Source organism: Diorhabda carinulata, chromosome 11 (assembly GCF_026250575.1).
Source record: "Diorhabda carinulata isolate Delta chromosome 11, icDioCari1.1, whole genome shotgun sequence".
NCBI lineage: Eukaryota > Metazoa > Arthropoda > Insecta > Coleoptera > Chrysomelidae > Diorhabda > Diorhabda carinulata.
In genome coordinates, this window is record NC_079470.1 from 3,101,191 (window position 1) to 4,192,907 (window position 1,091,717).

The window sequence follows — 1,091,717 nt, forward strand, 5'->3', positions numbered from 1 at the left end:
TTATCAATTTCATAGTAATTGACATGTTGCTCTCAATTGTCAGACATGCTTCTGACTGATGGCTGCAGATCTGATACAACCAAAAAAATAGCCCAATTTACAAAAAATTATTAATCCAGAAGTAAATTTGATGTCACATTTATTTTAATCAGCATTTAGTTATAATTCAACTTGCAGTAGTACGAAAATGGAATGATTATTAACAAAAAACAAGAAAAATAGAAGGAGGCTACCTTCTCTTGTCCATGTATATGTGGGCGGCAAATTGATGGAATTTACACGCCAACAGAAGACCTATGCGATTATTATCATTATAGTTTCGTATATAAAGTTGTATCAAACAGAGTTTATATGGATCAGACTCAAAATAGGTTATATAAAAGAATAGTGTATCATTTCTGCTAAAATGCGTACTATAGGGTTAAGTAAACAAGTTTATGTCCTTTGAAATGATTGCTCATGAAAATTTGTGTTAAAATTAATCTTTAAAATAATATTTTATTATGTTAAAATAAGTCGAAAACGTGGCAACGCCGCCCAACATAAAGTTTTTAATATTTTTTGTATTAATAAGAAATGTGTCGTTGTTATATCGCCATTAAAACCCAACTAACACATGTTTTAATATTATTAATAAATAATACAGTCCACACATCAACAATTAGTTTATTTGAACCAGCAAAGAATTTTAAACAATTTGAAAAGAAATAAAAGTCTGAAACCTTGAAAATAATTTAATTGAAATCCACTGACAAAATCTTCGATTAGATTGACTTTGAAATTAATTTCAATTTCAAGTTTGTTTGTCTTTCATTATTTTACTCTCCTTGGCTATTTCCATCAAATTCTTCGCTGTGGTTTTCCCGGTTTGCATAACTAGTGAATAGAAAATTCCGTTTTCATTTTGTAGAAGTGTATGAGGATGATCGAATTCCGCTACTCTTCCGGCATCCATAACCAACACTTTATCGGAATCCATAATGGTGTGTAGCCTATGAGCGATTGTTAATACTGTACAGTTGTCGAATTTCTTTCTAATGGTCGTTTGAATCAAACCATCTGTGTAAGGATCAACATTCGCTGTAGCTTCGTCCAAGACTAGAACTTTATTATTTCGAATAATAGCTCTAGCCAAACATACGAGCTGTCTCTGTCCTACACTGAAATTTGAACCACCTTCCGCCATTTTACTCTCTAAACCTGCTGGTAACTCATCTACTGCACGTTTTAATTCTACTTCTTCCAAAGCGTTCCAAAGGACCTGAAACAAATTTGTACATGATTACTGACTACAGCTAATGTAAGAGAGCTAATGTAAGCATTCATAAAATTACAATACAATTTTCTTTAAGACAAAGCTGACCCAGTCAATTTTGTATTCAACGAATTTGCTACATTCCACAACAATTTCACATCGATAGTATCATAATCGTCTCCAACACTTTACAAATAAACTATAAGTACGAGGATGATACCAGAATTATTTTGTCCAATGAAGAAAACACAAAAATTTTGAAAAAAAATATATTTATTTCTCCTTTTAGCTCCAAATACTTTTCAAGCGATGTTCAATAAGTTCGATAACCTTTTTATAATAAGAATCGTCAAAATCCTTGAAATAGCAATCAACTGCTGACATCACTTCTTCATTGTTGGAAAATCCACCAAGTCTGGGAAATAATCCGAGGGAACTAAATATGGCAAATGGGGTACATGAGGTTGCAATTCAAACTTTAATTCATTAATTTTGGCTATTGCAATAACAGATGTGTGAACTGGTGCATTGTCTTGATGGAATAAGACTTTCTTCTTAGTCAAATGCGACCGGTTTTGCTCGATTTTCTCACTAAAACGTTGCAATAATACTCGTTGTTGATACTTTTTCCTTTTTCAAGATAGTTAATGAGAATTATACCACGAGCATTTCAAAAAACCGACGCCTTTACCTTGCCTGCAGATGGAACAGTTTTTGCTTTCTTTGGAGCAGGGTGACCCTTTTGGGTCTGTAGATCAGGCCAGACCAGAACCATTCTCGTACTTACTTTACTCAATTCTGAAACTTATCTACTATTTATGTGAAATTATGTTTTGAATCTTATAGAGACGTATTAGAGTCTTAACAGTTAAAACAACAGACAAAATCTTTTAATTATAAATTAAAAAATTGATAACAGTGATCGTTTTATAGTGAAATCAATTAAATAATAATCAAATCTATGTTATAAATAAGGGACATTAAGACAAAAGCAAAGTAAAGTGAAGTGAGCTCCTTTGACTGCATAATATGTATTAATTTAAAGTGGAAATACTTAAAACACAGACGGAGCTTGTTAATTTACGAAAGGAATCAAGGTGCGCAGATTTATTAGTTAAAGCGATAAACAATGGAGGAAAGTTAATAGTAATAGTAAAAGTGAATATGAATTTGAATCTAAATATGGAATACCCTAATTTCTCTTAGAATATAAGTATGAAATGAAACATACAATATTCTGATCCATCCAATCATTCAATCTATTTAATACCGCACTCACATCAACGTGTTATACTACTTAAAGTCTATTTACCATTTTTTTTTTTTTTTCGATGAATAGACTTTAGTACATCGTTATTATGTTTATTTTAATTGTTTAACATTTTGATTTAGACATGTTCGAAAGAAATCCAAACATGGACAGTCATCGTAGTAGTCATAAAATATTCAATAATTAAGACTCAAATTATATGTTATGTTTGTAGGAAGAAGAAAAAATGACAGAAGCTATAAAACTCCAGACCATCAAAGGTACTTGGTTATCTGAGAGAATGTAGAGGTTTTTATCCGAACACTCCTGAGCACATTTGTTTAATTTGTTTAGCTAGTCTACCTGAAACATGGTATGTGATGTTCCCAGAGGTATGAAGAGCCTTTATTTTGATCTAGAAATACCCAGTCCAGATTCTTGTGCTAGCTTCGAACCGTCTGTGTACCAGAGAGATACATTTCGAGTTTGTGAAAGATTTTTATTAACTCGTGATCGTTAATTACCACTTCGAATGGGGTATCTTTGTCTAATATGTCTAATATATCCTCTTCACTGTGAAGTGAAGAGGAAGCAGGTTCACTAGCGCCTCTAAGGTTATAGTTGGGCAGGTTGACATTGCTCTTGTTATACCTAGGAAGATTAGCTTTTGAATCTTGTTTAGTTTTAATTTTTGAATTTGATTTGGTATCCCATCACTGGTATGATTGACAATTTTTGGTTTTTTCTATGAATTTTTCTTCAAAACCTTAAACTGTTCAAGTTACCCGTCTTTTGAAGTTAAAACTTCAAAAACTACATTTAAAAATCTCCAAGGACGAGTATCCACCTACAGCTTTCTTTTCTTTGTTTTTAAATTTTGCTTAATTCACTCACATATCAGAATACATCCTATTCGCAATTATTTTCAGTTTCAGTGTAATAATTGTTCATATTGTTTTTCTACTTTGTTTGTAACATCATTATTCTTTTTCCATATTTCATACCAACACAAGTGATTGAGGATCTTAGAGAAAAGCTTCCCCACGTTGACAAGTGTTTTAATATGTACTAAATTTCAAGTTTCATGTTACAATTTCAACTCACCTCATCTTTATATTCGTCAAATGGATCTAAATTGTTCCGTAATGTACCAGAAAACAAAACAGGCTCTTGAGGAATTATAGAAATATTGGATCTGAGATCTTTCAAAGATATGCTTTTCGTATCCACATCATCGATCGAGATTTGACCATCAATTTCCGCTAATCGGAAAAGAGCTTGAATTAAAGATGATTTTCCAGCACCAGTTCTTCCTACTATACCCACTTTTTCCCTTGGCTGTATTTTAAAACTTAAATTTTTCAATACAGGTGGGTCGTCACGTGAATAGTGTAAAGACATATCAATAAATTCAACTTTTCCTTCCTCGGGCCAATTCTTTTGAGGTTTCTTCATCTGTTCCTCTTCTTCTTCTTCTTGTTTCAAATCCGCATATTCTTGAACTCTTTCAACTGACGTCATTTGGTTCTCTAATTCGCTCCATTGACGCATGCCCCATTGAAAAGTACCAGTTAACGTCATTGCTTGAGTTAAAGCGAGACCCATATTTCCGGCAAACTGTTCTGAAAAAGTTGTACCCTATTAATTATAAATAATTCTATTATAATTAGACACTGAGATATGGTTGGAAGTATCTGCCAAAGATACAGATATCTGCCCAGATACAGATATTTTGCAAATTGAACGGTTTTGAGATATTCATTATTAACAAGTTCTGCAACATCTTGTTTCTCGTGAACAATAGAATGTATCAACACTGAAAACATAGTTGAAAAAATCATTCAGCGTGAATGCTGAATGCACAAAGGTTCGCAAAAAGGAGGCAAATAAGTTGGAATGACATAAAAGAGAAACAAATATTTCGCAAATTTTATATGAAGATAGGTACATATCCTTGTTTTTCTTACAACAAAGACGGAGATGTTCAAGCTAATTTCGCTTGTGTTCCTGATAGATAAACTACAGTCTACTGCTCGATTTTATATTGATAGTTAATTGGTATTTCAGAACAAGTAATAAAGATACCTCCACACTAAAATCAATTGATGTCAAAATATATCTTTGACAACCATCAAGATCTGAAGCTTCTTGGTGCTTGTAAACAACGATGGAATCTATAAACACCAGATATTGAATATAGTTTCAAGGATGTATAAAAGGTCCTTACCTAGCATGAACGATATCTCGGAAACTAAATCATCTTTTTTGTGTCAACCAAAGGTGATAAACCGATTATGTTCACGATAGATAAGAAATCTGACAATATTCAATTGATATGGTCGAAAGTAATCATTGACAACTATCTAGATGTGAAGCTTCTTAGTTTTTTCAGACAACGATAAAATCTATCACCACTACACCTTGAATATGGTTCACAAATCACAAAAAATAAGAAAAGAAAGTCATATAGTTGATTGGTTTCTATGAAGAAGTAATAAATAAACCCCAAAATGAATGCAATTGATGTCATATCATTGAAAACCATCAAGATCTGAAGCTTCTTCGTTCTTGCACACAATAATCTATCACCACCACACCCTTAGTATGGTTTGATAAATGAATAAAAAGTCCTTACGTCATCACAAAATAGAAGTCATATAGTTGATTAGTCTCTAGGAAGAAGTGATAAATGAACCCCAAACTGAGTTCAATTGATGCCATATCATTGAAAACCCTCAAGATCTGAAGCTTCTTCGTTCTTGCAAAAACTATGGAATCTAAAGCCACCAGATATTGAATATAGTTTCAAGGATAAATAAAATGTCCTTACCCGGCATAAATGATCCAAGTCTTACAAAAACAAATCAAGAATGATTGGGTGACCCAAAACAGAAAAAATATCTTGCAAACTAAAAAAACCTCGTTTGTATAAACTGTTTTGTATTTCTTATAGTCAACCAAATGTAATAAATCGATGGATAAGAAATATGACAACATTCAATTGTTATAGTTGAAATTAATCATTGATAACCATCAAGACGTGAAGTTTCTTGTCTCTCGCAACAACAATGGAATTTATCAACACTGAAGATATAATTGTAAGAATCTGGTGCTCCTTAAAAAAAGTTTCTATAGGGGTTAGGAGTATTTTACTATTTCACTCACAGCTCTATAAACCTCATCGAATCAGAACAGTAATTAACTTCCAAGTGAGATAGAAGATCAGAAGATTACAGAGTAAGTATAAATATTAAGAAGACTGTCATTGATACATATTCAGCATATCCTTACCGCTTTTAATAAACAGCAATGCCACAATAACCAGGGCAATGTATATAACACAAATAAAGTCCAACCAAAATCCAAATGTTCTATTAGCTCCTAGGTACATGAAGAAAGCAGCGCTGTGTAAATTTTGATAGCGATCGAATTCAGTTTTTAATATTTCTTCGGCCTTAAAAACTCTTATAGTAGTCAATCCTTGAAGAGACGCTGATAAATGTGTATAAATCGGACTGCGAGCTGAAAAATAAAAATATTAATAATAACATTGATAAAATTGATATGGAAATTTTAAAAGAGTTTTTACTAATGTCCATCTTGGATTCCAGGACACACCGTAGCGAAGGGAAATAAAATAACTGATAAGCTCGCTAAAGCGGAGGCAGACCACCCCTTCGTGGAACCCGAACCCTTCTGTGGTATCAGCTACAGAACAATGTAAAAAGCACTGGAAAAGAAGGGACCTACAAGGGCATAGACTTTCCTGAAAACTATAAGCTGAAAATATCTGTATGTATCCATGTAAAAACAATCTACGAATACTAACAGAAGTTTCATTGGGGTACTGTCGTCCCAACAAACATCTCAAGACCCTAGACCCAGTAGGTAATGTGGCTCGAAGGTTTAGTTGCACAGAGGACGAACCTCTATCCACCCTTTGAATCGAAGTGTATAGGAGACCCCAAATCCATACATACATACTTACAATGTCCATCCATCTCAATGATTTACATGCCCCATAGTACAATACGAGTAACTTAAAATGAAGTTACTGATATAGTTTGGGTGAGTTAGGAAACTCACTCACTAGATCGACCCACTATCATATTCATAAATTTTCTAGTAAATTCCACTGGTGCTTGCGACACAGCTAGCAAGTACAGCTTAATGAACTATAATATTTGAAGTAAATGATCATGAATAATTAGAATAATTCCAATAGTTGTTACCGTTCATGCTTTTGTTAATATTGGAAAAATTCATTCACTGATAGACGTATCTTAAGAGGAGAATTTGTGCGGAATATGTATTTTATCTTTATTTTTACTGACGTATAATAATTTAAAAAGGTATAAAGTTTTTACTTATATGTGTATGTATAAGTTTCTTTAAATAACTTTTTCATTGTTCTTCTATTTTATACAAAAATGTTCTTATTTGTTTATGTTATATAGTTCGTCTTAGATGCAATTATAAATATTTATATTTTTATACTGATCTTATTATTGTTTTATTTCTTATTTTACAATTTTTTGTTTACTTGCTTATCTTCATTAACATTTTATAAAAAATCTTGGAAAGTTTTATTTTGAGTCCTCAACCTGCAACACCATTCGAAATCATCATCGTTGAATATTCTTGTATTAATCCTGAAAATTCATGGTACAGTAATTCAGTAAAATGCTCTCAGCTTTTAAAGTTCTTCCAATATCAATTGTAGATTATAAAAACCCTTGCCGACAATTTTATTTGATCGACCAGAGGTGTAGATACTTCATTCTATGAATTTATTATTTTTATAAATACTTTTCAAAATATGTATATCATATGGAAAAAACTGTTTGTTAAAAGGCAATCGAATCATTATAAATTGGACGGCATTATACGCCGCTATTTATACAGATGCACTTAATTGTAGTTCTACTTGGGACTTGGAAAAAAATCATTATTGTACCTCGTTAACTTGCTACAAAAATAGACGAGTAAAATGTACCTGACTGTAAGGGCGTTTGGTTTAAACAGGAGTATCAGACGCTAACTGAGCCCTTTTTGTACCCCATTCGTTTATAAAAACGTTGGTAGTCTTTTATCTGAGGCAAATAATCTTGTCGCCAACGAACGGTTATTGCAATCCGTTTATTCAGTTTTTGGTTTTTAAAACCACGTGCTGACAAAACTTGACACAATGTCTAAACTGGTATAATTGTATTTTGGATAATCTGCTACATTTTGCTGTATTACTTCTAATATCGCAACCCTATAAATTGTCCTACATATAAAATCTTGAATAGCTTTGTCAACTGATTTCAGTTTTTCTTTACATGCTTTTCGGTTCTGTGAATGATCCACAGCAACCCCTTTCGTGACTACTCGAGTTAACTCTAGTTAATTCGGCAATTCTTATTATGTTTGCATTATCAGATTGCTGAATATTCTCCTTTTCTGAACATTGGAATATATTTAAAATAATTACTATGTTTGTATATATAAATTTATATTATTAAATTCATACTTGTCGTTGTTCTCATTACACCGCCTAATTTATTGTCTTCATTCGCCCATGGTCTAAAGAACGCCATATTTCTATTCATTTAAAGAAATTTACGAATTAAATGAATCTCACCCAGCCACGCCACTGCTTATTGTGTACAAACGCCTTCCGACAGCTTCGGCCAATAGAAATGCATTTATGTTTACGATTCGATGTTTTCATTAGTAATGGAGATGATGAGTTTTTGAATAATTTATATAAATCTAGTATAAGCCTGATAAACAGGTAGAACTTACGAAATATACTGGCTTAAAATAAAGAAAAAAAATATTTCTTTTTGTTTGCGTAAATCTTTGTTTTAGGTATGTGAACCGGAAACCAAATTAGAATCATTTTTTCTTCCTCTTTTTCTCATAACCACCTCTTGGAAATTTTCACTCTGATAAGAGGTATTTACATGAAAGGAAAATATTTTTCCTTTTCGTATCTCACAACTTTTATATTTGAAGATAAAACTTTGAAATCCATTTATGTCTCTGTCAAAGTTGTCACCGATCTGCATCTGAAGAATCTTCGTATTATAAAAAACAGCGTTGGGTTATGGCAATGAAGCTTTGATTTTTTTAACATATTTCGACGAAATGAGATGACATACTAGCTTACGGCACTCTTCATGGTGCGTACAGCTGCGAGTAATTCATTGTAATAGTTATAGACACTTGGTGCCTCATACGGAATATTTATACTAATGATATGGTAATATTAAAGCCTGTAAACATTATCTTAAAGTATACATTGGACGAAAAATGTCAATTTCAAATTTTTGTTGGGGTATGGCACCATTGAAATAGGAGTGCGATTATATGTAACTGATTATACTTACTAATCGATTCCACTCTCTTAACATCTCGACTCGTCTCTAAGAATATTACCCTCAAAACATAGAATATAACAGCAACGGTTATTGTAGGTATCATGATCCAGTATGACAGACTGGATATTACCAAACCGATTCCAGCTACTGATAATCCAATCTAAAATCAATGAAATTACTTTTCAAATAGGTAACACTAGAATGAAATTTTTAGCACGAAAATATTTGAAGGGGACTAAAATACTGAGGGAAAGAGAGAGAGACTCAAAAAAAACACGCGCCTATAAATAAGAAAATCTTCTACAAGGTTTGTATGAAAATTTTCGACCTAACTAAGAAATAAGATATACGAGTATTTTCTTCAATCCAAATAATAATTGTATATCTCCTCAAAATTGGAGTATACATTGAGGTTGGGAAACAGAAAAAAGTAACTTGGGACGCACTTAATGGCTGTACGTAGTCTCTACCTACTTTTTCATTTGCGTTGGTGTTACGACTTCTAGTGATGAACCATTATCTCCAATGGTCGTGTTTCGCTTGTTAGGTCTGTCATCTGCCCTCTTGTGACGCCGATGTCCAGCTATCGTACCAGCGTTTTGGGGGCCTACTGATTGGGCGTCTTGTGTCTGGTTTCTGTGTTTTGGCCCATTTGGCAATCCGTTCTGGAGCCATTCGTTCTACATGGTCTCTCCATTGTCGGCGTCTTGCTCTTACCCATCTAACGACATCTTGTACTCCCAGTTCTCTTAAGGTATCTGTGTTGGGTATTCTATCGTAGAGTGTGGTACCCTTTATTGTTCGTAATATCTTCATCTCTGCTGTTCTCATTTTTCTCTTTGTTTGTGTTGTGTCTGCCCTTGTTTCTGCGGCATAGGTTAGTATGGGTCTGATACAGGTCTTGTAGATTCGCGTCATACTTTCTATGCTCATATATTTATTTCTCCATATAATGTCCCGTAAATATCCCGATATTCTAGCTGCTTTCTTGATCTGCTTATCTACCTCGTCCGTTATGTTTCTGCTGCTCGTTGTTTCTACGCCCAAGTAGTTGAAATTCATTACTTGCTCTATAAATGCGCTCATTTACTACCAACTTGCATCTTATTGGGTCTTTGGATATTACCATGCTTTGTGTTTTCTCGCATGAGATTTGCATGTTAAGTCTCTGTGCCGTCAGGTTAAATTTATGAAGGAGGCGTTGTAGATCGTCTTCATTTTCAGCTATAAGTATAGCGTCATCTGCGTAGCAAAGGATTCTCAGGCGACGGTTATTCATTTCGAATCCTGCATTAACTTCGTTTACGCTCTCAATTTTTTGGTCCATTATTACGTTGAAAAGGCATGGGCTGAGGCTATCTCCCTGTCTTATGCCGGATGAGACTTTGAGTTCTCTTGTTAGCCCACAGTCTGTTTTTATTCTTGTTTTGGTGTTGATGTTAAGTTGCCTTACTAGATTTGTATAATGCTTCTTGACGCCTTTTTGGTTTAGTCGGTGGATTACATCGTTGAGTTTTACTCTATCGAATGCTTGCTTTAGATCTACGAAACATGTGTACATGGGTTTATTGTATTCTATGGATTTCTCTATCAACTGGCGTAATATAAATATTGCGTCTATAGTGGATCTGTTTGGGCGGAAGCCTTGTTGCTCTTCTGAGATGCCTACCTTAGCAGTTATCTTATTTGCAAGTATCTTGGTAAATAACTTTAACACACTACTAAGTAGCGTTATGCCTCTGCAATTCTTCGGATCTGATTTTATATATTTATATATAATTCTTGTATATAGGTATAGTTATACTAGTTCTCCATTCTTCGGGTATTACTCCAGTTCTTTCTATTTTATTGTACAGTTTTATTAATTCTTTTTCGATTTCTGGGCCCCCGCTCTTCAGTAGTTCATTTGGGATATTGTATGTACCTGGTGATTTTCTATTCTTTAGTTTCTTTATGGTTGTTTGTACTTCTTCTAATGTGATGGTTTCTTCCTGTTCGTTTGGGGATGGCGGGTTTGCGACTTCTTCTTCGTCCCTGCTTCCGTTGTTATCATATAGGATCTCAAAATGTGCTGCCCATGTTTCCTGATTTATAACATTTATCACTACCTCCTCGTTGATTGGTTTCTTCCTTTTTCGTATCATGTTCCATATTTTTTTCTGGCCTCCGTACAAATCATGTTCCATTTCCACTGAAAAATTTTCCCACTCTTTTATAGACATCGTATTCTTCCTGTGTTCTATTGGTAATGTATTTTATGTACGCTTTCTTTTTTTCATTTGCCAGTTCCTTAATTTCCAGAGTGAACCAGGGTTTATTGTGTGTTCTATTCGTGTCTATTGTTCTTTCTCCTAGGGATTCCTTTGCGCTGTTCTTTATGTTATTCTTTAGTTTCTCCCAGGCGGCTTCTACGTTGTCGGTTTCTTTTATAGGGTTTTGGACAATTTTTTCGCGGAGTCTGTTTTGATAGAGGTATTTAATGCTTTCATCCTTAAGCGACTCTATATTAAATTTCGATACGTAGTTGGGTGTTTTTCTTTTCTTTATTATGTGGGATACGCAGTATTTACACAATACTAAACCGTGTTATATGCCGATATTTGCCGATGTTAATACCCGTACGTCAAGTATCTGGGAGGGGTGGACTTACCTGTTTGTAATTATGTAGTCAATAGTTGATTTTTGGCCTCTCGTGTTAGCGAAAGTGTACTTTTGTTGTTCCTTATGATCAAAATATGTGTTGTTGATACGTAATTCGTTGAGGGCGCATACATCTATCAATATATCTCCGTTATCATTCACTGCTTCTTCGTTGAAACTATGCATGATTCCTGGGATAACTGTGTTTCTAATTCTTGAGTTAAAGTCGTCCATAATAAACACTTTGTCTTTACTGGTTATTTTGTCTAACGTAACTTGCAAGGCATCAAAAAAGCTTCCCTTTCTTCTTTCGGTTTGCTTACATCCGGTGCATTTATACTTAGTAGGTGTGTTCTTTCGTTGGCCAGCTCTACTGCTATCTGTATGATTCTATGACTTATATACTGTACTTCCTTAATATCTTTTTCAAATTTTTTATTCACCAGTAACCCTACCCCTCCCCGTGCTCGCAAGTTCTTGTCGACTCCACTATAAAACAGTATGTAGTTTTGGTACCTTTGACTGCCATTGCCTTTCTTCTTGGTCTCTGAAAGTGCGCAGAAATCTATTTTGTTTTTCTCTATTTCTAAGACCACCTCATAGTCTTTGTTGCTCCATGATGTAATGTTCCAACTTCCGAGTCTTACTATGTTTTCTTTCCATACTCGTTTTTTCCGTTTTCGTGCCGTGTCGTCGTCAATGCTCCGTCCAGTTTCCGAGGCTAATGTGACAGTTCTGTGAGCGTTTTTTATTTTTACGAGGGGCAGGTTGCTGGCCTCACCTCTTAACCCTCCTCCTTTATCCGGCCTTGGGACCGGCAGTGACAGTCAATGGGCTACTCAATCCACCCATCAACCACCCTAGGCGGAGTTTTACAATTCACTACAGCACACCAACAAAAGTTGTTCGCTGACGAAGCATTTTGAATTAAAAGCTCGCCCGTCAAAAATCAAAGAAACCAAACAGAGAAGATGAATTATTTTCCACCAAGACAATGCGAGCTCTCACACACCACTTTAAAACGTCAAATTGATGGGTCATCCACCGTACACTCCTTGTTTGGCATCCAATGATTTTTTCTTATTTCCTCAGATCAAAAATAAATTGCGACCTCAACGTTTCTGTATACCTGAAAAAGCGGTTGATGTGTTCAACGAAAAATACTTCGACAATTGATTAAAACGCATGCAAAAGTGTATTGATCTTAACGGAGAAGATTTTGAAATATATATTTTTATTTGTATATCCCAAAACTTGAGTAACAACTCTCGTCTATGGAGTTGTCTTTCTCATAGAAGTGACATATTATATATAAATAATCAAAAATAAGGAGGAAATTACTCACTTGAACGGTATCTAACAACGTCATTGGTAAAACTTCATCGAGCGAACCGATATCCTTAGAAAATCTATTCAATATCCTTCCAGAGGGGTTTATGTTGAAGAATCTCATTGGACTGTAGACTATATTAACAAACATCTTATTATGTAATCGTGTCGATGCAGTTAAACACCATGAATAAAAGAATAGTGATCTTATAAGTACAACAACAATTGCCATTATATTAACTATAGCGTAATAAGTGGCAGTATTGGTACTTGTAAAAACGGGTGTTAACCACCAATTAAATGGATTATTTGAATTTGAAGTAGGTGGTAGTTCAGAGAAATTTGTGATATTCGATACTTCTAATGATTCAGTAGAAGACAATAAATTTTCTGTTATCCATTGCTGAATGTTTACCCTAAAAAAGTTATTGCTCAATCAATCAAAGCAAAACATTGATTGAATTCTTATGAAATTTCATATATTCATAATTAAATAACGTACTATCTGTAGCATACAACGCTTAAGAGCAGCTTAAATACGAACTTAGACATCTACTCCTCTTTATACAGCAGCATCAAGTAGATCCACCGAATATTGTACAAAGAAGATAGAAGAAGAAGAAGAACGCCAAGAGAAGAAGATTCCAAAAAGTGATAACTCACTCCAAGATACAGATGAAGGAACTTTACCAGAGAGAACTACATCCCGAATTAAGGAAAAATAAAACAGCTGGAGAACGATCAGCAGTGAAGACAAAAGAAAGAAAAAAACTAAGAATTTGAATAGGGACAGATATAAAGTGGATTCACTCATTCAAGGTTCTTTTGAGTTGTAGTAAGATGCTTGAGAATTTTTCTCAAGAATTCATAGTATGTAGAATATGAAGAGTTTTGATATGGTGATTAATATAGGTCCACCATTTCTGATCTAGTAGTCCGGAAAATCCTGAATCAATAAAACAAAAGCATCATCAACTATAAAAGAGCAGACACCAGTAGTGATCACGTATTGATCGTAGCCAAACACAAACAAGAACTTAAGACACATGATAAAATCAAGACAGAAAGAAGGTATGACATCAAGAAACTTAAAAATAGAAAAGTGGTTATCTGAAAAAAAGATACAAACTTATGAATTAAAGATGATTGGGGAGGATATCAAAAAGGAATGGTAGATACAGCGAACCTTCACCTAGAAAGGCCATAACAGTAGAGAAAAGAAGAATAGTTTGATGATCAGTGCAAGACAATAACAAACATATAGTAAAAATGATAATAGACAAATATAGAACCTAACAAACAAGTAGAGAGTACGAATAGAAGAGAAATTGCAGATGAAAAAGGGAACAATGGACGAGTAATTAATTGAGACAACATATGACGACAAGAACGAATTATTGTGGAAACGAAAAAGGCTAGGAGATAGAAAGGACAAACCAGTCAGAAAGGCGAAGTATTTAAAACAACTATTAAATGTGGATGAAAACGATTCAGAAGAAGAGTGAATAAATTATTGGAACCAAAATGTTTAAGGAGAATTATCAAAAAACAGACAAGTATACAAATCACAAATGAACTGAAAAGCAATAAGAGAGCCGGAGAATTCACGCATAAATCTCAGAGGATTTAGGAAAAGGAGACCAGATATATGGTAGAAGGCACTAATATGCCCAATTTATAAGGAAAAGAATGAGACCACAATACAAACAACATTCAAATCTATCCGACTAAATGACATTTAACTCCTAAGAAAAATGCTCAATGTCAATTATATTATTATTTAAAGAGATTTACTTACCAAAAAGTGACAAAATATTCCGTGGCAATCTCTAGAATCTGAGTAAGACAAAATGCTAATAATAAAAGAAAAACTTTGATGATGTTTCCTCCAGCTTTAGCATATTTCAAATACACCCTAGCAGAAATAGTACCAATTCCTTTATCTTCTCTTCGTAACGTTTGTAACTCCTCTTCTTCGGGTTTATCTTCTTTATTCGCAATCATTCTAGATTTCCTTCTCACTTCCTCTTCTTCTTCTTCTAAATCTGCTAACAGTTTACTATATTCTGTATTCGAATTCTTCAAATCCGCATAAGAACCAGAAACTTCAATCTGACCGTTCCTAATCAAGTAAATTGTTTCAATATTTTTAAGATACTGAAGTTGATGAGTTACCAATATAACGCATTTTTTAGCTAAATAACCACAAATACATTCATCGAAGAGCTGCTTACCAACATGAGTATCTACAGCAGAAAGCGGATCGTCTAGTAAATATATATCAGCGTCTTTATAAACAGCTCTAGCTAAATTAATCCTAGCTCTTTGACCTCCGCTCAGAGTCACTCCTCTTTCACCAGCCAACGTTCTATCCCCGTGAGGAAAAAGTGTGAAATCTCTTTGTAAAGCGCATACACGTACGACTTCTTCGTACTTTTGTTGATCGAATTCTTGCCCGAATAAAATATTTTGTCGTATACTGCCTCCAAATAACCAAGGCTCCTGAGATGCATAAGAAATTGTACCGTGTATAGCGATGGATCCGCTTTCAAGCTCCAACTCTTTCATTATAACGTGTAACAACGTTGTTTTTCCACTACCTACTGCCCCGACAACAGCCACAACTTTACCTGCGTTTACATTAAAATCAATATCTTCCAAATTATTCTCCGGGCGTGATTTTAACCATTTAGCAGAACCATTTCTGATTTGAACATTTGCTCCGGAAACTTTCGGTTGTAATTCAAAATTCGGTTTGTAATTCCCATTAGACCAGTTTTTCGCTACCGCTTTGTCCTCGCCATGAATTTCATCGAATAACAGAAATTTTTGGATCCTATTCATAGAAATATACATTTCCGATCCTTGAGACACTGCTTGGGGAAAGAAAAATGTGAGGGAACCAAGAAGCCGATAATATGAGGTGACAGCATAAGCATACGATGCAGTTAGAGTGTCCTGTGTTAAGGCGTAAGTAATTATACATATAGCGACTGCTGCTCTATTTAAAATTAGATCCATCGACATTAAGATGGCTCTTATTACTGATGTGGATCTGATGTACTTCATCTCCTTCCTAGAAAAACAACAAAATATGAAATTTCAATTCTATATTATAAGTAAAGTTTGGGGAAGAACTCGAAACTCGTATAGAATGCCTCAGCCCCGATATTTCAGGCGGTTTATTTAGGAGAAGAAGACAGTTGTAGCCTAGGTCCTAGTTTAAGCTATAGAAATATATAAAATCGAGTCCAAGTGGTAGAATTTTTGATGCATTGGTCGAGTAAATGAAACTGTGGTGTCATGTACCTAACCAAAGGATCTATTGTGTCCCCTTTTCTTTCTGCTATACTGGGTAGCTCAATTTTTACAGATGGTCTGTTGATCCCACTTCTTTTGGGAAGTCCAGAATGTGAAATGGCTGTAGCTGCCACAGATCTTCATCTTCTATTTTATACGCTCCCAGTTGTAAAGCTCTGGAGCTCCGTAGGGCTTCACACTTCGAGAGAACTTGGATAGAAATTTCGTCCTCTGTACTACATAATCTTCTAAGTCTAGCATCTTCAGGTAACAGTGCCCTGATAGAACTCGTGTCAGTATTTGTAGATTGTTCTTACTAAGATTGATACATTTACCAGATCTACTCTGGTTATAGTTCCCCAGAAGAGTCTTTGCTTGTCTTAGCCTCTGTAAGTTGTCTCAATACTTAGTTTTGCTCCTATCTAACTTCTTTTCCAATTCTTTTTCTATTGTTCTGTAACTGATACCACAGAAGGTTTCAGTTTACATGAAGGGCTTGTCTGCTCCCGCTTTAACAAGCTTATCAGCTGTTTCATTCCCTTTTACTCCGGTGTGTCCAGGAAGCCACTGTAGGGTAGCTTACCTATCTCGAGAGGATTTTCATCTGCCCATAAATATATTATCAACTTGTTGTTTATCTATAAACCAATGAGTGTAGGTCAGTCTTGCTAATTAATCCTCTACTTCCATGGCAAGCACTTTCTGGATGTTAAATGGGTAAAGAAGTTGCTCCTGGAGAATCCTATGAGCAGTTGTCGTTGATACGTTAAATTGTAGTATTAAATTGTAGTGACATTTCACGTACACTAGTTGTGGGATCAGCATTAACTAAATCTAATGTGTTTTTTCTAAAGTTTGTGTTCGTATAGTTCATTGTTGACTTTTTGATATAACACGTCCTGAAATATCACTTTAAGAAAAATAATGGAAACTAGTTTACTTAATTTATGTAGGCAAACCTGTCTCCCGTAAGCTGCGATCAACCCTACAAAAGTTCTATACAATCGGGAATAGTTCTGCCCGGAAAGGGTTCAGTATACCTTTTTGTTAAACAGGTTGTCCCTGTAAAAGTGACTGATTTTTTACCCTTTGGACATATGCCGCCTCGGGCATTCAGTAGTGTACAATCTATATCTATAAAAGAGGATGTCCTGACTGACTGGCTGATTCATTCACTCATCAACGCCCAACCAAAGCTATTAAAGATATTAAAGAGACATGAAATTTTGAGGGTACGTTTATATCGGTGTGTAGGGGTGCACTTAAAAGGGTTTTGTAAAATTTTCAAAATATAAAGGGGTAAATTTCGATTTTAAATTGGTAAAACGGGGTATGTTTTAAAATTCGATTTTTTCGTTTTTCTCGGCCGCTAATTGAGATATCGTCTTCGTTTTTGCACTAAAACATTCTCCGTACAAATACCTAAAAACCAATTTCTGCGATTTACAAAATTCTACTTGGAAAGGGTTCAAAGAACTGAACAAACATTTTTATTACGGAACCATATATTTAGCAATTCTTCATGACGAAATGAGAGCGATTCTTTTTTAGAAATGGATCCCGTGTGAATATCTAAAAACTAATTTCTCCGTTTTTGGAAATTTCTTTTTGATTTCTTTAAAAAGGGTTAAATATAAAATTGAATTTCCAGCGTTTTACGCAGCCAATTCTGCATAGATATATGATTATTTCATAATGTGAAGAAGACCGTTTCTCCTTCCTCCTCATTTCGCTGCAGAAACCAGAAACTTTCTCAGCGTGAGAATTTCTGATCGAAATTCTCATTGGTTTGCCAACACTTCCCGAGCTTTTAAGACAGCGAAATACCAATAATACACTGGAGTCTTGAAGAGACACTCATGCTTGAATTGCTCAAATAATTTTCGATAGATTTCCATGCGGATTCCACATTTCATTGACCAAAAGACGAATAACGATGCGTTACACAACAGATACTGGTACATCCTTCCCGCTCATGGCTATAAGTAGACAAAAAAGTGAGGTTACACAGTCCTGGCTGTTCTCTACGCTTTGCAACAGAACAACAGTCTAACTATCAGTGCAGCCACTTCAACGACTTTACATTTTTCCCGCGTTTATTAAAAAATTCCGATTTATATTTGAATCACCTCGTATGAACAACTTATAGTTGCAACAGAAGTCTGGGAGACAAAAATAGGAAGAAACTTGAAGCGATTTAGATGATACAGATCTAAATTTGCATAATTATCTAAATAATATTTGTTATATTTATTACATTATGTATTTTTTAGTTTTAGTATTTATTTGCTAAGGTTGTTTTTTTTGTAATCATAAATCCTTGATAATTGTGCATTTGCAATTGAATGCTCCACTTATTTGATTTGTTGTTTTTTCAAAAGTACATCTTATTTATATATCTCCATTTCAATTATTTCAACCTTTCTATTCAATAAATATACTAATTTGTGCATTTGCAGTCAATAGTATAGTAACTTCATATCACTTGTATTATTAACTTTTTCAGTTATCCATTATCACAATAAATATCATCGTGATCCAATTAATTGCTTGTGTTCCCATTAAAAAATTATCAATTACAGCCCGTACCGAAAAACAAGACTATTTTTTTGTATAAATAAGTTTTCTAGAATACTTACAATCTGACACTCTCAACTAATTTGGCGAAAGGATATTCCCAAGTGTACATTTTAATTACTTGAATGCCTGATATGATTTCGTTCATTAATCTCACTCTTTCATCTGTTCTTAAAGCTGTTTGTAATCTATATTGAGAAGTTTTCTTTCCAAGCCATGCTGAAAAGTAAACATAGTTGAACAACGAAAAAATCTAGTTTATTGAAAATTAATTTGAGAAATAGATATTATTCATCATCAATCCAGTTTTGGTACACATTATGTTGTAAATGCAACTTAACTTCTTAAAATAATCCGATTTTGGTTAGATTATAAAATAAATAATGTGGATAAAAATTTTTCATGTGATTTTTTGATAAATTTCATATGAAAGATATCAGCATAAGTCTAGTTGAAGTATATAGAGAATACAACATTGTGTGTATATTGGTCCAAGAGCTTAATCTTCTCGGAATTTCGATGTACAACTAATATATATTCAAAATGTATCATTTAAAAGGTTTTTAAATTACATATTGTGGTCTACTTCTAGTCACTAAATTAGTGCGGATTTTTTCAAAATTTGAACGTTTATTTAAGAAAAACATGTACAATAGTATTATTCAAAGTATTGCCCATCTGAAGATATGACCTTTTTCCATCTTTCTGGCAATTTAAGGATCTCAATAGAACTGCGCCGGCTTGGCAGCCAAAAATGATTGAAGCCAATTTTTGACATCTTGCTCTGATGTGAAACGTATTCCAGTGAGGGCGTTCTACATTGACCGGAACAAATGGTAGTCACAAGGGGCAAGATCTGGGCTATAAGGCGGGTGTGGTAAAACATCCCATCCACTGTTTTCCAAATAGATCTTTACCAGAATAGCAACGAGGGGCCGAGCGTTGTCATAATGGAAAATTATTGCCTCGTGTCTGGTCGCATATTCCAGGCATTTTTCGGCTACTGCTGTTTTTCAGAAACAAAGTTCGACATATTTGAGTGAAAAAAAATTATTGTTGTTAACGCTTCAAATGAATGACATATACTGAAAAGACGTACAATAACAGTAGCTTTCCAACGCACGTTCGGAATATTGGAACGATGTAATATTATACAAGTTACGCCATCCCTTATCAAACCGCACTTATTAAGTTATAGACCCAAACAAATCACAATTTCACAATTGAAAGTAATTCAAAGTGTCCGTTATTTATGACTAAAAATTCTAATCTCATTAATTTTGTCATCACCTATGAATTGTTTATATTAATATTTATGTCATTTTTATATATTCTCAACTCTAGTCACACCTTTAATTATTCATTTTTATCTTATATTGATGTTACTATAAAGGACCATGAACATCTTTATGTACTGATTTTATAATTATCTATGTTTATGATTGTATAAGATGAGATTTAGTATTTAAGGCAGCTTGTACACTTAATAGTTGATATTCGTCACGTACGCTAGTCAGATTAGTGAATCCAAAAATAACTTCATTTATTCTCAATTTGTTTATTAAATTGTTTTCTTAGCAAAGTTGTAAATTGAGTTATTTAACTCGCTGTAGATGGTGCGCCTGTATATTTATTTTAGGTGGGTCTCTTACTTACAATGTAGCATCCGTCGCAAACTCACGTCTCACACACGTGCTAAGATCATGACTGAACGTCAAGTGCGAACCGCCGTTGAGCAATACATTAAAAACACGTAAATTCTTAGTCCTTTACGAAATCAATTCGGTAATGAGTACTTGGGAACTTTTGTACTTTGTAAATAAGCCAAAGCATTGAAAGATAGCAACGAAACCATCGAGAATTAGTAGTATGATCGTCGACCGCGAACCATCATCACACCAGACAAAATTATCCAATAATTTCGGCTGAACTCGGTTTCAGTATTGGTATTGTAGAGTCTGTCATTCAAAAAAAAACATTTCTATCGCAAAATATCGGAGAGGTTAGTTTCCAAAATGTTTGAACCAAAATTCATTCGGTTGAAAGTTTACCGCCGCTTGCTGACGTAATACGGTGCTGAAGGATACGGTTTTTTATCGCTTCACCACAGACGACATTGACACACTACCACTTTCCGAAACAGATATCGTCTAAAAAGTGGAGAAAGAAACACACAACAAACGCCAGCAAAACTTATTACCATATATGTTTGAATGGTACAGCGTGTGCAATTTTTTTGCTAGTTGACAATCAGACTTCATTCTGTTATTTACACTCCAAATCTGATCAGCTATTTTGATTGGGAAAATATTGACGACCGCTTTATAGTTTAGACCTGAACGAGTTCGCCATAGGTGAAAAAAGCAGTTCAAAACTGGTTATCAACATAAGTAGCTTATAGAATGGTGTAATAAATATGAAAACTTTGTAGAAAAATAAAGACCAATGTAAGGAATTTGAGAAATATAATTTTTGGAAATGTTTCGTAAAGAACCCTCGTATAATCATCCACCATCTGTCTTTATTCATCGCTATATGTAATCCATCGATCGACGCTTAACTAGTTTATCTTATCTATTCTATATTTCCTTTTTTATATTATTTTTGCTAATTAAAAATTCGAACTAGATGCCTTTTATTTTCGCGATCCCAAGTATTGCCCTAATCTCTCATCTCTCCTGTACTTCCTTTTTATTTTAGAAAAAAACTGGTATACTTACATTGAAATGGTATAGATAGTAATAAGAAAACGGCTCCAAACAAAGCTGTCCATCCAACATTGTAATACAATAAAACCATAACTATTAACGTTTCTAACGGTGCCATGTAAAAATGATGGAGATGATGTACGGCTTGATCGAATCTACCAACGTCATTTGATAATAAATTCACCATCTGACCTATAGTAGTTTCTGCCAAAGCTGATTTACTTAGTTTCAATGATTTCCTGTAGATGAGAGAACACGATGATATTCTCATTTTCATACCAACTTGCATCATTGCCAAATTGAATCTGTGTACTAGGATAACATTCAAAAACGACGTGATAACTATCAATCCAGCGTAAAAATAAATATCATTTTTGCCTTCATCGGTTCCAGTTGTTTCATATACAAGTAAAAGTTGAGATATCAAAAACGGCTGACCCATTCTGAAAACGATTAAAATATTTGAAAGTAACATTTCACTCGAAGTCACTAAAGAATGAAAATATGAGTGGACTGACAATAATATGACATAAAAGATGAAAACTATATATGTAAATATTAGGGTATGATATACACTGCGATCCAAAGAATCTATTTTGTCCCCAATTTTTGCTGCGATACTGGGGAACCCAGTGTGTGTTTACAGCTGATCTGTTAATCCCATACCTTCAGAATGTGGGATGACTGAAAGATCTTCGTCTTCCATTCCATATTCTCCCAGATGTAGTGCGCTGGAGCTCCTTAATATTTCATATGAGAGAATGTCGTCCAGCATAATAGAAAAGTCACCCTGAAGGATAACACTCGAACCACTTCAGAGGGAATCAACGTCCAATCAACCACAGCAGCCAACCAGACCAATGACCCGTGGATACGAAATGCAGAGCACCTCAACACCATGACCCTACAGACAATCGAAAATGAACAAATATCAAGATGGCCACGAATCCTTTATCCGGAAGCTCGAAGACCATCTCTACGAAACCGAAGCACCCAGAGAGCAGTGGCAAGAAATCCTCATCCATTAGCTAAGAGGAGAAGCAGCCAAGTGGGTCCAGATCTACACACGGACCAAGACCAGCTATATATGCAACAAAATATGCACGCCGTATTATCTGCTAGGTGTAGCGTCTTCAGTTGTTTGTTGAAGCGACAGTGCTCCGATAGAACTCCTGTTAGTACTCGTAGATTAATCTCACTTGTGCCAATACTTGGTTTTTCTCCTATCTACTTTCTTTTTCAATACTGTTTCTATTGTTCTGTAGCTGATACCAAAGAAGGATTCAGGTCCCATGAAGAACTTGTCTGCTTTAAGAAGTTTATCATCTATATTGTAGAGTAACTCTATTTTTCTTTCCTAGCTCGTTTAATTCAATCTCGTTTGGATTTTATAATATTGGAGCTTACAGTTCTAATGGCTGCTTGTCTATCGGACAGAATGATGATCCCATGTTTGCGATAGTTCCTCTTGATTGAACTGGACACATTTTTCAATTACATAAATTTCTGCTTGAAAAATGCCTCGTGTGTTATGTCTGCTGCTTTATATCCCTCCGTATATCATTTAATGGCATTTTCGTTCATTTTCTGTATGGTGTTTTGATCCCACTTACTTCTACAGCTTAAAACTGAAGTCAATTTTTTCTCCAAGCTAAACTATTTCGTTGAATCATCCTGAGGCATCTCCCAGGTTTGGTCATTATGTAGGGACGGTTTTTCTTTGGTGGTTCCGTCTCTGAACAATAATTTTTTTTCTACCACGCTTTTCAGTACTTTGTGGAGAGGTGGGAGATTTAAAATCACTGTTGGGCATGATTTCATGGTTCCAGTTTTTATACCTTCGACAGATTGCTCCTCTTGTTACTTAATCCAGTTCTAAGAAGAATTAGATTAACTGAAAATACTCGATAGAGATGTGGTGCTAATACTATTGAGGACAAACCTAAAAAATAAAAGTAAAAGGAAATAAAGGACTAGAGCAAGAGCAGGAGAACATAATAAGGTGTAGAAACTCCCCTGGGCTGATCACATATAGAAAATTGAGAAACATAATTAGAAAAATGAAAGAGGAAGTCCTATTATGAATTAGAGCAAAGGGTAGACCTGAGAAACGAGAGAGATGAGAGGAAGGTGCTCGTTAGGTATAATTTTTGATTTGGTGAAGAATATTTTATGCAAGAATTTGCTATTTCGGTTTTTAGTTACGGTATAAGATTATTGATATCAGCAGGGCTTTAATTGGAAGGTTGCTTTGTGTGTGTGTGTGCATGTCAGCTTTTTCCTATTGAATTTTTATTAAAATGGTTGGCTGGAACTAAACTATATGGTTAGTAGATTTGAGATTGGGTACAACAGCCGCTGTATTATTTCCTTTTGTCAACCTCTTTTCTAAGTCATTTCCTTAGCGTATCTTTCGATGTTAACTCAACAGATAAAGATAAAAGACTTTTTTGAGGATGTAACTGTACTCAAAGGTTATGATAAGAGAATTGTAGATAGAGATAATTAACCGTCATAGGTTTAAGTAATCTGTATGTGAAACTACCCTTCACCAAAATCAAAATGAGGACCAAGAAAAAGTTGCCCTTTTGATTCTGTTTATACAAATGGATTGGAAGGGATTTTTAACAGAGTGAGTTTTAAATTGGTTTATAAATCCAGCTATAGATTAAAACAATTGTTGGTTATCCTGAGAATAATATATCAGATTTGGAAAAGATAGTTTTATATGAAATTAGTTGTAATGATTGTGATGGGAAGTATATTGGGCAGACTGAGAGATCCTTTAATATCTGGTTCAAAGAGCACATAACTCATAAAAAAAGGGGCGGACCGAAAAACATAGTAGTGCCGATTACGCTGGCAGTCATAATGATGAAATAAACAAAAATAATGTCAAATTGTTACGAAATGTATCCAATAATAAATTTTTGGATGCACTTGAAATTATTAGATCTAATATCAATATAAATAGGGACAAACGACCTATTCCTCACAGCCCACTCTATAGTTTAGTACCTAGAGAATAAATATGAAGAATCCCGCTAAAATTAATGAGGGAGAAGGTTCATTCGTGAAAAAAATTAGTATAAAATAGGTAGGTCAAGTTAATAGGTTTTAGTTTACCTTTAGTCTCTTAAGACGATAACTTGGTTGGTGTAGTGTTAGTGTGAACAGTGTGTTCAGCCTTTTTTCTGATGAATGAGTTTATTAAATTACAGGGGAAGCTACAAGAAACCCGTAGAAAGTGGTGAGAAGGAATTTGGTATATGGATTTCACCTTACGGCGATAGAGAAATGATCGGTAAGGAAAGGTAATAAGTAATCTAGTAATCCAGGTGATGTAGAGGGTGTTTTCCCGACAATATATGACCACAAAGCAAATACCAGCTCCTATGAATACTTAGGACGTGAGATCCTTATCGAGAAATAATCTAACTTGTGAAATAAAACATAGAATTGGATTGAAATGGAAACAAAAGCATATATTCCAATACGTGAACCTAGATGAGCTAAATAATGATGATAATGATGATGTTGATGATGTTTATCAGAATCTAATACCATCCAAATTAATGGACAATATACTGATTTACTTACTTGATAGCTTCTGTTATGAAAGCAAACACATTCAATATGATAATTTCAAAAATGAAAGTTCCCATCAGTACCCTAACGTAAGAAGGGTTTTTATTTTTTGCGATGTGTTCGTTCCATCTTCTTTCCAAATTGTCACCAAGAGCGCTAGACTCATGCTGTTTTCTATTTTGATACATATCATCTTCAGTGAGTTCTCGTTTATAACCTTTCACGAAATAAGGTAATAACCAGCTAAAACAAATATGGCTTTGGTATAATCATAGAAGAAATTTTATTTTACATATTTATGAAACTACTACGAGAGATGATTCCTTTGTTCCGCTTCACTCACAAATAGAAAACATCATCACGACACATTGTAGCCTATAATGTTCAGACTCAGGCTAAAAACTGATAAGTCTGAGCGTATTAGAGTTCGAGACAGCGCCTGCCAACCCAACGTTTAAGTATAAAGGTTTTTTATGAGTTCTTTCACTAATTATAAGGTAAAAAGTCACAATATATGTTGAAGAATAAAAGCTGAAATGTGTATTTCGTTTATTAATGTAATATAGTAGTATATGAGTTCTTGACCCATATAGTAAATAGAGTGCGCTCGCAAAAATCTTTGTGCCCGCATCAATGACAAGTCTTAACTTGTTGCTTCCATCCATTTTGTTATAGTCGAGCTGGAACAACCACTCAATCAAATTATTCTATGTATGTTACGTTAATAATATCTTGAAAATAATAATTCATACAGTATACTTATTACTTGAAAATTAGCAAAAGTTCCGCGATTGAAGCTTTGAATTAGAATTTGAACTCACAAAAAAAATTCAACCTTTTTTCTTTAACGAAGGTCTGGAAGGCGCAGGCTCTTATTTTATATTGAAGCGTATCTACAAAAGAAGTTCGAGTTCGGTTAGGTTAGGTTAGAGTTCGAGCCGAGTGCAACGTATGGTGATTAAATACTTGCGGTTAACAGAGTTGACTGCAACGCAAAGTCATAAACATTTTGTGAATACATTAGGGGAATTCGCAGTATTATTCGAGTAAATAATATATTATGTGGGTTTGATTGAGTCTATACAAAAATATAATAAAAATCAATGATCTCGTCTGTAATAATCTGCAAGGTGAATACCACGAATGTTGACAGATATATACAGGCCAATTCGAACAGAAAAAACATTTTAGACAAAGATAAAATTAGTAACAATAGATCCATTACTATGAATGATGTAGAGACTAAAAAATTCAACATTCAGTATTTCCGGATGGTGGAAGCGTAATTTTTGTAGATTCAATTGTAAAACAGACCATAATTAGAGGTCTAATTCTATGCCAATTCAATTCCAAAATTATGTAACGCGATAAATAATACACCGAAGTAAATTACGTAAAGTTGTTCTCTAAACGCGTTTAGTCACAGGCCAGCCATTGTAACTGCCGCAATAGCTCAGATAGGCTTGGAATTTTTTAAACATCCACCATACTATCCAGATTTATTTCCCAGTGATTACCAGCTATTTTAAAAACTTGAAGGACACTTACGTATTAACCAAAATGGAGACTATATAAAAAATTAAAGTTGACCTTGCTACCCTTGTTATCCCCCTCAACCCTAGTACTATTTTTATACTGTTGCTGTGGACATCCTCTTGGCAGTTCCTTCAGCTTTGATATTTCCTTTCATTTTGGGAAGTCCTCTTCTCTCTAACAAGAGGAAGCGCAAGTTAATATGGATTTGAGACTGATCTCGAATATCCACATCATATTAGAAAGACTGCTACCCCACATGGTCGCCGCATCTCCTTTCCAGGAAGGAAGTCAAGGAAATATTGCTGTCCAAAGTAACTCCTATATATTCACTATCCATTTAAACAAATGGATTAACGTGAATCAAAATTCGGCCAATTAAAACGTTAAATTGTAAGGTTAAACGCAGTATATTTGTCGAACGTCGTATCGAACCTGAAGAATAATAGATAATGTATCTATCCTAGTTGGAATTGCTGGAATCGTTGGTGATATCCATACTGAACACACTGTTTCCATTACCACTACACCAACACTCACAATTACACTGTCTGAGATTAAAAGTTCACCTTCCCGCTGGAATTAGTTTTCTCAGGAGAATGTTTATTGGCGAGAAAATGTAGCATAAAACAGACAAGTCAAGTTAATAGATTATAGTTTACATTGTCTCTAAAGACGATAATTTGTGTTGTTGTGAGTGTTGGCGTGGTGTTATCGTAAACAGAGTATTCAGAATGTATTTATCGTTGAAGATTCTCGGGATCACCGACAGTGAAGTTTGTTTTCCATCGCTTCTCTCTATCGAACGCCAATTTAATATTTGGTTACGGTAACTAAAATTTTATTTAAATTCCTACCCTACAGGCGCCCAACTGCTGTTATCGTTAGTGGTAGGTTTGAACTGTTACATTTTATAAATACCAGATACTACATTAAGAAAAATAGAGGCCATAAAATGCTGAGAAAAATATGTGATTACGAATGGAGAAATTCTCTACTCACCAAAAAAATAAAGTTGATATAACATTAGCTCTATCTCGCGGGGAAGTTTTCTTCAGCGGTATATTCGATTTAACTTCCTCCATTATGAAAAATCGTCTGTAAAATTGTTGAAAGATTCTTACAATAAGTAAAAAAAATAGATATAAAAACAACTGGTTTTATGTTCGATCACAGCGAATAATGACATTGTTTTTCAGTACCATATTAACACCTTAATAAAATCAAAATAAATTGTGTAAATCTCATGGTGAGCATACACAAATTCATTTTATACATAAGTATATCAAATCAAACTATAATGTTAACGATATAACTAATACAAGCAACAAAACAAAATATTTGGGAATAACTTTTTGCGCATATCAATTGAATATAGAGAAATATTCTTATAGAATAGTGTTTGAATTAGAATACTATCAAAAACCTCATCCGTGAATTTTCCAACTGATAGTTACAAAGATTGCCTAGAAATTTTCCTTTCTAATAAATAAACAAAAATTCTTTCCCATAATCATTTTTATTTTTCAACATAGTCCAGTGATGTTTTTTGAACCCTTCCAAATAATAGTTGACGTCTTTCTCATCAAAATAGGCGCTTACCTATTTGATAAAGCCTTCATATGATAAGTGAAACTTTAAAATTAGACAACAGGAAAGAGTCAGTGGACACTAGATACATTGTATACGATGGGTGGTATTTGAAATGCAATTCGTGAATTTTTCTTCACATATGCTCTTCTGAAATTACTGCCTTCAACTTATCAATCAATGATACGTTATGCTCTCCTTTTACTGTTTTATCTTTTTGAGAATAACCGATGACCACTATCCCGAAAGGTCGCCATCACTTTTTCGGTTAATTAAAACATATTTACCTTTGTCGGAGCAAATTCGCCATTTGAAATCCATTTTTCTTCGCTTTTTTTTTCGTTTCAGTAGTGTAGAGCTGGATCCAGTCTACAGTTTCTTTCTTCCTCCTTTCTTTGGATGCCCTCTTCTAACGAAGGTTGGCGATAACCCCAGCAAAGTTATTTCTGTCTCTAGCCCTTCTTATCAGGGTCTGAGAGTCTAAACCAATCCACTCGCTAATATTCTTCAGCCATGAAACCTGTCGAATGCCAGGATCACGTTTTCGGTCGATTTTTCCTTCGATCAGGAGTTGCAAAAGTTTTTAATTGTCATTTTTATATATGTGTCCAAGATACGAGGTTTCTCGAGTCTTTATCAATTCTATAAGTTCCCTGTCGGTGCCTATTCTTTGCATTATTTCTTTGTTACTGATATGAGCGGTCCAGGGAATTCTAAGCATCCTCCGAAATATCCACATTTCGAAACTCTCTAAGCGCCTTAGTGAGTTCACCTTAAAGTCTCCGTTCCGTATATTAAGGTACTGTATACATAGCATTTCACCATCCGATACCGGATTTTAAGATCGAATTTTTAGAAAGACTTTTCTTGCTTGCTCGATTCGTGATTTTATTTCTATACCTGGGTGTATATCTTTTGTTATCCAACACCCCAGATATTTAAATTTCTCGACATTTTCCATGATGCCACCATTTTCCTTGATAGACATGGGAGGATGACTGAATGTTTTGGAGACAATCATGGTTTTGATCTTCTTGATGTTAATGTTAACTCCATGATCTTCTCCTATAATTTTTATGCGATCTAAGAGTGCTTGAAGAACCTGTTCACTGTCTGTAATTAAGAACGTGTCATCAGCGTACTTTATATTATTAAGAATTTTTCCATTGATTTCAACACCTTCTCTTGCTTCATCTAACTTCTTCTGTCGCACGCATCTTTTGATGCTGTATGGTTCTGTGTCTCCGATTTCAGTTCTCACCTCTGCAGTTTTGTTAGCATAAAACGCCCGTATGATTTTGAGGTCATTCTCGTCTAGACCCTTCCTGTAAAGTCAGTCCATCACCTTATCGTGTCTTACTTTGTCGAAATCGTTTTCGTAATCAATAAAACATAAGAAGAGGTCTTTTTTTTAGTTATATAATGAATACAGTTCCATATCCGACTCAATTAGCTCAAACCGAGTCAATGAGGTCTGGAAAATGATTATTCGAATGCGTTTTTGATTCAGTAGCAAGTATCAAAAACTGTACCCAAGAATAAGTATTCTTTTCATCTAGCGTCTTCGACCTTAATTCGACGATTATCCAGTATCATTTGGTGAAGTTTTCCGATGATGTTGCTAGTTGTTGCAGTTTTTAGTAGTCCAAAACGACTCACTTAGATTGCCAAACAGCAAGCAAGACGTCCAAAATAGATGAAATTATATTGAAAATATCTCAAAGCATTCGCAAATATATTTTCCAGCTTACGCGGTATATCCACAATATTAATTACGTTACTATTTCCATCAGTGCCAGCACTGCAGCCGCAGTTACTATCATGCGCAGCAGCTACTCTAACTCAAGCCGATGAAATGTACGCCATTTTGAGGTTGATGATGCCAATGGTTTCTTTGAAAAACTTCTTTATGTCAACCTCAATTGAAAATGCCACCGCTTGTGAAGTCCGATCTGTGACTCTTCTTCTAAATGCAGAGAAAGTTAAACCAAGTGAAAATCAATTATCAATATGCGAGGCTTACCGACAAAAAGCTATAATAGGCCAGGGCATTTACGAAATTAATAGTAGAAAAAAACAACACCATCGTGTTCTAGGGGTTAAATAAAAGTTATGTACATAAAATTCAACATTTTTTGTCTATGCGTTATTTTTTTAAGCAATGAAAACACCGAAAAATCGATACAAATTTTGTTTGTCTTTGTTACTATGGGTAAAATAAGCTTTTATAAATCAAATTTCTATAATTTGTTGCTTAGATAATTTAACCAAAAGGAGAAAATTTTTAATTTTTTAAATTGTTTATAATTTGTTTAATTTTAAATATAAAGGTTTCTTATTATTTGAAAATAATATGTATGAAACCTATAAATGCGTTTAAGTAAAGCAGTAAATACGAAATATTTTCCCATAAAATTAAGTATTTCACCTAGAATGCAAAGAATTTTATATTAGTATGAATAACTGTTTATTTAGTTAATAAATAAGTCTTACAAAAAATTGCAAAAATTATAGAGGAGAAAACTCTGGGAAAATTATTAATTTTAGCAATAAACTAATGTGACAGCTAGTTTTAGCTAAACGAGTTAGCCCAGTTAAAAAAAGATCAAAATCGGCCTAATAGTTACTGAGATAATTAATATTTTTCAGCGCTCAGCAGATTTGAAGTGTGTGGGAGCATTTTTGAGCGCGCCGTCTTTGCTTCTTTTCGTTATCCCCACTTCTCCGCCGTCGCGGCTTCGCGGAGCAGCCGAGAAAAACAGTGTCACTAATACTGTTATCAAATGCACATTTTCAATTATAGATTATTGAAACTTTTAATAATAAAAATTTTCCTACAAAATGACGCAAAAAACATTTCTTAATATTGAAAAACCAAGCCGCAGTGAATTAAAAAAAAAATGTCTAGCTTCGCCCCAAATTAAACTGCCGACTTTCCGAATATGACATTGGTATTACTATATTTTTATAAAATGTTTAAAAAACAATAAATTGTTTATAATTTTTTTTACCAATTTTTTGAAGACTTTTTTGAGGTTAAAAAAAATTCAAAAAACCGAGATGGGGGATTTTTATTTCAACTCTTCTTCTTTCTTTGCAAAAACTATGGGGCCACAGGGCCCATCTTTGGAGCATTGATCAAGTACATAAAGATCTCGGTTTTCAGTGAATAAGAAACCTTTATATTCAAAATTAAACAAATTATAAGCAATTTAAAAAATTAAAAATTTTCTCCTTTCGGTTGAATAATCTAAGCAACAAATTATCGAAATTTGATTTATAAAAGCTTATTTAGAAGATTTTTCAATTCTCTATAATATTACCCATAGTAACAACGAGTTTTGCATAGGTTCAGCGCAAAATGCAAAAAACAAAAATTTGTACCGATTTTTCGGTGTTTTTATTGTTTAAAAAAATAACGCATAGACAAAAAATCTTGAATTTCATGCACATAACTTTTATTTAACCCCTTGAACACGATGGCGTTTTTTCTACTATTAATTTTGTAACCAAAAGCTTTTTTTGTAAGTGCTCTGGCCTATAAGTGATTTAATGATTAAAAGGTAGGTCAGACGTGATCAAGTGCAAAATGAAGACCGATGTGGACATCGGTTTTTGTTACTGATGAGCTTAAGGAAAACTTTCAGCAAATCTCACAATCACTAATTCATGAAGTTGTTATTGAAAAACTGAAATTTGGTAAGCTTTACTCACGTTAAGTACCCAGTATTTGACACGGTACAATGAAGACGGAGATGATTTTTTTTCTCGAATAGACACGGGAAATGGATCTTGGATATCTCATGGTACCCTATAAACTAAATGACAATCAATGGAATGAAAGTCCAAACGAAAATTAAACCCAAGCAAATCTTGACACCTCAAAAACTCATGTACACTGATTTTAGGGACATAAAAGGTATCTGCTGTCTTGCTGATTTATTTCTATATTGAGACCAATTGCGCCTTGCAATACAGAAGAATGGGTCGAGGATTACTGTCAAAATGTTTTGTTTTTTCCAAGCTAATTCCCGACCTCAAACTGCGAAAGTAACAAAAAAACTTCTACAGAAATGTGACCTGGACGTGTTTGATCATCCTACGTACAGTCCGGACCAAGCTCCTTACGATTTTTATCTTTTCTGATACCTAAGACACTTCAACGATGATGACAAGATTAAAGAACATGTTACCACTTGATTGAAAACAAAGGCGGCAACCTCCTATGAGAAAGACGTATAAAAATTTGTGCTACGACAAGTATCTACAAAATTTCCGAAGCTATATAGGAAATTAGTTTAACAGATAAAGATTGTTTTACAATAAATATTTTTCCTGTATATTTTCTTTTTTTACTCAAACAACTAAACGGCACTTGTTTTATGGAGAAGTTGTGACATCTTCAAGTTGAGATCGGAAACTATTTAGACCACCCTCTTATATAGAATATTCCACACTAAAGTAGTAAGAGATGAAAAAATATTTTCGAAGTATGAGGCCTACCTGGCAAGCGCAGTTATTATCAAGTCAAGGTTGTGGTAAAGAAGCAAACAGTAGTCGTAACACACATTTGACAATTAAAAAAAAATTTCATATTGTGAGTTAAACAATAAAAAAATTAATTAAAGCGAAAAATTTTTGGTTATTGCTTAGTAGTATTTATATAGAAAAATTTCTGAATATAGTTTTTAATAATTAATCCGTTTGGAAAACTAAAGACGGCCGTTGGCTATACCTGAAGAATGGATTAGATTACAACTTGTAGCCTACCTCTTCAAAGAAGACGTAGGGGAGAGTGGGAGCCCTGTTAAGGAAAAATGACTGACGGTCCGTTACTGCTTAGCCGATTCTTATAAACTTGATGTTTGGAAGAGATCCTATCCAGCAATACAAAATTCATTAATTCCAAGTTATTTAATTAGCAACGTGATTAGAATGAAATTTCAAGTATGACTTTTAAAAATAAACAAAAGCGAAGATCACGTTTTGATATCTTTTTTCTGTTCCGAGATATCTTTAGAAATGCGTACACGGTGAGAATTTACGTTTAATAGGCTGGTTAACCCAAATGGATATAAAAAATTTATTCTGGATAGAAAGTTTTTTCATCAGCCCTCCTGCATTAATTAATTAACTGTTCTTATAATAATCTTATTATCATCGCTAAATGGCGTTATTTGAATGTAAGGCTAATATTACTAATAATGAGAAGAAATCATCAAATAACCATATGTAACAAATCTAACAATTAACAACTACGTAATTAGTAGTACTCTAGATGTCATTCATACATGAAATCAAGTTTTACCATTAGAATACGTATTACCTGTCGTATCCTTTTAATCATATCCTGTTAGTCCGTTGGTGTAATTGAAATCTATTATTCGGCCCCAAATAAAAATCTTAACAAGTTAGGTCTGGAGATCTAGGTGATCAAATAAAAAATCTCACACGTCTTATCCACCTATCAGGATATGTTTGATCTAAAAAATTCCCGTCATATATGGAATAATGTGCCGGGTAACCATCATGTTGTAAGAACATGTCACGACGAATGGCTAACGGTTTGTCTTCTTAAACAAGTAGTGATTCTTTTCTTAACTATCTTTCTTTATGAATTGTCTCATAACACACATTTACACATCTACACATTTACAGACCAACGACCCTCATGTTGGATCTTCTGCATCCAATGGGGATTCTTTCTGATTAGAAGTGATACGAAACGTATTGATAATTATTTCATATTTTCAATTTAACTTGATTGACTGGTAAACGAATATAATATTGAAACTACTTTTATTTAAATGTGTCAAGAAAAATCTTAATCGGCTACGCAGAACCGGTCTATCAGGTTCCCACTCTCCCCCACCTGTTATTTGAAGTGATAGATTTAGGATTGTAGAATCAAAAATGCTCAGAATTCATTGAAGATTTCAATTATCGTATATGAAACTCCACTTAATTGGGTAAATTAAAAAAAATCGCTTTTTTAATTCTATATTTACAAATACGCTCTCTAGTGACAAGGAAATTGTAAACGTTTGAAATCGAATGGTAAATCCGTTGGATCGGTATACGCGGGATCAAGACATCCTCTCCTTCTTATTTTCCCTTAATGAGTGGTGCCTCAATGACGTTATTCATCACCTCTTTCAGTCTTCTTCCATTGTACAATCGAGGTTGATTAATGTTACACAGCATGATGACAACTGATCCTACTTATAACTGCTAATTGTGAGGTGGTAATCCAGGTGATTCCAGTGAATTAAAAAACTGTGCGAGATAGTTGACTCCATCATCCTAATTCATAACGGTCTCGACTGATTTGAAGGAAACCAACAATCTAGCTGAATTTGGTACAAAATTGGCGAGTTACAAACTTAAATCTCCGCGTTTGTCGATTTCAAAGCAGTTTCTTTGTATGTTCTAAATTTTTGTGACCATATTGATCATGGTTCGTCGAGATATCATAATGGAAAAGCAAAAGATGTTTTTCAGCAATAGTTTACACTCCAAGAAGCTACGTTTTTATGTTACGCAACAGTTATAGCTTCTGATATTCTCGGATGAACTTCTCGTCTATGCTGATGGTTCAAAATTAGTGAGTTACAAAATTAATTCTTGGCGTTAGATGATTTTAAAATAGTTTCCTTGTTTTTTCAAAATTTGTGTGACCATATTGATCATGTTTCGTCTAGGTATGAAGATGAATAAGCGACAGGTGTTCTTCAGCAATCAACTTTTATCGCATTTGCTTCTTTCATAGCTATGATACTGTAGGGATTCAGCATCGATGAAGGATAAATATTTTGAGGTCACTAACAAACTCCGATACTATTTGTTTTGTCAATTAGTGGATCTTTTACCCACCCACCCAGCAAATTAACTTTATTAAAACTACCAAAAAACAGTTCTACTTGTAAAAACTCCAGCATATATTCTATTCAAAACATATTGCAGAAACTAATGCAATCCAGGAATCAGGTATATATTGAAAATGGTAAATAAGAGCTTGTGTTAATTGATAAATAACCCTTCAACATCAGCCTCTTCTGGAATCACTACTCTGAGGCAAGAACATTGTATTATTGGATATATAATTTCACTCCAGCAAATTTGGCATACTCCCACTCACAAACATAATCATCAACTTACGTTTATATCACCTGAAAACCTCCAGATTTCAACTCAAAATAAATTTTTGTACCTGACTGTATGTGTAGACTTCTTTTTTGTTCTTCTATTTTCGATCCACTACACTCCACTTGATTGTGGTAAACTAATAATGAACATAAAGAAAGTTTCGCTTCTATTTTTTTACACTAATGTCGCACAAACATTATCATAAAAATAAGGACTGAACATTAATTATCTAAGTAAACAATCATATCATATCTAAGTACTAGAATTAGTTGTTATCTATGCTAAAATATCTTATTTTTATGACAAATAATGAGAGAATTTTTGTAATAATATTCAAATCTCATTTTATGTAACAGCTGAAGATAAGTATTATATTTTATTGTATAAGGTTCAAAATAACTAAATATATGCGTATTTTGAAATTTCCAAAGAAAAGCCTTTCAATGTAAGAATGGTTAGGTTAGGTTAGGTTAGGTTAGGTTAGATTAGGTTAGGTTAGGTTAGGTTAGGATAGGTTAGGTTAGGTTAGATTAGGTTAGGTTAGGTTAGGTTAGGTTCGGTTCGGTTAGGTTAGGTTAGGTTCGGTTAGGTTAGGTTAGGTTAGGTTAGGTTAGGTTAGGTTAGGTTGAGCCACTCCTGGGAGCTGTAAGACCTTGAAGTTGGTGGAGTGGCTCAGTAACTTTCTCTCTTCTTGTGCCGTCTTGACGGACTGGTGGAGAGAAGTGAAGCTAAGAAACAGCTCAAAAATCCAAAGGATTCAGTGTTGTACGCTGATGTAATGACAATTGTTGTCCTCCCGGCGTACGACACTCCCGAGGATTGAGGAGGGTGGTTTAGTGGGTGAGAGTCCCACACAAACTCACAGCATTTGCACCCGCCCGTTGTGAGGAAGGCATTAGCTTCCACCCTACCCCTGGTCAAAAAAAAAAAGGTTAGGTTAGGTTAGGTTAGGTTAGGTTAGGTTAAGTTAGGTTAGGTTCCACTCGTGGAAGCTGTAAGACCTTGAAGTTGGTGGAGTGGCTCAGTAACTTTCTCTCTTCTTGTGCCGTCTTGACGGGCTGGTGGAGAGGAGTGAAGCTAAGAAACGGCTCAAAAATCCAAGGGATTAAGTGTTGTACGCTGATGCAATGACAATTTGTTGTCCTCCCGGCGTACGACACTCCCAAGGATTGAGGAGGGTGGTTTAGTGGGTGAGACTCCCACACAAACTCACAGCATATATGCACCCGCCCGTTGTGAGGAAGGCATTAGCTTTCACCCCCCTCTGGGCAAAAAAAAAGGTTAGGTTAGGTTAGGTTAGGTTAGGTTAGGTTAGGTAAGGTTAGGTTAGGTTAGGTTAGGTTAGGTTTATATTAAAAGGACCTAGAGACAGAGTACACATCAAGTTCACCTTAAACGGAGTGGAAGTGACGTCATCTAGGAACATAAAATACCTCGTGATACAGATTGATGACCATCTTAGATTGACGGCTCACGTAAGACAGGTAAGTGAGGAGGCAGAATAAAAGTCAGGAAACTTATTTATGACATAACAATAACGATACGCAACATACTACCTTCAATTGCTACAGATTCGAGACAGACCGAAGCGACTCAAACTAGGAACTCACGTAAGCCCAGATAGCTTCCTACAAGAAATAGTCAAGACGCCTGAACGCCACTTCGAGATAGCATCATACATAGCAGCAAAGCAACCTGGTCCGTTCCAGAAGCGGCACGCGATAGGAGGTGGAGTGTTTAGTGGGTAGTATCGTAAGGTTAGGTTAATTAGGAGACTATGACTAAAATCGCATAGATGAGAAAGTATTAACTATTTGTTACTCTGTTGTCAACTCTTTTATAATTTTTCTTCTTTTATTTACGTTAATAAACATTTCATATTAGGTAAATGGATGGGGATAAATTTGAAGTAATTACTTGAAATTTTATCACCTAATCTATCCTTACCTAACATAACCTAACCTTAACCTGTAAATGAGAAAATGGTCAGCCTGGACTAGTAAAGACCTTCACAGGACCGGTAGATCGCGGGACGGAACTAGTATGCAGCGTAAAAAATATCTTCTTTAGTGTTAAATCTTATATTTCGAACAAGTGGTATATGGTACACAAAAAGTTGCTGCCCAAACATTAACTTTAAATGAATGTTGGTTATATGATATCCTTTTGACTTGTGGATTCTCATCATACCAGCCGTGTGCATTATGGGAGTTAAACATACCTTGTCGCGTGGTTCGTAGAAAGAATACTTTTAAAAAAAAATGGATTGAGAGCTGTTTAACGAAAATGTTACGCTAACTGTTGAGTCTTGATCAGTAAAATATTTTATCAACTATTTGACCGCCTTGAATCCCGCTCAACACATTTAGAGAATAACGACTCTGATGTTAGACTTCCTGGATCCAACGGGGATTAGTTTCGGATCAGTAGTGCCTATTATGACCATTACTATTAAACGTAGCCAATTTCTAATATAATAATATCAAATTCACATACCAACCTAGTTATTATTTAGATTAGAAATTTTTGCCATATTTTTAAAACTCGTCAAACGATATGAAAATCAGCTCTTAAGAAGAAAATTTACATAGACCTCGAGTGCGCGTGTGCCCTTGGAGGTTCAACTAAACCACTTTCGGAATCACTGATTTAGACAGAATGTAGTGAAGAAAAATCAATTCCACTCAATAGCATACCAAAATTTCAGTTGATAATTTGGTGTTTTATCAAAATTGGAGATAGAACGGCGGGATAGTAAATTAACCATCAGAAAAATTCTCGCCTTTTACACATTTCTCAAGAAATCTCGGGACTTAAAGAAGATATTGACATGCGGTTCTCGCTGTTTTGCACAAAGTTTATATAATTTATATTGCTGGACAAAAGCATTTTCAAACAACATCAAATACACAAGCATCGGCTAAGCAGAACCGCACTGACAAGCATTTTTTCATAACAAGATTCCCACTCTCCCCCACTTCCCATTTTAAGAGACCTTTTGAAATGGAAAATGCGCATAATTTGTTGAAAATTTTATATTTCCAATTAGGCACGCCCTCTAGTGGTGGACCCAAAATTTTAAAAATAATTTTCTCGTGTTTTTCGAGGCCACTTTTGTTATATCTTTGTTTTTCCTTGAAGCTGTAATATAATCCGTTCCTGAGATATGTTCGACGGCTATTCTTAATTGCTCATCTGGTACAATGTGTTTTTTTTATTTCAATTTTAAGACTGCAAAAATTCATAGCCTACTCTGTAGAATTCACTCCAAAATATTATGCTTACAAATTACGAACTTCAGGAAATGAACACTTGGAAAAAAGTACGAATTTCTTGAAAAAATATATTTATATAATTTTCCTATTCACAAAATTATTGTTCATATACTCAATTCTTTATCATTTTTATTTTGTTCTGCGATGGCTATTAAACTTTTGGCCGTAGCTTTACCAGTTTTCATAACAAGGGAGTGGAACACCCCGAATTTATTAAGTAACAACGTGTATGGATGATCAAATTCTACACAACTTCCAGCATCCATAACTAATACTCTATCAGAGTCCATTATGGTATGTAATCTATGAGCAATTGTTAATACTGTACAATCCGCGAATTTTTTTCTGATTGTCTTTTGGATTAAACCGTCTGTATGTGGATCTACGTTCGCTGTAGCTTCATCCAGTACTAAAATTTTATTATTTCTAATTATAGCTCTTGCTAAACATAGCAATTGTCTTTGACCAACACTGAAATTCGAACCTCCCTCGGCCATTTTGCTGTCCAAACCACAAGGTAATTCCTCGACGGCGTGTTTCAGTTCCACCTCTTCTAGGGCATTCCAAAGGATCTAAAAAAAATCAACAGTTTTAAAAGATTAACTCGAGTAAGATGATATATTTTTATATTTAATTTAGAATTAGTCATCTAGGCATGACATTTCGAAATTACCCTAAAATTACCGACACTTATCAGTATGAATCAGTATTCGTTCAAAGATTCTAACTGAAATTTGAGCCATTTTGGACGCTCATTTCTGTTTGTCAATTGTATTAGTGAGTGGCTAGGAAGATTTTTTTAAATGTGAAGAATAGAGTATCCGACAATCATTACCTCTTTCACAGCTACTGAAATCTCCAAAGTTTTGTGTACTTAGGGCTAACGACGTTTTTCGTTTATTTGATATTGCCACCAAATGATATATTGAATATTATTCGTATTATTTTAAACCTTTCCTTGTATCATATCTTAAGCATTCTTTTCTTAGACCGACCCAAAGAAAGAACTGGAGCAGGTTGTAGATTATTCAACGCAAGTAAAAGGAAATACCAAAATCAATAGAAACAGAAATATATAGAAATGTAGCCATACCCATATTGACATACAAATCAGAGACATTGACACTCAAACAGAAACAAAAAAGCAAAAATCAAGGTACAGAAATGAGATTTTTAAGAAAAATAGAGAATAAATCCAAACACGACAAAACAAAGAATAACATTATAAAATTTGAACATATAATCAATTCAAATGAAAATCGAAAAAGGGCAAGTAAGATCGTTTGTCCATATTATGAGAACGATCATGGAAAATATATGGAATAATAATGGAAAAATAGAAGATAAAGAATGAGCTGGACAGAAGCAATTAAGATAGCAGGGGAAAATCGAGGAATAAGATAGCAGTAAATAAAACAAGACAACCAGAATAGGTGAAAATGGAAACTGCCGTAGAAAAAAAAGCCTACCTTTAACTCAAATCTACCATGCGTTTCACCTGGGAAGGTAGAGAAACTTCAGGATTAAGTAAATAAATTTTGCTTATTGGTTAAATATATAGACAATAATGGAAATATGTCGAAGAATAAGTATGCGATGTCCATTGTATTAGAAAATACACAATCTATACATCATATGTTTCAAGTTTGAAGACGCAAAGTTGTTTAGTATTTGTAAACGTGGAAAAGAATAGTCATCGTTATGTGATACAATTCATTTATTTGGAAAGCCTTAGCCCAACCAATATGAAAGCTGAGATAGATTCTACTCTGGATGAAACTGTAAAATATTGGGTAGCAAATTTAAACCAGGCCGTTCGACCTGTAAAGACCAGTATCGCAGTGGTCGATCTAATGAGGTGACGACTCCAGAAATCCACAAAGCTGTATTGGATGATCGTCGACTGAAACTACGCGTGCTAGCAGACATAATAGGCATTTCAAAAAATTAATATTAACTGAAAATTTAGACATGAGAAAGCTGTGCGCAAGATGGGTTCCGTGTTAGCTCGCAATGGAACAAAAACAGCGTCGTGAAGATGATTCCATCGAGTATTTGACAATATTTTACAGAAATAGAGCCGAATTTTGGCACCGTTTATAACAATGGATGAAACGTGGGCTCATCACTTCACACCCAAAACAAAAGACCAATCAAAACAATGGACTGAAAAGGGAGAACCGACTCCAAAGAAGGCAAAGACTGTTCCAACTACAGGCAAGTTCATCGCGTCGGTTTTAAGGATGAGTGTGAGTTGCAGCGTTTGAGTAAAGAATTCGAGCATTTGGATAAGAAGAAAGTGTTGTTTCATCAAGACAATGCATCATGCACTAGCATCTGATATTGCAATGGCCAAAATTAATAAATTGAAGTTTGAATTCGCTAGATTTAACCCAATCGGACTTGAAAAAATGGCTTGGTGGTCAAAGATTTCCCAAAAACAATAAAAGGTGATTACGATGGAAAATAAATATTTTTTTTCAAAATTTTTGTGTTTTCTTTGTTGGTCCAGAAACTTCTGGGACCATCCTCGTATATTTCAAAAAATTATTAGTTGAATTATATTTTGTAGAGCATTTGAATTGTCTCTCTGTGAAAATACAGATTTTTAGTGAGTCTCGAAGCATACCTCAGATAACTGAACAATCTCCAAACATTGTTAAGTTAATGGAAATGTTGAATCTTAAATTTTGTTCAAGATATTTTTGATATATTGCGATAGTTCTTTGGAATAAAAGTGAAGTATAATTAAGATATTCTTGGTGATTCATATTTTTTTGTGTGACAACCGTTTCAACAATCCATGATTCTAGCACGGAAGTCGATAAAATTAATGGAAATTCGACAAAGACGACGAATAGTAACGATAGATTCTGTGGAGGCATAACACACCTAATTTGTTTCACCATCCGCCGTCACATCGCTAAACATTAGGAAAAACGATTTTTCCAAGCCTTCTTAAAAAAATATTAGAATTATGCATATCATTTGCAAAATATTCGGTGGACAATCTGAACCAAATAAAAATATAATAAGAAATAATGATAAAACTTACCTCGTCGTTATATTCATCAAAAGGATCTAGATTTTTTCTTAAAGTTCCTGAAAACAACACAGGCTCTTGTGGAATAATGGAAATCTTCGATCTCAATTCCTTCAAAGCTATAGTTTTGCTATCAATTCCGTCGATTTCTATTTTCCCATCGATTTCAGCTAAACGAAACAACGCTTGTATTAAAGACGTTTTTCCCGCCCCAGTTCTTCCAACTATACCAATCTTCTCTTTTGGATTTATAACGAAATTGAGATTTTTTAATACAAACGGATCTTGTGGACCGTATCTCAATGACGTGTTCACAAATTCTATTTTTCCTTTCCCTGGCCAAGATTTCGCAGGAATATTATTTGGATAGTCTTGCTCCTGTTTCAAATCTGCATATTCTTGTACTCGTTCGACAGATGTCATTTGATTTTCAAATTCACTCCATTGACGCATACCCCATTGGAACATACCCGTTAAAGCCATAGCTTGGGTAAGTGCTAAACCCATATTGCCTCCAAATTGTTCTATAAAATAATTACAAATAACTCAAAGAACACATTTCAATATTCATTTTAACCCTCATTTTAAAAATAGTTTTTGTTGAAAAATTTATTGATAGTCATCCATAGTATGAGTGTTCTATTTACTCAATATTCTAAAACAGGCATGCAATACTAAGTTTAAAGAGACTCATTCAAGATAAAAAAAATCGGGACCTGCAAATAGACATTGGTAGTTAACCATAAAATTTGTCAAGAATCACTAAAAACGGCTCTGAAGATAAGTGAACATCGAGGCAAACCAGCTCCTACGCAACACCAACCTAGAGTTAAGATTGAAGAGGACAAAGCCTTTTGAGTTGATTAATCAAGTGCTGGTATTTTAAAAAATTCTTATTTACAATGACAAGAAAGGATTTATCGGTTCAACTTCTTTGTTAATTTCTACAGACGAATTCACAGTGTACGAGGATATATTGAAAAATTCTCAGCCTACTATAGAATCAAACAAAATTTCAATGTCAAAATATTTCATTACTCAACATATTCTCCTCTTAATTGGATACATTTATTACAGCGAAACTGCAACGTTTCTAGACCTTTAAAAAAATGTTTTTTCTTGCTCTGCAAACCAGACCTCCACAGCTTTTATTACCTCCTCGTTGGAAGAAAATTTAAGACTTTTAAAATTTTTTTCGATTGAGGGAAGAGATGATAGTCCGACGGAGCCAAATCTGGTGATAAAGGGGGGTGTTCTAGTAGTTCAAACCCTAAATCACGAATTTTTTGCATGGCAACATGAGACACGTGTGCAGGGGCGTTGTCCTGCAAAACCAAAACACCTTTGGATATCTTTCCGCGTCTTTTCCTTTTAATTTTTTTCCGTAGAGTGGTTAGTAATTTCGAATAGTAATCTCCAATTATTTTTCCACAGTTATTCAGAAAATCAATCATGATTACTCCATGGCAATCCCAAAAAGCGGAAGCAAGAACTTTTCCAGCAGATTTTAAGACACGAAACTTCTTAGGTCTTGGAGAACCAGAGTGTCGCCATTCCATCGATTGTTGCTTTGTTTCTTAATCGTAGAAATGTACCGAAGCCTCATCCATAGTGGCAATTCGGTTTAAGGAGTTTACATCGTTTTCAAATCGAGCACAGATCGAACGCGATGCTTCTACCCTTGCACGCTTTTGGTCAACATTCAAACGTTTGGGGATCCATTTTGCAGCAATTTTTCTCATGTCCAAATAGACGTGAACTATATGATGAACGCATTCGTATGATATATTCAGTGTTTCAGATGTCCGTTTTAGTCCAATTCGACGGTCTGATAAAATCATGTCATGAGCTGGATCGATATTTTAGGGGACTGACACAGAAACTGGCCTTCCCGATCGGTCATCATCTTTAATGGAAAATATCAATACATTCTCGTACGAAAAGATAATACTTTCTTTTCCCTTTCGAATTTGATTTTTTCACCAAATTATAAAGGGTTATGAGGAAGTTTACATAATTTTACCATATGTAGAGTCCCTTAGAGAGGGTTTGATGTGGTTACTGAAAAGGGTAACTTACTCTTCTTTAATTTGTGAAATTGGCCATATCTTTTAATTGGCTATAGTACAGCTCATTTGATTTTTCAAATTTTTTCATCTTGCAGTTCACTACTATCAAGCATTTGAGTGGTATTAGCTAAACTTATATATTCCAGGACCAGCTTTGGAAAAATCAATTTAGAGATTCGTATTGAATATTGCACCCTGTATAATATTTATTTAAATGCAATAAATACTTTCGAAACTACATAAATAAACAATACAAACAAGCGATAAAGTTGTTACGTGTTTAATTATTTTTTAGTGAACGATTAAATCTTATCAAACGTATCACATAATAAGGTATTGATTAGTTGCCACAAAAATTATTTAGTTGTCTCACTGACAGTAAAAAGTAATGAAAATACATCTCTCAGATAACAACGTTCGCGTTAGCAGAGAATATTTTAACGTCAAAATTAACAATTCTTAATATAAATTATTGTGATTGGTTGTCATGGGTCAATTGCTGAAAAAATCGAAATATTTTATCATGTCATTAGAAGTTATTAACTCAGATTACTAGTCGCGCAATTCGAGATTAGCGTAGATGAACTATTTCTTTTGTTAAAGCCGTTTTTAAAAGCTTCAAACTTATAAGAGTAATGTAGGTACTTCTTCTGGGGCAATTGAAGTACAACTATTTGCTCATCCCTACAATAATTGATTTTAAAGGAAAAGTATTTTTAGTTTTTTGGAATAAATAATAAGGATATCGCAAATGTGATTCTATTCGTTGTGAAAAGTTCTATCGGAATCTGCAATCTTTCGATTAATAACTCTAATAAACAAAATACAAAAAACTTAAGGTGTGCGTCTATTTGAGAGCCTGAGACCTGTCCAGTGTTACTCTGAGAGAAGATTATCTAGATTGTCTCGCGAGTATCTCGAGAGTAACTTGCATGTGTGTTTTCTGAGAGTTCTCTCAGAACTATGTCCACTATGCATTTGCTAACAGACTTAGAAAACGTGAAATGTTGTCTAAAAGAAGACTTGCAGCTGCACTAGGGGTTAATATTATTTTAAAAAGGAAAATGAAAGTGGATAGATCGCTGGCAAAATTTATGTGCCGGATCTATTCTATTAGAGAACTCGAAATTGAAGATTCTTCAACAATTTAGGAGTTTTTGTGGACTTACAAGCTGATGGTAATGTATAAATGTGTATTTTTATAAATAACGATACTTATGTACAGGGTCCTTCACGACGAGCTGAATCGATATGTATATGAGAAAGTACTGCGACTAGTATTCTGAAAATTTGCTTGCATGGGTTTTCCGAAATGCTCGTTTCAACTAAAATAATTTCAGTTTTCTGAAACTTCCGGTTATACCCTAAATGGACCCAAACTTCGTTATTTTAAACGGAATGATATGGTTTTTATTAAATTTTTGGAATCTGAATAAAATTTCAAAATAACTTCATGAAAGACATCGTATGCCTAAAGTCCATCATTTTTTAATTATTTCACATTTTCGAAATTTTTGGACACATGCAGCCCTCTACTAAAAAAATTATATTTCTAAATTTAAGTTAGGTCTAATAATTTTGTGATTTGGAGAAATATTTTCAGAAAATAGTGCCGAATTTCGCTATCTAAAAACTTGACTTTTTCAAATCGCAACCCCATCTTTCGCTTCGCCATTGGATTCTACGTTTTAAATTGAGTGAATTTTCTTGGTAAATTCATATATCTCAAATCAACGGTTTTTGTAGAAATTTGAAAAAACTGAAATCTCCATGGTTTTTAATTTAATTTCGAACATTTACTTTAGTTTAATTTTTAGTTTTGTTCTTCTCCTCTTAGTGCAGTGTTTTTGAATATTTTTTAATTGACTAAAGTATTTTATCAAGTTTCTACTAAAGTGAATATTCGAAATGAAATTACAAACCATGGAGATTTCAGTTTTTTGAAGTTTCTACAAAAACCGTTGATTCGAGATATATAGATTTACCAACGAATGGTGAAGAGAAAAATGGGAGTTTAGATAGCGGCATTCGGCACCATTTTTTGAACACTCTATATAAATTTTTGTCAAGGTTTCAACAGATTTTGAAAGCTGTAAGTGCCAAAAAAAATTAGACCTGACTCCATAAATCCATAAATGTTTGAAAGTTGGGGGCAACCATTTCGAACATTTACTTTAGTTTAATTTTTAGTTTTGTTCTTCTTCTCTTAGTGTAGTGTTTTTAAATATTTTTAACTGGCTAAAGTAGTTTAATTTTTGATACTTTAACTTTTGTTGTTCGCCATGGGCAGGTGACAATTGAAAACCATGAAAATTTCAGTTTTTTCAAGTTTCTACATGAACCGTTAATTTGAGATATATAAATGTACTAACGAAGTTTTTAGATAGCGAAATTCGACACCCTATATAAATTTTTATTAAGGTTTTCACAGATTTTGAAAGCTGTAACTGTTATTCGTCCAAATGCCAAAAATATTAGACTTGACTCACTTAAACTTAGAAATATAATTTTTTTAGTGGAGGGCTGCATGTGTCCAAAAATTTCAAAAATGTGAAATAAGTAAAAAATGGTGGACTTTAGGTATACTATACCTCACATAAAGTCTTATTAAAATTTTGCGTAGATTCCAAAAATTTAATAAAAATAATAGCATTTCGTTTAAAATAACGAAGTTCGGTTCCACTTCCGGTATAACCGGAAGTTACAGAAAACAGAAATTATTTTAGCTGAAACGAGCATTTCGGAAAACCCATGTAAGCAAATTTTCAAAACACTAGTCGCAGTACTTTTGTAACAATTTTTTGACAATAAAGCATTTCTCTCTGGCTCTATTTTTCAAAAAAATATTGTAAACTGGCCTATAAATATCAAACTTCGTTGAACTTTTGATATACAGGGTGTTTCTAAATTAATGAGGTCGTATATAATTAAGATCTTTTTTCAACAAACTACTTAAGAATGTAAATTATGATTTTCAAAAGTTATTTCTTAATTAACTTGACAATCGAAAGATAAAAATATTCATTTTAAACAATTAAAATTGAGAAATTTTTCATTCATTCAATTTAATTTTGTAATAGTTATAAAAAGTCATAATCCCAAATTAATAAATTTTCATGAACATTTATCGCAAGTACATATTGCGTTAAAAATGCTCCAGGAAGTTTGAAATTCATAGGTCAATTATTTATACCTTTCATCCCAGTATTTATTCCAATTACCTATAATTTTGTTATTCACTTTGGTTTTCTTCTGTATATTGAAATTTTATTCTATTTATATCTCTATTTAGTTATTTTAATGTTTATTTGTTAGTTTTGACAAGCTTTTGTCTACAAATTGTAACAATTTTTTGGCAATGTAAGTACATAAATTAAATTTTAATGAATAAAGCTTATACCTTCCTTCATTAAACAACATTAACTTTATTAAAAGCACTTTCTTAATAGCGCTTTGTGCGCGTGCGTAGTTCAGATATGTTAGAAATAAAGTTGATCTCATTAAAATTGCCATTCCGATAATTCCCTAACATTTACAACTTCTTCTATACAAAGTTTATCCAAGACTTAGTTATTCCACAAAATAAAAAAAAACATATTTTGATCCTTTAAACCGTCGTATAAACAATTTCGCCAAAATATAAGAACTTGTTTTTCCATAGTAGCTCTTTACTGGCGTACTGAACAAGAAAATAATTGTGACATCCACATTTTCATTTTCTTTTGAAAAAAAATCTACTTCGACTGGACTATAATGATCGGAACATAGAAATCCTTCGTTTTAGTCATTTCAAAAAAGGTTTTATCATCAAATAGTTTTCAAAATATCTTACCACTTTTGATAAACAGCAATGCAGCTAGTACTAATGCGATATAAATAACGCAAACGAAATCCAACCAAAAACCAAAAGTTCTATTGGCACCTACGAATAAGAAATAAGCGGAAGTGTTGATATTTTGGAAATTGTCGAACTCTTTTTTGAGTATATCCTGTGCTTGGAAAGCTCTAATTGTGGTTAATCCTTGTAAAGAAGCCGATAAATGCGTAAATATTGGACTTCTAGCTGTAACAAAGAAATAAAATTGTAAACTACCACATGTTGTTTATTTCTGATTTCATATTTGTTTAGAAGTCGCTCAGCGCTATATTTTTTATTAAAAACAACTATCCTAGAATATTCTAGATTTTCCATTAGTTACTTTCGAATTTCAATTTTTAATAACGAATGTCAGGAGGTAGGCGAATATTCTTGATAATTAAATAACCTATGAAGAATATATAGAAATATATTTCATATTTCATAAATACGCGCGGCACTCATACCAAATTAAGAAATGAAAAATAATGTGTATTCCCCGTATAAAATTCGGTAAACATTTAACAAACCATCAGTCTACGTGGACTCATCATCTCCACTGTTTACCAATGAAAACATCGAATTGTAAACATGAATGCATTTCTATTGGCCGAGGCTGTCAGAAGGCGTTTGTACACAATTTCTTCGAAATATTCCTACCAGACAGTCTGCGATAAGCAGTGGGGTCGTTTGGTGAGATTCATTTAATTCATATATTTCTTTAAATAAATAAAAATATGGCGTTCTTTAGACTATGGGCAAATGAAGACAATGAAATTAAACAGTGTAGTGAGAATAAACACAGGTATTAATTTAATAATAAATATTTACATACACAAACACATCAAGTTATTTTAAATATATTCGAATGGTTAAAAAATGAAAATGTTCAGTAATATGATAATGTAATTGAAATTCCGTTATTCAGAAAAAAAACGGATGGATGGGGTACAAAAAGGGCTCGGTTCACGCCTGGTTCCCTGTTTAAACCAAACGCCCTTACAGCGAGATACATTTTTCTCGTTTATTCACGTTTTATAGTTTAATATTTAGTTGTAGCAAGTTAACGAGGTACAATAATGATTTTTTTTCTAAGTTCCAGGTAGGACTACAATTAAGTGCATCTGTCTAAATAATGGCGTCCAATTAATAATGATTCGATTGCCTTTTAACGAATTCTTTTCACATAAAATATAAATATTTTTAAAAGTATTTATAAAAATAATAAATTCATGAAATGAGGTATCTACGCCTATCGTAGATCAAACAAAATTGTAGGCAAGGGTTTTTATATAAGTTTTTATAATCTGCAATTGATATTGGAAGAACTACTCGTATATACTCTCAAACAACCGTATCAGATTAATTTAGTATATATTTTTTTTCTTCTTCGGAATCCACATATTATGACTAGAAGAAGCATTGATTTGTTACAATGCACCATAATATACCATACCGAAAATACTGAAATATATTATTTATTATTTATAGGAGAAACTTTCCTTTTTTTTTTCGAAAAAGTGAGCTGTGACCAGTGGCGGCGCAAGACCTAAACTTTATGTGGGCAAGGTACATTTCGCGAGGCCCTCTTCTGATGGTGCAAGAAGGACGAAATATAAAATAAAAAATCACCTGTTGAACAGTTTTTTATTTATCAAGAAAAAAACTTAATTTTTACTTATACTTCTTTGGAACATCAAACAAAAATGGAAAAAAAGATATAATTAAAGAAACAGAAATGTTCTACTTTTGATTTTACTGAATTTGTTAATGATTGTAACTAGTATCACTGCTAATACTGCATAGAATTTTTTTTACAGTTAATCGAAAGCTTATTTACGATATTGATCCCCTGTAGGCAGATACAGAAGGTAGTGCTCTAGATACTCTAAACTAAGAACATACTTTTTCAAATTTATTTCCGGATGTGAGGCGCGAGGCCCATAGCACCGCGAGGCCATGGGTACCTCTGCCTGTGACCTCTTATTCTTTTTTGTTATAACTTTAGAAATGATTGGAATATAATAACAAGATTTAGCGAGAAATCTTCATTTCATTCACTTGGCATTTGGAGCAAAACATAAAGTTTATAAAACATCATGGTACCATCAAAGGCATGTGTTATCTGATTATAGACCTTTTATAAAAATTATAAAACGTCGATCTATGTTTGAAAATATACATTTATTTTCGTGAGGACAGTTTGGAGGGTAAATTATTAATTTAGGTAGTTGTCTCAATAATATCACATATAGGAACTGTCGTTTAGCAGTTTATGAGAAATCTGATGAAAACTTTGAACACGTTTCAGACATATAAAAGCAATAAAATCTAACAGATAAGTTTTAAGAATTAATAGACCATTTAATAAAAGCTAGCTTAGAAAATGAAATTGATACGACTGGAAACATGACTTTTCAAAAAGTTATATCTTTCAATACCTAGCTCCACCACATTACTCTCTCCTAGGTAGACAGTAGCTGATTGAAAGATTTCCTGGCAGATAATTTAGTCGAGTAGAATCAATATAATGACCACTACGATTGCCCGACTAAGCGCCTCTAGAGTTCTTTATATGGAAATATCAAAAATCAAGTCTTCATAAAACACAGTCTTGATATTTCAGATTTCAGGAAAGGAATAATAACTGCATGTATAGAACTTCAAGTAGAAGTTTGTAATTTGAAGATATTATATTCTAAATTGACAACCTGTATAATTGTAGTTATTAGAATATGAAACTTACTAACAGATTCGATTCTTTTCACGTCTCTGCTGGTTTCGACGAAAATTACCCTCATGATATAAAACAATACTGCAATTAATATAGTCGGAATTAGAATCCATAATGTAAGGCTTCCAATCACCAGACATGTTGAAGCTACATATAAACCAATCTAAAAAAAATAAATTAATACTCAATTTTCTGCAGATAAAAAAATATTCATGAAAATATGGGGTGGTATAAATTTTCCATCAACAGATTGTCTAAAAATGATTGAGATATTCTCACCTCAATTTCAGTACTTTCAAACGCTTAGTTTCTGTTTGTCAATCGTATAAGTCAAGTAAAAATTAGTATCGAGCTGTCATTAACGAGGAGTTATACAGTTTATCGAGTGTCGAAACTTGAAAATGTGGGATGGGATGTTTTTACGGGATATTATATTTTTGGGGATTTTATAACTTCAAATATCGATATATAACTTGACAGAATATCGATTGAAATGTTAGAAAATATGATTATGGTTCGATCCACACTGCAACGGAATAATGAAATTATTTAATGTCAATATTTATGATTTTGAAAAATCAGAAGCTGAAGACAAGGTTTCTTTTCGATAATTTATGAATGAAGTATTTAAAAAAATGATGTTGCTGAATGAAATTATTTATTGATTGTTTGAAATTTATTATTTGTTTAATGATATTTCATTATTATTAATGTTATTTACTTGAAAGTATTTATTTATTTATTTCATAAATAATAAAATTTTGTAGGGGGAATTCCTTGTAGTTGTGGGGATTTCAGGGGTTTTTGAATGGGACTTTAGAGAGATAAATTTTTGAGAGTTTGGAACTATTTTTTGAATTCCTAAAATGATCTGGGAAACTTCAAAACATATTTAAATAATCCAATCTGGAAAATGAATAGAAAAGCTCTAGAATGTTTTGAGTTGGTCATAAATTGCTGACTATAATCTAATACAGATTTGATTAGTATTAAATAACGTGACTGCGTACCTAGAGGGCGTCCTAGACGGGTGAGGTAAAAAACGAATAATGCATTGGGTATCTAGATATCTTGTCTATGCACGTCCCAAAACACGATTTCGTCACTATTATAGTATTTGTGCAGTAGCGGTTTAAAACGAACGTGTTTTTTTCTCGTACCGAAAACCAAGTTTTACGAAAACCAGGAGTAACGTATCAATCTCAAATTTCTCGTTAAATTGAAAAAACTCCGACTAATTTAAATTGTTGCAAAAAGCCTATGGGGACAATTCTCTATCCCGTGCGCGTGTTTTTGAGTGGTGTAAGCGCTTTAGTGAGTGCCTATAGAGGAAATCAACATTCAAGGCAACGTGATGACTGAATGAGTTCCAGAGGGTCAGACTATCGACCAGACTTACTATTTGTCAGTTTTAGTAACACTGCGAGATCGAGTTCGTAAAAAACGGCCTGATTTTGCACCAGGACAACGCAACTGCCCATAACGCGCTATCTGTGAAGCAGAATTTATAATAAAACCCTTTTTCATAACCAGTCTCATTATTTAATAGCCAGACCTCGTATATACAATAGCAAAACGATTTGCAATGAAAATTTTAAGCTGGATGAAATTAAATCAGAAGATTTGTATTTTTACAATTGATCAGATATTTTAGTCAAGATATTTTGACACAATAATCCTCATGTTTTTGTTGTGGCTGTTTCTGTCTTAAACAAGCTGCTTATTCGAATATAGTGCCTTGGAGTGATATCAACCCGGAGTAGTGGGATTTTGAATCTAACAAAAAACAACATTTGTCAAATTATAGGCAACATCATAGTCGATATGGTGGATGTAAAACTTTGTAAATCTATTCCAATACCTAGACTGCTATAGAGTTTTGTGGGGTTCCGAGACACACTGCAGTGTAGTAAAATGAAATATCAGACAGACTTGCTAGACTAGGGGCTAATAACCCTTTGTTTGACCTGACGCCTTCTATGGAATCAAATACAGAGCAATAGAGAAAACAGAATATTAGTAACAATCTATAGGGGTTGAGACAGGCATAGGAATGCTATAATCAAAGAAGGTCAGTAGATGTAATAAGCCGCATAGATATAAGAAAATCGAGGAATGTGAAATAGATAGGTAGCGAAATCAATGAGTGCGAAAGAGAGCGTGACATCGCAGTGACGCAGCGTGACTACACAGTGGCACCGCCGTTTTTATTCCCGCCATTGTTAATACACGTAGCACCATCTGTTCGATAATAGCCACATGGCACTGCCATTCTTCTATTTAATTTTTAATAAAAATTTTAGTTCGAAATAGGAATCTAGCCCTCGATTTCCAGTTGCGCCTTCTCGACGTCGACGAAGGTTTTTTTTGGTAATCCCAGTTTGGCGATGCTTTCGTGCAAGGACTTAGGCATGACGCCGGTTGCTGACATAATAACTGGGACTATTGTTGGTCAGTTTCTGGTGGATGATGTTACACACTTAGTTATGCCGATGTAGATAGTCGGTATCAGCTAAAATACTACAAGCAGATGTTATATGTTGAATTGTCTCTGATATTTGTTGTCACTTTATCAGATTGTGTGTTCGGATTCTTAATAACATTTTTCTTGTAGTTATTCGTGTTAATAACTTGGTCCTGGATAGCTATCATGAAACTATCATCGATCTCTGGAAAGAGATTGCCGCTAGTAAGCCATCTGTTTGAAGCTTCTTTGTCAATCTGCGGCTGGTTGAGGTCGTGATGATGTCTACCGTGTAGTACCTTTCACGATACTATAATCGAGTCAAATTTTGGCGATGCGAGGTTGAGGAATGAGTAATCCTTCTCCGCATTTTATATAATCCGGTATAGTGTTGAGGTTCCTGATTCCCTGTGAAAATCAGAAACCCCATTTACGTGATTTCATTACCTGTCGAGAGTGCAGGTTGAGAAGGTCGATCAAGCCTCTCCCACCCTCTTTTTGAGGTAATGTTGTTTTAATAGTGGAGGATTTGAGTGGTGGTTGTTGCAGAGCAGATTCTGCTAGGTAGAGAAAGAAACCTTTATCCACATTCTATCGAGATTACCAAACCCCAAAGTAGTACATGTGGGGGCGTATTAAATAGCTAGAGCCATCCTACAGATCAGCTGTAAGCACTGAACATCTCCAATGCCACAGCAAGGAAAAGGGTCACAATAGATCGCATTATATAAGACATGCATATAAGCATTAGTTTTCCTATTGTTGAATTTGAAATAAACAAGCTGTGTCCCATGCATTACTCGGTTTTTATTGTAAAATTGTTTATATTTCGACACAGCATTATTCTATGAAGTATGAAATTAACCAATGGAATAAACATCCGATTTAACATATGTTATTGGAGAAAGAAATGAAAAAGTCAACACAACGAACTGTATTGAGTAGTAACAGTTCATAATCAATAATATCTATCTATTATATTATTACCTGGACGGTATCTAGTATACTCATTGGTAAACTTTCATCCAAAGTACCAATATCTTTCGAAAATCTATTCAAAATTCTACCAGACGGATTGATATTGAAAAATCTCATCGGACTATAGACGATATTAACGAACATCTTATTATGCATTGTAGTTGAAGCTTTTAATGCCCATCGGTAGAATGAAAGCGATCTACTCAACACTATTACAAGTAAAATAATAACCAAAATTGCATAATATACGGCCGTAAGTTCGCTGGTAAAAAGTGGAGTCAACCACCAATTCTCGTATGTATTATCTTGTTTGGTGCGTGTGTCTATAGATCGGTGTGAGATTTCTTGAGAAATATTGGCTGATACTAAGTTGGTTTTATTTGAATCTAGTTGTTGGATGTTGACCCTAAAACGATGAAAGAATAATTATTTAGTTGTTAACTATTTTAATTGATTTGCGCAATTACGCAGTCGATAGAAATTGATGGATATGCTTAAATCTGTTCTCAAAAACATATGGTTGCTCAGAAAAAAGCGTCATCACATGAAAATGTCTAATTCAAGACAATTGAACATTTAAGATTTTTTATTGTTCATTGTTATGGGTAGAAATCACACAACGAATAACGTTTAACCGCCATTTTACATTTATATGAATAATATTTTAAAAATATAAGTATCAATTCAATATTAATTGAGAATGGTTTACATACCATAACTTCTAATTTAGTTCATTTTCGTGACATTATACTTCATTAACACATTGTGGTTTATATGCTTACGATATATTCTTTGCATATTAGGAATGCTATGTACATATACTGTGTTATATAGCAGAAAAAGCTACTTACCAATAAGTAACGAAATATTCCGTAGAACTATCAAGAACTTGACTGAAAACAAAAACTGTAGCTAGAAGTACAGCACTAAAAAAATTTCCTCCAGCTTTTATATAACTTTTATAAACGCGCCCATCAATTTTACCAGTACTTTGGTCTTCTTTTTGAAGTACTTGTATCTCATCGTTTACCATTTCTTTCGTAGAAAACGTTCTAGATAATTTTCTATTTTCTTCTTCTTCCTCTTCTATATCGGTTAGTAGTTTACTATAATTGGTACTAGCACTTTTCAAGTCTTTATACGAACCCGATATTTCGATTTTACCATCTTTCATCAGGTAAATATTTTTCAATTTCTTCAAATATTGTAATTGATGTGTAACTAGGATGACGCATTTACTTTTTAGATGTCCTTGTATACAACCGTCGAATAGCTGTTTACCGACGTGGGCGTCGACGGCAGAAAGAGGATCGTCAAGTAGATAAATATCTGCGTCTTTATAAACGGCTCTAGCTAAATTAATTCGAGCTTTTTGTCCTCCACTCAACGAAACTCCTCTGTCTCCTGCTAACGTCCTGTCGCCGTGCGGCAATAGAGCAAAATCTCTTTGTAAAGCACATACTCGGACCACTTCATCGTATTTTTTTTGTTCGAATGTTTCACCGAACAGAATATTTTGCCTGATACTTCCACCGAACAACCAAGGTTCTTGGGAAGCGTACGAAATAATTCCTTGTACGTCTACAGTGCCAGCTTCTAACTCCAATTCTTTCAAAATTACGTGTAGTAAAGTTGTTTTACCACTACCAACCGGCCCTACAATGGCCACAACGTTACCAGGTCTAGCTTCCATAGTTAAATCTTCTAAGTTATTTTCCGTCATTGATTTCAGCCATTTAGCTGATGCATTCTTTATGAATACACCAATATCTTTATGAATCGGTTTTAGTTCTAAAGATGGTTTTATACCGTTTTCTGATACCAATGTATTTTTATCAAAAAATGATACATATTCGGATTTAACTTCGTCGTACATCAAAAACTTTTCGACTCTTTTGGAAGACACGTACATTTCGGCTGCCAAAGAAATGGCAGTCGGCAAAAAATTGGTAACTGTGTAAAGAAGTCTGTAGTATGATGTTACAGTATAAGCGTATGTGGCAGTAAGAGTATTTCCTGTCATAACATATACCAAAATGCTAATAGCTATAGCACATCTGTTCAGCATGAGGATACAGGACATTAAAATTGATCTTATCACTGAAGTGTATCGGATATACTTCATTTCTTTCCTAAAAAATAAAGGAATCAATTATCAGTTGCTAAACGGATACAATTAAATGAATCAAATTATGTAACAGCGTAACTAAGTGCCAAATTGCTCAACAGATAGAGTGTATTGTAAGAAGTAGATTTATGAAATGATGTGAGGTGCATAAATAAATACATTATCAAAAATCCAAATCTACATATAATAGTTTTTATCTTGCATAAAATAAACCAAAGAAATAAAAATACTAGATAGATATAGAAGAAAGTGAACTTTTATTATTTCGTTGAAAAAATCGCTTATTACCATTTCTTTGATTATTACTGCATATTTTCTTCATATACTTGAAATTGAGTTTCTGATTGCAACTTGATCTATCTGATTCTGTATTTCGGTTAATCTGAATGACAGCTCATCTAGATTTCTACGAGGGTGCTACTTAAGTTTTGAGATTTTTTCTTTATGATTTTCTTTATTATGATCAACCAATTATCGAAGCATTTTTTCTATTCCGCTGGAGGTGCCTCCAAAACTTCTAATATAAAAGCATCAACTATTTCTTCGGATGTATAAAAACGTTAACCTCGCAATTTATTTTTGATCTGCAAGAATAAGAAAAAACCATTAGGTGCTAAGCAAGGACTGTACGGCATTTCAAAAACGTTTTTGTTTGAACTAATGTGTGAGAGCTCGCATTGTCATCGCAGAGAATGATTCGTCTTCTACGACTAGTTTCCCTGATTATTTCGAACATTTCTGGCAAACAAATGCTAGTGTACCAATCAGAATTGACCTTCTACGTTGCTCCAATTTGCTTCGAAGTGCTTCTTTCATAAACAACTTTCGTTGTCATCGAAAACATCGAAACTCATAGAAAATCATCGCATGCTCACGAATGGATGTTTCAAGTATCTGTAAACAACTTGAATAGCACTCGTATAACACGTTCTGAGTACGTGCACCATTGAAAATGTTAAACTTCATAATGGGAAAGTCAGATTTGACATAATCAAATCAGTGTTGTCATTTCTCAAAACTCTAGTAGCAGCCCTCGTATCCGTATTTATTAAGTTTATTTTGAAACTTTTAAGGTTAACACTAATGGTAAAAGGATCATCAATGTTTAGTGTCCAGTAATGGACGCCAATTATCGTTTTCAGAGACCGATTGTAGTGATTGAAGTGATATTAGAAATTGTCCTCAGTATTAATATAAAATTAATTTTGTCTGTATCTTCGTAAGTACCTTATGTAACAATTATTTAGTCTATCTAAATATTTCTTGGGAGTGCTGGACATATAACTGATTATAGAATACCAAAAAAATACTTACATTCTAGCATATTCGACAAGTTTAGTGAAAGGATATTCCCATGTGTACATTTTGATTACTTGGATACCGGATATGATTTCATTCATCAGTCTTACCCTCTCATCAGTTCTATTGGCAGTTTGAAGTCTAAATTGGGAAGTTTTCTTTCCCAACCATGCTTAAAAATATAGATATTTAACTATATAACGAATTAAATTATATTATTTCGCTATTAAACATCAGTTACAATCCCTCAGAAAGTTCTAGTTAAGCTACTAGAAAAAAATAGTTTTGCTCAAATAAATAATATATTTATATTATATTTGTGATTAACATATCTAATTTTTTTCTTGTATAATTTAGTATATTATTAGTATAATGTATTTATACAAATGTAATTATGAGTAATGGGATGATTAAATTATTCCCGGCTTAAGCATATAAGAAACATAAGTCTGGACACCGGGCTGCACAGAATCGTCTCAACCTGGATTTACTAACACGTGGTCCGCGGATCCCTTAGGAGTCTCTGACCTTTTTTAAGGGGTCTGTGAGCACCTTTGAACAGAAGCTGCGGTTTCCAAGAGTTGACCCACTAATCTAGTGCCATACCAAGTTGATTGAGAGGTAGAGCACTGATTTAACTGCTTTATAACACTCCATGAAAACTAATGCACAAAGAATTATTGATAACTCACTAAAAGCTTATTTTTCGGTAAGTTATCGAGTGGCAAAGACAGGCAAAGCTCATAGCATTGTGGAAACCTTCATAAAACCATGTTTTAGCGTCTTTGTTTCTTGTATACTAGACAACGAGGCAGTAAAACTAATATCTTCAGAGCCACTCGATTATATATACGTTTAGAAATCCTGGCTTTACTTTTTGACTATAACACCAAACTAGCAGAGATTCTTGATGACGGAAACTGGTATCGTGTATTTGTCTATTTGGCAGATGTTTTCTCCTCATTGAACAGAATGGATATTTCAGTGCTGGCAAGAACTATAACAAAGGTCACTGCAAAGACAAAGTTCGAGCGTTCAAGCGTTCAATAAGAAGAAAATCACATTCACCGCATACAAAAAACCGAACATTATATCGTCGAATAAGACTTTAAAATCTACTTTCGATAGTGATGGTTTCTCACACTTTTGGATACGTTTGGAAATCAAAAAATTCTACCCTCCTATTGAAAAAGCAAAAGAAGTTGTCAAGTATTGAGTCCGACTTTTGAAAATTGTGTCTTCAGAAACAACTTCAACCTTCACATTAAGATACCGTTATTATTCTTACAGAATCATCTCTGATTAAGAAGAAAGCATTTTGTTTCGTCGACGAGCAGTGAATGTTTCCGGGCTATAACATTTGTAGGGATTTGTTTGTATTTTCTATAAATTATTGATTAAAATGTTTCTGTTTATATTGATATTTTTGTCCTGGAAATTAAAATGTTATCCAACGAATGTTGCTGCTCTCTGTAATATATTTCACTCAATTAGAAATATATATGTTTAAAAAGCCTTTGATGCCTTCGTTGTCTAATAATTTGAGCAAGTCAACAGGCACTAGATTTGGCACAACCCTTTTCTTATCTTTTGAGCTATTTATTGCTCTAGTAATCTCTTCTGTTGTAATTGATAGCCCAGACAAATCAACTTCCAGGTTATTCTTTAATTCATTCATGTTAAAATAGGTTGCGAATATATTGTTTCCAGATAGTTTTTCTCTGTTCGTTGTCCTGTACCATTTGACTTTGTTTATTCTGTATGTTTTCTATATATTCCAATTGTTCCAACATTTTTGGTATTTCGTATATCATCCTATTTTTCTTATTGATCTTATTCTTTTGTTGTATTTTCATGACTTGTACTTACCAATATTAAAAGCCGTTAACACTCTCATACAGAGTAGCAAATTTGGTAATCTATTAAAAAATATTAATAAAATATTATTAAAGTTCTACTTACATTGAAATGGTATGAATGATACTAATAATAAAGTTCCAGCCAAAGCGGGAACGCCAACGTTAGTATACAGTAAATACATGACGATGAGTATTTCAATTGGTCCGATGTAGATGTTATGGAAAAAATAAATTCCCATGTCAAATCGGGCTACGTCGTTGGATAGTAAATTTACCATTTGTCCAATTGTGGTTTCTACTAAAGCCGTTTTGCTTAATTTTAACGCTTTTCTGTAAATCAAAGAACAGCATGCGACTCTCATTTTCATACCTGAAAACAGAATGAAATTATAGAAAAATTAGAAAGTATCTTAATCAATTGGACCCAAAACTATTGGGCGCGTTCATTTTTTTGCTGGGACGCACTACTAAATTATAACACTTGTCAATAAAAGCTTTATTGCACTTGATATAAGATTGATATTGGATATATTAATTGTCATAATTTATAAATGGAACTATAAATTATTTCATAAGATGCGTGTTTTGGAATCTTGATTCTCATATTACATTACAAACATCGAAAAACATGAAATAAAATAACTAAATAGAGAAGAAAAAGTTAGAAATATATGTTATATTTCATTACAAAACCTTTTATCAGCTTTTCTTTTACAATTTTTTAGGAGACAATATATCTTTAAATACCTGCCATCATGTGATGATCCTACATTTTCCCCATCACTTTCAAATACTGATAGACGCACTCTATAATTGTAATTGAAATAATCTCCATCATTATCGAAAGCATTTACAAATCCTCACCCTAACTTGATATGTAATGATGGAAGTATGATTTTGTCTCTGCTCATTCTTATTACTATTACTACCACTGTATTAGGAGGTACACAATCTATACGGCATATGCTTCAAGTTTGAAGATGCTACGTTGCTTAGTATTTGTTTGGTAGCCATCATTAGTGAATGTTTTCAGAGAATTTGTAAATATGAAAGAAATTGGTCATCGTTATATGATACTGAACTAGATTCTACTTTGGGAGAGACTGCAGAGCAGAGTTTAAATGAGACCGTACGACCTGCGAAGTCCAGCATCGCGGTGGCCGACCAAATGAGGTGACGACTCCAGAAATCTAGAAGAAAATCCACGACTGGATGATCGTCGACTGACAACGTGGGTCTATCATTTCACACCGAAACAAAATAACAAAAGAACGAAAACAAAACAATGGACTGAAAAGGGAGAACCGACTCCAAAGAAGGCAAAGACTGTTACATCTGCAGGCAACTTCATGGCGTCGGTTTTTTCTGATGCGTGTAGGCTAATTTTCATTATCTATCAACGGCGAGAATTTTTCGGACTTATTGCAAAGTTTGAGCAAAAAAACAATCAAAAACGGCCGCATTTGACTAAGAAGAAAGTGTTGTTCTATCAAGACATCGCACCAGCTCACCGAATCGTTATTGCAATGGTCAAAATTAATAAATTAAATATTGAATTGTTACCTCGTGCATTCCATTCGCCAGATTTAGCTCTTTCGGATTATTTTCTTTTTCAGTTACATTGAAAAAAATATATTTTTTTTTCCTAAATTTTTGTCTTTTCTTTGTTGTGCCAAGTACTTCTTGGACCATCCTCGTATTATACTACCATCTCAGATAAACTGTTTCATTCAAATAAAGAAAAGTTTTTTTCAATTTGCGGTTTTATAATATAATTGACCTGACCCTAAATTCCGATAAAACTATCAGGTGTTTGAATACTGCATTTTCTCTTCGCTATCAAACTATCAAAACTATTACAACAATCGCATCTCTAGACCTAAAAATTCCTCGAAAGAAACTTGGTCTGTTAATAATAATTTCAGGAACAGAACTCTATTGACCTCGAACCATACGGACGTTAGGAATAATATTAGCTCTACAATGTCTTCTAGTCGTGATGTTCGTTCTTTCCTCGTTCCTTCTAAAAGAATCACTAACAGTCTCTTCATTAGACCTGTAGATAGATTTGAGCTAGTGCAAACCATACTCGGCATTAGAAACAAGATTTTCTGCAGCATTGATGGGTTATCAGCTAATTTATATCTAATCAATCCAGAAGTGATGATAAACGTTTTAGGTTCTCCTCTAGCTGTCTAAAAGCAGCTATAATTGTTCCTTTTTACGATAGTGGCGAAAAAAATAACACTAGTAAGTATCGTCCTATTGCATTATCATTAATCTTATCAAAAATAACTGAAAGATTAATGGAAAAGAGTTTATTGTCTTTTCCTTTTAAACATAAAATCTTGAAAGCTCGACAACTTTTGTTCCCCACTAAATAAATTCCCTAATGACGCTATATTTTATCTTCTTAATGAAATATATACCCCACTCAATAATAAATTTTATTCGTTTTTTTGTGATTTCGTTAAGGCATTCGATTCTGTTAATCATGAAATTTTTATTAACAAATTGGAGTATTATGGCATCCGAGGTGCTCCTTTAAAATGATTTATTTCTTACTTTGAATGTAAAAAACAACTGGTATGAACTAATGTTAAAGTTTCGAGTAATTTACCAGTTGGCAATAGTGCACATCAGGGTTCAGTTTTAGGTTCAATTCTTTTTTTGGTATTCATGAATCATGTCGCAGACTCAGGAATTAATAGTAAATTCACTTCATTTGCGGATGACACCAGTGTAACCTGGAATGGTCCAGATATACAAATTTTACATTCTACCATGGGCAAAAATCTCATTACTTTTGAGTCCTGGTCTGAAGCGAGCGGGTTTTGTTTAAACACTAAGAAAACTTCAGTTTTACAACCAATAAAACTCAGCCGTGACTTAATAGTTTCCAAGTTTCTTGGTATAAATATTGAGGGTGTCCTCAATGGTCTGTATATGCAAATACTTTGATGAAAAATTTATCCTCTGCTTGTTTTGCCATTAAATCTGTGTTTAAACAGCTCGAGTCTCGTACTGCTTCAACATCTTACTACTCATAGATGTTGAAATTTTGTTCAAAAATACAGTTTCAACTCTCCCCAGGTTTTTTATTTTAGAATCCGTGTGTTTGGTTCGCAATCACACTCATAATTCAACTGAGGGACTCTACTAGCAGAAAAAATTACCCATTTCTGATCTGGTAAAAAATTACAACACCATCAGTGCCGAAGAATTATTCAATCAGCTACCTTCAGAATTAAAAGTGGCAAATACTGTTTTCATTGTTGGGTAAATGATAACTTCATAAAAATTATTTTTCAAATGAATAAACAATAAAATTTGATGAAGAAAAGTTGATAAATATTGTACTGGAAGTACTTTTGAATTGTTCTCTACTTTTGATAGTGGCCATATAAACGCGACGAAAGACATTTGGCGATAATAAAGTTCTATGAAAAACGGATCCGAAAAACCTTTCAGAAAAGTGAAGACAATATCGAATTTCAATCGCCTAAGACTGTTTGGAACGTAAAGAAAGTGATTTTACATTTTTCAATAACAATATTACTAGGGAAACAAGTTGATGTTTGACTACGATATCGATACGGAGCGTCATCATTAACAGTGGCTACCACCAAACCAAACAAAGCTCGGATGAGCAAGTCGAAAGTGAAAACAAAGCTCGGTTGAGCAAGTGGAAACAATGTTCAACTGCTCAATTTACAGAAACGAGTTGGTCCATAAGGAGTTCGTTCTTCCTGGGCAGACTGGTAGCAGCCCTGGTAAATAAAAGCTGCTAAAAATTTGTAACGAACTCATCTACTAATATAGAACATTCATTTAGTTCTATTCTATGTTATCGAAGCTAAAGTTTGGAGGACTCGCCGGATATTTCTTGGAAGGTGTTCTTACTGTTATGTTTCTGTGACCAGTTTCTAAAGAGATGGTTTCTACGAAGACTTGATGAGAATATATAAAACGAGTCTCTAGCATCCGCAGAGAATCAGTGAACAATTTGCGATCATAGTGGACACATCGAGATAGTAACAAGTAAACTAAACGGTGTATATTCAAATATATAAAATTTTAAGTGTAAGTGTTAGTGAATAGTATGAATTTCGTAAGTAAGATACACCGTGTGAATAAATTCACTCGTTTTGCGAATGAAAGTATTTTAAATATATAATAAAAACATTACATTATATTTTATTATTCGTTTTTAATATCAGAGTAAAATTATCTAAGCAAATGTAATTACAAATAAGTGAAAAAAACTTACCTAATTGCATCAGCCTCAAATTAAAATTGTGTTGCATATTTGTTGAAACAAAAGAAGTAATTACGATCATAGCGGCATACATGTATACCTCGTTTTTGTCTTCATTGGCTCGATTTGCTTCGTAAACTTTAATGAGTTGTGTGATAAGAAACGGTTGAGATATCCTTAAATCGAAATATTTTATTTTAAATACATAACATTGACGAATATAAGTAGCTACCCAAATTTATAGAATTTTTTTATTGCCCTGAAGCTGAAGTCCTTAACAATTAAAAATAAAAAGTGAGGCGTATATTCAGAACTGAAACCACGCGTTTGTTTCTATGATTTCGATTTGATTTCTTCAAATCAAAGTTCAATTTCTACAAATTTCTGGACAGCATACAAGTAATTGGGATGTTTTCTTGGATAGGTATCGTTCAAAGTTTATAAGCGTCATCTGGTATTTGACAGAGAGCTAGCTAAATGAGGTTAGTCAATGATGTTCAACCATTTAATAAAAGTGAAATTTTTAGATCTGATAACAGTACCAAAAATGTTTCGGGCGCAAAAATAGTTTACTAACTAAGTAAAACACATTTTTTAAAAATTTCGATTTTATTCATCAAAGTAATCTCCATCAAGAGTTATAAAATCATTCCATAACTTCTCGATGCGGTACGTGAAGGAGGTTTTACCTTTTTCGTCAAAATAGGCTACAGACTTTCTTACGGGTGAGCATTTTTTGAGATCAGCAAATAGCAACTGGTGCCAGATCTGGACTATAAGGTAAATGAGGAAATAATTCGAAGTGTAATTTGTTCGATTTAACCATCGTTGTCATCGACACAGTGGTTTTTTCTTCGACATATGAGGCTGATATTTGCTTGATATTTGCATTTAAACGATCCAACAACGCTATGTAGTATTCGTGACGCAAAAAATCTGATTTAATACGTGCAAACATGACCAAAAACTGTTCTGAATCATGAACACGTTGTTAGTTTTGATCGACTTTGAGTAAACGCGGCACCCACTTTCAAAAAAGCTTTGTCAAATGCTCATGCATAATTGTAAACACACTGCCTTCTGAAATCTTTAAGGTCTTAGCTATCTGACGCAATTTCAATTTACGATGAGACATAACCAATTTGTGGACTTCTTTGATGTTGTCTGGAGTAACCATGTCAATTGGACGACCAGAACGTTCACCATCATCGGTGAACCATGTTTAAATTTGGTAAACCAATAACAAATGGTTCTTTTCGATAGAGCAAAGTCCGGATAAAACTTTTGAAGCCATTGCTAAGGTTGTACAGTATTTTTTTCATCGATAAGCAATAATAAATTAACACACGAAATTGTTTTCGAATGCATTGTTTTGAAAATAACAAAAGTAGCTTCACTTAAATGACTGTCACTTTTTTCTGACTAATCGAAATATCATCACTTGTTGAGTGATGTTATATGTTGGCCCTTCTAAACACGAAAATCGCCATAAATATCTCAGATTCGCTGTTGTTTTCGGGAAATCAGAACGCCTCCTTACTCATATGAGGTCTATTCCCTTCCCCCTCTGTGTATATTCTTTGTGATTTAGATGGAAGCATATTCCCCAGGATCAACTTTCAAATCGAAGCAGAAATTTCTTAAACTGCGTCAATTAGGCCTGGGAAATGATCATTAGAATGCGCTTTTGGTCTATAGTGAGCAAACACAACTCTCAAATGCGTAAATAGTTTGGGCATAATTCTTCAGTCATGAATGATCTTGTGGTTTTCGACAGTTCATACTTAAATTTAAGATAGACAAATGATAAAGAATATTTATAATTGGATAAGGGTTTTTTGTTTTTCAAAATATTCTCCATCAAGATCAATACACTTTTGCATGCGTTGGAATCAATTGTCGAAGCATTTTTCCCATTCCGATTGAGGTACCTTTAAAACATGTGATTTGAATGTATTTAAGTGTAGAAAAAGTTGTGCGTAATTTATTTTTGATCTGCAGATGAGAAGAAACTATTGGGTGCCAAACAAAGTCTGTATGGCAGATCAAATAGATGTTTGATATGTTGTGTGAGAGCTCTGATTGTTGTGGTGGAGAATCATTCGTCTTCGGCGAATGATTTTCTTGATTTTTACGAACACTTCTATCAAACAAATGCTGGTGTACCATTCAGATTTGACCATTCACGTTGCTACGATGGAACGATGGTGACATGCCCAGTTATTTCGTGAAAACAGTCGACCATATATTCATGCCTAAACAACTTTTTTTGAATTTGGCTCGTCTCGAAAGATCTATGACCTTTTTGTATCAATTGTCAAATTATGCGGTATTGAACGCGAACAAATCTTTTTGAAAGACAAATTTTCATGCAATTTCATGGTATGTTTCATGACGATCTTGCATTATCAGTTTACGTAAAGCATGTTCTGTCTGGTACAACAATCGATTTTGTACAATCCATACGAAATTCATCCTGTAGTGGACCGCGACCACGATTGAATTCAGAAAACCAGTAAAATACGGTGGCTCGAGATTGTATGTTTCATCACCAAAAGTTGAAGCGAGTTGGTTTAATCTACGTCGAAAGTCATAGAATTTAATTAAATTTGACCAAAATAATTGTACAAAGTATATGTAAACAATTCAAACAGCACTCGTATGACGTTCGCCATTTAAAATGTCAAACTTTATGATGTCAATGTCAGATTTGACATATTGACATCAGTGTTGTCATATCTCAAAACTTAAGTAGCAACCTTCTTATATTGAATAAAATATTCACGTACCTACCTTACTACCTCTGAAATAATAATAATTATATTTATAACAATGAATTCTCCTACGAAGGTTGCAGCTGATGCTTTTATGAGAGAAGGGTGCTTCTGAGTTAGTTGTTGTTTCCATTTACGTTCTAATTTATTGCCTAGTTTTCCAGATTCGTGACTGTTCCTTTGTTTATAAATATCGTCTTCAGTAAGGTCAGTTTTATATCCTTTCACAAACAACGGTAGTAGCCAACTAAAAATGAATTCTTTGAATACAAATAGAATTAAATTAATGATAATTATTCTTATTAACATTACTTTATATTCTTTCAAATAATGTCGTTGTCTATTTATTATTTTCAACTGTGGTATAAAACTATATAAATATGCTTTCTAAAGAGTAATAATATATACGAGTATTATTCACTATATTGTTAACATGAAGTCCGCGATGTAACAAAACGAATTTAGGAATCGTAAGCGCAAAAATTTTTCTATTAGTCTATTGTCTTATTAAAGACGAACCGTTTGAAGAAACACTTCAAGGGTTATCTAAATAGAAACAAAACATTCTTTCCATAATAATTTTTCAGTGTTCTTTTCAATCTTTTCTGCGATGTCTTTTTAACCCTTCTAAATAATAGTTGCTGCTTTTCTTTCTTCAAAACAAAACTAAACGTATGTGATCTTGTTTGATGAAATTGTCTCTCCTGCAAGTAGAAATTTATGATAAGGAACCAGGATGGCCTTATATCAAGATGTTGTAAGGTACGTTATCCTGATGCTAAAGCACGTTCTTCTTCTTCAAAGCGGTCGCTTTTTGCAATTTCTTCCTTAACCTTATCAAGCAATGATGCGTAATACAATTCTATGAGTATCCCAAAGAATGGTAACTCATTTTTCCGCCCTATGAAACTGTTTTTTTCTTATTAGCTAGTTTCCTTTTGCATTTCGCTGTCTTGGTTATTTTTTACATTTTGCTTAAGCTGCGTCAATTAAGCTTGGAAAATTCAAACGCGCTTTTGGTCCAAAGTGAGCAAATACGGCATCGAACTTAGCTTACGCAAGTACTATTTAGTCCTGATTAATACTTTCTTCTTAGCCAAATGCGGCCTTTTGCTTGATTTCATGAAATGAGTTCATATAATACTCGCCGCTGATAGTTTTTCATTTTTCAAGATAGCCAATGAACATTATTTCACGCGTATCCCAAAAAACCGATGCCATGAATTTGCCTACAGATAGAACAGTCTTTGCCTTCTTTGGAGTCGGTTCTCCCTTTTCAGTCCATTGTTTTGATTGGTCTTTTGTTTCGGGTGTGAAGTGATGAACCCACATTTCATCCACGGTTATAAACGGTGCCAAAAATCGGCTCTATTTCTGTAAAATATTGACAATCACTTGATGGAAACATCTTCTCGAGGATGTTTGCGCACAAACAGACAGTTTTAATACTTTTAAAGACAATATTTCAAGAGAAACTAGATTCGATATACAGAAATGCCGCCAACTTCCTAATTATGCTAAAAGGATGTCGAGTCTGTAGAAGGGTGCGATGAAATATCGACTTTTTTTATTTTTGGTTACTTATATGTAGGTACCGGTACACATCAGATCTTTGTTCGTGTAGTGTCTAAATCTATTTGTGTTTTGGATATAATCTAGTTATGGGTAGACGAAATCCGGGAATGAAGGGTTGGGGTTGAAAATGCTGTCGCATATGTGACATAACAGCTGTCAGAAACTCACACACGAGTCACTTGGTAGTTTAAGAAGACTAAATTCAAAGTTGGTGACAACTTGGTCAATACAAAGAACTGTACGGCGAGGTCGAAATCATATACCTAGTTTACTCATACGCTGCCTGCAATTTGCAAATTGCAATTACCTATTTTGAGTATATTAAAGATTATGGAAAAATGTTAAAAGAAGTGCACTCAAATTTGGTACACCAACTATTTGGCGAGAACAACGAAATCATCTCGAAGACTGTTATTTTTGTGACGTGAACGTAAACTAAAACTAAGAATCAATGGCTTTATACAAGTTGTGTTCACTATCCAGTGCAGCGCTCATCTGATCCCAATTGTCTGAAAATATACCTGATCCCTTAGAACAAGACATTGAAGGACCAAGCTCATCACAAAATGGTAATTTTTAACGAATAGTCAGAATAATTTTTTCAAAATGATCTTGTAAGAAATTTCAATCTCTCTAAATAAACTCCATAATTGTAAGCATCGAATTTGTGCCATTGATTATAGGAAAGACTATTAAACTTAATTATGATCAATGTTACACTCATGAGGTATCTAGCGAAAATAAAATAAAAAGAGTTATCGACTATGACCTCTCTTGTTCTCATGAAGAAGCTGATACCAAAATTCTATACCACATTTGTCAATTTAATACTAAATACCGTGTGCATATACATTGTACAGATTCTGATATACCTATAATAATGTTGGCAAATTTAAAGTATTTGAAAGATCAAATTGAAATAATTATTAATTTAAGCACGAGTAAGAAAAAATGCACTTAAACATAAATGCCATATTTTTACAGGGAATGATTATAATCCTGCTTTGTTTCGTCAAGGAGAAAAGAAGCCTCTCAGTATTTTAAAGAAAAATAATAAATTTATTCAACGCTTACGAATTCAAAATACATCGCTAACAACAACGAATGAGGTAGTTCAAACTATCGACGAGTATGTATGCATATTAAAAACAAAAAATGATATCAATAAAGGACGGTATGAGTTATTTGATAAAGGATATAAATCAAAAAAAGCCGTGAGCAGCAGAGCTCCATCACGAAAGTCGAATTTTTCGTCGAATGAAGAATTTAACTAATACACAAACAAATCTTTCCATAAAATGAATTTCTTGAAAATGATATCAATTCTCAATCTTATTTCTTTATATGGAAAATTTGCTATTCCTCAATAACTTTTCATTTCACAAGTTAACTCTCTCTCTCTCTCGAATGAAAATTCATAATTTCAATAGACCCGGTGGTCTCGAACCCTCTTGTTCAATTCCAATTGACAACAAAGAAACAATTGTCATAATGACAAGAAATTTCGAAAATGGGAAGTAAAAAAAATCACCCTAGCAACGATCATACTCGTATTATTGATTAAATAGGAGGCGGTCCAGTTCAACAATTACAACGATCAAAATGATTTCGGGCGTTTTGTGCTAGAAGAACTGAAGAAGAAAACTTTGAACTTGAGAAAGACAATTCTTCAACATCACCCCTACTTGCATGCGAAGTTCGAACCCTCTAGTTAAACTTGTTCTGGCCAAAAAATAAGAAAATATAACAAAAATGACCATAAAATGGAGAGGGGTGGAGATGGAAAGTTTCGACCTTAGACAGGAAATCATCTCGCAACTAATTGAACCTACATGTAAAATTTCATTTTTCAGTCGCTTTTCGTTTGACCTGCAGAGGTGAGCAAAGGTCAAAAACCACTTTTTTTGCACTGCGACCCCTCGAAATATTAATTTGTTTTCAACCAAACTCTAATAACATCAATCCGCCGCCAAAAAAGCCATGTATGCTAATTTTCAACCAAATCGGACCCATGGCAATTGCTCGAGAGACGAAAATAAGAATTGTAGCTTAAACAGATATATACATATATATATAATGGGGGGCATATATATATATATATATATATATATATATATATATATATATATATATATATATATATATATATATATATATATATATATATATACTACAGACATTCGAAAAACCATCATAATCGTGTTCAGGAGGTCTCAAAACATGGGAAAAATGATGTGCCCCCCATTTTTCTTCTAGTCATGCCTACCGTAATAGTCGAATTTTTCAAGGAAAAATTAGAAAATTAAAAATGAAAATCGTAGGATATGATCCTTCGAGTTTGCCACCAACCAAACAAGAATTGTTGCAACAAATTAAAAGAACTGCATTCATCAGCAATATATGGTGTAATGCACACATGCAATGCCCCACGGAAAAATTGCCAGAAAATTTTGGTTGGACAATAATTGACGGCAAATATCAATATTATTGGTCTGATGGTCCCCAGAGTCCATCTTTTGAAGACTTATCTTTTGACATACAAGGTATCCTATTAATACTATTGTTGTTTATTGATTCATTATTTATTATAACATAATTTACTTAATTTTTTCATGTTATTACAGAGTCGGATATCACAAATGAGGACAATGAAATGGATGAGGATAGAAGCGATGTCAGCAGTGAAGATTCATCAGATGAATCTAATGAGGATTAAGTTTTTCACTGAATAAACAAATTTGTATGCTCATCTCACTAAAAAATAAAATTATTTAAATTTTTAAAAGATGTCTTCACTGTTGTTTGTCGCACAAATAGAACTATTCTTGTCGGACTACGGACCCATACCCGTTTATTTGTAGGACATTATTTCCTTTGAGCAGAGAACACACTACTCCATTATGTCGTATTTTTGTCCTACAGTTAGTAATGACAAAAATGGTTTTGTGGTATTAATAATTTCTGAGCGTAGGACTGGGGTAGCGTACTATGCAATTTGTAAGTCAATGTCACCGTTAAATTATATGAATATTAATTAAGTTAGAAAAAAAATTCAGCTGGTTAGTAATCGTTTTGACGACCTCACTATCAATACATGTTGGAAGGAAGGGGACTCTTTGATCAAACCTAAAGTTTTTTAGGATAAAAATTTTTTCAGAAAATTGAGGTAATTATCTTTAGTTTCAAAGCATAAAAATCTGGCAAGGAATACTTTTTTTCAGAATCATGAAATCAACTCTGTTACCTACCACATTCGAGAATTATCGCACAGAGAAAAGTTGGGCGTGTCTTTGAAACGAAACTACGCACGAAAAATTAGCTTGTTAGTAATCATATGCAAATCATATCAGCCAGGTCCCCTTGGCTACAAGAATAAATGTTTTTGTTGTGAAAGAGATAAAGAAATACGGCGTTATTTTAATCTAGGATTCAAATTATCTGTACTCAGTAATCTCTGTTAAGTCCGTCGTACATTCTACACCAAGGTGTCGGTTATTTAATTCCACTGCAAATAAAGTTCTGGCATTGCTATTACATACAAATTCACATGAACGGAGAGAAATCAATATCCTTGTAAAGGGGATTTGGGATTGAATTAGAAATATTCACTTGTAAGTATTCGCCGGTAGTGATATTCAAATACTAATTTAAAAAATTTAACTTTTTTTCTGTTGCCGCAAATATCACAAGCTTGTTTATACAAATGGGCTTGAAATTATACGACGGCTTTGTATTCATTGGCAAGTCAAAACGTAGCTTAAAATGTATCCTAAAGGAAATAAATATGATTGAGGACCTATTGGCCACAGTACAAACTTAAAGGGAAAATATTGTACCATTTCGTTGTTTCCATGTTTTATATGTCTTCGAGACTAAATAATAGACGTTAATAGAAAGAAACTGACTCTTAAGAGTCATATAAACCGGGGCATCATGAAATAGAAACATTAGAAAGACGGGAGCTGCTTTTCTTTCATTTGCCAAATATTTCCTCAAATCACTACCATAAAATTGCATTTTTTATTGTCCCCAAATCAGATAATTTACGAAAAACACTAAATTTAGAATGTTATAGCCAAGGATTAGAGCAATTTTGTCTTTTTTTGTGATGCAGAATTTTCTCAGAATACTGTAAATTGTTTTGAACTTGTCGAGGACCTTCTTCTACAATTAAAAAAATGTGAGGCGCAATACGTGTATGAAACTCTAAATCTCTGGTTTCCGGAAAATTTAGAAAATTTAGGATATATAAGCGAAGAGCAGTGAAAGCGTATGCATCAGGACTTGCGCGACATGGAAAGAAGCTACCATTGTTTCTGATATCGAATATGATGTCTGACTATTATTGATTTCTGATACATCATATTCCAAAGACTACACATTAGAGACGACCATTGAAATGACGTTTCAATGGTTTCAACTTATATCATATATTTTAGAAAATAACATATCATATACATTCAGTAACAGCAAAAATTTTTTCGGCAACAGATGTAGTGTAAACTAATGTGATAGTTATTTACCCACCGATGTACCCGAGATTTCAGTAAATGATGAAACAAACTATTTAAATATACGTTACCAGAAAAATACTGAAGATATGATATTGGCCCTGTCCAAAGGATTCTTTTTCTTAAGTTTAACATTGTTAGATATTTCTTCCATTGTTTATTTGTATCTGTAACAACAATTGAAAAGGTATATCACTAGAATAGAATTTTCGATTGAAAATATATATTAGGGTAGGTCATTATTTTCAACAGAAAAACTACGACTGAGCTTGTTAAACTTATGTACTTATATTAATTTCAATGGTAATAAAGTGGTACATTTGAATCTCATATTTGAAGTATTAGACTTGTAGCTACTTATATTGTATATATGAATATATATAAATTTCTTTTATTTCTTTGACATTGTGACGTCAATTTTTATCTTTTTTTTTAAATTATTGAAAAAACTAATTTTAAGACAGATGATAAAATCAAGAGCATTTACAATCAACGTCACTTTGAATATTGAATTTTGATTCCTATGAATTTAAAATTTTTACAAGAATTAATACGATTCAAAACCACCAAAAATCTCAATTACTTATTGTAAGTAAAATTTTATAATTGTTATACATTTATACATTTTTCTGTACTTGACCATAATTTCAGTCCCAGACAATGAATACATAATTATTCGAAAGCTCGGAAAATATATTAAAATTATTAAAAAATCTATTATTGATGTCAGGTCTCTTTTATTTCAAAATTAGTTTTTTTGCTAATTTTTTAAAAGAAAAATGAAAATTGACGTTTCGAATTTTCTTTAAGTCTTTATCAAAAAATGATATTCACACTGACAATTTGCGTATTTATATTAATCGATAGATCACCTTCATCATGAATATCATAAGAATAAAATCAACCTAGAACTTTGTTCTAATAAGAAAAATTAATTTTTCCTTGGTCCCTACATCTCAAATATATAGCAGTAATCAATTACATTATTTATAGTTTTTATTAGATTTTACAAAACAGAGCTATAAATTTATCGTAAATTATTTAGGTCTTTTTTATCTTTTTCGTTCATATGAATGTGAACCATTTCTAAAAATTCTCTTTTTCGTGTATTAGATTCCGTTCTAAGAATTTTTGAATCTTTATAATTGAATTTCCGTTTTTTTGACATTTTATGGTTCGTTAATGCAGTTCTATTTGTTTTATCGTATTGATTACCTCTTAGTCTATTTTCTAAATACTGAGATGTTTGCCCTATGTAGATAGCGTCATAATTAGTACAAGGCACTTGATATATAATATTACTTCTTTTGTTATTTTTTGGTGTTTTAGATTTTAATTTAGGGAAATATTTAGATAATGTATTATTAGATTATAGATAATTTATTATTAGATTATAGATAATTTATTATTAGATTGATTTTATTCTTATTTTGATATTCATGATAAATTCTATTGATCAATATAAATACGCAAATTGTCAGAGTCAATATCATATTTTGAAAAAGACTCAAAGAAAAGTCTAAACTTCAAATTTTATCTTTCTTTCAAAAATTATTGAATGAAACTAATTTTAAAACAGAAGAGACCTAAAGTCAAGAACATTTAGAAACATAAACAAATCTAAAGGTCTCAGAAATTAGAGGAATTCCTCTTTTTTCGATTCATCTATAATGAAGACATAAATGACTCGACTAATTTTTTCCACTTCTACTAACGGATTGAAAAATGGAAATTATTAACGCCATTTTCCATATTATAAGGTTTTCTTTATTTCCTCGTATATTTAAACTGTGGGGTAAATTTATACACACTGTCTTTAAATTACTTAATTCATTACAACACTTACACTAGACTGTCTTTAAAAAACATATGAAAGACTCTGCTACCATGAAATTATGCATGAAAACAAATATCAAACGAACCGGCTTATTCGCCAAGTTTTACATTTTCATTATAACCAAACAAGACTGGCCTCCATGTCGTGGACGATTTCGTATCAATATATTAGATGGGCTGAAAAGATCGTAGGCTGACACATTTTCCTTAAACCGAATCAATAATGCCTTGTAAATATTCATTCGAATGTGCTTTGGATCCAAAGTGAGCAGTACCCAACGCGCGAATAGCACACGCATGCATAATATTTCATTCTCTCTATCCTTGATGCGATTATCATCCAGTACCATTTTGTGAAATTTTTATCAGTCCCGAAGGTTCGTCTTTAGTCAAGCCGATACAGCCACGTTTGAATTATCTACCCAAAATTTTACGTTCTTAAACGATAGTGCAGAGTCTCAGTAGACTCAGAGTCTCACACTGTTAACTTTGAGGATTGAGGATCATGAATACCATGGTGCAGAAGTCAGAAAGCAATATATTTTATATTTGTTATGTTATTTGTATGTGTAGCAGAGCTGTATACTTCTTTAATGCTCTTGAGTTCTTTATTTCGAGAAGAGGCAAACCGTCTAATAAATAGCATTTTATTCCATCGCGCTCTCCCAAGTTGGATGGTATATGGGAAGCGTGCATTAAAAGTATCAAGTACCATTTAGAACGGATTCTGTTTTCACTTCTGAAAACTTTTATACAGTCCTGAGTCAAGTGGAAGATATTCTGAATTCCCTTCCTATTTGTCCGTTGTCTCTGATATACCTGGAGGATTTGAATCCCCTTCTACTCATTTAGTCCATAGTCGACCATACATCGTTCTTCATGAAGCAGTTGCTACTCTCATTCCCCACAACCGGCAAAGCCAATACCAGAAACTGCAAGCCCTTAACCAGAGATTTTGAACTGGATGGAGCAAGGAGCTCCAAACCAGGGTGAAGTGGGAGAGAAATGCTTTATTGTTGAAAAATTGTTACAATTTGTAGACAAAAGCTTGTGAAAACTAGAAAACAAACATAAAAATGAATAAATGAAGGTACAAATATAATAAAATTTCAATAAACAGAAAGAAACCAGAATGAGTAACAAAATTATAGGTAATAGTGACTTTCAAGTAAATTTGCCAGCAAACAAGTGATTGTGCATTTCTTTGCCTTGTATAATATTGAGCCCTTAACTTCTGAACGTGGAGTAGGTAAGTGAAGGTCGTGCTCCACGTTCCTAAGTGGATAGCCGTGCAACGATCTTTCTGAAATTGAAGAAGCGTGCTTACGAATTAGGCAAACGGATTCAAAGATGAATAAGGAAGGAAGAGTCAGAATTTCAAAGAAGCCCCTGCAGTTAGCTGTTTAGTGTAAATATGTAGTTTGAGGATTCGCTCAAATTGAGTCGCACCACACGTTCCACAGAAGGGAAGGGCATATCTCAGATGCGACTCAATAAGGACATAATAGACTGTTAAGGAGGTGGATAAGTTCAGTTCTTTGGAAACTCATCTCGCAAAACAGGAAAAACTTTTTAAGCAAAGCGGCAATATGTAACTCCCATTTCAAGGAATTGTCCACAAGCCCAAATAATTTCACAGATTCAACTACATACTACAATAAAAAAGGCAGCAATGTATTTTCTTATTTAAAACGAAAGCCTTCTCTCGATGAGATTGCTTTTCAGAAACAAATATTTAATCAAATTTATTTGTAACCTACTCGGAACACCCTAAGAATAGGTTTACAAAAAGAGTAAATCACTTTTAAATTTAATTATAAGATTTTCATTTACAAAACAGTCGCGGACCACAAGAAGATGGATTTATCTACAGAGACCAACGGGACGACTTGTTGATCAATGGTATATACGATCATTAACGCTTAATTTTTGAAAATATACACAATCTTGAATATAGTGTTCATTCTCGTAAATAGAATAATTCTGTAACTTTTAAATGACTGATTTGTCGATTGTTATTGTTTCCATTCACGCGATGTAATTCAATCAAGCTTAAGTAAAATTAATTATTAGAGTATTATAATTTTCGTTGGGTTCATTGAGAATTTTTCACGCGATTAATTTGTTACATTGTCTGCAATTTGTTCAAGTGATTCGTTCATTGGATACATTTAACTAAACTCTTACATGATTTCATATTAAAATACGATCATTATTATATCTTTTGCAAATTATATCCAAAGCGGTTGAGTAATTCGCGTCAGAGAGCTCTAGGCCAGCTATAATTTTCAGAAGGCCGCGAGATAAGCTTATACGAATATAATGAAACCTTTGTGTATCACTAATGGATTGATTTTGATGAATTAAGAATAAAAGTCCCTGAACTTTAGCTAATTATCATAATGACTGTCAAATTTGGGCAATTCTATCGCTGGTAATTTTATGTTAATGTTGATTCGGTTCAAACTACCACCATTGTCAGATCTCACGAAATTTGTAGTTTATATCGATATCTTGCGATTTGATCAATATCAGAATTTGTACGAACTCACCTAGCATGAATCCAAAACGTTTAGTTCGTTGTATAACCTCGTTGAGATATCTATAATTCCAATATTAGGAAATTTCTATAGCAGTTTTCAAATTTGTCGGAATCGTTTCCATTTGAAAGTTTTAAATCAATCATAAAAATAGCACTGGTCGACAAAAAAAATTTTTTCTAGTAACACAAGAATGAATAGCATATTGTGATAAAATGGACCTATACAAATACGAAAATATGAAAAAAATAATTGTTAGACGTAAGATTTTTATGTTACATTTATAAACACATTCATTGGTAAAGTATTTATTAAACAAATAATCGTTTTTTAAATCAATTGACAATATTGACAATATTTATAGTTAACATCTAATAAACATGCTTCACATCTATTAAAACAAAACCTTTAATCACTTCAAATATTAATTTATGTCCACTCTTTCCTTCTATGAAAGATTGCACTTTCTCTTTTTAAAAACCAATAGTAATCACCCATCATGGCTGGATCCCATCATCCTTAATACCGAATTTCCATTGTTCTAATATCTTAGTGGAACCTTTCACCCTGCTCATCACTGATAGCTCCCAAATTTTCGGCAAAAACGTCAGATGGAAATGAATTTTCAAGCGTCTAGAAGTTCATCAACTAACTGTTGGTAGTTTGGATCCATATTGTTGCCCAAAAATCCCCTCACTCCACTAACAAATGCCTTCCATGCTCTAAGTTCCTGTCTGGTGGGTGAGCTTGCAAAATTGTCATAGTCCAGCGATTTTCTTGTTTGTGGCCCAATAAAAATACCTTCCCTCAATTTGGCATCACTCAACTGGGGAAAGACTTCTCTAAGGTATTTGGATCCATTACCCTCTTTATCCATAGCCTTTACAAAGTTTTTCATCAATCCAAGTTTAATGTGAAAGGGGACAGAATGACATTTGTGAGATCTACAAGGGGTATAAACTTAACATTTTGAGATCCCAGTTGAAACTCCCTTCTTGCTTATCAATTTTTCACATAGTGTTGATCTACTGCCCGACTGTCCCATAGAAAGAAAACAGCAATGTTTCGTATATATCCCTGAAGTCCCATTAAAATTCCAATCACCTTCAGGCAGATCCCCACATATCTGCCATCTATACTTGTAGTTAATTTTGTCTAAAAGCAAGCGAATATTTTCATAAGTCTCTTTCATCTTCACAGAATGAGCAACTGGTGTAGACGGTTTTAAATTTCTATTGTGTAATAACACTGCTTTTAAATTGTATTTAGACGAGCCAATAAATAGGCGCACTCACTGGGATTATGCTCAATATCAAGTTCCTTCATTAGACCATCAATATCCGTACACGCATACAACGAATTTTCCATTCTGTAGAATGCAGAAAATGTAGCATTTCTTTTACTAAAGGTCGTAATTTTTGTCTCTTTGGCTAACAAATTCCATTCCTTAAGACGGGAAGCAAAAAGTTCAGACTGTTGCCTTGATAACCCCAAATCACGTGCTAAATCATTCAACTCACTTTGAACAATCAAATGTGGGTCGCCGGAATTGGAACTTGGAGTAAAAATAGGGTCGGTGCATTGTTCTTCGGAGCTTCCTGATGATACGTTTTCTCCAGTATCTTGTAAAACAATATTTTGCGGATCTAAAGGCGCAATCGGTACTGGTAAATCTTCGTTATATATCTTGTGCTTTCCTTTCTTGGAATAACCTTTAGTCTTTGTTAGATAAAAATAGCAGTCGTTAACATGGTTAGTAGGTTCTCGCCATACCATTGGAATTGCAAAAGGCATTCATCCACTGCACTACAACTAACACAGCACACGTGGGGGGCCCACTGCTTGTCTTTGTCACCAATTAAAGTACCAAAATATTTGTAACATGCTTTTTTCATATTTTCGGAAAATTACCTAGCTTGCAAAATTTGTGAGGAGAAGTTTTGAAGCTGCGGGGCGTTTGACTCGAAATTTTCGTCATATAATCACTTTTGGCACTATTAACTACTATGAAACTCAATTTAATGTTATTTTTATATTTATTACTCTGAATAATACAGTTCAGATATTTTTTCGGCCAAAAAATGTACCGATATTAACCGCCCCTATATAAAATTACCTACCTGCTAATGTAAACAGAAATAATTAAGCTAATGAAAAGTGGTACGTGTTAGTGCTTGATAAATATTTTTTCTATTATTGGACGGGTATTTCCATTTTAAAAATAAAGGTGTCGTCTGTATTACGAAAATTTTGTCGGCCAGTGTAATGAGAAATAAAATATGCAACCATTTTTAGTTTTTTAAAGAATATCTTAACATATTAAATAGCAAAATAAATCGAGACCGGAAGTTAAAACTCACTTGGTGTCGGCGGCTTCTCCTGTTGTTGTTCTGTTTTCTGCAGGATGTGATGAGATAAACTTTACTTTAAACTGCGGCTCGAAGGACCAAAAATGTTGTGTGCATATGATTATTTCGCTAAATGGACCGTACTTAACTGTTTTTTTTTTGTATTTACTTGTTGAAACGTTGAGTTTCGACTATTTCCAAATGAAGCAAACTAAATGAATCAGATTTCGTTTATTTAGATAGTATAGAGCGTTGTTAGATGTTCACTACACGCTCTAGTGATTGATTACTACTGTTCGTATAGTAGGATAGTATACCGTCGAACGTTGGTCTCTTAACAATGGGAGGGGGCAACAAATTGCCGTTCGGTATTAATTACTGTTTGTCCAAATTATAATCTATTTTACTACGTTCGTATGATCACTATTTTTCAAATAGAACACGCCATTTGACTTTAATTATTTCCCTAGTGGACCTGATTCAGAAAATATATAACAAGTCGTGTTTGTCATCATTGTCAAAACAAAATTTATAATCATGAAAAAATAATTAGGAATTGCTAGCTGAAAATAATATATTTATTACATGATAACATGAATTGTGTAAACTCAAACAAATCTGATTCTATCGATGTTTGAGCTTGAAATTTGGCTTGCAAAGTAATTTTAGTATTTGAAAAAATAGTTGGACAATAGTTGGACGAAAAAAGAAGAAATTTTCTCTTAAAACCTTAAAAACTAATAGAAATCATGATTTACAGAGAAAAACTGTTCATTAATTCTAATATTTCGTGGCTAAAAATGATTGTTAATTAACAACCTCATTTTTTAACAAAAATAATTTTGTAGGGAACGATTTTTCCACGATAAATCATAATTTTCAACAATCCATAAAAATTTTCTTTATTTACTCATGAACAATGTATTTGTTTAAAACATTTTTTTAATTATAATAGTAGACAATTTTAAAACAAAATTTTAGCTTTTAATCATTAGGTAAATGTAATAACAATCGAGATTTTTGTGAAAAAAAATGTTTCACGTTTTTAATTAAAGAAACACTTGTTAATTAACAATTGCATAATTAATGTAAAATTTGAGATTCTCATTTTTTATCTCAATTTGTATCCCAACACTTCTTCTGCTATACATTAATGGATACAATCACTTTTGACCATTTTATCATGTCTCTGGTAGTATGAATTAATTCTCCTACGGTTCTTATCCCTGTCTAATTTTTAATATTGTGGAGCCACGACATCCTCTCTCTGCCCAATCCCCTTCTTTCCTTCTATCAAGAGTTGCAGCAAATGTCTCCCCTTGCTCCATATCACATGTCCCAGGTATGCTGCTCTCCTCCATTTTATCGTGCCCATCAGTTCATGTTCTCTTCCTATTCTACTCAGAATTTCTTAGTTGGTTTTTCTTGCCGTCCATGGAACTCTCAAAATTAATCAGTAGATCCACATATCAAATACCTTCAATCTGTACATGGTGTCCAGCCTTCCGTGTCCGTACAATAATAGTACACACAATACGTAGCAATTTATGAATTTTATTCTGAGGTTGAGATCCAAGTCAGAATTCGTAAACACGTTTTTGAACTCCATGAATCAGCTCCTGGCTTTTTCTATCCGGCATTTTATCTCTACGTCTGATAACCAGTTTTCACATAACCTATTTTCTCGATAGTTAAACCCTGTTAGCCGTTCAATCTTTTCGATATTGTATGATGGTTTTACAATCTGGAACTCATCTAATTGCCGGACGATTGATAGGAATTTTGTCTTTTTTAGGTTGATATTGATTCCCATAAGTCGAATTTGTATTCCAACTATGTCCGGGCACTGTTGATACGAGGGTTTCTTGGAAGATGTTTTCCAAAGAAAGGTTAAACAGGAGTGAGGAGATGACACATCCCTGCCTAACACCCCCTAAGAATTTTCTGGACTCTTGAAAATTCGTTGTCAACTTTAACTACAGCTGAATGGTTCCACTACAAGTTTTCCATACATCGTATATATTTCTGGTGAATGTGAAGTAATCTCATTATTTGAACGAGTATATGGTTTTGGACTCTGTCAAAAGCTTTTTCGTAATCTATATAACACATAAATCCATTTTTTCTCAGGACATAGCAATCCTCAACCAGTATTTGGGTTGCTTTTAAATCCGAATTGAGACAATACCGCATTTTTTGGAAATTCTGTAGTGAATAATTTTCATAAATTTTTTTAGAGTATGACTCATCAAGCTAATTAATCTGTGGCCTTCGTATCTTGTGGCGTTTGTTTTTTGTAAGTTGGGAAGTTTCCTGTTTTGTAAATTTGGTTAAAAAACCTTTGAAGCCTCTTGATACCTTCATTGTCTAATAATTTGAGCAGTTTAACAGGCTTTTGATCTGGCCCAACCGTTTTCTTATCTTATGAGCTATTTATTGCTCTAGTAATCTTTTTTATTGTAATTGACAGGTTTTTTTCTAATTGAGTTTTTTTCAACTACAAATAGGTTGCAAATATATTGTTCCCAGATAGTTTTTTTGTGTTCCTTGTCCTGTGCCATTTGCCCTGGTTCCTTAACATCCATATCAAATATGTTAAAATAATTTTCTGTCGCTTGTGAGGCAACGCGCGCTGCGCCAAACTACCCGTTCTTGACCCATTTTAAGGGCTCTGCAAATATTATAAATAATTGAACTACCCCCTGGAGAGTCGGAACTTTTTATTATTAAATTTAATGATATTTTTGGTTGTTTTCTCAATATTCAAAAATTTCCAATATTTTTCGAGATATTAGAAAAATATGCCAGTTTTTGCGCACTTAAATGTTTATTACTTTTGTAATTTTTATAGAGCCTTCTCGGACCTTTCCTTAAATTTTCTCGGTGACGACTCGTATAGAATGACACCATGATCGTAATTTTTGGAAACTGTTGCAAAATTTCACAAAAAATAAACCAGACTAGTTGCATTCTAATGAATTCTAGTAAAATCCACAACACTTTAACATCATAACCTAAAAATTTTTGCCAATAATAACAGAATTGTTAAGTACTTGGAATACATCTTTGCTTTTAACTTGCCAGCGTCCATTACATTGTGAATTTGTTCTACTTGTTTACGTTTACATTTAACATTTTTTGTGGTGGTATTTAAGTAGAGCCTTCTATTTCAAATTCAGTTGTTTCAACTCCAGTTGATTCAATTTCAGTTGTTTCAACTTCATTATCACTTGAACTACTACTATATCCTTTTGAAAATATTTCACATCAGCGTATATTTTATTGGAAGTAGTACCACAACTTGACATTTTCCAATTAATAGTAACATACGTTGATAGTTGAGAAGTCAGGTGAGGTTTCAAGGGGTGGCATGACCTCCCAAACTGTCTCACCTTCAGCAAACAATTTTAGAGTAGCATCAAAAGTTCAGTATACGTTGAGCGAAATACTGAAACTAAAACAAGACGACTAAGCAGTTGCCTAGTCTCCCAGGGCGTCATAGGGCTTAAAGATCATTATAGAATAAAATATGGCGGCAAAAAGAACGAAAAAGTAATACCATAAAGAATTGGAGCCGGAAAAACTCATAGGAAAAGTATTTCTCATTATCTTCTTAATAGAATAGTAGAATGTGACAAATATATCTATGTACTAATCAATTAACATTTTACTTCAAATCCTTGCCACTTTACCAGTCAGCATCGCTCAGTAAACAAATCTTTCCAATTTTACAGAGGTTAAAAAGTTAAAAAATCGGCTTCGAGCTTCCACAAGAGAATAACGTCTCATAGGAATCGCTCTTGTAAATATTCATACAGATATTGATGTTGATTTTGAAGCAGTAATAGACAGATTGTCAAAATATGATAAGAGAAGATTGGAGTTTGTTTTATAATGTCGAAAAAGCCTATCTAATAAATGATTTATGTAAATAGTATCTCATATTTATTTTATTCCTTTATATGGATTTGCTGCTTTTTAGTCAATAAAATTTACTTATAGAAAGTTCTTATTACAGTTCTAATTTCCTTTTTTTATTTTAATTCGCGATCCTCCTAAATGAGCTGAAACTACACCTGGAGTATCTAATACAGGGACATTCACAGGAACTGGATGTTTTTGAAGTGGGTTGTACACGGGTGCTCATGGCGGGAGGGGCACGTTACTGGTATCTAAGGTTTCCTTTGTTCATAGCATTTTCAGTTCAGTCATTGTGATGGAGCCGTGGACGCTAGACCAACGCTTGTACGCGTATGACGTATCCGTGTGCGAAATGCGAATACGTAACTGCTGTTCGCGAGATTTCCGCCGTAATATTCATCGCAATATTGCGATGGGTAATCAACCTTGAATATTGAAGAAAAATGCACCGGGTCCCCAACGAACTGCTAGCACTCCGGAGAACATTGATCGAGTAAGGGAAACCTTTGTCAGTAGCCCACGCCGCTATAAATTTCCATCCTTACAAGATAGCCGTCGTGCAATAGTGAAAAACGCAAGATTCCCAGCGGCGATTACAATTTTGTCGTCGAATGCTTACCATTTTTGAAGAAAATTTGATATCTTTGCTGAACATAATTTGTCGTAAGTGAGTAAGTAACAAATGCTATGATTAAGCAAGTGTTTATGTACCAATAAAACTTTTTTAAAGTAAATATTCAATTTTTTACGATTATTTTAAAAACATCCGGTTCCAATGAATGAACCAGTATGTCTAACCAAGCATCCAATGGATCACTAAATTTTTTTTCTCAATAGCAATATATACTAGGTGTAAATAAGAAAATATATTCAAATCTCAGCAATATTTATACGTTTTGTATGTGCGTAATTTATTTTGTTTTTTAGTAAAACTAATACGTTACTGTATATAATCAGAATGGACGAAGATGGTTGGTGGAAAGATCCTTATTTAATAGTCTGAGAGCCGGCCTCTGAAAAAGGCACCTGTTCGGTTAAAGGACATATATTATTGAAAAAGGTAATACTCAAATAGACGAAAATAATGATATAGGGAGTTATAGTCCCCAGTCAGTCACTTGACTAGGCAACCATTTTTTGATTTTTGAAATTTTGGTATAGTTGCTTAGCTTATTATTTAAAACATGATTTTGGTATCAAATGAAAGCTAGAACTTTCTAGTTTTAGAGAAAAAATGGTTGCCTGGCTTCTGACTATTGGAAATTTTGGCAACCCACTTTGAAGACGAGTGTACGGTATAAGAAACTCCATAAGAACGTTATACCTTGATCTATGTATTTCCCATTAAATTTTATCAACTCACTTTTCATATTTAAAATATTTAAGAAATAAATCATGTAATTAATTGTTTTCTCAATCATTTTTTTAATTACCACGTACATAATAAGAAACATAGGAAATAAATTATATGAAAACAGTTAACATTGAATTAAGCAATTTACTTATTAAAAATATAATATAAATTGTTACAATTACTTTGTATATTTATAAATTATTTTATATTTGAAACTTCAATTTTATTATAATACACACACCAGAAAAACTAACGCATCTCTCATTATTTTTCAAATATTTTAAACGTATAGCCTGTTTTTCGAATTTTATTATTATTATTACGAATTAAAACACCAATAGATACGCCTTTTGCAAAATTTATTTATTTATAACAGTTTAATCTACAGAGGACAAAAAGTTTGATTTACCAAAACATAGAAAATCGTACAAAACATATATGCAAAAAAATAAATAGTCAAAAACAACATTTTGAAAATCATCTAGTGTTCTTATTGGTGACGGATGTTGCTGAATTTGCCATCCTAGATGGTCCCAGACATGATCTATTCAATTGAGGTCCGGGCTAGGTGCAGGCCAATTTAGGGTGGGTATCTCGACTTCTATATACTGCCGAACCACTCTATCAGCGTGTGGACGAGCATTATCGTGTATTAGCACAGAGTTGTCACCGATATGAGGCATATATTGCACTACATGGGGTTCTAGGATATTGGTTGTGTACCTGTCAGCATTTAGTGTTCCATCATACACTGGTATTAATTCCGTGTGACCCTCGAAAGAAATTCCTCCCCAAACTCTGCTAGAGCCACCACCAAAGCTTTCAGTTTGACAAAAATTAACCTGATCGTGTCGTTCACCACGTCGCACACTGGAACGAAATACCGGACATTTTCGGACATTGCTTTCTAAGTGCTACGCTACTAACACAAACAAATTTCACTGTATTAAACGACAAGCCCAGGAATAAGGAAAAAACAAGGAATTTTAAAAATAATTTGTAATCAGAGTTACTTTTACTTTTTTTTTAATTTTTTTTTCAGCAATTTGTCATGTGAAGTGTGCTGCCTACAAAAAAAACAGATAGAGATAAATATGTTTTATTTTGTACAAATACACATTTTTTCACAATATGTTGTTTACCACCTCTATATTTACAAACAGCCAAACACCGCTTTCTGTATTTGTTTTGTGCCCAAGGTTGCAGGTTGTGGCAGCTAATCTCTTCGAATAATTCAAGTAGAAAACCTAAAGAAAACAATGCAACGAGTCGATTTTCGCCAAACCTTGACAGAAAAATTACAAGTGAGATTTTATCGAAACAACCCATAATTTTTTTCCTAAAAATATTTTCGAGGCGATAATTTTTTTTATGTTCAAATAGGGTCTAAAAGTGAATTGAATTGAAAGGAACATGGGTAACACCATTTTATGAAAATTTAAATTTACTTTTTTTCGGTTGGGGTATTATCCCCGTTTGTAAGGGTTTAAGAACGAGTTAATACAAAAATTAATGAAAAAAAAATTTGTTTTTGTTTTTTGTCAATGTCGCGTTTTTCCCATTAGTCGTTCCAGTGTGCGTCGCCTATATACTGGTACACGCCTATGTGATGAATACAGATGAAATCTTGATTCATCCGTGAATAAAATATTGGACCAATCTTTAATATTTCAATTTGCGTGTTCTCGAGCAAATTCCAATCTTGCTACTCGATATTCTCTGGTAAGACGTGGACCTATAGCTGGTTCTCTGGCTCGTATAACAGCTTCACTCAGCCTATTTCGAACTGTTTGTAGACTTATTCGGACATTACGAGCGGCCAACAGATCTGTTTGCAGCCTTCGAGCGGTGGTATGCCTAATTCTTAACGCTGTTAACATCAAATAACGATCATCTACTACCGAAATTACCCATTCGTGTCCTTGTCCTGGTCTTTTAGTTAGCTGCCCTGTTTCTTGGTAGCGAATAACAACTCTGGATATTGTACTTTGTTGAACTCCAATTACCCCGGCGACGTATCTTTGACTGCGGCCATCTTGTATGACCGCGATGATTCTAGCGGCTTCTTCATTCGTCACATGTCTTGTTAAACATTGTTTGCGATAATTTTTGTGGGTGTTTTATTTATGAATTGCAATAACTCATTCTAATTATAAATTATTCATTTTCATTTTCTTCCTCTAAAACATCAGATTTAATTGTAGCATCTGATTGGACCCACCAACATTGATTAATGTCAAGTGCTATACACTCTCGTTCAGTAGCATTTTGCCACATTTAATTAATATAAATCGTCCTTCATATTTTTGTTTTAAGGATTTCCAACAGGGAGGTATCGTATTCGAATCAAAACTTTTGACACTTTTACAAAAGAAATCTACAGATGAAGTATTAGCAAATAATTTTTGAAAAATAAACAATTGTGCCAAATCCCTTTTGGTTATAGAGATGTAAATTTATAGACGATTTTCATCTTATCAAAATTTTCTACATCTTGAGAATCAAGTAATGATGCAAAAACTTCTTGCATTTCTTCATTTTTTATCCGTAACTCTAAGGGTTTTTTCTAGCCTTTTCTAAAGAAGGCAGCAGTGTTATCTGACCCTGAGCGTGGAATGCTGGGAGTGCCTGACACAAATCTTCACCTTCACAATGCTTTTGACAATTCTATACAATTTCTATAAGGGTGAAGGACCGGGAAGGAAAAGAGAGCGTCCACGGAAATAATATCACACATAAATAAAGAAAATTATTTCTATTCAGTTTACAAATTATTTGGTTATAGATATAGTAAAAAGTTGATAAAAAATCGTTATTTACCAAATTGTAAAACCGTTAAAAATGATTATTCTTAATTTAATTTTATTTTAAATCATCTACATTTATTGCTCGATAAGACAGACTTTTGAAAAGTAAATTACTGTCTCCCAAATTTCTATAGAACCCCATTAAAACTTTTTTCTCAATAAAAAGTTATTCTAATGTTCTAATTTCATATTAAACTGCCTGGAGCACCATTAACGACCCCTTGTAACTTAAAAGTGACTAAAGGAAAGTTAATTGTCTATCAATTTCACATTAGAATAGTCATAGACATCAACCACATGAAGTTGTTAGTTTGGGAATTAAAAATAAACTAATATACTAGTTGTGGTTATTAAATAACAAGACTCATAATATAAAATATTTAGTTTCGATATTATGTATATTTATTTATTATTTCTTTCAATATAGACAACTTCCATTATTCGAAACAGTGCAGAAAGTCTTTTTCTGTCTGTATCTTCAGCTCTTGTTCCTTTTAATGCAGATTTCACCTTAGGAAAGACGTGAAAGTCCCACGATGCCCAATCCAAGGAATAAGGTGGGTGGTATAACACTGCGATGTTCTACTTGGCTAGAAAGCTCTTGAAGGACAGTGCTGAAGGAGATCCATGACTTGTCGTTCCCCGATTCGAGTCATTTTTTTTTTCACTCTTTCATTTCATCCGTTTTCGACATGGAAATGCGATCCGAACGTTAAACATCCATTGCCATACATTCATTACAATGAATTATAAGTTTCAGTTGCAGTTTTGCCAAGTTTCGTGTGAAATTTCACAACAAAAAACAAGCTCCTATACAAACAAAAGCCACAACTACACTGGTTTGTCTACAGAAGATTTTTAAGAGTAGGCTATACAGCTGACATTCGCCAACCTATGCCGCATGCGTACTTTTTCTGTAGCAGCGCTGGTCTCATTACTTAATAGCCACACTTCCTGTAAACCATTCATTTTTTACTTTTTTGTATGATTGTATTGAAAACCGCCTGGTTATTTTTTACTGAAGAAATGAGTGTTTTATGCGTATCCTGTTTCTTCAGCCTAATATATCATATTATCAAGTAAGTAAAGGGAAAAATCACAATTTGCATACAATATTTTCAGACTAAACCCGGTAGTTTTATTAGAAAAATATTCCTTTTAATGTTTACAGTAATCGATATTACATTTCAACTAATTATACGTATATTATTCACGCATAATAAGCATAACCCGGTCGTGAAATGTTAAGTTGATATCAGAAAATTATGTGGGCGTAATATTTAACCTTGAGAGATTATTTCCACTTGAAATCAGCAATAATTTTCACTGTACATCTGAATTTGCGAACAATTCAATTTAGGGTAATTATCTAGCGAGATTGATACTAAACATACTTTTTTAAAGATCCTATCCAAATGATGCGACAGATCTATCCATCGTAGCCAAGGAACAAAAATGAACGGGCTTATTTTGAGTCAAACAGTATCTATGTACATTAACTTCTTCTTCCTAGCGTGCCGTATCAAGTCCCCTTGACGTTGGCGATCAGCATGGTAAAACTCTATGTATCTTGAGCTAGTCTAAATAACTGCTTCTTCTCTTATCCCAGTCCATTCTCTAATATTCTTCAACCGAGAGGCTTGTTTCCTTCCAATTCCTCTACGATCTTCAACTTTTTTCCAGCATTTAATGTTATCCACCAACTCACGAACCGCATTTACTCTGTTTGCATCGTTCGTTTGCATAGTTGTCCACGGTATCTTGTGCATGCATCTATATAACCACATTTTAGAAGCCTCTAAGCGATTAATGGTAGATATTTTTAAAGTCCATGCTTCGACACCATATAAGAGAACTAAGACAATATGTAACATTTGATCATCCGTTTCCGGAGTTGAAATTTTAAATTATCATTAGAGAAAGTGATCTCATTAAAAAATGTTATACGAACTACCTCAATTCTACATTTTAATTCCTTATCGAGATCCAGTTGTTCAGTAATATAGCAACCAAGATATTTGAAACTGGACACTCTTTGAATCGTTTGTCCGTTTACCTGTAACTGTGAGTCATGGTACAACAAGCGACTACCATATATTTTGTTTTAGAACAGTTAATGTTTGGACCCATCTCTCTTCCCATTCAGTCAATGGAGTTTAAAAGGCATTGCAGTCCATTCAAGTCATCACGGAGTACAACTGTATCGTCTGCGTATCTGATTGTAGTTATAAGTTGCGTTTTGAGTGTTCCATGTAGTGAAAGTGACAATTCCGTACTGCTCATCGGGACGCTCTGGAGTAGACTTCAACTTTAACTTCCTTAAATGTGACACTAGCGACTTCAATGTTGACAGTTGTCCGTTTCATTTCGATGATTTTGCATAGCATCCAATACGAATCAATCAACAAATTCTATCGTAATCACAAACACATCTACAGAGATATACATATTCCATTTGCATCCAATCCAATAAATATTAATAATTGTCCGGGAGGTACGATAAACATTACTTTTTGCAATTAATTAATAAATTAATATTGACATTGCAAATATAATTTAGTACATTATATTGTTCAATAAATAAAATGTTTATAATTGTCTATTATTTATTTTCTTTCCTCAGTGTATAAAAAAAAGTTTTGGATCTTATGCGTCGTCTAAAAAATGTTGTGTACTCCGAGACTGAAATATTACTTTGTTGGACTCGTCTGTAGCTCAATTTTCAGACTCGTCCAACAAAGTAGATCTTTCAGTCCTTGGCATACAAATAACTATTTTCGATGATTCTTACGTCGGAACTATCAACTCATTTTTTCCTTAATATATTTATTAACTTGTCGTGTTGTACTCGATCGAATGCCTTTTCGTAATCGATAAAGACTGCAAATACATCTTTCCGTTTGTCACGGTAATATATTGAGATAGAGATGATAGAAAAGAGGTCCACAGAATAAAAGAACCACTGGTTGGCCCAGATATAACAACAGATGTAGTCAGGAAAGCCAAATGCAAAAAATGGAAAAGCTCCCGGGACTGATGGAATTCCTACAGAATTGCTAAAAACTCTTGAAAACCAATTCCCTTAGATTACTAAGCTGTTTAAAGCTATTTATCATAAAGGCGTAATTCCAACGGATTGGTTGAAATCGACTTTTATCACACTGCCTAAAAAATCAAACGCTAAAGAATTTAAAGATCGCCGCACGAATTATACATCAAAGAATATACCCTAAAATAGAGGAACACATTAGCAGTACTCAATTTGACTTTCGAAAAGGACTAGGAACTAGAGAGGATCTGTTCAGCATTCAGGTCTTGATGTAGAGGTGTAGATTATAGATTTTGAAAAGGCATTCGACAAGGTCCGTTATCATCAACTAATAAATATCCTACAGGCAATGGGAATTAATAGCAAATATATTAATTTATAGCGAATCTTTACTGGAATCAAAAAGCAAATTTACGACTCAAAGATAAATTAACTCCAGATATCAACATTAGGAGAGGAGTCAGACAGGACTGTATACTATCACCACTACTTTTTAAAATATACTCGGAACATATATTCCGAAAGGGCTTCGGTGAAGATGTTGAAGAAGGTATAAAAATAAATGGGCTGACCGTAAACAACTTCCGGTACGCCGATGACACAATCCTCGAAACTTTTGAATTGTGGACATATAGGCGTATGCTCCGCATCAACTGACAGGATAGAGTGCGTAATGACGACGTTATGGTGCAAATGAGAAAGAAAAGAGATTGTAAGATCTGTTAAGATCAGAAAATTATATTACTTCGCACATGTAATACGCAAACCTGACACGTATAGTATATTGCATCTTATCATCCAGGGAAAAATAGAGGGAAAATGAAGTCCTGGAAAAAAAACGTCATGGTTGAAAAATTTACGTCAGTAGTTCGGTCTCACAACTAGTTCACTCTTCCGAGCTGCAGTGAACAAAATTATCACACACCTTTCCATACGTTTTTTACATTGATCGAAGCAGTGCTGGAAGTCTTCTTTGGTGAGTGCCATTAGGTTCCTAACAAAATTATCATAGCCATTCAGTGCAAAAAGTGCTTCTCGTGTTCCCAACCCATTTCTGAAGTCACATTGAGTTTGGTCTTGATCTTCTTCGCACTTATTTCTGATTCTAGCGTAGATGATTCTTAAGAATATAGTGTGACTCATAAAACTTATCAGTCTATAGTCGCTACAGTGCTTTGGGTTTTTTGGCAAAGTTATGAATTCGAATTTTAACCAGTCTTCTGGAAATTCAGCGGTTGAATACACATGGAGAGTTTGACTAATATTCCTATGTTTTCTTCATTTATAAGCTTTAGCATCTCTGTTGGAATGTTGTCAGGTCCAACAGCTTTCTTGTTTTTTACCAACTTTATAGCATGTAGCTTTGTAGCCCATTGTTACAGAAATCGTGCAGGAATCGATACCAAAATCTCAATAGAAATTTTGAATATTGAATATATGTTTTTAAAGTACAATACATTAAATGGAAAACGTAGTTTTAGATATTTATCTTATTATATCAGATAGGAATCAAAAACCAATTTCAATTTATTTTGTTTTTATAGTGTTGTTAGATATACTGGAAGAAATTGTAGATGATAAAACGTAAAAGAAGATTATTGATATCGGAAAACCAAATACCAATAATTACCACAGAAAAGTTACTAAAGAAACTCAGAATAATAAAAAACAGAAGATATTAAAAACAACATAGAAATAATTGAGATGATGGTGTTTATTGAAGTTTCTTGCAACGAAATTTGTGATTTATAGTTCCAGGGTGTTGTAATGTACCGAATAGAAATATTTAAGAATAGATAAGTCCTTCGAATTCGCTACCAATATTTCGAGAAAAATTTGACAATAACCCATCGCCTCTTGAGATGAGAAGAAACTAGAGGTAATCATGAAAAAAATGGTTCCAATATTTTATTTATTTATTCTGTGATTTGTAGAAATTGAAGATTTGAATAAAAAACTTGGAAATGTGGAAGTCGAGATCTTTAATCGTTTTATCGAGTATATTAAAAACTCTGACGGGGATTCTTCTAATAATACCCAGCTCAGTAAAAAAAAGAAATAGATGAACAAAATAAAATTTAATCACTAGATAATTGAATGTGGTTTTTTAGAACCGACATAGTATGCAAATTCCCAAACAACAATATGCAAGTTTTTATTAACTTTTTGAAAACGTCAGTTAAGAACATTTATTTTTTTTTTTTTTGTCAGACCCAAGCGTGAAACAGGCATTGGAATCAAACAGGAAAAAGGGGTGATTCGTTGGGTGGAGTAAGCAGATTGAGACCACGGAATCGGATCACTTCTTACCAATGAACGAATAACCACCCTATCCCCACCCTTCTCTTGATAATGTCTACCTAGTTCTTTTGTTCACAATCTTGAACGCGGAAACCAAAAATCTTTGTACTAATAAGAAAAATATTTCAATAAATATGAAATTAGTATAAGTTATAAAGGATATATCAAGTGCCTTCTACTAATTGTGTCGTTGTCTACGTAGGGCAAACATCTCAGTATTTAGAAAATAGACTAAGAGGTCATCAATACGATAAAAAAAATAGAACTGCATTAACGAACCATGAAATATCAAAACAACATAAATTCAATTATAAAGATTCAAAAATTCTTGAAACGGAATGAATTAAGTAAAATTTATGGCTATATTTTATAAATTCTAATAAAACAACAAATAATTCAATTAACTACTGCTATATATTTGAGATGTAAGGACTAGGAAAGAATTAATTTTTCTTATTAGAATAAAATTCTAGTTTGATTTTATTCTCATTTTGATATTCATGATGAAGGTGATCCATTGATCAATATAAATACGCAAATTGTTAGTGTCGATATCATATTTTGATAAAGACTTGAAGAAAAGTCTAAACTACAATTTTATCTATCTTTCAAAAATTATTTAAAAAAACTAATTTTTAAACAAAAGAGACCTAAAATCAAGAAGATTTAGAAATATATATATATATATATATATATATATATATATATATATATATATATATATATATATATATATAATCTTATCTTATTGGGAACGTTGCAATGAAACACCAAAGTGGACTAACTTTAATATATTTTCCGAACTTCATGTATTCTTGTAAAAAATTTTCAAATTCAAATTCATAGGTTTCAATATTCAAATTGACGTTGATAGAAATATTAATATAAAATTCTTTAATTTGTTATTTCTTAGACCTTTTGATATATTTACGTTATCTTCTTGATTTTAAGTCTCTTCTGTTTAAAAATTAGTTTTTCTAATAATTTTAGAAAGGTAGATAAAATTGATGATTTTTTTAAGTATTAATTCATGTCGGGTAAAACTGTATTCAATATGTGAAAAAAAAAGAGAACTCATATAGATGTACCTACACAAATATAAACAGTTCAGAACCCGAAAAAAACATAATTATAGCTTTACAAAATAGTAGCGTTAGCGAAATTGAACTAGATAATATCTAGTAATAAATAAAATGTAATATATGTATTTATGTATTAATATATTGAGTATCATTTAATAGATTCAAGATTAAAATTAATAGTCCTATAATATTAAAATTTAAACAGTGAACAGAACTTTATAAATTTATAAACAGAAGTTTATAAATCGAACTTTATTTCATATCTTCTACGTAATTTTACGATTACAAATTATTAAAATTTTGATAAATCGATGAATTTTCAATTCATTTTCAGATTTATCTTTAGTAATCGTATCTATAAGTAATTTTTGAGAGATATTAAAGAGATAATATCATTGAATTCCATTGAAACTTAACTGATCATATTAGTAGCCTTCAACTTATAACAAAACCAAAAGATAAATATGAAAATATCGTATCAATCATAAATTCTACATTCCAATATTGAAATATTTTTTTATTGCCATTAACCCGTATTCAATGCGTATGGGATAAATTAAATGTGAAACAAACCTGAAACAGGTCGATTTTTATTCTTAAATTGACAATTTACCGTTTGAAAATATTATCTTCTTCCAGCGCCCTCTCTGAATTATAAGCGCCCCCTCGAAAATTTTAAATAGATCTATTTTTCAATGTACTTTACATTTTAATTAAATGTTCAGAATGACCATCATTCACTTATTGACAATAACCGAATCGATTTTGAAGCTCTCGTACAACATTTTTTATGACCTCGAAGGTTAATTTCTTCTATTATCCTAACTTTTGAATCAATAATATTGCCTGGTCTATTAAAATATATGTACTTTAGAAATAATACGGGATTTTCGTATCTGTTCTGCTAAACATCAGGAAAAAATTTTTGAAGATACTAAATTATTAGTCAAAAACACAAATAAATAATTGATGTCCGAAAAATAGACATTTCAATTATGATTGGTGGTGATAATAAAACGAGAACTCCAAAGGAGGTTTGTGAAATTGTTAATAATAAATACTCTGGTAAACATGTTTCCCAGTCTACAGTTTCGTGAAACTGGACATGTAAAAAATATTGAAAAACCAAATAGAAATGTTCAATTTACTGATGAAAAATAAGTTAAATATGCTTCTACAGATTGAGGAAAATCCGCATATGATAACTCGAGTAATTATGTAAGTAAATTATCTATTTTGAGAGTTTTGCATAAAGAAGAATACGACCCTTACAAAATTCAGTTGGTTCATGAGTTAAATGAAGATGATCCTGATAAAAGACAAGAATTCTGTGAATTTATGATGGATATAATGAACGCAGATTTGCAGTTCATAAACAAAATAGTTTTTTCTGATAAAGCGACGTTTCATTCAAACGGAACGGTTGACAAACAGAACTGTAGATATTTCAGAAGAGAAAACCCTCTGAAGCTCACACTCAACATTCCAAAAAAGTGAACGTTTGAGTTGGTATCATTAACAATAAAATTATTGGCCCTAATTTTTTTGAGTGCACAGTTAATGGTGAGGTTTATCTAGATTTTTCTTAGTTCCTATATTACTTTTTCCTGATGTTAATTTTCCAAATGAAATACATCGATCTATTTACTACCAACAAGACGGAGCTCTAACGCATTTTGCACGTACAGTTAGAAATTATTAAACGAGGTCTTTCCCAATAGGTGGATTGGAAGACGTGGAACGATCGAATGGCCGGCTAGATCCTCCGATTTGACTCCTCTCGATTCCTTCTTATGGAGTTATTTAAAATATAAAGTATATTTTAATAGATGATTCAAAAGTTAGGATAAAGGAAGAAATTAACGAAAAACCCCTGAGGTCATACAAAATGTTGTACAAGAATTCCAAAATCGCTTCGGTTATTGTCAAAAAGTGAATTGTGGTCATTTTAAACATTTAACTTAATTGTAAAGTACATTGAACAATGCATTCTAAATATTATGCGATATTATTACCGTTATTCAACATAAAGTTTTGTGCTAGAGACATTATAAAAAATTTACATCATAAAAATTCATTTTCTCAGTTATGATTACAACAAATTTAGTGTTTAAAATTTACGAAGGGGTGCTTATAGTTCATAGGGAGGGCTGGAGAGAGAAGTTTTTATACTCTAAATTGTCAATTTAAAAATAAATAACGTTGACTGTATTCCAAAAAGGATTTTGGCGCCCCTTGGGGCATTTTGGATCATTTATTTTATCTATTTTTTTGAAGGTAGGTAGGTAGGTGCTTGAAATAAAGCAAACAAATGAACGTTAGAAGTCATATTTATTTGTAGACTAAAATATCAAAATGAAACAAACAGAAAAGAATCATAACAAAATAAATTATAATAAAATTTTTCACATCCATTTTAAAACATTTTCTTGACTAATGGGGTACATACACGTTGTTTATAGATAGTAGAAAATAATCCAAAACTAAAAATCACATTTTCTTAGGAACAAATAACAGAAATATTCCCTAATGTCTACATATATACGAGTTCAGGCTATTAAATAACGAGACTGGTTACGAAAAAGAGTTTTATTATAAAAATTATTCTACATTCGAATGCTCCCCTTCAATATACTCCCCTTTCCTCGCCACATACCTTTCCATACGTTTTTTCCATTGATCGAAGCAGTGCTGGAAGTCTTCTTTGGTGAGTGCCTTTAGGAGCTCTGCCGTTTTTTGGTTTACCGCAATCTGGGCAGACCCGTTGAAGCAAGAGCTTTTGGTCAGGAGTCAGATTTTTGGGTACCAACTTGCACACACTTTTGTCATGTGTAAAATTTTTCTAACTGTTTGTTTATCGGCATTTATAGCCTCGGCAATCATCCGGATGCACATTCGATTATTTGCACGCACAATTTGGTTGATTTTGGACACTGTTTCCGGAGTTGAAACAGTCACAGGGCGACCTGAGCGCTGGACATCTTCAGTGGTCTCTTGGCCGTTACTAAAGCGCCTACATCACTCAAAAACACACGCACGAAATAGAGAATCGTCCGCATATGCCTCTTGTATCAATTTAAAACACTCAGTCGGATTTTTTTCAATTTATCGAGAAATTTGAGTTTGATACGTTGCTCCTGTTTTTCGTGATTTTCGACACGTTCGAGTCAAACCGCTACTACACAAATACTATAATAGTGACGGAAAGTGTTTTGGAACATGCATAGTCAAGATATCTAGATACCTAACGCACTACTCATTTTTTACCCCACCCGAATAGGGCGCCCTCTATACGCACAGTCTCGTTATTCAATAGCCATAACTAAGTAGAAGTTCTACTTTCTACCTATACTTAAATATTTTAAAACATTACAGATACTTCTGATAACAAATATATAGGTTAAATATGTAGGTACAAAAGAAAAATGAAAAAAACTATTGTAGTAACGATATTTTCCGAGACTTTGCTGTTGGAATTAATTAACTAACTAACCAGAAGCTACAGATACAGACAATGTCAGAAGAATTCTTAGTGAAATGCTTACTTTTGGAATGGTGAGTGCTGTTTGTAGTGAAGTGCTTCGGCTCTTCTACCCCATAAGCAAAGATAGCATAGATATTTACAGTGTCCGTCCTGCATCTCTACCAAAAAACCTACCACCTACATCAAACACAAGAGCGGTCGAACCGATTTGGCTAAAAATTGGTGGAGAGGAAGTTCTCATTCCGAGAATCCTAATGTTTCAATCGATTTGTCGGTTGAGCTTAAGCGACTTCAATGTCGAACTGTCTTGCATTCGCTATTACCATCTTTGAAAGTTTGTAGTCTCTAACCAGAAAATCTATGCTTTCTCGTGGTTAATTATGTGTGGCATGTTCACGGGTCAACTACCACATCTCTAGCTTATCACCAAAAGATAATACACTATGGAAAGCTACCAGAAAATTCAAGAGGCCCACTGTGTCAATCCCCCCTTTAAGAAAACCCGATGGAAACTGGGCTCGCATAAATGATGAAAAAAGCAACACTTAGTTTTCACCCCACTTCTAAGAAACCTACTCAAAATCTGCTAACCAATAATCACCTACTCTAAGAGCAATCACCCTATCAGAAGTATGCAGAGAAATTCAAGTTGTTAAACGCACACAAAGCTTCAAGATATGATGTCATCACCGGGAAAGTATTGAAACGTCTTCCAAGGAAATTCATAGCACTAACCATCCCAATATTCAATAGAATACTACAAATTAATCATTATCCAATACAATGGAAGTATGCACAGATAATCATGCTAGCGAAGTCGGGAAAAACTCACCAAGAACTCAGCTCATACAGGCCAATATCTTCTACATAGAATTAGCGAAATTATATCTAAAGAAGAACTGTTTCCAACACATCAAATTGGATTCAGAGAACAACACTCGACATTCCAACAGTGTCATAGATTAGTAAACAATATCAAACAAGCACTAAAACAAAAGGAATCATGTGGTTCAGCATTTTTAGACATCTAACAGGCTTTCAACAAAGTATGACACCAAGGACTTCTGTTCAAAATAAAACAAAAATTACCCCCTCATACATTCCTTTTACTTAAATATTACTTAAGTAATAGATATAGAACAGTCAAAGTCCAAACCTCCTTAATCAATTATCAACCCATAAAATTAGGCGTTCCCTAAGGAAGTGTCCTTGGTCCTTATCTGTACCTTATGCATACTGCTGATATTCCAACTACCGACGATACTCTAATCGCTACTTTCGCAGATGATACTGCAATAATGTCTTCAGATACAGACCCTACAAAAGCATCCGAAAAACTACAATAAGACAAAAATGTTCTACAAGAATGGCTACAACAGTAGACAAATCCACAAAAATCACGTCACCACAAAACGAGGTTTCTGTCCGCAAGTGACCATTAATAATATGCCTACTCCAGTGAAAACAGAAAGTCAAATACCTCGAACTCCATTTGGACTAAAAGTTAACTTGGAATAGACACATACAAGCGAAAAAAAACACAACTAAAACTAAAACTTCAAAATATGAACTGGCTAATCGGCAGACGATCACAGTTAACAATGGAGAATAAGATACTTATGTACAAAATCATCCTAAAACCAATATGGACATATGGTTTAGAGCTATGGGGTAAGAGTAAACCATCGAACACCAAGATACTGCAAACTTTTCAATCTAAAATACTTCGCATCATAGCTAATGCTCCATGGTTTATAAGCAACCACAAATTACACACAGACTTAGGTATTCCAACCATCAATGAAGTTATTCAGACATCACCAAAATCCACTAACATCCAAGCTTTACACTGGTGCAATTTAACAGAGAAGATTGAAAAGACGCTGGCCAGAAGACCCCATAGAGTGATCTACGGAGACCCATCAGTGGATGATGCCCGCCTCAAGTAATTTAGTAATAATTTACTTATTACTCTATATTTTTTGAGAGGATTGCAACTGAATTAAAAAAAAATGTTCACGGGTCGGAAGATTATTTGCGTTATTTGTTTTTGCGTGTAGTAATAAAACAAAAAACGTCGTCTATCACAAGGTGCTTCAATTAGGAGCGCAACAAAGTTCACCGGGTTAGCTAGTAAAAACATAAATTTGAAAATTTACTGGTTCCGAGGAAACTACCTTCAAATTTCAATTAGACGCCATCAATAAATTTCAAAGTTCATGTTAATGCCCCCAGTCGATATGAAATTGGTTATAACAAATAATATTGTCGTGATCTGTAGACTTGCCCCTCGAAAAAAAATAATGCAGTTAAAATCACTACAGAAATGGAGATTATCAGTAAGATTATCTACATGTTTGCTTAACTCACGAAAATATTAATCTTTTTATACGTTATTAATATTAATAATATAGATAAAATATTAATATGTATTGTTTAAACTTTAACGATAAGTGAGCTATCAGAACATGTGGAATTGAAATGATATGAGTTATTATTTCACTATTGATAAATATTTTATCAATAAAAACCGACACGGGATTGATAATCTATTAAAAAATCGTTAGTTGTAGCATGAAGTGCGCAAAACGAAGAATAAAATTTTATTAATATATTAATCAAAGCAAATTAACAACGTTGATATGCAATGAGTATGCTATAGACCAGAGGTGTCAAACTCAATTTTGCAGAGGGCCATATATTAAATTTTGAATTCGTAGTTGGACCAGATTGAAAATAAAAAAAAAATTAACAGAATTATTATAACATTTTATTTATTAAATTATATAAGTATACGGTTGTTAAAAATCATATCAAAGTTATAAAAGATGGTAGGTAATTATGTTGAGCTCGAGGATCCAGATACCTGACTTCTCTTGTTTTTGACCAGCTCATTGATGTCAGGTAGCATATTCGTTGTAGTTATTTTGAGAATTGATTGGAGATGTTCATTCGTAAGTCTTGTGTTTGTTCTTATTTATATTCATGACATCTGCTCACATAAATAGGTGCTACCAAACATGCAGAGAATGCGTGCCGCATGCTTTTTCAATTCCGGGTAATTATCCAAACTCTTGAAATATCGTGTATAAAATGTAATCTCATTTTCCTTCAAAATACTGTCCGATTGAAGATCTATCAACTCCATTTGCAAATGAGCTGGTGCCTGTTATTTATATTATAACGATTGTTATTTTGCAGAACTTGAGAATACTCATCAATTTTTTTTTTTTTTGGCTCGATGTGCCAAGTGATTTTAAATGAGGGAAATGGTCCAAAGTTTGATTTATTACCTGATTTTCTCACAGCCTCAACTGGTTTACCTTTTTCTAACATGAAAGCTTGAATTGTATCACATAATGCAAAAAATATTTCTAAAACTATTCCTCGACTGGGCCAAAGAACTTCGGTGAAATAAGGAACATCGGAAAACGTTTCGTCCAAATCTTGTAAAAATTGCCTGAACTGTCGGTGATTTTGTCCTCTGCTCCTTATTAAATTTACATTTATTTACAAATTATGGGTTGCATCACATTGTCCATTTTTAAATGTTTGGTTGCCAATAATTCCTGATGAATTATACAGTGACATCCCACAAAATTCCCTGATGTTTTCTGTTCTAATTTAGTTACAACGCCCGAATGTTTGCCAGCCATTGCAGGAGCGTCATCCGCAGCAGTTGTGTATATTTCAGTCGAGTTCATATTCTGCTATCAAATACTCAATTTCAGAATAAATATCATTTGTTGTTGTAGTACCTGTCAATGGAACGCACTCCAGTTCTCCAGTTATTTCAAAGTTACTGTTAATGCCTCGTATAAAAACAACAATTTGAGCTGTATCAACAGTATCAATACTCTCGTCAACAACCAGTGAACCAATGTGTCGATTCTTATTTTTTCAGTGTAAGAAATTTTGACTTCGTATAATAGTGACTATTCAAATTAAACTCCTCACAAACAGCAACTGTTCGATTACAAATCAAACACAGTGGTTTACATTTCTATTCTATGAAAATATATGCAATTTCCCATTTAGTCTGAAAAACTCTGCACTCACTATCAACTTTACTTTTTGTGACATTATGCCAAAATCGTAATAATTATGGAACTCGACACAACATTTATAAATATCGCACGCGCATGGCACAAACAAATGCACAATACCTTCATAATCACTACTTCGCAGTACAATTAAAATCCTTCTCCAACCGTATCGCTTCGATTACTCGACTCAACTGACTCATTTCGCGATGACGCACTCGTTTTATATAGTTAAGGAAGTTTCTAGTCTAGACTCGAAGTGCGTGGAAGATTCTATCGTTCTCGATAAAAATAATAGGATAATTCCGCTGGCTGCTAAGAGATGGCTTTACTATCTTTCCCTCTCGCTTTTCTACTCACGCGCTGCTCTTGAAATTACTTATAAATATCCGTAGACTTGAGAGTACGAGTATTTAAAACATCCGTAGAGGAATCGAATGAAGTCTAAAAGTTCTAAAAAAATGATTCTTCTTTCTGTGACACATTGCGATCGCGGGCCTTATTGATACGGCCCAGGAGACGGAAGTGGCCCGCATATATTTTAGTATACAGAAAATTTTACCCAAGGACTATAAAAGAAATGAGAAACCATAGAAGAAATAAATTTCTTACTAGGAACATACATCAAAAAGATTTTGACAAGATGAAACAGTTACCAAGTCCAAGACATCCTCTTTCAAATTATTTATCTACTGGTTTGAATCCACCAACAGAAAAGGGGCGCAGATTGATAATAGTACACATCGGCAGTTCAAACGGTTTTTTTGTTTTTTCTATTTGATAAATTGACCTACTACGTTTTTCCACATTTCAATATTAGAAATGTTTGATTGCGTTTTAACACCTCCTCTAAATATTTTCAATATATAATTAGGATTCATGATAATTTTCTTCAGAATGTTTCTGTGGCATATACAACGATCTAAAAATCTACATATCTCCTAAACCTTGAATTTTTGCGAGTTAAACAACCTGTACAATCTTTAGAGTGTACAGGTTGTACCTATAAAAGATACGAATTATTAACCAATGGACATGATCCGCCTCTGGTCTTCAGGTAGTAGTTTAGAATTATTTAATCCTTCAAATATGGACAATGGACATACTTAATCATCCATCCAAAATTATAAGATATAATTCAAAAAATATACTTAAATAGTTCTTATTTCGCAACTTCAAATGCCTATAACTCGTAAGAGAAAAATGTTTTTATGTCACAGCATTATTTTCACATCATCTACTCACTACCATCAAGTCCCGTAACACCCTGTATTGTATATAATTTAATAGATTTGAGATTTAAATTTAATTAAAACCAAAATTATATTCATAATATTCTTAAATATTTTAAAGTTAGTTATTGTCTATAATATATATAGTGGATAGTTGTATTTAACATATTTATGAGTATTGGACTTGACCGTAAACTGTTATTTAGTGTGTAATTAAAAACCCAGTGATCTTGAAAATGTTTATTCTCCACCCTGTATTCCCGATTGAGGTAAGTCTTTATTTCCATTTACAAGAGATTTACGAAAATTCTAAGCAGCAAATTTTCTTCGGAATTCGTATTAGTAGTCAAAATTTAAAAAGTCCATCCATCATCGTGATTTAAAGGGTTATTTTTTGTCTCTTGAATAACTCGTTTATTTTCAATTTTACACGAAAAATAGTTATCGCAAAAGTTGTTTAAAATTAAATTTCCTACCATTTTGGTTCTCATCAATTTTTTCCTAGAATCGATTTTTTTCGATTTATACCCTAAAAGATGGGGATAACCTAAGTATTCTATTATCGCGTTTATTATTGATGTTGTATTATTATTTTTTCTGTTTGTCTTTTTATTGTTGATTGTCGTTGTAAATTGGATGTGTTGAAAATGTTATTTGCTACAATTATGATTCCGATTTTTATATTTTTGGGACGCACGTTCGGGGTAAAGGAAAAAAGGGGTGTAAATAATCAGTTTAACGAACAGTTTAATTTATACAATTGAAAACATTCTCTTTTCAGTACACTTTTAAAAGCCTTTCGAAATTTCAATTACGTCTGCTTGGAACGTTTAGCCGATGGCTCGGCTAAATTTTCGTCGTTTGATTCTTCCTCGTAATTATCGATGAATTCGTCCGTCTTCATCCAGCACCTCTCGAATTGAGACAACGTTTTCGCAAGTTTCTCCGTTGCAGTTGTTGCATAAGACGGAACATTTGAGTCCTGATTTGCGACAATCACACATTTTTCCGCACGTTCTTTTGGGGTTTACTGTAGACCTGGATGTGGCCCTTTTGTATACAGGCAACGATTGGAGCAGTTAGATTGAATGTGTGTCCGTTATTCAGAGAAAGCGGAGTCGTCCTTTTCGTTCTCATCCCAGCTCAATACTGACTGTGTCGTCTCGTTCCTTGTCCCCACTTTCTTAGGCCAATGTACCTGCGTACTTAAGCCTTCAGTCAGGATTCACTCGAGGAGTCGGAAAAAATAATCAATGATAATTGACATACTTATCCATAAATCCACTTCAGCTATTATTGCAGTAATTATGAATTGAAGAGAACCTGAATTGAGAACCTAAATAGAGATTTAACGAGATTCAATAAACGAAAATTCTCCTCCACCTTTCCGCAGGTATAAATCGAAACATATCTATTCTAAGAAAAATTGATGAAAATCAAAGTTGTAGAAAATTTAATTTGAAACAAATTTGTTTATTACAATTTTTCGTAAAATTGAAAATACACGAGTTATTCGATAACCAAAAATTCACCCCCTCTTTTCGAGTATAAATCGAAAAAATCGATCTTAGAAAAAAATTGTAGGAAATTTTAATTTTAAACAACTTTTGTAATAACTATTTTTCATGTAAAATTGAAAATAAACGGGTTATTAAGGCAATAAAAAGTGACCCTTTAAATCAAGATGGCGGATGCAGCAACAAGTCTGGTACCTCTACTTTTTGACTACCAGTAATCCCCTCCCAACGAATTCCGAAGGAAATTTGCTTCTTAGAATTTTCGTGAATCTAATTGACTAATCCGATTGGGCTAACTACAAACAGTCCCTATCATATTAAAATTTCAAACCCAACAACGATAAATCAATATAAATCATATGTACACTGTATTAAAGTCAACCAAGTATCATAATAGTGCGTCTCTGCACAATTTCCTCCCACAAATAGTTATAAATTTACGACTTTTGGATCTTACCGAATTTTATTATGTTTATATTGTGAAAAATACTATATACTGTATATTAATCAGTTAATTGTGTCCCGGGTAGTTGATATCGATAGACCGGAAGATATTATAAGGCTACTACACCTACTGACAATAGATTTTTAAGCCTGCAAGCTTCACAAATCATATAACGACAAGACAACTTCAACAAGAGTTAGCTGAAACTCGAAATGTAAAAGTAGCTTTACAAACCGTGAAAACCAAAGTTTTTATCTGTTTTATGCTGTTTATCATTTTTTTGCCACGTTTTCATTTCTTTAAGTGAATATATGTGTTAGCCCAATGTTCAGCCGTACGTTGAAAAGCGGATGTTTGTGCAAACATTAGACGCATCGTGTAGTACCGGCTTTAGTTTTAATATAACATTTTCTCGAAGTTTAGACCAAAATTACATATACACATTTCTTTTATATAATTTTCTGTCTTTAATTGAAATATAGGAAACTATATGAGAACATTCAAATAAATAATGATAGTTATTCCATCTTATTGCAATGATCGGAAATATATATAATATATATATATATATATATATATATATATATATATATATATATATATATATATATATATACATCATTTTTGCATTTATTTAGATGAGAATCAATTTTTTCAAGCGGTACAACAAAAAGAACACTGTATAATACGATTTTTATAAATATTTTCAATAATCAACTTACGTGTTTGAAAAAAATTCACCCTCTGAAAGTAGGCACGTGTCGAAACTTAATTTATATTTCGAACGATTTGTAATGTACGAAATTCCTTGCTAACTCTTGTCTATTTCAGTATTCATGAACGGCAACACTCGAGGTGAAGGTTAAGATAAAAAAAAACACTATTATTTCGTACTCATCGTATAAACGTGAATATTGTTACAAGTAAATGCTTAACTTAACTGTTTAACGACTGATGTACAACTGATTAATTATGAATGTACACGTTCGATATCAAGTTTGATAAACTGGGATTTATAGTGGGAATTCACTACAAATAAAAGCCTAGTGTATGGACTTTATATTGCACAACGTTAACTTTATTTTGTAAGTAATCCATTACAGGTATTTCGTAATTTGTAATTCATATTGATGTTATTAACAAAATAAGTACATGTTGATTTAATACCTTTGAAAAATTCCGAGTAAATATTGTTATGAACACGTCATCGACGTCGGCCGTGAAGCCGATCCTTATAATGGAATTATAAAATTTGCCGATTTCGCAGCGCCTTTGATATGCTTTTTCTAAACAAGTTGTTTATATTTTATTTTTTTCAAATAATTTCTAGGAAGATAGTTCTATTTATTTTTTATGTATTCAATTAAAGATATTCATGAGTTAAATTCTGATTTGATTAGATAAAAAACTATTCCTTTATTTACTTTCGTAATTTGTAATTCATATTGATGTTATTAACAAAATAAGTACATATTGACTTAATACCTCCAAAAATTTCCAAATAATTCATAAATAGCAAACGCTGTTTAAACAAGGATTAATATGAGTATAAAGTGTTGCAATAACATTATAATAAAATAAGTAATGCAAAGACTAGGAAATAAAAAACTTAATAAGCTCTCGGTAGTAGAAAGCAAAGTAAAATTTTCCAAGAATAAAAGTTATGAACTCGTCATCGACGTCGGCTGTGAAGCCTATCCTGTCCGGTTATATGGAATTATAAAATTTGACGTATTCGCGATATCCTTCTTTACTTTCTAGAATTCTAGAAAAGTAAATGTTCAGTTTAGTTTGCAATATAATGCCAAGTTTTAGTGTTTAAATAATTTAAGTGAGTAAAAGACATTGGTTTTAAATTCACCCCACCTATAGACATAGTATAAATAAAAAAGAAATTCAGCCTAGTGTATGGACATATATTGCAGAACGTTAAACTTATTTTGTATGTTATCAATTACAGGTATTTTGTTTCGAAATTTGTAATTCATATTGATGTTATTAACAAAATAAGTACATGTTGATTTAATACCTTTCAAAAATTCCGAGTAAATCATAAATATTCAATGCTGAACAAGAATTCATTTGAGTATAAAATAATAGTATAACAGTATAATAAAATAAGTAATACAAAGACTAGGAATTAAAAAAGTTAATATATTCTCGGAAGTACTCGCAGTAGGCAAAGTAAAATTTCCAAAGACTAGCAATTATTATTGTTACGAATTTATTCACGACGTAGGCCGTGAAGCCAATCCTGTCCGGATAATGGAATCCTAAAATTTGAGGGAATTCGCGCCGTCTTTGATATGGCTTTTATTTTATTTGTTTGTTATATTTTTTAAAAATAATTTATAAGAATGTCTTTTTATTTATTTTGTTTTTATTTCTTTACTTACTGGAATTCTAGAAATGTTATTTCTGACATAAAATCGAGCATGTTTTGCGGAATTCTTAATTACTGTATGTCCAAAATTAATGAATTAAAGTTTGAATTGTTACCTCATGCACCCTATTCGCCGGATTATTTTCTGTTCCCAGACTTAAAAAATGGCTCGGTAGTCAAAGATTTTCCAACAATGAAGAGTTTCGGCAGTTGATGGCTATTTTAAGGAGCTTGACGATTTTTATTGTAAAATGGGTATCGAACTTATTGAACATCGCTGTGAGAAATGTATGGAGCTGATAGGATATTACATTAAAAAATAAATATATTTTTTTTCCAAAATTTTTGTGTTTTCTTTATTGGGCCAGGTACTTCTGAGACCATTCTCTTACGATTTAGAGAGTTATTAAAGAGAAATGCAAACAGGACGTAAAATCTATATTTTAAAATCTATATTTTAAATAGAAAATCATTCAGAAGAAAAACTTCGAAGGAAAATGCATGCGTTCTTTTTTAAGAAAATAATTTCCTATAACAAAGTTCTTGCCACGGTTCCAGATGATAAGTATTACCCTGAAATGAGACGAAGCACACTATGGAAACTTTTTTTGCTAGAAAAATGTTGATTTAATACCTGAACACTTTCAAGTCATTCATAAAAAGTATTAATATAAGTATAGAATTAAGAAATAACAGTAATAAAATAAATAATGCGAAGACTAAGAAATAAAAAAATTTGTTCTCGGAAGTAGTAGACAAAGTAAAATTACCAAAAACTAGGAAGTTAATATTATTACGAACTCATCAACGACGTCGGCCGTGAAGCCGATGCTGTCCGGTTATAATAAAATTACTTTACTTTCCAGAATTCTAGTAATGTCAATGTTCAGTGGAGTTAGTTAGTTTATAATATAGTGCCAAGTGTTAGTGTTTAAATAAATTAACTGAGTAAAAGACATTACTTATTAACAGAAAATCTTGTTTCAATATGATACAGATAATATAAAAAAAACGCCTATTTTAGACACAAAATAAATAAGTGTTTGATGAAAAACTGATTTAAATAACCTGAATGAAAATCAAGGTCATTTAGAACGACTTGACTGAACCTAACATAAGTTTTTCAATAATCTTATCTTTATATACTAGGCTCATATTTTTGTATTATATTTTCAGTCCAAATGAGATTTCGAATGTGAAATAGTGGAGATTTGACACTTGGAAATCGTTCGCGTTCAAGACGTCCACCTGCATGGCATATTGAGGTTACTAAGGAAGCCGTATAAAACCAACCTAGTACTAGCAATCGCCGATTATAGGGACTCCATTGGGCTTTCTAAAGCCATCTCCATTTAAAATTTGGTGGAAATATGAAGGTTTAGTGTACTTCGCAATCCGATTCCCGATGGTTGAGCTATCAGTGCCAAGGTATATAGGAGAAATAGCGACAAGGGCTGATCCATCTTTGACGCCAGCAGGAGGTCACATAGTCGTGTTCAATTCAAGAACTTGTAATTTAATTTTGATAACAATAGATACAAGTAAAAGGTAGGTATTTTATTAATGTACACTTGAAAAACTTAACATATAATAACTTGTAGATATACACGTACATATTGCGATCTTCTCTTGAGGACATCCAGAGAAGCACTACCATGCACGGAATGAGGCAGCCTATTTAAATTCCATAACCGTGGTGAATGATTTGTCTTAACAGCTAGAGGTATGTTGAGGGGTATGACGCAAAACTCCGCCAAAATTGAAGAGGTGGTACGACAAGGGATTCCAACAAACAAAATAGAAAAAGACAAAATACATATATTTAAATAACAAAATCAATTTTTCTTTTACGTCTTCTCCCGAAACCTACTCATGAGATACCTACTATGAGATACTTTATGAGCATTAACAACCATAACATTTAAGTTAAAACACACGCACTGGAATAATGAGAAACAGAAAGAAATTTTAGTTTTTTAACTTAGAACTATGTTGAAGTTTGATTGAGGTTAGGTCTAGCTAGACGTTACGTAGTCGAAAAGCGCGCGCAAGTGTGGCGCGGTAAAGTTCAAATTTTGATGCGTTCATTCCCAAACGTTTGCCATTATACAAAGTTATTATATTATATCGAATTAGTCAAATATTAAAGGAATGTAGTTACATAAAATCTGTATAGCGACAAAATATATCAATAAAATCATAATGTTCAATTAGTGGTCCATAATCATTTATTAAGAAAGCCTATTTCATTGATTTTGTAAAACCCTTCATTAACATCTATTACCCTTTGGTGCGGATAATGGCGATTACTGGTGATTCAAAATTTGCACAGGTTTGCTTCTAACATGTACTCAAACAAAATATAACGACGTTTTATTTATATTATCTTTATTTTTCATAATGCAATCATAATTATCCAAAATATTTCTTACATCTTCACCAAAATTGACACATTTTTCTTTATCCGATCTTGTAGCGTACTGTAGCTGAACTTGTTGGCTGTTGATCTTAGATAATTTCCAGCACTAACGGCTTCAAGAGCTTCCCCCCCATTTTACTCTAGTGTATAAGTTCGAAGAAGACTTAATGACGAAATTCTTGCCTTAGACATATTTTGAATCCAAAGAAGCCAAAAAAGCCTGAAGAATGGTTTTACCCAGATCTCAAACACTTGCTGAACGTTTGATTCATCATCTAAACTTACATCAGACAACCCAAAAAAATACCTATATATCACCGACCGTTAAAGAGTAGTTAGAAGTATGAAATAGGAAGATAACCTTTTTAAATGATTGTAATATAGCAGATGATTCACCACTGCACTGCGTTGTGAAATATTGATTGCAGCGTTGTCAAATTAGTGAATCCAATTTTCTTGAAATAAAAAATATCATAATTGAAAGTTTTAAAATTCATTATTTTCACAACTCACAATATGTATATACATATTTTGTTATAGGATTTGATGAAAAATCGATGCGGGAAAACGTGTAGACCGTTCCAGTCATGTGCCAAAACATAAATTTAACTACACCGCAACGTTGCCGGATTTTTAAATAGAATATAACAAGCTAGAGTGAATTTCGCGATACAACTTTCGATGCATTGATAATTTATTTGTAAAAATGATAGAATGTTGTGAAATCCAGTTTTACTATCAAAATTTGGTACTGGATACAAAGAAATAAAGAACGAAATAAGATTAGCTTCAGCTATGCAACGACCGATGACTGCACGTAAGATTTGAGACATTCTTTGTGCACCTGACTTTTCATATTTTCTTCTACGATTGCATCCGTGAACCTCGTATGAAAAACAACATCATCAAAAAAGTTCCTTCCTTTTGAGAAGATTTTGATTTTCACTAAGACCTTACGTTACTTGCGATGGTTTACTCAGTCCTTAGCTTTCTTGTTGCTTATTTTTGGAATCATTCTGTGATTCGTTAAGTATGTCGTCAACATTTTAATCATCTGGATTATTAGAATTGGGATCTATAAAAAAAATACATTCACCATGAAAAAGAAAACGAAATAGCGGCTATAATATTATATAAATTATATATATTAGGTAATTATATTATATATATTAGGTTATGTTTTCAAAATTAATGTTTATGCGTGAATAAAAAAAATATTTTACGCTCTGTTCAAGTTTTTTATTTTCACTTTCACGCTGAGATTATTTAAAACACCACATTCGAATATCTTGCATGTTGTATCAGAATATCAATAGTGTTACAACTTAAGAAAGTCCATTTTTTGGGTTATCGCCATTTTTAAACAGATAATATCAGGATCTACAATTAGCGAGTACGGGGAATACCCTAGGTGCAACAAAGGCCGCCAGGTAGCGTTGGTTACGTTATTGTACTAGATTGAAAGGGGACTGCTACTTGAGCAAAAGGCTACTTCAACTAATAAAAGACTAAAATTCATCTTCTTTTCTGACAACTGAAACGGTCAACAAAAGAACTAGTACGCTTTTGTGATGTATACGTTGTGTTTAAGAAAATTCAAAAACATTGACTTCATTTCTCAAAGTTCCTTGTCACTGGTCCTACGCAAAATGAAGGCGATTGCGTACATTCGGTAATAGAAAAAGCAGACAAACTGGCAAGAAAGTCTGGACCAATTTATGTACCTAGTAAATGAGCTGAGCTTCAATGATATTCTCGATTTTAAAAACCTGACCAGCTTTTTGGAGAACAACTTTAATGTAGATGATTTCAAAAGAAAATTTTCATTTTCTAAAATAAAATCGTTCGTGAAAATCCTTTCCAGTTCTATTACCGAACTTCTTTTGATGCCGAACTTCGGAGTGTAGACATTTTTGGGACTCAAGTCCGGAGAACCACAAAAAGAGAAAATCATGTACGAATGACACAGTGGAAGACGAAGACCCCCAAGGAAAACATATGAAGATCCTTGATAAATGGGATTGTAAAAAAGCTTACGGATCACTACTGGTATTTCCCAAATCAAAAAGAATGACTTATTGACTTTAGTAAACAGTGGAGTTGTCCCTGAAACATATCGACAATTTTACGAAAACCTACCAATCCATAAGCTCAATAAGAAAAAAAGGCCAACTGTATCAATCGAAGAAAACTGGTTTCATAATTATGTTTATTTTACATTTTGTTGTAGAGCGAAGTACCTGCTGCAACAATCCTCAAATTAATGTTTCAGCTAATGAAACACTGAATCCATGTTATGTTCCTAACGTTAACTATAGTTCCTTTAAGTTACAAAAATAAGTTTCTTTTCAAAATAAAATATTGATTTTAATATTAATTTAAAAAAGTTTATGGTTTTTACATTTCCTAAATTTCATACTTTTATACAATAAAAATTTAAAAATTCGGTATTTGTTTATTTATTTATTTTTTGACTATTTTTATCATATAGGTGTAATATGTATTGTTATTGAATGCATTATTCAAACAAGTTTATAATGCTTAAAAAGCAATAAAAAATATAAAACTGACATTACAATTTGAACCATACTTTCAGTCAAGAGTGTGACAACTCAAAAATTTTTTTTAATTTTTCAAAAACAATTTTTTATTAAAAAAATGTGAGAAAAGAGATATATCTCAACTTAAATATGGCTTTCAGCTAAAAAGTTTAAACTCGATTTTCTGGAAGCGACCTTTTTTGATTGAAATTCACTGCTGTAGTTTCAGTTTTTTGTAAAAATCTGTATATGTATCAACTTAATAGATATTTCTGGTTTCTGTCTTGGAGAATGCATTGATGTCGAGAACTTTCTAAGCAAATTGTGTTATTGTATAGTGAAAATTTAAGTTTACTTTCTTAATAATTGATGTACCTCAACGTTTAACAAGACATGTGACGAATGAAGAAGCCGCTAGAATAATCGCGCTCATACAAGAAGGCCGCAGTCAAATATACGTCGCTAGGGTAATTGGAGTTCAGCAAAGCACCATATCCAGAGTTGTTATTCGCTACCAAGAAATAGGGTAGCTAACCAGAAGACCCGGACAAGGACGCGAAAGGGTAACTTCGGTAGTAGATGATCGTTAGTTGAGGTTAACGGCGTTAAGAATTAGGTATACCACCGCTCGAAGGCTGCAGATCTTTTGGCTGCTCGTAATGTCCGAATAAGCCTACAAACAGTTCGAAATAGGCTGAGTGAAGCTGTTATACGAGCCAAAGAACCAGCTAGAGGTCCACGTCTTACCAGAGATTATCGAGTAGCAAGATTGGAATATGCTCGAGAACGCGCAAATTGGAATATTCAAGATTGGTCCAATATTTTATTCACGGATGAATCAAGATTTCGTCTGGATTCATCAAATAGGCGTATACCAAATTATATGCGACGTGGTAAACATCACGATTAGGTTAATTTTTGTCAAACTAAAAGCTTTGGTGGTGGCTCTATCATAGTTTGGGGAGGAATTTCTTTCGAAGGTCGCACGGAGTTAGTACCAGTCAATGATGGAAGACTAAATGCTGACAGGTACATAATCAATATCCTAGAATCCCATGTAGTGCAATATATGCCTCATATCGGTGACAACTCTGTGCTAATGCACGATAATGCTCGTCCACACGCTGCTAGAGTGGTTCGGCAGTACTTAGAAGAGGTCGAGATACCCACCCTGAATTGGCCTGCACGTAGCCTGGACCTTAACCCAATAGTGCATGTCTAGGACTATTTAGGATGGCAAATTCAGCAACATCCGGTACCAATAAGAACACTAAATGATTTTCAAAATGTTTTTTTTTAACTTCTGGGAAAACATGCCACAAAGATACGTCCAGAACCTGTTTAGAAGCCTTCCAAGACGAATGGGAGCTGTAATTAGAGCGAGGGGCGGCAACACACGTTATTAGAAATTCATTTTTTTGTATAAATATTTTGTACAATTTTTTATGTTTGGTAAATCAAACTTTTTGTCCTCTGTAGATTAAACTGTTGCAAAAGGCGTGGTGTTTTAATTCATAATAATAATAAAATTCGAAAAATAGGCAACACGTTTATAATATTTAAAAAATAATGAGTGATAATTTTTGTGGGGTGTTTAGAAACGGAAGAAGCAACGCGTATAGGCATAGAGAAGCTGATATGAATCTTAATTACTTAATCGTAATTACTTATATTCAATTTTCTTGCATATTCGGATTATTTCGGGGAAAAATTTCCTTTTTTTTATATTTCGGGTAAGGGTGGCGTCGGGTAGTTGTACTTCTTAGAATATACCCTGCCACTGTTTGTGATTCCAAAATAGTTGAACTTACGTAAGGTATAGATTCAAGATCGTACATTAAGATAATATATAACAAAACATAAATAATTAACAGAATATAGATTTAAGCTTTTTCTGCGAAAAATTCAACTCATTTTGCTTAAACCACTGGGAAGTGTTTATGCGGCGGCCCTTAAAAAATTTCTGGTTAAAAAACTCTGATTCATATAGTCAAAAATAGAATGGATTCTAATAAACTATTTACATTTATCTTGTTATTAAACTCCAAGTGTCAAACTTATCTATCGATCCGAGTAACAATGAAATTAATCACGATTTGACACCGCTGTAATCTAGTTTTCCTGAAGTAGTAGAACGCACGCCTTTCGTAATTTACTACCTCGCCACTCGCCGTCGAGCTAAAAGCGCGATAGTAAAATTGCACGTGAGTGTATAATAACGTTCCTGCTGGAAATGATATAATACAGTGAGTGGATCTCATTTTGTGAATGTGTGTGTTTTACTAAATTAACAATTAACCCATACGCATTTTGTCCGGCATTTTGTATGTATTGTTTTAAAAATATCTTTCATCCTACGGCTGGTTGTGTATACGGTATATAAAGTTGGGATAATCATTAACAGTAGCCAAGTTAGTAATACCTAGCGTTGTTTTTTTTTATATTCAGGGTCATCGAAGATTTATATAACTTTATTGGTATGATTCAGACAATTCCTGGTTAATATTGAATTATCACTTGATAAAAAACGTAGATTGATTAATAATTTGATAGGGTTTTGGGATAATTTATAAATATCAAAATTTTGATTTTATAAACGAATAATAGTTATAAATCTTAAATTTGATATTGATTTTCAATTTTTTTAACATGTGTTTGAAAATATGTGGGGCCGATATTATATCTATAAATGTATCTAAAATATACAGGGTGTCCCGAAATAAATTGAACTGAAACTAGCGGTTACATTAATCAGCCGAACGCGGAAAATCCAGGACCGAAATAATCGACAGGCGCTGGTCAAAACTTGTTTCTAAAATATCTTATTTGTGAATTACAATGATATTAATTAGATAATATCGATTAATATGACTTAATTACATATTCTTTGTGATTGCTTTAGCACTTATCTACAATTTATTCAATGAGAAAAGAGTCATGTTCATTGATTCTTCTTTCGAATCATCTTCAGACATTTCTTCATCGAACAAAAAATTAGATTGCGGAATCAATTACTACAGTGGTTGGTACAAAGTACCTATCACCTGCTTGTGATATTCAAAAACACCTTATTGAATAACAAGAATAGAAAGTATTCTCGTAGCTTATTGGTTCTTCCTCTAAAGACATTTATTTATCAAAAAATTGATCTCATAGATTAAATCTGTCTTACAATTTTATTCAAAAAGATTTTTTTTGTATATAGTCCAGTAGAATTATACTTCAAATCGAAAATAATTGCTATGAAAGGTTTTATTATTTTAATGGCTTAATTTTTATCCCAATATGACTACCCAGCTTCTCCCTCGCCGGAATTGTGTGGAAAGTGGTGAGGGAAAATGTACCCCCAAAAGAGGTATTTTTGCGGTTTTATGGTAATATCTTTTAAATGACGCACAATATCAAAAATATGGTTATTATAATAGTTTTAGAACATTGAATTCTGCATCGAATGAGACTGGTCGCACAAATTTTTGACTACTCATTCCCATACTACTGCATATCTAATTTGGATCAGTTTTCCACATTTTTGTGAAATTGTCGTTTCAAGTTCAGGTTTTCTGTAATATCATCTAAACCAACCCATTTATCTATATATATATCTATATAAGAGTTAAATAGTAATAAATTCTGTGTAGAATGGAACCAAAATTTTTCGACTAACGTCTTCGTATATAACTAATTATTGTTTCTACTCGTAAAATATATGATTCATTCATAGGGTTTCATTTTATTCATTCATTTGATTGATTTAATTGTGTCGAAAAAATTAATTTTATTTTACTCTTGGTTCGGAGAATAATCATGAATGGAATTATTGTGAAATAACTCGTCTGAATATACATTGTCGCCCAGTCAAGTTTAATAGTACAAAACGTATTTTTTTCATAATCACGTGAAATGAATCACTTATATAATTTATTATTGTAGAAAGTTTTTGTCCACCGTATAGTTTACGTAATGCACAACAATTAAAAACAATACGATCGATTCTGATATTCAAATTTTAAAGAACATTTATGGGTTAGAATATCTTTAGCTTTCAGTATTTGGGTCTTCTTCGTTATATCACCACCACCAAAATAATAATAATACTAATAATATATGTAAATAAAAGTGTATAATATTTTCACAATTTTGTATCGAAATCAACAATATCTTTATGAATCTGCTCAAAAGAGTCGACATTTTTATATCTGGAAAAATACAAAAAAACTCAATCAATATATTTGCATCCCTATATTTCCATAATAATTTTTATTTACCTAGACCTCCACATGAACTCGCACTTATCTATCTCCACAGTCATGCCGGGTCCTCCGATCTTCCTTTTATCTCGGAGCAATGGGTTCGCACAAACTTCCCTTAAATAATTCCTCCAATCGCTCTTAGCCTCACTACTCATAGCCAGCTCTCGTTCTAAAAATTTGCACGAGGAATACTCCTGCGACCAGGCATATATGAAAAGAGCGATGGTCTTTAATGATAGTCTGGTACCCTCCAACCATGTACTGATCCTTAGTCCCTTCTCTTCTCTACACGAGCGTTTACTGCATATCCACCGATCGTAGTTACCGCTGAACGTAACAGTCATAAGATGTTTCTTCCTGCACAAACGCCGCAATTTTTTCATTATACCACGGTCTTGAAAGAATTTTACTGCACCTTCTTTATCTCCTAAACGTTCTAACACACCGAAAATGTTTAGAACGGACATGTCTTTGATATAAACTAACAGCAACTGAAGAATAATTCGAAACGAAATCCAAATTGTGAAACGAAACCGAAATTCAATCAACAAATAACAACAACAATTATCATCAATCGAATGTAAGCTTACATTATCCCCCTCGCCCAAACAGTAAATAAACACAATACAGTCCCACGCGAAAATTTCTGACTAATGCCGCCTAGTACAATACCTTTCAAAATTTAAAAAAAAAAAAATTCCAAAAAAATAAAAATTTTTTTACTCTCTCCCAACCTAACCTAACCTAGCCATTTTTTATGTAAAATAGTCTTCCACTCCATCCAGACACTTTTATTATTCATAATTCGCAATTTCCGTGATGGTCGTATAACGAATAAGTACCAATTATTTTAGTGCACACTCTTTTGTAAAAATTTCGAATAATAATCGTTCGTTTTTCAAAATATTCTAAATTTGTGAAGAGGAAGTGGGACACTGTTTTCTGATTTCCCTGTCAAATTTGTCCCACAACAACTCGATCGGGTTGAGATCGGCATACTATGACGATACAGTTTACTTCAGTTTTTAATAGGTCTCCAAAACATCCCCTAATCATCACCGAACTTCTACCGTGTTCAACGCATGGATCCAACATTCGTTATTCCTTTGGTCTGTGCGCACTCTTCTTTAAGATCCAAAAAACTTCACACTTTGACTCATCACTCTATAAAACTCTGTCTCACTCTTCACGAGTCCTACTTTTAAGTTCTTTTGACCACTGCTACCTCTTAATTTTATTTTTAGGTCTTGAAAGAGATTTATTCACTGCCCCCCTTCTAAAAAGGCCAGCTTCTTTCAATCTTCTTTTCACTGTTTTCCATCGCCAAAGCTCCTGGTGGGTGCATATCTTTTCACGTCGAGGTATTTTTAATTCGACTACAATGATATGGTTACTTTTGCCTAGACGCCCTAGACTATGAAGACTTGCGATTGATGCACGAGTTTCAACCGATGTTTCCTCAGTTTTACCCATTTTTAAATTCACGTCTGAATTTTCTAAGCCAAAAAGTATAAATCACAGCACCTTCTAGTATCTAACGAGGCTAATTGGGACTAATATATAATCATAAATAAATAATTCACAGCTGAAGAATAATTTAATAATTAAATCATCCGGTTCCTTCAAGTTCTTGTGGAACTCACCGAAAAAATATAAACAAGTGATCATATAAAGTAAATAAACACCGGACACTATTATTTTTGATTTGTAAAAAACCGTTTCGACTTTCGCTTGACAATATGAAACAGACATTTATTAAACTGTATCATTTTGATATTAAATGAATTGATTATAGGTAGTGTCATTAAATAATTACTTAGTTGAATCAATAAATCCGTAAAATAGATCAATCTTTGAAAGTACCTACTCTGATGTGATATATTTGTTTAATTTTTGTTTTCTATTATTATATTATTATATAATACTAGAAAAGGGCCTAAGAAGGTAATCTATAATAAAAAGTATAGTTACAAAGAAGTATAGTTCTTCCAACATCAATTGCAGAAAACAGTTATGCGTGGAACAATCAATATTTCATAAATACGCAGTCAAAAATAATGTTTACTCCCCGTATAAAATTCGGTAAACATCTAACAAACCGTCAGACCACGTGGACTCGTCATCTCCACTGTTTACCAATGAAAACATCGAATAGTAAAAATAAATGCATTTCTATTGGCCGAAGCTGTCGGAAGGCGTTTGTACACAATTTCTTCAAAATATTCCTACCAGACTGGGTGCGATAAGCAGTGGGGTCGTTTAGTGAGATTCATTCAATTCATATATTTCTTTAAATAAATAAAAATATGGCGTTATTTATACCATGGGCGAATGAAGATAATGAAATTAAACAATGTAGTGAGAATAAAGACTGGTATGAATTTAATAATAAATATTTAGATATATAAACACCGCAAGTTATTTTAAATATTTTCGAATATTTATAAAAGGAAAATATTAAAAAAATGCTGTCATAATAAGAATTGCTGGATTAACTAGGGTAAATAAATTTTCCATTTATAGACAAGTTCCGAAAAGCATTGCTGTGGGTCATTCACAGAACCGAAAAACATTTTAAAAAATACAGGAAAAGGTAGCGAATTATCCAGAATACAATTATACCAGTTTAGAAACATCGCGCGAGTTTTGTCGGCATGTGGTTTTAAACACAAAAAACTGAATAAACGAATGGCAATAACCGAATCGTCAAGGATGTTTCGATGGCGACAAGATTATTCGCGTCATATAAAAGACTACCGAAGTTTTAATAGGGTACAAATAAGTTTCAGTTCATGACTGGTACCCTGTTTAAACCAAACGCCCTTACAGGTAGGTATATTTCACTCATCTATTGACGTTTTATATTTTAATATTCAGTTATAGCAAGTGAACGAGGTATAATAATAATTTTTTTCTAAGCTCCAAGTAGGACTACAATTAAGGACATCTGTCTAAATAACAGCATATAATACCATCCAATTTATAATGATTCGATGAGATAGATCAAACAAAATTTTCGGCAAGGGCTTCGAAATATAGTTCTAATGCATAGAATTACCAATTAAAGATATAAAAAGTTCTATTTCAATTTTGATTAAATTCTTGAAACAACCTTATCTCGAGTTCGATCAGTTTTTTAACAAGATCAAATCATTCAATAAACAAAAATTATTCGTCTTATTTTTTTGCACGTGTTCGTTGACGAAACTTACTGAGTAACCTCTAACTTTGTAGTTTTCATGTAATATTAAAGAAGAAAAATCATATTTGACCATTTGAACTGTCATATAAACAATTCCGTTAAAAGTTATGTCACAGTAGTTGCGTAGTGAACAAGCAAAAACATATTAATTTTCTTTTGAACAAAGAACAAACTAATTTGACTGGACTATATCGCTTATAACGTAATCTTCTGATTTCCTATCGATAGTAATAAAAAAAAGGATTAATAAATTTGGATTTTCTTTTTTTATCAGTACTTATAATTAAAAAAATTAACGTGTTTCAAGGTTATACGAAATACTTTGTAAACATTCGTTAATTTACACTGAGGCGAGGAATCACCCATCACGGAAATTACGAGACGTCAATTTAAAAATTTTCAACTATAATAATAATAATTAAACATACGAGGTTAAATAACGAGGCTGGCGCGAAATCTCGTTATTTAATAGACAGACCTCGTAGATGGATAAACAGATTAGAGATATCTTTAAATGAATTGTCAGTTATTAAATGGCCATAATGTTTTATCGCTTGTTTTATTAACAAACAAAGAGTTTTATCACCATAGAGAATTTTACAATTTGTTGTTAGCGAGTAACAATAAACTAATTAAATGAATAAATCAAATAAATCAATGTCAGTACTTATAAATATAATTTGGAGAATATACTAGCGATAAAACAATGGAAGAAATTGAGTATCGAGCTATTAAATACTAGTTTTTGAAAGATATACGCCAACGTAAATGACAGAGGAGTTGAAAACTGACTACGGAGACTCTGACCATCATTAACGACCGTAAAATTTTGGGTAGTTAAATTTGAATGTTGCCCTAACCGGAGATATCGAAGAAAACTCAACAAATGATACTGGACAATCGTCGTATTGAGGTTAGAGAGATAGAAGAGGCTATTAGCATATCAAAGAAATGTATTTATCATATACTGGAAAGAAATATGCGTAGGGGGAAGAGTTTGCTCGCTTTGGACTAAAAGCGCATTAGAAGGAATATTTTCCAGGCCTAATTATTTGTTTGTAATGGTTTAAGCAAAATGAGTCAATTTTCTGCATCGATTCTTAAATGGAGATGAAACGTGGATACACCATTTCACTTTTGGAACGAAAAAAAAGTCAAGATAGTTGATTGCAAAGGACGAACGTACTAAGACCATCTCATCGGCCAGAAAAGGGATCGAGGCCGTTTTTGGAGTAATTATGGAATTGTGATCATTAAATAAGAGAGTATTACGTATCAATGATTGATAAACCAATTGGAGGAATTTCAAAAAAGCGATAGCATTTGAGGAAAATGAAAGTGCTTCTCTATTAGGACAGTGCATCTCCTCATACTTTGATGATCGCCATGGCTCAATGTCAAGAATTGCACTAAGAATTGGTTTCCCAGATCTGGTGCAGGAAATATATTTTCATCAGACAAAGATGTTATCTCATAAGTAAATGTCTATTTTGGGGCAACTATATTTGATAGGGTTAAAAAGGTTAAAAGTTTCCTCCCCAAAAAAATATAGACTTAAAAATTGATAAATAAAAAATTATTATGTAAAAATATATTTCGTTTCTTTGTTAGGTTGAAAAATTTTCAGGCAATCCTCGTAGGAAGCTAACTCATTCTCTCATATCATCTTTCACCAACCAGTAATCCTTTGTATAGAACGAGCAGGACAGCCATCATATTGAAAGAAATGTCGAATATTTGAAGGTATATGGTTTCTATTCTTGACGACCGCAACAGCTGAAAGAAGTTTTTCAAAATTAAAACTGATAAAAATTACCTAAGGACTTTGATGGGGTAGGAACGGCTATCAGACTTGTCACTATTGTCTATAGAGGTAGAAATGTTAGAAAAACTGAAATCGTCTTCAGCTATAGATGATTTAATAAATCAATTTGCCGAAAAAAAGGCAAGAAAAGTGTACATTTGATTTAAATTGTCTGGCTAGCTCAATTTCTAGGAGGAAGCGATAACTTATAATCAATAAATATTTATTTTAATTCAATGCAAGCATTTTTGTTTGTTTTGTGAGAAAATTTTACCCTTCATTTGGGCCCCCCAACTAATTTTGATACAGGGCCTTTCCAAAGCACGCTACGCCACTGATACAACATATAATTTTCATGACGTGACTTATGGACTAAGTACTAGAAATAAATATAAAAATTTATAAGCGTGTAAGAAGATAGTAATGACGAATGATGTAATAATTTATAAAAGTAATATAAGATATTTTCACAGTATTATCAATTTTAGCAACAAATAAAGCTGATTAAACACTCACAAGTCACGTGAACGTCTAGACAAATTTGTAAATTTATTTTGTAATTGTATCAAAATAGTATTTTCTTATCTTCATTCAAGTATAAATATATTATCATCATGAACAATATAATTATATAACCAATTACTACATGTTATATTTATGCTCATGTGAATTACTTTTTAAATTACAATTGACTGTAATAAAGCGTGATATGTAATTAATAGATACGTACAAACATTTGTGATGAGGTTAACGATGTTAACTTTTCTCTCTTCGGCTGAACTTCCGCAAAACGCCAATGAAATTTTACAGGTGACGTCGATATTTTTGAAATACCCGCGACCTCGCAAGGTCGAAAATCGCGGTCATTTCGTGCGCAGGTAAGTAGGAAATATCCGCCATTTTGCTCGTTCATTGATTTAGTGGTTAATAAGAGGAATACTTTCAAAAATGTAACAAATGTCCCAAACACAGACCCTCCCAAAAATATGAAACCTTTTTAACATAGCAACAATTATGCCAACAGAGGCTCAAGCAAAAAATTGGGCCATTGATAATAATCGAATCAATAGATGGTGCAGCAAACAGAACCAGTTTGCTAAATGGTATGATGATAGTACCGTTTTTGTCCATTTCAGATGTTTCGGAAAAATCAAGGGCAGATCGTTCGTCCTTAAAGGTTCAGCGGCAGAAGACACAAGGTTCGAACGATTGCACACTAACATCCGTCAAAGAATAATATCACCTATTGTTTTTCACAGGTATTTTCTTTTGAGCAGACAATAAAAGAGGCCTTAATCTTGGAAACTACAGTTTCGTCAGAATCAGTGAGCGACGTCTTCAACTATGCCCAAGTTTGTATGGCCAGTTTGGACCGAGCATATGAAGATGAAGGCCAAATTGGTGGGGATGGTTCCGTCGTTGAAATAGACGAATGTAAAATCGGACTAAGAAAATACAATAAAGGGCGCATGGTAGAGGATCATTGGATATTAGGAATGATCGAGCGTAGCGACTGCTACCGGTTTGAAATATGTCCTGATAACTCTAGAAGTGCCGAAATATCGATGGAGCTGATAAAGAAGCATGTCAAAGTCGGGACTATCATTTATACTGATTGGTGGAAAGGATATTTGGCGCTAGAAAGTGAAGGCTACCAGCACTTTACAGTCAATCCTGAAGAACATTTTGATGAACTTGAAACAGGAGCCTACACCCAAAATATTGATTCCAGCTGGAGACACATGAGAAGAAGAATATCCAGGGGAGGAAATCAGAAGTAACTTAGACCTATATATTTGTAAATTTCTCTGGAGACGGCGAGTCCGGCGAAAAAATGTGGATATATTCGATGCAATCATTGTCGATATAAAATTTTTGTATCCTGGAAAGAATGATCGACCTCCAATGGAAGAGGATGAGGGAAGTGACTAAATTTTTGTGAAATAAAATTGCTTTTCATTTATTTCTATTGTTTTTATTGCTCTTTCGGGATTGGGAAATACGTCGATGCTATCTATTCGGTCAAGTTAGGTTAGGTTAGGTCCGGTGCGTTTACTATTCTTCTTTCCTTTTTCGTGGCACGAATAGGTTTTTTTTCACTGAATTTTTAGTCCTTATTCGATTGTGACCATTCCCAAACTTTTTTACCTTCCAATTCCTCTCGGCGAATTTACCCTTCCCTTCTAATTAAAACGCTTGAAATGAGTGGAATTCACTTTAGACCAGGCTCGATAATTTTTGAAGGAAAAAAAATTAGTAGTAGCATGAAACCCATTGTAAATGGAAGAACATCTATCAAAAATGGAAGAAAAAATAATTTACTACCGATATGAGGTCGGAAAGTGGAAGAGGGACAGTTTTTAAAAGTAAAAAATGGTTTTTCTCAATTTGCGGTAAAATGTCCTACGGTAAAAAGTTGAATAGCATAGTTTTGGGTTTTTTTAAAAGAAAACCTTAAATTTTCTCCTAACATTATTATCTTAGCATCATCGCGATCAATTAACAATTTTATTCTAACCTAAATTAAAAAAATGATCAAAAGTTTTTGCCTATCCCATAATCCATTCATCTACTTTGAAAATAATACACTTTAACAAATTTTTCTTTTATATAGTCAAGCGAAAGTGTCCGTTATTTGTTTACTTTTTACGAGCGCATTTTGTCGGTGAACTTAACAAGTTAAACCTGGCAAGTAAAACTCGTCCATTAATTGAAAGTCTTCGACGTACCGTGGATTACAACGTGAAAGAAAAGGCATCATTCTGGAGCTTTGGCGATAGAAAACGTTCAGAGCGACCTCGAAACACCACAACCGCTAAAGATAAACCCAGTATATTGATTAATAAAAGTGATCGATGACTAACGGGCCCAGAGATAGCAACTCAGATTAATGAATCTAGAGATCTGCTTTGGATTACTTCTACAGTGAAAAGAAAATTGAGAAAAGCTGTGGCAGTGTAGAATCGTCTTTTAAGACCTCAAAATACAATTAAAAGGTTGCAGTGGGCTAAAAAACATAAAAATTAGACGCATTAAATCGGACTAATATCATCAACGTTTGAGCAGTGCTAAGAACAGTGGCACTGCTAGGAAGAATGGTAATCAATCATTTCTTTTCTTCATTGGAGGCAGTATAGTAACTGAATGTTATATTGACGATGCTCTACAAATTTTTTTTCTACAACTGCTATGAAAAGTGACGTATTTCTCATAGCTAACTTAATTTCAAAACTTCAAACTGCTCACACTGTGAGAAATATTATTTCTAACAACACTTTGCCCACACCACATAACATTTATATGGAGAATCAACAAAAATCGACGAAAACTTTGTTGACTATTGTCAACTTTAAATAGTTGACACAACTGTCAGGTTATAGAAGTTTTTTAAACTTTCGTCGGGTGCATTTAATCAATAAAATGAGTAGAATATATTTTGGTCTGTGTTTCATAACAGAGAGTAGACCTTCCAGCTATCTTCACAATTGCTTTCTAAGAGTTAGAGACGTAAAACCTACAGAGGTAGCTGAATTCAAGGAATTTGTCGGATTACTCTATTTGACTGAGGTACCAAGGAGTGATCGGCAATCCTTGGAAGAACTGAGAGGTTAAGACGGATATTGAGTGAAACGGTTTCATTAATTATAAGAGAATAAAATTTTTTGTGACGTGCACTCGATTTGATAATATTAACAGCAGAAAAACTTAAGAATAATTGGCAGTCCACCAAATGGTCCAATCATTTGTAAATATTTAAATGACATTTTCCCTATTATTTGGATCTGGAAATGACGCAATGAGAAAGTTGTTCCACATATCGCTCAGCTGTTAAATTTCCATAAAAGAAATATAAACCAATAAATTTCCCTACCCTACCCAAATATAATTTTTTCGGGACGCTGGGTGTGTTTTGATCGAAACCAGTGGGGTTTTCCCAAGCCCAGTAGGGAGAATTGTTTAGATTTACTGTACCACTTGAACAAAACGTTTTAAAATATTACGGTATTTAGATAATTTGGATATTTATCACAATTTCTCATGAATATTTGACAAAATTTCTAAATTTCTTTCTCAAGAGTTCGTGAACAAGTGGAACTTTGTATGGGTACAGTTTTTATTTTTCACTACAAACGACTGAATAATATTTTATTGCAAGACAATTTCTGGTGCATTGTCTTTTATTAACAGCAAAATATAAAAATTTGCATCGTCGCTCATTCCTGGTCTGGTTAAATGAAACTTAAGCTTCAAGTAACCTACCGTCATTAAAACTTCTAACCTCTCTTTTTCGGTTAAGGGAACCATAAGAAATGTACTTGATCTCTCAGATGAATTGCATCCATTTAGGTTACGAATCATATTGCCTATGTCAGAAGGTTAAATTTTTAAGGTAGTTTTCATTCGTGGTTTGATAAAAATCACAAAAATACCAATTTGTAATGGAAAATATGGGTACTTACAGTAGTGACGATTTTGATAATACTCCGCTTGAGATATCGAAAAAACTTCAAAAGTAACTTTAGATTTGTTGCCGGAAATTTTAAGTAAAAAATATAGATTAACATACGAGAAATTCATGAAATGGAGAAGAAATACAAAAATAAAATCTTTTTCGGAAACTGTACTTTTGGTATACGAGGATATATTGAAAAATTATTAGCCTACTATAGAACCAAACAACATTTCAAAGTCAAAATATTTTATTACTCAACATATTCTCCTCTTAATTGAATACATTTATTACAGCGAACCTGCAACGTCTTTAGACCTTTCAAAAAAAAATATTTCTGCTGGCTCTGCAAACCAAACCTCCACAGTTCTTATTACCTCCTCGTTGGAAGAAAATTTACGACCTTTTAAATTTTTTTTCAGTTGAGGAAAGAGATGGTAGTGGGACGTAGCCAAATCTGGTGAATAAGGGGGTGTTCTAGTAATGCAAACCCTAAATCACGAATTTTTTGCATGGCAATAGTAATCTCAAGTTATTGTAACTACCCTTATCTAAAAAATCAATCATGATTACTCCCTAGCAATCCCAAAAAACTGAAGCAAGAACTTTTCCAGTAGATTTTTGGACACGAAACGTCTTAGGTCTTGGAGAACCAGAGTGTCGCCATTCCATCGATTGTTGCTTTGTTTCTGGATCGTAGAAATGTACCCAAGTCTCATCCATAGTAACAATTCGGTTTCAGGAGTCTACATCGTTTTTAAATCGAGCACAGACCGAACGCGATGCTTCTACTTTTGCACGCTTTTGGTCAACATTCAAAAATTTGGGAATCCATTTTGCAACAATTTTCCTCATGTCCAAATTGATGTGAACTATATGATGAACGCCTTCGTATGGAAAATTTACCTCTTTTGAAGCTTGCAGTCCAATTTTTCACGGTCGCATACGAAGGACATTGATCACCAAGAGTATTAAGCATATCTTCGTGAATCTGCTTACCTCTTAATCCTTTTCACAATTTTGGTTAACATCTTTTTTCTTTTAATTTATTGCTTAACTCTGGTTTACTTTTTTGACGTAAAACTTTACACTGATACTTCTAATAAGTTATTGTTCGTTGCTATGGCAACTCAATATAATATCAATACATCTTCGTAGGTTCCATTACTTTTATTATTTCAATTTGTGCAGTTGTAGAAAAGGTATAGTGTGCAACATGAGGGAAAAGTACTTTTCTAGCTCATATGTTTGTTTGCAAACTTCCACACTCGTGAGAAAAGTTGAACTTTTCGTACATTAGACTACTATTGCCTTATCTGAATGGGCGTTTAGAAGTTTAGCACGAGTTTCTCCACGAAGCTGTCGTTGATATTTTGCCGTGGTCACCCCAGTCACCAGATTCAAATTCCATCGAAATGTCATATATTATACAAATATAATGAATTATTGTTATTTCAATATATTTCGATAAACTAAAGCAGTTTTTAACAATAAAAACTTTACATATATTTTTGACCACGTTTTTATATCATCGAACCACTTACAAGACATGATTTGGTACCAAATGCATTTTCTAACCATTTATCACATTTACTCTGGTAACATACAAAGTTATTTCTTGTATTTTTTTGTAAAATAGAATACGTACTATGTTATTTCAGATAGATTGTTGGAATTACCATTATAAAAAGTAATATATTTTATATTGTTATAGTCACTAGGTGCTAATTTTATCTTTTTTGGTTTGATCAGGTGATACAAGTATGTTGGCAAGATACCACTAGTAACGTAATCATAAGATATTTATTATCGGTTTTATTTAGACTTTAATCTTTATATATATATATATATATATATATATATATATATATATATATATATATATATATATATATATATATATATATATATATATATATATATATATATATATATATCAAGAAAGGAAGATACCAGAGGTTTTTTTATCATTTAACTTGCTTTGTTAGTTTGTATGTTTTTTGGCATTTTCTAATTCAATATTCACTAACTTGGAATCAACCTATGTAAAAATTTGCTTATTTTCTCTCTTTTGATGGCAATACATAATTCAATTATAAAATTGATGAACCTTTCAATATTGGCAACTAAATTTCATATATTGATTTTTGCGCAAATGCGTAAACGCAAATTCATTCCATTTTACAAATTTTATCACGATTTTTTTAAAAAATATGCATCTAAATGTTCTTGATTTTAGATCTCTTCTGTTTTAAAATTAGTTTTTTGTAATAATTTTTGTAAGAAAGGTAGAATTTGACGTTTCGACTTTATAAATATTTTGAAGCATCCAATTTTATATTTCTTCCAAAAATTATTTGAAAAAACTATTTTTAAAAGAATAGAGATCTAGAATCAAGAACATTTAGATGCATTGATACATCAAAAAGTCTAAGAACTATGAAATGAAAGAAATGTAAAATAGATTCGATAGTGTAATGATTGGTAGATTGAATCTCATTAGATTAGCAAATAAAAAAGTTAATTGCTAATAAATAATGTTGAAAATATTCACTCTAAAGCTATATTTAGTATTATAAAATTAGAAAGAAGGATAAATAATGATTTTAAAATTCAAAATCTTAAACTATTAGTAACTTTTTTTAAACTACACTATAAAAATTTTTGCTTTAATTATTCATACAATTGGTCTCTAAGAATTATTTAAATAATGATTGCTAATGAAGACAAAGTTGGATAAGGAAAATGTAACCATTTAGAGGCACAGAAATGTTGGCTATCTAGGAATTACAGTTTAAAGTAAAAGCGTTTTAAGTTTATCCAATCTGACGAGAATGGTGGACAGTACATTTGCCGGTAGAAAGGTCAGTTTGGCGCCATTCTTTGATATTGAACAAGCATTCGACAATACTGCTTTTGAAGTGATTTCTAGGGCAATTGAGAGACGTGTCAACAAAATATCTGGCCGTTTACGACTTAATTATAGACCAACACAAGCAGGCATGTATACAAAGGTCTATGCTGACGACTTATTTTTTGCCTAATAACAGACGCCTCCACTTCGCAAGATCCGAAGATTTAACTAAAAGTCGAAGCCAAATAGTGCAAAATTGGTACATATCCAGTTATAATATTGGTAGATGTGACTCTTACTCTAGAGCTGAGAAATATATGAGAGCCACTCTGGATTTAACGCTCTGATACGAACAGTTAGATATTAAAATAAAGAAGACTACTTGTGTGCTTGGGCATGCAGAAGGACCTCTAGTTGTACAAAAAGCCTTTCACCGATGATCCTCCACTGAATATAAATCTCAATGGTCAAACCTTTTCTTACGTACGGAGTCATCGTGTAGTGATCCTGTACGGTAAAAATAAAAACTAGAGTCCGGGCAAATTTCAGCATTACATTACAAGATCCATGCGTACGGACCCAACTAGTGAGTTTGTTTTTCTACTGGATATTTCACCTTTGAACCTAACTATAAAATTCAAAGCTATGAGGACAGTATTTTGACTGAATTTCCTCAACTAATTGCAAACTGAAGCAACTGTCCCTGCGGGCGAGAGTCCCAATCAATTTGATGAGCAGTAACAAATGTCAATAGTAAAAACTCAGTGGATCGAATATTATCAGGGATACGAATAAAAATGTCTGTTTTCTTAAAGAAAAATCTATTTTTACGTTGAAATGATTTTTGTTCTCAGAAAACAAGAGAAAACAAAATATTACATCATATGTGCGTTCATATAATTCATTGTTGTGGGCAAGTTTTAGACCCAAGTCAATAAAAATATCGATAAATCATTTTTAATTATATTTTCTTGATATATATGTCCCGACACTCTTAAAGAAAGCACGAATTGTGTATAAGGTTAAAAAGAGGTCGCAAGCTACAATAGAGCGTACAATATAGAATACGCTTAATAGCAGGTCTACCTACCTATCCAAACTATTGGTCAGTAATTCGACATATAGTGAAACCGTCCTTGGTACAGTAACGATTCTGCGCAATAGATTCCGTGTTCCAACCGGGCGGCTACCGTTGTACGAACGATTCTGTTTTGCGTTCCAACCGACTTAGGTATCGTTTGTGAACCGTTTCCAGGAAGGTCTTTTCGATACTTGGTTGATAGCAAGTACTTTTACAAGAACCGTGCATACCCGAAGATTGAGCAGAAAATATCTATAAACACTTCCAATAATCGTTCCAAGAACAAACCTAATGTAGAGCTAATTGGATTAAGCAGTTGGTTTTCTGTGTTGTAGCAGGCCAACTCACACATTTCATAACAATTAAACAGTAATTTGATATTGTCGTTACTGACCTCTGACTGTCAATAACTCTGTGTATATCTATATTCTTAATTTGAGTTTTCCAATAGGGACTTGACAATTTTAAATTTAGTTTGTGAACGCACCTTTTCACTTAACATCGAACTGTCACTGTCAGTTTATTCAGTAGACATAATTTTTTAATCATGGTGAAGTACGTGATGTAAAGATTACAAGGTGTGCTCTCCCCGAGGGCTAATTTTCGATTCGTTCTGCACATCTCTCAAGAGCCTATGAGAATTCGCTTTCAAATTGACGCGTCGTTTTGGGAACGAAATCTCATTGGCTGCTTCCCAGCTGGTACGCAATAGCACACCTTGTAGTCTTTACATCATGTATTAATATCAAATGATTCAAATTGACGCATCATTTTGGGAGCGAAATCTCATTGGCTGCTTCCCAGCTGGTGTGCTATAGCACACCTTGTAGTCTTTACATCATGGTGAAGTACACGAACTAACATCGTCTGCAAATCTTAAAAATTTACTAAAGAAATTTGGAGTCTGTGGTCGCGTTAACTCCGATTTTCGGTCGTAATTCTCGACCTAGTAGACAGGCAGTAACAAGTTTAGTGAAAAAGTTTGAGTCTACATATTCGTTGTGTGATGTTGCCGTGCAAATGATATAAATCAGTCTATTCCACGGCGTTCTCAAGAGTTGGGCATCGCCAAGACCACTTTATAGCTATCATGCTCACTCAAGAATTGAAGCCGATGGACCATTCGAAGCGACGTACGTTCTCCGATTGGGCTCTGGAAAAGATGCGCCAAGATGATCAATTTCATCGCAAAATCATCTTCAGTGACTAAGCTCAATTCTGACAAAGTATGCAGTATTGGGCGGGTGAAAATCCACATGTGCTCAATGAAAAACCATTATTGATTATTTTTGGGCCGAATTGAAATATATGGACTTCGACAGCATGTATTTTCAACAGAACGGCGCCATAAGCCATACTACACACGTTACAATCGATTTATTGAAGAACAAGTTTGATGAACGTGTTATCTCAAGAAATATCGATTGGCCGCCTCGTTTGTGCGATTTAACGCCACTAGATTTTTCTTTGGGACTACGTCAAGTCATTGGTCTATGCTAATAAACCAACGACGTTGGAAGTGCTCAAAGTCAACATTGAACGCGAAATAGCAGCCGTTTCGTCGGAAATGTGTAGCCGAGTCACGGAAAATTGGGTCCAACGAATCAATCACTGCAAACGTGCCCGCGGTGGCGATATGAACGAAGTTGAGTTCCATTCATAAATGTTTTGAATGTACTTCAACCCGATAATAAAGTTTTGGAAATATCTCAAATGGTTTTCATTTTATTTTGAAAAAAAGTCCTTATTGGAAAATGCCTTATAAAATATTATGTTATGATTCTAGTGAATGTTATAGATACAAGGTTTGTTATATTGTAGTGGTACGGGTGTTTTGATTGAGTCGAAATGCACATATATTCATTTATTGTAGCCTACAGTTAGCCTTACTATTTTTTAACGACCTTCTGATTCAATAATCGTTACAATATCGATAGCTCATAAGGCAATTTAAGAAAACAACTAATCTACGTGAAACTAGCGGCTTTGGAATAAACAATTGATGTACCCGTGAAAGCTTTTCTTGATTTTTCCGGTAGTGAGAGTTGTTTTGTATTGTTTATTGTTTCATGGTGTTAAAAGGACTCCATAGATACATTTTAGATCTGTTTTAGCGAAAACTAATACAGCTGAAACTAAGTATTTTTGCTGTATTTTCTATACAATCTGTAAGTAAACTTTTCACTGAGTTGCAGGGTGATATCCAAGTGGCAGCTAAAAGAAACAAGGACAAGCTTAAAGCTTTAAGTGGAGTTTACCTCTTTTAGTTAGATGAAAAGAACTTTAGTTAGAATCTCACTTATTTTCCACAAGTTTCCAATATTCTTCAGTTAGATTATATTTACCGCTTGCTTACACTAAGCACAACACTGCGTAGTTGAAAAAAACCGACAAAGCCACTTTCTGAGAGAAAATTTCTCATTTCTTTTAGTAGAAACTCTTTAAGAAGCAACTTCGCAATAAAACTGGAAATAATAAGATCTAAAATGGATCAAATAAGCTCCCGAACCAAACAAAAACTTAAGGCTCGTTCAGACAATGACATTTTATGTCGTGGCACCTAATGCCGTGACGTGAATGCCGCAACAATGCATTGTGTGAACAGTTGAATGTCTCAATGTCATGGTGTCGTGACGCTAGTGCCGCATATCAAAAATTTTTGATATACGACTTCGTGACACCGGCGATGTCGCAGCAGTAACATCAAATGTCTCGCTAGTTTCATCGTTTGAACATCGGCGACGGGGACAGTACTGAGAGTGCGATACTACAATACGTATTTTTTGGCGCGAATCTGCTGTTTGTCATTCGATCATGTCTTCGTTTGATATACTTACATTTCTGGAGTGTTACCAGCAATACACTTGTCTATGGGATAAGTCCATTTTAGCATTTAAGGATAGAAATAAACGGGATTAAACAGAAAAAGCGCTTTTGAACATTTTTAACTTAGAAAATGTGAAAGCATTGAGGGCAAAAATTAGATCAATTCGAGGAACATATAACAATGATTTCGAAAGGTGAAAAAATCAATGATGATTGGTTGACTGTTGATTAAATTTATAAGCCCAAGTCCCAATGGTATAATTTTGCTCACGCCTTCCTTTCCAAAAACGAAGAATTTGAACTGCAAATTGCAAAAAGACTTGGGGTCCTCCAATTGCAATTCCCTATCAGTGTTCCTGATGCACCTAAAGTGTTCCTACGTCTATTACACTTTCTTACCCACACGCGCCTTTTTAATTTTTGCCTCAACTTCAAATTAATTAGTTCCTCTAATACATCATCTACGTCATTTCTAATAATAGTATGTCGCAACTCAAGTCCTGGTACATGTGAACACCTAGTGTCATAACGTCGAATGTCAAACGCTGTCACAGCATTTGATGCCACGACATGAATGTCACCGTCTGAACGAACCTTAACGACAAAAGTATTTGTTTACCCCACGGCGACTATTTTTGACAGGAAATCACCTGATTTTGAAAATTAGTTAGGTTATTCAGTAATGTCAAAATCATTTTGACGTCTTCAAAATTGAGGCATTTTCTCACGATCAACACATGTAGACGATATCGTAAATAATTAGCAAAATTTATACTATTCGGTTTTGTAAACAGATTTCTTCAGAAAAAGCATTTTTAGAAGCATGGACAAAGGTAAAACATTACTTTTGTTAACAAACCTCTGACGTTGTCAAAAGTGTTATTTTGCAGCTCATGTCACTGAGCACTATGTTTGACAGCTGCAACTATTTTCTAATCATTAAATATCAATGTTCTATTTCTAATAGTTTGTATTATTACAAATACTGATTTTTTGTTTTACAGATCCAAATTAATTCAATATGGCTTCACGATTTAAAAGAATAGCAGTAGGTGGTTTAACGGGATGCGTTGGAGCAGGTATTGCTACGTATTTCCTTCTTCGAGACGACGGTAAGACATCGGTAAGTACATTATTGTTATAAATTTTCTTCAATACACTATCATTCATCTAAATGATACTTATCTACAGATTCGACACCCAAAATATTTACTTGTTCTACTTTTCTGTTATCAGCACACTCTCTTCTTGCGGAGAGCACGATTTCCGTGACGCCGCAAATAAAACGAAAATGATGAATAAAATTTTTCCATATCTCCCTTCGTTTTCGAGATACGGATACTCTAAGTCACAATCAAACGTTAGTTCGCACTATACAACAGATGGCGCTTAGTACTTCGTCTAGAATAAAGATTTTATCGCTTTAAATTCAACACGAGTTTTGTAACTGAACAAAAAAAGGTTTTTTTTATTTAATTTTTTCCAACTCTTCAACCGCTTCTTCAGGTGTCGAAAAACGTTTATTTCGCCAATTATTTTTGATATACTGGAATAAGAAAAAATCCTTGGGCTCCAAACAAGCACAACACGGCGGATGATTCATCAATTCGCTGTTTTGTTTGATCTGATGTGTAAGAGGTCGCATTGTCGTGGTGGAGAATGATTCATCTTCTGCGATTGGTTTCCCTGATTTTTACGAACACTTCTGGCAAACAAATGCTGGTTTACCGTTCAGAATTAACCGTTCTACGTTGCTTTAAATGGAACGGTTGCGACATTTGAGCTTCATGCGAAAACAACTTTTATTGGAATTCACTTGTCTTGAAAGATCCATACAATCGATGGTTGTTTATTGAATCAAGATGAGCAGTTGGATACAACTATTAAATATGACACAATATAGGATGAATAAAGGAATAATTCAACCTTTCTTAGGAACAATTGTGTTTTGCTTAGTACCCTTTATAAAATAAAAAAATATTTAGCAATAAATTGAAAATTTCATCAACGATTATGCTGTTTCGAGTTTATCAAGCAAGAATCCTTTCAAAATTTATTTATTTCTGTTTTTTTTTCTAATTAAAATCCCACGTTCTACATATGTACCTTGAAAATGTTCTATGGAAATTATTCCAGCATCCTTAAACCTATTTCAAAAAATTAAAATGCAAATGCATAAAAATTTCAAACAATCATTCCAATTGTACCCGTTCCAAATTCATCCAAATTCTTTGCGACTTTTGCGCTGACCAAAATGCCAAATTGACTGGGGATCAAAAGGAAAAGCTCCGGTGGGGTTAGGTTATGTTAGATTTCTTCACGTTAGGTTAAGTAAAACATATAAATAAAATAATTAAACTATAAAATAATCATTTATCGAATGATTTACCCAATATTTATTCTTCATTTTCAACTTATTTGAGGTCGATTTACAAAATAGCGCCATGGAAATCGTACTCGTGCTCTTTTATTTTCTGTCAGTTCCATATTTCCCAAGAAAATTCCAGCATAATAATATTCTTAACAATGCTTAGTTGTTTGTTTGTGAGTGGATTCGCAATCAATTAATAATCGTAACAATAATAATTATATATTGTACTGAAAAATCTCTACTCTTTTTGTTCAGTGGCCAGTAGCAGTTAGCGCAAAGGAAATTAGTCTAAAACCTAAACGAATATTACCTTCAAGATCCGATCAACTAAAATCTCTTCAAACCGAAAAATTCGATATTGTTATTATTGGTGGTGGAGCTACCGGTGCTGGATGCGCTTTAGATGCAACTACACGAGGTAAATATGTTAACTAATTCGATGACGAAGAAATCCAACATCAATTTGTGTCAAATTTTTATTTATGCTGTGTAATAAGTAAGCTCAAATATAGATGCAATGAAACTGTTCTGAATTGCTAAGACCAAAAAAAACACGACAAAAATAATATGAAATAGTCTAATCTTCTTCTTATTTCATTATTTTATCCGTTGCGGACGTTGGCTTTTAACAAGGCCATCTCATAAGTTTACTGCGTTCCTAAACAGATCAACAAATGACACTCTAAAACACTGACCTAAGATATGCAACCATGAATCCGATCTTCGTCCTGGTTCCCTCTTACTATCCACTTTGATTTGGACAACGACTTCCTTCTGTTTTCCTAGTCTGCTCCGTTCAGGATATTTAGAAAATACGCCGTTATATCCATATTTAGAAACATTCCAGTCTTTTTAAATTAGCATCGGTTGTGGTCCAATCTTCTAAGCCATAGAACATAACAGAAATTATGTAGCACCAGCCTTAATTTTAGTTGTGAAAAAATATCTTTACTGGCATATAGTTTCTTCATGTTAAACGCAGCTTGAGCTTGTCTATCCTTGATAGTATTTCTGATACCTAGTCCCATTTCGCGTTTTCTGTAGTTCCCAGATATGTTTTTGTTTCCACCAGATCTATATCTTGACCGTTTATCGTTAGAAGAACTGGAAGATGTTGACTTTTCCTAATAATCATTTGTTTTGTTTTTGATATATTCAGGGAGGGATATTTTTTACTTGCTGCGTATATTTTGCAGCTCGTCATTGTTATTTCCTATAATTACTGGATCGTCAGAATATCTAATGTTGTTAATTGCTTCTCCGTTAATGTTGATACCATCTGATAGTTCTGCCAATGCCGATCAGCAACTAGACAACAAAAACGTGAAAACTAGAGATAAAGATCTTAAAATTATGAGCGATAGCTTATTTGGATTTTGGTGCAATTGCATCTATTTTATTGATGAAATAAGAAGAAAAAAAGCAGCCTAAACAGCCATCACTCCACTAAAACAACTTTTTGCTTTCGATTGTGTTGATCATAATATTTTAATTAACAAATTGTTTCATCTTTTTATAAACGACTATCTAGATATTTGTGGTAAAATATGTCTTTTTGCCGACGACACTAGTTTCTCTTGGAACAACCTAGATCTCACAGCATTTCAGAGGACCATATCTAGCGACCTAATCACCCTTAAATCATGGTGCGATTCTAATCTTCTCTGTCTCAACAATTCTAAAACTAAAGTTTTATTATATAAAAATATGCATTGCAGCCTTTTTTTATTAAATAACACTACTGTTGATGTCGTTCAATCTATAAAATTCTTAGGGCTTGTGTGGACAATTCCTTGAAATGGGAGTTACAAATTGCCTCCTCGTTTAGAATTAGTTGTAGGCTCAATATTTTACAATGCAAAAAATGCACAATCACTTGCCAATTGAAATCAAATCGATATAATATTTTCCCGCATACCGCAATAATTTGAGGGCATATTTACTGGAAAGTGTCTTCTACTATGTAAAACTTCTAATTATATTATTTCATTCCGGGCATGCTGCATACTGGTTTATTTTCTGGTTTTCTTCTGTTTTGTCTACAAATTGAAACAATTTGCTTGAATCCGGTTCCTCGACCTGGCTGTCCACATTGTCCTCACTGTCATCTTCTTCTGCGTCTGTGGAAACGGATGTGATGATGTCAGCATCGCTTAACTCCCCGCATATAGCCAGATCCTCGTCAAAACTTACAAATTCCTTGAAAGTGAGCTCTTCAATGTTTAATCTCTTTGTAATTTCGCTTCATCGTGAAGGAGTTTCTTCTGCATTAAGTGGTGCATCAACAGCCATACCATCCTCTTCAACTGTTCCTTCACGATCTTGATATTTCGGTTTAAACCCCCATTTCTTGAAACAATTCTCAATGGTTTTTTCTGTCACATTTGTCCACGCCTTCGTAGCCATCCAAATGGCTTCAAGCAAGTTAATTTTTATCGAATTTTTCTCGTCGACATCGACCATTTCTTTCCTGTAAAGGACTTTAAAGTTTTTTACTACACCTTGATCAAGAGGCAGTAGTTTGGATGTGGTGTTCGCAGGTAGGAACTCAATTTTTATATTTTTGAGTTTCGGAAGATCCCCATGTGCTGTACAATTGTCTATAAACATGAGAATTTTCTTTTCTTTTTTTTCTTCTCATCTCCTTGTCTAGGTCCCTTAACCATTTGCCAAAAATATCAGATTTCATCCAAGATCTTTGGTTTGATGTGTAGTCCATTGATAGGCTTTTAACCTCATTGAAACATCGAGGGTTTTTTGCTTTTCCAATCATCAATGGCCTAAGTTTCACAGAGCCGGTTTGGTCTGCTTGCTATTTTTTCCACCATGACATAAATCCCCTTTGAATGCTAAGGTTTTGTCCGCTAAGCACTGATAATAAAGTCCAGTTTCGTCAGCGTTAAATATATCTTCAATATTGTACCCTTTTGTCAGTTCAAAAAGTTTTTCACTCCACTGTATACATACATTGTCGTCTACACTCGCACTTTCCCCGGTAATTTTTTTGAAAACAATTTCATTCATTTTCTTAAAGTTCTGAAGCGAGCCATTACTATCACGAAAATTTGGTTAGGTTTAATTTTTTTCTCAAAAATTAAAAAATACTAATTTTAACACATAAGATAATCAAACTCAAAGAATGTTATCTTATTGGCAAAGGACAGTTTGTTAAATATGATGAAGCATTCTGAATATTGATACGTTTTAAGTTATTAACGAAAACCAGAAATTTGTTTTCCTAGAGGTGATATCGAATAGAATGAGCTATCGCTCATAATTTTAGAACCTTAATCTCTATTTTTTACATATTTGCATTTGTTGTCTAGAATATTTCATTGCTGCCAGCTTTTTTAAATAGGACTTTCTAATCTCTATTGTCACATTTTCTACTCCACAATCATTTGAAGCAACAGTTGAAATTATTTATTAGTTTTGTTGAAAACTTTTCGGAATAATTATTGAAGTATCTGATTGACAAAGGACAGTACTTTTACTGTGTATAATTTAGATATCTTTTTCTATTTCAAGGACTGAAGACTGCACTTATTGAAGCCGATGATTTTGCCAGCGGAACGTCGAGCAGAAGCACGAAACTGATCCACGGAGGAGTCAGATATCTCCAAAAGGCAATAATGCAATTAGATTACGAGCAATACAGAATGGTTCAAGAAGCACTTCACGAAAGAGCAGTTATGTTACATCAAGCTCCACATTTAGCACATCCATTACCTATTATGTTACCAGTATATAGGTAGGTGAAAAACGTAAATTATATACAGTGCGACTCGTTTAGATGGGAAAAGTTATTTACTGTTTATAACCAATTTTTTCAAATATTAAATTGATTATAAAAAAATGTGTATGACACTATATGCAAAACTTCCAAATAGTTGCCACTAAAATTCACAAAAAGAATATTTTTTTATAACATGTCCACTCCTTGAATATGGAAAATTCACCTAGGTAAAAATTGCAAAAGATTACATTATATCAATTACGAAGTGTTAAAAAAATGTAGTAATAAAATGAATTATATTGTAGTGCAATAGTTATCTAAAAAGTTCCCAACCACAACCTGAAGATGTCAGCATTAATCATTATAAGTTGGGAAATATATTTGCGCATGCGTTAGGAGATTCTCATTAAAATTTCAGCCATTTTGTACGCTTAGTTTTTGTTTGACAATCGTATAAATGAGTCGCTGTGAAGATTTTCCTGGATATAGAAAAAATGAGTATCGAGATGTCATTACGTACGGATACTCTGTACCATCATTAGCGCTCGTAAAATTTTTAGTAGCTGAAATCAAATGTGGACATATCAATTTGATTAACGACGAGCATTCGGTAGGACAAAAACGGCGACAATCAACAATAACATCGAAAAAGTTCACCAAATGGTACTGGACCACCGTCGAACTAAGGCTAGAAGGCTAAAAGCGAATATTTCTCAGGCTTTATTGACGGGGTTCAAGTGAAATGAATCTGATTTTTGAGGATTTACAACGTGGATCTACTACTACACTCCTGAACCAAAAAACATCAAAGTCAAGATAGTGGATGGCAAAAGACGAACCTGCTTCGAAAAAGGCAAATATGCAAACGACTGCGAGCACGAATTGCAATTTGAATTGATTAATTTCTCACCGTATTCTAGTGCATTGACCCCTCACCATATTTACCAGATCTGGTGCCTTGAGACTTTCCAGTTTTCTTATCTCCTCTTTGGTAGGTCAGAAATTTTCCAGACATTTTATATTATAGTAAACAAATTTATTTTCTCTGAGTTCAACATTATCATTTGCCTATTTCATGATATTCCTTAAACTGTCGTCACTGTTACTTTTCTTGAAGGATTGCGTCTTTTGTCATTAACGTAAACAATAAGTATACAATCAAAAAAACCAAATCACCTGTACATCAATCTGTACTAGTCCCAATCAATCTTGCATATCATTAACTTTTTATGTCCAACTCAAACTCTTTTTTGAGCTCGGTTACTACTGCGAAATATTGCTTCTTCTTGAATTCATCTCCATACCTGAGACCAAATTCACATTTCAATATATTTATGAACACAAATCAAGGGTTGAAAGAAATTCAGACTCTACATAAAATTTTCATCTGTCGAATATTCTCGAATGCACTGATATTGCGTTTATGAAAACATAAATAATCGTTTCCATTTGGTTCAAATTATAAAAAGTTATGATTTAGAAAACGAGTATAATATTGAGAGAATTTTCAAAACTCATGGACATACCTTATTAAGACGACTACCTCTGTATTATTGTGTGTTTAATACTATAGAAATGGTCTGGAAGACATTAAAAAGCCAAACTATGTAAATATAATCGATTATCCACTTTAACTACAGTATTTATTAAAAAAAAAACATCAAGTTATACAATAATTTGACAAAGATTTTTGAATAAATTTTCCGCGGTAAAACCTCCGGTATGCCATCCATATATGTTTAAGATTTAATAGTCTTAGTTGTTGAACTGTTTAACATTAATTGGTTAAATCTTTTTAGGTGGTGGCAAGTTCCTTACTACTGGGCTGGTATAAAAATGTACGATCTGATAGCCGGTAGACAAACCGTAAAATCTTCTTATTTCCTATCAAAAAAGAATGCTCTAGAGCTGTTTCCTATGTTAAGGGGTGACAAATTGGTCGGTGGACTGGTATACTATGATGGTGAGCCCTCTATTATTCTCTCTAACCTTTAAATTCACTTTCAATTCCATGCAGATTTCATTGCAAAGAATATTAATTGGGATTCTAGGCTAACTAATACAAAAGGTAAAGAACTGCATGCTGTTATAGATGGAAAATATCATTCAACTGGTAAACCCATATACTGGCCCAGCGAAATAAATAAAGTACCAGATTTGATTGATTTTTTCATCTCCAGAAAAGTAGTTCTTAATTTTATAAAAATTGAAGATGCTGAAGGCCCAAACTCATATCATTCTCCTATATTACTCACCATCAGCGAATACATTATAGTAAGAGAATCTAAACTAACTTTAAGTAATAATGTGACTGACTGAGAAAGTTTTAAACAAGAATTAAATTAAATGTTCCAATCAGAACTAATGAACAAGAAGCTGAACAACCAATAATAAATACACAGCAAGCAGCATGGAACAACATCAAACCAATTACAAGAAGAACGAAAGATCACAACAATCACAAAGAAATCAGAAACTATTTCAAAGAAAACGAAAATAAGAACACACTAATTAACCTTTAAGAAGAAATAGACAAACTTATATAATCAAACCACCGACTATTTACTGTGGAAATTAAAAAAAGATTAAACAGATCGATTCATAACATTCCGCCAATTGGAATAGAAGAGGGATCTCGGTTCCGTGATGATCAACAAAAGACAAATACATGCCTCATACTAAACCAAACTACTGACATGAAAAAAAATGATGAAACGGTTAGTGACGTTTATGGGAGTATTGATGAAGAGGTAAATAATGAAGGCCATGAATGAATAGAGCTGATTACATCTAAAGAGATAATGAAAATTATCAAGAATAGCATAAAAATATTAGTTACCAAGAAAGGCCATTGTAAGATTCACAAACCTCATAAATGCAGTATTCAAGCTCTAATACGTACCAATAACGTCGAAAACAGCTGGATCATACCCAAACCAGAAAATAAAGTTGAATCCTACAGACCGACATCATTATTCCTAATTATTTCAGAATTGTATGAAGAGATACTATTAATAACAATACAAAACATCTTGATCAAAACGAAATTTCTATCTCATCAATTTGGCTTCCACAACAGTCACTCCAAAATAGGTTAAGTACATCGTGTAACAAATATAATAGAGACATCTCTTGAAGAAAATAAAATATGCTCAGCTGTCTTTGTACACGTTGCAAAAGTATTCGATAAAGTGTGGCATAAGGGTTTGTTACTAAAAATCAGAAGAAAATATTTACCTGCTCATTATGTTTAGCTAATAGACTTCTACCTAAAAGACCGTACATTCAGAGTTAAATAACAAAACGAATATTCAGAGCTTCGACTGATTAAAGCAGGGGTTCCTCAAGGTTGTGTTTTGGTACCAAAACTGTACTTGTGACATCCCTGTTACAGAAAATGTTGAACTGGCCACATTTGCAGACGACACTGCAATGCTAGCTGCTAGAGATTCAATTGTAGAGGTTGTCAAAAATCGTCAAAATTAAATTCACAAAATAGATAACTAACAAATCAATGAGGGAAAATCTGCCCATATCAACTTTACTTATAAGAAGATACAACGATGAAATTATCCTATATGAGAAAACGGACAAATATCTAGGGTTATATTTGGATACGAAACCAAAATGGCAGAAGCATATCAAAAGAAAACTCAGATATAAAAAACTATATTGGTTAATAGAAAGAAGCTCACGAATTACTATTAAAAATAAAGTGCTAGTACACAAACAAATAATCAAACCGGTATGGTTTATAACTATGGAATTGTACAAGTAAAACTAATTATGTTTGCCTGCAAAGAGTCCAAAACCGAATACTTAGGAATAAAGTTAACGCTCCGTGGTATATCCGTATAAAGATCTACACCGAGAACTCCATATAAAAAAGATTGGCGAAAGTCACGAAGAACGACTCCATATCCACATAAATAACAAAATGTTGGAACTTCTCGATAATCAAAACACACTCCGCAGGCTAACTCAACAAGCCTTTTGAACTTGTGTGAAAAGTGACAGTTATAACCCAGTTTAAGTGCGCATAAACTTACATTTCTTAAGTGAACCATTGGGAATACTGAGGATAGTAAAGTACTTAGTAAATTAGGTTAAACGTAAAATGTCGGTTAATCTTAAGATTAGGTGCATTTTTTGTCATAAAAAAATTTTCAACTCCATGGAACTCATATTTTCAATTAATGTAAACTGTGATTCGTATTTCTGTGTTTAGGTCAACAAGACGATGCCAGAATGAACTTGGCAATAGCCATAACGGCAACTGTGCACGGAGCTACGATAGCCAATCACGTCAGCGCTACTAGTTTAATAAAAGAGAAACGCGATGGAAAAGAAGTAATATGCGGTGTAAATGTTAAAGACGAAATGACCGGTAAGACTTGGAGTATACCTACGAAGTGTGTCATCAACGCTACTGGACCTTTCACAGACAGCATTAGAAAAATGGATAATCCGAACGTTAAAGAAATTTGCAGTCCCAGTAGCGGGGTTCACATAACTTTACCAGGTAATTTATATGTATTATTCTAATAATATGTTTATTTCGATGGAATTAATTAATATAATGATTAGTATTTAACTAACCTGGAGTAAATCTATTGACTTACTCTTTTTTAAAATTCTGATGATCGATGCATCAGAAATACATAAAAAAAATAATCATTAAGTGGTAATTAATCAATCTACTGTATTAAGACAGTTTGCACATTTCACTAACAGATGGCGTTGTAACAATTCAGCAGCAGTTTATACAGGAAAATGCTTTTACTAAGTATGCTCTAAAATATTATTTGTCAAACAAGGTGTCCCTCATAATACCAACGCAAAGAACAAGCGTATAGGGGAAGCCCAAAATATGATTGGGACCAAATTATATCTATACCAAGCGGCATCACTGAAAAGTTATAATGATTCAAAGAAGATACCAAAAGTTTCGAAAACAATTAAATTCTTTGTAACACTTTAAATAGAAGACGACCGAACCATTCTGAGTGATTAATTCTAATTCTCTTAACTTTTTGTAACTTAAATAACATTGTCAAAAACATGTTTTTGATTATTCAATTTTACTTTGAATATGACAAAAAACCAAATTATCCATGGTATGAAAAAAAAACTGATGTAGAATTTGAAGGTTAGATCACTCTTTATTCACTCGCAATAGTTCGATAGGCTTCTACACACCATTATTCAATGCCCTTAACCGTCTTATATAGTGTACCAAACATAATGTAAAGACTACAAGGTGTGCTATTGCGCACCAGCTGGGAAGCAGCCAATGAGAATTCGCTCTCAAAAAGACGAGCCAATTTGGGTTCAAATTCTCATTGGCTCTTGAAAGATGCGCAGACCGAGTCGAAAATGAGCCCTCGAGAAGAGCACACCTTGTAGTCTTTACATCTGGGTACCAAATTCAGTATTTTTAAGCAAAGAAATTATTTTTTTTTTTTTTAAATTTTGGGTCATACTTCGATCTCTATAACTCTTCAGATATGCAATTTGGTATATATGCGGGACACCCTGTATATGATTATTAAAAAGCATGATGACATAGTGGTTCGGTAAGAGATTAATCTCAAGGTCGTTCGATCAATTCTCAGGGATAAATGCCTTTATCAATTTTTTTTATAAAGTTAAATCATATTGAAATTAGTACTGCCTTTTCCATTAATACTTCACCCTATTTTGGATGTTTATTGGCTCATGTGTTCATCTTGGTATTATATTCCAAGTTCTTGCAAAGGGAAGTTGATAGAACCTTTGTATCATTATTTATATTGCAAGGTAAATTCTCTTGAAAAGATTAAGTGCTACAACCACTCCACGAGAAAGAACTAATTTTTAGGACTCGATAAAAAACAAAACACCAGGCACCACCACCAAAAGTTTCATATTCTATCGTACAAGATGAGATAATCGCACTTAAAAGAATAAAGACAGGGCAAGCTTTGTAGTTTCATAAAAAACCGACCCATTTCTCGCTTCTGGTTGTGTTGTGTTATCCAGTTACCACAAAAAGAAAGAATCTACACTATACAAGGCAGTATACTGTCAGTGATTACCACTGCCTTCCATTGAATGGCACAATAACTTTTCATTTCATTCTATTTTATTTCTAAACCCGGGTTGACTTGATTAGCAACCAGAGCAGCATTTCACTCAGTTAAGACGATCACACCCAGTAGTACCAGTTACAAATTTCAAAAATTACTATTAGACGTCATACTATACCCAATCGGGCATATCGGTTACGCTCCCGATCTTTTTACTTACTTCACCAAAGGGTATTTTCCAAGGGCTTAGCAAAGGGAGGGGCTTCGGGGGCTCAAACTCTCCCGAAATAAGCAAAATATTACCTAATATTATACCGAAAAAATACGAACAATGAAGAGACTTAAATTATTACATTTTAATACATATAGTAGTGCCTAGCGCCATCTTTTAAGGCGAGGCAGTTGCAGCCGAACTAGTGGACGTTGCGCACAGTATTGCCATCTTTAGTCGAGTAGCCGAACTAATTTGTATTGTATGGAAACTTTGCCTTGTTTCTCGATTATTCGCCACACTCCTCGATCGGAATAAGAGGAGCTTTGTGGAAGTTCCTGGACGGCTACTGAGCTGCTATATAAGCGGCGCGTCACCATGCGAACTCAAATCCAATAAAAATGAAAAGTGGTGAACGAATAGTGAACAGAATTAAGTGTACCGTGTAAGTGAGTAATTTTAGTGTTATTCGGTGGCCGTGTTAAGGATACGTGAATCATTATTACTGGCTAAAAATAAAAGGAAAAAAAGGAAGGTTGATAAACTTAAAGGGATGGACTACTTCATACCAACCCCCCCCCCAAAACTAAATCCTGGCTACGCCCTTGGTATTTTTATTTTTCCAATGTCACTGTTGAGATGCGCAGATAGACTCTTGAACGTCAACAAAAGCCTTTATATGATCGTCCTGTATAGCTATAATAAGTTTCATTTTCAAATTGTTTATTGAAGATCTTGAGCTTATTATATGGTTCTTTTAATTGTAATGATATTCCATTTTCCATGTTTCTTATTTTTCATTCTTTTCCTTCGAGCTGCTAGGATAATATTGTTTATTCATATACAATCTGTTTCTCGACTATTTGGTTTTATGTTATCTATTATGTCTTTTTCCAGCTCTTATTATTTATTATTTCTTCAAATTATTGGACATTATATTGTTTTTAGTATCTTCTGTTCCACCATTCTCAAAATGTATTCTTCTATCATCATTACTTCCTGAGGTTACACCACGTCTTAATTATATTTCATTGATTTTGCAATAACAATTTTCGTGTCTAGAAGCCTGGTTATTTTGTGATTTCTTTGTTGTAGCTTGGACGTATTACCTGATGTGGTGTTTTAATCTTCCATAATACTTATGGCTCTTGGACTTCCAGCGATTTGGAGGACCCATCCAATTCTTTGTTTGGATACATAACACAATCAATTAATGATTTTATACTTGACTTTCTCGTAGAACTACAACTTGTACTCCATACAAGACATAATATAGATTTGTATTCTCTAATGCCATTCATGATTATCTTCAAACTTAGTTTCTAAATGTATTTCCATATACTTGACACAGAATATTGTTGCCTCTATGAGGAAGAGGATGATTATGTAAATGTGAGTTTGATTAATAGTAGTATGATTATATATATAAGTGCTTCACACAGGCTTTTTAGGCCCTTCAACTCTCCTAATTTTTGCTTTCGTTTTCCATTCCTGAATTCATCTCTCTCTTAGATCTTTTATTATCTCTGCGTACCATATTCCTTTTTTCTTGTTCCACCTTGTTCTTTGTCCATGATCACTCAATTTTGATTGGGACTGCTATTTGGTTCCAACTGTAATTTTTATTGTTTTTTCTTTTTTATTATTAAAATACAAAAATGATGAAAATAATATCTCCACTGCTAGTAACAATATAAATCTGTTTTATTATATTATAAAATTATTTTTTAGGGTACTACAGTCCAGAACAAATGGGTCTTCTGGATCCCGACACTAGCGATGGTAGAGTAATTTTCTTCCTACCATGGCAAAGACACACAATCGCCGGTACCACAGATTTGCCCTGTAAAGTGACACATAATCCGAAACCAACAGAAGACGAAATCATGTTTATTTTAGAAGAAGTAAAAAATTATCTTAACCCAGACGTAGAAGGTGATTAAAATAAAGTTTATTTGTTTCTAAAATTCTTTCTAACGCATTTACATATGTATTTAAGTCCGAAGAGGAGATGTACTGTCAGCTTGGAGCGGAATAAGACCACTTGTTTCTGATCCAAATAAACCCAACACCCAGTCATTAGCTAGAAATCATATCGTGCACGTTAGTGAATCCGGTTTGGTCACAATAGCAGGAGGGAAATGGACAACTTACAGATCCATGGCTGCAGAAACCATCGACGAAGCGATTAAAGGTAACAATTCAAAAATATTTGATATGCTTATATTATTAACTTATGAATAATTTCCAGCTTGTAATTTGACTCCCAAATATAAAGACAGTCAAACAGATATGATGGTTCTTTACGGAGCCCATGGATGGACTCCAACCATGTATATTCGATTGGTACAAGATTTTGGTTTAGAATGTGAAGTAGCGCAACATCTGTCAAAATCTTATGGAGACAGAGCTTTTGCTGTAGCTAAAATGGCATCTTTGACAGGTGAATATAATTTTCATTGAAAAAGATTAATACTTTCTGAAGAATTTTCAAAGTAAACAAAAACTTTTTCATTTGAAATTTTGCTAAAAAAACCTTTAAATATCATTAATTTAGTGTGATACAGATCTAGGAATTGATGATATATGACTGCCTATAAAACTACTAATAAGTTAGATTGGCTACCGACTTCCGAACATCAGTTTATGGCAGACAGTTGTCACTAATAGATTTATCTGTTGGAATCATTGAAAATACCTATTACAAATTTAAAAGGATTTATTACATTTTACATAAATCGTTATCCTGCAAGTAAAATGTTTTATTTGAGACAAGTTGGTTTCCATGAAACACTGTAGCAGTGTTCAGTGGCATCGGGAAGGCCCTTTTTCATTCATTCCTTACGATGCCTCAAACCAATACTCTATAAAATTTATAACGTTCTTCTTTGACAATAGAAGTGCCCAAATCATTAGTTATTCGTAAAATCTAAGGACGTCGCAATTAAAGAGGTCTCCCGAGCCTCTTTGAACACGGGGACCATTACGCCCTCACTAGCTACGACACTAAGAAAATTTCTGTTATTATAACCAATTTTTTCAAAATTTTAAGGTAAACGGTGGCCGATTATTGGAAAAAAACTTCATCCTGAATTTCCATACATTGACGCTGAAGTGAGATATGGTGTAAGAGAATACGCTATTACAGCTGTAGATATGATCGCTAGAAGAGTGAGGTTAGCTTTCTTGAACGTCCAAGCTGCTCAAGAAGCGCTACCTGATATTGTTAATATCATGGCTGAAGAATTAGGTTGGTCCGAAGGTAAGTGTTTCATTTGTAATAAAAACTTGGTCTACAAATGTCAGTGGTAAATCGTCATGTTTAAAATATTGTTTGGACCGATCACATTATTCTCTCTCTCTCTCTCTCTCTTTATGGTATTATTATCTTGGATGGGAGTTAGCCAACTTCATCTAAATTTTGATACCTACAAGTTTGAGATCTTTTGCTGTAGTCCCAATCTCAATTGTTATTTTTCCAGTCATCAGATGTGGTAAACACACACATTTAGGAGTCTTCCTTTCTTTTACTGAATTAGTGTCCCTAAATAAGCATTACAACTTTTTGTTCCTCTTTACACTTTATTGTCCTTCCGTCTCTTCAAGTGATGGCCGAAAAATACTCTTAACAATTCGCAATCGCTCTTTGTTTACCTTTGTTACCGTTCGTAAAATACAACCTACAAGCATTTCAAGTGTTTAAGAGAGTATAGAGGCACCTATTTACTCACTATAATTACTGTCCTTAAGTTGAAGGTTGTTGAAAATACCTCACATTCTTATTTTACTGTTTTCTATCAACTCAATGGCGTCATTTTCATTGTATACCTAACAGTGTCCTGTGATGTACCAAGAGTGTTTTAAAATACACGATGGTCTTAGAAAAAATGAAGATTCGATTATACTTATACACCATAAATTTTTCTAAAGATAAAGTACGAAATCCTCGTCTGTTCAGCATCTCTGGCAGACTAACTGTCAGAGTCTTTTTCATTTAACATTTACAATTGAATTGCATTTTCAGAGGAAAAGAAGAACCAAATGAAACAAGCTTCAGAATTTCTTCAAAACGAAATGGGTCAAAATGTGAACCGGGCTAGTAGAGACAAAATACCAATTAATTTAAGTAAAGAAGAAATACAACTTTACATTAAAAGATTCCAATACATCGACAAAGACCGAAAAGGATACGTATCCATAAATGACATTAGGAGAAGTCTAAAAGTAAGTAAAAAAAGGGTTAATTAATAAAAATTAATTGTTAATTTTTAATTTTTCAAAGTTGAGACATTTGTCAATAATATTTTTAATGCTCCGATGATATGTATTCAAAGGTTTGGCTCGTTATTATGATGCAATTTTATTTTAATGACCATTTTTTTTTCTATTTGGAAACAAGAACAATAACCAGTGATATTGGATGTAAAGGTAAATCTGCAGCTATTCAAGTCCAGTCATATAATTCTTGATTTGGAAAACGTTATGTTCTGAATTATTTTTTAATGTTCCACCAATCCAACAGTTTCATTAATTTCATTAATCTAACAGTTTCAGTTACTTATTTTATTCCAATGAATTTCGCCAGTACTACAGTTAATCCAGTTATTTGATACTAGAACAATTTCTCACTCATTTTTCAATTGCTGCCTTCGAAATGCTCAATAATATCTGAATCTTACGAAATATCAGTTGCTCATTAACTCTAGAAGGCCCCACCACAGTACTTTCTCTTCTTCAGAAACTCATCTATACTTCACCTTCTCTGGCCTTCTATGGCCTCTTTCATTTTATTCATCGATATATAACATTTTATATGAAATATCATTTGCTCATGGACCTATGGATTGCCACTTAGGACGCTATGTCAAGTTGATCAGCAAAAGATAATCTGACATATTATTTAGATTTTCAGCCACGACATCACTGTTTTTGACTGCTATAATTCCTGTGTAAATTTCACACCATTAAATATAATCTCAACCCAATATTTTGTCGTTTGCCGGCTCAAAGAAAGGTTATCATCGACTGATGCTTTGACATTTGAAACATCTAAGGCAGCGTAAATCTGCAAAGGGGATGCATGCGCCCGACAATAAACTGTGTGATCCTTTGAAGTCGGTCCTTTGGTTTTACTAATCACATGGAAACGGTGGGGTTAGGGCAACATAACGGCTAACATCTATACAACCATTTGTTTGTCATCGGAAAAATTGTCAAAAAAGAGGCATACAAAGAAACAAACTATCAAGTCGACAGCAGAAGACGCGGTTTCTGTGTTCAAAATGCTTCAAGCTACGTCAAAAAGGTTCAAACGCATGGAAAAGTATATCAATCTCAATGGAGAATATTTTGAGGCATAAATAAGAAAGAAAACCTTTTAGTTACTTGAGCATTTGAGAGTCAAAATATGAAAATATTGCAATTTAATTTTAATCGTTTAGTCAAAAGTTATTATCTGTTATTTACACTTGTTCGACATTTATTTAAGCATCTTTAGTTTCTCTTTGTTTACGGTCTAGATCTTGTAGCTTCTTACGTTTTATTATGATTTTAACTTCAGTATCCTCTTGCAATTTTATGAAGTAGCAAGAATTTTATTCTAAGAAATCTCCGGAAAATCTACACCACATTGCAACTGCTCTATATGACATTTTATTTCCATATTTCAACGAAGTACTATTTCGTATCCTTTGTGCCACATCCAATCAAATTTTACATCATCTTTTTTAAATTAAGTATGAGCTCCCATTCTAGTCCTCACAACATTGTCCCTTTTCAAGAGTTGCTGTAGTTTGTCAAATAATTAGTGGTTATATTGTATTGCAACATTGAGCCTTTCAATTATGAATTCCTAATGAACTCTATTCTGGCTTAAAAGAGGTTACATTCTTGCATATACAGCTTTCTAGTTCAGAGAATTTATTGCATTCTAAAAGTGTCTTTCTCCTGAATGTGCACGTATCAATTTGTGTATATATTTTCTCTATATTTTATTTGGATATTTCCAAGGAGTAATATCTATTTCGAGGCTCTAATTATTTACTTGCATAATCCTTTGTGCCGCTTGAGAAATTTCTGATCTGCAGATATTTTCTCATTGTTTCTCATGTTTTCCTGATGCGGCAGTGAGGTATAAGGAAGACAGTCAAGGGATGTAGCTTGTTTTTGATGAGAGTCGAATATGTTTTGTATCTAGTAGTTTCGACGGATTTTTCTAATGTGGATCAAGTCGAAAAGGTTCCACCAGAATGCTTACTCATTCTTCCTAAACTAACTCCACTCCAGGAAAGCTCCTGGTCAATAAAACGCATGTGTGCTCCTATTGCTTGTATATTGGTCTCTCTTTTATTTGATTTGTCCAAATATAAAATTTTATACGAAATTCTGATCATGAACCATCTTACAGTATGCGCCATTTTATAAATTCGGTTAATATAGTAGTTTTATTCTTACTTGAAGTAGCAGCAAATACGATAAAAGTAAAAACTGAAGAAGGATTCTGCCACCTTATTACAGTATTATATATATATATATATATATATATATATATATATATATATATATATATATATATATATATATATATATATATATATATATATATATGTTTTATCGACCTCAAATTATCGTCATAAAACTTTAAAATTAAATACAAAAAACTAAGATCCGAAAGACAAATTAAAATAATTTTATCATGCTTTAAATACAACACTGCTTATCGCCACTGTCATCTGTCCAAAAAAAATTTTATTTACTTGCTGACCCGGCAGACTTTGTACTGCCTCAATCGTTAAATAAAAGACCTAAACTTTTGTATAAAATAAAAACAAACAAAAGGGATCCCCTTTTTATTAAAACAAATAAATTAAACGCTCGGTTTAAATGAAGTTTTATTATTATTTTCAATTAATTATACATGATTTTGCTCACTTAAAAAGTAGAGCTCTCCTCAAATACTGGCTATTTATAAGGTTTCAATTTGATATTGACAGTCACACACATAGTTTTGATACAGTCTGTTAATCAATTCAAAACTTTCTGATAAACTATATTTTTTGTTTTGATTTGTGGTGCGTAAATAAACAAAGATGACGGTTTTCCATACGCAAAACAGGAAAACTCCAGGAGGATTCCGCAAACTTCCAACGGCGGGCCTTGCAATTTATTTATGGTCATCGCAAAGGCCAGACGTACCGGAAATTGCAAACGTTTGAAAACGAATGGTAAATCCGTTGGATTGGTATATGCGGGATCAAGACATCTCTATTGCGCAGCATGATGTAAACTGATCCTACTTTTAACAGCAAATTATAAGGTGGTAATTAAGGCAATTCCAGTGAATTTGAAAACTTCTAAAAGCGATATACGAAAAACGTGATTTTCTTTTATTTCCAACTCCCCCGCTATTTGCCTAGTAGGCGGAATTTGATAAAATTCGTTTTTAGTCAACGTTAGAATCATAAAATTTATATTTGTACCAAGTTTCAATTATATATATATATATATATATATATATATATATATATATATATATATATATATATATATATATATATATATATATGATTTCTTATTAGGAACGTGGCAATGAAACACCAAAGTGTACTAACTTTAATATATTTTCCGAGCTTTCGAATACTTATGTATTCATCGACTGGAAAATAATTAATTGAGATTTGTGGTGGCTTTATTTTGTATAAATTCTTGTAAAAATTTTAAATTCATAGGATTAAAAATTCAAAGTGACGTTGATAGATAGAGTATTATATCAGTATTAAAGTTTTGCTGTCGATATTCTTAGATATTTATTATAGTCCTTCAAGTAAGAATACACTATTATTATTATAGTCCTTATAATCTAAATATCTATTACAGTCATTAGGAATAAAACTTACCGACGACGAAGTCCATGTTTTATTATCGGAGATCAACCTAATGTTTAATGGTCAACTGGATCTAGCGGATTATTTACACGTAAGTTTTTAATTAATGTCTTCTCAATGTTTTCGTTGTTCCAGCAAACTGGAGAAAAAGAAGTTTCTGGTGAAGAGCTTCACGATATACTCAAAGAAATTGATACGAACATGAACGGACAAGTCGAACTTGACGAATATTTACAGGTTGGATTTAATATTGTACCAATTTAGTTTTGCGGTGCTTTTTTGTTTTATCTGCATGCAAGTGACACTTTTAAAACCGACACTACAACAGACACACAAAACGCATATAAAAAAATCTTAACGAATTTTTGGTTATGTTGGTGTGAGGTATTAACTGAATATTATCCAAACATTGTTAATTGATAGATAGCTCGATGCTTTTTTTATGTAAACGTGCTAGGTAATATTTATCTCAGAATGCTTTAGCAAACGATGTACGTTAGAGTATACGATCCCTATAGTCCACGAGCCAGGTGAAAATTTGATTACTTCTACTCGAACTTATAAACTTAATTTCCCGGCAGGAGACTCTTCCTCAGGAAGTGGTATTCGGCCTCAGTTCTTCAGCTTTTAACGAACGACTAAAATGAACCGAAATAGTGGAAAAGATGGAAAAATCTTATTAATTAAATTAAAAATAATAATTGAACAAACTAAAACTATCCTCATACACGATTATCCAAATTAATATTTATTGCTAAGAACAATAAACAAATGTTCAATAACAAATAAATTTAGCGATAAAATCAAAAAGTCGCATTAACTGTGTATCCAAAAAAGCAGAACGAAACAAAAGCAGCTATAAATTAAAAACAACTCAGACTTGTCTATATATTAAAGATAAGGCTGGGACTTATCTGTGGAAATCCGTGATGGTTGCAGCCCTCAACTGAATTCCCAGTTTTTGGAGTTGAGTTGAATTTGTTTGTTTGTGGTATATCGGTTCAGTCTTATGGGAGTGGTTGAAAATACATCCTGACAGCTGTAGAACTGCGGGAAAAAAATTAAATGAGGAAGAAAGCGGGAACACGGGAACACAAATGAAAATTATTGCAAAAGGAACAAGTAGAAAGAACAGATTTGAATAAAAGGAGCTAATATACCAAAAAACTGACTTTATATTTATATGAAAACTGTCATACAAAATTTGCTTGAAACAACAGAAAAACGCAATAAAAAAAACAAAGAAAAACTTTACAAACTATAATTGGTGAGACGCATCAGAGAATAGTATCTTGAATCCTCGTGACATCAGCTGCAGGTCGGTTTGAGGGGGGGGTTTTAATAATTCCCGTCCAGATAACCCAATATCTCGAAGAAAATAACCAACCAGCTTAACATAAAAAAAATTCCACTTTCAAGGATTTCCTCTCAAATAAAAATTGTCGTGAAGTTAGCGCGTACCTCGGCTGATTTTGCCACGCGTTATTTCGATATTTTTTTACGCAACTGCTTTGTATTTGATGCCTTGAAGTCATCTAAAAGACCATCACGCTGCTTTTGTAATGCACTAAGAGTTCGAGGCATCCACCTTGTACTAATTTTTCACATTTAAAGCTTATATAGGATCTTTAGAACACTTGTTTTGAAAAAGCTGCAATTTCTTTTGTTTTTAGGCGCCAGCCACAGAACAATTTCTGCCATCAATTTAATGTTTTCTGAAATAGTTTAATTGTTGAGAATGATGACCACAAGTCACTGTAAACATTGTTTTAATTTGGGTTGGTGTTAATCCTTCTTCAGTCAAACATTTTTTAACATCGCGAAATATAATTTGAGACATTTTTCAAAACAACTGTAGAGTGGTAGTTCTAGCTCTACTATAATAAAATGGATCAAAACAGCAAGTTTAAGCTTTGTGTAAAATTTGTTGAGACCTGTCCCTGTTTTGTGTATAAAAATAGAGAGCTCTTGGACCATACTATGTACAAGCTAAGATCATCGTCATTATCTTTGATAGATACATTTATTAGATTACAGATAGTGAAATAGAGCAAGCAAACTTTCCATTTTGATGCCCTGACCAAGTGCGAAAAAAAGATTTTTCACTTGAAGTGAATATACTTAATGGCTTTAAAAAATATTGATATGGAACATTTAGTTCATTTGAGCATTATTAATATACTGCTGTGATGAATAAAAAAACTAACTGCCAATACTTTGAGAAAACCTAATGCTTTTAAATAGGCTAATACTTCCAAAGTATCAACTGACAGTTTTCATATAAAAATACAGACTGCTGACCCATATATTCATCCCGAAGTTGAAAATAATCTATCATCAGTAAATTAGTGAAATCATTGGAAGTATAATATTTTGTTCAAAGCACCAGCTGATTCATAATATATCATTTGGTTGGTTTTGTCTTCGTGGCGTTGGGTTATCTGAAATTCTGACAAATTTTTAGCTCCGAAATGATTGAATATATTTTTTTCATCGTACTTGGTAAGCTAACACTGTTTAAGAGGAATTTGGTCATGTAAATCTGTTACTGGCTCCAGTACTATTATTCTAACCATGAATAGAGGAATGAATACCTTTATTATCAACAATTCGAGGTGGACACGTACCTTACTTACTTGATTTATTTAAACAATTACACTAGAAACAATAAACTAAGCACTGAACACTATACGACTCACTATTTATGATAATTATACACTAACACTTAACTATTCACTGACTTACATAGTTTACTTGATTTCACAGGCTACTTTTACTATTTCGTGTCCACTATGAGACTCAATTATTCACAATTCTATAAACAAATAAAAAGATCTTTCTAGAAATTATTTGAAAACAGTATAAACAAATCGCCGCTGTACCTAAAATATATAAAAAAAAACCAAGGTTTCCGAGAACCGCCGCTTCCGCCAAACTTTCTTCTTCTATCATAACCGATCAGGATCGGCTTCACGGTCTATATCGTGGACGAGTTCGTAACAAAATATAAGGTGTGAAATTGAAAGAATTCCCTAAAGAAAATTGCAAATTTCATTAATCCTCACAAATTTCAAATGAAAATTGAGAGTTATTTAACTACCTTTTAAAGCATAATAATTTCCTGATTTATTTTTTTTAGTTAAGATGAAACCTGGGTATACCATTACACCTAAGAAATACAAATATGGTTTAAATAAATACCTTATGAGAGTTTATTGCTACTCATTTACAATTTATTCAAGTTTTTGCAGTTTCAACAATCTTTTTCTATGGATTTCGGTCCTGCATCTGTCTGTTAGAAAAATTTTTTCTATTCTGCACTACTCAATCTTCTCATTTATTTCTGTAATTCTCCTCATACCCTGTTCTATTTGAATTCTTTCAATGTGTCCTTACAACCGTTTTTTTATTTAATTGTTATTATTTTATTTTTAATTTCTAATATATTTTCAATTTCATAGTTCTTACTACTTCCCCTATTCTCTTTTTTTATCCTTATCTACATATATAAACTGATTTGGGTTTATAACCTCATTTAGGTCAATCTATTGCAGCTAAGACCTCATCTTAATATTTTTTATATAGCAAGCACTTCCTATTACTTTCGAGTAGCTCGAGTGCTGCCTCCAGTGTGGAGATATCTTGGTAGCTGATTCCACAAACTTTCACTTCTCCAAAAGAAGTTCCGAGATTGACATTCTATGCGTTTTCAGGCGGATTAGGTGGTGTTTAACCTCAACTGCTTGTGTAGTAGATCTTGCAAATACTACTCTAGGTGGGATTATATTGGACAGCTGGGATGAGTATCTCCTTAGTAGTATCGATCGATGAGTAAGGCCATAAACTTTTCTTCTAAGCTCTAAACTGTCCAAGTTTCTGGTAAATTCTTGATCACCTATAAATCGGAGTGCTCTGTACTGTATTGCATATAGGGTACGCTTGGAAGCCGAGTTCAAAACGAGCAATACTCAAATGACGTATCTATACCTTGTAGAGGATTAGAAACTCTTGTGGGGTATACAAAGAACTCCAATTTTTTGTGAAGCTGCCTTAGCTACTTCGAACACGTGACTATATCAGGACATATTACTCTCAACCTGAAACCACAACAGATGAACTGGTGATGGTGATGTTTTATGTCCAGACAGGATTAAATTTTGAACCGCAGCGACAGCTTCCTTTGTAAAAACTTGCAGCCAGCGTCTTTGCTTCGATAAACTCAATCAGATTACTTCTACCGTAATGTGGAATGCCGCTGGTATAAAGTGATTTTGATATCGGTTAATACCTTTTCTATTTGAGCATTTAGGCCTCTGTTTGCTCCTGTTGATGTGGTTTAGTTGAAAACCAACTTACAGATACTTATGTTAGGTCAATAATTTTATTCGCAAAGTTGATTTTAAATACAAAAATTACCTTGTTCTAAAATTTTTGTTTTATGAGCCCACTTATATCTATTCCAAAAATATATTTCTCATTAAATTTGGCACCAACAAAATAAAATATTGAAAAAACTATATTTATTTGATTCAACAATTTACATAGAAATTTACGTGTCTAAAAACAATATAAAATTCTTATTTTGATTGATTTTCCTCCAATTTTTTTCGAATTTCTTCTTGTAATTTCATATGATCTTGCAACTGCTCATCTTGAATATTATCCGTACCTTCTTCGGCAACTTCTACGATTTCTTTATCCAATGCGACGTATAAATCCGCACGATTTTCTAAAATCTCCCTAACTATATCAGCAAGAATATCTCTACTACTAACCATATCTTGCATCTCCCCTGTGACTTCTTTAAGTAACCAAGGCATAAATGAATCTTCCAAATCTTGTTTGATGTTATCCAAAAGGAAGCCGTCTGATTCTAAACCTTCTAACACTGAAGGAAGGAGGTTTGCTAAATATCCTTGCATCAATACAGCTGCTGCTATCTTTTCTTCCATCTCTTTTTGATTCTTCAATCCTTCTTCCAGTTCTGCCATTCTTCGTTCTTTTTCTTTGAATAATCTCTTTTCTCTTTCTTCCAACCTCAAAGCTTCGGCAGTTTCGGCGGCCCTTATTTCCAAGAATTTTCTTTGTTGTTCTCTAAGGGCTGCTAATTCTTCCTCTTCCAAAACTTCTATTAATGATTGTTCTATTGTCTTACCCACAAGTACCTCGAGTATTGGTTGCACTTCCAAATCGAAATCGAACAAATCACCAGGATAAATTTGTGTTTCTACATCGGCGCCGGTTTTGGCGGGAACATAAAATGGAGATACTGGTCTCTCTAAGAATAAATCTGTCTGTGTGCATATATCGGCGACGGGTGGAGTTACGAATATTTCTTCCAAATAATTCTCGGTTTGTATCCGTTCGTGTTTTCTACCAGAAATCGCCGGAGGAGAACCAAGTCGTAAAGACACTTTCATATTTTGGGCACGTGTTCTTGCTTTTGCTCTTCTTTGAGCTTCCGCGGCTCTCGCTGCGGCCGATTCGCCGTCACCTTCGCATTTATTTGCTCCGAAATTAGTTCCTCTGAAAACTCTTCTTTCGAACATAACGTTAGCGTACGGCACATCACTTCCTTTATACATTTTTCTATTTGTGTATAACGCTCGAGGGGAACTGGAAAATACGTATTCATTTTTGGCGATGTTACCCGCACTTCCATTACGTATATCTACTTCGAGGTTGTCTTTCGAGGATCTTCTGGGCTGAGCTCGTTGCCTTCTTAAAATAGGTCTGTCTTCGAGAGTCATTTTCTAAGTGCGACAAAAATATATTTCAGGTACATATTATGACATTAATGTATGTAGTTGTCAAAATTATATTGCGAGTCGTAAATTGTAAACTATATGCTTCCTATGCTATCGAACTTAACTGATATGAAATATTCCAATGTAGAATTATATTTTCGCCTTTTCTTCTTCATTTATTCTTATTTCGGTTTTTAATTAATTGTTGTTACTTTTTTTAAAATTGCTGGCGATTCCATTTACGTGAAAAGTTTGTGTCAAATCTTCGTTTATTTACATTCAACTACGTCGAGTTCTTTGTGATATAACTGACGTACAAAATTTGAATGTTTGATCAATGATAGTTTTAATCAAGGGCGTAACTATGATATTTTTAATGGAGGAAATTTTATTTATTGGAATCGATCATTTCTTTTATCCTCATACGAGAATTTAAAAAAAATTGAGATTATTAATTATTTTTTCTAAAATTTGGAGATTGATATCACTAGTCTACAAATAAAATTTTTATTGTATCACGAATATATTTTTTTGGATAGAATTTTAAATAAAACATTTTTTGAGTCAAAAATAAAATAAATCGTTTTAATATTAATTGTTTCATATTCCTTCAGAAGTCACGTTTTCTTTTATGCAACACTACGCGAATCGGAACCGCATTATTCGTCAGTCCAATTGACGTATTGTCTGGAAAATCTGCTCGACAGGCTGGAGTTAATTTCGGGCCAGTAGGTGACTTTTTGGCTCAATGTTATCTTCTTCTGACTGGTTTTCTGAGCTCTTATTGAACCTCAATATCAGTGAGGCCCCGATTTCTCCATCCAGGAACCTTCTCCAAAAGCCACGTTTTCTTTTATGCAACACTGCGCAGGTCTTCCGTAGACTCGTCCTCTCCTATCACTACCGTGCAGGCACACTCTATTTTCGTCTGAGGAGAATCGGAACCCCATTGTTCGCGAGTCCAATAACGTATTGTCTGGAAAATCTTAGCCGAGCTGCTCGATGCGCTGGAGTTAATTTCGGGTCAGTAGCTAACCTTTTTGGCTCAAGGTTATCTGTTATGTGTTCTGACTGTTCAGCCACTCCTCGAGGTTTCCTGAGCTCGTGTTGAACTTCAATGTCAGTGAGGCTCGGATTTCTCAGCGATGTGCTGGCATCTCTATCGGCGGTGCACTCTTTTCTTCCGGAACCGCATGGTTACTGAACATAAAATATTTTTGACTGAGAAAACAATACTTTATATAATTTTGAAACTAATGTCGTTAGCTTTAAGTTTTAACTAAGACAAATACAATTTCGTTTACAGTTTTTTTGCCAATGACTTGCAATTGCAGGAGTGTCGCTTGAGACGATTTTTTTGCTCACGAGTGCAGTTTTGCATGCAGTTTACAGGAACAATTGTTAAATCTGTGAGAGAAACTTTTCTTGCCTAAAAAGAGAACTGTTTTACTGTTGCTAAACTGTGTGTGTAATCAATCAAAATGTATCAACATTACTCGTTGTCTAAAGTGATGAATAGTTTTAAAACCTACTTTATGAAAGTAGTGCATGATTGAAATTTTTTTGCTCTTTTCACAATTTTCTACTGTAGAAATAATCAAGAATCCTACACGAAACCTTAGTTATCAAATTGAAGAATTGGGATTTCATTGATGAAGAATTTAATTAAAACAATTGTGAACTAAGGTATCGAATTTCAGAGGTCAGTATTTGTGGTAAAAGATGAATACGCCTATAGGCGACAAATCTGTAAATCCGTCATTGAGAAACCAACAGAGATATAATAAATTTCCAAATATAATTAGAACCCAACATTTTATAAAACAAAATATACATCTCAAAAATTTGAAAACAGATAAATCTAATGAATTATGAAATCAGAGGATTATAACAACATGATGAAATTATTAAATGATAAGATAACTTTTAAAAAAACTAAACAGAACCGTACCAATTCTTATCAAAAACAAAATAATAAACTCATTCGATCTTGAAATGAACATTTTATTTTATAAGTATGCAAAGAAATTGAAAATTCATAATGTTGTACCCCCTAAAATGGTCTGCCAAAATTGCACAAACCTGACATACCTCTTCGACCAATTGTTTCGAATAATCAAACTCCTCTGACTGTAATTATTAAAAAATGTTTTTAAAAAATTTTATACCAAAATAAATATACCTAAATATAAATAAAACACATGGGATTCAAGGAGAAAATTAAAAATATGGAAATGCCTGACGAATATGAATTTACTTCATTAGATGTAGTTTCTTTATATACAAATATTGTTATTTAATAAAATATATCCATATAGCAACCAAATTTCAATAATGCAGTCTGGAGGATTGTTAAACTATTTAAAGAAGTTAACAAAAAATTAATAACATCCCTTCAATTAACTTAATTTCTTACCAATACCTTAAGTATTCAATAGTATCCGTTAATATATAATGAGTTTGTTACGTTGTTAATTATTTTTTTTTTTCTATTTTAGATGATGTCCGCCATCAAATCCGGTCACGTGACGTATTCCAGATTCGCAAGAATGGCCGAATTAGAAGAAATCAAACAAGAAACTGAATTACTCAAAAAGAAATTATCTGTTGAACGTAGCGGTGGTGGGCTGTAAGAAAAAGAAAATTGGGAATGCACGAAAAAAAAATAGTGATTCCTTTTCAAAGTGGGATTAGATATACTATTCTATTCCATATCTATTTTAGTTCATACCTATTTATTTTTATTTATTTATTAAATGATCTGTAAGTTTTATTTTATGAAAGACTTTTTGAGAATAGAAAATGTCGCTCGATAAGTAGAAAATATCTGCTCCGTGCTTTATGTCTATAATGGAAGTAGAAAACTGCCGGATATCCGGATTTAAATTTGTACCTAAGCAATAAGTACAAAACTTTATGCAACTCCAGATTGTAATAAGATTAGTCTTTCACTTTTGGCTACTGCCAATTTCAAATCTTAAAATATTGTTGGTGTCAACACTGGATGAAAATTACCAATGTGGATTTTCCTATACGTTACGGTAAGGTTTGTTGGAGTTGACCCTGACATAGGAGTTACTCCTCTGCAGGGCTGGGGTTGTGGTGGTTGCGTGGGATTGTGCTTGCTGTCTTGGTTGTAAGGAGGAAACGCGACAACAATTGGCCAAAAGACCAAAAGAGAGTACTTTTTACCTTTGAAAAAGAATATAATGTTTATAGACTACCTGGATTTTCGATATTCTCATAGGCTATGGCGTTGAAAGTACCTGAAATGGCAACAAGGACACAAAACCTGATCCATCTTCAGCATATAAAATAATCAGCTTTTTCCTTTGGCTACTGGCGATTTTAATCAATCAGTTTTTCCATACTTTTACAAGCTGTAAATGTACTTTTCGTCACAATATACTGTCATCTGCCTTCTTTACTTAGAAAATGGCGCATTTTATGTTCTTAAATATATTTTATCTACAACCACTTTATTTATTATGTCATCGTTCAATTGACTGGAATTTTTTTGATACGATCGATGAAACTATTGTTTTGCCAATCATAAAACACTCGAAATAAATTCATGTATCAAGATTTTCACGTCAATATTTATACTAATAGACAAAACAAGGTTATTTATTAATCTTTTGCTAATTGTTTTTGTGCCTAAATATTTCCATTTCCAAATTCTTATAAATATTATTTATTGTGCTATACACTCTAGGTATGTTATTTTTCCTTTGGAAATTGTTGAATAAAAAAGAATACTCATTTGTTTTATTTCTACCAAAATCACTACAGATTATTTTATACAGGATTAGCGCAAGAGTAAAGATTATTTTGAACCTACCATATTACTTTATAAAATTTATTAAATATATACATGAATCAATAGAAATCACATTAAACCTTTAGTTTCATAAGGTAGAACAAATATTGTTGAAGGGTGTCCATATAAGCTGAAATCGTGAAGTGTCTTTGGAAATTTGCCATGATGAATAAAGTATATATCATATTTTGAAGACCTCTAAACTGACATGCAAAATTAATATATTTTTTCATATTATCAACATATTTAAAATCAAGTTTTAAAATTTTCGGTTTAAACTTTCCACTAAAAGGATTTTTACCAATATGATGCTGCAATGGCGTCAGTACCGGGTGGGCAATTAAAAACTAATTATACTAGAGTTTCAAGAAAAAAAGTATAATAAAAGTGGCTCGAAAAACAACTGGAAATTATTTTCAAAATTTTAGGTTCACCACTAGAGGGCGTATAAAATTTTTTTTTCAAATTTACTATTAACAAAATTACATCAAAATACCGCAAGTCGATAACTTTTTTCTGTCCCGAGATATCTTAAGAAATGTGTAAACAAGAATTTTCCCTCAAACGTCTATTAGGGTGGTTCTCCCAAGCAGGAATTGAAAATTCATTTTGGATAAAAAATTCTTCCAATGGACTACCTGCAGTAAGTACTCGTAAGTAAACTGTTTTCATAATAATCTTATTATCGCTGCTAGATGGCGTTATATAAATGTTATTACTAACAATAAAAACAAAATGTCGTCTATACATGAAATCAGTCGCTGACGGATAATGAAAGTTTGATTTTAAAAAAGGTTTTTTTTCTTAAATTTTATCTTTCGAGTACGAAAACTATGTTACAATTGAATTTCATCCGAGAAGCAGAAATTCTGTCGAGACATTGCCGCCTCAATTGATACATCAAGGTTTAGCAAAAAACGCAATGTGCATATTCTGTTAAATAGATGACGAAACCTCTATACACTTCCTGACGAATATGAAAGACTACACCTGGGAGGGTATAAAATAGAAAACGAAGAGCCCCAACTCACGAACTTTCTGAGAGGAGTGAGATTAATAGATCAGTTAGAGAAAGAAAAAGGGATACAATATATCCTTTGGGTCGCAGTGTAACTGACATCCTAATCAGATATATACATGTATAAAAGAACTTTATTGCCATCATAAAAAATAACTATAAGGAAAAAATTACTTACAATATTGGCGGGGAGCCGGTAACACTGAAAGTCCCGTCATAGCGAAATAAAAAATTTTTATATAATAGGATTTAAAGTATAGCAATTGGTATGCGCACTCAAAAACTGCCGGAAAAATCCCGCATACCACCTTGAAGGGCATAAACTATACTAGCATCTACTTCAAAATTTACGATATTCAATTTATTTTGGAGTATACGCTTTTTGTCGAATTATCATCGTTACATAATTATCACGATCTCGTATATTACATCAATAATAATTATGTTTCTTATAAAATCACTCTTGTTGATTGATATTTTTTTACATACATAGTTTCTATGTATATAAGTATTTATTACTTTCCTCTAGTTCAGGTAAGATTGTCTTTGGGCATTTTAGAAGCTAGAAGCCATTCTGTCCTGTCAGTCTGTTTCACCTTCAAGTGTCGAATGTTTACACTAATATCAATGGAGCTGTCTCGCGAATATTAAACGAGAATTTACATATCATGAGGAGATTGATACGAGAATTTTCTTCCACTTGAAAAAATGTTCTCCCCAAAAAATTCTCATTAAATCTGTTGATACTGACCCTTTAAAAATTTGCCTCGGAAATATTCACAAATTCAAAACCAAAAAATATGGATAACAAATAAATTAGATGAAGAAATTAATTACATAAGTTGTATATATCTTGCACGAGAATTAGTTACATCACTTTGTCGAGTTCTTCCGGGACTTCCATGTCTTCACAGGTTCTGATTATGCAGCAGATTTTGTTCACAAGGGAAAAATCAAATCAACTTTTTAATATAGAATGAAGGATACCAAAATATGTTTGAACATTTAATGGATCCGCAAGGCATCAATGACGATTTACCGACGAAATGTATAATATGGACAAAAATAATATTGATAGTGCTAGATTTGAATTATTCTTGAAATTTTTTGCAAGCACCAATAACAAATAAGAATTTTACAAAGGTGGAAAACTCTGTCACAAAAAGTTTTACGCACCATATTTATAAATACAATCTGGCAAAATGCCACTGAGCCAATCTGTATTTTATTTGAACCAACTGAATGTGGATGGCAACTGAATCAAGAAGATAAGTTGGAACCATTGTGGTATAAAGCCCCGACAGCACCTTCAAAAGTTGAAGAAATTCTTAGTGGTTAATTAAATAAAGAATAAGAAAATGAAAACCGTCGTGAAAAAGATGAAATTGATTTCGATGATTGTCAATAAATATGCTAAGTTTGAGAATAAACTCCTTATTTCAACATTATTTGGTAATTTTATACTTTCGCGGTCTTCTCGTTTTTTTGGCTCTAGAAAATCGAAAAATCATCCGATTTCGATGCTTGTTTTTTAAATCTTCGTTTTTACGGCGAAAGCATCAAACGCAGTTCATATATTTTTTGTTAATCTACACATTTTTAACAATACATATTTCTCTTATAATAATAAAAAATATAATAAAAATAAAAAACAACAGTGGGGTCTTCAATATCCCCTACATTAGTAGATTATGCAATGGATTAAATCTTGGACTTTGTAATATCTGTTTTACTCTTCAAATTATTCTTCATTAAATATTTTGTTTTGTAGATGATATAATTTTATTCCTTCCATATAATGAAATTGATAATTTATTATTTTACTTCAATATATATATATATATATATATATATATATATATATATATATATATATATATATATATATTTATTGAATTTTGAAAAATCAAATATCATTCATATCACCCACGTAACACTAAAACTAATTTAATCAAACAGATGAAAAATAGAGTCCTCAAAATTTCTGTTCCAATTTTTCATAAGAAAAAAATACTTCACAAACTTTTTTATGAAAACTTATCTTTTAAAACGAACTTTGTATAATTCATCTAACATTGACATAAACATTGAATCATCATTTTCAAACGTCACTTCTAACATTTCTATTACATATAATTATACCATATATAAAATCAGTTACTCCTAAACTTACTGAAATCTTTAAACAACACAATATTAAAATAGCATACAGTCAATTATAATTTATTTCTACTAAAGTAAAATATAAAACACCAATCAATAAATTGCCCAACATAGTATATGAAATAACTTGTTTAAATTGTGACAAAAAAGACAAAATAAAACTAACGCCACCTAATTATTTGATAGACTATTGTGAAAGTATATAAAATAAAAAACATTTTCATATGAGGAATATTAGATTTAAAAGTTGTTCAAAATTGATGAATTATGATAATATTGCTGTCAAGGAGAAACCATTGACAATAGTGTAGTACACCGGTAAAACTACCGGTTTCTCAGACCTGTGTTTTTCTTGTAAGAGATGGCGAGATGGTTTCGGTCTAAGGGTTAATGCAAAAATCAAGAAAAAACGACATCATATATCGATGAAAAAACCACTGTTTTACCAAGACGATACACCGATTTACAAGTCGTTGGTTAAATTGAACGAATTACATTTCAAATTGCTTCCCTATTCACCGTATAGTCCAGATCTGGCCCCCAATGTTTATTAGCAGCTCGCTGAGTTAAAAAAATGCTCGCCGAAAGAAATTCAGCTCAAATTAAGAAGCAATTGCTGAAACTAAAGCTTATTTTGAGACAAATCATTCTACTGGTATTAAGACGTTGAAGAAGCGTTGGAATGATTGTATTGCTCTTCAAGAAGATTACATTGGGGAATAAAATCGATTTTTGGTGGTTTTCTTAGTTAGTCACACGACTTATTGAATGATGTGTTAGATTTGAACAATTTGTGGTTGCTTATATACAATTAAAAAGATACGGAGTTGAGTAAATCAAAATAATTTTTTAGGAAATGTTTATTTATTACATATAAGACACATTGCAGTACAAAAGCTAATATAGCTATTACTATGTACAAATATCGGTACGTGTGTGTGTGCTTTAAGCTAAAATGTTGGATTTTTAATAAGAAAAAAGTTCTACGCGGCACGAGTACTTCACTAAAATTATATATCGATTATACAGAGTTTGCGTAAGATTTATTTTTCATTACTTTACCCGCACACTGTATAAATATCTACATCATTTGCCCACATGATAAACTTGCTTTTAGTTGTAAATCAACGGATAAGATTCATGTACAACGTATATAAATAAATATTATATTTCAACATAGTCAGAACGTGGAAAATTGTTATATAGGATGTACAAAACTTACGACAAAACCGACCTGAAGTATAAAAACCCATCAATAACAAGATACATAAAAGCCCAAAGAGTAAGATGGTTGGGCCATATTAAAAGGATGCCGGGAAAAATATTTGCAAAAATGGCCATTGAAGAAGAGGAAGGAAGTACAAGGAGTGCAAGACCAAAGATAGAATGGTTGGATGCAGTTTTGAAAGATATTAGAGAGGTAGAACCGAATTGGAGCGCAAAAGTACAGAATCGCAACCAGTGGAGAATTGTGAAAGTTTTATATCGATTCATTTCAAAATTTTCAATTGTTTTATAGATTTGTCATTATCACAAGTCATGATTTCTATATGCAATTAACTCGTTGAAAGCTAACAACTATTAAGCCTCTAAGGTTACATGTATCAAACAATGATGGATTTGTTGGGTAGAATTGAGCTCTCTTGTTTTTTTAATCTTAGTTGAAGACATTATTACGATTCGACAATAAGGTTCTGAATAAAATTTTTGCGTTATTCAAGAACCATATTTGATTTTTTTTTTTTTGGTTACAATCATCAATTGCATTCACTTTGTTTTTTGGTTGACGTACTTAATCAAATAAATTGAAGTATTAATTCGACACAACTTTTCGTGATCGATTCTTCGAGCTATTTCTCGTTCTTGTTCTACTTCAGAATGACAATTTTCATGAGGAATTATCAATCTGACTGTTGCAAGGCTGTTAACAATGATTTCAATGACATTTTTTGTTTCCCATTAAAGCCAACATGGATTTTGTATCGTTAACTTTCATAAAAAAATGAAGTTTTTTGAAAATATTAGGAGAGGCTCCTCAGTTTAAGAATTATATCTCTCTTTTCCGGATAGTAAACAAATGGATTAAGGAAACGTGAACAAGGAAAGCAAAAACGTTACTCGGTACGAAGTGTGTAACTAGCACCCTCTAGGAAAAACAAAGATTAATTTGGATTATAAAAATGCATGATTTATAATAGTTAAGTTAATACTTGATACTTATGATGGAAAGTGCATCTACCAATAATCGTTTTGTAATCAAATTTATCTAGCACTAGTAATTATTTGTTGCACATGAAGCTTATCATTAGTTTTTTTATATTTATATATATACGAATTTTCATAAATATAATAAAATGCATAAATAATTAACTACTTATAAACTATTTGTTACAACTACTCCTATATCGTAAGCGAATATCACATATTGCGGAATTTTCTCGTAGTTAGGTCAATAAGTTCTTGGCCTCTTACAACTAGAATGCGTTCGCAGAAATCTTGATGCACGCGTCAGTAACAATTCTCAACAAGCTTTACACAAAGTTTCAACTTGCTGCTTCGATCCATTTTATTATAGTAAAATTCGAATGACCACTTGAAATATATATCCAATTGAGTTTTTCGCTATTTTGACTGAAGAATTAACCAAAACATATATCAAAAACAGATTAGAGGAAGGGGCTGACAGTGACTTGTGTTCATTATTTTCAATAATTTTTGACTAAAGAAGGATTAACATCAATATAAATCAAAAACAAAATGGAGAAGGGGGCTGACAGTGACTGTGACCATCATTATAAATAATTTTTGACTAAAGAAGGATTAACACAGACATAAATCTAAAACAGTTTGGAGGGAGGGGCTGACATTGACTTGTGTCCATCATGTTCAACAATGTTTGATTAAAGAAAGATTAACACCAACATAAATCAGAAACATATTGGAGGGAGGGGCTCACAGTGACTTGTGTCCATCATTTACAATAATTTTTAACTAAAGAAGGATTAACAACCAACATAAATCTAAAATAGATTTGAGGGAGGAACTGACAGTGACTTGTGTCCATCATGTTCAACAATGTTTGACTAAATAGGATTAACACCAACATAAATCTAAAACAGTTTGAAGAGAGGGGCTGACAGTGACTTGTGTTCATCATTTTAAACAAATAAATTTATCACGCTGGGGACGAGAATCATTAAAAAATGAACCACGTGAGATGAAGATTAATGTTTTACTGTTTACTCCTTTATTTTCTTGACTAAGGTTATTTTTTCTATAGTTTATAACAAAAGTACGATTGAAAAATGCCAATTTATTTCACTAAATTTGTTATTAAAACATCGTAGTATAACGAATTTTATACATTAAAAATAAATATTTGATTTTACGCGATTGTTTTATTATATATTAACAGTATATGAATAATTCATCTACTTTTTGGTTTTTTGTAAAACGTAATTAAAAATGCTCTATGCACGAGTACTCGTTTAAGTACTAAAGGCGCGAGTGCTCACGGGTTAATTTAATTTCAAGATAGTGATTCGAAGAAAAGCGAAAACATATTTTATTTAATTTTAAGGCTATTTTCTTCATATTTTTTGTTAATTCCATTTTTCGTTGATTCTAGTTTATATTTTTATTTCATCTATAAAATAATAGCAAAATGGAATAGTTATATACTCCAAAAAAGGTAAGAAGGTAAACCCTTTTAATGTACCCACAAGAGCACTTTTGTTTGTAGCGATGGTTTAAATATTAACAGTAACTGGATCATGAGCTTCGAGAAAAGGGGGGTAAAAAATTGAAAGACATTTGCTGTCTCACTTAGAGGCGCTAGCAATATAGGAATATTACATACAGTCAAATAAATCCATCTTTATCCTGACATCACTAACAGTAAACATATTTTGGGATAAATTATAATGTTCTAAAGTGGCTTCGGGCATTTAAATCGGTTATGTTCAACGTTGCCGCAATTATTTCTTCTCCGTTTTGTTCTCATGAAATGCAATGTTTCATTTTGACACAACGGTTTCCTATACTAAAAAAAGAAAATGGTTAACGAAGCTGAAGAGACCTCCCTGAACTCTTGGTGAACTAAATATGATTTGAGATGAGTAAATTTTATATATTCATTTCAATTATATTTCGAGATAAATTGTACAGTCCTAAAACTTAACTCTCCTCATAGCAGCTATGTTACTTGGAGATCATTAACACCAGATCTTACAAATATGAAATAACAGTTTTTGTAAAATTCGTTAATTTTGAAAAGTTTCGTCTTCAAATGAATGTTGTGTAGCCCGCAATATTTTGATTATGTGTTTTCCTATGAATTTGAGTCAAGTGAGTTTCAACATTTATTTTAGCAATTCATTATTTTCATCGGTTTCTTTGGGGCTTTTTGAGCAGTTAAGAGCTAAGCACAAAGTTGAGAAAATACAGAACAGGAAATAGACCAGTGGATCCAAAAACCATGTGCCTATCAAGGAAGTACTAAGAGGGTCTTTGAATATTGAAGAGAAAAATCTTAAGGGAGTTCTGAAACTGGTGGAGGACAACTGAGCTTAATGAATCACGATTAGGGGAAGAAGGAGTAAGAGGGGGTAGCGAGGTAAGATAGGGAATTAGTTGTTTGAGCACAATTGAAAGGAAAGTAACAAGCTTGGAAAAAAATGGTGCTTAGACATTCCAAAAATATTCTACGATAAGATACTCAAATAGCCACTTCGTTTTGAAAAAGTTTCGTGTTTTTTGTTGGGTATGACGTCAGGGTAAAGTTCGATTTGATGGAGTGCACATGTACAATTTGAAAACTAGATTTTCTTTTGGTGCTAAAAAATAAAAAATATAATTGGCTCACTGGATTATATCTTAGGTATAAAAAAATATTTGGCTAGAAACGTACAATACTGGTCAATACTAAATAAAAAAAAGGTAACAATTCTTATTGTTAAACAATAATAACAATGTTAGACTGAAAATTTCCTATAATCTAAAACATCAACATTTGTTGAAACCTTGGTAGAAAGGAAAAATATTGACAGATACCTCAATCAAATAATTCCTTTTTGATGTGGACATTCTCCAACCTGAAACGAAATAGATTATTAGATAACTAGTTATGGCACGCGACAATTGTGTAATAAAAGGTTCCTGGTTATGTTGTACACTATACTTCCCCTTCGACGTTCATAAATTATTTCGAATTAGTACAGAGAGTTGTGCACTTCATAATAGTAAATTATCCTTATTCTACTATCTGTAACATACTATCGTCGGTGTTGCAGGTTTTCTGCGGTTTCCCTGGAACCGGTTTACCAGCAAAATGTGTAATGATAACGCAGCTTCAGCTGGGACCTTTCATTTTTGAATTATTTCATTATACATATTTTCTAATTTGTATATTTTCAAGTTTTCTGTAATATTTTGTATTTTATAATCTAAATTTTTTGTATTCTTTATTTATATTTATTTTTAAATTTTTATTTTCTAATAATTATTATATTTTTGTTTCATAAGTTTTTTGTGTGTATTCTGACGTTTTCAATTTTTGGTTACTTTTAAATTCTTCATTTTCATAGATATGTATAGAAAATAAATGAATAATAGTGATTTCCCAGATAAGAATTTTTCAAAAAAAATAAATATATAAATTTTTGTTGGTGCAAAATATATAAGATAAACTTTTCCCAACTATATAAAATTTTTTGGGAGACTACATGTTCTAATATATTTGAACTTATATTTTTTAAATTTTTTTTTTGTTATATTTTTTAATCCATTTTAAGTATTCAAGTTTTTTAAATTTTTGTTCCAAATTTTGTTATCTTTGTTACACTATCATATTTTTAAATGTTTTCATATTTTGAATTATTTGTATTTTTATTGTTTATATATATTTTTTAATTCACATAAACATTTTTTAAATTCTGATTTCTTTGATATTCCAGAAAATTATAAGTTTAAGAACTTCATAACTCACATTTTGAATATATTATAAATAGATAAAACCACATGAAGATATAAGCAAGAATAATATATATATATATATATATATATATATATATATATATATATATATATATATATATATATATATATATATATATATATATATACTTAAAAAGCAAACATAAGAGGGAAAACCCAAACCCTTTTACTCTCGAGTAGTAGTTCGAGTGGTGCCTGCCGTGTGGAAATGCCTGTGGATATTGATCTTGAACTTCTGTCTAGATAGTACCAAATCCCCAGCTGCAGTGCCAGCCTTCTCTGTAAAAATAATAGCCTGTGTTTTTGCTGCATTAAACACAATCAGATTGCTTCCACCCCATTCCAGAATGTTTCCAAAATTGGTACCAATGGTGGTGATTTGTTACTGCCTACGAATTTGGGGGCACACCAGCGTTGACATCAAATTTTTCTGAGGTGTGACCTGAATGGATCGGTCTTTGAGAAAGCTACTAAGCCAGCTGATAAGTCAAGACGACAAACCATATGATCTCCATTAATTTAGACGGTTATTATGCCAAATTTTGTCTCTCTCTCTCATACGTCAAGTCCGATTGCTCTGGATTCCCCATATTTCTTTAAAGCTTCAGTCCATACGTTGGTGGCATAGACCAGGAGGTCCCCAATTGATCTATATATCTATGTATACAAAAGCTGTATTGATGGTCGCTGACTCAAGATATTTCCAGATTTGCTGGTTAAAGACTTTCTCTATGACCTAGGCAATGGCTGGACTAAAGCAATTGTAGTTACTGGAAACAGTCGTTTTTTCTTTTTTTGGTGTGGATTGAACCCTAGCAACTTTCCAATCTTTAGGGGAAAAGACCTCTTTTATATGAGAGAGCGGATTTGTTAGTTCAGCTGCGCAGTTCTTTAATATGATGGTATTCCATCTGGGTCAGTTGCTTTATTGCCATTTAAGTCTTTGAGAAGTTTTGCCACATCTCGGTGTCGAAATTCTATTTCTGACATAGATGTACCAATTTTAGAAAGGCTGGGTGGTAGTTTTCCCCGCGAATCAAGAGTTGAATTTGAAGCAATCATGTGGTCACTGCGATTGACTCATCTTCTCCAGTCAACGGTGGAATTTTTGACTCACAAAAGCATTAGCTGATTGCTTTTCTTACAGAGCTGAAAGACCTTGATCCATTTGGGTAGTTTTTTAAAGTTTGTGTTCTACTCTCTCATTATATCGTTCCTTGCAAGCATCTATGGTCTGCTTACTGGTATATCTCAATACAATAACGTGCAGTTTTAATCGAACCATGGATTGTTGTCGACAAAGTCCTTGAAGGAAAGAGGGATATAGGCTTCCACACTTGTCAATATTACTTGTAAAATCTCGTTTGCACACACTGAAATATCACTGGAATTGAAGCTAAATAGTTTTGATTTTAGTTCTCTTCCGTATGTCAATTAGTTTTTAAAATAGTCGAAAAATTTGACGTTTATCAAAATATTTTGATAAAGGCCGAAATAAGTCAAAACTCAAATTTTTTATCAGTTTCAAAAACTAACTTCCAATTAGAGGAGACCTAAAATCAAGACGAAATTAAAGAAATTTATATAAAACATCAATAACTTGTTAATCATTTAAATAATTTACTACAGATATTACCTGTTTATAATAGCTACTCATCACCGGATCCAATACAACAGGAAATCCTATTATCCGACTGCTTTTTTCTCAAATCTACAGTATCATTAACAACCGCATCAATTTTGTCTGCTCTCGATTCCAGTTTCAGCCAATGTTGAACTGCCATTTTGAAAGCTTCTTGTACATTATTCGCAGTTTTCGCTGATGTTTCTATAAATGATGTTATCGAATTTTCGTTACACCATGTTTCAAGTTCTAATTGAGATACTTCCCTTTCTTCGGCAGATACGTCAGACTAGAAAAGTAATATTTCGATATTTGCAATGATATTCTATTACATGAGATCCAATAGAATAGACTCTACCCTTATATTTATAGTTGACCCTAACAAGGTCGGAATATGTATAGACCCAAAAAGTCTTTGTGTTAGTTATTTATTTATATTATTATTAAAATCAAATAAATTTTTTTAAATACATATTTCTCTTTTATATGGCAAATGGCACAATTTCCTCACAATAAATAGCTATAACTTTACGACTTTTTGACCTTTTCGAAATTATACAGGTTTTGGTGGTAAAGGCACTTTATTAGATTGTGAAAAATAATATATAGTGTGCAGGGTATCCCAGCATGAGCCCAGTTTTCCCAATTTCTATTAGAAGCTGTTGGTAATATTTTTCTAAACATTTTAATACGGGATATTCGGTTGTTTACTACAGGGTCTGTTCGGAAAATAGTAGCTCATATTTTTTTTAATATTCATTAATTAGAATTTTTCAAAGTAGCACCTTCCTTCATCTGCACACTGCTACCAAAGCATTTTCTAGTTTTTGTACTCCTCCAGGAATTCTTGGACTAGAATGTAGTTCAGCTCCTGCTTCACGGCCTGTTAGACCGCCTCTACCTAGCTGTAATCCTTCCATTTGAACGTCAATTATATTCTCGGTAGTAGAAAAAGTCTGGTGGGGCCAAGACTGGATTTTATGAGGGATGAGACAGCGTTGCGATATTGTGCTGGGCAAGATACTTCTAAAAAACTGCATTAACTGTTTAACCGGGTGGTACCAACTCTTTGTAGATGACACCATGTTGATTAAAAATACAGTCAACATGAACTTTTGCTTGGAGTTGCAAAATTCTTGCTTTCTTGGGGCGTATGGAAGGAGTGTGCCAGTCTGAGCTCTGCCACTTGTTCTCTGGATTGTATTCGAACATCCACGTCTCATTATTGGTCGCCACATTGTCGAAGTCTTCTTTCACATGATAAAGAAGATCCCAGCAGTTCGCTTTCCAGTAGGCCTTTTGCTTCCTTGACAACACTCACAGTACCAACTTTTTCATGGCTAAGTTTTCTGTCACGATCTCAAAAAGTTGCATTTGAGAAATACAAAACTGAACAGCACTCATTCTGATTCGATCACTGTTCAATAAATTTTCCACTGGCGACACCTTTTCGTTGGTCTTGGTGATCGAAGGGTATTCAGGGCGGTCATCGTTTTTCAATTTTTCCCTACCATCTCGGAAAAGATTGTGTCACTTAAAACCATCCGATCTAGCCAATGCAGCATCACCGTAGACCTACTTAATCATGTCGTGGGTCTCGTTGCTAATGGAAAAGACTAATATACTTTGGATCTACCAAGGGTTTATATTTGATGTTGATTTTACATACACATTTTGAATAGGTCATTATTTTCTTACAGAATGATTTCTGGTCCTGCTGTCTCACAGACAAGGGTAAATTCACCTCGTAAACCAATAACTTTGAGGTTACAGCACACTTTCTATTGATGTTTCAGATACTTTATTAATTTCATCAAGGTACATATTGATTCGTAGCTCTCTTCACAATTTACTGCATATTCTACTAGTATATACAGTTTCTTGTTTCCATTGTGCAATAAAACAGCTTTTAGACTGAATTTCAAGGAATCAACAAATAAGCTTCTTTGTGTTTTATTTTAGTTTTGATTCTTCCCAAGAAAATGAAACAAATAGATATAAACACTCAATAAGAAGTACTATTTACAAGTTCAATACCGTTTGCTTGAAACAGTTCAAAAAACGTCTGGAATTCTATAAAAACCGTTTAGGCTTTTATACCATTCATACATTTTAAGCCAAAGAAATACTGCAAATACTACTCAGATTCAATTTCAAACAATAAATAACACTTTGTGAATTTTGCCAAAAATAAAGAGCCTCAAAGGGTTATCATTTAAAAGCATAGATGACTTTGGAAGTGCTAAAGACTAATCACAAAGATAGAGTTTTTAAAAATGGATTAGAAGCAAAGATGGCGAATATGGGGAGTACTTTGACTAAGTCGAATGCTAGAACATTAACTTTCACAAAAAATTATTTAAAAAAAAACTAAAATTTTCGTTATTTTTTCAACCCACTAGTATTGAGAAAAAACAAAGTTATCATGAGGTACACTACTTTCGAGATAGCCAGAACCGTACCCTGTATATTTTTTTCAAAAATTTACAAAAATAATGAAACGAAATGTCAAATGTCGTTCTCATACATATGTTGTTACCATTTTTATGTTTCCAAATCGTCTAGATTTTAGGTCTCTTCTGATTTAAAATTACGTTTTTTTTTTTAATATTTTTGGGGGCAAGTAAAAATTTGGACGCTTGGACTGTATTCAAAAATATAAAAAGAAACTAACGATTTGGAAACATAAAAATTGATACAACATATGTATAAGAACGACAATAACATTTCGTTTCATTATTTTTGTAAATTTTTGAAAAAAAATATAGGGTACGGTTCTGACTAACTCGAAAGTTGTGTAACTCATTTATTCAAATGACAATTTCAATTTTTCTCAATACCAGTGTGTTGAAAAAATAACGAAAATTTTAGTTTTTCTAAAACTAAAAATAATTTAATAATAAAAAATTATAAAAATTTATCATTATAATGTGATCAAATATTTCCTCATACATTGAAACGAAATGATATAACAATCAGAAAATGATCATTTCACTTTTTATTTGAATTAATTAATGACATGGTTATAGTAAATTACATCAGAATGCTTGTCAAGTTACTTCTGGGATACTTTTGAAAGAAAAAGTAAACAAGTTAAATTTACAATGAAACTTACCTTATTTCCTACTACTATGAATGGAAATTGAACGTTTTCCTTTATATCAGCATAATATAAAAATTCATTTTTCCACATTTGTAAATTTCTATAACTGCATTTATCATCTATAGCATAAGTCAACAAACATATATCACTACCTCTATAAAAAGGAGTTCTCAATGTTTTGAATCGTTCTTGTCCAGCAGTATCCCAAATCTAAAGCATATAAATGGATATATAAGCAAAGAGGATGGTTCCAGAAGTACCCGGCCAGACCTAGAGATGGTCTCTGTATTAGAAATTACACAATCTATACAGCATATGTTTAAAATTTGAAAATTGAAAAAGGTCATCGTTATGTGATACAATACTTTTATTTAAAAGGCCTTAGCCCAACCTATATAAAAGCTGAACTAGATTCTACTCTGGGAGAAACTGCTCCTTCTTTATCTAACAGTAAAATATTGGGTAGCAAGGCCGTACGACCTGTGAAGACCAGCAACGCAGTGGAGGACCAAATGAGAAGACGACCCCACAGATGTTAAAGAAAATTCACAAACCGGTACTGGATGATCGTCGACTGGACACGAGAAAGCTGTACGCGAGATGGGTGCCGCGTTTACTCACAATGGAACAAAAACAGCATCGTGAAGATGTTTCCATCGAATGTTTAGCAATTTTTTATAAAAATAAAACCGGATTTTCGCTCCGGAGCAAAAGAACAATCAAAATAATAGATTGAAAAGGGAGAACCGGCTCCAAAAAAGGTAAAGTCCTTTCCACCTGCAGGTCATGGCATCGGTTTTTTGGGATGCACATGGTATAATTTTCATTGACTATCTTGAAAAACTATCAAACGCGAGTATTATGCGAACTTATTACAAAGTTAGAGCGAAGAAATCGAGCAAAAACGGCCGCATTTGCTACCTCATCCACCCTATTAGCCAGATTTAGCCCCCTCGGATTATTTTCTGACTTGAAAAATGGCTCGACTGTCACAGATTTTCCAAGAGGTGATTTTAAGGGGCTTGTCGATTCTTATTATAAAAAGGATATCGAACTTATTGAATATCGCTGGGTAGAATAAATAATTTTTTTTTCCAAAATTTTTGTTTTCATTGTCGGGCCAGGTACTTCTGGGACCATCCTCGTATATAAAAATATATTAAATGTACAAGGTCCATCAGAGGAGAAAGATCAGAAAGTAAAAACTGAGCTAATCTAATCTATTTATAATAAAATGTAAAATTAGTAATCGGGAATTTAAATGCTAAGGTCGGTATTGAGGATATCTACAGAAAAACCACAGTGGGGAAAAGCAAGCATTACTCAACTAATGAAAATGGTAAAATGTCCATCTATAGCAAAATCTGAATCTCTTCGGACGACAAAATAAAAAACCAAATCGACCATGTACTAATGGAAAAGAAGCATTCAAAATTGATAACAGATGTCAGAAACTACAGATAAGCGGAAGCGGACTCAGCCCATATATTGCTAGTAATATAACTAAAAGATGAAATACCAAAGAACAGAGGAAAACCTTAGTATCTAGTAAAATATGATATAATAAAGGCATTAAAGCATGAAGATGTAGTGAAAACATTCGAAAATGCTGTGACCACAAATCTGAAAAACAAACAAACATGGAAGGGTATTGAGATGGAGTGGACATATATCCATAGAGATATTACCAATAGAGTAGGCATGCCTAAAGTGAGAGCGTCTTGCGAATGAAAAGAGAAAGAGAATCATTTATGTATTTCTATCTCTTTCTTTTGTTGCGCACTGCGCATGCGTGACTCTGATTCAACGGGCAACGGTAAAGTGCGTACGTAACCTATACATCTGTAAATAAATATTATATTTGCCCAATATAAATAATGTGATAAAGATTATTAAACATTTGTTGTAGAATATGCCTTACTACTGTGTTCTTTGCAAAAAATAACCAATACGATAAACGTCGCAGTTTTCATAAGTAAGTCCGTATAAGTAATTCAAGAAGTAGTTAGCAAAAATGTTGATTTGATTGTATGCACAATATTAAAAAAGAAGTGTTATAAAAATGAGTACTATCTAGACAAGAATGGATGGCTTTTACTGGACTAAGTTCTATAACCAAGTATACAAAACTTTGCAGTGATCATTTTGATACGAGTGTCTATGAAGACTCTAATGAAAGTAAAATTAAGGGATCTTTACGGAAAACTGCGGTCCCTTGCAGATTTGTATCAACAGATAATGTTCAAAGTGTTAGCTACCCAGTCACAAAAGATGAAACAACTGAATTTGCTAAAACAGTCATGTGTCAGTAATGTTTCTGTAAATACCGTAGTTAATTTGCTACCCCCTATCAACAATGATTTGCCTGCAAATACTAGTAAAGCATTTGGTGAAAATAAGCAAGATTTTTGTGAACCTGTCAGTTATCTTATATCAAACTCATCTGTGGCTGTGGATTTGGATACAAGTAAAATTTTTTCAACAAACTCATCTGTGGCTGTAGAGTTGGGTATGAGCAGTAATCTGTCAAAAAGCCATTGCGACAACATTTTAAGTAATAATTCTTTAGCTCAAGTGTTGCAATACCAAATCACACAGCAAACTATGTTTAGTAATACACAGTTTAATGAGTACAAATCTCAAAAGGTTAATTCTACACTCATAATTATATTGTTATCATATATAGATACATTTATTTATTTTACACTTATTTTTTTTGGAAATTGCTACTTTGCAATATCACAGATATTTCTCCCAGCAAAAGATTGTATGCACATAATGGAGCAAGTGATTTGAAAGCCATTTGCAAAAAATCTCAAGCAAATTTACCTGATACCACTATGAAAAGGTAAGCGTTAAAAAATTTCCTATTAAATAGCTTCTCATGAGTACATGTATTCATATGTTTACTTTTTGTTCCAGATACTTGTTATAAAGGCTGAGATCTTGACACTTGACACTTCGGCCAACTTAGCCTAATGATTTGTAAATTAGCTGAACCTATTTTTATTGAATATTACTTGGAAAATATTCAATTGTTTTCATTGCACTAGATTTCGTTTATCAACAGTATTCCAGGAAAGATCTTATTGTTTCAATTCATGTTCTGACACGAAATCTAATCAACGCGCATGCGCCATTAGACAGAGACAGCAATACATAAATTATTCTCTTTCTCTCTCTCTATCGGCCAGACGCTCCCACTTGTATGGGCGCCTATAGCATGCCTACTCTATCTGTAATATCTCTATGCATATATCGAGAAAACAATGAAGGATGTAACTCAAAAGCAAGAAGATTGAAGAAAACAAAAAAAAGAAGCAACACAGAGAATGTTGAAAAAAACAAAAGGGTGAATTAAAGCAGGAGTGTGCACAAGAAAGGAAGAAAGCAAAGAAAATGTACAGATAGAGGAAACGACTGGAGGGCAATAACAATTAAGATACCAAACATGACCGGACAGACATATTACAAAGTGAAAGGGGGAAAAGGAGAAAAATTTGACAGGTGAAGAGAATGTTTCAATGAACTGCTGAATGATGGGATTTTCTAAGAAAACAATAGGTTGATGCACTCTGATCCGCGCGATCGTCACCACCCATCAACTTCTTGTAGTTAACAATTCTTGAACTTCTTAAAAATCTTGTTTTTGTCATGAATCCAGCACTATCACTGGTGCTTAACAAAGTCATGACTCTTTTATCCTTAGGGGACACAATATCATTGTTCTTCCTTTTTTGTAGGCAATCAATTTATTTACACCAAATCTTGGTTTTTTTATTGGGTCAGGTATGCCCTTATAGTTAATTTTTATAGTACCTCTTATGTGGCATTTTGTTTTTAGCAATTCCTCCGCCAGCACAATGCTAGTATAGTATCTATCTGTATACATGTGAAATCCTTCAGCACCTGGTACGTTGTTTAATAGATTATTATACACATGCAGAGGAGTTCTGGTACTGATGTGCAATTCCGGTTTTATTACTTCATTTGTTGTAATACTGCCATGATATGGAAGAATGTTATAAATCTAATTTTGCCTTTGAATTCAGCAAGTTGTTATCAAACCCTCTTGAAACTTGAAGGTCAGACTGTATCAGCAATTAATAAATTAAAAGAAAATTTAACTCAGAGTTTGTGAAAACGATGTCTACAGAATTTTATAAAACAAATGTGAACATCTGGAGTAGAAAGCTTTCTTACAAAATGGAGATATTTTATTGGGCAGATTTAAAAAGGTCTCCTCATGGAAAGACATTCAAAAATCTCTAGATATATTAATTGAAAAGCAATGTATCGACTGTAATGTCTGACTAAAGTTTTTGATTAAACAATCTTCAGCATGAAAACTTTTCTGTTTTAATTGAATATATCTATGTTTGCCTGCTATGAAACCTCCAGTAGAAAGATTATTTTCTATTAGGAATAAATTGTGAACATTTGAGAAAACCCTATTACAAATTTCAGTTCTAAAGGATAATAAAGGTGAATATAAAAAAACGTTCCAAGAGTTTCATTCTTACTTGAAATCATCACCAGCTAAAGTAAATTTTGATAAACATGAATATAACATAACGTTTTAGGTACCTATATTCTTTGAACTATCTATTTCTGAATAAATAAATAACTTTATCTAAAAATATTTTCTTTAAAGTTTTTTTTATTGACTACTTATTATTTAACCTAAATAAAACGACGTCTTTTGAGTCAAAGAGTAAATGGTAACATTAAGTATAGGACCATTTGCATTTATTAATTAAAAAAATTAATACCAAAAAATATAAAAATCTTGATTACTAATAACTAATTTGTCAACAAACTTAATACTAACTACCAAATAACCTTACATAGAATTTTGAAGATATTCTTTTTTTTATACTGTTTTTTCAAAGAAATTTCCTCACTAAAGTATCTGCCACTGGTATTGTTACCTTAAATTGAATTAATAACAATAATTCTATAAATTATACTAACCTGCAAAGTGTAAGTTTCCCCGTCAATCTCTATATCTTTATTCAAAAATTCTACCCCAATTGTATGAAATGAATGTTCATCAAATTGATTGGATACGAATCTATTCATTAAACAACTTTTTCCAACATTTCCGTCGCCCAAAATTACCACTTTTAAGAGAGTATTTTTATTGTTCGACCTCATGACAAAAGTTACCCTTTAAAGTCAATATTAGTATAAGTCATCGCATGATTATTTTTATCAATGTGTGATGTAAATCCCTGAAAATACAAGAGTAGTGATTAACACATTTTTGAATATGTGCATGACTCACGTTGTATTTTACACTTGAATAAAAATATGTACAAACATCTATTTTACCTGCTAGTACATAATTAACTACTTTTATATTTATTTAAGTAATATCCTAAGGAAATCCTATCATAAATTACTAGAAATCTAAATTTAATTAGACCTAAAATACTGTAACCTCGCAACTATTGTTGAGTGACAGAACTTGCGACATAAAATAGAAATCCTTGAAATTTGAAATAGAGAAAGTGGACATATGTTAAAAAGAGAAAACTAGAGGTAGTTGGCAAATCATGACAACTTATTGTGACCTTGTCGAAGGCATGTTTAAACTAATAATAAAAGGGAGTAGCTAAAAGAAGTAGAATTGACACTGTTACTTTATTAAATCATCAATAGATGGCAGGAAGATATTTCAACAAAGATTTCTATCTAAATAAGTATTATTAACAGATTCTACTTTCTTGATATAATTAGGAAGATTCAGTTTGAAATATAAGATCATAGTTTCGTAATTTAGAGTTGACACCCAAAAAATATAAATTCACAATACTGTCATTTTGGTTGCATAACTATTAGATAAGTACATGAATCTATAATAGTTTTGAGTAAGATTCACTCTGTTTAGGTAATTGTAAACAATGTTTTTTGAGTTTAATAAAACAATAGCCACATTTTAATTACAAGTTACGTTATGTAAAGCAGTTCAACGTTTACCTTTCACTTATTTGAAGGTCCCGCTAACAACTTTTACAGTTACATTTAACTTTGACAGGTGTCACCACCTTAGTCATATTAATTTCCATTGTTTTTACAGACACATTTGATTGTGAATGTGAACGGAGGTACTTTTTTATTTTCTTTTCAATTATCAACTAAAATTGATACATTTCAAGTTGAGTGATTCAAATGTAGGTTAAATAAAACGTGGTAATAGTGAAATACTGTTAGTTAAAGGTGAAAAAATCTTTTTTTCTAAACTATATGTGTTCAGGAAGGTTGTGTTATATACCTGAGTAAAGGAGTAAAGTCAATAAACTCTAACGAGGAGTGCCATGAAATGTTATTTGAGAAAGTGAAAATAGACAATACTTAGCTGTATTACTTCATTCATAAATATTTGTTGAAAAGCCTGAAAGAAGTGAGTTGCTCATGAAAAAATATTGAAAGGAATGTCGAAAACTGTGAAAAACGGTAAGTTGTATTAAAAGTAATGTTTTCTGACTTAATTTAGTATAAAATTCAAACTTTATGCAAGCATTTTGTATCGGAATGTTAGTTTTGAATATTAATTAGAAATAAAAGGTATTTTTCTGTATTTGTGTCCAAGGTGAACATAAGTGAGTACAGTCATTCACCTAATATTTCTGTCTCGCTCTTCCACTCGCTTCGACAGTTAAAAAATTATATGACATGACTCGGCGTTGTCAAATTTTCTTTCATAATATTCCAGAAAGTTTATTACAAAATTTTAATTCCTATTTAAATTATATAATAGATAAGAAAGATAAACTTTTTAATTTGCCAGATTTAGTCTGAATATCATTTTATTTATGAGGGCTGGAATTCCGAAAACGGGAACCCTCAAAATCACCTGCAATTTCGTACATACACTCAAATATATGTGACATAAGTTTATCTCAAAGGATTTTTGGCGTCCCTTCCCTGGGAAGGGGATAAAAAAATGTTTTATAATTTATTTATAGTTTTGAACTCATGAAAAATATATACAATGCGGTCTATATCTATGGAATAAATTCAATTTTAGTGTTATTATGTATTATGTGAAAAAAACCGAAACAGGCCGATTTTTATCCTTAAATTGACAATTTACAATATTAAAATATCCCCCTTCAGCAGTCCCTCCGAATTATAAGCACCTCCTCGAAAATTTTAAATAAGAAAGGGGGTCGTGTAGCACTTTTTTGGAAAGGGATTTTAGTCCTCTGTTCAGCGATAGAAATTTTTTAAATTTGTTGCAATCAATTTTTTACATAATCTGACAAGACAGAAGTTGCTGTCGTTGTTATATCAAAAATTTTCTTTCAGTACACATTCTTGAACTCCTTGGCAAGTCTTGCTGAATGCAGGATTATATTTAACTCGATTAGTTACAGAACTATCGTTGTTCGATTTAATACAAAAAAAGTCAGTCAAGCACCTCGCCTCGCCCTTCAGGGTTATTTTCAGTCGATAAATTTATCGTTTTCGTTGTATAGAATCGCTCTTGTTGAAATACAACACTTGAATGGATCAATAATAACTTTAATTTCTTTATAATATGGCTTACTTGTTAAGATCCACATCCAATCCTTTGAAATCAACACCAAATTTTCCGCCGTCTGATTTCCATCTTATTGATACTTTCTATCAATGGAAACGGTATTTTTTGGTATGTTTAAATCTATAATTTCATTAATATTCTCGTCAGTATTACAACCAAAACATGACATTTTGAAATATTGAATATTTGAAACGTCAAAATCGAAATAAATCGATATTTATCTATGGGATACAGTATAAAATGGACCACTGCGGCGCCATTTGGTCACATCCAATCAAATTGAACGCAGTTTGAGGATGTATGCCCGATGCCTCAACGAAATCGTTCAGATCGAACAGGTCTGACTGCTGCAGTACAACACCGTCAATAGTATCGATTTTTTCTTCTCTAACCGGTTCATTCTTGTGGAAATAACAAATATTGCTTTTTGAAACGCGATTAAATCGAAAACTATGAGGAATTCGAGAAAAAGTGCCGAAGTCAAAACTCTAGAGCACAAAATTCTCCGTAAATTGGTTCCTAGGCATTTTTTCCTAGCTTCAAAATTTTCAACGTTATATGTGTTCAAGTACTCAAAAACATTTTGATTCGCGAATAACTCGAGAACTACGAGGAATTCGAAAAAAAAATGCTGGAGCAAGAAATGTACAGCACTAACTTCTATAAGGATTGGCCTTCAAACATTTTTTCTAACCTCAAAATGTTCACCGTAAAATGGGTTCATGTACCCAAAAACATTTTGAATTGCGGATAACTCGAAAACTATGAGGATTTCGACACAAACTGCCAGGGCAAAAAATGTGGAGCACAATTTTCTGTACAAAAAAGGTTTCATATCTTTCTCGAGTATACGTTTTATACAACAGCAAATTGTTTTTTTTTTTGCTCTCGTATAAAATTGAAATTTTCGCGTTTACGTCATTATAATAATTTGTGAAAGAATTGAGATGAACGATTTTATTTTTCACTTGGCAACGCTGTATTAGTGACAGGTATGGCGAGTATATAACACACAACTTGAAGGTCGCGCCTCAGGTCACGTGAAGTGCCAGGGCCGGACCAAGGACGTTCAAACACCTTTCTAGTAGCTTTTATGTTAGAAAACGTATCAGATTTTTGTATTATGCAAGTTGTTTACGGTATCCGTTAATAAATTCCACCCATGAATGCGCGATATGTAATTTTTGTGGGTTTTGTTTTATCACAAAAATTGAAAAATTATAATATTTCCTTATTTTGAAAGGGTAAATTCATTTGTGGTATATATCAACAAGGTAAAAAAGAGGGAATTTATTTATATTTATTCTAGTATATAAAGTATCGATTCATTTTAATTAAAAATATACTAAAAGGTATTTTTTATTCGTTGTTATCAAGATTTTTTTCATTAGATTTCTTAATAATTTTCCTGCTTGTCTTTACCTGTCTTGTAATCAACATTAATTTCTTTTATTTGGTTTCTTATTTATTTCAACTTTCTATTTCTACTCTAGAAAGCAAACTTTTTATCTTTACGCTTAGGCATTTTTAATTCTTTTGTCTATAAACAATTTCAATACTATGTCAAGTTAATGTCAAAATCAGCTGATTTTGAACCTTGTACCGTAAAAAACTTGTCATTCACCAAACTTATGGTGAATGAAAAATGTTGAAAATTATTTCGGTATTATTGGAATTATATATATATTAATCGGGTTAAAACGTTCTTCGCCGTCTTCCGATTCCCAGTTTCCATTTTTCTCGATCTTCCCAAAGATCTTCTTCCAATCCTCTCTCTCGAATATCCTTCTCGATACCTTCTCTTCAGCTTAATCTTGGTCTTCCTCTTTTTCTTCTTCCTTGTGGTGTCCAATTTAAAATTTGTTTGGGTATGCGGTCTTCAGGCATTCTTTGGACATGTCCGTACCATCTTAACTGATTCACCCTAATGTCTTCCGTAATCGTATGTTGCACTTTCATGATCTCCCTGATTCTGTCGTTTCTTATTTTTTCCAGTCTTGATATTCCTGCCGCGCGTCTCCAATAATCCATTTCTGTGGCTTCAAGCATTTTGACTGTTTTTTCTTTTAGAGGCCAGATTTCGCTACTATATGTTGTTATACTTTTTATTATGCTATTGTATATTCGATGTTTGTTTTCCTTGGATATTTGTTTGTCCCACAATACACTATTTAGTTGTCTTATTGCTTGTCTTCCTTGGTTATTTCTTTGTGTTATTGCTTCATCTAATCTTCCATCATTAGTGATGATCATGCCTAGGTATTTGTATTTTGTACAATGACTTATTTTTTGTTGTGTTTCTTCAAGTATTAAATTTTGTTGTTCTCCTCCAATACACTTATATTCCGTTTTACTAAAATTTACTTCTAGACCCTATTTCCTGTATTCCTCTACTAGCTTTCTTGTCATATATTCTAAGTCTTCGTAGTCCTGTGCCAAGATTATTTGGTCATCTGCAAAACACAGGGTATATAGTGTGGAATCGATTAGTGGGATGCCCATGTTCTTACATTTCCTTTTCCAGTGTGCTAGTGCGTGTTCCAGGTATATCTTGAAGAGTGTGGGCGACAGACAGCATCCTTGTTTTAACCCCTTATTGATGGAGAATCCTTTTGAGACCTTGTTTCCTATTTTTACTTGTGATTTACTGTATGGTTGAGGAATACTTTTTTTGTGGACCATCTATAACCTTTTGACAGAGGTAATATGCTTTCATGGTTGGAAAGCATTTTTACACAATTATTGTCTTTCCATATTACCCCTAAGACTTTATATTTGGTCTCAAACCTGCAGTCGTATGCGCCTAAATCTTCTTTCGACTATATTGGGCAACTATTCATTCTATTAAATCTTCATACGCCTGTTTTTTGGCGTATGAATTTTTGGAACAACGAAAACTTTGTAAGGAAGTTGTCAAAGTAAAAGCTATTTAGTTGAGGATTTTCCACTTTTGAAATTAACCTCATTACGACGTCTCCTCCTGGTCCATATGAGACTTCAGGTTCTTCCTTTCTTTTTCCTTCATAAACCTTAAAATGGTAACGATAACCAATAACCGAACAACATAAAGCTCATATTTTGAACCTGAATCTTATAGGTTTTCCTCTGATGAATTCCTCTTCGCTCCAGTACATTTTTTCCTGTAGTAAGCTGTGATAGCCAGACAACAAAAGAATACCCAAGAATTTTTTCAAATAGTTAGTGGACAAAAAAAATTGAAATTGTTTTTATTTTGAGCAGCAAATTTTGAGCTTTCACTGACGATGCCGATGTGCTTCAAAATTACGTCTTAAAAAAATAATTAAAAAATTTCATGAGGACTTTCTCCCTTCAATTCCATTTTTATATTGTTGTGTTTTTCAATCCAACCTGTGCTCGTACTTTTCTTTTATAGAGAAAACGATGGCTCTATTTTTTCCCATTTAGAAACTACCTTTTCTCTATTCTTTTTTTTCTCTATTCCTAACTGGATTTGTGTCTCAGAGATTGTTGACTTCCTTTCTTTACTTTGATGAGGAGTGGATGTATTCGAGTTCTCACCAGAATCATGTTCTGAATAGACTTTTTATTGGCCGATAACCCTAAGTACTCGGACAATCATCGATAGTATATTCTGCATGAATACTGTGAACTTCCAGCGTCCCAGGAACTTTTTCCAATAGATTTTTGTCAACATCCCCGCAATCTGTGACTTCATCTACATCTTCTGGTGGTAATTCAACAATATCAATGGTATTCACATCATCGTTATCTCAAAAGTTAGGATTATTTATCAATATCTGTTCGAGGTGTCTTACAGACAGATATTCCGAATAACAAGAACATAACAAATTTTCACCCTATCATGTTAAAATCAGAAATATGTTCGAACATAACCTCAAAAAGTAAATAACAACTAATAGTTTAGTAACTCAGGTTGATTTTAGTGTAATGTACTAACTATTGTTGTTTAAAATCATAGAATTCGAGTTTAGATTTCTATTTCTACAATTGAGGAAGAAATTAACAGTGCGAACGATACAACCATGAAGTATAGATATGAGGAGTCTTAACGTAATGTTAATCGAATGGTTTCAATATAGGGGACATATTTTTTTGCCGGTAGAGTGCGCCATTTTTCAAGAATAACTCGTTTAAATACTTACGCGGGAAGTCTTGTTACTGTTTTTAAAAATTACCAAATGTTGCCTATTCTTTTCAGTATTACGATACACATAATTGATAAAAAAAATAATTAAAAAATTATTGTCAAACATTTTATTTATTAAAATAGTATAAGATACAAACGTAACATGTTAAATATTCAAGAACTCAATTAAATATTTATATAAAAGTGATAAATAATTTTTATTATTAATATTATTTAGAAGTTTTACGAGATTTTTTACATTGAATTTTTCTTTCTGTAGCCCTTTTATTGATACATTTGACAAGAAAATGTCCTCGCATCATTAAGAAATTATTAATGATCTTTTTCGTTAATTCTTTCTTATGCTTATCGCAGCCAACAAAAAACGAGATATTTCTTTTTGAAACAGCATCTAATATGTCAAACATTGTGTCAATCTGTACTGTTTCTGTACCAACCACCATCACTACTTCTTCCAAGCTTCTAATTAAATTAAATGATTGTTCACTATACTCCTCAACTTTTTTTTATACCTTTCCTCCGGTAATAATATACCAGTGCAAGTGACTGAACATCTATAAAAATAAAAGCCACTTTTCCTACATTCTCACTTGCTTTTCGGCCACTAAGACAACAGCACAACACCTTCCCATTGTTTTCTTAAAATTAATTTTAAATAAATAAATTAATATTTCATACTTAATTAATTAATTTTAACATTGGCGAACTAGCGCCACATGTTTACATGTATAATAAAATAATAATAACAACGGTACGTCCTGAATACTTGCGCAGCCAGTGGCAGAAAAGAGAACTATGATTTGTATTTATTTTTGTGTACATGAATACTATGAAAAATCCTATACCGTTCAGACTCCTTATATCTATACTTCGTGGATACAACTAACACATGAAAAATCAACAAAATGAAACTGCAGTAGAGCAAAACTGCACAATCCCCAAATGGGAGTCATGGTACTTAATGGGTTAATATTCAGATAAGGGGAACTCGTTTCTCGGAAACGCAACGGCGTGAGGAATAAATTCTGTTTTTGCATAATAAATTATCAATTAAGTATAACCAATATAACTCAATGCTCTTCCTACTTAGTGGAAAAATGAAACGTTTTCGAAAAAATAAAACACTTTTTTTATTTACTAACTTCATCCAATGAATAGTCCGGTCAAATTAGACATTCGAAGTTTCATAAATTCTCGCCAAGCTTGAAAATCAGTAAAATTGTTTAAAATATGATTAAAAATGAAATTTCAAAGTTCCCCATCATTCCCGTGCATGGAAAAAGATTTATTCAAGGTCGAAGGTCAAAAAAAAATGGGTTTTTCGTGATTTTCAGCAAAACGGTAAGTTTTATCATAAAAATACCTTAAACATTAATTGTAGATCATAAAATTATCTACAAAAACAGGATTAATACTTTTTTGCCTACGAGTCACTGTTTCTGAGATATAATGATTTAAAAAGTTGTAATCTTCATAATATTTACTTGTTTCCTCACCACTTATGAGTAGACCAATTCCACGGGTCTGTTATGATCGTGTTTGATTTGAAACTATCGCAAAATAATAGAAATAAGCAAAGATAGAATAGATAAAAGCGATTTAAATTAAAAAAAAGTTGTGAAATATAATCGTCCGAGAAGTAACTTTCAAATTTTTCTTGTTTCTCCTCTTAATCTTCATTCTGAGTGCAAGTAAATTGTTTCCAAAGTGATGTATCGCATATCGTCTGGTTGGAATCAAACGTATCCTCCATGGTGATTCAATATTAGAGCAAGACCGGTGTTGACAAAGTGTACATGCCAGAGAGCAAGACAGCCCGAGTTTTTTGCAACTACATTTAGTACTACATGTATTGTTGACCAATTCCAACCCCAGTGTGTAGGATCCAGCTGATAACCAAGCCACACTTGAACTTGGTAATATTCCCAAAAAAAAAAATGTTGATGAGCAGCAACTGAGGTTGGAGAAAAACAAGCCGATTGAACTTGTTTTTTACTTTTAGTATTTTTAACGAAACATGCATAAAGACAATTATCTAAGCAGGTAGTTTTTTTAGGAACTCCATACATAGAAAGAAGAAAGCGAATGCTGTTGGCAATAACTTCATGTCGAGTTAAATTATTGTTTTTATAAACTTCAGCACATTGAACGAAATCTTGTTTTTCAAACATTTTGGAAACTTTTCTTTTACCACTCCTGTAAAATGCAGATGCCGTGTCACAGTTATTGCGAGTAAAAATAGTTATTTGATTTTGACACTGTGGAAGAACAAATAAACTTTTTGATGAATAGATTTCCGATTGATGTTGAGCTTTTCCTGGTTGTCTCAAGGTTATAATGGTGTTTAAATTAAGAGACTGGGTTTCATTTTACCTGATATCCTTATAGTTATAACTTATGTATATATTTTAAGTTTAAGTTAAAATAACCGAAAAAAAAAATATTTAAAAAACATATATTACAACTCTAGAGATGTATACAGGGTGTTCCACGACGAGTTAAAACTATCTGTATATGGCAAAATAGTAAAATCATGAAAATTCGACGTCGACTGTAACTTTGTTATTTTAAATGGAACACCCCGTATATTAATACATTTTTGAATTTCCCGTAAAATCTTAATATACTTTTTTCGAAAAATGCATACTTTTTGAGTTATTAATTTTTTTGTGAAAAAATTTCACCCTTGCAGACCCTTATAAATTATTTTTTTACGAGGATATCCTTAAAGATATGAAAATGTTTTCTGTTCATTTACTTTTAGCAAGGTCAGACGTATTTGAATCTATGTTGAAAACTCTTCCATTTTATACAGGGTGTGTATAAAAAGTGTTCAAAGTTTAACTTCATAAATATCAAATTTCTCTATTTTTTAAATAGAACCACTCTATTTTAATGCATTCAGGGGTAAAAAATACGGCAAATTCATATGTACTTTCCTAAAGCTTACCGTTATCTATATATTAAATGTTTTCTGTAAGTTTTGCAGATGCAGGTGTGGTCTAAATTTTGTTTATTCGTTATTAAATTGAAAACGAACCATTTTAACGATTTTCGAAAGTATCAACAATTGACTAATGGCAATTAAATAAGTGACATTTATTACAAATCCTACTAAAAATATACATAAAAAATTAGATAATAATTTAAAACCTCAAATTTCTCGGAAACGACTAAAAGTTGGAATAGGATTAGTAAATACAATTTGAATTGACTTTTTTTACAGACCTTGACAAGATAAAGAAAAATACTTTTTCATTCCTCCTATTTCTATTTAAAAAATAAAGAAATTTGATTTAAGTTAAACTTTGAGCACTTTTTATACACACCCTGTATAAAATGAAAAATTTTCAAAAATATATTCAAATTCGTCTGACCTTCCTAAAAGCAACCAAACAGAAACCATTTTCATATCTTTAAGGGTATCCTCGCAAAAAAATAATTTATAACGGTTAAATTTTCTACAAAAAAATTCATGACTCAAAAAGTATGCATTTTTCGAAAAAAGTTTTTGGAACAAAGTATACTAAAATTTTACGGAGATCTCAAAAATGTATTAATATAGAGGGTGTTCCATTTAAAATAACAAAGATACAGTCGACTTCCGAAGCCATCTTTGAAAATATTTTAGTTAAAAAGATCGTATCCGATAACCCAAACGTAGAAATTTTCATGCTTTCACTATAAGTATCTTGCCATATACATATAGTTTTAACACGTCGTGGGACACCCTGTATCGTACTCGTGTATATTATGTCGATCACAATTTTGACAACTTTTTGAATCGTTATATCTCATAAACGGTGGCTCTTAGAAAAAAAAATATTAATACGTTTTTTGTAGATAATTTTACGACCTACAATTTTCGTCAAAGCTATTTTTATGATAAAGCTTATCGTTTTACTGAAAATCCAAAACTCATTGTTTTGATCTTTGACCTTGAAAAAAATTTTTTTACATACACAAGAATGATGGAGAATTTTCAAATATTATTTTTAATTGTATTTTAAACAATTTTACTAAGCTTGACGGGAGTTTATGTAGCTTCACTCTTATTTTTTGGTCTAATTTGACGGGACTATAATTTGAAAATTGAAAATCTGAACCACAATATAAAAAAAATTATTGTTTGTGGCGTTGATACAGTTTTAAAGCTGTAACATTTTATTATCTGCAATGTCATCAAATTGTTACCTTGTAGGAATGTAGCAACACAAAGTTTTCTTCAACCTTCGCATGCAAAATAACAGTCATCAAATCCTTCCATTTCTTAACGACGAATTTTAGTTTGTTCTTTCGGGGCCTCTTAATCCGCTAACTAACACTGAGAAAAGTAGTTCAAGGATCAATACGATGATAATAAGAATAGTGGTATACATAATTGAACCGGTTTATTAGTTAAGAACGCAGAAGTAGGTTGTTTGACTTTTAATATAAATCAAAAAGGTTTTAAATACCAAAGGCCTATGTAACCAATGATTAGTACACTAATTAATCATATTTACATAGCCTGAAATACGAAATCTAATACAAAATAAAATAAATAAAAATAACCTAACCTAACCTAACCAAAATGATAATTATTTAGAATTGGTTAGGTTAGGTTAGGTTTCATTGATTTATCATATGTAAGTTGTACCATGTAATGTCTAAAATAATGGAAATAGTATGTCTCCCCCAGCTTAAATGTACTAATTGTACCCTCAGAAACAACAATAAATGCGTGACAATCTTTTTGGAGCGATTTTTGCCTGGAGCCCAAATTCTAAATAATTACCTTAATTTTATACGAGAAGTCGCCTTTTGAATTTTGACGCATAAAGTTAGAAAGTCTATTCACATGTAGAAATATGTAAATTATTGAGAAAATACCCAATAGCTTAGAATCCAATATTTAATTGTTGATATTTATGTTTTGAAACTTCTTTCATTCAACAAAATATCATTTTCATCTGGTTGTAACTCTACGTTGAAGGACGATTTTAGTTCGGATCCTTAACTACTTGACGTCGTTAAATATCTCAAAATTTAAATATTCCGTAAAATTTCTCTCAACGTACAATCCAACGGTTTCCAATGACTTCTCAACAAAATAGTTAACAAACGGTATTTCATAATCGTACACAATTGCAATGCCAATTTTCGACTAGTAAACAAAAATTAACGCACTTTTTTTTCGTTCCAACTATACATTTATACCGAAAACGATTCCGAAGCGGTGGTGATGACGTGACCTTGACTTGTATGTGTGACCTAAGGGCCTTGACCTTTCGTGTGTAGAGGTGTTTTCGGCGTTTTCTTTTCCGACGTCTCGGGACTGTTTGTCTTTTTGTTTGTGTGTCGTGTTTGTACATGCGTGTGTGATGTGATTCACTCATTTCTTTTCGATAGTACATGGTAAAAAGTTTTGGACAAAGAGATATTTTAACAAAAAAAAATAACCGTTGATTCGTAAGTATCTACCTATCATAACCTGGTTCAAATTTAAAATAACGTCCCAAATTAATGTTATATTAAAAAGTGGATACAGAATAACTTAATTCATAACTTCAACAAACTATTTATTAACATAAAATATAAATAAATAAAGTGGTTTCAATAATCTGACTAATGCTCTCGTTGGATGTCAAGACTATATAGAACACTCTATGCGTGTTTATGGTCTCTTAAATACTAATCCTATTGTATACAAAAGCTATAATTAAATATATTTATAATGGTCAGTCACATCAATACAAAAATAAGGGTAAGTAATTTGATAAGTTAATGGAACTTCAAGTGTCTAAGGGACATATGGAATCGCTTAACTACGAGGTTGACTCCCGTCAGGGGACGGTCAGTTTACAATAAATCTTAACGAATACAATAGTAAGTACAAGTTAAATAGGTAGATTTATGATTATATAATTAATATAAGACAGAAATTAAGCAATCCGAGATGATACGTTAATGGGGAGTAAATTAGAGACTTATCTTTAATGGTTCCCATCAGGAGTTGCGAGATAATTTGGGTTAAGTTTATCCACTATTAAAAAATAGTAATAATAACAAATACAAAATCTACCAGACAGGAACCCAATCGAAATGAGACGTCAATAATTGACTATTTCTTGATTAGTGGCCAGAAAAGGAATATAGTGTAAAATAAGTTGCAAGACGAGCGAAAATTGCTAGTGATGACTATCTACTGAAAATGATTATGAATAATGGAACTAATAAAATCACAAGTACAAAAAGATAGTAACAAAAAAATAGAAAATAGAAAGCTACGAACTAAAAAGAAGTGCAATATCAAATCAAACACAGCGGAGGCTCGTTGATGGTTTAGGCATGTTTTGGAGGAAGGGCGTCTGAGGACCTAGTAAAAATTAAAAGGATTTCGAAAAAAGAAGGCCATGAAAATATTAAAAGAAAACGTAAAACGATCTGGCCAGCGCCTGCTCCCAAGAATTTCTCGCAGCTGTGCAAAGAGTATTAAAAAGCTTTCCAAACGAAGGATATACTGAAAGAAAAGATATGGCCGTCACAGTCGCCCGACTTCATGCCGATTGATTTGTTGTGGGACAAATTGGACAGGGAAGTCGGAAAGCATTGTCCTTCTTCTATTTTACATCCATGGAATATCCTGAAAAACCAATGAAACCAAATAGACGACGATTGTTTATAGATTTTGTTACAGATAATGCCAAAATTGTACCCCGAAATAATAAAAACAAAGGAGGTTTACATCGATGAATAAAATATTTAAATATATAACAATTACAGACCAAGCGCGGATCCAGGGGGGTCATGACCCCTACTAAATTCTGATTAATTAACTTGATTTTTCACACCGTGGATAAAGGGAGCCAAATACCCCCAAATATTTCGAATATCAAAACAATACCTAATAAAACAAAAATAAAACGCTCAGGAAATTCAAGACTAAGAAGTAGAAGAATCTGACATAAACTAATTAATATGAATGTCAAAAACAACGTAATTAACTTATATTTTGCGGGTAAAAGGCTTAAAATGCTATGTCTTTGGGGAAGGACTCGTCCTAATACTAAAGACCCCCCGTTTGTTAAGACCCTGGATCCGCCTTTGTTACAGACTATAGTTTTATGATTACTATATATGTTCTTCAAAATATAAATAGCAAAATAGTTCCTACTGTTTTAATTTGTTGAATATCACGCAAACTTTAGGGTGGACATAAACGTTTTACCGGTAGTGTAGATGAGATAGAAAGGATCGGTAGCAAAATACCAAAAAAAAGTGGAAAAGAATAGTGAAAAAGATTGAATCTTGAAAACCTGATCAAGATAATCGGACAAAATTATCAAATTATTTTATTTATACCTTATACATATATCATGAAAGATCGGTTTTACTTTGCTTAGAACGCTTAATGAATAGACGTGTAATTATAAAAACGTTTCATAATATATTGATAAATATTCAACTGTAATATTTATCATTCTATATTAAAAAATAATTTTTTGTAAATAAAAACTCATTTCGATGTTGCAAAAGGGTCCAACGTCCATTTAGTCCTGTCAGGGGATATTATGAGGAACTTCTCCGCCATGAGTTCCTTCCGTACGTAATATCATAACAACCTGAAGCTAATCTGCAGAGGCCCGACGTCCAAAGGGCCCCTGGCAGCCGTCGGTGTTAACCTTGTCGCTTTTATTGTCATTTATTCTAGCCATTGTCGTTTTTAGCGTCTCTTTTCTCTCAAAAAAGTGGAAATTAGTCTGTGTTTGAGGTTGATCTTCACCATTTCCATAATGATAAAAGGACCGAGCTCCCAGCTGCATCCAATGGCCCGATTCACAGTTCTTATTTCATCGTCATAGGCCTTTAATCCCTTTATTGCCTGTTTTTATTTCCTCCAATATTAACGGAGATGAAGATCCCCCTGCTGGCAGTCCAATTTCACTCCGAATTCACTGGAGGCTTCACCTAGGTCGCGCGCTAATTTTTCCTGCAGAGGGAGCTATTTCTGCTCTATTCAATGGCAGTCCTGAAGTGACAGTATCTAAATAATTGAACGTCTTGAGGATAGTGCCAGTGAATTTTTTTTTATCGGGGAAAATCAGTCTGATGACCTCTACACAAAAAATAATCTACACAAAAAATAAAATGGCTTTTAATAACAACTAGTTTGGAAAATAAAATTGATGCGACTGTGAGGTTTATTTAGCAAGATCTTATCCATCTTCACAATATTACTTTCTTCCAATTAGACAGTAGTTTATTGATATATTTCTTGGCGGATGGATTAATCGGAAAGGAGTAATAGAATGGCTACCACGATCGCCCGACTTTGCGTCTCAACTTGTTTAGAAAACGCTTCCTCAAGATTCATAAAATGTGCGTTTGAGAGCAAATTTTAACACTGTTTGGAAATTGAAGAGCGTTTCCAAATTAATAGAATAAGTTACTTTGATCAAAGTCCTGGCCAGGTAAAATTGTACCCACCCAGTATCTTATTGGATTCTGCATTCCATGCATATACTATACATTCATATATGTGTGTAATATGCTTTGAAATTATTTATATATAAAACATGGGCGAGCAGTTTCATACACACCTTAAAAAAATAAATTATTGTAGAAATTCCACAACCGCTAACAGAAGTTGTCGAGAAACGACCAAGACAAAATTATAGGTTACTTATATTTATTATAAAATGAAAAATAGCGAAAGAGGTCGTGAAAACGCTTTATTACTTTATTACTTTTGGTTAACTTAACATCACTCAAAAAATCGTGTGACTAACTAAGAAAAACACATTCTTTTGCCAAAAACGATTTAATCCCTCAATGTAGTCTCCATTCAGAGCAATACAATCATTCCTACGCTTCTCTAACTTCTAGATGTCGTGCTTGTAGAAGGATTCGTCTTTTGTGTCAAAATAGGCTTCAGTTTCAGCAATTGCTTCTTCATTTGAGCTGTTGCTGAGATCAGTGAATAGTCATTCGTTCAATTTAACCATCGAATTGTGAATCGGTGCATTGTTTTGGTGAAACAGTGGTTTTTTCTTGTAGTCTTTTTTCCTTAATTTTTGTATTCAAACGATCCAACAACTCTATTTAGTATTCGCTATTGATATTATATCTCTTTTGGAAGTATTTCGATGAACAATATTGCAGCCATAACCTTCCCAGCTGACTGTTGTGACTTTGGACGATTCCGACGTGGTTAACCGGTTGCAGTCCACTCAGATGATGATCGTTTTGATTCCGGAGTGAAGTGATAGATCCATGTTTTATCCATTGTCACATATAGACGCAAAAAATCCGTTTTACCTAGTGTAAACACTGCTTTGAATCATCAACACGTTGTTTTTGATCGACTATGAGTAAACGCGGCACCCGCTTTGTCATAGTCAAATGTTGATGTATAATTGTAAACACACTGCCTTGTGATATCTCTGCGGCCTCGGCTATATCACACAATTCTAATTTACTATTAGGTATAACCGATTGTGGACTTTTTTTATGTTTTCTGAAGTAACCACCCCAATTGGACGACCAGAACGTTCACCATCATCGTCTGTACGACCATATTTAAATTTGGCACACCAATAACAAATGGTTCTTTGCGATAGAGCAAAGTCCGGATAACACTTTTCGAGCCATTCCTGGGCTCGTACAGGTCAAGAAGCAATAATAAATTAACACACGAAATTGTTTTGAAAATAAAAAGGTAGCTTCACTTGAATAACAGTCCCTTTTTTTTCTGACTAATCGAAATGTGAAATTTTACACATTCTTTTGAAAATTGGTACTTCATGAACGTCATATGGATTTGACAATGGAAGCGCCATCTGTCTGTTACTCATACGACTTATTAAGTGACATCAAAAATTTTTTATTTTGATAGAATTTGATTTATCATTTATTATAGTGTCCTTCGGAAACGATACAACTTTTGAGATGCCATTGAGCCTCAAAAATGAGCTTTAGTTTCGGCGATATCCCCTTCATCGATGCAAAATTTTTGTCCAAAGAACACTTTGTAATGTTTCCTGCTACGTTTATGTGGGCTATTGAGATCTTGGAATAATTTCCACTATCTTGAAAACATATTTCTTGTTATAGTACCAAATAATATCACTAACAAAACCATTTTGTGTTTCAACAAGTCGAGATGCTGTTTATGCCAAATCAGTATTTGTCATAAATACAAACCAATCCATTTTGACAGAGCAAAGAATACAGTAGATGCGGGAGCAATTTGAACCCCAATTCATGCAATTTTGCCTTGTCTCATTGATACAGCACTTTCTTCCTCATCAAATAGGAATGATTCCCGCGATTGACGTTCAGTTTGTTCGTTCTTCATGGAAAGTGTACAGCGACCTCAAAGTCATCGGCTTACTCTTGGATTCACGAGGTGAATTTGCCAATTACTCTCTATTGGACAGCAGAGCTAGGGACCATCATTAAATATAATTAATGAACAAATCGAGAGAGTTCGATAATCGGCGAGTGCTGGTATTAGATTGGTTTTCTACTGCTTCCCTTGTAAACTCAATATCTCGCGCAGGTGGACGACTTCAGTGCGAGCGATCATCGCTATTAGAACGATTAAACCAACGCTCCACTGGTCGCTCATTAACTGTATCTTTCCCTTCATTATCACATTGTAACTTGCTGTCACGGGTGCTTTAAACTTTGGTGGTTTAAACAACTCGCCGAGGCATATTGGTTTTACGGTCACAACTCTTCCATACTTTTTATAGAGCTTCAAGTAAGAATAGATAAAGTTTAACAATCATTCTAGAATTTTTGATAGGCCATGGCATATCTACTTTTTGATTTTTAAGGTATTAAACTACCCACTGCAGTATTTGCAAACTTTCTTACTTCAAATGGAATGTCTGATTTGCTATCTGAAGACATTTGAAGCAATTAGCTCTTACTTATTTTGAAAATTCGTTGTTCGAATCCATAGTAACAATTCATCATATTGAATACAGTGAAATATTCAAGTTATTTTCCAAAGTAACAGCCTTTTTCGTCGTCGAATTGCATTGATCCCCCACGACCTGAAGCGACTGATATGCTTTATAAGCCATTGGGGGAGGTAGGAAGGGGCTGGGCAGCAGTGGTTGGAGCCAACCGACGCGCATTCTTGTCGATTTCTGTGGTGTTTGGCGCCTTTGCCGCTTAGTATTTGTTCTGACTTATTGGGAGTTTACGTCGTTTACGTGCCTTGCCAGCGATTGCAGCTTAGGATTTGTATTGACGTGATTTGGATTCTGTATTGTGTTCAGAATGGGAAGCTACGAGAAAGAGCAAAAGAAGTTGAAAAAATGATGGGAAGATGTTTTGTCAGCTAGTGAAGACGTTTTTTCGTGAGTGATTATGAACCATCGGATACTGAATTATCTAGTTCGGAAGAGGATTCCGAAAGTCCAAGGAAGAAAATTAGACTTTCCGTTTCACGAGGAGTTTCAGTTCAAACAGTGAGTGTTCCAAGTACTTCAGCAAAACGTGTAGTTTTTACAGAAGTATCCAGTTCCGCTTATAATTCTCAATCACTCCCACCACCAGGTGAAACTGTCAATGTAGATGATATTACAGAAGAAATTATACGAAAAAATCTTAACTACACCGAAGAAAACGCAGACGAAGGAGAAATTCCGACAAATAATATTTGGTAGCCTGTTATAGGAGAAAACTTGAATAAATTTACTTACACCGTAAAAAATTCAGGAATTTGTGCTTCTTATTACGAGTTTTATGAGAAATCGCCGTATTATTTTTATAAAATGATGTGTACTAACGAACTATTTGATTTCTTTGTGGAACAAAATAATTTAGACGCCGAACAATAAAAGAGCTCGTATTCATTATTGGAAGGAAACCAGTCGTGAAAAAATGGAAAAATTTCTTGGGTGTATTATGCTAATGGGTTTGGTTCAAATGCCTTCCATAATCTCTTAAGACATGGCATTATACAAATAACCAAAATGCTCCAAAAGGTGATAGATTGTACAAAATAACTCCACTCGTGATAAAGCTTCTAGAATTCTTTCAAGTTCCAGGCGAATTTATATGTATAGATGAAACCTTAGTGCTTTTCAAAGGCGGGTTAAAATTTAAGCAATATATTTCCAACATGCGCCATAAATTTGGAATAAAACTTTTCATGTCATGTTTGGAAAATGGTCTTTCCATTTACTGCGGACAAGAAAGAAATCCAAGTCAAGAACAAACGTCATCTTAAAATTAACCGTTAACTTACTAAATCAAGGTAGAACAATTGTTGTTGATAACTACTATACATCAGTAGAGCTAGCCAAGGCATTACTCTGAACAAAACCTACTTATTGGAGAAACAGAAAGAACAACTCAAAAATTGTTACCCAGAAAAATCTAAAACGAGGAGAATGGAGAACACATTGCTGAAGAGAGTAATAACGGAATTTTTTTAGAAAAACGGAAAGACAAAAGAGACGTTCTTATGCTAAATACAAAATTTGTTCCCTAAATGGTTACCCTAAAGAAAAGATCAGGAGAAACAACAAAACCAAAAAGTGTTATTGAGTACAATAAACATAAGGCTTATATTGATTTGTCCGATCAAATGGAATCCTACAATTCATCATTGCGCCGCGGAGTTAAGTGGTACCGAAAATTAGCTATAGAGTTGGTTGTTGGATCGGCATTAGTTAATGCCTACGTCTTACATCAGCAAGTTACTCGAAACAAAATGTCCATTACCAAATTCTGAGAAGAAGTTATCAAGGCTCTTATCAAATGCGAAGAAATCCCCCAGGTGCCTGGCCACATCCTGGAAGACTGCGATATATATATAGGGATTTTTGTAAGGAATATGGTTTGTTTGATTTATCTGATTGATATGGGGGAATGATCGAGGAAGTTGAGGTAGATTTCAGGGAGAGAAGACTACGAGAAGAAAAGATCATGTAGCGGATGTTATGCTAAAATTTCAGTAGAATCTGGTCGTCAAGTCGCAAAAAATACAACACCAAAAACTTAATTTTGCTGTAATATTTGCCCAAAAAACGATTTTCATATTGCGTATTCCAAATAAATGTTCTCTTGGATATCAACAAAGCTTATATTTGAAATGTTCCCTTGATTTTGATGTTGCATTCATTCTAAATAAATGTACTTTCAAAAATTAATTACGGATCTATTATTTTTCCATTTAAAAATATGTGACATCTAATTCCTAAACCAAATATACCCCCGTATTGCCTAAAACATGTCGGATAACGTCGATCCTCCATGGCCATATTTAATTTAATTTTGTTAGCAACATGGGGGATAAGGTTGATCCCCCACGGCAGTTTACGTGTTAATGTTATTTCTTTTCTACTTTTCAGTTGGTGCGTAGGAGTCACTCGCCTTATGTACCCTGAAATACGGTCTAAGTAAGTACGTTTTTCTTTATTTACTTAACTTTCCAGCAATCCCTATTTAATTGTTTTCCTTTCGTAAGTTTGCTAATGACGTTTTTTTATTGACCATTGTTCCTAATTCATAGTAGCCGTTGAGCACATAGGCCTTCAGTTGGGCGTGACGTTACCAAAGTCCGATGTCCTTTGAAAGGTGATAAGGCGCTTTGGCTTGAACATTTTTATATCAATAGACAAACTGTGAAGCTTGGCCAAGTATTCGAACCGCGTTCGTGTGATTACCGAGCAGTCACAGATTACGTGGTCTACAGTTTTATTCTCGACCATCCACCAACGACTCTCCGGATTACCCGTGATGCCTATGGTGTGGAGATCGTGTCTGGTTGAAAGGCACTAGTCGGATTTCGCGCCTACTTAGTTGGAGCAATATTGTTTGATGTGAGTTGCACAAGGTTCATCTATGTGTGCCTTTGCTTGTCTCATGCCAAGTATCTTTATTCATCTCTACCGAGCCTGCCTTGCGCGATACCAACACTTTTAGCTACATCACTCACCAGATTTTATAGGAATTTCTCACAATTAGAACTAGGCTAGAGTATACCTTATCAGATGTTATGGCTTGTATAGTAGCTCTACTATTTGAGCAGATTGAGATTATTGTGTTCCTGAGGCGTCGATTGAGTATAACGCGTCCGCATTCCATCACAGCTCTGCTTGGAAGACGGTAACGTGCACCTCAAGCGAAAAAGATTCGCTTATTATGGGGTGTCCCCCGCAGAAGCCTACTCCAGCCAAACCATTCCTCCAGGAGCCGTCTGTGACTCTATTATTTAATATTGCGGGTTTGGAGTTACCGATTCACTGCTCAGGGATGTGTGCCTTCAAACCGTTATTGTTAACAGTTATCGCACTGTATTCTCAACATCGATTCAATTTTTTTCCCACGAGCAATAATCATCTGACGATGCGAGGTCCGGACTAAATGTTGGATGAGGAAGGAGCTTAAAACCACCGATTTTCTTCGCTTTAAACTTTTGTTGCCAAAAATGTCATAACAATGCACTAATTTCATATTTATCGATACTCCATATTATTTATTATAAATAAAGATAAAATTATTAAAGCATTAGGCCATCCTAGAATTTTCGAAAAATCGATTTTAATTTTTTTATTTTAAATCGTCCTCTAGGAACTTAGGAACTCGGTTTACGGTATCGCAGATTAAGGGTGGGTATTGCAAAATTTTATATAATTTTATACTACTCAAAACTTTAACCGCGTTTATCTCAAAACTGCATTTTTTAGTTTGACTGCACTCATAACTCAGACAATTTCCAACCGATTGACTCGAAATTTGGAATATATCTTGAAAAATACATAAAATCTTTTCTTTATATTATTAACAATTACCCGATTTGTTAGGCAACTTTTCATTTCACACTTTGGTGTTGCGCCATTTATATAAATTTATTTACTATTTCTGAAAAGAAACCTTCAAAAAGTCTCTACTGTGTCCGAAGGTTGTAAAAGAAAGTAAAGCATCACAACACATCCGAAAATATATTTTCGGTCTTATACTGATAAATTCAGACTTTTTCAGGTTGATTTTGAGAACCTTACATACAACGTATAAAAATGTGCATCCTATTTGATCTTTACATGTACTGACCTCCTTAAAGTCTATACATGGTATCCTTAACACCAAATGTTGAATTGTTGGTAGTGATCTTTTCCTTATAGCCGATCCCTGTAGAAAAAAGGCTAGCCAGGAAATAACGAATTTACAAATAAAGAATTCGTCAGAAATACATCAGCCGTATATGTACACCATTAATCATTCACCATAAAAAATGCTCAAAAAAAACTACCTCACAACGTTAGAGGTATGACACGTTCCGATGATTCAATTCTTCAGCCGTGCATACAAGGTGATCGGGTTTCTTTTTTTTTATTAGTTTCATTTCCCATTATTCACTGTAAATTATCTTAAGAGTTATGATAATTATTAGTTTGATATTGCCTTAATGTGGGTGGTCTTAATACATTCAAAGAATTATTTTAATGTAATTCAGTCGAGACCAACTCATATTACTATTTAACATAGAATTTCTTGGAAATACGAGGTGTGTTTGATATATTTTTTACAGTTTTTACTGACCTAAACATAGATCTAATCGTTCTTTGAAGAATAATACGTATCACCTTGATTTTATTTCATATTAATGAATATGGAGTACGAGGATGGTCCCAGAAGTACCTGGTCCTAAAAAAAAAACACAAAAAATTTTGAAATAAATATATTTATCATTCAATGTAATCTCCTTTTAGCTCCAGCGTTGTTCAATAAACTCGAGACCCTTTTTATGATAATAATCGTTAAGTTCCTCAAAATAGCAATTAACTGCCGACACCACCTCTTCATTGCTAGAAAATCTTTGACCACCTATCCATTTTTTCAAGTCAATATTGGCCATTGCAATAACGGTTGGGTGAGCTAGTCCATTGTTTTGATGACACAGCCAAATGCGGCCGTATTATTCATTTCTTCGCACAATAATCGCTGTTTATAGTTTTTTCTTTTTTAAGATAGTCAACGACGTGCTTTCCAAAAAACCGACGCCATGACATTGCCTGCAGATGGGACGATCTTTGCCTTCTTTGCAGCCGGTTCTCCCTTTTCAGTCCATTGTTTTTATTGTTCTTTTGTTTAAGTTGTGAAGTGGTGAACCCAAGTTTCAGCCTTGGCGCAAAAATTCCCCTTTATTTCTGTGAAACATTGCCAAACGCTCGATGGAAACATCTTCGCGATGCTGTATTTGAACCATTGTGAGCAAACGCGGCACCCATCTTGAGCACAGCTTTCTCTTGTCAAATTTTCAGTTAATATGCGATCTTATGCACTTTTTATAATACCTACTATGTCTGCTAGCTAGAGCACTTTCAGTCGACAATCATCCAGTACCGTTTTGTGAATTTGTGGACGTCACCTTATTTGGTCGACCACTGCGACGCTGATCTTCGCAGATCGTACGGCCTCTTTTTAAATCTGATACCCATTATTCTACTATTGATAAAAAAAGGAGCAGTCTCACCCAGAGTAGAATCTAGTTCAACTTTTATATTGGTCGCTCTAATGCCTTTCAAATAAAAGGATTGTATCACATAACGATGACCAATTTTTTCCATTTGGACAAATTCACTGAAAACGTTCACTATTAATGGCTACCTAACAAATACTAAACAACGTGGCGTCTTCAAAGTTGAACCACATGCTGTATAGATTATGTACTTTCTAATACTGTGGTATTTTAAAGCAATTACCGCCATCTCTAGGTCAGGCCAGGTATTTCTAGGACCCTGCTCGTACAAACCTGAATGCGAGAATACTTATTCGAAGTACGAAGCTTCAGATCGAATATTACATCCTTCTGAAGAGACCCAACTAGTTCGAAACCGTTCAACTGGTTACGCCTCTCTATGTTTCCCATTGAATAGTATTCAAAGGAGTGTGTACATAATAATCAATACAAGATTCCTAATAAGCCTTTTTATATAGTAGTTTTGCTTTTCGTTGCACAATGTTGACAAATAATCGTCGTATAGTTGCTTTAGGATATTCTAAAAATGTAAAGTGGAGTTAGGATGCTGCTTTCTGACTGCCCTGTCCAATTTCTCCCACAAAAAATCAATCGGGTTGAGGTCAGGCGATTGTGACGGCTAAAACAATACTTTCAGTATATCCTCAGTTTCCAAATATTTCAAATCTCTTTGCAGAGATTCAAGGAATGCTAGGGATTGTTATCATACTGGAAGATAAATTTTCTACTGATCTGATGCTTTTTCCAGTAATTTTTATGTCAAATTATATACAACGTGTCCAAAAAGAGTATCGGGTATTTGTTTTCGCACCAGATTCGAAAGGGAGCGGGGAGGGGTTCGTGGCGTCCGCCATTTTGTGGAGTTTTAGTCACGATGGAACATTACTCGGGGACGCACCGCGCACGGGCGTACGAGCGTATTATCGTAACGGTGATTCAATAGTGACTGCTCAATGTCTGTATCGTGCGGAATATCGTACACGCCACGCCACGCCAAGTGACGATAGCATTAGGAAATTGATCGGGATGTTTAGAATACAGGTGCCACAATTAAAATTCAAAACTCTGGCGCCCTCGTTCAGTTCGCGATGAAGAAACAATTGAAGAAGTTGAGGCGTCGGTTCTTCGAAATCCATCTTTATCCATCCGAAAGCGAAGCCAAGCGTTAAACATCAAAAAATCGTCCTTACATTTGATTTTAAAGGAAGCTTTGCATTTAAAAGCCTATAACATTCAATTGGTTCAAGAATTGAAAGATACGGACTAAGCTATTCGACTGAATTTTGCGAACAAAATGATGCAGCGATTTAACAACTTTTAAAACATACTGCTCAGTACCGAAGCAGTTTTTGACTTGAATGGTCATGTTAATAAGCAGAATTGTCGGTACTGGGCAGTCTAGAATCCGAGACGAAAGCATGAACGACCCCTGCTCATCCCAAAGGTCGTTGTTTGGTCCGCTATGTGTGCTAAAGGAATTATTAGTCATTATTTTCATGAAGATCAACGAGGCCGAGCAATCAATGTGAATAGTGACCGTTACTGCGATATGTTGCGAAGTTTTTTGCTTCCAGAGTTGCAGGAGTTTGCAGGTTTCAACTCAAGAACGTGGTTCCAGCAAGATGGGGCCACTTGTCATACCTCGAATGACTCGATTGTGAACGAATTATTCCCTAATAAAGTCATTTCGCGTAGGGGTAACATCAACTAGCCTCTCAGAAGCCCCGACCTTAGCCCTTAGCTTGACTATTTTGTATGGGGATACCTTAAAAGTAAGGTTTATCAAAATAATCCAACGAAATTAATCCAATTGAAGGAAAACATCAGGTCAGAAATGGCAGCCATATCAAGAGCTTTGTGTCGACGTGTTATCGCCAATCTTCGTTGCCGTTTAGAAGAGTGCCAGCAACGTAACGGTCATCATTTGGATAACATCATCTTTTCCAAATAATTTTCCAATTCATATGGTATCAATCAACAATAAAAGTTTTTATTGCTTATAAATATTTTTTGTTTACTTGAACTTACAAATACCCTTTCTGGACACCTTGTACCAAGGCCCAAGTAAAACATTTATTCAATAAAACTGACAATCTTGCTTTCTTTTTGACATTCAACAAGTCAAATACAAAATAAACTTCACTCTTTGAATATTTTTATCTTCTTTTTTAAAAATGACTACAATTTTTAATAGGTTTCTAGTTGCCCTTCCTCCAAAACATCCTCCAAACCATCATCGAGTCTCCGCCGTGTTTTATAGTCGGGATTACATATGAGTCTCCCATCCGTTCTTCCTTTGACCTTTGCACAAACACTCTACTCTTAGGCCCAAAAAATCTCATACTTTAACTCATCACTCCATAAAACTCTCTCCCACTCTTCATGCGTTTTCAGCTCACTGCATGGTCTTAATTTTACTTTGACGTCTTGAAAGAGGTTTCTTCACTCCCTCCTTTCCAAAAAGATCAGCTTCCCTCAATTTCTTTTTCACTGTAGAAGTACTCAAAGGCAGATCCCTAGATTCTTTGATTTGAGCTGCTCCCTCTGGGTTCGTAAGTCGCCGATCACTTTTACTGATCAATGGGGCCACCTTGAACGTTTTCTATCGCTCAAACTGCTGGTGGATGCATATTTTTTGACGTTGTAGTACACGGTACGTTGAGGTTACTTTTGCGATTAAAGTACGAGGTTCAACCGACAGTTCCTTGGTTTTATCCATTTTGAAATTCAATAAGTCTGAATTTGCGAAAACGAAAACGAATTTTACAAAAGTTGTCTTGGTCCGTAAAATATTGATCACCATGTTGCGTTTCACAGGGCTAACTGGGACTAAACTACAATCATAAACACTGAAGAAATAATTTACAATTGAAGAATAACAAACAAACCAGCCGGTTCTTGCAATTTTAACTTGTTGCACCGACAAAATTTAACATTTTTGCTTTGTTAAACACCGTTTCGAGGCTCCGTTTGCCAATATGACAAACATTTTGCGGGGCAGTGTCGGATTATCGAATTTGTCGGATTATAGAGTACTGCCGAAGACCCCCAATAGTCCGGGATTTTTTACAAAAGAGTACCTTATAATCCGACAAATTACAGATCCAATGATAAGATTCTATTTGTTATACATATATGTATATGTACTCTGAAGTACAAATCATTATGTATGTCAAATTTAGTAAATTAAACGACACAATAGAGAGCTTGCGTTTTATTATAAAATTAACGTCATTAATGCTATAAACTTACAAAAAAATATGTAATAACTTTACATAAAGAATTATGTAATTGTGTACAAACAAATGTACATATGTATTAAGATAATCAAAAATTATGAATCAATCAATTTATGAAGCAAGAAAATATTCATCAATTTTCTCGCAAACGCGAGATGGACGCTTTGTCCCTCAGTCTTCTCAAAAGTAGAAGTTCGTTGTAAGATGCACCATTCTCTTCAGCCCTTTGCAAACCGACGTTAATTGCATCTTGTGCTGTCACTTGCGGAATTGTAGTTGCAATTACTTCGTCGTCATCTTCCTGATTTATTGTTGTATAACTAGAAATCTGTTTCATAATCTCTTCGTCAGACATTTCATAAAAAATATTTTGCTCTTTAACCATTCCACGGCACCAGGTTTCCAAATCTTCCGGACTTATCTGTGTTTCAACAGCAATTTGCTCTAGTAGTACTTCTGAAGGTACACTGATGATGGATGTTTCGTTATAAGAAACAAAAGTTTTGTTAGGTATCACACGCCAAAAAAGCATTGATTCGTCTGCATTGTACACCTGTGACGGGTTAAGATTTAAATCTTTCATCCGTTGCAAAAATCTTAATTTAAATGGCTCTATGCAGGTGGCATCATTAGAAAGTTTCTCTCCTGTAATAGTCATTAAACGTATGCCATGACGCCACAAAATCATTTTTTATTATTTTTTCCTTATAAAAATATAGTCCCGAAATGGGCGCATGCCTATTCCTTTCCTGAAGAAACCACATGTATAAAGCTTCTTCCATTTCTGAATGTTTTTGCCTGGCCCATATTAATTAGTTGGCACGAATTATTCTAATCTTCTGGTGGTTTTTTTAATGTCATAAATTGTAGATCGGCCTTCGCCGTATTCATTTGCTAAACTACTAAAAGATTCGTTACGATTTAGGCGGTCTAAAATATCACATTTTTCTTCAATTGTCAGTGTTTTGTGCTTTCGCTTCTGAGCTTGTGACAACTTTACTAGGTACGAATACGTAATACACAATAAATAAACAGTAAAAAATGAACACATGCTAGACCGCACCGCTATCTTCGTATGCAGTCAAATTAAAACTAAACAATCAGAATCAAAACAATACCCTACGCGTCGAGCACAACAGCTAGTGGTAGTGCGTACAAGTTTATAACTTGTTCAATCATGCATTAGCGAAGATTGTCAAACAGATATTCAATACATAGTACATGTCGGATTACAGGCGGTGCCGGATAAGACAGGGGCCGGATTACCGGGGGTCCACTGTATTACGAATATTTTAAAGTTTGTTTTTAGTATAAATAAAACATAAAATAACTTTTCATTTATCAAAAATATTGTCGCCGAAATGTTTGGTGGGGAAAATATGGCCCACGGGCTATGATAAGTTGGACAGCGCTGATCCATATAATAACTTAGCTGCATGATTTATAATCACATGTCAAAATTTCTCTCCTGCTTCTGATGTTTCTATCAATGAAATTCCGAACTAAATTTTTTTTAATTTTATTATTCCAGTGCTGATCCACCGACACCGTCATCGCTTACGTATCATTCACCTCATCCACCTTGTTACCGTAGGATGTCCACATCACCATCAGCTGTACCATTGGATCTCGGGGTGAGCTGATCCCAAATAAAATGGCCACCGATATGCGGTCCCCTAACGTTTCCGTCACACCCATCAATGTAGAGCCTTACCCTTCTCCAGGAGAACCACCGCAAAGGGCAAGGAGCGCTCCTCATCCAGCAAGCTTGATTTCAAATGGTAATATTTTTATATAAATATCTTCAATTTTTCATTTCTAAGACCGTTTTGTATGTTTTTCTTAAAAAATTGTCTCTTTTGATAAAAAATTACTTAAAAAAAGTGAAAATTGACAGCCAAAACTGTTATTGTTCATAATCAAATTGCGCCTGTTTTTATGCAACATTGAGACAAAACATATCTATACAGGGTGTCCCACGACGAGATAAAACTATCTGTATATGGCAAAATACTTATAGTAAAACCATGAAAATTTCTTTGGATTATCGGATACGATATTTTTAACTAAAATATTTTCAAAGATGACCGACTTCCGGTTCTACCGTAACATTGTTATTTTAAATGGAACACCCTTTATATTAATAATACATTTTTGAAATCTACGTAAAATTTTAGTATACTTATATCTGAAAACTTTTTCCTATTAATGCATACTTTTTGAGTTATTATTTTTTTTGTAAAAAATTTGACAGTTGCAGACCCTCATAAATAATTTTTTTACGAGGATACCCTTAAAGATATGAAAATGGTTTCTATTCGGTTGCTTTTAGCAAGATCAGACGTATTAGAATCTATGTTGAAAAATCTTTCATTTTATACAAGGTGTGTACAAAAAGTGCTCAAAGTTTAACTTCATAAATATCAAATTTCTTTATTTTTTCAAATAGAACCACCCGGTTTTTTTCTGTTTTAATGCATTAAGGGGTAAAAAATACAGAATAAAATTTAGATCACACCTGCGTCTCTAAAAATTTAAAGAGAACATTTAATACTGAATACATTAAAATAGAAAAAACCGGGTGGTTCTATTTTAAAAAATCAAGAAATTTGATATTTATGAAGTTGAACTTTGAACAGTTTTATACACACCCTGTATAAAATGAAAGATTTTTCAACATAGATTCAAATACATCTGACCTTGCTAAAAGCAACCTAACCTAACCATTTTCATATCTTTAAGGGTATCCTCGTAAAAAAATTATTTATGAGGGTCTATAACTGTCAAATTTTTTACAGAAAAGTTAATAACTTAAAAACTATGCATTTTTCGAAAAAAGTTTTTAGACAAATGTATTAATATACAGGGTTCTCCATTTAAAATAACAAAGTAGGCCATCTTTGAAAATATTTTAGTTAGAAAGATCGTATCCGAAAACCCAAACTTAGACATTTTCATGATTTCACTATAAGTATTTGCCATATACAGATAGTTTTATCTCGTCGTGGGACACCCTGTATACAGATAGAATAAGTAAAAAAATTCCTCAGTCATCCTTTATGCAACAGGGAGTACCACAAGGCTCTCCACTCTCTACTCTCCTGGATTGAATTAACTGACATACATTTTCCTTTTGCAAATGATCTGATTTAAATCAAATGGAGCTGATGTAATGTAAGGTAGATCAGTATTCGTTCCCTGGGTGAAAAATTGATGGAAGCAAATTTTAATTATTTTTTTTTTGTAAAACAGGAATAGTAGATGTCTTAGACAGCTCCGATGCCGAAGTTGCAAGGATAGATTTCCAATCTGTCAATATGAGATCAAAAAAAACTCGAGAGGACATTCCGAGGCCGATGAGTTGGGAAGGCGAACTTTCTGATGGAGAAAGAGACGGGATGTGCATGGATGAAGAAAATTCAGCACAGGTAATGTTTTCTTCTTATTTTTATTGAATCTTTCAAATATTTCTTGGAAAATGACGGACATGGACACACACTTTTTCTTTTTTTACTCGGGGACTGACTTTATTGATTTTTCTTTTTTTTTACAAGAGCAGTTTAGCCAACATTATTCCTGACGAATTTATTGATACCAACTTAAACTTAACAGTTCCAATAGTATACAAGGTATCAATTTGAGAATATACTTTATATTTTGGCTTCTATAATAAATTTAAAAATGTGCAAAACTACTTAAACCTCACTCAAATGCTTTAACTTAAGCGTTTATTATTTTTTTTAATGGTATTTACATTTCAACAAAGAACTGAAATCATTTCACTACAGAGTGAGTAAAACTTTGTGAAAAATTAATCTGCAGCTTTTTACGGAGAGTTGGGCACAATAACCAAAAAAAGAAACCATTTGGTCAGAACAATTTGAGGCATTATTGCGAGCCACACATATTTGGACTGTTTAATTCACACCAGTCAATTGACATGTTTGACATGAAGTGTCAAAACGTGATTACCTCATAGATAAATATATTGTAATTATTATTCATGCAACGTGGGGCATTATAATTGGGAATGATTACTACTACCTCTGGCACTACAGCTGTCGAAGAGCCTTGAACTCATCCTCCAGTCATCATGGTCCAGCGCTCGGCGTCTCTACCCCTCTCACACCCAGTTATCGAAGGTCCTCTTCGACATCATCCAGCCATCATTGGCGCGTTCGTCCAGGCAGTCGCCGACCCTCGGATTTCAGCTCACCGCGCTTCTCAGGCGTACGCTCCAAGTGACCTAGCAATCTGAGACTGGCCCTCTTGACTTCTGTCACCATATTTGGACTGTTTAGCTGACCAGCAGTCAATTGACATGTCTGATATGAAGAGACAAAAAGTGATTGTCCCATAGATAAATTGAATGTAATTATTATTTATGCAACGTGGGTAGCAACGTAATTTGGTGCAGAATTATAGAGGAAGTTTTCAATCAAAAGCATTGTTTTGTTTTATACAAAACATATTAATCAAATTTTATTACGAAATTCCATATTATATTTTTATATAAGAAATTTTTTAGGTACCTGAAAATCTTTCGCTTCCTCAATCAAAACCGCCCTCGATAAGTGATTCAAAAGAAAGCCCTATTCTCAGACTGAAGCAGCCTCCTATGGGAAACTATTCGTTGCATAGTACCCCCAGTAACTCACCGCTACTTAGCCAACGACATCCTGTAACAGGTTTGTATTCATATGTTATTTGTTGTAAATTAAATTATTAAAAAAATCTCACTCGCTTCTAAAGATTTTAGTTTTTAAAACAAATTATGAGTTTCCCATAAAGCACATAGTTCATAACAGAATCATGGACCGTTAAGCACATATGCCACTTGAAATTACCAAAAGCTGATCTGGCGCTTTTGATTGAACCTTTGCACGAATTAGGATTTAGAAATTGCGGTTGCTTGGTTCAGCTTCCAGATAGAGAACAAATTATAGCCCCAGTCACTGCATCAACCTTGCAACTATTCTTTCGTGAAGTCAGTATCTGCTTGTGCAGCTTTACAGCTTTAGGAACCAACTCGATGTTCAATGAGCGTAGAACCAGGGGTTATGATCCCCTTTTCCCGATACACCCAATACCGACGAACGCGGCTATACTGAGACTACAACTGCATCCACCTTCACTCAAGAGGAACTCATGAGAGCATCAAACGCGATGAAAACTGGTAAGGCACCAGCCCAGACGAGATACCGACCGATATTCTTCAATTAATGGTCAAACTGAGATCCTCCTGGATCAGTTTATGACAACAGGCACCTTCCGGCGACGGCTGAAAGGTAGGGAGGCTAGTTCTTATTCCTAATGGCAAAGGTGACCCACCAAGCGATGAGCTTACTAAATACTACCAGTAAATTATTCGAACATATACTGAGACCGAGACTAACAGACGGGATACAAACAGGATGTGGCCTTTCAGACCTACAATTCATCTTCAGAAAGGGCTGATCAACAACCGGAGCCATCCAGAAGGTGGTCGACACCATTTGGAACTGGAAAGACACTGCCACGCGGCGCGACCAATCTTGATGCTAGCAACACAAGACATAAGGAATGCTTTCAACTCGACCAGGTGGGTGGACATCCTAGAGGCATTTAAAGACCGCTTCGGGATCCCAGACTATATGACCTAAGTGGTGGAGGATTATCTGAGAAACAGGCGAATAATTTACGAGACGACAGAAGGACAGGTGATTCGACAAATTACCGCAGGGGTCGCTTAAGGATCTATACTAGGACAGGACCTATGAGATAGACTATCTTAGACAGGAATTGCCTCTTGGCGTGCTTCTCGTTGCTTACGCCGATGAAATCATAGTTGTGATCACTTAACAATCTGCAGAACTGAGCTGATGTTTCTTACAAGGAAAGACAGTTCAAAAAGCGGCCGAGAGGACAGCATTTTTGATCCGCTTAATAGCAAATATTAAAGGACCACGGCCGGAGAAACGAAAGCTGCGAATGGCGACAACTCACTCAAATCTTCTGTATGGAGCAGAGATCTGGTCAGACGCCCTGAGAATAAAGAAACATTGCCAAGCGATGACGATCGTACAGAGACAAGGTGCACTGAAAATCGCCAGCTCCTATCGGACTGTCTCTGTACAAGTTATCCTAGTGGCTGCAGGTATAATTCCTATAGACCTCCTGGCTTTTGAGATTAAGAGGATAAACAGAAGCAGCTCAGGTATAACACGACAGGATGCGGCAACAATCGGACGCACTAGAACGACTCAGATGATGCCGAACACTCGTTCTTCGTATGTAACTACTGGAAGAGCTTGCGAGGGGAAGTAGAAGAGACTGTCGGCAGCATTAATCCTGATAATATCGTCCAGGTGACACTGTAAAAGGTAGAATGTTGGCCAATGGTTGCTACATAATATACAGAGAGAATTCTTAGGCAAAAGATTGTAGAGGGCTGCCTGGTTTAACAATATCACAGAAACGTAACGAATTGAGCATCATACACAGAAAGACTCACCAACCATAAGTAATATCACAATAGTCCCTGGTTGGACGGAGATAACAGAAGTTAGCGGCTTAGTGGGTAGGCTACGGGAGTCCCCACCTGGATCTCCTAGTTTGAAACCCTGGTTGGAGGAAGATTGAAAACAGAAGATACCATTGATGTTATGCTATCTCGCCCTTGTCAAAAGCACCTTTAGATATAGGTAGAAACTGATGCTTTAGGAGTAGTGGGTTTCCGTTCCTGTTTGCTTAAAGCCGTCGGGAGGAAGAGGATAATTTGTCATGGTTCCTGATTTTGCAAGGACCTTGGAATTTTGACAGATTTCCCGCAGGCATTGTTTACTATACCTGATTAAAGAGCTCAGGTACCACTCATCCCTCGGCACGGTTGCTTCCACATTGGATTAAGCCCATAAACATGGGCCGTCCTTTACACCCCCCTTCTCATGCCCACGTAGGTGCGACCGAGGGGGGCAGTCACTGGACTCCCTCACTAACGTTAAGATCCAAACCATACAAAAACTTTAACTGGTGGCTACAGAAATTATCAAAATAGTGTCTCAATTGCGTTAATCGTGGACAAAGTTCTTGATGACTGGATCAATTGTGAATTGTAAACAAAATGGTCGTATAAAAAAAGTTTCCGAAATGTCAAGATTGTGTGAGGTATTAAATCAAGAACATCAGTCGTCAATTGTCTTGTGCCCGTTCGATTTTGAACGCAACAAACCAATATGGAGAACTCCACAAGCGTATTCTGCGTATTCGCCCGTCTGGCAACGACGGGCGAATTGGTTCGTCAAAAACAAGTTCGCTTCTGCTTCAACACAGCTTTTTTTTCGTCTAAAGACAATGCTGTGAACTTTTCACAATCAGTAACAATATTACTGACTTTACTTCAAGTCTACTGGCCACCTTTTTTTAGTCCTCTAGGTTGAATTAGAGGTTGATTTTATTTCACCTTTAGTCTATGTTGATATGATTATTTATAAAATAGTATTTAATTTTCTAATGACATTTTGATATTTATCTGTCTTTTCATTCCTCTCCTTATCCTGAAAATACTGGAAGTGCAGCTGCAAGTGTGCCTGTTGTAGTGGTATCTGATGTAAGGATATCAAATAATATATAAAAAAAATATTGGTCCAACAACGCTAAGGAACTAAGAAATTCCATTATCAAACCTTGTCAAATGCCTGCCTCATGTTCAAAAAGAAAATACAAAACAATCAACTTCCCCATTAATATTGTTATACATTTAAATATGTTTTTTTTATTCTATGTTTACAACTCATTCTTAAATTTGGAACGAATATTTTACAAATTTCAAACGATTTTTTTTTTCAGGAGTTCCAATAATTAGTCACAAAGATCTCATGATGCACAAAGGTCTTAACGTGCCACCGACTCCCTCACCCGATTCAGCCGTCCACTCCGCTTATAGCGTTTTTAGCTCCCCGAATCAATCGCCATTGACACAACGCCACGTAACCCTAACGCCGAATCTTAGTAGAAATAACAGCGACGCCTCCCATTCGAGCTGTTGCAGTTATAGTAGCGTTTCCGTTTCTGTATCACCTACACAACAGTTTTCGCCGACACATAGTCCAGTACAGGTAAATACATTAAAATATCTAAGTACAATTAAACAGTTTACCTTCAGTCTCTGAAGACGATAACTGGCGTCAGACAGTGAAATTGTAAGTGTTGATAGTGTGTAAACCACTAACGGTTCTTGAAATTTCAACTTAGATAATAGAGGTCTTATTATCAGTGCTGTTTTCATCATCTACAACTCCAGAATTCAAATGACCTCTTGTATTTTTGTTTGTTTGAAGGTTAGATTTTCTCTCCTACTAGTTTATTGTCCATACAATTTTTTGGCATTGGTTTACATTGACAAGGTATATAAAAGAATTCTTATTACTGCTTCCTGTTGTCCTAGTACCCTGTAAGGAACTCTGTAAAGAGGTGTGGCTTATTTTTGCTTAAACCTAGAGATCTCTACATTCCAAAGAAGCTATTGGAGAGATGCAGAACAGGAAAGCACTTCCAGAGTGCTTCTTCCCTTTTGGTTTCCTCCTGCTGTGAGAATTGTTGAACTAGAAGGTAGTTAAAAACTAATAAGGTTAACTGTAAACCACGATTAATCAAAAAACGTGTAATTCGAGCCGATTAAAAGACACGTCTCGTTAGAAACGCGACGATAATAAATAACAAACCTTGTAACTATAACATTCGATCAAATAATTTCAAGGTACATCATATTTTGTATATGTATTCGAATCAGCATAAATTATGGATAGACAGCTGTTATTACGGTTAAACATACGGTCATCGACGTTGCCGGAGGTCACTTCTATGTTAGATAAAATTAGTTGTTATTCATTGTGTAAGTTAAAAATATACCAGTGATTTTGAAGAAATGGTTTCATTACGTTCCCACGGATTGGAGGTCCTATACCTTCACTCAACACACTATTTTCAAAACTCTTTTTTATAGGAATGCTCTTCTACTACTATTTGCCCTCTTAGTATCTCTTGACTCATATGTATGTTTTTGTTTTCTACAGCTCCAAAGTTCTAATAAACTTTTGTATCTGTATCGTTTTTAAGGAAGTCGAATCTTCTCTGACACTACTTCAAAAACTAGGGGTTTCTTTCTTCTTCTTCTCAGAATCTGCTCTTCTGCTAGACCATTCTTATTAGTGCTATCTGTTGATGTAAGGCTTTGTAAGGAAGTCATTGAGGAGGTGTAACTTATTTTTGTTCAGATCTAACAGTGTCAACATGCCAAAGGTGCTTATTGGAGTGATCCAGCCCAGGAAAGTACCTCCATAGTGGTTCTTGTTTGGTTTCTTCCTGCTATTAGTAAAAGGCATTTGTATTCCTATTCTAGTGAGAGTATTGGACCCTTACTTTCTTCTGATTTCTGTATATGTTTTTGTCTTCTACAACTTCACAGACTACTATTAAAATCTTGTATGTGTATTGGTTTCAAGGAAGTTAAATCTTATCTCCTACTAGTTTCTTGTTCATCGCAATTTTTACATTCTCCTTCTCCCAGAATCTGCTCTAGTGCTAGACTATTAGAATTAGTGTGTCCTGATGTTGTATTGCTTTGTAAGAAACACATTAAGGAGGTTATAACTTATTTTTGTTCAGATCTAACAGTATCAACATTCCAAAGGAGCTTATTCTTATTAGTGCTTCCTGGTGCTGTAGTTGCTTTGTGAGGAAGTTATTGAATAGGTGTAATTTGTTTTTATTCTGATCTAAGGAGCGTATTGGAGTGATCCAGTCCAGGAAAGCACCACCAGAATTGTTCTCATTTGGTTTCCTCTTACTACGAGTCAAATGCATTTATTTTCCTTTTCTAACTCCATAGTTCTAATAAAATCATATCTGTTTCAAGACGGTTAGATCTTCTACTATTTTCTTGTCCAAAGTATTTTTGGCAACACTGAGACATTATAGAATTAGGGGGTTCTTCCTCCTCTTTCCCTTGAATCTGCTCTTCTGCTAGACTATTCTTCTTAGTGCTTTCTTATGCTATAGTACCTTTTAAGGAACTCATTGAGGAGGTATAGCTTGACTTCAGTTGAAGTAAAAGTGTACTTAATGTCTCTTCAGTTAATACCAATGCCAATAATGCTAAATTGAAAGATGGCTGGACTGAAAAGGTTGATAATTATTGAAAAATGAAAACATGGCAACAAATTTCAAGTAAATTTACACAGTTAAAAAATTGAAAAAATTTATCCCAAGCTTGTATGTCATTTCAATCAACAGAAGTGTACTTTTATCAAATGTGACAATTAGTGACAAAAAATTCATTTTTTACCATAGAAAAATTGACATTATAGTGCAGAACACACTATTTACACCAACACTCTCAATTACACTGTCCTATGCGCGTTTCGATAACTAAGTTATCATCTTCAGAGACTGAAGGTGAACTTTCTTCAGTCGTCTTCAGAAACTAAAGGTTAACTTCCTTCAGTCTCTGAAGAAGATAACTTGGTATGAATAACACTAACAGTTTCAGAAATTCTAACTTAGTGGAAGTGAACCATTATTTGATGGGAATCCATACTGAAATAAATTTTACTCCAAACCATAACAATTATTTCAATCTGCACGTGTTAACTAAATCACCATATTGGAACCCTACAGTGATTAAAATGTCTGTTCCATGTATAAATTTAATACACAGTGACCATGACCTTTTTATGTTGGTAGAATGGGAATCTCAGGGGTCACTGTGAGCTCTGACAGGAATGTAGTTAATGCTGTTTAGTTTAAATGTGGAATATACGCTCAAAAACTTGTAAAATGAAAATACATGCAAAAAATATAAGAAGCAACTATGATAGAAGAAATATTCTCACTTCATGTTTACTTTCTTATATTAAAATTGTTTTCAGAATGATTCTGTTCACTAATAGCTCTTTAATATCCAACTATATTTTTCTCATACCTACACCTGTCTAATATATAATTTATATTATAGTAACTGGGCTTTAATTACAAACGGATATCAATTAAATAATTTTAATAACATATTTTCATGTTAATTACAATAATTAAGTTATTACGAAAGTTAAAAACAGTAGAATGTTAATATCCAATTGATTATCTTCTATTTAGTATAATTATAATTGTTGCGGTTTTTGGAATGATTACATTAATGGCATAACAAATTAATATCCTTGGTTTTTTATAATCCTTTCTAATGGTATTAATTCCAACAATTTGATTCGAATATTTATTTTGTACAAGTTTATTCTGATTTATTTCCATTTAGCACAACACTATTTACATAAAACATTTATCATAGTATTAACATATTACCAAATCAAACTTTCCCTTTTTAACAAAGTTGCGCTTGTTTTGTTGGCATTGTAACATGTTCCTGACCCGAATCGAATATTCTAGATCCTTACCGATTGTTCCAGATCCATATCGAAATTTCCATAAAAAGTCACACAGACAAAGAAATGACTCTTCACTTCGTATGATAGTATTTCAAGTAATCCAACAATAGATTATTAATAAAAATAAAACTGTACAGACTTGATCGATAAAATAAATTTAAACCAATAATACAAACTATATTGCTCTGTATTTTCATTATACAGTATGTTTTAAAATTAATTAAATTATTAAAACAAATGAAATCATTTATTTTTTAAAATAAGTGGTATATTAAATTGTAATTTTTATTTTAGGGTCGACATATTCCTAATATTCACAATAGTCCATTACACCAACATAATTTAATCTATAGGAGTTTGCAAGACGAAAATCTACAATATTCTACAGAACAAGATGCTTTGGAGGAATCCGAAGATAAAACCGGTATTATACATGCGTCTCTGCCAGCTCAAACAGGAATATCCCGACAACAGGTACATTTTTTGTGAAGTATTTTCCTGCAAATGGTATTCTATAAGTGTCCAGGCTCCATTTGTTGTCTGGTAGTTGTATAATTCTGTTTTGTTGATCCTCTAATTAATTTTATATTTAATTTTATAACCCTATCTCCTCGATTAAATTGTGTAGCTGACTCTTCACATATCTTACTCACCAGCAATAAAAAAATTCAAAAGCTAAAGGAAATGGAAATTAAAAATGACTAATATAACGAAAAAATAAAATATAAAGACATATGAATATCTTGGAAATATGCTGACAGAAATAATAAAGAAGGTGAATACTTCGACAAAAATTTACTAAGTAAAGAATAGAAGATTAATGGAATAAAGATGTGTGAAGGGAAGTAAATAACACAACAGCAGCATCAATCGTAACATATACAACAAAATATTAGACAATTTTGAAAAAAAATGAGAAAATCTACTAAAACTGTTTTACTGTTATAGTAAAACCATACTGTTTCACAATGAAAATGAAATGTTTACCATTGTATCCTTGACAGGTTTATTGTGGTATCCTTTAGTCAACACAAAATGTTGTACCCTGGCACATACTTTCTCATCTAATCTTCTAAACCTAAGTATGCGTAATGTTTCATAATGCAGCCTTGACAGGTTTATTGTGGTATCCTTCATTTAATGTCAAAGTGTTGTGCTCAGGCACATCCTTTAAATTAGATTCTACAGTTTTGACATTCTCCTCGACATGTAAGATGCCCATTCGAGGACTTCCTCATCTATTCTCCTACACCTAAGTCTACATAGTGCTTTTCAATGGCACCACTTTTTCTATTACTCTCTTTCATCAACTTCATTCTTTCCAGGTAACTATTAAGTTTGCTACAAAGCCATAAAAAGTCTCTGGACCTATCATGTCTTTTGCTGATTCTTATTCGACTAAAAAACCTTTCTCTTCATTTCCAAGGTAATCTGGCACTGGCACCTATGGTATCATAAATGTGCTATACTAATTTTTCTAGGGTATGTATACAGTTCCTCACCAACTTAGACTTTATCTTTTGGAGAGTGATTAGCTTTTGAGCTATCATTATACCAGAACAGGTATGCTTTGACAGGGAGGTGTTCTCTGCAGTTTCATCAGCCAGAAATGCTTAAATAAATAGGGGCAAAACTAAAGAGGACAATATTCAAACTGAAACATTAGAAAAGTAACAAAACAAGAAACAATAATAGAAAAAATTAATATGAAACAGGAATTGGTATTGAAACTCCATTAAAAACAAAGTAGAAGATCAAGAAAGAAATTGATAGGTAAAATAATGGAACTTGTGGGTTAAAAGAGGGAAATTTCAAAGGAATTCAGAAAAATGCAAAAAGATGAAAAATATTAGTTTAAATGTATATAAGATGGACCAAAACCCTCTATTGACACCTGAAAAAGTATGAGCAAAAAGAAAGAAATAATCTTGATTTCTTTCATTTAAGTACTGCTGTATGTCTTAATTTCCAATCTCAAACTGATTCTAAACTTATTTCCTATTTACAAGGAAAATTGTTCTATACACTGATAGTAATGGAACTATCTAGACTTGCTAATTGCGAAAATAAATGTAACTTATGTAATTTGAAACATAATCTTGCAAATAAAAGTACTGCTATAATTTAATATTTTCTTTTAGCTTATTAATAGTCCATGTCCTATATGCGGAGATAAAATATCAGGTTTCCATTACGGTATCTTTAGTTGCGAATCTTGTAAAGGTTTCTTCAAGAGGACGGTTCAGAATAGAAAAAACTATGTGTGTCTTAGGGGAGCGCAATGTCCAGTTACTGTAGCTACTAGAAAAAAATGTCCCGCTTGTCGATTCGAAAAATGTCTTCAATGCGGAATGAAATTAGAAGGTAAATGTTCTATTAATTTTTTTTTGTTTTCTGTGTCTGGTAACATAACAATACTTTTTATCATTTTTGATAACAAAAAGAGGTGGAAGTATTCCCTCCTTTTGTCCCTGCTTTCCTTCATGTGTTTCTTAGCAAATCTTACTCTAAGAAAATTATTTTTATCAATTTAATAGCCTGAGCAAATCAAGCAAGCCTGAGCAAAGAAAAATATTTTCAACCATTAATTAGTCCGAACAAATATACTGAGAAAAATATTGCCTACAATTAATTTGTCTAAGCAAAATATTTTCATTCCTTAATCAGTCATAGCAAATCTTACACCAAGAAAAATATTTTTAACTATTAATTAGTCTGAACAAATCTTTTTTTGGGAAAAAAATTATGAAAATTGAACCGTCGAATATTGGAAATTATTGTTGGAAGGTGTGATTACCTTACGGTTCCCAGATGTGACTAAAAAGCATCAAAATCGAACTCTGCGAGCTAGGGGACTATTTTCACGTTAGGATAGCTCAAATCTATTTTTAAACAAAATGGTGACGATTTTGAATGAGAGATCTAGTAAAATTCCGTAGAGTACAGAAACATGTTCCAGAATACAATAACTTGAATTCAAAGGTTTATTTGCACTTTTAATATAATTATAGCATACAGAAATCAAAAAAATTCAAAGCGTTAAAAGTATTGCTAAAATTTACTCCAACTTGATGCAGATAATATTTGTACAGAAAATGGTGTAATAGAAATTGACTTTTTTGACATTTGTTCATTTAAAAATAACCTAATAAACTTGACCCAAGTTTTGAAAGCAACCCCATGCTTGACACTTGGAAATTTTAACCGAAGATAAAGCTAACATATCTGAAAACATCCCAAACTCAAGATTAAAACACACAAACACACTTTTAATTATAATGGCAAGAATAAAAGAGGATTTATGTAGAAAAACTAAAATCTAAAATTAAAGCTATCGGGAAAGAAAACTACCATTGAAGAAATGGAAATAAATCTAAAAATAAAAAAAACCAAAGGAAAGTATCACAATACTCAAAAAGAAAAAATAAGAGCTAAAGTTGAAGCTATCCGAAAAGAAAACTAAATTGAAGTCATGGAAATAAAATTTAAAAAAACAAAAAAAAACAAAGGAAAGTATTTAACAATCCTGAAATGTACCCATAGATTTAACGAGTTTAGGACGTAGTGTACACAAATCCTACGAATTATAAATGGAAAAACAAAAGAGGAATCACAGAAAAACTTGGAAAGGAAAGAGAAAAAAATAAGAGCTAAAGTTAAAGCTATCAGGGAAGAAACCTACCATTGTAAAGATGGAAAAAATCTAAAAATTTTGAAAAACAAAAGTTACAGAGGCCATAGAAAGACTACCTACAGTCATCGATAAAGATGATACAGAAGGTAATTGTAAGCCTTAAGAACTGTTAACAGGTGCAGAACAAACTGAGAAAAGAGGGGATACATAGACAGAAACTTCAAAAGATGAACAAAATCTTCATTGAGTCTTATTTAAAAGACAAAAACCCAAAAAAGACAAAACAAAATTGAGCTGAGTAGTTGGAGTGACTTTTTTAATTACTTTTTATATTGTTGACTCGAAACAGTGCATCCTCACAAATCTGCAATTCTAAAATCCACACATTATTTACACTATACAAATTAAATTGAATGAAAAATTGGAAAATGTTCCTTATGATTATTCATTGAAACAATTGAATTGAGTGATAAAAACATCACTTAGTATTGTCAAACTGTCCTTAAAGTTTGATTGAGCTAGGGAATCCACTATTAAAAAATGGACTACAATTGGACTACTACTTTAACCGTTAAGGCTCTACTATTTTGAACCTCAGGGTCTATTAAAGCAATTTTTTTATCAGTTCATTTTTGTTAAACAAATATCAAATTAAAATAGGCCCCAAACAATTATCTACCACTAAATCATAAATGATTTAGTGGAAATAGATTTATAAGGTGGCAACGAAATTAACAAAATCAGATGCTTATTGAAAAGTATTTTATAATTTTTGACTAGAATTCTTGCTCTTTTGAACGTCTGAGTATTGGAGTTTCAGTTTTCTTTAGTTGTTTCATTTCTGCTGCCATCATTCTGCTCTGTTTCTTTTCTGAACACACTGTTTACGTTACCACTACATTAACACTCACAATTACACTGTCTGTCGCATGTTTTGATAAACATGTTATCATCTTCAGAGAATTTAGTGTTTTTGTTTATTATCCAGGGCTATTATTGAGTTGTATACCTTCATTTGTATGGTTTTATTTATTTTTTTCCCAAAAATTGTCTTATTTGAGAGCATACTATATTTAATTTGTTTTTCTTACTCTGTTAGTTATCTCTTTCATAGAAATATCTCCAATGTACTCACTTTACCCTTTGTCTTTCTATTATTAAATATACTCATTTTCCTTTTTCTTCTTGGGGGTGAAAGTAACAATTATTATTTAATCATTTATAACAAATTTAGTTGTATCAAATGGTATGAATAATAATAGTACAATTATTTAAATTGAGAACATTATTTGCAAATTTTGAATAAATTTTTTCTCAATTTGGTATTGATACATGGCTTATTTTCAATTCATTCCAATAGTAAAATAAATAACATTCATTTTGGTATATACTTAAAGGATTATTACCAACTTATGTCTTAATAAATATTTTTGAATGATTTAGCTATCCGTGAAGATCGAACCAGAGGGGGTAGATCAACATACCAATGCAGTTACTCCTTACCGCCATCTTTAACAAATCATTCGGATCTAAGAGCCAGCGCTACGGATTTAAGACAAATGGGAGACGGTCATCCAGGTTTAACTGTCAAATTAGAACCACCCGATCCTCAAATGTCACATACCAAACGTATGTTCCCCGGATCAAAAGGTGTTCCTCCATTATTGCAGGTATTTAACAATAAATTCCATGTCATGAGATCATTTAAGATCTTTGGTTAATAATGTGTGATCCCTGTACAATACCAATGATATCTACTATATTCAAATGTTTCGTTTTGTGGATCTAGACGGTTTAAAATGACATGAGTGGTTCTAAAAATATGTTTCAATCATGTGGCTTGAAGATGTGAAAATGTTTGTAGGCCAGGGTTGATAATTTTTGAAACCAAAAAAGTCATAGTAGGATGAAACCCATTGGAAATTAGGGAGAATATAATAAAAATGAATGGAAAATAAGACGAGAGGGGAGGGAGTGAGTTTTTAAGGATAAAAATCGTTTTATGTCTATTTCCGGTAAAACTACAAGTCCTATGGAAAGAAGTGGAAAGGCAAAGTTGTAGGTGATGAAAATATGTACAACATTTGTATTTACACTTTCTTCACATAACCTCAAAATTTCTGTGAAACATTTTTTTTCACGAAATTTGGTGGAAACTTGGGTACCTATTTAAAATCTAATTTATTTAATTTGCATTATTTATTTTTTAACCTTATTTTGACTCAATATCAAGAAAGCACCCTAATTTTCAATTGAAAATTGAAAAATTTAATTTCAGAAAAGGCAGCTAAACACCAAAAAAGTGGCAATTTTTGTATCATTTGTACAATTCGTAATTAGAATCTAAAAGTTTTTATAAATATGTGTTTTTTAGGAAATAATGGAAGTTGAACACCTTTGGCATTACAACGAATCCGAATTAACCAAACTAAGCACCGACGGCCATTTGGGTAAAGAAGGCTCCAGTGGCGCAGTACACAATCTATCCACCCATCCCCTTTTAGCCGGGACTGCTTTGGCTGGTTCAGCGGACACAAATCCAGATTTCGTTGCCAACCTTTGCAATATAGCCGATCACAGACTATACAAGATCGTCAAATGGTGCAAGAGTCTTCCACTATTTAAAAATATATCTGTGAGTTATTTGGCCATTATCATAAGTTACAAAAAAAGCGATAATAGCTGCCTTCCTTAGGAAAAACCTCTCTCATCCTAAAATTCTACCTGCAGAACAAACTCTTTCAAGTCAAAATTACACGACACATAACTGCAACATATACAGATGACACTACTATACTTCTATTTCATTAGCACCCAAATATTGCTGACACATTTGGACGCTATTTCCACAGTTTTAAAAACTTGGAGAATTAAAGTGTTGCCTACACCCAAAGGAAGTAGACCTATTCAACTATTATGTAGCAAAAAAAAGTGTAAAAAACCTTGGAATTTATCTGGACCGACAACTAACCTAAAGAACACATATACTTACCAAGAGAAAACAATTGGGTTTAAAATTGAGTGAATAGTACTGATTAGTAGGTGCAAGATTCCAACTAAGAATAACAACAAACCCACCTGGAGTTATAGGGCGTTGTATCCAACTCCAACATAGCAATTCTAGAAAAATATCATTTAAAAATACTCAGACTCTTCGAAAATGCTCCATGTTTGAATTTCTAGTTTACATGGTTCTGTAATTAGTTTGTAATTTGAAAAGAGGTAATCGATTTTATCGCCAAGCTTTTGAGTGGTGCATGTACGGTCGCGTTGTACAAATCAAGGTCTGTTGACAGAAATGGATCTAAGAGGCTAGCAAAGTCCATATCTCGAACGAGGATTCCGGTTTGTTCATTGATGAGTGACTGTTGGAAAAATCTTCAGCCTTCCTCTCCTCATCGTCAGTTTTGTAGCGGGTGTCGCTAGGAGGTCTGTATAGGAAGCAAAATAATTTTGTTCTTGAGTCGTTGTTTTAAACAGCACAACATCCAATTCTGAAGGCTCAAAATTCTCTTCCCGCTGGCAAGATATGTCGTTCCTAACGAAGACGGTGAGTTCAAAGTTATACTTGAATCGGGTCTGTAAGTAGTATCCAGAATGTACAAGATTAACCTTAAATTTTATTGAGTTTACCTTGGTTTCTGCTAGAGCCAGAATATGAGGTCTCTTCGTCTGCAGATATTAATGTACGGTGTACAGAGTTTATATTCGTGTTAAGACCTAGTATATTGCAGAAATCTACTTTGAAGATATTTTTGCCTGATAGTTTCTCTAGACCAGAATCCACTTGGAGATGCGAGTGTGCCACATTTACCACTACTATTATGTTCAGTGGTCTACCCCAGAATTTATTGAATTTTCTATTTGTTTACAGATCGACGATCAAATATGTCTTCTTATAAATTCTTGGTGTGAACTGCTTTTGTTCTCTTGTTGTTTTCGTTCGATGGCTACACCAGGAGAAATAAGAATATCGCTAGGAAAAAGTATAACGTCGGCGCAAGCGCGCGAAATGGGTATGCAAGCGTGTATAGAAAGGATGTTGAATTTTACCGAACAACTTCGGAGATTAAGAGTTGACCAGTACGAATATATCGCTATGAAGGTGATAGTTCTACTTACTTCCGGTAAGTTACTTCTGATTATATTGAACAGTACATTTAAAGTATGATAGCTGAAACTCAGTGACTATGACTACTAACTGCAATAGTGATAATTTAGTTCGCTGTTTTAAACAAATTTTTCTTTAACCGACATAAGGGTTGTCGTTTCTTGTTTCAACACATTAAGGTATAAGACATCATAGTAGTTGTAGCATTTGTTCATTTCTAAATAATCTAGCTATTATATTATAACCTCCTTGTCATTATAAACGAGCTGATTGGTGATTAATTGAAAAGTGTGTAAATTTAATGGTTTGATCTCTCCCAACCTAACTCTGTCTGCTCTCCTCCAAAGGTTCTTCTTAGTATTTTTTTCTCCCAGATTTCCATTTTCTGTTTAGTTAGGGTAGGTCTTAAAATTGTCTGATACGATCTACGAATTTTCATAGATCTGGATATCTCATTGAATGTTAATATTCTTCTAAGACTGCCGCACAGCTGTTTCTTTCGGCAATTCGTAGTTTGATTTCCTTTTCTTGGCTTTTTTTATTATCTACTAGCTTTTACCCGCGGCTTCGCTCGCATTGAAGCCATTATTTAAGTATCATAAGAGATCATTACCATAAAAATAAATCAATCAATATGATAACTATATTTTATTGCTGGGCTGAGATTATCAATTTTCAAAAATTACATCATACCATGAAGTTTCAAAAACTAAATAAATAATATTGAATTTTACAATTTCAAAAGATATAAGTGCAGATTGTTAATCTAAGACAATTTTGTAAACTATAAGTTTTTCCGTCGAGTGCAAATATGTGTAAATTCCGGACAATAGACACATGCGAACTGGCTACATACAATTGTCAATGAGAGAATCGGAGCTATTGGAATGGAAGGTCATTGGGAATAATTGGAATCATAATGAATAATCAACGCGTGATTCTTGTGTTTCGCCTCAAAGCAATGAATACAATGCCTCAGGTGGCGGAGTCAACAATGGCAATTTCACTTTACCATTAAGGCAGCATAATCCAGGGGTTTCTCCGGAAAACTTTAATGCGCCACAATACTCGCAAACTACGTCCATTTGCCCAATGCAAACGCTAGGATGCAAGCTGTAATCATTGCTGCAATCGTATTGAAACGCTGCTCGATTCAAATCAGCACTTGATAAATATCTTGTTCTGCGTCGCAAATTATCTATTTGTTGACCTCTGTTGTCCGCTCAACGATTCTGCATTGCCAACCGAGCTGTTTCACGGGCTGCTTCACTTTGCTCTCGTGATTGAGAAGCACGAAGTCGAGCCATACTATCGCGGCGCTGTTCACGTGCAATTTCTTGTTCTTCTTCAGTCCTTTCATTTGCAGTATTTCGTATTCTTCTTTCATCATGGCTTTGTCGGGAAAGATTCGATCGTCTTGGTCGCCGCATTATTAATTAAACTTCACTTCACCTAAAAACTCAAATTTTCAACCATACCGAGTTTTATAGTTCACTTCACTTTTTACGAGTGGGCAATGGCACTATCATTACATTATAATTGTTAATTATTTATTTAATAGAAATAGTTTTATTATTGATTTCTTACAAATATCAAATTGTCATCCATACGTCATTACATATCTGTCATTATACGTCAATTACATAGCTGTCATTTGCGTTTTGTTATTCCAAGTCTGATTCTTTTTTGTTATACCACGTTTTATAGTGACTGAACGACAGATTCATGTCAAGTCACACGGGAATGCTGTCGAACGGGATAAATTTCATATCAAGTCACACGGGAATGCTGTCGAATGGGATAACGGGATAAAAAGTATCCTATGTCCTTCTCCTGGATCTAAACTACCTCCCTGTCAATTTTCAGCTAAATCGGTTCAGCCGTTCTTGAGTTATAAGTGGAGTAACTAACACGACTTTCTTTTATATATATAGATTAGTACATCCAAATACATGAAATTTTATCTCGAATTGTATTAACGTTCCATCACGTTTATGTACTTTGAAAATTGTTTTTTGCCTTGCTTACACATTTATTCTTTATTTCTATAAACTTTGTTTTGTCATTATTGAATTGTGGACCTGTCTCTTCTGTTGCTGTTATTTATAGTTTTGTCGTTTTTTCAAGCTTTCTTCTGTTTCTTGTAATCAACGTCACATCATCCGCATAAGCTAAGCATTGATGGTTTTTGTCGAATATCATGCCTTTTCTGTTGATACTGCTTCTTCTTATTATGCCTTCCAAAGCTAGATTAAATAGTACCGTTGATAGGGGGTCGCCTTGTCTTAATCCTTGTTGTGTTTTGAAATATTCAATTTTACACAATTTTTTTACATTGGTTGTATCCTCTAATGTCTCTTTAACTATTTGAATTAGTTTGTTTAGAATGTCTAGTTCTCATAATATCTATTCACACTATCATAAGCTCTTTTGAAATCGACAAAAAGGATCTGTGCTGGTATCTCATATTCATAATAGCCAATAATCAGTTGTTTTATCTTGAAAATTTGATCGAATGTTCCTCTGCCTTTTATAAACCCTCCTTGGTACTCTCCTAACAATTTTTCTGTGTATATGTATTTCCAATTTTCTTTTTAAAATTGATGGGAATATTTTGTATGTGACGTCTAGCAAGGCTATTCCTCTATAATTTTCACACAATGTTTTATCTCCCTTTTTGTAAAACAAAGTAAATTGAAAATTTCTTCTTTAAGCTGTTTACCGTCATGTTTTATTTGTTTTTTTTGTTACTCCATTATCTCCGGAACTTTTATTGCTTTTCATCTCATTTATCACTTCTTCAACTTCTCGGTTGGGTAAAGCCGGAAGCTGATTTTCAAGGTTTTCTTCGTTTGCTACATATTCGAGTGCATTTTCGTTTCTGTAATTTTTGACATTAAATATTTCTTCGAAATATTCTTGTTCGTCACCTACAAGCTTTCCTTCATTGTTTTTTTATATGTGGTAGTTCTATAGTTTTTTTTTATGTGTTTTACATCTTTGTATAACTATTTAATTTCCTTTCTTTGGTATTCTTCCTCTATAGTTTTTTTTCATGGCGCTTGTTCAATTTTGTCCCAGTTTTTTCAGCTTAGTGTGTGGCTTTCTTCTCGACTGCTTAAGTATTTTCTTTCAATATTTTCTCTCATTAAATCGTTCAAGTCGTATAAAAATTTCTTAATCTTTGGTTTATTTGTTCTCTTCATTTTTTTATCCTAATTTTGGCACCTACAGAAAGTGATCCGAACTTATGTCTGCTCCACGATATGTTCTCACCTTTGTGATTAGCATAACATTTGTTATACCTTGAAGAAAAATTTGTTCACATTTTATTTTACCGCTCTTCGTAATATAAGTCAAAGGAACAGATTTGTCAGTTTATCACTGACTGAAAAAATTTGCCAACAAATAGATATGAATAAATAAAACGAAATTTCTTATATCTTTTGATATGTTTATATTTCCAAATCGTCTTGATATTAGAACTCTTCTGTTTAAAATTTAGTTTTTTAAAGACAGCAACAGGTCGAAACGTCAAATTTCAACCTGTCTTTAAAAAGACTAATTTTCAATTAGAAAAGACCTAAAATCAAGACCATTTAGAAATTGTCAACCGTACCAATTAGACTATTGTTGTGATTTGTTTTGTAGATACTTCTGAACTCCGAGAAGCCGAAAAAGTAAGGTTATCTCAGGAGAAAGCTTTAAAAGCACTCCAAGATTATACTTTATCGCATTATCCTGAAAGTCCAGCTAAATTTGGAGAATTACTTTTACGAATTCCTGAACTACAACGAACATGTCAAGTGAGTATAGGGAAAAAACATAAGTTATAACAATTGTACTAAATTTTGTATAATCTCTACTTCAATTCGAAGCAATACCACTAATTTTTTTCCAATCAACACATGATCACAATGTTACAATTTTACATATTTATTAGAGTGTCCAAATTGGACCTAAAAAAATATATCAGACCCAAACTAGCCCTTAATATTCGCTTTAATCAGTGCCTAGATCATAATACATTTAAATAACATGAAATTTTCGCACTTTTTGCAGTTAATTTTTTTTCTATGAAATAAATGTAGCTAAAAATATTTAAACAGCTATTTCTTGTAGGAAATTTAATGCTCTACAAAAAAGATCTAAATACTTTTTTCGATAAAATTTACCGTTCAAAAGTTATGTCAAGCGGCCTTTACAACACTTTAGGCTCTGAATGCCTATGGCTAAATTTTTACATTACATACTTCAAACTTAAGTATATTCAAACTCTTTATGTTCCGTTTTGTTCTTCTTCTTCTACTCTCTTTACCACAACTCTCCATCCATTTCTGTCTTCCGTTGTTTTCCTCCACGCAGTTATTGCCACACTTCTCAAATCTGATGTTACTTTTCTTGGCCTCCGTTTTCTCCTATGGATCTCCTCCTCTTCATTTGCTCTATTGGTTATTTTGTTTGTCATTCTATACATGTTACTTTTGGGCTCTGACTATTTGCGTAATATTAGGGTCGTTATATATTTGTTTCATCTCAGAATTTGTTCTTGTTCTCTATTAATCGTTGTCTATTTTCACGCCCTCAGTTTTTTCGGAGACCTTTCCTCTCCCACACAATCATTTTTTCACTACTCTTATGGACTAGTACCCAGGACTTTTGTACAATCGTATTTTGCTGCATTGACTACTCCTTTTACTCTTAGAATATTATTTAATGACACTATTTTTTTACAACCCTTTGCAATCCGATCATTATCACACATATCCGTTTTCAACAGCCCTAGTCAAAGGACTCAACATTTTCAAAATTACGTCCTGAAAAATCTGTTTCCCCCCTGATTCTTTTTTTTTTTTTCGCATATTTAGTCTTTTCTCCATTTACCCTGAGCCTGAATCTTTATTAAATTGGAATTTCTGGAACCGTTGGTAATATTCATACTGAACACACCGTTTACACCAACACTCACTATTACGTTTTGATAATCAAGTTATCGTCTTCGGAGACTGAAGGTAAACTAACCTGTGATGATGTAAACAGTGTATTAATTCTGAATCTTTACAGTTCCTTTTGGAGTCTTTTATATACTTTTTCTAATTCACCTCGGGATCTGGGTAGTAGTAGAATATTGTATACATATGTTAAAATGTGATGCTTCCAATGGTAGATTAAACCATGCTTACAAGCTACTAGCAATAACGACTAATTCTTTAACTTGACTCAGATCTGCTGAATCTTCACTGCTCAGTGTTTGACTTTTTCATTATTCATTTCCATAATATGTGTAGCATTCACACCGTTAATATCAATAATAAAATAGAGAACTAACTTGTTTAATGAGAAATCGTCGTGAAAAACCCTGTATTCTGATGTAACGATATAATGTTTTAAAAAAATATTGTCATTTATTTTTCAGGTTGGTAAGGAGATGTTAACAATAAAATCAAAAGACGGAGATGGACCGAGTTTTAACCTCCTGATGGAGCTCCTTAGGGGGGACCACTGAAAATGTGCCTTATAAGCTTTGGTGGCGGGCTCTCGTATACTACGGACAGTATTTCTTTGCTTAATCACTATTTAGCTTTAAGTGAAACCCTACGTACTTAGAAAAAAAATCGTGCTGGACACATTAAAAAAGATCGGTATCTTAGGATTTTTTCACTAATTTTCAAAAAAAATTTTATTTGATAATTGAAAACTTTACTTTTTTTCGTTAAAGAAAAAAAATATGAAAGTTCTGTTAATATGTTGAGATTTCATGAGCACGTTATGGAATGATTGTTGCTCAAAGTTACAATATTCCCTTCAGTTTGACGTTATTCGATTAAAATTTCCAATTTCTATTTATAACAATTTCATTTTGGAGTCGTTAAAATGTTATTGTTTTGTTATGAAAATTGAATTTCGTTTAAAACGTTCTATTTTATGTATGTCGAAAAAATCCTTCATAAAATTTTATAACCGAATGTATATATATATATTTCTTAAATTAAGTTTATATTTTGATATTTTTTATTATATACAATGAGGCTATTTCTCGCTATCGTTGACGTTTTTTTATATATATATATTTATATATAAGGTGAATTTAATAAGAACCTTTTAGAATTTTGAAAAACACCTTGTATAAGAATAATTTTAGTTGAAAAAATGTTGATGCTAGAGCTGTACTCGTATCTGATACGTACCTCGAAGCATATTTTTTTACAGATAAGAAATTATACAAAAAAAAATCTCAAGGAAAATAGAAATATTGAATGACTTCAAAGAATCACTCTACTGTCCTCCCCTAAGCTTTTCAGTAAATTTATGTGCATATAATAAATCATTTAAACCAAATGATTTTTATCACAAAATTCCTAATAAAAATATTGGGTTTCAGTTAATAATCCTGTTTCTAAAATACCGCAAGGAAACAGTTACCAATTTTACACAGAATAAGAGATTAATAATAACTCTTTGAGATTTTTTTTTAAATCTTTGCTCCATTCCAGTGTTTCAAAAAACATATTTTAAATAACTGTACTCTGGCTTGAAAATTTTAAGTAAAAATGATATATTTGTATAGTTTGGATCGTATTTTTGCTCTTTTTAAAAAAGTCTGATGGTTTTTAAGAAGGAACGTCATACATTGACCCATTTGGGCAAACTGTATGTCTAAATTAGACAATTTCATATAATTTTCACCAAATACAACAGTCAATATTCCTGTGTATGAATTTTTATTTTTTTTTTAATTTTCTTTTATTTAATATAAAAAAAGTTCAAAGCGCAACTGAACATATTTTCCTTCTATAACAATACACAAAAAAAATTAGTACAAATAACCAAAAAAATTGAACATAACTTTCACTTTTTGAACAAACCGTATAAAATTGGTATTGTAGACTAAGTTCAAACTCTTCTTTTTCTTCCTTCTTTAATCTAGGCAATTCGCCACTCTGCCTGCTGTACTGCTAAACTATCATACTTTCGTTTTTGGTGGAGACTTGAGCTTCTACTTCCGAATGATGATTTGTCACGTGCAGTGGAACTCTACTTCTATCGTCAATCTACTCATTAGCGTTTACTACCGTGCATGTTCTTATATTTTTACTTCTTTCTCTGTCCAAGGACTTTTTTTGGCTTTGTCAACCTTCTAAATAAATTAAGATCATATAGTTTGTAGTCAACGCTGGAGTTCCTCAAAGATGTATCTTATCACATACTCTCTTTCTCCTGTACATCAACGATCTACTCAACAAAATTGTAAACCCGATTTATAGCTTCGCTAACGATAGCACATTAGAGTCGTCGTTCAAATCGACCACCCCAATAAACTCTGTTACTACCCAAATCCGCAGGCAGCAACAGATCACCACCATCAATACCGATCTGGAAAACATTCTGGAGTGAGGTAGAAGCAATCTGTAGAAACTTGGACAGTTTAGAGCATAGAAGGTAAACTGTTCACCTACAATCTCTGAAGACGATAACTTCGTTATCGAAACGTGCGGCAGACAGTGTAATTGTGTGTGTTACTGTAGTGCCAGTGTGGTCAGTTTACTATTCTTGTTGATGTCCATTCTCTAAACTCTGCTTTTGTTGTTTGTGCAGTTTTTGGCTACTAAACAAGCGTTTGATGATCGTTTGGTGTACCCAGTAAACCATCTTAGGCTGCAGTCCCCACGTCTCGCCTACGAATTTGCAACAAGTCCATATAATCATAGTGGCTTTCAAAATAACCTTGTCTAGATGATTGTTCCAAGTAAATATTTTATTCAGGATGTCTCCTAGATCCATCAAGTCCATCAAGAGTTAGTGCGCGTATAGTTGCCTTTCTTCTTCTAATAAATGGGACTAGTATTGTTCCGTAGATATGCCAATTTATTATTTAACTCTAAGACGGGAAAAGCTATTTTATTGGACACAATGTTTACTGTCATTATACTTTCACAATTACACTAGCTTACCGTGGATTAATAGTTCATATCCGGCTCGAAGGACCATGTTTTAGGAAATCACCAACTGCTCTAAAAACTTAGTTGGTATTACCTTATACAAATTTTTTATATTAAACTGCAGCTATTGTCATTATAATGAGCTTTTGTTTTTTTCTGTGGATGGAAAAATTAAATATGTTTTTAAACTTGTTTTAACTAAATATATCAATTTTACTTAAAAAATTCTCAAGTAAAGGTTCACAGTTAACCTTCATAAATTATCAAATAAAGGTTAACTGAAAATATCATGCATATAATTTTCATTTTGTTGTATTTTCATTAAGAATTTTTTTGGATGTATTGTTAGTAGTTTAAAACTACAGTTTTGTCACGTTTTTTTTTTTAATTCAACCTACTCTAACCTGAACTATTGTTGTAAATAGTCCCCGGTTGATTTTTATTTATTTTTTAAGTCGGACAAGAGTTTAATTTTGTGCCAACGCTGTGTTTGACCGAACAGACTGAATGAAATTTTTTGTTGTTGCCATATTACTTGGCATATTATTATAATGAGTATTAACAGGATACAAATAATTTACGAATGTTGAAAAATAGTCTTAAAATGTTACCGTTACTCATGAAAACAAACACGATGTTTCTAACTCTTCCCAATCACTGATTAAACCAGAAGATTTACAATGATCAGATAGTTTATTAAAAAATTGTTTTTCCTAATTGTCTTTCAGCTTTTCAATACTCCGAAAATTTGGGCAATTCTACCTTTTAGGGTACAACTCTTCTATGAACTTGAAATATGTCATTTCTGGTATAATTCTGAACAGGTCCATGAATATTTATATAGGGCGCTCATTTTTTTTCGTTCAAAAATTCGTATTTCCAATTTCCCGACTGGCGATAGTAGAGTGCTTTTGACAAGATGCTGTTAACAATTTTGATTACGGAATTCATAACCTTAACAAAGCGCTTCTTGATGTATTATGCAGTTAAACTTCAGAATTTCGTGGTTTATTTTACTCTAAAAAATCGTTGTGACCCCTAATTTTTTTCTGACATACTTCTGGCTCCATCAGTTGCTATTGAAATTAATCCTATTGTCTTCAATGCATTTTTGCACGGCATTCGCTTCATCTCTAGTTTGTCCCGATAACGATAGCAATCCTAGAAGTTCTTCTTCTGGACCTTGGGAAGACATATAATATATCTGACATAAAGAGCAGTCTTTTATGCCGCATGACTCATCGATAACAAGTGAATAGGTAGAAGAAAGTTGAATATCTTCCACTTGCAAATATGTTACATTTGAAGACTGAAGAATTATTCTTGTATCTTGTACTGTTTTAGAGGATAATGGCAAATCTTTGATATTTTTCAAGGTTTGTTGTTTGTTTTTGAGATGCACGTATGAAATAAACCTTGGCGTGTGGCACGGGGAGGAGGTGAAAAAAAGTGAGTAAGTCTTTGAGGGATAGAATCGATGCCTACCCCTCGTTAAATGATTTAGAACCATTTTCAATTTTTTTTTATTTGATAAAATCAATATTAGTTGAGTATGGAGCTAGAGTCGCAGGCTGCCGACCTCTGCACTAGACCGATAGGAACCGTGAGCTGAAGATATAAGAGCATAGGGGCGCGCACTATGAAAAATTGAAAATTTTTTAACCAAAAAAAAACATATGACAGAGGCATGAGGGCCATATATAAATATACATGAACATGCTCAGAATGAAGTCAAGGTCATAGAAGAGTTGTACCATAAAATATAGAATTCCCAAAGTTTGTATAAATAAGATTTTAAGACGATTCAAAATTATTGTTACTCTTATTTTGGCATGGTTCATTAACAAAAATATAATATCTTTAATAAAATAAAATTTAATGATTAATCGAATTATTTGTATCCGAGAGAGAAAAAGAAAAATATCAATAATATTAGAATACAAAATGACAATTCAACAAAAATCCGTACTGAATGAAAAAAGTGAACGTCTGATTAAAAAATAATTATTGTTTTTTGATTTTTTTCAAATTGAGACTTGTATAAACGAGTACCATGACATTTTACTTCATTATAGAATTGTTACTATAATAAAGAATATTCTATGCAGACTTGACCACCTCACAATTTAAAATTTGATAAAAACTAAAATATTTCAAGTAATTGAGGTGCTGCTTATAAAAACTCGCCTTATCCAAATAATCCCATTTTGAGCAAATGAGGAAAACTTTTTTATATATTCTATTTTCTAATGAAACAATTTACAACTCTTGTGTTTTATTACTTTTAATTATGATTTTATTTCAATTTTGGATAAGGCTAGTTCTGAAATGACTTTGTGGATAAGGCGGGTTTTAGAAACGGATTTTTTTTGCATAAACTAATTAATCAAATTAGGGACCATAAATTGCAATGTTTCTATTGAAATATAAGCAGAATACTGGAGAACAAACATTATAACTAGACTCTCAAAATTCACCATTTTCTTTGAAATATAAAGAGAAAAATTAAAACTAGAGATCCTAAGCTCTCCGTTTTCATTATTAATTTCTTGGCAAATGTCTACAGTATCGTCAGAAGCACCAGCTAATTCATTAGCAACCTCAAGATTCAAAAGGTTCCGATACCATAAGAAAATCTCCATTGAACTGGTGTTCATAATTAATTGTGGACGGCCAAGGGCCCGTTGAGCACATAGGCCCGTCGTGCCCCACTTGACGTTCCCAAAGGCCGATGTCCTGTTAGAATCAGGTGATTTGGCTTGAAGCCTTTGAAGTCATTAGGCAAGTTGTGAAGCATACCCAAGTATTTAAACCGTGCTCGTATAACTGCAGGGCACTCAAAGATGACGTAGCCTGCGGTTTCGTCCTTCTCAATGCACCAATGGCCCTCCGAATCGTTCGTAATGCCCATGGTGTGGAGATGACAGTAACCAGTTAAAAGTCCGGTCACTAGTCGCGCCTGTTTAGTTGGAGCATTGAACTGGTATGACCTCTTCTCTAAAGCAATCAGAACATTCCAAAGAGACTAGAAACTTAACTTTCTGAGTAGCCCTCGTATGTACAAATTATTATAAAGGAGACTTAGTGTACAATAGAAAGTTAATTTTTTCCACCCATTAGCTTTTATCCTTTGTTTCCAATGATTTTACTTCGATATTTTTATTATAAATAATTAATTTTTATAGAAATAGTTTTTGATATCTGAGCTAGATTTTGAACTTTATCAAAATATTTTGATTAATACCAGAGTCCTCCCGTAAGACGAATAATCATTTCTGTGAAAAAAATCGAGTTATGTATTAAAATACACCTTAAATCACGAATGCTTATCAAAAATATGCATAAAAAATACAAGAAATTTGAAAAATTTATATTTTTTATTATAGTAGCAGATTTATACAAAACATTTATCGGACTAGTACATTTTGTATCAGGTTTTAATGTCGGTATTATTTTTGACAGTTCACTAGTGTCCCTTTTTTACCCCGGTTGTTTGTACCCAAGTTTCTGTATAAGATGTTCATCTACAATAACAAAAAGAAACAACTTAAGACTAAAGGGGAGGCCTTTCAAAACTGTATTAAATACAGTTTTAGCCCTAAAATACTTTTTGTACTCACTTTTTTACTGTCGATTATATACAACACATGTATTGAAGAAAATATAATATACATCTTTAACAATTTTGTTTTTCAATCCTCATTTTCTGAATTCCGGTTTTAGTATAGATCACAATTGAAAATTGTGAAAAATAGAAATAAAGCTTCAAAAAAACACTTATTCGGTAATGTCTAGAAAAATACGGGGCGTTTCGGATAAGAACAAAAGCGCATAAGGAGTCCAAAATATGACGTTTAAATGTAATTTACCTCTATAACAAGTTACATCCCTGAGAAGTTATAGGGCCTCTAAGTAGGATCCAAAATTTCGAAACAAATTGATTCATTTGCAACCCTTTAAATATCACATTTGGTATCTATCTATCATCAAGAAAGTGTTACAAGATTTTGGATACATAGCTAGAAGACGAGTTGACAATATAGACAGGCTTATAGTAATGGGAGAAGTACATGCCTATCGCCTACGAGATGGTCTTATAAAATCAAACAAGTCAACCCCTTAACGTATCGTTACATCAAGCTGAAAATCGAGAGATATGGAAGGAGGCAGTATAAAGGGGGCAATAGAAACATTCCAAAGAGGTCACGACTCTCATGCCTGAAGAGAAAGGTACAAGTAGAAATTTTTTATTTTTGTGGAGTGTCATAAATAATTTTTGTTGTTTAGTTGGTAGGCACATAAAGTAGCTAAAGCAGTCACCTAAATCACATCTATTTTGTAGTAGACGTGGCGTTGCCATGCGACTCTTGTTTCTGGGATGCGCCTCGAGAGGACAAAACACATATAGCCTAAAGTAATTTTATTTTAATCCAGACAAAAAGTCTACCGACCATTAAAAAGCGTTAAAAACAGTTTAGTCCTGAGGTTTATACTCAATATTGTGAGCACTCCATAAAGAAAAGTCTCCTAAAAAAAGCATCGAGTAGTCATTGATCAGCGTGAGATCGGAGTTAGTCTGTAATGAGATGCAGAATAACAAATGTTATGCGGCCAAAGACGGTTTCCCGCGCTTTTACTATCAACTCACTAGTTACAATTTAAAAAATAAACTTGCTATATGAATGGTGGAACCAATCTAACCGTTCCAGGGAGAGTAAGTATCACAACTATCAGTACCTCACCCCATTGCCTGGCCTGATGCACGACATTGTCACGAGTTTTCATTGAGTAGCCATCGCTTGAGAGCGGAGTCGGACGGTAATGAGATGCAGAATAACAAAGATTACGCGGCTAAAGACGATTTGCCACGCTTTTATCCATCTCATGTTCATTTTACACTTATCACTCTTGCGGACCAGTATCCACTGTTTAAATTCTATATAAATAAAGTGTTTCTCATGTACCCAGACCAAAACCCTAGACAACTAAGAAATCCCTACATATATTATTTGTTTAAATACATTAGATATAAAACGCCATTATTAACAATTCTAATTTCTTTTAATAGAATATTGATAATTTCGATATAAAAAAATTGTAAAGTATGAGAAACAGTAATGACAGGTTTTAGATGACAAAATCAAAACTTTAATATACTTTTATTTTCTATATACACAATATATATAATGAACACTATAATTGTTTGATATTCTCTTCTCACCATCTTAAATGTGGTTTGAATTGTATGATATGTCTAAAACAAAAAAAAATCATAGTAATGCGATTAAACTCTAGAAATAGGATATTCAATTTAAATTGTTTCAAATGCACACTAAAGACTATCTGGTTATTATCTTAGTTTCAATAATAAATATTGTCGGCTTAATTCGCAAACTACGTATCTCTCTTTTTCTCTATATCAACATTTTGATACCATTATATAGATAATTTCTCATCGTATCCAATAGAAAAACTCATCAAGGCTCAAAAAAAATCCGTAATAATTTGAAAGTTTAAATAGACAACTTCGTCCAGACCACCATTTTGTTTAAAGCTAACCGCAATCTGTGTTTACTTAAATTATTTTTTGGAAATTGACTTCATTCATCGTTAAGTTTGTTGTGTCTACTGTAACATTTAGGGCTGTGGAGTTATGAGGTTTGTGACTTAACCCGACGATATACCACGCTTGTAAAATGAACACAAATTTTGTGCAATGAAAAAATTTTCATAAGAAAAAAAATAGAAGCTCGTTAATAACCCGTATCACCTACCCTTGATGGATTATTTAAAATATCAGGAATGGTAACAATATCTATGACTGTTGTATGACATAAAATCACCAATGAATGCTTACCTGTCCAATTTTTCCCAAAATATCATGAGTGCTGCTCTATCCAAATGGCGTTTTGTTCTTGATAATTGAATGACAGTTACAGCCCATTTTTCAACGTTGGGTTCCATCTTCATTTCGTCATACTTCAAATGAAACGCAGAAACTATAACAATATTAATTTAAGAAATACTGCATTGATCGACAAGTCACCAAACTGACACATAGAAGTACTTACAAATCAAATTTATAAATTTTTTTATTGAAGCTCATTTCCATCCCAGTAGTGTTTGTTCGAATTTCTCAAAGTAAATTATCTTTATAAACAACGAAAAAAAAAGATTTCTGTGAGTTGATTAACTATTTCAACTGGCAAAAATACTATTGAGACAAATGCTTGGTTTGAAAAGTATTATGATGACTCTTCTCAAGAAAAGTCAATCAATGATTAGGATTACCCAAAGAGGCAATTGTACCAGAAAACATAAAAAAAGAGATAGTACGATAGTACAAGGATGGCACTTGGCCTGACCTAGAGATGGCGGTAGTTGCTTGAAAAATACCACTGTATTAGAAAGTATACAGCATATGTTTCGAGTTTGAAGACGCCACGTGGTTTAGTATTTGTTAGGCAGACATCAATAGTGAACGTTTTCAGTGAATTTGTCCAAATGGAAAAAATTGGTCATGGTTATGTGATACACTGCTTTTATTTAAAAGGCATTAGACCAACCCATATAAAAGTTGAACTAGATTCTACTGCTCCTTCTTTATCAACAGTAAAATATAGGTAACAGAGTTTAAACGAGGCCGTACGACTTGCGAAGTCCCGCAAAGACCAAATGAGGTGACGATTCTAGAAATTTTGAGAAAATTCTCACAGCGGTACCGGATGATCGTCGACTGAAAGTGAGCAGGTTATCAGACATAATAGGAAATTCAAAAAGTGCGGCACATCGCATATTAACTGAAAATTTGGACATGAGAAAGTAATGGACTGAAAAGGGAGAACTGGCTTTAAAGAAGGCAAAGACCGTTCCATCTGCAGGCAAGGTCATGGCGTCGGTTTTTACTATTGTACATCGCTGGAAAAAGTGTAAGGAGCTAAAAGAAGATTACGTTAAAAAATATATATATTTCTTTAAAATTTTTTGTGTTTTCTTTGTTGGGCCAGGTTCTTCTGGAACAATCCTCATAGGCATCACGGAAATATAATGAAGGTTTATACTGTTTTACATTATTATTTGAGCCTGAAAACGTTTCTTTAAAAATAAAAGACGCGTTATCTCACAATAGAACAAAAACAATAATAAATTGATTATTTAGAACGCTGTTTGGAGATATTGAGGAATCGATAAAGGTTCAAAGTTGCTTGTACTTGAGTTTAAGAAGAAGAAAAGAAATACAAACCCAATTTTACTCACCACCTTGAAGAAGTAAGGTCTCTGAATAAAAGATATTTTGTTATAAGGAAAATAATAATTCTATGCTACCAATTACTTCCTGCATTTTATGCCATGAATTTTATAATACCGTTTATGACTTGAAAAATTTCTAGTATTGACGAAAATTAATTTAAATAAATAAATCCAGAGTACCAGAGTAGGTGAAATTGTTAAAAGCTGGAATTACTCAATTATCTTTTTTATTAAATTGAAATACGGTGTGGACCAAATCATATTATAATAATTCTAAGTGATATTTGAAGTTATCTGGTATCTTTAAGTTGTTTAACAATGAAAGATGCACTGGCCTCCAAAATCAAATCAATTCCTAGTGGACTTTGTTTGAAAAAAAAAAGAAGAAGATTTTAAGGTTTCCCTTAGATGACATATCAAGTATTATTATTGTCACACAAAATTAGAACGGCAGCATAATTTTTATCAAAATTAATTCTTGAATAAATAATTACTTTTATCAAATATTTCCACGGGTGTATCCCATGGATATCCTTTGAACTGCCATGCAGGTCCCATAACCCAAACTGCTACCACTCTGTCCCAATCGCTCGGACTCAATTTAGCCGGATTATCTACTACCCTGTATGGTACACTTTGGCCATTTCTTTGTCTTTGGATCAAAACTTCATTGTCCCTTTTACCTCCTTCCATTTTTTTCTGTTCCGTGGTTACAAACCTGAAAAAAAAATACTTTTTAAAAATATCCCTTATATGATAATTACTCACCTTAAATCTTGAAGAATATCCTTGACATTATACATAGTAATCAAGGAATTAGTACCAGCTGGTATAATTATAATAGGTGTTCTAGATACTCTTTTTTGCAGACCTCCTGGAGGTGGTCTTGCAGCACTAACTGGAAGTGGTGCAGTTGGTTGAGCTGGCATTGGTCTATTCGCTTTCGCTGATCCTTCTGTTACAGATTTCAATGACATACCGTGATACGTACCCATAGTATTAATTTCAAAACCTTCAGTCTCTGTAATAAATAATAAATTAATTAAGAAAGGAGGGTACGAATTTAACAATAATTGATTAAAAAAATCAAAAGACAATGTACCTTCTTTTTGTCTATTAAACCTTTCTTGATCGTATCTGTTATAAACTGATGGTTGAGCGGTAGCTCGGATTGGCGTAGCTCTCGGAGTTACTTGAGGAGGTTGTTGTGGTGGTCTGTGTCTTCCCTCTTCTCTTGCCTTTATGCTTGCCAACATAGCTATTATGTTTTTTGCAAAAGTCTATAGGATGATATATGGTTAAAATTATATAAAACTATGAACAATCATATCTTTTTATTATTATAACATAGTTTGTCCTTTTGATTAAGTATAACAGGCTTTCTAGGGATAAGGTTTAAAATATTCAAAGGCTCAGGTTTTACATGTTCCACCAAAATAGAATTCTTCTAATTATGGAGGAATTGGGGTAAAGATTTGACCACAATTACTATAGTAAATCCTTTGGAGGAAACTACGAGTAAGGTAACAGTACATGGTTTCTAATATCAGAAGCTTTCAATGTGGATAGAGGATTAAGACAAGGTGACATACTCTCGACGTCGTTGTTCAACATAACATGAGAAGACATCATGAGGAAAAGTCATGTTAATACTACAGGGTCTACTTATCCATAGAAACACACTGTATGTATTGCTTATGGGCAACACCCTAGCTAGGTTAGAAGTAAGAGCAAGGAAATATGACTACATATAAATGAGCAGAAAATGAAATATATGGTAATGGAAGGGACTTCACAAATACCAATAAGCATTTTACCAATAGAAGTGGATAAATAAAGCTGTTGAAGAGGTAATCCAATTTGAATATCTGGGGGTAACAATTGCAAACAAATAAACAAAAATTCGAGAGGCAGAAAGAGAGGTAAGGTAGCGGGATCCATATGAGTGTTAAAAAACTCAAAATCAGTGAAAACTATGGATATTATCAAAATAGGCTACAAATAAACTGTGGGAGAGGAAAATATTGATAAAATTTTTTGGAAGAATTCAATCTGATGAAAGCGTCTAGAGAAGAACAAATAAAGAAATAATGGCTTCTTACGATCAACCATCAATTATCCAAGTATTTACAACATTATGAGTTAGATGGCTGAGATATGTTTTCTGAATGACTAATTCTAGAATATCGAAGAAGTCATCAAAAACAGAAGAGGGAAAAACAGAAAAAGTGATGACAAAGGAAGAAAATTATAGAAAATGTGAAAATAGATATAAGCAAGTTTGATATAGAAAGAAGGGAAGAAGAGGCACAGGACACAAGATCAAATTGAGAAATTTAGTGAAGAAGATTGAGCTAACAAATACAAGGAAAACTCTAAGCCATGGGCCGACGTGGCCTTTTTGCTTTGATTTATAGATGAAATTGTAACTTGGACAAGAAATAAATGTAAATAAAGATAAAGATATAAATATATAAATAAAGACAATATTGTCCATTGAAGAAAAAATTAATCAATGAAGATCAAAAAGTTTTGATCTGGTCGAATAAAAATTTATTATTGGGAGAAAACTTATCTTGTAAAAGTGTTACGATTGACACTAATTTTAAATTGGATTATGTAAATCCGCAGCTCCTAATATCTTTTTCCAAACAAGAATTGGAAAATATTATTGAAAACACAATTCATAGGTTTTTAAACAAGAGGTAAAGTGAAAGTTTTCGTACAGCAAAATAAAACTCAAGAAGAAAGCCACTATGACGATGGCTTTAATAGGACAGCCATATGATGTATTTTTCTTGTAGAAAAATATGCCAACAATAAACAAAATATTATAGTCAATTCTGGAAGGCGATTCAATCCAAATAGGCAGAACTTCAATCTGATACAGAAAGTATCCCCACAAATAAAGACAATATTGTTCATTGAAGAAGAAATCAATCAAGGAAGATCAAGAAGTATTAATCCGAGAAAGGACAATTTATCATGAGGGTGAAACATATATTAATGAAACACTTACTAATGGGATTAATACTACTTTTATCATATTTTCATTTGTCATTTATTCATTTTAACGAGGACTTTATGAAGATGAAAAATTTTGAAAATTCATATAACAATCATATCAATCCTCACATTGAAGTTCTTTGAAATGAACTTGATCGAGGGATGAAAAATTAACTACAAGCTCAAAACGTGTATCAGAAATTAAATAGACATTTTTATGAAATTAAAATAAATGTAATGAAAAAATGAACTTATTAAACTTTATTATGCACCATAAAAATTTTCATTATATATAGTTACCTTTCCTGTAGATTGTAGAATTGTAGTTCTAGTTCTCCACTGTCGCTCTCTGCTTATAATATCCTTAGTTATATCTACGTCTAAATCAAGAATAGCACTGATATCATATTCTTGACCTATATCATCATTGCCTTTAATAGTTGTCCTTTTCTTCGCTAAACGTTTTGCCTTGATAGCAGCGATTTTCTCCACAGACATAGCATCTGATAAAGACCTAAAACATTGAATATTGAAAATGACAGAGTGTATGGTAAAAGCTAGAATTAGAGGACTTTCAAGATAAAAATCTCGTTTTTTGATTCAACGCAATCTATCTACTGTTTTTCTAACATTTCAAATACTTGAAGAGTAAATTATTTTGATGTCAGTTTTAAATTTATCCTTCAATTGCCTTTTTTCGTTGCATTTTTATCCTTCTTTCTATCAATTTAAATTGCTTTTATTTACTTGTGTGACTTAGGAAAAACTTTGATCGAATGCTAGTTACTTAAAAATGTTTTATAGTTTAAATGGACATGCAATCTATTCTTGTGATATAGCAATATATGCAGATGATATAGCAATAATAGAACAAGAGTTAAAATAAAATAGATTAAAAATAAACGGCACAACAACAAAATACATGCATTACAACAAAAAACATAAAAGTATAAGGGAATACAAATATTTGAGATTTATAATTCCCTGAAGAATGGCAAGAAATGAAAGGCTGGCGACAGCAAAGGTATGAAGTTATGTTTGCAAGTAAGAAAAAGATAAAAGATAAGAAAGTAAGCACAAATACAAAAATACAGATAACGATTGTAACCTAAACTTCAGAAACAAAGAATATAGTTCAGAAAGAATAACAATTGGCATTAATATCAGAACAATAATGGGAGCAGAAAATTACAAAATAAGAGCACTGATTAGGAGATGAAAAAAATTCAGTTAAATTGTACAAACGCAAATAAATAATATAAATAAATACACAGTAAAATTGTCAGAAAGAAGAATAAGTAGAATCAGACCTCAAAAAATGAAAGTAAAAATCCTGGAAACGACTAATTGAAAATAAAAAAAGGAAGGGAAACAAATTGCTACAAAATACATCAGGATCTATAAATAAGAAAAAATAAGACAATGTGGATAAATCAACTGTGATAAATGGATTATTTTGTCCAATAAACAGCCAAAATTTATTTGACAATGTACAGCTTATATATTCTATAGGTGTTGTGTTTTTTAAGGTGCTTCCAATGAACCAAACGATCAATTCTGATATTTACTTTCAAAAATTAATGAAACTGGATTGAAGCAATCATAGAAAAGAAGTGTCAAATCGGAAAGGTTTAGTATTCTACCAACTTTGGCAACTAGTGGAAAATTATTGGAGCTGATGCCACATCCCCCATACAGCCCTAATCTGGCAATATCTGATTACCACTTATTTCGAAGTTTGCAGAATTCTTTGAATGATCAAACTTTCATAATTGACGATGACCTTCAATCGCACCTAGTTCAGTTTTTTGCTGATAAGGACCAGAAATATTAGCGCGGAATTATGAAGCTGAAAGAAAGATGGTAAAATGTCATTGAGCAAAATGGAAAATATATAACTGATTGAAAACTATTTTATTTTATACTACAAAACCGAAATTTCTTTGTCGCCAACCTAATAATATTATCGACATATTAAGGTACATTTGCAATTGATACTTTATTTTTGACGAACTTGATGAGTAGTGACTCACAAATAAATTATTAGTATACTTTTCAGTCTTCGTAAATTCAGTACGAGGAAAAAATTGAGAGATTTTAACATAGGAAAATATCAAAATTCAAACTATTGCTAGGAAATTGAAATGACTTTTAAGGATTTTCACTTATTCAAAATTTTATAAAAGGGCTTTCTGTGAATTACCAAATAGTTTTCAGTAGTTTCTGAGCATTATATATCCTGGAACAGATAATATATTACGCAATTGTATTAATGCTTTTTCCAATCCTCAACACTTCCTAACTTTTTTATAATAGTGTTCTTTAAGGTTCAAATAAAAGAAAATCGCACCGAACCATGTCTGGAGAATAAAGAGGCTAGGACATCGATCTAGTATTGGTTTTGGTATTCTACAAATCCGGGCGTTTTTCCGCATAATAGAAAACGGCATTGAACTTATCTATACTGAACACACTGTTTATACTTTAATTACACCAACACTAACAATTACACTGTCTGACGCGCGTTTTGATAACCAAGTCTTCAGAGGCTGAAGGTAAACTGTTTACCTACTGTCAGATAGTGTAATTGTGAGTGTTGGTGTAGTGGTAGGTAAACAATTTTAGGTACGAGTAAACGATTCCAAAAATTCTAACTTAGTTGAGCTTGTCACGTCCGTCTGCACTAGTCGAGCATTTTTCCTCTTGTTTAACTAGAAAGCTTCCAATAAGACTATGGATTGTTAGTTTTGATGTTATATCCATAAAAATATATTTCATTATCTGTCAGTGATATTCTACATAGTCTTTGACTTCATTAACAGTGACTTTTGAGCTCCATTTAGTGATAACTTCCTTTTGCCACTGTTTTTCTTTAAAATTCAATAATTTTGTATCAATTCCGATTGCACGATTTTCATATTCAAAATATTGTATAAAATTTCATAACAAGAGTTAATTGACTTGCTAACATTATCGGTGAATTTTCTAATTGTGTTAATTCATAATCGATTCTTTGATTTTTTCCATGTGTTCATCAGATGTTTTTGTGTTTCACGACTATCTTGGAGAGATTAGTTTACTTATAGAACAGTTACACTAGGACTTTGTTAACATTTCACTCACGTTATATAATTTTTTATAAAAAATACATTTACATAAAATAATAAAATAATCTTCTTAAGGTGATATTTATCTGGGCTATCAGGAGACCGACCACCAGTTTGATGTTGTTTCTTGTCATCACGAGAAATTCTTCAGACTTCTTAGCTGATATGGTTATGAATCATTTGGATTGTCTTAGGCACGGAGTTTCTCCATCTGATTCTTTAGTCGTTCAGTTTGTTATTGATGTGTCATCTTATGATGCCTCAGTAGAGTTCTGGTCCTAGGTAAGGAATCGTTGCCCCTTTTGTGTCAATGCTGCTTCCTCATTACCCAATTATTAATTTAAAAAATATGTTTGTCTATATTATTTACCATAGTTTTTTCTTTTATGTACAATTTCGTGAGTTTTGACAATTACTAGAAGACACAATACTTATTTTAAAGTAGTCAAACTCTAGATGTAGTGTAGCTACAGATTTGAATAGTGTTCATTTTAATACAAATTTTGGTAAAAAGTGAAATACCGTAAGTAAAATCATAAATATATGGTTAATATCAAATATTAACAAAAAAATAAAACTTATATATTATGCCAATTTAATATCATGTTAATTGGATAAAATTTCATATCCTCATAGTTTTTTTGCATTCCCCACTAATTAATTGTACACTATCATTATCGAATAATGTCTAGTGACATCAAAAAAACAACAAATTTTTAGAAATATATTTATTTTTGTTACTTTTCTACAAACTTGCAAAGATAATTTACAATTAACCTAATCCGATTCTATCCCAAATGAAGGCACGTTTCTCCGATAACAAAAAAATAACAAAATTCCTCAGTGAAAATCAAACATAACATTAAAACTCTTATAGGATCATCCATTTTGATTGCAGGGATATACAACAGAATGTTTTCATAACATTAGTTTCCATATGCCCCCACAGATTGTTTATTTATTACTTACTTAATATTATCAACTGTTACAGATGCTTCTTTTGGACCATCTAATTTGGCAGCCAATTTTTCACGTACTTTTTGCACATGAGTGTCTTCGAATTTTGGTTTCTTCGCCAAACTTTCTGGACCGTCATAATCAGCTGATCGTTTTACCTAAAATATATTATTATTTATACATATTGTCCTATATCAACGTCATCTTAAAATCCTACTTCTTCTTCCTTTAAAGAGGTTTGTAAAGATTTCTGTTTTATTAAATTAACTATATACAATAGAAATTAGCAAATTGGTAATTTAAGCCATTTTATAACATAAAAATCAAATAATTTTTATCTGACTCAGCACAATCCAATAGGTCACACATTCATATTTTAATCAAAGAACTGTAATGTATCTTCGAGCTAACCAATGATGGTTGATCATATTCTTCATATAAAAACTATTTTGTTACTCAACAACCAAAATTTTAATTCTTAATCTATAACCAACAACCGTCTCATCTTGAAAAATTAAATAACTCAATTCACTACTTTGGAAGAAACTATTTATTATGCAAAAAAATAATTAATTAAACTTGGTTTCAATAATGCTGTCTTAAATACTAATCTCATTGTATATAAAAGCTATAATTAGTTATAGAAATGGATATTTATGGTCGTTAGAGTCACATTAATATAAAATAAAAGTAATTTGATATGTTAATGCTCTAAGAGACACTTGGAACCACTTAACTATGACATCGGTTCCCATTAGGAGTGGTCAGTATACAACTTGGCTCAAGTAATAAGTCTTAACGAATACAATAATATCTAGAAATTGGGCAGGTAAATTTATGGTCCTTCACAATCACATTTATATATTAAAAAAATTAGGTAATCCAAGACGATACGTTAATGGAGGATAAAGTAAGGGACACTTTGATCACTTAACTATATGATTAACAGATCCTAATGGCTCCTATCAGGGAGTGATGAAATAATTCGCACAATAGGTTGTATCTTTGTCTGGGTTACATTTGTGCAATGTTGCCTAATTCTTAATGTTAAATTATTATGTAAGGACCGGTGTATTGTGAATGGTTGGTGTTTTTATAACTTTGATAATATATTCAAATTTAGATTACTGGATTCAAAATATTAGAGCTTCTTTTTTGGACAAATACATAACAACTCAATATTATTAATAATTCAAAATTAGTAAAATCACATATATTAAGTGTTTAACTATTTGCTTCCAGACCTTATAACATTAACGAAATACCATTTGCTGTTTTTAATTTGGCAACTCTTGGAACATTGTCTTTTCAAAAAAAAAAACTTCTATTCTCGCTAGTGGCCAATTGAACATTGTTATCAATAATCAGAATAATATCTTCTATTTTAATTCTGACAAACATTTTCAACTTCAACATCTGATAACTTGTTAAAGGTCTTGGGTTGTAATAGCTTCGCGGTTACAAAGTACTATTACGAAATGTAAGGAATTTCTTAAAATGGTCTGTAGCAAATCATCTTTGACTATTTTGAATTTTCTCTAAAATACCAAATTCTTCTAAACTAAAAAATGCAATAATTCTTCATAATGATTGAGTGAATGCTTCTATTGAAAATGAACTAGATGAATTAGTCTATGAATTGCACAAATGAATAACACAATCCAGGCTTTTTAGATTCTCTTCAAGAAAAGGACTGGCATCACCTACTCCTACCACTCCCAAAGCCTTTAGCTTCTCGTACTTGATGTTTTGATAATAGAACAGAATCAGCTTTTATACCAGTGATTCCCAAAGTAGTCCAGTAGTAGTAATGAGTGTTTTGAAAGTGGTTTACCAGGAAAAAACTTTTGGCAACTTCTGTATCTAAATTTTTTACAGTAAAGTGCTGACGCATGTTACATTTTTTTATTACGAATTTAAATTTTCTACATTATGAAATCCAAAACGGTTCATTGTTATCTTGCATGTACATGGTTTGGGGAGTCGTTTTAGCTTTACAGCCAATTACCTCTATACCTAAAAGATATTTTGTACTAGACTCTATATCTCATTGTTTCGCTCCCAAAATACGTAGACTTCAAAGAAGGTTATTTTTTCGGGGTTTTTGGTTACTACTTCCCAAGGTGTTAGTGCTATTCCTTTTAGTGAAATGGGCAGGAAATTCGTAGAGTAGATGCTCTGCTGTTTCCATGGTTTGTTCATAGAATTTGCAGTTCTCGTTCTCTGCCATGTCTATTGTCTTAAAGTGATATTTGACTGACCACCAGTTTGATGTCGTTTCTGGTCATCAAAAGAAGTTCTTAAGATTTTTTAGCTGTATGGTTATTAATCTTTTTGATTGTATTAGGCTTAGGGAGTTTCTTCCATGAGACTCCATGATTTTTTAGTCATCAGTTCAGTTTCTTATTGATGTTGCATGTGACTTCGGTCTTAGGTATGAAGTCGTTGGCCTTTTTTGGCAAGGCTGTCTACTTCATCATTTCCTACCCCCTGGTTGCCTGGAAGCCACAATAGGGTTACATGGTTTTTATTAACTAGTGTTTTTTTAAAGTATGCTAATACTCCCACACTAGTTTGGACGTGTACTCAATAGCTTTTAGAACTTTCAATGCTATCTGAGAGAATGTGAATGTGCTTCTTAGAGAGGTTTTTATCAAGACAATTCTGAACACATTTGTTTATTGCTAGAAACTCTACTTAAAATGAGGGATGATCCTAGTGGTATGTGGAGGCATTTTGACCCAAACATTCCCAGTCCAGCTACTCGTGCCAGCATCTGTTTATCAGAAAGATACATTTCAACAAGCTGCGAAAGATTTTTATTGGCCCATAATTACCACTTTTCACAATTACCAATGGGATATCTTTGTCCATCATGTTGTGCATTTGGTCTATTGATTGGTCATTGCTCTCTAGCTTCATCAGTTCTAAAATGCTTAGGGCACATCTGCATGATTTTTCTTTCAGTGAGTTTAATAAATAAAGCTTTTACTACTTTGTATTTACATAAGAATATAAAAACTCAATTGCATCATCTCTCTTCGATACCTTAGTCTCTTCTCCAATTGAACCATTTTCATCTATTATTGTATACAATCTGGTAACTGTATTTTTCTAATGTAAAGGTTTCTTTCAGATTTAATTTAATGATTGTCTTTTCTGCTACTCAGTATTCGTTAAATGTCAAGTTTTTAGTTTTTCTTTGAGTACCTTTATCTTTTTTTCTACAGTTTTCAATAAACCTCATCTAGCCATTAAACAATTTTATGATGACTTTTGAATGTAGCTTAAACCAGTTGCTATTCTCAACTACAGAAAACATACAGTTTTACAAATTTTCTGTTTTCTAAGTTAACAGCATATGGATCAAGAGGAATATTTCCTATTATTTTAATAGACCAATTTGGTTGTGGTTTCTTAAACTACAAAGGTCCCTCCTCCTCTCTCAATTTAATAATTTTTTTGGAACAACAATCACAAGATTCTTTTTAATACATATTATTAATAATTTGGTCACAGGGTCTTTCGCATGCGTAGTGGTATGATTTAATCAATCAAGTATTTTCATATTTCAGTAAAGGTTTATTATTAAAAAAAAACTGAAACAGAACCTGAAATATACCAGTCATGCTTAGCCTTTGGCACCTGAAGGAAATTTATTATTTATCTTATTAAACAAATTTTATTTGTTTTTTTAAATATTATGAAAGAACAAATACAATAACAAAATAGTTCCACGAAAAACATCTAATTTATTTACCTGTGTGGGTATCTCCAATGGGGCGCTTTTATCAATAGCCGGACAACTAGCAGTTTCTCCATTTAAGTAAGCCAATAATTCTTTACGATCAGGTCTTCTTACCACAGGTATATTTTCGGCAGCAGCTTGTCTTACATAAACTGGATGAGTTAATGAAATGTTCTTCAATATGAATAACAAACATTCTAATGTATAATACTTCTTTGGGGTGCCATCTTTGCCAGAACTGAAATAACAAATTTAAATATCACATTGGATTTTGTCTAATACAGAGTGAGTTTTATGTATGGAACACATCAATTATCTCTGAATACGATCTGTTTTATGGTGGTATTTACATTGTTGTCAAATCTTTTCTTTTTTTTTGGGAAAAATAATGAACTTTGTTATTCAAAATGGATCACCCTGTATATTTCTCGCTTTTCAAAATCCTTAAGAAATACTCATATATACACTTGTGCGGTGATCAAGTGTGGAAGTAGATCTGAAAGGGATGTCAGTTTTTTTCAAATTCCGGGTGTTGTCGTTCAAACAAACAGCATCTTAACCAGCTGTTCAAGGAAAGTAGAAAACGACAGCTAGATGCTACAGAGTGTTTCTATATTCAACCGACAACGCTCTACCACAGAGAGATCTCAATAAATGATTAATTTTGATATAGGGATACGAACCCTTAGTTGCTGAAGTATAGTGTGTTAAAAATTTTAAATCAAAATCAAAAATTTGTCATAAATCAAAAACACCATTTTATTTTTATATTTTTTCGAATTTGGTGACTAATATGCTTCTTAATAAAGTAATAGGTTGACGTAAACAAACTTTGGAAAAATTTAACTAGAGGCGCGCTGTCAGGGTTAGTTATTACTTTTATCCCACTATTTTTACGTCAGTGAAGCAAATTCTTTTTTTTAATTTTGTTGTAAATTGCCTGATTGTTTTTGTTGAAAAACTAATAACCTTTTATGGAGCTAAAATGGTGTTGTAGAAATTTTCCAATAAATAAAAGTTTGTAAGCACATAAGTAATTTACAAATCAATTAACTATTCATTTAATTTCGAATAATGATTAAACGTAAATAGTTCAAAATAAATAAAAATTATTCATAATCTCAATTTCAAACAAAAATGTATTACAATAATAACAAAATTGGCAATAAAAATAATAATAGCACAAATTAAATTCAAACAACACTAGTTGTTCAAACTGTTGGCCTCTTACACTTCAATACACTTATTACACCGTTTTGTCATTGAAAACCGTGTCTTTAAGAATAAATTTGGATAGGATTGAATGATTTCTGCCGCAGCTTGAATTCTAGCTATTAGATATTGCTCAGATTCAATGATTGTTTCGTACACTAAGGACTTAAAAAAATTGATAGGATTTAAGTTAGGTGATCTTGGAGGCCAATAACTGGGTCCACCCCGATCAATCCATTTTTCTCTAAAGCGTCCGTTTAAGTAATTTCTTGCCGCTGCAGCAACAAATTTTGTGCTAAATGTGGTGAATCTGTGAGGGTGACTTTTGGAAAGTTGATAAACAGAAAGACTTTCAACTTTAAAACGAGATAATAAGGATGATGAGTGAAACAGTTAAATTGAAACAATTTCACCTTACTTCAAATTTTCACAAACAACTCGAATATATAAAAGATTTGTGACAAAAACTTCACAAATGAGTAAAAGGATAATTGAGAAATGAGTGTTTATTTTCTTGAGAGGATTGTTGTCACTTTTTACTTTTCCAGAAATTGAAACATGTCTGAAAATGATGTCTTTTAAAGACTTAAAAGATTGTGACAAGCCAGCTGAAACATTCAGTGCTTCTACTCCCCTAGTATACAGCAGACCAAGGACATAATTTTGAAGGAAAGATACATTGTTTTTCAAACAAATAAAAGCTGTCGTAAATGAAAAATCAGTCCCATTACTTTTCTCTAATTGTAGAATTGATTTGGCCATGTTGGAATAATGGGAGGAGACAAACCAGATTGAAGGTAGTACAAGGTTATATAAAAAAAGCAACAATGTATAATAAAAATAATTTGAACTGAAGAAATGTAATAAGGGCCACTTCAAGTATCGATATCTCAAAAACAAAGCAAGATATCAAAAAAATTTATTTTTCATTTTTGACTTATTTTTTGATTTGCAAAATTACATAGCCAAATCCTGGCGCCACAGAAATCTTACTTGGACCCTGATAAAAAATGCTACAATTTATTTCAAGGGATTCTTTTTACCTAAAATTCAGTCAGTCACCTAGTCAGTTTCATTTGTGTCCGCACGTCTACTATATCTTGATTCGTTGCCACAACCCAAACCCATAGTACTAGGTCTATGCACAAACTACAATCTATTACGGCTCTGTTATCTAACTAACAAAAATTGGGAATTACTATAACAGCATTATCATTAACATTGACAAAGGAAAAATAAAAAATGTTGGCAAAAAATGGCTAATTGAATGAAGATAATTCAGCTACATAACATTTCTAAATGAATTGGTTGGTGATGATTTTATTAACTATTTAAGAATGGAATACAGTTGTTCCAATGCATCATTAGATTTAGATAGTCCATTGATCACTTAAGGGCAGGCAGACAGTATAATTATTTGTAAATTCAGTACTGCAATCATCTTTACTTTTTCTTTTAATAATGATTTTTACATATCTGTTGCTGTATTGCTTACAATTAACTTTTGATGATTTGTACAGTCTAATCTAAAATAAATTCTCACTCTCTTATAACAGAAGCCATTGTAAAATTTAAATTAATCAATTAAAGTAATGAAAGTAGGTACAGAAGTGTTATCACGTTAACCCCAAAAAACCAACTGAGATCTGCCCTACAGTTAAACATACTATACAATTTTGTCAGTTAGTCGGACAATCAGATGGAACAGTCACCTGACAAGGCCCAACAGTACTAAAGTCACAGGAAACATCTAGACAAGACCTAATATTTCAGCTAATCTAACCAATTTATCCTGTTGGCCTGACCAAATCATACTTATATGCCACATTTCACTTTTTGAAACAATATCAATTGCGGCTTTTAGATCCAAACAATCACTAGTCACAATATAGCAGCTTAGAGATATATAAAGATGTATGAAACTGCTACAGTTTTTTAAAAGCTAAACTATAAAATTGTTTATTCATTCAGATTTTCAAACTAGCCAATAAAAATCCACTTTATCGAACGATAAAATCAAAGGATAGAATCAATTTGTACACAAAATTTATCACTTCCATGTTTTCTCTTTATTAGTATTCTATTATTTATATATTAACATTTGTCCCAACAGAAAACCAAATTTGAAAAGTTTCATTTACAATATTGTTGAAGTTATAAAATATACTTATTACTTCGAACTGTTTTACTTACCCATACATGAGATAATTCGTTTTAACATTTTTGGGCCAAGAGAATTCTCCGAAAATAATCTGGTTATCTCTTTCAATAATTTCTTTTTTGTTAACATTGTACTGACGCAACAAACTTAATGGATCCGCCATATTTACTTATTATGCACAACAATAACTAAACACCCCAGGCTGTTTGAGTTGCAGCAATCTTACTTTAAAGCCTTCAAAAGCTTTTATCGTATCGTGTAACTTTTTACATTTATTTTACAAACACGACTGTACTTTCAAAACACGCCATTTTTGAAAACTTTCAATGACAACTGACGTAAGCGGAAGTTTATGTTCAACACTAACACCGGGTTCATTCTCAAAGACTTTTGGAAACTAAGATATAGTACATATGATTATGATTCGAATGCCCGAGAACTGAGAGAATTGTTGTTCGGAAACTGATTGAGAAAATCGGGTCGTCGCCTTTTATGATATATTATCCCACAAAACATGTTCGATCCTTTTTATCCTGATAGTGGGTAAATTCGATCAACCCAATCATTCGTTTGTTTATGTTTTATTTCAATTTTAAAAATCATTTATTTCTACCATTAGTTTTCATGAGCAAGGTAAATGATGTTTGCTGTTTTTCCACTTTTTGTCATTTCAATATAAAAATAGCTTATTGGTCTTAACCTTTAGAAAAAAAGTCGTAACTACTCAGTCACAATTATTAAACATACGTTAAACAAATTTGCAAAAACTGAGTCAGGTCTTCCATTTCACGAGCTATTCAGTACTTTGCAACAGACCAGAAATTCATCGTAATCGAGCATCAGCTGTTTAGTTAGGTGGATGTGCCTCAGAAGTCAAGTCAAGTCACGTCAAGCCTCTAGTTAAAGTTGCCCGCGAAATTAACAAAACACGTATTACCAATGAAATTTTCTTATATCTCCATTAAGAATATTATAATTTTTTTTATATATTTTTCATTGGTCAAAAGTACCAAATTTCGTATCTCTAAAAATATTAACCATACCCCGAAAAGTCATAGGACCTTTTTTATTTGTTTCCTAGACGACGCTATACGAAAGTTGTTCGTTCTGTATTAATTTGCATACCGAAAATTGCGTTTTGAGTGATCCATGTAGTGAAAGTGACAATTCCGTACTGCAAGACTTTTGGGACGTTCTGGAGTAGACAATTTTAACTTAAATGTGACTTAGTTACTTCAATGTTGACAGTTTCACTTCGATGATTTTGCATAACCTTAAATTTTTAATTTTCTGAAATTATTTATTTTATCCGAAGTTTCGTTTAAATTAATGAATAACAATGAATGATGATGAAAAAGAAAACATTGCAAATATCATTAAGTACATTATATTGTTCAATAAATAAAATGTTTATAATTCTCCATATTATTTATTTTTTTTTTCCTCGGTGTAATGAAAAAGTTTTGAATCTTATGCGTTGTCTAAAAAATGTTGTGTACGCCGCGGCTAAAATACTATTTTGTTGGACTCGTATGTTGTTCAATTTTCAGATTCGTCCAACAAAGTAGCACTTTTAGTCCTTGGCATACAAATAACTATTTCAATGAAGAATATAAAAAAATTGTCTGGTTGAAAAATAACAATTCCTTGCAATTGTTTAAACAGTTTCGGTTTATCATCAGAAGGGCAAATTGGTTGGAGGACGTTGAGGCGGATCTGATCCAGCTAGGGGTTCGAGGTTGCCCAGGATAGAAAGAATTGGCAGTCGATTGTTGAGAGCGCCCTGGTACTCAAAGGACTGTAGCGCCGACTAAAGAAAAATGAAACACTGACTATTAGTAAATAATTGGTATTGTTGACACAGTTTCATAGTGGTACAATAATTTATAAATTTATCGAAAATGTTGAATAATATGGAATGGAATAAAATCTTGAATGTTTTTTTGATACAAAAATTGAATCTAGCAGCATATTTTTCGTTTGTCAACGATAGCGCTCTCTGAAACACCATCTAGTGATCAACAACATTACATATTTGAATGTGATGGGCGCTTCGGATATCAGACCTTGAATTGGAGCATCGGCGGAGGTAAGTTTATCTATCAGTATACAGAAAACATAATCTCTATCTCATTCTGATGTACTGTTCTTCATAAATCAGATTAAGCTCACCCCCTTCTAGGAATTTATATTTAGAGGCTACGAATGGTCTATAAAAAAATGTAGACTGATTACTAATAAGTATATTCCATAAAAAGTTCCTAAAATAAAGATATTACCATGAGTTTTTTTCCTTAAATATACCATTTTACCTTCAGTTCCCCTATATATTATTGAATAAATTCATTTAAAAGTTAAATTTTCTGTAATAAAATGATCGAAAGGATATTCGGACATAGTTAAAGAGGGGTGTACGAGATTGTTGTGTTTTCTTAAAGTAATTTTCGCGGCATACCCGGTATTACACAATTCGCACTTGTATCTCTTTTCTTTAGTGTGTGTTCGGTTGTGTGAAGTCAAACTTCCGCGTCGTGTGAAATCTTTAAAGCAAATTTCGCATTTGAACGGCTTCGCAGTCTCGTGATGCGATTTTATATGTTGATTTAAGGTCGGTTTAACTTTGAAACATTTAGAACAAAATTTGCATTCGAACGGTCTTTCCCCGGTGTGGACTCTAATGTGAATTTTCAAGTTATGTTTCGCTTTGAATTCTTTATGACAAGTTTCGCATTTGAAAGGTTTTTCTCCTGTATGATTGAGCATGTGTAATTTCAGATTATCTCGTTTTTTGAAAGCCCTGAGACAAATGTCGCATTTGTAAGGTTGTATGCCTGTATGGACGAGACTGTGTCGTCGTAGTTCGTGTTTTCGGGAAAAAGCTTTCGAACAAACGTCGCAAAGGTACGGTTTTTCACCAGTATGGATTCTTCGGTGGTCTATCAAACTTGCTTTTTGCGAAAATCGTTTCAAACAAAATTCGCATTCGAATTTTTTCTCTTTCGCATGGGTCTTCAAATGGTATTTTAAATATTGATTCTTAGCGAAAGATCTTGAACAAAGATAACAATGGTATGGTTTTTCACCGGTATGCATAATGACGTGGCCCTTCAAATAAGACCTATGTCCAAAACGTTTTGGGCAGAATGCACATTTGTAAGGTTTAATACCAAGATGTTTGAACAGTATGTGATATTTCAAACTGTATTTTCCTTTAAACGTACTAGGACACAAGGCACATTTGAACAAATTTCCTTTTGGTTCTTTTAGACCATTCACATGTTCTTCAGTTGATTTCCTGCGGTGGAATTTCTTAAAATTTATTATATGTACAAAATAATGTTGTAAGAATTCGATTTTGCTCATAAAGTATTTTCCGCAGAACGAGCAGGATACAAGTCCTATCTTAAAGTGAAGGGTGAGGTGACGATTTGTAGTTTTAGATGAACCAAAATCTACAAAAAAAAAAGAAACTCATAATTGAAATTACTCATATATATATATATATATATATATATATATATATATATATATATATATATATATATATATATATATATATATATATCAATATTGAAAGCTGGGAGTTCTTCATTGAAAAATTTATTGGCATTACCCCTATTCCAAGCCATCTAAATGACATTCAAGCCCGCTTTATCATTGGTACCATCAAATCAAACAACTCCGCTGCCAAAGACACTCTCTAACGTCAATAGACAGCTCATAGCCTCAAAGCCCAAGAGGAAACTCCCTTATCCGCCCCTTCAGCTGCTAGCAACAGCATACGAAGACCTCCCTGAGAATTACCTTAATTCCCATAGTCATTAAATGAAACCTGGTGCACCAGTTCACTAGCTAAATGACCGACGATTGATAATAATGCAGACCACCCGCACCCCCAATTACCAGCTTTCTTATTAAATAATAAACAAAAGAATTGAAAAAAAACCTACAAAAAGCAAACAACATCCCTAAACCTATAAAGAACCGTTTTTTAGGCTGTAAGTTTCCTCATTTTTCTTCAAATCCAGCTTGGTCGTCCTTTTTCTGCCTGATGAAGTGCAATCCAAACCAATCCTCACAACCCCAGCCCTGCAGAGGAGCAGGGTCAGGGTCAATTCGAATTAATCCTTTTCCCACCCAAAATATATCCAACGAATCTCTCTCATTTTCTCTCAGAGTGTTCAAACGACCATTCTAAGTAAGTAGTTAAAAGACAAGACCTATCCGAAGGGTCTACACTCTCCCAGAGGCGATAGAAGGTCAAATGCACTGATAGAGCATTGCATGTAAATGCATTTAAGATAGTATGTCTGGCAGGCACTTTCTATAATAATAATAATGAACCGAAAATATCTTTATTTATCCATTCAAATAAGCTGCAAAACAGACTTTAAGGTCTTTAAATGCTAAACATTTTACTATGTATTGTGTGAGTAGACCATACAACTACAAGAATTGCTACTTATATTCTCCCTAGCAAATATAAAGAAGCATTAATTAGGGCTATCATATTAAATTTTTCAAAAATAGATTAATATCTCTGATTCTGATCAAATTTTAAACAAAGTGGTTTTTTTATAGGAGAATATCAGTTTTTTGAAAAAAAAAAAAATTTGGATGGAACTACAATACTTTACAACCAATTACTGTGTACTGAAGAAAACTTTAATGTGTCTGCACTAAGATGTTAGACTGGTCTGTTATAGCCTGGATCACGCAATCTCACTTTTTAGTGTACTTATAGCCATGAGCGAGAATGATGTACCAGTGTCTATTGCATAACGCATCATTATTTGTTTTTTGGATGGAAACGTAAAACAAATTAGGTTAGTAAACACTGGAACAGTCCCAATTTGTCGGCATGCTATTATTATTTATTAGGTTCATTGAAAGAGGAACTTAAAGGATTGCAATCCAATGTAAATGGTTACATGACAAGCAAAGAGATTTTCACAAAGAAGCTTCTGGAGAGATTAGGTTAGGAAGAGTAGGAATAGTGTGTAGAGTATGTCTGAGACTATCTAGCAAAACTGTAACAAACTTCAGCTCTGTAACTTGATAATAAAATTTTTTAAAGCAAAATTCCTGTTTAATTTGAGCCACCCTCATAATTCCTATTTTTTTGCATTATAATTATCAAAAAAGAATAGAAACATTATTTTCTCATTATATTTTTAGGAATTAATAATTAATCTCGATTCTTTGGAAAGAATAAAAATCATTTTTGATTATACTAAACCAATTAAAATTCTTTTCAACTCTTGTAAATGAATTGTAGACATTTATGCAAGATGGTTTAGATATCAATCCTTTCAAATTTTGTGCCACTTTCTCAGCCAAAGTAGAAGTCCATGTACCCATATGGTCTAAAATTGAGTGTGACCAATTTTCAAATGATAGAAATGACAGGAATAATAAATATAGTGAGTTTAAGAAACAATATTTCATGTATGAAGTAAAAACTGTATTTAGGGCTTTTTTGAATCCAAGAAAACAAATTCAATATTTAGAATTAAAAATTATTGGGGATCTTATTGAGAAATGCATGTTATTAATTCAGTTTCCAAATAATTATAAATATGAACTCACATTTTCTGCATACCAAACAAGGATATTTCTTCTTTATTTTAGAAACTTTTTTGTTCGTTTTTTTGTATTCTTTAAAACGTTTTATTCGTGTTTTTTTACTGCTGCATGGTTGATCCAAGTAATTCAAAATATTTTCTTCATATTTAAGATGTGATACATTAAATTCTTGGGTTAAAAGTTCTACTTTTGGTTTAATATCAATTTCTTCTTTGATTTGTGTAAGATCTTTCGGATGTACATACATATCTTCAGCTCTAGCTACATTGGTATAATTTCTTTGATCAATATATACATCGATGCCTTCAACTTCTGATTTAATGTTTGTTATTTTTAAAAGTAAAGGCTGAACTTCGGTTTGGCAGTTCGTTTGGCCTTCCGAAAATTCATCAACTACTTCTTGTTTAATTAAAACGTTATCTAAATTGACGGGATACATTTTTTCTTTGTCTGTTTCCATTAAAAATAGTAAATACTAAAGTATAATATAATTCAATTAAAATGTTAAAAAATATAAATAAAAACAGGTTTACTATATGTCAAAACAAATATACAATAGTTATGACAGTTAACCATAGAGATGTAATCTAATTTTATATTCTGTGTTTGGACACTGTGAAGAATATGTCACTGCAGTTTCAAAAAAATATTAGCTGAAAATAAGCATAATATATTTTTTTTTCGAAAACTGGTGCTTCAAAAACAGCACAGTATTTTCACGTAACTTAAATAATTTGTGACTAACAACGATAATTTTTGGGTTTATTATTAGGGTTAATCGCATGCGCAGCTCTTCTAGATCAAAGAGCAAAAGAATGAACGTGACAACGCCAGTCATTTTTTGTAATATCTCATTTTATATTGTTGATGTTTCTATTTATTTATTATGTTTATTATTGAATTAGATGCTTGAAGTATGGAAGCGAAAAAAGAAAATAATGACAATTCTTGTTCAGGGAAGATTGAAATAATAGAAAATAAATTTCCCATTTCATTAGAAGAATGTATTAATCGGGAATCTAAAAAGTGGACACCGGTCGAAATAATAAATAAAACAAAATATGAAGAATCTAATCCAATTTTCGGAACATCTCCTGTTAATGGCGTTGAGAATAATTTTTTTCATATACATTCTACCAATTATCCGAAAAAAGATGTAGACCCAAAAGTATGTGAAAATTCGCTTTTAACAGAAGCTGACAATTCGATTTCTCCTTGTAGTAACAACTTAGCACAAATTGTGGAAATGGAAACTACGAAAAATGGAATTAAAAACAAAAAACATTATCCTTGTCCCATATGTGGAAAAAGTAAGTGTGATTTTACTTTATATTTCCTCACATTATTCATTTTTAAAAATCGATAATCATAAGTATAAAAGTGTTCTTACTCAGTCTCTAAAACTAAATACCCAAAGTGGAAATATAAATTTTTTCTTTTAACTAGAGTTCTTATTTTTTATTTCATACATGGATTTGCAGTTTTATTAAGTGTGAGGTATAGTGTAAACAAAGGATTTTTGAATTAAAACAATGTGACACGGTAAAAAAATGTGCAAAATTGGATTTTTTTCTAAGTTCATATTATGAAAAAATTACTTTTTTCAAAATTAAATAAAAAATTTATTTATTTGAAGCCCATTTGCTTTTCCTTTAAAGGAAAAATGAGAGAGGTGATGAGTATTCAATAAATAATAAATAAATATAAAAATAAATAAATTCAATAAATTTTCTTCAATCAAAATCTAGGCTGAATGTTTGTAAGAAACTGTTATAAACCATACTCTGGCTTATTTCTTTGGTAAAAAAAAAGATTCCAGACGTGCATGTAAAAATTTTGATTTTTTTCTAATAATGTGAAATTCCTGAAATTTTCTACACAACGGTAACAGGTAGGGAGCAGTACGTACACCCACCTCAAGATAGTTTTTAATCAAAATATTCTGTATCATAGCATATTTGAAAGTAAATTTTAGTCTATACAATTAAAAACTTCTTAATCTTAACATTGGCAGTACTGTACCGGGTGGGCAACAGGGTGCAGACAGGAAAAAAATTTTTCGAATTTTAATTCCATCACTAAGGGGGGCGTGTATGAAAATATGAAATTAAAAAAACAATGTTCTTTAAAATTTACCAAATTAAGTGGCACTTTACATACAATAATGGAATTCTTCAACAAATCTGCGCATTTTTCTTTTTATAATTTGTAATTTAATTCTTCAGATAAGAGGTAGGGTAGAGTGGGACCTTGTTATGAAAAAATGCCTGTAAGTCCGGTTCTGCTTAGCCGATTTTTATAAACTTGATGTTGTTCTAAAGAGCTTTTGTCCAGCAATACAAAGTATATAAATTCTAAGCAATTTAATCAGCAACGTGAATGATAGGGGGCAGTGTTTACTATATTTTAGATATTGTGTAGGTGTGTTATAAGTAAATTAAATTAACATTAAAATAGTGGAAGCTGCATGCCCTCAGATATCTTAAGACGTGTAAATGGCGAGAAATTTTCTTTAAACGTCTATTAGAATGGTTCACTCAAATAGAAATTGAAAATTTATTCTGGATGGGAAGTTCTCACATTGGTCTACCCATCAAGTCCGTGCTGGGTACGTCCAAAGGACGTTGGACCGGAGTGACTGGGGCGCTAGCCATATAGTCAAGCACCGCGTGTTGTTTGCTCAGAAAGAGATAGAAAGTAGGCTTATTGGTTGTTCTTCATTTCCAGTTTTGAGCCCCTTATATCCACGCATAAAAGTTAATGAAAATTAAAAAATGATAACTTGAAAAACCTTGCATTTGCAGATTACTACTAGTTTTTGGCTAATACTAACATAAAAAGCTTTAGAACAAAAATTTTAGAACTCAAAACCCAAAGTCCGTTTTTTAAAGCTTTTGGTGTATGGTAAACATCGTGTCTGGTTTTTTTTTATCATAGGAAGAGTGTGGGATGTGAAATAACTATAGACAATGTCCAAGGCATTTTCTGGCAATTTTGCCTTCATTTTATCAAATCTTCTAGGGTCGAAGACAGCCAAGTCCCAATACAGCAATTGGCAAAACAGGCAAAAACCAATTAAAAACATTTATACTAAAAGTATCATCAGGTGATGATAAAACTCTTTTTTGATTTTGAAATTAGGTTTAATCAACAAATCTTTTAGATCATCGAATTTTGAGGACGCTTCAACCTTTTCATTGAATTTATTAACGAACGTCTTTGCTGCTCCTAGTGTTTCATTAAACCTATCTTGAAGGTATTTCATTCTTACTATTGCTAACTCTATTAGTCTCCAGTTGGGGTGGGCAAAATAATCGATTAATCGGCTGATCGATTAATCGATATTTATTTTTAAAAATAATCGGTAATCGATTAATCGAAAATAATCAAATAATCGAAAAATATAGATTAATGGATGTGGACCACATGCTGTGAGGATTTGGTTTTATAAAATACAATGGTTCTTGCCTATTTTCATTTTCAAAAATGCATAATGGTTTTGGTACAGTTAAATTGAATTTAAAAGTGTTTCTAAGTGGCTTTATTACAAAGTAAAACACTGAAATAGTTATTTGTATGCTTAGGCCGCCAAATACCTTTTTAACGTACCGAAAGTACAGTTTTCGCCGAGACCCCACTTGCGGCCGAGGCAAGATAATCTTGAGGTCGTTAAAAAGTTTCGCGGCTATGGCATACTACTATTTTTTGTACAATCGTTAAAATAATCAATTTAACGATTAAAAAAATTATTTCTGAATAATTATTTCAACATAATTCAATATCAGAATCTTACTTCCAAATATCTTTTGTAGGTTCATTATTTGATTTGTTTTTATTGGGAATCAAACCATAATGTCTTCTGTATGTTCCTAGTAGTATATTCGCTCTTTATTTTGTTTTTTGTAGGAATCAAACCTCAATCGTTCTTTTAAAGCTTTATTTCCGATTTTAGAATAATCGAAAATTGATTATTTTCGATTAATCGACTATTTCCGATTTATCGATTATTTTATATAATCGATAATCGATTATATTTTTGATAATTGCCCAGCCCTAGTCTCCAGGTTTAAGTAAAGTCAAGGTTTTTCGTCTGGAGATAGTCTAATAACGGTGTATTTACTTTGAATATCTGCAGAAAATACATTTCAATAACTATTATCTCAATGTCTAGGAATTTAGTAAATAGTCCTGTAGCGTTGCTCCTAACTGTAAGTTTGAGCTCATCTGATGAAGGAATTTATTGTAAGGGTGCAATTAGTTCACAGAATACATGTTTGGGAATGGTCAAGAGTGCTTGAAGTCCAATTGTCAATTTTGCCAAATATTTTTACGATGGAATCATTTATACTTCGCTTACGACCTGCGCCAATCGCGCACAGGTGGAACTTCATGCAGAAAATATAAATTTAATTTATGAAGAACGGCAATAAAGTTTTCTTGTTGTTTTCTTTATTTTAAGAGTCAAAAATAATGCATTAGATAGCATGAGTGCATACGAGGGCCATTTTTTTTTTCAACCTCCGATAGGCTATAAATAAAAGACAAGTTCATATAAAACAATAATTTCATTACCAAAAGATTGGTACACTTACAGTTACTTTTCGACATAATCGCCGAGGAGATTGAGACATTTGTCATATATGTGGACAAGCTTTTCAATACCCTCTCAAAGAAAGTTGCCGCCAATCAACAGACTTTGAAACTTCTGGAAATACTGTAGACAAAGCAGTAACGGTGAATCTGCGGTTTTCTTTTTGTCAATTCGTTGAACCAGGTCATCTGAAACGACAGATTCGCGTCCTTAGCCCCCCCTTCATCAAGCACATCATTACGGCAATCTTTAAACATTCGACACCATTCACGCACAACACCATCACTTATGAAGTTTTTCCCATATACACGACTCATTATCCGATGGATTTCTGCAGCACTATGGCCTTCCGCCTGTAGAAAATGAATCACACATTCGCAATTCACACTTGGCGGGAGCATCAATAATTGCGGACATGTTTACGTGGCTGTAGCACATCGCCGACTGACGCCTGAATGTCAACCACGGCGGAGTGTGTAGTGCGAGAGTTTCGAGGGCGTCTACAGCGCATGCCATTTTACCTTTAAGCCGATGGCGCACGGTGATTTGTCTTCCTGTCACCCGAGCTAGCATGAGCTTGCTACCTGCAGTAATTTCAACTGTTCTCATATTACTAACAATGGGAACAAATTATTAAATAAACCATGTAATCTAATAATTAACAACTCAGATAACTAATTACGTAATTAGTTTCATCTAATTCCGCTATCAAATGTGACACTTTTAAGTTACCCTTGACATTAGGAAACGTCACATTTTTCATAATCTTCATATATCACATCTTCAAACTGTAAGTGCACCGAATTTGGTGCGCCCAAGTAACGAATTAATTGATCCCGAAAAGATTTCATTTGCAATCTTTTTGTTTTGGGTTTTCTATAAAATTAGCATTTAAGAGCTTATAGTCCACTCAAATTAGACATTTTCCCCACAGCAACGAGATCAGTCAATTCCCTATTTTGCGAGAAAACTATGCGTCCCAGCGAAAAATTTAACCCAGATGAGTTGTAAATAATTAAATTTATTCCAACTTTGACATTGAACATTTTGTCGTACGTTGCATAGTTGAGTCGCTAGAGGGCGTGCAGAAGATTTCAAAACTCATTTTTTGTATTTTCTGGAAAACTATGCTTTTCAGGGGAAAATAGAACATGACAAAGTTGTAGTACACAAAATTCCCCACAACTTTTTTCTGAATAACGGATATTTTCACTGCTAGGGCCGTGGAAATTTTATAAAAATCAGTTTTTCCGATTTTCCGGGAAAATTATGCGTCCTAAGGAAAAAAGTTAAATGGCAGCCTTATATAGCATAAGATTTCGCAGAACTTTTGTCTGAAACATTTTTTCCAGTTCTACCCGAAATGTAACGATTGTATTTGAGGGCAAAAATTTTATAGTGTACATTTAGTCGACATTATAGCTGCCGCATCTGCAACTTTTACTTTATTTTTAGATTTCGCAAGGTCGAATTCAAGAAAAAAACACCTCGGTCTACATTTCCTCAATAGATCAGTAGTATGTTCGTTTTGTGGTCGAATATTTATCCAACAAAAACATTATTTGATACACAATTTTGTCCACGCCGTGAAAAAGAAGACAACAAAATGGCCGACGGTCGAATACGTGAACAAATCGATGCCAGACGATAGTATATCGATTAAAACCGAGACAATAAAACCAGCGTTCGAATTCGATTGTGATATATGCGGAGAACGTTTCGATACCGAAGATCGTCTTCAAAACCATTTAAAAACCCATCCGATCTTATTTAACTGTGATATATGCTCTAAATCTTTCAGCAGAAAATCCTCCCTCACTCAACACAAACTTATCCACTTCGGCCCACAGTTTTACTGCGAAATTTGTTCCAAACCTTTCAAAAGTAAATCGAATCGTAACCGACATCTATTGACACACTCGCAAACTCGTAATTTATTTTTCAAATGCACCGCGTGCGTACAAAAATTCAATAAATCCACAAGTTTCGTAAACCATTGGATAACGCACCAAGAAAAAGCGAAGCTGCAATGTAAATTGTGTAATAAGACGTTCAACAAAACCAGAGACATTTTCGAACATTGCAAAAATCATTTTTATATTAAAAATCGATTGCAATGCGAAATTTGCCCTACGTGGTTTATACAGAAGAAACAACATCAGAATCATTTGAAAATGCACGCGCAAGGCGTACCGCCCGGTATATGCTGCACTTACTGTTTGGAAAATTATACAAATGACGACGAGCTCTCCAAACATACCGAAATACACGAAAAACCGTTCCAGTGCGGTATTTGTTTACTATTATTCAAAGAATACAGTCAACTATGTCAACATATTGAAAAACACACCGACAAACACACAAATATAAATTGCCCTTTTTGTACCGCCACTTTCCATACCGATTACCTCGCCGATCACATAGAAAACAAACATTCGGATATGAAGGAAGGCGGTACGAAAAAATCCTTCACCTGCAGCTATTGTTCGATGTTTTTTACCACGGAATCCGATCTGAAGAACCATCTGGCGGAGGGTAGTCGAAAGACGTGTTGTAAAATTTGTTCGATCGACATTTGCAGTTTGGAAAATTTGATAAAACATATACGGGAGACGCACATCGGCGCGAAAAATCCGTTCGCTTGCGTGATATGTACTAGAGAATACGCCGATAAAGACGGTTTAGTTAATCACCTTCTTTCCGAACAAGGTAACGATCTATTGGATTATTTCAAACAATGCGAAATATGTCATTGGAATTTTTTCGACGAAGGCGATTTTACGACGCATTGGAAACAATATCATCAATCGGTTATTTCAGATTTCAACAATTATAAAGATATTACAGATTCGAATATAATTGTCAAAGAAGAAGATTTCAAAGACGAGTTCGATATTATTTACCAAGCGTTAGAAATTAAAGAAGATAAAGTAGAATATAGTGGATACTTCGATCTCTGTTGATTTTCTTATCAAATACTGAATTTCTAAAAAAAAAATATAAACTCGTGGACATAAATAACGCACCACCCTTTATTTCAATATCAAAACCAGAAGAAAAAAAGAATTTTCTATCACAAAAAGTTAAAGTATCTTAACACGTCGACTGCCACGGCAAGGTCAGAATTCCATTTAAAATGACAATTTGATTTAATTACATTATTACATTAATAACAACTCAAATTCTAGTGCATAGTTATTATAAAAAGCATAAAAATAGTTAAACAATCAAAATTCAATAGTTAAGTGAACGTGAAGCTGAAAGAATAGTCGAGTTAGTTGGACAGGAACAAAGTTATCGTGAAGTGGCAAATCTGTTTGGCCTACACCACACAACCATTGGCAGATTGATGTAAAGATTTCGAGAAACCGGTTCACATTCTAGGAGGCCTGGACAAGGAGGTCCTTTAGTTTTAACTCCTCGGGATGACCGTTTTTTGCAATTAAATTCATTAAGAAATCGATTAAAGGCAAGTGTCGAGCTCAACAGCCTTTTAGGAGAAGTCCGAAATGTAAATATCTCCGATAGATCAATAAGACGACATCTTCAGAATGCTGGTCTACACAACAGAAGAGCTCTCCAGGCACCTTTGATAACCAGACAGGATCATGTTGCTAGACTAAGATTTGCAAGGCAACATTTAGATTGGAATTTAGAAAATTGGTGCCAAATTTAAATATTTACTGATGAGATAAGAATCAGTCTAAGAGGTCCAGAATCAATTTCGAAGACTTCGAGGAGAAAGATTTGTGAAGTCTTGTATCATTCGCAGGGAGCCGTTTCAAGAATTAGTGTCTCTTTCTAGATCTGCGCTTAACGCAGCAGATAAATAACTGACTTTCTTGAAACTCACGTCGTTCCGTATTGGCCATTTATTGATGATGATTTTTGCTTAATGCATCATAATGCTAGACCACACGTTGCGGCAGATGTTCTGAATTACCTAAACGAAGTAGGAATTCATACCCTGGACTGGCCACCAAGAAGTCCAGATATGAATCCTATCGAGCATCTCTGCGACATTTTAAAACGCCGCATTCGTCGTCGAAATCCATCTCCTCAAAATTTAAATGAGCTTGAGCAAGCGGCATTAGAGGAATGTGAGAACATACCACAAGAAGTGATACAGCACCTAATTGAAAGCATACCCAGGAGAATGTTAACAACAATTACATCCAGAGGCGGAAATACACGCTACTAGCGTTTTAAAAAAAGGAACATGATTGTTTAAAATGCAAGTTTTATTTTTAATATTAATAATATTATTTAATATTGGTTTTATTGCAATGTTTTTATTTTTATTTTTTTACTCATCAAAAATCGGGGTGCTGCGTAATTTTTGACCACGAGTGTATATATAGAGCGTTTTAATGAAAGGTGACTATTACACTCCAGTATTTATGGTGATATTTATACTGAACACACTGTTTACATCAACACTACACTGACGCGCGTTTCGATAACCAAGTTATCGTCTTCAGAGACTAAAGATAAATAGTTTATCGAAACGAACGTCAGACAGTGAAATTGTGAATTGTGAAAAATATATTTATTTTTCAACGTAATCTCTTTTTAGCTCCATACATTTTCCCCAGCTATGTTCATTAAGTTCTATACCTAAAATAGCCATTAACTGCCGACATCAACTCTTCATTGTTGGAAAATATTTGACCACCGAGCCATTTTTTTCAAGTCTAGGAACAGAAAATAAAGCGAAGGGGCTAAATCTGGCGAATAGGGTGGATGAGGTGTATTGACTTGATAAAATGAGACTTTCTTCTTAGCCAAATGCGTCGGTTATTGCTTGATTTCCTCGCTCAAACGTCGCAATAAGTTCGCATAATATTCGCCGTTGACAGTTTTTCCTTTTTCAAGATAGTAAATGAAAATTATTCAACGCGCATCCCGAAAAACCGAGCCAATTCTCCCGTTTCAGATCATTGTTTTGATTGTTCTTTTGTTTCGGGTGCGAAGTGATGGATTCATGGTTATGAAACGGCTCAAGAATTCGGCTGTATTTCTATGAAACATTACCAAACACTCGATGGAAACATCTTCAGGACGCTGTTTTCGTTTCATTGCGATCAAACGCGGCACCCATCTTGCGCACAGCTTTCTCATGTCAAATTTTCAGTTAATATGCGATGTACCGCATTTCTTAAAATACCTACTATATCTGCTATCACGCGCATTTTCAGTCGACGATCATCCAGTACCGCTTTGTGGATTTTCTTCAACATTTCTGGGTCGTTACCTCATTTGGTCCACCACTGCGATGCTGGTCTTCGCAGGTCGTACGGCCTCGTTTAAACTCTGCTACCCAATATTTTACTGTTGATAAAGAAGAAAACGTCTCGCCTAGAGTAGAATCTAGTTCAGGCTTCATATTGGTTGGACTAAGACCTTTCGAATAAAAGTATTGTATCACATAACGATGACCAATTTTTACCATGTTTACAAATTCACTGAAAACGTTAACTATTGATGGTTGCCAAACAAATATGGCATCTTCAAACTTGAAGTATATGCCGTATAGATTGTGTACTTTCTACTACAGTGGTACTTTTCAAACAACTACCGCCATCTCTAGGTCAGGCCAGGTACTTCTGGGACCATTCTCATATTTAAATTGAGATGTCTTCACAGCCTAACGTAACGAGTCATTCACGATGTAGTCAAGGATATAAAAAAAATTAACAATCTTCCAATACAATAAGTAGAAAACGAATTAGATGAGTAAGGTAAAATCCTGAAATTATAACTACAGCTACGCTTTGAAAAATCAAATAGGGATATGGAAATGAGATATAACACTGACAAAAAGTACTCTAGAGGGGCCTAAAATGCATAATTTTTGTTTAATATCTAAATTTTCCGGGTGAGTGCCCCTCGTAATAGAACCTCCGCGCTAGCTAGCGCCGCCACTACCCTTATTTATAATTCCCGATATGTTTTATCTAGACGTTTGCATAAATAAAATTTTATTCACTCTACTTGCATTCTAATTCTCTGCTGAGTTAGAACCAGTGCGGATTTTAAGAGAAGTATGGAACAAAGTTAGCCACCATAGTCAAAGATTAAAATGTATAACTTTGGAAAATAAAATAAGTGTATTTCAAAGAATTTTTGACGTCTCGCAAGGAAAGGGGATGAAAACAATTTTTTTTTCTGAAATTCGTTAGCTATTTAGGTAAATATGGGTCGGGAATTCAAGCACGAGAAGGTAGCAGTAGAATTATAAGTATTTAACGATTTCCAAATAAATAATTTTTTTCACCCACTTCCTGCGAGCCGAAAAAAATCTTTTTAGGTACCATCATCTGTGATATAGGAAATATTTGAAGCCAATCGGTGGATTCCCCTTTTTGGAACTCCAGCCGTACTTTGTAATCTACCCATACTTCAAATGGTTTTTCATTAAATCTATTCACTGCTCTCAAATAAAGCGGTAACTCATCTCAACCTAATCAATTCTTCTGGACTAATTTATGGTGATTACTCCATAGATTATAATCTGATAACTGAATTGTCAGAGCTAGGCCAGCAGATCTTCAAAATGAAGGCTTTTGATTCTTGCAATGTCTAATGATGTTCGATAGCACCCATCTCGGTAAGAGTGCATTTATGAACCTTTCTATTTGAGGTATCTTCAATCATTAGCTCTTTCATTAATGATATCATGCATTGCATCAATTGAATGACCTTGCTCCTAGAGTAAAACTTATCTCGAAATACTTTCTTTGTTGCTGCTTCCAGTGGGCGCATTATGTTAAGAAGTGATGTTAATACTGTCAGCTCCATACCAGTTAACATTGATGGTGCTGTTTATCAAAATGACGTTAACAGTATGAAGAGTTATAAGAGGTAAATTATTAGCTACTTTATATGATTTTTACACATCTTTACTTGGGATTTGTGTGAGGTTGAAAACCACATTGGAATGCTCTGTGTAAAGGTCATATATTAAAAAAAATATATGCACGTTAATAATGACGTATTTGCTTTCTAATAGTATAATTAAACCGCTTCAACACTACGTTCGTTTTGTGTAATCTCGAACAGATTGGATCAGTTTCATTGACTGTTCATTATTTTTTTTTGTGCAATATAAAAAATAACAGATATTATAAATAAATATTTCTTTAAATATTATACTTAGTTTTAGTTTTTTATCCCTCAATTGATCCGATTGAAAATTTATGAGTGTTGGAAGTTGAGAATATTATATACAGTAGGTTAGTAAGACGTCGCGGTGCTGAAAAAAATCGAAATGTGGTTGTTGATATTCACAAAATAATTAAACTTTCTGTTTTGGTAAATTTATCATTTATTTTCTTTAAATTTTCTCTTTTTAGACCTTTTCATATGTTTCTTGATGATTTATCTTGATTTTAGGTCTTTTTCGATAGAAAATCAATTCAACCTGGGTCTTTGCTGCATTAAACCCAAGCTGATTTCTTCTACCCCCAATTCAGAATGTTTTCAAGATCGTTATTGATGGTGTTTAAGGATTTGGGTGTTAACCGAGTTTATTGGGGTGGCTCATTTGAACGACGACATCAGTGTGATAAGACTCGAGTAGTCGGAGCGTTCATTTTCTACCTCTAGTGATTCTTTGTTTAATTAATGACTATCTGGTCTTTTGAATGATTTGTTTTTGCAATCATCTCCACAAGATAAATCTTTTGATTGACCTTCTGTTCAGTTGTGACATTTTTCAGAACCATTTTGGGATACCATCTTTTACATGTCCATATCTTCTATAAATTTGATGTATAGTGAAAGTATTTAAATTTATGTACACTCATCATTCTTTTTGTTAAAGATGATCTTATCTGACAAGATCCCTCATTCGTCGAAACTCTTACTTTTCCTTAAAAAGTAATTTATCTCCTTCTAAGTGGTTTCCTTGGACAACTTTGCACTGGGGGAATAGGTGTTCTTTGTTTTGGTACCAATATTTGAAGTTTTCAACTATGTACTTGTATAGCTTTTAACTGGTAGGTTAATCTCTTGGACATTTCTAATCTTTCCCACAAGATCAAGTCACATGTTGTGTAGAATGTCGTTTTGTTTAATTGTGACGTTTTTCAGAACCATTTTAGAACACATATTATGCTCATCCATGTCTTTTATAAATTTGATGTGCAGTGAAAATATTGAAATATCTGTACACTAATCATCCTTTTTGTTGATGATGGTCTTATCAGACAAGACCTTTCATTCGTCAACGTGACTGGAGGTATATAAGAAATATAATATTTCATGCACCAAAACTCTTACTTTCCCTTTAACAGCAATATTATCCCCTTCAAAATGGTTTCCTTGGACAACTATGCACCGGGGGAGTAGGTGTTTTTTCTCTTGGTACCAAACTAAAAGTTTTCAACTTGTATAGCTTGCAACTGGTAGGTCAATCTATTGGACGTTCTCTAGGGTTTAAAAATAAAGTCCTATTAAGACATGTTTCAATTTTATGAAAAGAAAAGTCATAAGGATCCTTGGATATTTCTAATCCTCCATACAAGATCAAACCACATGTCGTTCTGTTTAATTGTGACGTTTTTCGGAAACATTTTGGACACAAATTTTGCTCATCCATGTCTTTTACAAATTTGATGTACAGTGAAAGTATTTAAATTACTGTACATTCATCATACTTTTTGTTAAAGATATTCTTCGCTGACAAGACCTCTCATTTTTCAACGTGGCAGGAAGTGTGTGAAGAATATAATATTTCATGCACTAAAATTGTTACTTTTCCTTAAACAGCAATATTATCCCCTTCAAAATGGTTTCCCCCAGCTATGCACCGGGGGAGTAGGTGCTTTTTCTCTTGGTACCAATACTGGAAGTTTTCAACTTTTATAGCTTTCAACTGGTAGGTCGAATCTTTTGGATTTTCTCTAGGGTTCCAAAATAAAATCCTTTTACTATAGGATTTAATTTCATGAAAAAAAAAAGTTACAAGCATCGTTGGATATTTGTAATCTTCCTCACAGAATCTTTTCCAAATCGAATTATTCAATGTATTTTGAATTTTTGTTCACTTATCTTCCCTTATGTTGAAGATTTTTTGATAACAAAAGTTTCCTCGCGTTATACGAGATGTGTGACGAAAATAATAACTTTTTATCTACCAAAACTTTTGTTTTTCCTTAAACAGCAACGTTATCGCAAAGCAATTTTCTTGGATAGCTATACACTGGCAGAGTAGTAGCACTATTTGCAGCAGTTCTGTAAGTCTTCAACTGGTTGGTGAATATTTTCAATATTCCTCAGGGTTCCAAAATAACAATTTCTTAAGACATGTTCCTATTTTGTGGAAAGGAAAGTCATAGATTCTTCTCCTTAAGATCTTAGATTCTTCTTCTGTTTAGATGTGACGTTTTTTTGGCAGCATTTTGACACAAATCAAATCGAACGGTTTGTTATACAGTAAAGTTCAAATTTCTGTTCACTCATCACATTTTTTGTTAAAACATTCTTATATTACAAGGGTCCTCACTAGTTCAACGTTTTCATCAGTCTTTGAAGTTGAGTATATTCTCGAGCAATTTTTCGATCTTCTAAAAACGGATCCACCAAGTTTAACAGAAAAATTGGTCACGTAAAATTTTTGTAACACTGATGACACTGTCAAAAATAATACCCAGTTACCCAGAAAGTCTAAGAGGTACAAAAACTGCTCTAGCATATGCTGTTGGACACAATTTCGCCCGAATTGTTGCCAGTATCATAATTTTTCTGCTTCTCCAACTCTTCTTCTCCACTCATTTCTATTCTAAGTCTTCAAAAACTTTGGTTTTCTGTTTGTACCTGGTTTTTTCGATAACTATTCTATTTACTATCATTTCCTGTATTCGAGAAGTTGTAGAATGTGAGATTGATGATAATACTAAAACAATCCACCTGAAAGGTAAGTCGAGACTAATTAAAAAATTATATTGTGGGTTGAAAGAAACTACCAACTATATAACCAATAAATATATTTAAAAATGTACTAGAATGATTACAACAATCGATATAAAATATTTTATAAATTGGCAGTAGAGAGACAATCATGATATATTTACAACTTTAACAGTACATAAACAAATTTTCAAAGAGAATATATTTATATAAATTATGCTAACAATGATTAATTCAGAACGTTTCAAAGATTTATATATATATATGTATATATATATATATATATATATATATATATATATATATATATATATATATACTCTATATTGTGATGTAAATCATTCAAAGACTAAACAAAAATATAATAATTTGTAAAATCGCTACACCACCACTTATGGGCAGTAACTACCTTTCAAAGTAATCACTTTAATATCCTGATTAGGTTATAATATTACAAAAAAGTACCGAAAGGCCTCATAAATCATTATTTGATACAAGCCTCTTTGAAATATATAATAGTAGAAACATTTTTTACTACTGGAAAGCTATTCCTGATTGGAACTAAGAGGTTTGTATTAGGATACCAAGCACAATAACTTATTTTTTATAGACGGTTCACGCAGATGATACTCTCCTTTTCTTTAGCTCACTTAAATTTCACAAGTAGGTTGGTAAAACTACATTTATGTTTTTCAAGTAATATTAAAGGTTCCCTGTAAAGAGGTCTGCATTCCAAGGTTATTCTATTAGAAATCACACATTACGGTTCATACAGATGAATTTTTCATTCAGTCTAACAAGCACAAACCATTTATTTTTTATACAGTTCGCGCAGATGACAATTTCATTTTACTTACCACCACAACATTTTGAATGAAAAATTTGGTTGTAGAATTACATGAGTGTTTTTCAAACATATCCTAGAGGTACTCTGCTAAAAGGTCTCCAAGGTTATCTTATTAGAAACCACAAACCACTTAGTTTAAAGACGGTTCACGCATATGACCATCTCCTGTTCTTTAGCCTACTCACATTACACAAGTGCTTTGGTGGTAAAAATACATGAGTGTTTTTCAAATATATTAAAAGGTCTGTGTTCCAAAGATTGTCCTATTGGAAACCACAATCCATCTATTTTATAGAAGGTTCACGCAGATGACAATCTAATTTTCTTTACTTTAACATTTTGATTAAGTAATTTGGTTATAGTGAATGTTTTTATACATATCCTGGAAGTTCCCTGTTAAGAATTCAGGATGTTTCAAATAGAAACCACACTGTTTTATAGACGGTTCATTCAGATGATTTTTTATTTTCGGTTTAGAATTAAGTTGACCATAATGAGGCAAAAGGAAATAATGTCATATTTGTAGTACTACTTTTGGATGGTAATTCATTATTATAGTGATGTGCCTGTGTTAATTGTGCCTTTTTTTTAATGTTAGATGGTGCTAACTTCATCAGAATAAATAATATTGTCATGAACCATATAAATATGAAGGATGAATGCTAAAACATATCAATTAAAAGTGGAAGTTGAAATCAAAACATCAAAACGTCGAAAAAGTTTGTTGTTTATCAGCAATTTTTTCAACAAATCTCAATGTGCGAGAGAATGATAAAAAGAAATGAATTTTAGATGTAAATTTTACTTATTTAAATAATTTTTTGTATTAATGAGAATTGAATAAACAAACAGGAGTGTCAAATCTAAACAAAATAAAAATCAAAACCAAGCAGGTTAAAGAAGAAAACAAAACTAGCAAATTAGTACAAAAAAAGCTTAAGAAAATCTTTGTAGAAGTAGAAGCAGAAAGCAGAGAATATGAGCAGATATAGAATTGAGGAAATTATAAGGGAAATCAGAAATTGGTTAGTTGGTGTAGACAATCTGGTGCTTAGGACATATTGTTAGATGTAAATAAAATATGCTAGAGCCAGGAAGAAGCTATAGGACGAAAAGTAGAAATAGCAGGCAGAGGATACTTTGTATCGAGAAGGTGAACTGATAAAAAACGTGGAGAATTGATTGAAGATTTAGTTCTTTGAGACTCAAAGTGCTGGTGAAATGAAATAATCAATGTGTTCATCGAAACAGTATATTTGAACTACTTTAAGGAGATATCATGTCATAAGGGGAATGAAAGGAAACTTAAGATCTCTCAGAGCTAGACGATGGTAATTACTTGTATGTAAAAAATCAAAAAATTGGCAAAAAGAATGCTTGATATAATCCTTGAAGAATTAGATGTAGAAAGCAGATATAGAATTGAGGAACTTCGGAAATCAGAAATTAATCAGTTGATTGAAACAGTTAAACTACTGTGGTTAGGACAGGTTGTTAAATGAATAAAGGATATGCTTAAATCAGGAACAGGCTATAGGAGGCAATGTAGACTTAACAGGATGTGTATAATATGAATTGAGAAGGCAAACTTGACTTGAAACCATGGTGATAAAAGAATCAAAGTACTGGTTAATAATACAAATAGATATATTCGAATGTATTCTTTGAAACAGTGCATTTGAACTACTTTAAGGAGGTAACATGTCATAACAGAAAAATGAAAGGAAACGCAAGATCTCTCAGATCTAGACAATGGTAATTACTAGTAGGTATCAAACACAAAAAATCAACAAATTGGTAAATAAATGCTTAAAATAATCCTTGAAGGATTAGAAGTAAAAAGCAGAGAATATGAGCAGATATAGAATTGTGGAAATTATAAGGGAAATCAGAAATTTGTTAGTTGATAAAGACAATATGGTACTTAGGACATGTTCTTAGATGGAAATAAAATATACTAGAGCCAGGGAGAAGCTATAGGACGAAAAGTAGAAATAGCAGGAAGTGGATACTTTGTATGGAGAAGGCGAACTAATAGAAAAAAGTGTAAAATTGATTGAATATATACGACTCAATGTGCTAGTGAATGATACAATTCAATATAATCCAATGTGATCATGGAAATAGTACATTCGAACTAATTTAAGGAAATACCATGTTATAACAGGGAAGTGAAAGGAAACTCAAGATCTTTCAGATCTAGACGATGGTAATTACTTGAAGGTTAGGTTATAGAATAGTACATTTAAACTACTTTCTCTCAGATCTATTTGGTAATCTAGAATAGGTAAGGAAAACACAAAATCAACAAACTGACAGAAGAATGCTGAACAAAAACATTGAAGGAATAAAAGCAGATGTAAAATTGAGGAAATGTAGATGTGTAGATGTAACAGCTAGTGGATATGATGTATCGAGAAGGTGAAATAATAGAACAATGTGCTAGAACTATTGAAATTATTTAAAACATGGTTCTTTATAATATATTCAAATGTATTCATTGAAACAGTACATCAGAACGAATAGGGTTCTGATTTAAAGAGATAGAAGGTAATAACAGGGAAATTTGGCGTCTAAACATATACCAACAAAATTCGATTACTTTGTCTATTATTTGTCCCAATTCGTATCTTATTGGTTTTGGATCTTTCAATAATTTTACCATACTTCTAGTGATTTATCTTTGGACTCCGATTTTTGTTCAAATTCATTATTCCATATACTTTAAATTTTTCTGTAAATTTTTTTTTGGTATTTCTATTTTACATAATAGATAATTTGATAAACATTTTAGGATAGTAAAATATTAATTAAATGGCCATAGAGAACCTAATAAAAAATGAAAGAAAGGAACGTTCAAATGTTAATGTGAAACTTAATAGAGCAATAGTTAGCATATACAAAATAATATAGAAATATAACAATTGAAGTAGACTGAGTTCGACATACGGTTTGATTAAATGTTAAAGATGGTTACTTCATTTTATCGACTGTATCACTACATACAATACCTTATCAAAACACAAATTAAACGGATATATACAATGAGAAAAACAAAACTTATGCACCCAAACATTTCTCCATTCTGTTTTGATTGAAACCCACAGAATGTTTCAAGTTACTAGATTCTATTAATAAAGAAGCATCGCACATCATTCTTGCATTCGATCTAACCAAAAATAACAAATGACATTCTTCGTAAACCGTCAGTTGTACTCTAGTACACACTAATCCGTGCAGAACAGTAGCTCGTTGCAAATCCAACCATCTCTGTAGCGCCAGTTCTCTCTCTTTAATTGTACTCCCCAACGAAACGTCCGATGGTCCCCATAATGAAAATTCGAGAACGCTTTTTACTTGCGTCAATGAAACAGCGCGTTCGTTGCTAAGTAACGATTGTAGTAGCGGCGTTATTTTGGGAGACGGCTGCAGAAGGTTCAGAGCTTTCAAAGCACACGTACACAGCGTGCCGTGTTTTTCTTGATTGGTTTTTGTAGCCACATCCATCGGTATGCTGAAAATTATAAAGAAGTCTAAATTTCTACTGAATTTTTTACTAAAGCATATAATCAATTAAATAATTTCCTTTAACATATAAAGAGGTATGACTTGTCCCCGGTTCGTACGGGTAGTAGAGCAAACTATGCCTACAGGATTTGTATGTGGTTGGGACGTATCAGCAAGATGCTACAAATATGTCGATTAGTCTTTTCATTTGATACAATAAGACACTATTTAATATATTTTCATGTGTTTTATTATACAATTAATATTAAAAGAACGAACTATAATATTTCTCTATAAAGTGTATCTAGATACTCTTCTAACAAACGTAAACTACAGATATTAGATATGATTTTAGATCTAATCTAATTCAACTTCATCCAAATGTCTCCCTGAAAGAACTAGCGTCCTTTAAAGATGATACTATCCAGCACTTTCCACGAAAGCTCTTTGCTCTCTTCACTGTTTCTGACACTTCCAACAACTATTCTCATTTTTGGACCATTTTATACCTTTTGATGTCACCAGGCAAGTTTTGAGGTTTGCTCAAATGTTTAAACTGCGCCTGTGTGTGTGCTGGGCACTAACAGATGACATGGTCTGCAGTTTCTTCTTCATCCATGCACCAGCGGCACTCCAAGTCGTCCGTGATGCCGATAGTATCGGGATGGCTTCTTGGATTACCGTGTTTAGTTAAAAGTCCAGTCACCAATCGAATTTCGTTTATTTAATTGTCTATTTACCTCCATAGAACCTGCTTTGCAAACAGACTGCTGAGAAACGTAATGGCCACACTTTAAGCTACACCAAGAATAAGTTCTGGGCTCAATGGTGCATTTGCCAATCCCAACCTTACAAGCGAATCCTATTTATCCGTTGCTCTTGGCCGAGTGATCGGGCACCCAAACGTGCTGCATCCTGCGATCATCCCTCACCAGTTCTTGTCGGATTTTCTATCTAAGCATATCGAGATTACTGTGTTTGTATGGTATCGATTGAGTATCGCGTGTCCACATTCCAATACAGCGAATACCTCGGCTTGGAAGACGGTAGCATTTTCCCCAAGTCATTTTATATAAAACTTTGACAAGTTATATACCTAAAGCTCCTAGATTCTTCATACGAAAGAAGATAATTACAAAAAGTTCCTTCGAAATTTTGATCATGTGAGATTTAAGAAATATCTGGATTCTATTAAACAAAATACGTAGACTGCTTCCAGGGGAAGATATTTTTTGGGGTCTTTTGACTCACTCCCACGGTTTTAGCACTACTCCTTCAAGGTAACTGAGCCTTTCGTTGAAATGAGCTCTATGAGTCATTCTCTGCCATACCTAACATCTTAGTAGTATTTGATGGAGTAGTGACCTGCCAAAAAACCGACTACTAGTTTAATGTCGTTTTTGGGCACTTCAAGAAGTTCCTCAAACGTCTTACCTGGAATGGTTATGAATGTTTTGGATTGTATTAGGCCTGGAGTGTTTCTTCAGTGAAACTCCATCTGATCCTTTAGCCAATCGTTAAGTTATTTATTAATGAGATATCACAGTAAGGTGCTGGTCCAAAACATTGAGTCATTGCGCATTTTACGACAAAGCTGTCTGCTTCCTCGTTGCCTGATATACTCTGGTGATTTGTTTAAACTACCAGTCTTCAGTGCCTTCAAAGCCGCTTGGCTGTCAAAAAGAATGTGATTTTCAGAGAGGTTTCTATAAAAACACTCCTGGACATATATGTTTATTACTAGCAATTACTGAGTGATTTCTCTAGGGTTTCAGGAAGCATCTGATTAAACCGACTCCAGTAGAAATTGTCAAATGGAGACTGTATGAGGAAGATTACCTGCCTTGACGTTACAAACCAATGTAGAAAATGCTTTCAACGGGAAGTTTGTAAGAGTGAAGGAGTGACCTTGAAACCAGTCCAGATACTAGAGTCCATAAGTATTTTAGAACTGGATGGTGAGCTCTAAATGATCTTCAATGAAAGTAACTCTGATGAAGGCAGCAATAGACCTTGATCTATATCCCATAAATCACTTTATTTATTGGTGAAAGCCCCATGTGAAAATTTTGGCAGTATTTTTTGCAAACATAGATATTTTACTAGTTTCATTATGTGTGATTTTACTATTCCTAAGGAGAATTATTTCTACGTTTTATTTTATATTTTGAATCGTTAAATATGATGTGACCTTTTCTCATCTTTCTTAATCCCAGGCTTTCATCTATGGGAAAATAAAGTTCTTTTTGTGATGCATTGAAATATATATTGAGTAATTACCTACCTACCTACCTACCATATTTTTTTAGTTTCTTAAAAAGCTTGCTTTCCATTACTTTTATTTTAAACAATATCTTCTTCTTTACTTTAATTACGCTTTTAATATGTATGTGGTTGATGAGTATTTTTGGAACATAACCTAAAAGTTCTCTATTAACAGCTCTATTTTTGCCATTGTTGTTATTCTTTTTATAACCATGGATATATGATGAAAAAGGTTATTGAACTGTGTAACTCAGTATAAATAACACTGTCTACCAAGCACAAATAAATTATTTTTTATAGACGGTTCACGCAGATGTGTTTAACACAGTATTAACATCACATGTATTTTAGTAGGAACCACATACCACCCTTTTTATAGACAGTTCACGCAAAATATTCAAGGTTAAGTTAATTTTAAGTTTGAAGCCTTGTATGGGTTTAAATAGAAAACTAGGCGGAACAACATTTGATAAAATAATAATTTTCAAAAATTATGGATGGGAGTTTTTAATTTGATATGAAAAAAAACTTACCCTTGTAGAACACAAAGTCTATGGTGACCTTCTTTATCCATATCTTTGCATAGCACGAATGTATGTAAAGATAAGGGTACTTCTTCGATTCCTTGTGCTTGTATCGTTTTCAGTGCATTAACTAATTGCAGCATTACAAAGTTTGAATCTCTCCAACTTTCTTCTTGGGATTTAGTCCTCAAGACTTCACCGTAAGTTTGTATAGTATTGATTTGAAGATATGGTAACACTTGAGCAGTTGCTAATAAAATAAAAATATGAGAGAAATTACTAGAAAGAACTTAGAAAAACGCATAAAATCAACAAAATCTCAGCAATCTCAAAACATAATCAATTTATTGAGGTAATGCTAGAATTTTCTCAGAAAAACCTAGAATTGGTCTAATTATCTCATCGAAGAATTTAAATAAATTATTCAACTCATTAAATACATTAAATAAATATAATAGATAGTTATTGGATAGATTAAGTTTTAATGTGCAAAACGAGCTACGTCTACGTCTACTACATCAATTTTGCAATAATTTTGCATTATATTGACGAAAATTTTTTAAAAATTGATTTTTTGCAAAAAAACTATAGAGACCTTTTTTGTAGATCTTTTTAAAACAAATCATTTTTATTGGAAAATTTTTTTCATATCTCTTTTTCTTTGAGATTTATAGCTTTATAAAAAGTTTAATTGTTCCTACTAAATTACTTGACCGGATTTAGGCTCCACACACACAAAAAATCGATTCTATGCATCAGAAAACGCTCTAAAACTGAGGGCCGCCTAGCTACCGTACAGATAATTTTTTTTGAATAATTATGTTCCTTATCCAGAATTTTCACATCACAAAATTAAACTTGTAACCATCTGTGAAATGGTGTTGGGCCAAAGCTGTTTTATCATTTTTGGTCTTATTACGTTCTCGACAATCAAATGCATGCTGGTATATTCTGGATTTAAAGTACTGTTTAGTCTTACCGATGTAACTCTTATTGTAGTCCGAATAATTTATTCTATAAATCACATAGGGATGCTGAAGTTTAAGTGTTTTGTCTTTGATATGAGTGAATAAGTTGCCAATTTTGTTTATTGGGTAGAATGCCAGCTCGCAATTAATTATACTCTCACAAAGGCCATCCAAAACAGAAGTCTTCAGTAAAAATCCATAGCAGTCGACAAAGGCATGAGACAAGGATAGATACATCTCCCCAACACCCTTGGAAGAAGAAATGCAAAGGAATGGGATTCAAATCGATGATGTGTACTGTGGAGATTGTTAGTTATTGTTCCATTGATGAAAAAGACTGTGGAGACTGTTGGTCATTGTTTAATTGATGAAAAAGACTGTGGAGATTGTTAGTTATTGTTCCATTGATGAAGAAGACTCTTATGGTATAAGAACATGCATTAATTTTATAGACAATTTTAATGCAATCCAATTTAAATTACCTTGTATTTGCTTATTATCGTCCTCTTTACTAGTATCCGTTTGAGTTAAATAAATGCTAGGAATAAGATCACTAAATTCAATAATCGGTGTTAAATTGAAAGTACCCAATGGCATGGTGCTAGATGTAGTAGTACCTGAAAATAATATCAAATAATTAATAAACATAATAACAATATCAGGAACATTAGGAGACATTGCTAGATCTATCCAGATCAATAGTTTCGATGGAATGTTCTTGAATAGATCAAGAACATCAATAAAATTTTGGAATAGTTACCATTTTTACAAAAAAACCCATTAACGAAATTGTTAAATGTCTGAGAAATGTGCAGCACACATAAAGAATAAAGACTCAAAACATCAAGGACCATCGTTACATTTTTTATAAGGATACAGACTATAAACTTATCAATAAATTTTGAGGAAACTGTCCAATTTTCCCAAAAAGGAGTGAAGAATTAAGAAATCACTAAAATTTTCTCAAAAAGATCCAGAATTTTGCAGAATTCGGTAAATAGTGAGGAAGGCACTGAACCTGATATAAATTTCAGATAAATTTCTCATAGTAGGATCAAGAATTTTTCAAATTTTTCTGATATATCCAGATCAATAAAATTGCGCGTTACTCACTAAATTTCCTGAAATATATTCAGAACATCAGTGAAATTTTAAGAAACTGCTCTATTTTTTTAGAAAGGTCTAGAATATCAACAAGAAATTGCTCTAATTCTTACAGAAACACTCAAAACATCAAGGATCATTGTTACATTTTCTGATAAGGGTCCAGTATTTAGAAAAAAATAATCGATAAATTTTGAGGAAATTGTTTAATTTTCTCAAAAAGGACTGAAGAATTAAGAAATAACTAAAATTTTCTCAAAAAGATCCGGAATTCTACAGAATTTGATAAATAGTAAGGGAGGCACTGAACCTGATAAAAATTTCAGAGAAATTTTTTCAGGAAGAGCCAGAACATCAATAAGCTTTGAAGTTATTATTCTAATTCCCGTAAAAATATCAGAGCCTCAATAATCTTTGGAAAAATTCGTATAATTTTCTTAATAAGGTTTAGAATATCGGCAAACTTTGAAGAAAGTGTTGAATTTTTTTTTTTGAAAGGCCCAAAACATCAATAAATCTTCAAGATTTAGAATTGTCTGTCGCAGAAAAATCCAGAAAATTGAGAAATATCGAGGAATCGCTCTAAATATATTCAGATAGATCCAGAACTTCAATAAACTTCCGAGAAATGCTAGAATATTTTCTTGAAATACTGAGAACATTAAAAAACTTTTCAGAAATTGTTAAAATTTTCTTAGAAAGATCAGAACAACGGCAAATTTTCGAGATATTGTTAGGATCCAGAGCTTTAGCAGACTTTGAAAAATCAAATTTTCTTGGAAAAGTCAAAAATCATCAAATTTTTTAAGCAATGCTCTCATTGTCTCGAAAAACACGGAAACATCGACAAATGTTCGACAGCTTGCTCTAATTATGTCAGAAAACTCCTAATTTATGAGAAAACTGAATTTCTCAGGAATTGCTATAATTTTCTCTAAAAGATCCAGAACATTAGAAAACTTTGAGAACATTTCAAATCTTCTCAAAAAGGCCCAAAACATCAACTAATTATCGAAAAAGTGTTCTAATTATCTCGGAAAACTCCAGAAAATCAACAAATGTTCGAATTTTCTCAGAAAGATTCTGACATCGAATAAATTAGAGAAATCTCTCTAAATTATTTCGATACTTGCAGAACATCATTTGAGTTTTCTTGAAAAGATTCATAACAGCGATAATTTTCTCAAAAATAACTAGAAAATTAGCAAAGAAAATAATAAAGTTAGAGAAGCCCAGAACATCAATTAACTTTCGTGAAATTCTAAAAAAATCTAGAACATCAGCAAAGAAATTGATAAAATTTCTTAAAAAGTCAGAGAACATAAAAACTTTTTTGAGAAAGTTTTAGAATTTTCACAGAAATATCCAGAACATCGGCAAAATTTAAAAAAATCTTAAAATTTCTTTAGAATTATCCTTTTTTCAGAAAGATACAGAACATCAGCAATCTTTAGAGATTAAGAGATTGTTAATTTTGAGTTGTTAATGTTAATATTAATATTTTGAGAAATTATTAGGTTATCGACGAAGAGATTTCATTTTCACATAAAGAACTAAAACATTTATAAACTTTTGAAAAATTCCTCTTACTCTCTAGAAAAAAAAACTGAGAACCTCAAGAAACTTTCAAGAAATTGTTACAATATTCCCAGAAAGATCCAGACAGATAAGTATCTCAGAAAAAACCCAGAACATCTTCAAACTTTCCAGAAATCACTTAATATAGAACAATCAACTAAAAACAGGTAAATAATTTTTTTTTAAATTTTACTTACCTGCCGTTACCGATAGAGTCACATGGTGTGTACCCCATAATGCTTGATGGAATACTCTTGTACCGACGAGGACTGGTTGCGTGGTGGATTTAATAGAAAAATCAGTCCATCTCAAATTCGATACTGTTTTCAATCCTCTGAGTGCTGGTTGAATGTGATTTATTTGTTGAATCTGTCAAAAAATATGATAATATATAGTTTCAATAATCAGCATGTGTTATCCACTTACATTTTCCAGTACTTGTGCCAAAGCTTCGTGATTAGCAACCACAACAGCCCCATAATTGTCTTCGAGATTCTTATGAACTATACTTCTACCCTTTCTCGATCTTAATTTATGCGTACGACCGTTCTGGATCCAATCATGGTCATCTTCAGTCACCTTCATAGAATTAAGAAAAATAAATATAGTCGTTTTTGGCGTCTATCGATTAAAAATAGACAGACAGACAGAGTATACGAGGGTTGTTTTTTTTCAACCTCCGCTGGACTGTTAAAAAAAGATGGATGATTATACAAAAAACATTTTATTAACAAAAGTAAGGTACAGCATAGCTTATTTCACCTTGACGATTAAGGCATTAGTTATATTTGTGAACAAGCTTAGCAATACCCTCTTCATAAAATGTGACGGAATTCTTTGAGCTATACGTCAGTTTGAAAGCGCAGCCATGCAAAAGCCACTGCTTCAGTTCAGGAAAAAGATGAAAATCACTCGGTACTAGGTCTGGGAATATATGGTGGGTGTTCAAAACGTCCTATTGACATTACTGAAGGAGTCTCAACTCTTAATGATAAGTGCTGACATCTTCAGGTTGAGGTTAGTGTTGCCTACAAGACGTGATGTCTTGTCTTACAAAAAAGTGGTGAGTCTCGTCTCGTCTCATGTCTCTCGCGAGAGTCTCGCAACTTTTTTATGTTTTTTTTTTTAAATAAAACACACAAATATAGAGGGTGTTCCGTAAATAATATCGGTTATCAAATATTAAATATTCGAAAGTATTAATCGTATTCTTTGATTTTAATACGACGTTCAGCAAGCTCGTTGCAAACCTTGATAAAACCATTCTTTGGGATAATTAACAACTTAGATAACTAACCACGTAATTAGTACCACTTCGTACTTTCTATCCTATTCTTTAAATAATAACTCTTGTTGTGGGTCCATTGGTATAAACGAGATTTTTTATTCGACACCACAAATAAAAATCTGGAGATTTGGGTGGCCAAATAAACTTCCAAGTCCTATCTACCTATCAGGAAATGTCTGATCTATAAAACCCGAACATATATGGAATACTGTGGCAGGCAACCATATGTAATCATGTAAGAATATGTCACGATGAATGGCTGAGGGTATGTCTTCTAAAACAAGTGGCAATTCGTTTTTTAAAAAATCTAAATATCTTCCTCCATTAACTGTTAAACGAAGAAAAATTTCGTTTACTCATTTCTTAATATTAGTTTAGCTTTCACGTTGCTAATTAAATTGGTTAGAATTCATATATTTTGTAGTGCTGGACACAAGTTCTTTCAAACAACATCAAGTTTATAACAATCGGCTAAGCAGAACCGGACTTGAAGGTATTTTTTCATGACAAGGTTTCCACTCTCCCCTACTACCTATTTGAAGAGGTAGACTAAAATTTGTGGAATGAAAAATACGCAGAATTTGTTGAGAAATTCGATTATCGTATATAAAGTACCCCTGAGGGCCAATTTTACAACGTAAAGCAAAACTGGAGATAAAACTAAAGTTTAAAGTATAATTTTCACTCACACTTCACCAACATATAAACAAAATATTTTCGAAATTTGTTCCTGAGTTGAATTGTTTAAGAAAGTATAAACAAAAATGAACAAAGAACAGAAAAATCGTGCTATAAGAGAATTTAATGATGAAAATAACAAAAGCGGTCATGTTTTTGATAGAATTGCAACATTGCAATTGCAAGTTAAAAAATATGGGACAATTTAAAGATTTGCTCTAGAACGAATAACTTTTAGTTTTCTCGTCGCGTTGAACATTGTCAATAATTTTTTCATCATCATTATTGTTAACTTCATCGAATATAAAATGAAAAATCTTTAATTATTCTATCAAAATCCTTTATAATATTGTGAAAATGTAAACAATTTGAAAAAGTTACGTTCGGATTTTCCGTTTTATGTTAAATTGAAGTTTACGTTTAAACCAAAGTTTAGCAGTAAACGCCATTTATAAAACGATATCTATAGCTTAAACCGACATTCGAGGTCTAAACTTGTAAAATTGGGCCTTAATTAGGTAAATTTTAGAAAATTTTGTTTTTTCAATTTCATAACGTCAAATAAGCACTCTTGTTGTGAACCTAATGTTTTGAAAGTAAATTCCACACGTTTCTCGGGGCCACTTTTGTTATAATTTGTCCCCTGAAACTGCAATGTAATCCGTTCCAGATATATAACCGACGGCAGTTTTTAGTTGTCCACCCTGTACGAAAAATTTCGACAATAAAGTTTCAATTCTACAGGAGTTTAGCATAAAATCAGTACTGATTGTTCAGAACAGAACTGAAACTTTTAAACTGGGACTAAACAATTATAAATACACAAATTCTGACTGGTGGTGTATATCCTGGGGGTTTTTGAGGTAACTGACCGTGGAAATTACGACAGAAAGAGTATACGTAGTTCTCATTATTAAGGAGTGCAGCTATAACTTTTTCGTCTGCAGTTGCTTTGGCAGAATAATTTTTTAATTTCTGCAAGCGATACTACACAATCGATTTTGCATCCGCAAAATATTCATGGTGCTCGGAGGGCCAGGCAATTCTATCATTTGAATGCGGACTAAATGCTGTTCTTTTAGTTCCTATTCCCAATCAATAGGATTCATACTGCATTGATCCCCGTAAATTCATATTTGCACCTCTTAAAACGATATTGGTATCTTGCGGTGCTCAATTCCCTCGAAAGCCCTCAGGTTATGGCTATATTTGGCTGGGGTTCCAGGAGATGTCATCACTTCTCCCGAATCGAATGCACTTCAATCAATATTTGCCATTTTGTCTGCGTTACTATTGCGAGACTTTCTAGCTAGATTTGAGACGAGACTGTCAAAAAGTCTCGTTTCGTCTCGCAGAAAAGAAAATTTTAACGTATAGCCTCGTTTCGAAAGTGAAACGAGACGAGAATATCGTAGGCAATACTAGTTGAGGTCGGAAACTTTTCAGACAACCTCGTATTTGTCACTGTGCCCTGGATAATACCAAAAACTTGTGCAATTTGTGTTAAAAGCACGTTGCGCCTCCAACGTCATAAATATTAATACATTATGCACTATTTCATTACATTGTACATACATACATCCTTAAAAAACGATGTATTAAAAATATTTCACAGAATGAACCGGTGTTTTTATGAACGTTGTTTATTCTACGACGATCTGTTTATGAATGGTAGCCGCTTCAATTGTCGGTGCGCGTGACTAACGCGTATACCAACTCAGAAACCAAATGAGATCACATACAATGCACCTCAAGTTTCGACTTAGATGATAAAGTTCCAATTATACAGGGGTTGTGTTGAATTTAGCCCGAAAAATGTATATACATGTATATATTTATGTCTTGTGTTACGGCCGGTATTATGGTGGTATCTACATTGTTGTCAGATCTTTCTAGTTATAGCTACATTTACAGTATCTCCATCAAAGTTACAAAATTGTACACCATCTTATTGTAGCCAAATATTGTCTTTTGGGATATTGTTTTTGTCTAAAAATTTCTAATAATCAAGTAATTGAAAATATTTACTTGGATTTGGAAATATCCGAGCCAAATCAGGTATAATACTATTTTCTAATAAATCTAAATACGCCTTACCATTTTAGTTACTCTCAATGAAAAAGGGACCATACATTCAGTTTTTCGGGATATTGAATTTGGGATTCACGCATTCAACGAGGATTGTTACGTGACTAGTAACTACAATTATGCCGATTTATACGTTTCCATTAATACAAAAAGTCGCCTCATCGCAAAACAACACTACATAAAACATTTGGATCGTTTTGATTGTAACATTTTTCCATCATTAGGTCTGCAAACTCTTCACAGCTATCAAAATCGTCATCTGACAACTCTTAAACGAACGTTACTTTGCATGGATAGAATTTATTACCACGTAAAATTTTCATTACGGATGTTAGCGAAATATCAAATTTCCTAGTACTCAAGTGTGTATAGTCTTCTAACAAGACACAAACATCTAAATATTTGTTTTCAGTTGATACAGTTTTTCTGCGCCCGGATTTGGATAAATCCTTTACTGAACTTCTTCTTCTTCTTCATTTTTAAGATCTCATGATCTGAGAGTTTCGCAGGTTCCTCTGTATCAATTCCTGGGAGGTGGACTGCCAGCTGTCCATCCATCTCTTAGGTGGTCGTCCGGGTTCTCTTTTCCCTATTGGTTTCCCTTCAAGTACGATGCGTGGCAGTCTACTTTCTTCCATTCTTCTCACGTGGGCGTACCAGTATCTTCCCAACTTACGATGTCTTGCATCCCACATTGTTCCCTGTGTTCCTGATTCGATCTACTCTGGTTTTTCCTAAGCGTTTTCAATTCGGGTATCCGAAGCAAGCTTTTCGTTTTGTTGGTTTCTATCCCGTATGTCATTATTGGCCTGATACAAGTCTTATAGATTCTAATCTTGCTATCCTTTCGGATGTATTCGTTCGCCTACTGAACTAGTTTCGTTAAATTTTTTTACTAATTCAATGACATTAGATCTTATTATGGGATTTCGGTTAGGATATAAATTATTAAAGATATTGCACGTTTCTTGTTAACTTCTACACCTATCACCATATTCTAATATCGTTAAAATCGTTTCTTTTTCAGATAAACGATCCATTCTGACTTTTAATAAACACCAACAATAATAATTTATTGAAACGTCAACTTTTTTATTGTAGTAGTCAATAGCCACCTAAATGTATTATGGCATTTAGGTATTGCGAACATAAGATTAATGGAAAGATCTGACAACAATGTATATACCACCATAATATGTATCACAAGACCCTTGTACACAAAAATTTATAAAACTCCTCACTTCTTTCTTCTTGTTAGGGGCGCTGTTTTGTGCCTTTATGTATTTACAATGAAGATAATAAAAGTCAGTTTATGTTTTTAGAAACCGAAACGTGCGTTTTACTGTTACAATAGGTTTATCATGAGATAAGTACTGATTGTTTGAAACAGAACTAAAATCTAAAACTTACCTCAGATTCGCTTCCGTAGAAACTATACGGGGAATAAATCTCCGATTCTGTCTCGCTACCACAATACGTTAAAGACATACTCCTAGGTATGTTACCATACTTGTAGTACTCGGAAGAAACGTCTATGCTGCTCTCGGATCGTTTACCCAATCTAATAGTTTTACTTTTCGGACTACCCTTTTCGGATTCTGGCGAACTAGATCTCGTTGAATTGATATAATCGTAAACGTTTTCCGTCTCTTTTCTTATATCGATCGGTTCGTAATTATGAGCTAATTTTCTCTCTATCTGTTTTTGTTGTAAAGCGGCTTCTCTTTCTCGCATACTAGCCGTTCTGACGGGTTTATTAGGTACTATGGAAGACCTGACTTCTCCTATATTAGCATAAACAGTTTCTTGTTTTTTATTATTTGAATTGTTTCGATTCAATTGTCTTTGTTTGTTTAAAATTTCCACGGATTTCGGTGGTGTAGGTAAATTCGGTTTGTTGTTAGTATTGTTCTCGGTGAAGTTTCTTGGAGGTGGTGGCGGTTTAGACGCCTTGGATGAAGATGAGTTGTACGTTTCGTAATCACCGGTTGGGGTGCTATATTCGTGACCTAGCGTTTGGTCTAAAATCGGTTTAGATACAACTTCAATTTTAGTTCCGTTCAGTTCGCTGGGATGTACTATTACCAATCGTGGTTTCGGTTGGAGTTTGTAATCTTCTTGCTTCATAGAAAGTTCGGGGTTCAATTTCGATATATCTTTATTCGAACCCATTCGGAGGAATTTCTTCAACGAGAATCTAGCTTTATTTTTCTCTTTTCTTTTATCTTCTACCGCTAAACAATCCGTGGAAAGCGACTTTCTCGATAGTACCTCGGCTGATACGTAAATAGGATCGTCATCTTTAGTCGAGTCTCCGCTGGATGTTCTCGAATAAGTCTCTTCTGGAGGTAACGGCGCTTTTCTCTTGTTAGATTTTAATTCGGAATCATTGGAATCTTGTCTTACCAATGATGGTTTTTCATTTGGTTTTGTATATACAGTTAGAACCGGGGAGTTGTTAATGGATTTTCTTAATATCACTCCGGTTGGTTTGGAAGGTATTTTAGGTTTTTCGTATATAGGAGGTGATATACCGTGTAAAAAGGAAGTTTGTGATTCTAATATTGGAGGCGGTGGTGTTCTAGGTAGAGGAGGTAGTTCCGTGGAAACGGGATCCTCGCTACCGTCGGGTTTACCAGCTTGTTCACGTGTTTGCGAGAAAGGTATATATTTAACTGGAAGAGGTGGTGGCTGTGTATTACTATCATTAGTTTTTTCTATGGAATTTGCCACGTTGGTGTTAATTTCGTCTTTAATGATTTTAGTAGCAGGATTATTTGCTTTGGAATGCAAAATTTCTGCTTTAATAAAATTAGTAGTGGTTATTATATCTTTCTTTGGATCTGTTGTTGTTGTTGTTATTATTTTTTCACTGCTTTTAACTTTAGCGTTATTAATATTTTCTTTATTAATTTTAAGATTCTTCGCGTTTATCAATTCGATTTTAGCTGTTGAAGTTTGATAAATTACTGGTTTTTCGACGTCTTTCTTTAACGCTGGAGTTCGACATAAATTTATCTTTTTCTCTGATACTAAAATTTTATTTGTCATATTCTCTTCTTCATTTTCTACTTCATTATTAATGGTTTCTATATTTTCTTTATTTGAATCCGCGACGTTAATGTGTACTTGTTTTTGAGCTCTTTTATTTCCCATAATTTGTATGGGGTTTTTACTATTTTCCAAAGTTTCAGATATTTCATCCAACAACGATTTCTCTTCATTCGTTGTCTTTTCTTCCTCGTTTTTGGTATATGAAGTGAGAACAACGTTAGTTTTGTTTTCGGCAATTATTTCTTTGTTATTTTTAGCTATGGGTATATGAGACAAATTCTTGGTAATCAATTTTTTGACTGCGGTTGATGAATCTTCACCGAATGGAGTTACGGATACAAGTAATGTTTGTTTCTTACCGGAAGCATCGATCAATGGTTTGCCTAGAAGTAATTGAGTATAAGATTTCTTAACTTCGGTATCTTTTAAAGATACCGTATTGAAATCGGTATTTTCTTTAGTAATTCTTTGTAATTCTTTATAAGAATCGTCATCATCTGAATCCAAGATAATGTCGTCTTCGCTACTTTCATTATCGACATTATCTTCGGTATCGGAGCACCAATCTTCGCCTCCGTATCCTATAATTTTAGTTAATTCCTTATGGAAGCAAACAGACTGTTTTGATTTAGATGTTTTGCCGTTTTTAATAATTCCTTCAACTTTATCGCTCGGTATCAGTTGAACTGGTTTTGGTTTAGGTTTTTCTTGGTGTTCATCTTTGGATTTGAAACAATTGGAGCATAATTCTTTCTTCCAAGCGTTTTGTACGAAGTTTTGACATATGGCTGAGGACATTATATAGGGATTGGTCCAATTGAGTTCATTGGGTTCTGAAACAAAAACAAAATATTGTTATAATCTTTTTTTATGTATGAAATAGTAATACAACCTTCTACTCCAAAACATAGTATAGTCTTTATATATATTTTTACAGAATAATCTAAATATTTCCTAAAATTTTCATAAATATACATGGGGTAATACAAGTTTCCGTCTTTTATTGGTCTTTTATATTCAAAAGCTGTACAGAACAATGACAATGGAAAAAATATTGGACTGGTCAAAAGCCTTATATTAAATTGGAATTTTCGAAACTATCGGTGATATTCATACTGAACACACTATTTACACTACAACTTCACCAACACAGAAGGTAAATTTGAATTTACCTTCAATCTCTGAAGACGAGACTGAAGGTAGCTGAAGACGAGACTGAAGGTAGCTGATGACGATAACTTGGTTATCGAAACGTACTACAGACAGGCTAAATGTGAGCGTTGATGTAGTGGTAGTGTAAAGTTCATTTGACGATAAAAGTTGAAATTTTGTCTCATTTTATGTCCAAGAATTTCTTCACGAAAAATTCAACCGAAAATACGATTTTAGGTTTTTCCGTTAGGAGAGGAAGTCCAAGTTGTGTATTCTTAAAAGTTTAGTTTAGATTCAACTTGCAAGTTACAGTGTGCAATATATTGAGAATTCTAGTGTGATTATGGAAAATTTGAAGGGCTCGAAAAGAGAAATTAAATAAAAAAAGTGATTAGATCTCCAACATATAATTGGGAACTAAACCCGATTGGGCACAGATAGAGGGAAAAGTTCAAGAAAAAATAATAGTTTTGAAATGAGTGATGCTGAACAGTTATTTTTGGAGGCCTTTAAATGTGAAGCTTGAAAACTGGGAAAAGGGCAATTAATCACACGATGATCGAGCCACTCATTGTGAATATTGGTTGCATCAGTTCATCTTCGAATTCCAATTTAAATTTAGATTTATAAGAAGCAGCTCTACTTAAACAGGTGAATTATGAAAATAATAAAGGAAAGATCAGTCGTCAATCTTTGATAAATATACAAAGTTTAAAATAAATCTAATCACTCAAATTAAAGCTAAAAAGTCAGATAGAAACATACAAACTTTCAGGTGAAACTAATAAAAAAGCGTATTAAAAAAATGCATTTAATATTGAAGAATATAATAATTTTCATGTGCATGTACATTAAAAATTGTTAACGAAGTTTTGTATGGAAGCCTACAGCTTTGATAAGATTTATTTGTTTAATAATAGGTGCGTTATTTTTTTTTAATTGTGCCCAAAGGGAAAAAGACCCACATTCCCTACAAACTAAACGTCTTTCGGATATAAGAAATAAAATCGTTTTGATTAGATTTTTGGCTCCACCTTCTCTTAAAATGACTAGACGAGATCAACGTTTCTACCCCAATAAAAGTGGATAAAGCTTTAAAAACCAGTAGTGAAAAAAACAATTCTGTAAATTAGATCTAAAATCATGAGAATTTGATAAACCTTTTCAAGTCTACATTGTAGACACTACACAAAGTTGTTGAAAGATTATTTACGTTTCAGACAGTGTATTTGAGGCACGTTCTGGTTCTATTCATGGAACTAAAAACCATTTAAATGATTGTTATGTGGCTAATGTTGAAAACAAACAGGGACGGATCCACGAAATCATTCAACAAAGAAGAATTATATTTAATCGAATTTACTTATTTCTAGGAAATATTTTATGGTTTTGGTATATATTTATTGTACGAGAGCCGTTTTTTTTTCAACCTCCGATAGGCTATAAATAAAAGACAAGTTCATATAAAACAATAATTTTATTTCCAAAAGATTGGTACACTTACGGTTACTTTTCGACATAATCGACACCAATCACGCACAACACCATCACTCATGAAGTTTTCCCCATACAAACGACTCATTCTCCGATGGATTTCTGCAGCACTATGGCATTCAGCCTGTAGAAAACAAATCATAGATCAATAATGGCGGACATGTTCACGTGGCTGTAGCACAACGCCGACTGACGCATGAATGTCAACAATGACGGGGTGTATATTGTGAGAGCTTCGCAGTCACCTACAGCGCATGTCCGCTTTCTTCTGCCCGCGTAACGTCTGCACAGAGCGATCAGAGGTGAAAAAAACGACCCTCGTATCTATATCGAGTTTATCAGGAGCCTTCCGGGCGGTAATTACGCGGTTGAGGGGTCTAAACATGATTCTCAGAATGTATTTATCTTTATCGTTAACATACAAACGACTAAACTCTTATCACTCGTTCTATATCTCAATAACGTTTAAATGTGTAAAAAATATTGTTCAACATAAAATATTTATTATCTTGTATTCATCATCATTATCTTGTACTCATTTTGAATTTCCTGTTCAATAATAAGTAAATACGGTTTTGGAAGTCAGCAACCAAAAGCCGCCCGTTGTTTAAAATTGGTTCCACTTCTTTAAATAGACGATTTCATTATTTTCACAATTAACAGTTATTTTATGAATTCTCAACACAAATAACAACCATAGTTTTCCATTTGTTTCTCCACGTTTTACGAAGTTAACTAAAATGTACTATACAAGACAACCAGTGAGCCATCGAAAAAATTCATCAACTGGTTAGAGAGATAGAAGAGGCTATCGAAATATCAAAAGAATACACTTGGAATATAGTGACTGAAGAGTTATGCATGCGTAAACTATCCACGTGTTTGCTCACTTTGGACCAAAAACGTATTCGAATGAAAATGTCTGGGCCGTCTAAATGCATTTTAAGTACCATGGATCGAACTTTTGCTTCGATTGGGTAGATGAAACCTGAAATCGCCAAATAAAAAAAAAACGGTCAAGACATTCGATTGCAAAGGACGAACCTGCTCAAAAAATGTAAAGATGGTTTCATCGACCGGAATTATCATCGGAACTATTTTGGAACAGTCATTGGGACTGTGTTCAAAAAGGTAAAGCAATAGCAGGAGAATATCACGCATAATTTCTTATTAAGGTGCTTTTCCACCAGGACATCGCACCCTTTTACACTCCGAATTGTTTGACCAACCATCTTAACCCAACCACTAGCAGGGGAAAGATTATGTTGAGGAGAAAGACGATGGAGTTAAAAGGAGACTTATTTCAGACGAACATTTTTAATTTTTTCAAATTCGACAAGATTTGATTGCCTGCTGCAGTATATGGGTACATTTCCTCGTCACTTTAGTCGCTTATTTATCATCACTATTATTATATTATTTTTATGATGAATTGTTGGTAGTTGGAAGACTTTATTAAGATACTATTTACAAGCTATTTCCTCCAATTTTGTGCCTTATTGTATTTAGCAACAATTCACGAGATTTATGAGTGAAGTTCGATAAATAAGTTACGAATAAAAGAAAATAGAGGGAAATACTGAGAAGCAACGGATAGAAAATTAGGTAAACTAGAACAAGAAGTAACCAATGAAGTTATTCTAAGAAATAAAATATGGAGAAGCGTTGGAAATTTGCGGGAGAAGGATGATAAAAAGAATGGAAGACAAAATCGGAGAGTGGACAGAAAAAATAAGACAAATGGTTAAGCCTTAAAAAACGAAAGAGCTGTATTAAAAAACAATAAAGAGGTATACGAAACAATGAGAAACAAAGTCAAACGAAGAATTAAAAAGCAAAGAAGAAAACATAAATAATCGGAGAAGAAGTAGCAAATAAGTATACAGACATTTAAAGAAGCTTTTGGAACAAAATCAGAGCGATTGGAGGAAGAAAAAGAAAGGAAATAACAAGAATAAGAGGTAAGAAAAATAATATAGAAATAAGCACGGAAGACATATTGAAGGAAGAGACTGAAACATGATAAGAGAAGAATTGAAAAATGAAGGAGAATCATACAACGATAAAAGGACAGAAGGAAAACAAAAATAGGAAAGGTGAGGTGACAACATAGAAGCGGAAATGATAGACTATTAAAGGCAAACGGGAAATGGATGGCTATTAGAGATATTCTATTTAATATGTAATACCAGACTTACTATTTGTCAGTTTTGGCGAGAACGAGTTCGGCCCTAATTGTGGAAGAACAACTCGTGGATTTTGCACCTGCCCATAACGCTATCTGTGGAGCAGTATTTGGCCAGTAAGTGCACTCTAGTGCTGGAACACCGAATACTTTTCCGAAGATAAAATCTGCTTAGCACCAGGACAACTCACCTGCCCATAAAGCGCTATCTGTGGAGCAGTATTAGGCCAGTAAGTGCACTCCAGTGCCCAAACACCGAATACTTTTCCGAAGATAAAATCTGCTTTGAAAGGGACCCAATTTGAGTCGATGGAAGCGGTAAAGCAAAAAACGGCAGAGCTCCTAAAGACCCTTGCCAAAGAAGACTTCCAACACTGCTTAGATCAATGGAAAAAACGTATGGAAAGGTATGTGGCGATAGGAAGGGTGTATATTGAAGGGGAGCATTCGAATGTAGAATAATTTTTATAATAAAACCCCTTTTCGTAACCAGTCACGTTATTTAATAGCCGGACCTCGTATATACTAAGGAGGTTAATGGAAAGCAAAAAATGACATGACGTGGATTTGGTAAGAAGAAAATATAAATTCATAGAAAAATAACAAAAATAATAAAGGAATATATTAAAACATAGAGACAATGCAAATAGACCGAAGAAGATCGACGGAATTTAGGGTACAGATGGGGGTGAACGAAGATAGTCTTAGTCCTCTTCTATTTATACTTGTCATGAAAAGGATGATAAAGAAAATAAAAGAAAAAAACTATAAACTGGAGAGACCTAAAACTAGTAATAGGACGGATTAATATATATGCAGACGATAAAGAAATAGTAGCAGATACATTTAGGAAAATGGAAGAAAAAGTAGACATATGAATAAAGACAATAGAAGACCTAAGAATGGAAGTATATATCAAGAACTGCAGAAGGATGGTGGTAAATAAAAAAAGAAAAGATGGGAAAGATTTGATCATAAAAGAATAGATAGAGTGACCACTTCTGAATATCTGGGCGTCATAATCACAGAAGATGGAATAATAGATATAGAGATAGGGAAGAAAATAAAAAGAGCAAATTAAATATACTATGCTCGAAATTAGGCAATTTTCGGGAAATAAAGAAATAGGTGAAGACTTAAAAATAAAAGTATACATCTCAATAACCGTTACCACGTTAATATACGGAAGTGAAACAATTAACAAAAAGCACAGAGTAGAATAGCAGTATCAGAGATGAAACAACTGAGGAAAATAGCATGGAAAACGACGTGGATAGGATGAGAAATGACGTAATTATAGAAAAGCTCAAATAGTAACTAATTGAAACACTGGTCCGGAGAAGAACCCCACAAAGCCTAATGAAAAAAGTGACAGAAGCAGATATAAGAAATAAAGAAAAGAAAACCCGAGAAAACTTGATTACAAGTAGCATACGAAGGAGGATACAAAAGGTAAAAAAAAACAGTAATTTAATGAAGTAGTAGATCGGAAAGAGTGGAAAAAATGGATAAACGGAAAATTAAAATCCCAATACTCTAATGCTCGAAACGACATAAAGAGTTCTAGAAAACAAGAAGTCGCGATTTATATTTGTTTTGTCATATATATTGTTAGTTATAGCCACGTTTTTGAATAGAAAACAACTGAAGAAACCGAAAAAAAGCTACTCAAATATTATCTTGAAAGTACTTTGTGCGAAGAAAAGATCTGTAAGTGATTCTTTACTTTTAAAAGTGGCATTATAAAAAAGGACGATGCTGCACATCCGGAACCTTCATTTACAATAACGTCGGTGAGTAATGCTGATGAAAAGCTCGCTTTCATTAAAAAATCTAATCTTCTGTTAACAGATCGATCGCATATGTTTAAAAAAAGAGTTTCATTGTCACGACAATGCGTATGTCCTTTCGTCCGCTATTGTGACAGAAAAATCAGTCGAACTACGTTACTAAACGAGAAAAATTTCGTTGCCTGACGGAACATAAAACGTTTTTAGTGATTATTGGAGAAAACTAGTTGTTTTGAATGAGTGACATGTCTGAAACTTTGTTCAGGAAACAGACCAATAAGTATCTAGAATAATCAGTCAAGTCCAGAAAAGAAAACCATTCATTTTAGTGCAAATTGCACTCTAAGCTACCAGAGAATACCAGTAGCTGCAAAGTATTTAACGTCCAGTCAATTTACTTTATCGATTATCCAGCAGCTAATGGTCAGCACATGCTGCGTTTCAATGTCAAGGAATGAACAAAAATGATTCTGTTTTGTGCTGTTAATTAGGTGGAAGCATGTAATAACATATAGGCAAATGAAAGTACCATTTTATTTTGGCGCTGCTTGCTTTTGTGCAAGTGAAAATTCTTTAAGAAACAGATATTAGAGCGATGAGACATCCAACAAAAACCAATTCAATGGAATAATGTATTAGTTTTGTGGGCGATGTAGGGCGCTACTTTTTCGTTAACAAAGTTTTTAAAAATCTGGTGATATCTCAACCGTACAGTCGCTGTGATTTTTACTTGTGGGGTTACCTAAATTGCTAGTTTTTAAATAACAACTTCATAATCTTCAAGAACCCGAAGGCGAGAATTCATAGGGAGATACACCATGAAGTAAAAAGAATTTTAGAATTCGCCTGTATGGAAATGAACATCTCAATGATGTTATTATTCAATACAATGGTATCAATGGAATTATAAAAAAATAATCTTGAAGTTTTTACACTTTTTCTAGTTTTGGCAGTATAAATACGGTACTGTAATTCTGTTTATTATTAGCTTCTTGACCTAAGTCTGTGACTCTCGGAGTAAGCCAAGAATTAGAAAAAAATGCGCATTTCAACCGGTCGCTGACACGCATCTTTTTCTTCCTTTTTCAATCTTCTCTTTTCTTTTTACGGTATACGTTCATTCATTTCTCACACGGTTATTTTTTCACGTATCGATTTCTAAATGAAATAAGATCAACTCGTGATTGATTTCACTCTTGTGGTTTCCGAGTCCCAGACGTTTTAATCAAAACAGCATGATTTTAAACCAAATATTCATGTATTGAGTACTGAGTATCTGAAACAATATTTTGTTTTAGTGATTTCAATTTGAAAGACTACTTAAAGACGTTCCCTAATAAATAATTTTTTATGGAATCTTAGAACCGAGCCGCACTTATTTTTTTTTCGAGCTTTGAAGGTTCAGAGCTGTGCGTCTATGTGACTTCAGTACTTCATTAATTTTTTTACACCTACTATTCCAAGTTTTTTTCTAATCTAATTATTAAAAATGTAGGAATATGGACGACAAAAGAACGAGCTTGAAAAAAACGAACACGCTCCTTGAGTGACAAAAACCCGTGGAATTATTTATACAATGTACGAAGAGAAATGAAAAGACGCTGGAAAAAAAGCCTTTGGAATGAAGAATATAGCGAGGATGAAGATGGTACTCTAACCAGTAATTTAGTACCTGACGAAAGGACATGGAAGACCTACGGGAAGAGATAGCTGAAGGTATTGAGGCCATGGATGTACCCCATTAAAGAAGAGGAGACGATAAATAACGAGAATGTGATAAACACCGAACCAATAGAGAAAATAAAAAATAATGAAGAAACTGTGAACATAGCACGTGAATAGAGATTTAGTAACTGACGTTTTCAGTGAATTTGTGAACATGGAAAAAATTTGTCGTTATCGTTATATGACATAATACTTTTATTTCCCCATTATTCAATGTTGAAAACTACCATAAATTCAAATTTAAACATTGATATAAGTGTACACCATTATAGTTATTTTTATGCCAAGGACTAAAAGTGGTATTTCAGCCGTGGCGTATTTTTTAGTCTAAGCATAAGATCCAAAAGTTTTTCTTATACACTGAGGAAAGAAAATAAATAATAGACAATTATAAACATTTTATTTATTGAACAATATAATGTACTTAAAGATATTCGCAATGTCAATATTAATTTATTAATTATTTGCAAAAAGTAATGTTGATTGTACCTCCAGGACAATTATTAATATTTATTAGATTGATGAAACCTCTGTACATGTGTTTGTGATTTCGATACGATTTGTTGATTGATTCGTATTTGTGGTGGAAAAAAGTTATGCCAAATCATCGAAGTCAAACTATCAATTGTCAATATTGAAGTGGCTAGAGTCGCATTTAAGGAAGTTAAAGTTGTGTACTCCAGAGCGTATTTTTTCTCTCGCCGATTTTCGTCCCTGGTATTCTGGCTATTACCTCCCGGGAAGAACTTTCTATTGCTCCCTGTATCGTAGCAACGACTTGTTTATCGAACTGTTTACTCTAGATGACACGACATTTAGTATTTATTATCGCGTGAAAATACAGAATTAGGATAAGTCAAGGGCGAACTTTTCATCCCAGCGAGAAAAAAAAACAGCAATGTGGCGTGTAATCTTATATATTATAAAAAATTTGATGATTTCCATTCCGAATCCGTTCAGGCGTTCTACCCAACCGATGAGCTTAATTTTGGCACAGATCAGCCATCAACCATCGGATTTCATCTAATTTTCACCATTCTCAAGTTATACTCAAATGCGATTTTCCCCTGTACATTACTTATGGGAGTTTTTCACATACACACGTTCTATCCTCGATATCTCAGGTTTCATTCAAGATAGAGACTTCGTTTTGGTTTAAGAACACTCGTTGAAACACCTTCTTTCTTTTGAGTTTTTGAACACTTACATCGGTTGAGTTATAGAGGAACTAGGCGCGACCATTCAATGTGAAGTTATGGATTTTTGCAGGTTTTTGGCGATTTTTCTACATTCAAAGATCTATATCTCAGGTTCTAATATAGCTACAGAGTTCGTTCTTTTCTATTATAATAATTTCTGATACTTATTTAATGGATTCGACGCGAGTGAAGCCGCGGGTAAAAGCTAGTACACTATTTTAATCTAGTCATAGATAAAATATGGTGTGATACCCGAGCGCAAACGTATCATTTGACGCACTTGTATCATAAATAACACGCTTCCACGTAAACAATTACATCCTTCTAACACTAATTGGCAATTTTACTAGCAGTTGTATAAAAAATTTTTTAGGTTAGATTCTTCATGCTTTATGCGACAAAATTTTTTTAAAAATTTTCAATAATTTGCAAAACTTGTTTAAACTATGATATTCAATAGCATTTGTATGTACTTTTCGAAAAAAAAAATGGTGACCCAAAACATACAAATGGATAAACGTCAAACGGGTCCGTTTCTCCTTGTTAGCTTTGCGCATGCGTTGCGTTTCGGCGGGTACTTTTGAAATAGTATTTGTTCATTGGTAGAATATTATTATTATAGATGGATTAATTTCATGTTTTCATGTCAATAAAATGTTCATTCAAACTGTAAAACATTTTCATGAAATTGAAATTTACTCGAAAAAAGTTTGTTTGAGCTTTGTTCCAATCTATTTTTTGCATATTATTTAGTTTGATTTTGATATTAATTAACAATAACATCCTTCGATTACAAGAAACTTCAGGAAATTGGATTTGAATTAGTTGGTGATTAGTTTTGTTTCATTACAATGTTGATACCAAAAATTGATATTTGTTCAGAAAATTTTTTCAATAAATTGGATGGACTTTTGTTCTATTCACTATTTTTTTCTAAAATTAATTCAAATTGTTCTCTTTTGATATTACTAACACATCGACAACATTCCCTTACAATAAATTGGATTTATATTCATTTGTTAGTTTCGGGATTATAATGTAAAGTATTAAATTAAGAGATTTGAGTATAATACTATTTTTTTATTTTAGATTGTATAAATTGTTATAACAAATAACTTTTCCTTAACGTAACTATTTTTCCAGACTATCATTAAAGTAGTGGAGCCATCGAATGAACATTAGCATACAAAAATATTCGAATACTGAATATTTTCACATAACTCAACATTAACCAAGAAAATAGATTTGGAAAATGTGTATTTATCAATTAGATATTGAATTTGTAATTGTATGTACATAGAATTCTGTAATACATAAAAAAGTACGTATAACATTTAACTCAGGACAATTAAATAATCCAATCTTCAATTCCTCTTCATTCTTACTTTCCATAATGAATAATTCAGATTTCAGTTCTACTTTGAGGTTATAAAAAATAATATTTTAGTTAAGTAATATGATACGAATATGTGAATATTACTTACTTCAATGATTTACCTATCAACACAAAATATATTTACACGTAAATATTAACGCAAATTGTTTGATGGTTGAGAAAGAAATTAAGTTTCTACCAGAGGCGTTTGACGACATTTTGATGAGCGCTGACCGCGCAGACGACGTTACGTTCCAGAGCATGCGCAAAGCTAACAAGGAGGAGCGGACCCGTTTGACATCTATCCACTCGTCACTCCTAACATTCAAATTTCTACACGTATACTAGTTCCGCATTCTACTAAAATTTATTTATAATTTTGTATATCAATTTTTAAAACAAGAAGTAAATGGGTCAGTTGTCTTCAATCAAAACACGCATTTCATAAAAAAAACAAATCCACATATATATCTACCACTCAATCAGTTAACGCTTCTCGTATTTCTTTTGGAACGGATGTTGTGTCGTCGAAGAATGTCCCCAGATGTGCTTTCTTTTGCCGAAGGGGAATTTTTTTTCAACTCGGAAGATTGATGATGATAATCGTAAACTACGATGATACCGGACGGGTTTTTATATAAATCCAAATTCAGTTAATGCTTAACTAGGAAATAAAGAGAAATTAAAATTAACTCGAGTGGTTCGCGGTTAATCAAGATTGGAGAAAATGGATCATCTACTGTTTATAATAAAAAAAAATAAAAGGAAATGTCATTTGAAAACAACATTTAGCAAAAATATCATCGAAAATTCCACTGCAATTGATGAATTCACACAAAGATAGACCTATAAGGTGATTAACAGCGAGTGTGAGATGCCACGAGTATCTATTTTTCCAATTTCAAATCGAGTATCAGACTAAAATTTTTCCTCAACTATTTCTATTAATGTATTGTTTACAAAAATGTCCAATTACGTGACAAATATAAGTACAAACAGTGTAAATATAATTGAGCTCTTGCACAAACGCGGTTTGTGAAAATTATTGGATAAATACTATTTACTTGTAAATAATATTCTATTACCATTAGGTATTCTGCTACTTTTATTATTTTCTGCCGAGAAACAACCCTGACATAGCTACCAAGAGCACCCAACCACCAAGGGTAGCATGGAGAAGAAACTCACAGAATGTGCAAATATATGGAAAGATAAGGAGAAAGATGTACTGAGTGATTTTGAAGAATTTGCACATGGATTTCTAGGAAATTATGAACGATGTTGAGTTATAATGAAGAAATGCAGGATTCTTGGTGATAACATGAATGAAAAATTTCCTTTTTATATTTCCAGTTAGACTATTTTCCGGAACATCTGGGTGGTGGTGGTGATGGAAAAAGATACCGAGAGAGCAGGGATTAAAAAATGATGGCTATAGGACATTAACGTGTGGCGACCACGTCATGTGCCTAAGCATTTAAAAATACATAATACATGTACACATTTCTCCGAACAACTTCCTCGATAAAACAATAATTCCTCGAATCTGGGAATAACAAGCTACTTTCTTTTAGGAATTCCAACTATTTGGGAAAAACCAACACACTTACACGAGCCCAGGCGAGACATTTTGAATCGAAGAGAAGCTTATTATGTCTCGAAACAGCAAAGCGAGCAGCTTACGAATGCCTACATCCCAGCGGAGCTATGCTGCTCCTACAGATTCGACACGCGCGACCTAGTTTAGTTTTTCGACATAACCTCACAAAATTAAGAAATTAAACTAAGACCTTAACAGTTGGCGATCTCTTAATTTAATTTGATTTACTGCTACTGCCAGTACCATTTCAGTGTCTTTAAACTAGTAATTTAATTTGTTAGTTTTTAATTTTAGCCGCATAAACCAAGCTTAAATTAATCCAAAAAAAATCGTCTATTGCAACGCGTAATTTTCAACAATTTCAACTACGTCCGATTTTGATTTCGACGAATCTTTTTACAGTAAAACTAAAAAATTTAAAAAACAATGAAGAGCAATAATCAAATTACGCCACTGGGTATATCTTTCAAAAATATCGATCGGTAAATCAAGAATGAAACTCATACCGTAACATGCAATTTTAAGCCGTAACCATATACCGTAACCGACTCTTTATAATGCAAGAGCAAATGCACATCCATCGATGGGTTCTATTCGACTGACCGATCACGTTCTTCGCTGTTTTTTTTTTATTTTTGTCGGCGAAACATAAATTATTAGTATTATGTACGTACATAAAAAAAATAGTTGCAATATTTCTAGGAGTAGTACATTAGTGATAGTTATAAGCATCGTGAGAGTAAAATCAGTCATATTGTTTAAAATACAATTGAAAATAGAATTTGAATCTTCCTAATCATTTCCGTGTTTGGAAAAAATTTTATTCAAGGTAAATGATCAAAAAATGAGTTTTTCGCGATTATCAGCAAAACGGCAAGTTTTATCATGAAAATACTCTCGACAAAAATTGTAGATCATAAAATTATCTACAAAAAATATATTAATACTTTTTTTCCTACGAGCCACCGTTTCTGAGATATAACGATTCAAAAAGTTGTAAAAGTTATAATTTTTCAGTTTCACTGTCGTATTTAATGGCTATAATGATTGCACGAGAAATACCAACGCTGCAGAACAACATCGTCGAATATCTTCGTTAATTAATAATTTGTTTGATGAACTTCTTACAAATACAACAAGTCTCGGTTCATTTCAATGTTCTAAGAAAAGTTTACTGCTGAAAATATATTGGTGAAACCATTAGATACAACTTTCACAACTTTTTGAATCATTATATCTCAGAAACAGTGGCTTGTAGGAAAAAAAGTATCGATACGTTTTTTGTAGATAATTTCATGATCTACAATTTTCGTCTAAGGTATTTTTATGATAAAGCTTATCGTTTTGCTGAAAATTGCGAATAACTCATTTTTTCCACCTTTGACCTTGAAAAAAATTTTTTACATACACGGAAATGATGGGGAACATTCAAATTCTATTCTAAGTCTGAAATTGACCGGATTATTCATATCTATAGTGAGACGAAATCAGAGTAGCACAGGATAGGGCAGTGTGCATGGATTGCTCTGTTCTTGTGTGGCCGAGGCACAGAACTGTGTCACCTGCTAGAGTTTTACAATGGATCAAGATGAAAAGTTGATTAAATTGATGCGTGTTTATTCAGTTTTATGTGATAGCAAATATATGAAGAGTTTTGTTAGAAAAAATCCATGAGAACTACTTTTTTCATTTAGTCACTGTTTCTTTCTTGTTCTCTGATAAAGTAGTAATAATAAATCTAGGTCGACATGCGAATCTGCCTCAGAACTCAAATATTTTGACAACATGCCAGTTACACACACGATACACTGCTTTCCAAAGTGCGAGGTAAACTGTGTAACTGGCAGCACCGTGTCGCACAGCTCAATATGCGGTAATAGTTTCGAATATTTCGTGCAAAAGTTAACACATCCCTCCATATATGTCATCTTGAAAAGTTGGAAGAATGCCAAATGTCAAAGTTTTTATGTTAGTACCAATAACATAACCTAACTGTGGGAATATTGTATGCAAAAATCCTTCTCTTTTAAGATAATGTACTTTTATAATATTGATTTTGATATAATTTGGAAATCAAATTTCCTATTTTGAAATATCTGTTAAACACATTTTACCTTATCAAAGAATACATTTTATATGTATAGGATTGATAATAAATTCCAAAATGTTTAGTTCTCTCCGAGAATTAACGTTGTAAGGACATACCTCCGAAACTCTAAGTGAAATAAAATAATTTCCCAATTGATAACGAATTTAGTTTTTTTTTATAAATACACCGTTACATAATCCATAATCCCAACACTAATTATTAAGGTTATAAATGTAGCTTTTGAATAAACTAGTCAATGTAAAGAGCACCATTTTTGTTTTGGTTCTGTTATAGAAACCCGGCGATTAAATGAACCCTTAAATTCCGGACACCACTGTATATTATGGATTAGTGAAGCGGTTAATCTTGGCGACGACGAGGACGTTAATCTTGCTAATTCGAGGATAGAATGAAAAATAATTCTGAAGGTGAGAGTAAAAATCCATGGATATCGATTTTCTCAAAATTCTTATGTAGTATTAAAATATATTTTACAAAACAAGGAATTTACGGCGTATGACCCATCAATTCGATGTTTAGACTGTTCGAAAACATTTTTGTTTGAACTGATGTGTGGTGGAGAATGATTAATCTTCTGCGATTGGTTTACCTCATTTTTCGAAAGCTTCTGGTAAACAAATGCTGGTGTACCATTCAGAGTTGACTGTTGTACGTTGCTCTAATGGAACGGTGGCGACATGTCCAGTTATTCTGAAACAACAGGCGATCATTCGCTTCGAGGTACATCGTGCGCGACCAACTTTCATTGAGCATTTTTTTGAGCGATTGTCAAATTATTCGGTATCCAATGCGAATAAGCCAAATAATAAAATATTGAATGTATGCTAGTGGAAGTAACGCCCTTTATATCACGGTATGTACAATGACGATCTAGCAACATCGGTTTCTGAAACTAATCGCTTAACGAAGTGTGACCAAGATTGAATTCGAAAACCAGCGGAGAAACAGTCTTTGCCTTTTTTGGATTGCAGGTGCGCCCTTCGCAATCCACTGTCTTTATTGTTTTCTCATTTTGTAAGTGAAATTGTGCATCGGGTTTTATCTCTACAGTTATGATTCGATTTAAAAAATCTGGGCTGCTCTCGATTCAGAAGTGCCAGCGGCGAGATAGTTGCCACTAGGTCGATAATATTTTATGTTTTTTATTAATAAATATTCGTTTTTCCTGATCACTTCAAAAGTCCAAAAGTTTATTGACCACCTAATAATTACATAGATCGACAAATTTTTTTTGTAGTAACACAAGAATGAATATCATATTGTGATAAAATGGACCTATACAAATACGAAGATATGATATATTGTAGCACGTTATGTTACATTTATAGAACCATATTCATTGGTAAAATATTTAATATTTAATAAAAAAATAATTTCACGTTTTTTAAATCGTATATATTGACAATATTCATAGTTTACATCCAATAAACATGCCTCACATCTATTAAAAACAAAAACTTTAAAAAAAATCACTTTAAATATCAATTAGCTCAACTTTTTCCTTTTATGAGGGGTTGAACTTTCTCTTTTTAAAAACCAACAGTAATCACCCATCATGACCGAATCCCATCGTCCTTGATACCAAATTTCCATTGTTCTAATATCTTGGTGGTCTAGAAGTTCATCAACTAACTGTTGGTAGTTTGAATCCAAACTGTTGCCCAAAAATCCCCTCACTCCACTAACAAATACCTTCCATGCTCTAAATTCCTGTTTGGTAAGTTTTTTTGCAAAATTTTCATGGGAATTGTGATCTATAAGGGGTATAAACTTGGTGTTGATCTATTGCCCGAATGTCCGATAGACGAAGAAAACAGCAAACCCTCCCTCCATTAAAATTCCAATCACCTTCAGGTCTCCGCATATCTGCCATTTATACTTGTTGTAGTTAATTTCTTTCATCTTCACAGAATAGGCAACTGGTATAGACGGTTTTAAATTTCAATTGTATAATAACACTGCTTTTAAATTGTATTTAGACGGGCCAATAAATAGGCACCACATACTAGGATTATGCTCAATATCAAGTTCCTTCATTAAACTATTAATATCCGTACATGCACACAACGAATTTCCCATACTGTGGAATGCAGAAAATGTAGCATTTCTTTTACTAAAGGTCGTAATTTTTGTCTCTTTGGCTAACAAATTCCATTCCTTAAGACTGGAAGCAAGAAGTTCAGACTGTTGCCTTGATAACCCCAAAATACGTGCTAAATCATTCAACTCACTTTGAACAATCAAATGTTGCTCGGAATTGGTACATGAAGTAAAAAAATGGTTGGTGCATTGTTCTTCGGAACTTCCTGATGATACGTTGTCTCCAGTATCTTCTAAAACAATATTTTGCGGATCTAAAGGCGCAATCGGTACTGGTAAGTCTTCGTTATGGAGAACAGGTCGTATAGCAAATGGCAAATTTGGATACTCGATCTTGTGCTTTCCTTTTTTGGAATAACCTTCAGTCTTTGTTAGACAAAAATAGCAGTCGTAAAAATGGTTAGTAGGTTCCCGCCATACCATTGAAATTGCAAAATGCATCTTCCCATTCATCCACTGCACACGCAACAACTACCACAGCACGCGTGGGGGGTCCACTGCTTGTTTTGGTCTCCAATTAAAGTACCAATAAGCTTTTTTCACATTTTCGGAAAATGGCCTGGCCTGCGATTTCGCCATAAATTCTCCACAAATATAGCAAAATTTATGAAGAGAAGTTTTGTAGTTGCAGCACGTTTGACTCGACATTTTCGTCTTTATAATCACTTTTTGCACTATGAACAAAGAGCCACTTTCTATGAAACTCAACAGAATACTAATTTTTGATATTATTTTTATGTTTATTATTCTGAATAATACAGTTCAAATTTGTTCGGCCATAAAATTTACCGATATTAACCGCCCCTTTATAAAATTACCTACCTGCTAATGTAAACAGGGATAATCAAGCTATTGAAAAGTGGTACGTGTTAGGGATTAATAAATATTTTTTCTATTATTAGACGGGTATTTCCATTTTAAAAATAAAGGTCTCATCTGAGTTACGAAAATCTTGTCGGCCAGTGTTATCTAAGTAATTTAAGGTGTCCTAAATATTTGGTTTTTATTTGAATAAAGACAAAACTTCTTAGAGAAGAGACTATATTTATATTAGTTACAAAATAACATATTGCATCTCTAGAATACCATACTAATAGTTTGAATTGTGGGTTTATGTTAATCCCACGTCTTTGTGGGTCAAAAATCGATTCTTATTGACTGGTAAATATTACTTAGAAATAATAATATGTGTTTTAGATTATTATTCTTTCGATAATAGTAGATTATTATCAAGATTTCTTTAAGGCAGTATTGGAAATTATACATTTCCTGTACAACATAGAGAAAAAAAAAACTATTGGACGGTAGAGCTGATTACTTTTTATTAAAAAGTACGTGTCTATTTATAAAAATTTAATCAGTATAACCACAATTTAAATAAAAAAAGTAGGTGGATCTAGGGAACCAGCAAAAACAATACAGTGCAATACAGTGTGGAACTTTATTATATCATAACTGTGTATACACTATGGAACGGTCAGATGGAATAAATTCGTTGATAAAAAAATAAGAACGTGTTCTGAAACCGCTTGGACGTGTCGATAACAAGCAGAAACCATTCCAGCGATTCTTTTGACTAATATAAATTTTAAAAAATACAAAAAAATTGTTTATTTTTGCTTAAATTTAAATAAAAATATTATAATTTCATATATTTTTGTATTTTATGCATATATGTATTATTTTTCCGTTACCTATTCTGGTGTGAGTTTCATATAGCATACTGAACAATACCTCTTTGCGAAAATAAGACTGTATATTCGTTTCTCCTGGTTTTAATGGTACAAATTTTCGAAACGTCAAAACGTTTTAATCCTGTTTTGCTTTTAGCTTTAGCAGAAACCACTTTAAAAACTATTTGAAGCACTTTTGAATTGAGAATCACCGTCTTCTCGTTTACAATCAATTAATGCATTTAACTTTCCAAGAAAAAAAGACACAATTCACTGCAGTATCCATTCTGTATAAATTACGTTAATGGAATAATCGTTACTTGCCATGTCGTTTGAATACGAGTGGATAAATGTCAAACGGGTCCGTTCCTCCTTGTTAGCTTTGCGCATGCTCAGGAACGTAACGTCGTCTGCGCGGTCAGCGCTCGTCAAATGTCAAACGCCCCAGGTAGAAACTTTGTAGTTGATTTCTTTCTCAACCATCAAACAATTTGCGTTAATATTTACGTGTAAATATATTTTGTGTTGATAGGTAAATCATTGAAGTAAGTAAAATGTGTAATATTTACATATACGTATCATTATTACTTAACTAAAATATCATTTTTATAACCTCAAAGTAGATTTAGGAGAGTAATAATAAAGAAGTACTGAAATCTGAATTATTTATTAAGGAAAGTAAGAATGAAGAGGAATTGAAGACTGGATTATATAATTGTCCTTAGTGCCATCGGACTAGGCATTGCAATGAAGTGCATTGATTCACTTACAAATGTATGCCCACTTTGTCAGGAATGTTTTACTAGGCATTTTAAAACTAAGCATAAAGGAAAATCTGAGACTTGTTTAGAGTAAGTTTAATCATGCAAATATTTATTTTTATCACAAATGGACAACAAGTTCTGCATATATCCAATAACTCGCTTATTTTAATTCATGCAAATGTTTGTATCTAATTTATTTTGGCTTGTAAGTAATTTACTTCAATTTTGTAACTAATTGAACTAATGATCATCATCTGAGTGGACTGCAACCGGTGAACCACGTCCGAAGCATCCGAAGGCAGAACAATCAGCTGGGAAGATTATGGCTTTAGTATATTAGGATGCGTATGGAGTATTGTCCATGAACTATCTCCAAAAGGGAGAGACAATCAATGGCGAATATAACATAGAGTTGTTGGATCGTTTGAATGCATAAATCGAGGAAAGACGACCTCATATGACGAAGAAAAAACCGCTCTTTCATTAAGACAATGCACCGATTGACAAATCGATAGCAAGGTTGATTAAATTGGACGAATTACACTTCGAATTGCTTTCTCTTCCTGTGACTATTCGCTGATCTCAAAAAAATGTTCACCGGTAAGAAACTCAGCTCAAATGAAGAAAGAATTGTTGTACAAGCACGGCATCGAAAAGTTAGAGAAGTGTTGGTATGATTGTATTGCTCTTAAAGAAGATTACATTGGTGAATAAAATCGATTTTTGGCAAAAAAATGTGTTTTTCTTTGTTAGTCACACGATTTATTGAGTAATGTATTACATATTACCCTGAAAAAGTTAATGTTTTGCCAGGAATTGTTGAAAACCATATCGTAAGTCTCTTTTTCATCGATAGCATCTTGAATGGACGTAAATATTTAAAACTGCTCTAAAATAATGCGTGCCAACTTTGACAGACTTATCCTGATCCAGAAAACCCACAAATTCCTGCGAGTATAAAATAGTTTCAGCATTGGAGTATCGACCCATTACGAATTCAATTTCCGGCAGTACCCGGATCAAATTTTTTCAAATCTGTGAATAGAGGGGTTAAGATCGATAGAATCGACAGCACGATTTCCTGATATGACACCCTTAGACTTCTTTTTGGGACAAGTCAAAAGTATTATTTATAGAACAGAATCCATCAACCTAGATGATCTAAAAGGATACATGCGATGAAATCAGTAACGTCTGAGATGTTGAGTAACATTAGAAGACATGTTTATAGTAGATTAACATGTTGCCAAGATGTTCGCGGCAAGCATTTTGAACATCTACAACATTGACATTACTCTGTTTTTGTTTTCTTTTTCATTGTTGAAAAGTAAACAGTATTACTTATTAGGTTTTTAATTTAATACAGCTGATTTCTGAAATGAAATAATTTTCTTTTTTTAAGTTTTGGTAATAAAATAATTAAACAATATCCAGGGTATTGCATTCATAATAAGAAAGTTGGTATTTGCTATTGTCACATAACACACCCAGTGCAATTTAAAAAAAAAAAAAATACAAATGAACGTGTCCTAGCGTTTTTCCTCTTCTATTTATTTATTAACGAATTTATTCCATTTGGAGGTTCCACACCGTATATCGATGTATGAATGGTTAAAAAATGTACTTTTAGCGCCTTATCATACTAGCGGATTGCGAGCGTGCGCGCAACCATCGCGCCGCGCACTGAATAGCAGTGTGGACGCCATTTTGTACTGTCGTGTACAAACGCCAGCCCGTACACTGTATCCGTTTTCGGCGTTTTCGAAGTAGTGTTTCCTCCTAGGAATCCATTTTTTTTATGAGTATATTGCGCGCGACGAAAAATTGCATTTCTGCCACGCGTCCGCGGCGTGTTCGCGACGCATTCGTTGCGCGCTCGCTCCGCCTCGTGTAGCCGCTCGCGAACCGCTAGTATGATAAGACTGTTACGAAGTGTGATGGGACAATATTGTATTGAAAACAAAATGGAGAAGTAGCAAAAAATTTGACTTAATCCTATATGAAATACTTCTATTTTGTCGTTGTCTTCTCAATATCATGATTAGCGGTAAAATATTTCGGTTTTAATATATTTTTCAATTTCGAAAAACAATCAGATATCGCATTGTACTAAATCTGGTTAGAAATATGGATTGAAAATGAAAGCTGTTAGGTGATTTTTCAAGTATATTTCTTTGGTACATTTTCATCTGTTTTTGAGGTCGAAGGACGTCCGATTAAACCGCTCATGCCACTTGTAAATAGTTTCTAGAAATGGATTTAGTTACCAAATATCTTTATCGCTACGCTCTTGGCACAAAAATCATCCTCATGATTAATAACCACCATTACAATTTCATTCAATTATATACTAATTACATTTTGAATATTTATATTTTGTTAAGTGATTGCAAATGTCAAAATTACGAAATTAACGCCTTTTAGATATTTACTAAAAATGTACGAATATACTCGTCATTATTAGTTAAGTTCTATGACACCAGTTGGAGTTAATGAAACTATTACCCGTATAATTACTAATAAAAACGACTTAAATGAGTTGCACTTGAACTGAATTAAAATATTCAGTAAGACGTAGTGAATGTATGCTGAAAGGGATATGGAATATTAAGTTTTACTTTTACAAAACAAATGTGGATAGAGAGCTGAGTAGTACTCGAGTAAATTGTAATTATAGTACTCGTTATCGATACTTAGGAGCACTCAGTATTCGTAAAGATGCGGTTTGTTAGAAAAGTGCTCAGGGCACGACGCATGCGGACTGCAAAATCAGTCGTGGCCAACTCACGACAGTTTTCAGTGAAGTGGTTTGTTAGAAAAGAACTTAAGAGTCTGCTTATCGCTGCGTGCTTACGTTCATATCCATTCAATGGAGAATTTTTTGTTACACTTCGCTCAGCCGAACATCGACAGTCTGCGCCAATAAATTATTGAGTTTGACTTGGACGTAGTCCTTCAGGTGAACGCACAGCGCGTTAAGATAGTGATTGTGTATATTCGTGCTAAATATAAATGTTAAAATTTTCTTTTCAATGAGAACAGCCATCTGAAACATATCACTCAATAACAAAGATCAAAAGGTGGTCGAAGTATTGAACGAGAGGAACTATAATAATTTTATTGATACTCGATCTCTGATCCAGGATATTTATCAGCGTCTAGGAGTTACAAGTTAAACTTCACTTTAGAGGCTCATCTAGGTTTGATTGCTGAAAAATACCCTCGGAAGTTCCTGGAATATGTGATATGTCGGTTTCGTGTATACCGCCCACAAACTTAGAGGAATTGACGGAAAGGCACCACCAGGAGTGGAGCCTGCGGCTTAATTTGACTCAACACGGGAAACCTCACCAGGCTCGGACACCGGAAGGATTGACAGATTGAGAGCTCTTTCTTGATTCGGTGGGTGGTGGAACATGGCCGTTCTTAGTTGGTAGAGCGATTTGTCTGGTTAATTCCGATAATGAACGAGACTCTAGTTTGCTCACTAGGCGTATTTCGACATCCCAAAGGCCCGTCATGTTTCATGACAATATCCAACCATATAGGTACGCCAAATCAGTTTGAGCGAGTTGGGAATTAGTTATGAAGAAGCCAGCAAGGAGTTCGTATCTTATTCTGAGTCTTATATGGGATTCGCTTAAGAGAATGGCCCGAAAGTAAGCTCTCAGGAGCAGACCTAACCTAACCTAACCAAAATGCATACGAGGCGGGCCGGTTTCACTGCGGTGAATAAATTCGGGTTTAATCTGCTTTTTTCATAAATTAAATAAAGACTTAGTAACCTACGATATTACATTTTAGATATTTTGAAAAACGTCCCAGTAAAATCCGTCGCGTACTCCTATGGCTATCTTCTTGTTGACATCTTGTTCACCTACATCTTTACCAATTTGTACATGATTAGATAACTGGGCGGCGGCGGCACATACCTACCTACAATGGGGGCGGATGGAATTTAAACATCTATTTTTTATAGACATTAAATCATTTATAACTAGATTGCTTTTTTTGTTCAAATATAACATTTAGAACATTGAGAAATGATGTTTAATTGATTGAGCTGTTACGAACGATTAAAAAATAATTTAATTATTTCTATAGAGAAACTACAAACAGATATTTATCTGGGAACAATTATGGAGTTAAATATAGATAAATGGACATGTGTTACATCGATAATTGATATAAACTATTTGTAAACAGTGTTGCCATGGACTAATTGATCGAAAATTTATGTCTCGGTACGATCAAGAACGTTATATGGTGTGGTAAGTCTCCTGTCTCTTGTTCATCAAGAAGGTTCCGGTTTATACCCCGTATGATGTTTGATCTTTCATCTATGAAAAAGGTTCCCGTTTTTAGCCGAAGTTCATGTTTATGTCATGACATGACAGGTTTTTACCAGAAAGATATCACATATAAGGGCTGGAAGTTTCACCATCTAGAAGTTCTTAGAACAATTCATAACAGATAATTGCGGTTTTGGTGATATAAGTGCAGAAGCTTCATTCTACAACATTTTAGAACCTTCTGGAAGGTTGTTTTATCTCTTGTCTAAGAAGAAGGTCGAGGTTTTTACCAGAAGGATATGCTTTATCACATGTAAGGTCTGGTTGGTGATTTTTTGCCTTTGCTGTAACTGATCGGCCAGAAGTTGTAGTAGAATCCCTTATTGAGAGTGAAGAAAATGCGATACAACCCTTGGGAGTAGTTTTAGATGCTTCTAACATAGCTGGAAACGAGGATGAGAACAAGGAGGCCGAAAAACTTGCTGAAAGTGTTCCTGAAGCCTTCCAAAACACGAGACAAGATATTATGCTGCCAGTTGCTAACTCAAGTCCTCATCGCTAAATTTTGATGTTACTTCTGAGCATTTATCATCTTTCCCAATGGCAGGATTAAGGAAAGGAACAAGAAAACGTAGAAAGAAATTGAAGAGTGGTATTTTTAATCTTTTTGAACTAAATTCTGAAAAAAGAACTTTGGTTAAGTTAAAAAGAAAGGAAAAGTAAATTTGGAGAAGTAACGAAAAAAGTATATACGGGCTTGGCAGAAGAAGTTGAGCGGCCTACCAGCTAATGTTGAAAACTTATAAAAGGACACATTTGCTGTTGTGGAATTCACAGGTGTTTGATGTGATGTGGGATAGCTAGCATTGGTTTCCCTGTTGTTTAGTTTCGGGTTCATATGCATACTCGTAGATCCATGATTCATCGTCTATCGCATTTCTTTGTTCTAATCGACACGAGTTTTTTTTTGAGCGAGTGTCAAATTATGCGGTCTTCAACGCGAAAGAATCTTTTTGACAGCCAAATGTTCATGCAATATTGAATATTTACGAGTGAAACTTATGCCCAAGTATGCCTCAATCTCACGATATGTCACAAGACGATCTTGCAATGTCAGTTTACGTACAGCATCGTAGTTTTCTGGCACAACAGCCGATTCTGGACGACCTTCATGAAATTTATCATGCAGCGAAGTGAATTCGAAAAACCAGCTAGAGATGGTGCTTCATCACTAGAAGTCGAAGCGAGTTAATCGGCACACAGCTGTTGGTTTAATCCACGTCGAAAGTCATAAAAAACGTTTGTGGCCAAGATGAATGTTTCAAGTATCTCTAAATAACGCTTGTCTGAGTACGTTCACTATTAAAAATGTCAAATTTATGATGGCAATGTCAAATTTGACAAATTCAAATCAGTGTTGCAACTTAGGTAGCAATCCTTTTCAAAAAATTATCGAAAAAATTCTAAACACTTTTATTTTCATTAATGAAATTGTTAAAAATGTATTGTTTAAAAAACTAAAACTTATATGAGGTTAATTATTCTTTTGAAAAGGGTGAAACACCTACGAGCCGTTACTGGCCATTATTACTCTACTATAAGGAAATCAATCAAAAGAGAAAGTCATCAGATGAAAATTTCTGGAAGTTATCATCACATAACAAGCTTCAAACGCTACTGGACAGTAGCGCCAACTAGTGAACAGTAAAACGTTAACTTTCATTGGGAATCATTGACGGTTATAACGAGAAGTGTCAACTAGACATCTCAAATAAACAGAAATAAAAATGGAAGAGGAACTTCCTGGCGAAGGAAGTTTTATTCCGAGAAAATGGGAAGAACCGCTACAGTTTCTGATAGACCAAATAGTAGATTTGAAATTAACATTCGAAGAAGCTTCAAGAAGTTTAAATACGTTAGGTAAAGATGAGAGTGCTGTAAGATATGCTTATTTAATGCTAACAGCAACCGATCGTAAGTTAACCGACATATCCGTAATAGTGAATTTCAGTCATTTGCAATTTGTGGATTTGAGTGGTAATTATCTAACACTGGAAGCTTTGCAAGTTCTAAGTCAACTGCCTTATTTGTTGTATATAAGAGCGGAAAGAAATCGCATAGAATCGGCTGGTTTGAACCCGATGCATTTTTTACAAGTTCTCATTTTCAATAAAAATTCCATAAGAGAAACGGGCGAAATATGTCAACCGATACTTGAAACTTTAGAACTAGCGGATAATTTCATCTACACGGTTCAATTCGATGCCGAACGTTTGGAAAACTTGAAGGAGCTCGTCCTCAGTGGAAACCATTTATTAGATACTTCGGGCACCTATCCCAAAAATTTAGAAAAACTATTTATGGGTAAAAACAAGATCATCAGAATAAACAGCGATTTAGTTCAATTGAAAAAACTCAAATATTTGCATTTAAGAGATAACAACATAAGAAAACTCACCGGGTTCAGCGAAACGTTGGAAAATCTCACGTATCTCAACTTGAGAAGCAATAATATAAATAAAGTAAGACAACTAAGGAAACTTAATTGTCTTCCTAAATTAGAAACGCTAATAGTATTAGATAACCCATTTTATAAAAGGGATATGAAAAGGAAAGAGGAAGAAGACGCCGGAGAAGACAAGACCACTGATTATACAGGTATACAGAATTAAATAAGAGCAATTGGCACATACGATTATGGTCCCAGAAGTAGCTGACCTATCAGATAAAATAGAAATGTGTTTGATACCCTTTTTATAATCAGAATCATCAAGCTCCTCAAAATAAGCAATTAACAGCCGATATCACCTTTTCATAATTGGAAAATCTTTGACCACCAAGTCATTTTTTCATGTCTGGGGACAGAAAATATTCCAAAGGGTCTAAAATTTTGCGAATAGGGTGTATAAGGTAGCAATTTAAACTATAATTCAGTAATTCTGGCCATTGCAATAATGAATGTGTGAGCTGGTGCATTGTCTTGACGAAACAACATTTTTTTCTTAGCTAAATGCGGCCGTTTTTACTTGATTTCTTCACTCAAACGTTGCAATAAGTTTACATGATACTCGCCGTTGATAGTTTTTACCTCTTTTAAGATAGTCAATGAAAATTATCTCACACGCATCCCAAAAAACCGACGCCATGACCTTGCCTGCAAATGAAAGGGTCTCTGCCTTCTGTGGAGCTGGTTCAGTCCATTTTTTATTGTTCTTTTGTTTCGGATGGTGATGGACCCACCTTTCAAACGGCGCAAAAATTTGGCTATATTTCTGGGAAACATTGCCAAACACTCGATGGAAACTTCTTCTCGACGCAGCACCCATTTTGCGCACAGCTTTCTCATGTCCAAATTTTGAGTGAATAGCGCACTTTTCGAAATGCCTACTATGTCTGCAAGCTCGCGCACTTCCAGTCGATGATCATCCAATGCCTCTTTGTGGATGTTCTTCAACATTTCTGGAGTCTCGTCACCTCATTTGATCGATCACTGCGATGCTGATCTTCTCAAGTCGTACAGCCTCCCTTAAATTCTGCTATCCAATATTTAACGATGACCAATTTTTTCCATGTTTACAAGTTAGATGAAAAAGTTACTATTGATGGCTTCCAAAAAAATACTAAACAACGTGGTGTCTTCAAACTCGAAACATACGCTGTATAATATCTGTACTTTCTAATACAGTGGTACTTTTCAAGCAACTATTGCTATCTCTAGGTCAGGCCAGGTACTTCTGGAACCATGCTCGAACATAAAACGTTAAATACGTCTCTGATCCTACGTTCCAAAATACATTATCTTTTTTATCTGCTTAATCAAAATAGTGCTAAAATCATTTTTATGCGAAATTTTGATCAAAGCAACGGGCTTTTTAATACTATAATTTGGGTAAAAGTAGTATCCATATTCAGATTATTATGGTGGCTATTGTTTTCAATGTACCAAGGTTTATTGACGGTGTTCTGAAATCTTTGAATGACTTTGTTGACTACTTTGACCAGCGCAGACCTATAGTTGAATGTCCTACGATGAAATGGGTTTGAGTATTTGTCTATAAAGCATTAACTTATGTACAGAATAGAATTTAGTCCAACCAGCCAGTACACTTTTTTATTTAATTTGTTGTTCCCTTCCTTTTCAATATCAACTTTTCAGCGAATCTTAACAACGAAGGTTATCAAAATAAAAGATTTCTACTATTCACTCCTGAAGTAATTTCGCCGTTCATTAAAGGGGACAACAACTACTTTCCTGGCTAATGCCTCGACGAATATTGAATTACAACTCCTCTCAATAACGTAATGTCAATCGACCTTTTGTTCAATATTAATATCCCCAAATGGCTCGCAATTGTAAAGAGAGGTTGTAACTACTGACTAGTTTCGACGTTGTTACGTCTCATCAGAGTGATATAACAAACTCTCGTTCGGGCTTGAGACCCAAACTGAAGAGCGTCGCTATTTGGTTCATGTAGTTAAGCATTCCCCAGCAAACGGTAACAGACGACAGGTAGGATAGTCACCGATAAAATAGATTCTGATGGTAACTGAGGTGTGTAAAATGTATCAAAATAAAAGGACTTCTACTATTCACTTCTGAAATAATTTCGAAATGTATTCTGCTGTTCTTCAATATGCGAATTACGGGGTTATTCACTTGGTATATAGGTAAACTCCCCCCAATCATCATATTTTGGGCTCTGTATCGGTTCTTATGAGAGACACCCTGTAAAGTTGTCAATATTGCTTTCTGGTTTGTACTGTATTTTTGTATTGAGTGGTAAAATGAATGTTTTTTTAATAGCATATGAGAGCTCTAATTTTTCGCCTAGACCTCAGTTCGAGACCATAAATTCTCTCGAATTTTATACATGAGATATAAACAGCATTTTTTATACTACTGTCAATGTGAGTTTACATAATTTGGAATATATTCAGAATAATCACTTTCAATACATCTTGACTTGTTTCTTTGTTCTGATAAGTTATAGTTTTTAAATGACTGTTGTCTTGAAACAAAAATTGAGTCCATAAAACGTATCGGTGGCTGGGAATGTCCGTAGCAAAAACATCATATAATTTTGAACAACAAAATTGAGATTTCTAACCAAGTATTGAATAAGTACTTGCATTTTTTGAACAGTTTCTATTTACGTATCAATAGAGATGCAGAAATTAATTTTTTGACGGTTGCCCAAAAATATATTTCCCACACGACCACAATGTATAACCAACTAAAAGTGAATATCGTTTTAGATACAACTACTGAAGTAACGGATAAAACGGAATACTATGGGGAAGGCGGTCCGCCTCCTGCTCCTCCTGTTGACGTCCTTAGAGTTAGAATTCTTGCTCTGTTGCCAAATCTCAAAAGGTTGAATAAAGATTTTGTCACTTTAGATGAACAGGAAGTCGTCGAATCGACGAGGCAATCTTTGTTAGACGAAATATTCGAAGAAGAGAGTAGCGAAGATGACACCGACGTTGCTACAACTACCAGTTATACTACAGACTTTACAACAGAAACAGACTTCGGTGAACAGGTATTAGAACAGGAGGAACAGATCGATCTTAAGACTGTTGAATTTGCGGATATGTAAAATAGGAAAATGCCAGTCAGTAATATAGTTTACTTTAATATTATCTGGTTTTTTAAGTTTAAATTGTGTTACTAATCCCAATTTCCAGTGGGGATTCCTCAATAAATACTTTTGCACCCGCAAGTTTAACACCTACACTTAAACAAACTAATTATTTTTTGTCCTGCCGTAACGTGAGAAATGCATCCATTTTATGGATTTTATCCAGTTTATACTGATCCGTGTGCACATAAAAGTAGTGCACTTGTAGCTCACTAATGTAATAATCAAATTCGAATTTTCGTGACAAAGCTCCAGTTCACACTGCTACGCTTTCCAAGGCGAATGTGGCTCCACTATAAAGACCTGATATGGCCCTGTGCGACTATTTTTCGTTTGCAAAGTTGAAGGGGCACAAGATTTAATAGCGACGATGCATCATATTTTTATGGTGGCATACAAGCTTTAGTGAGACAATTTGACAAGTATGGGGAATAGTTTATTTTTATTTATGATATTTTCTTTGATGTTAGACTATGAACTCATTAACCACACCATGTAAATAACGTAAAAAATTTACTAAGTAATGCCGTTACAGTCGTGGATAAAATGTTGTGGATATATGCAAAGATACTACTGATAAATCTGAAGATGACGATCCTAATAGAGATTTACAAATAAATATATTATACATTCAAAAACATTTAACATAAAACTATAAGTAGCTATATCAATTTAGTAATGCGAATTATTTTTCTTCAAATCCTGTCCGACAAAATAATTTAAATAACACACAAATTTGTTCAGTCCTTTATACTTTTTGGTAACGTAAATAATAAGAAGTCATGAGTTGTAACCTTTTTTTAGTATTAAACTTAGTCGATAATTATTATTGTCACACTTCTATGAGATATTTAAAAAAATTGAGTCACTCTATATACTTGTCATATTATAGGAGTGATGATGAGTCTGTTAAGTTAATTTATAGGAGTGATGATGAGTGTGTTAGGTTGGGTAAGGTTAGGTTATAGGAGTGATTATGAGTGGGATAGGTTAGATTAGTTTATAGGAGTGATGATGAGTGTGTTAGGTTAGATTAGGTTATAGGAGTGATGATGAGTGTGTTAGGTTAGGTAAGGTTAGGTTATAGGAGTGATGATGAGTGGGATAGGTTAGATTAGTTTATAGGAGTGATGATGAGTGTGTTAGGTTAGATTAGGTTATAGGAGTGATGATGAGTGTGTTAGGTTAGGTAAGGTTAGGTTATAGGAGTGATGATGAGTCTGTTAAGTTAATTTATAGGAGTGATGATGAGTGTGTTAGGTTAGGTAAGGTTAGGTTATAGGAGTGATGATGAGTCTGTTAAGTTAATTTATAGGAGTGATGATGAGTGTGTTAGGTTGGGTAAGGTTAGGTTATAGGAGTGATTATGAGTGGGATAGGTTAGATTAGTTTATAGGAGTGATGATGAGTGTGTTAGGTTAGATTAGGTTATAGGAGTGATGATGAGTGTGTTAGGTTAGGTAAGGTTAGGTTATAGGAGTGATGATGAGTGGGATAGGTTAGATTAGTTTATAGGAGTGATGATGAGTGTGTTAGGTTAGATTAGGTTATAGGAGTGATGATGAGTGTGTTAGGTTAGGTAAGGTTAGGTTATAGGAGTGATGATGAGTCTGTTAAGTTAATTTATAGGAGTGATGATGAGTGTGTTAGGTTAGGTAAGGTTAGGTTATAGGAGTGATGATGAGTGGGATAGGTTAGATTAGTTTATAGGAGTGATGATGAGTGTGTTAGGTTAGATTAGGTTATAGGAGTGATGATGAGTGTGTTAGGTTAGGTAAGGTTAGGTTATAGGAGTGATGATGAGTGTGTTAGGTTAGGTAAGGTTAGGTTATAGGAGTGATGATGAGCCTGTTAAGTTAATTTATAGGAGTGATGATGAGTGTGTTAGGTTAGGTAAGCTTAGGTTATAGGAGTGATGATGAGTCTGTTAAGTTAATTTATAGGAGTGATGATGAGTGTGTTAGGTTGGGTAAGGTTAGGTTATAGGAGTGATTATGAGTGGGATAGGTTAGATAAGTTTATAGGAGTGATGATGAGTGTGTTAGGTTAGGTAAGGTTAGGTTATAGGAGTGATGATGAGTGGGATAGGTTAGATTAGTTTATAGGAGTGATGATGAGTGTGTTAGGTTAGATTAGGTTATAGGAGTGATGATGAGTGTGTTAGGTTAGGTAAGGTTAGGTTATAGGAGTGATGATGAGTGGGATAGGTTAGATTAGTTTATAGGAGTGATTATGAGTGGGATAGGTTAGATTAGTTTATAGGAGTGATGATGAGTGTGTTAGGTTAGATTAGGTTATAGGAGTGATGATGAGTGTGTTAGGTTAGGTAAGGTTAGGTTATAGGAGTGATGATGAGTGGGATAGGTTAGATTAGTTTATAGGAGTGATGATGAGTGTGTTAGGTTAGATTAGGTTATAGGAGTGATGATGAGTGTGTTAGGTTAGGTAAGGTTAGGTTATAGGAGTGATGATGAGTCTGTTAAGTTAATTTATAGGAGTGATGATGAGTGTGTTAGGTTAGGTAAGGTTAGGTTATAGGAGTGATGATGAGTCTGTTAAGTTAATTTATAGGAGTGATGATAAGTGTGTTAGGTTGGGTAAGGTTAGGTTATAGGAGTGATTATGAGTGGGATAGGTTAGATTAGTTTATAGGAGTGATGATGAGTGTGTTAGGTTAGATTAGGTTATAGGAGTGATGATGAGTGTGTTAGGTTAGGTAAGGTTAGGTTATAGGAGTGATGATGAGTGGGATAGGTTAGATTAGTTTATAGGAGTGATGATGAGTGTGTTAGGTTAGATTAGGTTATAGGAGTGATGATGAGTGTGTTAGGTTAGGTAAGGTTAGGTTATAGGAGTGATGATGAGTCTGTTAAGTTAATTTATAGGAGTGATGATGAGTGTGTTAGGTTAGGTAAGGTTAGGTTATAGGAGTGATGATGAGTGGGATAGGTTAGATTAGTTTATAGGAGTGATGATGAGTGTGTTAGGTTAGATTAGGTTATAGGAGTGATGATGAGTGTGTTAGGTTAGGTAAGGTTAGGTTATAGGAGTGATGATGAGTGTGTTAGGTTAGGTAAGGTTAGGTTATAGGAGTGATGATGAGTCTGTTAAGTTAATTTATAGGAGTGATGATGAGTGTGTTAGGTTAGGTAAGCTTAGGTTATAGGAGTGATGATGAGTCTGTTAAGTTAATTTATAGGAGTGATGATGAGTGTGTTAGGTTGGGTAAGGTTAGGTTATAGGAGTGATTATGAGTGGGATAGGTTAGATAAGTTTATAGGAGTGATGATGAGTGTGTTAGGTTAGATTAGGTTATAGGAGTGATGATGAGTGTGTTAGGTTAGGTAAGGTTAGGTTATAGGAGTGATGATGAGTGGGATAGGTTAGATTAGTTTATAGGAGTGATGATGAGTGTGTTAGGTTAGATTAGGTTATAGGAGTGATGATGAGTGTGTTAGGTTAGGTAAGGTTAGGTTATAGGAGTGATGATGAGTGGGATAGGTTAGATTAGTTTATAGGAGTGATTATGAGTGGGATAGGTTAGATTAGTTTATAGGAGTGATGATGAGTGTGTTAGGTTAGATTAGGTTATAGGAGTGATGATGAGTGTGTTAGGTTAGGTAAGGTTAGGTTATAGGAGTGATGATGAGTGGGATAGGTTAGATTAGTTTATAGGAGTGATGATGAGTGTGTTAGGTTAGATTAGGTTATAGGAGTGATGATGAGTGTGTTAGGTTAGGTAAGGTTAGGTTATAGGAGTGATGATGAGTCTGTTAAGTTAATTTATAGGAGTGATGATGAGTGTGTTAGGTTAGGTAAGGTTAGGTTATAGGAGTGATGATGAGTCTGTTAAGTTAATTTATAGGAGTGATGATGAGTGTGTTAGGTTGGGTAAGGTTAGGTTATAGGAGTGATTATGAGTGGGATAGGTTAGATTAGTTTATAGGAGTGATGATGAGTGTGTTAGGTTAGATTAGGTTATAGGAGTGATGATGAGTGTGTTAGGTTAGGTAAGGTTAGGTTATAGGAGTGATGATGAGTGGGATAGGTTAGATTAGTTTATAGGAGTGATGATGAGTGTGTTAGGTTAGATTAGGTTATAGGAGTGATGATGAGTGTGTTAGGTTAGGTAAGGTTAGGTTATAGGAGTGATGATGAGTCTGTTAAGTTAATTTATAGGAGTGATGATGAGTGTGTTAGGTTAGGTAAGGTTAGGTTATAGGAGTGATGATGAGTGGGATAGGTTAGATTAGTTTATAGGAGTGATGATGAGTGTGTTAGGTTAGATTAGGTTATAGGAGTGATGATGAGTGTGTTAGGTTAGGTAAGGTTAGGTTATAGGAGTGATGATGAGTGTGTTAGGTTAGGTAAGGTTAGGTTATAGGAGTGATGATGAGTCTGTTAAGTTAATTTATAGGAGTGATGATGAGTGTGTTAGGTTAGGTAAGCTTAGGTTATAGGAGTGATGATGAGTCTGTTAAGTTAATTTATAGGAGTGATGATGAGTGTGTTAGGTTGGGTAAGGTTAGGTTATAGGAGTGATTATGAGTGGGATAGGTTAGATAAGTTTATAGGAGTGATGATGAGTGTGTTAGGTTAGATTAGGTTATAGGAGTGATGATGAGTGTGTTAGGTTAGGTAAGGTTAGGTTATAGGAGTGATGATGAGTGGGATAGGTTAGATTAGTTTATAGGAGTGATGATGAGTGTGTTAGGTTAGATTAGGTTATAGGAGTGATGATGAGTGTGTTAGGTTAGGTAAGGTTAGGTTATAGGAGTGATGATGAGTCTGTTAAGTTAATTTATAGTAGTGATGATGAGTGTGTTAGGTTAGGTAAGCTTAGGTTATAGGAGTGATGATGAGTGGGATAGGTTAGATTAGTTTATAGGAGTGATGATGAGTGTGTTAGGTTAGATTAGGTTATAGGAGTGATGATGAGTGTGTTAGGTTAGGTAAGCTTAGGTTATAGGAGTGATGATGAGTCTGTTAAGTTAATTTATAGGAGTGATGATGAGTGTGTTAGGTTAGGTAAGGTTAGGTTATAGGAGTGATGATGAGTGGGATAGGTTAGATTAGTTTATAGGAGTGATGATGAGTGTGTTAGGTTAGATTAGGTTATAGGAGTGATGATGAGTGTGTTAGGTTAGGTAAGGTTAGGTTATAGGAGTGATGATGAGTGGGATAGGTTAGATTAGGTTATAGGGGTGATGATGAGTGTTAAGCAAAAGGATTCGCAACTTTGAACAATCAAATTCAATTACACTTTAACTTATGTCGGTGGATTATGTACTGATTCAACACATCACTACAAAGGTAAACCTTCAACTAACTTCCCGATTAATATATTTATTTAATCAGTTAGACGTTAAATTAATTATTTTAAATATTAATTAAACACCCTATATTCATGCGGTCCAAAAACTTGAAAAGACGTTGTAAACATATTTACTTACTAGAAAAGCCTCGTTTAAATAATATATTGTAAAAAGTAAACTGGTTAGTCATCTCACTAAAACACTTTTCAAATGAATTAACACCGAATCACCATCGTGTCATTATTTGTGCGCATTCCACTTAAGCATCAAACCGTACTGAAAGCTAACTAACTACCTGTTTGCGGTTTAAATCAGTATTACAAATTTTCAGACGAGATAGTTACACAGCACGATGACTAATTTCGAATGTAAATAAATTAGAAAATTAGATAAATATTAATACAAAAAGTATTTCTACAGTCATTGGAATTAACTTGTGTTTATTCCATAAAAATGTTAATGGGTCTATAATATTGTGTATATATATAAGGGCAAGGGACGAATTTACGTTGGAATATTGTTTAAATAAATAAATCATTATTTGCTTTGTTTATAATATTACGAAGCAATTTATTATTTTGGATTACAACACAATTTATAGCATTATAAAAGTCATGTTATTGATAAAATATGAAAAATTAAAAAATAAAAGTATTGAACACTGGAAATTTGAATACAAGGGTTGTCTGAAAAGTTTCCGACCACACACCAAAGAGATATAGGGAGAGACAGACGGAGGTAGAGAAGTTCGTTGGGTTGAGGGAATCCCTTCCTTTTTTGGATTTTTTGAATTTATCCCTGATAAATGAAATACTCCTCTGCAGGGTTGGAGTCGTAGTGGTTGGAGTTGGGTGTACTGTGCATAAGGCTGAAAATGGAAAAAAATGAAAACGTGGAGTGAAAAAAAAGGGAAAGAAACGTCCAATAAAAAGAACGGTTTTTCACAGATATATTTTTTTGATATTTTTTCTATAATTTTTTGTTTAATCAGCTAAGTTGGGGTAGTTGGATGACCTCAATATTTGCGCATGCGTTGATAGATCCTCTACAAAATTCCAGCCATTTTGAACAATAAGTTTCTGTTTTCGTTGACACTGCAAAAGAGACAAAAATACATAATAAAAATATAAAGAGATCACAGTGGTGGATGGATAAGGTGAGAAAGTTAACGAAAGAAAAATAGATGACATATTTAGATACGTGAAAGAACGATTAAGAAAAATATGAAGTAGTAAAAAAAGAAGTATAAATTGCACACACAAATTGACGGAAAAGTATAGAGAAAATCTCAAATTACTTTATGGAATACTAAACCAATTAAGAAAGAAAAGGGAATATAGCATGATGAATTTAAAAGACAACGAAAGAAATATAAACACGGAAGAAGATAAACTAATAGAGAGATGGAGGATATTGAGGATGAGAAGATTGAAATAAGCAATAATGAAGTTTTCGCGAAGATAAGGCAAGAACAAGTTGTAGAAGAAATTGAAACATTAAAGCACCAAGAAGAGATAATATAAATTATGAAATATATGGATGAAAAGTGAATAAATGAATTAACAGAATTATACAACAAGATAATCCAGCAGAAAAGGATACCTTGAGATTGGAATCTGGGAATTATACTTCTTCAAGTACCATACACTTTGCAGCGCGTAGGTGTTCTCTTGTCCAAAACTTCTAATCTATTATCTGAAGGCACCCTTCGTCTGCACGACGAAAAATTGTTGCCTCACCCTGTATGCCACACCAGTCTCTTATATTCCGTTCCGGCAACAGCCACATTTCCATTGCATCTATACTGTTTAAGGATCTCACTTTCAGGGACCACGTTTCCACACCATACAAAAGGATTGGCCAAATATAACATTTCATTACCCTCAATCTAAAGCTTAAGGGGACTTCTCGGAGGATTAGGCTTGAAAAGATAATTTAGAGGTCTCGCAATGTGGTTTTAGAAGTGGATGAAGAATAAACAATCAAACAATCAAGTGCGAAATTAATAAATTAAGGAAATTCGTTTATGATTTATAGATTTGGTGAAAGTCTTTGGTCGAATTAGTATATTTAGAATACTTAAGAACAGTGATATAGATTATAAAACAATAACAATAATAAAAATGTGGTACGAGAAAACAAAAACGAATCGAAGGAATGTACCATAAAGGTAGGTGTCAAATAAGGATGTTTAATAAGTCCAAATACTTTTCACTTTTTTTATACGCCAAAATAAATGTATAAGAGGATATATATTGAAAAATTCTTAGCCTACTATAGAACTGAACAAAATTTCAATGTCAAAATATTTTATTAGTCAACATATTAATTGGGTAGATTCATTACAGAGAACTTTCAAAAAAAATTTTTCTTCTTGCTGTGCAAACCAGACCTCCACAGCTTTTATTACCTCCTCATTAGAACAAAATTTACGACCTTTTGAACTTTTTTTCAGTTGAGGAAAGAGATGATAGTCGAACGGAGCCAAATCTGGTGAATAAAGGGGGGTGTTCTAGTAATTCAAATCCTAAATCAAGAATTTTTTGCATGGCAATCGTAATCTCCAGTTATTGTTTTACCCTTATCCAAAAAATCAATCATGATTACTCCATAGCAATCTCAAAAAACAGAAGCAAGAACTTTTCCAGTAGATTTTTGGACACGAAAATTTTTAGGTTTTGGAGAACCAGAGTGTCGCCATTCCATCGATTTTTGCTTTGTTTCTGGATCGTAGAAATGTACCCAAGTCTCATCCATAGTAACAATTCGTTTTAAGAAGTCTACATCGTTTTCAAATCGAGCACAGATCGAACGCTTTTGGTCCACATTCAAACATTTGGGTATCAATTTTGCAGCAATTTTTCTCATGTCCAAATTTGACGTGAACAATATGATGAACGCGTTCGTATGAAATATTCAGTGCTCCAGATATCCGTTTTAGCCCAATCCGACGGTCTGATAAAATCATGTCATGAACTGCATCGATATTTTCGGGGACTGACACAGAAACTGGCCTTCCCGATCGGTCAGATTATATTTAAACCGCATTCGTATATGAAACCAATAACTGATGAACCGCACTACGTATGTTCTAAAATAAATGATTCAGTCTTTCACTATTTTGAAAAGAATTCTTCAACGGATTAAAAAAGTTTCTTAATAAATTCGCCAAGATGAGTGGTTCATGCACGATTTATTTAGAAAGGAGCCACGTAAATATAACGGAAGCGTGAACTTGTAAATTTAAGTTTGAGAATCCGGACGTAGTGAGACTATTTCAATAAATATCCCGTTGTATTACCTATTTGTAATAATAATAAAAAAAAATTGCGTTTCATTAACAAGTAAATCAATCCGAGTAATGTATACGTTACCTTGAAGTGAACGATTACGAATAAGACCTATTAAAATGCCTTTCTATAATTTCGTTGGAAAATATGATTCAATAATAGCCGCCGACGGTTATTATTTTAATGTGGTTTGTTAATTCACTTAATAATTGTTGTATTCAAAATAATTTATTGTTAGTTGAAATAAATATAAAATGAGTGAACTTAATATCGAAAAATATGTGAATTGTTTTTATTATTAACCTGAAGATGTCAGAACTTATCAGTTGACAAAGCTACTCAAGATTTTATATGTAGGAAAAAATATAAGAAGAACAAAGTCCAATTTATCATTCGATTGCCTTTCGAATACTTTCTCACATAAAATATAAATATTTTTAAAAGTATTAATAAAAATAATAAATTCATAAATTCAGGTATCTACGCCTATCGTAGATCAAACAAAATTATCGGCAAGGGTTTTTATATAAGTTTTCATAATCTGCAATTGATATTGGAAGAACTAAAGTCTCTTATTCATAAAAAATAGACTATATAACATGTCAACCACTATCACATGGCCCTGTATATAAGTTTTTACGTTTAATATTAGATTTGGATCAAAGTATTTAGATCGTCGTTGTCCAGTCTAGTTTAATAATTTACCTGGGTCTAAGACTACACTCCTGAAACGAAAAACCAGTCAAGAAAGTGAATTGTAAAGGACGAACCTGCTCGAAAAAGGCTAAGCCTGTTTTATCAGCCGGAAAAGTAATGGCCATCGGTTTTCGGGGTAATCAATGGATTGTGCTTATCGAAAAGCAAACCAAATGTAAATATTTGTTACGAATTTTTAGTACCCCCCCTAGTCTAACCTAACCTAACCAATAAAGTTTTAATTTTTCTTTATTCCCATAAGTTTTTTCGTAAATCTGCCGAAAAACGAAGGTTTTGAAAAAAAATTCATCGAAATCGTATGATTTTTCTATTTATTGGAGGAAAAAAACGAGGTGACCGCGAAAGTATAATATTATCCAATAAGTGATTTTAAGAATGTTTTTTTTCATATAACTTTAGTGATTACTTAATAAAAAAGGTTCAAATGATTATATGTGACAAAAAAATCAATTTTAAGCGAAATTTTTATGATTTTTCATTGTAAAAACATGATAAATCAACATTTTTTTTTCAATTTGTTCGTTTTGTTTGTATTATGAAAAAAATAAAACAACTTCATTTGATTATTTGGAAGAATGTTATCAATAATTATATGTGAATGAGTGCATTTTCATGAACATTTAAAGCCCTTAAACCAATATAAGTTCTCATTTTTTTATTCCCATAATTTTTTTGTAAAGTCGCCGTAAAAACTAAGATTTAAAAAAAAACAATTCATCGAAATCGGATGATTTTTCGATTTATTAGAGCCAAAAAACGAGGGAACTAGGAAAGTATAAAATTACCCAATATGTGATTTTAAGAATGTTTTTGTTTATATAAGTTTAATGATTACTTAATAAAAAAGGTACAAATGATTATATGTGAGAACAAGGCAATTTTAAGAGAAATTTTTATTATTTTTAATAGTAAAATCATGATGAATCAACATTTTTGTACAATTTTTTTTCAATTTCTTCGTTTTTTGTGTAGATTATGAAAAAAAAATAAAACAACTTCATTTGATTATTTGGAAAAATGTTATAAACAATTATATGTAAATGAGTGCATTTTCATGAACATTTAAAGCCCTCAAACCAATATAAGTTTTCATTTTTTTTATTCCTATAATTTTTTTTCATAAATCCACCGTAAAAACGAAGGTTTTGAAAAAAAATTCATCGAAATCGGATCATTTTTCGATTTATTAGAGCCAAAAAACGAAGGGTCCGCGAAAGTATAAAAATACCTTAATTTGATACGAGCAATCACCTCAGAATTTCGTCACATGTACATTTTTCATATTTCAAAATATCTGTACTTTTAGAAATGGCACTGCTACAATAAAAATGAAAGTGTTATCATTATTAATTATAAATAATATCGGTTAAGAACAAAGAGACAATGATTAATTACTGTAAAACTGAAACAATGCAAGTTCATTTTTTTTTAATTTAAGTTCATTAACAAAAAAAATATCACCGTGATAATTATCATTCATCTCGCTAGTTTCTAGTGTGCGAATTCTTTTATTTCTTTGATTATTGTTATTTGAATGTTGATCATCCCTTTGTTTTCATTCAAAACTTTTACTTTCTTTCGGTACATACAATTTTAATTTCTTTATATTGCAGCACATGGAAAACAATAAGTATTTCTTCTTTCTGTTGTAGAGGGTGATACTATCTCTAAAAGTTTACATCCTATTTACATCCAGAATCAAAAATAGAAAACGTAAAAGTCGTCGCACTCTCGGCGCGATAGACTATTGTGCATTTTTTACTGTTAGACTAAGTTTTTGATTAACGAAATTATTGTGGTTAAAATTTGATATTTATGTTGTACGAGGATATATTGAAAAATTCTTAACCTACTATAGAACCAAACAAAATTTCAATATCAAAATATTTTATTAGTCCACATATTAATTGGGTACATTCATTACAGAGAACCTGCAACGTATCTAGACCTTTCAAAAAAAATGTTTCTTCTTGCTCTGCAAACCAGACCTGCTCAGATTTTATTACCTCCTCGTTGGGAGAAAAGTTCTAGTAATTCAAACCCTAAATCACGAATTTTTTGCATGGCTACATGAGATTTGTGTACAGGGGCGTTGTCCTGCAAAAACAAAACACCTTTGGATAGCTTTCCGAGTCTTTTCTCTTTAATTTTTTTCCCCTAAAGTGGTCAGTAATGTCGAATAGTAATCTCCAGCTATCGTTCTACCCTTATCCAAAAAATCAATCATGATTACTCCATAGCAATCCCAAAAAACTGAAGCAAGAACTTTTCCAGCAGATTTTTGGACACTAAACTTCTTAGGTTTTGGAGAACCAGAGTGTCGCCATTTCATCGATTATTGCTTTGTTTTTGGATCGTAGAAATGTACCCAAGTCTCATCCATAGTAACAATTCGGTTTAAGAAGTCTACATCGTTTTCAAATCGAGCACAGATCGAACGCTTTTGGTCAACATTCAAACATTTGGGATCCATTTTGCAACAATTTTTCTCATGTCCAAATTTGACGTAAACTATATGATGAACGCGTTCGTATCAAATATTCAGTGCTTCAGATCAGATCCGTTTTAGACCAATTCGATGATCTGATAAAATCATGTCATGAACAGCATCGATATTTTCGGGACTGACACAGAAACTGGCCTTCCCGATCGGTCATCATCTTCAATGGATAATTCACGTCTTTTGAAGCTTGAAGTTGAATTGAATTTGAATTTTTCACGGTCACATACGAAGGACATTAATCACCAAGAGTATTAATCATATCTTCGTAAATCTGCTTAATTTTTCGATTTTCATAATTTTTGATGTCAAACTTTACACTTATACTTCTAATAATTTATTGTTCATTGCTATGGTAACGCAATATTTTGTTTCTCCATGGTCTACGCTAACTAGACATCAATATCAAGTAATATTTTGATAAAGTAAAAAAGTTAAATTTTTCCCTGTCTTTAAAAAACATTTTTTTTCCTTATAATGCCCAAATTTTTTTTCGTTTCGGCACATCTACATCTAAGTGTTATCATAATAGACAATAATTTTTATATTGGAATTTTGTTGTCCGTACGTACGTTTTTGTTCAAATGTCGTCTCTTTTTTGCAATTTCTACCTATATCCTGTCAAGCTATAATACACCTTATTGTTATTTTTGAAGATAAGTGCATGCCAGTTCATAAGTGTATAGAATTAGTTCTTTCGGATACAAAGAACGATATAGTGCAGAGAGCAATAGAGCATTTGTTGATTGTTGTATTTAAGGTTATTTGATGTGATTCAGACCTTGTAGTATTAACAAAAATGGAAAACGAAGACGAAGATGTAATGCCACCGTTTCCAGATTACACTTATTGCACTGCATTGGCTGAACTGACTCTAGACCCAGTGCAAGCAGTACAGTGAACTGGGTGAACTAGTTCTCTTGCACTACTACTAAGAACAGCGACATTAGCGCTAGTTTTGCTACAAAGAACGCTTTAGTATACACTTCCTGAACTAGTACTGCCAGTGCAGCTACCAAGAACAAAACTCATGGTGCATTTTTCTTATGATCTCACACGCTATTTGAATACGATTCTTCAAATCGTTGGTATCAACTATGGGTGTCGTCTAGACTAATGATTGAAGGTAACTTCTAGATTTATTTCTGGAAATCGATGAGGTCAATTTTGAGACTCTCCTCGATGAATCCAACGGTTGGGGGTTGGTCAATGTTTCGATTCTTTCTTGTCTCCTGTTTTCATTCTAATTAGGCTTCTCCTATTGTTGTCTTGATAGTATTTTCTACCTCCATTACTTGTATATGAATAAATTCACAACAATTCAGCTGTTTTCTTATCATTTTTCCTATTATTGCCTATCATTTTGTGATTTATCGTATTTTCTTTATTTCTACTTTTATTCCTTTCTATTCCTTTAGGTGCCTCATCTACGTCCTCCTTTCTCAGTGTCCAATTTTGACTTGCACATCTTACTATTCGTGCCGTAATTATGTAGATCTTTTTATTTCAATGCTATTTTTTCTTCGTCCCAGTATGGTTTCGTGTAATATAATTTCGTCTCTCTATTTCATTTTATTCTATTTGTGATCCTGTTTGCTTACAGTTTATGATTATCACTTTAATATAACGGGTATTCACTCATATTTAGCTCATATATGGATCATCTTCTGCATCTTCTTGCTTGTATTTGGTATAAGAACCACATCATCTGCTTTACCCTCTCACAGGCATCTCTTTATTTCTTTTAAGTCCATTCTGTCGAAGGCTGCTCTGAGATCAATAACGTATTCTCTAGAATTTAATAGCATAGCATATAATATTTGTCGTATTAAATTTTACATCTATACTATTTTTCACTCAATTTATTAAAAAAATTATAAATTATGTTGTTTAAATTTTTCCATCTATTGGTTTAAAAAAAATAAGAATAAAAAATAATTTCGACAATCATCGCTGCACGAAAATTTTATATATTAGATAATTAACAAATAAAAAATAGAGGTTGGTCGTAGAGGGTTGTATATATGTGTATAAAAATGAAAACAAAAAATTTTATCAAACGAATAAGAAAAGGTGGACTATTCTTGACATTTAGGGGGATGAAAAATAGATGTTGTTCGATTCTCAGACCTATCCGATATGCACAGAAAATTTCATGAGAATCGGTCAAGCCGTTTCGGAGAATTTTATGTATTAGAAGATTTTCATCATAATAAAGATATTTCCATAACAGTAATTCATCGATTTCTGTGAAACAGGACAATATATTCCCTAAAAAAATTCATAAATATCGTCCTTGAAATTTATTTTCTTACCTATTCCATCCCAATATCGTATAATCAATTTCGGACATCAGTATAGAATGTCACGTTCTCCTACACATTTTACAAGTGACCATACATGTAATTACAATAAAATGTCATTGTCTTTTTGATGTTTTTGTTTGTGTAACGCGTTTATATTTATATCCAAGCATATGTAATGTTAATTAGTTATAAATAACATATATTACAAACCAAACACGACCACTTATAATTTCATCACGTCTCTCTATTATTTTCATTGTACCCGTTAACATAATAAGTAGATACGTTCAACTTGCATACGGCCTTTCTATAAATCAGTAGCGTTTCTTCGCTATTAAAATCATACGGTGTGATTAATTCGATTATACGAAGAGGTATATTAGTTAAATTGGTCTTCCCCAAAAGATATTCTCAATAAATAACATTCTTGAACGATATTTGTTGCAACAAATGCTCGAAGAAACTGCAACTGTTTGTATTTGGCGATGAGCAGATAAATTCCAAATTCCACTCAAAAGTAGTGATTTTTTTTCACTCGGTACTGGTAACTTTGTATACTTTGTATTTGTATACCAAGGACTGAAAGTGATACTTAGTTGAACGAGCCTGACGAGCGAAGCGAGGCGAGCAACAGACAAAGTAGTATTTCAGCCGTGGCGTACACAACATTTTTTAGACGACGCTTAAATCCTAAATCAATTTAGGTAATAATAAACATGCTTCAAAATTAACTTAAATCAAACTTAAATAAACTCAACAAAAGAATGTATTTTTAAGGGAAATAACTGAAATCATTTTGTTTCCTTCCAAACGGTTTCTTCTTTGATACATATCAGCGCAGCTTTAGAAAAAACTCGTTCTGAAGCAACAGAAGTCGCTGGGATGCATTAACATTTCATAGCTAAGTTATACAGAACTGGCATAATTAGTTTTCTTTTCTTCCAGTAAGCATTAAGATATCATTGATGATGCTTGATTTGTAGTACGTTCCGAAAGTTTTCCATCAAAATCTTCCCATAAATCATTCACGTCCTTATTTTCTGGTTGCGGGTGGCTTGACGATGAAGACTCCGATTCTGTTCTGATATTATCTGAAGTTGTGAATATGGAGGTAGATTCAATTTCATCAATATCGGATTGCTTAGCCCTATCAGCATTAGATTCTACGCCAAAACCAATTTTCTTATATCTCGGATCCAAGTAGGTAGATTTAGCTGCAGTTTTGTTTGATTCTAAAGTACCTAACCGTTTATCAACAGCTTCTAATAAATATTTTTTTAGTTCTTGACCAATGCCTGTTATTTACGATCTTTTTTACCAGTGCTGCTTGAACATTTCTAATCAAAGGAATCACTGAAGACAATGTTGGACATTTCTCTCCGGATAAGGCTGCAGTAAGTTTTTCAAGAGGTCTTAAAAGATCTACACATTCTTGAACCACTTCCCATTCAATGTTTTGTAAATTATTTGGTGAACCAGGCATATCGGACATAGTTGCTGATAAAGCAGTTTTAATTTTGAGCATTTTATCTAGTATTAAATATGTAGAATTCCAGCGCGTCGGGACATCTTGCATTAATTTGATACATTCCATATCCATTGGATGTTGCAATTCCATAAGTTTGTGAGTCGCTTTGGTGCTTGAAAGAGGTGACTATGGATTGGTATTTATTTATAATTTTCATAAATTCAGTATTAGCTTTCTTACAGTCAAGTTCAAAGTGTGAGCTACACAGTAGTGGTTTCTCTTACTTAAATATTCAGAAATAGCTTTCTTTATATTCGGAGCAATATCAGATTCTATTGTCACAATTTTTTCTGTAATTTGCCATTCATCAAATATCGATTTCAGCACACTTGCTAAAATAATAGAAGAATGTTCCTCCGTAACGTCTCGAGTACTAATAGTTTGCGAAAAAAGTTTTGAATTAAAAATGGAATGTATAACAGTTGGGTATGGTTTGTTACTGTCAGAAGTCCATAAATCTGTTGTAGCAGTCATATATTCAACTGAATGTAGTATATCTAGAATTGTAGCACGTGCGGCATGAAGAATTTTCTCTCTTAAAGATTTCCTGCCGGTAAAACATAGTCAGGATTCATTTCATAGCAAAAATTAATAAAGCCCTCATTTTCCGTTATTTGTAGAGGTTGCAAGTCTTGACAAATCATTTTTGTAAGTGAAGAGTATTTGGATTTGGTTTCTATGAAATAGAATTAAATAACTCAATTTACCAACTTGCTTTTTAAAAACAATTTATTTAGCAAACTGAGGATTTAATAATTTAAAGTTACAATAATCTGACTACATTTTTCAGCACTTATACGAATACATTTAAATGCCACTTATGGACAGACCTTGATAGGTCGAGGTGGGTCAATTGGTCGGCCAGCTAGGTATCCGGATTTTACGCCTCTTGATTTTTTTTATTTGGGGGCATGTGAAGTCTAGGTAGGAAATGTGGAAGATCTTGTAGGCCGTATACAAGCAGCAATAAAAGAAATTTCTAACACGCCTAATGTGCGATTAGATCAGTTGCTTTAATTTATTGTGTTTCACTTATTTTGTGTTTAAGATGTGTTAACTAAATGTTACATTTTTATTCTAATTCCATTGAGAATTTCTGGAAAAACGTTTTAGGGTAGTAGAAGACAACATATTTTTCGAAAAAAAAAAACGTTTCGTAGGACACTATTAACCTATACATATAAGTTGATTCGGAAGAAACTGTTTTGTATTTTTCTAAATAATCACAGGAGCGATGATCAAATGATGCTATTACTGATGGTAGAATTCGAAAATTGAAAAAAAAAACATTTTAACCAGTGGCGGAGAAGTCAGGAGTGGAAAAAGAATCATTAAATCCAACTGCACGCTTCCAGAGAAAACTATAAATCACTTATTCATGTTTATCGACCTGACAATCATAAAAAAGTTTCAATAACAATCGATCACACAGAAATTTATCGAAAAAAAAACGTTTCATTTTTAAAATTTTAACACTTTGTATCGAAAGAATGAGTTTGCGTTTCCTATCCCGATAGGCATAATTTAACCCAAGAATGTCCGCTAGAGCGTTGGCAGTCGAATTTAAAGATATGAGTTTCAAATAGTCGAACTTTGATTGTTGTATTATTTCTTCGTCATCATCAATCCTGTTACTCACGTTTATAAAACCAATTCGTAAAGTCGGGTCCTCTTCAGCCTTCAAGTCTCCATTCATGGATCCCTATGTGCGCTTTTATTATTAATAGATAAACGTCAACTATGTCAATACATATAATATTTTATTTTGTTTATTTAAATCGTATGGAAAATAATTATCGATATGTTAGTACCGCCTTCTTTAGATACGATATGAAACACCTTGACTCCAAAATTAGTGATGTTACTAACATGTCGATATGAGTAATTTTTTATGCAATAATTCTACCATAGGCGTATCGATCTAAAGTTATAAGCTAAATTAATTACTTATAGTGAATAAAGTGTTTGAAAAGTTTACTTTATACAACACCATGTGTACTAGGATTATCTAAGACCTCGATCTTTACCTCTTAGGAACGAAGAAATATCATTTTACCTCCTCAAGAAAAGAATGAATCAAGAGTTGTTGAGAGCGAATGCAAAACCATCTTCAAAAAAGTGCAGGAAATAAAACTGAACGGTGATAATATAGAATTTAGAAACAAATAAAAAGAAAAACCATGGTAGTCAAGGCACGCACAAAATTGCGCAGAAATAACGATTCATCAAATTTACATGAGGAGTTCATTTTGTTGCTGGTCTGAATAAATCACGAACACTGCTGCTGCGAAATACTTGACATCGAAAAGCAACTTGAACGTAGGCAAAGTTACAAGTTTAGACCTAAAAACTTTGAATCATCATTTCCTTAATGCGCCCAAATTTCAAATTCTTTCGCTCACAGCTTATTTTGACGTCTTAAAAGAGGTTCCATCACTACGACCCTTCCAAAAAGGCAAGCGTCTTTCAATCTCCTTTTCACTGTATAAACACTGAAAGGCTAGATTAATTGACCAAAGTTCCTGAGGGATGTATATTTTTTCAAATTGTAGTCCAAGGTACGTAGAGGCATTTTTTAATCCGGCGGCTTTGAAGATTAATGCACGAGTTCTTTAGTTTTACCCTTTTTAAAACTTACCAATCTGAATTCGGAAACATTCGAATTTCACAAAAAGATGTCTTGGTCCAAAAAGTATAAATCGCAGCACGTTCTTGCGTATGAAACATTTCACTGGGACTAAACTACGATCATAAACACCGAAGAAATAATTCGCAGTTAAAGAATAATAAATCAGCCGGTACATGCAAGTTTTAACTTGTCACATTCATCGATAAAATAAAAATATGACCTCGCATAATGTAAACAAATAACGAAAACTCTTGATAATAATAGAGTCTAGAGTAATAAAAAGTTTCATCAAATTCAAACTAATTCTTTGCAACCATGATCTTAAGCTTGATCTGCGTAAGAAGATGGCACTTTTTATGTCTTTCCTGAGCTCTTCCAAAACGCTCACATAAAATATGCTCAAAACTTGGGAATCGTTTGAAATGTGTGTTTATAGAGTGAAGATTTTTGAGCGCGTTTACAAAACCTTGAAAATATAGTCAACACTATACTTAAATTAGAATCCTTTGATCATATGATGATGGGCAGCCCTGTGAGAGGCTCACCATTCGCTGATATTCAAATCGTCAAAGGGAAGCTAAGATGGTTCAGCCACATCATAAGAATGGGAGAAGAGTACGGAAACTATAAGAAGCGTGAACAAAAACAAGAAAGGAAAACTGAGAAGCTTGCCAGAAGAAATAAAAATGTCAGGGAAAAAACGAAGAACCCTACGACTAGAAAGATAGAAAGAATGTCATACTATATTACAAAGTTGGTTCTTAATTCATTTCTCCATTATTCTATGAGAATGGTCCCAGAAGTACCTGACCCAACAAAGAAAACTCAATTTTTTTTTGAAAAACAAAACATTTATTTTTGAACGTAATCTCCTTTCAGATGTTGCCCAGCGATGTACGATAAGTTCGATATCCTCTTTATAATAAGAATCGTCAAGCTCCTTAAAATAGCCAAGAATTGCCGACATTATCTCTCCATTGTTGGAAAATCTTTGACCATTTATTCAAGACTGGGAACGGAAAATAATCCTAGGAATAGTTGTTTGTATGCCAAGGATTGAAAGTGCTACTTTGTCGGACGAGCCTGAAAATTGCGATACGAGCGAAGCGAGGCGAGCAACAGACGAGTCCAACAAAGTAGTATTTCAGTCGCGGCGTACACAATAGTTTGTAGACGACGCATAAGATCCAAAACTTTTTCAATTACACTGAGGAAAGAAAATAAATAATAGAGAATTATAAACATTTTATTTAGAATTTTTTCTAGTGACACCACTTCTTAAAGAGCTCGTACTGTTTTTCGAACCTTGCACGAGATTTATCCGGCAACGAATTAAGAACGGCCGCATTGCTAACTTCGGTGAGATCAGATGGCGTGGATTCGAGTAACTCTTCATCGCTGATGTTTTCTTTTCCATCATCATTCATTCTTTTCATTAATTTAGACAAAACTTCCAATAAAACAAATAATTTTGGAAAATTAGGAATTGAAGGTTATGCAAAATCATCGAAGTGAAACTGTCAACTGTCAACATTGAAGTGGCTAGAGTCATATTTAAGAAAGTTAAAGTTATAGTCTACTCCAGAGCGTCCCGAAAGTGTTTTGCAGTACGGAACTGTCACTTTCACTACATGGAACACTCGAAACGCAACTTTCGGTATGTAAATGAATACAGAACGAACAACTTTCAGATGGCGTCGTCTAAAAACTAAATTTGCTGAATATGGTGCATGAGGTAGCAGTACAAACTTCAATTCGTTGATTAATTCGTTTTTACTTGATTTATTCGCTCAACTCTTGCAATGAGTTCGCATAATACTCGCCGTTGTTAGTTTTTCCTTTTTCAAGATAGTCTATGAAAATTATCCCACGGGCATTCCAAAAAACCGACTATCTCCTTGCCAGCAGATGGAACGGTCTTTATCTCCGTTTTCAGTCCATTATTTTGATTGTTTTTTTGTACAAAAGCCGAAAGGCGTCCGAGGCGGAGTCGAAGGCATTATGACGCGAAGGGACGAGATTTCAACTTTTTGCCCGCGTAGTGTATACGATTTTTCTTCATACCTCGTAGTTTCGACTCTCGAGGTATGAAAAAAATATTATTTTAAATATTTTTTTGAATTAGTATGAAATGATATACTACAATGAATGCACGCGAATGATGTAACTGTAACTATATGAGGAAACACGGCTCCTGCATGTTTCAATATTTTCATATAACAATCAAATAGTAAGGTACAGTGGAAGGATGTGGACATCCTTTTCACAATAACGTAAAAATAAAACAATTAAAATTCATAAACCGAAACGAATCCGACCGGGTTCAGTGAAAGTTAAAATCCAGTCATCGGTTTTATCTATTAATGTATATATTTGCGCAGGTAAAAGTTATTGAATATGGTATTTGATAAGCGACAGATGATTATTTTTATTTTCCACTTTTATTGAATTTACAAAAAACACCATATTAAATACGAGATCATTTATTCACACAATAATTTAAAAACTTGTTAAATGTTAAAACGATGAGGCATCAATGGAAAATATAACCAAAATAGGAAAATATTCCTTTTGAAACCTTCTATTAGTCCGGTCAAATTAGACCTACAAATAAGAGTGGAGCTACATAAATTCCCATCAAGCTGAAAATCAGTCAAATTGGTAAAAATACAATTGAAAACAAAATTTGAATGTTCCCAATCATTTCCGTGTATGGAAAAAAATGTCAAATGTCAAAAAAAAATTAGTTTTTCGAGATTATCAGCAAAACGAGAAGTTTTATAATGAAAATATGTATAATACTTGAGACGAAAATTGTAGATCATAAAATTATCTACAAAAAACGTATCAATACTTTTTTTCCTACGAGTCACCGTTTCTGAGATATAATGATTCAAAAAGTTGTAAAAGTTATAATCCTGTCAATTTAGATATTTTAAGTTACATTAATTCCCATCAAGCTAAAAATCATTAAAATTGTTTAAGATACAATTGAAAATAAAATTTGAATGTTCCTCATCATTTCCGTGTATGGAAAAAATTTTATTCAAGGTCAAATGTCAAAAAAATGAGTTTTTCGCGATTATCAGCAAAACGGTAAGTTTTATCATGAAAATACTTCAGACAAAAATTGTAGATTATGAAATTATCTACAAAAAACGTATCAATACATTTTTTCCTTCGAGCCATTGTTTCTGAGACATAATAATTCAAAAAGTCGTGAAAGTTATAATGTTTCAGATTTAGAGTCGTATTTAATTAATTAATAATAATTGCACGAGAAATATAAAAGCTGCTGGTCAATCGATAATTTATTTGATGAATTTATGACAGTTCCAACTGCGAAAAACTCATTTTTTGACAATTGACCTTGAATAAAAAATTTTTCCATACACGGAAATGATGGAGAATATTCAAATTCTATGTTCAATTGTATTTTAAACAATTTTACTGACTTTCAGGAATTAATGTAACTTTAAATGTCTAAATTGAGCAGATTATATTACGTGCACAATTTAAACAGTGTACAGACATACATATTTTTTTACAAAGTCATCGTGAAGGTTGATGTATTTATCATAACAAAAAAATAGCATTCCTACGCGAAAATATTTCCGCGTTTATCCGGTTCAAAATCATACTCAAAACACGCTAAGTCAGCATCGCAGAATGCTTTTATCGAGTAGTGTCACATGCCGCAAAATAAATACTTCGTGTTTTACCAATGATTGGAATGGTTGGCTTCCCAATTCGAATGTACAATACCGGCTAACCCCAAAATCCATTCATTAAATTTTAAATCATACCCTATAACAAAGTTTTTTTTTATATTGTCAAGCGTAACGGTGTCTTACAAACCAAAGGAAAAAATGGTGTCCGTTATTTGCTTACTTTATATAAGACTTGCAAGTATAGTTCTTCCAATATCCTAAATACTCAAGTTCCTAACCAAATGAAAATGTTTATTACTCCCCTTATAAAATTCGGTAAACATCTAACAAACCGTCAGACCACGCGGACTCGTCATCTCCACTATTTACCAATGAAAACATCGAATCGTAAACATACATGCAGTTCTATTGGTCGAAGCTGTCGGAAGGCGTATGTACACACATTCTTCGAAATATTCCTGCCAGACAGTCTGCGATAAACAGTGGCGTCGCTATATTCGAATGTTTAAAAAAGGAAAATGATAATGGTAAAGATGATAATGCAATCATAATAAGAATTGATAAATTAACCAGAGCAAATAAGAGGCGACAAAGAACATAAAAATAGTGTGCATGGAGTGGGAGAGAATTTTATTGAGTGATGGCTAAAAATTTGAGGCTTTTGGGTTGTCTAAGAGAAGAATGTCGAAGGAAAAATGGATGTTGGATCCATGCGGAATTCCGAATGTAAAACACGGTGGAGGCTCGGTGATGACTTGGGGATGTTTTTAAGGAAGGGCCACTACACACCTGGTGAAAATTGTATGGTTTTTGAAGAAAGAAAGCAATAAAAATTTTTAAATTGAATGAAATGTTGGCCAGAGCCTTATTGACAGAATATTTACCTCCAGCAAGACAACGATTCCAAGCAATTCTCGAAACTGTGCGGAGTATTTGAAAGTCGCCCGACCTCAACCCGATTGAGTTGTGGGACAAATAATACAGGGAAGTCAGAAAGTAATCTCTTATTTCCATTTCACATCTTTAGAATATCCTGAAATTCGTATAGATCCAAATAGACGACGATTTTTTGTGATTATTTGTAATATTAGTTTAGTTAAGAGGACACCCAGTTGATATATTAAATATTAAACCACGAGAGGGAGAATTTCGTTGGGTATATTTTGGGTGGGATGTGGAAATTTTTTTATAATGAGGAAGGCTCATTGGAATTGGCCCTGAGTTCCTCCTCTGCAGAGCTGGGGTTGTGGTTTTTGTTTTTGATTGCACTGCTTCAGGCTCAAAAAAAAAATAAAACGAATGTATAAGAAGAAAAAAGAGGAAGCTCCATTCTAAAAAACAAACTGTTCCTTTCAGGTTTAGGGATGTATTTCTTTTTGTTTGTTTTTTAGTTTTTTATTTCAGAATTTTATGTTTTTTTGTTCATTATTTGATAGGAAGCGATAATTTGTGAGCTACATAAATATGTATGTACTTATTTAAAATCATCCTGCAAAAATTATGTCTCCAGTAATAAACCTAATATTAGTTTTGCCATTTTGTAACTTATTCACTCAGTATATCGATATTTTCATCAAAAGAATTTTGCTAAATATGTCGATGTCAACCATTCAAATAATTTTTTTTTAATTAGCAATTCGTAAAAGGCCGACACTTGGATTATTAGTAGTAACAATTATTTCTTCTCAGTTGACAGATTTTGATTTAATTTATATGAATATTGTTGCTGACGTATTCACGTGATGGAAGATCTTCACTGTACCATTATTGTAAATTGTTGAAGACTTGAACTTATGAAAAATTTCTTCAGTTACTTTGGCCCTATGCGGTCGTGAATACATCAGGGCCGTGCTAGAATACAGCACGCATCTCTGGAGGCGATTCATAGTAAATTTGTTTCGTTATAGTTTCATGAATTCATCAAGAATTGTGCGTATTACGTTCCAAAATACCAGAGCCATTATTTTCCTGTTAGTCAAAAGTTCTTTCAATATTTTAGTATGTTGGTAGAGCGCGTTTTCATACATTACTTGGATTATTCTTTGGTCTCTGGATTGTAAAACGAAAGTCTTTGTCATTGTTTTATCATTATCCTAATAGTATACTAATTTGGTGGTCACGGGGAAGATCCCAAAAAGTCTAAAAAGTTTAGCACTTGACTACTTGGGTAAACCAATTTTGCAGTAGCGACAGGTGAACCATGGATTGGAGCCACCACTAGCAGTAGTTGCGACGATGGAACTGAACACTTGTACAACACGTATTCTGAACAATTCTATTGCCTTGTATAACATCTCTCAATAAATAGTGTGACTGAAGTACCAACTTTCAATTTATCATTGCTTCTATCATTGATGGTGAACGTTCTGGTCATCCAGAAATTGAAGTGGTTCTCCAGAAAACATAAAAAAAGTCCACAAATTGGTTATTTCTAATCGTAAATTGAAATTGCATGAGATAGTTGAAGACGTAAAGATATCAGAAGGCAATGTGTTTACAATTATGCATGAAGATTTTACCATGAGAAAATGGATGCCGCGTTTACTCATAGTCAAACAAAAACAACAAAGTATTGATGAATCAGAGCAGTGTTTGGCACATATTTACATATAATAAATCAGATTTTTTGCGTCAATATGTGACAATGGATGAAACACGGATTCATCACTTTAGTCCGGAATCAAAACGATCATAATCTGAGTGTATTGCAGCCGGTAAACCACATCCGAAGCGTCCAAAGGCTCAACAGTTAGCTGGGATGGTTAATGCTTCAGTATTTTGGGATGCACATGGAGTATTTCTCATCGACTATCTCCAAAAGCGAGAGACAATCAATAGCGAATGCTACATAAAGTTGTTGGATAGTTTGAATGCAACTGTTTCACCAAGACAATGTAACGATGCACAAGTGGAAGCAACGATGGGTAAATTGAATATATTTTGAAGTTCGAATCGCTTCCTCATCCACTGTATAGGTCTGATCTGGCCCCCAGTGACTACTGGCTATTCGCTGATCTCAAAAAAATGCTCGCCGGTAAGGAATTGAGCTCAAATGAAGAAGCAATTGTTGAATCTGAATTACATTGATGTATAAAATCGATTTTTGGCGCGACTAGGTCAGGGAGGTTCAGAATCGTCTAAATGTTTTATAATAAAACATGAATTTAATGCAAGTTGCAGGAAAATGTCGACATGGTCACTGTTGATTTAATATTTCCGAGGTCTTCTTTAATTCCGTAATTTTTCAATGTTAATTTAAATATTTGATATACATATGTAAAAGCTAATAGTCATTCCATAGAAAAAAATAAACGACTTTCTGCTTATTCAAATAACATAAAAGTTTCTCGTTATTTTAACTGAGTATGTTCGAAACACTCCTTTGAATAAAACGTATAAATTAATTCCAATGTTATAGAAAGTGTCTTATAATTACGTACCAGATGCGCTTATCTCTTCGGTGGATATCCACTAGAAAAATATCTGCAATAAAATTCGAAGATTAGTGTTAGAATAAGTTGAGAATGAAATATTTTACATATAAACAGTTTTTAAAAATTCTAGATAACATTTAGAGAACAGATCATCCCAATATAAAAGACATTGGCTAGATTCACGCGCATATTTCTAGTTCCGAATGTGTTCTGAGTATGTCCAATGTATCCTCGTGTAAGGATTTTTAGTCTGGCGCATGTATATTTATTCTTTTTGTGATATTTACCATAAAATAACCTCCAACCTACGTGGTTTTCTACGTAATTATACAGAGTGTTCCAAACTTATCTTTATAACTTCAAAAATTTATAATTTCGAACATAAACAAGATATTTATATTCTGTCTTTTGCATTATTACCGCAATTAATAAAGTTTTTTTTTTCAATAGGCTGAACAGTTATAAGTGAAGATGTGGACACCACAACAGAAAGCTCAATGCATGTCATGGTTCATAGAGACGAAATCAGATACACAGGTTCAACGGCACTTCAGGACAAAATTCCAAAGAGACCCACCATCCAGACCCTCCATCCGTGTATGGCACACAGGCTTCATGAGCACCGGATCAGTATTGCATAAAAATGGATCCGGACGACCCAGCACAAGTCCAGAAAATGTGGAGCGAATACGGCAACCCTTCCAGCATAATCCGAAAACTTCAATTCGTCAGGTTTCAAGGCAACTCCAAATGCCCACGACCACATTCCACAGGGTTCTTCATAAACAGTTGCGTCTGTATGCCTATAAGGTACAATTGCTGGAGGCACTGTTACCAACAGATCGACCAAAACGTGTGGAATTTGCCGTAGACATGTTACAACGAATTGAGCATGATGAAGATTTATTGAAAAAGGTTGGTTTCGGTGATGAGGTCACGTTTCATGTGTCTGGTACAATAAACCGCCACAACGTACGAATTTGGGGTACTGAAATCCCATATGCAGTAGTCGAGCTTCAACGAGACAGCACAAAGATAAATGTGTGGTGTGCGCAAAATCATTGGTCCTTTCTTTTTCATAGAAACCACAGTTACTGGCTGCGTGTACTTGGATATGCTTCAAAACTTTGCTCTTTCTCAGTTGGAAGAATTACATCCAATTTTTTAGTTACAACAGGATGGTGCACAACCACACTGGTTGACAGCAGTTCGGGAACCCCTCAACGAAACTTTTCCCAACCGATGGATATAACACCCCTCGACTTCTTCTTGTGGAGTTATTTAATGGACATTGTTTACTAAACACCGGTTAATGACATTTATGACTTGAAACGCCGCATTTCACAAGCTTTTGGTATAATCACATGCGACATGTTACAGCGTACCTGCCTTGATATTGATTACAGACTGGAAGTGCTTAGTGCCACCAATGGTGCGCATGTTGAAGTGTTCTAAAAAAACTTTATTACTTGCAGTAATGCATACAAAAGACAGAATATAAATATCTTGTTTATGTTCGAAGTTATGAATTTTTGAAGTTGTAAAGACTATTTTGGAACACCCTGTATTTAAAAAACGTGGTAGTTGACTTACAAATATCAAGAATAAACCTTCGGTCAGTTTATTAATTACATTTTATTCTCTTAGCTAGTTTCGAATTCAAATTATACTTTTAGATGTTCAAAAATCGTTCGTTGAGGAATGTATGTTCAAAACATATTCTGAACAAAGCATGTACACTTGAACACCGCGAACGAGGCTATTACCTACTACAGAGGGTGTCGGTTTTAATATGTGACAATTTTTTCGCTTCAATTTAAACATGTCGTAACTTGATAAGACTAGTCTGATGTGTATAATTGCTTAAATTTCTTTTAATCGTTCTCTCTGTCTCTCTCTAATATATAACGTTGCAAAATTACTAGAAGAAAAGGAGAGTAATAAGAGAAGTAAAAAATAAATGGCGGAAGGAACAGTGCGAAGATATGTTAACAAGAACAGCACGATGAGTATAAACTGAACACGAAAATAAAATAAACATCTAGAATATATAGAAAGCAGACCTTCTCTAATATACAGAATGAACAAGGACAAAAAATACGTAATAAGGATTGATATAGAGGAGAAAAATCTCTTCCTCTTCATACACCTGCAGATGGAACAATCTTCGTCTTCTTTGGAGACGGTTATTTCTTTTCATCCCATTGTTTTGTATCTGGTGAAACTTACGTCTGCCAGAAACTAAAAACTACAATAAAGCGAATATCGAGTACAAAAAATACTTAATAAGGATCTCTTCTTCATACGTCTTCAGCTTCTTTGGAGACGGTTCTTTTTTCTCAGTATATCGTTTTTTTTTTCGGGTGTAAAGTGATGAACTTACGTTTGCTAGGATCCAAGAATAAAAAAATGAATATCGAGCACAAAATAACAACGTAATAAGATTTCATATCGAAGATCTTTTCAATAATTTGCATGCGTTTTTCGTTCGTAAGTCGATTCATGATTAAATTATGGACCCAATTGAACAAGTTTGACAGTGACACAAGACACGATTCCCGAGTGATCTATCAAAAACACTGTTGCCAAAAAGATACCAGCAAAAAATTACTCGTTAAAAAGAACTGAAGCTAAACAGGATGCGGATTAGCGGGCCACTTCTAAAAAAATGCGCGCTGAGTAGGAAAGAGATCTGAAACAATTTAGAGAGAGTCTTAAGGCGGTATTGAGATTACTTTCCAGTTCCTTGCATACACAAAATATTGCTTTACCATAGCAACGAACTTATTAGAAGTGTCAGTGTAAAGTTTGACGTTTAGAAAGTGAACCACCACGAAAAATTGGATTATCGACCCATCATCAAGTACCTGTATTTAAAAGGGTTAAGAGGTGATCAATTTTACGAAGATATGCTTAATTCCCTTGGTGATCAATGTCCTTCTTATGCGACCGTGAAAAATTGGAATGCAAGCTTCAAAAGAGGTAAATTTTCCATTGAAGATAATGACCGATCGGGAAGTATCTGTATCAGTCATCGAAAATATCGATGCAATTTATGACATGATTTTATCAAACTGTCGAATTGGGCTAAAACGGATATCTGAAGCACTAAATATATTGTTGAGCTTGTACAATATTTTTTTTTTCATCAATAAGCAATGATAAATTAAAACACACGAAATTATTTGAATCCATTGTTTTGAAAATAACGAAAGTAGCCTCACTTAAATGGCTGTCACTTTAGACATAGTCTTTTGAACGTTGATACTTCATAAACGTCATATGGATTTGACAATGGCAGCGCCATCTGTGTGTCAGTCACACGATTTATTGAGTGATGTTATTAATTATAATAATATTAATAGCGGCAATTTTGACAATTATCATTATTGTGAATTGTAAAATTGCTCTCGTCAGAAAACAAAACATCAAGACCAAATTGTTATGTAATATTGACATCAATTTTTCATAAATAAACGTTTTCCTATCGACATCATCTTGACATTGATACATATATAATTGATTCTGCAGATCTGGACAGCAAATTTGAAAAGTTTCTGTGAAATAAGCGAGCAAATTCCAATTGTGTGCTTTATCTATAAATAATCATTTGTAAAATGGTTTCTTTGGAATTCTTGGAATTAAAATATAACAAAACATTTGTAAATGAGTATTTATTGAAAGAAATCTCGGTACTATTATTAAGTTTTGCATTAGAATTTAGGGTTCATCACATAAATGTAGATTAAAACACGTAAAAGTTTATATAAAATGCACTGGACAACCATAGAGTACTCAGAAAGTTAACATTTTCTTTTGATCCATGCATGTGTAGATATTATAAATGATTTCACCTTTATCAAATTCCATCGTCAAAGTTCATTGATTTCACAGTTGCCAGACTATTTTAATTTTATTTATAAGAGTAATAATTACAACGATGACCCGCTTTTTGAATAAACCGATTCGACAAGGAAGTAACATGTATACACTAAATATAACGTAAGCATTTCAAGTAAATAACATAACAGTATAATGTTTTGTACGTGTTAAACTAACAACACAAACACCTTTTGTGGTGAAATATGAAGATCACGTGCTCTTTGTAATTCACACTTCACTAAAAACTTGATAAAACTTGACAGCTGTCTTTTCTTTCGCATAATAAATAACGAGTTAATGCATTGTGTTTTAGGCCCGATAGGATACCAGATCTGGCTATTAAATAACGAAAAAAGGTTTTATTCTACATTCGGATGTTCCCCTTCAATATATTCCCTTCCCCTCACCACACACCTTTCCATACGTTTTTTCTATTGATCGAAGCAAGTCTTCATTGGTGAGGACCTTTAGGAGCTCTTCCGTTTTTTGCTTTACCGCTTCCATCAACTCAAATCGGGTCCCTTTCAAAGCGGATCTTTTTCTAACGTTTCAAGGAAATATGAGCAGATCCTTTGACGTGAGAGCTTTAGGTCGGAAGTCAGATTTTTTGGCACCAGCTTCGAATAGACTTTTGTCATGTGTAATTCCTCGTGTAAAATTATTATAACTGTTTCTTTATCCGGATGCTGATTCGACGAACTGCACGCTCAATTTGGTTGATTTTGGTTACTGTTTCCGGAGTTGAAACAGTCACTGGGCACTGGTCATCTTCAGTGTTTTCTCGGCCATCACTAAAGCGCTTACACCACTCAAAAACAAGCGCGCGAGCTAGAGAATTGTCCCCATAGGCATCAACAATTTATAGCACCTATCTAGGGCGCCCTCTAGGCGTGCAGTTTCGTTATTTAATAGCCAGACCTCATATTTTAAAATAAAATTTTATCATCTCGACCAAAGGTTTTGTCCACTGTTTCACCAAGTCTTTTTTTATAAAACAAAGTATTTAATACCTGTTTCTTTGGAATTTCATTAGAAACTCATAATAGAAAGTATAATAATTCAAAAGAAAATAATAATAGTTAGATCAACTCTACAATAGCCGCACAAAAGAAAAGGTCACAAATACACGAAAACCCAGTAAACTTCAACCTAATTTTAATGGCCAATAAAACATTCTGATTCCAGCGTGACGTCATGCGCGAGGCGTATCAATTTGAGCCGATAATTCAGCATACCGATATGTGTATCGTATTTCGCTATTAACGTTCAGATCCGTAGTTAAACTATAGATTCCGTCTATTTGTGGTAAAAAAAAGTACAACACAGAAGTCCAATCCTGGCATAAAAAAAGAAGAATTTTACTGAAAGTTGGCAAAAAACAAGAAAGCTATTGGACCTGGCAACATTTTAACAGAAATGCTGAAGCTTATAAATGAAGAAAACATAGGAATATTAGTCAAACTCTTCAATCATGTTTATTCAACAGCTGAAATTCCAGATGACTGGTTAAAATCCGAATTAATAACTTTGTCATAAAACAACGTCCAAAGTACTGTAGCGACTATAGTACTGTGTGATGACTTGAATGGACTGCAATGCCTTCTAAACGCCATTTACAGAGTGGGTAAAGAGATGGATCAAAAATTAACTGTTCTAAAACAAAATATACGAGGATACATTGAAAAATTCTTAGCCTACTATAGAACCAAACAAAATTTCAATGTCAAAATATTTTATTACTCAACACATTCTTCTCTTAATTGGATACATTTATTACAGCGACCCTGCAACGTCTTTAGATCTTTCAAAAAAAAATGTTTCTTCTTGCTCTGCAAACCAGACCTCCACAGCTTTTATTACCTCCTCGTTGGAAGGAAATTTACGATCTTTTAAACTTTTTTTCAGTTGAGAAAAGAGATGATAGTCGGACGGTGAATAAGGACCCTAATCACGACTTTTTTGCATTGCAACATAAGATTTGTGTGCAGGGGCGTTGTCCTGCAAAAAACATCTTTGGATAGCTTTCCGCGTCATTTTTCTTTAATTTATTCCCGTAGAGTGGTCAGTAATGTCGAATAGTAATCTCCAGTTATTGTTCTACCCTTTTTTAAAAAATCAATCATGATTACTCCATGGCAATCGCAAAAAACTGAAGCAAGAACTTTTCCAACTAATTTTTGGACACCAAATTTCTTAGGTCTTGGAGAACCAGAGTGTCGGCATTCCATCGATTGTTGCATTGTTTTTTAATCGTAGAAATGTACCGAAGCCTCATCCATAGTGGCAATTCGGTTTAAGAAGTTCACATCGTTTTCAAATCGAGCACAGATCAAACGCGATGTTTCTACCCCTGCACGCTTCTGGTCAACATTCAAACATTTGGGGATCCATTTTGCAGCAATTTTTCTCTGGTCCAAATTGACGTGAACTTTATGATGAACGTGTTCTTATGAAATATTCAGTGCTTCAGATATCCGTTTTAGTCCAATTCGACGGTCTGATAAAATCATGTCATGAACTGGATCGATATTTTAGGGGACTGACACAGAAACTGGCATTCCTGATCGGTCATTACCTTCAATGGAAAATTTACCTCTTTTGAAACTTGCAGTCCAATTTTTCACGGTCGCATACGAAGGACATTGATCACCAAGGGTATTAATCATATCTTCGTAAATCTGCTTACCCCTTAACACTTTTAAATACAAGTACTTGATGATGGCTCGATACTCCAAACAAACGATGCAGTCCAGTTCAGAGCAAATGCGGTTCGTGAATTGGTGGATAACATTAATTTCAGGAAAAAAGTTGAAGGTCGTAGAGGAATTGAAAGGAAACAAGCCTCTTGGTTGAAGAATATTAGAGAATGGACTAGGATAAGACAAGCAGTTATTTAGACCAGCTTAAGATACAGAGTTTTGCCATGGTGATCGCCAACGTCAAGGGGACTTGATACGGCACGCTAAGTAAAAGAAGATATGAGAAATAGCGAGTAAATAGTAAATAACAAAACTGTACGTAAGGTTATATTAAAATTATGCCAAAAAATGTCAGAAATATAATTCTATTGAATGAAAAAAACAGATTGTTATTAAAATAAACCAAAGTTATCGTCACATTTTCCTGACATCATTTTTATTTCAAATACTACCGACCTGGCCTACAACTATTAACGTCAAGTTTAGTATCTCAAACAACAGTTACATTTTTTTCTTATTCTAACGGGTGACACGATGTATGTGTATAAAATTATAATACGATACTTAGAATGGTCAGGTTTTTTTCTTTATTGTAATAACACAATTAGGAGATACAAGAACGATGGATGACCTTGTCTGGTGTGCTAAAAATGCGTATATTTACATATCAAGGAAGTGTAGAACCATTTATAAATGTTTAAATGATTGGCGTTTGAGATATGATTATAATAATTATTGTTGAGGTGGAATGAATACATAGAACATGTGAGATAACTCACAAATGGTATTAATATTTTATAAACACTTTGATTCCTGTCGAGATATTTCAGATCATAACAACCAAAAGAATAGGTTTAAGTAAAAAATATGTGAAGCCTTTTTTGTAGAGTTTTTTACGAGCCTCATTTGTTTGATCAAGACTTTTTTTTCTAAATCAATGTAATTGGAAATATTCAGTGAAAATTTTTAAATGGGGTAAAGAAATAAACGAAACTTTGTCGGTAATAATCCTTTCGAAGATTATCTTTTCTAATTATCGACAAACTTGTTTGGCAGTCATCAATAGTGAACGTTTTCAGTGAATTTGTAAACATGGAAAAAATCGTTATGTGATACAATACTTTTATTTGAAAAGATGAACTAGATCAGTCATGTCAAAGATACAGCTCGCGGGCCGCTTCCGGCCCCTGGCCGTATCGATAAGGCCCGCGATCGTAGTGTATCACAAAAAGAAGAATCATGTCGTTTAGAGCTTTTAGACTCTATTCGATTCCTCTACGGATGTTTTAAATACTCGTAGTCTCAAGTCTATGGATATTTATAAGTAATTTCAAGGGCAGTACGTCCGTAGACAAGCGGGAGAAAAATACAGTATCGCCATCTCTTAGCAGCCAGCGGAATTATCCTATTATTTTTATCGAGAACGATAGAATCTTCCACGCGCTTCGAGTCTAGACTAGAACCTTCCTTAACTATATAAAACGAGTTATTGGCGTGACGTGAGTCAGTTGAGTCGAGTAATCGAAGCGATACGATTGGAGAAGGATTTTAATTGTACTGAGAAGTAGTGATTGTGAAGGTATTATGCATTTGTTTGTGCCATGCGCGTGCGATATCCATAATTGTTGTGTCGAGTTCCATAATTGTTACAATTTTGGCATAAAGTCACAAAAACGCAAAGACGATAGTGAGTGCATGAGTGCAGAGTTTTTTAGTCTAAATAGGAAATTTTTTCATAGAATGGAAAAGTAAACCACTGTATTTGATTTGTAATCGAACAGTTGCTGTTTGTAATGAGTTTAATTTGAAGAAACACTATGATACAAATCATAAGTCAAAATTCGATTGTTATACTGAAAAAATTGTCATTTAAAAATGGACCATGTCATACAACCTATAATTAAAATTGTAAATTTTATAAGGAGCAAAGGACTAAATCAGTTCGGGTAATTTTTACAAGATTTGGACGAAAAGTTTTGGATTTGGGTGGGTTTCTATAGTTTTGTGGTATTTGTACAGTGGGCACTTCACTGTACACGTCCACGTGAATGATGTGATTTGTTACATACTATGGAGCATCTACTAGTTGACAGAGTATTTTAAATTGGGATCTCTGAATAATATTTGTATTAGATTTGGAAGCGCAATCCCACAGCTCTATTCCATATGTCCATATAGACTTGATGACAGATTTGTAGATAAGGACTTTGTTTTCAAGTGAGACTTTGGATAGTATATAAATAAATTGAAATAAAAACATAGTTCAAGATCAAAACATTCATTTTTTACATTATTAAACACTAGAACAGATGTTAAAGTATTTTTAATAACCACGCGATTTGAAAGATAACATTCAAAAGAACATTGGAGTCTTGGGAAGGAATTATGTATGTCAAGAATACCTCTCATTATAATTTCAACCATTCAAATTGAAGATAATAGGAAACATTTCGTTTAATAATTATAATTATATAATTATAAGGCATACCACTTAAGTTCTGAGCGCATTCCTTATGTGCACCTGATCGAAACTGGAGTGTTTTTATACGTTTCGTCGTCGGTCAACTGGAGGTGTATTGATTTCAGCCTTAAGCAGTAAGTTAATAGGAAGTGAAAGCGAATTTGTAAGTCGTATCAAAACTGGACTAAACTAGAGACTTCGATGAAGAAGTAGAATGATTATTGACATTATAGAAAATATAGTGCGGATGAATTTGACTGACTTCCTTTCTTGGTAGTAGATATTAAAGATTCCGAAGATATATATTAGTTATTCAATCATCAAGTACATTAATTGAGGCGATACGAGGATTGTCTCAGATGTACCTGTCCTAACAAAGAAAAAACGAAAATTTTGAAAAAAATTAATTTATTTATCAAAGCCATACTCTTTTGAGTTCCATACACTGTTCCCAGTGATGTTCAATAAGTTCGATATAATGGAAATTCGCAAGCTGGAAAATCATTGATAACCGAGCCATTTTTCATGTTTAATATTAATAGAAAATAATCCGCATGGGCTAAATTTGGTGAATAGGGTGCATGAGGTAACAATTCAATATTCAATTTATTAATTTTGGCCATTGCAATAACGGATGTGTGAGCTGGTGCATTGTCCTGATGAAACAACACTTTCTTCTTAGCCAAACGCGACTGTTTTTGCGTGATTTCTTCGATCAAACGTTACACCAATAATCGCCGTTGATAGTTTTTCGAGATAGTCAATGAAAATTATCCCATGCATAACCCAAATAACCGACGCCATGACCTTGCCTCCACATGTAACGGTCTTTGCCTTCTTTGAATCCCGATTCTCCATTTTACTCCATTGTTTTGATTGTTCTTTTGTTTTAGATGGACGCACGTTTTATCCATGTTCATGAAACGTTGCAAAAATTTGGCTTTATTTCTGTGCAACATTGCCAAACACTCGATGGAAACATCTTCACGACGCTGTTTGTTCTATTGTGAGTAAACGCGGCACCCATCTTAAGCACAGCTTTCTTATATCCAGATTTTCAATGTATTGAAGTTTTTGAAATGACTACTATGTCTGCTAACTCGCGCACATTCAGTCGACGATCATCCAATACCGATTTGTAGATTTTTTTCAACATTTCTGGAGTCTTCACCTCATTTGGTCTATGCTGGTCTTCGCAGGTCGTACGGTCTCGTCTAAACTTTGCTACAACATTTTACTATTGATAACGAAGGAGCAGTTCTACCCAGAGTAGAATTTAGTTGAACTTCTACATTAGTTGGGCTAAGGCCTTTTAAATAAAAGTATTGTATCACATAACGATGACCTTTTTCAATGTTTTAATTGCTGCCATACAAATACTAAACAACGTGGCGTCTTCAAATTTGAAACATATGCTGTATAGATTGTGTAATTTCTAATACTGAGGACATCTCTAGGTCAGACCAGGTACTTCTGGGATCATCCTCGTATTTTAACGCAACGACTGCAACTGTATGTATTTTCCAATTTTTAGTTCGATTTATTGTCAAAAATTAAGTTCTAATCATTAGTATTGTAAATATCCAGCAGATGGCAAACAGTTATAAAATTTGTTTCGATGTAAAGAAAAAATTGGTGTGATAATTTCTGAAAAAAATTTGTCGAAAAAATAAATTCAGTGCGAGACCGGGATTTGAACCCACGACCGGCGAATCCGGAGGTTGACGCATTACCTTGCTCGAGTAACGAACGCAATTAAAGTGGTGGAATAGAGAGAGAGAGAGAGAGAGAGAGAGAAATACGCTTTATTGTCAAAAAATTGATACAATTTGTAGACAAAAGGTTGTAAAAACTAAAAAACAAACATAAAAATTACTAAATAAAGATAAAACAAATGAAATAAGATTAGTAATAGATAATAATTAGTATATTAATAATAATAACAAAAATTAATCCAATATTCAGGATGCCCGGAATTGAATATTTTTTTTAGAATAGAAGGCACTTTCCAGTAAATAAGCCCTCAAATTATTGCGAAATACGGGAAAAGATGATATCGGTTTGATTTCAATTAGCAAGTGATTATGCATTTTTTTGCATTGTAAAATATTGAGCCTTTAACTAATTCTGAACGTGGAGTAGGTAGGTAAAGGCCGTCCTCCACGTTCCTACGTGGATAGCCGTGCAACGATCTTTCTGAAATTGGAGAAAAGTACTTACGAATTAGGCAAACGAATTCAAAGATTAATAGACTGTTAAGGAGGTGGATAAGTTAAATTCTTTGGAAACTGATCTCAGCGCAAAACAGGAGGAACTTAATTTTTTAGATAAGACAGCAACATGTAGATAACTCCCATTTCAAGGAATCGTCCACAAGTCCTAAGAATTTCATATATTCAACGACGTCAATGGTAGTGTTGTTTAATAAAAAAGGCTGCAATGTATTTTTATATGATAAAACTATGGTTTTAGAAACGTTGAGACAGAGAAGATTAGAATTGCACCATGATTTAAGGGTGATTAGGTCACTAGATATGGTCCTATAAAGTGACGTGAAATCAGGATTGCTCCAAGAGAAACTAGTATCGTCTTCAAATAGACTATTTCACCACTGATATCTAAATAGGCGATGCCATTTATAAACTGAAGAGACGAAAAAAGGTCTAGTACTATATATACTAACAGTAATAAGGCACAAAGGAGAGCTACAAACAAACTCACATACAAGCTATTAAAATATTTGCAACTAAATTAGTCAACAGATGAAATTACATTACAAAGTTTTCGAACAAGATGAAGTTCTTTTAGCGTATTAAAATTTTATTTATAAACATGAGTTCCTTCCAAATACACTTTTTTATTAGTTGAAGTCGATATTAGAAGTCTATTGACGTTATCTGGGTGAATATTTTAAATAAGTGAAAGTTAAACAAAACCTTTATTCGTTGAATTTATTTGACAGTTATAAAAAAACAGAAGAAACTCATTCCTAATGAAAATAACCCTTTTTTATTGCCACTTTACAGTATATAAACAATTTGATAATTTGTAAAGCCGCCCCTGGCTGGTTTTAATGCTGTAGTTGAACCGTTTTGGCATAGGCTCCACCTTGAGACATTTGATACCGGAAATTATTAATCAGAACGAGCAGTTAGTTGAGATTGTCCAATTGCACTCAAGTATTTTGTATTATTTAAAAGTTATAAAGGTGTCCATAGACGCAAAATTAAAAACGAATGCATAATTATTTCCATCTCTATATAGAACGAATGAAAACATTCATACTTACTAACGCGCGTTTCGTTAACAAAGTTGTCGTCTTCAAAGACTGCAGGTAAACTAAAAACTATTAACATTAAAATCCCCTTTGTTCCCTATTTAACTTGTTCTTACATTTAACAATCTCAATGCTTCCAAATGCATCCAACAATTTATTGTCTACGAGGATGTATTGATATCTAGTTAGCCCAGACCAGTTCCATGCATAAACAAAATATTGCGTTACCATAGCAAAGAACAATAACTTATAAATGGGAGTATCGAGCCATCATCAAGTATTTGTATTTATAAGGATTAAGAGGTAGCAGATTTACGAAGATATGATTAATACCCTTGGTGATCAATGTCCTTCGTATACGACCGTAAAAAATTGGATTGCAAGCTTCAAAAGAGGTAAATTTTTCATTGAAGATGATGACCGATCAAGAAGACCAGTTTCTGTGTTAGTCCCCGAAAATATCGACGCAGTTCATGACATGATTTTATCAGACCGTCGAATTGGGTTAAAACGAATATCTGAAGCACTGAATAATTCATACGAACGCGTTTATCATATAGTTCACGTTAATTTGGAACAGAAAAAAATTGCTGCAAAATGGATCCCCAAATGTTTGAATGTTGTCCAAAAGCGTGCAAGGGTAGAAGCATCGCGTTCGATCTGTGCTCGATTTGAAAACGATGTAAACTTCTTAAACCGAATTGCCACTATGGATGAGACTTGGGTACATTTCTACGATTAATAAACAAAGCAACAATCGATGGAATGGCGACACTCTGGTTCTCCAAGACCTGAGAAATTTGGTGTCCAAAAATCAGCTGGAAAAGTTCTTGCTTCAGTTTTTAGGGATTGCCATGGAGTAATCATGATTTATTTTTGAATAATGGTAGAACAACAACTGGAGATTAATATTCCACATTACTGACCATTCTACGGGAAAAAATTGAAGAGAAAAGACGCGGTAAGCTATCCAAAGGTGTTTTGTTTTCGCAGGACAACGCCCCTGCACACAAATCTCATGTTGCCATGCAAAAAATTCGTGATTTAGGGTTTGAATTATTAGAAATCCCCCTTATTCGCCAGATTTGGATCCTTAACTGAAAACAAGGTTAAAAAAGTCGTAAATTTTCTTCCAACGAGGAGGTAATAAAAGCTGTGGAGGTCTAGTTTTTTTTGAAAGGTCTAAAGACGTTGCAGGTTCGCTGTAATAAATGTATCCAATTAAGAGGAGAATATGTTGAGTAATAAAATCTTTTGACATTGAAATTTTGTTTGGTTCTATAGTAGACAAAGAATTTTTCAATATATCCTCGTATATTTTGCAATGTGCTCTTTAAACCGGACATTAACGGATCTCTTAGTCCGATTTATACAATCATTAGATACCATTTTTTTCCAAATCTGGTATTTTATTCTTGGAAATACCAATTACAACAATTGTTTCGAGGACTATAGATTTCGAGATGCAAGAAAGTGTAACTAGAAAGGCAAAAACTTTTACGCCAGAACAATTGAATAATTTCGTTTCAATAATCCTGTATTGCCCGTCGACTTTAATACGAAGGGGTACCTAAAAGTAACCGGAATAGCATTGCCAAGGGTGGAACTGATTTCTGCTGCTAGTGCCTTCCAGTTAAGTGCCGCGCGGGCCGTTGACCTGTCACGTTCTGTTCGTCACTAGTGACCGTTTTTACCAGTACTGTTTCACTGCTGTTTCGTTTTTTTATGATGGCAAATTTAAGTGAACAACGTACCGCTGTGAAATTCTGTTTTCTACTCGGTAAAAACGCTGCTAAAACTGTTTTAATGTTGAAAACTGCTTACAAAGATGACACTATGGGGAAAACTCATATGTATGAGTGGTTTTCTCGATTTAAATATGGCGACATGTCGAATGAAGAGAAACCTCGCCCTGGACATCCTTCGACTGCCCGAATCGATGAAAATGTTGAAAGAATTCATAAGCTTATGCGCACAGACCGTCGACAGACAATTGATCAACTGTCTGAAATCAGTGGAATATCTTGGAGGTCGGTTTAGCAAACAGGTGACTGGTTTTTCCACCATGACAACGCTCAGCCATCACTGTTAGCCAGTTTTTGGTTGAAAATAACATGGTTCCGCTGCCCCACGCACCTTACTCGCCCGACCTGGCTCCCTGCGACTTTTTCTTGTTTCCACGCATGAAAAGAGGCATGAAAGTACGGCGATTTGAAAACATTGAAGACATCAAGAAAATAACGAGACAGGAGCTTGCAGTCATTTCCAAAGATGAGTTCAAACAATGTTTCTAACATTGGAAACACCGCTGGGACAAATGTATTACTTGTAATGGAGAGTATTTTGAAGGGGATAAGGTTGTTTTGTAAATATTTGTAAATATATAGCATTTAAAAAATAATTCCGGTTATTGTTGGGTACCCCCTTGTATGTCTATTGTTCTTAGAAAGTGAGTAAATCAACAGCTTATTCATATATGGTGTTGATCTGTTTTGTCCTTCTTCCTCTACTATAATTATCCATCAATTTCTGTCTATGTTTTTTCTCTCCAATCAGTTATTCCCAAATCTCCTATCCATTTCCTTTCCGGCCTGTCTCTTCTTCTTCTAATTCCCTCTCCCTCCATTTGTGCTCTCTTGGCAATTCTGCATACCTGTTTCAACCACCTGACTCATTGGGCTTTGACTATTTACGTAATATTAGGCTCGTTATATATAATAGAAAAGACAGTTAAGTATAAAACAGAAATATAGTTTTTATTGACTTCAAAACTGCTTTCGACTCAATAAAAAGAGAGAAAATAACAGAAGAACTAGAAGAAAAGGAATTCCAAAAATAAGGAGAATTAATAAAAAAAATACTAAATAAGACATTAAAGTGAGATTCCAAGGTACAACATAAGAAAAGACACACACAAATAAAGGTGTCAAACAGGGGGACCCAATTTCACCAAAGCTATTCAACATAATATTGGAAGGCATTGTGAGAAACGCAGGATTACAGAATGAGAACATTATAACAGGCGCAATACAGATAGTAGCATACGCAGAAGATATAACGATCATAGATAATGAATAGACGGAATTAATAGAGACGATAAACAAATTGAAAGAAGAAGCAAGCAATTACGGACTGGAAATCACGCATGCGATGGAAACAACAGTAATCGACAAAAGGGAAGAAGAAGAAGAATCGAGAGAAAAATAACAGGTCCAAACACAACACAGGAGGGAGAAAGGAAAGCAAAGAAGAACGAATGAATAGAGAAAGAGCCGGAAAAGTAAAATGTAGTTAGATACATAAAAGCACAAAGACTCAACTGGGCTGGGCATATAATGAGAAGAAAACCAACAGAAATGATCGAAAGAATACTGCGATGGACCCCATTGTGGTCAAGGACAAGAGGCAGGTCGAGAAAGACTTGGAGAAACGAAATAGAAGAGGACATAAGAGCACTTAAAATAGAGAACCGAAAGGAATGGAAAATAATAAGAAAAGCAGTCCAAACAAACGATAAACTATTAGAATAAACCAAAAATAGAAAACAAGGATTGAAAGGCTTGATGATGATGATGATGATGATGATATTTTGTTTATATTTTTACAACTCCCAGTATTTTTTGGATTACTTTCCTCTCGCACACTTCTATTTTTTCAGCACTCTTCTTGGTAAGCACCCAGGACTCATAGTCATACTAGACAGTCGACCTGATCATTGTTTTGTACAATCTAATCTTTGATGCTTTAGAGATTGCTTTTTCTTGAAAAATATTATCCAAGAACCTATTATTCTACCATCCTTTGCTATCCCATTTTAAAGCTCTTTCGTCTCATCATCCATAGTCGAAATCATCACATCAAAATAGTCGAAGGACTCAACTTTTTTAAAATGATACTCGTTTTCCACCTGATTCTTCCTTTGCCGTTGCATTTCTATGTATTTAGTTTTTTTGCCATTCACCTTGAGGTCAAATCTTTTTGATTCCTTCTCCATTCTACTACAGACTTTTTAGCAATTCCCCCAGGGATCTGGCTAGTAACAAAAGATCGGTTTAAACGTAAAGTGTATAAGGCTTTGAACATAACCTCAAAATTTCGACTTTGATTGTGTATTTTTCGTGCGTGTATGAACAATCATGGTGAATTTGAAACGATAATTTTGGATAAATGATGTTTCATTGAACCTAAGAGGTATATAGTGTTTAATTAAATGAGTAACTCAACACAGTTGATGAATACTTTGATGGTAACATTTGCTGTGTCTTTTGCATTCACAGTTAAATGTGGTTGATTTTCAATTGACATGAGGTTTGTACAACGTTTTAGTCACCAGTAGCTTCAATTCTCTCCCTGAAGAAAACATTTGAGCTACTTTAATTTTTTTTATAGAATTGTCAAAGTAGCCTTCCGCGTATCGAGTATCTGTAACCTCCATGTCGTTTTATTGTAACCAAAGCCTCACCTGCATTTGCCAAGTGAGACATTGGTCCTCCGAAAGAAATGACCAGTATGAAGCTCAGAATCTGGTAATTTTAGACATTGGGCAATTAAACACGCAAGCAGGTTTTCACCTTCAAGTATGTCGACCACGATGTGGATGATTGTTTATTTTTACTCAGCATTTCAAAATAAACAGGAATAATAATTTTAGCGTCGCGTCATAATCATAATATCTGATAATCTTTTTCGTAAATGGTGCGAGACTTTTTTGGAAACCGCGTTCGTCGTGCTCTAAAAAATGAATGCGAGAAAATAGGGTCGCATAAAAACGCAAAGAACGCAAATTTTCCAAAAATCTGTTTTTTCCAAAATTTTGGCGTTTGAAATCCTGAAACACTAACTTTTGAAATCAGGTAGTTCTGATTGACCCCGAGCACCTAACGCAACTTTGTCAAAAATCGAAAAAACCGTGAAAAATCAAGTTTTTTCCAAATTTTTGGCGAATAAAACCATAAAGGACTAGTTTTTGAAATCCAGTAGTTCTGAGTTTTTGCAGACTTGTTTATAATGCTAGCCTAATAAATAATCCAAGTTCGTGACCTCTAGCGCTGAAAGCAACTTTTTCGAACATTGAAAAAACCGCTAAAAAATCGTTGTTTTTTTTAATTTTGGCGTTTAAAACCCTAAAGGACAGTTTCTGAAATCCGGTAGCTCTTATTTTTTGCAGATTTGTTTATGATGTTGCCGAACGCAATATTCTTCAAAATCTAAAAAACCGCGAAAAAATCGATTTTTTCTTCAAATTTTGCGGAATAAAACTATAGTAAATTACTATTTAGAGACTTGAGAAATTTTGAAAATATGAACAAAAATCAGTGAAAAATCCAATTCGACGAAAATCGAGCTTAAGTTCCTCTAACTTTGAGGTTATGGTATGATACTAAATACAAATACTTGTCCGCCAATTAAATTTCAATGTATGGCCAGCTATACATACATACGATAACAATGGAACCCCGACGGCCAATTTTGAAAATGGGAGTGTTGCAATGTTGTTTTCTTTTTATTCATTGAACTATAATATAAAGAACAAACAATGATTATTATAAGTCTTTGTTGTTCTGTTTATAAGTTATTAACGTCACTTTTAGTCCAGTATTTTTATAAATCACAGCATGCGTCAAATCCGGTAGTTATGATTTTTTGCAGACTTGTTTATGTTGTTGGCCTAATGAAGAATCCAAGTTAGTGACCCCGAGCACCGAACCCAACTTTGTGAAAAACCGATAAAACCGCAAAAATATCAGTTTTTTTCTAAAATTTTGGCGATTGAAAACCATAAAGGACTAGTTTTTGGAATCCGGTAGCTCTGATTTTTTGCAGACTTGTTTATGATGTTGGCCTTATGAATAATCCAAGTTAGTGACCCCGAGCACCGAACCCAACTTTGTCAAAAATCGAAAAAACCGCCAAAATATCGGGTTTTTTTTCCAAATTTTTGACGAATAAAACCCTAAAGGACTAGTTTTTGGTATTCGGTAGCTCTGATTTTTTGCAGACTTGTTTATGATGTTGGCCTTATGAATAATCCAAGTTAGTGACCCCGAGCACCGAACCCAACTTTGTCAAAAATCGAAAAAACCGCCAAAATATCGGGTTTTTTTCCAAATTTTTGACGAATAAAACCCTAAAGGACTAGTTTTTGGTATTCGGTAGCTCTGATTTTTTGCAGACTTGTTTATGATGTTGGCCTTATGAATAATCCAAGTTAGTGACCCCGAGCACCGAACCCAACTTTGTCAAAAATCGAAAAAACCGCCAAAATATCGGGTTTTTTTCCAAATTTTTGACGAATAAAACCCTAAAGGACTAGTTTTTGGTATTCGGTAGCTCTGATTTTTTGCAGACTTGTTTATGTTGTTGGCCTAATGAAGAATCCAAGGTTCGTGACCTAGAACACCTAACGCAACCTTGTCAAAAATTGATAAAATCGCGAACATATCCGGTTTTTTCCAAAATTTTGGCGATTAAAAACCATAGGACTAGTTTTTGAAAAAACTTTCTTACTGTGTTTTAAAGTAAACTAACTTTGCTACAATATGATACTGGAACTGTCTCTGTAGACCCAATAGTTACAGAGATTAAGCCTTTCAAAGTTAATAATTATTTTCGAACTTCACCAAAAAATGAGAAGACGGGACAGGAAAATAATAAAGACACGCGGTTTTCGCTATTTCAATGTTAATTTTGTTTACTTTTGAAATACCTACTTAAACTTCTATGCTAAGAGTACAATAGACTGGCAAAATAATAAATGAAGAAATCATATTTTGTAAACACGTGTCAGCATTTATTTTAATATAATAATAGGATCGTTGTAAACACTTGTAATTAATTGTAGTTAATTCGCTTATAAAATTAATTTTGTTCATTCAACTTTATAAACATATTGTAATTTTGAATTTAATAATTTTTTAAAAATATAACTTTGGTGGAAAAAATCATCTTCATGAGTAATTATTACTCTCATTGAATAAGACACTATTATATCAAAAAGCGATGAGTAATTGTATTTATCTGTCAACCTCTGCTCTGTAATTTTGTTGTACTACCATTGAAATACGTTATTATAAGATATTTTTGAAGACCTCTTGAAGACCCTTCGATGCATCAATAGAATGTAATTTTAATGATAATTGCAATATTTTCAAATAAAGATAATAATGGTAATTAATCATAGAGAAACAAATATTAATGATATTCAATTACGATAGAGGTAATCAAAATAACAGACATTTGTAATAAATCAACACAAAAATATGCAATAGGAACTTCTAATAATGTAACCTGCACATATTACCCACCCACCCTATTACCCGCTTACCTCATGAATAATGAACAAAAATAGAAGAAAATAACAAATAAAAAACATAACAAAAAACAACAATCATACAATAACAAATCTAAGAACCGTTTTTTTTTCTGTATAGAGCATTGTTTTTTTTAACCCCGTAATATCATTCGTTTTTCTCTCAGATTGAAACAATAAACACTACAACTCCAGCCCTGCAGAGGAGAAATTCCTCCTCTTCAGGACTAAATCTAATAAATCCCATCCTTAGTATAAAAAAATTGGTAATTATTTAGAATTGGGGGTCCACCCCAAACTTGGGATGTTTTTTAGTGCTCCGAAAGTACTTTAAGGGTGGGGGAGACACATTTTCCATCATAACTGTCATATCCTTGATACCTATAATATTAAATAAAACAAAAATGCATACATGTTTCACGATGAGCTTTCAACGATTGACTTAACCTAACCTAACTCAACCTGACTTAACCTAACTTAACGTATCCTAACCTAACCTAACTTAACCTAACCTAACCTAAGCTCATGTTCTATTGTTCTAGATGGCCGCGTATTCCGATATGACTGGATAATTATTGACATTCACATTGCATAAGATAATGAGTGTTATGATGGAAAATGTTTATCTACCCCACCCTTAAAGTACTTTAGGAGTACTAAAAAACATCCCTATATAGGAGTAAGTTTGGGGTGGAATCCCAATTCTAAATAATTACCAATAAATTACGCATCCCTCCCAAAAAACAAATCCAACGAACTTCTCTCGCTTCCAAAAAAAAAATCGCTATAGTATTTACAAAATAGTGATGTCAAGTGAAACATTAAGTTAGAAATGAAACAGAAAAAAGTCGGTGGAGGCCAGATCTGGCGAATACGGTGAGTGGACAACGAAATCTCTTCAAATGGGGTCGATATTTTGTAATCTCTCCCTTTACCTAATCAAGCAATGATACATAATAATAGTAATCACCTGTTATAGTCTATTTTTATGAATGAAAGAAGCATTTGTAATCCTCTGCTTTTAGTAGACAAGGTATGTTATACTGGTTACGTAGGTATAAACTTTTAATTTTTACTCAACCTCAAGTTAATAAAGAATAATTTTAATATGAAAACCTAAATAAGGCAAGTATTGAATACGCCGAAGTTACTAAACCCATATTACATTCGAAAGATTTACCACAATCAGTGTGTCCCGGTAGCGTATAGCCAGTTCAAACCATTGTACAACGCAGTCATTTAAAAAGTCGCGCTGTATCGTGGTATGAATTGGCCAAGAGAATTGGGGGTAAATAAAGGACAATTCCTACCACGATGCAGCGCTTTCCTCGGAAGCACGGTATGTAAATAAGGGGTTAATAAGTAAAGGTAAGTTGAGGAAGTTATAATGATTAATAAGACTATGGTAAGTTTATGTTATTTATTGTATTATACCACATATTACGTATATAGTCCTAAATATAAAAAAAAAAACGGTAAAACCGGAGTTTTAATAAAATACAATAAAAACTAAACTAGTGCTGTGAGCCATATGACTTTGCATTTGGTTGTTCTTAAAAAATATTAAGGGCAAGATTTCTTTTTCTTTTATTTTAGACGGGGAGCTGGCTACAAAAAACAGGGTCGATAAGGTGCGCGCCATTTCAGCTTGTAAACTGGCTGCCCCAACTTAGTACATCACCAGACGCCATTTCTTAAGGTCAGCGCAGGTCGGATTTGAAAATGGCAGCCGGTAAATGTATTTAAAAAAAAAATTAGAAGCCCGTTTTTTGCGTTGTTGGTGGCGGCTCGAGTAGGTGGGAAATAAGTAGGCGCTATAAATTCAAGCGCGCCATAAAAAATGATTATATTTCAGCGAGTTTTCATAGTATCTTAATGATTTTTTTTAATTTTGGGGTAGTTCAAACAGATATTTTGAATGGAGGCATCAAAAATAATTTTCCATTAAACAAAACTTCTTGCGCTATAACACTGCTCTTGGTTGAGACCCCAAAAACCTAATAAAAAAGTTTCGCGCACGGTATGAGGTTTTTCAAATAAGTTTTCCGGCACATTCGATCACTTCTTACGAGGATTTTCCGGCCTGGAAAACTTCTTGCGCTATTACACTGCCCTTATTTGAGGCTTAAGCCCCACGTTACAAAAGGTTTCACGCGCGCCCTTTATGAGGTTTTTTAGACAATTTTTTCGTTCGGGAAAACCGGCTAGCATTTTCACATCCGACCTGTGCTGACCTTAAGAAGTGGCGTTTGGTGATGTACTAAGTTGGGGCCGCCAGTTTAAAAATGATGAAATGACGCGCATCTCATCGACCCTGTTATTTGTAGCCAGCTCTGGGACTATTTGGTCTTCCTAATTCATTGTTTGTAGGACACTGTAAAGTACGTAATAGCTCCTTATACTCCATTGTCACTTTTTGTTTCGAATCGTGGTGCTCTACAAACACTAAGTAAAACAATAAAATGAGAATCTGATGATCGTGGTAGGAATTGTCCTTTATTTACGCCTTTATTTCTATTGGCCAATTTAAACCACGACTTTTTAAATGACCGCGTTGTACAATGGTAGATACTGTCTATACGCGTCCCGGTAATTCGAAATTGCATACACTAGATAATAATGAAAGTAATGTGAAATTCGAATCGACTTCTAATGATTCTTTCAAGCTCTAACTTAAAGATAATGCCCCACATTTAATTAACCAAACCAAATTGATGATGATCTTATAAGAGATTTATAATTATCTATATCAAAATTAGAGCTTCTTTGTTCGATTTAAAATGATGGAAAATCTCGCTTATGGCTATAAGTACACTAAAAAGAGAGGTTACGCGGTGCCGGCTGTCACTGACCAATCTAACATCCAGTGCAGCCTCTTATACAACACTAAATTCCCGCCTTTGTTCAAAAATTTCAGTTTATATTTGAACCACACTCGTATAATTGATTAACTACGGTATGATGAAATTGTGGAATGTTTATGTCATCGTTATCGTTATTACCAATATTGATTCGTCAACATTCTTTTCTTGTTAACCGATATCTTGTCAAATATGGAGGCCAAGTTCGTAAACTGAATACCAAATTAAAAATTAAACCGTTTCACTAAATGGAATTTAATATATTTTAATTGAAAACCGTGTTGAATAACGTCAATAGAAATGTGTAGAAAGATACTTTTGACACAATTTATTGAAATTACTTCTCAATTATCATCAAATAAAAATGAATTTTTTTAAATATTTAAGTACAAAATCAACTAATTTAGTAAGGCAGTTGTGGATATACCGTTCAGAATCTATACCTTACTTGACCGACATAAGTTCTGGATATACCACATGTCCAGAGCTTTATTAGCGAATTTTGCTTATTCTCCTATCCAAATCTCCTATTTCTATCCAAATCTTTCTTTGCATTGCCTCGAAGAATGGTTGAGATCGTTGTCATAATGGAAGATAAATTTTCTACCGATCAGGCGCTTGCCAGACGTACCACATTTTCCTTAAACATTTTTCTTTAAAATCCCTTCAATTTTTACCAGGTCTTCAGTTTCCTTTCTTCCAAAGCATGCCCAAACCATCACCGCCGTGTTTTACAATCGGGATTACACATGGATCTTCTCAAATAAACAAAATTTTCAATCTTTGACTTAACACTCCATAAAATTGTCTCCCAACTTCTTCAAGCAGTTTCTTCACTGTTTCCCATCAAAGAAGACCAGCTTCTATCAATCCCCTTTTCACTGTACAAGTAGATCTCGAAATTGATTGATCTGAGCTGTAATCTGGAGGCCCGTGAGTCGTTTATCTTCAGTGGTAGTGATTTTTCGAGACCGTTCTAAACGTTATCCATCACCAAAGCTCCAGGTGGATGCTTTTTTTCACATTGTAGTCCACGATACATCGAGGTATTTTTAATTCGACGGAAATAGTACGGTTACCTAGACTTACGATTAATGTACGAGTTTCAAGCAGTGTCTTGGTTTCACCCATTGTAAAATTTACAAGTTTGAATATGCGAGAATATACGAACTTCACAAAACGATATTTTGGTCCAAAAAGTAAAAAATCACAGCACGTTTTTTTCCGTCTCACATGTTTCGCTGGGACTAAACTACAGTCATAAACATCTAAGAAATAAAAGCATGCGCTCGTTTGAAGTAATGGTGGTAGATTTGACGACGTGAATTGGTCCTAAGAGTTCAAAGAAAGAAAAAAATATGTAGGCAACTCCTACACCAAAATATTCCGGAGTTGCACTAGATTAGACTAGTGGAGGCTGGTTTGGAAGATTTATCAGGTAAAACAAATTTAAAAGTAGATTTCTGCAATATACGAGGTCTTAATACGAATATAAACGCTGTACCCCACATCTGTAGTCGAAGAGATCTCATATTCTGGATCTAGCATAAACAAACGGAACCCTTTAGCATCCAAGGTTCAAGCGAAACTTGAGCCTTCAGAATTTTAAAGCCACAACTAGGAGAACAACAAAATTCTTTTGTTCCCTATACAGACTTCCTAGTGATACCCGCTACAAGCACTTACTCTCAAACCTTGCCGATAAAATCGATTACCTGCAATCAAACCGTCCAAACGCATATATTGTTATCGCCGGTGACTTATCAATGAACCAACCAGGGTCCCAGATAGAGATGGTGACTTTGCTAGCCTCTTAGAAAAGTTTCTAATATCAGAACTTGATCTATAAAACGTGACCGTAAATGCACAAATCGAAACATCCAGATCACAAACAAATTACAGCAACGTGCGAACTGGAAATCCAAACTCAGGATCCACCTAGACCACATAAAGTTTAATATCATCGATCCGCCAAATGGAAACATCTAAAGAATTTCCTTGTTATGTTTCCTTGGAATGATGTTTGCGTCAAATCCAATGACTTTCAGTGTGTGCAAACGAGATTTCAGAGTCTTAGCAGTTATGGAAGCCTATATCCCTTACTCCTTCAAGGGCTTTGTCGACAACAATCCTTTTATAGAGCAATCAACACAAAAAAATGCTGATTATCGCAAATAGCGCTCAAATCCTTGTGCCGAAAATCGTATAAACTTCCCAAATAATTGCCGTTAACGTTAACCAGCAAATCTTGAGACATTTTGAGTTTGCTAACATCATCAGCGACCATCAATACGGCTTCCATAAACATTGATCAACCGAGTACCTTCTGGTTCATATCACTAACATATGGACAGGAGCTATAGAAAAGTATGAGGTATCCACTTGACATATCGAAGGCTTCGGCATGACAAGCTTCTAAATAAATTAAGATCGTCGCTTTTTCGTCTTCACTTATCGACTGGCTTAGTAGCTCTCTCAAAAGCGAATTCATCCAGGTCGCTATCGATGGGTACACCTTGGAAACGTTTGAGGTCAACGTTGGTGTTCCCCAAGAAGTCTACTCTCTGTCTCTTATACATCAACGATGTACTCGACAATACTACGAACCCGATCTATAGCTTCTCCGACGCTAGCACACTGGTGTCGTCGTTATACAAACTAGGCTACTAGCCAAATCCGTAGGCAGCAACAGATCACCACCATCAATACCTATCTTGAAAACATTGTCTAATGGGGTGGAAGCAATCTGATTGAGACTCTGGTCTGCTGGTACTGCAGATCAGGATTTTGGATGTTGATGTTGGAAGCAATATATCCTGGCATAGTCACCTATCCGATTTAGCCAAGGCAGCTTCACAACAACTTGGAGCGCTCTTTAAAACCAAAAAACTATATACCTCGAAACAGCTTCTAATCCTCTACAAGGCCCAGATTGATCCTCCTTTAAAATATTGTTCGCACATTTGGAGCTGGACTCTTAAACATACCCTGAAGATGCTCGACTCAATACAGAAGGGAGCAGTTCGACTTTTAGGTGATCCAAAGTTGACCAGAAACTAGGACAGCTTAGAGCTTAGAAGAAAGACTCTGTTTTACCGATACTACCATGGCTGTCTAGCATAATCACGCCTAGAGCAATTTTTGCAAGACGTACTCGACAGAGGTGGCTCATGGAGAAGTGTCTGTGGAATCAGCTACCAAGGTAAGTCTAAGCACTACAATTTACAGAAGTTCAAAATCAATATCCACAGGCGTCTTGTGCACATTTTTGACATTCGCGTGACGATATGAAAGAGAAATTTAACGAAGGGATTCTCAAAACACTTTTGATCGGTGTTGCATATAGAGTGAAACGCTAAAACCGAACGAATCGATTATGAATTCTAAACTTTTTGTATCAATTAATGTCTTGATGTGTTCATATAACTTTTCAATAACAACGCAAGTGATAAATGATTGTTAATCATAATACGCCAGTGAAAGTATTTATCAATAATGGGAGTAAATTGGATGAAATATGAATTCAAATTAACTACAAGTACACTTGTTAAGCACAAATTAATTATGTTATTTTTTAATGATATATGAATTATTTAGAAAGCGTTTTTATAAAAATGGTACCATAATAAATAGAGTATGGATTTCTTTATTATTCAATTACGTTCAATAAATCTAGTTTCCCGATATTGTAAGGATCTATATCCAGGTCCGGCTTACACACATTTATCGCTCGGTTCGGAGTCAAAAGTGTCGCACAGCTTTTCAAAATCTTTGCTGCTTTACTTTGTAGTAATATAAATTTAGTATTCGAGTTTTACAGAGGCACTTGATGCAAAAAATTCGGGAGTGAGATGACTTAGAAATAATGCTGCGACATGAAAAAAATTTCTCGCATGAACTCTCGTTTCTAAGTTATAGGCTTCGAAATCAGATCTTATATTTCGTAAATTATACTCGTACATTCGAACATTAATATTTTGTAATGGATGATCAAGTATTTATGTCCATGTTGTGTGTTTGACGGAATAAATAAATCTACATTACTATCTGAAGGTCAGAGGCGGCTCATGCCCAATCGTTAACCATCCGTAAATTCTACAGGGACAACCTGTACAATCAAAAGATATCAAAAATGAATTTTCCATTCGATTTCTTAACAAAAAGGTAATATTTTTTTATCTCGATAAAATTCATGGTTTAGGAGATATGTAGATTTTTAGATGGTTGTACATGTCAAGCAAACCGTTCGCCATAAAGAAACATTCTGAAGAAAATTATCATAAATTGTTATTATTTATTGAAAATATTTACAAAAGGTATTGAAACACAAACAATCATTTCTAATTGAACTGCATATTATCGAACATCGTGTTACTTAGATAAGGAAAAAATTGAAATGTATAAAAATTTAGTTGGTTAGCCTATAACATATTAAATAAAAACAAAAAAAACTAAAATAAATATTCGAAGTGGTCATCGAAGTATGCTGGTAGTACTATTCGATACTAACATAAAATACAGGGTGATTCACTTGAATAAAAAAACCGAGAAAATATTGTATTAGTATAATTGATTCATCCTGTATCAGATTCTATGAATATTAACGATATAAATAATTTTCTAGAATTTTACTATTATTTGGCGGCAACGCGTCTTCAAATTTGAAATTCTCTTACATTGTACAGAGTATTCAACTTGTTACTATTTTTATACAAAATTGGTTATAACTTCTTAAATACCTCGTAGAACATATCACAACTCTATATTATTGTAATAGGTAAGTCAAGTTGATTCCAAATAAGCAATAAAGACTAATGATGGCTATAATCCCTCAAATTTTCAAATTGAAATTTCAAAAGACAAAGAAGGCACTGAACTTTATCACACTAATCCATCACCTCCTATGTAAAAGTCGTCCAAGACCTAATGAAAGACGTTCTCAGAATATACGCCTAGTTTAGTAGCACGAGGTCCTCTATTTAGTTTAAATTATTTATTTTGTTACTTACTATAAACCGTGAATAGTGGCAAAAAAAGTTTCATAAAGATACTTAAAAAAAATAACGTTAAATATTTTGGGCCAAAACTAGCGAGGCATACTTTAGAACGATACCAAACAGGTATAATCTATTCTAGTTATTCACATATCTCGGATGATTAATAACATCTTCGCTTATGCGCTTCAATGAAGTGTGTCGCTTGCTCCTTAAAATCATAAAGGTCAAGGACTTCAGAATGGACGTTTCAAAATCTACCTCAGACCTCGGGGCTCTTCTCTACGTTTCATATCGTTAAAACTTTCTCATTGGAACCTGTTTATAGACTCAACATTGAATACAACAATATATATATATATATATATATATATATATATATATATATATATATATATATACTGCCCAACAATCGAAATGAATATTTAGTGCTTTTCTAAATTTTGCATTCAAAAATTTTTTTTAAAAGAATTGCCGTGGATACTTTTTTAATTTTTGTATGTTGTTATATCAATAGCTTCTAAAGCAAGCTACTGGAAAGGTAATTCCTAGTCAAACTGACAGAATGCACGTCATTTCATAGCAAGAAGACGCTCTACAAAAATATATCTAGAAGAATTGCGGTGGATACGTGTATGTACACAAATTTACAGCAAATGATTTTGAATAAGATTTTTTATGTTGTAACCTCTCTAATGAATAATTGTACAGATAAGCAGTGCTCTTACTGGCTGCACTACCATTATTGTTAGTGATAATGCATTTTATTTGTAAAAATTATGCCTTTACGATGATTAGAAATACGAGGATGTATTGATATCTAGTTAGCGTAGACCAACTATCATCAAGTACCTGTAATTAAAAGAGTTAAGAGGTAAGAAGATTTACGAAGATATGCTTAATACCCTTGGTGATCAATGTCCTTCGTTTACCACCGTGAAAAATTGGACTGCAAGCTTCAAAAGAGGTAAATTTTCCATTCAAGATGATGACCGACCAGTTTGTGTCAGTCCCCGAAAATATCGACGCAGTTCATGACATGATTTTATCAGACCGTCGAATTGGGTTAAAACGGATATCAGAGGCACTGAATATTTCATACGAACGCGTTCATCATATAGTTCACGTTAATTTGGACATGAGAAAAATTGCTGCAAAATGGATCCCCAAATGTTTGAATGTTGACCAAAAGCGTGCAAGGGTAGAAGCATCGCGTTCGATCTGTGCTCGATTTGAAAACGATGTGGAATTCTTAAACCGAATTGTTACTATGGATGAGACCTGGGAACAATTCTACGATCCAGAAACAACGCAACAATCGATGGAATGGCGACACTCTGGTTCTCCAAGACTTAAGAAGTTTCGTGTTCAAAAATCTGCTGGAAAAGTTCTTGCTTCTGTTTTTTGGGATTGCTATGGAGTACTCATGATTGATTTTTTGGATAAGGGTAGAACACTAACTGGAGATTACTATTGCCATGCAAAAAATTCGTGATTTAGGGTTTGAATTACTAGAACACCCCCCTTATTATTTGGCTACGTCCCACTACCATCTCTTTCCTCAACTGAAAAAAAGTTTAAAGGGTCGTAAATCTTCTTCCAACGAGGAGGTAATAAAAGCTGTGGAGGTCTGGTTTGCAGAGCAAGAAGAAAAATTTTTTTTTGAAAGGTCTAGAGACGGTTGCAGGTTCGCTGTAATAAATGTATTCAATTAAGAAGAGAATATGTTGAGTAATAAAATATTTTGACATTGAAATATTGTTTGGTTCTACAGTAGGCTAAGAATTTTTCAATATATCCTCGTACCTGTACTGGGACCTGCAAAATGTAAATAAAAGAATAGAGAAAACTGCGTTTCAGGTACATGTAAGACCAATGGACCTTCTAAAGATTGTATCTCCTAGAAGAAAAGAATACCTAAAAGTGTACGCTTCAAAACATATTAATATTTTCCATAGTATTCTTGGCAAAGACCTGGAGACTAGTTATGTCCAAGGTACAAAAAAATCTCTCTTTCCTTAAAATTCCAAGACTGATGAAATGACAATAATGAATTTTTTTTATAAATATTCATGAATTTCTGTTAACTATTAGGAAAGGTGTAAATGGCAAAAATTCCAAGACGTCAAAATAATGTCGAAAGTAATTTTATAGAATTTTAGGGCGGATACTTTAACTGAAATAAGTGGTAATTTATACCCTTCTAGAAATGTTAGGATTAAAATTAAACAATGGGTCTTCCTCCAATACAGATGTATACGTCTGTTGGCGAATAACGGCATTAAGACAATGATATGAAGAACATGTAATGGCCTCAGCCACCTTGGAGGCGGCTCAAGTTGTGTCTGGGAGGTATAAACTATAAGGTACTTAGTAGTTTCAATTAATGAAACATGATAGCGGTAGTTGTTCCATTTTTTCGTACAGGATATGAGAGATTTATTTTTATTAATGATAATACACCGTGCAAGAATTGAAAACGAACCTATATATGGAATTACAAGAATGGAATTGCATTGAGCACGTTTGGGCTGAAATTTCCAAGCAGTTAAACCGATTCCTACAGCCTTCCCAAGGCTTTACAACAACTGGCTAATGAGATGTTTACAAATTGGGGAGTAGTACCCCACGTTTTCAAAAATTTAGCATTTTAATTTTTTTTTACGTATATGAATTGAGTTCCGAAGACCATCCATAAAATGAGGTACTTAATATCTAAATATTGAATTCTGGTTAACCATTTTCTTACCTGGAGCACATTTTAAATACATATTACCAACTTATTAATCATAACACCCTCTCACGTTGGGATAGCTACCAACTTAAAGTAATTGGATGAAATTTTATGACCTTACCTAACCTAAGGCTGTAGATAAGAAAATGGACTACTACTGAAGGCCTTTACAGGTCCGCTTGACTGCGTGAGGCAACTAGTGTACAGCGATTGGTACTAAACTAAATATGCGTTTATTACTAAAAGCAAATTAGTTATAAAATAGGGGACTTTTATGATTGCATGAGGGATCCAAATCAAGGGATTCAGTAAATATCCCCCAAAATATCAGGTACTTGGCTAAGCAATTGAAATCTACGATTCTTTTAAATCACATTTTTGAATTTTTGTAAAATCATGTCTTCCGCTTTGCATGTGACTTTTTGAAAAGCTGCCTCAGATTCTTTTATCAGTTTTACATTTTGAGTTAATGGCAGAGAACTTCAAGTACAAAAGAGAGCTGTTAAGATATTTACTCGGACTAAACAGCAGGGCTAATGGGACAGAACAGACAGGAAAAGTCACTACAGCAAAAAGTATGGCCCAAGCGGGAATCACTTACTCTAGGACAGAAGAATGTTAAAAATGATCCTGTAGTGAGGCCCGACGATATACTTTTACCACTGTTACATATAAAGCTAAAGAGACAAAGAAAAAGATACTGGTACGCCCTCGTGAGAAGAATGGAAGAAAGTAGACTGCCACGCATCATATTTGAAGGGAAACCAATAGGGAAAAAAGAACCCGGACGACCACCTAAGAGATGAATGGACAGCTGGCAGTCCACCTTCCAGAAACTGATACAGAGGAACCTGTAAAACTAACAGATCATGAGATCTTACAAATGAATAAGAAGAAGACATATAAAGCTTGGCCAAAAACATTTTATAAAAGCTTTGCCTAAAGATGGCAGTGGATTCTTATACTTGGAAGAGAAATTTCCCAAACTCAGCGATGGAAAAATTAAGGAGGGAATAAAAATTAATAAAGGAAACAAACTTTCAAGGAAAGCTGAATGGTCCGGTAAAAGTTGCCTGGAAATGTTTTATGATTGTTTTCAAAATTTTCCTAGAAAACCATAAAGTGGGAAATTACAAAGACTTAATCATACGAAGCTTTGGGATGTAACATGTCTTTAAAAATACGTGCTGGAAGTGACGAGCAAGGTGAACGATTTCATCAGGACAGTCCGGGAAAACTAAAAGATTCGTTCAAATCACATGTTTTGGTTTCGGAATGGAAAAAAAGTGCGACAAGTGGTTCAAACACATGCAAAAGTGTATTGATCTCAATTTTTTAAAAACAATCAAGCCATATTCTAGGCTATTCTCAATGTAAGACTAATTTTCCCGAATCCGGGCAAAACCTGGACCGGGTGTTCGTCCGGACCGTGTATACCCTACGTAACGGTTTCACCTGTTTAGTTTCATATTATTACTGTCTTCATTATTCACTACGTTTCTCTAATTTATTCTTGCGAAATCAAAAAGGCGTGAAAATTTAAATACTTCTAACGAAACGTTTTGAAACGATAATTTTATTACTCAATTTCGTATAGTTGCAACGGTTCTTACGCTCGAATACTTTTATGTTTCAGAATAAGCGTTTCTTTGACATCTATTTCACCCTTAGAATAATAAAATTCTTAAAATAAATACACAGACTAGTTCCGAAAATTAGCTTTCGTTGTTGTCGATTTATCTCGAGCCCTAAATCTTGATTTTTAGGTGAATGAACGGTTCTAAATATAGAACTCTTTTGAAATAATATAAATTGATACCGGATGTCATCTAGATTAGTCTGTATATTAGATACAATTTTGAAAAATTATTCGATTGATTAGATATACTTACAAGGCTTCAGCGGCAGCCTTACCTATCCATTGCGACGCTACCGGCGGCAGGTCTTTATGAGGCCCTTTGTTCTTCGTAAGTAAGTCTGGGTGTTTTGATTTAGATATTTGTCATGCTTGACAAAAACTACTTAAGTTATACAAACAAATAAAATTAGAATTTTCTTATATTTTACACTGATAGATTTACGAAAATCGTCCCTGATAGTACTTGGTTTGACCTAGAGATGGCTGTAGTTGCTTGTAAAATATAGTATTAGAAAGTACACAATCTATATACATCATATGTTTCAAATTTGATATAATACTTTTATTTGAAAAACCTTACCCTAACAAATATAAAAACCGAACTAGATTCTACTCTGGTCGATACTGTTCCTACGTTTTCAAAAGTGAAATATTGGGTGGCAGAGTTTAAACGAAACCGATAACCTGCAAGGACCAGCATCGCAGTGGTCGACCAAATGAGATGACGAGTCCAGAATGATTGAAGAAAATCCACAAATCGGTTCTGGATGATCGTCGACTGAATGTGGACATTTCAAAAAGTACGGAACATCGTATATTAGTTGAAAATTCAGACATGTAAAGCTGTGCGCAAGATGGATGCTGCGTTTGCTCGCAATGGAACAAAAACAGCATTCTGAAGATATTCCCTTCAAGTGTTTGGCAAAGAATCAAAATAATAGACTGAAAAAGAAGAACTGGCTCCAAAGAAGGAAAAAGACCGTTCCATCTGCAGGTAAGTTCATGGCGAAGGTTTTTTGGGTTGCAGAGGATGCAGGATGCACGATAAAGATCTAGAGGGTTACAACACCATTAAGAAGCATCTTTGGTAGACTTTTATAAAGGGACAGGATCTCGTGAAATTACGGCTGTGGAATAAGGATGTAAGGATGAAAAATCCGTACATCTTTAGCCAGTTTAGCAAATAAAGTTGGCATTGACACAGAATGTTATTTATTGTTTCTAGTAATTTGGTAGATGTCAAATGTCCCAAGTATAAACATTACGTTTCTTTTATAAGTTTAGGTAGTTTCAAAGAAAATCTATAATAAAACGAACGACGTAGAATATTTGTTTTTCGAACAAAATCAAGATCTGAATCGTTTACGATTAATCACTTTATAAGAATGGGAATAGCCAGACAAACAATTTAAGATGTCTTTCGGTGTGTTAAAACAAGTATTTCGATTGAAACAAAGTCAGAATAAAGCATAAAAGCAAAAATATGTCAAAAAAGAAGCTTTGGTTTAAGCGGCTCATGGAAAACTGGAAGTCAGTTTTCGAAAATTGGACATAAATTTCAAACTCGATAAGAAATGTGTAAGCAACGTTCTGAAGGAACAAAATGTAGTTCAAAAATAAAGAAAATCGGCAACCAAATATTCTGAGAAGCAAAAAATGGAACAAAAATCAAAACTTAGAAGTCTCAGTGACGAGTTTTCGCCTGCTAAAAATTTGGAAATCGTTAATGACGACGTATAAATTTTTACTTTTGATGAGGAATGAAACGACGAATAATTATTGTCAGAAAGGCAAGGAAGTAAATTTAGGAGTGCATTTCAAAATGCACAAAAAGTTCAACTCGAAAGTATTATGTTATCTTGTGTAACGTGGGCATTCTTCAGTATTTATTTGACCTGGAAATTCTGTAGTCTATAGAGAACCAGGTAGACAGGAACGACTCAATTTTACCAGAAATGGTGTTCCCTATTCTGGCGGATCTTTGATGTTTTGGGGGGGGGGACATAATGTACGGTCGCCGTACACCACTTTTTGACATTGAGCAAACAATACCAGGTACTATATTCGCTTAAAACATTATGAATACCGATAGTTCAGCTCTTACGCAATGAATATAGAGCATAGTTCAGATATCAAGATGATAGTGCCAGAGCACATAGCACGGTAATGATACAGAACATCCTAGAGGAAGAAGATATCCAAAGAATGAATTGGCCAGCACGTTCACCAGACATTAATCCCATTGAAAATGTGTGGAATTATATTGACAGAGCAATATCCAATCGAGAAAACCCTTCAAGACCTGACTGCTACCGTTCAAGAAGAGTTGGACGATATGGCTGACCATGTTATCGATAACTTGATCGCGGGATGCTGAGACGCGTTGGACAATTTATTGCACGAACTACCAGTCGGAATTTTTCTTAATTTAACGAAAAATTTGAGATTGATACGTGTTTTGAGACGTGCATAGACAAGATATCTGGATACCCAACGCACTACTCGTTTTTTACCCCATCCGTCTAAGGCGCCCTCTAGGCGCGCAGTCTCGTTATTTAATAGCCAGACCTCGTAAAATCAAAACAAACACTTTGTACGGATTTTTGTCCCCACACCCTCATATTCAATCCAATATAAAAGAAAAAAAACTATCGATAAATCTTATTTTATTTCATTTTAATAAATGTATTGACTTATATTATTTTAATTAATATTTCAATATAGTTACTCAATAATAGTAGACTACCTTCAGTTCCATATTGCAAGTAATCAATTAATTAGGAATAATATTAATTTCTTCCATAAAAATAATAGTTATCCGCCGCGCCGCACCTCTTAGTATTAGATACATACATTCTCTTTTTGCATTCTACCTGTTTTCAACATTAATGTGCATAAAAAAAGTTTTGTAAGACTTACTAGGCCAGGTAGTTTTATTTGATATTTATACATAATTGGGTACCGTTTACATCATGTTTTGTGGGTGAACAGGTGTCAGCTACTTTTTATTGAAACAATAAGACAATAAAGTAAATATAATAGGTATAATCTAGTAGCTTACAAGTAGGGGTTGCAATCCCGCGGGATTTTCGCTGGATTGACTTCGTAACAGCGGGATCCTGCGGGATCCGGCGTAGTTTATAGCTTTTTTATGAAATTCAAAATAATAGAAAAAATATTTATTAATCCCTAACACGTACCACTTTTCAATAGCTTAATTATCCCTGTTTACATTAGCAGGTAGGTAATTTTATAAAGGGGCGGTTAATATCGGTAAATTTTTATGACCCAAAAAAATATCTGAATTGTATTATTCAGAACAATAAACATAAAAATTTGTATTCTGTTGAGTTTCATAGAAAGTGGTTCTCTGTCCATAGTGCAAAAAGTGATTATAAAAACGAAAATATCGAGTCAAACGTGCTGCAATTGCAAAACTTCTCTTTACAAATTTTGTTATATTTGTGGAGAATTTATGGTGAAATCGCAAGCCTTTTTCCGAAAATGTGATGAAAAAAGCTTATTGCAAATATTTTGGAACTTTAATTGGAGACCAAAACAAGCAGTGGGCTCCCCACGTGTGCTGTATTAGTTGTTGCGTGTGCAGTGGATGAATGGGAAGTTGCATTTTGCAATTCGGCGGGGACCTACTAACCATTTTGACGACTGCTATTTTTGTCTAACAAAGACTGAAGGTTATTCTAAAAAAGGAAAGCACAAGATCGAGTATCCAAATTTGCCGTTTGCTATACGACCTGTTCTCCATAACGAAGACTTACCAGTACCGATTGCGCCTTTAGATCCGCAAAATATTGTTTTAGAAGATACTGGAGACAACGTATCATCAGGAAGCTCCGAAGAACAATGCATCAACCCTATTTTTACTCCATGTACCAATTCCGAGCAACATTTGATTGTTCAAAGTGAGTTGAATGATTTAGCACGTATGTTGGGGTTATCAAGGCAACAGTCTGAACTTCTTGCTTCCCGTCTTAAGGAATGGAATTTGTTAGCCAAAGAGACAAAAATTACGACCTTTAGTAAAAGAAATGCTACATTTTCTGCATTCCACGGTATGGGAAATTCGTTGTGTGCATGTACGCATATTAATAGTTTAATGAAGGAACTTGATATTGAGCATAATCCTAGTGTGTGGTGCCTATTTATTGGCTCGTCTAAATACAAATTAAAAGTAGTGTTATTACACAATGGAAATTTAAAACCGTCTATACCAGTTGCCCATTCTGTGAAGATGAAAGAAATTAACTACAAGTACAAATGGCAGATATGTGGGGACCTGAAGGTGATTGGAATTTTAATGGAACTTCAGGGAGGGTTTACGAAACATCGATGTTTTCTTTGTCTATAGGACAGTCGGGCAGTAGATCATGTAAAAAAAAATTGGTAAGCAAGAAGTGAGTTATACCCCTTGTAGATCCCAAAAATGTCCTTCTGTCCCACTTTCACATTAAATTTGGATTGATGAAAAACTTTGTAAAGGCTATGGATAAAGAGGGTGATGGATTCGAATACCTTAGAGGGGTCTTTCCCCAGAATTTTGCAAAAAAGCTCACAAGACAAGAACTTAGAGCATGGAAGGCATTTGTTAGTGTAGTGAGGAGATTTTTGAGCAACAATATGGATCCAAACTACCAACAGTTGGTTGATGAACTTCTAGACGACTACAAAACTCTTGGTGCTCGAACCACATTGAAAATTCATTTCCTCTATTCCCATCTGACGTTTTCCCGACAATTTAGGAGCTGTAAGTGACCACCAAAATATTAGAACATGGAAATTTGGTATCAAGGACGACGGGATTCGGCCATGATGGGTGATTACTGTTGGTTTTTAAAAAGAGAAAGTGCAGCCCCTCATAAAAGGAAAAAAGTTGAGCTAATTGATATTTAAAGTGATTTTTTTGTTTTTAATAGATGTGAACTATAAATATTGTCAATATATAAGGATTTAAAAAACACATATGCTATTCATTCTTGTGTTACTACAAAATTTTTTTTGTCGACCAGTGTAATTATTGGGTGGTCACTAAACAATATCAATATTCGGTAGAACCTTTTGTACTATACTAGTTAACTAAAAATATCAATTCTAATCTTTATCTGAAGTAATAGGTAATACAGGGTGTCTCAAAACGAAGTAACTATTTCTAGAGTGAGTGAGAAGCAAACAAAACACGGGAGAGGGGCGGCGCGGGGGTCATTTACTAGCACCTTCCTTAAATTTTTAGTTGCCATCATGCCCTACACGGGAGAACAAAGCTCGTTTTGGGTGAGCGCATATTTCGAGAACAATCGATCACGAGTTCGACGGTTCTATCGGTTACATTATTGACTGCGCAACATTGCGCAAGCTCCGAGCAATGCAACAATTTTAGCTGGGATCCAGACGTTCAATACTACTGGAAACACTATTGATGAAAATCATCACTGCCGCTCAAGGACAGCAAGAACGCCTGGAAACATTCAGTCGGTAGCAGATTCTGTAAGCTGACAGCCTCTGGTCAGCGTGAGTTTCAACTGGGATTATCAAGAGCGACAATTCTCCGCATAATGCGATATGATTTGTACCTAAAAGCCTATTAAATTCAGATTGTGCAAGCTCGACATGAATATGATTACGTTATAAGATTGACTTTTGCGAATGCAATGTTATAGAGATTTAACAATTTCAACAACATGTTATTCACTGATGAGGCACTTTTTCATTTGGATGGATATGTAAATCGTCAAAATTGTCGTTTTTGGAAAGAAAAGAATCCACTGACCTTACATAAACGCCCGTTGCATAGACCAATAGTCACCCTGTGGATCGCTACGTCGGCGAACTGCTTTATTGGGTCCTACTTTTATGAAGATAACAGAGGATATGCAGTAACTGTAACTTCTACATCCTACGTCGCATTTTTATCGGGCCTCAACTGCAACAATTTGAGCATTATAAGCGGCTGACTTGGTTCCAGCAGGATATGGCCACATCGCACGCCACTAACAACCCTTTAGCTGCATTGCGCGAGTTGTTCCCAGAAACGAAGATGTGATATTGAATGGTCACCTCGGAGCCCTGACTTGACCCCACCTGATTTTTTCTTGTGAGGTTATCTTAAGAACGTGATCTACGAGAATAATCCACGAAATTTGACAGATTTAAGAACAATATTGAAGAAAAGATGAGAAGTATTCTCCAAAAAGTTTTTGAAATGTACGCAAACGGTTTGAGGAGTGCCGTCAACGTGACGATAGTCATTTAAACAATGTCCAGTTTTCCAACTGAAGTAGTTGGGTCGTTATGAGACAACCTGTAGTTATAAACAGTCTTTTATATTCACAAAAAAGTATCATATGGATTTAGTCTACCAATTTTTCTTCTAATATGAAATAATCAAATAATCCGTCACTTCCCTTTTTGAAAAACAAAGGGCATCAAAGGTTTTACCTTCAACCTACTTCTTATAGAACTACATATGTAGCCAGTATCCGAAAAGGCTCTTTATGCATCTAAACTCGTTGGCTTGATGGTTAATAAATAGTCATGCAATCGGTTTCAAATCCTGCCATTTTTTTCTTTACTATTTTATCAATGTTTTTCTCTTTTGTAGTTTCTGTCTGTTTAGTGTAATCTTCTTGGTCTTGTTTTAGCTGCATTTCTAATTCCTCTTGTAAAGTTAAATCATTTTCCAGATATTGTTGGCTATTATCTGTATCTGCATCTACGTCTTCGTCATCTACAAGTTCCATGTTCTCATCGTCGTCTTTAATGAGGCTGAATAAAATGTCATTCATTTTTTGCCGTAACTTATTCTTTTTTTAGCATTTAGTAGGAATGGACGTTTTCACGTCTTCTTCTTTGCGTATTTCTTTCACTCTTTCAAGTAGCGCCACGGAAAGTTCTTTACTTATTATTATATCTCGCTTTTCGAACTTCTCCAAAATAAATCGAAATGTTGTGTATGCAGTTAATAGGATAGACTCTCTTCTGCATAGTATTTCAACACCCAATTCAAAGGGCTGTAGGTTATGGTCGACAACATTTTTGATTTTGTGCCATGCTTCATCCGAAAATTTTATCTCAGATGCTATGTTCCAGCTCGTAAAACGCATTCCTGAATAGCTTAAAGGCGGCAATTTGAATAAATTTCCACCGATGCTTTTCGCAGTTTTGATCCGCAACATACTACGGGATCCCGCAGGGCCTAAACTGTACCCCACTTTGCTGGATTGCAATCCCTACTTACAAGAATCAGGAGAAATTGATGGACAAATGAAACAATTTTGGAAAATATCGTAGAAAATTGTCACTTGAAGTCAAATGAGATTTTTAAGATAAAAAGAAAAGATGAATAAAGAAAGAAAGAAGTCCAAAGACTCGATAATTGGAAAAGTACAGCTAAACTGGTTGTCTATAGAATAGACGATGAAACTGTTTGAAGTTAGAGTTCCCAACAACAAGAAGAAGGAAAAATGGTGAACATGATGAAGACTGGAGTAAGCCTAAAAGTTCAAGTAAAAAGCAAAATCTGATAATTCAGGATTTATTACGATACACGAGATCAAGATGACGATATTGGAGAGACCACGTTGACCAAATGATGGAAGATCGATGGGCTTAATGAGCAGAAGATGAAAAACCTCCGACCTCACAACAGATGGTACGAAAGCTGGACTCTACTTCTTTTGAGGCTGAATAGTAGAAGAAACAAGGGTCAAGTCTTAAGAAAAAAAGAAGAAGAAGAAGAGAAGTTCAAAAATTCAACTTGACTATGAAAAGTACCCATTCGAATTTTAAAATGGGAAATATGAACTTGTGATATATAATTAGAAAAATCTCTATACTGTATCGTCAGGAACTGCTTAGAGATCATATAGCAAAAGTTGTGATAAGATGACTAAATGCATCTGATCTAATGATAAAAAGTCTCAAAAATACACGCGACTTGGATCCTATCCAGCACAGATGGGTTATAATGAAGTTTATCATTTTTAAAGTAAACGTACTCAGAACGTGTTGGCATACGAGTGCTATTTGAGTTGTTTACAGATACTTGAAGCATTCATCTTGGTCAAAAAATGGAATCAAATAGCGAACGTTTTCGTACGATGCCTTTCGAGGTGGATTAAACCAACAGCAGAGTGCCGAACAACTCGCTTCGAGTTGTAATGAAGTGGTAATGAAGCACCACCAACATGTTTCGCTGAAAGGTCGTCCAAAATCGGCTGTTGAGCCAGAAAACATGAATGCTTTGCGTAAACTGATATTGAAAGAAAGTAATGTATATCACCGTGAGATTGAGGCACATTTGACCATTAGTTCCATTCCCATACATTCAATAAAAAACTAAACAATAATCGAATGGGATGACTCAATCTTCGCACACAAAGTACTTCGAAGCAAATGGTCGCCTATTTTTTCGGATTAACTAGACATCTCGCCACCGATCCACTACAGCAACGTAGAACGGTTCCATCCTAAATGGTACATTAGAATTTTTTGCCAGAAATATTCGAAAAAATGGGGGAGATCAATCGCAAAAGATTAATCATTCTCCACTATAAATCAGTTAAAAAAAAAACGATTTTGAACAGTCAAAATATCGTATTGATGGGTCATCCGCCGTTCAGTCCTTGTTTGGAACCCAATGATTTCTTTTTATTCTCGCAGATCAACGTTTTTGTACACCTAAACAAGCGGTTGATGCCTTTGAATAGAATGTTGTGAGGTACCTCAATCGGAATGGGAAAAATGCTTCTACAATTGATTCAAACGTACGCAGAATATTTTCATCCAATGATAAATATTTGTTTTTCTTTATCTCAAAATTTAAGTAGCAACCCTCGTAATACAAGTTAGTATTTCTTCAACAGCCACAACTAAGTTGTTCATTGTTTTTCAAGAACAAAGCAATCAATATTGATTGATTAAGGCTATTCCACGTCGTAAACAGGCTTTATAAGTTACGGTTTTCCACAATGTTTTTTTAGAAAATATTTTTTTTGGTCTTTTTTTGTTCATTTTGTGTCCTTTAGTAAATAAATATTATAAATTAAAAGTGAATTTTTATCGGTGACAAGGGATTGCTTAAAGTTCAGTAAAACACTTTTATGGGACATTATATACTTTTCAAATTAACAAAAGGATAAATAAAAATTTTTTCATATGTGTACGTTTTATTGCAATTCTATTCATACATAAAACATGTGTACATTTTTTTTTAAATTTCTCTTCATAAAATGTCAAATAAACAACTAGCCTTGTTTTCTCGACCTTAAAATCACGTTTACACACTTTTAATGTCGTAATATTAAATCAGGGAATTTTATTTGTTATATTTCTATTATAAACATTTCGTTGTATTCTGACACGACTGAAATGTTATTGTTTATACCTTGACCATTCCCAATCGGTGAAAACCAAGTGACACACATCATTTTTAAGGTTAACACAACAAGACATATTTTCATATCATGAAAATAGTTCTTACTATCGAAAAATTTTCAATTTCCAATCTTAAATGTTGGTAACATTTGAATTTACATGTTTAAATTGTATTAAAAATTAGACTTTTAAATTGTTTGGCATTTAAAAATTGAAAATATTTATTGTCCATTGTACGATGTTGTAAAAATCTACGATAAACTATCTTGATAAACAAACAATAGCCTAAATACATAAATAATTTCAACATAAGTTTTCGATAATATATGCGTTTTTAAAAATTTAAAAAGTACTGGAACTTACAAAGAAAATAATATGAACAAAAACAAACTTACCCTTCTGTTAACTGCTAATTCCTACAAAGTACTCAGTAAGTTCACTAAACTATAAGTAATTATGAATAACGTATAACACTAAACACTTAAACGAAATCAAAACTTTTTGAAACACCGAAAAAAATGTTAGTAAAAGATAAAAAGCCACCGACAGATAAGTGTTTCTGTGTCCACTAACAAACACAACTTTAATAATACAAAATACGAAGAGTAGATTGGAAGAGAAATACGAGATTCCTCTTAAACTCCCACCACTTTCCACAGAACGCCGTTCACTGAATAGGATTGCATAGGTATGCACTTTATTTTAACACTAGGTCAAGAAACAAAAAGTGCAATAATAATTTCATATAGTTATAAATATTTTCTTGCAACTATAATAATATTTATTATTCGTGACTGTGTTCTATCAGTTTAAAATTATGATTTGCATGTGATTACAATATGGGCAACTATAACTATTACTTCTATTTGTGACTTAACTATATATGCAACACGTTTTACACATATCCTTGAAATAATTAACGGTTTTAAATATATCACAAACAATTAAAAAAACACATTGGACACATAATAAAAGTTAGTATCTTTTATACACGATATTTTCTACATAATAGATAGTCTAAATACTTGGTGACAAGAAACATTTATTTGTTATTGGTAATATGTTTCTAATAATATTTTTAAAAATATATGCGTTTCAGCTAGGCAAACGCATTGAAGCACGTTGAATTTTGGAAAATGATTCTAAACTGAATGTATTGGTTTATGCACAGTTTTATACGCTTCGTCATCGTTTAAACAGATATTGCTATTGTCACAATCATTTTTATTATCAATAAATCGAACCAATTTTTTTATAATAGATGAATATGTCGAGTGAAAATATTAGTCTCAAAGAGTTTTTCTTGTTAATGGAACGGGAATTTTATTCTAGGGAATACCGTGCGTTAAATGGAACGTATCATTTAAGAATTTTAAAAATGACAGTTGACAGTTTCGCACGTGGAGTTTAATAATAAGAGTTATTATAACCTTAAAATGCATAGTTAGTATGTATTCTGAAATAACTAATAATAGTTAAGTTTTTATTAAGATAAACTATTTGATAAACGTATTATATATACATAAGAAAGTTATAAAATGAAAAGTGAACCTATAAATTCCTCATCGGAATGTGATGAAAGCGACTCGTGTGGCGAAGATCGTAAGAATCAAGGAAACAAATTGAAAAAAGTCTCAAAAATGAAAAGAAAATACGAAGATATACCCACAGATAATCCTACCAAGAATAAAAAACAAAAAAACGATCTTTATAGACCTCCAACTGTAGAAGAGCTCAACAATTTGAAAGTAACAGAAAATCTTTTCAATAATAATTTATTCAGACTTCAAATTGAAGAATTGCTAACAGAACTGAAAATTAAAGTAAAAAGAAAAAATCATTTTCAAAATTGGTTACAAGAAGTATCCAATTATATCCAATTGTTACCTTCTTTAAAGATACCTCTTTCAGAATTGTCCAAATTAAATAAAGCAAATATCAGTGGGAAAAACTTGCTTCATAGTTTTATTTTGCTGGGAAAAATATGCGAAACAGATCAAGATGTAACACTAAAATTCGAAAAACCTGAGAAAGTGCAATACTTTGGTTTATACGAACATGGTGCCCTGCCTGGACCTAATATAACTTTGAATATTAATTTAGTAATGCCTAAAACCTGCTTCTTAGTAAAGGATTATTTAAATAATAGATATTTAATGAAAAAGATGTATTATCTTTTATATGTGGCCGAGTTTTTAAAACAAGCTGACTTTATAGGTGACCTCAAGTTAGAGTTCTATGAGAATAATTGCTTACAACCAACTATCAATATTAAGCCTGTGAATTGTGACAAAATCAATCTTAAAATTCATGTTACACCATCTGAAGATTCATTTAATCTGACTAGATTTTTACCTGATATGAATAATATAAAATTAGATCTATTTGATCTAAATGTGGATAGTGATATTTTAAGAAACACAAATACTGTGCTATATAATAGTTTATTAGCACATGACGCTACACTATTTGTCAATAATGAGTATATTAAAGAACTTTTGAATGACCAAACAAATATAAAAGATGGAATTAAACTTCTATCTGTCTGGTTGAATCAAAGAGAACTCAACGTTGGTTTAGGAGCTTTTACTGAAACAATTATGTTATATTTAGTAATATATTTATTAGAAAAAAAGAAGATTAATAAATATATGAGTTCTTATCAAATAATAAGAAATTTCTGGACTTTCATAACCACTAAAGACCTTTTAGCAGAAACTATTCATATTGGAGAGGTATCATCAGAAATATTAGCCAAGTTTAAACAACACTTCAGTGTAGTAATTTTGGATAAAACTGGATGTTACAACGTAGCTTCTTTTTTGAGTGAGCAAACTTATGAGAAAGTGAAATTTGAAAGTCAAGTAGCGCTTAGGTATTTGGATGGAAATAAAACTAATTCCTTCCATGAATTATTTCTAACTAAGTACCCGTTTCATCTCCAATATGATGCTGTAATTGACTTAACAAAAGGGATACCTTTGACAGAAAAGCTCCAAATTGACCCTAAAGAAAAATGTTTGTGCATAGGATATGAAAATATCTTAATTTTACGTTATTTGACAAATATTTTAAAAAAAGCTTTAAACACAAGGGTATTAAATATCGTACCAAAAATAGAAACATCTGGAAGAGATTTTAAACGTTTTCTTTTTGGTCTGAGCTTAAATCCAGAAGAAGCATTCAATTTCATCGATATGGGTCCTCCATTAAACAAATTTGCAGAAGCAGAAGCTTACAGAAACTTTTGGGGAGAACTAGCAAGCGATAGGAGATTCAAGGATGGTTCAACTAATGTGGCTGTATATTTTAGAAGTAATACCATCAGTGCCAAACGTAAAATAATAACAAAGATAGTGGATTTTGTTCTGCAAAATAAGTTGAATATGGAATATAAGGTCAGTATACAGTAAGATTTTCTGAAAACCCAACATAGGAAACAAATGTGCTGCAATTTAAACTCTATGTTAAATTTGGGTCAGTTACTTGCACTGGTGAACCACCAGTGCTCCTCGACCCTATTCCGACCTTCTTTGTACCTTGTTTTTTATTACTGTTGCAGTGGAACACAAGTTTTTTATCAACAATTTCAAATTATTGCAACAGTAAATAATAAATACTGATTTAAAGAAAAAACAATGAATGGCGAAAATCTGAGCACAACAGTATTACTAAAAGTGCTTCGATTTTCGTCATTCAAAAACGAATTCCCTTTGTTTTTTTTAATCAGTATATATTATTTACTGTTGTAATATTTTGAAATTCATTTATTTATTCACCAGAGTAACAGTACATTACATTACATAGTAGTACTAACGAGTTTCCTGTTTGTTAGTTTGTTAGGTTAGGTTAGACTGTCTTACCCATGCTTGTTCACCGTAAAAACTAACTTGAAACTAATATAAAGAGTTATTTTCAATGTAATAGGCATAAAAGCATATTAAATTTTTCAATACTTATTTTTATAAACGTCAGTATATAGTTCTTCCAATATCAATTGCAGATTATAAAAACTGGTTCGAAACCCTTGCCGATAATTTTGTTTAGATAGGCGTAGATATCTCATTTTATAAATTTATTATTATAATAAATACTTTTAAAATTATGTAAATCTTATGCGAGAAAGTATTCGCTTAAAGGCAATAGAATCATTATAAATTGGAACTTATAATGAAAATTATTATTATACCTCGTTAACTTAACGCTACAACTGAATATTAAATTATAAAATGTAAAAAGACGAGTAAAAGTACCTGTCTGTAAGGGCGTTTGGTTTAAACAGGGTACAAGAAGTGAACTGAGCCCTTTTTGTACCCCAATAGTTTTTTTTTCTGGAAAATGAAATTTCAAAGCAAAAACCATAAAAAAATATAAAATCTTTGCAAATAAAACGAAGGAAAAATAACATTTCAATCCCAAAGTATGCTTATAAATAATCATTGTAAAGAGGGTGATCCACATACTCATCTTCTTCTTTGATAACAGTTTTTCCAAAGCTTTAGGCGGTCTGCTGCTAGAACTTTCTTAAGAGTTCTACAATCTCTTTACTCATTTTTGGAGACTGATTTTTTTATTATGATTGCATTATCAGATTGCTGAATATTTTCCTTTTTTAAACATTCGAATATATTTAAAATAATTTGCTGAGAATTTATATCTAAATCTCTATTATTAAATTCATATCATTCACCTATGGTCTGAATAACGCCATATTTCTATTTATTTAAAAAAAATTAGGAATTAAATAAATCTCACCATGTCACGCCACTGCTTATCGCAGACTGTATGACAGGAATATTTCGAAGAAATTGTGTACATACGCCTTCCGACAGCTTCGGTCAATAGAAATGCACTTACGTTCACGTTTCGATGTTTTCATTGGTAAACAGTAGAGATGATGAGTCCACGGGGACTGACGGTTTGTTAGATGTTTACCGAATTTTATACGGAGAGTAAACACTTATTAATTTGGTATGATTGCCGTGCGTATTTATGAAATATTGATTGTTCCTCGCATAACTGTCTTTTGCAATTGATATTGGAAGAACTGGGATTCCTGTTCATCAGTTAACTCTAATAGTATGAGATCCTGGTGCAGGATTAGTGCGCTTATCGGTTTTTTGGCAAAACCCAAATTTTTATGTACATATTTATAATTAGGAGAATAGATATCCACCAGGCTGCCTATCAAAATTTGGCTCTTAGTATTTTTAATTAAATTATTTTCGAAACAATTTCGTTCACTTGCTTTTTAAATAAAAGCTCGTCTACATCAAGGAAATTTATATAGATTCTAAAAAATCCCCTTGATTGATTCCGAGAGATCAATTATTTTAGGTAAATAAATGTCTAAGGATGATTTGGGGAGGGAATCAATAAGCCTTTTATTTTTTTTCATTAAATAAAGTATCTAAAGCTATTACAAATATTGAGACGGAATAAGAAATTAAGTATTATCAATCGAATTTGGGTGTATTAGAAACAAATTCTTTTTATTGGCTATGGGTTTTTCGTGTTAGAGCCTGAACCATCTAGTCATTCATCTTAAATCTTATTCATGTTATATTGGATGAGTACTAACATTATTTTATCAAGATTCATGTGTATTTTTTATACAAAACTGTCACATATATGAGGATGGTCCCAGAAGTACCTGGTCTGGCCTAAAGGTGGCGGTAGTTGCTTGAAAAATACACAAATTATACAGCGTATGTTTTAAGTTTTGAAGACGCCACGTTGTTTAGTATTTTTTTTGACTATCATCAAAAGTGAACGTTTTCAGTAAATTTGTAAACATGGAAAAAATTGATTATCGTTATTTTATAACAATATTTTTATTTAAAAGGCATTATCCCAACAAATATAAAAGCTGAACTAGATTCTACTCTGGGTGAGACTGCTCCTTCGTTGTCAACAGTAAAATATCGGGTAGCAGAGTTTAAACGACCTGGAAAAACCAGCATCGCAGTGGTCGACCAAATGAGGTGACGACTACAGGTCGTCGACTCAAAGTGCGTGAACTAGTAGACATAGTAATCATTTCAAAAAGTACAGTACATTGCATATTAACTGAAAATTTCAACATGGAAAGCTGTGCGCACCCGAAACAAAAGAACAATCAAAACAATGCGCTGAAAAGGTAGATCCGGCTCCAAAGAAATCAAAGATTGTTGCATCTACAGCGTCGGTTTTTTGGGATGCGCGTGGGATAATTTTTACTGACTCTCTTGAAAAGCTATCAACGGCGAGTATTATGCGAACTTATTGAGCAAATAAATCAAGTAAAAATAGTTGCATTAGGTTAAGAAGAAAGTCAAGACAATGCACCAGCTCACACATCTGTTATTGCAATGGCTAAAATTAATGAATTCAAGTTTGAATTGCTACCTTGATAATCAAAGATTCTCCAACAATGAAGAGGTCATGTCGGCATTTAATAGGAATTTTGAGGAGCTTGATGATTCTTATTATAAAAAGGGTATCGAACTTATTGAACATCACTGGGAAAAGTGTATGGAGCTAAAAGAAGATAACCCCTTGGGGTCGATATCGGTTTCCAAGGGTTCGACATAAACGAAAACTGTTTTTGGGGGTCGACGACGTCTACAAATCGGCTCGTTATAACTAACACGAGTTCTTATTTAAAATTTTTTAGATACTGTATAACTTGTTCTCGGGGTACCGACTTGTTATGAGAATGACTAATATTTTAGTAGGAAGTATCATTTTTGTACTTTTAAAAAAACTCAACAATCGATAAGCGCGCACACGTTCGTAGAAGATGAATAACTTGACTAGTTAAAAAGCGTGAAAAATTCCTGTAAGACAATAAATATAATGTGTTTAAGCGTATAAATCTTTCAGGCATGTTTTGACTTGCACCGTTTTAGGCGCATATACGCAATTTAACCCGAACGAGATTATGATAAAGTTGAAGTCCAAAAATGCTCCGGATATTTGATTATAGAACACGCTTGCACTTATGTTAAAAGTGCATTTGGGTTTTCAATTTCTTCTGAACTTGAATGATAATACGGGAGATTTAAAGCGAAAAAAAGCGAATTGTTGCCACGAATTTTCCAAAAAAAAAATTCAGCCTCGCTGTGCTCCACTCTGAAATCGCAAAAATCTTTCAAACTTCTGCTTTTTTTTTCATTTAACATGCAAAAAAATGATATTTAAAAATAATTAAAAAGATGACTTTTGCAGTTGAAGGTATTCGCCCTTTAAAATGCTTTTTTCTTAATTTTTTTTTTGTCATTTTTAAATGTACGTTAAATGAAAATCGTGTTTACTTTAGAGTCTAAAGTATTTAGGGAGCTGATGTTTATAAGCAAGTACTAGTTTATGACAAGCAGTTACCACAATTTATTCAAGTATACAATTATGGGCTTGGGGCAAAAGGTTTTTGTTCATTAGGATGTTAAATGTATTTAAAATATTTTCAGACTGAATAAGAGACATTCCACTCATAAAATTTTTTTTCATCAAAGTTTGCTTTCGTAAAAACTAGAGCAGTTTTTCAATTTTTTAGCAAAAATCAATGATTTTTTAATTTTTATTGTAATTTTACTTTATATTATGACAGGACAAATGTTTGCTAGATATCAGATTTTTTTATGTAAGATTTATGATAAACAATAATATTTTATTGTAGATTAACGAGAAATTAATTGCAATTGATAAAAGTGAATATTTTTTGTATTTATTTAATGCTCGTAATGGCTATATCGTATTACGAGCCCCGTCCCATTTCAGTCGGCCCAATTGAAAAGAATTACTAATTATTGCTTTTTCAGCTATTAAAAACCGGCAAATTGTTTCGTTTTGAGCACTTTATATTTTCTATAAACATTTTAGATACTTTTACAGGAGTTGCAAGTCTTAACATATGTTATAATTACAAACCAAAAAAAAAACCAAATGTAATCAGGAAAGCTTAAATATTAAACATACTTTTAAAAGTTACAATTGCGTAACATCCCCTTTATTTTTAATAACAGTCGTAATTCTTTGAGGCATGGTGTCTATTAAATTCTGGCAGTATTCGGGAGTAAAATCATCCCAAATTTCTTGTAGTCTTTCTTTTAATTCCATGACATTTCTAGCTGGATTTACACGCAACTGCTTTTTCATTTCATGCCAAAGTGTTTCTATTGGTGATAAATCTGGACTACTTGAAACCCACTCTAAAAGTGGAATATTGTTGTCTGAGAACCATTTTAAGGCCTTTTTTGACTTATGACAAGGCTTTCCCAGCGGTTAAAGTTACTTCTCTTGTTAGCAACAATGATTTTACTTTCCGCTTCAAGCAATCTGGATGAAAAGCTTCATTTTTTTTGTCGAATACCTCTACTTCGATCGTCACCCACGCAAACTTCAAAACGAGACTCATCACTCCAATGTATACAGCTCCACCGTTCATTTAATTGTATTTTTCTTTTGGATTTGAGTCATTAATGGTTTTGTAAAGAAAATTTAAATTTAGAAAAATATGCATTAAACTAAGGTGTTACAAAATTCACCTTGTATGTCCGAAATCCTAATTTTTGAGCCTTTCTATGACATGTGGATCTTGAAACCCGCCTACTCACTGCATTACTCTAAAGTACACTTAGTTGACCATAGTTGTTGACGTCTATTTTGTTGAATTATTCTTTTTTATCCTTGTCTGACTATTTCGATTTTCTTACGTACCGTCGTTTAGGGACAATCGAACAATTTTCAAAAATTCTACTCTCATTATTACTTCAAAAATCTATCTGTCACTTAAAAAAAATATTTTGTGAAAATATGACTTACACAGCCTACTTTATTATTTGCGTATTTTAGACCTAATGGAACACAATTTTGGAAACAATGAACCCTTGTATATGCATAAAAAATTATTATCAACAAGACCTATCTATTTCCATCATATTATATATCATCCAAAACCTATTTTAGACGTAAAACTAAAAGTTTAAAACATTTTACCAACAGCTACTTTTTGGCATTTTGAAATAGTTTAATAATTTCGAATTTTTTTAAGTGGGCCAACTGAAATGGGACGGGGCTAATCTAATCCCTCATCATATTCTCGTTGAACTGCTCTTGATATCGCCGAAGGGCAGAACATCACATTTTGGTGATAACGCTCTTTTTGTTCTTCGGAGTAGGCACCCATACTATCTTTGAATTCATCCAGATGAGAATGTAGCATAAGAAGTTTATCAGACAGCCCATAATTTTGAAGCTTTTTTTATCGGATAAATTTCTTTTTGTAACGAAATCATTTTGACAATCAGTAATTTTATTTTATCAAATGTCAGTTTTTCGAGCAAAATTTCTGATGGAAAAATTTTGAGTTAAAAAGAAACTTAAAAGAGAAGCTCGAGTGTTTTTCGGCAGGATAAATCAACGACCGAATATATGAATGAAAAACAACAATAATTATCTATATTTATACAATTAAATTATTTGAATGAACAGTTACTAAATACACACTTGTTATAAATTGTTTGGTTTGGTGTACTGATTCCAAAATTTTCTCTGGTATTCATACATGTAGAATATTCATTTTGATTTTTCTTACTCGAAGCTCGTAAGGAACTAATAAGGTTTTCGTGATGGTCAGGTTCAATTTGGAGGTGGGGATTAATAGAAGATGATGATGAGTGTTCCGTTATCTTTATAAGTTGTTGGTCACTTAATCCTGCTTTGGCTAACCGAGAAACTCGAATTATTGGTAATTTTATTGTTTGTAATGTCGAGTCTAATTTTACTTGCAAAATATTTGGTCCAAATAGAAATCTTATTAATACCCAGTGAAACATTTTTGTACTTACCAGGTTAGAATTATTGTTTTTCCAAAATGAATTTGGAGTTGAAAAGAAATCGTTCAAATTTTATGTTTTCATTTTGTTATCCATTTGATGCCTGCCGATCTTCTTGTTGAAGTTCCGTTTTTTCTTCTTCAAAATGGTAAATTTTACAGTTTGCAGCTTCTTCCCCCTCCAAACTAATTCATAAGAAACTGTATGAAAGTATCTTTTTTGTCATCCCTCTGGGTTGTCTATATTCCACAATTTTCTCATTTTCTTATTCAATGCTACATAACTTACTTTTCTTTTATCTGGAATAACTTGTAATTCTTTCCGTTTACTATTTCTCGAATCGCGACCTGGAAAAGTCAGGGAATTTCTCTAAATATCTGGAAAAAATTAGGATTATTTAAAATTATTCAACTACTAGAGTTTTTTCGTTTCCTTCGAATGAGATTGAAAAATTGGCGCGCATGCGATTGTCATACCATCTAGCGTACTTTTTATTGTACTATTCAGTACCATCTGTTTTATCTTTCGGAAATGTGTGCGTAAAAAATACCAGCTGATCATTGAGCAACTTAACCTTACAAAAGTGAGAAGGAATATTATGCTTATAACTTTTTGGATATTCAAGTTGTTGGATTGTTAATAAAAAAAAGGTTTAATCATGCTTCGATAAATACCTTGAAACATCCTATTTGGACTGCTTTAGGTATATAGTATATACCTACTGCAAAGATGATTCAGAATTCCAAATTGATTTAACTGCATATTCTTATATCAATCTTTTAATATATCTGCTACTTTTTGTAACGGAATTATTTTCGACAGTTCGTAATTTTGTATTTAACAAAACTCCATAAATTGTCTCCATGTTGACGCTTTACTATTTTTTGTGTATTGCGTTATTCCTTTTTCTATATTTTTTGTTATTTGTTGAATGGAAACATATTTAAATGACACATTTTATATAGGGGTTAATAGTAAAGTTTAAGAACTGAAACTAAAAATTAAAGTGTTTTTCAATGCCTAGAATCAGAATTCAAGCATAAGAACATAAACCAAAACTTTTTTTTGACCGGTGTTATAATTCTCCAAGTGTCCAAAGTTGACTACAAATTGTTTTGTTGGAAAATAAACATTGACTAATAGACGAATTTTTTCTATTAAAATTAGAAATAAAAAACAATTTAGTAGTAGTAGTTTTTTTCATAATTTTATTTTCAACAATTTTTAGATGCATTATAATGAATTCGAGGATGTTTTACATTTCAAACAACTGGTACCGAATTATCCGAATGGTACAAATGAAGAAACCTGCTTAAAAATTATTTTAGCATCTGACAATTTAAGTAAAATATTAAGGGAACTACCATTGTCATTGAAAATCACTGGTATACAAGGAGTTTCTGACGTGTTCGCTTATGCTGATGTTTTCCCACCAATACCAACTAATTTTAAGGTAAAATACCCGCAATTTTATTTACTTTATGCCTTAGTGTAGATCCTAATATAATTACTTAACCTTTTTATGTCTACACAAAAATTTTAAGACCAAATAGTTATGTCCTTCACAACAGCTTCTATCCTCTACAAGGCATACTGTTTGGATGCTCCATTCAATACAGAAGAGAGCAATTCGATTTAGGGGAAAACCAGAGTAGATCAGAAACTTGGACAGCTTAGAGCATTATTTATATGACATCAGTCGCTGACGGATGGATATGACAGCAGTTTCAATTTCTGCCATAGAAATACTTCGTATTGCCTGTCGTATTCTTTCAATCATATCATTTCATGTCGTGGGTCTATTTATGTGGACGAGATCTTTAATTGGACCTCACAAAAAAAATCTGAGTAAGTTAGGTTTGGATATCTGGGTGAACAAATAAATAAATTTCTACATCCTATCCACTTATCAGTTTATGTTTGTTTTAAAAAATGCCATACATATATGGAATAATGTGCCGGGCAAGAACATATTACGACGAATGGCTAAGGGTATGTCTTCTAAAAGAAGTGGCAATTCGTTGGTAATAATCCCGCACTACACATTTACAAACCAACGATCCTGATGTTGGATATCCTGCATCCCACTGGGATTCGCTTTGGACCAGTGGTGCTGGTGGTGATTTACTCTACCGTTACTATGAAACGAGGCCTCATCTATCCACAAAATTCGTGAAAGTAATTCAAATTTCAGCCTTATATCAATTTAAGAATGTTACAGGCAGAATAAATTTTTAATGTCCGTTTCTCGAGGCCACTTTTCTAATAATTTTTTGTCCCGGAGCTGTAATTCAATCCGTGCGGTTCTTAGTTGTCTACCTATTACAATTACCCTGAACTTTAATTAAATCTTTTGTTTACAGGTAGAAGAAGATGTTACTAAAGTACAAGGCAACAACTTAATATTATATCCCGATATGAAATCTACTAATTTACCTTATTACGTTCAACCAATAGAATGCGTTTTGCAATTAGAACATAGTTCGAAATGGCCGAACGATTTACAAGCCCTGCGACACCTGAAGGCGTCGTTCCACATAGAAATATCTAGATTGTTAGGCGAACAGAACGTTTTAACTCATCCCACGCGCGATTACTTGGTAGTATTTTACGAAGGAATCGTTTTCAGATACCGATTTTGTCTACCGAAAGAAATCGGTCTAGTTAAAAAAACAGCGATCGAAAACGGTTTGACTGGTTTCAAAGAATCCCCGGAAAGTTTCCAAATGGAAGTATATTTGAATATTTTACCGAAAATCGTCGGTGCTCTTCGAGGTATTCAGTCGATGTACCCCAGTTACGGACCTGGAACTGCTCTGATAAAAAGATGGCTGCGTACTCACCTCATCGATGATGATCTATTACCCGATATGGTTATTAACCTCTTAAACGCTTCTCTTTATTTGAATAATAACATTTCTAATACTCCTCAAATATCATTTATGAGATTTTTGAAGTTCGTCTCGGAATTCGATTGGAATTTACAAATCGTAGTCGTTAATTTCAACGACGAATTAACTAACGAAGAAATATCGAAAATCGAATCGAACGTACAAAGTAACAGAAACGCTTTCCCGAATTTGTTTATTCTCACCCCATACGATCAAAATTCGAGCGTTTTTACGAAAAATTCACCGTCGAAAGAGATTTTGAACAGGTTGAAGCGATTAGCTACGGAAAGTACGAATTTTATAAACGAAATTATTTTAAATCGAAAAGAAATCGATTTTAAAGGATTGTTCCTACCGAATTTCGAAGGATACGACGTTTTGATACATTTAAAATCGTCGATAAACACGAGAAATTACCAACGGTTGAATTTCTCCACCGTCGAAAACCGAATCGTTTTGGAAAAATACAAAATATCCAAAAAAGATAAGATTCCCGTCGTCGATTTCGATCCCGTAGGAATTTATTTGGATATTTTGAGGAAAAATTACGGAAATTACGCGATTTTCTTTCACGATAGTTACGGTGGGGATGTGATATGCGTTCTCTGGTTGCCTAAAACTCGAGCAACCGCCGAATTCAAAGTATCGAAAATTAACGCCCAAAAAATCGTCGATGATAAAGTTGTATTCAATTTTGACGCCGCCATCGAGGATTTTTTTATATTGGGAAAGGGTTTAGTTGATAATATTGAGAAAAGATGATTATTAAATACAATTTTATGAACATTAAGTTTCTTCTATTTTTACAAGTTAACCTTTTTAATAACGGGAAACGATCAATCTTCAGCGGTGACGACGACGACGACGTCTTCTTTGGGACCGTTACAAATCTGCCATGACTGTATCTGTTCATTATACCAAGCTTCTTTTCAAAAAAAATACTGTTTTATTATAATTACACCGGCGCACTACTGAGTTCTATCTACTAGTGACATCTGTTGAGGAAACGCCATTGCGGGAACATCCGATCTATACGGCACCTATTGAAAATCCCACAAACTCCGAAATGCGTGCTGTAATACGTTTACTCAATACTAAAGACCTCAAAGCAACGCATTGTAACATACCATATTATTAAGTGAGGTATATGGGTGTCCGCCGGGATGGTATACTACTTTGTTTTGCCGCCATTTTGGTAAACAGTGTTGACATTTCATATTTGGCAGTCTTGAAGTAGATACGTGGCAAATTTATTATGAAAAAATATTCGGTAAACCAACGTGTTTTAATCGTAGAAACATTTGATCAAAATCAATCATCGATTACTGTGACGATGAGAAATTTTTAGGAGAAACAACGTACCAACAAAATGCACTATTTATCGTGTAGTGAATGATTTCGAAGAAAGAGGGACTGTAGCTGATAGACCAAGCATGGACCACAACGTACTGCAATATCGGCTGAAAACATTACTGCTGCTTAAGAAAGTGTTCAAAACAATCCATCAACCTCAATTCGACGCCGTGCTCATGATCTTGGTCTTCAAAGAACAACTTTGGCCACAATTTTGCACAAGGATTTGCATTTGTTTCCATTTAAGATTCAGTCGACATAAGAGCTTCTTCCAGAAGACCATTTACGCTGCCGTACATATGCCAATAGGATGCTCCAGCTCGCCCATGACAACCCCGTTTTCATTTGAATGGATATGTGAATAAACGGAATAGTCTGGGCAATGGAAAACCTTCAAATTATTCATCGGTCACCTTTGCATCTATTAAAAGTGACAGCCTGGTGTGAAATTTGATCAGGAGGAATCATCGGACCTTACTTATTGGAAACTGAACGGTAACTGTCAATGGAGAGCGATATCGTGATATGATTGAAAACTTTTTAACGCCACGACTGCATGCTTTGGGCTTGATTAACATGTGGTATCAACAAGACGGTGCCACATAGCATACAGCCAGGATTACAATGGAATTACTGCGAGACCTCTTTCCACAACAAGTTATTTCAAGAAACGGTGATGTTGATTGGCCTCCACGGTCGCCTGATTTGACTACTCCGTATTTCATTTTGTGAGGATATCTAAAAAGCAAGGTTTGTGCAAACAAACGATGGAGCAACTCAAACAAAATATTCGTGATAAAATTAATGAAATACCGCGTGAAATGTGTGAGAATGTAATGAAAAATGTGCTCAAAAGGGCTCGCATTTGTGAGGCTAACAGACGGTTTTTCATTAGTCTTTCGATTACCTTCGATAAGATTGATAAAAATGCAATAAGGCTATAGTTACTTAGTGTTATTTTTCTCACCACACTTGTGCAGGGGAACAATTATAGCTGTTTTAGACAGCTAAGGGAAAGCCCATTCTCAAACGATTCGTTGGATAGAGAATATAAAGCGTTAATCATCGCTTCTGGAAAATTCAAAAGTAACTTTACTGATAACCAATCGCTGCCTCTTTTGAATGCTGAGTATGGTTTGCTCTATCTGAAATCTATCTACAGGTCTGAGGAAGAGACTGGTACTGATTCTTTTAGAAGGAACAAAGAAAGAAAGATCATCACGACTTTGAGATAGTTTAGAACTAATATTCTTACTTACGTTCACGAAATAATTGTTAAATTCATCCGGGTCGATGTCAATACTGTTGTATTTGACTTGAAAGGGAAGCATTCATTAATGCTACTCCTTATATACTATTTTTAAAGGTTGCAGTAGGTCTTGGGGCCAAGTTCTACGTAATCTTGTCGGTGCGTGGACCGTTAGTGGATAGTTCTTCTATTAGCTCGTTGTTATAGTTTGCCATCTGTTGATTGTATGTTACGGCAATACGCTGAATCTCATTTTTGACGTAGGGAATGTTGAAATCGGTGTGGAGAGTATTACGGACATACCATATCATCCGCCAAGTTTCTCAATGTTTTGGATTGAAACTTTTGTATTATGTTGATCGCAGTAGGCTTAGCACATTCCCAGAATTGGATGCTGTACAGCCATATCGGCTTTAAGATTGATTTGTATATCAGCAATTTCTTGGTTATTGACAATTTTGATTTCCGTGCGAGGAGCCAGTGCATTTGAAGTTGACTTGTACTGATTTAGCTGAATTGATCTTAGTTCTCCATTCGATGTACCACTCATTAAGCTGGTCGATATGATTTTGTAAATCTTCAGTAGCTGTTAGTGGGCTACATCATCAGCGAATGAAGCCATTTTAGTGTTGTTGGTTACTGGTATATATGATGTATATATAAGGAAAAGCAATGACTCTAAGACATTACCTTGGGGGACACCAGATTCAACAGGAAAGAAATCAGATTTCTGGTCTGAGAATCTTACAGAAAAGGTTCTATTCGATAAGTATGATTTGAAGAGAAGGTAGTAACTACTTAAAAGACAGTTTTTTTATTTAAAGAGTAGACCTCTGTGCCACACCTGACCGAAGGCTTGGGAGATGTCTAGGAATATCGCATTGCAATACTTTTTGTCTTCAAGACCCTTGGTTTTCATTTATTAACCTATGAACTTGTAGGGATGTAGAATAGTGTTCCCGAAATCCAAATTGGTGATTAGTTAGTAACTCCATGAGATCATGATCCGTGTTTATCCTTTTTAGTAGAAGCCGTTCGAGGACTTATCTGTAGGATAAGGTGTCTTGTGGAGGTTTGCTTGGTTTTTGCACCATGATGATCTCTGCATACTTTCAAACTTTTGGAAAGTTAAAAGGACAATAGCTTTACGTGGTAATTGTTTTAGAATTTGTCGATTGATATGGTCATATCCAGGTGCTTTGTGGTTATTAAGTATATCTATTTCTTTTTTTATTTCTGTTGGAGAGAATGGTTCAATCTTTAAAACCTTAATCAGATGGGCAGCAAATGTATCCAGCCTTCTCTTTATTTGATCGAGTCCACTATTCGTTTGGTTTGCGAATAGGAGGTACGGCAGCTTGAAGTCTTTTTATTTTTTTTGTAGCCTTCCATAGAGTTTGATCATTTAGGGATAAATTGGTCAAGTAATGCTCAAATGGGTCGTTTTGTGCTGTTTTTAGTTCCCTATTAATTAAGTCTATCCTGTACATGTTGGTCAATAACATTTGTGGTTCTTTGTCATGTTCTTCTGCCTCTTCGTTTTGCGGCGATGAGTAGGCGAATGTGTAGCGGCACGTTTGTAGATGTATCATTGTACATTGTACTGCTTTTTGTACCATTTTTGTAAAGTATTGTACTGATTCATCCAGGTCCTCTGGGTATTTTAGTCGAAGTTGGAGGTTGAGGTTCTCTTCTAAGTAGTAGCGAAATTGATCCCAGTTTGTATTTTTTGAGGTCAGCTTATGAGAAAGTGCCGTTGTGTCCTTGATCAAACGTTAAAAGACTTTAGATTCAGGTTAGGTAGTGTCTGCCGAATTTTTGAATGAGAACTGTGTTGGCTGATTTCCAACATTGTGGAAAGTGAGAAAATGTCAAGCAGGCGTAAAATAGGCCGCAGAGCTTAGGGAGAGCTGTCTCGGGCAGGTGTTTCATTATCTGCCTTGAAATTCCGTCCCGCCCGGGATCTTAATTCTTCCCAGCTCCGCAAACAGACTTGACGACATCGTCGGTGAAGTGCGAGAAGTGGAATGTTCTCATTTTGTTGGATAATCCAGTGAGGGCTCCGGGTTATGTTTTGGGTACAGAAATGGGATTCATCGGCAAAGTCCATTAAGAAATGGGGGTTGTCAGCTGAGGTAAAGACAGTTTGCAGGCTGTTTTCGAAGACGGTAGTTTTGTCTTCGGATGAGAAGTATTTTTGTCCCTGCACTTCAAGGTGTGACTCTACATGTTTTCTTTGGCCAGTAAGACAAAACGCACGATCCCATCTATAATCCAAGTCGGCAGTAGCGCATCCCTACGAGGGGCAAAAAGAGAGATTCGTTGGTTAAAGTTTGGTAAGACAAGGAGGATTTTTGTAAGGGAGGTGATTTGTTTCAGTAGGTCCTGATATAGGAATAGATCCTCTGTAGGGCCACGCATTCCTACGTTCATTGGAGAAGGTCAATTAAATGAAACGGACGGAATAATAAAAGATTTAAAAACTTGTTACTTATTGAATTTTATGTATTTTCATCATGACTAAGTAAACTTGGAAAATTGTAATTTCAAATTTGTTCACAAAGTGCAATAAAATGTGGTAAAAAACCGTGAAAACGCGACAATTGTTGCGTCATTGACACCAATGAAAATGGCTGACTTTGACTTTAGAAAAGTGAATACGATGTATGTTAAAAATGACCCCCGTAGTTATCTTAGACCTACGGTTAAAAGTAATATTTTATCTAGTTATCTACTATTCTCGAACAACAAACTTACTGTCGATTATACATCCTTAATTCATATAACCTTTAAGTTGCTAACTGTCCTAATTATTTGATCACCCGGTCGTTTTTATTTGTTAAACATGCAGTATACAATAAATAAAATCTGTGCTCGTTATCTCCGTATGTTATTTACTTAATCCGAAGTGGGTTATTACTCCATTTCGCAGCGAATAGATACCAAGATTAAGTGAAAACAAAATGGTGATCGTACCTGCTGAATGTTTTTACATCGCGCTTTATTAAGAATATTTTGAATAAAAAAATCACCACAATGGCTAAGGCGCAAATCAACAGTAATCAAAGTAAAGTTATTGCCGCTAAAACGACGACAACTACGACTGTGACAGGTAAATTTTTACACATAATTTCATTAGTCATGAGTTTGAACAGGTACTGATAAAGTTGATAATGTATTTTGATGCGGCTATGATAAATACAGGTACAATTTTTTTTAGTTAATGAATGTAATGGTAAATTTTCACACAATTGTTCTTATTTATGTCATCTCGCATATCTTTTTGTTTGTTTCGCTATTTTTTATTTATATCTTGATCGAACGACGTCATTTATTACTACAGTAATGTAGTTAACTAACTGATAAATAATTAATGTGCAAGGTCGTCTTATACGCGGAGTAATAGTTTATTTTAAAATATGACCTACACAAATTTGGTATACTTTATCTATTCTAACTTGAAGGACTATTAACAGTATTATTAAAGAATGCCTACCGAAAAATAGATATACCGGGGTGAGTGAAATAGTCCGGGAGCCGGCAATCTCAAAAGACTCGTGATCGCGGAATTGCAAATTTTTTATATAAATCGACAGCTATTAATTAAAGGAACAAAATACACTCGGTAAGCGTCGATTTATTTGACCGAAAGTATGAAAAAAAAAATAATTATTTAAAAAAAAAGCAAAAATGTTTTCCCGTCAACGCGGATTTCGATAAAAAACTGTCTATTCGAAAGGAAATATTGTGAATTAATGATAATAATCGACTTACCAATTTTTTACAGCCGGAAGGGCGCGGCTTACCTATTTATAGGGTGTGATTGTGGGATAAAATTTCCCCATAATTCCGGAAAACTTGCATGTGTGCCTAAAAACTCTCACTCGATTCTCATTAATGGCAATAAACCTTCAATTACATCAATAATCATTTCAGTCCACGTGGACTGATGGTTTGTTAGATGTTTACCGAATTTTATACGGGGACTAAACATTATTTTTCCTTTCTTAATTTGGTATGATTGCCGTGCGTATTTATGAAATATTGATTGCTTCTTGCATAACTTCTGCAATTAATATTGGAAGAACTTTAAGGGGAGTTCGGGAAACTTTGGCCACTTTTTACTTAATGACCCCTAGCTTCCGTTTTGGTTTATTAACCAAATTTTCAATTATAGGTCATTAAATCCCCCCATAGTGACATATTTTCCACCTCATAAACTTTAAAAAAAAAGACCGATTCTGTATAATCAACATTTTGAATATGATAGATTTTTGGCTAAACTGTCCCGCCTGGGCGGGTAACTTTATCCTACTGGTAGGGAGACTTTGACCGGTCTTGAAAAATGATGGAAAAACAAGTATATTTGTTGAACAAAGCCAAGACTAACACAGAACATGATTAGTCTTCAAAATAAACATTTTTTTTATGAAAAACAAATATAAAAGAACTTAAAACTAATAACAAAGAGAAATCTAATTCTTTGAAGGAAACATAAAGAAAACTAAACCTTAAAACTCTGAGATCTGCTTTGACGTCAAAACATGCAGTCACGAATGTCCCTCTGTCTGCAGAAGTGACATGACCAACTTGCCGTACTTTTCTGTTAGCCAATACCTCTTGAACTGTGGTACATCCGGTCTAGTCCAAATTTGAACTTTTCTCTAGCCTCAAATTCTCGAAAAAATCCAGGACATTATTTTTATTAAAGCTTGTTGATCTCGACAGGCTTGTGGCGTCCGGTTTTCTTAAACTTAAGACCGTGTTCCTCTTTAAAAATCCGCGAAACCAATCGTTATATAACCATGATTTTGGGCAGCTTTTTAAATTAACCCTAGCGTATTCAGCTGCATAGCTTGTTTCCGACTTAACCCATAGTTCATTTTGTTACACTTTAATAAGTAAGAAACAAGCACTGTTTCTTCCTCTGATATGAATACTTGTGAGGATCTGAATTGACTTCCAAGCTTTGTAAGCTTCCCAAACTTGAATGGATCCCTAATGTAATTTCGCAAGGTATTCCTATTGATTTAATATTTTTTAGCCGTCGACCTAATTGAATGCCCATCATTTCTCTCCTGTACAGCATTTTTTAGGGGCCATTTCATCAATTCTGTGCTTTTTTCTGCTGGTGTTTTCTTTTCTTCGGTATAGGAATGGCATCTTTGAACACAAGTTTAATAAGTCTGAAAGAAACTTTAAATCAATGTGTGCATTATCAATTTGAAAGTAATTGTATGAAACTATAAAGATTGGAAAGAGTTTACCCTGGCTAAAATCTCCTGCATACCTACTGATGCCATTTTAATCACCTACCGCAAAATCTATTTGTTTTGGATCGAAAAGACTTATAGTATCTCAAATAAGGACAATTTAAGCTGTAGTTTACATTAATAAAGCTTTTACAATTGCTTCTACAACATAATGGTAGCCAAATTATTCAGAAGACTATTTTTCACTTACCGGGCAACAAAACACGTTGATGGATATCACTTCTCATCTAAACTGGCTACAGCCTTCGTTCAACGTGAGTCACGCGAGCCAAATGCTTCACGCACTCTACGCATGGTAACAATATAATAAGTAATGAAACCTGTCAAATATTTCATGTGGCTAAAGTCTCCCTGCCCCTGCCAAACTCTCCCGGACTCTCCCTACATGCCGACCGCAAAGGAGCCCTTTGATAAATACCGTTAAACGCATTGCTCCTAGTAGTTATTTCTTCGTTTCTATTTTATTGGATCACCGACTTTCGCTGAGGAAATAACGTCGTTTTTAGTTTTGTTATTTTGTGATTTTCAACTTACGAACCAAGTTTAAAATGAACAAAAAAGAAATTTAACTAATCAACACAAGCAATTACATAAGAGGCAACAATAATTTTTACCTATCGTCCTCGAAGAATTGCTGCTAGACGTACCAGAAAACTTCTTTGTGTGGATGATGACGATGATGCTGTATGGTTACATGAAGATGTTTAAATAATTTAAATGGAAATAAAACTGATCCCGGACCCGCTGTTTTCATTTAAGAATTTCTAAATGTCTTCTTATTTTAAGACTGTGTCTTGTGTTTTCAAAGAGGCAGCCTAAGTTGTGGCTCCGAGGACCAGCTCTCATACCAGCGCTTTGGTGGTCTTCCAGGCGGTCTACTTGTATTGGGTCTCTCTTCCTTTGCGATTTTCGCCAGTCGATCGTCGTCCATTCTATTGACATGATCTCTCCATGCTCTTCTTCTAGTTCTGGCCCATCTCACTATATCCGGAACGTCACACATTCTTCTAATTTCATTGCTCCTTATTCTGTCTCTTAGTGTTTTCCCTGTGATTGAGCGTAATGACTTCATCTCGGTCGTTCTAAGAATCCGCTTAGTAGTTGCAGTCTCCGCCCTCGTTTCTATGGCGTATGTCATTACTGGTCTGACACAAGTTTTATATATCCGTGTTTTGCTTTCGATACTTGAAAATTTATTCCTCCATATCACGGTTCGAAGGAATCCTGATATCCTAGATGCTGCTGTTGTTTGCGTTTTGACTTCTTGTTTCAAGTTCCTATTGCTCGTGATGTTAATCCCTAAATATTTAAAAGACATAACCTGCTCTACACTTTTATAATAAATTGCCAGTTTGCATCTTCTTGGTTCTCTCGCTATTGTCAAGGATTTTGTCTTTTGTGTCGATATGATCATATTGAATTTTCCTGCAACTGTTTCAAATCTATGTAGCAGTTTTTGCAGATTATCCTCATCTTCGGATATCACAACCGCGTCATCAGCGTAGCAAACTATCTTAAACTCATGTTTTCCCATTCTGTATCCTCTGCCTGCCGTTTTGACTTCTTTTATGATTTCGTCCATTATAATGTTGAAGAGTATTGGGCTGAGACTATCTCCTTGTCCGATCTCTGTTGATACTGGCATTTTACTGGAGAGTTCGTTGTTTACTCTTACATATGTGCTATTTCCGTTGTTCATGTCCTGAATGATGTCTATTGTCCTTTGGTTTACGCCTCGTTTTTTTAGTAGCTCAATGACGTCATGTAATCTCACTTTGTCAAATGCTTTTGTTAAGTGTATGAAGCACATAAACGCGGTTTTATTGTACTCTATGGCCTTTTCTAAATGTAAATTTGGAAAATATGTGACGTTACACTAGAACAAGGACAAGGAAGCGCAAAAAATCACGAAATTAGAGTTTATACAACTCTAACACTCTGATACTTATTATAATCCTTCAAGTAATAATTGATGGTTAAACGTTATGTGTAGACTTTTTTTATTTGCAGATAAATGCAGCCTGTGTTTAGTAATAACAACCGGCGTGACGTTAATTTTAGTGGTAATAATTGGGATTTGCGTAAAATTTTTACTGGACAACTACGTTTCAAACATAACTCTTATATGTTTGATATGTTTTGAGATAGTTCTCGGCATTATAGTTTTATCGATATTAGCCTGGCGGAGAAAAAAATCTAAAACCAATCAAACGGTGGTGGCGGTTCGAAGAAATGGCCAATATCAAAGTCTTCAGCCAACAGCACCAGTAGATTCATCTTGGGATTATACAAACAGAGAAACGATGCCGGTTTAATTATTTATTTTATGAATTTGTGGTCGTTTACATTTCAATAAATCTACTAAATGCACTTAGGTCATTAGCTATAAATAACCTATAAATATATTTCAATTACTGATTTATATAATTTTATAATAAAATTTGTCTCATTATGTAGTTTCTAGTTGTTTAATTTCTCCATCGTGAGATGGTGCGTCAACAAAAAAATTAATAGTGCAGTCATTGAAGCGTTATTGCTCCGAATTTTTTTACTGTGAACCGATTTGCATGAAATTTTGGAATTGTGCTCATCTTACCCTTTACTTCAAAAGTGAAAATGATCTGAAATCCGCTGGGGGGGGGCCACCCCTTCTTGGTGGTGTAAATTTTTTTTTTCAAAATAACCTCAGATATCGATAGAAAACCAAATTTTGAGAAAAAAAATTTTCTATAAAGTTTTTCAAAAAACCCAATACTTTTTAAGTTATTAGCAATTGAAAATTTAGGATTTTTCACGTTTTTCATCGTTTTTTTGCAAATATCTCCAAAAATACGCATTTTAACGAAAATTTTATGCTAAAAAAATTGTAGCAAGTAAAAAACTGAATAAATCAGTGCTTTATAAATTGTTCTGAGTGCAATATTAAGCGAGATATTGAAGATCGAAGCCGTTTTTTATTTTGTCTGAAATTTAATCGAAGCATTCAATGCATTCAATCTAGCGGCGAGCAGATACATTTTAAGCATTCTAATGAAATAGGGTTTTGTAGTGCTTGAAATGAGCACTGTTAAAAGTCTTTTGCACGTAAAATGAGTGAAATGTAATGCAAATAAAAGAAACATCTAATAGTTTTTTTCTTTTAAATCAGTTGGTTTCACAAGTGCCATCTCTACCAAAATGAATTTACTCCGTCTAGAAATAACTTTAATATAAAGAGTTTGATGGATTCTACCAGCTTAGCTGCTTTAGGACACAAATTTTTCAAAAAAATTATGATTTTAACAAAAAAAATTTTTCGAATTTTTAAAAAAACCACCTTCTTTTCATATGATCTCAAAAATGATGAAAGATACGTATGAAATTATTATGACAAAAAATGTAGGTCTTTTTCTGATAAAAAATTCGTTTTGTTTCTTTTTCTGTCACACAAAAATTGACGGAGACGCAGCGCAATCACAGTCTCTCTCGAGCCCTTTGACCCTTCACCGTTTTAAAATAAAAGGTTTTTCACTATATATTGTAATGAAAAAAGTTGTAGCTCTTTAAATTACCTTTAAAATGGTTATTTATAAGTTGTGATATCATCAAAATTGAAGGAGTTATGGTCCAAAAAGTGTGTTATATTTGGAGCATGGAGCATGTGAAAGGTCCCCATGTGACTATGTCAACTCCAGAAACAGTGACCAAAATCAACCAAATTGTGTCCAGGTCATCGAATGAGGCATCCGGACGATTGCCGAGGCTGTAAACACCGATAAAGAAACGGTTTGAAAAATTTTACACGAGGAATTACACATGACAAAAGTCTGTGCGAAGTTGGTACCAAAAAATCTGACTCCTGACCAAAAGCTCTTGCGTCAAGGGGTCTGCTTAGATTTCCTTGAAAGCTTAGAAAAAGATTTGCTTTGAAGGGGACCCGATTTGAGTCAATGAAAGCGGTAAAGCAAAAAACTGCACAGCTCCTAAAGACCCTCACCAAAGAAGACTTCCAGCACTGCTTCGATCAAGTGTGGCAAGGGGAGGATACTGAAGGGGAGCATTGGAATATAGTATAATTTTTCTAATAAAACCCCTTTTCGTAATCAGTCTCTTTATTTAATAATCAGATATCGTATACATCGTCAGAAATGTGAATTGGGGAGGCTTATTTTGGATTTATGCAGCAAAAAATAGAGTAATATTAAAAAAAGTTAATCGTAATTATATTTTCTAATCAGATGATTTCTCTTCATCCAGTTTCTAACAATTTGCTGCGGGCATTATATGGGTTTTTATTTTTTCCTTTTGTTGAGAGAGCTATAAATAGTATGTAGATATCAAATGTAAAAAGTGAAATTCTCTCCCATGCCGAGTTTTATAACAGGTTAAAAATTGACATTTTCACCTATTTAGATCTTTATCAAAATATCATATATCTTGATTCAAAAGAAACATAAAATAAAGACACAGTTCGTAACAAAAAAAGAAGATTATTGTGTATCCTCTACATATATGTTGATTAGTGACAAAATTGACATGAACGAATCTGATTTCAAGGTAGTGTCGTATAAGCGAAAAAAGTCACAATTAAGATCGAAAAATATTGTAAACAATAATATATTGTCTAACGAATCATATTTTAACGTGGACGTTAGTTTCAAGTAAGTAGGATAAAGTTTTTTATGTTAATACTAACATAACCTTTATTGTAGGAGAATTGTGGATGCTAAACTTGAAATTACTGCAACTGATTTATACGATTCTTTACTGGCGTCATTAAGAGAAGGAATAGAAAGTTTGAAGCATCCAAAAATATCTAATATCATTTGTCTGGGCCTTGGCAAAATTGGTGAGTGTTTAATAGCACGTTACCAATTAGCCGCAATCTTAAGTTTAAGCGATTTATACAACGTAAAAATATCAGCCTATGATCCAATTTTTACCGAAAAAGATAAGGAATTACTCTCTAAATTTGAAGTTAATGTTTTAAGTGAAAATTTAGAAGGAAAATTTCATTTGAGTGGTCATGAAACCGTATTGTTTTATTTACCACATTGCCCCAAACAGTTGACCAATAACTTACTCTGGGCTAATTGGGGCTTAAATTTAGCTAATTGCATTATCATTTCAAATAGTTTCACCAATATTATAGAATCAAATTCATCTGCACACTTAGTATTAAATGCATATTACATCTCAAAAATTCAACCTTATGTTCTTGAATTAGCGATAATTAATAGCTTTAAATATTATGAAATTTTCAATGATACGGCTATTCACGTATTCCCCAAATTAAATTACGTTTGTCCAGATTTATGGAAAGATAATCCAGAACCTGTTTACGAAATTGAAGCATAATTTACTGATTATTTTTTTTTTTTTTGTTAAAAATCATTAATTAGATATCATTTCTACAGAGGTTTTAAAACATGGCATCAAAACTTATCATTTTAAGACAAATAATATCTGAATTAAGACATGCTTTACCAAAAGATAAGATCAAAGATGACTTAACTGTTCAGTACATATTGAATCAGTACAGGAAATATCTAGTAACAGGAGAACAACTTTGCAAAGCTAGAGAAGAAATGCAATTTATAGCAAACACTTATTTGTGTTACTTGAGAAGTACAAGGTTGAGTAAAGAAATTCAACAAGAATTTCATGGAAAAGGAGAAAGAACTGTGGAAGATACTGCAAAATTAGTTGGATTCAAATTGCCCCATGATCCAAAATAGTTTAATTGTAGTAGTAATATGTAAATAGTAGTATAAGTGAAATTATATTAGAATTGTACAGGATGAAGTAAATAAATTAAATTGAATCAGTTTTTTGAATATTCTTATATACATGATTTGTGAAGTTATAATTCATAAAAAAACATTTTTTACGGATAGGGCTATGGTTTCAGTTAGATGATTGTCCTGTTCACAATAAAAGATTGGGAATGTGGTGAATCTAACAAATCACTAGTAATAGAAAAGGCTTTATTGCCTGTTAATAAGAACAATAAAAGAAACATCTTACATAGAACTAGGGCCTGTAAAGGCACATGCTTTTCGCACAATGATGTAGGTGCACACAAATATAAATGTATACTCTGGACAAATAGACAACAGAAGGAAACAAATGGTTCACTAATGCTATGGAGAGAACCTAGTAATCACAAGAATGATTATTATTTTTGTGTTACAAAGACATTGGGATATAATAACGTATTATATACTATGAAGCTCCGTCTCTTATTAAGCCTATATTACATTTGAAAGGTCTACTACATCCAATGGGTTCCAGTAATTCGAGTGCAAATATACCTACTAGGTGACCATGAAAGTGATGTTGAATTCTAATTGATTTCTAGTGATTCTAATAAGTTATCACTTCAAGAAAATTCTCTACATTTAATTAACCAACCCGAATTAAATGATCTAATAAGAGATTTACAATTATCAAGATTGAAAGCAGAGCTTCTTGGTACCTACAACAATCGATATTATGACTACCAGACACAGAAATAACGTTTTTTAGAAACACAAACAAAGTTTACTTGGAATTTTTCAAAATAGGAAGTGAGTATTGTTATTGTACTGATTGATATCCCAGGACTTTTTGAAGTTATGAATCAAAACTATGGTAAAACAGAGTGCCGCTTATACATAGACTTTTTGAAATATAGTCTAAAAGCTGTTGTATTGCACAATGGTAATAAAAAACCGTCATCAGTATGTAAATGAGATTGCAGGGTAGATACGAGCCGTTTGTAGATCCCAATAACATCACTCTACCCCCTTTACACATCAAATTGGGGCTCATGAAGGCATGGAAACAGTAATGCTTTCCGATATTTACAAAAAATCTTTCCAAATATTACAGAAGGAAGAGGGTATATCATCATAGCAGTTTAGAAGCCTTAGAAAAAATAAAAAAAATGAAAATTACAAAAGAATTATTACGAATTTATTGGAAAATTTTCATAAGATGGAAGCAAACATGTCATGTCTGAGTTTTTTCCCTGAAAACTGAGGAAGTATGAGTGACGAACAAGGGAAACATTTCCACCAAGATTTAAATGTTTTCCAAGAACTACATCAAGGAGTTTGGAATGAAAATATGCTAGAAGTATTACTGTTGTTCTGTTATAAGAGAAACTAATTCAAATCGCTACACAAAGAAAGCTTAAATTAGTCATTTTTATTTTCAGTATTAATACCAAAATAATGTATTTCATTTAAGTAAATAAATTTTTTTTTAACAAAACGTGACAATTTTTTTATTATCAAAACTTTCAGCTAGGATATGAAAACTATTGTTATTTTATCTATTCCTAGTGATTTCAAATATACTGTTACGATCGTGCCTCTGCCGGTTCTGCCTAGATGTATTAAAATTGTAGTATACGGCGAAGGCGCTCGGTGTCTTTGACTTACTTTTTAAAAATCTCGGAATCCGTATGAGTTCGTTTTTTATCAGTTCTCATAGCAAGCGGTTTATTTACATTGTTTCTTTCGGATAATTTCTAGGAAGGTCTATTTATTTATTTGTTTTGTTTCTTTATTTTTCTAGAATTTTTAAGAACTTCGTTTGAATATATAAGCGGTTTCGTTTAGCGCATTTTAGGATCGTCGATGTTGCAGGTGTTCTGCGGTTTCCCTGCAACTTGGTGAACCGTTTCTCCAGCCAAATGGCCGACGATAAGGAAAAACGCACCCGCAGCTGTACCCGCCCGCCCCTTTTTAATTTAAAATAAACACAAAATTTTTTAAAAAATCGAAAAAAAAACCCAAACCCAGATGATCCGTTTTTACTTTCGGTTCCTTCTAGCCAAAAATCCTAAATCTTCACTTTTCCTCCTCCAGAAAAGTTAGCGAACAAACCCACGCAACCACCACAACCCCGGCCCTGCAGAGGAGCAATTCCTATATCAGGGCCGACTCCAACAAACCCTCCTATTAAAATTTTCTTTATCCTAACAAATTCTATCCAACGAATTTCTCTCGTCGCGCATTTTAGGTCAGTTTATAATAAATAGTCGTAGTGAACAGAACGTAATCCAAAAATTTAAATAAATTAGTTGAGTGATAGTGATAAGTGAATTATTATAAGGTAATTAAGTGTAGTGTATAGTATTTGAATAAATTAAAAACGTAAGAGACAGTGTTTATTAATCAACCGTACGAAATAGAAATCGTACAAATAAATTAGAAAAACATTACCACACGTAGTGGCTCAGCTCATTTTGATATAACTCTGTATGTTTTTGCACAGCCACTTTTTTTTAAGCTTCTTGCAAGACGGAATTTTTTTATTTGGTATTTACGATAAAAAGACAATAAAAGTAAAAAAATATTAAATGTATTGTACCATGAAACAATAGAACACAACTGAACAAAGGGAAAAATCAAGGAAAGCTAACATTGTAGATAGGAGAAAGTCGATTGTTTACCCCTCGGCCGTTATTTTAACGTAGATAACACAAAATCTTTATTTTTTTTAACAAATAAAATGTATAGAGAAATAATATACATCGAGCAACGCTCTTGAAAAACATTAAAACAAATCATGTTCGTGCTTTAAACTGTTGTGTATGCGTCGAGTAGACGCGTTTTCAGAATGAATTACCGATACAAGTCACGCTTCAAGAAACAATTTCCGAAGCAAGTCATTCAAAAATGTGGAAGACGTATAAGAAATTCTTAAAAACGGGCTCTGTTGTCGCGCCACACCGCGTTCTGGACGACCGGTATCTGCAACAACTAACGAACATATGAAAACAGTGACCAAGGCGTTAGTTGAACTTCAAACATCCAATCGTTCTCTACGACTAAAGGCCGGGACACACCAATCATGCATCCTTCCGATCCGACTACGATCATACCGTCGGACGAGTGTCTGAGAAGGAAATGATACTAGAGTTTGAACAACGTAGTTCACACCTTTTCGATACCAGTCCTTCACGACTCCGATCATGCATCCGATTGTTAATTTTTATGTTATTTTCAGTGGGTGTGGGTTCTTTGTTGAGAAATGTTGAAGTCCAAAGTTGACAAAATGTTAAGTTTATTAAACAGAGTTTCAACAGGTACCTTTTGAATCGTTTGACAATACTTGTTCTTGCTAAACAATCGTCGGATTGTTGCTCAATACTTAACAATTCTTGAAATTACAAATTGGAGCACGTTTGCCTGTCGCCATTTCATTTCGTTTTGTTTTACTGTCACTTGAACATATAATAAAAAGTGCTTATCGCCTACCAACTTAACTAAATTAAAATTAACATGAATATGGTTGGGATAGGTCGGGTCAGCTGTCAATTTGATCAATTCTCAACATTTATTTTATATTTTGTTTAATTTTAAGCAGAATACACGCAGTTTTTTTTAGAACATAGTATATTTATTTCTCTACTTGCTAAGGTTAATAAAAAATCTTCTTTTTTACAACATCATTCTCATTATACTAAACTACTAAATAAGACCACTGATATTAAGTTCTTGCCAAGTTCCGGTACATATAACACCTCATTCATTATACATTCTTTTGTATCAATCGTTCCGATTCCTTCTGCAGTAATCTGAGTACCTTTATTTGCTACACATATGTCTGTTTCTTGATCTGCTAAGGTTTTAAATAATTCTATGTCATATATACCATGTGAGCTTTCCTTCTTAAATCAAATATGAACAGGTTCTTTTTTATTTCTTCATAGTTTTTATTTTCTGTAAAAAAAGACACTTTTTTCTGGGTTCCTTTCAGTTTTGTTTTCATCACATGTGCTTGGCTTGTCTCTAAAGAAACAACTGCTTTCTGTATGGTTAGTTTTCTTACAAATACTACATCTTGTTGTGTTTTGCCGATTTTCATTGTTATTACGATGGTAATTTTTATTCTTATATTTAAAAAATCGAACTATACGGTTTGTTTCTTACAATTGCGACATAATTTTTCTCCACTGAAACGCAACAGATTTTTCTTTGTATTCATATTTTCTTCAGATGATAATCTTGAAATGAGGTTATCCAGTGTCTTTTCAGTACGAGGAGTTGACTCCCAAACAGTCTTAAAAAATCTAAATCTTCCGGGTAATGTGCTTAATATTTTAAAATCAGCATTTCGTCTGTAACGTCTTGCCTTAATGCCTTGAATCTATATGCTAAATTTTGCAATTTATTTTCATAGCTAAAACAAAAAAATTCTTCCAACAATCCGCATTTTTGATCTTTACTATCCTTTTGAAATAAGTCCTTACGTTTTTTATACACGTCTACCGCGGTATTACAGTTCAGTATATGCACCAAAACCTTTTTGTCAACCGTACAAATGATTATTTTTTGAGCCTTTGCGCCTCTTAGTATCCAAATCTTTTTGTTTTAAGTTAAACTTTCAAATTTTTCTTCGTTATTCACAATTGCATATAAACCACTGGCTTTAAAATAGAGACTTTTGGAAATTCCGCATCTCAAACGATTCTGAGTTTGTAAGTTTTTCAATGTTTAAAATATTGTCCGTTTCATTTTCCATTTTTATTGTTTTTATTTAGGTTAACGGTTTAACTCTGTTTGTCACTTTGTTTTATTTTCTTTTATGTAGTATTACCAAGGTTACTAGAATAATAGAAGGTTTGTGACATGCGCATGTTTTTGTAAACAAACGATCAGCCGCTAGAACACCAACTACGTCATTATGTTTATATTTTTATTGTCAAACAGAACCTCACTAACATTATATTCGAGTTATGGGGATGTATGTTATCTCTTGCTGATCTGCTATACAAACGAATATATTTCTAACTAACGAATTTATTGAGACATGTTGCCGTTCTCACAGCTGTGAAGAACCGGTGACGTCACTTGTCTACTGCGCATCTTGTTATTGTCACAAACCTTCTATTATTCTAGTAACCTTGGTTATTATTAGCAATGTCCTGAGCCCATAACCTGTTAATTTTTATGTTATTTTATTTTATATTTGTATTTTTATATTTCGTTTAATTTTAAGTAGAATACACGCAGTTTTTTTAGAACACCGATCGTGCAGTCTATTCGTTTTACGGTTGCAGGACGGGTGTCGGTTGGAATGTTTATTTTTTGTTACTAAATTGGGAATAATATCGGGTATAAAACCGGAAAAGCTTATTGAAAAAGCGAGGAAGTATCCAGTACTGTATAACCAGACAAATGAGCAGTACCAAAACGCCGACTACAAAGATATGATCTGGAAAAAAATTACGAAGGAATTAAATGTCAAAGGTACACTACAGATTAAATTATAATCCATTCTTATTACATACAAAGTTAAGGCGTAAACACAATTAATTAAAAAAAGGAGAAAGGAAATTTTAATTGAATCGAGAATGGCGAATGTATCGAGCCAGAGCTGGAAATCGGAAAGAACTCGTACCGGAGTGGTACATGACAAGTGTGTCTCGGCCATAATGTTGCAACTCACTTCACGAGGATGATTTCGATCGCAGTGTATAGTATTTAAATAAATTAATAACGTAAGAGACAGTGTTTATTATATAACGAATAAAAATCGTACAAATAAATTAGAAAAACATTAAAATACGTATCGGTTCAGCACAACCCTGTATGTTTATACCCAAAAAGCCACTTTATTTTAAGCTTCTTACGACGAATTTTTTCATTTGTTTGGTATTTATGAATAAAAAACAATAAAAGTAAAAAATTTATTAAATGTACCCAAATCTAAAAGTACAAAGTGTGTACAAGGTATTTCAGGAATCTGAAAGATAATTGTACAGTTGACATCAGTTTACGTTACAGTACAGTTTCAATAATTAATATCACAATTAAATTTTGCAATGTAAATTCTAAAAGAAACGTTTTTAAAACAATTCATAATATTTTCTTAATACTTACACAGTTTTTCAAAAATACATCAAAAGTTACTTACAGAATAATCAATTTTTTTATTAAATTAGCGTCTATTTTGATATTGATACTTTCAACAACAAGTTATTTGGACATTTAACAGCTTTAAACATTCAAATTTTTAAATAATGATCTTTTCAAAACATTTGATACAAATTAAAATTAAATTATCAAAGACCTAATTATAGAAGATGAAATCTCATTTAAAAAACGACTCGATACAAGTCTAAATTATGATTTCGAATATTATTTTTTATATTCCTTTTCTATACACTTGGCGATAGTGCTTAACTGCATATTAGCAGTTCCTTCGTATATACTACCAATTTTGACGTCCCTGTAGTATTTTTCTTGTATAAAATCTTTAGTGAAACCTACTCCACCCATCCAATCAATGCATCTTATGGTAGCTTTTTGTGCGATATCAGCCGCATAGAATTTAGCCATAGCTGCTTCTTTCATGAAAGGTACTTTAGCTTCCACCATACGAGCGGCGTTGTAAGTCAAGAGTCTGGCACCTTCGATTTCTGTTGCCACTTCTGCTATTTGGTATTGCATACCCTAAAAAAGCAAAAATTTTACTATCATTTTATATGAGGCGCCTAGAATCAAAGCCTATCTCAAGAAATTTTCGAAAAAGTGGAAAAAACTGTCACAAACAGACCAATCATAAGACATTATTAATTTTTGTAACAAAAAATCAATAACTTTTTATAACAAAGACGATGTATGATCGAGATCCCCAAAATAATTTCATAAATATTTAGAAAAATTTAAAATCAACTCTTTGGACTTGTAGGGTTTTGATACTAAGATTGAGGTTTGGCGGAATTTGAAACATAAAACGCTTAGACTGCAAAAGGGTTGAGCTATAAAAACTATATTAATTGTATACTTTAATTATTGGAAAGTATCATAAAATAAAATTGTTTTGTAAAAATTAAACAAAGTCTTTATTGTCATACTAGATCAGACAATATCTATATCAATTTCCTCATCAACAGTAATGTTTTAATCTTCTTCATTGTTTAGACCTTCAACTTTTTGGTCTTCCAAATCTCAATAAAATTTTAGCGTCTTGGGGATTCTCCACCATTGTCCAAAGTGCTTTGTTAACAGTTTCGCAACATCCTTTAATTTTTCAGCTTTAGGCTAGACCCCTTATTGATAACTTTTGGGTTTCTGTAAGACGTATTATACTTTGGTTTTGTGACAGATTTTGGTTGACAACTTTCAGTTCTACGAAATACTTCACCCTAGACCAGATTGTTATTTTTTAGCATAATAATTTTTGATGCTCGAAGTACTACAAGTTCGGTTTTTTGCAGTTTTTCAGCTTCTTTGACTACTATTGGTCGATCTAGATTTGGCGGAATTTGAAACTGAAAATTGCGAAACTGCCTTCAGACTTGGCAGATATTACAACTCTAACCTCAAAATGCACTAGGATGTGAGGGAATTTGCTAGAAAATAACAGTTGTACTGGATTCAGCATGAAAAAATCTATGAGAAGCAATATCAAACTCAACTTCGAAAAAATATGGTTTTTGATTCTAGTCACCTCATATCAATTGTATTGTTTCCATCTAAATTATATTGCGGTACGTAAATTAAAATACCAAATGAGTTAAACGTTTTTTAAGAAACAGCCACTAAAATTATAGCTTATGATAATCTAATGTTCTAGCTATTTCAACTGTTGAAAAATCATGATTTATTAATTATTTGTAACAATAAAAATATTTGAAATATTGTTGGATGTCCGACGAAGATTATATTACTTTATAATCAATGTGCAATAATTTAATTTAGACCCAAAAAAACACAAATAGAATGAACATTTGCTTTAAACAGTATTTAGTAAATGAATTTCGAAATCATGACCTTGATGTTAAGTACAACAGTATAAATTGACAAAACAAATTAGTTAAAATTGCTACATCGAGAAAAAGAAATATTTTTTATAATGTCAGTCATATTATAGAATGGTTTTTGTATAAATGACTGGGTTCAGTAAAACTTAACTATGTTTATTTGAAAGTGACATTTTTAATGAAATATAACAATCGATTTATGTTTTACTGACCTTTTTTACGAAATCTAATTTGCGGTTTATATTTGAATGACTTTTTTTTATGAAATTTAATGAATGGTTTTTGTCTAATTGACTGGGTTCAGTTAAACTTAACTATGTTTAATTATAGTGACATTTTTAATGAAATATAACAATGGATTTATATTTGAGTGACCTTTTTTTATGAAATTTAATGAATGATTTATATTTGAGTGACCTTTTTTATGAAATTTATTGAATGATTTATGTCTGAAGATCTGGGTTCAGTTAAACTTGACTATGTTTATTTGTAAGTGACATTTTTAATGAAATCTAATAATCGATTTAAATTTAACTGACCTTTTTTACGAAATCTAATGAACAGTTTAAGATCGAGTGGCCTTTTCTATGAAATTTAATGAATGATTTATGTCTGAATAACTAGGTTCACGTAAACTCGACTATATTTATTTGTAAGTTATATTTGTAATTGAATCTAATGATCGATTTATGTTTTACTGCCCTTTTTTACGAAATATAATGATCGGTTTATGTTTGAGCGACCTTTTTTATGAAATTTATTGATAATTTACGTCTGAATAACAAGTTTTACTGAAACTTGACTTTGTTTAATTGTAAAAGACATTTTTCATGAAATCTAATGATCGATTTATGTTTGACTGACCTTTTTTAAGAAATCTAGTGACCGGTTTATGTTTGAGTGATCTGTTTTATGAAATTTAATATATTTTTTATGTCTGAATGACAAGGTTTAGTTAAACTATGTTTATTTGTAGGTGATCAAGTCCAATAATAGGTGGAATTATAATAAATTTGATAATATACAATGAATAAAATATTTGTTGGGTGATATTTTCGATGGAATATAATCAGTGGTTTATGTTTGAGTGACATTTTTAATTAAATCTACTTACCTGGAAATTAAATATCGGTTTACCAAACTGTTGTCTTTCCAAAGTATACGGTATAGTGTGATCCAAACAACCCTGAGCTAATCCAACCATTTGCGCCGCTATGCCTATCCTTCCTTCATTCAAAATTGATGCCGCTATTTTATACCCTTTCCCAAACTCGCCCAGTATAGCAGATTCGGGTACTCTTACATTGTCAAGGTTTAACATACATGTTCCAGATGCTGAAATACCGAGTTTCTTTTCAGGTTTGGCAACACTGAATCCTGGAGTATCACGTTCTACGATGAAGCAAGTGATTCCTTTATAACCCTAAAAATAAATTATTAACCATTAATATAAGGGCTCATGTTTATCTTGAATATACATACATAAATATCTGATACTATACATTGGGAATTTGAAGTAGTTAGATTTGAGATCATAAGACTATTTTCTTAGGGAGAGCAAACCAATTTTGAAACAGTGTCGACCTTTAACTATAAAGGCAAGGATACAAAAAGGCTATCAAGCCTATGGAAGAAACAAAAACCTATTTTAAAAAAAAACATAACCAAACAAATCAAAATGAAAATGTACAGAACCCTAATGAGACCAGTAATCACGTGTACTATGGAAACAACAGTAATGGGACAAAAGAGAAGAAGAAATAGAAAAAGAGCTGGAGAAGAAAAATATATGAGATACATAAAAGCACAAGAAGAAATTAAATGATCAAAAGAATAACGCAATGGATCCAATTGTGGCCAAGGAGAAGGGGAAGGCCGAAAAAAATTTGGAGAAACGAAATAGAGGAGGACTTAATATAGAGAACTGGAGGGCAAAATACCGAAACCGAAAGGAATGGTAAATAATAACAAAAGCAGCCTTAAGCGATCTTCCTATTGCGACAATGCCAGAGTCAGTGAGATGTGGCCAATACGCTGAATAGTCAGTTTGCTGTTTCCAGAGTTTACCGTCGTTACCACGAAACTGGTAACTTTCGTTGAAGAAACGGTTCTGGAAAAATCCGTGAGAAATGACCGTACATCGCTGAGAAATCAATCCCTCACTGGTGTTCAAGCCCAGCAAGAGCTGAAAGTAACGCGAGGAAAGGCTGTGAGAGGCTGAATAATCAAGAGAAGACTTATAGCAGCTAACCTTGACCCTAAAATGCCAGCTACTAGCCTCGAATTAACCCCATTACGCCGAGCAGCCCGTCTACGATTTGCCAGAGAAGATATTAATTGAACTGACGAAAATTGGGGCTCAGTTCTCTTCTGAATTGAAAGAAAAGTGTGACTGCATGGTAGCAATAGAAGAGGACGAGTCTAGAGAAGACCTAGAGAAAGATTCGCGCAGTATTGCATAAAAGAAAACGTGGTTGTTGGAGGAGGTTCCTGGATGGTTTGGGCGGGGATTTCAATTGAGGCCAAAACCGAGTTAGTTTTTATTCACTGGTGGTGGAGCGGGGGGATTAACAGCGAACGGATACATAGAAAAAATTTGGGGGATCATACTGCAGGTTCCATACAGGTATGATCCATTTACAAACGCGTAGCCCGGACTCAAAACCTATCGAGCCTTTATGGGATGAACTTATAAGAAAAGTTCGGTCTAGAAATCCTGCATCAGTCACGAAATCAGACCTATGGAGCTCACTGAAGAATGGGATAGCATCGAACAAGATGTTATTAGGGACAGGGGAGGGAACACCATTATATTGATAGGTTAATTCCAAATAAATTATAATTTTGACGAATTTAAGCTTGTATTAATTAAGATTCCTTTTCGTTTGATATTTTTTATTTAACAAAAAAAAATTACTCAAAAACATAGAATATTCATTATAAAGCTAAGACTTGAGCTGCTAAAATCGAAGCTACGAATATTTTGTTACAGACGTTTGACTTAAGTAAAAAAAAATGATTTGAAACTGATATCCACTAAATTGTTTAATGATGTAGATCAATAGAAATTTGTAGCTATCTTCCTACCATTATTTTCAGAAATCTGTATCAAGACATATTTTATTTTTAAAAATTAAAAATCATCAATTTATAAATAGACATTGATTTAATAAATATCATTGGCAATTTATAAGATAAAATTTTTCTAAATTTAGTAATCTTCTTCAAATATTTGTGAAAATTATTGATAACTTACAGCAGATGGATTAGCGTTAGCCATGATTAAAAAAACTCCAGCGACGTCAGAATTTGATATCCACATTTTAGATCCATTAAGAATGTAATCGGAGCCGTCTTTCTTGGCGGTGGTCTTCAAAGCGAATGCATCTGACCCGGATGATGGTTCTGATAGAGCGAAACTTGCAACCTAAAAAAAGAGCTGGAGCTTCACGTGCTGTTTGAAACTCTAAATATTTCTCTTCTTTAATTACTTTGTGAATCGTAGATTTCTTAACACCAAGTGTATTAACTAATTCAACTGTGTCATTAAAACTTTTACATAAATGTTTGAATATGAATGATTTAAAACAATTGAATAATAATGTTTTTCCATCAACCATTGAAGAACCGATCAAATTTTCCAAAATCACACTATAAGTCGCAATTCAGAACCTTGCAAGTTGCAATTAAAATGTTGAGAATACACAATTTGGGCATTCTTACTAAATGGAAAAACCTTTAATCGTAATTTCGTTAGCAACAGATTCTTGGAATTAAAGAAACCAAATATTGAAATAAATCTTTAATACACGGGGCATTTGCTCTATTTAAACCTTTTTCTATTGTTTTGTACAGTTTTATAAAAGTTCGAAAACTCAAGTTCAAGTACATTTATCAAACTTTTAGGAATCATTTAGATTAGTCTGTATAAAAAGTTTTATTACTATCTCATTAATAAAAATAGACTAAAGTTTCTAGTAAATAAAAATCGAAACATTCCGGATTTATTTCCAAAATTTTCATTACTTTCGTTAACACACAAAAGTGGGGTCAACTAAATTAGATATCGTGTACATAAAAATTTAATTTATAGTATAATCAATGAGCAGCAGTAAATATCAATGTAGATTAATAAAAATTAATTTAATAACTAATAATAATAATTCATTGAATTTATTCTACTGACGTATTAAAAGAAAATAAAATTTTAATAGTATATTATTCACAAGTGTATAATGAAGGTCATTATTTACGAGGCGAAGTTTACTACCACGAGCGTTAGCGAGTGGCACAAATCACCGAATGAATAATTCATTATACGGGAGGAAAATATTACATTTTATCCACGACTACTGAATATTTTTGTTCAAGTATTTTTGTTGAAAAATTTTGTTACGTTATTTTATTCTAGCAAATATTTCGTACAATATATTATTGTTCATTTAAACAGAGTAAGTAATTATCGAAAATGATAATAATCGTATAATATCTACATAATAATTAACACAAAAATCTATGTATTAGTTTGAAAAATATTGTTGTTGGTTCAAAATTAATATGCCATAAATAAATTTAATGAGGCAACTTGAGCAGCTTTTCTAATTTCTGGTGATGTTGAAGAAAAGTCACTTTCATTTTCAGTTGGTTTTCTAACACAATTTGACATAAAATGTTAAAACACTGAGAAATCTTAACATACAATAATGTTGACAGGTTTGAGTCAAATTTATATTACTTCAAAAGGTACATGAATTTTAAAATTATTCAAAAACGAAAAACAATTTCAATGTGTCTGACAGATCAGTGTTAATGCTACGTGCATTAAAACTGCAGGTCCCGGGTTCGAAACTCGTTAAGGAAAATTTACTTCTTACAATTTTTTTATATGTATAGCACTAAATATTTAGCAGTGTTTTACACAAAATTATAAAGCAAAACAATATGATTTAACTAAATCAAAGAAGCATCAAGTAAGCAGTAGATTATAAAACACGGATAAAATTAACTTTTATATGATTTCGATAATAAAAAATTGTGACACGCCACTGTTCCAACAATAACAAATGATTCTATGGATGCAGTTAACCTTGAAGTTCGTCAATTTGAATGTACTTACTTAGTATTTAACTATTTAAGTGGGTCTAATGAATATATTTTCTTGGGCTCGTGTAGTGTGATAAATTTTTATTTATATTGTATTCAGTTATGAATTTACACCTAGGCCTGTGAGGCCCAAGCCTAGGGAGGTATTTTTCAAATACCAAAATTTTAGAAACGAAAAAAAGTAAATCTAATCAATTTCAAAAATTTGTTCAATTAGTTTTCATAAAAAACATTTCTATGAAATATACACTGAAAAAACAGTCAACTAGTCACAAGAGAAAAAATCTTTAATCAAGTAATTTTTCTTGGTTTGAGTAGATTTTTTTAATTCAAGTATTTTTTCTTCTCCAAATGGTTTTCTTGGTTCAATAAATTATCTCGCCACTCCTGATGGGAGCCATTCAAGATCTGTTTCTGTCTTATATTAAGGTGACTTGTAAACTAACCGTCACCTGATGGGAACCAACCTCGTAGTTAAGCGATTCCATATGTCTTTTAGACACTTGAAGTTTCATTAAATTATCAAATTACTCACCCTTATTTTTCTATTGATGTGGCTCTAATGACCGTAAATATAATTAATTATAGCTTTTGTATACAATAGAATTAGTATTTAAGAAAGCATATACACGCATAATGTGTTCTTAATAGTCTTGACATGCAACGAGTACAGTTTTTACAAAGTTGTGAATGAAGTTATTTAACTAATATTTTTTTCTTTTTAATTCATTAATTCACTTTTTTATCAGTGGGTAAAATCTTAATTGAGTTATGTTTTTTTAATGATCAATGACCTCTCAAATTGAGGCTGAAGGTATATGGAATGAGATAATAAAAAAAAGGAAATAGAGACATTCCCAAGAGATTACGACCCTGATGACTAAGGAAACGAGAAGAGAGAGTTTATACTCATCGACGGCTATTGTCGAAATTTCATCCTGATCGGAATCATGTGCATGGAGTGCATGTGGATTTTTGGAAAATGTAAAAAGAACAAATTCCGCCCGTCATTTTGGAAGGGAAAGCGAGCAGGGAAATCAAAAAGCGTTTGGATGCTGTGTATCGTTTCCTTCGATGGAGACGTATTCGCACGTCGGGCTTTGATGACTACTACGGATGATATCATGATAAAAAACCACGATATCGTATTGGAGTGATAGGCATTTCAAAACATCGCACAGGTCATACTCAACATTAAATTTTGGGCATGAGAAAGCTGTCGGCGTGATGAGTGCCGTGTTTGCTTACTCATACACAACAAGCGCAACCGTAAGACCACTTTGTAAAGGAGACCCAAGTGCCAGACTGTCTCAAAGACCTGACTTACATTGAGAAATATCCCGGAGCAGTATTTTCTATCTTCCAGATCTTAAATATTTTTCTTTTTTTTTGTGCTTGTTCGTGTTCCTCTCGGAATCGAAATTGATCTGTCGGAATAACTTGGTTTTGATTTTGAACGGGTATTATCCTAGTTTTTAATAATCTGTTCTAGAGTTTAGCTAGTATTGGAAGTAAACTGATTGGTCTATAGGAAGTAACTTCTTCAGCTGGTTTTCCAGGTTTAAGAGGATTATTTCAGCTAATTTCCAGTAAATTGTAAAATAACCAGTTCCGAGTATTGCATTATAAATGAATTTTATCATTTTCATGACATTTTTAAATAGTTTTTCAAGAATTTTGGTTAAGTTAGGAGATTTATTAGAGCAGATTCTAGTTGGAAAGGAGTTGCGTTGAAAAACCTAAAAAATTGATCAAAATGTATTGAGTCGATCCATAAGAGATGTTGAGAGCATACTTTTTAGGTTCCCTAAAACACTTGGTGATTTCGTTGATCAATTTTCTGGTAATAAATATCGCTAGACAAACTTTTGGGCTCGTAAGCAAACAGCTACCTAACAGACACTTATTGAGATATGTCGCTCTAAAACGAACATCAAAAAAGGTGTAGAAATTAAGAAAAAAAATTATGGATTAGATTTATGCGCAAATTAAATGCACCATCCCGGATCAAGTTTCATTAGACTATGTCATACGCTTAAATCCATTACAAAATAATCTTATTACTGAATTATCTCGTATAATACAACATCTTTCATTCAAATTTCATAATAAGAATAACGATTTATTTTTGACGTATTTGTAGTATATCTTATCTTGTTAAGCAACAACTTGCAATTAATATTCTTTGTATCTATTTAAAATTGAACTTTGCAACGAAATAATCACGATTCTGTCATAAATTATCACACAGTACTGATGTCGATGAACCTATACAATTTTTCATTAATAAATTGACTCTTATTATATTTATAGGGAGATGGAAAGAAACTAGTTTTCATTATTGAAACTAGAAGAGCAAAAACAAGAACCAAAACCATCACAGTCTTTTGATAAAATATCAGTTTGATACGAAAATATGAAATATTATTATTAATTTCGGAAATATTGTAGATGTTTTAAGGCTTTGCGCTACACTACCTAAAAGAATATTTTGTACACGAATCTACATCTCAGTAAATGATCTTCTGTCTCTATGGCTTGCTTGCAAAATCTGCAGATGTCATCCTCTGCCAAGCCTATCATCTCAACGTGGTATTTGACGAAGCAGTGGTCTCTCGGAAGACCAACCACTAATTTAAGGTCTTTTCTAGTACTTTATAAAGAATCATCACGTTTTGCTTACTCCTTGACTGGTATACCCTGGTATATACATTGGGATTACTTTGTTTCTATTTCCTAATGCCTTTAGAGTTTGTTCATACTCCCATGCAAGCTTAGCCGTGTCTCTGTAACCTTCAATGCCTTCAAGGCGTATTTCTTTCAAACAAACGTCACTGTTTACAAATACAGTGGTGCCAAAACTCGTTAACGCCATCTATTGGTCGATTGTAAAAATTTAAAAGAAAACCCTCGTATCAACGCACTTTTGCTTTGTGTCGATTTAGAAAAAATATTTTTATGTGTCAATAAGATATTGCATTGAATAAAAAGCTGTTCTACAGTGAACTATGGCCAAAGTAAAAAACATCAAAACACAAAAAAGTATTGAAGAATCGAAAGAATATGTGTCTGATGATTGATCGGATACTTCCATAGCTAGTTCCAAGTTTTTCCGACATTTGAAGCAAACTTAAGCATTATTTTCGCGTTTAATGAACTTGTACGTGCACTCTGTAGCCTTTAGGGCCTCCAAGGCCGCGTGGCTATCGGAGAGAGAGCAAGTGTGCTTTCTAGAGAGGTTCCTATTCAAATACTTTTTGGTTATTGCTAGCATTCTATCTGAAAAATAGTGCATGCTGGCATTTTGGTTTAAAAATTCCCAATTCAGCTGCTTGTGCTAATTTTGGTCCGTTCTGGTCCTAGGTATGGTGTCGCTGCCTTTTTTGGCAATGCTGTCTGCTTCCTTTTCGCCTTGTATTATACTCTGGTGGCCTGTCCTGGTAGCCACATTAGGGTTACTTTGTTTTTGTCAGCAACGGTGAATGAAGACCCTAGTGATATGAAGAGGCATTTTGGTCCTTAAATGCCCAGTTCCGCATCTTGCGTTAGCTTAGAACGTCTGTGTACCAAAGAAATACATTTCGAGTTTGATAAAGATATTTATTGACCCATGATTGGTGGTTATTGATCACCACTTCAGATAGAATATCGTTGTCCATCATGCTATGGATTTGGTCAATTGGTTTATCACTGCTTTCTAGTTTTATCCGTTTGGCTAACGGAGAGATTGTAAGTGTACTTTCTAGAGATGTTCCTATTCAAACACTTTTTGGTTTATTGCTAGGACTCTGTTTGAAAAATGGCGAGTGCTGGCGTTTTAGTTAGAAAATTCCCAATTCAGCTGCTTGTGCTAGTTTTGAATCATCTGTATACCAGAGAGATACATTTCAAGCTTGATGAAGATCATTATTGATTACCATATCTGTATCCATCATGCTATGCACCTAAAGCTCTGGTGTTAACTATGAAGCCGTTGCCTCTTTTTTCCTTATTGCCGGGTACACCCTGGCGGTCTGATAGCCACATTATGGTTACTTTGGTTTTTGTTAGCAGCTCTACCTGAAAAATGGTGAGTGAAGTTCCTAGTGATATGAAGGGCTCGCAGTTTGGTCTGTATACCAAAGAAATACATTTGATAAAGCTTGATAAAGATCTTTATTAACCAATGATTGGCGGTTATTGATTTGGTCCATTGGTGTATCACTGCTATCTAGTTGTATCGATCCTGCAATCCTTAGGTGAGCTGTCGGATTTCCTACTTTCCTACTTTCCTAGCATCGCCTCTAAGACTGTGATTCTGTTTAGTTTGTTCGAAGCTGGTCATTTTTCGAGAAACAATTAGTGATTAAGTAGCCGAATTTTTATTAAGAAGAACTTGCTTTATGATTGAATCAAGAACTTGAATAAATCTCTACAGATTTATGCAATGTTTTTAATATGTAATTTCCTAGGCCGCCAAATACTTTAGAGTGGTATTATACAGGGCTATTCCAAAAACCCATCGACTCATTTATCTTTAAAACAATTATACTAAAAAATTTTAAACACATTTGTAAAAGCGATTGTGGCGAAAGGATTCTGTAGTATTTTGTTGATGGTAAACATACTATTGTTTATTCATTTTATGGATGAAAATGAAAATTATCTTACCGTGTCTGTAGCTAATCTTGGTAAATACTTTTCCTTCTGTTCTTGATTACCCCATTTATTGAATACGGTGTTAACTAGAGTATTGTGGATATCTACTAAAGCAGCAACGGCAGGGTCTACTTTTGATAATTCTTCTACGGTTATTATTGCTGTCATGAAATTACATCCAGCTCCTCCATAATCGGAATTTATTTCGATTCCCATAAGCTAAAAATTCAAAGGCAGAAAGTTAGGTCTACTCATATGGTACGAGAAATGATATGTAATAATGTGATAGATATTGAACGCTATTTGAATATAGAACCAACCCTTCCAAAATGAAAGTTAATTGTTAAAATTAGAGTTATGAAAACCACGACGCTATAAGGTTAAATTTACACCGAAAATTTTAATCTATTAGATGATCCGATTAACATTTGGTTGGTTTTTAAACAAAAAGTTTTCTTCCTAAAAATAAGTAAATTGCAAGCAATGAAAATAGTTACCACAAACACAAACCAATATTTTTCTGGATGGTTACAAAACCTTTCCAAAATAAAAATAAAGTAAACAAATGACCATAAGGACAAAACTACAAGATTAGATTTCAACAGAAAATTAACTTTTAATCAATCAGATGATCCGGTTAACATTTGGTTGGTTTTCAAACAAAAATTAACTAAATTTCTTCCTAAAAATAAGTAAATTGCAAGCAATAAAAATAAGTACCACAAACCCAAACCAATCTGGTATTTGGCAGCATTTGGTGGCAATCTGCCACCAAATGGCAGAGATCATCAAAATACAAGGTTAGATTTCCTCAGAAAATAAAAGTGTTTCAATCAATCAGACAAAAAAAGGAAGTAGATTACTTCCTAAAAAATTAACTTGCGAACAATGGTTATCACGAATTCAAAATTAAGCCCTATATTTTTGTAGCTACCAAACTCTTCAAAATTAAAAGTGAATTTAAGAAATCACGTAGCAAAAAAAGTTTGATTCTAACTGGAAACGAATGAAGGTTTCAAGCTATCTTTGCTTCTAATAAAGCTCAGACATAAAAAAGATGGTACACCATGCAAAAATGCAGTGATTATGTCCAAAAATATAGAGAAGTTTAAGTTTTAGTTTTATTCAATACCAATCAACATGTTTTTGATTGTCAAAATTCTGAAACAGCTGCCAAACTTTCTTTCCGTGTGTTCCGTAGAGAATCAAATCTAGTTTTAAGTCGAACTTTTGAAGTTATTAACAAGTAATGAGGCAGTGATAAAAGTAAGTACTTACCCCGCTATCGAAACACATTTTCAAAACTGAATCTTTGATCTTTCCTTCATTTTCCATTTCCCTCACGTACGGAGCTATTTGTTCTTGAGCTAATCGAGAAACTAGAAAAATAAATAAATTCAGGTAATTGTTTATAAAGAATTAGGTGATTTAATGGACCACATGACAAATTAATGAATATTTTGGTTTCTGGTGAAAATGTTCATTCGAAATAGTGCAAGCATACTGGGAAAAGATGGGAAAGGAAGTTAATGAACACACTCAAATTTTTGCACCGCACTGGTACATTTGAACTACACGCGTTCATCGGTTTGGTAACTGTTTTTCAACAAATTGGTATAACCTTGTTTAATGTCTCAAAACACAGATATAAATATGTGATAATCGTAATATTGAACAGCCAATTTATTTTATTATATAGAGGTAGGCATATGTCAACCAAATCTCTCGAAAAATCGGAATAAGTCAGGAAATACTCATAAGTTTGGCAACGTTATTAAAAAAAAAAAAATAAAAAAAGCATGTTCGTGCTTTAAACAGTTGTGTCTGTGTCATATTAACAACAATTTTCGTATTCGTCGCTACCAGATAATTTAACAGTGTGAAAGACGTACAAGGAATTCTTAAAAACGGGCTCTGTTGCCGACGCGCCGCGATCTTGAACGGTATCCGTAACAACTGATGAAAATATGGTAAAGATGGTGCTGGGAGAGCTTCAAATATCCGATCTTTCTTCACGCTACCTGGAAATGCTCGAAGATGTACGTGGGCAAATGAACAACGATCCAACATTGGCGAACATGCGACGTACCTCAATGTTCATTTAGCAGAATGGATTAGCAGCACCGCCTCACCCTTAAAGCAGGGAGCAAATGATGCTTATATAATCTTGCAATATCAGTTTCCGTGGCGCCTGGATTTGACCATTTTGTAAATCGACCCAAAATAAGTCGAAAATGAAGAATAAAATTTTTCGATATCTCGCTTCGTTTTCGAGATATCGATACTTGAAGTTGGAAATATTTATTTTTATTGAATATTTGTATATATCAATTTAACCTAATCTTCTCGTGGTGCATTTTGAGTGTAAAAAGTTAAAAAATCGTGAATTTTTTACAGCCAAAATTGTCCAAAAAAATTTTCTTCGCGTGAGAATTATTTTAGTTATATTTTATTATTTTTTTCTTATGGGGGGCTTCCCCCCTCGAACCCACAGATTAGGCCACAGACCGCGAGGAACTGGTGAGTTTGGAGGGGGGAGATTGGGGGCAGATAAATTCGGTCCGGGTAGATTTGGAACGATTTTTTACAGTCATTTTTCTTATTCGGTTGATTTTGTTGTTACAAATAGGATAAATGATGCAAAAATAATTACTAGAAAACTTTTCCAGGATAATTGTGAAATACTACAGTAGTCTGGCTTTTCAATTATAAAACAAATGAAAATAAATAACTTTTGAAAGCATTCAGAAAGTACTTTTTGCTCTAGAGAGGATATTTGTATATTAAATTACTAATTAAATCTTCAAACTATCATTAAATATTTTTTATTTTATAAATAATGAAAAACAACCGACAATTCTTTATAAAAAACATCAAAAATGGCTCATTTTGTTATAAAAATCAGTTTTTTCAATATAATTTTGGAGTATCAGGGTAAAGAATATGAAAATTGAATAAAAAATCTTTTGTTTATTGAATTACGTGATTCACATTGAATTTAAAGTGATAAAATATTACTTTGTAACGAAGTATTGAACGCCATCTGTTTAATGAAGCGAATTTTGAACCAACATTTGATTATAACTTTAAGTATCGATATCTCGAAAACGAAGCGAGATATCATAAAATTTTATTCTTCATTTTCGATTTATTTTGGCCAAATTAAGCCAAATCCGTGCAGCAATGGTTTCTGGCGCAATAGCCGATTTTGAACGATTTTCACGAAATTTATCCTGTAGCGAAGTGCGTCAAAATCATAGAGAATCATCGCATGAAAATGTTCTCGATTTAATTCAATTTTTTGGCCGAGATGAATGTTTCAAGTTTCTGTAAATAATTCAAATAGCACTCGCATGACAGAGCGTTCTGAGTATGTTCACAATTAAAAATGTCAATCTTAATGATGGTACAAGGTGTCCAGAAAGGGTATCGGGTATTTGTAAGTTTAAGTAAACAAAAAATAATTATAAACAATAAAAACTTTTATTGTTTTTTGATACCATATGAATTGGAAAATTATTTGGAAAAGATGATGTTATCCAAATGATGACCGTTACGCGTTGCTGGCACTCTTCTAAACGGCAACGAAGATTGGCGATAACACGTCGACACAAAGCTCTTGATATTGCTGCCATTTCTGACCTGATGTTTTCCTTCGATTGGATTAGGTTCGTTGGATTATTTTGATAAACCTTACTTCTAAGGTATCCCCATACAAAATAGTCAAGCTAAGGGCTAAGGTCGGGGCTTCTGAGAGGCTAGTTGATGTTACCCCTACGCGAAATGACTTTATTAGGGAATAATTCGTTCACAATCGAGTCATTCGAGGTATGGCAAGTGGCCCCATCTTGCTGGAACCACGTTCTCGAGTTGAAACCTGCAAACTCCTGCAACTCTGGGACAAAAAAATTTCGCAACATATCGCAGTAACGGTCACTATTCACATTGATTGCTCGGCCTCGTTGATCTTCATGAAAATAATGACTAATAATTCCTTTAGCACACATAGTGGACCAAACAACGACCTTTGGGTTGGGCAGGGGTCGTTCATGCTTTCGTCTCGGATCCTCGATTGCCAAGTACCGACAATTCTGCTTATTAACATGACCATTCAAGTCAAAAACTGCTTCGTTACTGAACAGTATGTTTTAAAAGTTGTTAAATCGCTGCATCATTTCGTTCGCAAAATTCAGTCGATTAGCATAGTCCGTATCCTTCAATTCTTGAACCAATTGAATTTTATAGGCTTTTAAATGCAAATCTTCCTTTAAAATCAAATGTAAGGTCGATTTTTTGATGTTTAACGCATGGCTTCGCTTTCGGATGGATAAAGATAGATTTCGACGAACCGATGCTTCAACTTCTGAACGAGGGCGACCAGAATTTTGAATTTTAACTGTCGCACCTGTATTCTCGAACATCCCGATCCATTTCCTAATGCTATCGTCACTTGGCGTGGCGTGGCGTGTACGATATTCCGCACGATACAGACGTTGAGTAGTCACTATTGAATCACCGTTACGATAATACGCTCGTACGCAAAATGCGCGATGCATCCCCGAGTACTGTTTCATCTTGACTAAAACTCCACAAAATGGCGGATGCCACGAACCCCTCCCCGCTCTCTTTCGTCGCTCCGTTTCGAATGTGGCGCGAAAACAAATACCCGATACTCTTCTTGGACACCTTGTATTAAGGTGTAGACGAACACAACGGTGAAATTTGATGAACACTGACTTTATTGACAGTAGTTTTTATATCTGACGCAAGGTTCGATAACTTGAAAAAAAAGTGAAGTAATAAAAAAGTCACTACAAACTGCGCGGTATCATCTTATTACTGTTCTAATTTCACGATGACAGTGCTTTCACCGTGACACACCGTCATAACAGATGGTAATGTCAAATTTGACATATTCATATCAGTGTTGCCATATCTCGAAAGGATAATGTCTGTCGGTTTTGATTAATTATTGTGACAAAAGTGAGTTTTTTCAATCAAAATAGAATATTGGGAACAATAAATAAATCCATTTCAAGTGTGTTAGGTTTGAAAAAGATTTGACGTGTTTAAGCAGCTCAAAATCAAAATTGTATCGAGATATTGTAGCTTAACTTACAAACATGTATGTAAATAGTAATTAAAAGTATTATTCTATTAGATAACATCGGATTTGACAGAATGTGACTTGAAAACAACTTACCTGTTTCTTTCATAATAATTTCATCTTCACTCAAATGAGTTAAGGGAAGTCTACTACTGACGCTGTTTGCTTCTTCAACTTGAGTTTGTTGACGGTGTACTGTTGTAACACTCGCATTTCTTCTACTAAATTTGTTCACATTTCTTGCAATCTGAAACAACGAACAAACCGTTAGATGCTGAAGAATCCAAGTAATAGGTTTGTTCCAGTAGTGTGCTCCGATCATGTTGTGAACTTTGATGCACTACGCATGATTTGACTACGATGTATTACGAATCCTTATCCACCGTGCACGGGTAAGGAAAATAAGAAAATCATAATTTTTTGCTTTTATACAGTTTCAACTTAACATAACCGGTAGATAAAATTTTTGAAAAAGTCTGTCTTCAGTTTTAGCTTGCCAAAATTAATATTGTGTGTATCCCTCATTGATCCATGTATCATCTAAATAAAAAATATTTCTATTTTGTTTTCTCTTTTATTTTATAGTCCTCAGATACTATTTTCTTTTCCATACTTCAATAAAACTTATTTCTTTTAATAACTTTCATAATCTGCTTCGAGGTAATCCTTATCATCTTGTCGTATCACAATAGCTTTATCCATTTTCATAAAAAGAAGCAAGCTGGAGCTAAACTTGAACGTCTTAACTATATGAAACAACCTACAATCATATTTTGGGTGAAATTTGTTGAGAAAAGATGCTTGAAATCAAAATAAAACAAAATTTCTAACATTCATTGGCAAGTAGGTAAGTTGGAGAAATATTTATTGACTTCAGAAGTGCTTTCGATTCAATAAAAAGTGATAAAATAACAGAATAACTAGAAAGATCTGGAATGGAAATAAATGCAGAAAAAACAAAATATATGAAAATATGAGTAAAACCAGAACAGGATAAAGGAAACGATACAAAAGGGCTAACAAGCCTTTTTAAGAAACAAAAATCTATTAAAAAACAAAAACAGAAGAACACTTAATATAGAGAACTGGAGGGCAAAATACCGGAACCGAAAGGAATGGTAAATAATAACAAAAGCAGCCAAGACAAACGATAAACTATAAAGAAAACAAAAATTAGAAGACGAGTACTGATTTACCTCAAAAAAGGATTTTAAAGCTCTATAAGCGATAGATTATAGCCAAAGGATTGAAAGGCTTGATGATGATGATGAAGTAGATACTTAAAAATACTGAAAAAATCTTACGATACGACTATGTAATCTTTGATACACGGAGCTTTGGGCTTATCAAAAATTTATATATTGTTCTGTACAACTTATGGTTATAAAAGACCAATAAATTACATTAGCTCAGGTACATTTATGAAAATTTTAGGAAACATTTGAATTATTCTGTAATTAATATTTTTCTACGCCCATGTCTGTAAACGTCAAAAATCGCACTGTCAACATAACTTCTAATAAACTTAAAACTTCTTGGCTTAATTAAGTTACAATCAAATTTTCATTCACGTAAGACTTTATTTGGTCTGTTTACACAAATTTACTCAATTAAAAAACGTAAAAACTTTTAGCATTAGCGAGATATATTTAGATTGAAAGAGTGATTGAAAGTGTGATGTAGACAGCACATTATGCAATTTGTTTTAAAAATAGGACACATTTTCTTAATGCTTTGAGTGAGCGTAGAAAAAGTATAGTACGTTACACGAGATGTAAGCCCATTACGCACTTATCAAATTTTTCACTTCGTTCGTAATGGGTTACTTACAATTCTTGTTACGTAATATACTATTAAAATTACTATATTAGTTATTATAAATTATGTTTTATTACTCTCTCGTGTATAAAAATAGACTATAGTGGCCGCCATATTTTTCAAGTCATCTGTCATTTCATATAAATATAATAGATAAATTAGTTTTAATAATAATGTGATAATATAGGTACACCCTGTATAAATATATTACAAAATATATGAAACATAACCTAGATATCTAATTAATTTTTATCTGTGGTACGTTGGTATTCTTTTCGGATTACTATGCTCTGCACAATCAACGTTTTCATATTATTTTATTGTTACTATTTGTGATAACCTTGAAATTATTTATTTATAATCAAAACTGCTCGTCGTTATCTGTTATCATTTAATAAAGTATAATTGGCTATTTTTGATAAAAACGTTTTAAAAATTAATATATTTGACATACTTTTTTCTAAATTTCATTATACAATTGTTACCGTTTATTCAATTTTTATTTATATTAACGTCGACAGATTGATGAAATTTTAGTTTTAAAATTTTTACATTCTAACTTTGGAATTATTTGGGTTTACATTTAAAATTCATAATTACAAGACTTGTTGGAGCTTAATTCAATTGTAAACACTTTATATACCACAATCGAATTCTTCAACAAATTTTTCATACAGCAAATTTAATCTATTTCCTCATATAAGAGTTGGGGGAGAGTGGGAACTGTTATGAAAAAATGTCTGTAAATCCGGTTCTGCTGAACTAATTTTTATACACTTGATGTTGTTTCAAAGGGCTTTTGTCCAGAAATACAAAATATATAAATTCTAACCAATTTAATTAACAAGGTGAATGCTACAGGGTAGGTCTTCTAGAAGTAAACTTAATTAACATTTAAATAGCGAAAACCGCATGTTGATATCTTTTTTCTGTTCCTATATACGAGGTCTGACTATTAAATAACGAGACTGGTTACGAAAAAGGAAAAATTCTACATTCGAAAAAAACGTATGGGGTACAAAACGGGCTCAGTTCACGTCTGGTACCCTGTTTAAACCAAACTTCCTCACAGGCAGGTACATTTTACTCGTCTATTTACGTTTTATAATTTAATATTCAGTTGTAGCAAGTTATGGAGAACAGGTAGATTTGGCATCAGTTTTTCTTGTAACCTTTTGAATTATTTTGAGAATCTCTTATTTTAGTACCCGACTTAAATATCAAACAAGCATTATATATAAACCCATTTTACTTCTACTATTATCAATTGTTGTCCTTTTGGAATGTCATAAACCTTTCGTAGAATTTTTAGAACGACATTTCGAGGATATATGACCGCTGTTTGTGTAAGTTAACAAACACAATAGGCCTATTTGGATACCTAAAATATTTAATTTGTCTTGAATATCTAATTTCATACTGCTAGAAAAGCTTTGAACACGACACAACAAGAAAACTAACTAGAGATCGAGTAGATGCAAATGCCAATAAAGATGAATGAACAAATTGTCCAGTCAATGACTATTTTCCCTTGTATTTATCCCACATTTTCACAAAAATTTGGATTTGTCTATTTCAAAATCTACCCTTGCCGGGGAATGCTTTTTACTGACGTTGGAATGAGCAACTTTTCATCTAAAATCGATAAATTGGCCAACAACTTTTGTTCCACGAAGTTTCTTCTTTAAGTCAATATCTTTTGACACATTTTCAGACGGTTTTTTGTGAATAACTGGAAAAATATATATTTAATCGAAAAATCTGTGGAAAGCAAATTTATTATACGAAACAGGTTAAACAAATACTTAAACGAACAATCGGGCGGGTTTAAAAACAGGAAGATAACTAGCGATCAAACTTTTGTGTTAAAAATAATACAGAATGAGTAGGGACTGAATTTGAAGCTGTTATCCATCGACCTAAAACAAGCATATGATCCAATATTAGGAAAACACCTGTACCAAGCTCTGGCAAAACTTGGAATACCTAAGAAATTAATACAATTGGTGAAAATGACACTAAACAAAACTAATAGCCATAGAAGGAACCTTTTCCGAAACAAAAAAAGCCTTAAAAGACCCGTTATCAACAGTGTTGCTAAATTTCCTACTAGAGGTGATTCTCAGAGATAATGGATTACGATCCCAACGAATGATTTACAGTATTAACCTTTTCACTTCTAGTATTATTTTATAGATAATATCTGAAATTCATTTGAATCCGTGTATGGATCTATTTTAGACGGTTGCAGCAGTCAAATGTTGAAAATCTTGAGCCCAGCTTCAGGGGTGGTGCGCAAGCACGGAATATTCGTCTAGACTTACTAAAATGGAGCAAAACCGGGAAAGCTCACTGACCCAACTATAAGAGGCCATCGCAGTGAAAAAAGATCGGCAAGAGGCAATAAAACAGTTGAAGCTCCAGGAAACCTATTAAAGTCTAAATATATCTCCAGGATATCTAATTTACAGGACAGTTGTACAAGAAAGAAAGAGGAAGACAGGCTGAATGCATGGGAGAAACAATTGTTTGGAGGGATACGAGTGGAACAAGATGAATGGTAAAAAAGAACTAATGCAGATATTCGAAAGGTTATATGGTCAGGTAGAGATCCGCTATATAGTAAAGAAAGAAGAGTGACAAAAAGCCTTAACAAGTGGAGAAGGCGCAAAAAGAAGAAGAAAGCGTCCACGAAGAAAATGGTTAGATGCGTGTAAGGAAGACAGAAGTTAGAGAACTGGCGCAATGCAGCCGTGAACAAAAGGAGTTGGAGAAAAGCAGTAGAGAGGCTTCAAGCAATGGGCCTATAAGGCCTGCTGTGTATATATATATATATACAGAATTATTGCTTGTTGAAAGTTGATTGGTATTTCCGAACGTTAAAATGGAAAATTTCTATGTACCATACAATAACCAAAAACCCATGCTTTTGTCGAGGAAAACTAAATTTAAACACGTCGTAACTTGTTAATGGTGGTCTCTAATTCTAAGATAAGTTGCTTTAATTTCTTTCAATGATTTCCTCTTTGTTTATTAACGACGCAGAACGTTTTTATAATAAAAATATGTGAAATTAAAGATGGGATATTAAGGTTAAAAAAGAAGCAGTAGAAAATCAGTACTCGCCGATTATCGTAGTCACTTGGACCTTTGAAAGATACCATACATCACCATTTAAAATCATAAGGTAAAATCTATAAAAGGTGTCGATTAGTGTCATACGAATTAGCAAAGATTCGGAAGGTATTATTGTATGTCAAATGGTATTACGTGTACTTCGAAATGATCACAGAAGATCGAGCTATCAACGCCGAGGTATATTGTGGATAGATGATGCGAATGTATGAGGTTTTATCCAAGTTTAGTTGACCGAAAGCGATCGAAAGTTACGCAGCATAAGATAAAACATTGTGGTGGTATGAAACTGCTACAGCATCCATCATTTAATCCGGACCTTGCACCATCATACTACTATTTATTTTTTGAATCTAAGACAAAAGAATGATTTTAACAAGGTCTCAAAGGGATAAACCGTTAGAATACGATGGGAACTAAACGAATTATGAAACTTTTCTTATGTATCGTTATTTAATACACAAAGTGGAAATTCGAAACGGACATTATGACATGAGACACCCTCTATAAAGTCAAGTTATAACATGTTACTTATATAACATGGGAATAAAGCGCCTTTTTCTCCCCGGGAGGAGAAGTAGGACTTTCCTCCTTTGTTATACAAATAAATATTATTCTATCCGAGGATTTAGCAGCCTGAAAGTAATAAATTCCCTTTTTGCTCAGTTATTAACCTCTGTTTACACATAAAAATCTCTTATCGTAGCGTACACATCGGAAGATATCGTACTCTTTGTACGGGTTTCAAAATAAATATCGGAAAATATCGGTTCGTCGATTGATTTCTAACAATATTTACTTTGAAAAATAATAATAATCGTCTATTTTATTTTCTATTTAAAATATGTATCAGCAAACTATCTTAATCCTTACAGTACAAGAGACGAATCTATCCAAATGATTATCGGAGTCTTTACTGAAATCAGACCGGAAAGCAACCAAAACGATTTGTTTCAATGTTTTCATTCTGTAGCTCAGTTTGGTGATAACATCGTTTCACCTTGTATGCTACATTGTACATCACTTTGAGCATTTTTCCTAATGCACAATGAACGCAGTTCTTCTAGGTCTATTCAGAATCATGGAGTGAAAACAGTATTTGTTTTTATGGATACAATAGCAAAAAAATTTTTTTTAGTTCTAGTGAGTGATGGACTTATGGCGCTTCAGTAGCCTTCAGAAGAAAAAAAGATACTCCAGTGGAATTCCCAAGCATATCTGGTAACGAACAAATGGGTTTGAACCGTAAGCATGTTAACAAATATCAAAGTACATTTACACAACTAAAAAATTGCAAAAATCTGTCCCAAGACTTGTATGCCAATTCAATGAACCAAACATAAATAGTTTGTAATTTTGAAATGAACCCCTGTAACTCGAAAAGGAACCATATTTCATCTGTGACAACATGGCTATCTTCAATTTAAAAAGTCAAGGTCTCTACTATCGATGCTAATGCAACAGTTCATTTTATAATCTGCAATATTTTGCGTCACTAATAACATAGCATAATATATATCAAACAATAACTTTACAAAATCGTCAATATTATTAGTTTTCTTAACAGTTCCATTATAAAAAAAAAACTGTTGTTCATTAACATGTAAGGACCTGGTATATAAATATATTCTCAAAAAGTTTTCGTATTCAATAACAAATTACCTAAACTACATTATTTATAAAACACACTGTATAAATTGCTAAATACCGCAGATGTTTTTATTGATATACACAAGCAGAAATATTACACAAAGTTCTATAAGATGTTAATTAATAAAAACGACATTAAAAATAAAATTAATTTAGAAATAATGTTAAAATAAATCAATTAATTTTCGTGAAGTGGTTATTTTGTTCAACTTTCGAAACACATTTTTATTAACGATTCTTGACGATAATGCATACGCATACGAAACTGTATTTATAGTTTAGAATTTTCCATTTACCAAACAAAGATTACATCAATAATTAAAATTTACGAAAGTGAAATAATCTTTTTAGTATGCCTTATATTATAACTATAACATTATATTATTAAAAATTCATTACCTGTCTTGTTATCGAATTCATTATGATGATTTTGTTGAGACTCAGCTCCGAAGTCGAAGAATGTATGGTTTCGATTTTAAAAGTCAACTGGTTTTATTATAAATGATGCCATAGGCGCACCTAAATTTAAACTATTCAACTGTAAATAAAATTGGGCTCCATTTTTGTTTACTATTGATCTATGAATATCGCAATGTGGAGATAATAAATAAGTTTAACATATTAGAAGTCAAAGATCACATATTGACGCAAGCGTCGTTTTTATGAGACCATTTTATAAATTTTTGTAAAAAACTCGATCCCTTCATTAAAAAGAATAGTAATGTATATTTTAAATAGAAATATAATCTCTAACTACAATAATCAATATTCAAACAAACAAGAGAGTGAATTTTTATAATATTAATAGTAAATCATAAGATGTACAGTCCATCAAATTAATCTTCGACGTCATTCTACTAACAGTGGAAATACTTACAATACGTTCATTTGTTTTTTAAGTAAAGACATACGTTTTGTTTTATTAATTTCGATCCCTTCTGACAGATGTCATTATTTTTTAATCTTGACACCCACATTTTCATTAAGCGTGTAGATTTAACATAGAATTACTATTAAAGATAAATAAATAAATATCAAGTGATTCCTAAATGCTGATAGAGAAAGAACATCGGTATACCACTCTCTATCTTCCCCTACTCTACTCTGATTGGATCGCCGGGACGTCCAAGTTTTGAGTGACGGGAACGGCAAAGAAGTCGGAAGCGATTAGAGAGAGATAAAAATGGTAAGCCGATGCTCTTTCCTTTACTACCAATAGTACCATTCCACCTACATACTAACTCCATGAATTTTAAAGAGTTTTATCATTAGCTTTGAAATATAATTTAAAAATAAGCTTTTCTCAAAATTACTCAAGTATTTATATTTTATAGCGAATAATCTTTGTTTGTATAGGATTAAAAGTATTGTGTACTGATGTAGACCGTGAAGCAGGTCCTGTTCCAATATATTGTCGAAGCTAAAGTTTGATGAATGCGCCGGGTATTTCTTGAAAGGTATATTTATTTGTTTGTGACCTACTTACAATATGTTCTTTGTGGCCTGTTTTAATAGAGACCATTTCCAAAAAGGTGTTTTGGTTTGTTTAAAGTAAATATTTCCAGAAATGAAATATTCTGTGATAATATTATATAAAACGAGGCTCTAAACATAGTGAATACATCGGGATAGTGAAGAGTAAAGCAAACTGTGGATTTAAATAAATTAGATGATAAGTGTTAAGTGAATAGTTGAGTGTGTAAATGTTAGTGAATACTTGTTGTATAAATAAACAAACGTAAATACCGTTATATGATTAAAAACTGTTTAAATAAATAAGAACATTACAGCACTATATCTAAGAATCTGACAATGTTCTACTTTGTTTTACAACAAGCCTGTAAAAATGCGTAAATTCGCAAAAACAATGGTGGTTGTATATTTCTTTATAAGTAATTAGAAGATTATAAATTAGCAGATACAAAATAATCTTCAATGAATATTAGAACTTCTATCTATTATCGGAATTCTTCACTTTTTTAAAAACTATTAAAAACTATTTAGTTAGAACCATGCAAACAATATATTTGTTAATCTATATACTATTTACGCACACGATAACGTAGCAATAGCCACTTCGTTTTGGCTTCCAAACATTTTATCTTGTGATTGTTAGATATAACGTGAGGGTAAAGGTCAATTTTATAACAAAACAAAGTCGTTGAAGAAATATTTAGAAGATTTGAACAGGTGGAAATGAAATTTTGTTTATTAATAAACACAAGGACATTTATTTATCTGAACACAGAATAGTGTTTTTTGTGAAAATATAAAATAGACAAAAGGATGTGAAAATAGAGTAAACTCACGATACCTACCTACTTTTAACGTGAAAAACCAACTTCAAACAAGCCCAGGGTTCATTTCTAATGCAATTCGAGGGCGAAGTGAAAACACAACACGTGCTCAGCATACTAGAAACAATATTAGAATTTCTAATGTCGAATTGTCAGATTTCGCATTTTTATTTCAAATTATATAATGTTTCGAGATAAGAAATTCATCGTTTATTTTTGTATCCATATTTAATCCAAAATACGTTCCAATTTAACTTAACCTCAAAAAACAAAAAAGTGGTACAAAAGCGCATGTGCAAGCACTGTTCGCAGTCGTTGGCAAAATTCATTAGAAATGGGCCAAGGGCTTGCCACTTTCCCTGCAAATTTTATTAGAAATGTACCTTTACAGTGTACAACTTTAACATACCCTATGATTCAGGGAAACAAACAAGTTTCTTATTTGGTATATGTAGTGTTAAGAAAAATATTTGGAGAAGTTCATTCAAACATTGCAACGAGAATGACGTACTAATAATAAAATATTGACCTTGTTTGTGAGATCGAAATTAACAACCAAAGTTTTGACAAAAACAGCAATTCTTATGCATCTTTATGATAGTGAATTTTCTTTCGTGTTAACTATGGAAGTATGAAGCTCTTTCTTATTTCCACGTTTGATCCTTTTCAATAAATAACGTTCTTATGGTACAACTTTTAAAAATCTTATCTGAATTTCTGCTTTCGCCAAATTATTTATTTTGTATTTTGTTATTTAATATTTTTATCTCTCTCCTAAATAACAATTGATAATTCTATTACATTTAAAAAATAACTTTATCAGCAAAGACAATTGCATATATATGTCTGTTATCAGGTGACACCATAATAAATGGACTAGATACTTAATCCTGTTAATAATCTAATTCATTTGATAATGAATTTCTTATTTTGAAACTGTTACAAAAGTTCTTCTACATGTTTGTAAATTCAAGCTGTAAATATTACGCTAGTCCACATGACACATACACTTATTTAAAATTCTTTTATATATGAAACTAATCACGTAAATTTTATAAATGAAGTGTAATAAATTGTTGATTGTTTATTCTATTTTCAAAAACACATAAAAAGGTCTAAGAAATAAAAAGTTGAAGAATGTGATATTAATTTAATGTAACAATAGAAAAAATAAAACATTATACCATTCAGTTGATTAAAGTATGTAATACATCTTACATTAATGTATTGCAGGTGGCATGAACCTTCTGATCTTTGGGAGAAGATTAAAGAATAAGCTCTACTTTTATAATTATTTATTGTAATAATGCGATCCATTAAAATATGTTTTGGAGGCAATTAACAATTTTTACGTGACGGGTTAAATTAAGGAGGCTGTTTTGCTCACTGGTTCAGGACTAAAAAAGAAGCACTGTCATAAAACTACATTTTAACTTTACTGTTGGTAAACCTTCTTTCATATCAAAAGTTTGTTCTGCTGTTGTCGTAAGTTTATACTTTACTAAAAATCTAAGTTCATCCTTTTAGTTAAACAACTTTTATACGAATTTTCAAAAACTATGTATTCATTTAATTTAAAACTAAATGAAATGTATTTGTATTTTTCGTTAAAATTAATTTTGAAATTAGTTTCTGCATTTTTTTGTAAACATAACCTACATCGAGTCAACTTAACCATGTTTTTAGGGGTAAAAAACAGCGTACAAAATGAAATTCAACAAACTAGTGACTTCTTCGAGAAGCAAAAATAGGAAAAGGCATTTTACAGCTCCTTCTCACATAAGGAGAACACTTATGTCTGCACCTTTGTCTAAAGAACTTAGACAGAAGTATAATGTAAGCACCATGCCTATTCGTAAAGATGACGAAGTACAAGTAAGTTCTTTAAAAATAAATTAAATAAAAAATGATATATAAAACATAGATGTATATATTTTAGGTAGTGAGAGGTCACTACAAAGGCCAACAAGTAGGAAAAGTTGTACAAGTTTATAGAAAGAAATTCGTTATTTACATTGAGAGGATCCAAAGAGAGAAGGCCAATGGAGCTAGTGTATATGTAGGAATCCACCCCTCAAAGGTTTGTATATTTTTCATGGTTAATATGGATTATACATGAAGAGTTTAATTATAGATTTAAGTACATTGATAAGGTATTATATCTGTTTTGAAGGTACTGCAGGCATTCTTTATTAGTTTTGTTTGTAAATTCCTTCATTTAAGGGTTGTTAGGTATCTCTTCAATAGTTTTTCATTTCAAGATAATCATCATTTGTATCAGCTTAATTTTGAGCTTTTTATCTCTATCTTGAGCATCTTGATTTGTTCTATTATCAACACGATAAATAATTAGTGAGGCTCCACCAAATTCACTTAAATTTTTTTTGTGCATATAGGGTTGTTTTTTAGTGTTCCAAAAGTACCATAAAGGTGGGGAAGACACATATTTCCTGACATAACACTCATCACCTTTTGCATGCATTTTGAATGTCAATAATTATCAAATCATATCAAAATAAGCATCCACATGAGGTTTAAAAACAAAGATTAGAACCTAACCTAACCAACCTCTTCCTCCACCTCTTCTCTTGACTCAAATTTTGAATTGGTAGCTCTATAGTGACAAATTGCCAAAAAGCAGAGCTACTAGTTCAAAATTTAATACAATAGAAGAGGTAGAAGGAAAAGGAGGTTTATTAGGCTATCTTTTAGTCTTTGTTTTTAAACCACATGTGCTATTGATGTAGATGACCACCTATTCCAATATTATTGACATTCAATGTGCATAAGGTAATGAGTGTTATGATGGAAAATATGTGAGCCTCCCATCTATATATTTACCATCAACACTATTCTTTGCTTACTTCCATTGTAGATTTTCAGTTTTTCATTTGTTTTGATTATATTTATGAAATTACTCCCAAATAATAAACTTCAGTCATAAATTTCTCATTTTCCATTTCTTTTTAACATCTTTATCATCTAAGATTGTAGCGAGATTTTTGTTTGGTGAATCTTGGTTTATTTCTTACTACAATGACAAAGTAAATCAGTGTTGTAAATGCTTGTTTTGTTACTCATTTGTTAAATGGAGGTCACCCATTAGGTGATGGTTTGAAGAAGAGTTAGGGATGAGTTGCAAGATAAATGTTAAGGAAATTATGATTTCTATGGCCTATAATTTGACTCTGGTTTTGATAAATCCACTACTGGGAGTATGGGAGGAATAATATTAGAATTCTAGCACCTCTACAATGTTGAATGTTGTAACAAAAGACAAAACTTCCCTCTGTGTAAAACCAATAAATTTACATTTGTATTGTTATCTTTTTCTATGATGTGATAATATCTGCCATGTATTTTTCATATCTTTAAATATTGCACCAATGTTTGAAATAAACGATATTTTTCATCCATTCTGTTCCCCAGAACTATTATCTTGATAAAACCTTCACCACTTAATTTACCCACCCTGTCGATAGAAGTTGCCTTTTTAGAAATTCCAAATTGTCTTTATTCTATAATATTCTTAATTTCCTAACTGTATGCAATGCACCTATCCTCTTGAGACACTATTTTCCGCATTGTTTCATGACATCATCTTCTACTTCTTTCCTTAAATGAATCTAAGGGAGCTGTTTTTGATCCTAGCGTTGTCTGAATCAATCGTCCACCTGACATTGACGTGCCCACATTTCAAACACACCTAATTTGAATCAGAGCTACACTGTTTCTAGAGGCTAGAGACGCGCGGAGGACATAGTTTAATTTTACACTTTGTAATCACTTGTCTACATCACTTTGTACCTTCATTGTATTTCTTTCAATTTAACATATTTAATGTTAAACTTTATTGTGTTACATATTCGGCATCCATAGTTCATTATAGAGTCTCACATTTACAAATTTGGGACCCCTGCACTTCTCATTGTCACTGTTTGGTTTGCTTTAACTGTCTATTTTTCCCTCTTATTTGTCTTAAGTAACCCCTGCAATATCCTCTTGATTGAAATACACTTTTTGAACAAAAAAATATTTACTTTCACATCCATAACACTTAACTGATATATACATTTCTTCTTCTATATATTTCTTACTGTAAAAGTCAACTTCAGAATTCTTTTTCTTGTATATTATGATTATATGTCTTTAATTTTCAATTCAGTATCTAAAAGGCCCGTATAAGTTTGAGATTTTAGCAATCTGTCGTCTTTACGTCTTCTAAGTCTTTAACTAAATAAGATGTCTTCTGTGTAAACCGTACATCTTTCAGATTCACAGAATATTTTCCAACAGTTAAATTATATGTCTTTAATTTTCAATTCAGTATCTAAAAGACCCGTATAAGTCTGAGACAGTTAATGATACATCTTCTGAGTAACTCCTTAACTAATTCTCCCGCTCTTTTCATCTATTATTACCTTATATGACCCCTCTTATAATGGGGTTATCGTGATGATGTCTGCCGTCACAAAAAACTACTTGTCAACTTAGTTCAAGTTAAAGGAACAGATATGGGAAAAAACAAAAATGGATAACCAAGTGAAAAAGGAACTTAAACAATTTGGAAAGATATAATATACTTTGTCACTTCATCAAAAGCTGCTCAACTTCCTCTAGCTCTCTAAGCAATATCTCAACATACATAAAATGCTCCAGTAACTTTTCTGATAATAATCTCAGTTTTAATATTTTTCTCATTATGTATAAATTAGAAAGTGTTCTTTCTTTCAAAAACATTCCATAGACTTCTCTACATTTTTTACACCTTTGTACTCTAGATGTTTATGTATGATAAAGCATTTCACTTTAGTACTTCATCATATTTGGCCTAGCACTCTCATTAAGGAAGGCTACCTCTAAGAACTAATGTAAGATAGTGGAGGGCTACTTGATGCAACTTCGTAACATCAATCTGAGATTAGATTTTAGGAAAGTCAAAGTGGAAATGTGATATTTTGTTATTTATAGATTGATGTCATTTTCATTTTGATTTTATAAAAATATGATTTCATAAGCTAATTTGAAGTTGTTAAAGATGTTTTAATTTATTTGAAATAACTCTATAAAAGCCTTTATTTATTAATTTGAATAATACTTCTCATCATCTTTCAACTCAAAGTGTACTGCCAAAGACTGCTATAGAGTATGGTAATGGAAAACGGTTGAATATTAATGTTTATTTTTAAAAATATTCTTTATCTTAAAAATTTCAATTATTAATTGATAGTTGAGGGGAACCATAATTTATATACTGTTGATTTGGTATTTATCAACAATTTAACTTTCACTCTGCAAAATCTCGTATCATGATGAACCAAACCATTCGTAGACTGCAATCCTAGAACTTGATAGTGACGCTGATTGCAGAAGTTCTTTCTGTAGTTTAGTGTTACAGTCTCGTTTCAGTTGCACCTTGGTGAAGAAATTGGCACTGATTAAATATTTTTGATTTGATTGCTAAGTTTCAACACCGAATAATTTTTTTAATAACTTTTTTGTTTGAAAGGTTGTCATTGTTAAAATGAAAATGGACAAAGACAGAAAGAAGATCTTGGATCGCAGAGGTAAAGGACGTTTGGCCGCTTTGGGCAAGGACAAAGGAAAGTACACTGAAGAATCAGCTGCATCTGCTGTAGAAACATCTTAAGTGTTAACATAATTTTTATTAATAAAATATAAAATTTGACAAAACGCTTTTATTTTTTTTTTATGTGTTTTTGTTTAAATGTTTTATAGATAAATTTTATAAATAAATGGGAAACATGTAACCTTGACGTTCCCAGCTGGAGATTTTCTCCAGAAGTGGTATTTGGTATCATTTGAAATATATTTAGGGCCTGTTATGAAAGTAGTAGGACTAATTTTCCACTCAAAAACATTCGATTTAGCCATGACAGTATCACCGCAGGCCTCCTTAATCATGTCGTGAGTTTCTTTGTCCGTTTTACCAAGCTTTACACAATATTTTATAACTGCACCAGTAAACGCTCCAATGCTTTAACGACCCAGAGTTACCTGCTAATAGTGCTGGTTGTTTCTTGCTTTCCCAATATATTTCTCCTCCAATAGTGCGCCGCGCAGAACTCCTTTGGTTAGGTTTCTTTTTCACTTTTATTGCAAAATTAACTACACCAACTTTTTCGCGATCCTACTGATGGCCAATTATGTTTGTGGTTTTTAAAATCGATTTGGCAGAGGGAACTTGGAGTTTTGGCCTTCCAGGAAGATGCGTGGAGCAATCTGCATGCTGTCTTTTAGGAACATTCTTTGTTTCCTCTTTCAAAATTTCTAGATACTCGCGTCAGTGTAATGTGAGTGTTAGTCTACACGCTTCAGATAGTGTAATTTTGTATGGTGGTGTAAACAGTGTATTCTCAATTTCGCGTCAAAACCGCGAAATCTTTAGGTATATTAAGGTCACCAACACCAAAATGAATAAAAGCTTCATAAGTAATTAAATTATACATAATATAGTGAACAAAGGACAATAGTAGACAAGAATTAAAATTTAACAGCTAACTTAACACAAAATTCCCCATTGCTTATGTACCGGTAGGAAAAAAAATCTTTTTAAGACACAGTCAAAATGATGAAATCAGAAATTAATGAAATATTTAATCAATAGTGTTTCTTAATTCACTTCACGTTTATTGCATGGAACTTGTGTTTTACATGCTTTTTTGAACAATTGCAATGTTGTGCCCATTGTGGTGGCCTCTACTGAAAATTTAACAAATCTTATATGGTGGATTTAGAACTGTTCAGTTTTTGAGGGTAACTTACGACTAGATTAGATAACAAGCTACTTTAGAATAATTTATTATATTACAAAACTTATCGAAGTATAAAAATTATGAGTAAAATGTTTGCTTCACAAAAGAAAAGATTTTTAATTGAGATTTTCCTGTGGTTTGGGCCAAAATTTCTTCCTAAGAATATCATTAACACCTTCTCTGTTCCTAGCCAATTCTATAGCATAAAACTGTATTCTAGTAACTAAGATCGTATTTTCTTCTTTATAATCCTCTTTGGCATCTGCTCTAAGCAAAGTTCCAAAACTATAGTCTTCCACCAAAGTTTTAAACCTCTCACAATATGGTCGCCACTTCGCCTTTTCTTTAGTACTTTTCAATTCGTTTTCATTTATTACCTCTAATTCCATTTTTGGAAATTCTTCACGGAATACCTTGTAAATTATATCATCTACTGGTGTTAATTTGAGCAATTTTGGATCTACTGAGCAAAGGATCTAAAAAGTTAGGAAAAAATTTAAGAAATGCTACAAAAATTGAAACAAATATCAACTTTTACAACAATTTTATAACCGTAAAAACTGTCAAAAGTTCACCGGCTATTTAAATATACTAAGCTACGTTATAGTATTAATTTATAGTTGTAAGTTTTTAGCTCCTATCAATTGAAGAACAAAATAATATATATTTACATTAAAATATACTTCTGCGTGATCGAAAGCTTTGATAGCCCACATCGTTTCCACAGCCTGGTCATTTTCAAATTCTTCGGCAGGACGACTAAGAACATCCTACAATCGTAAAAAATTATTATCCTCGAAATTACTTTTGCTTTTTTTATTTTACCATTTTAATCTGTGAAATACGTCGTAGTAGCGTTTATTTTGACCCGATTTTCACCAAAGATAACCTAAAAAACCTGTTAAGATGTAAGTAAAGAAAAACTAAATGACAGGTGACATTTGAGGAGGGGCAGCGTTACAGATATCAAAATAGGTTTATTGAATTTATTACTGTATTTCGATAGCGTCAACTAAGGGTCGCGTATCTTTCCCAAGCTTATTCTAGGGTGTTCTCCACAGTCAGTGATGTGTGTTTCCAACTTCTCATCATTAATTTAATAGTCACAGGCACTATTTGATTAGAGGCTTACAAAAATTCTAAATCATTCACCAACAATCTGCGAACAGATTTTCGCATGGAGAGTTACTCCATACTAAAGGATATATAACAAATTTTCTATCCTCATAGCTTCGAATTGTATCGTAGGAACCATAGGCAAAAGTCCTTGAGGATATGCAAAGGCCCTTGTCGAGACTTGACGAATAATACCTGTTGGCACCTATATTTTTCATTTACTGTTTTTAATTGCGATATATTTATATATTAGTTGTATGTATATTCTATACATTAAAAATTGTTAACAATTTATACTATCAAATTATTTTTTAATATTGGAACATGGATAGAACATCAAAGTTATGACGTAAGCCGTATACATAACCTAACTTTAAAATGTAAATTTAGCAAATTTATTTATAAGCAATTTTTATATATACACCAAAAGTAAGGGATGTTTGAGGAAATATCTTTGGAAAATAGACAAATACAGCAAGAATTAGATGAAGAGGATTGTGAAACAGAAGACAAAAACGTAAAAAATGGAAGAAGTTTTTTAAAAATTGAAGATAAGGATTCGGCAGAAAATGCCGAAGACTTTAAATATAAATGCTCGTATTGTACAAAATCATTCAAAATAAATTCTAAACTTCAACGTCATTTGCCACTACATACAGGTACTTTGTTATTAAGTTATTCAGTTAATAAAATTCATTGGTATTTTGTGTTTCAACCCTTTCGATGTAGGATATATACAATTGCAGGCGAGAAGAAATTCAAATGCCAAGTTTGTAATAAAGCATTTACACGAAAAGAAACCCTAAGAGACCATTTAACTATTCATACAGGAAAAAAGAAGTTCAAATGTACAGTATGTGATAAAGGTTTCCTAACAAATGCTTATTTGAAAATACACATGAGGTTACATACGGACGAAAGAAATTACAACTGCGCTGATTGTAACAAGAATTTCACTCATAATTCTCTGCTTAAATTACATCAAAAGATCCATTCTGTTGAAAGACGATGTGTTTGTCAAGTATGTGGGAAAACTTTTGCCAACAATTATAATTTAAAACATCATTTAACGCAGCACACAGGAGATAGAAAATATTGTTGTAGTCTTTGTCCAAAATCGTTTGCAAATAACACTACTCTTAGGTTTCATATGAAGGTAAATATTTTTTTTGTTTATTCTCTAATACAATTTTCTTTAGCTTTTTACTTGTTAGACCTTTTTATATATATTTCGTGATGATTTGTCTTGATTTTAGTTGTCTTTTCATAGAAAATTAGTTTAATAAATTTAATAAAACCCAAGTAAATTGAAATGTCGAATTTTAACTATTATTTTAAAATGATTTTCATAGAAAAGAGACCTAAAATCAAAATGAATTATCACAAAATATTCTAATGCATTAATAGGATATTCAAATTTTTTTTGACATTTTTCTGTTGCAACAAATATTAGATCCCACATTATAAAAATGTATGCATGCCATTTTCTTTTCAATACTTTTAAAAAATTAATTTATCTGATTGTGAATGATATCTCCAAATTAGATTTTATATCAGAGCTTCTGAATGAGATGCTAGAGAAATTTCATATTTAAAAGTCAATTTATGAAAAACATTTATTTGTATTATGAGGTCCATAAAAAAAGGTTCCTAAAGAATTTTCACAATGAAAACATCTGCTACTACTACCACTGGCACTACAGCCCTCAAAGAGCCTCACACCTAGCTACAGATTCTCATCAACATCACCCAACCATCGTTTGCGCAGTCGCCGGCCCTCGCGGCCGTTCAACACCCAGGTTCAGCCTACATGATAACCGGGCAGAGTTGTCATTATTTTCGGTTACTATTGATCCCGGGTATTTAAACGACGAACTTATACTGGCCTACTTCGAAAGCCCCCGGGGAGTTCTTTTTCTTGACATAACTATGTATTTGGTTTTGGACTCGTTAACAGTGAGTCCCGCTATACTGGATTCCTCCTCCAGCTGCTCAAAGCCTTCATTCAGTTCACGCTCCTGAGTAGATGTGTCATCAGCATCATCAGACGAGAGGGCGTCTCCTTGTCTGAGACCTCGACCCATTTTGGAATTCTTGTGAGGTCTCCCCCAGCTATCTTCACATTGCTCTTGTTCTCAGCTAACCTCATCCGAACCAGGCGTCTAAGTTTAGGAGGAAACCAACCTAATGTAACCCAAATCAACCCAACCTGACTTATTCTAACATAACCCAACTTAACCTATTCTGACCAACCTAACCTAACTTTCTCAACTGTAAGGCGAATAAATAATTCAGAAAATGCAACGTCATAGTATTGCCATTTTTGGCTATAAACAGTGTTTTAAGAAAATAAAAATGAAACTATCAAACTGAACTTAATTATGATATAACCGTAATAGTATTCTTAAAAATATTTTATTAATTAAGACATAATACGATCCCTAAATGGTTAATGCCAACATTGGACACGCCATGTATGGCACAATATAAAATGGCGTCTCATACGAGTTAATTTCCGTTTCAGACAAAGCTGAAAAATGCACATTTTCAAAAATTAATTTCTCAAAAGCTATTTATCTCCCCGCAATTTAAAATTTCGTATATAAAGTCTTTACTTCATGGACTATTTACCATAAAATATCCAACTCGACGATCCATAACTAATATTACGTTATTATTTACTATAGAATCCCGCTAATCAGAACTAATTGGGACCGGGGCCGGTTCGGATTGCCGAACAATCGTTTTCGAAAGGAAAAGATTCTGATTAAACGTTGTTTTTGTACATATTTAAAAATGACAAAACATTTCCCTAACTTTAAATCGTATCATTCAAATGTTAAATGGAAAAAAAATTCTTCGCATTCCGGAAACACGCAGAGGAATGAATTCGATTGGCGGGGCAACAGAAAAAATTGACAAAACGTGGTTTGTAACAAAGTGTTTTTGACGATAGACGATGCGTTGAATCATCGACGGTGGGTCGCCCACATCTTTCCTCCGCTCGGCCATTTTTTTTACAGATGGTTAGGTTAGGTTAGGTTTATCTGCGTCAGTTTTAGTTGTAGTGTTCGAGTGTTGCCTAATATCTTCGTACATATTCTTCCCCCGTGATTAACGTTCCTAGTTATGAAACATAATAGCTACCGGTACCAAACGTAAACATACGACTTGTACCTTAGAAGAAAAACTCGAGTTTTGAATCGCTTAGATAAAAGCGAGAGTGCTACAAAACTAGCAGCAGAATTTGCAAGATTACAATTTCTGATTGAAAAGAAAAAACTTACCAAGCTTGAACAGTTCTACACAGCATCATCGTCTAGCCAAATTCTTGAAAATCTTCAAACATCCAAAATTTCTAAGTTGAACAAAGTCGATGAAGCTCTCTACTTAGCCACACCTTAAGTGGACCTCTTGTACAAGAAAAAGCTGTGCAACTGAACCGTTGGAAAGTTCATCAACTGGAGTGCAGTTATCTTCAAATGAAGCTGCGGCACAAGCTTATCTGGATAAGTTTACTGCTATTACTACTGAAAGAGGATTTTCTCCTCAATAGGTTTATGATACTGACGAAACCGGCTTAAATTTCAAGGCGTTGCCAAACAAAAGTTTAGCAGGAAACTCGGACCTTCGGGCTTAAAATGAGCAAGGAATGAGTCACATTGATGACATTTAGTAATGCCACCGGAAACCATAAATTGATGATGATCGGTAAATCAAAAAATCCGAGGGCATTTAAGCATGTAAACACGAGTGTGAATGGACATGGCTCTATTTAAATTCTGGTTTCACAACGAGTTCGTCAAGGCTGTTGAACGTTTCAAAATACCAAATAAGACAATTTTGTTCATTGACAACGTCCCATCTCATCTAGATATCGCATAAATAAAAAATTTTGGAATCAAAACTGTATTCCTCCCACCGAATGTTACAGCTTATAGACCAAGGGGTTCTCTCCAGGCAATGAAATTAGCCTATCGTAAGAAATTTCTCCGTACAAAAAAGTGACAGTGAAAATGTTGCTTACTGATCAGCTGAGGCATAGAATACAGTTACTAATTGAGCTATTACAAAAGTCTTGGAGGAAGCTGTGGACCTACCTTGATTTTGTTGACTCGCCAGATGGCAGTTCTAACCAACTGGTTAGAGAAATTCCCGGTTGTGGGGAAGCAAACGACTCACACATCGATGAGCACAAGATCCCGTCACCCACGAGGAGTTTGCCGACAAGGACATAGCAACTGAAGTGAACCGAATTTATTGCCAATCGGCAGTTAAGATTTTCCGAAAAATCGGATAAGCGGGGCTCTAATCTATTTATTTTTGCTGTCACAGAAACCCAACAATTTTGTTTTTATTGACACATATTTATACCCTTTATCTGATTTATCATAATTGGATACACACTGGATAAGAAATTTAACTTTAATTTTTATATCCACATCAAATCAAATGACGACCCAATTAAACTTAACCTCAAAAAGCTGGTGCAAAGGACTAATTTTACGTCGAAGTGGTTGCCTTTTCGCCTATAAATTGGGTTAGAAATGTACCTTGACTCACGAAGATTTCCCATTGGAATAACTAATAACTATTCCATTATCTTAAAGTCTATTGAATTACACAACGTTATAAATACGTTCGATCTTCTTCAAATTTTTGTGGTATTAGTTTTTTTGTTTGTTGTAGGTACATAACAAGGAATATATTTGTCCCTATTGTACCAAAGCATTCGCAAGATCAAGTTATCTAGAAAGTCATCTACCTGTACACACCGGCAATAAAAAATATAAATGCCCCATTTGTTTTAAAGGTTTCGCCTGCAATTCGAATCTCTCCCAACACCTCATTTTACACAGTGGCCAGAAGAACTTCATTTGTCAATATTGCTCGAAAGCCTTCGCATTAGTATCGAAACTGAATAGACACATAGCGATACATACAGGAGACAAGAAACACATCTGTCCTTTCTGTAAGAAAGGATTTGTCCAGAATGCCAATATGAAAAGGCATATAACCACACATTTGAATGTTAATGATGGAAAGTTAGTGTTTCGAAATATTTCCAATAATCAAATCAACACTTTTGGGGGTGTGTAATGAACTTATTGTTTTTATTTATTTATATACAACAAAAAATATTATATTTGATTTTGCATTATCCGTTAAAAATATATTAACCAATTATTGTTTTTTTTTTAATTTTATCAAATACAGAGCTTTCTTTTTCTGTGTAGTGTAGTGTAGTATATGAAATTTATTTATACCCAATAAATTTAATAAAAACCTTTCATCCAATTATATTCACTTCAACTTTAAAAATTATCTCTGTTAAGAATTGATCAAATTGACAGCTGACTCGACCTATCTCAACCTTATCCTAACCTCACACCTTGGTAACCATGTTCATGCTAATTTTTAATTTAGTTAAGTTGGAAGGCGATAAGCACTTTTTGATATGTTCACGCGACAGGCAAACGTGCTCCAATTTGTAATTTCAAAAATTGTTAGGTATATGAGCAACAATCCGACGATTCAAAAGGTACCTTTTGAAACTCTGTTCAATAAACTGAGCATTTTGTCAACTTTGGACTTCATCATTTCTCAACAAAGAACCCAAACCCACTGAAAACAACAATAACAAGTTTCTACTTCTACTGTGCATTTTGTCTCTAACTTTATTTATTTACACACACTAGACACTATAATAATTAACATATCACTACTTTTATAATTTATTTTATCTAATTTCGCTATCAAATATAACACTTTAAGTCACTCATTGACATTAGGAAACATCCCATTTTACATAACCTTCATATATCAGTTATGGAAAGTAGTTATGTAAAAACTTTACTTAACAGTTTGGAACATTCCAGATCACTCAAGAAATTACTAGAACCTTCTAAATTGATTACAACAGTTTGCACTCATATAAGAAGTTTTCAGATCATTCGGGAAATTTCTAGAACCTTCTAAATCGATTATAGTAGTTTGCATTCATGTAAGAACTTTCCAGATAATTCCAGAAATTTTTAGAACGCTCTAAATCAATTACAATAATTTGCACTCATGTTGGAACTTTCCAGATCATTCGAGAAATTTCTAGAGCTTTCTAATATATATATATATATATATATATATATATATATATATATATATATATATATATATATATATATATATATATATATATATATATATATATATATATATATATATATATATATATATATATATATATATATATATATATTAGGAAAAGTTCTAGAACCTTCTAAATCTATTACAACAGTTTGCACTCAGTATTGATCTTTTCAGATCATTCGGGAAATTTCTAGAATCTTCTGAATCGTATACAATAGTTTCCACTCATTTTAGAACTCCATAGAGCATTCTAAATCGATTTCAGTAGTTTGCACTCATTTTGGAACTTTACAGATCATTTGGAAAATTTCTAGAACTTCATAAATCGATAACAATAATTTACATTCAGTTTGGAACTTTCCAGATCATTCGGGAAATTTCTTGAACTTTCTAAATCGATTACTATAGTTTGCACTAAGTTTTCAAGTTTTCAGATCATTCGGGAAATTTCTAGAACCTTCTAAATCGATTAATATATCTTGCACTCATTTTGAAAATTTCCAGATCATTCGCGAAATTTCTAGAACCTTCTAAATCGATTAAAAAAGTTTACAATAATTTTACAATTTTTCAGATCATTCCAGAAATGTTTAAAATATTCTAAATCAATCGCAATAATTGAACACATTTTAGAACTTTATAGATCATTCCAGACATTTTCAGTAGTCCTCATGCGTTCACCAACTCCCTTATCATGACCTGGAGAGCAAGGGTTATTTACCACCCCAACGGGAAGTTGATTGGAATTGGTGGTAATAGAAAAAACAGTCTTTTCACGCACTAACAATGCATTATATATATTATAGCTTTCATAAAATGAAAATCCAAGAATCTCACAAATTATTAAACATGATTTCTATAAGGAGGACCTTATAACTGATTGTAAAGTTCCAAACTCAGCTCTTAAGTTAAAAAACAACATCTCTAGGGTTTTGCATCAGTCAATGGATATTGAAGATGCAGTTTCTCATCCATAAATGATTATTCTGGAGCACTTTTAATAAAAAAGAGACAAAGAAATTAAAACTGGGTAGTTTTAGAAATCCAAAGAGGGCACCTTCAAAACTTTTTGTTTTGATTTGACTATTTCCTTATAGATTTGTACTCTAATTTATTTTAAGTATTACTTTGTTTTCTCTAGGAGGATAGCACAAAAATTTTTCGTTATTTGTAGTTTTGTGATTTTGTTATCTAATTTTTAATTTCTGACCTAAATTTTCGTCTGTTCTAATTGCATCTTCTCTGAATAGTGAGTTGTTCTTTCCTATGAAAGGATCAAACAGACAAGAATTTATTTTTGACAAGATCAATTTTTTTTTCAATTACTTTTTTTCGGGTTACTGAAATTGTTTCCGACAAAGAGTTAAGATTATAATTTTTTTATTATTTATTTGTAAATGAATTTATCTGATAGGAGCATGTTCACTTTTTTATCACGAGAAGCATTATAAAAATATAACACAAATATACTTCAAAGATGGTAAATAATTAGATTAGATTAAGAGTAGACTTTTAATTAAGTGCCTACTACTTATAAAAGAATAGAAAGTTACTTGACATATTATATAGTGATATATTTGTTTTGGGACAGGTAAGTTTAAGAATACGTATATAAATTTTACAAAATGTTTTCTATTCACAAATTTTATTTTGAAACTATATAATAAAAATTGTACACAATTAAAGTATTTATCATCGAAAGATTTGTTTACTTATCTGGATTTTTTTCTATATTGACTTAGATTTTATCTAATCATCACTATTATTTATTACTTCGAAGTAATAGTACCAGATTTTTTAGTAACCCGCTATATCTTATAATCGGTTTTTACAGGTAATCAAAGAAAAAATATAAATACAAACTCGATTTGATGTTGATGAATGAAATTAATATAATTTTCACGTATGTCAATGTCACCTGTCACTAGGAAGCTTTTTAGCGTTGCTCTGGATCATTACCCTAATTTTTATTGCTACATAGAAACTTTTTGAATGTTATGAACACTCAGTGCTTTCATTGTATTTAATTTTTTTACGCATAATAAATATCGAAGTTCGTTGGTGATCCTACAGATATAAAGGTTATCAACAATCCAGCAAATCCAATTTAGTTTTCAGATAAAAAATTAAAATCGAACAACAATTTATTTATTACTTTTATACAAGTTGTATAAACTCATAAATCGTTACACATAAAGTCTGCTTTTTGTATTTGTGAGTATAAACTCTCTTTTAGAACCTATTGATCAATTACCGAAAAAAAAAACAAAATTGTAAAACAAAATTATAGAAACCATTTTTAAGTTTGTTAGTACACCCCTCGAGAACGTTATCCGTAATAGCAGAAAAAAATATTTTTATTGAATAAATCAATAGCTCAGTATATGGAGGTTATCTATTATATTATGTTAATTGATAATGTTGTGAAATTTGAATACTCTCCACCTTCGGATCATTTTACGTAAGATTTTCCAAACTTTTTCATATTAGAAAATAACTCTTATGAGGCAGTAAGCTTACTCTGTGTTTCTATTTACAGGTTTTTGTTAAACTTAATATCCTTTGAAAAAAATTCAGTTCTCAATAAAATATTATATTATTGTTTGATCTCAGTATTTTTGTTTCTCAACTCCACTTGAAATAATCAAACATGATGAAAATGGAAAATGGAAAACAGAGTACTTTTCTTTCGGGTGTATAATGTGTTGCATAATTCGCCTAATATGACTAGGATACAATAAGAGTAAAGACCTCTCAACCTAGAACAACGCGTTGGGTGGCGCCAAGATTAAATGAAATTTGTATATAAACATTGTCTATAAAACATCATAAAATTTTGTCAATGAAGTATAGTTTATTGTTATACATATTATAATAAGAAATATACGTAAAAAAGAATTGTGGTTTACCAATTCGATTATTTCTTTTTCAAATGTTTGTTTACTTTATGTTATTTTAGTTTAGGTAAGGTCAGGTTAGATTTGATTAGGTTGAATAAAATTGTCTATGTTTAATGTACAATTTATATTTGTATCTAATACTCCTCCCCTCCCTTTTTTTAGGTTGAATCGCTTAAACTTGCTATACACTTTTTTTGTTACGATTAAGAATATAGGAGTTATATACAAATATAAAGCTCATTAATCCTAAACATTAATAACCTAACATTTAACTAACCGAACCTAATCTAACCTAACCTCACCTAAACTAAAACAATATAAAGCAAACACATAATTGGAATAGAAATGATCGAATCGGTAGACCACGATTCTTTTTTACTTATAGTTCTTATAATATAATGCTCGATATACACAAATTCGATTTAAATTAAGCGCTCAATAATTTAAGCTTGGCGCCAATTAAGCCCCGCCCAACGCGTTGTGATAAGCTCTGAGGTTTTTACTTTTAATGTATCCTATTATCATATATGACGTTTACAAATCCGAAACGATAATATGTAAACAGTTATGTTAGATCAAGATTTTATTTTTAACTAACTAATCATGAACACTACAATATGAAAAAATCTTTCAAAGATTTATTGTTATAGTTTAATGAAGTTCTTTAAATTAGTTATAAAATTTGGGTAATTATGAATAATAAGAGGATTCAAATCTAGTGCAACGTTTTTAGTTTAAATGGACTGAGGTGTGATAATCGTTTCTGGTTAGTGTTGTGATGTTGTTGTATCTGGTGTTGTAGAAGTACGTAAAATTGCTTTAATCTTAGTATATTCTGTATTAATAAGCTTACGGTGAGATTCATGAATATAACTTAATATTTTCTCTATCAAGTCGGTTTTACACCTAACAGGTAGTACCGTTGGTACTAATTAAATATGCCAATTAGTTTATATGGAGATTTAAAGAAACAGGGTGAAATATTTACTCTACAAGTCATGCAATTCATAAGATTATTTCATTTACTATATCATATTCACTTTATTTAATTTCATGTACTTAGTTAATTGAAATTGTAGTCGACAACATTTCATTATTTCTTTTCTATGTCCTGTTTTAATTCATATTTGCATATTTTTTACAAAAAAATGCGTTGTTACTACCTCTGCCCGTCTATCTATAGCTGCGATATCTTTTCACACAAGTAGATGTGCCGAAACGAAAGACATTTTGGGCATTATTAGGAAAATAATTAGTTTTGTTTAAAGGGAAGTAAAAATGTTACGTTTCGACCTTTAGCAGTCTTTTTCAATATTAGGTAATTTAAGAAAACAGATGATCTACGTCAAAATGGCGGCGGTGGGGTAAGCAATCGACTTTCTCGTATGTACCATTGTTAGCTTTTCTATGATGTTAAGAAGAACCCATAGATACTTTTTAGATTTATTTCGTTGAATTGATAAAGTTGAAACTGCGTATTTTTGAAGTTATTTTTTAGTTTATTCCAATATCTTCGTGCCACACCCTGTATGTTCAGTTAACAAGAATACTGAAATTTATTTTAAACCCATAGTGGAAAGGAAATATTGCAATAAAATTCTTGTTTTCAACTACTCAAATTTGTTTGAAAAAATTGAACAAAATTTTGTCGACATTATTTCTTATCGGATACATTATTTACTTAACTTCATTACAAACTATTGATTTATTCTGATTTATGTAACAATACCAAATGAACTTGTTGACCCAATCTGATACATTCTACCTTAAATTTACGCAATACGTTGATTAACTTATCACTTGGATACGCCTCTGCTTTTTTATAATGAAGGTCAAAACTGGAATTAATTAATTAACATTCCATTTAAAAGAAAATGAACGTCATCTAGCTATCAAACAAACTAGAAACGTTCATAGCACATAAACACAAACATCTGAATTATTACCACTGAAAAACTGTAGAAGGTACATCTAAACAAACTCAAGGTCGTTTATGTTTTGAGTATGAGTATTCTTCGTGTTGTCTACCAGACTAGTTCAACTTTGAGGCCGAGTTGAATTTGAGAACGAGAAGGAATTACAGTTCATTTTAGAAACAGAACTATTTTTTTTGTAATTAGTGAAGTGAGTTATACAAATTAGGTAAGAATATTTTGTTTATAAGTACTTAGATATTTACCTTGACATCGTTATTTATAATTAGATATACGGGAGCGGTACAATAATTGTGATATTTTGGATGATGACACAGAAGTTATCATTTTCTTTTTTCAACGCAGTCTCTATTGAGCTTCGATTTGTCTAAAAGGAATATTCACTAGATTTAGATATTAAATACGGAAATAAAGCGGAGTAATTCGTAATTTAATTGAAGTTTTCTTCCTATTTATTTGCAACTTTTTTTGGTAATTAGTATAATTAGCAATTCTATATATACAGGGTGATCGTTGAACATAGGAAGACATTTTCTATCTATTCAGGCAATAAAAAAAATCCAGGTCTTAAAAAAACTTTTTATAAATTTTTTTTTATTTTTTAGAAATTTCGTACCCCCTGTAAGTTTTTTATTTTTATAGCTAGGCCCAAATTTTTTTCTTTATTAGAATATTGGTGAATGGCATGGCCAATAAAAATTAAAATTAACTTGTGGACTCCCGAACTCCAAAGAAAAGTTAAAAAAGTTTTTAAACTTCAACTTTGCGTTGCGTTTAAAAAAAATAGTGGCGATAGGAAGCTTTTGATTTTTTTAAAACATCGCTAGAGTGTAGGCTTTCTAACGGTATGTAATTTGTTTCAATATCTTTTTCCTAACCGGAGTTGTAATTTTGTTTACGTAGTTGGACCATTTCGACGAAATTCGACTTCAAGTAAAGTTACAAGGATTAAAACAATGGAACCTACATATCAAAACTTGAATTATTCATTTTAAAATCAGTTAAAATCATCATTTAATTTAAATTTTGTTCGAATTGGCGCCCCTCATTGGTTATTCAAGCTCTGCATCGGCTGCGTATTTCCACAACATCTCTTGTTTCATTGTTTCAAATGCAGCGTCAATCCGATGAATCAATTCTTCACGGCTTGTGACAACTGTGGTGTATACTAAATCTTTGGCCCTTCCGCAGACATAAAAATCGATAGGGGTAAGGTTGGGCGATCGCGGGTGCCAATGAATTGAACCACCCCTACCAATCCACTTAGGTAGGTCATTCATCAGAAATTTTGTCCATTCAAATTGTCGGGTAAATAATACGGCCCTATTAACCGGTTGTGTCGATTACACCTGCGCAAACATTTACGCTAAATCTTCTTTGGAAAGCTGTATGTCTCTTGACGTGTGGGTTTGCGAGTTTTGGTGCCTAGTAGTGTAAATTGTGATAGTTTACGATTCCCTCTTTGGCTAATTTGGATTTATCAGTCCAAGGAATCTTTCTTAGAAAGTTGATATCATCTACATCGGTATGGAGCAAATGGCGGCAAAAATTAACACGCCTCTCAAAATCGCTATCCTCGAGATCTGGAACAAACAAAAATTAAATTAATTGTTTACGGAACAAAATTGCTATTACGCTTATCTAGTTTTGTCATAACATAAATGCTTAATTATTATTCAAAGAAAAGATAAACTACTGTGGCGAATATCAAGATCGGCGCTGCCTACATGCTTACTTGCACGATTGCAGCCACGTTGACTTTTGCGAAACAAATTAATGCATTATTAACAAACGAGAAAAAACAAGAAGTCGAGCGTGTCTAAGAGTAAGTACATACCTTGAACTGGTGTGTAGTGAAAAGCCGTAGAACAGACCACACTTTCCATACTCCTATGCCAAATGTTTCAGCTACCCGTCTTATGCTTTTGGTAGGGTCAGCGTCAAACTAGCAAGGATTTGCTCGTCAATGCGAACATTGTGTTCTCTGACGTTGATTCGCGATTTTTGAGAGTGTAGGTTGCCAGTTTCACGTAAACGCCGGTATGTATTCGAAAACGTCTGGTGACTGGGTAGTCGTCGGTTGGTGGTGAATTCTACGCGCTTCACGCACATTCCAGTTAGCACTTCCGTATGCTATCAAAATATCCGCATATTCTTCATTCGTAAATGAAGGCGTTTTAAGAAAAACAGACGTAACACAACATGTAAAAACTTAACTTAACAAAATGACTGATAGTGATAACAAAGTGAAAACGTAGGTATAAACAAGGGTAAGCACAGAGAGCACGTAAGATCGCAGAGGCAGTTGTGTCTCAACTAAAAAGGGATCCTTTCATCGTTACGTTCGAGATGTAGGGGCTCGTGGTACTCCAAAAGTGAAAAAGAAAAAAGATATGATAATAAGCGTGCTAGAATGAAACACTACCATTATTACCAGTTTAAACATTCCACAGAGAGTCAAAGAGAGAAAAGACAGCTATTATGGTTGAGCAAGAATGAAAAAACCCCGTCTTCCTATGTTCAACGATCTGCCGAATACCCATATATAAATGATTTGCTATCCGTTAGTCTCGTTAAAACTCGAAAACGGCTGGACCGATTTGGCTAATTTTGGTCTTGAATTATTTGTGGAAGTCTAGACAAGGTTTAAAAGGTGAATAAACATGAAACGTTCGGGATTAAATGAAAACAATTTTGTTTTTTCTGAACGGAACACAATATTTGACATTTGACAACCAACTAATATGTCGATCTATCTTCTAAATCTATCGATACCTCAGAAAAAGAGTGCATCCTTCTATCTTTGAGGAGTGTATATGCGGAGCAGTTGTTATACATTGGAAATAATAAAGTCGCAGTGGACACCACGACCGGATTCATCACAACACGCGCAGATTTCTGTCACATCACAGACTCAAAAGGGGAGCGTGTATTCCCAGATATAACGCAACAGTTAAATAACCATATTTGGTTGGGTGAACGAGCAATATTGGCGGCGAAAAATAAAGATATCGAGGATCTTAATGAGACCATTCAGAATTTTTTTCCGAGACAGTTAGTTTCCCTCAAATCAGTCGACACCGCTATGAACTAGGATGACGTAATCAATTATCCCACAAAGTTTTTAAATTCACTGGAATAGCATGGATTACCACCTCACAATTTGCAGTTAAAAGTAGGATTAGTTGTCATCAACCTCGACTGTGCAATGGAACAAGCCTGGCTCTGAAAGAGGTGATGAATAACGCATTGAGGCAACAATTATAAAGGGAAAATACAAAGGAAAGGATGTCTTGATCCCGCGTATATCGATGGTTCCAACAGATTTACCATTAGATTTTAAACGTTTACAATTTCCGGTATGTCTGGCCTTTGCGATGACCATAAATAAACCGCAAGGCCAGTCGTTGGAAGTTTGCGGAATCAACCTGGAGTTTCCCTGTTTCGCGCATGGAAAATTATGCGTCGCGTGTTCGTGCGTCGGTAAACCGTCATCTTTGTTTATTTACGCACCACAAACAAAACTTCAAATTGATTAACAGACTGTATCATAACTGCGTGTGTCTGTCAATATCAAATTGAAAGCTTATGAATAGCCAGTATTTCAGGGAAATTCTGTTTTGTAAGTAAGCAACATCATTCATACCGAGAATTTTTTTAATAAATAAGGATTCCTTTTGTTTGAATTTTATTTTATTTAAACAAAAGTTTAGTTTTTTTATTTATCGATTGAGGAGGTACGAAGTATGCCGGGTCAGCTAGCTGTGTAATAATTAAATGCAATAGTTTTGGCACAAAATTTAGAAGTTTAACATGTCAAACATGAGTCGAAAAAATGCCTCAACACACGAATTTCATATAATATTTTTTCTACTAGCAAAAATGTTATCACAATTGGCATCAGCACGACTTGAACCTGGGACCACCCGCTTGTGATCCACTACACTAGGGAGACCTTAATAATACGTTTTATACGTACTACTGCTTAAAATGTGTTTCTTTACCCACTAGTGCGTAAATTAAAGTTTTACGCCCTCGAAAGTGTGTGTGTAAAGTACGTACCCTACGCATGGTATTGAAAAAAAATTTATAATTCGGTTCTACAGATACCTAAGCCTTACAGTTGGCATTTTTAAAAATGAAAATATTTTACGCAGAAGCATTTACCGTGTTGTAGCCGAATCTGTAGATGAAATACCATGTTTGAACCTCCCAAAAAGTGAAAAACCCAAAAATATTATCCAAAAAAGAGAAGAAAATTACCGATTACAATACTTCAAAGAGTGTTGTGAGAATTAGCTAAAAATGGTAAAAAATACTAAAAAAAGGAAAGTTTGTGATGGACGATGAAAAATACTTCACACTCTCCAATTCGGAAAATCCAAGGAAACGATGGTTTTATATAAATAATATACAAGATTGCCCTAACAATTAGTCCATTGAAATATTGCAATGGACCTTGCCGTGTTTTATATGTGTGTGAGGGGAGGTCAAGGAAAGCTTAACCCCAAGTTTGTGAGGTTCCATACCTTGACCCCCGGCCGCTATCTTAAATAAAGAGGGGAAAAGCTATTTTTGACGATATCTTACGAACTATTGTTGCTACAAAAAATTCGTAAATATATAAATTGTGGCAAATCGCTTTGCCTACAATTTTGTCTATGATACTTTTTGCCATTAATCGCGAATTTAAAAAGTTATGAGCAAAAAAGTGCAAAAATTTTGTCAACAATTTCTTTTTTCGTTCAATAACTTTTTATTTTTTGAGTTTTCAATAAAATTACTTGAAAACAATCCTTTACATCGTTCTTCGAGGATAAATTTTATATGTGGATTTTTTGCATTCCACTCATTCTTGTGGCTCATAGAGCGCTCCAAAAGTGCCAGGGCGCGTCAATGTTCACCACATTGTGCCAAATATAAATATAATTTATTATTTTTAATCGACTCTTTTCCCCGCCACCTATGAAGTAGAGTCCATAGGCGTGTTTTTTTACGTGGTATCCCCTGTAGGCCTAATCCACATATAAGTTGTTAAATTTATCTGGCATTTTGTACTACATGATCTAGTTTAGTTCTTTTTGATGGTCCAGGTTGAGTTTCAGGATCAGTATCTACATCTGTGTCAAAAGTAAAGGTTGGGGGGATGACGGGAGTTAAAATTGTTGTCATAGTTGGAAGTTCATTTTCTAATTCGTTTTCTTCTATTCACTTCGATATTTCCATGATGTTGCTGCAAGTTTCGCCAGAACAATGAAGACATACTGCAGAACATTTGAGGTCTGCTTTTCTGCAGCCCTATATGCTTCCACAATTTCCTTTACATCTGCAGAAAATTAATTTCATAAGCTCCGGAGGTGCCGGAGGCTTGGAAACTTGTGTTGGCAACTACTGTTTGTTTGATTCTTCCAACCCCAATTTTCAGGATTTTGATATCTCCCAAGTCACGACTGGACCAGGTGATATACTCGAACACCTTGGAAACGAGCTGCATCTTGGGTTAGAGCTAGTGATGATAAGGTAATTGAATTTTTGATTTTAGAATGCTATTGCTTGAAAAATCAAAACCTGTCGCCAAACGGTGATTTGGACCTTTTCTACCTGCTTAGAATTCCCATGAGTGGAATTCAAAAAATCAACATATAAAATTAATCCTTAAAGAACGATCTTAAAGATTGTTCTCAGGTAATTTTATTGAAAAATCAAAGAAAAAAAGTTATTGAACGAAAAAAGAAATTGTTGACAAAATTTTTGCACTTTTTTGCTCATTACTTTTTAAATTCGCGATTAATGGCAAAAAATATCATAGACAAAATTGTAGGCAAAGTAATTTGCCACAATTTATATTTTTACGAATTTTTTGTAGGGACAATAGTTCGCGAAATATCGACAAAAATAGCTTTTCACCCCTTTATTTAAGATAGCGGTCGGGGGACTAGGTGTGGAGCCCCACAAAGCTTTCCTTGACCTCCCCCCACACACCGATAAAATAAAATTGTGTCCTCAGAAACACGGCAAGGTTCATTGTAACATTGCAATGGACTAATTGTTAGGGCACTCTTGTATATTATTTATATAAAACCATCGTTTCCTTGGATTTCCGAATTGGAGAGTGTGAAGTATTTTTCATCGTCCATCACAAACTTTCGCCTTTTTAGTATTTTTTACCATTTTTGCTAATTCCCATAATACTCTTTGAAGTATGGTATTCGGTAATTTTCTTCTCTTTTTTGGATAATAATTTTTGGTTTTTTACTTTTTGGGAGGTTCAGACATGGTATTTCATCTACAGATTCGGCTACTTTACACAAACTTTCGAGTGCGTAAAACTTTAATTTGCGCACTAGTGGCTAATGAAACATATTTTAAGCAGTATTAAGTAAAAAACGTATTATTAAGGTCTCCCTAGTGTAGTGACTCACATGCGGGAGGTTCCAGGTTCAACTTACTTTTTGAAGTATGTTATTCGGTAAATTTCTTACGGAAACCCTGACTCTGTCTTTTGCTCTTACTAGTCTTTCTGCTCTTTTTTGGATAATAATTTGTGGTTTTTCACTTTTTGGGAGTTTCAAACATGGTATTTCATTTACAGATTCGGCTACAACACGGTAAATGCTTCTGCGTGAAATATTTTGACTCTGAAAAATGCCAACTGTAAGGCTTAGGTATCTGTAGAACCGAATTATAAATGCTTTTTTTCACTACCGTGCTTTACACGCACTTTCGAGTGCGTAAAACTTTAATTTTCGCACTAGTGGTTAAAGAAACATATTTTAAGCAGTAAAAAACGTATTATTAAGGTCTCTCTAGTGTAGTGGCTCTCATGCGGGAGGTCCCAAGTTCAAGTCGGGCTGATGCCATTTTTGCTAGTAGAATAAATATTATATGAAATTCGTGTGTTGAGGCCTTTTTTCTACTCATGTTTGACAACATTTACATGTCAAAAAAATAAACAATTCCTCGTTTACAATGCCATTTCGATTGTATTATTATAGCCCATTTTCAAACTCCTAAATTTTGTGACAAAACTATTGCATTTTATTATCACACAACCAGCTGTGACCCGGTGTACTGCCCCAATTTTAAATTCGCGTTTAATGGCAAAAAGTGTCATAGATACGATATTTTCCGAGATATCGTCAAAAATAGCTTTTCAAACACACACAACGGTAAAATAAAATTGCGTCCACAGAAAAACGCAAGGTAAGGGTACTAAGATTGTAACATTTTAATGGACTAAATGTAGAATATACAAAAAGCAAAATTCGCTGATTCATTTCTGCAGAGAGTGGTCCTAATATGATGGGCACTTCTTTTAGTAGTCAGTTGAGATATTTTTTCAAATTATACCTCGAGTATTTTCGTATGAATTAATTAATAAATATAATGAATATACCGGGTTTTTAATTATATTTTCACCCAATTAACTTTCCTATAACTTCTAAACAGATGAAGATAAAAAAGTGTAATTTTATTCTAAATATTCCATTTTTCCAGCTTACCTTCATAAAGAATAATTTTGATAGCGAAACTCGCCAGTAAAAGTAGAACTACTTTTTAAAAATCCAAATTAGAATCAGAATTAGGAGATGAACTGTTTCTAATTTTAGGAAATATTCAGATTATTCTGTAATAATATTTATGCTATTAAAGCTAATGCTAAATTTAAGAGTCTCTTCAAGCTATTTGTTAAAGAACAAAATTGAACCATCTTACTTAATACTGTTCAATTTTTTAAGCAACAAACCTGACAACCTAACAATCGACGGTAAAGAATTTGTGAGTATCTTTGAATAACTAAATCTATTGAATAAGCAACAACAAGGAATAGATTAAACTCTTGTCGATGCAAAACCGAAGATATTTGTTTTCATAATCGTTAATCATTTATGTCTGACACATGTGAAATACGAGGGTTGCTACTTAAGTTTCGAGATTGGCAACACTGATGTGAATATGTCAAATTTGACATTGCCATAATAAAGTGCTACGAGTGCTATTTGAGTTGTTTACATATACTTGAAAGATTCATCTTGATCAAAAAATGACATTAAATCGCAAATATTTTCTATGACTTTCGACGTGGATTAAATCGACAGCAGTGTGCCGATCAACTCGCTTCGACTTTTGGTGATGAAGCACCATCTCCACAGCCATCGTGTTTCATCGGTTTTCCGAATTTAATCGTGGTCGCAGTTCGCTGCTGAATGAATTTCGTGAAGGTCGTCGAAAATCGGCTGTTGTGCCAGAAAACATCGATTTTAAACGTGAATTGACATTGCCAGATCGTCATGTGGCATATCGTGATAATGAGGCATTCTTGGTCCTCAATTCCAATCGCATTTGGCTGTCAAAAGGATTTGTTAGTGTTGGATACCGCATAATTTGATAATCCCTAAATCGATTGGTGCACTTCGAAGCAAATGGTGGTATATTTTTTCGGAATACTGAATATATCGCCACCGTTCCATAAGATCAACATAGAGGGGTTAGTTCAGAATGTTACACCAGCATTTGTTTGCCAGACGGATCAGAGAAACCAATCGCAGAAGACAAAACGTTTATGGGCAGTCGAAACATCGAATTGATGTGTCATCCGCCGTACAGTCCTTGTACCCAATGATTTCTTTTTATTCCTACAGATCAAAAATAAATTGCGAAGTCAACGTTTTTCTACACCTGAAGAAGTAGTTGATGCGTTTATTGATATTATCTGGTTTGTCTATCTCAAAATTTAAGTGGCAACCCTCGTAAGTCATATGTACGCTACGCCTCTGGAAATATGGAAGGTGGTATGTTCAAATTGACTGCCTGTATAAGGTAGCAACAGTTCTGGACGTCATTTGATCTATGTTTATTTGGAAAATCTATTTTTAGGTACAATCATAATTATTTTTCAAGGATGTTTTTTATTCTAAACAATCATAATCGCATAAGTGTTGTTTTTTTGTAGATTATATATTTTTTCAACAGTTGGTTTAAGTGTTTGTTTTATGTCTATAAATTGCTTTTATGCTATGTGTTTAACCGGCTCTAACATAACATGTACATGGTCATTCGTTGTAATATACGAGCGTGCTTATTTTTAACTTAGAGTGTGGTTTATGCTTGGAAACAAAAAGTATTCGGAACGAACCAAATCAGGTGAATTAGTAAATTTTTCTACAGAAATTGAGGGCGAATAGATACTAATAGTAATGACTAAACACCCCTAGTGAGGTTACTCCGCAAAAATGGTTTCTATGTCCTCTTGTTAGGGTAAATCCACCTCTATATCTTCTCGCTTATTTTTTTATGTAAAGAGCAAGCACAAGAGGGTAAATCATATCACAGTCCATTAATTTGAGTGGCAACTGCCTGTGGATATTGATCTTGAACTTCTTTAGACGTACCTTGGTAGCTAACTCCAGAGGCCTGTACTTCTCCAAATATAAATTGTCGTTCTGGGCATCTGCAGGTGACTTCGGTGATAAGCCACGTCTGCCTGTCAAGTAGGTCTTGTAGGTGGGATTATGTTGGACAGCTCCGAAGTAGTAGTATCGGTGAAACGACCATTCTTCTTCGCTCTAAGCTGTCCAAGTTTCTGACCAACTTTGCATCGTTTATAAGTCAAATTGCTTTCTTTTGTTTTGAGTCGAGAATCCTCAGTTTATGCTTGGGAACCGTGCTCCAAATATTCCAAAGATGGAAAATCTGGGCCTTGTAGAGGATTAGAAGTTATTGCAAAGTATATAGCTTTTTGGTGTTAAAGAGAGCTCCAAGTTTTTGTAAAGCTGCCTTAGCTAATCGAGCCACGTGACTATGCCAGGACATATTGCTTCCAACCTCAACACCCAACAAGCGAATTTACGCCGCTGGTGATATTTTATGTCCAGACAGGACCAAATCCTGAGCTGCAGTGTCAGTCTGGGTCTTGCTGCATTAATCTCAAACAGATTTCTTCCATCTAACTCCAGAATGTTTTTAAAATCGGTATTGTTGGTGAAGATCTGTTCCTTTGGTTGTTTATTGCAAGCAACTAAGCCAGTCGATAAGTGAGGGCCGTTGAATCTTAATTTATTTAGAAGGTTGACATGCCAAACTCTGTTAAAAGCTTTCGATACGTCCAGTGCGATTGCTGTAGATTCCTCATATTTCTATATAGCTCCAGTCCATACTTGGTGACATAGACCAGGAGATCTACGTTTACGAAAGCCTTATTGATGGTCGCTGATGATGTTAGCAGACTTAAGATATCTCAAGATTTGCTGCTTAACGACTTTCTCTATGAACTTGGCAATGGTTGAAATAAAGCAATCGGACGTTTGTTGTTGAAAACCGTCTATTTTTTAGCATGGGCCGAAATCGAGCAAGTTTCCAATCTGCAGGGAAGAGAACTTTTTTATATGATAGAGAAAAGAGTTTACATAGCGGACTTGTTGGTGGTATTTCATCGGAGCCAGTGGTTTTATTTATGTCCAAGCATTCGAGAAGTTTTGCCACATTTCTATATCGAATTTCTATTTCTATTATCGATGTACTAAGTGGTCCCAGCGATTGACGCTTATTCTCCAATCAACGGTGGAATTTTTTTTTCTTATAAAAGTCATGGCTGACTGCTTTTATTACAGTACAGAAAGACCTTGATCGGCACTGGGATTTCCCGTCACAATCTCCTGTTTTCTATCTTTTCCTTCCAGTTTCTAACTTCTACTTTGCTTAGGTCTTCGTCTACCTCTTTTAACAATTTAGTCCTAGACCTGCGGCTTTTCTCTACCACTGAGATTCCATTGCATCATATTGTTTGCTATAGATTATGTTCCTTCGCTCCAATCATGTTCTAATTACTTATTTCAGTGAATTTTGATTTTTTTACGATATATTAGCAGCAGAACTAATCAGTTCTTCTCAATTTTTCGTCATTATATCTTGTTAGTATCATTGTTTCTGTTGAGTACATCATTAGTGGTATAATCATTGTTTTAACAACCCACACAGAGCAGAGGCGTTTAGGGTAACCCAAAATATAACGAGTGGTGGCAATTTATTCTATAGCAAGTTGTAATCCCGATGAGTTATAGGGCCCAAAATTTCGAAAATAATTAATTTACAACTCCAACAAAAAAGTTGTTACGATTTTGTTATAGAAGTCACATACTTTCTTATTAGCTGATACTGAATACAAAAAGTCTTGACTTGATTGACTAAATTGGATAAAGTAATTTATGCGCGTGCATAATTGCGAATATTTTATTTTTATTTCAGTTAATAAAAAAAATATGTTACCGGTATGTAGAAGATACGCGAGAATTGTTGAAAAAATTGAAAATGTCACAAAAGCGCACAAAAGAGCCCTAAGTACTCAGGAAGTTATCGAGAGGGAAGAAAAATATGTTGCTCATAATTACCACCCTCTACCAGTGGCCCTTTCGAAAGGAGAAGGTAAATTAGTTTTCAGTACTGTTAAATATTAAGTTGATATAATACAACTTTGTTATTTCTTTGATTTTTTATTAAATTTTCGACATTTTGGTACATGCCACATTTAACCCATGTTTTTCTTCATACTTGTATTGTTTTCCACACACCACATCTATGAAACTACACAATGAAATCCTACTGAACATACTACTACTAAACCAACACTCAAAATTATACTGTCACACTAATCCAATAATTTATTTTTGTATTTATTACTCTTATATTTATTTTACATAATTCATATAAGCAACGATATCGAAAAATCGGCATGAATGCGGCAACGCTCATAACTCTGGCAACACTGTCTAAAAATATTAATACGAAGTCTTTTGAAAAACTGTTTTAAACTGGTTCCAGTCTCTCAACTCTTCCGTTCTACCAGAAAACCAAAATTTCGCAGCCCTTTCTAAATTGCTTTTTGCTGTCTGAAAAATAAAAGCTTCAGGCCAATTGTGTAAAGTCGCAGTCGTTTCCAATTGATTAAGCCATAATTTAAAGTAGATGAACAACGTATGTCTGACTATAGAAATAGGGAAAACCGTGTGTTAGAGAGAGAGCAGCGAGACAATGTGTAAGAGAGAGAGAGAGACTTCGTTTTTGCGCATGCGTAAAGTTTCGTTGCGCGGGAGCGCTGATATACCAGGTCGGTTAAAAGTCTTTGGGTTTTAAAAAATTATATATTCCGTTATTAATGTGATTGGAAATTAGTTTTTTGAGGATAGCAGAAGAGTGAAGATCATGTTAATAATTATATTAGCTGCAGTACTATGTCCAGTACTATGCGTTGTCGACCAACAGTATGCTATGAAGTATTTACACCGGTTCGGGTACGCAAATGAAAATGATTTGACTAAACTTGAGGATTATTTGTTGAGTTTTCAAGAAAGATATAATATCCCTGCAACGGGAGAATTAGATGAAAATACAATTCAACTTCTAAATAGACCAAGATGTAATGTGAGTGAAGCAGCTTCCGACGATGATCATTCTTTTAGAGTTAAATCAAAATGGTCAAAATTTGATTTGAAATGGTATTTCCCTCAGGCAACTCCAGAATATCTTAAAGTAACCAAAAAGGCTTTTGAAGTGTGGAGTAACAGTTCAAAGTTTAAATTTGAATTAATACACAAAATACGGCCTTATGCTCCCGATATATCTATTACAGTTGTACGGGGAAAGCACTATTTTCGAGCAAATTGCCAAGGTAGAGGTGAGTGCTCCAGTACATTTGATGGGCCCGGAAAGGTGTTGGCACATGCTTATTTCCCAAAAGACAACAGTTGTATAGAGCTTCATATTGATGCTGATGAGAAGTGGGATTTAAGTTTGGATGGATCAAGTTCAGAAGATCAGACTAGCCTACTTATGGTATTAATTCATGAAATTGGGCATATTTTAGGAATTGCTCACAGTGATATTGAGACAGCAATAATGTATCCATGGTATCAATTCAACATTGCTCCTAAATTGGATGAGGATGATAAAATACCTTCTCCGAAAGTCCTTTGCAAATTTTATACGCATTTTGTTCTATTACACCAAACGATATGTTACACAATGCTCTTAGAGAATTTGTATACTTTTATAAAGTTAAAGTTATCAATGATTTAAATAAATAATTATTATTGTTATTATTGTTTTTTTTATGTTACTTTTAAGTCACCCGGTATACGTTACTTTTAACTGTATTTCAGTAATAAGACGCTATCAGTTAACCACAGATTTTTATATTACAAGATTAGCGCTCCCGCTGTTATCATCGCAACGAATCTGTCTCGATTACGTGCGTGATACCTTACATTGACAAAAAATCTCTTTTTATTTATACGTTATACTTTTATGTTACAAGATTAGCGAATAATAATGGTATATATAATTTTTTAAAACCCAAAGACTTTTAACCGACCTGGTATATCATCGCAACGAATCTGTCTCGATTACGTGCGTGATACCTTACATTGACAAAAATCTCTTTTTATTTATACGTTATACTTTTATGTTACAAGATTAGCGAATAATAATGGTATATATAATTTTTTAAAACCCAAAGACTTTTAACCGACCTGGTATATCAGCGCTCCCGCGCAACGAAACTTTACGCATGCGCAAAAACGAAGTCTCTCTCTCTCTTACACATTGTCTCGCTGCTCTCTCTCTAACACACGGTTTTCCCTATTTCTATAGTCAGACATACGTTGTTCATCTACTATTTAACAGTTTTAATGTCGTTTTCACCACTGAATTTATCAATTGTTTTAGATAAATCGGGGCTAATACTAAAATTTTTAATTTGATAACTACTGGAGGGCGTAGCCCTACTGTTTTGTATTTGTAACATCTGTAACATCTGGGCATTTTGTTGAATTAACATGTTCACTATGTTTGCCATGTCAGTACTTCCCTGATTGGTTTTATTTGCATTTTGAGCGTTTACTCGGTCACTATGCCCAAAATTCGGGACTTGAGGGCTAAGCACTGGAGGCGATTCGCTTTGGTCGAGTCTTGATTCGAAAAAAATATCATAATCGTCCCGATTTTCCATAATATTATAAGTTCATTCGTTCATTAAAAAATCATGTACATAACGATGGGCTATGTGTCGCAACAAACCGAAAATCTATCAAAATAACTAGTCCATAATCTTTCCAGGGCTTGCGGGAGTCATCCCACTTCTGAAACTGCAAACTTCTTTCTTGGATGGCCAGAATAAATTAAAAAAAAATCTTTATTTTTATTGTGTTTATATCTGTCTGACCCAAATCTCGATCCGTGTTACCAACATAACCTCTCAAGATTCCCTTTCTAGAGCGCAAAATTCCAATTAAAATATAAAAATGCTTACAGACGCAGCAGACGGATCTTGTAGTCTGCTCAACATACTTTCTGTCACAATACTTCTACAGCTAATTTTATAGACCTAATTTATAACCTAACCACTCTTTTCCAAATCTAGTATTTTATCCTTAGGATTATTCAACAATTGTTTTAATGCATAACAATTTTGAACTCACTCTGTTAAAACATCATGGAGTCTTTGGACCTTGACTTCGCTTATTTCCCGCGAACAATGCCCGTGGGAAATCTGACGAAATTCCAAGAGCAAGGATCATAGCAAATCCTTACCTTCTCCCCTCGGCTTCCAATGATGTCGAAGCTCCGACCGGCACTTTTGCCAAAACACAATACCGATTTCACAGAAGAAAAGCTGTTGAATTTCATTGATGCGGTGACTGGGACGGTCTCCATCCAGCACCTGAACCAAGCCACCGTAGTTTCTCCGTCTTCGGCTTGTTAGCAATCATACCCTAATTCGTCAAAGCGCCTGTTTGGCTTTTCAAAGGACATTGATCTTTGGTAATTTCCAGAAGGCCAGCATGGGTTTACCGCCTACTAAGAGCTACCAGAGCAAATTATTCCAAAATCAAAATGTTTAATTTACCTTCAGTCTCTGAAGACGATTACAGAGTGCTCAGTATGAATCCCCAACGGTTCCAGTAATTCCAATTTAGTCGATGAAATCTTGTCTTAAACCTCTGCATCAATGGTTCGTTTCTAGTTAGCGTTTTTCATAAATTTCTATAATTTTTTCCAATTCTTCTTTGTTACGGTTCTTTTCTCTGCTTCTGGTTTAATTGGTTTCTATAATCAATTTTAGTAGCAGAGCACCACAATATGTAGAACATGTACGTACTTTTTGTCCGTTTTTCTTTTTATGAACATTCGTTTTGTTTTTAACTTATAAACTTAGTCTTGCGTAAAATCGTTCTCGTATATAGTTTGAATTTGAATGTTCCAGGAGTTTTTGTATGGGACGTAGAAGGTAAAAGATATTTCGATTATCTGAGCGGATATTCCGCCAACAATTTCGGTCACTGTCATCCTAAAATAATTAAAGCTTTACAAGATCAAAGTACCGTACTCCATCATACTTCCAGAGCCTTCTTCTCCGATCAATTGGGGGCGTATTCGGAATTTGTTACGAAATTGTTCGGTTACGACAAACTGCTACCAATGAACACAGGTAAATATCGATTATCTTTTATTGTTGATTCTTATTTTTAACATAACATATTCCAGGCGTAGAAGCGGGCGATACGGCTTGCAAATTATCGAGAAAATGGGGTTATAGGAAAAAGAAGATACCCAAGGATCAGGCCAAAATTATCTTCGCTGCAAACAATTTTTGGGGTAGATCTTTAGCGGCTTGTTCGTCTTCTACAGATCCTTCTTGTTTCCGAGACTATGGGCCTTTTATTCCCGGGTTTAGTTGCGTACCGTACAACGATTTGAATGCGTTGGAAGTGAGTTTTTCCAAGACTTATTTCTAGTAGAAAAAACAATTATCATTTCCGTTTTGATTGATGTTTTCCTCACTTTTTGAACTGAGCAATATAAATGAACAGAAAGCGCTTTTTTCGCTTAATTAATTATATTCTTTCATGGGGGCAAGGACGTGGCTGTACGTTATAACTTTTCATCCAAACTCTCTCAATTTTTGTTTTGACTCGTTATATTTGTTACTGGTCAATTCTTTTTGATTTTCTGCTTCACTAGCATCAGTTGGTGACAGTAAATCGTCGTTAAAAGTTTGACCAGGTTTGAAAAGTTAGTGATGAAATACCGTTTCAATATCATCATACATCAACCATCGGCTTTCATCCTGTTTATACAGGCTTCACAACTGTTTGTTGAGCTTCGCCGGTATTTAATATTGATCTTTTGATGTTTCTAAAACGATTCGATTTAGTTTCTTTTCAGGAGAAAGTCACAAATGGATATTAATCTTTAAAACGTTCTATAGAGTAATCAAAATCATATATTGAATAAGTACTAACAAATTTTTTATTCGCTATTATTATTTCGGTGCACAATTTTGACAATCTCTGTAATAATTTCAACAAGTAATGGTTCTCTTTTTGGTTCTATTCGTTTTTCAGGATATTCCAAAGTTGTAAAGTGGAAATAGGACACTGCTTTCTGACTTTCCAGTCTACTTTGTCCCACAACAACTTAATCGAGTTGTGACGGCAAAGTCGTTACTTTCAGTACATTATTCCTTTCCAATTCTTTCAGATACTCTGTGCACATCTTCGAGGAATGCTTAGGATCGTTGTCATGCTAGAAGATCAATTTTCTGCCAATCATATGCTGGCTAGAACGTACTACATTTTCCTTTAATATTTTTATAGCCTTCTCTTTTTTCAAAATCCCCTCAAGTCTTTTGTCGCGGTTCTATCAAAATATCCCCAAACAATCACCGAGCCTACGCCGTGTTTTACAGTCGGGATTAAACATGGATCTAACATCCGTTCTTCTAACCTAAAAACCTCAAAATTTGACTCATCCAACCATAAAACTCTCTACCACACTTCGTGCGTCCAATTTTTTAGACCACTGCAACTTCCCAATTTTATTTTGACGTCTTAAAAGAGGTTTCTTTAGTACCACCCTTCTATAAATGCCAGCTTCTCTCAACCTCCTTTTCACTGTAGTACTCGAAGCTAGATCTAATCTGAAATCTGCTATTTTTGTGTATTGAGTCATCGATCACCTTTACTGATTGATACAATACGTTTACCAGCTGTAGTTTTTTCGAGACCACTCTGAACGTCTTCTATCACCAACGATTACTGCACGAGTTTCAACCAATAGTTTCTTGGTTTTACTCATTTTTAAACTTACAAGTTCGAATTTACGAGAACGAAAACAATTCGTTGACAAAATGTCTTGGTCCAAAAAGTATAAATCACAGTAAGTTTTCGCGTCTCAAACTGGAACTAAACTACAATCATAAACACCGAAGAAATAGCTCACAGTTAAATAATAATAAATAAATCAGCCGGTACTTGCAAGTATATTGTTTTGAAATTGGTGGACGTCTACCTTCTCTTCTTTCTTGTACCTCGTCTGTTTTTCCTTATTTGGAGGCAGCACTGCTACGAATGCCTCCAATCCACTAATTCACTCAAAGCTAATTATACAATTGCTTATGAAAGATTAAAGCTTCAATATTGTTGGGTAAAAAGAAAGTGTTATATTATTTATTCATTGTAAGTTTCAGTTTCGTGGTTGTAGACGAGTGATACCGTCTTTTATATTTCCATGACCTCCGCAATCACCCAATCTGACCACGTGTGATTTCTACCTTTGAGAGTTTCTAAGGGATTGAAGCAAGTGTTTTGTGTGCATTCTTATTGACAAATTGTTGATAATGTTAATTATTCAAAGCTTAAAATTACGACAAAAACCATCTTAACCTATAAGAAAATGTATCAAATACGTCAAAGTTGAATAGTAATTTAATAATATATAAATAATGAGACGATTAATAGATTTACTTTTTTCCCATTAAAAATATTTTCTTCCGAACAGAAATTTCTTCAAGATCCTCTAGTCTGCGCGTTCATGGTGGAGCCGATACAAGGCGAAGCGGGGATCAAAATACCTGATGAAGGATACCTAAAAGGTGTTCGAGAACTTTGTACAAAATACAACGTCCTATGGATAGCAGATGAAGTACAAACCGGTTTAGGAAGAACCGGAAAAAGACTGGCTGTAGATTACGAAGGAGTTAAACCTGATATTTTAGTTCTTGGGAAAGCTTTGGGAGGCGGTGTTTATCCAGTATCTGCTTGTTTGGCAGATGATGATGTGATGCTAGTCATGGAACCTGGTAAGTTGTTTGCCAAAATAATCCCAACGAAATTCGCAATTAGAAAGTTCAAAAGAATCAGTTTGCAGTAAATAATTTGTTTTTATTGATCTCTATATATTTCAACTAACCTCAAATGGAAGGAATAGTTTTAGGTCTTCTTTATCAATGACATTTTTAGGTAGTTTCACCTCCAAATGATTACTCAAAAAAAATTTAATCGACATTATAACGAGGTTATGTAATTCTTCTTTGCTTGTAATTTATTTCTTGCCTATTTACTGATGCAGTTATCAAATATGCTGGAAATGCTCTGACTGAATGAATTAAATTGAATTTGCTTTTAAATTTTTTAAGTAATATTAAAATCCCTTGTGGGTTATTTTACCTTAACCTAAAAATTTTTTATAGGTACCCATGGCTCTACATTTGGTGGTAATCCTTTGGCGTGTAAAGTAGCAATAACGGCACTAGCGGTTTTAGAAGAAGAAAATTTAGCCGACAACGCATTCAAATTAGGAGAAATTTTTAGAATTGAGTTGAGAAAAAAACTCAATAATGGAAATCCTATTGTTAATACTATTAGAGGAAAAGGACTTTTAAATGCAATTGATATTAATACAAGTAAGCTTCTCGTGAAAATTATAAAAAAAATCAGTTTTACGCTAGATTAAAACACTGAAAACAAATATTACTATGTTTGGATTGTTTATAATTAATATTGAAATGAAACTCTCTTAGATTACTTCCATCAACATATCTTTAAGACTTCTGTTAACAAATTACTATCACAGCTAATCAAAATACCATCTAAAACAATCTGATATCATTTTCTCTTCTTTTCTCATTATATGGGAGACGGATTCTCTATTTTTTCCTATTTGTAATTCTTTTTTTCCTTGTATATTCTGGTTATTAACACTCTTTTTACTTCTTCCAATTTCCATCAACTTCTTCATCAGTTGTACTGCTCGGAGCAGTATTCTCCTAGTATATATAACAACTTCTAATATAATACTAATCAATGGGTTTGTCTTCTGATCATTAACTGACTTTCTTTTACTTCTTCATAGTATAAGTGATATGCCATATTCTTACCTATTCCTCATATAATTCTGACCATTGATTTTCTGATCTCAACTTATTATTTGCTCACTATTCTTGTAGCGTACATCCACTCCTGCGTCACATTCTTGATTGCTACTACTATAATATTTGGTTTTATTTCTGGTCATTTTTCATTGACCATTTACTGATTATTTGGTTTATTTATTATCTTTCTCCTATTTCTATTTCAGCTTAACTGCTTCCCATTTACTAGTAACTTTTTGTTGTGTCTCTTAATCATTTTTTTCTTTAATAACGTCCATCCAGATTTAAATCGATTTCTTGATTGCTTCTAATAAAATACTGACCATTGGATGTTTCACTTTTATTTTTTCTAACGTACATCCACTTCTTCGTCACATTCTTGACTGCTTCTAGTATAATATTTTTTTTTCAAATTTCAAATATTTCAAAGCTTGACTTCTGTTTCTTTTCTGATAGTAACTTTTGGTTGAGCTCTACTATTTTCATTTTTTTTCTCTTAATAACGTCCATCCACATTTACATCTTCTTGATTTCTTCTCATAAAATACTAACTATGGATTGTCTCTTCTGATCATTAACTGTCCATTCACTTTGGCTTCTTCTTAAACCTACATTGACAATACCATTTTCTACTGCTTCTTGAACAATATTTACCATTGGTTGTCTCTTATCATCATTAGCTGTCCATTCACTTTGGCTTCTTCTTAGATATACATTGAAAAAACCATTCCTACTACTTCTTGAACAATATTTACCAGTGGTTGTCTCTTATCATCATTAACTGTCCATTCACTTTGGCTTCTTCTTATACCTACATTGACAATACCATTTTTACTGCTCCTTGAACAATATTTACCATTGGTTGTCTCTTTTGATCATTAATTGTCCATTCACTTTGGCTTCTTCTTAAACCTACATTGACAATACCATTTTCTACTGCTTCTTGAACAATATTTACCATTGGTTGTCTCTTATCATCATTAGCTGTCCATTCACTTTGGCTTCTTCTTATACCTACATTGACAATACCATTTTTACTGCTCCTTGAACAATATTTACCATTGGTTGTCTCTTTTGATCATTAATTGTCCATTCACTTTGGCTTCTTCTTAAACCTACATTGACAATACCATTTTCTACTGCTTCTTGAACAATATTTACCATTGGTTGTCTCTTATCATCATTAGCTGTCCATTCACTTTGGCTTTTTCTTAGATATACATTGACAATACCATTTTTACTGCTCCTTGAACAATATTTACCATTGGTTGTCTCTTTTGATCATTAATTGTCCATTCACTTTGGCTTCTTCTTAAACCTACATTGACAAAACCATTTCTACTGCTTCTTGAACAATATTTACCAGTGGTTGTCTCTTCTGGTTATTGTTTTCCCTTTCATTTTTTCTTATAATATTCATCCACTTATTTATCAACATTATCTCTCTAATCACCTTTTATCCTTTCCTTTTTTTAAATTTCTATGATTATTTGAAAATATATTTTACTAAATTTTCTTTTTTTTTATTCAGATATCGTCGACGCATGGGACATTTGCTTGAAATTGAAAGAAAATGGTCTGATAGCAAAACACACTCACGACTGTACTATAAGATTTTCACCACCACTTACAATAACCGAAGAACAGATGAAGGAATCGATCGACATTATTGTTAGAACCATTACCAGTTTCAACACAACACAATAAAATATAAGATTATTTGAATAATGAAATGAAAATTTATAAAACAAGTGTTCAGAAAATTAGATTCATTTAGCAGACATTGTTTTCTAGTCTAGATTGAACTAATTTGAGAATGATGAAAAAAAGTCAAAATATTGGTTGAACTTTTTAAAAATATGACTATTAGCATAAACTTTTTATTAGATTATTGCCTACTTTTTTCATTATATATTTTTTTATAAGGATATATAAGGTTTTCCTGGAAAATTTATTAAAAAATTGTAATCAATCGTATCTTTATTTAGATTCAGCAAAAAATCTCCTCCTGAGATATTAAATTAATATCACAAACACTAAATATTAACAAGATAGTACAGACCAGTGTTTCCCATCCTTTTTTGTGCCGTACCCCACCCAAGCCCTTCAAAAATTCTTACGCCCCCCTTATGAAACACACAAAAAAAATCTGTTTGTCTCCTAAAGAAATCTTTAATGAAAAGATTTAAGGAAGAAATTATTAGGAAATTGTTAAGGTAGTACTACCTTTACCGCACGTGTCAAATGTGTGCTCTGTGTAGATTAATTTGGCAACGCCACATAAAATTACTTTGAAAGTAAAGACAAAAATATATAATGTTTACGTTTTTCTATATATGTTATAGCTCATTTTTTTTATAAAAAAATATTCGTAAAAAGTATATACCTTCTGTACACATTCAAATTTCGCGCGTGTCATAATCTCGTCCGCAGCGTTGCCACGTTTAAGAAATATAGCAGATTTTTAAAAAATTATTTATTAATTCAAATTCAAGTCATCAAAATGTCAAGAAAATGTTTGATAATACTTTTATTGAAATCTGAACGTCACGCTTTTTGAAATAAAGGATAAACTGGGACGTTCCATAAGCATCAATGCAAAAATAAAAAAATTTTAATATCAATATTTTTTTTTCAGTTTTTTGTAGACTTCTGAAAATTTAACTGGTTGAGTATTTTATAATAATAGTAGTTAACCGGCAAACGTTGTTGTGCCTTATAAATTATATCTACGAAATATTTTTCTAGTTCAATAATAAAATATACTTATAACCGAAAGCGGTGTATAGACAATAGAATGAAATAGCTGATAAACTCGCTAAAGCAGGGGCAGACAAACTCTTCATGGGACCCGAACCCTTCTGTGGTAGCAGCAACAGAACCATGGAAAAGGAGGTAGATAGGAGCAAAACCAATTATTGGGACATCCTACATGGGCTGAGACAGGCAAAGACTCTTCTAGGAAACTATAACCAGAGAAGATCTGCTGAATGTGTCAACATAAGTAAGAACAATCTATGAATACTAACAGGAGTCCTATCGGGGCACTGTCGCCTCAACAAACACCTGAAGACGCAACACCTAGCAGATAATGCCGCGTGCAGATTTTATTGTACAGAGGATGAAACCTCTATCCACATTATCTCGAAGTGTGAAACACTAAGGAACTCCAGAGCAGTACACCTGGGAGCGCTTGAAATAGAAGACGAGAATTTTATATATTAGATGCTAATATTCCAAATTTCATTAAATTCTAAAACCTTAACGAAACACAGTAAATAAATTTTCAAAACATAATGAAAAATATTCAAATTCGAAATAATTTTACCCCTTCAACACCGTGAGTAATGATAAGGCAGGCTCAGTTGGTGTCGGTCAGCTTTATAAATTGAAGTTCTTTAATTCAGAAGCGAATAACTGCGTTGTTTAGCGAGATTTTAAAGCGACAGAGTGTCCACGCCAATCCTGCCGTCTGTCGCAGGGAGGTTAACTTGACCACACCAAAAACCCAGTTGATATTTTGATCTCGTCAAATGAATTTATTATATTTATTACCGAAATCTAGCATTTGAATAGTCCAGAGCAAAAGGGTCGAGTCCATTTTCGATTCTCCTTTCTTTACAATCAAATTGCCCCTATGTGGTTTTAGGCTCTTTCCCTGGTTATGCCTAGGTCACATGAATATCGGATGCAGAGAAAAGTATAAAAATATACCGATTGTCCTTACTTGCCGTTGTAACAACAGTTTTTTTAATTGAACAAATCATTCACTGTGTTTTAAGTTTAGTACTGCAATAAAATGCTACGAATGTGTTGTGTTGATGGATATGGACAAACATATCTCTATTCCATTGTCCGAAAGATGAAATAAGGTAAGTAATGGGATTCATTTTTTTGAGCCATTTTTCGATCAGCTTAGACTCCTCCCTCCTTAGATGAGATTTGCCTGGACTCCCCCCACTCCTTACGTGAGATTGACCCTAAAGATCTTTTCTAAAACCGGTAGCATTACCTTAAATTTTTTTTAATATTCCGAAAAATAATAAACCGTACATGTATACTGTTATGTATTACGCAAGTTGCCCCTACAAAACATGTGGAGCGTGCCTGAATTGTATTGGATCATAAATTTATCGGATTTCCACATAAATTACATAAACAGGTTGATTGTTCCCATTTTTAGTAAAAAAATTCCACACTGCAGGCATTATAAATGAAAAAATATCAATTACATAACGAAAAGACACAACAAACCACACCACGTAATGTCGCTTGCCGCCATTTTACTGTACACACACATACACAAGCAACATAACACAATACGATTATGGTTGCCACGGTTACACATATAGGCAGCACTTATATCAAAGCTTGCGCGTTGATGTAAATAATTAATTAAATATGAGGACAGGTAAAAAATTACAACAGTAAGTGAGTTATGAAGTTAGTACATAGTAACATAAAATAAAGTTTTCTTGAAAAAATATCGAATTCGATACTCAAAAATTAATATCGAATATCGATATAACAAGATAAAAAAATATCGACGATATTTATCGATTAATGTTTGAAAAAATATCGATAGTTTGATATATCGATATTTTGTACCCGTCGTGCGCATGAGCTTTTCCACACATACAAGAGATCATGCACTCTCCGCACAACAATGCACATGCGCATAAATATAAATGCAGTAGTCTCAACAGAAACTTTTAGTTTTTCATACAACTCTGTACTTTTTGACGATCTCAGATAAATGTATGCAATTCTAGTAGACTTTTAACGTTATCTCTCTTTCTTTGAGAAAATAGTAAGTTGTTTTAACAAATAACTTCTGTTTTGCAACACTAAATATACTTATCATCATGATAAGCAAATTTACTACTTGTAATGATATTTACAAGTTATTAAAAGTATTGATAATGACAATCACATTTTTTAATAACTTTAAACTATCCTAAATTTATATCAGCAATAAATTGAAAATAAATATATCTATTTACTCGTATCACCTCACCCAACAATTATTCATTATTGCTGAAACGTGTAGGTATCTATAAATTGTATAACACATCCAAATCTGGAAGTTAAGTCATCTTGTTCACTTGTTAATCATTATTAAGGATTTAATAGTTAACCTCATGCTCTCTCAAAGAAGTAGTAGCTACTAAATGTACACAAAATTCCATTTTGAGCTATAACTGATGACATAGGCCCAATTTTACAACCTTAGGTAAAATTGAAGATTAAACTATGGCTTAAATTCTAGTTTAAATCAAGAATAAACAAGATTGCTCTGTTTCACAGGTTACAGTTAAACAGACATTGTTTTAAATTTGAATTATTTGAGAAATTTGTATAAACAAAAATTAACAGAGAACAAATTGCAATTTACCTGACAATGAAGCAGTACTTTTGCTTAACCTTGCGAAAAAATACAAAGAAATGTTTCCGATAAAAACCCAACAAATTTAAAAAATAAGTGATTTAAATATTTACTCTAAGACGAATAACTTTTTTTGTTTTCTTGGCGCATCGACAATGTTGATAATTTCTTCATAATCATCGTCGAGTTTATCAAATTCAAAATGTAAATCTTAAATAATTTTCCCCAAAAATCTTTGAAAGATTGAAAAAATGTGAACAATTTGAGAAAGTTTTTCCGTTTCGTGTTAAACTGAAGTTTAAACTACCCCCAGACCGTCGGTAACGTTTAATCCTAGTTTGTAAAAGGTAAACGCCATTCATAAAACGTGAAAAAATCTATATTTTTAGTTTAAACTGACGTTTGAACATTTGTAAAATTGGGTCTTATTAGCCAATGCGCGTTGACGTTATATATCGGCACCATACTTAAAATAGTGCTCCTCTTCACGTTTATGTCAAATATCTAACAGAAATTCATTGTATCTTGAAGTTGTTTTAATATAAATGATGATAAATTCAATTACAAACATTATCAAAAGAATGAAGATGTTCCTGACAGAAGAAATTCCACAAAATTACAATTACTACCCGGCAAAAGTACCTCCGTATTTTAAGGTCATCTATGGTCGTACGTCAAAATTTTCTGATAAATACAATATGGCTTCAGTTCATGACATCATGGGTGGTGTATATTTACGACTCTAAATTTTAAAATATGTAGATATTTAAAGTCTTCTACCTGAAATTTGAAAATTAGTATTTTAGTACGTGTTAGCCAAATCGAATACTTTTTTTGAATATGATAAACGTATGTTTTTATTTCACTTCTACGTAAATTATTTTGGAATTTAATTTATATAAAAATAAAAAACTTGAATATCATATCAATATAGGTTATATTGTATAATATTGTCATGTTAGTAGAGGAAAATACAAATTAATTGTAGCAAACTTTATCATAAAACTGCTTATAGTTTATATAACCTTTTTAGAAGGTTATCTAAAAATTATCTTGAACTTTTTATGATTTTCATTTAGTTAGTGGTAACACGAAGTTACAGTAAGATTAAATTTGCAGCTGAACATATCGAGCAGTAGTTTATGGTAAGTATTATGTAAAAAATGAGAGTACTCTGAGTTATTAACCTATTTTAATACTACCTACAACTGTTATTTCTTTTATGTTTACTAATCACAATTTCTATTTAATTCATAGAGATTGAATTGAATAAGGGTACCTACTCAAACGAAATTATATTGAGGACGATTTATTGAATTGAAATTTATTCCGTTAGGAATATGTGAAATTATTTTAAATTGACTAGACGTTGATTGCAGCATGCGTCTTCCATTTAATGTAATTGGCGTTTTTATTATTTATATATACAGTGAAAGTCTAAAGTAAGGAATTAATTCATTTTCTACGTAAAATTATAAATGTGAATGAAATAAAAACTAAAAGAAAAAATATGCCGTTTTGTTTTAGAATATTTCACAATTTTATAAACAAAGCTTATAATAAAAGAAATAAATCAAACAAATAAGAAGGTTTATTATGGCAATATTGAGTATAGTCTTTTTAATGTCAACGTGATGAGAGATATTTTCAATTTGATTGAAATCAAATAGTACCTTATTAGTACTAAGATATCTGACCTAATACTTTTTAAACACGCTACTATTAGTTTCACCTATATGTGGGTTTGTTGGTGAGCTTGTTTGTAAATCTGCTTTTTGGCTTATTACTGTTAGTCTATCTCACCACTTTAATTGCGATCGTTAGCCGAGCGGGCTAAGGCGCTTTCGGATTTGACGGCTGTAGGTTCAAATCCTGTTTATGTCAAATTATTTTTCAAAATCATCACTGCAAATTTTCTCTTTATATCGAATTAAATTTTACAACTTTCTGCCCTATGTTGGAGATTCACTACTGGACTAAGTGCAGTCAGTATTTCTTTAGAATTTACACCCTTAAATTTTATTATGTTGTTGGAGAAGTATTTTACATTTGTGCACCTTCTGTTGGAGATTTACAATACTAATCACTAGATATTAAAGAAACATTTTATTTTTGACAATAAATCGAGCTAAAAAGTGGAAGATAAATATAGTTTAAAAGAACTAAAAAAATACGATTTTAAAGCACATCAAATTAAAAAGTTGAAAATATTTTTTTTAAATAAGCTTAGAACAATAATAAATGAAAAATTATTGTGAAAAATGCGTGGGGCGCTTTATTCCATATTTTTCGTACATCGAGTGCTCAATGCTTTTTCCAGAACTAGTATTTTTCTTTCATTGTTTTAAGCTTATTTTAAGAAAAATATTTTCAACTTTTCAGGTTGATGTGCAATATAAGCGTGTTTTTTAAACTATATTTATTCCTGGCAAAAAGCTTGTACCTTTGGCAGTGCAATGGCCATATCCGTTTTGTTTATTGATCCGTTATGACTATTGACTATGTGATTCCCATTAATATGTTGCTTAGTCTCATATTAGAACCTTGATAACTTAAACCACGATAAAGTAATAACATCATAAATTTATAAAATATTGTGTTCCGTTCTCTTCGGAGCCCAAAACCTCTTTTACTTAAAATACAAACCCTCTTTAACTTAAACGAATAATTTGGGCTTTGCACCTCAATAGCTCAAATTTGTAACTTCAATCATCTATCAATGAGTCATTTTGAATGAATCTGCAAACAAGAAAGCTTCCATGTAAACCATTGTTATCTCCATTGTTTATACGTGATTACTAAATGACTTCAAATATAAACAGTAACTTATTTGTATGTATGCATGTCTTTGTACACTGAGTGAAAATATATTCAGAACGAAAACAGAAAGCACTAAATATGCTGAGAAGTTAAAAGCGATCGAAGCTGTGAAAAGTGGTTTCAAGAGAAAAGACAAAAAATTACAGACGTTTTTATGTAGAATAAAATAAACTTCAATCAACGTACCTTCAAATGTAAAATAAACTACGTATATAGTCGTACAAGATTTCAAAGTTTCATTTATATTTAACCTAACTCTTCCATCTTTATCTTTCCTTAGTAAATAAAAACCTCCATAATTCCTTGGTTTTATCTTATTGATGTTCTACTACATTTTAAACGTCAGATAAAATGACTTTTGGCTGTAAATAATACTTATTGACTTTATTCAAACACAAACATTTGGAAACACAAATATGAGTAAAAGAAAAGAGAACAATTGCATATTCGAAGAAAGGAACAGTCAAAAAGTCATAGACAAAACTATACTGAACAACAAAACACGAAACTTTAAAAAGAGAAACTAGGTATTAATTGCTATTTAGAAAATTTAATGGCAGAAGTAGAAAATCCACAAGAAAAAGTGATATAATAAACATAAAGTAAATCTGTACTAAAATGTATGCAGTCTTTATTTCACTTTCACAACAAGGCATTTGGATTTGATTTAATCACACTATAAGCTTGAAACATGTACCCTCTAACTTTATTCCTGGTTCGTGGATGTCACACAAGCATTCGATACAACAGTAAAGGTAGGGCCACTTGGGACAGCGATCCCTTATCTCGATAACCAAACTTTTAAAAATTTTGAAATAATTATAATTTCTTTATCACCAAACCGCACCGTGCGTGTGTACACACTATTTTAAAATAGTATAGTAAAAAAGCAGACGATATTACAGTTAAGTTTCAAACGTTAATCGCAAAAAAAGGATCTTTGGCATTTAGAAGCTATCTTAAAAATGTAAAACAAAAAAATTCCAATTATCATTTTAAATGTAAAGTTTGATAAATTGTTGCAATGGAACGTATTACTTTATTTAAGAAGATCGACAAAAACAATAGTATAAGAGGATTCGGTCTTGTCAAACGTCAAAAACGATGCATAAAACTATTTTTCTACTTCTTTTTAATTTCCATAGATGTATGTGTAGTAAAAATTAACATTCCGGTACTTGAAACATTTTCTCAGAATCTCTTCTCATTATTGTCCATTTTTTTATTAATATAATTTTTTCTTTTATTACAATGCTACTCCAAGAAAGTATACATTTCGTACCATAATAATATTTAGTACAAACAATAATTTGGACTTCAAAGCCATCTAAGTAAATACTTTATTTTCTAAGAAGAGAAATCCTCATGGACACCCGCCGTCCTTGGCGGGTAGTGACGAACTCTTACCGACTAAAACCCCCCCTGGGCTCCCACATTTAGCAATGGTATACGCTCTCGAATTACTTTGTTGAAAAGGCAATCTTTCTATATGTCTAGCTCCTACTCTCTTTCTTTCGTTTCTATTATAGCCTTTATCGCTTCATAGGTGTACTTTCAGGATTCCTCATGTTGGCAATATTGAAACTTGATCCAATTTTCTGGGTAAACAAATTTCTCACTTCATTCATCTGGAACAGTGGAAGAGCGTATGCTTGGTATTGTATTCCTCAGTTCATTTGGGAGTGTCTGATCCCCGCCTGGTATAAAGGTACCAGCGAAAGCATCCATGGCCTGTGAGTGTGTTAAAAATTAGTTTCCTCATGTTTCCTGTTCACCCAGACTTCGATAATAGGAATGAGTCGGTGAGTTCATCAGCCATATGTTCCGTTGGTCACTTCTAAATAAGATTTGTTCTTGAGTCAGCCTGTACCTGTCATTTTTCTCTTTCACCTGTCAAGGCTAATATCTTATAAATAATCTGAGCTTGCGAATTACCTTTGAAGGTTCAAAACAACAATATTTAGAAACATTTTTTTGAAAAGCCACCAGACCCCCTGGAGGTTTGGTAAACTTATGCTCTGACCCCTTCCACCAGAACAAAATTCTGGGCACGCCACTGTGCACTAGTATACTAAAAATTAAGTTTTCTTGTGACAAAAAATAATTTTTGTTAACCAGTGTAATAAGGAACTGCTATGCCCTTTGTTGTGATTTATTTCGTTTGTTTATTGAGAATTGTCTGGAACAAAAATTGAATTTATGTTTGGCGACGTTTGCCATCAAATAAATTGTAAAAATATGTCTCCACAAATTGACTTAAGTCAGACTATACTTACTATCTCTCTACTGATTGAAATGTATATCTAATGAAGATGTTTATTGTCAACAAAATCAAATAACTTATTTATCTATCAATCACTGGAATTTTACAATATATTGATATAAATATTTATAATAAACATTGAAAAATTAAAAGTATAATGATAATTTTATATCCATTAAGAATGTTGATTAAAACGTTGTGTATATCTACGACAAAATGTAATGTTAAATTAGTTATAAAAACTGGTTAATTTAAGAGCATTCATTCATCTAATTGTTCCCTCTAGATAGACATTGTATTAATACGGTTTATTTTCATTTTGTGTTAGTCTCAAAATGGTGCCATCGAGGAATGTATCCAGATTATTGGTTAATTTAACTGAGCAAATGAAATTGTCTAAAAGGGCAATAAGTAGTAAAGAAGTTATACAAAAAGAAGAAAAATATGCTGCTCATAACTATCATCCACTACCAGTGGCTTTATCAAAAGGTCAAGGTCAGTATTGGTTTAGAATTATTAGTAAATACGAAGTAGACAAAAAATAAGACTGTAGATTGTTTTGGGGATATTGTTTTACTTCCAAAATACATAGACTCCTCTCAAAGGAGGTAATTTTTTTGAGGTTCCTGTGTCCCACTTCCCTAGGTGTTAGTACTACTCCTTCAAGGTACTTAAGCCTTTTAGCGAAATGGGTAGGACATTCACAGAGTAGATGCTCTGCTGTTTCCATGACTTGCCCGCAGTATCTTCATCGTCTTAAAGTGTTATTTGACGGGGCATTAACCTGTCAGAAAACTGACCACCAGTTTCATGTTTTTTCTTGTCATCACGAGAAATTCCTCAGACTTCTAAGCTGATATAGTTATGAATCTTTTAGATTGTCTTAGGCCTGTAATACTCTATTATTCTGATTCTTTAGCCATTCGTTTAGTTCGTTATTGATATGGCATCTCGTGAAACCACACACCTGGTCAAAGGTATGGACTTTTTGGCAAGGCTGCCTACTTCCTCATTTCCTGGTATACCTTGGTAGCCTGAAAGCTACATTAGGATTACTTCGTTTTTGTTGTCTACTTCGTTTACACTCCCAAACTAGTTTGAATGTGCATTCAACCTTTAAGGCCGCTTGGCTATCTGAGAGAATGTAGACGTGCTTTCTATCCAAACACTTCTGAGAACATTCGTTTATTGCTAGCATCTTTAGCTTTAAAATGGTGAGTGATGTTCCTAGAGGTATGGAGAGCTTGCATTTTGGTGAAGCTCCTTGCGCTAGAAAACCGTCTATTTACCAGAGAGATACATTTCGAGCCTTCGGACGATTTTCGGTAATGTGAATTACCAATAATTCGAATCGGGTATCTTTGTACAACATGCTAGACATTTGGTCCATTGTTTTGTCACAGCCTTCTAGCCTTATTAGCTCTAGAATCCTTAGGTAACATATTCGATTTCCTTGCTTTAGTTTTACTTCTGGATTAGCTTGTGGACGTCGCTAAATGCCTCTTTCTTCACTATGAGGTTAAAAGGAGGCGGGTAGCGCCTCTAAGGCTCCAGTAGGGCAAGTTAACATTGCCCTTGTAATACTTGGACAAATTAGCCTTTGAGTCTTGTTTAGTTTTTTCTGAGCTATTGTTTGCTCAGTTTTCGACCACCAAACAAGCGCTGTATATGTGATCATGGGTTTGATGACCTTTTGGTACATCCAGAATACCATTTTAGGTTTTAGTCCCCATGTGTTTTATCCAGGATGACTCCTAGATATTTAGCTTCATTGGAAAGTATTAATTTAGTTCCGTTAAGGATACGCTTATATTTGCCTTCTTTCTTCTTGTAAATAGGACTAGGGACACAAATAAGAACGTCTCTTAAAAGTTAATTCATATAAGACCCAAATGAACATAGAAATAGCTCAAAAATGTAGACAGTTTACCTTCAGTCTCTGAAGACGATAATTTAGTTATCGAAACGCGCTTCACACAGTGTAATTTTGAGTGTTGGTGTAGTGGTAGTGTAAATCAGTGTGTTTAGTAGGAATATCACCAACAGTTCCAGAAATTACAACTTACCATGTATATTATTTAGTTTTTGGATTTTTTAGAAAATTCTAGGCATAATTCAACTGTTTCACATGTTAGAGTTATTACAAAAATTAACATTAAACCAATTGGCACTACAGCTCGGTGTGAGCTTCGGCTTCCCCGATAATACGCCTCCAAACTGATCTTTTCTTGACCAACGTTCTCAATTTTTTGCACATTCATTGTTTGTAAGTTTTTGTTAACTCGATCAGTCCATCTGGTACGGGATCCGCCTCTTTTTTTCCTACAATTTGTTTTGGCATTCATCATCCTCTTGAATGTGGGCCAATTATCTCAATTTCTGAGCTTTAATGAATCGGACTCAATAATGAAACTGCTTAACTTCCTCACCTGGTGAATGGAAGGTAGTACCATCGAGCCTGTTCAGGAAGGGACCTCTTCTTTTGCGGGAGTGGTTCCAATGAATTGAATACCATTGGAGCAAATCAATATACTAGTTCTCCAAGATTAGGGTTGATCATTGGGCTAACTACCCCATATCATCAAATCATAAAAAAACCAACGCACGCTTCGGATGATTGGGCTGTTAAGTTTGGAATCGACCCATTTTTTGAAGATAAAAAAACAAATAAGGACACCAAGAACTGAAATTTTAAAAAATTGAGTACTTCTTGTAAGATCATTGAATAACTCTATAAATATCTATTAAAAAAATTGTTTTAGGAGTTTTTGTATGGGACGTAGAAGGTAAAAGGTATTTCGATTACCTGAGCGGATATTCCGCCAACAATTTCGGCCACTGTCATCCGAAAATAGTGAAAGCCTTACAAGACCAAAGCGCCATTCTACACCATACCTCTAGAGCCTTCTTTTCTGATCAATTGGGCGAATATGCAGAAGTGGTTACGAAGCTTTTTGGATACGACAAAGTCTTGCCTATGAATACCGGCGTTGAAGCTGATGATACATCATGTAAACTAGCAAGAAAATGGGGTTACAGGAAAAAGAATATACCAAAGGACCAGGCTAAAATTATTTTCGCCGAAGAAAATTTTTGGGGGAGATCTCTAGCCGCCGTCTCGGCTTCAACCGATCCCACAAGCTACGAAGGCTACGGTCCATTTATGCCCGGTTTCAAAATTATACCCTATGACGATTTACATGCGCTTGAGGTAAAGTTTCATACTCTATTCTATCAAAAACCAAATATTTTCAAAATAAACGTTATTGTTTTGTTTACAGGAGGTATTGAAAGATCCTAATGTATGTGCTTACATGGTGGAACCGATTCAAGGTGAAGCTGGTATCAGAGTACCATCTCCAGGGTATTTAAAAGGAGTTCGAGAACTTTGTACGAAATACAATGTTCTATGGATAGCGGATGAAATACAAACCGGTTTAGGAAGGACTGGAAAACGTTTGGCTGTAGACTATGAAGGTGTTAAACCTGATATTTTAGTCCTTGGGAAAGCTTTGGGAGGCGGCGTTTATCCAGTATCTGCTTGTTTAGCCAACGATGATGTCATGTTAGTTATCGAACCTGGTGGGTCAATCAATGATTAAATTTATGTTTATAAAATTAAATTGTCAAATATTACAGGTACACACGGTTCCACTTTCGGAGGGAATCCTTTAGGTTCCAGAGTTGGAATTGCTTCTCTTGGTGTTTTAGAAGAGGAAAATATAGCAGAAAACGCTTTCAAGATGGGTGAAATATTTAGAAAAGAATTACAGAGCAAGTTAAACAAAGATATAGTGTCAGAAGTTAGAGGTAAAGGTCTTCTAAACGCTGTAGTCATCAACAAAAGTGAGTAATTTTTTGTTTATCAAGATTAATATTTGAATCGTACAAAGGTCTTTTTACTTGTACATTTTTTTTAGTTAATATCTGTTTAGGTAGAGAAAACAGTCCAACCAACTATCATATGACATGTGCTTATAAATATACTCCTCCTTTATCACTACAATATTCCATTCGAACATCCCATTATTTGAACAAGTACTTAAAGTCTTCTTCTGTCAGCTGTTTCAGGGCGTCTCGCAGTGAGGTCAAATCTCAAAAAGCTGCCGAAAACTCAAACTTTCAAGTTATCGTAACGTCCTCTCACTAAACCCTGTTTTTAAATTAGGATTTGGATTTAAGTTGGCAATTCTGTAGATTTCTGATTGGTCGAATCGCAGCCGGTTTTACACAGCACTTTTGACATCTATATGAATGACAATTCTAAAAATTGTTATCTAATAGTGTCCATTTTGTTCTTGTTAATATTTTTATTAAAATATATATACAGTTCTTGTGAGGACTAATTTCAAAATGGAGTACTAGCATAATTCGCCCCTCCAAAAAACGAGCCCTGTGATTGTGGTTCCTTCATTCTGAATTATTTATATTTGATAAGAGACGATACAGATCTTGCCATTATTTTTAAATTGGTTTTACTAATGAATAGAAACCTTTTCAAAACTTCATGTGCCGCGAAATTTGACAACTGTTATCAACCTTCTTACAAACATAGTCATCGACCTTGAAATGATTTAATTTTTTTTTCATACATTATTTTACGTTGTATCTTTTAGGTTAATTATTCTTTAGTTTTCGAGTCATGATTTCCAGACTGTTTAAGTATGACTAGTATTTTATGTCATCGCTTCCAATGCATGTAATACTCCTATAGGTGTTCCGACTAAGTGAAACAAATAGTGTATAGTTCTCTCTCTCCTCCGAGCGCTTCAGTTAGTTCTGCGCATCTTTTGCGCGCATGAAACAGTGTCCCGAACGAGAGAAAATGAATACTGTCTGCATCGTAACGTTTTAAAGACGTTTTTTCCAATAAAAACTGTCCATATAGGAATATTACATATACATCCAATAACTTTTTTAATGATTTCTAATGGTGTGATTGAGGTTTCCTAATTTATGAGTGGCCAAACAGTAACTAAAAACTTATTTTTAAAAATAGGACCCCATTTTCCTTCCCTTTCCCTAAACGTTACAAGTACCGGCGGTTTGGGTACTTCTTAACTATTAAAAATATCGGATAATTAAGCAAAGCGATTTTTCATGAAAAACTGTTTTCGATTCTGCCAAAATTCCATATGTTTTATTGCGATTGGGGGGTTTAGGTGAAGTCAAAAGTCGGATTTTTCAGAGCAACGCACTTGAGGGGGTGGAACTTATACTATACACGATAGCGAAAAAAAAACGGAAAGTACGTTTTGAAGACGAAAAACTATACATAATCTTACGGATCAAAATTGAGAGATTTATGTCACTAGGATAGTAGGTTTTGAGGCACTTAAAGGAAGGTGCAGTGAAATTCAAAATTTTAGTTAGGATTTGGCTGATTTTGCAAATCATTTTTGAGTTGGCCAATTTTGTAACAAATTAAAGCTTAAAATATCAATAAATGACGAGGGTTTCAGTCAACGAAAATTTCAGAACCATGGATGAAATGTGGGCCCATAATTTCACACTCCAAACAAAGAAATAATCAAAATAATGAACTGAAAAGGGATAACCAGCTCCAAAGAAGGCAAAGACCATTCCATTGGCAGGCAAGGTCATGGCGTTGCATTTTTGGGATGCACGTGCGATAAATTTCATTGACTATCTTAAAAGGAGAAAAAACTATCAATATAAAGTGTTGTTTCATCAAGACTTTATACATCCATTATTGCATTGGCCAAAATTAATGAATTGAAGTTTGAATTGCTACCTTATGCACCCTATTCGCCAGATTTAGACCCCTTGGATAATTTCCTGTCATAAGACTTTAAAAAATGGCTCGTTGTAGATTTTCCAACAATGAACAGGTTATGTCGGTTATTTCCAAAATTTTTGTGTTTACTTTGTTGGGCCACATACTTCTTGGACCATCTTCGTACACGATGCGCATTTCATCAACTTCCAACTATTTTTTCTTCATAATATTACCGTGTGGTTTTTTTTATTCTATTAAATTTCTATGCAGATGATCAATTGAATTATTTTTTTATAGATGTTGCCGATGCTTGGGATGTTTGTTTGAAAATGAAAGAAAACGGCCTTATAGCTAAACACACCCACGAAGATATCATCAGATTTGCACCGCCGCTTATCATAAATAAAGATCAACTCGAAGAATCTATGAATATCATTATAAATACTATAAACGGTTTACAAAAATAAATGAGTATAAATTACATTTTTAACTGAAGTTTGACTAAACAATGTTTTCTAAAATCTCCCTTCTATTGAAATAGAATGTTAGGAATCTTCCAAAACCTTAAAAAGAGTAGCAGGAAATAATTTATCAAAAAACAACTAACATACAATACTCACCAGGAGGTTTTTATATAATTTTCTAAACATATGATTCTATTTATAGTTTAAAGAAGTCAATTGTTTAAATTGCATTTAATAGTGATTTGTATGCCAATTACTGAAAGTGCTACTTTGTTGGACCAGTCCAACAAAGTAATATTTCAGCAGCGACGCATAAGATCGAAAACTTTTTCAATTACATTGAGGAAAGAAAATAAATAATAGAGAATTATAAACATTATATTTATAATTTTTCCTGGTGACACCACTTCATAGAGAGCTTGTACTATTTTTCGTACCTTGCAAGAGATTTATCCGGCATCGAATTAAGAACGGCCACATTACTTTCTTAGGTGAGATCAGGTGGCGTGGATTCGAGTAACTCTTCATCGCTGATGTTTTCTTTTTCATCATCATTCATTGTTATTAATTAATTTAGACAAAACTTCGGAAAAAACAAATAATTTCAGAAAATTAAAAATTTAAGGTTATGCAAAATCAAACTGTCAACACTGAAGTGGCTAAGTCATATTTGAGAAAGTTAAAGTTGTCTACTCCAGAGCGTCCCGAAAGTGTTTTGTAGTACAGAACTGTCACTTTTACTACATGGAACACTCAAAACGCAACTTTCGTTATTTAAATGAATACAGAACGAATAACTTTCAAATGGCGTCGTCTTAAAAAATAATTAATCAAGTACTACAGAGATTTTGCAATTGATTTTCGTACATCTGATTCAAGTTTTCTTCACTAGAAGTAGAAAGGTTAACAGGAATGGAGTAATATAGCCTCCAATCTTAAAGGAAATTATAAATAACCTCCAACGCCTGAAATATTTTTTTCAACAAATGAAAAATATCACCAAAGATGCTTTTAAAAAAATCAGTACCAAATAGTTCACCTGCGGTGTTTCTGAGTGGACTGTAGCGACACAATTTCCGAAAAAATAAGATCCAGCTTACCCCCCAAAAATAAAATAGATTAACAGACGATAGACTGGTAAAAATAGCAACAGATAAATCTCTAATTGAACACGGAGTAGAGATCGACAACGAAAGAAGTCGAGTGACAAACCAGAACCAAGATGAGGAAATATATCGAAGAAGAAACAGGCGTTAGACCTATAATGGAAGAGAGAAGAAGAAATCAGTGCCAAAAGACGTAACTTTCCCTGGAAGGATCCTTTTGTAGGAATCAAAAGAAAAATCTCTACACTTTTTTATATAAGCACAGAAAAATAGAGTTTTACCAATAACTGGAAAGGTTTTATTTTGGGGAGAGAGCTATTTTTAGGAGATGGGGGCTTGATTGAAGAGAGAATAAACATATAGTAATAAAAAAAGTCGAAAATAATTTTTGTTCGCATTTTTGGAAACTGTGTTTTGATGTGGTTGATAAAGTAGACTACATTAGCTTTACTAAGTTAAGGTTTATTTTGGATTCACTTAGGTTAGGTTTACTTTGGATTCACTTAGGTTAAGTTTACTTTAGCTTCACTTAGGTTGGGTTTACTTTAGATTCACTTAGGTTAGGTTTACATTAGCTTTATGAAGATAAAGTTTACTTTAGATTCACTTATGTTAGGTTTGTTTTATCTTTATGAAGCTAAAGTTTACTTTATATTTACATTAGCTTTATTTAAGTAAGGTTTACTTTAGATTCACTTACGTTAGGTTTACATTAGCTTTACTTAGGTAAGGTTTACTTTAGATACAGTTCACATTAGTTTTATGAAGGTAAAGTTTATTTTAGATTCAAATAGGTTAGGTTTACATTAGCTTTATTTAGGTCAGTTTTACTTTAAATTTACTTAGGTTTACTTTAGCTTCAATTAGACTAGGTTTAGTTTAGTTTCACTTAAGTTAGGTTTAATTTATCTTCAATTAGGTTCGGTATACTGCGGCTTCACTTAGGTTAAGTATACTCGAGATTCAATTGGGTTTAAGTTTACTTCAGTTTAGGTTAGGTAATCTTAATTGGCCAATAACTTGAGACAAAGATGCATTTCTATGAAATGTCTTTGTGATCTAGAAGAATTGCAGTTTAGTGTAAATCATGATCCAGTTCAAAACGCCTGACTGGAAATCAACTAATCCAATTATTAGAATTGATAAAATCAGAGTACTAATTTTCAACATCTGTGGTCTCGATAAATAGATTATGCGACCTCGAAAATGACAAATTAGCGTGTTTTTATTATGAATGAACTTATTAATCGAAGTTTTTGATTATTTTGTATCAATAGGATCAAAATTAGAAACGTAATTTTGATGTGTCTAAATTTGGAGGCTCTTACCCAATTATAGATAGTTAAAAAGGATCTTCTAATTAACGAGCTAATTAATTGCAATAAATTTATATTCTCACAACTAATTAGGTATAAATATTTTTCGATAATATACAGTAATACAATTTATGTTTCAACAGTCTTTAAAAATTGTATAGTGTGTGACATAAATGCTTCTATATAATATGATATTCATTTGAACATTTATCGACATATTGTTTATACATACAATATTTACAAACACATTAAGGCATGTATGCAGTAAGCATGTGATACATCGTTTATTGAGCATTCTCTTTCATATCGCACTGATAAAAATTTCAAAATATATGGTGTTCATACAAAAATCAATCTGGGAAGCCCCTGTATACATTAAGTAGAAAAAAATAGAGAGCTCTTTATTGTATATAATAAATCCGATGAAAATAACAACTAACACAGATATTCTATATATGCAGGGAGTATTTAGCATGGAAAACATAATAAACAATATATAGGGTGACTCATTGAAAATGTTTTTTTTGCTATTGATTGATGTATCACATAAGCATATTTATATATAAACATTCACAATGTTTGCTTGGTATACAGTACGTTCCATCTTTTTGCAAAATAAATAAAATTTACGGTTTATTACAATACAAAACGTGAAATTTTTACTTAACCTAAATCACAAATGTTCAATCGAGAAAAATACACAACGTACCGCGCTCTAAAAGCTATAATAAAGTTTTGTTCGTTTGTCAGTGCCCTTTTCTATCGTTATAGAAGTATAGGAAAAAAAATAGTCATTCAGCATTTTTAGGCCGTTCGTGATAGTTTTGATTTTAGGTCTCTCCAGATTAGAAATTAGTTGAAAATATTGAAGTTTCAATCCATTTAGGTCTTCATTTTAATATGACTCGACATTGACAATAATTATAATTAAAAAAATATGAATATCAAAATAAAAATCTGTTTCAACCACGAAAAATATTTTTTTTTATTTGTTACATTTCAAAAATATACAACAAATCAAATTATTCGAAGTTGCATCAAAATTTATAACAAACTTATTAAATGTTTTTTATCATAGACATTTTGTCTGTCTAATTCTTTTTATCGTATTTGATTCTATTACAAAAGTTTCGTGGTTCGTTAATGTAGTTTTATCTTTTTTGTCATATTGATGACCTTTTAATCTAGATTATAAACACTGAGATGTTTGTCCTATGTAAACAGCGTTACAGTCATTACAAAGTCAGAATTATGAACCGAAGAATTGGTTTAGTTAGAACTGCGGTGGAATTTTCGACGTTTCGGCTCCTACTTTGAAGCCATTATCAAGAGAGCGCTGGAGGTGGGGTGGTTATTCGTTCATTGATAAGAAGTGGTCCGATTCCGTGGTCTTAACCTACCTACTCCACGCAACAAATCACCCCTTTTTTAGTTGATTCCAAGGTTTCAGTCAGTTGAATAACAATAGTGACACTTTTATATTATTTTTTGAAATTAAATCGGAATATGCAAATTGTCAATGTCAAATCATATTTTGTTAAGGACCGAAAAGGTCGAAACATCAATATTTAATTGTTTTTTGAACTAGCTTTTTATCAAAAGAGACCTATAATAAAGATAATTGATCAAGAACATATTAAAAGATCTAAGCAGAAAAAAATTAAGGAAATTTATCTTCAGATCGATAGTCGAATGTTAAGTGAGAAAATTGATAAAAGCACCAAGAATAGAAATGAAAATATAAATGAGAAAATAAAAGAGAGCAACAAGAGCATGATGGAATCATAAAAAAATGACCAAAATTTAAATAAAGGAAATTGATGGAATGGAGAAGAAAATAACAAGGAACGAAACCAAATGTTAAGTGAGAAAATTGATGAAAAAACCAAGAATAGAAATGAAAACATAAATACAAAGGCAAAAGAGAACAAGAGCATGATTGTAACATAAAAAAATGACAATTTCGACAAGAAACTGGTGCAAATTCAAATGAAGATAATTGATGGAATGAAGGAGAAAATAGCAAGGGAAGAAACCAAATGTTAACTGAGAAAATCGATGAAAGCATTAAGAATAGAAATGAAAACACAAATAAGAAGATAAAAGAGAACAGCAAGAGCATGATGGAAACATAAAAAAATGACAATTTCGACAAGAAAATGGTCAAAATTTGAACGAAGAAAAATGATGGAATGAAGGAGCAAGGGAAGAAATGAAATGTTAAGTGAGAAAATTGATGAAAGCTTCATTATTCAACAGAAATGTAAGCATAAATAAATAAGATATAAGAAAACAACAAGGGAAGAAATGAGAACATAAATAAGATTAAAGAAACTAGTGAAAGCAACAATTAGAGATATTTATAGTCGATTCGTGAAGCGTGCTAAGCAATTTCACCCGAGTGAAAGCAATAAAAACATGGTTAACCTCATAAATAATGAGACCAACGGTAGGCACTCATTAAATGAGTTTTCTATTCTTTATATACGAATCGTATCGAATCTTGTACCCCGAAAGTAGTCATTTTGTACTCCTAAAACCCCCCTATTAATTATTTTATTTCAATTCCATTAAGTTCGCCAATTACAGAATATTAAAAATAACTATTAATATAATCAAAAAACGTCTAAAAATTCCCCAAAATAGTTTTGTATTATTTGTTAAAACATGATAATTTTAATAAAAGCATTTGGTTAAATTTAAATATTTTGCAAACAGACCATTCAACCGTGTGTTACGTCACTAAATAGTAAACACCCGATGCGGTCCGATCAACTCCATTTAATTTACTTTATTTTTGGCTAGCAGTAATTTTATTTTACTGTGGTTTAGAGACTAATTTACATATTTTAAACCTAAATCAACTTTTTCTTGATTATTTTTATTTTCAATCAAAAAAATTATGGTGGTAGGTTTCTTTGCGGCCATTTATTATTTTGCTGAGGAATTCAGATACAATTTCATTGTAAGTATATACTATTCACTTTTTGTTTTTTTTTTATCAAGTTATGATATTTGAGTTACTTAGGTTAAGTTTTTATTTCGTTATTTTGATAAAATTTATTTTAAAGCTAGAAAAATAGATATGCCGATCTCACAAATATAAATTGAAATTATAGTAGTAGAAACAATTCTATAGTTTGCCATAAACTACATATATTGTTCTTAGACATTAACAACCACAATTTAGTATTATTTATTGATTATTTATTATAAATTACCCATCCCTTATTATCATTATTACTACATGTTGAGAAAAAAAAATTATATTTTGGTATGAAACTTTTTTTTATACAAACAATGATAAGAAATTAGTGATTTATAATGATTAACCTTGTATAATTAGTACTAACTATCGGTTTTTATCCCCAAACAAAAAATTAAAAATTTGTACTGTAGTTTCTTATACCATATGGAATAAATTTAGATATCGAATATCACCAATCTATTCCCTATGACTGTGGCACACTGTATTTAAAATTTTCAGGCATATTATAATTAAAATATATTTACACCACTAAAAATCTCAAAGATTAAATAATCGAGTATAAAAATCGGTTAAGCATGTGAGAGATAGGGGTAAATAGTACGATTCTATCCTATAAAAATGACCCCTTAAGGGATGTAAAAAATTGTGATGTAATTTTCATGTAGGGTTTCATTGAGCAGGCGCTTTAACAAAACGGGGCAATTCTATATAACGTTCTCTAGTTACACCAGTTTATAAATGAACATTTTTTGGTGGTTGGATAGATAGACGAGACCCAATATTGTATTGCCACCTATATCCTTCGATATAACTCACCTGGACTTTTTATTGAGGATATCTAGTGATGTATAAATTCAATAGAACTATACATCAAATAATGAAATCAATTTTCATTTCGAGACGGTTAAATAAACGGACATTCCATTTCATAACTGGATAAATGGTGACTTCGAAAAAAAAAAAAGATAAATAATGTATAAATACTGAAATGTAGGCGTTGTATGATGAGGCAATAATATCGAACGTACTCAGATAACAAAACTGTCATGGTTAGACAATGGTAATGTGAAGAACATAGTAACATAACCAGAACAAATAAATGATATGACAACATTGTACAACATGATTGAAACAATGGGCAAAAATAAAAATTTGAGAAATCTACAAGAAAATAGTCAGATTACAAGGAAATAGATCAAAAGAAAAAAAACAAGAAATCAAATTTTGCTGAAAGCACCAAGAATATAAATGAAGACATAAATAAGAAGAAAACGATAAGAGAAGAAATAAGATCATAAATAAGTATTAAGAAACCAATAAAGGCAAGAAGAGTACGAATAAAAACATAAATAAAAAATTGACGGAATCAACAAAAAATAGACAAAATATAATTAAAGAAATTGATGAAATGAAGAAGAAAACATCAGAGAAAGAGGAGAAACCAAATGTCTAGTGACAAAATTGATGAAAATCATGTTAATAAAAACCTGAATAAAAACTGTAGAAGAAAATAACAAGAAAATGAATAAGAACATAAATAGGTTTTCGGAAATCAGTCAAAGTAACTCAGTGCGCGAAGGAAACATAAAAAAAGGAAAATTTCGACAAACGAAATTATAATTAAAGAAATAGATGAAATGAAGAAAAAAAAAAAAGAAAAGAAATAAACCAATGGTTGAATGAGGAAATTGATGAAAGCCACTATAATATGAACGAAAACCCAAATAAGAAGAAACCAAATACTAAGTAAAAAAAATTTATGAAAGCATCAAGAATAGAAACGAAAAAATAAATGAGAAGAAACCAAATGTTAAGTGAAAAAATTAATAAAAGCAGAACATAAATGAAAAGATAGAATGAAACAACCAAAGCATGAATAAAAACAATTAAAATTGGGGAGCACGAGAAGAAAATAGTCGAATTATGATTAAGAAAATTGATAAAATGAAGAAGAAGGAAAACTAAATAGAATAGGAACTAAATGCTAAGTGAGAACATTGATAGAAGCATCAATTACACAAATAAAAAGAAAAAAAAGAGAAATGGAAGTAGAATCAAAAACTATGATGATAATTAGAGATTGATTGAGGTGTATTCTAGTATATATTCCAGAATAAGAATTAAAAATAGAAGAAGAAATAGGGAATGGAAAATTAAACGGATAAGAGTGCGTGTATAGGACAATGGACGATAACGAAAGGGCAATTGAAACAGAAATTAAATTCTCTATTGTTGCATCAAAAAACATCAACAAACCACAACCCAAATCAGGTGGAATAATTAAATTCAAATATCTCTAAAAGGATTAATGTTTTGAAAATATAAAAAGTATACTCAAGTTTTCTAAAAATAATGAAGCTATTCGAAAAAGTGAATAAACGAGCGGCAAAAATTTGTAGCTGATTTCTTTTAATGCATAGTAAATACAACTTGTCTCGTTATTTATGTATTACCCTGTATTTATTTTATTCAAGCATTTTTTTTATCACTCCAATCTATCACTGTACTATTTACCCCAATTTGTAACCGATAAACAAATAAATTATTAAATTTTTCTTACTTATTAAATATTAAAAATATATACAGGTTCATTCAAATAAATAATATCACTCTAAGAAAAGTAAATTAAAATCCGTCATGGTTTTTACTACACCTAATTCATTAAAAATATATACAGAATGTTTAAAATAAAACTAATAAAATTTAAACACCACAAATGTAAGAAACAAATAGAAATTTTTCAATAGAACTAAAAGAAAGAAATAGTTAAAATAAGACAAGTCCAATTCTGATGAAAATGATATAAAATAAAATGAAAAATACTTATCGAAAGACAAGATACGAGCAACATGGATACTCAACAAAGCAGACAAAGACAAATATATGGGAAAGGAAAATATACAGAGTAAAATATACTTTCTTCGAATATATTATTAATTGTCCAAACTGTTATCTGTTTTCAGTCCAAAGATTTTTTTATAATTTTGAATAATATTGACTCACCTTGTACGTTTTGACAAAAAGCATGTTGTAAATTTGTCGCAGAAATCAAACTTCAGGCCATAAATCAAAACAGTTTGGTAAAAACTTTTCAGTGACACTAGTAGATAAAACCTTGATACATAATTATGTTTAAATCTTTACGAAGTTAGGTCGGGTCGTCAAAAAATATTATCCATTACTAATTTATTAAAAAAAATTAAAAGCAAGACCAATCTCATCAGAGAATTGATTAAATATTAATAAGTGACTATTCTCTCAACAATTCAAACTACCCATGAAAGCCACAGACCTGATAAGAGGTTTCTTCTTGGTAGCTGCACTGGAACTGGACTAGTGCAGGCCAGTTCATGAGTATATAGAATTAGATCGATCGGATACAAAGGAAGTTATAGTGTAGAGTTATATTTAAGGTTATTTGATGCGTTTCAGGCCTTGTAGTATTAACAATAATGAAAAACGATTTCTTTAATTTTTGATATTTTACATTCGTCTGATGACGAAGATGTAGTGCCACTGTACACTAGAACTGACTCGACAAAAAACAAGAGAAAATACTCAGAAATCCGAAAAAATAATAAAAATATACTCAGGCAGAGAAAGCGAATATAGATGTGTAATAAACTACAAAATATTGAAGAACACTTTAGAAACAAAGAATTAAGAAGATAGCAAGATGACAAAAAATCAAGAGAGGTCACAATTAATTACTAAGTACCTTATATAAGTGACTACTTTTAATAAATCATGAAAAAGTTGAAAGATGGACAAATACTTTGAAGGAGTATTAAATAGATAAGAGGAGGAACCTGAACGACATCCTGCTCAAGCTCTACAGCCTACAGAAGTTCAAGATCAATATACACATGGCAGGCACCATTTGAACTACTCCAGTGCTTGCTTTTTACATAAAAAAACCTGAGAGCAACACTCTCAAATAAAAATGAGGAGCGTACTGAAATAAATAGAAGATTAGCCAAAGGAAGTAAAGCCGTGGGTTAATTAGGTTGATAAGATCAAAGGAGTTATCAAGAGCAGCCAAAATTAGAATACCTAATAATAATACGACCAACAGTGACGTACGGAAGTAAAACATGGGTTTAAGCAAAGGCTAATCAAACAAAACTGGTTGTATGGGAAAGGAAAAGGAGGAATTTCTATTCCTTGAAATAGATTTGCAAAATATGGTCACTGAAGAAGGACAAGAAGGTAAAAGGAGGGAAAGACCAAAGAAAAAAATGGTTAGATGCAGTTTTAAACGATATTAGAGACATAGAGCCGAATTGGAGTGCAGAATCGCGACTTGTGGAGAAGAAATCAGTTGAAAAAAAGATGATACGACCCTGGAGAGAATAACATTGACCGAAAGGTAGTGAATGAAACAATCTCAGAGATATACAGCATCTTAACGGTCATTTGGTGTCATATAAAAATCTCTATAATTCAAAAAGAAGAAATGAGTTGAATTTAAGGTTATGTCGTGTAAAAATTATCTTCAAAATAGTTATTACGGCTCTGGACAATAATATTTAACGAAAGGTGGTGAATTAAACAATTTTAAAGATAAACAGCCTCTTATTTCGTTAATTGGGTTATCCGTTATCATATAAATAACTCAAAAAAAGAAAGAACATTCGAAATTGAGGTTATATCGTTGTAAATAATTGATCACAATTATTTTTCATATTCAAATAAATTAAACACTCCGTACATTCCATTTTCTAAAATATACAACTAACTGTTGCCCTACAAAGGCTAATCACTCAATTATATAAAACCATAACTAGTAGCGGCATCTATTCTACAGTATTTAAACTCTCGTTTCGACATCGTCGCTTATAATATCAAATTCGTCGTGACTCCTCAAATCTCTCCTTTGTCTATTATCACTTATAAAAGAATTAATCTCCGAATCGGATAGACAAGAAGTACCATAAACATTTTTATGTCGTTTAGATTGCGGTCCCCGTCTAATCTGCTGATACAGTTCGTCCAAATCGCTAACCGATACGCTACTAGCTCTACTACGTCCGTCGCCTTTACCTAATCTCGAATCTTGAGGATTTACGTATATTCTAGGCGTGGAAGCTCCACCTACCGACGACGTATCCATACCGCTCAAATTACAACTTAAAGATTCACCCGCTTTACCGCTTTTCTGATAATATTCGTTATCTTGTTCGGTTAAAACGCTCAAAGGACTATTCTCCCTTCTTACCGAAGGTACCGCTTCGCTAGTTTCGGTCGTATTAAAACTCTCCCTAACCACTTTATCCGGACTCATCTTATCCAATATCGAATCCGATATCGTTTCCGAACTATAATCCAAAGTACACTGCTGCGATACGGAATGCATATTATTTTCCGAACTCTTTTTCCTATTCTTATTCCTCGTCAATTCTTTATCGCGTAACCTTTCCGCGTGTTTCACTATATCATCCACCGGTATATTATTTTCCGAATCGAAATCCTCGGCGCTATCCGAAAATATATTCGGATTCTTCCGGTGTTTCGTTTTGTATTTTTGTTCGACGTGTATATTAGTGTTATTTACTTTCGTATTCGTTCCGAACATATTTTGTTCGGAATGATTTTTAATTTTTAGTTTCGGTTCGGAAAACACCGAAGCCGTATCGCTGTTCACGTCCCTCGGCGGTTTAGGTAGGTTATTTTTTCTTTTTTGGCGTTTAAAAAATTTCCTCGCAACGGTACTCTGGTGCGGATTGTAAAATAATTCGGCGTTAGTGGGATTTTCGATTATGTTCGGTATGATGCTGGTTCGGTATTGCGCTCGGTGTAGTACTACTAAATTAACGTTGTTTATTTTAGCGCCGTTAGTGTCGCGAAAACTTTCGTTCAAATCCACTGCTCCTTTAAGTGCGTTACTAGTTCTAGATTTAGTACTAGCCCTACTTGTAGATCTAGATATGATTTGGGATTCTATGTTATTAACCGGGGGTAAGGGAAGGGGTTGTATTTGTATTTGGGGGACGTTTAATACCGTATCGGAAACGTGTCGTGATCTACAGATACGTTTATTTTTTAACCACCTAAATAATAGAACCCATTGCGTTCTGACGTCATTACGCGCTATACAATAAAAAAATAAAGTAAAAGCGCTCAAAGTAGTCGATAATATGGCGAATAAAATACTAAAAAAGTCCATTTCGAACGAGATCATATGAAAAGGAGAGGCGGTAGCGAACGCGCAACTCAACCAAGTCATTATATAAATAAATAAAAATATAACGTAAGCCTTTAGTTGAGCGGATGGAGCGTGTTCGGGATCTTCTACATCGCTAGAAGCCGTTTTCGTCGATATACTTCGAGTTTCTATTCGAGGAAAATTCGGTTCGGATTCTAATAGATCCAAATCGACGTGTTCGGTAGCTTGAGTACCTTCGCTTAAATGTCCGTTAGCGTCCGAATTGTAAACGGTGCATCTTATTAAAAGGAAAAATATCACTAGAAATATAACGAGGATTATACAAGGGATGTAGAGGGCGCTTAAAGCCGGACCGGTTTTTAGGAAACAATAACCCGTCGAAGCGTATTCGTTCATATTTATAGCGGCGGATAGACCGCATATTATCAAGCCTATACCCCAACCTACTAAATATAAACCTAATATGGGTTTTTGTATGGGGTAATCCGATGGTAAATCGTCGTCTTGTAAACCTATTATATCGTTTTTACTTAAACGTTTGTACATGCAATTAACACCGACGCACATCCACAATAAGGAACATAAAGTGAAATAATGTAAAATCATACCGACGATTTGACATAATTTGACATCTTCTGTTTGAAATATTCCAAATATATACATGAACGTCAATAATGAGATCGAAATCCAAGTATTTATAAGGGAATGTTTCGTTTTTTTCGGTATTTGTATCGTTACGTAACAAAGAGAATAAGTTAAAATAACGATTAGAAATGTGGTGAATAATATAAAAACCCCTACGTATACCGCGGGGTGATTTAATTTAAATCTGGCGCCGATTTGTCGATCGTTTATTACGGTTACTTCTTGTAATAAACCGTAATAGCCGAAATGTTCGCAAGAAAATACAGTGTGTTCTTGTAAATCGTGCGAAAATCTGCATCCTTTCGAAGTCCAGCTTCCCGAACCGTTGTTACTAGAAGAATTCCACCATACGGGTATGAAGGGCGTAACTTCGTAGATTGTTGTTGTAGGTGTACGCAGCATTATGTAAACTGGATCCGTGAGGTTCGTTACGGAAAAATCAACTGAAAAATAGATTACAATAATTTATAGTCCACCTGGTATTTTTATTATAGCAAGCGGTTTATTTACATTATTTCTCTTGAACTAATTTCTAGGAAGGTCTATTTATTTATTTGTTTAGTTTCTTTACTTTCTAGAACTTTTGAGAATTTCTTTTGGGATATATAAACAAGTTTGTTGAGCGCAGTTTAGTTCAGTTTATAAGAAATAGTGTCATAGTGGATAGACCGTAAAAGAATTCAAATCAACTATATAAATTAGTCAAGTGTTAGTGATAAGTGAATTATAGTGTAGTGTAAAGTGTTTAAATTAAGAACGTAAAGACAGTGTTTATTATTATTTCTACTATCAAGCTCATGTATTCTTATTGTGAACCGATTTCCATTGTTAACATTCTATACCAATAAAGTGTTGTTCTTGTGCCCAGTGTTTTACGTTTTAAGTCAGTAAAATCTAATTTTTAATGCTTGTTGAGTGTGTTGTGTAAATTTGTGTGTTTTAGAGATCCGTAAGTTGTTGGCTTTATATGTATAACTAATATGACGCTTCAGTCGAAATTATACCACATGATCTCTTTTGACACTCTAAGCCAACGTCGAGCGTTGAAATTGCACCTTTAGGGGGGGGGGGCTGGAGTGTTATATAGATGGCGTTACTCTTATTAAATCCATATGATTTTCAGTTAGCCCTAACCTTCAAAAGACAGGTGTATAATTTTGACGGTTGTAGTACTATTATTTTGTGAGTTGTAACATTTTGAGTGAAGTAGTTTTAAAAAAATGATAAATTTAGTGTGTTAATCGTTTTTTGACAAAAAAAATACTATTGGAGCCAAGGCTTGGCTTGATAAACACTATTCGGGCTTTGCCCCAGAAAAATCAACCATTGGGAAGTGGTTTGCTAAATTTAAACAATGCGATGACGCAGTGAGCACCCTAAAAAGACTGTCATTGAAGAAGGCAACAAAAAATACAAAAAATAATTTCAGACACCTGCAAAGTGGAGCTGATTAAGATAGCTGAGACTTTAAAGACATCATTTTCGTTTTTTTGTGTATATTAACAAAAAAAAACATTAACTTCGTTTAATGTTTTGCAAAAAAGTTTGAAAAAGTACATTTATGCTAGCATTTAAAGCCATAAAACCATATGAAATCTTCGAGTGAGATGATATTTCTCATATTTTTTTCATAAATCTATAACAAATATTTTCAAAAAAATTAATTAAATCGGATAATTTTTCGATTTTCTAGAGCCACAAAAACAACGATACAATAGCAATAGTATAAAATTGAGTTTCGACCAATTTTGCTGAAACTTGACACAATGATAGTTTGGAGCAAGCTGTCTTACTGGGTCGTTAATGGGGTATGTATGTTGCATAAGTAACTTCATAAACATTAATTAGTCAATTGAGACAAGATGAAATAGTCCTAGTCACTGAAGAGAAGGTTGAAGAGCCCCCGCCACTTAAGACAAGACTAACCTTTTAAGCCTTTCAAACAGCTTTCTTTGAATTATAATTATGCCAAGTTTCAAAAAGATAAGCCAAAAACCAATTCCCTTCTTCCCAGTGTACCTTCGGAGTCTTCTGGGGTAGTTTTGGGGGAGTTTGTGGATTCTATTGAAACTTAAAAACTATCATTGTGCCAAGTTTCAGAACAATTGGACAAAACACATTTCCCTTCCTCCGAGGGTACCTGTGGACTCTTTGGGGATAGTTTTGAGGTTTTAAGCCCATTGAGACTTTTAATCAGCTTGCTACAAATTAACATTGTGCCAAGTTTCAGAAAAATAGGCCAAAACCATATTTCCATAAAGATTGATCAGTGACTTTTTGATATCTGATAATAAAGATGTTTTATTAAAATTTAAAGATAGGTGCTCAATAGAAGATCCTGTAGAAACAAATATTAAAATAATAGTAAGTTTATACCTAATTGAACTCCAACGACTGCCGATGTAACATCTTCTTTTCCAAACCGCTTTCTATCGATAGAAAACAATTTGCTATTCGAATGCATCGCTACAAGTATGTCATAATCTTTATTTGTCAAATTTTCTTTATTCTTTAACTGTCTAAAAAGAGTTTCGGGTATTGTAACTGAAGCTTCAGTGATTTTTCCTTGATAACTGGAAATTTCCTGCTGATGACTGGGCGCACAAGAAAACAGAGAATCTTTCTTGTTGTTCGGATTACTGTATAGCGTACATGTAAGGCCCCTGAAGTTTTCTTTTCTCACAGGAAATATTTCGATAGCCAGATTGTTCTGAAATAAGTAAAACAAATTCAATTTAGGTTAAAAATTATTGTAATTGAACGCAATAGATAAAAGGTTGGAGAGGAATAGATCATTATCTTACTCACACACACACAAGTCATAATTATACCTATTGCATAAATAGGAGGATTTTTTTTTAAAAAAGGACACTTTATTTAAAATGTACTAAAAAATAAAAATTTTATTAATGACTCTTGAAAAACTGGCAATGGCTTCAAACATCCTTCAAAACCAAAACAGACCAAATTCAGTGTCCACCAATAAAACTAAACAATATGGAACTACCCAAAAAAGGGTTCGAATGTTTTACAGGCAGAATACTTGCAATCGAAGGATGCATGAAAACAGATCTGAATTCCTGGACTCATAGAAATGAAAAAAAAAAAAAACTAATAACTCCCGATTCACTTAGCAAGAACGAAGCACTAACGCTTTTCGCTGTCCCAGAATCATTCTGTGGTTACACAAGGCTCCTATAAGAGATGTAGAACCAGAGGTGGTGGTGCCCAAGATAGATCACTCAATACCATTATAGCAGAGGTTTTTTTATTTGTGGATTCGTCCATAAATGTAAATAGCCAGCAATGGGAATTTGCTTGAAACCCTTCTTAATATGGGGAAAACAGTAAACCTTATGGTTAGGTGCACTATAAGCATAGTCTACACCTATGAAAACAAAAATTATGTAAAAAGTATGAGAGTCTCTGTTAGGAAGGAACCAAGCAGTGCTAAACTTCTACCCCAGAAGGTAGATTAGGAAAATTAAAAAGACTTAGTAACGTACATATTAAACGACAGTTACCTAGGAACAGGAAAAGCTGTAGATCAATGTTTATCTGGTGAGAGACCACCAAAACTCAAAATAAATCCCATTAACTGATTCAAGTTCGGCACAGGTGATGGTTCTGGAGTATTTGAGTGCTAATGCCAAATCATCCTGGATACGTCTAAATAAATCTGGGTCTCTGCTCACATCCAAAATAAAAGAAAATTAGGCCAATATACGCTCTTTACTATCTCAAAACTTTTTTGTCATTAATTTAATGTTCCTATAATAGTTTCAGACGAGGAAGTTGGTGGTGTCCAGGGTAGATCACTCTAAAAAGTCTCTTAAGAAATTTAATACCTCTAGATCAGAGGTTTTCAATTTTTTTCTCTTTGTGAAAATATTATTGACCCCTGCTTCTAGATTTCAACCATATTCCCAAACTCGTCCATAAATGTGAATATCCAACAAGGAAAATTTTCTTAAACCCCTGGACTTCACTTGAACTACTTTAGGAATCACTGATCTAACGATGGTAATTTGTGTAGACCTCTAACGAGCCTTCCATGGACTTCTGGGATTCACTTGGATCATTTTAGGAATAACTTCATTGCATCGAAAAGGTATTTGGCTACAGAAAAACTATCTCCCTTACTGAATATTGTTCTTTGATGAGAGTGGGTCTATAGCTAAATACAGATTCTGTTTGGAGGAGATACGTAAGCACAAAAAATGTTTCAAACAAGAAACCTATAAGAGTAATAATAATTTAAGTATGTTTTCCAAAGGATTATAGTTAATGTAAAAGACGCTAACTGTGCAAGTTTTTATCTATAAATATAAAGATGTATGTAAATCAAAAGAAGTCAAAGTAAAGTAAAAGTTGAGTTGAAGTAGTGAATTTGATTTAGGACTCACAGTTTATTTTCACTTTTAAATAAAACAAAAACGTTAGTTGCATCAAAAAAGTTGAAAGTTTAAGAGATTTTCTTACTATGAAATCAAGCAATTATAGTTCTACACTGCAAGATAGATGGGTCAATGTACTGAACACACTGTTTACACCATCACTACACCAACAATCACAATTACACTGTCTGATGTACGTTTTGATAACCAAGTTATGGTCTCCAGAGACTGAAGGTAAGTTTACTTTTAGCCTCAGGCGGTGTAATTGTGTATTATGGTGTAATGGTGGTGTAAACAGTGTGTTCAGTATGATTATCACCAATGGTTCCAGAAATTTCAATTGAGACGAGATAATGTGAGAAATTTCGTTAAAAAAAATGTTGTAATTAATTAACAACGAACCTTATGGAAATTGGTGGGATTTAGAAAGAGGGCAATTTTTTCTGTGGCGGAAATCAATCTTCGTGATGTACCATACTCCAAATCGGTCTGTCTCAAATAACCCCTTGACAAATCCATCAAATTATTCGCCGAATCCATCAAAATAGAAGCTATAGTTCCAACGTGTTCTTTAGGAGCGTATTTTACATAATTTTCTATTGTACAAACGGCGTAATATAAATCGACGACGTCTTTAAATATGGTTTTGTTCATCGTGTAATTTCTAAAATGTTTCGCACTTTCTTCTATACTGGTATTTACCATAGAAAATTGTTTCAATATCTTAGTATTATCTGAGATGTAGGAACACATAGTTGTATTTAGATTCGACCATTCCCCGGTTTCGGTGCACGTGTAAGACGCTTTTTGGTGAGTAACGTCATAATTTAAATTTAGAGATTCGCACGGCATGGTTATTGTGAAATTCGCTATTCCCCGTGGCCAATTGTACACTCCTTTATTATTTTTCGTTATCGTCATTGGACAGTATTTCGTTTCATTAGAGATCACCACAACAGTTATACCTACAAAATATAAATACAGTTTAATTTATAAAATATGAATTATTCAAAAAAATAATAGTAATAAAATTATATTGTTATTAATGCCAGAACTAAATAATCCCAATTAAATATTGGAACAATTAAAACAAAAGCTATAGTCGATAATATTTTTGATAAATGATTTAGTTAAAGCCTATTTTTTGGGCGACTCATGTGGAGGTTCTAACTAACTCCCATCTGTAAGCATTAGTCCTGATCAGAGCTCCAAGGGGGTAGCAAAATGTCCTCTTCATCTTTTTATTATTTACTTTTTTTTCTTTATTTGCAAATTTACAATCTACTTCCAATGAGTAATAAGTAGATGGTAAGAGGCAAGATGCAAGTAAATTTCTTGGCAGCTACCATTCATTAACGGTTTTCCGTTAGTTAATCTTCATGCCATTGTCTTGTTAGTCTTCTTCCTTGCAGTGTGGGGTTGAACAGAGTGTCGATTGGTTGCTATAATTTGCACAGCAGTCTTTATTAGGGTGATTCATTTGGTGCTCAAGCAAAATATTAAATCTACACATAGAAAAAAAATTCTCTTAATATCAATATTAAGTACTTACAATTTGAATATAAAGTTTTACCATTTAAAATGGATCTAGAAATTTTTTTTCAAATTTCTAATACCTACTCACTTCTTACAATAATGCAAATTAATTTGATAGACCTTGTGGGTAATTTTATGCTTTTCTGTGTAGCTCGCACTGGTTCACCAAAAGGAGCTGTTAAAGCACAGTTTTTTGAAGAAAAATTGTTCACCTATTGGTAAACCAGTGCAAATTACACAAAAAAACTATAAAAGCATAAAATTTCCCACAAGGTCCATCAAAATGATTTGCATTATTGTAAAAAGTGAGTAAGTATTAGAAATTTGAAAAAAAAATTTCTAAATCCATTTTAAAGGTAAAAATTTATATTCAAATTATAAATACTTAAAATCGATATTAAGAGCTCAAACTTAGTCTTTATATTTGTTTGACATCGTTGATGAATGTTTCATTTAGGTGATTGTGGATAGTTAAATTTGCAGATTTTTGGATTCAAATGACAGGAGAATTTTTGTGTTTGAAAGCTTACTACATTCCCAGAATTCGATTCCATATGTTCACATCATGTGTTAGATGGTTTTGAAGAATTTCTGATGCAGTTGGATTTTTATTTGATTACATCACTGCTGTATCATTTGCAAACATTGGTATGATTTCCTAGGAGTAGATGGTATACTTGCTGTTAATGGGGTACACATGAATTTATTTTATGATAATCTGATAGTTCTTCGTCGAATTTAACTCTAAAGTGACTATCTTCAAGGTATAATTTGTAGATTAGCTATACTCCATGTATGTATATATCATATACACCGCTAACCAAAGAATATATTGTCTCTCCCTTACTTGATGCGATACTGGGGAGCCCAATGTTCATAGCTGATCTGTTAATCCCACTCCTCTTAAAAAGTGCAGAATATGGAATGGCTTTATTATTTTCATCTTCTGTTTCATATGCTCCCAGGCGCAGTGCTTTGGAATTCTGTAGTGTCTCACACTTTGAGAGGTTTTGTCCACTGCGCAACAGAATCTGCACGCTGCATTATCTGATAGTTCATGTATAAACTACTGTTTAGATAGGTATCTTCCTTTAAAGAACAGCTGACGTACTAGAAATTGTTTCTTAGGCTTTTAATACAAATTTGTAGTTAAATGATTTATTATAAAATTAGTTACGATACAGAGATGCTAGCTGCATTCAAACACTAATTTATAGTGGGCAATTCCGACTAATAATCATACCTTTTGAGTGATTCCCATGTAGAGATAAAAACTGACAGTTCCATATCCCTGTGTGATTTTTTGTCAGTTTCGGTATGACAAGAGTACTGGATATTCTTCCTGCACTTCCCAGTAGTTCGTTTTCGACGTGGATATCGGAAAAATGTAGTTCGGGATTGGAATCCAACCAAGTCCATTGTATACCGCTTTGTAGAGGGTCCTCCAGAGAATCGGAAATACTAGGAGCGAAGCACTGCATAGTTAGAGAATCCCCTTCAAATGCCACCTGTAGATATAACTAACTTTTAGTACTAAATTTAGTCAGTTCTCTATAATACAATCAAATTAGTGTAAATAAAATATAATTAATAGGTATAAGATAAATTGATTTCTTTGATTTATTTCTTGGACCTTTTTTATGATTTTGTTGATAAAGTATCTTGATTTTTAGGTCTTCTTTGTCAAAATTTTGTCTATTTCTGAACGAAATTTTGATTAGAGGAAACCTAAAATTAAGATAATTTATGAAAAATATGAATATAATTTAATATGACGCTGCCGTGTATGAAATAAAGACTGACATAAATATGTAATACTGAATTAATAATACTGATGACATAGATGAAAATTAAAACCTGTACAAATGACAGTAATAAAGTATATTGAAAATTTCTGGTGTTTTATTTTTTCGTTCAGATCCATTTGTAGTCACACTCACCCTAAGAACCACAACTGGTATGAGTAGAAAAAAAAGACAATTTTATTTTAAAAATAAGCCAAGTGGCATATCATTATGATTGGTGGTTAATTTTCTTTCTAGTGGTACCTTAGTTTTATATTTTTGCATGAGAAATATAAAAAAACTTAATAAGTAGTTATTAATATCATAATAACTTTCAAAATGCACTTTTCCAATTTCTATATAATGGGAAAGAATTTATTTTGCACATATCATTTTTTTAGAAATTAATTTCCTAAATCCACAAAAAGTTCCAGAAATACATAAAATCACTCCAAGAATGATCAAGGAGTTGTGGAAAAACGGAGAAACTCTAATCACATGTATATTTAATGCTGCCTTAAAACAAAACCACTGGCCAGAACGACTCCAAACTGCTGAAAGAATTGATATCTTGAAGCAAGGTAAAGAACCAAGTAAGGTTACTTCTTACAGTCCCATCAGTCTATTGCCAATCATCTCAAAGGCTCCTATTTCAAAAAATAAACACAGATCCCAACACAGATGATTGCATCCTATCTCATTAGTTTTGATTCTGGCAGATTATACCATTGAGCAACGAATCCACAGATTAAGCTATGGAATAGTTTTAGAACTCAAAAGATCTGGCATCCATGCCTATTATAGAAAATTAAAAAGTATGTTTCTTTAAGTTGCTGCGATCTTATCTTAATGCTTAAGGTATCTTAGCTGTACTTCTATTTTAGTATCTATAGGTTTTATTCCTAGATTTTCCTTGTATGTATTATTTATAATCCTAACAAAGTTTGTTCCTTATGTACCTCATCTTCATGCTTTCTATTTTGTTTCTTTGGTTTTATGTTGTTTAAGAGCAAACAAATAATGATATCCAGAAGAATTTCAAAATAATTGATACAGAATCTATTAGAAGTATGGAGTTTTCCCTGGGAACAATAAATCAATCACTCTGATTTTTACCTGATCTTCATTGGGCCTTAATTCTATTATTGGTAGACCACTGTTTCCAGCTGGTGATTTACAATGTATATCATCTCCGATTTTCAATTTTCTCAACGGCCTTCCTTTGAAAGTTGATGGAGACATACACTTAGGATTTGACAGTAGTTTAACAGACTGCCTCAATATCCAATCGTGTAACCACAACAAACTGCAATCACATACTAATGGATTATTAGATATGTCCCTAGAAAAATAAGTTTAAATCAATTTCTTCAATTATACACTAAACTATGTATTGATATTGATGATATCAAAATATTCTATAAACAAGTTTTCTGTTTTTGTACTTACAACTGTTTTATTTTTTCCAAAGGTGTAAACGTCCCAATGGTGATAGCGCTGATATGATTCTGATTCAATTTTAATTTCTCCAAATGGATCAATCCACTGAAAGCCAACAGATCTATGTGCTTGATATTATTAGCAGATAAATCGAGTCTTTTTATATTTGGAACTTCATTGAACTGATGAGCCTTGAGTTCTGTTAATTGGTTCCTACTTAGATTTCTATAAATGAAAAAAAATAGTTTCACTATTATATCATCATAAAGAACTGCTAGCTTACAATTTTTGCAGGGCAATAAGCTCTACTTTCGGAAAGAATGAAGTCAAGCCATTCCCAGATAAATTTCTACAAAAAAATATTATAATTAGCAAATAATCAAACGGTACCATTGTATTCTAGGATAATACTGCCATTTTTGCTATCCAATAAGGTGACATTAGAAGCATTTCTTTTGTATGAAATCTCAGATAATTCGAACTTATTTAAGGATAGCTCATTCAATTCTATGTTCCATTTAACTTCACTAAAATCAAATGAATTGAGATATTTACAACCCCCCTTACTGATGCAGCACCAACTTTTGTTTTATGAAAATAACTATGTTCAATTAATTGACAAATGATTGAAAAGTTTGAGGGGATATTTATTTGTTTTGTGATTAATACTTAGTACTTTTGTATTGACAAATGCATTTTGGGTTAGAAAACAATGAACTGAATGAAAGTCTCGGTTTGTCATTTCATTTGACCCACCATATCAAAGGGAGAACAGGTGAGCTGATATTATCAGCTCAATTTGAGAAAAATTAGATCATTTGCAAGAGGAAAGCTACAGTTATAGCATCTATAAAGCTGCACGACCAAAAAAATAGAAAATCGAATTTGATAAAACAAAATTTTAGCTTATAAATTTGATAAACCTTATAATTAAATGATCAAAACGAGCAAACTCCACTATGTTCTTGATCCTACTTGGTATAATGCAATCAAGATGTTGCACCATGATCTGCAAACTTTACCACTCCAAGAGCTATAAATAATATTTGATATCAACTTTTTGCTTTTTTACATTCTCAAGTGTAGGATGAGGACTCTGGTCTTGTTTTGATATTTCCTTTCTCGTTAATCTGGCTTCATTCTCACAATATGTCCACAGTTATTCAGTTATTTTTTATTTATTCTCTTTGTTATTGATTCTTATTTTGTTTCTTTTTGAATAGCTTCATTCCATATCTTGTCCTGTTTATTTTATTTAATGCTTTCTCGAGGTCCATTGCATTGACTTTTGTCTCATTTTTTTCTTTTAATTCAATTTTCTTTGTCTATAGTTAATATAGTTTGAATTTCTGGAACTGTTGATGATATTCATAATGAACACACTGTTTACACAACACCAACACTCACAATTACACTGTCTAACGCACGTTTCGGTAACAAAATTATCGTCTTCAGTTCTAGTTTAGTTTCAGCTTCTGCATACTTGTAGCATAGCAATATTTAAAAATTGAAAAAGTTATAATAATGAGTGTCATATGGATGTGATATAAATTTTTCAAAAAGAAAAGATATAACTAAAAGATGAATAAAACTATATAAAATGTAAATATTAAGTCAGGTATACACGTTTCTATTAAAAATAAAATACTCACAATTGTATAATTTCACTAGCTAAATTCAATAAATCCAATTCGTCTAAATGATATATTTTATTATGCTCCCCACATGTCATTTTTAAAAAGCCTTCATTAGGAGAAATCTGCTTACAAATACATTTAACTGGGCATTTTACCTCTTGAGCATAGCTTTTGTTTATTAGTAAGATACTCAAAAATAGCAAAGATATCAGTGGATACATTTTTTCTATTAGAAAACTGTATAACCAGACATTTCAAATTATTTTTAAATAACATAACTAAAAGAAGTGCTTTAATTCACTATGTATTGATATGTGTATCCAATTATGTTAAATCTCATCGTTTACATGGGTTTAAATGCTTAGCAACAATCTACAAGATCAGAGATAAAACAATAATCAGTACAACAAATCAACATTTTGACAACTGACAACTTTGATAGAATCTAGTTGTTATAATCTTCTTCTATTTTGTTGCCAATATCAAGAATATGGAGTGTAGACTCCATAATCAAGAAGAATCACGGTCTGATATGTAAGACCATGGGTGGACCCCTCTTTCAAATAACCAGATGTGTCCGTAGCATCAATAAAAACAAATATTTGAAAATGTCTCTTAAAATAAAAACCGTTATAATAAAATGTTGTTTTCGTTTCTTAGCTCAATGTGATTTAGTTGTATAAAATATTGTCATTTTAGAATTCGCGTAAAAGAGACATGAAATTATTTGGAAAGGAAAATACATGCAGTTAGGGAGTATGCGTTTATAATTGCTTTTTTGATAGAAGGCAGAAAAGTATCCACGAAACTTGTCTTGCTCTAATGGATTCTAATTCTATCGAATTTTCTGAACTAGTAAAGCGATAGAATGAAGTGCTTTAAATAAAGGTAACAGGTAAGAACATAAAATTAATTTATTTTCAAATTAGTTCTAACATCATTTTATTTGCAAATACAAATATAATATTGATTTATTTAATTGCTATTAACTCATAGCACCTTGGGGATACTATAGGGTCAAATACTTGCCCAAGATGAGAATATTCACGTCCCAATTCTTGAAAATATACAAGTCTATCTAAGAGAATCAAACTTTCTATTATTGGGGCCTTCCTTAGCAAGTAGAAAAAGTAAATTTCATATTCACGTTCTTTGCATTCTTCAAATAAATTTTCAAGTTACGAATTTGTTATGTTTAAAGGCAAATTTAGCCTTTTTGAGGGTTTTTTGGTGTAATCTATAAAATTTACACATTTTCCCTCTTGTCTTGTTCTATGGATTTCTACTTTTATGCTTGAGAACTTGCGATAGAATGGATGTGATTTTAAATAAGGATAACAGGTATAAAAACAAAATTAATTTTCTTTTAAACATTAGTTTTCACATTATTTTATTAACAAATACAAATTTAATATTGATTTATTTAATTGCTATCAAACCATAGCATCTTGGAGACACTATAGGATCAAATACTTGCACAATATAAGAATTTTCAAATCCCAATTCTTGTAAATATAAAAGTCTATCTAAGAGAATCAAACTTTCTATTATTGGGGCCAACATATTCCTTAGCAAGTAGAAAAAGTAAATTTCATATTGACGTTCTTTATATTCTTCAAATAAGTTTTCAAGCTGCGAATTTGTCAAATTTAAAGGCAAATTTAGCCTTTTCAACGCTTTTTTGGTGTAATCTACAAAATTTACACATTTTTTCCTCATTTTTCCAACTTGTCTTTTATCTGATGGCAAGTCATAGTACTTTTCCAGAATAATTTCAAATAGAGCTCTATAGAAAATACTTTCATTAGGTAATTCCCTTTTGTCAAGAATCCTCTCCATTGATTGTGCAGCAATCATCCTCCCAGCTCTACCGATTGTAATATTTTGATCTTTCAAGAAATTGCTCATGGGAAACCCGTAATCACCATTTGTGTTTCTAAAATATTGTTGTGTTCCAAATTCTTCTGATAATAAATGATAGCAACAACCAATGTTGCAAATTGTTTTTATATTTTGATTACTGCTAAATATTTGTAATGATGTAGGAGCTAAATTCCCACATGTATGTAACCCCACTAATCCTAAATCTGCAGGTTTTTCCAAAAATACATTTGAAATAAGGTCTAAAAAATCTGTATCTGATGTTATGTATTGTGTCACTTGTTTGTATAAGTTTGCAGAAACTGGAATATTTTTCTCTGTTTGAATGTTATTACTTGAAGAAACAACACTTTTCCATACTCTAGAAAGTTTTTTTACTCTAGAAACCGCACTGCTAGTATTAACTTCTGATGCGTCTACTCCTAAAACTGGAATTTTGTGATGTAAAGCCAATATAGAGCTCAAGTATCCTTTTCCGTCACCTATGTCGACTAAATGGGTTGTTCCTGATACATTATGAATAGCGGCAGCTACATAACTGAGAATATCAACTTCGTGAGACTTTTTGGATGTCATAAATATATTTAATTTCAATCTCAGTGGTTCGGAACAACCTAAAGAAGCAAGTTTTTCTTGAAAATCGTCTGTTTTTAAACATATATTTAAATTTTTCAATGTAAACTTTTTCGATTTTTGGCTATAAATCTTTAAATTTTTCATTTTTTTATAGTCGTTTTCAAAAATACAATTAATACCTTCTTTAAATCCAACTTTCAGTACGTCTTCTTTTATTCTATCTGGAACATACTGTTCAAATGCATTTTTCGTGAAATAATCAACCATATGAAAATTAGCCAAAGGTAAAAGTGGTTGTAAATAGTCTAATATTGACGTAATTTGTTCTTTTAATATCTTCATTTTAAAAAGACATGTTCGTCTTTTCTGGATATGGTATATTTATTTTAATCTGTGCACACAACTTTTTATACTGAGCTCTAATCGTATTCAACAATTCAAATATATCTACATGAACTGTATTTGTTTTTGGAAATTCAGTTAAGCATTTTTTCAAATTTTCTAAAGCGTCTGCAAATTTGACTAATTTTTCGGGGTCTTTAGTAGAAAAATATTGTAAACATTTCTCAGTCACACCTAAGTAGAAACCTATTTCTGCAGCTATTTCTGAACCTCTATGATATCCTAAATGAAAACCTTCTTTATTTCCTTGAAGAACACCGATCTTAAATCCTTCTTCATAAGCTTCGTCTATGATATTTTCTTCAAAAAGTAGTATATCATCAAAAATTTCATTTATGTCTTTATCTAAACGAGAAAAAAACATGTGGAATTCCATTACAAAAAGAACAAATTTTTCATTACCTGTATGCATTCTAGTATGGAAATATTAATAGTATTACATCCCGTAATTTAATATTTGAAGTTTTTATTATTATAGGTTAATCGATTCATCTTTACAAAGGCCTTTTACTACTAAAAACAATAGGTAACAAGTAAATGTATTCGATTTATCAAAATATTAAAAACAATTTATATCATTTTCTGTACAAGAATACTATTGGTGAGGTGCAGAATGGCTGGAAAATAATTTTCCTAAAAAACCATAATTGATGCCGCAAATGTGTGAAGTAAATAATGAGTTTCGAAATCGTGACGTCATATGACATAATTCAACAGTAAACCACAAACATTCGATATTTGTATTTTTTGTATCCATGCAATTCACACTTGTCGGGAGCATTAATAATGGCGGACATGCAGAGATGTGACATTTTAAAAATAACAGTATTTGAAATGCAAAATACAAAATACCTATTTCCATTTTGTATTTAAATACTTTTTTTAGAAAAGCATTTTATATTTTATTTGAAATACCTTTTAGGACATATTTTGTATTTGCAAAATGCAAAATACTTTTTGCTAAGTTTTGTAAACATCAAAGAATTAATAATTAATGTGTTACAATCTTCAATTAAAATCTTGTTACAATAAAAGAGCACTGTAAATAAAACACAATGTAACTTGGTCTGATCAGCTTCGTTTATTATCGACTCTTTTCGTATGAATTCGGGATTATTCGGTCACCTTTTCGTTCCCGAAAACGCTAATAGTAGTAATCTGTGCAAGCCACTTAGGTTGCTAAATGTGTTGAACCGAACGAACGAATTATCTCTTTTTACACTTTTAATAAAGTTATCTTGCTTTCCGATAAAATAATAACGAAACCAAAAAAGTGAACCAAATAATTATTGAATTGTTTCGAGTTTGTTTGCAAGTTGATCATAAATTCGGTTAACCGGTAACCTAACCTAACCTACTGAATAAATTACTTGGTAACTATCTTTTCAGTGAATTAAATTTGAAAACATGTAAGTACACAAAATGAATAATTATATCTCATGTTATTTTTAATTAGCTACCCGCTACCCACCAAACCCAATTTATAAACAATTACCTATGTTTTCATATTAAAACAAACAACGATTGTTAAATACTTTAATTAATACATTGATTTATCTATACCTGCAAAATGCATACATGTTATTTTTATGCTTAATCCCCATGATATTTTCTATTTTGTTTCAGGGATGATAATATTTCTCTACCATTGATATTAAAGTATTGTTTTAAAGATATAAAAAAGGATGCTGGAAGTGAGAATAATAATATATCGGCTGTTTGCAAGAAATGCTCTAAAACATTAAAAGGAAGTCTAATTTCAACTACAAATTTTTTAAATCATATAAAAGTGAGTAACATGTTAATTTTATTTCCTAATCAAACTTGATATTTTTTCATTTGTTACAATTACATAGACAATAGGTGTATATAAATAAACAAACTGCAATAGCTGATTCTGGTTGTGTATGTGTGAATGTATAATGATATTACTTTTTTTTTCAGAGAAAAGGTCATGGTGATCTATTGACAGAGTATGAAAATTTAAAATCCCAAACCAAAACCTCCAAAAAGAAAAAATGTGGCACACACACTGATGAAAATAGTGCAAGTACTTCGAAAAAACTGATACAAAGCACTCTTCCAACTACTTTGCCAGTGTCAATTAATTTAGACAAGTTGGTTATAGATTTTATAATTGATACAATGTCACCAATATCTATTGTCGAAAATAAATCATTTAGGACTCTAATTGAAGGTGCTCAAAAACTACAAAACCCACCAAAATTTATGTGCCGTCGCACATGTAACAAGAGAATTGCTGATATGTGCGCAGAATATAAGGAAAATCTAAAAATAAAATTAAAACCCGTTGATTATGTGTGTATGACAGCAGATGTTTGGTCATCATCAAGGAGAAGTTACCTAGGTATGACTGTTCATTGGATTGATCCTCACACATTTGAGAGAAATAGTTTTACTCTTGCTTGTAGAAGATTTAAAGGAACTCATACCTTTGACAAAGTGGCCGAACTGATCATTGACATACACACAGAGTATCATTTGAGGGTACCAAAAATAACAAAAACTGTAACTGATAATGGCTCAAATATGTTAAAAGCATTTAAAATTTATGGAAAATCTGAATTGGGAATGGACGCTACTGATGGAATTTTTTTTTCATCATCTGACATAGAAAACATTTCAGTAAATAAAAATGATGACGACCATAATAATAATAATGAACATGACGACGATGATGATGAGACATTTCTCTTAAAAGAATTTCCTGAATCTCAAAAACCTGAAGAAACATATCAACTGCCTAACCATGAAAGATGTACCACCCACACATTGCATTTAATTACCTCTCGTGATATTATTCAGGCAAGATCTCAAAATATTTCATATAAAAAGCTGCATGATGCAGCTATGGCTAAATGCCAAGCAATTTGGAATTTGTGTTCAAGGTCCCCCAAAGCGTCTGAAATATATTGTGAAACTACCGGGAAATCTCCGACAAGTCCATGTCCAACAAGATGGAATTCATATTATAACTGTATTATGGATCTTTTAAAAGTTCAGGAAACTTTAAATGAAACCTTAAAAAAACTAGGATTGTCGGTTTTTAAAGAAATTTAATTGCAGTTTCTAATTGAATATACCAACTGTGCAAAACCCATAGCAGAAGCTATCAAAAGCTTAGAGGGAGATAAAGAAACATTTTATGGATGCCTGCTACCTGAGTTAATAAGAATACAAAAAATCTTGCATTCATTACAAATGGACAATCCCATATACTGTGGAGTACTGATAGAGACAATAAAAAAAAGCTTAGAAAAGAGGTTTGGAAAATTTCATGATTTGAAGGATCCTAAAGCTAAAGATGCAATTTTGGCATCGGTGTCATATCCTTTTTTTTTAAATTAAAATGGGTGCCAAAAGGAAATAGAGAACATATAAAGGAATTGTTCCTTGCAGAAGTGAGAAAACTTAAAAATGATCATAAAGATCTAAATAATACATCCCAATCATCACACAAAAAAGAAAAAAATGAATCCTACTACATGTTCTATGATGATTCGGATTCCTCACTAGCTAGTGATAGTGCAAATGCAAACACCACTATTGACCTGGAATCATTGCAATATTTGAAGGATAATGATGTCAGCCTGCAATCATTAAATAAATATCCTACAGTAAAGATGTTATTCTTGAAATATAATACCTGCTTGCCTAGTTCTGCGCCAGTAGAGAGGCTTTTTTCTTATGGTGGCATGATTATGAGACCACACAGGAGAAAGATGAGCGACAGTGTATTTGAGCAAATTATTTTATTAAAATCTGTTAAATAAATTTAATTTAAGTAAGTTATCAAAGTAAATTTACCAGCCTGTTAGCTGGCTAAAATAAATAAACTTTTCAACAAAATAAAGATAATTTAAAACTAAAAGTATTTTATTTTAATAAAGCATTTTGTAAATACGTATTTTGCATTTAGTATTTTAAATATAAAATGAAAAACTATTTTGTATTTTGTATTTGAAATAACAAAATACAAAAAGTATTTGCATTTTGCATTTAAATACATTTTATAACCTATTTTGCACATCTCTGGCGACACGTGACCGACTTTTTTCGACTTCTTTTTAAATCTTCACTTTTTAGGGGATTTTGGAAATGTAAAAAATTCTTTCGTAATTTTCCCCTGTAGTTTGGTTGCTCTTTGTAAAACTATGTTCATATATTTTTTTAAATAAGATTTAGTTTGTTTTTGCTATTAAGACATCCAAAAAATTCTTATTTCATATCTTCTCGAGTGATCAGTGAACCGTAGTCATAATTAAATTAAAAATTGTTTACATTTCAACTTTTTTCTACTCAAACTTTCCTATAACAATATTCGATTTCCACAACGCTTTTCGAATAGCAAATGATTTCAAATGGCAGATAAAAAACCAATGAAAAAACGTCTAGTTTACCCCACCGATTTATCGGGTGGATCAACTGCTGGTCCGTCTTCTAGTGTTGGATCGTTACGGATTCCTTTATCGGAAGAATAAAAAGAAATCAAAAAGGGCCGATTTTTCGACAACTCCTGCTGGGCCCTCAGGTATTTCTTCATCATCAAAATCAACTGGGAAAAAGAAAACTGTAACAAAGAAAAAGACATTTACGGTCCAAGAGGTTGCGGAGATGCATCAAAATTCAGATCTGGAGGAGAAATTGGAGTCTAGTGACGTTTCCATATCATCTGAAGATGAAGCCGACGTAGAATCATTTTAGTAACACAATCTTATACTCAGCCTCCTTATTCACAAACGGTCTCAACTTTGGCAAGTTCTAGACCATCTAGTCCTCTACAACAATTCTCCCTTGGTTGATTCTAATCCAGCTAGCCCTTTACAAAATTCACCAGCTTCTGATGCCCACATACCTCCAGATATATCGACTCAAGGATAATCACTCTAACGGCAATGTGTCATATTTTTCAGGGCCTTCGGGCATAAAAATTGCTCTTCACAGAATCGTAATTATTTTTTTCATCTTTTCGACGATGATTTGTTCAACCATATACTTTACTATAAAAGCAGAATATATTATGATTTTACTTTAAAGTAAAGTTAAACATTCCACAAAAAAATTCAATCACTTAGAAATTATAATGTTGGTGTAGTGTTAGTGTGTTCAATAAAACCAGACAGTGTAATTGTGAATGTTGGTGTAGTGGTAGTGTAAAAAGTATGTTCAGTAGAACCAGACATTTTTATTATGAATTTTGGTATAGTATAAGTGTGAATAGTGTGAAATAGAACCAAACGGTGTAATTATAAGTATTGGTGTAGGGGTAGTGTAAAAAGTGTGTTCAGTAGAACCTAATAGTGTAATTGTGAGTGTGTAGTGGTATTGTAAACGATGCGTTCAGTAGAACAACCATCCGTATACCATTTAATGCCTTTTGTGTTATGTTGTTCTCATCCCACTACTTCCATAGCTTTTTATTGAGAGGAATTTTTTCTCAACGCTAAACTTTTTTTTTCTCTTGTGATTTTGTCTCTGAACATTTTAAGTGATATTTTTTCTGCCACGATTTCCAGTACTATGAGGAGAGGTGAGAGATTCATAGAATCACTTCTAGTGCAGCTGTTGGTCATGATTTCATGGCCCCCGTTGCATAAATGCAAGCCAGTTTTTGTACCTTCAAAAGATTGTTCCTCGTGGTATTCAAAGTGGTTCTAGTGTGGTCAGTAGAACAAGACAGTGTAATTGTGAGCGTTGGTATGTTCAGTTCTTGTAGATTTATAAATGAAATACCTATTTAAAGTACATTTTTATATTCCAAATCCAAATATATTTGATAATATACAATAAAATTAACAAACAAATTAAAATACACTAAATATTCACCTAAATGTAAAAGTTGAGGGATGATTTTAATGATTTAGATAAATTTGAGATTTATTTAGTACGAAAAAAAGCAAGAGCTCACATTTGAAATAAATTAATTGATTGTTAAGCCCCAAAATTTCTTATTATAGCCACGGTTTTTTTTTTAATGTGTGAAGCTTTTCAAAAACTTATCTTTTTTTCTCTTAAAAACCTCAAACAATTTGAATTTTGTAATGTTAGTGATGTCAAGATAATATCTAATAATATATCCTAACATCATCAAACTAAAGTTGAACAAAAAGCGACTTTAATCGATGTATTGCGCTAACCAACGAAAACCTTCCCCATATCCTTGACGCTTTAAAATAGAACACATAAATAGTTCCAGAGGTCGACCTGGTAAATCACTTCTGGGCACTTTGCCTTTGCCTGTAGTTTCTCCATATAGTTCATAAAAGTTTCTCAGTTCATCCTCTGATGCGGCTGCTGGAAGGTCGATTTTATTACCTAAGATGAGAATTGGACAGTTCGCTAGTGTTTCATCAGTGAGAAGAGCAGTCAATTCTTTTTTACTTTCATAAAACCGGCTTCTACAAACAAAAAAAAAGATATAAAACAACTGATTTTCACCTCAAACATTCAAATTTCACAATTCATTACTTGAGTATCAGAAGAAATGTCCATAGATTAAAAATCAAATATGAGAAACAAAATTCTAGTTAGAAAGATCTATTTAGAATAAAAGGTATCTAGATTGGGGTCTGTGAAAACAAAAAAATGTAGCCAATTTAATATACCAAGTAATCTGACCCACTACAGTACATTACCGACCAAAAGTTTTTGCCCACTTCATCATACATAACTCATTCAATAAATTTCAAAATAATACACTTCAGCAAATTTCTCTTTCATATTGTCAAGTGTCAAGGTCAAAATGGTGTCTTACAAACCAAAAATAATAGTTTCTGTTAATTGTTTACTTTATATGATTGTAATACTTCGATGTAGCGTGGACTACAACGTGAAAAAATATACATCCACCAGAAGCTTAGGCGACAGAAAAAGTTCAGTGCCTTTAAAAACTACAACTGCTGAAAATGAACGTATTGAATTGATCAGTAAATAGGATCGACAAGTCATGGACCCAAAGATAACTCAGATTAATAAATCTAAGCCTTTTTTTAAGAGTGGCAGTGAAGAAACCTCGACGTCAAAATAAAATTAAGTGGGCTAAAAAACAGAAAAATTGGATGCATGAAGAGTGAGAGATTTTTATGAGGTGATGAGTCAAAGTTAGAAATTTTTAGGTCTAAGAGAAAAATGTTTGTGAGCTGATTAAAAGAACCACTGTTAGATCCATGTGTAATCCCAACTTTAAAACACGGCGGAGACTAGAGACCTGGTAAAAATTGAAAGGATTTTGTAGAAAGAAGTCTATAAAACAATATTAAAATAAAATGTACCTTCCGGATGTAGAAAATTGATCCTCCGGCATGACAACAATCCCAAGCATTTCTCAAAGCTGTGCAAAGAGTCTTTAAAAGAATTGGGAAGGAAGAATGTACTGAAAGTAATGATTTGGTCGTCACAGTCGCCCGATCTCAATCAGATTGAATTGTTGTGAGACAAATTGGACAGAGAAGCCAAAAAACAGTATCCTTCTGCAACTTTACATCTTTGGATTATCATGAAAAACGAATGGAACCGAATAGACAACGATTATTTGTGAAATTTTTACAGAGAATGCCAAAATAATGAAAACAAAAGGGGTTACATAGATGAATCAAAAATTGACAGTAGTTTATTATTACTACATTCTTATCTACATATGTTTTTTAAAATATAAATAACAAAATTGATCATATTTTTTATTGTTGTGTATTACACAAACTATAGGGTGGGCAAAAACTTCCGTCCGGTAGTGTATATAACAAAAATAACTTTCTATTGTACAAAACATAATCACAATGAAATCATAATGAAAAAAAAATACAAAAGTAAAGAACAGCAGAATGACTTCTTATTTATGACATAAATTGATAAAAAAATTTAAAAGCCGATGTGGTAAACTATTAAATAAGCTGTATAACTTAACAATGTCTCACAATTAGCTCATAAAATGTTTTGTTCACAATAAAAAAATAGTTGTTGGTTGCTGGAATACTTTGTATGAATGTATGAAATCTACATGACTTGGATATCAAGTTTTTGCTGAAAAATTTTTATGAACAATAAACAGATTACTAAATACTAAATCATACAGGATTTTAAAGGCACTTTCAAAAAGCTACTAAACAATGGAATCAAATAAAATTTATATTATTTTTTAAATTGACACAATTGATATTATTCATTTTAATTAATTTAACAATCTAGGAAACCTTAATCGTATTGGTTATATATATATCACTCTGAACAAAGGAATACTTGTGTGTTAAAGGTCTAGGTTAACGATTTTCACTAATCATTCTAACAATGCCTAAGTTATGCAAAGATATACATACTTGTCATTAGCATCAATAAGAAAAACTATAGCATCTACAGCTGGAAAATAATCCCTCCAAACTCTTCTAGCTTGATCGTGCCCACCTAAATCGAAAGTTGTAAATCTCATATTACCAATTGAAAGTTCTTCTGATGTAGGATGTAAAGTTGGAAGATGTTGTGCTAATCTATCATCTTTAAGCATATGTAACAATGTGGTTTTGCCAGCGTTATCCAAACCAAGGAACAATAATTTTCCAGATTTTTTCCATAATCCTAGATATCCAAGCACTCCCGTAAACCAGTCCCACAAAAACATTTTAGAAAGTGTATTTTAGATAAAAAAGTCTGAAACAACTTCTTAAAACTTTTTTAAAGTGACTTGTTGTTGGAATTAAGACTTTGGAGCCCTAACTTTTTGATGAGCAAATTAGAAAGAACTGACAATTGACAATAATGACACGATGAGTTGGAAGTGTCCACAACAGATCCTTCTTCTTTTTTATTTACTTATTGCGTATATCATCTACACGTTTATTTTCATATATATTAAATAAATCCATAGTAAAATTTCTTGTATCTCTTCACTTGTAGGTATACTTAGTTTTACAAAAAAGGTTATTAGCAGGGATTAAAACGTTTTACAAAATTATAGTTGATATTATTATCAAATAGATGTGATTGTTGGTGTAGTGTACACTACAGATATTTCAAATGTTGTAGGGATAGTAACTAAAACAGTGTATTCAGCAATTTTCTTTCAAACCGTTTTTACCCACCAGAATGTCGTCGAATTCAAAAGTTTACTGTTTATATGCTCCAACTCTAGCCTTTATATTATCATTCATAATTTTCAAACGAATTTCTATTTGAATGATAAAGTTCTATTTTTTAAACAAATAATCGTTTTAATGATTCACTTATATTATTAACAGTTATTATTTTTACTAAAGCAACATATGCCAGTCATTTAATTTATTGGCATTCTGTTTTTAATAAAGTTTACAATTTTTTTGGTTCTTTTTTATTAGTTTTCCCTATTCAAGGACAAAATGCAAAACTTTTTTTTGCTCATTTCCCGCTTAACTTTGGAAAAGAGTATAAATATATATAAAAATGTTTAAGAAGTAAAAAATTATTTCCCCGTTATTTAGGGAGGAAATTTGTATAAATATAAATATTTTGTTCTAAAAATACGTATATTATGTAAGTATGATGCACCAGTTTTAAAAATTATACGCAGTCACCTGTGTTATGTCTGAATCGGAGTGTGGTAGTGATTTTAATAACTTCTCGGAAATCACGTGGGTGTTTTTTTTTATGTATTTTGTAATGACGACCATTTAACACTGTTTAAATTCTTTCTGGCATAATACGTAGAGTAGATAAGGTGCTCCTAATCAGTTGTGTTTTTGATCTTTATAGTTATAGGTCGACCTCTAGATTTATGATTATAATTGAATAAAATAAAATTTTATAGTTTAATTCGAGATTTCGTTATTTGTATATTTACGTGTTATAGAAAAGTGTTTAATATGGCACCTGAAATATCTGTAAGTAAAAATTATTTTATCTATTTATTTTTTTAATACAAATATTTTATAATGACAATGTAGTTTCCAATAAATAATCATTGGAATATGAAAAATTATTTTTTCATCTAATCTAGTCAGTGCGTGCTGTTTGTTGTACACTATTATGGTAAACGAGATTCCAAGCATTGAAATTTTATGACAATGTTACGTAATTATTAAATAATCATATACGTATGTGATAATTAAAATAAACAACTCGCAAATCATTAATGTCACTTTATTATCATACATTGGTTCAAGTTCATTACATTATTATAATAAACAAATATACAAAATTTATTGATAAAAAATATTTTTTGATTATTTACAAAAAATTCTTGTCAACTTCAAATTATTTTTAATGAATACCACTGGCAATTTATTAAATAAACTTACATAATTATGTAACATAATTTAATTATTCACATTCATATTTTATATAAGTTTTAAGCGTAATCTAATTGTTCACCAAACGTGCTGGAAATTCACGAACTATAGGGGTTGTTTTATTATCACTGTTGACAATTGACATTATTGCATTATGGAAGTTATACAACGTTGTCAGATTGGATATTATTTTGGACTTGACTGGGTCTATTTAAACATTGTTTACCAATGAAAACATCGAATCATAAACATAAATGCAAACTAATGCAATCATAATAAGAATTGCGAAATTAACTAAAGTAAATAAACTTTCCATTTATCGAGTAGTCACGAAAGGGGTTGCTGTGGATCATTAACAGAACCGAAAAACATTTAAAGAAAAACTGAAATCATTTGAAAAAGCAAATCATCTAGAATACAATAATAGATACCATTTTAGAAACATTGCGCAGCTTGTGATTTTAAACACAAAAACTGAATGGCAATAACCGAATCGTCAGGGATAGTTCGATGGCGACAAGATTATTTGCATCAGAAAAAAAAATTACGAAAGTTCTAATAGACACATAATTTATCTAGATGAAACATGGTTTGACAGTCACGATGTAGTAAATTCCGTTTAGGTTGACAATAGTAAAAATTGCTGTTTGAATGGGCCATATTTTGAAGGGAAACGCATTATAATAGTACACGCTGGAACTAAAGAATTTCCTTTATGTTTCTTGCTTTGAAATTTCGTTTTCCAGAAAAAAAAACGGTTGAGGTACAAAAAGGGCTCAATTCACGCCTGGTACCCTGTTTAAACCAAACGCCTTAACGAGTTATAATAATAATTTTTTTCTAAGTTCCAATTAGGACTACAATTTATAATGATTCGATTTCATTTTTACGAATATTTTCTGGCATAAGATCTACATGTTTTTAAAAGAAGTGTTTAGGTATGGTAATGAGGTATCTACGCTTATGGTAGATCAAACAAAATTGTCGGCAAGGGTTTCGAACCAGTTTTTATAATGTGAAATTGATGTTTGAAGAACTATACATTCTAATTGCTTTCACAGTGCTTTACCTCGAAAACGGTTAATTTTACAGAAAAATGCAAGAGTCTTTTTTTGTAGATAATTCCACTAGGAACAATTTTATAATAACCGCTAATTGACCTTCGAACAATTGACCTTCGAACAATAGATCGCCAGATATTTGCGAAAAACTGATTTTCGTGACCTTTGAAACATTTTTAGCGGGCACGATTTCAATGTAGATTTTTCAAGTCTTCGTTATAATAGCATACTAGAGGCTTATATAAAAATTTAGTTCACTAGGAACTTTTTCACAAGATGGGGTGCAATATGCAAAAAATGACTAGACTATAGCCATTATTAAATCACACCGCAATTGCGGTCGCTCGCAAATATTAAAAGTGTAATCAGAAGCTTTTAATTTTATTTTTAGGATCCTACGAAGGACGTCTGAAATTCAGTGTAATGGGATAAAGTTCTAAGTCAGTTTTTCTAAATAAGTCTCTTTTACGTATACAGGAATATTTTGTATTTCGATGTTTATTGTATTTTCTTTTAAGGGAAAGAAAAGGACGCAACGCCAAAACAACCCATTAAATAAGCATTATTAAAAATGCTTGGTTTGGTTAGGATTCCCTTTTATGACCATTATAATTTCCGCCTTTTATGAGGCTCATTGCGGACATTGTGGGGGTCATTCCATACGTATGAAATACGAAGGCATTGACATTGAATTTAAAATATAAGCAAGCTTTTGAAATATGTGGATATATTGAGGTGTAAGCTACGGAACGAGTGACATCTAGTTATGATTGTAGACAACTATAAGTCGGATAACTTCGCATCGGTCTTGTCAAATAATTTTCTCCGTTCGAGAATCAACAGGATTAGAAAAAGAGACGCAGGGTGACGTTAGTGTGTGTAAAATGAATATACGTGTAAAGTATAAACGAGGATGTATGTATATGTAAAAATATGACAACATAAAAAAAGTTGTAGTATTTGAGAAAATACCAAAATGATCTAGTACTAATTAAACATGACAGATAAGTTTGTAATATTAGTTTTGTTTTGAAAAATTATGATACATCAAGTAAATAAAGAGAAAAATCTCGAAAAAAAATCTTATATTTCTATAACGTCATATATTAGCTTTTCTTTCATAATTTTGTTGTTTGTAATTGACTTTTTGGTCTCGATTTTGTCCTACTTTGAGCGATTAGATTTTATTGAAACTGGTGCTCACGCAAGCCTTTTAATACCATGGAAGTGATTCGCACTCTTTTCTATTTTTTGCTTTCGGTTTCGAGTCCTGAATTCCTCTCTATCTTAGGTCTTCCATCACTTCTGCGTATTGTCTTTTCCTCGGTCTTCCTTTTTCCATTTTTTTTTGTTTCTCTAAAATCTGACATTCTCTGTATTCTCTATTCTCATGGATCTTATTATTTTGCTTAGATCTGCTTTTCCAAATAGATTCCAGACTAGACTAAACCATACATTTTATCTCTCGAATTTTTTTGCACCAGGTTTAGGTACATTTAGTATTTGAATACGAACAATGCTTTCAGTCGAGTAATCTGCCATTCTACAAACAAATATTTCACTTACAAACGATATATACAATGGCGTTTACTTCAAATCAAAACATTTATTGTTTTATGGCTGGTAATTTATATAGATCAATAATATGATTAGAGGTTTACATTTCCGAAATTTCTTTTTGAAAAAAAAAATGCAACTATTATCTATTGTTTCAGCACAAAACTAATATCCATCCACCAGATGAACGTCCACCCTCTTCGGAAGCGGCAGCATCTAAAGGGGTATGTACACATAATTAACAATCACGTGATCACGTTAAAATTTTTTACTAAAACGTTTTTTTATGATCAATATTTACTTTTATGTATGAAACGCTTAAATTATCTCGGAAACGGCTTGTACGATTTTTTATGCGCAAGTTATATTTGGATATTTGTCTAGTACTCAAGTGTGGATCATCTTCTAACAAGACACAAACATTTAAAGATTTGTTTCCATTTGGATGAATCTTTTACTGAAGCAGTTTCTTAAACTTTTTTACTAATTTATTGATAGTAGATCTTGTTATGGGATTTCGGTTAGGATATAAATTATTATTAGGATATTACACGTTTCTTGTTGACTTCTACGTCTATTACTATATCCTAATATCATTCAATTCAATAAACTACAACAATAATAATTTATTGAAACGCCAAATTTGTTTTTATAGCAGTCACATTCACGTAAATGTATTATTTTAACTTGAGCTATAACTCCGAAATTATGGCATTTAAGTATGGGGAATATTAGATGAAAAATAATCGGTATTTCTAAAAATACAAAATATATGTGATAATTTTATGTAGATACTACCATAATACCGGCCGTATCACAAGACCTTTACGCTCAAAAATTTATAAAAATCGTACAAGCCGTTTCCGAGATAATCGAGGCGTTCTTTACATAAAACTCACTCTGTATATAAAGTACAGTAGAGCAAGTGACAAAACGGAGCTTCCAGTGCGCATAGAGAGGAAGTATTCGACCAAACTACGATGTAATTTATCCCGAATATTAACGCTTGATAATCGCTTGCTAGATATTAAAAGTTTTACGATGTTGTCAATATGTGAATGATCACAGTAGAGTTGGGTATTTTGTGGTATGATATTTATAGAAATATGAGTTTCAAATGATTGACACAACAATTTAATGACTAAAAAGATGAATGAAAATGGAAAAATAATGATTTGATTCTTCTTCATCTTCTGGTGCAATTTTTCAAGCTCCGGCTATCTCCATTACAATTTAGTTGAATTAGTCTCTATCTGTTGCTATTCGGAATAATTGTTCTATTCCCAGTCCATCCAATTTCTAATAGTCACTGTAGCTTTTTGCAGCTTATCCATATTCTACCCTCCAGCTTTGTACTGGATTAAGGTAAACACCAATGGACTAAAAGGTATCGTAGGCTGCACTGAGAATTGTAGTTGCAGTTTTGCGTCTAGCGTGAAGGACCACTCGGAAAATTCGAGAATAAACATGGATGGGATAGGTAAAAACGAATTATCAGTTGATTCCTACAGACCTATATCCTAAACCTGCACCATGTGTAAATTATTAGGAAAAATAATTAATAACTGACTTGTTCGGGAACTGGAACGAGGAAAACTGATAACACCAGAGCAGACTGGTTTAAGAAAACACCAAAGAAAATCGACAACATTATAGATCTAGAAATTGATGTACATGGGGCTTTAGCAAACAATTAGAAATGCATAACTGTATTTTTTGTTATGATCAAAGCCTTCGATACCGCATGGAGGCTTAACATACTAAAAACCTTGGAAGAATGGAACATAGATGGACACATGCTGGCTTTCATTCATAATTTTCAGAAGAATGGAAATTTTCATGGATTAATGTCTGTATATCTGACCTCAAAATAAAACTTTAATAATCAGTCCAACCATATTCCTGATATGGAGATGCAGATGATCTGGTTATGTAATCACCCATAAATATATTTGAAAAATGGTCCAGAGACTACGGTTTTCGATATTTTTTAGCGAAAACCAAATGCATAATGTTCTCTGGAAGAGAGGTAGACCAAAAACACTACTCGAACGAAATGGTATTCCTATCGGTTATGTATCAAAAATCACATATCTGAGAATGATCTTCGACTCGCAATTAAATTGGAAGGAACGCATTAAGGACATTGTCATCAGATGTCAAAATGGACTAATCCTATCAAAAGTTCTCTCAAACAGAGACTGGGGATCTGACCAAGAGTCTTTACTCTCAATCTGCAGGCATGTCATAAGATCTAGGATCGATTAAGGGTCCATCGCTTAGGCCTCCGCTAAAAAACAGATACTAAAATATTTGGATACCATAGCCAATCAAGCAGAGTGGAACTAGGAGCAGTTACTAGCTAAAACAAGACAATACATAACATTATTATATGCCAGTACTATAATGAGTAGCCATGAACATCCAAAGCTGCAAACAGATATCAAAAGCGACTATCCCTTTTATCAGACAGTTTCTAAATACATCAGACAATTATATATGCAGTTTCCTCCAATTCTACAATTAAATATTGATATACCTTCCCCATGGCTCTGATTGAAACTCCGAACATAGACACAAGTTTGAATATCTTTAACAAGGCAGAAATTCAAGTCTTCATAATATATCAGAACTTTCACTCGAAACTCTCCATATATTCTAACTTCCTTAAAATATATACCGATGCATTCAGAACCCCAAATGGAGTTGAGGCTACTGTTATCACTTCTCAGAAATGTAACTTCACAAAACAACCAAGTGCAATTTATAAGAAAAAAACAAATAAAACAGAAACTACAATTCGCGACTTCATTAGATTATAAAGGTTTTTGAGAAGGTTTTGAAGAAGAAATCATCGGGTGCCAAACAAGGCTATCAATACGATGTTTTGACTGTCCAAAAATGTTTAAACTGTGAAAGCTTCCATTGTGGTGAAGAATGATTCGTCTTTTGCGATTGGTTTCCCCGATTTTTTTCGAACAATACAGCAAACAAATGCTGAAGTACTATTTAGACTTGAGCCTCCTACGGTGGCTCCAGATGGTGCTACATCACCAAAAGTCCAAGCGAGTTGATCGGCACATTGCTGTTGCTTCAATCCACGTCTAAAGTCATAGAAAATCATTACACAAAAATGTTCGCGATTTAATTCTATTTATTGACGATGAAGTATCTGAAAACAACTCAAGTAGCACTAGTATGACAACACGTTCTGAGTACGTACACTATTAAAAATGTCAAACTTTATGCTGACAATGTCACATTAGACATATTCATATCAGTGTTGCCATATATCAAAACTTAAGTACGGAAAAAGTGGTAGGATATGAAATAAGCGGGTTTCCCGACATTTTGGGTATTTAAGCGGTGCTTACAATAGTGTCAACATCAACGTTAATTCTATGAGTACGAAAAGAATACTAATTTTATTTGATCAAGGTTGTACTAGTTGAAGTAGTAACCTATCTAGGTATAGAGAACGAAATGGCGAATAATTGAAGATAATTTATACAACCTCTTCATTACTTGTATGTGTGCAGTCCATAGGATCTTCAAACGCTTCTACTTTATTCATGTTGCCGTTTTTAGGCTGATGCCTGCCATTTAAATCTCTTATCTCTTCATCGCCTGTTATGTCATTGTTCATAACTAAGTTTGTAGTTTTGGAACCGTTCGTGATATTCATACTGAACACACTATTTACACTACCACCACATGATACCCAAATTATCGCCTTCAGAGACAGAAAGTAAACTATCTCTGAAACAGACAGCCTTGAATCCGTTTATAATACTTAGAAAAAGATTTGTTGCTTATGGAGTCCGGAATAGAAACAACAACATATTGTTAGGGCCTCCGCACACGGATCGACTCGAGTTGTCAACGGGAGTCGCGCGCAAACTTGTCTATGTTTTATAGTTGGAGTCCTCACACGAGCCAACTACCAGTCGTCAACTCAAGTCCAGTTGGCAACGTGAATCGCACGCAACGCTGACTCCCGGTCGCCTGCAATCTAAGTCGCGTAGTTGCGTGCCGTACAATAGAAGACCACGGGTGCAGATATTATTTAAAATGAGTGATCAATCTCAATCAATCGATATTTCTTTTGTTGAAGACGTGGAGAAGTATAAAGTGTTATAAAACTATAGAATGCTACAAACTTTGCAGCTGTTTCTTTCAGCTTTTCGGCAGCAACAAACAACCTGTAGCTTAAGTTTTTTTGAATATACGGATGACACCAATATTTCCTTCTTCCTCCTCTACGATACCGTCTTTACTGATAGTAATCTATCATTTCTCCCTCATACCCACTACTGCTAGAATGCATTTTCAAAAACTAGCACTACATAAAGTACAGTTGCAAACAGGCTGCACAACTTCGATTGCACGGTTCCGATTGCGCGTTGCGCAGTCAAGTTGCAAACTCAAATTGCGAATGAATCGACTCGTGTGCGGAGGGCCTTAATCTTCACGACGCTTACGGAGAGCTATACAAAACAAACGAAGAGGGATGTTGACTTCTGGAATTGTTCTGATCCATGACAATGCCCGTTTCTATAGCGCTCGTTTTACCCAAGCAATTGCGAACACCTACCATAAAGTCTTGATCTAGAACCGAGTGATTTTCATCTTTTTGTTGAACTGAAGTAGTAGCCTGGAATGCGGCGCTACCAAATTGACGTGGGTTCAAAGGAACCGTCACAACTCATTTCCAACATTGGCGGCTGAGTATTATGAAGAGGGTATTGCAAAACTTGTTCATAGATATTTGATCGTCAAGGTGATTATGTAGAGAAATAATCTATGCTGTACCTCACTTTTGATAATAAAATCTTTTTGGTACAGATCGGGGTTTGCAAAGAAACAACCCTCGTAGTAATTTTTGATTTGCCAGATATAATAATGTCTAAACATTATTGAATATCTGTCAATCATGTTAAGAGAAAAATTCTTCGAAATTTACGTCGTGATCTGAAAAAGGTGAAAAATTTTCTTTGGTTTTCGATTAAAAATATATAAAGCGACAATGAAAAAATACGAAATAGACTTACAGAAAAAAAATCAAAATCGTATCACACATGGCATTAATTATATAATATGATTTCTAATTATATCCTTGGGCAAATCGTTTAGAATTCAATGGATATTTGCCAGAAGAATTTTTAATAACTAATTTTAAATACAACTAAGTTCTGTGATAGCACTTTCCCCCTTTGTATGTTTGGATAAGTTGCATTGAAAAAATGCTTACAAACTGGGGCTATATGAAAGATGACAGACGACTTAATCGTTGTAGTTGAACTCACAGGATTTTTTCAATCATTTCACGTGATTTGAATTCTGTGTGATGAAAAATCGACTTTTCTAACTCTTCAATATTATGATACAGGACGAGATGTGTTTGATTCGTTGCATTACGAGGGTTGTTTGATTGTGTATTTGTGTTTTCATAATCAATTTCATTTTTCAACTCTATTTTTTCAAATCAATACACTTGGAGAAAGGTCGCTGGGAGCTAGATCTGAAGAATATGGTGGGTGTTCAACCAGTTCATGAATTTTTGCTATGACGAACAACAAAGTGTGCGAAAGTGCGTTGTCTTGATGATTTTCTTTTCGAATACGGTCACCATTTTACAATTTCTTCCTCTACTTCATCAAGCAATACTGTATAATACTCTCCTGGTATTGTTTTATCTTTTTGAAGATGGTCCATGAACAAAATCCCACGCGTATGTATTATTTTTAAATTTAAGAAATAGATTATTGGGTGGGCACCAACTTTAGACTGATAGTGTATTCAGGGTGATTGATTAGTACTTTGAGATATCAATTTGAAACATTGAGGGGTCAAAGCCAAGCCATAATTAGTATATAATCATTGTTTTCCACAGAAAAATTAAAATATCTCAAAAACTAATAATTCGTTTGAAAAAAAAAACCGAGAAAATAATGTATTTATATTTTTTATTCACCCTGTATCAGATTCAAAGAACAATAACGAAGTAAAATAATTTTTTTCGAATGCTTTGGCCGCAACAAACTTAATTCTTGAATTTCTCTTAGATTATACAGGGTATTGAACATGTTACGATTTTTATGGAAAATTGGTTATAACTTTTCAAATACTCCGTAAATCATAATTGTATTATAAATTTCTTTAATTTCTTATTTCTAAGACCTTTTGATATATTAATGCATCTAAATGTTCTTGATTTTAAGTCTCTTTTGTTTCAAAATTAGTTTTTCGATAAAGTCTTAAAGAAAAGTCGAAACGTTAAATTTTATCTTTTAAAAATTATTAAAAAAAACTACTTTTGAAACAGAAGAGACCTAAAATAAAAAACATTTAGAAACATAATTCTATAATATGGTAATGAGAAAGTCAAGCTGATTCCAAATATGCAATAAAACATAGGGTGTTTCATTTAAAAAAAAAAGTATTTTACGACATAGCTTTTTGGAACATCCTGTAAGATTGTAAATAGTTTCAAACTGTTAAGATTAATGATGACTATAATATCTCAAAGAATAAAAGAGGCACTGAACTTTATCACACTAAATAGTGGAAATAGCGTCGGATTTTGAAGCCCCGGACCCTGAGTAGGCGGGGGCCTGGCAGGTGCCTCGCAAAATTACTAATTTAATTTTTAATTTTAAAAGCAATATTGGATCCGTAGCAAAATTCGCAATTTTTTCCAACAATTATTCTAAAATATTACGTTTAAAAAATTTCGAGTTGATTTTGATTTCCTTAAGTGGGACCTGGGTCGATTTCAGCCCCAGGCTCGACTACGTCTCAATCCGACGCTGAGAGGAAATGTGGTAAAATTGAGCACCAAAGTGTACTAACTCTAATATATTCCGAGCTTTCGATTACTGATGTGTTCATAGACTGGAAGTGGCGGTTTTAATTTGCGTTATTTTTTTTTAAAAACATCAAAGATGTAAAATGTTATACGATTCATAATAAATGCTGGAAATGATCACCTCCAGCCAAAATACTGAAATTTTAGAAAAAAAAAATGAAAACTCAATTTTAGTCACCACTTTCCAAGGGTGATTACTTCCTGAATCTTGTTACATGAAGTTAAAAACACTCTGTACATAAATGCTTTTGTTGTGGAAATGTGGCAAATGAAATACCAAATTGTACTAACTTTAATATATTCCCATCTTTCTAATACTTATGTATTCATCATCGGAGAATTAATTAATTGAGAATCGTGGTGTCTTGAGTTTATTTAGTTAATTTGAGTTATTTTTCATATGGTGTTATTATACATATAAAATTACGATGTAGAATGTAATCTCAATTACTATCTATTTATATTCCAATTTATTTTGCGCGTAATTAAATGGTTATAACATAGAGTCGTTAAGATTAGTAAAGAAATGATTGTATACGTGAAGGTCATCTATGAGCTCGTATGTACCCGACCATTATGGGGGAAATAATTCTAATACGAAACAGTATTGGACTAACAGCGAATAAAATCGAAATTAATTCTACTTAAAAAAAATAAAAAAACTAAAAAATATTTGTATAAATATTAGGGTATAATATTATAGGGTATAAATAGTAAATTTAAGCTGGGGGAGATACATTATTTCCATTATTTTAGACATAGAACCTAACCCAGTGCCGGATTAAGCCAGGGGCTTGGGGGGGCTATAGCTCCGGGCCCCATGTCCAAGAGGGCCTTAAGGGGGCCCCGTCATTACTTCAGCCCGGGCCTTATAAATCTTAATCCGGCCCTGACCTAACCTAACCAGTTCTAAATAATTACCATCTTGGTAAAGTTAGGTTAGGTTAGGTCTCATTGATTTATCATATGTAAGTGGTACCATGTCTTAAGTTTACTATTTGTACCATCAGAAACAACCCCAAATGCGTGAAAAATTTTTTGGAACGATTTTTGCCTGGAGCCCCAATTCTAAATAATTATTGTTTAGTACAATATCTTTGTAATGCCATCTGTATCCAAGATTAAATGTTTTGAAGAAAAACGTGATGTATCAGTTTCCAAAACATATTCTTATAAAATTTTAATGTTGCCGGTTGTGTTTACACTATAAATGTGAAGTCAATAAAAGCTTGTTAAAACTTTAATCTCGCCTTTAATAAAGATAAACTAATGAAGAAGACGCTAAAAACTTTATTAATATTGTTTATTACTCATCCGCGTATAATATTATTCGTAACCTATTCAGTTATAATGTTTCTTACAACAAAACTTTTAAGTTTGTTGTATATATACACCTCATTTCCTGTTCTAGATGGAACTTTTCTTACTGTGTCTTTTTTTTTAAATTTCAATTTAATTTTTAACGTCAATATAATTACTTTCAGTTTATTGTTGGACATTAAAAGCCTATTAAACTAATAGTACCTACTAATACCTGAAATCTGTTTACGGTTATATGCATAAATCGTTGGCATAGGTATACAGTGTGCGCATAAAATAAAGTTGATAGGTACATCTTGGATCTTATTCGATCATACTATATACATAATTCTAACAGTTATCGCAGGGCCCGCCTGCACGTGTCTTATCACATGTCCTCTTTCAAATTCGTTATATCTACAAGACAAAATTGCTTCAGAAGTAGTTGCATCTCCAAAAACTATTACTATAGTGAAGCGCTGTCCGCAAGACGAAGTCCTATTACATTTTCTGAGATCACTTGTGGATAAAATTCTTACTAGACTTAATAGCGCTGGATTCACAGTCCTAGGTTCTGCGGATGATCTGCCAGAACAACACTAGTCTAATTTACAAGGCGAAGAAAGGCAAATATATACGCGTGCCTAGCCTCAAGGAATTCAACTGATAATTTCCAATAAAGTAAAATATCTAGGAGTCATCTTTAATAAAACACTTACTTGGAACTTGGAACCTCACCGTATAGTGGAAAAAGAGACATTTAGAGGCGCCTACAGGCTAATGCAGAAAGAAAATGTGAAGCCAGGAAATCTAACAGGTCACCAAGTAAAAACTTTCGTTCATATTGCTAATTGGGTACGATGGAATCTGGACACGTCTCACAAAAAACATTAATGCGATGTTTCCAACCAATGTCTAAGAAGCTAAGAGACTAAGAATAAATTGATTTATTAGAATTTTTTAGCACATTTTCATCATTTTTATGCATATTTTGACTAAAGGATTGGCATATTTATGCGTATATTTTGGGTTTGTTTATGCTTACTTATGACAATACATAACTGTATCAGATAAAGAAGAAAGATCTAAGAAACTTTTTTTGATGACCAAAAATGACATCACACTGGTGTTTGGTCTTCTAAAAGGTCACTGTTTCGTCAAATATCATCTCAAGACGATAGGCATGGCGTTGATGTCCTGTACGTTTCACTAAAAGGCTTCACTATCTCGAAGGAGTAGTATTTCTTACACCTTGGAAAGTGTGACACAAAAACCCCAGAAAATAAGCTTCCTTTGGGATTAGTCTACGTACTTTGTAATCAGAACAATGATATGTAGAGTATTGTACGAAATATCTTCTAGGTATAAGTACAAAGTGGATGGAAACCTAAAACGAAATTTAATTAATGGATTATAGGCTGGAAAAAAGATTTTGACTGGTAGTGTACATAACACAGAAAAATGGGGCAAAATGGGAGGGCATGATTGAGGGAAAAACACTTCTGGTAGTACTCACAAATAATTACTGTTTTATCATCCTCGTGATTTTTTAAGTTTAAGCTCAGTTTGTTTGTTATAATTGTGGACATTTCATTTTTAAAAAAATTAAGACGCCGTTCGGTGAATTTGTAAAAAATGCATATTACGCTCATTCCAAAATCAAATTAGTAGATCAAGATAAAGATTGGACATTGAACAAAAGCCTTTCATTTGAGGTACAAATGGATTGTAGAGAACCGTTAGAGCATCATGATGATTTTTACTTTTTTCTTCGTGACATTAACAGCCTTAAATGAAAAACATATTTTATACCCAAACTTTCGTCACCCTAAATGCTTCGAAAAGTAATTTTGAATCAGTCAAAACTATTTTCAGATCTTTCGTAGTTATAATTTTCCAGGAAAATCCTTGCCTGTTTCAACCCCTGTAGATTATTCTAGTAATTTCTCTAATATTCTGGAACTAATTCCACAAAATGGTTCAGATTTCGTCCTAGAAAATTTGATGCTATTGTTCTGGGTCAATTGATAAATGATTCTATGTCTATGTCTTCGTTCCAACTCATCAAAGAACCGTCCTTGGTACGGTGACGATTCTGCGCAATAGAAATAACATGTTCCAACAGGGCAGTGATAACAATATACAATAAAGAGAAGAATTTTTTAAAATTGCCCCTTTGTCAAATTAAAATAATGACATTAGTAGTAGATTTTATACTAAGTCAGCGGGAAAACAAATTGTTTATAATTAATGATTTTAAATTTAAAAAATTACAAGAAAGGGGCAGAATTCCTTGAAGCTGCTTAGTAGAAGGATGTAAAGCAAAGTGCCATACCGATGGAGGTAATTTCGTTTATGCCCTTCTATAATCCATGTTCCAAATATTATCAGTTCAGTTCTTTCGTTTTTATAATAATTGTAATTATTTTTTTATTACACTGGTCAACAGTGGTTTTGGTATCGAAGATTTTGGAGGTGGTTACTTATGAACTTGATGCCCTAAATTCAAATATGTATGCTATTAGTTTTTGCCTATCAGCTCGAATTTTTAAGATATCAACATTTTTGTGAATTATACATTACACTATTTTAAAATAAAAACTATGGTTCAAAGAAACAAATTAAACAAGGAATTTTTATTATATTACTCAGATATTACAGATATTATTTATTATATACAATAGAAAACAGAAAAAGTCATCATTTAAACCAATTACTCACTAAACATTCGGCAACTTCTTCTGCGCGACATTCTTGAATATATTTTAGAACAATCCCGTTTTAAAGCTCATCATGTGAGTATCCCATCTTCCTTGATAGCGATCCTCCATACATTTTATATCTTGCTCCTCACTGATGTCGCCTAAATTATTAGGAAAACGGTCTAAGTGGTTGTGTAAATAGAGCACCTTAATGCTCATGTTACACTCAAGTGATCTGAAATTATTTCATTGACTAATTCAACACAGTTTTTAGTTTAGCTTTGTGTTTACCCAGAAATTTTGGACAACTGGAACAAATGAATTCCAAGCTTTTTGTTCAATCTCAATTATTGACTTATCGCTCAAAAATCCATCCTCCAGTGAGAGTGGATCAAGATAACAGTAGTGGAGATGAATTTGAATTCCAGTTTGATGAGTCGTCAAGCTCAGACGACGAAGTTTATTTAGTTTATGTTGATCAAAAGATTTCCATCCATTCTTCAAACGACGAAACTTTTATGGTGTTCCTGAAAATGTTAGGAACCCTCTTGAATTTTTCAAGCTGCTCGTAGATGATGAAATTATAGATATGATAATAATCAACACAAATGAATAGCCAAGTAACTAAAAAAATTGAATTGAAACGCGAATATCTCGAAAACTAAGAGCAATTCGAGAAAAACTGTCCAAACAAAAAATGTTGAGCGCAAAATTTTCTATAAAAAAGATATCCAGTCATTTTTTCGTTGGGGACACTATTTCTGAGTAATTCTCCCTCAACGACGAAAGCTGTAGCATCCGCGCACATCGAAACTGCTCTAACTCTTGGAATTCTACTTTGTTTTCAAAAAATCAAAATGCATCATTATCGTTCAGACCTCTAATATGGTAAGCTAGCATAGTTTTCGAAAATCAAATATTTTTAAGTGTTCAAACCCATTTATAATTTAAATTTTGAGGTTAGGAAAAAATACCTGTTATGAATTTCTCATAGTTTTCTAGTTTTTCGCGTTTCAATTTTTTTTCCAGTTTTATTCCCAAAATTTCGAAAATTCGTGCCCGTAATTTTGTTGAAGGCTGCTAGACTTATTCAGTATCCCAAAACCTCTCAGAATCAGAAAATCAAAATCGGCCAATTTATTTTAACGTTTTAGCTGAAAATCCCCTAATTTGCCTGTACTATCAATAAGAATTAAAACTAAAAGAACAAGACAGGCAGAAACAATTTTAAAAAAACAAATTAACATGTTAAATGAAATTAAAATGAATTTTTGATACAAGTCCCTTACAGATACAAAATGTAATAAATTTGATTGTTTTTTTTATGTGTTTAGAATTTAAAATATTTTTTACTGAAATAAACTGTAAATTTATATTTTATTTTTGTTCTTCAATTCATAATTAAAATCTCGAGCTGCATAATCTTCCGTCACGAGTTGTCTAATCTTCATGACAACCACGATCAAGAGTTGTAACAGAAGTTAAAATTTTAAGGCGGGTATTAAAATCACGAGTTGGCGCACGCTCTTTTCAAAATATTCCCCCTTTATTATTTCCACACATTAATCAGAACGCCTGACTAAACCTTCTATGCCACTATAAAAATATGATACATCTGAAGAGTCAAAATTTTCGTACATTAATTTCATCTCTCTTGAATCTTCAGCTTTACAAACAAAAAATAGTCGCACGTGGCTAGATCAGGGATATATGGTGTGTCTGCGAAGCCACATTCGTGTACAGTAGTCTTGGAAAGCGAAGCAGTGTGGAGTAGAGGATTGTTATGATTGAAATGTGGTTTTTCCCATAGACAATTTTATCTCTGATACAAATTACATACATTATCGTGATTTAACAAATTTTCGTGTTGATCTAGAGCAAGTTTAAATGAAATTTTGTATACACTGTTTACACCAACACTCAGAATTACATGACGCGAGTTTCGATCACCAAGTTACCGTCTTCAGAGACTGAAGGTAAACTGAAGTCTATGAAGACGATAACTTGAATGAGTGATCGTTCGAGCTCTAAAAATGGATCGAAACAGCAAGTTGAAACTTTGTGTAAACTTGTCGAGACTTGTAACTGACGCGTGCATGAAGATTTTAGCGTACGCACTTTATTTATTATAAGTGACTACGTACAATAAATGACAAAATGGGCTGTTACGGTACTGGTTCTTCTATTTATAGAGAGGGGCTGGTGGAGACAAAAACTGGACGTAATTTATCTTTCTAATTAAAGTTAACTTGTGCCGATACCGAAGTGAGTGATTGCGTTGGTTTAACAAATTCAGTTCAAGTTCGAAACCGAAGCTGGTAGAATCGTTGATGTTGTAGTTGGTGTCGTTGTTGTCGTTGTTGTCAAGCGGTTTTTTTCACGTATTTCTTTTTATATTTGAAAAAGATGCGATTTCGAACCATATTCGATCACATCAACGAATTGGAAGGGATCGAGAGAGATTATGAGGAATCTGAAGAATTTCACGTCACGAATGAGGTAAATTACTTTATAATTTTTATGTAGTAGTTCTACTGGTCAATTTCCCTAATGAATTCAATTTTAAATAACGAATATATCAAGTGTGGACAAAAAAAAAATAAGAAAAGCATTAAAACAGTCTATTAAAACACATACAAATAAATAAAACAAAAAGTTTTTAGAGAATTATTTTAAATTTTTTTTTAATGATAGAAGGATCTATGACAATTATGTATGAAACAAAATATCGGCCCAATTGCTCGCCACGGCTTCGGTGGCATACCTCTATCCGATGGTCCATATTTTCAATGACTCTGAGACATAATTAAGGTTCAATGTCGTCAATGTGCCGAATTATTTCATCCTTTAGCTCTTGAATTGTTCTTGGCTTATTGACGTACACTATTTCTTTCAAATATCCCCAAAGAAACAAGTCCAACGGTGTCAAATCACACGACATCATGACAGAACACGACCATTGAATTTCTCGCGCAAAAGAGCCATTGTTTCGTTGGCTGTGTGGCAAGTGGCACCATCCTGTTGGAGTCACATATCGTCCAGGTCCATATCCTCAGTTTCTGGCCACAAGAAGTCCGTTATCACGTCGCGATAGCGAACACCATTCACGGTAACTGCTTGACCGACCTCATTCTCGAAGAAGTACGGCTCGATGACGCCGCCAGCCCATAAACCGCACCAAACAGTCACTTTTTGTGGATGCATCGACTTTTCAACAATCACTCGTGGATTCTCATTTGCCCAAATGCGGCAATTCTGCTTGTTAACGAATCCACTGAGGTGAAAGTGTGCCTCGTCGCTGAAGATGATTTTCTTTGTAAAGTCACCATTCACTTCTATCTGTTCAACCATTCGGCGTATTGACGACGCTTGAAATGGTCAGCAGGCTTCAGCTCTTGAGTCAGTTGAACCTTGTAAGGGTAAATTCAAATCTTTATTCATCAGTGATGTTCGTGAGATGTTTAATTGTTGGGCAGGACGACGAGTCGAGGTTGACGGCTCAATGTTTTCCGCAGAACGAACGAGGCGAGCATGAACAGGTGTTTTCACATTTCCTACAGACCCGGTTTGCTGAAATTTGCGCACAATTCTCCCGATTGTGGACACATTTCGTCGATTATGCTAACCAAAAAAATCACGAAATGCATTTTGATTTGAACGCCCATTTTCGTAAAAGGCTTCAACAATCTTAACGCGCTGTTCAATTGTGTACCTATCCATGGTTGAATTTGTCAAAACACTGAAACATAGAAATTTCAAATTAAGTTGGGCAAAAAACTTGACGTTAAGGTGCGACTCACAATAAACATCGTGCATTATAGTTGGACCACCTTTTACAACTTTTACAGGGACGACTTGTACAATCTACAGATAGGAAAAATGATTTTTTCCATCGATTTTTTAACAACTAGGTATTCTTTGCTTAACACGATAAAATGTATGGTTTAGAAGATATGTATATATATTTTGGATCGTTGTACATGCCAAGGAAATATTTCGCTATGAAAAGATATTCTGAAGAAAATTACCAAAAAATGTAACTACGCTAAAAGAATCTTGGAACGCCCTTCCAAGTTCAAAGAAGATTATAGTGGTTTTTTCTTCGACATATTGATTGTCTTTACCTTTTGGAGATAGTCGATGAACAATATTCCATTCGTATCCCAAAATACTGAAGCCATAACCTCCCCAACAGACTGTTATGCCTTTGGATGCTTCGGACGTGGTTTAGTTGCTGCAGTCCACTCAGATGATGATCGTTTTTATTCCGGAGTGAAGTGATGGATCCATTGTCATATATTGACGCAAAAAATCTGATTTATTACGTGCAAACATAACCAAAAACTGCTCTGAATCATCAATTCATTGTGCTTTTGATCTTTAAAAAAAGCTTTTTCATGGTCAAATGATCATTGATAATTGTAAACACACTGCCTTCTGATATCTTTAGGACCTCAGCTATCTCACGCAATTTCGATTTACGATTAGTTATAACCAATTTGTGGACTTTTTTGATGTTTTTTCTAAAGTAACCACCTCAATTAAACAACCAGAACGTTCACCATCTTCGATATCTGTACGACCACATTTAAATTCAGCAAACCTTATTAATAAACTGTTCTTTTCTATGTAGCAGAGTCCGGATAATACTAGCGATTGCTAAGCTTGTACAGTATTTTTTTCACCAAGAAGCGATGATAAATTAGCACACGATATTGTTTTAAAATGTCATGAAATTTTACACCTAGTGTTTTGAAAGTAGGTAATTCCTAAACTTCATATGGATTTGACAATGACAGTGCCATGTGGAAGAGGAAATCATACAAAGGGGGAAATAATTCTCCAGGATGTAATGAATAATAATTCAGAACATTGAGAAAGACATACTGCTTCATAATGAAAGCCTCTAGAAGATGAGACACGCCCAACAGATTTACAAAAGGCATTAATAGTACCAGTTTTCAAGAAAATATTATGTAAAACATTGCAATAACTAACGAGGAATAACATTAATTAAAACAGTGATGAAAATGATGAAAAAATATTAGAGAAAATAATCAAATTAACAGTGAAAGACACACTCGAAGAATCTCAGTGTGGATTTCGAATAGGAAGAAGCACCCAAGATCATCACTACTACACCAGCATTCACAATTACACTGTTTCTATAACCAAGTTATCGTCTTCAGAGACTGAAGGTAAACGGTTTACCCAAGATCATGTTTTTACTCTAAAACAGATGACAGTAAAAGAATTACAAGAAAAGAAGAAGAAATACTTAGACTAGAATAAGCTGTTGATAAAGTACGTAGAGAAAAGTGGAAGATACTGTCTTTATTATATTACGGAGGTTTCTAGTTAAGTTTTGAGATATGGTAATTTTGATGTGAATTTGTCAAATTTGACATCGACATCATGAAGTTTGGCATTTTTAATGGAGAACGTTCTCAGAACGAGTGCTATTTTGATTGTTTACAGATACTAGAAAAGTCCATTTTGGTCAAAAAAATGGAACATTTTCGTACAATTCTATCATTTTCTTGACTTGGTTTAAACCAACACCAGTATGTCGATCAACTCTCTTCGACTTTTGTGTGATGAAGCACCATGTTACGTAAGTTTTTCCTTATATCCGCAGATTAAAAATAAATATCGAGGTCAACGTTTTTCTACACCTGAAGAATCACATGTTTTGGAGGTACCTCAATCGGAGTGGAAAAAAGGTTAAAAAATCGATTCGAACCCATGAAAAAGTGTATTCATCTTAATGGAGAATGTTTAAAAAAAAAATAAAGCCATATCCAATTATAAATATTTGTTTTTATTTGTCTCTCTGAAAACATAAGTGGCAACCGTCGTTTCAGAAGGCTTCACTAGAATTAAAGGACTAAAACAAGGGGGAAGCTTAATCCAATTACTGTTCATGATATTCATGGATGAGATCATAAAGAAATGCATTGTTGGAAGTAATACCAAAGAACTAGAAAGAGTTCAAAGAAAACATTGAGGTGTGGAACACAGAATTAATACACTATCTGGTATTTCGAGCCGGATACGAATAAACGATCTGCGAAAAGAACGAAGAAACAAACAGTTTAAATATTAGTACACCGGTAGTCATTAGTCTGCTCAAGATTTTCTAGTAGATTCGATAATTATTGCAAAATAATAATGGTTTTCATAAAGATAACCATGAATTTCTTTCTGTTACAATCTTTATGGTTTGCGCAATATTTATAGATTGTTTCCTTATCATCTTTTCCTCAGTTTTTATAATAAACATCGGCTTAAGTATCTATTAATAAGGACGAAAGGTAAATGTTTTATTAAAACAAAAGGATATTGTGAAACAATGGCGTATCTGTTGATAACTCTATTCAATTTTTTTCTATTGCAATATTAGAGATTTTCACAATATTTATTGAATGTTTTATTATCTAGACAATATAATTTTAATCTGTTTTCTATGCCAATATTTATTTTGTTATAAACTTCTGCAAAGATTGAGACAAAAATGGTCAAAATTTTATTATAAAAAATCGACAGAAATTCTAATTTGACATTTAAATGACACTAACGGTAGATAAATATCAGAGTAATGGGCAAAGTTAAAAAAAAATTGGTCAAAATTTGTTGCCGAAAAACCGTAATAAAAAATCAACTGTTTTCGGTGGGGTTGACGCACTTTTATAAGCAACACCATCATATTGATTATTAATTTTCTTCAAAACAATCCGTGATTAAATAGAGATACAACTAGCGGTCACAGGGGCAAATCGAACGTGAACCGAACAAATCGAGGGACCTTGTTCAAAATTTGTTACTAAAGTTGTATCCACAAGTAAGTTTCGTTTGGTTATATGGCTCTTGACGAGTTTGGTCATAAAAGTACCTGGCCCGACAAAGATAAAAATTTTGCAAGAAAATATATTTATTTTTCAACATAATATCTTTTTAACTTCATACACTTTTCTCAGCGATGACCAACCAGCTATTTTTTCAAGTATGGGAACAGAAAATAATCATCTTTATGAAACAACACTTTCTTTTTAGCCAAATGCAGCCGTGTTTGCTTCATTTCTTCGCTCAAACGCTGAAATAATTATCAGTTTATAGTTTTTCCTTTCTTCAGATAGCCAATGAAAATTATGCCACGCGCATCCCAAAAAACCGACACCATGACCTTGCCTGCAGGCGGAGCCTTCTTTGGAGCCGGCTCTCCCTTTTCAGTCCATGGTTTTGATTGTTCTTTTGCTCTGGGACGAAAATCCGACTTTATTTCATTTGGAAACATTCGATGGAAACATCTGCTGCTGCCGTTTTTGTTCCATTGTGATCAAATGCAGCAACTATCCCGCGCTTAGCTTTCACATGTCCAAATTTTCAGTTAATATGCGATGTGCCGCAGTTTTGGATGTGCCTACTGTATCTGCTAGCTCGCGTACTATCAGTCAACGATCATCCAGTTCCGCTTTGTGGATTTTCTTCAATCATTCTGGAGTCGTCACCTCAATTGGTCGACTACAGCATTGCCGGTCTTCACAGATCGTACAGCTTTGTTTAAACCCTGCTACTCAATATTTTACTATTGATGGCGAAGGAGCAGTCTCAACCAAAGAAGAATCTAGTGGAGCTTTTATATTGGTTGGCTGCCAAATAATTACTAAACAACGTGGCGTCTTCAAACTTGAAACATATACTGTATAAATCGTGTCAGCGCTATAAACGTTTTTATCAATAGTTAAGGTTTGTCAAGGTCATTGAGATATTTTCGCACCTCATTCGCGAAAAAATAAAAAATTACACCTATGCACGATAGAGAATAATTCCCGGTAAATTGGGCACATTATTTAAATATTTAATATTAAAAAAAATTAAGATAGGTTGCCATTGTCATTGACGTGCATGTTTCGAGCCGGTTAATTGCATCAGAGCAGTGAATAAGGTTGTCAAATGATCCCGTGTGGGGAGGGGGGGTAATTGGAAGAAAATAATAATTTTTAAATTAATATTTATTTTGTTTTCGAGCAGTATCTAATATTTTTCGGTTTTTAGTACTTGTAACTCTGCTTTCACTAAAGAAAAACTTATTTGGTTTCTTTCCTTGTTCCATACTTGCTTCATCATACTGAATACTCGTTCACATGAAGCATTAGAGACAAGATGGAGAAAACAAAAGGGACCATTTTTTCCAATTCACGACAGGGATTTATGTCTTAGTCCAGTCATTATAGTGAATTGACCTTGGAAAATCGACATACCCAGTATATTACCACGTGAAAACTTGTATTTTGACATCGTAAAACTATTCTCCAAATTCACATATAATCGGAGGGTCGCAAGTTTTAGAGTCAGGAATCAAAGCTCACAAAAATTAATTCTTTTTACATTTTTTGCAAATATCTCGTTCTCTATAGATTTTACGCTATTAGTATTTATTATCAATATTGTAGAGAATTCAATTCTCCACTACTTTTGTATTTAACATTTTTTTATACCTTGAACTGTTTTCGATATACAAGGCGTACAGCGCGTGGTCAGAGACTTATCTGAAGTTAACTGGTAGTCTCCATCAAAAACTCATAATATTAAGATTATAATTTATTGCTAAATATATAATTATCATTTTTTATTAACTTTTAGAATAAATTCAATCTTTCTTTCTAATAATTCTAAAATGTATAAATTCAATAACACTCATAATCTCTTTCGGTAGCATACTTCAATTACATTGTAATTATATTCTCATTTACACTAATAGCATTTGAAGTAGAAAATTGCTGCAGCATTTGAAGAAGAAAACTGTCCGGTTCAAAGATAGTGGATAGTAACGATTTTCTCCGTTATGTACTATACGTCAAGTCAACAAAGTGGAATAAACCTTTGGTGTTATCAAATATTCAACCAACGAGTTCAACAACTCACTAACATTTCCATCGTTTATTATCAGATTCAAACTTGGTTGGAGCATGATTTAGAACCCCAGGAATGGGGTTGGACAATGCGTAACGGAATCCTGGAACCTATAATGGCTATTTGCACCATCTGCATCAGATGAATTACTCAATATAATGTTTTGGATCTGCATAAGTAGCTGGGGCTCAAGATGTGGCGGGGCTACAATGCTTGTCTTAATAGAAATCATGAATAACTTGGTGACAAATGTCTTTGAAGCTGGTAATGAACTTGAAATTCTACAGGAAAGGGACGATGACGACGATGATGAAGATGAAGAGTATTGAAATTAAAACTTGTTCTTGAAATTTATATTAATTTTGACAATAATAAAACTATGAAATATCACGTTTAATAAAAACATTTATAAAAAATTTATTTCTTATCTTCTCTATTTATATAGAAAGTCATTAGTATGAATTAGATTAGAATTAAAATATAATTTAAGTATTTTCCTCAACAATTTCTTAGTTACATGGTCAGGTAAGTGTTATTAATTAAATTGACACTTAATTAAAAATAGATAAGTAACCATAAAAAATGAATTTAATTAGAATGATAATTATATATTTAGCAATAAATTATAACCTTAATATTATGAGTTTTTGATGGAGACTACCAGTTAACCTCAGATAAGTCTCTGACCGCGAGCTCTACGCCCTCTATCTCGAAAGCAGTTCAAGGTATAAGATAATGTTAAATACAAAAGTAGTGGAGAATTGAATTCTCTACAATATTTATAATAAATACTAATAGCGTAAAACCCATAGATTATGAGACATTTGCAATAAATGCAAAAAGAATTAATTTTTGTGACCTTTGATTCCTGACTCTAAAACTTGCGACCCTCCGATTATATGTGAATTTGGAGAATAGTTTTACGATGTCAAAATACAAGTTTTCACGTTGTAATATACTGGGTATGTCGATTTTCCAAGGTCAATTCACTATAATGATTGGACTAAGACATAAATCCCTGTCGTGAATTGGAAAAAATGGTCCCTTTTGTTTTCTCCATCTTGTCTCTAATGCTTCATGTGAACGAGTATTCAGTATGATGAAGCAAGTATGGAACAAGGAAAGAAACCAAATAAGTTTTTCTTTAGTGAAAGCAGAGTTACAAGTACTAAAAATCGAAAAATATTAGATACTGCTCGAAAACAAAATAAATATTAATTTAAAAATTATTATTTTCTTCCAATTACCCCCCCCCCCCCCTCCCCACACGGGAACATTTGACAACCTTATTCACTGCTCTGATGCAATTAACCGGCTCGAAACATGCACCTCAATGACAATGAATAGTTTTACGATGGCAAAATACAGGTTTTTACGTGGTAATATACTAAGTATGTCGATTTTTCGAAATATTCACCTAATTTGGCCTAAGATGACTGGATTATCTATCGATTTTGTAAAGAACTTAAGCCAGCCTAACCTAACCTAACCCAGTAAATCCAACAAGATGTGGTTGCATCTCAAGCAAAAGTCCAAACTCATCGTACAATAAGATAAAATTTTGATTATTTTGTATTCCAAATCTTCAAAGTTATACAATTTGTGAAAATATGTCAAACATCACGTAAAAAAGTTATTGAACTCAATTTGGAAATTTGTTTTTTGCGGTTCATAAAACTGCTTTGATAAATCCATGGCAGATTTACCATAAAATTTGTCAGCGTGTTTATTTTGTACCTACGTTTTCAAATCAATCATCAAGTCATGAATACTAGTGCTTGGGGGTTCCCCACACAAAAGTTATTCCATATATATTTAGAAAAATTCTCTTCACCTTGCTCATTGAAATATCTTATTAGAGCTGGCGTTAGCGATAGGATTTTGTCCACGAGTTAATATTGCTCTAAACTCAATTTCTGCATATGAGCAATTTATTATCAGCTCATTTCTCCTTCTTCAAAAGCCGAAAATTCGCTATAAACTTTCAAAATAATCAATTCCACATCAACTGACAAAGCTTTCAAATTTTTAAGGCATTCGTGGATAATATGGCACTTGCATTTTGTTTTATACATTTACGAGTTTAGAGTTTTAAGCTTTTGGTAAACAGATTATTTCATAAGTTACAGCAGCATTTTTTGCACAATTTGCACAATTTTTGATAAAATTTGTATAATTTGTTTTTTTATCGCTTCGCTGATAATCTTCCTAAAAATCCAACAAACCGAATTGATTACCATTCTCAAATGGAAAATATTTAATCAAATTACATTTATTTGACGAATCACTGGCTACAGAATAATTTAACATCACTCAATAAGTCGTGTGACTGACACACAGATGACGCTGCAATTGTCAAATCTATATGACGTATAAGATGTATGAAATTTCATGACATTTCGATAAGTCAGAAAAAAGTGACAGTCATTTAAGTGAAGCTGCTTTTGGTATTTTTAAAACAACGGATTCAAAACATTTTCGCATGTCATTTTATCAATGTTTCTTGAATCTGATCAGTCGAAAAGAACCATTCGTGGTTATTCCAAAAAAGTGCACAAATGGGTTATATCTAATCGTAAATTGAAATTGCACGAGATTATGCAATTATGCATAAACATTTGACAATGATAAAGCTTTTTAAAAAAATTATCAAACTCAAAATAATCTATATTTTTCTTCATATAACTCCTCCATTCCTAAGAATGAAAAATATTGGAGATATTTTTCAGATCCTGTCCTGTGGTTTCTCTTTTTTCTTCAAGTTCATTTTCTTCTTTCTTCTTTTCTTCAATTTTCTGATTTAGTGTTCTAAAATCCTTTCCCTCGTAGAACGAAGATTTCGTGCTTCTGTATTGAAATACTTGTCGAATTTTTTACAGTACTAAGCGTAAAAAATCGCGACGGCACTAATCCGTATGACTGCGCCAGTTATATTTTCGATGTTTGAAAATACGTTTTTGAAAAATTTATTAAACTGAAAATTACAAAGTTGAATGAACAGAATTAATTTCACAAGCGAATTAATTACAATTCATTGAAATGTGTTTGCAGTAATCCAATTTTTATATTAAAATAAATGCTGACACATGTTTACAAAATATGATCTTTTTACGTCTTAATTTTAAGAACTAGATTTTTCTTCATATAACTCACGTTTACTCACAGTCGATCAAAAACAACAAGGTGTTGATGGGGTGTTCTTTTGCGTCAAAATGTGACAAAAGATGAAACATGGATCCATCACTTCACTCAGGAATCAAAACGAGCATCATCAGAGTAGACTGCAACCGGTTAACCACGTCCGAAGCGTCCAAATGCACACCAGTCAGCTGGGAAGGTTATTGCTTCAGTATTTTGGGATTCGCATGGAATATTGTTCATCGATTATCTCCAAAAGGGAAAGTCAATCAATAGTGAATACTACATAGAGTTGTTGGATCATTTGAATGCAAAAATCAAGAAAAAACGGCTTCAAATGTCGGAGGAAAAAACAGTGTTTCACCAAGACAATACACCGATTTACAAGTCAATGGCAACGATGATTAATTTGAACGATTCACACTTCGAATTGCTTCTTTATCCAAAATGCTCGTCTGTAAGAAATTCAGCTCCAATGAAGAATTAATTACTGAAACTAAAGCCTATTTTGCATTGTAAAATATTGAGCCCTTAACTAATTATGAACTTGGAGTAGGTGGGTAAAGGTCGTGCTCCGCGTTCCTAGTCGTGCAACGATCTTTCTGAAATTTGAGAAACCCGATTCAAAAATTAATAAGGAAGACTCGGAATTTTTAATCTTTTAAAGAAACTCCTGCAGTGAGTGCTGCTGATTAGTTCGAGTAAATATCTAACAGCTCTCTTTTGAAGTTCGAAGACCTCAGAAGGCTAGGGCATATCGCAGATGCGACTCAATAAGGGCATATTAAACTGTTAAGGAGGTGGATAAGTTCAGTTCTTTGGAAACTGATCTCAGCGCACAACAGGAGGAATTAAATTATAAAAGCTAGTTAACTATCAACCCCCAAATCCCATGCATGCACTTTGATCTTCACATTATTTAAAAACATCCTATTTCTTTGTCCACATTACATATTTGATAGTAGTACATCTATTTTCTTCACAAAAAAAAATTATAAAATAATATTTTCCCATAGTATCCCCATAGTATTCCCATCATAGTAAAGAGCTGCTGGAAAGTGCGTCTGGTTAGTCCATAATCGTTAGACACGTGACAAAGTTTTTTAGTGCCTTTATTCATAAATAATGATTGTCTCGAAACGCTTACCAAAGCTCTACATTTTTCAAAATTTGTTAAATTTCACACAATGTGCTGTTTAATAAGAATATATTCAATTATTTAAAAAATGCATCTAATATATAAAATATAATGTGATTTGCATTAGTAATAAAGTATTATCCTTTCTAACTAACTATTACCTGAAACAATTACGAAATTAAGTACTTTCAGCTGAGGTATAAGTGTAAACAAATGTAATTATGTCAAAAACTAATGAAGACAATAGCAAAATTAACATTTCACTTAATACATTCTAACTATTGCGGTTATCGTCTTTTAAAGAACTTAACCTATAAATATTATGTGTGTTTAATGAAATGTTTATAACAAACTCGACACCAATACATTTGATCAATGAGAATGTTTGAAAATACCAAATAAAAATTCAAATAATATTGTCATAAAATATAAGTATGATTTATTGCATGTAAAGTATAGCACATTATATATCATTTGTTTCAATTGATATTAATTGGCAGCGCTATTTTAAAAGTTACATTTTATTTGAAGAATCATACCAGATGTACTGAAACTACTACTAGAACAACATGTAATTAGACATTTGGGAGGTAAAAATAATGTTTTCGTTGATAACTCATTTTAACCCCGGGAAAGTCGCGTTAAGGATTTTTGGTTAAATAAAATCGGTTGCAACTATCGCCATGGGCGGATTTATGGGGGTGCTCGGGGGTTTTTTCAAATTTCTATCATATTTTTGTAATAATGTAATCAAAAAAATTTTTTAGGACAATAAACTTGTTCTTCGTAGACACTTACGATATGGCAAATGTCAATATAAAAAGTTTGAAAGCAGAAATCAACCTAGCTAAGCTTGTTTTGATAAATTTGGAAACTTCACCATTGAAAAAACTTGTTTTAATCGAAACCATCAGTACTTCAACGTACCCTAACTTACACAAAATGATGTGCGTTGCTTTTACCTTGCCTTCCAACAGTCCGACATGCGAAAGGACAATGAACGAAGAACATCTGGCGGACCTAATGGTGCTGTGCCCAGAAAGTGACATAGTAAAGGCCATGGAGTGTGATAAACTTGCAGACTTGTATCTTTCGAAAGGTCGACGAATATAAGGAAAGCCTAATAACTATAATAATTAATAACTATGAAGAATAAAAAGACTTTCGTTATACACTAATCACTATGTAACTCACAAACAAAACAATCTTTTGTTGTACATTTTTTTCTTGTTAAACTTGAAGTTTTCACAGTACTGTGTCATTAAAGTAATGTTACTTTTAATTTAATTTGCTATGAGCATTTTTATATTCCTCAGTTCTTTCCTACGGTAATTAATTAAACAAATCAAATTGAATTGAAGGTAAACCAACTATTTTCTTTAAAAACAAATTAAAATATTTAAAGACTCTCATAAAGCTTTTCTAGCAACGAATGAAAGCAATATTCTAGGGCAGTTTTCATAATAAAATTCTCAAGTAGATAGACAATTTTCTCAACTGATATGATTTATATTAATAAAATGTTGGGGGGGGGGCTTTATTTTTCTAATAATAAATGAAACAGCTAGGGCCTACTTGGAATAGGCATTAAAACGAACCATTTAAAAAGGATTTTTGTGTTTGAATTTGAGCATACAGTGACTCATACTTCAGGATAGCTGGCATCCTCAAAAATTTTGACCTAAAGCCGCCCATGACTATCGCCAGTCTTGATTCAAAATATCGCGACGCAGCAATGCACTGTGTTTGGAAGAAAATCGCAGAACTTTGGTGGAGGATACCAGAAAACGCAATCTACAAGTAGTGGAGAGTGTTCCACGCTCTTTTCTCATCTGCTGGACAACGTTTTTCTAGTAATTTTAGAATGCTCCTACGATGCATCGAATAGACTGCATAATCGAAGCAAGATCGGAGACCAATAAGAGAAGTTTCGGAAACGTACTGGAAAAATGTGAACTACGCCGCTGGATCCAAATACAATTTACTCCTCATACACTCGACCGAAAGCCAAGCTAGACAGAATCCATATATACAGTTGCTACGCTCTATCTAGCCTGCTAGCTGAAGAATTCACAAAGCTTTTTGGCATATTGATTGAGGATGAGAGCCATCGATCTCTGGAGATTTTTACGCTTCGGTTGATAACTGAAGTAGCAAAGAAATTAACGCAAAACGGCTGAAGGTTATATCCACACTTGATGATGTCCTGCTAAATGATGACGAAGAACCTACATTTACAATAGGAGTTCAATAATAGATGTCACTATCGTAACAAGCAACCTAATCAAAAAAAAATTCTCCTGAGAGAGAGAGAGAGAGAGAGAGAGATTCGTTGGTTAAAGTTTGGTAGGATAAGGAGGATTTTTGTAAGGAATTTGATTTGTTTGAGTAGGCCCCGATATAGGAATTGCTTCTCTGCAGAGCTGGGGTTGTGGTGGTTTCGTTGGGATGTGCTTATCAACTATTTCTAGCGGGGTATTGTGGCCGAAGAAAACGAAATGGAGCTTGCAAGCAAAAACGGCTCTTCTCGTTTTTTCGGGGGGTTTTTATATTTTTTTTTTTGTTTTTTTTTATTTTAATTTGTTGTAGTTTGGTGTGAGCGGGTACAGCTGCGGTTGTATTACTCCCTATCATCGGCCATTTGGCTGGAGAACCGGTTCACCAGGTTGCAGGGAAACCGCAAAAAACCTGCAACACCGTCGATCGACGAATTGTGTAGGGTGGTTGTTGGGGATCGGTATTTATCTTATGGATAAGGGAGGGCCGGTGAGGTTGGTTTTAGAATTACCAAAAAAGGGATTGTACCCCACAGGGAGGTACTTGGCTTTTGGGTAAATGCGAAATGGATACGGTTACCGACGCCGCTAGTGACGGTACAGTTGTAACCGTAAAAGGGGGGAATAAGGCGCTGCTACTAGCGCGCAAGAAATGGGCATGGCACTCATTATTGTGGTTTCCAGGATTTCAATTAGAATTTTGGTGTCTGTAGAGAGGTCGTATGAGGATTGGGTTTTTCCAAGGTGACTGGGGCAGTTTACTGAGGGATTTCCATCCTTTTCGGACAACGGGGATGGAAGGCGAGGTGAGATCCACCGCAATTTTTACATGTAGGGATGTTTGACTATGGGCATTTTTCAAGTTTGTGACCAGATGCACCACAAGAGGGACAGATCGGTTTGATCAAATTTCTCCTGGCAGATGTCTGAAATTTATACCTCTAGCGAACATACCCCAATACTCTGGGAGGTGTCTACCAATTGGAGCAGGGGACTAACACACAAAAAGATCAATTTAATTTGTTGGAAAACAACCACCTCACTAGTTCGTTTCTAATGACGCTAGAAGACCACCCCACCAACACCTACGATGCTGCAGCAAAATCTGATGACGTTATTAAGAGAATCATTAAAGCTTATGATGCTTATGTACCCCGGTAGTTAGCCGCTACCAATATACCTCCGCAAAAAGTGGGCTACCACATAAAGGAGACTAGGACAACGCGACCGGAACAAACCAAACTTTGAAGGTCTGGAAGCCAAATACAAGGAGGCGCGACGAAAACTCATCAACGCCATCAAGTGCAGTAAAAAGCATTGCCTACAGGAACTCATTGACGAAGTTGAGCGTGACCCGTGTGCAAACCGTACAAGGCTTAAAAGTCTACCTATGCCACAGCCGATATGTCCTCAGGTTTTGGAAAAGATGGTGAGAACCTTGCTCTCTCAAAAACCGTACTAATAGCCATGAGCGAAAAGGATAAACTAGTATCTGTTGGATAACGCATAATTATTCGTGTTTATGTCAAAGATAATGTAAAATCCGTCGAAATTTATCGAAAATTCTGTGGTGAGTGCCACTCCAAGACTCGAGTGTCGCCCCATTACAAGTGTTACTGATGAGAACGTCAACGCTATAGGAAAACTCATTTTGGGAGACCCACGCAGTATTGAACGAGGTTGAGGGTTACACTATCAGCGGGAAGGGGTTGTGTCTCGTATTCTGGGACATCAGAAGAATAATTGTGGTTTGTTTTCTCACTGAACAACGAACTGTGATCACACAGTATTATTGTAACCTCCTAAAAATATTGCACTTCGACTGACTACATACTCGACTTACGATGGACCCGTTGATCGAACACCCTCTTCATAGTTCCGATTTGGTGTCATGCGACTATTATTGATGTGGTCCATTGAAATAGACCCTTGGCGAATAGAAAGCAAATGACCATCCTTCGTACGCGAATGGTTACGTGACAAGTCGAGAGATTTTCACGAAAACTACATCCAAAAGCTTCTAGAGACTATACTAGAAAAACTGTAAAAAGCTTTAGCTCCATAACTTTCTAATAAAATTATATATAGCAAAATTCCGGTTTATTTTTGAACAATCCTCGTACTTTAAAAATTGTCATACAAAACACCCCACGCTTTTATAAAAGAAATAATAATTTTTTTCATCAGTAGTTGGGTTTTTATGTCAAATATTTTTTACTCTTTACTTTGATTAATGCTAAAAGCGTTTTTCAGTTTTTCTTTAACTATAATTTACTTTTTCTGTGAATGCTTGACGCATTATTATATTGTGTTTTTAGGTAGCCAGAGCTACGATGAGCTTATTAAATTTCTACCTTTTGATATGGATTCCTATTTCTGTTCATCCGTTCAATCTAATTCATTTAACAAATTCTTCTGTTGCTCTAAACTTTTTCTCCAGCTCTATTAATTCGATGTTAATCAATTATCCATTGCACAATAGATAAATATAGGTAAAAAGATAAGAGCATGACAGTTGACATTTATAGATCGAACAGTTCCATCTTAGTTTGTGACGTCACGTCGGACGATCGAAGTTATCTGGGGGTGTGGCATAGACGGCGCGCCGGATTCAGATCAATCGCTGGCAACGTTGACAAACTTTATCGGTTGTAAAGTAAACAAAGAAATATGTTTTAGCAAAAACATGTTATTACTTTAACGTATAGTATTTCTATTTTCACTTAAAAGAGCGAAAAGTACTGCAAAATTAAAAAATATGTATTACACCTAATATAATATTTAGACATATAATTTTCTTCCTCTTGGAAGAACGGCAGGTTGGAAAGGAGTATGGCGCCAGATGGCGTTCGCTGTGGAATGCTTAACTATATGAATCAAATACCGATGCTCTTTCACATTTATTTCTGTTCGGTTCTGTACTCCGAACGAGAGTACGACTCTGATGAGACGTAATAACGTCGAAACTAGTCAATCAATACAACTATCTCCTTGCAAATGCGAGTCATTGAATGTTTATGTCGACAAAAAGATCGATGGACATATCCCGCTCTTCAGATGAGATGTAAATCAGTATTCGTCGAGATATTAGCCAGGAAAGTAGTTGTTTTCTCCATTGAAATACGGCGGACTACATTAAATTTCTAAATAGTTTTTTCCGCTTTGTTGTTATTATCAAGAAAGGGGCTGGGGTAGGGTGATTAGGTTAGGTGGTTTTAATCGAACTACTCCACGCGACGAATCACCCCTTTTTTGGTTGGATTTTCACCGAGGAAATGACAGGTTTCCAGAATATGACAGAGTTATGATAAAGTAATGCTAAAAATGATAATGATACATAAGAAAAAACTCTAGAGAATTAATAAAAAAAATTGATTTTGAATTTATGAAAATACGAGGGCTGATACTTAAGTTTTGAAATAAACAAATAATTGGATATGAATTTATTGCTTTTCAAAATATTCCCCATTAAGATCAATATACTTTATGGTTTAAACGCATCAACCGCTTCTTCAGGCGTAGAAAAACACAATTTTTTTGATCTGCGGGAAAAAGAAGAAATCATTGGGTGCCAAACGGCGAATGACCCATCAATACGACTGTTCAGAAACGTTTTTGTTTGAAGTGATGTGTGAGATCTCGCATTGTCGTGGTGGAGATTGATTCGTCTTCAGCGATTGGTTCACCAAATTTTTACGAACACTTCTGGTAAACAAATGCAGGTGTACCATTCAGAATTCACTGTTCTACGTTGCTCTAATGAAACGATGGCGAGATGTCTAGTTAATCCGAAAAAAGAGGCGAACATTTGCTTTGAAGTGCTTCGTGCGCGAACAACTTTTGTTAGATTTGGCTCGTCTTGAAAGACCCATACAGTCGATTTTTGTTTAGTTTCGGGTTCATATGTATAGATCCATGATTCTTCTTATGTCACGATCTTATAGACGTCTTTTCGAGCACCGCGATTGAATTTTTCCAACATTTCTTTGCACCAATCGACACGAGCTCTTTTTTGAACGATTATCGGTATCCAACGCGAACAAATCTTGTTTGTCAGCCAAATTTTATTGCAATATTAAATGAATGTAAGTGGAACTAACCCCCAAGTAGAGATGAAACGAATCGAGTAAATACAAGTACATAATCGATCTTTTCTTCGATACAAAGCACTTTTAGTATCGATGCTTTTATATTAAGTATCGAATAGGTATCGGTCAAAACTACTTATATTAGTATGCCAGTCAGTGTTTTTTTAACAATGATAAAATATGGCATATCATAAATTTTCTAACGCATCCTATTCTTAGTTTTGTATAGTTGGCAAATTGATTGTCTATGCCTGAAAAAAAACCATTCAGTGCCTCCATATTTTATCGTCATTGACATTGTTTTCGTTCGTTCCGAGTTTGCTCTCATAATCGTTTAAATTTGATGCATTTTGATTGTTTATTGATTCGTATGTCACAAGACGATTTCTCAATATCAGTTCACGCACATCATCGATGATTTATAGCACAACAACGATTTTGGACGACGAAATTCATCCTGTAGCGACCACGATCACGACAAGGCTTTTGACCATTCCAAACCTTCTTCTCTTGTTCTGTACAGTTATAAAAGACCAATGAAGATCGAAAAGGTACATTTATGAAAATTTTAGGAAATATTTTATTAGATTATTCTGTAATATATCAAATGACTGTACTAAGTTTTGCATTATAAATGAGGTTTTATTACTCTCTCGTACATAAAAATAGACTATAGTGAGGGCCTTAGCCTATGTCAGATAGTGTATGGGATACAGTTTGAACAATTCCAGTAAGAAATTTTAAAGGTAATAACTAAAATTAAGTTTATTTCGATTTTATTTTTTCCTGTTAAATCTTTTTCTTTTTACAATGTAGAAAAACAAGATTTATTATCTAATTTTTAAAGGGAAAATAGCTTCCTATTTAAAAAAAAAGATTTCGTAACATTGACAAATTTGACGTATAGCTTATTTGACTTGTGTCAAATGTCAAATGAAACAAGTCAAACAGTTTTCCGCGACATTTGACATAAGTCAAGTTTGTTAATGTTATGAAATCTATTTTTTTTTCATCGAATGTGTTTTATAAATTTTGTGCATCACTTTCTAATAATCCTGCATAATGCGGCTAGTTTACTGAATAGAACAAAACCATCAAACTATACAATTGAAAAATATGATGTGAATGAAACTACAGTTTTTTTTATTTAGAGCACTAGAATCCGGTTTTTTTGACTTAATAATTGAAAAATGGTAAATGAAAGATAATAAATTTTATATTTAAGATTGAAAAGCGACAACAATGTAAATAGTAAAAATACCAGACAATACATGCGCGCTAGATACGTGTGGGTGTGTTTGAGGGGTAAGTTCATATAGGGTAGCGAGCTAGTTGTCTGAAGGTGACCTTCTTTTTTGGACCGTGTATGTTGTTAAATGAGTTAATTATTAAAGGAAAAAATATGAAAATGGTGACCGACAATCAGGACTTTAGTGACTACATTACCCCAAAGGTAATTATTTACATGTTATGTTACAGTTAAAGCTACTATACTTTTTTTTGTCAATACATTCAAAAATTATTACATAACATGATTGGTGTGAAATTATCCGCGTTTAAAGTCATTTCAATTTTCTATTCGGTGTTACAGCAATTGTGGACGTTAATTTAGTTTATGCATGAAAAAATATCGGGGTGTCTCATAGATAATGTTCAATTTTTTATTAAATAATTATACAAAAAGAAATAGACCTTTGTACCAAAATTATTTGGGCTTGGATGCAAAAAATTGTCACATCGCATTGTCAACATCTCCTTTGGATTCCTTCCCCGCTATAGATGAATAGTAATCTGAAGGTGTAAGGTCTAGACTAAATGATGGATGTGTCGAAAGCTTGTCTTCGATTAGTAACAGTTTCATCTTACCAAGAATTAGTTCAGGGTAAGCCTTATCTTCTCGAAACGCGACAAGAATTTTTTTTACTGTCGGAAATTGTTTTTCTTTCACGATATTCTATTTGAAATTTTGGTTTTCCTGGATCTTAACGTGCTGCTTGAAACTCTAACCTAACCAAAGCGTACTATTAACTGTGTCATCAACACTTTTACATTAATTTTTTAATACTAATTTTCTTTCATTAACATTTAAAGGACTGCTTTTTCGGCATTTACGAAGCTGATCTAAATTTGCCATAATCACACTAGAGTACACAATAGATTGCACACTGCACCTTGCAAGTTGCAACTAAACTAAACTGTTGTATCTCCTTACTACATGGAAAAACGTATTTTCAGTGAAATAGATTCTAGGAGTTAAAAGATATGTAGTTACTTATAGATCTTATGGTACGACTAATATTTAATTCACAGAGCTTTTGAGCAGTCTAAACCTTTTTCTTTTGTTTTGTACATCTTATGGTCATAAAAGACCAATAAAAGCCTGGAAACTTGTATTACAGTACATTTATGAAAATGACCATGTTCTGAATTAGTACATAAAAATAAACTACAGCAAAATATAATCAATTGAAAACAGTAAGTAAGATCAATAACTTAAGCCTCGCTGTCCCGAAACAGAATGTATTTCTCCTCGATTCCAAACGTCTCGCCTGGGTTCGGGCTAATATAAAACAATGCGAAGGTAGAAGGATACAGGTATATTGGTGATTCCTAAAAGGTGTATACTATTAGGACATTAAGAAAGTTAATTGGAATTTCCTTGGTCAGTCAGGGGTGGAAGGATTATTATTTTGTTGTTTGGAGAAATGTATATATGTAAAGATGGTATATACCTTCAACTTGAATGTCCATTGCAAAACAACAGATAACTAATAACCAATTATTAGAAAAACGGATAGAAATGATAACACAATGAGCAAGGGGTGATTTTTTTGCGTTTGCAAATATATTTATATGGTTAACTACACATAACTGGAACATCAATCTCGGAGCCGTATGACCTACTATTGAACTAATGGCTTTACTGGATCCCAATTTTCTACAATATCTTTTGGGTGTCGAATCGAATGATGTTTAAGTTCAATCAAAATTTTGGCTTTGGCTTCCATAGTATGGTATGGATGGGATAGGAATGGGACACTATAAATATGGAATATAAAATTGCGAAAACAGCTGGAGACGTAGCTATGCCAATGTGATTTTTTGACCATTATAATGTAATTTGGGTTTATAAAAGGGTTCTGAGCACGCAAAAGCCGAAAAATGTTCAAAAATTGAAGTTATAATGAACGTTTAATCATGCAATATCACCTAAAACAAATATAGTCAAATAAATAAATGTCTTGACTGTCTGGGTTAGAGTCTAAAAAGAAGAACAATTTTTGGGTTAAGTTAGTTTAGGTTAGGTTAGGTTCGGTTAGTTCTAAGTGTCGTTTCAAACTTTCAGTTACTTCAAGTACTTTTATTTCAATTTATATCTCATTTATACAATTTTTTCGTTTGTAGATCGTTTTTCCATCCAATTACAGCTGTAGAATCACTTTTTTCATAACTCCTCTCCATTTTATTGCTGTAATTGAATCCTCACCTCCAGCCAAAATTATATACCAAACCCCAACTATTTCCGTCACCGGCATGAATCGGAAGTCTTATAAAATTAACAAAAAATATAACCTTAAAAGTTGGTACACTTGGTACGAACCGTTTAACTTCATGAACAAATTCCTAGGATGTATCAGCTTCTAAAATATATATTTCTATAAAATTACATTATAATGTTGCCAATACTTTCGGGCAAATACGAAAATTTTGTACCAAACAAAACCACTATTAAGGTTTGTTCTTCCAATATCAATTGCAGATTATAAAAACATTTGCCGACAATTTTGTTTGATCTACCATAGGCGTAGATACCTCATTTTATAAATTTATTATTTTTATAAAAACATGTAGATTTTATGCGAAAAAGTATAAACTGTGTTTGTATATATAAATCTTTATTATTAAATTCATACCTATTTTTATTCTCACTACACTGTGCAATTTCATTGTCTTCATTCGCCCATGGTGTGAAGAACGCCATATTTCTATTTATTTAAAGAAATTTACGAATTAAATGAATCTCACTAAGAGACGCCACTGCTTATCGCAGACTGTTTGGCAGGAATATTTCGAAGGAATTGTGTACATACGCCAGTTTCGGCCAATAGAAATGCATTTATGTTTTCATTGGTAAACAGTGGAGATGATGAATCCACGTGGACTGACGATTTGTTAGGTATTTACCGAATTTTATACGAGGAGTAAACATTTTTCAATTCTTAATTTGGTATAAGTGCCGTGCGTATTTATAAAATATTGATTGTTTTTCGAAGGACTAGTCATTATACGAACGAATCTGTTTTGTGTTCCAATCGATTTAGTTATCGCTTATGAACTGTTCTTTTCAATACTTCGTTAGTAGCAAGAACCGTGCATAATCAGAGATTGCGCGAAAATATTATGTAAACTCAGCAAATAACACTGTTCCAAGTTGGAACAAACCTTTCATTCTCAGTTTTCTACCTTTCCTGCCATTTTTTAACCCCCTGTAATTAATATTTTTATATATTTTTAACTTAATTTAACACGCACATTTTGCCTTTGGATACTTGAAATTGGTTGTGCCATCGGAGTCATATTTCCTATATCATTATTTGATTTGCTTCCACGGTGTATACAAGAATAAAATAAACACCTGCGAGAATATTTTATGCGTAATTTACATAGGAATTCATAAATTATATTGGCGAAGCAATGGATCCGCGTACAATTATTTTACCTCACCCCTGGCTATTCACTAATAATAATAATTGTATGGTCTGGTTTATTATCCGCCACATGAGCACAATTTCCGTCTATAACCTTCGGTCTTGTCCGATTGGCGAATTGTCGGACGATAATACAGCGTTGCCAACTTTAATTTACTCAAAACAGACACTTTGGTTTCCGAAATTTTTTTAACCCCTAAACGTTCAAAGTTGTTTATCAAACTTTATCTTCTAATCACACATATAATCAAATGAAATCTTCTTATCGTCACTTCCGTATGTTGTTATCATACACACACACACACACACACACACACACACACACACACACACACACACACACACACACATCAGAAAGAAAGTTCTACTGTCGCCGAACAAGAAACTACGATGGGGATGCACATCATATCAAAACTGAGGAGAAAAGACGTTGGAGGAGTCTCTTAAGAAAAGATGGACCCACAGCTGGCAACCTTACCTAAATAAGTGGATGCAGCGCAAGCACTGCAGTGTTAACAACTACCTGACACAGATGATGTCTGGGCATGGGTGCTTGCAACGACAACCTTCACCACAAAGGTCGTACATAACCTGCAACGCGAAGAGCGAAGTAGGAAATGTCACAATTGACACACAGTGCGAGGCGTCAAGCCTATACTAATGCAGAGGAACCTAGGATATTGGTTCGTGCCCAATCGACGACGACGAAGAACAAGAAGATCACGACTGGTCATCTTTAACCTCCAACCAACCAGCATTGATTTGGAGATGCAGGGGAGTTATGAAGAAGAAAGGGCAAGTTAGCTAATACCTTTCTCGCGAAGTAATGCTGGCGGTTTCCGCGGGGGATTACAGGCATAAAGAGACATAAGTGTAGTAGGTTTTAGTGCAAGCTACATACTTCTTTCAGCACTTATTGGTAGAGAAGGCTGGTAGAGCTTTCCTATATGAAGAAATACTATCGATGTCAAGAGACGTTATTGTCGCCGGTTTTACGAATGACCGTCGTGGTATGAGCTGAAAACGGCACATATATAACATAAAGGATATTATACAGGTTACCTATATCAAAAAAAACTTGTCGATGTTGTAACCTAAAAGGTCACATTTTGGGCTCCGACTAAGCTCATCATGTTAATGTGTGTTGTCAGGGTTCGTTGCAAGATTTTGCTGTGTTTAATATGTACAGAAATTTGGTATGCTTTCAAGTTCCACTCAGTTTTTTAACCTAAACTGAGAGAAGTATAGAAATAGATTAAAAAAAGTTACCCGCAAAACTAATGAGTTTTGGTTTACAGGAAATAATGAAATAAATTTTACTAATAAGAGTTGATCTGACCTTTAACAATACATGAGACTCCCTACTTGTCAGGAGAATACAAACAGGACCGCATCCGTGGAATGCGGTCAGGAACCAAAGAAGTTCATTCAGTCAATCGTCCCGGACTAGGTAGTTCCACAAGTAAAAGTTTGTCGTTAAATCCAAATTAAGATCGTCTAAGTTTTAAACCCCAATAAACGTCCTATGTCCAAAACTAGGACCCTAAATAAATTAAAAAGAAAAATGTACAAAACACAATCTGTGAAAAATTTAGCCAATTTATAGACTACTAAAAGAAATAATGTTCTAGAAGTTTGTAGAATTCTATTTAGGATATATAAGGAGTTATGTAAGCGCAGTTAGTTTAGATAAATAGTGTATGATTGAATTTAGAACGTAAGAGACAGTGTTTATTAATTCACCCTACGAATAAAAAGAGTTGCTTACAGTTTGGTAGGATAGGAGGATTTTTGTAAGGAGGGGGGTTTGTTAGAGTAGGCCCTGATATAGGAATAGCTCCTCTGCAGGGCTAGGGTTGTGGTGATTGCGTTGGGTTGTGTTTGTAGCTTGTAAGCAAAATCGGCTCTTTTTGGTTTTTTCTTTCTATTTTTTGATAACTTTTTTTGGTTATTTGAAAATTTTGTATTTTATTATTTGTTTATTTTAAATTTAAAAGGAGGCGGGCGGGTACAGCTGCGGCAGCATCATTCCTTATCGTCGGCCATTTGGCTGGAGAACCGGTTCACCAGGTTGCAGGGAAACCGCAGAAAACCTGCAGCATCGACGATAAGAAAAGTGTAAATAAATCCAATAAATCCAACTAATGAGGATGAAGTTAAAACTATAATAGTTAAACCAAAAGACGAAGCAGGAGGAATTGATGGTATACATTCTAGAATATTAAAAACAATTTCTGAACCCCTAGCATACATTTTCAATCAATGTATTGAATTATCCATTTAACCAATGAACCATTGGTTGTGGAAAACTTTTATCTCAAATAATGTCATATAAATAGTTACTATAGTTATTATGATAATCTTGTGAGTTTGGGAGTGAACAGTGAAAATCGAAGTTTGAATTAATTTCAAACGCTTACTCGATAGTTTTTTTTGACTTATGACACTATTTGAGCAGCTGTACGATGTTGTCGGTTCATACATAAATTTCTAGTATCCTCCTGAGTATTTCCCTTTCTCTGCTTTGTTAAGAATCCACAATTCGCTTGGGTATTTAGTTAAAGTCAAAAGAATAGAGATGGAAGAAAATTGCGATAACCAAATTGCAAAGAATCGAAAATAGAAATTTGAAAAATTTGGAAAGATGTAATTCCCTACACTATTATCAGTCTGCGATCTTTCTTGGTGGTGGATTTAAACTAGTAGATCAATTATTTAAAAAGGTATGTCAACAATTTTATCTTTGCCAAATTTATTTGGTGTATGTACCTTGTTGATCCATGTTTCATCTAAATAAAATATATTTCTTTTTCTCTCATTTCGTTTATACTCCTTAGGTAATTATTTTTAATTAACTGTTAAATTGTTAAATCGCATTTCAAGTGGAATTTGTTGTTTCGAAGATTTTCTTGAAATTAAAATAAAATGTTTAGTCTTTATCAACAAATGGGTACTTATTGAAAAAACTTTTTGATACGACTATGTAATAGGCTTTTGGCCCCTCCAAACCTTTTTTTTTTTCATTGTTCTGTACAGTTTATGCTTATAAAAGACTAATTAAAATCCGAAAACGAAACGAAATTTTAGGAATTCTGTAATAATATTTAAAATGACCGTATTGAGTTTTGACTTTGGTTTTATTACTCTCTCATTATTATATTATATAAGAATAATTTATACGTTACATCGTGGTTTGAATTTAATTTGTTATAATACAAACGTGTTTTCATTTACTATGTAATCCCCCGATCATTAAAATTCTGTACAAAACCACAGGATATTTGCATGCTTGTTGTGATGGAAAAACCTAGTCCCCAACTATTTGTTTGTATTTTCTATCATCCTTATCTATAAACAAACAATATGAGTCATAGTAAATATAATTGGATCTCACAGTTTTATAGAATGATTCATATTGTAGAGCAATTTTATAGGTCAATAAAATCAGACGTTCACCCTGTACCAAAAAGTTTTTCATAGTTGTTAGACTTCAATCAGTCAGTCTCCTGATATATTCAGGTAACTTTATGAAAGTTTTGATTTTCCTAGCTGCTTTCAACTCGTCAAATTTCTTTTTTTTTTAATAACTATAAATCGTACAATTCCCAACACCAAGCATACTTCCAACTAAACACACTGTGTCATCAACACTTTTACATAAATTAGTATTAATCTCAAGGCAATATCAGAACGGATGCGCTAACATTAAAATTGGACTTATATATTCCAATAATTGAAAGTACAGTAAACATGAAGAATTGAATGATAATGGAAGAAGATTGATTAACTTTGCAACAGAGGTGAAACTTGTTAGCACAAAATTCGATCACAGAGAGATGAATAAAGGAACATGACTAAGCCCAAATGCACACAGCGAAAATAAAAAAAAAATACAAAGAAGGAGAGAGAGTTGCAAATAGAAAAAATTATAGAGAATCGAACAATGAGATAATGCAGAAGAAATTGGAGAAACGCTAACCCAAATAGAGAGCCTGAACATAAGCAATGAATGGAATCGAATCGAGAAAACGGCGGATAAAATAATACCAAAGAGAACAAAAAAGAGAAAGAAGGAATGGTTCGACTAAGAATGTGAAAAAGAAATAGTAAAGAGAAGACATATTAAACAGAAAATGCTGCAAACGGGTGCTAAAAATAAAAGACATTACGATAAGTAAAGAAGAATAATGAAAAGACGGGAAACGAAAGACGGGATAAAATACATTGAAGAATAGAGAAACGGATCAATAAAAAACAATTTTCATTAAAAGCAAACAAGACAACATGATAACATATGAAGACGAAACTCTGGAGGAGTACTTTCAAGAAATGTTGAATACAAAAAACTAATAAGGAAGAAACGCTGAAATGGCAACTCTAACGCTGCAAAACAAAGAAAAAATACCAGCACCGATTAATAAAGAAGTAGACGAAATAATACAAAACCAAAAAAACGGTAAATGTCCTGGAGGAAACGAAATTTATGGAAGTGATGGTCTAACAAACAAAATTCAAGAATCAATTAAAAGTCTATGAGAAAATGAGATAATGCTAAATGCATGGGATATTGTAATAACATTGAAGATAAACAAAAAAGTAAAAAAAAGTCGACTGTGCAAATTACCGAGGAATTGCACTTTTGCACAATGCGGATTTCGAACTGGAGGATCGGTAACAGTTAACAGTAATCACATTTTTCACTCAAAACTCGTCAATTATCAATCTGAAAAATTTTAGCGAAGCGTATTCTTATAGATAATTAAATTTCCGAGAAAAAAGCTTTCTTAGTAAATTAATGTAAAACAAGCCGTTTCCTTGTAACCGTGCCTTATTTATTTTTTCAATTTTGACGTTTCGATTTTGGATTTTTGTATTACTCTACAAAAAATGTTTATTTTTAATTTAATTCACTCGACGTTGAAGTTAAATTCGAAAGTAATTTATCGTTTTTTCTCACGTTACACTTGATTTTTTCTACTATTTATGATTTAAATATTTTTTATATAAAATCATAATTTATCAATGTAATATTTCACTTTGTTATCGATATAAATATCTAAGATCACCAACTCCAATAGTAGAAAAATTTATAACCAATCGTTAATAAGTAAAATAATACATTGATAAATTATGATTTAAAAAAAAATTTAGTGGTCCAATAAAAAAAGTTATTCTCAATGTTTAAATCATACATTTTTCCAACAAGTGGAAAAAATCATGTGTAACGTGAAAAAAACTGTGCCGGTCCTGCCTAAATGTATTGAAATTCTAAAATTCGGCGAAGGCGCGCCAGGAGCTTTTGAACTACTTCTTATAAACGGCGGAATACATTCGATGTTTCTTTTTTATATCCATTTTTATAGTAAGCGGTTTATTTATTTTGCTTCTTTTTGATACTTTCTAGGAAGGTCTATTTATTCATTTGTTTTGTTTCTTTATTCTTTTGAGAATTATTTTTGGATATGTAAGGAGTTTATGTAGCGCAGTTTATTTCAGTTTATAATAAATAGTCGTGGGGAACAGAACGAATTAGCAAAGTAATCGAGGAATTTAAATAAATTATTTGAGTTAGTTAAGTGTAGTGTATAGTATTTAAATAAATTAAGAAAGTAAGAGACAGTGTTTATTAATTAACCCCACTATTAGAAATCAAATAAATAAATAAGAATAACATCACAAAATGATGAATTACTTCTGAATTTAAGTTCAACATCGAATAAGGAATGAATTTAATTAGAAATATATTTTTGTAGAATATTGAATTTCCTTTGAAAATAAATGTTTTTAACCATAAAAACATTGATATTTCTAGTAGTTACAAAAATCCAATATCAAAATGCAAAATTGAAAAAATAAATCATTGTTATTATTTTTAAGGACTCAAACTCACAGTTCCGTGACGTTTTTTTGTCATAAAGAATCTAAAGCAAATATAGAGAACGGGGTACAAATACAACTTGCCGATATTTGCAACTTCCAAAAAGCAAATGACACATTTACAAAATCTTTATAAAACAATGAAAGACTTGAAGGTACCAATAAAACTGATAGAGTTCACGAAAATGACTCTTAAGAACACTCTAATAAAAATTAAAATAAAACAGGAATCATCAGATAACTTCAACACAAATAAACGAAGGAAACAAAAACAGCTCAGTTGCCAGCATATGAAGATGATGTGGTGATGAACACTAATCAAAGACAATGGTTAGGGAGAAAACATACAAGCAAGATTAACTCGAGGAAGCAAACAGGCAGGAACAATAAAAAATCTCCAATAACATTTCCCAAAAACTGAGCTACATCTATATCAGACCGATAGTACTTTATGCAAGCGAGAAGTAGATACTGAATTAAATGGAGTATACAAGATCTGCAATGGCTTCAAAGGTGTTATCCGGACTCTGCTCCGTCCAAAAGAACCATTTGTTATTGGTTAGCTGAATTTAAACGTGTTCATACAGACACCGATGATGATGAACGTCTAACTGACATGGTTGCTGCAGAAAACACCAAAAAAGTCCACAAATTAGTTATATCTAATCGTAAAATGAAATTCCGCGAGATGGCCGATGCGATGAAGATATCAGAATGAAGAGTGTTTACAGTTATTCATGAACATTTGACCATGAGGAAGCTTTTATCAAAGTGGGTACCGCGCTACTCACAGTCGATCAAAAACAACAACGTGTTGATGATTCAGAGCAATGTTTGACCATGTTTGTGACAATGGATGAAACATGGATTCACCACTTTACTCTGGATTCAAAACGATCATCATCTGAGTGGACTGCAACCGGTTAACCACAAGTTGAAGAAAAAACCACTATAATAAATCTTCGAAGTGGGAACTTTGCACTTCTATACACTTTTCTTTGAACTTGAAAGATTCTGTTTTATAGCGTAATGAACACTTCTGATAATTTTCTTCAGAATGTGTCTTTATGTCGAACGTGTGTTATATGGGAGAAGGGTAGAGGAGGGAGACATTTGGAAAAAAAAAAGGATAAACTAGGAACTAAAAAACCTGTATTATGAACAAGATATTAGCAAAATCATAAGAGCCAGAAGACTAGGATGGCAGGACACTTAGAAAGAATTTCGGAATCAAGTGCTGCGAAGAAAATGACCAATCTAAATGTGGCAAGAAGACCAGAAAAACAAAGACCCAGAAAAAGATGGTATGCGGTTGCACAAAGAGAGAGTTTTTTCAATTATTGTTAAATAATCGATTTTTCGGCGTTCACGCGGCCCTTCTATAATCATAATAGAATTAACAAAAGATAGCACACTGCACCTCGCAAGTTGCTATCAAACTAAACTGTTAAGAATATACAACTTGGGCCTCATGGGCAAAATTTGTCGAAAAGATATTTTTGGAATTCAAATAAAACAAAATTTCTAAATTTTATTTGTAAATAGATACTTATAGATCTTAGGATAGGATACGGCTATGTAATCCTTAACGGGCTTTTGACCAGTCCAAACCTTTTTCTATTGTTCTATGCAGCTTATGGTCATAAAAGGGGTGCGCTACAACTCGGGACGGGGATATTTCAGGTAAACGAAAAGGTAAATCGAGTACATAATACATTTAGTAAATGATTCATTAAGAGTATTATCTGGAATTTAGTTTCTAATCCATTTTGTAAAGTTGGAAAATCCAAAAATTGAAACCTAGAATTACTCAAACCTTTAAATTACATTTTAACATTAGATATGTACTAAACAAAATACAATAGAAGCCGTTATTTGTAAAATTCCATATAACATAATAACGCGCACTTGCAATTAGTTAAAATTCTACCCCCAATATTCTTCATTCTTCCGTCGGTGTTGCAGGTTTTCTGCGGTTTCCCTGCAACCTGGTGAACCGGTTCTCCAGCCAAATGGCCGACGATAGGGAATAATTCGAGAAGAACCGTTTTGATCTCTTTGCTTTCTTCTAGCCAAAATCTCCGCTTTTCCCTTCCAGAAAAGTTAGGCAAACACAACACCACAATCCCAGCTCTGCAGAGGAGCAATTCCTATATCAGGGCCACTTCGACAAACCCTCCTCCTTTAGTAGTAGATTTTATGTTGAGCGAGCCGGAAGGTTAGTTTAGGTGTTATTTGTTTCCAATGTAAAATATTTTTCACTGAAATACACTGCAAATTTATATTTTCTTATTTAATAATTAGAATTCAGAGTTACATAATTAGTACAGCCATTCAAACTTAAAATCGACCGAAACCCTCATCGAACTTCTTGAAAATTTGGAATTAAGTTCATCTTACCCTCCTCTTCAAACTTGACGTGGTCGCAAAGTATGCTTTTTATTTTTAAGGGGTGAAAATCACCCCTTACTCCAATAAATTGAAAACTAATGAATTAAAGCGGTGATGGGATACAGTTTTGTTCAAATATAATAAATGTTGATTGTTTTGTATCATGAATTTAATATTTTGATATTTTACAATTCGCCTACCTTTAAAAACAACCCCTCATACAAAGATTATTTAAAAAATGCGGTAAAAAACATGAATTTTTTTTTATTTTTGATCGTAATAGGAGAATTTTTTTTTCTTCAAGTATAAGAAATCTGACCCTCAATATTTTTAATAATGCAACCACCAAAAACCACCCCTCAGAATGTAAAAAATTTCAAATTACTAAATGGATTGGAATGATTGTTGTTTTCTTACAATGTAAGTAATATTTCTATTTTTTATATGTAACTACCCTAATATAGTTATTTAAAAAAAGAGCCAAAAGTACGAAATCATTTTATTTTCGATTTTGAGTAGAAAAAATATATATAATTTAAATATAACAAACTTGATACATAAGTTTCTAATTTAATTCAACACCTAAAAACTACCCCTTATCACAAAAATTAGGGAAAAATTTGTTTGAAAACTTAAAGTAATCGATTTCGTTAAGAAAATTAAAATGAATTGTTGTTTTTGATATAATGAAATATTTCTAACATTTCTTACCCCCTATAAATATTAAACTTCATACTTGATGATTTATTTTGCAATTTTTTTTACAATTTTAATGTTAAAGGGTAAAAAAGACTCTCCCTTAGCATTGAAATCAATATTTTAAACGCTGGTTTAAAAAAAAATAAAATGTTCTGTAAAACAAAAGCTAAATTTTAGTTACAAAATAATTCTTTCGTTGATCCAATAGTTTTTGAGAAATTTTGAGAAAATAACGTTTTTTTTTTTAAATCAAAAGAGAAAATTTTACATTAAAAACTTTTTTCAAAATATACGTGTTCCAAACCATTCAACCGTTTTGGAACGTTTTGTTACGGCTTGAACAAAGATAATTTTACATGGGCTTTGACTAATTTTAGTTTTACCGCACATTGTGTGTCAAATTTACCGACAATTTATTTTTTCAAATTCGAGTTACTTAACTTATTGAAAAAGTACTTTAAAATGTTTATTACACTTTTTCAAGAAAAAATAATCGTTTTTCCGTTATTTGAGTTCAAACCACTGCATAATTTTACGAAAAAAAATTGTTGAATGAAAAACTTCATTCCACATTTTCTTCATAAAATTCAATTCTCTTACGATTCCCGTGTTATTTTGAAATTTTAAATACCCTAGTAAGGGTGGCATTCACTCCTGGGGTAGAAGCACCAAATCAGGTTTGTTATTTGCATCATTTTTGAGCTTCTGTCAAAATTTCAAACTAATCCGTGAAGGTCTTCAAAATTGCATGGTTCACTGTACTAAATCTTCTAGTTGTTTAATCTTCATGGAAACTACGATCACACATTGTATGTAACAGAAGTTAAAATTGCTAGTTGGCGCACGCCCTATAAAAGACCAATAAAAATCCGAAAATTTGTATTAGCCCAAGTACATTTATGAATTATTTAGTTTATTTTGCAATAATATTGAAAATGACCATACTAATTTTTGGATGAGTAGACTAGTATTGTATATAAAAATATAAAAATAGATAAGATGAAAAATGTAATTTTATTTATTGATTTAGTCAGCAGGTATATACACATGACATTGTAATAACCTGTTTTATTGTGAAATACCCAAAAGGCGAGATATTTCGAAACAAGTTTAATTGTTCACTGGTTTTAATACCGCATATAAAAGTCAGTTACCAATCCTCAGCAACATACTTCTTCGATTCTACGTGCGCTTATACGTGTAGGCAATTTCTTCCAAGGAAATAACTCAAATATATATATGCAGATGTTATAAATTTTACATTCCATAATCTCGATGACGTTGTTATCGACACGGACACACCTTTCCCTTCGACCAATGGAAACGCGCTCGCGTAGAGGCTTGGAGTCTAGAAAAAGACGCAACGCTTCTCCCACTATTATGTCGGGTTTGTTCATAATGTTGAATGAGACATCGAAACCGGCAAAATCTTTAGTTCAGTTTTATTCGTACGGTGTGTACGGTTACTAGTATTTCGTGTCGTTTATTTTGCTTTCTAGTTATTAAAAAAAAATGGGTTATAAGAGGGCCGTTCAGGCCACGTCGATGGTATGTTTAAATTTTCATTATATTATCTTATAGTATCGATTTTTCTTTTCTCGTACGTCACGTCTCTCAGTACGTTATACATTCTATAAATTTAAAATAGAACTTAACCTTGGGTTTTGGAATTTCAGTATTTTTATGTGTGTGTGTCGAGTTTTGGTCATTTTAATTCTCTTTTTATTTTATATTTGATGTATTGCGTCAGCGAGGGGTACAAAACATTATATTGCAATATTTTATTACAAGCAATATGATGAAATTATTTCGAGGATGTAAATACAGGTGTTGGTTAAATAAATCAATTTTTTTACTAAAGTATCGTTAAAAAACAAAATCACATTAAATTATATTAAAGTAAAAAATGTTGGTTGTTAAAAATACAAAATCGATTGATGGTTCACAGTTATTACTTTGTTTTATATTTTGAGAAAAAAATATGATTACTAATTATTAAAAAAAAATGATGGCTGTTGTTTCATGATTAGAGCTTCATTTTATATTATCCTTAGTATATTATTAGACAATGTACCAATAATAATGGTTATTGCACCATTCGCTATGTTCGTGGTGTAATTTATCCCAAACAGTAATAGCTATTACTCACGAATAGAATACTATAGTTTATCTACAACCATCAAAAAAATGAATCAAAATTAATTTTTAAAAGAGATTACGGATAAACTTAAGAAAAACGCCAGGAAGGTAAAAATGATAAGGAATGGTCACAATCGAATAAGGACTAAGAATTCGCTCCAATAAGGCCATTAGTGCCATGAGAAAGGAAATAAAAATAAAAATACGATACTAAATGTACCGGACCCAACCTGAACGAATCGATAGCATCGACGTATTTTCCGATCCCCAAAGAGCAATAAAATCAATAGAAATGAATGAAAAGCAATTTTATTCAACAAAAATTTAATCACTTTCCTCATCCTCTTCCATTGGAGGTCGATCATTCTTTCCAGGATATAAAAATTTTATATCTACAATGATTGCATCGAATGGATCCACATTTTTTCGCCGGAATCGAATTGTCTTCAGAGAAATTCACAAAGATGCAGATCCAAATTACTTTTGATTCCCCCCCTCGATATTCTTCACCACATTTGCCACCAGCTAGATTCAATATTTTGGGTGTAGGCCAACAGGGTCTGTTCGTTGACTGTAAAGTGCTGGTAGCCTTCACTTTCTAGCTCCAAATATCCTTTGCAACAGCAACAGTCAGTATAAAAGTCCCAATTTCCAATCGGTAGCCGTCGCAGCCACGTTCGATCATTCCAAATATCCAATGACCCTCGACCATGCGCCTTCTATTGTATTTTCTTCGTTCGATTTTACATTCGTCTATTTCAACGACGCAACCATCCTCGCCAATTTGGCCTTCATCTTCATATGCTCGGTCTAAACTGGCCATACAAACTTCACGGGCATAGTTGAAGATGTCGCTCACCGATTCTGACGAAACTGTAGTTTCCAAGATTGTTCAAATGAAAATCCTTGTGAAAAACAATAGGTGATCTGCTCTTGATTTTTCCGAAACATCTGAAGTGGCCAAAAACGGTACCATGGCCATACCATTTAGAAAACTGGTTGTGCTTGCTGCACCATCTATTGACTCGATTATTATTAATGGCACAAATTTTTACTTGAACCTCTGTTGGCATAATTGTTTCTATTTTAAAAATGTTTCATCTTTTTGGGAGGGCTGTGTCTGGGATTATGTTATTTGTGAATAATGAGGGACGAAAAATAAAAAATTAATCATCATAGTCGCCCGACCTCAACCCGATTGGGTTGTTGTGGGACAAATTGGACGGGGAAGTTAGAAAGCAATGTTCAACTTCCACTCCACATCTTTGGAATATCCTGTAAAACGATTATTTCTTTATCTATGAATCAAAAATTTAAATACGTAACAATTACATACGCATGAAGAGTGGGACAGAGTTTTATGAAGTAATGAGTCAAAGTTTGAGGTTTTTGGGTCTAAGAGAAGAGTGTTTGTGCACAGGTCGCGGAAGAACGGATGCTAGATCGTATAAAACACGATGGAAGCTCAGTGATAGTTTGGGAAGAGGTTTTGGTGAAAGGACGACTGTAGACCTGGTAAAAATTGAGGGGATTTTGAAGAAGGAAGGCAATAAAAGTATTAAAAGAAACTGCAGCCAATCTTGACCGGCAGATTATTTATTTTCCTGCATGACAACGATCCCAAACATTCCTGGAAGTTGTGCAAAGAGTATTCGAAAAAATTGGAGAGGTAAAATGTACTGAAGGTTCTGATTTGGCCATCATAGTCGCCCGACCTCAACCCGATTGGGTTGTTGTGGGACAAATTGGACAGGGAAGTCAGAATGCAATATCCCACTTCCACTCCACATCTTTGGAATATCCTGTAAAACGATTATTCGTCAAAATTGTTACAAAGAATGCCATCTATGAATCAAAAATTTAAATACGTAACAATTACAGACTGTAGTATTATTATAACCATATTCTTATCTATAAATGTTCTTCAAAATATCAATATTAAAATCAATCGTATTATTTTTATTTGGTGTGTATCCCGCAAACTATATCGTAGGCAAAAACTTTTGACCGGTAGTGTATATTGGTAATACGTACAATTTCTGACGAAATTTTGAGTACAAGGTGAAAGAAGAAATAAATATTTCACTTTATCATTATCTATCAACTAATCGTTATATGGTTTTATCTCTTTATCGTCTGGCGATACCGATTTCAAGGCGATTTATTGGAGTGAGGGCAAAGACAGATACTGAAAGTGTTTCAATATGTTTCTTTCGTACAAAAGAGCATTGTTGAATTTTCGCTTACCCAGATTTAAAACGACAACACTATGGTTAATTCCTTTTATGATAACATCATAAATCAGTCACGGAGATTTTTTAAAATAATATTTATAAATACACCAATTTCGTCGGCTTAAAACTAAAAGTCAAAAACGATTCTGCAGATAATAAATACTCTTCGTTTATCGTAAAGGTGACTTTGAAAAATCTTAATTTTTGACTTGGTCAATTTCGGTTGTAAGCCCAATTTCTTTTTTAATTATTGTCTTTAATTATCAATAGTACATTAGAATATACGTGGTTAAATACTTTGTTCGCGGTAGATAATATTGACACATTCCGAAAATTTATTCTGGATATCAGGCTTTGTTCAGAATATTCTTCCACAAACGATTTATGAAAATCTAAAACTATAATTTGAATTCAAAACTAGCTAGAAGAATAAAATGTATATTATTGACATTTTTTAATCCAAGTATGTACGTAGAACACCACATACGAGGGGGTACCCAAAAGTAACCAGAATAGCATTGCCATGGGTGGAGCTTTTGTAGTATTGAACTCGTCGCCAGTTCAGTACCGCGCGGACCGTTGACCTGCCACGTTCTGTTCGTCACTAGTGACCGTTTTTGCTAGTGCTGTTTCGTTTTTTTATGATGGCAAATGTAAGTGAACATCGTGCCGCAGTGAAATTTCGTTTTCTACTCGGTAAAAACGCTGCTAAAATTGTTTTAATGTTGAAAACTGCTTACAAAGATGATGCTATGGGGAAAACTCAAGTGTATGAGTGTAGTTAAAAATGGCGACATGTCGATTGATGACAAACTTCGCCCTGGACATCCTTCGACTGCCCGAATCGATAAAAATGTTGAAAGAATTCGTGAGCTTGTGCGCACAGACCGTCGACAGACAATTGATCAACTGTCTGAAATCAGTGGAATATCTTGGAGCTCGGTTCAGCAAACAGGTGACTGGTACTTCCACCATGACAACGCACCTTCACAATCAGCCATCACTGTTAGCCAGTTTTTGGTTAAAAATAACGTGGTTCCGCTGCCCCCCACGTACCTTACTCGCCTGACCTGGCTCCGTGCGACTTTTTCTTGTTTCCGCGCATGAAAAGGAGCACGAAAGGACGGCGATTTGTAAACATTGAGAAAAGAACGAGACAGGAGCTTGCAGTCATCGCTAAAGATGAGTTCAAACAATGTTTTGAACAGTGGAAGCACCGCTGGGACAAATGTATTACTTGTAATGGAGAGTATTTTGAAGGGGATAAGGTTGCTTTGTAAATATATAGCATTTAAAAAATAATTCCGGTTATTTTTGGGTACCCCATCCGTACGTTAGATGTTATTTCGTGGTAAATATGATGAATGCATATGCGCTGGATTGAAAATCATAACCTATGTATAGGAAACATTGGACGTATTCAGCACACGTTTGTTAAATAATTCACAACTTTGTAAAAAACTATTTATAAAACATAAAATATAGTTATAGTACAGTATAACTGTACTCGTTGGATGTCATGACTATTAAAAACACACTATGCGTGTATATGCTTTCTTAAATACTAATTCTATTGTATACAAAAGCTATAATTAATTATATTTGAGGTCATTAGAGCCACATCAATACAAAAATAAGGGTGAGTAATTTGATAATTTAATGAAACTTCAAGTGTCTAAAAGACATATGGAATCGCTTAACTACGAGGTTGGTTCCCATCAGGTGACGGTCAATTTATAAGACAGAAACAGATCTTGAATGGCTCCCATCAGGAGTGGCGAGATAATTTATTGAACCAAGAAAACCATTTTGAGAAGAAAAAATACTTGAATTAAAAGAATCTACTCAAACCAAGAAAAATTTATTGATTAAAGATTTTCTCTCTTGAGACGAGTTGACTGTTTTTTCAGTATATATTACATAGAAATGTTTTATATCAAAACTAATCTGAAGCAGGACCTTTACCTACCTACTTTACGTTCAGAATTAGCTGAAGGCTCAATATTTTACAATGCTAAAAAATGCACAATCAGTTGCCAATTGAAATCAAATCGATCCCGCATTACGCAGTAATTTGAAGGCATATTTACTGGAATACACTTTAGAAATGTTTGTTAAGAAGGGGTAGGGCTTCCAAGGCAATAAAGTCTATAGGAATTTAACAGTTTAATGTGTTAAATACGTTAGTTTCAATATAAATGAATGTGTTCAATGGTGAAAATTAAATAGTTAAATATACAAAATGTGTGAATTATTGAATGCAATAAACTGAGAATGAATAAATTCTTAAAATCTAACAGTACGTTAATCTAATTATAGAATCAGTTATAGTTTTTATGGTAACGTCTCATTGCTTCATCAGTTCATGTACATGGCATTTATTTTGTGTTTTACTTCGCAATTACGTACAAATTTACGTTTCAAAATTGTACTTCAAGAAAGGCTGATGGTCAGAGGCGGCCTTACCCATTGCGAGGCTCCGGGCGGCAGGTCCTTTGTCCTTCGTGAAAAGTATGTGTGGTTGTTTCGTTTAGGTATTTGTCATGTTAAAGGATAAATGCTAAAATTATGCAAATATAATAAAACTGAGCTTTAAAATATTTAACATTGAAAGATTTACAAAATTAACAAATACAGAGACGGTAAATTTTAAAATTGATGTTTGCGGCTTTAATTATATAAAATTTTTAAGTGAAGCATAATAATCTAACGAATAAGCTACGTCATTTTCGATTGAAAGAATAACAAGGGCTGAAAGCCGATCTTGTGTCATCGAATTCCTCAAATATATTTTAATAATTTTAAGCCTCGAAAAATCCCTCTCAGCAGACGCAACCGTAACAGGAGTGGTAGCAATAATTCTCAGGACTATTTCGTAGTGGATATTTTTTTTCTATTATGTATTTTAGCACCGAGATAATGTCATCGTTTCCTTCATACACACGGATGAACATATTCAGTCCGTACAATTCATGTCCATCAATATCACATGATTCTTCTACTGTCATAGATATTTGCAAGTTCAAAAGTTCACTATCATTAATTTCCTTTAATTTTTTTATATTATACATGAAACCATATATGCTTTTATGATGTTGTAAGAGCCTCAAACCTAGGATAATAGCTTGCGTGCACATTGTCATATAAAAATAGTTTATTTTGAAAATTTCGCGAGACCTTTGTAAGATCAAGGCCCTGTTCGCCACCCCCTAAGGCCGCCACTGCTGATGGTGACAATTTTGGATAAGTATTTAGTACAAAAATATGAATAAACGTTCCTCATATAAATTTCTAATAATGAGCTAAAAAGTACGCCATTGAGTAAAGTTAGAATGTATTTAAATTGATCCTAACATACCTGGTGGGCAACGAAAAATGGCTGTCTGCTTCAGGGAAAAATCATTACATAAAAATAAGCTCCAAGAAACATGTGGAATTTTTTGTCACCACTCAAGGACGTATTTGAAAATGTAAAATTAAAAAATCGGAATTATCTCAAATTTACCTGATGAAATGGCACTTAATTGAGAAATGGATTTCTTCAACGAATTCTTCGTATTTTTCATTTCACAAGTTGTAGTTTGTATCTTAAAATATGAGTTGGGGGAGAGTGGGAACCTTGTTATGTAAAAATGCCTGTAAGTTCAGTTCTGTTTAGCAGCTTTTTATAAACTTTATTTAATTTTTATTTAATTAGCAATGTGAATGCCAAAGGGCGTTGTTTGATATATTTTAATATATTTAATATAATGATTTCTCTTCACAAATTTGATTAGAAGTATAAGAGTATAAGTAGATCTTTTATTAGTAAACTAAATAGTCCAGATCTGGCCCCCAGTGACCAGAGCGTTGGAATTATTTTATTATTCTGAAAGGAGATTACATTGATGGATTAAATCGAGTTTTGGCAAAAACATGAGTTTTTCTCAGTTAATCACACTACTTTACTAAAATTTAAAACTTTTTTGGTTTAAATAAAACGACTAACCGATATTTTCTTTTATTTACAGATTCGAGACAAATGCCGAGAACTGATTCTTACCAGTGATAAATTGAAACAAATAATGAAACTTTTTCTGGAAAACATACATAGAGGTCTGAGTAAAGATACTCATCCAACGTCCATAATTAAATGTTTTCCTACGTACGTTCAAGACCTCCCAAACGGCACAGGTATTTATACTTTCAATATTATTAGGTGGGATGAAAAATTCGTAGACTTGCACATACACTGCCAGACAAAAGTTTAAGATAACATTACAACAACATAATTATTTATCAATAGTAACGAAACCCCATTAAATAAATAAAAGAAATGTACACCTGCATATTCTATTGTTAATATCGAATATCTAAAGAAGAAGAATTTATTTACTGTGACTATAAACTATTGTTTTCAAACATCGAAAACTCTGCGTTACAGCCAGGTGGTTGAGTCGTAATAATATTTTTTGATATGCTGATAACTAATTACTTTGTTTTTGTTTCCTATAAGTCAATAATAAGCTTCTAAAAACACGTGCTTCCGACTTATTATTACCTGAGATTTTACCTGGGTTTGTTCATAAACAATCTCAATTAGTCTAAACTTGTGGTGTCTACAGTGAAGACGTTTTTTAATGGAAAAAGCATACGAAATGAAGACAAATCGAATTGGTTTACAATTGAAATTACCGAATACTTGGGGTCATGGTAGAATATCTCGATAAGGGTGACATGCTCGGGAAGGACGAGGGCTACCACGTCAAGTGACAAAACCCTATTTCAACCTTTATCATTGACTACCGTAAAACGGCGCCTGAAAGATGTGGAGTTGTATGGTTGACTTTCGGTTCGAAAACCTTTGCTAAGGTCACAAAACAAGAAAAAACAGATACAGGTCCTTGCCCATCGAGATTGGACCGAAGAAGATTTTAAAAAAGTTCTATGGGTCGATAAATCGAAGTTTGAGCTGATGCCAGACTATGTAGTCGTTCATTTATGGTCTAGGATTGCTTTTCTAACCATATAACTGGCAATTTGATCAAAATTGACGGAATTATAAAAAAGGAACAGTACGCAAAATTTTAGAACAAAAGCCGTTCTTTTGAGTTTGCGATTAACTGGAGATTGATTCATTTTCCAATAGGACAATGATCTCAAGCATAGTTCCAATGATGCAGAGGATATTTGGAAGAGCAAGAAGCAAAATGAATGTTAAACGTGGTTTGATCTTTTCAGAGCTGTGGAAAGAGCTTGATAGAAACGTCCGTAAATTGTGGTCGATTATCGCGAGACGAAATGTGGAATACAATATAAAAACACTATCAACAAATTAATTACCTGTATGCCGAAAAAAATTCTAGGCACGCCACTGATGATGTCTGACTATTGTTGGTATCTGATACGTCATTATCTAAAGTCTACACATAGAGAACAGCATTAAAATGAAATTTTTCAGAACTCAATGAGTCATTTTCTTAGTAAATCCACGTTTTTTCTGTTTTATACCTAAATAGCTGAAAATAGAGCTGATATATTACATCACTCGATAAGTCGTGTGACTTTCTCATAGGTGGCACTGGCATTATCAAAAGTGATGTACAGACAGTTGTCTCCAGAGCAAGTTCCGGTTGCATCTTTACAGTATAAGCCAAGCTTCCTGCAGCCACATGAAGCTCCACGACCCATTTCGCAATTGCAAAAAATCATTTTCAGCAATTCTTCTGGCGCAGGCAAATTTTTAATTTTGATGGGCTGAAGTGAATCGTCCTTTTTGAACCATCCCCAATCTAAGATGTTAATTTGTTTATTCCCTAGCCATATCCGAGTTTGTAAGTACATAATTCACAAAAAAAATTTCAAATTCTTATTTTTTATGTAGCTTCATTAATTTTTCCTACAAAAAACCATTTTAAAGGTAATTTTCAGGGCTGCAAGCTTATGTATGTTAGAAGGGTTTGAGACATTCCACATTTTATTAATAAAGGGTCAAAGGGCTGTGGATGAGCAATCCTCGCACTATAGCGACAGATTAATTTGGTTATAACTTCGTCAATTTTTGTGCTACAAAAAAAAATAAAAATAATCCTTATAAAAAATTCTTTAATTTGACGGTTTATTTGTTTTTGTATCTCTTATAGTTATGGAGAAAAAATGAGCAAAAATTTTTTTTGAAAAATCAAAAAATTAAAAATTATTATTTAATGCTCATTTTGTTCAAAATTATGCATTTTTAATCAGCTAAACAACTTTCAGGTATCGTGAATAACATCCAAATAAAGTATTTGGTACAAGAAATAAGTTTAATTTTGATTTTCAATGAAATGGCATTAGTTTTAGTGCAATTTTGTTTTTTAGCTTTAACCATTTTACATCATATCTCACTGAAATTTCAGTCGAATCGAATTTTATCAGCGGTCAATTGAAAGGTCTTTTTAATCTTTTCAAAAAGTATTCTTTGACTTTTTTTTGAAAAATGTATCGTTTTCCCGTTATTAGAGGTTAAATGCTCAAATTACGTAAAACAAAAGCTATTCAAGTATCTATAACTTGCTTTAGGTAGAACATTAAGATCTTAAAATATAGCTTGTTTTCTTTGTTTTTTTATAAGCTTCATTTTTGTTCCTTACACTTTTTTCGATAAAATGCATCATTACAGAGTTATACGTGAAAAACTATTGAAAAATGCGGTTTTTTGACGAAAAATCGTACTTTTCAATTGCGAATAACTCAAAAACTATCGATCTAACGAAAAAACTTTATACGACATTTTTTACTTTAAATTTGCCGATCTTTCGATTTCTGGGGTTATTTTGGGTGAAACATTGCACACTTTGGCACTATGTAGATCTCGCTTTTTGAATACACGCCTATCATCTGTTAAAATTTCAAATTAATCGGTGCTGCATTAAATAATTCGGTGGGGAAATGCTTGAATACCTGGCCTAAAATTAAATTCATTAGACGGGGTGTCGTACGGGTGAAATTTATGTATTGATAAAGTTTAAAACGAACTTACAGATGACAGAATATTCGATTAAGAAAGCAACAATCATATAAACCCCAGAAATTAAGGAAAAGACGGTTTTCTGATGTGAAAATTCCCATGCCTCAATTTAAAAATGTTTCTAATTGAACAGCCATCGACTATAACACTAAGACGGATTCTATTACATCTTCAGGGAAAAAAATTATAACAGAAGTAACCCTGATAAACACTCGGAAATTATTTTTACAATTTCAAGTTTACCACTAGAAAACGTATTTGAAAATGTGAAATAAAATAAGCAAAAAGGTTCTGATTTAGTTCTTGTTATTATTCAGAATGAAAAATTTATATAAAAAAAAACACAATATAAAGTATAAATGTTACGAACAAGCACGCGAAATTGATCCTTAGGCCGGCCCTGTCCAGCTACACTGGAATTTTAAAATTCGGCGAATTCGCGAGGCGCTTTTATTCTGTTTTTTTTTTATAAAGAGTGGCCCAAAAGTCGCGCAATGCTAACACAAAATGCGCATGAGTTGGTTTCACCCTACTAGTACAAGGTTACGCGTTTCTACCGAATATCTTACAGTTGTTCGTGTGAGGGTATTTAAATGTGTAACGAATGTGTAACCATGGCAACGGGATCGAGTTATCGGTTCACAATTGCGGAACGCGTGTTTTTAGTGACCTCGTACTACCGTTATCATGCCGATTATCAAAATATTTTCTCCGATTTTGCCGAAAAATTTCCTAACAGTCAAGTTCCGAGGCGTGAAACTGTGTATCGCTTGATAAAAAGGTTCGAAAAAAATGGTACTGTGAATGATACGAAGCGTTCGGGGCGGCCACGCAGCGTGCGAACTGCAGAAAACTTACACATCGTCGCTGAGAGTTTTGTTGAAACACCGGCGCGATCAGTCCGTAAAGCTTGCCATGAATTGGAAATTTCTCGTTCCAGCTTGCAGCGAATAATGAAGGAAGTAGGTATGCATGTTTACAGACCACGTCTTTTACAAGCATTAACAGAAGGCGATCCGGACCGCAGACTTCAGTTTGCTGAGTGGTACGTAATTCGATGTGAAGCGTTCAAAGACTTCTTTAAAACCATTTTGTGGTCAGATGAAGCACAATTTAAATTAAATGACCGAATCAACAGACACAATTGCGTATACTGGTCTACAGACAATCCGCATATCACCATCCAAGAAGAATTAAATGTTCCAGTTGTAACGGTATGGCTTGGTGTTTGCTCCTTCGGAATCATTGGCCCTTACTTTTTCGACACAACAGTAACAGGTGCTGCATACCTTGATTTGTTGATGGAATTGCGCGAAGAACTGAATAATAACCCGGATTTTTCTGGTCGTGTGTTAACTCTTCAACAAGATGGCGCGCCGGCCCATTACGCTGTAATTGTTCGCGAATTCCTAAATCAAAATTTTCCGGATTGGATTGGTAGACGAGGTCAAGTGGAATGGCCATCAAGATCTCCTGACCTGACTCCTTTAGATTTTGCAGTGTGGGGAATTTTAAAGGATAGGGTGTTCAAAAATGCTTTACCAGATGTGGAGACCATGAAAAACATAATCACCAACGAAGTCGATACGCTGAATGCAGATAAACCTACACTTGCGCGCATCTGTAAAGCTGTTAAGAAGCGATGTCTGAAGTGCACAGAACAAGAAGGAGGTCATTTCGAACATCTGTTATGATGCCAAGGAGTCAGCTTTTGCCTTGCTTCAAACTACTTTTGTGTATTTCGTTTTTTTTCGAATAAATTTTGTACTTTTGCTACGCAATGTCATTTTTTTTCAATTGGTTGCGCGACTTTTGGGCCACTCTGTATATAGCGGACGCGCTTTTGATAAACTTTTTATTATAGAAGGCGGTTTATTACAGTATTTATTTTAAATAATTTCTAGGAAACTCTATTTTAGAGATAGAGAGAGAGAGAAATGCTTTATTGCAAAAAAAATATTGAAATTTTTAGAAAAAAGCTTTTAAAAACTAAAAAACAAACATAAAAATAACTAAATAAAGATAAAATAAAAATTCAATATACAGAAGAAAACCACAATGAGTAATAGAATTATGGTCTATTGTCTTTTTATTGATTTCTCGAGTTTTTTTTTCGTTCTAGAACTTTGTAGAATTCTATTTGTGGTATATAAATAAGTTCATGTAACGCAGTTAGTTCAGTTTTAAATAAATAGTCGTAGTGAAAACAAGGAATTGGTAAAAGTAATAGCAGAAATTATTTAGTATTTTGGTATGAGCATTGAATATTGTTCATCCACTATCTCCTAAAGGGAAAGTCAATCAATAGTGAATACTACATAGAGTTGTTGGATCATTTGAATGCAAAAATCAAGGTAAAATATCACTGTTTCATCAGTACAATGCACCGATTCACAATTTTCGATGGTATCGATGGTTAAATTGAAGGAATTACGCTTAGAATTGCTACCCCATGCACCGTATAGTTCAGATCTAGCCACCAGTGACTATTGACTATAAAAAAACTCGCCTGTAAGAAATTCAGCTAAAATGAAAAAGCAATTACTGAAACTGAAGCCTATTTTGGAGCAAAAGACAAATCCTTGTACAAACAGGTTATCGAGAAGTTGGAATGATTGTATTGCTGTTTTTTTCGTCAACAGATGTACTGTAAACTAGTTTTATACCTTATTTCATTTTATTTTTTTCAGAAAATGGTAAATTTCTAGCTCTCGATTTAGGCGGCACCAACTTCAGGGTTTTACTGATCGAACTTAGCGGTGATCATTTCGAGATGAAATCGAAAATTTTCGCAATACCGCAACACATCATGTTAGGATCCGGAGAGCAACTTTTCGATCACATAGCAGAATGTTTGGCGATTTTCGTCAAAGAAGAACAAGTAGCCGATCAAAAATTACCTTTGGGCTTCACATTCAGCTTCCCTTTGTCGCAAAAAGGTCTAACCATAGGATATCTGGAAAGATGGACCAAAGGGTTTAATTGTTCGAACGTAGTGGGAAACGACGTTGTCCAAATGTTGAACGAAGCTATTGATCGAAGAGGGGTGAGTTAAATGTTAAAAAAACTCATTAATAAATACATTCATGATAATTAGTAGATTCTTTATTAAATTTTTAACTTAAAATGTCGGTTCATTGTATTTTAAAATCAAGTAACGTATCTCTCTATTTGCAAAATTGATTTTAGACACAATACGTTTCATTGTTGTCTTCGCATAATTTAAAAAATCCGTTTTGAAATTCAAAATCGAACCACGTATTACATACAATCGTTTCATTGATATTCCGGGGAAGGAAACTATCCTCAAATTTTTCCCATTAGAAATATTATGGCCCTAATTACTGCGACTCATCTTACTGTTTATTAGTTAGCATTTTCAAGTTGAAGAAAATTGGCCACTGTTTCGGGAACTTTATAAGTCTGGTTTTTATCCACGACCTGATTGCTCGGCGGCGATCCTTTGATCCTGCTGGACGAAATTTAACATATTTTTCAGTAACCACAAATCTCCTGTTTATATCATTCTTTGAGTTTCACAATTAATAACCATGGTGACCACAAAACTGAAAAACCTGGAAACGTCAGGGAATTTTATTTTAAAAACTCTGTGGTCCCCATGATAACGTTCCCGAATCTTCAATATCATCCGATGTTATATGGTTGATTTCACAAATTCGACAAGCTTCTGCAAACCCAAATAAAACAATAACCTTGAACATTAACCCATTAAAGCGTAATTTACTTTTTTTCGAACGATTTTAATGAAAATATCGTTAATTTTTCATAAGCAACTTACCCGCGTAGGAAAAAAATATTACTACGTCTAAATTTATTCAAAATGTGCCGTCCTCAAATGAAATCCTGTGACTTTAAAATCTCACCAAGCATATTATAAATTCCGGTTTCTAATGCAATGCGAAAAAATCAGTAGAGTACTAAAACGAAAATCTACAGAACAACAATAAGGCCAATGAAGAAATCCTTAACACCTTCGAAAGGAAAATGAAATTATATATTATAACAAAATGAACGCTGAAATTAGAGAAATCTTAAACGAGGAGACTATCACCAGATATAAAAAATCGCAGCGAATACGATGGCAAGAACACATAAAACGGATGAAAAATAATAGTGATGTTTAAAAAATAACAGAATGGAAACCCTTAGGAAACCGGCCCAAAAGAAGACCAAAAAGTTAAGTAACAAGTAATCTGAACAAAACGGGAGTCCGTGGATGGTGGAGTAATACCCAGAACAGGAAAAAAAATAAAATAAAATGGTTACAACGTGGATTGACTCACCATGTATCAAAATACATTTCTACCATTCACCTTTGAAATCATTTCGAAGATCAATAATTCCAAAATGAATTCTGTCGTTTTTTAGAAGAGAAAACAACTACTTTCTTTGCTAATGCCTCGACGAATATTGAATTACAACTCCTCGATATTAATATCCCCAATGGCTCGCAATTGCAAGAAGAGGTTCGTAATCACTGACTAGTTTCGACGTTTTTACGACTCATCAGAGTGGTCTAACAACCCTCGCCCGGGCACAGACTCGAACTGAGACAACGTCAAACAGTGTCACTATTTGATTCATGTAGTTAAACGTTTTCCAGCCACTAAATGGCTCCATCCTCACTTCCAAATGCGAAACATTGGTCAGGTATAAATCTAGCCTAGTAGCCAATAACATAGATTCCGTTGGTAAATGAGGTGTGTCAGATGTATCAAAATGAAGGATTTCTGCTATTCACTTCTGAAATCATTTCGAAATTCAATATTTCGAATATGAATTCTGTTGTTCTTCAAAGGAGAAAACAACTACTTTCCTGGCTAATGCCTCGACGAATATTGTATTACAACTCCTCTGAAGAGCGTGATGTCAATCGACCCTTTTGTTATATTAACATCCCCAATGGCTCGCAATTGCAGGGATAGGTTGTAACTACTGACTAGCTTCGACGGTATTACGTTTCATCAGAGCAGTTTAACAACACTCGTTCGAAATGTAATGTAATAATTAAAAATATTATTATAAGACTATAAATCTAAAACATCATTCTTTAATAAGAAGAATAAACAAGGAATTTAATTTGTTTTGCGAAATTTATTACATTACATTACAATTACCGCAAAATGTTCTGTGCTTGTTTTTATAACCTCTTATCTAAATTGACACCGACGTCTTAATAGATCCTAATGGTTCCAAGCAGGAGTGGTGAGATAATTCACGGAATGACTGATTCAGAAATACTCATCCCTTGTTATCTCTATTTCATGGTAGGGAGAATAAAAACTGGTTATATTACTGCCAAGTGGTTGAAATATATTGTTAGAAAAATGTCTCCAAAAGAGGGCACTGGGCGCTAATGGGTTGAATACACTTCATCGGAAGCATTAATTAAAAATCACTCTGTACTCGTAAAAATCGCAGCTTTCTTGAGGTTGTAACTTTTCCCATTTTGTTTAAGAAATGTAATTAGTTTGAAATAGTTTTAAAAGTATATTTCTTGAATACGCAGCTTCGTCAATTCTTCGCGATTTAGCCGGCAATGAATTCTGTGACTATATGTGGCTATACTATACACTACTAATTTCAAAATTCGACAGAAAAAAAGGTGTTTGTTATAAACGTGAAAATACTAAATTTTAGCTTCCGGTTTTTCGTCTCCCGATGCGGAGCCGAGTTTACACGTGTCAAGTAGCCAAAGCAAGTAGCTAAATTAAGTTACTTGTATGGTGAAAACAACTTGATTTAGTACCTATTTTAGTAAATTGTTTAGTCAATTGAACAGAAACAAGTAAAACGCCGACTAAACGAGTGTAAACCGGTTGGTTTAGTCTAGTTCATTAGTACAGAGTGATTAAAATGACTCGTTAGAGTGGAGCGACAACATTAAAGTTTGTAGTTGCTAATTCTGTTAACAAAATAGAAGAAGCACCATATACGTCTATTTGACTCATCCATTTTCGTACCCAACAACGCTTATTTTTATGTTTCTTCACTTCTTCTTCATGTGTTTCTGATAATTCACCATTTTTTCAGTCATGTTCAATTCCACAGTACTAAATGTCAACCAAACCGGAATACTTAGCAAAATGTAGACACTCGCTAAAAAACCAGACTTAAATTTTAGTTACTGTCTTTAGTAACTTGCTTTAGCTACTTGATACGTGTAAACTCGGCTTTAGACTAAACATACAACTTGAAGAATATATAATGTTTGCAAAGTTTTAAAGATAACGTTACATTTCTCATAATAAGTCTTATATTACTGCAGCCGTCATGATAAAGTGGTAACTTGTGCTACGTTTTAAAACATTTTTATTTATCTGTAAATTATCTCGCTATTCCTGATGAGAACACCGCTTAAATCTATTAACTAATATATTAAATTATACAATGTCTCTTATTTTCTGTTTTTATTAACGTATCGTTTCGGATTACCTAATTTCTGTCTTATATTTTATCCCCTGACGTGAACCAACATCGTAGTTAAGCGATTCCATATGTCCCTTAGTAAAGTTCCATTAACTTATAAAATTATTTTTGTATTGATGTGGCTCTAACGACCATAAATATAATTAATTACGAGGATGTATTGATATTTAGTTAGCCTAGACCAGTTCCATGCATAAACAAAATATTGCGTTGCCATAGCAACGAACAATAATATATTAGAAGTGTCGAGTGTAAAGTTTGGCGTCAAAAAAGTAGACCAGAGCTACGCAATAAATTAAAAGAGAAAAGATGTCCACCGAAATTGTGAAAATCGAAAAATTGGAATATCGAGCCATCATCAAGTACCTGTATTTAAAAGGGTTAAGAGGTAAGCAGATTTACGAAGATATGCTTAATAACCTTGGTGATCAATGTCCTTCGTGGAAAATTTGACTGCAAGTTTCAAAAAAGGTAAATTTTCCATTGAAGATGATGACCGATCGGAAAGGCCAGTTTCTGTGTCAGTCTCCGAAAATATCGATGTAGTTCAGGACTTGATTTTATTAGACCGTCGAATTGGGCTAAAACGGATATCTGAAGCACTGATTATTTCATACGAACGCCTTCATCATATAATTCACGTCAATTTGTTTATGAGAAAAATTGCTGCAAAATGGATCCCCAAATGTTTGAATGTTGACCAAAAGCGTGCAAGGGTAGAAGCATCTCGTTCGATCTGTGATCAATTTGAAAACGATGTAGACTTTTTAAACCAAATTGTTACTATGGATGAGACTTGGGTATTTTTCTACGATCCAGAAACAAAGCAACAATCGATGGAATGGCGACACTCTGGTTCTCCAAGACCTAAGAAGTTTCGTGTCTAAAAATCTGCTGTAAAAGTTCTTGCTTCAGTTTTTTGAGATTACCAAGGAGTAATCATGATTGTTTTTTTTTTTTGGATAAGGGTAGAACAATAAGTGGAGATTACTATTCGACATTACTGACCACTCTAGGGGAAAAAATAAAGAGAAAAGACGCGGAAAGCTATCCAAAGGTGTTTTGTTTTTGCAGGAGAACGCCCCTGCACACAAGTCTCATGTTGCTATGCAAAAAATTCGTGATTTAGGGTTTGAATTACTAGAAATCCCCCTTATTCACCAGATGTGGCTCGTTAACTGAAAAAAAGGTTAAAAAAGTCGTAAATTTTCTTCCAACGAGAAGGTAATAAAAGCTGATATGATGACTAAAAAAATATTTTGACATTGAAATTTTGTTTGGTTCTATAGTAGGCTAAGAATTTTTCAATATATCCTCGTATAGTTTTTGTATAAAATAGGATTAGTATTTAAGAGAGCATAAACACGCTTAGTGTGTTCTTGATAGTCTTGACATCCAACAGTAGTCAAATTATTGAAACCACTTTATTTATTTATATTTTATAATAATAAAAGTTGTTAATCACGTTATCTAACTTGTATTCCTAAGTTGCAAGCAGTGAAAAAACCCAGTATCTATGTTAGACAGGTTATGATTCACTGTTAATCCTAATTAAGACAGGTTTCCAACTGGAATGAATTTGTGGTATTTCCCAGATCGGACTAACCAAACCCGACATTAACAAAGTTTTCTTTTTATTATTGTTAAATTAACTATATTCAGATTATTTGTAAATTTCGTGGTTATTTTTTGTGTAGGTGTCGTTTTATCGCAATCTGAAAACTATTTTTAAACGGGCCTTATCTAATAGCGATAAGGTTTCTTACTCATAAAAATAAATTATAGTTCATGCTTTTTCTACTAATTATCATGAATCGGATTATTCTTAAAATGAAAAGAAAAACATATAAAAAAACAATTAACGTATTTATTGTTTTCCTGGAATAAAAATTTTTATTACAATATTTCAATTACGATTTGAAGATTCACATCGACAGTTGCCTTAAAAAATCCGTGATAAATGCAAAAAAAAAGGAAAAACTATCGATTTTGATATTGCACTAAGAATATAGTAATAATAAAAGTACATTCATTATTTGTTTTTTATTAATCGATTTAATTCCCTTTTGCTTTTAATGTTTCAGTACAGAATTTTGGCATTATCTGTAACAAATAATCGTTTTTCATATTCCATAGATGTGAAGTAGAAGCAGGACACTGCTTTCTGACTTCATTGTCTAATTTGTCTCACAAAAACTCAATGGGGTTGATGTCGGGCGACTATGATGGCCAAATCATCACTTTCAGTACATTCTTCTTCTACAATTCTTTTAAATACTCTTTGCTCAGCTCAGCCATTAATGCTGGGAATCGTTGTCACGCCGGAAGATAAATTTTCTGTCGATCAGGTACCGGCCAGAACGCACTAAGTTTTTCTTTAATATTTTTATATCTTTCTTTTTTCCAAATCCCTTTTGACCAAGTGTTCAGTCGTTGTTCCTTCAAAACATTCCCAAACTATCACAGAGCCTACGCCGTGTTTTACAGTCGGGATTACACATGGATCTAACAACCGTTCTTCTTTTAGACCCAAAAATCTCAAAGTCTGACTCATCCCTACATAAAACTACTACTCTTCATCTAATTTTTAGTTCTTCAGCTCACTAAAACTTCCTAATTTTATTTTGACGTCTTAAAAGAGGTTTTTCACCTTCCAAAAAGGCCAGTTTCTCTCGCTCTCCTTTTCACTGTAGAAGTACTTAATTGTAGATCCCTAGATTCATTGATCTGAGCTGCTATCTGAGCCCTGGAGTCGTCGATCTCGTTTATTGATCAATACAATACGTTTATCTTTGGTGGCTGTCCTGAATGTTTTCTATCGCAAAGGCGCTAATTTCAACAATAGCTTCTTGTTTTTGCTTATTTTTATGTTTTCCGGCTAACTATGACCTTTTAATCTTATTTTGACGTCTACAAAGAGGTTTATTCCAAAAAGGCCAGCTTGTCTCAATCTTGTTTTCACTGTACTCAAAGACTCACGTTTACTGATAAATACAATACGTTTATCTTCAGCGGTTATGGTTTTTCGAGGCCCCCCCTGAACGTTTTTCATAATCAATGTTCCTGGTGGATGCATAATTTTTCACGTTGTAGTCCACGTCGAGGTATTTTTAATTCGCTAACAATGGTACGGTTACTTTTGCCTAAATTATGAAGATCTGCGATTTATGTACCGATAGTTGCTTGGTTTTACCCATTCTAAAACTTACAATTCTGAATTTCTTCTTCTTCTTATTCATTTTTAAGATCACATGATCTGTTAGTTTTGCAGGTTCCTCTGTATCAGTTTCTGGAAGCTGTCCATCCATGTCTTAGGTGGTCGTCCGGGTTCTCTTTTCCCTATTGGTTTCCCTTCAAGTACGATGCGTGGCAGTCTACTTTCTTCCATTCTTCTCACGTGGACGTACCAGTATCTTTTTCTGAATTTGCGAGAACAAAATACGTATACGAACTTCATAAAAAGATGTCTTGGTTTCAAAAGTATAAATCACAGCTGTTCTAGAATCTCAAAGGGCTAACTGGGACTAAACTACAATCATAAACACCGAAATAATTCGATTCTTGTACATTAATTGCCACTCGATTGGGTAAATGTTGCTTTTATCATAATTTTTTCCCTGAAGCTGTAATATCCGTCCCCGAAATACGGGCAACGGCCGTTTTTAGTTACCCACTCGGTACAACTTCTATCTAGAACATTTTGTGCGCGTACAGTTAATTTCTCCTTGAAAACATTCAAAAATCAATTGCTCTATAATAGATGGAGCCACCAAGCATCTATTATACTTTCTACTACATGTTATTGCCGTTAAATGGCATGCGGCTGTGTACCAATCAAATTATGCAATTTGAAAAATTATTAGTTGAATTATAATTTTTAAAATTTTTATGTAGATAAATATTGATGCAGGGTTGCAGGAAGTTGCATTTTTGCGTATTGATTTTGTTTAAAACTTGACGTATATTTTGAAAAAACTCTTTTCGGTTTAAATAATAGACAAGAATTAATGAACTGCTTGAATTTTCAAATCGATATAGTGAATTATATTCTAGAATATGCACATTTTAGTATATTTCAGGATTTTGAAATATCAGTCATGGCTATATTAAACGATTCGACAGGCACCCTTATGTCTTGTGCTTGGTTGAATCACCAGTGTCGAATCGGTGCTATCGTTGGTGAGTTTAAAATTGTAAAAAAGAAGAAATAATGACCGTTTATTTGGTTAAGGCATAATATGAAAGGCACAACTACGCATGACTGGTTGTTTTAGAATACATGAACATAATGTACAATATACAAAAAATTACAGTTTATTAAATTACAATGGGTAGTATCAAACGTTTCTACAAGATAATTGTGGTTATAATTCTTAAATAACAATTTATATGCGAAAAAAAAGTTACAAGCACACGTTCCCTTTGGTTTCTTCAGTTTTATTGGAATTGAAGATGTCTAGGTGCTGTGTTTGGATTTTGGCGTGATGCAAGCAAGGCTTTGTCATCTGCAAATTCATTGTGGGTAAAACATATGTATACAGGGTGTTTCAAAAAAGGTAATCTCGTTTCTAAGATAGATAGAAAACTGAGAAATACTTTGGAGATGGCTCAAAAAGAAATCTCGTAACGCCATCCGTATTCAAGATAAATGGCTTTGAAGGAAAAAACACATTTTTTATAATTTGGCCGAAACTACTGGCAACATTGTATTGAAATTTTATACGAATTTGTTTTGAATGCCGATACATCCAATGAATTTGGTTTGAGGTCTGACTCTCATAGAGGGCGCTAATTTCAAATAAACTTAAATATCATTTAATTCTACCCCAAAAAGATACTTTTGGTAAAACTCTGTAGTATTTTATTTTGAAAATTCTCCGGGAACGGTACACAGAATCGAATTTAACCAAGAGTACCTTTTTGGTGTAGAATTAAATGATATTTAAGTTTATCTGAAATTTTGTTTAATAAAAATAATAAATGTTCAATACTACTTGGTACGAACCGCGTAACTAGTGCCCTCTATGAGAGTCAGACCTCAAACCAAATTCATTGGATGTATTAGCTTCCAAAACAAATTCGTACAAAATTTTAATACAATGTTGACAGTAGTTTCGGCAAAATTACAAAAAATGTGTGTTACAAAATTTTTTTACTTAGTAAACCCCAACCTCAGTTTTCTGTCTATCCTAAAGACGAAAACACCTTTTTTGAAACACCCTGTATATTAAATAATTTAGGGGACCTTGAAACACCTTGATTTGATTGAGTCTAGTTATGTGCATTCCATTTGATCTTTTATTTGAAAGAATCTGTCCTTAAAAAATGATTTGAAAATTGGTTTGGTACCAGTTACCTTAGATTACATTGAAGGCTTTTGTGCCATTTTTTGCAGTCTTTTCCAACTATAAATTTATTTCCTAGAGTTCCGAAGTACTTTTAGGTTGTTGTTATACGGGTGGGCCAACTAAAAGTGGCCCCGAGAAACACAATTATTTTCAGAATATTAGGTTCATCGCTAGACTAAAACGAAATGAAAAATGCGGTGAATTTTGAAATTTACTTTCTCAAATATATATTTTCATATACGCCCTCTAGTAGTGGACGTAAAGTTCTGAAAATAATTTCTACGTGTTTCTCGGGACCACACTTATCATAATTATTTTTTTCTCTAAAACTGTAATATGATCCGTTCCTAAGATATGGACGGGAGCTTTTTTAGTTGCCCACCCGGTACAATAGAAATGACTAGTGTGTCACAATAATTAATCAACAAAAACGACGAAAAACTTTTATCACTTTGACAGTTTTCTTAATGAATTTATAACAAATATTACTTATTATGACTCGGCCTTAAAGCCCATTGCAATTTAATAAATTTGTAATCACAATCAACAGAAATAAATTTGGTTACAAATAAGTTTAGCATGAATATATTGAACTTTTATTGTATATATATGTATATTGCATAAGAAACGTCTTAGAGAAGAGGCGTTTAGGGGTGTACAAAATATGACGATTGGAAGGAATTTACCTCTGTACCAAGTTGCATCCCGGAGGAGTTGTAGGGGATCAAAGTCTCGAAAAAAATCCTTTAAATAAAAAATCTATATGAGTAGTAAGTGATCGAACTATTCTGGGATGTTAATTATGGCCGGCCTAACCTTAACGATCAAATCTTATCAAACAAAGAACAAACATAATGAAGTATTACATAATTTAAGCGAATTTTATAAACTTTTTTAGTTTTTTAACTGAAATGATGAATTGTATCGAATTGCAATAACAAACAAAACAGTAACTAATACCAACAATTTTATGTAATTATGACGCATAAATAAGAACTGAAAAAAATATACAATAATTTCAACAAAATAAAAATAATTTAAAGTAGATTTTCGAAATTTAACCCAGCGGCGTCTGCACGTTTTTGTTGCCGAATTTAATAGTATTGCAAAAACTATAATTCTGTCAATTAATTCTTGTTGGTTATCAATATTATCTGTGAAAACTATTTGCTTCAATCGTCCCCAAATATCTGATTGAAATCAGATTTTGAAGGCCAAGAAATAGAATCTTCACCTATATACCTGTAGCCATAAACATTATTATAGTTTATTTCAGAAAAGTGTAGAGTAATAAAATCTCATTAGGTATGCAAAGGGATCACGGAGTGACCCAACGAATATTTAAACCACTTTCATAGTTTGGCATTGATTTGTAAAATTCTTTCTTTTTATCAAGTGTACGTAGTACCACCCGGGCTGGGGTTAATTTATGGGTTTAGCCTATTGTTATCCATTCACAAATACCGAAAATAGTGTGCCAAAGGCGTGCCGGTAGGATATTCGTAAAAAGGAAAGCCGAATCTGAAATATTCCTCATTTTATTACTCCATACATTTCTGAAATAGACTATAGATATTGGTAAGCGAGTCGCCAAAAGATTTTGTAGAAAATCCAAATAGACCTGTCTTCTTAAGTGAGGACCTACTAATTGGTCATTCATAACACCAATCCGCACGTTAACAAAAAATCTTGACGACTTTCTAGAATACCATGGGGATTTTCTGTCCACACATATGAATTACGAAAATTATTTATCCCGATTCATGTAAATTCTGTACACAGTTGGTCGATGATTGTTAATCCATATTACAAAATTCCAACCTATGGATTTCATCTCCAAGATGTAGTCTCTGGACCATTTGAATATGGTATGGATACAGATGATTTCTTTGTAAGACTCTACGTACTAAGTTCTCAACTTACTTGTCCAGTGCTTATTGTGTGATCTATCTTCATGTCGTTTTATTGTTCCACTAGAAAAAGTATCACTATGAAAAATTGAAACAAAATATTGGATACCTGGGAGTTCGACGTTCAGGATGAAAATGTGGTATTTTGAACGAAAGTAACAAAAGTTCTACCAAAGTTAACACAATAATACGAAACGAAGATATATAAAGAAGAAATATATATTTTTGTACACAAAAATAACAATGACAGAGGGCATAAAAAATCGAGAAACGTCAAACGCTCAATACCAATATTGATTTCAAAACGTCACGTTTGCTTTTGCCCTGAATCTAATATTCATGGAAAATCGCTTATTCAAAATGAAATAGTGGATCAAAAGATTTTTCTGCAATCACTTAAATTGGAGTCCTTAAATGAAACAGCTTCTTATTCGCGATCAGAAGGAACCTTAACTAGATCAAATAGAAACAAGATGCAAGTAGAATAAAACGAAGCATAAAACATTTCCTAAAGGATCAGTAATTATAAAACCACAACGTGGTATATTGATTAAACCAGTACTAGATCACTCAAATCGTGATCCAGTACGTCTCCGAAATCACAATACTTGGTGAGCTCAAACAATTATTTAAGAAAAATATGCTTGTGTTCACGGAGACAGTCATCTATACATTCCTCAAAAATATTAATTATAAATACCTGCGTGTATAGAAATCGGCCCACTGTGAACTTTTCACTTCCAACAATATTTTCTTTTCAAATTATTCATCAGATGAAAAAATAAGAAATACGCCGTTGGAAAGACATTTCAATAGTCTAGAATTTATGAAAACTTTTTTAGACTTCCTATGTACAACACTTAATTTCTTAACCCATTAGCGCCCAGTGTATTCGAATGGGTACACCTAAATTATCTCGATTTCAGCGCCACACAATGGCGTCTTTCGTAAATGTAACATAAAAACATTGTTTACTAGTGTTATTTTAATAGAACTGTGGCAGTGAGTATCAATAGATTTGGCTGTGAATATATTTACCGCGCTTGTACGTAGTATACACTGGGTACACTGGGCTATTTTTCCAGGAACATTCTACAATGGACATCAACGGAATTGCAACTAGCTCTTTTAATGGTAAAAGATTCAAAATCTTAGCTTCTGCAGTTGATGCTGTCGAACAAGCAAATAATGTTAATTTGGAAGTTGATGTCGTTATAATTCCGCCAGAAGTGGATTATCAAACTGACGAGGAAGAATTTAATGAAGACGATTTATTAGGTGCAAATCTACCAGCAGATATTCCAGGTGAGGTAGAAATTGATCTCGATGGGTCTGATTTTGAAGACGAAGATGGCCTGCAACTGACGGAACTTCAAAATGTGCAGCCAATTAATTCAACCTAAAATTTGGATAGTATGCCACTGTTAGAGAGATGGCATCTTCTAAAGGGGAATCCTAATTGGACGCAAGTACCTACAGTATTAAAGATAGCACAGATGGAGCCGAAGTTCGGTTATAACAACTTCGACGAGATCTAAGAGGGCTGAATGCTGTACAGATTTTCGAAAAACTATTTGATGACGAAGTGGTCCAACATATTGTCGACCAAACCAACATTTATGCGGCATCTAAGAACAATCATAATTTTGTAACAACCAAAGAAGAGTTAAAAATTTTCGTTGGTGTTCTTCTCTTTTTTGGTTACCATAAATTACCTCGAGAGCGCCTTTATTGGAATCTTGATGAGGATGTTGGAGTTCCATTTATTTCAAATGCAATTAGTCGAAACAGATTTACAGAAATAAAAAAACATTTGCGTTTAGCAGATAACAGAACACTGGATACTGAGGACAAAATGTACAAAATTCGGCCACTTATGAACATTCTCAATAAATTATAAATTCTTGTCTATAGACGCAGCAATGATTAAATATTATGGTCATCACTCTGTGAAGCAATTTATAAGAGGTAAACCTGTTCGTTTCGGATACAAGAAACTGGATGTTGTGTAGCTCGAATGGATTTTGTTATTCATTCGATTGTGGAGCTAAACCGTCATCTGTTCAAGCACCAACTAAAATTAAAACCTCGCTTCCACTAGGTTCACGAGTGGTCCTTGATTTTGCGAAAATAATTGATGCCCAAAGTGATGAAGTCCTATTTTTCGACAATTATTTTGCAAGCCAAGATCTTTTAAATGCACTTAGAAAAATTGGAATACGAGCTACTGGAACTGTACGTGACAATCGTACAAAGAAATGTCTTCTTGTACCCGCCAAGACAATAAAAAAAAAGAGAAGACCGTGATTTCTTTGATTTTCTATTTGTTAGATAGAATGGTAATAGTGCAGTAACGATGGCTACAAACTATGATTCAGTCGAACCTTTGGCACAGGTAAAGAGATGGTCTTCGAAAAGGAAGGAGAAAATTTCAGTGCCTCAACCGCAACTTTTTAAAAACTACAACCACCGCATGGGCGTTGTTGATCTGTTGGACCAAGGAGTCAATAATTACAGAATTGGCATCCACGGTAAAAAATGGTGTTGTAAATGCCTGGAGATTACATAAAATCTAATCTAATAGACCTTCTGGTTCATTACCGAGAAGTATTTTGGATGATCCGATTGGGCATTTCCCTAAAAAAATTGAGAACCAGCTAGGGCTAGATGGATATGACTTGTTTTACAGTGTTATAATAATTGACATATAAAATAATAAGTTTAACATTTTTGGTAATACTTAAATAAAACCTAATTTAATATTTGTTTTCTGCTAAGGCACTGGTGGGCACTAATGGGTTAATGATGAGTATGACCTCCTATTGCCCTAATACTTGGGCCGGCAACTTTTTGAGTCAGGAGGACCAAAAATTACAATTTACAAAATTTCAAAGTTTCTAAAGAGCCACGAAAGTTTTTATTGTCAATAATAATAAGTATTCGAATAAATGAAGTTTTTTGGTAAAAAAGAAAACTAATCTTTCATTTATAAAAGTAGTATTTTTCACAAAAAATTAGATAATTTACATACAAATTTATATGGAATTATTATATAATTACCAATCATTTAAGTGAATGAAATAAAACAAATAAACATTTACCCACAATAACAAACAATTGGGCAAACAAATTCAATGGAAGCGAACTTGTTTTAAGTTTCAAACATGACTCTAAATTTTCATTTATCGATTGACTTGATAGTCAGTATTCCAAATAGCAATTTCTTCATCTCACTATACAAGTTTTGCAGACTATTCCATCCGTCGAATCGTTGTTGCTCCTTTATTTATCCCTATAATACTTCTAGCTCCATCAGTTGTTATTGAAACGATTTTCTTTAAATTGATCTCATTGTCTTCTATTTCAGAAATAAAAACAAATCACAAGTAAATGATTAATAGAAGTGTGATGTTTGAAAGGGTCTATTTTTAGTCAGGTACTGTTTTATAAGAAAAAAAAACACATTTCCCCCAAAATATACTTATCCCTTTGTAAACTCGTATCGTAAAAGTCGACAGGATTCAGATCTTGTCCAAGTTATAGATAAATCAGGGCTCAATTCAAGGGCAAAGACACAGTTGCCTGATTTCATCTTCGTCTTTAATGGTGCCACAATTTAGAAGTGGCTACAGATGATCAAATTTCATGTATCACATTGTACACAACTAGACTGAAGATGACTTTGACCTGTGCAGCCCAACACAAAGGTCAAAGCTCACAATTTACAAGACAATAATCCGTCCCGTAGTCAGATGCGAGACATGGACTATGACGACGACAAGCGGATTTTAAACTGCTGCGAACGTAAGATCCTACGAAAGATTTTTGGCTCTGTTTGCGAGAATGGTGCGTGAAGAATCCGGAGGAAAATACTGAGCTGAGACAGATGGTGACGTTTATCAGGGGAGCGCGTCTGTGGTGGCCGGGACACGTGGGAAGGATACCTTCTGATCGAAACTCGCGTAGAACTATGAATGGAGTTCCTGGTAGCCGGCGACTGAGAGGAAGACAGCGCCTGCGATGGTTGGAGGACGTTGAGGTGGAATTGATCCAGCTAGGGCTTTGACTTTGAAGGCACCATGCTTGTTTCTCAAAGAACCGTAGCGCTGGTTAAAGAATACTGCAATAATAAGCTTTGGGATCAAGTTTGGAGTAGGAAGTCTAGCTCGAATTCTTCTTTTTAGTTCATCCCATAAATGTTCTATCGGATTTAGTATGCTGACTCCTCCATAACACTTTAAACCAACTACTGCAGTGTAATCTTGCACGATTCTGGTGGTGTTCGGCCTTGTATTGTCATTCATAAACGTGAATTCGTCTCCAATGTAGTCGATGTAAAGTACCACATTTATTGCTAAAATCTCCTTGATATCAAATTATACAGGAACCATCTTTTTAAGCACTACGCTCTTCAAAGCAGCAATCTGCAAATCGCTCTATTGGCCTTCGGTACATTTTCCTTCTTTGGTCGCTACCATGAAGACATATTCACATTCCAATTGTTCCAACGTCCAATTCAGATGATCCTGTGCAAATCGCAAGCGTGCTTACTGATGAATCGGAGTAAGTTTTGGATCAATCGCAGGTGTTTTAGTGGTCAGGTTATTTTCTTGCAATCTTCGTCTTACTGTCCACTAACAACTTATAGCCACTAGTACGATGCGATAGGATAGTAAAACAAAACAATGTGGTGTGGATGCTGCTGTAGCTTTTAAAACACTTTTAAAAATATAGATCGGCGGTTAATTGCAAAATTTATGTTACGGCTTGTGCCCAATTATTTAATTTAATTAAACCCAAAGTCGTTTTCAGACCCATTAATGCCTTATTAAGTGATACGTCATTATTTTTGTTCTATTTTTGCTAAGATTTGATCGTTCACTAAAAATTGCAACAACATTGTCGAATACGTCGTTTCCGTTGGTTCATTGGTGGTTTCAATAAATTAACTATAGTATTTGTAAATTAATAAAAAATAAAACACTTTTTAGAAGCCTCATGATTTCCTTTCTGAGGTGCTCTACATTTGGTAAAAGTATGTAAACATTTTCATCATTTCACCTTGTAAAAATAATCAGAACAATGTAATTTTATTGCTACATACTGTATAGTGGATGTAGCATTGAATGTTTAATTATAACTATGGCCTTTGAAGGAAAAAGTTGCGCCAATTATTATAATAATTATGAACGAATTAACAAATTGTTTATGCTCGTAATTGTCCTTAATATTTTCGTTATCTCAAATTTTCTATGCTAAACTTATACGTTCCTAAATTTTCGTTTCTTTACGAATATTAGATACTTATTTCTACTAATTTTTTTTGGAATGTTATTTTTTATAGATAAAATTTATAGAATAAGTCGGGGCTTAACAGATACGAGGATTGTTTCAAATGTTTACAAATTTCAAATTAATCAAGTCAAGTCGGATAATGTGTTGTTTGACAATTACGGCCACCCCTTTCTCCATCGTAAGCTCTAAAATTTTCTCGTGACAAATTCTCTCAATACTTCCATTAAGATAATGTGTTTTCCTAACATCGCACATTTTACGTAGAACGTAATACGGTGGGCGTAAAACGCCAAGCACTTATCTAATGAAAATCCAACGAATTGTTTTCCTACATTGCGCAAAAACGACTCGCGCAAGCGTAATGCGTCGACACGATTGGACATCGTACGTCCCAGATCGACCAGCTCCTTTAGATAGCCAACCAAAGTTCCCGTTTCAGCGCCACCTCTAGGTTCATTAGCGGATACAACAGTTTCCTTTCTACTTTTGGCGGCATATTTCAAATCTTGATAATTTCTTTCGTTCAATTATTTTTCGAAACAATTCAATGGAGTTGCATCAAACAAAACGTTCGTGCCCTTAAGATTTCTCAGAAGTTTTTCATGATTTTCCTGCGCGAGAGCAATAGAATGTATCTACAGGACTAAGTTATAATCAAGGTTTGAAACCTGTACTGTAGGTACGAGGTTCGTTTTTTTTGTCAACCTCCGATCGCTCCGTGCAGACGCTACGCGGGCAGAATAAAGCGGGAATGTTCTTAGGCGACTTCGAAGCTCTCGCATTATACACTCCGCCATTGTTGACATTCAGGCGTCAATCGGCGTTGTGCTACAGCCACGTAAACATAACCGTCATTATTAAGGGTCCCGCCAAGTGTTATTTGCGAAGTGTGATTCGTTTTCTACAGGCTGAAGGCCATAGTGCTGCAGAAATCCATCGGATAATGTGTGAATGGTGTCGAATGTTTGAAGATGGCCGTGATGATGTACATGATGAAGAGGGCCAAGGACGCAAATATGTCCCGGATCAAAGAGTTAACAGAATGGTTAAATAAAAACGCAGATTCACCATTACAGATTTGTCTACGGAATTACCAGGAGTTTCAAGGTTTGTACTCTACATCATCTCTTCGATGATTATGTCGAAAAGTAACAGTGTAAGTGTACCGATTATAGCAAATCGGAGGTTGAAAAAAAAGGCCCTCGTATATAAAATACTTTCTACCCTATATAATTTAACATATCTCTGACTGTTTTGCCTTGGCTTTAATTATTTAATATTTATTACAATTAAACAACAACAAAAACGTATAAGAAATAAGTATTTTTGATAAAGCTTTAATAAAAAATTGAACGTTATCAACATGCTTGCAATTGCAACGTTGCTACTTCTGAATAATTCACAAATAACTTGAATGCTTTTTTTATCATTTTTATGCATGGCATTTTTTCTATTATTTATAGGATGTACAAATTGAAATATGCGCTATATTGAATGATACCACAGGAACTTTAATGTCATGTGCTTGGAAAAACCACGCTACGAGGATTGGGTTAATTGTTGGTAGGTGCATTATTTAACAGTTTGTTAAAATTTGTTAATATCACTAAAATCACTAATTCGTACAAACTAAACTAACATATCAATGCAATTAATAAGACGAAAGGTTACTGTGAAAATCTGTGTATGGTCGTTTTTTTTTTACAATTTTTCTATATTTTTAACAGTGTTGTGGCATTCGTAAAAACCTGTTAAATAGATGAAATTTAAACAGATTGAACTTTCATAAATACCTGTATCTTTCGACAACAATACCTCATAAAATATCTAATGTTCACGTATGTATATGTATAATCCATGTACGCATAAAAAAATGAAATTTTCATGTTTCTTTGTCTTTTCAATGATATGTTTTCAATTACTTAACCTCACAATCAATTATCTTTATTTTTGTTCATATATAGCAAAATGACATTTCATAATTTGTGACTATTAGAGCCAGCACTACCAACCGAACAACACAAAAGTCACAATATTATCCAATAGTCCTATTAGGCCTTTAGGACATTTCTAACCCAATTTGTAGGCGAAGTGGCACGCACTTGGACGTATAATTAGCCCATTTCTAATGAACTTTGCGAACAAAGCTCGCACATGCGCCTTTACACCAGTTTTTTGTCTTTTAAAGTTAAGTTATTATAATTGATTTAATATGTATACAAAATAAATGATTAATTACTTTTCCAGTGTGTATCTGTTTACAAACTACTTTACGATAAATCAGATAAAGGTATTAATCTTTCTTACAAAAAGAAAATTCTTCAATTCGACCTAGTGCGCATGTGTTATGAACGGCTCGAAATTCCAAGTTCTGTAGCTTGCAAACTCTGCGGACCGTGTCAGTACGGTTTATAGGCTTGAATTGAATTAAAAATGCTAACATTTGTGTGCTGTGTTTCCACTTTGACCGCAAATTGCATTAGAAATTTATCCTTTACGTCGTATGACATTGTGTAGTTTAAGATGTCGCTTTCTGTACAGTTGTCAATATCGACAAAAACTTCCGTATAGGAAACTTTCCGTATGTTAAATAGTGTATGACATTTATATAGTTTTCTGTATTGAAATTTACCAAAACAACGCCCCTGATTGGTGGCTTAGAACTGCCAAAAGTCATTGTCAATTGTCATTTACGATTTCATTTCATCGTATAAACATAACTTACCATTGAGTATTTCTTACGTTAACGTGTATAATTGGTTTTTGAAAAAATAAAGAAATTATGTCTGAGACATCTTTAAAAAGTTTTTATATGCTATTAGATATTCTTGCAGAAACTCATTGTTTAACATATTTAACATGTTCTAAGTCGAACGATTTTGAATCCATTTTCGCTTTGGTTTTTCCCGAGAATTGCCTTGGCAAATAGTTTGGAACATAATTCTATACTCTACTACCGCTGCACAAGCAGCCATTGAGGTTTAAGTCCATAATAACAGAAAATCGAATAAAATGATTTCAACACGACACATATTGCGCAGAAACTAGCGCAGAATCTGTAGAAAAATATGTTAGGGAATGGTACCATGCAATACAGTTTTTGTCAACATTGAAAACTATACATAAAACAAATATCGGGAACTACATAACGTGATACGGCCTTTAGAAAGTAGCAGAATTATTTTAACTCAATATTGCATTACTTTATTAATTTTTTTTGCTTGCTTTTAAAAATATTTTGCATATTAAGTACAAGTCTTTAATATAACATAAGAACGAGACATTTATCTATCTAAAAATCTCCGACTAGGATCAAATTCAAACGTCATGTGTCAAAATCCTTTTTGCATTAAGCCCCGGAACACCCTGTGTAATGACACATCAATAATGGACAGTTGGTATGATATGCTACGTTACAGTGCCGACAAAATTCATTTTCTCTCTCGTTAGAGACATTTTATCTATACTACGCATGCTTGAGAATGCGCAGAACCGAGCTGGAACCTCGGAGGATAGAGATTTATAAATTTTTTTTCAATGTTATAGGAAAGACTTGTCGAAGTACCATTAGCTGTGGCAGTGCATGCTTAAAAATTTATTTATAAGCCTCTCTGCCGCTATTACTAATTAATAAACGTACCAATACATTAAATTCTCTAAATAAATGACAAGAAACTATGTTTTTAAATATAGGTACCGGTTCGAATGCCTGCTACGTTGAAAAACAAGTTAACGCCGAAACATGGAACGACGTCGACATGGGATCCGGCAACGTATTAATTAATTTGGAATGGGGAGCTTTTGGGGATGATGGAGCTTTAGATTTTGTTAGAAGTGAATATGATGAAAATATTGATAGGAATTCTGTTAATCCTGGAAAACAAAAGTGAGTAATAGTAAGAAATTTCATCCTTATTAATGTGTTCAAAATTCTAATCAATTTTCATATTTTTGAATCTAATTTTTAAACTTATTTTTTGCACATTCAACATTCAGTTCGGTTGTTAATTCAATAGTTGTACCTTTTCTGTAAAATTACCGGAAAACCGAATAAAAAAACTTTAGGCTTCATATACTACCTCAGCAATAATAAAAAAGACGAAGATATGAAATATACAAAAAACAGAAGGACCAAGTAAAAAACATAGTAGAAGAAGCTAGAACTAAGTCTTGGGATTCGTTTGAAATAAAGAAAAGTCTAATAAATGAAGGAAATAAAATGTTAGACAGATGGAAAAAACACTATGATGAGTTACTAACAGCGGGATATATAGAGGCAGAAAGAAACGAAGAGAAGACTGACAGGGAAAGAACGCAATACGAGAAGAGTTAGTACCAAAAATAAAAAAAAAATCGAGATAATAAAAGCGATAGAAAATAAAGATGGAAATGGTTAAGTTCAGGAAATAAGGATACGGAATTATTACACAGAATATTACTGGTAAAGTCTATTCATCGAAGAAAAATAGTAAACCAAAACATATTCACGCGTAGTGCACGTGATCAGGGTTAAAAACGCACAAAGACGGGCATTTAACAGGACCGCACTCGAAATAATTTGCTATTTCATACAGCAGATTAATAATATAAATTATATATAATTATGCACAAGTATTATTACAAAAATATATAACGGAACGGTCAAAATATGGAACACATCTTTTTAAAAACTAAAATATTAAAATAAAATTTCCATTTTTTACTTCAATAAATACATTTTTCTCATTCCCCATCAGATGACATGGAGCTTCCACTGTCGTCAACATTTATAATAAAGGGGCTCGACTTTAACAACAATGACATGGTCTTTGAGCCATATTTTGGTTTCAACATTTTCCTGTCACATGCTGCATACACTTTTTCACTTATCTATTATCATTTATTTAGTTCATTGAATAAGTTCACGAAAAATATTTTCAACTTCAGAGAATTTAAATGTTTCATTTTCTGCTACAACATATTGTTTCACATCTGCTCGAATCATGAAATGGTTTTATTTTGTTTTTTGTTTATTTCATCAATAATGTTTGAGTTATACTTATTTTTGTGCTCTTGTACAATTTGTGAAAGCTCTGCCTTAACCATCGTTCCATCGAAATCGATATTTTTAGATTCTTGAGTTTTGGAGTCTTTGATCAAATAAGAAGAGAAGACATAGTGCTAAAAGTCAATTAAAATCAACTTCTTAGATTTAATTACACACATACATACACAGGCACTAAATAAAAACGTTTTTTGCAACATTCATACCGGATGGGTTTTTTAATCCCATCCCATCCCATGGAAAGTCCATCCAATAATGGTTGCCTTGTAGATGGTATGGAAGAGTCCACCCAAACCTTACCCACGTTTCATCCAGGTCTTTTCTTCACGAATTTCTTAATTTTTCCAAGTACATACTCGCTTTCACAAAATTAATTCTACTTTTTCTAATAATAAACTGTTTCTTCCTCGATGTTTGCATTGAAATTCCATTTCATTTAATAAATTATAAAATGTTGATCTTCGTTAACCGTTCTCAGAACTTTATCTAATGTAGACAAGGGCGTATCTAGGGTCTTGACACAGGGGGGGGGTCATTAGTATTAAGACGAGACCCCCCCCCCAAAAAAACATGGCATTTTAAGCCTTGTACCCACAAAATATAAGTTAATTACGTTGTTTTTGACAGCATACTGACGAATTTTACGCAATTTTTACTTTAAACCTCAATTCCCCATCGACTTTGAAACAAAAAACCCCTGGATCCGCGCTTGAATGTAGGTAACTCATTTAGAAAATATAATTATGCGCAATTCTCCTGTCGAAACCATTAATCGAATTGTTAATTTTTTTTCTTGATGCCCCTCCCACGCAGCTTTTTATTTGTGTTATTTTATAGCGCCACTGATTCAGATCAATAACTATGCCACGCCGCGTTTCGCCCGGAATTTTCACGTGTTGATCACGCCCTAATCATTGTTTTGGTTTACTATTTTTCTTCGACTAATAGACTTAAGCAAGGATTACGTAAATAATTCCAGAAGAATGGAGAATAGCAATAATAATACTATCCACAAAAAAGGAAGATATAACTATTGCCAAAATTATAGAGGAATATTGCTACTTTGTTCTAGATACAAGCTATGTGAAGATATAATTGAAGATTGAAGACTAAGAAAGGAGGTAAGCACCACATCAAATCATACATAAACACCATTTAGAACCAATAGATTAACCAAGATGTATAGTTACTTTGAGGCAAATAACAGATTCAGACAGTGGGATTTATTTGGCAACAGTTGATTTACAGGAAACCTTCGATAGTATAATCGGAGAAAATATATGGGAAATAATGATGAATAGAAAAATTAGTAAACAATTGATAAGCATGGTTAAAAATATAGATGATAAAACAGAGAATGTGGTACGAGTCAGCGGGAAGACGACAAGTAGTTTTGTAACTTACAAAGGAGGTTTTTTAAGCCCGTTATTGTTTCTTTTAGTCGTTAAAGAAATAGCTAAAGATGTGAACAAAGAAGGAAAGAAAACGCACAGCACAATCTACTTTAATGAACTAATGTATGCGGACGACCTGTTAATATTCGCTAACACAAAATAAGAGCTACAACACAGAATATACGGATACGGACTGGAAAAGAAGAGCGTGTTAACAGGCTGAAGTATCAAGGGATAATAGTAAGATCAGAAGAAAGAAATGACGAAGAAATAGCCAAAACAAAACGTACAAAAACGAAAATCCACGAATCAGTACTACTACCAATGATTATCTATGATTGCGATTTCTCGTTGCTAACCATCAAATTGAGGCAGAAACTAACGATATGTGAAATGAAGATACTGAGGAAAATAGCGGGGGCGATAATCTAAGGAACGACATTAGATCAACAATTTGTTGAGACATAGTGAAAATGAAGAACAGAATACTTAAGGTGATAAGGGAAACCGGTGCAAACAAAAAAAAAGAGAAGAGTAAAAGGAAATAAAGAAGTAGTAAAAAAACCAGAAAAAGGGACTGAAATGGAGACGAGCTGAAGAGGAAGCAAAAAATATCACCTCTACATCTATGGTAGAAGAGGTTTCGGAATATTGTAAAAAGCAGTATGATCATAAACTTTCAGGAATCTTTTGTAATTTGAAAAATGTAAATTATGTTAAAAACTTTTTGATATAAAGAAAAAAAAATAATTAAATATAGGTCACGACCAATTCTTGAGAATTGAATCATTTATTTAATGCAAGTTATTCAAATAATTATATCTATTATTGATTAGAAATAAATGATTAGTGTTCTGTAACGGTTTGAAATACTTATTGCTCAATTATAACACAAATCCATTCATGGAATACCATTAATAATAAAATTAATCAGATAAAATTGTTTCATTCAATCAAGGTAACACTATTGTGAAATGACTGCCAATGACAAGTGCAAGTATAAGTAGCTCCGTGTGGCAAGATTAAGGCGAAAGAAATAGTAACTGTATTCTTTAATTGACACTAGAAATGTCCAAGTAATTTTTCATTCTTTTCTTTTATTGTTCTATTTGTATTGTTGATTCTGAAACCTCTCAGATCTTTTTTTTCTTATTTATTATTAGTAATTTATAAACGTCAATTAGGAACGGCCGTCGGCCATTTCTCAAAGACTGATTATGTTACAAAAAATGAATTATAACAATAACGGCCTCGAGAAACACGTTAGATATTATTTTCAGAATGTTAGGTCCAAAACTATACTATGGTTGGTACTTAAGTTTTGAGATATGGCAACAGTGATCTGAATATGTCAAATTTGTCATTGTCATAATTAATTTTGACATTTTTAATTGTGAACATACTCAGAACGTGTTATCATTCGAATGCTATTTTAGTTTTTCGCCGAAAGGTACTTAAAACATTTTGGTCAAAAAATGGAATGAAATCGCGAACATTTTCGTGCGATGCGAATTTGAAAATAGTAAAAAATCTCGAAATCGAAGGCCAGATAGGCCCGACATTATAAAGTGTTTCTTATTTCTGCACACATTTTTTAATCACAAATACATAAAATACACCATGTATTCCTAACACTTATCTACATTTTATCTACACACTTAACAGCAACTAATTTATTTTGTATATGTATTCCCTACGACATTAAATCGTTGCCCAGCTTACGGCTGTTAGAGTTTCACTTCATATATTAAAATCACATTCTAGAACTTCGACTCTTTGAAATCTCTAGTTTACCGCAAACAAAGAAGCGTTTTTAGAAATTGTTTCTATAAATACGGAAAAAAAAATAAAATAGCGGCGCAACCGTCCAAAATTTAGTATCAATAACATACTGGACCAGGACCGGCTTCGCGGTCCATTGTGTTCCCAACTCGACGTTTAGAAGAAAATCATTGAATTCTTATGAAACCGAAAGTTTTTTTAGCAATTCATAATTTTTTAGTTGACGTTAAGATATTTGTTACTTTTTAAGCCCAATTTTCATTTTAGATTTGAAAAAATGATATCGGGAATGTACATGGGAGAATTGGTTAGGTTAGCATTAGAAAGATTTACGAAAGAAGGTTTATTATTTGGTGGCAAAGGTTCAGATGCGTTATTTGAAAGAGGAAGGTTTTATACAAAATACGTCTCAGAAATAGAGAGTGACCCACCCGGAGTATTCAACAGCCTCAGAGATATATGTGAAGAATTAGGTAAGTTTCTTTATAAATTACTCCATCACGTAATGAAAAATATATTTTATTTGTGAAAATTGGAAAAATAAATTTATTTATAGGAAACTCTGTTTTTAGAATAAGCAAACTGTCTTTGAAGTTCATTTTCATTCATAACAAATATGTAAACGTTTCAAACTGATCAATTTAAAAAAAAAATATGTGCAAGTACAAAGTGTAATATACGAGGATGGCCCCTGAAGTACATGGCCCAACAAAAAAAAACTCTTTGACCACCACCACAGAAAATTATCCGATGAGGCTGAATCTTGCGAATATGGTGCAAGAGGTAGAAACTCAAACCTTAATTCATTAATTTTGGCAATTGTAAAAAGAGAAACAACACTTTCTTTTAATCCAAATGCGACCATTTTTCCTCGAATTCTTCGCTCAAACGTTGCAATAAGTTCGCCTAATACTCGCCGTTGATAGTTTTTCCTTTTTCAAGATAGTCCATGAAAATAACCCCACGCGCGTCTCAAAAAACCAACGTTGCCTTCTTTGGAGCCGGTTCTCCCTTTTCAGTCCATTGTTTTGATTGTCCTTTTTTTTTTTCGCGTGTGAAGTGATGGTTATGAAACGGCTGAAGAATTCCTGTATGTACCTCAATTTTTGAAATACCAGCTCGAGAACTTTCAGTCGACGATCATCCAGTACCGCTTTGTGGATTTTCTTCAACATTTCTGGAGTAGTCACCTCATTTGGTGGACCAATGCGATGCTGGTCTTCGCAGATTGTACGGCTTCGTTTAAACTCTGCTACTCAATATTTTACTTTTGAAAACGTAGGAACAGTCTCATCTAGAGTAGAATCTATTCTAGTTTTTATATAGGATGGGTTATGCCTTTCAAATAACGATGACCAATTTTTTTTTCTGAAAACGTTCACTATCAATGGCTGCCATACAAATACTAAACAACGTAGCGTCTTCAAACTTGAAACATATGCTGTATATATTGTGTAGTTTCGAAAACAGTGGTAATTTTTCAAGCAACTACCGCCGTCTCTAGGTCAGGCCAGGTATTTCTCGGACTATCTTCGAAATTTTACAAAAAGTTTGTGAACATATAAATTATTTCTATGAGACATAAAACTTCGTATCCTTTTTTCTTCTGGATACTTTTTGATTTAGTGAAAAATTATCCCCATTTTCAATTTTCTAATGTTAGTCTCTTTTTGGACTAACAAGAGTAGTAAATTGTTGTTATGGATCTCAATTTTTTAGTTATATTTACAGTTTTTCTTCTCAAATCTTATGTACAATTAAAATGTGGAGTATCAAAAATTTGTGATCTTTTTTCATGCTTATTGGGGAACCCTAACACTCGTTTCATGTCAAAGTTGTAAAGATTTTTGGGGAAGCCAATACGCCACCCAAAAATGGCATAAACATATTTCAAAAACAATCTCATAAGTTGTTTCTGGAATGATGATGTGTATCATTGGGTAATTGATAATAATAGATCTAATTGAATTGTTTCGATACGCAGAATTCTAAACAATTACATAATGTATATTCCTAATTTTTGTCATGTCTCATTGCAATAAAAAGTTTTTGTTCGTCACATGAACTTATCACATCCGGTATTTCACATTGAATCAAATAATCTGCTTCCTGGCATTTAGAAAATTTGAAGTGCAAATTTATATAAATTGAGTCACAGATAAAGTTGAAATTTAAGTCATATCTCTTATATAAAATCTATTCAAAGATTATTATTTATCCTAAATTTGTGTAATATTGTAATTTTGGTGAAACTAAAAAAACTGTCTTTTGTGTTAGTTATTCTTGTTTCGAGTTTGTGTACACAAAAGTTTTAGTTTATCATTTTTTACGTCCTTCACACTAAAAATAAAATTTGTAGTTGGATTAATTTTTCATTTACAAACAAAAATCTAACCTGGACTTGTATTGTTATTAATCTCAATCTAAGTTCAATTACAAAAATTTGACCAGAATTAAAAAAAAGAAACAGTTTTGTTGTAGTACGGAAACAAATATTATTCAATATCAATCACCGGCATTATCATCATCATATATGTTAGAACTTTGCCAGGATGTGATAGAACTCCAGCTGTTCCCCCTCTACGTATTTCATTATCTTCTTAATGTTGATTGCTAATGGTCCAGGATAAGCCTTTATTAGTAAGAATCTTTGGATTCTTTTTTGTTATAGTAACTTTGAACTATATGACACAGCTTCGTCAATTAAGTATAAGCATTCAAGATAACCTGAATGTGATGCATCAAACACAAACTGCATGTATTTCTAAATCGTGAAATTTTCCTTTTCCTTATTTGTTGGCATATTTCTTCAAGGTTTTTTATGTAGAATATTTTTAAAATCTACTATATCCTTGTAAGACATGATATGTATGGCAAAAGGCATATTTTTTCTAGAATTTTGTATCAATTACGTAAATACGATCACATTTTGTGCTCAAACTTTTTACACTCCCATAATCCCTGTCGAAAGGTAAAAAGAAGTGACCGCGAATTGGAAAATATTAATAGATCCTCTTAAAAAGCTTACTGATTTGTAGAGTTATCCAAAATCTTACAAGCATGTTATTTATATTCGGCCTTAAACACGTTTCAGAAAAAATGTGTAACACCCCAATCGGACCATTTAGGGCTTGATCCTCGTGATACATATAAAAATGTATTACACCCGTTTTCAAGTTATGAATTTCAAAGTAATAAACCCAAAGTTGCCTATAATAAAATATTTTATGCACTGATAAAACTGGCAGGGGCAAAAAAAAATAATGTGATTTCTAAAATCTCGAGGCGCTCCTTAAGGCCGCTTGACATGATGTAAGACAACGTGCAATAACGAGGCTACGCGCCTAGATGGCGCCCTAGACGGGTGGGGTAAAAAAAACACAAAACGTATCAATCTCAAATTTCTCATTAAATTGAAAAAACTCCGACTGAATGCTATAACTTGTTGCAAGAGGCCTATGGGGACAATTATCTGTCTCGTGCGCGTGTTTTTAATGGTGTAAGCGCTTTAGTGAGGGCCGAGAGAGCACTGAAGATGACCAGCGCCCAGGTCGCCTTGTGACTGTTTCAAGTACGTAAACAGTGACCAAAACCAACCAAATTGTGCGTGCAAATCGTCGAATGAGCATCTGGATGATGCTGATAAAGAAACGATTAGAAAAATTTTATACGAGGAATTACACATGACAAAAATCTGGGCCAAAATCTCTGGCGTCAACGGTTCTGCTCATATTTCCTTGAAAGGTTAGAAAGGAATTAACAGACTTCCTGCACTTTTTGGAACAATGGAAGATTCAAAAGGATGACCGATAAGATGTTGAAAATGATTCAGGTTCGGATCGCTCTTCCACTTTACAAAGGGTTGAAAATATCGAAAAAGTCGGTAATTTTGTTCGATCTGACCGTCGGCATAGTATTGTGGAATTGCTGAATCTACGGGAATTGACAAAAAATGTGTGCAAAACTGGTACCTTATTCCGCACTTTGCGTTAAAAGGTTTCTAGCCAAGTACAACATCCCATGGTAGACCTCCCACTTTATTCGCCGGATATTGCACCGTGCGACTTCTACCTTTTTCCTAGAATCAAATCTGCATTAAAAGGAACAAGATTGGAGTCTGTTGAAGCTGTGAAAGAAAAAATCGGCGCGCCTTTCATAAGGAATTAACAGACTGCACTGTTTGGAACAGTGGATATTCGCGTGGAGCGATGTAGGGATAGAGTTGGGGTGTAATTTGATGGTGGTAATAAATAAATATACATAATATCCAAATAAAATATTTTATATCACTAGTTTCGTTACTTAATAGCTACGTAATATGAAAATAATTTTTTTGTTAGTTACTTTAATTTTATGTAATTTTGTTTACTTGTAGGTCTTAAACATGCAACCGAACAAGACTACATAAACGTTAGATATATTTGTGAATGCATTTCTAGAAGATCTGCGCATTTAGTCTCAGCTGGATTAGCCGTATTGTTAAATAAAATGGACGAGAAAAAAGTAACCGTTGGAATTGATGGATCCGTTTACAGGTTCCATCCACATTTCCACAATCTGATGATGGAAAAAATTAAGGAATTAGCCGATCCTAGCATACAAGTGAGTATTCTTAATACGTTTTACATGCTATTGTACTTTGACAAGATTTTTAAACAAGTTCCCTTGAACGAATTCGATTTAACCAACTAATTCACATTCAGTCATTCAAAGTGTCAACAACACTCATATTCTGGTAGCAGTGCTCATCAGATCCAAACCACATCCGGTCAAAATCTAAATTTATTTAAACTCTCCAAAAACTTCCAATGTAAGTGAAATTGTTTAATGCTCGAATTTCTTGAAATCTCAAAATACTTGTCTTTATTAATTTTGCACATATGGAAGGCACAGGATACAAGTGAACCTAGTCAACTTCAACTACTTTTGAATTTGAATGAGTTTGAAGTTAAAGCTTCATAACAAAATTACCTACTAACATTTTTTAAAAGTATATAATCAATTCAAGAAGTTCGAGATTTCATCGACCAAATTTCATATCATAATGAATAAACTATTCACACTACCACTACACCAACACTCACAATTACACTGTCTGATTCTACTGAACACACTGTTTACACCACCACTACACTAACACTCACAATTAGACTGTCTGACTCGCGTTTCGATAACCATGTTAACGTCTTCAGAGATTGGTGCTAAACTGTTTACCCTCAGTCTCTGAAGACGATAATTTGGTTATCGAAACGCGTGTCAAACAGTGTAATTATTAGTCTATTTCAAGTCGAGTTTCGTCACTTATCCAAAAGGAAATATTTTTTCTGTAGAAGCATTTGTGCCAGACAGGCAGAAAAATATCTCTGCTAATTTTCGTAAATATGACAATGGAAGTTCACGATTATTAAAGTGAGAGTCCATTTTAACCCACCCTTGGATTGATGGGACAGTATGGGACAAAAAGCCTGAATCCAGGACAAATATTAGATTAGCTCTTGGTGCCTTAGTTGTCGAATATTTTAGCGATTACCAGAAGTATAGCTAAGCAAATTTTATTATCTCTATCTTTGATGAAGGTTTTTCCAAATCCAAATTAGTGCAATGAATTGTTTTTTATGCAATTATAATGTTTGTCTTGAAAGCAACAATTTCTCAAATATTTTTGTCTGTATAATGTTAATAAAATTGTTTTTTTTAATCGATTACATAGCTGTCTACACCGGTTTCAAAACCTGTTGTCTGTTTGTTCTGAACATTAAGCTTTGACTGTTCAGTTCCCCACATTTCCCTTCTTGCTAAAATTCATTGTTTTTTCATTCTGGAATATCAGGTGTGTAGTACTTTCCGAAGCAAACTACCTTTTTGGACCCATAAGCTCTTGGGTTTTTAACTCTTAATGTTTGTTAGAGTCTTGATGTCTTAAATACCTTTCTCTGTACGAGGTTAATTTACTATTAGTTTTCCTTCCAAAAAAATGTTTTAATTACGAAATTCCTACTCTGGAAACGATAAAACATTAAAATAATTAATTTCTTATGAGCGACTACTCTATTTCATAAAAATGCAGGATAGTATTTGTGTACTGAAGAAATTTATTACAGTATACCTTCAAGTTGAAATAAATAGAAAACTGTGATTTTCATTGCATAATTACAAGAGTATCAAAAATGTTCAAGGAAATAAGTTCTTCAAGTAATTAAGAATTTTTTAAAATGTATGAATTATTCCCAAAGTTTGGAATAATTGAGGTTCCCCTAGAGTTCTATACCGCTTATTATTTTTGAATGTACTATCTATTTTAAGAATAACTACACATGATTATAGTTAACATAACCTATAATTATTTTTGATCAAAATTTAAATTCAGTTCATTTTTCTTTTGTTCTAGTTTGATTTGATGTTATCTGAAGACGGTAGTGGTCGTGGAGCAGCCCTAGTAGCAGCGGTAGCAGCCAGATTACAAAAAGAAGCTGCCCAAACATAACGTCCGCTAGCTTAAAATTTGTTGATTGCGTTATATACATATATATTTTTTTTATTAGAATAAAACAATTATTCATCATTGAATAAAGAAAAAAACACTCATGAATAGTTAATGTCTTAATTGGGTTCCTATAGACTGGATTTGTAGATATTTAAAAATAAAAAGAAAATATTATTTTATCGGATGCGCCCTAGATCGGCTCCCTAGGTGAAGTGGAACTATTATTAAATTCACTTAATTTTTTTAAAACTGTAGTTTTATTTCCCCAACAAATTCTATTGGGTTTTTGAATCAGAAAGTATAATCTTTCCCATGTAAACAAAAGTTGTTTTATTACAGAAAATAAGTTCTGCCAAAATTAGTATTTTCAATATTTTAATTTAATTTTGTTGTTATTATTAGCAAAACTTCATTTATATGTAAAAAAAATATAGATCCAATAACTCCTAGTTTTCAAATGTTATATTGCAACAAAAAACATAAAAATAGCTGGTTTTGGTATTTTTTGGAACTTAAAAAATCTAAATTGAAATTAATAAATTAATGTCTTTATGTGGCAGAAAAAATAATTAAAATCCTTTTTTTGTTCTCACTGGAAGAAGAGTGTCTTTAGCATAATTGAAAGCTGCAAGCAGTCCAAACTTCTTATTTTTCTTCGAAAAATAATTTGATACTACGTCAGCATCTAAAAAAACGATTAAGGTTGATCTAATAAATAAAATAAATATTAACAATGTTATAAACAAATTCCCCCCCCCCTCCGTAAAATTGAAGTGCAATTATGATTTTTTTATTTAAAAAATATCACAAAGAATTGAGCACAAAATGAAATTGGAACAGTAGGAAATACAATAATTCAAAAAATATTTTCAAACCAAATGCTTATTTTAATGCGGATATTTCCTCCCCTAGCTTGACAATGATTCGGCATACTTCGAGCATCAATTCATCAAATTGTGATATAGGCTTAATAGAGCCTTTAAGCAACTATCGTAGAGGTTCTATGGGATTGATGGATTTTGGACGATTCTTATACTATGTGGTTGATCATTTTTTTGTTTGAAGAGAAAATTTTCTTATGCATATATTCATAATAGAATAGTGTACGGCCAAGTGCCTTCTGATAGGTCCGTCGTGCCCCACTTTAAATTTCGAAAGCCCCATATCCTTCTTTAAATTAGAATTTAAGTCCAAACCAGCTGAAGAGGGAGAAACTGCAGTGGCTTGGTTCCACTGACAGATGGAGACCTCATGATGGCCCCAGTCACCTTTTGGAACCAACTCGTTTGATGGGCGTAGAACTATGGATTAGTAACAGGCTTTACCTGAAACTCCGGTTGGAAATCCTGTGTGGAGGTCGAGGCCACCTGTGGATCCTGGACCGTTAAGCTTCGAGCCGTCTCGACAACCTTAGCCTTCCTTCTGTTTTTTTTATCTGCACCACTGATGTTACGGCGTTTGAGTCAAAAACAACGGTCAAAGCTTCGACATTGGTAGAAACAGATTCTTTGAGAGTAGTAGGTTGCGTGGTTCCTGTTGGCTGACAGCCATAGTTCATCTAAAACGATGAACTATGTAATTTTCATATGGTGACCAAGACAAAATCCAAAATTCGAGAAGCAACCCTAGATAAGTTGCAAAGGGCAGTCTGCCTTGCGATAACAGGCGTGACTCGGTCATCTGTCATGTCCCAGGTAGCACTACAAGTCATTTTAGACTTGCTCCCTTTGAAGACCTTCATAGAAAGTGAAGTACTAAGGCGTACAAGAAATGAAACATGAAGCCCTGCGACCTGACTGGGCATCTCAGCATTATAAAGAAATGTAAGGTCTCATCGATATAATCACTATAAAATTATAATAATAAGTCGACGGCTATGGGCAAATGCAGAATTTGCGTTCTCAAGGGGCTTATTAGTATTCTACATTTATATCACGAAAATCGAAAATGAAGAAGTAGAAGCAGGAATATATAGCCCAAGAACCAAGCTACAAAACTACACTTCCATGACAATAATTACAACACATTCTTCATTTTTAACCAATTGATTGAGCCAACATATAACAAATGATCAGAAAAATAAAATTTTACTTTACTGCGAAATTATTTATTGCAAATTTTCAATTATTGTTTCGAACTTACCTGTGCCATCTATACTAGTTGGCAATACATTGTCATTTGCTGATAAGGACACGAATAAAGCAAAGGGCACTAACCACAGGAACAGTGTAAAATACGCAATTACCTAAAATGGTTTAGACTATCAACACTTTTATAAAATAAATATGTCAGACATAAATACATCTTCAAAATATGGACAATCTTTCACAGTTTCAAGAGTTAGTTGTCTTTCCATCAGAAATAATCAAAATTTCATTTAAAATATATCATGGGTATACAGGACAAAATTCTAGATGTTTAGGTTTTAATGCTCATGGTCCCACAAATATAGTTCAAGATGCCTGATTAGTGCTATGTGAAATTTTCTAAACTCTACTAGACTAAAGTCTATTTAAATAAATAGAAACGAACGCTTGTAAAAATCAAACTCGTGTAAATATTGTTTTTTTGAGACCCTAAAGAAGCTAATTAGACAAATTTGGATGTAATGACTAGTAAATAAAATATTTATGATGTATGTAATGAAACTATTTCTAGATAGCATTAAATAATTTTGTACTTACCTCTGAAAATGTGTGATATACCGTAGCGAAGTAACTAAAAGCTAAATAATGGTTAATTAATATGAAGAGTACTGTAGCAACAAACTCTATCGAAAGAAATGCCACAAAAGGAAAATTTCTTAAAATTACAAAATGAGTAACTTGAGCAAGCAATCCACAAACAATCATGGAAGTCGGGAAGCGTTCAAATATCCATAGGGATAAGTATAGTATAAATGTAAACTGAAACAAAAATACAATAAATTAAATAACAGTTGTGAAAAATGATGAGATTTATTTCAAAATGTTATATGTTCAACAGATAAGAGGCTATTAGCTAAATTAAAAGTAGATACAAAATGAAAACAGCTGATCTCGTCAGAATAACGGCCGTGGGGTCAACAATCAATTTTCCCGTATGCTCCATTTTGTATTATGCTGTTACGAGGACTTCATTGAAACTTTTTAGATATATTTCAGATGGAACTGAATATTTTTTTGTCAATTTTCAAGTAAGCTTTTAATTCGGCACTAGATTAATTATAAAGCCATGGAGATTTCTTCTTCACCTCCATTCCCTCTCGGAAATTTTATAGCTACACTTTTAGTTACACCAGAATTAAATTCTGTATACATTAGTTGTTTTATGGATCTCAGTATAGCCAGAATAGAGACACAAAACATAAAGAATCCAATGAATCCGGAACAATTGGGGACAGAGATTTATCAGGGCCGTAGAAACTAGAACAATATCATTTAATAGAATTTTATCTTCACCCCCTTGAGTACAAAATAAAGTTTCTTTTCGAAGTAGTACTACAGTTTACCACACAGTAGAAAGCAGTCTTCTAAGAAGTTTCTCACCAAAATATATAAATGGAAAAAGTGTATTTTACTATAAAAAGAAAACAAAAAAGTTTAGTGGTAATCTTCTTCTCAACCAAACATAAAAAAATTATTTCCATGACGATATTTTGTGGCATCAAAATTTATGTAGGGCTGGATTTGAATAGCAAATAAGATAATATAAGGAATAAGACTAGAAAGTATAAATTCACGTTTGCTATTTAAACCCAGCTTAAATGAAATTTTAAATGAATAATTAAAATGAATATCAATTAGAGCATGACATATAATATAAACGAATAAAAATTTACTGGAAACGTGTAGGTGCATTCTGGAATTTTAAAGTTGTAGGTATTTTATACCTCATATATCCATGTAGAAAATTAAAATCCTATGTTAAAACAAGCTTTTCATACTTCATTTACCATTTACGTACACTAAGCACACTACTGCATAGTCGGAAAACCAACAGATAAACACACAATTTTTGCGTACCACACGATGGCCATTTTTTAATGGGAATCAGCTCTGACAGTTCGTCAGATCGCTCGTAAGACGAATTTAAAAAAGAAGAAGAATGTACCATGTTTTTACAAATTAATATTATGCAGAACTTACGATTAGTATTACATACAAGTAAGTGAAATTTGTTAATTAAAAACTGATCAGTTTTTGAAAGCATTAATTTGCAGTTTGTTTAATACCATAATTATAACATAACCACAAATATTATCATTGGTAAAAATTTGCTTATAAAAATACAATAATTTTCTAATTTATAGGGATTGTTAAGCAATCAAGATGTTTAAATACATCTAGTATTTCATATTTTAATCAAAAATGGAGGAAAGAAAGAGGTCTCCCTTTGAATCCAAATGCTTGTGGAGTATTAACAGATGCGCCTGATTACACATTCTTAGATGGTAGATTGACACCGTATGGAGAGGGACAAAAAGAAAGAATAAAAAAGCAACAACAAATAAAACAAGATATAATTCGTTTTACTGATGAAATCGATTTTGCAGTTGATCGATATAATAATTTATTACAAGCAGAAGAAGATAGGAAGAAAGCTATTTTAGATAGAAAATTGAAACCAAAAGGAATTAATTTATTAAAGAAACACACTACTAGTTAATATGAATGTTATTTCTTAGTATAAATAAATAAATAAACTTTAAATCCAAGATCTATTTTATTTATAGTAGTTATTTGAAAATTAAAATACCAGTAAGTATTTACTGGTGACATGTGATACTAAATTTTATTGATTTTAGAACTCATGTTCAGTTTACTACTATAAGAAAATATTTTAACTTTCAAGAAAAATCTGTAAAATTTGAAACTTTGATTGTTTTATATTTAAGCATGCCATTTTAATAGTTCTGAATCATATTAAAAGTGCTCCAAAATCTAGAACAGGCAATGGCGGTGCTAACCAGCATTAGGGCCATGTGTGGGGTAATATTAGGGAAGCGCTCCCCCAGAAAATTTAGGTTCTAAATTAAAATTATACATTCTAAACATCTCTAGAGTACTTTTTGTTAGTGTCTATTTTGGAGAAAGGAGGAGGAGAAGCTTATTTATATTTTTAGAGGTACTTTTATAACTTCAAATATTTATTTAATTTTATTTCAAATCAAGTAAAATAAAGGTGTAATAATATAGGCCCTAGGAAGTTCTTTAAATCAATATCTACGATTTTAAAAAATCAGATTTGAACAAAACGATTTGTCACTTAAAGTTTCAGATAATTATGAAAAAATGATTTTGCTGAGAGAAATTATGTATCTATTGCTTCAAATTTAATATTTGTTTAATGGTATTCTATTATTTTTAATGTATTATTCATTTAAAAATATTTAATCATTTATTTTATAAATAATAACATTTTTTTCAGGGGGAATCCCTAGTAATTGTGGGGATTTTAAGTTATTTTGATTAGGGCTTTGGGGAGATATATTTTTGAGAGTTAGGAACACTGTATTTCAGAATTTTCAAACCACCCGTATAGTTTATGCAGCCAAAAGTAAGTACGGATTTTTTGCAAGGAAGAAAATTTAAGATTTGTGCATTGGTAAAGCTGCACATGAAAGTTATGCATCACAGAGCAAAGCTTTATTCATTCTATTATACCCCAAGAATAGTTCACCAATAGGATTGATCAATCCCATAAGACGTACATACGCCAATTCTTGAGCCAAGGTCAAGTGATGCTTACGTCACCTGCAGACCTCGACGGCTTGTTTACCATTTACGCTGTGCGGTATTGCTTGTGTTTTTGTTAATTCGAAAAGGTCGTACAAGTGATTGAAGAGTTGGAAATTCGTTTTTTACTTAGTTCTACGTTTTAAAAACTATTATTTGTGTGTATTATATATGTGGAGAATAGTGAACAAAGACAATATTATTGTTTAAGGCAAAATAATCTTGTGAGACTTTCAAGGGTAGGTAAAAATGTTTTGTTATATTAAAGCTGGATTTAAATAGCAAAATAAAAATTAAAATCCAAGTCAGTTACTGGCTGAAAGAAAACCAGCTGAGCAGAAATGACAATTTAATTGGCTTATTTAAATTTCTATTCTTTATACACCACAATAAAAAATTAAAAAAATGGGCGAATCATAACAGCGTTTTTGGTCGGTTGGTTTGCATTTGTCCAGCAACTAATCTAGATTTTTATTTTACTTTTTTTTGCTAAATGAAACTTTGTTTGTTTGATTTTAGTGCATGTAGTATATGTCCAAAAATCAAAATGCCTGGTACACGTTGTGCTGTGTATGGTTGTGGTAATACCTATAAAACAAGGCAGCAAGAACATGAATATTTTATATTTCATCGGTTTCCCAAAGCTAAAGATCTTGTTTCCCAAACTATGAGAAAAGAATGGATATTACGATGCAAACGGGAAGATAAATTTAACCCTGATACTAGCTACATCTGCTCAGTTCATTTCACAGAAAAGGATTATGAAAGAGACTTACAGAATGAATTATTAGGTTGGTGAATTATTTAATTGTTTAGTGTAATAGTTTATAGCTTTCAAAGTCTATACTGTCCCAAAATGATTTTGGTAATGAAATTTAGTAACTCAATTTGTTCATAAATATATATAATATGTATATGTATTTTAGGTTTACCACTACGAAAAATATTGAAAAAAACCGCTGTTCCTACTTTGGGATTGTATTCAAAAAAATCAACAAGTGAAGCTAGTAGTTCAAGCATCAGTTCCAGAGAAGAAAGACTGGCCAAACGAAATGCAAAGGAGGAAGTGAACAAACTTTTAAAAGTAGCCACGTTAACAGCTCCTATTAATACTTTTTCTGATGATACCGAAGACCATAATCCTAAATCTTTTGGAAGTATTCAGTTTGAAGAGCATGTACCAGAGCCTTCCACTTCATCAACCCCCAACTTTGTCCCAGAAAACTATGATTATAAGGCTTTGTACAATGAGTCTGTAGAGAAATATGAAAAGTTAGAAAGACAGTATGCTCTTTTAAAATCCAGAAGTAATATAAAAAGCACAAATATCAAAAAACTTAATGAATTGAAATATTTCAAAAATAAATGCTATAAATCTAGTCCCAAGGTAACATCTCTGTTTCAGAGAAATGAAGCTGCGTCTGCTATACTTAGAACTGTTCTTACTCAAAACCAAATTGATTTATTGTTAAAAAAAAAGAAAAGAGTCAACTGGACAAGAGAAGAAATTGCAACAGCCTTTACGCTAAGATACTACAGCAAGAAGTCATATTTATTTTTAAGAAATAAGTTGCATTACTCGTTACCTGGTCTTTCATCATTAAGAAGGTGGGCTTCCCAACTAAACCTTAATCAGGGTATTTTGAAAGATGTTTTATTTCTGCTGAAACTAGCCGGAGAGTCATTTTCTGATTTTGAAAGGACAGTAGTTTTACAGTACGATGAAGTGAAGGTCAAGAAAACTGAAGAATATAATATTGCTCAAGATGAAGTGCTAGGACCACATAATTATATGCAAGTAGTCATGGCTAGAGGGCTCTTTTCAAACTGGAAACAACCAATTTATATAGGTTTCGATCAAAAAATGACCAAATCTCTTTTAATGGATATTATAACTGAACTGCATAAAATAAATTTCAATGTAGTGGCATGTGTGAGCGATTGTGGTGCAAGTAATGTGGGATTATGGAAACAGTTAAATATCGATATTAATCAGACATCTTTTAAGCATCCTGTTAGTGGTAAGAATGTGTATATGTTTGCCGATGCACCTCACCTGCTAAAACTATTACGCAACTGGCTACTTGACAAAGGTTTTATGCTTGAAGATAATTTATTCGTGAATAAAAGTCCACTTGAAGCTCTGGTAACGCTTACTGATAATGAAGTAAATCCCTGCTGGAAAATTAACAAAAAACATCTTGATGTGGAAAAAACTCTCAGACAAAATGTAAAACTAGCTGCTGAATTGCTCTCCAATAGTGTTTCCACTGGACTTTTGCGATACAAGCCTGGACAAGACAAAAATATGTCAGAAAATCTAGGGCATTTTATGCTGACATAAATGCATGGTTTGATATTTTCAATAGCTATGTTCCGAGGGCAAATATACCTACAAAACATGCTTATGGCATAGATTTAGAAAACCAAAAACAACACCTCAACAAAATTTATCAAATTGTAAAATCAATGAGAGTAATTGGAAAAAATTGTTTGATGACATTCCAAAAAGGTATGTTAATATCAATATCTTCATTACAGCTACTTTATGAGGACATGAAAGAAAGTATGGATGTAAAGTACATATGCACCCATAAATTAAATCAGGACAGTTTAGAAAACTTCTTTTTCCAAATGAGAAGTAGAGGAGGGCCAGATGAGCATCCGTCACCTTTATCTGCGATTTACAGGATTCGCATGATTTTATTAGGAAAAAATCCTGGTATCTTAGGGTCAGGTGTCAACACTGATGAAAAAGTACTGGAAGAGTACATCGCCCCAAATGTTTTGAAAACTGCGAATGTTGCCAGTGAAGCTGAGCAGTCCTTTGATATTAACGAAACGCAAGGCAGTTCTTCTTTTTCATCAGTTTCATCTGATTTATCCTCATGCTCAGATTATCATCAAAATTCACAGGAAACGACTAATGATGCTCTAGAATATATTGCTGGTTATCTTGCTAAAAAATACAAAAATATTTTTCCAAGTCTGGGTGATTTTACATACGAAACGACACAAGAACACTCGTATGTACTTAGTATTCCTTCTTGGATTCAACAACTGTCGTACGGTGGTCTCACTAAGCCATCAGAAGAATTTTTAAAAAAAGTTAAAACTTGGAACACTTATTTTGAAAGCCATCATGGAGAATCGTTCAGAAAAGGGCCAGGTGTTGTTTTTAATTTAGCAAAGAAAATCTTTAAAAAAGATTCGAACTATCCATTTAAAATAATTAAGGCTTTTTGTAAATTAAGGACTATAATCAGAATAAATTTTAGAAATCTAAAAGCTAAATTTGAAAGCACGAATTTGAAGAGAAAGTCTGTAAAAGGGGATGAAGATGACGGCAGAAAAACTGGAAAAAAAATGTTCAAAATTACTCATTGACAGATTTCTACCTATCTCTTTATTTTATATATATCTATATTTTATTATTTTTCTTAAATTTAATAATTTAGATTATTATTAGAAATATTTTTCATAAATCAGTTTAAATCATTTCATTTGTTTTTACTTTTTAATTTTTAGTTTAAAGTTTGTTAATGGCTTCTGTTTTACTAATTATAAAATACAGATCATTTTAAAAAATAATTCATTTTCTTTAATTTCTTTTCTTCATTGTATACCTATTATAAATGGAACTTAAAATTAACTGAATAATTGGAAATTGGATTTTAAATTAATATTAATTCATAATAATGAATAAAACTTAAAAAAATAACTGTATTTTTGTTAAAATTGGCCTTTAAACTCATCAAATAGTCTAGCTCAACAAAGAGTTAAGACCGGTCGAGGTCTGCAGGTGACGTCACGTATGGCGATTTTTCGCACGCACATGGCAGACACATTCAGTTTATTGAGCAATCCTATTGGTGAACTATTCTTGATTATACCCCACATTTATGTCTAGAGCTCTCCTGACAAACGAAAACTATATATGCTAGATTAGAGCAAGTCAACTTCATAACAAGTTAATGCAGAATATCTAAATCTAAAAGTATTATCACAAGAAAAATTTTGGTAGTAATTTTTTTTATTTGCACAGTTTTTTGCAAAAATTCGAAGTTGAATGACATTTTGACTGTTCCTCTTCCCATTTTTAAATCCCACAATCTTCAAAGTAATTATTCTAGACTAGAACAAAACTTAATGTATTGTTCACTCAACAGTCACTACAAACACAATCTCACAAAAGTGGCTGTAGCAGACTGACTATCTAGAATAAGTTCTTACAGAGAACAAAACATGCCTAGATACTTAATGGAGACCTTCTATGAAATAGATGCATTATAAGTAAATACTGCAATAAAAATTAATCCTTTTCTTTATCGAACCTAATATTTCTGTTATTATTGTATTTATTTGATTTTTTTATTCAAATTCACAAATGTAAGCAAATCTATTGATATACATATTTTTTTCTAAAATGTATATAGTAACTCTGTAAGTTTTTTTGGAAAATTTCAATGTGCAAGAAACATATTTTACTTTCTTGATTAAAATATTTATTACAAACGTCGATACTATAAGTTAATTTACTTTTTGATATCGAACTCCAATTATGGTATTGTGTACATTAGATTAGAAGTTATTTTGTGTTTTTGTATAGAATTTTCAGTCAAACTTGGTAGAATAATTTTTAATTTTGTCTAACTCCTTTGTCTTTTAGATATGTAAATCAGATACAGACAATCTTCAATGATTTTTGGCTTATAATTTAAATAATAGATTTACATCATTATTATTAGGGATATGATATTACAGGTGGATTCATAGAGCCAATTACCAAAAAAAAAAACATACATATAGAAGATCCAATTTGCTAGATTTTAATTTGTCTAACAAAATAACGTCTTACTTAGAGGATGTTTCTAAATTCATGTGACAAAATTCAGGAGGTGGACACTGTTCACACCAACACTCATAATTACACTGTCTGACACACGTTTCAATAACCAAGTTATAATTTTATTTAATAAAACTTCATCTTAAAAATAGTTTTAATATGAAGTTAAGTAAGGGTTACTAATTTCACCCCCGTATAATGTAACAGGAATATTAAAAAAATACCTGTAGTTTTACTGAATTTTAGAGAAAAAAATAAAAACTCAATTTTAGTCACCACCTCCTAAGGGTGATATCTCGGGAAGGGGTGGGCTGAGGAAATTTTGTTATTGCCATCTTTTACCCATCTTTTAATTTAATATAAGCAATCACCTCCTGAGCTTTGTCGCGTGCATTTAGAAACACCCTGTATAAACCAATTTTCTCAAGTTCAAATGGATATGAACTTTTACTATTGAATTGAGAATTATGGACTAATGATAATTGTGTATAGTTTATATTCAATTTTTAGTGAGTAATATGTGTAAAGGTCAAAAGAGCAATTAAAAAAATGGTAATGGATTAATGATTTGAAATATATAAATAAAAAAAACAAATTTTGGTATACATATTGGATATGAGTATATAAAGAACTCAAATCATAGTGTACCTTAAAACTTTAATCTATGAAGTTAAGTGGATTTCAAATAACTAGCTCAAAATTCCTTTTTGAAAACTAGATTTAAGGGTTCAATAAAATTATTAAATTTTATATCAGCAAGTATTATTTGTGTTCGTAAATCTTATATCTGAAGAAATTGGTATAAATCGTTATTTGTGTTAAAATGGAAATTTTGATATCTTTGTTATGTATATCAAAATAAGCTATAATACAACACATTATTTTATACAAACGTTCAAATACTTTGAAGGAATATAGCCAATTATGTTTATTTGCCAGTAACTATGAACACATTATTTATAGTCGATATAAATTTTAAGTGAGTATTGTGAAAAAAGTTTCAAATGTAAATAACAATCAATTTAGTTAACAATATAAAACAAACTGTCTTACCGCATTTAACCACCATATAAATTTTTTCGCTACACTGGTATATTCTTCAACCAATTCTGCCAAATAATACAGACCTGCAGCTAAAAAAAGCGAATGATTTGAACAATACATGCAGTTTCAATCAACTCACCTATTGCAATCGTAACAAATATTATTTGTATGATTATTGCTATATAAGTAACTAATGTTAGAAACCACATTTTCAATTCATTTTTTAAACAATTTCGGAAAAAGTTATTAGGTTAACCCCTTATGATGTGGTCTGTTTACTAATCTACACGATTACCATTTTAGATGTCATGAAATGTCAATAAATGTGGATTATAACATGATAAACACAAGACAAATGCGCGGAAGAAGATCAGTGTGAAGTTTTAAGGTGGTTGCTTATACTGTACACAAATGAATTCATTTATATTCCCTAAATTCTCGTAAATAAAACTCGTAATAAAAGAAGAATATAAATAAAGGAAGCAAGTGATTTATTGTATGGTATGTTCACAACCGTTTAGGCAATTAATTTTAGATAGGTAAGTGGAAGGATAATAAATAGTCTATTCGAAAATTTCTAAATAACTGAATAGTATGGCTTAATAGTGGTTGAATTATGCACCAAATGTATAACATATTATACAGCAACAAATGGACGACGCATATAAATTGGACATATGGAAAGAAAGTATTTTAGTAGTCGCTCACAGGCCAATCATATTTTATCAAACGTAAATCTTTTCGATCAAATGTCCTAACCAAGAATAATCAATTTATGAAACATTCCAATGAAAAATTCATTTAACATTTCAACAGTCGAGTGTATTAGGTGGATAACAATATAGATTATAGTTGACACTAGTATCATGAAAATGAAGTAGACTGTAGCTTCATAATTTAATCAACTAACAGGATAAGTACATCATCCATAGATCAACCGCATCCATTTTATACAGCCTCAGGTGTCTCCCGTTCGTCCATAATAAGAATTTTAAAAGTGTACAAATTTCATCCCTACAAAATCAAACAAGTACAGAAACTAAATGAGGATGATCCTGATAGAAGGCTGCAGTTTTGTGGAACAATGAGCCAGCGTTCAATTGAAGATCCGCAATTATTTAACATTTGTTTTTTCAATGAATGCACATTTTATTTGAATGGAGCTGTAAATAGGCACAATTGCCATTACTGGGATGATAGTAACCCACATTTATACCGAATATCAACAAAAAATAAACGTCTGGTGTGGCATATTAGGAAATCATATCATAGGATTCCTGGAAATTTAACTGGTGAAGTCTTAACTAAACATGCTTGAAGATACAATTGATCCTTTAATAACACAAATAATTGAAGATGACCAAAATCATCCTGCTGATCGGCTTCATTTTCAGCAAGATGTTTCCTAGACGGTGGATTGAAAAGAGGAGCCCATTGAATAGCCTGTCAGGTCACCGGATTTATCGCCTTTAGAAGCAAAATCGACCACCCTGTATATATCGCTTGTCCAGTTCAAGACTGGTTTATTTCAAAAAAAGCGATTTCTCAGGAAAGCTGATTAAAGTTTATGCTTTTCTCTTCAATTGATATCCGATGATTGCATTATCCGAATTTTTTAAATTTTGCACGTATCATCACAATAAAAGTACTCTATAGATTTACAGAGGTTTTCCCCTCTCTCTATACTATTTTTTTTTTATGAGTAATTATGAGCAAAACTACTATCTTGCACCGAAATATTTCAGGTTTTTATAGATAACTCCAGTTATTAATCATTCAAAAGCTGTTTATTTTTTAAGAAACAAGTACAAAAATAAGAACAAAAGTGTAAAACAGAATAAATATCTTCATGAATTCAAAAATCCTTGAGACTAGTGAGACATTTTTAGTGAAAAAAAAGTCATGAGTCTTTATTCTCAGTGGTAACTACGTCTTTCTTCAGACTAGGTAGGCACTCTTATCACAAATTGTAGACAAAAAAAACATTTTCATTATTTTAAGATAATCACAGCTTATTACAAAATATGACTTTGTACAATAAATGCATGTAAAACTTTATATCTAGATACTACAAAAAGAGAAAAAAAAATACTGTGCCAATTCGTTTCCTACTGAAGGAACTCAACAATACAATTACTTGGAAAAAAATGCATGTAAATACTTTTACAACTAGATACTTAAAAAAAGAAAGAAAAAAATACTGGGCTAATTCGTTTCCTATTGTAGGAAATCAACAATACAATTGCTTTGGAAAAAAATGAAAATAATAATAACAGTATAAAATAACAAAAATTGTAGGAAAACCAAGGAAGCGATTAGTTTGCACCTTTTATAAATTTTTGTAAAACTCTGTAACACAGAGGCATGACAGCTACACCATTGGTTTTTTTCTGGAAAAGAGAAAGTAATGCTTCTTTTTTTTTATTAGTGATGCTCGACTTTCTTGTATAGGCCTTGGAGAGTGTTACAGTTGGAGTGAAACTGAAACTGCAAGAAGCAGATGAACTGCCTCGACGTTTCTTGTTCTGGTTTGCTATGTTGATAGATTTGAAATCTTGCTGAGAGAATGATGTTTTATATCGAAAAAATCCAGGCTCATCTTTGTGGGTCTCAATCACACAGATATCAGCGATTGGTACCTTAACACCGTCTTCATTGAACAAAGCGTCCTTTATTGTCAAGTCAGCTGTCAGGTTTTTCAAATCGATGATTTCGGAGAAATCTATTTGCTTGACAGCGTATGCTGGAGGTGTCTTCTTTGCTTGTGAGATGATAGAAATATAATTTTCTGGGACGTAGATAGGTGAGGCTTTTCTATATTTCTTCATAGCCCGTTCTATAACAGAGTGAACGTTGTCGCCCTCGTTTTGAGTGTGTCCAGTTACTAGGAATTTGTGCGCTATAGATCTGATATTTTTAAGCTCCCAAGTGGCAAACATGAACAGGGCAAAAATAAACCGGTTTTTTTGCTGACCTCCGCAGTTATCACTGTAGAAAATGACATCAACTGGGGTATTGACAGTTCTGTTTAGGTTTTCGAGGTATAACCAGATGCAACTGCCAATTTAGTTGGCACCCCGTTTTGCTTGGCCTTCATGCCACATGTAATAATATGTCTTCTTGGACTTTAGCTCATACATAGTGAAGTTATACACGTTTAATTTGGACACGTAATAAAAGGCTGATGATTCTCCTTGAGGGCAAGGCAGGGAAGCTTGTAGATCAAAAACGGTCACAATTTTATCTAATCCTTTATCTGTATCTTTTTCTAATCGAGCAATCTCCTTTTTTAACAGCTAAAGAGGGCTATCTCAAGTTGGCTCTTTCTTGAAGAGAATAATCTAGAGGGAAATAAGTTAATTTACCATTCAAAATAGAGCCATTATCATAATAGTTCAGTTTTGTACTAAAGATTGATATGAAAAAGTTACTTACTGTCGGTTTATCACATAATAACCCACTATTGCACAATAGAACTCCACTCTCTCTATGTGTGGCAAGGATCAAAACTGAAATGATTCACTCTTGCACAGCCCCCCCTCCACAAATCAAAGATGACCCACTTACATGCACTCCATCTAGGGGTGATCCACTAAGTTTTTTAAGAAACGGTCTTGCCCAGAGTTAGTAGAGGCAATTTGAAGATAATTCATGCAAAAAACTGAAAATCGCTTTATTTTGAGTTAGACCAGTCTTGAACTGGACAAGCGATATATAGTATTACATATATAATTTTATAGCGTGGAATTTCAAGGTTATGTTTGTGATGCCAAATAGATTTGTTTATATTTTGTTTTTAAATGGTTTTCACTAGAAAAGTAGGAAAAAGTTAGTCTCTCTCGCAAACAAATAAATATCTTGGCCAATATTCAGGACTCTTTTAGTCTATTGTATATTATGGATTGTATTATATATATATAATAATTGCAAGGATTGTGTCTCCCTCAAGAACTATTTGATATCTAAATTGTAAAACAAATTGAATGGATACCCCGTTAAACTGATTTTTTAGATGGGGCGCACATCTAAACTATAAAAACATATGGTATTAAAGCTTGCTTATATCGATGCTGAAAACTTTAGAGACTGCCATACATCAAGTTTTATTAGTATCCGTTTTTTTTCAAAATATTCCCAAATGTTATCGTTTTAGGGTAAAATTCAAATTTAGACTAAGATGTTAGTGTCTCTTTTTCCACAATTATATCTTTGATAACTTAAAACAACACTCCGAATAAACGGAATCGTGCAGGATTGCAAGTATAAAACGTCAAAAATGAAAATCAAAAGGGGGGAAAATAATTTATTACACTTTTTTTAAATTCATAACTAAATGCAAGAAATAAAATTGATTTACACCAATTATAGTAATTAACAACTCAGAAATAATAAATTAAGTGCTGATAAATAAAAAAATCGTCATTTTGAACAGGGCATCACATTTTAATATTATAAATTGAAAAAAATTAAATAATGATTTTTTTATTTTTATATAAAAATAATTTATTTTGTTTTATTTTTATTTTAAATCAGAATTTGTCCAACCCTGCTTTGGAACAATATGATTTATTGAAATTCTTGTAGCGAGGTCTTGAGAATAAAAAGAAGTTTTTAGTTCTTAAATATTTATTCTAACATCACTATTTATGACTTTAATTCAAAATAATGAAAAAATAGATAACAGCCATACGATTATTTTACATTTCATCATTACATAAATCAAAATTGTGGTAATAAAGAAATTATTTTAAGTTATAAAAAAATGGTATAAATTGTTTTAAATTATTTCGTAACCACTGTAAAAAATACAAATAGTCGATATTAAGCCAGTTTCATGATTTACAGTTTCAATACTTAAAAATGGACTGATTATGAAAAGAAGCATGCTTATCATTAATATCAAAATACAATGAATATCTAACAATTAAAATGTGTTCTACGATTGTTTGACGTTCGGCGATATCGAATATTCATATTTGATAACCAATCACGAAGTTGATATTAACTTACACGATGAATTGGAGAAACATTTTCATTTTGGTAATGTAAACCACTTTTCTAAACACTAATCAAGATATATTACAGTATTTTTTTTACATATTTTTTCATGGGAAAAAAAGCACAAAAATAAAATTAAATAAAAAAAACACAACAAAGAAAAAGTATTAATAATAAATTCTAATACGGATCTGTCCTCGATAAACAACCCCACTAAATTATTCAAAGTACCTTTTTTATTGGTTACAATAATGATTTTCATAAGGTTAAAATATGCTTTAAATAAATTAACATTTTGTTTTCATTATTATTTAAAGGCGTAATTCATATTTTGTGAAAATATTTATCAAATAGTTTTGAATACACAATATCTATAGAACAATTTAGAACATTTTGGAAACAAATTGTAACTATGATAATTTAATTAGTCAAAGCTAGCACGGCTTCAGAATTCATTATAGAATCTAAAAAGGCAAAAAAGTTTTGCTAGATACAACATATTCTGTTTTTCTTTTCACTATTTGAATTTTTATTTAATTTTATAAAGCAAATAGAACGAGATTGTTAGTGTTACAAAGCGTTCAAATTATTCCAATTTTACACAATCTAGTTTTATTTAATCTGTTGTTGATTAATCAAAGTAGTTCAAATGCAACATCACTTTGAAAGTTGATAAGACCATTATGATCAAACCTTTTTGTTCATGGGACATACAAGGACTTAATGTATGAAACAATTTAAAGAGTATCAATTATGTGAAAATATTGTTAAAAATCCTCGGGTTGATACCTAGACTAGCGAGACTATGCTACATACTAAAATCCAGGAATATAAAAAAAAGGGAAGAAAAACAGTTAAAGAAGAAGAGCACATTGCAGAAAGCTTATTAGACCGTGGTTACTCCCTGCACTTTTGAAGTTAAAGAAATTATCTCATACAAATTTTAAATTGAAATTAGTTGAAAAATTGAAAAAACCACAAAAATTTAGTATATTTTTGATTAATAAAAGTAGTTCAAATGTCACTTCACAGCATACATTTGATTTGAAATTAATAAATTCTTAAATGTTTCGTAATGCTATGTCGCTATCTACATCCCGTTTTTAAGCTGCTTTTCAGGGATAATTATGTCTAAATCTTATAGATATTTACTAAAAATGTCCTAATATGATATATCTGTAATAATTAAGCACCAAGGCAAATAAAATTACTGGCTTATATAAAAAATTCGTTCATGGGATTGTCCGAGGTCAGAAATATAATAAAGAAATAAATCTTATTGCTATTATTTTTTAAAGATATGTATAAAAGTGGATCCATTCAAACAAGAGCCGAACAAATTCGTTCATACAATTAAAATTACAAAAATCCGACAGAATATTGAATGTAATCCTACTTTTATCTATTAATCACTTCATATACTTGCACTTGGCATAAATTTATTAAAAGTGTACACAATTTAATATTATTCCGATAAAAAAAAACCCAAGAAATAATTTCTTATTCATTGGGTTGGTTTATTTTGTACAATTACTTTTTGTATTAATTTTTAAAAGTTCAAGTGGTTTTAATATTAATAAGGGTCTTTTGAACAACTGCACTAGGTGATTGAAATATTGGTAAATTACAGCTCAGTATACATTCAACCTGACATATTTAAGTTTATGTCGGGCAGTTATCACTAATAGAGTGATCTTGAGAAATCATTGAAAAGACCAAATACTTGAAAATTGTTATCAATAAACAATTTAATTCATGCTTAATATTAACCCCACTTAATTATAATCATTTCAATTACATTCAACGACACACTTCCTTCTATCTAAATTTCTAAAGTTATAATAATGTTTTTCATAGAAATATTCAGTAGTTAAACGAAATCGTTCTTTTTGGTTAGGCAAGAGATATTACAGATGACACTCGTATCTTTTCCAAATTTGTCCATGGAATCCAACCGAAAACATTTTGGTACTATTTCGTCAAGAATTATTGGAAAACTTATACACAGAAAAAAGGCCGTTTTTTAAAATTTTGTAAGCTTCCAGTTGAAATATTCATTTATAATAATAGAAGCTAAAATTGCAATCAAAGGAAATCACTTAAAACAAATACGGATTTAAAAATTTTTGAACTTTTTTTTTATATTCCCAACTAGGTAAAATCTACAACAAATACAAATCAGTTGGGTTAATTCAATATTTTTGAACATGAACATTGGGAAATATATTGTTGATCGTCCAAACTGCAATTATGACATTTATCTCATTGGTATTTTGTGGTTCAAATCCACATTCAGGTTGTACTTGAGGCACCCAGTGTGACAATAGAAAAAATAATTTGTACATATCTTTTATTTTGAAAGTAGTTTCAATTGTTTTCACAAACTTTAGTTATATTTACATCTTTTTAGTTTTTTGTTCGATAGCGACAATGTTCTGTGAATATATTCTAAGCTCACGCTTTTGCATGAGACAATCCAGAGAAGAAGCGCTACCTAACAGGAAACCTCGCAGCTATATCAAGTTTTGTTACATGAAATGTTGGTCAAATTGTACCAGTACCAAAAAATGTATTTACAACTGATTCAAAAGTTTTAGCAACAAACAAGGAAATGACTAAGATGAGCCACTGTTGGTTATCGACTAACTGTACAGTTGGTGGCGGAGGAATTGAGTATTAGAAAGAAGACGAATCACACCATCACCATGGAAGATCTGTTCCAGATTTGTGCCACACATGTTATCGGGTGATAAGAAATTAAAACTGATAAAAACCGGTAAGATTTCATTACCATGTATGATCGGAAACCATCTCACTATGCGAACTAGAGTAACATAGAATGGAACCTGGTGCTACCAGTTCGATCTGGAGATTCCAAGTGGCAATTGATAGAATAGCGTTCACGAAAATTGACTATGATAACGATGAAATCTTTCAGGCTTTCTGCAGTTCTGCAATCCACATGTGCTGATACTTGGTTAATTGATCTGGATTATTCACTATATTCTCTTGGCTTGTTTCCCCGCATAGAGATCCTAGAAGTCGTGTCAATTATACATGGACATCTGTTTGGCTATTCAGGTTTCAGAAGCTTTATGAACGTAGTCCGTCCAGAGTATGTTGTGTACAATGGTGGTTACTATGGAGGCCAATAAGGGTGATTTATCTATACCTTCTGTTTTTTTCTTTTCCAACATTATTTACCAAATTTTTTAGACACACTTTGTTCATACATTCACTTAACAGATAAAATTTTCGTTTTTCTATACCGAACATGTTATTTACCATCACTGTATAGTTGTTCGAAGTGAATATGAACCAGCGACCTAGAAAGTTAGAAGTATCAGATATTGTATTTGTTAAGAGATTTTGTAGTAATTCAGAATATTTTTCATCGTAAATTCTATTTTCTAGTATAACAGGATTTTTAAACAACTGAAAATACTTTCAAATTCAAAATATTTCATTAGTAAAGTAATATAACACTATAATTTTAACTAAACAAAAAATTTCCGTTCGTTGATTGATTTTATTCCTCACAAATCCCATTTTTAATTGTCACGTCTTTTAATGCAAATTTATTTGCATCTTCTAAACCTTCTAAAAACACTAGAAACTCACATAAATGGACTTATAACAAATATGAAAAAAATCCAAATCATTATGACGTTTGGTTATTTAATTCAAATTTGTGGTAAAACCGAACATTTCATATAATAAAATAATTTTATAAAGAGATCAATTAAAATTAATACAATATAATATGTCACCTATCTATCATCTCTTAATGTCTTCTAGATAGATATTTTACAACATCAGTTAACAACATGCAGCACTCACATTTCCAGAAATATTATGTTTGATACCAGGAAGTAGTTTTTAGTTTCGACTCTACTTTATCAAGTTTTAAATTCAACTAAAATAATTGGTTTCAAAATAAAAGATTATTGACCAAATTTGTAGGTTTATATTGGAATTACTACTCCCATAAACAGTGAAAACGATAGTCTTGTAATTTTCTCGAGTCGCTATAATGAGTTAACAAATGTTGTAAAACGAGACGGTCCGTGACCAAAGATTTTTGGTTAATTTTTTTAAATTTGATTTTTAATTATTTGAATACGCAACTGAGGTAATTATATATTTTGTTATAATCAATTTATCTAATATTAGGAAGATAAACTAAACTAAAGTAACAATTTACAAAGAAAACATCTATGAATCTTAAATATGTGCCCGCGGAAAATTAATATAAATGTACACTCTTATATATCATTTTTTTTTTAATTTTTTACGAAAAATTACATTTATTACTAAACTAAATACTATGAGTATCGCATTTGTTTAAACGATTTTCAAGGTGAATCAACGCAGAAAAGATTGTTCTCACATTGACATCCAAAAAAGGTATAAACTAGTTTCAAAACACCCCCGATTTCAAAGATCCACCTTATTTTATTATAAAAAGAAATAGCTCAAAAGTCACCTCACTGCATATATTCACAATTGATTAGACAACGTTGAAATTAAATCTAGCGTTGATTAACAAAGTAGTTCAAAGTCACATCACTTTACATGATAATTGAAAACACACGGTTTTGTTCATAAAACGTAGGATTAATTGTGTGCAACAAATTTAAATAGTATCAAACTTAGAAAATATAGTTGAAAAACCATGGTTTGATTTTGATTGGGGAATTACAAAAAGAAGAGAACTTCCAAATGAGTTTACCGAACTGAAATACCTTTTACTGTATGAAACGAGTCTACTAAAAAACAAGTAAATTAATAAAAGCTACCGGAGCTACAGGATTTATGCAACACTCCAAAAAGAGTTAAAATAACACTTTTCTGACAAACTAAGTTATGACTCACAATTTAAAAAAAAATATTTTCATAAGTGTATCAACTAGTTTTTAATTTCATATATTGCATTTATTAATAATTCACAATTTAAGACTATACAATTTTTAATTTTCTACACAGGATTTTAAAAGTCAAATCAGTTTATTATTCATCAATTAGCAGAGGCTAGTAGCACTGTAATACACAGTTAAACATAGAAGTTTTCAAAAACATAGGGAAAATTTAGTAAATGAAGAAGAAAGAAAGAAATTAAAACATACCAAACTTATGAACCATTTGTTCGAAAAATATTTGGAAAAATGTCAAAGCGGATATTTACTACTGTACAGAGAACCCTGAAAAATCATTAGATTTTGCAGTTTGTTATTCATAGAATAACAGGCCGTCAGGACTAGAATAAATATATAGACCAATAGACTAACCCCTAAAAAAAAAAGAGAAAAATCATTTAATGAAGAACAAATTGCTGGATGTTATTTGGAATGTAGATTAAAACAAAGTAGTTCAAATGTCACTTCAAAGCATATATTCACAGTTGATTAGACCGCGTTGAAATTCAAACAATCGTTGGTTAATAAAAGTAGTTCTAATGTCACATCACTGTAAAAACATTTGATTATACCATGTTAATAAAAAACACACGGTTTTGTTCATAAAACGAAGGATTAATTGTGTGAAACAATTTAGATAGTATCAAATTTGGAAAACATTTTTGAAAAACCAATGTTTATTTTAATTGAGGAATAACAAAAAGCAGATAACTTCCATACCTTCCATACCAGATAACCTGAAATACCTTGTACTGCTTGAAACGAGTCGGTTAAACAAAAAGAAAATTAATAAAAACTATCGGAGCTACAGGATTTATGCAACACTCCAAAAAGAGTTAAATAACACTTTTGTGAGATACTAAGTTATGACAAACAATTTAAAAAAATATTTTTGGAAGTGTTTCCACGAGTTATTACAATTCCATATATTTCACATATTTTATTTATTAAGAATCCATAATTTAATACTTTACTTGACACTAAAAATGTTTGATCAATTTTTAATATTGTACACAGTATTTTAAAAGTCAAATTAGTTTATTATTAATCAAATAGCAGAGGCTAGCAAGTCTAAAACATAGTTAAACCTAGAAGTTCTCAAAAAAATGAGGAAAAATTACCATATTACAAATAACCATACCGTTCAAATAAATTATAGGAAAAATGTCAAAGTGGATAATTAACACTATAGAGAGAACCTTAAAAATCATCAAATTAATTAAATTAAAATAAATAGATAGACCAACAGACTAACCCCAGAAAAAATAGAGAAAAATCATTTAATGAACAAACTACTGGATGCTAGTTGGAATGTAGTTACTATGTGGACAATAAGATTTAAAAAAAGTGGTTCAAATGTCACTTCACTGCAGTTGATTGGATTAGTTGATATTATGGTTTTTTACTGAATAAAGAATTTGTGTACAATAACTCGGTTTGATTCCAAACGGAATATTACAAAAAATATACTATAAGTTCCAATTGTATTAACCCGAAATACTTTAACTTGACGAAGGAAAAAGTTGTCAAATAAAATATCCGACTGAATAGATAAAAAACGTTGCAAAATCACTATAAAATGGAAAGCGAAGAAGTGATGAATGAAAAATACAAAGTTTGTAATAGTCGATTTAATAGTTTTTTTTTTAATATTTGCTTAAATTTTTGATAAATATGATCAAATACTGTATACGAAAATAATTTTGAAAATCTAATTAAAATCGGGGGTACTTTAAATCGGTTTGTATGCGAAAAGACAGAAGGTACAACTAAACAAAAAACAAGTGAGGGAAAAAGGAATACTTAATAAAATAAAAACTAACACATTAATCAACCCAACAGTATTTTTCTATGTACAATTTGTAATAAATTTATAGTATATCCTATATACAAACCACGTGGAAAATGTCGTAAATTATTATATATGTATATATAAAAATATTTAAAAATCAGAGTCTGGCCAAGAACACAAAACAAGAAATAATCATCAAACAGAAAGTATGAAATGATTCTCTGTTAATCGAAACTCATTATAATGGAAGCATGTTCAAATATTTTTTTTGAGCGTCTAAACAATATTCAACACCTATTAAAATTGTCATATAAATACATTAAATACACAAAACTGGCTCGTGCGAGTCTCTTTATCAATAATAAATTTAGTATTCAGTCTACCGCACATTATTATCACCGCTCATAATGAACCTTCAAAAGCCGCCATTAAATCACTTTGCATGTTCATATCGATTTTATTTGCCATCTGAAAATAAAAATCAAATCATTAAAACTAATATTCTAAAAATATTGATATAATCGAAATTTTTAATGATACAAATGAACAACGGTAATTTGCAAGGTCAATATTTACAGTTCATACAATATAAAAATTGATGCATATCATCGATGATTTCAAACTTAACCAAAAGTACACCTCAATATTACAATAATCACTTAATTTTGTAGAATTTCGAACAGTTAAATCAGTAGCGTAGCTGGGCGTAGTGGGACCTCTCTGATGCGTCTATGTCCATGTCTTTATCACTACAAGTTACGCTACTGGTTCAGATCAGTCTTTAAATCATATTTTATTGAATTATTCAAGTCAATAGTATAACATCACTAAATAAGTTGTGTGACTGACATTACATTTCAATTAGTCAGAAAAAATTGACAGTCATTTAAGTAAAGCTACTTTTGATATTTTCGAAACAATGACTTCAAAACAATTTCGTGTGTTAATTTATCATTGCTTCTTGATGAAAAAAAAAATACTGGACAAGCTCAGCAATGGCTTCAAAAGTGTTATACGGACTCTGCTCCATCGAAAAGAACCATTTATTATGGGTTTGCTGAATTTAAACGTGGTCGTACAGACATCGATTATAAGGAGCATCCAATTGAAGTGGTTACTCCAGAAAACATAAAAAAACTGTACACATTGGTTATATCTAATCGTAAATTGAAATTGCGTGAGGTAGTTGAAGACGTAAAGATATTAGAAGGCAGTGTGTTTACAATTATTCATGAACATTTGACCATGAGGAAGCTTTTATCAAAGTGGGTACTCCTAATCGATGAAAAATAACAACGTGTTGATGATGCAGAGCAGTGTTTGGCCATGTTTACACGTAATAAATCAGATTTGTGACAATGGAAGACACATGGATCCATCACTTCACTCTGGAATCAAAACGATCATCATCTGAATGGACTGCGGCTGGTGAACCACAGCCGAAGCATCCAAAGGCACAACAGTCTGTTGGGGAGGTTATGGCTTCAGTATTTTGGGATGCTCATGGAATATTGTTCATCGACTATCTCCAAAATGGAGAGACAATCAATAGCGAATACTACATAGAGTTGTTGGATTGTTTGAATGCAAAAATCAAGGGTAATATGTCGAAGAAAAAACCTCTGTTTCACCAAGACAATGCACCTATTCACAAGCCGAGAGCAACGATGGTTAAACTGAACGAATTATACTTCGAATTGCTTCCTCATCCACTGTACAGTCCAGATCTGCCAACCCCCCCAAGGATTACTGGCAATTTGCTGATCTCAATGCTCACCAGTAAGAAATTCATCTCAAATGAAGAAGCAATTGCTGAAACTGACGCGTATTTTGAGGCAAAAGACAAATCCTTCTACAAGCACGGTATCAAGAAGTTGGAATGATTGTATGTTGAAGGAGATTACATTTATGAATAAAATCGATTTTTGGCAAAAAAATTTGTTTTTCTTATTTAGTCACACGACTTATTGAGTGATTGGCTGTATATAGTTGAAGTATAATACATTTGATTGAATATTTATGACCAACATTTGACTTTTGACATTTTAATTTATTTTGTTATTTATAATTTGAACTCTCTCCATTAAATTTTGCTTACATTATTGTAAAAACTGTTTTTTTAACATCCCTGATGAATACAATCAGATGATCAATATTTTCTGAGATATTCAATAAATTTGAAGGAGGCTAGTGGGCAAAAGAAGCTTTTCTAATAAAGGACAAGCTTTGGGAAAAATTTCAGCTAAATCAGGGGGTTCACCTGAGGTAGCCTAGTTTTTCTATTATTTTCTTAGTTTAAAGATATAATTTATTGTTTAGATTTGATAGGAAAATAATTTTAGCACAAATTTATATCATTTTATTAAATAAATTCCAAAATACAAATTTTATTATATATTATAATACATTTTTGCATTCTTATGAATCTAAGGTTAGTATGTCGATTAAAAAAACTCACAATTGCACTAATAATTCTATATTAACTGTTGTAGTAGTATCAGCCTCCTCAAATTCTCTAAAAATTCATTTTTTCTTGGATGGCTTTACTTCTCAGATGTAATTTTCGTTACTCCTTTAACGTATTCTCATTTTTGTAAATTCTCTACTTTTGTTTATAATATCTTGCTTGGCTTGTATGGTGAGCACAGTTCTTGATACTTCACGAAAACCAACTATGGTAAACAATGTGATGAAGTGTCAGTCCACGTGCACATCCTTATTCAAGACATAACAACTGGTATTAAGAGGATTTTGAACTGTTCTTTTACCGATCACCCACTGTACCAAATTATCAACTAAACTGAACTGACACTAAAAGTTTAGTGTGTGAGTGGTAAGAAGTATATTTGGTTTGAATTATCACCAAAGGGTCAAGAAATTTCAACCTATTTTTAAATTCTTGTTTCTATTAGCTCAACGACATGCTTCAATTTATATACTGTATGAATGAAATTAGCCTGTATATTTACAAAATACATACATGGTAAAAATATACCGAAGAGAGGAAAATAGCTTACATCACATCTATACATAAAAAGGACAACAAGCTAAAATGCAACAATTATCATGGGATATCAGTAACAAGTATAATAAGCAGGATAATATATAATAAGAATAATATGATAGAGCAGAGGTACACTAATTACGAAGAAGAAGACAGTGGGTTTAAATTTGGAAAGTCCTGTACAGACAACGTTTTCTTTTTAGAGCAATCGATAGTGAGGAAAACAGAAAGAAATAGACCAGTACACCTTATATTTATAGATTTATAAAAGGCTTACGATAACATACTAATAGAATACAAACATTAACCATATCCTTACAAAGGCTATCCATAAAGATATAAAGTCTACAGCAAAAATTGGAAGTATCGCAATTCTTCAACGGTATTAAATACCTAAGACAAGAGTGCTGCATCTCCCCAACACTTTTCAAAATATATGTTTCAGAAGCTCTAACGACTTGGAAGAAGAACTATTAAGGAATGGGTATCCAAATCGACGATGACACATGGTTACACACCTTTCAGTTTGTAGATGATCAGATAATATGTGCAAACGAAAGAGATGACTTAGAATACATGGCACGCAAAATAAATTAAGGATACGTAGAAAAGACACAGTACTTGTAAGATAGGAGAGGCTACAACCGCCATACAACTAGAAAACAATGGAATTATAGCAAAATGTGAGAACTATAAATCTCTAGGAGTTATTTTTGACAAAGAAGGGATAGATGATACAGACATAAAATGGAGGATAAACAGAACAATAACTAAATCACTAAATGGATTAGTGGTATACTAAATAAGAAAATAAAAAAAATTCAAAATCTACAATGCAATGATTAGAAGTACGTTGGTATACAGATCGGAGACGTGGAGAATAAAAAAACAACTAACGAAAAAAATAGAAGCCAAGGAAATGGATGTCTTAAGACAAACTAAAACAACAACGTCAAGCTTAGATTTGGTCAGAAATGACACAATAAAAGAATAAACGAATCGAAAAGAAACAATTAAAAAACATATTGAGAAAAATCAGTTGATTTGGTACAGGCACGTAGAGACAACTACAGGCAACTAGGCATGGGACAAGTACAACATTTTGTAAAACAATGTAAACTTCTTCAAACAGATTCCCTTTTATTTACTCACCACTTCTCGTCTTCGTCTTTCTTGTTCTTGTAACCTTTGTCTTTCTCTATCTGATATCCTTTCCGAACCAGAACTCAGTGAACCCGGTGAAGTGCTACCTTCCCCAGGCGATGATTTCAATTCCTCTACCCTTTGGCTGGGTATGGTTTGTTGTTGATCAGCTACGGCTTTCCTAAAAATCATCAGATGTTTATTTACCCGGAAAATCTATAATTGAATATATTATCAGGATGATAGTTGATAACGTCAATATGTTTTGATATTAATTTTTTTCTTGAAAAGGAAACTTGATGGAAGAATAATACGTCATATTAGTGGTGATGGTTCCAAACAAAAAAGATCTCTTGCATTTACAACGTTTCCAAGAGAGTATTCAAGTTGAAAGAACTTGTTTGAATTTTTTTTCTGTTTAACTATATAAATAAAATCCAAGTAAGTATTATGTTACGAGGGTGTGTGAAATAATTCTCGTTTACCTATTTTGAACTTCTCAATTGTTAAAATGATTATAAATCTAAATTGATTTGCTTGGAACCCAGAAAGTTATCTTCACTAACTTTCTACTCCACACTAATGCATCGAGATATCAATAAAACGATTGGCTTGTACAATAAATGTTGGGAAAAATTTCAAATTGACAGTCCAATCAGGGAACATGATTTCAATTTGCACTAGTGTAGAAGATAAAACTTTCCCTGTTAGTTTGTAGGGCAAAATATTAAGTATTTCATATGTCTTCCGAAAACATGTGCGAACACCCTCGTAACAATACTATAGTCTTATTAATCAAGTTTCGTTATGTTATGATGTTGTAGTGTGATTAGTCCTTTAGTGTTGACAATCGGAAACAAGTTCGAGGGTGGATAGCCCGGGAAACACATTTTTAATTACTTATTTTGTTATATAATAAATAGTTTATTTCAATGTAGTTTTGGTGTTTTAATACAACGAATATAGTCAACCATTATTGGTTAGCCCGAAGATACATTATATATTTTAAATGAGTTATATGCTCTTTAAACCTTTTGGTCTGTCCAACATGCTTGCCGTCACAATAATTACAGCTAATTTCATAGATACCACTTTTTTCCAAATCTGGTATTCCTTCATCCTTGAGATTACCCAACAATTGTTTTAATTTTCTCAAAATCTGGTAATTATACGTTTAAAAAAGAAGTATGTTGGACAGACTAAAAGATTTGTTCATATCCGGTTTAAAGAGCATTCAAAATATGTAGAGACCGAAAAAGCGGGTTATGCTGAGCAGTCTGCCAGTTACAATCATGACATAAATATTAATGTAAGATTATTAAAAAATGTATCAAATAACAAATTGATGGATGTATTTGAAATCATCAAGATTGTTCAATGTAACAACAGTTTATGTAGGGATCAAAAGGTAGTAGTTGTGTCCGTTCTGGAATGTGTTAGAATATTCTGAGACTACCCTCAAGATATGATATTTTTGCCTCTGGTACGTTAGCGGTGGGGAACTCTGATATCCGCGTACCTTTGCCATCTAATGTTCTTTTGTCACCTTTGTGTGGAACATTGTCAAAAGCTCCTTCTATGGCAGCAAATGGGCATAAAATTGTTTGTCTGTTATTTAATACGTCCTGGATATCTACAGTCTTTGTAGACTTGCTTGCCTAGTTTACATGTTGAAAAATTGTTGAACGTAATAACAGTTTATATAGGGTCAAAGGGCCTATTCCTTAGAGTCCATTCTATGATTTAGTTCTTGAGGAATCAAAGTGGAATTTCTCACCTACGGCCTCTTAAGAAGATAATTTGGTTATCTTGGATAAACATTGTGTTCAGTATGAATATCTCGACCGGTTCCAGATATTCCAACTTAGAAATGAAGTAACCTTTCTCTATTACTCAGAATCCCAACACCAATCAGATCGGAGCGAAAAGTGCAAATGTAGATGTAAAAATTGATTACCTTGCTTTTTCCAACGCATCTTCCTCTTCTCTCTCCCGTCTGCGTTCATTCTCTGCTCGCAATCTCTCCCTTTCGGCCTGTTCTCTTTGTTGTCTCTTTATCTCTAGGTTTTCCAGTCTTTGTTTTTCTCGGTCGGCTTTTTCTTTTGCTTTAGTTTGGAATTGCTTGAAACTATCCATAACTTGTTGTTTACTACTTCCGCCGGGTGTCGTGTTGTTTTGCGGCGATTTGCCCTTAGCCAAACTAGACCAGGAACTTGCATTTTTAACATTATGTTCTGGTTTTTCAGTCTTGAAACCGTATGATTGCGATACAGGTTTTTGGTTCAATGGAAGTGACTTTTTATCATTCAAAAGACCGCTTAGAGTGTCCATCCGTTCGTCCATTTTGATTTGATGATCGTTTTTCATCAATTGGGTGTTTAGATGTTGCGGCAGGGGATCAAACATCGAAGGTATCGATAATTCCATTGGTAAACCCATAGAAGACATACCATTGTTATTAGTGGGTAAATCGAAATCGTGTTTCATACTGCTAAATCCGTTATTTTGCGTGTGTAACATATTCGGCTGAGGTGGTATCAACCCTGGCATTTCTGAATCCATGGGATTCGGTAACCCATGGTGTAGCAACGCGTTCGTCGGCGCCATATTTCCTATAGTTACTGGAGCTTTCATATCCATATTCAACGTTCCCGGCTGTAAAACAGGATGGTTAATGGTGGGATTTAAATTTAGATTAGGATGTGAATGTGGAGGAACTATGGGATTGCTCAAGGTTGTAGGCATTTGTAACATGGAAGATGCAGTGATAACATCCATCGCGGCGTTTTGTTTAATATCATGCTCTAGACTAGCTAAAGATTGTTCAATGGGGTCGGTATAAGTACCAATTGGTGATATGATGTTAGGTTTTGGTTTATCTGGAGAAGGGGTAGGTAGCGCTACAGCTTTAGGGGCTTGTGGTACAGTTGTAGGAATTATTGTAGGAACGGTAGTCGGTAAATGCGTTACGGCAGGTAATTTTTCAGGTTTAACAATAGGAGGTACTATTGGAGTGATCGGTGTTGCTTGTTGCGATTGTTTAACATTCATAATCGGTGTAACATTTGCTATGGGCGATGCTTGCGTTGATTGAGGAGGAGCAGTAGCATGCGCGACGGGCGTAGATGGAATTTGAGGAGTGATTGTATTTGTTGATGCTGTAACGTTGGCATTTGATGGCAAAGTAGTATTTACTGCCGTGGTTATAGTAGGAGCTGTAGTAACAGATACTGGTATGGGTGTACTAGTTATTGACACCGTTGGACCAGCATGCTGAAAACAATAACAACAATTGATTTAATCTATACAGAATTCGGTTATATCAATATATGTATATATCATCCAAACTATTTTTCAATTTTAATTCTTTACCGAGTTATAATATCAATTAAATAAACTGAACTGAAAATATTACTAGAATAGCAACGTGCAGAGCTTCCAAACCAACGAAGATATTTGAGCTATTGGAAAAAACTTGTACCACCACGTATATTGCAGGTTTTTATTATTTGTTGCAGATTTTGAAAGAGAATAGAATTATGTACTGAGTATTGAAAATTATTAGTCATCCATCTCAGGTAAACGGAAGATGAATTTATATAAAATTTCGGACCTACGATGTGAGTAAGATTATGAGAAAAACTTTCTTCTTTTTTGTTTTTCTCGATATTTCCCTTTCTGTCCCTTACACCTTCCTTGGATACTCTGTGACCAGAGGAAAGCCAATTTTTAATGAATTTAAACTTGGAAAAACCATTTTTTGACTAAGCTGTAGAAAGAAAATCAGTTTAAAACACAATTTTCGGCAAAATTGGCCAAAGAAAAACGATTAAGCTAGAAAAAGCTTCTTTCCGTCCGAGTAGAATAAAATAATATATTTTTTTGGAAAAAGATAAAAAACCAATATTAGATCCGTTGACTGAAGACTGAAAACCATTTTTTGACCAAATTGAACTTAAAAATGCTATTTTTTAACGAATTTACACTTGGAAAAGTACTTTTTTGACTAAACTGTATAAGGAAAAGTTTTTCTGTTAGAATTGAAGTTTAAAACTCAATTTTCGACAAAATTGGCCAAAGAAAAACAATTAAGCTAGAAAAAACTCTTTTCCGATCGACTTGAATAAAAATATATATTTTCTGAAAAAAGTGAAAATGAAAAACCAATATTGGATCAAATTGACTAAAGAAAAATCATTTTTTTACTTGAAAAATTCACTTTTGTCGAATTTAAAATTAAAAAATTAAAAACCAAATTTTCGATAACAACATCAATACAGAAAATATTTTCCAAGTGCTTAAATTTTCCAGTGTGGTTTTTTTCTATATAAAATGTTGAAAACAATCTAAAAATATTGATTATATTAAAACAACCATGACCAATAAATGTTATCAAGAAAAATGACTTACAAATATAGTAGGAAGCTTACATTTCAAAAGTTTATACCAAGGACTTCCATAGCATGTACCACATCGAAGTTAGGTGTACTTTCTTAAATTAAAAAAAAGGCAACCATTCATAGCAATTTTTTTTCATGTTAGAGCATAAGTTCCTTTTTATTCAAATCTGTTCTACCTACTCATTCCTTCTTTAGTAATTTCCATCTATGTTCCCGTTTCCTTCATTTTATTTTTTTTTTCTCAGTTCTACATCTGCCAAGTTGGAGTACTTGTTTCAATACAATTTAAAATATTTTGAAATCCGCCAAGAAAATTATCTACTATAGTGTATGGGGTAATTTAAAAAAAATTATCTTGACACATCCTATATTAGTACTATTGGCCAAATTTTAAAGCTGCCAACTATATTTGTAAATATATTTTTTTCCTATGAAATATTTATCACAAAAGTTGATCACCCGTATATGAATTATATTTAGCAATATTATCAAATGGTTACCTTACCAATCGACTGGATATCAGCAATTAAAAAAATTGAGGAAACTTACCACATTATTGGAATTGCCTACAGAAGGATTTGGTGATTTTTTTGTCCCCTTCTTCTTAATCTGCCGATTTGTAGGTCCACCTACAAAACTTTTACTCTGAGTATACGTTTTTTTTTGTTGTTATTCATACTTGAGTGCGGCTCGTTAATTAACATTTTTTTAAAGGTCTTACCACAACAAAAACAAATTTTTGCGTTATATATTAAATTTAATAAATCTCATTCTCCACATCATTCAATGTTAATGCTTACATTATATTTTTTGTTGCATCAATTTGCATTATTTTTAAATAAATATACAAACAGTAACTCCTATATATTTAGCCTGGAAAACACTAATAATCTACTCCTAGAGGCAAGATATTTAATATTAAATAAGTATATAGGCCACCCCTGTATAGGGTAAGCATTTTGTGTTATATACAAAATAAAGTAAATTCTATAATAAAAGTTATTTACACAGTAAACAATTCCCAGTGTTTGTCCCCGCTTAAAAATTAATTGAAAATAAAAACAAAAATGTGAAAATGATAATAAGAGTATATTTATATTTAAAATTAGGTCAAATACAAAGAGACAAAATACATAAAAAGTATTGAACAATATTCAAAATTATAGTGCAAAAAAATCGGTTCAAGTGAAAAAAAGTTGGGTATGTATAACCATACTCTTTTAAACAAAAAAAAAACAGTATCAATAAAATCAGTAAAATTTCAAAAATCATTTAAATCCATTTGGCAATATCAATAATCAATCCACGGTCTACTTTTAAACAAAATATAAAATTATGTAGCAATTTGAACAATATGCAGAATAAATACCACACCAAAAACAGTGTAATTTTAAAACAATAGGGGGGCATACTAAAATAGAATCACGCAAAAGCTCTCTATAAAAAGAACAATTTGATGCTTGAAAACTTAAAAGAGAAAGGACAAAAACTAAATAAAAAAAAACAAGAAAAAATACAAATAGTCTACCGAATAGAAACAGAATGGATAAAAAGCCTACCGAATAAAATGATACTAATAAATACCTACCAAAAAATTAATAAGTTCAACGAAGAAAATGTTAAATAAAGACTTAATAATAAAATAACTGATAAAAACCCCACCAAATTAAATTATAAAGAAGAAAAAGCCTACGTAATAAAGAGCAAGAAAAAAAGTAATCGAAAAAAGAGAAAGGATAAAGCTCCATCAAGTTATATACACAGGACCTAAGTCTACCGAATAAAAAGAGAACATACAAAAAACCTACCGAATAAAATGAGGGTAAAACAGCCCACCAAAATCAAATACATAGGACAAAAAAGCAAAACTAATAAAAGATAAGAATCCTACCTAGTTGAAATGCACAGGAAAAAATGTCTACGGAATAAAAAGATAACGGACAAATAGCTTACCAAATAAAAAGAAAAAGTACAAAAAGTCAATGGAATATAAAGAGAAAGGACAAAAAGCCTATCAAATAAGATGAGAAAGCATAAAAAACTCACCAAATTAAAATACTAAGGACAAAAAAGTTACCGAATGAAAAAATACAAAAGTTACCAAATAAAAAAGTTAGGATAAGATTGCATCAAATTAGTATACAAATCAAATAAAAAGAAAACGTACAAAAAGCGAATCGAATAAAAAGAACAAAAAGCCTACGAATAAAAAATATATCTTATTTATATAATAAACTTATTGGATTAGCCATGGCAGCTTTCTTGTAAGATACCAAAAATTTTTAAAGCACCTTAAGATATTTTTTTAGTATAATCAGACCTTCTTGAGGGAATGTAGGTCATTTAAAACATGGTAAATGAATTATATTTCCTGTAACAGAAATAAGAAAACTATTTTCCAAATAAATCCAGATGGATTCCGAAAATATGGGTGGACCGATTAAAGAATTGCCAAAGTTGCTATTAAATATGATAAGCAACAACTGCATAATTATTTATATTGAATGTAATGTAAAAAATCCAATAGCTTTCTTCTTTCACTTTCCAATTTTTGAAATAAAAACACCTTGCACCCGATCGATCTATGCTTCTTTGGACTTTACAAAATAATTTACTTATATATTAATAATATGACGTTACAAAATTATAACTCGACTCAACTCAATTAAATATTGCAGTCGCCACCTTTTTATCTACAGGTATTTGATAAAATCAAATCAAATAAACAACTTTTCAAGAAATTCCTAAATACAAAAGAAATTGTATATAGGTATTTACATCATTTTTAAATCACAACATAAGCAATATGATATGAAACATTGTGGGACAATTAAAAGAGATTTAAACTTGCCTCTACTTTTATAAAGTAACTACCACGTTCAATTTTTCCCTTACTTTTTGCAAATTATTTGAAAGCAAATTCATTGATATACACTGCTCAACAGCTTCAGAGTAAACACTTTTTTTTTCAAAAACATCAGTTACCCTATGCTACATAATCCAAAAAGAATATTATGGAGTACTCTTTTATCAAATCAACACTGAAGAAAAAAACTACAATGATTGATTAGGACATGTAGAATATTTAGAAAAAAGAAGATACATAAATTCAACTGGAGAAAAGTAAAGGTAGACTGGAGAAAAGTAAAGGTAGACTGGTGAAAAGATAGAAAACAAAAAAATTTGAGAAGAGCAGACCACAAAAATTCATTGGATCATGTGGAATATTGAGAAGAAAGAGGATAAATAAAGGGTAAAAATATAGGTAAGTCGATGTAAAGATGGAAAACAAAAAGTTCGGAAACTCTTTAACAACCATAAATGGGGCTAACTGGAAAATCTTGTGTAAGACAAAATTATAAGCTACACAGATGGAACAATACGAGCTAAATATTCTTGAGTAATCTTTACCAAACTCAAGACAAAAGAAGAGACTACAAAGAATGTTTGGAACATTCAAAACGTTTAGAGAAAAGAAGGAAGAAGATACAAACCGAATGGGATAAAAGGAAAGAAAAAACGATGTAAAAATAGAAAACAAAAAAAAAATTGGGATACCCTTCAACAACCATAAATGGGACTAAGTGGAAAATCTTGTATAAGACAAAAGCAATCTTGTATTCTAGAAGAAGATTAAAGAAGAAGAAGAAGACTACAAAGATTAATTGGGACATGCAAAACGTTTTAGAAAAAGAAGATACAAAAATCTAAGTGGGCTAAAAATAAAGGTAGACCACCGATGTAAAGATAACAAAAGTAACTTCTCAACTTGACTAACTGAAAAAAAAACAAGAAACAGAAGAAAATGGAGAAATATTTGTAAAAAGAAGAGAATTCAAAAGTCTTGGAGTTTCTGGGATCGTTCAACACACTGTTTACAATACCACTAACACTCACAATTACACTGTCGCGCGTTTTGATAAGTTATCGTCATCAGAGAGTGAAGAAGTGAGTCGTCGAATCCTAAGAAGTACTAATTAAGCTTTGACAGATTAAATCAATTGGTTGAATTATAATATACCAAGCAGTGTGCACTTAGAGTAACTGATCTTTGAACTCACGTTGGTTATAGGGTAAATTCTTACAAATAAAAGGGTAAACGTAGTCAAATCAATTTACGAGGATTTTGTTCAAAAGAAACTTGTAAATGGAATGCATAAATATGTATACATCTGCAGCTGTTTTTTTTATATGGTTTATAATTTTGCATCATTTCATAAAAACTTAGTTTCAAAAATATGTAAGATTCAAATTTTAAATAAAACTTTGCAAAGAGTAATGATAAAATTAGCTTTTTTTTAAAAAAAAAGAAAATGTAGCCTAGAGTGCAAACAATGTGGGTGGAGGCCAACCTTTGCTTTTGGTGACCAATATAAAATTGTATAATTGTCAAAAAAAAAAATTATAATAATAATAAAAAAATAAATCAAACCATACAGTACCACGGATTACGTTTGTTTCTAGTGGTGTTCACATTTTCTTACCTTTTTATTACTCATTTTGCTTTTTTGCCGAAAGGCTGATAAAAATTGACGTCTAATTAAAAAAATTATGCTTAATTATAAGTAAACACCATGTTAAAAATATAATTTACTAAATATAATACTAAAAAAATTATACAGCCGCCACACACATTGTCTGCATATAAATGTAGTAGCGCGGAAGTTAAGATGAAAGAATAAAAAAAAATCGACGAATATCACCTCTTACTGTAACATCGACCATATATATAAAGCAAAAACATGGTTGTGGTAAGACCCAATGGCCTGTATGGTTGGTCCGGATACACCGCCCCCACACTAATGCACTCAAGGTTTTTAATACTGCTCGCCGAATTTCGACAAATAACATATTTTCCATAGATTATTTATCGTAATTCGAGCTATCATAATACTATTAAAAAAAATCACGACAAGTAAAGCAAAATTAAAAGAGTGATGATCATTTCAAAATTGTGGCAGTCCTAAAACGTGTTCTTTATAAAATTTTAAACAGCACCAACAAAAAAAATTAAGATTCATAATTGGGTTATTCAGATAAACTGATGAATTATTTCTAACATTTGCTTGTTTCACAAATAAAAAATTTTTCGACTGTATATGGTACACAATTGAATTTTCAATTGATATTTTAAAAATTTAAACTATTATGAATCAGAAAATGAAGGGAGATGGCTCAAAATATCTTTGACCAAATTTAGCATTAAGATAAACATTAACAAGAATTTAGGGTCTTTATTTATTATAGGAAATATTTACAGATTCAAAAATCATCCAATATTCAAGACATTATGGTGAATATTGGAGTAGATACATTTTTTGACTCGATAAATACAAATTATAGGTTTCCGATATAAACTTAAAAATGGCAGAACTTTAATTTTTGAAAAATACTTAATGAAATTTCATCCTTTCTCCATTGTTATTTTTTGATTAACTCACAGAGATAACATCAGAAAACTCTATTACTAGATGATCTTCGAGTCAAGACCTAGCAGAGGTTATGGGAATATCGAAAGCCGACTTGTTATTATAGAGTGAGGCTTGCTTAAAATTTGATCAAAAATGCAATCGAATGAACATTTCTAAAGCTCCAGTATCAGGAAAGGTGATTAGTTTTTGGGAAAGTTACAGTCGAGTTGGTTAACCAAGCACTGTATTCTTCAGATCTGACCCCCAGTGAAATTTGGTCTGAAAATGTAATTTAGAGGAGAGTAAATAGAATACATAAGGGCTTATTTAGCAGAAAAAATCGGAAACTACTGTTTGAAAGAATTTTAAAAAGTTACAATATGGTTGGATCAAATATACTGACTAAAAAAAAAAGAAGAATATTGAAGAGTTAAATTCAATTTTAAGAGGAAATTTCTTGTTCTTTTGTTAGATCAGAAACTTTTTCATGAGCAGAGTATGTTAGTTAATTTGAGTAATCTTGTTGATGTTATAAGTTATTATTGGAAGAACGTGTGGCCTTTGACAAAGCAAAATTATCCTAATTTTAAAAATAAAACTTGAAATTCATTTTTTTTAAATTAGGTAATAATTATTGGGGTAATCAAACCCTTGGATTTGGTGGAGAATATTGAAAATATTTAAGATAAAACAGATACTAATGTACCAAACGCTAATTTTAAAAATACGGGTACATCTATAACCTTGGTAGTTAATATTAAATGTCGTTTTAAAATTTTACATGAAATTTGAAAACGAAAACCTTTTTCTAAAAAAATTAGTCAATAGAAGAGTGGAATAAAGGAATCAATATTTATGATACTAAGTATATACACATGCACATACACAAAATATTAAAAATAATGAAGAAAAAACAACCCAAAAGACCACACTGTCTATCAAGAACCTAATAGAACCTTCAAATATGAGAAAATCCTTTTTATTTATCAGATCTTATATGTGCAACACATTTAAAGTAAAAAATCAAAGCACCAGTCTCGTTATGTTGATTCAATCCTAGTTTTCACCAATTGCATATTTCATCTTAGTATTAAGTTCGTTGATTAGTTTTTTGCAGAAAGTTCAATCAAACATTTTAGATTGGTAGATGTTTCGTTTATGTTGCATACATATTTTAATTATTTTCAAATTAAATCGTACCCCAATATCCATTTTGAAATAGTTGTTTTAAAAAAATATTAGATATATTTTATTAAATAAATGTTTGCGACTATTGGATAATTTTAATAAAAAAATGTTTTTTCATATAAGTATAGTTGATAAACCCCTAATTTGAACGGAAATGTCAAAAAATACTTCCATAAAAACTTTTGTTATATTAAAATTGGCAAAAAAAACATCTAAAATATTATATTTCAAATTTTTGCTCAAAAAGATCTAAAACAAAATAATTTATATAGAAACAAGCAAACAAAGGGTAATAATAATCCTATAGATTTTGGAAAATACAGGTTGATCCAGAAATGTCTATAAAAATTGTGTAAAAAATTTCTCTTAGCAAACCAAGCACTGCCATACAAGAAAGAATACAAAGTGGTAATAGATGTTATTTTGCGAGCCTGAAGCTTCTCAAAAAAAAATTAATAACAAGAAGAAAGAAATTAAAAACCTACTGGGCACTAACAAGACCAATTGTAACTTATGGCAGTGAATATTGGGTAAGCACACAAAAAGACCAAGAAAAATTGAAAAAAGAATATATAGAGGAATTAGAATGAAAGAAGCAGACTGGAGAATCTAAAATAATAGAGAAATCGATGAAATACTAGACAATAAAAACATCGTCCAATTGATTAAAGCCCAGAGGTTGATATGAAGGAGAAGCAGATACCTAAGAGAATCCTAAATGCCAAAATATGCAGCAGTAGTAAAAGAGGTAGATCCCGTATCAGATGGACTGATCGATCTCACGAAGACTTTCAAACAATTAATATGAGAGGATTGGGAACATTGGTGAAAAACAGACCAGTTTGAAGGCTAATCATTGAGATTTACACTGAGCTGTAGTGCCAACTGTTAGTACCCATACACAACAAAAATAATACGAGGTGATAAGAGGGTATATTGTGCTAGAGAACCTGACACACGTGAATAAATCAACTTATAGAATGTAAATAAATATTCTGACTGTTAATAAGATATATATAATAAGAAACAAAAAAATGATTGTAATTAAACCCCCTTTTTTGATCACTAAATACTTTTTATCGCAGTTTAAAGATAATTTGTATATTTCAAAAGTAATCAATAATTAATTGATACAAGACTGGATCACTCTGTAGACTCAAAATTAATCATATGTATGCATTTATTATAAAGTGACAGTTCACCCTTAAAATATCTTGTTTTTGGTGGGCTGTTATGTTATCACACAATAAATGTAATTTATTCTGATTAAAAGCTTACAGTATTTACATAAAAATTTCCTATTTGATTTCCAGTTGAATAATTATATCAGACTCTCTAAAAAATTGAATTTGCCACAATCTCTCGCGATTTTTGTGTAACAATCGTATTATCCAGTTATTTTTAATTTTTCTAAACAATATCGTCAACATCAACGCAAAACATCCTGAAGGAATATAAACTATCTGTTTCTAAATAAAAACTGAAATAAATAAAACATTTCGAGACCAGTAACGGATAATTATTTTTCAAAAGAAAATTGCGCTGATAGGGTCAATTAAAATATACATTTTCAAACGAAAATAAACAATTTGCTCAGAAGAGCTCACAGCTCGATTATCAACTTGAATTGAAGATGTTTTTCAAAATATATTTTTTTTCCAATTTTTATAGACTATTAATATTTATAATTCAACATATCCAAGTCGATAACTTGCTGCAATTTTTGTCTCTCCCTACATCGAAAACCTAACCACGTCCTTTTTTTTTCGTAATAGAAATCAATAAATTAGGAATGGCACCATGAACTTCCTAACACCGTTCATTTCTTATTACGAACATACGTCTTTGGAAAACCGAAAAAAAAACATCTGACACGCTACCGAAACATGGAAAATTCGTTTAGTGAAACTTTCTATTTATAGAAATCTTTTTTTTTTCTTTTATAAGACACCACCTTTTATAACGTTTGTTAAATCACGTTTAAGCTAACCTGCTTCGCTATCACTGGAATCGCTGGAGCTTGACGATAAACTGCTACTGCTACTATCAGAGTCCGAACTACTAGAGGTTGATGAAAGGCGACCAGATGGTCCACTGGCGCCAGTAGGATCCACCTTATTCGCTTCGTCTGAAACAATTATATTTATATTACACATTGTACTTAACACACTGTTTATTACCAGTACAATAACAATACCACGTATAATCTTTGAGCTGGTTCATTCCGGATCGAAAAACTAGACAGTGTTGCTTGTAAATATGAGTATCACCAACAGTTTCAGCAATTTCTAATAGCAAAACAAATAAAAACAATACACGAAGAGCCACATATAATGAATAGAATTGGAAGAAAATTATTAAATGAACGTTGGAGATCAAAAAGAAAAATAATTTTATTGTGTCGCGATATATGTAGTTGTTTTTAATCTTCATTTTTATAGCAGTTTTACCAAATAAAATTATGGGAATAATAAAAAAATTAAAATTTATATTAACTTCAGGGTAGTAAATGCCCTCATTCACGTATAATTGTTGCTAGTTTTTTTAGAAGTAATCAATGATGTTTTCATATTTTTTTTGTATAAAAAAATAAATGATTTTATAACCTAAAAATAAAACTTTCTCTCAATGTTGACCTTTTCCCACATATTATCTTTTGTACTTTTTGTAATCATCAATGTAATATAAACAAAAGCATTTTTTGTTATGTTTCATTTGTAAAAAATTAACAAACATATTTTTTTTTAAATATTCGTTTGTTGTGTAGATTAACAAAAAAAAATATGAACTTCGATTGAAGCATTGCTAAAAATTTGTTTGGTGCTTTGCAAAAAAGTTATGAAAGTAATATTTAGAACAATCCTTTAAAAAATTCTTCTGATAATTTGTCCCTCAAATATTCTTCATCTTTCTTGCTTTTTGTGTCATCATCCAAGATTCACTGCCATAAGTTACGATTGGTCCTATTAGAGCCCTATAGATTTTTAACTTCTTTTTTCTTGTTATTAATTTGTTTTTCAGAAGCTTCAGGTTCGCGAAATAAGCCATTTCTAGTATGACAGTGCTTGATTTGGCTTGGTTGTTTATATTTTCTCTGGCAGATCTAAATCTATCGACACCTTTATTCTCAATAAATGCCATTACCAGGCGTTGGAAAAGCCAAGAATCACTTGCTTGTGTCTTCTCTTTTCTAGAACAGTCCTGTCATTCTAATCTTAGCTACCATCACTTAGCTCGTTTGCCAGCAGGGGTACAGTTCCATATATTATTATGAATTTATAATAAGTATACTTAAAATTAAATCTTGAATTTAAAGTATTATACACCACATTTCATAAAGTTGCATAACAGTTTAAACTGTTGAATCATCTGAATTTATCTGAATCAAAATGAGGTTTTTTGAAATTGAGGATATTCACTAACCTTTTTTAGGCGTTTTCTTCGTGTTACCGATTTTGTCGTTCACATCTATCAATCTTTTTTCTAGCTCCTGCTTCTTTTCCGCTATTTGTTCGTCTTTGGATTTGCCAGCTACTTTTTTGTCTAAAACAATGACAATCATATAAATAATGGAAAATCTCTACAAATATTACAATTTATTCTATACTAGTACTTCCAAAATATGAATTAGGTATTTCGAAAATAAAGTTGGATTTTTAGAGAAACAATCAATAATCACATAGGAAGTATTTTAGACTGGAGAGAATATTATTACTAACTATTCGGTTTCGAAATACACTAATAAACATTCATTTGTGAGACCCTACACCATTATTACCAAAATGTTAATTATTGCTAACACTATTCAAATTCCTGAGATGCGATTTTATAAAACCCATTTGACTAATCATCCAGCTGCATAAAAAATGTCCCAAGTTTTTTCACTGATTAACAAGTTCAACTATTTGATAAATTTCTACGACCTTTATGCAAATTTCATTAATAAATTATTGGTAGAGTTTTGAGCACCTGTTGGGTTGCATTTAGTTTCAGAACTGTGTCTGCTGTTCAGGAATCCCTCGAAAAGTCAGTATACTTCAAAGAAGCTTCAAATTATCTAGCTACAGACATCATGTACTTTCTCTGACTTCCTTAACAAGATCACAGACACTAATTTAGAGCTCTATTTTATAGCTGGCCTTTATAATATAGAAATATAAAAAAGGGAAGTAATAACATCAAGGTCTATGAAGGACTTAAAAAAGGTTAAATGAAGACATCAACGAATTATTCCATAATAAGGATCTGTCAAAATTGCAATAGGTGTAAATAGACCAAGAGACAAATACTCTAAATGAACAGGAGCGCTCACCAGAACACCTTCCATTCAAACAATTCAATTTAGATGGGAACTATAGAAAAAATACAACAATCTTACTCTACAGTGGCCATAAAGGCAATAAACACAAATAAAATGGATGTTTAATCATGTCTTGGACATTCTAGACTGTTCGTTGGAAACTTTGATAGTGACAGGTCTAATAAATACATCGACCATGTCTTTTACCCTCATGTTTTGAAACAATCTAAGAGACAAGTTTGCACATGTTCTGGTCTGTCAATCTGAGACCACGTTTCCAGTGTTTATCTTCGAAAATGGACCTTGAACAATAAAATGTTACAAGTTAGTTAAGAAAAAAAAGTGACAAATGGGATCAAGAAATATTGAAATCTGTCTATGGTGGTGAAGTACTAACTTTGAAGAGTGTGATAGCGATTGAAAAATGGAAATGAGTCAGTTAAGGACGAAAACGATAGACAGGTAAAAATGTGCAAAAACTGGTCATTGGAGGTAAAAGTTGTCATAAAAGTCATTAATCAATAATCAGTTATCAATGTCATGGTAATAGTCTTCTTTGATTGCAGGAGCACAATTTTTCCAATGGAACTAACAGTAAACTCCGAATTTTACAATGGGACATTGAAACATTTGTAAATCGATGTAGATCTGAAAAATGAGCCATTCTCAGAATCTAAAACTATATTTATGAAAATGTCGGCATCAGAAGATTATAGGAGAGTAGATTTAATAATAGATCCTCAAACATTCAAAGGTATCATTAAATTTAAATATCTCGAAAAAAATATAAACAACCACGCCAAATCAAACAATGTTATACTAAAAAAATAATAAAAAAAAAAGTTAAAAATCTACAGAACTCTAATAAAAGCAATTGTAACTTATGGTAGTGAATGTTGCGTGATCACAAAAAAGATTAAGAATATTTAAAAGAAAAATTATGAATGAAAGAAGCAGACTGAGGAGTACGTAATAATAGAGAAATCGATGAATACTAGGCAATGGAAACAAAAACAAACGAAAGCCATTCCGAAAGCTTTCCATATATCCTGTTATGGATTCGACTTAGGATAAGTGTGTTGCTAGTTAACGCCAGTATTTTCGAAATATTGATTAAAATTTTATCACCTTTCTACTTTATTTTTAATCAAATATTTCGATACCCCATATATATACACAAAAGACATTAGACACCCCTACTAGGTTATTCATGTAGACCTACATTAAAAGTGGTAAATTAACCTTCCAAATATTATCTTAAATAATAGCATTCATTAATGCTCTAGGACTGTATGAAAAGCTGTAGCATACATGCTCAGTTCTAGCAAGGGGGTACTCGATAGATTTTTTTTAGATCGCAGTTGTTTTGAGTTCAAGTTCGATAGTGGATAATATATTTCTAACAAAAAAATTTGCATCTCAATCATCAGGTATTTGAATAATACTGATATTTAAAGAAACGTGCAGTTTGAATCCAAGTTTTTATTAACAAAAGCTCATGAAAAGTAAAGCGAAGTATTAATAATCTTTGTAACACACAATTCTATCTTAGCCAATCTGATTATAAAATATGAAATGGGGGAGTCGAATAAATCTGATTATTAAAATTAATTATTTTATTTCAAATTTTATACTCAAGTTGTTCAACTGTTTAAATAAGAAAAGCTGATCTTTATAATTAATTCCACTGTTGTGTTACAAAAATTATATTACTCTTATACATTTTTAAATCCTGTCACCAGATAACCAGCGTACCAATGCAAAAAAAGAAATATTTACACCTAAATGGTAGCGCATGCGTAAAAACTTGTATGTATTAATCTGATATATCGCTTTCTATTTATCTTAATATATTTTGATATAATTCAGTTTAGTTATATTTAAAGTTAGAATTGTCAAAACTACCTAACAAATGAACTACTAAGATAGAACTACCATAGCATCAAAGATCAAATATAACTTTGTTTTGGAATAAAAAACCAAATTTTTCATAATATTTCATAATACTAACATAGCTTAGAAAACCACAGTAAACTCAGTTAATCGAAAAAGGAAATTACGTTATGTTACAAAATTCATTGTCTTTAAACAGAGAGTGGAAATGGGAAGTTAAATACCTGGGGATAATCATAGATAATGAGAATCTGCGAAAAAAAGCACATTGCTAACTGCCCGGAGAAACTTGAGGTTGACCAATGTATGTGGCGATAGTCTGCAATGCCAAATTAGATCAGAACAGCACCACCATCTACAATAATTCAAAGGCTTGCATCACAGAAGCTCTAAGAACGTATCCGTATAATAACACTTTGAGATTATAACTGATGTCACACCCCTTTATCCGGTGACAACAAAGATCACCCAAATACCATTAAATGGAACAAAAATTGCTCAAAAACCACCTCAGAAAATTTTCCTATAAGAGTTTCAAAAGAAAAAAGAAACTAAGAGTACCTTGACAGAATCTTCTCGGGATAATTAACTCCAAAAGTGTGGTTTTGGAAAATATTCCTATAAGGAATTTAGAAGAAGGAAAATTCATTGTTGATATAACAAGATTCAAAAAGTATTTGAATCTGAACAAAACCAAACTACACCTGTTCTCTGGATTATTTACAGGACACTATCCTTTCAAATTGCACTTGATGAAATGTGGTGCAGATTCTGTGAGAAGGATTAAATTACTAGTTCAGGTAATTCTAGAAAGCTTTATCATTGCAAAAATACCCGAATATGTAAGAAACTTTTAGAAGCTAGATTGAATCTTGAAACTAGAATGGATGTAGACTTAATCAGAACTCTGGAACTGGAAGTGATAAGTGTGCACAATAAACTCTTGAAAGAAACAGATTTCACTGTCATTGTTAAGAAAACCACTATTAATCTGAAACAAGTTAATTTTTATACTATAGATCTCAATTCAGATCAATCTGTAGCATAGATTCAGATAAATAATCCAAAGAAAGTTAAAAATTATGAGGAATTTAGAAATCCTCATGGTAGATCACACATTCAGCTGAATAACCTGACAAACCATTTATAGATGTCCAAAAATTGGGATTTTGATAGGATAGTAGTACATTCCATTATGGAGATATAACTCCCATTGAAAGCATACAAAAAATTGTAGATTTTTGAGAGGTTTCAAAAAACTAATGTGATATCAAAATATATTAATTGTAATGTGCAAATTAACATTCCTTTAGTATCTGAAGAATAAAAGCGTCTAAAATACTGAACTCGATTTTTTTAATACACAATTTTTTACAAATCCAGTAACTATGAATTTATGGACTACTCAAAACCATAAATGTAGCCAAATTAATTTGATGTGAGGAATTGATCATTTGATAAGTCCATTTAAGAGAATTGTCATAAAAATTTTTGTCAATAAGCTGGCAAAACTATCAAGTGTGTTTTGCGATTTTTACAAAGAAATTCAAACAAATCAATCAAAAGCGAAGGTAATATAAACTCAAAAATGTTCACCGGATACTACTCAGCATTATTCTGACGAAGATTGATGATTTTAACTCATAATCGCGCAAAATCTATGAAATAAATAGACATTTCTTCTCAGAAGACATTTCCGAAAATTAAAATTTCTAATGGTGTTGCAGGTTGAGGACTGAAAATAAAACTGTCCAAGAGTTTTTTAAAATGCCGTTTCGATCTTCATCAAGGCTAAAAATATATAGTACATTATATTAGAAGTAAAACAATAATCAGAAAGAGTAACAATATAAAAATCTATACATGTATATATAAATAAATACGACACACAGTATATAACATTGTAAAGAAACTAATACATCACATATAAGTAAAAACCCATGCAAACAACATAGCTTTTTATATTTAAAGTCAGTTAAAAGATTAAATACATATTCTCCACGAAGATATAATTCACCTGACAGTGAATGATTACTCCCAAACTTTTACAATATTAACAAAAGGATGAACGGTAAAAACGGTTGGAATTTTCTAATTACAACCATCAAGCACTAGTCCGATAAGAGTTTGTTGATATTCAAAAGATGGTTATATTGAACCCCAAGATTGGCCACATCCGTACAGTTATTAACTGTATCATTCAGTTTTATGTATATCATTTCGCTGATGGTTCTTTCTGAATAGTTATCCTTATCCATAATTTTGACATCGACAAAATTAGAGTTGTGACTATCTGTGAAATGATGTTGGGCCAAAGCTGTTTTATCTTTTTTGTTCTCGACAATCATATTCATGCTGGTATATTCTTGATTTCAAATATTGTTTAGTCATACCAATGTAACTCTCATTGCAGACTAAACAATTTATTTTATAAATCACATTGGAATGCTGGTTGTCAACTTTGTTTATTGGGTAGAATGTCAGCTCACAACAGTTTTTCTGATAATCCTCTAATGTAAGGAAATTTATAATACATTTTACTTTCGTTTCTAGGTACCTGTATCATATTATGATTGCTCTCATTTATAATCTTACTCTTGGGGTAACAATTAACTTTGAGAATTTTTCTGATTTTATTATTATTATCAGTATAGAATTCAGGACTACTTAGATGTTGAACCATGTGCATAAGCCCTTTTTTGTCCCTAATTTATGTCTCCAAGAATGGTTTGAATAAAAGCTGAGTACTCGGCGTGATGCTGAAGGTTTGGAAAACAAATTTGTTAATAATTTACCATTCTGTCGCCTAATTACCATCGTGTCCAAAAAAGGGACAGCACCATCATTCTTCGTCATCGGTAAACTTGAAAATGGGATGATAGGAGTTGAACTGTTGTATCACTGTCTCATTTGTTGCACTGATAAATGTATCCTACCGCGGCCGGTTAAATGACCGGTCTTTCACAACTTATATTTTCAATAGTGAATGCAAACCAACAGCCATATTACCAGTATAAATTTTTTTTTATTGAAGAGTAGATAATTTATATTTTATTCTTTGCATTTTTTACAAATGGGCTTCCCAATTTTAAACAAATTTGGTTCATCCCATGCATTTATCCCAGCTAAATCCAAAATATTAAAAAATACTTACAAATGTCATCTCCGAGATTTAGATTTTACCAAATAATTTCTGGCCATTTTGTCGGTCACATCTGCACCAAATGTGGAGCTATTTTACAATTGAGTTGTCTCCGGTGTTCGGGTGTCATTTTCTTCAACATTCTTGATTTGGCTTTGTAAACTATCAACATTCAATTATATGAGCGATAGAGTTGGGTTGCTACAGGTATGCTTGTAAAGAAGTTGTCCATGGCTATATTTCTTCCTCATCCTACATACAGTTCTAATTTCATAATGACAAACTCTCCAAGAGGAGCTGAGGTTTCTCTATTTTCATCTTTTCCCAAATATGGTAATCTGTTACGTAAATCGGATACTAACCAAAATTTTAATCTAAATTTATCTGGTTTATTGGGCATGTATTGAGTGAATCTACACCTGGCTTTTGTTGGAAACAATTGTTTGTCAATATTAATATATGGTCCTAGTTTATAAAGTCATATTTACACATAGTATTTGAGAAAAAAGGCGGGCCCCACTTATTATTCCATAGAACTTCTATATTTATATTCTTAGCCTCATATGCGCCGCGTGCATATAGAATTGCAAAAAATGCATATCTGTTTGCAGTAGACAGTTTTCATTCATATCCCAATACTCTAAATGCCTCTCCTCTGTGCACTTTCTTATAAGTTCGATAATATTCTTACCAATTATCACAGAAAATGCCTTCCTATCTATAAAAATATAAACACTAACCTAACCATTTTCTGGAAGGCACTTATCGGATAAAATCACCACAGCTACATTACCTTTTGTTTGTAATGACTTTATAGTTTCGGCATTAAGTTTTGGAGAGAAACTATTAAAAAAATGTATAAATCTTATTACCGGTCAAATGTCCGGTCGTGGTGGGTAAGACATACCACAGATTTTTTTCAGAATATAAACTATAAAAAAATAAGTGAATATTGAAAAATATATCATACATATATATGAGGAAACGTCGTAAAGTTTAACGGTGAATCACTTACATTGAATGTAGGAAATTCCCATTGGAAATTTAAAAACAGTCATTTGACCGGTCCTGGTAGGGATGGTGTTAACAGGAGAATTATCTCTTCCTGCGGAATATGTATTTTATCTTTTGACTGACGTCTAATAATTTAAAAAGGTATATTGTTTGCACAGGTTTTTACTTATATGTGTATGTATTAGTTTCTTTGTATGACTTTTTCCTTGTTCTTCTGTTTTATATAACAATTTTATATACAGTGCATCCTATTCATTTGTATACATGTATATTTATATTGTTACATTATCTGATTAATGTTTCACTTCTAATTTCACAATTTTTTGCTCACTTTTTTATTTTCATCAACGTTTGAGTTATAATGTTGGCATTTTAGTTTAATTTTGAGTCCTCAACCCGCAACACCATTCAAAATTACATATTAGAAAGGACAATAATATCAATAATGAAAATTAAATTTTTAGTAGATTTACTGCAATTCATTCCGAAATATAAGACCACAGCATTAAAATAAATTAAAAAGCAAAAATGAAGCATCTAATTCTGCAAAAGTTAAACAAATTGTCACATAAAGCAATGAATATGTACATGAATAGTAAAACCATATGGGTTTAGTCTAACCTGTTACGTTAATTAATCAAAAGGTGTAATGTCACCAAACTAAGAGTATTTACATCATACCACAAGTTTATGAATTAATGTTGATGGAATTTTTGATTCACCAAAAGAAGTTGCAAAAAATTATTTTCAAAAATGAAATTGAGATGTAAAATGAATGTATTAAATACAAAAAAAACCATAAAACCCACCAGGAAGGTTCTACCATGCTTAGAAATGTGTAGTTCCAATTACATACGCCTGTTGTAAGCCCAATTCTCTACTAGGCCCGATAACTACAATAAGTGAAATATACGTTTCGTTTACCGGGCCTACTAGTTATTTGACGAATAAAGAAAATAACAAATTGGGCGTACCACTTTTTAGGTGGTCTGGTGCACTAATAGGCAACCTTTTGATAGACGTTGAGTAACGGAACTTACAGTATGGCTTACGTGGCTTTTTACGAAGACACGATGCGACGTAACTTTCCAATTCTCTTAAAGTAGACGGTTTTAAAGTTTCGAAATCGATCTCGATTTCATCAGGATTTGAATCCCTTAGCGACGGCTCTCTGGATTGGATTATATGTACAACTCTCCCTAATTTATCGCCTGCAAACAAAAAAAATACATTATAAATATTTTTATGTATAATTGAGAATCACATGATGATATATTTTCCCACATTTCAAGATTAGGGACAGTTTACATTGTTCTATTTTAAAATTTAGAAACCTCTTTATAAAATTAAAAATACAAACTTTCAACGCATTCGTTTATCTTCACTCACCAGGTAATTTGTTAATATCTAGTGATAGTTGACGTTTTTCATCGTAGGACATAGGTTTAGCATTGTCTTCGTCCTCAGAATCGAATTGCACCGGAGGCGGTTGAACTGCATTCTTTTTCCTGCCAGCACCGGCTTTATTATTAGCTTTTACCCTTTTATTTGGAGCGGCGTTTGTCGCTGCTGCTGGTTTATTGCCTCGAAGACCTTCAAAAAATAATAACAAAAAGGAAAATTTAACAATTTCCCCATTTTAAATGAAAAAATTCTATTAGCAATATATACAGAAAGCATCCACAAACTACTGTTTCGTTAGTAAATAGGCAAGCTGACTAACCATAAATGCAAGAATTGTATCAAGGGCATTTATCAAGGGTATCCAAGTCAAACAACAATATTGATCTTTTCGGTGGTCAAAACTGCTAAACTGATTTGAAAGAGTAAAAGAAATTCCATTGATGGGAGTTGCAAGCAATTTTAGAAAAGGATGATACTGAAATCAATGATCCAGCTTGAAAATGAAAACAATGAAAGTATGAAAAGATGAGTAGAAAATTGATGAAAGCAAATACTTTTTTTTTGAAAATATGTTGTGAATGAATACAATGTCATGATAAATCATAGTAAATATAAATGTTTAACTGAATTCTCCGTGAATTAGGAGGATTTGTTTTAACATTGCTTTTGTTGTTTATTCCTTAGCATTTGAGCTATGAGATATTGCAATTTTAGAATACAGAATTAAAAATATGCGTTTGGATGAGAATTCTAGAGGATTATATCATAAGCCCCTCATGGATTGATGGAAATTTAATGAGAAATAACAATTTCTCACACACAAATAACTTTTTCAATAATAATTTTTTATTTAGGTAATAGTTAAACATAAAAAATAATAAAAATGTCTGGTTTTAGAAATGGTGATCTCCTTTTTATAGTTTTTCAGTCAGTTTTTCTCAGTACACACCAACACAGTAATCCACTAACATATTTTCATCCTAAAATCTCTCATGATGTTCTTAAAAATCTTAAATTCTTGATTAAAATATTCATCACTCATACTTCTTAAATTGTTGGAAAAAAATTCATTTTGATTACAGGAAATGAATCTCCAATGAAATATTCACTCATTGTTGAAAAGTCAGTCACAACATCCTCATAATTTTAACTTTTTTTTCAAAAATTCATTGAAACATTTTTAAATGACTTCCAAGTAGTCTTCATTGACGGTAAATGGTGCTCTTTAACAAGACTGGATGAAATTATTTCTGTGCAACCAAAGTGTTTAAACACATAATTTGATTCTACATAAATTTGAAATATTATTGATAAGAAATGTAATTTGAATAATTATGAATTAATGTATCAAAATTCAGAGGTCAGTAGAGGCGGCAAAAGATGAATAGCTTAAAGCAAGTTTATACCCACTCAAAAAGGTACGCTTCTTTAACACAACTTTTATAAATACAATCTGCAAATGATAAATTCTAAAAAATTGGAGAGGAACACCTTTGTTGGGTAAAAAGCATAAAAATTTCACTTCACAATTAAAAATGAAAAAAAATAGTTACTATATAAATGAAATCGTTGTGCTTAGATATCTAGCTACTGCTTCTTATCTATGTGCTTTAATCATGCATTATAAAGTCAAATTATTAGATGCATATTTTGAGAAAAGAATGTAGACAAGCAACTCCTACCATGAACAAAGAGCTAAATTGTGGGGTGCAGCATTACACATAGGTACCTAATAGAGTGGAAAAAAATTATCTCACCTTTACTTTTAGGTGTTTTTGCCTGCGCGGAAGCGTTGGCGCCAGCGTTCGCCGCCATGTTGTGGTGCATGTTGATCGACTTACCAGCAGGCGGATGGTGTGTCGTCGCCGCACCAGTTTGAGGATGGTGCGAATCAGAACCAGCCATCTTCAGATCAGCTCCCGACACAACACTAGCGATGCTGTCGTCAACGCTATCCGCGGTGATCGAATTGTTGTTGTTTGACTTGTTTAAGGACCCGTGTCCACCGGAGCCCGGCTTACCCATGCCCGCGCTGCTACTATTTGGTAACGTTGATAAAGAGGCATTCGCTATTGACGCACCTGATGTCGGTTTTTTCTTTACTTTATCCTTCTTTTTCTCTTTTTTCCTGCGCGAACTTTCGTCTACTAATTTACGCATCTTTTCTTGCATCGCCGTTAGCTATAAAGAAAATAAATTTGCTCATAAATAAAATGTAGCAAATTAATATACTCTCTAGAAAAAGTAATTTGTTATTTGACTGAAGCTTTCAACGAAAAAACTGTATTTCACTGACTTAATTCTGTTACCTGTCAATATCTCTATTTTTTTTATTGATAAAGGATCAGCAATACTTTTTGCTCCCGTACAAAATATGGAAATTTTCTAAAATGCAAGAAATGGTTTATTTTAAAATAATTTTGTCATAGTACTCGACTTGGCTCTCGTAACTTGAAACATGAAAATTTCGTAATAAACCCTAACGTTAGCGAAAAATCATAATTTCACTTGTGAAAAGTGAGATAATGTGTTGATTATAGAAGTCTTCTCACATTCCAAGAGGTACAAAGATTTCATAAGGCACAATAGTCAGTTTCTAAAGCATAAAGATTCAAATATTTAACAAATTCTTTACTAAAATATTTTATGGTTATTTATAAAGTTTTTAATGGCAGGTAACACAAATTAACTAATGCTTATAACAAACAAAATATAGTTGAGACTCAACCAGTCTCCTCATATTATACATATCTTAATTAAGGTGTAAATAACAATAAATCTAATGACAAGTGATTCAACGTTTTCTAAATAACCTTTGAACTAATATATTCCATTTGATTATTTCAAAAAGAAGAAGAAAACAAAGAAGATCTGGTCAGGACCATGGGCGTGTAAATCAAGAACTCCATTAACTGCAGTACATCAAGAATATGACTACAGTTTGTTGGAGAGATCACCATACCTTCTCAGATTTTGTCTAGAGCAAACGAAAGGTTTGTGCATTGCTGTGTGTAACCAAGATCTGATGGCAGATCAGTAATGGTATGGGGTGGCAATTATATGAAGAGCCATACATACATATTAGAACTGCAAGTCGTACCTTTGGCTTTTTTTGTAGGAGACATTTTTTTGTCGATTTTTCGACATTGTCGAAAATTACAGAAGAGATTGAAATCCATGCGGAGTTATGGCCAGCTAACAGCCACCATCTCAATACAAATGGGATTTAATTGATAGTTTGTAACCAGAGGAAGAAATACTCGCTATTAAATAGATCCTTTTGTCATTCAGTATCAAGCTTCTTTTTGTACATTTCTTTTTAAATATCTGTATTTCCCACAATAGTGGTTCTAATTAAAAGATACATTTGTTTTATATTATTTTTTTGGTTCATTTGAACTACTTTTATTTCTTTGAGTTCTCAATTTATTTATTTTTTCTATAGCTTTAATGCCACAGTTAATTATATTTTAACAAGACTAGATAAGTTTAATAATCATATATTATTGAAACAAAAATTTACAAAAACTAAAATAACCATAATTTGTTAGCATATAGTACCCGGGGCTAAGGTAGTGCCATATGGGACTTGAAAGCGAAATTAAATAAGAATGGTTACAGCATTTTTATACAATAGTGTACATTGTCCTCTTATGACAAGCTTTTAAAAAAGTTACAGCTTCCGAAGGTCCACTTTAAACCTGTTAAACCTCTTTTGGCAGCTGATTGTAGTACCTTAGTCCTTGAAATGCAATCGATTTTTGGCCCATAGTAGTTCTTGCTGTTGTGGTTCGTAGATGGTCTGCTGATCTGACACTGTGATGGTGAATATCCTTAACTACATTAAAGGAGATTGTGGAGTGTACCTCTCATCTGTGTATGAATTTGGCTGTTTGCTGTATATCTACAGATTTCACATTTAAAATTCTTCTATCTCTTGAAACTTTGCCTACATGATTACGTAGCTATCGAAGATTCTGAAATTGTACTGAAGCACTTACAAGGAAAGGGAATTTGAGATAAAGCGTCATTTGAACTACTTGGAATTCCATGGAACTCTCAATTGATTTTTTTAGCTTTCGTGCCACAGTAAATTTCATTCTAACAAAATTATCTAAGTTATTTTTCTGTTCCTTGTAACTTTGCCTACATTATTACATAGCTATTGAAGGTAAAACAACACAAAGGAATTGTAAGTGGACAGTCAGATTTTAGAAAAAACGTTAAAAGATCAAGTAGGTTATGAAACTTGATTTCTGTAAAAAACTATACCTTTCAAGATGTTACTCACTTCATATTTCTTAATGAAACTTGTTATAATATCTTATAAATAATGAATTTCAAGAACCCAACATAACAGAAATGCAAATTGCAATCCACTACAATTTGTTATTAACGAGTTATAAATATTAGATTATTAAAAAACTCACCTCTTTCTCCAGTAATTTAAGTTGTTTAGTTCGTCGTTCTTCTTCAGAGTCATCAGTGTCACTAGAGGAATCCGAACTTGAACCGGAAGAACTGGATTCCGATTTGGCGGCTACGTTATTAACAGCTCGGTTGACTGGTTCATCGGGGATTTTAGCATATCTGAAAATTTTAAATAATATCTTTAATGCAACTTATTTTGAATTAGAACAAATAAATAGAAAAATATATATTTTTTTCAGTGTTAAAAAGCTCGTATAATTAATACATCAAGGCTCAGTTAAAATATTTTCATCATTATAAATAAGGTAAAATAATATTTAAAGATTCTAAAAGTTGTAACTTACCTAACTTCAAACACATCCTGCAACTTCCTCGCCATGGCAACCACATCGTGGTCAGAAGGGTTGTATTTGTAACAATTACTAAAAATCAGTCTAACGTCGGCGGCGAAGTCCTGCGGTGTGCGGTATTCTCTATTTTCCATTTTACTTTTAACTGTACTAAAGTCCATTGGTTTTTTAATTATGTCGTGATAGTCATGTAAACCCAATAGTTCCGCGTCTACCGGTTGATAAAACGGCCAAGCGTAACTCTGTAAAATTAAAATATTTTTTCAAAATTACCGTCCGACAATTGTTTGTTAATTATTCATAACATTATAAAAATCAGTGTTAAAAAGCTCGTATTGTAACATCAAATATATATCAGTTACATAACTATTCATCATTTCAGCAAATTATAACTTATAATTTCAACTATTTTACAATTAAAAAGGTTCTTTTCAATACACAAAGAGTTAAGAGGTTAGTCCTAGCAAAATTCGACTCTATTTATCATAATCACCTCCCATATAGAAATAATCCCTAGAGATTTTTAAAATTTCAATGCTTTTATTGTACAGTATTCATACACCTTTTACAATAAATTCACTGATAATAGAACATGATCTTGGCGGCTGAATCATTTATTTCATCTGGTATTCTTGAATAAAAAAGGTGGGACAATAACAACAAATGACACCATCAAAAATCAACAATCTAATTATATACTTACAGAATGTTTCTTTGAAAATAATTCCAACAAAATTTCATAACAAGCCTTAAGGGATTCTGGCAGCTTTTCTTTAGTTTTATGTGAGGCAGGTTGTGGTACGTGACCATCTAGTTCAGGCCTTGTAGGTTTCTTTATTTGCCTGCCTGACTCTCGACGTGTCGATATTTTTGCTGATTTCGATTCTAGAGGAGGTGGATAGTCGTAGGCAGTAGCAGGCGTCGTAGTATCGGCCTTTCTCTTCACGCCCTTTTTTACCTAAAATATAAATTATTGACTTAATGTTATCACAGTTGAAATAAGTTTATTATCTTCATAATGACCACACTTTTCACTACTACTCTCACAATTAAACTGTCTAGTCCTTTGATTGTTCCCTGGTTCATATCCGGCTCGAAGGGCCAGGTAAAATGATTGTGAGTAGTAAACAGTGTGTTCAGTAAAGTATCACAAGGTTACAGAAAATTCAAGATATTTACTAGATTTTTGGATCTTCTTAATTTTATATTAATACAAGGGAACTTAGTATTATTTCTCAACTTTAGCAGATAGAGCGAGATTGATATTAATTTTTAATGTTCAACTAACCTTAGCTGGTTGTGCAGGTGGCATGACGTTCCCTGGTAGGACGCCACTGGGGTCTAGGGAATTTGCTAAATTGGGACCGCTACCATGAATGGTATTGGGAGTGTTTAGTTGCTGTGAGGATAATGAACTGTTGTTCATATTAGCTGCAGCTATAGTAGTAGTCGCTGTACTGCCCGGAACTGTAGATGGTGCTTGAGTGCCCAAAGGTAAACCTGAAGATCCTAAAAATAATAATTTCTATTTTAAGAATGGATAAACATTTTAAGTAACAGTTTTCTGCTTGTATTATTTTTTCAGTGTTAAAAAGCTCGTTAATGTTTGAACATCAAGGATCAGATTGAAATAGTATCATCATAAAAAGGTTTGTATTTGTTTTTCTTATGCTTTTCGAAAGTATTTCAAGAAAACCAATTCCAGCAAGAACAACAATGGTTCAAAATAGAAATAGTATATTGTGTGATATTTCATATAAGGGCTAAATATTCAGTTTCCGAACGTGTTATACACTACACTTTTAGGATGACCTACATGAAATATATACTTATATATATATATATATATATATATATATATATATATATATATATATATATTCGCCTTATGCTAGATAATTGTACGACATGTGCTATTTATGTGATGAAATATAAAATAGTCGTATAAGAGGAAAACCTCTCGAGAATTCAGTTCAATATATATAGAATAAGTTTAAAACTATCATTAAATCAATATGGGTAGAAGGCTAAACAAAGAAGCCAGCGAAAAGCTTTATGTATGCTCATTAATGCACCATGTTATGTATTAAACAATACATGAAAATCTTGGGATACCATATTTGAAAGATGTCATCGAAATCGGAAATAAAAGATTAGAAAATCACCCAAATTTCTTATTACAACCACTACTTAAACCGAACAAAACTAAAAGACTAAAAAAGAAGTGGCTAACTGATTTAACGAAAAGGTAGATGAATATCATTGAAATTAACCAAAACAAAACTAACGGAAGTTTGGCTGCTTTACTAAATAAAAAAATATAGGTCAAGTTCTTAATTATACTTAGATTAAATCAACCAAGTAACAAACCATGGGAAAAGCCTTTATAAGTCAAACCTAACGCAGTTGGAAGAAAATGAAAGCTTGATCTTTTTGTAGAGTTGGGAGTAGATGAGAGCAAATTTAAAAACTATTCTTTTGTCAAAATACCTTGTAATTTCACAATCACGTCAATATGGTAAGGAATTGAAACAATCCAAACAAATTATGGAAAACAATATTTTCTCGTTTTTTTGCTTTTATAATTTGTACACCATTTTTTTTGTGAAAAAATGGATAAGAAATTTTTGTAAATTTTTTCATTATATTTATATATTTCACATATTAAAGTGACTAACCTGTGGTCGTGGCCACTGGAGTAACGCTAGTGGATGAAACTGTTGCTGGAGGTCTTCCTCTACCTGCCGAAGCGGCTACAGGATTAACCCCACCAGCTGTACTGGCACGACCTTTTTTACCTTTCCCTGCTCCTCTGGCAGGCGGGGTTTCCACCACTATCTCTTCCTTTGGCATATCAGCCACTTTTGTCAAAAATACCTAATACATAAATAGACATTAAAATTCTGAAAATTATAACAAATTTTTATAAAATTATCACACTTTTCTTGTGGACCTAAGTGATACTTTGGATTCTGCACCTTTTTTTGGCCCATAGATTTCATTTTTCTTAATTTCTCTTTTATTTTGTAGATTCATTCGTATCCCGTTTCCAAACCAGCCAGATTCATATTAATAATAGAATTGAAAGGAAAGGTAAAAGAGACTCACCTTTTCCAAAGTCTGGGCCATAACAACAACATCTTCTCCGGGTTTATTGTAAACGTAACAGTTCGTGAACATACTGTTGAAATCTTGGATGCATTCTTTGCCCGACCAATAATAATTATTATCTAATCGCTTCTTAATTGTTCCCAGGTCCATTGGTTGTTTAATTATTCTGTGATAGTCCTAAAAATAAAAAAAATAAAAACTTTTCATGATAGACAATCTCTAGTTAAATGCAGATAATATAGTAACCAATAAAGAAACATGATATCTTTTACAGTACAGCATCGCATTATTTGATGTAAGTTAGTGTCTGGATAATTGAAAATCTGGATTACTGATTTGGACTCAATTTTAGTCTTAATCGCACTCTAATATGAATAATATACTGTAACTCAACTCTTTTATCAATATATACAACTAAACAAAAGATTTTTCTATTTCTTAATTTGATTTGTTACTTTATTTTTCTAGTTCTTTGCAGAATTATTTTTGGATATATAAGGAATTTATGTAGCGTAGATTAGTTCCGTTAATAATAAATAGTTGTAGTGAACAGAACAAATAGTAAAGATATTGAAGAATTTGAATACATTACTCAAGTTAGTTAAGCGATAGTGATAAGTGAATTATTATAAGTTAGTGTAGTGTGTTCAAATAAATTAAGAACGTAAGAGACAGTGTTTATTAATTAACCCCAACGTAAAAAAATTTTTAAACAAAAAACAGCAAATATAATTTACAGAACACCTTTAATTGTGTATGTTTAAGGATGCTGACAAAAGAAATCAGATATTTTTGTTTTGTTTAAGACTATCACAAACAAGTTTTTTTGCAGCTAAATCTCTTAGTCTTTTTAAAAACAGAAGCTGAATGGCGTCATACTCAGTTTGACGCTCTAGCCACTTCATAGTGTTTTCCAAACACCTATTCCTCTCCTACTTCCTGATTATCGTTCTTTATCTGCTGCACAATTTCTTCATAGAGAGAATCTGATAACCAGGATCGTCGACGTTGCAATTTAACCAATAGTTTATGTGTGTTTCTTAGATAATTTCTCTTATTTCATTCAAATCATCACTTTCTTGTGGTTCATTTGGATCAGTATCACGATTTTTTTGCGAAACTCGTGGTTTGGGACACAGTTTATTCCATGTTTTTCCAAGTGTGGTGTCTTTCATGGAGGCCCATGCAGACGGCGACTTTTAAATTCAATTTCCTATAACTGCTTAGCATAGATTCTTCACCATTTTCCATATCTAGAAGCAGCAATTGAAGCAATTGATTTCTGTAGAATCGTTTAAATGTTTCTATCACACCCTGGTCCGTTGGTAGTAGGACTGACGTCACATTTGGCGTTAGATACAACACATTGAACTTGCCATCGTGTGGGTGAATTGGTTGATCCTGTTTTTTGTTGGTGTTGTTTCACATGTGGGATAAAAACGTTCTCAAACCAGTCACCAAAAATCTCTATTTTCATCCAGGATTTTTTTTAATTTTGTATACAACGGGGTGCTTGCTTATGATCTTAAAACATCTAGGCTGTTTTGCTTTCCCAATAATAAGCAGCGGGAGCCTCTGATCGCCAGTAGAGTTAACGCAAACCATGGCTGTAATGTGGATTTTGTATCCAGACACTGCAGTTCCCCTTTTGGAAACAAGGAAAAAAGTTTTTTCCAGTTGATATCTATTTCGTCCGCATTTTAAACAATGTTCTTGGTTTCAAAACCAGCTTTGCAAAATTTATTAAATGCCTTCTTAAAAATTTTGGCAGATACTACATCAGCTGACAGTCTCTCACCTGTATGTCTATCTACCTTATCCCGTACCTGGATTTAAAACGTTGAAGCCAGCTAGTTGTAGTTTTCAAATTAGGATCACCATTTATAATTTGGTTTATTTGCAGTGATTTTTCACAAATGATTGATTGTCCTTGACTTCTAATTTGCATAAACCAAGTTGTATACATTGCCAAGTCCAACTCCTGATTGTCTGCTGATTTCATTGATTTTCTTTTTGTACCATCTTCACTGTCTAGTTTGGAATCATAGTCTTTGATAGTTTAACGCTGCTTTTTAATGTCCCAAATCGTAAAGGAGCAACAACTGAATTTAACAACAAATACATTAGTAAAATATGGAATCACAGACTCAATCACAAATATCACAATTTAACCAGCGACATGAGGGATTAAGGGCAACGAGCTCTATACACGGCGAAACGAAAGTTAAAACATCACGCGCGGAAATTGGATAATTGATGCTGAAATTGAATGTATTCTTACTAGTAACATGTAGCTTTGCTAAATATACAGTAGAGAGATTAATTAAACTTACGGGCAAATTTAGTTTTTTGGCATCCACAGGCTGTTGAAATGGCCAAGCAAATTGGTGCTTCCAAACAGCCTTTAAAACCGTTTTCTGCAAGAATTGCAGCTGGTTAGTAATACGCCCCGGGCTGTCTGGAGGCGGATGAACTGGTGGTTGTACCACTCCATTGACGGGCTCCACCGGCGGCTCGTTACGGGGCGGTCGTTCCATTGTTTTCCTCCCTGTAACCAAAATTTAAAGACATTAAACACACAGTTTAATAATTTATAAATATATTAATCACAAAAGAATTACACAAATTAAATTTATTAATAGTTTTAAAACTTTTAATCTTTTAGTCTCCTACCGGTTTGATTTTAAATCAATTTCATCAATTTTTTTATGAAAACTGCTTTCTTCTTCATCTTATATACAGAGTGAGTTTTATGTAAAGAACGCCTCGATTATCTAGGAAACGGCTTGTACGATTTTCATAAATTTTTGTGTACAAGGGTCTTGTGATACGGCTGGTATGATGGTTGTATTTATATTGTTGTTAGAACTTTCCATTTTCCGGAAAAATAATGAACTTTGTTATTTCAAAATGATCATCCTATATATTTTTCGCTTTTCAAAATCCTTAAGCAAAACTTATTATTTTTCATCAAATGTTCCCCATACATTTAGCTACAGCTACAATAACAAATTTGACGTTTCAATAAATTAATATTTATTGAAGTTACAATGGATAATTCATTTGAAAAAGAACGATTTGATATTTCAATGAGATTAAGATATGATGATAGGCGTAGAAGTTAAGAAGAAACGTGTAATATCTTTAATAATTTACATCCTAACCGAAATCCCATAACAAGATCTAATGTCAGTAAATTAGTAAAAAACTGGTTCAGTAAAAGATTTATCCAAATCAGAACGCAGAAAAATTGCATAGACTGAAAACAAATCTTCAGATGTTTGTGTCCTGTTAGAAGACGATCCACACTTGAGTACTAGACAAATATCCAGATATAATTTGACCAACCCTTGCGCACAAAAATTTATAAAAATCGTACCAGCCGTTTCTGAGATAATTGAGGATTTTTAAACTCATAGAAATCAAAATTCAATATTTTATGAGTTTAAAAATTTATATAAGCATTAAAACTATCAAAAATCACCGAAAATCTTAATTATTTTTTTCCCAGACGATGAATACATAAATATTCGAAAGCTCGAAAAATATATTAAACACTCTGGTGTTTCGTTGCCACGTTCCCAATAAGAAACCGCTCTTTTATATATAAAAATTTCTTATTTCATAGACATTCGATTTGTTTGTTTATAAATGTTCTCGATTTTGGGTCTCTTCTGTTTCAAAATTAGTTTTTTTTTTAAATAATTTTTAATAGATAAAAATTGACGTTTCGGCTTATCTTATGTCTTTATCAAAATATATATTTTTATTAACCAAAAACCAATGAGAACCGTCTTCTGGTATAGTTAAAAATTTGAAATTTTTGCGATTTTGAATCAAATATTTACATATTATTTTTTCACTTTTAATTAAATATATTACTTCATATCAAGAACTTATAAGATAAACTAAAAAAAAAAACAAATACTTTTTAAAGAATGAAAGCACCCTATTTGGGGGTAAACTTGATTTATAAATATATCAAAACAATTGTTGGGTAATCCCAAGGAAAAAATACCAGATTTGGAAGAGTGGTATTCATGAAATTAGTTGTAATGAACTCGAATGCGACAGGAAATATGTCGGACAGACCAAGAGGTCCGTTAATGTCCGGTTTAAAGTGCATTTAGCTCATTTAAAATAAGGACGGACCGAAAACGAGTATTGACGACCAGGCTACATTGTATTCAATAACAAATTGATGGATGCATTTGAAAGCATTGAGATTCTTAAATGTAAGAAGAGTTTAAATAAGATCAAATGACATATTCCTCTCAGTTCACTCTATAGTTTAGTATTTATGGAATGAATACATTTTCTCTCTGGAATTGTTTTTCCCGGGAGGTCCATTGGTGGGTGACTTTTATCATAAAATAGGTAAATCAAGTTAATAGATTTTTGTTCAGTATAAGATTGAGCTGTACAAAGACTTTGTTAGCGAATTGTTGGCTTATTGGGATACATCACGTCACTAAAGATTCATATGGATCTTTTTCTTTGACTTTTGGGAACTGTGAGTGAATGGCACGAGCAGAAATTCCATAAAGACATTTCATATATAGAAAAGCGCTATCGTAAATTTGTAATAAAACTTTTTTAATTTTTGTTTTTTGTTTCCGGCAGTAATTTTTCGTTAAAATATTCAAATTATAAATCAATCAACTTTTGGGCAATATTTTTTTTACTAACAATCATCGATCAAAGTAAAAAATAAGAGTGTGGCACAAGTTCAAATTTTTTCCCCGGTGTTATTTGCTTCAATTTAAAAACTTGGTCTGATACTGATCTATTTTTGTTACATTCTATTTTCTCTTTTAACGCGATTCTAATAACTAAAAACTTTTTTTATATATATTTTCTTGATTTTGTGTTGCATATAAATGATTATTATTAATAATAATTTAGAATTGATTATGAAATCAAGATATTCAGTACATTAACAGCAGAATATTTTAATAATGATCATATTTATAGCATTAAATTGAATAATACTGGAGAAGTTCCAGTTTTTATTATGCCATACTTTAACCAAGTAAAAAAATAAGTGAATCAACGAGTTTTTTTCTTTCTACATTTTTGATGTCACAAGTAAGAGTGTTGGACATACACGTATACTACAAACTATTTGTATGTACGCGAGTGCATATTTTTGAAACACATAATAATGAAAGGAACATTTCACAATCACTTTCAATGGATTTTTATCATAGTTCTGTTGACTTCGGAACATTGGAATTAGACCAATTTACAAAGGAAAATACAGCAATGGGACAACGGGAGGCGTATTGGGAAAAATGCTTGGACACGACGATTAGTAGTTTTAGATATTATACATTTTTTAAAAATAATTATACAGAGTGATAGTGGCCAACTAACCAACTTTCTTCTGGATAAGGGAACATCCGAAATATCCTGAGAAAGTTAATGTTTGGGCGAGAATTTTCAGAAAACACATTAAGATCTTTTTTTCATCGATTACAACTTGAATGACTGAATTGAATTGAAAACTACTCCAAAATCATTCCGTCCCAACATATTCCATTTCATGTTCCACACCGTAGAAGTTGAGTAGATATCAAAAATTAACAACGCTCATTTAAATTTTATACAGCTGTGTTGCCTCAAAATATTGTACGAGGTTTGTCTGAAATATTTCTTCAATTTTTTCCTATGATCATTTTGATGTCTTAACATAGTCTCCTTTTAAGTCTAGCGATGCTCTAACCTTGTTAACCCTTTCAATTAATAGTTACGATAGAAACGATGGGTGATCAACGAATTCGGAATGCAATTCATGAATTTTAAACATGGCAGCACTGAGGTGTGGGAAGGTGCTTTATCCTGATGGAAAAATAATTTCTTTTTCTATAAATGCGATCGTGTTTTTTTACGTATGCTGCGTAATATTTTCACCTTATAGTTTCTCTACTCAAAGTACGTCGATGAGGACAATCCCATAAAACAGTTTCTATAACTTTGCCTTTTTCGGAGCAGGTGCGCCCTCTTTACAATCCCCTGTCTTGACTGTTTTTTTTTTCGTTTCAGGAGTGTAGTGGTGGACATAAGTCTCATTTATAGCTTAATCGACTCATTTTGCTTAAACCGCTTCAATAAGACCTTTGGCGAGCAAACACGCGGATACCTTAAACTTCCACAATTCTTCAACTTCTTTAAGTTTCTAATCTTTGTTAAAAATCGTCAAATACTATTTGGTGATCTTTTCAGATGATCTCACTGGTTGTCGCTCACAAATTGATAAAACCACTTTCGAATTCAGCTGACCAATATTTTATGGTCGTAAATTATGGTTTAAATAAATATTTAAATACAGTTCAATAATCAATTTTTCGTATTTGCAGAAAACTCTTCATACAGGCTCATTTATACGGTCGTCAAACAGAAACTATGCGCCGAAATTTGAAATTGATAAGTGCTGAGATGATATTATGATGAGATCAAAAAGTCGGAAACCTTCCAGACAATCCTCATATTAAACAGTGACAAAAGCGAATAAATTTCGATGAAGAATTTTTTGCTAATTAGTTATCAAATAAATGATTCCACCTGATGATTCTTCTAAAACTGAGTTGACGCTTCAAAATATTATCAAGTGGCTGAGATACGAAACGACATTACATCAATTTCCAATTTTTTCGAAACCCTGTAACTTTAGTCGAAATTAAAAAAATTTCGAACGTAAGATTTTTGTGATTTTATTCTCCCTTTATCATTTTTCACTGTCCTATACTATTTCATCCATTTGTCGTATTATTTTTCTCTTTCTTTGATCTATCCAAGTTTTTCTGCATCTTCTTTTCCTTCTTTTCTTATGTATTTTCGCTTCTGCCACTTTTCTTATTAGGCTTTGTGGCTTTCTTCTCTTTTCCCTGCTATTTTCCTTCTGCCGCTATTATTTTACTTATTGTCCTTTATTCGGGTTTCACTTCCAAATATTAAAGTAGATACTATCATCATTTTTATTTCTTTTAACGAATATTGTTTTTCTTTCGTTATTTCTGATTCGTATTTTTCCATTTTCTATGATAATGATTCACAAGTGTTCAAATATAGTTATCAATCTTTGTCCTCTCGTTATCAAACATTCCTTTTTTTGGTTTACTATCATTCCTCTTCATTTTTTAATATTCACTTTTCAAATTTTCGATTGTGTTTATTCATGTTTCTACTTTCTATAATTTTCTTAAATTTATCTGTCACTCTTACTATAGTTCGGAGACTTGATGCAAAAATTTCGGAGTAGATTACGTGAAAATAATGCTGTGACATAAAAAAAATTCCTTGTCCGACATATTTCCAAAACCATAAATTTTTTGCATCAACACTCCGTCTATTTGCACCGATTCTACATTTCTGTAAGCAAATATTATTCCAAATTTGAGTTAAAAAAATTTGAAAATTCAAATTTTGATCTCAATTTTTTCTTACTTTTAGGTTTGAACGATTTTCTAAAGTTTTTTGAGATATTCTAAAGATAAAAGATAAATGATAAAGATAAATGATAAAGATAAATTCAATAAACAATAAAATCTTGCAGAATTTCTTTTGAAGAAATTTCTAATTTTATATACAGTGGTTGCACGTTTATTCAGTTTGAATATCAATTTTTAGCATTTTTTTAAAGAATGTGTGTAGAGAAAAAAAAATATTGGTGCATATTTTAAAAAGTTGGAAATACTCACGCGAAATTTCAATAAAAATGACCCGGGCCTACCAATCAGCTGGTTTTGCACTTCAATGGATATAAGTTATATTCCATTTTACGTGAATATCTTCTAGTAAATAATATCCTTCATAGCCAGAATCTGTAACAACAGGACAAGAATTTTAGCCTGCGTTTTCCATCTATGACGTCTGGTTACAAATTTATATTCATTGGATTATTCACGATGATTTTCAAGAATTGTTTGTTATAACAAATTCGGGGTCTGGCTATTGAATAACGAAACTACGCGCCTAGAGAGCGCCCTAGACGGATGGGGTGAAAAACTAGTAGATATTTTGTCTATTCACGTCCCAAAACACGTTTCCCTCACTATTATAGTATTTGTGTAGTATCGGTTTGAAACGTATCAACCTCAAATTTCTCTTTAAATTGAAAAAAACTCCGACTGAGTGCTATAAATTGTTGCAAGAGGCCTATGAGGACAATTATCTATCTCGTCCGCGTGTTTTTGAGTGGTGTAAGCACTTTAGTGATGGCCGAGAGAGAACTGGAGATGACCAGAGCCCAGGTCACCCTGTGACTGTTTCAACTCCGGAAACAGAGATCAAAATCAACCAAATTGTACGTCAATGAGCATCCGGATGATTCCGAGGCTGTAAACGCCGATAAAGAAGCAGTTAGAAAAATTTTACATGAGGAATTACAAATAAAAAGTCTGTGCGAAGTTGGTGTCAAAAATTTTGACTCCTGACCAAAAGCTCTTGCTTCAACAGGTCTGCTCAAATTTCCTTGAAAGGTAAGAGAAAGGAATTAACAAACTTCCTGCAGTGTTTGGAACAATCGAAGATTCGCATGGAGCGATGTAGGTTTAAGGAAGTAGAGCAACGGATTGTTATAGAATTTCACACGAAACTTGGAAAAATTGCAACAGAAACTCATTACCAAACAAGTGTTTGGTAATAAATTTCGTCGCGTCCACGTGTTTTTAAGCGTTTTCAAGATGTCCGATAAGATGTTGAAGATGATGAGAAATCTGACTTCTGACCAAAAGCTCTCGCGTCAACGGGTCTGCTCAGATTTTCTTGAAAGGTTAGAAAAAGGTATCCGATTTGAATCGATGGAAGCGGTAAACCAGAGCTCCTAAAGCCACTTACCGAAGAAGACTTCCAGCACTACTTCGATCAATGGAAAAAACGTATGGAAAGGTTTGTGGCGTGGAGAAGGGAATATATTGAAAGGGAACATTCTAACGTAGAATAATTTTTATAATAAAACCCTTTTTCATAGCCAGTCTCGTTATTTAATAGCCATACCTCTTATGTACGGGATTATATAGGGGTGTCTCATAAGTAATGTCGATTTTCATATGTGAGAATTCTTCATAACTTGTTAATTTTTTAATTTTACAACGAGTACAATTACTTTACTTTCTTTTAATCATTCTCTCAACAGTAAATTCTTATAATAAATAATATGGAGTGCGGTAATTATGATATTCGTGTATTGTTAAGTCATGGAAACAAAAGTTTAAAGCAGCAGTGGCAGCAAGGAAACTTTGGCACATCGTTGGTTTACTTGTCGTCTAGAAAACCAACTTAATACCGACATTCACAAATTAAATCCCTTGGACCATCTAAAGATAGCATACATCGGCATTTAGAATCATTAGATAAGATCCGTAGAAGTTGTCGAATAGTGCCAACCTGGATATGGAAAATCGGTGGTTAGACAATGGATATTTACTAGAGCTCGTCGCGAAGACAAGTTGATTCGACCAGAAAATCTTTTTGTGTGTCTGGTAGAATCGTTAAGGTTTAATGTGCTTCGAAATCATTTCAGCTGGTCAGCGTAGGGAGCCACTCTATCATAAATTATTATGTAGAGTAAAAAATTAGTATGTGGATTAAATTATATCAAACCATTCAAATTTCCAAAGAATTTTGGGAAAAAATGCAAAATTTTGCCGTAGATCCAATATTGCTTCGAAAATAAATGATCAAATCAGTAACTTTGCGAGGTTCATAAGTGCTCGGGGCCTGGGGCTTCAACCCCAGCTATACTCTCCCAAATCCAACACTGCAGATGGTCGGAGCTGTCAATGCAGAGGTATACAGTGGACAGCTGATGAACATACTCCAGCCTTTGCATCATCAGATTACTATTTAATTAGATTAATGGAGAAATCCTTGCATGGGAAGAAATTTTAATCTAAAGGACATGTTGAAAATGCAGTATGAAAATTTTTTTCCTCCGAGCACATAGAATACGATGTGCTTATACTTCGAATATCAAGGTTTTATTCAATCAACAGATAAACATGTTATTCTTTTCCTATGTATTCAACGAATATTCTGGCGTGTTCTGGGTGACTATTGAAGTCTTGGCATGCCTCCGCACGACAAAAAGGAATGGGGGTAAAAAGAATTAAGAAAAAACAAATACGAAATTTCAGAACTTTGGCTACAAGGTTGTAAATATTAATTTCAATAATTGACGTTCATAAGCATTTAAGAAACTTTATTTATTTAAAAATTACGTTAATATCGTCGTCCGTAAGTCTCACCACCTGAGTACGAGTTGTTCTTGAAAAACTTAGCCCCAAAAGAAAAAATGACCGATAAGGTCTTGTAAATGAGGTCAAGCAATATTCTCGTTGAGAATTTGCTCTCACACGCGCCTCGTGTTGCTCCAACTTCGTGTGAAATACGGTTTGATCACTTAGTGCACGTTCGCAAATATAAATAATGTGATATTTTCATAAAAGATAGGGCATATGATGAAAAAATTTGCTCACCTCGGCCGAATGTAGATCTTTAATCCCCTCCGATAAATATAATTTTGTGTGTTGACATAGTCCATCGATGTTTTTGTCGATATGGCTCGCAATTGCAAGGAGAGTCAGTCGTAACCGCTGATTAGTTTCGACGCTTTCGCGTCTCATCAGAACGGCGTACCAACCTCTCGGTCGGAATCTCTAATCCGGAATAAACACCAGCGAGCGTTGCTATTTTCGTTTTTTTCAATCATATAACGAAATTTTTCGTACTGAATGATGTAAATAAAGAAAAAAAATGCGCCTTATTAAGTCAAAATCAACCGTTTTGATCATATAACCTCCCGCGCCTAATAATCCAAATTTTAAATTCCGATAAAAATCTTGAACAAACATTTTTTTCGGAATTGATCTGTGGTGTTTATCGAAACTACTTGATCTTTCTGATAATCATCCATAAACGTGGCAATATAGCTTACATTATTGGAAACTGACGAATTTTCAGAGAAAAAACTAAAAGAAATGTTAATTGGATTTTGCTTATTGTGCTTTTGTTCGGCCCAGAAATTCAAATTTAACACGGAAACAAATTATTAGAATAATTATTCTTAATGAAGACGGGCACAATCAGAATTAGGTTGCCAATATACTGGAAATGAATCAGTCAACTGTGTCCCGAGTATTGGCGAGATATCAAGAAACCGGACGATATGATAGAAGGTGCAAGCTTAACCAAGAAGACATGTAACGATATGACGGCTTCAACAAGAGTTAGAGCTCGATATGTAAAAGTAACTATACAAACCGAAAAGTTTTAAGAAATACTGGAATTAGAGTCAGAGTAGTTGACACTGCTCCTCGACTGACTATAGGGAACGCCATGGATCTAGGTTGAGAAATGGAATGTTCATTGATTGGGGTAATATACTTCTCACGGACGAATCAAGATTTTGTTTATGTCTTTCAGATCGGAGAATACCTGTTCTTCAACTTCAACAAACATTGGAGGCGGGTCTATCATGTTGGAGGGCTCACACAGAATTGGTACTGTCATTAACTGATCTTAGGTACATTAAAGAGACTTTATTATTCTTTATGCCTCTCTGATAGGCAATGACTTAGTGTTTATGCATGAAAACGCTCATCCCCATGTCGCTAGAATAGTACACTAGTATTTTCAAAAGGTAAATATTGTAGTTTTAGACTGGTTCGGTTTTAAAACATAATGAGCAAGTATGGGACAATATTTACAGGAGGGTGAGATCCATAGATTTGATTACAGTTAATCTCGAACAACTGCAAGAGGTGTTAATGACTGAGGACCCAAATTGAAGAACTGAATCAAAAGTTAGCCACTTCGCTGTCGTCATGTGATTAGAGCTATATAAAGCGCATAGAGCACATATAAATCTTATATCACTTATAGTCTATTAATATAAATTAAGAGAAACGTTAAGACTATTTGTGTATATTCGTATAATGATAGTTTTTCTTATTGCAATGATCAGAAATCTTAGTGATGGGATACTTTTTTGGCGGACTGTATAATTATAAGAATTCACATATCTCTTTATTTTATAAAAAAGTGTCTGTTATTCAACGTTTCTATTACTGATCGTTTTTGTTTCACAATTTCTTTTTATGAGTTGTTTAATCAGAATTATTCGGCTTTACAAAAGAAGTTGAGCGCTGTTTTAAGTTGCTCTAAGGCAGGGATGAGGAAACTACGTTCCTCGGGCCATCTCCGGCCAGCAAAGCGTTGAATTCCGGCCCGCGACCAGCAAACAAAAATTAAGTACAATTTTCTTTTTACCAGAAATTACATTCTCATGAATTGGCAGTAAAGGGAGTACACGTCGGGCGTAAAACCTGTAAGTCCGACTGTCGTTGAACGCACTACCCATTTGAGGCAACTATTTTTGAACACCAGCAAATTGGAATTTCCTTATCCTTATTCCTTATCTAGGACACAATACCCAAATATAGTTTCCCACGCCCATAAAATAATGGTACAAGTTATTTGTGCGAACAAACGTTTTCAATAATGAAAAAATTGTCTTCGTAATAAGCTTTCAGATGACCTCCTTTTTTCATTGTTAAAAATTTCAGCGTCAGAAATGGAGCCGTCTTATGATGAAGTCATGAAGAAACAAAAACAGTTCCACATGTCACATGTTCCCACAAAGACCAGCGCCCCTCAACCTTGTACTTCGCAGCTAACTTGAGTTCAATTAATTGCAATTGAAAATGTCATTTTTTAATATTGCACAATAAATTAGTGTTTCAGAAAAATTAAAACAATATTTCTATTTTAGTAAATAAGGTAATGCCTCAACTTGGCCCGCCATATATTTCGTTAGCAAAAATTGGCACGCGAAGAAAAAAGTTTCCCTCTCCCTGCTCTAGGGAGAATACGAGGATATATTAAAAAATCCTTAGCCTTCTATAGAACCAAATAAAATTTCAATGTCAAAATATTTTATTACTCAACATATTCTCCTCTTAATTGGATACATTTATTACAGCGAATCTGCAACGTCTCTAGACCTTTCAAAAAAAATGTTTATTCTTGCTCTGCAAACCAGACCTCCACAGCTATTATCATCTCCTCGTTGGAAGAAAATTTACGACCTTTTAAACTTTTTTCAGTTGAGGAAAGAGATGATAGTCGGACGGAGCCAAATCTGGTTAATAAGAGGGGTGTTCTAGTAATTCAAATCCTAAATCACGAATTTTTTGCTTGGCAACATGAGATTTGTGTGCAGGGGCGTTGTCCTGCAAAAACAAAACACCTTTGGATAGCTTTCCGCGTCTTTTCTCTTTAATTTTTTTCCCCTAGAGTGGTCAGTAATGTCGAATAGTAATCTCCAGTTATTGTTCTACCCTTATCTAGAAAATCAATCATGATTACTCCATAGCAATCCCAAAAAACTGAAGCAAGAACTTTTCCAGTAGATTTTTGGACACGAAACTTCTTAGGTCTTGGAGAACCAGAGTGTCGCCATTCCATCGATTGTTGCTTTCTTTCTGAATCCTAGAAATGTACCCACGTCTCATGCATAGTAACAATTCGGTTTAAGAAGTCTACATCGTTTTAAAATAGAGAACAGATCGAACGCGATGCTTCTACCCTTGCACGCTTTTGGTCAACTTTCAAAAATTTGGGGTTCCATTTTGCAGCAATTTTTCTCATGTCCAAATTGACGTAAACTATATGATGAACGCGTTCGTATGAAATATTCAGTGCTTCAGATCAGATCCGTTTTAGACCAATTCGACGGTCTGATGAAATAATGTCATGAACTGCATCGATATTTTCGAGAACTGACACAGAAACTGGCCTCCCCGATCGGTAATCATCTTCAATGGAAAATTGGAGAAATGGAAAAGGGAGAAAAGAAGGCAAAGACCGGTCATGGCGTCAGTTTTTGGCAAAGGGCATGAGATAATTTTCGTTGAATATCTTGAAAAAGGAAAAACTATCAACGGCGAGTATTTTGCAAACTTATTGCAACGTTTGAGTGAAAAAATGAAGCGAAAACGACCGCATTTAAATGAGAGGAAAGTGTTGTTTCTTCAAGACAATGTATCAGCACACACATCCGTTAGTGCAATGGCCAAAATGAAGGAATTAAAAGTTTTAATTGCTATCTTATACACCCTATTCGCAAGATTTAGACCCCTCGGATTATTTTCTGTTCCCAGACTTGTAAAAATGGCTGAGGAAGCTTGACGATTCTTATCGCTGGGAAAAATGTATGGAGCTAGGACCATCCTTATACTTATCAAGCGGAAACATCAACAAGCCCCCACACTAATGTTATTGCATGTTTTTATATGTGATATGTTTCCAAACTAGTTGGGTAAACAGCTAAGATCTTGGATAGATACAGGTTTCATGTCCAATTGAAAAACAATTGAATAATAATTTCATTTCCATCTTAAATATCATATTAAAAAGGCAATTTTAATTGATAATTTTTTTCGTATACTTTCCCTTTTTTTAAATGAAATTCCTTTAAATAAAAAATGAAATAAAATATTGCATGTTGTGTGGTTGTAATTTAGATTTTTGTCACACCCTTATGGCTAACCCTTTATACGTGTCACGTATGTTATCGAATAGAATAATAAATTTATGAAATTTGTGCTATAGTTGGGTCAAAATTTATAAGGTCGGGTTTATATTTTGATAATTTTAAATTATAATCATATACAGAGTGATCCATATAACACATATATCAATACCGAGTAGATACAACAATTTAAAGTCAATTTAACTGGATTATTAATTTCATAAATTGATTTTATACCTGGAACCTTTCACATTATAACATTATTATTATTATAAATTTGAAATTACAAAAACTTTAGCAAGAAATAACTCCAGGAATATTGATTTTTGGAACTTTGTGCTGAGGACCATTTTGTAGAAACATGAACTTTATGCAAGTTTGCCGTTCACATATTTTTGTAACTCTTGTCATTCAAGAGATAAATGCGAAAAACGAGAATTTCATGAAAAAATCAAGTTCAAGGGGCCACTATGACCTCGTCGTTTCGAGTGACGGCTTGTTCGCAATAGACACTTTAGTTGAGCATTCAATTTGGAAAAAAAACCTGTCCATGATCGAAACGATGCTATGAAATGCCATTGAGCTATAAAAATTTCAAAAATAAGAGTTTTTGTGTTTTTTAAGAGCCCAAGCTTTCAGGGTACTTGCAACAAAATTTTTCGTAGGAACAGAAGAAAAAATAATTGAAAAAAGCACCCTTACATAGCCGTGCTAATACAAGTTTTCGGGCTTCTATTGGTTTTTTATAACCAGCTGCACAAAACAATAGGAAAAAGTTTGGACTGGTCAAAAGCCCTATGTATTAAAGATTACATAACCGTATCAAAGAATCTAAAAGTACTTATGAGGTCCGGCTATTAAACAACGAAAAAGGGTTTTATTATAAAAATTATTCGAATGCTCTTCTTCAATAGACTCTCCTCCCCTCGCCACACAACTCTCAATACGTTTTTTCCATTGATCGAAGCAGTGTTGGATGACTTCTTTGGTGAGTGCCTTTGGGAGCTCTGCCGTTTTTTGCCTTATCGCTTCCATCGACTCAAATCGGGTCCCTTTTAAAGCAGATCTTTTTCTAACCTTTCGAGGAAATCTGGGCAGACCCGTTGACGCGAGAGCTTTTGGTCAGGAGTCAGATTTTTTGGCACCAACTTCGCACAGACTTTTGTCATGTGTAATTCCTCTAACAGTTTCTTTATCAGCGTTTACAGCCTCGGAATCATCCGGATGCTCATTGACGATCTGCACTTACAATTTGGTTGATTTTGGTTACTGTTTCCGGAGTTGAAACAGTCATAGGGTGACCTGGGCGCTAGTCATCTCCAGTACTATCTCGAACATCACAAAAGCGCTTACACCTTTCAAAAACACGCGCACGAGATAGAGAATCGTCCGCATAGGCCTCTTGCAACAATTTATAGCACTCAGTCGGAGTTTTTTCTCAATTTAACGAGAAATACTATAATAGTGACGGGGACGTGCAAAGTCAAGATATCTAGATACCCAACGCACTACTCGGTTTTTATCCCACCCGTCTTGTTTTATTTATATATTTTAAAAATAGGATTTTAGGTTTCTCCATATACTAAGGAGATCCAAGTTGTGTATTCTTAACAGTTTAGTTTGGTTGCAACTTACAAAGTGCGATCTATTGTGTAATTAATAAGGTAATTAATTAGTAGTACAGTTGGTTTGGGAATACGCTTGTTTTGGTATTCCTTCGTATTTTTGACGTTTCCATTGCAAATTCATTCATTTTGCACCAGTCTTCATTCGAGAAAAAAAAAAAAAAAAAAAAAAACGTGTTTCATATGCCCAAGACCTGTTAATCGAATGACCAGATATGTTTGTGTAAGTAAAGGCTCCCAATTTGCTTACAATGCTCAATGCTAGGTGATTTATGTATTTCAAAAGGTAAAAATGACTGGGAAGACAGTTTTGTTGCTAAATACAATTAATGTATTGCTTCGATGTTTTTTTTTTATTGTATCGATGCGGTCTACAGAATTTATTTGGACAAAATATTAGATTCTAATGAAAATTACATATTTTTCCAAAAATGTAGTTATTTTCATTGCACCCATCAATAGAAGTCTCTCAGACGCCACCTTTCCGATGGTGTACTAAAAGTCCCACCAGTCCGGTAAAGGGTTAAAAATATGGTACGAGGGTACCCTGGGTATTTTAATAAATACTTTCAAAAGTATGTAAATCTTATACGAGAAAATATTCGTTTAAAGGCAATAGAATCATTATAAATTGGATTGCGTTACACGCCGTTATTTAGACACATACACTTAATTGTAGTCCTACTTGGGAAAAAATCATTATTATACCTCGTTAACTAGGTACAACTGAATGTTAAATTATAAAACGTAAATAGACGAGTAAAAGTACCTGTTTGTAAGCGCGTTTGGTTTAAACAAGCTACCAGACGTGAGCTGAACCCTTTTTGTACCTCATGCTAAAATTTGAGCTTTGTTACTACTATTATTTGATATCTTAATAAGTTGCCACGAGTAGGTTGCGTTGTCTATAACGATAACTAACTGTGGAGGAATGTTAGTTAAAAATTGTTCATTAAACCACTTTTCAAATAATTCTGCTGTCATATCTTCATTATAATCAGCTCCACAGTTTTTCTCACCAAGCCACGCCACTGCTTATCGCAGACTGTCTGGAGGGAATATTTCGAAGAAATTGTCTACATATGCCTTTCGACAGCTTCGGCCAATAGAAATGCATTTATGTTTCCGATTCGATGTTTTCATTGGTAAACAGTGGAGATGATGGGAGTCCACGTGGACTGACGATTTGTTCGATGTTTACCGAATTTTATACGGGGAGTAAACATTATTTTTCATTTCTTAATTTGGTATGAGTGCCGTGCTGTCTTCTGCAATTGATATTAGAAAAACTATAATTGTTATGGATATAATTAACCTTAAAGACTTTATAGCAAAACTAGTTAATATGGCATTAACTACGGATATTTTCGGAGCACAATGTACGTTAAGTCTGTCGTATTTATAAAACTGGTGAAAAAGAATGAGTAAGTAACTAAAGCCAATTTCTGTTTTCTCGAAAAGTAATTAAAAAAAGGATGACTCCATTTACAATTAGTAATTCCCTATAGTTTCATACTGAAAAGTAGTACATTGTCTGCAACTTATTACTTTGTAAATTTTCTAACAAAAGCTTTGGATCGAAAAAAGATTGTAGTTGTGGTCTCAATCGATTCAATCAAAGTATTTGACGTTGTTAACCTAGATATAATTTTAAAGTGTTTAATATGGGCTTTAGAGATGAGTTTTTTTGCATTATAGAATCATATTTAAAGGGACGTAGCCAATTGTGTAACACATGTAGCACTAAGTTATATAATAATTACGGGGTACCACAGGGTTCAGTCCCTGGACCGCTGTTTCATTCTTTGCATGTTGTTAAGTTACAATTTGATAATCTTAAAGCGCAGTACTACACATTTGCAGATGATACATTATAAGTGTCGTCAATTTTGTTTTAAAAATGAATAATATTCATTTTGAAAAAGGGTAATTATATCGTTTAACCCTCTAGATCTAGAATGATCTAGAAGCTTTAGTCGTTCTTTATGCTGAACAAGAATATATATTTATATTGGGTGCGGAAACGATATCTTCACATAATTTTTTAGGTTTAAAAATTGAAACTTTAATATTTTGCAAACATTCAATGTTTCCATCTACTCTTAAATATCTGGGACTGATGATAAATTAAATTGGCAAATACATATAAATATCTTTTACCCATTTGGAGAAGCTGCAAATCATGCAAAACAAATTTTCGAAAATTTTGTTTAATTATGAGTATGTCACACCAACAAATTTTTTAAATGAATAGTTGGAGATACCTAAATTAGAATCCTTATTGCTACTTGAACAATGTAAATTTATATAATTAAATAACCTGCAAAAATCTAATACAAACTTTAATTCAAATAATGAAATCACAATATACAATACAAATACGAAGTTATATCTATCGCAAAACAGAACTAACACATGTTTAAATAATCCAAAATCTTTAATAATTTAAGTAGTTATTTTAAATTTAGTAGTTCTTATCCAATCTTCATTAGAAAAAGTAAAAGCGTCTTAAATACTTAGTAGATGCTGTGAGAAAATAGAAATAAGTTATAAAGTGCGTAGTGCGACAACCTAAGACTGTTTAAGTTATTTAACGGTTTTATTTAACGGGCGACGTCCATTTTTTTCGATTTTCAGGTTTTGTAAAAACTTGTTTTTTAAACATCAGAATACGGAGATTTTTGTTAAAAGGGCAATTTTATCACGGCTCAAATTAGCATTTTAATTTTTTGGTTTATTAAAGGGCGCAAGTCCAAAAGTTTTTTTTTTAAAAGGCTAGGTCCACTTCCTTTATGGATTCTGTTGTTTGATTTCTGGACTTTTACCTATTATCTGCAGTCAGTTGTTACTGCCCATTTTGGGCAAATATTGTAGTGAATGTTATTAAACATCCTTGTACAGTTTTTGTATGCGATACAACATTATTCTTGTACTACAAGGGTTTAGCACTGAATTTCGTCTGTTCCGGCCAAAATAAAAACCAAACCAATGTCAAAGTTCTGCTTATACCTGACAGATTCAGGTCGTTTCCAGAAAGTCATTCGGTATTTCCCTGTTTCCTCCCGTGTGACAGGGATTTCGGAATAATATCTAAGGCTTTAAAGAAACATGTACCATGTACCAATAGGTTTGTTCCAACCTACTAGTCGGGACCGTTCTTGGAACGGTTGGAACACAAATAAAAATCTTTCGTGTAACAGTAACCGCCCGGTTGGAACACGTAATCTCTATTCCGCAGAATCGTCACCGTACCATAGACAGTTCTTTGCCAGGTTGGAACGAACCAAATAACAACTGATGACAGATCATCTTTTTAGTAAATTGTAAACATTGTATTACAATAAAAATAACAGTTTTTGCTTGAAATTTAATGGTTTTTTTAAAACCTCGCAACTTAATTTTTTTTTATAGTGCCACAGTTTCACATTTTTAGAGCTACATAACTAAATTATGGTTAAAGATATTAAAGATATAAGTGTAAAATTTTTAATCCTATTGTAAATTGAATTTCTTTACATGTTGACATATTTTTAAAAATATTCAAAGGGAAATATTTTGATTCAAACAGTTTTTTATTAGTTTTCCGAAAGTTTACTTTCTTAGACTTACGTCTGTTTAAAAAAATCGATTTATTTAATTATCGAAGACAGAGATTTAAAGCGCTGATTTGAGATTCAAAACAATTGTTAATACTTTCGTAAAGTGTTCGATTAATAAATAAAATTATTTAAAAAAAATGTTAAAATACTCAAGATACTTATTTAACAACATGCAAATGGGTTTTCAATAGCATTTATACAATAATTCCAATGCCAATTCATTTTATAACCAATTGATTCAAAAAAAAATTCATTTGCGATCATTTCGGTTCAATAAATAAAACAGATTCGAAATTTTGAATAAAAAATATATTGACTCAATTTACAAAAGATAAAATGAGAGTAAATTTGATTTTAATATCAAAGAAAACGAAAAAATATCTGCAGATAATTCTTATTAAGAAACTGTAGTTTGACATAATATTCAATTTTCCATTTACTTCGAGAATTTTTTGGTTTTAATAATTTTTTCAATACATACTTTCACTCTGGTTACTGATGGTACAAACGGTGATTAATCCTGGAACGAGATAACTTTCAAACTTATTTCGCTCAATTTAGAACCCGCGAATTTGAAAAGAAACATGCACTTTACCGTAGAATCACTGAGCTGACATTATCGACATGTCTAATACCTGGGTACTACTGTTAAATTAAGTACCATTCAAAATGAGTTAAAATACCGCACACTGAGCTCGAGCCTACTGTCAATAGATATTAGTTAGTACCTGCATTCTTTTACTCCCTCCAGTTTATTTACCGACGTCTGCTTTGGTGCAGTAAGTGACTATTTAATTCCAAAGTGTACCTCCAAAATGAGATAATATGACGAAAAATAGAAATAATAATAATACAATTTATTATGAAAGAATTTTTTCACTTATATCCCGCTGTGTGATGACCCGTGTTATAAACCGAACATCCAAAAAATAACAAGAAACTAAACTACAAAGTTCACCTAATTACAAAACAATTCAAAAAATTTTTATAACGTCAAAAATTTTTTGTAAAGTTTACGTTTGAGCGTTGACGCGCATCATTCGTTTTAAAAGCGAAGCCCCTAAGTTTTATAAAATCTTCAATTAATACAAAGGACACTTAATAAGTAATCTATTACCAAAAAATTATGACGTAAGTATTTTTTATAACGCCAAAAAGTCAAAAAATTTTTGTAAAGTTTACGTTTGAGCGCTGATACGCATCGTTCGTTTTAAAATGGAAGTCCCTTTATCAAAATAGACCTTAAATCAAGAAATTTAAATATCTTGTTAAATATATGATATTAAATTTCGTTTTGATGAAATAGCGCATAATGTATTTAAATTACAGCCTTGTGGGCATAACATGGTGAGCGTAAATAGAGAAAAGTTGGTATAGTTCTTCCAATATCAATTGCAGAAGACATTTTTGCCAGGAACAATCAATATTTCATAAATAAGCACGGCACTCATACCAAATTAAGAAATGAAAAATAATGTTTACCCCCCGTATAAAATTCGGTAAACATCTAACAAATCGTCAGTCCACGTGGACTCATCATCTCCACTGTTTACCATTGAAAACATCGAATCGGAAACATAAATGCATTTCTATTGGCCGAAACTGTCGGAAGGCGTTTGTACACAATTTCTTCAAAATATTCCTGCCAGACGGTGTGCGATAAGCATTGGCGTGGCTAGGTGAGATTTATTTATTTCAAAAATTTCTTTAAATTAATAGAAATATGGCTTTGTTTACACCATGGGCGAATGAAGACAATGAAATTGCACAGTGTAGTGAGAATAAAAACAGGTATGAATTTAATAATGAAGATTTAGATATACAAACACAGCAAGTAATTTTAAATATATTAAGTAATATGTTATAGATATATAGATAATATAGTAGTAGTAATGAATTATGTAGCAGGTATTAATAAAACCTACTTACTAATCCAAAATTTAGAATTTTCGGGCTTTTATAACCATAAGCTGTACAGGACAATAAAGAAAGTTCTGGGAAGGCCAAAAGCCCTTTGTATTAAATATTACATAACCATATCATAAGATCTATTAATTAGTACCTATTTGACAATAAAGGTTAGAAATTTTGTTTTATCTAAATTTAAAGAATCTCCTCTAGTCTTAGTGTCGAGGGCAGTGAAATGGTAGCAAACTTCGATAATTTAAACTTACTATAATACATCAATAAAAATATATACACAACAATATATACAAGGAAAGATTAAACTGCGCCGCGCGACCTAAATCTCTGGAAACGGCGCAGCTTTGCTGAGATCTTGAGTTAGAGATCTGATCGCTTCGCTGACTCGATTCGGAATGAATTTCTAATCGATTCCAAACGCCTCGCCTGGGTTCGTGTAAGGAACAATTTGCAGGGAGAAGGTATTGGTTTTTCCCAAAAAGTGTATCAGGTATATCGAGGAGGATTAGTTTAATTGTATGCTATAAGGACATTAAGAGGGTTATTTAAAATTTCCTGGGTGAAGTATCCGTTAATCAAAGGTGAAAGGATTATTGTTGTTAAAGAAGTTCCGAGAAATGTAAATCTGTGTTAAGTACTTTCAAATACCAGTGCAGATGGCGTGGTTGCCACAATTATTCACAATCATTTCCTATAATAACTTCCAAAATTATTAAAGAAGAGTGCTGAGTAGAGCTCTATGAAAACCAACATTTCAAATACAAAAATTATTTAAAAGACAGTCTTCTAAGGAAAGTACATGTGTTCTTTTTTAAGAAAAGGATATACGATAATAGACAAAGTTCTTGTCACGATAACCCTAACCAGTATGAAACAATGTTCTTAGCAAACCTCGTGGTAAATAAAATATTTTTAAAAAAGTTGCAATTTTTCACATTCAGCTGTTTGGAAATTATGAGCAGGTTAATTAGATGAAAATATAAGTGTACATACACACTTTATTATATTTATATAAATGTTTTTCATACAAAAATTCTCGAAGTATAACTTTCAAGAAATATTTCAACTAAAAGAAGTGATACGCCTATAGATTACGAATACTTCATCATTTCATTACTTTGACAGGCATAGTTGTTGTTTGGGATTACCCACTACCTGTTCATGGATTATAACAGGAAAGTACCAGATGTTTATTAGAATCTAGCCGAAATATGTGTCATAAAGCAATACACAAAAGATGTAATAAAATTTATTATATATTACTTTCAAATTTAAGCCGAAAAAATAGTGAAGTATTACTACTTTTTTCATAAGATGCTTTAGGCACGTACTGAAAGTACAGGGTGTTCTGGAAAAGGCATAAAAACACCGACAGTTTGCATACTTAAAAGGGTCTTAATTTTTCCAAAAGTGTTTTGGTTTCGATGAAAAGGATCCGCCCAGATGTGCTGATTTGCATCCCATGGGATTTTTTCTATAAAGTTATTTTAAAGAAAAGATATACAACACGACACCAATAAATTTGCACCAATTGGGACAAATAATTATATACTAAGATATGCAGAAGTAAAGTTTAAGCGATCTGCGAAGACCAGCATCGCAGTGGTTGACCAAATGAGGTAACGACTCCAGAAAGGTTGAAGAAAATCCTCAAAGTGGAACTGGATGATCGTTGACTGAAAGTGAGCGAGCTAGCAGACATAGTAGGCATTTCAAAAAGTACGATACATCGTATATTAACTGAAAATTTGGACATGAGAGAGCTGTGCGCAAGATTGGTGTCGCGTTTACACACAATGAAACAAAAACGGCAATGTTTCACAAAAATAAAGCTGAATTGTTGCGCAACTTCATAACCATGGATGAAACGTGGGTCCATAGCTTCACAACTGAAACAAAAGGACTGAAAAGGGAAAGCTGTGCGCAAGATAAGGGCCGCGTTCGCTAACAATGGACCAAAAACAGCGTCGAGAAGATGTTTCACAAAAATAAAACCGAATTTTTGCACTGTGTCATAACCACGGATGAAACGTGTGTCCATAGCTTCACACCCGAAACAAACCAATGGACTGAAAAGGAAGAACTGACTCCAAAGAAGGCAAAGACCGTTCCATCTGCAGGCAAGGTCATGGCGTTGATGTTTTAGTCTCCTCGGAATATTTTATGTTCCCAGACTTTAAAAAATGGCTCGGTGGTCAAACATTTTCCAACAATGAAGAGGTGATGTCGACAGTTAATGTCTATTTTGAGGAGCATGACGATTCTTATTATAAAAAGGGTACTAAACTCATTAAACATTAAAAAACTTTTAGAGTTTTCTTTTGGGACCATCCTTGTACATCCAGAACTCTGTCAAGAAATCTCACATTTACATTTGTTGCAAATGAAAATGTGTTCCACTTTTTATTAACCGGAAAAGTGGCACCTGGACGTCTAACGCCAGGTCATGCCATGGAATCCTCAACTTTATTAAGCAGCTTTCTTATATCTTACTTTCGAATTTCTAATTGGATAGACAATCCGAATTAAAATCACCGTATCCCGGTCTGGGCACTGGATAGAAAGATAAAATGGAATGAGCACATTGACCGCATGACGGAAGAACGAATTGTGAAAATATCAATGGACAAATCACCAGCAGGACAAAGAAGCCTTGGAGGACCTAGGAAAAGATGGAGTGACAACCTCCCAGGTGACTGAGCAGAGGCAATGACGTGTAGAAAAACAGGCAATGATGCCTATACACAGCAGGAAAAAGAAGAAGAAGAAGAAGTATTCCGGTCTGCCAGATACTACCTTTCTATTAACGGTTTTTTTGAATTAATGGGTGGACCGTGAAGAAAGATGTGTTATGGTGATTAAAAACTGTGATGCAGTGGTTTGATAAAGCCGAAGATGACGCTAATGATATAAACGAAATCCTAGAATACGACTAGTTACAATGCGAACATGAGAGAGCTTCTGGAGTTTCAGAAAACAAAGAAGAGGACACTGCTAGTGAAAACAGGGCCTCGAAAACTTTGTAAAAGGGAAATTATGAATGTTAGCGTTGTTTGGAAGAAACCTGCTGAATACCTATACGTCAGAAACAGGCTTTAATTATTCCGAACGGAATTTCGTTCTTCATCCGCACTAGAAAACATAATATTGAAATGAAAATTCCTATTATCACAGTTAAAGCACGTGATCTTGGCGAATAAGCCACGCCGCTTTCCGTTTGAAATTTGGTATTTTCTGACAAAATTTTGCTTGAAATATCATTTTGCCGAACCACAAACTCACTCAAACAAGCATTGGGTATTATTATGAAAATAAACTCTTTGCGTCGATGGCTCAGAAATGATATATTTCGAACAATACTGAGCCAAAAATAATTTTCCGTTCTTTTATTAGCTTGGAGGTATGACAATAGTGATAGGTTATCACAAGCGAGAAGATCCCGCAGCTGCAATTTCATTAATTTTTGATAAATGTATAGATAATTGTTAAAATGTTTATAGATTGATGCAGACAAGGTGCTAGTTAGTTTTAGAGGTGGTTCCAGTTATTTTCCTAACGCCCAACAATAGTAATCTCCTAGACGCCACCTCTCCGCTGGTGTACTAAAATTCCCTTAACCTTTCCGGTTAAGGGCTAATCGAGCTATAACGTAAAGAAATGAGCAGAACTTTTCTTTATATTTCTTTCATTCATTTTGTTTATAACATGCTATATTGACCCTTGGTTTATTGATGTTTATGGATGGTTCCTTGAAGAAAAGGGCAGGTAGTTTTCATTGACTACAGTTATATTTTACAATACTAATTCAAGGCTAAACAAACAGGAATTTCTCGTTTTTGCTATTTACCTAGGATGTGTCCAAATCCAACGAACCGTTTTAAATTTCTAAAATTCTTATTATATAAATTTCATATCTATTTTATTATATACAGGTGAACGCTACACCTTACATTGTCAGCTTCAATAATTTTATGAATTAATGGATCATCTACCACATGACCATGAAAATAAGATTTTTTTATTCTAAATGGTGACAATTTTTGCCATTTCATTAAGTTTCATTTGTTTTACAGAGGTCAAAAACCTAAAGGAAGTCATAAACAATAAATCTAGTTGGAACAAGCTCGTTGTGGGGAGCTTTACAAGCTTTAGATATCGACTGACGCAATTTTTGACAAAAATGACCCTATTTACCCGATTTTAATTACCCAAACTTTCTATCAGTATCGATCTTCGATGTCAAACGAGTGTCTAAATGCTCGACACTATCCATTTACTCAAGTTTTTGATAAAATAATTTATCATCTGAAGCCTACTTACTCATAGAATAATCTAGTTTTACTTTTGATTGAGGCATTTCCAAATTCTCTTTTTTATCAATAGTAGGAAAGAATTAGAAAAATCCTTGGACTAAAAACGGCACAAGTATGATAAGCCACCCCACAACGATCACCATCAACATTTACTTCCGGAGATACCGCAAGTGGCCATCATCTCAGGAAGGCTAACAAATATCTCATCAAGATCTATCTGTATGTGAAAAGTGATGATGATTGACGCATGAGCGGAAGAGTTTCTGTGGAGAAAAGTATGCAAATGTATTATTTTCACGAAAAATCAATAGATAAAATGAAAATTTAAGTTTAAGTTGGGTTTTTTGATAAAATGATGCATTTGCATACTTTTCTCCACAGAAACTCTTCTGCTCATACGTCAATCATCATGACTTTTCACATACAAATAGATCTTGATGAGATCTATTTACCCCAAAAACTATAAGAAAATGCCTAGCGAACACACTTGCACCATATGGAGGGAGAAGTCATTGCAAGTAAGTAAATAATGTAAGCAAAGACCTGAAAAGACAGCACACCAAGAGCAAAGCTCCTCATAAGGATGTTAGTGACTAGTTTATATTTGTATATCACGATCTGGCAAATTATGAAGAAAAGTAGATATTTTGGACACAGCAAATAGCAGATTACAAATTTAAAACATTCATAAGAAAGAAAATCCAATGGTTTGATAAACACTGCGAAATAACTATAAATGAAAAGAAAATGGCAAGAGTACATGGCTACCGACAAAAAAATGGAACATTATGAAAAATATAGAATACTGAGGAAGAAAAGCGCAAAGTTAAAGAAAAGCAAGAGAAAATGTAGATCAATAAAATAATGGAATAATTAGAAGAGAACAACAGAAAAAAATTACCAATGCATTGAACTTTAAAATAGAAAAAGGTTACGAGGATGGTTCCAGAAGTACCTGTCCTGACCTAAAAATGCTTAAAAAGTACCATTGTAATAGAAAGTACAGGAGAGGCAGCTTCTTCGTTAACAACAGTAAAATATTGGGTAACAGAGTTCAACAGCCTTAAAATTATCTCTTTTAAAAAAAAGATATTTTAATCCATTGTTGTGAATCTTCTTCCACGTTTTAACATTAAAATTATATTAATAACAAAGAATTACTCACGATATCTTATATTGCAAGATAGAACACATCCAAGGGTTGCTTTAAGTTATTCTTTAACAACTTACAGTGAGGACAGGGGAGAAAGGTATATCTTTACCTTCTCTGAACCCCAGAGATGTTACAGGACTACATTGCAGTTATTCTTCAATATAATGAGATTCTGTTAGAGCTATCATTTGCAATACGGCCATAGAAAAAAATAGTTGATGCAAAAGTCCTTCAAATTTCTTTGGTTCCAAAGAAAATAATAGCAAGAGGTGTTACATGACGACTTTGCACAGATATTCTCAAATATAATGACATGCTGTTAGAGCTGTCATTTGTAACACAGCCAGAGAAAAAAATAGTTGATACTTAAGTCCTTCAAATTTCTTCAGTTCCAAAGAAAATAATAGCAACTTAAGTTTATTTAGTTTGATTACTACCAATAACCTTCAAACAATGTTACAATTACAATTATTACTTGTCCTTATTTTATTCTCATCAGTTTCATCATTTTGGATAATTTTTGATAGAATAAAATTGAAAATTTTGTCTGAATATTAATCTTTACACTTTTCAACTAACAAATAATATGAGACAGTGATTCACTAATATATATATATATATATATATATATATATATATATATATATTATAAATATTTATCCCATAGGTAAATAAATATATATAGTTAAACACGTTTTAGATAAATTTCCTGATATTTCAATGATTTTTATACAAAATTAAAGTCTAGGTGTAACTCGTTTAAAAACAATTACAAACACTCTGCCATTTCTTTACAATAGATAATGATTTCACGTTTCAACTTAATATTTCAAACAATTAGAAGAATGTGGTACACTCATTAATAGGAATATTTCTTAATTTGAATTATAAAATAGAAATTGAAAATTATGACAGTACTACTGAACATAATAATATATGCCATTAAGAATTGTAAATAACTAAATTTATTTATGAGGACTTTTGTTTAAAATAAAAACAGCATAACTACTATTATAAATACGTTATCAAAAAATTTCTTCTCAAATCTAATTAAATTAGATAGTACTCAGATTTCAAGGAAAAACATGCTGTTTTAGTGTAAGAAGTTTGCAATTTTATCAAATTTTGGTCAACATTTCCCTATCCCTTCCTATATTTTAAAGAAGACAGTACATGTATTTCCAATACATGTAGTTTCACTGGAAATAATTTATATCAAAAACTAATAGAAAAACGAATGTCAATATAGCTCAATTAAATTTAGAATATTTCAAAATTTGTTGCTAGTTTGTAACAGCAAAATCAATTTTGTTGCTGCAGCAATTTAAAAAGACAATGCCCGCTCATATAAAGTTGGCATTGTCACATAAATTTCTATTTCCTATTTGAATATTTCATAATGGAATAAGACAAAAATATTGACATTTATATTATATTTTTGTTTTCTTTATGGTAAACAACAAGTTACCAGTTGGCTTCTATCACTGAGATTATTTATCAAACAATCTTATGTTGACACATCAAAAAGTGAGCTTTTACATAGGTTTTCCAAAGATTTCTGTAACCTATGGTCAATAAAATCCATGCTTCCTTAAGCTCTGTGAACTTGTGTATTGTTAATTATTATTATTATTCTTCTCATTCTCATTACTTCTTCCTCCTCAGATAATATAATGTTTACTATTATTTCCCTGAGTTAGCATAATTTATAATTAACTTTGCTAAATAATATTTTCAGTCTTTATGACTTCTGTATCTGATTCGCAGCTTTTCAATTTTCAGAATTTGTTTTGATTGTTTTACCTGTCCCACTATTTGACAGGTTAGCACCTAATTTGCAATCACTTGTTGGTACAATCTATATAGAAAATTTATGTGACATATCATTGTTTTTTTTAAACGGCTGCTGCAGAAACAAAATTAATCTTCCTGTAACAAACTAGCAACAAATTTTGAAATATTCTTAATTTGATTCTGCTATGTTGACAATGCATAGCTTATGGACTTGTCATACAATGTAATTCAGATTTTTTTAAAGATATTTTTCTTCATATCCTCACATCTCTATATATTGAGAAAACTTTGCCTACCTCCATTATCTCAAGATTTTGAGAAAATACCAAAACAAGGCAATTTTAATCTACAGGAAGCTGAATTTTCATCATTCATGTCGTGCCATCCCTTGAAAACCCCCAAATACCTAGAATGCTAGGTTATACATCATTTTGAAGCTACTTCCATTATTCACACAATTCCATTCTTTTATTTTAAACGAGTCGGATTATTGTAAAAGAATACAACAATATATCAAATAAACCATTCAATTTTAACAAATGTACTATACAGAATAACCACCTCCAACTTTCATGCAATTGTATAAATCTTTTGAAAATGCTTCTCTATCTTTTCTAACATATCTGCTATAATTGCACAGTATTTATATCAAGATTCTTTGTCAAACATCTTGAAGAGATTCAGGCGGTGTAGCATTAATTTTGGACTTTGAATAGCCCCACAAAAAAAATTAAATAGAACGTCAGGACATCTTCCAGTGTTTCGATTATTAAAAGATCAACAATGTAAGTCCAATTCTTATCAATAAAATCGTGGTAGCCCACAATGCCTGCCTAAGCGTGCAAAATTTGGAGAGTTTGTGTACAACGTTTGAAAAAGTGTATCACTCCAATAATGAGCAAATTGACGTTATCATTCAACGTAAACATTAGAGAAAGAAACCTTGGAAATCTATAAGAGTCTATCAATATCAAGTGTTGAACAATTGTCATTTCCTACAAATTTATTGACAATCTGCTGAACAATACTTTCTAATACACCTGAATTTTTAAACAATGATTGTCTGTTAGCTACCAGAAGATGATTAACAATAGCCTCTTCAACTGTATGTATCATTTCTGATGGGACATTCTAAATAAAGTTTTTTTTTTAAACAGGGACAGTTGTTTTTAATTTAATGTGTAATCATATTGACAATTTATTTGATATTTCAAACTTGTCTGTAGATTAAAATTGACTTGTTTTGTCATTTTTACCAATATCTAACCAAGGAATATCCCGGAACACTAATTTTAACTAGGTCACCTTATATAAGTAAAGACAATTAGGTTGATAAGGCTTAGAATTGAATCTGCACCATACTATTTCTCGCCTAATTTGAAAAATTAAATAATTGTATTTAGAAGACACAAATGTAGTAATTTCTATCATAACATAAAATAACTAATGAATTATTTAGTTGTTCAACTCAACATATCAAAATATAATAAACGAACATTAAAATGTAATTATTTTGTATTTATCAATGGCATACCTACAATCTTTGTGCAAAATAAAAACTTGTGGTTTCTTACTCACAATGCTAATAGAATTCTTACCATAAATTATATATTAATTATACCTCAATAAAGATCAATATACTAATATTTATTTACTATCTCTCAATATTTGGAATTTATACAGATCAGTGTTGGCGACCTTCTATTTTATAAGGAAATAGCAACAAATGAAAAAGATAATGGAATGAAAAAAAAAGTTTGAAATACACCAAAATCTTATCAATTAATCGAGCTTTCATCTCTAAATAGAAATGTCCATTCATGCTGAAATTCCAACAGAGTGAAGACATGAGATTTGATGCTGTGCATTATTGCAAAATGGCATAAAAACCTGTTCCAGTTGCCATGTGAAATCAAAGAAGCACAATAAAACATTGAAACTTGCAAGTTCTGTAATAGTATTGAAACTATAAATATTTGATTCAAGAAATTGAAGTTCAAATTAAATTGAATTAAATACCAATTTATAATCTTTAACCACTAATCTTTCCCGTCATTCCCTACATTAAACCTTAATAACCACATGTTAGGCACTGGATTATATGAGTTGTCTTAAAAATTGCAACTAACTGCAAAAAAATGAATTTGTCACAAATGTATGAAAAATTATTTTTTCCTTATTTTCCCAGTAGAACACTATCATTATGAGAATACTTCCATGCGAGAATAGGAAGAATTAATATAATTGAACAACGGAGTATTTAATTATTGAAGCATTCTACTTTCATTATCTATTGATTTTGCACATTTAACTTGCACTGCTTTGATAACTTAATTCTAAAGTTAGTGAATAGCCAATATCCCAAAAACTTGCACAGCCAAAAATAATAAGGGATAATAATATGTTATTGTTTTTTCTGGCTGCTCATATTATTCTGCTAACTTTAGTGACATGATGACTAGCTGCTAGAGACCTTCATCTTCTACTTCATACACTCTCAGGTGTAGTGCTCTAGAGTTCAGTAGTGTCTCACTCTGCGAGAGAATATGGATAATGGTTTTGTCCTCTGTATAGGATAATCTGCATGTTGCATTATCTTCCAAGTCTAACATCTTCAGATGTCCATTTAGGCGACAGTGCTCCGACAGGACTCCTGTTAGAATTCACAGGTTGTTCTTATTTAGATTGACACTTTCAGCAGATCTTCTCTGGTTATAGTTTCCCAGAAGAGTCATTACCTGTCTCAGTCCTTGTAAATTGTCCCAATAATTGATTTTGCTCTATATCCCTTCTTTTCCAATGCTCTTTCCATTGTTCTGTAGCTGATGCTGCAGATAGATTCAGGTCCTATGAAGAGTTTTTCTGACGTGATGTGTCCCACATTATTTGAATGCTTAGAATTCCAGATTAGTGTTTTGTGTTTAGTTAAATCTGTTTAATAGATACATTTTCTGTGTTTTAACTGTATGTAGATGGCCAAAGCTTTTGCGATATCTTTCAATACCTCATTGGAAGCATATTTGTAAGCTTGCAGTAATTTTTACCACAAAAATTCCAAAGCAAAAAGCTTCCAACGTATAATTTCTGACAGCCATTGAGCTCCCGTTACCAGGATAATCATTTATCGAAAATGTCAAAAGGTTACCTGGAATAATCAGAGAGAGAAATATTTTTAAATTTCATCCAAAAACCTACCTTGAAATCCTACTCATGAGAATACTTTTTTTGGCAAACAAAATATCTGCAAAACTGCCTTGGAAATAAAATTATATATTTCAAATAATTTAAAGAGTTCAACCAATTGAATGGACAGGTATTGAAATATGACCCTTGACAATGGGAAAACACAAAAGTACAATTTAGCCACAAACCATGTGATTTTTAATATGTCAATTGTTTGAGTTTCAGTAATTCCCCAATTCATATTTAAAGTACCAGTATTAATATCCTTATCATTCTTTTACCAAAATGATTCACATATATTAGATTATTAGATAATTATTTCCAAGGTTCTGATAAAACTTCAAATGAAATAAAAAGAGATATCTAACTATAATATACACGAAGTTGTTCAAATAATGAGCTATATATAAATAATTATCCCATTAAGGCATGAGATACTTTTCATAATATACTTTAAAATGTCATTCGATACCAAAAATGAAAAAGAATTATTTTGTATCAATAAATAGGGAACAATCTGTGTCCCCAATAAGGAATCCTTTAATTAAGGCAGACTGAAATGTTTAAGAAAACATTAAATATTCTATAAATACTTCACTATTAAATTCACCAACTATTTGCTGGAAATCACATTAATTGATAAAATTACAGTGAAAATGTGTATTGAACTAATTTTCTTTAAAATCGTCAAAATACTCATGGGATGAATATTAAAAAAAATGATCAAATGGCATAATAGTTATTTCATCAAAATACAAAAGTAAAACCTAAAAGTTTCCTTGCGAGGATCCTATGATTTATAATTTTTATGTTTGTATTGAATCATGCTGAAACTAACATCAACTTCAAATAGGAACAAAACATAAACAGTCATTAACTTGCAGGAAATAAAAAGAGCACTGTATCAATATCTTTTGATCTTGTATATTAATTTTACACTTTCGATAGGCCTTATCACTTGAAAAATGGTAAAATCACGACTAGAAAACCGCCACGCCCCCAAATATTCACTAAAAACAAAAACAATTTTTAAACAAAACCTCTAATCTTTTTGGATAATTTTATAAGCAATAACCTTCGAACACGTATTTTCATGTGCGAGCACTGCATGTATGACAGAGGACCGAAACCCGATTTCACTTCTGTATTTCTTACCCCACATTCTTAGTTGTTTACAAATAGGTTTATATTCATCTTTTTGTATGTGTATAAAATCATTTAATAGTGAACACACTTTTGATCGCATATATTTACATGATTTTGTACATCAAGACCTTCACTATCTTGCTATGGAACTATAATCATTAAGTAGGTTGTAGTAGACAACGGACGCTTCGTATTTTATGAAACTAATTGTGGCTTTAGCGGTTGAAGGCGGGAAAATAATATTTTACATGTAATATCCCTTATACTACACATAAAATTATATATAAAATAAATACATTTTTCTAGCTAAATGACTGCAGAAACTAGTAAATCAAATTATTTAGTGATTTCACAACATGGCGGGCTCTACATACTAGTATCTTCAGTAAAGCTCAATAAGATTTTTACTTTTTTATTGGTGGAATTTAGTTTTTATCATAACTACTACTAAAATCTTACAAAAAAACAACTTAATAAAGATTTTAGTTACATTACCTTCGTTTTTTGAGTGATAATCCACATTAGAATTGTGAAAAATACGGAGCAACACCACTCTCACTCACTTAACACATACCCGCTGGCCAAGCTTGCCACAAACTGCCGTGATGGCCGCCTCGCAAGAGCATACAACGATATCAAACACGCCAACCTCGCGAAATCATCGTAAAAAGGGCCAACTATTTAAAAAATACTGTAAAATATTGGGTGTAATTGAGATTTTGATAATAAATTCTTAAATATATTCACGTATTTCATATCTTGATCGTCGATGACAAACGATTATAGATTTACTTTTTGAGGTCATACAAATGGCTTCTTTTCAATATACAAAATTAAAGATCTGCATAAAATACTATGTAATGAAATGATATTAATTGTACTTTACCAATATTTTCCAGATTTTTTAAATGTTTCTAAATGGTTTCTGTTGAAATAAAATTTACATATGCTTTATTTACTTTATAATTATTGTTTTGTTTTTTCACTGAATACGATACTTTGAATTAATTTTACAAAAAATATGAAGAAACATAAATTACAGGATTTGTGGGTATTTAAAAAATAGAAAATTTTCCATAATATGGTGAAATTATTTTCCACGACTATTCTGGAAACATAAATATCGAGGAAATTTCGCGCACATTACCGACATACGCATGACCATGTCTTGACGACTGCCAACTTATGAAAAAAATATATATCTGCTTAGGTGGTTGTCTAGGTAACCATTTCCAAATACCCTTGCATATTGTTTTTTCAAGAGAATTTTTGAAAGTAGATTATGTATCATTTGTTTTGTTGATAAGTTGGTACAGATTTAACTACGCCAAGATATATGTATATTTACTACCTGTCACTAGTCCTGATAATTAGGTTGAACATTTAATATTTGATAACTTATGTTAGTTATGACTTGAGCGTGAAATAATTATGGAATCATCAGTATTATGACTTGTTTCTAATTCATTACGAACCACTACAGGTATCAAAATATGTTGTATAATTTTCTGTGGTTCATAAATTTGATTCATTTTGTCTCGGAAAGGATTCATCGTCTTTTCTTTACTATACTTTACTTTTCATATTTTTAATTATTCTAAATATAGTCACATCATTAAAAGTGATATGTCATTGTTAATATTTAAAAGGTTAGTCATTCGAATAATCAGATACTATTTATTAAAGTAAATAGTTCTAGTCTATATATCGTTAATAATGTCAACCATAAATTCAATAAAAGTAAATAATAAAATTTAAAAGTGTAATTAGTACAGAACGACCAGTGTACGAATTAAACGCTTCCATCATTTGCGCCATCTGTCAACAGCTGATAGAAATTATCAATGTCGTTAATATTCAAATCCTTAATTTCTTTTTAATTTCATGTAATTAGGATAAGTAACACATTAAAATATATAGTAATAAATGACCAGAAGATAACCTACATTCTTCAATGAAGCATATCTTCCAAAAAGTTTATTAAAAATAATGTATTTCATCTTGTAATTACTTTGGTGGGTTTTATACAAACAATAGTTTAATGGCCGCAGAAGTGAAGGAGTACCACTCAGAATATAGACGCTGTCAAAGGTAAATAAACAGTAAATTTAAAATTGTCAATTTCAATTGAAAATGAAGGTATCGATAGCAGAATTTCATTGCGTATGTTTTTATTCAAAATAATTGTGGTTTTGGGTGTGATCTGATAATGTTTGTGTTCCGATAAAATGTGTTTAATCTGCAAACCTTCCGTAATTCTAATTTTTTTTATCAAAAAGCTTGAATAAATGTATTTTAAACTGAATATGATTTATTGTAGTTACTTTTTTAATTTTTTGTTCGATCAGCTATTCTGTATTATCTTTCGAACGTATAAATCAGTCTGTTCTTAATCTTAATTTCTTATTACATTACCTATTTGGTAATATACCTATTTCTATTTGGTAATAATCAGAAAATCTCCAGCCCCCTGTTTTGTCGAAGTACTTAAAACTGAATTGTATTTATCTTATTCATTCTTATTGTTCAAAACTTACTAGATTCATTATTTTTTATAATTGAGACAAGAATTAGATAATTTCTAGTGATTATTATTTGTGTTTCCCCATTATATCTTTGATAAATTACTGTATGTATGAATGATGTTTTCTAAATTCTTATAAACAAGTCAATTGAAATTTTCAGTTGGTATAGGAGTGTTCCTAGGTTCAAATCCTGAAAATGTCTACAGCTGGTCTTATACAGCATACAGACTTTAAGAAAGAACAAACACCAGTACCAGATAGTACAACATCTGTAGAAATGTCAGAATTTTCAGTAGGTAATGAAGTGCTAGTGAAACAAAAAGATGATAGGTATTATTTTGGAACAGTAGTTCAGGTGAACAATATAAGAGAACAGTGTCTAGTGAAATTTGGTGACAATACTTTCAATTGGTCCAGCTTTAAAGATCTTACAAAATTAAGTACTCCCGAACAGGAAGATCTTTTGTGCGTAGTATGTAAGAAATCTGCCCCCAAGAATAAGCTGGAAATCACTGTTTGTGATCAATGTGGAAGAGGATATCATCAAAAGTGTCATGTACCGGAGATACCTATCAGCTGTCAGAAAGATGGTAAATATGATTTTTACAAAATTCCACTTGTTATTCCACATTACAATTATTTATCTTCAATATTTTATGTTATATTAAGGTAAGAGCACCAGTGGCAGACACTTAAGTGAGCATATTTTAATGCAATGCTATTAGGTACTTAGTGACATCATTAGAAGCTCTGAAGATTTTCATTTCTTTGGATATGCATTTTTTTATTTAAAAGTGAAAAGATCCTATCCTAGATATGGCATGACCAAAGTCAGACATCACCAAGTACCAGTGGCAGACAGTCTGTTAATGTAAATGTGAAAATGTAAATAAAATATTATAATTGTAATTATTTAAATAGAAGATTAAAAAAATCATCATTATCAGTTTCTGTCAAATGCAGATTCTACGTAGGTACTTAAGCAAAAATTATTTTTCATCTAAATCTAATCTTATAATTTTATGTTAAGATGGCTTTTTACCATAAATTTAATCTATCAACAATTTTTTTTCCTGGTTTTGGAGGAAACATTGGGGAAGGTCCCATTTTTTTTATATTTTCCATAACATTTTTCCCAAAGGATAGCTCTTGGTAAATTGAAGTGGCCAATATTTTCTTAGGCATGTGAAATAAAAAAATATATGTTTTCCTCGAATTTATTTTTGTCTATTTTGTGGTACAACATATTCTCTATTGCACCTATATTTTGATTTCAAGCCCCACAGTTAAATGGTTATTACCTTAAAGTCATAGAAAACTAAAAAGAGTATTCAAGAGAGTGAAAGAAATGTTTTATTGTACAAAAATTGATTACAATTTGTAGAGTAAATCTTGTAAAAAACTAAGAAACAAACATACAAATAACTAAATACAGACAAAAATAAAATCTAAATATGAAGTATATACAAAAAAACTACAATGAATAACAAAATTACCTTTGAAAATATACATGTGAACATTTTTATATTTAATTATTAGATAACATTAGTAATAATTTGTATTAAAAATCAATAACAACATTAATCCAGTGTGTACCTTGCTCCCAATTAAATATTATTACAATTAGAATAAAAATTGTTTATAGAGTAGAAGGCACTTTCCAGTAAATATACCTTCAAATTATTGCGAAATGTGGGAAAAGTTTTGATTTCAATTGGCAAATAATTGTGCATTTTTTTACATTGTAAAGTATTGTACCAGTTGTTTTCTACATTCAATGTAAGATACAAACCATTTTAAAGGATGCCATAATACTCTAATTTGTTCATAATTTCATGATCAACACAATTGAATACTTTAGCGAAATCACAAAAAACCGAAGCAGTAAAAAATTTATTATTAAGTGAGGTGTATATTTCATTCAGAACAGAAAACATAACGTCATTGGTGCATTTATTAGGTAGGAAACCAAATTGTTGAGCTTTAAAGATTTTATGTTTAAGAAGAAGAGGCAATAGGTTTTTTATTAGTCTTTCAATTATCGTTGATATGATTGATAATAATGTAATATGTTATTTTTTCGCCACCCTTGTGCAGGGGAACAATTATATCTGTATTTAGACAGCTAGCCCCTTTTCAAAGGATTCGTTGGTTCAATATGAATGCAAAGTATATTTTTTGAGCTATTGGATCAGTCTCGGAATGTTGAAAAGATTAATTTCTAAAAAATTAATTTGCAGTACTTCTCTATGAGGAGCTACTTCAATTTGAATGTTAAATAATATTACAGATGCTTTATAATATCATATTTACGGGTATTTGATTATATTTCATAACGTTTATTGAAAATACTTCACAATTAACTGTATGGTTTTCTAAATGTTGTTTCCCATTCCTAAGTGTTTTTAGTATCTGACAGTTGAAAAATCACATAATTTGTTAAGGAATCTTTTAAAAACAACTGAACATATAATTATACAGTTTCAAAATTCAAAAGAGAATTTTTTATGTCAGTTGAAAAACATAGTTTGCAGTTGTTATGTAGGAATTAATAATTGGAATTTATAAACAAAAATGAAACTAATTAGAATACAATTAAACATTTACATCAAAATAATTGTTAAGTGTGCCATTTTTAAATCTGTATTAATTTCTAGGTGCAATTTGGATGTGCAAAAGATGTATTGAGAGTGATCCACTTAGACTGAAAAAAATTGATTCTAAACACCAAAGGAGGGATTCCTTAAGGAGTGTATCTAGTTCCAGTAATCAAGAAAATCAGTCAATTCCTACATCTACTATAAAAGTATTACCATATGATGTAAGTATTTATTTTTGTCATTAAATATTTGTATGACACAATTAACTTAACCATTGCTGGAATTCATAGTGAACAGACTGTTTAGCTTATACTTCTCATGTAGACCTCTTTGATCTTTAAGAAGAGCAGGAGCCTATTTAAAATTTTCCTCTAAATAATAATTTTTGATTTAGCTTTCCTAAGGTTCGATCTTTTCACATTTTTTGTTCAAAATGATTATTCCTCCAATCAAAAAAGCAAAGCTCTCTACATATTCGTATTGAAGGAGAACAATCAATATTTTATATTAGAAACATATATTTATGAGAAAAAATACAGTCCATATTAATGTTTCTGCTTTGTCTCCACATATGTATTTGTGATTTTTAAGTTTTCTTTGAAACACATGAAGCAATCTTTTGAAATTTTCTTTTTCCATTTGTTTTTGTTGAATATTCTCTCGTCTGGTTTTTATCTGCGCCATTTCTTTGTGACACTTATGTTCTAAGACCAATTGTTTTTTCATAAAGATCAGTGCTTATATTTATCCGCTAGTGGCTGCTTAATGTGAACATCTCTATCAATAGCTTCTTATGTAAAATGATTTTAATACTCAGCATAAATTTCTATATTGCCATAACATGCCTTTTCGATCCTATTTTTTTGGTTTTCAGCTCATATAGACCTCTATGATCTTAAGGAAGAGCAGGAGCCTATTAAAAAATTTCCACTAATTAATCAACTTTGATTTAGCTTTCCTTAGGTTCTTTCTTTCGCATTTTTTGTTCAAAATGATTATTCCTCCAGCCAAAAAAGTAAAGCTCTTAGAAAATCTTCAAAAATTAATATACTCTCCAACACTTCTATTACCTTATGGGCTAAATTGTCAGTCCAATAAAGACATTAATAACAAAAATTATCGCTAAATTAAAACAATATATTTATGATGTGTTATTTTTTTAATGTTAATTATTGATTGCATTATTTTTATTTTTCAGTTAAACTCTTTAAATTGGGATACATATCATAGAGTAAATAGCGAACAAATATATTGTTACTGTGGTGGAAATGGGGAGTGGTACAAACAAATGCTTCAATGTGGAAGGTGTAGACAGTGGTTTCACGAAAAATGTTTAGATTTTCTGCAATATCCTTTATATTGTGGTGATAGGTAAGTACTAAGATTTATATTAAGTGTTCAAAATTATGGTTATGGGCCCCCCAATCCATTTATGAAGATTTAAATTATACTACACAACATTGTCTAGTCTAAGGACAGTGTCAGAAACTTCGTGTCAAATTTCCAGACATTTTCAGAACTCTTTGACTTGAAATGAATGCAATTAGAAATGTAAAAAAGAACAGGAAATATTCTCAGTTCAGTTCAGGTATTATAGCACGAAGCAGCAAGTATTATTACGAAGTAGCTTATACATGTTGTTCCGATGGAGACTTTCCTACCCTTGAAATACACAGGTAAGAAAAACCTATTTCAAAGTACTAATTAGAGATTTTAGTAAATGAGCTAAAGTAAAAAAAAGTCAAGTGGTTGGAGCATGTATGGTGAGAAGGAACAAAATCAACAGCATACATTATGATGCAGTGGGATCCCAGTGATAGGCCTAGGACAAAATGGTTTATAAGAGGTGGAAAATGACCTAAGCAAAGTATGAGTTAAAAACTGGCGGAAAAAGACATAAAATAGAAAATTATTGCGGAAAATAACCGAGAAAGTGTAGAAATGGATTATAGGGGCTGATCCACCCCAACAAGAGGATCTAGAGAGCATGTTTGCGGCACAACCCCGTGAGGGGTGTTAAGCCATTATTATTATTAACCTTTAACTTATTAATAATATTTATATTTGAATAAATAGTTTGGAAATTTGAAAATTAATTTAATGATTGTTACTAATTAGAGGTTTCAAGGTTCCTATAAATTTTCATTGTTACAGGTTTTACGTATTTGTTTGTTCAATATGCAACCACGGCCAGGATTTTATAAGAAGATTAGAAATGAAGTGGGTCGACTTGGTGCATTTAATGCTGTTCAATTTGACTGCTTATAATTCCAAAAAGTATTATGATTTAGATTCAGTTGTCGTTCCTTATATAAATGATAACTGGCATGCTTTGCAGCTACCACCAAAGGTAAATATAAAATAATTGTTATATATTATTATATAATTATAATTCTTTACATGATGATTTATTGTGAAAAATTTATCATAGTCTTTAATAGCAAGTTATTAATAATTTATCGATAAATACCAATAGGTAATTAGACCAATAAACATGATAAAAATGTATGAATTATGCAATATATTATCTAATCTACAGGAATGAACTAATTCATAAATATTTTTTTTCTCATGTTGAAAACCTTCATGTTTAGGTTGATGAATGTTTTATAAATATCTTGATATTAATTTGTTCTTAACACTACAATACACGCCTCGTATCTAACATATACATAGGTCGAGTTTTTTTAAACAAGATAGTGACGCATTATCCAGAAACGACATTAAACTGGTGGTTGGTATTTTAATAGGTCACTACTCCATCAAATACTACCTTACGATGATAGGCATGGCATAGAATGACATCTGCAGATTCTGCTAACAAGCTATAGAAACAGCAGAGCAGCTACTCTGTTAATGTCCTGTCCATTTCATCAAAAGGCTCGGGTATCTTGAAGAAATAGTGCCCCACTTGACATCATTAAAGGCCAGTTTCCTTAGAGAAGGATCAGGAGCTTTGACTTGAATCTTTTGATGTCATTAGGCAATCTGTGAAGCTTGTGTTTGAACCACGCTACTGTGAGTGCTGGGCATGGTCTGTAGTTTCCTCCATGCACCAGTGGCACTCCGGATCATCCATACTATCCATAGAGATGACGAGATTTCGCGCCTATTTAATCGAATAAGTTGTTTAGTAAGAGGGCCATCACTTGTCTCATGCCAGGTGTCTCTATCCATCTCCACCGAACTTCCTTTGGAAGCAGAACAATGAGATGCAGATTTCTGTACAAAATATCGGTGCAGAGTGGCTGAAAAGCCAAATTATTCACAATCTAGTAATAGATGCTTATTTTCACCACTCCTACTTATTCAGTAAAGGTCTCGATTTATTTTATCCTTAAGGAAAGGACTTGGAAAGAAATGTGGTTAACGAGCTTGTTTCTTATTTTTGTTGATCTAGTTTTAATGTTTAAAACTGAAATATGTTACTGGAATTAATTAGTGTCAATTTTATACGAATTATTTTGTTTCTAAAATTGTTAACTCTTATTCCATAGAAAATGTTGGGCTCCATAGGATTGATGTTGAATTCCTTGGTTCTAAAAGAGTTTATTTCAAACAGTATAATGTATATTCAGATAATACATATGTGAAATGGAGTGTTAAGGACTACTTGATTTGCAAAATATGCCTTGTTGCTAAGTTGTATTCTTTGATTTTAGTACTTGAATTGCTAGTGTTATTCACACTTTGATTTTTCCAGATCTTCGACTCATCTTCTTGTTTCACTTGCTAATATCAAGTATTCTGTCTTGATTTTGTTTATAGTCACTCTCAATCGTTTCCTCTTTTCTTATACTTCATTCAGGCTCTAATTTATTAGTAATATGGAGGGTAGATCATCAATATAAGGCCGACCGCTCATGATACAACTGTTTTAAAACAAATGTTGCAAATCAGTTGATCTTGCAAAGGTTTGGCGACCTCGGCAACGTATAACAGCGTTGCAGGTGTTGTTTCATTTGATTATCATATGTTTATTTTGTTTTTTTCAAGAACTAACCTCAAATTTAAGGAAGAAGTGGAAAAACAGCTTTTTAACGACATTAGATAAAAATATATAAACGTTCTATCTGTCTGAAACAGTTCTTGCACTGCTACGAGTTCACGTTTTGACTTGAGTATGGATGGATCCAATATTATCTCTGTACCCTGCGTTATCTGCGGAACTGATAATAATCAATGACTGAATTCCTCATTTGAGTCTGAATATATTGAAAAATTTCGTTTCACTGCTGCACCAACTGATTTAATATTGATTACTAGACATATCAGTGTGTGCTCAAAAATTTTATTTTGATTTCAAAATTGTTGCAAGATCAACAGGTTTGCAATCTTTGAAAACAGTTGCATCATTGGCAGCCGCCTTAATCTATATTTCTTTCCTTAGATAGTTTTCTTGAATGCTCTCTTAACCGCTGATTTATATTCACATGGAAAATGTGCAAATCGCAAGTGTAGATATGTGCAAGAACTTTATAGGTTTCTATTAAGTCTCCTCTAAAGCTTTGGTAAATGTTTTTAATATGAACTTATCGAAAAGAGTGTTTTTGATGGGGTGTCAACTTGTCTTCTTTTCACTTCCATCATATAATAGTTGATTTACAATTTTATAAATAATTCAATAATAAACTAATTTACTAATATTTGCTTTTGTTTACAGATAGCAAACGTGAGTAAGTCTGAAAGAAGAGAGAATATAATGTCTGTATTAACAAATAATCGAAACCGATTCAAATGTGGTCGCGAAATTAAAAAACGCACTACAATATGGGGCCTCCGCGTTCGCTTACCGCCCCCTGCTCCTTGCGTGACACTCCCACCTACTGGACTAGTAACTGAGGACGATCTTCGTGAATTATGGCAGGGTAACCGTAGACTACAATTTTTACCCGCCGAGAAGAATATTGTTTCTAAAAGGATAGTCGTTACTGATTCTCATATGAAAAACGTCATGATGGGTGTATCATATCAACAGAACTCCGGTAATTCCGAATCAGAATCTCCCTGTCCGAGTCCGGAAACTGTCCAAGAAGAATCAGCTGCGGAACCTACTGTAACTTTAGTACAAAAAAATAAGTATCTCGGCGCTGGGTGCGCTAAAAAGACAGTACCTTTTAAAAAGATGAGCTTACAAAGACGAAAGAAACTTCTAGCCATGTCTACTAGAGAACGAGAAAGAATTCTTAAGAGACCTAAAAGGAAAGTAAATACCGACAGTAAATTAGACAATAAAAACGAGACTTTACCTCCAACGCCTCCTACATCAGTAAGTGCCCCGCCTACTCCCCCTGCTTCGAATTCAACATCCCTCACATCGGATTTGAGCAACGATTTTTCCGAATGTTCCAACAACCAGAAGGTTATTAACAATTCAAAGAAGGGCCACACCTTAGAATTAAATTCTGAATTAATTACACCTTGCGATACTTCAGGAGATGAAACTAGTTCGAAGAGTACTTTGGATACAATAATACCTCCTCCGAAGGACTTTGAAGGAAAAAATAATCCTTTTTTGGCATTTCTGAGGGGTACTACAGACGAAGGAAAAAAGTAAGTACAGTAATTTGTAAATTTTGAGTGCCAATTCATTAATAAAATGTATTATCAATTCCAACCTAGTTATATCTGTAGTATAGAATAATTTGTTAATTTTCGCAATTTAGGAAAAAAGAGATAACCCTCCCACTTCCATTAACAGCTGTGATACCAGGCAAACCAATATTGCGTCCAATGAAACGTCAGTTGAGCGAGAAAGATATCATCATTGGTCCCAATGGACAAATTAAGAGGAAACGTTTCAGGCGAACTCGTAATCCTAATGCAGTATATACTAGTAATGGCCAAACTGCTAGTAAAACTGCAGCAGTTGTGCCTGCAAGGCCGGATACCAAAGAATGGCCTCATCGGAGTAGTACTTCAAGTAATAATGGGTCTAATATAGGTAAGTGTGTTTGTTAACTCGTTTTTTTTTTAAATATTCATTTCATTTAGCTTTTTAAAAAGATACTTCTTAAAATACTTGAACCTGTTATTAAAGAAAAAATAGTAATTCCTTTGCATCAGTTTGGCTTTTGTGAAAAGCATGCTGCAGTAAACCAAGTACATAGATCAACTGATCAATTGGAAAAAGCACTAAAATAAAATATTTTGTTTGACATTTGATAAAATCTGGCATCATGGACTCGAAGATAACATTCTATCTAAACAATATAGCTTACTGCTAAAATCCTACATCAGCAAAAAAATTTTGTGTTTTGTATTTGATGCAAAGATCAATATTCAGAGTTAGGTCGGTGAACCAAAAGGCAGTATTCTGTCCATACCTTTGATATGCCAGTAGCTACATTAGCAGACAACACATGTATAGTGGCATTTGGTAAAAATGACCAAGAGGTTAATGAAATACTCCAAGAGGCATTTGATGAGGTCAATGCTTGGACCACAGGGACATAAGAATTGAAATGGTAGCAAACGGGTCTAAATATTTTGTATGAAGAATGGCGCTTCATAAAGAGGGATAGTGGGAAGATTATAAAGAGTTAAACCTTTCGACTGAGTAGTGGTGAAAAAGCAGAGCAAAGTGTGTGTTGTGTAACAGCCAAGACAGTACAAAAATGAGAAAACCCTAGTGGTTCAAATTCCGTAAAACACTTCAGTTTTTAAGATTCTAATAGAATAATATTTCTAATTAATATTATCTCTAGATTAGTTGTACTTAAATTGAAAAAAAATTATTTAACAATTTATCCTAAGGTAAAAGCTATGATATGCATAGACATAGTACCAGGCCAGATTAAATACTGTTAACCTTAAACTGAAGTTTAAACTAGCTGCAGACCGCCATTTCTTTGGCTGCACCAGCTTTTTAAGAAAACAAAATTTACAAATAAAGAAAAAGGTTAAAAAGTTGTCATTTTTACTGCTCCAGTAGTCATTTATCAATGGCGTTTCAAAAATTTTTCTATAATATATCAGAATTAAAAAACAAAACTATGAAAAGATTTTCAAAAGTATACAGGAGGCAACTTAATCAAATAGCTTAATGACTTGAATGATTACTTACGTTTAAGTAATTATTCAACCTCTTGTTTGATCAAAATTTTTTTTTTTTTAATAGAGGTGTTAAAATTCAAATTTGCTTACCTTGATTCATTTAATAGAATAATTTTGAATTAATAAGATAAATATTTCAAATTGTTATTTAAACACCAAAATATTTGGTCAGTTTTTCATTATAGTAAGATTTTTCATGAAAATGTTTGTCATAACTGGAAATGAAACAAACCTATTAGGAAAGTCTGTACAAAAATATTTATGTAAAAGGAATAACTCACTGCTATGTGAACAGAAAAAAAAATTGAATGTGTCAAAAAATAGGGGGAAAGTGTCCTAATGAAATAAAATCATTACTGTTAATAATCAATATATTCACAAAGTTTGTATATAATTTGGAATATCATTTAACAGCTACTGGAGGGCAGTAGCAAGTCCAACGTTTCAATAACGGTGGTCTTTATTACTGCTTCAGATTGAAAATATCTAATATTGGTATATACAGCCCCTATTAAGGATATCCTCACATTTTCTTGGGAAGTGAGGTCAAGGAAAGTGTTAGTAAATGACGATTGTAACCACTGAGAGTTTTTTCAAAGAAAAAGTAGCTAAAACTTCCAATAATACAATTCATGTTTAATTTCATCTGGCAGTCATATACAAATGAAAAAAAGTGTTTGCAAAAAAGGGACATTTAGGGACCTAAAATAAAAAAGGACTTCTAGGGACCTCACTAAAAGTCCTGTATTCGTTGCTTTCAATTCGAGTTCACTGGAAAGTTTGATTTCTTAGAATCACTTTCAGATACTACATTTTCGGAAAATAGTTAACATACCTTTATTTATTGTAAAAATTAGCTCCTATTTACTTGAAATTGTACAAAATTTATTTTCTACCCAAGTTTATGCTTGCTAAAAATGGCGAAATTTATCGATTATATTTTAAAAATATATTTATATTTTAAAGTGTGATGATATTTATATATTTTTTTTCTTTTTCAAAAGGTTGTATGGATTATACATTGAACGGCCGCCGTCTTCGTCAGAGGCCGGAAAAACCGCAGGAAAAGGACAAGGCATCGAATCCACCAACTCCAAAACCGAGTCCTGTGAAACAAGAACCCGATATCAATTTGGATGATTTAAAAAGTTCAGTTAACATCTATTTTGGTGCAGCTAATCGTATAGCAGCCGGAGAACGTTTTGCTATTAAAGCTAAACGTGTAGGACCAAATGGCAAAATGGATTATCTAATAGAATGGGAAGGACCCAGCAACGGAATGACTTGATTGCTTGTCATTTGTATTTTTCAAAGTGCGATTGTTTTGGCTGTTATTAAAAAAATCCCCACGACATTGTTATCCACCACATTTTACACCAAACACAATAGTATTAGATTCAATTGTATGGTCATACCGATTAGTTTGGTTTGGCGGATGATAATAATCGTAGGATGAGTGAGTCTACTGCTCAAAAACGTACAAAATTTTTATTCTTGATGCTTTTCGGGGTTAGTACTTCTAATTACCGTAGTAAGAAATAAAAATAAATTTGCTGTTCCTCACGAATTTTGTTATTTGTGAGGTTCTGTAGATCTGAGGAATTTTTAAATGTCAAAATTAGGTATAGTAATAAAGCTTCGTTGAGTATTTTTTTCAATAAATTAATAATTTTAGCATTTTGTTTTATCTAGTCATTTGTATACAAAATATCGAGTACGGTATTCAAAACATATGTAGATCTATAGAGCCTCTATAATGATGAAAACGCATTCAAAAAGTGGCTTTAAACAAAAATGGATAAAACTAATTTTTCTATAACTACTGAACAGGTAATGATATTAATGGATACTTTTATACTTTTCCATTTCTAATACTGCCAAAACTTGAATCGAGAGTCACTGCCATTTATTGTTGATAATTTTTTAAAGGTACGACGACGTTTTTTTTTCTCGATGTTATGAATGTTACGAGGCATAATTGTTCACCTTCTTTGATATTTGGTGGAATATATATATATTTCAACTTTTATCACGATATTCCTGGCAACTAAATTCGACCCTCCGATTTGTACTGAACACACTGTATTACTGTGACTACATCATCATATCCGGTTCAAAGAACCAGACAGTGTTTGTTTAGAGGTAGTGTGAACTAATGGTTCCAAAAATTCAAATTTTAATTTCTTAACATTCTTGTAGTAATTTTTTCCATATTATTTTTTGATTTTTCTTGCTTCTCCATATTCTATCTTGGCATTTGTCTAATTTGTATTGTTTCGTATATCGTAGGTTTTATCTAAGTCCCTAATTTGACTGAATATGATAAAATCAAAATCAATTGAAAATGGTTGTCATTGAACTCTCCTTTCTTTATTATATATTCCACCTAATATTAAAAAGTAAAATATCGACCGGACCTATATATAGAAATTTATTGTAAATCTTCATCACTTAGTCAATTATTACTCAATTTATTCTTTTTCTTAATTATTTATATGCCAACATTTAGTTAAAATAATAACATAACCAGTTTAGTTCTATATGTGACATTTGAACTACTATGTCTTTTAGAAATCAAATAAATCATAACTTTTTTTATGAAATAGACAGATGTTTTTCTATTTTTGAATATTAAATTTGGATATTTGTTCCATATTTATGATTTTTTTTTAATGCAATAATCAATATACTGAAGAATCATGATTGAAAATCATGGTTCTTAAAAACGTCTATTTAGAGATTGAAACTTATCTTTTAACAATATGAGGCAAAGGTGTGCTTATCATCAACAGTTAGTAAATTATTGGTTATTCATTGAATCACATCAATTTAATCTATTCAGACTTGGATATAATTTAACATTTAGTTAACACAAACATAATCACTTTAGTTTCATTGAAGAATGACATTTGACCTACTATGTCTTTTCTAAATAAAACCACAAATTCTATTTTTCCATGTTTAATTTGAATATTTGTCCCATACTTATGAACTTTCTTTGTAATATAAAGATATATTACAAAGAAGCAGACATAACCAGTTTAATTGAAAAGTGACATTTGAACTACTATGTCTTTTCTTAATCAAATAAACCACGAAATACATTTTGGATTATGAGTGGACGCTCTTCTATTCTCATATTAAATATTTGTTCAGCATTTATAATCTTTTTTTGTAAAAAAAGCAAAAATTAATCTGAGAAATGCAGATCTGCAGCACTTACTGAAGAATCAACATTATTTAATGAATTTGTTGTATTTTATCTATCGAAATCAATTAATATTTTTCGAAATTAGACAAAAATTGGAATTTACAATCTGAGACAAAGTTATTATTTCAATATAGATTAGTAAGAAATTTGATGGGCAGATACTAAATCAGATTTCATGTTATTCACCATGTATTAGTTCAAAATTATTCCTTTTATCTGTTTGCATTTTGTAAATTCCTGTTCTTTTTCTCCATTTGTCACTTATTTTCAGAGCGAATACTTGATCATTCACACATCGTGAAAATTTTCCATCCTTTATCATATAACTTGAAATTTACCTATCGTGTTTCCCATTTTCAGACTCGTATGTTAGAACTGGAACCATGCATCCATGAAAAATTTGATCCTTAGTCTTTTAAAATTTATATAAAGTTGTTTTATTAAAAATGTGATTAATAAATAATTGACTAAGTAATAAAACAAGTTTTTGAGTAATTTAAATACCAGATTACAAAATACTATTTTTATTTATACATATTTTTCAAATTTCTATTATATTTGGTGAAATATTACTTTAAATGGTCCAAAACGACTCGGTTGATAGTGAAAAAAATTCAGCTCTCAAATATTTCGTTTACAAGTATGAATGCACTATACTTTATTTAAATAAATCTTAAATTAAATTGTTGATTCATTGTTTGCTGTACATAAATGTATCAAGAGCATTTTATATTTGCTTGATATATCGAGTGTTCTCAAAAAAATTAAAACGCTCATTTTAACAAACATTTTTCTGTTTGAATCTTGTTCATTGTCTATAATCATTCCTATCTTCTAAGTATTTTGTGATGAATTTTTACATCATAGACACAAATCTAATCATCAACATATTTTAAACGAAAGTACATCCATCAAAGCCCAGAGGTTGAGATGGTTTGGCCACATTCAAGTAATGGAGGATAACGGGTGCCTAAAAGAATCATAAATGTCAAAATATACAGCAATAGTAGTAAAAGAGGCAGTTCACGAAGACTTATAAATAATGAATGTGAAAAGATGAGGAACGTTGGTGAAGAAAAGACCAGTTTGGAGGCGATTTGTCGATGAGGCCAAGGGTCACAACAAGCTGTAGTGCCAGTTGGTAAGGTAGATCCATCAAACGAGACCACTACATGATTCAGATATGTCTCTATATCTTACATTTGTTCAAGATTATTTTGATATAGGTATGGTGATACCAAAAGGATAAGAAATATTTAATTTTTTTAAATTTTAGTAGAACACTCGGTGTATTAAATTTACTTGTAGCTTATTTGCTAACCTTTGTAAATATTAACATTCGTATTTTGTATTGGGGGGTATATTTTTTTGTTTCATTTGTTATGATCTGTGATGTTTAAAAATGTAAAAGAAAATAGCAAATTATTTATTATAGCAGAAAATTGGGTATGCTGAAACTTGTTACATGATCAAATACAGGGTGTTTTTTTTCAAATTTCAGCAACATGGCTCACTTGTGGTAAATATAAATATTTATTGTAAACTTACTAATAATAATGAATTTATATATATTCGAATTTTTTCTGATAAATCTAAAATATCTTATTTCTCTGTTCGTCCCATCCTAAGCATTAAAAAATAAATCCAATAGAATTATCAGTGAATCAAACAAGATGAAAATGTTGAAAAGCGATTTAAGTCAATAAATAATTTAAATCAACTACTCCCAATTGGTTCTTTATTATTTAACAAATACTTTAAATTGCTTTATGTCACTTTTGTTAAATCTATTCTGATAAAATTAGCCATAAAAGAAGTTTTAACACACCCTGTATATCACGCAGGGCACAAGTACTTGCTGTTTGTATTAAATTTATTTCAGAATTCCAAGTTATCCCCTATTTGTTGTGGGCGATATTATTGGATGTTCAGAGAAATGTATAGAAAACTGAAAAAGTTCTAAAAAAATGTCAAAAATGGTAATTTAAATTTATTGATTGTACAAATTTAGCAAATATTTCTGTTTTTTCTTAATTAAATGAACTAGCTTAAATGAGACTGAAGATCTTTAAACAATTTATCAATATGTAATATTAGCTACACTGTTTAGTTTGACATCCCCTATGTAGATTGTTTTTTTGTATATATACTTATTTTATAGTTGTAGAGCAAATTGTAACTATTTGAAAAAAAAAACAAACACATATTTCTGAAAAGCATACATATTTGGATATGGATATTGTATTTTTATTAAAATTTGATTTAATTAAAGTAAACAATATAACTAATTTAGTTTTATTGAAAAGTGACATTTGAACTACTGTAACCTTATTCTAATCAAATAACTGAGTTGTCTATTAAATCAAGTAAAGTTTCATATAACTTGAAGAGACCTGCAGCACATCTTTGAGAATGTATTAATGTGTCTCATTGACACATGGTAAATATATTAACTTCAACACTATTATATAGTAAGACCCCGTTTTAAGTGGGGGATATGTTCCATCAAAGTAGAGCGTAATACAAAACAGCACAAAACGAGGCTATCTTGACATGTAAATAATAGGGTTAGGGGAAGATGGATAGAAAATTGGTTAGGTATTAAATTTAATGTTTTTTTTTAATAAAAATAAAACCAAACATTTATTTCTCACATAAATGAAAACAATGTAAACGAATATACACCTATAACACCCCGGTTTGTTTTTGAACTTCTCTGAAAATTTGGATCACATTTTCAACAAATTGGTCCATAATTTCAGTTATAGTGGTCAAACTCCTTTTTACAAACACCATAGAAAGTTCTTTTTACTCTTTTTCGAAATCACTACTATCAATATTTTTGTTTTCTTTTTTGCTTAGTTAATTATTGAGGCTCATCCTTAGAAAGACTAGCTGCTGTTTCTTGAACTATTTCTTCGACGTCATCCACATTTACCTCATCTTAACCAGTTTGTTTCGCTAATTCCACTATTTCATCCATATCGACTGAGTGTCCAATGTCTTCGTTCTTACTTAAATATCGTTAATTGTTCTTCCATACACCTTTTAAAGATCTTTCTGTTACTTCATTCCAAGAAAGGTTTATGTTTTCTACAGTATTCATGATATTGTAGTTTTTCCAAAATTCTCTCAACTGTACATTTCTAAAGCCTCCTGATACTGAGACTTGCGGGTAAATAGAGTCTCCTGGATTTTTGTCCATTATAGTGGCTTTTAATTCACCTATAAATTCAATCACTTTATTTCGTTTTTCTGCAATTTCTTTAATATCAATTCTTAACATTATAGTATATGCAATAGTATGCGGTCGTTTCAAAATAATTTTTTGGCACACTCTGTAGGTGGATCCATCTATTGTGTACATCCTGTATTCTGCTGCTAATTGGTGCTTTTGATCTCTTCACTCTGCTTTATACTTTTGCGAGTTTGTCTGGTGTTCGAAAAACCCTTTTTTCTTGCAGCAATAATGATTTGGTTGGAAGGTTTCGTACATTTATGTTGGTCCGGCATGTTTACATGGTCTCTCAAAATTTTCTAAATTGGAAAAAGGATCCAGATAACTAAAGTAACTAACTTCTTAATTAATGACCTACTTCAATTACTTTGTTTTTGTCGTTTTGTAACATTTCTACATCTCTTGTCTACATGTGTGGACATCTGATTGTAAAAACTAGAGTGGATAAAGTCCGGCCTGAACCAAATTGCACGTGTAAATAAAATTCCATTTGAAATAATATTTCTATGGATAAAGATCCATTTGAATGATTTGCAGTAGTAGATTAAATTAAAATGCAACTTAGCCATCTAGAAGCAAAAAATGTAAATTTTGGATATTCCTCGCCTTAATATCACCCGTATATATTGTACACATGCATTCACAAGTGAAACAACCCCATTTAAAAGCAACCTAACCCAAGCACCGCTAAAGAAATAAATACTATATTCAGGGACAAACAAATCCAGTATAAAAAAATTTCAAGGAACTTCTCTGTATTTCTACAATTGAATTGAAATTTCTACATTCATAACTTTTTCCCGTAAAAAAATAAAAGGAAAGCAGAGTTGCTTTTCCTGAAAAAATTTTAAGTGAAAATTATAGTCCTGAAAATTTAATTTAATTAAAACTAACAATATAGTCAAGTTAGTTTCTTTAAATAGGGACATTTGAACCACTATAACCTTTTCGTAATTTCAAACACTTGTTGCATATTAAATTTAAATAGAATCGTTTATTGGGTGATTAAAACCTATCTCTTAATAATTTGATACAAAGTTTATAAATAGAAAATGTTCATTATTATGAGATATGCCATTAAAACCTTATGGGGTACACCTAAGAAAATACCAATCGGTCGTATCAAAGAACATTCCATTCCTCTTCGAAAGCAGAACAAAGTTTTGTACACGTCAACGCCGCAGATAGTGGGTAATTACTTATAGAAAAAAAGTCTTCGGTATAATCTACCTCTATGCTGCCCCTCGCGATTGCACCAATTACAATAGCAATTGGTTCTTCATCTTTAGGAACCAATTCCCTACAGTTTTTCACCTGTTTTGCACCAAATGAAGTCCCAATTTTTTTTACACCTACTGGCAAGTGATCTGTTATTGGATTCTTAATAACCTTAAGCAGTTTAGGCCCATCTTCTGCTCGGACAGAGAATTTATGTAAAAGTTGAACTGAAAATTCAAAAATTAGTATACACAAACATTTATCGTTAAATATAAAAATTTATTTCCTTAATAGCTATAATCTGATCAAGGTGAAGATAAAATATTCATAGCAAATAAGTTGGGATTTGTGGAAACGTTGGTGAATTTAAAATGTTCACTATACATTCTCAAATAAACTTAACTGCAAAAAACGGACACTTCATATTTTTCATATTGAAAGCTAGATGTCAGTAATGTGTATGATTTTGTGGGTAATGTGGTGATTACAGAGAATGTAGGATCTAAATCCACTGAACTAACCCTTTCAGGATTAGTGACTACTAGATAAGACAGATTCATTTGTCTTAAAGTTAGTTTATCTGTCAGTACTATTCTAAACTCTTGAGCAGGTTTTTGCACATTTAAACATCTTTAATTTATTAACTAAGTCTTTTCTGACATTAATAGACATGTTTCTTTTTTATTTTGGTTCCAACTAATGATTTTTTAAAATGTAGACTTAGCCCGAGCTGTTGCCTTGGCAAGAGAAGGCAACAAACGATACATTGTAGAAACGCTTGGATTAGCAAAATCTACCATTCACGATGCACTCCGGCGTTTCCGGGAGATTGGAGCTAACATCAGAGAGCTGGCAGTGGGTGAACAATGGCAACAACAGCAGTAGACACATATGAGTGAGTTTAGACATAATACAGCAGAGACTTAGGGAGCATTCTTATTGAGTTGTATAGCAGTAAGAAACTGTTTCATCCATGAAGACGATCAGGGGAGTGATTGGTCAGTGTACACTCCACGAATCACCTTTCTTTGAAACGAATCAGTTATAATTGAGAATTAAATTAATTTCTACGTCTGGACTGCACTGGTTTTCCTTGATAATGGGGCTCCGACTGCTCGGTCCCTAATTCATTTGGATGTCCACATACCCTGGGAACTGTTTCCGAATACTTGGAGCCAGTAGGACATTTCTAGACTGGCCTTTACAATCTCCTGATATGATTGCATAGAGCATTTGTGAAAAAATTTAGGGAGACATGTTAGACATGTCCTAGTGACTTGAATCAGCTCCAAATTACTCTTTGTGGAGGATGGGATACTGCACTGTTGGAGTAAATTCAATTTAATTTCTTCATTGTTTGATAGGGTTAAATCCATTCGCAATAACATAAAGGAAACCTAATAAAAATGAAGGATGAAGTTTATAAAAATTAGTTAATTTCTTATTTATTCTTTTGTTTTTTGTTTTGTTAATTATCAATAAAAATTATTCATTTGTGGAATATTTTATGTAAATAACTTATACATTAACCACTTCTCACCTTTCATTAAAAATATTTATATATCTAACAAAAGATCAAATTCGAGTGTCCGGTTTTTTGCTGTTGAGTGTATATTATTTGATAATCAAATATATATCTAGCTATAAAACTTGAATTTTCCCGATAAGTGATGTGCAATCAGTTATTGAAATTAATATAAAAACATGTACTTTACCCATAAGTCCTGCAAAACGTTTAAACGTCCTTGGAATCCTAGTTTGTGGGTTTATTTCTATTAGAATATTATTTGCAGTGTGAACATATACTTGTAAAAGTCCTGCTCGATTCAAAGGACTATCAAATAACATCAACAAACACTGATGTGTTATATCGGGACGACATGATCCAACATCTCGATTATTACTTTTTAGAATATGTGTGTGGTCATCACAATTCAATAATTCAAATTTACTTCCAACCTTAAAAAAACACATTAGATTAGAATTTTTTTAACGTTACCATATCAATAGATATGGTTTATTGGCTAGTATAAAAACAATAGCAATTATATAGTCCCAATAGTAAATCACTAAGCAGTTATCAATAACATGATATAACAAAGTAGAAAACTCTACAGCATAAAAACAATTTTGCTTTGAAAGTTCATAGAACCAACTTTGACTTATGTTTTCTACATTATTATCAGTATGCAAATCTAGAAACTTGTTATACAGTCTAACGTCAAGATTGTTATATTACTTTGATGTGGCCTAGAAAATGGTACAATTAGTCTATGCGCACCCCTGGTGGTATAACTGTGAATATCAGAATGAGTTGGCTTATCTTGTACATCCCTATGAATACATAGAAGTGTTTCAAATATGCATGCAAGACAATGTCATTATCCCATATTCCATGAAGAGTTTGCTGCAACCTACTCGACTTCTTGCATTGTGAATAATACGCAAAGCAGAATATAAACCCTTTGAACTCTACAGATCCCATAATCCAGATAACTGTGGATCATCACAAAGTAAATCGTGTGAACAACGCGATTACTGCTAATAGAAGAGCGAAATTGTCTCATTGCAAGAAGCAATGATGAAATTTTTGAGCATAGTGAGTTTATATGCTCCCCTTAATTAATACCAGAGTCTAACAACAATCAATTTCACAGATTCACCTCTGGTACCTCGTTTTGCAGAGCTAAATGTTATTTTTTTTTTGTTTCGTTTGCCAGTAAATCGTTTCTATACAGCAGAAACAATAGTGGTCGCAACAATCTTTGTTTACAATGAATTTAAACGAATTTATTGTTAGTACAGTTTGTATTGTAGAATCAATAATTATTCAAAATAAACCATTAATAAATAAGAAAACGTAAATTGACACTAATAACGTTTCAAGGTTGATGTGGTAGAGTATTGAATTAACTATAACATGTATTTAAAAAATAGTTAACTTACTTTTACAGTTTCCAACTGTGCACCTTCTAAAATAATTATTAGGCGTTTCTCCTGATTTTTTAAATGTGCTACTACCAAGTGTTTTGGTACGGGATCAAATTCGAATTCATTTTCTTTTGATTGTTTCAATTTCCTTTTTTTACTCATATTTACCTATAAACAAACGTGATATTATTAGGATGAGAAATTTTTAGGTTAACACACAGCATGGAAAATCGACACGTGTGTATGGTACAATGTTGCCAATGATAAACAAGTCAAATTTTAAGTGATATTTCATTGATTTAGTTTAAATTTAAGCAATTAGCACAGATATAATGTGTAATTTCAACAAAAATAAAGTTAATGGAGTCATTAGGGATGATTTTGAATTCAAATAAAAGTAAAGTAAAAAATAATTTCGGCAACGTCGGATTTAATAAGCGAATGAGAACCAATCGTATTGTGATAAATAGCATGGTCTTGCGCACTATAAGCTAGTCGTTAGCTATGAAAGTTTTAACTGGGAAATTTGCAGTAGTCTTTGTAAACATTTCATTATTTATATCACCAAGAGCAATTAAACAACAAAACAATAATTTTTGTTAAAAGACTCGCAAAAAGTATTTTGAATTATTTTATTAAGTAATAAGTGGAACAGTGAATTTCTATTTGTAAGAACAAAAATGAGTATTCCCCAAGGAGTGTTGTACCCAACCGGTTCCCTTTACGTGGGGGATTTACATCCCGATGTAACAGAAGCGATGCTTTACGAAAAATTCACCACAGCAGGACAAGTACTATCCCTAAGGGTTTGTCGTGATGTCAGAACGAAACAATCCTTAGGATATGGATATGTGAATTTTAGTCAGACACAGGATGCGGAAAGAGCTTTGGACACCATGAACTTTGATCTTCTTAAGGGTAAACCCATTCGTATTATGTGGTGTCAACGTGATCCTGCATTGAGAAAATCCGGAATCGGTAACGTTTTCATAAAAAATCTGGATAAAAATATAGACAATAAAGCCATGTTTGACACTTTTTCGGCATTTGGAAATATTCTCAGTTGCAAGGTAGCACTCGACGACAATGGTTATTCTAAAGGTTATGGATTTGTGCATTTCGAAAATGAAGAGGCTGCCGAGAAAGCAATAGAAAAAGTTAATGGTATGTTATTAAACAACAAAAAAGTTTATGTTGGAAAGTTCATACCAAGAGTAGAACGAGAGAAAGAATTAGGTGAACGAGCCAAACAATTCACTAACATTTATGTGAAAAACTTTGGTCCAAACATGTCAGACGATAAATTTTCGGAAATATTCAGTAAATTTGGAGAAATTACAAGCAGTGTCGTAATGAGAAATATCGAAGGACTATCAAAAGGTTTCGGTTTCGTCGCCTACACTGATCCGAGTTCAGCAGAAAGAGCAGTTGAAGCATTGAATGGGAAGCAATTAGACGGTAACGTTTTATATGTGGGCAGAGCCCAAAAGAAAATTGAACGTATCAATGAATTGAGGAAACGATACGAACAACTACGCCAAGAACGTTCTACCCGTTTCCAAGGAATCAATTTATATATAAAGAATCTCGATGATACATTTGATGACGAAAAATTGAGGCAGGAATTTTCGGCTTATGGCACAATAACTTCTGCTAAAGTGATGTACGAAAATGGAAGAAGCAAAGGTTTTGGTTTTGTGTGCTACAGTGTTCCAGAAGAAGCAACAAAAGCAGTTTCGGAAATGAATGGAAGAATGGTGGGAAGCAAACCATTATATGTGGCTTTAGCTCAAAGAAAAGAAGATCGTAGGGCCTTCCTTAATAGTCAATATTTGCAGAGAGCCCAAGCTTTGAGACATCATAATAGCATTAATTTTCCTACAACTACTCCACCATTTTTGATTCCAGCTGTTGCTCAAGGTCCTAGATTCTACAATCATCTAAATTCTTTGAACCACATCAGACCGGCTCCACGTTGGCCTGCTACACCAAATTCAATTCGACCTAACGGAACATTCAGCTTGTCTCTAATCAATTCTCCTTACAGAACCACTTCCAGATCTTCAGTTAATGTTCGTAACACAATGCACCCAAGAGCCATCACCGGACAACAACAAGCTCCCCCGTCTAAGCCCAATAGTAAATTCACAAGCTCTACCAAGAATTCAGTCAGGCCTCTCAACGTAGGAATTGGTAACGGAGGAGATGTTTCTCTTAATCCTAATGTACTAGCAAGCACTCCACCCCAAGAACAAAAACAAATTATTGGAGAAAAGTTATTCAGGGTGATTGAAAAAATGTACCCAGATAATGCTGGTAAAATAACTGGAATGTTATTAGAAATAGACAATACCGAATTGATACATATGATCGAAAACAAAGATTCACTAAGAGCTAAAGTAGAAGAAGCGATTGCAGTACTCCAGGCCCACCAAGCAAACGCTAAGAAGGGGATCATTGTACAGAACTAATTATATATTTTTTTTGATAATCGGTGTTGTGTGTATGCTTAAGAGTGTTAGTTCTTTGAGTTTAAAAACTATATATTTTTTTATATTTTGTAAGATTTTAGAAAAGACAATGTTACTTTTCTTTTCAGAAAGCAACGTTGTGAAAATTATAAAAATATGACGAAACTTCATTTTTAAATACCCTTTTATAATTTTTTCTAGAACTGCATATTTTTTTATTTCATTGTTAGAAAAAAAAATAAATAAAAAGTCAACAAATCATGGTTCTGTTTCTATATTCCAAATATAAATTTGATATCATGGAAAGCTTTTAATTTATATAATATTATTACCAATTAATTAAATATTAACAAATTTTGAATATGCACGGGACATAGTTGTATATACCCTGCGACCCAAAGGATCTATCTTGTTTAAACACTGGTTTCTTCAGTATTTACAACTATTCTATTATTCTCCTTCCTCTAAGAAAGTTCATGATGCGGGAGGACTCTAGCTGCAAGTGTTTTTTGTCTTCTATTTTATACGTTCCCAAGTGTGTTTTGATGTTCCGTAATCTTTCGCGTTTCAAGACAACGTGGGTAGGAATTTTATAGCAGAATCTGCATTTGCATTCTCTACAAAGCAAGCATCTTCAGGTGTCTATCGAGGCAGCAATGTCAAACACTCCTGTTAGTATACATAAATTGTTCATTTAACGGATCTTCTGCCTCAACTCCTGTAGATTATTTCATTAATTATTTTTTTCCCTTCTTCCTTTTTTGTTAGGATTTTCTCTATTCTCCTGTAGCTAATTTCATAAAAAGATACAAGTCCTATCTGCCTGTTTGGCAAATTTGCTATTTTATTTTCCTCAATACCTAGGAAGAAGGAACAAGTAGATAACTTCCATTTTTTTAGCTCATTTAACTTGTCCAGGCATTTTCAAACCAGTTTGGATCTTATGACATTAGAGTTCAGAGATCTAATAACTGTTTGGCTATCAGACAAGAAGGTAATCTTCTGTTTATGATAATTGCTTTCTAATTTGAACTGAAAATTGCATATATTTCTGCTTGCCAGGCTTTCAAAGTGTTTGGTTCTGGGTCAATTCTGTCTGCTATTCCTAGTCCATTTCATGGCATTTCTTTTCTTGTGTTTTAATCTCATTTAATTTCACTGCTTAGTTTTGAAAGTACAGTTAATCCCCTTTAATTAGGTTGTGATTTCGACCTAAATGATTATTAATTTCAAGAAAATTCTCTGTAAAAATTTGCATCCATAAAACTAGAAATAAATTCCTTGTTGGCAGTAATGGAAATTTTTATTGAAAAAACTATCAAAATTGAAATTACATGTACCGTTGTTCTCACTATAAATTTGTTTTCAATAGGCATAGACAAAGATGTTTTATATAAAAGCTTTCCTAAAAACTAGGGTTGACAACCTATGAAATGCAACATCAATTTTTCAAATGAGACTTTCTGAATAATTTTGCTTTTTCATTTCAACGCAAAAAAACTGAATTATGCTACTACAGTTTTTGAATAAAAATATTGAATATCAAACATACAAAAACATTCCAAAAATTTCTATATTGGGACACTACCTGAAGCCTTTTTACCTTTTCAGTGTATTTGTTTTATTTCCTGTTGTCGTAATTTCTTCTGTCCACCTCCTCCTTGGTCTTCCTTTCTTTTTTTTTGGGAGTATGTGCTTCATATATCTTCTGTTTTAATTGTTCGTCCTTCAATCTCATAACAGGACCAAACCATTTAAATTATCCTGTTTTAAATTGATTTTAAATTAAAATTGTCCCCAATACACCCAGTATTATTCTTTATTTTGTCATATCTTTATTTATTCTCTATGTTTCTTAGAAATCTCATTTCTATACTTTTTTGTTTCTGTGTGAGTGTCCATGTCTGATCCGTATATCAATAAGGGTGCGACTATTTGTTTTGAAATTTCCTTTTTGGCTAGAAACTGAGTCTTAATAGCTTTGGCGAATCTTCCATCTGCTCCAGTTCTCTCTTTTATCTCTTTAAAACTGAACTTTATTTTAGGTATGAACTAACCACTTAAACCAATTTTATATCAGGAAACAATTGATCCAAAAACTGAAGTACCAACAGCAGGATCTTTTATAAGTATGTTTATCACGTTAATGACAAAAAATATAAGCCACACAAATTTAATACAAACAATCTCACATCAAACGTTGTGACTTTTTTTGTCAAATAACTCGTTGCATTTAATTTATACACCTGTTGGGTCGACTTTTTGTTTATATGCCATTAAGAAATATAACTCAATCTGATTAAGGATGGATGGTTCAAATAAATTATTAATTAGAACAAAATTGTTTACTTTCTATAGCTATTTCAAAGGAGTAATATCAAGTTAATACATTAATTACCATTCGATGTACTAAAATCATCCAACTACATCATCTTGAGGAGTTTTCTAGCTGTCTTCACTGTGGAAATCGCTTCTCTATTAAACACACAATTATTGTAACGCCTATACAAACATTGTGAACAAAATTTTTAAACTGTAACAATACTCAATCAAACATTTATAATTCAATAGTTTCATATTTTTATCCTTTTTATTCTATCACCATCACAATTCGTAATTTTTATCACTGATAATATTAAATATAAATACGTTTTTCAAATATTTTTCACCGAGAAATAATTAAATATTATACCACCCCCGTGTCTCTACTAGCACGTAAACAACTACACAGTTACATTCAAATCACACAATTTGAGCAACCTATCGAGCACATGGATGCGCAGTGCTTTAAGCCTACGTTCCAAATTGTCGTTTTTAGTATCTGGACATCGAGCACAGTTGTGTTTTCCCCTTGCCCCTCAAACAACAGATAAATTTTTGGGCTCCATGAAATTTAAAATTGTGCTTTAAACACAAACTGTAGAATAGACGTTATGTGAGCATTTATTTCAAATTCATTTCTATTTATTTAGATTCACATTTGTGTTTACTTAAAAGACATTGGGATACATTATTATTTAATGAAGAATAGTATAGAAGGACATAAGAAGGTGTATATGGTAAAAAGTATAGTTTTAAAGAAGTGCTTCTATAGTATTCGTATTTTATAATCAATTAATCATGTATCTATAAAAAAAATAGTATTTCCGACACGGCAATAAATAAATAAATAATTTGTGACGTTTTCAAATTTGACACTTGACACAAAACTTACCAAAGTTTTTTAAAATTGATTCTTGTGTGCCAAGCTCATTAACGTCGCCTTTTCTTCTTTTATAAAAATACCTCTAGAAATAATATCACGACAGCCAGTTAAAGAAAAGCTATTTCACTCATTTTTTTTTCTAACTTGGATATTTGTAAGAATTTATTGGTTTTGTATAATATATTTATATAAATAAACCTAGTGTTTGGTCTAAGCTCTTATTGCCATAACTTATGAGATAGTGGTCATAAATAAATTAAATAATGTAGTTTATCTTTGATTTCTGCTTTAATAGAAGAGAAATGAAACTAATAAAAAATACGAGAAACATTTTAATCGTGTAGTAGTTAAAAAAATTATATCATTCAAAAGTATACACAAGATGGAATAACAAATTAGCAGATATCTAAACCCTATTTTAATATTTCTGTCATACAACTGACCTATGGTAAAAGTCAAAAGTAAATATAACATAGTTAAACAAGTCAAACGATACATTTTACTGGGTGAGTATTTCATTATCTCATTTAAATTTCAAATTTAGAACTATTTTAAGTTAAATTTTCATTATAATTATATATATTTGTAATATTTCCTAATTGTATTGCATTAATTCATAACTGACATGTAATTTACTAAATTCTTAAACGTAATAATTCTCACTTTTCATTACAACACAGTATATTCAAAATATTTCGAAAATAAACCGGAATGACCGACAATTTTATAACTTTTATCAAGAAATACGAGGGTTGCTACTTAAATTTTGAGATAGACAAATAAAAACGAATATTTATGATTGGATATGGCTTTATTGGTTTTCAAAATATTCTCCAATAAGATCAATTCACTTGGACATGAGTTTGAACTAATTGTCGAAACATTTTTTCCATTGGTATTTTTCAAGCAACTATCTGCATCTCTAAGTCAGGCCAGGTACTTCAGAATGTTTCAAGTATATGTAAACAACTCAAATAACACTCGCAACACGTTCTGAGTACGTACACCATTAAAAATGTCAGACTTTATGATGTCAATGTCAGATTTGACATAATCACATCAGTGTTACCATACCTCAAAACTTAAGTATGTTGCATTGGTGGTGATGTTACATCAATATATTTAAAGATCTCGATTCCAAACAAAAAACTCATCAGATTGGCACCGCGAACGCACAATTTCAAACTGGGCATTCATCTGATGACAGAACATGTTAAGAATATCTACAACGAACAAAGCTATATAAAATGTAACGATGGCATTATGATCTTATAATAGAGAGTACAATATTTTTAAAGAAAATATGATATAACAGTCTCTCACATCTGGAATTGCTGGAAACGAATTTGCAGATCGTTATGCCAAAGAAGCCACAAAGAATCGTCCTGGAATCCCAGTTCAGCTTGCCAATTATCTGAAGACTAACTTCAAAAAGCTCATTCAAAAATCTTGGCAGGAATATTATAGCATAAAATCCACACATCTACTTCTCACCTTTTCTCAAACTTTTTGAATAGGAGAGAAGCTGTGCCAATAAGAAGACTCCGCGTCAACCACTCACGGATATTTGATGTTGTCAGAAAGTCGTCCTGTCTGTCAAAGTTGTCAAGTTCCTGTGTCTGCTAAGCACATCCACACCAAATGCAGATAATACTCTGCCGCATATCAACAGTTTGATATGAAAAACCAACCTCGAGGAGACACTTAACTGATGGAAATGAAGAAAATCATAGAGTTTCTTAAAGCCACCAAGCTGTACAAGAAAATATAAATAATTTACGTATTGTAATAGATTTCGTAACAGTCCTTTATTTAACTTATGTATCTATGATTTGTTTTTGTGTGCCAATGACCAGCGCTGTCGAGGCACGTTAAACTGAAATAAAAAAAAAATAATAATAACAGTAACAGTAAAAGCCAGTGAATACAAAAAAATTACAAAAACACAAAAAACCCAGTAAATTCCAATCTAATCTTAACGACAAAGAAAACATTCTGATTCCAGCGTGACGTCATGCGCGAAACGTGCATCAATTGAAGTCTATTTCGAATGACATCAATTCTTATATATTTGGGTGAATTCGTTCCCTAAATTCTCTCTGAATACGGGCTTTGTTTTCCTGAACAATTTCTTTATCTTTTCCTCGATATTGCCATTTTTTAATTGGTAATTAGTATGACAGATGTAAAAGGCATTCAAACATTCGTATGCAACACCGAATATCCGAATTCAATTTTTTTTTATTATTTTATTTCTCTATTAATTATTTCGTCAATACAATTAAAATCCTTGGATGTTGCGCCACAAATAAAGCATTTTCGTGTGGAGGTTGTGGTATTAAGAGCATTACATATTTTGCAATCATTGAAAATATTAAATTAGGAGATACACTTAAAGCTTTACCTTTAATTTTGCTAGAGCTTTTATGTAAATGCTTTAATTGGTCGTCTATTTTATTTTTTTCTCTTACTGAAACTTCAGTTGATCCTTTGATAAATTCAATTTTTATTGGGCGACAGTATCGAGTGGACTCAGGACGACAATTTCCCCCCACACCACTTTCTCACTACAAACACGTGTGGATAAATGTCAAACGAATCCGTTCCTCTTTGCTGGCTTTGCGCATGCGCTGCGTCTCGGCGGGTACTTTTGAAATAGTATTTCAAATTTCGCGTTAATTTGAAAGTTAAAAAGTGCGGAGCTCTTGGGTTCAAGGCTGATGATCGATAAATACAATAAATATAAGAATTTTTAATTGAATGTTAATCCTGTGTGCTAAATGTCCCTGTAAAATGTACTTAATGTTAACATATTAATAAATTGTACATTGTTTATTATTTTACAAATAATTTTATTCATATAAAACGTCCGATGATACTCAGGACAATTATATAATTCAGTCTCCAATTCCTCTTCATTCTTACTTTCCATGATAAATAATTCAGATTTCAGATCTTTATTATTAATCTCCATAATCTACTTTGAGGTTATAAAAAAGTGATATTCTAGTTACTTACTTCTATGATTTACCTATCAAAGCAAAATATATTTACACGTAAATATTAACGAAAATTGTTTGATGGTTGAGAAAAAAATTAATTTTCTACCAGAGGCGTTTGGCGTTTGACATTTGACGAGCAGACGACGTTACGTTCCAGAGCATGCGCAAAACGAGGAAGGAGGAACGGACCAGTTTGACATTTATCCACTCGTCCACAAACGAGACGTATTGGAACAACGCATGTTATAAACACAGCTGAATCACTAGCATCGGAAACATAAAAAGCCTGTTTGTATGGACTATGTTCTGAACTGCCATCAAAGCCCCATTCTATTAATAAACAGTTCCGGTTCTCTTATCAAATACTCAATTTCAGAATAAATATCATTTGCTGTTGTAGTACCTGTCAATAGAACGCACTTTAATATTTCTTCAGTTATTTCAAAATTACTGTTAATGTCTCGTATAAAAACCAGCAAGTTGAGCTGTATTAACAGTATCCGTAGTATCGTCAACAGACAGTGAAAAGTTTGTAAATTTCTTAATTTTTTCCTTCATAATTTATTCTCGAAGCAAGAGTGTGTATTGAGAGCCAAATATTTTGAATTATCGACTTTTCAGATGGAAATGAAACATCGGCAACTTTCAAAATACAGTCTTCAAACAAATCACACAAATCATTTCACGATTTCTAAGGCAATAATAAAACTTGATTTCAGGGCATCTTCGCACTCTGTATTAGCTTTAGTAAACATCGATTATTCACCTTAAAGTTTAGATTAAATAGATGACAATGCGGAGATTTTGATTTATGATTCGTATCATAGTGTCTCTTCAAATTGAACTACTTCGCAGTACAATTAAAATCCTCCTTCAAACGTATCGCTTCGATTACTCGACTCAACTGACTCACGTCGCGCCGACGCACTCGTTTTATATGGTTAAGGAAGGTTTTAGGATATTTCCGCTTGCTGCTGATAGATAGCGATATTGTCTTTCTCTCTCGCTTGTCTAGACACGCGCTGCCTTTGAAATTACTTATAAACATCCGTAGACTTGAGAGTACGAGTATTTAAAACATCCGTAGAGGCATCGTATGAAGTTTAAAAGCTCAAAAAAACATGATTCTTCTTTCTGTGACACATTGAGATCGCGGGCCTTATTGATACGGTCCAGGGGCCGGAAGCGGCCCGCGGGCCGTATCTTTGACATGACTGATCTACATCTTCTTTTATTATAAATGAAATTGATGTATCAAGCCATTATTTTTGAAAAACCTTTTTTCTATCCTGAACGCTTTCATCCAGCGCGATTTAAACTGTGATTTGAAATATGATAAAGTTTTATTTAAGTGCTTTAAAAGTTCTTCACTTTTATATTTCGTTCGCTTCATTATTTCATCTTTTAAATAATCAAATTGTTCATCAATTTCATTTTTATTTGAAATTCTGAGGATATTAAAAAGTTCTCTCCTTGAAATAAACATGGTTTTGATTTCCGTCCTGAAATAAAATAATGATAAAATTAAAACATTATTCTTGCAAATTTTTTTAAAGAAAAAAGAAAGAAAAGAAAAGTGCAAGAAATCTGAATAATTTTGAAAAGATAAAATAAGACCAATTTTAAAATAAATTATTTGAAAGCTTGAGACTATATTGAAACGCAACTAAAAGCTTACGTATATTTTGGAAAATGTTAAAATAATATTGTTTTATTTCGTTTTAAATAATATTCACTAAATACATAACCTTGTTGTTACATACCTGAAGCCGAAGGTTCTATGTTGAAATTCAAACAGAAATTATGAAAATATAGTTTTAAATCCACACAAAAAAATTGAAAATTCAAATATACAACAGTACACGTACAGGGTCCTTCACGACGAGCTCAATCGATATGTATATGGGAAAGTACTGCGACTGAAAATTTACTTGCATGGGTTTTCCGAAATGCTCGTTTCAGCTAAAATAATCTCAGTTTTCTGGAACTGAACCTAAACTTCGTTATTTTGAGCGGAACGCTATGGTTTTTATTAAATTTTTGGAATCTGCGCGAAATTTCAATATAACTTTATATGAGGTATTTTATGCCTTCAGTCCATCATTTTTAAATTATTTCACATTTTCGAAATTTTTGGACACATGCAGCCCTCCACTGAAAAAATTATATTTTCGAATTTAAGTGAGTCAGGTATAATATTTTTTGGATTTGGTCAATTAACACTTACAGCTTTCAAAATCTGTGAAAACCTTTATGAAAATTTATATAGGGTGTTCAGAAAATGGTGCCGAATTTCGCTGTCTAAAAACCTCCAATTACCATTGGGATTCTACGCTTTAAATGGTAAAGAGAAAAATGAGGGTTGCAATTTGAAAAAATTAAGTTTTTAGGCAGCGAAATTCGGAAGGTTTTCACAGATTTTGAAAGCTTTTGAAAGTGTTATTTGTCCAAATCCCAAAAATATTAGACCTGACTAACTTAAACTCGGAAATATAATTTTTTTAGTGGAGGGCTGCATGTGTACAAAAATTTCGAAAATGTGAAATAATTCAAAAATGGTTGACTTTAAGCATATTATGCATTATATAAAGTTATATTGAAATTTAGCGTAGATTCTAAAAATTTAATAAAAACCATAGCATTCCGTTTAAAATAACGAAGTTTGGGTCTACTTTCAGTTTAAGAAAACTGAAATTGTATTAGCTGAAACGATCATTTCGGAAAACCAATGCAAGCAAATTTTCAGAACACTACTCGCAGTATTAAAAAACTGACTTTGGTACAGGGAAGGGTAGTAAACGCTTGGGATTAATGATAACATTTACCTGTGTTATAATGAAGGGCATATTGGTTTTTTTTTCAAAAGTTATGAAAAATAGTCTTTTTTGCTAGTTATTTTTAAAATTTAATGCAAGGTATCGGACTTTTTTGCCCCAGTGCAACGTTTTAAATAAGAGTTGAAGGTCAAACAGCACGTCTACGTTTAATCGACTACGCCTATGTTCTCTGAGGAATGTTTATGGATTGCTTGAATCATCGTAACACATTTACCTCTCTTTACCTTTCAGTAAATCAAAGACCGTGAAAGTATAACTAAATGTATACAGTGTATACATTACCTTTTCTTTCAATATTCTCATGATTCGTGCGTGTTGATTCAAGTAGTATTCACATGCATCTGTTATTTTTCTAAAATGTCCGATACCGTAGGTATGCGAAAATATAACACTTTTAATATAATTACAGTTGGTATAAATAAAATTTATTGTAGTGACTAGAGAAGATATTCCTTTAAAGAAAGGTAAAGTCAACAAGAAATGGTACAGTTGCGGCGAAGACGATTGGATTAGCGGATCGAAATATGTCAATGTGGCTTTCGGTACATTAACAGTTATAATTACTGTTGCACTCATTATTCAAATTTATTATGGTGATTATCAGGTAATGTTTTATTTAATTTGTTTACGATAATTGATTATTTAAATTCGACGTAACTGGTTGTTTGTTTTATTTTTTAAATTCGATAAAAACTTATACGGGGTGAGCCATGAGGAATTTTACATACTTCTACCGTATCGTTACTTTGGAAGAAAACTCGTAAAAGGGATTAATGCGGGAAAATTCACTTTAATATTATTTGTTAATTAAGATTCCAAATAACTCTTGAATAAAAAGGTGCTGCGGAAAACTGTTTCTGTTTTTATATAAGCACTTTCGGTTTAGTTACAAAAGTGTTAAGAAAACGGTCGAGTTGTGACAGTTTTCTCGAAAAATGAGTAAGTATCTTCCGACTTGGGACAGTGAAAACGAATATGCAAAACGAACTTCATCATCATCTTCGTCAAACCTTTCAATCCTTTGGATTATGGTTATGATCCGGTCAAATTAGACCTAAAAATAATAGTGAAGCTACATATATTCCCATCGAGCTGAAAATCAGTCAAATTGTTTAAAATACAATTGAAAATAGAATTTGAATGTCCCCCCATCATTTCCGTGTATGGAAAACATTTTATTCAAGGTCAAAGTTAAAAAAAAATGAGTTTTTCGCGATTATCAGCAAAACGGTGAGTTTTATCATGAAAATACTTTAGACGAAAATTATAGGTCATAAAATTATATACAAAAAACTGTATAATATTTTTTTAAATGCAATATGTGATTTTCAAACTAAATGTTTTATAAATTTCCAGTATTTTAATTAATGTTAAATACAAAAGTTGTAGATAATTAAATTCGCTCGCTCTCTATCTCGAAAACATTTCGAGGTTTAAGAAAATGTTAAATACAAATTCTCTGCAATATTAATTATAATTAAATTTGTAAAAAAAATCAATTTTTGTGACCTTAGGCGCTTGACTTTAAAACTTGCCACCACCCAATTATATGTGAATTTAGATAATAGTTTTGGGATGCCTAAATACAAGTTTTCACGAAGTAACATACTGGGTATGTCGATTTTCCGAGGCCAACCACCCAAAATGACTGGACTATTTATAATCATAATCAACAAAAGTTGTAAAAATATTTTCTTTGTAACATTTTTTGCACCAACGGGGGTTAAAAACCTAAAGACATTTTTCGAAACACCTTGTTTGTTTCGAATTATCATACAACTAAAAAAATCTATCTTAGAAACGCATTTACATTGTTACCATTGTTCTTTTTAGAAATTTACGATACGATTTACGATTAATGGCCACTTCCGGAGATACCGGAAGTGGCCATTATCTCAGGAAGGCAAACAGATATTCAACCATGGATAACTTTGTTCGATAGATCTCATCAAGATCTATCTGTGTGTAAAGAGTCATGATGATTGACGCATGCGCAGAAGAGTTTCTGTGGAGAAAAGTATGCAAAAAAGCAGTTCGTTCCAGGAAGCATAATTCATACAGATGGCTGGCTAGCCTATCGATGACTCAGCAATGAAGGCTACACTCATGAGTGGGTCAATCACAAAAAAAGATTTGTTTCTGGTGGCGGGGTTCATACCTAGTTAGTTATATACGTTAAATTTAATTTTGTATACAAATAGAAAGTCTTTGGATTCGCTCAACGGAAATCCGCATCCCTAACACCTCTTCTAACTTCTTTAAACTCAATCGAGAATTTCTAAAATACATTTAATATATGATTTCCTGCGATGAGTGAGACTTCCGGGCATAATTATTATGTTTCTCACGATTTATCACAACACAGGCAAAAATAAATGTCAGAAACAAATTGACTTGTTACAAAATCGAATGATCGACATCGATTTAATGTGGATTATATATAAAAAAGCAACAACTACTTCGAGGGTTGCTACTTATGTTTTGAGATATAGCCAAACCGATGTGAATATGTCAAATCTGGATTCTTCCGCGATAGGCATGTACCTTCAGCAGATTGGGAGGACATAATCATAGAATATACGAGGCGACGACAATGTCGGTAAATCTGAACCAAAAATATACCCATTCAATTAATTAATAGAAGAAATAAAAAAAAGATTTTCAAATGTGAAAGTTATAGATTCAAGTACAATTGAAATATTTGATTTAAGCAAATTATTTTTGTTTACTATTTCAATCTCTAACACAACCTAACCTAATCTATAGATATTTCGTGAAAATAATGCATTTGTATACTTTTTTCAAAGAAACTCTACTACGGATGCGTCAATCATCATGACTTTCCACACACAGATAGATCTTGATGAGATCTAACGAACAAAGTTATCCATGGTTCGATATCTGTTAGACTTCCTGAGATAATGGCCACTTCCGGTTACTCCGGAAGTAAATCGTTTAGTCTATGTATAGAGTTTCATGATGATCGTCGTGGGGTGGCTTATCATACTTATGCCAGAAATATAATGTAATGTAATGTCAAAAATTTTCTTATTTATGCTGTACTCTTGCTAACCATCCCTTCTATTACGTGGGAAAATTTAATACGATATGTGTTATCGTATTCTTATATAAAATATTCATCTCAGGTAGTCCCTCATGGTAGCGTCGCTTCTGACAGTTTGGAATGTTCCAAAATAGGAACGTCCGTACTAAAAAATGAGGGGAATTCAATAGATGCTGCCATAGCGACGGCTTTTTGTCTCAACGTTGCCACACCTCATCTCACAAGTTTAGATGCGTACGTATTAACTTTTATTCAATCATCTACAGTGTGTTGTTCATACTTGAATAAATATTTCAACGGCTACACTCTACCAAACTTTACCTTTTTGTGCCAAGACATCTTTTTGTTAAGTTCGTATACGAATTGTTTTCGTTCTCGCAAATTCAGACTTGCAAGTTTTATAATGAGCAAAACCAAAGAACTATCGGTTGAAATTCGTGCCTTCATAATCCAGGCAAAAGTAACCGTACCATTGCCGCCGATTTAGAAATACATCGACTTATCGTATTCGCTGTGAGGGAAGGCAAGGTAGGGGAAATTAAATCGACTGAAGCGTTCGCAGTGGTCACTTTGAGCATTACGGGAGGCTATTTTAACCGAAATTATAAACAAATCCACGTTAAAATTTTTTGTTTGTTTTAATTATAATGAATTAAATAAAAATGGGTCACCAGAGTTGTTGTGTAGTGAATTGTAAAAATACTAGCAGAAAAAGTAAGTGTAAATCGGTGGATAGCTGCAATTAAAAGGTTTAAGTAAGTAGTATCATAACCTTATTATTAACAAAAATAATAATTCGAAGTTTTGTAAATCTTTGTAAAATTGTTAAGTATAGTAGAAGTCAATCATTTTTCTGGAATTCTGTTATAAAAAAGTAAAAGTAAAATTTATAAATGAATAAATTTTAATATTATAAAAATGTAATGATTAAAAGAAAAATGAATTACAGTGAAAATTTTTTATTTTGCAAACAGTTTAATTAATACTGTGATAAAATTAATCAAAAATATAATTTTTAACGTTGATGGATCACTGTGGATTCCCAAGGCATATGATTATATTTGTAGTGATCATTTTATTGGAGGTAAAAAATCAGATGAGGAGTTGAGTCCTAGCTACATTCCAATAATATTTCCTCCAAATTACAGGTCTCGAAAAATAAATGAATCTTCTGCCGTGAACAGGTAAAAATGATATGGTAAAACTAGATCAATATTTATAACATAATAATAATTTCAGATACAAATAGAAGCGTTTATTGAATCAGCGGATGAAAATAACATCACCTTTAAAATCATGTTTTCTGCGCTAGGCCAAAGTTCTAATTGGCATACCTCCTGGAGGTTTTATATCCTTAAGATCTGACGTAGCTGGAGGATGGAAATCAGATTCTCAGCTTGCAATAGAAACAGGGTTATTGGATTTATTGGAAGCTGGTGACATTGTTTTGGCTGACAAAGGTTTTCCAGAAATTGACGCAAGTGGCAAGAAAGTGCAAATGGTTATGCCACCTTTTCTAGAGAAGAAAAATGAATTTTCAACTCAACAGACATACATTATTGCAAGGGTTAGGATTCACGTTAAAAGAATTATGCGGTTAAGGACTTATCATATATTGCATAAAATTCCACAACATTTGTTCCACTGGATTGACGATATTTTGCATATTTGTTGTGTTTTGGTAAATTTACAGCCTCCAATTATTTCTTATAAAAAAGATTCTGAAAATGAGGGATGAAAACTATTTTATTACTCATGAAAATTGTTCATTAAGTACTTGTGATAATACAAACGATAATTTGTAAGAAATTTTAAATTTATTGTACGCTTTTAATAAAATTAATAATTAAACTTATTGTAATAAACAGTTATATTATGTTGATACTTGATACTTTTGATACTACAACTTGTTGATAACTAACAAATTAGTAACGGATAATAAAATTCTTTTAATATACATTATTGTAACACACAATAACACTTTTTAGTTTTTAGTCACTTGATAAATATTGCTTTTTCAGTAACTAATTATAAAAATACTGCATTGACTTTTACACCACTATACATCATAGAAAATAAATTATTATATCAAAATATTTGCAAGATCATTTCCAGTAAAGCTTCGTTTATCAGATGTACTTTCATCTTCTTTGTTACTAGTATCTAAATTATCAGAGACTTTATTAAAAAGATGTCAAAGTTTCGTCGATGTTCCTCAATTTCTCTCACATGTCCAGTAAGAACAAGATTTTTACCCTTGTTCATAGTTTCTGGTTGAAATTTTATTTGATGGCTGAAATCCTGTTTTTATAATAATATCCATTTCTTTGGTTTAACTAAAAATAATGAAAAAACCAATTAATTAAGCAAATATTTCCATATCCCATTGAAAAAACAGTTTAAAGCAACTTAACCTCATATATGTTTACTGCATTCTGTTATATATTTTATCATTATACATACTTGTGTTTTTGGCTTCTCAAGATAATTATAAAATTGTAGTAAATATTAAATTGTCACATTTATTTTTGACGACTAATTCATTACTATTTATCATACTTTTTTTTCCAAAATTTTTCTGTTTACTATTGAAAAACGTAATAAAACATGCTCTGATAGCCTTCCGTAGTTCATATTCACTGTGGCGCTGCAGTCACACTCGGAGCGAATAACAATGATCAGTAAAGGAGATCGGAGCTCAGATCAATGAATCCAGGGATCTCCTTGTGGAAAAGAGATTGAGAGAAGCTGGCCTTTTTGGGAGGGTGGTAGTGAAGAAACCTCTTTTTAATTAGACGCATGAAGAGAAGGAGAAAGCTCTATAGAGTGGCGAATCAAAATTGGAGGTTTACGAGTCTAAGAGAGGAGTATTTCTACGTGAGTCAAAGGAAGATCGGATGCTAGATGCATGTGTAATCCCGATTGTAAAACACGGCGGATACTCGGTGATGGCATGGAGACGCTTTGGAGGAAGGAAGACCGGAGGCTTGGTAAAAATTGAAGGGTATTTCTAGGCAGCGCTTGATCGGCAATACATTTATCTTCCAGTATGACAACGATACCAAGCAATCCTTCAATCAAATAGTATTTGAAAGAACGGGAAAGGAAGAATGTACTGAAAGTAATGATTTGGCCGTCACATTTGCCCAACCTAAACACGATTGCGTTATTGTAGGACAGATTGGACAGGGAAGTCAGCAAGCAGTGTTCTACTTTTGAATCTTATCTTTTGAATATCCAGAAAAAAAGAATCGAATAAAATAGAGTATTTTATATGTAGGTATACTTTTACGAAAATACATGTTTAAATGTCAGAAGGAAACTTGACGTATTATTTTTTTTTTTCATTTACATACAGAGGTCGTTATAAGTCAGACAACGCTCATAAGTCTCTTCCACGTACTTCACGTACCTCTGATGCAATCAGTATGATCCGCAGTTACAGCATTTCATTTTATGGTAGGATGAAACAACCTTCCAGCTGAACGGTACTGTCAATCGGCATAACTGTGTCGACAGAACGACCAGAATCCCCACGTCTTCATTGAAGAAGAATTAAATCCGCTCGCGTTGTGTTTGTGGGCAAGAATGCATGCGGTAGGTCTCGTGGGTTCGTACAAAAGTTATTTGGAAATGATTGTAGATGTATGTGGGCAAATGTACAACGATCCAATACTCGCAAACATCCGTCATTTGGATGGATAGGCAAACGAGGATTCGTTGAATTGCCCCCACGGTTATGTGATCTGTGCTTTCTTCTTATGGGGCCTTCTCCGAAGTGCAATTGGAGGAGAATTTGAAACACTTCACGGACAGCTTGACATGCTTCGTCTGCCATGCCTCTCCGTTGAGAAACGTTTCCGTTGATTAACACGTTGAGCCCCAACCAAAATTGATAAACTTTTCTGTGGGCCCATATGTGGTGTAGATCCAAGGAAAAATAGAAAATACATCATTTTATTTTGATAAACAGTACGAAAAAATGATGTTATTTGTATGCGGTTCATAGGTTCCAGGGCCTAGAGCGTGAGCATGCTTATCAAACAGTAAGCATTAACAGACGATCAGGAGTGGTTGTAAAGCCTCGAACCTTAGTCGACTATAACGATGACAAATCTTCTAAATATCTATCTAAACATATGGCAAGTTACAATACTTTTTGTGAAGGACGTTGATCTGGTATAGGAAAATTGCTATTGAGCTGTTATTTGTCACAGAAATGATAAATGGCCATAATATTCTTTATAAAAGAATAACAAAAAAGAAAATATAGCATTTACTGATTTTTTAAATGTACCAAAGAATTTACTGAACAAAGAAACTTTTGATGTTGATGATCAAGACATGCCAAAACCAAAAAAAATTATTGCTTAAAGAAAAAAAGTAGGTCTAAATCAAAAGGTGAGAAGAGAGGGTGTGAGGTACAGTAAAAAAATTGGAAAATTCATAGTAAAAAAGGGATTACAAACACTTTTGGATATCCTTAAAAATATAATCAACTAAAATAGGTACAGGTAATGTGAAGCAAAGCACAAATGTAATCAATTATTATTTGAATTATGTCGAAGAAAACATGATAAAATATGAAAACTAAAACAAAACCAAATAAACCAAGTGTAGGGTAATGCTCCAAGGACCCAGGACGATCCAACCTTACTGTAAAATGTATTTAAATACGGTCCCTTGGGCCGCGAAGGAGGTTTGGAATAAAATATGTAGTGGGTTGTGGGGAAAGTTCAGTTGCGGGACTTTGGATCGCACTAGAGCTCAACGTGTTAAGATGGGAATAATTTTAAACAATTGCAGTAATCCTTTTTAGAATCCCTTTTGCAATTTCGTTCCATATTTTAACTTTAACGCTGCAATTTTTTTCTCTTAATGCAAATTGGTTTCCTGATTTATGGCGACCTCTGTATTAGTGTTTGATTGTGGCAATCTCGATGTTTTGAAGAGAATAATAATCGTTTGTGATACTTCTAGAATAATTGAATTTTATTTTCAAAAACGTTAAGCTAGCGGTTTTTATTATGATCTTAAATCGTGCGGAAACGGAAGTATGGCGCATGTATAGTTATTTTTTTGTTTAAGAGAGGGCCAAATATTGATTTATAACCACAGGAAAAAGAACCCGCCTGTTGTGATTACTTTTTCTCACAACATAGTTGAGTCAAAGCATCTACCAACCAATGTACTGGGTTTGGCATATATACATAAAAAATTTGGGTTTTTACCATGGCGCGATTTAATATATCCAGCTGTTAATTTGGCAAGGTAATTTTATTGTTATTACAGAAAGTGTCTTATAGGTAATGTCGTGTTTTCGCCTTAATTTATACCGGATGAGCAATTGAGAACGGCAGTCGGCAAGATTTCAGAAACGGACTTTTTCCCACTGTCCGACATCTCTTATTTGCAAAAATGCGCAGAATTTTCCAATTAAATAAAACAGGCGATGTTTTGGTTATCACTAGACTTAGGTAACACAACAAAAGGATCTTCAATAAAAGGGAGAATTTTTGAACAGCTCGAAAGTTGGATCTCCAATGAAGTCGCTCCGCGATCTTTAAGAAATGTTTGACGACATGAAGTGGAGTAGCACCGCGGTCTACCGGGAATGTCCCGTGAATTTTGCGAAGGTCTCGAAAACAGTGAAAGTCTTTTCGAAGCTCAGGAAAAATTTCGAGTAAATCGAAATCAATTTTTTTTCGAGATTGACTGATTAGGTTTTTTTTGAACGGTTTCCGTCATTTGTCAGGCGTAACAGTTAATATAAACTGACCATTTTTGATACGGGTCCATATAGATTTCCTTCTGTAGTAAGAATTGAAAAGCGGAAGATTTATGTGCGGGAAATTCTAGATAACGTCTTTCTATACGCGCTTTCTTTTGTAAAATGTCAGATAATAAGTTCGAAATATAAAAAAAAAAATGTAATTAGTGAACAAATTACTTTACCATCTGTTCTGGATACGAATTTTTCACTTCCAAGGTGAAAATTGACGTGGTCAAGTTTGTTGTTTAGTGAGGAATTTAATTAATTTTATTATATAGTATAGTATTTGATTCGGAAATTCGAAGTAGACATAGATTTGCGTGCATAAGAATCCCCCACTGTAAACTTTTGACTTTAACTATACTTTTTTCAAATTATTCATCAGATCAAAACAAAAATTGCTGATTGAAAGACAATTTAATATGATTTAGTGTGAGTATAAATTCAAGAAAACTTCCTACTTTTAACATAGTGAAAATGATGCATTAAGCAAATAAAGTTTTTTATTATTAACATAAAAAGGGTTATTGACAATTTAAAACTTAATTTCCTAATAATTGGTCTTCTTCTTGTCCTAATACCATCTCTTATACGATTAGGCACAGATCTAATCGAGCTAGCTAATGTTTTTATGGGATGTTAATCCATTCTTCTTCTTTTGCAATAATAAGCTTTGGGATCAAGTTTGGACTAGGAAGTCTAGCTCGAATTCTTCTTTTTAGCTCATCCCATAAATGTTCTATCGGATTTAGGTCAAGATTGTATGCTGGCCACTCCATAACCCATTAAACCGACTTCTGCAATGTAATCTTGCGCGATTCTGGTGGTGTGCGGCCTTTATTGTCATACTGTATAAAGATAAATTCTCCTCGATATATCTATCAGCCGTTAAATTTCTTCTTCCGTGAACATGGTCATTTCCACGAATGAAAATCATGCAGGAACCATCTTCTTAAGCACTCCGGTCGCTACCATGGAGGCATATTCTGGTCTCAGAACAGAACGTCCAATCCATATGATCGCAGACGTGTTTGTCGTTGAAGCAGGTGTTTTGGGGGTCAGGTTATTTTTCTACAGTCTTCGTCTTACTGTCCGCTGAATTATGGTCACTCCTCGTACCTCACGGAGCCGACGTTGTACTTTTACGGCATTAAGGTCACCTATGATAGGATCCAGTCTCCTTGGCTGCGCGGGTTATATCCAATTGTGCAACCAAGTCCATTTTTGATTGAAGCAATGATTTGGCTAGGTAGCTTTTTGTCGTGTTCAATAACACATTTGAACACTATTAAGGTTATAAAAAAGGAATAATATTCAAATTTATGTTGCAAACGCAATAATTTTGATATTTGACTAATTCGTTATTTTCGTTACAATCACCAACCAACATAGAGCACCTCGTCCAAGCTTTGGCGAACCACAGCGTTTTCATTGGGAGCGTAGTAACCCCAAATTTTTTCTGTTGGGGCTCCAACGACCCATTCTTCACAAAAAGGCTAACAGGTAATCTTACCTTTGTGCCGTTTTGACACTGGAAGCAAGGAAGGAAGGATAACAGTTATTACAAAATACGGTACGACATTTTGGACGGAATGATTTTATTAAGGTTTCAAAGATCTTGAAGAACGTCAGGCTGAAACCATAGAATACGATTGGCTATACTAAGCCTTTTTTATATATGGTTATTTAATAAACAAAATGAACATTAGAAATCGACATTATTTATGAGACACTTCTTATATATTTGCTGTAACCTATAAAAAGAAGAATTATAATTGATTTCAAATTTCAGAAATGGTATATTGATAACAAAACAATTAGTACAAGCCGTAGCACAAACAAAAAATTATGACGTATTCGGTCCACTAGAGGCCGGACAACTTTTAGTACAATCAGATCTAGCTACCACTCTTGAACATATCGCAAATATGTCCGAGTCGGGTAAGTATACAAAAATTAATAGTATACATAGGTGCGTATGCAACTTATAGAACTTTGAAGTCCGTTTTTAAAAGCAAAATTTTATTAATTTTAAATTAAATTCACAAACTTCGTTCGGTCCAATAGAGATGACGTGCCCCAACCGGGCAGCTATAGTTTTTTTCCAAAATCAATTGCAGGTTTTAAAAACTAGTTCGAAACCCTTGCCGACAATTTTGTTTGATCTACCACTGGCGCAGATACCTCATTTTATGAATTTACTATTTTTATAAATAATTTTGAAAATATATCTTATGCAATTGAATCATTATAAATTGAACTGCATTATACGCCGTTATTTAGACAGACGCACTTAATTGTAGTCCTACTTGGAAAAAAATCATTATTTTACCTCGTTAACTGCTACAACTGAATATTAAATTATAAAACATAAATTGACCAGTGAAATGTACCTCCCTATGAGTGAGTTTGGTTTAAACAGGGTACCAGACGTGAACTGAGCCCTTTTTATACCCCATTCGTTTTTTTTCTGGAAAACGAAATTGATAGAACTGAATATTAAATTATAAAACGTAAACAGACGATTAGAAGGTACCTGTCTGTAAAGGCGTTTGGTTTAAACAGGATACCAGACGTGAACTGAGCCGTTTTTATACCCCATTCGTTTTTTTTCTGGAAAACGAAATTGATAGAACTGAATATTAAATTATAAAACGTAAACAGACGATTAGAAGGTACCTGCCTGTAAAGGCGTTTGGTTTAAACAGGGTACCAGACGTGAACTGAGCCCTTTTTATACCCCATTCGTTTTTTTTTTCTGGAAAACGAAATTGATAGAACTGAATATTAAATTATAAAACGTAAACAGACGATTAGAAGGTACCTGTCTGTAAAGGCGTTTGGTTTAAACAGGATACCAGACGTGAACTGAGCCCTTTTTATACCCCATTCGTTTTTTTTCTGGAAAACGAAATTGATAGAACTGAATATTAAATTATAAAACGTAAACAGACGATTAGAAGGTACCTGTCTGTAAAGGCGTTTGGTTTAAACAGGGTACCAGACGTGAACTGAGCCCTTTTTATACCCCATTCGTTTTTTTTCTGGAAAACGAAATTGATAGAACTGAATATTAAATTATAAAACGTAAACAGACGATTAGAAGGTACCTGTCTGTAAAGGCGTTTGGTTTAAACAGGGTACCAGACGTGAACTGAGCCCTTTTTATACCCCATTCGTTTTTTTTCTGGAAAACGAAATTGATAGAACTGAATATTAAATTATAAAACGTAAACAGACGATTAGAAGGTACCTGTCTGTAAAGGCGTTTGGTTTAAACAGGATACCAGACGTGAACTGAGCCCTTTTTATACCCCATTCGTTTTTTTTCTGGAAAACGAAATTGATAGAACTGAATATTAAATTATAAAACGTAAACAGACGATTAGAAGGTACCTGTCTGTAAAGGCGTTTGGTTTAAACAGGGTACCAGACGTGAACTGAGCCCTTTTTATACCCCATTCGTTTTTTTTCTGGAAAACGAAATTGATAGAACTGAATATTAAATTATAAAACGTAAACAGACGATTAGAAGGTACCTGTCTGTAAAGGCGTTTGGTTTAAACAGGGTACCAGACGTGAACTGAGCCCTTTTTATACCCCATTCGTTTTTTTTCTGGAAAACGAAATTGATAGAACTGAATATTAAATTATAAAACGTAAACAGACGATTAGAAGGTACCTGTCTGTAAAGGCGTTTGGTTTAAACAGGATACCAGACGTGAACTGAGCCCTTTTTATACCCCATTCGTTTTTTTTCTGGAAAACGAAATTGATAGAACTGAATATTAAATTATAAAACGTAAACAGACGATTAGAAGGTACCTGCCTGTAAAGGCGTTTGGTTTAAACAAGGTACCAGACGTGAACTGAGCCCTTTTTATACCCCATTCGTTTTTTTTTCTGGAAAACGAAATTGATAGAACTGAATATTAAATTATAAAACGTAAACAGACGATTAGAAGGTACCTGTCTGTAAAGGCGTTTGGTTTAAACAGGATACCAGACGTGAACTGAGCCCTTTTTATACCCCATTCGTTTTTTTTTCTGAAAAATGAAATTGATAGAACTGCATATTAAATTATAAAACGTAAACAGACGAGTAAAATGCACCTGCCTGTAAAGGCGTTTGGTTTAAACAGGATACCAGACGTGAACTGAGCCCTTTTTATACCCCATTCGTTTTTTTTTCTGAAAAATGAAATTGATAGAACTGAATATTAAATTATAAAACGTAAACAGACGAGTAAAATGTACCTGCCTGTAAAGGCGTTTGGTTTAAACAGGGTACCAGACGTGAACTGAGCCCTTTTTATACCCCATTCGTTTTTTTTTCTGAAAAATGAAATTGATAGAACTGAATATTAAATTATAAAACGTAAACAGACGAGTAAAATGTACCTGCCTGTAAAGGCGTTTGGTTTAAACAGGATACCAGACGTGAACTGAGCCCTTTTTATACCCCATGCGTTTTTTTTTCTGAAAAATGAAATTGATAGAACTGAATATTAAATTATAAAACGTAAACAGACGAGTAAAATGTACCTGCCTGTAAAGGCGTTTGGTTTAAACAGGATACCAGACGTGAACTGAGCCCTTTTTATACCCCATTCGTTTTTTTTTCTGAAAAATGAAATTGATAGAACTGAATATTAAATTATAAAACGTAAACAGACGAGTAAAATGTACCTGCCTGTAAAGGCGTTTGGTTTAAACAGGATACCAGACGTGAACTGAGCCCTTTTTATACCCCATTCGTTTTTTTTTCTGAAAAATGAAATTGATAGAACTGCATATTAAATTATAAAACGTAAACAGACGAGTAAAATGCACCTGCCTGTAAAGGCGTTTGGTTTAAACAGGATACCAGACGTGAACTGAGCCCTTTTTATACCCCATTCGTTTTTTTTTCTGAAAAATGAAATTGATAGAACTGAATATTAAATTATAAAACGTAAACAGACGAGTAAAATGTACCTGCCTGTAAAGGCGTTTGGTTTAAACAGGGTACCAGACGTGAACTGAGCCCTTTTTATACCCCATTCGTTTTTTTTTCTGAAAAATGAAATTGATAGAACTGAATATTAAATTATAAAACGTAAACAGACGAGTAAAATGTACCTGCCTGTAAAGGCGTTTGGTTCAAACAGGATACCAGACGTGAACTGAGCCCTTTTTATACCCCATGCGTTTTTTTTTCTGAAAAATGAAATTGATAGAACTGAATATTAAATTATAAAACGTAAACAGACGAGTAAAATGTACCTGCCTGTAAAGGCGTTTGGTTTAAACAGGATACCAGACGTGAACTGAGCCCTTTTTATACCCCATTCGTTTTTTTTTCTGAAAAATGAAATTGATAGAACTGAATATTAAATTATAAAACGTAAACAGACGAGTAAAATGTACCTGCCTGTAAAGGCGTTTGGTTTAAACAGGATACCAGACGTGAACTGAGCCCTTTTTATACCCCATTCGTTTTTTTTTCTGGAAAACGAAATTGATAGAACTGAATATTAAATTATAAAACGTAAACAGACGATTAGAAGGTACCTGTCTGTAAAGGCGTTTGGTTTAAACAGGGTACCAGACGTGAACTGAGCCCTTTTTATACCCCATTCGTTTTTTTTCTGGAAAACGAAATTGATAGAACTGAATATTAAATTATAAAACGTAAACAGACGATTAGAAGGTACCTGTCTGTAAAGGCGTTTGGTTTAAACAGGGTACCAGACGTGAACTGAGCCCTTTTTATACCCCATTCGTTTTTTTTCTGGAAAACGAAATTGATAGAACTGAATATTAAATTATAAAACGTAAACAGACGATTAGAAGGTACCTGCCTGTAAAGGCGTTTGGTTTAAACAAGGTACCAGACGTGAACTGAGCCCTTTTTATACCCCATTCGTTTTTTTTTTCTGGAAAACGAAATTGATAGAACTGAATATTAAATTATAAAACGTAAACAGACGATTAGAAGGTACCTGTCTGTAAAGGCGTTTGGTTTAAACAGGATACCAGACGTGAACTGAGCCCTTTTTATACCCCATTCGTTTTTTTTTTCTGAAAAATGAAATTGATAGAACTGAATATTAAATTATAAAACGTAAACAGACGAGTAAAATGTACCTGCCTGTAAAGGCGTTTGGTTTAAACAGGATATCAGACGTGAACTGAGCCCTTTTTATACCCCATTCGTTTTTTTTTTCTGAAAAATGAAATTGATAGAACTGAATATTAAATTATAAAACGTAAACAGACGAGTAAAATGTACCTGCCTGTAAAGGCGTTTGGTTTAAACAGGGTACCAGACGTGAACTGAGCCCTTTTTATACCCCATTCGTTTTTTTTTCTGGAAAACGAAATTTCGAGTCGAAAACCACGAAGGAAAATAAATTCTATGCCAATAAAACAAAAGAAAAAAAAACATTTCAATTTCAAAGTATCTTTATAAATAATAATGGTAATCAGAATCGTCTGTACTGAAGTCATCATTTGATTGATTTATGAAGGGTTTGATAACAGTTTTTCCAAAGCTCTTAGCGGTATGCTGCTGCAACTTTCTTGACGACAACCTCTTTCTACAGTTTCGGAGACTGATTACATTTTCCTAATTCTAATTATACGTTTGCCATATTAACTAGAGTTTAATAACAGGAATATTTCGAAGAAATTGTGTACATACGCCAGTTTTGTCCAATAGAAATGCCTTCATGTTCACGATTCGATGTTTTCATTGGTAAACATTGGAGATGATGAGTCCACGTGGACTGACGGTTTGTTAGGTTAGATCACGCGCTAAAGCGGGTGGCTACACTTACGTTGAATCCAAACAAGATGGATGTTAACAGAGCTCTGTATTTCACAAGTGTAAAGTTTTTATTATTTGAATTTATTGAATCATTACCGAATGAAGAAAAAAAGGAAACAAAGAAAAAGTTTAAAAGGGTTCTATAATAACCCATTAAGGTTTCTTTCTTCTTTCCATGGGTAATAGGTAATAATTCCATTATTCGTCGCCAAGAATCACTTTGCGTTTCACGATTTTTGAAACTTTTGAGTTTCCAATCCCACAAACATGGTTACTCCACTCCATATCCATAGTACGTAATTCAAAGACGCACTCACGACGCACACTGACAATACGTAGTGTGGCCGCTTCACGGGATCAATTTCCGCGTTAATCTCTTTGATGTACCGCCCTTTGAGCTATCGCCTAACGCCAAACGGCGATGTTAAGGCCCTTGTTAAATTATCGCGTTAACGGTTAACGTCCATTATCGCGATAATTAATGGCATTTCTCGTTAGTGTGGCCACAAAGTAAACGCTTCCGATCACTGTTCCATGTACGGTCCCGATTAAAAAGTAGGAACAAACCTAAGAAAGTTGAGATAACTCGCGTCACACAGATAACACAGAATCTTCAAATTTGAAATAGTTGGGTATTTGTTTGGGCCGCGGTCTCCTATTAAATGCTATATGCGGCGTCCGAATTGAGCGTAAACGTTCCGATCGACGTCTGAACGCCAGGCATAGCGTCAGCGGTCAATACATCTCATACGCGAACGACGGCGTCTCGTTCACAACAATTGTTTTTAAAAACAATTTATTTAGCTAACTGAGAATTTAATAAATTAACATGACAATTTTGGTTACAATAATCTGACTGGACAAATAGAAAATTTTTTATATATTAGTTCTTATCTTATACAATAGTAATTATAAAAGTAGATAAAGATATTTATAGTTGGTTACAGTCACGTTAATAATAATTGAAGTTGACAATCTATAAATATGAAATACAAACAATTTATAGTGATGATAAAGTTAATGAGGTTAGAGTTCGTAATAATAATTAAGTATTTGATAATGGTGCACCGCTGTGATAAGGGCCGTTTTGGATCACTTAACTCTAACGTGTAGTCGTGTGATATAAAATGGATATAAATTCCACACTCAGAGCAACAAGTCACCGATTATTTACGAAGAGAAAGGAAGAAGGATTTTTCTAGATTTTGATAATTAAACACTTGAAATACAACAATACTTAATTTATTTAATATTTTCGGGTCAAGAACAATTCAGACATATCGTAGAACTTGTGCGGGAATATGTAATAAAGCTGCCATCAAAAAGGCATCCTGAGCCCATAGCACGTGAAGAAAAGTTGCTTGTCACTTTCAGAAAAGAATACTAACAGCTACATGACATTTTACTTGGAGGAAATACTTGGATTTACTGGTTATCAATGTTGTATGGGGTGAAAAACAAAGAACGGATTATATTATAGCTCCAGTAGACGAAACGTCAAAGAAGAATGGTCAAACTATTTTAATATTACTTCCATACTCTTCTGCTATCCATGAATGGATGTTTGCGATCACTACTGATCATTTTATCCTGTTTCTGGTGGTATGAACTGATTCCGTATCACATATCCCAGGTATGCAATTTTCCCACGTTTTATCGTGTACCAGCAATTCACGTTCTCTTCTTATTGTCCTCACAATTTCTTCGTTGGTCCATGGAACTCTCAAAATTCTTCGATAGATCCACATCTCAAATCTGTTCATGGTGTTATTTTTAGTGTACAGCTTTCCATATCGTATAATAGCGCGGACCATACGTATCATTTTGTGAATCTTATTCTGATGTTGAGGACAAGTCAGACAAGGAAGTCAGAGTTCGCAAACACGCATACTTTTTCTATCCGGCACTTGATCCCTACATCTGATGACCAGTTTTCACATAACCCACTCCCCAACTTCGGTACCCATTCAATCGATGTCTTTTTTATGTTGATATTGAATCCCATTAGCCTATTGTGTAATCCAACTATGTCCAAGAGCCTTTGGAGGTATTTCATGTTATCTGCTATCGTTGATACGTGATTGTTGACCCTCGAGAGCTTCTTGAAATCTGATTAAAGGTTAAACAGGAGTGGACCTCCGTACCAATCGAATTAATATTCATCCAAACATTTCTCCTCTGTTGTGTGAATGAAAGAATGTTTAAACATGAGCACCAAGAATTGGAGAATTGCCATAAATCACGTGAAAAGAGTTAAAAATGTATCTGTTTTAAATAGACTTGTAATTGATTTAAACGACAGTGATTATAATGAAGATGAATGTGATGCTAGTGATTTAGAATAATTGTATTGGAAACCACAGGGGAAAACTTGGTAAGTCATAATTTCCGAATTCTCCAGGAAATTGTCATAGCTATAAAGTTAAAAAGTTATTTCTCAGTATCACTTTATTGTTATAGAATATTCAGTAATTGAGTAACTTTCATCAAAAAGTGATATGTAACTTTAACTCTAGTTACAAATAAAATTTTGAGGCATCAAATTTTTCATTTTGTATTTAATTTTACTGAAATTATATTCGCTCGTTATATTAAGTACAACTCTGTACAATTCTTAATGATGGGTTCTTTATCTACGTTTGTAACTATTTGTTTACAGGCATTATAACACTAAATTTCTTTTATAAAAAATTTGTTTTTAGTTTTGCACTCTTATTTAGAGGAATTGAACGAAACTGCACTTATAGAAACCGTGGTAGCTACGAAATTTATGAATTTCGATATATACGTACCGCAAACCGATGCTACTGTAGGTCAATTCTTAGTTGATGCCTTAAATATATTACAAACGATGAATCTGAGCGAAACCGTCTTCAGTGACCCAGTGTACGCTCACGAATTAGTTGACGTTGTTCAGTACTACCAACACAAAAGTGAAAATAGTACGTATCGAATGTTTCACGAAGGAACCATATCAAACATTGCTGTAATGGACACCGATGACAATTACGTCTCATTGGTTACGTAAGTAATAATAATTATTATGTTTTCTGATTTAAAATTAGTTTTTTTTCCTATTTTCTAGAGACAGGTAAAAATAAAAGAAAAATAATTGCATATCGGAGGTTGATTAATTCATGAGGTTTTGTTTTTGACTGTTAACTGCACTGGAGAGCAAAAAATTGAGGTTAATTCAGAAATTGCGAATAATTTTAGCGTCAATATTGATAAGGATTAGTAGGCGTTAAAGCAAATTTTTTTCGAAACTTGACAGCTGTCATTCGATGTATTAGAGTATGACTTTGATGAAAAATCTACCTTTGCGCTAATTGAACATTCACATTTCCTTATCCCGTTTTCCAGTTTACTGTTGATTCTTTGTGTAAAACCTAACGATTGCAAAGAGTATACCAGCGCTTTCTGGAGACTGGCGTGATCACAAGAAGACCAGAGTCTGGGCGAAAAAGAAATTACCACTCAACGAGATGACAGTTTTCTGGTGTCCACAAGTTTGCGGAATATGACAGCTACTGCGGAAGTGAGAAATTTCAACGTCAGTGAATGGATCGTTAGAAGAAGACTTCATGCTGCTGGACTCTCATGCAGAAGAATGGCTACAGATCCCCCGTTGCAACGCCAGCATCGGACTGCAAGATTGACATTTACCAGAGATCACGTTCGCTGGAATAATGATGACTGGAGTTGGGTATTGTTCTCAGATGAGTCGTGTTTTTACCTCACTGGGTCAGATGGACGTCGACTAGTGTGGAGAAGACCTGGGGAAAGATATGCTGAAGTTTGAATTGACTAACGTCTTCCATTTGGCGATGCTTAAGTTATGGTTTGGACAGGAATCACTGCATAAGCTCGTACAGAGTTAGTCTTTATAGAAAATGGCTCCCTAAGCACACTACTACTACCTCACAGGTACGTCAGTGAATGGATCGTTAGAAGAAGACTTCATGCTGCTGGACTCTCATGCAGAAGAATGGCTTCAGATCCCCCGTTGCAACGCCAGCATCGGACTGCAAGATTGACATTTACCAGAGATCACGTTCGCTGGAATAATGATGACTGGAGTTGGGTATTGTTCTCAGATGAGTCGTGTTTTTACCTCACTGGGTCAGATGGACGTCGACTAGTGTGGAGAAGACCTGGGGAAAGATATGCTGAAGTTTAAATTGACTAGCGTCTTCCATTTGGCGGTGCTTAAGTTATGGTTTGGACAGGAATCACTGCACAAGCTCGTACAGAGTTAGTCTTTATAGAAAATGGCTCCCTAAGCACACTACTACTACCTCACAGGTACGTCAGTGAATGGATCGTTAGAAGAAGACTTCATGCTGCTGGACTCTCATGCAGAAGAATGGCTACAGATCCCCCGTTGCAACGCCAGCATCGGACTGAAAGATTGACATTTACCGTTCGTTGGAATGATGATGATGGGTATTGTTCTAAATGAGTCGCGTTTTTGCCACACTGGGTCAAATGGATGTCGGCGAGTGTGGAAAAGACCTGGGGAATGATACGCCGAAGTATGCATTGACGAGCGTCTTCCATTTGGCGGTGGGTCAGTTATAGTTTGGGCGGGAATTACTACACAAGCTCGTACGGAGTTGAACTTCATAGAAAATGGCTCCCTAACCTCTCACAGGTACATTACAGAGGTGCTAGAAGACCATGTTACGCCTTTCATAGTGATTATGGGGGAACGTGGCATTAGTATGCAAGATAATGCGAGACCGCATACAGCCAGAATTGTCAGGGAGTATCTGGATGAGGTAGAAATTAGGCGGTGTGACTGGCCAGTCCGCAGCCCAAACATGAATCCCATAGAACATGTCTGGGACGAGTTGGGACGACTGATCCGCAGACACACACCAGCACCAAGAACTAGCCAGGAGTTGAGAAGATTACTAGGAGGGAATACACGTTATTAGCGTCAAGTTTTTTTATTTTTTCCTAACAACAAAATATTGAATTTCGCCTAAAACATTAATTTGTTGCTTTTTCAGAATAAATCATTAAATCCAAGAAAAAAATGCATTTTTCTTTAGTATAGCGTATATACAAAAACACATGCAATGTTGTACAGTTTGCGAATACTATCTGAAAACGTAAAATTTCAAAGAACATGAAAATTTTAAGGTGACCTCAATTTTTTGCTCGCCAGTGTATAGTTATGATAAAAATTTTGTTATGATTCTTATTTTATCGATAAAATTCGCAAACATAATTCATTTCTAAGAATATTTATTACAATAACTCTACTTCGAGTTGTTACACTATTGCCCAGATATTATAAAAAAATGATTTCACATTGTTATTATTTTTTTTTCGTTACTTACATCATTCTTATATCAAAGGCTTACAAATTTTTTGTATACAAGATTTTAGTTTGTTGAATTAGTTTAGTCATCATCATCTTCAGATTCTTCGTCGACTTTACCAACAGTGCAAATTCTCAAATTTTCAAAAAAAAGGATGCTATGGACGTGGAATGAGGTTCTCTCCACACAAACTCAATAGAGCCGCTTTCTTCAAAACAATTATACCTGGGGGAATTGTTCGACTCTAAGAGTTGGAGTGTTTAGGGTGTCATTGTTTATTGGAGAGTCAACACATTGCTTTGTCTGGATGTTTGAAGATTTGAATTTGCTTCCCAGCTTGCTTCCTTATCATGTTTTTTCTCTTCTCGTGATAGTTCTTTCTTCTTCTGTATTATTATTATAGAGAAGAAGCATTGATATTTTTTTGGTTGAAAAGCTGAATTTTGTAGTCAGTATTTCTTCATACTCATGTTGTTTTGGCAGCTTCTTTTATAGAGTCTCTACATTTATGCATGGTTTAAGTCTCCGTGGATATATTCTCTATTAGTGTCTGACCTACAAGTGGCTCTATATTCTAGCAAATGAATTTATATGTTCGATTATATATTTGATGATTTGAGGGCCTGTTTTGGGTTGGTTCAAATATTTGCCCCTAAGATATTTCTCAGTAACGCCTGTAGATGACGTCTTTTTGTTTTACAGTAGTTAAAAAGTTGAGGTAATGAATAATGTATCAGTAAACATCTTTTTACAAACTTTTACTTTATTTATGTTGATCTGTGCGAGTCATCTGTCTTATAAGAGTATTTTGGTTTTACTTCATCCATTAGCTTCGAGATCAAGTCTCTTTTTCTGTTCAAAAAAAAACAGATAACAGTTTTTTTCTATACTCCAAGTCAACATTTTCTGAACACTTTTATTGACACTTGTCTCCACAACTCTCTTAAACAGTTTTAGCCTGCTTCAGGTTGCCTGATTTTGTTTCATAAGATTCACCTGAATTTTTTCACATTTCTTGCCCAAAGTTTATCATTTTTCAATATTTTTTTGGTTCCTCTGTTTATTTCAATGATTTCTTGATCTTGGGGACCTTCTTGCACTTGTTCCAACTCTAATATTTGCTGTTGAAGGTTTTCACCCTCTTCATACTCGCTATCAGAACTATTGCCATTTTTATCTGGTATGTAATCATCAATCTCATCAGAAACGTCGTCCTCATTTAGGTTATTGCCATCACCTGCTATATTCACTTCTTGATCATAGGTTTTAACTTCTTCCTGTTACTCATATTTCTAATTATTACTGTTGTCTTCCGTAACAAGCTTGACTTTTTATAATTCAATATATACTATCACCAAACAAAAATTTAACTTTTAAAACATCATCAGCATCGGCAGTTTTTGGATGCGTCCCTTTCAGAACTGGTCTCATCTTCAACAAAATTTGATTGTCGGGTCTCAACTTGAGGCCGGTTTTTCATCTGAAAAACAAGAAATACACACTCGGGATTGTTAAATAATAAACGCTTTGGATTGCTCCACAAACGATATCTGTAGCATCTTTTTCCCTCTGCCTACATTGCAAGCGCGGATCCAGGGGTGAGTCATGGGGGGTCATGACCCCCTCCCCTAAATACTGATCAATTAACTTGGTTTTTTGTTTCAAAGTCGATGAGGAATTGAGGTTTAAAGTAAAAATTGCGTATAATTCGTCATTATGCTGTCAAAAAAAAACGTAATTAACTTATATGTTGTGGGTACAAGGCTTAAAATGCCATGTCTTTGAGGGAGGACTCGTCCTAATACTAATGACCCGCCCTTTGTCAAGACCCTGGATACGCCCTTGTTACATTGAGATTTTCAATCAAACTATTCATTCCGGAAACTAATATCCAATACACTTTCAGAAATTTTACAAATCTTCCAAAATACCTTACCAATTTTTTTACAAGTTCTCTTCAAAAACAATAACAAACCACAGGTGATGTCTATGAACAGCTGATAAATACAAAAACATTTTGAGATATTACGCTATTGCACTATAATCAAGGTTTGGAACAGCGTAAATGTTTTGTGATGTTTCAGTGTTGCTCTAGAAACTAAAAGGTATTTGTTGGTGAAATAGTGTACTATTTTGAGTTGTTATTGTGTTGACCCACCAAAACCATCAGCTCAGGATGAAGTAAGAATAAAACAAATGTTTAAAAAAATAAGAAAATGGAATATTTTGATATATTACTGTGTTGCTTTCACGTTGTTCGGTGTCTTTCATCAGAATTAGTAATGTCAAATGTCAAAATTTTGAGATATTACTGTTTTGCACGGAGGCAGCTATGTTTGCTGTCCAATTTGTCCCACAACAATTCAATCGGGTTGAGGTCGAATAACTATGACGGAAAAAGTACAATATCCATTTTTATTTGTTTCAAATACTCTTCGAGTAATCGTTGTCTTGCCGAAAGATAAATTTTATGTCGATCAGGCGCTGACCAGAACGAACTAAGTTTCCCTTTAATATCTTTTATAACCTTATAGGATTAGTTGCAAAAGTCTATCTACTATAGTTCTCTTACTACTTTATGATATTGTTTTATCTAAAAAACCTGTTTTAAACATTTCTTTTTGTCTATTATTCCTTTTTAAACCAATTTCATTTCGTCTTCTAGGGGTTTATATCAACTATTTGGTTCGGGAGAAAGGACACACTTAGGTTACATAGAAGACATCTACTCGAACAAGATGAGTAGTAGAATGCCAGTTTTGATAACTGATAGTCGATATGTTTGCGAAAGGAGGTACGTGTTTGGTGTAAACAATTTAGGAAGCGCTTTACAAATTATAAGTAATTTATTACTTCACAAAGAAAACGTTACGGAAGCAATTGAAGCACCGAGGTTGTATATCGGTAATTGGACAGTAGGATTTGAAGGTATGTAACTTTTTCCTCCATTTTACATCTGGGTTACAATTTTAGTTCTTCGGCTGTCTGTTGGCGACCTTAGGTTCAGGCTAGCTGCTACTTAAATTTTGAGATAGACAAATAAAAATTTTTATAATTGGATATGATTTTATTGTTTTTCAAAATATTCTCCATTAAGATCCATACACTTCCGCTTGTGTTTGAACCAATTGTCGATGTATTTTTTTCCATTCCGATCGAGGTACCTCCAAAACATTTGATTTGAACGCATCAACCGCTTCTTTAAGTGTAGAAAAACGTTTCCCTCGCAAAATTTGATCTACGCGAATAAGAAGACATAACTGGATGCCAAATGGCGAATGACTCATCAATTCGATGTTTTGACTGTTCAAAAACGTTTTGAAGTGTCGTGATGGAGAATGATTCGTCTTCTGCGATTGGTTTCCCTGACTTTTACGAACACTTCTTTCAAACAAATGCTGGTGTATCTTTCAGAGTTGACCGTTCTACGTTGCTCTAATGTTCAGTTATTTCGAAAAAAACTGGAGACCATTGCTTCGAAGTGCTTCGTGCGCGAACATCTTTTGTTGGATTTGGCTCGTCTTGAAAGACCCATACAGTCGATTATTGTTTAGTTTCGGGTTCATATGCAGAAATCCATGATTCGTCGTCAGTCACGATCTTATAAACATCTTTTGAAGCACCGCGATTGAATTTTTTTACCATGTCTTTGCACCAATCGTTACGAGCTTTTTTTGCGAGCGATTATCAAATTATATGAAGATCTTGTAATATCAGCTTACGCCTAGCGTCGATATTATCTGATACAACATCCGATTTTGGAAGACCTCACGACATTCATCCTGTAGCAAAATGCGACCACGATTGATTTCGGAAAACCAGCGAAACACAATAGCTCGAGATGGTGCGAAGCGAGCAAAGTCGAAGCGAGTTGATCGGTACACTGCTGTTGGTTTGATCCACGTCAAAAGTCATAGATAATCATTGCACGCAATTCGTTCATTTTAACCATCGTTGCCATCGACTTGTGAATCGGTGCATTGTCTTGGTGAAACAGAGGTTTTTTCTTCGACATATTATCCTTGATTTTTTCATTCAAACAATCCAACAACTCTATGTAGTTGTCTCTCCATTTTGAAGATAGTCGATGAACAATATTCCATGAGCATACAAAAACTTCTGAAGCTATTTTCCTCCCCGCTGATTGTTGTGCCTTTGGTCGCTTCGGTTAGGTTAGGTTAGCTTCGGGCGTGGTTCACCGGCTGTAGTCCTCATAGATAATGATCGTTTAGATTCCGGAGTGAAGTGATAGATCCATATTTTATCAATTGTCACATAATAACGCAAAAAATCTGATTTATTACGCCAAACACATTGTTGTTTTTGATCGACTGCGAGTAAACGCGACACCCACTTTGAAAAAAGTTTTCTCATTGTCAAATGTTTATGCATAATTGTAAACACATCTTTACGGCTTCAGCTAACTTAAAAAATTTCAATTTATGATTAGACATAACCAATTTGTGGATTTTTTTGATGTTTTCTGCAGTAAACATCTCAATTGAACGTTCATCATCATCGGTGTCTTTACGACCACGTTTAAATTGAGCACACCAATAACAAATGATTTTTTTCGATGGAGAAGTGTCCGGATAACACTTTTGAAACCATTGCTGAGGTTGTACAGTATTTTTCTCATCAAGAAGCAATGATTTTGAAAGTTAATACTTTATAAACGTCATATGGATTTGACAATGGCAGCGCCATCTATGTGTTAGTCACACGATTTATTGAGTGATGTTATAATAAAAAAATCTGTTATATCCTTGAGAGCCTTCGTGTATAGTAATTTCTATTCTTATACTTCTTTCTATAACTTTCCTCATTCCACAATCCTTTACATTTTCTCATTTTTCCGATTTACTTATTACATTTATATATTTAGTGTTTTCAATCTACTCATTTGAATTGAATTTATCTTTATTTATGTGTAGACTTCTTCTGTCTGTATTCTATGTCATTCTGATTCCTTAAATCACTGAAAATTTTACCGAAACAATTCAATGTATATTAAAGAAATCGTCAAAAATCGTATTATAGGTATTGCAATGTTTTTTTTTTTTATTTCCTAATTTAATTAAACTATTTTTCAACGGTGGGATAAATTTAGACACACTGTCTTTTATTTACTTGCTCGAATATATATCAGAAAAGAATTTATAGGATTCTAGAGCAAAGAAATAAATAAATAAAGAGGCCTTCCTAGTAATCATATAAAAATGATATAAACAACTCTTCGCTGTTTATAAAAAAAAACATTTCAAAGACGCCGCTATGATAAAAATATGTGTAAAAACAAACCTCAAACGAATCAACGTATTCGCCAAACATTAGAATTCCATTATAACCGAAAAGAACCGGCTTCGCGATACGTGTCGTGGACGAGTTCGTAACATTATAGTCTCTCTAAAGCCAATGTGATGGCAAATATAAAGATTTTTCAAATATCTTATAGCTAACTGATAAATTTATAACTTGTATTTTTTTCAAATGTGTCTCAAACAAGGTATTTTATGAAATAAAACTTTCTTTTTGTATGTGTAAAAAAAAACATCAAACGAACCGAACAGGACAGGCCTCGCGGTCCATGTCATGGACGAATATATATATCTTTCTTTTTTTATATCTTAACTTTGACTCTCGATATACTGTACACTTATATAATTACATAAATGTAATTTTTTTGCAGGTTCGCATTTACCCTCTTTTCCCGAAGAAATTTTCGAACATTCCCCTTGGAAATCCAACTTGGTTCCAGAACCGTACCAAAGTATTAACATTGTAGTAAAATATAAGGATGAGCTAAGTTCACATTCCGATAGTAGAGGAGGTGGAATAGCCAGTAGATTTTAAATAATTATTTGAAATTAACAATAAATATTGAATATAATTATATTGAGGTTAGATTCGCATCTCATACATGTAGATACTGTGGCATAAAAAGACTTTATCAAAACAAAACTAATATCATTTTTTTTTCATTGTTATTTATTTTATTTCTCTGACTGTGATACTTATTTAATGTGCTTCCAATTTTCATTTTCTTGATATTTATTTATCAATGTATTTATACTGAAAAGAATATGAACAATTAATAAATAATTTTAATACTGACCTTTTTTGGATAAAGTTTAACAACTCCTCCTTTTTCTAAGTAACTTACTAATCACTATTCTCAATATATTTCAACAAAAACAGTAAAATTTTCTCAGGAAATCGTTAAAAATTTTCTCACTCATTTTGCCCACCTTCAAGTTTGAAGTGTTTTCTATATGTTGTTCTTCACTGCTTTGTGATGATTTTAGGTGTAAATATTCCAGATGTCTCCAAACCTACATCAGGATTGGTCCAGGTTGAATTCTAGCTAGTCATCCTTTGGCTGGAAAGTCATCCATCAGCCAAGATGCGGTTTGGGTAGTAGGATTTTCTACTTCATCTGATTTATCTTTTTCAATACCTACTTTTTCTTTTACTTTTCTCTCCAATGTGTGCACATTTCAACTATCGATGTTTATGAAACCATAGACAGCAATCGTTGCATTTGATCAAATGATTACTTAAAACTTGAAGGTTGTTATTTAATATTATGTCCAATTTTTCACACTGTCCTTTTCTGTCCCTCTTTAATTTCTTTCAACAATTGATTTAAATATATTTCGTTTTGGGAAAAAACATGAAGGTGTAAATTTCTGAAACAACGCCTCTAGTAGGTCAAATGTAACAGCTTACATTATTTAGTGTTTCTAGTCTTCCTGGTAAAGTCAAAGTACAGTTAAGAAAACATCTTCCATTTCACCTTTTCGCATTAAATTTCTGAAAGGCAAAAGACCCAAACAGGGACTATATCCATTCAAAATTTTTCAGTATTTTAAAAAAAACTAGAATATTTTTCAAAATCTTAAACCAAATAGGCACATTTAACAACAGCAGCGCATCTAGTAGTGCCAATTTACATTCTCTAGTTTTTCTAGTTAAATAAAAGAAGAAGAGAGTTTCCGTTTAGGAAAAAACAAGAGGATATAAATTTCTAAAACTGTACCCATTCAAAATATGACAAGACGTTTCAAGCGTCACCCTATATATACACCTCTCAGTAGTTCAAACGCAACAACCCACATATTTTGTGCTCGCTTTCTCTATACTAAATTAAAAGTCATTTGCGACGTGTCAGAAATAAAAAACGAACTTCTTATTTAAGATCCTTTATTTTCTAATGTAAAATACAGATTTTTGCCTTAAGGTAAATCATTGTTAAAAACTCACGACATAAAATTTTCTAGTCTGTCCAATTACCAACTCCACATTAGTAATATTCCATAAAAATAAACAAATATGGATGACTACTAAAATACTGTAACACAATAGCTATAAATATCCGAAAACGGATAAAATTAAAAAACAACAAGAGAAAAAAATCTTTTTTTCTATTTTTCTATACTAAACCATTAGTTACTTTGAATTCGTATACACTGTGTCTACAAAAAACATTGAATATATTATTTTCTATCCCATAGTAAACCAGGGTACCCCGGCATAGAATTAAAATTATTTTTGGTCTATTTTAGTATTGTTAGATTCCTCTTCATTTTGTTTTCGTTTTTTCTTATTAACAAATACATCCATTGTTCATTAAGTTTATTAATTAGGCAATTTGTTTATTGAAACTCTGAAAATCCTTATACTATAGTTTTTCTTGTTGACTATACATTTTTAAAACTACAATAATTTTGATAATAATTTGTTAAATAGACCATCAACCCTCTTGTTTTTAAAACATTGTTTTGTGTAGTAATATTTATTTAAATAAGAAACAGAACCAGACAGAATATATTGTTGGCTTGTCATTTGCGTCCGATAGGTGGCGTGCCAAATTTTTATTTCCGTTGTTACCTGGAACTGGGTTTGAACTATGGTACGTTTTGGTAAGCATCAATTCTCTCAATTTTCTTCTATTTAACGCTCATTTATTAGATGACACTTAGTAATGCAAAATATTTCCAAAAATATAGTTCAATTTTTCATAGTTTTAATAAAGGGAAGCAGATTGTCGATATTTATAATACAACACGATTTTTTCCTCTTATCGTTCATACAGAGTGTACCAAAAGTTGATGTTTAGTTCAATGTTAACAGAAATAGCAAAGGAAAAACACTTGCCATACATCATCTTCTTCTCTCGTAACTTTTTCACAAACTTCAATCTGTTAGTCTACCTTAGGAACAATGGTTTTTACAGGAGCAAGTAGTATCCGCGATAATAGGATTCCAAAGGACTGTCTGTTGCCCAATAAAAAGATCGTGAGTAAACGATATAAAAAGAGAAGCGCACAAATCTACGCTTGAGCGAACGAAGAGGGTTTTATTAAATGTATGGCTAGACTACAACTTGGTTAGATAAAACGGTACTCAAAAATTGAAAAAAAAATCATACATATAAGCGATGATATCAGAGACCACGTTCTGATAAGTGTGACAGATAAAAGATGTACAGGTGAAGGATGCTGCTTTATAATGATAATTATAATAATACTTTGTTTAGAATGCAATCCTACTTTTCAAGTTTATTTATTTTTAATAAAATTTCTGTAACAAATCCGCCATTTGGCAACACGTGTTGGTGAAAAAACTAGTTAAAGTTGACAAAAAGCGAAAAAAAAATTATTCGGGATCTCATGGGTTAAGAAGAATCTACAGAATGGTGAATAAAAAGTAATACTAATCAAGAACCTTCATCTTAATAATGTAAAATGGAATAATAAGGATTTGAGATAATTTATTGGTGGAGTCCAGCACATATTTAGAGCTACTGAAAAAAATCTGGTGGGAATACAATTTTCAACAACATTAGAGCAAGTTTATATCAGCAAGACTCTTATGACCGATATGAGGTATATACAGTAGATCTGTTAAAATATCAACTTTTAGGTCATTCTGTATTTATTAAAAAATAAATACAAATTTTATCAAGCAATGTTAATAATATTTAATTTATATTGTCAATCTATATTTAATCACGATACTGATTTCTAATAATTTCAAGTTACTATTACTCTTTAACAATAAATAGCAACGATTTAATTTATGGAGCTAAACTAAAAAAATAATAATTATAAACAATATTTTGCAACATAATGCATACATGCTCGTACTAAGATTTTGTATACAACCTCCTAAAAAGGTATTACATAATATTTGCACCAATTTTAGAATTCAAAAGTCGAAACGAACCAAATATCTACTACAATCATACCAAATATCCGATTAAAAATTTTTTACTCAATCTTTCGCAGCCATAATACATCTTGAATTTTCTGAAAGGAGTGGTATTAATAAATCAGTTGTAAACAACGAACATCCCCAGTGCCGTAGAAATAAGAGTCGACACAATAGATCCTGTGGGACGTAGCAGTGTGGATGACATCCTACATTAAACACAAACTTACAACTGTTCAAGTGTATGATCTACAAGATATTAACTCAATTTTATTCTCAATAGGAGTTGGTTGATATGAACAAACTCCCTTTTCCATCACTGGCAAAACTGTATCCTATATACCAGAAAAGTAGTGCAAAAGCATTTGATTGCCCCGGAACTTTTTTGTGATATAGAAAAATGCAGTTACAAGAAAGCGTTTCAGATGAAGGAATAATATGAAAGAGGATTACTCTTCTTCCAGGACTGGATTACTCCAAAAAGTATCTACAACATCTGTCCACTGACTTCCTTACAGGACATTACTGAATCAGGAAACACTTATGAGGTTAGGTCTAGCAAAAACAGTGGAATGCAGGTTCTATGGGGTAAAAGAGGAAATTCTAGATCATCTAGTTATGAAATCTTATCAAAAACCATCGGGAAATGACAATAAGCACTGACACATGATTATTTGAGCGATTCAAGGTACAGTGATGAGGTTAGCTTTAATTGGAAGCACAATAGAGGTGTATAATCGCTCTATATAATTATAACTAGAGGATTACCCTTCTGCCAGAACTGGACGACTCCAGAAAGTACCTACTACATTTTTTCACTGACTTCCTCACAGGACATTGCTGCACTGTTCAATTTTTTTAGGAAGACTTCCAGTTTCATAAGTGCACTAGAGAAAAAACGGCTTCTGGCTAGGAAAAATTGCCAGGACGAAATTCTGGAACTTTATGGTGAACGTTGTAGATAGGCCTGTGATGAGATCAGCTTTAATTGAGGGTATAATATAGGTGCATAATTCCTCTATTTAATGTTAATATCTTGAATGTCAAGGTAATTAGATCTGTAATAAGAAAAAGCTTGGATGGCAAAACTATTCCAATATGAACAGTTGACTGGAAACTTTGATTTTTGGCGAAGATAAAAATTTCTTCTCCGTATACAAATTCTGATAGAAATTGTTAAAAAAAAGTTAATAACAGTATAAAAAATTTGAAGTATAATAATTGAAGAGTTTTTTGAGTAAAATTGAGATATTTATCGGAATATTTGGAAAAATAGTTTATAGGCGACATTCAAAAATCAACAAAAATTAGTACAAACATTACATACAATAATGTATATTTTACTTAAAAAATAAATGTATATATAACAAGAGATACTACATAAAAATGTAGTAAATATGTGCGTTAACATAAAAAATGATTGGTAGCTGCCACAAGTTGATAAATACACAGACATTGCACGAAATACAAAAAGTAGTATACATTGAAATCGGTATACAAGCTTTAGTATACTTATGTATCTTGAAAGAGCGAAATATCAATCAAGATCGTTTTCCGGCATATCGAATAATCTTTCTAATATATAGAGAAAAGTTGTCAAAGTCGAATAATATTTATTCTAAGCAACTCAGATTCAGTTTTGATACAACTATCAAATTAAGCCTCAACTCACACGTTTGTCACATTTTTAGTCTTACGTATTCAAATGATACCGCTAAGAATAGTGCTTGCCGCGCCCTCTTATTTAATTTTTTTGAAGTTTGTCAAGTGAGGGTTGAAATAAAAATTAATTATGTGATACTGGATTGAAACAAACACAACTATATATCTTCAATAGTATATAAACCAAATTAATTTCCTACTTACAAATATAAAAGAGCTTACGGTTTCTAAAATCTATTCAACTTGGAGTTGTCAACATCACTTTTTTTCCTAACATTCTATCCTGGAGCTTACTAAACTGCTCTTGTGATGTTTACCATTCTGCTCACCAAAAGATAATCCGATTAACTCCATTTTTCATATTGAGTTATAAAGTAATATATTTCAGTGACCAAGATGACTAACTCCATAGCTAACCTATTTATTACTAGAATACGGTAACTCCTAAGAAACCGAGATTTTGTAAGGAAACATGAGCTGAGAACCTCCTAGTATATTACTTCTACTAAACTAAAGGGTGGACAAACCAAGGAATATTTAAGAAATGGTTTGAATATGTTCATTTCCCAACGTTAGGGAGCATTTAAGTCTCAAAATTTCCAGAAAGCTGACAACGCCTTATCCCAACTGGAAGAGAAAAAATATTTTTGCAAAATTGAGATTGGACGAACCAAACAATATTTAAGAAATGATTTGAAGAAATTTTCATTTCCCAAAGTTAGGGTGCATTTAGAGTCTCAAAATTTACCCCAGAAAGTTGAAAACGCTTTATCCCACCTGGAAGATGGAAATATTTTTGCAAAATGTTTGCCTCCCAATGTCGCAGCTCTTATCCAACCTATGGACCAGGGCGTAATCTCTTCAATTAAGAAGAAATAGAGAACGAAATTATTGACAAAAAGATTAAAGAGAGTGGATCAGGGCCCAGAAGTCAGTTCAGAAATCAACATTATTGAAGTCTTGACGGAAGATTTTGCCAAATGTGGAAAAATCTTTAGTAGAATCTGAAACGAAAGTTTAGCAAAATCAGTTGCTGGTGGAGGAAATGTCGATGAAGACAATATTAATGATAGTAACATTTATGACCAGGCTGCGAAAATCTAACTCATGAACAAATTATAAAAGAAATGTTAGGTTTGAATGTGGAAAAGTTGTTTTATTAATTGACATCGCCTTATATCACCTGGAAGATTGAAATATTATTGCAAAATGTTATCCAACTTATGGACCAGGGCTTAATCTCTTCAATTAAGAAGAAACAGTGCCTGGAAGACAATTCAGTCTTTATGGAAGATTTTACCAAGTGTGGAAAAATCTTTAATAGAATCTGAAAAAATAGTTTCTATTCATGATTTAGCGAAATCAGTTGCTAGTGGAGGAAATGTCGATGAAGATAATATCAATGAGTGTAACACTTATGATCACGTTTTGAACATCTATCCGATGAACAAATTGTAATGATAAGGCATAAAAGGGAATGAGCTACGATGTAGCTTTCGCTCATATTGAAGGCTTTATTCAGTATCTAGAGAATGACAACTCGTTGTCATAAAATAGTGCTAAAAAATTTAATTTGATTGAATATCTGAAGAATTGAATCTACAAATTTTTGAGCAGTGAATCTTTTTTATTATTTTTCAAGTAAAACGTCTTTTTAATTTAAATATTATATTTATAACTTGTTCAAATGCATATTTGGAGCAATTTGTTGCGGATAATCGGGAGTTTACTGTACTTTAACTTTAAAAGCTTATTCTAAATTTATTTCATAGAGTTAATCGGTTTATCTTTTGAATGCTCTATATATACAGTGTGATTAAACCATATCTTCTTGCAAATATAATATGATTCTTTATACAAGTGATAATTTTTAAATCGGTGCACATTTTGGGACCAAACTTGAAACATACAAGCGAAATAACAGTAATATTACTAAAAATAATAATAACATTAACAACTCTTCTCTACACTACTCCCTTTTGTCCCCGATACTAATGAATAATATACTACAGTACTGAATACATTTTTTTTCTGTAAATGATAAATCCGGAAAACGCCCTTAACTGTATGTACGTAATCGTATAATTTATGGGGATAATTCTTGAGCATGCATGGGATCGTAACCGCAACTGCTGGCGTCGTAGGCGGAGCTCTGATCGTACGCGGAACCCATGGAATAGCCCATCGAATCTTGTGGCGGTGCTGGTGACATCATAGGAGTGGGAGTACCGCTATACGGCGATGCCCCCGCGGCTTTTTTAGCAGCGTACAAATTCGCCTCTTCTTGCGCTTTGCCAATGTTTTTCTTATAACGAATTCGTTTGTTACCAAACCAATTTGACACCTACACATGTTAATGTATTTAGTAAAATATTTTTTTTTACATAAGATATACATACAATACACACACGCATACAGATTGTCCAGGCTATATCTCCTAAACGGCAAAGATATCCACTAAGAGAAAATTGTTTGAGATCAATTTTTTAAAAACATTTCATTATAATTATTAAAGATTATTAAGAAATATTAAACATTAAAGGGAGCAACAAAGAAGAATGAATATTTTGAAAGCAACAAAATTATAGATATTAAAAAAATACAATGGAAAATAATTATATACAAGAAAAGGATCCCATCAAATTAAATTGGGCGCTAATAAGTGGACCTATGTCAGTTTTTTTCAATGTTTTATTAAAATACGAAGGCAGTTTTTTTTTTCAACCTTCGATAGGTTATGAATAAAAGAAGTTCATATAAAACAATCTTATTACCAAAAGATTAGTTACTTTTCGACATAATCACCAAAGAGATTGAGACATTTTGTCATATTTACGGACAAGGTTTTCAATACCATCTTCAAAGAAAGTTGCCGCCAATGAACAGACCTAGAAACTTCTGAAAATTCCGTAGACAAAGCAGTAATGGTGAATCTGCGGTTTTCTTTAACCATTCTCTTAACTCGTTGAACCAGGTCCTTATGCACATCATTACGGCCTTCTTCAAACTTTCGACACCATTCCCACATTCTCCGATGGATTTCTGCAGCACTACGGCCTTCAGAGTATCAATAATGGCGGACATGTTTACTATGCTGTAGCGCTGTAGCACAACGCCGACTGACACCTGAATGTCAACAATGGTGGAATGTGTAGAGCGAGTTTCGCGGTCGCCTACAGCGCATGCCCGCTTTTTTATGCCTGCGTAGCGTCTGCACGGAGCGATCGGAGGTTGAAAAAAAAATGGCCCACGTATTTAACCTTATAATTTGAGTAGAAAATTCTAATTAACGAATAAATATTTACCCTAATTAGGATCAGATCTGAAATTTCGAATGATCATCTGTTACTTTATTATATAACAAAGAGGCATATAGGCGAAAATCACGTGTCACAAGATGGCGTTGAATTTGGTTTCTATAGTGGTGAACAACAATATAATATGTAAAGGTGTTTGATGCTTTACAGTTTTTTATGTGTTTTTAATAATTTTAGTAAGATTTGTGTGGTTGTGTTTTAGAATCGGTCTAAATATGACGAAAATTGAAGTAATCCTCATTAATATCCTGGAATATATGTATTGGAGTCAGAAGTAGGCCACTAAAAAAAGCGAAGCGTTTTTTAAAGCGGTATTTATAGTATTATGTGGCCTAGAAGGAACAAATTAAAAAACCATTTAAAGTTTGTGTCTACAGACGTCAGGTCTAACTTCCCAGTCTCATGAGATAACAATTAATCTGAATGTGTAGTTAAAAATTGAAAACGCCTTTATTCATGGAGGAAGAGACTTGATTATCTACACGAAACTACCAAAAAGGTGTACCAAAGTTTTAGTGGCCACTAGAATAGGATTTTAACAACTAGTATTATTTTCCAAGTATACCTTATAGATGTGTGGTTGCTTTATATTACAATTTAGCCTAAAATTTTAAATAACATTTTCTATTGTTTATAAAGAAGAAACTAAAATTAGTTCGTATTTTAGTTTTGTTGTTCACCTCTATTAAAGTTTGAAAGAAGATGTAACAGATGTCACCCACTTCTTAATTTTTTAACAATTTTCTACATTAACTTATAATCTATGATTTTTTTTAGGTTAGGGACAGAGCAGTCACTAGTTTAAGAGAAATAATAACCGCCCAATAACTTACAGCTAAGAGAAACCCAATTTTTGATTATTTGTTTAATAAAAGTTAGTACAGAAATAAAAAAGGCGGATATTAAGTGAAATATTTTATAAACATCGTAGAAGTTTCTATTTTACTAAAGATATCTTTGCAGTTTCAGAAAATATAATCTGGTCAAATTGGTCTGGGACACTCTGTATGTTGAGTGTCAATTTAAACTTTCATTGATTTATATACTCGCATACATTCCTGAAATATATAGACCAATGAAAGTTTGTAGTACAAAAGCCAAAGGTTAAAACCGTATCTCATAGCTTTACAACCAAAACATTACACAGAAGGTACTTTTCATGGAAATCTAAATCAAAAATGATAACTATATTTGAGTAATAATCAAAATTAATAGAAACTCACCATAGCATCTTTAAAGTAAAAGTTTTTGCTATCAGAAACAAAATTAAGACTAGTAAACAACTATAAATTAGTCAAAGAAAAAGTTCACCATGTTTAGCCGCCAAAGCACAGCAGGAATGAGAAAATCAAAAATTTATCCACCAGATCAGACCCTTTCTATTTTTTACAAGGTAATCGGTTGAAAGGAGAACTGGAAAAAATAGAAAATCTCTGGCAATTACTCAAATTGTAGTCTTTAAATGGTGTAAAACATTTGAGACTTTGATTGCAAACGTTCAAATGGACTTAAGTTGGATAACCTACGCATCTTGTGAGATTAAAAATTATAAACAATGCCACCTGCAAAGTTTACGGAGAAGAGGATGCAATAGGGGAACACAATTTCTGTATGGAGTGCTGTTACCAACGGGGAAAAAAATAGATATTTTTATGCCTCAGTGTCTCAACATTTTAATCTAAAAATTCAATCCGTTTTGGTAATAATGCTATGAGACAAAAATTCTTGTAGTCGGCTTCAGTACTATGACAAAAGTCATCGTTTTGGCACAAATCCTCTTCTTATAAATTCGATATATCCACATTAAATATATACGACTTATAATATGTAGTACAATTTACATTAACCAAACTTTTCATTAGATTTGTGATAATGACACAGGTGAATATAAAAAATGAAATAATGTTGGGTAAGCAATATAATTGTGAAACTTAATATATATTGATAAAATTAAAATATAAACTTTTAATATCAGATAACACAGATGGATGTACAAAATAAAATATATAAATATATTAATAGATAGTATATTCGAGACAAAACTGGTGATATACAAGACGCTGTTTAATTCTAGAGATAGATCTTAAAGACAATGAAAACCAATTGCAAGAAATCATAAACCAACGTACACATGGCATTTAATAAGTCATTAGATTATAAAAGTTGAAAATAATTATCAAAATTAATTAAAAAAAATATATAGTAGTCCTTGATTATTTAGAATAAATATAAATGAAAATGAGAGAATGAGAATCAAATCCTGAAGTATAGGATACAGTTTAATACATTAAGGACATGGAGCAAGACAACCAGCAATTCAACACAAGCATTGGAAGATGAAGCAGCTCAAAAAAATCTTGCAAATGCAACTTTACTGTTGGCTAATACAAGTTTGGAAAAAATAATGACAAATTGCAAACCAGCTTTGGAGCACATTAAAATGTTAATGTTGTCTCTCATTAGCACTGGAACTGGATAAGTAAGACTCGTCATTAGGCTGCTTTGAAAACAATTTTTTTTCTAACTCTTACCCTCTGAAATATTTCTTTTTAGCTCAATTCTAAGTGGCCTCTATTTTATTTTAGTTTCCCATTCAATTAAATGGAGAAATTATTATTTTCTTTTAAATTTGATATTACACATAATTTATGGAATTTTTTAATATTCTTAAAGTTGAATCTTTCAGCTTTACAAAATTGTAGTCGTAGGACAAAAAAATGATTAAAAAAGAGAAACAGAGACCAGAACATACAAAAAAACAATGTTAATAGAATTAAATTGATAGCAATGGAAGATTTACTTAAATATATATGTAAATTATATTAAATATTCAACAAATACCTATAGAATCTAAATAAAGTCAATCAACATTTCATTAATGAAGTTATTAGTTGTGAGGAGCACCTATTTCATTAAATTAATTATCACGATACATAATATACAGAAAATCATAGAAAGTGAAATAGTTTCTAATATTATAGTAGTTACCTGGCTGACTGTAATACCACATTTCCTGGCAAGTTCTTCTTTAGCTTCTTCACTGGGATAAGGATTAGATAAATGTGAATAAAAATATTCGTTCAATATTTCTGATGCTTGTTTACTAAAATTACGCCTCTTTCTTCTGGCATCCAAAAACCTCGACCTAAGCAAAAATTCACAATTCTACAGTAAAAAAAATTCACATTACAACTCCGTTTAAAATAACAGCAGTTATATTAACCAAAATCAAAGGTCCTTGCTGAAAGCTTCATCAAAAACATCCATTCTTAATACATACATTATCTAAGTAATATTTTTAGATAATTATAGATGTTAGAATGACTAAAAAAAATCGTGTATTATATCAAAGAGAAATTCCATATGAAGCTTTAACCAAAGAATATACAATTGCAACAAATTACAAAAAAGAAGAATAGTTTCCTCGATAAAAAAAATAAAAGAAAAAAATTGAACCCAATAACAAAGCATTTTGAAGATTGAGATATCAAGAACAAATCATGTGGTAACAAAGGAAACAATTCTTTGAAAAAAAAGTTTTTATGAAAATTTTGTTTGGTTTTCTAGTTTGATTAACTTTTTCTACTTTGTATGATGTTATTGACGAGTACATATGATGTAGGTGAAATTAACCCGGTCTTTTTTGAAATCCAATAAAAATGAAAGTGTGCTGAATTATGCTGCAAAACAATATTTTTTAATATTGGAAGTCCTATGAGCTGATAAATAATTTAAATTAAAGTTAGTCCAGTCATTTTCGAATTTTCTAAAAAAATAAAGGGTTTAATTGTGCTAGCTTTATGCTACTAGAGACAAATTAATTGGAACACCTTAACACCTTTTTTTTCGAGAGGTTCGCCAACCACTTTATCAATTGACACAGTTTTTTTATTGCAAAAGTGAAGGTTGTACTGAGTTGTACAAGGCCACTGTGCAGTCGAGACAAAAAATTATTTCATCAAAATTAACGATTAAACTTTGATATATGTGGATTTCATAGGGGTAACAAAGTTCACCACCTTTGTATTCACACAGAATTTTTTTATTGCAAAAGAAAATGTTATTAATTTCAATGAAATAATTTTTCTTATCAACTGCACAGTGGCCTAGGATACTTGCACAACTCAGCACAACCTTTACTTTTGTGATAAAAAAATCCTGTGTGTAAAACCTTTTTAGTTATTAGCAAATCTAAGAAGCCAAGATATCTTAAAACACACGATCACTATTGATAATATATGATCACAATGAGAAGTCATAGATAACAAAAGATGGTTATGAAATTGAGACGATGAATTAAATTAAACAGTTCTAATTTTGGTTGATAATTATCCTAGTCTTTTTGATTGTTACTAATATGAAATGCATTAAACATCCAAAGGTTACATCTGTATTGAAACCTGTACATCAAGGTACCAAAAGAACATTAAAATCTCATTATCATTTCAAAAGAAAACCTTGAAACTAAAGAACAGAAAAGCTTTACGATTAAGATTAGATGGCATCTTGATAATAAAAAACATGGGCTAAAATTTTACGAAAACTAACAGTTAAAACAACATACAATGTGCGTACAGGTATAAGTATATTATAAAAAATTGTTCTTATTAATGAACACATTCACATGAATGGAAATTTTTGGTTTTTATGACCAATAATAAGTAGTTTCTTTGATGTACGCAATATTTTTAACCAACTGATAAAAATATAAGAAATTTCTTACCTAAGGATCATAACAGCCTCACATGTAGATTGTTTAAGCTGCATTTGAATAGAACTGAATTTTTTGTGGATGATCTGTACCATTCGTTCAATTTCTTTAGGTGTAATCGGCCTAGTACGACTCTGTTCTCTAAGTAGATTCATAACATGTGTAGTAAATTCATTACATGCTTGTTCATATTTCTCCAATTCCTAAAAAATTATATTTTCGATAATAAATTAAATTAAATAAGTTGAAAAATGTGTGGCGACCAAGCATTTAAAAATACATAATACAGGTATACATTCCTTCAAGACATTTTCATCCTTTCACTGTTTTCCTAATCAACTTCCTCAATAAAAGAATAATCCTTTGACTCCTGAGAATTCCAAGTTAATTTTCTTTCATAACCTTCTCAATGTTCTTATAGCATGCAAATAACTTAATCATTTTCAATAAGTACAGGTTATATGAAAACCAACATACCTACATCCCTCTACCATCTACATTGTTTCATGACACCCTCATCTATTTTTCACTTAAACGAACCCAGGCATGACATTTTGGACTAAAGAGACATTCACTCTTTTTCTGGACAGCAAAGCAAGCAGATCTCGAATGCCTAGTTCTATTGCAGAACTACGCTGCTACTATAGATTCGACACACGCGATTTAGTTTAATTTTATATTTTGTATATATTGTTTTGTTGGTGCATTCGTACATATAGTGAGTTAATGTAGTTATTGAGCTTTTATTATTGTGCTACCATCCACGACCCTAAGACTAGCGCCCATAAATTCGACTTACTTGGTGGTAAATTTGTCTAATCTGTGCCAGTTTGGCTCGATAATCAGAATGTTCAATTGCATTATCTGGTTGTCCTGCTTGTGCCGCCGCTGATCCAGACGCTGCAGCTCCGGCACCTCCTCCTTTCTCGGGTCCAGCAACTCCTTCTGCAATCAACATGTTATCGAGACGCATCAATTGTGGATCTGGTGGCTCCTCCTCTTGCGTATTCCTTAATGACAATACTGTTTTTTCTTTAATTTCACACAACACCTAATAATAATAAACACATTAGTGGGGGGATTCTAATACAGATTTGAAATAGTGATTGCAATTTTAGATTAAAGTCTGTCAAATATGAGGCTCAAAAAAATAATTTTTGCTGTTTAGCAGTTGAATTTTAAGAATAGCACTTAAAACTATAGACTGTACTTGCTTTCTAGAACAAAATTTATGCTGATATTTACTGAAATAAAGTTAAATAGGTACAAGTAACTCTTGAATAATTTAACTCATTAAACATTCAACTCAATGAAAAACGGATTGTAACTTAATCTAATGCTTGTTTAGCTACTATATACACTAAGTCAAGCATAAAGTTCTACTTAAGACGTGGGGTAAGAAATCAAAAGTGAACTACTAGCATACACTATTATAAGTATTAGATAAAAAAAGTATAAACACCGAAAATAATGCAGGTTTCATCCGATGGCAGTTCAGAGTGTGTTTCCTCGCTTGGGCTTCATCTAAACTTTGATCAGTAATGTTCATGATTTGTTGTAAAATCTCGCTGATGTCCTGTTTACGGGGTTCATTTTCATTTCCAGCAGAAGCTTCGTTTTGTGGGGTCATACCGTAAGGTTGTGGAGGCATTAAACCGCCCCCCGTGTGACCCATCATTCTTCCTGGATCATCCATCACTCGAAATGTCTACTCACAACCACAACTCACAGGTCACCAAACGTACATAACAGAAATAGAAAATGGTGGACAGGTAAACAAAGCACAAAGAATGACTGATGTTTTTGAGAAAGGTAGTAATGATCTCTTGAAGTTCAATGGTATATTAATTCGCAAGGGTGCCACGTTTCTACAAATGCACTATGATTTTATTAAATCTTATATTATTTTTAATATCAATTTATACTACATAGAAATGGGTCACTAAAGATATGTTCCTTTATATCCAAAGTATATTAAATTTTTTTTTCATTTACGTTATCCGATTTTTTTCTAATAAAATTTAAAAATCTTCCTAACAAAAACTCAGATTTATTGTATGATACTAAATCTGGCAAACTTAAAAAGTTCAAGTTATCCGGTAAGTTGGACCAGCTACTTTTTCAGATATACGAAGCTAGTTTCTTTGTGTGTATTAAACGGACTACTATAAAGAATCCGATCCCTTGAAAACTTTGTAGAATTTACATGCGCAGTAAACTATTGTCCAATTTTATAGATCCTTTGAGTATCCAATCAATTTTTTACAGAACTAATTTTATATTTTTATTAATAATAGCATAGTAGTTATATGATCTGTGTTTACATTCAATTGTTGATTTTGTTATTTTGAAAATGATATTTTAATATTAACTGAATTTTGATATTTAAATGAACAAGATCTATATGTTCCCAAATGTCAAATGAGTAAAAGTGGAATATTATAAAAAAGAAGAAAATCAACTTAAAATAATGTTTTTCGGTGAAAAATCTTAAAACTGGGATAATTTTTGACACCATTCAAATTCTGTGTTAGAAATAGTAAATATTTCTTTCAAAAAATTGTGTTAAAAAATATAGTCCAATATATAAATACAGTGTAGATAAAACATTTTACATTATGGTAAAATTTGTTGCCTATGTCAATTTTGTATCTATATTTTTAATTGAAAAAATGGGTTCAGTATGTTTTCTTTATTATTTAATAGAAGAAAATGAATTGTGAAAAATAGATATCAAATAATTCAACAAAAATCTTTATACTCGACGTAATCACATCGTAAATTTATTTCATGATTTATCAACATATAAAACCAATTATTTATATTGATAATTTACATGATTTATCAGAAAAATGTATAAAAATAGATCTTAATATTTCTAATATAAGGATGTAAATCCTCAATCCGTCGGCGTCGCAAATTCAGTTTATGACGTCTACACTCGATGGGGACGCTACCTGTTGAGCATAAAACAACATTTGATTCTTTTACAGATTCTCAAAACGTGGGTTTTGTCGTATAAAAGCGAAGATGACAAATCTAGAATTTGGAATTGTTCCTAAAGGATTAGGAACTATGGTTAGTTAGTCTATTATATAACTTCTCTCTAGTTAATTAGAAACCATTTCCTAATTCGTTAAAAGGTACAAGCCAAAGCGCCTGATCAGATTTTTAAAGGATATTGAAAAGGCCTATGTATTCAACGGACCTAGGCAGGCCACTTTTTTACTATTAACTATGAAGGGTAGGCGACCCAGTTGTAACACCGAAAACCAGTGTTGTTCTATATTAGTTTTTAGTTGTAAAAAGATTTAAACAGAATGAAATCATTGTTAAGTTAAGAAACTCATTATCTACAAAATAAAATAAACTTGAAATATACATTTATTTATTTCAAGATGGAATTACAATATTTGTAAAAATATAACAATTTTGTAATAAAGAAACTACTAAAATTAAAATAAAACTTATTATTTTATTAATGTAAACAGATTAAATTAACTAAAGTACTAATTAATTTCTTCGTTGTGCTTGCAATCTAACATTCTTTCTTCTGGATTTAGCATCAACAACAAGCTGAGCTTGTCTTTTCAAATAACCTCTTGAAGGCACTTCTTCTTCATCTTCGGATCCTAAAAATAATTGCTCTCCTTTCAAATTTCACACAATAAATTATGATGGTAAAATGTCCATTAACATCGAATTTATTTTGGTTATGATGGATAATAAATAACATACCCGGTGGCGCAGGTGGTGCTGGGGAAGCTCCTGTTTGGGGAAGTGGGGTTCTTCTGACCAAGCCTGCGTAAGGGGCAGGTAACCACTTTTCGTCATTTGGGTCAATAACAACGATACCTTCCTGTACAACAAAATTGATTAATTAGCACATTTTATTATTAAACAAAATTTCTATAGTTTTTTTTTTGGCGTTACTGTAATTTAAGATTTATATATATCACCCTGTCTTAATGCCACATTGATTCAATTTAATCTTGACAGAGTTTTGACTGAATTGTGTTAATTCAGCAAAGAGAAAGAATTATACAGTGTGTCTAATTAAGCTGGAACCATATGGAAAACTTTTTTATTAGTGGTTTTATGAAAGAAAATTATTCTTGATAAAAAGTTCTGCATGGTCCAAAAGTTGAAATGCGACCATCAGATCTCAAATTTTTTAAGCAGTATACGAGGTTTATAAAAAAATTTGAATTTTGTGCAAGAGTTTATTCTTTACAATTCAGAAAAATATTATAAAGTAAAGTTGTTCTGATTTAAAAGTTATATTCAAATATGCAATTACACCAGTTTATTATGAAAATTGAGATAAATAGACAAAACATTCAATGGAATATTCGATGTTGAGTCATCAATATTTTTAATATAAATTAACTAATCCAAAATTATACTACTTAGTCTAACTTTAGTCTTAGTTTTATTATATTGAAAAATCACCTCAAATGACATGCATTGACGTCTATTGGAGGCAATTGACGTCTATTGTCATTTGATGTCGATCGATGTCTTATGATGTCCATTGATGTCGATTCACGTCAATTCATGTCATTTGGCCAATGGGATCAATGGCATCATATTTTGGTCAACTAAATTGCCAAATTTTATTTCGTTTTGGCACATTTACAGCTAAACAGGAATTAAACGCAAAACACCCGAGATCGCTACAATCTTCCTGTAGATATCGCTGCTATAGACAGACGGACGGATGGACAAAACCTAACCTCTATTGTCAAATAGGAACTTATTGAAAAAAATAAAAAATGCTATAACTCTTCCCGATTTTTAATCTGTTGAGATAAGGATGCAACTCGGGACGGGGATATTTTAGGTAAACGAAAAGGTAGTCCGAGTACATAATACAACTCGTCACGGATTCATTAAGAGTATTACCTGGAATTTAGTACCCAATCAACTTTGGAAAGTTTGTAAATCCAAATATTGAAACTTAGAATTTCTAAATACTTTAGGTTAGGTTAGGTTAGGTTAGATTAAGTTAGGTAAGGTAGGGTTAGGTTAGGTTACCTAATCTAAATTCTCAATTTTATAAATAATACTGATCTTTGAAAAACTGATCAAGGAGAATATTTTTTATTGGACAATGATTCAAATAATAACATAATTATGTTTGGATCTGAAATAAATTTAAATTGTTTGAAAAGCTCAGCTATATTTTATATGGATGGTACTTTTAAATATTGTCCAAAGTATTTTTTTCGGTTGTTCAAAATACAAGGCTAAATTTCTTTATTTGATATATTAATGTATCTAAATGTTCTTGATTTTAGGTCTCTTTTGTTTTAAAATTAGTTTTTTTTAATGATTTTTCAAAGATAAAATTTGACGTTTCGACTTTTCTTCAATTCTTTATCCAAATATTTATCAAAAAGTTCTTGATTTTGGGTCTCTTCTGTTTTAAAATTACTTTTTTTAATGATTTTTGAAAATTTGACGTTTCGACTTTTTATCAAGTCTTCAAAATATGATATTGAAACTAACAATTTGCGTATTCATATCAATCATAAGATCACCTACATCATGAACATCAAAATAAGAATGCAATCAAAATAGAAAATGTTCTAATAAGAAAAATTAATTTTTTCTTAGTCCTTACATCTCCAGTACGTCAATCAAATTATTTGTAGTTTTATTAGAATTTACAAAATAGAGCTATAATTTTGACTTTTATTTTATTTGAAATTTTAAATTGTTCATCATTTATAGCTTTTTCGTTCTTATGAATGTGAACCATTTCTATAAATTTTCTTTTTCGTGTATTAGATTCCGTTCTAAGAATTTTTGAATCTTTATAATTGAATTTATATTTTTTTTTGATATTTTATGGTTCTTTAACGTAGTTTTATTTTTTTATATAGTACTGATGACCTTTTAGTCTATTTTCTAAATATTGAGAGGTCTGCCTTATGTAGACAGCGTCACAAAAGTGAACTAACTTTAATATATTTTCCGAGCTTTCGAATACTTATAATAATACTTAATAATAATTGATTGAGATTTGTGGTAGCTTTAAGTTGCATAAATTTTTGTAAAAATTTTAAATTCATAGAATTCAAAATTCAAATTGGCGTTGATAAAAATATTCAAAAACTATGGTCAATCAAATTAACATGGGACGAGCCTATTGCGCAATATTTATTAATAATTTTGACATAATTTTTTAATCAAATAACCCAACCGAATCAATTAGAAATTCCTCGGATGGTCATCGGATCGAATCACCAATTACTAGACATGCACTGCTTTTGTGATACTCCGATGCAAGCTTATGCCATTTGCATCTATTTAAGGAGTCAAGAATCTCTAGAATATTTCTGTCAACGTCAATTTGAATATTGAAGCCTATGAATTTAATACGATTCAAAGCCACCGATAATCTCAATTAATTATTTCTTAGTCGATGAATACATTAGTATTTGAAAGCTCGGGAAATATATTAAAGTTAGTCCACTTTGGTGTTTCGTTACCACGTTCCCAATGAGTAACCGCTAATAATATAGTTGGCAAAGACTTCTTTACAATTCATTTGTATATTATTTTTAATTTCATAATTAAAATCCCGAGGTGCATAATCTTCTGTTACGAGTTGTCTAATCTTCATGACAACCGCGATCACGAGTTGACACATTGTAACAGAAGTTAAAATTTTATGGCGGGTATTAAAATCACGAGTTGGCGCACGCCCCAGAAAAGTTAGAGGAAAAAATTCAGATTATTGTGTAATTATATTTGTTTTGAATTAGAAATGGGCTATAAGTAAATCATAGTACCTTTTCCGAATTGGTATCTTCAGTTTCGGTTCCGATTTTATCAAAAACTCCTTTAATGTCGTTTTTAATTTTTTCCAAAGTAACTAGGGGATCGGTATCTAATTCCGCTAGAGGATTAATACACAGATAAAGATTTTGTAATTCTTTCGATAAATTTTCAATTGCCTCTTCTTTTTTTAACTGCAATTCTACATACCGCTCAGATTTCTTTTTATTCTCTTCTATTTGTTTTTGGATCAGGTCCATTTCTCCAGTTTTCCTACCAAAAGATTTATGTTTCTTCTAAGTAACTCTGCAGGAACGTATTTATTTTAAAACTCTTAAACTAGCATATTTTACTCTAATTGTGTCTCTAATCTTGGATGGAAATTGCTTCCGAACCGATTTGAATGAAATTTTGGAATTAGGCTCATCTTACCTTTAACTTCAAAAATGTGAATGATCTGAGCTCTGCCTATTATTTTTAAGGGGTGTAAACAACCCCTTAATGGAAAAATTTACGTTGAGCTATTTTATCGCTAGAAAACGTGTTTAATATTAAGGGGTGAAATTATAAAGTGTTTTCTAGCACAATTACCTGAAAATAAAATGATTTTCAATCCCTGGAAACATTACAATCTTTGCAAACAACCCCTAAATTGAAAAAATTAAAAAAACGTTACGTTGGTGTAACATAAAAAGATTTAAGTATAGTATTTTATGTCCTCTATCTTAATAAACGAATTTTTAACCCTTAAAAACAACCCTTTGATAAAAATTGTTTAAAAAAATTTCTTTTCATGAAATGAAAAGGATTTAAATGTTATTGTTATTTGTTATTTAAATGTTATGTTAATTTAGTGACAATTTAATCGATTTCTCGCTTAAATATTTGAAAGTAACTGATTAAATTAATACGACAATGAACTTAAACTTCATTCAAATGAACATATGAACAAATATGAACTCTATTATTGTGTATTTTTACTTTGCTCCAAATATTCACACTCCGAAATTTTCAGTTTACTAAGTAGAAAAAAATACTATTAGTTTTTGGACCATAACTCCTTCAATTTTGATGCTATCACAACTTATAAAGAATTATTTTGAAGGTAATATAAAGATCTACAATTTTTTTCATTACAATATATAGTGAAAAACCTTTTATTTTAAAACGGTGAAGGGTCAAACGGCTCGAGAGAGACTGTGTTTGCGCTGCCGCGCGTTCTTTAAACAATCGTATCTCTGTCAATTTTTATGTGACAAAAAAAAGAAAAAAATCAAATTTTTTGTCAGAAAAAGACCTACATTTTATATCAATATAATTTTATACGTATCTTTCATCATTTTTGAGATATGATGAACAGAAGGTGGTTTTTTTTACAAATCCGAAAAGTTTTTTTTGTTAAAATCGTGATTTTTTTGAAAAATACGTGTCCTAAAGCAGCCAAACTGCTAGAATCCATCAAACTCTTTATATTAAAGTTATTTATAGACGGAATAAATTAATTTTGGTGGAGATGGCACTTGTGATTTAACATTGATTTAAAAGAAAAAAACCATTAGATGTTTTTCTTATTTGTATTACAGCTCACTCATTATACGTAAAAAAGACTTTTAACAGTACTCATTTCAAAGCTTATTTCAAGCACTACAAAACCCTATTTCATTAGAATGCATAAAATGTATCTGCTCGCCGCTAGATGGCATTGAATGCATCGATTAAATTTCAGACAAAATAAAAAACGGCTTCAATATTCAATATCTCACTTAATATTGCACTTAGAATACTTTATAACGAACCGATTTATTCAGTTTTTTACTTGCTACAATTTTTTTGGCATAAAATTTTCGTTAAAATGCATATTTTCTGCAAAAAGATATTTGCAAAAAACCGATGAAAAACGTGAAAAAAAATCCGAATTTTTAATTACCAATAACTTGAAAAGTATTGGGTTTTTTGAAAAACTTCATAGAACATTTTTTTCTCAAAATTAGGTCTTCTATCGATATACGAGGTTATTTTCAAAAAAAAGTTTACACCACTTAGAAGGGGTGGCAACCACCCCCAAGGTGGGTACGGATTTCGGATCATTTTCACTTTTGAAGTTAAGGGTAAGATGAACCTAATTCCAAAATTTCGTCGGTTCAAAGTAAAAAAATTCGGAGCAATAACGCTTCAATGACTGCACTATTTCCATATTTCAAATGAAAATTGTATATATTTCAAGTGTAGTAGAATTCTTAAAATTTCAAATACATAATTGATATAATTTACATAAAATATACGACAATGTAATTTATTTAAGTATGTGCAACCCCATATTATTGGTTCAGTGTTGCCAGATATTTTTGATGAACTGACTTCAACACGTACTTCAACGACCGTCGGCCATATATCAGGAACGGATTATATTACAGTTTCAGGCAAAAATATATATATATATATATATATATATATATATATATATATATAAAATTAAAAAACCAAATATTGTTTATAAATTTAAAAAAGCAAATTGCTTAAAAATTTATCCAATTTAAAAGGTAAATGTTGTAGACACAAGGTTTTTATTGAGTACAACGTTATAGGATGTACTGATTGGTTATCTTCAATCAGATGACTTCAAATTGATTCATTTCATTGGAGCAAAAATTTTTCAAAATAAAAAAATATTTGAAAGAGTAATAAAGCAAAATAAAGATGTGAGGACATTTCTATAGTACAAAATGGCGTATTACCGTTCTGCGTCTTTTGCTTCTGCGTATTTGAAAGATTCCAATTTGATGTTCATGGATTCCATTTTCTTTTCCAATATCCTTTTTTCTTCTTCTGCTTTACCTCGTAAAAGTAACAACTTTTCATCGGTTTCTTTTTGAGATTTGAACCGTTCCAAAACTTCTTCTGTACTTGTACCACCTATAAAAAGAAAATTGAATACATTTATTTAAAAATCTGCTTGTCATTTCAAAATAACCTGTGGCTTTTTTCAAAATTTCGAAAGATTGTGTCATGACTTCTACGGGATGTGGTGGTAGCGGTGGACATTTTTCTTCATCTTGCGCGTCTTCTGCGCCTTCGGGTTCCGGTCTTATAGGTAATTTTCCACCTTGGAAAATTTTCTTTTCTAGTCTTTCAAGCTCTAATCGACGTTCGTTAACAAGACGTCGACCTTCTGCAGCTTCTTTTTCTCTTTTCAGAGCAGCTTCGTTAACGGATTTCTCTTCTTTCAAAAGGATACTGCGAGCATGAGAACGCATCCGGCTTGCTTCGTCCATAACCTATAAATTAAAATTGTAACCGATCTTAATAAGACATAATTGATGGTAAACAAGCGATAAAGACGCCATCGAAGACATATATCGAGAATACCTTCTTCAACTGGTTCTATAAATAGAAAGTATGTCCTCTGAACAATAGATGGCGTCATGTGTATCTAGAAACATACCTTATTATACTTTACATTGCGTAGTATGGTTGTAAATTTGATTTTACATAATTTTTTGTTGAACAAACAAAGAGGAACGTGAAAAAATTGACTGAATAAAATTCAGAAGGCTAATACGAAGGTTGCTACTTAAATTCTGGCATATTTATAATTGAATATGGCTTTATTGTTTTTTTAATATATTCTCCATTAAGATCAAAAGACTTTTGAATGTATTTGAACCCATTTTTGAAGCATTTTTCCCATTCTGATTAAGGTACTTTCAAAGCATCTGATTTGAACGCGCAACCGCTTCTTCGGGTGTAAAAAAACGTTGACCTCCTCACTTATTTCTGATCTGCGAGAATAAGAAGAAATCCTTGGGTGTCAAACAAGGTCTGTACGGCAGATTACCCATCAATTCGATGTTTTGTCTGTTCGAAAACGTTTTTGTTTAAACTGATGTGTGATAATTCGCGTTGTCGTGGTATAGAATGATTCGTCTTCTGCGATTGGTTTCCCTGATTTTTTTTTTTTTGGCAAACAAATGGCGGTGCACTAATCAGAATTGATGGTTCTTCGTTATAGAACAGTTGCGACATGTCCAGTTCTTCCGAAAAAACAGGTTATGAAGTGCTTTGTGCGCCAACAACTTTTGTTGAAAATAATTCAAATAACACTCGTATGACAACACGTTCTGAGTAAGTTCACCATTAAAAATGTCAAACTTTATGTTCATATTTGTAACATTAACATCAGTTTTGCCAATATCTAAAAATTTAAGTAACAACTCTAGTAGGATCGATGATCAGTAAAAAAACGCGCAGGCAGCAGACAAATCCGGCAGATTCAAAAATATAAGCGAAGATCTGAGAAAAAATCTAATAGCTAGAAAAGCCCAAAAGAAATTCTGGAACAACTACAGGAGTACAGGAACAAGGAAAGGAATAAAAGGATTAACTAACTAGATTCTCAAAAACCCGACATATGGAATATATCCAAGTCTTTAAAGAGGATCTAACCAATGACTTTAATGATTTCTCAGGCATGATAGAAGTATACCTAGACGAGGGGTATCAGAAACCCTAGGATTCGTAACAGCGCTGAAAGTGAAACAACTATTTAGGCTCGCGTCATCAAAAACTTCTAGGATGGACGGAATTTCAAATAGAGTGCCGAAAAACATCATAAAAAGCATATTGAGGATGAAACACTCCTCATCGAGGAATATAGGGCATTATGGTCGCCAGGACAGAAAAGCGAGGATCTGAATCACATCCGAACGAGGAATTAAAGGAGCTAACTTATTAAGTACACCAGAGAGGACTACAAGAAACATGTGCATCGATAGACAGTGATTTTATCTTTTCTTGTCGAAGAAAGTTGGAAAGGGTTTACACAAACATTACGAAGATCAAACAATCGCGAAGATAAGGGAGTAAGGCCACCGAGCTAACCCTCTCACAGAACTAGTGGCAGATGAAGGAGACAACACGATGAGGACCTGTTTGAATGACAGGTGGTGGTGGAATGTCTTGCTCCGCATCCATCCGTAGATTTATGCAGGAGTGGATGCCTAGCTTAACGGGACGAGCTTCCTTAGACGAGCGCGTGTGTGATCTAATTCTCATACTCACTTTTTGAAGTTTTTCGATATCGACTCTTTGCAAATCCAAAGCTTCTTCCAAATTTTTAATGTTTCCTTCAAAGTTGTCTGAATCGGACTTTAAAGATTTAAAGATATCCATATATCTATTTTTCACGTGCATAGCTTCTCTGATTTGGACATCGACGGCGTGTATGTCGTTTTGTAATTTCGTAGTTGCCTATTAACAGTTTCATTAATTTCATTAGTTTTGTAAATGTTATTTGTTTTAACCAAATTGACGCGGAACTACTAATATGACATCTATGGAGGGTAGAGGTAAGGAGAACCATCTTTGTGCTACAGAAAGTGTCCATCAAATCAAAAATGAGTTTAAAGAAAGATAATGACTTCATTATACGTCCACTCGGACAATTTTTCACTGAGCAAATTTGATTATTCTATCGTGTATTAATGTTTTGTGGTAATTGACTTTATAATTACTTGCAAAAACTCTTACAAATTCACGATAATTAATTAACATTCAGCGTTATTTCACAGTTGGATTTCTAGGTTATATTTTAGACTATATAGTTTAGATTTTGTATAGCAATATTTAATTAATGACTCTAGTCATTTGAAATATTGAATTTTCTAAGTTCATATGATATTTCGTCCGACAAGAGCGCCATTTTGGTCAAATTTTGAATTATAATTTACCGTCTACAAACGGACAGTTTTTAAGGTCAGCCTCCATATGAGTTGGTCCTCCTTACCTCTACCTTCCATAATGACATCCTCCATAAAATACTGGTAAATTTAAATGTTATAAATGGCGCGAAATTTAAATTATTTGAAGGTAGTTCATCCACCATATTATCCAGATCTGGCTTTTACGTATTTTCAGACCTCAAAAGAACTCTCGATGCACAGAAACGTTTTCTTTCTTTCTTTTTCTATGCTAGTGTATCTATTAATGGGTAAACCCTCAAGATTCTGTCAATAAGATCTCCATAACTAATTTGTGTCTATTTTTTGTATCATAATCTTTTCCTCTAAGCAGCTTGACAATTCCCAAGCTAGTGTCTTACATATCCTATCTTCCAGCGGGAAGCTTTTCCGAAGCAACACTGGATATATAGCAACTTGTAGATTCATAGGGTTGAATATTTTTCCTCAAAAACTATTTTTTTAGCCATAGGAAATGAGTTTATAGTAAGGGTGACTATGTAAGTCATCTGACAGTCCTTTTATTAGCTGTCGATTGTTGTGATTTTTGAACAAACCCTTTAGGAGTCTAGCGACGTCAATGCTTTGATAGAGACGATTTTTGCTCCGTGGAAACATTTTAATGTTCTTTGATTTTTGCCTTTACCTTAGTTTTTGTATGTTCGAATGTTATTTTCGACTTTTTTGGAATACTAGGATCGTTCATAATGCTGTACAGATTGTTTCTGTTCACAGTTTTTTGTAAATCTATGAAAATTGAGTAAATTGGCCGATCGTATTCATACCCCATTCTTTGCGTTTGCCTCAGAGCGAAAATGTGGTCTGTAATTGATCTTCCAGATCTCTCAAACTGTTATCTATGGTTTTAGTCAAAATTTTGGGAGTTACATATTGCCGCCTTATCATATTTTCGCCTATCTACAATATTGAGTTCCTCCTGTTTTGCGCTGAGATCAGATTCCAAAGAACTGAACTTATCCAACTTCTTAATAGTTTATGATGCCCTTATTGAGCCGCTAATTCTTATGTGGCACGTGCAGTGCGACTCCATTTGAGCGAATCTTCAAACTACTTTGTCCTTTACTCGTACTAAACAGCGGGCTCACTGCAGGGACTTCTTGAAAAGATTAAAAATTCTGATTCTTCCTTATTCATCTTTGAACCCGTTTGCCTAATTCGTAAGCACGCTTCAAAAATTTCAAAAAGATTGTTGTATGACTAGGGACGCGGAGCACGACCTTTACCTACCTTCTCCACGTTCAGAATTAGTTAAGTGCTCGATACTGTACAATGCAAAAAATGCACAATCACTTGCCAATTGAAATCAAATCGATATCATATTTTTCCGCATTTCGCAATAATTTGAGGGCATATTCACTGAAAAGTGTCTTTGCTATGGACTTATATTCTAATCATTTTATCAATTTATCTTTATAAATTTATTTTTATGTCAGTTTATTAGTTTTTACAAGATTTTGTCTCCAAATTGTAACAATTTTTTGTCAATTTTATTATTATATAAAAGTATTATTTTTTAAGTTTTAAGTCAATTTTTCTACATGTCTATTATTTTCTTTTTGGAATCCGATAATTAAATAGAACTACTACGCAAAGTATATTTCATGACTGAAAAATAAGCCCGGAATTATAATATTACGGTCCGCTTTAGCCTCTGTCCGCCACTGTACACATCGGCGGTTTTGTTAAAGGTGGTTTATTAATTTTTGAATCTACTCGTTCCGGTGACTATCTTGAGGACATGAAAGCTGATGTTTTTAAAGAATGGTTCGAATAAATGATATATCTTCTTCTTCAGAGCTGTATAATATTAATGCATAATGTTGGTTATCACTCGAGACCAAGTGGTTGAAAAAATATTTACAGAATTGCCTAATTTCCAAGAATAATATCAATAGGCCAGGTATTCAAGCATTTTCCCCTCCGAATTCTTTAATTCAGCACCGATTTATTTAAAATTTCGACAGAAAGCGAGATCTACGTGGTGCTTAAGTGTGCAAACCCCCTTTCTCCCCGGGGGGTTGCCGCCCCTTTCCGGGGGCGGAAAAATCGAAAGAGCAGCAAATTTAAAGTAAAAAATGTTATATAAAGTTTTTTCGTTAGATCGATAGTTTTTGAGTTATTCGCAATTGAAAAGTACGATTTTTCGTCAAAAAAACCGCATTTTTCAATAGTTTTTTACGTACAACTCTGTAATGATACATTTTATCGAAAAAAGTGTCATAAAGAAAAATGAAGCTTATAAAAAAACAAAGAAATTAAGCTATATTTTAAGATCTTAATGTTCTACCTAAAGCAAGTTATAGATACTTGAATAGCTTTTGTTTTACGTAATTTGAGCATTTGATGCATATTTGAGCATTTAACCTCAAATAACGGGAAAAGGGTGCACTTTTCAACAAAAAGTCATAAAATACTTTTTAAAGAGCTTAAAAAGACCTTTCAAATGACTACTGACAAAAGTCGTTTCGACTGGAATTTCAGTGAGATATAGTGTAACACAGTTAAAGCTAAAAAAAATTGCGCTAAAACTAATGCCATTCCATTGAAAATCAAAATTAAACTTGTTCCTTGTACAAAATACTTTATTTAGATGTTATTTACGACATCTGAAAGTTTGGCTGAACAAAAATACATAATTTTGAAAAAAATTAGTATTAAATAATAATTTTTTTTTTATTTTAAAAAAAAATTTTTTTTGCCCATTTTTTCTCCATAACTATCAGAGATACAAAAACGAATAACCAATCAAACTAACGCATTTTTTATGACGATTATTTCGATTTTTTAATTTTTTTTCTAGCATAAAAATTGACGGAGTTATAACAAAATTAATCTGTCACTATAGTGCGAGGATTGCTTATCCTCAGACCCTTTATTAATAAAATATGGAGGGCCTCAAGCCCTTCTAACATAAAGTAGTAGTCCTGAAAATTACCTTAAAAATGGTTTTTTGATAGATGTGACAGCTTCAAAATTAATGGAGCTACATAAAAAATAAGAATTTGAAATTTTTTTTGTGAATTATAGGATATAAAAAAGTTTCAAATTTTGACGCACGGATTTTTTCTGTTGACGCTAAGTTGCCTGTAGGTACATTTAAGAGTACCAAGAGATGATATACTTATAATCTTGATAAAGGGGTGTCAGGGTGTAGAAAATGAAAAAACAGTTCGTGTTTGGAGAATACACTTGAATACCGAAAGAATTCAAAACATTAACAGTCATTAAAATTTTTTTTTTTAATTTTTTATCAAAGGGGTGGTTCTTAAGGGTTGACAGAGTATAGACTATTGAAAATTATTTCTAGTGGAGACAAGAAACTTTAATAGAATGCAAAAGAGTGCAAAATATAAAAGTTGGTAGTCATTAGATTCATTTTTATTACATTCTCTGCAAATTTGGGTTATTTTTTAAGGGTTGTATAATAAAAATTAATAACTAATTGAATTTTATTAAAATGCTATGAATTTTTCACAGTAAAAATGAAATTGCAATGTTTTAAATCGTTAAAAGATTTGTTCCTATATTATTTTCATCAAAAGGGTAGTTTTTAAAGATTTTTAAGGGTTGATACTTCAAAATATATAAATTTTCTATTACATAATATGTTAAGATATTTATGGTGCATAAACGAAAAACTTTTGAATTGAAAAAAAGTAGGAAAAACTATAATATTGATATTTTTCAATAAGGGGTGGTTTTCACTCCTTAAAAACATTTTGCACACCTTGCGACCATGTAGATCTTGATATGGAGGGTAAGATGAGCTTAATTCTAAATTTTCAGGAAAATCGGAGCTGCATTAAAGAATTCGGAGAGTTTGACACCATTTTGAGCTTGACTGCCTGCACTACAAGTTTCATTCCGGTTCTGTGATAAAAGAAGTTTATTTTTTGTAAAGAAAAATTCGGAGAATATGAAATTGAGGAAATTGCGGAAAATCGTGGAATGACGGTGGTTACATTTCCACCATTACATTTAGAACTAACTCGATTGAACTGGTATGGGTGCAAATAAAGGAAAATGTTTCAAGAAAAAATAGTTCTTTTTAAGCGAGTGATGTTAAACGGTTGGTTTTGAAGGCCATTCAAAGCTCATCCAATCCTAATAGGTTGCAATATGTCACTTTCACCACTTCTATTTAGAATTCTTTTCCTACAATTTGGGTACAGTTCCAGAAAGACACGGTGAAGAGATTTCAACCGCAAATTGCTCAAATGGAGCAGCGCTACATTGGAAAATGGACCTCTTTAATGTGAAACCGCTCGTGACGAGTACACGCGAAACAACAATTCATAAATAACAATAAATTATATATTTATTTTATTTAACTTTTGGAATATTACCTTTCTAATCGGCTGTTCCACCTTTTTATTCATTTCTTTTTTATCGTGTTTACTAAGTAGTTTTTGATACTTAGATGCCAGTTCTGTTAAATACTTCCTTCTCTAAAATAATTAATGTAAATTATTATTTATATTCGGTTGATTGGGGTGCATTTTTTCTACAAAATTTTCATTTCAATTTTGAGTTTCTTAGCCACCCAAATTATTTAGAAACTTAAAATACTTCCTACCAAAAGATAAACATATAGGGCTTTAATTGATCCGCAAAAACTTTTTATAAACTTGTGTAGGATCTTTCAGCAAAACTATCCTTTATACAGAGTGAGTTTTATGGTGGTATTTACATTGTTGTCAGATCTTGCCTTTTATCGGAAAAATTGTTATTTCAAATTGATCATCCTAAATATATTTTTCGCTTTTCTAAATCCTTAAGAAATTCTTATTATTTTTCATCTAATGTTCCCTATACCTAAATGCCATAATTTCGAATTTATAGCTACAAATAAAAAATTTGATGTTTCAATAAATTATTATTGTTAAAGTTTATTGAAAGTCACAACGAATCGTTTATCTGAAAAAGAACGAATCGATATTTTAATGATATTAGGATATTTTGATAGGCATAGAACTCAATAATAAACGTGTAATATCTTTAATGATTTATATCCTAACCGAAATCCCATAACAAGATCTAATGTCAGTAAATTAGTGAAAAAGTTCAACTAAACTGGTTTATCCAAATGAGTGCGCAGAAAAACTGCATTGACACGTTGACTCGAGATGGTGTTTCATCAACAAAAGTCGCGGCCCGCACTGCTCTTGGTTTAATCCACATTGTAAATCATTTCGCTCTGAAATATTTGCGATTCAATTCCAACTCAAATAACATCCGTATGACGACACGTTCTGAATACATTCACCATTAAAAATGTCAAACTTTGTGATGTCAATGTCAGATTCGACATAATCACTTCAGTGTTGCCAAATCTCAAAACTTAAGTAGCACTTCTCGTGTACCAAAGGAAACAATAATGATAAAAGTGTATGTAAACCAGGAAGTTACGTTGGTAAACGTTTCCATGGGACATGTTTTTGCATTTTTTGTACCTCTTTTGAATTTGTGAATCACTTTATCATAACTACATTGTGATATTGTGTGACTAAAATTTAGGTACAGGTATAGATAATAATCCGGAGGAAGAAATATTTTTGTTTGAACAAATGAAATCTTTGAACCAATTTTCTGTAATAACAATTAAAAATAATTGTAATACAGGTTTCCTTTTCTACCTGTTTCGAACGGTATCGCAATAAATCTAATTTTTTAGTTTCATCAATAATGTTGGTATCAATGAGTTCCATCACATGCTCTGGAGATTTATCCATTAAAGAACCGGGAACTCCTTCGAGAGTTTTGTTTTTCAATCGGAACTTCGTCTGCGAACTTTTGCATTCGTGAAGAGTCACTACAAGTTCCGAAAGTTCTTTTTTTAGTTTGATTATCTCATTAATGTTAGATTTTCGTTCGGCTTCGCAGTCTTCGAAAAGAGCTTTCCTCTGTCCCTCTGGAAATGAATCAAAATTTATTAATAAGTTAAAACTGTTAAATAGATCTAGCTGCTACTACTTTTAATGGGAATAAATTGATACTTTTTTGAATAACACATTGATCCCCAACCAAAATTGATAAACTTTCCCCTGGGTCCAAAAATTTGTTTGTGTTTTTACACTCCATACGGGCTAGAGGGTCCATAGGCTCCCTCTAGCCCCGAGGTAAAGTTTTTTAACCCTTGAACGATGATTTATACTTTTATACAAAAATGAACGATATGTTTCGAAAAATATTATATAAGATCAAGGTAGATGATGTAAAGGTAGCACAAATTAAAAATTTAGTCAAAAATTATTGGAATTATGTTGAAGAAAACAAAAAAAATATGAAAAGTGAGGTTTTCTGTTTTACAATGAAGTTGAAGATCATGAAAAAAAAATCAAATGGACCAAGTGTAGGATAATGTTTCAAGGACCCAGGATGGTTTAATGAAACTGTGAAAAACATTTAAATACGATCTTGAGCCGTGGAAACCCACCTCACGTAACTAGAAACCAGATTGACTATATCCTGGTAAACATATCCTGGCGCAGACATTGCATCGGATCACAATCCACTGATATTAAAATCGAGCTCAAAAAAGTCCAATAACATTAAAACTGGAAATCAAAACTCAAATTGAAAAAGATATTAAAAGAAATCTTTTAAAGATCACATTTCCAAAATAATAGAAAAATACATTAAAACGACAAGACAAACATGACACGTTCAATATGTTTAAAAAAGTCAGAGAAGTAGCTGGCCTATACAACAAGAAGACTCCTCATACCTTAAGGGATTCAAAAGGAAAAATAATCATAGATGAAGAAGAAATTCGAACAACTTGGTATGTGTACATGAAAGAACTGTATAATGACATTAATGAAATACAAAAATCACAAGCGATACATGCTACAAAGTTGGCTAGAAATAAGAAAGCTGTTGGATCTGACAAAATTCCAACAGAGATCCTAAAGCTCATGAACGAAGAAAACATAGGAATATTAGTCAAACTTTCCAATCATATTTATTCAGAAGACTGGTTAAAATCCGAATTCATAACTTTGCCAAAAAAAAAAACAACGTCCAAAGCACTGTAGCCACTATAGACTGATAAGTTTTATGAGTGACACTATAAAAATATTCTAGAATCAGAAATAAGTGCAAAGAAGATCAAGACCAAACTCAATTCGGCTTCAGAAATGGGTTGGGAATACGAGAAGCACTTTTTGGACTGAATATATCACTACAAAAAATGCCGGGGCCAACGCAAAGATGTATTTGCAGTTTTTATCGATTACGAAAAGGCATTCGATCGAGTACAACACGACAAGTTAATACATTTATTAAGGGAAAAAGGAGTTGGTAGTTTCGCCGATGTTGGCGCCAAAGAGCGGACCTTCTAATCAACGGAAAATCGACAGAAGACTGCAAAATGTTAAGGAGAGTCAGACAAGGTTGCATACTTGTACTCTGTGACGACTGGAATGGACTGCAATGCCTTTTAAACGCCATTGACAGAATGGGAAAACGGACAAACGATTCAAAGAGCGTCCAGTTTCAAATATCTTGGTTGCTATATTACTGAACAACTGGATCCCGACAAGGAAATAAAATGTAGAATTGAGGTAGCACTTTCTCTAATGAAAATTTAAATTTTCAATTCCGGAAACGGATGATCAAATGTTACATATTGTCTTATTACATGGTGTCTTATATGAACTTTAAAAATATCTACCATTAATCGGTTAGAAGCTTCTAAAATGTGGTTATATAGACGCATGCTCAAGATACCGTGGAAGATGCAGTCCCTAACAGGGCAAATACGGTTCGTGAGTTGGTGGATAACATTAAATGCAGGAAAAAAGTTGAAGATCGTAGAGGAGTTAAAAGGAAACAAGCCTCTTGGTTGAAGAATATTAGAGAATGGACTGGGATAAGAGAAGCAGTTATTTAGACTAGCTCAAGATACATAGAGTTTCGCCAACGTCAAGGGGACTTGATACGCCACGCTAAGAAGAATGCGTTAAGCACAAATTTTTTGAAAACACTCCAGAATGACAGTCCATAAATCGATATTCCGATCGGTCTATATACATACAACATCACTCAATAAGTCGTGTGACTGACACACAGATGGCGCTTTCATTATCAAATTTATGAAGTATCAACCATCAAAAGATTCTGTGTAAACTTCCATGACATTTCGATTAGTCATAAAAACGTGACAGCCATTTGAGTGAAGCTACGTTTGTTATTTTCAAAATAACGGATTTAAAAAAATTCGTGTGTTAAATTATCATTGCTTCTTGATGAAAAAGTGGTTACTTGAAAAAACATTAGAAAAGTCCTCAAATTGGTTATATCTAATCGTAAATTGAAATTGCTGAGGCCATAAATATATCAGAAAACAGTGTGTTTACAATTACGCATGAACACTTTACCATGAAAAAGCTTTTTTCAAAGTAGGTGCCGCGTTTACTCACAGTCGGTCAAAAACAACAACGTTTTGATGATTAAGAGTAATGTTTGACCATGTTTACACGTAATAAATAGATTTTTTGCTTCAAAAAGTGACAAAGGATGAAACATGGATCCATCACTTCAGTCCGGAATCAAAATGATCATCATCTAAGTGGACTGCAGACGGTGAACTATGTCCGAAGCTTCCAAAGTCACAACAGTCAACTGGAAAGGTTATGGCTTCAGTATTTTGGGATACGAATGGAATATTGTTCATCGACTATCTCCAAAAGGGAGAGACAATCAATAACGAATGCTACATAGAGTTGTTGGATAGTTTGAATGCAAAAATTAAAGTAAAACGGCCTCATATATCGAAGAAAAAACCAAGACAATGCACCTATTCACAAACCGATGGTAACGATGGGGAAATTGAACGAATTACACTCAACGAATTGCTTTCTCATTCACCGTATAGTCCAGTGATTACTAGCTATTCGCTGATCTTGAAAAAAGCGTAACAAATTTAGCTCAAACGAAGAATCAAATACTGAAACTGAAGCTTATTTCAAGGCGCGGCATCGATTTGTCGTTGGGAAAATGTGTTTTTCTTAGTTAGTCACACGACTTATTGAATGATGAGCGGTGACAGCTGGGTACTTACAAACTCACTCAAAAGCAAAATCATGCAGAAAAAATAAAGTACTTTCGCAGAGCCAGAGGTGTCACCAGACAAAATCGAAGAAGAAACGAAAGGATAAGAGAAAAATTGAATGTAGAATTCATAATTTTAGAATAAAATGAAAAATAACTTGATGAATAATCATAATTTTAGCTTTTGTTTATTTGTGCTTTAATAATTAAGCAGTGAAAATAAAAAATTGATTAAAGAAACAATCGTAGTGTCCGGTATATCAGTACATAATGTCGTATTGTGTGTTTCCGGTGTATCCGACAAAATGATGAGAATAATTGACACTAACAAATTGTGATTTGTTGTGATGATACGATCCATCACATAATTATATACGTACAGCTACGACAGACGACACCTTCAACATTTTTTCAATTGAGAGTGGTCGTAAGATAGAAAGAACGACCACTGATTTGTTATTAGGAACTTCCCTTTTCACTAGAGAATTTTTACACGGGCAATACTCATTATAAAGGGTGTCTCATAAATAATGTCGGTTTTTTTATATGAAAATTCATGTGTATCAATTTAAACATGTCTTAACTTGTTAGTCTCTAATTCTATTAAAATGAACTTGATTATTTTTTACCAGATACATTATAGTACCAATATTATCATAAAATCATAATTTCCCCATTTAATTTGTTCCTAATTGTATAAAATAATTATTAAGGAATTCAAAATAAGCCGACGAAATTCAATTTTAATAAACGCCTCATCAATGGTGTTGGTTGTGTACGGGACAAAAATCCTGTTTATTTTTGTGTTCCTGAAGCGAATACTGGCATTCATGATTACTGCATATTTTGCATCAAATCAAGATTTTACCTTTAGTACAGATAGAATAGGATTAAACCGAAAATTGATTTGGGCGCTTCTGATTTTCTAGATTCTCGGAGGTTTTTGGTTACTGAATGAGTTTAGCAACAAAATCACTGGCACTGGTTTTCGTGTTATTTTCAATATTTTCATCTATATAACTCACATGAACTACTTTTTGGTTTCAAATGAACTAACTTTTAAAAAAAGCGATCATAAACACTATCTTCGATCTCGGTTGATTATTATTTCAATATTCACAGACTTCTTCATAGTTTATCTTTCACAAAAATATGTGTACTAATTTTGTGCTCTGCAGTTTTGGCTTCGGCACTTTTTTCGAATTCTTAGTGGTTTTCAAGTTATTCACGATCAAAATTTTTTTGAGCGTTAAAACCGATTTTATACAAGTAATTTTGAGGCTAGGATCAAATTTGAACCTTTTTTGTACAAAATGTTGAGCTGAACATTTTTGTTCGCAATTCAAAATATTTTTGAGCGTTCAAACCCATTTTACAATGGAAATTTTGAGGTTAGGAAAAAAAGCTTAGAAACTAATCTGTAGAGAATTTTCTGCTGTATATTTTTTGTTTCAGCACTTTTTTCCAAATTCCTCATAGCTTTCGAGTTATTCGCGATTCATTTATTCAATTTTGAGTGTTGAAATTTGACATTTTATAATGCAAATTTTGAGGTTAGGGAAAAAATGAAACCTTTTTTGTACAGAATTTTGTGCTCCACACTTTTTATCCTGGCGGTTTGTGTCGAAATCCTCATGGTTTTCGAGTTAACCGCAATTTAAATTATTTTTGAGCGTTAGAACCCATTTTACAATGGAAATTTTGAGGTTAGGAAAAAAGCTTACAAACCAATCTGTAGAAAATTTTATGCTGTACATTTTTTGTTCCAGCACTTTTTTCGAAACCCTTGTAGTTTTTGAGTTATTCGCTTTTATAATGCAAATTTTGAGGTTAGGGAAAAAATTAAACCTTTTTTGTATAGAATTTTGTGCTCCACACTTTTTATCCTGGCGGTTTGTGTCGAAATCCTCATGGTTTTCGAGTTACCCGCAATTTAAATTATTTTTGAGCGTTAGAACCCATTTTACAATGGAAATTTTGAGGTTAGGAAGAAAGCTTACAAACCAATCTGTAGAGAATTTTATGCTGTACATTTTTTGTTTCAGCACTTTTTTCCAAATTCCTCATAGCTTTCGAGTTATTCGCGATTCATTTATTCAATTTTGAGTGTTGAAATTTGACATTTTATAATGCAAATTTTGAGGTTAGGGAAAAATTGAAACCTTTTTTGTACAGAATTTTGTGCTCCACACTTTTTATCCTGGCGGTTTGTGTCGAAATCCTCATGGTTTTCGAGTTAACCGCAATTTAAATTATTTTTGAGCGTTAGAACCCATTTTACAATGGAAATTTTGAGGTTAGGAAAAAAGCTTACAAACCAATCTGTAGAAAATTTTATGCTGTACATTTTTTGTTCCAGCACTTTTTTCGAAACCCTTGTAGTTTTTGAGTTATTCGCTTTTATAATGCAAATTTTGAGGTTAGGGAAAAAATTAAACCTTTTTTGTATAGAATTTTGTGCTCCACACTTTTTATCCTGGCGGTTTGTGTCGAAATCCTCATGGTTTTCGAGTTACCCGCAATTTAAATTATTTTTGAGCGTTAGAACCCATTTTACAATGGAAATTTTGAGGTTAGGAAGAAAGCTTACAAACCAATCTGTAGAGAATTTTATGCTGCACATTTTTTGTTCGGCACTTTTTTCCAATTCCAAAGAAAAAGTTGAAAAAAAATCTTTTATAACTACTTTTAAAGGCAGATAATTAATTATAAATCATTCTACGGTACTGAACACTTCCAGGAAAATATTTACGTAACTTCTTTTTGGTTTCTTCATCTTTCTTTCTTAAAATAATGTTTAACTAACGCTAGAAATACATTTTTTTTTTCATATTTATCAAATAACGAGAACCGTTTTCTTTATATGAGTATTCAAACTCATTTTTCAATTATATTTTGATACAATTACCACAGATGACATTAGAAGCTAACAATATAATCGCCACAGAGACATTTTGATTCTAAAAAAATTATTGTTATTGCTAATTACCTGACAATTGAATTTTTTTCTTGATCTCTAATATTTTTTTATTGAGTTCCGCCAACTTCTCCGGATTATCTACTCCGTTGTTGATACTTTTAGACGTCATTTCGTATAACCTTCAATAATATAATTTCACAAAAAAGGGATGAGATCAAAATGCGTATTATATCCACGAAAAGCGTCATAAATTTACAATTATAAACTTTATTTCAAATTTATTTGGACTATTTAGAATTTTTCTTTGTTAGAACTAACTAACAGCTAACGATATTGACTACAAAAGTTTATTGATCAAATAAAATTTACGGGGTTATTACGAAATGTTCGTCTACTTTTAACAAGTTTTAACGGCTTTTGTTATGAAATTGCTCATGCGAAAATGTAGAAATATCCTTTGGATTTCTGAAATGATTTCTTGAAACAACTTTTGAATTGAAAATTCGATTCAAAATGAATCTTTAATTTTTGATATATTAAACGGACAAGTACAATCTAGATAATAATATGATTTTTGGTTGGTGACATTCTTTGACAATCGAAACGCGTCAGAGTAAATAAATTATAAAGCATTCGTGATACATAGGCGTATTAACTGCCTTTCCCAGTTTACCAGTTTAATATCAATTTTAAAAGAATGATTTTTTCTTGAAACTTCTCGTCATCGTCATTCCACGATTTCTTTCAATTTCATCAATCTCATATTTTTCGAATTCCTCTTTATAAAGAATAAAAGTCTTTTCACACAAAAACGGGATGGAACCATAGACCTATCGAAGCTTATGGACCAGTCTTACCTATCTTTTCACAAGTAGTTCCACTAGAAAAAGCTGATAGAGATAGAGACAAAGAGGGCAACAAGCCATGTGCCGAAGGGTGCTTTTCCCCTATGGGTGGGCCACAAAATAATCTCGTAGGTCGATAGATTGACTAATTCTAACCAACTTTTATTCTATAAAATTTTTTTCTAAAGCTGTTACTTTTAGAGTTATTAAAGATTGAAATTGCTCATTTTTCATTCGCGTTTTTCATGAATAACTTCAAAAGTTTTCATTTTATCGGCAAAATTATTCAGAACAAAAATTTTGTTAATAAAAAAACAAACAGATTCGTTTTTTAAGGACCTCTGTAAGCTCGATAATAACTGAGTTATGGCTCGTTGAAAGATGGCTATTTTTGGGGAGCCCTTAAATTGGAAACCTTTAAACCGGAAATAACTAAATTAATCAAATTTTTGGAAAAAAAACTCAAGAGATATTTTTCAAAGCACTAGAAAAACCTTTAAAATTAGCACTTTCAAAAGTCTTTTGCATAAGAGTTGACTGATTTATAATAAAAATAAGGTTTATTCTTTTTTTGAAAAATGTAATAATTATACCCTTGCCATTACCACCCTAATTAAAATTAATCGTAATCCACTTGCAATTAACTTCTTTTATGTATTATTGTTACGATTCATGTGATTTGACAGGTTTTGAATGCTTAGTTTAGAAAAAATAATTGATTAAATTCAACACTGCATTTTCGAAATCTGGATATAAAAAGAATTTTTCTTAAATTAACCAAAAACTATTCATGTTATGAGAAAATGTTTCGAATATTAATTGTAGGGTTTTTCTTGCCAAAAATTTTGAGCTTTTTTAAATCTACGAATCATAAAAATTGTAGGAGATTCATTAGTTCAAATTTGGCATTCGTGTACGAAATGTGGCTTATGAAACCTCTTTGAGCTACACCCTTTTCAAAACCGGGGGATGAAAAAAGTTTGAATTGATATGACGTTGAAGAAGGTAGTTGAAATCCCCTACGAAATGCTTTTTTTAAAGGATTTATAGCTTGAAAATTGAGCGAGTTTTAGTCGAAAAACCAACTGCTTTTTTTCAAAATTTCGGAGCTCGAATTTTGGAGCTTTGGAAAAAGTGAAACGTGGAGAATACAATCGAGCAATAGCTGGCACGGAGAAGAAGAAGAAAAAAATATTAGTGATGATAAAATATAATTATTTAAAGTTGTTTTTTATATTATTTTCTAAATGAAAAATTGTGTTGCTTTTAAAATATTTTTATTTTTTTAATATCTCTGCAAATAAATTTTAACTACAATTTTGAAATTTTTGGTCATTGAAGGTGGGTTTCATAAGGGTTGAAATATTTAAAAAGCAACCCTTCTTGAAAATACTGACGAAATATTCTCAATTCGATATAAATTCAATTTTGAATGAATTTTAATTATACAAGATTCGCTGAGATAATTTTTATCTTTTCATATGTTTAGGGGATGATGGAGGGGTTATATGAATCTGATTGATCATAAACGTGTTTGAGTTTGCCAACAGATTCACGAATAATAAAATTAAAATCCATTTTACCCTAAACATGCATAAAATCTGAGTTTCAAATTTTTTTTACTATAAGGGGTAGTTTACACCCTCCAAAAGATAAAAAGCTCGGCTTGGCACAGGGAAGATTTCGTAGAAGAGGGTGAGTAGAGTTTGAATTCAAATTTTCATGAAAATCGAGATTATAAAAGCTTCTTTAAAAAAAGCTTTCAATATTACTACCCCCAGAGAATGGTATTTGTAGGGGTTGGATGAATCTGATTGATCATAAACGTGTTTGAGTTTGCCAACAGATTCACGAATAATAAAATTAAAATCCATTTTACTCGAAACATGCATAAAATCTGAGTTTCAAATTTTTTTTACTATAAGGGGTAGTTTACACCCTCCAAAAGATAAAAAGCTCGGCTTGGCACAGGGAAGATTTCGTAGAAGAGGGTGAGTAGAGTTTGAATTCAAATTTTCATGAAAATCGAGATTATAAAAGCTTCTTTAAAAAAAGCTTTCAATATTACTACCCCCAGAGAATGGTATTTGTAGGGGTTGGATGAATCTGATTGATCATAAACGTGTTTGAGTTTGCCAACAGATTCACGAATAATAAAATTAAAATCCATTTTACTCGAAACATGTATAAAATATGAGTTTCAAATTTTTTTTACTATAAGGGGTAGTTTACACCCTCCAAAAGATAAAAAGCTCGGCTTGGCACAGGGAAGATTTCGTAGAAGAGGGTGAGTAGAGTTTGAATTCAAATTTTCATGAAAATCGAGATTATAAAAGCTTCTTTAAAAAAAGCTTTCAATATTACTACCCCCAGAGAATGGTATTTGTAGGGGTTGGATGAATCTGATTGATCATAAACGTGTTTGAGTTTGCCAACAGATTCACGAATAATAAAATTAAAATCCATTTTACCCTAAACATGCATAAAATCTGAGTTTCAAATTTTTTTTACTATAAGGGGTAGTTTACACCCTCCAAAAGATAAAAAACTCGGCTTGGCACAGGGAAGATTTCGTAGAAGAGGGTGAGCAGAGTTTGAATTCAAATTTTCATGAAAATCGAGATTATAAAAGCTTCTTTAAAAAAAGCTTTCAATATTACTACCCCCAGAGAATGGTATTTGTAGGGGTTGGATGAATCTGATTGATCATAAACGTGTTTGAGTTTGCCAACAGATTCACGAATAATAAAATTAAAATCCATTTTACCCGAAACATGCATAAAATCTGAGTTTCAAATTTTTTTTACTATAAGGGGTAGTTTACACCCTCCAAAAGATAAAAAGCTCGGCTTGGCACAGGGAAGATTTCGTAGAAGAGGGTGAGCAGAGTTTGAATTCAAATTTTCATGAAAATCGAGATTATAAAAGCTTCTTTAAAAAAAGCTTTCAATATTACTACCCCCAGAGAATGGTATTTGTAGGGGTTGGATGAATCTGATTGATCATAAACGTGTTTGAGTTTGCCAACAGATTCACGAATAATAAAATTAAAATCCATTTTACTCGAAACATGTATAAAATATGAGTTTCAAATTTTTTTTACTATAAGGGGTAGTTTACACCCTCCAAAAGATAAAAAGCTCGGCTTGGCACAGGGAAGGTTTCGTAGAAGAGGGTGAGTTAGAGTTTGAATTCAAATTTTCATGAAAATCGAGATTATAAAAGCTTCTTTAAAAAAAGCTTTCAATATTACTACCCCCAGAAAATGGTATTTGGAGGGGTTGGATGAATCTGATTGATCATAAACGTGTTTGAGAATCTCAACAGATTCACGAATAATAAAATTAAAATCCATTTTACCCGAAACATGTATAAAATATGATTTTCAAATTTTTTTTACTATAAGGGGTAGTTTACACCCTCCAAAAGATAAAAAGCTCGGCTTGGCACAGGGAAGATTTCGTAGAAGAGGGTGAGTAGAGTTTGAATTCAAATTTTCATGAAATAGGGATTATAAAAGCTTCTTTAAAAAAAGCTTCCAATATTACTACCCCCAGAGAATGGTATTTGGAGGGGTTGGATGAATCTGATTGGTCATAAACGTGTTTGAGAATATCAACAGATTTACTAAGAATTCATTTAAATTCTATTTTACTCAAATACACGCTAAAATCGAGGGTTTTTATATTTTTTACGATAAGAGGTATTTTTCACCCCTAAAAAATAAAAATCACCCTCGGCGCAAGATAGATTTTGAATGAGAGGGTAAGTAGAACTTTAATCCAAATTTTCATAGATTAATAAGTGATATATAAATAAAATAATAGGGGTAATTTAGCTATGAGTTAAATAGATATAAACTGTAGAAGTAAATAATATTTTCTATAAAATCTTGCGTTTTTCTAAACCATATTTCTAACAAATTTTGGTTTTATTTGTAGAAACCAAAGAAAAAACATAAAAATATTGGTCACATGAAGTAATTGAAGCATTTCTCAAATTTATAGGTTATTTTGAGGTTAGAAAATCTTTCTCTCCACGAAGAAAGCACGTAAAACTTTCAAAATATTCTTGTGACCAGTTAATATGTTAACCCCTTAACCCAAAGTCAACGTTTTAATGAAAAACAAAGTGAAAGTTCTCAATTTTTCCATTATTTTTACGGAAAAAATTCACCATCAACACTTGTTTCACGTGGGGAAAAGAAACGAACTAAATTTATATATTTATAATTAGCAGATTTTTTTTCTTTTAGCATTTTCCCCGAAATTACAAAAATTTTTTTCATTCGCCAATGTTTATTTGACACTTTTGTAGCTTTTTTGTGTTTTCTAATAAAATTATTTTAGGCTAATAAAATTTTATTGAGGAAAATTTTTAAGCAAACATATACAAATATACAATAAACCCTTTAAGAACCTTTAATATTTATTAGTTATTTACGTGGGTTACTTCTCTAACCCGTGTTGATGTTTCCGACTATGTATGATTCCGAATTCGCGATTCGGTGAATAACCCGCGTAAACCTCTCATCCTATTTTGACCTCAAACATTTCCTCACATGTAATTATTAAAAATAAAACAATCACCAGCTACAAATAGTAAACGATGAAAAAAGTCACATATAAAGTTACAACAAATTAGTTTTCGTTCCTAAAGCATCCTACTTAAGAGCTAAGTTGGCTAAGCAATTTTGACACTACGTCGTTCGAGAGCTTGACCACATTCCTACAAGTTGCACCAAAAAGTAGATCCGAAGAAACGGTGTCTTCGTCTAATATATTATAAATTAATTTATTATATTAAACTCAAATTTTTACGATTAAGTATTGGTTTTAATTATAAGGAATTAGTATTATATTCGAAATATTTATTTAAGCGTTATATATATGGATAAAATAAAGTGGTATTGTCAGATTCTCGGCGTATGAAAATAAGGCCGTTGTCGGCCATCTTGTCGCGTCTGTGTCAAAGCTCCCCTCAAACCTCAGACTCGAGTTGACTACGGTAGAGTACGTATCGAGCGGTACTATGAGATAATACTCTCTGTTTTATAAACAATTTTATTTGTTTTAAGACTTATTTTGAAATTAAACATGTGTTTAAAAAGTGCAAAGTGAAAGATATATTAGTGATTGGTGCACTGAGAGTGATTTTTTTTGTGCCCCATGAGGGATTTTAGTATAAAATGTGGTTTAACTGTACTAAGGAATACCACCAGTGTCTTTGGATTATAACGTTAACCATAGTTTCGGCCTTAGTACGAGACACAACAGGTGGGTTATACATCAAAATATTCAAATACCTGTGGATTTTACATCGTACTTATATAGAATATTAAATGTTTGATTATTTTTGTTCAGAAACTGTATTTCTGTGGCTTATAAAGACTGAAGTTCATCTCAATAGAATTATATCATCAAATCAAATGAAACTTTTTGCAGAATTTATTGAGTTTTTCGTATTTATATTTGTTTTTGTCACATGTTTAATACAGGGTTATTCATTGAGAATAATAATTCTAAAATGTAATTTGCAGGGCATATTTGATTTCGTTTCTGATTTGTTCATATTCTCAAAATTTTTACTCGAAAATGCATTTGTCATTAGAAAATTGTTAATTTAGATTTCAATTTAATATTACAAGTAGAGGGCGCTAGTTACATCGTTTAACTACAGTAGAAGTTTTTTCTGTTTAATTTAAAAAAAAAATATGAAGCTGCAAATATAAAAGTTTGGTCATAGAATTTGGTATAAAAAAAGTGTAGTGCATTTATGGGTATGATAGTGGTTTGGTTTTTCGACATCCTTTTTTTGATATTTTCATTATTTATCTCCTTTGTATGTTCATTAATCCATTTCTGTATTCTATTTTGTAGGTTTTCGTTTATGGTAGCGAATATTAGTTCGTTTATATAAATTGGTCTCAATCCGTTGTATTCTATGTGTGTTTTCTTTCCTTCTTTATTCACTGCTTTAGTTATTTCGCCCATGACTAGAAGAAACAGTAAAGGGCTTCTCAATTATAAAAATAGACTATAAACACTCTCTCTAAGGTTAGAAACATGTCGGTGTTTTCAATATTTGGTTAATTATATCGATTTTTACAAATAACCAGGTTTCAGAAATCTAATTATTGTTGGTATATCGTCAGAAATATCAATAAAATAGCTAATAGCAGACTTCGTACTGCCTCAGTCGATAATTAAAAGACCTAAACTTTAGTATAAAATAAACTCAAAACAAATAAAAGCAAATATTTTTTTATTAAATTAAATAAAAAAAATGCTTAGTATGAATGAAGTTTTATTATTATTTTCGATTAATTACACATAGTATTGCTTGCTTACAAAGCAGAATTTTCCTAAAATACTGGCTATTTATAAGGTTTCAATTTGATATTGACAGACAGACACAGTTATAATACACTCTGTGAATCAATTTAAAGCTTTCTGGAAAACTATTTTGTGGTGCGTAAATAAACAAAGATAATGGTTTTCCTTACGCGAAACAGGGAAACTCCAAGCTGGATTTTCAAACTTCCAACGACTGGCCTTGCGCTTTATTGATGGTCATCGCAAAGGCCAGACGTAACGGAATATGTAAACGTTTAAAGTCGAATGTAAAATCCATAATTCAAGACCAAAATCGGTCAAGTCGTTCTCGAATTTTAGCGAGACTAACGAACAGCAATTCATTTATATATATATATATATATATATATATATATATATATATATATATATATATATATATATATATAAACTGTGAAGCAATGGAGTTAAAAAGTCTAGATATAAAATATTTTCACGTTTATATCGGCCGATTCGTTTTACCATCCATTGGAACTCGGTTTATAGAAAATGCGTAAGATATTTGACTTTAGTGACTTCAAACTGGCAGTGGAGGAAGCAAATTCTTCAAGGATCGACTTCAAAGAAATGTAGATGCGTGACTTTTTTGAGTGGATTGATGTTTCTTCTAAATCGAAACTGTAGGTAAAGCCAGGCGTACCTGAAATTGTAAACGTTTGAAATCAAATGGTAAATCTGTTGGAATCATCACCTTTCTCACAGTCGAGGTTCATTAATGTTACGCAAAATGATGACAACAGATCCTACTTTTAACTGCAAATTGTGAGATGGTAATTCAAGCAATTCTAGTGAATTTAAAAACTGATTTAAAGGAAGCCAACTGCCCCGGAAGAAAATTCTAAATGGTCTGGAAAAGCTCCTCTTTTGAGTCCGTGATATGACAGAAAGTGTGAATTTCTTAATACAATGGAAATTGAAAATCATAGTGGAAAAATAATGTTTTTTTTGGATCTTTTCAAAATTGAAATTTATCTTTTGTTAAGCTGGGATAAATCACAAAACATAAAAATTTGTATCGAGAATTTTTTATCTTTTACAATAGTTATTTGTATGCCAAGAACTGAAAGTGCTACTTTGTTGGACGAGTCTGAAAATTGAGCAACAGACGAATCCAACAACATTTTTTAGACGACGCATAAAAGATCCAAGATCCACATTTTATTTATTGAACAATATAATGTACTTAATGATATTTGCAATGTTTTATTTTTCATCATCATTCATTGTTATCCATTAATTTAGATAAAATAAATAATTTCAGAAAATTAAAAATTTAAGGTTATGCCAAATCATCGAAGTGAAACTGTCAACTGTCAAAATTGAAGTGGCTAGAGTTACTCCAAAGTGTTTTGCGGTACGGAACTGTCACTTTCACTTCATGAAACACTCAAAACGCAACTTTCAGTATGTAAATGAATACAAATGGCGTCGTCTAAAAAAGTCATTTTACCTATTCCATGGCACATTGTGTGTCACTATTTTAGGAATACTGAGAGGTGCACCATTAAACAAAAATTCTAATGTTTCTTTACGGATTCGTTAGGAATACACCCCTAACCAATACCCCAATAATTGTCTCAATCGCAAATTCGATTTTATCACTCAATATTTCCAATCCACAAGGACGTTCTATTTGGCATCTTGTGATAAACAACTTTTTGATTGCTTATTTTAAAAACAGCTTCTGCAATTATAAATGATCGACTATAATAACAGTTTGAAATAGTTGATGCGCATTGAGCCATGATTCTTCATCTGTAGCCTCGTGGGTCAGAGAAAGTTGTGAGAATAAATCTAACAGAGAATAAAATGGAAGATATCGAGTTGTTTTTATTTCCATTTGATTTTTAATTTATCATTATATTCACACGTTAATGTCTTTCTGTTATTTGCTTTTACAAAGAGTGTCTCATTAAATGAAGTTTGTTTTTTATTATATGTGAAAATTTCTATGCCTCGATTTACACATATCGTAACTCATTAAAAATAGTCTTCAATTTTATGAAGATTACAATTATTCACTTCACTTTCTTCTAATCATTTTCTCTTTGTTTATTTACGACGCGGTACGTTTTTATAATAAATACCCCTATAAAATTGGCTGAACAAATTAAAAAAATATTTATCGAATCAAAAAAAGCAGACGGAACTGGAATAGGAGTGTACGTACCTAGAACCAAACACTCTGAAAGTCTGAGCAGCACACCAAACATTTTGCAACAATCTCCAATATCATAGAATCCAAACTGGATTTTACAATGGATTTACGGAGACACCGGAGTGATGATGAGCTGTCCAAAGCGGGGACAGACAAGCCCTTCATGAGTCCCGAACCCTTCTATGGTATCAGCTATAGAACAATGGAAAAAGCACTGGAAAAGAAGGTAGATAGGAGCAAAACCAATTATTGGGACAACCTAGGCTGAGACAGGCAAATACTTTTTTGGGAAACTATTACCAAAGTAGATCTGGTGTATGTATCGGGAGTCTCATCAAGGCTCTGTCGCCTCAACAAACACCTGAAGACGATAGGACTAGCAGATAATGTGGCGTGCAGATTTTGTTGAAACCTCTATCCACTACAGAACTCCAGAGCACTACACCTAGGTGCGCATGAAATAGAAGACAGGGGCAATTAAAGTCATCCTACATTCTAGATTTTTTAAAAGAAGTGGGATTGATAGATCAGCTGTAAACCCTGGGTTCTCCGGTATCGTGGCAAGAGATCATTTGGGTCATGGTGTATACTAGACCCCAAATCCATATATACATACATAGGCGCTATTAGTTGCGTTAATCAAATACTAAGTGCATTTATAGTTTTAGAAAAATTTAGATTCTTTCACATTAAGTGCAACAGATTATTTCATATTCAATTTTTAACCTTCAAAAATTCCTTGAATCGCTTTTGTTTCGATGAGCTTTCTACAAATGGTGGATCTTAATGAGACGGGTGTTTGTTCCAAAATCAAATCGATTTTAAATAAGATTTGACTTTGAAACATGCACCAGTCTCATCAAGATCCACCACTTCTAGTGAGGTCATCGAAGTCATTCAAGAAATTTTTGAAAGTTAAAAATTGATTAAAAAATTCTTTTTGCATTTAATGAGCACTTGAATCCTGGATTATTGCTGAGACAATTAGATAAGAGTATGCTCAGATTAGCCTAACTTAACCAAATTATGGAATCGATTTTGAATACGAACATTTATATTGGAACAAGAACCTGTGTCATCAAGATCCTCCACTTCTAGCACTTACTTCTCATGTAAAACAGAAGGGACAAAACCTGGCGGACCTTTTTTTTATTTTTTTTTTCGAAAACTATAAATTTACCTAATATTTGATTTGCGCCCCTTATTTTTTTAATTGGGCCAGCCAATTTTATAGGGTTATACATAATAAATAGTATGGAGTGTGATGAATATAAAATTCTGTAAGCAAAATGGAGATAATTCAACAGTAATGTTAATATTTTTACCAATTTAAATGAATTTCCTCATATCATATCATCCAATGATAATAAATGTTTTTGATGATATGTCTTTCCCCTCATTCATTTAAACTTGATTTCAGGATTTCGTTAAATATTTAAATCTTGAATATCTCAAAACAAACTCTTGGTGTCATATCTCTTTGTTCTCACAAGGTCTTCAATTGTACAGGGTGACACAAAGTTGAAAATATAACTCACTCTCTTGGAAATAAATAAGGAAGAGAAGGCGCATAAGTAATTAAGATCCATACACTTTTGCATCAACAATTCCGATCGAGGTACCTCCGAAATTGGGATTTGAACGCACCAACGCGTAACCTCGTAATTTATTTTTGATCTGCTGAAACAAGAAGTCATTGGGTGTTAAACAAGGACTGTAGGACGGATGATCCATCAATTTATCGACGTTTTTGTTTAAACCGATGTGTTAGAGGGCCATTAACACTAGACAAGTCATAGTTCCAAATAGATTTTTTGGAAACTTATTAATAAAAACTTAAGACAACGTTCTAATCTGGATATTGGGATATAGTGATGGAACGATTTTCAGAGTACTATATATACAATCCCAAAGTTACTACTAACATTTTTAACCTTGATTATGTCCTTTCGAAAAAAAAATCGTAATTCGATTAGGTTTATTCTAAAAACCGGACAGGAGTTCCCAGTTTTCATGAAAATTACCCATACATATTTAACTAATTTCAGCTTGTTTTGATATAACTAAATAAGCTGTAGAATACTGAATACAGTTTACTTTCAGTCTCCGAAGACGATAAATCCTCTTTATACAATAGGGTTGGGAGGAATATTTAGCAGAATGGGTTTCAAATCCAACAATACATTAAAACAATTTTTGGGCAATCCTAAGGATAAAATGTGACGGAAAGTATATCGGGCAGACTAAGAGATGTGTTATTGTTCGGTTTAAAGAGCATAAAGCTCATTTGAAATATGGACGGACCGGAAAATCAGGAATTGTCAATTACACTGCCAGTCACAATCATTGCATAAATATTAATAATGAAAAATTGTTTAAAAATTCCTTACAGCCAACTCTATACTTTAATAGTCAAAGAATGAATATGAATATTCCCGTCAAGGAGTTTTTTCCCGTTGTAATTAATTTTCGCGGGAGAAGGTTTATTGGTGGGAAAATTTAGTATAAAACAGGTAAGTCAAGTTAATAGCTTTTAGTTAACCTTCAGTCCCTGAAGACGATAACTTGGTTATCGAAACTCGCCTCAGACAGTGTAATTGCGAGTGTTGGTGTAAAGAGTGTGTTCAGTATGAATGTCGCCAAAGGTTCCAGGAATTATCAACTAAGCTGTAGAATAATTAATTTGAAACGTTTTCAAAACCTTATGGTAACAAAAAAAAGAAAATTATAAGGAGGTTCCCGAGATCTCAGGGTTATATTTCCGTATATATAAGTAAGTGTTAAATACCAAAGGTTAAAAAATTTCTATTGAAACTACTATGTAAAGTTATCACCCTGTATTAGTGAATATTATTTGTGCGACATTTTTATTCGACGTCTACCATTTTCATCCCTACTTTTACTCTCTCAAATTTACCTACAGCCCGAATAGCATTGAACCTCTTAAACACATATACAACCAAAACATCAAAGGTCTACACAAACTTAAAAACACCACCTGTCTGAACCGTTAACGTCTTCTCTTTTTCATAAAAGTGACATATAACTATTTCGACTATATTCTTTATGTACGATAGCCATAAGGTTCGTATTTGAATACAGTCGCGTGTGCTCCCTGTTCTTTACTCACGTTATTAGTTTCTAGCGAACGTTCACTGGTGGTTGTGAATAGCACTGCATTTAGAGAAAGAGGGAGAATACCAGAGGCGTAGAAATATTTTTTTTTCAAATAGATGTAATAATAAAAAAAAGCGTTTCGAGTTGATTTACAAAGTGTGCTTAACCTTCCGTCAGGCGCGTTTACTCTATGAGATGAGTAGAATATGTTTTGAACTACCAAATTTCTATGTTTCACAACAGAAAGTAGAGCCTCCAGCTACTTTCTCAACTGATTTCTTATAGTTAGAGACGTTACTCTACCCGGCTAAGGAATTATCGTTTCATCTCGTTATCAATTATCAGAGAATCAAATTTCTTGTGATAATCACTCGATTTGATAATATTAACGCCAAAAAAACTCAAGAAAAATTGCTACCTGTCCACGATTTAGTCCAATCATTTGTAGATAACTAAAGTTTTCCCTATTATGTGGATCGGGCAATGCTATACGAAGATGTTCCAAATATCGCGCAGCTGTTAACTTTCCCCTGACGACTCCTACCGAAACATAATTTCTTGGGGCGCTGGGTGTGTTTTGTTTGAATCCAGTGGGGGTTTTCCCAAGAGAATTGCGTCGATTTACTGTACTACTCGAACAAAACGTTGACTCATCTAAAGATACTATTTCTTTCCTAAATTTGTTCTAAAGGTTACATGAGGTAGCGATTCAAACTTTAATGCATTAATTTTGGCCAGTAACCTTTTGTGGATTTACTTCAAAATTTGTAGCATCGTCACCTCAATTAGTCCACCACTGCGATGCTGGTCTTCGAAGGTCATACGACCTCGTTTAAATTCTGCTACCCAATAATTTATTGTTGGTAACGATGGAGCAGTCTCACACAGAACAGAATCTAGCTCAGCTTTTATATTGGTGGGTCTATACTATACAACGTGGCGTCTTCAAACTTGAAACATATGTTGTGCAGATTATGTACTTTATGTCAGACCAGGTACTTCTGGGACCTCGTAGTTGTCTTCTTATCACAGCAAAACATCTAACTTTGGATCATCGATTAGTCATGGTCTTCCAGATTTTTGAAAATCCCTCGCCTACAATAACTCCGCTTAGAGACCAGTCTTGTGTTTCGTTTCGTTAAATGCTTCAGTCTACCGTCGTTAGAATTTTCGTCCTTTCTCTTTCGGTTAAAATAAAAATAATGCCCCTATCAGAGGGTTAAGAATTTTTACGCTCAAAGTTTAAGGGTTTGAAATAGTTTACTTTACTTTAAGGAATATACGAAAGTCACGCACTCGTCGTCATCGGACGGATCGGATTTATTTCGACGGCTGCGCACACGGGTACGTAAGCTCCACAAATTACTGATTCCGAGGTCTCCCACCAGTCGTGAGTTTGAGCGGCATCTTGTGTCGTTGCGGTTTGGTTTTTGCATCTGGCTAGAAAGTATTCAATTTGGATTCATGAAATCAATCGGAAGAGACAGGAGTATGGAGAATATCACACATTATTCCCTGCTCTGATTGATGATGACTCTCCATACGGATGCCCCTTCTCGGATTCTCGTTGGGATTGCCGATCTCCGATACGTACGATGCGAATTTGTGCGCGCAGATCCATTCGAATCAATGTTTTTAATCACAATCGGATAATTCGATCTGTCCGATGCGTGCGTGTGCTCCGACAAGTGCGTGACGTGACTACCTTTAGACCTTTTACATCTTCATCATCATCGTCAAGGAGCAAAAGGCGCCTGTCGGTGTTGTAAATCGATGAGGTCGCTATCCTCATTTGGGCTTCGTTCAATTTTATTAACGAGGGCGCTCCTTGCGTTTTTGGTTATTTTTGTAGCTTCTTCCCATCTATTGCAGATAGTTCCTCTACATATTCGTACATACCTACCTCTTCTCTTTGCTTGTTGTATTATAATTGAATGCTTGTATGGTGATGTTTGTTGTTGGCTTCCTACCCATCTGCGTTTTCGCTTCGTAATCGTCTATTTTCTAGTCTAGTCTAGCTCTAAAGACGTTCATTACTCATCCTTTTTTTCCAAAATTCTACTGAAATATCTTTCTATTCTCTAAATTTCGGCCCTAGATAACAGAACAGATTTTGCATTGATCTGAAACAATCTGAATTGTGCTTGAGATACTTGTTGGGGATCATATTTTATACAATGGCTTTTTTGGATATATGCGTGTTGTTTTTCGGATTTTGTTGTGGTTAATCTTGGCTAACTGATGACCAATGACTGATTGTTTGTCCTTTCTTTCCTTCCTGCTATTCCATATTTCTTATATAGTCATCCACTATTTATATTCAAGACGCAATAGAAAGAGAGATTCGTTGAAAATTTTTTGTGTAGGATAAAGGAAGTTTTTTTATAGGAAAAAGTTGGCTCTGATATAGGAGCTGCTCCTTTACAAGGCTGACGCAGTAGATACGATTCAGTAATAAATAGCTTTGTTCGCTGGTCTGATTCCGAATAAGTTTGGAACTGATCGCATGCGCATTTTCAAAATTATCGTTCACGGAGGGATAAATAGTCCACCAGTGAACGACAGTGAAAAGGGAAGAAACGTATAGGGAAAGAACCAATAACAAATTTAGAATTTCTGGAACCGTTGGTGATGTTCATACTTAATACACTGCTTACACCATCACTACACCAACACTCACAATTACACTGCTGACGCGCGTTTCGATAACCAAGTTAACGTCTTCAGAGACTGAAGGTAAATTACCTGAAGACGATAACTTGGTTATCGAAACGCGCGTCAGCAGTGTAATTGTGAGTGTTGGTGTAGTGTAAACAGTGTATTCAGTAATAACAAACGAGTGTTGAAAATTTGTGAAAGAATCTTAGTTTAGTTAGTTCTTAAGACTTTTTCCCATTTTTGCATTTTGAATAATGAATTGGGATTTTTTCCAATTATTTGACATCTTGAGATCTTTTACCAGAGAAATTAGAATCTATTATCGCTGAATTTATTTCTGGATAAGATTTCAATTTAAAACATAATAAGTTTTTATTTTACGAGTTACGTTCGTGTCGTTTTTACGTGTCAATGGATGTAATCGAAGCTGCATCTGCATTATTTACTATCGTCGGTCATTTGACCGATGAAAAAGTGCACTAGGTCATTGAAAAACGGTCGAAAACTCATAACAACGACAAGTAGAGAATCGAGAGTTTCTATAATGTTGATTTAGATACATTAATCTTGGTTTGAATGATGGTTGTTTATATTAAAAAATGATAAACAGCACAAACTGAATGTTGTATCAATTGATAGATGCAGCGTTATGAAAATCCGGATTGTTTTCGTATTTGGTATAAAAATGATGAATTTAATTTCCAAACATTAAAAAATACGAATTATATCTCAATACTAGGTCTGGTTATTAAATAACGAATCTGCGCGCCTAGAGGGCGCCCTAGACGGGTGGAGTAAAAAATATACACAACGTATCAATCCCAAATTTCTCCTTAAATTGAAAAAACTCGGACTGAGTGCTGTGGGGACAATAATCTGTCTCGTGCGCGTGTTTTTAGTGGTGTAACCGCTTTAGTGAGGACCGAGAGAGCACTGAAGATGACCAGCGCCCAGGTAGCCCTGTCATTGTTTCAGCTCCGGAAACAGTTATCAAAATCAACCAAATTGTGCGTGCAGATCGTCAAATGAGCTTCCGAATGTTGAGCCGTTGTTGTAAACACTGATAAAGAAACTGTTAGAGGAATTACACATAACAAAAGTCTGTGCGAAGTTGGTGCCAAAAAATCTGACTCCCGACCAAAAGCTCTTGCGTCACCGAGTCGATGGAAGCGGTGAATCAAAAAACGGCACAGCTCCTAAAGGCCTTCACCAAAAAAGGCTTCCAGTACTGCTTCGATCAATGGAAAACGTATGGAAAGGTTTGTGGCGATGGGTGGGGAGTAGATTAAAGGGGAGCAATCGAATGTAGAATAATTTTTATAATAAAACCCTTTTTCGTAACCAGTCTCGTTATTTAATAGCTAGACCTCGTATTTCGAATTGATTATGTAAATACCATGGGTAAAACGTAAAATTTATTATGAAAAATATTTTTTGAGATATTCTTCGGTCGGGAAACCAAAAATTATCTGTTTTTGAGGTTATTGTTATTATTTATTATTATTTATGATAATATTATAGATAAAACTATGTTAAATATATATTTTTATGATATATAACCTCAAAACAATAACGAAGTTTATCATGGGAACAATGGTTTAACAAAAGGAGTAAATAATTACAACTCAATACACAAAATTAATGATAAATGAAGCAGGAGTAAACAATAATAAGCTGGAATATTGATTATGAACACAAATGATAAACAGATACATCGAATAAAACAAAAAAAAGTATAATCAAACAACTTTATTGAACTATATTTGCTGAAAAAAGTGGATCTTTATTGCACTAGTGCAATAAATATTTATGGCACTCATCTGTCATTTTAGTACAGAGGTTTGTGATCAAGACAAACATAAACATCATTCAAATGAACGAAATATTCAGTCCTTTAGTTTCAAAGAATTCGGATTTTATGTAATTATCAATTATATTTACTATGTACTGGATTACGAAATTGCTAGAAAATGCATTTTCTTAAAAAATGCCAAATAATTACAATTTATAAACACAAACGTAAATGCCTCAAACATCCGTGATCACGGCTACTATGATTTGGTTAATGCGGCTTTGCAGCTCTAGAAATGTCAGTCAAAAACTAATTTTGTTTTCATGAACGTGGAAAAAAATATAGTATGCAACTCATACAAAAAATGTTTATTGCACTCGACGTGTTGTCGCGTGAAATAAACACTTACTTTTTGCACTTGTTGCATAAATAACTATCAATGATATACGTGTGACGTTGGCTTAAAAGAAAAACAGTATTTTCGGTTCGATCATTACATTATTAGTTTCTGATATCATGAATTTGCCTAATAATAATATTATTTTTGTTGCATAAAGAATTTTGAGGGTGTTTAAATGGTATTTTTCACGTGGAAAAACCAACAAACAAGCCAAGATTGAGTTACGAAGAGCATTTAATAAGGAAATTGTCTTTATAAATATTTGTAATCTTACAGTAGGTAACTTCCTGGAGAATAAAATTATCCCCTTCCGTGACAGAGACCTTTATTAATACCAATTATGATCTTAAATAATCCTAAATTCCCTTAAGTTTTGAGATTGACAAATTAAAACACATATTTATAATTGGATATGACTTCATAGTTTTAAAAACCAAAACACTTTTGCATGTGTTTGAACCCATTTGTCCATTCCACTTCTTCAGGTGTAGAAAAACGTTGATTTTTCAATTTATTTTCTTTACTCCAATAATAAAAAGAAATCATCGGGTGCCAAACAAGGACTGTACGGTGGAGAGGACAATCTATCAATTCGATCTTTTGATTGTTCAAAAACTTTTTGGTTTGAACTGTGTGAGAACTCTTTTTCCTCTGATTCTTTTGGCAAACAAATGCTCATTCTGAAATAACAGGCGACCAATTAATTTGAAGTGCTTCGTGCGTTAACAACTTTGGTAGGATTTGGCTTGTCTTGAAAGATCCATGCAGTCGATTGTTGTTTAGTGTCGGATTTATATGCATACATCTATTATTCGTGGTACAAGACAAGATTTTTTTTGAGCGATTGTCAAATTATGCGGAATCTAACGCGAAAAAATCTTTTTGCCAGCCAAAGTTTCATGCAATATTGAATCTATGCAAATACAAGTAATGCCCAAGTATGCTTCAATCTCACGGTATGTCACATGACTGATTTTATAATATCAGTTTATGTACAGCATCATCAACAGCCGATTTTGGACGACCTCCATGTAATTCATCCTGTAGCAAAATGCGATCACTATTGAATACGGATAACCAACGAAACACGGTGAGAGAGATGAATATTTCAAGTGTATGTAAACAACTCAAATAGCACTCGTATGCCAATACGTTCTGGGCACGTTCATCATTAAAAATGTCAAACTTTACGACGGCAATTCCTATGTCAAAACTTGAGTAGCAACCCTCGGTAAAGTACAGTTGTAAAAGCTTTATGTTTCGGCCAACCACCAACCCCTTATAAACCGAAATTCCCAATATAAATAACTGAATGATTTCGGATAAAAACTAAAATTTTCACATATGGGTCTAAATGTGACAATGAAACAGAAGCAAACCTAAATTATGTCAAAAATTCAGAATAGCAAAGATTTTTTCAGTTTACTCTAAGGCATTGCTTATTATGATGACTAATAAATCCATTTTAAACTGTTGTCAAAACGACAAACTCAAAATCAGTTTTAGAAGCAATCGAAGGGTCTCAAACAAATATTTATAATCAGAAAGTGATTTTTGAAACGGAAATCTTAATGTATCAATTAAAAATTAACCATACACTAATTATTCTCGTATGAGTAAAAGGTTTGAGCGAAGGTAGATCATGAGACAAAAGAAACTTGCAAATTAGAATGGTAGTTAAACTTTTTCTGTCAAGTTGATGTAATTAACAAGCGCAAGAATCTATTAGAATCAGACAATAACTTCATCAAAACATCGGAGAGTCACTATTTCCAGCTGCATCCAAATCTACCAAATAACATTCCAGACATAACAAATTTTGAGTATAGTAAAATTGAAAACAAATCATTAAATAAACCATGTAACAAATGTAACAATTACAAACTTAGATGGTACTTCAGGTGTTCAAAATGTCGTCCATCATGTTCTAAACATGAAATCAATCGCTAACGGGTGGATAGGACAGCAGTTTCAATTACTGCCATTGAAATACTGCCTGTCGTATTCTTTCAATTATATTTTTCCTGTCGTGGGTCTTTTGGTGTAAACGAGATCTTTTATTAATGTCCGACATTTTTTAGATCAAACGTACCCTCATAGGTGGATAAGACGTGTGAGATTTTTTATTTGCCCATCCAGATTTACAGATCCAACTTAGATGTTTGTTTATCAGAGGCACAACCTTGGTTCTATGAGCTGTAATGTATTTAAAGTCCTCAGATAAGGTGTTAACCTGGTCTGAAGACTCCTTCCTTCTTTTTCCGGGCTTGGCACCGGCAACAGAGTCATTGAGCTACTCAATCCACCCAAGAACCCCGCAGGCGGGGTTATGGAAACTTACTACTTAGGCATCACACTATCAAGCTATGGAGATGTAGAATCAGAAGTAAAAAAAACAAATACAGAAAGCCAATGGAGCAGCAGGATGTCTCAATAATACAATATGGAGAAACAAACATTTTAGAACGGAAACTAAGACTAGAATTTACGAAGTCTGTAAGGCTGAATAAGAGATCTCGTTTACACCAATAGACCCACGACATGAAATGATGTGATTGAAAGAATACGGCAGTCAATACGAAGTAATTCAATGGTAGAAATTGAGAAGCTTCTGGAAACGATTACCATTTGACGTTTTTCTGTTTTTGTCGGTTTGTATTTTTAGGTTTGATTTCAACGTAAACTTTTTGTTATTTCATCCTCTGTAAATAGATTATTTAAGAAAATATTGGTCGAAAAACCGAAGTCTAGTACAAGGAAAAGATATTCTAATAAAATTCTGTGTCTTATTTAATATCGCCCCTCACATACTGTTCCATGCCACTGGTTAAAAGAACGAATTAGTGACGTCAGAGACAGCTGCAAGCTGTTTTCCTATGGTCTAGTATTCACTAACGTACAGACACACATGTGAGAGAGTCTTTAACTGATAAAACGTCGTTATTATAACGAAAATATAAAATGATGTAATAACAAAATAAACTGTTAAATTTTTATCAAATTGTTCGCAATGAAAATTTCGTTAAGACTTGAAAGTTGTAAATGATCTACGCTTTCAATAGCATGAATCGAATAATCAGAAAACTGTTTTATTGTTGTGTGAATATGTTAATTTAAATAATTTTTTTTAAGTAAAAAACAATTAAAAAACCGAGAAAAAGTTATGTGAATGTTATTTGTATCTAACTATTCCAGAAATAGTTAATAAAATTGAGGAATGTTGAGGGAGCTAGTTGCAACTGAACTAAACTGTTGAGAATACATAACTTGAATCTCCTTATTAAATAGAAAAATCTACAATCGTAATTTCGCTGGAATTTGTCGAGAAGAGATTCTTGGTACTAAAATAAAACATTTACATACACAAAATATCGGTTATGTAATCTTTAATACAAAAGGTTTTTGACCAGTCCAAACCTCTTTCCTATTGTTCTGTACAACTTATGGTTATAAATGACCGAAAACTTTTATCGGCTTAATTAAATTTATGAAAATTTTAGAAAATATTTCAATTATTCTGTAATAATATTAGAAAATTGGGTTTTAATACTCTCTCATATATAAAAAGATAAAATGATATATAGTTTCTATAGAATAACAGTCTCGAATTTCATTTTAAATGTTTTTCTCGCTATTAACAACCTTAGAGAGGAAATAAAGAATTTAAATTATTCTCATAAACATTTCATTTATTGTATTACATCTAATAAATTAAGCAGCTGTAGATTATCACTTCATCGCTTTAAATCCAACGTATAATTTCTTTTCCAATAAAAGGTATATTTGTGACTGATCTCATATTATCATCTTAAACACTTCACCATTACAGGCATATCCATATACTTGCCTTTCATAGTATCGGTTTGACGTCGTTGTTCGCCGATAAGTCTGCCGTTGGTGACTTTTAACAAATTATATATTTTTTAGTCAATAGCCAATCACATCTGCTTGCGTTTTTCACGTGATTTTGGCGTTTGACGTTCGAGCGTGATGTTGGCGCTATTTCTCTTTCTAATTGTTTGTTTTTGGAGGTGTTTTGGCTTCGCTTCTTCTTCTCTCCTCTTCGTTATTTTCTATAAAAATCGTTTTACCAACAAAGCAGAAAAATACCACGATAACAAAAGTTTTAGGTTAACGGCAGCAACGTCAAGTTTATGAATCAGCCTTTTAACCTTTTCACTTCTAATATTATTTCATCGATAAACTCTGTCCGTTAGAATGCATTTATGGATTTATTTTCAGTCGGTTGCAGCAGTGCAATGTTGAAGATCTTGCGCCCGGGTGTGGTCCGCAAGCATGGAACATTCGTCTAGACCTTCTGAAATGAGGCAAAGCCGGGCAAGCTTTACTAGCCTGACTATAGGAGGGTGTCGGCGTCGTAGTGAAGAGGTTGAACTAACCCCTCTAATATAGATACGTCCGAAGAATAAACGGAATTGAAAAGTACAATTCATAAGAAAAATGGGTTCTAGTACCTAGGAACGTGTAGTAGTTCATAATGGATAAGATAATAAAGACCTAGACCTGAATGGAAAGAAATATGCAAATTGTTTATACATTGATAGATCATCATTCTTAAATGCTTTCTAAAAGACGTAGACTTCCCTTTTTTAGTTTTCTTCAGATCTGTTTATGTCAAATCCTTATCCTGCCAAGATCTACCGCTGATTCTGAATGAATCGTCTTAGGTATTCGTTTAATTAATGGTATTCTTCTATGCTGTTTTCTTATGGTATTGGGTGTGTTGTTTCGTAGGGAATAAGCTATCGTTCCTATCTTCCAGAATTGGAACACAATTTTTCCATATTTGTTGCATTCTTCAATGTACGTAGTGGTTCATGAGGTCTTGGCTTCATATACTAGATAGAGTGCATTTTGAAAAATTTTTATGCAAGTCAGCTTCACACAGGTGATCCGATCAATTTTATCATAATTAGTAGAGCTGGAAACGACCACTTAGTCAAGTTGTTTTGAACACTGTTTCAAATTGAGTTTGGCGCTGTTATAAAATTTTTGACCGAAGAAGGTTTAACACCAACCAAAACTGTGTTCTTCATTTTCAACAAATAAAATTGGTTCAAGTGTGGTCTAATTAGAAGATGACCCGCGTGCGGGTGGTTCTGGGATGGTGATTACTCCAGAAAATATTAAATTAGTGGAAGAAAACGCTTTTAAAAACAAAATAAATTGCAATACAGACCAGTTATTCCGAATAAAGTGTTTTAAGGAAAGCAGCGGAAAAAAGGTCACGAAAAGAACCAAAATAAAAGTACTTAGCAATATTTCGGGACTGCGAGGTTTTTCTTTTGATTGTCTTTAAGGAAAAGAATACAACCGTGAGTGCGGTATATTACTTTGACTTACTAAGGCAGTTTTGTTAAAAAATTATCGAAAAAAAACGCGCCAAAATCAGCCAAGATGTGCACTTGTTTCATAATAATGCTCCAGTGTATATAGTTTTGCTTTACATGAACGTGGTTTTACATGGATTAAACATCCCTTCTATAGGTCTATTTGGTTCGCAAAGTTTTAAGATTTAACAGCGACCTTTCTTTGTTTGTTTGGCTAAGAACTCATGGGCTACATCGCGTGTCTCGTGCGTTTGATTATCATTTAAAGCTCCAGATACTTGTTACTTAAGACAATTATCAAAAATTTGCTTTCAAATTTTTGCTAGATCAAAATATTGCATCGACGGCATATCTGCTGTTGCCTTGCTTTTGGTGTCTGATGGGCACAAAAGAGCACCCAGGCGATGGTAGACCAGGCTCTGGCTAGATAGATCAAAGGGAAACATAGCTATAGAATTAGATAAGAAAACATTCAAAAATTAGTTGAGAAAGGACGAAGAAACATTTGAAAAACTCGTAAGGAAAATAACACATAAGATAACCAAGAAGTTTTTGTCGAAAGTCAGCTGAACTTCATCTGCGCATGCTTTTAATGAATGCGTATTGCATTGCACGTTATCTTGAATCATGTTCAGCGGTCTAAAGTCTAAACTCAGTTTCCTACGATCTAATTTAGAAATTATTCATTCGCGTATATTCGCGAGTATTAAAGTTTATCCAAGTCTTAAAATAGCATAAAGTTAATCGCACCAAATTAACACCTTCATGTTAATTAAGTTGAAAAGCAACAATAAACACAAAAGACTGTAATAAAGATGATGCGCGTCGTCAACTGCGACCGATATGAACGTTGCCAAAGCAACAATTCGTTCTTCGAATAAATTCCTCTAAACTTGTCTAGTTTTCATAATAATTATTTGCATATATTGCTAAGGTAAGTTAACCTCAAAAACAATAAAAAAAAAATATATTTTCTTTCGCTTTTATGGAAAATAATACGTATAGAACAACAGCTTCAGTAAATTGGAATCAACCAAGCATCAACAAGTTGAAAGTCGACGATTTACGAGTGAAATAGATGAAGAATTAGTTTGGTTTACGCGCTACCGTGTGTGAAAATCATCGAAGAAGTCTTTAATGATCTATGAGAATGTTTACTTTTATATTTAAAACATTAGAGGTGATAATTTTGTAAAATTGACTATACCTTAATGTTATTTACTTTTTATATTGTAAGGTAACCATATGGTGACAGAAAATAAATTTGTGTGTTTGCCGGGATAATATATTACCCTCATAACTGTTTATTACAACTAAAAGATTGCATCGTTTTTTCTTGAAACACCCTGTATTATATCAACATCAAGTAATACATGAATTTATATAAGACTAACGATCGATTCTGTATTATACTGTCAAAGTACCCAAACTACAAAGGGAACTTTGAAAAGATGAAGAACAAATTTGTTCGAAATGACCTTCATATAATGATACAATCCATTTTAGAAGTCTTTTTTTTCACATTTTCAAATCCTTTCGGAATCTAGTATCGGTGTTCTGCTGCAATTCTACGAGATATTCTGCTGGAGTGGTATTCCCACAATAAGAAATCTAAAGACGCTCAATTGGACTTCTTCTCTCAATTCAAAGCGTTGAAGCGCAAACACTGTTCAATTTATCCATTATAATATGGATTTCATTCGATCTTTGGACCTATAGATACAATTTGAGATCATGAAGACAGACTATAAAGCTGATTGACAGGCTGGAATTCCTAAACTCCTCCTCCTCTTTCCATTATCCTCCAAAGGATGAAGTGACACCATTTATATTTGATTCAGTAATTGTTTCTATGCTTACTTAGCACGTGCAATCTTTTCGGTATGATGCAGTCTCATATTTATTAAGGGTTTTGTTTGGTCTACCCATCTAGTTGGAGATCTACCTGGTTCATCACGTGCTGACTCTCGATTTGTCTCCGATGTGAAATAGTAGAGCCATGTTCCATCCATTGTTACATTTTTGGTTTTATTACGATTGAACAGCAAAAACACCGCGCAGAATCATCAATTTTTTTGCTGTTTTCGGTCGATTCTGAGCTTGCGCGGTGCCCATTATGAACAGAGCTTTAAATATTAATTCACGATATGTCCAACTCGTTGCTTTGATCTCTTTAGAGTCTCAGCTATGTCCATCAGCTTCACTTTGCGGTTATAAGTAATTATTTTATCGACTTTTATGATGTTTTCGTCAGTGACAGCGTTTTAAACTTAGCTAACCACTTCTCAATAACTGATTTTCCTGGGGCGAAGTCTGCAAAATGTTTCTCGACCAAACGTAGGCTTTAATAGTACTTTTTTGCCAAAAAGAAATGCTTTTTTAAGACATGAAACTGCTTTATATCTTTTTTTTTCAAAATGCTTCACTCAGAATGCCATAACTCCCAAATTAATAGTAAGACAGCTGTCAAACTGTTACACATGTCTTTTGAAGGCTGGCGTTAACTTAAAATCATATGGATTTAATACTAGTTGTCAGACTACGAACTTTTCAGCCTTCCTAAAAATTTAGAAGATATCAATTCTAGCTATAAATTAAATATTTTTGTGTGGGGTAGCGATTGTGGATGCTCCAACTGCATATTCGTTTGTTCAAGATTACCAATTATTGCAGAGTATAAATTAGTCACCAAATTGTTGAAGAGTTTCCATTGGATCAAGTTATTTAAAGACAAATTGCGCATTGATCGACACAAGTTGATTTATAAATGGGTCAGGAGCTAAACCCTTGTATAAACTCTGTACCAAAAAGTACTGGATTCGTTTATTATGTCATTTCCATCTAAATAGAAAAAGCAATTAATTTTAATTTGAATAATTCTTTTAAATTCGTTTTTAGACAGTTGGCGTCCGTATTAGCTTAACTAGTTTGTTTAAACTAACATAAACTATAGTAAAAACAAGGAGCAGTTTCATTAATTCGAACCACAATATTGATAAAAATGTTTAGAGATGTTCACGAGGATGATAAACATATTTTTCTATTGAAATATTTGATTTAAAACATCAATTCTGTATCAAAAATAAATATTTTACTTTATTATTTAGTAAGACAATAAAACTATGGACTTTTCAATGGAAATACGAGGTATATTCGTAAAGGAAGTTACGTTTTGGAACGAATGAAGAACCAATACGTGAACAGCAAAGACATTTTTGGAATAAATATCCACCATTTTTACACTAAAATCATAATGTGATTCACTGTTCGTAGAATTTTGACGTATGGAACGTACGGAAGTTGGCCAAAAACATCCCAGCCGAAGCTTTGAAGGGGTTATCAAGCCTTTTTTCAACTTTGTAACTCATTTTCTTACTCTTTCATTGTCCACCACAGATTTTCTATACAGAGTCATGATAAAATAATGCACAAAATTTAAAAAACGTCCAAACAATAAAAAAAACTGAAAGCATTAATATAAACGAATTAAACTGTATAATTGAAGGGATTGAAAATTAGTTATCTAATGGGAACATCTGTTTGTATGAATTTTTTAATTGTTTTCATAAAATAAGTGTTGTCAGTATCGATGTTACAATTAGCGTCATACCAATTTTATTTAGAAAATAGCGTAAAACCCATAGAAAACGAGATATTTAAAAAAAAACGATTTTTGTAACCTTTGATCCCTGATTTTAAAATTTACGACCATCTAATTATATGTGTGTTTTGAGAATAGTTTTGGAATGCCAAAATACAAGTTTTTTACATAGTAATATACTGGGTATGTCAACCCACTATCTCTTTACAGATTTACAGATTTTTCGATCATTTGCGAAATTCTACGAGTCATTTTATATCTAAATCATTCCCTTAAATCCAAATTATTCTATCGGTTAACAAGACCTGACTTTTCTAATGTACCCAAAGGAAAAATTGAATAGGGATAAGATCAGGTCACCTAGGTGACAATCCACGTCTTTCTATTCACCTCCCTTCATACGATTTAGAACATTCAGATAACCGAAACCAAATACTGGGATCCAAATTTTTGCGAAGGGAATAAGAGCCACTAAATTTTCCATTGACGATTCCTACCCAAGCATTATCTTTTTGCGGACGCTGGGTGTGTTTTGTGTGAATCCAGTGGGGGTTTAACCAAACCTAGTAGTGACATTTGTACCACTGAATCAAAACGTGGCTTCGTCTGTAATATATTCAAATATTAAGTAAATTTGGATGCCAAAATACAAGTTTTTACGTGGTAATATATTAGGTATGTCGATTTTCAGAGGTCAACCCACTATAACGACCGGACTAAAGTGGATCAGTACCCCGTCGACTCGCTTTCTTAATTTTTGTTTTTGTCGTTGCTTCCCAACCTTCAGGATACACGTTTCGTTTCAAATTTGGGCAAAAACGTTCAACTGGCCCCAGTATAGGCACATTAGAAACGTTCCTAGACTTCCAACAACAATTGAATTCTCTACAATATTGATAATTAACACAAATAGCGTGAAACCTATAGAAAACGAACGAGATATTTGCAAAAAATGTAAAAAAAAAAACGATTTTTGTGAACTTTGATCCATGACTTCAAAACTTTCAACCATCCAATTATATATGAATTTTGAGTATAGTTTTAGGATGCCAAAATACAAGTTTTTACGTGGTAATATACTGGGTATGTCGATTTTCCGAGATATTCACCTATTTTGGCCTAAGTAACTGGACTAGTTATATAAAATGTGTTAACCATTATTTCGTAGAGTAAAGTGCAAATAATTAAATTGAAACAAAAAGTTTGTTCGGATTTTTTCCCTCATTTGATACAAAGTATCTGTTGCTGTCCTAGAAACGGTATTTACAGTATACTGCTAGAATTATTTATATAATTATCTATATCTGGATATTATAATTGTTATAAACAAATTGTTTATATAGATATTACTTATGAGACACCCTCTGTAATATTATTTGGTGTTAATAACCTAACATTACTTTGTACATAAATAAAATCAGTTTTCCTGTGTCTCGCCATCCAAGTTTTATAAAATATACAGCGTAGGTTGTTTAGATTTTAATAATAAAATTTATTATTATTCATAGTCGAGAACCTTCTTCATATATACCTACTATAGAGAAAATTATAGTATCTAAATATAATTTTAATGAACGTCTACCTACACGGATACTAGTAGATACCACTAGGATGTATCTTGTTAGTTAGGTTGTTAAAAAGATGTAATAGAAGAAAAGTTTGAGCGACACAATCAACGGCTACTGAAAGAGTGTTTGTTTTACATCATTATTTTGTGGATATTTGGTAATGGTAGTGCGGTCCATGAGTTCTTAGCCTTATATAGTAAATAGAGTGCTTTCTCAAAAATCTTAATTCGCGCGTCAATAATAATCATCAACAATATTATTAATATGCTCTACAGGCCATGAGAAAGCTGTGTGCTAACAATGGAACAAAAACAGCGTCGAGAAGATGTTTCACAAAAATAAAACCGAATTTTTGCTTTTGTCATAACCGCGGATGAAACGTGTGTCCATAGCTTCACACCCGAAACAAACCAATGGACTGAAAAGGAAGAACTGACTCCAAAGAAGACAAAGACCGTTCCATCTACAGTCAAAGTCTTGGCGCCGGTTTTTTTGGGATGCGCGTGGGATAATTCACATTGACTATTTTGAAAAAGGAAAAATTAGTAACGGAGAGTATTATGCAAATTTTTTGCAATAAATCAAGCAAAAATTATTGCATTTGGCTAAGAATGATTAGGAAGAAAGTGTTGTTTCATCAAGACAATGCACCAGCTCAACAATCCGTTATTGAAATGGCCAAAATTAATGAATTAAGTTTGAATTGTTACCTCATGCACCCTATTTGTTAGATTTAACTATTTTGAGGAGCTTGACGATTCTTATTATAAAAAGTGTATGGAGCTGAAAGGAGGTAACGTTGAAAAATAAATTTTATTCCAAAATTTTGTGTTTTCTTTGTTGGGCCAGGTCCTTCTGGGACCATCCTCATATAGTAGAGCTCGAACCACCACTCAGTCAAGTTGTTTTGAAAAATTTCTCAAATTGAGTTTTCCTCTGTTAGCTAAATAAGGATTAGCACCAATACGAATCAAAAACAGATTGGAGGATTGAAATTGTTTCGCTGGAGTCGAGAATAATTAGAAAATGGACCATGTGCGATAAATTGTAGGCTAACCAACTAAATTTTTGTACATTTCAATGTTTTTTCTTATGTTTTATGTTTATTTTTCAATAGATAATTACGATTCATGATAATTTTCTTTAGAATGTTTCTTTATGGCGAACGGTTTGCTTGACATGTACAACGATCTAAAAATCTACATATCTCCTAAACCATGAATTTTATCGAGTTATAAATGTAACCTTTTTGTTAAAAAATTATTTTTGTTATGTTTAGATTGTACAGGTCGTCCCTGTACAAGTTACGAATTGTTAACCATTGGGTGTGAGCCGCCCCCGCCTTTCAGATGTAGTGTAGAATTATTTATTCTGACAACCACACTACATGGAAATACATAATAATCCATTAAAAATTCATAATGTTCAAATATATAATTTAAAAAATATAAGTTTTGATTTTGCTACTTTAAAGGTTTTACTTTAAATCAGAAACGAGAATATTTTTTTCATATAAAAAAGTTATTTCCACGTCATCTATTCAATAATAGTAATAGAAAGCGTCCAATTTAATGATAATTGGATTGAAGGGTAGTAGCGTCCAATTTATAACCGCGCGTCGGGTCACCATTTAATTGTTACTCATATTGAAGGAGTTGACAAGTATTGACAAATAAAGGTCTAATAATATGTTTCTTTAACTATTTATTATAAATTTAGCATCGTTAAGGAAGCTGTTGTTGACATGATTTTCAATTAGAAAGTTGTCCGGGCCAATAAAAACCTCAATTCTTCATAAATATTGTATTAATTATATTTGTGAGAGCTCCAATGATTTAGAAATCCGAAACTGCGCAATTAAACATCAAAATCAATAAATATGTAATTAATTTTACTTGATAATACAATTTTTTATATTGTTTTAATGATTATAGACCATAATGTTTATGATACGAGGTCGTGTTGACTTTTAAGAGGTTTTTGGGGTCGTCTGTCACTAATTTTACCTAAATTACAATTACAATACCCATAAAAGGTAAACTATTTCTATTTTTATGTAAAAAAAGACTTCAGCAAATATTATTTTCTAAAACAATTAAGGAAACCGAGGAAACGTTACGTAAATATTATTCTAAAAATGGTCTTATTTTGAAATGATTTTCTGCTTTCAAAAAATACCGTAAATTAAACTCCAGATCAAAATAACAATCAAAACTTGCTTCCTCGAAAGCAAAAACCATTTTTTCATCCAATAAGGTCATTAACGATTATTCAGAAAAATGGCTGGCCGATATTATATTGCCTGCTGGCACGTCTTAAAGTCGAATTTAAAAAGCAACCGCTTCTTCAAGTATGTGTACAGTTTGGGAACGTCTCTTCTTCTTCATGTGACTGTTATTGATCGTTAACTATCATATTGACTATCATCGCTTTATTTACAGCTGCGCGGAATAGCTGAGTGCGCTGACCCATGCTTCTCCAGTTTTTGTAACTCTATCGACTATCTAATAAAATAACCATAACAATTCCAAACGTTTGTTGAGAGCGTAGGAAAGACATAACATCGTGCCATCCTCATACGAGGATCAATGTTAAGATCTTGGATGCATTATTGCTCATATTTCCACGTTACAATCCCATTTATTTGTTTATTACGTTTCCCAGGTACTTTAATGTTTTTACTTGCTCTATTTGTACAGTTTTAACTGTTCTTTCTTCTTTTGGTTCATTTTGTTGTTTAGTTAGGACCATAATTTGTTCTTCTTTATTTCAAGCTTTAGTCCGTAATTATGGAAGACTATAACAAATCGGTCGATGAGCCTTTCTAGTTCTTTAAACGAGCTGGTGTCAATCAGAGGACCAGCCCCATGTCCAGTGATACCCGTGGAATATGTAGAATTCGACTTGCTCTTAAAAACTGAAACAACGACTTTTTTCTTTCTCTGATAAATCCAGATTTTATTTGATCTCACCAGACGGTGGTGAAAGGATCTAGAGAAAATAAGGAAAGGATGTACGTACTATACTTTTCTTTGAAATCTTGTATATATGTGTGATATTCACTGCTGATCAAAGGATCCATTGTGCCCCTTTTGCTTTCTGAGACTCAGAAGATACTCAGTGTTAACAGTTGATCTCTCAACCCCATTCCTTTAAGAGCGTACAGGATACGGGATGGCTCTAACTGCAAAACATCATTGTCTTTTATTTCATACTAGAGGTTTGGACTTCTACTTAACAAAATCGTTTGCACTTTCAGCTGGACTTTTCAGCATTTTTAGATGTTCAATTCAACTGCATATATTTATTGGTTGTAGAAGATTTAGGTTCACTTCTATTATAGTCGTTGGACATGTTCTCATGGCACATATAGAAGAAGGTTCTTATGCCGTCGAAAAATTGATTCTCGTGGTATTCAGAACAGTTCTAGCACCTCGGACCACTAGTCCATAGTGGTTTTACTATCGCTGTGTACATCCACTGTAGGATTTATGTGCTACAACCCCAATTCTTCCCTGTGAAGTATCTGTATATCATCAGGATTTTCGTGGCTTTTATGGTTATCTCCTTTTCGTGTTTGTTCACTATCTAGGGTGAGTCCCCTCCTCTTTGTTTTTAATTCAATTGCTACAGAAGTTGGTATAAGACAAGGAATACTATCGAAAAATCAGCATAACTCCGGCAACGCTCATAAGTTTGGGAACAGTTGAATAAGAATAAAAAGAAACGTACGAACGCGGATTACGAAACTATATATACCAAATTACAACAGCAATTTCCGTACTTGCCGTTACCAAATCGTTTAACAGAGTGGAAGACATAGTAGAAATTGTAAAAAACAGGCTCTGTTACCGACGCGCCGCATTCTGGACGACCATTATCAGTAATAACTAACATTAACTGTAACCAATTACGGTAAGAGAAGCTCTGGCGATAGTTGAACAATCTGCACTGCGGCTATCGGAAGAACTGTAAATATTCGATCCCATACACTCTCGAGTTTACCCTCCGCGTCACCCCCACGCACTTCACGAGGATGATTTCGATCGCAGATTGGAATTCTGCGAGCGATGCAGTGAGAATGATCCGCAGTTATAACATTCCATTTTGTGGTTGGATGAACGATCAGAATCCTGACGTTTTCATTGAAGAAGAATTGAACCTCCCTGGGGTGTGTGCGTGGGAAAGTATTCATGCGGGAAAACTCGTGAGTACGTACTTTAATGAGGGTCTTGGGACGGGGCAAAGTTTTCTGGAACTGCTCGTTCAAACTGACAACGATCCAACGTTCGCGAACATCCGTCAGATCTGGCAGCATGGAGCTCCGACACAGTGCGCGTTTTGTGTGCAACAGTACCTCTTTTTGGAGAATAGATAGGTGGCCAGGACAGTCATGTAACCTGACGACACCCTGTGATTTCTTCCTGTGGCGCCTTTTCAAAAAGCGCGTTTTTGCAACCCTTCCCGATCTCCGACATGCAATTGAGAACAACTTGAGATTTTTCGCTTGACATACTTCGTTGGACTATCCTTAAATGTATTTATGTTAATTTTGTTTTTATTGCGAAAATGTCTCGTTATATCCAGTTTACGTGACGAACGGTCATATCCCGGATGTTTTTCATTAAATAAGAGACTTGATGTGTTTTAACTTTTAATATATGGCACGCTGCCCGACAACGCGCTGTGTATTACTGATACTAATAACAGATTATTATTATTATTTTGTCCGTTCATCTAATTTGTTACCACGAAAATTATACGATGATATACAGGGCGATTCACATATATTTATACGGTATCTAGTAGGCTAACAGTTACATTTTTAATAGACACTAATTGATATTGTATGATTAATAATATATGGCAAATATTGGCGTAAGTATCTCCATTTTTGTAAAATTGTTTCATCGAGAACGCGCGTTGTTCTCCCGTGTAGCAAGTAATTGTTACTAAAGAAGCGAGAAAAGTACCGACTATCGTTCCCATGGGTTCCTACGTCAATCCGGCTACAATTGTATGATTGTTAGTGATTTTTTGGCCAAAAATGAAATAAGAGCCACCGTTTTTGCCAGATGACTCTTTCCTGTTTTCGAAGTACTTCGGGGAACGTATCATGAGTACATCCCATATAGGATATTACGATGGGTCCAGTATAAACCCAGATTTGGGCCAAGTATGTACAACTCTGGCCCTTGCTTGGAAGCCATTATTGTCCCCGACTAGGTGAGACTTTGGGATCATAACAATGTTCCTAGCTTGGTTAGCAACTCTGGACCAGGCTGGTTTTTATTAATGCACTATGATACTATTTTGTATTATTCTTTTTTTATTGTCTTTTGTGCATGAGAGAATTTTATTCATAAAAAATTTAATGCCAAAGATATCTATAATGGGTAAGATACTGAAACAAAACTCATATAGTTATTCAGAGTTCTGCCAAACCTGGCTGACTATAGGACGGCCGAGGTCGGGTTACCCAGAGCTCAGTCAGGCTTGGGTGAATATGGGATGGACGAGGTAAGGCTTAGACCATAGAATGGCCGGCGCTAAGCTACCCAGACTTCAACCAGGCTTGGGATATTCTGGTTTGCCAAGGCCGGGTTTCCAAGCGTTGGCCCAAGCTAAGCCCCGTCGTTCAAGTTCTCCTACATGGGATTAAAACCATAATAGGTACTGAACACCATTCCAATCAAGGCTTACAACTCATAGCCAATTTAATTGTTAAATGATCATATATAAGGTTTGTTCCAATCTGCTAGTCGGGAACGTACTTGGAACAGTTATCGGAAGCGGTTATAGATATTTTCTGCGCAATCTCTGTATATGCACAGTTCTTGTAACAGTATTTACTATCAGCCAAGTATCAAAAGACCGTCTCGGAAACACGCAGAATCGGCACCGTACCAAGGATGGTTTTTTGATGGGTTGGAACGAACCTATACATACATCTTCATTGTTTTGTACAGAAAAATCAATATATCTCAAAATTTTATAATTTTAGATATATGGAATGCTTGATAAAAGTATATTTGTAGTACTACTCACTCAACTACAGAGTGATTCATTTGCAAAAAAAAACGAAAAAATAATGTATCAGATTCGTATTAACGAAATGAATATTTTTCGAGAATTTTTACTTCTATTCGAAAATTGGTTATAACTTTTAAATACCTTATAGAACATATCACAATTCCATATCAAGCTGATTTTCAAATATACCATAAAATATACCATTTATAAAAATTTAACTTTGATATGGCACAGCATTCTGGAACAGATTGTAAGTTATATTTAAATGTGACGACTAATGATGGCTATGACCCCTCAAAATTTCAAATTAACATCTTAAAGGACAAAAGAGACGCTAAACTTCGTATTAATATTACTGTAGACGTTTTTTAGAATTATGCAAAAAATTAACAAAATATCCAAATATGCAAAATTCAACATAGAATTCGCTCTTTTGTCATAAACAATATATGGGGTCCTAGAGAGCAAGCATTTTTTCATAAAAAAAATCTTGTGAAACTCTAAAGCATGGACGGTCACAGAAATTCTGCTCAAACGTTTGGAATCATTTGAGGTGCGAGGTTATTGCCGATAAGGGTGCAAATATTTGAGCCCATGAACAAAATTTGAAGGCTTTGGTCTTGTGATGCTGAACTCTAAAATATTTTTCATTTGGTAAATGGTTCAGGAGACAACAACACATAGTAATGTAGTGATAGTCAATATGATAGTTAAGGGCCTATTTGGAAGGTGACAATAAATAAATAATTGAATCAAAATACGTATAAATATGGTTTTTTGGTCAGTCCGGATCAAATTTCGTACGGTATGTCAACGATTCCCATTACATTATGTTTTTTTTGTTTCAGGTTTTGAATCATGCTCACCCAATCCTTGTAAAAATGGCGGAGCATGTTTGTCGCCCTTAAAAGAAGACAGTTTTTGCAAGTAAGTAGATAGATAGATGTAATATACTTAAGGAAATTAGAAAATAATAAAACAAGACCAAAAAAAATGATACTATAAAAGTAATATCACCATCAAATTCCATGGAAAAACAAAATAAGATTTATATGACAATCGGTTTAAGCATTTAGTTTTTGTTGTCCCATTGAGAGTTGGATATACGAGGTTTATCAGATATTTTGTTTCCATAATCATTTTAACTTCAAATTCTCTTTCAAATCCATACACTTAGTCCAACAATGTTTCGGAAATATTGATTCTAATTAGATTTTGGTCCAAATCGGTATCCAATGCGTGGATAGCTCACGCTTGTACATATCTCTTTAGTCAGTAGATGGAAAATGCGATTTTGGGTATTCTTATTTTTCTTATCTTAATTCGGCTTAACTTTTTCAATGATATCGCCGTATTTCGTAATTTTACGGTGATAAATGATGTACCTTTTCATTTTCATAAGTCTATTGCATTTCAAACACCTAACGACGGCTCTTCACTCAATTTTTTCCATTTTCAGAAATATCTTTACAACGCCTCACTTATAAAATTGTTAAATACAAACCAAGCGTCCGAAACAACTGAAATTCTAGTGAGAATCTCCAAACGCATGTGCAAATATATTTCCCAAGTACTGATATTATCAAGTCGAGGTCGTTAACTTTTCGGACAACCCTCGTATATGTTTTCGTACTATATCTTCCTGTAGAATACGATGATAGCATTAGTTTTATCGTAGCTGCTCTTGTTGAAGCGCTGTCTTAAAAAACATTGAAAATATAAGTTTTTGTACAAGTTGAGATCTTTTGTTGTGGGATTGTGGCAGCTAAATATCAAAATGTACTATTTTCAATACATAAAAAACAAAGCTTTCTAATTAGCGACTAAAATAATGATCGAAATATAAATACTGCATATTATAAGAGAATTGTGTTATAACACATTTTTCATGAAATTTTAAATTAATTTGGTTCCAAAACAGTAAGATATAAATATGGAGTTTATTGATTTCTGTTGCAATGCAATTGTTTTTATGAAATTGAAATCCGTCTATTTGAGAGTTTAGGTCGCTATAATTGAATATTGATAGATTTTTTTTTCAAAATATTAAAGATATGCAAAAATTACACGAAAGATATTCAAATTATTTGCTTAATAATAGACTGATCATTTGGAGGAATATATCTTGTTTCTAAAAACAGACGTTTTTTGTAGTTATTCTCAGTTGTTAAAAATTTGGCAGAATTCATAGAATAACCTTCATAGAAAACGTGAGAGGAAAGCGAGCATCTATCAGGGTTTAATTTGCTGTCACTTTTTGTGAAAGTTTATCCTATTATTTTAAATTATGTTAATTTATTGATTGATTTTGTCTGTACGCTATCTTGATGTTTTGTTATAGTAAAGATGAGATATTATTGTTAGAATTAGTATGGTCTTATGTTAAAGTCACTGTTGATAAAGAATCTAGTTGGCCAACGCTTAGGAGGGTTCTAGAAATTGTTTGACGGTTGACGACGAACTATCCAGATAGAGCATCAAATCTTCCTCATTCCTCGATAAGCTTTGAATATCCAAGCAACGTGCATTATGATAGCTGAACGCCGACTAACATGACGCACACGTAAACATAGTTACTTCCTGAATACCCTTCGCATAGAGGATATACGTTGATTTAGATCAATTATAAGTTTTATATTTCATATTTTACGATAGTTGGTGGACGTTTCTTTTAAGTTCGTTCGACTCAAACATCCTGTCACGCGTTCACCCTCCATTTATGGATATTATAATAACAACAAATTGTTGTAAAGCAAGCACATTGTAAAGATCGACTATCTCTTTTACTCTTATTGCCTACACTGGTAGACACTTACAAATCAGGCGATGCTTATCGATAAAAAAGCAGGAACGTATTGTCAACCGTTTTTTAAAATTTCCTTACCTAGCCACCACTTCATTGTTTTTTTTTACGAATGCTCGGTAGGCCGTGGCCGTACATAGCCTCATTAGTTCCATTGTTTTCGAGACGTGTGGGTCTTATTTATGGCCGTCGAGTCGGTTGCTTGGCAACCGACAACAAACTAAATATACGAGCGCTGGAATTACCCATAATGGAAATTGTATAGTACAAGAAGCAAAAGAAAAAAATAGCCTGAAAATTGGCACAAACTTTCTTTGCGATATGCATTTTGAATAAATAAATTGGTCGCCGGCCGTGGAAATTTGGATTCTGATTATATTTTGAGTAACAAAATGCTTAGAAAAAAACTGCTCTGAGGACATAAAATTTCATGAAATTTCCTACAAAAATGATTTGTTGGCCTTAGTCGTTTTCTCTGAAAACGCGATCAAAAGCAAAGGACGTCATTCTGTTTATTTTACAATCAGAATGTTTTGGAATCACCATCGTAGAATTAATACCAAAAATCGATTTTATTCATTAACACGTTCAGCCCCGGTGCGGTCCATAGACTCTTCAAAGTCCTATGGACCGCACCACGTATCTTATTTCGACCCTTCTCTACGGCTCAAGGGACCGTATTTAAATGTGTTTTACAGTTTGGTCGAACCATCCTGGATCCTTGAATTATTACCTTACACTTAGTCTATTTGATTTTTTTTTACTGCACCCTTCACAATTTCTTCGCAACTTGCGACTTGGACCTTCTTTCTTCACTAGGCAATGGGTTTATGGTTTTGTTTTGGCGTCTCTCGACCAGCAACATCCGTATTTTCTTTCGTCAGTAACTTCTTTGCTACACTGATTTTAGATTCAGTATTTCTGTACCAAATAACAGTTCAATAGAAACTTTTCTATACCACTTGAACGTCTTTCTAAAAGAAGTGTTGTAATTTGATCATTTGTTCAGACAGGTCTATACAAGATTTTCCTTTGTTATAGTCGACCATGGCTTAAGGCTTTACAACCATTCCTGATCGTCTTTCAATGTTTAATGTCTCATCAGCATGCTTTGTAGAAAACATCATCGCGCTTATCCTTTCATTTTAATATTTTTATTACTTTTTCGCTTTCTGCTAGTAATTTGATTTCATTTTTACACTTTTAATTGTTTTTTCCTTGGATCCATACCCCGTATGGGGTTTGGGTCCTGGAGAAAGTTTATCAGTTTTGGTTGGGTTTAAACGTGTTAAATGTAATTTTCTTCAAGAGCAATACATCATTCCAATGCTTCTCTAACTTCTTGATGCCGATGCCGATGCCGATGCCGATCTAAATAGGCTTCAGCTTCAGCTTTTTAATTTGAGCATTTTAAACATTGAGAACAGCAAATAGCCAAAAGTTACAATAGATCTGGACTATACCGTGGATGAGAAAGCAATTCGAAGTGTAATTCTTTCAATTTAACCATCATTGACATCGACTTGTGAATCGGTGCATTGTCTTGGTGAAACAGTGTTTTTTTCTTCGACATATTCCTTGATTTTTGAATTCAAACGATCCAACTCTATATAGTATTCGCTATTAATTATCTCTTCCTTTTTGGAGATAGTCGATAAACAATATTCCATGCGCTTCCCAAAATACTGAAGCCATAACCTTTCCAACTGACAGTTATACTTTTAGACGCTTCGGACGTGGTTCACCGACAGGTGTTCACTCAGACGATGACCGTTTTGATTTCGGAGTGAAGTGATGGATCTATGTTCCATCCATGGTCAAATATCCATAAGAAAAATCTGATTTATTACGTGTAAACTCGGCCAAAAACTGCTCTGAATCATCAACACGTTTTTGTTTTTGATCGACTGTGAGTAAATGCGGCACCCACGTTGAAAAAAGTGTTCTCATTGTTAAATGGTTAGTTTAGGTTAGGTATTTTATGCAATTTGATTTTACGATTAGATATAACCAATTTGTGGTGTTTTTGATGTTTTCTGGAGTAACCACCTCAATTGGACTACCAAAACGTTCACCATAATCGGTGTCACTACGTTTAAATTGAACAAACTTTTAACAAATGGTTCTTTCCGATGGTGCAAGGTCCGGATAACACTTTTGAAACCATTGCTGAGCTTATATACTATTTTTTATTAAGGAGTAATGCTAAATTAATGCACGGATTTGTTTTGAATACATTGTTTTAAAAATAACAAAAGTAGCTTCAGTTAAATGGCTCTAACTTTTTCCTGACTTATCGAAATGTTTACACGTGGTTTTTTGATAGTTGATACTTCATAAACGTCATATGGATGGAAAAAATGTTTTTTACTAACGTCAAAACTTACGAGGCAAGCAACTGAAACTACTTGAACGTATATTCTCTGAAGAGTGGGTAAAATGAAGAATGTTTTTAAATTTGTAAAATATCAAACAGTTTTTGTTAGAACCCACTTATTTTTTTATCAACTAATGCTGAATCTTTCCCTCTTTATCGGTATTTGAAAAAATGATTTTTTAATACACGGTAATGTTCTAATTTGATTGGCCCGTAAAATGGCTCTACAAGGCATTGGTCTTGGTCTTGCATCTTCATATGTCGTCTTGGTCCTGCATAGTCCGGTCTTGGTCTTGCATGCCTGGTCTTGGTCTTGGTCTTGCAGCCTCGTATGTGGTCTTGGTCTTGCATAGTCCCGTCTTGGTCTTGGTCTTGCTTCAAGATTCTTGCATTTTATAATTGATCCTAAAGAGTATAAGTATACAAAACCATCCCATAAAAGCAGTTTGAAATATATCAAAATCTAAGAACGAGAATATTTTATCTGCACCAATTGCGCCTGTACGGGATTGTGGAATGTGTATTTTTGCAATGGTAGGTAATTGATTTTTCTTAAAATGAAAATTGTTTTTGAAATGAAACCAAAACTGAAATCTTTGGTGAAATTAGTTCTTGATTTAATGTTAAAAATAATAGGTATTAACCATTTTTCAAAAAAAAAATTAGTTGATGTTCTACTAGTTAACTATTTTGCTGTAAATTTGATATGTAGATATCCTCAATATAATGAAATTAAATATTCAGAAAGTTCAGTCTAAAAATGTATCCATTTGTAAAAAAGTTTTTTTTTTCGTATTTTTGTCCCAAATTACATTACACTACGATACAAAAGATTTACCTTATATTTACTATATTTTGATACCTATTCAAATAAATTTTGATGACATACCAGAGAACCCTGTTATCGACATAATTAGTTATATATTTAGAAAAAAAAACGCAACGTAACAAATATGAAATTTTTTTATTAATCAAAAACTTGAAAAATAGAAATATGAAAAATAAAAAGATATATTGAAACAGAAAACGTAAACTATCATTTCTGATTTACACATATATGGTAAACGAATGATAATTTTATATCTTAATTACCCCCATAAATCAACAGGCACTTATTTTATTAGTATTTATTGTGAGTGGAATAATTTTCTCAACAAACATATTAGCTATACTTATTTAAAATTAAAATTGCTTTGAATAAATGGAAAAAAAGCAAAACCAGTCTCTCTTGGTCTTGCGTTTTGGTCTTGCACACACGGTTTTGGTCTTGCACACTCAGACTTGGTCTTGGCATAAGTCTTGCACACTCGGTTTTGGTCTTGCATTTTTAGCAAGACCAATCTTTCTTGGTCTTGCATAAGTCCTGTACATCTACGTGTTGATCTTGCACATCTCGGTCTTGGTCTTGCATAAGTCTTGCACATCTCGGTCTTGGTCTTGCACACTCGGTTTTAGTCTTGCATTTTTAGCAAGACCAATCTTTCTTGTTCTTGCGTAAGTCCTGTACATCTACGTGTTGATCTTGCACATCTCGGTCTTGCCTTACCTAGTATGATTCACTATTTATAATTGAGGAATTCAATTACAGTTTAGAAATTATAGAATATTTTCGTTTCCCAAATATTTTTTATATTGATTTGTGTAAACTAAATAACAACAAAAGTTTATTAAAATACTTATTTAAACTATTTCGTTTTTTCAAAATATCATCTAGAATTATTCATTATTCAAACTCTCCACTCTGTATTTGTTCGAGTTCGAAAGAAATAAGAAAAAGACAGAAGGCGTGCCCCGAGCACCACACCAGATAATAGATAATCCTTTTCTTTTGTATTCTTCATCCTACACACTCTTTCTTTCAAAGAACAGACAATTCAAGCTGATTTTATACCTGGCACCAGGCTGTAATATATTTTTGGTAAGACGAGACGGGGCGCCCGAGCAGCACTTCGACAACCGAGTTATGACAATCTTCTGGTTTTCAATAAAATAATAATCAACTTACAAATGGATTATTATAAAAATATTAAAAATAAAAACTGAAAGAAACGCGACGTGCGTACAGAAGACGATGAAATAAAAAAGTTTGTAGATGTTGGAGAACAGCTATAAATATATGAAAAATGATTTTTTTAATTATAGTTTATTGCTCTTCTGTTTTTATGATGAAATTTTTTTAAACGGATAATTATAGTTTAAAAAATAAATAGAAATAAATCAATCAGACATAAACATTGAGGATTTCTCTTGTAATAATACCATAAATATGAATTTTTAACCATTTTCTTTCAATAAATCATTTATAATAATTAAATTCGCCTTTTACATAGTCAGAAAGTTTATCGATTATTCTGTATCAAAAAAAATTCTGGTAAATATAAGTACTATTCAAGGAAGTAATCTTCTATTCAAACTAAAATATCACGTTATACGTATGCAATTGTATTGAATTTAATATATAAAATATATAAATATTTTAAATCTGTTACCTCATTTATGCTTACGTCTAGAGAAGGAGTTTCTAGAAGCATCTAGAAATATACCTCGAATATTGGCTGGCGACAAAGTAGTTTTAGATTTGACTAAGAATAGTTTTTAATCAATTATATTATTTTATTATCGATTAATTAATCTAGCAACTAAGCTGGAAATTTTGGAACCGTTGGGTAATATTCATACTGAACACAGTGTTTATACCAACACACACAATTACACTGACTGACGCGCATTTCGATAACCAAGTTATCGTCTTCAGAGACTGGAGGTAAATTAATATCTAATAACTTAACTTACCTGTTTTGTACTAAAATTTCCCACCAATAACCTTCTCCCGCGAAAATTAATTTCAGCAAACAGGAAAAAACTCCTTGGTGGGAATATTCATATTTATTCTTTGACTACTAAACTATAGAGTGGGCTATAAGGAATTGGCCCTTTGTTCCTATTTAACCTACTGTTAGATTCAACAATTTCAATGGTTTCAAATGCATCCAACAATTTAGTATTTTACATTATTAATATTATGTCATGATTGTGACTGGCAGCGTGATCGGCAATATCTGATGTTCTGGTCCGGAGCTTTGTGCTCTTTAAACCGAACAATAACACATCTCTTAGTCTGCCCGATATACTTTCCGTCACATTTTATCCTTAGGATTGCCCAAAAATTGTTTTAATGTTTTGTTGGATCTATTAACAAATTTTAAACCCACTCTGCTAAATACTCCTTCAAATCCTTTTGTACAAAGAGGATTGAAAGGTATCAGAGGAAATTTTTGTTGTTTTTCACTTTGGGTTTGGAAAAATTGGTTTCACCTAGAGATTTCTTAAACCTATGACGATGTATTAACCTATTTACAATTCTTTTATAACAACCGTTGAGTACAGATGCATCCTCAATGAAGGACTTTTCCTTATTGCATCTTTCGATGGTAAGTGGAAACTGGATTAACCGATGTACCAGGAAATGGGGACTGGCCATCTTCTGTTGGATACAACGAAAAGAATAAACTGGGATATACCTGCACCTAAATACATCAAATTCTAGTAGTAAAGTACCTAAAAATGGTAACTGTCTATTATTTTTCATTTCAAAGGTGAACTGAAATAGATGGGTATTTAGAGTTCCAAAATGAATTCTTCGTTTGCCTTCTTCGTATTGAATATGGCGAAAATATCATACACATACCTGTACCATACCCTGGAAAAAAACTGAAACTCTTGACTGATTTGCTTTTCAAAATGATTCATGAACAGTTTCCCATTGTTAGATCAGTACAACAACGAAGTCTACAATCATAGTGGGCTTCAATTTGGTTCATAAATCCAATAATACATTAAAACGATTATTGTTGGGCAATCCTGTGGATAAAATACCCAATTTTTAAGAGAATGGTACATATATCAAATTAGCTTTGGTAATTGTGCCCGAAAGTATATTGGGCAGACTAAGAGATCCGTTACTGTTCGGTTTAAAGAGCACAAAGCTCATTTGAAATATGGACGGACCGGAAATCAGGTATTGTCGATCACGCTGTCAGTCACAATCATAATATAATATTAATAATGTGAAATACTAAATTGTTGGATGCATTTGAAAGCATTGAAATTGCTAATTTTAAGAGTAGGTTAAATAAGGACAAAGGGTCAATTCCTTACGGACCACTCTATAGTTTAGTAGTCAAAGAATGAATATGAATATTCCCTTCAAGGAGTTTTTTTCCCGCTGGAATGAATTTTCGCGGGAGAAGGTTTATTGGTGGGAAAATTTAATACAAAACAGGCAAGTCAAATTATTAATTAATCAAGCAATCAGTTCTAACTTATTTTTTTTTCCAAAAACTGTTAATTCGTCGTTGAAACTCAGCCACAACGCAAGTTTCCATAGTCTTCATTTTGTTTCGAGACTCAGCAAAATTTTTAAACTGGTCTATGAAACAAAAAAATTTGGAAATCAATGATTTAGATTATTCTCTAATAATACTTGAAAGTTTTGAATTAGTTAGTTGGCTTTATTACTGTCTCATACACAAAAATAGATTATAACTACAATAATAACAATCGACGTAAAATGCAAAAAGTCACCGAATATTTTAAACACTCCACAATTCAATTTATTAATACATGTAACTGTCGTATGTCGATTGTATACCTTTGAAAATCAATTTGAAAAAAAAATCGTCAGTCATAACCTAACAAGTTCTTCTTCTCGATTGTTTATTGTAATTTGTTATATAAGAGCGATTCTTTCGTTCTCTCTCTCTCTCTCTCTCTCTCTCTACCTGTAATTGTTTAATTGTCACGGTCGAAATGATCGATCAGATTTTTGAGCGGCATGGCGAGTCATTGACAAACAATAAATTAAATTTATCACGATCGAAATTTTATCTGTTAAAAATCTGAATGAGAGCAATTAATTCGAGCACACACACACACACACACAAACATAGTCCGTTTGTCGATATATATCAACATCAGGAAGCGATTGTTAGTTGTGGACAATAGAGTGCGGTAACCGTTTGCGGACAATGCCGGTTCATTATAGACCATAGGGTTAATTGGTCCATTGATTCTTCTTCGGCAACATAAAACTATTATACTACTCTTGTCTCTTTTTAATGCTACTCGCTTACGTGGTATACATCATGTCGTCTTTATCCTTCATCATGAAAGTTTACACTTGTGTGTAAACCATTTGAGAAAACAGGAGCGTATTTGGATGGGTATTATAACAAAAATTTCATAGGTTTACATCAAAGTTGAAATAATGAGAGAGTTATAATACATATTTTCACAATCTGTTCAAAGGTAGAAAATGTATCTTTTTAGTAATTATCTATCTATAATACTGAAGGTCTTGAAGGCATTGTGAGAAACGCAGGACTACAAAATAAGAATATTATAACAGATATTAGCATACGCAGATTATTTAACGATCATAGCAAATGGACTGAGGGAATTAATAAAATCGATCGACGAATTAGAAGAAGAAAAAGCAAGAAATTAAGGACTGTGTCTAGGAATAAAGTTGGAACAACCAGAGACAGGATAAAGGAAAGGATACAAAAAGGCTATCAAGCCTATGGAAGAAAGAAAAACCTATTAAAAAACAAAAACATAATAACCAAACAAAACCCTAATAAGACCAGTAATCACGTATGCGATGGAAACAACAGTAATAAACAAAAGAGATTAAGAAAAACTTAAAAGAACCGAAAGAAAGATAATGATAACTATAACAAGTCGAAATATAACACAGAAAAGAGAAAGGAGGGCAACGAAAAACGAAGAAATAGAGAGAAAACTGGGGAAGGAGAATATAGTGAGATACATAAAAGCACAAATGCGCAATTGGTCCGGGCAAGAAAAAAACCAATTGGAATGATCAAAAGAATAACGCAATGGATCTCATTGTGGCTAAGGAGGAGAAGCAGGTCGAGAAAGACTTGGAGAAACGAAATAGACGAAGACATAAGAGCACTCAATATAGAAAACTGGAGAGCAAAATATCGGAACTGAAAAGAATGAAAAATAATAACAAAAACAGCCAAACCAAATGACAAACTATAAAGAAAATAAAAATTAGAAAACATCGAGTGATCCACCTCAAGAAAAGAAGGATTCAAAGCCATAATAGTCATAAACCACATGGGATTGAAAGGCTTGAAGATGATGATGAATATATAGGGTCTCTCATAAATAATATCGATTTACAATGTAATGTACAATGTACAGTTTCTTATTAAATAATTATACAAAAAGGAAAGCCTTTATATTCAAAGGTTTTATCCCAACGTTCAGCAAGCTTTTTGAGACCTTGATAAAACTTTGTGTTTAGATCCAAGAAATTGTCTCTCTTGGCTTAAAATTTTATCCTATGTAAGATTATCGTCTTAAATTTGAATAAATAGTAATCTGACATTACAAAATCCGGACTGATTGCTCGATTTGATAGGAGTTGAATGCCACCAAGTTCTTATTCGGCGAATCCGATCTAATATATGGCGACTATCAAGACCGTTCCTGACGGTTAAATCAAGATGAGTCAATCAATGTTAGAAAAAGATCCTTCTGAAGATAGATATTGAAGACAGTTTTTTACATCAAGGCAATCTTTGCAGAATCACAATGTTCAATTTAAATAATATCAAAGAATAATTAAAGACATTTTTAATTATAGATATTTTTGGAGATATAAAAAGATATATAAAATTGGTTCCGACCCTGACCGATCCGATCTAATCGTAAATTTTCTTCTACTTTCTGAAGATTTCGGATAAGATTCGTTACATCGTGTCCTCAAGAATATTTCTCCGATTTCTAACCTCAAAATTTAGCTTAGAGTATGAGATTTTAATAAAATGGGAAGCTTAAGATAAATAAAAGTCAATTTTTTGGAGAATGAAAGATATTGGTAATTAAATGTGTTGATAATAAACTGATAAAGATTATCCATGTAAATTGCAACTAAAACTATGAAATTTATTGGAGAGAGATTCGTGGAATTAAAACAAAATATCTAACTTTTATTGACAAATAGGTAAAATCTCATGAAACAACTATGTAATCTTTAATATACATGGCTTTTGACCACTACAAACCTTTTTTTATTTTTCGAAGTAAATTTTATACATAACCCTCGTATATTCGATATTTCTATGGGCACACTTCGCATAGTTACCGTATCGCTAAACTCTATGTATACCAAAAGGTCGATTCAGGTAGAAATTTGGCAGGTAAATTGGCAAACTACCAATTTTCAGTAGATGGTTTATAATAAATGTTACAAAAACCCGTTCGTATTCTTTTCGGAGACCGTTGATTACTTATTCATGCATATTTTGGTCGGTAGCTGATTTTTTAACCGTGAAAAATTTTTAAAACACACTATGAATAATGCAGTTATGCTAAATAGTTACAGAAAATAGCTTTTGTGTATAACATGATCGTTTTATAAAAGAAATAAGGTATCCGAACTCTATCATTAAAATAGTTTTGAAATTATCAAAAAATTAACGAAAAAATCTTTACAAACACGATAAAAATGTTGAAATAACAACAGCTCTGGTTAAAATCCTATTAAAGAACCGGACTTATTAGCTAGGCAACCGTTCAAACGTCATAATTGCAAACAATTCCATCTTCACCCCCTTATAACTTTCTACAAATCACCTTGAGTACCTATACTCGTTTCAGAACTTCAATTCTAGAGAAACTAACTTCCCACATTTTCGGATTCTCAATCTTTATAGAAAATATCTGAAAGTAATACACATTTTATCTTGTTAAAGTGCAAAGTTGATGAAAAAAATTCGGGAGCGACTAGATGACTATGTGAAGGCCAGGGGCGGCTCATGCCCAATGGTTATTAATCCTTAATTCTCCCAGGGACAACCTGTACAATCTAAAGATAGCAAAAATGAATTTTTCAATCGATTTTCAAACAAAAAGGTTCTCTCTGTTTAAATCGAGCAAATTTATGGTGATATTTAGATTTTTAAATCGTTCTACATGCCAAAGAAACCATAATGGAAGTTTATACTATCTAATTTTTTAAGATAACATTCCAAACAATGAACCCATTGTTTTTAATTCAGGGGAACGTGGTGGCCATACAGGTGGACCTCCCCGACCAATCCAGCTATTAGGAAAAATGTTGTTAACATGATTTTTTACATCATTTATTGGAGATAGTCTCCATCATGCATCAACAACATGTCTCCGCGAATGCTTAGAGAAATATCATATAACATGGGTGAGAAATCATTTTGGAGAAATTCCAAGTATCACTGACCATTCAGGTTATTATCAAAAATGTATGGATCTATCAAATTATTACGACGTTGATTTTTTGTTTGAATTGTACCGTGAGGATTTTCATGTAAATGTAAATTATGGGAATTAATAAACCCATCTCATATGAAACCAGCTTCATCAATTAACAGTATTGTCCAAATATGATAATCTACGGGATTGAAATCAGGGGATCTTGAAGGTCATGAATTAGGACTATCCACCTGTTGCTATAAACATTATTTAGGTGTGAGTAAAAAGGGGGGAAGCCCCATCATGTTGAAAATACATCTCTTGGATAACAACGTAATCAAATTGGGTAAAATATTTTGTAAAAAGTTCAAATAAATTATGAAAAAAGGGAATCTACTAATTGGTCATTTATTCTGATACCAATCCATACGATTATCATCTGCCAACACATGTGAATTATTTATCTTGTCTCTTGTAAATTTGGCTTCATCTGTTGGTCGATGATTGTTAATCCATCTACAAAATTCTAACCTATGTATTTCATCTCCAGGATGTAGCTGCTGAACCATCTGAATATGACAAGACTACAGATGATTTTTGAGCAAGATTTCACTTAATTTTGGTTAAGTAACATTAAGTTCTCAATTAAAAACTGACCCAAATGTTGAATGGAAAAATCCCCATTCCCCCTAATGAAAGCCAATTTGATATTTCAAGATTTTTTCTACTATCCAGTCATTCTAACGACTTCTTGGGGCTCCTATTCATTTTCTTCTGGTGTTTAATTATCCCCTTTCCCGTCAATTTTTTATTGACTAATTTCTTCTTTATTTTATTGATTATTCAAAAACTTTTTTATTTATTACGTTAACATCATTTCCCTAAACAAATCCACTCATATTTAAACAGATACTTCTGGGAATCAAGTATACATCTTTGCACATGTTACAACTTTTTGTAGCCATACAAATCCGAGATAGAATAATAAACAAAAATCGCGTAGTCGTAAAAAAAACCGAATAAAGAATGAATATGCACATGTTGGTTAAACCGAATTGTAGTCCTTCTGAAATTAATGCACCATGTGTACTCGCTAAATAATGGTTTGTGTTAGAAACCCGAATGGGGTTGTAAAAAACGCGGCAACAAAAGGTCTGGACCTTTATTCAATAACGAAATTTATATAACACGTTAGAGCCTCGGCAACTGCATATGTTACTTTCTATTTAGATTTATGATGATATACTGTAAGGATTTAGAACAGGTCAGGACTATAGGACATAGAACGTGCATTTAAGTATAAGCTAAAAAAAATAAATACATAAGGTATTGTTGAAATAAAAGATAAGATGATTAGGTAATTAAATTTAAAAATAACATCATCTAAATGACGGCCCTCTCTAAACGCGATCTGCCATTTCCTCGCGGATGTCCCTTGGATTGTTCATGTAGACTTTATGCTTGATGTGTCCCCACAAAAAAATCAAGAGGCATCAAGTCAGGGCTATGTAGGGTCCAAGGGATATCAGCTCTTTTAGAAATTAGTCTCGCAGGAAATATCTGTCTCACAGCCATTTGACGTGTGACACTCTTGTTGGAAACAAGTTCTCGTATTTCGCTATTCTTGATCTCGCAAGTTCTGGAAATCTCCAAGGAAGAAAGGGCTAATAATACATTCCTGCCCATACCGTTACTTTCGGACTGTGTTAACTGGAGCTTATAAGTATGCAGTTCAAGATCCAACTTCAAAATTCGATGTAAACTTCATCGCCACAAGTTCAAAGCCGCCGATCTCTTCCGCGTAGACACGTGGTCTTAGACGTTCTTGAACGAAGTTTTGCTGGTGGTTTAAACGTGGAACCGATCTCTTCAAAACGTACGATTCATGGCTACTAAAACTCGCACCACGCACCGTTTACTTAGCGAAAAAAAAAATGATGCAATATGCACGTTCTATTGCGCCACCCTGTATAAAATAAAAAAATAATTTTGTGAAGATGAAATTGTAGAAACAGTTTATTTTACAATTCTTAATTGAGAATTAATTATATGAGAGTAACATTCAAAATGTTTTGTATAACATAAATATTTAATGTCGAGTATTATATCAACAGAATACGAGGTGTGTTGAAAAATATATACATATAAATTTAGCCACGAAACATTTTACGACGTTATCCGGTGCCTAATTGCCTCTTTTCCTTCTCGTTGCGGTTGTTGCCGTTCGGATTTTGTACACTCATTTCCTTATTCCATGCAACTAAGATAATCTTGGTCTACTTAATATTTTTTGTCAATATTTTCTTGCCCATCCTCTACATGTGCCCGTACCAAATCAAATGCTTTTGCTCAATATATTCTATTGGTGTTTCCTTTAGGTTGATTTGCTTTTTTAATGTGTCGTTTCTGATACGATCTAAACTTGACATCTGACGTGGGGATACAATTTTTCTGCGTCATGATTTGGATAAATCTTTCACTGAACCAGTTTCGTTAAACTTTTTACTAACTTACTAACAATAGACACAATTTTTGTGTTTTCAGAATATAGTATGAAAACTGTGATGACGAAACATGTTATTTGCAAATAATTAAACCGAACTGTATCGTGTGCAGTGCTGTAATTTTTTTCCAATTTAAGATATCGAGATGATTTAAAAAAAAACAGTTGAGAAAAATCAGATATTATCAAACATTTTCGTTTTACTTCTAAAGGGTGTTCAAAATGACATTTTCTTGTTTACGCCTTGTATATAACAAAATACATAGCAACTGAGGACAGCATTTAAACAGTTGAATTCCCGAAAAATGGAGCTGTAATTACATAAAATAATTAGAATCGATTTAGAGGTTCAAGAGAAAATTAATTTCAAAATTCGTTGACAATTTGGTGTGTATATATGGATCAAACTCCCTGTATACTTGTAGGAATAATTGATTAAGATTCATTTTAGCTTCGGTTTTGAATTATATTCATAAGAGGTTCCAAGAAACAGAACTTTGTTGTAATTGTACGTATTTGGAGGGGTATATAATAAAACGAAAAGCGCGATGACCTTAAGGTCAGAAAATCTTAATCTTATTACAAAAATGTCCTTGTATATGTTTATAAGAATACATAAATAATAAAACGTAATCAAGTTTAAGCATCAAAGACCATTTTCGTTCTTATTTTTTATTATTTTCGACTAAAAGTACTTAGATACCGTGTACTGATATAACTGAATGTCTTTGTTATTCGTGTTACGCATTTGATAATCTCCAACCCAGGCACCTTATACCCATAACTGAAATGAAGCAGCCATGGAAATTTAACGTACGAGGTGTGATGAAAAAAAGTTTTTGAAGGGAAATTTGTAGAAGCAAGAATATAATCCCTGGAAGCGGAAGACGGCATTTGTAACTGTAGATGAAACCTGGATCCACCCCAACCCTCCTGAACATTGGATTGCAAAAGGCAAACCTGCTCCGAAAAAGGTATTAAATGCGCTTTTTGTACCTTGGTACCAAGAAACCTTTGACCGTTCCGAATACGTTTGAATTCAGCTGCTCAAAATTTTTCGATCGTAAATGATGGCTCAAAGTTTCCATACACAGAAACTAAGCGACCAAAACGGCTGAAATTTTAGCAAAAATCGCATCAATATATTTCACTACTTAGATTTAGATTGAGGTCGGAAACTTTTCAGCACCGTACATCAATTGATCAATCAATTGATAGGAACATAAAAGGTGGATAATTGATTCTGTATAGATTTGGAGTATTTTTCGCATATTTGGAGCCCGGCCCTGAGGATGCTCGACTCGCTATAGAAGAGAGCAATTCGACTTATGGGCGATCTAGAGCTGACCAGAAATTTGAGACAGAATAGAGCATAGAAGAAAAATCGCTAATCTTACTCTGTTTTACCGATACTACCACTGCAAATGTTCTATCCAACATAATCCCACCTAGAGCAGACTACTCGATAAGCACACGTGACTCATGAACACCGGACTCAACTGTAGACGCTAGAACGTCAATTTATCGGGATTTCTTTCTTCGGAAAAGTGCAAGCATGTGTAATTAGCTACCAAGGTACGTTTTTCCCGAACACTATAGCCTACAGAAGTTCAAGATCAATATCCACAGGCGTCTTCACACGGTAGGTACCACTCGAACTATTCGAGTGTAATAGAGTTCACTCTCTTGCGACGCTGTTTTTGTTCCATTGTGACTAAACGCGGCCCTTATCTTGCGCACAGCTTTCTCATGTCAAAATTTTCAGTTAATATGCGATGTACGGCAATTTTTGAAATACTATCTCGCACACTTTCAGTCAACGATCATCCAGTACCGCTTTGTGAATTTTCTCCACAGGCACGTTTAGAAAACATTTCGTGCATCTAGCGCACACTAACTGTGTCTAATCCGAAGGATCGTTCGACGAGCGCAAACATACGAACTTTTGAATAATTCATTATCATTAAGACAAAACGAAAATCCATCAGCAACATCTAAGATTTTCCAAAATGAGGCAAAGGTTCGGTAATAAACATTTCAAAAAACAGAGATTGAAGATACCGTCTTCATACATAGAAATGTGCGCTCGATGCACCTTCCTATTGAATTTGTGCGCTCGATACACACATTCATATTTATTGTGTACTGGATTATGAAATTACAAGAAAATGCATTAAATGCCATATGATTTTCATTTATAAACACAAACGTAAATTGATAGAAAAAAATTATTTTTTCTATTTTACACAAAAAAGCCTTTTAATTTAAGAATGGTTAAGTTAGGTAAGGCTAGGTTAGATTAGGTTAGGTTAGGTTAGGACTATGGCTATGACTATAATCCCATTGATGAGAAAGTATTAATTCTTTGTTAGTATGTTGTTAACTCTTTTATAATTTTTCTTCTTTTAATTATCAAATGGTAATAAACATTTCAAACTAATTACAGGGATTGAAGATACTATTTTTATACTTGCAATGTGCGCTCGATGCACCTTCCTATAGAATCTGTGCGTTAGAATCACTTTGCGCATTCGTATGTTACTGCTGATAACAAGGAAGCAGTTTCATCTAGAGTAGAGTTTGAGAGAGAGAGATTCGTTGGATAAAGTTTGGAAGGAAAAGGAGGATTTTTTTTTGGGGAATTTAGGTATGTTTGATTAGGCCCTGATATAGGGCTGAGGTTGTTGTGCTTTTGTTGGGATGTGTTTGTCCAACTGCTTTTAGCGGTTTTTTTTTGACCGAGAAAACGAGTGAGGCTTGTAAGTAAAAACGGTTCTATTATTATTTTTTGTTTTTTGGTTCTGTTTTATTTTTTTTTTGTGTTTTTCCCTAATCTAATTTGGGGTGGGCGGGTACAGCTGTTGCTGGCTGTATTATTCCCTATCATCGGCCATTTGGCTTCACCAGGTTCACCAGGCTGCAGGGAAACGATCCCTCCCATAGAGTAGAATCTTGTTCAGCTTTTATATTGGTTGGACAAATGCCTTTCAAATAAAACGTTCACTATTGATGGCCGCCAAACAAATACAAAACAACGTGGCGTCTTCAGATTTGATACATATTCCGCATAAATTGTGTGTGTTTCCAATCAATGGTATCTTTGAAGCAACTACCGCCATCTCTAGGTCAGGCCTAGTACTTCTCGGACCATCCTCGCATATTATGTACTTAGGATATATGCCAATATTTGAAAAATTCCTATAATAATATGAGCTTTGCATATTTGAGGACGACTCAATTTCGTTATTTTTTAAACTTCGTCATAATTTTCACTACTCTGGGAAGATAATGAACCCTCGGCTCATCCGTTTCTCGAAATAACTCTCAAAAATGAACATTAACAGGCATATTGTTTGTAAAACTGGTTTTTACATTAAAGCTAAATTTTTTTTTATTATATCGTCACCAAAATTCTGTATATTTCAAGGTCTACGCACTAATGAACTCACATAAAAGGAAATTACAATTTTTGCTTCTATTAAAAGATACGAAAATAGTTTACTGAAGAGGATAACTTGGTTATGGAAACTTTCGGCAGACAATTTTTTTCTGCATAGATGACATAGTTGTTTTTTTTTAAATATAATGCGTACCATCTATAGTACCTTAAAGGCATAACTCGGTAGTGCGCTATGGTACCATGGTGTAAAGCGATGACCATTTCTTACAACGTGGGAACAGGTACCCGACCGACGATGACGGTCGTACCTCGCCCCTCTTCTTTTCTCATTTCCGCCAGAGGTGGACGAAATGACGTTACTTTTAACTGTTACGGTTTCATTTTGTTTTATTCTACATTTAAATATAAAAAGTAGATAATATCAATAACAAATTTACCTGATGTATTTTGAGAGGTACCACGGTTATATATAGTTTCATTCCCTTTTCTTTCTCGTTTATTTATGAATACATAATTTTGAGGTACTTCCAAATCTCAAATCGTTTCTAAACTTACAACACTTATTCGAAACGTAAATATTTCTGATTCCAAATGTTTTGTTTTGATTAAAAAATCTCACTTTAGTCACAATAATCGATTTAAATAAGTGCTATATGATATTTTTTGCAAAAATAAATATTTATCAGGCTTGATAAAATTAAAGCACAACGAGTTTAAGATGTGTAAGCCTATTAAATATACAATATTTGATTATTTTCCTACGATGTAATATGTAATGTAATATTTAAATTCAATCGAGATTTTCGTCTAGGATTAGTTCTAAGCTTCCAAGTATTTCGAACAACTTGGCAAATCTCTATTTTCGCTACTGCTATTTATGTCTTCAAATTCTTTGGTTGCAATTCGACTACTTTTAGTTCCACAATTTTCTTTTATCGTTTATTAGATCAACGACACTATAATTTCTTTCTTTCTCATTTACAAGAATTTTCTACACTAATGCCAGTATTAATTTTTCCCGTTTTTCTACGTTTTTCGTGTTATGTAAAAGAAAAAAATTGCTAAGAGGTTAAGCTGATTTGGTATCTTATCATCTGAAACCTGATTTCAATCATATTTTGAAGTAAATTGTACATTCCTTAACTTAACACTTCTCATAGGAGATACCTTGTCTAAAGAGCTATTACACTGGATCGTACAAGGACACATTGCTAAAATACAATCGCAAAGAATTGTGAAAATGGTGCTGGAAACAAAAAAAGGAAGATTACGTCCAAAGTTGCTACATGAAATTAAGCGGTATATATATATGCGGTAGAATCTGAAGAAGACGTAAAAACAGAAAACTAACGAAAATATACTCGAAGCCGAAAATAACACAAATAGTTAGAGATCAAGTGCAAGATGGTTTGACGCATTGCCAAAATGCTATCATAAATAATTGCGAAAGTGAAATAGAACTATAAAAAGTACTGAGAGCAAAAAACCGAAAGTGTTGAAATGGCAGAATGTATCTGTAGAAACAGAGAACTGATGAAGATGTTGAAGAAGTCGAAAATAAAACAAATAATTAGAGTATTAAAAATAAGATGATTAGGACAGATTGCTTTAATGCTACATCAAAGAAATATGAAAATGGTGTTGAAAGGAAAAGAAGAAGAAGATACATAAAGAAAAAATTCTCACAAGAGATTAAGGGATATGTAGATGGGGTGGGAATCTATAAGAAAATGCGATAGATAAGCCGAAAATCACATAAATAGTTAGAGCACCTGTGCAAGTTTTACAAGAAATAGAAATGGAATCACAAGAAAAAATACTGGGAGCAAAGTAGACCTTTGGAAAGTAGACAAAACCAAAGCCTATAAAGCAATTGTAAGATTAACAGAATCAATTGGAAATATAGGAAAAAAATCCCGAGGAAAATATTCGAAGGTGTTAAAATAGCAGAAGGGATCTGTAGGACACATTGCTTGAATGATACGGCAGGGAAATATGAACATGGTGCTGGAAAGAAAAGAAAAAGAAGATACATAGTGAAAAAATTTCTACAGAAGGTTAAGGGGGATGTAGATGAGGTAGGAATATATAAAAAAATGAGATAGATAAAACGAAAATGGAGCAAAAAGAAAAGAAAGACGATCAAAGAAAAAATTGCTATAGACGTCAAGCGGGATAGAGAATTAGCAAAAAATAGAAGAAAATGGAGGAAAATAGTGAGGACGATTGAAGTCAAGGATCTAGGAGAACTGTACAGTTGTCTTCGATATATTTTTAACTTTTTATATCCAATATTTCATAATATATGATAAATATTTATAAGAAAAATATATTTCTCTTTAAGCTCACGTAACTAATTTTCGTAAGCATTTAATATTATCAATAAAAGCTTATCCTTATATAGGGTGAATCATGCAGGAAAATAAAACATTACGAATTTTGATTAATCGCATTTATGAACCAAAATGATAATTTTTTTATTTCGTCTTCATTATTACAAAAATGGTACCGCCCAACTCGCGTTTCCATCTATTTGTAGACCACACGAGAACGAGTGAGAAGGTTAATAAAGTGTAAGAGCGAGAGGTATATTGACCGGAGCATTCACGCGGTTTCTCTACGTCTATAGGGTGTGTCCAACAAAAGAAAGGTACTCCGGTACTTCTCGAGCCGAACAATGTGATCTGCATTGTGAAATAATGAGGTAACAAGGTATTACAATCGTATAGATAGGTACTACATACACGTCGTGGCGCAATAAGGAACTTCATGTTCATTATTTTTTTTTTGGAATTTTCTAGAGCAAATGTGTGATAGAATTTGTTTAGCGACAATTTTTTAAATTACAATTTTACGTTTATTGATGGTAGAAAAAAAAAGAGTCGAATCGAAATAATTTAAAATGATTCATTGTAATAGAAAAATTATTTTATGGAAATAGATTTAGTCAAAAATTTACAATTTATTTCCGAAATTAATAAATTTTAATGCAAAACTATAAGAAAATAGAATTATTTGAAGTTTTACTAATTTGAAATCTATTTTATTAGAAAGTTTGTTTTGTATATTCATAAATTTGAAGTGAATTTCAAAATTTCTTTGATTTTTTTTAAACTAATAAATTTTAAATTACAATAAATAATTTTATATTAGTATATATATTTATATAGTATTTATATATAGTATTTTTAGAAATTCAAAACCATTTTCTGGATATTTGTGAATTTTAAAATTGATAGAACTTGAATAGAATTGAGCAATTTTATGCCAAAAAAATTATTTTTTCAAAAATTTGATTCAAATTGAATACGTTTATACCAACAAAAAGTATTTTTCATAAAATAAGAAATTCATATTTGTGAATTTGAATTTGAAAATTGATAGAACTTTGATTCAATTGAACAATTATATACCAAAAAATTATTTTTCCGAAAATTTTAATCAAATTGGATACGTTTATACCAATAAAAAGTATTTTTCAAAAAATAAGAAATTCATATTTGTGAATTTGAATTTGATAATTGATAGAACTTTGATTCAATTGAACAATTATATACCAAAAAATTATTTTTCCGAAAATTTTAATCAAGTTGAATACGTTTATACCAACAAAAAGTATTTTTCAAAAAACAAGAAATTCATATTTGTGAATTTGAATTTGATAATTGATAGAACTTTGATTCAATTGAACAATTATATACCAAAAAATTATTTTTCCGAAAATTTTAATCAAATTGGATACGTTTATACCAATAAAAAGTATTTTTCAAAAAATAAGAAATTCATATTTGTGAATTTGAATTTGATAATTGATAGAACTTTGATTCAATTGAACAATTATATACCAAAAAATTATTTTTCCGAAAATTTTAATCAAGTTGAATACGTTTATACCAACAAAAAGTATTTTTCAAAAAACAAGAAATTCATATTTGTGAATTTGAATTTGATAATTGATAGAACTTTGATTCAATTGAACAATTATATACCAAAAAATTATTTTTCCGAAAATTTTAATCAAATTGGATACGTTTATACCAATAAAAAGTATTTTTCAAAAAATAAGAAATTCATATTTGTGAATTTGAATTTGATAATTGATAGAACTTTGATTCAATTGAACAATTATATACCAAAAAATTATTTTTCCGAAAATTTTAATCAAGTTGAATACGTTTATACCAACAAAAAGTATTTTTCAAAAAACAAGAAATTCATATTTGTGAATTTGAATTTGAAAATTGATAGAACTTTGATTCAATTGAACAATTATATACCAAAAAATTATTTTTCCGAAATTTTTAATCAAATTGGATACGTTTATACCAATAAAAAGTATTTTTCAAAAAATAAGAAATTCATATTTGTGAATTTGAATTTGATAATTGATAGAACTTTGATTCAATTGAACAATTATATACCAAAAAATTATTTTTCCGAAAATTTTAATCAAGTTGAATACGTTTATACCAACAAAAAGTATTTTTCAAAAAATAAGAAATTCATATTTGTGAATTTGAATTTGAAAATTGATAGAACTTTGATTCAATTGAACAATTATATACCAAAAAATTATTTTTCCGAAAATTTTAATCAAGTTGAATACGTTTATACCAACAAAAAGTATTTTTCAAAAAATAAGAAATTCATATTTGTGAATTTGAATTTGAAAATTGATAGAACTTTGATTCAATTGAACAATTATATACCAAAAAATTATTTTTCCGAAATTTTTAATCAAATTGGATACGTTTATACCAATAAAAAGTATTTTTCAAAAAATAAGAAATTCATATTTGTGAATTTGAATTTGATAATTGATAGAACTTTGATTCAATTGAACAATTATATACCAAAAAATTATTTTTCCGAAAATTTTAATCAAGTTGAATACGTTTATACCAACAAAAAGTATTTTTCAAAAAATAAGAAATTCATATTTGTGAATTTGAATTTGAAAATTGATAGAACTTTGATTCAATTGAACAATTATATACCAAAAAATTATTTTTCCGAAAATTTTAATCAAATTGGATACGTTTATACCAATAAAAAGTATTTTTCAAAAAATAAGAAATTCATATTTGTGAATTTGAATTTGATAATTGATAGAACTTTGATTCAATTGAACAATTATATACCAAAAAATTATTTTTCCGAAAATTTTAATCAAGTTGAATACGTTTATACCAACAAAAAGTATTTTTCAAAAAATAAGAAATTCATATTTGTGAATTTGAATTTGAAAATTGATAGAACTTTGATTCAATTGAACAATTATATACCAAAAAATTATTTTTCCGAAAATTTTAATCAAATTGGATACGTTTATACCAATAAAAAGTATTTTTCAAAAAATAAGAAATTCATATTTGTGAATTTGAATTTGATAATTGATAGAACTTTGATTCAATTGAACAATTATATACCAAAAAATTATTTTTCCGAAAATTTGATTCAAATTGAATACGTTTATACCAACAAAAAGTATTTTTCAAAAAATAAGAAATTCATATTTGTGAATTTGAATTTGAAAATTGATAGAACTTTGATTCAATTGAACAATTATATACCAAAAAATTATTTTTCCGAAAATTTTAATCAAATTGAATACGTTTATACCAATAAAAAGTATTTTTCAAAAAATAAGAAATTCATATTTGTGAATTTGAAAATTGATAGAACTTAGATTGAATTGAACAATTATATACCAAAAAATTATTTTTCCGAAAATTTTAATCAAATTGAACAATTTTATACTAACAAAAAATTTGAAAATTCAAATTCGCAACATTAAAAAATTGCCAAAAATGAGAATATTAGAAGATTTATTAATTAGAAATCTCTTTTATCAAGGAGTGCGTTTTGTTTACATATTAATAAATTTGAAGTGAATTCTAATTGAAAGTCTTGTTGCATTTTTATTTTAAAAATTAATAAATTTTGAATGGAATTGAATAATTTAATAACAGCTTTCAACTAAAAGCGTTTTTCAAAGTATAAGAAACTCAAAAACATTTTCTTGATGTTTATGAATTTGAAAATTTAATATTGTAAAACTTTTCCTGTGAATACAAATTTGAAAAATTAATGAATGCATATTGAAATCTCATTTATTAAACAAATATTTCCAAATGTTAGTGAATTTGAAATGAATCCCAATAAAAAAATAGCTTGATTAAATTTTTTCAGAAATTTATACGAATATTGAAGAATTTGAAATTAATATTAAGTATTGTTGAATATAAAAATTCTTTCTCTGAATTTGGACATAAAAAATTAATGAATTTTTAATCACCATTAATAGAAAGTTTGTTCTATTTACCAAATTTATTAAAAAATTAACGAATTTGAGTTGAAAGAATTATAAAAAAAATCTATACAGAAAATCTTTTTTTTTATATAAATAAAATTTATTAAATTACGAAAGAACTCAAAATAAGTTTCACAAATTAACAAATAATTGATAAAAATTTGTGAGTGGATCGAGTGGCATACACCCTTTAGTTTATTTGAAAACATGTTTCCCATTTTAAAAATCCACTCGAACACATGGGATTTAGAACAACTTCATCTGTTATTGATGACACATTTACTCTCGTGAGAGTCAACCCTTTATATATTTCGTCAAATGTAAGTGATCCGTCTGCTATGGGAACTTGACGTCTATAGGGAATCGATTTATGAACTGTCAATATTTAATTATTATTTCTAGAAGGTGGATTTCACACGATAGTTATTTGTATGTTCAGAGTTATAAGGGAAATCATTGGAAACGAAAATAAAAAAACGGTAGATTATTAAGAAAAAATGAAGGCATTTACTTATACGTTCAAAAATTTTTGAAACGCTTTCTTTAAATCAAGAAAATATATGTTGAAATTGCTCATGAATTGTGACTAAAGCTTTATTATTATCTAGAAACTAATTTTATGTCAAGCTAACCACATTTAAGTATATTCAAAAATGTCTCCTAAAGGACATAAAGGTGACACAGCTAAATCGCTTTTATTCACTTAACTTGTTAATATCTAATTCAAAAATTTACACTAGAATCAGGATCGAACACGTGGCTTGTAAATAGGAGTCTAATATACCGGAAACAACTCGATAAATATTCACTGTCGGAAGATGGCGTTCATTTAATAGAAACATTAATCGAATTTTCATTTTGATAGGTATATCGATCGCTTACCAAATACAAGCCTGTACGATTAATCACGTTTATCTAATTTCTGAGCTGTTTTCAGCTGAACGAACAGGAAGTTTATGTAGTAGCACATAGCCGCGTACGGTTCTTCAACGGTATACATGATTGCTGCTATTTTTCATCCATACCGAGATATGTTTGAAAACTTAAAAACATCTCCAAAAGGCACTAAAATAAAGAATGTTTAGATATATAGATAATATCCATTTAGTACTAAAGAGTTTTTGGAATACTACTGTACATTTAACGTAATTCAAACCCCGATTAAAGAGAGACAACTCGAGACATGGATTAGATCCTTTAATTGTCATTGTGTTGGTTTTTGACTAGCAATTTCAAATATTCGAATGAAATATTAAAATTCTAGTCGTCGTTTCGGTATTTCCCACGTCTTTTCGATCATACTGAACACGGTTGATTTTCTGAAGAATTCCTCAAAGTCATTTGAGTTCATTTAGTTACAGAGTTTTTTTTTTATTCATTTGTGTTATTAAAAATTATATTCACCATTACAAATTTGATTTAAACCAACGATTTCGCACAATTGGTTATTGATTATTTGTTGTGGTCGGATTTAGTTCTTAAACAAAATTAATAGGAAAAATAAGGAAATTGAAAGTTACGATGATATTCGAAAAATTGGCTTTCAATATGAATTATTGAACATGTCTTTGAAGAAAAAATATTTATTTTATACGCTTTATACATTTTGATTAATTAATAAATGTATAAATGTAAATGGTACACAAACCAAAGGAAGAATACGGTAAATGAGGACTGCAGATGAACGTAGAAAACAGAAGAGATAGATACAACCGACATACAACTAGAAAACAATTAAAAGGAGATGTGGGAACTATGATTATCTAGGATTTATTTTTGATAAAGAAGAGACAGAAGATATGGAAATAAAATATAGGATAAACAGAGAAGAAACAATAACTAAATCACTAAATGGAATATTGAAATAGGCGACATCCCAGGATATTTTGCATTAACGATCTAAGGCCGCACTCTCACTCGAACCTACTCGAAGGACTGTTTATGATCAGACCAAAATCAAAGAGAATGAGGAGAAGATGACAAAAATGGAAGAGGAAGTACAAAAGAGAGAGGAGGAGGAAGAGATCAGGAAGAAAGAGATTCTTTGAAGACAAAGAGGAAAAAACCTAAAAGCGAAATTGATCAGAAGCAACCGAACTTACTGGAGGGAAACAAGAGTGTCGAGGAAGTGAAAGTAGTAGCTCTCTCCCAAGATGAGGCATGATTATGAATAATAATACAAAGAATAACCAAAAAAAAGAAAGAACAATGAAGAAAAGGAGAGAAAAGGGAGAAAAAACGTAAAAACGAAGAGACAATAGCGAAAAACTATTAAAAAAATACCGCTATTGGAGAACAAAAGGGTAATAGAGGAAAAATGAGGGAAATAAGTGGGAAAGCCGAGATGAACAAATGCGAGGAATGTAAGGAGAAAAGATGAAAGAAACCTAGAACTTAGAAAAAGTTACCACTTACGAGGAAGGATGGGGTGTATACCAATACGGAGTGGGAAAACGAAAGGATTGAGGAAGTATTAGATGAGAAGGACTGCGACGTCAATAAAACGTACCAATGAGAGAACGTACGTCTTCCATTTAAAAGAAACGGACGACAATGAACGTATGTACGAGACAGGTAAACACGACGAAACAAGGGGAAATGAGGGTGATAAGCAGTACCCTGAAGTTCCTGGCAAAAGGAAACGTGCTGGAAAATAATCGTGAAAGTAAATGAGACGACTAATACCTCACTCAACAGGGAGGAATAACTTATACCAACTTCTTGAGATGCTGTCAAGATAAAATGGAGAAGGACGGCCGAAAGGTTATATGAGAGCTATAGGACAAGGTAGTTTACGAGGAGGTACCCAAAAGTAACCGAAATAGCATTGCCATGGGTGGAGCTTTTGTAGTAGTAGCTTCTGCTGCTAGAGCCTGCCAGTTCAGTGCCGTACGGGCCGTTGACCTGCCACGTTCTGTTCGTCACTAGTGACTGTTTTTGCTAGTGCTGTTTCGTTTTTTTTTGATGACAAATTTAAGTGAACAACGTGCCGCTGTTAAATTTCGTTATCTACTTGGTAAAAACGTTGCTGAAACTGTTTTAATTTTGAAAACTCCTTACAAAGATGATGCTATGGGGAAAACTCAAGTGTATGAGTGGTTTTCTCGATTTAAAAATGGCGATTGATGTCGATTGATGACAAACCTCGCTTTGGACGTTCATCAACTGCCCGAATCGATGAAAATGTTTAAAGAATTCGACAGCTTGTGCGCACAGTCAATTGCTCAACTGTCTGAAATCAATGGAATATCTTGGAGCTCGGTTCAGCAAACAGGTGACTGGTTCTTCCACTATGACAACGCACCTACACACTCAACCATCACTGTTAGCCAGTTTTTGGTTAAAAATAACATGGTTCCGCTGCCCCACGCACCTTACTCGCCTGACCTGGCTCCCTGCGACTTTTTCTTGTTTCCACTCATGAAAAGAGGCATGAAAGGACGGCGATTTGAAAACATTGAAGACACGAGTTCAAACAATGTTTCGAACAGTGGAAGTACCGCTGGGACAAATGTATTGTTTTGTAAATGTTTGTAAATATATAGCATTTAAACGATAATTTTAAATTAAACGGTTATTTTTGGGTACCCCTTGGTATGTCTATAAAGAGTCGAGAAATTCATTTTAATATACTGGACATAGATTCGTCTGTAAATGCCGATTAATTTAACATAAGAGGAGGTAAAAACAGGTAACAAAGTGACCATCAAAGTCGAGAGGGTGGATTTAAGGAAGAGTTACAAACAGATGAAAATGCTCTGGTCAAATTGTGAAGTGTACAAGAGCCTGGAAAACGGGCACATGTGCAAAGGACCAGACAGAAGCAGAAAATGTGTTTCAATGAGGTTCCCTGAGTGTATCAACGAGTGTTTTTCCTGCCAGGAGGAGGAATACGGTATGGACACAATAAAATGCCCCATGTATACAGAAATAATGAGGTTAACCTAAACAAGTATGTCAAAAGAAACACCAGCAATTGTTTAATTATTTATAACTTTTGAAATTTTTCATGGGCCAACTTTTACGTAGACTTTTTAAGACATCATTCCAAGTCGAATGAACTAATCCACATACTTTTAGTAATAGTTTGTCGAATTAAAACTAATTAAAACTAGCCTGTAGACTAGACTACAAACAAACAACGATGTGAAATACTATAAAAAACATAATCGACATAAATAAACAAATTGTTTTTGTTTACTGTATCTATGAATAAATATCTATCGGCATAACAGTGTCATAATACTGTCACCAGTCAACTGTCAGGTGGCTTTTTACCTAATTGACCATCCAATTAGCTGCCAAACGTGCCAACTCTTTTATAAGAATTGAACCATAATGGTTAAGCAGCACCTATCCGAATCAGTAGATGAACGACTCACGATATAAGGATACTGTTTGACATGTAACAGCGCCAAAACGGCCGTACCATCTTTAGTTAAAAGATAAATGCCATCGATAAGTACAAGTGAAGCTTTGAATCAATTAGATGTTGACGTGAGAGAGGTGTCTGTGTGTGTGTGTGTGTGTATCTATAAAAGTAAAAATGAACTTTAATAACGATTCTTTTATCAGATAATCCTGTCGACGATACATTTAATAATGTATATATATATAAACCTCTACTCAACAAATATTCGTTGAGTGCATCAATAAATTATTTGAATTTTATTGTCATTAACTTAGTTAAAACAATATGTTTATTATTGTCAGTCAAGTATTTTTTCCATTTCGATTGAAATACCCCCAAAATATCTGATTTGAACACATCAACTGCTTCCTCATGTGTACAAAAACGTAATTAGACAATTTTTCCTCAAACCGAAATATGTAGATTTACTTTTTAACTGTTTATAGTTAAAGGAGGATTAAACTTCACTCTTTCGTGTTAATTCGTTTATGTTAAAGACAGAATGACATAAAATATGGCTAAATAGCCGTATTGAATGTAAACGGGCTAACACAACATACCGAAAACCTTAATATGTCAGCAACAATATTGATATGACTAATAATCCAAAGGTCGGCTTTTTACGAATTGGTCATTAGAAAAGAAATTTATTTAGGTTAGATAATAAACTGAAACTTACGTAATAAGAAGAAAAGTGTTTATTATAGGATGAAAAACAAGATGTGGAGTAGAAAATTAGTCCAAACTCGTGTTTTTGAGAGAAAAATTGCTAAAACACATGTCTGACAGTAGAAAATTGATTAAAGCAATTGTTTTCGAAAAGAACATTGCTTCAAACTCATGTTTTGATCTTGTAAAACATTAGTTGAAACACTTACACTAGGTTAGAAGATGGAGTGAAACTCATGTAATGAGAAAAGTGTCGAGTATTAGATGGAACACAAAATATGGAGAAAAAACCGATCCAAACTCGTGCTTTAGAGTGAAACATTGACTGAAACACGTTTGGCATAAGAGAACACAAGTTTTATGTTAGAAAATGGATTAAAACTCATGTAATAAGAAAAATTTTCGATTATTAGATGAAACACAAGATATGGAGAAAAAACTGGTCCAAACTCGTGCTTTTGTGTAAAACATTTATTGAAACACGTTTGGCATCAGAACACATATGTTTTAGGTTAGGAAATGGATTGAAACTCATGCCGTGAATACGAAAAGTGGAGCAAATTGGCTGAAACACACGTTTGTTAATACAAAACACAAGTTTTGTACTACAAAATTAGTTGAAACCATAAATTCGAAGAAAAAATTGGCCAAAACTCATATTGTGGAATGAGAAAGATTTAAAAAACAATAGAATGGGAAATAGATGATATATTCAGTAAAACTATTTGGATAAAAATATAGATGTACTGGGTGAATAAGTTACAAAATCCAAAATTAATATTCTGGCTTATAACTCGACAGCTGTTTTTGGGTGTCCTCTAAACTAAATTAAAATTACATTTTATAAACTGATTCATAATAGGAGCGTCAGTAGATTCATAATCCACAATAATGTAACGTTGAAAGCAGAATATTTGACTAATATTATGGAATTGCAGAAGAAAATCCTGCTTTGGAATTTATCCGATTCAGAATCTGACCTGTCTGCAGCAGTATTGATCAAAACTGATTCAATATCTGTATTCACCAAATTTCATTTTTGAGTAAACAAGTTAACACAATTATCCCAAACATTTGCACTTCAATTTTCCAATGCATCTTTCCACATACTAAGACATTTCCATCACCGTATCTGTCTCTTCCAATATATGATTTGCGAATAAGTTAAATGTCATTAAATTCGCAGTGGTAGAGAGTGTGACCTTTAGACTTCATGACCATGTTCTAGAAATAATTAATCAATGACATATACATTTTCTGTTCGGTCAATTTTAGGTATTGAAAAGTTTTCATTAAACTCAATATTGTTGACTTTTATTAAGTGATAATTCCATATATTTTTGACGAAGTATAAGGTTGGTTTTCTGCAAATATTCTACGATAAGGCGCATTGTTCTTTACTATTATAGTTCTTCAAATATCAATTGCAGAAGACATTTTTGCCAGGAACAATCAATATTCATAAATACGCACGACACTCATACCAAATTAAGAAATGAAAAATAATGTTTACCCCCCGTATAAAATTCGATAAACGTGGAACAAATCGTCAGTCCACGTGGACTCACATCATCTCCACTGTTTACCAATAGAAACATCGAATCGTAAACATAAATCCATTTCTATTGGCCGAAGGAAAGTTCGATGGCGACAAGATTATTTGCGTTAGATAAAAGACTACCGAAGTTCTAATAGACACATAATTTATCTAGATGAAACATGGTAGATCAAAGAAAATTGTCGGCAAGGGTTTTTATAATCTGCAATTGATATTGGACTAGCTATAACGATGGATCTATTAAATTAGGAATTAATTGTGTCGCAGTCCACATTGTATATAATCCACTGTTCATTCCACCGTGGTTGCAGTGGGCTAAAGAACAAAAATTGGACGACGCATGAAAAGTGAGAGAGAAATTGTAAAGTGATGAATCGAACTTTGAGATTTTTGGTTCCAGAAAAAGAGCGTTTGTACTGGAGACCTGTGAAACTTGAAGAGATTTTGAAGAAAGGCTATAAAAAATATTAAAAGAAAATGTAATACGTTCCTGATCGGTAGATATTGATCTTCCAGTATGACAACGGTCCCAAGCACTCCTCGAAGCTGTGCAAAGAATATTTGAAAGAATTGTAGAGGAAGAATGTACGGAAAGTAATGATTTGGCCGACACAGTCGCCCGACATCAACCCCATTGAGTTATTGTGAGAAAAATTGGACAGGAAAGCTAGAAAGCAGTGTTCTATTTCTACTTAAAAACTTTAGAATATCTTGAAAAACGAATGGAACTAAATAGACGTTTTTATTTGTTGTGTATTACGTGTACAGACAAAAACTTTTGACCGGTAGTGTAAATGTAGACGTTGCTGTTAACCCCATCCGTATTGCTATCATTTAAACCTTGCGTTATTTCAATAACTTGTTTATTATTAAAAATACGCAAAACCTTCACCGATCCCGGTAATTGTTTTGTTTCTATTATTCGCGTTCGTGGTCCGTTCTGTTTTCTGGTAATTAATTAGAAAAAACCGGCACTTTTTAATTCAAATTGATGATCCGTCCTTTCGAAGAACGCAGATGGCCCGTACATTTCTATGTATACTACTCATCTCGTCAATTGATTATGGTAAAGGAGGCCACGTTCTTATTGTTATTTTTCAACCTAAATTGGCTAGATTGGTTGAATCAGAATAATGAGCATTTACACGTGTTCATACTTTATTTAGACAAAATATTTATGTGTAACATTGTGAGAAAACAACAAAAATATAAGCGCTTTGTTTGGAATGGAATTGTTGAAAGAAATACAATATCTTTTTAGATTTTGGGGCCCTTCGAGACTGTTATACTAAATGAAAAAAGCGGTTCAAAATGTTATCTCCACATTCCTCCAAATAACTGAAGCTCCAGGTTGCTAAATTTAATATTAGAATTTTTTACTTGTACAATAATTTAGTTTTATCATATTGGTGATATGAAAATAATATTTCAACGACCCTAACTGCACATATTTTTAACAAAAATGTAGAGGTGTTTCATTAAAAGTGAAACGGCCGTTTTATATTCACCATTCAATTAATTTACGGGATTTAAAATAGTAACTGGGACCTTTCTGAAACTAACAACAGTTCGAGAATCTAACATGAGAAAATTATTAAAGAGTAATAAAAAAATTAATTAAAAAATCAAATCTTTATTCAATAAAGGCTAAAACATTAAATTTTTGGCGTAAATCTTGCTACAATTGAAATTAAATAAAAAGTACGACTCCACAAAGAATTTTCGTGCTTTGTTTTCGAGTTTATTTTATGGCTTTTCCATTAACTTTTTATTAAACACTCATGAAGGCATTTAGTATATCTAAATCTGTTTAATTGTGACCAATGAGCAATTTAATTCTAACTTAAACTAGAAGAGTTTGAGATTTGAAACTAGAAGTCAAACGCGTTCCAACGCCTAGTCAATTTGAAGTCGAACGTAACGTCAAAACGACAGCGTCAGCGCGGGCGCGAACGCTTATGAATCCATCTTAAGTTGTATTCATCAATGTTCATTGGGTAGGATTAACGTGCATACACCAGCTCTGGTTTTGGAGAAAAAAACTAAACTAAATCAAAGCGTTTGATCTTCCTAAGTCTATTTTCTAATCCAGTATTATCGAGGAGCTGGATAGCCTCGACATTGACATGATGAAGGAGTCTCAGAAACGAGAGGTTGTAAGAGAAAATTCTTTTATGTCGCAGCATTATTTTCACGTCATCACGAGTTTTTTGCATCAAGTCCCGAAACACCCTGTAGATTTAGCTATAACTTTATAATAATTGGATGAAAAATCCGCTATTGAGTAAAGTTAAAACCCATTGTTTTTATACCAAGATAAAATGTGTTAAAGTTATCTCAAAATGGCTGTAGTGACTGAAAAAATAGTTAAAGGCTAAATAATAAGTTTCTATGACATAGTAGTTTATATATTCACTATGTATATAACGATGGATTTATATTAAAAATAAATAGATCGACGATGTTTCGAAGTATGCGGTTCCATACATAATATTATATTACCGAAACATTACACTTAGTTTAATATTACATAAAATAAAAAAATAATATTATCCGGTCAGTGTAGGTTTCCTTTTTTAAAATATTTTAAAATCCGCAAATAATGAAATGAGTTGAATAGAATCAACTTTAACTAACCAATCCACTACCTACGTACGTAAGGAAATCGTTTTGGAATTTTACAATGCTAAAAAAAGTATAATTATTATCTTTATTGACTTTAAAATATGATAAACCAGGGTAGAAGCCTTAAAGTTAGGCTTGTCAAACGTCCTGGTTTGACTGGAACAGTTCACGTTACGGAAAAAATGAAATTTGATATTGTAGATGACCAAAAAAGTCTAATTCATTGTGTAGGATTATGAAAGATAATTATATTGTCATTTTATTCTGCACCGGTCAAATTCGGAAGCAATTCAGGATCATTTTAGGACCGATCGCATGCGCACTCAAAATTGTCGTTAGCGGGAAGGTGAGGTCATCGATTCGTGAACGATTTCCGGCAAAACTACAAGTCGTATGGAAAAAAAGTTTTGTAGAAGATAAAAATAAAAGCCAAAAACTTGATTATATCAATTTTCCACATAAATTGTTAGGTTATGTGAGTACAAGAGTTGTAAATCTTTTTATTACTTACAACTTTCCTATTCAGCTTTTTTCCATAGGACTTTTAGTTTTAAACTCACCCCCTCTTCCCCTTCCTGACATTAGTTCGCCCGTAAATTACTTTTCCTTTTATTTTCATCATATTCTCCTCCTTTTCCAAAAGTTTTCATCCAACTATCATTCTTTTTTGTTTCAAAAATAAGCGACCATGATCTAAGCAGTTAATGGAAAATTTATTTAATATTTTGGTATTTTTGAAAAATAAATATGCAAATATAATGAAAAAACAACTTTTAGAATGATTGTAATGTACTTCGCTGTTCTTGACCGAATATAGTCTATGTACGAGGGAAAATTTTATCCATGGCGAGCCTTGAAGTGTGATGTCCTGATGGAAAAGCACTTTTGTGTTTGCCGAATGCAATCGATTTTTGCAATTTATTCTCTTTCCTTCTCAATATATTCTCCCTCTATCTTCACACACTATGTATGTGAATGTCTACATGATTTTACAAACATTTCAGGTAGATCCCACTTCAAATGTATGCTGAAAAACAGGTTTTCAAGCAAAATTTCCCTTTTTTTACAAACAGTTCCAAACAAAAACTCACATGTCTAATGACCCAACAGAAAAAGGCCCCGCTGGTCACGCAACCTGTCAATGTTGTTATCGTTTGTAGCTTCACCACTTTGTAGGTTATGTTCTGCTGTGTTTCAGTGCGGGAGTTGGTTAGCTAGTGTTTTCTTATACAAAAATATGAAAGAGATTGTGAATGTAGTGTATTGAAAACTTGAGATATTATACCCAATTTGAGTAAAATGTTTTTATCCCATGCGAACATAATACAAAGGTACTCCAGTGTGCTAAAATGCCCTTAATTTAAGAAAAATTCTATATCGTTCTTCCAGCAAACATTTATAGGATCAAAAAGTAGAGTAGAGAGTCAGATATCTCGTACTACCAACTGCTCATGGCTTGGGGACCAAAAAGTAAGATTCATTCATATTGAACACCCTATTTACTCTACCACTACACCAACACTCACAATTACACTATTTGACGCGCGTTTCGATAACCAAGTTATCGTCTTCAGGATCTGAAAGTAAACTGTTCAGTATGAATATCACTAACGGTTCCAAAAATTTCAACTTAGACTAATTCATCATTCTGAAATAAAACGTCAGAGGTTCCGCACTTAAAATTTCTCATGCCTTAATGACCAAAGAATAAGTAGACTCATTCATAATCCTGAAGTGAAGCATCAGGGGTTTCAAACTACCAATTTCCTAGGTCTATCCGACCAAAAAGTAAGTAGACTCATTCATAATCCTGAAGTGAAGCATCAGGGGTTTCAAACTACCAAATGCCTAGGTCTATCCGACCAAAAAGTGAATAGACTCATTCATAATCCTGAAGTGAAGCATCAGGGGTTTCAAACTACCAATTTCCTAGGTCTATCCGACCAAAAAGTGAATAGACTCATTCATAATCCTGAAGTGAAGCATCAGGGGTTTCAAACTACCAATTTCCTAGGTCTATCCGACCAAAAAGTAAGTAGACTCATTCACAATCCTGAAGTGAAGCATCAGGGGTTTCAAACTAACAATTGCCTAGGTCTATCCGACCAAAAAGTGAGTAGACTCATTCATAATCCTGAAGTGGAGCATCAGGGGTTTCAAACTACCAATTGCTTATGCCTAGGCGATCAAAAAGTAAGTAGACTCAATCATCGCCGCTATTAAATCTTTTACCACTTAACTGGGATTGCAAGAAATAATCAAGCGTAGCTAGATTAGGGCTATATTATGGGTGTACAGACTTTAAAAACAAAGCAGCATTATTTTGCCGGGCCTTTTTTCGATAATTGTAGCTATTACTTTTTTTGATGTTTTACGTGATCTTTGCTTTTTTTGGCACAAACTCATCTTGCCACTATATGGAATCTCTTTTCGATGACGAATCATAGTTTTACTACCCTTCACTAGTGATCAAATTACACGTTTTTGGTCCTTGTGGTAGAGCTGTAAAAATTGCTCACAACATTCTACTCGACGCTGTTTTTGCACTGCATTGAAAACTCGAGACAACAAATAATTTTTGTTATATTCAAGTGGAGGTCTGTGTTACGATATCGCTGGTCACTTAGAACAATTTCCACTAATTTAATGATTTCTGGAGCACCATTACATCATCTCCTGCATATGGGTAATCTTCTAACGATTCTCGTCCACAACGAAACCAGTCTGAATCACCTTAAACCTCCTTCTATCTGGTTCTTGATTCGTGTTGGTGCTATTCATATACCTACCACCGGCAAACTCAATTTGAGACATTTTTCAAAACAACTTGACTCTGTGGTGGGTCGAACTCTATTATAGTATGATGGATTGTAGCTCAAATTTTGTGTAAGATTTTCGAGAACACACTCTATATACTAGATAAGGCCAAAAACTCATAGACCGCACTACGTATGTAGATAAACTCTTAGTGACATTCCACATATGTTATTCATTCGATCTCAACTTTCATTTATGACATTGTAAACATTTTAGTAACTTTATCATAAAGTAAAGGACTTTACTAGTTTTCTAGTCTCTGCCTAATTTTACTGGAATATAAATTTGTACTGGTTCTTGCGGTATATTACTAGTTTTTATATTCACGAATAAAGTAAAAACAACATTTCTTTGATGATATTGATTGAATCATCTAACATTTACATATTATTTCGGCTTTAAATAAACATAAAACCTTCTGTCACTAACCAAAACGAATGCCCAAACAAGGTATCCAAATACACATCAATTATTAATAGCCCAACTTTGAGGTATTCCTAAGCTGCTTAGAATTTTTAATTTTATTCTATAAATTACGCAACGATTCGACTCGCGCTATTTGATACGTTTTAGAATAAAAATTATCTGATTTAAATTATTCAAGCATATTTACAGTAAGCGGTAAAACTACGAGGGGCAACCGTTAGTAACAAAATATTTACGTCAGTTAAATAAATTGAATTGCGTGATGTCCACCATATTTTTGGTCATAAAAAATTTATATTTCAAATATTTTTTGTATTTTACGATGTATTTAACATAAAAATGATCAGAAACTAAAATATCAACACTTTTTTGGCTAATAAAAAATCCACAATTGACTGAAAAAGTCTACTAAATCTTCTTTTAGGTTAGGTTGGGTTAAGATTCCCTTTATCATTCCTCCCTGTTCTTTTTATTGTGTGGTATTCACAATTATTTGCTTCTTGGTAAAAACAGTAATAATACGACTAATTATTTGACTTTTATATTTTTTATCAATCGAAAAAATGTTGAATTTTTGGTATTTAAACGTAGTTCTCATTATTGTCTAAAGTGCGTTAAAAAAATGAGTAAAACGCGATGGAAATGTGTTTTTTCAATTTATATCAATTTAGAGAAAAAGACAAAATGTTTTAAAAATTTTTTTAATTTGTAAAAATTATATAAATCACTAGCTGACCCAGCAAACGTTGTTCTGCCATATAAATTATATCTATGAAATATTTTTCTAGTTCAATAAAAATAACTAACTTACTATAAGTGTATAGGGATGTAAAGGGTCCTTCACGGACTTTAACTAAAATAATTTCAGTTTTCTGAAACTTCCGGTTATATCAAAAGTGGACCCAAATTTCGTTATTTTAAACGGAATGCTGTGGTTTTTATTAATTTTTTAGAATCTACGCAAAATTCCAATATAACTTTATATAAGGCATATTATGTCTAAAGTCCATTAATTTTCAATTATTTTACATTTTCGAAATTTTTGGACACATGCAGCACCCCACTAAAAAAATTATATTCCTAAATTTAGTTGAGTCAGGTCTAATATTTTTGGAATTTGGACAAATAACACTTACAGCTTTCAAAATATGTGAAAACCTTGACAAAAATTTATATAGGGTGTTTAGAAAATGGTACCGACTTTCGCTATCTAAAAACATCGAAAACTTAATTTTTTCAAATGGCAACCCTCATTTTTCTCTTTACCATTGGATTCTATGCTTTAAATTGAAGAGACTTCATTAGTAAATTCATATATCTCAAATTAACGGTTTTTGTAGAAACTTTTACTATCAATTGGGCGAGAACTTGCCACATACAGTTGTCCAATAACCATTTTGAAATGAGCCTAATATTCTACATCAGTCACATACTGAAATGGTAGTCGAATCTGATATAAATGCTCGAAGAACTTGCTGGCATGGTTGGTCAATTCCTCTACGTCTGTTTATTGTGAATCTACGCGTTTCTCTTTGTTCTCATTTTCTCTGTTGATTGCGCTCTTCTCGTGCCTTTTGTATCTGTTAATAAATCAAATTAAAATACTTATTTATGAGAAATAGTGACTTAATATTGTATTCGTTTGACTTAACCTTTCACGTACACGTTTCTGTTATCATTTAAAACTATTTGCAAAAAGTTAAGTACAATATGTACAGGAACGATAATGGCCGTTGTTAGCGGACCTCACAACACTTGTTTATTTACAAAAGAGTAAAAACTGTCCGGACAGAAAAATCAAAATGATACATATAACAGTCACTGCTATGATCGATACAAAAAGGAAATTGAAATTATAAATAAGAATTTATCCTTTTATCAGGCAGTTTATAGTTTTTTGATTTTTTATTCGTTTTTTTTTAATCAACTCACATTTTTATCTTAAATGTGCAGCAAAAATCAAAGAACGATGGAAACTATTAATTTTTCGAGTTTTTTCTATCAAAAATAGAGTTGATTCCACTTCCAAACATTTACCGAATTCACTTTTTACGTTGTAAAAAATTTTATTAATTTTTCTGTAAAATTCAACAGAATAATTCTAGTCAATTACTGTTTTAACCAAACTAAAATATCGGGTGATATTTTACGTATGCAATTACATAAAAAAATAAGTGCGAATTCTACGAAGAGTTGTTGTCTGTCACTAACTCCAATATTTCCTTCATCCTTGCCCAGCATCGTGTCCATACCGGACACACAATCGATTTCCAATAGAACCAAAACTATTGCCCCAGTCCGCTCCTTCAAGTCCAGAATTAACCGAGAAGCTATCGAAATAGAGAAACGTCCAAACTGTCTAAACACAAGGAACGATAACCAGATATTGCCGACAATCCCGAAACCCGCCAACAGGTCCAAGTTCCAGGCGACTAGCTTCCCAGTTATCTCAAGACCAGCAGTGAGTGTGTTAACAAACGTTGCGTGGAGTAGACAGATTGAGACCACGGAATCGGATCACTTCTTACCTATGAACGAATAACCACCCTATCTCCATCCCCACCGCTCTTTTTCGTGTATTAGATTCCGTTCCAAGTATTGTTGAATCCTGCAGTTTTATTTTTTTTATCGTATTGATGACCTCTTAGTCTATTTTCTAAATACTGAGATGTTTGCCCTACGTAAACAGCTTCACAATTAGGCACTTGTTATAAAATATTAGCTCTTTTGTTTTTTGGTGTTTTATGTTTATGACTTATACTAAAATTGATTTTATTATTTTGTTCGATTTCGATTGTGAAGTTTTTTATGACTGAAGTTAAGTCGAAACGTCAATTTTTCATCAATCTTTCAAAAATTATTAACAAAAAGTGATTTTAAAACAGAAGAGACCCAAAATCAAGAACATTTAGGAACAAACATTACAAAAAGGTCTAAGAAATAAGAAATTAAAAGACATTTATATATATATAATCATAAGATAAAAAATTGAACAATATGGTTTTTATTATTATAAAGTGGATGTGTATGATAGGAATTGAATTAACAACTTGACAAGATGTTAAAATCATATATTAAATGTAATACCGCCTCTCTCTCTTTTTCAGTTGATGACTGTTTATATTTTTAGTTTGATATATGAATTGTGAGATATGTTCAAGTATTTAATAGTTGATATTTTGAACAAATAACGGGTGTGTCTCTAAAACCATTGCGTTGATTAAGAGTGGGTAGAATCACGTTTGATTCCGTGAGTTTTTTTAATGATTGACTTTGACCTGCAGTACTGGATATTTCTCGAGAGTCTGTTTAAAAATATTATCTTTAATTCGCGTCAAAACATTTTGAAACAGTAAAAACTATTATGAAATTTGTGGAATTGGAGTTTCTCATACATTCGATTTATTTAAACTTGTAATTTTTGAAATAAGTCAGATGGAATAGTAGTAAATTTAATTGTAAACATTTTTTGTTTTGACTCCTTCACTAGGTGTCGAAAGTTTTTGACTACCCTATAATTCATTCATTAAATTTCAAAATATTACAAACCAAAAATAATAGTATCTGTTATTTCTTAACTTTATTCGAGCGTATGCTTATATTTTGTCCTTGGGTGCAAGTGCCGGTATTTTTTGTAAATTCTTCAATTGTGCACTAATTCTTCGGTGTTTAGTCTCAGTTAGCCCTCGGAGACGTGTTGCGATTCATAGTTTTTAGACCAAGACATCTTTTTATGAAATTTTGAACTTTGACGATAGAAAACTTTCAGGGATGCCTCGAAAAGCCTCAACCTCTGAAGTTAAACGTATTGTATTGATCAGTAGACGTGATCAACGACTTACAAGCTCAGATCAATGAATCTAGTTATCTACCTTTGAGTACTTCTACAGTGAAAAGAAGATTGACAGAAGCTTGCCTCTTTGCAAGGGTGGCAGCGAAGAAACCTCTTTTAAGAAGTCAAAATAGAATGTTTTGGTGAAAGGGCAACTGAAGTCCTGGTAAAAATTGAAGGGATTTAAACACAAAATATTAAAAGAATAGGAACTTAATTTTTCTTCATGACAACGATGGCAAACATTCTTCGAAGCTGCGCAAAGAGTATTCGAAAGAATCGGAGAGGAAGAATGTACTGATAGTAATAATTTGGCCGTCACATTCGCCCGACCTCAACCCGATTGAGTCGTGGCGCAAATTGAGCAGGGAAGTCCGAAAGCACTTAACATCTCTGGAATATTCTGAAAAACAAAAGGAACCAAATAGACGACGATTATTTGTCAAAATTCTTACAGAGAATGCCAAAATTGTGCACGAAAATAATAAAGGTGTCAAAGGGTGTTGTATCGATGAACCAAAAATTTATCCAACAATTACAGATTGTAGTTTTCGTACTTCATTGTTTCATCATTCTACTCTTTTGGCTAGTTGGTTTTTTCTTTCTAATTTTCCTTCTCACGTCCATTATCTTCATCACCTTTAAGTTGGAATTTCTGGAACCGTTGGCGATATTCATACTGAACACACTGTATACACCAACACTCACAATTACACTGTCTGACGCGAGTTTCGATAACCAAGTTATCTTCTTCAGAGACTGAAGGTAAACTGCTTAAGTTCAGTATCTGAAGACGATGAAAACGGTACATAAACTGTTCTTGGAGAAAATTGTGAATATTTATTTTTGATAAATTAAATTAAGTTGAGTGTACATACACGCACATTGTTGTTTTTTCCTATAGATTTAATTAAAATAATGAATATATATACGATTACAAAATTCACTTAGATTTCCAACTCCAAAGAATACCGATCAAAGAAACCGAGAAAAATGTATGTAAATATTATTTTGAATATACTTCATAATTATAAAGTGGCTATATGAACATAGATTAAGCTGGTGATCATTTTTTATTTTAATTACTTCAGAAATGGTTGATAGAATCCGTGTCCTTGTACAATTTGGATACATTCAAACACAACTCAAATTATTTTTCCCTTAATATGTGCACCATTATTCACCGAAAACAAAAATGCTGTTGAGTATGTGCTCCCTAGAATACAAAACCCGTGTTTCGTCAAGACTATGGTATTCCAAGGAGTAATCCTTATTCATTATTCAGAAAATGGTAATACGCTAAATGGCTAATGTTAAGATGACTCGTTTTGATGCGTAATTAAAGAATAAACGACCGCAATCCTCACCTGATCTGGCTCCTTCTGATTTCTTTATGTTTACAAACTTATAAGTTGCCAAATGAAGGGGTGATGGTAGAGAGAAACTTTTTAACCAAAAAGTCGAAATTTTTTCAATTCGCCCTCGTATAAGCGCTAGATTTCTTGTTTTTATCTACTTTTGAATATTCCAAAGATTCATATTAACTTGTTAAGGTTACTCTTGCATCTAAACTGGAATAAAATGGTAAGTAGGAGTAATAAAAATCTGTAGAATTACCAAATCTTGACAACTATGTAAATTAGTGTAGTTTTAGATGTAAATGGTGTCGGTTTTACAACATTTTTAACGTCTTTTCATCCGTTAGATTATCAAATTATAAAAGTATTTTAATAAAAAATTCGTCATCTTTTCCTAATTTCAAAAAGTGTCTTCACAAAAAAATATTATACAAGAAATCGATAAGGATGAACAGTTCTTTTTAGGAATAGATATATACAGATTGTCCTTTACTTTTCAATTGACAGAAGTGTACGTTTATACAAGGTGTTTCAATTTGAAAAAAACACCCCTTGAAAGATTTGGAACGTCAAGAAGTGTACAATAATATAATATCCTTCCATAATTTTCCCTAGCTCCTTGGTTTTTGTAATTTCCATCAGAACTGTTACAAATGTTTCCAGTTCCCATAAATTGAATTCCTTATCCACCTAGTGCTATCCAGGAGTTCTTAGCAAACGTTCAAAAAAAAAGGTCATAGATAAAAAAATATTGATTATTTTTCAATAAGTCCTTCCTTTATTTTTGCACAATTTTTAGAACGTCTGACTGAAGATTCTATGCCAATATAAAAATAAATTTTATAAATATTCTACTCAATCTAACGTGGCCTTCGGCTTTGGGAACAAAAAATAGTCACACGGGTCCAAATCAGTTCTATATGGTAAGTGTTCAATCTTTGAGAGGCAGTGTGAACTGGAGCATCGTCATGAAGCAAGCGCACACCTCCACAACTTTTTCATCATCTTTTAATGATTCATTTCATTTGTATTGGTGTTAATCCTTCTTTAGTCAAACATTTTATAACATCGCGAAACTCAATTTGAGACAACTTGATTGTATGATCGATCGTTCGAGCTCTACTAAAATAAAATAGATCGAAGTAGCAAGTTGAAACTTATTGTAAAGCTTGTTGAGACTTCGTCTGACGCGTGCATGACAATTTTTACGAACGCACTCTATTTACTATTTGAGATTAACATATCGTGGTACGCACTACGGACATTTAAGATATCCATACTATTAAAAAAAATCTACGAATGTCTTTTTAGTAAAAGATTTACGGTTGGTCAAGTTGGCAATTCAACAGCTGCCCATGCGGTCATTATCTTACCCAGTTGCGGCTCGTTAAAATTTTTTTGGTGTTCTATTATGTTTCCAAATGAATTTACCTTGTAGAAGTTTTGCTGCATCTGCATCTAATTCAACCTAAGCAATTCCCTTTTGTCATGTCAACAGAGGACCGGTTTCTATGCTCCACGAAATTCAGTACAATTCATAATTTTTAACCTCATACGTGGCCTTCTATCGGTACTTTGAACTGGTTATCCGTTTTCTGGAGGGTACGCTGATAACCTGAAACCCCAAGCCAGTGCCACTAGGCTAATCATTCCACTCATACCAGTCAATAGACCATACCATCAGACTAACTTAGTCCCATGTTATTCAACATAATAACGGATGAAAAAGGTGCGGCTAGGCAAAGATTATGGATTGCCGATATGTGCCGAAATTGAAAATAATCTCACAGAAAAACAGTATATGGCATTATCGACTGAAAACACCATATGCATGACATCATAAGAGCCCATTAGATGCAATTAGAACAAAAGGTCAAATAAAACAACAGAGAATGAAATACAAGTATCTTGGAATTGACATAACCAGTTATGAAGACGTTGAACTCGAGGTAAGAGGACAGGTAGCTAGAGCAAATAAGGTTGCGGGATATCTTCAGAACATGGGATCGCGGAATAAGACTAGATAAGACACAAAGTCATGAATTTATAAGGCGACAATTGACCATAGAAATGAAAATTCTCGGGTGGATCTCTCACTACTAGATCGAGGATAAAACAAAAACACCTGACGATTATTTATCTTAGATATAATTATTAACAAATGGGTAAAAACAATAGAACCAACATAAGATCGAATGACAGACGATAGACGCTAGACTAGTGAAAATAGTAAGGGATAAATCTTCAACTGATCCCAGAGTGGAGGTCGATCGCCAAAGAGATGGAGTGACAATCTAGAGCTTAGTCTTTCTAAAATTCCTATATCTCCTATTGTTCAATTGTGAAATTTAATTCATAGGTTTTGGGAAGAAATCACTATAAAACAGATTCAATACAATGCCATCACAAAATAATGTATTTTTCCTTCGGACACACACAATTTTCTGGAAACTTATACTTCTAAAATTGAAATGAATAAAATCAAAGACTTACCATTTTTAAGAATTATATCTATACAATGTTTTTATTTATATACGAGCTTCAACAACAGTTTTTATGGACACTTATTTCGATTTACCACAAACTGAATGTGGTGAAACCCTACAGAAGTTGCGATGGATGTTTAGCGATATTCTAAATCAATCCAGAATATACCTAATTATTGAATCTGGTACAGAAATTCCCCATTGCCCCCTTAACAATCAAAGTGCTCCTCTGTGGGGCGCGGGCTCCACGTTTGGAAATACTGATGGATTCCAGAATTTTCGTGTCTTATTTTTAAACTTGAGTGCTCTAGATTATTAAACCCATAAATATCTTGAGTAAATTATCTATTGTAGTTTTTTCTCTCACTTAAAACCGTTCTTCTTTCTATAATAATATTTGCTAATTGCCCACCCTTGTATATATTGAGTTTAAAACAACTTTTATACTATTCAAAATCACCCAACCTCTATTATAGTATATTGTTATTAATTTTAAATCGCCCTAAAGAGCTAGACAGTCCGAAAAGCTATTTACTCGGCATCTACCTACCGCATTACGCAATTGCGTTGGACTGCAGCGGACTTCTCTTTCAGGACTATAACGTTGGTCATCGCAGGTCATTGAATAGAGCGCTTGTGAGATTAGAGCATTCAGAAGACTGTGACTGATCATACTTAATCGGTTTATAGCTGATAAAGGGGGTTGTTTTGAAGGGGATGACATTGTTTGGAATTTATATATGTCCGAGTTTTTTTGTAGTAGGAAAATTTGTATATACTTTAACATCATGGTGGAATTTGTACATTTTTATAACTTTTATAATATTAAAGTTGATACGAAAAAATCTTGGAAGTAACATCATTAAATAAGTCAATTCACCGACTTGCTTTTTAAAAACAATTTATTTAGCAAACTGAGGATTTAATAATTTAAAGTTGCAAGTGGTTACACCAATCTGACTGGCGTACTAAACGACTGTCAGTCAGTTTTACAGACTTCTTTATATATTATTTCTTCTCTTATACAATAATAATTATAAAATTAGATAAATATATTTATGGTTCATTATAGTCCCATTAATAATAATTAAATAATAAATAAATTGTAGACGATACCTGGATGGGGTTGAAGTTGATTCTATAAAACTGACAGAAAGACTAAACACAGACAATTTATAGTAACGATTACGATTTCTAGTAACTTAATGAGGTTAGAGTTCATAATAATAAATAAGTAAAGAATGATGCGCCGCTGTGAAAAGGGTTGTTTTGGATTACTTAACTATATCATTAAATAAATATTAGTTGTTCAATATTAAAGTCAATAAATTGCTATACCAAGATTAGGATTTGATTCTGTGCCGTTTATTTTCAGAAGGTTGAGTATAACATCAGTGAAAATTATGGATAGAACGAACGACTAAATTATGTATTTATAATCGCATTCCGAGAAATGTTTACAGTCAAGTTGCAAAATATGAACACGTGTTTGATAACCAATATGTCGACTCGACACAAGTCTGAACTGTTTGGATAATTGATAAATTTTTAAGAATATCATCATCAAAAATAGGCATCGTCATTAAAAAAAGTCATGAATTTCTGCACGCAAGTTTTTCCTCTAGAGACAGAGAAAGAGAGTTTAAAAACAAAAAAATATAGAATAGAACTGAAACCGTTTAAATTTTTTTTATTATTACAATTAAATCTTTAACTTTTGCTTGCTCCTTTCGGTAAATATTTAGTCTAGGTTGCATACGCCTGATTTCCTTTAAGTTTTAATATGTTATACAGTTTTTTATGCTGAAAAAGAATGTATATGTTCGACGCGGAAAACTTTCCTTCACATAATTTTCACGGTTTCAACATTGGAAAATGTACACTATCTTGAATAGTTGATATTTTGCAAATACTTGATGTTGGTGAGAATTAGGGGCGGGGGGATCTGTTAAAAATTTAAATACATTCGTGACATCTCTTCAATAAATGCTTTAATTCCATTTGAATATGAATAATGTCTTTTAAATAGAAATTCCCCAAAAAACTGACGATAATGAGATCTAATTCTTTCATAACGAGGTATGTTTTCACGAATATCTCGCCAAAGTTGCCCAATATTTTAATAATGAGCATAACCTAACCTAACCTAACGTAACCTAACTTAACCTAACTTAACCTAACTTAACCTAACCTAATCTATATAAATTTTTAACCTCAAAAAAGTATGCGAAGGAATAATTTCCGCGCCCTATATATACATTAAATTAATCAGCATAATTTTCTCCAGAACATATTGAAATTTCAAGGAAATCGGGCGTAGGCAACCTGAACTAAATAATTATCCCCCATTTCTCTTTGGGTTTTGACGCTTATATTGATTGATGTTATTTTATATTATACCTACAATATTCATTGAAAAGAACTTACTAATTTTAAATAAATGATGTTTAAACAAGAAGAGTCACATAATATAACCTAACCTAAAAATAGTAGGAATTTTAGCTCTAAAATATATCCAAGTCGTGATGCTTTTTATTTGCTCGTTCCTTCTAAAAAAATCACTGGCAGTCTCTTCGTTAGACCTGTAGATCAGCATTCAAAACAAAACTTCCTGCGGCATTGATGGGTTATCAGCTAATTTCTCTTCAAATTTTCCGAAAATGATGATTAACGTCTCATGTTTTCTACTCAACGAATCTTTTGAAAAAGGGCGTTTTTCCTAGCCGTCTAATGACTAATGTAAAATAGTCTATTGCTTTTTCTTTTTAAATATAAAATCTTTAAAGCTCAACAATTTGGTTTCCTACCTAATAAATGCACCAATGACGTTATCTTTTCTGTTCTGAATGAAATACGTATATACCTCACTTAATAACAAATTGTGTTAATCATGAAATTTTGATTAACAAATTAGAGTATCATGGCATCCGATGTGTTCCTTTAAAATGGTTTATTTGTTTCCTTGAATGTAGTAAACAACTGGTACGAGCTAATGGTAAAATTTCGAGTAATTTACCAGTGGTGTACCTCCGGGTTCAGTTTTAGGTCATAAACTTTCGAATTAATGGTAAATTAAAAATGGAGTGGTCCAACAAGGGCGTCGCCAGCTTATGACAAAGGGGGGGCGCAATGGGGCAATATTATGGAGGATAAAAAATATGAACGCCTGGTGTACTCGAGAACATGAAGAGTTACACTTTGGAAGTCTTTGCCTCGATTACGATTGTAATAAGAACGATTCTAATATCAATATCAATGTTTAAAACTTCACAAGCTCTTAAATGATTATTTATTTTATCCATTTTGCAATACTCAAAATTATTTAGGTTTCTATTTATTATAGCTCTGTGTACCAGACCATTAAGGCGATAATCTGCCATGGTGCTTCTTAGCCATGTTTTATTCTTCTGAGGCTGCTAAAGAATCCTACTGTACAGGTCGTGCATGGTAAAGCGATCAAAATTTTTTATGTTTTTTCCGTTTCGGGAAAGAAGGAATTTGTTTCTTTTAGGACATCGACAACTATTAGATTTGTTAGATTAAGCCTATAGTGCCACAATTGCTGCCGAAGTTCGATTTCATTTTTTATGTTCGGTAAATCATAAAACTGGGCAATAGATTCAAATTTTCAGTTGTCATCTTTTTCATCTGCGCCGGCTGTAACTTAGATAATGGGTTTTCTTCAGCAAAGCGTACTTCATTGGAGGTGATAATTGAATCCAAGTAGGGTATTACTAAAGATCTCTTCCAGTATTCTGAAGGTCTCTCTGCTTGTGTCCCCGTAATACGCGGCATTGATGTAACGTCCTACTTCAGTCCGACTTTCTCTGCAACAACAACAGCTTCCTTCACAATTTCGTCTGTCACTTTTTCCGGATTTTCACGGTGGTTTTTAATTAAAAGTAAAATCCTTTTAACGTGTTCCGAGGCTTTGACCACGTCCAAAGCTACAGATTGAGCACAAATTATACAAAACTAAAGTGAATGTTGGTGAAGTCAATTACTCATTTGATTTATACTGCCCCCCATTGGTGACGCCTTTTGGTCCAGATATACAAGCTTTACATTCTATTATGGACAAATATCTCATTACTGGTTTAAACATTGTATAAACTTTAGTTTTACAACCTCTAAAACCCAACAAAGAGTTAATATGATCTATATATTGACGGTGCCCTTCAATGGCTTGTACATGTAGCGAAAAAAAAAATGATCCTTCGCTTGTTTTGCCGTTAAATAAGCTCCGGAGATTATAAAAACATTTCTTCTTGAAAGACTTATTGTTCTTTTGTAGAATTCTACAATCTATGCAGGCGTAGATTAAGTTGGGCTAGGTTAGATTAGCGAGGTAGTAGCTAATATTTTAGTCCAATTTTAATTAATATAATTCGCGTAGCGATTCTACCAAAATTTTTTTAAAATATTTAAAACGGTTACTGGCCATTACCGGCCCTGGTTCGTAACATATATACTAAATTTTCTTCTCATACAACAAAAAAAAATCCACTATGACGAAAACGCATGCAATTTATGTCTTATGTTCGGCTATAATATGACATATATAAGATCTGTATAAAAAATAAAATAGTTTCAAAATAAATATGCAATATAGAATACTGTAGGCTTTTTTTTTTAGTTAAAAAAGTGATAATGATGAAAAAAGTACGTACATAAAATGTTCATAAATATCTGAAAGAATGTTTTAGAAACCTAGAAACAAATATAAAAAATAAAATAAGAAAATTGATAATAATTATATTGATAATCGTAACTGACTTAGTTACAACTTTAAATTTATCTTTTTTAACAGTTTTTAGCAAATATAGATGTAATGAGAAATGTTTCCAACGAGGTACAATGTATAATAAAATAATTCTGAATCATAATATAAAACATTTGACATTTTCAAGCCTGCATACCAAGATATTTTCTAATTAAAACGCATAAAATAGAAAATAACAGAAGATTTCGTGATAATAAATGAATTTCACACAATTTGAATACGGATCTTTTGGGCTGAAAGTCATTGGCATGAATTTTTTCTGAATATATATAAAACGCATTAAATTACCTTCGGGTTTAGGATTGATGGCTCCAATACTATTAAAAATATTTTATGAGAGAATTTGATTTTATTAATCAATTTTTTTATACTCTTTTATAGTAAGATTTGTCTTTAGCCTCGAAACAGACCGATAACTTCTTCATCGGATGCGAAATTTCCATCGAGAATGAGGTGGGTGAGAAACCAATTCATGCAAATCTTCTTCAAATGTAGCCTTTTACCAAAATGTCGTCTCTTAAACACTCCAATCATGCTACGTAATGATCGCTGTTTATGGTATTTCTCTTTTGAGGATAATCGATAGATATTATACCATGTGCCTCCAAAAGAACTGATTCTATAACCTTGCCTGCCGACTTTTGCGATTTTCCCCGCTTTGGAGTTAGTTTATCACGTGCTGATTGTCGACTGGACTTCGATATGAAATGATAGAAACAAAAAAATTAAAAAAAAATACCTATCATCAATCCGTTGTTGTTTTTGGTCGATTTGAGCTAGCACCGCACTCACTTTGAACAAAGCTTTTGTATACCCAAATAACCATTCACGATATTTCCAACTCGTTCCTGTGATATCTTCAGGGGCTCAGCTATCTTAATAAGCGTCACTTTACGGTTACCCGAAATTATTTTGTCAATTTTTTCGATGCTTCCGTCGTTGACAGCTTCTTTGGAGCGCCCACTGCTTGTGTCGTCCACAGTACTGATTACACCTCGTTTAAACTTAACAAATCACTTCTCAATGGTTGATTTCCTATCCGAATAATGCTTTTCAAGCCAAGCTTTGACTTCAGTAGTACCAAAACTAACAAAAGTTACCTCGCCCAAAATGCTATAACTCACAATACTATATTATGACAGCTGTCATCAGTGTCTTTTGAATTATATGGAATATGGAATTAATACTAGTAGCGCCATCTATAGGTTTACGCCACCGATTATAATTCAAATAATTACGCTGTGTACTTCTTTGGTACTATATCAATTCGTTGCAAAGTATATGTAAACAATTGTTTACATAAAAATAGACTTTAAGTGGCAATTAACATGGAGAACGTAATATATCTGCTATTAAACGGCGCCCCCTCTGTTTTTTTTTCTTCCAACTAATATACCTTGAAGGAAGTATTGCATATAAAACATAAATAACGTGTATTTTCCGTTCTAAACGCATTTTTTTGTCAACAATTAAAAAACAACTATTTCACTCTACATCCTATAAAATTATTACGAAATACAGCTATTTTATCTATCTAAAGAATATATTAGAATTGATTGTATCACCTTGAATTCATGAATAAAACTCATTAACACAATACATGTATACAGTGCTGGATCGCAAAAAAAAAACAAATTTATTCCGATATAATGGTTGAGAAAAGCCGAAATAATCCCCTATTTTTTATGCTGCTCTGTTCAGGACCAAGCCGTGCCGGGGGTGCAGAACGGTGGCGTAAAAAAGAACTATAGGGCGGCATATTTGTACCCGGGCGGCGGATACTCTAGACTCGGCCCTGGCTCTGTTCATCCCGAATATTTAGTCGCCCCATCAGCTCTTCGTGAGACGTTGATCTCCAAATTTCATTTCATCATATCTGTGTCGAAAGTACGTACCCTCGTCTCTAATAGCATTTACCCTCTTTGAGAAATACTTTAGTCCCTTCGAGAAGTACACACACCCATAACACTACAAGAGCCAATTGTTGATTTTCGGCCCTGCGCGTTATAATGCTCGAGACGTGTACTTCTCACAGTAAGTAACTTTTGTCCCTGCAGGAAAGTACGAACTTTCGACCGGTTATGAAGAAAAATCATAAAAAGTACACGGGCATAAATTAATACATTATTTGCGGGCTCGTTTACGTATTCTAACGCAACTTCCTGCTATTTTCTACTTTTAGTATCTTGCCTTCTCATTCTATTTATGAAGCTTATTCCTTTAATTGTTTTCATTTTAGTCTTCCTCGTTAGTTGTTTTGTTGTTGCTGTTTTGGTTATTGTCGCTATGTATGTGGATAATGGTTTATTTTATTGCCCATTTTGTCCATCTTCTTTTTGGCATTCTCTCTACACGATTTTTCCAGACCCATTCACGTTCTTTAACTCTCTTCATCACATTCGGAATTCCTACATCATCTTTAATATATTGACACCTCTTTATGTCTCTTAGACCTACATCCTCAATTATTTTTATCGTTTTTACTTCAGTCTTCGTCGTTACTTTTTTTATTGTTGATGCTTCGATTCTTGTCATCATGTGTTTGGTTGCTGGTTTATTGTCTATTTTGCCAATCTTCCTTCTGGCATTCCCTCTACACGATCTTTCAACCCTTGTTCACGTTCTCTAACTCTTCTCACCGCCTTCGGAATTCCTATTTCCTTTTTAATATCTCAACTCCTCATTATATCTCTGACAACTATTTCCCAAATTGTTTTCGTTTCAGTCGTCCTCGTTATTCTTCTTGTTATTGATGTTTCGATTCTTTTTTCCGTAAACATGATCTGGATTGTTTGAATGATGGAAAACCGTAGATATATAATTTTAGTACAGTTAAATTATATTATACGTTAAAATTATAAAAATCAAAAACAAAGTAACTCGAGCTATTCAAAAAATTTTGACAGTAGATTTGATAGAAATATATTATGAATGAACATTATCAAAGTAATAGCAACTATTGTTCAAATCCAAAAAAATTTAAAAGAATAATCACCGTCGATTAGGGACATAATATTCTCTATGGGTAAAGTTTATGAAGTTTTCCTAATTTTTCCGGACTATATTTAACACGTTGTAACATATTTCCCTGTGGTTGAAATTATTTTTTTTTGTTTAAATGCATTGCTACCTTTTCCACCGATTTGTTTATTGTTTAATACCATTCAAAAGAGGCTCTACGGCCGCCATTAAGAAAGGGAATCCATTCCTGCACCGGAAAGGAAACACTGATAATATTTGAAATATCGATCAATATTATTTTTTCTTACCTTTGTCCTAAGGTACAATAAATTATTAACCCCGTTTAAATCGGACCAATTTAAATGGTCCAATTTCCAATTTTGAGTTTTCCAAAATTTTGGACATCTACAGCTTTAGTATCAAAAACTATGTTTTTTCAGTCGAGAAATTGATTTAAAAAAAATGTAGGTTTCTAAAAAAAGAAGTCGATTTCTCGAAAAAAGTCGGTTATTTTTATAATAGAATTATTTAATATTATAATATATTATATTTATAAATTTCTTTGATTTCTTATTTCTTACATCTTTTTGTAATGTTTATGTTCCTAAATATTCTTGATTTTAGGTCTCTTCTGTTTCAAAATTAGTTTTTGTTAAATAATTTTTGAAAATAGATAAAATTGAAGTTTCGGCTTAAAAAAATTTAAGTCTTCTCAAAATATTATAAGGGTTACCGTTATTTTTCGCTCGGCAACGTAAAAGAATAACTACCCAAAATTTATCCACATTCATATAGGTTTTTTAAGATTCTTTTTACATATATAAAGTTCTAGCTCTCTACCCCATCCAGTTTCCTTTCTAATATCCTGACTTATCATTTTATTTTTTTGAATACATTCTCCTTCTGCAACCTCATTTTCTTTTACTTCATTCGTAACTTTTTTTCCACCAACAAAATATTCAATTTCATTCTTTTTATATTTATAAGAAACCAAATTGAGTTGGAACCTTTTTGGGACCAGCAACATCTTTAGAATTAGGATTGGAGCATAAATAAAAATATTTCCTTGCAGTCTTTGTTCAATTTTCTTTATCAGAAATTGGTTTGTTTTGCTTTACTTTAGGCTCGAGGTGATATTCTTTTCTCTCGGATTTATCTACCCACGATTAGCAAATAAAAATACTTTCAAAATATATAATATATATAATACATTTTTGAGAAAACCGTCACCAAGTTCAAATACCTATAAGGTCTTTGCAACCACAACCTGAACTTGGAATTTAGATTACGTGGACAATTTTTGCCCGTCCTAAAACTTATATAGGAATGACTACACAATATTTAGAAAACAGAATAAATGGTCAACTTGAAATTTTCGGAGAATATTTTTGAGATATTACACTTAACGAAAATGCAAAAAAAATGATTTTTTGAAAACTCTGACTACCCCTAACCCCTTAAAACAGCGCCAACAGCTATCAACGAATAAAATATGAATTCTGGATCTATTTGTACATAGTTGAGATGGTTAATATAAATGAAAATAAAATGTTTTTAATTTTTCTCTGTAAATAAAAGAATTATATTTTCGTCGTGATAATCAGTCGGAAAGTACTGGTTGCTTCGAACTTTTGGATCGTGCCTCGTAATATTAAAAAGGAAGATAATTAAACAAATATTAGACGCCAGTATTCGAGACCAAAGAAACGTTTTTAAATAATGCTTCCGACTACGGCATATATACAAGTGTTAAACATGTGTGTAGCATCACATACGTTCTAAAATGGCATATTTAATATTTTAATCCAACACATGGTTCAAGATTGATATTCTTCCTCGGTAAATTTAAGAATAAAAAAATGGTGAGAACTTCCAGATTCGGTCGCCAAAAAATTCTTAGTAAACAATTTCTATTTATGTAATTCACATCTGGTGAGATTTAATTACCCGAAAATTTAGGTTACAATGCAAAAAAAATTAGCGAAATATATTGTATATCTTTGTATATACAGGGTTATTATTTCATCGTCGGGAATAGATTGAAAAAAAATTCAATCACATAGACGGTACTATAGCCAAGTGGCAAACCACCAAAAAGACGCTTAGAAACCCGAACAAGTAACCAGATTCGTACTAACCGCTCAAAGTGGTATATCTTTATGTTTTCTAGGTCGCAATTTTAAGAAAAATTGTGTCATCATTTTTTGCGTTCAACTCGCGCCAAAATCAATATTTATTTTTGATTATTTAATAGCTTATTCTTCAACTATCGTCTAGTTAGAGAAAGAAAAATATAAGCTTAATCAACTTCGCGGGATAATTGCATTTAAGTTTTTTTTGTGTATTTGCACTTACCAAATACGAATATGATAATTTTTTTCATGTTTAAAATTTCTTTCAATTATTATAATTAATTTTTAATTTTAAATCGTTATATAATTGTACCCCAGTAAGCCACGGACAGAATACAACGTCTATGAATAAATTATTACGAGGATATATTGAAAAATTCTTAGCCTACTATAGAACCAAACAAAATTTCAATGTCAAAAGATTTTATTACTTAACATATCCTCCTCTTAATTGGATACAATTATTACAGAGAACCTCCACAGCTTTCATTACCTCCTCGTTGGAAGAAAATTTACGACCTTTTGAACTTTTTTTCAGTTGTGGAAAGATATGATAGTCGAACGTAGCCATATCTGGTGTATAAGGGGGATGTTCTAGTAATTCAAACCCCAAATCACGAATTTTTTGCATGGCAACATGAGATTTATGTGCGGGGGCGTTGTCCTGCAAAACAAAACACCTTTGGTTATCTTTCCGCATCTTTTCTCTTTAATTTTTTCCCGTAGAGTGGTCAGTAATGTCGAATAGTAATCTCCAGCTATTGTTCTACCCAATCCCAAAAAACTGAAGCAAGAACTTTTCCAGCAGTTTTTCTTCTTCTTCTTTGGTCTTGGAAAACCAGATTGTCGCCATTCTATCGATTGTTACTTTATTTCTGGATCGAATTGACCGATAAATGTTTCGGAATTTCTGTCTGATTCGTACATTATATTGATATTTTTATAAAAAATTAACAAAAAAAAATTAGATTCAATTATTAATTATTCCGTGAAGTTAAGTAAGCTTCTTCTCTAACTAAACGTTTCGAAAAACGTGCTTTCTAATAGAGATTAAAGCCTGAAATTTTCTGAAAAACTTCCTTAAACTATGTACTTTTAGACTATATATATATATATATATATATATATATATATATATATATATATATATATATATATATATATATATCGACTTTGTCACTCCACTTTTTCATTTCAATGTGCGAAGCCACAATACCATGAAAAAAATATCCAAAAATTTCCGCTCGGTCCTAGATGCTTTGGAATACTGTACAAAATAGTAGAATTTGCTATTTAATTTTTATAAATAAATATTGATTTTTCGAGAGTTGAACTCGATGTTTTGAAAATTTTTGACAAGATTCCTCCAAATTTAATTTAAAACAAACTTCGGATTCAGCGACTTCAAAAATATATGAATCGACCATTACTAGACATTACTACGAATCTGGTCACTACTATGCATTTTTGGGGGTGGGTGCCGCTCGCCTACTATGAAATAAATGATCGGAAGAAGATTTCTGATGATTGCCATCCGATAAAATGACTTATTATTAAGAAGAATGTCAATGGTGGTGTTATTTAGTGCAAAAGACTGCGACGTATTTTTTTATATGACAAATATGCATCGCACCATGATTTAAGGGTGATTAGGTCACTAGATATGGTCCTATGAAGTGCCGTGCATTCAGGGTTGTTCCAAGAGACATATTTTACCGCTGATATCTAGCGATAGGGGAGCCCACGATGCTAAATAGGGATTTACTTGAGCATTATAGAGACTTATTGGATTCCAGAGCTCAGATACTGAGAAAAAAGGGTTTTTTAATCGGCGGAAGAAGGGGTAGTGTTAAGAATTATATCTCCTTATTATAAACTACCTTTCGCTATGAAACAAGCACGAATTTATAAATTCTAGGAAATAAACAAACAAACTTATAACAAACAAATCGCCGCTGTGATAAAAATATGTAAACAAATAAATCAATATCAAAGACGCCGCCCAGTGTGTTCACCAATTTTAGACTCTTCAATTATAAGCGGACAGAACCGGCTTTACGGTTCATGTCGTGGACGAGTTCGTAACAATAGCATCGATGCCCTACGTATTTTTAATGATTTACGTACGTTAATCTGATCATTTGCATCATACGTAAAAGTTGATTAAAAATGAAGAAAAAAAAATGTAATCAAGCGCGTCAGGTTTTTTTAAGAGGATGTTGAGTGAACCTAAGAAATTCTCTCTTTTAATAATCTGATGATTTCCATGTGAAGCAAACTCGTGACGCACATTATTATAATGTATCTTTATGCCCTAGACGTGCTATCTCTTAATTTAACGAAAAAAAAATTAGTATCTGGGAGGAGAACCCACATAAAATAAAAATATAACTTATAGTTCATAGTTTGTAGGTGTGGGCGGCCAGATAGGCTAGTCGTGCCTCACTTCAACCAAAGTCCGATGTACTTTGAGAAGCCGATCAGGCGCTTTGGCTGGCCCTAAAATCACTAAAATGTACCCATGAGCAGTTAATGTTTCCCTATATAAAAAGAATTATGAATCCTGGCGAATCTAATAAGGATAATCAGATATTCTGATTGAATTATTGTCGTCAGTTTCTGTAAAGTGTACAAAGTTTAAATTAGAGCTAAAAGTAAGGCAAAATTGAGCCCTAAAAATCAGTTATAAAAATACAAATATAAAGGTGAGACTAATTGAATCGTGTGGAAAAATGTGACGGTTAATAGGTGGTCCTCTATGGCTACGAAGGACATTTATGTCGTTTTAGATGCCATAATCATTTAATAAAGATGAAAAAGTAGTAGACGTTATCCAGCTTACATATTCGTTTTAAGGATGATTAAGTTACGAATTAAATGAACTAGAATCCTAGAACTTGTGTAAACAAATAGTCTAAATACTGGATTTACCCTTTATGAAGATTTACATGGATAAGTACAAACAAAGATATTGAAACAAGAGCTGTCATGAATATCAGCGATAGAAACCATAAAGCTAACTCATCAAACACTAATTTAATGAACTTACCTTTATTATTTTTTGATGTAATCAATAATATATATCATAATTTAAGCATGAATAGTCTTAATTATTATGATATTGTTCAAAAGAAATAATTATTTCTCCGATTCATATCACATGAAACAAATAAAAAGTATCTCGGTAGATCCGTACACTATACTATAAATTATGCCATAGATGGCATTTCTAATTTTATGACATACCACTGTAGTGTAAGTTTGTAAGATAAGAGTCTGTTGATTAGAAATCCAGTTTGTTTAATAGCGCGAGATATCTCCACGTTTGTAACACGTGGAATGCAGTTGCACTCCTAGGTGGATGATGTGCAGATATTTTGCTAGATTACCCATAGGATTTTTTTAGGGAAATTATTTTACTTGTGTTGTTTTTAAGGGATATGATAGTCGGTTGGTTGTTTTAAAAATTAGAAACACCATAATAAAGATTTTCATAAACATGAAATTTCTAAAGTCAAAATACGCTACAAAGTTTCATAATGCCCCATCTACAGAAATCCCTCTAGGAAATGTCGAGGCTCTAGGTTCCTGTTAAAACTGAACAATCTTTCCAACCATCTCGGAAATGTATGACATTCTAAGTGACTATGATTCTAAATGGAAGATCTTATGCAAGAAAATTGACGATATATACAGTTTCTACAACAAAAAGTGTGAAAATGAACAACAATCTCTATTCCAATTGGTTAGAGAAATGAAACAGGACATTTACAATTTAGAAGTAAATATATCTAGTGAAAGAAAACTGACAGAAGAGGCACGAACACAAGCGATGAAAGCATCAGTCAAAAGTGAGCTCACAGAGCAAGACCAGAATCTATAAAACGTGTGTGAGACCTATTCTCACATGTGCCTCAGAATCTAGAGCCGAGACATCAACAACAAAAAGGATAATGAGAACCACAGAGATGAAAATACTGCGAACCATCAAGGGACCGAATAAGGAGTGATGACATAAGAGAAGAATTGGGCGTACAGGATGTGGTGAGATGGGGCTGGGCACGAAAAAGATTCTGGAGGGATCAAGTAGAAAGAATGCCAGAAGACAGATGGGCTAAAACTCAGAGACCGAACACACGCAGACCTGTAGGCAGACCACCAAAGAGGTGGTACGAGAGCTGGAGTTCAGGATTGAACAGGACCTGATCCTATTGAAAGAGGAAGAAGAAGAAGATCTAGTTTCATTGACAATCCTGATGGATCTGATCAAGTCCAGGCTCACGACTCACACTTAAGCTGAAAAAGTCTGCTGTCAAGGAAAGAAAAAATGTGATTATTTCCAATTTATTCTTCCTTTATTTCTAGAAATATTTTTGACTAAAGTTTCAGTGCCACTATAAAAATATAATGCTTCTTTAGAATTTTCGTATACTGCCTATTTAATCTTTTACCTCTTAACTCGACCCTCAGCTTTTCGAAGAAAAAATGGTTGGACGGGTCTAGTTCATGGCTATATGTTAGGCGTAGGCTACATTTGTATACAATAACCTAGAAAATCGAAAATCGGAGCAGTGTGGACTTTAGCTTTGAGAATTCCTTCTTCATCTATAATAGTTCTGCTCCAAGACGTGTACGAGTCTTGAACCAGTCTGAAAGACTGAGCCATGAAACTCGAAGCTCTAATGCAATAAAATCCAAACTGGTTTGGGAATGATCCAACTAGCTAAGTGAACTAGAGACGAAGAATAAAGTTACCCTGCAATGGATTATGGGACGCATTGAAGTGGAGGTCTTTCTACTGGAAAATTGGAAAATAATGTATATATATAAGGTTAAAATGAGTTATTGGAAAAATCTCCAGGGGTTGAAACGTGCAAAAACACTCCTAAGAAGCTATAACCGGAGAAGAACTACTGAATGTATCAATATAGATAAGTACAATTCAGGAATATTACCAGGAGTCCTGTTGGGACACTTTTGCATTAATGGTCACCTAAAGACGCGAGAGTCAGCAGAGAATACAACGTGTACATTCTGCTGTACAGAGAACGAAACCTCTAACTACATTACCTAGAAGTGTGAGACACTATGGAGCTCTAGAGCACCACACCTGGGAACGTATAAAATATAAGACGAAGATCTCTGACAGTTAGAGCCATTTCACATTCTGAACTTGATTAATATATCGAATGTAAACACTGAGTATTCTCAGTATCACAATATAATAAAGAAGGACACATTAGATCCTTTGGTTTTGCTTGTGTTGTCTACAAAAATGATTAGGGTGTATTTGTTAACGTCTCTGACCTTGTCTTTGTGTCCCAGTTCATCAATTTCCTTACCTCGACTGTTTCTTTTAAGTACTGCTTTTGTTCCTTAATTCTTTTTGTTTTTATTTTCTTTTGTGTTGTTTTCGCATCTACGCCTATGAAATTTGAATCAAACAAAAATGATTTATTGATAGCAATATAATAATTTTCCCAAAATAAAAACATTTTATTTCATTATAATTTTCTATAGCACGGCTAATTAAAAATTATTTGCCGTCTTATAAAATGGATGAGATGTTCTACTTAATACTCAAATTAATGATAAAAAGATCATTTTATATTACAACGAAGTTCCATCTGCATCCTGTTTTCTTTTTACGAAACCTCTCCCACTACCTCGGCATACGTCTTTCTCGCTCTGGTGTTTCTGTTACCAGTTTTTCAAACTAATCTTCGTCTTGTTCGCTTTATTTCTTTCTTGGTTAGCTCAATCAACAAAAACACCATTGCATATAGACTTTCCCACGTTCATAAAATAAATATATATATAAATATAAATATAAATAAATAAATTTATATTCATAAGAGCATCAATTAATGTATAGGAGGTTTTAATATTATAAGTTTATTAATCAATCAGTGGCGTGGCAGACATTTTTAATGTGTAATTAAAAAAATCAGTGAGCACATATTGACATTATGGGCAGTGAAGCAATAAATCCACTAATGAGACGACTAACTGCAACTGCAATATGAGATCGGTCTAAAGGTTCTCCATTTACATAAAATTATTTACTAAATCGTTACGTATTGGAGGGATAATGGATTTAATAACGTTCTAATACATCGCGTTGGTTGAATAATTTCCTCCCCAGAACCTAGATGGGGAATTCGCACAAAAAAATTAAACGGTCTCCATATACCTCTATAAATCTACATTGGGCCAATGTAGATTTGGATCTCTTACTATGATCCAATATCCCCAAGAGCGTCATCGAAAAGAGGAGATCGTACCAAAAAAAAAAAAACAAGACCAAAAATATGTCTGCTACAATATTTTGGGACCACGAGGATAATCTTTCGAAGGAATCGAATACAAATGTGAAAACGATTTATCATTCTGATTTACCAAGGTAGTTGCGTCAAAAAATTTTCGAAAAAAGGTGAGGAAAAAGTACAGTACACATTGCTTCGTTAACCAAAAGTACGAACACCCACCATATAGCCGTGATTTAGCACTGTCGACTATATATTTTTTTCGCAAAGCTGAGTACAGAGTTTTGACGCTAATGATGCAAGATCTTTTATAGTGGCTTAGAAATTTTTAAAAAATGTGTTGAAATAAAGGGAATATATTAAAAAATTATTTATAATCATTCTTCCTTTGTTAGACCGCACAAAGTGAGTGTATATCATGAAGCCAACGTCGAAACGTACCCTTAAAGTGAGTTAAATGATGAGGTAAATGATGTCATTGAGATTAGAAAGATAGAAGATGCTATCGGCACATCAAAAAACGCATTTCCATATTCTGGCTGAAGAATTAAGCATGCGTAAACTATCCGCGCGTTGGGTGCTGCTTTTGCTCAGTTTGAACCAAAAGAACATTCGAATGAACATTTACCAGGCCTTACTGACAAGATTTAAGCAATTTTTGCTTTGATTCATAATTTGAGATTTTGAGATGAAATCCACCACTACACTCCTGATGGTTTCAACAGCCGTAAAAGTGAAGGCAACCGTTTTTTTGGGATAATCATGGAATTGTCTTCATTGACTATCTTCAAAATGGTGAAATTTAACAGGAAATTACTACTCTGATTGTTTGATAATATAGAAGGAGGAATTACAAAAAAACGACGACAAATATTATTTGGAAGGGCTGAAAAGGTTACAACATACTTCCTTAGAATCATATGTATGGTGTATGGTGTATGGTGTAAATAAATATTATTTGGAATAAGTTACAGCATTGCCGGATCGATTGTAGATAGACTTAAAAGGAAACTATGTTGAGAAATGAAAATAAATATAGTAAAAATGTCTTGTTTCTTTATAATTCCTTCAATTTAAAATTAATTATACTGATAAATGTTAATTATAAACTATTGGAGATAGTTTTAAATATTGACCAAATAATACCTTTCACGTTTACGTCACACACGCACATAGTAAAATGAAATTTGTGAAAAATTAAGCAAGATACTAAAAAAAAACTGATAGTCATTAGAAATAATAACTACGCCAAGAAGAGAATAGAATGTATATACTTTATGATGAGTTAGCCGCTAATGTATTTTTTTTATACCATCAAACTTTAATGGTACTATATGGAATAATTATAACCTACAACTCGACGGTACTAAGTGCACTTTAAAATGCATTTGGAGCAGGAACGGACTTAAGTAAAAATACCTTAAACGATAAAACAAAATCGTTTTGTTTATCATGTTTTTTTTCTCATTATTTAAAGCTTATACTGTCAATGATGATTTTCGGAAAATCTAATATCTTTTCATCGAAAATTTTATATCAGATTATCGACAAATATACGAGAAAGGATCAAATATAAACCGGAATTTTGATTATACACGCTAAAAATTTAGTCTCGTAATAATGGATGTTAGAGAATAACCGGGACCACGAACCTCATTTTTTTGTGTATTACTTATAGCCATGGGCGAGAAAGATGCACCATTGTCTATTGCGCAACGTATCTTTATTCGTTTTTTGGTCAAAGATAATGTAAAATCCGCGAAAATTTATGGATGAGTTCCTCTCAAGTATATGATTGGTATTTCTCTTTCCAAAAAGGCCGAAAAGTGGTTGAACATGCGCGGTGGCCCAGTAACAAGTAAACGTCATCGCTGTAGAAGAACCCATTTTGCGAAACCAACGCAACACTATACGCGATATGACTGAAGAGATGAGTGCAAATTCTTCCGATTTTTGTGCAGAAATTCACACTGGGGAAGTCTAGACGCGTCTCCAGCAGCTGTATGAAGAGGAAGGATTTATTGCATCGGATATTCACCACAGACGAGAATTGGGCACACTACTATATTTCGGATAATAAATGCGCGTCTATGGTGTGAAGGAAAAAAGACGAAAACGCACCAGAAGCGAAGATCACACTACCAGCGAGGTAGGTATTTGTATCCCGTTTTGTGACTTGAAAGGAGTAAATCTGATTGATTTTCTCACTGAACAATGAATTGTCAACGCGCTGTATTATAGTGACCTCCTAAAACACGATGAAACCTGTCTACAGATCGAAACGACGTGATATTCCAATCCGTAGTGCAATACAACGATAGACCGCATACCGATAGAAGCATTGAACGAATTGGATTCGAAAACACTGGAACAGTATCCTTATTCTCCCGATTTGTCACCATGCGACTATTACTTATTTGATTCAAAGAGGCACTTGACGAACTACGATTCGAAAACAATGCGGAGGTAGAATTCATCTTGCGCGAATGGTTAAGTGATAAGCCGAGAAATTTTTAAGAAAAATCCATCTTCTGCATGTTTGATGTATTGTCTGCCATTTCCATGTAGTACTTAAATTATTTCATCATTTTCTACAACATTATTAATTTTTCATATCTATTGTCTTTCTCTATGATAATGATAACCATTCTGATGCTAAAATGATGTTCAGAACCACACTATATTGAAAATTATAATCATAGTAGGTACTAAATCAAATTTATAAAAGTCACACACCATCCATCGGATAACATCAATTTTCGTTTAACTTTCTTTCTAGTGTATGATCTATAACATCCCCCCGTTGTAAATTGTGATTAATGGTAGAATACAGAATCAAAGTTAATCGTTCAATCGGTTTCTGAATAATCGTTTTAGTTCCTCAAACATATTTAATATATAATCCTTCATGTACGTTCGATGCGTTTGGTATGCGTCAGTACTAAACAGATCAGAAACTTTCATTTCTACAAAACATTCTGTCAATAAAATACACATTGTACACGAAACATCGATGTTGGGCCTCTATTTTAAAGACGAATAATCAACTGCGTCAAATATCAGGTATTGAAGATGCAGTTGAGTGAATTACAAAGTTAAAATGGAACTGGGCTAGCCACTTAGCTAGGTTAGCGGATGGATTCTAGACAAAATAAATTTTGTAATGGAGATCTCGTCAAGACGCACCAGTAGTAGGGGACGTCCATCAACGAGATGGTCCGACGATGTTAAGAGAATTCAATCAAACTGGATAAATGCCACACAGAATCGACAAAGATGGATTCAGTTAGGGATGGCTTATGTCGAGCAGTGGACTTAGATCAGCTGAATGTTAATGATTCGATATTGGAAATCTATCTGAAATGATCCTCAAAACGCAGTCACCTTAACTAAATTTGAAGGTTTTATAATTACAAATTACAAAAATCGTATACTAAACAGATCGGAAAATCAAACAAAATATTTTATTTAATGCAAATAATCCTAGGATTCTTTTAATATAATAAAAACGTGTTTAAGGCGAAACTTCTTGCTTACCGGGGTTACTAAATGGTAAAATTATCTACTTTTCATCGTGGGAATAGGTATTATTTTCACAGTCCTACAACTAAGTCTACGGCCATATTTGCGTCTTGGACGCTGCGATCAGGTCGACGTGTTGTAAATTCTTTGCTCATGGCCACGCTTGAGTATTTTTCTACTTTAGTTCAGATCAAACATATACTGTTGGCAATTATTTTCACAGTTTCACACATTATTTGGTCTTGAATACCATGAAGCAAAGTTTTTCCCATACTTTAAAATGAGTGTGTCTTTATTTGACGCTCTGTCACCTTATGTTAATGGAGGTTTACAGAGACAAACAAAGCGGCGACCATGTTTGAATTTCATTTATAAATACCTCAGTGTACATTTTTTTTATTTTTAACGTCTTCTCGCAAACTTGCTCGGCAAATGAATGACAATCGACATAAGAAACTGTTGAGTGAGTTTTTATCGCGGCGTCTCAAAACAAAACCATCGGTCGCTGGTCCCAAACATAGCCACCTACATAACAATCAATGTAATATATCGCTGCGACCTGGCCGCAGCGTTCATGTCGCTTGATTGAAGATTGAAGTGGCATCAGGGATATGGGATGGTAGACAAAAACACAAAAGAAAACTACTACATGTGATCGCTCTAAAGACAAGATTATATCAGACAAAGGTAATAGATAAGAAAAAATGAGGAAACATAATTTACGAAGAAACCTAAAAATTGAAAAACTTATGGAAATCAGTCAGTTGAAGGCGATTGATGTTGAGATACCTGAAAAACCGTCAAATATATAAACGATTGACGATTCAAGAGCAAATTAAATAGTGTGTGGATGTGATCAAAGCATTTTAACGAATCCTTAACTGATCTTCTTTAAATTTCAATAGAATTGAAAGATCGTTTTATGGAACTCGGGATTTTATAGCTGCAATTGTTGCTGAATCTTTAGCTGTAACCTCAAAACATTTCATATTTCGTAATGAAAACCTAATGATCGAGTTTTACAAGAGGAACTGGAACGTTCCCAGAACGCTGCGTTTTATTATGAATCGTTTGATTTCTACATCCACATTATTCACCAGATTTAATATCAAGTAAATATAAAGATATTTAGAATGTCACAATAGAACATATATTTTGAAAAAATGGAAAAACCCTTCCAAATATGGATATTTTTAACGAAATGAGTTAAATTATTTTTTATTACGTCTCGTATATTATCAAACTCCCTCTTATTACTACAATTAAATCCTCTCACTTCGTATTTATCTCAATTAGATGGAAATCTATAGCCCAATTTGTTAAAAAGGCCAACTGCAAGCCGCATTCAAACGATATGTTCCAAACAAAACAATAATTATCCTATGCTACCAACATAATAATAAAAAAATGAACAACACTTGTTTTGAAAAGAGATCGCGAAGGGAAGAGACCCTAAACAAAAGAATTAGTGGTTATGTGTAAAGAGTGAAAGGGTTTCTTTGTCACTCAATACCGGTGGGAAGGAATATTTGTATATATATAAATATATATCAATTTACACCCTCGTTAAGCGTTCGAAGAAGATCTCAATGTACCCGCATATTTTTTTTTTAAAAAATTCAAGGTACAAACGCACGTACTATTTTATCTAATTATATTGAAAATTTTTTGCTACAGTAGAATTCCAATTAAATCAATGAATTTGAAGTCATCCAATCCGTACAACTGAATACAGATCCCGTGGGCTCTTTTCACTTTATTTTTTATTTATTTATTTCGATTTTGACGCTTCAAAATATTTCAAAATGTCACTATTTCGTTGTAATACCGACGAGAATATTGAAGATATATATATAAGCTTTATCATCTTTAGAAAATTTTTACAATTCTATCGACAAAGCGACACAATTTTATATTAGATAACATAAAATAACAAATTGACTTAATATAGTAATTATAATATATATAATATCTTACTACACACTTAATTTAATTATGCTAGTCTCTTTGGTAAATTGAAGAATTCTGCCACAGAATAAAAAGGTTATTCAAGCAGAAATGTCTTTGTCACTCTTCGGAACTTATTAAATTTATTTGCAGTACAAGAATCGAGCTGTTCAGACACACATTTAATCGCAAAATAAGCAGAGAATTTTTTTGCTAAATGTACAGACCATTGAAGGGTACCATCAATATGTAGACCATCAAGTCACTGCTGAGTTTTAGAGCTGGTAAAGCTCTTTCATAGGATAAAACAGAGACCGTTCGCGTCAGACCAGAGCTTAATAGTAATGAGATATTTGCCCATGGCAGATTGTGAAGCTTGTATATCTGGACCACTTCAGGTTACACCGGATATAAAATGATTTTATTATTAAGTGACATCATTAATGAATACCGAAAAAAGAACTAGATTCCAAACTGAATCCTGAAATATATCACTGCCAGATGGCAATTTACTTGAAACTTTACCATTTGTTCTTACAAATTGTTTTCGACAATCAAGGTAAGAAATAGAATCAAACATAGTAGCAGGGAGGAAGGTTTTACGTTTATTCTCTTTAAGAAGTACTCGAGCGCCCTGTATAACAGCTAAAACAAAAAATTTGTTATGCTAAATTGCACTCGTAAATAAGGACTATTTATTCTATAACTTCAACAAATTTTTAATTGCTGTCAATTGACCGGATATGAAGAGAAATCGTATAAACTACACGGGCCGAAAGTTGAAATCTCGGTCCTACGCTTTCGGCTTGGCCTCGAGAATAATTATGCGCAGGGCGGAAACTTCAACTTTCGTCCCTTATAGTGTAATAAACTATTTATATAAAAGTTATGAGAAACCAAATAATTTTCCAAAAAATCTTTCACGAAAGGGGCAATGAATATATTAAATATAACCTTATTTTTTTGAAAGGGACTTTCTGTATATATTTCTTTACTTTGGTAGCTCTTAAACTCATTAAAATCCACTTAACGTCAATTTTCCTCCCTTATAGTGAAATATATTATTTTTACAAAAGTTATGAGAAACCAAATAATTTTTCAAAAAATTCTTTCCCGACATGGAGAATGACTTTCTGTATATCGATACCTCAAAGCACAAATAAATATCCTTTTTCCATTTATTAAATAAATAGAAAACAAGTTCCAGAATGAGAAAATTTTTCTTATAATATTTTTACAAATTTTGTAAACTATAAAATTACGAAAAATTAAAAGGCATTGAGATTCGTTATTAGAATTTAGCACGTACCAAATCGTACCTTCCTGTTTTCTAAAAATAGTCCAAAATGGACGTAGATCATTTGTTTAGTAGCTCTTTGAAGTCATTAAAATCCACAAAACCCCATTTACAAAAAATAAACGATACAGCCTCTTCGAGTTTCCATAACAACTTCCAGTTGTTAAAGTGAACTTGATTCCATTTTACACTTTCGAAGGCTTATTATTGTAAATACAAGAAGATGCCAAACTAATTTTTAGAATATTCCAAAGTGCTCTATTGAATTTAGTTCAGGACTACGTGGTGGCCAAGATTAACATATTGATTTCATTCAGGTCTCGTCCTTGACTGATCCGATCTAACTTTGAACTTCGCCGTCACCCATAGAATTTACTTCATACAACTGCATTCAAAACTTCAAGAGATTTTCAGCTACAGACTATCCATGGCTAGAAGATGCGTGAAATTTGCTTTCGGTATAATGACAGCCAAGTGACGTTTACTGAAAAAATGTATCGAAACCGATGTGGCAAAACCAGATAGAATTGTGGAATGTATCTGTTTGCTTTAAAATATTATTTTCATAGAGAATAGTTTTTAATCAATTATATATTTTCCATTATGCTCAATGACCTTTTGCCATCTTTCTTTCAGCTTCACGATTCCGCGCCCATATTTCTGGTCTTTATCAGTAAAAAACTGAACAAGTTGCGATTGAAAGTCATCGTCATTTGTGAAAGTTTAACCATTCAAATAATTCTGCAAACTTCAGATATTGCAGATTTGGGCTGTATGGAGAATGTGGCATCACTTCCCAGCCAAGCTCCAATATTTTCCCACGAGTTGGCAAAGATGTTTGATTGCGGAACACTAAACCTTTCCGATTTGACAATTCTGGCCGTTTTTCTGTGATTCCATCATCCAGTTTCATTAAATATTGATAGTAAACATCACAATCAACTATTTGGTTCCTTGGAAGCAGCTCGTAAAACACAACACCTTGAAAATCTCACCAAAATGACATTATGAGCTTTCGATGTGGTTTGTGCTGGTTCATCATTTTGCTCCATGATACTTTTCGAACTATTTTACTGTACAGGATGATTCTTTTCAAGAAAGGATCTTCGTGTTAAATAAATTTCAATACCAAGCTTCTTAATTAGCCCAAACTTCTCGAACAGTTATGTGACGATCCTCTTCAATTTTGACTTTAATTTGGTCATCATCAACCAGAATATTGCAAATTTTTGAGGAAAAAATCTCCAGAACGGAATTTTTTATACCAATTCTGACACGTGCCTTAAACAATTAGCACCTTGAACTTCACATATTTATATGATTTATTTGATTATTGACCGCAGCGTCATTACAAGATTCTGTAAAAGAATTACCACTTCAAGGGAATAGCTCAGTTAGAACGACCAACAGGTCATCTCAACTGGCTCAGATCGTTAAAGACACATTATAATCATACCTCAGCGGATCCGGAGCAGTTCCATGACAAAACGAATACATCCACTAATCAACTCGACAACAACATTGAAAGATATTTATTTCTCTAACATTCTTTCAGTATTGTGTGTATAAGATACATTAAGTAACTTTGAAAAGATGTCTGCACAACTGCAGAATAATCGAAGAACGGCGGTTTTAACCATTAACAATATTGAAGTAATTTTTCCTTCAAATCGCCCCCGTATATTTAAATATAGAAATAAATTTAATGAGATTCTTCCTTGAAATGGCACGTTATAGTGACTATTCATATTTATTTATCAAAAGCACCAATTCTACCTGAGTTCTCTTAATCTAAATCATACATCTAAATGTATAAAATGATCATCCTAGACCATAATGGTATAAAACGTACCCTACCCACTTGGGCAAATACTACAAAAGCCGGTACGTGTGTAAGTACTAACCTTTTTCAACAGGTAGAAGAGATATAAGTATCTGCATTCTATTTGGATTGCAGGATCGGGCTCAAATTATTTATAGAATAAAAAATGCAACGACCATAAATAATATTCTCCATAGAAATTTCTTTAATGTAAATAGTGAAGGTGTTATTTTTTCTTAATGAGAATTTAACAAAATTTAAAGATAATTCTAAGTTGAGCTGTATTCGGTAATAAATAAATCTATTTGGAATAAGTTTTCCGAATTCAACCGTGGCTGCACTTCGCTGCAGGATGAATTTTGTGAAGGTCGTTCAAAATTGCCTGTTGTGCCAGATTGAGGCATTAGTTCAACTTGCATATATTCAATATTACATGAACATTTGGCTGTCAAAAATATTTGCTCACTTTGGATACAAATCGCACAAAAAATGATGAAAAAATTCAATGGCGGTACTTCAAAATACGTGTATAAGACAGGCGCCAAATCATGGATCTATGCATATGAATTAGAAGCTAAATAACAATCGACTGTATAAGTATTTCAAGACGACCCAAATCTAACAACAGTTGTTGCGCACGATTCACTTCAAGTAATTGGTCGCCTGTTTTATCGAAATAACTGGACACGTCGTCAACTTTCCATTAGAGCTACGTGGAACTGTCAATTCTGAATGGTACATCAGCATTTGTTTGCCAGAAGTGTTTGGAGACATCACAGAAGACTAATGACTCTCTATCACGACAATGTGAGCTCCCACACATCAGTTCAAATAAAAACGTTTTTGAACAGTCGAAACTTCAAATCGATGGGTCATCCACCGTACAGTCCTTGTTTGGCACCCGATGATTTCTTCTTATTCCCGCAAATCAAAAATAAATTGCGAGGTCAACGTTTTTCTACACCCGAAGACGCAGTTGATGCATTCAAATCACATGTTGTGGAGGTACCTCAATCGGAATGGAAAAAATGTTTCGGCAATTGGTTCAAGTGCGTTCAAAAGTGTATTGATCTTAATGGAGAATATTCTGAAAAACAATAAAACTACATCCAATTATAAAAATTTGTTTTCATTTATCTATCTCGCTCCATTTTTTGCAACCGTTATTTTCAATTTTTATCCCTCACGCGGTGATAGGCAGACACGCACATGAGAGAACTAACACTTCACAAATATCACCCAAATCCTAGTCCTGTAGAGAAAAATTTTTTCTTCATTAGGGCCAAATCTAAAATTATCTCGACAAACCAAGAACTATGAACAAAAGAACTAGGTTCAACTAACTTGGGTTACCACAATACTAGCAGTGAGTGTGTTGATGTTCTTGATGCTTTCCATTTCCTTGATGAAATTCCAAGGAGTAAGCAGATTGAGGCCTTGGAATCAACCAGGAAACTGGGGGGATTCGTTGCGTGGAATAGACAGATTGAGACCACGAAATAGGATAAATTCTAACCAATGAACGAATAACCAACATATCCCTACCCATTCTCTTGATTATGGCTTCAAAGAGGGAGCCGAAACGTCGAGAATTTTCGAAAATCCAACGCGGTTCAACCCGTAAACATAGTTATTTTGTTCATACATACATAATAAGAAAAAAAAGTCTTTTGGGGCTATTTGTTTCGATGAAGCGGGTTCGACAAAAACAGATATTGCAAAAGGACCAAATATGTTTCAAAATATAATTTCGACGATGCTTAATCAGCTCCAGGAAACTGAAATACGAAGTCAGGAGAACCAGAGTAACAATCGCCATTGGTAATCGTTACCTAATATATATGGCTCGTAAATAACCTAGTAGAACCCTCAAAATTTCAACATTTAAGAGAAGAATCCGTAATGTTTTTGAGAAGAATACCATTGACTCCTCCCACGTATTGGCAACACAAAATTTAGTACACGAAGTAATGAATAGAGGAACGCCATCTTCATAGATGAAATGGTTTAATACATTGACACTTTTTTGTGGCCAAAAAAGTATATTTATGGTCTGAGCAGGAATTTGTTTTAGTTGTTGTTCAGTTGATTTTTATATTGATGATAATGATCATCATCACATTGATCTATATCTATCGTTTTAACACGTATCGCCTAATCTGAATTCCAAACACCATACAGGAGCTTGATAATCTTCTTCAACAATTTCGAACACAAATCACGCTAAATTTTATCGGAATTTTTGTTTGGAGGCATGTGCTGTTTTGATACGTGGAAATTGAGGACACGCTGTTATTCAAACATTGATTTTTATTATAATCTCATATTTTTTACAAAAGACCAACACAGATCAGACGCTCAACAGTTCTATATAGTGTACCAAATTTGGTATTTTTAAGTTAGGTTGTAAAGAAATTTTTTTTTTTTCGAAATTTGACCCTATTTTGATACTATTCATCTATACAGGTAAATAACCTACAATAGTTATATTTTGGGCTCCCTTATACGACTTTGTATCGATTCTTATGCAGGACATCCTGTATATCAGCACTTTATTTAATTTTCAGTATTCTAAGATAAGAAAAAAATATTTCAACAAATTTATACCTTTTAAAAAAGTACCATAAAATTTTTTGTGCATATTTTATAGCCTATTTTTATGAATGAGAGAGTATTAAAATAATAAAGCATTCGTAATCCATAGGCGTATCACTACTTTTAGTAGAGGGTTAAAATATTTTTTCAAGTTACACCTCGAGTATATTCGTACGAAATAACATTCGTATAAATATAATTAATATACTGAGTGTACACTTATACAGAACAACAGTCTTTATAAAGTTGAAAGAATATCTGAAAGGGTGACAATTTAAATGAATGCGGTTATAAACTGACTTTTTTCACGATTCCATCTCTGTTTAAAACATTTTAATGGATCGCTCGGATACCGAACGTAAGTCCTGTCACTTCGGTAAACAAACTGAGAAATATATATTTTTTTCAGTTTTAAGTAGGGTTCACATTTTTATGGTCAACACAATGTAATCAAGTAGTAAACAAACATAAATTAAGGTGTGTTTGTTTGGTTAAAGACCGTTTTCATCTTTTATTTTACTGTAATAATTCCTGTGTTACTATTTTGTTTTTCTATTTGAGGTTATGTGTGAAATTACAAGTTTATAATATATTTATAATTAGGATTATTTTATTTGTCGAGTCTTCTTCGGCGGAACTTAAATGATTTAGTTTGTTTTCCATTTACTAGACTGGAGTTATATTGAGAGAAAGAGAGAAATTCGAAAAATTGTTACAATATGTAAACAAAAACAAACAAAATTATAGGAAATAGTAATAAGTAATAGTCCATGGCAAAAGTAAATTAATATGCAGCGTGGTGTCCGGATTTAAGATTTGATTTCAATTGGCAAATGATTGTGCATTTTTTGCATTGTAAAATATTGAGCCCTTAACTAATTCTGAACGTGAAGTAGGTAGGTAAAGGTCGTGCTCTTCTGAAATTGGAGAAGCGTGATCACGAATTAGGAAAAGGGATTAAAAGATGAATAAGGAAGGAAGAGTCAGAATTTTTAATCTTTTAATGAAGTCCCTGCAGTGAGACCGCTATTTAGTACGAGTAAAGGACAAAGTAGTTTGAAGATTCGCTCAAATTGAGTCGCACCACACGTACCCTAGATGCTTCCCAATAAGGGCATAATAGATTGTTAAGTAGGTGGATAAGTTCAGTTCTTTGGAAACTGATCTCAGCGCAAAACTTATATTTTATGAGACCTACTCAATATTTCTTGCTTCTATTCAAATTTGTGAAGAGAAATCACAATATCTAAACCATACAGAACAACACCCTGTAGCATTTGCTTAAGGCCCCATGACATGTTACAATAAAACGTGCAATGCAATGCAATACGTGATATTTCTTGATCAAAAGCATGCGCAGATGAAGTTCCGTCAATTGGTTTTATACAAAATCTCGCAATTGCAACATTATCGATTTGATGATATGTTTATTGCGTGCAAGGTGCAATTCCAGGGAGAAGTCTAGTTACTTTTTGCGTAAAAACCCGCCTGTTATTTTCATATTTAAATCACTTAAAATATTAAATATAAATTATAGGAATTTGTTTAATTTATTTACTGAATTTTTGTTAGTGGTGGTAGTAGTAAGAGCCCAATATTAATCTATGAAATATTTTGACTTTTAAAAAAATTGCAAGTTTTCTTGTACCATGTCAAGCTGCCTATAGAATTTATGTATTTTGTACTGCTGAATAGAAGCCTTTTTGACAAGTAACAATTTTATAAAAATCGGCTAAACAAAACCGGACTTACAGACATTTTTTCAAAACAAAGTTTCCACTTTTCCTCGCATCGTATTTTAAAAGATAAACTAAAATTTGTCAGATAAAAAATGAGAAAAATTTATTGAAAAATTTGATTATTATATGTAAAGTACCACTTAATTAGGCAAATTTTTCGAAATCTAGCCCAATTAGTGGTGGAGCAAGTCTCTCGTATTTTATGTTTCGCCGTTTCGACTCGGATAGAGCAAATGGTTTAGTATCAATACATAATATCTAGCGATACTATAAAGATTCCTCCGCATAATCCTTAACCCTTAAACGGGCATGGTATCATATATGATACCATCTGTTCAATAATTTTTTTAAAAATCGGCGGTAAACCTACGAACCTGGTTCTTTTTCTCAGGGCAAGGGAATTTCATTGTGAATGTGTTGGTCACACTGTTTTACGTCCAACGAAAGTTATAACAGCATTTATCAACAAAAACCTTCAATAGCTTACATATCATCAGTGAAATGGCGTCTCTTCCTAAAAATGTAATTTTTTTTTGTTATTGTACGCGGTAAATTGTCTTACCTTCATAATACTGTATTGAATGCAATTATGGAAAGGAAAAATCGTGATAACATTTATAGAAAATGCATTTTGTGAACGTATTATATTTGTTACTTTGCCCGCTTACAGTAAAAGCTAAAATGACTTTTTTTAAACAAAATTAATACGCTTTTTAAAACTAAATTGTTTATTGATATTTATTATATTATTTCGTGTATTTTCATATTATTTTTAATAAAATAATTTCGAGCAAAGATGCATTGTTATCTTAAATTATCGATCTCATCTAACTGATATGATTGAATGGCCACGGGGCTTGTCTTACCCTTATTTAAACCAAAATTCTGTTATATATAACAAAAGCAATTAAAACTAATTACTATCTAAAGTAAATGGCTTCCGCAAAAATTATTAATATTTAATTTGAAGAAAAAAAATTAAAAAGACAATCTAAACGTGAAAAAAGGAAGCCAAAAATGTGATTTCAGCTAAATTCTAGAAATTTTTAGCTAAATAATAATAAATCCCAGTTCTCCCTAAACCACCAAGATATCATATATGATACCTTATTGGAACATATGGTTCAAAAATTTTTTCTGACATCTCACTTGAAGTCTAAATGATAGGAAAACATGGAAACAAGAAAAAAAGTCGTTGGTTAATATCTTGCCAGTTTAAGTGTTAATCTTTATCACACCAATTGTCTCGTTGTGTATCGATTTCAGTTTTATCTTTCTTCGTAATTTTACCGGCGATTTACCTTCTCGGTGGTAGAGTTTTTCCGACTTAATCTTAACCAATTTTCAACCTCATTAGTTGTTATGATAATTTGTGCCATTTATTATGAAAATCGTGAATTGTGTCCACTTATTCACTTGACTGCATCATTATTCGCTTCATTCATATCAAACAAACAACATAATATATAACATTATCACTAAAAGCAAATGATAACTTAGCCGAATACCAAAATGGTTAATGGTGTCTTACTTGAGTATATTTAAAACGATTCGAATAATTATAACTCACCACACTAATGGAATCTTAAGATTGAAATACAAAAAACATCATGAGAGTTTTATACTGAATGGATTTTTTATAAACTTTATCAAAAGTGGAGTGGTGCGAAGGCAGGCTTTTAAGTTTTGTTTTAATCAACAACAGACCCTATCAAATTTTTAATAAATGCATCAAAGGTTAATAAACAGACTGTGATATTTTTATTTTTAAAAAAATCCATGTGAAAGAGACCACGAGTTTGATTTAGACGTATGGCATAAAATATCAAACTATATATTTCTGGGATAACCATCATTAATGAAAATTATTTGCCATAATTAACGGCTTAGTAACTAATAATGTTAATAACTGGAACTCTCATAAGGTCTTGGACGACTTGAACATCTTTTTCTAGAAATTCTACGTCGTAATTGTTCTTATTTTCGGCTTACCAACCCCATAATACATTTCACCAGATAAAAGTGCTCAAAAATCTTCAATGGGACGGTCCTGTGGTAAATTATGAGATATTTATTTTGATACAAGAGGTATGTTGCCCTTCTATAATGGCAGGACGTTAAGACTGGTCAAAACATTGGCTATATCGTCTCCAACGTACAATTTAAACTAATTTAGTGATGTAGTTATTAATATACCTTTGAGCATCGACGGCTTTCTCCTTCCTCGAGTCAAAATTGTACACCAGACTAGAACTTTATCAGCGATATTTGCTTTTTCTTTATATTTTACTTAGATAAGGAACTCTTCTAATTTTTCCGTATAAAAACGATCTTTTCCTTTGATTTCCGAATTGGCAAGTGTGAAGTATTTTTCAATGTGTCCGATTTAGTTGACGACATCATCTTGGTATTCGTGCTAATTGGTTTGGGGTATATTAAAGACACTTTCGTCTTTTTCGGTATTTTTGATCATTTCTTGCAAATTCACAAGATACGGTACTTTTTGATGTATTTTTCTATGATGTAATTTTCTCACGGAAATCCTGACTCTGACTTTTGCTTAACTGATCAGTCTCTCTGCTCTTTCTCGGTAAAAATTCTTGGTTTTCCACTTTTTGGGATGTTCAGATATAGTTTTCCGTCTTCACATTCGGCTATATCACGGTAAATGCTTCTGCGTGAAATATTTTGAAAAATGCAGGCTTCAGAATCTATCCAACCAGATTATAAACTTATAAAAACTGAAGATAAGAGAAGAGTATGCTTGACAACATCATTACAATCCAAAAATTCTGTTTAATAATCCCATAACAAATAGACTTGACGAGATTGCTGATCAACAGAGTTTTAGGTCGTTTTCTAGATAATTTTAGTTTTCTAAAACTAATTCGCCACGTTACTCTGGACATATTGCTCCAACCTCAACATCCAACAAGCGAATTTGCGGTGATGGTGATATTTTATGTCAAAACAGGACCAAATCCTGAGCTGCTAAAGATCAAGGAAAGCCTATGTCCAGCAATGTACGTAACTGGTTGTTTGATAATAACGATCCTGCTCTAATCAATTTCTATAAAATTTAATAGACAATCTTAATGAGGTATATCCAGGTCATTCTTGCTAAGTGCATAACTTTCCATGAATTAACAATAAACAACTTTATTGTTGTTTGTCAGGAGCTTCAAGGAAAACGTGAAAGTCATTCAATAGGTCCACAAGTACCGTTTTTCGCATCGTTTATACACAGAAGTTGCTTTCTGTTTAAGGGCTGTATAAGTTTCATATCAGCTTATATAACTATTCTTGTAACCTTCAAAATATTCGATTGGAATGAAATATGACGTCTCCATATACTTAACTTACATTTATACGAAGGTTTTGAGATATGAATATGTCAAATCAGACATTGCTAGAAAAATCCATCTTGGCCAAAAAATGGAATTAAATCGCGTGAGATGATCTATGACTTTCGACGTGGATTGAACCAACAGCAATGTACAGATCAACTCTTTTCGACTTTTCGCTGGTTATCCGTATTTAATGGTTCAATTCAATCTTCGCTGCAGGATAAATTTCGTAGAGGTCGTCCAAAATCGTCAAGTGACATACCGTTAGATTGAGATATATTTGGACATTAGTTCCACTCGCATACATTTACAATTGCATAAACATTTGGTTCTCAAAAAGATTTGTTCGCGTTGGATACCGCATAATTTGCCAATCGCTTAAAAAAATGCTTCGACAATTGATTCATGCACGCATGCAAAAATGTATTGATCTTAATAAATCCATATCCATATTTGTCTATCTCAAAACTTAGGTATCAACCCTCGTATAAACTATTTTGAGCACCAGTACCGAAAATTGTTCTGTGAACGTTAATAGATTTAATTATGCCATTTGGGTTTATAATAAAAAACTTTTTTGGAAAATAACATGTGACTTACATAGCGTGTCCCACGAGTTAAAACTATCTGTATATGGCAAAATACTTAGAGTAAAATCATGAAAATTTTGAAGTTTTCGGATACGATCTTTCTAACTAAAATATTTTCAAAGATGGCCTACTTTGTAATTTTAAATGGAGCACCCTGTATATTAATACATTTTTGAAATCTACGTTAAATTTTAGTATAATTTTGTCTAAAAACTTTTTTCGAAAAATGCATAGTTTTTAAGTTATTAATTTTTTTTGGCCGTTGCAGACCCCTATAAATTATTTTTTTACGAGGATACCCATGAAGATATGTTTAAAATTTTGTTATTTTACACAGGGTGTGTATAAAGAGTGTTCAAAGTTTAACTTCATGAATAGCAAATTTCTTTATTTTTTTAAATAGAACCATCCGGTTTTTTCTATTTTAATGCATTCAGGGGTAAAAAATAAGACAAATTCATGCATTCAAATTCATGCATACTTTTCTATAACTAAACCTAATCTTTATCCAGATATTGAATATTTTCTGTGAATTTTTGGAGATGCAATATAATTTTGAACACGCTTTATACACACCCTGTATAAAATGAAAAATTTTTCAATATAGATTCAAATACGTCCAACCCTACAAAAAGCAAACGAACAATAACCATTTTCATATATTTAAGGGTATCCTCGTAAAAAAATAATTTATAAGGGTTTCAAATGGGCAAATTTTTTACAAAAAAATTAATAACTTGAAAACTATGCATTTTTCGAAAAAAGTTCTTAGACAAAAGTATACTAAAATTTTACGTAGATTTCAAATATGTATTAATATATAGTTTAAAATAACAAAGTTCCGGTAGAAACGGAAATTTTCATGATTTTACTATAAGTATTTTGCCATATACAGATAGTTTTAGCTCGTCATGGGACACCCTGTATATAATTAAAATAAAACTAGAGTACAAAGATCTATAGTTATAGTTTAATAAAAAAAATAAACAGATAGTTTTAAGTTTTATTTATAAATTTAACTCACTGATATAAAATAGTTTTTAAAGCCAATATTTCCCAAAAATGATACCTACAATCCCTACAACCACCGATATACAAAAGTGCATCCAGTTAAAAGAAATCTGCGCTATACCGTCTTTTATACAAAGCGGAGAGAGCGAAGCTTGTTTCTCCATTTCAAGCTTCATGATCTGATCCCGCAACTTCTGATTCTCCATCTTCAAAATAGAATCTTCTTCTCTTTGTATATTGGTTAATATTTCGTGTGTGACTTTCTGACTGGATGCTGCAACAGGCGTAGAAGCAGTATCCGGTACGAAATCGTATGGTTCTCCCGATTGGTACTCTTCTTTAGAGTCTATATCAAATGTGCATTTCAACTTCGACTCCATCAAATGTTCCGGTATGATGTCCTTCCAAATGTTTTCCATATTAACCTCTCCTGGTGGAGCAAATGCGCTTTGAACCAGAAATTTATGCTTACCCCGCTCGGTCGGTTCGTACATACATGGTTGCAATGATATGGATATTTCGCTGATCTCGTTCGGATTTAAAATACCACAATTAGGTCGAACGCAGTATTTTTTCGGAGCCGTTGTTTTGATTTTGTACATAATCCTTTTAGCTGAAGGATTGATCAAGGTCATAATAACTGTAATAGAATCGCTGAAATAGCCTTTAAAGTGCAGCTCATCAGGCGGTCGGATTTGTAGAACTTGTTCTAATTTCGACGTCATTTAACTTTAGAACATAGTATAAGAGAAATTAACGAAAATTATTTGACAATCAGTATGACGACGGTGGAAATAAATGTCAAAAAATGTCAAGCATTTATAATTGACAGTAATATAGTGACGTTTTCATTAACACTGTTGCCGCTAGTAAAACTATAGATTAATTACGGAAGGACGTTCATTTCACAACATTGGAACTGCCAAAATTTCAATCTACGACTTTCGATATACAGAGTATTTCAAAAAATATGATCCCTTATCTAGGATAGGTATAAAACTGAAAAATAATTGGAGTTTGCTTAGTAAAACGTTTCTTACGATTTTGCCGAAACTGCTGGCAACATTGTACTCTTCCACAAGGACGGTTCTATTTGCATTAATCCCACACTATCTAATTTTATGAACGCACACAAAGCTTTCATTTTGTGACATTGACAAAAATGGTCATATTTTTCATTCGAACATTGAGGAGAGTGTTTTCTAAACTCAATAAGTCGTTGTTATTTGTCGTATTGGGTGCTTGAACTTTACAGTGAAGGTTATATGGCTTTTTTGTTTTTTTGCTTTACTATGAATAGAAGTTTTGCAGGTCCAATAGCAAAATACTGGGCCCATCTTGTATGGTTTTTGGAACAAAATCCAAATAGTGGAACTGTAAGAAAGCTGGAATTTTTATTAAATAAACCATATTATTACCGTAATTTGTGACGTTTATATTTTGATAAAGACTGAAATAGTTCGAAACGTCAAATTTTATACTGATTTTCAATACAAAGAGAACAAAAATCAAGATAATTTCTTCCGAAAAACATATAAAAAGGTGTAAGAAATAAAAAGTTGAGAAAAAAAATTATATATTTAGTTTAAGGCATTTTTTAGCGAAAGCAATTATAATTTTTCGAATAATCGATTTAATGTCAAATTGTTACCGTAATTTGTGACATTTATATCTTGATAAAGACTGAAATAGTTCGAAACGTCAAATTTTATACTGATTTTCAATACAAAGAGAACAAAAATCAAGATAATTTCTTACGAAAATCATATAAAAAGGTGTAAGAAATAAAAAGTTGAGAAAAAAATTTATATATTTAGTTTGAGGCATTTTTTAGCGAAAGCAATTATAATTTTTCGAATAATCGATTTAATGTCAAATTGTTACCGTAGCGGAATTCAGATTTATGATTTTAATGGCTTCTGAATCGGTCTGAACCGATGTCGGTATCTTGGACACGTGTAATTTGCCATGATGGATCGTTCGACTTTTTGACAAGAAATAAATTTAATGAAATTATTAAACGGTTTGATGATTGCTTGATTGAGTTTCTTTGGACGGATTCTCCAACAATTCGATTATTTTTTTTATATTTGATACAATTCGAACATTGCGATGATACAGTGAGCTCCAAAATCACTATTCATCCTTTCTAATACTCTCAAAAAAGTAGATGTTTCTCTAAGTTATAGCATAACCGACAATCACACAAGGCCAAATCAGGTAAATGTGTAGATGTTAAAAATATTTTCACGTAAAATTTCAATTGCTTCAACTGCTTTACATTAAAGCGATTTGACTTTGACTCTTTGACTGACCAAACTGCAGTCCAAGTTTCCTACTTAAGGATTTGCCTATTTAAAAATGCATCGGGTATTTAAATTCATGATCCTATTCAACCGAGCGGCACTTTTTTACATTTTAAGATGAAGCGACTAGTTTTATTTTAAACGTCAATATACCCTTTTAACACATAGTCTTGATTGACGAAAAAGATAAAATCTTCTTCGCTCAGTAAACAAGCACCGTCCAATTATTCTAGTTATGCAATGAACAATGCGGCACAGTACACTTTACTCTCGAATATACCCACACACACACACACACACACACACAGACATACACGGAAGAAAGTATCCAAATGACATTCTGCTGGATTCAATTATTTCAGGTAGCATCCCTTTTATCTGGTCACGAATACTGAAGCATCGCAGATATCTTGATTTGTTTCTATTAGAGAGAAAACGTTGATTATTAAGTTATCGATATATAAATTTAATACTGTACTAGGTATGGAAATTATAATATCAAGTACCGAAAAAATTTAATAAAGTAAAATAAATATCAAATTGGTTACCAAAAAGTAAATTCATGTCTGGTCCTTCGAGTCGAGTATAAATCAGCGATTCAGAATACTCGAACAACCAAAGTAGAGTAAAAAAAGTCAAAAATCTTTACAGACCTCGATAATCCATTTATTAAATTGTATATCGTCAAACGAAGACTGAAAAGGTGTCTGAAAAACGAAAAATAAAAGTGTTTTCCTTATTTGTTTACTTTATAAGAGGGCATTTTTTGACGGCAAGTGCGCCAAGTGGAACTTGCTTGTTTATTTATTATTCTTTAAACGTAAACTATTTCTTCGGTGTTTATGATTGTAGTTTAGTCCCAGTTAACCCCGTGACAGTAAAATAATCGTACCATTGCCGACGAATAAAAAATACCTCGACACACCTTGGAATACAACATGAAAAAAATATGCATCCACCAGGAGCTTTGGCGATAGAAAACATTCAACAATCACAACCGCTGGAGATGTTATTGAACGCATGAAGAGTAGGAAAGAGTTTTATAGAGTGATTTTTGGGTCTAAAAGAAGAGTGTTTTAAGAAAAAAGGCTTAAAAAATATTAAGGGTTGTTATTGGATTAAGTTGTTGTGGGACAAAGTGGACTGGAAACTCCTATTTTCACTTTACATCTTTGGAATATCCTGAAAAACGAAAGGAACCAAATAGACGACGATTACACAATTACAGATTGTAGTTTCATTATTTTATTTATTACTATATTCTTTTCTATATGAATATAAATATCAAAACCGATCGTGTTACTTTTATTTGGTGTGTTATATTTGTTTTGACCGATAGTGTATATGCCCATTTCATTTTGACAAGATTCTTGATTCTAATATAAGCATAACAATGCACTTTTCACATTTCTATTTGGACTTTCCCCAGAAAATCTTCTTCACGTGAGTGAAGAGTAACGTGAAATATTTACTCAAGATATTCAAGAAATGGAATAAAGATGGCCAACTTCTATTGACTATTAACTAGAGATCTTTCTTCAATTAAATATGACAGAAAAAAAAACCGAAAGAAGTCTTTTTAAAACAAACAGAAGGAATCCTTATCCTATAATTGTCCTTGTGTGAAACAGGGAAACTCCAAGTTGATTTCGCAAATTTCCAACGACTGGCCTTGCGATTTATTTATAGTCATCGCAGTGGCCAGACGTAACGGAATATGTAAACGTTTAAAATCGAATAGTAAATCCGTTGGAATAATCGGTATACGTGGGATCAAGAAATCCTCTTTTTTGTATTTTCTCTTTATGATTGTTGCCTCAATGACGTAATTCATCACATATTTCACAGCCAGTTACAACTGATCCTATTTTTATCTGCAAATTGTGAGATGATAATCCAGGCAATCCCAGTGAATTTGAAAACTCCGTGGGATACGTCTTCCTGTTTCATAACGGTGTCGATTGATTTGAAGGAAACCAACTGACCCGGAAGAAAATTCTGAATCCTCGACATCTTTTTTTTTAAACACTCCTATTTTGAATCTGTGGGTAATGTGATGAATCCGGTCGAGGTTTCCACTGTGACCTTATTATTTCCAATGTCTTCGCAGATACATTTGCAGTTTCTCCTTGTTGCAAAAATACTGGCATGCTAGCACTAAAGTGTCACTATCACAAAGGATCACCGAAGTGCACGTAGCGGTAATCGTCACTCACAAAGATAGAAGGATGCACTCTTTCTCTGAGGTATCGGAGGCTGGATCGATATATTAGTTGATTGTCAATTGTCAAAAACTAGCGAGAAACGCTTTAAACCAGTTAAAATATTAAAAGCAACTATGAGGGTCTTAAAAAATCAGGACTTGTTATGTTCCTTATACCTTTTTTGGATGCTCTATCTTGGATATTCTCAATTTCGACATTTTTCTTTGCTCGTAGCGAACCTTGACAGTTCTTTCGCGCATTAAGGCGATCAGAAGGTATTTCCATATTTCTTCTATATAATTAACTGAAAGAATCTCGAAGAGCAAAAGTTTCTAAGCATAGATATGATTGGGTTATAAAAATTGAATATTAATGGGTCAATATCCTAATAAAAAATAATTATAAAAACAAAACACAATGCATAAATTAAAATAACGTCAATTTTGGACGGCCGATAGGTAATAAGATTTAAATAAATTTGTTGTTTGGAAGTTTCCGATGTTGTTCGTATAAATTACATACTAGATAATTGATGTTGAACGCATGCAAATCGATTGGGGAGTGTAAAAAGATTTCAATCATGTAAACTATTTTTATTAGAAATTCAAATAAGCAGAACTACCGTAAAAACCACATTCCTTATTCAATTAATATCATCATCTACATATTTATTGTGATCACATTGAATTAATCGTTTTTTTTTATTTTTGTTTCAGTTGTACTTCAAAATACGTAGGAGAGTACTGCCAATATCCGAATCCTTGTCATCCTTCGCAAGGCCCCCGTTGTCAAAATGGCGGCTCGTGTCAAGTTCGCGTATCTCCGGGTGAAGCGCCGAGTTTCACTTGTTCGTGTCCGCTCGGTTTCAGTGCTTCGTTATGCGAAATCCGAATAGCCAATTCGTGCGATCAGAGGCCGTGTATGAACGGAGGCACGTGCACTTTAAGGTCATTGGAATCTTATCAGTGCGCGTGCGCGCAAGGGTACACAGGTAAGATTGATTAGATTGTCAATTCGAAGAGTTAAATATCTAGAAATAAGCAATCGGTATAGAATTTCTCAGGATCTAAAAAATTGACTAGTCTCCAGTTAATATAAGATATATGTAGTGGGATTGTAGCAAAATTAAGTACCAAGTATACTAATTCTAATATATTTCCCGGCTTTCGAATACTAATGTATTCATCGTCTGATAATTAATTAATTAAGAATTGCGGTGTCTTAAATTTTGTGATATTTTTGAAAAAACATGCTAATTATGCAAAAAACGATCCTCCGGTGGAAATTCATTTCCAAATGTGTGAGGTGTACGAGGAAACGTGTAGGAGTGTGCAACATGTGCGCAAATAGTGCATAGAATTCAAAGACGGGTGTATAGACGTCCATGTCGACAACGTTCTGGTTCGCCATAGTTTTCTAATGAAGTGATTGCAATAGTGGAAATAGCAATGCTGAAAGATCGAAAGGTGATGGTTCAGGTCTTCAGCGAGATGATCTCCGATGTGAACAAGCTTTGCATCCACAATAATGTGAGAGACCGGTTAGGACATGCCAAGGTTCATGCAAGGTAGATCCCGAAAATGAGAACGTGTGGAAGTGGCCCTCCTCCCTAAATAAGGAAACTCTTGGGAGGGACGCAATTCACAACCGAAGAAGAGGAAGAGCTGATAGAAGAGGTTTGGAGCTATATTCGCAGCGTGGCGGCAGTCTTCTACAGGCATAAAGAAGATGGTAAACAGCATTCAAAAATGCTTTGAACTAAACGATGATTATTTCGAGCATATAAGGAAGTCTAAGCTCTTTAAACTCTTTATTATTCAATGCCAATTAACACATATTCCATGGTGAAAATTTTTTGGGAACCTTATTTTATGGACAAGTCTCAAAAAACAAATATCGAAAACTTAGAGGTTACATTATTAATTGAAAAGCTTGAGATGTGAAAAATTGTAGTAGAATATCGAATATATTTCTGATTTTCTGTTTGTTGTTGTTGTTGTTTTTTGTTAATTTTTGAAATGGGAATCCGTCCAATTAGAGATCGGTACAAAAAAAATATCCGGTAAATTTATAATCCATAGAATAGCCTTCATAAAATACATGTTCAGCAAGTGGACATCTGTCTGGAAATAATTTGGCGTCACATTTGTGACATGTAATTCGAATAGTGAATGAAATTTTAGATTGACTAACGTATTTTTCGAGAAATTTCCATAAATTAAATGAACTTTAACATTTCGCGAAGTTTAGGAGTAACTGATTTTATTATACAGTAAAAAAGTCGAGTTTGTTTCACGCCAAAGTCAATATCAAGAGTATTGTACGGAATTCTTTTCAAACGATTTAAGTTTTCATAAAAAAATTGTACAGTGTTCTTAGTTTTTTTTTTTATGAAATATGGGGTTGGAGATGACTGCATGATTCCAAATGACAACGCAGCACTACAACGATCTGTAGCGATTAAGAAAATGAACTTCGTTAACACTATTTTTCTATCAGGATACGTCGCACATTTTACCATGTCCTGTCAAATGATATGTCATTAATAAGGTAATTTTCCCATATTATCAAGTTATTTAATCCCTCCAAAAAATAAGAAAAACATAGAGAACCGTTAAGTAAACGCATCTTGATAAGGAAATTTATAAATTTGAGCATGGTTTACCATAAAAAAAACGTTGTTCTGAGATACGAGATACACCATTTGAATATTTATGCCGACCAATTAAAAAGAGAAGAAAAATTAATTAGTATCGTCATCGGTAGTGAAGTTTCACGTAAAAAATCCAAAGATATTATAACGAGGCACAAATTATGTAAATATTCTTTGACTCGCTATTTATTTCGGTCGATTCAATATCGGATTATAGACAACAACTAAAATCAACATTTGAATCTTATTCTCTATGAGTATGAGTTAGTTAAGCTAATGACTAAGACAAGGAACCAATTTAACGGGATCAAAACTTCTTTTCTATGAAACAACGAAGAAAATAAAAGTAGAAATTTATGAAATATAAGTTATATTTATACTCTAATATATGGCTCCGAAACATAGACAAAGTCAGAAAGACCCAGGAAAAAAATACTAACATCGGAATTGGATTTCCTGCGGAAAATTGAGAACAAGATCCCATCGAAAACGAAACATATAGACAAATATTAAATACAAAACTTGTACAAACATACATATAAGCGAATCAACTAGGATGATTCGGGCATTTGGATTACAAGAAGAATATTAAAAATTAGAACAATAATAGCGATAAATAGTGACAGACCTGGATGGAAAAAATCTACAAAGCGACTGAGAACAGAGCAAAGAAACTTACAAGCTACAAATAAAGGACCTAAATAAATTGAAAGAATTTTAGAAGGAGGACTTGATGAGAAAAGACACTCAGCCCTACTTTTTACTCCCGTGAAGGTATATACGAGAATGGTCGCATAAGTACCCGGTCCAATAAAGAAAACACAAAAATTTTCATTCCATACACTTTTCCCAGCGATGTTCAATAAGTTCGATACCCTCTTTATAATAATAATCGACAAGCTCTTCATTTTTGGAAGATGTTTGGCAATTTTTTCAAGTCGAGGATCAGATTTGCCAAATCTGGCAAATAGGGTGCACGGGGTAGCAATTCAAACTTCAATTCATTAATTTTGACCATTGCATTAACAAATGTGTGAGCTGGTGCATTGTTTTGATACAATAACACTTTCTTCTTGGACAAATGCGGCCGTTTTTGCTTGATTTCTGCAATACTCGCAGTTGATAGTTTGCATATGGAACGGTCTTTACCTTCTTTGGAGAAGGTGTGTCGGATGTGAAGTGATGGACCCATGAATCATCCATGGTTATGAAAAGGCACAAAGACTCAGCTTCATTTCTGTGAAACATTACCAAACACTTTAGAGAAACATCTTCAACATATAAATAATAAAAGCCTACTAAGTCAGCTATGATTGAGGATTTGTGTCGTCACCTCATTTTGCCGACCACTGCTGGTCTTACCAGGTAGTACGGCTTCGTTTACACTCTGCTATCCAATATTATACTGTTAATGAGCAGTCTTACCCCGAGTAGAATCTAGTTCACTGAAAACGTTCACTATTGGCGGCTGTCAAACGAATACTAAACAATATAGCGTCTTCAAACTTGAAACACACGCTGTATAGATTGTGTACTTTCGAATACAGTAGTATTTCTCAAACAAATACAGCCTTCTCTAGGTCAGGCCAGGTATATCTGAGACTATCCTCGTAGATATCTACAGTTTTGAATCGACGCAAAAAATCAGACACATTTAGCTTAAATTGCATCAAAAAGACCTAGAAAATGTTCATTCCAGTGCGCTTTTGATCCAAAGTGCGCAAATGCACGAATAGCTTACATATGCATAATTGTTCAGTCAGTATAAGGCAAGTACATTCTTCTTCTTTCTCTTCAACTTGAAACTAACGGTCGTCCAGTATCATCTGGTAAACATTTTCGCTGATACCGCTGGTTGTCGCAGTCGTAGTTGGGTTTGCTCTATAGTCTCGCTATCTTGACGAAAAACCTTCTTCGACAAGAAAAGCTCTAATCCGAGTAGTCCTTCGATTTCTTTATGTTTTTCTTAATAACTTGGTACTTACTAATGAAATACGGAGGTAAAATTTTCATCGGATATTTTTTTTTGTAGGTTGACTCGAATCTTGAATGTTTTTTTTTTGGATTCTTTTATATTTTATGGTATGTTTGGGTTTTACTTGATCATATCCACTCTGGTTGATTTCCAAACGACAGATCGAGTCAGTATCGAAATGTTGACATGTATGATGGACATTGTATTCTTTTTAAAATAGTAAAAGAAGAAGAAACTATCTTTCACCAGAGGATGTATGTAATCTTTTCATGAAAATAATGTCCGCCCTATTGGCCTAATTTCGCCAAGTGTAATTTCTGTTTCTTTAACCCGAAGAAACGTCAACGCGGTCGATGTTTCACGATAAAGAAACAGATTAATCAATCCTTCAATTTTTTGAGAGTTTTTGAAAATATGACTGCGTATAAGCTTTTAAGTCGTGGAATTGGGTCTAGAAAAGTTCCTCCACTAAGTAAAAATTGTTTAATTCGGCTACCAATTTACAATTTCGACTATATAATAGATATTTTTTCGTCCTTGTTATATAAATAACTATTGAATCCTCCTCGTATCTTTCTGTAAGCGATTTTCGAATAAATATTATTCAAAATGTTGTCGGATAGCATAATTATACGTTCGTGAATCCTTTAGGCTATCAACCGTGATAATAATTGTAAAAAGAACGGGTCTCGTACTCAACTCACTAGTTTATGGCGAATGCACTTCGTTTCTATCATATTCTTAAGTTAATCCTTCGAGATCGTTTTGTACCAATTAAGACTTATAATGTGACGGATGAAAAAAGCGACAGAAATATTGTTCTTTATTCTCTTCTAATCTATTCTCTTTTACAATAATTTTGGTTTAATACCACATATTGGTAGATAAACGATCTTGAAAGTGAAGCAGCGAAACTGCTTTTGTCATCTAGATGGTTATCTATCTCTGTCTGATAAATTATTAAAGAATGTCTGATTCACGAACTAGTTGTGGTCCTTATTTGATATTCACTTTGTGCTTTATAATAGCGGCCTCGGGTCATTTTTTTTTACTAGTCCAGATGTAGATACGTTCTCTTGTTATAAATTGGCGATTTCTCTTCTACGTGAAACGTCTCAAGATGGTCGAAGGAAACGTTTTCTTTCATATTAATGTTTTAAACTTGAATAACTAAAAACTATCGATTAGTATGAAGCGAAAATGACATTAGAAACGATAAATTATGGGCGTGGGAACAAAAAACTTGGTACAGACTGTTTTAATTTAATAAATGCATATTATGAAACAGTATATAACTGAATCAGAACCCGGTGGACTCTCTTCCCCGATTTTTGTTTTTAGATATTGCATTAAATCATGAAATAGTCAAAATTTTCGTGTTTGGTTGCTTTCCAAGCTTCAGAAAATACGTTTCATTTTAAATTTCACCAAAAACGTTCAATATTCAACTCTGCAGAAGCTCCTACAACTTCCTTTGCATAATGAGCAATTACCATATCAGACTCAAACACAAAATTCCCTTCACGTAGCTTTTTATCCATGACCTGCATTCATTTAGATCTAACACACTCTTTTTCATATTTTGGAAGATTATTGAATTTTCCGGAAAAATATTAAACTGATAACTTTTTTGGAATCCTCGAATCAAAAAACCCATTCATGCGAAATCAGAAACGAAGTCAAATTTTTTTTTTCATTTTCATACCAAAGGTACCCTTTTCCAGAAGAACAAAAGGACTACGAGAAGATATCGCCAACCATACCAACACTTGTTGAGGCGAGTTGAACTTTTCGTGTCTTTTGAAAAACATTTCTGAATGTATTTCCTTTCTATTCTGTCAATAATAAGTCTCATTTTTCGCCGTTTCACTCCCGTGAGCAGCAGTGCTCCATCACGAAAGTCGAATTTTTCGTCGAATGAGGAATTTAACTAATACACAAACAAATCTTACCATAAAATGAATTTCTTGGAAATGATATCAATTCTCAATCTTATTTCTTTATATGGAAAATTTGTTATTCCTCAATAACTTTTCATTTCACAAGTTAACTCTCTCTCTCTCGAATGAAAATTCATAATTTCAATAGACCCGGTGGTCTCGAACCCTCTTGTTCAATTCCAATTGACAACAAATAAAAAATTGTCATAATGACAAAAAATTTCGAAAATGGGAAGTAAAAAAATCACCCTAGCAACGATCATACTCGTATTATTCATTAAGTAGGAGGCGGTCCAGTTCAACAAATACAACGATCAAAATGATTTCGGGCGTTTTGTGCTAGAAGAACTGAAGAAGAAAACTTTGAACTTGAGAAAGACAATTCTTCAACATCACCCCTACTTGCATGCGAAGTTCGAACCTTTTAGTTAAAATTTTCTGGCCAAAAAATATGAAAATATAACAAAAATGACCATAAAATGGAGAGGGGTGGAAATGGACCGTTTCGACCTTAGACAGGAAATCATCTCGCAACTAATTGAACCTACATGGGAAATTTCATTTTTCAGTCGCTTTTCGTTTGACCTGCAGAGGTGAGCAAAGGTCAAAAACCACTTTTTTGCACTGCGACCCCTCGAAATATTAATTTGTTTTCAACCAAACTCTAATAACATCAATCCGCCGCCAAAAAAGCCATGTATGCTAATTTTGAACCAAATCGGACCCATAGCAATTGCTTGAGAGACGAAAATAAGAATTGTAGCTTAAACAGATATATAGATATATACAGGGTGTCCCAGAAATTGCACGCCAGGCTGACACGGGAGGTAGATCAGCTTTAGATCTATCAAATAAAAGCAACATGACCTCAGTAAAAGTTTTTTAGTTTTCGAGATATTAACACTTTTAGGTTTTTTCAGAAAATCTCTACTTTTTGCCCTATTTTTGTCTGTTATGGGCATAAAAAACCTCTAATTTATAATTCTTTTTTTCCTGGGCTACCGCTAATAGTTGGTTGAGACAACCCAGTATTCATTTTAATAAAAAGTAGCACGACATTAACAAAAAAAACAATTCAATCTTACCTTTTGTTTCAAAGCGAAAACCTTAACTAAAGTTTGGTTAGCGACTGTGAAAAAAAAAATGTACCAGACTGAGTCAGAAAATGTTCTTAAAAACTAGCCTACTTAGTGCTCTTTAAAAATGGTATAATATTCATAGAATTATAAATTAGAGGTTTTTTATGCCCATAACAGACAAAAATAGGGCAAAAAGTAGAGATTTTCTGAAAAAACCTAAAAGTGTTAATATCTCGAAAACTAAAAAACTTTTACTGAGGTCATGTTGCTTTTATTTGATAGATCTAAAGCTGATCTACCTCCCGTGTCAGCCTGGCGTGCAATTTCTGGGACACCCTGTATATATATATATATATATATATATATATATATATATATATAAACTACAGACATTCGAAAAACCATCATAATAGTGTTCAGGAGGTCTCAAAACATGGGAAAAATGATGTGCCCCCCATTTTTTTTCTAGCCTACCGTAATAGTCCAATTTTTCCTTGTAAAATTCGATTAATAATGACTCGTCGTCAAAAATGATTTCCATACCTTCAGCGGGCGAAAACTCGTTGGCACGTCTAATTTTATATTTTTTATTTTTAGAATGTTGCTAACATATTTTCGCCAACCGACTCCCCGTTTTCCGTGAACCGCTTCTCTCTTCTTTTTTCGCATCTTATGACAACGATACCAAGCATTCCTCGAAATAGTATTTGAACGAATTGGAAAAGACAGTCACAGTCGCCTAACCTCAACCCGATTGAGTTGTTGTGGTACAAATTGGACAGGGAAGTCCTACTTCCATTTACACCTTTAGACTATCCTGAAAAACGAATGGAATCGAATAGACAACAAAATATTTGAAATTGTTACACAGAATGACAATATGTAAAATCATAGACTGTTGTTTTATTACTAATATAGGACGGGCAGTCTTTGAACTTTATGAATATTTTTTTCAAAATTTCCGGTTATATTTGGTCTTTCCTCATTTAATTAGGCTTGAGTGTATCAATAATTATGATTTTATTTTCACAGGTGAACATTGCGAAAGGCAGGACCATTGTGTACCGCAACCGTGCCTGAACGGTGCCGAATGTACGTCCGTAGGAGATTCTTATAAATGCACTTGCGCTCCCGGTTTTACGGGGGCGTCGTGTCGTGACGACAAAGACGAATGTTTACATACACCCTGTCGGCATGGTAAATGTATCAACACCCACGGAAGCTATACGTAAGTTACTATTATTCTCATATATTTCGCTCATCTCTAGAATCACTCGCGATTCTTCTTTGTTAATTTTATTAGGACTTTTGTAAGAGATGAAAAATTTTCATTTGAATTTACAGTCCTTAGTTGGAAATGTTTTTTTTAACGTCTGACTTATTTTGATAATAAAATAGGCAAATTTGGAATGACATTATACTTCAAAATGCATTTTAATATCGAAACAATCACAAATTCATGTTCAAATCAACCGCATCAATAAACTCTGTTACTACCCGAATCCGTATGCAGCAATAGATCATCACCATCAATACCGATTTTAAAAACATTATGAAATGGGATGAGAGCAATCTGATTGAGTTTAATGCAACAAAGACCCAGGCAGCTATTTTTACAAAGAAAACTGGCACTGCGGCTCAAAATTTAGTCCTGTCTGGACATAAAATATCACCATTACCTCAAATCCGCTTGTTGGGTGTTGATATTGGAAGCGATATGTTCTAGCATAGTCACTTGGCCGTTTTAGCCAAGGCAGCTTCACAAAAACTTGAAGGGAGTCTTCAAGACCAAAAAGCTATATACCTATAATATACATAAAGCTATATACAGCTTCTTATCTTCTACAAGTCCCAGAGTCGTCCATCTTTAGAATATTGCTCGCACATTTGGAGCACTATCCCCAAAAGATACTCGACTGAATAGGCGATCCAGAGTTGACCAGAAACTTGGACAGCATAGAGCATAGAAGAAAGGTCGCCAACCTGACTTTGTTTTACCGATACTACTATGGCAAATGCTCTTCCGATCTGTCTAACATAATCCCGCTTAACAGTTTTTGCAAGACCTGCTCGAGAAGTCGACGACGCCCAGAATTTCAATTTTTTCTGACTCATTTCTTTGGAGAAGTTGGAGCCTGTGGAATCAGCTACCAAGGCACTTCTTTCTCGAACACTACAACGTAGAGAAGTTCAAGATCAATATCTGTCATTTAAATTGCGTTATTTTCCAATTTCGATGTTTGGTTCGTGACTTCTACGTGAACAATCACTTCCAACACTGGTGACTTTAAAAGTGTCCTTTTCAATGATGATGATTCGTACAAAAAACGTATTTTTCTCTATAGTAGAGTGCCCTTTATGTATACGATAAAAAGATATTGAGATAAGTTGTTTAGGATCAACATTTGACCTATACCAAACTTTAAAACCATCGGTCAATTAAATGGAAGTACGAAAGGAGGGAACAAGCACTTAAACGGAAGACTAAAGTATGGTTAAGTTATGGTATAGTAAATAGAATGCGATCGAAAAAATCTTTATGCACGCGTTTATGGTGTCTTGTGTCCTTCATTTTCAACAACTAAAAATTGCTCTAAATTGTTTCGCTGAGAACGAGAATCATTAGAAGATGATCGGGAGCTCCTGTGACGGTGACCACATTAAGTGACCGGCGCGGCGCCAAAAAACAAAAAAAAATTGTAGCGAAACCGGCATTTTCAAAACTAGTTTCCACCAGACGAATCACTAACCCTGTCGATTTCGTCAAAACAAAAACTGGAATTTTGGAAATAAAAAATATTTTGGAGATCTCGTTTCCGTGAACAACGGAATGTCCAATCGGCCAGCGGATAGATCGGAAGGTTTCGGTGTTTTTTCTGTGTTTTCGTGAACAGATTACGCTCTGAGGTTAGCACCAAACGACATAAAAAAAGAGGAAACAATTTGAATATTTAGTATTACATTATATTGATATTACAGAACTGGTTAAGCTTTTGAAGCTATCACTGTTAGCTAAAAATCGATCCTTTATAGAAATGGCATCTCTATAATGTGTACTTTGTTTACATATCCTTCTAATAACAAAATTATGGAACGATGACATCAATTCTGCATTTATGATAATCCCATTCAGCATCTTGGTTTTTTTCGCTTTTGTTTTTGCTTTTGCTCAAAAAACTCAATTAAAAAAATTTGGTTACCATTATAAATACATCGTCTAGAAAAACTGTTCGTGGAAACCATAGAAACGCGTCGAAATAAAACACGCAACACGGACTAATTTGGTTGAAATAGAGTCTTGAGCTTTTTGCATTTGAAAACAAATCCGCCTTAATGATCCTACATGAGCATTTAAATATGACAAACATTAGTGCAAGGTGGGCGCCTCGAATTTTCAGCGCAGAACAAGGTGCAAAAGCAGAGTTTAGTAAAATGTTTTGTCTTTTACTATGATTCCGATTCCTTCAGAAATGAGAGCCAGTGCAAAATGAAGCAAAGGTCATGAAAAGCACCAAAAAAATAATGGATACACCATTGTGTGCATTGGAACCGCGAGGGATCGTTTTGTTTGAGTTTAAGCGTCAAAAGTTATCGAAAAAAGGTCCTACCAACGCTCCAGTCAACAATGCTTCGCTTGCCAAGGCTACTGTACACGAATTTGGATCTACAGACACACCATATAGCCCTGATCTGATCTCGTCTGTATTTTGTTTGTTCGCAAAGTTGAAGGCCGAGTTAAGGTAGTAAAATATTTAACAGCGACAATGAAATTTAAGAGGCGTTTTACGAATATTTCGACTTGAAGATAAATAAAATTTTGAACTATTTGAATTTTTATTTGTGACCTTTCTTTCTATGTTATACTAACTGATGAACCGCACTACGCACTAGATGTTGATTATAAACAATTTTTTTTCATATCTGCCGCAAAAAAGACACTATAGTTTATTTCAGAAAGGTATAGAGTAATAAAACCTCATTAGGTATGAAAAGGTACCACAGAGTGACCCAACGAATATTTAAGCCACTTTCATAGTTTGGCATTGATTTCATTGTAAAATTCTTTTTCTTTTTATCATATGCAGGTAGTACCACCCGAGTTGAGATCAATATATGAGTTTACCCTATTGTTATCCATTCACAAACAATGAAAATAGTGCCGGTAGGATACTCGTAAAATGGAAAGCTGAATCTGAAAAAGGGTTGGAATTAGGCAGAAGCACTAATAGAAGGTTAAACGGTACCTGTTAAACGCAAAACGTAATTGTATAATCTACTACCTAAGTAATCCCTACACAATATTTCGATATTGACACTTTTACACTTACACATATTTACACACTATTAAGTACGCCAGAAAACATACTTTTTCTAATTCTCTTACGCAATTACTTGAAATTTTAATATTACAAACAATACTATTTCAAGACCTACGCCTATGGCCGACACCGAACTGGACGGAATTCCCCATTTTATTAGTCTATACCTTTCTGAAATAAACTATAGATTCTAATAATAGATTTTTTGAAAACTTTTTGGGGCATATTTAATTTTTCAAAGCATACTTTATATAAGGAATTTGTTTTCTGGCAGTCAGAGCTAAATAAAATTGGTATTCAAGAATGTTTTCATCTCTTACAAGTATCGTTTCAGATTCTATGTACCGAATGTCCCAAAAGGAATGGCTCCTCAATTTCTTTGTTTGATTGAATAGTCTAAGACGCAAATATTATATTAATATTTTTGTGTTATGCCCCTCCATTAAATTCAATTCAAATCAGGTTTACGTTACAATTTCTGAAATATAGCGGAGAACTATTCTTATTTGAACACTCGGTACGAATATTATTTAATTTATTGGAAAAAAAAAGTGACTATTTTATTAGTACACCCAGTAGAGCCTCGGGCACTACGAGCAATGAGTTATAAAAGTATACGCCCACTGACAATGCGAGAATGCCTCCGAGTCATTCTATTCTCTATTAGGCAGTACCCAGTACCATCGAAACAACCAATGGTAAATAATTTATAATGGTTTCTTCGTGTTCGTAAATTTCAAAACGAACTTGTATCTCGTTTTCTCGTATCACTACGATGCCATACTTATAGGAAGAAAAATAATTCTCATTAGGAACTATGACAAGTTTAATGCGGTACGAATCCGTGTCGATATTTAAAGATGGTATAGTTATTTTAAATCAATAACAGTTTGCGGGTATTATATTTATTTTCTTATCATAAAAATACTACTCAATATTAAAGCTGTAGTTTAGTTAATAAATTAAATCATCCCTTTCCTGATAAATTAATTTAAAAAACCTATTTTCGCCTTATAACTGTTTCATCTTGCCGAAATTAACTTAGTGAATGTCCCTCGTTGAACCAAGTTTCAGCTGAATAAAAATACATAAATAATTTTTATACCAATGAAAAGAGGAAGTTTCAAAGTTACAAGTTTTCAATGTGGTCTCCAGCTGCTGCACGGAGAACATCTACGCGATAGCTAAACTCATCCCAACACACGAGCAAATGTATCTGCTGTTACTGAGTGCACGGCAGATACAGTTCCGCAGATCGTTCAAAGTTGTTGGTAGAGGCGGGACGAAAACAGCTTGCTTAACATAACCCCATAAGAAATAGTCACATGGGGTGAGATCAGGAGATCTCGATGACCAGAAGTGTAGAGCCAGGTCTTCATTTCCCTTGCGAAGGGGAAGGAAGGTATTCATTTAAAAAGCCTCGTGCATCGAGGTGCCAATAGGGTGGAGCTCCATCCTGTTGAAAACTCCTGAGAATCTTCCATAATTTGGTGGAATAGCCATCGTTCCAACATGTCTAGGTACGTTATGGTCCATAAACCTCTGTACGTGATAAGGCACAGAACACGTTTATCTTCGGTCTCTTTCGTCGTATTTTGCAAACCCTATATGCGAACTCATTGTGTCTGTTGACATTTCCATTGAGATGGAAAGTTGTTTCATTGTTAAAAATGTACAAATATGTCGTCCTCTAGCACATTAGAGCAAAACTCGAAACACTTATCTTTGTCATTAGGGTTGAGAGCCTGCACGAGTTCTAAACGGTAGGGCAAACGCCGTCTCATACAGTTGGTTGGGTATTCCAAGTTCTCTACTAGCTCGATTGGTAGACTTACTTGGGCTGGGAACAAAACTGTCTTCTATATTCTGACACACTCGGTCGGCCTGTGCTTTGCCCTTTACACACACTTCAAGTTTCTTTAAATTGATTAAGCAAACGAGTAATGCTTTTAATACTTCTGGTGGTTTAATACCAAATTCAGCCGGAAATGCCCGCTGTACTACAATTTGCGACAATGGCGGCCTATTAACGCGAGAACTCTAGCGGCCGCTTCTGGAACCATCACCGCCTGCCTACACTTGTAATACATTAAAAACACTTTGAAACTTCCCCTTTCCATTGGTATAAAAATTATTCATGTAACGTTTGCACTTTAATAAATACGAGTTTTTAAAAATGGGTCAATCATTTAGAATAACCCTGTATATTTCTTCTTTGGTTTTCATTTCTTTTATGGTATTTCAGCTAATTTCTTCTCCTTACTAAAACATCGCTTTTTTCTATTGAAATAAATTTTATGGAATGTTTTTTCCAGGGAAAACCTATTTTTTTTAAAAGTGCTTCGATTGATTTACATCTTGAACCATGGAAAGTATTTTGTCTACTGTGATTATTCTTGGAGTTTCACATGTTGTTACATTTCTTTCCTTTGATAGCTCTTATAGATTTCCCAAAACCAAGCGTACTACCTACTAATTTCACTGTAAATGGAAAAACCTAAAATCGGATTTTTCGGTGAAATTTAGTGGGAAATAAAATAAACAAAAATTTCTAACAAAATTAGCAAAATATTTATACGGCTACTTAATCCTTTCTACAAAGGGTTTTTAGCCTGTTCAAACCTTTCTCTAGTGTTATGTACAGCTTATGGTTATAAAAGATCGAAAACTTGTTTTAGCTTAGATACATTTAAAAAAATTTTATAAATTATTAACGTTAATCTTTAATAATAATTGAAATAACCGTTTTGCATTAGAAATTAGGATTTATTATTCTCTCCATTATAAAAATAGACTATATAATGCATTACCATATTACAGCTGACCAAGGACGGTATCGATGAAAATATTTTTAAATAACGAGCAACCAAGCTTTTATATGTTTGTCGAATTTCGAAAAAGAACGTATTATGGTCGATCGACCGGTCCACATGTTGTCCTTTTATAGAAATTAAAAAGATATGCGGATCGAGCGACGGTTTTTTTTCAAACACATTTCGAGTTTTGAGGTTTCGAAACACTAATTGACATTTTGTGATAATCGTGTGATATAATTGCTCTTAGTTTATTGTCCGCTAACAAAAATAATGTACCTAAATCGATCCCGATTGATTGACATCGATTTATTTATTATTAATTATAATTTTTGTTGATTGTTGCTTTAATTAATTGCACTAATCTCGAATTACACTGGTCAAGAGTGGTTTTTTTGTCCTTGATATAAGATTGATTTTTGATTTATGAAACTATCAATGATTTCGTGGAATTTGCTTTTGTTTTTGTTTTAAAAATTTATTTTAATTTTCCATAACATTTCTAAGAGAATGAAGGTTACTTTTGAAAAAATATGCTAAGGGAGATTTTAAATGTATAAAATAAGACATTTCGTATACTGTGGGTCTAGATATCCACACGTTTGATTTTGATCAAAACTTACTGCGCAAAAGTAACAATCCTCAAAATGATTCTCGGGCTTTTTCCAGCTCATAGGAATATCGAATTCTAATTCAGGATATTCTCCTTTTTCCACAACCGATTAAGACTTAACAGAAATAAACTTTATGGTAAACAAATGGTTTATCCATTTTCTTCTTCTTCTTTTTCTTCCTAACATAGATGACCATATTAGTAGACTACTGCCCGTTCGTTGCCAACATACTCGCCGACGTTTAGGTATTCCTTCTGTTGAAAAAACTATCATCTTGTTGTCGAGGTGTTTAATTATTTCAAGGCAGGGTAGTTTTTATTATATTATATTTTGTTACTCAATTTTACAAAATTTGAAGACCAACTTACATACATGTTATACTAATCATAGACAAACGAACATTGCGAAGTTAACCTTATTCTAACCATAGAGATTATGACAACGATCATAGAAAATAAAAAGTTTCTGATTGACATTTCAACACTTGTGTGGTGTAATACATTTTGCTGTTTATACTTCTTAGTATTTTCACTTCGATTGTTCTCATCGTCTGCAGTGTCCTATTAGTATTTGATGTATTTAAAATGATTAACTAAATCGATAATTTTGGAGTCAATTTGGACGTTAAAACGAATTTGGTCTTCTCGGTGTTGATGAGCATCTTCAGTTGTTTTGCTTTGGTGTTGAAAGTATGTATTAGCCTTCAGTATCGGCAATAAGCACAGCATCGTCAGTTTAGCAGACAACATGGATGTTATGGGCAGTTTCTATTATTTTATCCATTAGCAATAGGAATATTTGTGAAAGAAACCTAGTTCTAAGCAAATCTGGAAAATCAGTGAAATCTACTTGAGTGTTACCAAGAACAACTAACTTAGCAACAGAAACTGATGAACCCAAGTTTTGTTGATGATGGTCGAGGGAATATGAGAAAGGGACGATAGAAAACTCAACTTTTTATTGTAATTATGATATGGAATGTTTCTTCTAAACGAGATATAATTTAAACAAGGTACCCAGGAGGATATTTATAACTTGATTATGATTCTATCAAACACATTAATTGAGTATAGAATAAAATTAAAGTTGGAGTGTAGTAATTAATATTAAACTCACCGATTAGAGTTTAAACATTTACCTATTAAAAAAAAATGTCGGTTTCCATTAAAGATAGATAATAATTGGAAAAGCAGTAAAATGATTCTTAAAAAAATTTTCTATCGTTAAAATTTGAAATGCGGTACTGTAACTTTTTTTTAAATGTTGGTATCTATACACAAATAATTATAACTTACTTGATAAACGAAATGGTATTTTGGAAAAGGAGTGTCTGTTTATACATTATGTCTATGTTCTTGTGACTAGAAACGACTGACCTCTTGCGAGACGTTTCTACTCAGCATTCAGCTAAAATTTCGACTTGGATAAGTTTTATTGTTTTTTCTAAATATTACAGTATTATATAAGGTGGCCAATAAATAAGGTTTATTCCTTTTTCTATTAAATAATAATACAAAAAGAGAGTCCTTATATTCCTCCGTTCCATGGTTTTAAGAGACCCTGGTTAAACCATTATTTCAGCAAAAAATTATCGCAGTTTGATTTCACTACCTATTTCGTGATCTATATACAGGGAGAACCAAACAAACTCGTTTGAGTTTGAACATTATAAGAGGAAGCTGCGAGGGTGGTGGGGATGAGTAGCTTGGTTTTCGGAAATTTAGTCGCGATGACTTCCCCGAACCGCAGCGTGCAATCTGCATTAAACATTATTAGGAAAAAGGCGATTCGTGTGTTATTGTTCGGCGTTTGTTTCGACGTAAGTTTGGATTACATGACATAAATCAGAGTCCCAGGAAAAGTGTGATTCGATCGTGGGTCAGAAAGTTCGAAGCTACTAGTTCGACTCTCAATAAGAAGCCTACGGGACGCCCAACAGAAGACACAATTCAACAAGTTAGAGCTTCAGCTCAACGTAATCCTGGTATATCGACTCGCAAGCGATCAGCCGAACTTGTGGTATTCAGAAAATCTTTGCTCAAGGGAAAATTAGAAAGTGAAGTTCTTAAACGATTTCGCCCAGTTTGCACAGCCTTGGCAGTGCAAGAATGATAATTACGCCTAGTAACATAATGTACTATTAGTCGAATTATTGTACATGAGCCAACGAAAGTTTGTGCGTGGTGCACTTATGTTTCGAAGAAGAATGATGAGTATGCAAATTTTCAACTGACAGTGTCGCTATCTATCGCAAATTGACATACCCATCATTCTTTTTCGAAACATAAATCACCTATGACTTTGCAACGGAACCAAACTCTTAGTCAAGAAAATGATTTTGTATTGACCAAACAAATTAAAGGTGAAGACGTCAATATATGAAATTCATTCGAAAGACAGTGGCGGTATTTTATAATAAATTTATCTGATTTTTGAACTAATATCAGTTATTTTCATTCCAATTCAATTATTCCCTTATAATTTCGACAGTTAGCCGTCATTTTCCATTGATAATTACCTGAGTTATTCAGACAATTTGTCTTTCAAATGATCGTTCCCCTTTTCTGCACTTTCAGTTCGAATTGTGAGATTTTCAACATCGATGAACCGCTTTTCGAAAGTATCCATTTCTTTAAAGTAGCGCTTCACAACCAACTACGTTGTACAAAACAAAAATATCCCGATAGCAGATATTTATCTAAATACAAGAAACCATAGAAATATTGGTGTTTTTCTGTATGTTGCGTTTTGTTATACTACGTTTTATGTCTCGTCCCATGGTAACGGGACAAAAAGTAACAAGGAGAAGGACTGGTTCCCCACCAATTTTCAGCCAAATCCGTTCGACCGCTCTTTAGTTATTAATAGTGTCACTAACACGACTTTCTTTTATATATATGTGCCACGGAAACGGGTAAAAAATATCCTATTTCCTTCTCTTCGTCTTAAGCTACCTCCCTACCAATTTTCAACCAAATCAATTGGGCTGTGCTTGGGTTATAAATAACTAATACGACTTTCTTTTATATATGCTTAATGTCCCTACAAAACGTTATTTATTCTCTGAATAACCTTATTTTCTACGAGGCATATTTTTTAAGTAAGTACCGTTTTGCGATTCCGCCGCCGCAATCCCAAGGTCGGCGCTCCGCACATGCCCGCTGGTTACCTACATCTCTTGTCTACGCACTGACGCCATTACAGTCTGTTATACGATTTCTTAGTGCTAAGGCGTAAAACCGATCGATATTCATCGTGAGATCTGTGAAGTTTACCGACAAAACATTATGAGTGATGGAATGGTAAGGAAATGGGTGAGAGCATTTAAAGATGACCGCACAAATGTGCATGATGAAGAACGGAGTGGGCGTCCTTCGGTCGTTAATGAAGATTTGGTGTAGAAAGTGGACGAAGAGATGAAAGAAAACAGACGCTTTACAATTTCATCATTGTGCGATTACTTTCCTCAATATTCTCGTAGTGTTTTGTATCGCATTGTGACCGATAACTTGAAATACCGGAAATTGTGTTCACGCTGGGTTCCAAAAATGTTGACAGTGTTTAGGCAGTTCATCGACTTTCCTTGAGCGGTACCACAATGAAGGTGAAGATTTTTTAAACCAAATTGTTGTTACTGGTGACGAAACATGAGTGGTCTACGTCACATCAGAATCGAAACAACAATCCATGGAATGGATTCATCATCACCCAAAAAAGTGAAGTTTAAGCAAACAATTTCTGCCGGAAAATCATGTGCACAGTTTTTTGGGACAGAAAAGGAGTTTCGGCCTCGCAATGAGACAATTAATGCAGCGTCTTATTGTGAGACATTGAACAATCTGCGTCGTGCAATCCAGAACAAAAAACGTGGCACGTTGAGTAAAGGTATCGTTTTGCTGCATGTGGCTAATCGGACCAGAGATCTCATCAAATATTTTCAATGGGAAACTCTAGATCATCCTCCCTACAGCCCTGATCTGCCGACCAGCGACTACCATTTGTTCTTGCACTTGAAGAAACACCTGGGCGGTCAGCGTCTTCAAGACGATAACGAAGTCAAAACAGTTGTGGTACAGTGGTTAACAAGTCAGGCGGCAGAATTTTATGAGGAGGGTATTCAAAAACTGGTGCAACCTTATGATAAGTGCCTCAATATTCACGTAAATTATGTAGAAAAGTAGATTATGGTAATTAAAATTATTGCGATATCTTTGCACTTCTTTTTTCAATTCCAAAACGGTACTTACTTAAAAAATATGCCTCCTAATTTTTTCATATCCTTTCACATCCTCATCAATTTTATTTACCCAATTCTGTCACGTCTGTTTTCGATATGCGTTTCATTTTTCTTCTGACTTAATGACGACCTGTATAAAATGTACTTTTGCGCATTTTGTTACGTACAAAAATCAGCAACCAAAAAAAAATCTGATTGATTTCATCCTGCCAATTATCCAATCAACATATTGCAATACTATAAAGTGACTACCTATAAGGACCACCCAAATAGATTTAAATCGAACGATAAGGCCCATTTTAAATTGTAATTAAATTCCACAACAACGACAAAAAAATCCTTGATTCCTATCCGACTGATCAGTAGTGATCGAATCTGATACGGGCGCTTTCAATTCTAAAATTCTAACCTAACACCTCGAGAAATAATTCCAATAATTTAAAAGGATAATTCTGAAATCATATAAGGAACAAAAATTGATTAATTCTCATATCTAGATGCTTGTATTTCAATTATTTATGATCGTGTTTTCGGTTATTAGGTCTCCATCAATTCCCTTTAATTATTTATTAATGCTAATTTAGAAAATAAAAATAAAATTTCTATGAATTTATAAATATAAAGAAGTTATACAGAAAACTTTTTACAAAATGTCAATTCACTCTTCCTTTTTCTTCCATTGATTTAATGGAAATTAATAGCTGGGTCATTGGGTGTTCATGGACCGTACCTAGACGTCCTAATAGACCCATCGTGTCCCACTTAAAATTTCCAAATGCTGATGTCTTTTGAAAATCTAATCAGGTACCTTGTATTTAACCTTTTAACGTCACTAGGCAAACTGTAAGTGCACTTGTGAGTGCTGGACTTGGTCCACAGTTTCTTTCTCCTCCATGTACCAGTGAATCGTCCGGGCTAGCATGGATATGGTGTCGTAGATGACCGTGTCCAGTTCAAAAGCCAATGACCAATCGAATTTGGCGCTTATTTGAGTTGAGCAGTTGTTTGGTAAGAGGGCAGAAGGTTTATCTATGGGTGCCTTTGCTTGTTTTGTGAGCAAACTACTCAAAGATGTTATAGGATCACTTCTAACCACAGGAAGAATGTGTTCTGGTCTCGTTGGTGAGTTTACTTGTCCCAGTCTAGTCATTGCTAGAGTGACCAGGCACACATACGAGTAGTTTAATGGGATCGTAATCCGACCATCTTCTTTCCTTCGGGTCGGTGCCATGCAATTAACTTGTCGTTCGAATTTTCCAATCAGTTTTCGACTCAAATAATGTCCCTACTTCTTACTAATATTCTGCAAATCAACTTATAGTCTAATCGGTAGTGCTATCTTCATTGCTGGACATGGACCAACTGTTTTTTTTGCATTTACTGCATCTATCTGTGAGCTACCTTAACGTAGATAGTTTTTGATGTAGTTCCTCAGCTTTTTGAATACATCATCTATTGGATAATCTTCTTCAATTATTGATAGATATTCTAGGTCCTGATGCACCAAGGGAGGTTAACTTCTTAGTTCGTACTGATGTTCTGTTAGACTTGAAGCTTCTTTCGATAGTTTTTTTTACGATTTAAAATTGTACAGTTTAACGAGAGTTAGAATTATTTCCTATTTCAGATGAGCTTTCTCCTCTCGTCTTGTCCTTGAACGTCAGTCTTCAGTCCAGAATGATTCCAAAATATTAGTTTTTGATGATCCATGTGATACTTTCTTCAACTACGTAGTATGGCTCATGAGTTCTTGGCCTCATAGTAGAGCTTTAACGATCACTCAGTCAAGTTGTTTTGAAAAGTCTCAAGTTGAGTTTTGACTAATCAACACCAATAAAAATCAAAAACAAAATGGAGGCTCTTTACGGTGACTTGTAATCATCGGTTTCCACAATTAAAAATTGTTTCGATGGAGGCGAGAATCATTAGTAGATGACCCACGTATGGGAGGTCCTGGCCGGCGCCTAAAAACATAATAAATTGTAACAAAACAAGTGTTCTAATGATCCTACATGAGTATTTGAATATGACAAAAAATAGTGCAAGTTGGGTACTTCGAATTTTCAGCGCAGTGCAAATGCAGAGTCGATTAGAATGTTGTGATTGATGTTTAGAGCTTTGTCGCGAGGAACAAGAAAGTGTAATACGATAAATCGTAAAGGGTGAGGAAACAATGGTATTTTAATACCATAGGACATCCAAAAGAGATCCATGGAGTGGAATCGGGAAGGAGAGCGCCTGCCAAAAAAGCAAAGGTCTCAAAAAATACCAATAAAGTGATGGGTACATTATTTTGGAACTAATTGTGAACTTACTCTGATTTACAAATGCAGTTGCGTCAAAGAATAATCGAAAAAAAACGTAGCCAAATCGGCCGAGGTGTGGGCTGTTTTCATGACAAAGCTCCAGTCCACACTGTTTCGCTTTCCAAGGCTACTGTACACGAATGTGGCATGTTGTGCCTTATAACCTTTCAAATGTTTGACGAATGTAAAACATTGCAATGGGTGTAATGGATATTTTTCAAATTAGATATTAACAAGTGAGAAAACCACGAAATCCATCGGGATAATCTACCTTCTCGGCGATTGCTATGACTGGCATTGCACTTCGAATTGGTTGATTACTCAATCTATTAACTGGCTCTGGTCGTCGGTAAATTTTCTGTTTCCTAACCTCGAAGACGTTTTGGTTTATTTCGTTTGGCAAGGCCATGGAATAGAATTTTCCGTGCATCACCTCGTGTACGCTAGGTAGTTACAGCCAAAATTGAATTCAGTACTTCATGATTCAGTCTATACCCTTTGGTATGATGTAATTGATGCAGTACATTATTGTTGAGGCTGTTGGTGGTCGATAAAAAAAGTACAAATTAAAAAAACGTAATACGCGGTAAGAACAGAATATAAAAAATCCAAGACACACACTTATACGTGCATGATATACCCATATTATGGTAGAAACGTGTAGTCATAACCTAAATCTAATGATAATTAGTAACCAAATAGGAGTCAGCTCAACCTATCTCAATTGTAATTTGATTGATTTCTTTGAGAACTAACCACAGATATTTCGTACTTTGTATATGTAAGCGCAATTTAAACAAAGCAATACATGTTACGACACCAAGTGTTCGACTGAAATGGCGTTATGACATTCTTTCCATATGGTTTGTTGTTTTGATTGTCCTCACAGATGCTCGTTATAACAATCGATTATCAACACTTTTAAGGTAATACTTCTAAGAGTATAGTACAAGGGCATTTATGTCTACTATAATATAAAAATGTGTCGTCCTCTTTATACGGTATTGGAAAATAATTTATGGAATGTCAATGCCGCCTAAAAAGTCGTCTAGAAATTGAAAAACCGACCACCTTAATTTTTTTTGAGGATGAATACATTTAAACATTTATACTTTGGATTTTTAACCCTCGGAAGACCAAGCTATTTTTGGTTTCATGTTGTACCAAGGTTGGATAAAAAGTGCCACCAACTATTTAGTGTGTACTACCGCTTTTTATAGATTCTATGAAGTAGTAAAATAAAAAGTCAAATGAAAAGTATTTATTGAATACAATTAAAAAAAAATAATTTTCATTTCAATAATAAATACATACCTCTAAACAATGTGGAGAAAATTCCAATTACAATTTTTTATCAATTACTGTAGCAAGCCTCACACATGTAAGACTTTTGGGAACGAGTTCCACAAAAAAAAACTACATTCGAATATTGTTCAGAACGATTTAGCAAGTTTTTACCAAGTATTGATTCCATTCCCAGTATTACGTAGATAGGAATTCCATTTATATTTTCTGATTTTTGGTCAACTAAAGGTTTTACAAGACTAAGTCCTAGTTCTTGTAAGTAGATTAGCCTCCGATTAGTTTTGTTGTTATTCCAAGTTGATATGCTATAAATAAACGATGTGTAGGCATTCAATGCCGCTATATCAATTAGAGTGAAAAATAGAGACATGGACCATCTTCTTGTAGGTTTTTTGTAGAGTGCTTTCTGACCATATGGTCCACCGTATCGACTCCTCCCTTAGTTGAGTTGTGAAATAAATTCGCGTTACTTTCATTTTTCAGCTCAGCATTGATTTTTGCGTCGCAATGTTGAGTAGATAAAAAAATAAACATCTTTTTTGGTTTTTCACGAGGGATGTACGAATATGTATTGATATCTAGTTAGCCTAGACCAGTTTTATGCGTAAATAAAATATTGCGTTACCATAGCAACGAACAATAACTTATTAAAAGTGTCAGTGTGAAGTTTAACGTCAAAAAAGTAAACCACCAGAGTTACGCAATAAATTAAAAGAAAAAATATGTCCACCGATATTGTGAAAATTGAAAAATTGGAGTATCGATCCATTATGAGAAAAATTGCTGCAAAATGGATCCCCAAATGTTTGAATGTTGACCAAAAGCGTTCGATTTGTGCTCGATTTGAAAACGATGTAGACTTCTTAAACAGAATTGTTACTATGGATGAGACTTGGGTACATTTCTACGATCCAGAAACAAAGCAACAATCGATGGAATGGCGACACTCTGGTTCTCCAACACCTAAGAAGTTTCGTGTCTAAAAATCTGCTGGAAAAATTATTGCTTCCGTTTTTTGGGATTGCCATGGAGTAATCATGATTTATTTTTTGTTACAATAATTGGAGATTATTATTCGACATTACTGACCACTCTACGGGAAAAAATTAAAGAGAAAAAACGCGGAAAGCTATTCAAGCTAAGTTTTGTTTTTGCAGTACAACGCCCCTGAACACAAATCTCATGTAGACGCATAAATTCGTACTTTAGGGTTAGAATTACTAGAACACCCCCCTTATTCACCAAATTTGGCTCCGTTTGACTATCGTTGTAAGTTTAAAAGGTCGTGAATTTTGTTCCAACGAGGAGGTAATAAAAGCTGTGGAGGTCTGGTTTGCAGAGCATTTTTTTGAAAGGTCTAGAGACGTTGCTGGTTCTTTGTAATAATTGTATCCAATTAAGAGGAGAATATGTTGAGTAATAAAATATTTTGACATTGAAATATTGTTTGGTTCTATAGTAGGCTAAGAATTTGTGGTTGCCTTGATGCAGGATCAGTAAACGCAAAAACATTTGATTGTAGTTCTGTTTTTTTGTTAATTTTAACTCCTCTGGGATTCCTTTTCGGTTTGTCTGTATGGTGCCTACAAACGTAAAGCCAAAATTTTGGTACAAGACTTTTGCTAATTCGACAGTTGATAAAACCTTCAGTGGTCAAGTTGCATCTTGTTTTTTTTTATTGGTTTTACTAATCTCTTCACAATGGCTTGTGGACCTCTTGATGCGGGTGTAGTGTTTTTCAGCATATACTTCCATTCGCAAAACATATCTTTTTCATAATCTACAAACAATGAGAATTCCGTATTTTTCTGACTTCTCTTTCATGAAGACTTTGAACGGGCATAGTCCTCGAAAAAGTGGTAGTATCTTGTCTATAACAAAATTTGCTCCCGGAACAATGTAATCGAAAAGAAATGGGTTTTACTTTTCGAAAACATTACGAATTGGAGCAAATTTATCGATTTTTCTGCGATCTTCGCGTGTGTTTTTATCATCAAATCTGTTTTCATACGGAACTTTGTACTAAAGTAGACGGACCATCCAAATTTACTCGACCCAAGATCGTGATAGTCCATTTTGGTATCTTCATTAGTGCCCACCAGAATCAAAATTCCAATAAAAGCGTACATCTCGGTATATTCTATTCCTATAGTTTCCGACTATCAATTTTCATAAAAAATTACCTGTACGATATGAGGAAACTTTTTAGATTGGCAGCTCCTGGACTATTCACGATATTGCCAGATTTGTGTTGATAATTTGTCTACTTTCCGAACGGACGTTAGCAGTTTTCCATTCTACCTCTCATATAAAATTGTTTAAACAATAGTAAAGTTGAATAAATTACATTCGTTATTTACAGAGGTATTAAACACATATCTGAGATAATTTTGAAATGAACCTTTATCTGACAAGGGGAATGGCTTAAAGCGACTATTATCTGCACGCGAGATGCGAATAGAGGAAATGAAATAAACCAGTTACTATAAACTCGTACCTACATGAATCAAATCCTTATCATCCTCATTATTGTCTGAGGAAAACAAAATTGAGTGATTACGACAGAATTTTATTAAAATATTGGGTTTGACAGCAGGTCATTTTTGTTTTTTTACAATAGAATACAAATGCACTCATCGTTTAACCGACATTTTACATTTATTCTGATCTTCATCACTGTTCTTAGTATTTCGATAAGTTCATTTAAGACAGTGATCGACAAATTGCGACTCCAGAGCCGCATGTGGCACTTTGACTCCTTAAGTGCGGCTCTGGCACACGGAAGGCGCAATAATTTTCATTAAAAAAAAACTTGGCAAGAAGAAAATTACATCAAATTTTGATAAATTAAAATCCTCTTATTCATTTAAGAACATGTATAATATTTTGTTTAAGAAAAAAGATAGATTAGTAATAAAAATTCTATATTGTTGTGAAAATATCTAACTTCGAATAATAGGTAAAAATATTATGGAAAATCCGATTGTTGATCTAAGAACCGAGAGAAAAAATTTCAGTTGCGATGTGGAGGTATTCAATGTGTGGCCCTTTTAATTGTTCTCTTAGAATTTCCGAGAGAACTATTTACGTTTGTTGGTGCTACTACAGTCCATTTAAAATTCAGCGTGGCATGTGTGTATAAACTAAACTTCGACGAACCAGTCGAACGATAAGTTTTTGGAATACCAACAAGTCCATACGGTGGACCACGACATCACCAAATACAACAACAAGAATAACCAAATAAGTAAAAGACATTTTTTTGAAAATATATTACAAAGAATGCTACAACCAAATTCATTAGAGTTATCTTTAACAAAAATTAGTACGGTTTACAAAATAATAACAATGTCGGTTGGACTAAATATATATTTTTCGTGAAATCTTTAAATCATAGTAGAAATAATGCAACAAACGACTCCTAGTTAATAAATTTTCTAAGAATTATGTACAAGGCACAACCAAACAGTGAATTTTCTTTCTTAAAGTTAACATAATTATCAAGTATTATAGTTCTTCCAACATCAATTGCAGAAAACAGTTATGCGAGGAACAATCAATATCTTAATTCACTCATACCAAAATGAGAAATCGAAAATAATGTTTGCTCCCCGTATAAAATTCAATAAATATCTAACAAACCGTTAGTCCACGTCGACTCTGTACTAATGAAAACATCGAATCGTAAAAATAAATGCATTTCTATTGGCCGAAGCTGTATGTACACAATTTCTTCGAAATATTCCTGCCAGACAGTCTGCGGTAAGCAGTGGCGTGGCTTGCTGAGATTCATTTAATTAATAAAATTCTTTGAATAAATAGAAATATGGCGTTCTTTAGACCGTGGGCGAATGAAGACAGTGCTAATAAAGATTTAGATATACAAACACATCAAGTTATTTTAAATATATTCGAATGTTTAAAAAAGGAAAATATCCAGCGATCTGATAATGCAATCATAATAAGAATTGCTGAATTAACTAGAGTAAATAAAGTAAAGTAAAGAATACATACCCTTCTCAGACTACCCCTTGACTATTGCATATTTATCCCTATAGAATTAATACGGGCGAACGTAAAATCAGAATTACGAAAATGTAATCAGTCACCAAAACTGAGTAAAAAGGTTGTAAAAGTCGTAAAGTAGCAGCCCACCAAGAGTTTCGGAAAAACTATGTTGAACATGTTATCAAAGAAGATGAATATGTGGTATTACCCTCTTTTGAAACCATCATGATTCAATCAAATAATGACTCTAGTTCAGACGATTCTGACTACCATTATTATTTATAAAGATACTTTGGAATTGAAATGTTTTTTTATTTTGTTTTATTTGCAAAGAATTCATTTTCCTTTATGGTTTTTGCTTTGACATTTCGTTTTCCAAAAAATGAACGAATGGAATACAAAAAGGGCTCAGTTCATGTCTGGTACCTTGTTTAAACCAAACTCCCTTACAGGCAGATACATTTTACTCGTTTATTTACGTTTTATAATTGAATATTCAGTTCTATCAAGTTAACGATGTATAAAAATGATTTTTTCCAAGTTTTAAGTAAAACTACATTTAAGTGCATCTGTCTAAATAACGAAACTTGTCGGCAAGGGTTTTGAACCAGTTTTCATAATCTGCACTTGATATTGGAAGAACTACGAGAATAATTAGGACAGGTCCCTCATGCCAGTAACGTGGTAACAATCCGAAATGATACTTCCATAGCTTAAGGAGTCCGGTCGGATAAATTTCTTGAATACAGTAAGCATTGCATGTAACACTGAGACGTACTATTCCATACAAGAAGCATGGAATGCTCACCGGTGTTGTGTTACTCCTCGTACGGCAGTTATTTTGACAGAATTTGGTTGTTAGTTGTCTGATATTCCACCCTAAAGACCTGATCATGCTCTCAGCGATTTTCACGGTTCCCGCCACCTCTATCAACGACATTTTATTCATAAGAGGCAGAGTTATACAACTGAGGGATACAAAATACACACTGTATTATTTGTTGACACCTTTAGAAGTCGCTTGTAACACCCTAGAGGTGAAAACCGCAATTTCTTTAGGACGAGTAAGCATTTAGAAAAGATATAGAAGAGGCTATGAATATATAAAAAAACGCCGAAGAATTATGTCAAAGCAATCCATGCGTTGTTTTCCACAAACAAAAGCACACTCGAATGAATATGTCCCAGGCCTTATTGACGTTGTTCAAGCAAAATGAGTCGCATTTTTCGTATCTATTCATAGCTATGAATGAAAGCTGGATCTACCACTACACTTCCGAAACGGAAAAATTGTCAAGACAGTGGATTGCAAAGGGCAAACCTGCCCCGGAAAGGTAAAAACGATTTTATCAAGGTATCAAAATAATAGGAGCGTATTAAGCATTGTTGTTTGTTAAGGTATAGGGAGAAATTGCAAAAAAGTAAGAAACACCCTGAAGAGAAGCTTAGTTGAGTGTGAGTGAATTTCCTCTTTTTATCTTAGACATTAAGTATTTTGCGCGATGGCTATTAACCAACTCTATGATTAGTTTTAATTATTTCTTTCGAGTCGGATGAGATTGTTTCCCAATAACTTGAACGGCTCCCTGAAGGTTTTGAAATGTCGCGAGCCATTAACTATTCACGAAGCTGTTTCCAACTCTTCGGTCCATTAGACTTTTGATGACACCATCGAATACGGAAATTAAAAGAAAGCGCCAGCGGTAACGTCAGTCCCCAGACACCAGAATGTCCAGGGTCTCGCAAATTTCAGATAGTTGTTCGTTGAGAGCTTTCAAAAACCGCTTGATGTAAGTTATCTACCTTAGAAACCAAAAAATTACAATTTGCTTTCAAGTAAAACCACTAATATTACATTTTGGGTTGTTTAGCCAACTTTACTGAGAAACGTAATTCTTAACGAGATCATTCTTGCAGCGAAAGAAACGATAAAATTAAAACCACCGGTTTAACTATATACGGAATACGAACAAACGTTTTTCTAATTTTTTGAGGTATCGTGTTAAAACATATGTTCTAACTATAAAGTATCATGAGAATCTGAAGTTTTTTATTGACGAAGAACATTTTTAGTACGTCAACTATTGAAAAACCGAACTGGAATGCTTTTCAAAAAGAACTCGACGACAATGATCGGTAGGTAGGAACGACCGTATCGGATATGTGTGTGGAATAATATTAGTTACTCGTTTTCTAATACAATTAGTATGAAATAGTGGACAAATACAATTTTCTTACTAAAAAATTAGGTAGAAATGAAAGTACTCGATAGGTTCAACTGCCCAACGTTCATCTACTTCCTATATATTGTAAATATTTGTGACAGTGAGAGGGTATGAACCGTTGCGGATATACTTCTCTGATAGACCCATCGTATCCTATGAGTGCCTAAAATCTATGTCCTTGGAAGAGTGAGAGATAGATTTGAACCTTCTAACGTTACTGGGTAGACTAAAAGGCGTGCTCACGTTTTTGAACCTCTTACGTGTGACTGATGGAAAGTCTGTAGTTGTTTTCGTGGTAATCAGCCTCGATGCTCTACTAATCGGGCATCCAAACGAATTGCCATCATTCACCAGTTTATGTAAGAGTTTCTGCATTCCAGTTATGGATTTTATTTCTATGCCGTCGACAAGTATCGTCTGACCACATTCCATCACATTAAATACTTCGGCTTGGAGAAGAAGCTGCTTGTTGTGATGTATTCTCCGCAGAAGCCTCAAGCCGTTCATTCTGAAGCTATCCGTGAATTAGAAACGATATAGTGGATATAGAGTCTCACGTTCATCGGCAGCAAAGTGAATTTTTTTATTATTAACATCTTAGCCTTTCAAAATGATAAGACATTCACCTACAACCTTCGACTACAGACATATCCTGGCTTCGAATTTTATCTTTATGTTCAAAAGCTCAGATCCTAGTAAGACTTCAATTGCTATTTTTTTTTTGGCTGTTAGCGTGGATTTTTTAATCCATGCAGCACCTCTGATGAGAAAAAGAGGATTTTATGAGTTAATCCATAGTTCTTCAAATTGGAACCATCGATTTGTCATGAGATAAGACTTGGCAGAGGTAGGAAGCTTAGAAATACGTCTTTCGGATGTCACATTATTTCAAAAGGGTTATTCCTATCCAGCCAGAAGCTTGAGAACTATTTTTATAAATTGATTAAGGTCGGTTATAATCATAAGTACTAGCAGAAATGTGAATCATAACTCAAACTTTCTATTAACTAAACAAGTTGACAAATACTTAAATAGGGGTTGACCTCCAGGGTTATTAGCATTGTGCATTTTCAAATAAACTATAATAATACATACCCTTATGGTTTTTAACCAACTTCCCTGGTTTTATTTATTTATATAAGAATTGCGACTACTTATAAATATAGACACAACTATTTAGAATCCAAATTAGTGAGGGAAATTTCTTTTTTTTTTTTCTCCATTTTTATTAATAATACAGTTGTTGAAAAAATGTACAGTAAATCCTAGAAAAGCGAGAAATATTGTAAAGAATAACGGTGACCCTTGACGAAAGGTCACATGATATACGATCACATATTATAAGGGTTACACGTTCAAGTTGTGTATCAGGTGCTTACGGTCAAGTATGTAAATGTTTTATGACAATTTTCCTAGAAATAAATATAATAGAACCAGTTACTATTAGAGGACGGTTTAATGGTTTTTGTCGCATTACACAGAGGTGACGTAACAAATAATGAACGCCTTTATTTACGAGGGACTTCAATATAAACAAATTTTATAAACAAATATTATTAATAAAGTGAAAAACCAAGAAAACATATGTAATATATAATCAGTGATTTTTTAAGAGGCATAGGATTAGATTTTAAAAAAAAACACGAAAAATTTGAAAAAATTGATGAAATCTTTATTGGAATCGATAGAACGATCAGTATAATTTGATGTTTGAAAATGATTTAATGCAAATGTTGGCTGCGGCTCCGCTTTAGATAGCCCATGTGCAAGGTCCAATTTTGGCACACTCTCTCCAACATATCAGCCGGTATTTCACGTATAAATGCCGGTTTATCCCTGTAGACATTAGCCTTAACATGGCCCCATAAGAAATAGTCCAAAGGTGTTAAATCACACGATGTAGACGACCAATTAATGGACTCCAAACGTGAGATAAACAATTCACCGAAGACGGCTCTCAATTTGGCCATTATTTCGCGTGCCGTGTAACATGTGGTCTTGTTGAAACCATATGTCAAACATGTCCAATTCTTCCATTTTGGGCAAAAAAAAACCGTCAATCATCACACGGTAGCGCACGCCATTCACAGTAACGTTCCGGCCATCGTCGCTTTTGAGGAAGTACGGCCCGATGATGCCTCCGGCCCATAATCCACATCAATGAGATGCATTGGTAGCTCTTGCAATGCTTCTGGCTGGTTTTCACTCCAGATGCGGCAATTTTGCTTGTTGACGTATCCATTCAATCAGAAATAAACTTCGTCGCTGAACACAATTTTTCGAAAAGTGGATCTCCCTCCAATTTTGAGAGCGCCCATTCACCAAATGTTAGACGTTGTGGGAGATTGTGTGGCTTCAATTTTTCAAAATTTTCCACGTAATGGAGTAACAGAGGCCCAATTGGGCAATATTTTCTTCTGTCCTCACTGGACGTTTGAGTATTAGTGGTTTAATGTCCAATAGTGTAACCTGGGTTCGAAATTTAGTTACAAGCTTCCGATTGAGTTCCCTCAGTAGGCCGACCAAACTGTCCATAACTTGGAAGAGGTGCGCGATGCACTCTCTTAACCGAACATCAATTTTGATAGTAAAATCAATAATTTGCAAGCGTTGTTCGTTCGTAAGTCGATTCATGATTAAATTATAGACCAAACTGAACGAGTTTGATGATGGCAAAAGACACGATTCACGGGTGATGTGCCAAAAACAGTGTTGCCCAAAAGTTGCAAGCAAAAAAATCACATTTGTTATTTGCTTAAGAAAGTTCTTAAAAATTTTTTAATCGCTGTAATATTTGCGAAACAATCATATACAGGCTGCAAACGCGTCTGCATCATGTCTCACTGCAGCACTGCAGTCATCTTAGTATTGCTCACTCTGTATGCGTTCAAAGAAAGATAGGCAGTAAAAAAGGCAATAACGTACGTACGTATCTGAACTCATTGGAAGAAAAAAGTCATCAAGTCATTATCATAAAAAAGTGGGAAAACAAGAAGAAACTAGAAACGTAAACTCGAGACCCCTAATTTTCTTATGCTTGTACCAGGATCTGAATAGGCTGTTCATGCAAAAGGCTACACTGCTTATATTCCCTATTTTTAACACCAGAAGAAGTGGAATAGCCCCCCGACAAGGTAACTCACTTTGTAAAGTCATTATTACTTTAATCTAAAATAATTGCCCATACAAATTCACGTTCACGATGTGTAAATTATATCAGTAATTTCATCTCTAGGGGATTCTCTGATTTTGGGAAGTCCCAATAGACTAGTAGAAGGGCGACTAAGAAACTACCTAGACAATTTAGTATTGGTTAATTCTTTATGATTTGCTCATTTACATGGTTATACTAAAACCACAAGCTTCCTTCTTCTGGTGTTACATTTTGATCTAAGCTAATAGAATCTGGAATACGATTGTTGAGGATCTTGAAGTTCAATAACCTGCAAATACTAATTTATCGACGAAGCCTCGTATAGTTTCTAAGCGTTCAGATTCCGCTAATATCAAGATAAATCTTTTAAAGTGAATCAAGTATCTCGAATCCATGTTAATCTGAATATTTAAAAAAACATATCAATAAATCTGATCTATCTAATTATTTAAAGCAGAAGAAGTGACTCGAAACTCTAATAAGACGTAAAAGAAATCGATGTGCACGGAACTTGTTCGTTGGATCAAGATAGAAGAGATTAAAAGATTTAACAACTTGAAGACAAGGATGTCCAATCACTTCTGTTTCAACATATTTTTTTTTTGGACTTGAATTGCCAACATTTATTGATCTATAGATACTGCAAATTCATCATATAAATATCTGTTTAATAAACATTATTCGCTTCAATTATATTAGTCTGAGAAAATTAGGAATTTAAGGTCTATAATCAAAAATTATATTTGTTGCTAAATTATCTTGATCTGAAGAAATTTATCAAGAATATACCCTTGAATTCTCTAATTCATTTCGCTGTAACTTACGTCGCATTTTTTTTTGCCAAAACTAGTTATTTTTGTGGGACCGTAACAATCAAGCACCAATTTAATAGCGATTAAAATCAACTCCATATTTCTGTTTTATTGTCTGTTCAAACTAAATGAAATTCATAATTTCTTGGAAAATATAGTATAGCGCAAGTTTTGTTTAATTAATTGCCTGATGATGAATAAATAGTTATTCGAAAGCTTGGAATATAAACTCGTGAGCAGAAAAATCGACTCAAGCCGCACGTTCGCGGTCGAAAGTCACTAGCAAAAAATCTATAACTTCCATTGTTTTTCTGATAATAGTATCTCAAAACCATCAGTCTTTAGCTAAATAATGTTGTTTGGTGTGTAATTTTTTTGATAAATAAAAAATCTCAAACGAAAAGGAATTTTAAACAATGAAAAGAGGTTATAATTAACAGTAATGAAAAAAAGATTGAATTCGTCAAAATCATTATTTATTTTCCTCCCTCCCCTGGCCCCGATAACAGGTTTCACTCGCCTTTTGATTTATTCGATCTTGATTGATTCAATATCGTGGCTGATGCAAATTTTCTCTCAAGCTCACTCCATAAAGTTTTCGTGTATAAAATTGGCGTAGGTAACGAAGTGATCCCCTGTATGTATCTGTTCGCCATTAATCCCCCCGCTCCACTGCCAGTTTACAAGAATATATTGAAAAATTCTTAGCCTACTTTAGAACCAAACAAAATTTCAATGTCAAAATTTTTTATTACTCAACATTTTCTCTTGTTCTGCAAACCAGACCTCCACAGCTTTTATTACCTCCTCGTTGGAAGAAAATTTACGACCTTTTAAACTTTTTTTTCAGTTGAGGAAAGAGATGATAGTCGGACGGAGCTAAATCTGGTTAATAAGGAGGGTGTTCTAGTAAATCAAACCCTAAATCACGAATTTTTTGCATGGCAACATGAGATTTGTATGCAGGGGTGTTGTACTGCAAAAACAAAACACCTTTGGATAGCTTTCCGCGTCTTTTCTCTTTAATTTTTCCCCGTGGAGTGGTTAGTAATTTCGAATAGTAATCTCCGGTTATCGTTCTACCCTTATCCAAAAAATCAATCATGATTACTCCATGGCAATCCGAAAAAACTGAAGCAAGAACTTTTCCAGCAGTTTTTCGTCTTCTTCTTAAGTCTTAGAGAACCAGATTGTCGCCATTCCATCGATTGTTGCTTTGTTTCTGGATCGTAGAACTGTACCCAAGTCTCACCCATAGTAACAATTCGGTTTAAGAAGTCTTCATCGTTTTCAAATCGAGCACAAATCGAACGCTTTTGGTCAACATTCAAACATTTGGGGATCCATTTTGCAGCAATTTTTCTCATGTCCAAATTGACGTGAACTATATGATGAACGCCTTCGTATGAAATATTCAGTGTTTCAGATCAGATCCGTTTTAGTCCAATTCGACGGTCTGATAAAATCATGTCATGAACTGTATCGATGTTTTCGGGGACTGACACAGAAACTGGCCTTTACGAAAGACATTGATTACCAATGGTATTAAGCACATCTGCTTACCTCTTAACCCTTTTAAATTCTGGTACTTGATGATGACTCGATACTCCAATTTTTTGATTTTCACAATTTCGGTGGACATCTTTTTTCTTTTAATTTATTGCGTAACTCTGGTGGTTTACTTTTATGACGTTAAACTTCACACTGACACTTTTAATAAGTTATTGTTCGTTGCTATGGTAACACAATATTTTGTTTACGCATAAAACTGGTCTAGGCTAACTAGATATCAATACATCCTCGTAAAATGTCCCCCTAAATCATTCAGGAACCTTCTCCAAAGCCAGGTTTTCTTTTATGCAATACTGAACGAATCTTTCTCCAAATATTCTGTCGACTCTTCCTCTTTTATCTTTGCCATGCTGGCATACTCTACTTTCGCCTGAGAAGAATACAGAGCCCCATTGTTCGTCAGTGTTCTCTGGAAAATCGTAAACGAACTGCTCGGTGTGCTGGGATTAATTTGGGGCTAGTAGCGGGCCTTTTTGGCTCAAGGTGGGCTACCTTAAGTCTTATTCTGACTGTGCAAAGTTACCAGTCTCTTGGTAACGACGATAAAATCTGAAAACAGCAGACCGACTCATGCTCATTTTTTTGTCAGTGACTTGCGATTGCAGAGGTGTCGCATGAATCGATTTTTTGCTGACGAGTGTATATATGGTATCGTTTCTTATTTTGAATGAACTTTCTCCGTTATCATGGCGTTTTATATCAGCACGTAATTGGTCATCAAACCGTATTCAAAATTCCAAACAATATTTTTAAAATTCCTTGTATAATAAATCCCATTGAGATCTTCTGCCGGAGTAAATTATTACACTCGGTATAGAATAGAACGTCGCAATCTCTTCTTTTCTGTATATTCAACATACCTGATCGATGTTTCAGCCTTTGAATAGTGGCCGTCGACCATATGGTTGTAAAGGCCACTCTTTCTCGTTTCCTCTTCTCTTTTATTTTTCTGCTTTTCTGTCCGCGTCCACGTATCGGCAACGGACGTTTTTATCGCCGGTGTCAGTGGAATACGTTTTTTTACATAAAACGGCCACCATTTTAGGTAAATTCTCAGACAATAGACGAAGAAATACTCATCTAGAAATGGCATTTATATCAAATGGGAATTTTTTATTGTTTTTTAACGACCGGCGAGTGTCGCTGCTGTAGTTTCGTTATTCAATTATTTTTTTTACGTTTTCCATTCAACTCATCGAATTTGGACGTAAAGGGTAAACAATTAATGTTGATTGGTCGTCATAAATTGCAAGTAAATGTTAAAAAGAAATTGAATGTAATTTAATTTAATTATATGAAAAAAGTTGAGTAGAAAACTATTTTAGAGAGTTTTGAAAGATACTGTTCATTACATAATGAAAAATTGTAATCTAAAATTATACAGGGGCGTACTAGATTGTTTGCTAAACGATGTACAAGAAAATTAGGCAAATATGGACTCGATTTTGAAACTTGCATAGATCATTCTCCTTTGATTACAGGGTTGCTTCACCAAATATTTTTTATATGTCATCATCATCATCAAGCCTTTCAATCCTTTGGATTATGGCTATAGCTTTTAGCGCTTTTTTGAGGTGGATTATTCCCCGTTTTCTATTTTTGTTTTCTTTATAGTTAATCGTTTGTCTAGGCTGCTTTTGTTATTATTTTCCATTCTTTATATTAAGTGTTCTTATGTCCTCTATTTCGTTTCTCCAAGTCTTTCTCGGCCTGCCTCTTCTCCTTGGCCTCAATGGAGTCCATCTCATTATTCTTTCCATCATTTCTATTGGGTTTCTTCTCATTATATCCCCAGAACAGTTGAGTCTTTGTGCTTTTATATATCTTACATTATTTACCTTCTCCAGCTCCAGTTTATCATGCGCAATCCTGAGGTTCGTTTAATGGACGACATAGAACGAAGAGATAGAAACTAAAAGCAACAAGCGAACAAAAAAGTGCCATGCTCCATTGTAATATTTTTATCATATTTTATTGATAAAGTGTATAAATCAAAACAACTCAATTGGTCCTTCGAAAAGAAAATCAAGTCATAAACACATTATAACCTTAAATTCCCCGGCGGGAGATTTTTCTTCACTAAGTGGTATTCGGCCTGAATTGAAGTATATAAATAACTGGCACTCAGATGGGGTGAACTATTAATTATTAATGAAATTGGATTATTAAATTAAATTAATAAAAAATAGGTGGAAAAGCTGGTAAGACCTTATTAATAACTCAGATTTATACATATACTAGATAAGATAAGATAGATGAAGATCTATCCGGGATGGCTGCAGCCCTCAATTGAATTCCCAGTTGTCGGAATAAAGTTGAATTTGTTTCTTGTGTTGTACCGGTTGAGTTCTTTGGGTGTGGTTGGAACTCCAACCTGGCACTGTAGAGCTGCGGAAAAAATAAAGTGAGGAAGGAAACGAGGACAGATGAAAATCACGAAAAAAAGTACGAGTAGAAAAAACAGATTTGAATAAAAAGGAGCTTATGCTTTAGCATATAGAAAAAACTGAATTTATATTTTTTCAAAATATAATCAAACAGGAATATGTTCTATTCTATTCGTTCTGTTCCCAAAATAAATACAAAATACGAATTCATATGAAAACTATCATGCAAAATTCGCTGGAATTTTTGTGAGCACAATAAAAAAGCAAAGAAAAAACTTACTAGCGAGTAACACAAATTTACTAAAATTTACTTTGATAGGTGTAGTGTAGTTGAGTCGAGGACGATTCAGAATACATTCCGAGGTTTTATTGAATTTCTCGAAAGGAGTGGGAGGTCGATAGCAAATTAATTTCTTCGAAAACTCGAATTTTAGAATAAATAAATCAGAAGTGACTACTCTACTACAATACGTCAACAAAGGAATATTCAAAATGTATCGGGGCGTAGCCACTCATCGTAACATCTGTAACGTACGTTTACGACCTTCAAAACATTATAGTTTTTAGATCGTTGATTTGTGGTAATTAGATAATACAGAAATATTGATATCAATGAAATAGTCTTTATAATTCATGTAAGAAAACATTTTAAAATATTCACAGAGTTGATTTCAAACGTAGACCCACTTTAATACTTTTAATAATGTAAGGTTAGGAAACTTAACAACAATATAAATTTATTTAGTAATATACTTAATTGGTCGTTGCTTGAAATCGTGGGAACAAATTCTTATTTTTCTTTTATTAATTAATTGGATAAGGTAATTAAAAAAGTAAGCGGTGGTTGTGGCTATTGTTTTCTAGAAAGTCGCTCGTAAGACGAATTAGCTACTTTTAATTATCGTATACCATATATGTGTATAAACTAGATAGAGATAGGGTTATTTACTAATAAACCGACAACTATAGAGGGCATTGGTTTCATAGGCGGAACTAATAAAACTTTTATAACCGATTTAACTATACTTGAACTTCGACTTTGATTAGCGGGCCTTTTTAAGAAAATTGAGTCGCTGGTTTATCATTTTAACTTCTGTCTCAGACTCATAGATCCAGCTTCCATCGCCTGTGATATACTGTGATATTATAATCCTAATCTGTATGAAGACGATACAAATAAAACGGGATATTCTTTCCGTTTATGCCTGTATCTGTTACCTTACCTATACACTTTCTCCAGCCTCTTCGTCTTCTTTTTCCTTGTCCTTGTGCATCCTTGTCCATGTGTTTTAAATCGTTATGATTTTCCGTAGATTTTTTCGACAATTGTGGTTCCTATCCTTTATTTCGAGGCTTTAGTTAGGTTTCTTACCATTTTATGTTTTTTCCCGAGTATCGAGAAGTTGACCCGAAGTCTTAAATCCCAACTTGGAGGCCCAAGGTTTCTTTTTGGATATCCTCCTAGATGAATTGCTTTCTCTGCAGCTAAGAGCTTCATACGGTATTTGTCTTTGCATGGACCCAAAAGGCCGGAGTCTCCTAAACTTGTTGTGCTGAGAACCGTCTTTTCCACGCTCCCCCCCGTTGTGTTTGATAAAATAGAAGAAAATTTTATAGGTTTGGCGGCCAAAAGATTTGGAATATGACAATAGTTTCCTTGGAAGATAAACAAACTTACTAAGCTCTGAAATCGCCTGTTTAATCTTTTATCTTTTCATCTATTTTTGACTCATTAATCGCTCATTTCACTTACAAACAGTTTTTAAAATTACGAAATTTCAACCATAGACATATTTTTATATGTCTTAAGCTTGCTTTGTACTTACTTTTCAGCTTGAAACAAAATTTAATGTTAGCTATTCAAAATCCGTAACCGATGACTAAGAATTGGGTACAAAAATTCTTCCACATGAAGATGATCACTTAAAATTAAATTTAGAACCCACCGAACATTTTGATGATTATTCCAAACAAGAAAAGCGTGAATCTTGCTCTTCACAACACACACTCGCCAGTAGCGATGACGCCTTTGGTATGGCAAGGTACTCCAGGAACAGTGTAGATTTAAATGTTTGAGCAACAATATGGATGGCAGCTACAAATAACTAGTAATTAAATTCCTATAAATCGCTTGGATGCCGATTGCAATTAAATATCATTATAACTGCTATGACCATGTAGTGTCAAAAGCACATGCTACGTGTGCTAAGTGTATTCTCTTATATGGAACCCCGATGAACTTTTTATTAACTTTTTTTCTCTGCAAAGGAATGCTGAACAAATTCAATCGCGGTGCTTCAAAAGAGGTCCATAATTTCATGGATCTATGTATAACAACCCGAAACTAGACAACAATCGTTTGGGTCTTTCAAGATGAACCAAATTGAAGCACTTCGAAGCAAATGGTTGTACGTTTTTCCGGAATAACTGGAAATGTCGCCACCGTTCCATTAGAGTAACGTAGAATGGTCAATTCTGAATGGTACACCAGCATTTGTTTGCTGGTTGAAACCAATCGTAGAAGACGAATCATTCTCCATCACGACTCTTCAAAACGTTCTGGAGCAGTTAAAACATCGAATTGATGAGTCATCCGTAATACAGTCCTTGTTTGTAACCCAATGATTTCTTCTTATGCCTCCAAATTAAAAATAAATTGCTCAATGCACCCAAATCACATGCTTTGGAGGTACCTCAATCGGAATGGACCATTGATTCAAACGCTTGCAAAAGTGTATTGGTCTTAATGGAGAATATTTTGAAAAACAATAAAGCCATTTTAAATCTTTGTTTTTATTTTGTCTATCTCAAAACCCTCGACTACTATAAAAATTCTTGATTCTAGCATAATTAAACTGGTTGATCTGTAGTAATTTGATTGAAACATTCAAATTAGAATCCCTATGATTCGTTAAAACAGTTCCAATATGTAACCGCTTAATTAGATATTTTTCCTAACAAGTTTACACTTTAAAGGTTATCCTATCGGTTTATAATTATAGAATTGTGGTTAATTAGAACAGAAAAAAATTATACAGTTAATATGTTATATGTATTATTATTTCCCAACCTACCCGCAGGCAAGGCCGTTTTAATAAGAAGTGCATTTTTATGAACTTGATCTATTTACGTATGCAACCGGATCTAAATACTACCTTTTCATTATATGTTTGCTTGAGAGTAGAATTCTAAACAAAATAAATGTATTTATCTACTACTTTATCTATAGATTACTAAAAAGAATTAAATTTAAATAAAAATTTGAGATTATTTATTTGAATTTCGGTTATTAGCTAATCAAATGAAAAAATAAGTGAAAAATTATTTCAAAAACCACTTTCTTAAAACAAATAGTTTTTGAATTGGAATTTTTGAGTTTTTTATCCACTTCTAAGATGAAATTAGATCTACCAACCATAACACTGTAAGCAGCATTTACGTACCATTAAGCTATCGAAGCTATTTTACATTCAGATACTCACTTGGCACAAAATCGTTCAAGAATTTGTTGATTCATGAAAAATACTAATTGGAATGAAGAAAATTGTACATTTCCTAACAAGATTTGAATCTACGATCATTTGATCATACGACAAGAACTTAACCACGCGACAGTCAAGGCATTTTTATTATGAATCGTCGAGCGAGAAAATTCATATACTAAATTATAATTTATCTAATCAATAATATTCAACAGTCAATAAAAATTGAAATTGAGTCAATATTATAATTAAATTTTTTATCGTTTTCATTTTCTTAACAAATATCGCTTTAAAATTAGTGGCGACATCCTTTAGTGCAATTATAAATCTTCTTCGTTTTTTGTAGAACCATCTATAAGTATCATTTTATAGTTTAAAGCAAGCTGATTAAAAGTCTCAATTGGTACCATACCCCAAAACCCCAAAACCCACAAAACTATCCCTGAAAAGTCCAAGGGTACCATATTGAGAAACAGAAAATTGTCCTATTCAAAAGAAATATTGATAATAGAGGTCCCCTTGATACTAGATTATGTAACAAGTGGAACATATCCATAGTGAATGAAATAAGATGATCCTCTGGCTTTTTGTCTAAATATATTACTGCAAACATCATCTAATACTATTTAGTCTTGTCTTAATTGACTGGACTTCTGCACCTTGTTTGAAGTGATTCGATCTCTTTAATATTGCCTTATGTGGCCGGTAATGTTCAACCTTGCCTTAAGTAGCTGGGAATGTTCAACATTGTCCTGAGTGTCCGGGACTATTTAATCTCGCCTGAACTATTTGGACTTCCACACCTTGTTTTAAGTGACAAGTAATGTTTAACGTTGCCTTAAGTAGCTGGGAATGTTCAACATTGTCCTGAGTGACAGGGACTATTAAATCTCGCCTGAATTGACTGGACTTCTACTCCTTTTTTTAAGTGGCCAGTAATGTTCAATCTTGCCTCTAGTAGCTGGTAATGCTTAACCTTGCCCCAAGTGCCCGGGACTATTTAATCTCGCCTGAATTGTTTGGACTTCTAGACCTTGTTTTAAGTGACAAGTAATGTTTAACGTTGCCTTAAGTAGCTGGGAATGTTCAACCTTGTTTTAAGTAGCCGGGTCTCTTCAGCCTTGTCCTGAGTGGCCGGAGCTATTTAATCTTTCCTCAATTGACTGGAGTGGTCGAGAATATTCCATGTTGCCTTAATTGACTTAGGAATGTTTATGAAGTTCTTTATGCAGCTTACTTAACCGGGTACAAGGTATCTATAGAGATTACATCCTTATATTGAATTCGTTCCTTTTAATATCATTTTAAGTAATTGAACTGCATAGATTTGGCATTTTAAAGCACATCATTCATGTCCATTGAATTATCAGTTCTTTTGAATTTATACTGTTGGTAAATATTATTCTACCCTTATAATGCTTACCTATACACTCGTCTTAGCGTCGTAAAAAACCACTTCTGTGATTGATAAATCACCTCTATCAATAAATCAAATTCAAAAATAAATCCCGCTACCAGAAAAGCGAAAAATAACAACATTAATTACAAAAACAACGTTCTTCAATTAATCTTGTCTTCCTTAAAAGAACGTATACATTCCGAATGCATTTCCAAAAGCAGTAGATCGTTTATATATATTTCAGTTTGTTCTTAGTAGTTCTTCGTCTGTAACATTTGTAGTACCCATTGAATTGATTTCATCTTTCGCTTACACAGAAAACCGTCTATGGATGCAGATGGATCATTTTGACGGGCAATAACTACACTCGCCTTCTATAATTCGTTACTTATCTGTCTTCAGTTTTTGGTTCGTTTTCGGAGTAGAAAATGTATGAAGAAAGTTTTTTGTTCCGTTTGTATATCGGTTTTATCCTTCTAATTCGCGCAACTTTCTATTTTAGATCAAAAAGTTTAAGAAACATTTTTACCGCGCTTTAAATCGGCCATATCTACAGAAATGTGTAGATGTCGAGGATTTTTCTTTAAACGTTCAGTACCCTAGTGAATTAGGTTGTGTTAAATTTTTTTTATTATTTATGTTATATATGTTTGTCAAAGTTTAAAATAAACACCCCACAAAAATTATCGCATCGCTCATTATTTTTTTAATATTCTATTCTTTTCAAATTTTATTATTATTACGAATTAAGACATAGAAAATATCAAAAAAATTTTACAAAACATCTATACAAAAAAAATGAACGGTGCTTAACCTAAAACCAGCCAATGAATTTCTATTAGCGTGTGTTGCCGCCCCTCGTTCTAATTACACCTTCCATTCGTCTTGGAAGGCTTCTAAACAAGTTCTGGACGTATCCTTGCGGCATCTTTTCCCAGAAGTTAAAAAGAATATTTTGAAGATCATCTAGTGTTCTTATTGGTGACGGATGCTGCTGAATTTGCCATCCTAGATGGTCCCAGACATGCTCTATTGGGTTAAGGTCCGGACAACGTGCAGGCCAATTCAGGGTGGCTATTTCGACCTCTTCTAAGTACTGCCGAACTACTCGAGCAGTGTGTGGACGAGCATTATCGTGCATTACACTGAGTTATCACCGATATGAGGCATATAGGACGTTACATAGGGTTCTAGGATATTGGTTATGTACCCGTCAGTATTTAGTCTTCCATCATTCACTGGTACTAACTCCGTGCAACCCTCGAAAGAAATTCCTCCCCAAACCATGATAGAGCCACCACCAAAGATTTCAGTTCAAAAATTAACCGTTCACCACGTCGCCTATATGCTGGTACACGCCTATCTGATGAATTCAGATGAAATCTTGATTCATCCGTGAATAAAATATGGGACCAATCTTGAATATTCCAATTAGCGTGTTCTCGAGCATATTCCAATCTAGCTACTCTAGTAAGACGTGGCCCTCTAGCTGGTTCTCTGACTCGTATAACAGCTTCTCTCAGCCTATTTAGAACTGTTTGTAGACTTATTCGGACATTACGAGCAGCCAACAGATCTGTTTGCAGCCTTCGAGCGGTGGTATGCCGTTAACCTCAAATAACGATCATCTACTACCGAAGTTACTCTTTCGCGGCATTGACCGGGTCTTCTGGTTAGCTGCCCTGTTCCTTGGTAGCGAATAACAACTCTGGATATGGTGCTTTGTTGAACTCCAATTACCCCGGCGACGTATCTTTGACTGCGGCCATCTTGTATGAGCGCGATAATTCTAGAGGCTTCTTCATTCATCACATTTCTTGTTAAACGTTGAGGCACATCCATTATTAACAAAATAAACTTAAATTTTCACAATTTTCACAATTTGCTTAGAAAGTTCTCGATCTCAATGCATTCTCCAATACAGAAATGATTTACTCGAGGATTTTTGCTTCCAAAAAAATTTGTAAAAAATTGTGATATTTTTTTGGCCATGATAAGAAACCAGAAATATCTATTAGTTGATACATATACAGATTGTCCCAAAAAACTAAAATTAAGTATTAAAAATATCCTAAAATACCAGTGAAGCGATAACTTTTGTGATGTGTTTGTATTAGTAAAAACCTACACATTTGTCTCAAACAACAGCATGGGTAAATGGGATGTGAAAGTTTATTTGGCCACCAAGATCTCCACACCTAACTGCTTAGATTTTTATTTGTGAGCCTCATTTATACCAATAGACCCACGACAGGAAAAATATGATTGAAAGAATGTGACAGGTAGTATTTCAATGGCGGAAATTGAAAACTGATGTCCTATCCACCCCTAGGCAACTGATTTCCTGTATAGAAAATGATGGAATTTTGCTTTTTTAATTTCATATTTACAAATACGCCCTTTGGTGGTTGACCTTAAATTCTGAAAATAATTTCTACGTGTTCGTCGGGGCCACTTTAGTTATATCTTTTCCCCTGAACATGATCCAATACTTCTCTTCTTATTCTTCTTAACGTTGGGAAGGCCTCAGCTGCCGAGGTTTAAGTGACTTTATCCGACTTACTATCTATTTGTGATTCATGCTTAGTTTTATTTACACCAAGTTCTACGATTATAATTTGATGTTTGAAGCACTTAAAGTTTCATAAATTTTATGTTTCCACTGATTGGAAATTTGAACACTATGTCTTGCACTTTATAGCTCTATTCGTAGTTTGGGTGGAGAGTAAATATTATGTAAGGAGCAGTTAGAAAAATATGGGATAGGTCTTGCTTTCCGTCGCAAGGGCATAAATCCAAAGACGCTTTGTTAATTTTATGCAAGAAGACCAAATAAGCACATTCGTTGATGCGTATACTTGAGATGATACATATTTCTTTTCTGGATAATTCAGCATCCGCGTTTTATTCTTGGAAAGTTGATGAATTGATTTTGACGAGTTAAATGCTCTAAATCTTGAAAGCCACTCTTCTACTATATCACTTTTAATGGGCTGTACTACAAGCTATCCAGAAAAGATATAGGATGACCGTTACGTAGCTGGCACTCTTCTAAACGGGAACGAAGATTGGCGATAACACGTCGACACAAAGCTCTTGATATTGCTGCCATTTCCTACCTGATATTTTCCTTCGATTGGGTGAGGTTCGTTGGATTATTTTGATAAACCTTACTTTTAAGGTATCCCCATACACAATAGTTAAGCGGGCTAAGGTCGGGGCTTCTGGGAGGCCAGTTGATGTTACCCCTTCGCGAAATGACGCCTCAACTTCTCAATTGTTTCTTCAACGCGAACTGAACGAAGGCGACCAGAGTTTTGAATTTTAATTGTGGCACCTGTATTCTCGAACATCCCGATCCATTTCCTAATGCTATCGTCACTTGGCGCGTGGCGTGTACGATATTCCGCACGATACAGACGTTGAGCAGTCACCGTTACGATAATACGCTCGTACGCAAATGTGGAGCGGACGCCACGAATGGCGTTTTCGAATGTGGCGCGAAAACAAATACCCGATACTCTTTGGACACCTTGTACATCCGAATGGGAGTCCGACAGGGAAGATGGAACGTCTGATGGTTCTTCCTAGGTTTGCAAGATCGTTTGCTCTGTTATTTCCTTTAATATGAGAGTGTCCTGGGATCGAGCCCGTTCCTTGAGGATACTACTCATAAAGCAGTTCCCTAATTTTAAGAATTAAGAGATTGGGGGATGAAGAGAAGGATGTTTTAGATATGGAATTAATTGCGCTCTGGGAATCAGAAAATTATAGTATCAAAGATATTGTATTTTGATATGATTCGATGATGGCATAAAATTCTGCTGTAAAGATAGTGAAATGGGAAGCGTTCGTTCTCTCCTTTTTTCAAATCTACATTTCTACGATCCAGAAACAAAGCAACAATCGATGGAATGGCGACACTCTGGTTCTCCAAGACCTTAGAAGTTTCGTGTTCAAAAATCTGCTGGAAAAGTTCTTGCTTCAGTTTTTTGGAATTGCCTTGGAGTAATCATGATTGATTTTTTGGATAAGGGTAGTTACAATACGGGAAAAAATTAAAGAGAAAAGACGCGGAAAGCTATTCAAAGGTGTTTTGTTTTTGCAGGACAACGCCCCTGCGCACAAATCTAATGTTTCTATGCAAAAAATTCGTGATTTATGATTTGAATTACTAGAACATCCCCCTTATACACCAGATTTGTCTCCGTTCTTTTCTTAACTGAAAAAAGTTTATAAGGTCGTAATTTATCTTCCAACGAGGAGGTAATAAAAGCTGTGGAGGTCTGGTTTGCAGAGCAAGAAAAAACATTTTTTTTTAAAGTTCTAGAGACGTTGCTTTAATAAATGTATGTTGATTAATAAAGTATTTTGACATTGAAATTTTGTTTGGTTCTATAGAAGGCTCAGAATTTTTCAATATATCCTCGTAAATATAATTTCTTTTTACCGAAAAATCCTGATTGTATATTTTGTTTCAGATGTACCTGTAGCGAGGGCTACACGGGTCAAAATTGCGAAAGCGAATATATCCCCTGCGAACCGAGTCCTTGTCAAAATGGAGGCAAATGTCGACAGAGAGATAAACATACTTACACCTGCGAATGTCCATCAGGTAAGTTTTTTTCTTTAAATTTTCTTTTTCCATTTTTATAAATTAGAATAAAAAATAGTAAGAAAACAAAAATACGTTACTGGTTTAAAACAACGATACATTTATCTTAATGTATAAAAACGTAATACTTAGATTGAAATCAATAAATAATATTTGATGTTAATAAACGGTCATGAATTATTTATTAAGAGTTTTGACATTAAGCGGAGAGAATATGAGTTAAAAGGTTCGTGTACTTGTTAAAACAGTTTAAGTAACAATATTTTAATCATTAAAATATATGACCTTTTTATATCATTAAATTTATTACATATATTATTTCTAATAATTAATGGAGAAACCAGATGTGTCTGTTATTGGCAGGTTGCGCGAGGAAAACGACATCTAGTGATTATAAAAAATGATGCTCGCGTAACAAATAAACAAAAATAGTGTTAAAAAAATAATTTGGAAATTGAAATACACTACAAATCACTGCGACCGTGTTGATTGAGTTGATAAACGGTGAAATTTCGTTTGCGACGAATTCGCAGCGCGCCCGCTCCGCGCTCCGCTAGTGTAATAAGGCCTTTATACTTTACCGAAAAAAACAACTCTATTCATTACCATTTTCACTCAATAACCGTGATATAGTGTTTCAAAAAAAAAGGTGATACCGACTCTAGGATAGATAGAAAACTGAGAAATAATTTGGGGCTTGCTTAATACAAAATTTTCGGAACGCCATTCGTATACCATTTTCATTAACTCATGTTAAAAACCTCCATGGATCCGCCAATGTTTAGATGTCCGTTAAAGTAACCAATAATAGTTCAGGATCTAATTCACCTTTTTGCATTATTTTAATCACAAAAACAAATAATTTCCTAGTTGGAATATTAAGAAAGTACATCATTTGAATACGCTTTGAATAATACCGATAATGTTATTTCTTGAACGATAGTTTTTTTTTAATTTCTTTTCTTCTTACACACAATTTGCATTTAGATTGGCCAACGCGATGTTATGAAAAATTTCATTATGAGACGCGAGACGCTATTATATTCATTATAATCTCGGAATACTTTTTGCATCTTTCTTTATGGGGTCAGTTTGACGGCTTTTTCGATGTGCGGTATTGACTGATATGAGACTTTAGTTTATTTAAAAGTTTATTGACATTTTTTGTGTTTATGAATCAATGTGCCTAATCCCATATCTATATTCGAGTCTAATGTTTTCTCATTACTCTCGATTGTAATTTGCTTTGCTTTTTATGTATTCTTTTGTTTTTAAGTTTATTTTCACATTAAAATTATGATTTTCAAAGTCGTAAATTGCTATTTTTATATAATCTTCTAATTTTAGCTTATCTTAACATTTAATGTTGATTTCCCAATTCAATGTGTCTATTTCAAAGGCTTTTTGAATTGAATAATCATTTTTTCAATAAAAAGTCTTTTTATATCCAATCTGCCACATTTCATATTTTCTTGTGTGTTGAGGCGTATTGTGGCGTCTAAATGTCGATTTTATGAATCAATGTGCTTATTCCAATGCTTATATTTCAGTCCAATGTTTATTTTTTAATTATAATTTGTTTTTTTTTATTTTCTTTTTATTTCAAGCTTATTTTGAAATTTAAATTCTGAATTTCTCTATAAATGTGCTTATTTCAGTGCCCAATTGATTTGAATGTTCATTTTCTGAATCAAAGGCCTTTTTATATCCAATCTGCCACTTTTCATATCTTCTTGTATGTTGAGGCTTATTGTGGCGTCTAAATGTTGATTTTACGAATCAATGTGCTTATTCCAATGCTTATATTTCAGTCCAATGTTTATTTTTTAATTATAATTTGGTTTTTCTTATTTTCTTCTAATTTTTAACTTATTTTAACATTTAAATGTTGATTTTCCAAATCAATGTGCTTACTCCAATGTCTAATTGATTTGAATATTCATTTTCTCAATTAAATCTTATATATTAAAAAAATTGATGATTTCCATTCCGAGTCCGCTCAGGCGTTCTACCCAACCGATTTGCCTAATTTTTTTTTTCAATGAAAGGTATTGATGCACAGATCAACCATCAACCATCGGATTTCATCTAATTTTCACCATTCTCAAGTTATACTCAAATGCGATTTCCCCCTGTACATTACTTATGGGAGTTTTTCACATACACACGTTCTATCCTCAATATCTCAGGTTCTATTCAAGATAAAGACTTCGGTTTGGTTTAAGAACACTCGCTGAAACACCTTCTTTCTTTTGAGTTTTTGAACACTTAAATCGGTTGAGTTGGAGAGGAGCTAGGCGCGGACATTCAATGTGGAGTTATGGATTTTTGTAGGTTTTTGGCAATTTTTCTACATTCAAAGATCTATATCTCAGGTTCTAATATAGCTACAGAGTTCGTTCTTTTCTATTATAATGATTTCTGATACTTATTTAGTGGATTTGATGCGAGCGAAGCCGCGGGTAAAAGCTAGTAATAAATTAAATTCAATCTGGCACTTTTCATATCTCCTTGTGTGTTGAGGCTTATTTTGTGATTCAAATGTCGATTTTATGAATCACTATTCTTATTTTTGTCTATAAATTTGATTCAAATGTTTGTTAATCGATCTAATGCTTTTGTTTTAAAACGTTTTTTATCAAATACTCTTTCTTTAAATCATATCTGCTTTTTTTACATTCCAATACATATTTTCGACTCAACTGTTTTTGTTTTTTTAAGTCACTTCTCCTCTAATTCAATCTACTTCTTGTTATTCACACTCCGACATTTGAATGTGAATTTTAGTGATTGAATTTGCTTCTTCCTGAGCCTATATTCTTTTCTTTTTCATTAATTACTTTTTTATTTTAATATTCATTGGGTGTACTGACATTTTTTTGCTTCAATTCATTGTGACTTTTTAAACCCCCTTATTTTTAATTCATGTCCGCTTTTTTTTGTACATTCTGAATATGTATATTTAACTCAGATTTTTGTGTTTCAAGTCGATTTTTTCTTCTTTATTAATTCAATCTGCTTATTCTTGTTCATTGACAGGAAAAAATTCGATAAAACATAATATTGGTATCAACTTTTTTAGCACATAGACTGGGACTTATAGGAAATTATCGCTGCTATTTTTGGTCGAGTTTGACTGGACTATGACTAAAAGACATTTCTAATGTCACTCACATAACATTAAATATTATTTATAGAAGAAAAACGTATGGGACGCGATCACGAACTAGTAGGAAGAAATTAATAAAGTAAATTACGAACATCTTGTAGAAACGGTATTTAAATATCGAAAAAGAGAATCAGAAACTAAATAAGAAGAAAAATATTAATCGTTATAAGAAACGACCTCATCGTATAATTTGATTGAAATTACGGTAATAGAAATCTATATTTAATCGAGTGTCTACTACTTGGAAGAATTCGAACAAAAAAATGATAAAATGCAAATGATTGAAAATGCTTTCGGTGAAATTAGATATACGAGGTATAACTGAAAAATACGTCTAATTATTTTATAAAAGTTGGAGTTAATTAACCTTTTTCAAAGAAATTTCTTTGAATCCACAACTGGAGATCTTACTGGATATTACTTTAATTTTGCATAAAAATTTAAAAAAAAACCGGTGAATGCAGTTAATTAACAATAAAATACCTGTTTGCACCTGGCAACTCTTATGCTGCGGTCGACTGAGAGCTGACAACCATTTTTATTTTGATTTCTGACATAAATTTCTTTCAAATGCTGTAAGATTGACTGAAAAAACATAAAGCTGCAAGTCATATTAGTATATTAGTATATTAATTCTTTTAAAATTAATTTCATTAAAAAAACAGATACCTGCAAGATCGAGCGGTGGGATATTAGACTATATGGTCCAAGTTTTCGCTTTCAGATATATTCCAATTTGACAACTGCGGACCTGCGGGAAAACATCAAATAAGGAAACGGGAATACCATTGGAAACCAATTGAAGAAAAAGGAGTAGGTAGAACAGATCTGGATAAAAAGGAATTTATGTTCTAACATACAAAATAGAATAAATAGAAAATACGAAGACAGTACCTACTCTAGTCCAAGACTATTGTATACGAATGGGGTTTCACACATATTATACATCCACCCTAACCCTAACCCTAATCTAACCCCGTATTTTTTGTTCGCAAAGCTGAAGGTCGAGTTAACGTCCAAGTTGAATCGCATCCAGAGTGTCAATACAAATATTTTCTTGCTGTTCAAATGTAAGGATTTTAGGCACCAGTTTTGTACACACACACTTTTCGCATGTTAAAATTTGCCACACGCAATCTTTATTTATTCCTATAGATTCAGTATTATAAGGTTCGGTTGCGGTTTTTCCAAGTTTCATGTGAAATTTCACAACATTGTAAAACCAAATAATCAGCTCCAATATAAATAAAGCCAACGGCTACACTGATTTGTCTACAATCACTGTAGACATCACATTCGAAAAAATAGGCTCAGGCTAAACAACTGATCGCTAACCTTTGGCGCAGGCGTACTTTTTTGTAACATCTCTAGTCTTGTTACTTAATAGTCACACCTCGTATGTGGACATTTTTAACAAAATTAGAAGATTAGAATCAGAAAGTACATCTATTTTAATCAAGTATTTTGAGCAAAGGATTTAAGGTAATTCAAAATATAAATCAAAATCAGAATTTATGCAAACTTCTTTCTTGGATGGCCAGAATGGATTAAAAAAAAAAAACTTTTCGAAATGATCTTTATTTATATTGTGTTTACATTTGTCTGATCAGTATTACCGACCTAACCTCTCAAAATTTCCTTTCTAGAGCGCGAAATTCGAATTAAAATATAAAAATGCTTAGAATTTCATTTGATATCGTTATTGTACAGAAAATTGTACTGTTTTCTTAGTATAAAGTAACAGAAAGTTGAGAAAATCTTTTTCTGCGTTAATATCTACGATCTCCGTCCGAAGAATTAAATCAATAACATGTATACACGACAAAAGTTCAAATCTTCGGCATTTCCTCAACAAATCTTGACCACGGAACACTAAATTCTTCGTATTCAGTCATAAACTTTAGATTTTCTAAGATACATGAAGCTCGGGTTAGTAAAATCGACGTTTACAATGGCTTATTCGTTGGCGGTATATGAGAAACATGAGATGAGGCGCTCCTTGAAACTTCCATACGACAAAACAACAATAAACCTATTCATTCTGACACGTATATGACGTATGGAGACGTTCAACTTGCTGGTACGACTCCTACGAAAAGGGTTATATACCGGGACAATACGATATCTCATTACAATTAAATTAGAAAACAATAAAAATTAATTGTCGATTCAATAAAGTATTGATTAATTAATTTATATTATACAAGGAGAAGTTGATTAGTATTGTATAAACTACAGATGTATAGAGTGTCTCATATTTTCAATGTAAACTTTTGCGGCAGTCGTAGGCGTGCGGCAATAAGTTTAATACAAAAAAAATGCTACATATTATATTTTATTATTGTTACCAAAAAGTATAATATATAAAAAAAATCGAGAGATACGAGAATTACGATACTTTTTTCCCAAAAAAGCGACGCCAAAACCTTACCTGCAGATTGAACGGTCTTTGCCTTCTTTGTAGCGGGCTCTCCCTTTTCAGTCCATTGTTTTTATTATTCTTTTGTTTCGATTATGAAGTGATGGATCCACGTTTCATCCATAGTTATGAAACGTCTTTATTTCTGTGAAAGATTACCAAAAACTTGATATTCACTACGCTGTTTTTGTTCTATTGTGAGGAAACGCGGCACCCATCTTGCGCACAGCTCTCTCATGTCAAAATTTTCAATTGATACGCGATGTACCGCATTGGAATACCTACTATGTCTTCTAGCTCACAAACTTTGAATCGACGATCATCCAGTGCCTCTTTGTGGATTTTCTCAAACATTTGTGGAATCGTCACCTCATTTGGTCGACCACCGCGATGCCCATCTTCGCAGATCGTACGGCCTCGTTTAAACTCTGCTACCCAATAATTCAGATCAGTTTCCTCAAGAGTAGAATCTAGTTCAGCTTTTATAATGGTTATGCTAATGCCTTTCAGATAAAAGTATTTTATCACATAACGATGGCCAATTTTCCCCATTAGGACAAATTCACTGAAAACGTTCACTATCAATGGCTGCGAAACAAATACTAAACAACGTAGCGTCTTCAAACTTGAAACATATACTGTATATATTGTATACTTTCTAAGCAACTACCACCATCTCTAGGTCAAACCAGACACTTCTGGGACCATCTTCGTAAGCAGGATACATATACAAGAATCATAGGAAGTAGGAATATATTAATTACGAAGAAGAAGTGAGTGGGTCTAGAGCTGTAAGGTCCTCTACAGACAACATAAATCAATAGACCATTCTCTATATTACATGTACATACCAACAATACAAGTATTGAAATCCTCCGGGTTTGAATATGGACCGGACACGTGAAAAATAACAAAAAAACTAAAGAAAAAAATAGAAGCCGTGATAATGGATTAGATAGAGTCAGAAACAAATTGAGGAAAAGCAGTTTGGTACAGTCTCGTGCCGAGGATGGTGGAGGAAAGATTACCAAAAAAAAATAATGAAGTGAATCTCGCATGGAATAAAATTCACTACATCCAGACTATGCGCAAAAAGTTCAAGAGCTGTTATCTCAAGACCTGGTTCAGCAAATGAATTTCTTTCTATTTCAAAAGCTCCCATCAGATTTTGGTTCTATTAGCCGGCATGTTGACGGACATTATCGTGATGCCTTTACTATAATTTCATCAATACGTCGTTGAATTTATTGGGTTCCTTCCAGCGACAGTACCTTTCTTGCCCCGCTTTAGGTTAAGTTATCCAAAACAAGCCTTTTCACAGCGGCGCATCATCATCAATTACTTATTTATTATTATGAACTCTAACCTCGTCAAGTTATCGTTGCTATAAATTTGTCTATGTTTAATTTGTCTGTAGGTTTTATGGATTCCACTTCAACCCTATTAAAGTATCGTCCACTTTAAATTATTAAATCCTCAGTTTGCTAAATAATTTGTTTTTAAAAAGCAAGTTGGTGAATTGAGTTATTTAATTATATCAGTTAAAATTTCATTGGTCTACGAAAACATTGTAAGTATTCGTATGTTAAGTATGACTACCTTGTCGTATTTTCTCTTCTCATAGCAGGGTCGGTTTTGATGGTAGGTTAGTACTAAAAAGGTTTTTTATGAAAAAAAAAACTGTTCAGATGATAACGAAACCGATAAGCGTCTGCTCTCTTTAGGTTAGCGCTCAAACCCTCTTTCAAGAAATTCAAAAATTACTCAGAATGTTTTATTGGTATACTACAAAGATCTCACGATCGCAATTAGGCCTTTAGTACGGAGGAAACGCATCACAGATAGTACTTAGGCTATTCCGCTTTTTTTGTCTTACTCTTAGGCCGAGCGCAAATTGTTCAATCAATGTTTCTTCAGGAGATTCCATTTCAAATTGACGCGGTCCCATTAGACAACAAGAGTTACAGAAACTGTGCTGCCCTGCACGTGTTGATTGCGTCTCAACTTGCGCCCGGCCTTAATGTTTCGCCAGTACTAAAGGGTAGATAAATAGCAATCAAACTGCCAATTTTTCGTATTGTCGAAGCGTCGAGAGTAAGAGACAACCTACTTTGATCGAATAGCCAAAGACTGTATTATCAATCATATCAAGACCTGCACTGTGATAATTGAAACAACAAATACGATCGTAATTCTGTTATCAGGTTAAATTGGTATCAACCCGGTAAATCTAACGGTATATACTTATCTGATGAAAGTGATTTATATTTCATCGACATAAAGATAATATTGATACATCTTTTTAGTTCTCGCGAATTATTTTTCCGAGAAATCGCCATCCTGTGTCATTATTTATTTGTGTAACCAAATAATAAGGTACTGCATCTTCGTATTCATGGGAGCTCTCGATACAAACGCGACGTCAAAGGTAATGCACATTTGGTCGATGGTAGTTTTCTTACGTAACGCGAAGATGTGATCACAAATATCTAAAGAAATAAATTACAGTCTTTCCGAATACGTTAATTCAACGTTGATCTATTGTGTATGGTTGAATGGTACAGGGGGCGTTGTGAACTGAAAACTTTTCGCTTTTATTCGCTTGAAGTTGTCGCATACATATTTTTAATAAAAAAAATGGACAGTTGATGAATACAATGCTGATAAGCTTCTATATCCATAGGATATAGTTAAACGGATTAAGTTCGGGGTTTACTAATCCTGATGTCTTTCAACTTTTTCAGATGTATGCCTTTTGTCTAGCTCCTCCTCGGTTTCTCTGTTTTTGCCCATATTTCTGATCCATATTTTAATACGGACTTGGCTACTTTTTGTTGTATATCTGTTTTTAATTGTTTCTCTTTTGGTCAGAACTGTATCTTCCAGTCGCTACATTCCTGTATCTCTTGTTCTGGTCTTCCATCGTCTGTGATGTAATGCCAAGGTATTTAAAACTTTTCACCTGCTCTATTTTTGGTTCTTCTTGTTTTATCTTATAATCGTTTTAGTATTGTGTCCGTTCATTTTTATATTTGTCATCTACTGCTTTTATTACCATTCCTTTCAGTTGGAATAGAGAATATCCACAATGGAGAATTGCATCCCCCTCGTAGTAGACGAACACTCATTTTGGTATATTATGTTGGGGACATAATAGTTTGCGCAAAGGAGTATCTAGTCACGTTCATAAGAAAAAAAATCGTCAATTTGAACGGGCTAACTATTGAGTGGTAAACAGTGATGGTTTGCAGAAACTTGGCAGGGAACAATTGGAGCAAATATAACCCTGGGTATTTACTGAATGTATCAACTTAAGTAAGAAGAATTTACGAATATAAACAAGAATCTTGTCGGGGTATTTTTGCCTCAAATGGATACCCGAAGACAAAACTATAACCAAGACATCATTCGATTGCATGGCGCTTATTTAAAAAAAAAGTAATTCATGTTTTCGCACCCTTTACCTAATCAAGATGGATGATTGTCTGTTTTACGTATTACTTGAGCTGAAAAGCTCGTAGATTGACACATAGATAGCGCTACTATAATTAAATACGTATAATTTTCAGTTAGCTTGAACCTAACAAATTTGACAGCTATCAAATAATTGGATGTTGGAAAAATAAATTATTGAGGCGTTTGAAGAACGAAATCGAGGTAAACTGTACCGTTTGAAAAAGAATTGAGTGGTGTTTCATCAAGACAATGCGTGGTATCACGAATTGATGAAAACTATGAGAAAATTGCATTAATGGAGCTTCGAGATGCTTCCGCATACACCGTATTTTCCAAATCTGGCCCACAGCGACTTTTTCCTGTTCTTAGATCTCGAGAGGATGCTCCCTGGATAGAAATTTAATGTCGATGAAGGTTATCGTCGAAATTGGAGCCTATTTTGAAGCTAAAGGCAAATCGTACTATAAAAAAATGGTACAGGAAAAAATATTTTTTCTGTGCTAACCTACAAACTTTCTAGTCGGCCTGTTGGATTTTAAACATTGTATACATATACAGAAAATCAAACAAGACATTATAATATCAATAAAATTTTTAACATAAAAGATAATGTTCATAAATTGATTCGATTTTATGGGACATAATCAGAAATAATTCTAGCTGGAAGATGACTACATTTGAATAATTATTACCATGTTATGGTGTAAATTGTTGTTATTTCATTATTTTAGCTCTAATGATTACATTTACATTTTAAGATTAAAATGAAACAGTTTATGGTTACTGAGAATCGATCGATATAAAGTTAAGAGTATTTCTCTATTTTTGAAACTCACTAACCAGTTTCTTCATTTTAATGATTTACATAATCTAAGAAAACCTTATAGTCGTTACCTTGAGATACATTTTTAACGTACGTGTCCTTGGATATTACTCCAAAATTTGAACGAATTCCTCAAGATTAGATACAAGAAATTGTCACTTAAGACTCTATCCATTATAAGATGGATGTAACAGCAATTCATGGCTTTATTCATGGATTTTTGTCATGGAAACTCCCCATAGGTGCAACCCTACATTGCACATTTGTAAAAGACTTATTTTCATTTTCAAATGCCGCTGTTTTCTTCTTCTTACCCTTTTAAAGGTAGTTACTGATTTTATTAACCAACAAACTCACTTTAACCTTCTAGGAATCGATTGTTTTAACTGCTGTTCTATTTACAATGATTACAGGCTTCCAAATCGCAAAATTTAGTCTATATTACAGGTCGAAAATGCTAAACACTCTTTCCACATGATTATGTTTAAGGAAAGGTTTTCCACATCATTCAAAATTGAAACCACCGAGTGATGTTTGAACAATCCCTACGACTCACAATATCCAATTGTCCCACACCAAAACGTTATTTTTTCTTATTGTTTCGAATGTAGAACATCAAGATCTTCCATAGTACAACAGGTACGATCTAAAACACTCCTTTTTTGACTATTGGCTCACCAAACTCACCATTCAGAACACAGCATCGTTAAAAACTAGTTTTTTCTCAAAATGACGGGTCGTTTCTCATCAACTTCGATTCGACTGAAATTAGTGCTTTCCACTGAAATCCAGAAGAGATTCCGGGTCCGTGTAAAAAAAGCAAAGGTCACGAAAAGCACCGAAAATGGCTACAAACAAAATTTTAGGATTGCGAGGGTATACTTTCGATTAACTTCAAGGAATCCAATTATTAATATTACTCTCACTTACTAAGACAGTTACGTCAAAAAATTATCGAAAAAAGGCGCGGCAAAATCAGCTGAGGCGTGCACCTTCATGAAAATACTCCAGTCCACACTGCTTTGCTTTCCAAGTCTACTGAGACGAAAATTTTCAAAAAATCCTTGTATTTACCAAACTCAGCATTGGTTTTAGCAAACTATACCACTTAACGAACAAAAAAAAATATTTTTTTTCCATTGTCTCCTCATCTGACTCGCCTTCGTATAAATTGAGGCATCTGCCAGCGAAAACAATAAATTACTTCCAATCTAAAGGTCCATATTGAATCATTTTTAAGATAAATAAGTGAGTTTAACCGCAAAGTATATTTATCCATTAAACATAAACCAAAAAAATATCCGAAGATAAAAAAATATAATCAAAAAGAATAATGCAATCGACGTCTATCTGATATCGAATCTCTTGGAACCCGAGATGCGGTTACAAGTGAATATTGAAAAGTAAAATTAATCGAACATCAGAATTAAATTTTTTTATTGTATCAGTTATTGAAAAAGAATCTTACAGTAGCGTACGCAAAATGGTTGCTGGTAAGGCAATTCATAAATTCTAAAAAACAAAGTGACTTCATGTTCATTCAACAATGGACAGTCCCGGAGGTTACTGCGACAGAGGTTTTTCGAAAATAGTATGGTGATGAGTGAACGTTAGTTTTTTCGAAAAAAAGGTTCCCAAAGAACTACAGCCTCTAGGGAAGGTTTTATCCTAAAACCGACAATAGTGGGGCGGTGGTTCTCACACTTCCCGTCAAGTGTGAGGTTCGCTCTTGGAGATTCATTAGTAACTGATTGAAAAAGAGTGCGTGCTCAGATGTGGTGCATGGCTTTTGCTGAGGGTCGCATACAGTACACGCTTTCTCAACGGATTCGCGCTACTTAGAACTATAAAAACGGGAGCATTGTCTTCAAAAGTGTGTCGAAACAAATGGAGGCTATACTGAAAAATAGTCAAAAATATCAATTAAAAATAATCTTTATGGTTTTTAATTTTCGGTTGTCTGAGCGACCAAAAAAACCAAAAGCTAACATATCAACAAACAATGAAAACAACTTGACGTTTAAGCGTTGCAAAAGTGTTCATCATCTCCCGTTTAGGATAACCCTTTACTAACCCTTAATTTAAAGTGTAGAATCCAATGGTAAAGAGAAAAATGGGGGTTGTCATTTGGAAAAATAAAGTTTTTAGATTGCGAAATTCGGCACCATTTCCTGAACACCCTATATAAATTTTTGTCAAGGTTTTCACAGATTTTGATAACTCTAAGTGTTATTTGTCCAAATTCCAAAAATATTAGAACTGACTCAATTAAACTTAGAAATATAATTTTTTTAGTGGAGTGCTGCATGTGTCCAAAAATTTCGAAAATGTGAAATAATTAAAAAATGGTTGACTTTACGCATACTATGCCTCATATAAAGTTATATTGAAATTTTGTGTAGATTCCAAAAAATTAATAAAAACCATAGCATTCCGTTTAAAATAACGAAGTTTGGGTCCACTTCCGGTATAACCGGAAGTTTCAGAAAACTGAAATTATTTTAGCTGATACGAGCATTTCGGAAAACCCATGTAAGCAAATTTTGAGAAAACTAGTCGCAGTACTTTCCCATATACATATCGATTCAGCTTCCCTAGACACAAAACTAATACTAACCTATGGATACAAGATAATCCTGGACTGGTACTTAAAACCTACCAGTTCGACGAGATATTTCAACTTTAAATTAAATTATCCATACAAAATGAAGGAGAACTTAGAACTAGGAATGAAAAACGGCATCGCAAAAATTCACACCCAACCTTACTCCAAAAAAACTACAAAATATGTATAGATCTCCTCAAAAAAATGGACAGTTTTTGAAATCTATTTCATGCAATCAAAAATAGCAAGGAATTAATAGAGGAAACCAACATTAAAATTGCAAATACAACTGCAAAACCGCTATAAGCACTTCTCACTAAAAAAAAAAACAACCAGAAGATCCCCCGAAGAAAAGTCGAAACGTCAAATTTTATCTTTAAAAATTTTTGAAAAAATTAATTTTAAAACAGAAGAGACCCAAAATCAAGAACATTTTGGTAAATATTTAGATAAAGGCTTGAGGAAAAGTCGAAACGTCAAATTTTATCTTTCAAAAATCATTAAAAAACTAATTTTAAAACAAAAGAGACCCAAAATCAAAATCATTTAGATACATAAATATTACAAATGTGATTTAGTTTTCCCTGTAAAAACAGCACTAAGACATATGTAGGTATGACATCTCAAAATTTAAAATCACGATGCGCTCAACATAATAACGATGCAAAGTTTAAAAAATCCAAATGTGCATTATTTGAACACGTAATAGACGAATTCCACCATATAGATTTCGATAACCAGACCTAGAAACCCAATTAATAAAAGATCTGATTTTGAATCAGTTAGCAAAATATATTATATCTATTTATTACACTACGAAAAAGTCCAGTCTGCCAAGAAATAATTGTTGAGCGACAGATAGTGATTCCCAACAATTTTCAAACTTCACAACAAATTTTCCAGCCCAGGTAGGACAGGTCGGTTGCTGAACTTAAGGTGAGAGGTTAAGTTCATTTGGTTTTATGTTTACAATTTTTGTTTTTTGATCATATATTTCTCGCAATACCAACTCCATACCATTTGAACATCCTAGAACCGGTGGCTGGGTTTTGAACACCTGTTTGCTTCTATGACAATAAACAAGCTGGGATGGGCTTATATCTAGAGAATAAGGACGTGAGAGGTTCCAAAATTCGCGAAATTTTGACACATTCGTCATCTCCTTTTCAATTTCTTCGTAAATGATAAGTGAATGAATAACAACTTCCACTTCTTTGTATTAAATTCTGAATATCCCCGGTATACAAGTTTGAAAATCAACTGGAAAGGAGGCAAATAATTAATAGAAACAAGTAAGATTAGTTTTTATGAAATTCCTCAAAAAGGGGAAATTTTTTCATTCCAAAACCAAATTTCATTTTTTTAAAAGATAATGTTGTTCGCAAAAAAATTGAATTATGTGTTTTCCTTTGAAATTTCGCGATATTGGTTTCGTAATATAGTTTTAATATACAAACAAGTAAGTTATAACCATTTAGAAAATTATTATTTTACGAACCAGTTTCTTTTGGTATTTATTACAACCTTGAAAATGGATGCAAAGTCGTTCGAAAGTTTGGTATAGCATAAAAAAATTCACATCAAAAATTCGCCCAATACTACTTTTCCCATTATTAAAAAATTCTTTTTTCTACGACCGTGCGTTTTAACCCACTTTCCCGCACGCATTTTAGTTTTGAAAGTGTCACTTTCCCGCACTAGTGCGGGAAAGTGACATAAAGTGTCACATTTTTCAGTTGAGGAAAGAGAGAAATCACTAATTTTTTGCATGGCAACATGAGATTTGTGTACAAGGCCGTTGTCCTGCAAAAACATAGCACCTTTGGATAGCTTTCTGAGTCTTTTCTCTTCAATTTTTTCCCGTAGAGTGGTCAGTAATGTCGAATAGTAATCTCCAGTTATTGTAACTACCCTTATCCAAAAAATCAATCATGATTACTCCATGGCAATCCCAAAAAACTGAAGCAAGAACTTTTCCAGCTGATTTTTGGACACCAAATTTCTCAGGTCTTGGAGAACCAGATTGTCGCCATTCCATCGATTGTTGCTTTGTTTCTGGATCGTAGAAATGTACCCAAGTCTCATCTATAGTAACAATTCGGTTTAAGAAGTCTACATCGTTTTAAAATAGAGAACAGATCGAACGCGATGTTTCTACCCTTGCACGCTTTTGGTCAACTTTCAAACATTTGGGGATCCATTTTGCAGCAATTTTTCTCATGTCCCAATTGACGTGAACTATATGATGAACGCGTTCGTATGAAATATTCAGTCTTTCAGATATCCGTTATAGTCCAATTCGACGGTCTAATAGAATCATGTCATGAATTGCATCGATATTTTCGGGGACTGACACAGAAACTGTCCTTCCCGATCGGTCATCATCTTCAATGGAAAATTTACCTCTTTTGAAGCTTGCAGTCCAATTTTTCACGGTCGCATACGAAGAACATTGATCACCAATGATATCAACTAGATATCAATACATCCTCGTATGTGATCAAAATGATTAAGAATTTATTATCAATCTAATTGCCCAGTGGCGTAGTGCATAGTTTCGTAAACCGAATTATTGCACCAAATTCTTCACACTATACTATAAAAAAATTTGTAGTACTCCATTTATGTTTTTCGCTTCTGAGTTCTCTTGATCGTATAAATATAAATAAATGAATGAGAGATGAATTATTGAAAAGGCATTTTAGATCGATATCGTTACTTCTGATACAAAGAATTGCTGCTTGATTGAGACGGATCCCATCGACGTGTTTATATTTATGTTCGTCTTATATATAAATATATTTCAGTTCTATATTTCAAGCGGTGATTGATTGATGAAATTTATTTAAATTTTATTTAATTCTAACCATGTTTATATATACGAGGGCAGTTTAAATATGATCGAGACAAACGCGATATGTAGCGCGCCTGTAAGTAATATGAAATTTAATAAAAATAAATCGAATTATGGAGTCATTTTGACTCAAAGAAAAATAGTAAATCAAAAACAATGATCCGCATGATCAGCAATATCCAATAAACGAACGTCGCATCGCTGTAGTAGCCGTTAAATCAGGTGTAGTGCAGAGACGGCATCGTATTATCGTATTGCAGTGAGATTGTTAATATTTGTCTGTTTCGTAATTTTCTTAAACATATTTGACACGGATACAACTGAGGAAGTAATTAAAATTAGTTCTATTCCTCCTAAGAACTAAATAGTTTCGTTGTACCGCTATAAAAATCAAATGATTGTGAATATTTATAAAAATGAAATGTAGATGACGTTATTACCAAAACGGCAAATGTATCGGGAGTATTTTAATAATATAATTTTATTTTAATGTTTCAACACACATATTATCTTTCTGTAATCCGAATACAGAGTGTTGGTAATAAGAGGCTATATTATATAATCATTATGTCTTCCATATTTTGACCGTTTACTTTATATCTATTTTTATACATATTTTATATTACACTGGCCGACTAGATTTTCGTAGTACAGACGAGACCTTTATTTTTAAAATGGAAATACCCGTCCAATAATAGAAAAAATATTTGTTAAGCCCTAACACGTACCACTTTTCAATAGCAGATAAATTATTTTATAAAGGTAATATCGGTAAATTTCATGACCGAACAAATCTGAACTGTATTATTCAGAATAATAAACATAAAAATTGAAAGTTTGTATTCTGTTGAGTTTCATAGAAAGTGGTTTTCTTTTCATAGTGCAAAAAGTGATTATAAAGACGAAAATGTCGAGTCAAACGTGCTGTAGTTGCAAAACTTCTCTTCACAAATTTTGTTATATTTGTGGAGAATTTGTGGTAAAATCGCAAGCCAGGCCATTTTCCGACAATGTGAAAAAAGCTTGTTTCAAATATTTTGGTACTTTAATTGGAGACCAAGACAAGCAGTGGGCCCCCCACGCGTGTGGTGTTAGTTGTAGCGTGTCATTCGTGCAGTGGATGAATGAGAAGAAAACAAGCACCTCTTTTGCAATTCCAATGGTATCGCGGGAACCTACTAACCATTTTGACGATTGCTATTTTTGTCTAACAAAGACTGAAGGTTATTCCAAAAAAGGAAAGCACAAGATCGAGTATCCAAATTTCCCAACCTGTACAAGATTTACCAGTATCACCTTTAGATCCGCAAAATATTGTTTTAAAAGATATTGGAGACAACGTATCATCAGGAATTTCCGAAGAACAATGCATCATCCATGTACCAATTCCGAACCACATTTGATTGTTCAAAGTGGGTTGAATGATTTAGTAGTGATTTGGGGTTATCATGCAACAGTTTGAACTTTACGCTTCCCGTCTTAAGGAATGGAATTTGTTAGCCAAAGAGACAAAAATTACGAACTTTAGAAATGGAAATTTTACATTTTCTGCATTCTACAGTATGAAAAATTCGTTGTATGACTTGATATTGAGCATAATCCCAGTGAGTACGTCTATTTATTGGCTCGTCTAAATACAATTTAAAAGCAGTGTTATTACACAATTGAAATTTAAAACCGTCTATACCAGTTGCCCATTCTGTGAAGATGAAAGAAATTAACTACAACAAGTACAAATGGCAGATATGTGGGGACCTGAAGGTGATTGGAATTTTAATGGAGCTTCAGGGAGGGTTTACGAAACATCGATGTTTTCTTTTGTCTACAGTCGGGCAATAGATCAACACTATGTAAAAAAAAATGGAAAGCAAGAAGTGAGTTTCAACCGTGATCTCAAAATGTCCTTTTCACCCCCTTTCACATTATCTTGGATTGATGAAAAACTTTATAAAGAGTCTGGATAAAGAGGGTGATTGATTCAAATACCTTGGAGAAGGCTTTCCCCAGTTGAGTGATGCTAAATTTTTTTTATTGGGCCACAAACAAGAAAATTGCTGGACTATGGCAATTTTGCGAAAAAGCTCACCAGACAGAAACTTGGAGCATGGAAGGCATTTGTTAGTGTAGTGAGAGGATTTCTGGGCAACAATACGGATCCAAACTACCAACAGTTAGTTGATGAACTTCTAGACGTCTACAAATCCCTTGGTGATCGAATATCATTGAAAATGAATTTCCTCTATTTCCATCTGACATTTTTTTCCGAAAATTTGGGAGTTGTCAGTGTTAAGGAGAATATACTAGAACAATGGAAATTCGGTATCAAGAACGATGGTATTCGGCCATGATGGGTGATTACTGTTGGTTGTTTTTAATCGATGTGACGTATTTTTATTAGATGTAAATTATAAATATTGTCAATATATATATATATATATATATATATATATATATATATATATATATATATGGGATTTAAAAAACGTGAAATTATTTTTTTAATAAATATTAAATATTTTACCAATCAATATTGTTCTATAAATGTAACTTACATTTTAAATTTTTATTTTTAAAATGCCGAATACAGTCCTGTAACAAGCGCGGCTCTGGCGTTTTTAATATGTTTTGATTTACTATTTTTCTTCGATAAATGGATTTTAACCATTGAACAAATAATCATTGCTGCGATAAACTAAGATTTGAATTTTTTACGTACGATAGTAGTTCAATAAACAGTATCATTCAAAACAGTTTAATACATTACATAAGAACAAAATTTGAATTTCGTGATCTACCTATTGCCGTATCTAGCAAGTTTTTGTCTACTGTGAAAATAAAACAAAAATGTTACTATGATTACCCATAATCTTCGACATAGATTCACGAGTTCTATTGTACCAACGTATCTCTGGCATTTATTGCTTAGATTTTGTCTTTTTAATGCCCATTCGCGGTCGCAATAAGAGAAGTACTTAATTATTCTCTTATCTCGACAATCGCTTTACTAATAACCGTATAAATACGACAACACTAATAGACATTTACATTACCGGGTTTTTTCAACTATTTCTAGTTAATTTTCGGGTGTTTTTGATACCCAGATTTTGTTTATCAAATCTATTTCCTGTTTCATCTCTCCACATAAGTATAAATTTACGGTTAGAAGTCGCTGTGGTTCAAATCAGGTAAATACGGTTTACAAAAGTGTTAGAAGGTGTTTTACAGAAAAACCTCTCACTACGATGTTGGTTCCTGTCAGAAGACGGTCAGTTTGCAATATATTTTAACGAATACAATAATAAGTAGATAAGTAAATATCAAATTTTTTCACTGCTCTACGATGGATGACTGAACCACACCTCAGCCACACTAGGCAACAAATAAATTAAAGCGGTTTACAACGTTATGAGTTACGAATTTTAAATAAGCATTGAGAACGGCTACGATTACAAAAAAAGCTCCCGTTTCCTCCGAGATGTGGAAGTTCCCTTTTCAAACTAGACATGTTAAAGAATTATCTGCTTACCCGCAAAGTAAGGAAAGGATTAGAGTACGTCATAAATAGCAACGCAATGATCTACCGAAAAAAATTCCAACTCTTTTCAAAAGATACTGAGAAATATCCATGATACTACATGCCATCCACGGTACATAAAATTTTGTTGCAAATGCAGAAGACGATTCTCCAAGTCGGAATATTGGCGGAAGAGGCACAGGAAAGTAGGAATAAGAATTACTAGACTTTCTGGATTAAATTGTGGACCACCAAAAATGTAGGATTTTACCTTCTCTTTGTACACTCATTTTTTCTTATTTGGGTATTTTTTTCCTTTAGATCACAAGATTCGCCCTCGTTTTTATTCGAATGTGAAAATTGATCAATACCGAATGAACTATTAACTTGTTATGGCAGAATACCATCAATAATTTTTCAAAATAAAGTTGGACCTATAATTTTTTCAAAATTTCAATGCAAATAATGTTATAACAGCAAAATTTTTAGAAATTTATATATGATTTGACTGCGTAAGTTTCATATAGCTCAACCCATTTATGGTAAGTGTCACTTTTTGGATAGTCTGATACTATATAGTAAGGGTTTTGTTGATATTAAGGTATTGGAAACTACCAGATACAAGCTTTGGCCATATAATATTCTACAAGATTTCATTCGGTTCTGGTGTTGGATTTCGACTTTGAATCCTCAGTTTTATTATTTACAAAACTCAAGTTCCTGTTTTAAAGCTTCATTGAATATTTTAGTATAAGCATTATTTAATTCAACTCCCACATAATTTTTGCAGCTCGCTTTGAAAAAAACAACCTATCTCGAAAATTTTACCTTACCAATTGTCCCCAAATTCCTCATTAGCTCTTCAATTTTCTTCGAAATTCCAATAAAAAGAGTTTAACCGAATGTGTTTTTTGCTTTGAGTCGAATAAGACCAACCCCAGAATTCTATGTTGATCCGTGGTTAGGAAAAGGGTTTTATTATAAAAATTATTCTAAATTCGAACGCTGCCCTTCAATATCCTTCCTTTTCCTCGCCACACACCTTTCCATAAGTTTTTTCATTGATCGAAGCAGTGCTGGAAGTCTTTTTTGGTGAATGCCTTTAGGAGCTCTGCCGTTTTTTGCTTTACCGCTTCCATCGACTCAAATCCGGTACCTTTCAAAGCAGATCTTTTATTAACCTTTCAAGGAAATCTGAACAGACCCGTTGACGCCAGAGCTTTTGGTCAGGAGTCAGATTTTTTGGCACCAACTTCGCACAGACTTTTTCATTAACATGTGTAATTCCTGGTGTAAAATCTTTCTAACCGTTTCATTTTAAAAATTTACAGTCTCAGCAATCGACCGGATGCTTATTCGGCGATTTGCACGCACAATTTGGTTGATTTTGGTCACTGTTTCCGGAGTTGAAACAGTCAAAGGGCGTCCTGGGTGCTGGTCATCTTCAGTGCTCTTTCGGTCGTCACTAAAGCGTTTAAACTACTCAAAAACACGCGCACAAGATAGAGAATTGTCCCCATATGCCTTGTGGAACAATTTATAGTACTCAGTGGAAGTTTTTTTGAATTTAACGAGAATTTTTAGATTGATACGTTGCTTTCGGCACAAGAAAAAACACGTTCATTTCAAACCGTAACTACACAAATACTTTAATAGTGACCCAAACACACTATCCCACCCGCCTAGGGCGCCCTCTAGGCGCGCAGTCTCGTTATTTAATAGCCAGACCTCGTATTAAGGTTGAGGTAGGAAACCCTCGTGAATATATATAACATTAATTATTCATATGAACAATTACGGAATCTGATGGAATGATTTTTTTAAACAAAAAACAGAACTAATTTTCAACAATAATATTATGTATACGTCACAACGTGTGTATTTCCTCCAACAGCGTAGATAATGAAATTTAAACCGACATCAAATAGTTTCCCACATTCTTTTGTTTGCCTAGAGTATAATAAAATAATTAATCATTATTACTATCACTATTCCAAAGCAGGGTTCCGTGAGAGACGTAAAGGATTTGCCAAACAACTTACTTTTGTAACATTGCGTCATGATACATACTATACAATAACCGCTAATTTTATTTTAATGGTATAAATGTAAACGAAACGAATTGATACGATTCTCCGAGGATTTATTCTATAATCCAATAAAATTGAGATCAGAATTACCATCCGAAAGGCTAATCTGTGCTTTTCAATTGATTACGTTTGGTTTTTAAGCAATTTACGTGAAAATTTAATCAACGCCCCGTAAGAAGTTTCTATTTGATGAAAAAACACTGGGATGTGTTTTAATCAAAACAACACGTGTCTCTCTAAATGTACACGTAAAATGAGTATTTGATACAAGGAGAGCTCTGGACCATTTTAGAGTGGTCTAGAACTTCTTTTGTATTTTGGGGCATTGGTCTAGAACTCTCCTAGTATTTCGGGGATACAAGGAGAGCTCTAGACCCCTTTCGAATGGGAGAATAAATGATCAACGTCCACACAAAAGCTTCATGAAGTGGAAGACTCCCTGAAACTTTGGTCAGTGCTACCAAAAAATCGTAGAGACAAAGTTCTCGGTCTGGGCCATACGCGACTGACCCATAGCTACTTATTCGATGCTAAAACTGAACCCAAATGTGCAATTGCAAATTGACTTTAAAACACATAATCTTTTAACGCAGAAAGTTTCTGGAATCTGAAATCTGAAAGTTTAGGAATCAAATACGATTTTATTTACATCAAAAATTACCTTAGACAGACCTCGATCATAAACTTAATTTAACAAATATCGGTAGATAAAATACTAACATTTAATTTGTACTGTAAAAAAAATTGAATCGCTAATTTACAGTATACGGTTGATGCAAATTTTGAAATAAAAAAAAACATTTGATAAAAATAACAATAAACAAAAATCTAAATTCAAAAATTTTGTCAAATAAAAAATTTAAAAATATTCAAATTTATATTTTCATTTAAAAATTACATTAGTGCGAAGGTTTGATATTTAGATTTGATCACTCAAATCCTCAAGTAATTCGTATCTTTAATGCATTGCCTTCTATAATCATCTAAAATTTGAATTTGTTTCTGAAGTCATCTTTTGTAAACAAATTATTGTGTGATCACACCTGTTTTATATTCTTATCCAGCTCTTTTCAATCGAAAAAATTCTTCGGCATTGTGTTAGGTTAGAATCCGCTTCGCAGTTTTATTTATAGCGACTGATTTTAAAAGGTAATTGCGATTTATAGTTGTCATAAAAATTATTATTAATGTGAATTGGGCTTAAAATTTATATCGCAAAGTGCGCATTATTATGATAGCTACTCTTAAGGCAGTTTCAAATGACGATTGACGACCGATTTGGTATTACGATGGGATTCGAAGTACGTTGCAAAAATGATGTTACAAGTGATAGAAATATTGTTATGGCTTATCCGCCGATCTAAAATTGTATCATATAATGTTTCTTTATGTTTTTAATTGGAATTCGTACGACGTTTTTTATTTTAGTGTTTCGTGATAACGTTTTTAATAACTTCGTCATTTAGAAAAATTCGTATAATTCCAAATTCTTAAATATCCACCACAATTGTTTGCAATAACTTTGACTAATCGGGTGGTTCCATTGAAGATATGAAAAATTAAAATTCAAAATAAATGTGAAAACGTCTTCTCCCATAATAATACAAAAAGTAGTACGTTTATAAAACTGACCGAAATTACCTAACTATGGGCGCTGTTGCCAATAACTCAGCTTTAATTTAAGAGATAGAGAGAGAGGTACTAGGCTATGGAAAAGCCTCGATCCGAAGGGTCGTAGCAGTGATTACCGATCACTGCACAGTTTGCTCTAGACTCAGGAAAATTGGTATCAGAACCGACGATCTCAGTGCAGAATGCAGTGAAGAGGAAGAGACAATAGAACGCCTAATATGTCACTGCACAGCTTTGGCGTCGAAACAACTACAATGGATGGGGAGTGAAACATTGCAATGTCTGTCTGGAAGGAGCTGGGTGTTGTTGTGCATTGCAAACTGGAAAAGCTTGTGAAGGAGACAAGGACCTGGCAACGGAAGAGATAGGGAAGGGCAGTGAAATGGTGCTGACTGAAAAGTCAGCAAGGGCATCACAATGGGCCTAGGGCCTCCGAGTGGATCTCGGCTGAAAACCTAACCTAACCTAAACTACAGCGATGCCGATATAGAATTTTTCACGATCTAAGAAAGTAACTAGCCTCTAGTTGCAATAGAATAAACTCTATCTTTACATTTATACCTTACCCTAACGTGTTAGTAGTAAACAAAATCTGACAACCTTATTAAAATCCATTTCACACTCATCCAACAATGAAGTACGAAGCTCTTTGTACTTCTTAATAAGTAGTTTTAGACCGTAATTATCTCAGTCATTAAAATACATTCTAGTACTGTTTTTTTTTTTAAATTTCTTCATACGCGATTTGATTATCTTGTTCCATATAACAATGAGTACTTGTGGAATTGGTTTTTTTCAAACTTCTTTTCTTTCCTATTCAACCGCTTTAAATAATTACTACTATTGGTATTAGCGGCCTGGACTCTTATTTGATGGACTCGGTAATCCATGCACGATACTTGTACAAGTCAGAAAACCACTATTAGTAAATTATAATGGTTAGATGTTAAGAAGGCGTGATTTTTATGTTGATCACGGCTAGATAACAGACTATCATCAACCGATTTTCACATAATAGCCACAAGTATTTGATTTTCTACGTGAAACATTTCACACGTTATTTGAAATTTCGATTATTTAAATTCGTTTGGTTCTTACGAAATTAATTTGCATCTATATAGTTCGGATGTGATAAATATAAATATCAATTATATCGATACTATAAATTAAAAATTTTACTGATAAAGGTCTAAAAAATTTTTTGCAATTTTCAGCAAAACGGGGAGTTTTATCATAAAAATACTTTAGACAAAAATTGTAGATCATAAGATTATCTACAAAAAATGTCTTAATACTTTTTTTCTACGAACCACTGTTTCTGAGATATAATGATTCAAAAAGTTGTAAAAGTCAATTTAGACATTACATAAATGCATTAGTTATATAAAATCCCACCGAGCTGGAAATCAGTAGAATTGTTTAAATTTCAATTGACCATAGAATTTGAATGTTCCCCATCATTTCCGTGTATGGAAAACATATTATTCAAGGTCAAAGGTCAAAAAATGAGTTTTTTGCAATTTTCTGCAAAACCGTTAGTTTTATCTTGAAATACTTCAGACAAAAATTGTAGATCTTAAAATTATCTACAAAAAACATATCGATACTTTTTTTGCTACAAGCCAATGTTTCTGAGATATAATGATTCAAAAAGTTGTAATAGTTATAATCCGGTCAATTTAGACATTCAAAGCTACATAAATTCCCATCAAGCTGAAAATCAGTAAAATTGTTTAAAATACAATTGAAAATAAAATTTGAATTTTCCCCATCATTTCCGGGTATGGAAAAATTTTTATTCAAGGTTAAAGGTCAAAAAATGAGTTTTTTGTAATTTTCTGCAAAAGGGTTAGTTTTATCTTGAAAATACTTCAGACAAAAATTGTAGATCATAAAATTATATACAAAAACCGTAATGATACTTTTTTCTTACAAGCAACTGTTTCTGAGATATAATGATTCAAAGAGTTGTAAAAGTTATAATCCGGTCAATTTAGACATTCGAGGTTACATAAATTCCCATCAAGCTGAAAATCAGTAAAATTGTTTAAAATACAATTGAAAATCAAATTTGAATTTTCCCCATCATTTCCGTGTATGGAAAAATTTTTATTCAAGGTTAAAGGTCAAAAAATGAGTTTTTTATAATTTTCTGCAAAAGGGTTAGTTTTATCTTGAAAATACTTTAGACAAAAATTGTAGATCATAAAATTATCTACAAAAAACGTATCGATACTTTTTTCTTACAAGCCACTGTTTCTGAGATATAATGATTCAAAGAGTTGTAAAAGTTATAATCCGGTCAATTTAGATATTTTGAGGTTAAATAAATTCCCAGCAAGTTGAAAATCAGTAAAATTGTTTAAAATACAATTGAAAATGAAATTTGAATTTTCCCCTTCATTTCCGTGTATGGAAAAATTTTTATTCAAGGTTAAAGGTCAAAAAATGAGTTTTTTGTAATTTTCTGCAAAAGGGTTAGTTTTATCTTGAAAATACTTCAGACAAAAATTGTAGATCATAAAATTATCTACAAAAACCGTATCGATACTTTTTTCTTACAAGCCACTGTTTCTGAGATATAATGATTCAAAGAGTTGTAAAAGTTATAATCCGGTCAATTTAGACATTCGAGGTTACATAAATTCCCATTAAGCTGAAAATCAGTAAAATTGTTTAAAATACAATTGAAAATCAAATTTGAATTTTCCCCATCATTTCCGTGTATGGAAAAATTTTTATTCAAGGTTAAAGGTCAAAAAATGAGTTTTTTGTAATTTTCTGCAAAAGGGTTAGTTTTATCTTGAAAATACTTCAGACAAAAATTGTAGATCATAAAATTATCTACAAAAACCGTATCGATACTTTTTTCTTACAAGCCACTGTTTCTGAGATATAATGATTCAAAGAGTTGTAAAAGTTATAATCCGGTCAATTTAGACATTCGAGGTTACATAAATTCCCATCAAGCTGAAAATCAGTAAAATTGTTTAAAATACAATTGAAAATCAAATTTGAATTTTCCCCATCATTTCCGTGTATGGAAAAATTTTTATTCAAGGTTAAAGGTCAAAAAATGAGTTTTTTGTAATTTTCTGCAAAAGGGTTAGTTTTATCTTGAAAATACTTCAGACAAAAATTGTAGATCATAAAATTATATACAAAAACCGTAATGATACTTTTTTCTTACAAGCCACTGTTTCTGAGATATAATGATTCAAAGAGTTGTAAAAGTTATAATCCGGTCAATTTAGATATTTTGAGGTTAAATAAATTCCCAGCAAGTTGAAAATCAGTAAAATTGTTTAAAATACAATTGAAAATGAAATTTGAATTTTCCCCTTCATTTCCGTGTATGGAAAAATTTTTATTCAAGGTTAAAGGTCAAAAAATGAGTTTTTTGTAATTTTCTGCAAAAGGGTTAGTTTTATCTTGAAAATACTTCAGACAAAAATTGTAGATCATAAAATTATCTACAAAAACCGTATCGATACTTTTTTCTTACAAGCCACTGTTTCTGAGATATAATGATTCAAAGAGTTGTAAAAGTTATAATCCGGTCAATTTAGACATTCGAGGTTACATAAATTCCCATTAAGCTGAAAATCAGTAAAATTGTTTAAAATACAATTGAAAATCAAATTTGAATTTTCCCCATCATTTCCGTGTATGGAAAAATTTTTATTCAAGGTTAAAGGTCAAAAAATGAGTTTTTTGTAATTTTCTGCAAAAGGGTTAGTTTTATCTTGAAAATACTTCAGACAAAAATTGTAGATCATAAAATTATCTACAAAAACCGTATCGATACTTTTTTCTTACAAGCCACTGTTTCTGAGATATAATGATTCAAAGAGTTGTAAAAGTTATAATCCGGTCAATTTAGACATTCGAGGTTACATAAATTCCCATCAAGCTGAAAATCAGTAAAATTGTTTAAAATACAATTGAAAATCAAATTTGAATTTTCCCCATCATTTCCGGGTATGGAAAAATTTTTATTCAAGGTTAAAGGTCAAAAAATGAGTTTTTTGTAATTTTCTGCAAAAGGGTTAGTTTTATCTTGAAAATACTTCAGACAAAAATTGTAGATCATAAAATTATATACAAAAACCGTAATGATACTTTTTTCTTACAAGCAACTGTTTCTGAGATATAATGATTCAAAGAGTTGTAAAAGTTATAATCCGGTCAATTTAGACATTCGAGGTTACATAAATTCCCATCAAGCTGAAAATCAGTAAAATTGTTTAAAATACAATTGAAAATCAAATTTGAATTTTCCCCATCATTTCCGTGTATGGAAAAATTTTTATTCAAGGTTAAAGGTCAAAAAATGAGTTTTTTATAATTTTCTGCAAAAGGGTTAGTTTTATCTTGAAAATACTTTAGACAAAAATTGTAGATCATAAAATTATCTACAAAAAACGTATCGATACTTTTTTCTTACAAGCCACTGTTTCTGAGATATAATGATTCAAAGAGTTGTAAAAGTTATAATCCGGTCAATTTAGATATTTTGAGGTTAAATAAATTCCCAGCAAGTTGAAAATCAGTAAAATTGTTTAAAATACAATTGAAAATGAAATTTGAATTTTCCCCTTCATTTCCGTGTATGGAAAAATTTTTATTCAAGGTTAAAGGTCAAAAAATGAGTTTTTTGTAATTTTCTGCAAAAGGGTTAGTTTTATCTTGAAAATACTTCAGACAAAAATTGTAGATCATAAAATTATCTACAAAAACCGTATCGATACTTTTTTCTTACAAGCCACTGTTTCTGAGATATAATGATTCAAAGAGTTGTAAAAGTTATAATCCGGTCAATTTAGACATTCGAGGTTACATAAATTCCCATTAAGCTGAAAATCAGTAAAATTGTTTAAAATACAATTGAAAATCAAATTTGAATTTTCCCCATCATTTCCGTGTATGGAAAAATTTTTATTCAAGGTTAAAGGTCAAAAAATGAGTTTTTTGTAATTTTCTGCAAAAGGGTTAGTTTTATCTTGAAAATACTTCAGACAAAAATTGTAGATCATAAAATTATATACAAAAACCGTAATGATACTTTTTTCTTACAAGCAACTGTTTCTGAGATATAATGATTCAAAGAGTTGTAAAAGTTATAATCCGGTCAATTTAGACATTCGAGGTTACATAAATTCCCATCAAGCTGAAAATCAGTAAAATTGTTTAAAATACAATTGAAAATCAAATTTGAATTTTCCCCATCATTTCCGTGTATGGAAAAATTTTTATTCAAGGTTAAAGGTCAAAAAATGAGTTTTTTGTAATTTTCTGCAAAAGGGTTAGTTTTATCTTGAAAATACTTCAGACAAAAATTGTAGATCATAAAATTATATACAAAAACCGTAATGATATTTTTTTCTTACAAGCCACTGTTTCTGAGATATAATGATTCAAAGAGTTGTAAAAGTTATAATCCGGTCAATTCAGACATTTGAAGTTAATAAATTCCCAAAAATTTTATTGACCTTAGTACTTTATACGTGAGTTGTTGGGAAAGTTTCCTACCCAACAAACAAACATTTTTTTTTCATAATCATTTTTGTGTTCAGACATAGTTTCCAAGTCTGTTTAACCATTCCAAATAATAGTTAGCCTTAGCGTCCTCGTCTGTTGAAAATTTCTCCTCTGCAACTCAAACTTTAAGGTTATGAACCATGGTTTCCACCGACCTATGTGTAGGTACATTGTTTCGATGAAAAACACTTTCTGTTTCTTCAAACGTCGCCACTGTTTTACAACTACCTTATCCAAGCAATACATGATTATCTTTTTTTATATAAAGTGGATGAACAAAATTCCATAAATATCTAGAAAACGCTCGCAATCACTTTTCCGGTCGATGAAAACATATTATTTGCTTTATTGCTGCAAGCTCGCCGTTTAAATTCCGTTTTCTTGACTGTTTTCACCTCTAAAAATTGTAGTTGCGGATTCAAATTTCATCTCCAGTTATGAATCGACGCCAATAAGCTGATTCATTTTGTTCAAACCGCGTAAATCATGTTTGGAAGTGTTCCTTCGAATGAGATTTCAATCCAAAGCGATCAAACGCAGCACCTAACGCCCGTATAGCTCACGCATAATTCTTTAGTCAGTATATAGCAAATGCGTTTCTTTGATATGCTTATAGCTTCTTCCATCTCTCTAATCTAAATCTGACGATCGTCTGGTTCATTTTGGTGAAATTTTGGCAGCTCCGAAAGCTTGTCATCAGAGAAGCTGATACGATTACGTTTGACTTCGGATGCCCAAACTTTTACGATCCAACTACTCCTCATCATTTGCGTACGAGTATTTCCTTTTAAAAACAAATAATTAATGACAGCTCTTAATTTTTGCTATTGTTAAAAAAATCTCTACAACGATTCACTTACATTGATAAGTGCTGATATTTGAGATCGAAAACTTCCCAAAATTCAAGTAAGAATAGGTAAAGTACATGTACAGTTTACTATTACTACACCAACATTGGTGCCTTATTTATATTGTCGAATTTAAATTTATAGAAGGCTCGAAGGACCAGTTTACTACCTTCATTATCTGAAGAAAATAACTTATTGTAGTGTAGATTCAAGTTTCAGTATTCCATAGAATATTAGTGGTACAACAATATTAGTTAGTAGAAGTTACGTTCATGCAGAAACAACCTTTAGAATCGCCGAAAACAAGTTTCCATTGTTATAATTTGGACTTATTCCAAAGAAATATGGGGATGGTCCCAGACGTACTTGACCCAACAAAATACTTAAGAAAAAAGTATATTTATTTTCAACGTAATCTCCTTTTAGCTCCATACACTTTTCCCAGTGATGTTCAATAACTTCGATACCCTTTTCATAATGAGAATCGTCAAGCTCCTTAAAACAGACATTTTCTGCCGACATCATGTCTTCGTTGTTGGAAAATGTTTGACCCATTTAAGCCATTTTTTCAAGTCTGGGAACAGAAAATGAACCGAGAGGGCTAAATCTGCCGATTAGAGTGCCTTTAATTGATTAATTTTGGCCATGAGTATGAGTTGCGTTGTCTTGATGAAACAACGCTTTCTTCTTATCACAACGCGCCCGTTCGTATAACACTCGCCGTTGATAGTTTTTCTTTTTTCAAGATAATCAATGAAAATTAACCCATGCTCATCTCAATAAATCGACACCATGACCTTGCTTGTAGATGGAAAGGTCTTTGCGTTCTTTGGAGCCGATTTCCCTTCCCGATTTAGAGTCCATTGTTTTGATTGTTCTTTGTTTTGTTGCAAAGACGTTGTTTTTGTTCCATTGTAAGCAAACGCGGCTCCCATCTTGAGCACAGCTTTCTCATGTCCAAATGAGTGAGTCGTCACCTCATTTGGTCGACCACTGCGTTGCTATTTTTCACAAGTCGTACAGCCTCGCTTAAGCCTTGCTACCGAATATTTTACTGTTGATAACGAAGGAGCAGTCTCGCCCAAAGTAGAATCTAGTTCAGCTTTTATATCGCATACGATTTATAAATAGAAATATTTCGATTAGTATACGCTTTCTTCATTTTTGAATTAGAGCTCATCGAATTAACTCAAGATATAAATTTATTTGACAACTGACAGCTACACTGTCCTAATAACATAAGAACTGAGACCTTATGACTTCCCACTTATGACTTCTAGGTCATGCCAAGTACTTCTGGGACCATCCTCGTATAGTGATTATTAATCACGAAAGATTTACGCGGTATAAATATTGTTTTAAAAAAAATGAACATTTGTTCCAAAAATGGATTTTTTTTAATTGTCGAACGGCTCCGATTTGATTTACTCAACGAAATACAATCTATTAAAGAGATTCTGGGCATATTCAGATATTTTCTCACAGTCAGAGCTCCCAACATGAAGTGGGCGTTGAACGCCGTGCGACTGCGTGCATCCATTGACTATATTTTGTCCTTAGGCCATCAGGATTTCTACTTCGATACTGTATTACAAGTTGAAAGGGTTATTCGTATTTCTGAAACCACCTAAAGCTATTTAGACATTTTTCATATAATATTTCGACACGCTTTTAAAATTTTTCCAAATATTAACTTCTATATTTATTTGATTAATCATAATCAGATCAGGTTTAATATACAGTATGGCGTAACTAAATCGAATAAATTAATTAAGTTTAATTTTCTGAAACAGTTTCATTACTTGATTAATTTGTTTGAAGCTGATTCTGATAAACATTTTTTATTGACGCAGTTTAAACAAAATGAGTCGGATTTTTACACTCGATCTAATAGGGACTATAATCCGAGTTCAGATAAATCGCCCATCAGCTAATTTCGGATCCTAATCCTTAACGAACTTTAGATTACAGACGTGTTTAATTTTCAGTGGAAATTTCACATTTAAAACATGATATACAAGAACTATTTTTACTTTTTTTGTGAGGTAATTCTTCTATGAATAATTTTTTCGTTATATAATAGATTCCAGATGTTTAATAATTGTTATTGAACAGTTATAAACAATTTATCCTCTCACACGGATTTTTTCTAATATTTCCTAATATTTTAGTTATTTCTATGCTGAAATACTGAAAATCTATCAATCACACTGCTCATGAAAATTGATAGTAGTCAGCCATTTAAGGAAAATAGATGATTTTTAATATCGACATCGCTCGACGCTCAAGCGGTGAGCGTCGAAAGATGCCGCTTTTGCGATATCATCGCGCGCGGTGTCCTGTTCAAATTGGTTAAAGGTCGTTTTAGTTATTTTCTAGCTTTCGAACCAAAAGGACGTAATGAATTTGGTATCCAAACGATTATTATTTACAGAAAATACACGACTGCGAAGGCTAATCCCATAATTTTGCTACCATTTTCCTGTCTTTGTAGGAACGGTGTCTATCATTCCAAAGGGCTGACCTGGTTCGAATTTAAAAAAAAAAAGGAACAAGATCGAAGCTCGAGCGACGTTGAGCGGTGGTCTTTTGCAATGTGAACACATTCATTTAAAGTCTATAACCAGAAAGATTTTTTAACATCGCTGGAGCGGTATCGCTCGATGCTCACCGCTTGAGCGCTGCCAATGTGAACGCACACTTAGTTACTGGTCAAACAACGATCGCGTGAATTAAAATTTCGATTACTTTATGTACGTTTATTGTGATTTAAAACGTTTGGGTTGTAACATTTCAAATGATTTTAAGTTTTCTACATATCGTTGTACTAAAGTGGCATCCATAGGGTTGAATTTAGTTGTTAACAATCGATTAAAAATAACGGAGAACTGTTGAGATTGAAACATTGATGGATATTGGAACGAGTCAACGGAAGATAGCGAGACGTTTGATTGTTAGTCGTTCAACAGTACAAACAATACACCAGCGGTTTCTGGTGGCCGGCTGGCAAACGAAAAATCAACAGCTCGGATCGATCGCTGTCTCACGTTTGCTGCAACGTGAGACGCAAACCTCTAGAATGCTCCAAACTCACGGAATAGCAGTCAGCATGTGCTGTATGGCAACGATGGTAGAAATAAGATGTACAGAAGAGCTGGAGAAAAGTACTACCATATGCTGGGTTTTTTAGTAATGGTTTAATGCTAATCCAAGATAATGCTCGACCGCACACGGCGAGAATGGTAATGGAGTACCTTGAAGAGGATGGTATTGCAAAAATGCTTAAAGCCCCGATCTCAATCCTATTGAACATATTTGGGACAAGCTGAAAAGATGTGTAAGACGTCGCATACCTACTTCATCAACGCGTGAAGAGCTCCGATTGGCCCTTATTGAGGAATGGATCAATTTTCCCCAAGAAAACATTTTTGAAAAATAAACCCCGACACTTTTTGTGTGTGATTTGTACAATTATTCAACTGAAAATTTTGTTTTTTAATAAATTTATAAATTGTCGTACTGCTAAAAGCATTATTATATATATATATATATATATATATATATATATATATATATATATATATATATATATATATATATATATATATATTATTGCAACAAAAATAAACTACATGTTAAAATTTGGATAATTTCGCAAATTTTTTGGGTGGGCCGTTTTCGCTGACGAGCAGTGTATCTTTCTTGTATCAACTGTCAACTAATCTATCAATTCCCTCTTTTATTTTTTTTTTTCATTGTTTCCATTGTTTCTTAAGATAATTTCAGTCATGTATGTTTTAAAACAGATAAAAATAACTTTATAAAATAGGTCATCTTCCAATTGAAAGAAATCGAAACCGCTGTCGACTTCCTCTTGGATAAGAAAATCAACCATTCAAGCAAAAAATAAAATCAAAATATTCCCACGGAGACAGAAAGAGAGAGAAAACTATCTCGGGAACCCACGCGTTACCGGTTGCCATTCTGGCTTCTTTAGATCATCGATGACGATCTGCTATATCGATACGGTGTTATCATTCGAGATAGTTTACCTAATGCGGCTGAACGACTTCCGCTTCTTCTATAAATAGTTTAAAATAATTATAAGGAACATTTATTATTTACGAATTTATTTATCTATAAGGGTTTTCTTTTACATATTCTTTCCTTTTAGTTTTCTTTCTTATATTATACTATACAAAACGGAACGGGCGTACTTGGAGGCCTATGTGCGCAATAATTTATTATTTATCTCCTAATTATGAACTATACTATGCATAATGTTAATAATTATTAAAAAATCATAGGAAAAACTATGATGTACTATATATTTCAATATTATAATCAATTAGCAAACAAAAAGATTCTTAATATGAATCAAATTATTTTAATAACTACGAAATTGGAATAAGTGATAATGATCATGATACATCATAAAAAAAACTTCAGCAGCCCAAAAAAAATTAGATAATATTATATATGCGGCGCCGTGCTGCGTGCTGCTGTTAACATAGGACATACTTCTCATTATTTAGAAAATCGATCCAGAAATCATCAATACTTTAAAATAAATTAAACTACAATCATATTTACCTAGAAGTGATGAACTAATAGTATTTATACTCACTTTATAACGAAAAATATCAAAGAAAGAAGACACTAAGAATTAAAGCGAGTCAAGTAAAAGCGTACGTAGTAGCAAAGAATAAAAATGTAATGAAAGAAATGTTGCAATCATTAATGAAAAAAGATGAAAAAATGTCTATACCAATTAATGCTGAAAAGACAAAATAAAAATTGGAAAATGTAGGGAAAATATTCAAGTATCTAGGTGTGAGAAAAATTAGCGGTGGTGATATAACAGAAGTAAGAAAGATATAAGCGGCGAATATTGTAAATGTTGAAGAGGAAATAAAAACAAAACCTAAAATATATAAGACAACAAAGAAAGACCAAAATGATGCTGAGAATAGACCATAAAAATGACTTATAAGGAAGGAGAATAAATTAAGGAATTCTGGAGGTAGATAATGTAGTAAAGAGTAAGAGTATGATGGTTCGTACATATATGGCGAGCTGGACCGGAAGCAAAGATTGGTCGTGTTCGAGATTGATGCATGAGGTAGATATTGATTTGGAAATAATTCTGAATGAGAAACTATAACCAAATGGCTATGGATGGACAAAAGTCAACGGGACAAGTAATCAAACTAAAGTTGGAAGGCTGGGAGTGAAGTTTCTTGAAAAAAAAGTGTCCAAGATGTCTCGTGTCGCTATATATACATCTTTTTATCGATGGCCTGTCTAATCCCACTAAAAGTTACCGCTGCATTACTGATTTGTGGATCCCGCAACATTTTACAAAATTAAAATCGTTTCTATGGAAATAATAAATAACCAGCATCGGGCCGATTTAGTACCAGCTATTGTTAATGTAAAAAAGATAATGTACGGATTGAGATTTTTGCAATTTCATTATTAATAATGAAAGATATAGTTCGCTCTGCTTTTACTTTTTTTTCTCACAAAGCTTTCTCTTTTTATTGTCTTATTATTTATACAGACAATAATGTTCAGTTCTTGTTTCCTTATTATGATTACAGTTTACGTATGACACAAGTGACAAATATATACACATACTCCGCAAGCACACATTAGTCACTGAACCGTCGCCTTCCAAAGTATATCACTCAAAAAACCGGAATTAGGTTCCTATTATCATTGGAAGTGTGTCTTTTACTCTTTTGGGCGTGTGTCATTCGTTTTAGGAAGTCTAGAGACTTGGATCCACTTGCTATTGCAGACTTAACTCGAGATATTTTCAATGTTGACGTGGTGCAGTTGTTTACTTAGCCATGGATATCCAAGCGTACTATTTCCTAGTTCTCTCAGCTTCCTCGATATTTCTTCTATTTCCTGGTGTGTACCTACGCATCAGATGGGGATAAGGATAGATCTGATTAGATGGAGCTTATTTTCACTTCCAGCTTCCTTCATATTCTCCTAATAGCTCTCATTTCTTCCTTGTTTTGTCTACTAGATATTTGACCTTGATGGTCCAGGTAATACCTTCTCTCACGATATCCAGGTTATCTTTTGGCGTTATTCCATACTTTTAGAAGAACACTGCTGGGTCTTCTTCGATTCGTGGCATTCTAAAATCGTCGCATAACCATCGTAGGTTGGGTTTTCTATTGGCTTCTAAGCAAAAATATAAAAAAAATGAAATACTTTTGTTTTCGTTCCTACTTTCGTTGGTGGATCATTCTTCGCATATTGTCCAGTTTTCTAACAATTAAAAAAATTGTAAATATAGCTTTTGAACACGCTTCAGATTATAAGGACATTTTATAAGAATAATAACAGCTTATACTATCTTACGAACTATTTATTTTTTCCCATGGATATTTCCCAATTAATTCCTCAGTTTTATAATTAAATCCCTCAATGATATGAACATGTAGTTCATATATTTTACCAATGCAATTCTTCTATTTTAATTAGCTATGAATAAACCAATGATTTAATAAAAAAGTTTCCTTGATACGGTCCTGTGTGTTTATAATGTGACTAGTATAAGAATTGGGAAACCAGTAATTGATTTAATGTCTGTCCCTTTCTAGAGTGAAAGGTGGAGTGCTGCATTGTATGCAAATTTTTCTATAACAGTGAGATAATATTTTATATTCAGACGTTTGCAAAATTGATTTGAAAAGAGAAAAAACGCATCACACCACTAGTGTCTGTAGAAGGATAAATAATTTCGCGACGAATTTTCGCTATTTAATTGTAACAAAATTATATTTTGAGTAATTCTTTCTAGTACTACAATCTATGAATTTTAGCTTCTTCGATACAATATGGAACTTCATTTCAGATGACCCTCGTAAAAAACTCGATAAATCTACATCAACATTTCAATTTCTATTTTGAATCATTCTCATTATCATATTAAACATTTTTCATCGTAATTATAAATATAAAGGTTGGTGAAGTCATGAAGGATATAACTCATTTTCAAAACACTTTAATATTTCTAAAATTAAATTACCAAAGATATAATATTATATATAAAACTCCCTATAATAGCTGTTTACGTGGGACAGACATCTCACCTACCAGAAAATAGATTTAAGAATCATCAGTACGTTAGACAAATAGAACATAATTTGATAATAAACAGTACAAGAAAAAAGAATTTTTGGAGATGTTTACATAAGAAAGAAACTGGTCTCTTTCAGGGTGACTGTAGAAAAATGACTGTGCAAACCAGAACTCTACAAATTATAGAAAAAAAAACTTGGGAAAAATGAGCAGAAGGAAAAATGTGAAAAGTATTACGTCTAAAAACTAAAAAACAAACTCATGATGTGAACTTGTAATGTCGAAAGTGCTTATACAACTAGAAGTAAGACTTAAGACATCAAAATTAAAGGAATGATTGTTCTTTTCAGTAACAAGGGAAGACAATATTGTGGGAAACTGTCTTTCTACTACAAAAAATTAAATTAATTTATCCATGTAATCATTATGATACTGTTTACATGAGACATACTTCTCAATATTTATAAAATAGATGAAAAAGTCATCAATACCATGGAAAATAAAATAACATGGAATAGCAAGAAACGCTATCTATCATCGCACGTGTAATGTATGTTGCCTATGTTAGAGTTTATGGTGTTTTCCGTAGACTCTCCCATTCCAATATTCGTTTTGACCATATTTGTTCTGCATTCTTCAGATGTGACTATACCATAGCAAAACTATATATTTCCCAGTTTCATTTTTATTGAGCGTTCTACTCCCATTTGTTGCCATATTTCTTATTTTGTCGCTTCTTCCAACTTTTATGCACCAGTTTTGGAAAATTGTTGTTTATTTTCTTTAGTCACAGTGTTGTTCTGTCCATGGAGTGCTCTAGTGGTTGGTTATTGATTTAAAAAAAAGCTTTTTGGTAATGAAGCACCTTCAGAGAAGACCGTTTTCAATTGGTATGCAGAATTTCGTGATGTTCGTGCATCTGTGATGAATGTTGCCCAAAATCGGTTATCATTTCGAAAAATTTCAAAAAAAAAGACACATCTCTCAAGATATCGCAGACTGCAGTACAATCGATTTGCATGAACATTTAGATGTGACAAATATACGTTCCAGATGGATTCCGCAGGCCAACACGTCAAACAACTTATTTTTGAAGGACATGAAAAATTTTCATCACCTCAAGAAGTTGTTGAATACTTTATTTTTTCACGATATCAGTTTCATAATGGAAAAAATGTTTTGAGCATCCGCGAAAATTTCGGAAAGCAACAAAACATTTTGTTTCGAATTTGTGCGTTTCTGTTTGTAATAACTTAAAAGGCAACCCTCGTATATAAAATAATTAATTCTGACAATGATAAGAAGTCCTAAGCAATTTCATCAAAATATTGTGAAAATGCTACAGAAAAACCGCTTAATTCTACTTTCAATAATTCCAAAGTTGAATGATTTCATTGAATTGAGTTTGATTAAAAAATTTTTGTCATTGTCTTTAAATTTTTTTTTATTAGTGCTTATCATACTTCATGCTCACCAAACAGGAAATATTAACAATTAATGTGATGAGAGGTTATCGTGATCGTAGAACTTTTGATGAGGTAGCTCACTTATTTAATGATACTTAGGTACCCAAATCGTAAGTAAATTACCAAATCTACGGTTTGGAGGATTGTGAAACGTTTCTAAGAAGTAGATTCAACCTAAAATCGACTTAAAAGTGCTTAATTAAGGACCGTAACTAATAATTTAATAATCCTTTGGATGTTTATCAAAGTTTCGTTGAAAATACCTGTACATTCATTCAGAATACTGCAAGATGTTAAAGTATGGAAACCGTTTGTAACGTTATTAAGAAGTACGATTGTGACTATTAAATTTGGGATGAAATTCGAAAAAAAAAAAACTAGAAGGGATGTAAACGGAATGGATTGGAATGTAAAAGCGGTAAAAGTATAGTAAAAATAACTTTTGCTTGCACTTACCGTATCGTTATGGTTTAGAATCATAATAAAAACATTAATTTGGCGTTTTCGATGACAATATCCATTTATCGAGGTCCCAGATGTCTGAAACCTGTACTTTACTTGATTTATGAATAACACGAACCACCATTTTCTCTTCATTTCTAAAACATATCGTATATCATAGGAAAATAGCTTTTTCCATGAAATCTCTCTCATCACTTGAACAAAAATCCAGTATAATCTACCTTTAAATTGAAAATGTCTATAAGGGTTGCTATTGTTGATCATATGGAGGTCCTATTATCTAGGTTATTCATTCTCCCCAGAACTGGAGAGTGCTTCGGGCATCGCTGGCTCGGAAGCGAGATTCTTCCACTGGGTCAAATTGCAGGAACTTCTTCCTTTTTTCATGTAATGGTAATGGTAATATTAGTTTCCTCCTCTCTTCTACAGAACCGAAATCCATATCTGAGTTGTATCTATTATAGACCCTTTCCACTTGTCCTGTGATTAGGGCTACCAAAACAACGTCATCGTGTTCTAAGAGTTAAATAAAAGTTATGTGCATAAAATTCAACATTTTTTGTCTATGCTTTATTTTTTTAAACAATAAAAACACCGAAAAATCGGTACAAATTTTGTTTTTTGCGTTTTGCGCTGAACCTATGCCAGACTTGTCGTTGTTACTTTGGGCAATATTGTAAAGAATTGAAAAATCTTCCAAATAAACTTTTATAAATTAAATTTCGATAATTTGTTGCTTATATAATTTAACCGAAAGGAGAAAATTTTTAACTTTTTAAATTGTTTATAATTTGTTTAATTTTAAATATAAAGGTTTCTTATTCACTGAAAACCGAGATCTCGATGTACTTGATCAATGCTCTAAAGATGTGGCCCCAATGGTTTTTACAAAATGGCAATTAAACCATAGAAGGCCCCTTTTTTCAAAGGGCCATTCTTGCTCACCGGATGGTCCTATCATCATTTGGAAAGTCGCGTTGGAAAGAGAAGAGTTGAACTAAAAATCCCACGTCTCAGTTTTTCGAATTTTTTTTAACCTCAAAAAAGTGTTCAAAAAATTCATAAACAATTTATTGTTTTTTAAACATTTTATAAAAATATCGTAATACCAATGTCATATTCGGAAAGCTGGCAGTCTAATTTGGGGCGAAGTTAGACATTTTTGTTTAAATTCAGAGCGGTTTGGTTTTTCAATATTAAGGAATGTTTTTTGCGTCATTTTGTAGGGAAAGCTTGAAATTTTTATCAATAAAAGTTTCAATAATCTATAATTGAAAATGTGTATTTGGTAGCAGTATAAGTGCGGAGCGCTGAAAAATATTAATTATCTCAATAACTATTGGGCCGATTTTGATCTTTTTTTTAACTGGGCAAACTCATTCAGTTAAAATTATTTGATTTAAAATTAATAGACTTATTTATTATTTAAATAAACAGTTATTTATAATGGCATGAAATACTTAATGCATTCTAGGTGAAAATATTTAATTTTATGGGGAAATATTTCGTAATTACTGCTTTACTTGAATAGGCCAGGGCACTTACGTAAAAAAAGGCTTTAGTGACAAAATAACTACACTCCTTTATAATTGTTTATCTAGAAACAACAATTTATCTCTTGAACTAATTAATATTTTTCAACGTCTACTTTTGTAGTTCTTTTAATAACAAGAAAAGAAGGATTGAACTTTTTTTATGTAAAGTCACCAGCAACGAAGCTGTAAGAAAAAAATGAAAAGTTGCCTTGAAATTCGACACAAACAGTTGTTTTTGAAAATGAAAAAAAAAATTATTTTAGACCACGGATAAAGATATGTCCGACCGAAATACAAAGTTTCACACATATCGTGGAAAACTAAGCAAGATGATGATTTTTTGGGTTATCTCGCCTGGACTAAATTGATTGAATTGATTGAAACAATGTAGTACGTCTCAGTGATAAAATATATTCATGAGATCTAAGACGGAAAGAGAGGAGAAGAGAGAAAACAAAATAAAAAGAACACGATAAGTACACGGCACGCTACGATCGTGTAAAGCTGTTTCTGCGGTATACATTCGATAACAAATTTATTTAGAATTTATATATGCAACATTGTATTTTGTATAGATATAGATATTTGTTGTCTTGTAAGTGGTAGTAAAATGCGCAGCAGTGTTTTTCAATGGCGAAATACATTTTACAGGATTCAGTCTTGTCGGGTTAAATTCGTGAAAAGTGAATTGAATTAAACACAAATGTCAGAGGATAGAACAAACCACATTTTATGTTAACAAGAAGAATAAATAACTCCAGGAAACAAGTTGGAATTCGAAGAAAAATATATATAGAGAGGAAAATATACAAAATTAGACCAATTACCGTAAAATCAACATTCACCTCTGCTGTTACTTCTTCATTTGACAGATATCGATTCCCACCAAGCCATTTTCGCAAGCTTGGAAACAAAATATAATCGAAGTGAGCCAGATCCGGCGATTACTACGGACGGAACATTGATGTCAATGTAGTTAGGCTCATTTATATGCAACAATTGCGGACGATTGGACAGGAGAATTGTCTTAATATAACAATATTTTTTTCCGCAACAAACGCGGTCGTTTTCTCCTGATTTTGTCATGTAAATATGTAGAAAAATCATCAGTTATCATTTTCCCTTTTGGAGTACAAATGATTGTTTGAATATTTTCCGACCTCAACCTAAAGATGTTACTAACACAGCTTGACTAACGACGAATGTTAGAGACGAACGTAAACTGCAGTAACCAGTGATAGTCTTCAAAAAATTCACCAAATGGTATCGAATGACCGTCAGATTGAAATTAGAGAGATAGAAGATGCTATTGGCACATCAAAAGCATGCATCCGCTTGTTTGGGCCAAAAGAACGTTCGAATGAACGTTTCCCTCTCCTTATTGACTCCTTATTGTCCTTATTGATCTTAAAAATTATTCCATAGAACGAAGCACTTCCAGGATAATATTCACGTAACTTTTCCTTGGTTTCCTCAACGTAAAAAATAATCTTAAGCACTTAGCGCAACAGTTTTCTACAATATGACTATTAAAACTAATCTATCTATCAATTTTGACATATGTTATCAGAAAATTGTCTATCTCTTTCTCGTAATATAAGTGCTAAGTTATTCCAAACATACGAGGTGTGATAAAGAAGTTAAAAGAATACTTTGATTTTCTTATTAAAGTTTAAATGGTTTTGTTGATAAATTAGGTCTCGTCTGATTGAAATTTATTTTTTAGAACAGGTAAAAAATAAACGTTTTGATCTATTTCTTTGTTTTTTTCTAGATAAATATCGAAATACGCGTCAAAATTTAAATATTTCATATGTTCTAATAGAAATAAGTGTATTTTTGACTCAAATTGAATCGAAAACTTATTTTAAGCAATATTATATGTTGTTTCAGGTTTCCGAGGTCCAAATTGCGAAGAAAACATCGACGATTGTCCCGGAAATCAATGCCAAAATGGTGGCGTTTGCATCGATGGTGTTAACAGCTACACCTGCAAATGTCCATCAACTTATACGGGTACTTTCTGCGAAAGAGACGTCGATGAATGTTCGATGCGTCCTACGGTATGTCAAAACGGAGCCACTTGTACTAACAGCATCGGTGGCTTTTCTTGTATCTGCGTCAACGGATGGACCGGTCCTGATTGCTCGGTCAATATTGACGATTGCGCCGGAGCGGCTTGTTTCAACGGCGCCACTTGCATCGATAGAGTCGGCAGCTTTTATTGCAGATGTACACCAGGAAAAACAGGTATGTTTTGTTTAAATATATATAGAATGCAAAGAAAAAATTATTGAGAAAATTGATAAAGTAAACCTAAAAAGCGGGTGTGATTCCGGAAGAATTTTTCTCAATGCTTGTCCTTGATTCAACCCTTCAAGGTTATAACAATTTTACTAAATATATTAGAAAATATTGATTTTAGAGAAAAAAGTTTCAAACAAAAAATGGAATTCATAAAAAGTTGTACAAAAAATGTTGAATACATTTTTCACGTAAATCTATTCTTTTGGCTTATATGACCCAAAGTATCTCGTCAAGGGGCAAATTGACTAACCTAAGCGAGTGGTAAAGAGCATTAGCACCCCCTTTTCGACGTAAAAATAGTCAATTTGACTTTTACCGAGATATTTTGGGTCAAAAGACTAGAGCCACGTAAAATCTAGAAATATAACTGAGATATAAAATTCACAAAACAAATATCTCATAATTTTAATATCATATAAATCTAATTAAACGTATTGTGAGTATAATTTTCTCGACAAACTTGTATCTCGTTAAGAAACTAAAATAATCTATCCATAAACTTTTTGTAGTTTAAAAACTTTTTTTATCTTTGTCATCATGTAAAACTCGCTCCTATACAAATTTTAATCATTTTTCTCGGTATATGAAACTCGTCAAAGTTATATCTCGTTAAGAAACTGAAATAATCGATTGCGTACAAACTTTTTGATCTTTTTTTCTCGTGTATAACTCATCCTTCAACAATTTGATAATTTTTCTCAGTATGTCAATCTCTTCAAAGATATACATTGTTACAAAATCAAAATATACGAATGTACACACTTTTTTAGTATATATTTAGTTATATAAGTTTTGAAATTAGTGAAACAGTTGGATCCTTAATGCCTATGAACAAGTATAAATGCGTTTGGAAGAAGTTTTCGGTATTCTGTATAACAAACATTACTCGAGCAATCGAAAATAATCGATTCTACCATTAATGTGACGTAATCTACAACAAATTACGTCGAGTTGCTAATGAAAAGTAAAAATCGATTATTTTCGATTGCTTTAGTGTTCTATAACTTAATTTTTTATAATTTATTATTCCTCGAATGTTTGATCTGTTTAGTTTAGGAAATTATTGTTGATCAGGACTAGAAAATGCTAAAAAATCTGGGAAATACAAGAATGAAATGTTATTTATATTAATATGTCGTCTTTCAAGTAGATATCTAAAAACTTTGAAATTACTCATCGGTAGATCGAATTCTTGCAGATTCAACACACATTTTTGTGTAGGGATTGTAAGAAACTAAAAATAGACCCAATATTCTGTCACTTAATCGGAATATGATATTTGGCACGCGTAAAAAAACCCTTTCCGTAAAGGGGTAAATCTGCAATTGGGTGCTAAACAGGATATTCCAACACCCCTTGTCATTTCGACAGGTGTCATCGTGTTTCGCGCGTAGCCTCATTCTTCTCTTCCTAATTCTATGCGAGATTCCGAGAGGTCTTTTTTTTGTTAAGGGTTAACTCGGTCGCTATACATCCACCATCAACTTATGGGAATTTTAATCTTTCAGTTACTTGCATTTATCTGTTTCAAATTTTTTTTTATGTATAGTTTTATGTTTTCAATGTTTTTCGTATGCTTAAAAAATTGCTTATGTGGTGGAAAATTATCCCTGTGGATTCTTTCTGGTCGAAATCTTGAATCGTATAGTCTACTAGCATGGTTTCGATAAGATGGTGCGTCTTCTCATTTTGTAAAACTTTTTTTTGAGTAGTACTATTTTCATATAGATACAGGTTTACATTATACATCCATCAAAACGATAATATTGCCATTTAACAACATCATCGATAATGAAAACAATGCTACGACAAATACACCCTTTGGCGCGCGTTTCGTTACTTAATTTACAGTCTTCAGAGACATCAAAATATCTAAACTTAGACACCTTGTACATATTAGTATTATATGAAACATCGCAATTGAAAATACGAATATTATTTCTAATAAGACTCGCTCCGTATATATATGGCATTTTCTTTATAAATTAGAAACAAAATCAACGAGATAAATTTCTCGTTACAATTGTCAAGTCTTGAGTTATTTCCAGTTTTTTTTCTCTCTATAATTGAATTCGTTCCTAATGATAATTTTATAGTTGCAACATTAATCAAATTTAACATAATTCCGATACAAATCGTATATTTATATGTCAAAATGAACGCATTGTTATTCCTATTTCGATTTATGTATCACTTTAATCTGTTGAAGAAAGGTGTGGCCCTGCTCAGCTAGACCGACTTCTCGTAACTAGAGTTTAGCGAACTTTACGAGAAGCCGCAGAAAACTATTAGAATTATATTGATAAAGTATAAAAACAATAAGTAGTTACAGTTATATGACGTTACCTGTCACTATTCTACATATTTATCTGACTAATAATTATTTTCGTTGTTGATATGAGTGGATTCCAAGATATTTCACTTGATTTTTCTGACTGTTTCAGTTCCTTGACGACGCGCGCCGCTTTTTATTTCGCAGTTTCAACAGACTCAAATTAACCACACACATACTTTTCGCATGTTAAAATTTCCATGTAAAATATGCCGCTAATAATCATTCCTATGGATTCATCAATAGTACGAATACGTATTTTCATCCGTTTTTTGACGTGGAACGTAATCATTTTCTTGGCCATATTGAAAACGCTTAAACACAGGCGACTGCTACACTGATTTATCTACAGTTATGGTAGACATCACATTAAAAAGACTTCAGTTTAAACATCTGACGGTCGTTAACTTTTGATATCTGCGTTAGTTCTTCTCCACCACTCGTTTCGCTATTTTCGTTGTTTTTTTTTTATTTGAAAGGACTATCCTGTCCAGATAGTTCATTATTATATTATAAAATCCGTTGTTTAACCCTAAAATATAAAGGGCTCAATGAATAGAAGGACAAATGGTCAGTGCTACCGAAAAATCGTAGAGATGAAGTCTCCATCTTGAACATACGAGATTGAACCATAGCTACTTATTCGATGCTATTGCAAATTGACTTTAAAACACATAATCGCAGAAAGATCATTGTCCAATCCACCACTACCTAAATACATATAATACCAAAATTCAACTTGTTTTGTCCAATTGATTGACTCTCTAATAACCGGGATATTGTTGACGTGAATGAATTTTGTAATAAAAAAAGCCCGTTGTCGTCAAATTTAATATTGGGTATACATAATTAAAGAAACGTTTTCCTTCTAGATTTGTACACGTCGTTAAAGTTTTTCTTTTTTTTCAAAATACACGCGAACCACCGAAAAGCTTCAAATTGATGCATTCGAAATTTCTCTCGCTTTAAGACAAGTTATAATTAATCAACTTGAAATTTCTGTATAATTAAAATGCCATTAAAAAAAATTTGACTCACTTTTAATAATAGAGGTTCATACGTTTTAATAACATCCTGTGTAATATTCGTACGTATTTTTAAAGCGGGCAATAGTGTTGTTGCTTATAACGGTTCTTACACACTTTGTCTGTATAAGGATAGATGGCGCTATTATTGACATTCATACAGGATGCGGCAGTCAATCCTGCATTTTTGAAATGGCTGTGAAAAATAAACAAATGCTTTTTTCAAAATTTTATTGTTACAATCTTCTTGTGTATTAAAAAGAATTGACGAAACGTAAAAATGTAATTAATCAACTCAATTAAAAAATAACGCCTATCATATGGCGTCCTTCCCGATGAATGCAGGCGATTTCTGAAATTTTCCATCACGTAATGAAACATGAGCTGAGAAATTCTCAGGATTTCCAATCGGATTTTTTCCTTGAGTTACTTACACATGGTGTGAGTTCGGGTGAATAAGTAGGCCAAGGAATCGCTCCGTTTCACATAATTTGAAAAACAATATTCACACTCATACGTGTCATCGTATAGCTTATTACTCCGTCTTGTTGGAATAGAGGTTTATCATTCACTGAATGTTGACGAAATCGATGAATGAAAATTAACCTTACGGCAACAGACTGCCCCCAACCATTTTCGAGAAAAAAAAAATGGATCTATGATTCCCGATGAGGACATGGCACACCAAAATGTTACCTCAACTGAATGGAGAGGTTTTTTTATGAGGGCTTTGATCACTCCAGTATATGAAGTTTTCTTTGTTCATAAATCCTGAGAGATGAAAATGTACCTCGTCACTCATCCACAGGTTGTGAACAAGATTCTCATTTTATTCAACCATGCCCAAGAATGTTTCGCAGAATTGCCGCCGGGCGGCAAAATCTTACGTTCAATGCATGAACCACTCGAATTTTGTAAGGATGATGGTGCAATCTTCGAACAAACCTGTCGGAAATTCCCATGAGCGACATTCTCAGAAATTTGAGCGGATCTCGTACTGCCACTTCTTTTGCTCATTGTTTCTCCTTATCCAAAAACGCAGGATTGACTACCGCCTCCTGTATTTCTCTCGACACAATGCTTCCAAAGCTACTTCCACCTTTCAAAGCATCCTAGATAATCGTCTGGACCTTTTCTACGCCACCACGATAAATTTTTTTAAGCATAATTTGATGTGGGGATTTGGAGAGTTGGAATGCCTTTTTTCCAAAAACTATTGCACAATCAATGAAAAATGGGTAGTGGTTGTCGTGGTGCTATATCTTGGTGAGTTCAGGTAGTACACGGAAAACGCTTAGTCGCTTCAGAATGCTAATATAGATTTTATTCAATTACTGTATGTCTAATAGGAAGATATCGATTAACGTTACATACAATTTGGTCGAACCCAAACATCCAGGTGTCATTTCCAGTGGTTAACTGACTAATCCAGTTTCTACCGTCGCTCTGAATGAAGAAACAAATCGAATCAACCTGTCTGATCGTTAATGCCCTGTGTTGATACACTTACATGATGATCTATATCGATCAGTTGTTTCTTCATTGAGATTATAACGTTCAAACCATTTACGCAAAATTAGAAAATATTTTCAAAACATAATTAACCACCCAGGTTTATCAATTTTCAGAAGCTTTACTATTAACTACATGGAATTTACTTTTATTTTGTTTCAGGTCTTCTCTGTCATTTGGACGATGCTTGTACCAGTAATCCCTGCCACGCTGACGCTATTTGTGACACTAGTCCCATAAACGGATCCTACACGTGCAGTTGTGCTTCTGGTTACAAAGGCATTGACTGCTCAGAAGATATCGATGAATGCGAACAAGGTATGTCATTTTCATAGTATACAATATCAGAGACCTTTTACATATCGATAAATAGTAAGATCAATTCCGCTATTTCTATCAATAGTTCTTTTCTTTTTAAAAAAAGGATTCTAAGGATACTGCATGAGCATTTGGTATGACAAAAATTAGTGCAAGTTAGGTGTGTCGAATTCTCAGCGCAGTGCAAAAACAGAGTCGAGTAGAATGTTGTATAGCATCGAAAAGAAGAGTCAAAACAAAACAAAAGTTCCGAAAAGCACGGAAAAAGTACAATATTTTGAGACTTCGAAAGTATTCTTTTGATTGACTTTAAGGGATCAAATTATTAAGGCAGTTGCGTCAAAAAAATTAACGAAAAAAGGCGTGACAAAATTAACCGACAATCCTCCAGTCCACACTACTTCGCTTTCCAAGACTACTGTACACGAATGTGGCTTCAGAAATACTGAACACCCACTCTATTACCCTGACCTGACGAAAGTTTTGACTTTTGATCTTTTTTCTTTGTTAGGCTAAGAATTCATGAACCGCATTACGTAGATATATTTTTTTCTGGTTGCAATGATAAATATTTCTTCTTAAAATATTGATATACATTAGTAGAATTAATTATATATGAAGGTTCCGGTGTAAACATCACTGGAACACTAAGTTTTTCATTGAAATTCCCGTACGGAGAAAGGAGTAATTTTTAAAATCAAACCATAAACTTTGATATGGTAATAAAATTAGTTCCAACTCAATTTCACCATAGGTATAATAAATAACTTTAGTTCGCACCTTTTTGTCGATTATTTTGTTGTGGCTACCGATATTTCTAGTACATATAATCAATCACTACTTTGATTACAAAACCACCCGAAGGTATGAAAATAATTAGAATATTAATCTAAGTATATAGATATATCCAAGCACTATAATTTCTTAGGTAACTACGATCCGCTCGGTAGACAAATTAGGATCATATAAAGGTCATTGAAGGTCGTTAATTAGCCTGTAAGAGTCGTTCTTAGTTGGCTGTACGAGATGTCGTCGCTTGGATTGTGTCAGAGGTTAATGTCTACTTTGATCTTCAATTAACGATTAATTGTATACGTATATCAAAATATATTTAACTCGTTTTCTTCTCAATAAAATTAGATAATGGGGCGAGAAGAATTTAGTTCAAAAAGTGCCTGATTGACATTTTCAAGGACATAGATCTTTAGTAGTTTTTAGAGGATCACGATGGGTTTTTACGGAATGGTTAGTAAATTGTGTCTGTATTCTCAATCAACTTCTCGTCTTAAACTGGAGTGAAATACGACTGGTAACTGGTCTTTTAACCAACCACGGTCATCTCAGAAGCCATCTCCATGTTATAGGCATCGCGAACGATTCAGAATACCCCTGGTACATGGAAGAGAAAGAAAATGCAGATCAGTTGAGTGTTGAGCTCACATACATGCGAAGGTCAAGCCTTACAGTTTGTGCAGTGACGTTCAAAGGTTCATGAAGTTGCGTAATTAACTTTACCAAGAACATCTTTAGTAAGGTCATGATGGGTTTATCGCATCTCTGAGAAAGCTAATCGTAAGACAGTTTTTACGGAAATGGATGGAAACACCAGACATGAGACAAGCACACATAAATTTCTATCTTATCAATCAACTGCTCGGCTTAAACTAACGTGAAATACGACTGGTGATTTGTCTTCTAACCAACCACCGTCATCTACAAAGCTATCTCCATGCTACAGTCTACTCGAACGATCCACAACAACATATAAGGAGATCAAGCATTATAGTTTGTCGATGTTTAAAGATTGAGCGAGTTTCTTGATTAACTTCTCCAAGGACATCTTTATTAGGGCGATGACGGGTCTCTCACATCTCTGAGAAAGCTAATTGCAAGACAGTTTCTACTGGAATGGTTGGAAACACCTGAAATGAAACAACATATACATACACATAGATGTACATTCTGTCTGTCTTACCAAGCAACTGCTCGGCTTAAACTGGACTGAAATACGACTGGTGATTTGTCTTTTGACCAACCACCGTCAGCTACAAAGCCATTCCTTACAGTTTGTCCAGTAGGGTTTAAATATTCAGCAAGTTGCCTGATTAACTTTTCCAAGGGCAACTTCTGGGCTTCAACTAGCGTAAGATACGATCACGATAATTTTAGACACCATCTCAATGTTATAGGCATCTAGACGATCTACTGGTACATGGAGAGAGAAGAAAGTGTAAACCACGACATCGATTAGTGTTCAGCATCCACACGTACGAGGTTAAAACACATGAACAAGCCATACAGTTTGTCCAGTTACGTTAAAAGTTTCATCAAGGTGTCTGATTGGCTTATCCAAGAAGATCGGTCTTTTCTATTTTTTATTTTCTTTATTTCTCACAGAATATCCTTCAAAAATTTATTTGTAAAACGCTGCTGCTTGAAAATAATGTGGATAGTGAAGATAATCGATGTACGGATCACCGACCTGTACCGATTAGACACGGCATTGTTACTTGAGCTTTATTCGTTTCTTCCTCTTCATCATTCGACCAATGTCTATTTCTATAACATTTTTCTCGGTTTTGATTAAAAAAGTATTAATTTAAGTTAACAAATAAAGATAAAAAACTCTCGTATTTACAATGAAAAACAAATAAAATACAGTGAACTGCTAAAGTATAGAATAAAATGATTGTTACGGTAACGGAAAAATTTTATAATGTTCACATGACGAGGCGACTTAATTTTTTTAACTAAAATCGTGATATCACATTCTAAAATCTAAAATTTTATATTTAAATATGTTAAATTAAATTTTTATAATATAATAATTTCTTAAAAACAAAAGAAAAATAATACCATATGAAAATGAATTTTCGTTGCTTTCAATACGTCAGTTAAATATCTTAAATCCGCCTTTCACATTGTAATAAAATTTATCGGTGATTGTATATATAATTAAAAAAAAGTAATTCTGGTTATAATATAAACAGAATTACACTCCTATCCCAACTAAAATATTAGGTAATAAGTATGCAATTAAAAACAACTTAATAGCTTGTTCTAGACTCTTAATATGTCCAATTTTTGTTTTTCTGTCCAATCCAACTTCTTAATTTTTTTATTTGACGTCTTAGTGGAGCTTCCTTCACCGCCACCCTTCCAAAAAGGTCAACTTTTCTGAATCTCGTTTTCATTATAGATGTACTCAAAGGCAGATCCCTAGATTCATTGATCTGAGCTGCTATCTCCGAGCCAGTGAGTCGTCGATTTCGTTTACTGATCAATACAATACGTTTAACGAATCTCCTAGTGGAGAAATATTTTTTTCCACGTTGTATTCCATGCTACATCGAGGTATTTTTAATTCGGCCTCACATAATTATGTCTTGGTCTTGGTCCAAAAAGTTTGAATCGCAGCACGTTTTCGCGTCTCACATGGCTAACTGGGAATAAACTACAATCATAAACACCGAGGAAATAATTCACAGTTGAAGAATAATACACCATTTCGATCTACGTTCGACAATATGAAAAAAAAATTTGTTAAATATGTATTATTTGAGGAAAAACTTTTGACCGATACTGTATATTTAAAACTTACAAGACTTCTTCGTTTTGCTTCATTGCATAAATTTTTCTATTCGAAAATCTGTTGACCAGTTGACATATTTTCAGGACCTATTGTCAAAACTCAACATCAAATTTTGTATTGCTGTTAAAATATAGTTAAAAACTAGATAATACGTTGAAATTTCAATAGTTTAGTTTGTAAAGTCAACCACATCCTGTTTTTTCTAAACACGTTTGGACTTTTATCATACATAAACAATTTCGTGATGTAAATCTCGACAAAATATTTATTATCTTATTTTCAAAACCTTTAAAAACAACATTATAAAATGTGTTGATAAATATTGATTACAGATTTCACCTCTGAAATAATTTGGAAAATATATTCTGCCGGTCATTGAAGGGGGAAAACAACTACTTTCCTGGCTAATGTCTAGACGAATATTGAATTACAACTTCTATTTAGAACGTGATGGAAATCGACCCTTTTGTCGATATTAACATCCCCAATGGCTCGCAATTGCAAGCAGAGGATGTAACTACTGACTAGTTTCGACGTTATTACATCTCATCAGAGCAGTTTAACACCCCTCGTTCGGGCTTGAGACCCGAACTGAAGACAACGTGGAAAAGTGTTGCTATTTGGTACATGTAATTAAACATTTCCCAAAAAACGCTAAAAACCGCTAAGTGGCGCAATCCTCATTTTCAACTACGAACCATTGATCTAAATCTAGGTAGTTGCCGGATAATATAGATTTCGATGGTAAATGAGGTGTGCAAAATGAATCGAAATAAAGAATTTCTGCTATTCACCTTTGAAATAATTTCGAAAATCAATATTTCGAAAATATATTCCGCCGTTCTTCAAAAGGGAAAACAACTACTTTCCTGGCTAATGCTTCGACATCCTCAGTGGGGATATTATGTTTCCAGATTAAATATTCTTATGATTAGAGTTTGTGATGATCGTAGGAGCTTACATGGAGTTAATATTAAATATAGAGAGAGCGAAATATGGGAGATTGATCTAGTGGGCTCGAATTACAGGTAAAGAAAAAGATAATCGGTATACTACTCTAAGTCTTTCGCGCGTAGACTTCTTTGTCGTCTCCAACTTCTATAGGAGATTCCGGAGGTCTTCTTTTTTTGTTAAGGGTTAGCCCGTTGGCTATTATACTTTATCTTCACGGTTGGTAGGTTATCGTACTGTCTGTTTGTGTTTTAGCTGTCTCAGGTAAACCTTTTTCAACCTTCTTCTGCAAAAAAGGATCTAATTCGAGTGGTCCTTCGTTTTCTTTACAGCTGTCCTCGATGTATATAACTATCCTTTTGTGGGTTGACTCAGAAACCTGGGATCTTATTTTATCGTGTTGTATATTCCTCACACATGTCACTCTATCTTTAATACTAACTCTATGAGATTTTATAATGAGGTAGCTCTCTTTCAAGAAAAGCTTTTAATTAAAAATGGCCCCGAATATGTCCAATAATCATTGCAAAATCTTCCCTCAACCGCGACCTGTAAAATCCTCCTTTTAAGATATTTGATGGTTTTGAGCCAATTAAAGATGTTGTCTTTGTTGGTGAACTTTCTATTTTATTTTTCTATTCTATTATTAGTCCAGATATTTTTTGGTTTCGAAATTTTAATTGCGTCTCGTTGTAGTACCTCTTTCGAACAGTTAAATTATCATCGTCATAGGCAGATATAGAAGATGACAGGCCGGACGGGTTTAAATTTATTAACGCCCCTCGTAACAATATCAACTAGTCGTAGGACAACTTTTTTGAAGATTCGTACCCCGCTGCTACAAACAACGGGTTGAGGTTCTGAGGAAAAAAAATGAAGATGCCCATTGTGATGAGATGTATGTATAAAACAGATACAGATTGAACTAGGGACAATGAGTGGGCGGAATTCAGATGAAAACGATTGTAAAATGATAGAAGGAACAGTCACGATAAATATATGATGATGACTGATTCGCTGTTATTGAAATGATGATTGAGGATGTTCCTTTTTTTCATGCTAAAAGAACGTACTAGTTTTTTTCTTGAAAAATTCGATACAATTTAAATCTTAGACAGAACAATTTCGAATCTAAACAAATTTTTTCATATACGGGTTGTGATGCGAAACGTTTTGATTAAAAGTAATTGCAGATACAGTTATGTTTAATATCAGTTCAAGTATAATGTTATCTTATACCAAAAATGGAGTATTTTGGAGATATTTCGATTTTTGTCATAATTTTTAATCTCATTATATCTTCATTAATAAGGAAAGTTTTCAGTGGAAAAAATTGGTCATTGTTACGTGATTTAATACTTTTATTTGAAAAGCGATAGCCCAAGTAATACAAAAGCTGAACTATATTCTACTCTTGAGGAGACTGTTCCTTCGTTTTCACAGTAAAATATTGGAGTTTAAACGAGACTGTACAATTAAGGTGCCTACTCCAGAAATGTTGAAGAAAATCCACTGGTTGATCGTCGACTGAAAATGCGCGAGCTAGTAAACATAGTAGGCATTTCAAAGAGGGCATATTAACTGAAAATTTGGATATGAGAAAGCTGTGCCCACAATGGAACAAAAACAGTGTTATGAAGATGTTTTCATCGAGTGTTTGGCAAAAAACGATCAAAATAATAGATTGAAAAAGTTCCAAAGAAGGCAAAGACCGTTCCATCTGCAGGAAAAGTCGTGGCGTCGGTTTTTTGGTATGCGCATGGGTTAATTTTCATTGACTATCTTGAAATTTGAAAAACTATCAACGGCGAGTATTATGCAAACTTATTGCAACGTTTGGAGCGAAGAAATTAAGCAAAACCCGCATTTGGATTAAAAGAAAGTGTTGTTTCATCAAGATACTCCACCAACTCACACATCTGTTATTACAATGACCAAAAAGAAATGAATTAGATTTTGAATTGCTACTTCATGCACCCTATTCGCCAGATCAAGCTCCCTCGGAATATTTCCTGTTCCCAGACTTGAAAACATGGTCAAAGATTCTACATCAATGAAGATGTGATGTCGGTGATGTGACGATTCTTATTATAGAAGTTTATGGAGCTAATGCCAGATACTTCTGGTACCATCCTCGTAACTTGATATTAATTAAAATAGCAACATTAATACCTTGTGTACAATTTGCATAGATGAATTAATGATCGTATTCCCGGGTGTGTTAATATGTTTTTTTACGATCACCCGATAGAAACTAATGTACGACGTTAAATTTGCAACTCGAAATCAAGTCAGATCAAGTCTGATGAGTGACTGCCGAGATGCAATTAGTCGCAACTGAAGAACAAGATATATGTTAAAGAGGAAGCATGAAATATCAAGAAATGAACCAGTCTTGTGAGATATAACTACTAATAGAGAGTGAGAGAGAAACGAGTATGTCGATGTGATGATTTATATGGATCATTTGCCCGTACGCGAATATTTATTTCAATGTTAAAACTTTTATTAACGGCCGCTATAAATAATCATTTGCATTAGAAATGAGTTGAAGGAAAATTGTTATTGACCAAATTGGCGTGTATATTTTACTATTTATAATGGGGTTTCATTGAAATTCTGTACTGGTTGTCTCAATGGAACGAGTTAACTTTAGAAATGCGTGAAAATTAATTTTAATTTCGTTGAGCTACCGCTAGAGTACGTAAAGTTAACCCCATTACAACAATTCTTTTCAATCTGAAACGTTATGAAAATGGAAAAAAAATTTACGTCAAATTTCGAACTAGGGGGTTTTTGATATGAAATTTTCGAAAATCAGTTTCTCCACAAACATTTTTTTTTTCGAAGAACGTGAGGAAAGTTGTTCAAAATTAGATTTTCTCGGAAAACATCGCTCACACTCAGAAACTGTTGTGATTTTCGAAATCCCTATAAAAAAATAGATGATACAGTTTTTTGAATACTTTGACTTTGTAAAAATATTTTCAAATTTTCAAAAGTTATAGAAATGGAAAAGTTTTTTACATCAAATTTCGAACTAGGGGGCTTTTGATATGAAATTTTCGAAAATCAGTTCCTCCACAAACATTTTTTTAGCGAAGAACGTGAGGAAAGTTATTCAAAATTAGATTTTCTCGGAAAACATCGCTCACACTCAAAAACTGTTGTGATTTTCGAAATCCCTATAAAAAAATAGTTGATACAGTTTTTTGAATACTTTGACTTTGTAAAAATATTTTCAAATTTTCGAAAGTTATGGAAATGGAAAAGTTTTTTACATCAAATTTCGAACTAGGGGGATTTTGATATGAAATTTTCAAAAATCAGTTTCTCCACAAACATTTTTTTAGCAAAGAACGTGAGGAAAGTTATTCAACATTAGATTTTCTCGGAAACCATCGTTCACACTCAAAAACTGTTGTGATTTTCGAAATCCCTATAAAAAAATAGTTGATACAGTTTTTTGAATACTTTGACTTTGTAAAAATATTTTCAAATTTTCGAAAGTTATAGAAATGGAAAAGTTTTTTACATCAAATTTCGAACTAGGGGGTTTTTGACATGAAATTTTCGAAAATCAGTTTCTCCACAAACATTTTTTTAGCGAAGAACGTGAGGAAAGTTGTTCAAAATTAGATTTTCTCGGAAAACATCGCTCACACTCAGAAACTGTTGTGATTTTCGAAATCCCTATAAAAAAATAGATGATACAGTTTTTTGAATACTTTGACTTTGTAAAAATATTTTCAAATTTTCAAAAGTTATAGAAATGGAAAAGTTTTTTACATCAAATTTCGAACTAGGGGGCTTTTGATATGAAATTTTCGAAAATCAGTTCCTCCACAAACATTTTTTTAGCGAAGAACGTGAGGAAAGTTATTCAAAATTAGATTTTCTCGGAAAACATCGCTCACACTCAAAAACTGTTGTGATTTTCGAAATCCCTATAAAAAAATAGTTGATACAGTTTTTTGAATACTTTGACTTTGTAAAAATATTTTCAAATTTTCGAAAGTTATAGAAATGGAAAAGTTTTTTACATCAATTTTCGAACTAGGGGGTTTTTGATATGAAATTTTCGAAAATCAGTTTCTCCACAAACATTTTTTTAGCGAAGAACGTGAGGAAAGTTGTTCAAAATTAGATTTTCTCGGAAAACATCGCTCACACTCAGAAACTGTTGTGATTTTCGAAATCCCTATAAAAAAATAGATGATACAGTTTTTTGAATACTTTGACTTTGTAAAAATATTTTCAAATTTTCAAAAGTTATAGAAATGGAAAAGTTTTTTACATCAAATTTCGAACTAGGGGGCTTTTGATATGAAATTTTCGAAAATCAGTTCCTCCACAAACATTTTTTTAGCGAAGAACGTGAGGAAAGTTATTCAAAATTAGATTTTCTCGGAAAACATCGCTCACACTCAAAAACTGTTGTGATTTTCGAAATCCCTATAAAAAAATAGTTGATACAGTTTTTTGAATACTTTGACTTTGTAAAAATATTTTCAAATTTTCGAAAGTTATGGAAATGGAAAAGTTTTTTACATCAAATTTCGAACTAGGGGGATTTTGATATGAAATTTTCAAAAATCAGTTTCTCCACAAACATTTTTTTAGCAAAGAACGTGAGGAAAGTTATTCAACATTAGATTTTCTCGGAAACCATCGTTCACACTCAAAAACTGTTGTGATTTTCGAAATCCCTATAAAAAAATAGTTGATACAGTTTTTTGAATACTTTGACTTTGTAAAAATATTTTCAAATTTTCGAAAGTTATAGAAATGGAAAAGTTTTTTACATCAAATTTCGAACTAGGGGGTTTTTGACATGAAATTTTCGAAAATCAGTTTCTCCACAAACATTTTTTTAGCGAAGAACGTGAGGAAAGTTATTCAAAATTAGATTTTCTCGGAAAACATCGCTCACACTCAAAAACTGTTGTGATTTTCGAAATCCCTATAAAAAAATAGTTGATACAGTTTGTTGAATACTTTGACTTTGTAAAAATATTTTCAAATTTTCGAAAGTTATGGAAATGGAAAAGTTTTTTACCTCAATTTTCGAACTAGGGGGTTTTTGATATGAAATTTTCAAAAATCAGTTTCTCCACAAACATTTTTTTAGCAAAGAACGTGAGGAAAGTTATTCAACATTAGATTTTCTCGGAAACCATCGTTCACACTCAAAAACTGTTGTGATTTTCGAAATCCCTATAAAAAAATAGTTGATACAGTTTTTTGAATACTTTGACTTTGTAAAAATATTTTCAAATTTTCGAAAGTTATAGAAATGGAAAAGTTTTTTACATCAAATTTCGAACTAGGGGGTTTTTGACATGAAATTTTCGAAAATCAGTTTCTCCACAAACATTTTTTTAGCGAAGAACGTGAGGAAAGTTATTCAAAATTAGATTTTCTCGGAAAACATCGCTCACACTCAAAAACTGTTGTGATTTTCGAAATCCCTATAAAAAAATAGTTGATACAGTTTTTTGAATACTTTGACTTTGTAAAAATATTTTCAAATTTTCGAAAGTTATGGAAATGGAAAAGTTTTTTACCTCAATTTTCGAACTAGGGGGTTTTTGATATGAAATTTTCAAAAATCAGTTTCTCCACAAACATTTTTTTAGCAAAGAACGTGAGGAAAGTTATTCAACATTAGATTTTCTCGGAAACCATCGTTCACACTCAAAAACTGTTGTGATTTTCGAAATCCCTATAAAAAAATAGTTGATACAGTTTTTTGAATACTTTGACTTTGTAAAAATATTTTCAAATTTTCGAAAGTTATAGAAATGGAAAAGTTTTTTACATCAAATTTCGAACTAGGGGGTTTTTGACATGAAATTTTCGAAAATCAGTTTCTCCACAAACATTTTTTTAGCGAAGAACGTGAGGAAAGTTATTCAAAATTAGATTTTCTCGGAAAACATCGCTCACACTCAAAAACTGTTGTGATTTTCGAAATCCCTATAAAAAAATAGTTGATACAGTTTTTTGAAAACTTTGACTTTGTAAAAATATTTTCAAATTTTCGAAAGTTATAGAAATGGAAAAGTTTTTTACATCAAATTTCGAACTAGGGGGTTTTTGACATGAAATTTTCGAAAATCAGTTTCTCCACAAACATTTTTTTAGCGAAGAACGTGAGGAAAGTTATTCAAAATTAGATTTTCTCGGAAAACATCGCTCACACTCAAAAACTGTTGTGATTTTCGAAATCCCTATAAAAAAATAGTTGATACAGTTTTTTGAATACTTTGACTTTGTAAAAATATTTTCAAATTTTCGAAAGTTATGGAAATGGAAAAGTTTTTTACCTCAATTTTCGAACTAGGGGGTTTTTGATATGAAATTTTCGAAAATCAGTTCCTCCACAAACATTTTTTTAGCGAAGAACGTGAGGAAAGTTATCCAACATTAGATTTTCTCGGAAACCATCGTTCACACTCAAAAACTGTTGTGATTTTCGAAATCCCTATAAAAAAATAGATGATACAGTTTTTTGAATACTTTGACTTTGTAAAAATATTTTCAAATTTTCGAAAGTTATAGAAATGGAATAGTTTTTTACATCAAATTTCGAACTAGGGGGTTTTTGATATGAAATTTTCAAAAATCAGTTCCTCCACAAACATTTTTTTATCGAAGAACGTGAGGAAAGTTGTTCAAAATTTGATTTTCTCGGAAACCATCGCCACACTCAAAAACTGATGTGATTTTCGAAATCTCTTATGGAAATGGAAAAAAATTTTACCATCGTCAAATTTCACACATATGAAAATTTCGAAAATGCTACCCGTTTCTAAAAAACATTTTTAACGGAAAAAATTAGTGGAATTCCATGAAAATTGGATTTTGAGGAAAAATTTTGGGGTGCTCAAACGTAAACTCTATGAATTTTTTTGACGTTATAAAAAATACTAACATCACAATTTTTCATTAGTAGTATGAATTAATTAGATGAATTTTGTAATAATTAAATAATTTTTCTTTATTTTTTGGGTTTTCGGTTCAGAATCGTGAAATACATACAAAAACACACATTTAAAAACTTTTTATCCCCTAGGTGGTTTTTTGAATACAACAAAAACATCTCATTTTTCCAAAAATTCTAGGCACATATTATTGATATCATAACTTTTGCTGCATCTACTCATATTAAAAGCGGTGGCCCCCCTTAAAACTTTATCATGAAAAAACCTGATATGAAAATAAGTTTTCTATCAAGTTAAATACATTAAATTTGTTTTTTGTATTGTTATAAAACTTTTTAAATGTAACTTTATTAATAACAAAGTACAAATTTTCAATAATCTACATTGATATTTACCTGTCGTTGATTAAACTATATACTGATTGTTTATGTACGCGACAATTACTTTAGTTGACTTCAGTTTTACGTTTAAACGTTACTATAGTCAATTTTTATTAATGATAGAGTATTAAAATAACAAAACAATTCACACTCTTTCTATTTGTGGGGTGAATCAGTGGTAACTGTCTCTTACGTTCTCAATTTATTCAAACACTATACACTACACTAACTTATAATAATTCACTTATCACTATCACTTAACTAACTCGAATAATTTATTTAAATGTTTCGATCACTTTGCTCATTAATTCTAATCACTGAGACTATTTAATACAAACAGAACTAAATTGCGCTACATATACTCCTTATATATCCAAAAATAATTATCAAAAAATCCAGAAAAATGAAGAAACAAACCAAATAAATGAATAGACCTTCCTAGAAATTATTCAAAAGAAACAATGTAAATAAACCGCTTGCTATAAAAATTGATATAAAAACATAGATAAAACAAATTCCGGGTATTTCATCGAAACCGGTGCTTTTGCCGAATTTTAGAATTTTGAATCTACTGGTGTATGATGGATTCAAACCAGTTGATAAAGTAAACACACAGAGCTTATGGCCTCTCCAAACCTTTTTCTATTATTCTGTACAGCTTATGGTTATAAGAGACAAATAAAAGACAAAAAACTTTATTAGCTCAAGTACATTTATGAAAGTTTTAGAAAATACTTAATATTTAAATGGGCCGTTTTAAGTTTTGCATTAGTATAAATTAGGATTTATCACTCTCTCTCCTTTACATAAAAATAGACTATAAAAGCTGACAAAGACATTAATGCAGATGAAAATAGACTATATTTAAACTACCAGAAACTAACGGCCCGATAATATTTGAATTGACAGCACAAATTGACAACATTTTAAACAGTAAACTACGTTTACCTTCGTAAAAATAACTCAAAATAAAAAATCCTTGGATCCTACTTATAGGCAACCCTGTATTCAAGTCAAAAACATGTTTTTTTGTATTGGGACTTGAGCAGGAAATCTTCTTGTAGTTTGAACCGGACAGTAAGCTTTTTTTCCATCTTAGATGTGGAATAAGAATGTTATTTTCTAAAAGATTTGATATCGTGGTGATTAATTATTTTGCCTATCAAGTTTTCTTCATCATTTCCATGATAGTTTATTTTAGTTTAAATGTTTATTTTGTTCCAGGATCTCCATGTGAGCATGACGGAATTTGCGTCAACACACCTGGAAGCTTCGCGTGTAATTGTACGCAAGGTTTCACCGGTCCGCGATGCGAAATAAACGTTAACGAATGCGAATCTCACCCTTGCCACAACGACGGTTCCTGTTTAGATGATCCCGGTACATTCAGATGCGTCTGTATGCCAGGTACGTGGACATCCTATTTAATTTTTGTGATTTGGAGGTTATACTTAAATTCATGAATGCCCATTACGCAGGAGATTAATTTCCTTCAAAATAATGACCTGGTTATATTTACTTACTAAAATACGAGGAGTGTCTAAAAAATTAGAAAAAACACAATTAACCGCCTGCATAGTAATCGCAATTGTCCACAACATACTTTTTAAACGTTTGTAATGCTTCTGAAACTGTCAAATCATGCCTCTTTCGGAATCAATCATAGAACGGACGTCACATGTCCTCTAGGGAACAAGAAGTAGTCCGTAGGCGTCTGGTCAAGGAAGTACGCTGGGTAATCCAGAACAGTGATGCCACGCTGTACCAAGAACTGCTGCACGCAGATCGCGTTGTCGTGCAACAGTACCCACTGCGCAGTCTTACTCAACCGTACTCGAACACTAGATTCGTAGTTCTTCGTCGTAGAATGCTTTCCTCTGGGGAGAACGATACTTTTGGGATCGGATGCTCTGTTTGCCGACTTTCGTCCCCACCGTGGCTAAGGCCTCTTTTTAGTACGCAGCCACCAAATAAACTCAAACAAACGCAGTCGGCTGGTAAGGTTTTGGCGTCTATATTTTGGAACCTGAAGGGACTATTCCTCATCAATTTCATGTAATCTTGATATTATGATGATAAGCTTTAAAAGTTGTGAAACATTGACCAAACTCCGGTGAGCAATCCGGAATCGCCAGAGAGGACGACTGAGAGAGAGGGGGGGGGGGGGGAGGGGGGAAAGAAAGAGTATTGCATCTTCCTGATAACGCTCGACTCCCCGATGCTCTTCAAACATAGTAGTAGACAGTTATGCCCCATCTCCTATAAAACTCGGACTTAGCACCTCTTTCGCAAGCTTATGTATCAAATGCTTCGAGAGCGATGATTATTTACGAGTAAATGTCATACGCTTTCTCGTCGGAATACAAAAGCGGGAGCACTGTCTTCTTCAAAATGGAGACTATGTTAAAAACTAGGCAACTGTGCAAGGTTTTCATCCCTTATCTCACACTGACAATTGCTCGTAGTGGGTTTTCCCACGAAGTTTCCTGCTAGGTGGCGTTTTTTGGCATGTCTATGGATCGTCATGTGCAAGCGCGTATGTTTAGCTCATGTCCTTGTTGAAATATTAGACCAGGGATGGAGAAACTACGGCCCGCAAAGCGTTGAGTTTCTGCCCGCGACCATCAAACAAAATTCAAGTACAGCTTTCTTATTATAAGAAATTACATTATTATCAATTGGCAGTAATGGCAGTGCACGTCGCACATAAAACAACATGTGCGAGCGCGGACGTGGATATGAGCGAAAATCGAAAATGAAGTCGAGTAGATGCGTCTGTCGTCGAACGCACTACCCATTTTATAAGTCCCGTTATCTAAGACACTATACCCAAATATAATTTCCCACGTCCGGAAAATAATGGCTATGTTTGGTACAAGCTATTTGTGCGGACAAACGTTTTCAATAATTAAAAAATTGTCTTCGTAATAGGCTTTCGGTTAACCTTTTTTCATTGCTAGAAATTTCAGCATCACAAGTGGAACCGTCTTATGATGAAATCATGAAGAAACAAAAACAGTTCCACAAAGACCAGCTCCCCTCAACCTTTTACTTCGCGGCTAACTTGAGTTCAATTAATTGCAATTGAAAATGTTATTTTTTAATATTGCACAATAAATTAGTGTTTCAGAAAAATTAAAACAATATTTCTATTTTAGTAAATAATGTAATGCCTCAACTTGGCCCGCTATATATTTCGTTAACAAAAAAGTTTCCCCATCCCTGTATTAGACCATTTAATGAGCTTTTTAGACACACCTCGTACGTTATATAATTTAGAAATATAATAAATAAATTATTATTAGAGAAAACGACGATATATTTTGAGTTTCTATAATTTACCGTAAACATACTAAATTAATATTTATTTTCCTCCCGGTTTTGATGTTTACTAATTTACACATTAATCTACCGATTTAGACATGTATCACGAATGAAAATTTTTCGCTTTATTGTTGTAAACGTCGGTAGTGATAGCGCCTTTTATTCGAAACCGGTCCTGAATTAGAATGGGCGAGCCACACTAGTTGGTATTTTATTTTCCTCGGTGTACATACAAATATAGAACCGTTAATACACCAAAGAACTAACGAAGAACTGCCGTAGCCGAAGAACGTTCAAATAATTCACGTTTTGTAATAAAGATAAATGAACTAATAATAGAGATGGGCGGTCATTAAAACGAAAGCTATCAGAAACTAATAATGATAATTGATTATTCCAAAAGAAAAAAAAAAAATAATATGTTTGTATTTGGAGCACTTTAACACATTATATTTTATAAATAAATTGTTTACATACAATAATTTGATGACAAAAAATGTAAGTAATGAGTTTGCATAAGTACAGTCGCCAAACAAGACCTGAAGACGCTAGATTTAGCACAGTGGTCGGCAAAGTGCGGTTTCAGAGCCCCTTGGCTCCTTAAATGCGGCGCCGGAACAAATTTAGTATTTGTCAAAAATTCTCCAAATGCTACAATAACCGAGTTGATATTTTCTCCTTTTGAAATTTACATTTGTAGCTTTGAAATACAATTGGTGGATTTTGAAACAAGTGTAATTGGGAATATACAAGTTGTTTACTTTGAATGACTTGGAAATAGAAGGTTCTACATACATATGCGAACAATCTTTTTAGTGCTTTAGTTTCATTTGGTGTAATAAAGTTAACTAAACAAACTCCGATTTTCTTTAAATTTTGGCTCTTACGGCTAACACGTTAGCCGACTAATGACCTAGCAGATAATTCGACGTACAGGATTTGTTGCACAAAGGACGAAACCTTTATCAACATTCTCTAGAAGTGTGAAGCACTACGGAACTCCAGAGCACTACACCCGAAAGGGTATTATGAAATAGAAGACGAAGATCTCTGGCTACTACAACCATCTCACATTCTAGACTTTTTAAAAGGAGTGGGATTGATGGATCAGTTGTAAACACTGGATTTTTCCAGTATCGCAGCAGGAGATGGTTTGGGTCGAACTGTATACGAGACCCCAAATCCATCCATACATAAATACAAGTGAAGCCTGTAGTGCTGTAGCGGCTACCTTCTATCGAAGACAGACTTCTTCTTCCAGGGTCTGCTTCATTCTAATGAAGGTTGGCAATCATCCTTTGGATTTCCTCACGATCTTCAGTCATACGTATTAGATTTAAGGCATCACGTACATGGAACCAATATCGAAAGTCTTTTCCTACCCAGGCCCCTTTTTCTACCCTTCTATCTTCCTTTCCATAATCAGCTATAACAAGGCATATTTTTGATTTCTAAAAATGTGGCCAAAGTAGGAAGCTTTCCTTCTCTTTACAATAGTTCTCTCGTTCTTTGTGCGTCTTAGCACGTCGTCGTTGGTCACCCGATCCGTTTTAGTTTAAATAAAATACCATGCAAGACAGACTAGTACTCGTAAAAATATAAAATAATAATTGGCAGGGTATGCTACGAAGATAATATCTAAAGATTGAACATTAATATGCATTAAAGATCGTATATGGTTATTAAGATGATTGTATGAAATAAAACACAACAATTAATAATCAGATTTTTAATTGTAACTGAGTTAATTACTCCAGAAATGTTGAAGAAAATCCACATAGCAGTGCTGGATGATCGTCGACTGAAAGTTCTCGAGCTAGTATTTCAAAAATTGCGATACGTCGCATATTAACTGAAAATTTGGATATGAGAAAGCTGTGCGCACAATGACAGCATCGTGAAGCTTCATAACGATGGATGAAACGTGGATCCATCACTTTACATCCGATACAAAAAAACAATTAAGACAATGGACTGATAAAGAAGAATCAGCCTCGAAGAAGGAAAATACTGTTGTCTTCTACTGGCACATAGAAGATTTTTTGATATTTCAATCAAAAGTAGCTGCAAATGCTACTTCAGAAACTGAAAGATTCAAAATATTTTAACAAATCGGCGATCAATCATTATTTTTTTTTTTAATTATACATTTACTACATTTATCTAAATGCGAATATTTTGTGGATTTACAAATTATACGAGGATATATTGAAAAATACATATTCTCCTCTTAATTGGATACATTTATTACAGAGAACCTGCAACGTCTCTAGATCTTAAAAAAAATATTTCTTCTGGCTTTGCAATCCAGACCTTCACAGCTTCACGACTTTTTTAACCTTTTTTTTCAGTTGAGGAGCCAAATCTGGCGAATAAGGAGGATTTCTAGTAATTCAAACCCTAAATCACTAAGTTGTGTGCAAGGGCGTTGTACTGCAAAAACAAAACACCTTTGGATAGCTTTCCGCGTCTTTTCTCATTAATTTTTTCCCGTAGAGTGATCAGTAATGTCAAATAGTAATCTCCAGTTATTGTCACTACCCTTATCCAAAAAATAAATCATGATTACTCCATGGCAATCCCAAAAAACGGAAGCAATAATTTTTCCAGCAGATTTTTGGACACGAAACATCTTAGGTCTTGGGGAACCAGAGTGTCGCCATTCCATCGATTGTTGCTTTGTTTCTGGATCGTAGAAATGTACCCAAGTCTCACCCATAGTAACAATTCGGTTTAAGAAGTCTACATCGTTTTCAAATCGAGCACAGATCGAACGCGATGCTTCTACCCTTGCACGCTTTTGGCCAACATTCAAACGTGTTCGTATGAAATATTCAGTGCTTCAGATATCCGATTTTAGAGTAAATTTTATAATAAGGTTACTTATACACTGCAGTCCATAAACCAGATAAACCTTTGGAAGTATTAAAAAAACAAGACTCTTCAAAGTTTACAGGGCAGATAATATTTTATAACGGAGCCCAATCAACCCTTTCTGAGCCTCAATCTATATATTCTTGAAATCCTTCTCTGGAAACCTTAAACATAAATATTAAAAACTAGGTGACTTTCTTATGAATATTCATACATATTTCACAGGGATAGTGGTAGGTACTTGAAAAATATCAGTCTCTGATGACGATAACTTCATTTTCGAAACGCTTTTGCTCACATTGGAACAAATACAGCGTCGTGAAGATGTTTCCATCGAGTGTTTGGCAACGTTTCACAAAAATAAAGCCAAGTTTCATAAACATGGATAAAAAGTAGACTCAAAACAATAGATTGAGAAGGGAATCGTCTCCAAAGGTTATCAAAAGGCTATTTTGAAAAAAATGGTTCAATGACGAGTATTAAGCGAACTAATGACAACATTTGACAGAAGAAATCAACCAAAAACGGCCGCATTTGGATTAAAAGAAAGTGTAGTTTCATCAATGCACCAGCTCAACAATCCGTTATTGCAATTGGCAAAATTAAAGGAATTAAAGGAATTAATTACTATGTCGTGTACTCTATTCGCGAGATATAATTTTTTTCTGTTCCCTAACTGGAAAAACTGGCCCGATGGTCAAATATTTTCCAACAATGAGGTAATATCGACAAATTCTGTCTATTTGAGGATCTTGACTATTCTTATTATATAAAAAGTATCAAACTCATTGAAAATCGCTGTGAGAAGTATATGAAGTTGAAAGGAAATTATGTTGAAAAGAAAATATATTTTTTTTCCAAAATTTTTGTTATGCCAGGGACTTCTGGGACGCCGCCTATCTACGATACAAAAATCGTAGAGTGGCACTCAATTCCGTCTTGAACAATATTTGAGATTGATAAATTAATGCTTATAATTTCTATGATATATTTGCAAATAATTAACTTGCAGTTTCTGTATTAAACCGTTCAAGGAAGTGCCCTCGAAACCGTTCCTTAGGTCACCACATTATCATCTATACATCCGCGAAGTTTCAGCTACACCACTCTTTCATTCCATCTCATATTGTGAACCACAATATTTTCAAGATGTCAGTAAATAAAAAAAGTTTTCGGTATTATTATTTTAAACACATCTTCCATCTTTATACAATTATAAAACAATAGCACAATCTCTTGTCACGTACTTTCATCGTTATCGATAAGGTAGAGTCGAACGTAGGATGGAAGATATTTTTGTGTGGGTGGTACCGGTAGAATATTCATGCAAACAGTATCACCAATAGTTTTATTTCTCTTTGTCTTGAATAGAGATAATGAATAAAATTCATTCCGACAGTTTCTATAAGACGAACTCTATTGAATTTTATTAGTTTTGGGAATGTATGTATATCGAATCCAGTATCATTTACCATAGAGATAGAGAGTTCCGGGACTTGATGCATAAAAAAAACATAAAAAAAATTGTCATACGACCCCTCGTGTCCCAGTTATAGGCGTTTAAAGTTGCGAAATCGAACTTATATTTAAGTATATTTTACAGAGGCAACCTGTATAATCTAGATATAGCAAAAATGAATTTTTAGATCGATTTTTTAGCGAAAAGGTACTCTTTGGTTAACTCGATAAAATTTATGGTTTAGAAGTTGTTTGTATCGTTGTACATGCCAAAGAATCAGTTCGCCATAAAAAGACTTTCTGAAAAAAATTATCATGAATTGTATATGAGTAATTCCAAGTTTCTTTTTTTATTTCTTTACATCCAAATTTCTCTGGCTGAATTAACCTAACCAAAAGTTCATTTACCTTCTTTTTGGCCGAATTTACTACCGCCCTCCCAATCAATCTCAATCCCAATTGAACAACCCCACTAAAATGTTGTGCGGAAAATGACGGATATTTTACTAAACCATTTTGCCAAAATTCGATTTTATTCATCAATATAATCTCCTTCAAGAGCAATACAATCATTCCAACGCTTCTCTAACTTCTCGATGCCGTTCTTGTTGAAGGATTTGTCTTTTGCTTCTTCATTTGAGCTGAATTTCTTAAAGGCGAATGTTTTTTTGAGATCAGCGAATAGCCAGTAGTCACTGGAGGGCCAAGTCTGGACTATACGTTGGACTAAAAAGCAATTCGAAATGTAATTCGTTCAATTTAACCATCGTAGTGAATCTATGCATTGTCTTGGTGGAACAGCAATTTTTTTCTTCGACATAAGTAGATGTTATAGGCGGGCTCTAAGACGGAAGTGACGTTTACGGCTTATGGGGGGTAGTTAGCGATGGCAAAAGTACGCCATGTTAAATTTAATACCATATAGACCTCAGAACGTGGCAAAGTAGGCATCTAGGGTTGATAGCAAAACGGCAGTAGCATGTTGTTTGGTTAATAACGGTCGGAATGGCATCGAACAAGCGTCTACTGACATTTGAGACCGTTTTACTTTGGTTTTTGCGTTCAAACGTTGCAACAACTCTATGTAATATTCGCTATTGATTGTCTCTTTCTTTTTGAGACAATCGATGAACAATATTCCATTCGCATCCCAAAATACTGAAGCCATAAACCTCCGAGCTGACTGTTGGACGCTTCAGACGTGGTTCACCAGCTGCATTCCACTCAGTCCACTGCAATTCACTCAGATGATTATCGTTTTGATTATGAAGTGTAGTGTTTCATCCATCGTCACATATCGACGCAGAAAATCTGTGTAAACATGACCAAACACTGTTTTGAACCGTCTAAATGATGTTGTTTTTGGACAACTGTGAGTAAACGCGCCACCCACTTTGAAAAAAGTTTTTTCATAGTCAAATGATCATGCATAATTGTAAACATATTGCTTTCTGATATCTTCATGGCTTCAGGTATCTCAGCAATTTCAATTTACGATTACATACAACCAATTTGTGGACTTTTTTAATGTTTTCTGGAGGAACCATCTCAATTAAACAACTAGAACATTTACCATCGTAGCTGTTTGTACGACCACGTTTGAATTCAGCAAACCAATAATAATTGTTTCTTTTCGAAGGAGCAGAGAATGGATAATACTTTAGAAGCCATTGCTGAGCTTGAACATTATTTTTTTTTTATCATGAAGCAATGATAAATTAACACACGAAATCGAAAATAACAAAAGTAACTTCACTTTAAATGTCTGTCACATTTTTCTGACTTATCGAAATGTTATGACATTTGACACATTCTTTTGATAGTTGATACTTCATAAACGTCATATGGCAGCGCCATCTGTGCGAAAGACTTATTGAGTAATGTTATACTAGTATCAGGGGTGTGGTATTATTTTACAAATTTTATCTATAAATTCTTGATTACTAAAACAATCGTATACAAAAAATTTCTTACTCTAACATAAAGCGGAATAATATACTATAGTAGTTATCTTGATAGGAAAATTGGCAAATATCGGGCTGAAGATTCCTTCAGTTTTTGTTATCCAAAACTAGTAATCAAATTGGTTGGTGGATTCTCACCATGCCATTGAAACTGCAACTTTTCCTTTACATACACTGAACCAATGGCACAGCTGATACAATATACATGGGGTGCCCCCACTGTTTGTTTTGATCTCCGGTTAAAACACCATAATCTTGAAATAACCTTTTTTCGCATTTTCAGAAAATCGTCTTGCAGCTTTTGAATTCTACACACTTATAACTAAATATATATAATTTTCTTACTGCTGCTCATTAGAAAAATTCATTAACCATCTAAAAAATTTAACTGTTGAGCTCAAATATAGACTAAAGAGAGAATAAATAACCCATAGGTCTTAAAAATAATATATATGATTTTGATAAAGGATTAAATAAAAACAAATACTAGAGGTTCGTTAATTATTTTATCTTTGAATGTTTCAAAGAAAATAAAATGCAGATTCCGAATTTTAAACTCGATTGACCTCAGAGTGTCGGTAGGCAACAGGTATATGAACACAGACTAGTACTACCAGTGATGGTACGTGATGGACGCCGGCCATCAAACCGACCATTTCTTCTCTCTTTATTTTCTTTCGATCTTAAAAATCGAGCGCCACCGCACACAGATCACGCATGCAACCTACACATCATTAGCGAGTACAGGAATTTCGGTTCGCTCTGTATTATATGCAGCGAGCTTACTTTGATCATCTTTTTTTCCGTGAATTCTTGCTTCCTCGCCATTGAAACCGTGTCGTCGAAATATGCGGTGCAATAATTACATAAAAATTGTTATAAAAGGAATGAATAACGTGTAATATACGAGGAAGGTTTAATGAAATTCTGACTGTTCGAAGTCAGAAAAAGTTACTTACTAATAACTAAACGTAATAATACACAAAATCTTAAAGAGCTAAGTGAGAGCTAGGATCAAATAAATCGTAAATATTCTGAGCAATGCGTCCAAAGTTGTGCGGAGATTCTCAGGGGCGGATTTAGCAATACTGAGTATTTTTAAACTCTGTGGATTTGATTTTTAACAGAATTTTTCCCAGAATGAATAAGAGGTCTTATCTCATAGGTTGCATACAACGTTGCGTCCCAAAGCAAATTTTAATCTGGTTTACTATAAGGGTCCTATATGATTTGCAACCCCTTCCAAGAAATGTGGTACTTAATATTAAACTAATTATACTTCGATATCTGAATATTGAAGTCTGGTTAACCATTTACTGACATGGAGCTTAAGTAAAATACATAATACCAATTTATTAATCATAACACCCTCAAGTTGAGATAACCACCATGGATGGGGATAAATTTGAAGTAATTCGTTGACATTTTATGTCCTAATCTATTATTAGCTTGTAGATAAAAGAATGGTCAACCCAGATACGTCTAGTATAGACCTTCACTGGTCCTGTTGACCGCGGAACGCAACAAATATGCAGCGATCTCGATCTCATCCAGTAAAGTTCAATAATAGCACAGCCAAGAGTGCTACGAAGCAACGAATGCGACAAATTTGTCTCATAAAACAAATTTAATAGAAAATTCTTACTTATGTAGCCTCTATTTTGTATTTCAAACTGAAAAGTTGTTTGAACATTGATAAAAAAACTAGATGTATTTTTTTTAATATCTTCAGGGGTGTCCCCTGAATGTAAATCCAACTGGGCGTCATGGAGGGTGACTTCACTTCAGCCGCCATCTTGAAAAACACGTTTTATCAAATATCTCGCGAACCGCGCATCGTACGAAAAAAATTGTGGAGATCATTATTGTAGATAATAATATTTGCCATCTTTTTTATTTGAAACTTTATTTTTTATAACGCATAGGTTTTTAATTATAGCGCTCCAAACTTTTTCAATATGGTTTTTGCTAAATATGTAGTTACGCTACATCGTAAGAATTGTTATTGTTATTCTTAATATTATTATTATTAATTAAAGTTATGCTTGTACTATGCTATTTTATATTGTATATATTATAATATATTGTAATATTAAAAATGATTTCTTTTTTAATAAAAAAATATGAAGGTTGGTATTCAATTAGAATTTTTTATTTTTTTAAATTTAACGTGAATTTTTCGAAAAATCGCTAAACCGTTTCAATTGTATTGGAAATTTTCTAAAATACTGTGTGTATATTCGTCTGCACTTTATTTTTACTGTCTAAAATTGTTGTCGAATTCACTAAAAGAAAAAGAATTTTACGAATGTTACTTCAAAAAAATAATATAAAAAGTGGCTCATTATTTTACGGGGCGAGTCTTATTTTCTTCGTCGACGGAAGACACTCATCGCCTTGTGAATCTGTCTCTTCAGCCTTCTCCATATCCAAAGGAGACGAATCGAAGGTTGGGTCTTCTTCGATTTAGTTTCCGATATCACGTTGTCGCATGTTTGGCCACTCCAATTGGAGCAAATAATGGAACATTTCAGACCAGATTTTCGGCAGGCAGCTCTGCAATTTTTGGTGCATTTGCACGATATTATTTGCAACAAACTCGACGGTGCGCGGGCCATAGCAGTTCGAATTGGTTCAAGTCCTTGTGCAGTTCGCTTCCAACCCCATTTTTCTACGTAGTGATAAAATCCAAGCCAAATTTGAACCTGGTAGTAGACTGAAAGAATGGTAGCGTGCCGAATCTCAGGTTGGAGGTAGAAAAGATAGATTCAACTTTGTTTTACTCGCCAATTTCCCGAAGCATTTGTAGCAAAGTAGCGAGTTAATAGAGACTTCCGATTCGTCATCTCCGTACAGCGCAACAAAAAATCGACATTATTTCGGTGAACAACTCAATAGAGATTCCAATATTCTGATTTTGCTCTTGGTATACTGATATTAATGACACCTTTGAGCTTTCACTTCATCCTTTAGATTTCTACTACTTTTTATGATTGCTCCTAGATATTTGAATGACATCACTTGTTCTACATTCTTATCGTATATTGCGAGTTTATATCTTCTCGGATCTCTGGATACTGTAAAAGATTTGGTTTTCTTCAGAGATATCTGCATGTTAAAATCTTTCGCTATTTGTCTGAAACTATACAGTAGCTTTTGTTATCTTCGTCTTTTGAGATGATAACTGCGTCATCAGCATAACATACTATTAGGGTTCACACCAGCAATGAAAATTTAGTGGTGCAAAAGGACCACCTAAGTTATGATTTAGTGGTCCAAAAATATAACGTGGTAGACAAAAGTAAAAAAATTAATATATGCATGCTACACACACTTTTATACATATTTTTACGGCATATATAAATTCTTTTGTGCAAAAACAGCACAGTAAATATAAAACATAGGTTTTTTTAAAAATATTTTGGGCGACAAATTTGTCGTCGATGTGTATGATCTGGCGACAATTTCTCGCTATGTCGCTATGCTGGCGTGAATCCTACATACTATTTTTATTTCTTTGTTTTCCATCCGGTATCATCTTCCAGCTTTCTTTAGCTCGTTTATAATCTCATCCATTATGATGCTGAACAAGATCGTGCTGAGGACGTCTCCTTGAAAATTATTTTAATTCTAACTAACAAAAAATGAAATTAATATGTGATTTATATCGTTCTAATGTGGTAACCTCATTTATTGTACTACGTAGCAAACGCTCTAAGTTTGCAATTTTTGACGCACCATTGTAACGCGTCACGTAGTTGTGCAGAGACATCCTGTATCATTAGAAATCTTGAAAAATTATGTTTCAATAATTTTTATAATAATCTAGCAGTGTTAATATTTGGAAACCTATCTCAGATTTGCATACGAGGTCTGGCTATTAAATAACGAGACTTGTTACGAAAAAGAGTTTTATAATAAAAATGATTCTACAATCGAACGCTCCCCTTCAATATACTTCCCTCCTATCGCCACACTCCTTTCCATACGTTTTTTCCATTGATCGAAGCAGTGCTGGAAGTTATGGGCGTTATGGGCCGATGCGTTGTCCTGGTGCAAAATCCACGAGCTGTTCTTCCACTATTCGGGCCGTTTCTTACGAACTAGTTCTCGCAGTGTTGCCAAAACAAACAAATAGTATATTTGGTAGACAGTCTAACCCTCTGGAACCCATCCAGTCATCACGATACCTTTAATGTCGAACGATCAGTATTGAATTTTGATTTGCTCTCTTGGCTCTCACTAAAGCGTTTACAACACTCAAAAACACGCTCAAGGGATAGAGAATTGACCCCATAGGCCTCTTACTACAATTTATAGCACTCTCGGCCCTCTAGGCGTGCAGTCTCGTTATTTAATAACCAGACCTCGTAATGTTCCTTCAGCGAGTGCCTCGGCAGTTTTGATGTTTCAATGAAATTTTTATTTTCTCGAAGAAATTTTAACGAAAAACAGTGAATTAATTCGGTCTAGTACATGTGTCATTTTGGTATGTTTGTTTTAATCCCAGTCAATAATAATCTAATTGCAACCACCATATTTAAATGATCAATCCTCCGTAGAATCCGCACAACTACTAATTAATGCATACTTAACGATAATTAATTCATTTGCAACAAAAAGGAATAAAAACAGTAGAAGTACTTAATTAAAAAGGACAAAATCGGATTAACAACCGACTAACAACTACTAGCCAAAGATGGCATACTTCGATCTGTTTGCAATTTTCTAATGAGAGATATATACACTTACAAGTAGACCGATTAAATAGAAATGCTTGGAATTCCTAAAAAAATAACGTAACGTAGGGGAGACAGAGGTTGTTCGTGACGAATAGATTTTTTTCATAAACTATATTTACATAGAGTGCCACAAAACTACAATGAAACACGAACAAGCATAACAAAAAAAGAAGGAAATGATCTTGACCTATTAGAGCGAAAATTATTAAAGAATAATTATTGAAACGTGAAAACGTTAAACACGAAAATAATAAAAGCAATGCGAAAATATTATAAAATCCGTAGAAGTTCTAAATAGAACCATTGATATGGTAAAGAGTGTAAACATCAACATGTGCGAACGTACTAATGTCGCAAGCTGCCATTTTGATCTTTCCTTCGGCGGTAAATTTGAAAATACGATAATCTATAAGCTAAAAACTTGCATAAAAAGTGTGGTATTTTGTAACACGTCATAACACTACTAAAATGAGTAATACAACAACAAATTGATAAAATTAGTGAACTTGCAAACATATGTAGGGCTTTGAGGCTGCACATCAAGAAAACTTTTTTAAAAATGTCTAATTTGGTATCAGGCTTGTCACAAAGTGTAGTAGGTATGTAAACTTGAATCACTTTAAATTTACCAGTACTTACAATTTAGTAGTGCTATATTTTTACCAAAATGATTATCACAAAATACTAAAAAGTGATCTTGATGTACATCCTTAATAACCAATAACTTTCAGGATTGCAAATTGTTAAGTAAATTCCACATATGAACTAAAATTGCGTAATCTATGACAGAAATTCCGAAAATACGAACACGTTGCATATTTAACAACAAACACACAGTTGATGCATAATCACCATTTCAACCTAAGATTATAAACCTCAAAACATTGGAACATTATCTATTATAGCATTACTTTATAACAACAATGTATTTTTGGGACGAAATGCCTATTTTAACAAAATTTTTGTGGAAATCTGATCATTTCGACACAACCGCGCCATTATTTCATAACTGACATTTGACAACTGTAATTAATGCAAAGATCAAAATGGAGGCTCCTCGGAGTCCCTTAAAATTTGGATGCGCACTAGTCTGAGTTTATTATATATTTTTTAACACCACTATCTTTAAATAGCAAGCTCAAATTGCAGTCCAGTAGATGCTATCACAGAGTAAACAGTGGGACATCTCCTATGATTGTTTCAAGTGATGTAAAGCCTTGAATAGTTACAACACGCATTTGGTGATTAAAGTCAATTTATGACAAAAAAAAAACAATAATCAGTTAAGATCCTTGTTTTCGATAGTTCCGAGTTGGATTCGATAAACAAAATAACGAAAATTGCTTCCAAACTCTATTCAGAGGCGTTAAATATCCAATTGCTACACTATTTTTCTAAATTTTAAGCTATTCCGAAGCAATCAATTGCGATTTAAAGATATCTTATGACTTTTTGAGAAGCTTTGAAAGGTAGTTACTTATCGCGACAAAGCTACCAGGATGGTTCAAATGAAAACCGTAATTTTGAAAAACAACCGTGACCCCGTAACCTCACTTTTTAGTATACTTATAACTAACTATGAGCGCAACGCATCATTGTTCGTTTTTTAAAAAAAAAAATAATGTAAAATCCGCAGAACAAGTGTTTTTGATGAGAACGTCAGCGCTGTAGGAAAACTTATTTTGCGCGACCAACGCAGTCTATAAATTGCTTTTCTGTCATTTTTTGCAGCTTCTGTCAATCAGTTTTCAGTCTTTATCCTGTCATTTTCATCAAATTTCAATAGTTGTGTCATTTGTCAGTTTTTCTCATGTTTGGTACTTTTTCTGTAATATCTTATAACACTTCTTTCAATGTTATTTAATTCTTCGTCATTTTTCAGTCATCTATTGTAGTTTTTCTGTCAGTTTTTTTCCTTTTGTCATTTTTGTCAGTTTTCGTTGCATTTCTATTTTAATATCATTCTTCTGCAGCATATCTGTCTGTAGAATCAGTTTTCTTTGGCTTCTATCATGTTCACTAGTTATATGGAATAAATTGAACACAACAACGATGTGACTGAAGAATTGGGCATAAGCGTAGATAGTTTCGAGCAAATCTTTCATGAAAGGCTCGATTGCCTCGAAATTTCAATCCGATAGGTGTCAAGACTTTTGATATTTGAGCAGAAATTCACACGCTCGGAAGTTTGAAATCGTTTCCTGCAACGGTATGAAGAGGAAGGAGACTATTCACCACAAACAAAACTTGGGTACATCACTATATTCTGGAGAATTAACGCACGTCTATGAAGTGGAAGAAGAAAGACAAAGGCGCGCAAGATAAAGCGAAGATCACATTGTCAGCTGGGAAGGTGTCTTGTACTGTGTTTTGAGACATGACAACGGACTCTTAACGCGTAGTGTTATAGTGAACTCTCCTGAAAAACCGCGGTATTCCAATTCGTAGTACGATATTACTTCAAAACCGCATACATCTCGGCTTACGATGGAAACGTTGAACGAATTGGGTTGGGTAATACTGAAACGCCCTCCTTATAGTCCCGATTAATCGCCATGCGATTTTCATTTATTTGGTCACATGGCGGACTGCGAGTCGAATTCGTGCGCGAAATGTTACATGACACACCGAGAGATTACGGAGATGTGGCAAAAGTATGAATAGTTTGACAGGGACTATCTAAAAAAAACTGTGAAACTTAAGAATAAAATTTTTCATAGCAAAATACCATGTTTGTGAACTATCCTCGTATTTAGAATCTCTTATTTATACATAGTCTTTTAGTAGTTTAATTATATCATATGCTTTGATTGAGGAAATTTCAAACAGGGTGGTGTTTATTTAATTTCCCAATCTCCCCTATACAGAATTTCTAAAAAAAAAAAATGGCGTTTCCCTGAGAAACATACTTTGGCGTCTGGCAGAGGAATGCGACTTGAAAAAATTAGGCTCGCAGTTGTACTAATTACTTCCATTTTTAACTTAACCGATATGTAATTAGTTACTTAAGTGCTTTATATTTATTTTATTCAATCACAAGATACCTTCTTTTGAAGTATTATCAAGAGTATTATATAAACGGAACGTTTAAAATTCCTTTTTTAAAATTGAAAGAAACTGTTGCGGCTTTTATGGAAAATGATCGGATCGACTTTCTCCTAGATTTTCTAATCGCGCACATCTTGTTTCGAATAGTGCTAGGGTTAATTATTCCGTCATATTGACAATATGTTGGTTAGGTCAACGGTTTCCATGTTATACTCAAGTTCTTTATATTCGTTTCCATTCCCGTTCAAACAAACAAATCCTACGTTGTTAGATTATATTCTATTTTAAAGTTGACGTTTATTAAAGATAATTTACGAATTATTCCATTGCCTCAATGTAATACGATCATTTCATTTCAAACTGTTATATTATTAAGCCGTTGGTTCACTTAATTTAAAATCACCTTGAAAGTTCAGTGTATATTAAAAATTGAATTTTTGTAAATAAAATTAAGTAATTGACTTTAATTATCTGCCGTTTCACCTGCTTCAATTAACTGGAATTACCCATAATTTTAAAGGCTACTTTATTATAATAAATTAAAAACTGCCCTCAACTGAATTCCCAATTATTGGAATAGACTTGAATCTGATTGTTTGTGGTGTACCGGTTAAGTCTTTTGGGTGTGGTTGAAACTCCATCCTGGCAACTGTAGAACAGCGAATATGAATAATAAAATCACCACAAATTTACTTAAATGGGTAAAGTGTATATGGGTAGAGGCCGATTCAGACTAAATTCCGAGGTTTTATTGAATTTCTCGAATGAAGAGGGAGGTCGTTTAACAAATTAATTTATGTGCCACAAAGGAATATTCAAAATGTTTGAAGAAAAACGTAACAAACCGATTGGCAGAATATTACACAACCATTCATTTACCAGGGTGCCATTGGAGATATTCGGTAAACGTCATCATGAAGTCAATTGATGGGTCGGACACCTTACAGCCCTAATTTGCCACCCAATGACTTAATGTTGTTTCCGCGATCAAAAACATATTGTGTAGTCAACACCACAAGTAGCCGAGTGGAAGAAGTGCTTCGAGAATCTACACCATCTTTTTGGTGCTCAAAATACTATAATCATCTGATCTAAAATCCACTTAATTATTTAATTTTGGTATTGAAGATACCAATTTAATTAATCAGCGTTATAACTTCCTAACTGACTCTGGATGCACAACTCTGTTCACCAAAACACAACAACTGTGCCAAAAGTTATCGTTTTAGCTCTAGATTTGAGACATTGTGTTAAGTGCCTAAAATACTTCCTATATATCTTTCAAACCTTTTTATAGACTGTGTAAATTAAAAATTTTTAACACAAAAAACTGTATCTTGTACATATCTAATATAGACTAATCGATTTCACTTTTAATACATTGTATTAATTAATATTAATTGATACTGGTAGATTGGGTTATTGTTTGAAGATTTAACATTAATGTTTCTTAAATTTTTTACAATTTTCCATTTAGAATTTCACGTTTTGGCTTTCTGTTTTACCCATGCAGTATCTTTATATTCATTGCTTCGTTGTTTGTTTGTTTGTTTGTTTGTTTGTTTGTGCAATCTGCAATCTCGCGACACATTTTTTATTTGGATTTCGAGGTACTTAATTGAATGGATGTATTTATTGTTCCTAAATTTTATTTTGATTAAAAAAGCTCAATCTAGCACACGGTCTTCATCAATTCTTCCATCTGGTCTTACAATTGCCCCTAGAAACTTTTCAAGCTCTTCTTTTCCTGTTCTTATGATATTTTCCATATTTTTGTCTTTTGCACATTTACATTTGCACAATAATTCGTTCATCTAAATTCGTTTATGATTAATAACATTAATAACTGCGTGCTTGTCTTATTCCTTTATCAATTACAAAACTACTTGACATGTTTCAACTCTTACCACATTATATATTCTCTTATATATAATCTTGTTTTCTAACTATTGTTTCTTCCGTAATAAGCCTATCGCCTATTCCTTCTTCGATATCTTTTCTTGTCGACATATACTCCAACTTCCAATTGAAAATTAATCCCTTGCTATTTTCACCAGTCTATCCTCTGTCAATCAACTTACACTTAACCTCCATCATTCCACCAGATACAAAGCAAAACTTGCTGGTTCTGGGTTGGTTTTTCTGTTTCCCTTGTAACCTCAATATTCCACGCCTGTGAACGACATGAGGGAACGTCAAATCTCCACTATATAATCGATTAATCCAACGCTGTGCCGGTCGCTCATTAATTGTGTCTTCCCTTTCAATTTCACATATTTCCCTTGCTGCTACAGCTGAATAAAATTTTTGTTATCGCATACATAAAAGCGTATTTTGAGGAGAAAGGCTGCAGGATTCCACCAGATACGAAACAAGACTTGCCGCTCGAATCGACATCTATTTGAGACGGGTTTTCGTAGGTCCAAGGAAGTCCGGTATTTAGAGAATGCTAGTTCTGGCTCGGTTTTCCTCTGTTTCCCTTGTAACCTCAATATTCCACGCCTGTGAACGACACGAGGGAACGTCAAATCTCCTCTATATAATCGATTAATCCAACGCTGTGCCGGTCGCTCATTAATTGTGTCTTCCCTTTCAATTTCACATATTTCCCTTGCTGCTACAGCTGAATAAAATTTTTGTTATCGCATACATAAAAGCGTATTTTGAGGAGAAAGGCTGCAGGATTCCACCAGATACGAAACAAGACTTGCCGCTCGAATCGACATCTATTTGAGACGGGTTTTCGTAGGTCCAAGGAAGTCCGGTATTTAGAGAATGCTAGTTCTGGCTCGGTTTTCCTCTGTTTCCCTTGTAACCTCAATATTCCAAGCCTGTGAACGACACGAGGGAACGTCAAATCTCCTCTATATAATCGATTAATCCAACGCTGTGCCGGTCGCTCATTAACTGTGTCTTCCCTTTCAATTTCACATATTTATTGGAGGAGAAAGAGGGCAATTGAAATTTTAAGGGTTAAAAAGGTTAGAACGTCGCTGAAAAAAAATGTTTAGACTTCAAAATAAGAAAAAAATTAATAGTTTCTTTGCAAAATTGAACATATTTGTTGTAAATAATTTACTGTTAAGTAATTTAAGAACTTTCCTTCGTGTGAATCTCGACAATAAGCGAAAAATTCTTTTCGTTATAATATGAACCTAATTATACTAGTTCTTGATACAAGTCGGATAATGATTAGCCCAGATATTTTGCGGATCATGCCATGTGTACCGTACAGGAATATCTTGAAGTTGATTCGATTGAGGGAAAATTAATGAGGTGCCGCGTTCGAAATTACCGACATTAAATAAGTTCCTACACTGTTACGGTACTTATCATAAGAAAAATACAAATTAATTTTGATTATACGCACATTTATTAATAATGAAACGTTTATTAATTGCAAAAACCCTCTTCCGATAAAGAAAGTCGGATTGAAAAACTTTCTTTATGGTATAGGGAAAATACTGAATCATTTTTTGTTATTTTATTTTCAAAAGAAAAGATTGCTATCGGTAAAATAAAATGTAACCCCAATATTCTGATATAGTTCTTCCAACATCAATTGCTGATTATAAAAATCCTTGTCGACAATTTTATTTAATCTACCATATGCGTAGATACCTCATTTTATAAATTTATTATTTTTATAAATACTTTTAAAAATATTTATACCTTATTCGTTAAAAGGCAATCGAATCATTATAAATTGGACGGCATTGTACATATACAACTGAATATTGAATTATAAAACGTAAATAGACGAGTAAAATGTACCTGCCTGTGAGTGAGTTTGGTTTAAACAGGGTACCAGACATGAATTGATCCCTTTTTGTATCCCATTCGTTTTTTTTTTGTGGAAAACGAAATTTCCAAGCAAAATCCATAAAGGAAAATAAATTCTTTGCAAATAAAACAAAAGAAAAAAAACATTTCATTTTCAAATTATCCTCTAACTTTAGTCCTTTAACAACAGTAAGCAATACTTTGTTTGTTGGGCCAGTTTTTCTCACCAAGCCACGCCACTGCTTATCGCAGATTGTCTGGAAGGAATATTTCGAAGAAATCGTGTACATACGCCTTCGGCCTCGGCCAATTCATTTCTGTTTCCAATTCGAGTCTTCATTGGTAAACAGCGGAGATGATGAGTCCGCTTTTGTAAGATGTTCTTAATTTGGTATGAGTGCTGTAGGTATTTATGAAATATTGATTGTTCTGTAATTGATATTTGAAGGACTATATTCGAAAGAGCTTGTAGCAGAAAAATGTAACACGTGTTATTAAAATTTGTTTTTTTTTTCAGGATTCACTGGTACCCAATGCGAAATAGACATCGACGAATGCAAGGAAAGGCCATGTTTAAATGGCGGCACTTGTCACGATCTTATCAACAGTTTCAAATGCACATGCGCAACCGGTTTCACCGGTTCCCGATGTCAAATCAATATCGACGATTGCGCTTCGAGTCCTTGTCGCAATGGAGGTCTATGTCATGACGGTATAGCCGCCTATACTTGCGAATGTCCGCCGGGATTCACTGGAGTATCATGCGAAACAAATATCAACGATTGTCTGTCTTCACCTTGTTTACATGGTTGGTATCATTTTTTCATTATTATTTTTAAAAAATGCAAAAAAACCTGGTCCAAAAAAATGTTGAATAAAGTAAAGGCAAAAAAGCTCGTAGATAATCACAGTAAATCTAATGACTTCCTAAAACCCTCCAAAATCATTTTATTATTGAAACTTTCAGGTGTTTACGTTAATTTTTCATTTAATAGGTGAATGTATAGATGGCGAAAACTCGTTTACTTGTACGTGTCATCCCGGTTACGCTGGTCCTTTATGTCAACAACAAATCAACGAATGCGAATCTAATCCTTGTCAATATGGAGGTATATGTCAGGATTTGGTAAACGGTTATCAATGTATCTGCAAACCAGGCACTTCAGGTCCCAATTGCGAAATAAACGTTAACGAATGCTACAGCAATCCATGTAGAAACGGAGCTAGATGTTTGGATGGTATCAATAGGTAAGTTACTATATTCGAAATATTGATATTTAATAATAATTTAATTGTATTTGAGATATTATGTTTTGAATTTTATTTTGAAAATGACATATAAATGGTCGCAACCAAATTAGTGTTGCTGCGAGACGAAAAAATCTCGTCGGACGAGATGAAATGGTATTATCTTCTCGACGCTTCTCTCGCTCGAGAAAATACCTTCTTTCGGTGGCAACAAAAAATTCATAGGTACCAGATTCTCGAAAACGAGTAGAGAGGACGAAAATAAAGCTAATTAGCGCAAATTTTTAACCGAAATAATTAAAATGTCAATCGACAGATCTTAATAAACTCCAATAACATACGCATGCAATACATGTAGAAACTTTTTGAGGTCGAGACCATATAATAATAAATTTTTGAAAAAAGGTTGCACAAAGCCATACAAGACCACTGGGATACTCTCACTCGGGATTTTGTGAAAAAGATCGTAATTTTTGATTCCGACATTTTCGCAATACTTAAATCATTGGTCTCTGTTTATGAAAATCTGTCGATTGACAAACTTTCAGCTCTTCAAAAGTACATGAGCTGCAAAAATAATGTTGAAGGTCAAAGAATTTTTTTGTCGAACGAATCTTCGTCGGAACTGTGATTTCTGCATGTGTGCATCGAACGCACATATTCAGATATAAAGACTTTATCTTTAATACCTATATTTATATACAGCTAAAGAAAATTAGAGAAGAGTTAATAACAGAGTAACAAAGAGTTAATACTTTCAAATCTATACGATTATAGTCATAGTCCAAACCTACCCTAACGTAGTCTAACTTAACCTTTTTTTTGCGCTGAGCTAATGCCGTCCTCACAGCGGGCGGGTGTAATGCTGTGAGTTTGTGTGGGACTCTCATCCACTAAACCACCCTCCTCCTTTCTAAATCCTTGGGAGTATCGTACGCCGGGAGAACAACAAGCTGTTATTTCATCAGCGTAACTTAACCTAACATAACCAAACCCAACCTAACCATTCTTAAATTAAAAGGCTTTTTTGTGGAAAATTCAAAATCGCAATACAATTTTTTAATTATTTTGAACCTAATACCAAAAATACACTTAGTAAAAATAAGTTTTTCTATCAATTTTTGTTCAATATTTCATATAATATTGAACATTTGCCCATTTGGGAAAATCTTAGATGTTGCTGATGGTTTTTCCTTTTTTGTCTTAACGATAACACAGGCCTACAATGATTTTGGTGGCGCTAAAAGTAAAACAGATTTCAAGTACGTTCGGTACCCTGATAAAAAATTGATACTTTTTTAATGCTACGTGTAGTTTTCGAGATTTCGCAAGGGTAAATAAATCAAAAAACATTTAATGAATTTATTAAAAAAACAAAAGAACATTTAATTCAAAACATTTAAATACATTAAATTACTCATTATTTTACAGGTTAGAAGCACCTCTTTTTAGATTTTCTCCGGTGTATGTCTTCAGGATATTTTTTAGGTTATGAGCGATCGATACAAACCTGAACGTAACTTCGCGATTTTGACAGCTTACCACGACGTCTTGCGGAATAATTAACCAAATTATAACATAGAATTAGCGGCACCAAACAAAAAATTTTTTTTGTAAACCTGTGTAATGAATTATTCAAAAGCTCGTACCTTGGTTTCTTTAATTTTTTACTTTTCCAGAAGACGTCTATGTACAAAATACTTGAAATTTTTTCGAATCCTTCGTTTGTCCGTATTTATTCGAAAATGGATATGAAAGTTTATCATTTATATTATACTGGTTGTCACCATGAAAATTACAAGTCTTTTATCACAACTTGTGTAATGCTTTTATTTAGAAAAATGTATGACAAAAATTTACCTCAATTTCTTATACTAGTATGAAATACCTAATAACGAATAAATAAAATTCAAAACATCATATCAAACAATAAATATGTACAGTCCGCAGAGCCCGAACGAAAAAAAGTTTTTAATGATTTTGTGTGGTACACGTTTTTTGAAATTAATTGTAATAGGGTAAGGGAAGAAGAAGAATTTTGATTCTTCCTAAAAGACGGCGCAAGTACAAGTAAAAATTTATACCGAAATATTTTCTATAGTTGGGTTCGACAAGAATTATTGGAAAATGGGATGATTTTTCATTCGTAATTTATTGGTGTAACGAAATCGATTCATATTTCTACCAAATGATTACGCTCGATGAGAAGTGGATTTATAAACGAGGTGGTATTGAGAAAGTTGGATTTGTGAAGTTTTGGTGCATCCACCGTGTAGCGCTGACCTTGTCCAATCGGACTACCAATTGTCTAAATGGTGTGAAGCTGACTTCAAAAGAGACTTAATAAATTTATTTTCAAAATCAAACCGAATTTGTATTAGATTTTGTTACAATTGAATTATAACTATTGATAGAAAGTTATAACCTTAGAAAATGTGTTGAACTATTATATAAAATTCATCAATTATATTATCATGTGTCGGGGCTGCTATGACTGTACATAATTTTCGAAAAATAATAAATTTTAAATTTTTTTACATGCTATCAGCGGGTTTTTCTCTTACGAATCGTAAGTTTCAACATATTTTTTGATTAAATAATGAATGTTTGCATGTTTTCGTGTCCTCTATTATATATAGAGTATTGAAAAAATTTTTTACGAAACATAAATGTAAAATATTTAACGGATTTAATTACAATCTATCGGTGAAGTTTCAATAAAACCGTTTTCACTGAAGAGAAAAAACTACTGCTGTTTTTTTTTATGAAACAAAGTGTCATTTGTCTTTGAGAACAGGTTTTGCCAAAAAAACGTCACTTGTCTTTAGAAATTACTCTTTTTTCCGAAACAAACCATAATTTGTCTTTAAACACTTTTTTTAGAAAACACACTGTCGTTTTTCTTTATAAACCCGTTTTTAAAAAAAAAACACTATTTATCTGCAAAAGCCCACCATAATTTGTCTTAAGACACTGTCTTTTCTATAGAACAACCGTCATTTGTCTTCAGAAACCAGTTTTTCTAGAAATAAAGCGTCACTTGTCTTTAGAAACTTCTTTTTTTCAAAAAACAAGCCATAAATTATCTTTATACACTATTGTTCACAAAAAAACAATGTCTTTTGTATTTGTTCAAAAACAAACCGTTTTTTGTCTTCAGAAAATGTTCTTCCAGAAAAAAAAAACAAGTTTTTGTCTTTAGGAATTAATCTTTTTCCCAAAAACAAACCATAATTTGTCTTAAGACATCGTCTTTTCTAGAGAACAACCGTCATTTGTCTTTAGAAACTTGTTTTTCAAAAATAAACCCTTGTTGTAAACCGTTCTCTTTTTAAAAAGACTATAATTTGTTCTTATTAACCGGTGTTTTCAAAAACGAATCATTATTTGTCTTCAGAACATTCTTCACTTAGAAGAACGTCATTTTTACTTAAAAAAATTTGAAAAGCAAACTATAATTTATCTCAAAACCCGTAATTTTAAGAAATAAATGGTCATTTGACATTAGAAACCGGTTTAATAAACTGTCATTTATCTTTAGAAATCGTTTATCTAAAAACAAATCACAATTTGTCTTTAGAATACGGTTTTGCCAAAAACAAACTGTCATTTGTCATTAGAAACTGTCATTTGTCTTCAAAAACTAAATTTTTACAAATAAAACGTCATTTGTCTTTAGACCGTATTTAAAAAAATCCACATTTCTTTTTGGAAACTGCTTTTCTTCAAAAACAAACCATAATTTGTTTTTAGACATTATCTTTTTCAAAAACTAACCTTCTTTTGTGTTTAGACATTATCTTTTTCAAAAACTAACCTTCTTTTGTGTTTAGAAACTGTTTTTTTTTTCAAAAACGTATGTTCAATCCTTTTAAGAAAACGATTCTTTCTAAAACAAACTGTGACTTGTCATTAGAAACTTTCTTTCGCTCTTGTTTTGATACTAAACAATTTTGATTCTAATAAATGCGGTACCAAAAGAGCGGAATTCAACAGTTTACAACTATTTCATTGAAACTTACACTTATAGGTTAGAATCAAGTTAATTAACGATTTTACATGCATATGTAATGTAATTTGAAATATGACGGCGGATACCTACATTCGAGACATAAATTCAATATAAGCAACAACATTACACGTATCAATCAATCTGACAAAAAAGTTCAGTCTCTACATCTATTTCTCCTGCTAGTAATAGTTATGCAGGTTAAGACAGTTTATGACCACTTTACGATTCAGATTTAGATACCAGTGATAATTTCTTTCCCGGAAACTTGTAATGATGTTAGAGAAATAGAATATAGGAATCCACCTTCATATCCGCATGATTTGTTCGCAAAAAAGCGTTATAGGTTTTTTACATTTTATATTTGCATGTTTTTTTCGACTGTTGTTGTTTATTTTCATGATCTGCGGAATTGTTTTCATAAAATTTTTTATGATATACATCCAGAAACTTTATTATTATATTTTTATCATAATTTTTTCACCTGTTTTGATGCGTTACTCATCTACTACATCTGAGAAATTTACTAATTTGATGCTTCAAAAAGAGATACAGAAAAACGGAATCAACTAAAATTGAAAACTATGTGTTCCACAAGACAATGATGAAGCAATAGATTTGAAGCTTTTTTCAAATTATATACCCTGGATATTTTTTTCATTTAGTTAATAAATCAATGCCCCAATTTCATTTTTAATAATCTCAGGAACGACCTCGAAATTATGTCAAATAGTATTAAATCCCGTCTAATTGATGGCCATGAAATTAGTGCACCAAAGATGTTCTAGAACTTTTAAAATATATCTGCCAAATTAGTAGCTTCAATTGTTCAACAGAAAACAGTTGCTCTAAAAGCCTCCGGCGGCATCTTACATGTTTTCACACTTAATTACTCATAAAACTGAACAATAACAAAAAAATTAATTGCCTTGCCTAGTTGCCTAGAAATACCATGTTGGAACCTTCCAAAAAGTGGGCGGCCTAAAGCTTTGACTATTGCCAACTCAAATAAATTGGTGGAAAGTGAAAAAGACAAATTATGTACATTGACTCTAAGGTTGGCTCGCCGATTTCGGGTTTCCCACGTGATCATCATTGGAGAACTAAAGAGAGAGGGAGTTAAACATCGGATAAGGAAGAAATGTCCAAAATCTACTGAATATCAGTTGAGCAGAAATCAAGAAAACGTCACTTCACAGAGAACAGATTTGTGATCGTGGATGACGAAAAATATAACTCCAAATTCAGAAATTAAAGGCAATGATGGATTTTACAAAGTCCCAGTGAAATATAAATCCAGAAAAAAATTTGAAGATAAAGTTTTGGTCTGGTGTGCCATTTCCGAAACAGACATATTTATACATGGAGATGTCTTCCAGAATTGGTTGAGTTTATTGTCACTACGCCAAAATAACCAACCAGAGATTGGTTAGAGGCTCACGATATACCATTTGTACCGAAAGAAAATAATCCCCCAATTATTCCCCCTGCTCGCCGTATCGAAGATTTTTAGGCGAAAAATGTATTGACAATCACACAATACAGCCACCCGTTAAGCAAAAATTTCTTGTTCTTTTTCTTTCTTTAATGTAAGCAAAATAGTTGTTTTTCCTCGTATCATCTGCCGTTTAATTATTAAAGAGGTTGTCGCTCCATCTCTTGCGGGTTTTCTAAAGGCGACTTGTCTCTGGCTATTTGGTCGTCATTCATTTGATCTATGTCTTCGTTCCACTCTCTATTTCTTCCCAATATCCATTCGTTTACGTTGTCAATCTTCATGTTCTTCTAATGTCCTCGCCTGGTGTTAACTCTATGTCAAGAAAAAAGTGCCGAATTAATGAATTGTTGCCTATTGTATCGTGTTGACTTTTTGACAAGTTTTGATGGTGACAGACCGATCTTATTTGTTATAAAAGAGACCGTCGTTCCATGCACATTTCTCTCTCCGCAATTTTAAACAAATGATTTTTCGTTCAAAATCATTGATCCAACGCTTGTACGAACTTAACAAGAGTTTACAGACAGGTTAGGAATATGTCGTCTAATACTAAAATTTGACATCGTTAAATGTTTTTTTAGATCACATTACTTTTAATTTATATTTTCTGTTACAGTTATACGTGCGAATGCCATCCCGGTTTCACGGGTCGTCATTGCGAAAACGACATCGACGAATGCGCATCAAATCCGTGCGCGAACGGAGGAGTCTGCATAGATTTAATCAACGGTTTCAGATGCGAATGTCCACGCGGATACTTCGACGCGAGATGCTTGAGCGACGTGGACGAATGTAAATCGAATCCTTGTAAACATGGAGGTAGTTGCGAAGACGGCGTCAACCAATTTATATGCCATTGTCTACCCGGTTACGGAGGTAAACAATGCGAGGTAAATATCGATGAATGCGCTTCAAATCCTTGCCAGCACGGCGGAAATTGTAGAGACCATCTAGCTTCGTATACGTGCGAATGTCTACCAGGTTATTCGGGCATCAATTGTGAATTTAATATCGACGATTGCGCCGTGAATCCATGTAAAAACGGTGGTAGTTGCATCGATCAAGTGAACGATTTCAAATGCGTATGCGAACCGCCGTTCACGGGTCGCGAATGCAAAGATAGATTAGATCCGTGTCAACCTAATTTGTGCCAACACAACTCCAAATGTAATCCCAGTTCGAATTTTTTGGATTTCGCATGTTCTTGCGGAGTGGGATATACCGGAAGATTTTGCGAACAAGATGTCGACGAATGCGTAGTTTCGAAACCGTGTAGAAACGGAGCGACGTGCAGAAATACCAACGGAAGTTATATGTGTCTTTGTATGCGAGGATACGAAGGAAAGGATTGTTCTATCAATACCGACGATTGCGCTTCGTGTAAGTAGTTTTTTTTCTCGGTAATTTTCCCAAAAATAATTGTTTTTTGTTTCTTTAGCTCCTTGTCAAAATGGTGGCACATGCTTAGACGAGTTAGGTGATTTCACGTGTCTGTGTATCAACGGTTTCGATGGTAAACAATGCGAAATCGACATCGACGAATGCGCATCTCATCCTTGTCAAAACGGCGCAACTTGCAATCAATACGTAGACTCGTATACGTGCACGTGTCCTTTAGGTTTTTCCGGAATTAATTGTCAAACTAACGATGAAGATTGTACGGAAAGCAGCTGTATGTACGGAGGAACTTGCATCGATGGTATAAACAGTTACATTTGTACATGTAAACCCGGGTAAGTATATTTATTATAAATCACTCCAATAATTTATTCATTTACGATTTTATAAATGAAATTTTTTCTGTGACTCGTGACTCTACTTACTTACTTCTCCTGTACGGAGAAAATTGAGTGCGACTGGATGGAGTTCAGCGCCTCGAATATCCTCAAGGAATTGCTGGACCAACTGCCATTGCGAAAATTTGGACGAAGGCCGCGGGTGAATGTCCAATCATTTTTTATGGGCAGTGACCGAATTGCGCCGAACTGTTGATAATAAGGCACAAATCAAAAGTAGATTGATTACTCTAAGTCCTTTATACTAAATAATAGAGCCACCTAGGATACAGATAGTTTTAGGATGAATAGCTTGTCCGGAACAGGCTTCTACGGAGGACGAATGGCTACTACAGAGGTCATCCCAAAATAAACGAATTTTTCTTTTTGGGGAACATGCTAATATCTTCCGAGGTATTCGTTCTGGATGCGCTACTCCATAGAAATACAGTAATCTCCTTTTGCTCAAACAATAGAGCTGCCACACAAGCCTCAAAGGTTAAAACACGCTCAATGCTTGTGTTGAGTGTAAAAAAGTCTTACAAAGTAGTGAGTGACGGCTACAAGACCCAACTCGTTTGAGTACTGCTTTTTTGCAGGCTCTGCGTAGATAGGTGCCTGGTATGAGACAAGCTAAGGCACGCATAGATAGATCTTCTTTCTTAAACACGGTCGTCTAAGAAACCATCTTCACACCATGGGCATCACGGACGATCCGGAGTGCATGGATGAGGATGAAACTGCAGACTACGTCATCTATAATTATCCAGCACTCACACTAGTGAAACCAAAAGATTCAAGCCATAAATATACAGGGAACATAATAATGAAACTCAAATTGAACGGCTTACACGCGGATACAACCTCGAATGGCTTTATTGCTTTACAACTTCGTTCATAATTAAGATTCTGAGGTTGATTTTGGATCATTAGCTGGCTCCTGCGAGTGGGTGTAATGTACTTATTGCAAGTCTCCGGCTCATAGTCCATAGTTCTAAGCGCTCCACTTAAAACTACCAAAGACCTATGCACGTTGACTTGAATATTTTAACGTCACTAGGTAAACTGTAAGACTTACCCAACCTCGCACGTGTACCAGAGACATTTTGGATCGTCGGTGATGGCTATGGCATAAAGATGCATTAAATAATGTTGCAGCGTTGGAGCCGGACCTTGTCAAAAGCATCGATCAGAGCTTTGTCATCGGTAGAAACCGAAGCTTTGGGGGTAATGGTTTCCTAGGTACCTGTTTGCTTAAAGCCATTGGAGTGAAGAGGAGGATTTGTCATACGCCCTGCTTTTGTAGAGCTCTTCAGGCTTCCCACAGGCATTGTTCGCAATAAGTGATTAGGACTCAGGGACCACTCATCCCTCAGCACGATTGCTTTACGGGATTAAAACCATAAAAATGAGCACATAAGCGTGCCTGAGGAAAGTGGCGGTCGAAGTCGAATGGCGCCTTAAGGAGGCTTTAATAACTGTACAAAATATAAAATAAATTCGACGTTTTCGAGTGGAAAATAATCAAGTTTGAAGTTTATCGTTAGATACATACCAGTAAAACTAAAATAAAGCGCTTTACTAGAAGTAGTTTATATTTACGAGTCTGTATCTAAACTAGAAGATCGTACAATAAGCTGCAATTTTTATTTCAGTTACACCGGTTCCAATTGTCAAAATCGAATAAATCTATGTGATAGTTCGCCATGTCTCAACGGTGCTACGTGCCAAGACCACACCACGCATTACACTTGCCATTGTCCTTTCGGATATACTGGAAAAAATTGTGGCGAATATGTGGATTGGTGTGCGACGAATCCTTGCGAGAACCATTCAACTTGCCGACAAATTAAAAATCAGTATTCGTGTGCGTGCGGCCCCGGTTGGACCGGAAAAGTGTGCGACGTGGAAATGGTCAGTTGTAAAGACGCCGCTGCTAAAAAAGGTAAAGATTTTTCGAATAACATATTATACATTATGAAAAAAATAATAATTCCATTTCAGGTATTCCACTAAAATATCTCTGCAATAATGGTACGTGCGAAACTATAGGCAATTCTCACAGATGTCACTGCAAAGAAGGTTATACTGGATCGTACTGTCAAAAGGAGATAAACGAATGCGAAACGGCTCCGTGTCAAAACGGCGCAACTTGCAAAGATCTAATCGGTTCCTACAGCTGTATTTGTCCCAAAGGTTTCCAAGGACAAAACTGCGAACTCAACGTAGACGACTGCCTACCGAATCCGTGTCAAAACGGCGGTACTTGTCACGATTTGGTCGACAGCTTTTTATGTTCGTGCCCACCGGGTACGTTGGGATATATATGCGAAATCAACATCGACGATTGTAGATCGGACTCGTGTCATAACAACGGCACGTGTATGGATCGAGTAGGAGGATTCGAATGCAAATGTCCGCCGGGTTTCGTCGGACCGAGATGCGAAGGCGATATCAACGAATGTCTATCGAATCCTTGTTCTAATCCCGGAACGTTAGATTGCGTTCAACTCGTCAACGATTATCATTGTAATTGTAAGGCCGGTTTCATGGGACGACATTGCGAACGAAAAGTGGACGTGTGCGCTGCTAATCCTTGCAGAAACGGCGGTATATGCATACCTACGAACACCGGTTACAATTGCACGTGCGCAGACAGATTTTGCGGTAGATATTGTGAATTGAGTTGCCACGATTGCGATTCCGAACCGTGTAAAAACGGCGGTAATTGTCGAACAACCGAAAACGGCGATTATTTCTGCGAATGTCCACCGTCGACGACTGGCGCCAATTGCGAAATAGATCTCATCGACGAATGCGAAAGTAATCCGTGTCTACATCCGGACGCAACGTGCGAAAATAGAATCGGCGATTACGTGTGTTATTGTCCGCCTCAGCACGTCGGAAAAAGTTGCGAAATATTCGATCGGAACGCTCCGGCAGGTATCGGTAAACCGCAAAGACAACCGCAAGATTTCGATAATTTCTTCGCCGTCGATTTGGAAAAACAACGACAGGAATGTTTGCGTAATAAATGTCCGATGAAACGCGGGAATATGATATGCAACGAAGAATGCAACACGTACGCTTGCGATTTCGACGGTAACGATTGTTCATTGGGTATTAATCCTTGGGCGAATTGTACGGCGCCGACGAAATGTTGGGAAGTGTTTATGGACGGGAACTGTAACGAAGATTGTAATAATCCGCAATGTCTTTTCGACGGAAGAGATTGCGAAAAAAAATTGCAAGCTTGTAATCCGACATACGACGCCTATTGTCAAAAACATTACGCCAACGGTTATTGCGATTACGGTTGCAATAACCCCGAATGTAATTGGGACGGTTTAGATTGCGAAAAAGAACCGCCAGAATTAGCCGACGGTGTTATATCGATGGTTATCCTTATGGATATGGAAGGTTTTAAAAATCATTTGGTCGAGTTCCTGAGAGATACGAGCCATCAATTAAGAACGACGGTTAGAGTGAAAAAAGATCAATTAGGTTACGATATGATTTATCCTTGGATGGGATCGACATCTTCAACCGATAATCTACAAGACGATTATTTCAAACGAAAACACCACGTCGCTTTTACCGAACAAACCCAAACCGGCGTTAAAGTATTTTTGGAAATCGATAATAGAAAATGTACGTCTTTAGCCGAAAATACGGATTTCTGTTTCCAAACTGCGAGCGCCGCCGCGGATTTTTTGGCGGCGAAAGCTTCCAAACACACCCTATCGAAATCATTTCCAATATACCAAGTGAACGGTTCAAGTTTAGATCCGGAAGATAATCCACCAGCGAACGCCAAATACGTTCTTATAGGAATATTTATAGTGATTTGTATAAGCGGTGTGGTATTCATGGTGATTCAGACGCAAAGGAAACGCGCCGCCGGTATAACGTGGTTCCCCGAAGGATTTTTAAGAACCAATTCCGGTACGAGACGCAGATCGAGACGTCGAGGTCCCGAAGGTCAGGAACTTAGAAATTTAAGCAAAAATCCTTCGATACCGGGTATGGATATCGATCCAAACGTTCCGCACGGTCACGTACCTCAATGGTCTGACGACGAAAGCGACATGCCGCAACCGAAACGTTTCAGAGCTAACGACATGGGTTATTCTAGCGACCATACGGCCATAACAGAATACGAAGAAGCCGAACCGAGATGGACTCAACAACATTTAGACGCCGCCAACGATATGAGACCTACGATTAAATCGTCACCGCCTCAAGGCAACGACGTAGGAGATAGTAACGCTAGAGGACCTTGTGGTATTACGCCTATTATGGTACCAGCTTTAAGAGGATGCGGAATGGATACCGGCGTAGACGAAGACGACGACGACGGGGCGGGCCAAATTATACAAGATTTAGTTGCTCAAGGTGCCGAACTTAACGCCACCATGGACAAAACCGGTGAAACTTCATTACATCTCGCGGCAAGGTATGTCTTAGAAATTATTCATTCGTATATATATATATATATATATATATATATATATATATATTATATATATATATATATATATATATATATATATATATATATATATATATATAATCAAATATAAAAAATTTCAGATACGCGAGGGCGGATGCGGCGAAGCGTCTCCTAGACGCGGGTGCGGATGCGAACGCGCAAGACAACACTGGACGGACTCCTTTACACGCGGCAGTCGCTGCCGACGCTCTGGGAGTTTTCCAAATACTTCTAAGAAACAGGGCGACCAATTTGAACGCTAGAATGCACGAAGGTACGACGCCGCTCATTCTGGCGGCTCGTTTAGCTATCGAGGGTATGGTACAAGATCTGATAAGCGCCGAAGCGGACATTAACGCCGCGGACAATTCGGGAAAAACGGCGTTGCATTGGGCGGCAGCCGTCAATAATGTTGAAGCTGTAAATATTTTATTGGCGCACGGAGCTAATAGAGACGCTCAAGATGATAAGGTAATTTATATTTTTGACTTTATCGATACTGTCATTTGTTTAAATTTCACATTTTTGGCCATAACCTCAATTACAATATTCTGTTTTTTTTATTGTGATTAATAATGAACTACTATCTGTTATCAAGCAAAAATTTACTTTTCTATTCGAACACAAAAACAACATAATTCGATCACAGAACAAGAGTTACTATTTTTTCTATCACAAGAGGACAGAAATTTTGCATTTTGCACCATCAGTGGCCATACGAGACCGACTGGTTTGTGGTGCAGAATTACACTTTTACGATCCAATAAATGTCGATTGGGGAGAGAAAAGAAACAATGATGTTGCACGTTCAAGAGTTTATACAACACTACTTTATTCACAAAATGACATAACGGAAATTAGACCAACCGTCATAAAACAGTGCAGTTTACAATACTCTCAACTAAATTATTTCGGTGATCTGCACATAGATGGCTCTACTATGACTTCCCTTTTAATTACTGATACAACAATAAACAATAAAACCTTTCCTCTTTAAGCTAAACCTCTTTGAGGTTCCCATAATGGTTCCGCGTTAACATTACACAGAATGGCTGTTCTTCGCTCTGTTTAATCGTTGTTCTGTGATCTATTCAGCTGTTTTTTCACGTAATTTGGTCATCGATCAATTTGTCTTGTTGCTTCATCTGTAAAATTGTTTCTGCGTAATCGGCTGCGGCATCCCATTTCTCTTCTTTCCTTATCATAATTGCTACGATATTTTCGGGAGTGAGTTTTCCGATCTCTTTGGCAATATTTCGCGATGTAAGCTCCGATGACTGTATATGAAGAATAATCATTCTGCGTTTTCCATGGCTTGTCCAGAAGCGAGGCAAGTGTGGCTCCCTACTTTTACTCGTTTGAACAGGTAAGATCGAAATCGACTTCTCTATCCAGCCTTTGACCCTCAGTCCATTTACCTCGTTCATCTATATCATACCTTTGCAGCTATTCGACATCCCTTTGTAGATTAATTGATTGGTCTTTTCCTCGTTACGTATTTTCTTTTATATTCTCCGATGTTCGAATGCTAACCGATCTATTGGGATGTCTCCCGCAATGTCTAATACTTTTGATACGGAACGGTATGCACTGCAAACTCTAATAATGGCTCTACGTTGCACCCTGGCTATTCTTCTGCGGTGGATCTCTATCAGCCTACTCTCTCTCAATACCTCTGTGCTGTTTAGAAATATTGAATTTGTGACTGACATCAACAGTTTCCTATTGGTGGCAATCGGAGCCCTGATATTTTTCATTAGTCGGTTTAGCGATTGTGTGATTACTCATGTTTTGTTTGCTCCTTTTCTTATATGTTCTCTAAAACTCACTTATGAGTCTAGTGTCAATTCTAAATATTTTACGGTTTATTTCGATGAAATCGCTTGTATATATTCAAAACTTTGTCTTCTGCTTCATGGCCAAGAAGATCGTATCGGTCTTCTCCGTCGCTAGTTCTTGGACATCGAACCATCTTCTCAGAATCCGCATGGCGTTGGTTACCTTGTCTTGAATTTCTAGTTCGACCCTTCCAGTGATGACGATAGTTATTTCATTGGCATATCCTGCATCCGTCGGGTAGCTCTAGTCTGAGAATATCGTCAAAGGATATGTGCCTGGTCTTAGAATTGACCCTTGTACAGATCCTGCAAATACTCTCTTAATACATATTTTGAATTCAATTTAATTATTTCTAGGACGAGACGCCATTATTCTTGGCTGCACGCGAAGGCTCTTACCAAGCATGTAAAGCTCTTTTAGAAGCTTACGCCAATAGAGAAATAACCGATCACATGGATAGATTACCTAGAGATGTCGCTAGCGAGAGGTTACATCATGACATTGTTCGATTACTGGATGAACACGTACCTAGAAGCCCACAAATGGTCAACGTCATACCAAACAACAACGTAATGAGTAAGTATCTTTTATTTTTAGTGTAATTTCGATAATTATCTAACAGTCACTCTATCGGAAATGGTAACTTGCTTTCTTAGTTGAAGATTGTTATCTATTAGTAATTAGTAATTATTTATTCAGTGACTATGGCTACTTAATAGTTTATTATTCACGTATAATGGGTATTATTCACGAGGTGAATTTTACTGCTACGAGCGCTAGCGAGTGGCATAAATCACCGAGTGTGCTGTAGATTCGATCGTACCTCCTATTTCGCTTATCCAGTATCAACCTTCTTTCTCCTTTTTTTTTCTCTGTACCACTGATGTAAACCGGAGTTTGTCAAAAGTACCCGTCACAGCTTCAATATCGGTAGAAACCGATGCTTTGGAGGTAGTGGATTCCGTGGTTTGTGTTTATTCAGAACTCTCAATGGGAAAAGAAGGATTTATCATGGTCCCTGTTCTAACAAGGCTTTTGGAATTTTGACAAGTTTCCAGCAGGTATTGTTCGCGTCAACTGATAAGGGCTCGGGTACCATTCATCCCTTGGGTTAAGCCCAAAAAAATGAGCCGCACCCTTTCCTCATGTCAACGTAGACGCGAATGAGGAGAGCCGCCGCGCCCAGATCCGACTGCCTTTTGAGGGGGTAGGGTTACTTTATTTTTGTTAGAAGTGCTTCCATAGTTTGTTTTCGCTTCCAAGCTAGTTTAAAACGCACTAAATAGCCTTCAGGACTTTCAAAACCGCGCTTAGCTATCAGAGAAAATATATATAAATAATCCTGAGCTTAAATATTTATTACTAAGAATTCTGCCTGAAAAATGGAAAATGCTTTTCCTAATGGTATGGAAGGCTTGTATTTTGGTCCGAAAATCCCTCTTTGCTCTAACTTTGAACTATCTGGTATACCAGAAAGATGCTTTTCGAGCTAACAATTTTGAAACAATAATAGTTTTCGGTCCTAATTCTAAACATTTTTTTTTGTTTCAGCATCTCCTAGCGGACATATGTTACAGCAACCAACGGTAATTAATCCTAAACGTCAAAAATCGAAGAGGCCGAGCAAAGCTAACGGTCCAACGAGTCCCGAAAACGATAATGGTATTATGACAGTAGGCAGCATTCGACGGAAACCCAGCGTTAAGAAAAATAACAATAACAAAAAGCCTCAACAAACAGCAGAAGTGGCGCAAAATATCGATTCTCTTAATTCGACGTTAAGTCCCGTCGAATCGCCAATGACGAATTTACCAAGCCCATATGACGCTACTTCGTTATATTCGAATATGAATTTGCCACAAGGTTTGGAAAATCTTATGGTCAATAAACAACCACCTAGTTACGAAGACGTAGTGAAAAATAATCTCGGTTTTACTTTGGATGGTAATTACGGTGCGACATTCGGTATATTCCCCGAGGCGATTATAATGCAACAACGCCAATTACAAGCAAATACCTTGAGTCCGCCTTATTCCAACCAATCGCCTCCGCATTCGGTACATTCGAATATGTCTCTATCGCCACAAGGGTATAACGGTTCCCCTTCTCCAGCCAAATCGCGCCCTTCGCTACCTATCAGTCCCACGCATATAGCTGCCATTAGAGCGGCTACCCATCAGAACATGCAAATGGGCTTCGATTTCAGCCAAACTGGCATCGAATTGCCTCTCACTTATTCAGGTTTAGGCAATTCAACTCAAGCTAACGTGCAGTCGCAGCAGTTTCCCCAAAATTTTTATTTAACGCCTCCTTCGCAGCATTCCGACCACCTGTTGCCGGAAAACTTTCCAACGCCTAGTCCGGAAAGTCCTGGACATTGGTCATCGAGTTCGCCGAGATCCTGCAACTCGGATTGGTCGGAAAATATAGCCAGTCCCAACACTTACGTCTCATCGGGACATCAAACAAACAAAGGCTCTGACGCCATTTATATTTAGGTGCGTTTATATAGAGAAAAGTTGTAAGAAAAGTTCAACGAAAACAATAACAATATTTTTTTTAAATTCTCCAATACTCTTACAAATATTTTTGTATATAAACAGTCTCGATAAAAGGTTTTCCATTCAATATCCAGTCAAAATTTAATGTATTAGTAAATATTCATAATAATTAAGGCAAACTACTCCATATATTACAGCGTATATTGTACATCGGACTATCAGTACAATTCCAGTCCGCTTATTATTATTTTTTTTCTCTATTCTTTCCCTCTGTGTTCTTTTTTTCAAATTTGTATGATCCGATGTCTAAGTGATTTGTTCAGTAACTTTGTGTTTTTACTTTTCTATTTTTACTTTGGTCTTCTTTGATGTAGATATAGTTTCTATTCTGAAAATTAAAAAAATTTAGTGTTACACTAACACTCACAATAACACCGTCAGCTCCTTCTAACTAGAGATTCAAGAACTATACAGTGAAGTCATTTGAGCCAATGATTCCTCAAGTGGTCCAGGTGCACCTCCACGGGAAGTTCTACAACAGGAGTGTACTTGAATTTCCATAGTTAGATTTAATTTTTGGACTAGTTGGTAATATTATTACAACTTAAACTTATAATAAGTATTTTAAAACTGATTTATGAGGAAAAAAGGTTGGGAACTTCTGATTTAACCCGTAAAAGCACCATTTATTGATTCATGGAAAAGAGTGTTGGTAGAAAGTATTGTTTGTTCTCTTAACTACTTGTAGGCTAATATTATGAATAGTTTTGTATTTCGTTGAATTTTTGACAACCTCAAGAGCTGCGTTGTGATCTTGTTAATTTTTTAGATAGGTTTTTATTTAGCACAAAATGACAGGTTGCGCTCTTTTTTTATATTTACCATAAAATGTTCACTTTGCACTAAATTAGTTAGGTAATTGGGACGTACAAAGTTTGGTGCCAAGATTTTTTTATAAGTTTTCTTATATTGACAAAAAAAAACGAAATTGAAATGCGAAAAAATCGAAAAAGTTTTTTGATAGGACCTCCTAATCACTATGAAGTAATTAAAACTTTCCATGCCCATGAAGGACACTATTTTTTACAAATTGTATAATTACATCCATAGTTATTTCATTAACTTTTTAATTTTTCAATTTCTCTTGTCTTGTAATTTATGCCTAAACATATTTTTTATTGACAGAGGTTCCTTATAACCCTTCACATTACTAGTATCCCTTTAGATTTTTATTTGGTTCTGTTCATATATTTAATTATGTAGCTTTCCATATTTTGCCAGGCATATTTCTCTCCGTCTACCTGTTTGTACTCTAAATTTGGTTTTATTTTGTATTCTTTAGTTATTACTTGATAAAACTTTATTTCTTCAATTGTAAAGTTCAAGACTATGGAAAAATTGTCTTTGGAAATTACTGCAAAAATATGCATAATAATCCTGATAATCGAAGAAGTTAAAGGATAAATTTGCAGCAAAAAAATGTGAGAGATGTTTTAAATCATTACTATCTAATATTTTGACAGATTATTAGAATTACGTAAATTAACGAAAAAAATAGAATAAAACCTAAAGTTTTGATCAAATATTTAGTGGTTTATACAAAAATATAATAAAATAATTAACATTTTGAAAACTATTACTTACATCTCTGTGTAAAACTATGGTTATTACTAATTTTCTATTTATTTTTATACAACAATCGGCATAAAAAATATTAAGGTAATTGGCTGGGGTAGAAGCTGAGTATCATCTCCAAGTTCATCAATGACATGATAAGTGCTCTTCCCTCCTCTATATTTCTTTTAAAATCTAAAGAAAATCTTACTGAACATACTCTTTAGACCACCACTACACCTACACTCACAATTACATTGTCTGAGGCACGTTTCCATAACCAAGTTATCATCTTCAGAGACTGAGTTTAACTTGATTATGGAAACGCGTGTCTGACAGTGTAACTGTAAGTGTTGGTGTAGTGGTAGTGTAAACAGTGTGTTCAGTTTGAATATCACCAACGTTTCCAGAAATTCCAACTTACTATAGGGAGTCTTCTTTTTAGATGTGAGGAGATTTGATTTATTATTACTATGTCCTTGCACTGCCTCGATAAATCCTTATGCATAACGACACATTTTTCAATCCACTCTTTTAAAAAAATATCAAAATGAATATTTTACAAACTAATTAATTACTTATTGAATGCAAATAAAAAACAACAAATACAAACAAGAAATTATGACAGTATCGCCTGATTTTGACATCACCGAATACTGCTGCCACCTCCTAGAAAGGAATTTCCCTGATTCGCCAGAACTTATTTCATTTAAATTTTGGACATTTAGATTTTGTTGGCTGCAAATGTCAAATTCTCGTTTAAATTGAAGAATCTAAATCAGCTGCCCATTAGAAAATGGCCTCCGCGGGATAAACTAATCCTTTTTTCGTAAGTTTCTAGGTAGTCTATAAAATTGTTTGTAGGATTATAGATGTTATTATTGCCAGATTTTATTGTATTTAGTGTAGGTACGCGGTAAATATATTCTGCAAAGTATAATGAAAACTTGTGGAAAATGTGCAAGATTATGAAGAACACTCTTTTTATCTAATAAAAAGGGTCATGTTTTTTAAATCTGAACACAACCTTTTATGACATAAGAAGAGGATTTACGTGAATTTCAAAATAAATAATATTATTTGAAATATTAAACACTGAAATCAGAAATCAAAAGAATTTTGATGATAAAGTTATAAGAAAGGGTTAATATAATGGAGACTAGGAATCGGTTGACCATCACTTATTGGTAATTACACAAAAATGCATTTCATTTGATAAAGTTATGTCATATCGAGTCTCATTAAACAAAAACAATCTTTTTTTTAATATGTATTATTATTTTATTATGAATATAAAGAGCGCAACCTATTGAAACTTGTGGTCTCAATAATATTATACAGAGTTTACTCTATATTAAAATACAGTATTTATTTTTGTCATTCTTAGGCCTTATACTTTTTTTATATACTAAAATCTCCATGTCGTGCCTTTGACGAGAGTTGTTAAAAGTTAAAATGTGTTTTGTAAAATTATATAGAATACAAAAAAAATTCTATTTTGTACATATTTTAAGTAGCTATATTATTGTTAGCATAGTTTTATAGGCGAACTAGTTCTCTTTTTTTATTTCAATAATTTTTTCTCGAATCGTATGTTTGCAAATAATATTTATTAATTCTTATGTTTAATATGCATTTACTTATTAATGAATAAAGGTTTTGATGATGTCGTTGAGAATATTTTCGAATTTTAGATCATACTTGACAAATATCTAATAGTAGTAGAAATACACTAGTCGAAAATATCTAGGAACCACATTGTGTTTGTTAGATGGAACCATATTTTGCACAGCTACTGCAAGGAACAAAAATTAGCTATAAAATCAAACCCAAGTCTCATTTGGGAATTAAAAATACATTTTATTAACATTTTATAGTATGCAGAAAACCAAATTGAAGACCAATTTTATATTCTCTAGATTAATGTTCCACTATTAAAGAAAATGGCATCAGTAACATCTAAACTTGATTGATTGTTAAATATGTGTATGCGGACATACGTACAATATATTTTATTGTAAAAATTTTGTAACAGATATGTTTCTCATGGATTCAGTTTCTTTATTTTGTACTTCTAATTTTGTTTTTGTGTGTGTCCTTACAAACGGTATATTAACATCTTAAAAGTCTGTGATTCAATTTTTGTAATTATTAACATCATTTTTTTGACAATAATTGTAAATTAGTGATAATACAATATTTTTGATATAAATTTTTAAAATGTAAAAGCGCACATTCCACGTTTTGGGATCAAATAAAATTCATAAAATATACACCTTTTTACAGTGTTCATAATGTTAGCAAAATTTTGAATGTTCTCACTTTCAGGCACTTTCTTCAATTCAAATTGTTAAAATTATCTTCGAAATTAATCGATATGAAGAATTCAGTAATTTTGTTTTTGGAATATCTATTTTAACGAAAAATAGAAGTAAATATTAAATTCACCTTATATATGTAGACATACAGGGTTTTTCTAAATTCGTGTAACAAAATTCAGGAGGTGATTGCTTCTGTGATAAAAAGGTGGGTCTTCTTTCCGAGATATTACCCTTAAAAAGTGGTGACTAAAATTGAGTTTAATTTTTTTTAATTTCAGTAAAAGTAGAAACTTGAAATTCTGTAATTTTCGTGCAATAGCAAAGGATTAACCCTGTTTTTTTTAATATTCCTGTTACATTTTACGGGGATAAAATTAGCAACCCTTAATTTATTTCATATAAAAACCTTTTTTGAAGATGAAGTTTTATGAAATGAAATTATAACCTAAAATCCTTGTTCTATTAAAATATATTTTTCATTCTTCATTTTTTTTATCAGAACTAATAAATGATGTAATTAAAAACAAAGTAGAGGTGGTTATTACCAGTATTTACTAAGAATCTAATTATAAATCATTATGTTTATTTTTTTCCTCAATGGCAATTTGTTTTGGGAAAAAAATTAATAATAAAGAATATTTTTAAATAAAACAAAGTTATAATTTTATTTCATAAATCTTAATTTTATAAAAAAATTTTGATATGAAATAAAGTAAGGTTGCTAATTAAAAATACACAGGTGCACGAGAATTACAGAATTTCAAATTTTTAGTATAACTGAAATTTTACAGAGAAAAATTCAATTTTAGGCACCACTTTTAAAATGAGATATCACGAAAAGGGGTGGGTGGACTGAGGAAATTTCGTTATAGGAAAGATTTCATATGAGCAATCACCTCCTGAATTATGTCTCATGAATTTAGAAAGACCTTGAATATAAGTTGATTGAATTATATAAAATAAAACACATTATATAGTAGTGAAAGTATCACTATTATTATTTGTAGAGAAATCTTTAAATAAAATTTTAGAGAATTAAAGAATTTGCCTTGTTACTCAAGATTTTCCACCAACGAATCAAGTTTTAATTGAAAATCATTCCATTCCATTAATTCTCCCATTAATACATTGTTTTGCATTCCGGCGATAAAAGTACCAAGGATTTGTTGAAATTTCGTGGAAGATCTTGGGGAAAAATGTGTATAGTAAAAAATCAGTTGATGAATTTATTTATAATAGGATTTTTTAAAATGGTACGTTAATCAACTGATTTTTTTTTGTAAAAAGTACTGATTAGATATATTTTTAAGTGAACTATCATGGTTTTATAATATTGTTGATAACATACATATCAACAATTGCTGTTTTTTCCCCTAGTTTCTAAGATCACCTGCTTTGTACTATATGATTTTAAATAAATAGATTTTTATAATAAATAATAAATTTTTATTTTATTACTCCTCTAAATGTTCAAAAAGAATTATCTACTTTCAATTTATAACGAAATTTATAGTTAACATTTTTTTATATCGAGCCCAATCCAATTGCTAAAATTATAAATTTTACATTAGTGTTGAACTTGAAAACAAAATCTCAAATATTGCTTTGTAATAGTGAAATTTTGTTCCTTTTTTCATCCCCATCATGAAAATGGGTAATATTCATAAAATCTCGAAATTTGAAACCAAAAAGTATGACATGATAAAGAGCCTCCACTTCGTGGTTACTTCTGAGAAATATTTCGCTTATTTCAAGCAAATATAAGTTAATATCTACATTTTTAAAGTTGGCTGTGCTAGTTTAGACCACAAAAATGAACATTTGGTTCAATAGTACAAGTCAAATCAAAGAACTTTATTTTGTTTGGTAGTCTCCTTGGTATCAAGCCTAGTCTAGGTTCTCTAGCACCATGTTGCATTCATCCAATATGAGGATAGACGTTTCCTATTCTACCCCACAGAATCTGCTGTAGTCTTTTCCACCGGTGTGAGTTCCTCGAGGTATCCATTCCAGTGGCAAGGTACTTCGCTTATCTTTACCATACTGTTTTGCCCCAATCGTTTTTTTAAATAGTTTCTTAGGTCCCCAGACTGATGTTCAGGATCGACAATTATATCCATAGGATATCAACACTTAGGTAATTGATAGGAAAGTAAAAGATTTGTTTAATTGTTAAGAAATGTTTAATCAAATATTTGTCTTAGTAAAGCTTCACCTGTCAAATATTCTTTAATATAAAAATAAACAATACATACATTAATAGTAACAAAATAATATGACATTTTAAATCCAATATAATTAAAAATATATACAAAACTTTTTTCAATCAATGACAATTAATGTGAAGAAAAAATATTAATTCCAAATTCTCACTGGTTTCTGTTCAATTCACATTTCCGAAATATTAATCTAAGTGCTTTACACTCAGAAAAGTAATAGCACAAGACTGTGGGAGAAAAGTGTACAATAGGGACAGGTACCCTCATCCGAAACCCCCCCAAAAAACAGAGGATTCTTAAAGCAACAAAATTGGATCTACATTTAGAAAAATCGTAGCAGAAAACTTTTAAATAAGGTAAAAGGTTATGATTATTGGAGAAAATTAATATTTCAAAAATATGAATATTAGTTATGGTAAATTATTATTCCTGAAGTCACTACATGTGGTATTTCTCTTTGTTAAATTTCTACATAATAACCTAAGTACTTTACACTCAGAAAAGTACCTTTTTTTCAATCAATGACAATTAATATGAAGAAAAAATATGAATTCCAAATTCTCACTGGTTTCTGTTCAATTCACATTTCCGAAATATTAATCTAAGTGCTTTACACTCAGAAAAGTAATAGCACTTTAGATAAAGTGAGGAACAAGGCAAGATACAAGACTTTGGAAGAAAAGGGTACATTAAGGACTGGTACCCTCATCCGTACCTCCCTAAAAAAACAAAAGATTCTTAAAGCACAAAGTGTGCTCTACATTAAGAAAATTATAAGCACAAAAAAAATTGATTCCGAAATGTGCTCTACACTGAGAAAAATCATCTAAATTAGAGTCAAAGCAACAACATTTAGGAAAATCGTAGCTGAAAACTGCTAAATCAGGGAAATTGAGTAATTTGTAGTTATTAGAGTTTATGTAGTTTTTTATTTAGAAAAAAATATTTCAATAAAATCCACTATGAACCTTATTCTTGAGTATGTAAGTAAAGCTGTAAAGATAATTTTTTAGATATGCACAAATAAAGCTAGAAAAAAAAATATTACTTATGACTTGATCCCAAAATTATTTGGAATAGTACAAAATAACACCAGAATATATGAATAAAGAAATGGATAAAACAAAGAGATGAACTGGGGACAGAAATAGGAATTGAGGAAAATGACAAAACACCGTCGAAGAAATGGGTACAATAGTGACAAGAAACTCATCAGACACCTGAGAAGATAAAAACAAGTGTCACTGGTAATTTTATCCACACATTATTTGGGACAAATCATCACAAGAAATGAAAGAAAAAATGCCGATATTCTTGTGGTACCTGAAAAAATATTTAGTTGTGTACATCACTGTTAAATTAATATTTATAATATTTTAATACCAATATCCATTGATAAATAAAAATAGACAGGCGTTATTATTAGTCATTTAATGATAGACACACACACACACACTTGAAATGATCCAAACAGTTTTGATGTTAGTTCACCTTAATTTGTTAGCAAAGGTTGTATCAAGTTGAAGTAATAATTCATATTTGGAGGGTACAATGACTAAATACTTTAAGAAAGTTTATCATCAAGTTACAATAATAATGATAAATTGAATTAGTAAATGTATAGAGGGAACAAGATAATTTTTGTTCAAAATATTAGGTCGTTTTGTACAGAAAACTACCTAAAATAAAAACCATTCATTTATGAGAAAAATACTGAAATAAATACATCTGTTTAGTTTGATTTTTAATATCTTGCAATTTATTATGAATAAAGCGAATGTATCTCTGCTTGGTTTGATAAGTAAGTAAGATAAGCAATCACAACATTTCAATATATTTAATATAAATGAGTCCACAAATTTCCGAAACTGAGTTCACATATTCATAGTCCTCTCTATCATCTGCTCATGAATTTATAGCTCGATACAATCAAATTGTGTCCTCCTCAACCGAGTTGTTTTCGTCAAGTCAAGTCAAGTTTTCCTGAAAATTTTCGACTATGTTTTTCCGGAAAATTTTCAATGTCAAAAAAACAATTTTTTTATAGGACATGTATAATTCTAACTTTGTAATCCACATGAATTAAATATTTGATTCTTTTTTACTTAAAATTTGTCCCATTGTTTATTTTAAGTCACCATATTTCATATCATAACTAAAAAGCACTGGAAACGAATCACCCATTTCTTTTGTTATTTGATAAAATAAAGTAATTAGGTAGAGGCAAAAGCCAGAACATGGCACCACTACTATAAAGAGGATTGTGTAGTGGGAGTAAAGCAAAATTAATCCTGCTCTATCTATGAAGAAAAATGGGTAACCAGAAAAAAACAAGTGTGTGGAAACATTTTGATGAAGTCCATGAAGGCAACTAAATTATTGGTAAATGTAAATATTGTGATCAGAGATATGCAAATAATGCCACAAGGAAGAAAAACATTTATGTGCATGTAAAAAATGTACAGAGAGAATAAAATACATTTTTCAAAAATTGGTGCAACATAAGACAGGAGAATCTTTTTGTGGAAGAAATGTGTTTCATATATCACATGTAAGTAAACAATTTTTTTATTTATTCTTAATAATAGTATTAAACCATAGTTATGTGGTATATAACTTAATTTTTGGGTGAGTTATTATTCACTTTTATTTGCCAGTAATTTGATAAAAGGTATAGATATCTACTGAATCAAATAATAATAATTGTTCTAAATTCTTAATTGAATGCACCTTCTATATTGTTTTTAAATACCTTTCCTTAAAAAGATATCCTTTATAAATATAAAATGGATTATAATAAATTCTATGAGAATGAGAAATCCATACAAAACATTTTTACGAG

At 33.0% G+C, this 1,091,717-nt stretch overlaps 38 protein-coding genes, 6 long non-coding RNA genes and 3 other non-coding genes across 84 annotated transcripts; 22 read left to right on the top strand and 25 right to left on the bottom strand.

The window, feature by feature from the left end:
• Nucleotides 1–591: 591 nt before the first annotated feature.
• LOC130899407 (probable multidrug resistance-associated protein lethal(2)03659) lies at nt 592–35,482 on the bottom strand. 3 transcript variants are annotated; one of them, XM_057809331.1, is made up of 11 exons: nt 35,348–35,482; nt 27,550–27,645; nt 25,027–25,257; nt 21,439–21,869; nt 18,781–18,937; nt 14,640–15,917; nt 12,858–13,257; nt 8,882–9,032; nt 5,796–6,026; nt 3,609–4,126; nt 592–1,261 (listed from the first exon to the last, which is right to left on the bottom strand). In XM_057809331.1, the coding sequence occupies exons 2-11, from the start codon at nt 27,630–27,632 to the stop codon at nt 794–796; spliced, it is 3,948 nt and encodes a 1,315-aa protein (XP_057665314.1). In that variant the 5' UTR covers nt 27,633–27,645; nt 35,348–35,482; the 3' UTR covers nt 592–793. The 3 variants fall into 3 exon arrangements, with proteins under 3 accessions (XP_057665314.1, XP_057665315.1, XP_057665313.1); XM_057809332.1 differs by lacking the exon at nt 35,348–35,482 and adding an exon at nt 33,464–33,479; XM_057809330.1 differs by lacking the exon at nt 35,348–35,482 and adding an exon at nt 28,425–30,215.
• Nucleotides 35,483–38,612: 3,130 nt separating this feature from the next.
• On the bottom strand, nt 38,613–105,134 carry LOC130899408 (probable multidrug resistance-associated protein lethal(2)03659). Of its 3 annotated transcripts, none has more exons than XM_057809333.1 (12): nt 104,788–105,134; nt 72,178–72,273; nt 66,040–66,267; nt 63,259–63,422; nt 59,092–59,358; nt 57,145–57,301; nt 54,554–55,834; nt 53,712–54,108; nt 50,273–50,423; nt 47,503–47,733; nt 41,614–42,125; nt 38,613–39,130 (listed from the first exon to the last, which is right to left on the bottom strand). In XM_057809333.1, the coding sequence occupies exons 2-12, from the start codon at nt 72,258–72,260 to the stop codon at nt 38,663–38,665; spliced, it is 3,939 nt and encodes a 1,312-aa protein (XP_057665316.1). In that variant the 5' UTR covers nt 72,261–72,273; nt 104,788–105,134; the 3' UTR covers nt 38,613–38,662. The 3 variants fall into 3 exon arrangements, with proteins under 3 accessions (XP_057665316.1, XP_057665317.1, XP_057665318.1); XM_057809334.1 differs by lacking the exon at nt 104,788–105,134 and adding an exon at nt 78,843–79,186; XM_057809335.1 differs by lacking the exons at nt 72,178–72,273; nt 104,788–105,134 and having other exon boundaries at nt 66,036–66,146.
• LOC130899411 (uncharacterized) lies at nt 83,032–89,120 on the top strand. The gene is made up of 3 exons (XR_009060023.1): nt 83,032–83,422; nt 83,679–83,811; nt 89,021–89,120. It is a non-coding gene; the product is annotated as an uncharacterized LOC130899411 (long non-coding RNA).
• LOC130899410 (uncharacterized) lies at nt 104,901–106,790 on the top strand. The gene is made up of 2 exons (XR_009060022.1): nt 104,901–105,150; nt 106,604–106,790. It is a non-coding gene; the product is annotated as an uncharacterized LOC130899410 (long non-coding RNA).
• A 6,731-nt stretch (nt 106,791–113,521) lies between these two features.
• LOC130899412 (glycerol-3-phosphate dehydrogenase, mitochondrial) lies at nt 113,522–161,652 on the top strand. Of its 4 annotated transcripts, none has more exons than XM_057809336.1 (13): nt 113,522–113,653; nt 132,879–132,997; nt 134,501–134,663; nt 137,774–137,996; nt 139,781–139,944; nt 142,210–142,503; nt 145,992–146,195; nt 146,260–146,454; nt 146,512–146,703; nt 147,313–147,522; nt 148,285–148,484; nt 152,279–152,380; nt 160,389–161,652. In XM_057809336.1, the coding sequence occupies exons 2-13, from the start codon at nt 132,896–132,898 to the stop codon at nt 160,521–160,523; spliced, it is 2,184 nt and encodes a 727-aa protein (XP_057665319.1). In that variant the 5' UTR covers nt 113,522–113,653; nt 132,879–132,895; the 3' UTR covers nt 160,524–161,652. The 4 variants fall into 4 exon arrangements, with proteins under 4 accessions (XP_057665319.1, XP_057665322.1, XP_057665323.1 ...); XM_057809339.1 differs by lacking the exon at nt 152,279–152,380 and adding an exon at nt 152,136–152,234 and having other exon boundaries at nt 113,555–113,653; XM_057809340.1 differs by lacking the exon at nt 152,279–152,380 and adding an exon at nt 152,136–152,234 and having other exon boundaries at nt 113,558–113,731.
• On the bottom strand, nt 156,649–158,191 carry LOC130899413 (radial spoke head protein 3 homolog B). The gene has a single exon (XM_057809341.1). It carries the CDS (start codon nt 157,891–157,893, stop codon nt 156,721–156,723), a length of 1,173 nt encoding a protein of 390 aa, XP_057665324.1. The 5' UTR covers nt 157,894–158,191; the 3' UTR covers nt 156,649–156,720.
• Nucleotides 161,653–165,736: 4,084 nt separating the features above from the next.
• On the bottom strand, nt 165,737–181,152 carry LOC130899472 (ras-related protein Rab-9A). 2 transcript variants are annotated; one of them, XM_057809424.1, is made up of 5 exons: nt 180,947–181,152; nt 180,587–180,846; nt 175,625–175,822; nt 172,522–172,798; nt 165,737–169,984 (listed from the first exon to the last, which is right to left on the bottom strand). In XM_057809424.1, exons 2-4 carry the CDS (start codon nt 180,767–180,769, stop codon nt 172,535–172,537), a joined length of 645 nt encoding a protein of 214 aa, XP_057665407.1. In that variant the 5' UTR covers nt 180,770–180,846; nt 180,947–181,152; the 3' UTR covers nt 165,737–169,984; nt 172,522–172,534. The 2 variants fall into 2 exon arrangements, with proteins under 2 accessions (XP_057665407.1, XP_057665408.1); XM_057809425.1 differs by having other exon boundaries at nt 180,900–181,152.
• Nucleotides 181,153–181,674: 522 nt separating this feature from the next.
• LOC130899387 (nuclear hormone receptor FTZ-F1 beta) lies at nt 181,675–237,821 on the top strand. The gene is made up of 13 exons (XM_057809304.1): nt 181,675–182,071; nt 200,667–200,714; nt 208,568–208,817; nt 210,289–210,464; nt 211,565–211,724; nt 214,864–215,132; nt 218,748–218,927; nt 220,595–220,817; nt 223,531–223,757; nt 224,462–224,722; nt 225,962–226,214; nt 229,850–230,004; nt 231,615–237,821. Exons 3-13 carry the CDS (start codon nt 208,691–208,693, stop codon nt 231,702–231,704), a joined length of 2,121 nt encoding a protein of 706 aa, XP_057665287.1. The 5' UTR covers nt 181,675–182,071; nt 200,667–200,714; nt 208,568–208,690; the 3' UTR covers nt 231,705–237,821.
• Nucleotides 237,822–239,282: 1,461 nt separating this feature from the next.
• On the bottom strand, nt 239,283–255,979 carry LOC130899469 (parafibromin). The gene is made up of 9 exons (XM_057809419.1): nt 255,613–255,979; nt 252,220–252,445; nt 248,472–248,617; nt 244,696–244,909; nt 242,492–242,669; nt 242,158–242,410; nt 241,884–242,107; nt 239,996–240,137; nt 239,283–239,392 (listed from the first exon to the last, which is right to left on the bottom strand). Exons 1-9 carry the CDS (start codon nt 255,741–255,743, stop codon nt 239,356–239,358), a joined length of 1,551 nt encoding a protein of 516 aa, XP_057665402.1. The 5' UTR covers nt 255,744–255,979; the 3' UTR covers nt 239,283–239,355.
• Nucleotides 255,980–257,808: 1,829 nt separating this feature from the next.
• LOC130899548 (zinc finger protein OZF-like) lies at nt 257,809–261,732 on the bottom strand. 2 transcript variants are annotated; one of them, XM_057809558.1, is made up of 3 exons: nt 261,170–261,726; nt 257,893–259,032; nt 257,809–257,841 (listed from the first exon to the last, which is right to left on the bottom strand). In XM_057809558.1, exons 1-2 carry the CDS (start codon nt 261,624–261,626, stop codon nt 257,924–257,926), a joined length of 1,566 nt encoding a protein of 521 aa, XP_057665541.1. In that variant the 5' UTR covers nt 261,627–261,726; the 3' UTR covers nt 257,809–257,841; nt 257,893–257,923. The 2 variants fall into 2 exon arrangements, with proteins under 2 accessions (XP_057665541.1, XP_057665540.1); XM_057809557.1 differs by having other exon boundaries at nt 257,809–259,032; nt 261,170–261,732.
• Nucleotides 261,733–261,926: 194 nt separating this feature from the next.
• Nucleotides 261,927–270,322, top strand: LOC130899369 (zinc finger protein 888-like). The gene is made up of 2 exons (XM_057809275.1): nt 261,927–262,476; nt 267,213–270,322. The coding sequence occupies exons 1-2, from the start codon at nt 262,083–262,085 to the stop codon at nt 268,718–268,720; spliced, it is 1,902 nt and encodes a 633-aa protein (XP_057665258.1). The 5' UTR covers nt 261,927–262,082; the 3' UTR covers nt 268,721–270,322.
• Nucleotides 270,323–275,729: 5,407 nt separating this feature from the next.
• LOC130899368 (uncharacterized) lies at nt 275,730–328,287 on the bottom strand. The gene is made up of 7 exons (XM_057809274.1): nt 328,125–328,287; nt 291,927–294,403; nt 286,889–287,041; nt 286,660–286,831; nt 284,263–284,397; nt 282,822–283,062; nt 275,730–280,030 (listed from the first exon to the last, which is right to left on the bottom strand). The coding sequence occupies exons 1-7, from the start codon at nt 328,174–328,176 to the stop codon at nt 279,577–279,579; spliced, it is 3,684 nt and encodes a 1,227-aa protein (XP_057665257.1). The 5' UTR covers nt 328,177–328,287; the 3' UTR covers nt 275,730–279,576.
• LOC130899370 (leucine-rich repeat-containing protein 23-like) lies at nt 318,781–322,672 on the top strand. The gene is made up of 2 exons (XM_057809276.1): nt 318,781–319,687; nt 322,286–322,672. The coding sequence occupies exons 1-2, from the start codon at nt 318,817–318,819 to the stop codon at nt 322,627–322,629; spliced, it is 1,215 nt and encodes a 404-aa protein (XP_057665259.1). The 5' UTR covers nt 318,781–318,816; the 3' UTR covers nt 322,630–322,672.
• A 15,149-nt stretch (nt 328,288–343,436) lies between the features above and the next one.
• On the bottom strand, nt 343,437–389,971 carry LOC130899371 (uncharacterized). The gene is made up of 3 exons (XR_009060019.1): nt 389,703–389,971; nt 348,068–348,110; nt 343,437–343,560 (listed from the first exon to the last, which is right to left on the bottom strand). It is a non-coding gene; the product is annotated as an uncharacterized LOC130899371 (long non-coding RNA).
• Nucleotides 389,972–390,674: 703 nt separating this feature from the next.
• Nucleotides 390,675–402,803, top strand: LOC130899729 (nucleolar protein 6). The gene is made up of 3 exons (XM_057809884.1): nt 390,675–392,705; nt 400,351–400,575; nt 401,486–402,803. The coding sequence occupies exons 1-3, from the start codon at nt 390,846–390,848 to the stop codon at nt 402,773–402,775; spliced, it is 3,375 nt and encodes a 1,124-aa protein (XP_057665867.1). The 5' UTR covers nt 390,675–390,845; the 3' UTR covers nt 402,776–402,803.
• Nucleotides 402,804–407,418: 4,615 nt separating this feature from the next.
• LOC130899730 (uncharacterized) lies at nt 407,419–412,344 on the top strand. Of its 2 annotated transcripts, none has more exons than XM_057809885.1 (2): nt 407,419–407,727; nt 411,899–412,344. In XM_057809885.1, the coding sequence occupies exons 1-2, from the start codon at nt 407,652–407,654 to the stop codon at nt 412,201–412,203; spliced, it is 381 nt and encodes a 126-aa protein (XP_057665868.1). In that variant the 5' UTR covers nt 407,419–407,651; the 3' UTR covers nt 412,204–412,344. The 2 variants fall into 2 exon arrangements, with proteins under 2 accessions (XP_057665868.1, XP_057665869.1); XM_057809886.1 differs by lacking the exon at nt 407,419–407,727 and adding an exon at nt 407,767–407,819.
• Nucleotides 412,345–414,385: 2,041 nt separating this feature from the next.
• On the top strand, nt 414,386–415,696 carry LOC130899743 (SRR1-like protein). Its single transcript, XM_057809923.1, has 2 exons — nt 414,386–414,528; nt 414,580–415,696. Exons 1-2 carry the CDS (start codon nt 414,404–414,406, stop codon nt 415,223–415,225), a joined length of 771 nt encoding a protein of 256 aa, XP_057665906.1. The 5' UTR covers nt 414,386–414,403; the 3' UTR covers nt 415,226–415,696.
• Nucleotides 415,297–415,696, top strand: LOC130899751 (protein FMC1 homolog). The gene has a single exon (XM_057809930.1). It carries the CDS (start codon nt 415,297–415,299, stop codon nt 415,603–415,605), a length of 309 nt encoding a protein of 102 aa, XP_057665913.1. The 3' UTR covers nt 415,606–415,696.
• A 5,843-nt stretch (nt 415,697–421,539) lies between these two features.
• LOC130899741 (short/branched chain specific acyl-CoA dehydrogenase, mitochondrial) lies at nt 421,540–445,627 on the bottom strand. Its single transcript, XM_057809921.1, has 7 exons — nt 445,483–445,627; nt 438,577–438,727; nt 434,652–434,752; nt 433,386–433,592; nt 426,889–427,059; nt 424,747–425,055; nt 421,540–422,319 (listed from the first exon to the last, which is right to left on the bottom strand). Exons 1-7 carry the CDS (start codon nt 445,501–445,503, stop codon nt 422,005–422,007), a joined length of 1,275 nt encoding a protein of 424 aa, XP_057665904.1. The 5' UTR covers nt 445,504–445,627; the 3' UTR covers nt 421,540–422,004.
• A 2,986-nt stretch (nt 445,628–448,613) lies between these two features.
• On the top strand, nt 448,614–453,074 carry LOC130899747 (60S ribosomal protein L26). Its single transcript, XM_057809927.1, has 4 exons — nt 448,614–448,865; nt 449,067–449,255; nt 449,320–449,460; nt 452,890–453,074. Exons 2-4 carry the CDS (start codon nt 449,088–449,090, stop codon nt 453,028–453,030), a joined length of 450 nt encoding a protein of 149 aa, XP_057665910.1. The 5' UTR covers nt 448,614–448,865; nt 449,067–449,087; the 3' UTR covers nt 453,031–453,074.
• A 1,112-nt stretch (nt 453,075–454,186) lies between these two features.
• On the bottom strand, nt 454,187–455,241 carry LOC130899746 (protein PBDC1). Its single transcript, XM_057809926.1, has 3 exons — nt 454,982–455,241; nt 454,828–454,926; nt 454,187–454,632 (listed from the first exon to the last, which is right to left on the bottom strand). The coding sequence occupies exons 1-3, from the start codon at nt 454,982–454,984 to the stop codon at nt 454,273–454,275; spliced, it is 462 nt and encodes a 153-aa protein (XP_057665909.1). The 5' UTR covers nt 454,985–455,241; the 3' UTR covers nt 454,187–454,272.
• A 387-nt stretch (nt 455,242–455,628) lies between these two features.
• LOC130899742 (zinc finger protein 239-like) lies at nt 455,629–460,571 on the top strand. The gene is made up of 3 exons (XM_057809922.1): nt 455,629–455,931; nt 456,019–456,428; nt 459,962–460,571. Exons 1-3 carry the CDS (start codon nt 455,709–455,711, stop codon nt 460,370–460,372), a joined length of 1,044 nt encoding a protein of 347 aa, XP_057665905.1. The 5' UTR covers nt 455,629–455,708; the 3' UTR covers nt 460,373–460,571.
• A 2,357-nt stretch (nt 460,572–462,928) lies between these two features.
• Nucleotides 462,929–487,429, top strand: LOC130899738 (ornithine aminotransferase, mitochondrial-like). 5 transcript variants are annotated; one of them, XM_057809915.1, is made up of 7 exons: nt 462,929–463,010; nt 477,498–477,674; nt 481,510–481,734; nt 481,791–482,014; nt 484,086–484,386; nt 484,777–484,989; nt 486,989–487,429. In XM_057809915.1, the coding sequence occupies exons 2-7, from the start codon at nt 477,512–477,514 to the stop codon at nt 487,162–487,164; spliced, it is 1,302 nt and encodes a 433-aa protein (XP_057665898.1). In that variant the 5' UTR covers nt 462,929–463,010; nt 477,498–477,511; the 3' UTR covers nt 487,165–487,429. The 5 variants fall into 5 exon arrangements, with proteins under 5 accessions (XP_057665898.1, XP_057665896.1, XP_057665900.1 ...); XM_057809913.1 differs by lacking the exon at nt 462,929–463,010 and adding an exon at nt 464,850–465,123; XM_057809917.1 differs by lacking the exon at nt 462,929–463,010 and adding an exon at nt 464,852–465,085.
• Nucleotides 487,430–491,361: 3,932 nt separating this feature from the next.
• On the bottom strand, nt 491,362–494,839 carry LOC130899752 (uncharacterized). Its single transcript, XR_009060068.1, has 3 exons — nt 493,850–494,839; nt 493,287–493,582; nt 491,362–491,623 (listed from the first exon to the last, which is right to left on the bottom strand). It is a non-coding gene; the product is annotated as an uncharacterized LOC130899752 (long non-coding RNA).
• On the top strand, nt 491,706–502,149 carry LOC130899739 (ornithine aminotransferase, mitochondrial). Of its 2 annotated transcripts, none has more exons than XM_057809919.1 (6): nt 491,706–491,988; nt 496,255–496,421; nt 498,689–499,137; nt 499,208–499,508; nt 499,566–499,772; nt 501,964–502,149. In XM_057809919.1, the coding sequence occupies exons 2-6, from the start codon at nt 496,262–496,264 to the stop codon at nt 502,131–502,133; spliced, it is 1,287 nt and encodes a 428-aa protein (XP_057665902.1). In that variant the 5' UTR covers nt 491,706–491,988; nt 496,255–496,261; the 3' UTR covers nt 502,134–502,149. The 2 variants fall into 2 exon arrangements, with proteins under 2 accessions (XP_057665902.1, XP_057665901.1); XM_057809918.1 differs by lacking the exon at nt 491,706–491,988 and adding an exon at nt 495,302–495,465.
• Nucleotides 502,054–502,772, bottom strand: LOC130899753 (uncharacterized). The gene is made up of 2 exons (XR_009060069.1): nt 502,568–502,772; nt 502,054–502,229 (listed from the first exon to the last, which is right to left on the bottom strand). It is a non-coding gene; the product is annotated as an uncharacterized LOC130899753 (long non-coding RNA).
• Nucleotides 502,773–503,686: 914 nt separating this feature from the next.
• Nucleotides 503,687–525,580, bottom strand: LOC130899731 (adhesion G protein-coupled receptor A3). The gene is made up of 8 exons (XM_057809888.1): nt 525,162–525,580; nt 523,793–523,858; nt 523,519–523,734; nt 523,186–523,411; nt 521,529–521,793; nt 519,152–519,714; nt 516,729–517,062; nt 503,687–514,795 (listed from the first exon to the last, which is right to left on the bottom strand). The coding sequence occupies exons 1-8, from the start codon at nt 525,365–525,367 to the stop codon at nt 512,352–512,354; spliced, it is 4,320 nt and encodes a 1,439-aa protein (XP_057665871.1). The 5' UTR covers nt 525,368–525,580; the 3' UTR covers nt 503,687–512,351.
• Nucleotides 525,581–526,505: 925 nt separating this feature from the next.
• LOC130899736 (probable methyltransferase-like protein 25) lies at nt 526,506–527,945 on the bottom strand. Its single transcript, XM_057809911.1, has one exon. It carries the CDS (start codon nt 527,943–527,945, stop codon nt 526,566–526,568), a length of 1,380 nt encoding a protein of 459 aa, XP_057665894.1. The 3' UTR covers nt 526,506–526,565.
• LOC130899749 (protein LTO1 homolog) lies at nt 527,710–528,669 on the bottom strand. Its single transcript, XM_057809928.1, has 2 exons — nt 528,408–528,669; nt 527,710–528,350 (listed from the first exon to the last, which is right to left on the bottom strand). Exons 1-2 carry the CDS (start codon nt 528,415–528,417, stop codon nt 527,947–527,949), a joined length of 414 nt encoding a protein of 137 aa, XP_057665911.1. The 5' UTR covers nt 528,418–528,669; the 3' UTR covers nt 527,710–527,946.
• Nucleotides 528,670–529,151: 482 nt separating this feature from the next.
• On the top strand, nt 529,152–531,897 carry LOC130899740 (uncharacterized). Its single transcript, XM_057809920.1, has 3 exons — nt 529,152–529,414; nt 529,632–529,794; nt 529,950–531,897. Coding segments are annotated over exons 1-3 (1,302 nt in total). The 5' UTR covers nt 529,152–529,412; the 3' UTR covers nt 531,087–531,897.
• Nucleotides 531,898–533,762: 1,865 nt separating this feature from the next.
• Nucleotides 533,763–536,795, bottom strand: LOC130899745 (GTP-binding protein SAR1b). The gene is made up of 2 exons (XM_057809925.1): nt 536,339–536,795; nt 533,763–534,424 (listed from the first exon to the last, which is right to left on the bottom strand). Exons 1-2 carry the CDS (start codon nt 536,635–536,637, stop codon nt 534,142–534,144), a joined length of 582 nt encoding a protein of 193 aa, XP_057665908.1. The 5' UTR covers nt 536,638–536,795; the 3' UTR covers nt 533,763–534,141.
• A 750-nt stretch (nt 536,796–537,545) lies between these two features.
• On the top strand, nt 537,546–630,312 carry LOC130899735 (hexokinase type 2). 8 transcript variants are annotated; one of them, XM_057809906.1, is made up of 9 exons: nt 537,546–537,871; nt 541,056–541,121; nt 593,379–593,541; nt 599,047–599,402; nt 616,823–616,922; nt 619,053–619,245; nt 623,847–624,052; nt 627,955–628,181; nt 629,968–630,312. In XM_057809906.1, the coding sequence occupies exons 1-9, from the start codon at nt 537,854–537,856 to the stop codon at nt 630,061–630,063; spliced, it is 1,425 nt and encodes a 474-aa protein (XP_057665889.1). In that variant the 5' UTR covers nt 537,546–537,853; the 3' UTR covers nt 630,064–630,312. The 8 variants fall into 8 exon arrangements, with proteins under 8 accessions (XP_057665889.1, XP_057665890.1, XP_057665886.1 ...); XM_057809907.1 differs by lacking the exon at nt 616,823–616,922 and adding an exon at nt 606,886–606,985 and having other exon boundaries at nt 537,565–537,871; XM_057809903.1 differs by lacking the exons at nt 537,546–537,871; nt 541,056–541,121 and adding an exon at nt 553,989–554,265.
• Nucleotides 630,088–642,110, bottom strand: LOC130899744 (protein TEX261). The gene is made up of 5 exons (XM_057809924.1): nt 641,810–642,110; nt 641,680–641,759; nt 632,748–632,969; nt 632,206–632,308; nt 630,088–630,748 (listed from the first exon to the last, which is right to left on the bottom strand). The coding sequence occupies exons 1-5, from the start codon at nt 641,877–641,879 to the stop codon at nt 630,633–630,635; spliced, it is 591 nt and encodes a 196-aa protein (XP_057665907.1). The 5' UTR covers nt 641,880–642,110; the 3' UTR covers nt 630,088–630,632.
• LOC130899750 (39S ribosomal protein L52, mitochondrial) lies at nt 634,052–634,759 on the top strand. Its single transcript, XM_057809929.1, has 2 exons — nt 634,052–634,208; nt 634,355–634,759. Exons 1-2 carry the CDS (start codon nt 634,157–634,159, stop codon nt 634,708–634,710), a joined length of 408 nt encoding a protein of 135 aa, XP_057665912.1. The 5' UTR covers nt 634,052–634,156; the 3' UTR covers nt 634,711–634,759.
• Nucleotides 642,111–646,278: 4,168 nt separating the features above from the next.
• On the bottom strand, nt 646,279–722,616 carry LOC130899732 (bromodomain-containing protein 3-like). Of its 13 annotated transcripts, none has more exons than XM_057809892.1 (19): nt 722,396–722,616; nt 721,932–722,127; nt 695,868–695,990; nt 690,501–690,715; nt 688,165–688,344; nt 687,735–687,933; nt 686,345–686,565; nt 685,760–686,014; nt 685,051–685,298; nt 684,706–684,865; nt 682,033–682,456; nt 680,261–680,464; nt 679,912–680,082; nt 671,946–672,065; nt 670,513–670,650; nt 662,473–662,552; nt 659,481–660,796; nt 657,533–657,704; nt 646,279–653,844 (listed from the first exon to the last, which is right to left on the bottom strand). In XM_057809892.1, the coding sequence occupies exons 4-19, from the start codon at nt 690,702–690,704 to the stop codon at nt 653,779–653,781; spliced, it is 4,158 nt and encodes a 1,385-aa protein (XP_057665875.1). In that variant the 5' UTR covers nt 690,705–690,715; nt 695,868–695,990; nt 721,932–722,127; nt 722,396–722,616; the 3' UTR covers nt 646,279–653,778. The 13 variants fall into 13 exon arrangements, with proteins under 13 accessions (XP_057665875.1, XP_057665874.1, XP_057665884.1 ...); XM_057809891.1 differs by having other exon boundaries at nt 721,932–722,289; XM_057809901.1 differs by having other exon boundaries at nt 679,924–680,082; nt 682,357–682,456; nt 721,932–722,113; nt 722,323–722,616.
• LOC130899773 (small nucleolar RNA SNORD36) lies at nt 684,937–685,006 on the bottom strand. The gene has a single exon (XR_009060075.1). It is a non-coding gene; the product is annotated as a small nucleolar RNA SNORD36 (small nucleolar RNA).
• Nucleotides 685,367–685,438, bottom strand: LOC130899774 (small nucleolar RNA SNORD36). Its single transcript, XR_009060076.1, has one exon. It is a non-coding gene; the product is annotated as a small nucleolar RNA SNORD36 (small nucleolar RNA).
• Nucleotides 686,633–686,704, bottom strand: LOC130899775 (small nucleolar RNA SNORD36). Its single transcript, XR_009060077.1, has one exon. It is a non-coding gene; the product is annotated as a small nucleolar RNA SNORD36 (small nucleolar RNA).
• Nucleotides 722,617–723,252: 636 nt separating the features above from the next.
• On the top strand, nt 723,253–739,112 carry LOC130899363 (PHD finger protein 19). Of its 2 annotated transcripts, none has more exons than XM_057809269.1 (8): nt 723,253–723,527; nt 724,122–724,551; nt 726,619–726,782; nt 727,760–727,932; nt 728,716–728,911; nt 731,225–732,114; nt 732,228–732,505; nt 734,622–739,112. In XM_057809269.1, the coding sequence occupies exons 2-8, from the start codon at nt 724,158–724,160 to the stop codon at nt 734,903–734,905; spliced, it is 2,379 nt and encodes a 792-aa protein (XP_057665252.1). In that variant the 5' UTR covers nt 723,253–723,527; nt 724,122–724,157; the 3' UTR covers nt 734,906–739,112. The 2 variants fall into 2 exon arrangements, with proteins under 2 accessions (XP_057665252.1, XP_057665253.1); XM_057809270.1 differs by having other exon boundaries at nt 723,503–723,599.
• Nucleotides 739,113–739,434: 322 nt separating this feature from the next.
• LOC130899365 (ribosomal RNA small subunit methyltransferase NEP1) lies at nt 739,435–749,493 on the bottom strand. The gene is made up of 4 exons (XM_057809272.1): nt 749,085–749,493; nt 744,231–744,383; nt 743,000–743,243; nt 739,435–741,511 (listed from the first exon to the last, which is right to left on the bottom strand). Exons 1-4 carry the CDS (start codon nt 749,103–749,105, stop codon nt 741,189–741,191), a joined length of 741 nt encoding a protein of 246 aa, XP_057665255.1. The 5' UTR covers nt 749,106–749,493; the 3' UTR covers nt 739,435–741,188.
• On the top strand, nt 744,703–746,945 carry LOC130899364 (polyadenylate-binding protein 4-like). Its single transcript, XM_057809271.1, has one exon. It carries the CDS (start codon nt 744,896–744,898, stop codon nt 746,684–746,686), a length of 1,791 nt encoding a protein of 596 aa, XP_057665254.1. The 5' UTR covers nt 744,703–744,895; the 3' UTR covers nt 746,687–746,945.
• A 6,404-nt stretch (nt 749,494–755,897) lies between the features above and the next one.
• On the top strand, nt 755,898–782,822 carry LOC130899539 (glutathione hydrolase 7-like). 2 transcript variants are annotated; one of them, XM_057809546.1, is made up of 8 exons: nt 755,898–756,103; nt 756,165–756,334; nt 758,877–759,028; nt 763,883–764,065; nt 766,360–766,508; nt 774,081–774,402; nt 779,374–779,636; nt 782,398–782,822. In XM_057809546.1, the coding sequence occupies exons 1-8, from the start codon at nt 756,088–756,090 to the stop codon at nt 782,559–782,561; spliced, it is 1,419 nt and encodes a 472-aa protein (XP_057665529.1). In that variant the 5' UTR covers nt 755,898–756,087; the 3' UTR covers nt 782,562–782,822. The 2 variants fall into 2 exon arrangements, with proteins under 2 accessions (XP_057665529.1, XP_057665530.1); XM_057809547.1 differs by lacking the exon at nt 763,883–764,065 and having other exon boundaries at nt 755,966–756,103.
• Nucleotides 759,349–762,503, top strand: LOC130899540 (uncharacterized). The gene is made up of 4 exons (XR_009060041.1): nt 759,349–759,549; nt 759,862–759,978; nt 760,034–761,784; nt 761,843–762,503. It is a non-coding gene; the product is annotated as an uncharacterized LOC130899540 (long non-coding RNA).
• Nucleotides 782,823–783,894: 1,072 nt separating the features above from the next.
• LOC130899349 (homeobox protein extradenticle) lies at nt 783,895–797,433 on the bottom strand. The gene is made up of 5 exons (XM_057809247.1): nt 797,074–797,433; nt 796,411–796,662; nt 795,624–795,814; nt 793,889–794,045; nt 783,895–789,927 (listed from the first exon to the last, which is right to left on the bottom strand). Exons 1-5 carry the CDS (start codon nt 797,305–797,307, stop codon nt 789,670–789,672), a joined length of 1,092 nt encoding a protein of 363 aa, XP_057665230.1. The 5' UTR covers nt 797,308–797,433; the 3' UTR covers nt 783,895–789,669.
• Nucleotides 797,434–799,124: 1,691 nt separating this feature from the next.
• On the bottom strand, nt 799,125–820,296 carry LOC130899614 (outer dynein arm-docking complex subunit 3). Its single transcript, XM_057809680.1, has 9 exons — nt 820,197–820,296; nt 813,790–814,064; nt 812,500–812,601; nt 807,456–807,644; nt 805,369–805,672; nt 805,133–805,310; nt 802,412–802,670; nt 799,350–799,470; nt 799,125–799,243 (listed from the first exon to the last, which is right to left on the bottom strand). Exons 1-9 carry the CDS (start codon nt 820,294–820,296, stop codon nt 799,125–799,127), a joined length of 1,647 nt encoding a protein of 548 aa, XP_057665663.1.
• Nucleotides 820,297–825,952: 5,656 nt separating this feature from the next.
• On the top strand, nt 825,953–1,088,099 carry LOC130899596 (neurogenic locus Notch protein). 2 transcript variants are annotated; one of them, XM_057809656.1, is made up of 18 exons: nt 825,953–826,248; nt 854,873–854,951; nt 939,106–939,380; nt 947,069–947,264; nt 985,151–985,284; nt 1,026,696–1,027,052; nt 1,032,141–1,032,296; nt 1,045,391–1,045,573; nt 1,065,877–1,066,167; nt 1,066,355–1,066,607; nt 1,069,156–1,069,176; nt 1,072,731–1,073,494; nt 1,073,553–1,073,847; nt 1,075,545–1,075,834; nt 1,075,894–1,078,345; nt 1,078,483–1,078,852; nt 1,080,577–1,080,796; nt 1,081,772–1,088,099. In XM_057809656.1, exons 1-18 carry the CDS (start codon nt 826,161–826,163, stop codon nt 1,082,716–1,082,718), a joined length of 7,371 nt encoding a protein of 2,456 aa, XP_057665639.1. In that variant the 5' UTR covers nt 825,953–826,160; the 3' UTR covers nt 1,082,719–1,088,099. The 2 variants fall into 2 exon arrangements, with proteins under 2 accessions (XP_057665639.1, XP_057665640.1); XM_057809657.1 differs by lacking the exon at nt 1,069,156–1,069,176.
• On the bottom strand, nt 933,858–934,692 carry LOC130899598 (vesicle-associated membrane protein-associated protein A-like). Its single transcript, XM_057809658.1, has one exon. The coding sequence runs from the start codon at nt 934,602–934,604 to the stop codon at nt 933,909–933,911; it is 696 nt and encodes a 231-aa protein (XP_057665641.1). The 5' UTR covers nt 934,605–934,692; the 3' UTR covers nt 933,858–933,908.
• Nucleotides 1,088,100–1,091,717: the final 3,618 nt, after the last annotated feature.

Coding starts and splice junctions, on each gene's coding strand:
- LOC130899365 (XM_057809272.1), bottom strand. CDS start 749,105: ATGATTTTAGTACATCGAATG. Junction 743,244..744,230: donor CACAGTTGGAAACTGTAAAA/GTAAGTTAACTA, acceptor TGTTTTTTTAAG/GTTGGAAGTAAATTTGAATT. Junction 741,512..742,999: donor ACGTTTTGCAGGACTTATGG/GTAAAGTACATG, acceptor TTGAATTTTCAG/TTCAACTTTTACATAAATTC.
- LOC130899349 (XM_057809247.1), bottom strand. CDS start 797,307: ATGGATGATCCAGGAAGAATGATGGGTCACACGGGGGGCGGTTTAATG. Junction 795,815..796,410: donor TTAGACAAATTTACCACCAA/GTAAGTCGAATT, acceptor ATAATTTTTTAG/GAATTGGAGAAATATGAACA. Junction 794,046..795,623: donor GAGGCTGTTATGATCCTTAG/GTAAGAAATTTC, acceptor ATTTTTGCTTAG/GTCGAGGTTTTTGGATGCCA.
- LOC130899750 (XM_057809929.1), top strand. CDS start 634,157: ATGTTTTTACAAATTAATATTATGCAGAACTTACGATTAGTATTACAT. Junction 634,209..634,354: donor ACGATTAGTATTACATACAA/GTAAGTGAAATT, acceptor TCTAATTTATAG/GGATTGTTAAGCAATCAAGA.
- LOC130899596 (XM_057809656.1), top strand. CDS start 826,161: ATGTGGTTTAACTGTACTAAGGAATACCACCAGTGTCTTTGGATTATA. Junction 1,073,495..1,073,552: donor TACCGACGATTGCGCTTCGT/GTAAGTAGTTTT, acceptor TTGTTTCTTTAG/CTCCTTGTCAAAATGGTGGC. Junction 1,078,853..1,080,576: donor GAGACGCTCAAGATGATAAG/GTAATTTATATT, acceptor AATTATTTCTAG/GACGAGACGCCATTATTCTT.
- LOC130899469 (XM_057809419.1), bottom strand. CDS start 255,743: ATGGCGGATCCATTAAGTTTGTTGCGTCAGTACAATGTTAACAAAAAA. Junction 248,618..252,219: donor CATTGGAGATACCCACACAG/GTAAATAAATTA, acceptor AATATATTTTAG/GTAAAACGATCAGCTGATTA. Junction 242,411..242,491: donor GTTTAATAGACAAAAAGAAG/GTACATTGTCTT, acceptor TATTTATTACAG/AGACTGAAGGTTTTGAAATT.
- LOC130899740 (XM_057809920.1), top strand. Junction 529,795..529,949: donor ATTTTTTAAATCATATAAAA/GTGAGTAACATG, acceptor TTTTTTTTTCAG/AGAAAAGGTCATGGTGATCT.
- LOC130899539 (XM_057809546.1), top strand. Junction 756,335..758,876: donor TTTATTATGGTGATTATCAG/GTAATGTTTTAT, acceptor TATTCATCTCAG/GTAGTCCCTCATGGTAGCGT. Junction 779,637..782,397: donor TTGGACAGTAGGATTTGAAG/GTATGTAACTTT, acceptor ATTTTTTTGCAG/GTTCGCATTTACCCTCTTTT.
- LOC130899548 (XM_057809557.1), bottom strand. CDS start 261,626: ATGGAAACAGACAAAGAAAAAATGTATCCCGTCAATTTAGATAACGTT. Junction 259,033..261,169: donor TTGTTTGGTATGCAGAAAAT/GTGAGTTCATAT, acceptor TTTTTTTTGTAG/ATTTTGGTTCATCTAAAACT.
- LOC130899368 (XM_057809274.1), bottom strand. CDS start 328,176: ATGACTAACCAGTTTACTTTTTACAATATATTATTTAAACGAGGCTTT. Junction 287,042..291,926: donor TCTACGGAAGCGAATCTGAG/GTAAGTTTTAGA, acceptor AATTCTATGAAG/GTGACTGAAGATGACCATGA. Junction 286,832..286,888: donor TGGCACAAGTACTGGAAAAT/GTAAGTGGATAA, acceptor ATTTTTTGACAG/ATTCAACAAATAAATCACAT.
- LOC130899472 (XM_057809424.1), bottom strand. CDS start 180,769: ATGAGGTCGAACAATAAAAATACTCTCTTAAAAGTGGTAATTTTGGGC. Junction 175,823..180,586: donor GGGAAACTTACACTTTGCAG/GTTAGTATAATT, acceptor TATATGCTTTAG/ATTTGGGATACTGCTGGACA. Junction 172,799..175,624: donor TCATAGTAGTAGGAAATAAG/GTAAGTTTCATT, acceptor TTACTTTTCTAG/TCTGACGTATCTGCCGAAGA.
- LOC130899751 (XM_057809930.1), top strand. CDS start 415,297: ATGGCATCAAAACTTATCATTTTAAGACAAATAATATCTGAATTAAGA.
- LOC130899370 (XM_057809276.1), top strand. CDS start 318,817: ATGGAAGAGGAACTTCCTGGCGAAGGAAGTTTTATTCCGAGAAAATGG. Junction 319,688..322,285: donor CAAGACCACTGATTATACAG/GTATACAGAATT, acceptor ATATCGTTTTAG/ATACAACTACTGAAGTAACG.
- LOC130899387 (XM_057809304.1), top strand. CDS start 208,691: ATGGCCACCGATATGCGGTCCCCTAACGTTTCCGTCACACCCATCAAT. Junction 224,723..225,961: donor CACTATTTAAAAATATATCT/GTGAGTTATTTG, acceptor ATTTGTTTACAG/ATCGACGATCAAATATGTCT. Junction 226,215..229,849: donor GATAGTTCTACTTACTTCCG/GTAAGTTACTTC, acceptor TTTGTTTTGTAG/ATACTTCTGAACTCCGAGAA.
- LOC130899407 (XM_057809330.1), bottom strand. CDS start 28,447: ATGGCGAATTTGCTCCGACAAAG. Junction 15,918..18,780: donor TTAGTTGAGAGTGTCAGATT/GTAAGTATTCTA, acceptor TTGTTTTTCTAG/GAAGGAGATGAAGTACATCA. Junction 13,258..14,639: donor GAATATTTTGTCACTTTTTG/GTAAGTAAATCT, acceptor TAACTTTTTTAG/GGTAAACATTCAGCAATGGA.
- LOC130899738 (XM_057809912.1), top strand. CDS start 475,358: ATGCTTGGAAACAAAAAGTATTCGGAACGAACCAAATCAG. Junction 477,675..481,509: donor GGCCCTTTCGAAAGGAGAAG/GTAAATTAGTTT, acceptor TGAATGTTCCAG/GAGTTTTTGTATGGGACGTA. Junction 484,387..484,776: donor GATGCTAGTCATGGAACCTG/GTAAGTTGTTTG, acceptor AATTTTTTATAG/GTACCCATGGCTCTACATTT.
- LOC130899735 (XM_057809903.1), top strand. CDS start 554,173: ATGCGATTTCGAACCATATTCGATCACATCAACGAATTGGAAGGGATC. Junction 593,542..599,046: donor AGACCTCCCAAACGGCACAG/GTATTTATACTT, acceptor TATTTTTTTCAG/AAAATGGTAAATTTCTAGCT. Junction 619,246..623,846: donor GTTAATCCTGGAAAACAAAA/GTGAGTAATAGT, acceptor TTTTCATTTTAG/ATTTGAAAAAATGATATCGG.
- LOC130899742 (XM_057809922.1), top strand. CDS start 455,709: ATGTTTGAGGAAATATCTTTGGAAAATAGACAAATACAGCAAGAATTA. Junction 455,932..456,018: donor TCATTTGCCACTACATACAG/GTACTTTGTTAT, acceptor ATACAATTGCAG/GCGAGAAGAAATTCAAATGC. Junction 456,429..459,961: donor CTCTTAGGTTTCATATGAAG/GTAAATATTTTT, acceptor TGTTTGTTGTAG/GTACATAACAAGGAATATAT.
- LOC130899730 (XM_057809885.1), top strand. CDS start 407,652: ATGGCTAAGGCGCAAATCAACAGTAATCAAAGTAAAGTTATTGCCGCT. Junction 407,728..411,898: donor GACAACTACGACTGTGACAG/GTAAATTTTTAC, acceptor TTTTATTTGCAG/ATAAATGCAGCCTGTGTTTA.
- LOC130899729 (XM_057809884.1), top strand. CDS start 390,846: ATGAAAAGTGAACCTATAAATTCCTCATCGGAATGTGATGAAAGCGAC. Junction 392,706..400,350: donor AGTTGAATATGGAATATAAG/GTCAGTATACAG, acceptor AACAATTTTTAG/ATGCATTATAATGAATTCGA. Junction 400,576..401,485: donor CAATACCAACTAATTTTAAG/GTAAAATACCCG, acceptor TTTTGTTTACAG/GTAGAAGAAGATGTTACTAA.
- LOC130899408 (XM_057809333.1), bottom strand. CDS start 72,260: ATGGAAGAAATATCTAACAATGTTAAACTTAAGAAAAAGAATCCTTTG. Junction 54,109..54,553: donor GAATATTTCGTTACTTATTG/GTAAGTAGCTTT, acceptor TCATCGTTTTAG/GGTCAACATCCAACAACTAG. Junction 42,126..47,502: donor ATTGCTGTTTATCAAAAGTG/GTAAGATATTTT, acceptor ATTATTTTATAG/AACAATTTGGAGGCAATATG.
- LOC130899364 (XM_057809271.1), top strand. CDS start 744,896: ATGAGTATTCCCCAAGGAGTGTTGTACCCAACCGGTTCCCTTTACGTG.
- LOC130899412 (XM_057809336.1), top strand. CDS start 132,896: ATGGCTTCACGATTTAAAAGAATAGCAGTAGGTGGTTTAACGGGATGC. Junction 132,998..134,500: donor GAGACGACGGTAAGACATCG/GTAAGTACATTA, acceptor CTTTTTGTTCAG/TGGCCAGTAGCAGTTAGCGC. Junction 147,523..148,284: donor AGAATTAGGTTGGTCCGAAG/GTAAGTGTTTCA, acceptor TTGCATTTTCAG/AGGAAAAGAAGAACCAAATG.
- LOC130899614 (XM_057809680.1), bottom strand. CDS start 820,296: ATGACGTCTAAAAGTATCAACAACGGAGTAGATAATCCGGAGAAGTTG. Junction 802,671..805,132: donor GAAGCAAAAGACGCAGAACG/GTAATACGCCAT, acceptor ATCTTTTGGTAG/GAAAACTGGAGAAATGGACC. Junction 799,471..802,411: donor AAGATACCAATTCGGAAAAG/GTACTATGATTT, acceptor TTTGTTGTACAG/GAAGGTATCGTTGTTATTGA.
- LOC130899739 (XM_057809918.1), top strand. Junction 499,138..499,207: donor ACGATTTACATGCGCTTGAG/GTAAAGTTTCAT, acceptor TTTTGTTTACAG/GAGGTATTGAAAGATCCTAA. Junction 499,509..499,565: donor CATGTTAGTTATCGAACCTG/GTGGGTCAATCA, acceptor CAAATATTACAG/GTACACACGGTTCCACTTTC.
- LOC130899746 (XM_057809926.1), bottom strand. Junction 454,633..454,827: donor ACGCAGAAGTATATTTTAAT/GTAAATATATAT, acceptor CTAACTTTTTAG/ATCCTTTGCTCAGTAGATCC.
- LOC130899741 (XM_057809921.1), bottom strand. CDS start 445,503: ATGAATTCGATAACAAGACAG. Junction 434,753..438,576: donor AATTATTATGAAAGAAACAG/GTAAGTTGTTTT, acceptor TTATTTTTCTAG/TTTCTCGATTAGCTCAAGAA. Junction 425,056..426,888: donor CTAACGCTAATCCATCTGCT/GTAAGTTATCAA, acceptor ATTTATTTTTAG/GGTTATAAAGGAATCACTTG.
- LOC130899744 (XM_057809924.1), bottom strand. CDS start 641,879: ATGTGGTTTCTAACATTAGTTACTTATATAGCAATAATCATACAAATA. Junction 641,760..641,809: donor ATTTGTTACGATTGCAATAG/GTGAGTTGATTG, acceptor CGCTTTTTTTAG/CTGCAGGTCTGTATTATTTG. Junction 632,970..641,679: donor TTATATGGTGGTTAAATGCG/GTAAGACAGTTT, acceptor TTTTTGTTTCAG/TTTACATTTATACTATACTT.
- LOC130899369 (XM_057809275.1), top strand. CDS start 262,083: ATGGAAGCGAAAAAAGAAAATAATGACAATTCTTGTTCAGGGAAGATT. Junction 262,477..267,212: donor TTGTCCCATATGTGGAAAAA/GTAAGTGTGATT, acceptor CTTTATTTTTAG/ATTTCGCAAGGTCGAATTCA.
- LOC130899747 (XM_057809927.1), top strand. CDS start 449,088: ATGAAATTCAACAAACTAGTGACTTCTTCGAGAAGCAAAAATAGGAAA. Junction 449,256..449,319: donor GTAAAGATGACGAAGTACAA/GTAAGTTCTTTA, acceptor TATATATTTTAG/GTAGTGAGAGGTCACTACAA. Junction 449,461..452,889: donor TAGGAATCCACCCCTCAAAG/GTTTGTATATTT, acceptor TTTGTTTGAAAG/GTTGTCATTGTTAAAATGAA.
- LOC130899743 (XM_057809923.1), top strand. CDS start 414,404: ATGAACGAATCTGATTTCAAGGTAGTGTCGTATAAGCGAAAAAAGTCA. Junction 414,529..414,579: donor AACGTGGACGTTAGTTTCAA/GTAAGTAGGATA, acceptor CCTTTATTGTAG/GAGAATTGTGGATGCTAAAC.
- LOC130899731 (XM_057809888.1), bottom strand. CDS start 525,367: ATGTATCCACTGATATCTTTGCTATTTTTGAGTATCTTACTAATAAAC. Junction 523,735..523,792: donor CTTATTGCCCTGCAAAAATT/GTAAGCTAGCAG, acceptor TTTCATTTATAG/AAATCTAAGTAGGAACCAAT. Junction 521,794..523,185: donor TAAGGCCCAATGAAGATCAG/GTAAAAATCAGA, acceptor TTATATCTACAG/GTGGCATTTGAAGGGGATTC.
- LOC130899598 (XM_057809658.1), bottom strand. CDS start 934,604: ATGACGTCGAAATTAGAACAAGTTCTACAAATCCGACCGCCTGATGAG.
- LOC130899413 (XM_057809341.1), bottom strand. CDS start 157,893: ATGACTCTCGAAGACAGACCTATTTTAAGAAGGCAACGAGCTCAGCCC.
- LOC130899363 (XM_057809269.1), top strand. CDS start 724,158: ATGTCTACAGCTGGTCTTATACAGCATACAGACTTTAAGAAAGAACAA. Junction 726,783..727,759: donor TAAAAGTATTACCATATGAT/GTAAGTATTTAT, acceptor TTTATTTTTCAG/TTAAACTCTTTAAATTGGGA. Junction 727,933..728,715: donor CCTTTATATTGTGGTGATAG/GTAAGTACTAAG, acceptor TCATTGTTACAG/GTTTTACGTATTTGTTTGTT.
- LOC130899736 (XM_057809911.1), bottom strand. CDS start 527,945: ATGAAGATATTAAAAGAACAAATTACGTCAATATTAGACTATTTACAA.
- LOC130899732 (XM_057809892.1), bottom strand. CDS start 690,704: ATGGAACGACCGCCCCGTAACGAGCCGCCGGTGGAGCCCGTCAATGGA. Junction 685,299..685,759: donor TATTTTCAAAGAAACATTCT/GTAAGTATATAA, acceptor TTAATTTTACAG/AGTTACGCTTGGCCGTTTTA. Junction 660,797..662,472: donor TAGGCAATTCCAATAATGTG/GTAAGTTTCCTC, acceptor TATTGTTTTCAG/CATGCTGGTCCAACGGTGTC.
- LOC130899745 (XM_057809925.1), bottom strand. CDS start 536,637: ATGTTTTTGTGGGACTGGTTTACGGGAGTGCTTGGATATCTAGGATTA. Junction 534,425..536,338: donor CTTATTGATGCTAATGACAA/GTATGTATATCT, acceptor TTTTGTTTGTAG/AAGCCGGTTTTATGAAAGTA.